Source organism: Moschus berezovskii, chromosome 7 (genome assembly GCF_049115385.1).
Source record: "Moschus berezovskii isolate FMDL1 chromosome 7, NW_MosBer_1.0, whole genome shotgun sequence".
Lineage (NCBI taxonomy): Eukaryota > Metazoa > Chordata > Mammalia > Artiodactyla > Moschidae > Moschus > Moschus berezovskii.
In genome coordinates, this window is record NC_142466.1 from 46,793,353 (window position 1) to 47,946,785 (window position 1,153,433).

At 40.3% G+C, this 1,153,433-nt stretch overlaps 4 protein-coding genes, 2 non-coding genes and 2 pseudogenes across 15 annotated transcripts; 4 read left to right on the forward strand and 4 right to left on the reverse strand.

The window, feature by feature from the left end:
- The first annotated feature begins 5,808 nt into the window (after positions 1-5,808).
- SPATA6L (spermatogenesis associated 6 like) lies at positions 5,809-99,705 on the forward strand. 7 transcript variants are annotated; one of them, XR_016037810.1, is made up of 16 exons: positions 5,809-5,888; positions 6,071-6,115; positions 12,365-12,502; positions 15,660-15,708; positions 26,591-26,632; positions 43,127-43,251; positions 51,599-51,676; positions 53,425-53,664; positions 61,587-61,689; positions 66,854-66,888; positions 67,608-67,804; positions 74,246-74,339; positions 75,401-75,503; positions 80,031-80,200; positions 97,435-97,511; positions 97,945-99,705. XR_016037810.1 is itself a non-coding variant. In XM_088837910.1 (14 exons), the coding sequence occupies exons 2-13, from the start codon at positions 6,077-6,079 to the stop codon at positions 75,488-75,490; spliced, it is 1,230 nt and encodes a 409-aa protein (XP_088694036.1). In that variant the 5' UTR covers positions 5,809-5,888; positions 6,071-6,076; the 3' UTR covers positions 75,491-75,503; positions 80,031-80,743. The 7 variants fall into 7 exon arrangements, 1 of the variants encoding a protein (XP_088694036.1); XR_016037811.1 differs by having other exon boundaries at positions 80,060-80,200; XR_016037813.1 differs by having other exon boundaries at positions 67,731-67,804.
- Positions 8,910-12,033, reverse strand: PLPP6 (phospholipid phosphatase 6). The gene has a single exon (XM_055428291.2). The coding sequence runs from the start codon at positions 12,031-12,033 to the stop codon at positions 11,164-11,166; it is 870 nt and encodes a 289-aa protein (XP_055284266.1). The 3' UTR covers positions 8,910-11,163.
- On the forward strand, positions 68,999-69,373 carry LOC129557610 (large ribosomal subunit protein P1 pseudogene; annotated as a pseudogene).
- Positions 99,706-103,597: 3,892 nt separating the features above from the next.
- Positions 103,598-181,548, reverse strand: SLC1A1 (solute carrier family 1 member 1). The gene is made up of 12 exons (XM_055428293.2): positions 181,199-181,548; positions 142,276-142,416; positions 126,165-126,257; positions 124,304-124,418; positions 123,053-123,095; positions 120,751-120,849; positions 117,503-117,687; positions 116,303-116,410; positions 114,366-114,488; positions 113,583-113,777; positions 107,900-108,034; positions 103,598-105,795 (listed from the first exon to the last, which is right to left on the reverse strand). Exons 1-12 carry the CDS (start codon positions 181,287-181,289, stop codon positions 105,549-105,551), a joined length of 1,575 nt encoding a protein of 524 aa, XP_055284268.2. The 5' UTR covers positions 181,290-181,548; the 3' UTR covers positions 103,598-105,548.
- Positions 181,549-189,693: 8,145 nt separating this feature from the next.
- On the reverse strand, positions 189,694-189,805 carry LOC129557694 (U6 spliceosomal RNA). Its single transcript, XR_008686285.1, has one exon. It is a non-coding gene; the product is annotated as a U6 spliceosomal RNA (small nuclear RNA).
- A 199,719-nt stretch (positions 189,806-389,524) lies between these two features.
- On the forward strand, positions 389,525-897,888 carry GLIS3 (GLIS family zinc finger 3). Of its 4 annotated transcripts, XM_088837911.1 has the most exons (13): positions 389,525-390,195; positions 390,674-390,889; positions 403,571-404,057; positions 554,621-554,828; positions 563,199-564,324; positions 769,952-770,113; positions 773,651-773,776; positions 774,092-774,202; positions 807,287-807,428; positions 835,855-836,023; positions 857,928-858,100; positions 890,071-890,253; positions 891,146-897,888. In XM_088837911.1, exons 3-13 carry the CDS (start codon positions 403,670-403,672, stop codon positions 891,280-891,282), a joined length of 2,925 nt encoding a protein of 974 aa, XP_088694037.1. In that variant the 5' UTR covers positions 389,525-390,195; positions 390,674-390,889; positions 403,571-403,669; the 3' UTR covers positions 891,283-897,888. The 4 variants fall into 4 exon arrangements, with proteins under 4 accessions (XP_088694037.1, XP_055284269.2, XP_055284270.2 ...); XM_055428294.2 differs by lacking the exon at positions 390,674-390,889; XM_055428295.2 differs by lacking the exons at positions 390,674-390,889; positions 773,651-773,776.
- Positions 537,025-537,127, reverse strand: LOC129557676 (U6 spliceosomal RNA). Its single transcript, XR_008686270.2, has one exon. It is a non-coding gene; the product is annotated as a U6 spliceosomal RNA (small nuclear RNA).
- A 215,100-nt stretch (positions 897,889-1,112,988) lies between the features above and the next one.
- On the forward strand, positions 1,112,989-1,113,380 carry LOC129557317 (small ribosomal subunit protein uS8 pseudogene; annotated as a pseudogene).
- The last annotated feature ends 40,053 nt before the right edge of the window (positions 1,113,381-1,153,433 follow it).

The following is a 1,153,433-nucleotide window of genomic DNA, read 5'->3' on the forward strand; positions in this document are numbered from 1 at the left end:
TAAGGGATTCTTGCCCACAGTAGTAGATATAATGGTCATCTGAGTTAAATTCACCCATTCCAGTCCATCTTAGTTCACTGATTCCTATAATATCGACGTTCACATCTCCTGTTTGACCACTTCCAATTTGCCTTGATTCATGGACCTAACATTCCAGGTTCCTATGCAATATTGCTCTTTACTGCATCGAACCTTGCTTCTGTCACCAGTCACATCCGCAACTGGATGCTGTTTTTGCTTTGGCTCCATCCCTTCATTCTTTCTGGAGTTTTTTCTCCACTCTTCTCCAGTAGCATATTGGGCACCTACCGACCTGGGGAGTTCATCTTTCATTGTCCTATCTTTTATCTTTTTCATACTGTTCATGGAGTTCTCAAGGCAACAATACTGAACTGGTTTGCCATTCCCTTCTCCAGTGGACCACATTCTGTCAGACCTCTCCACCGTGACTTGTCGGTCTTGGGTGGCCCCACACAGCATGGCTTAGTTTCATTGAGTTAGACAAGGCTGTGGTCCGTGTGATCAGATTGGTTAGTTGTCTGTGATTGTGGTTTCGGTCTGTCTGCCCTATGATGCCCTCTCTCAGCGCCTACCATCTTACTTGGGTTTCTCTTATCTTGGATGTGGGGTCTCTTCATGGCTGCTCCAGGAAGCTGATGCTCCTGCCCTTAGACATGGGGTATCTCCTCATGGCCGCCACTCTTGAATTTGGACGTGGGGTATCTCCTCTCAGCTGCTCCTGTGCCACGCCGCCACCACTGAGGCTTAATCATAGTTGATTTAATTGACCATACTTAAATATGACCAACCTAGATAGCATATTAAAAAGCAGAGACATTATTTTGCCAACCAAGGTCCGTCTAGTCAAGGCTATGGTTTTTCCTGTGGTCATGTATGGATGTAAGAGTTGGACTGTGAAGAAAGCTGATCGCCGAAGAATTGATGCTTTTGAACTGTGGTGTTGGAGAAGACTCTTGAGAGTCCCTTGTACTGCAAGGAGATCCAACCAGTCCATTCTAAAGGAGATCAGTTCTGGGTATTCATTGGAAGGACTGATGCTGAAGCTGAAACTCCAATACTTTGGCCACCTCATGCGACGAGTTGACTCACTGGAAAAGAGTCTGATGCTGGGAGGGATTGGGGGTGGGAGGAGACGGGGATGACAGAGAATGAGATGGCTGGAAGGCATCACTGACTCGATGGACATGAGTTTGAATGAACTCCAGGAGTTGGTGATGGACAGGGAGGCCTGGTGTGCTGTGATTCCTGGGGTCGCAGAGTCGGACATGACTGAGCGACTGAACTGAACTGAACTGAATGAACCTCTATATGGTTTCCAGTATTTTTTAGCTACAAATAGTGTTGCAGCGTATGTTTTTGTATACTTATGAAAGTATACCTATATATATGTATTCCTATTAATAGCAGTAGAATTTCTGAGTCAAATAAAAATTTTTGATAGATATTAACAAACTGCATTCCAGAGAAGTTATATGTGATAGAATAATGGCCCCAAAGATATCCATCTCCTAATCCCTGGAACCTGGGAATATTGTTACCTTCCATGACAGATCAACTTGCAGATGGAATTAAGATTTCTAATATGCTGACCTCAAAATTGGGAAATTGACCTGGATTATATAGTGGGTCCTGTATTGTTGCAAAGGTCCTTAAAAGTGGAACCAGAAAGATGGTAGGATGAAAAGGACTTGGTTCAATGTTGCTCACTTTGAAGATGAAGGAAGGGAGCTGTGAGTCAAAAAATGAAGGCAGCCCCCTTGAAAAGGCAGGGAATGAAGCCCTCACATTTTGCTTTTAAAGCTCTGTGTTGGATTTCTGACACACAAAATGAAAAAGTATACATTTTTCTTGTTTTAAGTCATGAAGTTGTGGTGGTTTGTTTTAGTGGTCATAGGAAATTAATACACTTTATGTATTTACACTCCTATAACAACGTATGAATGTATTTTCAGACATTCCTGCTATTAGTACTTCCCTTTTTTAAAAACAGTTTCCTTCCCTCATATTAATTCTCCTTCCTACATTATTTGAAAATAAATGTTTACAATTTGGTGTTCTATAGTTAAATTATTTTAGATAAAAGGAAAATCTCAGCTATAATTCTCTCTCATATTTTTCTTCTTTGCTCATTGAAATGAATTCTGGAAAATTCTCCTCTGGGGCATGCACCATTTTCTTGGCAGTGGCCACGATATGAGTAGGATATATTACTGATGTGTCATTTCTGCAATTCTGTTTTCACTGCTGACCAGAATGCACTGCAGAAACACTTTGGGAATAAGCGTTGTTCAGTTCTGCCACCTACTCAGGTGCCTACGCAGCTAGTAAAGCCAGTCTCTGTAAGTGGTGACAGTCCAATGGTTTTGCTTGGTCTCCAAGTGGAGGTGGCCATATGTGCCAGAGGCATTGTATATGTAGCAACTTTTGCATCTCTCTTACAGTTGAGTGCCTCAAGTAACTGTGATGGGGAAAATGAACAGAGTATAAATATTTCCTGTCAATTCATTAAATACCCCTATGGCAGATTAGCACAAGTAGCTGTGCTCAGTCCTTTCCTATTTTGTGTATTTAGTTTGCACTGTAGTGGTGGGCCCTCCTGTTATGCATGTACTTTAAACCCTATAGACTGGCTTGACCATCTCTGTACTTAACATCTGATCAGGATAATTATTGAGCATCTACTGTGTTAGGTATTTAGGATATAAACTCTTAGCCATGCAGAGCTGACAGTTCACAAAGTCAAATAGTAATCAACAATCACAGGAACAAATGAAAACTGCTGTTGTTGCAGTTGCCAAAAAGAGAATACTCACACACACACACACACACACACACACACACACACGGTGGTTTAGTTGATAAGTTGTGTCCAACTCCTGAGACTTTCTGGACTATAGCCTGCCAGGCTCCTCTGTCCATGGGATTCTCCAGGCAAGAATACTGGAGTGGGTTGCCATTTCCTTATATATACACACATACACACACAAAAAGAAAGAGCAAACTCCAAAAGATTGTGAAGGACAGGGTAGCCTAGTGTGCTGCAGTCCATGGGGTTGCAAAGAGTCGGACACGACTTAGCGACTGAGAAACAAAAACATATATATATATATATATATATATATATACACACACACACACATATACATACATACACATACATATATACATACACACATACATACATATATATGTAATATGTGTTACATGTAGTATGTGTAATATGTATTACACACATATATATATATGTAATAGATTCCACCTTGTCTGGGAGAACATAAGAGAAGCTTGTATGGGATATGTAAATCTGTGTACATTTGGTAATCCATACCTACATCAGATGATATCCGATAAAGAATGCAGAGTGAGGAAAAGAAAGAACCAGAAACACTGCTTAGCCAGGGAGAGAAGGATGAAAAGAGACAGAGGAAAAATGGCCACAGAGTTGGAGGGAAACCAGAAAAGGGCTGTGTCTTAGGAGCCAAGCAAGGAGATTTCAGTTTTATCAAGGAGAGTTCAGTTAAGCGAGAAGAGTCCAGTTAAGGGCTAGGAAGAGCATAGAATGGGACATTGTGTCTTGGGATCAATAGATTGTTGCAAGGGCAGTGACATGGTAGGGCACACCTGGATTCAAGGGTGCCTTCTTCCCTTCAACTGTGTGATGTTGGACAAATGGCTGTCTGGCCTCAGATTCTGCATCTATAAATAAGGATAAGGTTATTGTGGGAGTGAATTTAATTCCCATATGCAACCCTAGCATTTTGCAGGTTGTCAAGAAAGATTGACTCCTCCCTTCTATTATGTCCAGCCATGTACATATTTAATATTCAGGTTTTGTTTGTCAGTCTCCTTGATATCTTAGCATTGGTGTTGATGATGTACTTGTGAGGGTCAGGGCAGGTCCTGTCCCTGTATATAACTGCATTAGTAAGGGTGCTAGCAAGCTGTTGTGAGCTGACAAATCAGTGCTCTAGGTACTGTAAGTACCCACTGGTGTGCCTCTCTATATGCAGACAGACAGATCATTGAGGACTGGATACGGACACAATATATCTTCGTTCATCATGAGTTTTTCCCTAGGGAAAGGCATTCTGGTTACCAAAATGAATACTTAATTCTTGTCTCAGGTTATCTTTCTACACTCAAATTTCTACTATTTGTATAAGTCTCTAATGCAAAATATTAGTAACAAATGACTAATTCCAATACACTTTGTCGTTTGCTTTTTAGAGAGAGTATTGACCCTCCCAAGGAAAGTTATGACCAACCTTGATAGTATATTAAAAAGCAGAGACATTACTTTGCCAACAAAGGTCCGTCTAGTCAAGGCTATGGTTTTGCCCGTGGTCATGTATGGATGTGAGCTTTGGACGAGTGTTGGACTGTGAAGAAAGCTGATCACTGAAGAACTGATGCTTTTGAACTGTGGTGTTGGAGAAGACTCTTGAGAGTCCCTTGTACTGCAAGGAGATCCAACCAGTCCATTCTAAAGGAGATCAATCCTGGGTGTTCATTGGAAGGACTGATGCTAAAGCTGAAACTCCAATACTTTGGCCACCTCATGCGACGAGTTGACTCACTGGAAAAGACTCTGATGCTAGGAAAGGTTGGGGGCGGGAGGAGAAGGGAACGACTGAGAATGAGATGGCTGGATGGCATCACCGACTCTGTGGACATGAGTTTGAGTGAGCTCCGGGAGTTGGTGATGGACAGGGAGGGCTGGCGTTCTGTGATTCATGGGGTCGCGGAGAGTCGGACACGACTGAGGGACAGAACTGAACTGAACTGAACTGATTGACCCTCCCAGATTTTTTTTTTTTTTTTGAGTGGCTAGAAGCAGCCATTCCCTCCTCTTTTCCTTCTTTTTTGTCTTAAATACAGTGAATAGGAAAAAATTGCTTTTTTCTCTTCTGTTTAAGAACTTTGCCTTGCCTTCTACCTCTGATGGTTTTTACAGTGTAACCCTGGCTTTGGCAACTATGGTAACTACTGATTGGGAGATAATGTAATTCAGTGCTTGCTCTAAGTTAACTAAACCCCAGCGGAGAGACTGAAAAATATTTCTATTGTGACTAAAACAGGATACCTAACTTTTAAACTTCTTTAAGAATTGTCCTTGCATTTTCAGTTAACATGGGTTTCATTTCTTATTGACAGTGGGTGGCCATGTTTTCTGAACCAAATATGAGGAGGTAACATTTCATAAGCAAGAGAGTACTTCTGCTGTGCTGTATGCTGTGCTTAGTTGTGTCAGACTCTTTGCGACCCCATGAACTGTAGCCCACCAGGCTCCTCTGTCCGTGGGATTCTCTAGGCAAGAATGTTGGAGTGGCTTGCTCTTTCCTTTGCCAGGGGATAGTTCTAAACTAGGGATCAAACCCGCGTCTCTTGCCTCTCTTGCATTGCAGGTAGATTCTTTGCCACTGAGCCACCAGGGAAACCCCATCTATATTAATTGGAATTGTTACAGAATTTCCAGGGCTTGGGGGTCATATAGCTACTAAAAACAGGCAGCGCTTTAAATCATAAGGGAACTATGATCACATTCAACTTTGAGAATGGACACTGTAAATATTTTAACCTAGTGATTGGGGCCCTAACGAGTTGATGGAAAGAGTGGCAGAAAGGAAACTAGGACTCTTGGCATCTCTTGATCAGGCGACCGGGGCAGTACACAGGGACACGCCCTCCCACCAGCGTGCAGTCTGGGAAGCTAATGTTGGGACGCGGAGTTCCAAGTGGCGCGCTGGAGGCTCACGCGCCTGCGCAGAAACCTTTGGCGCATTCCAGGGTGGAAGGGTGCGCGTTTGAGTGTCCATGGCAACGCGACGCTTCTGCCTTCTGGAAGCCTTGGCTCCAGCTCCTGGCGTGTGAGACCCGTCCTGGTGGGAGGGACCTGGGCTGGGGGCGGGGGACTGATGGGGTTACAAGGGGGTGGGGGTCTGTGGAAACTGCTGGGAACATTTGCTCCAGGCATTGAGTTAAACTAAGAAAATCGCTCCAAGGCTCAGTACAAAAGTATCTTTTCATTGCTGCCCTTTCACCCACGTAGGGAACTATGCCTTTGGAGGTGGTGGTGGAACTTCAGATCCGGGCGGTAAGAGAGATCGACGAACCTCCCCTCTGCCCCAAATCACACTCTTTCCTCGGGGTTCTTTTTCCCTGTCTTTTTCACCACTCCTCGCCCCACACACATCATTAATTGAATCTCTGTCCCTAAGATTCTTTACATTGGTCTTTCTGACTTTCTAACCTTTAATTCTGAACTGTGGTGTTGGAGAAGACTCTTGAGAGTCCCTTGTACTGCAAGGAAATCCAACCAGTCCATTCTAAAGGAGATCAATCCTGGGTGTTCATTGGAAAGACTGATGCTAAAGCTGAAACTGCAATACTTTGGCCACCTCATGCGACGAGTTGACTCACTGGAAAAGACTCTGATGCTGGGAAATGTTGGGGGTGGGAGGAGAAGGGGACGACAGAGAATGAGATGACTGGATGGCATCACCGACTCTGTGGACATGAGTTTGAGTGAGCTCCGGGAGTTGGTGATGGACAGGGAGGCCTGGCGTGCTGTGATTCATGTAGTAGCGGAGAGTCGGACACGACTGAGCGACTGAACTGAACTGAACCTTTAATTTGGATCAGCCTCTTTCCACTGCCCTCCCTTCCCCACTCCAAGCCAACTTCTTTCTTAGCTTTATGTGAAGTTTTTCTATTCATTTAAAACAACCTTGCATTAAGTCCCAAGAAGGGTTTTATTTTATGGGATACAGATTTCTGAGATTAAAAAGCCCCTCCTTTAAATAACCAGGGAAGATTTTACTTTCAAAAAGCCCCATCATGTCCTGATAATTTGCCACCTCTATAAACCAGTCAAAAATTTTCTAAGCTACTTCCCCTACAGATGGTTCTGGCTTGCTAATTCCAAAAAGGATATCAATCAATAACTTTAATAATTATCCACTGAATCCTGCTTAAGTGAGGTGCTTCGGCAGAGTGACTTCCTTTTTCCTCTTTGCGGCCAGTCATTCCTTATTTCCTTATTATCATTCCTTATTATCAAATAAGTCATTCCTTATTATCAAATTGCCAACATCCATTGGATCGTAGAAAAAGCAAGAGAGTTCCAGAAAAACATCTACTGCTTTATTGATTACACCAACGCCTTTGTGTAGATCACAACAAACAGTGGAAAATTCTTCAAGACCACCTTACCTGCCTCCTGAGAAATCTGTATGCAGATGAAGAAGGAACAGTTAGAATGGGACATGGAACAACAGACTGGTTCCAAATTGGGAAAGGAGTACGTCAAGACTGTATATTGTCACTCTGCTTATTTAACTTATATGCAGAGTACATCATGCGAAATGCTGGACTGGATGAAACACAAGCTGGAATCAAGATTGCCGGGAGAAATATCAGTAACCTCAGATATGCAGATGACACCACCCTTATGGCAGAAAGTGAAGAGGAACTAAAGAGCCTCTTGATGAAAGTGATAGAGGAGAGTGAAGAAGTTGGCTTAAAACTCAGCATTCAGAAAACTAAGATCATGGCATCCATCCCATCATTCCATGGCAAATAGATGGAAAAACAATGAAAACCATGAGAGATTTTCTTTTCTTGGGCTCCAAAATCACTGCAGATGGTGACTGCAGCCATGAAATTAAAAGACGCTTGCTCCTTGGAAGAAAAGCTATGGTCAACCTAGACAGCATATTAAAAAGCAGAGACATTACTTTGCTGACAAAGGTCCATATAGTCAAAGCTATGGTTTTTTCTAGTAGTTATGTATGGATGTGAGAGTTGAACTATAAAGAAAGCTGAGCACCAAAAAATTGATGCTTTTGAACTGTGGTGTTGGAGAAGACTCTTGAGAGTCCCTTGGACTGCAAGGAGATCAAACTGGTCAGTCCTAAAGGAAATCAGTCCTGAATATTCATTGGAAGGACTGATGCTGAAGCTGAAACTCCAATACTTTGGCCACCTGATGCGAAGAACTGACTCATCGGAAAAGACCTTGATGTTGATAAAGATTGAAAATAGGAGGAGGATACGACAGAGGATGAGATGGTTAGATGTCATCACCAACTCGATGGACATGAATTTGAACAGGCTCTGGGAGTTGGTGATGGACAGGGAAGCCTGGCATGCTGCAGTCCATGGGGTTGAAAAGAGTCAGACACGACAGAGTGACTGAACTGAACTGATTCCTTATTTCAGCTTCCATTTTCCAATCCTGTAATTGGTGACAGACTGTCATATGGCTTTCCCTGAAAGCTATATGGGACTTTTCTACTGGATATGATTATAAGCCCAAGATCAACAGTTTCCAACCATGGAAAATCTGGTTCAGTTCAGTCGCTCAGTTGTGTCCAACTCTGCGACCCCATGAACTGCAGCCTGCCAGGCCTCCCTGTCCATCACCAACTCCTGGAGTCCACCTAAACCCATGTCCATTGAGTCGGTGATGCCATCCAACCATCTCATCCTGTCGTCCCCTTCTTCTCCTGCCCTCAATCTTTCCCAGCATCAGGATCTTTTCCAATGAGTCAGCTCTTTGCATCAGGTGGCCAAAGTATTGGAGTTTCAGCTTCAAAATCAGTCCTACCAATGAACACCCAGGACTGACCTCCATATAAGTGACAAGTGCTGTGATTTCCTCTTATGTGCTGCTCTGAAACAAAGATGGAAATTTCCTGGATTTGACCCACTTCGCTGACAGCAAATAGGACTGACTATATCAAGTGTGTTGTATCAGTTGTGAACTCTCACAATTGTTCAGTAAGAAGAAGGAATTCATGAGAAGCTGAGTGGTAAATCAGTTTTCCTCCTTATCAAGGCAAAAATAAACAAGTTTTCATCTCACGTCATTCAACATTACTGGTTAATTTTATTTTGACTTTTAAAAGGAATTCATCAGTGTACAATTAATTAACAGTAGAATCAGTTTTTTTTTTCTTTTTTTTACTCTACAGTACTTAGTATACTCCAAAAAAACCCACAAAAACAAACCAGATGAATTGATCTGTGCTTTAAAAACCAGCAAACTCAGGCCTCGGCAATCAAGATAGGGGATTACAAAAAAATAATCAGGAATAAGGTGAGCCTAACTCTGACCTCCCATTATTCAGACCTGTGGATCCTGCAAGAGGAAATATTTTTTCCAAATATCTGGGCTGAAGATTGCTGCAGTTAAAGGATCTCTGTTAAGGCTAAAAATAAAGGAAACCACCTAGAGTGTCACAGTTTGGCTGATTCAAGAAGTGAAGAGGTAGTCTGTGTTCAGGATGTTGTGAGAATGCAAATAATTTCTGTATTGAAGAGTAGCTATTCCTTTTTCAGTGTTCCTCAAACACTGGAAAATTCACACTTCTATCCAGTCAGAACCTACCTGTCACAGCCATTCTCCAGATTCCTATGTGTACGTCTATTTGATAGATCAAATGTCATCATCCTATTTTTAAATATGAAATAATTAGTTATTAAGATTATCTAAAGACATCAATTCCATAGGTAATTTAAAGGGTCATATTTTCAGGCATAGCAGCATTTAAAGCACACACCTTCGTCAGTCTTTCCCAGTCAAGGAATAATAAGCAGAGTTCACCCTGTGTTTGGTGGTCTTTGGTCTTGTGAACTGGGGAGGCACCATGGATAAACTACTTTAATTATGAGGGTCAATATAAGCAGAAAATCTTGGAGTTATACTTTGTGCCTGGTATAGCACACTTGATGGTATGCTCCACTTGATGAATTTCAAGTTAAATATTGTTACCTAAAGTGTGCTTATATAGAGAAACGGAATTCCACATGAAAAGCTTTAATATACAGGGTCATCCTTATGGTATATATTTGAAAGGTTATGCTCTTACATTGCAAAGAAGTTATTTCTCCATTTTATTACCTCATAAAGAAGCATTATTCTTTATTCAGTAGAGATGGTAGGCAGCAGGGCCCATCTCCTTCCTTGTTGGTCCACTGATAAAGTATTTGGTGATCCTGCCTCCAAGACTCAGTTCCTCTGACCTCCTCAGTGACTTCGCTTTTCTGTCCTGTCATGTCATGCTGTTTGCTGTCAAAATAATTAAGCCGGAGGCAGTAAGCCCATCTTTGCTTTCTATGAGCACTGTTGATATGCCCACTTTTAAGTGTTTCTTCTTCAGGTAAGTTCTTGGCTTGTTCTCTAAATGCAGAAGGATAATATTAGGGTAGTGGGAAATACCTATTTAAAGATCTTTGAGGAGGTAGAGGAAAAGGAGAGAAATATTTGTACTGTAATCTCTCTTTTCCACTACCCAATCTGTGAAGATGGAAGAGACAAAACTAAAAAAGTCGCCAAGAAAATCAGGATTAAGAAGAAATCTCCCCAACTATAGTAACATATTGTCAGAATAAATTAGAAAAACCTATGTCACAGGCTCTTAAAATCTACCTCTGCTTCCCATGTGGTACAGTGGTAAAGAATCCGCCTATCCACGCAGGTGACGCAGGAGACTCAGGTTCGATCCCTGGGTCAGGAAGATCCCCTGGAGTAGGAAAAGACAACCCACTCCAGTATTCTTGCCTGGAGAATCTCATGGACCGAGGAACCTGGTGGACTGCAGCCCATGGGGTCACAAAGAGTCAGACTCAGCTGAGTGATTAATGCTATGTCGTAGACTCTTAAAATACTGTTTAAAATCTACCTCAGGAAAAGGATAAGGATGTGGCTCATTTGCATGTATATATTTACAGACTGAAGTTTCTTTTTTTCAAAGTTCAATTTACAGGTGATATCTTGACTTCCAGGATTACAAAATTTTCTGATGTCACCTTTTAAGAAGCAGCAACATTATAATCACTCCAACTTGGTTTCTTTAAAGTTTTCCTGGAGAGATAAAGAGTTATTGAATAAGTATATGATAGAGTTTTTTTTTTTTTGCTTTCTGTAACATGGCTGTGATCAGTAATGGTCAGCACTGTGCTGTAGCTTAGCAACCCATCGCCATTGCCTTCTCCCATTAAGATGATAGGACACTTAAAATCCCAAAAGGAAACCTGAAATGTCCTTAGAGGGGCAAGCATGATGGCTGCTGGTTTATGTCAGTATCATCACGGGTGGAAACCTTCAGATGTCCTGGTGCCACAGTGAAAGAGATGGTGTCACGGTTGGTTCCACAGTACAAAGAGGACTGGAGCAGTGTGTGGTGAAAGCCAGCAATAATCCACGATGCTGTATTGCATGTAGCCCAGAAAAAAGCCAAAAGCTACGTCAGTGACATTGTGTCGCCCCAGCATGACCCTGGAGAGACCCAAGATGAAGGCCCAGAGCACCACCAGCACCCTCAGGGGAATGGCCAGCACCAGATGGTTCAGGATGAAGCGCGACACAAGGGCGGCCCTGGTGGTATGGCCTGAAGGGAAGGAGTACTTGTCCACCGAAACAGTGAAAAACATGTCCATCTGGTTGTGGGCCGGGCGGCGCCTGCGGACCAGCCCCTTGATCAGGGACACCAGCAGCAGGTCCAACAGCAGGGCGAAGAGCAGGTTCATCAGCACCTCGCGCCCGGCCCAGCTGTCGCTCCTGGACAGGCAGTAGAGGGTGCCGAGCAGCCAGGGGATGCCGTGTCCCGAGATCTCCAGCAATTTCATAAGGGGCCTCATGCTGCCCCAGGACGAGCTCTCCCCCGCGCACACCCCGAGCTTCTTGGACAGCCACAGGTCGATGGCCAGTAGGGAGCGCAGGGCGATGCCCAGGAAGGACGGGTTCAGATCAATGCGGTCCTCCTCGGGCAGCTGGGGCGGGAGCGCCTGAGAGGAGCCCGCCCCAGCCAAGGGGAACGAACCGCGGCGGTGCACTGGGCTCTCAGACGCGCGGAGACGGGCGCTGGTGGGGTCGGCGCCCGGCACGCGGCTGCTGAGCAGGGACTGGAACTCGAATCTGCTGCCGCCGCCATGGGCCGGACTGCCGCTGCTGCTGGGGTCGCAGGTGCCCAGCGGGCGTCCCTCAGCGTTCCTTCGTGGGCTCTGCATCGTGGCGAGCAGCCCGAACCGCAGTACCTGGCCGGCCTAAGAAGAAGGTTCCCAGCCTTGCAGCCTCTTCCGCTTCCGCACTGCCATCCTGGAGGGGCGGGGAGAGGAGCCAGGGAGAGAACGATTGTGACACCTGGCGGAGACGTGGGAGGAAACTGGAATTTTCAGTTTGCACAAGGGGAGGAGAGGGGAGGTTGGTGCTGTGAGAGAAGAAGGTGAGAGTTGATGGCGGTGGGGAGGTGGGGGGGATTTGCCATTGTGGGAGGTTAGGGAAAATAGAGCCTTTACAAAACAAAACAAATCCCTTTCTGTCTCTCTCTCTCTTGTTAAGATTTCTTGCCCAGGGGTGTTCCTTCCTGACAAGCATGCTGTGTTCCTTGGAGTTTACCTCCTGAATCAGTACCTGGAGACAGACTGCTTTCCCTCTCTGTTCCCTATTATGATTCAGCGAAGCATGAGGTTTGAAAAGGTGATCTTGACTTTCTTATTGCTAAATAAAGAAATTCAAATTCTGTTGTTTGAAGATCATTTACTGGTTCTTATAAAGAACACAGCTTTTATAAAGTTATTTTGTAAATTTTGTTTTAAAAATTACATGAAGGCACCTTAGCACAGTGCAGAAGCATTGTTGGAGGACTTGCTTTGAGTCCCAGATCTGAGCCAAGTTCTGTCAAACTAGTAAGTACCCTGGTGGTGGTTTTCTATTCTTGGAACTCCCATGGCATTTTCTAACTGGAGCAAAGAGCATTTTCTGAATGTTTTTGGAGATGTTAGAGTCAGCTGATATACATTTCTTACAGAGATTATCAGTAAACTAGCAGGCCTCAAAAGCAAACTTTTTAGGCCCAGAAAAATACCCCAAACTAACCAAATTAGTTAAACCCTGTATCTGAAAGCCTGTAACAAAACAAGAAGGCTCTTTACATTTTCTGAGTTTCCTTAGGTCATGTTGGTTTATTTAGCTACAGTGATAAAGACTAGATCCCATTCCAGTGAATGTCAAATATATAAATAGACAAACGTTACTAACCCTCTTCCTACTTTCATGAAATATTAATTTTGTTACCATCCAATCACTGACAATCTCTTAAGGTTTTTCTTTGGAATTTAAAGATTGAATCAGTTTTAAACTTGATAAGTCTATGATTTTGTCCCAAACAGCATCACCGAGGTGCTTCTTTGGGGAAGGGTATGAATGTGGGAAGGCTCCAGGATAGGGCCTATCACTTTAAAAGATCTGGTTGGTGGTGCCCAGAAAATGACATGTATGTTTCAAACTGAGAGTAGGAAAGGAGGGAATTCCCTGACAGTCCAGTGGTTAGGTTTCTACTGCAGGAGGCCCAAGTTCAATCCCTAGTCAGGGAACTAAGATTCCCCCAAGTTGTGTGGCACAGCCAGAAAAATAACAACAGCAACAACAGAGAAGATGACTATTGATGCTTTTGAAAGGTCTAGGGCTGTGTGTAATATTTTTATAAATCACAGTCTGTTAATTTAGATAGAGCCTTCATAACTGGCTCTCTTATTCCTGAGAGGAATAAATGGATATTATCTTAGAATATACAGTCAGTATACAAAGGAATCTACTGCCGTTTTGATATTGGTCATGGTAAAAAGTGGGTGCAGAAAATTCAGTGTATTTTTTCCTCCAAGAATTTCCTTATTAGTTTTATCAACTTTAAATGTGCTTATTTAGAAGACTTTAAAAATATTTTTATAAGAAACTTGAGAATGTAAAATTGTAAAAGCTGTAAATCAATTTGTAAATGACCTTGGAGGTCATCCAGTCCCACCTCCCTGACTTGCAAAAGAGGAGAGTGAGTCTGAGTCACTGTAGATGCCATTACTGATGTCCCAAAACTGTGTATTTGAGATTACTAGTCAAAAATATTATGGACCGTTTTTCATTTTATAAGGTGAAATTACATAAGATGCTTAATTTTTTACAAAACTTTTTATTTTATATTGGGGTATAACCGATTAACAATATTGTGATAGTTTTAGGTGAACAGTGAAGGGCCCATGTACATGTATCCATATTCCCCCAAACTGTCCTCCCATCCAGGCTGCCTCAACATTGAAAAGAGTTCCATGTGCTATACAGTAGGTTATCCTTGTTGGTTATCCATAAATGCTTTATTTTAAATTTTGAAAAATTGCCCTCTTGTGTGAGCTCTTTGGGTTCTTATTCAGACTTTCTACTAGTTGACTCCAGCTTTCTTGTATCTGTTCCATTCTTTAGCTGCAAATACTTGCAGCGAGTAATGAAAACATTGGACCTTCTGAGTGATTCAGAATTCAGTGTTCTAAAGCAGCCAGGTAAATAAGAAATTATTCATAAAGAATGTAAGAGCCATTGTGTTTAAGCAGCTCATGTTGATCATTTATTTCCAATAATCATCCTTGAATAATTCTTAGACATAAATGAAGAGAAGGGATGAAATATTACTGAAACAATTTTGGAAAAAAATCACAGCTCACCCACATTTACTTGTTATATTCAAGTCAGTGAGACAAAAATGGATTACAGGAGACAGCTTCTACTTTTGTCATTAAAGCAGACCTGGTTTTGGATCAAGAGCAGATTTTAATCATGCTTAAGGGTAAGCACCATTTAAATCAGAAATTTGATACCTGAGATCAAACTCTACTGAAAACTTAAAAAAAAAAACACCAAGATTCTAAAGTTCAGAAAGAGGGGCATGGTATGCTTTTATTTCAGTCCTAGGCCCTTTTATATGAAGGACAGAATGAACATATTTGGCTATGTCTAGACAGGAGAAGGCAATGGCACCCCACTCCAGTACTCTTGCCTGGAAAATCCCATGGAGAGAGGAGCCTGGTAGGCTGCAGTCCATGGGGTTGCTAAGAGTCAGACACGACTGAGCAACTTCCCTTTCACTTTTCACTTTCATGCGTTGGACAAGGAAATGGAAACCCACTCCAGTGTTCTTGCCTGGAGAATCCTAGGGACAGGGGAGCCTGGTGGGCTTCCGTCTATGGGGTTGCACAGAGTCAGACACGACTGAAACGACTTGGCAGCAGCAGCAGCAGCAGACAGGTATCACAGTGTTTTTCTTGTGCTTCATGATATACCTAAAACTCATGAGGCTCTCTTTTGTTATTTTTGGATTCTGTGGCAGTCTAGCTGTGAGTATTTAGCTTTTCTTTTGTGTTACACATAGAATTTTTATTTATGTTCCTTTTTAGCACAACCAGTTGTTTGGGAAGAGAAGTCATTCATTCAGTTAACATATAGTGAGTATCTGTTGTACTCAGGATGTTTTTCTAGGTACTCAAACAAGACTGTTTGAGGTTGATATCAGATGTACTTTTAGGAACAGGCTGTGGGGCCAGGTAAAGTAGATGACATTTTGAACATGTGGTAGTTTCAGCCAACTCAAATTTTCCTTGTTCTTTGTATTGTGTTAATTCTCATTCATTTCCTCTGTAGTCACTTGTTGAACTTTTAACCACATAGCTAAAGGCACTCCTTTGAATTCATATGACATATATGCCTGGATTTGACATGTGTTAAAATTTTGGAAGAAAATGATATAAATTTTATATAAGTATATATTAATAAAACTTGGAAGATTTATTTCCCCCATTTTTTCCCCCTATAGGTATTTGAAAATGCAATAGATCCTGGAGCTGTAGCAGACATTTTAGAAAGTAGGTACTCCCCTCTGCACCCCCTGACCCAAAAGAGAGAGAGACTATTGTGTATATGTAATTCATAGATATAAAACTCTGCTATATTCTAAGTTACGATACTTCCATATTTAACCAATATTTATGTTCATGATAGTCTTTAAAATTTGAATAATGTTAATTGAATTGCAAACCATTTTCTAGATATAGATGGGATTTACTAGATGGTATGATTCTGTTATTTTATTGCAGTTAAATGATTTTTATATCTTAACAGTTGTGTAACCATCACCATAATCAATTTTACAACATGTTCATCACCACAGCAAGAAGCCATATACCCATTCTTCCTCATCCCTTCCAGCCCTAGGCAACTACTAACTAAACTATATGCCTCTATAGATTTGCTTATTCTGGATATTTTTCATATAACGGAATTATATAATATGTGGTCATTTGTAACTGGCTTCTTTAACTTAGCATAACGTTTCTAAGATTCTTCCTGCTATAACATGTGTCAATATTTGACTTCTTTTTATATCTTTTGGATCAGGGATCAAACATGTGTCTCCTGGATTGGCAGGGGGATTCTTTACTACTGCGCCACCAGGGAAGCACTAACTCAAAGATATTTATTGTTTTCTAAGAGTTTTATCATTTTAGCTCTTATATTTAGGTCTATAGTACATATTGAGTTGATTTTTGTAGATGGCAAGAGGTAAGGGTCCAACTTCAGTCCTGCCCATCTGGATATCCAGTTGTCTTCACACCATTATTACTAAGAGCAATTTTTCCCCATTGAATAGTCTTGACACTCTTGTTGAAAATCAACTGACTATAAGTGTGAGGGTTTTTTTGGAGGGTCTCAATTCTATTTCATTGATTCATGTATCTGTCATTATTCTGGTGCCACACTATTTTGTTTATTATAGCTTTATGGTTAGTTTTAAAACCAGGATGTTCTTTTTCAAGATTGTTTTTCCTATTTGGGTTCCCTTAGTTTGCCATATGAACTTTAGGATCAGCTTGTCAGTTTGCAAAGATGCCAACTAGGAAGTTGATAGGTATTGATAGACTGCATTGAACCTGTAGATCATCTTGGAGAATATTGGCATCTTAACAATATTAAGTCTTCCAATTCATGGCATGGCTTGTGGTGATAATTAATTGAATATAAGGAATTTAGAAACTGAGATAGATGAAGTACAACACATTACCTTTGGGGTGATGGTTGGAAAGAATATAATCCTCCCTCCTGTTTGGAAAACTTAAAATTATGGGCTGTCTTGGCTTTTAATTTTCTTGGCATTTAAAATTTTGTTCTTACATATTCATGTTTTCCATAGTCTACAAAGGAAGAATTTTACTTTTATGGTATGTATTTTTTAGCTTTTTTGAGATGTAACTGACAAACAACATTGTGTAAGTTTAAGGTGTACAACATGTGGATTTGATACTCAGGTATTTTGCAAAATGTTTACTACAGTAGTGTTAGCTTATACTTCTATCACATAACATAATTACCATTTTTTTTGTGGTGAGAACATTTAAGATCTACTCTCAGTAACTTTCAGGTATACAATACAGTATTATTAACTATAATCACCATTATTGTCTATATAAAATGTTTTCACTTCTAATATATTGTGGGAATTATTTTTACTGATTTTTATTGTTATACCATTTGTATTTTATTTTTTTTTTTTAAATTAATTTTATTGGAGGCTAATTATTTTACAATATTATATTGGTTGGTGTTGCCATACATTGACATGAATCCACCCTGGGTGTACATGAGTTCCCCCTCCTGAACCCCCCTCCCATCTCCCTCCTCCCTTTATCCTCCTTCTGGGTCATCCCCGCACACCAGCCCTGAGCATCCTGTAACATGCATCGACCCTGAACTGGTGATTCATTTTACATATGACAACATACATGTTTCAATGCCATTCTCCCAAATCATCCCACCCTCACCCTCTCCCACAGAGTCCCAAAGACTGTTCTATACACCTATGTCTCTTTAGCTGTCTTGTATACAAGGTTATCATTAGCATCTTTCTAAATTCCATATATATGCGTTAGTATACTGTATTGGTGTTTTTCTTTCTGGCTTACTTCACTCTGTATAATAGGCTCCAGTTTCATCCACCTCATTGGGACTGATTCAAATGCATTCTTTTTAATGGCTGAGTAATACTCCATTGTGTATATGTACCAAATCTTTCTTATCCATTCATCTGCAGATGGACATCTAGGTTGCTTCCATGTCCTCGCTATTATAAACAGTGCTGAAATGAACATTGGAGTACATGTGTCTCTTTCAATTCTGGTTTCCTCGGTGTATATGCCCAGGAGTGTGATTGCTGGATCATATGGCAGTTCTATTTCCAGTTTTTTGAGGAATCTCCACACTGTTCTCCATAGTGGCTGTACTAGTTTGCATTCCCACCAACAGTGTAAGAGGGTTCCCTTTTCTCCACACCCTATCCAGCATTTATTGCTTGTAGACTTGTGGATAGCAGCCTTTCTGACTGGCGTGAAATGGTATCTCATTGTGGTTTTGATTTGCATTTCTCTGATTACGAGTGACGTTGAGCATCTTTTCATGTGTTTGTTAGCCATCTTTATGTCTTCTTTGGAAAAATGTCTGTTTAGTTCTTTGGCCCATTTTTTGATTGGGTCGTTTATTTTTCTGGAATTGAGCTGCTTGTATATTTTGGAGATTAATCCTTTATCAGTTGCTTCATTTGCTATTATTTTCTCCCATTCTGAAGGCTGTCTTTTTCACCTTGCTTATAGTTTCCTTTGCTGTGCAGAAGCTTTTGATTTTAATTAGGTCCCATTTGTTTATTTTTGCTTTTATTTCCAATATTCTGGGAGGTGGGTCTTGGAGGATCCTGCTGTGATTTATGTCAGAGAGTGTTTCGCCTATGTTCTCCTCTAGGAGTTTTGTAGTTTCTGGTCTTACATTTAGCTCTCTAATCCATTTTGAGTTTATTTTGGTGTATGGTGTTAGGAAGTGTTCTAGTTTCATTCTTTTACAAGTGGCTGACCAGTTTTCCCAGCACCACTTGTTAAACAGACTGTCTTTTCTCCATTTTATATTCTTGCCTCCTTTGTCAAAGATAAGGTGTCCATAAGTGCGTGGATTTATCTCTGGGATTTCTATTTTGTTCCATTGATCTATATTTCTGTCTTTATGCCAGTACCATACTGTCTTGATGACTGTGGCTTTGTAGTAGAGCCTGAAGTCCGGCAGGTTGATTCCCCCAGTTCCATTCTTCTTCCTCAAGATTGCTTTGGCTAATCGAGGTTTTTTGTATTTCCATAGGGCTTCCCTTGTGGCTCAGCTGGTAAAGAATCTGCCTGCAATGCGGGAGACCTGGGTTCGATCCCTGGGTTGGGAAGATCCCCTGGAGAAGTGAAAGGCTACCCACTCCAGTATTCTGGCCTGGAGAATTCCATGGACTATCCATGGAGTCGCAAAGAGTCGGACACGACTGAGTGACTTTCATTTCATTTCATTTTTCATACAAATTGTGAGATTATTTGTTCTAGTTCTGTGAAAAATATCGTTGGTAGCTTGATTGGGATTGCATTGAATGTATAAACTACTTTGGGTAGTACACTCATTTTTACAATATTTACTCTTCCAATCCACGAACACGGTATATTTCTCCATCTATTAGTGTCCTCTTTGATTACTTTTGGGCTTCCCTGGTGGCTCAGAGGTTAAAGCGTCTGCCTCCAAGGCGGGAGACCCGGGTTCGATCCCTGGGTTGGGAAGATCCCCTGGAGAAGGAAATGGTAACCCACTCCAGTATTCTTGCCTGGAGAATCCCATGGACGGAGAAGCCTGGTAGGCTACAGTCCACAGGGTTGCAAAGAGTCGGACACGACTGAACGACTTCACTTGATTACTTTCACTAGTGTTTTATAGTTTTCTATGTACAAGTCTTTTGTTTCCTTAGGTAGATATATTCCTAAGTATTTAATTCTTTTCGTTGCAGCAGTGCATGGAATAGTTTCCTTAATTTCTCTTTCTATTTTCTCATTATTAGTGTATAAGAATGCAAGGGATTTCTGTGTGTTGATTTTATATCCTGCAACTTTACTGTAATCATTGATTAGCTCTAGTAGTTTTCTGGTAGAGTCTTTAGGGTTTTCTGTGTAGAGGATCATGTCATCAGCGAACAGTGAAAGTTTTACTTCTTCTTTTCCAATTTGTATTCCTTTTATGTCTTTTTCTGCTCTGATTGCTGTAGCCAAAACTTCTAGAACTATGTTGAATAGTAGTGGTGAGAGTGGGCACCCTTGTCTTGTTCCTGACTTTAGGGGAAATGCTTTCAGTTTTTCACCATTGAGGATAATGTTTGCTGTGGGTTTGTCATATATAGCTTTTATTATGTTGAGGTATGTCCCTTCTATTCCCACTTTCTGGAGGGTTTTTATCATAAATGGATGTTGAGTTTTGTTGAAGGCTTTCTCTGCATCTATTGAGATAATCGTATGGTTTTTATTTTTCAGTTTGTTAATGTGGTGTATTATGTTGATTGATTTGTGGATATCATCCTTGCATTCCTGGGATAAAGCCCACTTGGTCATGATGTATGACCTTCTTAATGTGTTGTTGGATCCTGATTGCTAGAATTTTGTTAAGGATTTTTGCATCTATGTTCATCAGTGATATTGGCCTGTAGTTTTCTTTTTTTGTAGGGTCTTTACCAGGTTTTGGGATTAGGGTGATGGTGGCCTCATAGAATGAGTTTGGAAGTTTCCCTTCGTCAGCAATTTTCTGGAAGAGTTTGAGTAGAATAGGTATTAGCTCTTCTCTAAATTTTTGGTAGAATTCAGCTGTGAATCCGTCTGGACCTGGGCTTTTGTTTGCTGAAAAATTTCTGATTACAGCCTCTAGTTCCGTGCTTGTGATGGGTCTAGTCAGATTTTCTATTTCTTCTTGGTTCAGTTTTGGAAAGTTGTACTTTTCTAGGAATTTGTCCATTTCTTCCAGGTTATTCATTTTATTGCCATATAATTGCTGATAGTATTCTCTAATATTCCTTTGTATTTCTGTGTTGTCGGTTGTGATCTCTCCATTTTCATTTCTAATTTTATTGATTTGTTTCTTCTCCCTTTGTTTCTTGATGAGTCTGGCTAGTGGTTTGTCAATTTTATTTACCTTCTCAAAGAACCAGCTTCTGGCTTTGTTGATTTTTGCTATGGTCTCTTTTGTTTCTTTTGCATTTATCTCTGCCCTAATTTTTACGATTTCTTTCCTTCTACTGACTCTGGGGTTCTTCATTTCTTCCTTTTCTAGTTGCTTTAGATGTAGAGTTAGGTTATTTAGTTGACTTTTTTCTTGTTTCTTGAGGTGTGTCTATATTGCTATGAACTTCCCCCTTAGCACTGCTTTTACAGTGTCCCAGAGGTTTTGGGTTGTTGTGTTTTCATCTTCATTCATTTCTATGCATATTTTGATTTCTCTTTTGATTTCTTCTATGATTTGTTCATTATTCAGCAGCATGTTGTTCAGTCTCCATATGTTAGCATTTTTAATCGTTTTTCTCCTGTAATTGAGATCTAATCTTACTGCATTGTGGTCAGAAAAGATGCTTGGAATGATTTCAATTTTTTTGAATTTACCAAGGCTAGATTTATGTCCCAGGATGTGATCTATCCTGGAAAAGGTTCCGTGTGTGCTTGAGAAAAAGGTGAAATTCATTGTTTTGGGGTGAAATGTCCTATAGAGATCTATTAGGTCTAACTGGTCTATTGTATCATTTAAAGTTTGTGTTTCCTTGTTAATTTTCTGTTTAGTTGATCTATCCATAGATGTAAGTGGGGTATTAAAATCTCCCACTATTATTGCATTGTTGTTAATTTCCCCTTTCATACTTGTTAGTAATTGTCTTACATATTGCGGTGCTCCTATGTTGGGTGCATAAATATTTATAATTTTTATATCTTCTTCTTGGATTGATCCTTTGATCATTATGTAGTTTCCTTGTCTCTTTTCACAGCCTTTGTTTTAATGTCTATTTTATCTGATATGAGTATTGCTACCCCTGCTTTCTTTTGGTCTCTATTTGCATGGAATATCTTTTTCCAGCCCTTCACTTTCAGTCTGTATGTGTCCCTCATTTTGAGGTGGGTCTCTTGTAGACAACATATATGGGGATCTTCTTTTTGTATCCATTCAGCCAGCCTTTGTCTTTTGGTTGGGGCAATCATCTCATTTACGTTTAAGTTAATTATTGAGAAATACTATCCCATAGCCATTTTCTTTATTGCTTTCGGTTCGAGTTTATACACCCTTTCTGTGTTTCCTGTCTAGAGAAGATCCTTTAGTATTTGTTGGAGAGCTGGTTTGGTGATGCTGAATTCTCTCAGCTTTTGCTTGTCTGTGAAGCTTTTGATTTCTCCTTCATATTTGAATGAGATCCTTGCTGGGTACAGTAATCTGGGCTGTAGGTTATTTTCTTTCATCACTTTAAGTATGTCTTGCCATTCCCTCCTGGCCTGAAGAGTTTCTGTTGAAAGATCAGCTGTTATCCTTATGGGAATCCCCTTGTGTGTTATTTGCAGCTTTTCCCTTGCTGCTTTTAATATTTGTTCTTTGTGTTTGATCTTTGTTAATTTGATTAATATGTGTCTTGGAGTATTTCGCCTTGGGTTTATCCTGTTGGGGACTCTCTGGGTTTCTTGGACTTGGGTAATTATTTCTTTCCCCATTTTAGGGAAGTTTTCAACTATTATCTCCTCAAGTATTCTCTCATGGTCTTTCTTTTTGTCTTCTTTTTCTGGGACTCCTATGATTCAAATGTTGGAGCGTTTAACATTGTCCCAGAGGTCTCTAATATTGTCCTCATTTCTTTTAATTCGCTTTTCTTTTTTCCTCTCTGTTTCATTTATTTCTACAATTCTATCGCTTATCCTGTCTTCTGCCTCTGTTATTCTACTGTTTGTTCCCTCCAGAGTGTGTCTGATCTCATCTATTGCATTATTCATTGTATATCGACTCTTTTTTATTTCCTCTAAGTCCTTATTAAACCTTTCTTCCATCTTCTCAATCCTTTTCTCCAGGTTATTTATCTGTAACTCCATTTTACTTTCCAGATTTTGAATCATTTTCACCATAAAAATTCGAAAGTCTTTATCAGGTAGATTCCGTATATCTTCCTCTTTTGTTTGTGTTGGTGGGCATTTATCTTATTCCTTTACTTGATGGGTATTTCTCTGCCTCTTCATCTTGCTTATATTGCTTTGCTTGGGGTGGCCTTTCCCTCTTCTGGCCGTTTGTGGAATTCTCTTTATTATGTAGTTTCCTCGCTGTGTGTGGGGTTGGACGGGTGACTTGTCAAGATTCCCTGGTTAGGGAAGCTTGTGTCGGTGTTCTGGTGGGTGGAGCTGGATTTCTTCTCTCTGGAGTGCAATGAAGTGTCCAGTAATGAGTTTTGAGATGTCAGTGGGTTTGGAGTGACTTTGGGCAGCCTGTATATTGAAGCTCAGGGCTATTTTCCTGTGTTGCTGGAGAATTTGCGTGGTATGTCTTGCTCTGGAACTTGTTGACCCTTGGGTGGTGCTTGGTTTTAGTGTAGGTATGGAGATGTTTGATGAGCTCCTATCGATTAATGTTCCCTGGAGTCAGGAGTTCTCTGGTGTTCTCAGGATTTGGGCTTAAGCCTCTTGCCTCTGGTTTTTGGTCTTATTCTTGGAGTAGCCTCTAGACTACTCTATCTGTCATTTCCAAGGTGGTTCCCTCTGTTTTAGCTTCTGTTTGCTGGTCTCTTCAAGTGTCTAATTTCCGCCCAGATACTAGGGGGTGGGTGCACACTTTTTAAGGCTCAGTTGTTCAGTCCTGTTCTGGGAAGGGAGGAACGCTGCAGACAAATATCTCTGGCGTCTGTGGGGATTGCTTGCAGTGTCTTGGCCACACTGGGTTTGCCCCTGCTCACAGCGTGTGTATTGTCCCAGTCTACACTGCACAGGCTCTAGGTTGCTCTGCTGGGAATTATCCGAGGCTGGCGCTGGGTTGTATGCACTTCCCAGGTCTGAGCGGCTCAAGTTCAGGTTCTCGGGTACTCCACAAAGGTGCAGACTTGGTTGGGCCTGCGTTTTGTGCCTTCCCCGGTCCGAGCAGCTCAGGTGACCAGGTGTTTGGTGAGCGTGGTCGCTGCGACTTATCGCCTCCCCAGTCCCTGCCACTCGGTTTTCTGGGTGTACAACCGGCGCACCTTCTCAGGTGGATATCGACCGGCCAGAGCCCAAGAAGTCTTGATTAGCAATAAGCCTGCCTGCAGTTTGTATCGGATGCCTTTCTGGGGCCGCGGTTGCCCCCTCTGGCTCTGGCTGACCTCCCTTGCCTGTCTTGGCGGGGGGATGGAGGATGGGCCGACCGCAGCTGGCTCGCTCTGCTCAGTCCTTTGTTCTGTGAACGGGGCTGGCAGAGTCTTAGGTTAGAGTTTCCGCCTTTTCGTGGGGAAGCTATCCCAGTCTGCTTTGCTATCCCCAGTTCTCTCAGATTGTTCTTGTGGTATTCAAGCCCAGTCCTCTCTCTAAGCAGTTCAGCCGGCTCCTCCCTGCCCAGCCCCTGCTTGCTTATGGCGTATGCAGGCATCTGCGCTGCTTCTCCGCTGGGAGTTACCGTTTGGTGGGTAATCTGTGGGTTTTAAAAAAATCTTAAAAAAAAAAAGAGGGTTATGTGGCCCTCTGAGGTTCCAAGGCTCGCCACAGATTTGCCAGTGAGAGTGTTTCCTGGTGTTTGGAAACTTCTCTCTTTTTAAAGCCTCCCTTCCCAGGATGGAGCGCCATCCTTATTTCTTTTGTCTCTCTTTTTTATCTTTTATGTTTTTTCCTACCTCCTTTCGAAGACAATGGGCTGCTTTTCTTGGTGCCTGATGTCTTCTTCCAGCATTCAGAAGTTGTTTTGTGGACTTTACTCCGCATTCAAATGTTCTTTTGATGAATTTGTGGGGGAGAGAGTGGTCTCGCCGTCCTATTCCTCTGCCATCTTGTTGGAGATTACCATTTGTATTTTAAATTACTTTTAATATTTGAATTTTATTCTTATCCTTATAGACCTTATCTTTATAAGACATATCCTTGTTTTTGTTGTTCAGTTGCCAAGTCATGTCCGACTCTTTGCAACCCAATGGACCAGAGCACGCCAGGCCTCCCTGTCCGTCACTGGAGTTTGTCTAAGTTCATGTTCATTGAATTGGTGATGCCATCCAAGCATCTCATACTCTGTTGCCGTCTTCTCCTTCTGCCTTCAATCTTTCCCAGCATCAAGGTCTTTTCCAATGAGTCAGCTGTTGGCATCATGTGGCCAAAGTATTGGAGCTTCAGCATCAATTCTTCCAATGAGTATTTAGGGTTGATTTCCTTTAGGATTGACTGGTTTGATCTCCTTGCAGTCCAAGGGACTCTCAAGAGTCTTCTCCAGCACCACAATTTGAAAGCATCAATTGGCGCTCTGCCTTCTTTATAGTCAACCTCTCACATCTGTACATGACTACTGGAAACCATAACTTTGACTGTATGGACCTTTGTTGGCAAAATGATATCTTTGCTTTTTAATATACTAAGTTTGTCATAGCTTTCCTTCCAAGAACCAAGCGTCTTCCAATTTCATGGCTGTAGTCACCATCTGTAGTGATTTTGGGCCCAAGAAGAGGAAATCTCTCACTGCTTCCACCTTTTCCTGTTCTATTTGCCATGAAGCAATAGGACTGGATGCCATGGTCTTAGTTTTTTTAATATTGAATTTTGAGCCAGCCTTTTCTCACTCCTCTTTCACCCTCATCAAGAGGCTTTTTAGTTCCTCTTCGGTTTCTGCCATAAGAAGTGGTATCATCTGCATATCTGAGGTTGTTGATATTTTTCTTGGCAGTCTTGATTCCAGCTTGTAACTCATCCAACCTGGCATTTTGCGTGATGTGCTCTGCATATAAGTTAAATAAACAGGGTGACAATAATAAACAGCCTTTTCATACTCCTTTCCCAATTTTGAACCAGTCAGTTGTTCCGTATAAGGTTCTAACTGTTGCTTTTTGACCTGCATACAGGTTTCTGAGGAGACAGTAAGATCGTCTGGTATTCCCATCTCTTCAAGAGTTTTCCACAGTTCGTTATGGTTCACACAGTCACAGGCTTTAGCGTAGTCAATGAAATAGCAGTAGTTGTTTTTCTGGAATTCCCTTGCTTTCTCTATGATCCAGTGAATGTTGGCAATTTAATCTCTGGTTCCTCTGCCTCTTCCAAACCCAACTTGTACATCTGGAAGTTCTCAATTCAAGTACTGCTGAACCTAGCTTGAAGAATTTTGAGCATAACCTTGCTAGCACAAGAAGTGAGCACAATTGTTCAGTAGTTTGAATATTCTTTAGTACTGCCCTTCTTGGGAATTGGGTGAAGGTTGACCTTTTCCAGTCCTGTGGTCATTCCTGGGTTTTCCAAATTTGCCAACATATTGAGTACAGACACTATTTCTAAATATATTTTGAACTCAGGGAAGATAAAAAATTGTTGTTTTATGTCTAATTTATATAGTCATATAGCATACTCTTTTAAGCAAGGTAAGTTTTTATATTAATGGATAACATTAGTATTTTGAAATTTTAAAATGAAAAGTATACTGTTATTTTGGTGATTTATGAATACATTTTTGAGAGAGAAAATATCACATTTTGTCAATACTTTTCAGGGGAAAAAATCTATTTTTATAACTCAGTTATTCTCACCACATGTCCCAATATATTGGGTCTAGAAATACTAGATTCATTTGTGGTATGCCACTTATTTTAGTAATGTAAATGGGGTGTTATGGCAGTTTTACACTTAGTAATTAATGAAAAACTCTGACAATATTCTGAAGTATTAAAATCTAATTTTTTCTTTTTAGGCTTTCTAACCAGATTTGAGTTAATACAGCTAGTGTCTCCAGGTAATGTGCCAATAAATGAATTTCTAAATTAGTTTTGTTGTTGCTTTTGTTGAGTTGCTAAGTCATGTCCGACTTTTTGTGACCCTATGGATTGTAGCACACCAGGCTCCTCTCTCCTCCACTGTCTCCCAGAGTTTGCTCAAATTCATACCCATTGAATTGGTGATGCTATCTAACAATTTTAAAAGGATTTTGGCATGACACAATTGTGACTTGCATTTAAAAGTTGTGCTTTCTGTAACACATGCTCCCCCTCCCCAACTGGTCTATTGAATTTTTCCCACTTTCAGAAGAGTATCTTTATGGCTTTGATATAGTAGTAAGCATAATTTGAACAGGTTCTTTGATTTTCCACTTTTTCACAATTTTATGTAATAATCATCAAATAATTTTTTTAGTCCTGACTCAGATTCTTTCAAGTGTTTGCTTTTGATGGTGTTGTAATTTGTGGAGTGTGTGCGTGTGTGTGTGTGTGAGGGTGTGTGTGTAAGTTTAGCCCAAAGCCATCTTCTCTGTTGATGCTAGAATAGGGTTGACAAACTACAGCCCCCAGGCCAAATCTAGCTGTAGTCTGTTTTGTGTGACCCATGAGCTAAGATTGGCTTCCACATTTTAAAGAACAAAGATTTACTCATATACTATAAAATTCACCATTTTCAAGTATACAATTCAGTTGTTTTTAGTATGTTCACAAGATTGTGTAGCCATCACCATTTATCTAGTTTTAGAATTTTTATTCCCTCCAAAGAACCCTGTACTTATTAGCACTCACTCTTCATTCTTTCTTCCTCCCAGCCCCTGGCCACCACTAATCTAATTTCTGTCTCTAATTGATTTGCTCATACTGGACTTTTCATGTAAATGGAATTAGGCAATTTGTGCCCTTTATGTCTGACTTCTTTCAGTTAGCAAAATGTTTTCAAAGTTCATCCTTGTTGAAGCATATATCAGTACTTCATTCCTTTTTATGACTAATGATCTTTTATATGAAGATGCCATATATTGTTTATCCACTCATCAATTGATGGACATTAGGCTGGATGGCATCACTGACTCTGTGGACATGAGTTTGAGTGAACTCCGGGAGTTGGTGATGGACAGGGAGGCCTGGCGTGCTGTGATTCATGGGGTTGCGGAAAGTCGGACACAACTGAGTGACTGAACTGAACTGAACTGAAGAGTTGTTTTCACTGTTTGGATATTATGAGTAGCACTTCTGTGAACATTCCTGTGCAAGTTGTATAAGTATGTGTTTTTAGTTCTCGTATATTTGGTTATATACCTAGGAGTGGAATTGATAGATCATATGGTAATTCTCCAATACTTTGGCCACCTCATGCGACGAGTTGACTCACTGGAAAAGAGTCTGATGCTGGGAGGGATTGGGGGTGGGAGGAGACGGGGACGACAGAGAATGAGATGGCTGGATGGCATCACTGACTCGATGGACATGAGTTTGAGTGAACTCCGGGAGTTGGTGATGGACAGGGAGGTCTGGCCTGCTGCGATTCATGGGGTCGCAAAGAGTCAGACACAACTGAGCGACTGAACTGAACTGAACTGATGGTAATTCCATGTTTAGCTTTTTAAGAAACTGCCAGCCAAACTGTCTGTGGTTTTTACATTTTTAAATGGTTGGAAAAAACTTTTTTAAAGAAAGAGATTAATTGATCAATGGAAATTATATGAAATTCGAATTTCATCATCTGTGATGTTTTTATCCACACTCATTCATAGAAGTGTTTATGGCTGCTTTTGTGTTACAATGAGAGTTGACTGCTGCTGCTGCTGCTAAGTTGCTTCAGTCATGTCTGACTCTGTGTGACCCCATAGATGGCAGCCCACTAGGCTCACCCATCCCTGGGATTCTCCAGGCAAGAACACTGGAGTGGGTTGCCATTTCCTTCTCCAATGTGTGAAAGTGAAAAGTGAAGTCACTCAGTCGTGCCTGACTCTTAGTGACCCCATGGACTGCAGCTTACCAAGCTCCTCCGTCCATGGGATTTTCTAGGCAAGAGTACTAGAGTGGCTTGCCATTGCCTTCTCCGTGAGAGTTGACTAGTTGTGACTATATAGCTTTCAAAACTTAAAATACTTTACTCTCTGGCCCTTTGCAGAAAAAGTTTGTGACCTCTGTGCAGGAATCATGGGACTTGAGGAGGAAAGCATTCTGTAATGCCTTTGTTTTGTGTTGTGCAAGAGACCTGAGCTAGTAAGAGCAAGTAGTAACTGCCACCTGGTGACACCATTTCTCAGGGTTTCTCAATGTGGCTGATTATCTGGTGATTTTAAAGTCTGTGTTTGTGTGTGAGAAAGAGAGAGAGAGAGAGAAAGAGAGAGGATACCGAAAACTCAGAAACATTTCACATACTCTTCTGATCTTTGCTACCATACATTTTACCTTTTCCCTTCCCAACTTCACAGTTTTGACTTGTAAAAAGCACTCCCAAATTATGAAGGAACCTTTATTTATATTTTGGTGATACTTGGTGGTCACGTTTCTTGATACTTTTCTGTGGTTAGAAGAAGATATGGATTTTTAAAGTAAATAAGGTCATATCTATTGTCTTTTACTAGCTTCCCCAATTATATGTCACTGTTATATAGTAATTTTTTAAAACTACTTTTTAATTATTTATTTATTTTGTTTTTGACTGTGCTGGGTCTTTGAAGCTGTGTGGCCTTTCTCTACTTGTGGCAAGCGGTGGCTACTCTTTGTTGCAGAGTGTGGGCTTCTCATTGCGCTGACTTCTCTTGTTGCTGAGCACAGGCTCTAGGGTGCACAAGCTTCAGTAGTTGCAGCACATGGGCTTAGTAGTTGCGGCTCCCAGGCTCTAGAGCACAGGCTCAATAGCTGTGGTGCATGGGCTTAGTTGTTCCCATGGCATGTGGAATCTTCCCAGATCAGGGATCAAACGTGTGTCTCCTGCATTGGCAGGCAGATTCTTTACCATTGACTCTTAGCAGGGAAGTCCTTATATTGTAATTTTTAAAAACATGGGTCAAAAAGCATTATTTTTTATGTCATAAAATAATTTCATGAATTTACTTGTGTTTTTATAGGTCTATAAGAAGTATGTAAATAATATTTTTTGTTTTACTTTTTCACTCTTGTTACGTATAGGTAACTTATTTGTCATTTTCAATAGCTATGTATTTTCCATAGCGTTACTATGAACCTTAAATTCATATTGTTGAACATTAGGATTTCTTTGTCTTTATATCTATAACAATTACTTTTTCTCTTGATATATTTGTAAAGAATAGAATTGCTAGATTGAACCGTATCTTATAACCTGGGAGTAAACTGATCCCCGGCAAGTTTCCTTTATTTTTACTGCATTTAACATTATATAGTGTGCTTGCTCCCCATACCCTGGCTAATGCTGGATGCTATCATTTGGATTTTTTTGTGTTTAAAAAGTGTGTAATAATTTCTTTAAAATATATTTTACCATATTTTTGGTCCCTTCTTTTTAGATATGATTTGTGACATCCTTAACATTTTAAATTTATTTCTTAAAAGTTTCCACTTTCCTATATTTGTTTTCTTTACTTCTGTATAACATAGTAGTCAGTGTCCTTTGATTACCTGTGGAGCGATGTCTGGATATTAGCATTGCATTTTGGTGTAAATTCCTGATATTTTTAACCAAAGTTTTAAATCTGTTATGCTTAGTACATATGTTTGCATTATTTTAGTATTTCATTGTGTGAAATTTTCTTTTTCTTAAGAAAGCATGGGAGAAGGAGGTGAGCCTGGCAGATACCTCAGCTAAAGCAGAGGTGGCTGTGGAGGCTTTTCTGAAGACTGTGGCCCTGCTCACTCTGGTGGTTTTGGAGCAGATCAAGGGCCCCGGTGGAGTGGACCCAGAGTCTGTCATTCTTTCTTCTTCCTCTTGGTTTATTGGCCAAGGCAGGCCCTAAAAACAGACAAGAACCCTAAGATCTCAGTGGGTCTGGGGATGGACACTCATATATGTCTGTGGTTTCTTAGGTAGGCAAAACAGAGGGAAGAAAGTGACAGACTAAAATCAGGGCATTGAGTTTGTAATTTGACCCAGTTTTATGTTCAAACATATATCATTAGTGGCAAGTTATATTTTAGTTTGCTAATGAAATAGAAGCAGGACCAGGTCTTATTTAATTTTTTGTGAGTTAAAAAAGTTACCCAATAGCTAAATATTCTTACGGTAAAAATTTTAACTAACTAAATTATATAAACTAGTAAAAGGCCATATTTATCAACAATCTTTGACAATAATTGCTATTAACAATTTGTTTGTATCTTTTTTATGCCTTTTATAATGCATTTGATATATATAATGTATTTAGTATGTTCACCAATCCTAGAATATATATATATATGCACACACTCACATATAAGTACATAAATATTAAATATATCTAATATTTAATATATGTACATATATATATATATGTAGGTTGAATATGTATTTCCTGAAACTTCATATATATTTTTGACTGCCATTTGTTTTTTACTTGACTAGAAATCCATCTGTGAGAGTGTTGCAAGAATAGTTCAAAACTGTAATGACTGGAGAGTGTTGAAACTGAATGCATGGTTATAGGTTATCAGTTCAGTTCAGTCGCTCAGTCGTGTCCGACTCTCCACGACCCCATGAATCACAGCACGCCAGGCCTCCCTGTCCATCACCAACCCCGGAGTTCACTCAAACTCCTGTCCACAGAGTCGGTGATGCCATCCAGCCATCTCATTCTCCGTCGTCCCCTTCTTCTCCCGCCCCCAACCTTTCCCAGCATCAGAGTCTTTTCCAGTGAGTCAACTCGTCGCATGAGGTGGCCAAAGTATTGGAGTTTCAGCTTTAGCATCAGTCCCTCCAATGAACATCCAGGATTGATCTCCTTTAGAATGGACCGGTTGGATCTCCTTGCAGTATAAGGGACTCTCAAGAGTCTTCTCCAACACCACAGTTCAAAAGCATCGATTCTTCGGCGATCAGCTTTCTTCACAGTCCAACTCTCACATCCATACATGACCACGGGAAAAACCATTGCCTTGACTAGACGGACCTTGGTTGGCAAGTAATGTCTCTGCTTTTTAATATACTATCAAGGTTGGTCATAACTTTCCTTCCAAGGAGCAAGCGTCTTTTCATTTCATGGCTGCAATCAGCATCTGCAGTGATTTTGGAGCCCCAAAAAATAAAGTCTGACACTGTTTCCACTGTTTTTCCATCTATTTCCCATGAAGTGATGGGACCAGATGCCATAGCAGTTAATCAGATATAAAAGATACAAAGTGAAGGCTTTATGACACTTGTCTTCTTTTTCTTTATTATCCTTCAATTTCAGATTGTGATTTTAGTCGGATTAAACTTGAATCGTTCAATAGGATTAATTTTGTTCAGCTTCAAATATATATAGATTGATCCATTAATTTGTGCAACATCTGTTTATTGGAAGTATACTCAGAAAATGCTCTACCCTGTGTCACTTCTTGGTATTATGCTGGTGGCACCAGGCATAGAGTGGTGACGTGAGCCCTCTAGATTTGCTGGTTCTTGATACTAGATAATTAACTAAAAATGATTTGCTTAAAGTCTCAAGTGGACTGTGCTTTGGGGTCACATGGGCTACATTTAGGTTCTCAGGGATCAATCCTTCATTGGCTGAATTGTTACCTTTTAATTTTGTTGTCAGGATTACTGTGTCTGATACTTTTTCATAGCACTAAGACCTATTCTGACCATTTAGTTTGTGAGATAAGTACCTCAGATTTTCATAGGACTGTACTGCTAAAGAATGAAGAAATCTATTAATTCGGCTTAGAAGCAATAAAAACTCCTGGGTCTTCAGTTTACAAAGATGGGAAAAAGGAAATAGACACAGCAGGGCAGCATAATCCTTTTTGACAATGAGCTTGGTGCTTTCTTTTATTGACCTCTTAAATAAAAACTTCTACTTTGGGATAAGTCATGTATATTCAGCCCATACTGTTTTAATGGGTACATTCCCTGAATCAGAACTTGATTTTATACTTTGTAGTGGTGTTTATTAGGCATCAGCAAGGAAACTGCCTCAGATGATCTGTTTTTTTGGTTTTTTACAGAATTTATTTATTTATATATATATTTTTGGTCTTCGTTGTGTTGCACAGGCTTCTCATTGCAGCGGTTTCTCTTGCTGCAGAGCATTGGCTCTAGGCACGTGGGTTTTGGTAGCTGCAGCACACAGGTGGGCTCAGTAGTTGTGATGCACAGGCTTAGTTTCTCCACGGCATGTGGAATCTTCCTGGACCACGAATTGAACTTGTGTCTCCTGTTTTGGCAGGTGGATTCTCATCCACTGTGCCACCAGGGAAGTCCAGTGATCTGGTTTTGAATTCCTGCTTTGCCATGTAGCATTAGGACAAGTGTCTTCAACTCTCAGAGCCTTGTAAAGAGGTAATCAAATGAGACTCCATACTGGGAAACAAGCTGTCAATTCTGATGTGCTCTATAAATGTTAGCTATTTCTAGAACCAGTATTGTTATTAAAGTTATTATTTCTCTTGAAGTCTCATTTGTTTCATTTTCTGGGGAGATCTTTCTCACTGATGGCATTGATGACCTCCCTATCTGTGCCATTAGATTATTAAGAACACTGAGCTCTTTCAGACATTTCACTTAGCCTTGAGACTTGCTCAGCCTGTACATATGTTTATTTATTACTTATAACCTTGGCTCTTGCTGTAACATCCCCTTGGTGTTCTGACATTTTCACACTGGGTGGCAGTTTGGATCTTTAGAAGATGAGCAAATCAGAGAGACAGAATTGAAAAGCTTTACCGCCTTCTGTTTCTCTAATCCTATTTCAGTCTCACTTCTTTTTTTTTCAGTTTCTTTTTATTTCTGTGATTCCAAAGATAGCAGAACTCACTTTCAATTCTTGGACCTCCCATTTTTATCTTAATTCCTGCTAAATATAGGAATAATAAGCAGTAGCTATCACTTTGGATGCAGTGATAAGAACTAGCCAAAAGCATACGAAAGAAAAAAGGAAAAGCCTGTGATAGAGCATCATACCATGCACCCACATGTTCTCAGTAGGAACATATGGATGAAAACACACGATGTTCGTGGAGGCCAGTAGTGCTGGGAACACTGCTGGGCTGGTGTCACAGAGCATTTGTGATCATGGGAGGTAAAGCCGGTCACTGTGCTCTGTGCCTCACATGTTCGTCATTTGTCCTAACAGTAGACCTAAGGGACAAGTCCTCTTATGAATTCTGCATTTCCCTGAAGAGGAAAAGGAAGTTAAGAAATATACATGATTTGCTCGAAGCCACATAGCTGGTAATTGGTAAAACAATGATTTGAACCAGCTCTGTCTGAACCTAGAAATAGTTTTTGACCACTGTGGTCTGGGCTTCAGTAAAAAATTGTGTTTTGTTGCTAATAATGGATGAAGAAATTGTTATTTCACTTCCCGTTTTCAGGTGGCACTTTTGAGCCCTGATATGAGGAAGTCTATTTCTGGCCAACAAAAGTAGGAGGTCATACCCATCACAGAAAGTGTTTTAAAAGGAGCATTGACAAAACAAGCCCTGGATGAAATTAGGGAATGAAGTAGAAGATCGATTTTAGAATTCCACCCACTTTCCCACCTCTCTCCCTATCTTCCTCTGAATCATTTTATTTTATTTATTTTGGCCAAGTTGCATGGCATGTAGAATCTTAGTTCTCTGACCAGGGATTGAACCCATGATCCCCTGCAGTGGAAATGCTGAGTCCTAACCACTGGACTGCCACAGAATTCCCTTTTTCATCATTTTAAGTTGTATGCTTATCTGAATAATTGTTTAATAATTACAGACTGTAAGCGTCAGGAGGACAGGTCTTGTATCCATCTTGTTCAGTAGCTTCCATCCAGTGTCTAGAACTCCTGGCACATAGTATGTTCTCAGTGCATATTTCTTGAATGTATGAATGAAAATAAATTGTTAAAAAATGAATGAATGATAAGATTAGCAAAGATTTTAGATAACAGTTTTTTCTTCCATCTTCTCAATCCTTTTCTCCAGGTTATTTATCTGTAACTCCATTTTGCTTTCAAGATTTTGAATCATTTTCATCATCAAAATTTGAAATTCTTTATCAGAACACTGGATTCTTATATTCCACTTGGTCGTGGAGTATCTCTTCCCAGCTGCTCCAGCAAGGCGCAGCTGCTGTACCTTACCTTGGACGAGGGGTATCTCCTCAAGGCCGCCCCTCCTGCTTTGAATGTGGATCAGCTCCTCTCAGCCCTCCGGTGCCCAAGCAGCCACCGCCTCCTGAACGTGGTACAGCTCCTCTCGGCCACCGCCCTAACCCTGGGCGCGGGGCAGCTCATCTCAGCCACGATTCTGCACGTGGTCGGTTGCGCCGCCGGAGCCCGGCGTCTCTCGCGTCTGCGCCGCCGGAGCCGGGCGTCTCTTGCGTCTCTTTTTTAGACTTTTTAGTTCCTTTCTTCTTTTGTCCTCATTGGTCTTCTGCCTAGTTGTCAATCCATTGATGAAAGTGATGTATTAAAGTTTCTATTATTGTAAAAAAGAAAAGATTTTAGATAACATTTAGTCTGTGCCCCCCTCTTTTTTTTTTTTTTTGCAGTTGTGGAAACTCAGTCTTACAGAGGGTAACTAGTACCTACTGAGTGGTTAATGTATTAATCAATATGTTCATTCATTAAAGAAGCAGTTATAAAATAGTACTGTCTATGCTCAGGCACTGTTTCACAGGCTTGGGACAGGATTGCTGTACCTTACCACTCCTTTCTCTCTTTTTGTAAATTTTATTTTTAATTGGAGGATAATTGCTTTACAGTGTTGTATTGTTTTCTGCTGTACAACAACATGAATCAGCTAAGAATATATATATATATCCCCTCCCTCTTGAACCTCCCTCCCGCCCTAACCCCATCCCACTCATCTAGATTTCCACTCATTTCTGGATATTGTGATTCAATTTTAATATGTCTGTCTTGAATGATATCTCAAGGGACCTATGAAAGATGCTGACAATATGATTCCTTTTCAGGCAAGATTGTCTTGGCTGAGCCCTGTACTAGTAACTGACCTAAGCTCACACCTTTCTAGGGACAGTCTTGGCAGGAATTTAATGATTATTGGAACAGTTACTGCTTTCATGGAGCATTCATGGTAGCAGATAATGAATGAATACCTGAACAAAAATAGCAGTTAGTGATAACTATTAGGTTGAAAGTAATATAGGGGAATATGGTAGGGAATGATAGGCTCCTGTAGGTTGGGTTGCTCCCTTTCTAATGAGGTGACATTTAAATGAAGATCTGTCATTCATTGATAAACCTAGACAGTGTGTTGAAAAGTAGAGCTATTACTCTGCCAACAAAAGTCCGTATAGTCAAGGCTATGGTCTTCCCAGTGGTCAAATATGATTATGAGAGCTGGACCATAAGGAAGGCAGGGAGCTGAAGAATTGATTCCTTCAAACTGTGGTACTTGAGAAGACTCCTCAGAGTCCCTTGGACAACAGGGAGATCAATCTTAAGTCAACCTTAAGTCAGTCTTAAGGGAAATCAACCCTGAATACTCATTGGAAGGACTGATGCTGAAGTTGAAATTCCAGTATTTTGGTCATCTAATGCAAACAGTTTCTTGTGATCCACACAGTCAAAAGGTTTTGGCATAGTCAGTAAAGCAGAAGTAGACATTTTTCTGGAACTCTCTCGCTTTTTTGATGATACAACGGATGTTGGCAATTTGATCTCTAGTTCCTCTGCCTTTTCTAAAACCAGCTTGAACATCTGGAAGTTCACAGTTCACGTACTGTTGAAGCCTGGCTTGGAGAATTTTGAGCATTACTTTGCTAGCATGTGAAATGAGTGCAATTGTGTGGTAGTTTGAACATTCTTTGGCATTACCTTTCTTTGGGATTGGAATGAAAACTGACCTTTTCCAGTCCTGTGGCCACTGCTGAGTTTCCCAAATTTGCTGGCATATTGAGTGCAGCACTTTCACAGTATCATCCTTTAGAATTTGAAATAGCTCAATTGAAATTCCATTACCTCCACTAGCTTTGTTTGCAGTTATGCTTCCTAAGGCCCACTTGACTTCACGCTCCAGGATGTCTGGCTCTAGGTGAGTGGTCACATCATCATGATTCTCTGAGTCATGAAGATCTCTTTTGTATAGTTCTTCTGTGTATTCTTTCCACCTCTTCTTAATATCTTCTGCTTCTGTTAGGTCCATACTATTTCTGTCCTTTATTGAGTAGATTTTTGCATGAAATGTTCCCAGTATCTCTAATTTTCTTGAAGAGATCTCTAGTCTTTCCCATTCTATTGTTTTCCTCTATTTCTTTGCATTGATCACTGAGGAAGGCTATCTTATCTCTCCTTGCTTTTCTTTGGAACTCTGCATTCAGATGGGTATATCTTTCCTTTTCTTCTTTGCTTTAGCTTCTCTTCTTTTCATAGCTATTTGTAAGGTCTCCTTAGACAACCATTTTGCCTTTTTGCATTTCTTCCCCTTGGGGATGGTCTTGATCACTCCCTCTTGTACCTCCGCCCATAGTTCTTCAGGCACTCTGTCTATCAGATCTAATCCCTTGAATTTATTTGTCAGTTCCACTGTATAATCCTAAGGGATTTGATTTAGGTCATACCTGAATGGTCTAGTGGTTTTCCATACCCAATATAAGTCTGAATTTGGCAATAAGGAGTTCACGATCTGAGCCAGTCAGCTTCTGGTCTTGTTTTTGCTGACTGTATAGAGCTTCTCCATCTTTGGCTGCAAAGAATATAATCAATCTTATTTCTGTATTGACCATCTGGTGTTGTCCATGTGTAGAGTCTTCTCTTGTGTTGTTGGAAGAGGGTGTTTGCTATGATGAGTGTGTTCTCTTGGCAAAATTCTTTTTTTTTTTCTTGGCAAAATTCTATTAGCCTTTGTCCTGCTTCATCCTGTACTCCTAGGCCAAATTTGCCTGTTACTCCAGGTATTTCTTGACTTCCTACTTTTACATTCCCATCCCATATGATGAAAAGGACATCTTTTTTGGGTGTTAGTTCTAAAAGGTCTTGTAGGTCTTAATAGAACTGTTTAATTTCAGCTTCTGGTCGGGGCATAGACTTGGATTATTGTGATATTGAATGGTTTGCCTTGGAAATGAACAGAGATCATTCTGTTGTTTTTGAGATTGCATCCAAGTACTGCATTTCAGGCTCTTTTGTTGACCATGAGGGGTACTCCATTTCTTCTAAGGGATTCTTGTCCACAGTAGTAGATATAATGGTCATCTGAGTTAAAGTCACCTATTCCAGTCCATTTTAGTTCGCTGATTCCTAAAATGTCAATGTTCACTCTTGCCATCTCCTTTTTGACCATTTCCAATTTGCCTTGGTTCATGTACCTAACATTCCAGGTTCCTATGCAATATTGCTCTTTACAGCATCAGACTTTACTTTCATCACCAGTCACTTCCACAACTGGGTGGTGTTTTTGCTTTGGCTCTGTCTCTTCATTCTTTCTGGAGTCATTTCTCCACTGATCTCCAGGAGCATATTGGGCACCTATTGACCTGGGGAGTTCATCTTTCAGTGTTGTATCTTTTTGCCTTTTCATACTGTTCGTGGGGTTCTCAAGGCAAGAATACGGAAGTGGTTTGCCATTCCCTTCTCCAGTGGACCACATTTTGTCAGAACTCTCCACCATAACCCATCCGTCTTGGGTGGCCCTACATGGCATGGCTCATAGTTTCATTGAGTCAGACAAGGCTGTGGTCCATGTGATCAGGTTGGTTAGTTTTATGTGATTGTGGTTTTCAGCCCTCTGATGGAGAAGGATAAGAGGCTTATGGAAGCTTCCTGGTGGGAGAGACTGACTGAGGGGGAAACTGGGCCTTGTTCTGATGAGTGGGTCCATACTCAGTAAATCTTTAATCAAATTTTCTGTTGAAAGGCAGGGCTATGTTCCCTCCCTGTATGACCTGAGACCAAACTATGGTGGAGGAAAAATAGAGGAAAACAATAGAATGGGAAAGACTAGAGATCTCTTCAAGAAAATTAGAGATACTGGGAACATTTCATTCAAAAATGGGCTCAATAAAGGACAGAAATGGTATGGACCTAACAGAAGCAGAAGATATTAAGAAGAGGTGGAAAGAATACACAGAAAAACTGTACAAAAAAGATCTTCACAACCTAGATAATTACGATGGTATGATCACTCACCTAGAGCCAGACATCCTGGAATGGGAAGTCAAGTGGGCCTTCATTAGCATCACTGTGAACAAAACTAATGCAGGTGATGGAATTCCATTTGAGCTATTTCAAATCCTAAAGGATGATGCTGTGAAAGTGCTGCACTCAATATGCCAGCAAATTTGGAAAACTCAGCAGTGGCCACAGGACTGGAAAAGGTCAGTTTTCATTCCAATCCCAAAGAAAGGCAATGCCAAAGAATGCTCAAACTACCGCACAATTGCATTCATCTCACATGCTAGTAAAGTAATGCTCAAAATTCTCCAAGCCAGGCTTCAACAGTATGTGAACTGTGAACTTCCAGATGTTCAAGCTGGTTTTAGAAAAGGCAGAGGAACTAGAGATCAAATTGCCAACATCCATTGTATCATTGAAAAAGCAAGAGAGTTCCAGAAAAACTTCTGCTTTATTGACTATGCCAAAGCTTTTGACTGTGTGGATCACCACAAACTGTGGAAAATTCTTAAAGAAATGAAAATACCAGACTACCTGACCTGCCTCTTGAGAAATCTGTATGCAGGTTCGGAAGCAACACTTAGAACTGGACATGGAACAACAGACTGGTTTGAAATCAGGAAAGGAGTATATCAAGGCTGTATGTTGTCACCCTGCTTATTTAACTTATATGCAGAGTACATCTTGAGAAATGCTAGGCTGGATGAAGCACAAGTTGGAATCAAGATTGCTGGGAGAAATATCAGTAACCTCAGATATGCAGATGACACCACCCTTATGGCAGAAAGCGAAGAACTAAAGAACCTCTTGATGAAAGTGAAAGAGGAGAGTGAAAAAGTTGGCTTAAACCTCAGTATTCAGAAAACTAAGATCATAGCATCTTGTCCCATCACTTTATGGCAAATAGATGGGGAAACAGTGGAAACAGTGGCAGACTTTATTTTTTGGGGCTCCAAAATCACTGCAAATGGTGCCTGCAGCCATGAAATTAAAAGAGGCTTACTCCTTGTAAGAAAAGTTATGACCAACCTAAACAGCATATTAAGCAAGACGTTACTTTGCCAACAGAGATCCATATAGTCAAAGTTACGGTTTTTCCAGTAGTCATGTATGGATGTGGGAGTTGGACTATAAAGAAAGCTGAGCACTAAAGAATTGGTGCTTTTGAACTGTGGTGTTGGAGCGGACTGTTGAGAGTCCTTTGGACAGCAAGGAAATCCACCCAGTCCGTCCTGAAGGAAATCAGCCCTGAATATTCATTGGTAGGACTGATGTTGAAGGTGAAACTCTAATACTTTGGCCACCTGATTTGAAGAACTGACTCATTGGAAAAGACCCTGATGCTGAGAAAGATTGAAGGCAGGAGGAGAAGGGGACACAGGATGCGATGGTTGGATGGCATCACCGAATCAATAGACATAAGTTTGAGTAAACTCCAAGAGTTGGTGATAGACAGGGAGGCCTGGCATGCTGCAGTCCATGGGGTCGCAGAGTCAGACGCGACTGAACTAACTAATGCAAATGGCTGCATCATTGGAAAAGTCCCTGATGCTGGGAAGGATTGATAGTAGAAAGAGAAGAGGGCATCAGAGGATGAGATGGCTGGATGGCATTACTGATGCAATGAACATGAAGTTGGGTAAACTTTGGGAGATTTTGAGGGACAGCGAGGCCTGGCGTGCTGCAGTCCTTGGGGTTACAAAGAGTTGGACCCGGCTGGGTGACTGAACAGCAACAATTGTCTTTCATTAGGAGGGAGCAGGCCATGCCTCTAGTCAAAACAACAGTACAAACATTGAAGGTAGATGTATGTGTTTGAGGGACAGCAAGAAGGGCTGAAGGGATGCTATGGGATCATTAAGGAGAGTGGTAATAAATGAAGTAGGAGAGGTTATTAGAGTCTTATTATACAGAGTCTTAAAGGCTAGGATGAGATACTTGTATTTATTCTAATGTGATAGCAAGCCTCTTGGAAGATTTTAAGTAGGTCAGAGTCAAAATCTGAAATAATGTCATGGTATGTGGAGAATAGATTTGAGTACAGGAAGAATGAAAGCCGGGAGACTAGCTAGCTAGGAGGTTGTGGTGGCAGTCCATGAGAGAGGAGGTTGGGGTTTAGACCATGGTGGTAGTTGTAACAATAGAAGGGAATAGAATTTAGATTAATTTTGAAGATGTAGTCAATAGGACTGGCTAATGGATGACTATAAGGAGTGAAAGAGTGGAACAAAGAATAGAGCCTGGAGTATTGGCTTGATTAACTAGTCCTGGTTCCTCTAATAGGAAGGTAGGGGAGAGCTTATTTATGGAAAAAATCAAGTTCTCTTTTGGACCTGTTTTGTTGGAGATGGGCTTCCCAGGGTGGTGCTAGTGGTAAAGAACCTGCCAATGCAGAAGACATAAGATGCAAGTTCGATTCCTGAATCAGGAATATCCCCTGGAAGAGACAACGGCAACCCACTCCAGTATTCTTCCCTGGAGAATCCCATGGACAAAGAAGCCTGGTGGCCTATATAGTCTGTAGTATGTTAGAGATACTGTAAGACACTAACTTGAAAGATAAATAATATCTCAACAGGATGGGAAGGAAGAAAGTGTTTTATAAGAAATAGCATAAGCTGAGGAAGTACATAGCAGAGAAGGGAAAGACGTATCAGTTCTTTGTGGCTGGAGCATGTTTTTGAAGGGAGGAGTAGAAAAATATGAGGAAAAATGTAGAATACATTCTTTTTGCACTTTGGTCCTTATTAGAGTCTAACATTCATATTAAATGGAATAAGTAGGAAGACATTAAGCCATCAGATTGTTTTATGTAAGGTTGATTATTTTGTACATTTGAGATAACAAAATGTACCCTCATTAGCGTTCATCTCACAAATAAAGTAAGAGTCACCAAACAGTAAAGCTTCCCACTGACTACAATTACTTTTTTGATGGTGCTTTTGGTCCAAACCACTGTGTAGCACCTTCTTTGTAGGCAAGGGGGTCTAAGATGGTAGCTCTTCTGTCCTTCAGCTCAGTGATTCTTAATCATATTGCACCTGAAATGATCTTTTGGTGATGAGTATTTTGTATTATCCTTTTGACCATATTGAAATAATATTCATAGGTAATATGTGCTATGCTAAGTCTCTTCAGTTGTGTTTGACTGCAGTCCCATAGATTGTAGCCCAATAGGCTCCTCTGTCCTTGGGATTTTCTAGGCAAGAATACTGGAGTATATTGCTTCCTCCAGGGGATCTTCCCCACCCAGGGATCAAATCTGCATCTCTTGTGTCTCCTGCAATGGCAGGCAGGTTCTTCACCACCTGGGAAGCCCCACAGATAATAAAACCAACTTTATATAGCCTACTGCAAACAATTTGTGTAATATTCAGCTATAATATAAAGGAGAATTCAAAGAAAAGTGATTTAAAATAAAATGAGATGTATACTAACATGTAAATGTTGAGCAAGTTATAGTATTTGGTATATAGTATTTGTAGTATTCAAATTTGTAGTATTTGTAGTATTCACAGTGCCAAAAGGATCTTGGTAAAGATCTAGACAAAGCAAAATACAGTTGTTCCTTAGTTTTCATGGTACCTACATTCCTGAAAATTCAGTGTACTTTTAAATTGTGCAAAAAGAAAAATGCTTTGTGTTTATATGTAACAGTTAGATTCCAGGCTCAGATAATTGTCAAAAGGTTTCTTGCCTGAAAGAATGTCTGTAGGACGTTTTGAAAGTCATGCAGGAGTGTCTTGGACATTGCAAGACACCCTGACCTCTGGTTCCTGCCCTTGAAATTACCCCACAGGTTTACAAAATGTTTCTGGGGTTGGTATCAGTACCGCTGAGAGCCACAGCTCTTCTCTAGGCCACTGGGACACTGACATTCCTGTACCACAGAATCTATTGAACCCTAGTCTACACTGTAACCTTTGGGTGAACAGAGCATTGTCTACCTTGTTCCTGTTCTACCCCTAGGACCTGGCCCATGGTATGTCTTTAGAAAACATTTGTCAAAGTGAAGAATGGATGGATGGATGGATGGAAAGAGATGTTCTTTTTTATTTTATTTTGGGGAGCGACACTTTAGATCAATGCTTGGGAAGGCTTTTGAAAATCATGCATGAGATAAAAAGTAGAAGACTTCGCCTCTTGAATACCAGGTGCTGTGATCAAAATATCTGTTTTTATCTGAGTGTCGGCTCTGCCATCAATGGTCCAAGCTTTTATTTAGTTTAAATGATGTAGATACATCATTTGCAGACTATATGTCTACTCATGCATTTTCTCCTTTATTTGTAGTGTGGCAAGAGTTGGCCTACTATGAAGAAAACACACGGGACTTTCTCTTCCCTGAGCCACGTCTAACACCTTCACACCCTGGGATGTGTAGGGAGGTGCTCATGAAGACAGTTGAAGGCTTTCCAGTAAGTGACCAGTGCCTAGCTGGGCTTCTGTTGGGAAAGGGATTCTTGGAACCTGAATGTTTTATTGCTAATAGGACCTGTTTGTGGGCAGGTCACTTCATCTTGGTTCAGTTCAGTTCAGTCGCTCAGTCGTGTCCGACTCTCCGCGACCCCATGAATCGCAGCACGCCAGGCCTCCCTGTTCATTACCAACTCCCGGAGTTCACTCAAACTCACGTCCATCGAGTTGGTGATGCCATCCAGCTATCTCATTCTCTGTCATCCTCTTCTCCTCCTGCCCCCAATCCCTCCCAGCATCAGTCTTTTCCAGTGAGTCGACTCTTCGCATGAGGTGGCCAAAGTATTGGAGTTTCAGCTTTAGCATCAGTCTTTCCAATGAACACCCAGGACTGATCTCCTTTAGGATGGACTGGTTGGATCTCCTTGCAGTCCAAGGGACTCTCAAGAGTCTTCTCCAACACCACAGTTCAAAAGCATCTTGGTTAGTGCCCTTTATTCTCTTTAGCAGACCTGATGAGATGCCCACTCAAAGTACTAAATGATGCTGATTCCCACTATTGATCTGAGATGTGGGAGTCTTGCTTAACCAGGCTAAGTCACTGCTGTATTCACATTATCACATAGTTATAAAAGGCTTACTTCTTTCACCTCCTCTTTTTTTTTAATTTAAACATTTTTAAGTATAGTTGCTTTATAATGTGTTAGTTTCTGGTGTACAGCAAAGTGATTCAGTTGTATATATTTATATGATATATATTATTATTCAGTTATATATATGTAATAATATACACTATTATAATATATATTCTTTTTTACTTTCTTTTCCATTATGGTTTATTACAGAATATTGAATATAGTTCCCTGTGCTATACTAGGACCTTGGTATTTATTTTATATATAGTAGTTTGTATCTGCTAATCCCAAACTCTTAATTTACCTCCCCCTCACCTCTCTTTCCCTATGGTAACCATAAGTTTGGTAACCATATATCTGTTTTATCATCTCCTCTTAATGGAGACTAACTGAAAGCTGTAGCATCAGTTTATTTAATCATAGCTATTGTTTTAGTAACAATAACAGTAAAATAGAGTAGTTCTGCCTGTGTGTGTGCTCATTTGTGTCCAACTCTCTGTGATACTGTGGGCTGTAGTGCTCCTCTGTCCATGAGATTATTCAGTCAGGAATACTAGAGTGAGTTGCTGTTTCCTTGTCTGGGGGATCTTCTCAACTCAGGGATCAAATCTGCATCTCCTGCATTGGCAGGTGGATTTGCTTTGGTTTTTTTCATGTGATATTTTATTTTCTTCATAACAGTTCTTAAGTCAGCCAAGGCAGATATTATGGTCTCCACTTAATGGAGGGGAAACTGACAAGAGGTTCACAGGCTGATATTTTTAAAATTTATTTATTTTTAATTGAAGGATAATTGCTTTAGAGTGTTGTGTTGGTTTTTGCCATACATCAACCTGAATTAGCCATAGGTATACATTTGTCCCATCCCTCTTGAACCTCTGTCCCACCTCCCACTCCATTCCGCCCTTCTAGACTGTCACGGAACACTAGGTTGAGCTCCTATGTCGTACAGCAAATTCCCACTGACTATCTATTTTATGTATGGTAAAGTATATGTTTCAATGCTACTCTCTCAGTCTGTCCCACCCTGTCTTTCCCCTGCTGTGTCCACAAATCTCTTCTCTATGTCTGTGTCTCTATTTCTGCCCTGCAAATAGGTTCATCAGTACCATTTTTCCAGATTCTGTATATATTTGTTGATATATGATATTTTTCTCTTTCTGATTTACTTCATTCCGTATAACAGGCTCTAGGTTCATCCACCTCAAGAACTGACCCAAATTCATTTCTTTCTATAGCTGAGTAATATTCCATTGTATAAATATACCACAGCTGCTTTATCCATTCATCTGTTGATGGACATCTAGGTTGCTTCCATGTCCTGGCTATTGTAAACAATGCTGCAATGAACATACATGTGACAGACTGATATTATTGAGGGATCTTAAAAGATATGGCAGTTACTAGTATAGCAGTTACTGTTTCGGGAGAATTATCTGAACCCAAGTTCAAAATATTAATTTTGTTATTATCTGGGATGATTTTTAACATTGAAGAAACTCTGAAAGTTTTCTCTACTTTTATGTCACTTGAATGACCACTGGTTTAAGGGCTACATCTTTGTAAATTATAAAAAACATATTTAATACTCAACTTTTCTGTTACTACTCTATGAGTGGCTATTATTTTAATTTAGTGAGGTGTTATTGTCTCCATTTGAGAGTTCTGTGCATAATAGATGGCATGCAGAACCCCTGTTTCTATGATGTTTATGATGACAGGACTTCTACTTCTGATACTTCAAACACCAAGCATTCATCAAAAGTTCTCCCTGGGAACTAAGATCCTGCAAGCTGTGCCGCATGGTCAAAAAAAAAATTCTCCTAATCAGAATTCCTGATGGCCATAACTTTAAGCCCTTCATAATCTTTGAAGATCTGGTGAATATCACTGACATAATTTTTTTTTCTCAGAGGTGTTCTTTGTGTATCACTTATATCCACGGTACTTGTGAGATGCTTGCCTTTATTATTTTGAATTATTGAGATTTTGCTCTTCAGAAGCAGAAAGGGGATTAAAAACTGGTAGAATTAGGTGGGAGATACTCTTTAAGTTAACTTTGATTTGCCCAAGTTTTCTATTAAATAAATTCCATTTGCAAACATTGGGCTATATCCAGCTAAGTATCAAAACAAGAAGAAAGACACTCTCTCATATTTTCCCAGATGTTGTCTCTGTTAACTTTATAGGCATAATTAGGAAGAAGAACCTACAGGAAGTTTTATTTGTAGTTATTCATAAATGCAGGTAATCATAAGAGAAAGAGCTTTAGCACTGTAGAGGAAGATCTTCATTCATTAGAGGTAAAGTATCTGTTCTTTCAATGAAGTTAATCAAAGTATATTTTAAACAATTTGTGAAGAGATAGCTCAATTTCTCTCAAATGTTCTATAAAGAAAAATAAAACAAATTGCTGAAGTTTTACTAATGGCTGATATTCATTGCATTCTCACGATGCCAGACCCTGTGTTGAGTTCCTTACATGTATTGTCTTATTCAGTCCTTTTTAACCCTGCAAGGTGGCTACTATTAGTTTCCTCATTTTAGACATGGGGAAGCTGGTATGGAGAATTTATAAAGGGTACTCAGAGTCACAGAACTGGTGAGCAATGAAACTAGGATTCTCACACTGGTCTGTTGTGCTTTGAAATTTGCACTCAATCACTGCATTATGCTAATTCTGTCATTTTTATTTCAGCCCAGGGGCCAATTTCTTTTCATTAATGTTATAGGACATGAGAATAAATGACATGTGAAGGTCAGACAAATTATTCACTTCATTTATTTTCTGTTATTAGTTCATTAAGAATTAGATTTATTTTATCCAGTACAACGTGACTTTTTCTTTGTACTTTCATATATTTTTTCATTTCACTTGTTACCCTAACAGCCTTTTTTTCCTCCTTTTCCTGCTGAGGTCAAGAATATCGAGGGGAGATTATAACTGTGTTTTTTGGTGGTGGTTGTTAGGTAAAGACTGAATTTTAAATTAGGCAGTAAGAATATTGTTTTTAATTATTAATTTTTAGATAATAATTTTAATTTTTCCTTAGTGTTTAGGTAGTCTGAGTACCCTTTATAAATTTTTCCTTAGTGATTCTAAAAAAATCCTACTGTTAAATCCAGTTATTGACCTAACCATCGTTACCACCATCCCATTGCTAAGGGGATTGCACAGGATATAGCCTGTAAATTTCAGCTCTAAACGGTTTTGCTAAAATGAGTACTTCTATGAAAAAGAAAATACATCCCTCCTTATTTTCTGTAAGTCACCTCCAGGAGTTGAGGTTAAATAGGTGAACAAGGTTGTATTACAGACTGTGGATTCCTTACTGGTAGGGGACCCTCCTCCTCCTTTCTGGGCTAAATGGAACTTCATGTAGAGTGGTTAAGTACAGACTCAGGTTCTCTGGGTTCAAGCCCAGTTTTGTCACTCAATGGCTGTGTGATTTTGGGTAAATTACCTAATCTCCGTGTACCTTAGTTTCCTCCTCTGTAAAATGGGACTGATAATAGATCTTCCTTTATAGGGTTATTGTGAGGGTTAAATGAGGTAATATATGTATGTGTGTGTGTTAGTCACTCAGTGGTGTCCGACTCTTTGCAACCCCATGGACTGTAGCCCTTTAGGCTCCTCTGTCCATAGGATTCCCTGGGCAATAATACTGGAGTAGGTTGCAAATTCCTTCTCTAGGGGATCTTCCCCACCCAGAGATTTTTTTTTTTTCTTCACCTTTTTTTTTTTATTGGAGGCTAATTACTTTACATTAATATATTGGTTGGTTTTGCATACACTGACATGAATCCACCCCGGGTGTACATGTGTTCCCCTTCTTGAACCTCCCTCCCACCTCCCTCCTCCCCATATCCTCCCTCCAGGTCATCCCCATGCACCACCCCCAAGCATCCTGTATCATGCATCGAACCTGGACTGGTGATTCATTTCACATATTATAATATACATGCTTCAATGCCATTCTCCCAAATCATCCCACCTTCACCCTCTCCCACAGAGTCCCAAAGACTGTTCTATACACCTATGTCTCTTTTGCTGTCTCGTATACAGGGTTAAGGTTACCATCTTTCTAAATTCCATATATATGCGTTAGTATACTGTATTGATGTTTTTCTTTCTGGCTTATTTCACTCTGTATAATAGGCTCCAGTTTCATCCACCTCATTAGAACTGATTCAAATGCATTCTTTTTGATGGCTGAAAAATACTCCATTGTGTATATGTACCAAAGCTTTCTTATCCATTTGCCTGCAGATGGACATCTAGGTTGCTTCCATGTCCTTGTTATTATAAACAGTGCTGCAATGAACATTGGAGTACATGTGTCTCTTTCAATTCTGGTTTCCTCGGTGTGTATGCCCAGGAGTGCGATTGCTGGGTCATATGGCAGTTCTATTTCCAGTTTTCTGAGGAATCTCCACACTGTTCTCCATAGTGGCTGTACTAGTTTTGCATTCCCACCAACAGTGTAAGAGGGTTCCCTTCTCTCCACACCCTCTCCAGCATTTATTGCATGTAGACTTTTGGATAGCAGCCATTCTGACTGGTGTGAAATGGTATCTCATTGTGGTTTTGATTTGCATTTCTCTGATTATGAGGGGTGTTGAGCATTTTTTCATGTGTTTGTTAGCCATCTTTATGTCTTCTTTGGAGAAATGTCTGTTTAGTTCTTTGGCCCATTTTTTGATTGGGTCGTTTATTTTTCTGGAATTGAGCTGCAGGAGCTGCTTGTATATTTTGGAGATTAATTCTTTGTCAGTTGCTTCATTTGCTATTATTTTCTCCCATTCTGAAGGCTGTCTTTTCACCTTGCTTATAGTTTCCTTTGCTGTGTAGAAGCTTTTAATTTTAATTAGGTCCCATTTGTTTATTTTTGCTTTTATTTCCAATATTCTGGGGGGTGGGTTTTGGAGGATCCTGCTGTGATTTATGTCAGAGAGTGTTTCGCCTATGTTCTCCTCTAGAAGTTTTATAGTTTCTGGTCTTACATTTAGCTCTCTAATCCATTTTGAGTTTATTTTGGTGTATGGTTTAGGGAGTGTTCTAGTTTCATTCTTTTACAAGTGGCTGACCAGTTTTTCCAGCACCACTTGTTAAAGAGACTGTCTTTTCTCCATTTTATATTCTTGCCTCCTTTGTCAAAGATAAGGTGTCCATAGGTGCATGGATTTATCTCTGGGCTTTCTATTTTGTTCCATTGATCTATATTTCTGTCTTTATGCCAGTAACATACTGTCTTGATGACTGTGGCTTTGTAGTAGAGCCTGAAGTCCGACAGGTTGATTCCCCCAGTTCCCTTCTTCTTTCTCAAGATTGCTTTGGCTATTCGAGGTTTTTTGTATTTCCATATAAATTGTGAGATTATTTGTTCTAGTTCTGTGAAAAATATCTTTGGTAGCTTGATAGGGATTGCATTGAATGTATAAATTACTTTGGGTTGGCATCTGGTCACATCACTTCATGGGAAATAGATGGGGAAACAGTGGAAACAGTGTCAGACTTTATTTTTTGGGCTCCAAAATCACTGCAGATGCTGATTGCAGCCAGGAAATTAAAAGACGCTTACTCCTTGGAAGGAAAGTTATGACCAACCTAGATAGCATATTAAAAAGCAGAGACATTACTTTGCCAACAAAGGTCCGTCTAGTCAAGGCTATGGTTTTTCCCGTGGTCATGTATGGATGTGAGAGTTGGACTGTGAAGAAAGCTGATTGCCGAAGAATTGATGCTTTTGAACTGTGGTGCTGGAGAAGACTCTTGAGTGTCCCTTGTACTGCAAGGAGATCCAACCAGTCCATTCTAAAGGAGATCAGTCCTGGGTGTTTATTGGAAGGACTGATGCTGAAGCTGAAACTCCAATACTTTGACCACCTCATGCGACGAGTTGACTCACTGGAAAAGAGTCTGATGCTGGGAGGGATTGGGGGTGGGAGGAGATGGGGAAGACAGAGAATGAGATGGCTGGATGGCATCACCGACTCGATGGACATGAGTTTGAGTGAACTCCGGGAGTTGGTGATGGACAGGGAGGCCTGGCGTGCTGTGATTCATGGGGTCGCAAGAGTCGGACACGACTGAGCGACTGAACTGAACTGAACTGAACTGAGTATACTCATTTTCACAATATTTATTCTTCCAATCCATGAACACGGAATATTTCTCCATCTATTAGTGTCCTCTTTGATTACTTTCACCAGTGTTTTATAGTTTTCTATGTACAAGTCTTTTGTTTCCTTAGGTAGATATATTCCTAAGTATTTAATTCTTTTCATTGCAACAGTGAATGGAATAGTTTCCTTAATTTCTCTTTCTATTTTCTCATTATTAGTGTATAGGAATGCAAGAGATTTCTGTGTGTTGATTTTATATCCTGCAACTTTACTGTAATCATTGATTAGCTCTAGTAGTTTTCTGGTAGAGGCTTTAGGGTTTTCTATGTAGAGGATCATGTCATCAGCGAACAGTGAAAGTTTTACTTCTTCTTTTCCAATTTGTATTCCTTTTATGTCTTTTTCTGCTCTGATTGCTGTAGCCAAAACTTCCAGAACTATGTTGAATAGTAGTGGTGAGAGTGGGCACCCTTGTCTTGTTCCTGACTTTAGGGGAAATGCTTTCAGTTTTTCACCATTGAGGACAATGTTTGCTGTGGTTTTGTCATATATAGCTTTTATTATGTTGAGGTATGTCCCTTCTATTCCCACTTTCTGGAGGGTTTTTATCATAAATGGATGTTGAGTTTTGTTGAAGGCTTTCTCTGCATCTATTGAGATAATCATATGATTTTTATTTTTCAGTTTGTTAATGTGGTGTATTACATTGATTTGTGGATATTGAAGAATCCTTGCATTCCTGGGATAAAGCCCACTTGGTCATGATGTATGATCTTCTTAATGTATTGTTGGATCCTGATTGCTAGAATTTTGTTAAGGATTTTTGCATTTATGTTCATCAGTGATATTGGCCTGTAGTTTTCTTTTTTTGTGGGATCTTTACCAGGTTTTGGGATTAGGGTGATGGTGGCCTCATAGAATGAGTTTGGAAGTTTCCCTTCGTCAGCAATTTTCTGGAAGAGTTTGAGTAGAATAGGTGTTAGCTCTTTTCTAAATTTTTCCCACCCAGAGATTGAATCCGGTCTCCTGCATATTTGGCGTTGCAGATGGATTCTTTACCACTGAGCAACCAGGGAAGCCCAAAGCAACTATACCCCAATACAAGTGTTTCATAAATGGTATAGTTAACTATGTCACATTGTTGTACATTCCATTTCTAGAACGTATTCATTTTGCCTAACTGAAATTTTATATCCTTTGACTTAACTTTTCCCCTTTTCCCTCATCCTCCAGCTCTTGGAAACCAGCATTCTATTAGCTGTTTCTTTGAGTTTGACTATTTCAGATTCCACATATAAGTGAAATATGCAGTGTTTATCTTTTTGTATCTGGCTTATTTCATTTAGTATAGTGTCCTCTAGTTTCTTCTGTGTTGTCACGAATGGCAGGATTTCCTTCTCTTTAAAGGCTGAATAATATTCCATTATATATATATATATTTATATTTGTTATGTATATATTTTAGACAATGTGTGTAGATTATGCCGGCTACACAAAAGAGCATTTAGGTTCTTGGATAATTTCACATTAGGATAGGATGAGTAAAGACCTTCTTTCCAATATTTTTATTTGTTTTTTTTATTTTCAGGGCATTGCTCCTAAAATAGAGTTTTCTACAAGGACAGCTATCAGAGAACGTGTGTTCCTGCATAGAAACAGATTTTTTGTAAGTATAATAAAGAATCCAGAGATAGAAATGTCAGGAATTTTCTCTACAAATTTAAAGAATTTCAACCTCAGTTTGGTTTACCAAGTTTAGATGCAACTGGACAGAAACCTGGAGACTTATTGCTGCTTTTAATTTACATAGTCAAATTTCTTGTTTAGCCTGTCACATTAGAGTGATGATGTTTGGCGTGTATTCATCATGGCATAGTTGGTGGAACAGCGTGGTCCAGAAGCTACAATGACAAGCTTGAGGTGTAGTCTGGTCAGTTTTTGTTGTTGTCGTTTCATGACATTTACTCTTGATTTTATCAACAGCAGTGTTTCCTTCTTTCTTGTGCTGAGACTGAAGCTCAGAGTTGTATTTGGGGCCACCCCTTTGGTAACAGTGAGGGTTCTTTTTTTTTTTTTTTTTGATAACAGTGAGGGTCGTGGGGCTTTCTTGAGCACTACCTTCATTTTGCTTGTTCAGCCCTGATTTCCCCTTCACACTCATTTCTTTCTGTTTTTCTTTTACCCCATTGTCCATAATTTTGCACCTATGCAAAATCCTTTCTAAAATGATACAGAGAATTAATGAATATAGTTTGTAGGCCTCACATGGGGTCCTAGAATAAACCTTGAAAATGTGGGCTTTGGATTTAGGGGTACTGAAGAAGCAGGGTCACTAATCTGTGCAAATCTGTCAATCCCCTGGGCACTGTAACTCATCGATGGAAAACCAGTGATTATTTTTCAGGAAGGCAATAGCTTCTTTTTAGTCTCTCCTTATTTACTCACTGTTTTCTCCAGTCTTTTTAAATGTGCACAGTGACTTTTCAGTTTGTTGCTCTTTTTCTTCCATTCCATTTTGTTAATCTTGTTTTAATATCTTAATGTAGAAATCTTCCTGTGTGAACTTCCCGGTCCCTTCCTCCTTCTCTAGTCTTGCAGTCTTCCTTTAGTGCCATCTAGTGGTGGAGCCTAACAGAACAGCTAGGAAAACAGAAGGGAATTGCATAGCAGCAGGTTCAGTTTATCATAAAATTGAGTATAGAAAGGTGGGTTTGGAGCTGAGAGAACAGTGCTTACTCACCAGTATAGCTGGCTTCTAAGTTTTGAATTGTTCTAAAAATTTCCATAGCTATACATACAGTGATACTTTTTCCTTAAAATAAACTGCTTGAGGTGAAATCGCTGAACCCAAGTATATGCCAAATTCTCTGTCTCCCTCTCTCGCTGTATTTGTGCATCTGTCAATCATCTGATGGGGCATGGAAGTGTCTGATACTTTCCAGCTCTCTCATAATACAAATGAATCTCACTGTTTAAATTTCATTAAATTATTTTCTAATTTCATTACATTTTGGCTGCACTGAATCTTGGTTGGTACATATCAATTCTCATTGTGGTGGCTTCTCTTGCTGCAGAGCATGGGCTCTGGGGCATTTGGGCTCAGTAGTTGTGCATGGGCTTAGTTGTTCCATAGATGTGGGATCTTCCTGGACCAGGGGTCAAACCCATGTCCCCTGCATTGGCAGCTGGATCCTTAACCACTGGACCACCAGGGAAGTCACAAATCTTGCTGTTAATAGTTTAAATCTACTAGTGATACTAAGCTGACCTGAAGAAAAATTTTAAAATGCCCTTCCCTGAGTTCACGTTTTATAAATCTGAGATGTTAAATCTTCTACCTTAGTTCAATTAAATACAGTTATATTCTGATTGAGCTTTCTTCTTTAAAAATATTGTCTCTTCTTTGGGTTTCAGGAAGAAAGATGTAAGTCACGAAGGCCTTTATCTACATCAAATGGACCAAAATTCCCCTTGAGTTGTGTAAAGATGAAACAAAGGGAGAGTAATCTTGACAGAGTGCCCCCAAGCATGCAGTCCCGGCCACTTTCTCCATATTGCACCAGGCGTTTCTTCCAGGACCAGCCAGCTCAGCTGAACCTTGGATATACTTTCAAAATACCTGGAGAAAGCAAACCTCCATTTGTAGTAAGACACGTGAGCCTAAAATTATTTTTCAGAGTCCTTTGGAATGGTGAGGGTGTGAATGAGGGTGGAAAAAAGGAAGGTTGGACCATGATAACAGATGTGTAAGTAAATAAATAGAGGAAATTCGAATTTAATAATAATTATGATTAAATTATGTTCATTTCCTAGAGTTATTGTCAGGAAACTCCTATAAAAATGTCTTGTACAGAGGACTTCCTGAGTAAATGTCTGCTATCCCTATTTTTAATTTTAGAATTAAAAATAAATTTAATTATTAATAGTGTTATTTGCATATGACAACTTGCCACTATCCAGAAAGATCAATGAACTGACAGTAGTAGAAGATTCATATCAAAGGCTGGCACATACTCTGTACAAATCTGAAACTAAAGCCTCATCAGTTTTAAGAAAACTGTTTGAGTTTTCATAGTAAGATCATTGTTCCATGGCCAGCTTTTAAAAATATGTATTTATTTATTTGGCTGCCTCTAGTCTTGGTTGTGGCATGCGAGCTCTTTGTTGAGTCATGAGGGATCTTTTCATTGTGGTGCACGGACTCTCTAGCTGCAGTGCACGGGCTTAGTCGCTCCATGGCATGTGGGATCTTAGTTCCCTAACCAGGGATCAAACCTGTGTCCCCTGCACTGCAAGGTGGATTCTTTACCCCTGGACCATCAGGGAATTCACTGGGCCACACTTTAAGAGTAGGAAACATGTGGCTGCAGGAAGAAGCAATGATATGCCATAGTCAAAGTCCTTAATTAAAGTTATATTAGATTTAGCCATCAGGAAGTAGTGGGCAAATTTAATCACGCTTGTTTTCATAGTCTTAATTTTTTTTTAACTACTATAAAAGTAAAGGAAACTACAGAAAAGTTCAAGAAAAAAAATTACCCATTGGTTCATTAGAATAATAAAATTATTGTTTAATTTTATACATTTTCTTTTGACTTATTTTGATATTCATAAGACCTTATTTTTTGCCACAAAGTTGTAATTATACTGTATATGCAGATTCATTTCTTTTCAGTTAAATAAAAACACTTCTAGTATTAGTTCCTGTTTTTCTTTTTTTTTAATTTATTTTAATTGGAGGCTAATTACAATATTGTAGTGGTTTTTGCCATACCTTGAAATGAATCAGCCGTTGGTATACACGTGTTCCCCATCCTGAAACCCCCTCCCACGTCCCTCCCCATCCTATCCCTCAGGTCATCCCAGTGCACCAGCCCTGAGCACCCTGTCTCATGCATCGAACCTGGTCTGGCTATCTATTTACATATGATAATATACATGTTTCAATGCTATTCTCTCAAATCATCCCACCCTTGCCTTCTCCCACAGAGTCCAAAAGTCTGTTTTTTACATTTGTGTCTCGTTTGCTGTCTTGCATATAGGGTCATTGTTACCATCTTCCTAAATTTCATATATATGTGTTAGTATACTGTACTGGTGTTTTTCTTACTGACTTACTTCACTCTGTATAATAGGCTCCAGTTTCATCCACCTCATTAGAACTGATTCAAATGCATTCTTTTTAATAGCTGAGTAATATTCCACTGTGTATATGTACCACAGCTTTCTTATCCATTTATCTGCCGATGGACATCTAGGTTGCTTCCATGTCCTCGCTATTATAAACAGTGCTGCAATGAACATTGGGGTACACGTGTCTCTTTCAATTCTGGTTTTCTCGGTGTGTATGCCTACCAGTGGGATTGCTGGGTTGTATGGCAGTTCTTTGGCTGCAAAGAATATAATCAATCTGATTTCGGTGTTGACCTTCTGGTGATGTCCATGTGTAGAGTCTTCTCTTGTGTTGTTGAAAGAGGGTGTTTGCTATGACCAGTGCATTCTCTTAGCAAAACTCTATTAGCCTTTGCCCTGCTTCATTCCGTGATCCAAGGCCAAATTTGCCTGTTATTCCAGGTGTTTCTTGACATCCTACTTTTGTATTCCAGTCCCCTATAATGAAAAGGACATCTTTTTGGGTGTTAGTTCTAAAAGGTCTTGTAGGTCTTCATAGAACCGTTCAGCTTCTTCAGCATTACTGTTTGGGGCATAGGCTTGGATTACTGTAATATTGAATGGTTTGCCTTGGAAACGAACAGAGATCATTCTGTTGTTTTTGAGATTGCATCCAAGTACTGCATTTCAGACTCTTTTGTTGACTATGATGGTTACTCCATTTCTTCTAAGGGATTCCTGCACACAGTAGTAGATATAATGGTCATCTGGGTTAAATTCACCCATTCAAGTCCATTTTAATTCACTGATTCCTAGAATGTCTATGTTCACTCTTGCCATTCCTGTTTGACCACTTCCAATTTGCCTTGATTCATGGACCTAACATTCCAGGTTCCTATGCAATATTGCTCTTTACAGCACCTGCTTCTATCACCAGTCACATCCACAACTGGGTATTGTTTTTGCTTTGGCTCCATCCCTTCATTCTTTCTGGAGTTATTTCTCCACTGATCTCCAGGAGCATATTGGGCACCTCCCGACCTGGAGAATTCCTCATTCAGTATCCTATCATTTTACCTTTTGATACTGTTCATGGGGTTCTCATGGCAAGTATACTGAAGTGGTTTGCCATTCCCTTCTCCAGTGGACCACGTTCTGTCAGACCTCTCCACCAGGACCCGCCTGTCTTGGGTGGCCCCACACGGCATGGCTTAGTTTCATTGAATTAGACAAGGCTGTGGTCCGTGTGATCAAATAGACTAGTTTTTTGTGATTATGATTTCAGTGTGTCTGCCCTCTGATGCCCTCTCGCAATACCTACCATTTTATTTGGGTTTCTCTTATCTTGGTTGTGGGGTATCTCTTCATGACTGCTTCAGCAAAGCGTAGCCGCTGCACCTTACCTTGGACGAGGGGTATTGCCTCACGGCAACCCCTCCTGACCTTGAACGTGGAGTAGCTCCTCTTGGCCCTCCTGTACCCGCGCAGCCACTGCCTCTTGGACATGGGGTTGCTACTCTTGGCCGCAGCCCTGACCTCGGGCGTGGGGTAGCTCCTCTCAGCCGCTGCCCCTGACCTCGGTCATGGAGTAGCTCCTCTTGGCCGCCACCCCTGGCCTCGGATGTGGGGTAGCTCCTCTCGGCCAAAGCTCTATACAGTTAGCAAAAACAAGACCAGGAGCTGACTGTGGCTCAGATCATGAACTCCTTATTGCCAAATTCAGACTTAAATTGAAGAAAGTAGGGAAAACCACTAGACCATTCAGATATGACCTAAATCAAATCCCTTATGATTATACAGTGGAAGTGAGAAATAGAGTTAAGGGACTAGATCTGATAGAGTGCCTGATGAACTCTGGATGGAGGTTTGTGACATTGTACAGGAGACAGGGACCAAGACCATGCCCATGGAAAAGAAATGCAAAAAAAGCAAAATGGCTGTCTGAGGAGGCCTTACAAATAGCTGTGAAAAGAAGAGAAGCGAAAAGCAAAGGAGAAAAGAAGATATATAAGCATCTGAATGCAGAGTTCCAAAGAATAGCAAGGAGACATAAGAAAGCCTTCCTCAGTGATCAGTGCAAGAAATAGAGGTAAACAACAGAATAGGAAAGACAAGAGATCTCTTCAAGAAAATTAGAGATACCAAGGGAATATTTCATGCAAAGATGGGCTCGATAAAGGACAGAAATGGTATGGACCTAACAGAAGCAGAAGATATTAAGAAGAGGTGGCAAGAGTACACAGAACTGTAGAAAAAAGATCTTCACGAACAAGATAATCATGATGATGTGATCACTCACCTACAGCCAGACATCTTGGAATGTGAAGTCAAGTGGGCCTTAGAAAGCATCCCTATGAACAAAGCTAGTGGAGGTGATGGAATTCCAGTTGAGCTGTTTCAAATCCTGAAAGATGACGCTGTGAAAGTGCTGCACTCAATATGCCAGCAAATTTGGAAAACTCAGCAGTGGCCACAGGACTGGAAAAGGTCAGTTTTCATTCTAATCCCAAATAAAGGCAATGCCAAAGAATGCTTAAACTACTGCATAATTGCACTCATCTCACACACTAGTAAAGTCATGCTCAAAATTCTCCAAGCCAGGCTTCAGCAATATGTGAACCGTGAACTTCCAGATGTTCAAGCAGGTTTTAGAAAAGGCAGAAGAACCAGAGATCAAATTGCCAACATCCGCTGGGTCATGGAAAAAGCAAGAGAATTCCAGAGAAACATCTATTTCTGCTTTATTGACTATGCCAAAGCCTTTGACTCTGTGGATTACAATAAACTGGAAAATTCTAAAGAGATGGGAATACCAGACCACCTGACCTGCCTCTTGAGAAACCTGTATGTGGGTCAGGATGCAACAGTTAGAACTGGACATGGAACAACAAACTGGTTCCAAATAGGAAAAGGAGTACGTCAAGGTTGTATATTGTCACCCTGCTTATTTAACTTATATGCAGGGTACATCATGAGAAACGCTGGGCTGGGAGAAGCACAAGCTGGAATCAAGGTTGCCGGGAGAAATATCAATAACCTCACATATGCAGATGACACCACCCTTATGGCAGAAAGTGAAGAAGAACTAAAAAGCCTCTTGATGAAAGTGAAAGAGGAGAGTGAAAAGGTTGGCTTGAAGCTCAACATTCAGAAAACTAAGATCATGGCGTCTGGTCCTATCACTTCATGGGCAATAGATGGGAAAACAGTGGAAACAATGTCAGACTATTTTTGGGGGCTCCAAAATCACTGCGGATGCTGATTGCAGCCATGAAATTGAAAGATGCTTACTCCTTGGAAGGAAAGTTATGACCAACCTAGACAGCATATTAAAAAGCAGAGACATTACTTTGCCAACCAAGGTCCGTCTAGTCAACGCTATGGTTTTTCCAGTGGTCATATATGGATGTGAGAGTTGGACTGTGAAGAAAGCTGATCGCCAAAGAATTGATGCTTTTGAACTGTGGTGTTGGAGAAGACTCTTGAGAGTCCCTTGGACTGCAAGGAGATCCAACCAGTCCATTCTAAAGGAGATGAGTCCTGGGTGTTCATTGGAAGGACTGATGCTAAAGGTGAAACTCCAATACTTTGGCCACTTCATGCGAAGAGTTGACTCACTGGAAAAGACTCTGATGTTGGGAAAGATTAAGGGGATAACAGAGAATGAGATGGCTGGAAGACATCACTGACTCCGTGGACATGAGTTTGAGTGAACTCTGGGAGTTGGTGATGGACAGGGAGGCCTGGCGTGCTGTGATTCATTGGGTCACAAAGAGTCGGACACGACTGAGCAACTGAACTGAACTGAACTGAACTGATGGCAGTTCTACTTCCATTTTTTAAAGGAATCTCCACACTGTTCTCCATAGTGGCTGTACTAGTTTACATTCCCACCAACAGTGTAAGAGGGTTTTCTTCTCTCCGCGCTCTCTCCAGGATTTATTGTTTGTAGACTTTCTGATAGCAGCCATTCTGACCGGCGTGAGATGGTACCTCATTGTGGTTTTGATTTACATTTCTCTGATAATGAGTGATATTGAGCATCTTTTCAAACGTTTGTTAACCATCTGTATGTCTTTGGAGAAATGTCTGTTTAGCTCTTTGGCCATTTTTTATCTGGGTCATTTATTTTTCTGGAATTGAGCTGCAGGAACTGCTTGTATATATTTGAGATTAATTCTTTGTCAGTTGCTTCGTTGCTATTATTTTCTCCCATTCTGAAGGCTGTCTTTTCACGTTGCTTATAGTTTCCCTCATTGTGCAAAAGCCTTTAACTTTAATTAGGTCCCATTTGTTTATTTTTGCTTTTATTTCCATTACTCTGGGAGGTGGGTCATAGAGGATCCTGCTGTGATTTATGTCAGAGAGTTTTTTGTCTATGTTTTCCTCTAGTAGTTTTATAGTTTCTGGTCTTACATTTAGATCTTTAATCCATTTTGAGTTTATTTTTGTGTATGGTGTTAGAAAGTGTTCTAGCTTCATTCTTTTACAAGTGGTTGACCAGTTTTCCCAGGACCACTTGTTAAAGAGATTGTCTTTTCTTCATTGTATATTCTTGCCTTCTTTGTCAAAGATAAGGTATCCATAGGTGCATGGATTTATCTCTGGGCTTTCTATTTTGTTCCATTGATCTATTTTTCTGTCTTTGTGCCAGTACCATACTGTCTCGATGACTGTAGCTTTGTAGTATAGTCTACAGGCAGGCAGTATAGTCTGAAGTCAGGCAGGTTGATTCCTTCAGTTCCATTCTTCTTTCTCAAGATTTCTTTGGCTATATGAGGTTTTTTGTATTTCCATACAAATTGTGAAATTATTTGTTCTAGTTCTCTGAAAAGTACTATTGGTAGCTTGATAGGGATTGCAATGAATCTATAGGTTGCTTTGGGTAGTATACTCATTTTCACTGTATTGATTCTTCTGATCCATAAACATGGTATATTTCTCCATCTATTTGTGTCACCTTTGATTTCTTTCACCAATGTTTTATAGTTTTCTATGTATAGGTCTTTTGTTTCTTTAGGTAGATTTATTCATATGTATTTTATTCTTTTCATTGCAATGGTGAATGGAATTGTTTCCTTAATTTCTCTTTCTTTTCTTTCATTGTTAGTGTATAGGAATGCAAGGGATTTCTGTGTGTTAATTTTATATCCTGCAACTTTTCAATGAATATAGTTCCTATTTTTCATGAACTCTGTTCCACATTGTAGTTCATGATTTATTCTCCAGAATTTTGACAATTGATATTATTGTCAAGTTGATAATTTGACTCAGAATTACCTGTGTGATCTTTGTATATTAGACACAAGAAATGAAGCATGGTAAATCCCAAAGTCAAGGTGCTTTTCAGATGACTGGTTATAGCATTGGTTTATAGGTAGAACAGAGATGTTGTTTGGCTAGAAAATACAGGATAGCTGTTTTCTTCAGGTAACCTGTAAAAATGTCTGGCAAAATTTAGCACTCTAAACAGTTTCATACAAATATTGTTAAACTGAGTATATTAGGTCTGATTTATTCCATTTGATATATAATTTAATAAAATACACAATTTTAGTATATGCCATTATGAGCTAAATAACCTTAAAATGTTGGAAGTTTTCTTAGGGAATTAAAATTTACATGATACTTTCATTTAACAAATTCATATACAGTCTTTACTATGTGCCAGGCTCTTTGCTAAGGGCTTATAGATATTAACTCTTTTATTTAGCCAGATTTCCTGATGATATCTGATGTGTAAGTAGAAAAATTAAAATGTAGAGGACCCAATGTTGTCAAGATTGTAAATTCTAGTCAAATTATTTCTTGAAGTAGAATGAAGAATAATAGTATAACATGACTTCTTGACATTAAAAAAATAAAAAAAAAACAAGTTTTTTTACAAAGAAAATTAAGCAACTGTATGTCATAGACATTCTGGAAGAGTCTCTATTTCAAGTATTTTGACCTGTTGCCAGATCATGTTGTCGAATGTAGGAAAATGTGGTCAACTTAACTAAAATAATACAGTCACTACTGTTCTTTTTTTCAAGGATATAGACACTCAGACTGAAAGGGGATGTGGAAGGCTGAAAGATCACCTTATGAAAATTCCTTGTCTTCAGGGAGGACCCCACCTAGGCCAGTACTGCTCAGAGTATTTAGGAATGTGAAGCTATCCTGTTTTAAAAGAATGTGAAACAAACTCCACTTGCTCTTTACTGGCCTTACCAGTGGTTAGAATGTGATCTGTGTCATATTAGCCCACATCTTTGTGTTCTAACCTCAGTGAAAGTAGGGACAAACAGGTTTCCCTGTTGGCTGTAACATTTTATATACTTGGAGGCTATGATTTAATCTGTTCCCAACCTTCTCTTTTCTCACCTGCGTGACTGTGACTGAAGGGGAGAAAGGTATTACAGGGAATAAGGGGAGGGTAATACAAGCTTCAGTGGGTTCAAGTCTCATTCCTTTCCTTTCAGGTGGACAGTGCAAAGCCCTTTGGTGAGAACAGTTCACAGCATCATTCCCAGAAGTCTAGAAGAAAACCTAACTTTTCAAACTTTCCATTTCCAGTGAGAAGAGGTATTCGATTTTCTTGTTACTCCTGTGTAGTTTCCCATGGGAATGAATGCATCCTACCTCTAAGTCTTCTTTCATTCTGAGGAATCACACGTTTGTCTGGAAACTCGGGGCCTAACTCTCAGGTACCCTGTCACTGGGAGTTTCCAGGGAGGGGGTTCCCATGAGCAGAGTCATCAGCAGAGATGCCTTCTGTTTCAGTTTCCCTAGGAGGGACTGGGGAGACTGCCCTGAGGAGTGTCACCACTGAGTGTGCTCTGGTTGTGGCTGTTGGAAAAGCAGAGCACACCTTGTCTTGGTGGGATCTACTTGAAAAGGCACCACAGATAGCTAACAAATAAGACTCGCTTTTTCTCAGGATACAATGCAGCAGGGAATTGATGGAGATCAGGAGAGGCAACAGTTCCTTTACAGGATTGCATGTCAGCAAGGAGGAGAGCCAGTTCTCTCTGAAACAGTGAGGTTAAGGCAGGGGATCTCAGACATTTAGATTTCAGGACCCTTTTGTGCTAAGTATTATTGAAAGCCACACTGAGCTTTTCTATATGTGAATGATATCTATCAACAATTAGCATTAGATATTAAACTTGAGGAATTTATAACCCACAAGAATATACAAGCACACATTCCATTAGCCATCAGAGTGGTGACATCATGACATGTCATATAGCTTTTGGAGAACTCTGTTATATAGTCATAAGAGAATGAGAATGAAAAAGACAGAGTATGTCTTACTGTTCGGAGAACAGTTTTGACCTTGCAGAGTTCCTAAAGGGTCTTGATCATACATCAAGAATTGCTGGGTTAAGACATCCCCTTGACAGTCTATTCATTTCCAAGGCAAACCATTCAGTATCACAGTAATCCATGCCTATGCCCCAACCACTAATGCCAAAGAAGCTGGAATTGAACGGTTCTATGATGACCTACAAGACCTTCTAGAACTAACACCAAAAACAGATATCCTTTTCATCATAGGGGACTGGAATGCAAAAGCAGCAAGAGACACCTGTAATAGGCAAGTAGCGAGCAAGTTTGGTTTTGGAGTAGAAAATGAAGCAAGGCAAAGGCTAACAGTTACAGCAAGAGAATGCACTGGTCATAGCAAACACTCTCTTCCAACAACACAAGAGACGACTCTACACATGGACATCACCAGATGATCAATACAGAAATCAGATTGATTATATTCTTTGCAGCTGAAGATGGAGAAGCTCTATACAGTCAGCAAAAACAAGACCAGGAGCTGACTATGGCTCAGATCATGAACTCCTTATTGTCAAATTCAGACTTAAATTGAAGAAAGTAGGGAAAACCACTTGATCACTCAGTAAGACCTAAATCAAACCCCTTTTGATTATACAGTGGAAATGACAAATAGATTCAAGGTATTAGATCTGATAGAGTGCCTGAAGCACTATGGATGGAGGTTCGTAACATTGTACGGGAGGTGGCAATCAAAACCATCTCCAAGAAGAATTATAAAAAGACAAAATGGTTGTCTGAGGAGGCCTTACAAATAGCTATAAAAAGACAAGAAGCTAAAGGCAAAGGAGAAAAGGAAAGATACACCCATCTGAATGCAGAGTTCCAAAGAATAGCAAGGAGAGATAAGAAAGCCTTCCTCAGTGATCAATGCAAAGAAATAGAGGAAAACAATAGAATGGAAAAGACTAAAGATCTCTTCAAGAAAATCAGAGATACCAAGGGAGCATTTCATGGAAAGATGGACACAATAAAGGACAGAAATGGTATGGACTTAACAGAAGCAGAAGATATTAAAAAGAGGTGGCAAATATACAGAAGAACTATGCAGATAACCACAATGTTGTGATCACTCACCTAGAGTCAGACATCCTAGGGTGCAAAGTCTAGTGGGTCTTAGGAAACATCACTATGAACAAAGCTAGTGGAGGTGATGGAATTCCAGCTGAGCTATTTCAAATCCTGAAAGATGATGCTTTGCAAATGCTGCATTCAATAGCTAGCACATTTGGAAAACTCAGCAATGGCCACAGGACTGGAAAATGTCAGTTTTCATTCCATTCCCAAGAAAGGCAATGCCAAAGAATATTTAAACTACCACACAATTGCACTCATCTCACACGCTAGCAAAATAATGCTCAAAATTCTCCAAGCCAGGCTTCAACAGTACGTGAACCGAGAACTTCCAGATATTCAAGCAGGATTTATAAAAGGCAGAGGAACCAGAGATTAAATTGCTAGCATTTGTTGGATCATAGAAAAGGCAAGAGAATTCCAGAAAAACATCTACCTCTGCTTCATTGACTACGCCAAAGCCTTTGACTGTGTGGATCACAACAAACTGTGGAAAATTCTTCAAGAGATGGGAATACCAGACCACCTGACCTGCCTGTTGAGAAATCTGTATGTCCGTCAAGAAGCAACTGTTAGAACCGTACATGAAACAACGGACTGGTTCCAAATTGGAAACGGAGTATGTCAAGGCTGTATATTGTCACGCTACTTGTTAATTTATATGCTGAGTACATCATGCGAAATGCCAGGCTGGACGAAGCACAAGCTGGAATCAAGATTGCTGGGAGAAATATCAGTAACCTCAGATATGCAGATGACACCACCTTTATGGCAGAAAGCAAGAGTAACCAAAGAGCCTCTTGATGAAAGTGAAAGAGGATAGTGAAAAAGCTGGCTTAAAGCTCAATATTCAGGAAACTAAGATCATGGCATCCAGTCCCATTACTTGATGGCAAACAGATGGGGAAACAATGGAAACAGTGACATACTTTATTTTCTGGGCTCCAAAATCACTGCAGATGGTGACTGCAGCCATGAAGTTAAAAGACACTTGTTCCTTGGAAGAAAAACTATGACCAAACTAGATAGCGTATTAAAAAGCAGAGACATACTCTGCTGACATTGTCTAGTCAAAGCTATGGTTTTTCCAGTAGTCATGTATGGATGTGAGAGTTGGACCATAGGAAAGCTGAGCACCAAAGAATTGATGCTTTTGAACTGTGGTGTTGGAGAAGACTCTTGAGAGTCCCTTGGACAGCAGGGAAATCAAACCAGTCAATCCTAAAGGAAATCAGCCCTGGATATTCATTGGAAGGACTGATGCTGATGCTGCAGCTCCAATCCTTTGGCCACCTGATGTGAAGAATTGACTCATTGGAAAAGACCCTGATGATGAGAAGGATTGAAGGCAGGAGGAGAAGAGGACGACAGAGGGTAAGATGGTTGGATGGCATCACCGACTCGTTGGACATGAGTTTGAGCAAGCTCCTGGCGTTGTTAATGGACAGGGAAGCATGGCGTGCTGCAGTCCTTGTGGCTGCAAAGTTTCGGACACGGCTAAGTGACTGAACTGAACTTTACCTGAACTGAACTTTATGAGTTGAACCTGTGTCAGTACTGAATGTCATGGCAGTGAATTTCAACCATTCCTGAATTAATTCTTAGGCTAGAAAGGGATGGTCATGGCCCATTCTCCTGACCTGGACTTATACCATCCCTAACAACAGGTTTCCTATCTTAGCCTGAAAGGTTTCTACTTTTAAAGGGCTGCACAGTCTCTTGTGATAACTCAAGCCAGTATTCTCTTGGATCTTGGTGACTGTTCTATAGCAACAAGTCAAAGACAGGTGACAGAATTTGAGGCAGAAAATGCTTCATCTTCTCTGATATTCAGATTGAAAATCACCCATGCAGCCCATAAAAACAGCACTGTCTGCCCCATTACTGTGAAAACAAGCAACAGAAAGTGTCCTTTTCTGGGAGGACATCTGGGCTTAATGCTAGCTAAATAACAGCGAGGTCACGTATCACATTGGTCTCGGCCTTTGTCTCTTCTTAATCCTGGCAGGTGGAGAACTAAGGTTCCAGAGAGGTTACAGAATGTGTACAGGTCACACATCAAGTTTTTGGCATACCTACATTTAGAGAAGACGTTCAGACCTCTGGGCTCAGATCCTTGGAATCCCTGTAGCTTCCAAGCCAGACCTTTCCTTAGGTCACCTGTCAGCTCATTCATCCGGGCCTAAGGTAGAATAAAGCAGTGCTTCTCAAACTTCAATGTGCATTTGAATCACCTGGGTGTCTTGTTAAACTACAGATTCTGATTCCATAGGGCTGAGGTGGGACCTGGAATCCTTCTTTTCTAACAAGCTTCCAGGTGATACCAATGCTGCTGGTCTATGGACAACACTTTGAGAAGCAAGGGAACAAGGGCAAGCCCCCTGGGATCAGTAGCAAGAGGGTTCCTAGGCAAAAGGGCAGGTTTGTGGCTATAGCTGAAAAGGGCCTTAGCACTACTGATTCCCTGCTCAGCTGGGAGTGTGGTTGAAGAGAGTTTTGGGACAAGATGGCCACACACATGCATGCATGCCCAGAGAATATGACAATTCACATGCTTAAAAAATATCCCTTTTTATATCTTCCTTCATATCGGCAGTGGCATAGGGGAATCAGCAGTCCCTTGTCACTGCCTCAGTCCCAGTCACCTGGGGGAAGCCGTGATGGTCTTAGCATAGCCTTGCAAATATTCATTTCAAAAGCATTTTATTTTCAATCTGGAAAAATCTCATTTAGTCTTGGTTTTATCTGTGTATTTATCACTTCTAGTAGTTCTTATCATTCTCTGGTATTAGATCTACTTAATGTAATCATAATGATTTTCACTTTTGCTGTGTTGTTTTTTCAAGCTCTCATGTATTCGTTTTTGTCTGTCTTGGACAAGTATACTCAGAGTTTTTGTGTAAGTAGGATTTTATGTAAACCTAATATAAAGGGAATACCAGAGAGGCAGAAGCTTTGAATTTTATATTGAGCCACATGGTTTTCTTTTAGGCTGTGGGCACCTGGGCAAATATGTTTTCCAAGCTGCTCAAGGGCTACTGAACTTGTTGCTTCACTTTAGACTCACTTTTACCCTTCCTATATCCATACATGCTGCCATTAATATAACATTATTGTTTACCTCAAGAGGACAGAAAAAACTCATAGAATTTCTGTGACTTCAGGGAGAATTAAAAGTGATGGTATGATTTACAAGGGATCATTTAAGTTCTCTAATAATTCATTCATTGTGTAATGTTTTTGTATTGCTGTGCGATAAATGTAATAGCAGCTTTAGGAGTAACTGGTAATAATGAGTCATTGAAACACCTGTTCCTCTTTCTTCTAGCGTCTTCTCTTGACAGCCTTGCAGCTAACGTGAAGGTAATTTTAGAAGTAGCATTTGTAAAATGATTTATTACCAGCTATATAATGTCAATTATTGTGCTTTCTCCCATGAGCACTTGAAAATACATCTCTAGCTCATGTTGCGTGTGCAATTGCTGTAGTTTAACTTGAGTTGCTTTGCTTTAGTTGGTTTTTTCCCCTCATATAAACTCCTTTCATTTGTAGGATGAGTCACCAGTGAAAGTGTATGTAGGTTCAATACCTACTTTATCAGTAGTAATTTTCATTGCTTTTTCTCGAATTGACTATAGAGAGGTGGTCAATCACTTGTTCTTAAACTCTGATTGGCTTGTTCAGGTAAAGGTGCAAGCTTCCATGTTACATGACAATGGATATATGCAAAGAAAATGGAGTACTCTGAGCTTCCTTTGACATAGCATTTAAATATTTTGTCTAAAAATTTTTTCTTTCCCAACGCAATAATCCCTAGTCCTCACAAATCAAAATTCAGAGCATGAGTTTATTTTGGTTCGTTAATATATACCAAATGAATTTGCTTATCTTTCCTTGCCCTTAACTCATGAGCATTTTGTCTCTAGTCTTCTCTGCTCCCACTCCTCTTGTATTTGCAGGAGATCCTGGGGGCAGGTATTCTGTCTTCTTGCCCCCACTTCTCTTCCTTGTCCCACCCAGCTCTAAATTAAGCAAACAAAAGCAAAAGCTATAACTAAAGATGAATGCACATTGTCACTCAGGTTATCAAAGAGCCAGATGAACGGATTGTTTTAAGGAATGAATCACCATCATCTTTAGATTCAAGTAAGTTTGGAAAGCCCTCACCCAGTTACAGTAACCAAGGTGATGCTGATTTTCACCAGGAAACTTCATTTGACACCTCCCAGCACTCCAGATCTCCCAGCCCTCTTCTGGATCAGCCCCTTCTCCGAGAAAGGTCAGCAGCCAGCACCCCTCTCTTTGCTAGAAGAGTGACTTGTGGTCTGGCAGGAGTAAAGTCACGTTGTTTTATCAGTTTGCTTCCTTAGGAATATTCAGCTGGGGCAGCTTGGTATGAAAGATGATTATTCCTTGAAAAATAATCCCAGAAGTAAGAATTGAGATTTTTCTCTTACCTCTGGAAAGCATATCTCAGAATGTTTGTTGAAAATGGGATAGGCAGCTCAGTTGGCATAGATGCTATTTATTTCTCCATTATTATCTGTCATTAAAAGTTGGCTTAAAGCTCAGCATTCAGAAAACTAAGATCATGGCATCCAGTTCCATCACTTCATGGCAAATGGATGGGGAAACAGTGGAAACAGTGGCTGACTTTATTTTTTGGGGCTCCAAAATCACTGTGGATGGTGATTGCAGACATGAAATTAAAAGCCACTTACTCCTTGGAAGGAAAGTTGACCAACCTAGACAGCATATTAAAAAGCAAAGACATTACTTTGTCAACAAAGGTCCGTCTAGTCAAGGCTATGGTTTTTCCAGTAGTCATGTGTGGATATGAGAGTGGGACTATAAGGAAAGTTGAGTGCCGAAGAATTGATGCTTTTGAACTGTGGTGTTGGAGAAGACTCTTGAGAGTCCCTTGCACTGCAAGGAGATCCAACCAGTCCATCCTAAAGGAAATCAGTCCTGGGTGTTCATTGGAAGGACTGATATTGAAGCTGAAACTCCAATATTTTGGCCACCTGATGTGAAGAGCTGACTCATTTGAACAGACCCTGATGTTGGGAAAGATCGAAGGCAGGAGGAGAAGGGGACGACATAGGATAAGATGGTTAGATGGCATCACCGACTCGATGGACATGAGTTTGGGTGAATTCTGGGAGTTGGTGATGGACAGGGAGGCCTGGTATGCTGTGATTCATGGGGTCACAAAGAGTTGGACATGACTGAGTGACTGAACTGAACTAAATATTAGAACCCCAGCTTTTGATTTCACTAGTATAAAAGAACTCACTATAGAAAGTTTGGAAATTATAGAAAAGTGAAAAGGAGTGAAAAAAAAAAATCACCTATCAGCTCTTTCCTCCGCTGCCACTAAGGTGCTCGGTTCTTCCGAGGAAGCTAAGGCCGTTTTGGGGTGAGGCCCTCACTTCGTCCGGCGACTAGCACCGCGCCCGGCAGCCCCCACCTAACATTTGCCCGTACCATGGCCTCCGTCTTGGGGCTTGCTTTCATCTACTCTGCCCTCATTCTGCACTATGATGAGGTGACGGTTACGGAGGATAAGATCAATGCCCTCATTAAAGCAGCCGGTGTAAATGTTGAGCCTTTCTGGCCAGGTTTGTTTGCAAAGGCTTTGGCCAATGTCAACATCGGGAGCCTCATCTGCAATGTGGGGGCTGGTGGACCTGCCCCAGCAGCTGGTGCTGCACCAGCAGGAGGTCCTGCCCCATCCACTGCTGCTGCCCCAGCTGAGGAGAAGAAAGTAGAAGCAAAGAAAGAAGAATCTGAAGAGTCTGATAATGACATGGGCTTTGGTCTTTTTGACTAAGCCTCTTTAGTAACACATTCAATAAAAAGCTGAGCTGTTAAAAAAATCACCTATCAGTCCCTACCACCCAAAGACAAGCATGATTAATATGTGGGTATAGTTTCTATTTTTCTAGATATGGTTTATTAGCTTATTTATATCATCATCACACACACACCAAACCTTGATTGCATGTGTATGGAGGGCAGACCAGAGATTGAGAGCAGGAACCTTTATTTTCCAATCTGCATTCCCTACTAATGTGATTAATCATCCAGTTTTGCCCCAGACTATCCTGATTTTAACCCTGACAGTCACACATTCTGGGAAACTTTTTGGTCCCAGGCAAACCAGGACAGTTGGTCATAGCTCCAAGGAAGTAGCACCAAAGATAATATTTTCAAGATAGTTGTTTTGAATGAAAGATAGGCCAGTCTGCTTTACTCTGCATTGTTAAGTTTTGAGAATAATTTCCATCTAAATAATACAGTTGGAGACTCTCCTGGTGGTCCAGGGGTTAAGACTTTGAGCTTCCACTGCTGGGGGCATGGGTTCAATCCCAGTCCCTGGTTGGGAAATTTAGGATCCTGCATATTGTGTGATGTGGCCAAAATAAAAAAAAAAGACACATGAAGAATCAGTTACTGATTCATGGTACTTCAGTTCAGTTCAGTTCAGTCGCTCAGTCGTGTCTGACTCTTTGTGACCCCATGAATCACAGCACGCCAGGCCTCCCTGTCCATCACCAACTCCCAGAGTTCACTCAAACTCATGTCCATTGAGTCGGTGATGCCATCCAGCCATCTCCTTCTCTTTCATCCCCTTCTCCTCCTGCCCCCAATCCCTCCCAGCATCAGAGTCTTTTCCAGTGAGTCAACTCGTCGCATGAGGTGGCCAAAGTATTGGAGTTTCGGCTTTAGCATCAGTCCTTCCAAGGAACACCCAGGATTGATCTCCTTTAGAATGGACTGGTTGGATCTCCTTGCAGTCCAAGGGACTCTCAAGAGTCTTCTCCAGCACAGTAGACATTTAATAAATATTTGCCGACACAGGAAAAATATAATGCCTCAGAAGGAAAACAGAACTGATAATCGACCTGTTAGGCCTCAGATAGAACTGTTAGCATTTAAGACATTTCTTCTCATCTCTGAGAACTTCTAACCTAGCAGAGGATTTTTATTTTTTTATGTACACAGAGAACTTTCTATAGGGCAGAACTTTAAGAACAGTACAGACAAAATGCTATCAGAGTATAAAGGAGAAGGATGGTACTCTGGAATGTTTCATGGAGGAGGTGGCATTTTCATGGGGGCCTGGAGGGGAGGGGATTGGATTATGATAGTTAATGGAGGTGAGGAAGGGAAGGTGAGAAGGCAAGGAGTGCTATCAGCTTCTAGAAGTTAGAGCGGCCTGGGGGAAGAGTGGGTGCCAAGGCTGATAGTCAGAGGCGGGCTGTGGAAACCAAGCTAAGGAATTGGGGCTCAGTTGGAAGGCAATGGGGCTTCCCAGGTAGTGCTAGTGGTGAAGAACCCGCCTGCAAATGCAGGAGATGTAAGAGATGCGAATTCCATTCCTGGGTTCGGAAGTTGCCCTGGAGGAGGAAATGGCAAGTGGCAGCTTTTGCAAGTCAGTCATAGGAATTAGCACAGTTGAACTGTAGAATGATAACTCTGGCTGCAGACCAGTGTTTCAATCACTTATCTCTGCTGCTGCTGCTGCTAAGTCACTTCAGTCGTGTCCGACTCTGTGTGACCCCATAGACGGCAGCCCATCAGGCTCCCCCGTCCCTGGGATTCTCCAGGCAAGAACACTGGAGTGGGTTGCCATTTCCTTCTCCAGTGTGTGAAAGTGAAAAGGGAAAGTGAAGTCGCTCAGTCATGTCTGACTCGTAGCAACCCCATGGACTGCAGCCTACCAGGCTCCTCTGTCCATGGGATTTTCCAGGCAAGAGTACTGTAGTGGCCTGCCATTGCCTCTGATGAGTCAGCAAATTTTGTGTGTCCAAAGTCACTCTAAACTGATCAGTTTGGATCTAATCAGACAATTTGAAAATAAGGCCTTGATCAGGGAAAAGCATAGCATTGTCACACAAAGGTCATCCGGTTTGCCTAAGACTATCCTGGCTTTAGCCCTGAAAATCCTGCTTTCTGGGAAACCTCTCAGTTCTGGGCCAACCAGGATAGTTTGTCACCTTAACCTCCAGGGAAGTGGCACTGAAAATAATATTTTTAAGACAACTGTTCTGAGTAGAGGCTATCCTTTTGTATTCTTGGGGAAGAATCCATTCCCCACTGACCTTAATGTGATCACAGAGGTAGCCCTGAACACTAGGTTTCGTTCCAGATTTGTTTGCTCTATGGACAGCAAGCCCAATGCTGAGGTGCTGAGGTTTGTAGCAGAGAAGGAATTTATTCACAAGGCAGTCAAGTAAGGAGATGGGAGAATAAGTCTCAGATCCACTTCCCCACAGGCATGGAATGGAGATATTTATGGGATAAAGAAGCAATGAGGTCTTAGGCATGAGGAAAGGTGGTTGGAGGTCAAGGAAATACCATTGGAGGTTGAGAAAAGGTGAAGTAATCAGTGCTTTACCCAGGCATATCTAGGTTACATGCTTCTTCATGGGGTGTGTGTTCAAAAGTGGAGGTGCCTGGCATGATCTGAGGGTGGGATTTTTGGCCCTCTGATGTAAAAGAATTATTCATCAGATGTCTGTGCGGACACAGTTTTAGAATCAGTGGTCCCAGTCTTAGCCAGCTTGAATCGAACAGGATCCAACTCCATGTTCTTGGAGAATAACTTAGCCCACCATTACTATAGTGACCCATAGTCAGAGGCTTTATCTGTAGGGATGTTAAGGAGTCTTGTGATATATTTCCTAGGCTATGTGAAGCTTGGAGGGTATGCAATTAAAGAAGGGAAAAAGAACAACAAAAAAAAAAACTAAAGCAAGCTTAATCAATAAAGGCAGGTTGCAAACAGAGGGCTTTTTAACAAGCAATTTCCTTATCTTCCGTTCTGTAAGACATGCTCAGGGATTCCTGGTAGTCAACCATATGGGTCTTGGTTTCACTCCCAGTGCTTAGCCTCTGCCTCTTTCACTGTTCTTTTCGTGTGAGCCACTGGGGCCAGTCTCCTCCTGCTCAGACCATAGAAGCACATGAGAAGTACCTTTTGAGTTTCTGCTGGCAATACTGAAATCAGCAAGGGCCAAGTTTGCAGGGATGAGTTGGAAGGTGAGTTTTGGAGTGAGAATCAGCCCAGGGTTTTAAGGGAGGAAATGGAAAACCCTTTTAACTAGCTGCGGGGGAAATGGTAGTCCTAAACGTGGGAGGAACACTCTTGAGCCTATTTCCTAGCTCCAGTGACTGGATAGTGTCACATCCCTCAACGCCTATCCTCACTCTTCCCACTGCACTAGGAGAAGGCTATAATCAAGGCACAGCACTACCCTTGCCTATTGACTTATCATTCTCAGAGATCTTCAAATTTAGTGCTGAATGCATATAGTAACAAGTATAGGGATCATTCTGGCACTGGTTACTCAAGACCAATGAAAAAGCATTTACAGTGTCCAGCTGGTGCTTATTTTTAAATGCTAGCTTCATTTATAGCTTCAAAATATTTCTATTCCTTCATCTTAAAAATTCTTAGAGGAGTATAGGAGTGATGTGCGTTGCCTTTAAATATGGTCAGTGCTTTAGGTGGTGCTTTCATTTGCTGTGAGTCATTTTCCTGGGTTGGTAATGGATTTGTGTACATCAGTCATTCTCTTGGTCTTGTCTTCCTGGAAAACAGAGGGCTTGTGCTCATTACATGGAGCCAGGATGGTGGCCTGGGTATGGATCCCAGACCGAGCGGAGGAGCAACTGCAGAGGGAATCATTAGTGTGGTGGTGTTGCAACAACTGGATTGATTCCCACATGTCTCTGTCATTTCCAGTGTTCATTATATATTAATTAAAGAGAATGATTTATCCAAATTGTTGAAAACTTTTTGGCACTTAAAAACAATATCTTTTCAGTGTGCTTTTCATAATCAAATTGCAAATTCTGTCTCAGTTTAAGAATTGGCACTCATTCTCCTCCCAAAAATGAATGAATGAATTCATCATTCAAGTAATCTGTAGTAAATTCCCATATGGTGTTCAGTACCTGCAAAGCCCTGAGATGAGCTATTAGCCTAGGAGTCTCAGTCCCAATTTTAGCCTCGGAGGAGAGACAGACATTAACTAAATAATGACAAAATATCCACTGGGGGAAGTGCTATGAATGAGGGATGAATTGGCTCTAAGTGCATGAAATAGGGAAGCTGACCTCCTCTACAGGAAGGGACTTTTCCTGAGAAATCAATAACTGAACTGAGCTCTGATGGGTGGTAAGGACTCAACACAAGTGGGGTGGGAGTTGTGGGGGCAGCATTCTACCCAAGGGAGAAGTCCTGGAAAGTGCCTGTGAAAGGGAGAAAATGTTTGAGGAGCCAGAAGACACTGTTAAGACCTGTAGTTAACTTTATGTCTGGAGGGCCTAAAGGAAATAACATATAATAAGATCCTTATGGTGGAAACAGTAAGGATTAAATTTTGTATTAAAATTTTTTGGAATACATTTTTAAAATATAAAAGCAGGGTTTGTTCTTTGGAGAAATATCTAAAATAGTAAAGTACAGAGAAGAAAAGGAATACACACCCAGACACAGAGCATTTTTAACATCTTGGCTGTTTTTATTCCCAGTGCTTTCCTTATGTGTAGGTTTAATAAAGACATTGAGCTACACTGTGCACACTATTTTGTATATTACTGCTTTTTTCTCACTTCTAAGTTATAAGTATTGAGCCTTCCTGTTATGCAGTCTAAGTATCCTTTTATCAGCTACGTGATACTCCACCCTGTTTACTCTTTTGAGCAGGCCCCACCCCGGGTCCCAGTCCACATGGAAGAAGATCCATGAAAGGGTCTGCAGTCTTCTGACATCCCACAGAGCTCAGCAACATCTAAACAAGGTCAGGACTTCTGATGAAATGAAATCTTTGCTGACAAAATAATATGGAAACTGGGTCTCACAGTCTAGCAGGGGAGATAGACATTAATCAGGTAACTGCAGAAACAAATGTAAAATTGTGATGCTCACCAAGGAGGTACATGGTATCCTGAGAGTAAATGAAAGGGAGTGCTTGACTTGGTTGGCACTCAAGGCAGGCTTTTCTGAGGAAGAGACAGTGGAGCTGCGATCTGAGCAATGAGTAGCGGCTATTAATACTTCAGAGCACAGGGTGCATCGGGCAGAGTCCTGAAGTGAGAGGGCGCATGGTCCTGTGAGAGGACTTAGAGAAGACAGTCGTTTGCCTGAAGCATATTCACTTCTACTCTGGGCAGGAATCCCAGTGCAGGGAAGAATCCGGGGACATGTGTGGTCTATGTGAGCCCACACATGGAAGAAAGTTTTCCTTAAAGTTAATCGGATGTTTTTGACTGTTGGACTTTTCTGGGGTTGAGGGGAGTGTTCCCGATCCATAGACAGATATACTCAGTACTCCTCTATGGCAGGTGTATAGCCATTAGCTGTGGCCTGTCACCTGTTCAGACAAATTCAGAGGGAGGGTTGACAGTGCACCCCTTAGTTGGGTTTAATTATAACATGTAGTTGAACTGGTCATCTTGACTTATTTAAATGCTGACATATCCTAGATTTATAGGATTTTACTTATAAATAAATATTGATTACCCTAATTACCTAGGTGGTGAATTATTTTATTGCCTCTCTGCAGAGTCATTTGTTTTGCTTCGTTAATTCCAAATCTTTTCAAGTAGGGGAATCCCTTTAAAATGTAAAGAGGAAGAAAGAAAGGGAGGAGGGAGGGAAAGTGGGAGGGAAGAAGGAAGAGGGAAGAAAAAGGGAGAGAGGGGGAGAAAAATAGTATCTACATATATACATATATCATGAACACACATATGTGGCATACATGGGATTCATAGATCTCCTAAATGCTAAACTACGTATGCAGTATCATTGACCTATATTACATTATGAGTAAGGCAGTTGCTGGATTTGTTTGTGTTATAGGAAGAATCCATCTCTGAAGTAAAGAATATCTTCGACAGACCAGGCTACCCTCTGAAGAAATACCGTGCCCATGAACAGAAATATTTTTAAGCTGCTGTCCTATGTAAGTAAGCAGCTGAAGTGCTTCTTCTTGATTTGCTAAAACAATTTCAGTTCCCTGCTTCCAGTACAAAGCACCTAGAAAATGTGGTGGACAAGAGTCCAGGAGGAGACAAGAACTACGTTCTCCCTTCACACAGTGTAGTGATGACAGCACGTGTGCGGGTCCACCAGCAGTCTTACCTCCTCTTGTAATCTCCCTCCCGACTCCTTACCTAACGGTCCCTCTTCCAGCTCCTCAGACACGAGCTCTTTTCTGCTGTGGTCCCTTTGTACATGCTCTCTGTCTAGACTACTTCTTCCTGACTTTGTTTGGGTCAGTTCTATTTGCCTTTCAGGTCTCATGGCTTTCTGTGGCACCCCCTCCTCCTCTGAGGTACACCTTTGTAGTATAGCCTCCTGCAGTTTTCTTTCATTGTTGTTCTATTTTTATGTGGGCCGATTGCTTAAAAGTTTGCCCCTTCTACTTGAATGACACCTTCCTTGGGCCAGGGACTCTGTTTTCTGACCCACTATTTTATAGCCAGAGTTACAGTGGGGTCCCATTTAACTTGGGTGAACTCAACCACACCTGCCAGGTGTGTGCCCTGAACAGGAGCCTGCCTTCCCCTACCACTCTGTCACCACCCTTGCATTAGATGACCTTCCACTGTGGTTGGTGCTTAGTAAATATTTTCTGTGAGTGACTGTTGAAATTCAAGTGATGAGGCAATTCTCAAATTCAGTTGTGTGGTAAGAAGTTGGTCATTCTTGTCAGCTGTCATCATTTTTCACATTTTTTCTTCTTTCCCTTCCTACCCAGGCCCAGCATAAGAATAGTTTTTCCTTATTAAGTGCTTCCTGAGTGCCAAGAACTGACCTAAATATGTCAGTTGTATTAAGTGAGTTGCTATTTAATGATCACAACAGCTCTTAAGAAGTAGGTACTATCACCAGTACCATTTTACAGGTAGGGAAACTGGGGCAAGGAGATGTTAAATGCCTTGCTCAAGGTAGCATGGCTAGTGAATGGCCTTAGCTGTGATCTGAACCCAAGGGATATGGCTTCAGTGACCATGCTTTTACCCATTAAATTCAGTTGTCCTCCAGACCTGGAGCTTGTGATAGGAGAACCCTGGGGAGAAAGATAGAGGAACCCAAGCAGAGTTGGTGGACATTGCCTTTGAGCATCCCCCAGAGGGTCCCATGGTGTTGTATCATGTAGTCCTTCAGTCTAGCAACATCAAGATAATTACAGATCTTTTTAAAAAATAAAGATGTGTGGGATGACATGCTAGGTTTTCACTGTCATCAGTTAGTTCAGTTGCTCAGTTGTGTCCGACTCTTTGCGACCCCATGAATCACAGCACGCCAGGCCTCCCTGTCCACCACCAACTCCCGGAGTTCACTCAAACTCATGTCCATCGAGTCGGTGATGCCATCCAGCCATCTCATTCTCTGTCGTCCCTGTCTCCTCCCACCCCCAATCCCTCCTGGCATCAGACTCTTTTCCAGTGAGTCAACTCATCGCATGAGGTGGCCAAAGTATTGGAGTTTCAGCTTCAGCATCAATCCTTCCAATGAACACCCAGGATTGATCTCCTTTAGGATGGACTGGTTGGATCTCCTTGCAGTCCAAGGGACTCTCAAGAGTCTTCTCCAGCACCACAGTTCAAAAGCATCAATTCTTCGGCGATCAGCTTTCTTCACAGTCCAACTCTCACATCCGTACATGACCACGGGAAAAACCATAGCCTTGACTAGACAGACCTTGGTTGGCAAAGTAATGTCTCTGCTTTTGAATATGCTGTCTAGGTTGGTCATAACTTTCCTTCCAAGGAGTAAGCGTCTTTTAATTTCCTGGCTGAAATCACCATCTGCAGTGATTTTGAAGCCCAAAAAAATAAAGTCTGACACTGTTTCCACTGTTTCCCCATCAATTTCCCACAAAGTGATGGGACCAGATGCCATGATCTTCGTTTTCTGAATGTTGAGCTTCAAGCCAAACTTTTCACTTTTCTCTTTCACTTTCATCAAGAGGCCTTTGAGTTCCTCTTCACTTTCTGCCATAAGGGTGGTGGCATCTGCATATCTGAGGTTACTGATATTTCTCCCGGCAATCTTGATTCCAGTTTGTGCTTCTTCCAGCCCAGAGTTCCTCATGATGTACTCTGCATATAAATTAAATAAGCAGGGTGACAATATAAAACCTTGATGTACTCCTTTTCCTATTTGGAACCAGTCTGTTATTCCATGTCCAGTTCTAACTGTTGCTTCTTGACCTGCATACAGGTTTCTCAAGAGGCAGGTCAGGTGGTCTGGTATTCCCATCTCTTTCAGAATGTTCCACAGTTTATTGTGATCCACACAGTCAAAGACTTTGGCGTAGTCAATGAAGCAGAAATAGATGTTTTTTTGGAACTCCCTTGCTTTCTCCATGATCCAGCGGATGTTTGCAATTTGATCTCTGGTTCCTCTGCCTTTTCTAAAACCTGCTTGAACATCTGGAAGTTCACGGTTCACATATTGCTGAAGCCTGGCTTGGAGAATTTTGAGCATGACTTTACTAGCATGTGAGATGAATGCAATTGTGCGGTAGTTTGAGCATTCTTTGGCTTTGCCTTTCTTTGGGATTGGAATGAAGACTGACCTTTTCCAGTCCTGTGGCCACTGCTGAGTTTTCCAAATTTGCTGGCATATTGAGTGCTGCACTCACGGTCATCAGGCTCCTAAAATTCTGATCTATGGTCATTCATGCTTGAAGGCACATGTCGCCTTGCCTAGAGCTGGCCAGGACTCCCTGCCTTCAGCACAGAGGAATGTGAGGACAGCTTGGTAATTTCCCATTTTTGTAGGCTTCTGCCTTAGAACGTTCTGCTTGGTAGATTAAAGATGGCTTCTGGTCCACTTAATCTCCCATTTCTAAAGTAGTCATCTAGGCATTTATACGGAAGACAACCCACATAATTACCACTTAGAAAACATGGCCCATGTAATTACCAAATGTCAAATTGTGTTGAATTTCATCATGCTAACATCAAGTTACCTAAAGCCCTGAACTAGCTAGTATGTGGACCCTGATGTGAGGGGATAGAGAGAAGGTAAGAAAAAAATTAGTAAATTCTGTCTTAGGAAATAGGTTTCCTCCAGCCTTGTATTGTGGTTTGTTTTCCTTATGAAAACTCTCCCAAGAAGGAGGCAGAAGGCTGGAGGGGGGACCGAGCAATGGTACCAACTCTGCCTGCCGAGTGTCCCATCCCTGTGAGCCGCTCCCATGATCCCAGCTGCCACCACTATCGCTGGCCTGCAGCAGGAGCCAGTCCACTTACAATGATCTGAACTCAAGGAAGGGCAAGGAACTCAGGCCCTGGAGTCCTCAGACACAGAAAAGAATTACAGCACAAAGAGCTCTCTAAAATTACAGAGAAAAAAGGAAATAAACCAAGAAAGGGGCAGGGGGAAGGGACAACAGTGAATTAAAATGCTGCTTTCTGATTCTGTCATAGTTCGTTAGGCCTCCAGCTCTAAATGGTATGGCTGGAATGGCTTCTAACCTCACCCTCTCTGCTGGCAGGCAGGACCCACTTTACTTCCCCCCACAGGGGTCCTTTCACCTCTGTTACAAGCAAAGCAACAAAGCAAACCAGCCTACAGATGCCAGGCTCCAACCTTGGGGGCCCTCCCTCTCTGATTTGGTCACCAGCTTCAGAGGGATTTTCATTTGATGGCTTGTGGGGATTGACACAACAGAAAATGACACAATTCCCTTCATTCCAGGGGCTCCTCGTCCTGTCAGAGTCTAACAGACCACACACGCAGTGGCCTTGCACACAAATCACATGGCAGATTTTGGGGTTGGCAGTCCTTAGTGATAGAGTCACCTGGGGGCTTTGAAAAATGCTGATGCCCAGGCCCCACGCCAGACCAACTTAGCTGGAATCTCTGTGGGTGGTGCCCGGCATCAGTTTTTTTATAAAAGTTCTACAGGGGATTTTAATAAACATTTTAGGACTAAGAATCTCCACAGTAGGCTGCAAGTGCTTTGAGGATGGGGGGATTCGGACCCCCTCAGATTTTATACTGACCCCCTCCATGCTCAAAAATAATTGTTCCATGGAATAGAATTAATTTGGGCATATTTAACAGTTCAGCTCAGTAACATCTAGCAGTTTCTACACATTTACTATATGCCAAGGACTATACTTGGAGAAGGAAATGGCAGCCCACTCCAGTACTCTCGCTTGGAAAATCCCATGGATGGAGGAGCCTGGTAGGCTATAGTCCGTGGGGTCGCAAAGAATTGGACACAACCGAGCAACTTCACTACACTACTAAGGACTATATTATTCAGAATAACACTAAGAAGTAAATACTCTACTTGTCATCATCCTGATATTCTAAAAAGAGCCCAGGTAACTTGCCCAAGGTCACACAGGTATCCTTATTCTGGGAGTGTGGGAGAAGGGGCTGCACACCAAGGTTGGGATCGAGTGAAGTAATTTTCTTCTCCTTGGTTGTGTTTGTTGATTGTCGTCTTCTTTGTGCCGCATAGAGTGTGTCAAGTGTCTTCACGTTTCACAGGGGAGACTGAATGAAAGCTGCAGGAGTTTCATGAAGAGCTCACTCAATGAGTCAACTGAACAACCGTTTTTGTTCTTTGTATCAAATCACCAGTGTCGAACCCCCTTTAAATCAAACCAGTACCCAGTCTCTTGTAACCAGGTAAGAGTCACTGATTAAAGTGTTTGGGGCTTATGTTTTCTTGTCAAGCTGGACTATTTGTGTTTCAGATTGTATGTTTGTTATGAGCTTAAAATATAGAGTAGCAATAGTTGAGTGGCATGTTCTTCTCCATTTGGAAAGCACTTCTATTCCATTCACTGTTGCAATGAATAGAATAAAATACTTAGGAATATATGTACCTAAAGAAACAAAAGACCTGTACATAGAAAACTATAAAACACTGGTGAAAGTAATCAAAGAGGACACTAATAGATGGAGAAATATACCGTGTTCATGGATTGGAAGAATAAATATTGTAAAAATGAGTATACTACCCAAAGTAATTTATACATTCAGTGCAATCCCAGTCAAGCTACCAATGATATTTTTCACAGAGCTAGACAAATAATCTCACAATTTATATGGAAATACAAAAAACCTCGAATAGCCAAAGCAATCTTGAGGAAGAAGAATGGAACTGGGGGAATCAACCTGCTGGACTTCAGGCTCTACTACAAAACCACAGTCATCAAGACAGTATGGTACTGGCATAAAGACAGAAATATAGATCAATGGAACAAAATAGAAAGCCCAGAGATAAATCCATGCACCTATGGACACCTTATCTTTGACAAAGGAGGCAAGAATATAAAATGGAGAAAGGACAGTCTCTTTAACAAGTGGTGCTGGGAAAACTGGTCAGCCACTTGTAAAAGAATGAAACTAGAACACTTCCTAACACCATACACAAAAATAAACTCAAAATGGATTAAAGATCTAAATGTAAGACCAGAAACTACAAAACTCCTAGAGGAGAACATAGGCAAAACACTCTCCGACATAAATCACAGCAGGATCCTCCATGACCCACCTCCCAGAATACTGGAAATAAAAGCAAAAATAAACAAAAGGGACCTAATTAAAATTAAAAGCTTCTGCACAGCAAAGGAAACTATAAGCAAGGTGAAAAGACAACCTTCAGAATGGGAGAAAATAATAGCAAATGAAACAACTGACAAAGTATCTCCAAAATATACAAGCAGCTCCTCAGCTCAATTCCAGAAAAATAAGTGACCCAATCAAAAAATGGGCCAAAGAACTAAACAGACATTTCTCCAAAGAAGACATACAGGTGGCTAACAAACACATGAAAAAATGCTTAACATCCCTCATAATCAGAGAAATGCAAATCAAAACCACAATGAGATACCATTTCACACAAGTCAGAATGGCTGCTATCCAAAAGTTTACATGCAATAAATGCTGGAGAGGTTGTGGAGGGAAGGGAACCCTCTTACACTGTTGGTGGGAATGCAAACTAGTACAGCCACTATGGAGAACAGTGTGGAGATTCCTCAAAAAACTGGAAATAGAACTGCCATATGATCCAGCAATCACACTCCTGGGCATACACACCGAGGAAACCAGAATTGAAAGAGACACATGTACTCCAATGTTCATTGCAGCACTGTTTATAATAGCCAGGACATGGAAGCAACCTAGATGTCCATCTGCAGACGAATGGATAAGAAAGCTTTGGTACATATACACAATGGAGTATTAGCCATTAAAAAGAATGCATTTGAATCAGTTCTAATGAGGTGGATGAAACTAGAGTCTATTATACAGAGTGAAGTAAGCCAGAAAGAAAAACACCAATACAGTATACTAATGCATATATATGGAATTTAGAAAGATGGAAATGATAACCCTGTATACGAGACAGCAAAAGAGAAGCAGATGTATAGAACAGTCTTTGGGACTCTGTGGGAGAGGATGAGGGTGGGATGATTTGGGAGAATGGCATTGAAATATGTATATTATCATATGTGAAACGAATCACCAGTTCAGGGTCGATGCATCATACAGGATGCTTGGAGCTGGTATGCCAGGATGACCCAGAGGGAGGATATGCGGAGGAGGGAGGTGGGAGGGGGGTTCAGGAAGGGGAACTCATGTACAACCGGGGTGGATTCATGTCAATGTATGGCAAAATCAACCAATATAATATTGTAAAATAATTAGCCTCCAATAATAAAAAAAAGAACTAAACAGACATTTCTCCAAAGAAGACATACAGATGGCTAACAAGCACATGAAAAAATGCTCAACATCCCTCATAATCAGAGAAATGCAAATCAAAATCACAATGAGATACCATTTCACGCCAGTCAGAATGGCTGCTATCCAAATTCTACGTGCAATAAATGCTGGAGAGGGTGTGGAGAAAAGGGAACCCTCTTACACTGTTGGTGGGAATGCAAACTAGTACAGCCATTATGGAGAACAGTGTGGAGATTCCTTAAAAAACTGGAAATAGAACTGCCATTCGATCCAGCAATCACACTCCTGGGCATACACACCGAGGAAACCAGAATTGAAAGAGACACATGTACTCCAATGTTCATTGCAGCACTGCTTATAATAGCGAGGAAATGGAAGCAACCTAGATGTCCATCTGCAGACGAATGGATAAGAAAGCTTTGGTACATATACACAATGGAGTATTACTCAGCCATTAAAAAGAATACATTTGAATCAGTTCTAATGAGGTGGATGAAACTCTAGCCTATATACAGAGTGAAGTAAGCCAGAAAGAAAAACACCAATACAGTATACTAACGCATATATATGGAATTTAGAAAGATGGTAACCTTACTGTATACGAGATAGCAAAAGAGACACAGGTGTATAGAACAGTCTTTGGGACTCTGTGGGAGAGGGTGAGGGTGGGATGATTTGGGAGAATGGCATTGAAACATGTCTATTATCATATGTGAAACGAATCACCAGTCCAGGTTCGATGCATGATACTGGATGCTTGGGGCTGGTGCATGGGGATGATCCAGAGGGAGGATAAGGGGAAGAGGGAGGTGGGAGGGGGGTTCAAGAAGGGGAACACATGTATACCTGGGGCGGATTTATGTCAGTGTATGGCAAAACCAACCAATATAATATTGTAAAGCAATTAGCCTCCATTAAAAAAAATTAAAATAACATGAAAAAATTGAAAAAAAAAAAAGCAAATTCTGATGAAAATGTCAAGATGCCTTTTCAGATGTTCCTTATTTTTGGCAATGGATATGTTCTTGAAATGTTCTCTTTTTTTCCGCTCCTTCTTCCTTTTTCCCTCCTCCCCTCTTGCCCTTAGCTCTCCCCCACCTTTATTTCCCTTCTCTTGACTTCCCATCCTGTCCTTTCCCCATTCCTTTCCTTTCCTCTTCCATTTTCCATGAGCTTGAGGAAGCTGCTATTTAGAGGAATAATCTGGTATATCCTCCTGAAAAACACTGTCATTCTGATTTTCCTTTTTTGGTAAATCTGTTCTCTGTGTACGTTTGTGTGCTTGTTTGCTTTTTAGCATTAGGCTTCATTTATTTATTAACATAAGATCCACTGAAAACCTAGGAAGAGGGAGCATTGTTTTTGGAGAATTCAGGTCTTGCTTTAAAGGTTTAGTTTCTAGGATACATTTATAAGAGGGGTCTACTTTCTTTAGATTGTAGTTTAAATGTCTGTTCTGTTACCTGGCTTCCCTGGTGGCTCAGATGGTAAAGTGTCTGCCTGCAATGCAGGAGACCCAGGTTCAGTCCTTGGGTTGGGAAGGTCTCCCGGAGAGGGAAATGGCAACCCACGCCAGTACTCTTGCCTGGAAAATCCATGGACAGAGGAGCCTGGTAGGCTACAGTCCATGGGGTCACAAACAGTTGGACATGACTGAGTGACTTCAGTTTCACTTTTCTGTCACCTACCCCTCCTTTTTTTACCAGCAATTCCTAATAAATTTATAAGAGGAAAATAACCTCCTTCAAATATTTCTTTGAAAGAACTATACTAAATTACATTTCTGCTTTGGCAGAAATGACTGCAAAAACCAGATTTAAAATTGGTAGAAGGGTGCCTTTGTGAAAAGCTTACCCAATTTGAGGAGCAAGAAGAGGATGGAGATGAACTGAAGTAGAGGTTTAATTTGTGGGTCTACAGACCCAGAGAAGAGAGGGCCTGAAAGCGGAAACCTTTGTCTTCCCATCATACTGTAACCTGAATGTTTTCCTCTCAGTTCAGTTAAGTTCAGTTCAGTCGCTCAGTCGTGTCCGACTCTTTGCAACCCCATGAATCGCAGCACGCCAGGCCTCCCTGTCCATCACCAACTCCCGGAGTTCACCCAAACTCATGTGCATCGAGTCAGTGATGCCATCCAGCCATCTTATCCTCTGTTGTCCCCTTCTTCTCCTGCCCCCAATCCTTCCCAGCATCAGGGTCTTTTCCAATGAGTCAGCTCTTTGCATGAGGTGGCCAAAGTATTGGAGTTTCAGCTTCAGCATCAGTCCTTCCAATGAACACCCAGGATTGATCTCCTTTAGAATGGACTGGTTGGATCTCCTTGCAGTCCAAGGGACTCTCAAGAGTCTTCTCCAGCACCACAGTTCAAAAGCATCAATTCTTCAGCGATCAGCTTTCTTCACAGTCCAACTCTCACATCCATACATGACCACGGGAAAAGCCATAGCCTTGACTAGACGGACCTTGGTTGGCAAAGTAATGTCTCTGCTTTTGAATATACTATCTAGGTTGGTCATAACTTTCCTTCCAAGGAGTAAGCCTCTTTTCATTTCATGGCTGCAATCAGCATCTGCAGTGATTTTGGAGCCCCCCAAAAATAAAGTCTGACATTGTTTCCACTGTTTCCCCATCTATTTCCCATGAAGTGATGGGACCAGATGCCATCACTCTCCTCTTTCACTTTCATCAAGAGGCTTTTTAGTTCCTCTTCACTTTGTTCCATAAGGGTGGTATCATCTGCATATCTGAGGTTATTGATATTTCTCCTGGCAATCTTGATTCCAGCTTGTGCTTCTTCCAGCCCAGCATTCCTCATGATGTACTCTGCATATAAGTTAAATAAGCAGGGTTACAATATATAGCCTTGACATACTCCTTTTCCTATTTGGAACCAGTCTGTTGTTCCATGTCCAGTTCTAACTGTTGCTTCCTGACCTGCATATAGGCTTCTGAAGAGGCTGGTTAGGTGGTCTGGTATTCCTGTCTCTTTCAGAATGTTCCACAGTTTATTGTGATCCACACAGTCAAAGGCTTTGGCATAGTCAATAAAGCAGAAATAGATGTTTTTCTGGAGCTCTCTTGCTTTTTCAATGATCCAGTGGATGTTGGCAATTTGATCTCTGGTTCCTCTGTATTTTCTAAAACCAGCTTGAACATCTGGAAGTTCACAGTTCACGTATTGCTGAAGTCTGGCTTGGAGAATTTTGAGCATGACTTTACTAGTGTGTGAGATGAGTGCAATTCTGCCGTAGTTTGAGCATTCTTTGGCATTGCTTTTCTTTGGGATTGGAATGAAAACTGACCTTTTCCAGTCCTGTGGCCACTGCTGAGTTTTCCAAATTTGCTGGCATATTGAGTGCAGCACTTCCACAGCGTCATCTTTCAGGATTTGAAATAGCTCAACTGGAATTCCATCACCTCCACTAGCTTTGTTCATGGTGGTGCTTTCTAAGGCCCACTTGACTTCCCATTCCAGGATGTCTGGCTCTAGGTGAGTGATCACACCATCGTGATTATCTGGGTCGTGAAGATCTTTTTTGTACAATTCTTCTGTGTATTCTTGGCACCTCTTCTTACTATCTTCTGCTTCTGTTCAGTTCAGTTCACTCACTCAGTCGTGTCCGACTCTTTGCGACCCCATGAATCACAGCACGCCAGGCCTCCCTGTCCATCACCAACTCCCGGAGTTCACTCAAACTCATGTCCATCGAGTCGGTGATGCCATCCAGCCATCTCATTCTCTGTCTTCCCCTTCTCCTCCCACCCCCAATCCTTCCCAGCATCAGAGTCTTTTCCAGTGAGTCAACTCGTTCATGAGGTGGTCAAAGTATTGGAGTTTCAGCTTTAGCACCAGTCCTTCCAACGAACACCCAGGATTGATCTCCTTCAGAATGGACTGGTTGGATCTCCTTGCAGTCCAAGGGACTTTCAAGAGTCTTCTCCAACACCACAGTTCAAAAGCATCAATTCTTCGGCACTCAGCTTTCTTCACAGTCCAACTCTCACATCCATACATGACCATTGGAAAAACCATAGCCTTGACTAGACGGACCTTTGTTGGCAAAGTAATGTCTCTGCTTTTTAATATACTATCAAGGTTGGTCATAAGTTTCCTTCCAAGGAGTAAGCGTCTGTTAGGTCCATACCATTTCTGTCCTTTATTGAGCCCATCTTTGCATGAAATGTTCCCAGTATCTCTCATTTTCTTGAAGAGGTCTCTAGTCTTTGCTATTCTGTTGTTTTCCTATTTCTTTGCATTGTTCGCTGAGGAAGCCTTTCTTATCTCTCTTTGCTATTCTTTGGAACTCTGCATTCGGATGCTTATATCTTTCCTTTTCTCTTTTGCTTTTCGCGTCTCTTCTTTTCACAGCTATTTGTAAGTCCTCCTCAGACAGCCATTTTGCTTTTTTGCATTTCTTTGCCATAGGGATGGTCTTGGTCCCTGTCTCTTGTACAATGTCATGAACCTGCGTCCATAGTTCATCATGTACTCTATCAGATCTAGTCCCTTAAATCTATTTCTCACTTCCACTGTATAATCATAAGGGATTTGATTTAGGTCATACCTGAATGGTCTAGTGGTTTTCCCTACTTTCTTTTCCTCTACCATGTCCCAAAACCCTTTCAACTTTTACAAGATTCAGTGAAAATCAAGTTTTCTTCTCTCATTAGGACCACAAGAATTTGTTCATTAGGAAAATGAAATTAAAAGTTAAAGGAGAAAAATAACCAAAAGCAGAAATAAAACTAAATTCATTTATTCCCTTCTCAGAATTTCAGCCTAGTAAAAGTATGCATGCATACATGCTTAGTTGCTTAAGTTGTGTCTGACTCTTTGCGACCCTATGGACTACAGCCTGCCAGGCGCTTCTGTCCATGGGATTCTCTAGGTAAGAATCCTGAAACGGGTTGCTATGCCTTCCTCTATGGGATCTTCCTAACCCAGGGATTGTACCCGCACCTCTTGCAACTCCTGTATTGCAGGTGTATTCTTTACCCACTGATCCTCCTGGGAAGCAACAACAAACATTTCAACCCTGGAAAAGGAAGATATGCTCAATTATAGCTGCTTGTATGTTCTCAGTGTGTCTGAAACTATAGTTGTCAATTTATTATTTTGAGGTCTAATTAGTCATCAATAATTTAAAAAATACTATATTACCTTGAGACTATGGTACAGTTCTCAGAAAAGGGCCACTTGGGATGGTCATAAGCAGCTGAAGGAAATCAGTTCTAATGAATTGGTATTCCATAGCAGTTACTGTTTAGGTACACACTGTAACACTTGTTCAGTTTTTTTTTTTTTTAATGTTTTGAGCATAGCTCTTTAACTCAATTTAGGAGTAAGATCTTAAATGCCCATTCTTTTTTAGAGTCTTTTTGTTACCTTTCACAAATCAATCTGCCTTTTGCTCACTTTCTGATCTGCTAACTCCATCATTTAAGTCATTCCTATTTTATCTTTTTGTTTCTCAAGGAGTTATTTCAGTTTTGAGGAGTTATATTAGGGCCAGGATTGCAGCAGTATTTTGCTTTTGGAATATATCATAATATGAATAATTTTGTGATACATTAGGGTTCAGATTACTTTGGGAAGATTTGTGTCACTAAATGTAATAAAAATTCCCACCTGTCTTGCTTTAGTTTATTATTCCTTTCTTGACTTTCACAGTTGAAGATCTGTCAGAGCCTGGGCCATATTTTACAAGCATGTTTCACAGGATCTGGGTTTACAGAGGCTCCTGGGAAAATCTTGGTGGAGCCTGGGCCCTCCAAGCAGAAGCTGCTGTACAGTGAAGACATCTCCCTATGGTTGCCTGACTGACCCAAAGTTAGCTGAAGCCTATAGACCCTGAACTATAAGTAAGATTTTAAAAATGGAGAATGTACATGATATATCTAACATAAAAGAAGTCAGTCGATTTTAAATATATAACTGGGTAGCCTGATAGGGATTGCATTGAATCTATAGATTGCTTTGGATAGTATACTCATTTTCACTATATTGATTTTTCCGATCCATGAACATGGTATATGATTTCTTTCACCAGTGTTTTATAGTTTTCTATATATAGGTCTTTTGTTTCTTTAGGTAGATATATTCCTAAGTATTTTATTGTTTTCATTGCAATGGTGAATGGAATTGTTTCCTTACTTTCTCTATTTTCTCATTATTAGTGTATAGGAATGCAAGGGATTTCTGTGTGTTGATTTTATATTCTGCAACTTTACTGTATTCATTGATTAGCTCTAGTAATTTTCTGGTGGAGTCTTTAGGGTTTTCTATGTAGAGGATCCAGAGAAGGCAATGGCACCCCACTCCAGGACTCTTGCGTGGAAAATCCCATGGACTGAGGAGCCTGGTGGGCTACAGACCATGGGATCTCGAAGAGTCGGACACGACTGAGCAACTTCACTGTCACTTTTCACTTTGATGCATTGGAGAAGGAAATGGCAACCCACTCCAGTGTTCTTGCCTGGAGAATCCCAGGGATGAGGGAGCCTGGTGGGCTGCCATCTATGATCATGTCATCTGCAAACAGTCTCTTGGACTCTGTGGGAGAGGGCGAGGGTGGGATGATTTGGGAGAATGGCATTGAAACATGTATATTATCATATGTGAAATGAATAGCCAGTCCAGTTTCGAAGCGTGATACAGGATGCTCGGGGCTGGTGCACTGGGATGACCCAGAGGGATGGTATGGGGAGGGAGGTGGGAGGGGGGTTCAAGATGGGGAACACATGTACACCCGTGGCGGATTCATGTCAATGTATGGCAAAACCAATACAATATTGTAAAGTAATTAGCCTCCAATTATAATAAATAAATTTATATTAAAAAAGTGTATAACTGGGGAGGACTGATGGATTATGCATACAAGTTCACCTAACCCCTGAATGCCTGGCCATACTTACTAATAATCAATGCTGTTCTCAGTTAGTTCCCTTAAGGAAGCCCTCTGATCTCTCAGAGCAGCAGGAGGAAAGGACATGGCTGCCAGTCCATGTTTGACCAGTGAACCTCTAATACCACCTGACAGTACTGCTGTCCTTTCCTGAATGGGGGGCCCATTCCAGCACTCCTGGGGGACAAGCAGGTCTTAGAGAGAACTCCCTCTCCCTTCCCAAGGACTGGGAACTCTTCAGACAATGAACAGAGCTGCAGCCCTCAGGCTCCTCAGGTCTGCTCTCCTGGCTCCTCCACACAGGGTCTTGGGGCAGCAGTAGTTACTTTGGTCATCAGAGAGAGTCTATGGTTGGCTTCACCCTCAAAACTAGGAAATCTGGCAAAAGCAGGGTCAAGTCTAGGACAGGAGCTTTTTTCTGTCTGGTGCACATGGATGGCTGGATTGTTGGAGTTTCTTTAGCAGTCTGAAATCTCATCCTTGGGATCCTGTATCTTTAGAGTGATCCTGTGGCACCCCGTAAGTACATTTTTATATTGATAGATATACATTTATATATTTCTCTTTCTTTTGTCCTAATTTTATGTTAAAAGTACCCTGTAGCACATCGTATAGTTTCAACTCTCCTCGTCATTTGCCGTGAGGATCACCTGCCGGGACTCATTAATTTGCTCTCTATGGTGACCACAGCTTTGCCTTTCCAAGATCCTTTGGGCAGAAGGAGTATACCATACTCTCTGGCGGGGTTTGCTTTGTCTGTGTAGAAGGCTCCTCTCAATTCCAGGAGCTCTGACGTGGCAGCCCTGAGGGCCACTATGCCTGCCTAGAGGTGGTATGTACATTTGGAGGCTACCAGGCTGCTCCAACACCAGGATTAGGGTTGTCATATGAAGAGGAAGGCAGGAGACCTCTGGCAAGGCAGAGTTCCCTCTAAGGTAAGAGAGCTGAAACATATGATGGGTCTTGGGCCTTTGGTTTGTGATTGGTTGGAGATGCATTTGAACCAGTCAAGGTATGTTGCTGCATGTCTTGCTTAGCCTGGGTGAGGTGGGGTGATTTAGAGGAGGCCAGTGCAACGGCAACTTGAGGGGCTTGAGGGAGCTATAGTCTTTTAAAGTCCTTACCAGCTAACTTTGGGAGATCTGGAATCCCAGGAAAGAAATGGAGTAAAGATTTTTTCCTTCTTCCTGCTCCCTCTCTCTCTTTTATTCCTGTATTTAGTGCCTCAGTTTGCCAGGTGCTATGTCAAGTGCCTCCCAAGGGCATTTAGTAGGTGTTAAGATTTAAGGTCCTGGAATGAAAGCACTTGGATATGAATCCTGGATTTGCCCATATTTGCCACAAATCCTGGATTGGTCACTCTGGCTGAGTGACTTGAGCAAATAACCTAACCGTTTGTGTGCCTCAGTGTCCAACTGTGTGAAATGCAGGCAATACTAGCATCTGTTTCATAATGTTGTCATAAGTAGACAAGTAAACATATTTAAAACACTTCAAATCAGTACCTGGCACAAAATAAGCACACAGTAAGTGTTAGCTGTTATTATTCTCATCTCATGTCATTATTGTGGAAGGCATTCCCTCCTCCCCACCCCCCTACCCCACTTTTTTTTTTTTGCTGAGGACACTGATTCTTAGAAAAGCAGAGTGTCAAAGCCAGTTTCCAAACCCTGGTCTGTCTTGTTTCCAAACCTCATGATCTTTCTGCTACGTTCTGCCACCTCTTGATTGTCGCCTGTTTGTCTCCGAGGCTGGTGCATGCTGAATAATTCAGCCTAAAGGGTTTGACAAAAATGAACTCAAGAGTCCTTCAATAGAGTGAGAGGGCAACTAAGGTCTCTCACCAGAAGTTGGAATGAGGTTAACCACTTCTTGTTGAGGCCAGCAAGAGATGCTTTCTGCTCTCATTTCCTGTCATTGGAATATTATGTTTGTGAATAGCACTTTTACCCCCCTCATCCCACCCCAAAATAAACAAATATCCCTGTTTCTTTTCCTCCAGGAACTGACACTTACTGAGATTGGTATCTTGGACTGAAGTAAATATCGCACCTATTTTAGTGGGATGACTTCCAGGAACAGACTGTGTATAATAGGTGTCGTTGTTGGCAGTGCTGGATTCATGGCGAGAACTCCTCATCATGAAAGCTCATTTGTCCTTGCAGGAGGGGAGTTCAACATGACCAATGATGACATCCTTTGTTCATTGACTCATGTGATCCCACCTAGCTCTGACAATTAAGTGATTTTGCAGCCTTGCATGCAATCACTGTATTTAGTAGTATTCTGTGTCCTGTGGGGTATGGGATGAGTTATGCTAAGGAGTGTAAGATGCAACCCTGTCCTCCTGGAGTCTCTGGACTTAACAGGGCAATGCGATGTTTCACATGTGACTATCAAAAGGTATTGCAAACTCAAACATCTTCATAACCAGGCAGGATTTGTGACTGTTAAGGCAGTGTGGGGTTTGAAATAATGATGAGTGGTGGGGTCTGGGGAGAAATGGAGAGTGTAACTCCATCCTCCCTGACCTCCCACAAAATATCCAAATTCTTCAGATTCAAATCTAAAACAACAAAAGGCTCTTTGGTCATGTAAAGCTGGTCTGAAGCTGAACATTGCCCATGGCCACAAGTTTTGTCTTTTATTTAACAACATGAGATAATGACAGTGATTTACAGTGAAGTTTGTAGAACTCAATTTCATTATGTAATAATAAGTCTCATGTTGATTAACTTAATAATGTAAGGCAATATCTGATTATGTACTAAAAAGTTGCTATTTCTTTAGGTTCTATGTAAGAAATGATGAAGTCTTGGGACTGAGGGCCAAGAATTTATTTTTGACATTAAGGAATAGGAAGACCAGGTGAAGAAGAGGTTTGAAAGAAGCAAAGAAATTGGAATCTAATGAAGGACGTGTGTATGGAGCACGTATCCTTCAGGGATGTCTTCTGAAGTGTCTTAAATATTAGGCCTGGTATTTTAGACTTTGTGCTGAAGACAATAAGAAGCCACTAGAATCTGGGGATGAAAAAGCAGACCATTAACCTGATGAACTTTCTCAGGGTTGTCTGAGAGTGCATAGAAGCTGGTGGCAGGGAGACTGTAATAAAGCCATTGAAGAAATCTGGAAAATAGGAATATGAGCCTGGATGGGGTGGGAGGGTCATAGAGATGAAAGTGTTAGTCAGTCGTGTCTGACTCTTTTCCACCACATGGACTATAGACAGGCTCCTCTGTCCATGGGATTCTCCAGACAGGAATAATGGAGTGGGTTGTCATTCCCTTCTCCAATAGAAATGAAAGGAATTCATTATACATTGAGGACAGAAAGAAATGACCAGGCACCTTATTTTAATGGTGTTTTAACTGATGCTAAAGCTGAAACTGCAATACTTTGGCCACCTCATGCGACGAGTTGACTCACTGGAAAAGACTCTGATGCTGGGAAAGGTTGGGGGCGGGAGGAGAAGGGGACGATGGAGAATGAGATGGCTGGATGGCATCACCGACTCTGTGGACATGAGTTTGAGGGTACTCCGGGAGTTGGTGATGGACAGGGAGGCCTGGCATGCTGTGATTCATGGGGTTGCGGAGAGTCGGACATGACTGAGCGACTGAACTGAACTGAACTGAATGATGTGTGTGGAAGGAGGAGGCGTCTGGCTCCTTTAAGGAAGAAACAGTTAAATGAGCTGGACCAGAGCTGAGTTGAAAAGTGAAAGAGAACTATTTAATCATCAGGAGTGAAATATTGATTGAAAGAGTAAATAATCTACAAGTATAAGGACACAGTGTCCTTCATTTTGTATATTCACATTCTTCCTAACGTGAGGCAAGATGAACCCAGGACTAAGAGAATAAAATTGTGGGCAGGTAAAACCTTCTGAGGAGGGACTTTTTTCATGGTGCCTTTTTGGCAGTAGGGACAGAATAGGGAAGACTTAGAATTCCTTGGGGGTGGGGTACATATGCTCAGAGGCAATGGGGGACCGCTCTTGGATGTAGTTGGTTTTTCCCTCTGAATCTTATCCCTATTGTGAATTTTTCATTGTTGTAAATAGAATTTAGGGGATCATGAAGATACACATTGTTCATTCAAGAATTAATGGGAAGAGAAAATGCAGGAATGCACCACATCCAATTATTCATGTCCAAATAGAGGCCAAGTCTTGGGCCACCCACTTCACAAAGAGGAAGCATTGTCACTCACAGACAGGCTCCCATGTGAAGCCCTCACCAAAGCAGTGGGATTAGAATAAGCGAATGAACCTGTTTAGACCTGGCTTGCACTCTCAAACCTCTAGGGGTCAAGGAAGGAAGAAGTTGCTATGATCCTAGGTTACAATGAAAATAATGGTGATTTTTAAGACACAATTCCGAATTTAGGAAACAGAGACTACAGAAGACATTTACAAGGTTGTTTTTGGGTAGGTTCAGTTTAAAGGATGCTGTAAAGGCCAAAGGGGAAAATGTTCAATAGTTGGAAATGTGGATCTGAAGTTTGGCTATTGTAATAGTGCTGCAATGAAGAAGGAAATACAGACATCTCTTTGAGATAGTGATATTGCTCCTTCAGATAAAAACCCAGGAGTGGGATTTCTGGATCATATGGTAGTTCTATTTTTTTAATTTCCTGAGGAATCTTCATACTTGCTGTACCAGTTTACATTCCTACCAACAGTGTACAAAGGTTCCATTTTCATTGTTTTGATTTACATTTCTCTGATGATTAATGATGTTGAGTGCCCTTTCATGTACCTGTTGGCCAATTTGAGTGTCTTCTTTGGAAGAATGTTGATTCAGGTTCTCTGCCCATTTTTAGCTGGGTCGTATGGGGGTTTTCATTTGTTTTGCTTTTGAGTTGTTTGAATTCCTTGTATATTTTGAGTGTTAACCCCTCGCAGATAGATGGCTTACATTCTCCCATTCTGTAGGTTGCTTTGTATTTTGTTGATGGTTTCTTTTGTTGTGCGGAAGTTTTGTAGTTTGATGTAGCCCTACTTGTTTATTCTTGTTGTGTTTGCTTTTGGTGTCAGATCCAAAAAAATCATTGCCGAGATTGATCTCAAAGAGCTTCTCTCCCCCCGCCCTGCCATGTTTCCTTCTAGGAGTTTTATGCTTTGGGTCTTATGTTCAAGTCTCTAATCCATTTTGAGTTGATTTTTGTATGCTATGAAGTAAAGGTCCAGTTTCTCTCTTTTGTATGTGGCTATCCCAGCACTATTTATTGAGGAGACAATCCTTTCCCATTATAAGTTCTTGGCTCCTTTGTTGAAAATTATTTGACCATATATACATGAGTTTATTTTTGAGCTTCCCGTTCTGTTCCATTGATCTATGTGTCTGTTTTTTTGGCAATATCATACTGTTTTTCTTACTCTAGCTTTTTAATATAGCTTAAAATCAGAAGGCATGATGCCTTTAGCTTTGTTCTTTTTTTCACAGTTGCTTTGACTATTGGAAGTCTTTTGTGGTTCCATACAAATTTTAGACTTATTTTTAATTCTAGGAAAAATACCATTAGAATTTTGATAGGAAGTGCTTTGAATCTGTGAATAGCTTTGGATTGTAAGACATTTTACAGTATTAATGATTCCAGTTAATGAACATGGAATATCTTTTCCTTTATTTGTCTCTTCTTCAATATTTTAAATGTTTATAGTTTTCACTGTATAGATCTTTTACCTCTTTGGTTAAATTTATTCCTAGGAATTTTTTTCTTTTTGTACTGTTGTAAATGGATTGTTTTATTAATTTCTTTTTCAGTAGTCTGCTGTTAGGGTATAGAAACACAGCTGATTTTTGTATATTGATTTTGTATCCTGCAACTTTACTGAATTTATTAGTTCTAACAGTTTTTTGATGGACTCTTCAGAATTTCCTATATATAATATCATTTCATCTGTAAACAGAGATAATTTGTTCCTGATCCTGGAAAGTTTTAGCTTTTCATTGTTGAGTATATCAGTTGTAGACTTGTCATATATGGCCTTTATTATATAGAAGTTTGTTCCTTCTATCCCAATTTCTTGAGAGTTTTTATCATGAAAGGAATTTTATCAAATGCTTTTATGCATATATTAAAATCATTATATGATATTTATCCTTCATTTTGTTAATATGGTGTATCACATTGATTGCCTATGTTGAACCATTCCTCACATCCTAGGAATAAATTCTTCTTGGTTATGGTGTATGCTGCTTCTAATGTGCTTTTGAATTTGGTTTGCTAATCTTTTATTGCCTCTATTTTCAATTTTTGCCTTTGTTTTCATCAGGGATATTTGCCCATAATTTTCTTTTAATGTTCTTGTCTGTCTTTGATTTCAGGGTAATGCTGTCCTTGTAAAGTGAGTCTGAAAGTCTTTCCCTTCTCTTCTATATTTTGGGAGAATTTGAGAAGGATTGGTATTAATTCTTCTTTAAATGGTTTGAGGAATTCACCAGTGAAGCCATTTGGACTTGGACTTTTCTCTGTTGGAAGGTTTTGAATATCCCTGCTTTCTTTTGGTTTCCATTTGCATGGAATTTTTAGGCATTTTGAAGCAACATTTCTCAGTGGTTAGCTACACAATCTTTGGAAGCAGATTTGAGTCCCAACTGTGTGATCTTGGGCAAGTTACTTAACCTCTCTAAGCCACAGTTTTCTCATTTGGAAAATGGAGGATAAAAATATTCCTGCCTGAAAGGAGTATTGAGAAGAATAAATGAGATGAAACATTTAAAAATATTTACTGCATGCCATACATGTAGTTAACACGTGGTAAGTATTAACAATGGTTGTTATTTTTCTTAATAATCTTAGGCCACTCCAGATTTGAGTTAGAATTAATATTCTAGCACTCCTGGCCTTCTTTGACTTTTATTTTTTATTTTATTTTATTTTTTTTCCAATTTTATTTATTTATTTTTTTCAAGTTGAACAGACTAAATTTCTTTAAACAAACTTACTTATACTCCAGAGTCCTTTAAAAACTTAATAGCATTTATACATTGAAGGTATTTGATTTTCTTGTAACTAGCACTTCAAATGCAACAAGCATTTGAAGCAACAAGCATTTGACCCAACAAGTAAAACTTTCTACAGTTCATAACTTTTATAAATAAATTAAATGTACAGTGAATAAGTTCTCTGAAATATTTCAATATTTCTGCAGGTTTAGTAACATCGTAAAATACATTTCAACTAAAATTCACAAATCTAAAAACCTGTTAGGCATTTTTAGGCGTTTTAAGATGGAAATGAAGACCAATGTTACATCTTAATATGCCAATTACAAATAGTACTTCAAATAGCAAATACTACAGTTTGTCCCAAACTTTAAAAACTATTCATGAACTCAACACTGAACTATTGATGGCTATGAGAATTGTTTCCTAGCCTTTTTGAAAATTTCAACCCATTTACGTTTAAGGTAATTATTGATAAGTACGATCCCGTAGCCATTTTCTTTATTGCTTTGGGTTCAAGTTTATACACTCTTTCTGTGTATCCTGTCTATAGAAGATCCTTTAGCATTTGTTGGAGAGCTGGTTTGGTGATGCTGAATTCCCTCAGCTTTTGCTTGTCTGTAAAGCTTTTGATTTCTCCTTCATATTTGAATGAGATCCTTGCTGGGTATAGTAATCTGGACTGTAGGGTATTTTCTTTCATCACTTTAAGTATGTCTTGCCACTCCCTTCTGGCCTGAAGAGTTTCTGTTGAAAGATCAGCTGTTATCCTTATGGGAATCCCCTTATGTGTTATTTGCTGCTTTTCCCTTGCTGCTTTTAATATTTGTTCTTTGTGTTTGATCTTTGTTAATTTGATTAATATGTGTCTTGGAGTATTTCGCCTTGGGTTTCTCCTGTTGGGGACTCTCTGGGTTTCTTGGACTTGGGTGATTATTTCTTTCCCCATTTTAGGGAAGTTTTCAACTATTATCTCCTCAAGTATTCTCTCATGGTCTTTCTTTTTGTCTTCTTCTTCTGGGACTCCTATGATTCGAATGTTGGAGCGTTTAATATTGTCCCAGAGGTCTCTAATATTGTCCTCATTTCTTTTAATTCGTTTTTCTTTTTTCCTCTCTGTTTCATTTATTTCTACAATTCTATCTTCTAGTTCGCTTATCCTGTCTTCTGCCTCTGTTATTCTACTGTTTGTTCCCTCCAGAGTGTTTCTGATCTCATCTATTGCATTATTCATTGTATATTGACTCTTTTTTATTTCTTCTAAGTCCTTATTAAATCTTTCTTCCATCTTCTCAATCCTTTTCTCCAGGTTATTTATCTGTAACTCCATTTTGCTTTCAAGATTTTGAATCATTTTCACCATCAAAATTTGAAATTCTTTATCAGGTAAATTCCCTATATCTTCTTCTTTTGTTTGTGTTGGTGGGCAATTATCTTGTTCCTTTACTTGCTGGGTATTTCTCTGCCTCTTCATCTTGCTTATATTGCTTTTCTTGGGGTGGCCTTTCCCTCTTCTTGCAGTTTGTGGAGTTCTCTTTATTACATAGTTTCTTCGCTATGTGTGGGGTTGGACGGGTGACTTGTCCCGGTTCCCTGGTTAGGGAAGCATGTGTCGGTGTTCTGGTGGGTGGAGCTGGATTTCTTCTCTCTCCTTTAGAAGATAATGGGCTGCTTTTCTGGGAGCCTGATGTCCTCTGCCAGTATTCAGAAGTTGTTTTGTGGACTTTACTCCGCGTTCAAATGTTCTTTTGATGAATTTGTGGGGGAGAAAGTGGTCTTGCCATCTTATCCCTCCGCCATCTTGTTCCTTCCTCCCCAGAACACTGGATTCTTATATTCCACTTGGTCGTGGAGTATCTCTTCCCAGCTGCTCCAGCAAGGCGCAGCCGCTGTACCTTACCTTGGACGAGGGGTGTCTCCTCAAGGCCACGCCTCCTGCTTTGAATGTGGATCAGCTCCTCTCAGCCCTCCGGTGCCCAAGCAGCCACCGCCTCCTGAACGTGGTACAGCTCCTCTTGGCCACCACCCTAACCCTGGGCGCGGGGTAGCTCATCTCAGCCACTATTCTGCACGTGGTCGGTTGCGCCAGAGCCGGGCGTCTCCCGCGTCTGCGCCGCCGGAGCCGGGCGTCTCCCTTCTTTGACTTTTAATACCTGGTACAAAGGTCTGTCTAGTCAAGGCTATGGTTTTTCCCGTGGTCATGTATGGATGTGAGAGTTGGACTGTGAAGAAAGCTGATCGTCGAAGAATTGATGCTTTTGAACTGTGGTGTTGGAGAAGACTCTTGAGAGTCCCTTGTACTGCAAGGAGATCCAACCAGTCCATTCTAAAGGAGATCAATCCTGGGTGTTCATTGGAAGGACTGATGCTAAAGCTGAAACTCCAATACTTTGGCCACCTCATGCGAAGAGTTGACTCACTGGAAAAGACTCTGATGCTGGGAGGGATTGGGGGCAGGAGGAGAAGGGGACGACAGAGAGTGAGATGGCTGGATGGCATCACCGACTCTGTGGACATGAGTTTGAGTGAACTCTGGGACTTGGTGATGGACAGGGAGGCCTGGCGTGCTGTGATTCATGGGGTCGCGGAGAGTCGGACACTACTGAGCGACTGAACTGAACTGAACTGAACTGAAAGAATGTTGACTACTGGGGCCAAATTGCTGTGCCATCCAACAGTTGTTTGATCCTGGGCAAGTTACTCAGCTTTTTTTGTACAGTTTCCCCATCTGTAGCAAGAAGATAATTATAGTATCTACTTCATGATGCTGTTGAGATTAAATGAGTTAATATTTGTTCAGTGCTAAGAGCAGTGCTTGCCACATAGTAACTGTTATACAAACACTTTTCAGATAAATAAAAGTGAGGTTCCTCTGTGTTGTGAGTGGCTTTTTTGTTTCTGGAGTCATGGAATCCCATCTTTTGCTGCATTCATCCTGGCACAGAGAAAACTCCTCACGCAGTGCCTGAAACAGTTAGATATTAGGTCAGCATCTTAAAAGAAACTGGACCTTTATTTGCCTTAGAGCATCCTCTCTGTGAAAGGTCATGGTGCCTGAGAATAGGGCAGGTGGATGTCTTCCTGGAGTGATACAGGAGTAAACTTTTCCCTGATGCCAGAAATGCAGACTCAGTATCCTATCAGCCTGAGTCTGTCGTACTGTTTGTACTTCCATTGCAGATGGCATGTTTTTCTAACTTAACTGGCCTCTCCTGACTGAGCAAAGAGCCTTCAGTTCATGTGTGCTTATTGTGAAGTTGACACATTCTTGTCTGTCTTGACCTTTCTGACAAAATGAGGAAGTTGAGGAATTAAAGCCAGATTGGCCTGTTGGGAAGACAAAAGGAAGTTTTGGTAAGGATCAGTCAGTGTGCTCTGTTGCTAATCAACATTGCTTTCACTCATAAGGATGAGTTCCATTAGCACTTCTCTGATACTTGGCAAGACCACACCCACTGCCTCTCCAGCTTCCTAGAGACCCAGACATTTCATTATCTTTGGATTCATTTGGGGTAGCCCTTTCCCCCCACAAAAGATCTCAGCTCAGACAAACCTTTCTGCTGCTGCTGCTGCTAAGTCACTTCAGTCGTGTCCGACTCTGTGCGACCCCATAGACGGCAGCCCACCAGGCTCCCCCATCCCTGGGATTCTCCAGGCAAGAACACTGGAGTGGGTTGCCATTTCCTTCTCCAATGCATGAAAGTGAAAAGTGAAAGTGAAGTTGCTCAGTCATGTCCGACTCTTGGCGACCCCATGGACTGCAGCCTACCAGACTCCTCCGTCTATGGGATTTTCCAGGCAAGAGTACTGGAGTGGGGTGCCATTGCCTTCTCCGAACCTTTCTGCTGGCCTCTGATTATTCTTGTCAAGCTAAAGTGATGACCTTGGAAATACAACACAGGGACTCTTTAAATGAAAGTTACATTGGAATTCTTGGAGGAAGGTCAAAGTCACCCTTGATGTGCATTCTTTTTATAATCTAAATCTAAACCTATATCTAAAATCTGAAACACTTTTAGCATTTTGTGAAGGCATGTCCATGAAATGAACCTATGTGATGATGGAGTTGTGCCTTTTCCCCCGGGGCTGCCCTCTCGGGACCATTCAATTCATTTCAGTCAGTCTTGTCTTTACCTTGGAAAACAAACCTTTCTAGAGGGCCTTGACAAGATAAAGCAGACCCTGGTTGGTGCCAGAACTCCAGGCTTTTCATTGCTTCCCTAGGAAGGCAGACCTTTGTTTCTGAAATACCCAATGATACAGCCCTGCTTTGCATTCCCTCAGATGCCCTCAAGTGAGGAAAGAGACTGTGATATCCTTGAATCCCTACTGATAGCTTTCCTGTCGGCATGAGTCATGGAGGAATGGCAGCAGGAAAATTGGGGTGGTGGGTGAAGTGGGGTTGGGTTGCGATTCACACACTCATGCTCAGGACTTTGGTTAAATCCACATTTTAGTTTCAGGTTTTCTTTGCCCCCATCTGTTGATAAACAGTACTTTTGTGGGGCAAGCTCCTCTCCAGGTATCCTAGTTCTGTTCTCCTAAGACCACAGCTTATTATCTCCAGGCTGGTGAGGCCTTCTAGGAATCAGTGGAACTTCTCTAGATGAGGCCGTTGCTCTCCTTTCTCCTTTTCTCCAACCAGAATAACAGATGTGATATTGATTTCATTTTGGCTGTGGAAGTTCACTAATAATACTGTTCTGATCTGTGTGATATCGTAAAATTGGAAGATGAAATGGAGATTTGTAGATGAAACCACAAGTATCTCTGTAATCCTGGAGACAGAGCCTCTAAATCAGATGATGCTGGTTTTTCCTAGTGAGAAACAAATGGACATTGTGTGCTTAGAGCTTATTACTTGTTTAGGAGCTTGGTGGCATTATTTAGCCTAGGCCATTGAGAAATGTCCCTAGTCATCTCCATTCCATGGTTTCATACACTTAGAGGCAGTCACTGAATTCAAGTGACATTGTTCCCAAGGCTAATTTTATAAGACCTGCTTCTGGTTGTTTATATTATATGGCTTTCACTTAAAAATCTAAGATTGCAGGTGAGGGAGACACATTTACTAGCATTATTGTCGTTGTTTAGTCACTAAGTTGTGTTTGACTCTTTGCGACCCCATGGACTGTATCCCGCCAGGCTCCTCTGTCCATGGGATTATCCAGGCAAGAATGTTGGAATGTTGCCATTTCCTTCTTCAGGGGATCTTCCTGACCCAGGGATTGAACCTGCATCTCCAGCATTGGCAGGCAGATTCTCTACTGCTGAGCCACCAGAAAAGCCCTTTACTAGCATACTAGGGTATTAAAAAGCCCCTTGTGGGACCCAGAACAAAGTGAATGTCCAGCAGATGGGGACAGTCACATATTTATGAGCTGAGATGGCAAAAGGGAACTTCATGTCATACTCCGGTTTCAGGACACATGAAGGGGTGCTACATGAATGTGTATTTCTGCCTCACACATGCATCCTGAGTATCTCAAACCGCTCGATATTCAGGCCATAGAAGAAAGATTGTGAACACTTATTTTTACTTAGCCCCTATATGATACCTTACAGGAGAAGGTATTCTAAGTCTTATACTATTTAAAGGAAAATGTCGCCTTTTCAAAATGGGGTTTGGGAATTGTTTGCTAAGTCTCATTAGGTTGGATGTTCTGTTTGCTCTAATAACCCAGCTAACATCAGGTGGTGAGAATAACAATCCTTAGTCATGTCACTGATAAGGGTCCTGCTGCTGCTGCTGCTGCTGCTAAGTCACTTCAGTCGTGTCCGACTCTGTGTGACCCCATAGACGGAAGCCCACCAGGCTCCCCCATCCCTGGGATTCTCCAGGCAAGAACACTGGAGTGGGTTGCCATTTCCTTCTCCAATGTGTGAAAGTGAAAAGTGAAAGTGAAGTCGCTCAGTCGTGTCTGACCCTTAGCGACCCCATGGACTGCAGCCCACCAGGCTCCTCCATCCATGGGATTTTCCAAGCAAGAGTACTGCAGTGGCTTGCCATTGCCTTCTCCGGATAAGGGTCCTAAAACCCTTGAATAGCAATTACAGTTGCATCTCTACAGATTACCCATGTAAATGAGAGGTGAGGGCGTAGGGTGGCTCAGTGGTAAAGAATTCACTTGCCAATGCAGGAGACTTGGGTTCAGTCCCTGGGTCGGGAAGATCCCCTGGAGAAGGAAATAGCAACCCACTCCAGTATTCTTGCCTGGGAAGTCCCATGGACAGAGCCGCCTGGTGGGCTCCATGGTGGTGCAAAGAGCCGGGCACGACTTAGCGATTAAACAACAGGGGGAAGAGGCATTAGCATTTATTAAGCATATTACGCGACAGGATCTCTGCTAAATGTATCACATATATTTTCTCATTTCATACTTAAAACAGTCTCATGAGTCAAGATTTGTTATCCCCATTTCACAGAAGAGGAAGTTTGGCAAGAGTCACAAAGATGATATAAGAGAGCGCAGCTGCCTATTCAGTGGGCTCCGTGGTCTCTTGCTGGGCAGTCTGAGAATACAGAATGCCAATCCAGTTGCATAGAAGCTTCCAGCAGGCTGCCAAGGCTCTGCATGACCGTTTCCTCTTTCTGTTCTGGGAGGAAGATTCTTTAACACCTGCAAAGCCAGCACTGTTGCTGGCCCACTTCTGATTATAAGCCACACACAGTTTTCTCAGGCTTTTCTCGGAATGGGGTGTGTTTAATAAAGAGCCTTGTACCTGGTGGGCTCACAAAGATATCTTGAAAAAGAAAGTCATTTGCTGGAGCTAAAAACAGAATCTCTCTGAAAAGAGTATACTTTGGGCAAGATCAGAATCATAACGGGGGCCCTACTGAGATGCATGAACTCTGGATACCAAACAATCTCACTAAGGTGTTGTATAGTTGGATATTTTATCTCATGTTTCCAAAAGTGGAAACTTCTGAATTAGTTTGGCCAGATAGTGCTAAGCACTTTTATGAGATATTTTCCTCTCAGCGGGGCCGAGGGAGCTGTCCATTCCTTTGTTTTCTGTCACAGACCAGTGAGTCCAACAGCAGAACGCTGCCACGACTCAGGTTCTACGCAGGACTGTGACGTACTTTTAAAGAGCTCTTTGAATACAGCCTTGTGTTCTTTGTAGCCACATTTCACAGGGCAGGATTGGTCCTTAATATCATATCGAGATAAGGCTGTCTCCCATTATAGTAATTTTGTACCAAATTCTACCTTCCCTTTCATCTCAGTCATAAATTGGGGCAAACTGTTCCTAATGGTAGTTATGTCAGCCTTATAATCCCCACTGATTAACATGAAAAATCAGCTTACTGTTCCTCAAGTTGTACTTTTTCATTCTTGGGTACAAACACAGTTTTGAAAACAATAATCTGGGTACAGTTTGAATCAGCTGACCAGGTCTTTCCCTTCCCACACTCATCAGAGGGAGTGAGATAAAAAGAACAGATAAAGGAAGAAAAAGGCGGGGAAGAAAGAGTGACGGCAATGTTTATTGAGACAGAAATGGAACATTGTTCTCTTTTATGAGTTAACAGCACAGTGTGTTAAGAGGCTGGTTACAAACTCACTCCAAAATAAGGATGACCTGCAGTTCACGAACAGCTCTTGTCAGCTCTAGTACAAGAGCAGCCTGCCAAGGGGGTTGAACCATTCAGCCCAAGATAAGTTCCTCATTCACCTGAATTTACATTTACTTCCTATAAATAACACCAATATTAGCAGTTTAAAATTCACATTTAATCACGGGTCCATTTAATGATTACATGATCATTTGGTATCATTCTCTTAAAGATTTCAGGTGCAGGTGCTCAATACAGAGCTTTTTTTTAAAACTATTCTATGATCTTTGGCACAGTTTCTGGTTTCTTAGCTAGGCTTAACTTGGCTATGCAATACTGCAGAAACAGGACTATTTTGGATCTTGGTGTAAATACAAGTTTATGTTAAGCATTATTTACAAGATGAGAGCCAAGCACAGACTTTAATATACTGTCTTCACAAATGAGCAGAATGACAGGCAATGGATTTTAATGAGCAGGGGCTGAGATTACTAGACTACTAGTTAATTAGAACCATCTTCCCTGGAAGAGGAGACAAGTTTCATTCAATGCAAGAATTCCCTGAACCACTGATACCAATGTCTCATGTCACGGGATTTACTTTGCAAGAATCCAGGGTAGCGACAGTGGTTTTCTGGCCAGTGTGGCTTACTTGATCCATCAAGCCTATATTAAAATACAACTTAGCTGGTAGCTTTGCCACTGTTATTTGGGTCTGATGGGTAGAAAAAGGCAAAGTACTGTCATTTTAAGTGGGTATAATTGACTTTGGAAGAATTATAGTTGGATAATATAATTATTATATTAAACACATCCAGCTGAATAAAAACCCATCCAGCCTTATATGAGTGACACCTTTGTGTACAGTCTTATGTAGAGCTGATACGGATTGCCTCCCAGAAGTAGCATCTGGAAGCTCTAAATGAGTGCTGTGTGACCAGAATGTGTCTCTGCTTTAGGGCTGATACACAGACATGAGACAAACAACTGGCATGATTTCTCATTCTAGTAGTGCTTATGAGAGAAGAGATCTGATTAAGCCCCAAAGCAGATCTAGACTGCAATCATAGTTATTATTCAAGTACAAGGAGAGCACTTTATTTCACATTGAGAGTTCAATCCTGACCCTAGTCTGGCAAATTATATGAAAATAATAAATATATACATATATATATACATATATATCTAGCTTTCTACTGAACACTGGGTCAGTAGTTACCAGCGTCCCCATACAGTACATTGAGAAAAAGAAATCTCTCTTCTCCCCAAATCTCACACCTGTTATTGCAGAACTGTGCTGGTCTGTTTTCTTTCAAAGTAGTTCCTTTGAAATTGGCTGGAGATGGGTTCAAAATGGACAATTTGGCACATTAACTTTGTGGGGGCTGTTGTTTAGCTTCACTATAGTCTATACAAATGTGAGAGGTCAAAGGAAATCCATGGCAATAGAAAGCCTGAGTAAAAATGTGTAGTCGATGACAGAATATATACATATTTAAAAAACCCAAAACACTGGTCTGGGCATGAGAAAGCAATTTCTCTTTCACATCTATTAACTAATTAAAACAGTTAAATGTCTATTCTATGTATTTCCCACTTCTGTCTCTCATAGAGTTTAAAAATTCCAGATAATACAGTTTTCCTTTTAATCAGTTTCCTCTCATCTTACCCCACCCCCAAATCCCAGAGCCTGGTGAGCAAAAGCTGTGAATCCAAATATACAAAATAATCTGGAGGTCTGTATATCAAATCAGATGTACAGTTGGCTGTTAGTGTTTTCCTTATTTAATGTCTGAATTTGCTAAGAGATGACTCTCCTGGAGAGGTCCTTCACCACCCCCAGTCTTCTGAAGCCAGAGGCCCTAGAACTGTGAGGTCTGGGTGAACGAGATGGTATCAGACTTGTCGACGGCAAAGCCTCCGTTGATGTAGGACTTCTTGGTATCTGAGTCCTCGTTGTCGAGTGTTGTGGTTTCCAAGGTGAAGGGGTTCACGATGTTGACCTCCGATGAAACATCCATCTGCTCCAACTCCTTTTTGGAGAGCTTCTCCACGATGCCAGTCCCAAAGGCGTCTCCAAGGACGTTCACCATGGTCCTGAACCGGTCCCTGGGGAGGACAGAACGTGAGTCAGACACGAAGCTCAGGTTTCACTTTCCTTCGAGTTGGAGACAGGAAAGGACCTGAGGAATTCAGTTATAAATTCAGCAAACCACAGAGGGTGCTTTTCAGGGTTGGCTAACCAGAGGCCCCCCACTTCACAGGCCTGGATCAGGGGCTGTCTCTAAAGGGACAGAATAAGCACACAGGCTGCCCCGGGTCCTTGTCAGTCATGACGCCCCCAAATCCAGCATCAGTCTCCTAAATTCCCTCCTGTCTTCCCAAAGAAATGTGAACACAATCTCCACAGATATTTGTGGGGAGGGTCATTAGTCTTTCACCCTAGCCTCTGTCTTGTGTGCATTTCTGAGCTTTCTCTTGGCTAAGGTGAGAAAAACGGGATGTTTTGTGGGGTGGTGTGTGTGTGCCAAGCAGGAGTGTGTATGTATGTGTCCCCAGTGTTGCTGCTTTCTTTCCCACGCAAAGTCACTCCATGAACAAGCCGGCAAGGATGCTGCTGAGCACAGGGTCAGAAAACTCAGGCCAGCCTGTGAACAGTTTGCCCCTTGTGGCACCTTAGCTAGTGTTAACTCCCAGAAGGCCTGGAGGAGAGGCCAGCAGCAGGACAATGAGGAGGTGGAGAAGGTATCTTGGACGCTGGAGCACTGTTGCTAGGAACTGTCTACATGAATGTTCCTGTGAAAGCTACACCGGCAGGACAGAAAAGGCCAAAAGTGCTCCCACATGTCCATTCTGGGTGCCCTCCTGCTATTTAGAATATGGACTGAACTAGACCCTGCTGTGGACCAGCTAGTGTCTTTTTGTTCCATGGATCAAGTTGCACCTTTGACTTCTCTGGGTGTCTTGGAAGTGAAGGTCACCAGTGTTCCAGGAAGAACCAGGGAAAGGAGAGAGTGCAAATCCACCATCACCACTATACAAAAGGCACTTGTCTCAATAGTAGGGTATCTTGGCAAGAAAGGGGCTACTTTAGTTAGGCCTTAAAGAACCAGCAAGCTGTTGAGGGGGCCCCAGAGCAGCCTCCGAAGTGCAGAAGCTTCTGCCTTTGGGGACATGACTGTACCTTGAAAGCCACATGGAATGTTTCTGCTTCTCTTTCTACCATTTTTAGCTGCTACTTGCACACTACATGGCACTGTACTCCCCAGTAAGCTCGGCTGGGTCTGAGTGAAGGCTCGATATGGAGCAGACTTTTCCCCTGATGGCCCGGGGACAGAGCCAGACCAAGATACTGAAAGACCACTGTACAGAATGGGTATCAAGGTTAAAGCCGGGAACCAGGCTCAGTCTAACTTTAACCTTGGGGGTCACAAAAGGCATGTTTTTACCCAGATCTTCTGCTGTGTTCCTTAGGGAGGTGTGTGTGTGAAAGAGAGGGAATGAACTGTTGGGTTAGGCTTGAATGGTCCAACTCATTCTAATCATAACAATTAAATTTGCTGTTAACTGAGCACACACTGCCAGCCAGACACTGTTCTGGACACAATTCTCACAACAGCTCACTTAGTCCTTACACCAACCCCATGAACTTGACAGAATCATCCCCATCTCACAGATAATGCAGCTGGCCCCCAGAGAGGATAAGGAACTTGCTCAAGGTCAAACAGCCACTGAACCAGGATTCAAATCCCAATTAACCTTATCCCGAAGCCCTTGCTTGTGTCCTGATGGTGCTGACGATCTTGGGAAGGTGGGCTGATGCTGAACTAGGTGGTTCTGAACCTGTGGTGCTGACCCAGGGCTGGGATAGGCTAGGGTGGCCTATGGGGTTTGGAATGTCTGAGGCCTTGCCCAGTGTCTTCACCTTATTATTTTATGTTGTTTATCTCATCCCACACCCAGATCCTAACCTTGAGCATTATCAGGCATAATACGCTAATGAACATCACTGCCTTTATAAAGTCACTGCTTGAAGTTATGAGGAGTTAATTTTTAAGCACGTTATCAGATGGCCTGGTCAGAGGGAAATTAAAGCAGCAACAGATGGCTCATTAGGCAATCTGAGCAGAGGATGATGACAGACTTCAGAGTCTGCATGGCTGGGAAGCGTGCCTTCCCATCCGGCAGAGGCAGCACATTTATTCCAACTCACAGGAGCCAGTCAACAGCGATGATGAGGGTGACATCCTCTGCGGGCAGGCCCACAGCACTCAGCACAATCACCATGGTCACCAGGCCAGCCTGGGGCACACCGGCAGCTCCGATGCTGGCGGCGGTGGCAGTGACACTGTAGACAAAACACACCAGCACAAAAGGAGTTAGACACCCAGTTCTCCCCTCCAGGCTCCTGGTCCACAGTGGTTAGTCCCATAGTTTACTACTGTGTCCCAAATTGGCCAGTCAGAATCTGTTCTCTGCTGAGCACCAGCTCTGCCTCATTAGAGAGTTGTGGGAGACACAGGGGAGTGTGAGCTTTTTCCGGGGCGGGGGTATGGCTCATCATTCTAATTCGAGGAAGTGGAGAGGAGCTGCATGAGTGGCACACAATGAATGAGCTAGAGACACATTAAAGAGGAAGGCAAGAGTTTACCAACCGAAGGTGTTAATGGAGGGCTTTATCCACCCATCTATGCATCCTGCCATCCTAAACAAGGGCCAGGTACATCTCCACTTGTTCGCTTCCCCCCTTTATCCATCTACTCAGCCAAGCAATCATTTATTGAGGATCTAATATGTGGCAGGAATTTGTACTGCTTTGACGGATGGTAGAGGGATTGGGTTAGGGGTGTGTGGGCAAGAATATTCAGGGTGAAGGCAAAGGAATGAGGCACTAGCCAAGCAGGTTTCATGTACTTCCTTTACATCACAAGACTCTTGACCTCTCTGGGAACTGCCCTTTAGAGCACTGAGTTGAGAAATAGCTATGACTCCTGTCCAAGGTACAAGTGCTTATTCCTGACCATTCCTTTCTGTCAGTGGGTGCCCTTTGTGTAAAAGGAGGAGAGATCTCAAATCCAGAAGAGGATTTTCAATACCTTGTATTTAAAAAAGTCCCTCTCAGGTGGATAAAATGTGGCACTAGGGATATTTCTCTTTGGAATAAGCAGTTTTTCATCAGGAACATCTTCCAGATTTAAATCTGGTCATTTTGAAGAAAATCAGGGTTTGCCCTGCCCTGAAAAGTCCCTGGATTTGAATGAGCTTTGATGGGACCCACTATATTTTCTAGACACACGTTCTCATCCTTGGGCCAAGGATGCCACTGGGTTGAAAGCTGAAGATGGAGACACTGTCAATTTAAACTAGAAGAATCCCTGATTCTATCCACAAATCCATATTCCGTGGGCTCGAAAAGCCTCAGAATTCTCACCAACCTGATTTACTGCTCATTCATCTGCCTGGTGATGTGCCACAGATGGTATCTGAGGGCCTGGTCAAACACAGACCAGAGTTCTTTGACAAGTGTGGTTTCCTTCAGTGGCTGTGACCACCAATTTGCAATTAGAGATTTCTGGGGCTGTCCAAATCCCTCTAAAAGTTTTGGGCTTTTGCATAATCCTTTAGATCTGTTTTGACTTAAATAGTCTTTGGAAAAGCTAAGTTCATGTCATTGCTGGTTGAAAACATTTAAACTGAATGCACTGGTGGGTTTTCTTTGTCAGAAGTGATTTGTGCCCCTACCCATTTATCCTTCTTGGAAACCTCAACACATAATGGTTAACCATATCCCTACGGCTTGAGGCTGGGCTTGAAACTCAAAATCCGTTTAGTCAAAGAAAACCTTGCCTATTAAGCCTTGACCTTGCTGATTAAACTTCAGCCATTTGCCTGGCTTAAGTCTGAAACTTGGAACTGTAAATCCTCAGATGGGGGTAAAAATATAAAAACCTACTTGTTCTGCTTGAATATATACTATTTTGAATTTCGAGGGTTTTCAAAGAAGAAGACACAATAATCATTGGTAGAAAGTTCTTTCCTAAGCACTGAGATCTAGATTCACGTCAGGCCGTCTAACTCAGCTCTCCATACAGGACAGGGACTAGGTAGTGAACTACAGTGAGCACAGGTTTTACAGGCAGACAGACCCAGCTCTGCTGTTTACTAACAGCGGGTCCTTAGGCAGGTTAGTTCTCTGAATCTCCGTTTCTTGCCTGTAAGATGGGGAGAATATGTCTACTTTGCAGGGCTGCCGGTAAGATGAGATGAGATAAAACATGTAAGAAATCAAGTACAGCACCTGGATATAGCAGGTACTTAAAACTGAGGCCATTTTGCTCCTTCAGCAGCTGTTACAACTACTTCTGCTAGTATTACTACTGTTACAAAACGAACTGCTGTTACTACTACTGCTACTTTTTTCCTCTAAGCTCTTTCTAGGTCCCAAATCCCCTAATTACCTTTTGTTGAAAGAAAATTTATCTCATTTCCCATCAGTTGTAACCTTTGGTAAGTGAGTATTATGACAAACCACAAAAGGCCATGTTTTGGGTGGATGGTGCCTGTGTTCCTTTGATGTCTAGTCCAAAAGAACCATAGAAAGAAACTATGGGTCCAAAAATCTTATAGCCATAAACCACATAAGCCACAACTGTGACTTGTAAAACAAAATGAAAAAAGAAATAGCACTGGAGACTTCCCTGGTGGTCCAGTGGGTAAGAATCCACCTGCCAATGCAGGGGACATGGGTTCCATCCTTGGTCGGGGAACTAAGATCCCACATGCTGCGGGACAACTAAGCCTGTGCCACAACTACTGAGCCCAAGTTCTAGAGCCCTCATGCCATGTGGAAAGATCCTGCATGCTGCAACTACGACCTGAGGCAGCCAAAAATAAATATTTAAAAACAAAAAATGACTTCTTCTTTTATTCTCCCCAAGGTAGAGCCAGAGGGAATTTTTAAATTCAGTAATTACTCTGGGCCCCACAGTTGTTATTTGCTCTGGGCCAACAGTTATCAGCAAGTTTGATTTTAAAATACAACAGAGCAGAGAGAGAGGGTTTTCATGTGATTATTTAGTCTCTAGGCCCAGAGTTTATTCCTCTAGCAGTGAGGTTAAAAAAAAAGGAAGGGGTTAGAAAGATCTAGGAAACTTACGAGTGAAGCAGAGGGAGGGAATTCATCCCCCAAATAGCAAATAACCGCAAAGAACTGGCACCTGATACAACTGCTCCCTGGAAACGAGTTCAGTACAGACTCGGTGCCACAGGCTGAGGTGAGGGAGGTGGGAAAAGGCACTTGGAGAAGTGAAAGAACAACTGCTAGAATTACAGTAGTTGTGGAACTTTCTCAGGCATGATTCAGGGTTTTACTTTTAACATACTCTCCACTATTTAAACTATAGAACTTCACCCATGCTCCTGGGCTCCAGCCTCCTTAGCCACTAATACTTTTTACAGATCACGAGGCACTGGTGTAGTTTCCCTGCTTATGTGCCAGATGGTCTAGTTTGGACTTGTCTTCAGTTAATTTTAAGTAAACTGCAATAAATATGATTTAGGGTTGAGAAGATCTAAAAATTTACTGCACTAGAACACTGTAAGAACTTACTTTATGCCTAGGATTTGTCTATGTCAAATGCTGAGGATACAAGAGTGAATTAATTAACCCTGAAAGGTTTAGATTTAACAGTGTTTAGGCCTAGGGACCCAGGTTAGTCTTAAACTTCCACTCTAAACGAAGGGCTTCCCTGGTGGCTCAGATGGTAAAGAATGTGCCTGCAATTCAGGAGACTGGGTCCAATCCCTGGATCAGGAAGATCCCTTGGAGAAAGGAATGGCAACCCACTCCAGTATTCTTGCCTGAAGAATTCCCTGGACAGAGGATTCTGGTGGGCTATATAGTCCAGGGGTTGCAAAGAGCTGGACATGATTTAGGATTAGGATTAATCTGTAATCCAAATTCATCACTTCAAAGCAGCACTGTCCAGTAGAATTTTCCACTATCTGTTTCTACAGCGATAGAACCTTCATGTCTACTCTGTCCAATTTGTGCGTGTGGCTAATGGCTAACATATTGAACAGTGCTGTTCCAGAGAAACATCTCTGGCAAAATTCACTAATGACATTTTCACCATCTACTTGAGCAGGCAATTTCAGGCTTCACTTGACGAGAACTCTCTGCAAGATTTGACTCTGTTGACCATTTCATCCTTGAAAATCTCTCTTCTCTGGGTTTCTATGACACCATGGTTTCATGACTCTTCCCACCTTTCTATTCTCATTCTCCTCTTGCCTCTAATATTAGGATTTTCTAGGGCTCACACCTTAGTTTCTGTTTCTTCTCTACAAACTCTCCCATTCCCAACAATTGTTGAGTGCTCAGTATGTAGGTACTATTCTAAGTACTTTATATGCATCATCTGACTTAATAATCACTATTTGCATAAAATGTAGGTACTATTATTATCCTCATTTTACAGGTGAGAAAACAGAAGCCTTGAGAATTCAAGGTCACAGCTAATTTTGGTGAAGCACAGTCAAACACAGATAACTGACTCACGACCCACATGCTTGATGAACATCATCAAACTGATGACCCTGACTTCTGTATCTGCAGTCGAGACCACGTTTCTCACTGTATATTTCCACCTGGATGTCTTAGGATTTTCACATTCACTGTATCCAAAAGTATAAGCTCTTAATCTTCTCACCTATACTTCATTCTCTTACACTGTCCCTGTTCTGATAAGCACCATCCACCAATACTGGGGTCATCTTAGCCTTCCTCTGTCCCTCGCTCTGAATCCAGTAGGTGCCCCTTGAATTAACTAGCTCTTCAGCCATGGGTCAGTACCTTAATGTAGGCCTTTTCATGCTTTACCTGCAGTAGTCTCCTAACTGGTCTTCCAGCTTACAGTTTGTGCTCCCATTCATGTTCATCCATTAAATTACCAGTCATCTTTCTAAAATGCAAATCTTTCTATAATACGAAAGACTGTCTAAGACTCTTCCATGAGCTCCTCACACAAGCCCTTCCATGATATGATCCCTGCTTTCTTATCTCCCCGTGTTCTCCACATTGTACTCTTTATGCCAGCCACACCAAATAATCTGTACTGTGTAACTAGAACGTGGTTACATCAAGACCCTTGTTCAGCCTATTCCTTTCATCCAAAATGCTCTCCACTTCTATCAAATTCTTGCTCCTCTTCTAAGACTAAGCTAAACTTTCCTCTCTTCCAGGAAGCTTTTCCTCACCTTCACAGGTGGACCAACCCTTCCTTTTTTGGTGCCCGCTGTGTTCCACATTCAAACCTCTATTATAGCCTTTACCATATCACTCAGCACTTATTTGAAGTGAAGTGAAGTGAAAGTCTCTCAGTCATGTCTGACTCTTTGTGACACCATGGACTTCACAGTCCATGGAATTCTCCAGGCCAGAATACTGGAGTGGGTAGCCTTTCCCTTCTCCAGGGGATCTTCCCAACCCAGGGATAGAACCCAGGTCTCCCACATCGCTGGCAGATTCTTCACTAGCTGAGCAGACAGGGAAGCCCACTTATTTAGATATCTGGATACCCAACTTATCTACCCTTTAAAGGCAGGAACTACCCCTTGTTCAACCTTGATTCCTTGATACCTACTCTGTGCTTAGCACCTTGTGGGTGCACTGGGCTGAAAACACAGAGACTCCCTGGCTCTCCAGACCTGATGCAGTATTATGTACCGCAGTCCTGATACTTGTAATACAGATGCACTTAATCTTGGGATGAGATTTTATAGACCACAAAAATAAGTCTACGGCCAGACCATCCATGATCTCCCTCCACAGATGAGTTTTACTTAAGAGCAATTCCAGTTACAGAGATGAAAATGAGTGTGATTTCATGCCCCACCTGATAGTGATGATCTGCCCAACGCTCAAGTCCAAATCATTCAACTGCGCAATAAACACGGCCGCCACTGCTTCGTAGAGTGCAGTCCCATCCATGTTGATTGTAGCCCCAACAGGTAATACAAATCTAGTGATCCTCTTGTCCACCCGGTTCTTCTCTTCAGCACAGCGGAAAGTGACAGGCAGTGTTGCTGAACTGTGTGATAAAAAGAGAAAAGATATGATGGCCTAGGAATGCTGGTCCTCAATCTCTGCCTGAAGTGACACCTCAGTTCCCAAAACTAAATCGAGAGCTCAAAGCATGATGGCACTTTTGGTATGACCAGGAATCAGAAGTTGCTGTGCTATGACACAACCACATCCTGGGTTGCAGGACCTGCCAAGAGGGCAAGAAATATCCAGTAGGGTGAAGAAATGTGTGGAAGGTCAGAAACTAGGGAGATCATTTCTTAAAGGCAGCTACAAAACCCAACTGTAATCAGTGCTTCATCAGGTGAGGTGAGAGTTGATAAGGCTTGGCAGACAGATTTCTTCCAAACACCCCTCTTCTTTAAAAAAAAAAAATTCTTTTTAATATTTGTTTATTCATTTGGCTGTGTGGGGTCTTTTTGACAGGCAGGATCTTCGATCTTCATTGCAGCATGCTAGGTCTCTTAGTTGAAGCATGTGGGATCCAGTTCTCTGACCAGGAATTGAACCTGGGCCCCCTGCATTGGGAGCACGGAGTCTTAGACACTGGACCACCAGGGAAGTGGTGGTCCACCAGACACCCTCTTCTATTTACCTGGAGGAGATCATGAGAGCTGTCAGAAGAGCCTGGGCCATTCCCATGGCGAACTGGAAAGGGTTCTTTCGTACAATTATGAAATATATCAGTGGGAGAATTACAATGGAGTGGATTGCAAGCCTGCAAACAGGAGAGAAAAACAGGTTCACAGATGATGTTATCTCTTCTTTTTTTTTTCAGATAGCATTTTTACTCATGCTATCATTCCACTTTCATTATGGTCCAGTGAGAAAGAGGACAGGGATATATGTCTCTAGTGAACACATGGGGAAGAGGAGACTCAGCAAATCAAATATCTTGTCAAAGTTGGTGGCTAAGCCAGTAGCTGAGTTCACATCTCAGAGCTCACAGAATAGTTATATCATGCTGCCAAGCCCTGTACCTGATTTTCCTGCTATACATGCTAACATGCTTTCACTTCCTTCTGCTGTTGAATTCTTACTCCTCCTCTAAGACTCAGTGAAATCTCCCCCTCCTCCTGGAAGCCTTTCCTCACCTTCCCAGGTCCAGCTGACCTTCCCCTCCTTGGTGACTCTGTGGTCAATAGTATCATAGCCCTTATCACAGTACTCAGCCTGGACCATGCCACTGTCCAGCTGGACAGCACCACCATCTAAAGGGGAGTCAGGGTGCGTAAGAGGGAAGTTATCCCTGTTCTCCTACAGTAATATTTCATGACTGACCCTCTTTTGTCATTCCTACATTCCAAACTATTCCTTGTTTCACAAACCAAAGGGCTTAAAAAATGAAACTGATTCGGCAGATGCCATGTAAATGGCAACTTAGCATTTACAGATCAGTTATGTGAAGCTGAAATAATAAGAAATGGTCATTGAAAAAATAGATCCTGGCGGTCAAGAAAGGGATCTTACAGACAGTCTATGGCTTAGAACTATGAGAAACTGACTTTTAGTTTTATGTTAGGAACCTGGATAGGTTGATGGGGCAGAAACCAGCAGAACCTTCTCATTAAATAGCTCAGCATAATAAATCTCAGTCATACCATGGCCTGGACACAGCCCCTGGCCTCCAGTAAGGTGGATGGTCCCACCTCCATCACTAATGGGGCCCTGGAATTTGACTATGGCCTTCTTCTCCATTGACCAGCATGACTCTGCTTTTAGTAAACACAGATTAAGAACCAAATCTTATGCAGTGGATACTCCCCAGTGCAACTGAGTTCCTGCAGGTGAGCTGATTCCTTCAGTTGCGTGTTTGGGGGAACTGACCTGTGTGAGTCAAACTGATGATAATCAGTCATTCCCCTGGTCCATATTTCTTAGCATATGTGACATATCCTGCCCCTGGACTGACATCTGTGGGCACCATTCATAACCACATCTCCCCTCCAGGAATCAATAAGTGTGCTGAAAGGAAATATGCACACAGCTGTCCCCTGCTTTGCAAGTTCCCACCAACCTGAAGATTCTCCAGCACCCTCTCTGATGATGTAGGGTGTGACAGTGCTTACCAGCCCCCCAACAGGGTTGGAGCCAACCACCCATCCCACTCCTGCTTGCTCCAGTCCAACTTAATTTAGGCCCTGCCTAATTTCTTTCATGCTCAGGGTACGTGGGGACTGTTCTTACTTGTTTGGTTGGTTTACATCCTTGAAGAAGGGAAGGCCAGGAGAGGGCCGAGAGAGGCTACTAGTGGGTTTTTTCTCTTAAGAAATGATTTTAACACAGCTAATAAAGGCAGTGACAAAGCACGGTCCAGGCTGTTCTGCCAAGATCTGGAAATTAGCGCAGTGTGATCCACCTCCAGTTCAGCTGTTAAAGGGCAGCCCTTCTCCCCCCTGCTCTCTTATCTCTGAACCTCGTCTTTCCCTGCCCGTGGGAGAGAAGCCAGTTTCACCAACTGAAACCCAGCCTCTCAATAGCAATTCATTGGCTCAAATGAGGTTTCAGTGTCTTCCCTTGAGTCTGACATACCCACTCAGGACGGTGGCCATGTAAAGGCCCAGTTTGCGGAATATTTCCCAGTCTTCAACTTCTATGATCTTCCCGGCAATCAGAAACAAAATACCAATTGGCATGTAGCTAGAAAGTAAGCACAAGAAAAGACATACTTCTGTCATCAAATATTTTCTCAGGGTGGAAACTCTGGGAAAGAAACAAGCTAGGGCATATACCTTGGCTTGGGGTGTGCCCTTAGCTGGGAGGGGCACAGGGTATATACAATGAGGCTAAGGTCTCAGTTTCAGCCCAGCTGGACTACACTGGCTACAGGTTTCAGCACTCCTGTGCACCTTATATTCTACCCACCTATGCCACCATAAGGGGCACTCTGGTCCATACCCCATGCCTTGCTCCTGTGCACACACACCCTGCTGACTGTCTCTCTCTAGCTTGACTCTCCAATCATGGCCTCTAGGCTCTTTCTAGACATGGTCATCTTGTTTCCCAGGTAGTGGTATCAGCAACAGAACTAGTTATGTAATAGCTCTGTTTGTGGAGCTATCATTACATGCTTTGCATTGGGTTAGGTATTTCACATGCGTCATTCACTTAATGTACTTCTCCCAACTCAAGGGGTAGACTTTATTATCCTTTTTAACAGATGATGAAGTTGAGGTTCAGCAGGATTAACTGAAATAACTAAACCCTTTACTGTCACTGTCAAGGTCTATACTTTGAACCAACTTGCCGTGAGATAAGTGGGGCAGAGGTCTCCCAAGCAAGGTGGACTTTTCAGCATCTCCAGGGACAGGGCAGATGCTCAAGTGGTGTAGCTGCTATGTTCATCTGTGGCAGTTTTCATTTGGATGTATTAGGGCCCGTGTGTACCTACTGTATCCCTTCTACGTGGGGCCTGATAAGGAAAGCAACCTGTGTTCTGGAAAACTCCTTCAAATCACTCCTTTAAGAGTTCTTTCTTATAAAAATGCTGCTTGGCTGCAACGTGATCAAGGACCTTGGTAGAAAAGACAATGGCTAGACTCTCTAGATTTTCTAGAATCTCTAGACTTTCACTAGTGAACTAAGTCCTAAGTAATACATGGAATTATTTAATACTCTAGTGTCTTGCCCTCTCTAGGGTGAGGTGAGTTGAGAAACATAAACCTTTTCCTTCTAATTTTGAAGGGTCAGCCATCGGGGGAAGCAAGATGGCATTAACCGGTGACTGCTTACCACATAATGATCTGAACAATTTTCATGGTTGCATCACTCAGAGCATTGAAGAAATCCACCAGAATCTGTCCCCTTTCTCCCATTTTTCCAATCACAATTCCAAAGACGAGGCAAAAGACGATCAAGCCCAGGACATTTATGCCATCTGAATACGTGCCTACGACTTTGTATTCCTTTGTTTTGTTCTGTGGATCAAAACCAAGAAAATAATATTGATGCGTGATTATAATCTTGTTAGAATGCATAGGCCCTGAAACAGGAAGATATGATAGCCAAACAAACTAGTGACCTAGCAACAACTTAGGGTCAATGAGTTTAGGAGAAAAAAAAAAAAAACACCTACGGATGTATCAAATTTTACTGCCCCCACATCTGGCATTGAAGTTTGAAGTGCTTTTTTTTCCCCCCTCTGTTTCCACAAATCCATACTTGAATATTTCTTTTTAAGTTTTCTTATTCTGGGGTGTTTTAAATTTTTAATAACTTTAGGCACTTTTCAGAGTTATTTTAACAAGTAGTTACATTAGGAGTCTGCATAAAAAGATACTATTTAATAATGCAGGAAGCTCAAAATATTTACCAGTGCAGACATTTTTAGGACACTTTACTATCTATTTTATCCTAATAATGAACACAGGAACATTTTTTACTGCCTATAACCTTAGATAACCAGTAGGGTTTTAGATAAAAATTAACCAGATATCTACTACTATGAACCATTTCTTCATTTTATCCTGGGTAAGAATAGCATGGGGACTTCCCAGGTGGCTCAGTGGTAAAGAATCCGCCTGCCAATACAGGAGACGAGGGTACAATTCCTGGGGCGGAAAGATCCCCTGGAGGAGGAAATGGCAACCCACTCCAGTATTCTTGCCTGGAGAAATCTCATGGACAGAGAAGCCTCTGCGGGCTGCAGTCCATAGGGTCACAAAGAGTCAGACACAACTGAGCACACACACACACACGAGTAGCATGAGATATACCAAGACACACACACACACACACACGAGTAACATGAGATATACCAAGAGATAATTCAATCCTAGTTGTGCAGCATGAGCTTAACTGAGAGATTTCACAGGGAGATAATATATTCTGAGTGGTGCAAACCAGGTTTATAAAGAATTATGTGGATGAGCCACTGGGGTACCAATTATTTCTTACTTATGACCTGACATGATCAGACACATATTTATCAAGCAGTTAGCGTGTTAACTGCACTGGCTACAGCGTAGGGTCTTAAAATGCAGCTGGATAGACAAGACCAACTGTGAGAAACATGAGCCAGTGATAGCAAGGTGGTGTATAACTAACTGCACAGCCAAGCTATGAGTTACAGGCATCGTGTGGAGACTGGAGACATGAACGTGGGCTGTGAAGACAGTGAAGGACAGGCCCCGGGAGCAGGCAGCCAGGAGATAAGCAGAGATCTAGAAAGCAGACTCCAGAAAAATGGTAAGGAAAGGCAGACATCATCACACACCAGGTCTCTGTATTCTACTCATCCTTTACAGTCACCACACTAACTTAGACCTCCCTATTCTATTAGGGAGTATTCTATTCTTTCCAACCGTAATATTCATCACTCTTCACACAAGAGCATATATCACATGTGTCTTTTCTCTGTCATAATCCCGGTGCCCCTCAGAGCTTGGCCCATGGAGAGTGCTCAGAAAAATCTCTGTGGAACTGTAGAAGAGATCTGAGAATTCACTGAGAAGTTGGATCTGGATAGAATAGATTGGGCTCACCGAGAAGTAAGCTGGGAAACCAGGGAGGAGCCAGGTCATGGAGTGCTTTCTGTAGGAAAAAAGAGGAAGCTAACTGTGGCCTATTTAATGTGAACTCTTAAATCTACTGCATTTTTTTTTTCCCTTAAATTTTTCCTTCCTGAGTGAAGACAGAGTACATTCAGGAGAAATCTACTACAGGACTACAAATGTACTACTTCAGGCCAACCTGATCTAATCTCCAACTGGAGAAAGACATGGCAACCCACTACAGTATTCTTGCCTGGAGAATCCCATGGACAGAGGAGCATGGCAGGCTACAGTCCATGGGGTCACAAGAGTTGGACACAACTTAGTGACTAAACCCAGAATCTTAAACAATGAAATCCTAGAAGTTCTCAGAGCCAACTGATTTCATTGATAAGTTTATGGCAAACTCCTGGTGGCAAAACCTATCCTGAACTGAGATGAGGCTACAGATAGCCTATTTTTCTTACTTAGTAGCCAATCTGTAAGTTAGGTGCAGAAATGTTGATGTGCTCGATTCTAGAATATGATTGCCAATTCCACTTAAAGATGTTGCATAACATATAGTACACACACCACCTGGCCCTTCTAAAGTGAAAAACTCTGGACTCAGAATCACATTTGGGCAGAGAGTTTTAAATAAGGAACTGCAGGCCTGCATTCCACGTTTATGTGGTCTTGCAAATCTAACGATGTTCCCAGAGATGCCCAACTCAACTCTGGGTGGCAGAGACAGAAGTGACAGGACTCATTCTTTTCTCTGTGTGGCTCAGTTGCTCTTCATTATTCTCAGAAGTTATACTCTATACAGTGGCCGTCAACACTGACTTAGGGAATACCGAGTCAATGTTCCTAAGGGGAAACAGAGGATTAGGATCCTAGGAATCAACAGTCACATCATTTTGGTCAAATAATCAATATGCAACCTTGTTTTCTCTGTGTTTTAGTTCAAAGACATCTTATTTAATATACATTGTTTAATCATTAATCATCTCCCAAGCGTGATGCTTGGGAGACATTTCAAACAGTGAAATTACCAAGCTAATGCATAACACTGAGAAAAATATGGCAAAGACATACCACACAAAGGACACATATTTACCATATAAGAGCTGACCCAGGGAGGGATGTGTGTATACATACAGCTGATGCACTTTCTTGTACAGTAGAAACCAAGACAATGTTGTAAAGCAATTATACTCCAATAAAAAAAGGCAAAAATCAAATTGCTGAACCAAGAGGGCAGAGCATAGCCTCGTTCAACCTGGGACATGCGCATGGGCAAGTTACGTTTTTCACCGCCCCTAGCGTGTCTGTGAATGACCAGCACCATACTGATTTTCAGGTTTCAAATGCATTTTAGTACATAGTCAAATTCACAGATGTGGAATCTGAGAACAATGAGGATCTACTTATCTCCATCTCCTGCTCACTCATGACTTGGCCCCTGCCTACTGGGGAAGGGAGCAAACAAAAGGCTGGAAGCGGTACCTTGGGAATAGCAGTTGTCATGACGAGTGTGACAGGCGCCTCGGTGCTGTTTGTCCCTGGCTCCTCAGAAAGCTTCACTTCTTCACGTGTGGTTTTGTACTGCATGTTGGAGGGGGGAAGGTCAAAGAAATAAACAAAAAAAGGATTTTTAATCTCCTAAGGTTAAACCATAGGAATGTTACTTTGGCCAGAAAAGTGTCACTGAAAGGTTCTACCTCTGAGGCCTCTATTGGCTGTGGTTTTGGATGGTACTACCCCTGAGGCTTTCAGATATGCAGATGACACCACCCTTATGGCAGAAAGTGAAGAGGAACTCAAAAGCCTCTTGATGAAAGTGAAAGAGGAGAGTGAAAAGGTTGGCTTGAAGCCCAACATTCAGAAAACAAAGATCATGGCATCTGGTCCCATCATTTCATGGGAAATAGATGGAAAAACAGTGGAAACAGTGTCAGACTTTATTTTTTGGGGGCTCCAAAATCACTGCGGATGCTGATTGCAGCCATGAAATTAAAAGACGCTTACTCCTTGGAAGAAGAGTTATGACCAACCTAGATGGTATATTAAAAAGCAGAGACATTACTTTGCTGACAAAGGTCCGTCTAGTCAAGGCTATGTTTTTTCCCGTGCTCATGTATGGATGTGAGAGTTGGACTGTGAAGAAAGCTGATCGTCGAAGAATTGATGCTTTTGAACTGTGGTGCTGGAAAAGACTCTTGAGAGTCCGTTGGACTGCAAGGAGATCCAACCAGTCCATTCTAAAGGAGATCAATCCTGGGTGTTCACTGGAAGGACTGATGCTAAAGCTGAAACTGCAATACTTTGGCCACCTCATGCGAAGAGTTGACTCACTGGAAAAGACTCTGATGCTGGGAAGGATTGGGGGTGGGACGAGAAGGGGACGACAGAGAATGAGATGGCTGGATGGCATCACCGACTCGATGGACATGAGTTTGAGTGAACTCCGGGAGTTGGTGATGGACAGGGAGGCCTGGCGTGCTGTGATTCTTGGGGTCGCAGAGAGTCGGACACGACTGAGCAACTGAACTGAACTGAACTGAACTGAACCCCTGAGGCTTTGGATGCAAAACCGGGATTGAGAAATCCAACCCCCTGACCACCACAGCCACCATTCAATGGTGTCAAAATGTTCTCTCAGTTTTGTAGTAAGGGACCAATTAATGGAGCAACAATGTAGAAGAAAGCATAGGTTTTATCTTTAGGTGCTTTAATAGATTCTACAGGAATGTGTCAATCATTTTTGTTTCTATTTATTTATTCATTTATTATTTTTAACCTGGGGAAAAAACACCACATCACTTTAAATGTAGTCACCATGACTTTAATAAACATCAAGAAATATATGGTTGTTCCAAAGTCAATAATCCCTTTAGGGCTATTACGTGAGTGAGATTTCTGTTGAATTCCCTTCCTTCACCTGTTTGATTCTGCTGAGCTTCAGTAGAGACGTTTAAGAAAGAGCTAGTATATCATCACACTGGGCATAAATGTTACTCCTACAAGCCTCTGCCAACACCAAGAACCTTACAAGTGACCACTGTGGCTGAACCGCAAATGCGCCCCCTAAATAGAGGTGGTTCTGTGCCTCTTGGACGTTGGCAGGGAGCAATTTAATTGCTATTTTTGTTGGTCTACATAGAGGTCTCTGTTTGTGTAATTTATGTTAATGAATTCAGCAGCTTGTGATAGACTCAGCTGTCTTAAAGTACATAGATAAACAAGAGAAGAAGGCTTAAAGGAAATGAAGTGGAGAGATTGTGAAACTTCCCTAAAGGAAAAAAAGTGGCTTTGTTACATTGCTCTGTAGAGTGCCTGCAGTGGGCACGTAGTGATGAAAGATCAGACCAGATACCAGGAACACTAACCACCCACACGGGTCACATACTGATTTCCCAACATGGGGGTGGAGGTTACCTTTCCCAACTGCATTATATCTGCAGATAATCTGAACTTCACAAATATAAAATGGTTCTCTGAAACTAGGTACTAGAAGCCAGATTTGAAAACACTCATTTGACAGGTTCTTGACTTGCTTCATTTGAAACCTTTTGGGGGAAAAATGAAGCCTAAGGGAAAAGGGAGCAGTGTAAGCTATAACAGGCATGCTGCTATGGCTGGAAAAACTGGGTTTGCCAGGTCAGCTGAAATTCCTCCATTCACAGGTAAATACATTGCCCATTTTTGATGGGCTAATTCATTTTCTTAGGTCATAGAAGAAAAAAAAAATCTTAATGGGTAAGGAGGAAGAGTAGAACAGCTTGAGGGCAAAAATCATTATTCTTACCTGCTGAAAACAGGCTTGGACAAGGTTCTCAGGGAACATATTCCTGTTGGAGACATGAAAAGCAGTATCACATTAAGACAAAAGTGGTTTTCGTTTGTTTTTGTTGCACCTAATACATTGATGGAAATGAGTATGCTATAGAATTAGTACTCTGGTTTTGGTCTCACCTTTGCATAATGCTTCTTCGTATTAAGATTTCTTTTTCCCTACTGAGCTTCAGTTAGGGGATAGAAAGCTCTCCTAACTAACCATCACACTTAACTGATTCATTGAGTAGCCAACATGCTTGCTGTCCTTGGTGAAATATGTTCTAGCAGGTGGACACACACAGTTAAGAGACTTCTTTAATATTTTGCACATTTCTGTTTTCATCAATGAGAGTCGACTGCACTTGTTTCCAAATTCTTTATGCCAGTTGCAAATATCATTGTAATTACTGAATGAAATATTATGTAAATCAATGCAATATGAGTATGAAAAGGAAGGAGCAGTTTCTATAAAAACTAAGCTGGAATGCCTGGAAATTCATTCAAGGCAAGTGAGTAAAATTTCTGTTGTTGGATTAGGTAAGGGAAGACAATTGAAATAAAAAGAACAGCCAGAAGAACTCAGCTTTCAGATTTCCTTGTAATTTATAAGGGTTTTGTTGCTCTACTTCATGAAAACTGAATCTGGAAATTGTAGACGATGCATTTATAAAGGCAGCCTAGGCAAGAGAAATATGAAATTACAATCAACTGACACAAAGAAATGACCTTGGCCCAACATAAAAAAAAAATGGCAAATAAATGCACTTAAGTTTTAAGTATAAACAAAATACGTAGTGCATATTTATGATTCTCTGCTTTAAATGCTTATTTTTAAAATTAACTGACCAATCTGTAGCCCTGATTGTTTCAGATAAGAGGGTTTCTCCTGTGCAATTAAAAAATATATTTCTTCAAGTTGCTTCAGAACCAGCCATCCAATATAACCCAGCATCTTAATGCAACAAGCATCTTTGGGCATCTCTGTCCATCCTAAACCCTGACAGAGAGACCCTGTTCCTTCCATTCCTCTGTGGAACCATGACCTGGCAAGCAGGACTGGATATGTAACTTGCAGGGTCCAGGGCAAAATGAACACATACAATAATTTAAAAATTAAAAAAATTTCAAGATGGCATTTGCAGAGCATTAAACCAAGCATGGGGCCCTGTGCAACCACATAGGCTGTATGCCTGTGAAGCTACGCTTCTGGCCGGACACCCACCTGATCAGGTCTAACATGGCATCCACTGTGCTAACTTCAGGGGTGTTCCCTGTCCTGTCAATTTCATTCACTTTCTGGGTGACACCAGGCTTGATGCTCACGACCAGCACGATACCTGTAACCAAAGATAGCATCCACAGACCATTAAGAATCTCCCAGGGCACCTGATATCTCTTGTGCATCCATCTTAGAGTACCAGGCAGTACTGGGATGGGGACCCTGAGAAGTCTACCCAAAACACCGAGCCTCAGCAGGAACCTCAGCAGAATTACTGCCTTAATTACTTCCCATCTAAATGAAGCAGAAGGAACTCTTCCTGTGTGATTTTGAAAAATGAGGGGCTGCATTCCAGAATTGCTTCTGGAAACACTTGATAAGGAGAATGTTCTCTTCTTCTTTAGCTTATGAGATCAGCCTCGGCAGGGGTTGGGGTGAGAAGGACTTATTTCCCAACTTAGGTACTCAGCATCTTTCTGTAACTTTTACCCACAGATGCTGGTATTTTTCTGAGGGTCACAGAGAATAAGCTTTATCTTCCTGTCATACCACAGCCATCAAATATATGAAAAGCTGTGTGTAACCCACACAAGGATTTTGGTAAGGGAGTGTTGTTCTGTGTGACTCCTAGGGGGTGCAGTGAGAACAGGAGTTCTAAGGAGAGAGACTTGATCTTGCTATAAAGAAAAACTGTCTAAACAGAGGGCATCTGGGACTTCCCTGGAGGTCCAGTGATTAAGACTTCATGATTCCACTGCAGGGGATGCAGTTTCAATCCCTGGCTGGGGAACTAAGGTCCTGCATGTTGTGTGGTCAAAAAAGAAACACAAACAGAATCTGAAAGCACCATTTTGGAGCTAATGGGTTGCTCTTTAGATGTCCAGGTAGAGGTGGGAGGTTTTGGGAAAGACCAGGTTGATGTACTGGAGGGGACTGAAGAAAAGGCCCCATGCCCTTATCACTCTTCTCAAAGAGAAATGCCCCTCCAAGAGGGTAGGACTTAAGAATGCTGAATGCATTAGTTTTGCTGATGGGAGGAGTCACTGGGCAACACAGGGGCCATGAATGGGTGTGGTCTACTCTCCCCTCTCAGAGTTTCAGAAAAGATATCAGTCCAGCTTTGTTCTTTGTGTTGGCCTCCCTCAGGAGCCTAATGAAATGTGGTTTTGATTTAAGGCAGGGTTCAGGGCCTCCTAGGTCATCTGGCCTAATACCATTAAAATCTTACCACATCCTCAGTTCATCAAAGCAGCACTGTAAGGGTCAAGCTGGCTGCAACATTTGAGTACACTGCCCCCTCTCTTACCACTCGGGGCATCCTTCTTAAAATGTCATGCTAGGTCACAAAGGATGGACCATACTTTTTCACAAAAGTGTCAAAGGTATATGAGCAACCATAGTCCCTTATTAGAACATGCTCCCTCTTTCAAGTGAAATTTATACTTGGCAAGACTTCTGTTAGCTCTGGGTACTATGTGAAAATTGAAATGTACTGAAATGCTATCTTTCTGGAAATACTTTATAATTATACTCAAACCCACTATTATAGACTAACTATCTAGTTTAAAGATTAGCTCTTTGCTTCACTTTCTTCGACCCAATGATCTGGATAAGGTGCAGAACTGTCCCTCTCTGTTTATTTACTAGAGACATTAATAAGCAGTACCATGGCTGAAACTCAGCCAATATTACATTTGTTCATATAAAAGGTTCTGTGCTGACTTCAAGCCTAACAGCTTCATAGCAGTTTAACAATTGTATTGTCTGATCTTTAAAAAAGTGTGTGTTTAAAAAAACCAACTACTTTTAAACAGAAAGTCACAATTATACAGAAAAAAAAAAAGGATTCAGAAATAAATCTTACCTAAAATTACGGCAATGATAGTGGTACAGAAATAATATACGACAGCACGCAGACCAATTTTTCCAGATACGTTGGAATCCAGTGTAGCAACACCTGAAAGGGCAAGAAGTCAAATTATATTACTCGAAGAAAAATTTCCAGGACTGGTGGCAATTCAGTCCTCAAGGTGTGAAAAGAGCTGAGCGGTATGTCTTTATCTGCTAGGCCTATCTCACACATTTTGTTTGAAAAAATGGCATTGGGTGAAAGAACCATTTCAGCATTCCAAATGAAGAATTAAGAGACTGAAGGCTAGTAGGGGGCAAGATCCCCTCTGGCTAAATCCCCACCCCCTCAGCTCTTAGTGAGTGCTATGTCTGTGGCTCCTGAGAGGGGTGCTCAGGAGACAAGTAAAAGGAGTCCCCCTTTGGCATCTGCTCTAAGAACTTTACTATTGTATCACTCGACATTCTTTTGGGATTTCGTATTAGGGAAAAGCTTACCTTAAAGAACTGAGAAGGTTCTTTCATCACATAATAAGAATCGTATAACTCATGATCATTTCCCTTTCTACCTTTCCTGTCAGGAATCTCAGAGTCAACTAAAAAAGATAACTTTTATTTTCAAGTAATATATATGTTCATTATAATTATCTAAAGAAAGGAAAAAATATAAAGGTGAAAACAAAAATCACTTCATGTCATCAGCTATTGTTAATATTCTGGTGAATATTATTCCCATATTTTTTTCTCAATTTTTGTAAACAGGGCTGAGATAGTTTTATAGTTTATAATCCTCTCTTCTAAATACATTATCATAAGCATTTTTCTTATTGTTACAAATTCACCCTGCAGATAACTTTAAAGGCAACATAATCATCTGTCATGTGGCTGTACCATAAGGTATTTAATCATCTCCTTAGTGAAGGATTTTTAGATGATATCAGGACCAAATTCAATAATAAAGCACAGTCATTTCATTATCCTTCCTGGCTAGCAGATTTCCTTCATGATTTTCAAATTGCTTTTATGTTTAAAACCATATTCTATATGGCTTTGATTATGAGACTCCTTAAAACCCTTGTTTTAATAAGTTGGGATATAGATAAAAATTTCTGAGGGCACAGATAATCTAAGAAAATTATGACCACATTGTTTAGATCTAGTTTCAAAAGGTCTTTGGATGGGCTAAAGAACCACTTTTGCCTCATTTCAAATGGTCAGAAAAATGACTGAATATTACTTGACTTACAATGGTTATATGGAATGCCAAGGATGGATATAGAGGTGGAAAGTACACATCCCTGCTTGATAGAAACCTTTGCCCTCCATCAAAGATGCTCACATAAATGTGGTCAAATGATGCATCTCTCTAACTGGACTGCTTCTATGTGATACATGAAGCCAGGTTGAGAAGCAACCAAATCATCTTTCAGCAAGTTATCATTTGGAAGTTTCAGACTACCCTGTCCGATTTCCAAAATGAGAATCACATTTTGAATCAAATGATTACCACAAAAAAATTATTTTCTGAGTCTTCAACAAGCATGAGTTGTTCCATAACTGTTACGCTGAAGTACAGGGTAGCAGGAAAAATGAAGAGGTTACCATAAGGCAACCCCAAGGAAAAGGTAGTAAACATGCAGGCTATCAGCAAACACAAGTAGATTTTATATTCACTCTTCACACTATAAAAGGCCTATCCATTTTTTTTTAAGTGACTAGGGGATTATGCTCCTCAAATGTAATCATACATAGTTGACGTTTGGGAAAAATCTGTAAGGAAGCCATGATAATGATGATGACAACAGAAAAACACATCTCTTGCTCTAAACACACCATTCCTCTGGCTGTTGATTGCTTCTTCTGAAGTTATATTTTGAGGGAAGAGGCTCTGGCCTCTAGCAATCACCCCAGTATGTTGTTAAGGGTTCATTCATCAACCTCCAAAGCAAAGCTGCACAATTACTGTATGGTGAGCATACTGTGACAGTCATGTCCTAGAATAATCTGGATGGTAAGATTCTATTTCTTTAGGAAAAAGAATGTGGTGTGCTGAGCAGACTTTCTTTTCCTAATGTTCAATTAAAAACAATAATTCTGTAAGAAACCATAATGACAAAAAAATAGCGAAATAAAATGACAACAAAAGAGATATTGAAAGCTACAACTCAGAAACCAATGAACTAGCTCAAATTTAGTTTCAGTCTCTTAAGAAAAGAGCAAACAATGATGCAAATATATAAGATTGCTAAGTATATTATTTGATTATAAAATGTTCCTATTCTATTTTTGAGCTCTATACATTATTTTGATAAACAATTTTAATGATTATTCATGATAATGATAGTTAAAAAAAAGAAAATTACCAATCTAGATATTTAAGTAACCTGTACAAGCACCTGCTCCCTGACCTAATGGAAGATATATTTTCAGATATATTGTCCTTTGCTCAACATCCAATTTAAGCATCTCCCAGTCCCTAAGGTGCCAACAAGTAACAGATTTGCAGGGTGGCTGCTGAACTGTCCTTGGGTATGTGTCTCCTACCCTCTCAGGATTTTCTTCCAGCAGTGAAACAAATTAAATCTATGTGGGTAATTGTTTCCAGCATATGTTAATATGTCTTAATTTGTCTTAATGATTTGGCCACAGGCTGGTGCCTCTGCTTTTATTCCAGGTCCCAGATGGCAATAAAAGGCTTCATAATAATGTGATTCTTGATGGAAATACTTTAAATACAGCCCCCAGTCAGCTCCTGGCTGTTGCAAGTACAGTAACTCTCTTGTAGTTACTTTCAGGAAGAACTTTGTTCCCCATTTCTCAAATCTACTGCGGTCCTACAGATCTCCTGGATATATCAGAAACAAATTCAAATCAACAGTCATACTTCTCCACGTTTCTAGAGTTACCCCTCTACATTTCTAGCCACCACTGATTGAGGGCAAAGGTGGCACCTAAATCCAGACTCTCAACATCTTGAGGATGTAGAGGGTGGGGTGGGGTGTGGCTGCTATAAAGGGAGGGAACATATGCATGGAGAGAGTCCGATTTTTGAAAACCTCTGTAATAGGAACATTACTGAACTTAACGTGAATATAAAATGTCTGGATGGATAGTCTAGCCACCCAGTTGACAGTAATAACAATGATAATGATGATTATTATGATGAAAATGACAACAGACACTGTGTATTGAGCAATGACTGAGGGTTGTGTCATCTCCTTTGATGTTCACTATAATCCCACCAGGTCGGTGGGATTACTCCCATTTTACAGAGAAAACTGTGGCTCAGAAAGGCTAAGTTACATGCCAGGGTCCTACAGCTGCTGAGAAAGGCCAGATCTTAACCACTATGTATGTCACACTGGGTCTATCCATGTGCTACTAAATTCTAGACCAGAGCTGCCCAGACCTTCCGGTGGTGATAGAAATATTCTCTGTGCTGTCCACTGCAGTAGTCACCAGCTACAGATGGCTAGGGAGCAGCTGATATGTGGCTACTGTGACTAAGGAACTGCTTTTAACTTTTGTTTAATCTCAATTTAAATGGCTACCATACTGGACATTGACACAATCTCTAGGCCTCACCAGAGTGTCCAGCAATTTCATGCATGCTCAGCAATGTTGAATGAACAGACTCCAGCTTAACTCCATTATAATACACCAGGTAAACAATGAGGATAAACCAGATAAGCCATCACCTCCTGGTGTGCTTTCCTTCCCCATGCTGACCAGAGCGCTCTGAAGTCTGAGGCTTATTCTTTTCTGGATCCTCAGTGCATTAAGTAAGGTGCTTTGTGAATTTTGTACTAAATGTTTCCATGTGACAGAAAAAGCTACAGTTCTTTGGTGTGTATGTGTGCTCAGTCATGTCTGACTCTTTGCGACCTCATGGACTGCAGGCTGCCAGGTTTCTCTGTCCATGGAATTTTCCAGGCAAGAATACTGGAGTGGGTTGCCATTTCTCTCTCCAGGTGATCTTCCAAACCCAGGGATCGAACCCGCATCTCTCGCACCTCCTGCATTGGCAGGCAGGTTCTTTACCTCTGTGCCACCTGGGAAGCCCACTCTACTTCTTATGGCTCCTTACAAAGTGAGCCCATTTCAAAGATCTCCTGTGTTAGAGATTTAGGAACTTGGCAGGTAATCTCCCTAAAAACCACTCACACAGGGCAATTTGGTATGGTTCCCAGAGTGGCAAACAAGAACGCTTTTCACTCATAACAGACCTCCATGTGAGAACACATTTAGCATTTTAGTGTTTCTTTTTTTTTTTCATTATTATGTGCTCCAGCCGACTTGCCCCTCCCAGAGTGTTTTAGATATTTTTTGCTCATTGCCACCCCATGTAATTTTAATAGCACAAACTGTACATCTGTTCATATACTAAATGTATGTGTGTGTGTGGTGTATATATATATATATGCTCTTTACATTGGAGAAGGAAATGGCAACCCACTCCAGTATTCTTGCCTGGAAAATCCCATGGACAGAGGAGCCTGGTGGGCTCCAGTCCATGGAGTTGCAAAGAGTTGGACACGACTGAGCGACTTAGCACATAGCATATGCTCTTTATGCTATGAGAAGAGTAAGCTTGCCGCCCACCCCCAAAAACTTGCTTCTGCTGCCTTAAGGCCACATTGCTCCAGTTGAGTGCGTGGTCTAGCTCAGTGGATGTTGTTCTCTCAACGGTAACTTAATCCAGACCTTGGACTCTGAAGACAGCTCCTGTCCATCAGTTCCTCAGTCACACCAGCCACATGTCTAGTGCTCACCTGTGACATGCAGCTGGTGGCTACTGCAATGAACAACATACAGAGAGACCATTTCCATCATCACAGCACCTGGGTAGCACTGGACTAGAATTCTGGAGCACATGCCTGAAGTTAGTGTAACACAGTGGTTAAGATTATGACCCCCTTGACAAAGGAGAATGCTGCTGCTGCTGCTAAGTCGCTTCAGTCGTGCCCAACTCTGTGCGACCCCATAGATGGCAGCGCACCAGGCTCCGTCGTCCCTGGGATTCTCCAGGCAAGAACACTGGAGTGGGTTGCCATTTCCTTCTCCAATGCATGAAAGTGAAAAGTGAAAGTGAAGTCGCTCAGTCATGTCTGACTTGTAGCGACCCCATGGACTGCAGCCTACCAGGCTCCTCCGCCCATGGGATTCTCCAGGCAAGGGAGCTATTTAATGGATACAGAGTTTCAGCTGGCAAGATGAAGAGTTCTGGAGATGGGCGGTGGTGGTGACAGTTACGCAACAATGTGAATGTGCTTAATGGTAAATTTTATGTTATGCATATCTTACCACAATCAAAAATAATTTTAGAAGTTAAAAAACCATTTAAAATGAGAAAGAAAAGAAGAAGCCTCAGTCTTCATAGTGCTGTCGTCAGCATGGGGAAGGAAAGCACACCAGGAGATGATGGCTTATCTGGTTTATCCTCATCGTTTACCTGGTTTATTGTAATGGAGTTAAGCTGGAGTCTGTTCATTCAACACTGATGAGCACGCATGAAATGCTGGACACTCTGGTGAGGCCTACAGATTGTGTTGATGTCCAGATATAGCCATTAGCCACAGGTGGCTATTTAAATTGAAATTAAACAAAATTTAAAATTCCTTAGTCACACTAGCCACATGTCCCCTTCATTTACTGTGGGGAGGTCAGATGGTGGGCCTACCTTAGCCCCAAATAAGTGAAACATCATTGTGCTTTATCCTGGGGTTTTACTCTAAAGACCCTTCTAGACCCTTCTTTCTGGCCACACCTTATGCCTGATGAGGTCTAGAGGACCACCTCTCCTTGCAGCCCACTCTTAGAATTCAATTCTTCTGGGCACTGACACCTGCCATTTAAGGACTTTACAAATGAGAAAGGACTGTGCACTAATACACCACAAAGCAGGTGTGACAGGATCTGCATAGAGACCAAAGGGTGTTTAAAGATGTTTATAACAACTGAACAGTAACTTTATGCCTGTTGAGTATAATAACGAAAAACAGGGCTAGCGCTTTGTCTTTTTTTTTTTTTAATCTTTTTCTAGTAATTCATTTATATTATGGTTTACAAAAATTATTGATCCATGTGGATTGGAAATTTTAAAAACTGGATCTTTTCCACCCACTTTAAAACCTGGATGCTCTGTGAAGCACTGGTGCAGGGAACATGTACATGGGCTTTCAGAGGAGCCAGAGGTGTCACCAGGCTCAGGTGGCCAGGAGCAACTTGCAACAGTGAGCATCTGAACGGAGCAAAAAAGATGAGCAGGATTCTGACAAAGATTCTTTCCTTGGCCACATTGTAGTCAGACTTCCAAGTCTTCTCTTAGGCCCATCTGTGTACTTCTTCGCAAAATAATTTTAGCAAGAACCTCTTACCCTTGATATATGATCAGGTTCCTTATCCTCCACCGTCTCCCAGATGATTTCTGCTTTACTGTGGCCTGTCTTCAACATGAATCTTGTTGGGTTGGTTTAGCCAGAATCCCTTACCCTTGATGTTTTCTCTTAAGCGTTGTCCATCCACTGACCCCCACCTAATTCTCGACTATAAACTCCCACTTGTTCATGCTCTAGTCAGAGTTGAGCCCAATCTCCCCCCTTCACTGCAGAATCCCATTGCAGTGGTCCTTACAACTGTCTATATGGTCCTAGGTAAAGTCTGCCTTCCCAAATTGACAAGTATCATTGAATTTCTTTTCTTTAACAAGTCCAGTTACCACTGGGTCCAGGACTGTCCTTTAAATCCAGGAATAGTTTTGAGGCTGGGCTGTGGCCAAGAGACAGATACACTCCAAAGCAATCCCAGGAACTCAGGGACACCTGCTAGCTCTTTAAGGAACCACACTTGTTTTTTCACCTCTGGAGAAGGCTTGGATGAGCTGGGGTGCTGGCTCCCGACCAAAGCAGTAACAATCTATTAGAATTTTTTTTTTAAATAAAAACACTGCAAAGGAAGAAGTTGCTGTGGGCTAAACAATAGCATGTTTTAAAAATAAACACCCAAGGGTAAAAGTCTCCTCTGAGAATTCTCTGATTAAGCTACCACCCACGAGAGAACAAAATTTCGTGACAATCTCTCTCCACCTTGCCATTAAGTTGTCAGAATTAACTGTTATTGGAAGGTTTTTTTTTGGTCTGGCATTTGATGATGCTTCACAATTGTGAATGGACACATCATCCAAGCAACTCATTGTTGCACTGAGGCATCCTCTTATCCAGATGACTCCTGTCTGTCACCAGCGAGGCCACTGGCATGGAGAGAGACAAGCACAGGCTTTGGTGGGACACCCTAGGCTCAAATCCCAGGCTTCTGCTCCCAGACTCAGTTTCCCCATCTACAAAATGGAGATTTAAAAACGTCTCTGCCTCCTAAGGGATAACTATGAGGAGCAAAGTGAACCATGGCATCTTGCATAACAGCTGTTCTGAGGGTTAGAAACAATATCTAGAGCGCGCCTAGGACAGTAACCAGAACTTAAAATTTTACTCAGTCAATAGCCTCCATTACTGCTGAATGAAATGATCAACATGAAGTGTGTCACTGAGCACATGGAAGGCACTTCACAAGTGTTAACTTGTTTGTCCCTCACGCCTTCCATAATCACGTGGCCACTAAGGAGATCTTTTTAAAACACAAATCGGGCCACTTCACAAGCAGGTGCAAGCTTCTAATGGCACTTAATATCACACAGGAAATCCTTATCCAGGCTAACAAGGCCCCAAGGGAAGGGCACCTGTCTGCCCTGCAGCCGGGCCCACCAGCCCTCTTCTAGAGCTGACTGAGCTCCCTCAAACAACAAGGCCATTGCCTAGGCTCTTCCCTCTGCTGGACTGTCTCACTCTCCCCTTCTTTTAACTGCTTTTAAGTCTTTTCCTCAGAGCCCTTCCCTGAGTCTCCAGGCTGAATCAGGCTCTCCTCACTCGGCATCCTATTCATACCATGTTTCACAATTATTACTAATGCACTCCTTATTTAATGTCTTTCTCATTAGACTGTAAGCACCCCGAGGGCAGGAGACCTAGATATCTGCCTAGTCACCAATGTTCACCCAGTGCCTGCACATGGGAGGAACTCCACGAACCTGTGTTGATTGAAAGAACAACCAAATCATCTACATGTGGCTACCTGGCTCCAGGCAACTCTTCCCAGGCAGCAGAAGGTTCCAGAATGGAGCTTGGGACTCTGTGTCAGTCCCAGGTGCTGCCCTTTTGAACTGTGTGATCTTGGAAAACTGGCTTAATCTCCCTTCAACTTCTTGTTTCCTCATCTCTAAAGAAAGAGCTAAGTTCCTACTTATTTTCACTGGATAACTACAAGGATTAAAATAAATAAGTTCATTACTTCCCCAGAAAAAACAAGGCTCAGGGCAGGCTATGCTCTCACTTTGCTGATCCAGGGCAGCCTGGATTAATACTCCTGGGATGTTAAAAGGGAAAAAGAAAAGGCAGAGGAGAGCATGCAAAATATATTTCTGTGCATGCTTCCCCTATGACATCAGTTTTTCTTAAGAGACATTATTACAAAGTCCCTTTGTCATCAGGTCCGCATTTGATGTTCTCAACATCTGTCAAGGAGCAGCAGGCGAGTCTCCTGTTTTTTCAGCAACCCAAGAGCTGTTTTTTTTTTTTTTTTTAATATCATAAAGGAGAGTGCTATTTGTATTTGGGACCAATTTTTCATAAGACCGAATGAGCTTTTATAGGAGTTTTCTTGTTCAATAAGCTTTAGACACACCTCAGAGAATCTGAAGAGCTCAGCTACTCTCTTCAAAGCCGTGCTTTGACACTGGAATAGCGAACAGCTCAGGGAGACTTTTCTAGCTTTCTACCACAACCTAGTAATTACTGAGCTCTCTTTTTGCTTCTCCTCATCTCAAAAAATTGGTAGCTCGGGTCTCTGGGCTGAAGCTGCTTGTTTGCTGGGGAACTTAACACATGAAGCAAAGCAAGCCTTTTCCTATTGTTTTCGTTTCCAGAATGAGTGCACTGTGTGAACTCACCTGGGTGGGCTTGATTCTAATATTGGCCCTGTATGTTCTGATGCCAGTGTAGGGACTGTCTAGAAACTTCTGACAGTATCAGACAAAAAAGAGTAAAATTTTTTCTCCTAGGCCTAACTAGTAAAATCTAGTTTTAGCAAGAACCCTGCTAAGTCAGTTTGATCGGAGCCCCCAACCGCCAATATCTGATCAGTCTCCGTATCTAATCAGACTCCTCATTCTCCATCACCCCTGGGTGCTGGAGGGCAGTCCTCGGTGCTGCCCGTATGATCTATGTGACCTTGGAAAACTGGCTTAGTCTCTCCAACTTTCTGTTTCCTCATCTCTAAAGATAGAGGTAAGCTCCTACTTACTTTCACTGGATTGCTATGAGGATTAAAAATAAGTTCATTACTTCCCCAGAGAAAACAGAAAATAGCACTTTCCATGCTCCAGGACATATTACGGATAATGAAATACTCTGTCATAGTGCACAGGTGGTATCTGATTAGCCTGGCTGTCTTCACCAAAAATCCTGTTAGGTCAATTTGGCCAGAATCCCCCTTACCTCTGATGTTTCTTCACAGTAATTTTCCATCCACTGCTCCCGCTACTCAGGTCACTGGCCGTCATTTCCCACTGGCTCATGTTGCATTCATTTGGACCTGAACCCACTCTCTTTCCTCCACTGCACAGTCCCATTGCAGTGGTCCCTCTACCTATTGTGACAATCTGGAATAAAGTCTGCCTTACCATTTTTGAGTGCTACTGAATTTTCTTTTAAACAATACTTCCCCACTGAAAGCTTGTTCAGGGCGTTCCTTGGATAGAATGGCGCAGGTGGGAGTCCCTGCTCTAACCTGCTTCCCTGCGCCTACAAGCTTATGTCCAGAATCCCCAGGAGGGCGCACAAACCCCCCGAGGCGATGCCCTCACCTTCCAGTCCCTTGCTTCCTCCCCAGGTTTGCAGCCTTCCAGTCAAAGTCTCCCTGTCCTCCCAGGAGTCTGTGCCTTCTCCTATTTTCTTCTGCCTAGAATGCCTGCCACGTCATCTGATTCCTCTTCTTCTAAAGCCGCTCAATGTCCCTTCCTGCGTCCTCATTCCCAGAAAGACGTATCGCAGAGCACTGCAAATGTAGTCTCCTTTTCGTGAAGAACTGGACATCTCTCTGTGTCGTGTGTGCCCAGCATACAGCCTGGGACAGTGAAGATATCAATGAATGAACGAATGTCTTCCAGATCCATGTATTCAACTTATGAGATCCCTTAGAACCCCTGCATGATTTCTCATTTTTCCTTAACAGGAGAAACACATTTATTTAATACAAGTCTTATGTGACATGGAAGCCATCATAAACAATTAAGTTCCAAAGAAATGGTGAAAGTACTTGCTTTTATATTAGGTTGACAAAGAGGCAATTGTGGAAAAGTGCCAAACTATATGAGACTCACTCATTTTTTTTTTGTTTGTTTTTAAGAAACAAAACCATGTTAACTCAGTTGAACAGAGCTGTGAACCAGTCTAGTACTGGTTTAGGAAAAAGGAAAGCTCATTCATGGTGAATTCTCTGGGCTTCACTATGTCAGAGACTGAAGCCGGGAATATTTATCTCTTGTCATTTTTCTCTTTGTTACTGTGGCAACAAGTGGCACATTCATTATGGGAACTCCATTCCTTATGTACACAATGTATCCCTTCCTTCTTTGGAGAAAAGGCACTGTAGAAAACCAATTAATATAATAAGTCTTCTGGCTTCAACAGCTGTGTTCTAATGCAACAAAAATTTCTGGTCTTAGGGAAATGTTTAATTCGTGTGTGCAAAGTTGTTTAGGCCATCTTATCTTCTTGGTTCCCAAACAAGGTTGGGAATAAATACAGGAGGTGTTTCTTGGAATGCAGGCAGAATGCAGTGGTTCTGCTGCTGCTGCTGCTGCTAAGTCACTTCATTCGTGTCCGACTCTGTGCGACCCCATAGAGGGCAGCCCACCAGGCTCCCCCATCCCTGGGATTCTCCAGGCAAGAACACTGGAGTGGGTTGCCTTTGCCTTCTCCAATGCATGAAAGTGAAAAGTGAAAGTGAAGTCGCTCAGCAGTGGTTCTAGATGGTGCAAATGAGGTAAGATGTTCATTCTCAACCTGTATGATTTTAAGCTCCAGCAGGAAGTTTTAAATTTATAATCATCTTGAATTGGCAGTTTTCGTAGAGACTGAACTGTATTAAAAACAAACAAAAACCAATGTTTCAAGAAAAGAAAGCATACTTTCCCCCCATAGCTGAAGCTGACAGTGGATGCTCTTAGCTTCCTAATAGCAAGCTGTACAGCCAAATGATATGTGCATCTTCACCTCTTAAAACCTTCTTGCCAACAAGGGACTCATGGGCCAGCAGAAGACCTGAGGTCCATGACCAGGTGGATGGAGGAAACATCAGTCCCTCACAAGATTAGCTTGTTTCACACGGTTAACCAGTGTTAGCTGAATTAAACTGAACCTGTTTCAGGAAGGCACATGGCATGATTCTACTGGAGGTGTGGATGGCTTCCCAGGACACAGCCACTTATGATTAAATGAATACGTATTCTTAAAAAAAAAAAAAAGCCCTCCCCAGCCTAAATAGCACAAGGATGTCACCTGCAAAATCTGAATTTAAAAATACGGGGGGCCTCCAAATACTGTGAGATGTCACTTTATCTGCTCCATCCTCCATCCTCCAGTGTCTCTTCAGGGCATTTACACTCACCGCTTGGTATGAGTATCATTTTCTTTGGATATTGGTTTGTCACTCAGATTCCCGCTCAATTACTGTATCTTGAGAGTTAGAATATAGTCTTATCTTTTATTTTGCCAGAGTTCAGCTGCCAGCTGGCCTATTCTTTATTTTTTTGTAAATAAATGTTTTATTGGCAATGCACCCAGGCCCAATCACTGACATATTGTCTATTGCTACCTTTCTGTGATACCCAGTTGGAGAGTTGGACAGGGACCATAGGGCTCAAAAAGTCTTGAATATTCACTTATCTGGTCCTTTACAAAAAAAAACTTCCAGATTCTTGCTTGTAGGGAAACCTCTTCACACGTATATTCTGATAAATATCATTTGTATTTAAGCCTTAATAAATGCTGTTTATCTCTAAGCCTTAGTTAAACCCCAAACGGAAAACCTCTGCCCCTGGAGGTGAGATCAGATTATTGTCGTTCCAGCTTCTGCATCAGGGGAGTAAGACAGCTTCCTGTGGGGATGCTTGGGGAATCTCTCGGAACAGGAGCCAAGGAGTCGTTTCATTCCTGTGCTGGGTATTAAAGAAAATGTGACCTAAATTTAAACTCACTGGCTGATAAGACCTGGGCCAGGATTTCCAGAGCCACACTTCTCAGGCATGTTCATAAGCCATTTCCCCTGCTATTTCGCTGGTGGTGGGATACAAATACAGCTTACAGACCTTAATGCTCATGGGGTCTAAGTGCAGATATTCTGCGTGTGGCATGGGTATATCCTTCAGGATATAAAATAAGGGTAGGATTCTGCTAGTGCCTAAACTATCCGCCTCTAAATATGCCTTGAGATGATGTCCACTGTGCCTTCTCTGTGTGTGTGTGTTAAAGCAAATTCCAGATATTATGTCATTTCCATCCCTACATAATACTAAACACTTTTTTAAAAAAGATCAGTTTCTTATATAATTAAATGCCACTATCAGCACTATCAACAATTTCTTTTTTAAAAAAATTTTATTTGTATTATGAATAACAAGCTCTCTGTTAAATTAAAACCTTTCATTTATTTATTTTTGGCCACACCACACAGCACGTGAGATTAGTTCCCAGACCAGGGATCGTACCCGAGCCCCCTCCATTGGCAGCACGGATACTTAACCACCGGACTGCCGGGGAAGTCCCTCAAAAATTTCTTGATGCCATCTAATAACCAGTCTATATTCAAATTTCCTTGATTAACGTGACGGCTTATCACATGAAGAGAGATTCTCCCTGTTTAACAAAAAAAAAGCTATAAAGTAGTTTTATGTCAGCAGAGGATTTGATGGCAGAGGTTTTGTTAGTATGTTAATTTGGCAAGATTATGCATAAATACAGATTATTGTCTCAGGTTTTACTGTCTCTCTGCCACTAATTTATGTATCCTTAGGGCACTCACTCAGCTCTCCCCTGCTTCCAACATGTATTCTCCTTTGTCCTAATAAATGTATGAAATAAGCTCTTGATCTGCTGGATTTATAAAAGCTTTTGAAACTTGAAAGCTGCTCTTCCTGTATATTTTCCACAGCCATCTTCTGCTTCACCCTCTTGGCTCTGTGCTGGGTTGGGAGGCTGAGGATCACTGCAGGGTTTGGGGGAAGGACCACACACCAGGTAAAGGTGGTGCTGAGCTCAGGGGCAGGGGGCAGAGCTGGGGAGCAGAAGGGCAGGGAGACTACCAGAGGCAAGGCTGGAGGGGTACAGAGCAGAATCCATCCCACCTACTTCTTCTGGAAGGAATGAAGGGAAGAAGGAAGGAAGGAAGGAAAGAAAGGGAGGGCAGGGAAGGAAGGAAAAAGAAAGAAAATACAAAACACAAAAATAATGTGTGTTTGCCTTGAAAACATAAAAGAAAGCTCAGTGATCATTTTTTCTTACTAACTGAATCTAATCATTGTTAGCCATTTGGTTTTGGTTCTAACTTTTAAAGATGTATATAAATTTTAATAAAATTTGTATTGTACACAATATCTTATCTAATTTATTTTATCTTCCTACTTTATATTGTAACAGGAACATTTTCTACCTTCATTAAATATGTTTCCAAAACAAAGTTTGTAATAGGTGCATAGAATCTTAACTTATAGGTATAACATACATTCAGATTACTTATAATTTATCACCATTATACAAACAAATATTACCATGAACACCCTTGTACCTAAATCTTTGAACCTATCTCTGATGATTTATGTTAAATTCATCAGAACAGAAATGTGAGGTGGAAAGATCAGAACAAGTTCCAAACTTCCCCCCAGAAAGTTTGTTTCAATCATACAGTGAGTGAAAGAGTGATTGAGCCTGTTTTCCCACAGCCTTGCCTGAGTACTGGTATTATTTTTTTCCTTTTAATCTGAAAACTTAAAACACAAATTATCATCATTGTACCCATTCCTGCTTTGTTCATGTCCTTTGAATCTCTGACCATTTTATCACTTGATGTCAAAAGAATGGGTAGTGTTTAACTGCGGGATTTGGTGAGGGAAAAGTATAAAAATTTCCAGATCTGTGCTACACCTTCAAAAAGCAGCTGGGATATGCAAGTGGAATGCAAATTATTTTCCTAGATTATTTGCAAGGCTCAGCTAGCACCCAAAACAGACTGCAAAAATCTTACTTGTTATCAAATGCCAAGTACGTATTTTCAACATCTAATATTATCCAACTAGTATATTCACACAGTATTGATACCTTTTCTTATAAAATCTGGCTTACTGCATGGATTTTGGATTTGCTGCCTAATCTGGTTCAACTTTCCATACCTTCCTCCATAGATGTTAAGTATCAATCACAAAGTAGTTTATGAACCTTTGTGCAACTGCATGCAAAATACAGTACACATGTACAACTTTGAAAATTTTTCTTGGGAGAGAGTCTAAAGCTTTCATCATGTTCTCAAAAGACCCTAAGAAAAGATTACAACTCTTTGATATGGAGAAAATTCTAAGGGTTTATAGAACAGCCATCTCCACAGGAGAAGGCAGGTAATGTGAATGAGTAAAGTGGATGAGGTATCGGGCACCAGGGAGTGACAGGGACTGTGGCATCTCACATGCATTTGCACCAACTAAACACAGTAGCTGTTTCTCAGCTCCAAACCACTGTGGTGTGTGGGGAACTAGCCCCAGTGTTTCCTGATCTTATCTGTTTTCAGAAGAAGCCAGAAGTATGGATGTTTACATGAAGGCTTCCAAATTTTAAATGCCTCCAATAATTTGAAGTTAAACAAATAATCATTATATGGTACAAATGACTGGTCTGCTGACTTGGCCCTCTGGCTGCAGGTCCTAAAAGAAGCCAGGCATTTCAAAATATAATTATATTCTCTTCAGGTCTATAATAAGCCAAGAACACTGAGACCACTTAAGAACTAGGCTTCCAATGGACTCTGGTCTGATTGGAGTTTGGCACTTCAAAAGTTCAGTGGCTAAACCTACAGCTGAAGCAATGCAGTTGCTGAAAGCAGCAGCCCCTGACACCCATCCATCCCCCAGCCAGTGTCCAGTACTGTACAGAGATCAGTCCTACATCTCTTTAGTGGCAGTAGAGAAAAATGTTCTAGAAGAGGATATGTCAAGAACCCTAATTGCACGGTTATATAAAACTGTGATTTTCAAGTTGGCAACACTAGCAATTGCTTCATTTTACCTACTGCCAGAATGAGAAAAAGACAAGAAAATATGGAAGGCACAGAGGAGCTAACCATACCCAGACAAATGACATTTTTATAAAGCCAATTAATCTCTACCTAATAAGGGAGTGTGTTCTATAAAGATACCCTGCAACATAACAATTCATAAGGGAAAAATCATTTCCAAATTCAAGTGTGTCACAAGTTCAGGTTTAAAAACACCAGGCTTTTGAAATATGGTACCGACCCGTCATTAAACCTTTCCCACAGCATGTGACAACTGGTCCCTGGGCAGATTTCCAGGGCACGTATGTAGTAGGTCCTGAGTTCTGCGGAGGAGTGGAAGTGAGTGACAAGAGAGGACAGAGGACCCTGAAGGCTGAAAGGGTAGAGGCAGGATGGCTGCAGCTGAGAAACAAATGGGCAAACTACAGAAAACATGATCCAAACTGATAACCACATTTTGCCTGAGGATGCTGGCTGACATGGCAGTGACCAAATACGCCTTTTTTCCTTCCTCATGAGACATTCTACAGCTGGTCAAACGAAGATCTGAGCTGTGGTTGACAGTGCTACAGGCAAAGCAATGCCACTTTGTGAATAATGAAATATTTCACTCAAGCAAATATGTACTTTCCAAGGGAGGTATATGTGTGTGTATGGGAACTAGATGCATTTTGATTTTTTCCTTAATAAGAACAACTCAGGTGATTAGATGGCTCCTTAAATAATCACAGAGAACATCAGTTTTCTAAAGGTACCTGTAATCATGCTGGATACAATTAACGGTAAAATGACGAGTTTCAGCATTCTCATCAGAATTTCTCCAGGAAAGGAAAAGTAGAATTTCTCCAGGTTAGATAGCTTGCTGTATTCTCGAACCAAGACTCCTATAACAATCCCTAAGAAAAACAATCATTGGGAAGAAGAAAGGAACAACATCAGATTTTTTTTGGTATAAATTTCTATGCAAAAATATCCCCCAAATACAATTTTTAGTGGCAAGAAAAATAATGCTGATGATCTCCCTTCAGTTGGCAAATATTAGACTTTAAAAAAAATTGCGTTTTAAAAGGTAATGAGTAAATCTGTAAAAAGTAAAATTCATGTGAAAGCTTTTTTCATCTTCTTTCTTCCCCTTCAATTATATTATCATGACAAAACATCAAAGAATACTGTAAGAAGGAAAAAGAAAAGTTCAATCTTAGCCCAATATAACAATTGTTTTACACACCACTTTTATTATCTATATTTTACATATTTTATATTTTACATATCAGTTTGTATTTTTCTCATATTCTTTAAATAAAATTTTAGTAACACTCTTCTCTTTTTATTGAAATAGAGTTGATTTACATTGTGTTAGTTTCACAGCAAAATGATTCAGTTATACATATTTTTCATATTACTTTCCCTTATAGGTTATTACAAGACATCGAGAATAGTTTCCTGTGCTATATGGTAGGTTGGTTATCTATTTTAAATATAGTAGGGAAATGTTCAATGTTAAGAAACAGTATGCATTCTCTGAAAGCTTGACTTAATACGATGTCAATATGAACTCTTTCACTTGTGAGGTGACTCTGACAACTAAAAATCACAAATTTTAAGTATTTCTTCTTTATCTTCTTCTAAACCGTTCTAAGAACATCCAATTGCCCAATTGCCCTACTCTACCCTATTCCCATCAACTCTCACTCCCTACTACCTTCTATTAATCAAGAAAGAAAACGGACTGGGATGACTCACACATCTTTTTTTTTCTTCATCAACCTCTGATGGATGACATGCTAATTGGAAGTAAAATGACTAGAGGGCAGGAACATTCAGGAAGGATATAACTGGATATGTTAATTTGCAAATGCAAATAATTAGTATGTGAAAATTTAGAGTTATCTGGGTACAGTTAAGAATGCTAGAGCAAATGAAGAGATGTGAATTATACTCAACAGTAGAGTTTTCATTTAAATCCTGGTATACTTCTCATGCCCGCTGTGCTGTGCTGTATAGTGCTTAGTCGCTTAGCCGTGTCTGACTCTCTGCGACCCCATGGACTAGTCTGCCAGGCTCCTCTGTCCATGGGGATTCTCCAGGCAAGAATACTAGAGTGGGTTGCCATGCCCTTTTCCAGGGGATCTTCCCAACCCAAAGATTGAACCCAGGTCTTCCACATTGCAGGCAGATTGTTTATCATCTGAGCCACCAGGGAAGCCCATAAGTAACCTTATACGAAACATTTATAAGTTACATTAGGTAAGTAACCTTATTTTTAGCTTTTATTTTCCTACATATTCCGCCTTTGCCTTGTCTCTATTTTGTACATACATTACTGAATGGATTTCTGATCAGCCATTGTAAATTATTTTCGGAGCAAACATATACATGTAAACATTTTTGAAATTGCAGCTAAAGCAAACAAACAAAAAAGCCTCTGTATTTTTGATCCTTTTTGATACAGATTTCAAAACTTAAGTGTTAGAGACTCCAGAATGGTTAAGAACACCAAGGATTCAAAATATTTTAAGCAAATATTAAAAGCATGTTGTGCTTACTACTTCTATATGGAACGTAAATATATTGTTCTGTGAGGATGCTCTGTGATGCTCAGTGCTTTAAACAAACCAACAGAAAAACCAGATACTCTCTTAATATTCAGGTTGCTTCAAGTGAAAATTTGGCTTGTATGTCAAAGAAAGCTCTGTATGTAAAAATAAAGGAGATGTGTCTGTGCTTAAAAACCAGCCACAAGAGCACTCTGTTGGGTAGCAAAAGAACCCATGTACTCCAATCTTAGGGTTTATATTACCAATGATTAACTGTGCCTCTCATCATCTCCACCCCGAATGAATGCAAGGCAGTTAGAAAGTTGCTATTTTTCAGCCTTTAACCAGATATGGGTTTTTAATGGTAGAGATAAAAAAGTCTCCACAAGGAGTCGTTTAAAAGCAATCAAAGGTGACAAGCACAATGAATAAGTTACTGTATTTGGTAATGAAAGCTTTCTATCAAGCTTGTTCTTCAAGTTGAGTATCACAAATTATATTCCAATATTTTTTGACTGAAAGGAGAATACAAACACCAACCAAGACTTGGAAAAGCAGTTGGGAGATTCTCTCTGGGCCAGAGATGTCATCCCAGGACCCTCGTGAATGACCTCAGCCGGGAGTTAACATTTACGAATGGATGTGCGACACCTTGGTCTCAAACACATCTGGAAAAATGAGATGCAGGATAAGAGAAAAATCACTGGAAGATTTGCCAGGTTCCAAGATGAAGCCAGGATCTCACAATGCACATCCTTCCCTACCCTTTTCCAGAGTCAGAATCTTGGAATGGATGAAGGAACATGGAGAAGTTTATCCATAGCCAAGGGCTACTGGGATTAAGTGCCCACCCAGGGGTACACAGGTCAGATGCACATGGTAGGGCCACTCCCAGAACCAGGAAAGATGAAGCTCAAGAACCTTCCTGAATGGCATATCTATACAGAGGCCTTCAGCAGGTCCAGGAAGTAAGCCCAAAGGTACAATTGTTACCCAGATGGCTATAGCCCTTTAATTACCAGGAACTCATTCTTAGGCTGCTTTTCCCCACACAGGCAGGAAGATCCCAAGCAGGTACCAAGATGGTTGGGAAGTATATGGTGTTAGGAGTGCAGGATCGAGTTCTGGTTCCATCACCTACAAAGTACATAACTTGGGTCATGACTTTAACTTCTCCTGTTGTCTAGTGGTGGGATTGGAGATAGGGCAAAAGAGCTGCCCTCAAAGGTGCCTTCAGAGGGCCAAGATGCTGTGATCATCTCTGAGCCTTAGTGTCCTCTTTTTTAAAATACGATTATAAAACCTGGAGAGCTGGCCATGTCTTTTACTTGAAATGTAAATACATTGGTAAAATGAGGAAGGGAGAAACTAGGGACGAAAACAAGACCATAGCTAGAAATTTCTTCTTCCAGTTTAAAACCTTAAGCTTAAAACAGAAGATATGGACTTCTCTGGGGGTCCAGTGGTTAAGAATCTGCCTGCCAATGCAGGGGTGATGGGTTCCACTCCTTGTCCAAGAAGATCCCACATGCTGCGGAGCAAGCCCATGTACTACAGCTACTGAGCCTGTACATCCTAGAACCCGTGCTCTGCAACAAGAAGCCACCGCAGTGTGCAGCCCGTGTTCCATAATGAGAGAAAGCCCACATGCAGCACCAAAGACCCAGCACAGACAAAAATAATTTTTTTTTTAAATAGAAAAGATACACAGGATGTCATTGCTTCATGCCCATGTCGTCTCAAACAACAATTGCCAGTCTAGCAGCCCTGTTTTGGAGGTAATGGGATGATTTGTTTTCCTGCAAAGTTTATCTAAAAAATATTGTTTATGAAATAATTCTGGAGATCAAAATAAACGGTCATAAATAATTAATTGCACCAACCTATCCACTCCTTTCCCCTCACCATTTCCCAGGTCATACCCAAACTTTCTTCTTATGCACGTTTTTTTTTTTTTTCAGTACTGCAATCTAGCAGATAACTCAACATCATGCCCTATTAAATACTGTCCAGCAGAAGAAAACAACTACTTTTAATTTTAAACAAACAAAAAGAAGCAAAATCTCACCACGGCCCTTTCAACAAAGAATGGGAGCAGTTTGCTAGAGCTGCCAGGCATCAGTGTATGGCGAGGAAGGAGGGGCAGGGGGCAGCTGGGGGCTGAGGGCATGAGGCACAGGTCCCGTGCTCTTCTTCCGGCAACATACACCGCCTGGGTGGCTAGCAGGGGTGGAGGGAGGGCCTTTCCTCCTCAGTCCAGGATCTGGCAGCTGAATCAGTGGCTGTGAAGCCTGATTTGTCCACAATCTAAGGCACTTGTGGAAATCCACTCCCAGCCAAGAGTGAGTCCTTGGGGAAGCCAGTGTGGCCTCTGAAACATCAACTGAAAGATACCACCCAGAGTTCACAGGGGCTTCATGCTCTCCCTTCTCACTTCACAGGGGCACTACCCAATCTTTGTTCTTATGCACATGTGTTCTTCATAGTTATAAAAATTAATCTGGGGATAGTAGCTGAATTGTATTTGATTCAGATTTATAAAAACAGCATTGTTCCTGTTTTAGGGTATTTGCAGAAAAGAGATTAAAATCTTCAGTGGTTTTTAATCAAAGCCCCAGAATAGTTCTCTGGTTCACAGATTGAATCTGTCTTGATTAAACAAGAACTATTGGCAAAGGAAAATACATTTTTAATTACCACTGAAATAGTTATCTAGCCATGTTGTCATGTTATGTACTATTTTAAGCGCTAGATTAAGCCCCTCGGGAGCTAATCTGAGTGTTGATAACCAGAAAATAAAAAGTATGGGATGAATGAAGTTATTAACAAATGGCTTGGCATACACTGAGCCTCCCTGGTGGGTGGCTCAGTGGTAAGGAACATGCCTGTCAAGGCAGGAGATGCAGGTTCTATCCCTGGGTTGAGAAGATCTCCTGGAGAAGAAAATGGCAACCCATTCCAGTATTCTTGCCTGGGAAATCCCATGGACAGAGGAGGCTGGCAGGCTACAGTCCATGGGTCACAAAAGAGTTGGACTTAGTGACTAAACGGCAACATGCATACTCTGAATAGAGAGGAGGACAGTTTCTCTACCCTATACTTCCACTGAAATAAACCTGCCCCCTTTTCTCATCTTTCCCTTTGGAGCTGAGGAGCTTCAACAATATAAGCTCTTTACACGAACTCTGACACAAAACACAGATACCCCATGTCTATAAAACTTTTATTTTCAAGCCTTGAAAAATACATTTACTGCATAAGCAATATTCTAACAACTGTACTGGAAACCAAAAGTGTTAAAAATTTACCCACAATCTCATCAACTCAAATGTATGTAAAGTGAAATTGTTTTCATTTTTCATATGCTACTGAGCTGGCCAAGTAGTTTGTTTGGGGGTCCTATATCTCATTTTGCCAACCATGGACTCAGGACACAGCAGTGAAAGCCTGGAATCCTAAACACTAGGCCACAAGTGCTGCACCCAGTGCAGCAGGTAGCGATCGAAAGCAGTCAACGTACAGTTTGGGAAAAAGAAACTAGAGACAGAATTAAAGTTTGGGATCAGCAGACTCAAGACCTCTTGGATCAAAAGCCCTGTTCCTCGGAGCCACATCACTTTAACTTAGTGTCTTGGCAAGCAGAAAGTATCTGTTGTGCTACATTGAAGTCAGCCTCCTGTGTCCCTAGTCATGTCTCCCATTTTATTGATTACTTTAAACTATCTTTGCTATTTTCTTGTACAAGGGCTATCACCTAGCTGGAGGTCATAGACCTGCATATGCCTTGGGAAAACATCTTAGTGTGTGCACAAGCAGCGTTCTGAACTTGCGCTGACCCAGCGTTCCAAGGTCCACACTATGTTTTTCCTTCACTTAGCAGGGTATGACAACCCCAACTAATCAACCCAATGTATTTTTACTTGGGTTATGCTGTATTGCTATATTTTGCTTTTATTCTTTCCCCATGGTGATTTTCTCAAGGCTCAGCCAGAACAACGGGCGGCTGACTATTAACCCCTGCACACCAGGGAACTCCCCACTGAGTCTTCAATTCCATGTCTCTAAGTTTCATTTCTGGAAGTTACTGTATCCTTTTCACAGTATCATTTTTCTGTTTTCTATTTTCTCTTCCGTTTCTTTTTTAATCATGTTAAACATATTTACTACATACTCTTTCAGACTGTTACATCATGTCCAGTTTTTGTATTCTCTTGCTTGTGTCATTTCCATGTGTGATTTGTAATTTTTGACTGTAGATTTGTCTTTTGGGAAGGGGGTTTGCTTTCCATGGTTGTGAAATTGTCCCTATACATAACAGGATACCTGTTTCTCCTGGGAGTTTAGGAGCTTTAAGGTCACAAGGAAAGTCCTCCTATATTCTGTGCTGGTGTAAATTTAGATCACACAACCAGGTAAGTATATATCTGAGTTTTAATTTTCTCATGGGTGCCTCTCTTCCTCTTTACTTTTAGACATGGGCAGAAGGCAGCTTTCTTGAGGCTTCCCTGGGTCACAGGGTAAACATTTTCTGGTCTTTAAAAGCAAAGTGAAGTGAAAGTCCCTCAGTTGTGTCCGACTCTTTGTGACCACATGGACTATACAGTCCGTGGAATTCTCTAGGCCATAATACTGGAGTGGGTAGCCTTTCCCTTCTCCAGGGGATCTTCCCAACCCAGGGATCGAATCCAAGTCTCCCACATTGCAGGCAGATTCTTTACCAGCTGAGCCACAAGGGAAGCCCCTTCTTTCCAAGGGTAGGACCACATTTTGATGTTTTAGGCTTTACAAAGAGGAATGATACTACTCCTTCATCTGTACGGGCCAAGATTTTATCTCTTCTCTATGTGGATATTAGAACCCCTATCCCCCAAGGGCTATAATTGGCTTTAGACCTTACTGTCAGGTTTTGTTTACACTTCAGGCTTTGTGTTCCCTTTTATTTCTGGTACATGGGAATTTGTCTTTCTTTCTTTTGAGTTTGGGTCACACAGTAATTTGGAGAAGGGTATTATATTTCTATGTGTCTGGGATGGCAGGATTCATCCACATTAGCTCAGCTACCATATTACTAGATGCTACCATCAATTATTTATTCCTTACCCTTTCCAACAGGTCTGTTTTAAGATGGATAAAGGAGTGAGTGGAGATTAAAGTTGAAAGTTCTACCATATACAGTAAAGTTCTTGCTATACTAAAGACCTGGTATACTGACACTAAATTATTGCTCTTCCAAGAACTACTATGTAATCTTGTGGGACCAATTAACCCCAAATCGTTTACAGACCACCTATTCCTGCAACACACTGGACAGTGGGAAAATAGAGATAAGAGTAATGCAGAATCAGGGGACCTTTACATGATGAAATGCATGTTAGTCTCTCAGTCATGTCCAACTCTTTGGGACCCCATGGGCTATAGCCCACCAGGCTCCTCTGTTCATGGAATTCTCTAAGCAAGAATAGTGGAGTGGGTAGCCATTCCCTTCTCCAGGGGATCTTCTCAACCCAGGGATCAAACCCGGGACTCCAGCATTGAAGGCAGATTCTTTACCGTCTAAGCCACTGGGGAAATGAGGCATATTAAATCACATGAGACATTTTGAGGGAAGAAACTAACTCAGCACCAACTGTTTAGGAGGCAGGCTTTGTAGTCAGACTATCTGTGTTCAGATCCTGGAGTCACCATTTTATTAGCTGTGGAATTTCAGGCAAAATACTGATCGTGCTGCCTGTGCCTCTGTTTCCCCACCTGTTCCAGTAGGCATAGTAAAATATCAATCTCAGAGTCACTGGGAGATTTAAAAATGAGACTATACAAAAAGTGCTCAGAGGAAACAGTGCCTGGCTCATATAATAAGTATTCAAAAAATGTTAACTATTATTCTAGGTTATATACTCCTAGGTTTTCTCATGAAATCCTCAAAATGGTTGTGGCTCTCATAGGTGAGTCATGGTCACAGAGCTCAAGCGGTAGGGTCAGGGGTTGAGGGGAGAGAATCACATAACATATTTTTAGTGTGACTAAATTTACAAAGTTCTTCCCTTAGTCTACAGTGTTTATTTTGGTAGTGAAATATTAATGAAAAAAAACTTTAGGGTTAAAATAATGACACCTAAAGAACCCATGAAATGCATTCAATGAAATGTCTGTTCATTTCAATAGCACTGGACATCACTGAAATAAAAGTCTCAGGATCTGGGTAGCACCAGAAGAAAAGGCATTTGAAATTCTTGATTCTTCCAAAATAATTTTTATTGTGATTTTAAACCACCTAATTAAATTCTGCAAATATTTACTGTCCAAAGGATGTTAGGTCCAGTAGTGGTAGTAAAGATATAAAAATGGACGGTATAAGACCCTTTCCCTCAAGAAGTTCGCAGTCTAAAGAGAGCCAATCACAGATGCAACTCAGCAGAGGGGGAATCCAGGTGGCCTAAGAACTAATGATGCAAGGTGGGAGCTGGAGCTATGGGAACACACAGGAAGGCAGGGCAGATGGAGGAGAAGAGTGAAGAAGGCTCAAGAGTAAACACAGAGAGAGAACAATTTCAGGATTTCTGTGGAAATGTTTATGTCTGAGAGCACTTCAGGGAAATGCTACTTATCTTTCTTCATCCAGCAAGGAAAGGAAGCCACAGCCAGTACAGCTCGCATCAGCATCCCACAGGCCAATCCATGGAGCCATGGAATGGAGGCGGAGGGCTGTTCAGACACAGAGGCCGAGTAACCACGGGAGGTGAGCAGCCAACAGGGAGACTGGGAACTGAAGACCTGCTTTTCTTCAACTTCCCTGTGCGTACACTCACCCAGGGATTTTGTCAGAAGGCAGATTGCATGCCTTGAGTAACAAAGACGTAAGTGAGCCTGGCAAGGGCCTCCACGGGACCTTCAGTAATGGCAGAATCTGCAGGTAGTAACCTGCAGAATCCAACCTGATAGAGAGAAGGACCTTGCTGGTGGCCTCAAGCCCAACACACGTGCAAGTGGAGCTGCTCCTGTGCAAAGGCCCTGAACACACAAAACTGTTCCTGCCGACTGCCGGTTTCTCACTTAGCCACCTTCTTCAACGCTGGAGGAAAAGCTTCCTGTGAAGCCAGCTCACACTGGCAAACTCATCTTGACTACAAGAAATGAGCCCTAATGATGGCTGATGGGGGTATGGCGGCTCATCTGCCCTTGAGTTTTTCTTTGAGAGCAAAAGACAACCTGAGTCTAAAGCAGAAACAATATGTCCATTTTTATGGATAAAAATGCCATTAAACCCTCAAGCTTCTGCCCCTACATGCATCCTCAGCTCCAGGGAACATTCCATTATGGCGACCATGGCTTTCCTCAAGGCAGGAGGGGGATTAATGCACAACCCTAATGGCAAAACCCACAGAGAACAAAGTGCTTCCTTCTCACCCCAATCCTCATTTTTCAGGAATGTTCTGGTGGCCTTCCAAATACCAACAGTTAAAAGTGAGGTATGGCCTGGTAGAGACCACCAAACTTCACAATATGAAAACAAAACACAAATGTTCTTGAAAACTTTTGCTTTATAATCAAGTCAAGAAAGGTTGATATGTGGGACTTCCCTGGTGGTCCAGTGGTTAAGAATCTGCTTGCCAATGCAGGGCACGTGGGTTCAATCCCTGGTCCAGGAAGCTTCCACATGCTGTGGGGCAACTAAGCCCATGTGCCACAACTACTGAAGCCCACATCCTCAAGCCTGAGAACAGCAACTAGAGAAAGCCTGTGTGCAGCAACAAAGACCCAGTACAGCTAAAAAAAAGTAAAATTAAAAAAAGAGAAAGGCAGATATGCAAATTATGTATCTGGTAAGGATCTACTACCTGGGATATATAAAGAACTGTTACAACTCAAAACAAAAAGACAACCTCAATTTTTAAAAATGGGTAAAAGATTTAAATAGATATTTCTCCAAAGAAAAATATACAGATGAACAATAAGCACATGAAAAGATGTTCAACATCATTACTCATTAGCAAAAGTGAAGTCGCTCAGTCGTGTCCGACTCTTAGGGACCCCATGGACTGTAGCCCACCAGGCTCCTCCCTCCATGAGAGTCTCCAAGCAAGAGTACTGGAGTGGGTTGCCATTTCCTTCTCATTACTCATTGTTGCTGCTAAGTCACTTCAGTTGTGTCCGACTCTGTGTGACCCCATAGATGGTAGCCCACCAGGCTCCACCGTCTCTGGGATTCTCCAGGCAAGAACACTGGAGTGGGCTGCCATTTCCTTCTCCAATGCATGAAAGTGAAAAGTGAAAGTGAAGTTGCTCATTCGTGTCCGACTCTTCGAGACCCCATGGACTACAGCCTACCAGGCTCCTCCACCCATGGGATTTTCCAGGCAAGAGTACTGGAGTGGTTGCCATTGCCTTCTCCCTGGTCATTACTCATCAGGGAACTATAAATCAAAACCACAAAGAACAACATTTGTTAGAATGGTTATAAAAAGCAAACAGAAAATAACATATGTTGGTGAAGATGTAAAGAAACTAGAATTCACTCACATTGCATGAATGTAAAATGGTACAGCCCCCATGGAAAATTATTTGACAGTTCCTCAAAAAGTTAAATGTACTGTTACCATATGGCCCAGCAGTGTTACAGCTGACCTAGGCAATTCTTCTAGGTAGAAGGGAATTGGAAACATACCTTTGCAAAAGAACTTGTACATGAAACATTCATAGCAACATTAATCATAATAGCCAAGAAGTGAAAAACAATAACGATCTATTAACTTAATACTGGATAAACAAGATGTAGTGTGTTCATACCCTGGAACATTATTCAGCTACAAAAGAGTGTGAAGTACTAATACATGCCATAGCATGGATGAACCTTGAAAACTTTAAGCTCAGTGAAAGAATCCAGACACAAAAGGCCACATACTATATAATTCCATTCACATGAAATGTCCAGAATAAGCAAGAGACCGAAAGCAGATTAGTGGCTGCCATAGGATGGGGGTGAGTGATAGGGACTGACTGCTAATAGGCATGAGATTTCAGGGGGTGTGATTGAAAGTGTTCTGAAATTAGTGGTGATGGCTGTACATTGAATATACCAAAAACCACTAAATGGTATATCTTAAATGTAACTTTTATGTTATATGAATTTTACCTCAATTAGAAAAAGCATATACTCTCAAAGTGAATTGATTTAAAAAACAAAAAAAGAGAAAGGCAGGTGATACTAAGTGTGAGTCATTTCCATTTTGATTGGGTGTTTCCCTGGGGTGAGAGAGAAGACAAAAACACATGGAGATTCTTTTTTCCTTTTAGTTATCATACTATCAGAACAAAGACTGCCAAAGATATGGCATTTTGTTCAAGCTTTCACTTAGTATGATATGGATGAGATTATCAGATCTGAAGGCCTTACCATCTGGAAAGACAAATTTAAAAACCCATGTGATGCCAGACATGTTTATTAACAGCTCAGAAAGAAGATGATCAATTGAAAGAAAAGTTGTGATTACAGATTGTAATTCATAGCCCACAAAGGAGACGTGTGAGAGCTTATTTTTTTAATTACAGGGCATAAAAATCAATCAAAACAACCAACAGAAAACCAGGATTAATCTGAGAACAATATGACCTGACAATCTCTGTAGGAAAAGAAAAATCAAAGTTAGCGGTCACTAATTCATTTGACTAGAGACCCTGCTGCACAACGTCCGTTTGCTAAACTCTAGAGAGGATACACCCACTCCAGTGTTCTTGCCTGGAGAATCCCAGGGACGGAGGAGCCTGGTGGGCTGCCGTCTATGGGGTCGCACAGAGTCGGACACGACTGAAGCGACTTAGCAGCAGCAGCAGAGAGGATACACTTGTGGTTCTGGTCCTCATGTGGTTTATAGTCTAGGAGAAAATACAAGTCCCTTTGGAAACTTCCACGTGTCGTCCAGGTCTGCAGTTTAGTCTGCTCCAACAGGTACTAGGTTGGAGGACCTTAGGGAATCTATTTAACCTCACTAATATAAAACTCAGCAGTGGCCACAGGACTGGAAGAGGTCAGTCTTCATTCCAATCCCAAAGAAAGGCAATGCCAAAGAATGCTCAAACTACCGCACAATTGCACTCATCTCACACGCTAGTAAAGTCATGCTCAAAATTCTCCAAGCCAGGCTTCAGCAGTATGTAAACCGTGAACTCCCAGATGTTCAAGCAGGTTTTAGAAAAGGCAGAGGCACCAGAGATCAAATTGCCAACATCCGCTGGATCATGGAGAAAGCAAGAGAGTTTCAGAAAAACATCTATTTCTGCTTCATTGACTATGCCAAAGCCTTTGACTGTGTGGATCACAATAAACTGTGGAACATTCTGAAAGAGATGGGAATCCCAGACCACCTGACCTGCCTCTTGAGAAACCTGTATGCAGGTCAGGAAGCAAAAGTCAGAACTGGACATGGAACAACAGACTGGTTCCAAATAGGAAAAGGTGTACGTCAAGGTTGTATATTGTCACCTTGCTTATTTAACTTATATGCAGAGTACATCATGAGGAACGCTGGGCTGGAAGAAGCACAAGCTGGAATCAAGATTGCCGGGAGAAATATCAATAACCTCAGATATGCAGATGACACTACCCTTATGGCAGAAAGTGAAGAGGAACTCAAAAGCCTCTTGATGAAAGTGAAAGAGGAGAGTGAAAAGGTTGGCTTGAAGCTCAACATTCAGAAAACAAAGATCATGGCATCCGGTCCCATCACTTCATGGGAAATAGATGGAAAAACAGTGGAAACAGTGTCAGACTTTGTTTTTTTGGGCTCCAAAATCACTGCAGATGCTGATTGCAGCCATGAAATTAAAAGACGCTTGCTCCTTGGAAGGAAAGTTATGACCAACCTTGATAGTATATTAAAAAGCAGAGACATTACTTTGCCAACCAAGGTCCGTCTAGTCAAGGCAATGGTTTTTCCCGTGGTCATGTATGGATGTGAGAGTTGGACTGTGAAGAAAGCTGATCGCCGAAGAATCGATGCTTTTGAACTGTGGTGTTGGAGAAGACTCTTGAGAGTCCCTTATACTGCAAGGAGATCCAACCAGTCCATTCTAAAGGAGATCAATCCTGGATGTTCATTGGAGGGACTGATGCTGAAGCTGAAACTGCAATACTTTGGCCACCTCATGCGGCGAGTTGACTCACTGGAAAAGACTCTGATGCTGGGAAAGGTTGGGGGCGGGAGGAGAAGGGGACGACGGAGAATGAGATGGCTGGATGGCATCACCGACTCTGTGGACATGAGTTTGAGTGTACTCCGGGAGTTGGTGATGGACAGGGAGGCCTGGCGTGCTGTGATTCATGGGGTCGCGGAGAGTCGGACACGACTGAGCGACTGAACTGAACTGAACTGAATTGAATATGTAGTGTTCATTGGAAGGACTGATGCTGAAGCTGAAACTCCAATACTTTGGCCACCTCATGCGAGGAGTTGACTCACTGGAAAAGACTCTGATGCTGGGAGGGATTGGGGGCGGGAGGAGAAGGGGACGACAGAGAATGAGATGGCTGGATGGCATCACCGACTCAATGGACGTGAGTTTGAGTGAACTCCGGGAGTTGGTGATGGACAGGGAGGCCTGGCTGTGATTCATGGGGTCACAAAGAGTCGGTCACGACTGAGCGACTGAACTGAACTGAATATGTAGTGTCTTCACCAGTCAAACAGACATAGCAACAGTAGCTACATCATGTGGTTCCCAGTGTTAAGGGGAATGATAAATTCAGATGATTTAGCTCCACCCCCTGCAGGAAGGCTCGGTGTCAGCTGTGACTGAGTAACAACAGAGATAGTAGCAGCAACAAAAGGAGAGAGAACAGAGCTTTAAAACACGCTTGGGCTCTCTCCGGCACAAGGGAAAACCAAGCAGGCGTATAATGGAAAGAGGAGTCACGAATCCAGATTTCAATTCCATTTCTACCACATACTTAGCTGTCACTTAATGTCTTTGATTTTGGCTGCTTCACTGAAGCGCTTGAAGTATATACTTCAGCAAAGGTACATCAGAAATGTTGTGAGAACCAAAGGAGAAAATATATGTAGGAAGCACTTTGATCTCATCCAAAGTCATGCATCCTATTTCATAGTGTAGTTACCATATTATTCTTTATTGCTCCAATTTCCTTGAAGACCACTCAAATTATAGAGCTATTAATGGTGGAAAGTTAGGAGGCTTAAAGACACACTCCCAGTGGAGGGCTGAATAGAAACTTATTTCAAGCAGGCAGAAGCTCAAGCTTTGTTTACTTCACTCAGCTCTTGATTGTCTTCCAACTAACAAATTATACAAATACCAGTCTCAGAAACATGGTGAGAAAGGGTGAAGATCCTAAGGTAGACAGAACAGAAAGAATGTGACATGTCCAAACTCTGCTCATCACTTATTTCCTGGCTCTGGGACAGAGGGTAAACAGTTGCCTCTTTGTGCCTTAGTTTTCTCATCAGACAAGGAATGATAGTTGACTCAGAAACATAGGGTAAGGGTTAAATGGGATAAAGTGTAAAGTGAGAGAGTTCTCTTCTTCTTCCTCTATCTCCCTTCAGGGAGGGTGGACCTTCCCTGTTGCTTCTGCCTTTCTCTTTGGGGAGCAGAGGGATCAGTGTCAAAAGGTGACTGTGAAAGCAGAGGAGTTGGATATTTTTCACTTGTTCCTGCTGCAAAGAATGAAGGTGATGACTCTTTCATCTGAAAGAAGCCACACATTGCACTGACAGGTGGTTGGTGTTGTAATGGGCCTTGAGGCTTCTGTCACTACAGATTCTAAATAACGGAAGACGTCTGCAGATGGAGAGCACAGAGACGCTCACAAAACCTATTTAATAAAAGAGTAACCTTTTCACCATCTGGGAAACAACAGAAACTTTGCCACCTGCTATAAAAGTCAAAAAGAGTAACTACTCTGTTCTTAGAGTTTAAATATACTTTAATGATTTTTCACAGTTTAAATCGAAGATTGTAAACATCCAAGGACGAGAGTCAGGGCAGAAGTGCAAGGAGGAGGCCTGTGGGGCTCCTGACAGCTCCAGTCAAGGTGTGTCACAGGAAAGTGAGGGTCCAGGGTGGCCTCATCGCCTTCATTTTTCTTAGAGAAACTAAGAATCTGGGTCATTGTGTGAAACCACTCAATTTTTAAATGTCAACAAAAGCGTAAAGACAATCGTTAAACTCTGTGAGGTCACACCAAATACCTCTTCAAGCCAACTTCCTCTAAAGTTGTCATCTTTCATTGTTTTTTCCACGTAAGACAGTACAGGAACATGACAAAACACAAGAGGGAAAGCCACGTGCTCAGAGGAAGGCAAACACCACAGGGACCAGGAAATGATTATGATGATCTCATACAGCCTCCGGTGATCTTGAGTGAATCTGGCAAGTGTTATCTGACTAGCTTCTCTCTGTACCACAGGCAGAGAGGGCAAAGTGAGAATGTTGCCCCCTGCCATCGAGAACCTACATTCTAGTAGGCAGGACAGGACACGCACAGTGATGACAGCCTAGGAGAGTCTGATGGTCTACAGAGTTTGTAGAAATTCAAAGCTTTCTTGAAATTCTCAGGCTGGAATAAGAAAGGGAGAGGTTCAGATGCACCTTCCAAATGAGAACAGGAATTCAAAAGGCAGGTACTATTGAGGAAGGAGAAGAGTGGTAGAAACACCCAAGGACAGAAGAATCGGGGAAGAAGAAACTAATACGCGTCAAGTCTTCTGCCTAATCACCTTTACAGTCATCTACTCTAACAAGCCTTCAAAATACAGACAATCCACAGCTGTCCTTGTCTTAGTTTAACTAAAGGGGAGTGATTCCAGGAGCCCCTGCAGATACCAAAATCTAAGTACCCTATATAAAATGGTGCAGCACAGTGAATTCATACAAGGAAGGTCAGAAAACTTGCCCACAGTCACATGGCCAGCCCCAAGACCAGGTCTGTCTGACCCCAACGCACAGCTCCCTCCATGAAGATGTTATAAGAATGTGTTTGGTCAGTGGTCTGGCTGGTGCTTGACAGGTAGTTAATAGAGAGCTGAGATGAGAAACCTAAGTTGGGGCATACCACGAAAGGCCTAGAATACCACGGAGGAGAATTTATACTTCTCTGACCCTTAGGTCCCTTCATATAAACCAGGTCACTGTGAGGGGTAAGTGAGATAAACCATGTGTTACAATATAAAGTAGTACAGCAAGATTAGCTGTTAGCAGAGACAATGAATAGCCACTGAACATGTTTGCATAAGCTGGGCCTGGATTGGTGATAAAGCTGGCTGAGGTATGTAGGGGCTGAGATGTGCAGGATGGATTAGAACAGGGAGATAAGTAGCTAGGAGGCTGTTCTTGGAAAGGAAAGTGAAGCCATGCCAGACTTGGGGGATGGGAAAGGAGTTCCATGATGTGTGGGAAAGAGAGAAGGCTGAAGAAGAATGAGAATCCCAGATCCATGACATGGGCCAGGGAAAGGTTTGGCTGGATGATGGTGGTGGTTCCTTGCAGAGCTTGGGTGAGAGTATGAATGAGTTTGTTAATTCATCTGTTTCCCAGAGAAAGGAGGAGGTCAAAAGAAGCCATCCTGACTGCCACATCCCCATCGCAAGCCTTGTCTTACTTCACTTGCTTGCTTAAACTAAGCCAACCAGACAGGAGTGCGATCTGGCAGGAACCAATTCACCTGTCCAGATGCTCAGGCTGCTCAGGGCTGCTGTATACTGGTGTCTTTTGGAGGGATGCCTGGGGTGAAGGGCTCAGCTCTGAAGTCAGATATATCTGATTTGGAACCTTACTCTTTTGTAGAATCTCAAGACACTCCCTTTTTCCTTGTGGCAACTCAAAAGGGCAAGTGGGTGAGCCCTAGTACCAGTGTGGTTCTCTAAAAAGATCTGGAACTGAAGGCCACATAGTGACGTGGCTTGAATTCAGAAACATTTTTAGAAGGTTGAAGAGAAGTGGCTCTCCTAACAACCTGGTTAAGTACTCTTTTAGTTCAGGGAAAACAGCGGACTGGAAGGAGGGAGGAGGATCTAATTCCTTCAGTTCAGTTCAGTTCAGTCGCTCAGTCGTGTCCGACTCTCCGCGACCCCATGAATCACAGCACGCCAGGCCTCCCTGTCCATCACCAACTCCCGGAGTACACTCAAACTCATGTCCACAGAGTCGGTGATGCCATCCAGCCATCTCATTCTCTGTCGTCCCCTTCTCCTCCCGCCCCCAACCTTTCCCAGCATCAGAGTCTTTTCCAGTGAGTCAACTCGTCGCATGAGGTGGCCAAAGTATTGCAGCTTCAGCTTCAGCATCAGTCCCTCCAATGAACATCCAGGATTGATCTCCTTTAGAATGGACTGGTTGGATCTCCTTGCAGTATAAGGGACTCTCAAGAGTCTTCTCCAACACCACAGTTCAAAAGCATCGATTCTTCGGCGATCAGCTTTCTTCACAGTCCAACTCTCACATCCATACATGACCACGGGAAAAACCATTGCCTTGACTAGACGGACCTTTGTTGGCAAAGTAATGTCTATGCTTTTTAATATACTATCAAGGTTGGTCATAACTTTCCTTCCAAGGAGCAAGCATCTTTTAATTTCATGGCTGCAATCAGCATCTGCAGAGATTTTGGAGCCCAAAAAAACAAAGTCTGACACTGTTTCCACTGTTTTTCCATCTATTTCCCATGAAGTGATGGGACCAGATGCCATGATTTTGTTTTCTGAATGTTGAGCTTCAAGCCAACCTTTTTACTCTCCTCTTTCACTTTCATCAAGAGGCTTTTGAGTTCCTCTTCACTTTCTGCCATAAGGGTAGTGTCATCTGCATATCTGAGGTTATTGATATTTCTCCCAGCAATCTAATTCCTTGCCCCATACTAAAAATGTACAGCACAGAAGCAATCAGAATACTGGGTGCCCTGCATGCACTGCCTGGCCTTGCAGGGAGGGAAGGCAAGAGATTCTGACACCGGCTGCCTGGTAGGATGGGGGAGATGATGTTCAATGTGGTCCAAGGGTACATTCTGGCTGGAAAGATGCCTCTATTGCCAGGAAGATGCTGTGACTCAGAGAGAGAATTATCAGATGCAACATCCTAGGGATAAAACCAGATGGATGTTTGGAGGAGCTCAGACAGGCTCAGTAAGCTCTCCACCTCCCTACCTCTGGATGTTCCCCTCCACAGTTATCAGTATTTCCCAAGAAGTCTGTATTCTGGCCTCTTCGTGGGCTGCCCACTCTCCCAGGTGATCCGATCTGCTCTTACAGATCCAATTTCCACCTCTGTGCTGGCTCACTCTGTCTCCCAAGTTGAAGGCCTCTAGGGAACCCCTACCTAGTGATATACCTCAACATGGGACCCGACATGGTAAAAATAAACTTATCTTTCCTTCTCCCAGACTTCTCACTTTTCTTCCTAGGTACCTCATGGTTTTAAAGTAGGTCCACTAGTTATGTGACACTCTTCCCATCAGGAGGTGGGGTCTTTGTTCCCTTCCCTTAAGCCTGGGTAGACCTCTGTAATTGCCTTAATAAAGAAAATGCAGCAGAAGTGAACCAGCCTGGAGCTTGGGGCCAGGTTAGAAAAGGGATGGCTTCTGATGATACCTCTTTTCTTGGGATACTCAATTAAAGCCCTGAGATCCCATGTAAAAAGTCTGCTGCTGCTAAGTCACTTCAGTCGTGTCCGACTCTTTGTGACCCCATAGACGGAAGCCCACCAGGCTCCCCTGTCCCTGGGATTCTCCAGGGAAGAACACTGGAGTGGGTTGCCATTTCCTTCTCCAATGTGTGAAAGTGAAAAGTGAAAGTGAAGTCGTGTCCGACCCTTAGCGACCCCATGGACTGCAGCCTACCAGGCTCCTCCATCCATGGGATTTTCTAGGCAAGAGTACTGGAGTGGCTTGCCATTGCCTTCTCCGGTAAAAAGTCTAGCTACCCTGAAGCTGCCCTGTTGGAAAGACCACACGGGAGGGAGGGTGGGAGAGAAAGAGAGCAAGAGAAAGAAGACAGCTGTCTGAGTCCTACAGACAGCAGACACATGAGTGATGGCTCTTTAGCTGATTCCAGCCCAGCCATCATCTCCCTGTGATCACAAAAGAGACCCCAAGTGAGACCTGCTTATTTGAGTCCAATTAATTCCCAGAACCATGTGGGGTAATAATATGATTGTTATTTCAATCCACTAAGTTTGGGAGTAACTGGTTACACACAGATAGACACCTAGAAGAGTTCCCTATTTCCCTAAACGGTGTTGTCATCACAGACATTTTTTGGAAGGCTGTGTAGGCTGTGGTCAGGTGCTGGTCGAAGCATAATTAACTCTGACTGATTTTCACAACTCTGTGACATAACTCACGGAGAGGGAGACAGGCTGAGGCACAGGGAAGTGAATTTGCTTGCCCAGGGTCCACAAGAAGTAAGTGACCCAGCTGAGACGCCAAAGCAGCCTGGGTCCAAAGTGGTGCACTTTGGGGACGTTCTAGACGACTTAGCATCCCATCCCAGGCCCACACTAAATGGTCACAAAGTTCTGTTGATTCTACTGACGAAACAACTCTCAAATCCATCTGTCTCCTTTCCATCTGCACTGACACGGACTTGGTTCAGGTCAGCCTCATTTCTCACCAAGACTATTTCATCAACTTTCTCTCTGCTTCTGGTCTTATCTCCTCCAAATTCACCTTCTAAACCAAAGCCAGAATGATCTTTCTAAGATGCAATCTGGCTGAGTCAGTTTTCTGCTTAACGCCCTTTCATGGTTTTCCATCACAGGCTGGCACCGAAGCTCCTTGGTCCTGCCGTGCCTCAAGCCTCACCCCACTGTTCCAGTTCTACCCAGTGCCCGGGTCTCCGAGCCTGTGCATGCTGCTCCCTCAGTTTTCCTACTTGAATTGTTGACCATCGCTTCCACTTCAAAACTCAGCTCAAAGCTGTCAGGAAAGCCTTCCCAAACTCCTTTAGGTGACATATGTGTTCACATAACCAGGAAGGAACTGGCTGGCCCTGTAGATGAGAAGTAACAAAGATCTCTTATCTTCCACACCCAAAGTACCAAAAACAATTAAATCATATATCCTCCATGGAAAGTAGGGCAGCAACAGTCCAACGGAGGCTTGCTTTTCATAGGAATGAAGACACCAGAAAGAAGGAATTCTGTGCACTTAAACATAGAACACCTCTTGAAACACTGGATCTGTCTGTACCAGCCAGACTCTTAAGGGTGTGTGTGTGCGTGTGCATTTATTATACAGCAAAGCTGACTTTTACAGCACAGTCCCATGACTTTTAACATGTGTTAAAATTCTTACAACCACCATCAAAATTAGGATGTGGGTATAGAACAGTTCCTTCACTCCAAAGAACTCCCTCATGCTATACCTTTACAGTGATACATAAATACAGACACACGCACAACACACACATACCCTGAGCCTAACCTCTGGCAATCTCTAATTTGTTCTCCATAACTATGTTTTTTTTTTCTTTTTGAGAATGTCTTATATATAAAGTTATACTCTACACAGCCTTTTAATACTGGTTACGCTCACTGATTATAATGCCTTTGCGATTCATCCATGTTTTGTGCCTATCAATAATATGCTCCTTTTTCTTGATGAATGGATCACACTTTATAGGTGGACAGTACTTTTTCATTCACTGAAGGATATCTGGGTTGCTTCCTGTTTGGGGGTGATTATGAATAAGAGCTGCTATAAAGATTGTGAACAAGTTTTCACCTAACATAGTTTTTTCTCTTTCAAGGATATATATACCCAGGGGTGAGATTGCTGGGTCGTATGGTAAGTATATATTTAAATTCTAGCGTTAGTTGCTCAGTCATGTCCAATTCTTTGTGACCCCAGGGACTGAAGCCCGCCAAGCTCCTATGTCCCTGGAATTCTCCAGGCAAGAATTAATGGAGTGGGTTGCTCTTTCCTTCTCCAGGGAACCCAGGGATCAAACCTGGGTCTCCTGCATTGGCAGGCAGATTCTTTATCATTTGAGCCACAGGAAACTGCCAACCTGTTTTTTTTAGACTTGCTATACCACTTTACTTTCCCACCAGCAATGTTTAAGAGGACAAGTTTCTGTGTCTTCATCAACATTGAGTATCGATGGCATCAGCATCCAGGCATGTAGTGACTTCTCATTGTATTTTTTTTTAAATTTCCAATTTGACTTATACACATTATGAGATGATTACTACAATAAGCTTAGTGAACATCCATCATTTCATATAGATACAAAATTTAATAAACAGAAAATTCTTTTCACCGTCTCATTGTGATTTTCATTTACATTTCCCTAATGGCCAATAATGCAGAACATCTTTTTGTGTGTTTACATTACAGCCTCTTTGGTAAAGTGTCTGTTTTTTAAAGTTGGATTGCTTTCTGACTACTGAGTTTTGAAAGTTCTTATTATGTTCCCAATAAAGGTTCAGGTATACTGGTTATATGATCCACAATTATTTTTTCCTAGTATGTAGACTGTTCAGTCTCTTTCCCCTCACCCAGCTTTACTGAAATATAACCAATTTAAAATTGCACATACTTAAGGTGTAAAACTTTATGATTTGTTGTGTTCATTCTCTTAACAGTGTCTTTCATAGAACAAAGTTCTTTTTTTTTATAAACTCCAATTTATCAATTTTTTTCTTTTCTGTTTGATCAGAGTATCTAAGAACTCTTTCCTAACTGTGGGTCACAGTGATTCTGAGAATTCTGTCCTTTTTTCCTTCTTTTAGATCTCTGTTCCATGGTTCATTTTGTATAACATTGTATAACATAGGTAGAGATTCTTTTTTTTTTTTTGCATATGAACGTCTAGTTGTTCCAATACTATTTGCTGAAAAGACTCCTCTTTCGTCTTTGTCAAGAATCAATCGGGCATATTTGTATGGGTCTACTTCTGGAATTTATATTCTATTTTATTGATCTTTGTGTCTATCCCTTCACCAAACTACAATGTCTTGATGCTTGTCTTAAAATAGGATAGTGTAATTCTTCCAAATTTCTTCTTTTTCAAATTTGTTTTTGTTATTCCTTTGCTTTTCCCTGTAAGTGTAGATGTCTGATATATCTAAAAAAGTACTTCTGAGATTTTTAACTTGAATTACATTAAAGCTATAAGCCAATTTGAGAAGAACTGTCATAATCATTATGATGTATCTTCCAATCTATGAACAGGTATGTCTGTTTATGTAAGTCTATAATTTCATCAGTGTCCTGTAATGTTCAACTGTAGATCCCATTCATACATTTCTTTGGATATATAAGCTATTCCAAATAATATTAATATTTTAAAAGTCCCATCTCCAATTGTACATTATTAGTATATAGAAATAACAAACTTGCGGGGGTATTAACTTTGTATCTTGCAACCTTGCTAAATCACTTACTAGTTTTAGGAGTTATTCTATAGATTCCTTGGGATTTCCTTTGTAGAAAATCACGCCATTATGAATAGGGTAAGTTTCGTTTCTCTCCAATCTAGTTCATTATTTCTTTTTCTTACTCTATCATTGTACTAGATCAGGCTTCCAGTGAGATACTGAATAGAAGTGTTTAAGAGTGAACATCCTTGCATTATTCCTGATATTTTAAGGGGAAAGCATTAAGACTTTCCTTGCTAAATATGACACAAGAAATAGGTTAGGTTTGGGGGTTCTAGGGTTGTTTTTTTATAATTCTTAAGAGTTTAAAGCAAAAATTCAATTGTGGTCCTTGTATAATTTTCTTTCTCCTCTCTCAGGTTTTTTTTTTTTTTTTTTTTGTATTCCTATAGGTTTTTTTTTTTTTAATTGGAGGCTAATTACATTATTGTATTGGTTTTGCCATACATTGACATGAATCTGCCCCAGGTGTACATGTGTTCTCTCTCAGGTTTTAAGGTAGTTTGTGCTGTCTGTGTGTGCTCAGTTCTGTCCGACTCTTTGTGATCCCATGGATCACGAAGCCTGCGAGGCTTCTCTGTCCCTGGGATTTTCCAGGTAAGAATACTGGAGTGGGTTGCCATTTCTTTCTCCAGGGAATCTTCCCAACCCAGGGATCGAACCCACGTCCCCTGCATGGCAGGCAGATTCTTTACCACTGAGCCACCTGGGAAGCCCGTAAAGGAGTTTATGACTTAATTATTTTCAAAGTATGTGGTTATTATCTAAACAACTTCAAATGTTTCTATAATGCTATGAATTCAATAAAACTTAGCTATGAGTACACACTGAGTGCATTTATGAACTAGTTCAGGAGCATAATAGATAAAAGGCAAAACATGTGTTGTAATTACCACGCAATGTCCATTGTCCCTGCTATTAACGACATACCTCCCCACTCTCAGTCTGTTTTAGGCCCAGTTCAAGCTATAATAATTCAGAAGTTGGGGGAAGAGGGTGGGGATAAAGGAGTGGCTTTGGTCTGGCCCATCAGATAATCATGTTCCCTTAGTCCCAAGGCTGATTACGGCATGGTCCTATAACCCAACTAAAGCTCCACCCTCTGGTCTCAGCAGATAGAAACTTTTCTGCTGAGTGTGAAGCAGGGAAATGGAAACCCTGAACTGTGCTGGTAGCTGTCTCATCACCAATGGAAGCATCTCACCTGACAGTGAAAATAACAGAAGAGTGCAGAGATGGTACACAAAAAGAGAACAGGACAACATGATATTTTTTGAACTCCTGAATCTAGCTGTACCTGAAACCAGTTACCATCTCTGAGCTCTTAAATTATTTGAGCCATAAATTCTATGCCTCACTCTCCACTTTTCTGGCTTAAGCCTGTTCAACCTGGATTTCCTGTCACTTCCAATTAGAAGAGTGGGGAGACAGAATGTCTCACTGATATTCTGGGTGCATCCTCACTCAATCACATTTGCCCTCTTTGCACGAAAGAAAGACTGGCTCACATGAGGGCAAGGTCTTCTAGTTGTGAAGCCCACGGGGATGGGCTGGTGGGATAGGGAGAGGCAGACGACTGGTCACGGTGGTACGTGGATGCAGGCTGGTACACAGATGCAGGAAGCTGGTACACGGATGCAGGATGCTGGCACATGGTGACAGAGGATGCGGGAGTCCTTATACCACTTACTTCTCAAAATGCCCACAGCAGGGCCTCCAGGATCACCAGACATCATCAGACTAACTTCTCTCCGATCATTTCTAGACCTTGATAACGGTGTCCCAAGAAAACCTCTTGGCAAGGCATTCAATGCTGTGTGGCTCTGTGCTGGTTATTCTCCCTCTGTCCTTTAGATTTACCTCTTGTCCTTTTTTCACCTTGCTTTGTGTCCCAGGAGGCTGAGTACAATTATAAGTGCATGATAATTGCTATTTATGCATATGGCCAGGAAGCCACTGCATTACGTAGTTTTTACTCATTAAACCTGATTACGAAAGGCAGGAAAAAAACAGTTGAGACACAGTACCATGAGCAGAGTATGAAAACTGGGTCACAGGAATGTGGGTACAAATTCTGCCACGTTGTCCCAGTGCCACCGAACCCAGAGGGGCATCAATCATAAATATGGCCTCTCCAGTAACTGACAATGGCTATGGTAATGTACACGTGAGAAGTTAGGTGCCTGCTTCCTATACCTCGGGACTTCTCCCAGGCTTCTGGGACCCCTGGAGTCCAGAGAGTCCCTTGAGTTCCCGTGAGGATAAGCTTGGTTGTAGGGCCAGTCCACAGGAGTCCAGTCTCTACAGCAAGCGTTCAGCGGGCTTAGAGACCCAGCATGCTCTCACCGAGGAACAACCAAAGCAAACAACTGTCCCCCAAAGGTGGGACAGTCCCACATATGTGTTTTGGCGTTATTTTCTGCGATAGATACCTCTGACTTGACTTGTGCATTCTGGTCTACTTTATTCTTCCATTTTCTATCTGTGGTCAACTTTATTTTTATTCCTCCCTGCCACCCTCCCCTCCGCCCTCTTAAAATGGGTCTTATCTGCTAAACTCATGGGTGATTCTATTATCAGCTTATTTTATACATTTCTGTGAAAGATCTTGATCTACCTTGTGGTCGTACTCCACTCTTTCCCCTCCTTGGCACCCGGGCAAATACCTGGCCTCCAAGTCCTTGAAGAATGACAAGTCTCCTCACCCCGACACACACAGTTTGGAGAGGCCCTGGAATCCTCTGCTTGAAGGACACACCTTTTTCCTCAGGTTTTATGTCAGATTTTCTGGAAACCCTACCTCTTCCCAATAACCAGTTTTACAAAACCCAGAAACACCTTCTTGGTTCATTACACAATCTTAGAAGGCTTCTTTCCAAGCATAAAAGAAATCTGACCGTCTACCCCACAGCAGGGTTGAGGCAGGGGCAACTTGAGAGCAGGAAGAGAGATGGACCTCTGCCTGAGCAAGAAGGGAGCCAGTCATCCTGGATTTTCTAGACCTGTCAGAATCCCGGAACTGCCAGCTCGGTGAACCCCACACCCAGAATGCTGCGTCTAAGCAACCGGGGCTCCCCACCTTTCTCAGCCCATTTCTCACCTCTGCTTCAAACACCTGTGTCACCCGCCTATTTGCACCACACGCCAACCTGCTAGCGGTTACCCTTCTCTCCCAACGCCTGTGAAGCCGCAACTCTGACCTCTCCTTCTCCACTCCCAGAAGGACTGCAGAAATACTTACTTTTATCTTCATATGAGTTGAAGTGTATTTGAAGAATTTTATTATATTTCTTAAATTAAAATGAAAGTGGTACCCAGTATTGAAAGTTTGGTCAGGAATCTCTGTTTCTAAATACTTCAGATACTTCTCTTAATCCTCACTGGCAGAAAAAAGGCAAAGACAGACCAGATTGTCTGTTACTTTACATTACTCATGTATAGAATATTAAACATGTTATATAGCCACAAAAAGGGGCCTAGACGCCCTTTCCCAGGAGATGAGAGTTCAGTTCAGATCAGTCGCTCAGTCGTGTCCGACTCTCCGCGACCCCACGAATCACAGCACGCCAGGCCTCCCTGTCCATCACCAACTCCCGGAGTTCACTCAAACTCATGTCCACAGAGTCGGTGATGCCATCCAGCCATCTCATTCTCTGTCGTCCCCTTCTCCTCCCGCCCCCAACCTTTCCCAGCAACAGAGTCTTTTCCAGTGAGTCAACTCGTTCCATGAGGTGGCCAAAGTATTGCAGTTTCAGCTTTAGCATCAGTCCTTCCAATGAACACCCAGGATTGATCTCCTTTAGAATGGACTGGTTGGATCTCCTTGCAGTCCAAGGGACTCTCAAGAGTCTTCTCCAACACCACAGTTCAAAAGCATCAATTCTTCGGCGATCAGCTTTCTTCACAGTCCAACTCTCACATCCATACATGACCACGGGAAAAACCATAGCCTTGACTAGACGGACCTTGGTTGGCAAAGTAATGTCTCTGCTTTTTAATATACTATCAAGGTTGGTCATAACTTTACTTCCAAGAGCAAGCATCTTTTAATTTCATGGCTGCAATCAGCATCTGCAGTGATTTTGGAGCCCAAAAAAATAAAGTCTGACACTGTTTCCACTGTTTTTCCATCTATTTCCCATGAAGTGATGGGACCAGATGCCATGATCTTCGTTTTCTGAATGTTGAGCTTCAAGCCAACCTTTTCACTCTCCTCTTTCACTTTCATCAAGAGGCTTTTGAGTTCCTCTTCACTTTCTTCCATAAGGGTAGTGTCATCTGCATATCTGAGGTTATTGATATTTCTCACAGCAATCTTGATTCCAGCTTGTGCTTCTTCCAGCCCAGCGTTCCTCATGATGTACTCTGCATATAAGTTAAATAAGCAAGGTGACAATATACAGCCTTGACGTACTCCTTTTCCTATTTGGAACCAGTCTGTTGTTCCATGTACAGTTCTGACTGTTGCTTCCTGACATGCATACAGGTTTCTGAAGAGGCAGGTCAGGTGGTCTGGTATTCCCATCTCTTTCAGAATTTTCCACAGTTTCTTGGGATCCACACAGTCAAAGGCTTTGGCATAGTCAATAAAGCAGAAATAGATGTTTTTCTGGAACTCTCTTGCTTTCTCCATGGTCCAACGGATGTTGGCAATTTGATCTCTGGTGCCTCTGCCCTTTCTAAAACCTGCTTGAACATCTGGGAGTTCACGGTTCACATATTGCTGAAGCATGGCTTGGAGAATTTTGAGCATGACTTTACTAGCGTGTGAAATGAGTGCAATTGTGCGGTAGTTTGAGCATTCTTTGGCATTGCCTTTCTTTGGGATTGGAATGAAGACTGACCTTTTCCAGTCCTGTGGCCAGTGCTGAGTTTTCCAAATCTGCTGGCATATTGAGTGCAGCACTTTCACAGCATCATCTTTCAAGACTTGAAATAGCTCAACTGGAATTCCATCACCTCCACTAGCTTTGTTCTTAGTGATGCTTTCTAAGGCCCACTTGACTTCACATTCCAAGATGTTTGGCTCTAGGTCAGTGATCACGTTATTGTGACTATCTTGGTCGTGAAGATCTTTTTTGTACAGTTCTTCTGTGTATTCTTGCCACCTCTTCTTAATATCTTCTGCTTCTGTTAGGTCCATACCATTTCTGTCCTTTATTGAGCCCATCTTTGCATGAAATATTCCCTTGGAATCTCTAATTTTCTTGAAGAGATCTCTTGTTTTTCCTATTCTGTTGTTTTCCTCTATTTCTTTGCATTGATCACTGAGGAAGGCTTTATCTCTCCTTGCTATTCTTTGGAAGATATAGGAGGTGCTAAATACAACATTCAAAAAGGCTCTACCATCCAAGGGTGATTCAGCTCCACACCATGGCCCAACTTTAGGAAGCTGGATGGATCTTCCAATCTCTCTAATTCTATCCAATTTCAGGATTGTATGGAACTATTATATGGTTTAGTTAGCCCAAAGAATTCTCTGGAGATCAGGCAGGCTCTGGTTTCTTGAGGTCAGAGCTTCCTCAGGGTAGAAAGGTGCTGTCCATTCCAAGAGTTCCAGGGTCATGCTGAGTTCACACTAAAATGGTCTCAGAACCATTAGTGACCACGTGTGCTCTTCTTCTGAGGACCCCAAACTAGGAGTAAAGTATATTTCAGATGACTACAGCTTGGATGAGTTCCCCAGAGTCTCCACTCAAAAACTGACACAACTGACTGGGAAACTAGGGGATCAATGGTTCATGAAGGCTTGATCTCTCTCAATTCCACCTCTTCTTTGAAGGCCCAAGGCACATTGAGGCTTTCTTGCAGCGTTCACCACACTTAGGCTCATGTCAGTGATTTCTGTGCACATACTGCCTCTGACAGACTAAAATGAAACAGACGTCAACTCTGCATCTCTTGCCAGTTAACATCAATACTTCTTCAATTTAAGTTAACTGCTAAGTGAATACATTTCCCCAGCAACGAACAACACTCTTCCTCTGACCTGCCAGTTCCCTTTGATTAACAGCAGTTGCCTAGAGAATAGTTCTGAGGATTCCAAGGCCATAACCAAGCTCCAGGGTAAAGAGTGTTGTAATCAACTAGTGCTGCCTGCCATGGGACAGGATTGGAAGTAGTGGTTCAAATACAGTACAATTTGGGAATATAAATTAAGCATTATAAGAGCACAGAGAAGGGAAATCATCTCTGACTGGTAGTCAGAGAAGTCTATATGATAAAAGTGAAAAGTGAGATCCACCATCAAGGGTGGGTAGAATAACAGTGGGTGAAACACAATGAGCAGGAGCAGAGGGCAGGAGAGCATTATACATCCCGGGACAGTAACCTTTACACAAGCTCAACTAGAATAACTTCAAATAGAAAATTGATATGGAAGAGGAATAAGGGAAAGGCCTAACTACTGTAGGATGCCTCAGGTTCAAAGACATAACAAAGAAAAGTCAAGAGACAGACAAGAGATGGAGTAAGAAGGAGGCTACTAGGCTTCATTTAGCTATTATACAAGAGTGAAGTCTGTAAGAATGCTCTGAACTATAATTTGGGTGTATCGAAGTTTTCTAGGAAGCAGTCTTAATAACCAGTTTTGGAGTCAGTTCTGGGTGCAAATCCCAGTTCTGAGTGTGACTTCAGTCATGTGACTTAAGCCTTGTACATTTCAGTCTCCTTATCTGTAAAATAAGTATAGGGTCAATTGGGAAATAATGTGCATAAAAGTCATAATAAACCCTCCATAAGTATTGTCAATTAGGCTTGGTTACCCACAAGAAAAATAAATTGTCAAAGGAGAAACTGTATCTCCCTCATTGCTTCATAATTTGGGAAATCTCATATGAAACTTGTAAAGTGGTTAAGTGGCTCAGAAAATATGTATATGAAATAGCCACAGAATCAGTTTATTTTCCAGTAATGCTTGGAGGCTTGGAGATTAGGCTTTCTGTGGTTAGACATTTTTGATGATGGTCCATTTTTTGTTGTCGTTGACTTAATTCTTTACTGAATTATAAGTAACCAGATAATTATTAAGCAATACAACAGTGGTAGAATAATAATTTAATTTTATAATCTCATTCAAGATTCTTATCTATGGGTTTCCTCCTTAGTCAAGTGCAGTTTTAACCTCCTGAGAAAAGCAAGTCCAAACTGTTATCTCAATGTAGCTGCAAAAATGAACACACAGTGCAGACCCTCACTGACGTCACACCTGAACAGAAGTTCCACTCCCAAAAGCCACCACTTTGCTTCAATAGGTTGACCCAGCAGAGTCACACGATGCTGGTACCAGAACCTTTCCTGGACACAGGAAGATCTGCTGTGACAACTGTCCTGCCTGTGGACCCAGTTATGGACTCTGGGACCAAGAAGGGCCCTGGGAACAAAGACCTCAGCCTAAGCATGGAGAGACTGGCAGGAGGGTTTTGCTTCCTCAGTGCTGGTTCTAGGTCTTATGGTGCAGAATGAGGCAGAACTTCCTCTCTGTCCTGACGGAGTGGGGACCATGGCCCGAGCTCACATAGCTGGGGCTGGGCCTGGGAGGGGAATCACCCAGGACACACAGCATGAAGTGTCTATGAGCTGGGACGAGGTCTGCCAATCCCGGAAAGCGCAGGAGTATTTGTTGGAAAGGAAATATTCTACCTCTGGTAATGGAACAGGCAGTCAGCAGATATTTTTCAAACACAGGGTAGTAACATTTCTGGCAATGAGTGAGTCACTGAAAGACTTCCTTTCCATTAACAGAGGTGTTACTGTGGAGCTTACTAATTACAACAAAGCCCTCTTTGTCGCCGCTTGGGTTTCCTCCGCAAGTATAATGAATTCGCTCCTTCTAAATCTATCTGATGGGCTAAACTATAGCTCCAAGGAGAATTACTGGCTTAGTAGTAACTGTCTCCAATATTGTCTTCTATTAGATGTATGTTGAACATTCAAAATAGGAAAGGCTTGCTACTTTAACACACACTGCTGCAGAGGAGTCTAAGTGGGCCACTCAGTATTGTCTAAGATGAGTTCATTTTCTTCAAGAATGCTCCAGTCCCCACAGTATCTGTGATCCCAGATCTCCAGAGACATCAACACGGGGGAGACCTGCAGCTCCTCAGGCGGACAGAGCTGCCTGGCATCAGGCCAGCATGTCACTGACTCCCTACAGGACAGCTACTTCCAGTCACAGCTCTATTAAAGGTAATCACAGCTCCTCCCCAAGTAATTAACATGGAAAGACTTCTCTCTTTATAAGCAAGTGCTCATCTGAGTGTGCATATGCTCTCCAACTGCTAATTCCTAATCCTATTTATTTGTACCTTGTCTGTGCAACCCAGGGTTTTCTTCCATCTGAGCAACTATATGAGTGCCACCAAATCCAGATTTGGCATGTGATAGCTTTCTACATCTTGTGTGATCATTTTAAGCTTCGTTTATTTCTTATGCCCACAGCTCAAATTTTTGACAGATGGTAAGTTTGATCAACTAAAAATCAGAATCTTTTCAGTGATTATACAACTCTGGTGGATTCTGATTTGGTTTCAAAACTGAAACCAAACCAGGTATAGGTATTCAAAGCCCAAAACTGTTTCCCTAATTCTTCCATATGTGAAACTGGGATCTAGTCAGCTAAAGGACTGCTTCCCCAATATACTTAATTAAGCAAATACGTGCAAGATACACATTCCTGTATAGAAACAAAGTAAGTTTTTAGACCTCAAATTACTGTTGTAATGAATTTAAAGCTGACATAGAACATTACCTTGGTAACAGTTCCACACACAATTTAATTATATCCCAAGTCACAGATGTGAAACAACTGATTCAACATCAAGGTCATTTTATCCTCTAGTAATGACGTTGTGTGGATGTGTGTTAAATCGATTTGGCTGTGTCCAACTCTTTGTGATGCTATGGACCATAGGCTGCCAGGCTCCTCTGTCCATGGGATTCTCCTGGCAAGAATACTGGAGTGGATTGCCATTTCCTCATCCAGGGGATCTTCCCCACCCAGGGATCGAACCTGAACCTGCATCTCCTGCAACGCAGGTGGATTCTTTACCACTGAGCCATCAGGGAAGCCAGTAATGACCTTAACTCTTCCTAAGTTCCCTAAGAAGAGTTCCTCTGACTCTGAGCAATGAACTGAGGAATGATTACACAAGCATAGAGCTAAAGGATCTTAAATCTAGAAGGAACTTCAGTGATCTGACCCAGGGTCAACAAGTGTGCCTTACACATGCCACTGTTCCCTGATCTTAAGCCCTCAGCAGACATCGGTAATCAATTTCAGAACTTTTGTTTCCAATTCTTTGTCAACAAAATATCACCTCAGACAGTCGGCTACCTATAAATGGGAGCTGGCACATCAATGAAATCTTTTTCTCTTCTAGCTAATCCAAACCTCTCTTCCTTCTGATAAGAAGGGTAATAGGAATGCTTCTGCCCTCTAGGGGTCTATAACCTAGTTGTGAGGAAGAAAAGTTTAACATACTTGATAAGTATGTTGCTGCTGCTGCTAAGTCACTTCAGTCGTATCCGACTCTGTGTGACCCCATAGACGGAAGCCCACCAGGCTCCCCCGTCCCTGGGATTCTCCAGGCAAGAATACTGGAGTGGGTTGCCATTTCCTTCTCCAATGTGTGAAAGTGAAAAGTGAAAGTGAAGTCGCTCAGTCGTGTCCGACCCTTAGCGACCCCACGGACTGCAGCCCACCAGGCTCCTCCATCCATGGGATTTTCTAGGCAAGAGCACAGGAGTGGCTTGCCATTGCCTTCTCTGGAGGCTTATCGTTGATTCACTTTTATTCTGGAAGCTGTTTTCCCCTCTTGCCTGTTTTCCTTCAGTGGAAACATGCAGTCCCCTGGTCATTTTCCTGACGTATTACCAGGAAATGCCAACACCTGGTTGCCCCAAGGCTAAGCTCTGGGACAAGGGGTTCTGCGGTCACAGTGCAGCCTGGATTAGGTCTCCTGGGAAAGTCTGGGGCCATGCTGCTCAGAGATGGAGAGGAAGGACAAGCACTTCTAGAGGATTCACTGTGAGCTGGACCCGGCAGGGCAGGATGACACCCGTCCCCATGAGACCCGGCTGCCTTCCGCTCTCCTGATCTTAGCCATCCTGGCTTTGAAGGATCTCCTAGTTCTGTCCGCTCCTCATCCGACTGCCTGGGGAATGGCTGCGGTGACCCAGCGGAGCCCCGACAGGGGCCTGGCTGGCCTTCTTCCCAGCTGCCAGGAACCATCTACCGAGAAATGAGGTCACCATCTCGGTTGCCCTCTGTAGAGGACTCTCATGGGCACTCTGCACTTACGGGCCTGTCTCCCTCACTCAACTGATAAGTATGTACAAACTGTTAATCTGTCTTAGTGATGCAAATCAGAGGAGGCTAAAGCAGGCAGAGAAGAATGTATGATGGAATTCAAGCTTAGGTTTGGGCTAATTTACTCATTCAATAAACAAAGATAACCTCTTACTATCTCTCTGGGTCATAAATGACTCAACAACTCAACAAATGTATTGAGCACAACAGGCATTGTGACAGGTGATGTGGATTCAGGGGCAGCCAGAATTCCTTCCCTCAAGGGCTCTTCAAGGGTCAGTGGGGAGGTCAAAAATTAGCAAATACTCTAACTACTTGGACTTCCCTGTGGCTCAGATGGTAAAGCGTCTGCCTACAATGTGGAAGACCTGGGTTCGGTCCCTGGGTTGGGAAGATACCCTGGCGGAGGAAATGGCAATCCACTTCAGTACTCTTGCTTGGAAAATCCCATGGACAGAGGAGCCTGGTAGGCTGCAGTCCATGGGGTTGCAAAGAATCAGATACGACTGAGTGACTTCACTTTCACGTTCTTTCCAACTACAGGGCAACAAAGAGCAAGTTGATATCGGTTCTGTGCAGTCGGAAGGCATGATAGTTCTTCTCCAAGCTGCTGCCCCAGCCAGGACTCCCTCTCCTGCTAGAGAGCACCTTCTTGTTCCAAGGACCAAACCTAGTCAAGGAGTGTCACGTCAACCTGCCGATCACCTCACAGAGCCTTCTTTTCCTTTCTACTCCCACTGCTGCTGCCCTGCTGAGGCCCCCATCTCCCTCTCTACCTGGACCTCGACAGTAATCCCCTGGGTGTTCTGCCCACCTACAACATTACCCTCTTTGGATCCACTCGCCACATCCATCTGTCTAAAGGATTTTTCCTAAGCACAGTCCTGACCATGTCACTGCCCAGCTTCATCCCCAGGAGCATGTCTGAACTTACCAGTGTGGCATTCCAATCCCTCTAAGATCTGGCCCCTGACCTCCTGGCAGGTTTGCTTTTTTCCCCTAATGTACCTTAGTCACACCCTTTGCACCAGTCACACCAAGTCACTTAGTTAGAAGGTAAGAAGGGCAGACTTTGAAGGTGGAAAGAATAGTAGGGCAGCCTCACGGACCAAGGTGTAAGGGTGACGCTGAGCCTAGAGTGGAGACCAACCTGGCTAATGAGTCTGGCAAACCCCACAGGAACAGTGTTCCTCCAGGGTACACACTGCAATTCCGAGAATCCCTGGAGGCATGTTTCTGCCCCTTCTCAAGTCTCAGGGGAGAAAGGGGCCACTGCAGCCCAAATCGAACACTACAGAGTCTTCATTCCCTATTTCAACATGGCACACAGCCAGACCACCATGATCCCCAAGAGGTTCTGTGAGGACCAGGGAGACAGGGAGAAAGATGGAGGACAGCAGTCCAAAGGAGGGGAAGGGCAAGTACAGTAAAACAGGGAATTGCCAGTTGTCATCTGAGTGATCCTGAGTGAGTCCTGCACTGTTCCATGTCTGTTTCCTCATCCATATAATGGCAAAACAATAACGCCTACCTTACAGTTGCAATATTTTTCTCACTGATTTTTCTTAAGCATTTCCTAAGATTTCACTAACCATGACAGAAATGAGATTAGAAAAGTGGCTAATTGCACTAGCCTCCTAAGCTAGTCTCTCTGCTTCCACCCTTCTGTCTGCTGTCTATGGTCTAAGAGCAGCTGGGAGAGCAGATTAAGACAATCAGACCATGTCACTACTCTGCTCAAAACCTTTTAATGGTTTCCCAACTCTAGTAAAAATCAAAGTCCTTATAACAGCTCACACCCTCCTATTGCCTCTCCCCCTTCCACTCCACTCCCATGCTCTTCCTCAAGCATGCTGGGATCTCCCCAGATATCTGTGCACATGTTCCCTCACTTCTTTCCAGTCTCAACTCGTGTCACCTTCTCAGCAGGGCCTGGTGGCTCAGTGGTGAAGAATTCACCGGCCAGTGCAGGAGATGCAGGTTCCATCCCTGTGTTGAGAGGGTCCCCTGGAGAAGGAAATGGTAACTCTAGTATTCTTGCCTGGAAAATCCCGGGGAGAGAGGAGCCTGGCAGCTTATAGTCCATGGGAGTCGCAAAGGAGTTGGACACAACTTAGCAGCAGCAGCAGCGCCTTCCCGTTCACCCTATTCCAACTATAACTGCCCAGTTCCCCTCCCTGCTTTATGTTACTCTAGAACACTCTCACCATCCAACGTACTGTAGTTCACCTCTTTATCCGGTTTACTGTCTACTTGTCTCCATTTCAACATATGCTCCATGAGGACAGGGGTTTTATTTTGTTCACTGTTATGTGCCCTGGCTCGAGAAAAGTCCCTGGCACAGAGTAGATGCCTGATATAGATTTGTTGAATGAGCAAATGATTTAAGCGCCAGTTACAGTACTGGTATATTCCAAGGCTGAGCTGATTAGAGGCCCAGCAGCACAGGCTGAAGCACATGAGTTTCATGATAACAAAATACATTCTGAACATGGAGCTGAAGCCATTCCCCCACCCCCACCCCATACTCAGGGGCTTCAGAGACATGTAGAAACACAGCAAGAGAGCTTATGCCACAGCTCAAATTAGCACTGCCAGATATATACTACAAGAGCCCCAGTGGAGGAGACATGAGGCTGGCCTGGGCAAGGATATTACTAAGAACATGAAGAAACTGTTCTCAGTTTTAGACAATGGAATCTGAATCTATAAACGATTGCTTCCTTTAGTGTACTGAAGAAAATTATTCAGAAAGAATAAGCTTATCGGCCCTGTCCTGTAAATAACAATAGCTATATCCTTTCTTGAAAATCCATAAGCTGGAAATCAGATTTTTCAAACGACTGAAATAAAGCACAACCTGTCTGGACAGAATGATCAGGCTTTACGTCGTGAGCAGGGTGAGGGTTCCGTGAGTGCTTTGCCAACATTACACATGCTATGATCATTACCGGCTGACTTGAATTACAATGCACAGAATTCTCACACACTGATTCTGCTTGAACAGAATTCCCACTGAAAGCACAAAAAGTCTTCCCTCAGAATTTCTGCCTGTTAAATGAAATGAGAATCATGCTATATGGGGCACAAAACAAAATGATTAATCCTTTCCATATCTTTTTTAAAACAATGAATAGTGAGTGCTCTGGAGGCAGGTGTTCACCTCGACAGAACACATCATCAAAATATTTGAATCACCCTGGACTCAGAATTCTAGGCTGGACACCAAGCAGGACACAGAAAGACCATGAGAGACCTTATTTCATAAGAAAATATTAGTTTCCTCAGAATCAAGGTATTCAAATCTCCTTAAAATGACATTTACTGAGTGTCGGTTATATGCTAGTCATAAAACTAGGTATTTTCACATTATCTTAATCAACTCTAATAGCACAGGAGGGAATGATCTATATTCCTATTTTCCAGATGAGGAAATTGAGGATTCCAGAGAAGGAGATTTTGTCTAAATCACAGAGCACGACTGGATCAGAATTCAAATCTAAGACTCTTGACTCCAGTCGCTGTTCTCATACTACTACAGTGCGGAAGCAAGGGAAAGGCCTGCAAGAATCGTAATGAAGACAGGGAAAATTGTTTCTGATCCCTGGTGGCTCAGACTGCAAAGAATCTTTCTGCAATACAGAAGACCCAAGTTCGATTCCTCGGTTGGGAAGATCCTGGAGAACGGAATGGCAATCCATTCCAGTACTTGCCTGGAGAATTCCAGGGACAGAGGAATCCATGGGGGTCTCAGAGTCAGACATGACTGAGTGACTGACACACACACATACAATCAGATTTTACTAAAGGCCTCTCATCTGAAAATCTAAGATGTTATCTCCAGGACCTTGTAGGGTTTAACAGACAGTGAAAGATAGTCACTTTAACAAAGAAAGTCACTTAACTATTCAGTCTCTTTATTTCATGAGTAACAATATACGGAAATAGTTAGCTTTTAGATCTCTTTGTCCACAAAAGAAATTAACATTTATACCTAATAAAGATGACCTTTAATTTCATCTCCCCTCACATACTGTCTTGAAAAATCAGAGACTTTTGGCTGGCTGCTAAAAAATTTTGCCCTTCACTTCAGAAATCAAAATATTTTAACGTGTCAGGGCTGATGAGTTATATATAGCAGGGAAAAAATACTTCAGTTTCAATCAGAAGATGATATTCTATCAGGGTAATAAATTAAACTTTTTTCTTTTTTAAGGTCCACATGTTGAAAGGTTCAGAAAGGAGGCTACATGAGAGTGTTTGTGATCTCTGTATCAATTAAGACTGTTACAAAAATAAACTTACTATCATGGTCAAAAGGGCTTATGGAAGGACTTAGCATCTCTGTTATAAGTTGGTTGCAATTTCACTTCTGGGTTTAACCCAGAATGAGTCAGCACAGATGACAGAGACCCAGGTGTGACTTTTGTACTCAAGCCCAGTGCTCCAAAGAATGAAGAAAAGAAAAGGATCCTGGGAAGAGCCTTGTGATGGATGCACTGAGGGTGGTGTAGGTCTGACACTTTTCAGACCAAGAGTTGAAATGCTCAGGACTGCCTGATATTACTCCTTGAGGAGCAAATGTGCTGAAAGACTTCAGTTGAGTACTTACAGATTTAATATTGTGTTTTTCTTTCTGGAGCAAAGTATCTGAATCACGCTCCCAGGGCTTACCCACATTAAAACTGGAAAAAATTGCCCATCTGACACCAAAGGCCCCATCTGCAAAACAGACATGTTATCCCCCTTGACCCGGAAGATGTATATATGTGACAGGTTCTGAAGGCCAGGGAACAATTTTTAAAATCTTTGACAAACCAGCCTTCAGTGAATCAGTAAACTCAACACCAGCATGCCACACGTGGTCAACAGGTGATCATCTTTGGAAAATCCCACAGCTGAAAAGGCAGGATCATTTCACTTCCACAAGGAATCGGGAGGAAATGCCAGCCTACCCAAAACCATCCTGAAGAAGGGATTTCACAATTAATTCTGGACTCTTGTCACTAGGAAAACAAGACCCTCTCATCTATTTGGCTGCAGGAAAATCAGATCACTCTTTTTGAGGAATCTGTTATTTAAAGTGTGATGGGACAGGATAGCCCTTTCCTTAGAGCCACGTGACTCTTCTTGGGGGAAACAGAGCTAAGTAGTTTCTCTCTCTTTCTCCCACAGATAGCCTCTGCTAAAGTAATTCCAGGATGTTATTTATTTACTAGAAACCTGACTTTGCACAAGGATCTAGAGGAGCAATTCCAACCCTGAGGATCCCTTTAACTTCCAGACTTTGGGGGGGGCGGGGCACCAAGAGAGAAAGCAGGTGATACCAAACATTCTGAGATTGAGAAGCAGCAGCTGGAGAGAAATGTGCTTGGGTTTGGGAAAGGCACAGGCTACCCCTCCTCCCAGCTCCAGTTTCCAAATGGAAGGTGAGGACTTCAAAGGAGCCTCACCTGCTGGGTGTCCCCACCTGGATCAGGTCTTGGAGGAAAGGAAACAGTCTTGGCTCCAACACCAAAGAGGAGCATCCCAAGGCCCAAGTTGTAAAACAGACAACCTGGCAGAAATTCAGAATAAATTGGAATAACTAAATTGGAATAACTCATACCTCTGAGCAATGGCTCAGACATTCACCTGATTCAGTGATGCGTCAGGAATAAATCACTTAAATACACCTTGTTTAAAAACAAGCAAGTATGACTTAAATATTACTTTCAATAGAAAAGAAATGTGGCGAGCAGGGGAGCTCAAGGAGGCGACCTCGGTAGATTCGCAGGGTGGAAAAGGAGAAATCTGATAGGTCTCCCTTCCTCTAGACTTCCTGCGGGCCATCACTGCACATCCCTGAATTCAAGCACAAATCTGGCAGGTTTTCCGTGCCTGGGTGCGGGCAGTGGCTCGCCGCCGCGTGGGCAGGCACCTTTCCAGGCACTGACTAGGAAGAGTGACCGGCTGTAACATCCACACTCTCCCTCCCTCCGGGGACCGGACCATTCCTGAGGTTAAGATGCCTCTTCCAGTTCAACCGCAAGCCATCATCCACACTCGCTCTGTCCGGACAACGCATGGTTCAGGGGGGGAAAAAAGGAGGGGAGCAGATAGGATTTAAACAATTAAACCACATTTGCTTCCAAACGGTAAGAACCGAGACCTACTTGTTTCCCTTTCCCCCTTCCAAGACCCTATGATCATTTTGGGTAAAGCAGGAACCCGAAGCTCGCGGAGCACGCCAATGGGTGTCCCGGAGGAGCTTTGTTCTTCGCACGGAGAAATCGGCACCCTCGAGGGTAAGCCCCCGCGCGGTGTCGGGAGCCGAGGGGGCGCCGAGGAACGGAGCACCGGGTGCGCCAGCGCCATGCCGATCCTCGCACGCGGCCGCCCCGCACGCGGCCTGGGTGCTGCGAGCGCGTGAGGGTGCGCGCGTCGCCCAGCCGCCACGCATCTCACCTAGCACCACCGCGACCACGGTGGAAAGCAGCAGCCAGTTATTCCTCAGGAAGCGCTTCCAGTCGCATCCCTTCCTCGCCGGCTTCCCCATAGCTGGCGCCCGGGCTCGGAACCACAATAGAGGCGGCGGCTATTGTGCGTGGGGCTCGCCCGTGCACGCGGGGCCGGAGAAGCGCTGGGACGGCCGGGAGCTCCGCGGCGCGGGGGAGGAGGGCTGCGGGCGCAGCGGGGAGAGGGTGTGCGCTAGTCGCTGCAGCCGCTGCAGCCGCCGCCGCCGCCGCCGCCACCTGAGCTCGTGCGCCGCGCCTGCCGCCCGTGTCGTGCGTGGCGGGCGCGCCCGGCTCCTCCTGCCGCCGCCGCGCTTGCGGCGCCCGGGCCAACCAGCAAGGAAAGAGGGAGGAGCGGCCGGCCCAGGGAGGCGGGTGCGTGCGTGGTGCGCCTGGGGTACCGGCGGAGCAGGCACGCGAGGGCGTTCGCGCTGCAGCTGGAGCCGGGTCGGCCCTCAGGAGAGCAGTGTGCTCCGCCCCAGGTTCAGGCTGGAGCCGCTCTTTCGCTTTTTTAAAAAATATTGGTCAGGCTAGGTTTTCGGATTTCCAGTTTCCTCTGCTCCCTAATCCTTGCGGGGCGGAGGGGCGGAGTCAGTGGCCGCTTTGGCTTGAACTTCAGCCTGCACACCCCCACGCCTCTTTCTCCACGCCAGCTATTGTCAGTGCAGCGCCCGAGTCGGGAGAGTTGGGGGGAACTGAGTTCTGTCTTGGGTTCCTTTTGCTCCTCGGGCTTGCCAACAGCCTAGAAAGCCTGCAGCCTCTAGGAGGAGTCTGTGAACTTTCACACGAGGTTTCTAACCCACCGCCCCAACCCCGCGCCGCCCCCAGAGGTATTATTAACTCCCCAGCTTGGGTCCAGGGAGGTGAAGCTCCTACAGGACTGTGTGGACCCAGGGCTTGGAATGGACCCTCTTAGAACTTGCCTTCCGCTCCTTGCGGCTGGCTCGGTGGCCGCCCGAGGCCCCAGAGCTGTGAGACTTGGCAAAGTCATTAAGACCGAGAACCCAGCCGAGCGGAGCTGAGTGAAAGGTGGGCGGGCCCATCCCTCAGGCCAAATGTTTTGGAAAGGCAAAAGCAAGAGAGTTGGAGAAACTAGGTAAGTGCCGCTGAGTGAATTTTCTAATTCTCTTCCGTTCTTTTACTCAGTTATTTTTTTCACCCTAGCTTATACAAAACGTTTTTCTTCCCTTAACCACACCACCACCTCCGCAGCTCTAGTCTTGCCTCCTCGTCAGCTTTCCTTAGGTTACCGCAGCCCTGCACCTTTTGGCTGTTGTAGAGTCTCCTCCTATTGGGGACTCTCCTCAACTAAAATTTTTCTGATAACTAACTCCTCACAATTAGAGCGCCATTTCTTTGGGTAAATTGACAGAAGTGTCCTGGAAGAGAAAGTAAGTTTTATGAACCATTACACTTTAGTATGAATGAGCTTATCAGCTCATTTCCAGAAAATAAATGTTGAGAAAGGAAAGATAGAGGAATACCAAAGTCGTCGTGTGCCTGGGGAAGATCTGAAGAAATGTCAGAAGAAGGGAAACTATTAAGAAAGAGGGGACAAAGATTTCCATCCTACAGTAAAAAGGCTGGAAATACTCAGATGTCCAGCATGAAAGGAATGGTAAATATTTTATGGAACTGCCATGCATCTGTACATTATGCAGCCTCTATAAAGGAAGTTTATGAAATTTTAAGAGCATAGGATGGCACATGTCATAATAGGGAAAACAAGATTAAAATTGTTTATATAGTGTGATCACAACTATGTAAAACAAACATAAAACAAAGCCATGTACTTAGAAAAAAGTCTAGAAGGAAACACAAAATTTTAACAGTGCTCATCTTTGGGTGATAATATGATGTCTGAATCTTTTTGCTTTCTATCCTTCTGTATTTTCCAAAGAGTTTACTGTAAGCACATCCATGCCTATTACAGTTTTAGATAGGGCTGTATTTAAGGAATAAACAGGTCCTGAAGAGAGAAAAAAGTTGAAGAATCTAAGACAAACTTTGTACATTGCAGTTTTTTGAGATGTAGTAAGACAGTTACACCTGGGTTTGGGGGATAGGATATATTTAGGTTTAAATCCCAGCACCACCATTTACCAGTTGGGTGTCCTTGGGCAAGTTATTAATACTTAAATTTTTTGTCTCGCTTTCTGCATGAGTAAATGGAGGCATTCACAGTATTTATTTCATGAGGGTATTGTAAGAATTGAATACAAGGATGTATGTAAAAGACTTAGAACAGTGCCTGGCACACAAGTGTCATCATGAGTTTTACTTGCAGTCAATCTAGGCAGGCATTTTCTTACTTCCTCCTTTGTTCCCTGCCTGTCCTGAAGACACTTTGAGCCATTTCATACACATAAGAACTGTTGTATATTGATCAATAGTAATTTCCTTTAAATTACTGTCAGGGACCCTAAATCTATTGTACTTTCACACATAAAGCTCACATAGTACATACTCATTTTATGCTTCTTTGATCTATGCAGTCTAAAAATAGGGTAATATAAAAAGGAGAATAGAGTCTAAACATATACATTCATTTTGCAATAATGAACATCTCCTGCATTAAAAGTCAAGAATCTCAGAAGTTCAAAGCATGTAGGCCAGATGAATTATAAACTGTGTTTATGCTTTACTAAATGGCAGTTCCATTTTAGCTGGTGATAAAAGATAATTAATAAGCAAAAAAGTAATAGTGCACTTAACATTTGCCAGACACCCTCCTAACCAACTTTATACATACTGACTACTTTGATCCTCATGATAGTTCAGTGAAGTAGGGACTATTATATCCCATGGGGCTGCTGGAAAATCAAATGAGATCTTGTGTATTATCATTATTTTCATTTTAAAGCTGAGGAATTTGAGGTAAAAGAAGGTTAAGTAACTTGCTTAAGTGCCCTCCACAAGTCAGAGAAGGATCAAGGGTTGAACTCAGTGGTCTTGCTCAGCTAAGTAGACAAACTCTGCATTAAACCACCACCTCTTCTATGAGAAACAAACACAGAATTGTTATGGGAAAATTACTCTTGAGTTTCTGTTAGGTCTATACCATTTCCGTCCTTCATCGAGCCCATCTTTGCATGAAATGTTCCCTTGATATCTTTAATTTTCTTGAAAAGATCTCTTGTTTTTCCTATTCTGTTGTTTTCCTCTATTTCTTTGCATTGATCGCTGAGGAAGGCTTTCTTATCTCTCCTTGCTATTCTTTGGAACTCTGCATTCAGATGCTTATATCTTTCCTTTCCTCCTTTGCTTTTCGCTTCTCTTCTTTTCACAGCTATTTGTAAGGCCTCCTCAGACAGCCATTTTGCTTTTTTGCATTTCTTTTCCGTGGGGATGGTCCTGGACTTGGTATGGACCTAACAGAAGCAGAAAATATTAAGAAGAGGTGGCAAGAATACACAGAAGAACTGTACAAAAAAGATCTTCATGACGAAGATAATCACGATGGTGTGATCACTCACCTGGAACCAGACATCTTGGAATGTGAAGTCAAGTGGGCCTTAGAGAGCATCACTACGAACAAAGCTAGTGGAAGTGATGGAATTCCAATTGAGCTATTTCAAATCCTGAAAGATGATGCTGTGAAAGTGCTGCACTCAATATGCCAGCAAATTTGGAAAACTCAGCAGTGGCCACAGGACTGAAAGAGGTCAGTCTTCATTCCAATCCCAAAGAAAGGGAATGCCAAAGAATGCTCAAACTACCGCACAATGGCACTCATCTCACACGCTAGTAAAGTCATGCTCAAAATTCTCCAAGCTAGGCTTCAGCAATATGTGAATTGTGAACTTCCAGATGTTCAAGCAGGTTTTAGAAAAGGCAGAGGCACCAGAGATCAAATTGCCAACATCCGCTGGATCATGGAGAAAGCAAGAGAGTTCCAGAAAAACATCTATTTCTGCTTCATTGACTATGCCAAAGCCTTTGACTGTGTGGATCACAATAGACTGTGGAACATTCTGAAAGAGATGGGAATCCCAGACCACCTGACCTGCCTCTTGAGAAACCTGTATGCAGGTCAGGAAGCAACAGTCAGAACTGGACATGGAACAACAGACTGGTTCCAAATAGGAAAAGGAGTACGTCAAGGTTGTATATTGTCACCTCGCTTATTTAACTTATATGCAGAGTACATCATGAGGAACGCTGGGCTGGAAGAAGCACAAGCTGGAATCAAGACTGCCGGGAGAAATATCAATAACCTCAGATATGCAGATAACACCACCCTTATGGCAGAAAGTGAAGAGGAACTCAAAGGCCTCTTGATGAAAGTGAAAGAGGAGAGTGAAAAGGTTGGCTTGAAGCTCAACATTCAGAAAACAAAGATCATGGCATCTGGTCCCATCACTTCATGGGAAATAGATGGGGAAACAGTGGAAACAGTGTCAGACTTTATTTTTTTGGGCTCCAAAATCACTTTGGATGCTGATTGCAGCCATGAAATTAAAAGACGCTTGCTCCTTGGAAGGAAAGTTATGACCAGCCTAGATAGCATATTAAAAAGCAGAGACATTACTTTGCCAACCAAGGTCAGTCTAGTCAAGGCTATGGTTTTTCCTGTGGTCATGTATGGATGTGAGAGTTGGACTGTGAAGAAAGCTGATCACCGAAGAATTGATGCTTTTGAACTGTGGTGTTGGAGAAGACTCTTGAGAGTCCCTTGGACTGCAGGGAAATCCAACCAGTCCATTCTAAAGGAGATCAATCCTGGGTGTTCATTGGAAGGACTGATGCTAAAGCTGAAACTCCAATACTTTGGCCACCTCATGCGACGAGTTGACTCACTGGAAAAGAGTCTGATGCTGGGAAAGGTTGGGGGCGGGAGGAGAAGGGGACGACAGAGAATGAGATGGCTGGATGGCATCACCGACTCTGTGGACATGAGTTTGAGTGAACTCCGGGAGTTGGTGATGGACAGGGAGGCCTGGCGTGCTGTGGTTCATGGGGTCGCAAAGAGTCGGACACGACTAAGCAACTGAACTGAACTCTTGAGTTACGTGAATTTTACTCTACACAAAATCGTCAAGAATCCCTCCATCCACATCCAGGAAATGCTTTGGTGTCCTACAGTGCTGTGCTCAAGTGGAAATTGCATGCGTTTTATGGGGCAGTGGTTGAAATCTTGAATCATCTCTCCATTGCTGCTACAAGCACTCAGTAATTCTACCTGATTTCTCTACCTAAGACAAGAAATGGAATAGGAAGCATCACTTTGGAGAGGGAGGAGATTGGAGACCCCCCTGATGCTCAAGTTCTGTTCTTTTTTACTTTCTTAGCCTGGGCTAGTCATGAACACAAATAATTGCAAATTGGACAGGAGTGGAGAAGCATTTCTCTTGTAAACTACCTGCTGCTGCTGCTGCTGCTAAGTCACTTCAGTCGTATCCGACTCTGTGTGACCCCATAGACGGAAGCCCACCAGGCTCCCCCATCCCTGGGATTCTCCAGGCAAGAACACTGGAGTGGGTTGCCATTTCCTTCTCCAATGTGTGAAAGTGAAAAGTGAAAGTGAAGTCGCTCAGTCGTGTCCGACCCTTAGCGACCCCATGGACTGCAGCCCACCAGGCTCCTCCATCCATGGGATTTTCCAGGCAAGAGTACTGGAGTGGCTTGCCATTGCCTTCTCCGGTAAACTACCTGAGGGGATCTTAACTACTCAGCTCCTGAAAGAAAATCTCCACTCTTCTGGGATAAGATCTTAAAGCCAAGTGGAAGGAAGTGTTAGGATTTTACCCCTCTGGTAGATCTCCCTTTTCCCTTTACCCTGGTCCCTCAAATTCTTTCATCCTGCTGAAATATACCTTTGGCCAGTTCTTACTACATTACATTTTGCCAGTGGGTTTGTTTGCCCCTTTCCTTCCTTCCTCCCTCCCTCCCCCATCCCCTTCCTCGTCCTCTCTCTCTTTTTACCATTTAAGTAACTCTGACATTTCCTTTATTGTTATTGTTTCTCTCTCTCAAATTGTTAACTCATGGACTCTCTTGTTAGTTATTAAAGAAAGGAGACTTTGACATCGCCACACAAGGTTAAGTCAGTGGGTGACAGCCTGGCCTTATATATTACTTGGCATAGAAATGAAAAGGGGCATTCAGAAACAAAAAGTAAGTCATCAGCTTCTGAACATCTCTTAAAATAGTATGCTGGTTGCATTCTACCGCCATAAAACATGCGCAGCTGGATGCTTTGTCTTCATGCTGTGATAATGGGGAGAAGCAGGTCATGAGTACCAGAGTCTCCTTTAGTATCTACAGCAGTGATTCATGACTGATAGATAGTAAGAAGGATGCTGTCAGCATATTCCAATACTTTTTTTTTTAGCAATCTCTTTTTTGTCTTCCAATTTTGATTTGGATTTCTCTTGGGATTAAAAATTAAGGAGTAAAAGAAACTATAATTCATTAAATCTCTGTAGTAATACTCCTAACTATATTTTATAAAGATTATTTGGCCTGAATAGACTGCTATGTTAGTTAGATATCGTTGAACTCTCGAATCCAACAGAACTTTGCCCCATAACTTTATTACTAACTTGACAAACTGAAGAGCAATTCTATTTCAGTTTAGAATACGAAAAAAAAAATTATCTGCTTCGTAGAAGCTCTGTGTCCTTGAATAAGTCATTTAATCTCCCTGAATCTCGGTTTCCTCATCGGAAGATATCATTTACAGTAATAAATATAAATGGTTAGTACATATTTGAAACATGAAAAGTATTCAGTCTCCCTAGTACTGAAAGAAATGAACATTTGAACCAATATTTACTAGCTGAACAAATATATTTTAACATAAAATTTTAAAATTCACAATTATGAATTTATAATTTGAACATTTTAAATTATAAACTTAGGAAAATGGGAAGATGGAAAATGGGAAGTGTCACACAGTGCCAGTGGACCTAGAAAATGCTATGATTTTCTAAGTATAATTAGGCAATGTGTAACCTTTCCATCAAAAGCGTTTGTATTTTTTAACTCAACCATTCTACCTCTAGAAACTTACACCAACAAAATACTAAAGGGCTATTCATCCCAACCCAGTTGGGAAAAAATTAACTGTCTAGTAAAGTGAATTGGCTAAAGTTTGAGAAATGGTGTAAAAATACACTGGACAATGAAATACCATGCAGACTGAAAAGCATATTTTAGCAGAAAATTACATGGGAAGATGGTAAATACCTACATACAACTATGTTTTGAGTTGGCAAAAGTAAATTGTAGTCAGTAGGTGGGTTGGTTTTTTTATAATGATAATGAAGTCATTTATTATTTTTTATCTAAAAATATAAAACTTAAAATATGTATAATTCCAAGTAAGTCTGTATGTGTGTGTGTGTGTGTGTGTGTGTGTATAAGAGTAGTGACAAAAAAAAAAAATAAGAGTAGTGACGTGGGAGTTATTAATGTGCTCTTTTTCTTTTGCATTTCTGAGCACATGTTCTTTGCCCTGCTAAGCCAATGTGTTCATATGCTTGGGAGATTAGGATTTGTTACAGAGGAATTTAAAGAACAAAATGTACTAATATTAGACTTCTGTGTGACATGTGGGATTAGGTAGCAAGAAAGATTATTATTGTGAGAAAGAATGTCCCCATATTCCTTCATCTCTTCACTAGAATATCAAAAATCCCAGCTCACAGAATTGCCCTGTAGTGTAGAATGGAACCTTCTATCTACAGTGGCCGTCACTCCAGTGGAGCAGGCAGTTGAGACACAGGGGAATTAGAAGAAAAAACACTTTCTTATCAAGGGAATAATGTCGGGAAGGGAAGGGAAGAGAGATGTTGGTCCTGTTTTCTCTCTCCAGGCAGACTGCATCCAGTAAGGGGGTACATGTTAGCAAAAAGAGGGTTCAGCTCTGTCCCCTACTCCCTGTTAGAAGGCTGCTTCCCAGGCTGTCCGTTGCCAACCTGGGCTACAACTATATCCACACAAGTGCAGCAGGACAGTGTGGTCAGGCAGCAGGAGACTCTGAGATTTCACTTCTCAGCCACTCTGTTCCTGGTAACAGGGATGCTGGGCTGATGGGATGGTAATGGCAGGATGAGAAGACCCTTCTTAAAGTCTAGGAGAGCATCCACGTTTACTGGCCTGATGTCGAGAGACTCACTTATTTGGTACTTAGCAGTAGCTGCTGTGAGACAGAGGCTGTAGGTAGAGGTGTCCCTCAGCTCTAACAAAGCCAAGGGAAAGACAGAACACACCTTCACAGCTGCAGATTTCAACCAAGAAGGTGCACAGGGGAAGTTCCAACACACTGGACAGTGCTCTGGAAACCGGTGTCTGAATGAGTCCACACGTCATCCTGGGTTGTTAACTTTGCAAAGCCTCTTTTATTCTACAACTGCCCCTGATCTTGTTTGCTGAGCGGTGTTTTGTCCTACAGAATTCTTTGTATTCTGGATTTCACTTTTTCTTTCTTTTTTTCCTTTTTTAAAAAATATGGAACACTTCACAAATTTGTGTGTCATCCTGGCATAGGGGCCATGCCAATCTTCTCTGTATTGTTCTAATTTTAGTATATGTGTTTATTCATGGTGGCAATTACTTCGTTTCTCTGCCCCCACTGTTTCCTTTAAGCTGGTAGTTAGATCTAGAGACTTGATATTTAGCAATGCTAAGGTTGAAAAGTGGATTCTGATATTGCCAGCCTGATTCATCTGTGATAAATTCACCAACAACCTTTCGAATATGATTTTGGCATCTGATGGTAATTCATTCTATCATTCCTTCTGAACACATTTGCTGAGATTCTTCCGTAGAAAGGATTTCTGCCTCATCAACTGTTTGGTCACCCTGAAATAGCTTGTATGGAAAAGGCAGGGTTCATGCTTTATTTCCCCTCTTTATTGGTTTTTAGGTAATAAATTGGTATACTGGCAACATCCAGTGGTGACTGATGAGGTTCTGTTTTCTTATTCTTTGATAGTATTATTATGAACACATGGATTCACATGTTGTGGATGGTTTTATGTGTTTCAGTCACTTACAGTCATGATTCTTTCCCTTGTTCAAATTTTCCCATCTTTGGTCAGTGGGAACTCCTTCATTTTGAATCCTGTGTCTTTTTGACAGAACTATTTATCTTCAAAAGTGTCCTTATTTTCTGGCTTAGGAAAATGTCTCAAGACCATGATCCAATACATTTCTTGCCCTGGAACTCTCTCTAAGTCGCTCAGTCGTGTCCATCTCTTTGCAATTCCATGGACTGTAGCCAGGCTTCTTGGTCCATGGAATTTTCCAGGCAAGAATGTTGGAGTGGGTTGCCATTTCCTTCTCCAGGGGATCTTCCTGACCCAGGGTTCGAATGTGGGTCTCCTGAATTGCAGGCAGATTCTTTACCATCTGAGCCACCAGGGAAGCCCTGGAACTAGACACAGCCATTTCTCCAGACAGTCTGGGATCCTCTTCGTGGAGAATAGTACTTAGAAACAATGATCTTGATGATGGGAGGGCTTGTTGCTACTAGGTTGTCGATGTTTCTAGCCCTTTTTAGTGGACAGCACTCAGAGATACATATTTCATAGTAAGAGACAAATAGATAATGAGTTCATACTGATGTTTCCTGTATAATTTTTTATTATTGTAAAATATTCTTAATAAATTTTACCATACAAACCATTTTTAAATGTATAGCTTTGTGACATTAAGTACATCCACATTGTTCTGCAAATATCACCACCATGCTTCTCCAGGGCTTTCTCATCTTTCTAAACTGAAACTCTGTACCCATTAAACACAGACTCCCCACTCCTTTTTCTTCCAGCTTCTGTAAAACCACTGTTCTGCTTTCTACATCTATGAAATTCTTTTCCTTTTGTGACTGGTTTATTTCACTTTTCATAATGTCCTCATGGGTTGTCCATGTTGTGGCAGGTAATTCCTTACTTTTTAAGGGAGAATTATATATACCCTGTATGTATATGCCACATATTATTTATCCATTCACTCATTCATTGATGAACACTTGGGTTGTTTCCATCTTCTAGCAATTGTGAATAATACTACTATGAAAATGGGTGTATAAATACCTGTTCGAGTCCCTGTTTTCAATTCTTCTGTGTTATGTACCCAGAAGTAGAATTGCTGGATCATATGGTAATTCTATATTTAATATTTTAAGGAACTGCCATACTGTTTTTACACTGACTGAACATTCCAACAAGCAAAGCACAAGGGTTCCAGTTTCTCCACATTCTCATCAATAATTGTTGTCTTAATAGTAGGTATCCTCATGGATGTGAATCAATTTAAATTTAAGATTACATAGTTTGGATTAAACTTCTTTGATTTTACTTTGAAAAGCATAGTTCCTAAAGACATGAATTGAAGTGTTTATTTCCTAATCATACTATATATAAAATAGTTTTTTTTAAGTGTTAGTATTACTTCTAATTTAATAAGAGCACTGAATGCAGCTTAAGATTTCTTTGTGGTTCTTCTGTCACCAGAATCTTCCCTGGTGTCTCAGATAGAATCTGCCTGCAGTGCAGGAGACCCAGGTTTGATCTCTGGGTTGGAAAGATCCCTTGATTGGGATCCCTTGGAGAAAGGAATGGTTACCTACTCCAGTTTTGTTGTCTGGAGAATTCCATGGACAGAGGAGCCTGACGGGTTATAGTTCATGGGGTTGCAAAGAGTCAGACATGATTGAGTGACTAACACTTTTACTTTCACATTTTTCATATATACCACAAGGGATGTATGGTCAAATCTCCGTGTTTGAAAGTCACTCAACAAACATAACTAAACAGAAAACAGAGTCATAGACACAGAGAATAAACAAGTGGTTCTTTGGGGGTGGAGGGTTGAGAGAAATAGATGAGACAGATTAAGAGGTACAAACTTTTAAGTGACTAAATGAGTCACAGGTATGAAATGTACAGTATGTGGAATATAGTTAATAATTATGTAATGTCTTTGGTGACTGATGACAGCTATCTTATCATGGGGATCATTTTGAAATGTATAGAAATATCAAATAACTATGTTGGGTACTAGGAATTAACATAGTGTCATGGGTCAGTCATATGTCAGAAACAGACTCATGCAAAAAGAGATCAGATTTGTGATTACTGGGGGTAGAGGAAAAGGGATTGGATGAAGGTATTCAAAAGGTACAAACTTCCAGTTATAAAATAAGTAAGTACAACATGATCTGCATAATTAACACTGTTGTATGTTATATATGAAAGTAGTTAAGAGAGTAAATCCTAAGAGTTCTCATCATAAGGAAAAATTTTTTTCTATTTCTTCAATGTTGTATCTGTATGAGATAATGGATGTTCACTGAAGTTATTATAGACATCATTTCATGATGTAAGTCAAATCGGGATGCTATACATCTGAAACTTACACTATATAAATTATACCTCAATAAAACTAGAATAAAAAAAAGACTCTATGGGTAGAATTCCAAAGAAAATGGCCTCAGAGTCAAAAATAATAAAACAGCACAACGTTGTGAGCACACTAAATACCACTGAACTATATAGTTTAAAATGGTTAATTGTATATTACATGAATTTTGCCTGAATAAAAAAATTAAATTAAAAAAAGATCACTTGAGATAATTATTTTCCCTGTGTGGTTATGCCATCAATTTGATATACAGTTAGAAACCATAATTTTGTTTTCAATTAAAAAAAAATTTTTGGCTCCAATGCATAGCATGCAGGATCTTAGCTCCCCAACCAGGGATGAAACCTGCAATCCCAACCACTGGACCACCAAGAAAGTCCATTTTCAAATTTTAGAAATTGGTTTTTAAAAATTCAGTAATTTTTTAAAGTATGTAAAACTTTTACACAGTTCAGTCAAACTGTAAAACAGCACAGTCAGAGAATTCTCATGTTCATCTCCCTTCTCCTTGACTCCCCTGCCTCCCAACATACTAACAGTTAGCAGATAGCTCCCACAGTTTAGTTTATCCTTTAGTTGCTTCTTTTTAGGAAATAGAAATGTTTATATTCACATTTTCCTTCCCTGTGTTACACAAAGGTGACATTTTACAAGCCCTGTTCTGGGCCTCTCCTTAATTTATCCTGGTGCTCACCCAGTGTTACATACAGAGATTTTCCTTGTTCCTTTTTCTGTTCAATACTCCTTTGTGTAGTTCTTATTATAAAGAAATCTTCCTCATTCCTTTGAACTGCTATGGAATACTATACCGTGTGAGTAAACCTATAGTTTATTTAACAAACTTCCTACAACTACTATGGAGAACCGTATGAAGGTTCCTCAAAAAACTAGGAACAGAGCTACCATATGATCCTGCAGTCCCACTCCTGGGCATATATCTGGAGAAAACCATAATTCAAAAAGATACATGCAACCCAGTGTTCACTGCAGCAATGTTTACAACAGTCAAGACGTGGAAGCAAGCTAAATGTCCATCGACAGATGAGTGGGTAAAGATGTGATAATATATGTGGATTAAAGTGAAGTTGCTCAGTTGTGTCCGACTCTTTGAAACCCCATGGACTGCCAGGCTCCTTCGTCCATGGAATTTTCCAGGCAACGATACTGGAGTGGGTTGCCATTTCCTTCTCCAGGGAATCTTCCCGACCCAGGGATGGAACCTGGGTCTCGCAATATATGTGGATATATATTATCTAATTTAATAGATACATATTGTTACCTTAAACTTGCTAATATTTTGTTAAGTTTTACATCTGTGTTATGAGGGATAATGTTTAGTAATTCTATTTTAATGTCTTTGTTTTTGGAATCAGGGTAATATTGATCTTATATTATAAAATGATTTAGTGTTTCCTCCTTTTCTATGTTCTCAAAAAGTATGTTTATATTGATGTTATTATTTTCCCTTAAAAGTTGGAATTCACCTATGAAGTCATCTGGACCTAGAATTTCTTTGTATAAATTGTTAACTACAAATTCAGTTTCTTTAATGGATGTTGGGCTGTTGAAGTTTTCTGTTTCTTTTTGGGTCAGTTTTTGATTTGTGTCTTTTAATGAATGTGTCCATTTCATCTGTGTCGTCACACTAATAGTTGTCTGTAGCATATCCTTAATGTCTTTTAGGTCTGTTTGATGTCCTCTTTTGTACTCTTCACATTGGTAATTGGTGTTTTCATATTTTTCTTGATTAGTCTGGGTTCAGTTCAGTTCAGTTCAGTTGCTCAGTCGTGTCTGACTCTTTGCAACCCCATGAATCACAACAGTACCACTCTGATAGAAGCAGCTTGTGGGTTCCCTGATTTTCTACACTCTTTTTCTGGTTGGTAGGCCACATTTTTGGGGTTCCCTCATCTCTGATCTTGTACTGTAAAGTTCTGGCTGCTAAGGCAATTTTCTAATGATGTCAGTAGACTTACTGCCTTTAAATAGATTTCATTTTGTATTTTTTCTGGCTCTTCAAGTTGTTTTCACCAAGAGAACATGTTAATACTTCATTATAGCCGGAAGCAGAATTGGGAGAGAAATAATTGCAGGTGGCTGGTATTATAGGAAAAGTGCTGATTTGGAAGCAGGATTCTTGGATTCAAGACTTCTCTATTGCTTACTGATACTGCTATTAATAACCTTGGGCAAATCAAATTGACGGTTTTAGTTTCCTTGTCTGTAATGTAGGGACATCACAGTGCTTCTGTAATATTAAGTAAAGTAATATGAAATGAAACTGTTTTATGAACTATGAAAAATTTCATGAATATAACATGGCTCATATTTAATTTGAACAACTATGGATGCCTTGGAGGTGGAGACTGAGTCTTTTTGATCATGATTCTTCAACACCTGGCATAGTTCCTGGAACATAATTTGGCTTTTAATGAATCTTTGTGGAGATCAGCCGAAGCTGTTTACATGAATAGTTACAATTCTCACATGACTCGGTAAATTCATACTGTATACCCGTAGTTACTGGCAACACCTGAATTAATCTGGATCTATCTGAATTATTGTTTATTATTGTTATTTAGACTAAAAATGTGTACAGTATCATGTATAAGTTTCTTGTATTATTCTTACAGGATTATCCTTTTTCTGGCCACAAACAGAAATATGTGCTGAAAGATCAATAAGTAGTGGGAAATCCCTAAGGGTTGTCTCATAGGAGGAAGAGGTGAAAAGATGCCCAGTTTCTAGTAATGCTGTAGGTTGAGTGTGCAGATATAAAGGAGGTTCCTAAGTGATGTGTCACTAAAGCTTATAACTTTTACCTTGCCACCACATTCCTTTATAGTTTCTGCATGTGGGGCTGTTGTTTGGAGGAATGTAACTATACCACCTACAGAAGACGGGTTTGTGTGTTATCTTAATACCATTTCTAGGTCCCCCATACCCCTCTTCCCCCAAACATGCATTCATATCTCACCAGTTTTAAATTCAAATGTTAAGTTCATTCAGGCTAGATCACTGTTTCCCCAGCTCCAAGATTCTGCATGTGTGTGTTTGTGTTAGTTGCTTAGTCGTGTCTGACTCTTTGCAACCCCATAGACTTCAGCTTACCAGGCCCCTCTGCCCATGGGATTCCCCAGGCAAGAACACTGAAGTGGGTTGTCATTTCCTTCTCCAAAAGAAACTATAGAAAGAAAGACAGTGAAGTTGCTCAGTCGTGTCCGACTCTTTGCGACCCCACGGACTGTAGCCTACCAGGCTCCTCATCCATGGAATTTTCCACGCAAGAGTACTGGAGTGGGTTTCCATTTCCTTCTCCATACCACCTCATAATTCTTATCCACATCTCTGTACCACTTACATTATTTACCTAAGATTTTCTTTGAACTAATTTTCTTTTTCCTAAATGAATGTATTTTAAAAGAAAATTATCACTGTTGCATATTGAAAATCAATACCCCCCAAAAAAGAAAATCAATATTACTTTCCAAGATTATGGTATAAATTAAAAAGTAATGAAAACAAAATAATTTTATTAAGTGCTACAAAGAGATCATTGCCTATTGAATACTCTGAGTTCTGGGCTTGCTGTCTTTTAGGGATATACTGGCTTAAATTGTCTCTAAGATCTCTGATTTCAGTTTTCAACATCTATGGTGTTCCAAATTCTTCTCTTCCTACTATTTGTGGATTTCCTCCCTCAGTTCTCACTCTTGCAAACTGTCCCTGCTTACCTCATGTACAAATGATTCCTTTTTACCAATGACTGCCTCCATTTTTAGTGTTGAGAGTCATTATGGAAAAAAAAAAAAAGAAAACTCAGGAATTCTATGTAAGAAATAGGAAAAGGGGGGAAATTGTGAAAAGCAGGAAGTGATTGAGAAAGTGACTCAGACAAAAGTCATCCTGCTTCCTTGACCTAGAATAGTTTCCTCTATTTTCCCAAACATTTTCTTTTCATTTCCCTGTACTTTCACTTTGAGGTTAGAATTAAAATAAGCATATTCTAAAAAGACAGATGCTTCCAGCAGGATTTAAGAAACCATTATTCATTTACACCTTACTATAAAATAATCCAATTTGCTGATATCCTTAATACTTGAAATTACCTACATTGAAGGAAAAGGAATGAAATAGTTTTGATGAGTGCTGTATTTGGAAACCTAGGGGAGTGTAAGAGGAGAGAGGGTTGGTTGAGAAGGCATGGAGAAGTGAAGTCACTCGGTTGTGTGTGGCTCTTTGCAACCCCATGGACTGTAGCCTGCCAGGCTCCTCCATCCATGGGATTTTACAGGCAAGAGTACTGGAGGGGGTTGCCATTTTCTTCTCCAGGGGATCTTCCCAACCCAGGGATCGAACCCAGGTTTCCTGCATTGCAGGCAGATTCTTTCCCATCTGAGCCACCAGGGAATCCCAATAGGGAAGGCCTGGAGAAATGGCAGGTAAATAGAAGAAGGTGAGAAAATCTCAAATAAAAGTTTAGCATAGTTTAAAAATTTCTTTCTCCTCCTTCTTATCCTATCATCTTAATTTCTGTTCTAGAGACTCACACTTTATATTAGTATGGAAAATTATACAGTTCAGCTGCTCCTTAGGTGAAGTCACCTTCATAGGCTAGGATTCTCCCCACCTTTAGTAAAACTGTTCCTAAGAGAAAATGTATTCTGCATTTTCATAACAGTATTTCATAACCCAAGAACCGTACAGTGTCCCACACACAGGGGTAATTAAGAAATGCAGTTTCTACTGTCCGCCTTTGTAAGTCTCAAGTGGGACAGAAAATGTCAGGGAGATTGCTAATATGACATGGGTTTTTCCAGGAGAACAGTTTCACTTACAGGTCCTCTAGTAGGTTCCTTATCACTGTAAGTATAATGGTTCTTCTGATGACTTCCAGGCAGGTTCTCAGTCAGAGCTTTTCAAACTATATGTGGTGAAGGATGAGGATGTGTGTGTGTGTGTGTGATCTGTGGAAGAAGAATCTTAGTAGGCAGCTTGTGCTACACATGACTCACCACACTAGTCTGACAATGCACACACAATTCCATTACCTCACTCAACAAGACAGCTTGGCCAACCTTGAGCTTGGATGTTCTGATAATGTCAAATTGCTCTAAGAGCTTCTAAACACACTCTTCATTTCTGGGCCTATCTCATTGAAGACTGATGAGAGAATGTTCACTTGAGTGGTCTGGTCTAGTATGTATTTTATGAGAGTTCCTCATAAAATGACAAGAAACCTCTTCAGCTGTGGGGGCTCCCCATATAGCTCAGTGGTAAAGAATCCGCCTGGTAATACAGGAGACATGGGAGACTCAGGTTTGATCCCAGGTCAGGAAGATCCCCTGGAGTAGAAAAATGGCAACCCAGTCCAGTATTCTTGCCTGGAAAATTCCATGGATAGAGGAGCCTGGCAGGCTAGAAGTCCATGGTGTCTCCAAGAGTCAGACATGACTGAGCACACATCACCACCACCACTTCAGCCCTGGGGAGTCCTATTGACCTAAAATATATGTAGTATTAACAGTGTGGTCCATGGACAAAAATAAGAATTACTGCTAGGCAATGGCAAGCCACTCCAGTACTCTTGCCTAGAAAATCCCATGGATGGAGGAGCCTGGTAGGCTGCAGTCCATGGGGTCGCTAAGGGTCGGACACGACTGAGCGACTTCACTTTCACACATTGGAGAAGGAAATGGCAACCCACTCCAGTGTTCTTGCCTGGAGAATCCCAGGGACGGGGGAGCCTGGTAGGCTTCCGTCTATGGGGTCACACAGAGTCGGACACGACTGAAGTGACTTAGCAGCAGCAGCAGCAGCAACATGAATTTGCCAACTCACTTGTTCATGTTTATATTCTCATTTTTTAAAAACTCTACCAGAAAATTAGAAGCCTAGAGAGTTTGAAGATCTTATTATAATTTTTTGCCGATTATTGTAATATTTATATTTTATAAACATAATACATAATTTATAAATCACTTTCTGTCAGGTTAAGTTAATGCTGCAGTAACAAATGATCCCTGAAATCTCAGACCTTTATCACAGCAAGCATTTATTTCTTGTTCATGCTGTATATCCATCAGGGGTCCTTTTCAGCTCAGCTCCAATTTGTCTTCATTTTAGGACTCACAGTAAGAGAGCAATCTAGTGCTGGTCTTGTGGTCAGGGAGAAGAGAAGATGGCAGCTATGTGATGGCTCTTGAAGCTTTACCCAAGTGGTACACATTATTGTCTCTCATATTTCAGTGGCCAAAGCAAGTCACACAACCAGGCCTGAAGCCAATGGGTCAGGGATGTACAGCCTTCCAGAGGGAAGGGCCTGGAACAAGGGGCAGCAAAGAATTCAAACTCGTAACACTTATGATCTACACTGTAAAAATCTGCATGAGAGTTGGGGAAAGAACAGAGAAGCATTACGAAGTATGGGGAATCTACTCCATTACTAAGGGCTTCCCTGGTGGCTCAGAGGTTAACGCGTCTGCCTCCAATGCGGGAGACCTGGGTTCGATCCCTGGGTCGGGAAGATCCCCTGGAGAAGGAAACGATAACCCACTCCAGTATTCTTGCCTGGAGAATCCCATGGATGGAGAAGCCTGGTAGGCTACAGTCCACAGGGTCGCAAAGAGTCGGACACGACTGAGCGACTGAACAGAACAGAACTCCATTACTAAAGGAGATAAAATTACTTTTACTAATTTTAATAACAGTTTAAGAGCAGTTTGCTCTTTTTTTCTAGCTTTATTGAGATATAACTGACACATAATGCTGTGTGTTGTTATACAATGTAATGATTTGATATATGTATATATTGTGAAATAATTACCACAGTTTGGTTTAGGTATCTATTGCAATACATAGTTATAATATTTTCTGTATGTGGTGGGAACTTTTAAGACTTACTCTCTGAGCAGCTTTCAAATATACAATAAAGTTTTGTTAGCTCTAGTTAACCATACTGTACATTACATCCCCTGAACTTATTCATATTAAAACTGAAAGTTTGGGGGGTTCCCTGGTGGTTCAGTGGCTGATACTGCACTCCCAATGCAGGGAGCCTGGGTTCGATCCCTCATCAGGGAACTAGATCCCACATGCCACAACTGTTTATATGAGTTAATTTTTTTTAAGATTCCATATATAAGTGAGATCACACATTTTTTGTACTTCTCTGTCTGACTTATTTCACTTAGCGTAATGCCGGCAAGAATCATCCGTGTTTTCACAAGTGGCAGGATTTTCTTTCTTGTCGCTGAGTAATATTCCATTGTCTATAGACATATATACACCACATTTTCTTTATTCATCCATTGGTGGACATTTAGGCTGTTTTCATGTTTTGGCTATTGTAAATAATGCTGCAGTGAATCTGGAGTACACATATCCTTTCTAGAGAGTGATTTCATTTCTGTTGGATATATCCCAAAAGTGGGATTGCTGGATTGTATGTTAGTTATATTTTTAATTTCCTGAGGAACCTCCACAGTGGCTGCATCAGTTTGCATTCCTACCAACTGTGTCTGAGGGTTCCCTTTTTTCTAAATCCTCCTCAGCATTTGTTATCTCTTGTCTTTTTGATGATAGCTATCCTAACAGGTCTGTGGTGATATCTCCTTGTGGTTTTGACTTGTATTTCCCTGATGATTGGTGACGTTGAGCACCTTTTCATGTAGGTGCTGAATGGTCATCTGAGTATCTTCTTTGGAAAAATGTTTATTCAGACTATTTGCCCATTTAAAATTGGATTATTTTTTCTTTTTGTTATTGAATTCTATGAGTTCTTTATATATTTGGATATTAACCCCTTGTCAGATATGTGGTTTGTGAATATTTTCTCCCATTCTGTAGGTTGCTTTTTCATTAAATTTTTAAAAAAATTTATTGTTTTGTTTATCTATTTTTGGCTGCACTGGGTCTTCTTTGCTGCATGGGTTTTTCTCTAGTTGGACCAGGGGGGCTACTCTTCAGTTGTGGTGGCTTCTCTTGTGGAGCAGGGGCTTTGGGGCATGTGGGGTTCAGTAGTTGCAGCTCCCATGCTCCAAAGCAGGGGCTCAGTAGTTGTGCTGCATGGGCTTAGTTGCTTCACAGCACTGGGGAATCTTTCCAGATCAGCGATTGAACCCTTGTTTCCTGAATTGACAGGTGGACCCTTTACCACTGAGCCACTAGGGAAGCCCTGCTTTTTCATTTTGTTGATTGTTTCTTTTTTCTGTGCAGGAGCTTTTTAGTTTGATGTGTGAAAGTGAAAGTGTTAGTCACTCAGCTGTGTCCAACTATTTGTGACCCCATGGACTGTAGCCCGCCAGGGTTCTCTGTCCAGGGGATTCTCCAGGCAAGAATACTGGCGTGGGTAGCCATTTCCATCTCTAGAGGATCGTCCTGATACTGGGTCTCTTGCATTATGAGCAGATTCTTTACCATCTGAGCCAAACTAAGGAATCCCTTAGTTTGTTTTAGTTCCACTGGTTTATTTTTGTTTTCATTACTTGTGCTTTGGTGTCATATCCATGAAAACACCATAAAATCATTTCTAAGACCAATGTCAAGGAGCTTTTTCCCTGTTTTCTTCTAGGAGTTTTATGGTTTCAGGTCTTATAAGTCTTTTATCGATTTACAGTTAATTTTTGTGAATGGTATTAGATAGGAGTTCACTTTCAGTCTTCACAGGTGACTATTCAGTTTTCCCAACACTTTCTGTTGAAGAGACTGTCTTTTCCTCATTGTGTATTCTTGGTCCTCTGTCAGATATTAAATGGTTGTACATGTGTGGGTTCAGTTTTGGGCTCTCAGTTCTATGTGTCTGTTTTATGCCAATACAATAATGTTTTGAGTACTATATTTTTATAATATAGTTTGAAATCAGGATGTGTGATGCCTATAGCTTCGTTCTTTTTTCTCAGAATTGTTTTGACTATTCAGAGTCTTTTGTGGTTTCATATAAATTTTAAGACTTTTTTTTTATGTCTGTAAAAATTGCCATTGAAATCTGGACAATTGACAATTGTCAGATAATCTGACAATCCTGATTGACTCTATGGATGGCTTTGGGTAGTATGGACGTTTTAACAATTTAATTATTTATTTTGCTCTGTCTTAAAGGCTCTCATGCGATTATTTCTTTTAAGTGTCATAAGTAGAAAATACATCCCCTATGGAAGAAGTATAGATGACTTATTTTAAAAGGAAAAACATCATGGGAATTTATCTCTCTGGGGTATACAGGGATGACATATTAATAAGCATGATTATAAAGGAAACACAAAATAGAATGAAATCTAACTGGATACTAACTCAATTTATATCTGAGGTTTCAAAATTTGAATGTCTCTTATCTTGATTTGTGTGGTTCATTTTAGAGGATGGGAATATCACAGAAAAAGAGTAACATATTCATGTTCTGAAACTTGTCAGAGAATTCCTGATTTGGTAAAATAAGAGGATATCTGCAATTCCTGAGAAGAAGTCAGACAGGTCTTAGGAGTTCTTAAAAATTATTAATTCTCTGAGGACAGGAGCAAAATTTCCTTAAACCTTTCTTAAAATGGGGCTCATTTCATATCAAAGAATTAATAAGTCCCCTTAAGTATGTAACAAACAGTCAGGGAGTAATTGGGCTCACATGGGGCTAGTGCTCTTCAAGATCCTTTTTTTATTTTTAAAAGACTTCATTTTGGAAATGCCTTGTCAGAAGTAGAAAGAAAGAACAAGGACAAATCCCCAGTTCATGTAGAGGATTCTTCTTCTTCTTTAGGAGGGGGACGTAAAATTTAACCTTTTTTCTTATAGTCCAGCGTGGTACAAATTACATACCTCTCTATCTGCCCCCCTATCTAGGCACACATTTATGAATATATATTGTACACATATCTGTTCATATACACATGTACATGTATATACAAGTATATTCTGTATTTATATATAAGAACAACATATACATAAATAATGTACATAAGTGAAATAAACTCCTTTATCTGCCTCTTTCCGTTCCCTCCTTGCCAATGATGTCTCTTTTCTCTTTTCCTTTTCTTTAGCCTTCTTTTCCTTTTTTACTGTCTTCCTTCCTTCTTCTCTCTTTCTTTCTTTATGCTACCCTTGGGATGGCTTTTTCAACTTTTTGTTTTGACAGCTATTAGGAGTACCTTTTTCTCAGAGCTCCCAATGTTTAAACTTGGGAAAAAGAGTTGTGCTTCTTCTAGCCAGAACATTCAGCTATATTAGTCTACAAGATATATGCCTCTCTTCTTCTCGGGGCACAGTGTGGCCAGGGATTGATGCCTGAAGATATGCCACTGGGGTGTGCCCTTCTGTTTTGACATCATGATGGTAACCCATTATGCTTGGTGTGGTAAACTATCATGTCTGTATAGAAGTTACAGGATGTGCAGAGTTCATTCATCACAGTTCTTTTTTTTGATCTGATTTTGACACCAGTTCTATAAAGTGGGAATGTCAATGCCATTTTATAATTAAAAGTTGAGTTTCAAAGCCAACATTAGGGAGATCCTTAGTGACCTCTTCTTCCTTTCCTGATTCCTTTCTCAATCTAAACATAAATCTTAGGTGTCCATGTTCCTACATGACAGCCTGAGAACCCCCAACATTGATCAACCTACCACTAACCTATATAAGTTACCCTTCTTCTTGGTCATAGTTTATTGGTATAAAGGTGAATGCTGGATCTGAACCATATTAATTGGGGTTCATCTTTAGGATTTTGAAAACTAGAACTGAAAATTCAGCACCTTTTCAGTGGCACAAGTTTTCAGAGGATTTGTCTCCATCATTTCACTGAAAATAGCTCTTATCAAAGTCACCTATGAGCCCTGTGGTCCTGTTGCTGCTGCTGCTGCTAAGTCACTTCAATCGTGTCTGACTCTGTGTGATCCCATAGACGGCAGCCCACCAGGCTCCCCCGTCCCTGGGATTCTCCAGGCAAGAACACTGGAGTGGGTTGCCATTTCCTTCTCCAATGCATGAAAGTAAAAAGTGAAAGTGAAGTCGTTAAGTTGTGTCCAACTGTTCGCAACTCCACAGACTGCAGCCTACCAAGCTCCTCCGTCCATGGGATTTTCCAGGCAAGAGTGCTGGAGTGGGTTGCCATTGCCTTCTCCGTGTGGTCCTGTTAGGTGGTCAGTTCTCAAGCCTCATTTCTCTCCACCATGCAGCAGCTTTTAGCATGGTCGATCATTTCTTCCTCCTCTGTTTTCTCCAAATGGCTTATGGCATACCATTCTCTCTTGCTTCTCCTCTTATCTTGCTAGCTATTCCTTCTGAGCCTTCTTTGGAGGCTTGTTCCAAGCTCTTAATCTCTAACAGTTGAGGAGGTCTGGGGTTTAGTCTTCAGGCTTCTTCTGCTCTCTGTCTTAGGCTACCTTTGGTTCTCTCCACCTTTACCTCCACATCCAATACTTTAGCATATAATGTTGACTGAAGAAGTGAAGTGAAGTCACTCAGTTGTGTCTGACTCTTTGCGACCCCATGGACTGTAGCCCACAAGGCTCCTTGGTCCATGGTATTTTCCAAGCATGAATACTACAGTGGGTTGCCATTTCCTTCTCCAGGGGATCTTCCCGACCCAGGGATTGAACCCAGGTCTCCTGCATTGTAGGCAGACGCTTTACCATCTGAGCTACCAGGGAAGCCCATAATGTTGACTAACTGCCTTCAAAATATATTCAGCATATGACCATTTCTCACCAACTCCACCACATTATTTCTTATCTAGATTATTGAAATAGCCTCCTAAATAGGCCCCCTGCCTTTGCTTTCCTCCCCTCCAATTTAATCTCCATGCAGCAGCCAGAGTGGTTCTACTCAAACATAAATCAGATCCTTTCACTTCTTTGCTCAATATTTTCTAGTGATTTTCCATCTCAGAGTAAACATAGTGATCTTGGATCTATTAATATATGATCTGGCTGTTGTTACCTTTCCGATCTTGTCTCTTAGCACTCTTCTTTTCTCCCAGTTCTACTCCAGTACACTGGCCCCTTGTTTGTCCTTGAACTTGTCAAATGAATGTTCCCACTTAGGGGTTTTTGTGTTTGCTGTTACACCAGATATTCTTTTTACTGTCTCCCTAACTTCATGGTAAAGCTGAAACTGCAATACTTTGGCCACCTCATGCGACGAGTTGACTCACTGGAAAAGACTCTGATGCTAGGAAAGGTTGGGGGTGGGAGGAGAAGGGGACAACCGAGAATGAGATGGCTGGATGGCATCACCGACTCTGTGGACTTGAGTTTGAGTGAACTCCGGGAGTTGGTGATGGACAGGGAGGCCTGGCGTGCTGTGATTCATGGGGTCGCGGAGAGTCGGACCCGACTGAGCGACTGAACTGACTGAACTTCATGGTTTGTTCAAATATAACCAAACAGTAGAAAACTTTCCCTGACCACTTGTATGAAATAACACACCACCACTACTGCTGCAGCCACACAGTATTCCCTAACCTCTTATACTGATTATTGTTCTCTATAACAGTTAATACTACCTTGCATATTATTGGTACATATGTCTGTTCTGTGACTTTCTCCACTCCACAAGTACACGAGTCCCTGAGGGCAGACATTTTGCTTGTCACTACTATTTCCCTAGTGCCTAGAACAATGCCTGCTCAGTCAGGCTCAAGGGCAACAGCTATTGAGTGAATATATAAATGTAATAGTCTAGATTGGAGAAAGGCAGAGAAAACCAATCTGAAAAAAAAAAAGAGAATGAAGCTAGCTTGCTGGGAGGAGTAGAGACCAGATGAAAGGTGAGTCCTGGCTGAGCCTGAGTCACTGATTGTTCCAGGTGCTCAGGTGCATTTCTGATCTGCAGCTTGGTGGTTCAGCTCTCTCATGTAGTTTATGGTCTTTAGTGTTTAAGTGGCCTTGAGTTGAGTTTCTGTATCTACCAGAGTCCTAACAAGTCCGCCACAGTCATATGCACAGAAGGAGCTATAGGGCCAGAATCCAGATCTTGGATTTTTAGTCCAGCATCATCCAGGCATTTCTGCAGTTCAAAGCCCTTACATGATTACAGGGCCAAAGATGTAAGTGCCAAAATCCACTTGAAACAAGGACACAGAGGGTGTCAAATGTGAATGACTTTCTGCTAAACTTGCAAATATCTGCTTTTCTCCTACAGAAAGTGCAATCGATTTCCTTATAAATGTACATTTTCAGGATCTGAAAAGGTACAAGCAAACACATCATCTTTGAGTGCTCCATAATTGATTGATATATGATGTTAAAGGATAGACTTAAACATTAATTGCATGAATGACTGGATAAATCCTCCAATGTTAGGTTGGAAGGAATGTAAGAGGCAGTTTCACCCATTTAGAGAAATGTGATTGACCCAGGGTAACTTGCTCAGTGACAGGACTAGAACTGGAGCCCTACTGTCCCACGTCTGACCCTCTGCCAGCCTCTTTCTTGCTACACAAGATGCCTCCTTCTTCTCCTCTCCCTCGTCCTTCCACTCCCATTCTGTTCGCTAAGGTTACATATTGCTATGTAAATTCTATTAATAATCTCTCCATCAACAAATTGTGGCTAATGCTATTTAGTTGTCTATAAAGAGTGTGGTAACAGATTTTAAATGAACTCAGGGTAAATGAAGACTGTAAGATGGAAAGGAATCTCACACAAGCTGTGAATGAAATATAAATCAGTCAAAACTCAGCAATTTATGGGCTCACCCATGTGGAAGAACAATAACTTTAGAATATGTCACAAAGGCAGATTTAAGGAGTAGACTTTTTAATATTTCTATTTTAGACTGAGAAATCGATTATTATCTCAGAGCTAAATTCTACTTTGCACTATCTGCCCAGGACTCTGGGAAAAGGTATAAATTACCAAATGAAGTGGAAAAACACTAAGTGCTGCTTAATTCTTGGTCGTTTTGGTGAGGTGAATGGTATAAAAATAAGGAAGAGCTGTATTATATTAAAAAGAATAAAAAAATGTTTATTGTCACACATATACAGTTTTAGGTTATATGAAATCAGAGTTTCTTCCAATTTGGAAGATCCACTTTAGGATGCCAGCATGGGAATGTGTCACCTGCTACTATGTGTCCTTTGAAACGATGTTATTTATTTATTTGAGTATGCTGGGTTTTCGTTGCTGTGTGTGGGCTCTCTTTAGTTGCAGTGAGCAGGGGCTGCGCTTCATTGTGGTGCTCAGGGCTCTCATCATGGTGGCTTTTCTTGTTGCAGAGCACAGGCTCTAGAGCTTGGGCTCAGTAGTTGTGGCACATGAGTGTAGTTGTCCTGCAGCATGTGGAATCTTCCTGGATCAGGAATTGAACTCGTGTCTCCTGCATTGGCAGGCAGATTCTTAATCACCAGACCACCAAAGAAGTCCCTATATGTTTTTTCTTGAGTAACCCTGCTTATACTGAAAGCATGGGAGAGAGAACCTAATATGCCCAGTCTGGGCCGTATTACGCCCACTGACCAGAGGAGAGTAGGATACATGCCCTGCCAAAGGGGAAGGGTAGCTCTCCAAGACAGGAATGGAGATATATTTACCAAAATAATAGGAGGTGTATGCTAGAAAGGGAGAAGTAACAGGTGTCCACTACTGTCCCCTAGATTTGTCCCTTTGCTCTTTCCCGCATGTTACCATGTTATCATAATGTGTTGAGAAAGCAGGATACAGGGCAAAGGGACCTGGATTTTAAGACTTAGATTTGACCTTCAGGTCTCTACAATCTTGGGCTAGTCATAATAACCTTTGTTTTTTCCATCTATAAAATTAGAGGTTTTTAACCAACCTGCTAAGCTGCTACTGCTAAGTCACTTCAGTCGTGTCCGACTCTGTGCGACCCCATGGACGGCAGCCCACTAGGCTCTGCCATCCCTGGGATTCTCCAGGCAAGAACACTGGAGTGGGTTGCCATTTCCTTCTCCATTAACCAACCTAGATAGCATATTACAAAGCAGAGACATTACTTTGCCAACCAAGGTCCCTCTAGTCAAGGCTATGGTTTTTCCCGTGGTCATGTATGGATGTGAGAGTTGGACTGTGAAGAAGGCTGATCGCCGAAGACTTGATGCTTTTGAACTGTGGTGCTGGAGAAGACTCTTGACAGTCCCTTGGACTGCAAGGAGATCCAACCAGTCCATTCTAAAGGAGATCAGTCCTGGGTGTTCATTGGAAGGACTGATGCTAAAGCTGAAACTCCAATACTTTGGCCTCCTCATGCGACGAGTTGACTCACTGGAAAAGAGTCTGATGCTAGGAGGAATTGGGAGTGGGAGGAGATGGGGACGACAGAGAATGAGATGGCTGGATGGCATCATCGACTCGATGGACATGAGTTTGAGTGAACTCCGGGAGTTGGTGATGGACAGGGAGGCCTGGCGTGCTGTGATTCATGGGGTCGCAAAGAGTCGGACACGACTGAGCGACTGAACTGAACTGAACTGAACATGTTGCAAAGATTTCTTCCTATTTTAGATGATAAAGACTACTGTGCAAACTTGGGTGCTGTCCATGGTTCTGCCAATTTAAAGTGAAATCTTTAAAACTGTACTTCAAAGGGTTTGTTTTGATAAATAAGCCAAACTTGAGTTTATTCTGATTAAACACCAGGAATCTGAAAGCAGACATGCAAGTAGCCACTCAGATTGGGATAACAGGGAGCTGTGGAAGAAATCTTAGACTGGGCATTAAGAGGATCTGGTGCCGTACTTATCTCTTTTTGTCTGGTATTCATTTACCTTTCTTCAGTTAACAACACCGCAGTTTTCCCTTGATCAGTCAATAATCCCCCATCACGCCATACGATTCAGGTAGAGTTGACCTCTCCCTTTCTTCCCCGCTCCATTGACCCACCATTGTTGCAGTGAGGGATCATAGTTCTATGCAAGATCCTGAACTGGGCCGAATTATATGAGAGCTCCAAAAGAGCTTTAGTGGCCAGTATCAGTTAGGGAAAGCTTCACTACTTTGGAGGACAAATAGGACAGGAACAAAAGTGAAAACAAAATGAAAGAACAGGACTTGAACATAGAATACATTGGTCTCAGGTGCTGAAGAGAGGACTATGCCAAGGGGTGGATTGCTTTATACAACCTCCCATCAAAAGGAGAGAGAAGGTCACCTGAGTCCTTGAGGAGGGTGTCCTCCACGAAGCCATCCATTGGAGAGAAGATATAAGCATCTGTTCAAGCAGGTCAGCAGTACTTTGAATCAAAGACCAGTCAAGAAGCAGAGTGAAGTTCAGGAAGGGTGATCAGTGGTCACGTTGGAGTAAGAATGAAGAGTTTAATTTCTCAGCATTAGCTGAGACTTTGATTGGAACAGCAGACATAAAACAAGTACTTTCCGTACTGTGAGGTAAATGCAAGGATATGTCCAAGACATTGTAGAAATATAATGGATGGACATATTGTGTGGTATTGTGATGAGGAGACTGTTCAGAGATTAGTTCTTATTAGAAAGATAAGATGCACAGTAATATGGGAGAAAGGTTCATTGCAGGCATAAAGTACAGCACAAGCAAGGAGCAGGGGCGATCGAGGGATAGTCAGTGGGCATGTCCATGAGAATCAGTAGGTGTATTTATGGAATTATGACCTGTTCAGTGCTAAGCTGGCGTCTAAGCACAGACAAGGACAGATAGGAAGTGAGCTGAAGAAGGAAGCAGGGCCAGATCATTAAAGGCCTTAGATACCATGAGAAAGAATTTGGACATTTCCCTGTAGATGAGATTGGTAAACCATGGGCTAATTCTAACCCTCAGATATTGTTTGACCTATACAACATTATTTAAAAACTGAAATATCATTTAAAAATTAGGAGGCTTCACATATCAAAAAAATTAGATTTCTGGTCTTTCTAGAAAAGATTAGATCTGGCAATCCTGGACCTGCATGGTGATATGGTAAAAAATATGCAGAAACCAGTATTAACTGTCTTCTCTGAATGGGGCAAATGTACTACCAGTTCCCAACAACCCCCAGTACCACTGATTCCTCAACTGGCAGCCAGCCAACCTCTCTCTGTCTTTTTATCTGCATGGTTCTTGTAGTAATGCGAGTACCTGAGATATTCAAAGTCTGAGTTGCCCCCAACATGCTATATGTATACTGTCTGATCTTCAGTTTCCTCATCTCTTAAATCCTAACTAGTTTATTTCCAGGGTCCCTTCCTGCTTCATCATTGTATGATTTTGTTAATATTATAATTAAAATAGTGATAAAAATGTTCTAGCATTTTGCAGTTTTCAAAGATTAGTACAGCTCCTGTGAGATAAGTACTATATTCCTGATTGAATGGACTGAGGTCCAGAGAGACTAAGAAATAAATCCTGTGCCCTTTCTCTCACACAACACTATACTGTACTGCTGTGCTTGGATTTCCTTCTTTCTAATATTCCCTATGGTTGATGCATAATGATTAAAATAGAAAAATGCAACCAATTAGCATGTATGAGATCAAATGTATGAGGTGCAACTCCAGGCAATGGGACAGATTTCATATGACAAACAAAAATTATATGTTTAACCCTCATGTTTCTTGTAAGATGTTTTGGCATCTTGGGAAAGAAGGAACTAAAACTGAGCACATTAAGAAGGTTTTCACTCAGTTCTTTTCAGACAATTTATTCAAGCATAACATCTTTGAAGCAATTTTGTAATCAAGTCTGAAAACAAGTTTTCAATCCTCAGATGCAAAAAAGCCTGGGCTAGTAAGGCTGAGAAGGTGTGTCTACAGGGAATGCAAATGTCACTGGTTCCATATATACCAGAAGCTTTGGCTTTTCTTATGTGTTCATCTAAAAAGAGAGGTAGGAGAGACAAGGGAAAAATAAATAAAAGAAGAGGAAGCCAGACTTCTAATGATGCTTGCTTTCTTCATGATAGCTGACAAGGTAATCAGAATACCAGACTTATGAAGTCATGTCCAGCAAGCAGATGTTTTACTTCATACAGGTGAATTTGAACTTGCTGGAAAGAAGAGACTGATACACAGTTGAATTACAGGAGGCTTAATGATTCACACATGAAAGAGAGACCAGAGACAAAAGTTCATTACTCCAGTTCATTCAAGAAAATGTGTGTGGGCTTCCCTGGTGGCTCAGTGGCAAAGACTCTGCCTGGCCAGTGCAGGAAATGTGGGTTCGATCCCTAATGCAGGAAGATCCCATATGCTGTGGAGCAACTAAGCCTATGCACCAGAACTACTGAGCTTGTGCTCTAGAGGCCACGTGCCGCAAATGCTGAAGCCTGCACACCCTAGAGCTGGTGCTGTGCAACAGAAGTTACTGCAATGGAAGCCTGCACACCACCACTGGAGGGGAGCCCTTGCTTGCCACAACTGGAGAAAAGCCCGCGCGGTAACAAAGACCCAGCACAGCCAAAAATAAATAAATAAATAAATATTTAAAAAAAAAAAAGAAAATGTGTCAACTGGAAGATAATTAAGATAATGATGCTAACTCAGACAGAAAGGTGAGGGGAAACTTAGCATGTGGTTATGTGTCACTTCTGTTGGGGAAACAGAAAGGCGTTGCTTAGGTGTCTTTATTTTTGTGTATGTGAAGCACAGTAGTTATAATCCTCTTGTGAATTAACATTTAAGTGGTATACATTATTTTGCAGAAGAACTTTTTTTGCATGTTTGAGATTCTGATTGGTGGAAGGCATCCCACAGTGAATTTTAAAAGATTACATTTCAGTCAGAAAGTTGCACTTTCTCCTGGTTATCTCTCCAGAGATTAACCACCAGATCAAGAGATTTCTCTTCCTTCCACCGTGGTCTTAACCCTGAATTCTTTCCAGGGTTGATCCTCTGTGGTGAATCACCAGTACCTTACTTAGCTGTAGGGAGTCAAGTCACCTTGATTTTACTGTGGATAGAACCTCTCTACAGCCAAACAAGAGTCAGGGATATACAAAGCAGAATTGAGCATGTCAACCTGAGATGGATCAATGTAATTTGAGTTTCTTTGAACCTACCTCTTTGAATCTAGGCCAGCTAAACTATTTCTTTTTGCAGGGAAAAAAGGATCTTTCTGACTGAATTCCTAGGGCAACCCAGAATTTGGGTCAAATCTGCTTTCTTTGTGGTCACTTAACATTTAAGCCTATTATTCCTTTTCCTGGACCTCACACTCACTTTTCTTGAACTGGCCTCTAGAAACATGTTTCACAAGTGTATTCTCTAACAGCGTCCTCTTGATTCTTTAATCCCATCTTGCTCCCCTTTTCAACTCTGGTATTTCCTCTTCCACCATTGTGCCCTCCCATTTTAGTCTCCTTAATTGGGTTACACTTCATTCGTTTGATCTTTCTTTTTGACCTTAAGAATGCCGCATCTTCATTATTTATTTTTCTGATAGTCAACTTCTAACTCATCATGAATGAGAATTTCATTTTAAGAGATGAGACTTCTGGTCAAATTTTAAAAGTAAATTATATTTGGACACATACCTCCTGCTCCAAAATGCAGACATAATGGATAAAATATGAAAAAAAAAATAAGTTGACCTTCTGTGATTGCAGTTCTCATAGGTAAAAGCTGTTGAATTTTAGAAATTTCATATCGTTCACCTTAAAATATAAGTGGACTTAAATCATAAGATTAAATGTCTCAGTATATCAGAAATGAAACTATAAATGGTGGGTGGGGCTGGAGTTACAAGACTGCTGGCCTTTAGGTCTGGAAACAGGCCGTAGCAGTTAGGAATATGGCTCTTTTGGGTAGCAGAGCCTTGAAAATGTGTCAGGAGAGTTGGAGGACTGGACATAGGATTATTACCTGAAACCAGGTACTGGAGTAGGACTCATGTCTCCTGAAAGAAATTTAAGGGAGAAAAAAACTGCTACCAGCCAATTCTTGGAGCCTGTACATCCCATCACATGATTCGGAAGGAAGGAGACTTCAGGCTCAGTGGTTTGACCAGCAACCAAACCAAGTGGCCTTCTGACTCAGTGACTTTATTGGTAGTAACCCAGTTATCACCCCAGGGTATTTCTGAACTGTCCTTAAGAGTTTGTATTCTGGATTGGGGTCTGGAGCACTAGGTAAGAGGCAGCTTCAGAACTCCTAGAATGGGAAATCCCAGCACTGAGTATGGGGTTGTATTCAGTGCTTAAAATGTGCATTAGGATGAAGATCTTTCATTGTCAAGATTTAAAATTTTTAACAGAATGAGAAAAACTGGTCTTCCGGAGAACTGGAAGTAGAGTTGGAATTAAACCTCAAGGCACACTGGAGGTCTGTATGGAAGAAAGACTGACTTATCGCTGGGTAGAAGATAATGCAGGGTTTCCAAAGGTTTCTTCACATCCATGTGTTCATCCCTTCATCCCCCTTAGCAAATATTCACTGACTATGCACAGTGCTCTGTAATCAAATGCTTTTGTTATTTGCTGATTTCTTTACATGAGATGCTATCCTCCAGTTCTCTCTAAAGCTTCTATTTTACATCCCAGCTCAGATACAGTCTTTTCAGAAAAGCTTTTTTCCAATCCTATAGACAATTTTAGATGCCTCTTTTCCTGCATATGCCCATAAAATAAATTGTAATACTGTAGTGTAAACACTTGTTTGCAGTGTGATCTCAGGGGCTGTCTCTACTTCCTCTGGTATCAGTGCAGTATGTGGCACACAGCAGATACTCAGAAATATTTGTGGCAGGTGAGTGAATAAATGACTATTAACATGAAATGTCAGAATGAGGTACTGGTGTTGGGTGCTCCCAAATTTGAGGCTTCCTTTCAGTTGCTGTTTAGGTAGAACTTACCTGAATGCCAGAACAGATTTCTCCAGCAGCAGGTGGATGCAGGGATTCCTGCACAGAAGGCAGCTGAAATCAGTGCTTTCAACACAGATGGGTTCTGAAAAACAAGCCCGACAGGTTTGTGTCAATTAGGGGTAAGTAGTTCTTTTTAGGGATCTGGAAATGAAGGCCCAGCTAAATAAGCTTCTGACTTCATGGTTCCACCTCTATGCAAATTACTTCTCAGCATCCAAATGAGTTGGCAAAAAAATTGAATCTATATTTTATCATGGCATACCCTTCCAGGAATTTTAGTAGTTGGCTATAAATCTCTGTACATGTTAACTGAGGAACTTTTCCTGGGAAAGCTTATTTTAGATTAAGACAACGAGAATCAAAGCAACATTTATGTAGCTCTATAGCTGAATAATTTTCTGGGTATGTTGATGGAGTGAAATAATCATTCCTTGCAGATACAGGTTATAAACACCTGAGAAACAAGCTTTTGTGGACCAACCTGGAACTCTTAACTCCAATTGCTTACACTGTGTTAGAAAACAGTCTGGGTTTCAAACAACAAATTTACAGATTTTTGGCACACAAAATTTGTGTTTACTTCTCAACAACTTACAATGGCTCCCTGTTGCCACTATATGTCTAAACCTTAAACCTGGTGTTCAAAGCCTTCTTACTTTTCCAGACTTATGTCCCTTGATTCCTCCAAATAACCCTGTGTTACAGCCAAACCAAACTGTGTGCTAACCAACTTAACAATGCTTCCAACTGCTATGCATTTGCTCAAGCTATTCCTGACTCTTGCATGTTAAAAGCCTACCCTGGGCATTCACACTGAGGAAACCAGAATTGAAAGAGACATGTGTATCCCAGTGTTCATCGCAGCACTGTTTATAATAGCTAGGACATGGAAGCAACCTAGATGTCTATCAGCAGACGAATGGATAAGAAAGCTGTGGTACATATACACAATGGAGTATTACTCAGCCGTTAAAAAGAATGTATTTGAATCAGTTCTAATGAGGTGGATGAAACTGGAGCCTATTATACACAGTGAAGTAAGACAGAAAGAAAAACACCAATACAGTATACTAACACATATATATGGAATTTAGAAAGATGGTAATGATAACCCTGTATACGAGACAGCAAAAGAGACACAGATGTATAGAACAGTCTTTTGGACTCTGTGGGAGAGGGCGAGGGTGGGATGATTTGGGAGAATGGCATTGAAACATGTATATTATCATATGTGAAACAAATCGACAGTCAAGGTTCGATGCATGATACAGGATGCTTGGGTCTGGTGCACTGGGATGACCCAGAGGGATGGTATGGGGAGGGAGGTGGGAGGGGGTTTCCCGAATGGGGAACATATGTACACCCGTGGTGGATTCATGTCAATGTATGGCAAAACCAATACAATATTGTAAAGTAATTAGCCTCCAATTTAAATAAATAAATTTATATTTTTTATTTTTTTATTTATTTTTTTAGCATTTTATTTTATTTTTATTTATTTATTTATTTTGCATTTTTTTTAATTTATTTTTTTTTTATTTTTCAATATTATATTGGTTGGTTTTGCCCTACATTGACATGAATTCGCTCCAGGTGTACATGAGTTCCCCCTCCTGAACCCCCCTCTCACCTCCCTCCTCCCTTTATCCTCCCTCTGGGTCATCCCTGCACACCAGCCCCGAGTATCCTGTAACATGCATTGACCCTGAACTGCTGAATCGTTTCACATATGACAACATACATGTTTCAATGTCATTCTCTCAAATCATCCCACCCTCACCCTCTCCCACAAAGTCCAAAAGACTGTTCGATACAACTGTGTCTCTTTTGCTGTCTCGTATACAGGGTTATATTTCCATCTTTCTAAATTCCATATATATGTGTTAGTATACTGTATTGGTGCGTTTCTTTCTGTCTTATTTCACTCTGTATAATAGGCTCCAGTTTCATCCACCTCATTAGAACTGATTCAAATGCATTCTTTTTAATGGCTGAGTAATACTCCATTGTGTATAAGTACCAAAGCTTTCTTATCCATTCGTCTGCAGATGGACATCAACGTTGCTTCCATGTCCTGGCTATTATAAACAGTGCTGCGATGAACATTGGAGTACATGTGTCTCTTTCAATTCTGGTTTCCTCGGTGTGTACGCCCAGGAGTGCGATTGCTGGATCATATGGCAGTTCTATTTCCAGTTTTTTGAGGAATCTCCACACTGTTCTCCATAGTGGCTGTACTAGGTTGCATTCCCACCAACAGTGTAAGAGGGTTCCCTTCTCTCCATACCCTCTCCAGCACTTATTGCATGTAGACTTTTGGATAGCAGCCATTCTGACTGGTGTGAAATGGTATCTCATTGTGGTTTTGATTTGCATTTCTCTGATTATGAGGGATGTTGAGCATTTTTTCATGTGTTTGTTAGCCATCTGTATGTCTTCTTTGGAGAAATGTCTGTTTAGTTCTTTGGCCCATTTTTTGATTGGGTCGTTTATTTTTCTGGAATTGAGCTGCAGGAGCTGCTTATATATTTTGGAGATTAATCCTTTATCAGTTGCTTCATTTGCTATTATTTTCTCCCATTCTGAAGGCTGTCTTTTCACCTTGCTTATAGTTTCCTTTGCTGTGCAGAAGCTTTTGATTTTAATTAGGTCCCATTCGTTTATTTTTGCTTTTATTTCCAATATTTTGGGAGGTGGGTCTTGGAGGATCCTGCTGTGATTTATGTCGGAGAGTGTTTTGCCTATGTTCTTCTCTAGGAGTTTTATAGTTTCTGGTCTTACATTTAGCTCTCTAATCCATTTTGAGTTTATTTTGGTGTATGGTGTTAGGGAGTGTTCTAGTTTCATTCTTTTACAAGTGGCTGACCAGTTTTCCCAGCACCACTTGTTAAAGAGACTGTCTTTTCTCCATTGTACATTCTTGCCTCCTTTGTCAAAGATGAGGTGTCCATAGGTGCGTGGATTTATCTCTGGGCTTTCTATTTTGTTCCATTGATCTATATTTCTGTCTTTATGCCAGTACCATACTGTCTTGATGACTGTGGCTTTGTAGTAGAGCCTGAAGTCTGGCAGGTTAATTCCCCCAGTTCCATTCTTCTTCCTCAAGATTGCTTTGGCTATTCGAGGTTTTTTGTATTTCCATACAAATTGTGAGATTCTTTGTTCTAGTTCTGTGAAAAATACCGTTGGTAGCTTGATAGGGATTGCATTGAATGTATAAATTACTTTGGGTAGTATACTCAAAAGCGTACCCTACCTTTGAGAATCAGCTCTAACCTTTTCTGATCTCTCTCAATTAAGTATGACCATTTCCTCTTGTAAATACCAAAGGCACTTTATTCCTATACTTAAAAAATAAATGACAGTGCCATTTATGGAGTAAATCCTACATACCGACCTTTGCACTAAGCACTTACAAACTGTTTAATATAATCCTCAGAACAGTTACACGGGGATGGGCATTAATTTTACGTGTGTGCCTCTTTCATGGTGCTCACTCTGTCTACTGTCTGAATGCAGAGAGGGACAAGGTCCAAGAGCAGGGGTCAACGGATTACAGCCCCACTGCCTGGTTTGGTAAATCAAGTTCTATTGGAACACAGCCATGCTTATGTATGTACATATTGCCTCTGGCTGCTTTTGTGCTGCAGTGGCAGAGTTGAAGAGTTGTGACAGAGACCATATGGCCCACGAAGCCTAAAATGTTTTCTGTATGGCTCTTTACAGAAAAAGTTTGCCAACTACTGGACTAAGAGATGGTAAAAGCACATGATGGAAGGGTCCTAAGCCCCTGGTTAACACGTGGAGTAGAACTCTTCATTCCCCTGCCTCACCAACCTGCATTGAACTGTGATGGAAGTAAGAAACATTTTTATTCTATTAGTGTGTCAAAACTTCTGGGTTATTTGACCTAGTAGTTAGCCTAGCCTCAGTAACAGAAGAGTGATGTAAACAAAGCTATCTATCTCGGATTCTTCTTTCCGTGATCTGAGAATATGTGAAGGCTGTGGTTCTCTATTTTCTCCTATTGACTTCTGATGCCTTTTAAAACTTACAAATGAGTATAAGAAAATTTCTAGGACCTCAAATTAGGAATATTCTTTACAAAATAAGTTACATGGCAACTGGGTTGCTAGTGATTTAATTGAGTAAATAAGCACCATAGGGGAATATGGCCAGTGGTTCCAGTGAGGCTGCCTGCAGACCATGTGACTCTCCACACCCATCCTAAGTGTGTTTTTCAGAGGCAAACTACTAACCTGGAAAATGGCTGCACAGGAAGAAGCCTGACTGCAAAGACAATGCAGGAAATTTTTAAAACCTTCCTGTTACCATGAGCTCATCTAATTCTTCTAATGTTCAATAACAGGTGGAGCGATATGTGTTTCCCCATGCAGTTCAGGAGCTCAGTCATGTCCGACTCTTTGCGACCCCATGGACCGTGGCACACCAGGCTGCCCTGTCCATCACCAACTCCCGGAGCTTACTCAAATTCATGTCCATTGAGTCGGTGATGCCATCCAACCATCTCATCCTCCGTTGTCCCCTTCTTCTCCTGCCTTCAGTCTTTCCCAGTATCAGGGTCTTTTCAAATGAGTCTGTTTTTCACATCAGGTGGCCAAAGTATTGGAGTTTCAGCTTTGGCATCAGTCCTTCCAATGAATATTCAGGACTGATTTCCCCCATTATTGTACTCTAATGGTTCACAGGCCAGCTGGAATAAGATAAAGATATCTTATCATTTATTTTACATTGCTATATGAACAATATTATATTATAAAATCCACTTAAATGGAAAATTTAAGTATATTCATAGCCTGTTAAGACCAATTTCTACTTAATAGGAGATGAGTGCTGTTTATTATAAATCAATCCTGTAAGAAAAAGCACAGTTTGTTCTCAAATAGATTGGAAATTAAATGTCACATTATATCTGGTTTGGGAAATCATAAAATCCAGATTGACATTTGAAAAAATATAAACACCATAGGAAAAAGGATCCAAACAATTTCTGAGGCTAGTACTTAGCTGGTGTTTGGGGTAGGGTGAGGTCAAACAAAAAACCTGTAAAGCTCTTCCACATGCCACAGTGAGAGGAACTGAAACTAAAAAGCAAATATTTATTTGATCGTAGTATCTCTCTTGGAAGAGCAGTTTGTGACAGCTTTTTATTCCTTCAGTGAAAAATGCTAAGGAAAGGAACCCAAAATGAGATAAAGATGAACTTTCCCATGATCTCTGGCATATTAAAAGTGACTACAGTTCCTATTGGGAGGTTGAATTAAGGGCCACTGTCAGTTCATTGCTGGTCTGTATTTTCTTTGTAACAAGAGTAGCCTTGTCAGTAATCTACACATTCTCCAGCAGTGGCCATTTGGGTTTCTTGCCCATTGTCTGCCTCAGAATCAAGGAATAAAGATGTTTATCCTCCTGTTGTTTTTGTTTCTTTGCTTTAATAGAACATAGTGATCTTGGAACAATAAAGCTAGTTATAGATTAAGTGATCCTAACTTCTCATTTCTATGGAGCCATCAAAGTTCAAGTTGAATAACTATTGCTAAGATTATTCATAAGGGCCCTTCCCAAATATTTTCCATATAAGATACAAGCAGAGGTGTATACTGAAAATAGTACATCTTTCCTGCTATTCTCCCATTCATCTAGACGGGATTGCAGATTGGTATCCACAGCCCATATTCATCCTGCACGCATGTTCTCTTTGTTCTGTGTAAGGTTTTATAACCAGAATGATTACACACAAAAGTCAAGGTTTGAACTTCTCTTAAAAATTAGGACAGCTTAAAATACTGGGTCTGCATTTCAATATATCAGCAGTAATTTAGAGCTAGAATTATGTGCAACTTTCAGCTGGATGTGGTCCCCAACACTGCCTCTTGTCTTGGTCATGACCTGCCTCAGCCTTTACGTTACCTGGCCAGTTCCTGTCACCATTGGAGTTCCTGGCTCCCACTCCAGGGTTTCTTGCTGTCTCCCCTGCTTATCTCAGTTGTTTTAAATAGAAAGACGGCGGGATTTGGAGTCAGATAACCTTGCTAAGCATTTTAGATCTACCATTATGTGACTCTGAACAAGTCACTTAATATCTCCAGTCTCCTTGCTTATAAAAACGCCTGAAGCAAAAGATGGAATGTTCTGAAGATTAGCTAAGGTAATGCATGAAAAAACAGTCTTCTTCGTTTCAGGCACTCACCTTTGCCTGCAGAACCATTGCATCAGTCTTTACCTTGGTAACCCTGCATCCAAGCTCTTCATTCCTCCATTCCATGTTTTTGTTTTTCTTTTTTGGCCACACATATTCACGTGGGATCTTAGTTTCCTGGCTAGGGATAGAACCCATGTCTCCTCCAGTGTAAGCAAAGATTCTTAACCACTAGACCACCAGAGAAGTCCTAGGAGCTTAAATTTAAGAGCAGTGGGAAAGCCGTGGACAGTTTAAGCAGGGAGCAGGTGCAAAATGATCAGATTGCTTTATGATAAGGTAACTCTTTTTGTAGGGTAGAAATCAAATGGGAAGAATATCAGGTTGAATCTATGGAATTGCCTCTTCCATACTATTGGTCCTATAAGATGACAAGTTCATATTATTCCACCTGATACAGTGGATGCACAGTAAACCAATTAGGAGGCTAGCAACAGATGATAGTGGTTTGGAACAGGATGGGTTATTGGAAATGAGAAATGGACAGATCTGATAGATATAGAAGGAAAAATCAGAAAGCCTTGGTGATGGTCACTGTATGGTATCAAGGACAACTCACAGACCTATGTGAGTTCCTTAATGGGAAGTGGTGCCATCCATGAGTAGGCTGTGCTGGCAGATGACCAGGTTTGGTAAGCAGGGATGATTCCACTCTGAGTTCAAAGTGCCTTTGCAACAACCACGAGAAGCTGGACTTTGAAAGTGTCTCTACAGAAATATCTTGCCTTGGCTTTAGCTGAATTCCTAGGGGGATGAATGACCTTCAGTTCAGTTCAGTCGCTCAGTCGTGTCCGACTCTCCGCGACCCCAAGAATCACAGCACTCCAGGCCTCCCTGTCCATCACCAACTCCTGGAGTTCACTCAAACTCATGTCCACAGAGTCGGTGATGCCATCCAGCCATCTCATTCTCTGTCGTCCCCTTCTCCTCCCGCCCCCAACCTTTCCCAGCATCAGAGTCTTTTCCCGTGAGTCAACTCGGCGCATGAGGTGGCCTTAGGCTGTGTTAAATTACCAGCCAAAGCCTCCACATCATGAATGTTTTATAAATTAAGGCTCCAAATCTGTGTGATGTAGGCTCAGAATTTTAATTTTCACAGGTAATTATTTTTGCCCCTCTCAAACCCCCAGGCAGATGATATACTTTTGCAGGGAGTTCAGCTCCATTCTTAGCCTCCTTTGGGCCTGAACTCTTTTTTTTTTTTTTTTCTGTAGGTGTTAGATATCCAGCTCCCTTGCCCCGAGGGTCCATAACTCCATCTCAAATTCTTGTGGCCTCCTCCTGGTATCAGCTCATATTTGTGCCTCTGACTTGATTTCATGCCATTTTTGGCACCTGAAAATTCCTTTTTTTCTTATCAAACTTGGTTATGTGGAAAATGTTTTTGTTACGTTAGTATTTCTATGTGGCAGGGGCCTATTTGGGTCAGTTCAGTAAGTGGAGTGGTCAGATGTGATCTAGGTAATTTTATATACATATTATTAGAATTATTTTATATTGAAGCATGACATGCTATTCTGTCATTTGCCATAAGTATACATCTCTTGTCACCAGAGAGGAAAATCCTGCAGACTGGTTGCTATCTAGCATTGGGCTTCAAGTTCATAGAATATGAAAATGAGTGCATGACCTGGGTCCTGAGCTTGAAATCCAGTGCTGAAAGGCAGCTAGTTTGCAGGAGCCCAAGAAGGGTATATCTGATCCCTTACATAGTGTATGCCATCAGGAATTGCTGAATAAATGTCTGTATAATTGAATGAGAAGGGAAACAATTTTAATTGAGAGGATGGGAATTCTTGGCATAGCCTTTGTGGTGGAATATAAATCCTGGAATTAAGACAGAGATATATAATCAGGAATTTTTTCAAGTCCAAGAATGGTTTCTAGTCTCAATATAGCATCTATCTTATGGTTCCATGTACTCTCATCTATTCATAAAGATGTAGATGACAACAGCGCTATCTTGAATTCTTAGATTACATTTTTATGGATGATTCACTTAAATTCAAATATCATATACTAGGTATTTACTGTGTGCAAAGGTTTGCTTATTTGTCTTTCTTTCTAGGTTCTATGAGGTATAAAGTAATGACTAAGACCCAGGCTCTTCCCTAAGCTACTTTATAGCTTAATGATAGGGGGCGGGGACGAAGGCTACTATTAACTAAAATAAAAATAACCACACCTTACCAAATGCTTTCAGTGTGCCAAACATTGCAGTGAGAATTTTTCATGGATTAGCTCATTTAACACCATGAAACAGGCTGTTACTGTCTTTATTTTGTCAGTGAGGGAACTGAAGCACAGATAGGTTAAGAAATGTATATAATAAGGTGACATAGCAAGAGAGAGACAGCCAGGATTGAAACCCAGTCATTCTGATTTCAAAGGCAAGAGTTCAAATATTCTGCTGTATGGCAGCCCAACTAATCCATGATAGATGTTCATACTTTAACAGATGTTGAAACTTAGGCTAAGAACACAAAGGAAGGGTTCAAGAAAAGCTTTATAAAGAAGTCTGTTTTTCCATGGTATTGAAGAAGAAAGAGTGATATTTGGACAGACAGTGATGGACAAAGAGGTGTATAGGGTTAGGAAATTGAGCAAAGGCAGAGGATAAAAGGCAGCACCTTGGCATATTTGGGTAACAGCAAACAAACATTTCAGACGTCCAAGTATGGGCTGTTTGTGGGAGATACAGCAGGAAAGGAGAGTTAGATGGGACCTGAATTTCAGATAAAGGACTTCAGAGCAGGAAGTAGGGAAGGGTGTGCAGCATTCCTCTCATTGTTGGTCATGAATATCGGTAAAGTCCACGAGCAGCTGAAGCTTCTAAAATTGACTTTGGTCTACTTTCATTCAAGAGCAGAAGTGGAGAAAAAAAAAATTGGATGACTCCAGAGGTTTTTAGATCTGCTCCGAGGTTCAGAGGCATGACATGTACACACTACTATATATAAAATAGATAACTAATAAGAATTGACTGTATACCATAGGGAGCTCTACTCAAATAAGCTGTAATGACCTATATGGGAATAGAATCTAAAAAAGAGTGGATATATCTATATGTATAACTGATTCATTTTTTTTGTATAGCAGAAACTAACCCAACATTGTAAATCAACTATATTCCAATAAAAAAAATTTAAAGGATTTTTTAACCTGGGGGCTCTGGACTCGTGAACAGGCTTCAGGGGCCCGGCACCTCAGGAAATCGGGGACAAAGTTTTATGTCGCATAAATATATATACTGTATTTCTAGGGAGGTGGACCATATAATGCATCACTTCCTCTAAGGATCCGTGGTCAAATGAATATTGCAAACCACTGGTCTAAGGAGAGAGAGTCAACAGTGATCTCAATGGGGCCTTTCGTGGACTTAGGAACTAGAACCAGTGTCCTGTGGTGTATCCTGAAACTTTGAGATTCTGCATAAGTTAAAACTGAGAGTTTGAATTCCCCACTGATAAGCACAACTTTCCACAGAAATATCATTGTCATGCAGCAGCAGAGGCCTGCCTTGTGTCATCCTCTGCATCAGGATTGCAGGTTACCTTGGCTCGCAGTCCTAACCAGGGAGGTATTAGGCAAGGCAAACTTCTCTGTAAAAGTATCAGTAGGAACTGGCTCATTTTTCAGCTTCTGTCCCTGAACATTTACAAGGGTAATAGGAAGCTGTAACTTCCAGGCAGATGACAGTTGTCTGCAAGGATTTCTACCATTACACGTTTAACCCAACCCACCAGAGTCACTCAATAGTAAGACAGGCTTGACAGTGAGGCAACTTGTGGGCCAGGCCTAAGAGAAAACCTTTAATTTCCTCCTATTTGTCAAGTTGTTGGTAACCTTGCCCAGCAAGCCCTGACATCAATTGATGCCAGCTGAGGTGACTGAGGGTGGGAAGTCAGAAATGCCAGTCATAAAAACAAAGTATCCAGGTAAATCCTTCGGTTTGCAGAAATAGTTGTGGTGGAGGCTGGTTAGTCATTAATGGTGTGTTTTGCATGATGATACTCCTTGATAAAGAGAAACAAGTGTCCTGTGTGTATCAATCATGATTAAGGCAGTCTGTGGGTGATAGAAAACTGAAGACAACAGTGACTTAAACATGATAGAAACTGATCTGTCTCATGTAAACTAAATCTAGAGTTGGGCAATCTGGGACTGGTTTGACCACTCCCATGATCAGCAGGGAACTGGGCTCCCTCTAGCTTGTTTCTCAAACCTAGGAAGCTACTGGCTCCTCAACCTCCAGCCTGGAGGAAGGAGAAAGAGGGGAAGAAAGGATCCCCCTTCTTTTAAGGATACTTGATATTTGGCATGTGTGCTCAGTCCGACTCTTTGTGACCCATGGACTGTAGTCCATCAGGCTCCTCTGTCCATGGGATTTTCCAGGCAAGAATACTGGAGTGGGTTACCATTTCCTCTTCCAGGGGAACTTCCCCACCCAGGGATCTAACCCACATCTCCTGTGTCTTCTGCATTGGCAGGTGATTCTTTACCATTTCTATCTACGTCCCATTGTTCAGAACAAAAGGGCCAAAACTAATGTTGAAGATAGTTGGAATGTAGTCTTTAATATGGGCATCCAACTGACCAGTGAAACAGTGGTTGGGCTAGTCCATATATACGTATATGGACAATTAAATATCTCTGCACAGTGTCCTCAGAAAAGGGAATGGTTTGATGCTATTTTGATAACTCTAGAGACCTTAGTGAGCCTGGAGACTTCTCTCTTTAGGTAATTTGGTTTTCCTCCTACCAGGAATGGCACCTTTAAATAGATAACATCTTTTATTTTTGTCAGCAGAAGTGTGAGAAGCAAGATCTTTTCATTCACTCACTCGTTCACTTACTCACTTATTCATTCATATATCAGTACTGTCACGGCAGAGATGATCAGCTCCTCACCACATTTATGTTTCCTATCCAAAGTATAGAGCTATTCCTGGGAAGAAGTTGTCCAGCCTTGGGCTAGAGTTCTAAGCCTCTAGCCTGGAGGTGGGCCCTTATGAGCTGCTTTTTCTAATAGAATGTGAACAGAGGAGACACATTCCTTCTGGGAAAGAAGAAAAGAAAGTGAAGTTACTCAGTTGTGTCCGACTGTTTGCAACCCCATGGACTGTAGCCTACCACGCTCCCCCGTCCATGGGATTTTCCAGGCAAGAGTATTGGAGTGGGTTGCCATTTCCTTCTCCAGGGGATCTTCCCAGCCCAGGGATCAAACCCAGGTCTCCTGCATTGTAGGCAGATGCTTTACCACCTGAGCCACCAGGGAAGTCCTTCTGGGAGAAGGTGGTTAAAAAACAAGCATGCTTTCTCCATCTCCTATTTTCCTATCTGCCTCTGGAAGCAAGGAACCCTAAGGCATAGCAGATGGCAGAGCCACAGGTGGAAGGAACCTGGGCTCCAGAATCGCCTCAGGAAAACTGTTCATCTTATATCCACATTGGACTGTTACATGAACAAGAAATAAGCTTCTGTCATCTTAAGCTTCTGGTATGAGGGTGTTTAGTAAGTAACCTGCTCTAATACCATACTAGGTTGAGGGCTCAACTCTCACATCAGATAAAACTAGATCCAGATGTCACAGGTAGTATTTAGTAGCTGTGAGATTTCAATTAATCTCTAGTAATCTCTCATATTTATAAAAATGTGGCTTAATAAAAGTATATACTACATACAATCAGAGGTATTCAGTTTAGTTCAGTTCAGTCGCTCAGTCGTGTCCGACTCTGCACAACCCCATGAATCAAAGCACGCCAGGCCTCCCTGTCCACCACCAACTCCCGGAGTTCACTCAAACTCATGTCCACAGAGTCGGTGATGCCATCCAGCCACCTCATTCTCTATCGTCCCCTTCTCCTCCCGCCCCCAACCTTTCCCAGCATCAGAGTCTTTTCCAGTGAGTCAACTCGTCGCATGAGTTGGCCAAAGTATTGGAGTTTCAGCTTTAGCATCAGTCCTTCCAATGAACACCCAGGATTGATCTCCTTTAGAATGGACTAACTTGTGTCAAATGACTCAACTAATGGGTGATGTCAAAGGAAGGTAGAGCCTGTTATACCAAGTAAGTCAGAAGGAGAAAACTAAGTATCATATATTAAAGCATATCTATCTATATATATATAGAGAGAGAATATAGAAAAATGGTATTGATTAACCTATTTGCAGGGAAGGAATGGAAACTCAGATATAGAGAATGGACTTGTGGGCCCTGTAGAGGAAAGAGAGAGTGGGGCAAATGGAGGAAGTAGCATTGACATATGTACTCTACCATGTGTAAAATGGATAGCTGACGAGAAGTTTCTGCATAATGCAGGGAGCCCAGCCAGGCACTCTGTGATGACCTAGGGGCATGGGATGGGGGAAGGGAGGGAGGCTCAAGAAGGAGCCTCTTGCATATATGCATATATGTATATATACATATATGTATGCTGCTGCTGCTGCTGCTAAGTCACTTCAGTTGTGTCCGACTCTGTGTGACCCCATAGATGGAAGCCCACCAGGCTCCCCCGTCCCTGGGATTCTCCAGGCAAGAACACTGGAGTGGGTTGCCATTTCCTTCTCCAATGTGTGAAAGCGAAAAGTGAAAGTGAAGTTGCTCAGTCGTGTCCGACCCTTAGAGACCCCACAGACTGCAGCCTATCAGGCTCCTCCATCCATGGGATTTTCCAGGCAAGAGTACTGGAGTGGCTTGCCATTGCCTTCTCCAACATATATGTATAATTATGGCTTATTTGTGTTGTACGGCAGAAACCAACACAACATTGTAAAGCAATTTTCCTCCAGTTAAAAAATAAATTTAAAAAAAAGGAAGGGCTTCCCTGGTGGCTCAGTGGTGAAGAATCCACCTGCCAATGCTGGAGACATGGGTTTGATCCCTGGTCTGGGAAGATCCCATGTGCCTTGGGGCAACTGAGCCCATGCATCACAGCTGTTGAGCCTGTGCTCGAGAGCTCCAGAACCGCGGCTACTGAGCCCACATGCCACAACTCCTGAAGCCTGTGAACCCTAGAGCTTGTGCTCCACAACAAGAGAAGCCACAGCAATGGGGAGCTTGTGTACCACAATTGGAGACTAGCCCCCTCTCGCCTCAACTAGAGAAAAGCCCACAAACAATGAGAGTCCAGCACAGCCAAAAATAAATAAATAAATAAAATTATTTTAAAATTTATAAAAGAAGATAAAGGTGGTGTAGTACTTTCTTAGGACTGCGGTAGCAAATTACCACCAACTGGATAAGTTAAAACAAGAAAACTTTATCCTCTAGCCATCCTGGGGGCCAGAATCTTGAAATTAAGGTGTCAACAGGGTCATGCCCACTCTCAGGGCTTTAGGAGTGGATCCTTGCTTGCCTCTTCCAGCTCATGGTGGCTCCAGGCTTCCTTGGCTGTGGCAGCACAGCTCCAATCTTTACCTCTGTCTTCACATGGCTTTTGCCTCTGTCTCTTTGTGTGTCCTTTCTGTCTCTTACAAGGTATGTTCATTATTGGATTTACAGCTCACACTAAGCCAGGGTGATTTAATCTCAGGATCCTAAACTTAATTTACCTACAAAAGCCCTTATTCCAAAGAAGGTCACATTTTGAGGTTCACATTTGGACCCATCCTTTGGAGGCTACCACTGAACTCATTGCAGGTGGGTATCCCAGTGAGAATGTCTCCTGATTGAGCTCTTTCTCAGTGGGTCCCTGATCTGTACTCCAACCTTCCCAAAGTGTTTCCACATAACACTGGTTCCTTGAGATAGCAGGTAATGTGAAAAAGAGGGCTGCAGACAAATGAGTTTGGGAAACTCTGAGTTAAAGCTAGGCAGGAATTTTTACGGCAGGATTTCTGACTCTAATGTGCTAGTATTCATTGTAAATCTTCATGAGATGAAAACATTTAAGGTGCTCCTCAAATTCCTTTAATTTGGAAATACTTTGAAAAAAAGTAGTGGAGAACAGTGGAGCTCTTCATAGGGTGAGGCTGCCTGGAATATACTGGGAAGTGACGCTCTTCTCTTTCTCTTGGGAAGGGGAGAACTCCATTCGTAGGAAAGGCCCCATCAGAAATGGTAAAAATCACCCCAGAGAGGCTAAAGATCAAATATAATGCCAGATATATTCATCAGTGGATTTCCAGTTAAAAAAAAAGAAAAATCCACCAGCTGCCTAAATATCCCATATGATTGTCACAATGCTCATGCACTGTGGACCATATTGGAAGTCTAAAGATACTTGCTGGGATCATGTTCCTATTAGAAATCTATTGCCTAGTGATACATGTGCCTATTCTAATTAGAGAGGCCGAGTTTTAGAACTGCAAAAGATCTCAGAAATAATCTCTTCTAACCCAGTAATTTTACATATTAGGAAACAGAGGTCCAGAGAGACGACGTAGCACAGAGTAAAACCTACTCAAGTTCACACAGAGAACCAGGTGCAGAGCTAGTTCTGGAACTTACGTTAGCTGATTTCAAGTTCAAGCTCTTTCTGCTACCCCTGGTTTCTTTTAAAATATCACTTTAGAAGGAAAAACTTTTACACTGATGAGTCACTGGAAATTTAAGGATTTGGGGATATTCTTCTAATTGAACTTTCTGCGAAAAGTCCTTTTACCTCAACTCTTGATTTTGGGAAATATTTCTAACATTTATTGTCTTTATTTAAGATGCAATTTATTTTTAAATTATGCACGATTTTTTGCATTTAATAAAAATTGAACTGAAGTATAGTTGATTTACTTTTTTGTATTTAATAAAAATTCTAATCAAGGTATAGTTGATTTACAATGTTGTGTTAGTTTCTGGTGTACAGCATAGTGATTCAGTTATACATATATATATACATATTCTTTTTCATCATGTTTTTTTACATATTTTTTAATCTTCCTTTTTTATTTTTAAAGCATATTGCTTTTAAAGAGTTCTGATCTGTGTACTCCTAAGCTGCTGACAACCCTTCATTGCACAAGGCTGGATTTTAATCAATGTTATTAATCAAGATACCAGCTCTATTCTAGGGAGAGAGTATTGCTGGTCCAAAGCTCATTTTCTGTGGGTACTTCTCCTAGTTAGAGGTGATTATAAGCCCAGGAGATAAACTTGTCTTGAAGTTGTCATGATAAATAAGCCCCATGGACATGATTTTCTGGCATTTAATTTTTTTTTTTAAATTGAACACCTGTTGGTGGTACCCATCTCTTTCCTGCAGTCCTTTACTGCTTCATTCTCCCTCCTGGTCTCCAAATGGAGTCACATGCCTCTAGTCCTACCTCATTTTATTTTATTTTTTTATTGGAATATAATTATGCATGTTTTTGCAGTGGGTTAAGTCTATCATCTGACCATTGTCTCAGTCTCACATCTGATCACAGACTTAAGTGCAGAAACTTAATAGGACTGTATAGGAAGGAGGTTCACAAGCTTTTATGAGATGTCAAATCTTCACTGATTTTCTTATGAAATTATGTGAGAGCAGAGGGGATGCTATGAAAAAGAATAAAGCAGTTGAAGGAGCAATTGGTCCACTTTTCAATAAAAATGATTACATGCGCCCTTGATGACATTTGTGCAATAATTCAGCTCACATTTATTATAGGGTATTGGGCTGAACATGCAACGACCTTGTGATATCCCCTGAAATTATTGTGTTCTTTTAAGATAAGTCCTTTATATGAGCTTGTTTCATAGCCACTGGGTAGGATTTTTGTAGATTTTAATAATCTACAAATGGTGTCATAGACGCTGCTGACAGACAGGAGCTTTGATGTCTTTTTTTTTTTTAATTCGGAAAGAGTGATTATTCTAAAGGTCAAAGCCATAGGGGCAAATGAATAGCTTTCCCTGGACCCAGCTGGGAAAAGATGTGAACCCAGAAGGGTTTGAAAGGTGGAAGTGGGATGCATTTCAGAGGCAAATAGTCACTGTTCCCCAATCCCTATAGTGGAGAGGTTTTTTTTCCACTCTTGTCTGTTCTGTTCCGTTCCGTTCAGTCGCTCAGTCGTGTCCGACTCTTTGCGACCCTGTGTAGGCCTCTCCAAATCAGGGGTATGGGATCTGTGATATCAGGTGAAACATAGTTCTCAGGAATGAGGTGGGACCTCTGAATATAGCAACTTGTGATTTGTTTCTTCCTCCAAAAGCAGAGTGTGGCAGGGAAACAAGCTCTCAAGGGAACTGAGAGCTTCCTTGCTCCTGTCTCAGGTCCTTTGGACTATCTGTCTGTAAAATTCCTCCCCTAGATCTCCTCCTCGAGGTTTCAGCACAAATGCTACCTTCTCAGAGAGACCTGTCCTGTCTTCCCAGATGTCCCAGAGTACCTCTTTTGTTCTTTACCTCATCACCCTGGTTCATTTTCTTCAGGCCTCTGCTCTCTAACAGAAATCATCTTGGTTCCGTATTTCCTTATGTGTAGTTGGCTCTGACTTCTACTAAACTGGCAGGTACAGATGCTGTATCTCAGGGACCCACATGGGACCTGGTATAGGAGAGATGGAAGTAGAATCCAGGTAGGTCCTACTAGATTAGAAACTGGGAAGGCCCTGCCTTCTACTGTAAGGCATCTCTCACACCTAAACTTTTTAATGAGCTCTTAGCACTATTTTCAATTACATATTGGTGTGTTTATTTCTGTAAGGCCTATCTCTCTTACTAGGGCAAGGACTTATAACCATTTTGGACCAAGATTCATTTTGCTACCTGGTGAAGCCTATGGCCCCTACTCAGAATCCCGTTTTAAAATGCATAAAGTAAAATACATAGGATTACAAAGGAAACCAAATATTGAAATAAAATCATCAAAATATTAAAATATAAATTAGAGATATAGTTAAATATGCTTCTTCATTAACACATTAAATAACAAAACTTACCATAATTTTTAAGTAGTGATGAGCATAATCACTAATTTTTTTGAGATGTCTGAAAAAACTGTAATGTGAGATAAAAATGTCTGTGATTTCTATTGGTGATCTGGGCATAGGTATTTTTAATACTGTTGTGTTTGTTGCCTATGCACATGATTAAATCAAATGATAAATTGCAGTTAGAGATTAGTGAAAATAAAGATGTAATTTTTATCATTCAAGCTCACCAACTCCCTGAAGTCTGTCCACAGATTCTAGGGAAATCCATGGATCCCAGATTAAGAATTTCTGCACTAAAAAAATATGAATTAAATTTGGTTCACCGTTTTAACCCTAGTCCATAAGGCACAGTAATAGGTACTCCTTACATATTTGTGGAAGGAAGAAAAGAATAAGGAAGGAAAGAAAGATGCAAAAAAAGAAAGGAGGAGGGAAGGGCAATCTTCTTTGTGTCTTGACACTGTTCTGAGTGCTTGCTCGATGAATTAAATGAAATGGCTGCTGCAGGCAGGACACTACCCTTACAAAGCTAGTCCTTAATAAATGAGGGGGAAAAAAAATAAATGAGGGGACCCCTTTCCTCACCTGTTCCAGTAACAATCATATTCTGGGTAAGGTCCATTGTATATCACTGAAACCCACTGAGTGCCTCACCCATAGCTGACACAAAATTCACACTTGAATGATAAAATGCCTCTTAGACTGAGATAACCATTACACTGTGAGTTATCGAATATGATGGATCAGTGCTTTGAGACTTTCTGTTAGGCCAATCACCTCCCCCTTTGGGCTGCCTTGGGGTCCCTTTCAGAATAGTTCAGAGCTTTTGAGGCTACAGCCCTATTATTATGACAGCATTTCTGAGTTGGCACTAGCCCAATTACCACCACCTGCCCTTGGCAAGTCATCTTGGAAGGACCCTTCTTCCTACTTCATGAGAAGAGAAGGCCCCTGAGGACAACAGGCTTACTAGGAATCTGGCTCTGTCGTCTGACAGAGATTGCATCAGCTGGAAAGATCAGTGCTTTGAATTATTGGTCTCACTGATAGCACTTAATGAAAACTCAGGGCTAGTGGAGATGAAATCTAATTCTTTATTCAATGCTTCAAAACCAAATCCTAATATATCAGCATCACATGCATGCCAACATGCATCTCTTGGTAGCAGACACTCCTCAAAAATTTTGGAATGCTTTCTAAGACAGTTAAGGACAAATGAGTATTCATGAAAGTGTTATAAAAATGAAGGATCTATTTCTTAATAGGGGAAAAAGAAATAGCTTGGGAAATAAACAGCAGTGAAAGCTGGCTATAAAAACTAGATATTGTTCATCAGTTCAGTTCAGTTGCTCAGATGTTGTGCATGGATCCACTTTATTGTAACTGTACAGTGGAATCTATCTGTGTTATCACACAGATCAAATAGTAAATGTTCTCCATGCTCCCCACCCATTGTACCCTCAGCTTCAGATCAGTTGACTTGCTCAACATGATACCAGGCAGTGACAAATTATACCCTTCTTGAATCACAATGCCCTTTGAGTAATGGTTTGGGGCTAGAAATGCTTGTCCGGCATATAATCATCAAATTATCTTTCCTCTAAGTTTGTGAGGTATGTACTTTCTCAGATAAGAAAGTCAAGATAATGGAATATGGATTAGGCAATGGGAGAAAATGAACTTCTTGAACTCCGTAAAATTCCTGGTCTGTCTGCAGATGTGGCAGTGGACTTGTGTATCTGTGACTCCCAAATTACTTCTTCCCCTCCACGTGGGATCAGTGGCCTTCTATTTGATGATTTCTCAAATATGTTATATTTTCTATACTGGAAAAACCATTGCTCGTTAGAATCACCTAGGAGTGATTTAAAATAAAAAATAACCACAGGTTCCTGGGCCTCATTTCAGACATTTAAAAAATTCCCCATGTGACTGCACTGAGGGTTCAGAACCACTGCTCTAAAATTTCCACCAACTACTCTTGATGAGTTCTGGTCATATAGATGGCTCTCACCCCACTTTCCTGTTCAAAAGACATTAGCAGCTGTTCAAACCAGCTGAGCATCAAATAGAATCTTTTTCTCTGATGTAATCAGGAAAATTGAACTTTTGGGAGAGAAAGTGACCAAAAGACTCCCATATGTGAAGTCAGAAAGCAGTACTCCTGGACTTCATCAACTGGGTCTCCATATCCCTTTCTAGCTATGTGTGGAGTTGACTGTGCTCCATACTCTACCTTTCTGTCACACAGGGTAGCAACCTGTCCCCTGAAGAAGTCCACAATGTTTCTATCTCTTGTCCTGGCTTATACTTCTACATGTAATGCCTTCTTCTCATCTCCACCATTTGAAATCCTACTCATATCGTATCCATGAACGCCTTTCTTTCTTCAAGGCCTAAGTCAACATCTTTAGCCAATGTGATTTTATACCATTTTGTATTTATATTTTAGCCTTTTCAAAATTCGTATATAGTCCTTTCTAATAATTACTTCAGAAAGTTTTACAGATAGAGCAAATCCTATTAACATCCTCATTTTAACCTTCTCATTTGGGCAGTGTTGTGATTTGCATAAGGTTATAGTCCGCGTGTCTGTCTCTCCCACCTGAGTACAGTGACTTCAATAGTTAAAGTTAAGTTTCTTTCTTACAATAAATATTTGTGGAAGTTATTGCTTGAGTATTTAGCATAGCTTAAGTTTTAGGGTGCCTTATATGAAGGATGCTTGGCTATATCCAATCCATTTTTTCAGGATGGTTCATAAGTCGTTGTGAAGTCTTGGCAAGAAGATTGAGACATCCACCCAGTGGTTCTCAGCTAGGTGGTTGAATCCTAAGAGGGCTTTGTGGTTTTCACAAGGCCTGGAGGTGAAACCACTGGGTGATGTTACAGGGGCTCCAAAGAGCTCCGATACCACAGTGTTTTGTGTCTTAGTGCAGAAAAGAATTTAGCTAGAGGCAAAGTAATAGATAAGCGATTTAACAGAACAGGATGCTTGCAAGGCTTATAAGAGGTCAGGCAAGAAATGCTGAGCCCTGAGAACTGGGCTACAGTTTTATAATCAAGGAACAGTGGGGAGGAGGGGAAGAACTTTTTTGTCTATCTTGCGTAAACATAATGCTTCCATCCTCAGCTCCTCCTCCATAGGCAGGGGAGTTTTCTTATCTCTACATGGTCAAACTAGGTTCATAAAAATAAAAATTATCATTTTTTATGTGTGCTGAGAGCATATCCTAGGGATCATTAACTTACTGAGCTCACTGGGCAGGATATGGGTCTCATGCCATCATTGTCTTATTGTTTGGGGGCATGCTTCATGCTTCTTTTGAATTATTTTGTTGTGAAGCAAGCCTGCTTAGTTTTGTGGTTAAGCAAATGTACTTTCTTGAGTAATCATTAATTTACACAGGGGTCTCCCAGGTTTTTTCTATTTATAATCCCCTGGTGGGGTTAACTATTTAATCACACCTACTTTGTCCATTCACTCTGTCCCTATCATCCTCCATTCAGGTGTTTACCCTTTTATGCTTAAAAGGGGATAAAAGGGGCAACAGCTGATCATTAGCTACTTCTGGCTGAGATGGGGCACAGACTTGCCTAGGGGGTGAGTTCATAGTGATGCTTCCTATGGTCCACTTGACTTCGCACTCCAGGATGTCTGGCTCTAGGTGAGTGATCACACCATCGTGGTTATCTGGGTTATAAAGATCTTTTTTGTATAGTTCTTCTGTGTATTCTTGCCACCTCTTCTTAATATCTTCTGCTTCTGTTAGATCCATACCGTTTCTGTCCTTTATGGAGCCCATCTTTGCATGAAATGTTCCCTTAGTATCTGCAATTTTCTTGAAGAGATCTCTAGTCTTTCCTATTCTGTTGTTTCCCTGTATTTCTTTGCATTGATCACTGAGGAAGGCTTTCTTATCTCTCCTTGCTGTTCTTTGGAACTCTGCATTCAGATGAGTATATTTTTCCTTTTCTCCTTTGTCTTTAGCGTCTTGTCTTTTCTCAGCTATTTGTAAGGCCTCTTCTGACAACCATTTTGCCTTTTTGCATTTCTTTTTCTTTGAGATGGGACTGCCTCTCATACAATGTCACGAACCTCTGTCCATAGTTCTTCAGGCACTCTATCAGATCTAATCCCTTGAATCTATTTCTCACTTCCACTGTATAATCCTAAGGGATTTTATTTAGATCATACCTGAACAGTCTAGTGGTTTTCCCTGTGTTCTTCAATTGAATTTGGCAATAAGGAGTTCATGATCTGAGCCACAGTCAGCTCCCAGTCTTGTTTTTGCTGACTGTATAGAGCTTCTCCATCTTTGGCTGCAAAGCATATAATCAATCTGATTTCAGTATTGATCATCTGGTGATATCCATGTGTAGAGTCATCTCTTGTGTTGTTGGAAGAGGGTGTTTGCTGCCAGATTATCTAATCTAAAATCGCCTAGCACTGCTATACTGTGCAGAGCTGTACTGATCTTAAAAAAAAAAAAATGTGCTGACCTGGTGCTTGCCATTATGAGCACTGAAGCCTTTTGGTCTTGGATTCTGCCCTTTTGTGTTTCTCTCATATGGCATCTGTGGCTGGGGATCACCTTGCTTTTGTCAACTTCACATTCCAATCAGTTCAGAGGAAATGTGGTATTTTCCCTTAATGGACAACGTGGTTCTCTGGCTTTCACTGACTCGGCAAAGGCTTCCTTGTTTACAAACAAGAAACATCTGACTACAGATATATAAATGAAAATGATAACAAGTTGGGCAGGGTGGAATTCCATAAGCTGGCAAATTTAAACCATATTTGGATAGCCAAAACATCATTTAGTAAAATCCAAGTTTTCATTTGGATTAAATCTTTCTGGGCTCAGTCAGCTATTTGGAAAACAAAATCATGTTCTTTTGGGTGCAGTTGTTATAAGTAATGGTTAAAGTGGGTAGTAGAAAATATTCCCTACCTGGTAGGACATGGTGTCCCTTTCCTCATTTATAGTCATGCTAGGTCTGAGTGGCAGCATTCATAATGCCATTAGAGTTCCTTCCTAGAGTCAATTCAGGGCTCTTTATAGAACTTTGTTAGCATATTGAAGAGTCTGACAATCTAACAGTTGTCCACAAGAGGGACATTATGGAAAAGTATGTTTCTTAAGAGGTGGACTCTGAAACTTGGATAGCCTTTGAGATAACAAATAGCTGAAAAAATTATCAGAGTTCAAAATGTGCCATATCAGAAGGCAAGCCCAGGTCTGATGGCAACGTCTTCTTTTTTTTAATTAGAAAAGAGATTAAGTGTGAGATCATGAGACTGGAAGAGATCAGGAAGAAGTCAATCAAACGGAGAGGACTGCACTTCTCACAGCCATGTAGTCATACTACATGTGTGATTCAAAGTGCTAGGCCCTATGCTAGGGTATAGACATGAGAGACTTCATTTAATCTCAACAACCCTGATTTGAGATCAGAGTGCTTAACCTATACCCAACATCTCTGAGTTGGAAGGTGTCAAATCCAGAACTCAAGCCCAGGACTGACTAAATATTAGCGCACTTAGCATTCTGATACTTTTCCTTCAATACTATCAGTAAAGCATTATCTATTTAATGTGTTGTATTGGGTTAGGATAGTACTAGCTGCTGAAGCAAACAGACCCTAAATATCAGTAGCTTAACAAAACAAAACTTTTATTTCTTACTCATGTTGAGTAAGAAACAGAAGAGGCTCATTCAGGGATCCAAGCTGACATAGGCTCTGCCATCTTTGACACTAGCTCCCAAGGTTGCTATGGGTACTAACATCCAGAGGCAGGCGGGAGAAGAAAGATGGGGTGGGGACCACATGGCAAGTTTTCATGGACTGGGTCAGCAAGTGACATATCCATTTTTGCCCAATTTACTGTTCAAGTTCAGTTGGAAATGTAAACTAGTTTTGGGCCCAGGAGGAAAGGAAAAGGAGCTGGGTGAAGAGCCAGCCAGTTCCTACCACACTTGTTTTTCTATAGCTATGAGAATGTTTGCGACCCCACGGACTATAGCCTACCAGGCTCTTTCATCCATGGGGTTTTCCAGGCAAGAATACTGGAGTGGGTTGCCATTTCCTTCTCCAATAAATAAACATTGTCACCTACTAAATACCAAATTCTGAGGAGTTAAAAGTGAATAAAACCTGAATTCATGCCCTCAAGTCTAGTAGGGGAACAGAAATACAAACACAGAGGGTGATATGGATTATACCCATCCCATAGATATCTAGGCCATTTGGCTCTTAGGTTGCATTTGTGTATGTGAGGATCTTCCCTAGTTCAGAATTGCTGCTTTGCCTCTTCTTGAGGCCTTAGAATTGTTTACAGCAGGGTTTGAATTTAGGTGCCAGTCTAGTGTAGGTTTTTCCCCCTTAAACTTTGAGGGCTTCTGTGGTAGTCCAGTGGTTAAGAGTCTGCCTTGCAATTCATGGGATACTAGTTTGACCTCTGGTCTGGGAAGATCCCATATGCCACGGATCAACTAAACTCGTGTGCAACAACTACTGAGCCTGTGCTCTAGAGCCCATGAGCTGCACCTACTGAAGTCCACACATCCTAGAGCCTGTGCTCTAAAACAAGAGAAGCCTCTGCAATGAAAAGCTAGAAAGGATCCCCCACTGGCCACAACTGGAGAAAGCCCACGTGCAGCAAGAAGACCCAGCACAGCCAAAAATAGCTAACTAAACAAAGAAAATCATTAAAAAAAAAAAAAAAACTTTGATTATAAAGGGATCCTATCTGTAGGCTCCCTAAGGCAACCCAAAGCCACACTGTTTACTGCCCACAACCCATTTTCAGTTATCAAGCTGAATATGCATTCCACTTTGCTAGGCCTAAATAGGCATGCTTCTTAGCAGAGCACCACCGAAACTTGAGGCTATCTACTGGGCTGCATAGGTAATAGGATGAGCAAGATATTCTCAGAAAGTCACTGAGGACAAGGGTGCTATTGAAGACTTTGACAATTTTGTCAGAGGACTTGACAACCTTCTCTCTTGACACCCATATTAAGATTTTGTACTGTCTCTTCATATAAGTGTTTTCTAAGTTTAAAGCTAATTTGGTATTAGGCTAATTTATCTATAATATTTAGGACATAAATGAGCGAAGATGTTAAATGGTATTTTTAACAGAAAAAAATTTTAAAAATGATTTCATTAGCTTTCTAGGACTTTGAGAATGGACATCAGAAGCTCACAGGAGAGGAGGACTGCAGAAAAAAAGAAATTCGACACAAATCTGTGGTTGATGGGGTTTGAAGCCAGTTGCTAGGTTACTTCATTGGGAGCATTATTCTGCTTCAGAAGAGGAGTTTAGTAATTTACCTTAGAGCATATAGCACAATAAATTAAAAAAAAATACGGATTTTCTAAAACTGAGGTCAGGTAGAAAATAAAAATAGATTGGAAAGATGAGACCAAAGGGAAAACTGATGTATCACTAATCCTTAAATTAGTGGTTCTCAACTGGAAGATACACAATACATTCTTAGGAAATGATAGTTTTCTGTGAGCATTTAGTATTTTTGCATATTGATTTTTATGGTAATTTCAAAAATATACAAGAACACTCTAGGTGATCTGTATGAGCACTTAGTACTATCAACTGAAAATTGGCAGTTACCAAGAGTGTTGCCAAGGACTGAACACAAAGACATTTTCCATCTGCCTCTAGGGAGACTGGGCTTCCCTAGTGGCTCAGACGGTAAAGCATCTGTCTGCAATGCAGGAGACTGGAGTTCGATCCCTGGGTTGGGAAAATCCCCTGGAGAACGAAATGGCAGCCCACTCCAGTATTCTTGCCTGGAAAATCCCATGGACCGCGGAGCCTGGTAGGCTACTGTGCATGGGGTCACAAAGAGTTGGACACGACTGAGTGACTTCACTTTCACTTTCTAGGGAGATTGAACCCCATGCTGCTATAGCTATTGACCTTCAACAACCCCTGAGGGAGTTCAGGGTAGAGTGAGGCACTCTGTGCTCCAGGGAATCTGGTGGGACAGATCTTTAGATAGTTGAATGTTTTTAGGAACAGATTTTATGATCTCCTTGCATCTCCTCATATCTAGAGAAGCACTAAATCCCTTCATGGTGACATCAGATCCTCATGACTAACAAAAAACCTTTTGTAAATTGAGTGATTCATGGTATTGAACTCCCCCTTCAGCCAAACCTCATACATTGACTTTCCCCCACTGCCTCTGTGGAGCAGTCTCTCAGAGCTATCTGAGATGCAGCCTCCTGGGCTGAAGTCCTCATTTTGCCCCAAAGAAAACTTAACTCATAACTCTCAAGTTCTTTTTTTAGTTGACAGTACTGCCATGGTATTTTCATCCTTGGGATTGTGTTTGTCTTTACAGTCAATGAGAAAAACAAGAGATGGGGCCTAAAATCTAAAGGATATGTTTGCACCCACCAAAGCCTAAATGTCACTGGAACACACTATATGGATGAAAGTTTCACAGTAAGTTAAATGAAGAGAAGGAATGAAAGAATTGAGTTATTACACCATACACCATGAAAACAGGCATAGGGTTCAAGAGAATCCTATAAGTAGCGATCAGTTTTGTCATTACAGCTTTGTCCATCATGCTTACTAATGCCATTAAAATGAACTGTATTCGTTTTATCATTTTGTTTCCATTAAATTTTGTCTTTTTGGTTGGGTTCTTAAAATTGTCTGAGAGCTATAAATATAAGGAATTTATAACTCTATTTAGGTTCCTACGTAATTTGAGAAAAAAAACCCCAAGGTTTTGTGAGAATTATGTTCCATATAATAACTAAAGTTCAGCACAGTCACTCAGTCGTGTATGACTCTTTGTGACCCCATAGACTGCAGCACGCCAGGCTTCCCTGTCCATCACAAACTCCCAGAGCCTATTCAAACTCAAGTCCATTCGATTCGGTGATGCCATCCAACTATCTCATCCTCTGTCATCCCCTTCTCCTCTTGACTTCAATCTTTCCCAGCATCAGGGTCTTTTCTAATGAGTCAGTTCTTTGTATCAGGTGGCCAAGGTATTGGAGTTTCAGCTTCAGCATCAGTCCTTCCAATGAATATTCAGGACTGATTTCCTTTAGGATCAACTGATTTGATCTCCTTGCAGTCCAAGGGACTTTCAAGAGTCTTCTCCAACACCACAATTCAAAAGCATCAATTCTTCAGCTCTCAGCTTTTGTTATAGTCCAACTGTCACATCTATACACGACTACTGGAAAAACCATAGCCTTGAGTAGACTTTGTTGGCAAAGTCATGTCTCTGCTTTTTAATATGCTGTCTAGGTTGGTCATAGTTTTTCTTCCAAGGAGCAAGCATCTTTAAATTTCATGGCTGCTGTCACCATCTGCAGTGATTTTGGAGACCAAGAAAATAGTCTTGTCACTGTTTCCACTGTTTCCCCATCTATTTGCCATGAAGTGATGGGACCAGATGCCATGATCTTAGTTTTCTGAATGTTGAGTTTTAAGCCAGCTTTTTCACTCTCTTCTTTCACTTTCATCAAGAGGCTCTTTAGTTCTTCACTTTCTACCATAAGGGTGGTGTCATCTGAATATCTGAGGTTATTGATATTTCTTCCTGCAATCTTGATTCCAGCTTGTTCCTCCTCCAGCCCAGCATTTCTTATGATGTACTTTGCATATAAGTTAAATAAGCAGGATGACAATATACAGCCTTGACGTACTCCTTTCCCAATTTGGAACCAGTCTGTTGTTCCATGTCCAGTTCTAGCTGTTGCTTCCTGACCTGCATAGAGATTTCTCAGGAGGCAGGTCAGGTGGTCTGGGATTCCCACCTCTTGAAGAGTTTTCCACAGTTTGTTGTGATCCACACAGTCAAAGGCTTTGGCGTAATCAGTAAAGCAGAAGTAGATGTTTTTCTGGAACTGTCTTGCTTTTTTGATGATTCAGTGGATGTTGCCAATTTGATCTCTGGTTCCTCTGCCTTTTATAAATCCAGTTTGAACATCAGGAAGTTCACGGTTCATATGCTGTTGAAGCCTGGCTTGGAGATTTTTGATCATTACTTTGCTAGTGTGAAAGATACATGTAATTGAGCAGTAGTTTGAGCATTCTTTCGCATTGCCTTTCTTTGGGATTGGAATGAAAACTGACCTTTTCCAGTCCTGTAGCCACTGCTGGGTTTTCCGAATTTGCTGGCATATGGAGTGCAGCACTTTCACAGCATCATCTTTTAGGATTTGAAATAGCTCAAATGAAATTTTATCACCTCCATTAACTTTGTTCATAGTAATGCTTCTTAAGGCCCACTTGACTTCGCACTCTAGGATGTCTGGCTTTAGGTGAGTGATCACACTTTTGTGATTTTCTGGGTCATGAAAATCTTTTTTGTACAGTTCTTCTGTGTATTCTTGCCACTTCTTCTTAATATCCTCTGCCTCTGTTAGGTCCATACCATTTCTGTCCTTTATTGTGCCCATCTTTGCATGAAATGTTCCCTTGGTATCTCTTGTCTCTCCCATTCTATTGTTTTCCTCTATTTCTTTGCATTGATCACTGAGGAGACTTTCTTATATCTCCGAGCTAGTCTTGATCCCTGCCTCCTGTACAGTGTCACAAACCTCCATCCTTAGTTCTTCAGGCACTCTGTCAGATCTAATCCCTTGACTCTATGTCTCACTTTCACTGTATAATCGTGGGGATTTGATTTAGGTCATACCTGAATGGTCTAGTGGTTTTCCCTACTTTCTTCAATTTTAGTCTGAATTTGGCAATAAGCAGTTCATGATCTGAGCCCTAGTCAGCGCCTGGTCTTGTTTTTGCTGATTGTATAGAGCTTCTTCATCTTTGGCTGCAAAGAATATAATCAGTCTGATTTCAGTGTTGACCATCTGGTGATGTCCATGTGTAGAGTCTTCTCTTGTGTTGTTGGAAGAGGGTGTTTGCTGTGACCAGTGCATTCTCTTGGCAAAACTCTATTAGCCTTTGCCCTGCTTCTTTCTGTACTCCAAGGCCAAATTTGCCTGTGACTCCAGGTGTTTCTTGACTTCCTACTTTTGCATTCCCTTCCCCTATAATGAAAAGGACATCTTTTTTGGGTGTAGAAGGTGTTTTAAGTCTTCATAGAACCGTTGAACTTCAGCTTCTTCAGCATTACTGATTGGGGCATAGACTTGGATTACTGTGATACTGAATGGTTTTCCTTGGAAACGAACAGAGATCATTCTGTCATTTTTGAGACTGCATACAATACTGCATTTCAGACTCTTGTTGACTATGATGGCTACTCCATTTCTTCTAAGGGATTCTTGCCCACAGTAGTAAATATAATGGTCATCTGAGTTAAATTCACCCATTCCAGTCCATTCTCCCAGTCCAGTCCAACTTTAGTTCGCAGATTCCTAAAATGTTGACATTCACTGTTGCCATCTCCTATTTGATAGCTTCTAATTTGCCTTGATTCATGGACCTGGTATTCCAGGATCCTATGCAATATTGCTCTTTATAGCAATGGACTTTACTTCTATCACCAGTCATATCCACAACTGGATGTTATTTTTGCTTTGGCTTTGTCTTTTCATTCTTTGTGGAGTTATTTCTCCATTGATCTCCAGTAGCATATTGGGCACCTACTGACCTGGGGAGTTCATCTTTCAGTGTCCTGTCATTTTGTCTTTTCATACTGTTCATTCTGCTTGCACTCTCATTTCATCAATCAAGCCCCACTGAAATTTACCTCCTGAAGAGATCTACCTTTTGCATCTCTATCCTTTCTGCTACTGTCCTAATTCAGGCCACCATTATCTCTTGTCCATATTATTTTAACTTCCTTCTAACTCCTTTATTTTCCTCATGCCCTCCCTTGAATCTGTCACCACACAGAAGAGCCATCTTTTCTAAAACACAACTTGATCACGTCCCTCCTGTGCTTAAAAACTTCCTTGAGGCTCCTTTACTTCAAACTCCTTATGTGCCTTCTGAGATTCTTCGTAACCAGAATCCTGCTTCCATCTGGGCCTTTTCTCATTGGGTGACTCCCCCACCCCTCCTCCCCACCCACTCCAGCTTTGGTCACTGTGTTTCTTTCCATTCCTTGAACTGGCCACATGATCTCTCGTTTCTGAACTTCACACTGTTTATCTGCTCAAATATTCTTCTCCCCATGTTATTCTTCAGTTTCAGCCAGAATATCATGCTTCTAAGTAAACTTAACTTCATATCCAATGCTGAATTAGGCATCCCTTCTGTCAGTGTTCATAGCATCCTACACTAAGCACCCTGGTATCACGTTTTACAGTGTATTGTGAATTTACTTGCCAGTGACAGCCTCCAAGTAGGGGTTGCTTGAATAAAGGGACAAGGTCTTATGAAAAGAATCTCATGTGTATGTGTTAACTGTCGACTAAAAAAGATACATCACGTGAGAGTTGCGAATTAAGTTTTATTCAGGGCAAAAGGAAGACTGCATCGCAGGAGACAGTACATCAGATAGCTCTGAGAGACTGCTCCAAAGAGGCAGTGGGGGAAGGTCAGTATAAGATTTTGGTGAAGGAGGTGTTCAATGAAATCAAGCACTTACTTTACAAAAGGTTTTCTGCTAGTCAGGAGGAGCTGATGTCACCATGAAGGGTTTCAATGATTTTCTACATATGAAGAGATGCAAGGATTGGGATCTTGAAATCAGTTCCTGAAAATATGTAACTATCTAAAGACCAGTTCCACTGTATTCCCTGGAGCACAGAGTGCCTAACTCCACCCTGAACTCCCCCAGGGGGTGTTGAAGGTCAGCAGCTACAGCAGCACAGGGTTCAATCTCTGTAGTGTGTGAAAGTCACTTAGTCATGTTCAACTCTTTGTGACCCTGTGAACTGTAGCCTGCCAGGTTCCTCTGTCCAGGAACAGAATCCTGGAATGGGTAGTCGTTCCCTTCTCCAGTGGATCTTCCCAACCCAGGGATCAAACCCAGGGTTCCTACACTGCAGGTGGATTCTTTACCATCTGAGCCGCCAGGGAAGCCCAGTCTCTGCAGAGGCAGGATGGCATATGCCCTTGTTGTTGTTCAGTAGCTGGCAAATGCTCTTGACAAGTGCCAATTTGTAGTTGACAATATACATACACTGAATGTCCAGTAACTAATTACACTTGGCATTATGGTTATAAAAGAGTGTCAGCATGATGCAGATGAAAGGACAGACTGGGGCTTGATCCTGCCTTTATCTCCTGATCATCTATGAGAACTTGGACAGGTTACTTGATCTTCCTGAGCTTTGTTTCTTCATCTATAAATGGGGATTATTATAAAATTTTCAGATTCTGCACCCTCCCCCCTCCCCAAAGCATAAAATTTGTGATGGAGAGAGCAGAATGTAATCAAAGATAATCTCAGGTACTGGATATAGGGTTGGGTGGGAGATGGGTGACTGAGGAGCCACTTTAACTAAAGGAAATCTACTGGCTTATCCCTTACATGAAATCAACTCTTCAGTCTGGGCGCAGAATGGAGGATGAAGGAGGCAGTTTACTCCAGGACCCCAGGGAAACTCCAGCTTAGGTGGTAAGGACATGAAGATGGTGGTGGAGGAGAGGGGGACCTTAGTATGTACACAGATCACTTGTGACTATTGTTAAAGTGCAGATAATGATTCAGTAAAACAGGGTGGAGCCTGAGATTTTGAATTTCTAACAAATTCCCAGGTAATACTAATGCTGCTGATCCCGGGAGCACACTTTCAGTAGCAAGGATATAGAAAATAGCCAGTTACGCTATCTCTTACTGGTGTGATGATATTAGCCTCAGTAGGTAATATGAGAATTCTTTTGGGGATGAATAGTGTATGTGCTTAGAAAAAAAATACTCTGATAAATTACTGAGTTTGGGGTGAGGGAAAGTGACTCAACAAAGGACGTGTTGAAATAATTATTGATGATCCTAAACTGCCTTCTCAGAAAGTTGGTGGGGGGGTCCCATGAACTTCAAGCCCCCATGAGACTCAGCACGCAAGGCCTCCCTGTCCATCACCAACTCCCGGTGTCCACCCAAACCCATGTCCATTGAGTCGGTGATGCCATCCAACCATCTCATCCTCTGTCGTCCCCTTCTTCTCCTGTCCTCAGTCTTTCCCAGCATCAGGGTCTTTTCCAATGAGTCAGCTCTTTGCATCAGGTGGCCAAAGTATTGGAGTTTCAGCTTCAACATCATTCCTTCCAATGAACACCCAGGGCTGATCTCCTTTAGGATGGACTGGTTGGATCTCCTTGCAGTCCAGAGGACTCTCAAGAGTCTTCTCCAACACCACAGTTCAAAAGCAACAATTCTGCGCTCAGCTTTCCTTATAGTCCAACTCTCACATCCATACATGACTACTGGAAAAGCCATAGCCTTGACTATACGGACCTTTGTTGGCAAAGTAATGTCTCTGCTTTTTAATATGTTGTCTAGGTTGGTCATACTTTCCTTCCAAGGAGTAAGCGTCTTTTAATTTCATGGCTGCAATCACCATCTGCAGTGATTTTGGAGCCCAGAAAAATAAAGTTAGCCACTGTTTGCACTGTTTCCCCATCTATTTGCCATGAAGTGATGGGACCAGATGCCATGTTCTTCGTTTTCTGAATGTTGAGCTTTAAGCCAACTTTTTCACTCTCCTCTTTCACTTTCATCAAGAGGCTCTTTCGTTCCTCACTTTCTGCCATAAGGGTGGTGTCATCTGCATATCTGAGGTTACTGATATTTCGCCCAGCAATCTTGATTTTAGCTTGTGCTTCCTCCAGCCCAGCGTTTCTCATGATGTACTCTGCATATAAGTTAAATAAGCAGGGTGACAATATATGGCCTTGACGTACTCCTTTTCCAATTTGGAACCAGTCTGTTTTTCCATGTCCAGTTCTAGCTGTTGCTTCCTGACCCTCATAGAGATTTCTCAGGAGGCAGCTCAGGTGGTCTGGTATTCCCACCTCTTGAAGAATTTTCCACAGTTTATTGTGATCCACGCAGTCAAAGGCTTTGGCATAGTCAATAAAGCAGAAGTAGATGTTTTTCTGGAACTCTCTTGCTTTTTCGATGATCCAGCGGATGTTGGCAGTTTGATCTGTGGTTCCTCTGCCTGACTTCCCTTGATATTATTCAATAGAAAATAATGGTAAATTAATCTCTATATCTACAGTAAATAAAAACAGTAACAAAAACATGACGTCAGATTGTAAAAGAACAAATTCAAGTTAGATCAGTAGATCTGTCTCCCAGGGAATATTTGACAATGTCTGAGACATTATCTTCCCGACCAAGATACTCATGATAATGTGATCACTGACCTAGAGCCAGACATCTTGGAATGTGAAGTCACATGGGCCTTAAAAAGCATCACTACGAACAAAGCTAGTGGAGGTGATAGAATTCCAGTTGAGCTATTTCAAATCTTGAAAGATGATGCTGTGAAAGTGCTGCACTCAATATGCCAGCAAATTTGGAAAACTCAGCAGTGGCCACAGGACAGGAAAAGGTCAGTCTTCATTCCAATCCCAAAGAAAGACATGCCAAAGAATGCTCAAACTACCGCATAATTGCACTCATCTCACACGCTAGTAAAGTCATGCTCAAAATTCTCCAAGCCAGGCTTCAGCAATATGTGAACTGTGAACTCCCAGATGTTCAAGCAGGTTTTAGAAAAGGCAGAGGCACCAGAGATCAAATGGCCAACATCCGCTGGATCATGGAGAAAGCAAGAGAGTTCCAGAAAAACATCTATTTCTGCTTCATTGACTATGCCAAAGCCTTTGACTGTGTGGATCACAATAAAGTGTGGAAAATTCTGAAAGAAGTGGGAATACCAGACCACCTGACCTGGGGTAACAGTGGAAATAGTGTCAGACTTTATTTTTTATTTTTTTGGGCTCCAAAATCACTGTGGATGCTGATTGCAGCCATGAAATTAAAAGACACTTACTCCTTGGAAGGAAAGTTATGACCAACCTTGATAGCATATTAAAAAGCAGAGACATTACTTTGCCAACAAAGGTCCGTCTAGTCAAGGCTATGGTTTTTCCCGTGGTCATGTGTGGATGTGAGAGTTGGACTGTGAAGAAGGCTGATCGCCGAAGAATTGATGCTTTTGAACTGTGGTGTTGGAGAAGACTCTTGAGAGTCCCTTGGACTGCAAGGAGATCCAACCAGTCCATTCTAAAGGAGATCAATCCTGGGTGTTCATTGGAAGGACTGATGATAAAGCTGAAACTCCAGTACTTTGGCCACCTCATGCGACAAGCTGACTCACTGGAAAAGAGTCTGATGCTGGGAAGGATTGGGGGCAGGAGGAGAAGGGGACGACAGAGAATGAGATGGCTGGATGGCATCACCGACTTGATGGACATGAGTTTGAGTGAACTCTGGGAGTTGGTGATGGACAGGGAGGCCTGGTGTGCTGTAATTCATGGGGTCGCAAAGAGTCGGACACGACTGAGCGACTGAACTGAACTGAACTGAGACACTTTTGATTTTCTCAGCTAGGGGTGTGCTACTGGTGTCTAGAAAGTAGAGGCCTGGGGAACTGCTCACAGCCTGCAATGCACAGGACAGCCCCCACAACAAGGAATTATCTAGTTCTAAATATCAATAGTGCAGATGTTGAGAAATCCTGAGTTAGAATAAATGAAAATTCCCTAGCTATGAGGAGTATGAATAACTGAAATAGGTACCTTAGGAACTGTAAAATTTCCTTCCATAAGGTTTTAAATAATCAAAAACCCCATCCCTAACTCACAAAGCACCTTCGTTTTCTGCCGAGGTGAAGGTACAATCTGTGGAGATGAAGCTCACACGAGCCAGACTTGATATTTTTCCATTTCATGTCCTCACAATTCCTGTGTTTGCAGAATGAATAAATATATCTGTTTATTGAAGATGACCTGTTACTAATTTGACTGCCTCTAGAGTCAATGCTTTTCTCAATAGGAAGGATAATCCTATTTCACCAACTTGAAATTGTAAGGAAATTTAGATAGGAAGACCATCACCTGATCCAGAGTTTAGCCAGACTGGCGGCAAGAGCCTGCTTGGAAGTGGTAGCAACCCCTGGTAAAGTATCCATGTAAACTTCTCAAAGGACCAGTTTGGAATGGAATCTGCCTGCAATGCAGGAGATCTGGCTTTGATCCCTGGGTCAGGAAGTTTGCCTGGAGAAGGGAATGGCAACCTACTCCAGTGTACTTGCCTGAGAAATCCCATGCACAGAAGAACCTGGTGGGCAGTCCATGGGGTCACAAACAGTCAGACATGACTGAGTGACTAACACTTTCTTTTACTTTCAGCCCGTTTCAGAAGGAGAGGTGTCACCAGTACCCAGGTGACCCATGGGCTGCGTGGGGATCCTTTCCCTCTGGATAGAGCATCAAAGCTGGGTGAGTAACAGACATTCCTCAAGCTGCCTTTTGAGCCTGAGCCATAAGAAGAAAAGCAGATTGAAATCTCTGTAACAGGCATATGTTCACACCAAAGTATTACAGTGAGTGAGTTGGGGGAAGTAGGGAATCATCTCAGCACCTCAACAAAATAATCAAGCTACACCTGCAAGTCACCTTATTTTGGAAGTTATATAAGTAATTATTAGTCAATGAACACATTTATAGTCTGCTTGTAAAACATTGCCTTTTAAGGGAGAAGATGTGATTGGAGTTTAATAAGCTGAGTTATTAGGATTTAAATTCATGGACACAATTTGTAAATTTATGAACATGGTCTGAATAAAACCTTCAACATTAACATTTAGTAGGTTGGAGACATGCAATAGATGCCCATCTTATTCTTAATGAATAATTGTAAAGCATTTTACACTGTTATAGACATTCTGCAGTCATGGTTCAGAATTTTTAAGTTGGCAATTAATCATCTACTGGATATTCAGTGCAATAATAGTATTTAGTGTGTTTTCCCAAGCCAGTCTGATTAAACAGCTAATTATAGTGCTAGTTATTGTGGTGATGGCCCCCAAGCTTAAAGGTATTCATAATAGTTAGACATGGCTATATTTGGCAGTGTTTTGCTATTGCTGTAATACACAGAGAGCTATATGAGTTATAATCTTTGCTCATTCGTGGTGTAAGGAATGAATAGTGTGCTTGCATTAGTCTGTGCTCTATAAAAAACAAATGTAGAGTCAGATATACAAAATCAGGAAAATCAAATGAATGCAGTGGGCTACCTTTTCTGAAAAACTTTGGCATGAGATGCAAAGCTGACCTTTTTAATGGATATGGATCGCTTCTCACATATATTTCATCTGAATTAAAGGTAAGTCTTCTTCCTTCCACCCATTCAGTGGTACATAGCACCATTAAACTAGAGCTTGTAGGGTACAGATTTCCTTTGCTTGTTGTTCAAGAACAATGACCATAAAGAATTCTTCAGTATTTAAAGAACAAATCCAAAACCTAACTCGCATGTGCCTCAGGAGACTAAAGTCTCTGAACAACCTCAGATCACTCCGTTAGTCCTTGACATCCGTTCCGTTCCGTTCCGTCGCTCAGTCGTGTCCGACTCTATGCGACCCCGTGGACTGTAGCCTACCAGGCTTCTCCGTCCATGGGATTCTCCAGGCAAGAATACTGGAGTGGGTTACCGTTTCCTTCTCCAGGAGATCTTCCCGACCCAGGGATCGAACCCGGGTTTCCCACATTGGAGGCAGACGCTTTAACCTCTGAGCCACCAGGGAAGCCCAGTCCTTGACATAGGGGCTCTGAAACAACAGCAGCAACGATTGAACTGAGCTCTCCTAAAAGAAAGATATGAATGTTCCAAACCTCTCTCAAACCGTCCTGTGCTTTATGTAATCCTTAAGAAGAATCCTGAATTATTAGGGGGAGCAGACCAAGGCAATCACAATAAACTTAGAAATAAATTCAGTCAAAAATAAGTGCAGAGTATGGAAGGGATTTCTTTTTTAATGCAGAGTAATTATCCTGGAATTGGGCCTTAAATGGAACCAGGTTCAGCAAGTCCAAGTTCTAATTTCTTCTGGTTCACAAAAAAGTACCATTTTCTGTTCCAGTTTTGATTACTCTGTAAGTTGGATGAAAAGTCCAAATTCAGGTGTACTGACCCATGAAGGTCACAGGAAAGATAAGGCTTTGTTTGGCAATGAAAAGAGAATCATCTTGAAACAGAGCCCCTCTTATGTTTTTAACAGCAACAAGAATGATAAAATAAAAAGACTGTTTCCCATTAATTAAGTGATCAGGTTGATCTCTAAAAACAAATTAACATCATGTGCCTCATGATATGATGTATCAAGAAGAACGCAACATTACTTCTTTGGTTTTCCTGACAAAAATGAATAATCTGAATCTTATCATGAGGGAACATCAGGCAAATTCAACCCATGAGACATTCTACAAAATAACTAGCTTGTGCTTTTCATAAATATCAAGGCCAAATAACATAAATGAGAGCTAATATTAAAGAAGAATAAAGAAACATGAAAACTAATGCAATGTGTGATACAGAATTAGATCCTAGACTGGGAAAAATCAAAGAGTTATGAAACTGTTTTCAGAAAATTGATGAAAAATTAATATGGAAGGTACACCATATTCTATATCATCAGGGAAATGTAGACTAAGACAATAATGAGATGGTGCTTGCTTGCTAAGTTGCTTCAGTCGTGTGCGACCCTGTGGACTGTAGTCCGCCAGGCTCCTTTGTCAATGGAATTCTCCAGGCAAGAATACTGGAGTAGGTTGCCATGCCCTTCTCCAAGGCACGAGATATTACCACACACCTATTAGAATGGCCAAAATCCAGAACACTGACATCAGTGCTGGGGAGTTTACTGTTGAGAATACAAGATGGTACAGCCCCTGTGTAAGCAGATTGGTGGTTTCTTATAAAACTAAACACGCTCTTACCATACAATCCAGTAGTTATGCTCCTTTATCTTTACCTAAAAGAGCTAAAAACGTATGTCTACACAAAAACCTGCAAAATGATGTTTACAGCTGCTTTATTCATAATTGCCAAAACTTGGAAGCAACCAAGATGTCCTTCAGTAGCTGGAATGGAATATTTTTCAGTGCTAAAAATTAATGAGCTATCAAGTCATGAAAGAACATGGAGGAACTTTAAGTGCATATTACCAAGTGAGAGAAGATAATCTAGAAAGGCTATGTACCATATGATTCCAACTATGTGACATTCTGGAAAAGGTAAAACCATGGAGAGAATAAAAAGATCAGTGGTTTCCAGGAGTGGAGGGGAGGAAAGATGAATAGGCAGAACACAGAGGATTTTTAAGGCAGTGAAAATATTCTGTGTGATATTATAATGATGGATATATGTCATTGTACATTTCCCAAACCCATAGAATGTACAGTATGAACCCTAAAGTAATATGGACTTTGGGTTATTACAATGTGTCAATGTAGATTTATACTTAATAAAAATGATGTACTGTTCTGGAAGTGATGTTGATAATGGGGAAGTTCATGCATGTGTAGGGGCAGGGGATATATAGGAAATCTCTGTACCTTCCTTTCAATTTTGTTGTAAACCTAAAACCACACTAAAGAAATAAAAGTCTTAAAAAGAATGTACACTGTTGATAATAGTATTGTATCAGGTTAAATTTCCTGGTTTTGATAATCACAGTGTGGTTATAAGAGGACACTCTTGTACTTATGAAATACACACTGGATTATTTACTAAAGGGGCACAGTGTCTCCAAACTTACTCTCAAAAGATTTAGGGAAGGAAAATCACAGATAGAGATATAAGTAGAAATAGAAAGAGATATAAATAGAAATGTGTCTATACAGAGGGACATGCATGTATAACAGAGAAAAAATGGAAAATGTAAGCAGAATTTGGTGAATTTGTTTAAAAGGTATACAAGAATTCCTTGTACAATTACTGCATAATAAAAAATTATAATAAGTGGGTGCCATTTATTGAGCATTTACTTCATGTGAAACCATGCTCTAGATGCCATACAGACATTAGCACAGGTAATTCCCACAATGGATTTAGGAGATAGGTAGGACGGCCCCATTTTACAGAGGTGGAAACTGAGGCCCAGAGAAGTAAAGTGATTGTTAAGTGACAGAGGCCTGGTCTCATCCTGGATTGTCCAATGCCAAACCTGGGGTTTTGGCCGCTGTACTCTCCTCCCCACTAGAGGTATATTTTTATAATTATGCGTGCTATTTATCACCCAGACTTTTCTGAAGCAAATTCCTCTAGGATCTCTAAGCTGGCTTTAATACACTCTTCCTCCTTCAGTGCAGAAGCCTGTCTCCACACAGCCATGTGCACACATGAGCTCTGGAGTTACTTCTGGGGCCACAGGACAGCCAATCCCAGGCATGTCTCTGGCCTCCTGTCATTACCCCATCAGTAAAGCCCCTGACCAGTCATCTCTTTTGTTGTCCTTATTCTCTTCCTTCTTGGTGCTTGCCTGGGCCCCTCACTTCTCCCCAGTGCTCACTGGAACCCCCTCTGATTTCCTTCTTTCTCGTTTTTTTTAAGTGAAAGTTGGCTCTAACCTGAGATGCTGCTGCCTGCTAAACACCATCCCCACAACAGACACACAAAGATGTGTATTGTTCTGTTTATCCTCTGATCATGTTCTTCTTGTGATAGGAATGGCCTTTTCAATTGTCTAAGTGTTGAATTGTGTCACTCTAAAAGATGTGTTCAAGTCCCAACTCCCAGTACCTCAGAATGCCACCTTAGTTGGAAACTGGGCTGTTGCATTAGTTAAGAGTAGATGGGGTCATACTGAGGTAGGAAGGGCCCTGAATCCAATAGGTCTGATGTCCTTAGAAGAAGATGATGTGAAGTCATAAGAGGAGAGAATACAACAGGTGATGGAGGCAGAGACTGGAGTGATACATCTGTCAGCCAAGAAATACCAAGGATTGCCAGTGGCAACCAGAAGCTAGGAGAGCCGTATAGAAGACATTCTCTTTCAGAGCCTCTAGAAGGAACCAACCCCACTGACACCTGACTCGTGGACTTCTAGCCTCTAGAACTGTGTAAGAATAAATTTCTGTTGTTTTAAGCTCCCCAGTTTGTGGTACTTTGTTATGGCAGCCCTAGAAGCCTGCTTCAAACTCCTCCTACATCAATCAGTAAAAATCTCTTCTCTTTTAAGGTTCCTGCCACTAGATTGTACCTCTTCTACTCCTTCTGGTCACTGAAAAATACCAGCCTCCCAGCCCCTCTTAACTGGTTCACTGACCCTTTGGCTCCTTTTGTCTCCACTCCTTCCTGTTACGTGCTGATATTCCATGTGTTCAAATGACCCTGTAGATGAACTATCCAACACCTGAGCCTCAGTTTTTTAGCCCCAACTCCAGTAAACCCCACTTTACTGGAGTTACCTCCATCTTTGGCTTGGAACCATTCCACATCAGAAATCCTTTGTAACCACTCTCAGGCCAAATCCTAAATTCTTCCCAATATCATGCATTTCCTTTCTTAAAACTCTTGTTCTTCAGCCTCCTAGTGTCCCCAGCTTCTTAAATCTCAGCCTCTTATTCCAATCATCCCCTCTCTAGCCTCACTTGTGTCCTTCCTTGACTTGGCCCACATGGTTGATGACCTAAGCTACAATTCCATTCAATCTCTTAATTCTTCTGCAGCCTGGCTGTTTTGCCACAGCCACCAGGCAAAACTCAATCCTGAAATCTGCAATGTGACTTTCCTTCTGTATCCAGATTGTCAAGTGATAGGTTGGAGAAAAATCACATCTTCAGATGGGTTGGCTCCACTACAAAGTCAGGGTTAGCACAGCAGCTCAACTCTTTTTCTTATCCCCTGTCATCTTCTTTCCCTTTCCCCTCAGGAATGACTGCTGACTTATACTCTTCTCAGGTCCCTCATTCACAGCAGAGAAGCTGACTCCTTCGTAAACTACAATAGTGAGTCCTTTGGTAATGAACTATTCAACATTCTAGGTCCCCTTCTATAAACACACTCACATCCATATGCACCTTTACCTCTCTCTGCCAATCTAAAAGGATAGAGTGGTGGTGGTGGTTTAGCTGCTAAGTTGTGTCTGACTCTTGTGACCCCATGGACTGTAGCCCACCAGGCTCCTCTGTCCATGGAATTTTCCAGGCAAGAATAATGGCACGGGTTGCCATTTCATTGTCCAGGGGATCTTCCCAAACCAGGGATTGAACCCGGGTCTCTTGGCATTGTAGGAGGTCTCCTGCAATGTAGGCAGATTCATTACTGGCTCTACCACCAGGGAAGCCAAAAGGATAGAGTGCTTTCGTCCAAATTGAAGCTATTCCTTCTGCTTGTTCTTTTGATCCCAGCCTTTCCATTTACTCTCAGACCCTGATTCTTCTTTCTTATAATGTCAACCCCCTGTTAAAGTTTCTCTGATCTTATAATCAACCACTTACTTGATTTAGGCTCCACTCTAACTACTGTGCTCTCCTCCCCTTAACAGTGTCTTACTTCTTATTCACTCCTCAACTCACTAAAAGCTGGCTTCTAAATTCTACAATGATTTGCTTGTCAATATCATTAAGACCTCCATACTTGAAATCAATGGGTCATTTTAGCCCTACGTTGCTTGTCTTCTGCGCTAAATTTAACATTGTTGGAATATTCTCTCTTGAAATTTTCTCCTTCCTTGTCTTCCGTAACAATAGTTGTTTCTATTTTTTTCACCTATATTTCTGCCTTTTTCTCCTTTTCTTTCTCCCTTCCCAATCTCTACATTTTGGTGTTACCTGGGTTTCCTTGGTCTATTACTTTTCCCTTGAGTCGTGACTTTACCCCATATGTTATCTCCTTAGCACTTCCATGACCCCCTGTTGAAAATCAAGTCCCTCTCTTATTCTACTTTGTAGTAGCTTCACTTTTTTGATTAATGTCTGTCTCCACCACTAAATAGTTAACTCTATGAGGACAAGAACCAGGAGTTACTTTGTGCATCTACCGTATACCCAGTGTTAAGTGCAGTGCCTGGCCCATAAGGAATATGACTCCTAGATCCAGCCAGACAAGTACATTCCATGATTTCCAAGTTGATAGCTCCTGCCCTGACTTCTCTCTTGCGTCCCAGATTTATATAGTCAACTGCTTACAAGACACCTCTATTTATATACTTTTTATTCATTTTAGACTTTTCTAAAACTAAACTTATCTTCCTTCTTCTAATGTACTTGTTGTCTTCTATTATTTACCTTCAGCCACTCAGACATAGGAGACATCTTATGTTCTCATTCATTCTCCTATCTAATCAATTACTTAATCTAATCTATGTTAGTCTAAATCTCTCTCAGAGTTATCCTTCCTTTCCATGTCTATATCACTGCCTACATGGAGGGCCCACCATCTGTCCCAGAGACTATTCCTCTGTCACCCACCTGGACTCTCTGCCTTTGCATATATGCCTATCTGAGACTGAAGTCATCTAACTTAAATGCAAATCTGAACATATCACTCTCCTTTAGAAAGCCTTTCCATTGCCTTGTTGTTGTTTAGTTGTGTCCAACTCTTTGTGACCCCACGGATGGCAGCACGCCAGGTTTCCCTGTCCTTCACCATCTCCCTGAGCTTGCTTAGACTCATGTCCACTGAATCAGTGATGCCATCCAACCATCTCCTCCTCTGTTGTCCCCTTCTCCTTCTGCATTCAATCTTCCCCAGAATCAGAGTCTTTTCTAATGAGTCGGCTCTTTGCATCAGGTGGCCAAAGCATTGGAACTACAGGGGCAGGGGCGGGGGGAAACCATCCAAGTTCCATGAAACCATGGAAGGTCTTCTGTGATCAGCAGAACTAGTTCTCCCAGTTGCATCAACTGTCTCTCCTTATCTTGGACTTCCTACCCTGATAATACCAAATGTTCACAGGCTCATCCATTTATTCCCACACCTTTATTTCTGCAGGTCTAGTGACCAATGATGCTCTTCTCTTCATAAAAGTACATCACACCAAAAGTCATCATCACCAACATTATCCTCCTCATTTATGTTTCTCCCTATGTCCACCTAAATGGACTGAGTACCTTGAGAGTTGAGCCATGTCTTGTTTATTTTCATTGCCCTATATCTTACTAGCACCCAGCCTGACACATAATAGTTGCTCAATAAATCTCTGCCTGCCTGACTTGCACGTGCTCGGAACATGAATGTGCTGGGAGCTTGCAGTATGACAGGACGGTTTTGAAACCATTTTCCTGAGGTTCTTAATTATTAACCAAAGAAATTTCTTCCTTGTCCAAAGGAAACAAAGACTTACATAATATCCGATATTTCCTGATGCCAGTTCTTGTACATATTAGCCTGTTATGAATGGCCAACTTAGACAAGGAACAATAACTAATCCACTGGGTCAATAATGTCATCATGAAATGCTTTATTACTCCCCTTATCACCCCATGCTATCCTCACAATTAAAACAAAAATCATATTCCACATTAACTTTCCTTTCTAAGAGGATAAATATGTGCACATAGTCACTAGCTAAATAATGAGAAAGAAAGAAAAATGTACTTTTAAAATTTGATCCTATAAATAGTGTACACACACCATTATTTTATTTCTGTCAAATCCCCCAGTGTGGGATTGTTGGATTAAGGAAAACTCCTTCACTTAAAAAATAAACAAAAACAAATTAAGCTCCACTGTTTAGGGACTAAAACAGAAGCAGAGAAACAGGAGGAACAGTTGATCTTGGAGAGGGAGCAGTGAGCAGTGGCAGGAAGCGAGATGTTAATTCCCTGCCCAAGAATTGAACCTGGGTAGTCTGGATGAAAGCCAGGAATCCTAGCCACCAGACCAGCAAGGGATGGAGACTAGAAGCTATTTTCCCCTGGATCTTTGCCCCCATTAAATAATGCATTTCTCATGGTGGCAGACACTGTAAATGCAGGTACAGAGTTTATTATTAGAGACAGAGGGGAGCATCGAGTGATAGAGCACACAGAGAAACAGTTTAGTTAGGATAGAAGCAAAGTGGAGATGCATACCGGGAGAAAGCGTGTGAGTGTCCCTCCTGATGAGTAGGAGTAAAGAGGCAGTGAAATCATTTATATAGGGCAGGTCTTTCCAGGTCTTTGTTTCAGTTCACTTCAGTTCAGTCGCTCAGTCGTGTCCGACTCTTTGCGTCCCCATGAATCACAGCACACCAGGCCTCCCTGTCCATCACCAACTCCCGGAGTTCACTCAAACTCATGTCCACAGAGTCGGTGATGCCATCCAGCCACCTCATTCTCTGTCGTCCCCGTGTCCTCCCACCCCCAATCCCTCCCAGCATCAGAGTCTTTTCCAGTGAGTCAACTCGTCGCATGAGGTGGCCAAAGTATTGGAGTTTCAGCTTTAGCATCAGTCCTTCCAATGAACATCCAGGATTGATCTCCTTTAGAATGGACTGGTTGGATCTCCTTGCAGTCCAAGGGACTCTCAAGAGTCTTCTCCAGCACCACAGTTCAAAAGCATCAATTCTTCGGCGATCAGCTTTCTTCACAGTCCAACTCCCACATCCATACATGACCATGGGAAAAACCATAGCCTTGACTAGAGGGACCTTGGTTGGCAAAGTAATGTCTCTGCTTTTTAATATACTATCTAGGTTGGTCATAACTTTCCTTCCAAGGAGTAAGCGTCTTTTAATTTCATGGCTGCAATCAGCATCCACAGTGATTTTGGAGCCCCAAAATTACCTCTAGCCAAATACCTGGTTTCTTTTTCCACACCTAACCCACTCTAGGACCCTCCCCAACACGCATGTGCATCTTTTCCCAAGATGGATTCAGCCCAGAGGCCTGTGGGATCTCATAGGAGCATCACCTATTATGGGGTGGTGCCCCCTCCTTTTGACTCCCAAGGAGCCTTTCTGTACATGTGAAATGTCTCCCTTGTCCCAAGGATGGGAAACATATGACCTTCTGATCTCAAGGTTCAGCCCCTCTCTGTTCCTGCCATGACTGTTATCTTAAGGTATCCGCAGGAGACAAACCCTGGCTATTTAGGCTGTTTCAGTTGTTACTTACATTTCAAAGAGCAAACAGGACGCTGGTTCTAAATATTAACCTAGAACCCACCTACCCTCTGTTTCGGGAAATGCAAACAGAAGGCTAGTTTTAAGTGTCTGGTCTGAAACCCATCTTTTTCTTGCTGCAAAAAATATAAACCTGGAGACCAGTTGTAAATATCTAACCTGAGGCCCATCTGTCTCCTGCTTCTCAGTGACCTGAAGAAGTTATTTCAGTTATTTCACTCTAGCCAGAGACTTATCTATATTCTTGTTTCCACTTGTCACTAGGAGCCCCAGTAGAATTGACTCAGAGAGTGGGGCTGCTTTGAGGTGATTCCTCTGATGAAGACAACAGAAATAAATGATTAATTCATCTAGAAGCAAAAGAGTATAAACAGTGTGTCCTTCCTGCTTTAGCTTCAATACTCTGAAAGGATGTTGCATCTGGGATGGCGTGATCTAGGTAGTAAAAGAAAACATTAAAGTCCAGGAATGAATTAAAACGGAACAAAACAGAAACTGTGTCCTCCCATTGGAATCTTAGATTCTGGGCTGCACTGAGATAACTAGCTTCAATGCCCCTTTCCTAAGAGGGACCACAAACCCCAGCTAAGATATGGAGGAGGCAAGTTACCTAGAGGTCCTAAGGCGATGCACCTTTTGTAAGAATAATGATAGCCTCCAGGTATTGGGGTGTGTGTTTCCTGAGGCTAAGTGCTTTACTGAATCTCTTGACAAGGCAATCCTCTTTCTGATTTTTCTGTCTTCAATGGAGTTGGAGAAAATGCAATAATTTTTCAAATTTCAAATAAACATTTACATAACTGCTGGAAAATGCGAATACCCCATTGTACTCTGCCCTACTCAACACACACACACCCCTCCTAGACTTTTGTCAGGAACAAACCTGACAATAAGGAATAAACTCTTTGAGTACAGTCCCGTTGTCTCAGGTGACCCAGGTAGAGTGATTTTTCAGTTAATGTGGAAAGCCTTTAATGAAAGTCAGACCTGGACAGAGGTCTAGTGTTACTAATTCAAAAGAAGCAGGGTTAAAGCTACATCAACAAGAGAACACACTCCTTATATAGACTAGACAAGGTAATCTCTGAAAGGAAGAACTTTCTTCCTTCTGTTTGCTTTTAGGGAACATCAAAAGGCAATCTGGAGGCAGATCTGTGAGAGGTGAGTCACCCTCACCGACTGTCCCTTCACAGGAGAATGCACCCTATAGAAGGATTTTACAGAAGGGTATCAGAGAAATCCTCCATTGGCATCTAGCTGAAACCAGAGGTTGCAGAATATTCCAGGCTCAACAGCTGGCTGGCACTAGGACTCTACATCCTGGCAGGAATTGTAGGGAGTGATAGAAAGGGGAAGGAAGAGGAGATACAGAAGACTGGGGCCCAAATAGAAGAGGAGATGACTAGAAGATAAAGAAACAGAGGAAGGTTAGGAAGGTAAGAAGCCTTCATGGGGATTCAAACAGTTCTCAAACATGGATGACTTACTCCTCTTCTGAGAATTAAACAGAATCTTAGCTTTTTTTTTTTTAATGCCACAATTTCTGTTCCTGCCCTTAACTCTCTGCTTCTTTGGGTAGTACATGAATCATTCAGGAAAAGAATGCTTGAAATCTTCTCCCAGCAGAGTTCAGGGAAGGTGAGAAAGTAGAAGGAGAGGAAGGTATGCTACATCTGGTGGCACCTGTTCTGTCCCACGATGGATTGCTGGGTAGGGAAGGGCCACAACCAGCCTGAGGGAGAGTAAGGTGATTCCCTGTCTCATCTGACTGCTGCCCCACCCTCTCAAGAAGGTCACAGGCTCTGAGAAGTTTCAGACTTTTACTTAATATACACAAACTCTGTCAGGGATTAGAACCTTCACAAAGTTTATTTATAATATGAATTACTGCATCCTACACAAATTATGGGGGCTTTCCTGGTGGCTTAGTGGTAAAGAATCTGCCTGCAGAGCAGGAGACGTGAAGACATAGGTTCAATCCCTGGGTTGGGAAGATTCCCTGGAGGAGGAAATAGCAACCTGCTCCAGTACTCTTGCCTGGAGAAACCCATGGACAGAGGAGCCTGGTGGACTATAGTCCACGGGGTCGCAAAGAGTAGGACACCACTGAGCATGCATGCATGCATATTATAAAGTGTTGCACTCAGTGCATAGTATGAATTATTGCATACTTTGGCCTCATCTGCTGCTTCTCTCCTGCAAAATTTTATTCTCCACAATTTGGAATGTCTAACAGTTCTTCAAACCCACCATGATCTTTCAGGAATCTATACTTGTGTATGGTCTCCTCCGCCTGAAATGTTTCTTTCCCCCTTTGCTGGAAAATGTGTTTATCCAGGTTTGTGCTCATTGCAGCATTTAGTATGTATTCAGGAAATGTTTATGAAATGAAGGAATGAATGACCCTTTCATCCCCATAGAGTTAACCACTCCCTTCTCTGTACTATCTCAGAACTTTATGTACCTGTCCGTGGTTTCACTTACCATGCCACATTTCATATTTATGTATTTTTTCAACCACAAATTTTTTTTTGTCACCACCATATTGAATTTATTATTCCATTGACACTATTACAGCTGAAGATGCTCATGGTGACGTGGCACAAAATTTCCTGCCTTCTAGTTTCAAGGAGAATGTCTAACCACTTGTTCCTTCCTCCCGTCTAGGAGAAAATCGACAACAGGCCACTTACCCAAATAAACCTCAACGTGTTTATTTAAAATTTCCTGTGGTAGGAGAATTTGAGTTTCCCTCTGAAGAAATGAGAAAGAAAAAGTGTTGAGTGTCTGCAGGGGTTAATAGTCAGCCGCCTGTTGCTCTGGCTAAGCCATAGAAAATCACCATGGGAAAAGAATAAAAGCAAAATATAGCAATACAGCATAAACCACATAAAAGTACCTCGGGTTGGTCAGTTGGGGTTGTCATAACCTGCTAAGCTAAGGGAAAACATAGTGTGGACCTCGGAACGCCAGGTTAGTGCAAGTTCAGAACGCTGCTTGTGCACACACTAAGATGTTTTCCCAAGGCATATGCAGGTTTATGTGGAGAAGGCAATGGCAACCCACTCCAGTACTCTTGCCTGGAAAATCCCATGGACGGAGGAGCCTGGTAGGCTGCAGTCCATGGGGTCGCAAAGAGTCAGACACGACTGAGCGACTTCACTTTCGCTTTTCACTTTCATGCATTGGAGAAGGAAATGGCAACCCAACCAGTGTTCTTGCCTGGAGAATTCCAGATATGGGGGAGCCTGGTGGGCTGCCGTCTATGGGGTTGCACAAAGTCGGACACGACTGAAGTGACTTAGCAGCAGCAGCAGCAGCATGCAGGTTTATGGCCTCCAGCTAGGTGATAGCCTTGTACAAGAAAATAACAAAGATAGTTTAAAGTAATCAATAAAATGGGAGACGTGATCAGGGACACTAACACAACAGATACTTTGTGCTTGCCAAAACACTAAATAAAAGTGATGAGGCTCCGAGGAACAGGGCTGTTGACCCAAGAGGTCTTGAGTCCCCTGATCCCATCTTTAAAAGTTTAATTGTCTCTAGTTTCTTTTTCCCAAACTGCAGCAACCACTTTCGATCCCCATCTACTGTGCTGGCTGCAGGTGTCACCTCCTTTCTTCCACTTCCACTGGCCAAATAAGTACTTTCTGCAAAGGCATTTCTGTTGCTCTGAAATCTTGAACCAGATATGGAAAGAAATGACATCAAATGTTCATGATGAGTGGGCTTCCCCGGTGGCTCAGTGGTAAAGAATCCTTCTTGCCAATGGAGGATTCCCAGGTCAGGAAGTTTCCCTGGAGTAGGATATTGGCAACCCATTCTAATATTCTTGCCTGGAGAATTCCATGGACAGAGGAGCCTGATGGGCTACAGTCCATGTGGTGGCAAAGAGTCAGACATGAGTGAGTTTCTAAGCACACTAGCTGGTGCATTTATGATGAGGATGGTACCAAATGGGTTCCAGAAACCCTGCAGGTGGAGCATCTCAGGTCTGGACAGTCTTGTGAGGGGCCGTGAGGAGATCCCAGGGCTTAAGGCTGTGCCCGGGGGCTGAGCTACTGCAGGAGGCCGCTGACATCTGTCCTCAAAGTTGTCTGGGACTGGAATGCCTTCCTTCAGGCCTTTGTGCCTGCGCATCTCCCCTGTGACCTGCTGGGGCAGCTGGTGTGGTCGAAGGGGTCTACGGGCAGGGTCTGGAGGTGCCAGGAAGGGAAAGGCTTAGCTGCCTGTGTGGGCCCTGAGGTTGGCGGTGAAGCCAAAGGACTTGTCAATGTGACTTCTTGTCAAACAGAGGGCTGCCGGCCACCTGGGACCCCTCGAAGACGTGGCCCCGCTTCCTGTGCAGGACAGTTGGATGCCACTAGGCCCTTGTTGCGGACACGAATCTCAACAGGTGAATGGGCTCCACGGCCCGGGGCAGGTGGTCAGCATGCAGCGTTGAGGCAGCGCCGGGTGTGGGAAGCCCTGTATGGATCCGTGTGCGTGCTCCTCACAGCTCCACCACTTGATAGCCGGCTGCCGTGCTGTCCTGATGGCTGTCACTGAGGTAGTGCTGGGTGACCTGTGCTCGAGAGCCCAAAGTACCGGAGGCCTCGGCACTGCCTCACTTCCACTTTTCACCAGATGGAGACCTTCTACTTGGGCTCCTGAAGGACAGACACTGCTTGTCAGTGTCCTTGGCTATGGAGTAGGGGAAGAGCCGCGCTTTTGTGTACAGCCGGCTCTGCTTGTTGGGAGCTTTGGATCGGCACAGCATGGAGGGACTCCTCGCTGACGGTCTCACGGTGCTGCACGGCCGGCTAGGATGTCCTGGCAGAAATGCCAGTGGGTTCTTCTCTCGGTCCTTCAGGCAGATCAATGGGTGCAGCTCATTGCCCCGTTGGTGAAGCGATCCCCTGACCCCTCAGTGATGAGTTGCACCACACGGACTGGCTTAGCTGCCCTCTTCAGCCCCTCCACCGGCTTGGGCAGGTCAGCCAGTTCTTGGCTTCTGTGGGAGCTCTTAACAATGGGGTTCACGCTGAGCTTCATCACCTGCATGTTGTAAGCATGCTCAAAGATGCTGATGGTTCCTGTCTTCCCCAGGAACTGGCCCATACCCATCAGGCCTACAGTGTTCCCCCAGGGCACGTCCCTGATGGGCTTTACATAATGCTAGACAGATTCTTGATGCCCGGTCGCTTCATGGCTCTCTTGGTGTCTCAGCTGATGCCCGGCCTTGAAAAATACACAGCCTGGATCATATCAGCAGAAGTATTCCCAGTGGGGAGAACACTCCATGGTTTAAGGTAGGAAGAAAAGTTAAAGAAACCATGGGCTTGAAAAAGATCTGAGTACAGCATGGGGATTGAATGACACTTGCAAAGGGCTGTCACATCACGGGGCAGAGGGATAATGTCATTGTGGCTTTGCGGTTTAGATCTAGACTAGTGATTGGTGACTAAAAGGAAATAATTTTAAGTTCAGAATTCAAATGAATTTTCTAATTCTTCGAGTAGTTTAAAGGTGAAATACCTAGGAAGATACTTTATTGTCTTTAAAGGTAAATAAATAAAGATTAAGTGTTCCTTGTGGGATGACTCACATATCTGATGAGGATTGAATTTAAGGACTTTTTGGCGTTTCCCAACATGGCATCCTTTGGTTCACTTAACTTGTGTTGTTTTAGTAAAAACACTGGTCATTTACTCATTGCAGCACAGTGAGGGATTCCTCATTTCTGTGTGTAATGGAAAGAGCATGGTTTGTAGACAAAGACCTGGGTTTGAAACCCTCATTTGTCATTATTTTAGTATACTTTTTGAGAAAACTCAACTAAATTTCCAACCCTCAATTTCTTTATTTTAAAAGTGGGGGTGCTACAATATTTACCTCCTAAGATTGCTGCGAATATGAAGTATGTGACAGAGTACCTCATAGGATGCTCTGGAAACATTTGTTATTAATATTAATGGTATTGTTGTGATTATTATTGTTCTGTTCTGTTCTGTTCTATTCCGTCGCTCAGTCGTGTCCGACTCTATGCGACCCCGTGGACTGTAGCCTACCAGGCTTCTCCATCCATGGGATTCTCCAGGCAAGAATACTGGAGTGGGTTACTGTTTCCTTCTCCAGGGGATCTTCCCGACCCAGGGATCAAACCCGGGTCTCCCGCATTGGAGGCAGAAACTTTAACCTCTGAGCCACCAGGGAAACCCTTATTATTGTTAGATACCTTAAAATTTTGATTGATTAATTCTAAGATTCTATCTTAAAAACTATTCATGGACACACACAAAGATTTAGCTGGAAAAATGTTTATTATAGCCCTATAATATATATTTATATAAGTAATTTATTATTATAATGGAATAACACTAATACTTTTTAGTGACCAATTTTTTTTTCTGAGAATGGTGATTATGAGAAGAGTTTATTTTTATTATCTTTCTCTTTTTTTCCTCCCTTAATTTCCTACTCTGTATATGTTTTTATAGTAAAGAGATTAATCACAACAAAACATTAAGGAAGAAGTCAATTCCTCTTCCTCAGGGGTGGTTGGTCTCTGAGTGGGGAAGCAGGGAAGATGCTAGTATCAGATGAGAATACACGTGGATGATCTTAAAGTTTCTCTGTACCCTGAAGCTTTTTATGCAGTCAATGAATAGTACAGATGCTAAGTGCTAAAGGAGATTAAAAGTTTTTTGGGTTGTCTGGACTGGCTTGGACTTTTGGAAATCTCTGAAATTTTTATTTGCAAAGGGAAGCTGAGGAAAAAGTGAGAAAAGGAAAAGGGAGAGATTGCAGAAACAGTCCTGCTATCAAATTCACTATGAATTCACCAGAACAATAGACTGTCCCTGTTGTGTGTCAGGAGATTTTTATTTAGAAAATTGAGACACAGTTTATAATTTCTCATTCTATGGTCATTTTGCAATCATTTTCCTAAGAGGCTGAGGTGTCTGCTCTTGGTTTCTGGCCCTCTGCAGGACAACATTGTGAAACTGAAGCAGCTGAATGTTGACAGGTGACTTGAAATTGTGTCAGTGACATTTATAACCTAACATTGTGCAACAGCATTTCAATTGAGGCTTTGGTTCCCAATTTGGATATCAAGGGATAGGAAGTCTTTTATTTAATATGCATTAGACACCAGAGTTGTGTCATGGGGCATGGTGGGGTGGGTAGGATGAACAAGTCTATAGCTATTAACCAACTGATGTTAGAAATTTCTCAAAAAGAAAAGCAGTCATTACCTACACTTTGGATGCACAGGAAGATGGTAGGTGGCAATTTAGGTCCTAAAGTAAGGCAATGAGTATCATCTTGCGTCCAGGAAGAAAGAGTGGCTGGTTTTTAAAATCTATTTATTTATTTGACCAAGAAAACAGGAAAGAACAAAAGAGAAAAAGAGAGCAGAATGAATTTCAGTGCTATTGGCCATGGGTAATAGTCCTTACTTAAGGACAAAAAGCTGAGATTGACAACTTAAGAAAATTAACTTTGACCTTCATGTAGAGTCTCTAGAAGGTTCTTTTCCAGTGATGGTGTTGTTGTTGTTTAGTCGCTAAGTTGTGTCTGACTCCCTCTGACTCCATGGACTGCGGTGCACCAGGCTTCCCTGTCCTCCAGTATCTCCTGGAATTTGCTCAAGTTCATATTCATGGAGTCGGTGATGCTATCTTACCATCTCATTCTCTGCCACACTCTTCTCCTTTTGCCTTCAATCTTTCCTAGCATCAGGGTCTTTTCCAATGAGTCAGCTCTTTGCATTAGATGGCCAAAGTACTGGAGCTTGAGCTTTAGTATCAGTCCTTCCAATGGATATTCAGGGTTGATTTCCTTTAGGATTGACTGGTTTGATCCCCTGTCTGTCCAGTGGATTCCTGAGAGTCTTCTCCAGCACCACAATTTGAAGGCATCAATTCTTTGGCACTCAGCCTTCCTTATGGCCCAACTCTCACATTCATACATGACTACTGGAAAAACCATAGATTTGACTATACAGACCAGTGAGGGTGAGTCCTGGCTGCATGAAGAATATTTCCCCCAAAGCTGCCCCATCTTTTTTTTTTCCCCCTGACAACATCACTGGTTTTTTAAAATAGACCCCCAAGACTGATACACAAAGATCATCGCGGTCCAGCAACCAAGGTTCATTGCAAGCGTGATCCCCACAACGTAGGTGAGATCAAAACTTATAAACACCACGGACACAATCTCTGAACAGAATGTTTGGAAGTTAACCCCAAAAGGCCAGAGCTTCTTAAGTACTTAGTGGGGAACAGATGGGACTAGCTTGATGCCCTGTAAGTGAAATGACTGATAGGCAGCCAAGAATCCAAAAACTCCTCCAGGGGATCATTGTAAAATATGAATAGAGTCTAACTGTTCACTGGGGAAATGGAGGTAGTTTAGTAGATATTTAGGGGAATAAGTCTTAAAGGAGAGGAATCTAGGGGTATTTAGGGAGTCTCTAGGACCACTTGCGGAGAAGGCAATGGCAAGCCACTCCAGTACTCTTGCCTAGAAAATCCCATGGACAGAGGAGCCTGCAGTCCATGGGGTCACTACTAGTCGGACACGACTGAGCGACTTCACTTTCCCTTTTCCCTTTCATGCATTGGAGAAGGAAATGGCAACCCACTCCAGTGTTCTTGCCTGGAGAATCCCAGGAATGGGGGAGCCTGGTGGACGTCTATGGGGTCGCACAGAGTTGGACACGACTGAAGCGACTTAGCAGCAGCAGCAGCAGGACCAGTTGGGCTGCAAAATCGCTGTGGATGGTGACAGCAGCCTTGAAATTAAGACACTTGCTCCTTGGAAGGAAAGTTATGACAAACAGCGTATTAAAGAGCAGAGCCATCACTTTGCTGTCAAAGGTCTATATAGTCAAAGCTATGGTTTTTCCAGTAATCATGTATGGATGTGAGATTTGAACCATAAGGAAGGCTGAGTGCCAAAGAAATGATGTTTTTGAATTGTGGTACTGGAGAAGACTGTTGAGAGTCCATTGGAGTGGCAGGAGATCAAACTGTTGCCTAAAGAGGGAGTGCTTCCAGAGCTTGAAAGTGGGCTCTTGTCTAACACTTGGAAATGAATTGTCCGAAGAGACACATATGCAGACAAAGCAATATATTCTATTGGGAAGGGGCACCTGGGCGGAGAGCAGTAGGGTAAGGGAACCCATGAGAACTGCTCTGCCACATGACTCGCAGTCTCGGGTTTTATGGTGATGGGACTAGTTTCTGGGTTGTCTTTGGCCAGTCCTTCTGACTCAGAGTCCTTCCTGGTGGTGCACGCCTTGCTCAGCCAAGATGGATGCCAGCGAGAAGAATTCTGGGAGGTGGCTGGACACTTGGTGTCACCTTTTGACCTTTTCTAAACTCTTCCAGTTGGTGGTGGCTTATTAGTTCCATGTTCCTTACCAGGACCTCCTATCATAAAACAACTCATGCAAATGGTTACTGTGGTGCTTGGCCAGGGTGGTTGGCTTCAGTCAGTGTGTTTCGCCTGACAAAATCAGTCAATCCTAGAGTAAATCAACTCTGAATATTCATTGGAAGGACTGATACTAAAGCTGAAGCTCCAGTACTTTGGCCATCTAAAACAAAGAGCTGACTCATTGGAAAAGACCCTGATGCTAGGAAAGATTGAAGGCAAAAGGAGAAGAGTGTGGCAGAGAATGAGATGGTAAGATAGCATCACCGACTCCATGGATATGAACTTGAGCAAATTCCAGGAGATACTGGAGGACAGGGAAGCCCGGTGCACAGAAGTCCATGGAGTCAGAGGGAGTCAGACACAACTTAGCTCCAATGCTTTGGCCAAATGATATGAAGAGTCGACTCGTTGAAAAAGACCCTGATCTGAGGAAGATTGAGAGCAGGAGAAGGGGGCAACAGAGGATGAGATGGTTGGATGGCTTCACCAACTCAGTGTTTGAGCAAACTCTGGGACATAGTGAAGGACAGGGAAACCTGGCATGCTGCCGTCCATGGGGTTGCATTGGACATGACTTAGTGACTGAACAACAGCTACTAGGACCACTCAGCTAAAACAGGATAAAGAGAGGGCTCACTTCTATAATTGGAGAGCCATTTACCATTAGGTACTTCCCTCTTCACTGAAACTTAAGCCTCTGAACACAATAATTTTGTGGTCAGTCAATATGAAGAAAGGACAGATTATCCAGGATATCTACTTTTTTGGAGATAAATGCTCAAATGGAGAAAATCAAGGCCCAATGTTACCTGAGAAGGGTTATAATAGACCTTTGAGGGCCCCTTTTAAATACATAAATCTAGAATTATTTTCAGCCATTTTAATGGGTTATTAATGCAACTAGAGAATTGGAATTCAGAAATGTTAAAATATAGCCAGGTCTGAGCTTGTATGGAAAATGCTTTTGGAAAACATGCAGTACCCAACTGTTAGTAATTAAGGTTAATTTCTAAACAGCTTCTGCTAAAGTAAGGGTTCTATATCACCTTAAAAATAACATAATAAATAGCTCATGATAAACCTAGATTGGTTTGTTCATCCAGGAATCAGGAATAATTTAAGTCAATAATGTGAGAATAGACCTGAAAAGAAAATTAAACTTGCAAATAACAACTTCAGTTGTTATAAAACAAAAGGTGAGTAAAAATGCAGTCCATTTGGAGTTTAGTTTTTCTCACAAGCTCATTAAGCGTATATTTCTTAAGCTTGCTCTTTGGAATGCTAATGCCAAGGAACTAACAAAATGAAATCTCACACCTCTGGCCAAGGAGAGGCTTGGTAGTGGTTTAGTCGCTAAATTGTGTCTGACTCTTGCGACCCATGGACTGTAGCCCTCCAGGCTCCTCTGTCCATGGGATTTTCCAGGCAAGAATATTGGAGTGGTTTGCTATTTCCTTCTCCAGGGTATTTTCCTGACCCAGGGGCTGAACCTAGGTCTCCTGCACTGCAGGCAGATTCTTTACCGACTTTAAGGAGAGGCTTCCTTCTGCTCTTTTTGATTCTCACTCAGGTGACGCCTAGCAGCTTCAGGATATGCCATCGTTTCTTTTCAGAAAACTTAGTTTATTTGCCCTGTTGAGATTTTGTTTCTATTTTCTTGGCTAGGTTACTACATTTCTCTCTTAGGAAAGAAAACTGATGGAAAGACGGATGCAAGCATGAAATCACTGAGTCTAGGGAAGGTCAAAGTTTGCTACTTGAGATTCTTTTCACTGGGCCAGAAATATTAATTGGGAAGTAGTGACACCACCTGGTCTTCTTGGGAATCTTCACTTAGTTCACTGAAAAAATGGGCAAATTTTTATTGCCTCTGCTTAAATTGTGTTGGGCTTCCCTGGTGGCTCAGATGGCAAAGAATCTTCAGAATGCTGAAGACCTTGGTTCGATCCCTGGGTTGGGAAGATCCCCTGGAGAAGGGAATGGCTATCCACTCCAGGATTCTTACCTGAAGAATTCCATGGACAGAGGAGCCTGGTGAGCTACAGTCCATGTGATCATGAAGAGTCAGAAATGACTGAGTGACTAATACACACACACACACACACACACTCTCCATGTGATCATGAAGAGTCAGAAATGATTGAGTGACTAATACACACACACACACACACACACACACACACACACACTGTGTTAGGCACAGTAAAAGCTACATAAGAAATGGAAGGGTCCTGATCTTGAAGGGTTTATTATCTGAGGAATATTTTATATGCCTTTTCTACCCCATCTTTCCCACTCATTACTCCAGGTATTCTTATTTAGGAAGTTAGGAGTGAGAGTGGGGTACTGGTATCTGGATATATTTTTCTGAGGATTCTGATAATAGAATGATTCAGGGGAAGACTCTTGACAGTTTACCTGGAGAAATACTCTAGAAATGAGAGAGCCAAAGAACTGAAAGAATTCAGAGTAAGTAAGTTCAAAGCTAGCTAGGGTAATCAGAGAGGTTTCAATGAGGAGGAGATTCTTGTAGATCTGTGTAAAAAAGCAGAGAATAAAAAAAATAATAATAAAGTAATATCCCGGAGATATTCCAGGGTGGGGGGGAAGGTATTTTATCTCTTATATATGTTATTAAATAATAATCTAATTCTCCAACTTAATATCAGTTTCTATTCTGGATTCTTTATTTCAAAATATTTATTTGTTTGACTATGTTGGGTCTTAGTTGTGGCACATGGGATCTTCATTGCATCATGTGGGATCTTTCATTGAGGTACACAGACTCTCTAGTTCTGGCACATGGACTTGGCTGTCCCAAAGCATGTGGGATCTTAGTTTGCCAATCAAAGCTCAAACCTGAGTCCCCTGCATTGCATGATGGATTCTTCATCACTGCCACCAGGGAAGTCCCTCTTTTCTGGATTTTTATGGAACATATGAAATGTTCTCTAACCTCTGCTTGTAATAGCTAATGTAATCATGTTTCCCCTGATTTTGTCAAGTATATCAGTCAGAATATTGTCAAAAAAACAGAAACCACTTCTTTTGCAAATAAAAGTTCCAAACAGAGGGAATTTAATACAAATCTTGGTGGTATGGGTGTTGGAAGGGATGGAAGGAAAAAAGGAAAAGCAAGGGAACTTGAGAAGCAAAAAGGAGAAAGAGTGATACCGAGAGATTAGTATTTGTAGGAAGCAACTATAAGCTCTAGGACTGGGGGGATAAAAGGGAAAAAGAGTTGTTATCAAGCCCAAGGTCAGACTTCTAGGGGTTCCACCTTGCCAGTGCTAGGGCTGTGGAGGATGGTTTTCCTGGCCAGAGCTAGGACCACAAAAGAAGGACAGTTACTGCCTTCTTTTGGAAGGTTGGATCACTGATAGGAGTCAGCTACTTCCAGAAACACTGGCAGAAGCGAAAGAGTATGAAAAAGAAATAGTGGTTCTTTCTCTTTCTAAAATTAGTAGAAAGCAAGCTAATGAGTGCATTTGGGAAATGTAGTTTGTAGATCAAGCCCCAGCAATGCAGAATAGTTGGAGGAAGGTGGATTTGGAGCTGAGGGTCAACAGGTAGATAACGGGTAAAGGTAGATAAAATGAATCAATATGTACTTCCTTCAGGAAGACAAATGAACACATCCCAGTCAAAGGTTCATGCATGACTCCCAGCAGGTATTAGTACTACAATATGCCTAAGTCTCGTGACAGCCATTTAGCAGCTCAGTTCAAGAAAAATAGAGGATGAATGTTGTGAAGGTTGGTGAATACCGTGTGAATGTGCAGCTTTTCCCTTGGCTTTTCTCATTTTAACCCATCCATCTACCTGTCCATCCATCCATTGAGTTGTAACAACAACTGCATGTCACTAAGTCGTGTTAACTCCCTTCGATCCCATGGAGTGCAGCACACCAGGCTTCCCTGTTCTTCACTCTATCCTGGAGTTTGTTCAAACTTATTACATTGAATCGGTGATGCCATCCAACCATCTCATCCTCTGTTGCCCCCCTTCTCCTCCTGCCCTCAATCTTTCTCAGCGTCAGGGACTTTTCCATGAGTTAGTTCTTTGCGTCAGGTGGCCAAAGTACTGGAGCTTCAGTTTCAAGCATCAGTCCTTTCAATGAATATTCAGGGTTGATTTCCTTTATGATTGAGTGGAGTTAGTGCCTATCATATGCCAGACATTGTGGTACACACTGAAGATACAAAGATCATGTCATACAGCCCTTCTTAGCTAGCTTGCAAGCCAGGCAGGCAGTAGATGAATTTGATAGTCATATAAAATGCTTCAGTAACCATATTATTTATTCTTTATACTTTTCACAATAGTTTCTCATCTATTCTAAAATTCTTGTAGGATATTTTTAAAAGGTATTTTCACATTGAACATATATTAATTTATTTCTTGCTAACATGATTTCCGTGAACATCATATATCATTTTCTTATAAATATAAGGACATTTAACATTTTTACTATTTTGTCTGGCTCTTAATCTCCTTTTTGATAAATAGACTTTTTCCTCTGACCAGTGACTTTCCTGAATCTCCTCCTTCTTTGTAGGTCTCAGGAGTGCTATCATACTAAAGACTGCCACTGTTTATTCTGTGGCCATTTCTAGATTCCCATGTTTTTCTTCCAACTTTATACCGCATTTTAAACGCTTAGATTTGTCCTTCTCCTCCCCCCTCCACCACCCTTATCTTTACCCACTGGCTCTTATAGATCAACTTTAAAGATGTTTTGAAAGATCAGACATTGCTATGACTCCTCCTTTCCTTGCTGTGTATTCTGGAGGGTCTTGTCTGTCCATCCCAGAATTTACATTAAATCAAGTGCACTTTCTGCTTTTTACCATTTTTATTTTTTTTTATTTTTTATTATTTTTTTTATTGGAGGCTAATTATTTTACAATATTGGTTGGTTTTGCCATACATTGGCATGAATCCACCCCAGGTGTACATGAGTTCCCCTTCCTGAACCCCCTTCCCACCTCCCTCCTCCCCTTATCCTCCCTCTGGGTCATCCCCACATACCAGCCCCGAGCATCCTGTAACATGCATCGACCCTGAACTGGTGATTCGTTTCACATATGATAATATACATGTTTCAATGCCATTCTCCCAAATCATCCCACCTTCACCCTCTCCCACAGAGTCCCAAAGACTGTTCTGTACATCTGTGTCTCTTTTGCTGTCTCGTATACAGGGTTATCATTTGCATCTTTCTATATTCCATATATATGCATTAGTATACTGTATTGGTGTTTTTCTTTCTGGCTTACTTCACTCTGTATAATAGGCTCCAGTTTCATCCACCTCATTAGAACTAAAATGCATTATTTTTGATGGCTGCGTAATACTCCATTGTGTATATGTACCAAAGCTTCCTTATCCATTCGTCTGCAGATGGACATCTAGGTTGCTTCCATGTCCTGGCTACTATAAACAGTGCTGCGATGAACATTGGAGTACATGTGTCTCTTTCAATTCTGGTTTCCTCGGTGTGTATGCCCAGGAGTGCGATTGCTGGATCATATGGCAGTTCTATTTCCAGTTTTTTGAGGAATCTCCACACTGTTCTCCATAGTGGCTGTACTAGGTTGCATTCCCACCAACAGTGTAAGAGGGTTCCCTTCTCTCCACACCCTCTCCAGCATTTATTGCATGTAGACTTTTGGATAGCAGCCATTCTGACTGGTGTGAAATGGTATCTCATTGTGGTTTTGATTTGCATCTCTCTGATTATGAGGGATGTTGAGCATTTTTTCATGTGTTTGTTAGCCATCTGTATGTCTTCTTTGGAGAAATGTCTGTTTAGTTCTTTGGCCCACTTTTTGATTGGGTCATTTATTTTTCTGGAATTGAGCTGCAGGAGCTGCTTGTATATTTTGGAGATTAATCCTTTATCAGTTGCTTCATTTGCTATTATTTTTTCCCATTCTGCAGGCTGTCTTTTCACCTTGCTTATAGTTTCCTTTGCTGTGCAGAAGCTTTTGATTTTATAGGTCCCATTTGTTTATTTTTGCTTTTATTTCCAATATTCTGGGAGGTGGGTCTTGGAGGATCCTGCTGTGATTTATGTCGGAGAGTGTTTTGCCTACGTTCTCCTCTAGGAGTTTTATAGTTTCTGGTCTTATATTTAGCTTTCTAATCCATTTTGAGTTTATTTTGGTGTATGGTGTTAGGAGGTGTTCTAGTTTCATTCTTTTACAAGTGGCTGACCAGTTTTCCCAGCTCCACTTGTTAAAGAGACTGTCTTTTCTCCATTTTATATTCTTGCCTCCTTTGTCAAAGATGAGGTGTCCATAGGTGCGTGGATTTATCTCTGGGCTTTCTATTTTGTTCCATTGATCTATATTTCTGTCTTTATGCCAGTACCATACTGTCTTGATGACTGTGGCTTTGTAGTAGAGCCTGAAGTCTGGCAGGTTAATTCCCCCAGTTCCATTCTTCTTCCTCAAGATTGCTTTGGCTATTCGAGGTTTTTTGTATTTCCATACAAATTGTGAGATTATTTGTTCTAGTTCTGTGAAAAATATCGTTGGTAGCTTGATAGGGATTGCATTGAATGCATAAATTACTTTCGGTAGTATACTCATTTTCACAATATTTATTCTTCCAATCCATGAACATGGTATATTTCTCCATCTATTAGTGTCCTCTTTGATTACTTTCAGTAGTGTTTTATAGTTTTCTATATACAAGTCTTTTGTTTCCTTAGGTAGATACATTCCTAAGTATTTAATTCTTTTCGTTGCTACAGTGAATGGAATAGTTTCCTTAATTTCTCTTTCTGTTTTCTCATTATTAGTGTATAGGAATGCAAGTGATTTCTGTGTGTTGATTTTATATCCTGCAAATTTACTGAATTCATTGATTAGCTCTAGTAGTTTTCTGGTAGAGTCTTTAGGGTTTTCTGTGTAGAGGATCATGTCATCGGTGAACAGTGAAAGTTTTACTTCTTTTTTTCAAATTTGTATTCCTTTTATGTCTTTTTCTGCTCTGATTGCTGTAGCCAAAACTTCCAGAACTATGATGAATAGTGGTGGTGAGAGTGGGCACCCTTGTCTTGTTCCTGACTTTAGGGGAAATGCTTTCAGTTTTTCACCATTGAGGATAATGTTTGCTGTGGGTTTGTCATATATAGCTTTTATTATGTTGAGGTATGTCCCTTCTATTTCCACTTTCTGGAGGGTTTTTATCATAAATGGATGTTGAATTTTGTCGAAGGCTTTCTCTGCATTTATTGAGATAATCATATGATTTTTATTTTTCAATTTGTTAATGTGGTGTATTACATTGATTGATTTGCGGATATTGAAGAATCCTTGCATTCCTGGGATAAAGCCCACTTGGTCATGATGTATAATCTTAATGTGTTGTTGGATTCTGACTGCTAGAATTTTGTTAAGGATTTTTGCATTTATGTTCATCAGTGATATTGGCCTGTAGTTTTCTTTTTTTGTGGGATCTTTACCAGGTTTTGGGATTAGAGTGATGGTGGCCTCATAGAATGAGTTTGGAAGTTTCCCTTCCTCAGCAATTTTCTGGAAGAGTTTGAGTAGAATAGGTGTTAGCTCTTCTCTAAATTTTTGGTAGAATTCAGCTGTGAAGCCGTCTGGACCTGGGCTTTTGTTTGCTGGAAGATTCCTCATTACAGCCTCTAGTTCCGTGCTTGTGATGGGTCTATTCAGATTTTCTATTTCTTCCTGGTTCAGTTTTGGAAAGCTGTACTCTTCTAGGAATTTGTCCATTTCTTCTAGGTTATTCATTTTATTGCCATATAATTGCTGATAGTATTCTCTAATAATCCTTTGTATGTCTGTGTTGTCGGTTGTGATCTCTCCATTTTCATTTCTAATTTCATTGATTTTGTTCTTCTCCCTTTGTTTCTTGATGAGTCTGGCTAGTGGTTTGTCAATTTTATTTACCTTCTCAAAGAACCAGCTTTTGGCTTTGTTGACTTTTGCTATGGTCTCTTTTGTTTCTTTTGCATTTATCTCTGCCCTAATTTTTAAGATTTCTTTCCTTCTACTGACCCTGGGGTTCTTCATTTCTTCCTTTTCTAGTTGCTTTAGATGTAGAGTTGGGTTATTTAGTTGACTTTTTTCTTGTTTCTTGAGGTGTGCCTGTATTGCTATGAACTTCCCCCTTAGCACTGCTTTTACAGTGTCCCAGAGGTTTTGGGTTGTTGTGTTTTCATTTTCATTCATTTCTATGGATATTTTGATTTCTCTTTTGATTTCTTCTATGATTTGTTCATTATTCAGCAGCATGTTGTTCAGCATCCATATGTTGGCATTTTTAATAGTTTTTCTCCTGTAATTGAGATCTAATCTTACTGCATTGTGGTCAGAAAAGATGCTTGGAATGATTTCAATTTTTTTGAATTTACCAAGGCTAGATTTATGGCCCAGGATGTGATCTATCCTGGAAAAGGTTCCGTGTGCGCTTGAGAAAAAGGTGAAATTCATTGTTTTGGGGTGAAATGTCCTATAGATATCTATTAGGTCTAACTGGTCTATTGTATCATTTAAAGTTCGTGTTTCCTTGTTAATTTTCTGTTTAGTTGATCTATCCATAGATGTAAGTGGGGTATTAAAATCTCCTACTATTATTGCATTGTTGTTAATTTCCCCTTTCATAGTTGTTAGTAATTGTCTTACATATTGCGGTGCTCCTATGTTGGGTGCACAAATATTTATAATTGTTGTATCTTCTTCTTGGATTGATCCTTTGATCATTATGTAGTTTCCTTCTTTGTCTCTTTTCACAGCCTTTGTTTTAAAGTCTATTTTATCTGATATGAGTATTGCTACCCCTGCTTTCTTTTGGTCTCTATTTGCATGGACTATCTTTTTCCAGCCCTTCACTTTCAGTCTGTATGTGTCCCTCGTTTTGAGGTGGGTCTCTTGTAGACAACATATATGGGGGTCTTGTTTTTGTATCCATTCAGCCAGCCTTTGTCTTTTGGTTGGGGCATTCAACCCATTTACGTTTAAGGTAATTATTGATAAGTATGATCCTGTAGCCATTTTCTTTATTGCTTTGGGTTCGAGTTTATACACCCTTTCACCCAGGGAGCTTATTTGATATCCAGATTCCTCTGCCAAGTCCAGTCCTACTGATGTATAATTTGTGGTGTGTGGTCCAGAAATTTGCATATGTAAGTTCCTTAGATGATTTTAGTCACATTAAAGTGTGAGATGCATTGATGAAGATCTTTGTCTTCAAGCTCTGAAGCTTTGAAATTTTCACTTCCTTCAGTGCTTTTGAAAATACTGTTGTCTTTAACAGAATACTGTCTTATCAGACTTCCCAGATGGGCGATAATGATTTAAGTTTGCCCCATTTATTCTGAAATCATTTCAGTTTGAATCAGTTATAATTTCTTCTTATAGTAGCATACAGCCAAGATACCTTCTAGATTTGAAACCTTGCCCCCAAATACTCCTGTGGAGTAGAGCATGTATTGATGTCAGGCTACAGTTGGTGAAAATGAGGCTCAGAAGGAGTATGGAACTAGTGAAAGTCACATAGCCAGATCATTGTAGACTTAGGTTGAAGTCTAGACTGACTGGGATCCTTTCCCTGTGTTTTCTCCACGTTTAGACCTCTTTTTCTTAGATTGATGCATGCTTGCTCAGTTGTTCAGTTGTGTCCAACTCTTTGTGATCTCACTGTAGCCTGCCAGGCTCCTCTATTCATGGGATTTTCTAGGCAAGAATACTGGAGTGGATTGCCATTTCCTTCTCTAGGGGATCTTTCCAATTCAGGGATTGAACCTGTGTCTTCTTCATCTCCTGCTTTGGCAGGTGGATTCTTTATCACTGAGCCATGTGGGAATGTCTGTGCTAAGAGATGAAAACACACATACACGTTTCCATTCTTTGCAATGTACCATGGCAGGTTTTCAATAGTGACCATTTTTTGTACCTACCTTTTACAACAATAAAGTGAAATCTTTTCTCCAAGAGCAAAAAGATGCTTGAAAATGCCCCTTTGAATTAAGTTTATTCCCTGAGTGTTGCTGATTGTAAAAGGTGAGGGATGGTACATGCTGAATTGAAGCAAATAGTCATGCTAATTTCAAGGTCCACTGAAATAGCAGAAAACAAGTCAGCTTCCACCATCTAATAGAAATGCAGCAGCTTGAGGTGTAGCTCCCAGATCTTGAAATTTTATCAACTCAAAACAGCTTATAAACATTTACATTTATTTACATGTTTACTCTCCCATCTCCAGATAATTTGCACTGAAAGAAGAGGCTGATGTTGTCAGTCTTCCAACTGGCTACTAATTAAAAAAAAAAAATTCCAAAAAAAGTTAATAATTCCAAGAAAAGATTTGGCTTTGCAACATTCTTTTGTGTTTAATATTTGAATTTGGGCTTAATGAATTTGGGGCTTCCTTGGTGACTCAGACACTAAAGAATCTGCCTGCAATGTGGGAGACCAGGGTTCGATCACTAGGTAGAGAAAATCCCCTGAAGAAGAGAATGGCTACCCACTCCATTATTCTTGCCTAGAGAATTCTATGAACAGAGGAGCCTGGTAGGCTACAGTCCATGGGTTTGTAAAGAGTGGGACACAACTGAGAGACTAATGCTTTACTTTTTAAAAAAATGTGTTTAGAAAAATTATAACATTTAAAATAACAATACCACAATAGTGAGAACCACATAATAACATCTGCCTTTCTCATTTTGTCTCTTGATTTAATACTTCTCCTCTCTATGGTCCATAATAGGAATGATGGGTGATCTCCCACTGCACCAATCAAAATCAAATCTCTGTCTCTGAATCTGTTTTTTTTTTTTTTTTTCTGTATCTTTCTCACATGTATAATTACTGTATCTACTTCATAGTACTGATTAGGGTTGCTAGGTGAAATACAAGGTGCCAAGTTAAATTTTGATTTCAGGTAAACAATATAAACTTTTGGTATAAAAACATTCCAATGTCTCAGATAAACAATGAATAATTTTTAGTATGATTATGCCCAAATATTTCAGATATTTTAGACATGCTAAAAATGTTTTATCTGAAATTAAAATTTAATTGTCATTGTGTATTTTTTTCTTCAAACTTTGCAGCTTGAGATGGAAATTAGGTGAGGTAGAATGTGTACAGTATCTGGCACATAGTAAATGTTCATTAAGATTGTTTTCATAATTGAGCTTCTATAGACCCTAACAGATAATAATAATTAGCATTTATTATTTTGCTATTTCTAAAACCTTCTAATATTTATGACTATTCTGATCCTCTTGATGACTCTGTGGTATCCCCATCTGCCAGATGAGGAAATTAAGCCTCAGAAACGTATTTTACTGACTGTAGAGTAATCCACAATATGTTGTACAATCTTTTATTTCATAAACATGTATTTTTGAATATTGGCTTCATTTCTAATCGCAGCGACTACTATAAATATTATTGAAATGAACATCTAAGAACATAATTTTTTATACCTACTTTATGAGCTCCTTAGGTCAGAGACCATGACTATTTTGTTTCCGTTGCCCAACCAAAGATACTTCTAATACATATTTCCTAAATGAATGCAATTTCCAGGTTTTTTGCTAGATTCCTCTAATAATGAAAGTAACAACAATAATATTAACTATTATTAACTATCTATGATATACAAGGCATATTCTAGAAGACTTGTATTTATTAATAATAATCTTCACACTGCTTTGTGAAATAGGCAGCATTATTATCCCACTTTATGGATGAGGACTCTGAGGCATGAAGACATTAGGCAATTTCCTACCCAGTGGTTTGACTAATAAGCGGTGGAGCTGGGAGACAATTTCAGGTGACCTGAGTCAGAGCCTACATTCTTACTGATTTCACTCTTCAGCCTCTAGCAATGGAATTAATGGCTCAGAGAACACACATATTTGTAAGCAGCTTGATGTATATTGCTAAATTTCTTTTCAGAAAGATTGAACCTATACATTCTTCTACCAGGAATTCATGAGTGTTTCAGCACAGCTCTTCTTTTTTAACTCTTTTTTTTTGTTTTTAACTGTTACAGTGTTGTATTGGTTTCTGCCATACATCAATGCAAATCAACCATAATTATACACATACCCCCTCCCTCTTGAGCGTCCCTCCCTCCCCCATCCCACCTCTCTCGGTCATCACAGAACCCCAGACTGGGCTCCCTGTGTTATGCAGCAACTTCTCATCAGCTATCCATTTTACACACAATAGTGTGTATATGTTGATGCTACTTTCTCCATTCATCCCACCCACTCTCTCCTACACTGTGTCCACAAGTCCATTCTTTACATCCGCATTTCCATTTCTTCCCTGCAAATAGAGTCATCAATGCCATTTTTCTAGATTCCATATATTTATCTGTTAATGAACTATATTTGTTTTTCTCTTCTATAGGTTCATCCACCTCACTAGAACTGACTCCAATCTGTTCTTTTTGGTGGCTGAATAACATTCCATTGTATATATGTACCATACCTGCTTTATCCCTTTATCTGTCAGTGGACATGTAGGTTTTTTCCATGTCCTGGCTGTTGTAAATAGTACTTCAGTGAACATTGGGGTACATATGTCTTTTATAATTATGTTTTCTTTCAAGGTATATGCCCAGTGCCCAGTACTGGGGTTGCTGGGTGATAGTTTTTCTAGCATTGATTCTTATGAAAACTTTTTTTCACATCTGTTAAGTGAGAAATAGTGCCTTAATAGTTCCTATGTTGTATTTATTTGATTATATAAGTTTGAACTTTCTTTTTCATATAGTTTAAAAAATACATTTCTTCTTTCATAAGGTGTATATTTATATCCTTACCCTTTGGCATGTTAAGACTAAACAAACCAATCCCATGAGTCTTACTATCATTTATTGCAAAGGACTTGCAAAAATCATGTTTGATTGTCTTTCAGTTTTGTATTTGGACCTTTGACTTATGAAGTGTAATTATAAAGAGAGAGAAATTTGTCAGTCATTTCTTTTGTGATCTCTTCTGTTGCTCTTTTGCTTTGAAAGCATATAGGCCCAACATTTTAAACTGGACATTGTAATCCATTGTCTTTTCACAGTCTTTTCCACAGAAAAACTTTCTTGAGCCTTTGCAAGCTCTCCTTATATCCTCCTAAATTTTTAGGTACTTGACACCTACAAAGATGGATTAATTTTTTTCTCTGAACCTTTCCCTACTGACCGCTTTTCCACCTAACAACTTATTCTGAGAGAAAACTTTATCCTTCCTTCAGGGAATTCTTTCCTCCACTAGGATCATGTCTGAAAATATTTAAGGAGCAAGGCTAAGCTATATCTTTAAAAAATCCAAATTGCTAATCCAGCTGTTTTGAACAATAATAAGGCTTTATATTGTGTCTAGGGTTTTAGCATGTTTCACCCCTTCCCATATGTTACGTGACCCCAGCATCCCTGTGAAGCCCACAGTTCAGGTACTCTCTCCTTTTTCCAGGTGAAGAATCAGAGACTGAGAAGTTAAGTTTCCTGGGTCACAGAAGCTCGTGTAGCTAGGACTGGAGGCTGGTTTTTAACTTCTATTCTTGTGATCTTTTCACTGCTCCAAAGTTTGGTATAAATTACTTATCATTTAGTGAGCTAAGTACTCACGTGGTTATTTTTCCTTTCTCAGCTATTTAAAAAGGTCCTGATACTTTTCCATTCATGCCATAATGTTATCAGTTGGGCAGGATACTCTGTAACATTTGCTTTATGTGCACACATGTTTTAAACATCGACAAACTCTGATGTATATATTCTATTACTGTAGAAGCAAATATTCCCTTAAAGAGGAGCTTGCAGTCATACTTAGCTGGTATTTCTCATAACTTTACACACTAGAAAGCCATGTGTCTTCTGACTATCTTCTGTGTCAGCCACAAGATGGTACCCTTGCACATGGGAAAATGCTCAAAATGTTGTGTAAATTGAAAAAAAATGGATTTGAAAACAGTATATTCAGTTGTGTGCACATGTTGCACATGTGTGTACGTGTGTTTGAAATCGGATGCACAATAAATGGGTAACAGTTTTTCTCTGAGAAGTGTAGCTAGTTTAATTTTCAACCTTTGGGTATAATCTACATTCTCTATAATGAGCCTGCTTTGTGTATGTGATCCCTTATCCAGGAGATGGGAAGGGTCTGCTGCCCACAGAGGTTTCACTCTTACGCTTGTGGTGGAGGGATGTGATGCCTGAATGGACACCCCCATCAGAATCACAGTGTTGGGAGGGGCATAGTTTCTCAAGAAAGGGATGCCAGGGAGACCTATGCCATTTGTGAGCTTGGCCTGAATAGACGTAGCTGTCTTGAGGGTCTTGGGCTGGGCCTGTGTGAAGTGTTCTTTTAGAGATTGGTCAGTGATTGGTTCAGAGTCCTGTGTGTTAACTCCAATGTTGGTTCTTTTTAAAATGTGCTATGAGGTGGAAGGGCTTCCTAGGTGGCGCTAGTGGTAAAGAATCTGCCTGCCAGTGCCAGAGATGAAAGAGTCCTCGATTTGATCCCTGGGTCAGGAAGACCCTCTGGAGGAGGGCATGACAACCCACCCCAGTATTCTTGCCTTTCATGGTTTTCTTCCCCAGATAAGGAGAATTCCATTGACAGAGGAGCCTGGCAGGCTACAGTTCATCGGGTCGCAGAGTCGGACACAACTGAAGCGTCTTAGCTCACGTGTATGCATGAGGTGAAAATTTCAGGACAGCTGATGTTGACTAACAGAACCTCCTGTCATTTTGTTTTGGAGGAGTGAATAGAGTAGGAAGTAGCTCATAGAGGGTTTTGCCTACAACAACCATTGCTTCAGAGGAGACCAGTTGTTCTAAATCATTTTGTAACTCTTCTTGGAGCAGAAATACTTGGCAGTGATGGCATGTAATCAGAAAGCAATATCACTGAGGCAGTTTCAATAGGGAAGTCTTTCTGTGTACTTAAGTAGCAAAATTGTATAGCAGAGGTGTGCATTTGGACAGGCATTTTTTGTATTACCTGAAAGCATCATGCTACCTGTTCTGTTCATTGTAAGATGTGAAATATGGCTGCCAAAAATTTGCACACATTTGGTGTAAATTGTTCAATTGTCAAAGTCTGAAAATCTCATGTTTTTCCCCCAGATAAGGAAAAATAATTTCATACTGAGGGTTGAGAAGTCTTTTTTAGACCCCAGAAAGAAAATTTGGCCAAGGGTTTTGCATAACATTTATGTAATTCAAATTGATTCTTGGTATAAATTGAGTTGGATCTCAGAAACATATCAAGCTTCAACAGTTTGTCATCCTAGGGTGGCGGGTCCCAAAGGCTGGTGTGTGGAGGAGCTTTAAAAATCACCCACACCACTCCGAAATTCTGATTCAGTAGTTCTTCACTGAATCCTGAGAACTCCCAACCTTCCCCAGGTGACTCTGACATGCAGTTGGAGTAGGAAACTACTGATCCAGACCATAGCAGATGGAAGCTGTTAACTGCTCATCTTCCACATTTAATGCAGTGGGTGATCAGCAATGTCTGATAAGGGTGTTCTGCATTCCCCAGGTCCCCTCATGGTGCCAGTAAAAGTCCAATTTTATGTAAGGAAGTGGCATTTCAAATCTCAGAAATCACAGAACCCAATGTTTCCATGTGCTTGGAACCTAGGGAACACAGAAATCACTTTCCTCTGGGCAGTGTCTAGTTTTGAAATGTGACATTTGAGCATCCAACTTGTGTTTTTCTTTCTGGTACATTTTTGCCTTCTGCAAACATTTATGCAATGCTATTCCTACTAGTCACGGTATGAGGCATTGATGTGGATGGAAGAATCAGCCGTCATGCCTGGCTCTGAGAGTGCATTGTCCATCAGAGGCTGGGGGAGGGCGGTGGAGTCCCACCATCGCTTCATGGAGTGACATCTCCCCCTGTGGCAGCAGGTGGGAAGACATGTGTGAAATAAGGATAATAGTACAGTTCAATTCAGTTCAGTTCAGTCGCTCAGTCGTGTTCGACTCTCCGCGACCCCATGAATCACAGCACGCCAGGCCTCCCTGTCCATCACCAACTCCCGGAGTTCACTCAAACCCATGTCCACAGAGTCGGTGATGCCATCCAGCCATCTCATTCTCTGTCGTCCCCGTCTCCTCCCACCCCCAACCATTCCCAGCATCAGAGTCTTTTCCAGTGAGTCAACTCATCCCATGAGGTGGCCAAAGTATTGCAGTTTCAGCTTTAGCATCAGTCCTTCCAATGAACACCCAGGATTGATCTCCCTTAGAATGGACTGGTGGGATCTCCTTGCAGTCCAAGGGACTCTCAAGAGTCTTCTCCAGCACCACAGTTCAAAAGCATCAATTTTTCGGCGATCAGCTTTCTTCACAGTCCAACTCTCACATCCATACATGACCACGGGAAAAACCATAGCCTTGACTAGTCGGACCTTTGTTGGCAAAGTAATGTCTCTGCTTTTTAATATATTATCAAGGTTGGTCATAACTTTCTTTCCAAGGAGTAAGCGTCTTTTAATTTCATGGCTGCAATCAGCATCTGCAGTGATTTTGGAGCCCAAAAAAATAAAGTCTGACACTGTTTCCACTGTTTTTCCATCTATGTCCCATGAAGTGATGGGACCAGATGCCACAATCTTTGTTTTCTGAATGTTGAGCTTCAAGCCAACCTCTTCACTCTCCTCTTTCACGTTCATCAAGAGGCTTTTGAGTTCCTCTTCACTTTCTGCCATAAGGGTGGTGGCATCTGCATACTGAGGTTATTGATATTTCTCCCAGCAATCTTGATTCCAGCTTGTGCTTCTTCCAGCCCAGCATTCCTCATGATGTACTCTGTATATAAGTTAAATAAGCAAGATGACAATATACAGCCTGGACATACTCCTTTTCCTATTTGGAACCAGTCTGTTGTTCCATGTCCAGTTCTGACTGTTGCTTCCTGACCTGCATACAGGTTTCTCAAGAGGCAGGTCAGGTGGTGTATTCCCATCTCTTTCAGAATTTTCCACAGTTTATTGTGATTCACACAGTCAAAGGCTTTGACATAGTCAATGAAGCAGAAATAGATGTTTCTCTGGAACTCTCTTGCTTTTTCCATGATCCAGCGGATGTTGGCAATTTGATCTCTGGTGACTCTGCCTTTTCTAAAATCTGCTTGAACACCTGGGAGTTCGTGGTTCACATATCGCTGAAGCCTGGCTTGGAGAATTTTGAGCATGACTTTACTAGCGTGTGAGATGAGTGCAATTGTGTGGTAGTTTGAGCATTCTTTGGCATTGCCTTTCTTTGGGATTGGAATGAAGACTGACATTTTCCTGTCCTGTGGCCACTGCTGAGTTTTCCAAATTTGCTGGCATATTGAGTACAGCACTTTCACAGCATCATCTTTCAAGATTTGAAATAGCTCCTTCAAAGCTTCAGTTCAGTTCAGTCGTTCAATCATGTCCGACTATTTGTGACCCTGTGGACTGCAGCATTCCAGGCCTCCTTGTCCATCACCAACTCCCAGGGCTTGCTCAGACTCATGTCCATTGAGTCAGTGATGCCATTCAACCATCTCATTGTCTGTCGTCCCCTTCACCTCCTGCCTTCAATCTTTCCCAGCATCAGGGTCTTTTCCAGTGAGTCAGTTCTTCTCATCAGGTGGCCAAAGGATTGGAGATTCAGCTTCAGCATCAGCATCAGTCCTTCCAATGAATATTCAGGACTGATTTCCTTTAGGATGGACTGGTTGGATCTCCTTGCAGTCCAAAGGACTCTCAAGAGTCTTCTCCAACACCACAGTTCAAGAGCAACAGTTCTTCAGTGCTCAGCTTTCTTTCTAGTCCAACTCTCACATCCATACATGACTACTGGAAAAACCATAGCTTTGACTAGATAGACCTTTGTTGGCAAAGTAATGTCTCTGCTTTTTAATATGCTGTCTAGGTTGGTCATAGTTTTTCTTCCAAGGAGCAAGCGTCTTTTAACTTCATGGCTACAGTCACCATCTGCAGTGATTTTGGAGCCCAAGAAAATAAAGTCCGTCACTGTTTTCATTGTTTCCCCATCTATTTGCCATGAAGTGATGGGACCAGATGCCATGATCTTAGTTTTTTGAATGCTGAATTTTAAGCCAGCTTTCAAATGTTAGATGAGCCATTATTACTTTAGCATTTTTCCTAATTCTTTACACTATTTTTAGGGTTTTTAGGATAACTGCCTATTTTAGACAAGATTAGGTTCAGGGTGATATGGCCATAGATGAAAATTACCTATTTTAGTAGGTCTGGGCCCCTTCAAGAAAATCCCACTTACAGTAGGATTTTCATCTTTCCATCATCAGAGAGTCTCCTAAATTAGTTATAACTAGGAGGCTTCTTGAAGCAACTTCCTGAAGTCTAGTAGTAAGTGCAGATGCTATTTAAATATTTTTATTGGAGGATAATTGTCCTTGGGTGGCCCAACCCTTGAATGCCTGGCTACTTTCCTGACCACACTCTTTGGCCCTCTCTCTTGGGCAGCTTGCAACAACAGGATGTGTCCAGTGGTTCTTGTAGTTGTTGATATACCTGCTAGAAGCCACTGTGGATTTCTCACTTCTTTCCTAACTAGAGATGGTGGACCCATCCCCCAAAAGGTACTCATCCTCCCTTCTTCCATCAGCATTCACTGTCTGGAGTGATGAGATCTGTAGTCTTTATTTCTCCTGGGCTGGAACATCTCCCTTTCCCCTACAAGGTCTGAATGGCATTAGTTAACTTCTGTCAAGGCCTTTTTCCTTGTATAATAGGCCGTGGCTTAGAGGGAAAAGATTCTGTTCTTAATTCACATTGTAAGGGACAGTTTAGTCTTTAATTAGACCAAACTACAACACATAGTAGGGCTTCTCTGGTAGTTCAGCTGGTAAAGAATCCATCTGCAATGCAGGAGATCCTGGTTTGATTCCTAGGTCAGGAAGATCCACTGGAGAAAGGATAATGTACCCACTCCAGTATTCTTGGGCTTTCCTGTTGGCTCAGATGATAAAGAATCAGCCTGCAGTATGGGAGACCTGGGTTCAATGCCTGGGTTGGGAGGACGCCTGGAGAAGGGAAAGGCTACCCACTCCAGTATTCTGACCTGGAGAATCCCATGGACAGAGGAGCCTGGCAGGCTACAGTCCATGGGGTCACAAAGAGTCAGACATGACTGAGCGACTTCTTTCACAACACATAGTAGGTAGTAATTAGCCTTCCCTCCATCTTTATAAATGTAATTTGGATTTTGCTGGTAGTTGGATAGAAAGTGGCTCCTTTATGCTTGTGAAGGACCAGCTATATAATTTTCAAAATGAAGGAGCAGGATTCCTTGTTTAAAAACATGAAAAAAGTATCTTGAAAGGCACTAAAACTGCTTTTACCTTTCTTCTGCAGACTCTCCTGATTTGTCATGGTGTTTAGAATTTGCTATTTAATGTCATTCTAAGTAATCGAAAGTTAAAAATTTAAATTATTAGCATGAATTTTACCACTTATAATTACATTTTACAAAAGACAGCCTAAATGCAAGTTACTTGTATGCAGAATCAATGTAGTTGCACAATTTGTATTTCATAGATCATACATGTGTATATATTTCTTACCAGAACAGTAAAAATGCTACACAAAACTAACTCAGCTTTTAAATTTCGCTTCTTGATATATGCACATTCTATCTATATGTTGTACCTGACAAGTAGTGAATAACTTAAAGAAAAAGTAGGCAAGGGCTGTCCTACCTTTCCCTTTCCTTCTGTGTCACCTTTTTCACCATAAGTAGTTGGCCAATTCAGGAAAGTAATGTGAATAAGAAAGCATTTAATAGGGTTCTTGGTCATTCAAATTTCTGTCTGTCTTCATTGAAAGCAAATTCTGATTCAAATGGAAAAAGTGGCCTCCCTAAGGTGTTAGTTGACTCGATTATAGATGTAATAGGCTCACTTTGTACTCACTTTTGAGTCTTTCTGAAGTCCTGTATGTATAGATTTACCAGAATTCTGTACTCATGGGGTATCACAAATACTATATGTGATCCTAGTGACAAGAAACAGAAGCAGACATGCATGTTGGGTGTATCTCTTCTGCTCATACTTTTGCTCCACTGTTCCATTGTATTTCACTTACATAACAAGTTCAAAAACAAAATTATTAAAAATTTCAAATGGCAACAGTAGGGTATTGAACCAAGCACAGGACTCTTCTGAGCAAAGGTCCTGTGCAGATACACAGGTGTTATGCCCAAGGAGTTTGTGCTACATGAATTCTTTCTAAACTAATTCCTCTTGCCTCAGTACACTCCAGCCACCTCTCATGGCAATAGTAGAGCAGGTTGAATAGAGATTATGCAGCCATATCTTCAGAATATCAGGGATCCCAGAGGAGGGGATGAGGTAGCACCCAGTACCAGAAACTACCCATGGAGGCTGGACTGAAAGGGGACTGTAACAGACCCAGGTGCAGTTATAGCTCGAAAAGGTGCAGATAGGCAAAATCGAGGATCCAAAGAGCCACAGTTCAGCTCTGTCCTTATTTATTGTGAAAGACACAGAAGGACTAAGAGGTGGCCTGTACCCTTGAAGCAAAGAGTCAGGTCCTCCAGGAGGCTTGAGCTAGTCAATAGATTTGAATTTCACTTTGTAGGAAATGGGGAACAAATGAAAAACATTAAGAGAGTTATGGGCTGATTTCTGTGTTTTATAGAAATGACTTTGGCCACAGTGCAGTAGTGGGAGAGACAAGGCAAGGGGCAGGGGTCATTTGGGAGGCTGTCGCAATAGTCCAATATCTTACAGATCACAATGAAAGGTCAGTAAGGAAGGTCACACACTGGGGGTGTCGAGTGTCCCAGTGGTAATCCAGGTAGGGAAAAGCACCAGAACTGCTCTCACTGGGCAGGGCTCCAACCTTTGGGTGAATAAGTGCTCAGAGCAACAGAGGTAACATATAGAAGCTTATAGGAGAGAATTATCTAAGGAAGAGGAATCTGGGGATTAGGATTGAGGTGGTATCCAGTAGGAAGAGTGCGGTGAAGCTGAGAGGAAGCTTATAAGAGAGACTGACTCAGCAGTTCTAGACAGTGTACTAGGGCTATTTACATGCCTTCTGTCCCTCATCAGTCCTAGAGTTTGCCAAGTTCATGTCCATTGAGTCGTGATGCTTTCCAACCATCGCATCCTGCTTCCCTCTTCTCCTTTTGCCTTCAATATTTCCCAGCATGAGTATATGTAGTACCCTGGGCTTCCCAGGTGGTGCAATGGTAAAGAACTCGCCCGCCACTGCAGAAGATGTGAGTTCAATCCCTGGGTTGGGAAGAACCCATGGAGTAGGAAAGGGCAACCCACTCTAGTATTCTTGCCTGGAGTCTATGGACAGAGGAGTCTGGTGGGCTACAGTCCATGGGTTTGCAAAGAATTGGACATGACTGAGCAACAGAGCTCATGCACTGAATCAGCAATTGGAAATACTGTTCTTCCTCTTGTGCGGAAGAGAGGAGATGCCAAGCCTGGGAACCAGGCCTGACCGCACAGTTTATATATGAATCTTTTTACAGAACCAAATATATATATATTTTTTCTACCACAAAAATCAGAATATTAGACACTTGTTATTGTTCAGTCACTAAGTCGTGTCTGACTCTTTGCAATACCATGGACTGCAGCATGCCAATCCTCTCTGTCCCTCACTATCTCCTGGAGTTTGCCAAGTTCATGTCCATTGAGTCAGTGATGCTACCCAACCATCTCATCCCTCGCTACCCTCTTCCCCTTTTGTAGTCTTTCCTAGCGTCAGAGTCTTTTCCACTGAGTCAGCTCTTTGCATCAAGTGGTCAAAATATTGGAGCTTCAGTTTCAGCATCAGTCCTTCCAGTAAATATTCAGGGTTGGTTTCCTTTAGGATTGACTGGTTTGATCTTGCTGTCTAAGGGACTCTCTGGAGTCTTCAGCACCACAGTTTGAAAGCATCAATTCTTCAGTGCTCAGCCTTCTTTGCTATCTCTTACATCCATACATGACTACTGGGAAAACCATAGCTTTGACTGTATGGATCTTTGTCAGCAATGTGACGTCTTTGTTTTTTAATGTGCTGTCTAAGTTTGTCATAGCTTTCCTTCCAAGAAGCAAACGTCTTCTAATTTCATGGCTGCAGTTGCCACCCGCAGTGATTTTGGAAACAAAGAAGAGAAAATCTGTCACTGCTTCCACTTTCCCCCCTTCCATTTGTCATGAAGTGAAAGGACTGGATGCCATGATCTTAGTTTTTCGAATGTTGAGTTTTAAGCCAGCCTTTTCACTCTCTGCTTTTACCCTCATCAAGAAGCTCTTTAGTTCTTCGCTTTCTGCCATTAGAGTGATATCATCTGCATATCTGAGGTTGTTGATATTTCTCCCTGAAATCTTGCTTTCAGCTTGTAACTTGTCCAGCTCAGCCTTTCGAATGATGTACTCTGTGTGTAAATTAAATAAACAGGGTGACAATATAATAAAAATAAACAGGTGTCGTACTCCTCTCCCAGTTTTGAACCAGTTGTAGATCAGTTGTTCCATATGAGGTTCTAACTGTTGCTTGTTGACTCAAGTACAGGTTTCTCAGGAGACAGGTAAGATGGTTTGTTATTCCCATCTCTTTAAGAATTTTCCACAATTTGTTGTGATCCATACAGTCAAAGGCTTTCACGTAGTCAATGAGGCAGAAGTATATGTTTTTCTGGAATTCTCTTGTTTTTTCTGTGATTCAATGAATGTTGGTGATTTGATCTCTGGTTACTTTGCTTTTTCTAAACCTGCTTGTACATCTGGAAGTTCTCAATTCAAGTGCTGCTTAAGTCTAGCTTGAAGGATTTTGAGCATAACCTGACTAGCATGGGAAATGAGTGCAATTACCTGGTAGTCTGAACATTCTTTAGCACTGCCCTTCTTTGGAATTGGAATGAAAACTGACCTTTTCCAGTCCTGTGGCCACTGCTGAGTTTTCCAAATTTGCTGGCATATTGAGTACAGCACTTTCATAGCATCATCTTTCAGGATTTGAAATAGCTCAACTGGAATTCCATCACCTCCACTAGCTTTGTTTGTAGTAATGCTTCTTAAGGCCCACTTGATTTCACATTCCAGGATGTCTGGCTGTAGGTGAGTGACCACACCGTTGTGGTTATCCCAGTCATTAAGGCTTTTTTTGTACAGTTCTTCTGTGTATTCTCACACTTCTTCTTAGTCTCTTCTGCCTCTGTTGGGTCCCTACCATTTCTGTCCTTTACTGTGTGCATCCTTGCATGAAATGTTCTTCTGATTTATCCAGTTTTCTTGAGGAGATCTCTAATCATTTTTTTATTCTATTGTTTTGTTCTATTTCTTTTCCTTGTTCTTTGAAGAAGGCCTTCTTAAAAATCTCTCCTTGTACTAGACAATGCTGCTGCTGCTAAGTCACTTCAGTCGTGTCCGACTCTGTGTGACCCCATAGACAGAAGCCCACGAGGATCCCCCGTCCCTGGGATTCTCCAGGCAAGAACACTGGAGTGGGTTGCCATTTCCTTCTCCAATGTGTGAAAGTGGAAAGTGAAAAGTGAAAGCGAAGTCGCTCAGTCGCGTCCGACCCCCAGCGACCCCATGGACTGCAGCCCACCAGGCTCCTCCATCCATGGGATTTTCTAGGCAATAGTACTGGAGTGGCTTGCCATTGCCGAGATGGGTAAAATGAAAAATCAAAGCAAATTATAATTCCAGTCATCCTGGGTCACTATTAATATTTGGGGGCATACACATTCCTGATTTTATTTTTGCAATTTCCCCCCCTTCATCTTCAAAAATTATTGGTCTTTTAAACTGAATATAGGCTGGAGAAGTGATATCTTTTACCTTTTGAAGTTTCACTGATACGTGGCTCCTATATAATTCATGTGTGTTGATCTCTAGTCCCTTTCTCTAGAAATAGCACCAGGTCTACTATTTTCTTTTGAATTCCCCAGAGTATTCTAATTCTTTTTCCAACATCTTCATGAAATAATGTCAGACTACAGGACTAGTTACCTCAGGAAATGTACATTGAGTATGGTGGAACTCTTATTCCTTAGTTGAAAGAAAGAGAAAATATAAAATATATTCAGTTGAAGTGAAAGTGAAAGTTGCTCAGTCGTGTCTGACGCTTTGCGACACCTATACCGTTCATGGAATTCTCTAGGCCAGAATATGGGAGTGGGCACCCTTTCCCTTTTGCAGGGGATCTTCCCGACCCAAGGATCAAACCCAGGTCTTCCAGCATTGCAGGAGAATTCTTTACCAGCTGAGCCACAAGGGAAGCCCAATATATTCAATTAATTAAATATAAAATATTTTATTTATAGTTATATAAATACTTGAATATATTTGTTATATATAAAATATGTTCATGTTAAATATAGTATATTTAATAGCCTATTTAATATCTAGAAAACCTGACATTGTACAGCTCTCAATTCTTTCAGTTCTTCCACATGAACCATAGTTTGAGATTCCATTTTCGTCCAGAGGGGGAAAAAATCTGTTAGCCGATCAAAATCCCCAAAGATTTTTGACAAACTGAAATAATGAACCCAAAGAACCAACTTTAGAGGGCTTTATCTAAGAGAGGTAAAGACCTATATTTGCAACAAAAAATCTAACAAGACTCATAGAAGAAACACACAACTCAGAGCTGGTGATGAGGCAGCAAACCGTGGCTCAAGGGGAAAGGTTGGAAGAATAGTACTGTTCGTGATGGAGAAGACTGAGAAAGTGACGGTGCTCGCTTGTCTGGATACTGTCATACAGAAGAGAAAGCTCCTCACTAATATAGATACCCATGCAAATATTACTTTTGGGTTACCACAATGTGCTATAGATTTGTATTTCACTTCCTGTCTCTTATTCTTTTTACTGTATCTTCATGTACTTGTGAAATTTCATGTTTCCTTTTTAGTTGCTTGCTTTTTAGCCATAAACATAGAACTTTATTAGATAAACTCTCTTTGGATCTAGTTCATGGTTCTAACTTGTCAAAATCCTTTGGAATCTGATTTGTTCAATGAGCATCTAAACCAACTCTTTCACTTTATGCACATTTGATCAGCATACCATTATTATGTTGTAATCCTCCATAATATAGATTGATGAGAAATAGATTCTTAAGGTTATTAAGAAGTATAACTACTTGCCCAAGGCCTTACAGCTAGGGTGTGTCAGAGCCCAGGCTATGCCTGGGTCTTCTGATTCTCAGACCAGTGTTACTTCCATGGAACTAGACTCTCTCAAGATAATTTTGAACTGTCAGTAGAACTAAAAATATAAGCTCTGGACACCATGTAACAGATTTGCCCTTTGAGTATGTGCTTTCACAAACATTTTGCAATAAATTATTTTAATAACTTTAGAGTTGGTATTGTTGGCCTCTTTATAAATAACAGACTCAGAAAGGTTAAATATTTTTCTTCAAAGTCAGAAAACAAGCTACATATCAGTTTTTGGAAAGAACAGTTTGGTTGGGAAGATATCTTTCTTTTCTGGGATTCTTAAAACATCTTTGAGAATACCTCTTTAGAAGATCTAGGACAGTAGATGAACAATTCATCAGAAATTATTTAAATGGGAGGACTTCAAGTTCTGATTCGGAGAGGGCGATGGCACCCCACTCCAGTACTCTTGCCTGGAAAATCGCATAGACTGAGGAGCCTGGTAGGCTGCAGTCCATGGGGTAGCGAAGAGTCGGACATGACTGAGCGACTTTACTTTCACTTTTCCCTTTCATGCATTGGAGAAGGAAATGGCAACCCACTCCAGTGTTCTTGCCTGGAGAATCCCAGGGATGGGGGAGCCTGGTGGGCTGCTGTCTATGGGGTCACACAGAGTCGGACACGATTGAAGCAATTTAGCTTAGCCGCAAGTTCTGACTAGTCAAGATACTAGAGAATCTTTTACAGTGTACAAAAATTCCAAGATGAAGCAAATTTCCAAGGAGATGCATAACAAGAAAGCATGCAAGCACCATTTGGGATCTATTTGGGATCTAATTAGAATTCTGAGACTAGTTCTTTACATTTAGAAATATAGAAGTTGGGGAACTTTTTCAGGAAATAAGAAAGCAGAATCCTTTTGGGCATTATTTGCTCCATTTAATTACAAAAAAAGAGTTAATGTAAACAAGATTTTGATTTTTTCTGACTGATGAGTTTGAAGAGGTCTTTTAACACCAAGCAAAATCACTGCCTTATTTCAATCATAAATTAGCAAGATTTTGGAGACTTGCTCCACTTTGAATTAGAACAGTAGAATTTAAGAACTAAAAGTTTCCTTAAAAATCCATCCTCTTCTTTTCAAAAATGAGGAACCAAGTTTCAGAGACATGAAATAGCTTAGTCAGAGTCATCCTCCAGGCTTGGGCCAGTACTTGCCTTAAAATTGAGGTTTTGTGGATGCCCAACTCTGTTTTCTGCTGCATATGCTTTGTTGCCTTCTAGTTGGGAAAGCTCACCAGGGTACTGTTATTTTCTTTGGAGATATTCAGAAATTGAATATCTCACTTAGAATGTAAGAACAAAAACCACCTAAAATAATCACCTCCTTTATCCTTTGTTCATGGAATTCAGAGATGTCTTCCTAATTGGAAAGTGGCAAGATTTAGCCATGTGCTCTGCCACAAGAGGGAGTTAGTGGTCTTCCATGGTCAAGTAATTTTCTGTTGGTTCATTGTCTAAAGACAACATGGTAGCATTGGCAGTTGGCTCAACAGTTGGCAATGTTCCAGGGACCGTTATGGCGGTTGTTGTTAAGGCTGTTATGGCAGTTGGTGGTTGGTAAATTCAGCCCCTACTCTGTGCCCAACCATATGTCCAGACCTTCCTAGTCCTGAAGCCTCCAGTCAGCTCAGAACAAAGACAGTCTGAAAAGTCTTCTCCCTGTCACCAGTGCAATCACTTGAGCATTTATGCTCAAAACAGCTCTCTGACAGGAAAACGTTTGTGTTCCTCCGGAATGTGAAGGAAGGTTCATGGTTTTTAAAATTCATGAATTGCGTGGAATGGAACGTTCCTTCTCTGAGTGCAGGAAAGAAACAGAGAGGCTGTGTCTTTATGACATCCAAGCTATGGGTCATCTCAGGCGGGAAAAATCTAGTCAAGCCAATTATTTGGCATGGTATAGACCTCTTTCCCTTCCATTCCAAGAAAAGGTTATAATTTTTTTTCACTTTTCAATTCATTGCATTGGATTTACTCGAGAACATCCAGACTTAGGCAGCAAGCTGGAGAAATTCAGTATTTCTTTTTTCTATTTAAAATTATTTAAAGTCAGGGATTTAGGCTGGGTATATGATCAAAGTAAAAAAAGATTCAAGTGGTCTGATTTTGTTTGTTTTTTGTTTGGTTAAATACAGCTATGAGGATAGGTTAGAGCCTTGGGAAATTGTGGAGTTTACCTTTTACCATTCTTATCACCCTTTCTGTGTTCTTTCCCGCCTGTTCCTTCCTGTCTTCTGGATGTCAAATCTCCTCATACCCAAGATCAGACTTCAGTTCCCCACCAAAGCATAGTGAGGATCTCTCTTGCTCTGCTTGTTCTCTCACCTACACTTTTGAATGAAACCTTAACACTTGAGTTTGAAACAAAAACATTTGATTAAATTGATTTACAATAAGATTTTAATAAACGCTTATGTCTGAGTGTAGGCGCATGCAGCACACTCTCTTAGCTTCTTGACCCTTGGGAGGTTTTGATAGCCCAAATGAATACTTGGTGGTTGCATTTTAGGAGCACAATATTTTGGCAGCTGGTGGAATGGGGTGAGTTGGAGCAGGGCTTCTCAGCATTGTGAGTGGGTAGTAATCTATGTTTGTTACTGTTTTTGGAGTCTTAAATTTTGTCCCTCCATGTGAGCAAGTCAGAGTGATAAGATGCACCTCGTTTTCATTATGTTTGAGTTGATCTTTCTCATTTGTATATAATCTTTTTCATATGCTTAAGCCATCTTTATTTCAACTGCCCTCCCTTCTTCATACATAATACTTAATAGCATGTCTGTAGAAACTAGAATTACTGTTTGATGATAGTGTATGAAAAATACCTACAACAGACACAGAATTTTCTGAAGAGTGAAATTCCTCTTTCATAAATCATATTAGGAAATACGGATTCTTTTTATCAGTTAAAAATATCCCACTTCTTTTTATTCCAAAATAGAAATCACTTTGTAGTTTTATTTATTAGCTGCATCAGGTCTGAGTTGCAGCATGTGGTATTTTTGTGCTGTGGCCCATGGACTCTCTAGTTGTGGTTCATGGGCTCCGTAGTGGTGGCACACATTTAGCTGTTCGCTCTGTGGCATGTGGGAATCACGGTTCCCCAACCAGGGATTGAACCCATGTCTTCTGCATTGGAGGGTGCATTCTTAACCATGGGACCACCAGGGAAGTCCTTATATATTCTATACCATCACTTGAAAATAGGAAATATAAAGGAAAAAATAAAAAAGCTAAGCATGATCACAGCTTTGGAGAATAATCACTGTTGAATTATTAACATTTTGAAACATTTGGAACTTTTCAGATATTTTCTTTTGCATTCATAGTCATTTTCAAACATAAATGAGCAGTATTGTTTTATGATTATTATTTTGTAACCTGATTTAATTCACTTAATCACACATTGTGAGTATTGTTTATATCATCATTTTAAATGGGAGCACATAATTCCTTTGCTTGAAAGTATTAGCATTTACTTAACATCTCCTACTAATGCAACTGTTCACCCTTAAAAATGGCCAAATATTGCATTCTGAGATTTACCCTTGCTGGAGATACAGCATATATTGTTTTTGAAGATGGAATTTTCTAATGTTCACTAAAAATACTGTGGTCCTAGGTTCTATCTAGTTTTTCAAAATTAACTTCAGGGAAAGACAAAAAGTCTATAGAGATTTAGAAAGGGATTGGCTAGCCTTTTGGGTAATAGTTTTTCAGTAAACTCAAGGATATCTTAAGATCAAATGAAAATAATCAAGGGTTTCCACATAGACAACGAGAGCCTTGAGTATTCCATTCAGTTTTCAACTGAGGTTTAACCTACAAGGGCAGATTTTTAACTTGACTATGCATTTTGTGTCAACTGTATGTGTTTCAACATTTAATATACAAGTATCCTTAGGAATTCTATCCAGACTACTGTTGAATCAGAGTTACTGAAGGACAATTTAAGCAAAAGATCAAGGACACCTCTTTTATAGTAATGGACTGGGAGTCCTGTTCTGCCTCCTCATTCCTGGGAATACTGTTGGAGACTGGCATGGAGAATTCCCACAAGAGGTTGTAACCCTTTTTATTAACCTCAACAGCCATCTAGCCCTTGTGAGATTACCTTAGCTGGTACAAAGGGTTAATCGATGACAGTTGTATGTTTATATGAATGTATTTTCAGAACAGAAGATTTTAATTAATTTACTGTGGATAGAGCAAAAATACAAATGAAAAAACAGTATACTTAGAAATGTTGCCGAGTCTCTATTTGTTGAGGATGTGATAGAGGTGGAAAGAATCTAGTCTGGATAAAATAGTGCTGCAGAAGCTGACCATTAAGGGTCCTTTCAATATGAATAGCTCAGACACTAGGAAACATCTCTTGGACAGGACTGTTGCTACTACAGTATATAGAATTTCAGCTCCAAAATTTGTGTTTGACTTCTAAATGCCTTAAATATTCTTGAAGAAGTTTAAACACATTATTTTTAAAAGGCAAGTTAATTTTCATCATTTATGCTCTAAAATTCTCGGTGTTAATGCAATCAAGTGTTCTAACAGCTTATTGATTACTTCTATTCTTGGTGGTTTTCTCTATCAAGGCTGTCTCCTGGGATTGGTGAAACTGATTTCCAATTTACAGAGAAATTAATGGACCAATGTCCACCTTTCTTCTTTCTTTCTCCTCTCTCTCTTTTTTCCTTTTTATTCTGCCATCATCCTCTCTTATTACCAGTATTTCTCCTTCACTACCCTCTTCACCACTCTTCTTCCTTCCTTTAACTCTTCAAATTCTACTTCTTTCTGAGGTAATTTTCTCAAAATTAGGCATCTCTTATGTTTCCCCATCATTCTCCAGCGTGATTGCTGGGTTTTCTGGCAAGTCCTGTAGGTTCTGCAGAGTTTCCTCTTTTGTTTAGGGAAATGGTGGCCTAGAGTGGGAACCTCAGTTGTTCTGTGCTTTGATGCCCATCTACTTCTTTGCTTGAATATTACCTAAGGGTCCAACAAATGCTTTTGATCACAAGAATAATGTTCAGACTTTCCCCCTATGAAGTAAGATCCCTTTCTCATTGGAGTAACTGAAGGTGGCAAACATCTGACCATGAGCAACTTTAAGGCAAATTCATCATAAAGTGCCTTTTTTACTGTTGTTTGGAAAATAAGCTGTTGCTATAGGATTTTAATAAAACTGGCCACATGCCGAGATGGAAAGCATGTGGTCATCAACTACAAAGGGAGCTTCAGCTGAGAGGGCTCATTTTGGGATGAAAATTGTCTTCCTGTTTTCTTACTACATCAATGATACAGCAATTTCTTTTATAATTTCCAGTTGTGCATAAGCCAGTCAGCAGAAAAATGAGTTTCCTTTCCTCGCTAGCTGAGAGAATATTCTTTTAAAAGGGGGAAAGAAAGATAAAAAAGAAGGAATGAAAGAAAGAAGGAGAAAAACCTATGGCAAAAAGTACATTAAAAAATCCTCCCCCTCCACTGGTTTCAGGGAAGAGAGATTAGTTTGATATACAGTTTGTTTTTCATCAGGCACATGAGGTTACTGGGGGAAACTGATGAGCACTTTTTACTGATTCAATATTGCATAAGTAAATATAGCCTCATTCACTGACCATTTATCTCTTCTTTATTTCTGCTTACAAGCTTGAAAAAGAATATCAGTTGATCATTGGAATTTCACTTAGATTTTATCATTAAACTGTTCACACATTTTATTTCTTTTGGATAGGGAGAAGAGAGATTACATTCCAAACCTGCAAAAACAAATGAAAAAGTTCAAAGATTACAAGGTCTTTCTCTTCATTATCAGGGAAGAAGCTTCAAATTAGGCTGTAGATTTTCTACTGATGTGTGGCTAAATTCAGGGTTTTAAAATGTAATAAAATCATTGTGTTACAACAAGTTCAGGAAATATGGTTAGGAACTTTCAGTAACATTTGATGCCAAGTCTTCCCAGTTGTATTTGCAAAGTTGGAGCAAGGTCAAATCAGGACTGCTTACAGAATTACTGAGGTAGGAATGTGAGGATCTGGAAGCTTGGGCTTCTACTCAGGATTTATCTTGGCCACATGGGTGAATTACCCAGGATGGAACAGTTAGTTCATATACCACAGCTTTGTAAATAGAAATCTCTGTGCATGTAGAATCTTGCAGATACTTGGGATAGAAGGGGGAGAGACCAACCATCAAGTAATTTTTTTTTTTTTTTTTAACAAGAACTGTTGTCTTAGATTGTGTTCCCTAGGAAAGGGGACCTTACCTTTAAGGGAGTGAAGGAAACAGGATTGGGCAGAAACAGAAATTAAACTGCCCCATAGTTGTTAGAAAGATTTCAGCCAGTCCTTGGGCTCATCAGAGGAATCCCTTCTTTAGGCTAGAGGGCCAGACCTTGGTAATCCCATACATCCACCAGTCATTACATAAAAGCTGCCCACAGGGAGGGATATAACCTTGAGTGAGCACACTCCCTGCTGCAGAGAGCAGTTCCCCAAGACGGGCAGCTGGGAACCCTTAGCGGGCAACCATTGCCAGAAACAACACTCTCAAGAATGTGGTTTCTTTTTTCTTTTAATTTATAAAACAGAGCCAATACTATCAACTTTATGGGATTAATATAAAGAGTAAATGAGCTAATCCTTGTAAAAGACCAAAGCTGGCATGGTAAATGCCAAGAGCTTAATGCATATTAGCAGTTATTATTTAAATGGCAGCAATTTAATATTACTAATACTATTTGTAAAAGCGTTATTATCCATCAACCTCATCTGTCTGAGCTAGTGAGTATGTATTTTCTGGGTGCAAGGTGCAAGTTGACTTTGGGAGAGTGACCATGTCTCTGAGATGAATCATGTTTTTCTTATAACAACCAAATGTAATCAGTCGTGTGCTGTTTTGTTGTACACCTTCACTCTTGGAAGACATGTTCTGACACAGAGCCCTTTTATGTCAAACAGTGTAAAAGCCATAGGTGAGTTGGGTGCTTAGATGATGCCTTCAGTGTTTCTAAGCCTGCTGCCTCCTTGGGAGAAAATAGCACTATCCGCACAACGCAAGTGCCCTTGTTGAATAAGGATAGCAGAATGAAATGATGACTTTTTTTGGGAGATGAATATCATTGCTGTTGTTCAGTCGCTCAGTCATATCTGACTCTTTGCAACCCCATGGATTGCAGCACGCCACGCTTCCCTTCACTATCTCCCGGAGTTTGCTCAAACTCATGTCTACTGAGTTTATGATTCCATCTAGCCATCTCATCCTCCGTCGCCCCCTTATCTTCCTGCCCTTAATCTTGTAGTTTAAGTTTTTGCAAATTCTTGTATTCTATTAAAATTCTGTCTATCTGACATTTGTCTCAACTTGAAAAAAAGTAAGAATATATATAGTGGTGCTTGCTTTTATGTAACATGAAAATTATTTTTTCAAGGTAATTACTGATTGAAGTGGAGACCAGGGAAGCCTGTACTTCTCAGTTCAATAATTATATTTTTAATTATAAATATTTTTATTTATTTGAAATTGTTTTTTTTTCCCTCAGTTCAGTAATCCCTGATGTTAACTTCAGCAGAAATCAATGTCTGCTTATTATAGTCCCAAGAGCCATTGCAGGCAGCTCTACCTTTTAAAATAAATTTTAGTTCTAAAATTAAATTAAAATCTGGGTCTTGGCATCTCATAAGTACTGTGTACTCCCAAGTTATTTCTATGAAATGTTAAATAAAACATTTATTGGATATGTTACCCTGTCACCAGGCAGGAGCTATTATTCCTCTGCAGATGGGAGGGAATCATTATAAGGTAATGAAAGGTGAGAAGTAGTTACTCAAAGGAGTCAGCCAGAAAGACTGTGTGGCTCAGTCTCATTATAGTAGAAATAACAATCAGAAATCTGTCCTGATCTTTGCCATGAGGGAATATAAGCAGCGATTTCTGACTGCCTGAGGCTAGTGATTCCAATAGCAGTTCAGGTGAATCTACAAGGTTAAACAGAAGAGGGAACAAACAAGATCTGATGAGCCACAAGCCAGTTCCAGCCACACCAGTAATGGAGTAAGAGGTTGTGAAGAAGTAGGTACATGAGGAGATTGACCTGTATGTGTCCACGGTTGTGCACAGCTGTGGGCATTCTTAGACATTTGGGGTTTGATATGTCCTGGAACAACTGTAACAACTGACTTGGTTGGAAGGGGCCACTTTCAGTCCCCAGAGAGTGGTCACTTTAAGATGATAACTCAGATGAGGTATTTGAAGTCTCTGGTGAGTACAGCCTCTGTCTCTATAAGCTGGCCTAGTCTTACCAGATGGAAATGTCGAGAATGGTACTAGTGACAAGTTTTAAGGATTTAGGGACCCAGCCATTTTCTAAACTACAGCCATCCTGGGATTTTGGGATCTGGTTGTCTCCTGAACTGTAGCCAGCCTAGAAAGTTTTAGAGTGGAGAGTGCAGGCAGCAGCAGCAGAGGTGAATTCTATAAGATGACTGGTTGTTAGTAGGATTTTTATGTTACAGGAACATTTTTTACACTCATCTAATCTGTTCTGCAGTCCTGGGTGTTCATTGGAAGGACTGATGCTAAAGCTGAAACTCCAATACTTTGGCCACCTCATGCGACGAGTGGACTCACTGGAAAAGACTCTGATGCTGGGAGGGATTGGGGGCGGGAGGAGACAGGGATGACAAAGAATGAGATGGCTGGATGGCATCACTGACTCAATGGACATGAGTTTGAGTGAACTCCGGGAGTTGGTGATGGACAGGGAGGCCTGGCGTGCTGTGATTCATGGCGTCGCAGAGAGTCGGACACGACTGAGCGACTGAACTGAACTGAACTGAACTGAATCTGCTCTGAATAGAGACTTCACTGTATAGTGTTGTCTATGTGAATGCCAGACAGACCGTAACCCAAACACATATGTTAAAACACATGTGCACATATACATACTTGTGTGCCTATCCCTGGGAGCATTTGTAGAGATTCTAACTGTATGAAGTGTGTCAGGGCCACATTAATGTGATGCACAGACTGCGAAATTTCTGATCTCTGGGCTGCCCAGGTGCCCAGGCTGCAAATGGTAAAGAACCCGCCTGCCAATGCAGGAGACATGAGACCCCAGTGTGATCCCTGAGTCAGGAAGATCCCCTGGAGAAGGACATGGCAACCCACCCCAGTATTCTTGCCTGAGAATCCCCATGGACAGAGTAGCCTGGCAGCTACAGTCCATAGGGTCGCAAAGACTGGGACCTGACTGAAGAGACTAAACATGCAAGGACAGTGAAGGCCAAGGTTTTTGTCTCTTTTGGTCAGGGATACATCCCCAGTACCTAGAAGAGTGCCAGCATAGATGCAGTCTTTCAGCATCTGTAACAGCAGCACCAACAATACCACCGAGAACAATTGCATTAGCAAACTAGAGAATTTCCCTGGATGAGGAGCACTTCAACTTAGGAAGAGTACTTAGCATGTTGCTTGGTCTGTGTTCCTTAATTATTTAATGAATGGGTGAACTTTTGTTTTAGTCTAGTTTTAATTTTTTAATTATGAAAGTAATATCTGGCCATGGTAAAAACACACACACACACACACACACATATGCTCATTGAAAGAAGAGTATATAATACAAAGTAGAATTCCTCATCACTCTGGCCACCAGTCTCACTTCCCAGCAACAACTAGTGTTTAAAGTTTTTGTGTGTTGGGGAGAAAATACTCTACACTGCTCTGTCCTTGCCCTTGCCTTTCTTGTGTTGAATGTCTTTCCTTATCGGATCATATAGATCTACATCATTTTTTTTTCAACAAAGACAAAATATCCGTAGTATTGTATCATGTAGATGTAATTAACATAACATTTAATTGGCCTCCAGTAGTTGAACTCTACTTCATTCTGAGTCATTTGACATTTCAAACAACCTAACAGTGAATATCTTTGTCATGCTACGGTGGCACCAGTGACAAAACCTCAGTGGGAATGGTGCCTTCTGACCCACCATTGTGCAGTGCAGTTGCCCTGCACACATGTCCAAGTATTTCTGTAGGATACATTTCTAGAAGGACAATTGCTGGCTCAAAGGCTGTGCTCAATGTGAATTTTCATAGCTAATCTCCAAAATGTTGAATGATGTTAATATGAATCAACTGATTAGCCTTTTGTTGGAGTCTATATTAGCCAGAGAAATAGAATATCTATTTATATCCTACTGGTTCTCTCTTCATATATACATAGATCTGTATGATCTGATATATATGTGTTTGTGTGTGTGTATATACAAAGGGATTTAAAAAAATTCTTTACTGAATTTTTACAGTATTGCTTCTGTTTTACTTTCTGGTCTTTTGGTCGCAACGCATGTGGGATCTTAGTTCCCAGCCCAGGGATTGAATTCACACCCTGTGCATTGGGAGGTGAAGTCTTAACCACTGGTCCACCAGGGAAGTCCCTATAGAGGGATTTTTTATAAGGATTTGGCCCATATGATTATGGAGGGTGAAAAACCCCAAGATTTGCAGTTGTCAGAGTAGAGACCCAGGTGAACTAATGCCTTAATAAGCTCCAGTCCGAGTCTGAATCTGAAGGCAGGAGATGGATGTCCAGCTAGAAGAGAGACAGGCAGAGAAAGCAGATTCTTTTCTTACTTACCTTTTGTTCTGTTGAGGCTTTCAGCAGATTGGATGAGGCCCACCCACATTGAGGAGAGCAATCTGCTTTACCCAGTCTACCAATTCAGATGTTAACTTCATCCAGAAAAGCCCTCACAGACACACCCAGAATAATGTTTAATCAAACATCTGAGCACCTCGTGGCCCAGTCAAGTGACAGATAAAATTAACCATTGCAGTGTCATTCACCAAAGATTTAAAATACGAAACAAATGCTACTCACTTTTTAAAATGCAACTTGAGACTAATAAATATAACTTTTATTTCTATCTTGTTTGCATGAGTAAACACACTAATGATTTGTATGGGTTAAATTTTGCTTTCAGATTCTTAGTCTTTGGATGCTGTTAATATTTAGAGCTAGTGAATAAATTCTACCTTTTAAAACACTTATTAATGTATTATGATAGTGCCAACCCTAGCTCCTGGCATAATGCCCTCCCATGAAAGTCTAATTTAACCTTCCTTTTGCATATGTAATCTTGCAAACATCAGTGGGCATTTTACATCCAAAGGGCTTTGGGTTCAAACTTTTAGAGATTTCCTCACTGATGTTTCTCAGCTTTTAGTTCATCAGCAAATTCCAAATTCACTCTTGATGATTTTTATAGCTATAATAGTCATTCAATTTCATTTATAAATGAAACAAGTGGCCTTTGATCACATACTCTGTGCAAAACCTGATGCTCTCTGTTGCATGTTTTTGTTCCCTTTATATTTTTAAAAGCAGTAGCTGCACTAGAGACAGCTTGACCTTACCGTGAGAAATAGCATTTTATCATGAAACTTGGCAGAGCCTTCAATTTCCTCCCGTTTAATATCTGTCAGTCATTCCCTTTGTCCAGGAAATATTCTCTCTGCTCTCCATGTGAAAGTTGTTATCTCTGGTGGCAGATACAACTTCTCTGGGGCCAGATCATCCTCATCCTACAGCTCAATCGTGTAGCATTGCCGGATCCCTGTGGAAAACCAATCATGTTCTTTAAAGTGTGGCTGGAAAGTTAATGATGCAAAAGAAAGACTCTGGGTCCCCTACACATCCCATTAAGTTCCTTCCCACTTCCCATAAATTGTGTGCCAATCTTTTTGACCCTGCTGATGAACCCAACTGGCATAAAATAGAGGCTGAAATGAAAGGAAGAGGTCTTATTTTACCATATCAAAGTATTGAGCTGGAAGGGACTTTTACACTTTCTCTAATCACACACCTTCCTTATAAAGACAAGTAAGCTTTGGCCCAAAATGGGAAACTGATTTGACCAAGACCACCCAGCTCATTGGTGTCAGGGTTGATTGGGGCTGGAAAGCATATATTTTTATTAACTTATTTAATTGGTACATAATTTGCATGCCATAAAATGCACAGAACTTGTCCAGTTGATACATTTTGACAAATGGATATATCTATGTAATCATAGCTAACACACCCACATCCAATCAAGATATAGAACATTTTGTTACCCTGAGAAATTTTCCATATATCCTTTCTAGTTGGAAAGTAGCTTTTTCACTCCTGATCTAATGTTTTTGCCTCTAGTGACCTTTTCACCATCACATAGGTACATTCATCATTTGGTGGAAAGACCCCCGAGCTGGAAACAGGGATATGGGTTCTCCTTCCAGTTCTTGTTCAATTAACTGTATAATATTACGCAAGTAGTTTCACTGAGTCAATTTCTCTAGCTATTATAGGATGGGGTATGCATAGGGAGCCAGATTGTGAAAGTGAGAAAGCTTACCTTTGGTTCTTCTACCCTTCTTCTCTGAAATCATTCTTATCACCCTTGGACTGTGAAATGTTGCTAGTTCTAACTCCAGCTTCATTCTGTGCATTGTTTTTATCTAGCTAAGTACTATTAAAAAGTGAGTTGAGTTGTCCATTTTATGTCAAGGTATTAATAACTTTGTTCCTGGAAATGCTTGTATTTAATAATCACAGTGACATCTACAGTTTATTGGAACCTACGCTGTATATCAGACATGTGTTTCAGTTCAGTTCAATCGCTCAGTCGTGTCTGACTCTTTGCGACCCCATGAATCACAGCACGCCAGGCCTCCCTGTCCATCACCAACTCCCAGAGTTCACTCAAACTCATGTCCATTGAGTTGGTGATGCCATCCATCCATCTCATTCTCTCTCGTCCCCGTCTCCTCCCGCCCCCAGTCCCTGCCAGCATCAGCATCACTTACTCCTTGGAAGGAAAGTTATGACCAACCTAGATAGCATATTAAAAAGCAGAGACATTACTTTGCCAACAAAGGTCCATCTAGTCAAGGCTATGGTTTTTCCCGTGGTCATGTATGGATGTGAGAGTTGGACTGTGAAGAAAGCTGATCACCGAAGAATTGATGCTTTTGAACTGTGGTGCTGGAGAAGACTCTTGAGAGTCCCTTGGACTGCAAGGAGATCCAACCAGTCCATTCTTGAGGAGATCAATCCTGGGTGTTCATTGGAAGGACTGATGCTAAAACTGAAACTCCAATACTTTGGCCACCTCATGCGACGAGTTGACTCACTGGAAAAGACATGTGTTTAGTACTCTATATATGTTGCCTACATAGATGCTGCCTTACAGGAGCTGTGTAAGGTTGTTGGGTTTTACATAAGGCCAGTCTGAGGCTCAAGTAGGTTAAGTTACTGGCCCACAGTTGCACAGCTAGCAAATAGCAGAGTTTGCACTGAGACTCAAATCTGCCCGGCTCCAAAATCAGGACACTTTCCATTCCCTTTCCCTGTCTCAGGGAACTCTTGAAGATGACAGCAACTTCATCCAAAGGAATAACTCTTTGAAGGTAAAATTTGAGGTAGCGTATCTTTCTGGAGGGAAAATGACATCTGACCAGGGAGCTCGTGGACAACTTATGCATCACCCCAGTGCTGTCACTGTGATTGTACTCCTGGTCCCAGGACCATAGTGAGAAAGACCTAAGAAAGCCCTGTGAACTGCACACTGCTTTGCATGAGTTCTACTATGTTTCACTGGGTTTGGACAATTTTATGCTGTGGGGTTTTGGACTCTGTAAGATGGAGCAAATGGATTTTGGAGGTAAGGTGTTATTACAGCCAATGTTGCCTATAAAAAGTGAGATTTCAGGCCAGAGTACATAACTCTGTTAATTACAGGAAAAGGGAAAGGAATCATAATGCACTCACCGAAGGAAGTAACTGGCTGAGGACCTCATGCCTGCTAAAGAGGTTCTCTGTCCTCTTTCCCACAGCAGAAAGAGAGGAGTCCTGATTTAAGAGTGTGAACTGAATTTTAATCATGCACGCACACAAAATTGCTTAGGAAGTTTTGCCTGAGAGAATACTGAGAATTTCAGTTGGGGTATCTAGTTTCATTCATATACCTTTGCTTCTAGTTGTCTGGGTTGCAAATTTAGCATAGTATTCTTTTTAAAAAGCCCTCTTGGCTATTGGGTTTTTCTGAAATAGTAGAGAGGAGACTTTGAAAAATAAAAGCAACTCAACAGATACAGGGGCCAAATTAAGTATAGCACACATAATTCAGAACATACTATCCCGTTGCAAAGGATATGCAGGCCCCAGGAGAAACAACTGAGAACAGTTCTGCCATGTGGTTTATGAGGGGAATCTAGGTCTGTCTTAAGAGCATTCCGGGCTCTATCCTGCTACTGATTAAAACCTCCTTTTGGGTAACTTCTTGACCTTGGACTTGCTGAAAGACACTCTTAGGCAATGAATCAGAGTGCAGTCCTTAGTTTTGTTGGTAATGCACAGATATACATGCCACCCTTTGGCCAGTGCCCAGAGGCATCTCTAGAAATGCCTTAGTCATTTTTGAGCTGAGCTGAGTCTGGAGACCAACTTTGGCCTTTGAACTTTGGAAATGCTAAGGCTCAGTAAACTTGATTAGATTTTGTGCTGATGGACTTCCATCAGCTCCTTCTTATCTTTTCAAGAAAGCTACCTGAGGTCAGAGCCCTGAGACTTCACAAAAGCAGATGATAAAGCATGCAGTTGCATTCATAACAGAACAGTGGAGGCTTTGAGGGGTCGTTTGACTATAGAAGTTCATACCCAGCTGTGGCTTTGTCTGGTCAGCGGGGTACAGAAGTTTGATCATCTTTGCCTCAACATTTTTAGCCTTTAATGGCACAAGGATGGGGCTTCCCTGGTGGCTCAGAGGTTAAAGCGTCTGCCTCCAATGCGGGAGACCCGGGTTCGATCCCTGGGTCCGGAAGATCCCCTGGAGAAGGAAATGGTAACCCACTCCAGTATTCTTGCCTGGAGAATCCCATGGACGGAGAAGCCTGTAGGCTACAGTCCACGGGGTCGCAAAGAGTCGGACACGACTGAGCGACTGAACGGAACGGAACGGCACAAGGATATCAAGATAGGACGGATCTCAGAGTATGAAAGAAAAAGAGGGTCAAGTATGTTTGTTCACTGAGGGATAAATGATGGAGCCAAATCTTGAGAGGTAGCCACCATACTCCAGGCTGACATAACTTTCCAAAGAGATAACTTACCTCCTGACCAAATCAATAAACCAACAAGCCACTAAGGACTAGAGCTCTGAAGAAGGACCCCAGTGCTCTTAGTCTAAAGAGTAGCCATTTACATTTGCTAAATGTGTAAGCAATAGGACTTGTTTTGTGCAAAGGGATATGTTTTTCTTTTACAGTTCACAAAATCTGTCAGTGGTTCACCAAAGAACATTCATTTCTGACTAGTGTCTGAGAATATTCATTTATGACCAATTCATTGTTTTGACCACTCTATCAAAGTGTTTCCTGGAGTCCAGCACAGAGGTACAAGGACAAGCGGAACTGCCCGATACCACACCTAGCTCTTCAGGCTTGTCTTGGTCCTGATTACCTCTATGCCCTTGAAAGCCTGTGGGTGGCCAAGTGGAAGAAATCTCTCTACAAAGAGACAGCCTAACCCAAGACAGGGTTCATTTAATGACCATCTATAAAGGCATGACCATTCATTTAATGGTATTTGGTTACCATTCTGTGCTCTCTGATACTGCAGATCAGGAAAGTTTCTTGCTTTTACCCAGAAGATGCCCTACTGTGCCTTACCCATCTGTGTTCTTATGTCCTCACTGGCCAAAAACATACAAGCTGAACTGTGAGCTACTTTAAGACTGGCGATCAGTGATTGAATCCTTGAATAAAAAGTCTAATGTAATTTTAGGAGTTATGGGGCAACCTCAGATTTTCCCCTGTTTCTGAGCCATACGCCTTCATGACCTTGAGGAAATCAGTTAGCCATCCAAAAGAGGGCATTACCGGGTATTGCCTGAACCTTACTGATATTAGCAAGGCTCAAGACAATGGCTGCATTTTTGCTTAAAGGAGGAATACAGTGAACCAAAACAAGCTTCTTCTATAATATCAAAAATCCCTCTTTCCACACCAGTTGTGAATCTAACTTCATGAACGATGGTAGTTCAAGTTTACACTGAACATTTTGTGAAAAGGAGGGTATTAACCCTCTAGGGATTAAACTAAATCTCCTTAGATCAAAGACACAAGTAGAGGCACTACAAGTTTCATTTTTCTCTCCAGATTCAGAATCCAGAATTTTTTTTTTAAAACAAAAAACTGTGTATTCATTTTCTCTGAAAATGACTTCTTTGTGCTCTAGATTTCTAGCTCAGAGATAAAATTAGATTCTTTAAAGAGGCTCAGAAACTAATTTTAAAAACCTAAGGCTCATCAATAAAGGACAGAGAGTATTTTGGATACCATTTTATGATCCTAGTTCTAGGGACCATCATATCATATTCAAAAGAAAATCTTTCATCATTGCTTAATATCCATTATTAGGCTATACAAATCAAAACTTTTTGTTCTTCTTGCCCATGAAAACTGTACTAATTCTGGTCAGTTAAACGGAAAGTTTGTTGTCAGTGTAAAATCTGAATAAAAAAATTCTTAGAGAAAGGTATTTTTGTGTTTTAAAGTATATTATTGAATATTTTGCAATAAGCTTAAGCACTCAACAGTATTTTCTGAGGTATGTAGGAGATTTTTCCTCACCCTTCCCATCTTGATTTATATTTTAATTGTTTTTAGTTTTGGAAACTAAAAAAATATAGAGCAGTATGAAAAATAATAAATTATTACCCAGTACCCACTAACATTTTATTATATTTGCTTTTAGTATTTTTTAATTAAAAAAATAAGACATTTTAGGTCAAATCGAAGTCCCCTTTATTCGCCATTCTTTGTCTTACCTCATTCCCAGGGTAAATTGCTATTATGAATTTAAGATGTATTCTTAAAATATTTCTAATATTTTTTATGTGTATACTTAACAGAGGACAGTAGGTCCTGAGGTACATGTATGTTTTCACTGTATAAGAGAGACAGCTTATCCTACTTTTTTTTTGGTATATATCGTCTTACAAGTTGCTTTTCTCGTTCAATATTCATTTAACTATGAATGTCTTGATTAGTGGGCTTTCTAGGTGACGATAGTGGTAAGGAACCCGTCTGTCAATGCAGGAGATATAAGAGACAAGTTCGATACCTGGGTCAGGAAGATAGATCCCCTGGAGGAGGGCATGGCAACCCATCCAGGTATTTTTGCCTGGAGAATCCCATGCACAGAGGAGTCTGGTGGGCTACAGTCATAGAGCCAAAAGAGTCGGACATGACTAATGTGACTTAGTACACACACACACACACACACATCTTGATTAGTGGATGAACTTTATTTGTTTATATTATTTATGGCATATGACATATTTGGAATTACTTACACAATTTTAGTATTTTTGTTTTTCCATTTTGCTTGCTTTTCCCCTCTTCTCGTCTTCTATTAGATGGTTCCATTTCTTTATTTTCCATTCTTTTTTTTTTTACTAGTTTGAAAGTTACACATTCTATTCCAAGTCCTCTAGTTAGGTAGCTTTAAAATTTTGTTATACATAGCTCATGTTATTTTTAAATAAATACTAAAATTAATTTATACTCTTCTAAACAAGGAATTTAGCACATTTTTTTTACTACAAACAATCCTCTTCAGTCTCCCATAGTAGTTATTGTTTAGAGTTGTAGTTCTACCTTGTTTTTAAATACAAAAGAGTGTTTATTATTGTTAGTTAACATATTTTTAAATATAAAGTTGATTTGTTTGTTTTCTTTCCTCACCATTGCTCTTGAATTCCATCTTTCCTTTGGGCTTCCTATTCTTTCTTGCCGAAGTCTCTCAGTAGTGCTTTGGTGAGGATCAATTAACTCTCTTGGACTTTGGGTGTATAAAAACTGTTTTTATATTACTTTCATTCTTGAGTTATAATTTATCTGTGAATTTTATTGTGTCAGTTTTTCCTCTTAAAGATGTAATTCATTCTCTCTTCTGGCATCTGTTGCTTCCTAAGAGAAGTTTGCTGTTAGTCTGTAGCCAGTCTAATTGAACGATTTTTAATTATGAGATAATCTGCCTTTTCTGTTTGATTTTCAAATTTTCTCTTAATATTCTGTAGTTAAACTACAGAGTGTCAATATTTGGAATTGTTTTTATCCTGCTCATGACTCAGTGTGGTTTTATTTGTAATCTTAAGTATTTTTCTGGTTCTAAAATCTCCTCTATTTTCTCTTTAAATATTGCTTCTTTCCTGTTTCTCTATTCCATTTATCAACATTAAAAAAATGCACAATGTGAGAGTTGCGAGTTAAGTTTTATTTGGGGCAAAATGAAGACTGCAGCCCTAGAGACAGCATCCCCGGTAGCTCTGAGAAACTTCTCTGAAAGTCATGGGGGAAAGGTCAGTATATATATGATTTTGGTAAAGAGGAAATACATGCAATCAAGCACGTATTTTTGCAGAAGCTTTCTGCTAGTCACGAGAGACAGTTGTCACCATGAAGGATTTTAGTGTTTTTCTAGATATGAGGAGATACAGGAATTGAGCTCATAAAATCAGTTCCTGAAAATATCTAACTATCTGAAGACCTATCTTGCCAGTTTTTCACTGAGCACAGAGTACCTCATTTCTGCTCTCCACCCTAAACTCCTTTCAGTTCAGTTCAGTCACGCAGTCGTGTCCGACTCTCCGCGACCCCATGAATCACAGCACGCCAGGCCTCCCTGTCCATCACCAACTCCCGGAGTTCACTCAAACCCATGTCCACAGAGTCGGTGATGCCATCCAGCCATCTCATTCTCGGTCGTCCCCTTCTCCTCCCACCCCCAACCTTTCCCAGCATCAGAGTCTTTTCCAGTGAGTCAGCTCGTCGCATGAAGTGGCCAAAGTGTTGGAGTTTCATTGGACTGAGAAGAACTCCTTTCAGGGAGTGTTGAAAAATCAGCAGGTGCAGCAACACATGGTTTAACTCTTGAAAAGGTAGATGGCAAGTGCCAATTTGTAGCCAACACATTCTCTTGGCATTTCTACTAGAATTATACTTTCCCCCTTTTTTCCTCCATGTCTCTTAGTGTCTTGTTCAAATCTTTATTTCTGTAAATTTCTCTGTTCTATATTTGCTGTTATTTTTTCAGCTCTCAGTTCACTAATTCTTTTCTCAGTTGTTTCTTTTTTTATTTAAATGAGAATTTTTTTTTTGTATTTGTAAGTTCTTTTCCAAATCAAGTAGTTCTTGTTTCATAATCTTATTTTTAGATTAGAGATTTGTATTTTTCCTTTTTGTAACAAGGATACTATTTTAAAAATATTTTCAGATATTTTATTTTCCTGTCCTAAAAATCTTATCACCCACATTTCAGTGACTGACAGGACAGGGGAAATGCCCACTATATTTTCTGTTGTTTTTTTTTTTTAATTATTTATTTTAAAAAGACATTAATCAGTTTTCATCACCAAGTTAGATTTTGTTTGAATCCACAACAGGATAATAAGCTTGAAATCCAGACTCCTTTAAACGTAGAGAAGTTATTCTAACCAGCCTTGAGGTCTAAGCAAGAAGCCAGAATCAGTAGGGAAAGTGAAAGTCTAAAACCCACCACTTTAAGGCCTGTGTATAGGCAGGACCAGCTATGTGGATGTGCAACCTGGCCAGTCACATGGGAACTCATGCTTAGAAGGGTTTAATGGTCTCCTGTTACTATCTAGAAATTCTTAATCATTTTTGAACAAGCAGCCCTTATTCATTTTGTACTGGGATCTGACAATTATGTATCTTGTTCTGGTACTAGGGGAGGTCCTGAAAGACAGGAAGAGGAGGTAAAAGGAAAAATTAACTTTTACTGACCTCAGGGCATTAGGGGTAGAAGAAGCAAGAGAAAAGTGAGTGAGACACATAGATTCACTTCCTCCTTGGCCCAGGAAAGAGGATATTATATCACTGGAGAGGAACACCAGAAGGGGTCTTTTTGTCCCATTTAACATTTTGAACTCTGGAAGGAGAATTCAACCACCTATCTCTAAAATGGAGATAATAAAGCATTCTGAAAGAGACTTTAAAATAGTTTTTAAAAAATTTCCAAGAGATATAAAGCAGTAGGATTGTAAATTTATACATGCTGTACTCAGGTGAACAGAGAAAATGTAGTTTAAAGAAATTTTCTATTAATTACCCAGATTTCATTAATAGTTCCCATCCTTATAGAAGTGGGGAAAAAAAAAATCTCAATTTTAAGTCAACTCCAGTAAGCCTGGTCCACTGCAGTAACTGAAACAATCCTCCTAAGCTTAACTTTTGTTCTTGATTAAACTTGCCCAATTGCTCAGAAATTCATCTATTCTCCCTTTGTTCTCCCAGGTGTTGACTTATGTCTAGACGATACAGCAAGGTCACGGACCTTGAAGAATGGAAACTTCTTCCTGAAGATGGTGAACTGGCAAGATATGAACCTTGATTCCTGATGACACTGTGAAGATTCCATATCAGTTCTACCTCCTCTGAACTTCTTTCAGGTGAGAGAGAAATATATTTCTATTTTGTTTAAATTATGTTTAAGTGTTCTCAGATGTTCAGACAAACTTAATTCTGATTCAGATACTTAGGCTGATTCTAATTTTTTGCTGCTGTAAACTATGCTGCAGTTAGCATACTTGTCCAAATATCTTCACACTATTGTCTGAGAATATTTTGGATATATTCCTAGAAGTTGAATTATCAATTAAAATATTTATGAACAGTTTTTATTGTTTTGTGAAATATCTTGCCTGACTTGGAGAGGCATTCTTAATGGGGATTCTCTTGGGCAGTGAACAAATTGGGTAGAAATATGTAGGACACTGATACTGGGAAAAGGTTGACATATAGGGTAATATAGGTGAGAGCCAGATGTCCCCATGTCAAGCTAAAACTCTTCTATTTCCTTTATTAAAATGACTGAATCAAAATCAAAATTATAAAAAATAACCCAATAAAATATTTGTGTTTCAACTATCAGGTGTTCTATCAATTGTTCTTAAGATATTCATTTGATGTAATTGTAAAGCAATAGACACATGCGCAAGCTATTCTGCTGGGCCCATTTCCTTCTATGATTTTTAGTAAACTCTGAATTGTTAGATGATTATTGTTAGGTTACTTTGGATTATGTGAAAATCAGTCTAAAAGCCTCTTGGAGAAGTACATTTCTGAGCTTCACATATTCTGATTCAAGTGACAGGGGCGGGACCCAGGAATATGAGTTTTAACTGTCATACTACTTTGAGAAGCACTTATTTGGATACTTTAAAGATTTTTCTGGCAGCTATTGGTTGAAATCCCATCCATCAGTAAATCTTACTGATTCACTGTTAATTAATTTTTTGGTCAGCAAAGCTGACAGAAGATGGGCAGAGAGGTAGAACTGAGATTGGCAGTTCTGGCCGTCAGTTGATTGACATTTTATGACTCTGGATTTAAAGTAATGGCCACATATATGAATAATGAATATGATATTTTAGGAATTATTTAATGTATTTTTCATTCTTTGTAAATCAAGACACCGTATGGCTTCCCATCCTTTTAATCAATGAGTTTCAATGCTTCAGGGGCAGGGTAGTTACTGGCTAGAACACCAAAGTCATCACTCAACTTTGACTGTCAAATGAAGCTTTTTAATGTATTGTGTCCCCAGGGAGAAAGTACTGTTGAAAGCAAGGCTACATCAAGAGAGAAAAGGAATTTCTAAATTTCGAAGCTCCCTTTATATATCATTTATTTCTAATGATATTGGATTCTTATTAGAGAATGAAGTCTATAAAATCTCTACTTTCATACTTTATTGATTTTTTTGTGTGTGTAGCCGTGTTCATGATCAGTTTTTATAATAGGTCTTTCCTCTAAAGGATGTCAAGTTCTTTAGCAATTAAAACAAGTGACTTAACAAAACAAGTGAGTTGATTTTAATAGTTCCTCTGAAAACCTATATTTGTCTTTTTGTCTCCTAGATCAATAAAATATATTAAAATCTCTTCTATAACTGTGTTTTATCAGTTTCTTTTTAACTTTTGTAATCAAATTGTACTCTAATACTTAAAAAACAAAAGTTAAAAACAAACAAACTGAGCAAAGTAATCCCTGCCTTATTCCTTCCCACCTTTGCTTATCTTCTGGTTGTTACTATCATATTTCAAAATTGCATGTAACTGTGGGTTTTTGGGTTGTTTTTAATGTTTATTGCAGTATAGTTGATTCACAATGTTGTGTTAGTTTCACGTGTACAGCAAAGTGAATCAGTGATACACATACTTGTATCCACTCTTTTTGAAGGTTACTTTTTCATATAGGCCATTGGCAGAGAATTGAGTAGAGTTCCCTGTGCTATGCTGTAGATTCTTATTAGTTATCTATTTTTTGTATAGTAGTGTGTATATGTCAATCCCAGTCTCCCAATTTATCATCCCCTGCTTTCCCCTGGTAACCATAAGTTTGTTTTCTACATCTGTGACTCTATTTCTGTTTTGTAAGTAAGTTCATTTGTACCATTTTTTAAGATTCCATATATAAGCAAAAACACGTATTTGTCTTTCTCTCTCTGACTTACTTCACTCAGCTGACGATTTGTAGGTCCATTCATATTGCTGCAAATGGTGTTATTTTGTTCTTTTTCATGGATGAGTAATATTTCATTGTATATATATACCACATCTTCTTCACCCATTCCTCTGTTGATTGACATTTAGGTTGCTTCTATGTCCTGGATATTGCAAATAGTGCTGAAGTGAACGTTGGGTTCATTTATCTTTTTGAACTGTGGTTTTCTCTGGGTATGTGTCTAGGAATGGGATTGCTGGATCACATGTAGCTCTATTTTTAGTGTTTTTCAGGGGTCCCCAACCTATTTGGCATCAGGGACCAGTTTCGTGGAAGACAGTTTTTCCAGACTGGGGTGGGTGGGATGGTTTTGGGATGATTCAGGTGCATTACATTTATTGTGCCTTTTATTTTTATTATTATTACATCAGCTTCACCTCAGATCCTCAGGCATTAGATCCTGGAGGTTGAAGACCCCTGTTTTAAGGAATCTCCATACTGCTGTCCAAGTGGTTGTACCAATTTACAATAGTCACTGTTTTAACTAGTGCTTCAGGTGACTCTATTGTACACTAAGATTTCAGAACCAGGGACTCAGTTCAGTTCAGTCGCTCAGTCGTGTCCGACTCTCCGCGACCCCATGAATCACAGCACACCAGGCCTCCCTGTCCAACACCAACTCCCGGAGTTCACTCAAACTCGTGTCCATCGAGTTGGTGATGCCATCCAGCCATCTCATTCTCTGTCGTCCCCGTCTCCTCCCACCCCCAATCCCTCCCAGCATCAGAGTCTTTTCCAGTGAGTCAGCTCGTCTCATGAGGTGGCCAAAATATTGGAGTTTCAGTTTTAACATCAGTCCTTCCAATGAACACCCAGGATTGATCTCCTCTAGAATGGACTATACCTTGCTAATTAGCATGAATCAGTAAGGACTCTTAGATCAGATTAGTTGGCTGATACTTTGATTCAAGGGGCTTGACCTAGTCAATTTCTACTGAGACAGTGGGAAAGGCTGGCAGGGTACAGCCCTGGTTGAGGGATGTCTGGTAACAAGGCTGCCCAGAAAGTTCAGCCGCTGGGTATGTGTGTGAAGTGAAGAGCTCTGATCAGCCCTGAACACACGGTTTCTTCCTCATTTGAAAAGCCATGTTCTACCAAAAGAGAGCCCAGCCACCCAAGGGCTTTCAACAGTTGTTCCTGGATTTGGTGAGAACTAAACCCTGGACACCATGTTAAAATTTAGCTTTTGGAGCCCCACACCAACAGATTCTAATTCTCTGGGTATGCGGTGGGCACCAGGAAATAACATTTTAAACAGGCACCCACAGTGATGCTGATGTAAGTGGTGTGTAAACCAAGCTCTGAAAAACATTGGTTTTATGGGCTGCTATATTGAGGCTTTGTGAGACCAACTTGTGAGACTTTCAGATTTTAACCCTGGTTCAGCTTCAGAAGGTCTAGGCTCCTCCATGGGTGTACAGGTAGCAAACCCAGGTCACCATGTGCAAAGTCATCGGCTGAGCTCTTCATCCCAGTGCCTGGTTCCAAAGTGAAGATTTTGATGTCACCAAGAAGCTTCTTTGTTTCAGGTCTCTCCAGCCCTGTCACTGCACTTCAGTCTGACTTTGAAATATCATTCTGGTGTCCCCGCCCTTGCTTAGGAAACTTTGCTCTATGCGAAATCCAGTTTGCTTCACATGAGCCTAACTGCTTGTGATTGAAGTCAGAAGCAACACTTGGAAGAGGCTCCTTCTGAACAGAAATACAAAGCACTGCACATATTTGGCCTCCAGGCGGCGCCAGCCTTTTGGAAAAGGAGGCTGTTTATGTAACAGATTGGCAGTTTCAGCGGCTGTGTAAATGTCATTCTTTAAAAATAAAGATGAAATTCTCGGTTAACTCAAACAGGAGCAAATTAAAAAGTAGAGTGAAACATCTATTTCATGAACACAATTCATTTGCTGTCTCTGGTACTTCAAAATGATACCTTTTCTCCAAATGATAACTGGCACCCTCCCACTGGCTTTAGCTAGGCAGTGACAAAACAACAGATCAATTCACTCACTTCAGTGAAGGAGAAAAATTCAGTCAGTTAGGATGGGCTTCATGTAACTCACACACCTGGAGACTGAATCCTTTATATGCAACCAAACTTACAAGCAGAGCCACTGAAACGAAACAGGTATTAAGCTTGACCCCAAAAATGTAATAAAGAAGTTTTGTATTGAGCCTCACTTGTTTTTAAACCCAAGGTATGATTATTTTTCTTTGTGAACTCACCAAGAGGGTCCTTGAAATATCAGTCTTCAATCATTTTAAGGGTATGTCTATAACATATAAAGTCATCTCATTTTGAGGGCTTTGTGTCCCGTGTGCAAAATCTCAACCTTAGCTTCAAATTGGAATTACTTGGGAAGCTTTTAAAAATTCCAAGGTTCAGGCACATATCCCAAACCAATTATGTAAGGATCTGGAGTTGTGACCCAGGCAATAGTTCCTGAAATGACATAATGTGAATCCACCCCTTTCTGTTTGCAGCCATTTTCTCTGGAGTTCAGACCCTAGTCCTTTGGGCTGGGTGCAGGGACCAATCTCTAATACTCATACTGCTTCTCCCAATTTCTCTTTTTCTTGGGTCTGGTCCAAACCTCATGCAGACCAATCCCTGGTGGTTCACCATCTCCAGTATCTTATGCACATCATCCAGACATGTCTGAAATCCAGTGGTGGCTACCCCTTGAATACAAGCTTGCGAACTTACCACATAGTGATTGACTGGTAGATAGGAAAGATAGCTCATAGGTTGTCTAGTATGATGATTCCCGATTCCAGTCCAATTCTTATCCTGAATAAGAATAGCTCAGGGAGCTTGTTAAAATATGTATTTCTGTGCTTAAACTCAGAAAGCCCCATTCAGTTTGTCAGGAGAAAGACCTAGAAAGCTGAATTTTAACAAGCTAAGCTTCTGGGAGAAACTGATCTAAGTCCAACACTTCCAATACATAGAGGTAACAGAGTCTCAGAGGATGTAACTTATTCAGGGTCACTTGACTAGTTAGGAGAAGGTTAGAATCAGGTGTCCTGACTACTATGAAAAGAAGTCATGCTAGGAGAAATACCAGTTTTGCTTTTTAAAAATATTTTAAAAATCAATGAATTTTCTTTCTAACCGTACCAGTTAGATATTCCAGAAAGAGCAAAGCCTTCCAAAGTCAGATCTGTGTTCGAGCTCCTACTTAGCAACACATTAGCTGTGTGGTTTGAGGCAAGTATTTTCATCTCTCTGAGTCCTAATTTCTTTATCTTTTAAGTGGGGTGTTACTTGTCTCATAGGGTTTTGTGAAGATTAAATGACATGATGTTGCAGTGGAGAGGACTTATTTTGAATGCGTATGAGAAACTGTTCAGAAACTCCTAAAATGAGGCCAGGGAGAGGATTTTACAATGAGTTACAGCCAGAGAAATATTGTTTCTGCTGCTTTTGTGATCCCACTTTAACAGCATGCGTAGCCTACGGATAATGAATAGATGTGGAAATTGAGGCCCAGCAAGGTGAAGTGACTTGCTCATAGTCCATTGCTTTTAGACACAGGTCTTCTGACTTATAAATAAATCACTGCCCTTTCTTCTACATCTCCTTGTCACCAAGGGAGTTTCTTCCAGTCAGTAAGTTTTTACACTAGATGATCATAGTACTGTGTTACCTACCTGAATTTCTTGGAAGTAGATACAGACACCAAAGATAGGATGAGGGAAGGATGGCTCAGCCGCACTAACCTTATCCTCTGGTTCAGTGGTGGAAGGGAACTTAGGGCACTTTAGCAAAGGACGAGGGATCCAGGGAAGAGCCCCTTGGATCCTTCTAGGATAGATAGGTCTAAACAGATCCTCATGTGGGTTCAGACCTTACCCTAAGAAATGTTGAAAATGCTCACCATTTAGCCCTGGGCTATTTGGGGCCCTGCAGGAGAGATGCTAGATGGAAACTGGGTCAGTGCCTTTCTCAGGGCTAATGAGGTGGGGATAGACCTTGGAATCATCACATTCTGCCTGTTTTCCACACCTGAAAGCTTTGTCAACATAGGAAGAACATGGAATTGAGATGACACTACAGTTTGAGCAAAAATCCTTTGCTGAGTAGTGTTGCTGAATATTTGTTTGGTAAATCTGGCAACCTTATGAGTGACTGAGAACTTGCTGGAACTGAATTGTTTCATTTATCTATATAGAGCTAATTGATCAAATTCACAGGTTAATTGGCTTAGGGCTTCATTTCACTTTGTGGTATAGACTTTGATCATCACTGAAGGTATTTCTTATGTTTGTAATTTGTTTTAATTATGGCACTGGGGCGTTCAGTAAAAATAGGTGGAAAGGGGTATTTCTTCTGAGAGCCCTTCTCATTTTAGTTGTAGGTTGATGGGAATGGGCATGACTGCCCAGGTCACATGTCAAATGTGCCCATAGCCACACTTTGAAACTTTGAAAGTCAGAAGTAGAAAATGGCCATGAATACTGCCCCATCCCACCCCTTGTACAGATAAACTTCTATAGTGTCTGTGTGCACAAGAATAAATGCTACTCTCTTAAAGGCAGTGGTGTGGCTGAGGGAGTGAGAAAGTGAAAGGAGAGGGCAGGCAAAGCAGCCTGGGGACGGCGAACAGCTGGGGCCCACTTCTTACTGGGCCAGGTGAGGCTGTTTGGATTCACCTAGGTAACCTGTTGCCAGGAGGATGACAATAACTTCCCCATGACAACACTGGAGCAAGGTCCCTGGCATTGCAAACAGGGCCAAAAAAGTCTGTCTTTCATTAGGCCTGCTGCCTAATGAGCATGCATTTGTGCTGCAATCATTTTCATTTCCGGAAGGGTGGAGAGGGCAGAGGGCACTCACCAGCTTTCCAGCCTCTCCAACCATCAGCTCCTCGACAACGCCACTTTTTATGCCCATACCCTGAAGCTTGTTTTTACAGTTGCTTGTTTTGAGCTGGTTCTATGCTTTCTTTTTTAAATTTGTATAAGGACTGAATACTATATCCAGAAAGCTGCTTTAGAAACAGAAGATTTACAACCTGCTTGGGAGCTTCCCTAATACAGATGACCTTTCATTGTCCTCTGACTCAATTTCTTCACCTGTAAAAGAATCAATTCCCATTTCCCAAATTTGACTGAACTATATCACACTGCTGAGTCACACTTGCTGTAACATTGGTCTTGAAATTCAAATTCAAAGCCCCTGAATTATGACCCTAGCTTATTGCCTGCCTCATGAAGAAGTTACTTTTGTTTCTAAGTGCTTAAGCCCCTAACAGTAAACCTTGTCCTTCTCTTTCCTTAGAAGGTCAGCAGAACAGATATGATGGTAGAATTTGAGAAATCTAATAAATTCTCAAAGAAAAATGGTTTTCTCTTTGGTGTTGCCTGCAATTCCACCTTTTTGTAAAGCATTCAGTTCAGTTCAGTCGCTCAGTCATGTCCGACTCTCTACTTGAACTTTAAAAGAATATATTTTTCTTGGAAGGATATCATCAATCAGGTGTAACACTCGGCAGTGATGGGTAATTAAAACAGATGAAACAGGGAACTTCCTATCTCACTGCATTGCAGCTATGTCTAGAGCACCTCTTCCTCAAATTCTGAGGAGAGTTAATAACATGACTTGAAAACAGAGTCTCATAGCCGGGTTCATTTGGGAAACATTGTGTTAAATCAACTCAAACAGGTCTCTTTTCTACAGTTCTTTGTCAGAGACTTTAATGTTTAAATGCACAGTATGAATCTCCTTACTGTGCAATATTTCTCAAGCTTATTCGACTAGGAAACCATGTTTTTTCCCACAGAGCAAAGGGCTCTTGTTCAATAGATTGAGAAGATAGATCAGAGCAGTGTCGAAAGGTCTTTGATAAAGATCTTGTTCTGTCACTCTTTACTGCTTAGAAAATGCTAGAAATCTCTCCCAGTCTCTTAAGATATTGTTTGCTCATTCTTTAGGAAATTAAAATCAATTTTTAAGAAAAAGCTTAGTTTTTTAACTTGTGAAATGAGAATAACAATTATCTTTCTCATAAAGTTGTTATGAGAATTGAAGGGGATATCCCAGATAAGGCATCTGTCACAGAGTAGACAATGTTATAAAGGTTAACAAGGAGATGAAAAAACTAACATAGATCGGAGAGTCCCCTAGTGTTGTAACAGTAAAGATTGTAGACAAAGAGCAATGCATTGCCCATTCCAGGAAAACTGACACCACCATGAGTAAGGTTCAGGATACATATTGTCTAATACCTGGTAGACATTCAGTGCCTTTACTGAATGGATGGATGGGTATGTGAATGCCTAAATCTGCATCTATACTGAATGCAATCTGCATCAATAGGGACCACATGAGGATGGCTCTTGTATTAGTTGCTGCTGCTGCTGCTAAGTCACTTCAGTCATGTCTGACTCTGTGTGACCCCATAGACGGAAGCCCACCAGGCTCCCCCGTCCCTGGGATTCTCCAGGCAGGAACACTGGAGTGGGTTGCCATTTCATTCTCCAATGTGTGAAAGTGAAAAGTGAAAGTGAAGTCGCTTAGTTGTGTCTGACCCTTAGCGACCCCATGGACTGCAGCCTACCAGGCTCCTCCATCCATGGGATTTTCTAGGCAAGAGTACTGGAGTGGTTTGCCATTGCCTCCTCCGTGTATTAGTTACAGTGACTCAAAAGATTATAGAAGTTTCTTTCTACCTTATCTAATAGCCCAGAGGTGGGTAGGCTGTCTAGGGTGGGTAGACTGCTTTCTACCTCAGGAAACCATCCAGAGACCCAGGTGGGCTGGTCTGCTCTGCTGTCTTCAATTTGGTGCTTTCATCTCTGGGCACAAAGCTGCTATAGTTATCCCTGTTCTCAGCAACTAGGGCAGGGGAAGAAGGAAGACAAGAGTAAATGGTTTGTTAAAAATGAGATTATGGACCAGAACATAATCACGTAACTGTACTCAGCTACAAGGAAGGCAGGGATGTTAAGTCTTCACTAGACAGCCATGTACTCAGCTAAAACTGGGGTGTGGGTGGTTTTATTATCACTATGAAGAAGAGTAATAGTGGATATTGAGGCTTAGTTAGCAGTCTCTAACTGAGCTCCAAAATCACTGCAGATGGTGACTGCAGCCATGAAATTAAAAGACACTTGCTCCTTGAAAGAAAAGCTGTGACCAACCTAAACAGCATATTACAAAGCAGATACATTACTTTGCCAACAAAGGTCTGTCTAAGCTATGGTTTTTCCAGTAGCCATGTATGGATGTGAGAGTTGGACTATAAAGAAAGCTGAGCACCGAAGAATTGATGCTTTTGAACTGTGGTGTTGGAGAAGACTCTTGAGAGTCCCTTGGACTGCAAGGATATTCAGCCAGTCAATCCTAAGGGAAATCAGTCCTGAGTATTCATTGGAAGGACTGATGCTGAAGCTGAAACTCTAATACTTTGGTCACCTGATGTGAAGAACTGACTCATTTGAAAAGACTCTGATGCTGGGAATGATTGAAGGCAGGAGGAGAAGGGGATGACAGAGGATGAGATGGTTGAATGGCATCACTGACTCGATGGACTTGAGTTTGGGTAAACTCCAGGACTTGGTGATGGACAGGGAGGCCTGGCATGCTGCGGTTCATGGGGTCGCAAAGAGTAGGACACAACTGAGTGACTGAACTGAACTGAATAGCTCCCTGTATGCATGTAATTATTTAGTATCTTCCTCATTAGACTGTAAGCTCCATGAAGGCTGCAGTCTATAGGGTTGCAGAGTCGGACATGACTGAGTGACTGAACTGAACTAAACAGCAGCCTCTGTCTCAAAAACCTCCAACTTGATGCCTAGGTCTAGGAAAGAAAGGTACAGTCAATAAACATTGATCATTAAGGTCAAAGTGTTGATCCTATGGTATTGGGTTGGAGTATTTTCTTCCATTTCAGGGTTTTATCTAAAGAGATACAGGCAAGCTGGAGCGGGTTTGGAGGACTTCAGCCAGGATAGTTAGTGATGAGATGAGAAGCCAAAGTATATGAAAAATATTTGAAGGAATTAAGTATATTTAACGGGGAACAGAGAAAATTTAGGGATAACAATATACCTGTCTTTAAAAGCATAAGGACTCCAAAGTTGAAGAATGGTTAGAATTTTTCTGTGTGGCTTTAAGAGATAAAAGACAGGGGCTCAGACTTTAGTCCCAGATGCTCTCCCTCCCAGACCCTTGCACCACTTTACAGCTCAGCCATTTTGAATATCTTTGTGCTCCTGTAATGAATCATATTTCTGTCACTTCTGAGCCATTGTTCACGTCTAGAACACTCTTCCTCAATGTCTCTCTTCCCACCAGATCTTCATTGGGCCATTTCCTGCTTGTCTTTCAGGTTTCACCTTAAACATTTCAAACTTTGCGACATGTTGCTTAACACCCAACTCTGTGTTTGGTGTCTGCCTTTTATATTCCTATAGCATCCCACATTTCCTCATCATAACCCATTATGTAATAGGTGGGACTTGCCACCAACCACTCCCACTCAAGTGCAGGCTCAGGGGATTTTCCTGCCACTCAGTCATTTCTCTGGATGTCAAGACACCTTCTATTTAAAGCTATTCCAAGGGGCTAGTGAATGTTCTGATCTGTTGAAAAGGGAGAATGAAGTTCAGTAATGGTAGTTTGAATGATATAGTGGATTGAATGCTGCTGCTACTGCTAAGTCACTTCAGTTGTGTCCGACTCTATGTGACCCCATAGACAGCAGCCCACCAGGCTTCCCCATCCCTGGGATTCTCCAGGCAAGAACACTGGAGTGGGTTGCCATTTCCTTCTCCAGTGGATTGAATAGTATCTCTTAAAAACGTTCAACTTAGAATGTGACCTTATTTGGAAATAGAGAGTCTTTACTGGTATAATTAGTTGAGATGAAATCATGCTGGATTTGTTGTTATTGTTGTTCAGTCACTTCAATCGTGTTTGATTCTTAGTGACCGCATGGACTGTTGCCCACCAGGCTCCTCTGTCCATGGGCTTCTCCAGGCAAGAATACTGGAATGGGTTGCCATGCCCTTCTCCAGGGGATCTCCTAATCCAGGGATCGAACTCATGTCTCCTGCTTGGCAAGTGAATTCTTTACCACTGAGCCACCTGGGAAGCTCTCATACTAGATTAGATGGGCCCTAAATCCAGAGAAGGCAATTGCAACCCAATCTAGCACTCTTGCCTGGAAAATCTCATGGATGGAGGAGCCTGATAGGCTGCAGTCCATGGGGTCCCTAGGAGTCAGACATGACTGAGCGGCTTCACTTTCACTTTTCACTTTCATGCATTGGAGAAGGAAATGGCAACCCACTCCAGTCTTCTTGCCTGGAGAATTGCAGGGACGGGGGAGCCTGGTGGGCTGCTGTCTATGGGGTCACACAGAGTCGGACACGACTGAAGAGACTTAGCAAATCCAATGACCGGTGGTGTTCTTAAAAGAAGAGGAGAGGACACAGAGAGACACACACAGAGAAGAAGGCCATGTGAATATGGAGGCAGAGATTAGAATTATGTTCCCACAAGCCAAGGAATGCCTGAGACCTCTAGAGGTAAGGAAGGTAAGAAAAAGGTAAGGAAGTTTGTTTCCCAAGAGTCTTTAGAGGGAGCATTGGCCTTCTGATACCTTAACTACAAAGTGTAAAAATAAATTTTTGTTGTTTGAAGCCACCCTGTTTGTAGTAGTTTGTTATGGTAGCCCCAAGAAACTAATACAGATCACCCATGTGATGGGCCTTTCTTCTAGACCATCTTATGGTGACCTGCACATAGCAGTCAGGAGTGGGTGCTAATCATACAGCAGTTGGAAAAGCAGCTAATGTTATCCTTCCCATGAGTGACATGCAGCAGCTTGCTTCAGTGGCAATAGGTGATTTGTATGCACTAGCTTAACTCCCTCCTGGCTCCCCTGATGCTTTTGGTGGGTAATAATGAAAAGTTTCTCAATGTTGACTCCACTTTTTCCAAATTATCCTGAGTCCAGTCCCTCTTCACAGCAAGTGCCACCCTTTCCCAGGTGTAACTTTCTACTTCATCTCTAGCTTGTTTCCCAGTCCAGGTGGAGATAATTTAGTTTCTCTCAGTCCTTAGACTGGGATCTCTTTTCAACCCATTGTCAAATGTCTAAACACAACTCTAATGGTTTCTGAAGTGTGGTCCCTGGATCAGTAGCAACAGCATCACCTACTCTGTAAGGTTTTAACAGTGTCAGTACTCAGACCTATTGAATTAGAATGCTGTGATTCATGGGGTTGCGGGGAGTCGGACACGACTGAGCGATTGAACTGAACTGAACTGAACCAGCCACCTGTGTTTTCATTGGCCCTCCAGGTGATTCTGATGTTCATCAAAGTTTGAGAACCACTGATGTCCACCGTGCTGTCTTGGGAAATAGCTCTTAATTTTTAAGAGCCTTTTCTTCTCTTGGCAGAGTCTACACTGTATGAAGCAAAATTATTTGGCTTTAAGCTATCGTTTCCTCTGTGAACCTACATTGAATATCCCCAAGTTAAGTTTTGACCAGATCTGTCTATTAGCATTTCTGCTGTAATACTCCTCATTTTCATCAAGGATGTGTAAAAATCTTTGACTGACTTGGGCAATGGTGTTATTCAAGGAAATAACACCATTGGAAAAGGAAAGCATAGAGGTTAATTAAGCTCAATACAATATGTCACTGTATTCATTTATCATCTGTATTTCCATCTAGACTACAAGCTCTTTGAGGACAGGGCTTCTTCCTGTATTACCAGCACCTAACTGTGGGGCTGGTCCCTTGTTGAACAGATGAAAAACACTAATACATTATAAAGACTGAGTTTCTCATCACTGAAGGTGTTTAAACACAGAGTAGATGCTGCTGGCAGGGATACTGTATCAGATAGTCAGACTAGATGGATTTTAAAGTTCTCTGCCACCCTGGAATACTGTAATTCTTTGTTGTGGGACCCTGCAGAGCTAGAGATCAGTCCTTGGTACAATGTCTACATATTTTTATTTATAAAATATGCCTTGTAACCTCTTGATTTCTTAATGAGGTGGGTAGGGCTACAGTGACTGTTACCTAGTTATAAGACAAATTGTGATGTGTTAGAAATAACCATTGGGAATATTTTACCATTCAGAGGTATTTTTATTTTTCTTTCGCTATCACATTTGTAAATTTGGAGGATTATTCTGACTTTATTATTGAAACACTGATTATCAGAAATGAGCTAAGAGCCTCAGTGGGAAAAAAAGGAACTTCACACACAAGTGTAAAGGTACCCTGGCCAGTTTGATGCAGGCCTGGGGTCATAGGCTCAGAATGTTATTGCTGGAAGGGACCTCAGAGAATTTTTGGCTTATATTCAAGTAAGCTGAGGCCCACAGAGGTGGAAAACTTCTTGACCCCACACAGCTGTCCAAGTAGACAGTATTTTGGAGTAATGAAAAATGTTCAGGCCATTTAAATGTTAAAACTACAGCCTGCCAATGAGGCAGGATTTGAGTCTTATTCCTCACCATAAGCCTTTTGTGACAAATGCTATTGGTATCTTCACAAACTGTGGAGCTTAAGAGAAGCAGGCAGGGACTGCAACCTGTCAGCTTGCTCTTGATGGCCTGAGAGCAGTAAGTGTCAGACTCCTGTTCTAACAGAGTAATAATACTCAACATTATTAGGTACTTACCATGCCAGGCACTGACCTAAGTAAGTACTAAATATGTTTCATGCTTTCCATCCTCACACTGCTCTCTATGATAAAAACAATTATTATCATCCTCATCTTACCACTGAGGCACAGAAAGCTTGATAATCTCATCCAAGGTCACACAGCTAGAGATAGGCATGGCAGGATTCCAATGAAGGCCTTTCCAACCAGACATCAGGATGACTCTCCTATAAACTACTCCTTAACCTACATGATCATGCTTGGGTTCAGGAAGACTTCATCTTTACCAACCCAGGGTTTGGCTCCTTTAGGTTTCCCTACTTCACAGAGGTTGATCTGCCAATGGGTCATGCTTTGGGATGGGGCTACAGTTTGCCTGTCCACAGAATGGCCAGTGAGGGTCCCTAGATTCCACTCAGTGTTGCCTGATTTACTGTGACATTCTGAGGTGTGAACACCTCTACCTGCTGCCACTTAGTGGGTGGAATGGGTCCCTGTCTGCTTTAGACAACTGGAACCCCAGGAGGAGCTGTGTCCAGATCATTCTTTAAGGGCTCCAGCATCATATGGACTGCCTTGATGTCACCAGAGGAGGCCTGGAGAGGTCTTTGTCTCTTGCTCCAGCCTTCTTAAGCTGCAAAGGGTGAGCCAGTCTTGGACCTCTGATCAGACTCTACGGAACATGACTTACTGCTACAGAAGCCCTGAAGAAGCAGCGTGCAAGGCTCTTCCCATCAGTAGACCATGCGACCAGAAGACCATATGTGCTGGGCTACACTAGCATTGCACTGATAACAGTGATGAGTGGGAAGAGAGTGAATGGCCCTGAAACATACCCTAACATGAGTCAGGTGCACACGGATTCTTTCTTCTTCTTACTTTCTTTTTGCCCAAAGTTTTTCTGAAGACTCAGGTTTATGATGTGATTTTGGTGGAATCTGACTTGAACAGGTAAACATGAAACATTTCAATGCATTGGGCTTTGGCATGTTGGCCACTGATCACAACCTCAAGTATACCAGGGGAAAATGGTAGATAGGAAGAAGTTAGGCCCAGGTTAGGGAAACTGATTGTCTCCCTAGGGATCATATGTCATATGGGGCTGTTACTTGTGCACAGCATCAAGGGCATCATTGCCGTTGACTAAAATGTAGATGGTGCCCCCTCAAGTTGTGCAGTAACTGTGTTGTAACTGTGATCGAGCCTTTGTTCAGTAAGTTCGAAGGCCCTATCCATTCAACTTCACAAAGCAGAAAGTTCAGATTTATTTGTGACCTCTCCTTGTCTTTCATCCTTCATGTTGCCTGATTCTGCATCCAGTTCCAATGCGTTGTTTTTTTTTCCTCCACAAACACGTAATTCTTAGACACCAGCTATGTGACCTATGTGGTTTAGTCGCTAAGTCGTGTCCAACTCTTGTGACCCCAAGGACTGTAGCCTATCAGGCTCCTCTATCCATGGGATTTCCCAGGCGAGAATACTGGAGTGGGTTGCCCTTTTCTTCTCCAGGGGATCTTCCTGACCCAGGAATTGAACCCAGGTCTCCTGTATTGCAGGCAGATTCTTTACTGACTGAGCCCACTAGGGAAGCCCTATAATTTAGCTCAATTCTGACATTATCTATGTGGAAACAGAGTTCAGATCCCACAGGTTGTCCTTCCACACACATTTCAGATGCCAGTCACAAGTCCAGGTTGTTGCCTTAGTATCTGAATGACTAACTATAGATTAGAGGTTCCCATGACATATTCTTTGGGTTCAATTGTGAATAATTTGCTAAAGCAGCTCACAGAACTCAGAGAAAGCTGCTTTCTAGATTCTTGTTTTAGTATAAAGGTGTGTAACTTAGGAACAGCCGTATGGAAGAGATGCATAGGGCAAGGTTTGGAGAAAGGGCAAGGAGTTTCCATGCACTCAAATGTTCACCAACCCACAAGCTCTCTGAACTCTGTCCTTCTGGGTATTTGTGAAAGCTTCATTATGCAGGCATGATTGCTTATATCATTGGCCATTGGCAGTTGATTCAACTTTCAGCTCTTCTTTCCTCCTCAGAGGCCTGGAGTGAGGTTGAAAGTTCTAATCCTCTAATCATATTGTTGGTTTTCTGGGCACCTAATCCCCATTCTTAGGTGCAGTCCAAAAGTCACTTCGTTAACCTAACAAAAACACTGTTATTACTTTTATGACTTAAGAAATTCCAAGGAGTTTAGGAGTTATGTGCGAGGAAAGGGGTCAAAGACCAAGTATATATATTTTTAAAGGATTAACTGAGCACATTAAATATTTTGAGTTTGTTTGAACAAAACTAGATTTGGGCAGTACCAAACCAAAAGTGTTTCGGAATACTCTACCAGCAGGAGCTTGGGGAGAGGTTTCTTTTTAAAACTAATTGTATTTATTTATTTTTAATTGATTGATGATTGTTTTACAAAATTGATTTGATTTTTGTTACATCAAGATGAATTAACCATAGGTGTATATATGCCCCTGTCTCTTGAATCTCCCTCCCACTTCCCACCTTTCCCAACCCTCTAGGTTATTACACAGCTCCAGTTTGAATTCCCTGAGTCATACAGCAAATTTCCATTGGCTGTCTATTTTATAGATGTTGGTATATATGTCATGCTACTCTCTCCATTCATCTCATCCTCTTGGGGAGAGATTTTTATAGTCAGCATAGCATGAGTACCACATCCGTCCAGTGGCCTCCCTGTGAAATTCATTTAACCATTTCCCCCTTCTTTGTCATCTTCTCACACATGAGAGACTGATCACAAAATTGATAGTAACACTACTGTCAGTCACTATCAGAGTTAAGTTGTTCTTGTCTCATTGTGAAACTCAGGTTATTATGTCAGATCCATGGACAGTGGTTTTGGTTATTCATCTCATTGCCCATCCTGTTTCTGTTTTCCCAAGTGCAGTGAGACCATCTATCTATCTCTCTAGCCATCTCATCCTCTGCTTCCCCTTTTCCTTTTGCCTTCAATCTTTCCCAGCATCAGGGTCTTTTCCGATGAGTTGGCTCTTTGCATCAGGGGGCCAAAGTATTGGAGTTTCAGCTTCAGTATCAGTCCTTCCAATGAATATTCAAGACTGATTTCCTTTAGGATTGACTGGTTTGATCTCCTTGCAGTCCAAAGGACTCTCAAGAGTCTTCTCCAGCACCACAGTTCGAAAGCATCAGTTCTCGGTGTTCAGCCTTGTTTATGGTCCAGCTCTCACATCCATACAAGACTACTGGAAAACCATAGCTTTGACTATACGGACCTTTGTCGGCAGAGTGATATCTTTGCTTTTTAATATGCTATCTAGGTGTGTCATAGCTTTTCTTTCAAAGAGCAAGCGTCTTTTAATTTCATGGCTGCAATCACCATCCGCAGTGATTTTGGAGCCCAAGAAAATAAAGTCTGTCACTGATTCCATTGCTTCCCATCTATTTGCCATGAAGTGATGGAACCAGAAGTCATAATATTAGTTTTTTGAATGTTGAGTTTTAAGCCAGCGTTTTCACACTCCTTTTTCACTTTCATCAAGAGGCTCTTTAGTTCCTTTTCACTTTCTGCCATAGGGATGGTGTCATCTTCATGTCTGAGGTTATTGATATTTCTCCTGGCAATCTTGATTCCAGCGTGTGCCTTATCCAGCCCTGCATTTCACATGATATACTCTGCATAGAAGTTAAATAGGCAGGGTGACAATGTACAGCCTTGAGAGAACATAGTATACCAGGGAGACTACAATAACTATTGGGAGAGTGCCAATAGCCAGATATTTGAGAAAATTAGAAGAATTCAGGATCCAGTTTGGTTTATAGATATATAACAACACCTCAAAGACAATAAGAGCTAGAATATGATATCCACAAGGTTGTGCTTTAATTTTTTGCTGAAATACAGTTTTTCCCTCTGTAATCACCTTCATTTCTTTTTTTTTTAAATGTATTACCTATCATCTTTTGTGTTTTAAGTTTAATTTAAATTTATTTATTCTTAATTTTTGGAGGATAATTGCTTTACAATATTGTGTTGGTTTCAGCCATATATCAACATGAATCAGTCATAGGTATAAAAATGTCTCCTCCCTCTTGAACCTTCCTCCCACCTCCCATCCCATCCCACCCCTCTAGGTTGTCACAGAGCACCTGATCTGAACTCCCTGCATCATACAGAAAACTTCCACACACTATCTAATTTTACCTATGGTAATGTATACGTTTCAGTGCTGCTCTCTCAATTTGTCCTGCCGTCTCCTTCCCCCACTGTTTCCATAAGTCTGTTCTCTATGTCTGCATCTTCAATGCTGCCCTGCAGATAGGTTCATCAGCACCATCTTTGCAGATTCCAAGCTTGCTCAATAGTTCAGTTGTATCAGACTCTTTGCAACCCCATGCATTGTAGCCCACCGGGCTCCTCTGTCCATGGGATTTCCCAGGTAAGAATACTGGAGTGGGTTGCCATTTTCCTTCTCCAGGGACCACCTTCATTTCTATCAAAGATAATCATAATAGTAAAACTAATTTGTTTGCAGAATAAGTCTAGTCTCATTAAACTTGACCTGATTATTTACATAAGAGAAGTAGGAATGGTCACTGACCATATACACTCTTCTGGAACTTTTCACAAGGAATCTTAGATTGGACTTTTAAAACAATCTCCAGGCTAAGAAGACAAGCCAAGGATTTACCATCAATCATTGCCCGTAAGCAACAGTTAGAACTGGATATGGAACAACAGAGTGGTTCCAAATCGGGAAAGGAGTACGTCAAGGCTGTATATCGTCACCCTGCTTATTTAACTTATATGCAGAGTACGTCATGAGAAGTGCTGGGCTGGAGGAAGCACAAGCTGAAATCAAGATTGCTGGGAGAAATATCAGTAACCTCAGATATGCAGATGATACCAACTTATGGCAGAAAGTGAAGAAGAACTAAAGAGCCTCTTGATGAAAGTGAAAGAGGAGAGTGAAAAAGTTGACTTAAAACTCAGCATTCAGAAAACTAAGATCATGGCATCTGGCCCCATCACTTCATGGCAAATAGATGGGGAAATAATGGAAACAGTGACAGATTTTATTTTTTTGTGTTCCAAAATCACTGCAGATGGTGATTGCAGCCATGAAATTAAAAGACGCTTGCTTCTTGGAAGAAAAGCTTTGACCAACCTAGAAAGCACAAACATTGCTTTGCCATCTAAAGTCCGTTCTACTCAAAGCTGTGGTTTTTCCAGTAGTCATGTATGGATATGAGAGTTGGACTAGAAAGAAACCCGAGCACCAAAGAATTAATGCTTTTGAACTGTGGTGTTGGAGAAGACTCTTGAGAGTCCTTTGGACTGCAAGGAGATCCAACCAGTAATCCTAAAGGAAATCAGTCCTGAATATTCATTGGAAGGACTGATGCTGAAGCTGAAACTCCAATCCTTTGGCTGCGGATGCGAAGAACTGACTCATTTGAAAAGACCCTGATGCTGGGAAAGATTGAAGGCAGGAGGAGAAGAGGATGCCAGAGGATGAGATGGTTGAATGGCATCACTGGCTTGATGGACATGAGTTTGAGTAAGCTCTGGAAGTTGGTGATGGACAGGGAAGCCTGGCGTGCTACATTCCATGGGGTCACAAAGAGTCAGACACAACTGAATGACTGAACTGAACTGATTGCCTGTATTACCTGTAGATTTGAGTGAGTTCTCCCATCTGGAAGTATGCAAAATATCTTGAGGTTCCTGGGCATGCCATGAAAGTGACCTTCCTTACTCATCTGGTAAAGCTGTTGGTAATCCATAAACAAAGTACCAGGGCAGTTTTCCCAAGAGGCTTTTATTGACTCCATAAAGTCAACTTTAGTTCCTTAAAACTGTATGGCCATATCTGATTTATCCACATTCTCAAATATTACATTCTAGTCAAAGCCTTTGTAATATAACCATTTTCCAATTGTGTCCTGTTACAAGGAGAACAGGTTCTTATTGAACTTATGCATAAACTGTATTGCCATGAAAATAAGAATAGAGTTTCTGAATTATAGAGGGATAAGATAGAGAGAAAAAGATAAATGTTTCATCTTTTTGACAAAAATGTGTTTTTACCAAATTGCCGAATAGTGTAAAAAAGTTTTCCTAAAATTTGGGAAAACAAAACAAAGAACCACAGTGTTTCAAACAAAGATCTTAAAAAGTATAATCATCCTCATCAGTTCATTCAGTCCCATATAATTAATTCTTGTTGACCTTGATCTTTTGTTACCAGTTTTATGAAGCCATGAGTTTCTCCATTAGAATTCCGCAAAGTCTTATTCAGTTCAGTGGTATGGTTTGAAAGTTAACAGAAACCTCTATCTGTTAGAGTCCCTTCCATGATTCTCCTTAAAGATGAAGTACTTTTGCAGGAGCATTTCTGCAAAAGCTTCAGAGTAAAACAATGTAAATGATAAAAGATGTAAAAATGGCCATGGTTAAAGAGTTCATTATAATGCTATTGACAAGAAAACTTGGTTATTTCTTTGACATACAACATTTTAATAATCACTAGAACTACAAGTGATAACATTATCCTGGGACTTCTCAGGTGGTGCCAGTGGGATCCACCTGTCCGTGCAAGAGATGAAAGAGACATGGGTTCAATCCCTGGTTGGAAAGATCTCCTGGTGGAGGGCATGGCAATCCATTCCAGTATTCTTGCCTGGAGAATCCCATGGACAGAGGAGCCTGGCAGGCTACAGTCCATAGGGTCACATACTAGGATATACCAAATTTCTAGGACACTTATATTGAAATCATATATTCATACAAATCTAATGTAATTATTATTTCTTATTTGACAGTGCTTCCTATATATTATAACATGTAAAATAAGCCTAATTAGTTCAATATCTCTTTTTAAAAGGAGGGAGAACAAGTCTTTGGAGATTTTCCAGGGGAAATTACTCCCAGGTCAAAAAGACTTCATTTAGAATTTGAAGTTTGCAAAAATATCAAAAGGTTTTGGCTAAATAGGATCATAGATCGTTATGAAACAATATATTTAATTATCTATTTCTCCAAAGTGACAAAGATTTTAAAGGCAAATACAGAAGTTTACATAGTTGTGAACAAAACTTAGCTCTTTTAATATTGAAAAGACTCAGTTTTATTTAAGTATTTAAAGACCTGATAAAGACAATATAGATCACAGGAAATTATTTTAATAAAACACAAAATCTTTGCTCTAGGTAGATTACTTAAAAGGTAAAGAAAAATCAGAATCTCTAATTATCAAGAGCAGAAAACTTTATCATTTTAGCAGATAAAAGGAGAATTAAGTTTTAGTTTTACATAAGCATATTACTATAATAAAGTTTATTATAAATATCCTTATAATAACAATTCAATTTTTAAAGAATTTATTTATTTTTTAATTGAAAGATAATTGCTTTACAGAATATTTTGTTTTCTTTATCAATCTAGAGGGGTGGGATGGGGAGGCAGATGGGAGGGAGGTTCAAGTGGGGGGAGACATATGTATACCTATGGCTGATTCACACTGAGGTTTGACAGGTAACAATTCAATTTTCGCTAGCTTCACTACCCAAGGTAAACTTTTATCTCTTTTTCTCTCTTCCCAACTTTCTATATCCATTTAGTTTAGTTCTTTGTCCTTTGTTCTCTTTTTTCCCATTCTGAAGTAACCAGCTTTACTTTAGAACAAAATTACTTTCATTTCTCTTAACAAAAGTGCATCTCCATACCTCATAACATTTTCTTAGCCAAAAACACATATTACTTTCCTTGCATAGATAGAGTTGTTTTCCTTATTATTTTAGTGGTTTTAATTAGACATTAATTAGAATTCTTAATCCTTAGGAACCTTTATAGTGAAAAATAAGGAGGCAATTATGAACTGTCTTTTACCCCAGCAACAAACAGATTCTTTATATTGGCAAATTTATAAATATATTTCATAATTTCTAGAAGCATATGCTCCCTCATAGCATCATTTTCCACTGAACACAAGTGTGTTTACTAATAGATCCAATTATCTTGAGTTCCTCTATAATAACCCCAAAGCAGGTAGACCTATGTTCAGTAGTTAATATTTCAGTACTTTACCTTATTTTGGAGTGATCTACATATTCAATGAATATCCATCATTTAACCCTCCATTTCAGTATAACTTTAAGATTTCAAGTTACCAAAAAGATTTTGGAAACTATTTTAACATAAGTATACCATAAAGCATAATTATTCTTTAAAAGTTCATTTATAAACTTTTATCTTACCTCAATCTATTAAATTTGCTTGTTCTTAACAGTTATGCTTAGATTACCCATGAAAATTTTACACAACATTAAACAGCTCACCATTATCTGAAGATATATTTCTCAATGACGAATTCTGTAACAGAACCTGTTTTTTTTTAATTTTAGTAACCTAAATGGCAACCCACTCCAGTGTTCTTGCCTGGAGAATCCCAGGGACGGGGGAGCCTGGTGGGCTGCCGTCTATGGGGTCGCACAGAGTCGGACACGACTGAAGCGACTTAGAAAAAAAAAAAAGTAAAAGTATTACATTTAATGCTGGTAACACTAAAGATATGCCTATTTTAATTAAACTAAGAAACCTAAGGGCTTCCCTGGACACTCAGATGGTTAAGAATCTGCTTGCAATTCAGGAAACCTGGGTTCGAACCTAAACGACATTTTACTTACTGAAGATTATCCTAGATCATGTGAAATTGAAAACATTTGAGTCAGTGTTTATATTTCTGAGGTTATACTTACTTTCTCAGTTTATATGTGCATGTTTGTCTTTCTTTTTTGCATGCTTCACTACAGCCTCCAACTTGCAGGATCTTAGTTCCTCTATCAGGGATCGACCAGGGCCCTCAGCAACGAAAGCTCCAAGTCCTAACCACTGGAGCACCAGGGAATTCCCCATGCTTATCATTAAGCCAGTTAAATAAAGCTCTCTATAAACTAATTTTGCAATAGTATCCAGAGGTAGAAAAATATTATACATCTGTTTTATATAAGAAAAGTGAAAGTCGCTCAGTCATTTCTGACTCTTTGTGACCCCACGGATAGTCCATGCAATTCTCCAGGCCAGCTTACTAGAGTGGGTGGCCTTTCCCTTCTCCAGGGGATCTTCCCAATCCAGGGATTGAACCCAGGTCTCCTGTATTGCAGGTGGATTCTTTACCAGCTGAGCCACAAGGGAAGCCCCTGTTTTATGTACACATATATATATATGTATATATATACACACATATACATACAGACATACAAATCTTACAACTTTCACTTAAAAATTTTAGCCATGAGACAGGTATGATAAAGCAAAAATCACAGGTTTATGAAAGAATAGTTGACTCCAAATTGTGTTTATGGCAAATGATATAAAAAGTGTACTTTCTCACGTTGGCTTAAACTTTTACTAATATTGTGGGAGAAGATTTTTAAGATTTTTCATTTATTTAGTTTCCAAATAGCCTTTCCCCCACTTTTATTTTTCTCTTATGATTTAGAATTACCTCCCTGAAATTTGCTTTTCAAAGAGATGGTCCTCAATTCCAAGAGAAGACTGGGTAGGACATTTACATTTCAAAGACATAAGGAAAGAATTCAGCTTCCTTCAAGAAGGACTTTAGCTCCTAAATCTAGAATTTTACAATAACTACAAGTCTTTTGAGACGAATAGGGGAAACTTGGGTTTGGTAAAAAGGATAGGTGGGCTTTGAATTGTCTCTCGAGCAGCATTTTGGTTCTTATAAAGACTTGATTTTTAACATAAGCACAGTTATTTTTAATTCCTTAAAGAATTGGGTTGCTGCTTGAGTGATACCGAGGCTGACCCATCCAACTGCCTTATCTCCCTTCTTTATGTCAAGGAGAAGTTCTTTTTAACTAATAAGGAAGCCAAAGATCCCTATATTCTAGATTTAGAGCTATTTGCCTTTGAATGTTTTTCTTCCCTTCTGGGTACATAATTTCTTTTAGCTTAGGGGAAAAGGCCTTAAAAACAAAAGAACAAAAGCAAAACAAAACAAAATAAAAAAACTCTTCCTATCAGACTCCGAATATTAGCTTCCAGTTTATCCAACTTTTGACCTTAGAATTACTTTAAAGAATCCTTTCAAATGTCTTGTAGGTTTTTCTGGTAGTACTGAGAAACACCATGGGCTTAAGACACATCCCTAAAGAGGTACAAAAGATACTGTTTTCCTAAATCCAGAGCCACTCCCCAAGATTGCTAGAGGAGAGAAAGACGATTTCCCTGAGAGCTGGCAGCAGTGAGTAAGACTTTAGCCGCAAATAGAGCGCAACCCACATTTCTGCCCCTGCCTAATTGTTGCCAAGACAAGTTCTCGTGACACGAAATGAGGCAAACAAGAAGGTAGTAGCTGTCCTTGGGAGAGAAAGGATTGGCAACCAATGGCTACCTGAAAGCAGATTTACAAGTCACAATTCAAAGACCTTATTCTCAAAAAAATTTTTTCTGCCTGCCAATCTGATTGGAATGGAGAGGACACTGTGAAATTTTACCTTCTTCTCTTGACCAGGCACCATAGATAGAGATCTAGAAGGGCTGAGTTCGGTAAGAATTCTCACCCTTTGCTAGCTTCTGCCAGTTTTTCCAGAATCCCATTTACAGGCTCTGAAGCAAGTGGGGGTGTGACAGTGGGTCTCATCATGGCCACCAGAAACAGTAGAGGAGGAAAAGAAGTTTCCCTCTACCTTCTATTGGCTGAGACCCCATTTTCTCTATGCACCTCCTAAATGGATGTTTATCTAGGTTGGAAGTTCTCCTCTGTGGCCACTGTAATTCAAAATTATCTTTGGTAATATTAACCTGTGTGTTTAGCCTTAAAACAAAATTTTATTCACCTGAGGCTTCATACTGGTCTGTATCCAGTTGAAGTAGACTGGTTTCTAAGTTGAACCCAGTCTGACTCTGGCCAGTTTCTGGACCCAGTCTGGAAAAAGAAATGTTAAAATAAAGTCTGAAAGTTCAAAATGGAAAAAACCGCAGAGGTAGGAGAGAAGTACTTACCCAGCATCTCCAAAGGTGCAGCCAATTCAAGGGGCTCAGCAAGTAGCTTCCCCTGGTGGTTCATTTCTCCTGGGGACTGTGGGGACTTTCCTTCAGTTCCCTCTTCTGATGTCAAAACTGTCAAAAGATAAATTGAAACATTAACACTTTTATGTGTTTATTTGAGCAAAAATAGATTGAATCAGGCAGCACCAAACCATAAGTGGTTAAGAGCACTAACATAGTGGAAGCTTGGAGAGAGGATTTTTAAGAGAAAAAGCAGAAGAAAAGTAAGGAAGGTACTGATTGGCGATAGCTTAAAGCCTAGTGTTTGTTCATGATTGACTGTCCTTAGTGGTTTTAATTTTGTAACCTTGCAACATTTGTAAGCTTAGATTTTGATTTGCTTATGTAGCTGTGTCACCATAGCCTTAGAGTCACATCAGTCTAATGGCCTTCTTGTTTAATTAATTTAACAATTTCTTATTATAAATCACAGTATCATAATGTCTGATTCATCTCAAGATATATCTACCTAAATCTCACTTGAATATCCCTAGTCTCCTCATCTTTTACAGCACTTCGCTATCCTCTCACTTCCATTGTCCCTTGCATGGATTACTGAAGTAGCCTCCTAACTGGTCTCTCCACATCTCTTTTGACCCTTTCCAAAAAAAAAAAAATTGCAAATCTGATAATGACAGCTCAGCCTCCTTTTCTCCCCTATTCCCACCCTCAACACAACTCCGTTGATTCTTCTTTGCTCTTAGGACAAAGACCACAGGTGTGAACATAGCCCCAGGCTCTGCCCTCTGCCACCTTCCCAGAATCATCTTGCTCCTTTGCTGTCTCAGCTTCACTGCTCTGTTCAGGTCATAGAAACCTGCTGTTCTTTCTGCCTAGGACATATTCCCTTCTCATTTCCACCCCCTGCATCATTAAAGTGAAAGTCGCTCAGTTGTGTCCGACTCTTTGTGACCCCCTGGACTATACAGTCCATGGAATTCTCCAGGCCAGAATACTGGAGTGGGTAGCCTTTCCCTTCTTCTCCAGGGTATCTTCCCAACCCAGGGATCAAACCCAGGTCTCCCACATTGCAGGCGGTTCTTTACCAGCTGAGCCACAAGGGAAGCCCAAGAATACTGGAGTGAGTAGCCTGTCCCTTCTCCAGCAGATCTCCCGACCCGGGAATTGAACTGGGGTCTTCTGCATTGCACGCAGATTCTTTACCAACTGAGCTATGAGGGAATCTCATTTATTTCTCACTCTTGGTTCATACCTCACTTCCTCATCAGATCTTGACATGGATCAGATTGTAACCTCCGTATGTGATTATTTGTTTTATGTCTTTCTCCCCAATTTGACACTAAGCTATATATCTTTTTTAGTGCCATACCCCCACTGTCAGCATAGTATATTCAATACATATTTGTTGTTGCTGAAGGAATCATTTTGCCCTTTGAAAGGAGGAGGGAAAACTCTGTCACTGTGAGAGGACAGGCATGCCCACAGCCATGGATCCCTCACACCAATACCAGCCCCTCTGTTCTCCCAAACCAAGCACCGTATCTCCCTCTTCTGCAGGTGCTTTCAGCCTGAGTACATTTCCAAATCACTTCTGTTCTTTGTCCCCACTGTAGTTACAGACTTCGTTATTAAAAAAAATTGTTGTAAAATACATATAAAATTTATATGCCATTTTTAAGTATACCATTTTTACCATTTTTAAGTGTTCAGTTCAATACACTTATATACTTATATTAAGTACATTCAGGACTTCCCAGGTGGCTCAGTGGTAAAGAATCTGCCTGCCAATGCAGGAGACACAGGTTTCATCTCTGGGTGGGGAAGATCTCCTGGAGAAGGAAATGGCAACCTATTCCAGTATTCTTGCTTGGGAAATCCTGTGGACAGAGAAGCCTGGTGGGCTACAGTCTATGGGGTGGCAAAAGAGTCAGACATGACTTAGCGACTAAACACACATACAATACATAGTTGATTTATAGTGTTTCAGATGTCTAGCAAAATGATTCAGTTATACATAAATATATTCATTATTTTTCAGATTCTTCTCCTTTATAGGTTATTACAATATATTGAATATAGTTCCCTGTGCTATATAGTAGGTCCTTGTTATTTATCTATTTTATATATACTAATTTGTATCTGTTAATCCCAAATTCCAAATGTATCCCTCCACCTTTCCCCTTTGGTAACCATAAGTTTGTTCTGTTTTATAAATAAGTTCATTTGTATTATTATTTTTAATATTCCACATATAAATGATATCATATGATATTTATCTTTGTCTGACTTCTTTCGCTTAGTATGATAATCTCTAGGTCCATCCATGTTGCTTACAAATGACATTATTTCATTATTTTTTATTTCTGAGTAATATTCCATTATATATATATGTATATATGTGTGTGTATATATATATATATATATATATATATATGAGTGTGTGTATATATATATATGTGTGTGTGTGTGTGTGTAAATACACATACATACATCTTTAAAAATTTTTTTGAATTTATTTTTGACCGCACTACACGGCACATGGGATCTTAGTTCCCCCACCAGGAATCAAACTCACACACTCTGCAATGGAAGTACAGAGTCTTAACCGCTGGCCCACCAGGGAGTTCTCCATACCACATCTTCTTTTTTTTTTAAATTGTTTTATTTATTGGACACACAGCATTTGGGATCTTAGTTCCCCAACCAGGGATCAAACCCATGCTCCCTCTATTGGGAGCTCAGAGTCTTAACCACAGGACCACCATGGAAGTCCCCATACCATATCTTCTTTATCCATTAATCTGAACAGACTCAATTTTTTAAATGCCATACTTTAATTGTAAGATCAAAAGATGATGTCTCCCTCATATTGATATAATGGAGTCTTAAACTGAGTATTTACTTCTTCCCCCAAAAGTATCTGCTAAGTCTTTCACTAAGCTGGCTCCAAGTTAGACATTCCCCCCTCTGAGAAATTAACATGTACAGCAAAAGTCTGTGCCCCAAATGACAGTTATACCTGGATGAGGAAACAGGTTCTGTGAAGTTCTGAATTCTATGTTATATATTCAAACTTTATCAGAACTCAGAAGGGAGAGATCAAGGTGTCCCTGAGGGCTAGAGAGATATATTAGTTTCCTATTGCTGCTGGAATATACTACCAAAATTTAGTAACTTAAGCCTCTTGATGAAAGTGAAAGAGGAGAGTGAAAAGGTTGGCTTGAAGCTCAACATTCAGAAAACAAAGATCATGGCATCTGTTCCCATGACTTCATGGTAAATAGATGGGGAAACAGTGGAAACAGTTTCAGACTTTATTTTGGGGGGCTCCAAAATCACTGCAGATGCTGATTGCAGCCATGAAATTAAAAGACGCTTACTCCTTGGAAGGAAGGTTATGACCAACCTAGATAGCATATTAAAAAGCAGAGACATTACTTTGCCAACCAAGGTCCGTCTAGTCAAGGCTATGGTTTTTCCCATGGTCATGTATGGATGTGAGAGTTGGACTGTGAAGAAAGCTGATCGCCGAAGAATTGATGCTTTTGAACTGTGGTGCTTTAGAAGACTCTTGAGAGTCCCTTGGACTGCACGGAGATACAGTCAGTCCATTCTAAAGGAGATCAATTCTGGGTGTTCATTGGAAGGACTAATGCTAAAGCTGAAACTCCAATACTTTGGCCACCTCATGTGACGAGTTGACTCAGTGGAAAAGACTCTGATGCTGGGAGGGATTGGGGGTGGGAGGAGACGGGGACAACAGAGAATGAGATGGCTGTATGGTATCATCGACTCGATGGACATGAGTTTGAATGAACTCCAGGAGTTGGTGATGGACAGGGAGGCCTGGCGGGTTGTGATTCATGGGGTCGCAAAGAGTCGGACACGACTGAGCGACTGAACTGAACTGAACACAAATATAATCTCTTTTAGTTTTGGAGGCCAGAGGTCTAAAATCAGTTTCAGTTTCACTGACACCTTGACTTTAGGGGTAAAGTCAAGGTGTCAGTAGGGCTGAAGTGAAAGTCTTAGTTGTTTAGTCATGTCTGACTCTTTTGCACCCTATGGACTGTAGCCCGCCAGGCTCCTCTGTCCATGGGATTCTGCAGGCAAGAATACTGGAGTGGGTTGTCATTTTCTCCTCCAGAGGATCTTCCTGACCCAGGGATTGAACCTGGGTCTCCCAAATTGCAGGCAGATTCTTTACCATCTGAGCCACCAGGGAAGTGTCAGTAGGGCTGGTTCCTTCTATAAGCTCTGAGGGGGATTTGTTTCCTTGCCTTTTTCAGTTTCCAGTGACCTTCTGTATTCCTTGGCTTGTGGCCCTTTTCACCATCTTCAAAGCCCATCATTCCAGTGTCTGCTTCTACCATTGTATTACCTGCTTCTCTGAATCTGACTCCTCCTGCCTTCCTCTTAAAAGAACTGTTTTGATTACATCAGGTATACATGGGTAATCTCCCCACCTTAATATCCTTAACTTAATCATATCTGCCAATTTCCTTTTGCCTTATAAGGTAACACATTCACAGGTTCCAGGTATTAGGATGTAGGGATATTATGTGTTGCTGCTGCTGCTGCTGCTAAGTCGCTTCAGTTGTGTCCGACTCTGTGCGACCCCATAGACGGCAGCCCACCAGGCTCCCCCATCCCTGGGATACTCCAGGCAAGAACACTGGAGTGGGTTGCCATTTCCTTCTCCAATGCATGAGGGTGAAAAGTGAGAATGAAGTGCTCAGTCATGTCCGACTCTTAGCGACCCCATGGGCTGCAGCCTACCAGGCTCCTCTGTCCATTGGATTTTCCAGGCAAGAGTACTAGAGTGTAGATGGGTATTATTCAATCTACCACAGAAGGCTGAACATGCTTCCTGTAGAAGCATGTGGGCTGGCCTTAACAAGTGGCAGGCCCTGTAGAAGTGGGTGGAGGCAGCATCTAGTGAGGAGATAGATGCGTGCTGTGTAATCTGCCCCTAACTGGGCAGGATCTTCTTTTTTCTGTGCATGATTCAACAGACATGTGCCCAAGGCCCGTTGTGAGCCTAGACCCTCTTCATTGTACCAGTTTGAGTATTCTATATTTTGCAAGTACCCACTATGTATTTCTGACCAGTGATCAATGCCCTGGACGTATAGCAGCAATGGAGACCATTGGCATTGAATGCTCATGGATCTTTAAAAAATTCACTCCGTGTCCACATTTTTTGGGCACCTCCAAGTTCCAGATATTATGTTAAGCTTTTGGACACAGATAACTTACATGTAGTTCGCTCATCCAGGGTATCTTTTTATTTTTTCTTTGTCAAGTTTCATATCACGAACAGGACTCTGTTTATAACTGACAAAAAAACCAAAACATAGTATCTATATGAAAATATAAAGGAGTTACTTTCAATGCCTTAGGTGAAAGTGAATCTAAAGTGCACTTTTTCTTGTTTTAGTGCAGATGAGAGTTAGAGAAGGTAAGAAAGACACCCTTTGTTTTGGAGGTGATTGGAGAAATATAGATGTTTTCCAAGAAAGGGACAGATATCAGAGAATGGAGAGTAACCAGAATGCTAAGTGAGGACAGACTTTGGGACCTGGGCTTAGTTAAAATTCCTAGTAGGCTCTGAAAGTTCAGTGCAAATGCTGATTTAAAGATGAACTGGTCTATGGCCATACTACCCTGAATGTGCCTGATCTCATCTAAAGATGAACTGTGTGTTCTTCCTTAAACCTTTCTTTCTTTCATGCTTGCCCAATGTTATGCCCTAGCACTTTTCTGAGAGTTCTCATCACCACATTAGGGGGTCCTCTACTCTTTAAAGTGGTTTCAAGGGGAACTTGTCATTCATCAGGTATATACAAACAGCCCCAGGATAGGTCCTATGCTAGCCTCAAAAGTAAAACATAAAGGAGAAAAAAAAAAAAATGTGATTGGGTTTGCAGTTTGGAAAGCCCAGTTCATGCATTTAAAGGTCAAGAGTGTGCTACAGAATATGGGCTTTGCAGTCACACCATTTGTGTTCATATCCCAGCTTAAGGCTTTTAGTGGGTGGCATGGGTGGTTTATTTCATTTCTTAGTGATTCCTTGGATTTGTCTGTAAAATGGGGACAAAAAGAGTACCTAGGGTATCAGGCTGTTGTTAAGGATTAAAGTATTTAACGTATTACTCAGCATTTAGTAAGTTCTCAGTAAATGTTAATTGCCATTCAGTGGGTAAAGATGTTATTTAAAATTATATGGGTACATTTTTTTAGTCTTTAAATCAAGGTAACAGAAAATGATGACTAAAGTTCCTTTTTCTCAGAAACTTGAAAGAAATCACCCAAAGCCAAAACAAATCAAGTGACTTACAGAAAATGGGCCAAAACAAGTCAAATGATTTATAGAAATTGGCGCTTACTGAGTCATTGGCAGGTTCCTCCTTCCTTGCATTTTCCTTAGCAATTTATTTGAATCCTGGAATACGTGTTCAGATTGACCTCAGTCTCTTTATGAAGAGATATTTCAGAATCCAGATCTGCTGCCAAACTATGTCAAAGCAGGTGGAAAAGTTTGAAACAATCAAGGAAGAATATTAATCGTAATGTTAGCTACCATAGCACAACAAACATTTGTATTCATGATTCATGGGGTCGCAAAGAGTCGGACACGACTGAGCGACTGAACTGAACTGAACTGATGGTTGCCAAAGAGCTTTTTCACCTGTTTTAGTTCATATGGTTCTCAAAACAATCCTATGAGGTACCTATGATGGGTGTTATTATTAATTTTGTTTTACTGATGAAAATACTAACACTGAAATAAATTAGATAAGTGTCTAAGATGACACAGAAAATAAGTGGCAAGGTAGATGACTCCATATTTGTGCCTTTAGAAAAAGTCATTATTCTATGCTATCAGCATCACTGTGAGACAATTTATATAATAATAAACACAACTTGTTCTACATAACCAGAGAGTGTTGTTTTTCACTTTTTTTTTTTTTTTTAACGGTGGTCACTTTTGTACAAGCATTTTTAGGATACTTTTCCAGTTATGACACACATACATACACGCACATTTCATTATTTTTTGATTCCTTCCCATTGTTGATCCAAAATGCCAAGTCATTCATTAACCTAAGTTCCAAATGACTTTTTGCTATCTTAAAAACTCAAATCTGCCCTTTTCAGATGTGACTTGAGACCAATAAAGATATTCAGATAAGATCCACAAGCCCTCATGATACATTCAAAAGGTTTTAAACCAGAGCAGCCTTGATGTATTGGGATAATGTATCACTTCCTCATGGGACTATTTTGAAGGGCATCCCTCATTTGAGTTTGAAAGTTCTGGTATGTTTGTTTAAACACAAGGGTCATATTACTTTATACTTGTGGTTTTAGGAAGTCAGTAAAATAAATCCCTTTCTTCCCCACCCGAATTAACTACCAATTGAGAAATGAGACCTGGAAAGCAGATAGATAGAGATCAAAGTGTGAACTATTACTGAGAAACTGATGGGAGAACTGATTTCTTAGCTGTGGCCAAAAGGTTAGCAACCTTTTGGTTGCCAGCAACCTAACCCAAAGTTAGAGGGGTTTTCTCAGCAAACACCCCCACCCCCATGGTGGAGCCTGTCTCACTAAGGTCTCATGCCAAAGAGGGGCAGAGCAGTGTGTCTGAATTCTACAGCCAGACTGATGACAGCTGTTGAAGGGTTGAGAGGGCAGAGGAGGGTTGGGTGCAGGGAGCAGGAGAGAGATGTGAATACAAAGCCCATATTTGTTCCAGTACATCAAGAAGAATCTTGGATCATGCACAAGTAAGCACTGGGTAAGGTAATATGTGATAACAGCTTGGAGACTGAAGAGATTGTTCCATCTGGGAAATCAGGGAAGTGTTTTGGAGGATATGGCATTTGAAGTAGGCACTGTGTAGGATTTAAAAACTCACAGTATAACCATAGATAAGGTGGTGATGAGAAATTATCAGGAATTGAAAGGTAAAGGAATTGAAAATAGTACATATGGAAGTCACATTGGGTTGGGAGGGGGTAAGCACTATTTTCTTTTCTTTTTGAAAAATGTTTGTTTGTTTGGCTGCATTGACTCTTCATTGCAGTACCTTGTGTCGTGGCACATGGACTCTATTTGTGGCGCAGGCTCTGAAGCACAAAGGCTCAGTAGTTGGCACACATGCTTAGTTGCTCTGAGGCATGTGGGATCTTAGTTCCCTGACCTAGGATTGGACCCATGCTCCCTGCATTGCAAGGTGGATTCTTAATTACTGGACCACCAAAGAAGTCCCAGCACTATTTTCAAAGTAGAAAGAACAGGAATGTGCAAATAACTGTGAGGGGTCAGGGAAAGACCACAATCAGACATAATGTCAAAAATTTTAAGCCTAGGTAGCTGTTAAAGAATGATGATGGCATTAATAATATATGAAAGTCAGGCAGTGAGGCTGGTTTTTATAGTTATTTATTATTGAACATATTTATTTTGATGTACTGTTTATTAGAGGTAAATACTTATTTTCATGATTTATCCATTCATTTAAGTAACAGCTTTTATTGAGTCTTTATGATGTGCTAGGAGATAGGGATTTAATAGCAATCAAACATAGCATGGAGCCTGCTCTTGAGGAAGCTCATTGCCAAGTGGATGGGGGAACAGGTCACAACAGATCACATGATGTGAAATTGCTACTGTGGTAATGATGATAGTGGAGATGTTCAAGGTTCTTTGAAGGTCTATAATAAATAAGGGGTCTTACCTGGTCATGAAGATAAGGAAACATTTAATGAAGTGACACCTGAGCTGAGATCTGAGAGATAAGTAAGAGTTAACTGGACCAAGAAGAAAATTTGCACTGCAGGCATGGGGACATTCACATAATGGGCTCAGTCAGTCAGTCAGTCAGTTCAGTCGCTCAGTCGTGTCCGACTCTTTGTGACCGCATGGATCACAGCACACCAGGCCTCCCTGTCCATCACCAACTCCCGGAGTTCACTCAAACTCATGTCCATCGAGTCAGTGATGCCATCCAGCCATCTCATTCTCTGTCGTCCCCTTCTCTTCCTGCCCCCAATCCCTCCCAGCATCAGAGTCTTTTCCAGTGAGTCAACTCGTCGCATGAAGTGGCCAAAGTATTGGAGTTTCAGCTTCAGCATCAGTCCTTCAAATGAACACCCAGGACTGATCTCCTTTAGAATGGACTGGTTGGATCTCCTTGCAGTCCAAGGGACTCTCAAGAGTCTTCTCCAGCACCACAGTTCAAAAGCATCAGTTCTTCAGCGATCAGCTTTCTTCACAATCCAACTCTCACATACATACATGACCACTGGAGAAACCATAGCCTTGACTAGATGGACCTTGGTTGGCAAAGTAATGTCTCTGCTTTTTAATATGCTATCTGCTGCTGCTGTTGCTGCTAAGTCGCTTCAGTCGTGTCCAACCCTGTGCGACCCCATAGATAGCAGCCCACAAGGCCCCTCTGTCCCTGGGATTCTCCAGGCAAGAACACTGGAGTGGGATGCCATTTCCTTCTCCATAATATGCTATCTAGGTTGGTCATAACTTTCCTTCCAAGGAGTAAGTGTCTTTTAATTTCATGGCTGCAATCAGCATCTGCAGTGATTTTGGAGCCCAAAAAATAAAGTCTGACACTGTTTCCACTGTTTCCCCATCTATTTCCCATGAAGTGATGGGACCAGATGCCATGATCTTAGTTTTCTGAATGTTGAGCTTCAAGTCAACTTTTTCACTCTCCTCTTTCACTTTCATCAAGAGGCTTTTGAGTTCCTCTTCACTTTCTGCCATAAGGGTGGTGTCATCTGCAATTCTGAGGTATTTGCTGTCCCTGGTGGCTCAGAGGTTAATGCGTCTGCCTTCAATGCGGGAGACCTGGGTTCGATCCCTGAGTCGGGAAGATCCCCTGGAGAAGGAAACGGTAACCCACTCCAGTATTCTTGCCTGGAGAATCCCATGGATGGAGAAGCCTGGTTAGGCTACAGTCCACGGGGTTGCAAAGAGTCGGACACGACTGAGCGACGGAACGGTTGTGTAGTCGATAAGTTGTGTCAGTTTCTTTTGTGACTTCATGGTCTGTATCCCGCCAGGCTCCTCTGTCCATGGAATTTCCCAGCAAGAATACTGGAGTGGGTTGCCATTTCCTTCTCCAGGGAGTCTTCCCGACCCAGGAGTTGAACCCACGTATCCTGCATGCAGGTGGATTCTTTACCCCTGAGCCATCAGGGAAGCTCCTAATGGAACATTACACAGCCGTAGCTTCCCAGGTGGTGCTAGTGGCCCAGAGCAGAGAGGGTGCCCCTCAGGCCTCTGGACAGGAGGGAGGAAGGGACAGATGGAAGGCCAAGGCTCCTGTGCGGTGCAGAGGCAGGGAGGTGGTGGAAGTAGAGGTGGGAGCAGAAAGCGCACAGTATCTTGGGCCCGTCCCCTCTCCCTTGGCCCTCGATTTTCTTCCTTCGCCATACCCAACCTCTGCGGCTGCTGTCCCCCTCGCCCACTCCTGACATGGTTATTTCACCTGTTAGATGCGGCTGTTTTGTGTAGTGCTGTGTGCTGCCCCATCCCTCTCCAGCCCCCCATGTGTGCGCCCCCACTGAGATGAATGCCCCTTGCCCCTCCCCACATTAATAATTTATATATTAATTATTATTTAATATATCAGTTAAATAATATTCACAAATTACTTATATAAATTATATATTTTATATATTATTTAATATTAATAACATTTGTATTATCAATGTATATTAATATTTGTTAATAATCCCAAATGAAACTAACCAAACATAAACGTCCTCGTGACTCCCCATGGGAAAAAAAAAAAGAATCCTCCTGCCAGTGCAAGAGACACAGGAGATGTGGGTTCAATCCCTGGGTCAGGAAGATCCCCTGGAGGAGGAAATGCCAACCCACTCCAGTATTAGTCCCTGGAAAATCCAATGGACAGAAGAGCCTGGTAGGCTACAGTCCATGGGGTAGCAAAAAGTCTAGCATGACTGAGCACACCATCCTAATCCTCCTGCATTGCAGACTGGTTCTTTACCACTGAGCCACCAGGGAATCCCCTAATGGAATATTACACAGCAATAAAAATGAGTAACTCTATGCTACTTACAACTACTTGGGACTCATGACTGTAGATCAATATTGGTAACATAATGTTGGGTGGGAAAACTATACTTCATGATACCTTTTAATAAAGTTTAAAAACAAAAACAAACAACACATTGCTTAGGTATACAAATATATGTGATTTTTTTTTTTAAGGCAATGAAAAATAAGCAGAAAATTTAGAGTGAAAATTCAGAAGGGGAGTCATGGGGGAAGGGATGGGAGCTTCATAAAGGGACCTGAAAAGTGTAAATTTTTGTAAAACATGGTGTTCTAGATACTGGGCTGGATGGGGAGTTCCAAAGAGTTCATTATATTTAAATTAAATAAAGAGGGCCACATACCAGCCAATTTTAATGGTGTGAAAACTAAGGATTATGAGTAATCCAGTTTTGGGCACCTGAGATATTTTTTAAAAGGGATTATGCTAAGTATTGGAGACTTAAAGAATTTTGGGAAAGCTGGAATAGAAAAGTAGAGGGGGAAAGATAGGAAATGAGGCTACAGAGATGGCTGAATTCTGGACCATCTTGTAGGCTTTTCAGTCAGTTTTCCCATTAGACCGAGAGCTGTGGGAACCATTGAAGAGTTTTAACCAGGAGACAAGCTTCAAAATTTGCATTTTGAAAAAATTCACTTTGCCTTCAGTATAGTGACAAGACTGAAGAGAGACCAGAGTGAATGTGGATGAATCACTTAGACTTGTCTAGACATAAGACAGCGGGAGCTGAGGCTGAGGCAGATGTTGCAGTGGTAGTGGTGATGGGGATCCTGGTGTTGGTGATGCTAATGGTGGTAGTGGCCGCGGTAGTCTTAGAGGGGATGGTGGTTTCAGTGTTGAAAATAGAGCTAAATGGACAGGTCTGAGAATATTTAGGAAGTAAATGTATAGAATTTAGGGGTAGAAGTGATATATGTTTTGATGGAAAGGAAGACAACAGGGATAATCCCTCAGCTTTTGGCTTGTCAGTTAAGTGGGCATGGTGCAGGAAGGAGAAATCGGTGGTTCAGTTTGGGGCGTGCTGGGTTTAAGATGCTTTTTCAAGTTTTACTTCTTTTGCAACTCTTTTCCACAGAAAGTGATTCACTTTCCTCTTTGTTCCCTAAATGGGAGCTCACAAACTCAAATTCTTTTGGGGGCCAGGTGCGTAACTGGAGTGAATGAACTGGAGCAAGTGAAGCAGGCTGAGTCAGAGCGAGATTCAGAATGGTGAGGACGTCAGTGACCTGTAGAAAATATGACCCATCAAAGAGGGGGTGGTGGTGGCTGCAATTCGGCCTAAGTGTTGTTGATTCAGTTTTTCAAGAGGAGAAAAAAAATCATGATTTTAATGTTTAGAGTTGTTATTTAGTTGCTAAGTCATGTCTGACTCTTTTTCAACCTCATGGACTGTTTTCCCACCAGTCTCCTCTTTCTATGGGATTTCCCAGGTAAGAATACTGGAGTGGGTTGCCATTTTCTTTCCAGGGGATCTTCGCGATGCCAGGGTTGAACCTGCATTTCCTACATTAGCAGGTGGGTTCTTTACCACTGAGCCACCTAGGAAGTCCCTAATGTTTATTAGTTAGTGACTAATTTAACACACCAAAAAACCTACTATAAGGGCTAATCCTGTGGGTGGGCCAAACAGAATTAGTCTGTGATTCATAGGTAACTAGATGAGAATTTTGGTTCTAAATCACTTATTAATTTATTCATTATATTATTGATCAAGTACATTTCAATACAGTTATTGGGATAGAAATTTTCTGATAACATAGCACTATTAAGAGCTACTTGTATTTGAATTTTACCAAAATATACTATACATGCTCTTTTTCTATTCCTTTTCAAATTCTTTTCCCATTTAGGTTATTATAGAATATTGAACACAGTTCCCTGTGCTATACATTAGGTCCTTGTTGGTTATCTATTTTATTTTTTAAAAAATTATTTTTTGCTGCACTGGGTCTTCATTGCTTTGAGCAGGCTTTTTCTAGTTGTGGTGAGCAGGGGCTACTCTCTAATTGTGGTATCCAGGCTTCTCATTGTGATAGTTTCTGTTGCTACATGAGAAGCATGGGCTCTAGGGCACACAGGATAAAGTAGTTGTGGTTCTTGGGTTCTAGAGTAGGGGCTGAGTCGTTTTGGATCATGGGCCTAGTTGCCCCAAGGCATGTGGAACTTCCCAGGATATGAACTGAACCTGTGTTGCTTGCATTGGCAGGCAGATACTTAACCACTGGACTATCAGGGAAGTGCTGGTTATCTCCTTTACTTTATCTATTTTTTAAACCTTTTTATTTTGTATTATGATATGGCAGAAAGTGAAGAGGAACTCAAAAGCCTCTTGATGAAAGTGAAAGGGGAGAGTGAAAAGGTTGGCTTGAAGCTCAACATTCAGAAAACAAAGATCATGGCATCTGGTCCCATCACTTCATGGGAAATAGATGGAAAAACAGTGGAAACAGTGTCAGACTTTGTTTTTTTGGGCTCCAAAATCACTGCAGATGCTGATTGCAGCCATGAAATTAAAAGACGCTTGCTCCTTGGAAGGAAAGTTATGACCAACCTTAATAGTATATTAAAAAGCAGAGACATTACTTTGCCGACCAAGGTCCGTCTAGTCAAGGCTATGGTTTTTCCCGTGGTCATGTATGGATGTGAGAGTTGGACTGTGAAGAAAGCTGATCGCCGAAGAATCGATGCTTTTGAACTGTGGTGTTGGAGAAGACTCTTGAGAGTCCCTTATACTGCAAGGAGATCCAACCAGTCCATTCTAAAGGAGATCAATCCTGGATGTTCATTGGAGGGACTGATGCTAAAGCTGAAACTCCAATACTTTGGCCACCTCATGAGACGAGTTGACTCACTGGAAAAGACTCTGATGCTGGGAAAGGTTGGGGGCGGGAGGAGAAGGGGACGACCGAGAATGAGATGGCTGGATGGCATCACCGACTCTGTGAACATGAGTTTGAGTGTACTCCGGGAGTTGGTGATGGACAGGGAGGCCTGGCGTGCTTTGATTCATGGGGTCGCGGAGAGTCGGACACGACTGAGCGACTGAACTGAACTGAACTGATAGCAGAATGACAGTGTTGTGATAATTTCAGGTGAAGAGTAAAAGGATTCAGCCATACATATACATGTATCCATTCTCTTCCAATCCATCCATTCTCTTCTTTCTTTGATCAATGCAAAGAAATAGAGGAAAACAATAGAATGGTAAAGACCAGAGATCTCTTCAAGGAAACTAGAGATACCAAGGGAACATTTCATGCAAAGATGGGCACAATAAAGGACAGAAATGATATGGGCCTAATAGAAGCAGAAGGTATTAAGAAGAGGTGGCAAGAATACACAGAAGAACTATACAAAAAAGATCTTCAAGACCCAGATAACCACAATGGTGTGATCACTCACCTAGAGCCAGACATCCTGGACTGTGAAGTCAAGTGGGCCTTAGAAAGAATCACTACAAGCAAAGCTAGTGGAAGTGATGGAATTCCAGCTGAGCTATTTCAAATCCTAAAAGATGATGCTTGCTAAAGTGCTTCACTCAATATACCAGCAAATTTGGAAAACCAGCAGTGGCCACAGGACTGGAAAAGGTCAGTTTTCATTCCAGTCCCAAAGAAGGGCAATGCTAAAGAATGTCCAAACTATGTCACAATTGTACTCATCTTCAGTTCAGTTCAGTTCAGTTCAGTCGCTCAGTCGTGTCCGACTCTCCGCGACCCCATGAATCACAGCACGCCAGGCCTCCCTGTCCATCACCAACTCCCGGAGTACACTCAAACTCATGTCCACAGAGTCGGTGATGCCATCCAGCCATCTCATTCTCTGTCGTCCCCTTCTCCTCCCGCCCCCAACCTTTCCCAGCATCAGAGTCTTTTCCAGTGAGTCAACTCGTCGCATGAGGTGGCCAAAGTATTGCAGTTTCAGCTTTAGCATCAGTCCCTCCAATGAACATCCTCATCTTACATGCTAGCAAAGTAATCTCAAAATTTGCCAACTGAGGCTTTAACAGTATATGAACCAAGAACTTTCAGATGTTCAAGCTGGATTTAGAAAAGGCAGAGGAACCAGAGATCAAATTTCCAACATCTGTTGGATCATCAAAAAAGCAAGAGAATACCAGAAAAACATCTACCTCTGCTTTATTGACTATGTCAAAGCCTTTGACTGTGTGGATCACAACAAACTGTGGAAAATTCTGAAAGAGATGGGAATACCAGATCACCTGACCTGCCTCCTGAGAAATCTGTATGCAGGTCAAAAAGCAATAGTTAGAACTAGACATGGAACAACAGACTTGTTCCAAATTGGAAAAGGAGAACGTCAAGACTGTTTATTGTCACCCTGCTTATTTAACTTATATGCAGAGTACATCATGAGAAATGCTGTGCTGGATGAAGCACAAGCTGGAATCAAGATTGCAGGAAGAAATATCAGTAACCTCAGATATGCAGATGACACCAAACTTATGGCAGAAAGTGAAGAAGAACTAAAGAGCCTCTTGAAAGTAAATGAGGAGGGTGAAAAAGTTGGCTTAAAACTCAACATTTGGAAAACTAAGATCATGGCATCTAGTCCCATCACTTCATGGCAAATAGATGGGAAAACAGTGGAAACAGTGACAGACTTTATTTTTTTGGGCTCCAGTATCACTGAAGATGGTGACTGCAGCCATGAAATTAAAAGATGCTTGCTCCTTGGAAGGAAAGTTATGACCAACCTAGACAGCATATTAAAAAGTAAAGACATTACTTTGCCAACAAAGGTCCGTCTAGTCAAAGCTATGGTTTTCCCAGTAGTCATGTATGGATGTGAGAGTTGGACCATAAAGAAAGCTGAGCACTGAAGAACTGAGGCTTTTGAACTGTGGTATTGGAGAAGACTTTTGAGAGTCCTTTGAACTGCAAGGAGATCAAACCAGTCAATTCTAAAGGAAATCAGTCCTGAATATTCTTTGGAAGGACTGATGCTAAAGCTGTAATTCCAATACTTTGGCCACCTGATGAGAAAAACTGATTCATTTGAAAAGACCCTGATCCTGGGAAAGATTGAAGGCAGGAGGAGAAGGAGATGACCAAGGATGAGATGGTTGGATGATATCAGTAACTTGATGGACGTGAGTTTGAGCAAGCTCTGGGAGTTGGCGATAGACAGGGAATCCTGGCATGCTGCAGTCCATAGAGTTGTAAAGAGTTAAACATGGCTGAGTGACTGAATTGAACTGGACTGAACTGAATTCTCTTCCAAAGTCCCTTCCCGTCCAGGCTGCCGCATAACCTTGAGCAGAGTTCCATGTGTTATACTATAGGTCCTTGTTGGTTATCCATTCCAAATATATCAGTGTGCACATGTCCATCTCAAAGTCCCTAACTATACCTTCTCCCCGTCCTTCCCCCCAGCAATGGTTATCTACTTTAAATATAGCAGTGTATACATTTCAATCCCAAACTCTCTATCTGTCCCTTTCCCCTCTCCTTCCCTTCCCCACTGTAAACATAAGTTTATTCTCTATATACTCAGTTTTAGAACTTCATTTTTTAATATTTACAATATTCATTTTGAAAAATATTAAATCCTCAGAAGGGTTACAAGAATAAAATGATTCCTTCACCCAGATTCACCATTTGTAAGTATTTCCTCACATTTGAGTTCTCTTTCCCCAACCTCCTCAGCCACTGACCCCCACATCTAAACCATTCTAGAGTTAGTTGCAGATATCACCCCTGGTGGCTCAGAGGGTAAAGTGTCTGCCCCCAATGCGGGAGACCAGGGTTTGATCCCTGGGTCGGGAAGATCCCCTGGAGAAGGACATGGCCACCCCACTCCAGTATTCCTGCCTGAAGAATCCCTTGGAAGGAGGAGCCTGGTGGGCTATATATATAGTCCACGCGGTCATAGAGAGTTGGACACGACTGCGTGACTTCACTTTTTCATGACCTCGAATACTTTGGCGTATATTCCCTGTACAGTGATGTTCTCTTACATACTACAATGTAATGGTTAAAATTCAGGATTGATACAATACTATTATCTAATATATAGTTAATATTAAATTTTGTAATCTTTTTCTGATCCAGAAACCAAGGCGAATCATCCATGGTTTTTGGTTTTCATGTATACTTACTCTCCCTTAATCTGGAACAGTTCCTTATGTCTTTTATGACAGTGATTTTTTGAAGAGTACAAGCAAGCTGTTTTTTAGAATGCCCCTCAGTTTGAGTTTGCTTGATGTTTCCTCATGATTAGATTCAGGTTATGCAGCTTGGTGGGCTTCCGTCTATGGGATCACACAGAGTTGGACACGACTGAAGTGACTTAGCAGCAGCAGCAGAAGAAAAACTATGTAAGTATTGTTGTGTCCTCAGCACATCACATCAGGAGGTACATGATGTTGCTTTGATCATTTAGGGTGGGCTGTACCTGCCAGATTTCCCCACTTACAGGAACTTGCTGTCTTTGTAATCAGCAAGTAATCTCTGGGGAATGGAAACAGTTTGAGACACTGCAAATCTCTTATTCACCAACAATTTAACACCCCATAGATATAGCATCCACTGAACATTTGCATCTGAATTTATTCCTGCTATGGAGGTTGCAAATTTGTGATTTAAAAAAAATCTTCGACATGTATTAGCATTCCACTGTAAAGAGGAGATTTGTCCTCCCATTTATTTGTTTGTTTAGTCTGTCTTTTTGTATCTGCGTGGGCACTTGGATTGTTTTGTATCCAATGTTTTCTAACCTGTTGCTGTTTTTATGCTAAGATTGCTCACATTTTTATGCTAAATTGCCAGCACCTTCAAGCTGGTTCCTGTGTTCCTTGACATCTCCCCATCAGTTTTTGAGGATTTACTTTCTGCCACAAGATGCTATGGTTTGCTTTGTATTTACTTTCCCAGTCCTGGTCCTGGAATCTGCCGTTTACCTAAAGGATGCTGCTTGCATTTAGTGGGGAATGTGTTTAGAAATACAAATCAGAGACTAGGTGTGCGAATCACTACTGAAAGTCATTGATCCTAGGTGCTCTCGGTGGACAGAACTAAGAGGCATGTGTTTTCTGAAAAATTAATGGTTCATTCTGATATTCCTAATTCCAGTCAACACTAGAGGGCTCTTACTTGCTTCCACCTCAGTCCATAGGTGTATTTTTCTTCCCCCACAGTGAGTCCCTGGCTCCTAATAACATCAATGTATTTGCTTATTTAAAGAATGTATTTTAAAGCAAGGGAGTTTTCCTCTTATCCTGCCTTCTTTTCCAGCTACTGGGATAATTTATTTTGACATTCCTCAGTTCCTATAATTTTTCCTAGTTAACTTTTCCCCCCACATTTTAAGCATGTTCAGATTTCTGTAAGTGTATCTTTGTAAAGATTTCACCATGTAGAAGTACTGTGTTAACCTTATTTATCATTAATCATGTGGAGAGCAATTCCCTTGTTTTGAGTGAGGCTGAAAAGAGGGTTGTTGACAATAACTTCCATCTGCTTGGCAGTTTACACTTTGCAAAGTACTTCTTAACATGTACTACTTCATTTACTTTTAATGGTTTGAATTCTTTAAGTCCCAGACAAAATGAAGAGCTTCATGAGTATTTCACAAGGTAGGACTCAAATAATGCTTGCTGATTTTTAAGACGATGCATTTAGAATCTGACAGATGAAAACAGTTGTTATATAAAATCATGCATAATCCTCACTAATAGATGATCTAAAATTTTTTTTAAAACATCCAAACTTTATCTTTAATATTTTTGGCCACACCATGCGACTTGTGGGATCTTAGTTCCCTGACCAGGGATTGAGCCTGGCCCCTAAGCAGTGAGAGCCTGAGTCCTAACCACTGGAATGCCAGGGAATTCCCTAGATGATCTAAAAATTTTTATACTCACCTCAACACTTTTTGCCATTGCCATTTTGTAGGAATTTGTGTCTTTCTTAGATTGATATTTTAAAAATACGTCTGCTTTCTAAACATACACCAAATTAAAAATGCCTTTAAAGCAGTGGTTCTCAAATGTGGCTGTATCACTGAGCCACCAGGGAAGCTTGGTTCACAGCTACACAGAAGGTAGCTTGATCTGGATCTGTATTCTGATTTAAACATTGATACTTGTCAGACACAACTGAGTGACTGAGCATGTACTTAAAGTATGGGCTTCTCTGGTGACTCAGCGGTAAAAAGTGCTGGAGATGCAGGTTTGATCCCTGGGTCAGGAAGATTCCCTGAAGAATGAAATGGCAACCTACTCCAGTATTCTTGCCTGGGAAATACCATGGACAGAGGAACCTGGCGGGATACAGTCCATGGGGTCTCAAAGATTCAGACATGACGTAGCAACTAAACAAGGAACAGCAGCTTAAAGTATGCAAGAATGTGTTTTGAACTTGACCTAGCAGTTGAAAAGTACTGGGCGTATTATTTTATTTTTTTCATTAGCCAGCCATATTCTCTTTATTCTAAGATTTACCTGATTTTCATGTTTCAGTGTTTCTAAAATCATGTCATGACCTAAAATTAAGTGTGTGTATACATGAGTGTACACACAATCATTATAACAGCCATATCCAGAGCAGAGTTCTTAAAACTGAGTGTGCATCAGAAATATTTGCTTACTTGTTATAAATGTGAAATCTTAGGCCGCCTTTTGGGCTTTTTGAAAAGGGTAAGGTTAACCAGCACCCTGGATGATTCTGATTCATCACGTCCTTGGACTTTGCTTTGAGCAGTGGTTTACTAAGAGTAGACTTAGCTCCATGCACCGCCCCCCCTCAACAGTATCCATATCACCTAGGAACTTGTTAGATATGTACATTCTCAGACCCTACCCTGGACCTACTGAATCAGAAACTCTGGAAGTGGGGATGAGCAGTCTGTATTTTTACAGGCCTCTAGGAATTCTGGGACTTCCCTGGTGACTCAGACGGTAAAGAATTCACCTGCAATGCAGGAGACCTGGGTTCAATCCCAAGGTTGGGAAGATCACTGGAAGAGGGCATGGCAACCTACTCCAGTATTCTTGCCTGGAGAATCCCCATGGACAGAAGAGCCTGGCGGGCTACAGTCCATAGTGTTGCAAAGAGTTGGACTGAGTGATTAAGCACTGCACAGGAATTCTGGTGTAAGATAAAATTTCAGAACCTTATTTTGAGGAACACTGCCAGTGTTTCCCATACTTCTTTGATGATAAGAATCACCTTGCATGCTTTAAAAATCCCAAATCTGGGCTTCATCCTGGATCTACTGAATTAAAATTCAAAGGGGGGTGGGAAAGTTCCAAGGCAACAGGTTGGAATCTGTAGATTAACAAGCTTCTCAGGTGATTCTTATCTTTAGACAAATTTGGGAAATACTGAGGTGGAAAAGCCAAGGAGTTGCCAATTCACAGACTTATATTCCCTAATTAGGTTTATCTTGGGTTTTGTGTATATCATTGTATTTAGAATTTATAACAGCTTTATGAATGAGATACTATTATCAAACCCATTTTATAGATGAGGTTTGAAGAACTTAAAAAACACACTGGGTCATTTAAATAGTAAACCAGAGAGTTGGAACTCAAACTAGGAACTTTCTGACTCCAGAGCCTTTGTTCTTCAACTGTTGTAAGGTAACTGCAAATCGTTGATGTTGTTACAATGTAGTATAGCCTTTTGGACAGATACTTGCCAGAGACATTCCTTGGGTCAGTACTTCAGTGTTGCCACCTGTAATCCCAACCCATCCTTGACCTCCCTTTGTTCACTCCTTCCTTTACTGTTATATTCACTGTACTGTTATTGATGAAAAGTATCCATCCTCTTACCTTCTGTTGTTCAGTTGCTCAGTCATGTCTGACTCTTTGCAACCCCAGGGACTGCAGCACACCTGGCTTCCCTGTCCTTCACCATCTCCCAGAGTTTGCTCATACTCATGTCCATTGAGTGGATGGCACCATCAACCATCTCATCCTCTGCCACCCCCTTCTCTTCCTGCCCTCAGTCTTTCCAAGCATCAGCATCTTGTCTTTTGGGCCTCTTCATTACTCACCTGTTGCTTCTTCTCACAAAAGAATTGTCTTTTGTGAGTCAAAAGACATGCCTCAAGACACTATTTCAGTCTCATTTCTTCTGTGAAGAACCCCTGACCACACTGAGCATCAGTGACCTCGCTCTTCTAGGACTTACCATGACATTCTTGGCCTGCACCTACTATTGAGTCCCCATCATGGAGTATCCTGCTTACACATCTTAATCTTTCATCTAGATCTGAAGGGTGCTGCTCTGACCCTGGCCAAGTAGTAGGAGTGTTAAAATATCTGTTGACCTTCAATAATGTCAGTGTAGTTTATGACTCACAGAAAATGAAGATGGATTTTTAAAAGCAATTAAGACAAGTTGTTGGACCTTCTGGGAGAATCTGTGAAGGGGGTTACACTAACTGTCATGGGAACCATCAGTGGGTTGTTTGTAAGGGTAGTTAGATGAATTTAATGATTATTCCTTCAAATTTAGTTTACAGGAATCCTACCCTCTCTTCCAAACATAGAAAAAAGCAGTGGGGCGGGAATCTTGTTTTGGTGAGGATGGAATGACAGTGGAATTGGAAGAGGAGGCTGGAGATGTGGTGTATGCTTTGTAAAGGGGAATGGCTTTAATTAAAAAAAAAAAAATTCCATTGTCATCTCATTCCAGCAGCCCCAGAAAGGCATCTGATACAAATTGCAGGCAGGCTTGTTGCTAATCAAGACTTCTTGGGATCGGACTGGTCGATATCCGCCTGAGAAGGTGCGCCGGTTGTATACCCAGAAAACCAAGTGGCAGGGACTGGGGAGGCAATAAGTCGCAGCGACCGCGCTTGCCATACACCTGGTCACCTGAGCTGCTCGGACCAGCGAAGGCACAAAACGCAGGCCCAACCAAGTCTGTGCCTTTGTGGAGTACCCGAGAACCTGAACTTGAGCCGCTCAGACCTGGGAAGTGCATACAACCCACTGCCGGCCTCGGACAGTTCGTGGCAGAGCAACCTAGAGCCTGTGCAGTGTAGACTGGGACAACACATGTGCTGTGAGCGGGGGCAAACCCAGTGTGGCCGAGACGCTGCGAGCACTCCCCACAGACGCCAGAGATATTTGTCTGCAGCGTTCCTCCCTTCCCAAAACAGGACTGAACAGCCATAAAAAGTGTCCACTCACCCCCTAGTATCCGGGTGGAAATTAGACACTGAAGAGACCAGCAAACAGAAGCTAAAACAGAGGGACCCACCTTGGAAATGACAGATAGAGTAGTCTAGAGGGTACTCCAAGAATAAGACCAAAAACCAGAGGCAAGAGGCTTACGCCCGAATCCTGAGAACACCAGAGAACTCCTGACTCCAGGGAACATTAATCGATAGGAGCTCATCAAACGTCTCCATACCTACACTAAAACCAAGCACCACCCAAGGGTCAACAAGTTCCAGAGCAAGACATACCATGCAAATTCTCCAGCAACACAGGAAAATAGCCCTGAGCTTCAATATACAGGCTGCCCAAAGTCACTCCAAACCCACTGACATCTCATAACTCATTACTGGACTCTTCATTGCACTCCAGAGAGAAGAAATCCAGCTCCACCCACCAGAACACCGACACATGCTTCCCTAACCAGGGAATCTTGACAAGTCACCCATCCAACCCCACACACAGCGAGGAAACTACATAATAAAGAGAACTCCACAAACTTCCAGAAGAGGGAAAGGCCACCCCAAGCAAAGCAATATAAGCAAGATGAAGAGGCAGAGAAATACCCAGCAAGTAAAGGAACAAGATAAATGCCCACCAACACAAACAAAAGAGGAAGATATAGGGAATCTACCTGATAAAGAATTTCGAATTTTGGTGGGGAAAATGATTCAAAATCTTGAAAGAAAAATGGAATTACAGATAAATAACCTGGAGAAAAGGATTGAGAAGATGGAAGAAAGGTTTAATAAGGACTTAGAGGAAATAAAAGAGTCAATATACAATGAATAATGCAATAGATGAGATCAGAAACACTCTGGAGGGAACAAATAGTAGAATAACAGAGGCAGAAGACAGGATAAGCGAGCTAGAAGATAGAATTGTATAAATAAATGAAACAGAGAGGAAAAAAGAAAAACGAATTAAAAGAATTGAGGACAATATTAGAGACCTCTGGGACAATGTTAAATGCTCCAATATTCGAATCATAGGAGTCCCGGAATAAGAAGACAAAAAGAAAGATCCTGAGAGAAAACTTGAGGCGATAATAGTTGAAAACTTCCCTAAAATGGGGAAAGAAATAATCACCCAAGTCCAAGAAACCCAGAGAGTCCCCAACAGGATAAACCCAAGGCGAAATACTCCAAGACACATTTTAATCAAATTAACAAAGATCAAACACAAAGAACAAATATTAAAAGCAGCAAGGGAAAAGCAGCAAATAACACTCAAGGGGATTCCCATAAGGATAACAGCTGATCTTTCAACAGAAACTCTTCAGGCCAGGAGGGAATGGCAAGACATGCTTAAAGTGATGAAAGAAAATAACCTACAGCCCAGATTACTGTACCTAGCAAGGATCTCATTCAAATATGAAGGAGAAATCAAAAGCTTTACAGACAAGCAAAAGCTGAGAGAATTCAGCATCACCAAACCAGCTCTACAACAAATGCTAAAGGATCTTCTCTAGACAGGAATAACAGAAAGGGTGTATAAACTCGAACCCAAAGTAATAAAGAAAATGGCTACGGGATCGTACTTATCAATAATTACCTTAAACGTAAATGGGTTGAATGCCCCAACCAAAAGACAAAGGCTGGCTGAATGGATACAAAAACAAGACCCCCATATATGTTGCCTACAAGAGACCCACCTCAAAACAAGGGACACATACAGACTGAAATTGAAGGGCTGGAAAAAGGTATTCCACGCAAATAGAGACCAAAAGAAAGCAGGAGTAGCAATACTCATATCAGATAAAATAGACTTTAAAACAAAGGCTGTGAAAAGAGACAAAGAAGGAAACTACATAATGATCAAAGGATCAATCCAAGAAGAAGATATAACAATTATAAATATCTATGCACCCAACATAGGAGCACCACAATATGTAAGACAATTACTAACAAGTATGAAGGGAAATTAACAACAATGCAATAATAGTAGGAGATTTTAATACCCCACTTACATCTATGGATAGATCAACTAAACAGAAAATTAACAAGGAAACACGAACTTTAAATGATACAATAGACCAGTTAGACCTAATAGATCTCTATAGGACATTTCACCCCAAAACAATGAATTTCACCTTTTTCTCAAGCGCACACAGAACCTTTTCCAGGATAGATCACATCCTGGGCCATAAATCTAGCCTTGGTAAATTCAAAAAAATTGAAATCATTCCAAGCATCTTTTCTGACCACAATGCAGTAAGATTAGATCTCAATTACGGGAGAAAAACTATTAAAAATGCCAACATATGGATGCTGAACAACATGCTGCTGAATAATGAACAAATCATAGAAGAAATCAAAAGAGAAATCAAAATATGCATAGAAACGAGTGAAAATGAAAACACAACAACCCAAAACCTCTGGGACACTGTAAAAACAGTGCTAAGGGGGAAGTTCATAGCAATACAGGCACACCTCAAGAAACAAGAAAAAAGTCAACTAAATAACCTAACTCTACATCTAAAGCAACTAGAAAAGGAAGAAATGAAGAACCCCAGGGTCAGTAGAAGGAAAGAAATCTTAAAAATTAGGGCAGAGATAAATGCAAAAGAAACAAAAGAGACCATAGCAAAAGTCAACAAAGCCAAAAGCTGGTTCTTTGAGAAGGTAAATAAAATTGACAAACCACTAGCCAGACTCATCAAGAAACAAAGGGAGAAGAACCAAATCAATAAAATTAGAAATGAAAATGGAGAGATTACAACCAACAACACAGAAATACAAAGGATTATTAGAGAATACTATCAGCAATTATATGGCAATAAAATGAATAACCTGGAAGAAATGGACAGATTCCTAGAAAAGTACAACTTTCCAAAACTGAACCAGGAAGAAATAGAAAATCTGAATAGACCCATCACAAGCACGGAACTAGAGGCTGTAACGAGGAATCTTCCAGCAAACAAAAGCCCAGGTCCAGACGGCTTCACAGCTGAATTCTACCAAAAATTTAGAGAAGAGCTAACACCTATTCTACTTAAACTCTTCCAGAAAATTGCTGAGGAAGGGAAATTTCCAAACTCATTCTATGAGGCCACCATCACCCTAATCCCAAAACCTGGTAAAGACCCCACAAAAAAAGAAACCTACAGGCCAATATCACTGATGAACATAGATGCAAAAATCCTTAACAAATTTCTAGCAATCAGAATCCAACAACACATTAAGAAGATCATACATCATGACCAAGTGGGCTTTATCCCAGGAATGCAAGTATTGTTCAATATCCACAAATCAATCAATGTAATACACCACATTAACAAACTGAAAAATAAAAATCATATGATTATCTCAATAGATGCAGAGAAAGCCTTCGACAAAATTCAACATCCATTTATGATAAAAACCCTCCAGAAAGTGGGATTAGAAGGGACATATTTCAACATAATAAAAGCTACATATGACAAACCCACAGCAAACATTATCCTCAATGTTGAAAAACTGAAAGCATTTCCCCTAAAGTCAGGAACAAGACAAGGGTGCCCACTCTCACCACTACTATTCAACATAGTTCTGGAAGTTTTGGCTAAAGGAATCAGAGCAGAAAAAGACATAAAAGGAATACAAATTGGAAAAGAATAAGTAAAACTTTCACTGTTCGCTGATGACATGATCCTCTACACAGAAAACCCTAAAGACTCTACCAGAAAACTGCTAGAGCTAATCAATGATTACAGTAAAGTTGCAATGGTTTTCCCGTGGTCATGTATGGATGTGAGAGTTGGACTGTGAAGAAAGCTGATCGCCGAAGAATCGATGCTTTTGAACTGTGGTGTTGGAGAAGACTCTTGAGAGTCCCTTATACTGCAAGGAGATCCAACCAGTCCATTCTAAAGGAGATCAATCCTGGATGTTCATTGGAGGGACTGATGCTAAAGCTGAAACTTCAATACTTTGGCCACCTCATGAGACGAGTTGACTCACTGGAAAAGACTCTGATGCTGGGAAAGGTTGGGGGCGGGAGGAGAAGGGGACGACGGAGAATGAGATGGCTGGATGGCATCACCGACTCTGTAGACATGAGTTTGAGTGTACTCCGGGAGTTGGTGATGGACAGGGAGGCCTGGCGTGCTGTGATTCATGGGGTCGCGGAGAGTCGGACACGACTGAGCGACTGAACTGAACTGAACTGACAGTAAAGTTGCAGGATATAAACAGAAATCCCTTGCATTCCTATACACTAATAATGAGAAAATAGAAAGAGAAATTAAGGAAACTATTCCATTCACTGTTGCAACGAAAAGAATTGAATACTTAGGAATATATCTACCTAAGGAAACAAAAGACTTGTACGTAGAAAACTATAAAACACTGGTGAAAGTAATCAAAGAGGACACTAGTAGATGGAGAAATATACCGTGTTCGGGGATTGGAAGAATAAATATTGCAAATATTACATTCAATGCAATCCCTATCAAGCTACCAATGATATTTTTCACAGAACTATAACAAATAATCTCACAATTTGTATGGAAATACAAAAAACCTCGAACAGCCAAATCAATCTTGAGGAAGAAGAATGGAACTAGGGGAATCAACCTTCAGGCTCTACTTCAAAGCCACAGTCATCAAGACAGTATGGTACTGGCATAAAGACAGAAATATAGATCAATGGAACAAAATAGAAAGCCCAGAGATAAATCCACGCACCTATGGACACCTTATCTTTGACAAAGGAGGCAAGAATATAAAATGGAGAAAAGACAGTCTCTTTAACAAGTGGTGCTGGGAAAACTGGTCAACCACTTGTAAAAGAATGAAACTAGAACACTTCCTAACACCATACACCAAAATAAACTCAAAATGGATTAGAGAGCTAAATGTAAGACCAGAAACTATAAAACTCCTAGAGGAGAACGTAAGCAAAACACTGACATAAATCACAGCAGGATCCTCCAAGACCCACCTCCCAGAATATTGGAAATAAAAGCAAAAATAAACAAATGGGACCTATAAAATCAAAAGCTTCTGCACAGCAAAGGAAACTATAAGTAAGGTGAAAAGACAGCCTTCAGAATGGGAGAAAATAATAGCAAATGAAGCAACTGATAAAGGATTAATCTCCAAAATATACAAGCAGCTCCTGCAGCTCAATTCCAGAAAAATAAATGACCCAATCAAAAAATGGGCCAAAGAACTAAACAGACATTTCTCCAAAGAAGACATAAAGATGGCTAACAAACACATGAAAAAGTGCTCAACATCCCTCATCATCAGAGAAATGCAAATCAAAACCACAATGAGATACCATTTCACACCAGTCAGAATGGCTGCTATCCAAAAGTCTACATGCAATAAATGCTGGAGAGGGTGTGGAGAGAAGGGAACCCTCTTACACTGTTGGTGGGAATGCAACCTAGTACAGCCACTATGGAGAACAGTGTGGAGATTCCTCAAAAAACTGAAAATAGAACTGCCATATGATCCAGCAATCGCACTCCTGGGCATACACACCGAGGAAACCAGAATTGAAAGAGACACATGTACTCCAATGTTCATTGCAGCACTGTTTATAGTAGCCAGGACATGGAAGCAACCTAGATGTCCATCTGCAGACGAATGGATAAGAAAGCTTTGGTACATAGACACAATGGAGTATTACTCAGCCATTAAAAAGAATACATTTGAATCAGTTTTAATGAGGTGGATGAAACTGGAGCCTATTATACAGAGTGAAGTAAGCCAGAAAGAAAAACACCAATATAGTACACTAATGCATATATATGGAATTTAGAAAGATGCAAATGATAACCCTGTATATGAGACAGCAAAAGAGACACAGATGTATAGAACAGTCTTTGGGACTCTGTGGGAGAGGGTGAGGGTGGGATGATTTGGGAGAATGGCATTGAAACATATATGTTGTCATATGTGAAATCACCAGTTCAGGATCGATGCATGTTACAGGATGCTCGGGGCTGCTGTGTGGGGGTGACCCAGAGGGAGGATAAAGGGAGGAGGGAGGTGGGAGGGGGGTTCAGGAGGGGAAACTCATGTACACCCGGGGTGGATTCATGTCAATGTATGGCAAAACCAATCAATATAATATTGTAAAATAATTAGCCTCCAATAAAAAATAAATTAAAAAAAATAAAGCAAACTAATTAAAAAAAAAAACACTAACCAGTTGATTTGATGGTCAATTTAATAAATTAAATGAAAAAGTGCCAAAAAAAAAATACTATGGCTAATGCCTATTCTGGTTCCTTTCCAGATGTTAAGGTAGCATCATGTTTTGGAACAACAGCATCCTGTGAAGTAACAGGAGACTTACTAGTTCTGGGAGAACATGTCCAGGTGTTTCTGAGCTGGGGTCAGGGCCAATGCTGGAGAAAGGGCTCCACCTACTGACCATCTATAGTCACATTGTTTCCTGACAGAAACCTTTAGTTGGGACTAAAGGTTTGACTCAGAGCTCTTGCCTCAGAGGGTGGCCCCAGAGGCCCAGGGGAGGTTCCCTGACAACACTCATTGTGTTTCATGTGGAAATTCATGAGGATGTAGCCACACAAAGTGAGGTATTCCAAGAGTATGTTTTCTATGAGAATCTCTTTCAGGAAATGAGTTTTCCTTTGAGGAAAATTATCAGCAGCCTCAGTGTAGAAAATGATAGAACTACTATTTGGTTGCATATTGTTATGTAAAGTTACGGTTCCATCACATGGATTTCAGAGACATCTGTGTTATTAAGGGATGGACAAAACAGAGGGTGATCTTTAGGACTTAACTCTGTTTTAGAAGAGTTTGAATACATTAGTGGTTTAAATAATTAGTGGGCCATTCATTTAAAAAGTAAAATATTTTCTAACATAAAGAAAATTTTATCGTTATCATCTCATTAGAACTGTTTCAAATGTATTCTTTTTAATTGCTGAGTGATACTCCATTGTGTATATGTACCATGGCCTTCTTATCCATTCGTCTGCAGATGAACATCTAGGTTGCTTGAAACGGATCGCCAGTCCAGGTTTGATGCATGATACAGGGTGCTTGGGGCTGGTGCACTGGGATGAACCAGAGGGATGGGATGGGGAGGGAGGTGGGAGGGGGGTTCAAGATGGGGAACACATGTACACCCGGGGCAGATTCATGTCAATGTAGGGCAAAACCAATACAATAATGTAAAGTAATTAGCCTCCAATTAAAATAAATAAATTAAAAAAATTTTTTATTCTATTTTTTAGTGCATGTTGATGGACGTGTCGAGACACTGACAGAAAGGGTGCCAGTCATTCACTGTCAAGTTCCTTGTTTAGTTGATAGTTATAATTGTTTATCTTCTCAAGACCCTACCGGGTCACTTTGAAAAGTGTGTTAGAGGTTGACTAGATGGATAGATGGGATTTGTTTCTTCCACCATGAAGATGCATCTAGGACACTTGATTATAGGCGTGAGAAAGGCTACTTCCTAAATCAACTGTGATCCAAAATTAGACTCTTGCTTTTTTGGTGGGAGTGGCATCGTAAAGAAAAGATGTTTTCACTGAGTCAGTACACAGGGGAATGTGAGAGAGTGGGAGGACTAAGAGAGAGGAGAAGGAAATGTTCCTGTGGCAACTGGAAAAGGACTTCACAAGCTACATCTTGGCAAATTGACTTCAGGGGCATCCCACTATCACCCTCGGCAACACTTAATCCCTGGGGAATTCCAGCCCTTTGATCCTGATAAGCAAAATCACACTTAACCTTCCATTGATATGCGCTATCAGGAGGGTTTTACCTAAACTAGAATGAGAAGAAAGGAGTGCTGCTTAGCCTAAAATAGTGGTACTGACAGGCAACACTTTCTGGTACCAGGCACTGTGCTAAAGGCTTTCCACAAATCACTTCACGGATGCTCCCTACAGTTCAGCGAAGCAGGACTAGCATAGGGTCAGGGTTGGGGATTAAGGAGCTTGCCTAATGTCCCAGAGCTAATGAGTGAGAAGGCTAAGATCTGAACCCAGTTCTGCGGGGCTCTAGAATCAGTACTCTTACCCATGTGACATTCTGAACCTCTAATCAGAAATTGCTAGTGGAATTATCTTAGGGAAGCTATGAAAGACACCATGGCCCCTCTCTTTTTTAGGTATAGGGAGCTTTTCTGTGCTATAGTTGACAGAGAGGCCCCTATTTTCTTTTCTATTTTCTTTTGACTGAAGACCATGTAGCTTCCTCAAGCTTGTGTGTGTTTATGTGTGAATATACATGTGTATGCATCTTTTTTTGTTTGGAGCAGGTTTGTTGAGCCAAGAATAGTGAAACTGAGGAAATGATGAGAAGTCAGCTGTACAGTGCCAGGTGATGGAGCCTAAAGTAAAGAGCAATGAACTGGGAGCTGGGGATTCTAACTCTGGCTCTGCCATATACAACAACAACAACAATAATAGTAGCAGCTAACATTTGAGTACTTACAATGTGTCAAGTACTGTTCCAAACACTTTGTACATCTTAATTCACTTAATCCTCATGATCATCCTATGGATAAGTACTGTTCTTATTTTACTGATGAGAAAATTGAGTCATACAGAGGTTGTTACTTGCCCCAGGTCATACCAGCTAAGAAATGGTAGGAAGTTGGCTTAAAATCAGGCAGTCTTGGCTTACTACACTATTATGTAATACTGTTTCTCAGCTAACTGATTATGTCAGTTAACTTTTCTAGGTTTTAGTTTTTCCCATTTATAAATTCACTTTTTTTTAAAGTAAATGTTGAGTTCCAAATTTATCAGGTAGAGATGGAAAAGACCATGCACACAGAGTACAAAATGCAAAGAAGAAGGAGTCCACATGCCATTGGCAGCACCAGGAAAAGCTGGGGTTGGCATTAAAACTTACCTTATGGCTGAACCTATTACACTGGTCCTAAAATGGCATCCCAGGCAGAGGTACAGTTCAAGGTGACTTTGGGAACTTTTTGATTGAAGACAGGATATTGGGCACAGGGACACTGCCAGAAGGAAAGAGGTTAAGGAGTCACATTCAGGACCATTACTATCTTAGGTCAAATTCATGTGGGGAGAGGCTGGTGGCAGGGAGACCAATGAGGAGGCCAGAGAACTGAGGGCCTCAAGTTGGATGGAGGAGGCAAGGATTTAACAGTGGGACCAGATGCCAGAAATATCAGGAAGGAGGCTGGTGAGGGTGAGACAGGGTAGCAGAGGTAGCGAGCCAGATGGTGAAGTGAGAGGCTGACAGTGGCTTGCGGAGAAGGACTGTTCAGGTGCTCACTTCTTCAAGCTAAGATTCCTGTGGACTCTGTACTCAGATATGCTTGACCAGAGCTATGGGATTTACATGACTGAAGCTCAGAGCAATGATATTTGGAGGAATATGATAATGACAGGTATGGGACAGGCATTCCCTCCCACTCACAGTATCTTTTGCCAACAGAAGAATATTGCTCTACAGGTTCATGGCTTTCATTTTGGAGGGATTTTCCTTCCCCATGGAGGCAGATGGCTTAGGGCTAGCAGGGCAGACTCTGAAGTCAGAAGACTAGAATAAGTAGAGGAGCTACTGACTAGTTAGTTGTATATCCTGGGCAAAAACTTTCATCTTTCTGTGCATCAGTGTATACATGTGTAAAATGGGAATAATATCACCCACTTTATAGAGTTGCTGTGAGGATTAAACAAGTTAATCTATGTAAAGTGACTGGCTTGAGTTAGCCCATAGGAAATATTAATTATTGCTATTGGGTAAATGGAAGGAGCAGAGAGATGAAATGATTGTTTGAGGACTCACAGCTCAGCATTCTAACCCAGGCCCATCTAGCTCCAAGCCTTCCTTAATTTTCACTGTGCCACATTAGGCTGAGAGCAGAGTCTGAACAGAGATGAGAAAGAAGTGAAGAGGACTGTGGAAATAGTACATCAGGTGGCAGAAGGATGAAGAGGAATACAAGAAGTAGCAAGGAAAGATTATGAGGAAGAACAGAATAAAGAACTAAACCTTTCCTGTTTTTCTGATTATTAAATTGAAGCAGCCTCACTGTAAAAATTAAAATATCATAGAACTAAATTACATGGTCTAACTTCCTCCCCTGCTTCTCTGTCAGATTTTGAAAAAACAAAAACAAACACAGGATTTTATGGTATCGTAGAAAGAGGGGATAGTATATTAAAAAGCAGAGACATTACTTTGCCAACCAAGGTCCGTCTAGTCAAGGCTATGGTTTTTCCCGTGGTCATGTATGGATGTGAGAGTTGGACTGTGAAGAAAGCTGGTCGCCGAAGAATTGATGCTTTTGAACTGTGGTGTTGGAGAAGACTCTTGAGAGTTCCTTGTACAGCAAGGAGATCCAACCAGTCCATTCTAAGGGAGATCGATCCTGGGTGTTCATTGGAGGGACTGATGCTGAAGCTGAAACTGCAATACTTTGGCCACCTCATGCGACGAGTTGACTCACTGGAAAAGACTCTGATGCTGGGAAAGGTTGGGGGCGGGAGAAGAAGGGGACGACGGAGAATGAGATGGTTGGATGGCATCACCGACTCTGTGGACATGAGTTTGAGTGAGCTCCGGGAGTTGGTGATGGACAGGGAGGCCTGGCGTTCTGTGATTCATGGGGTTGCGGAGAGTCGGACACAACTGAGCGACTGAACTGAACTGAGAAAGTGGGGAGACTCAAAAGAGCAGAGGTGGCTGACAACGCTGGATGCAGGACAGCCAGGGCCACAAGGTTTGGTGTTAGGGAGGGCAGAGAGGGGACATCACGGTAGAGGTTCGAGTGGCAGATGATGCAAATTTGGTAGTTAGATTTGGAGTGAATCTGGGGTGGGAGGGAGGGGGCAGTGGGCATAGACAGTTCCAAGATAAGGAGGCTGGAGTGGGGAGTTGTGGGAATAAGAAACATTTTGTGCTATAAATCCCTTTGGGAGCCTCATGAAGCTTAGGGACCTCTTCCCAAAAATGGTTTTAATACCTAAATGAAAAGACCTGAGATTACAAAACGTTGCCACTTCTACCCATCAACCTCTTGGAATTCAGAACTCCTATAATGACACTTCCAGTTTTAAGTTTTGGTACTTTAGTAAAGTTTTTATCCTTAGAAAGAAACGACTTGCTGCCCGCAGAATCCTCTAAACCCTCTCTGTATAGGAACCCAAAGATACCTCCAGAATGCACAATGAGTCTATGTCTCTGGCTCCAGACTAATTTTAGATGAGGACCTATCTTCAAGTAATTTGGACAGGGAGGCCTGGCGTGCTGTAATTCATGGGGTCACGGAGAGTCGGACACGACTGAGCGACTGAACTGAACTGAACTGAAATGCAGTTTAAAAAGTTGTATAAAACATCAACATCACCACCCCATTTACTTACTTCAGAAGGATGCTGCCAGAGTAGAAAGTGTTTTGGAAACCGTGTTCTGATCAAATCCTCATAATGTTCTCTCCCCAGAATTTCACTGGAAACCAGAGGCGGGTAATCCTGGGTTATTGACTCATCACAAGAGGTTCTTGGTATGCTCCACATGCTTGGAAGACAGCTGATGTGCTTTTCTATGGTGTTGGATCCATTCCCTCAGCCCCATATTGGCATATTTGGGGTTTAAGTTTGCAAATAAATCTCAGCAAATCACCAGTGACCAAGTGGAGGGCAAGGGGAGGGTTGACAGCAGGTATGACCAGGGTGGACTTGGGGCATATACACTAGGAAAATGAATTTCTGAGACTTTTCATATCATCGTTCAGTCAGAAACTGGCTGAGCCTGCCTATGAAGTCATTATTAATACAGTAGAGGAGAGGCCTACATAAAAAATCCCATTTACAATCCCATGTACAATTATATTTTCATATTTTTGCCTAGCCACAGTAGTATGTCTATAGGAAGAGGGTTTTTCTACTTCTTGCTTGTAGCTTAAAGTTAAAATCATCACCCCAACTACATCCATTGTTGGAAGGACTATTTTGGGTTGGCCCTGTGTAACGTGAAATGAAGAAAAAAAGTGTGTAGCTGAATCTTGATATGGAAATCCAGACTTAAAAACATTCTCTGATGGTTTGGCATCCATGGGATAAATTGGTCATAGTTTTCAACAACTCAGATCAAAGCCAAATGCTGTTTGCATTCAGACAGTGATTCAGGGACCATGTCTTATTTGGTTTCTTTGAAAACAGAGCACAGACATTTTTTCATACCTTTGAGAGAAATCTTTTGGCCACCAAATTTGTGCCTTGTAAATATTACTGTACCATAATACACAATTTTACATCTTTTCTCAGATGTCTTTTTCAGTTATTCCACCATCCCCAAGTGAGTGGCTTGTTGCAGGGAGGGTCTCCTGATGTTAAAGAGAAAAAATAGACCAACTGTAAAGATTAAAAAAAAAAAAAAGAGTAAATAAAACACATATGGAATGTCTGCTTTCAGAGTTAAAATGTATATGAGTGTGTATGCAAATCAGCCATCCAAATAGAAATCTAGACTGAGCCAACCTTAGGCACAGCTATGAAGGAGAAAAGGCCTTTTACTCCTCTTACCTAGATATTCCCTCCTCGATCACCTCTACCTCTCTTCTTTCTCAGGCTATTTTTGATCCTTCTCAGTGAGAGAGTCAATATTCACTTTGGAACTCCTCCCTCTGCCACGCATTCACTTCCTTTCACTTCTCAGTTCAGTTCAGTCGCTCAGTCGTGTCTGACTTTTTGCGACCCCATGAACCGTAGCACGTCAGGCCTCCCTATCCATCACCAACTCCTGGAGTCCACTCAAACCCATTCCATTGAGTCGATGATGCCATCCAACCATCATATCCTCCGTCGTCCCCTTCTCCTCCTGCCCTCAATCTTTCCCAGCATCAGGGTCTTTTCCAATGAGTCAGCTCTTCGCATCAGGTGGCCAAAGTATTGGAGTTTCAGCGTCAACATCAGTCCTTCCAATGAACACCCAGGACTGATCTCCTTTAGGATGGACTGGTTGGATCTCCTTACAGTCCAAGAGACTCTCAAGAGTCTTCTCTAACACCACAGTTCAAAAGGATCAATTCTTCGCTGCTCAGCTTTCTTTATAGTCCAACTCTCACATACATACATGACCACTGGAAAAACCATAGCTTTGACTAGACGGACCTTTGTTGGCAAAGTAATGTCTCTGCTTTTTAATATGCTATCTAGGTTGGTCATAACTTTCCTTCCAAGGAGTAAGCATCTTTTAATTTCATTGCTGCAATCATCATCTGCAGTGATTCTGGAGCCCAGAAAAATAAAGTCTGACACTGTTTCTACTGTTTTCCCATCTATTTCCCATGAAGTGATGGGCCAGATGCCATGATCTTCGTTTTCTGAATGTTGAGCTATAAGCCAACTTTTTCACTCTCCTCTTTCATCAAGAGGCTCTTTAGTTCTTCTTCACTTTCTGCCATAAGGGTGATGTCATCTGCATATCTGAGGTTATTGATATTTCTCCTGGCAATCTTGATTCCAGCTTGTGCTTCTTCCAGCTCAGCGTTTCTCATGATGTACTCTGCGTGGAAGTTAAATAAGCAGGGTGACAGTATACAGCCTTGACGTACTCCTTTTCCTATTTGGAACTAGTCTGTTCTATGTCCAGTTCTAACTGTTGCTTCCTGACCTGCGTACAGGTTTCTCAAGAGGCAGGTCAGGTGGTCTGGTATTCCCATCTCTTTCAGAATTTTCCACAGTTTATTGTGATCCACATAGTCAAAGGCTTTGCCATAGTCAATAAAGCAGAAATAGATGTTTTTCTGGAACTCTTGTGCTTTTTTGATGATCCATCAGATGTTGGCAATTTGATGAACTAAGGATGGAGCTTTCACTTCTGCTACTCTTCAAATGCATGTGTCCCATGCCCCTCTTCTGTGGGCTTTGCTTGTGAGGGAGGAGTTCCAGGGGTAAGTGAGAATTATTTAAATGACAATTCTTAAAAAAAAATGAGCTCATAGCCAGCTTTTTATTTTAATAAACAGATTTTTTTTTGAATTGTTTTCTGATTTTTTTATGTTCATTTAACAGACTTTATTGAGTGTGTATTATACAGAGTGCAATGGCTGTGGTGTAGTGGGAATTATAGAAGGAAATGGCATCCAACTCTAGTACTCTTGCCTGGAAAATCCCATGGATGGAGGAGCCTGATAGGCTACAGTCCATGGGGTCCCAAAGAATCGGACACGGCTGAGCAAATTCTCTAGTTGTTAATTGGGGGCAAGAGTCATATACACAAAGTGTTAAAGAGCATAACAGCATAGAGTAACAACTTGGAAATGAGTTTATCATCTGATTTTATCTTATGAATGCTTATATTGTACATTCAGTGTGGCAGACGCTTTTCTAAGTGCTTCTCAATAACTCACTTAGTCTTTAAAACAAATATTTAACTCATGTAGTCTTCAAAACAATGTTCTATTATTATTGCTATAGTCCGTCCTATTCTGAAGATGGAGAGCTAGGCAGGGAGAGGTCAAGTGACTTCCGTAGGGTCACTCAGCTATTAAGTTTGGAACCAGGACTAAACTCCAGCTGTTTGGCTCCAGGGTCTGGGTCCTTATATCATCCTGATGCAGCATCTCCAGCTTTAGGCAATGACAAGTGCGAGACAGACATGGGCTCTAAGTTTGACAGCAGGACCCATTCTAGGTGAGCTGAAGAGGTCAGAGTGCTTTATGACGGTGGTTCTTACCCTGGCTGCCCATTACAGTGATCTGGGAAGTATTTTTTTTTTTAAAATCCCCATGCTTTGACCAGGTAGAATCTTGGTCAAATCTCTAGAGGTGAGGCCTGGCCAGTTAGATGAAGTATTCTAAAAGGGCAGACAGCATGGAAACCACTGCAGGGAAAAGGCACTAAAACTGGATCCTGGAGGGTGGGCTGGAGCTCATCAAGTTGGGAGGAGAGAAGGTGGTCAGATGGGAAATGGGGAGGCAGAGAAAAAGGTCCTTTCTTTTTTCCCTTTTCCTCTTCTCTTCCACCACCATGCTTCTGGATTTTCTTCCAGCCACCCTTCCTTTTTTTTCTCCTGTTTTCTGACTTCATGGTCCCCTTCTTTCCTTTGCTTCTCTCCCCTCTCCTTTCAACCCTCTATCCCTTTCCTTCTTACATCCTCCTGCTGCCCAGTCTCTTCCTTTCAGTTCACGACCTTTCGGTCATCTCACTTACCATTGTTCCTCCTCCCAGCAAAAAGAGAGCAGAGGCTGAGGCTTTTGGGTCAATGCAAGACCCATTCATTGTGCTTCTGAAGGGAATTAAAAAGGAAAGCCTGGGAGTACAGATCCAACTTCCAAGTAGTATAATTAGGATTAAACACTGGTAAGAACTGTGTGCTGTATTCTTTGGGGACCAAGAGCACGTGGTATTCCTGGCTCTGTGGTGAGGGGAGAGAGGAGAGCTTGAAAGGTGTCTTAGCTTTCTGTTGCTATTGTAACAACTTACCTTCAATATGTTGGCTAAAATCATCCATATTCATATCTAACAGTGTTCTAAGATGGAAGTCTGACCCGAGTCTCACTGGCAGGGTTGTATTTCTTTCTAGATGTTCTAGGAAAGACTCTGTGTCATTGCCTTTTCCAGCTTCTAGAGGCTGTCCACATTCCTTGGTTCATGGTTCCTTTCTCCATCTTCAGAGCCAGCAACACAGAACCTCTCTTGCCATGCTTTCATTACATTATAGTACTTTCTCCACCTCTTTTCTTCTGCCTTTCCTACTTGTAAGAACTCTTATAATCACATCAGACCCATCTGGATAACCCAGGATAATACCCCTATATTTAAGGTTATTTTATTACCAACCTTAGTTCCATTTGCACCTTAATTCCCTTTGCCATGTAACCTAACATATTCACAAGTTCCAGGGATTAGGACATAGACATTTTAGTAGGGATATTAATCTTTCTACAACAGAAAGGCTCACAGAATAGGAGGAGAAATGGACAGTAAAGTTCATTTCATGTAGATGACAGCAGATACAAAGGCATAGGGGCTTTGGAGAGTGTTCAAGGTAGGTTTTGAAGAACTATAGTATCACTTTGTAGTATCATGCAACAGGCCATTACATTGCCACTTATACAGTATGTATTTGTCTTAAAGTTTACATATTATTATGTTTATCACATATTTCAGCAAAATATTTTAGAATAAACAGTACTCTTTGAGGGCAATACAGTATTACTGCTAACAGCATGTGCCATGGAGCCATGGAGGGTAGGTTCTAGTCCTATCTCTACCACTTATTAGACTGATACCTATAAAGATTCAGTAAGGTCAAGAATCTCAAGTACTTTGCTCTGCCCCTCAGTTCAGTTCAGTCAGTCAGTTATGTCTGACTCTTTGCGACCACATGGACTGTAGCATGCCAGGCTTCCCTGTCTATCACCAACTCCTGGAACTTGCTCAAAGACTCATGTCCATTGAGTTGGTGATTCCATCCAACCGTCTCATCCCCTGTTATCCCCTTCTCCTCCTGCCTTCAATCTTTCCCAGCATCAGGGTTTTTCCAGTGGGTCTGTTCTTCCCATCTGGTGGCAAAGTACTGGAGCTTCATTCAGCTTCAGCTTCAGTCCTTCCAATGAATATTCAGGACTGATTTCCTTTAGGATTGACTGGTTTGATCTCCTGGCAGTCCAAGGGACTCTCAAGAGTCTTCTCAACACCACAGTACAAAGCATCAATTATTTGGTGCTCAGCTTTCTTCATGGTCCAACTCTCACATCCATATATGACTACCAGAAAAACCATAGCTTAGATTATACAGACCTTTATAGATAAAGTAATGTCTCTTCTTTATAATATGCTGTCTAGGTTTGTTATAGCTTTTCTTCCAAGGAGCAAGCCTCTTTTAATTTCATGGCTGCAGTCACCATCTGCAGTGATTTTGGAACCCCGAAAAATAAAATCTGTCACTGTTTCCATTGTTTCCCCATCTATTTGCCATGAAGTGATGGGATCAGATGCCATGATCTTAATTTTCTGAATGCTGTTTTAAGCCAACTTTTTCACTGTCCTCTTTCACTTTCATCAAGAGGCTCTTTAGTTCCTCTTTGCTATCTGTCATAAGGGTGGTGTCATCTCCATATCTGAGGTTACTTATATTTCTTCCTGCAATTTTGATTCCATGTTTTGCTTCATCCAGGTCTTGTAGGTCTTCATAGAACCATTCAACTTCAGCTTCTTTGGCATTAGTGGTTAGGGCATAGACTTGTGATATTGAATGTTTTGCCTTGGAAGCGAACTAGGATCATTCTGTTGTTTTTGAGATTGCACCCAAGTAATGCATTTTGGACTCTTTTGTTGACTATGAGGGGTACTCCATTTCTTCTAAGGGATTTTTGCCCACAGTAGTAGATATAATGGTCATCTCAATTAAATTTGCCCATTCTGGTCCATTTTAGTTCTCTGATTCCTAAAATGTCAACATTCATTTATGCCGTCTCCTGTTTGACCACTTCTAATTTGCCTTGATTCATGGACCTAACATCCAGGTTCCTGTGCAATATTGTTCTTTACAGCATTGGACTTTACTTTCACCACCAGACACATCCACAACTGGGCGTTGTTTTCGCTTTGACTCAGCCCCTTCATTCTTTCTGGAGCTATTTCTCCATTCTCCTCCAGCAGCATATTGGGCTCTGCCCCTGGCACATAACAAATGTGAGCTGCTATTATTTCTGTGGGCTTCCCAGGTGGTGCTAGTGGTAAAGAACCCGCCTGCCAATGCAGGAGACACAAGAGACACAGGTTCCATCCTTGAGCTGGGAAGATCCCCTGGAGAAGGGCAAAGTGACCCACTCCAGTATTCTTCCCTGGAGAATCCCACGGACAGAGGAGTCTGAGAGGCTTCTGTCCAAAAGGTTGCAAAGAGTTGAACACAACCTAAGTGACTTCGCACTCACGCTATGTGCTATTGCCATACTTAAACGATGTCTCATGCTAATCGCTTGCAACTTGCCACTCTCACTTTCTCCCTCTCTCTTAACCTCACTGTGAGGCTTCTGGGATCTTAGTTCCACAAGCAGGGATTGAACCTGGGCCCTCAGCAGTGAAAGTGCAGAGTCCTAACCACTGGACTGCCAGAAAATTCCCCACTTTCTCCCTGATGTCCATTTCTTGATGGAAAAAAAAGAAAGCAGTGATAGGAAGAACATTTCTGACCCATGTAGCCTGCTGAGATAATATTGTTATTATCAAGTTCAAACTAACTACTGAGCCCTTAATTCAATCTAGAATTTAAGGACTCTCTGCCCCTGTTGCTTTTGCCAACAAACCCAAATGGTATCTATAGTTGAGTTTTTTTTTTTTTTTTGAGAGTACAAATGCAGCATATTTATTTATTTATTTATTTTTAATTTTACAATATTATATTGGTTGGTTTTGCCATACATTGACATGAATTCGCCCCAGGTGTACATGAGTTCCCCCTCCTGAACCCCCCTCTCACCTCCCTCCTCCCTTTATCCTCCCTCTTGGTCATCCCCGCACACCAGCCCCGAGTATCCTGTAACATGCATTGACCCTGAACTGCTGATTCGTTTCACATATGACAACATACATGTTTCAATGTCATTCTCTCAAATCATCCCACCCTCACCCTCTCCCATAAAGTCCCAAAGACTGTTTGATACAACTGTGTCTCTTTTGCTGTCTTGCATAGAGGGTTATATTTCCATCTTTCTAAATTCCATATATATGTGTTAGTATACTGTATTGGTGCGTTTCTTTCTGTCTTACTTCACTCTGTATAATAGGCTCCAGTTTCATCCACCTCATTAGAACTGATTCAAAGGCATTCTTTTTAATGGCTGAGTAATACTCCATTGTGTATATGTACCAAAGTTAAATGACATTTGGTTGCGAATGTAGAAGACAGAAAAGGGGGTGGGGAAAGGTGTGTTCCAGGCTAAACTGAAACTTTCTAAGGTAGGATTATTATTAATAACAACAGTGACAAAAATAAGTAGGACTCAGAGATGCCTGGATACAAATGTTTTTATTTCTAAATGTAATTCCAGGAAAATCTTGGCTATGTTTTATTTGGGAATGAGATAAAGTCAAGTTTCTATAGGAATTGGCAATACATATATTTCCTATTAGGTGCTGAGTTGTGAGACTACATTTGTTAATCAGTAACTGAGAACATGTAAAAATGGCCTGGCTTTTCAAATCAGTTGTCTGACAATGAAGTTGATATGCTACTCTATCTTGTCCCTAGAAGTTGACCAGTTGTTCTGAAAGGAGGCCTTGTGCAATTATTAGGGGAGTGGGATGTTTCTTGCTTAATATTATACTGAAAAAATAGTAGAGGATCTTGAAAACAGCATGAGTTATAACTTAAAAAAATCATATCACAAAATTAATTATTAGGTGAAAGTGAAAGTCACTCAGTCATGTCCAACTCTTTGTGACTCCATAGACTATACAGTCCATGAAATTCTCCAGGCCAGAATACTGGAGTGGGTAGCCTTTCCCTTCTCCAGGGTATCTTCCCAACCCAGGGATCGAGCCCAGGTCTCCCACATTGCAGGTGGATTCTTTACCAGCTGAGCCACAAGGGAAGCCCAAGAATACTGGAGTGAGTAGCCTATCTCTTCTCCAGTGAATCTTCCGGACCCAGGAATGGAAATGGGGTCTCATGCATTGCAGGTGGATTCTTTACCAACTGAGCTATCAGAGAAGCAGTTACTAAGTAGTAAGCGCCTTTAAGTTTGTCTCGCTTATCTTTGTACTCTCCATGGTGCCTTATAGAAGACTGTAGATACTTCTATGTCTTGGTGTCAGCTATTTGTTTAACAAATAAAAGGGATCTACTGGCTCCTACAAATGAAATAGTCCAGTGGTCAGATGGAGATCCTGTCTGGCCCCTGCTTTCTGCAGCCTTTTCCACCCTGCCATCCACAAAGTATCAGCTCTTTCTGTAGGCTGAGAGGAAGACAGCTTCACCTCTGTCTCTTCACAACACATAGAAGAGGAAAAGTCACCTTTCCAAGTGGCTCCCTAGAAGCTACCATACCAAAGAAACTTCCTCTCATGAGAAGATTTCAAGAGCCTAAACTGAGTCACATGCTCATCAATGAACCTATCCTTTTGTCAGATGAATGTCATGTCATGCATTGATTGGCTTGTGTATGAATCTATGAGCAATTCACTTTAACCAGGGGAGGGAGATTTCTCTCAGAGTCATCAAGCCCATTCCTGGAGCTGGGACTGGGGTTCATCTCCCCTGAAGGTCTGAAACTCTGTCCCTTATCAATAGAGGAAGCCCCTGGTTGCACATGTGTGCTGGTCAGTGTTGCAGTTCCCATTCAGTCTTTGCAATAACTCATGTAGTTGAACTGAGGTCCCCAGTTGCTCAGGAACTTAGCTCAAGTTCTCCTAGTAAGTAATGAAGTTAGAATTTCTAGGTTTTCTGATTCCAAAGTCCATCCTCCTTCTAACACTCCACCCTTCCCAAGTGAATGAACAAATAAATGTATGTTGGAAGCAGGACTCTCAACTCTGAAAGGGTAACAGAGTAATGGTTAATGTGAGAGAATCTTTCTCTTTGAAGTCTGGCCATTCCTCTAGGAGCTGGGTGACAGTAGGAGGACATCATGCCTCTCTGCTTGTTTCCTCATTTATAAAATGGCAGTTGTGCTAGATCTTACCTCATTGGGATGTTGTGAGTTAAGTGAGGTAATGCTGATAATGACCTTGGAACAGTGTTTCCAGCCTGAAGTAGGTCAACATCCTTGCCTAAGTTAGGTCTGCTTTGGGGAGAAATTGGTTATTTGTCCAATGGACAATAAAATTACACTTCTCCCTTCTCTATAGGATTAAAAGGAGATAGAAATATTTATACATGTGAAAACCTCCTGAGTGCTTCAGCATCATATGGATTTAGAATTTTTAGAAAATTTCCAAATGTGTTCAAGCTACTCTGCAAGGGTATTTGGAATTTGAAGTGGGTAAGGGAGAAGTCTGAAAATCTACAGAATCACTTTCTTTTCAGTGCTTAATTCTACCCAAAGCTCATTCATTGTTCTTTGTTATCCTGATGGTATCCTAATGCTTTCCTGCCCTTTTCATTTTCTTTCATCTTCCTCTCTGCACCCTGATTACATCTTTCCCTCTTTTTTACTCCACATAATTTAGTACAAATAATTTTTGGAAGAAGACTTCAGTGTGTGATGCAAATGATATGATTTGGAATCACGTTAAGGAGGTAGTGGGGTGTCAGATAGGGAAGGATCATCTTGTCATTGGAGGGGGAGGCTCACCCTGCTGATTCTAAGCATTGCACAGAGACTGAATTTTTTCCCCCAAGAAACAGGAAATAATATTTTAATCTTCAATTCGCAGTGAAGAGCCTGGGGGCACAGAAAGAGAATGACAGGTGTTTGGACTCTTTTGGAGTACTGAAATGATTGTGCATATACACAAAGGCAGTAGTTAGTGCTATTCACCATCTCTGAAAGTAGGGAAGCCATTCTTTTACTTCCTCATTAATTAATACTTTCAGTTAGCATTAATTACTGACTAATGCCCAGCACTATTGTTAGACCATGAAGGGCTTATAAAGTAATGTAAATTCTATTTATAAGGTACTTACAGAAGGCAGTTATGGGATAAGATAACATTGTGATGAGGTAATTAATTTTATAATACTGTATATAAGTGGCCAGTTTGAGTATTAAATGAAACTGGAAACTGCCACAGGAAACTGGCTGCCTGTGAAATATTGTGTATATCTATGAATTTATTTTTATTTTGGTAAACTATAGATATACCTTAGTAATATGTCAAGAAATATCCTCTAAGCCTTTGTAGAGTATGAGATGCATCTCAATTGGGCTTGTACAAAATCGAGTTTCACCAGTAAAAAAAGATGGAGAGACATTGTATAGAGTAAAATATTGCACATTTTGGTCAGTTGTGTGTGGAGTGATACATCTTAGACTCTGACTTTTAGTTTTGGCCTTAGAAAGGAGAAAAGGCATGATGCTATGAACTTAATGAATATAAATAATACTTTTTAAAAATTATATCACTGATGTATAAGCAGGAGAGTCTGGGCTAACTATACTTGTGGCAAAATTAGTAGAAAGATCAACTTAAAAGTTTTATTAGGATATCAAGCACTGATAACATTCCACTATTTGTACTACTCACTTAGAAAGTGGAAATTTTTCATCTTACACATTTAGTTCCCCTCTTTAAGTTGGCAAACACTGACTTTTTCCACTGTATTTCTATATAACTGGACTCTTACCAGCTCCTGTGTGTGTGTATGTTTTAATAGTTACGCATACTATCACTGGTGTTGTTAGCTTAACTTATCTGCATTTTGGAGTTAAAACTCTCTATAGACACTTTACCGGAGTAGGAATCTGATCATAGTTCTTTGCAAGTTTATAAATGCTTTGCTGTCAGATCACTCAGACTGACACAAATAGTAGCTCTCCTGAAGCTCTACAGTCAGGACGTACCCTCCGGAGTCTACTGTGTTCCACTGCCACATCACTGAGGTTGTGAGTGTTCCTATTTTGTATTCTAGCTTTGTGTGAGCAGATACACTAGACTCTGCTTTTTCATCTCCTTTCTGATGCTGATTCCTTCTCTTGAAATGTTCTTGTTTGTTTATCCATTCTCTCCCCATTCTTTGAAGTCCAGCTGAAACAGCCAAGCTAATATTCAATGTCCTATAGTAGGAAATTATTCCTTCCTCCTCCACACTCAGCTGTGCTTGTGTGACACTGATTACAAGATGCCTTTTACTTATACACCCGCAGTGTATTTTATGCACATTCAAAGAGCATGCATGGTTATTGTGTAAAGTAGAAATGTTGAAAGGTTTGGGGCTTCTAGACTGGCAACCCAGATCTGTCTCCTACTCTCATTAACTGCTTCCCTGGTGGCTCAGACGGTGAAGAATCTGCCTGCAATGCCGGAGTTGGAAAGATCCCTGGGTTGGAAAGATCCCATGGAGGAGGGCATGGCAACCCACTGAGTATTCTTGCCTGGAGAATCCCCATGGCCAGAGAAGCCTGGCGGGCTACAGTCCATGTGGTCTCAAAGAGTCAGACACGACTGAGCGACCAAGCACAGCAGCATGATGCATTAAACATGCAGCAAATTCAGAATAGCTTAACTGCCGTGAAATAACAAGCTCAACAACAACAACAAGCTTCCAACTTTCTTACTCATAAATAGGAGACTGCCAGTGGCCATCTCATATGATTACTTTGATGAGATAATATCTGTAAAGAGCCTCTGTTTGTTTGCTATTTCTCAAGCCCTGGGCAAAATGCTTTATATAACATCCTCCATGTACAATGTCTACATGTGTAATTCCTTTGCCCCCAATCCTGGGACAGAGTAGGTACTCATTAAATATTTCTCAAATGAATGAGAACTGGACTTGAGCTGGCAGCAGGTCCCTGTCTGCTGAGTCATCTGCCCTGAGTCAGCTGTGGAGATGCATGCAACTGAGGACCCCAGAGAGGAAAGATACAGCTGGGTTGTTGTTCACACTTATCTGGCTGAAAGGCTACCATGGTATGATTTCTAAGCACAGTGGAGAGCTCATGGGGAAAGAAGAATGTCATTTCTGAATTGCAACTATTTCCTTTTCCACCATCTCATTATTCTTCCCTCCCCAGTTCCTGCTGATCAGTTCAGTCCAAAAGAGGCACAGATCTCATTCTGAGTCACTCCATGGTTGTATTTGGAACATTGTATTTTTACTATATCCCATGGAATATATCCCTTAGAAGAAATGGAGTAGCCCTCATAGTCAAAAAAGAGTCTGAAATGCATTACTTGGGTGCAGTCTCAAAAACAACAGAATGATCTCTGTTCGATTCCAAGGCAAACCATTTAATATCACAGTAATCCAAGTCTATGCACCAACCAGTAATGCTGAAGAAGCTGAAGTTCAACAGTTCTATGAAGACACTCAAAACTTTCTATAACTAACACGCAAAAAATTTATCCTTTTCATCATTGGGGACTGGAATGTAAAAGTAGGAGGTCAAGAGATACCTAGAATAACAGGCAAATTTGGCCTTGGAGTACGCAGGGCAAAGGCTAACAGTTTTCACAAGAGAGCACACTGGTCATAGCAAACACCCTCTTCCAACAACAAAAGAGACGACTCTACACATGGACATCACCAGATGGTCAGTATCGAAATCAGATTGATTATATTCTTTGAAGCCAAAGATGGAGAAGCTCTATACAGTCAGCAAAAACAAGACCAGAAGCTGACTGTGGCTCAGATCATGAACTCCTTATTGCCAAATTCAGACTTAAACTGAAGAAAGTAGGGAAAACCACTAGGCCATTCAGGTATGACCTAAATCAAATTCCTTATGATTGGACAGTGGAAGTGACAAATAGATTCAAAAGATTAGATCTGATAGAGTGCCTGAAGAACTATGCATAGGGGTTCATGACATTGTACAAAAAGCAGTGATCAAGACCATCCCCAAGAAAAAGCAATGCAAAAAGGCAAAATGGTTGTCTGAGGAGGCCTTACAAATAGCTGAGAAAAGAAGGGAGGCTAAAGGCAAAGAGAAAAGGAAAGATATACCCATCTGAATGCAGAGTTCCAAAGAACAGCAAGGAGAGATAAGAAAGCCTTCCTAAGAGAACAATGCAAAGAAATAGAGGAAAACAATAGAATGGGAAAAACTAGAGATCTCTTCAAGAAAATTAGATACCAAGGGAATATTTCATGCAAAGATGGGCACAATAAAGGACAGAAATGGTATGGACCTAATAGAAGCAGAAGATATTAAGAAGAGGTGGCAACAATACACAGAAGAACTATACAAAAAAGATCTTCATGACCCAGAAAACCATGATGGTGTGATCTCTCACCTAGAGACAGACATCCTGGAACGCAAAGTCAAGTGGGCCTTAGAAAGCATCACTATGAACAAAGCTAGTGGAGGTGATGGAATTCCAGCTGAGCTATTTCAGATCCTAAAAGATGATGCTTTGAAAGTGCTACACTCAATATGCGAACAAATTTGAAAAACTCAGCAGTGACCACAGGACTGGAAAAGGTCAGTTTTCATTCCAATCCCAAAGAAAAGCAATGCCAAGTAATGTCAAAACTACTGCACATTACATTCATCTCACATGCTAGCAAAGTAATGCTCAAAATTCTCCAAGCCAGGCTTCAACAATATGTGAGTCATGAACTTCCAGGTGTTCAAGCTGGATTTAGAAAAGGCAGAGGCATCAGAGATCAAATCGCCAACATCCACTGGATCATTGAAAAAGCACGAGAGTTCCAGAAAAACATCTACTTCTGCTTTATCAACTATGTCAAAGCCTTTGACTATGTGGATCACAACAAACTGTGGAAAATTCTCAAGAGATAGGAATACCAGACCACCTTACCTGCCTCCTGAGAAATCTGTATGCAGGTCAAAAAGCAACAGTTAGAACCAGGCATGGAACAACAGACTGGTTCCAAATTGGGAAAGGAGATCGTCAATGCTATATATTGTCACCTTGCTCATTTAACTTATATGCAGAGTTCAGTTCAGTTCAGTCACTCAGTCATGTCCGACTCTCCGCGACCCCATGAATCACAGCATGCCAGGCCTCCCTGTCCATCACCAACTCCTGGAGCTCACTCAAACTCATGTCCACAGAGTCGGTGATGCCATCCAGCCATCTCATTCTCAGTCGTCCCCTTCTCCTCCCGCCCCCAACCTTTCCCAGCATCAGGGTCTTTTCCAGTGAGTCAACTCGTCGCATGAGGTGGCCAAAGTATTGCAGTTTCAGCTTTAGCATCAGTCCTTCCAATGAACACCCAGGATTGATCTCCTTTAGAATGGACTGGTTGGATCTCCTTGCAGTATAAGGGACTCTCAAGAGTCTTCTCCAACACCACAGTTCAAAAGCATCAATTCTTCAGCAATCAGCTTTCTTCACAGTCCAACTCTCACATCCATACATGACCACGGGAAAAACCATAGCCTTGACTAGATGGACCTTTGTTGGCAAAGTAATGTCTCTGCTTTTTAATATATTATCAAGGTTGGTCATAACTTTCCTTCCAAGGAGTAAGCGTCTTTTAATTTCATGGCTGCAATCAGCATCTGTAGTGATTTTGGAGCCCCAAAAAATAAAGTCTGACACTGTTTCCACGGTTTTTCCATCTATGTCCCATGAAGTGATGGGACCAGATGCCATGATCTTTGTTTTCTGAATGTTGAGCTTCAAGCCAACCTTTTCACTCTCCTCTTTCACTTTCATCAAGAGGCTTTTGAGTTCCTCTTCACTTTCTGCCATAAGGGTAGTGTCATCTGTATATCTGAGGTTATTGATATTTCTCCCAGCAATCTTGATTCCAGCTTGTGCTTCTTCCAGCCCAGCGTTCCTCATGATGTACTCTGCATATAAGTTAAATAAGCAAGGTGACAATATACAGCCTTGACGCACTCCTTTTCCTATTTGGAACCAGTCTGTTGTTCCATGTACAGTTCTGACTATTGCTTCCTGACCTGCATACAGGTTTCTCAAGAGGCAGGTCAGGTGGTCTGGTATTCCCATCTCTTTCAGAATGTTCCACAGTTTATTGTGATCCACACAGTCAAAGGCTTCGGCATAGTCAATGAAGCAGAAATAGATACATCATGTGAAATGCCAGGCTGGATGAAGCACAAGCTGGAATCAGGATTGCAGGAAGAAATATCAGTAACTCAGATGTGCAGATGAAACCACCCTTATGGCAGAAAGCAAAAAGGAACTAAAGAGCCTCTTGAAAGTAAAAAATGAGAGTGAAAAAGCTGGCTAAAAACTCAACATTCAAAAAACTAAGATCATGGCGTCTGGTCCCATCACTTCATGGCAAATAGATGGCAAAACAAAGGAAACAGTGAGATACTTTATTTTCTTGGGCTCCAAAATCACGACTGTAGCCATGAAATTAAGAGGCTTGCTCCTTGGAAGGAAAGCTGTGACCAACCTAGCATATTATAAAGCAGAGACATTACTTTGCTAACAAAGGTCCGTCTAATCAAAGGTATGTTTTTTCCAATAGTCATATATGGATGTGAGCATTGGATTCTAAAGAAAGCTGAGGGCCAAAGAATCCATGCTTTTGAACTGTGGTGTTGGAGAAGACTCTTGAGAGTCCTTTGGACTGCAAGGAGATCAAACCAGTTGATCCTAAAGGAAATCAGTTCTCAATATTCATTGAAAGGACTGATGCTGAAGCTGAAACTCCAGTCCTTTGGCTACCTGATGGAAAGAACTGACTCACTGGAAAAAACCCTGATGCTGGGAAAGATTGAAGGTGTGAGGAGAAGGGGATGACAGAGCATGAGATGGTTGGATGGCATCACCAACTCAATGGACATGAGTTTGAGCAAGCTCTGGGAGTTGGTGATGGACAGGGAAGCCTGGCGTGCCGCAGTCCATGGGGTCTCAAAGAGTCAGACAGGACTGAGGGACTGAGCTGATCTGAACTGATGGAACGTAAGGACATTGTAGATCCACCTTACTTGCAAGAAAAAAGAAAATCAGCCAAAGCATTGTACCTATTTAGTGCTAAATGTCTTAGGAATTGTGGAAGCTTTTGAAAATCATGCCTAAATAAAAAATGACATTCGTACCCTCAGGTTCTTATAAGTGAAGAGAATTTCGGGAATCTCCAGGTTGATGACTCATAACTTTCCCAGTGTTTTATTCTCATGAGCCATTGATTAAAATAGGGTGTAGCATTATATTTTTCTCTTTCAGCAAAAGTATTCCCATCAATATGAAAGTTTGGGAAGCTTCTTCAAGCCCCCAGGATATAATTTCATGCATAAAACCATTGTATTTGAAATGATATTTGAGGTATATTGCAGCCTCCACTGAGGCTTGTCTTGTTCTTGGGGAGCAGTAAGTATAGCGCACAGATCTGGATGAGGAGTATTTCCCATGATGCATTGAAAGGTCAGTGTTCCCATCTTGCTCTGCTCCTGAAGGCTGGAGTTAATGAGGAAGAGTTTGTATGTGAATGTCAGGCATGTTGCAATAACTAGCCACAATGGAATAGTCATGGCAACTTCCATCACTTGGTTTCTTTGTTTTTGTGATGTTGCTGCATGCTTAGTTTTATGAGTATTTTCTTTTCTTGTGTGTGGTTGAACCCATCTATTGCCATCTTGGGCTTGGATACTTGTATTTACACGGAGAGGAAGAACAGAGGGAGACACTGGAAAACTGACATAATGATATATCCTAAGAACTTATTACTTTATTTTACTCCCTCCACTTCTGCTGACAGATATTCTGGTGATTAATATTCTGATGAGTCTGTGACTTTGGGAAAGGGAAAAAAAAATGCCTTCCCTGAAGAGAATGTTGAAAAGCCGATCATAACAAGACATAGGAAATATTGTGAAAACTGGACTTTTTGGTGACTTCATATCTTGGATACAGACCAACTTTAGTAATATTATTTCTGAAGTAAGATACATGAAAATTGTCAACAATCTTCGGTAAATCATTTGTATACTTGAGGACTTTTATCTTGATCATAGCATTACCACCTGAATGGTAATTTATATTTCAGTGAGAGCCCTGGAATAGAATATAAGAAGCGATGACAATCTAAGTGTCTTTAGATATTCATTTTATTCATGAGGGTGAATAATATTCTCACTGTAGATGAAGGGTCTAACTGGAGAACATCCTGTGCTTTACATACATTGACTCCCAAGATGGAAATCTGCGCATCTGTGGCATTAGAAGTGCTAGTACATGTTGCTGCTGCTGCTGCTGCTAAGTCACTTCGGTCGTGTCCGACTCTGTGTGACCCCATAGACGGCAGCCCACCAGGCTTCCCCGTCCCTGGGATTCTCTAGGCAAGAACACTGGAGTGGGTTGCCATTTCCTTCTCCAATGTGTGACAGTGAAAAGTGAAAGTGAAGTTGCTCAGTCATGACCGACTGGTAGCGATCCCGTGGACTGCAGCCCACCAGGCTCCTCTGTCCATGGGATTTTCTAGTACATGTTGGGGACCACTAATAGTTGGCTTTCTGGGGACAGCCTCCTGAGGATTCTGACCAAATCAAGCAGAAGTGCTGGGATCACTTCATAGGTAGGGTTTGAAGCTGAGGATGTTGAATTCTTAAGAAGAATGGTCCACTCCATAGATGCAACATACACAGGGAATGTGCCTCTGTTCCTAGCAGACTGTATTTACAATTTTACATCCTTGAAACACTTTCATCACCTTCCTCTCTTGTCTGCCTATTCTTTACTTTAAAAAGTTGCCAAAGGCATCTTCACCCAACCATTTTCAAAGTTACATGCATCCATTCGTATATTCAGTTCAGTTCTGTTCAGTCGCTCAGTCGTGTCCGACTCTTTGTGACGCCATGAATCCCAGCACGCCAGGCCTCCCTGTCCATCACCAACTCCCGGAGTTCACTCAAACTCATGACCACAGAGTCGGTGATGCCATCCAGCCATCTCATTCTCTGTCGTATATTAGAAAGGCTTTTTAGCCATTTTTTTCACTTTTTAGTTTTTCTCTCCATTTTACTACTGAATTAAAAAAAAAAAACTTGTTTATGCTTTGACATCAACTCTTGTCGAAATGCTGACACTTTTACACGTTAAAAAAAGAACGAGCCAGTTCAACAAATAAGGCCAAGAAGAAGGTGAAGTGTCTCCCGGCTGTTAGCCAGTTCTGGAGTTCTTTGACTCCCAGGGGCACGGGAAGGACTGTGCGCTTGGTCGCGTCGAGAGGGAGACACAGACTCGGCCTTCGAATTGGCCAGCCTGGTGACCAGCGAGCCCGCCCCTCCTTCCCCCTCCCGCGCTCACACTCAGGAAGCAGCTGGCTACAGGCCGGCCTTCGCGGCCGCACACACATCCACTCTCCTCCCGGGCCGCCTCCTCCCTCCCTCCTTCCCTCTCTCTTCCCCCTTCCCCTCTCCTGCAGCCGCGTCCACACTGCGCCGCCAGGGCAGCCCAGAGCGCTGCGCGCACGGGCACCAGAGCTGGGGCCGCCACCACTGCCCCTCCCCGCAGCCAGGTTCGCTGCCCACGGCCGTCTAGGCTCGCACCAGCGTTCCCCCGACGGAACCCGCCGAAAGCAATTAGCCAGCATCCCGAACCGGCCCCCAGACGCACCCCAGGCCCAAGGCAAGGATGAGCAAGACGCGCGAGGCACAAAGCCGAAACTCAACTTTTTAAGGATATTATTTGCTTTGTGTGCGTGTGTGTGCGAGCGCGGGGGGTGGAGGGAGGGGGAAGCGGCAGAATGAGCTGATGCCGAGGGTACAGCTACCCCACTTCTGCCTGCCTCCTCCTCCCCCTAACGCTACTGCCCTAGCACACGCGCGCGCACACACTGCACTTGGGCCGGGTTTCGGCGCTCTGTCCCCCGGCTTGGATGGGAGTTTTCATTTCCGAAGGAGGCAGAGCCAGGGGAGCGCGCTGAAGGGCTGGAGCCCCAAGTTTCTCCTCGCCAGCTCTGGCTGCCCGCTGTCACTCTCTCAGGCTGGCCGGGGGGAAGGGACCCGCACGCCAGGCTTTGTTGTGGAAATCCCGGGTTACCTGGTAAGTGGATGCCATAGGAACTTTGCTAGTAGGCGAGTCGAGAGAAGCCGGGCGTTTGAGAGTGGGGGAGTTACAACGCTCAGAGATACAAACTAGGGATTAGAAATATTTACACTCTGAGCTGCTGGCGTGGTTTAAGAATACGGGCAACCCGAACACCCATATTCTCTAAATGATCTGTTTACTGAGATAGCAGTTCTCAATTAGGAATCAAGCTGTGTTCTTGTCAGTTGCCTAAAAGCATTGAAAGTAGAAGAGGGAAAGGAAATCAACAAGGTTCTAAAGTTTTTCTATTTAAGAAGACTTTTTGTTTTGGGCTTTTCTTCTAAATTAGAGGGTCAAGAATGGTACAAAATCAGGGCAAGTTACAGTATGCAAGGGCATGGTCGTGCACGCCACCCATGAGTCCCCCCTGAAGGGAAACTTCGGAGAAGTGGGAATTGATGGGTTGACAGGAGGTCTCTCTCCCTCTTTCCAGTTCCACGTGCTTGTGGAGCTCTACCGAAGGCTGTTTTCCATGCTGTGTCTCACCCAATTCGATGTCCCTCCCTATTGCCCAGAGGTCCTCCAGTAAGGGGATACGTTAACTTCTCGTGGGGACGGGTCCAGCGACTCGCAGCTGCCAGGTCTTGTAACCAGAACTAGAACCCACACCGCAAACTGCGCAGATTCAGATTCTCACACTCCCCACCAGGTTCGTCACCTCGCGTTTACATTTTTATAGGGCTCGAGAAAATGTCAGCACTGTTTGGAAAATGTCTCAGTCTCAGGGACTTTGTCCTGCGCAAGACTCCAGTCCCTATAAATGACCCTGTGTGTATTTTGAAGTCGCCCGAGGCCGCTTTCTGGAAAGCGTGAGTGAGCAGCCGGCTTTCTCCTAAACACACACCTTGCCTGGAGCGACACTTCCAACTTACTCACTGGAGCCGACAAGTCACTTCGGTGATGAGGAAGTCACCCAAGTGTCTGGAAAACTTGGCCTTGACGGATTTGTCATCCTATGGGTGATTCAATTAGGTACCTGTAGGGAGAAACTTTCTGAAAGGTCGTCTCTGGTTTCCCGGGTCGCACCCTCGACTTCTTGAGGGTGTCCAAGAGGCAAGAAGTGAAAGAACAAGGATTATTAGGATGCTAGCTCGCCGGGGCTCTGGGCCACGCAGGGCTTACGGCGCGGGGACGTGCACTCCCGGCCGTGGCGAGCAGGGCTGCGGCTCCCTCCGAGTCTCGGCTTGGGCCGGGCAGCGCGCTGGTTTCTGCCTCCGGGGCTCCGCAGTCGCCGACCATCGGCGGCGCGCATTCGGCCAGACTTACTCGGGACGGGGTTGCACAACAGGAAGCCTGAACGAGTTTGTTTTGTTTTGCTGCGCTCGCTTGCGGACAAGGCCGAGGGTTAGGGACAGAGGCGGCCAAGCAGTAACGGGGTCGCAGCAGCGCATCCCAAGCAGGGCTCTGTCGCCTCAGCCCCGGACCCGCCCCTCGCTCCTGGCCAGGGAGCCCAGGGGCGCGGGCCTTGAATCCCCGAGGGCCAAGATGGGGGGCAGCGTGGGTCATGAGCTGATAAAGGCTGCCGTCTCCTGCCCAGCCTCACGCGCTTCTTCGCTCCGCAGGGCAGGTCCCTGGCACCCTCCCCTCACCCCCCGCTTGGTATTCCTCACCCCCTTACTACGCTTTCTCTTTCCCGGGGGGCATCATCTGGGCCCTCATCCCAGCAGCATCTAAACCCAGGGCAGAGGTGGAGGGTACTTCCGGAAATTCGAGACTTGAGGCCCCCTCTTACATAGAAGAGGGATTTGCACTCTCTTCCACCTACTTCCAGGACTTAGCATCTCTCCTGAGTTTGGGCCTGGGGCTCTGGAGTTTGAGAGGAATGTTCTGCAGCTCCCCCCAGTGGACCAGTTCCCTTTAGGTTGTGGAAAGAGGGAATCTCAAGTAAAGACCATAAGGCTAGATGGGGATCTTGGTGATCGCCTACAGATGAGGAAACTGGGTCCCAGAGACTTTCAGGAGTTTTGCCCCAGACCTTAGATCCAGTTGTCACAGTCGCAGGGCAGGCACTCAAGTTTCCCAGTTCAGAGAGCATTTCTTGGCCTTAAGGTGAACTGAAGACAAATGCAGTCTCATTCTGCCCGCTCTGAAAGCTTTGATGAGTCATGATTTCTGCCTTGGGAGTTAGCCAGACGTCTGTTTCCCTCTCTGTAGCATTTCCCACTGGACCTCCTTTTTTACATAAACGGGGAAACTTTTTTATTTTTTTGGTAAAAGATTGATTTGTGTTGGTTTAAAATTTCTCATTCCTTCTTTTCTTCCTCCTCCAAGTTTTCTTAAGGTGAAGTGTGAAACAGGTGCAACCGGCAAAAGTTTGTAGAAAAAAGATCTGCCACAATGAATGTTTGAAGCCATTTAGAAACAGGAGTGTGTCATATTAGATGTTATATTTGCATTTGGGAGCTGTTGAAGTGTAAGGATCACCTTTGAATGCATTACAATTTTTATATGTTTTCACTAGTCATCTGTGTAGCCAGACTAGCACTAACATTACCTTGAAAAGGAAGAATGGGGGATTTCTTTTCCAGTCACTTTCAAATTCCTTTCCTTATTGGTAGCTGAAGTCCTTTCCTTTGTTGCTCAGAGGACTCAGTAATCTTTCAGTGTGAATAGCTAAATCTAATTGCTGCTCTAACTCCCTCTCCCCTTGGTTCACATTAAGCCAGTTTTAGAGACCATCTTGTGGCTGGTCCCTGATCTCATCCAAGTTCCTTAATAGTAGTGGGTTTGTCAGATATTGAGTACTTGGGGTCAGATGATGTTCTTGGGAGGAAGTGATCATGATTTTGAATAGAAAGAGCAACTTTTTCTCGGGGGTGGGGGGTGGACTGCAGGGTCCACCTAGCGGGTGACATTCCTATTAGGCCAAAATAGGCAGGGTGGGGAGGTTAAATAGCAGAAAATTATGTTTTGTACTAGCCTTGCCTTCATTTATATGGCAGAAAGTGATCTTTCCATCATTTCAGAAGATAGCTTAGTGTTCTCCATCTTTTTTCTCTCAGTATTCTTTTCTGCTGGTAAATTAATTTGATGACATTCTTTCTGCTATTGTCTCTCTCATATTGTAGTTATTGACCTCGGTTTGGAATGTTAATTTGTAGTTCTTCCGGAATATATAAGGAGTAATTTTTGAGGGAGATAATTCAGTGCCATCCTGTGCACATTCTCTTCCTTGGAGAAATCATTTTCTGTGTTTCTATAATTAAGAGAGTATTATAAAGAATGTTGAAATGCAAGACTTGATATTTAACTTTTCTCAAAGTTTAGTTGGGTCATAGGCTCAGGACTGAAAATAAAAACACAAACAAATGGCATATGGGAAATCTGTGCAATAAAGCCGTGCTGTTTTCTGCTTTCCAGGAGGGTTAAATTTACAGTAAGGTCTTTAAAATGACATTAACACATAGTTTGATTAAACTGAACACAACTGAATAAGTAGCATCTGGACTTCAAGAAATAGAACATTACCAATACCTAGAAACTTGACTTTTACTCTCTTCTCATTACTGTCTTCTCCCATCTCTTGCAGCCACTGTGTTCTCCTCAAGAGTAGTGACTGCCTTAACTTCTAACAGATGTAATAATTTTGCCCATTTTTTAATGCCTTATGTAAATGGGATAATTCAACATGCACTCCTGAGTTTGACTTCTTTTGCTCATATACTAGCCTTTTAGTAGGTCAAATAATTTGGACTCCCCTTTAAAGTTTAGGGAAACAGTTTGGCTTGCAGAAATTAGTTGTTCAGGCATTACTTAATATGGTAGAGTTAAGGAAAAACACTAATGAAACAGAAGCCCTGTTCTCTATCTTAATGACTGTCTGATTAGGGAGACTAAACAGATATGAGTGAAACCATAAAGTGAAGCCAGCTTAGGGTGAGCAAGGAGAATGCTGAGGGGCAGCTTCCACCATGACAACCCAAAATGCATTTGGCAGTCTTATCTGTTAGGACCAACAACCCCCATGACAAAAAAATGCCTGGTCTCAGTACTGAAGTGACTGTATTTGTTTTGTGGCTTTCAGCTAGGATTTTTCATTGTTCACGAGTATGCCAAGATAAAGACAAGAATAATATGACTGTTCAAAAGAGTGGGATAGACTTTTTATGCTGCTTTGTTCTAATAGAGAAAGGAATAGACTAGGAGGAATAGACCAGGAAGCACACAACTGTAATTAAACTGGTTCCACAAGACACAGAGCTTAGGGTTTATGGTCACACCTTACTTACACTATATTTAATCAGGCAATAAATGATAAATACAGGATATGAATATATAAGTATATAGTTATATATTGATTTATATGATAATTTTCAGTATAAATAGGCAGTACAATGTGATAAATACAAATATAATAAATATATATGCATAAATGTATATGAAAAGTCAATATATATGACATATGTAGTGTGAAAAATATAAATATATAGGTATATCAGATAATTTATGTACCTATAAGGATGGGGGAGAGCTTGATAAATTATACAGAGAACCAAAACTTAATGAAATTAGAATTTAGACAGGAAGGTGAAACACAGGCAAATAACTACAAGGCAATGTGGAAAGTTATGAATGTTAAAGGAGATGTATGTAGAGTGAAATAGTCAACCTTTATCACATCCTTCTGGGTACCACTGGGCTAAACAAGTAATAGGCATCATCTCATTTAATGTTCTGTAATGCTATGAGCTAGGTACAATAGTATAATCCTCACCATTGTACAGATCAGTGATAGAAGTAGATTAAGAGAGGATCAGAGAAAGCCAAAGGTGAGGTGGGTGGGCCTGGAAGGTGACTGGAATCTGGATTTGGGGGATGAGAGGGCAGAAGAAGGGAGGAAGGCAAGGACCACTCAGGTGGATTCAAAGACAGTGTATAGACTGAACAGAAACAAGGATCCAGCCATGTTCTACTTTGGGAACAAAATCAGAAGACTGAGTTGTGAAGCTGAGATAATGAAGGCTCTAAGTAGTTGAGCGCAGACTTGAAGTAAAGAAAGCTGGTGTGGGGCTCATCGTGTCTGACATGATTTCTTTAGGCCAAGAATGGGAACAACTGCACATTCCTTTGGGTGCACCAAGTCTTGCTGAATACAGATGAGCAGATAGGATTACGGTGCAAGATCAGACCCTGTTCCAGGCTCCTTGATAAAAAGATCAGACTTTCTCTGTGTCGGTTATTTCTGAAGCTCTGAGCCAGATCTGTGAAGTTTTCTTTCTAGGCCTTCTGGATACTGTACACAGAAAATCAGATGCTAGGGTTATGTATGATTTCTTGTTATTCCTGTGTGTGAAGAAATGGATTAATGTTTTCCCAACCTTTGCAGTATGACCAATAGATTCCACTTCTGTCTGTAACTGACTGAGTCATTCATGTAGGGCTTTTTTTTTTTTTAAATAAATATGTTGTCATATTGGTTAAGGGCCTAGTCATTGTTGTGGACGTTCATACTTCTGCAGTGATGTCAGTGAACATAATTTAACTTGTATTAAACTTCTGTCTACCAACAGCTAAAAATAGTTACACTGGTTACTTTTCAGCAATAACTAACTACACTGAAGGAAAGAAATCACTCAGTTACACATGTGATAGGGATAATTTAATATACTTGAATATATGGTTTAATGACTGCTAAATTAAGTTTATTTCTAGAATCTTCCATAGATAGATGTTTATTACCCCTTTGAAAGAATTGTGAGTTTTAGTTTTGCAAATAGCTATTCACATGGCTGAGTAATTATTTATGTACACTAGGTGACCAAGAATGCACTTTAATTTGCCATATTTTGCAACCTATGTATCTCCTTGTGTGAAAATGGATTTTTTTTTTAAAGAAAAATCTCCAGCCAGTTCCTTTTCTTTTATATTTCTGAAGAAGCCTTTGTGTCTCAAACCATGGCCATGTGGTGTTCACTTTTTTGCAATTCAGGTAATTAATTCAGTGGTGACATCATTGGGAATGTGCTCATTTTTCCATTTCAAATTCCTCCTCATAGGATCTGATGTTAACTCATATTAAGAATACATTTCAAAAAAGCTCAGTTCTTGAGGACAGTTAATTTAAACTACCCCCCCCACCCCCTGCTTTCACATTGTAGAATTGAAGTTTTATTTCAGGGAAGGTCATCTACCCCTTGCAACAAGGAAGATATAAAATTGTCAGTCATCTTGATCTCTGATTCTGTCAGTCAGTTGGTTAATTGGTGTTTGTAGAGCACAATTGATCAATTGATACTAAATAAAAGACAAAGTGAAAGATAACAGTGGTAGGAGTGTGCGTGTTCGTGGCTCAGTCATGTCTGACTCTTTGTGACCCCATGGACTGTATGTAGCCTGCTAGGCTCCTCTGTTTATGGAATTCTCCAGGCAAGAATACTAGAGTGGGTAGCCATTCCCTTCCCCAGGGCCTCTTCCCGACCGACCCAGGGGTTGAAGGTGGGGTCTCTTGCATTGCAGGCAAGTTCTTTACCATCTGAGTCCCCAGAGAAGCCCTGGAAGGAGTATAGCTTTGTGTTATTTAATCCTTATTTTTCATAAAGCTAAAAATGTCAAACATTTAGATTTTCTCTTCATTACAGCTATATTATGGGATCTATTTTACTTTGGCTGTTTAATTCTGTCTGTCTCTGTAGATTTTCTTGATAGGTACCTGGGCTGGCAGATAGTCTCAATGCTTTTATAACAGTAGCTTTTATGCGTTTTTTCTCTGTAACCCACCAGAAAATATTTTTTTTAATCTTACCCAGAGCACTGTGCATATAGATATGCAGACATATACACCTGCAAATCTCTGAAATGAAACAATTCTTAACCATTAATATATTTGATGCACATTAATAGCTTCTGTTTTATTCTAGTCAGTTCTGTTTCATTAAAAAATGTTTCTCCATTAAATAATTGATTTCAGGGCTCATCAGTGGATTTTGACCAATTTGAAAAACAGTACTTTAGAAACAATATTTTGTTAAACATAGATCTGAACTTACAGCCCATATTCAACTTGGGCCAATGCCTTGGCCAGGGCATGGTGCCTTTCTGAACTTACCTATGTTTATCTTAAAAATCCTTTTCATTTCAAGTTTGTTCTCATTTTGTGTTTTGTTTTGTTTTTTTGCAGCTTACTAAGGGAATCCCTAACTATTCCCCTCTCTTTTGCTTCTTTTGGTAGGGTCATGTTTTTCTAGAACTTGCTGTACTCATTGGTGAGTTCATGACTGAGGTAAAATCTATGAAACACTTATAGGTAATTTCTATTAAAAGTAGTGACATTTAGCAAGTTAGGGGGATAGGAGAGTTGCATAGATGCACTGAAGTGTAAAAAGTAGATTCTAAGAAACGTTACTGAACTTCCAATATTGTCCTCCAGGAGTATTTTCCTGAAGGTCCTGAACTTCTTCTAGAAATTTATAATCACTAGCATTGTTTGGAAGTTTCTCCATGCTGCTTCTGATTTTTAAGTTAGGATTAACTAACTACAGAATAAATTCCTGCATTAGAGTTGGTCATTTTTCCCTGCTGCTTTCCCCTCCCCTCCCCTCTCCTCCTTTCTGTTCCTCTCCTCCCTTTCCCTTCCTTTTTTTCCCCCAGTGTCCTGTCCATATTTACTATCCACATTTTCACTCTCATAGCCACTCATTTGATTAAAAAGGCACTGCCAGATATTTTACTCCATAAACTTAGGGGAAGATTATTTTTATTTTTGAGAAAATTTTATATAGAAAGTTAAAATGTTTATCTCTAATTTAGTAGCAAAGAGTTGGAATCACAGATAAAACTGTCAAGAATTCTATTAAATGGGATCCATCAGTTTATTATATTGTCTTTTCTGAGTGGTCTTTGATAGAATGGTTTTGAATTTCTGAAGGGAACACTGATTTGTCTTCATACTTTTAATTGAAGTATGGTATAACTCAAAGCTAAACCTCTTTAATTTTATTTTAATGGTGATTATATTGCTTGAGTAATAGCTAAACATCTTAGTATTCAAAATAAATATGTTAATATTCTTAAATTACCTATATTAGACCTTGGGAGTGCCCAAGTGGCCACGTGGTCTGTATGTACTAACTACCAGGTGTAACCTCCTTGAGTTTTCACTCCACATCCTAATGACGTGGAATCATTCCAGCCCTGTTTCTGTGTAACTTCTGTTGTAAACTCTGTGAGTCTGTCAGTCTCACTGTATAAAGTTATGAAACCACAGAAATGATCAGCTATACTTTGTGCTGGTTACTTAATATACTTTCAATTTAGAGAAATGATATTGTACACATCCAGTGCATTTCCTCTATAATATCCTCCAGCTTCACAGGCACATGTTTGCACTTTTCTGTTGTTAAAATTGCAGACAAGAGTAATTTTGATTTATTGGTGACATCTAATATAGCTGTGTTTATATTGTTGCCAATAAAATGACTTACACGATTGGTTTTTGTTTATACAATCTTTTCTGAGGAGTCAGTCACCTGTGTTAGGACAAGGTACATTCTGCTTATTAAAATGAACTCCTGGGATCTAAGAACATTCAGCTCTATCTGTCCTTGATTGAATTGCAAAATGTGCTTTACACTGCAGCCGTGCATGAGAATAACTTATATTATCTATCAATAGGCTTTTCATTTCTATATTCTTCTGGCTACAAAGCTGTAACTAGAGAAACCCATGGGAATAGCATGGGCCTATTAGTGATCAAGGCAGCGATGTTGAAAAGGCAACATTAATGAAATTATACAATCATTAACCCGAAGGGGAAAAATAAAAAGAATCAATAAAAACTCTATTTTAGATGGTTTATATGTATATATAAGAAGTCAGCCCAGGGGCGATTTGTTTGCTGACCAATGTTTTGTGTCTCATTATCAGGTTTTCTGTGCAGGGTAAGAAATGCTTGTGGCATAAAAGGAATGGAAAATGTAACAAAGGCTAAATGTAGCCTAAGGAAATGAAATGATGTATGAAAATTAATAATTAACTGGATCATCAGATGAATTATGACTCTAGATGAGTCTATTAATAATATTAAGTAAGAAAGGGCTTTTGGATGTAAATAGACATTATGGAACTCATGTTTTTGGAATTTTCTTGAAGAGATGAGTTAACATTGTTTTCTTTAATCTTTTAACCTACAAGGCATAGCATTTTGAGCGTTGGGTAGAAGGTAGAAGTATGATCTTGTATTTTGATTAAAGTCATAGCTTTTCTAGAAATCTATTGAAATTATCATTAAATGATTTTGTGCTTTGGTTTCCTTAGAAGTTAAGTAATTTCCTCTCTGACCTGACTTACAACAGTGTGTTTTAAGAGTTTTAATGTGGTCGAAAGGAAAGATTTATTAACTTATGTTGACTCATAGCAGAATGAGCAAACATTTTCATTGTTTTAACCAATGGAGTATTAAAAATCTACATGTGTTAATATGTTATATCCAAAGTACACCAAATTTATGCTTCTGGATGGATGTTCCTTGCTTTTTCTGTTGTTTTTTTTTTTTTCCTTTTCTGATGATGCCTGGGTTAGTCATTGCATGGAGGACAGAAGAGAAAGTAATGCTAGAGAACATACGTTTTTAAAGAGAAAAATGCTCTTCCAGTGGAATCCTACCAGTCAGGTTTTGATAGTGATTAGTTGTGATTTTACTTTCTGGAAAAGTATAGGAAATTTTAACTCTGATGTTCATTTTTCAGGGCGAATGTTTTCTTTCAGCACATTGCTGATGTGGAAGCCTCCTATCAGCTCTTGTTTTGATAGAGTTGGTAGAGATTGCTGTTCTGTTTTGCTTTCATATCCACCCAATCCCTTTGATTTAAGTGCCACAGACATAAAATCTACATATTTGGGCTCCCCTGGTAACTCAGGGTAAAGAATCTGCCTGCCAGTGCAGTGGACATGGGTTTGATCCCTGGTCCGGGAAGATCCCACATGCCTCAGGGTAACTAAGCCAGTGGGCAACAACTCCTGGGCCCATGATCTAGAGCCTGAGAACTGCAACTGCTGAAGCCCATGAGACCTAGAGCCCCTGCGCTGCAAACAGAAGCCACCATGATGAGAAGCCCCCACTCACACAACTAGAGAAAGCTCGAGCAATAACCAACACCCAGCACAGCCAAAAACAAGCATGTTTTAAAAAACTACATATTTATCCTTCATCATAGTTAATGAGTACTTTCTCTAATCTTCCTTTTCTTAATTATCTGAAAGAACAAAATTTCAAGTGCTTATCACCAAATTTTTCATCTTTTGTGGATGAAAAACTGTCCAGAGAAGTTATAAATGGTTTGCCACAAGTAAAACTCAGGTTTCCTAAATTCTCGTTGGGAACGCTGTTCGCTCTGACTCAGTGAGGATGGGTCTTTCTTACAAATTTGTTGTTTATTCCTTTTTTGTTACCAAGTAGGCTCAAAATTACACATGATGATATGACCTAGCCAAAAAGCACATAAAATACTATATAATGTGAATAAACAAATTGATTTTTAAATTCTGGTATCTAATGTTTGAAAAATCTGCTTGTATAATTAATGTGAAAACTGGATTATTTGGCATATTTTTCATACAGTTTATTTTATTTTTGTCTTGAGGCTGGTTTTTCTCAGCTCACACAACATTGACCTATTGATTTTTCTTTATGGTATTAATCACTTTACTTTCTGGCTGTTGCTTTTTTAGTAATAAAATTTAAGTACATTTTTTGTTGTTGTTTTTACTTTCACCCTAAAGCTATTTAAAACAGGAGTGTGATTTATAAAAAATAAAAATAAAATAAATGTTCAAGCAAGTTTGAGTTCTTATAACTAAGTTCTTAGTGCTTTAATTATTTTTCCTCTTACAAACTCACCTTCTTAATGGTCTAGTACTTACTTACATGTTTTTATCCACATTTTTGATGAGAATTCCTGCTTGTATATGATCTTACTGCCAGAACCAGCTCCTTTATTTTTAAAAACCTGGGAATGGGCACAGTCGGCAAATCTGCAGACACTTGTCCCTGGACCATGATCTCAGTGACTCATATTTCCAGTCATGATGCATAATTCTTCATTTTCAACAAATTGCCAATACATTTATTTTGCCTTTTTTTAAATTGGTCCTGAATAAGTGCTTTCTTGTGTAAGGTTCAAAGTGCTTCAGAAAACACTATTTTATCAATGAGTGGAGAATAGATGGCCAATATCATCTGGCAAAACACAGAGACATTAAATAATTCTGGCCCACAATCAACCAATGAATCAGCAGACCAGCTGGTAATACTCTTGAGTTCTTCTAAATGGGCGCAGCAAAGAAGGCATTGGGATTTTTCCCGCGTTAAAAAAAAAAATCTTAGAACCAGTCTGATACAGGGTTATTTCTTATTGTTTCATAAATAAGCTTAAATGATGCAGGTTTGAATAATCTGTATTGCATTTATTTGTCCCTTCTTGGCTGCTGTAGTGGAGGGAAATATAGGAATGAGACCTCGGATTGTTTCTGAGGACTAGATGGCATGTCATTATTAAATGTGGCAGACTGATAGAATTATTAGTATAATGGAGACTTGATAAAGTTAAAGAAAGCATTCTAGATTTATATTGTTGGTAACCTTAGAAGTTCCTCAATACATGGACATAATCAGTCAACTTTGCAGAAGGCACAGTGAGTGCTTGGCTTGAAAATTAAATACTACAGATTTCCTCTGCTATCTGAAAGTAGAGTGGTCATAGGTCAGCTGAAACGGCATAAAGTTAAGAAGCAATTACCTTAGGATACATGTTGCTAAGGGATGTACAAAATAAATTGAGATAAAGTGCAGATGCTCACAGACACAGTTTGATGCTATGGTGGCTTGAAGTTGAGATGCCGAGTATTGATCCTAGGAAAAGGAGCTTGATGGTGCCAATCTCATTGCTCAGGATGAGGACTGCCTCTGTAATAGCCCCCTGCACAACAAATGCTGAATCAGGGTTTTTTTTCATTTTTTTTACTTAAGAGTGAAAATCCCTCCTCAAATTTCTTTTGGTTAGTGAAGACAGTTACTTAGATAAATCTTCTGAAAGTGAAGTGGCATAAAGTGAACTTTTGAAAAGCAAGGGATACCTGTATTTCTGATTTTCTAAAATGATAAAGAAAACAGAAAACCTCCTCACAAAAAGTTTACCATGGTTGATATCCTGTGCTCAATGATTTATGGAACATTCTTTTGGGAGTTGGAAATATTCATCTAAGACATTGAGTGGATCATAGAAAAGAGGAGGACTTGTCCAGTTGAGGATATCTGGCCGTTACTACTTGCACCCATTCTGTATTTCTTATTTGTCCAACGTTGGCTTCTTTCCATGACTGTCATGTTTACTTAAGAGAATTCAAATTGTGACTGAGTCTGTCATTTATTTGGAGTAGTGGCACTTAGTCCTTAGTCATGGCATGACATCCATTTCGGGGAACTACAGATCAGGAGAGGAAGAAGCCTTTCCTAATGATTTGTAACCAGGGAGTACTGACACACAGATGGATGGTGATGTCCTGTGGCCACATCACTACTTTTGTTCTCCCTCTGCCACTTGAGAAAGCGGGTGGTAGGATGGCGGCTGGAAGCTTCATGGAACTACTGTCAGTTTACTGTGCCTGGTACACAGTGAACATACTCACCTTGAGAAGGATTGTTTTGTCCTTATGCTCTCTGTAAAGCATTTCACACAGCCTTTTTTTCTAGGATCTTACTGAAAGGTGAGAGTATTGTGATGTTGATTATATTTTCATCCCCATAACTCAGGATCAATATAGAACTAAGATTCTAATGCTGCAGTAAATATTTAGATATATGAAGCCTTTATGAAATTCCCATGCCTATTTAAAAAAATCTTTTGTTAATCTAGGGACCATGAAAAAATTGCTTGTTAATGTCCTCACAATCTCATTTAGAGTTTATATCAGCTTTCTGTTTGTTTACTGGAACCTTTGAGCAGTAGTCTTACAGCTCATGAAGGTGATGGATTTGGGTTTCCCAGGATGCACCGTAGCAAATGTGAACTAGTACGGACAGATCCTCTATGGAGCAAAGTAAGTTTCATTTTGCAAGCTGGCACCAGTAGATTGGTTATAGTTGCCAAGAGCACTGTATTGAGAACGGTTCAGTGGCAAACAAAACAAAACAATGCAGTGATCCATAATCCATGTCTACCATGAATGCAGGAGGGGAGAGTGCCTGCCAATGAACCATGTGTTCGATAACCATGTTCTACATAAAAGACCGTTTTGCTGAGTGCTTCCTGATATGAATGCTACACAGGTTGAAAACTCATTGTAACTTATTTTCCTTTTTACTTTTAAAAATGCCTGCATTTATTTTTTTAAACAGGCTAATAAACCACACCATGGATAACTTATTGGACTTTGCCTGAAAGGAATCATTAATGTCATTGGATATTTGACCAACCTGGCTACAGGTTTTTTCAGAATGAATGGAAGGTCATGCAGCATGAATCTCCACCGGACATCAGGAACCCCACAGGGGCCTGGGATGGTCAGTGGCCAACACATCCCTCCCATTCAAGCCCATTCAGGGACTCCTGGCCCCTCATCCTGTGGCAGCACAACAACCTCTGCCATTGGAAGTCTTGCTAACAGCCTCCATCTCAAGATGCCCTCAGGAGGAGGGATGGCTCCTCAGAGCAACATGAATGAGAGCCCCATCCATCTGCCTGCCTTGAGCCCCAGGAGACAAGTGCTCACCAGTGGGAAGCCACATTTCCAGGTCACCCAGGCTGGAGGCGTGTCAGGGCCACACACATTAAAGCCAAAGCAGCAGGAGTTTGGAAGTCCCTTTCCTCCAAATTCTGGGAAAGGTAGGATTATCTTTCTGGGATCTTTTAAAAGTGGACTTTGTTGTTTTTCTCTTCCTGTCTCCTCTCTGCAAGCAAATCCTATGGAAAAATACATGATTCAGTGTCAGGGTCAAAGTCTCATAATGATATGTAGCTTCCTAGGGAAGGATGTAGATGTGTACATTTGTGTGAGGATGTGGGTACCACAGTGGTAAATGTACTGTTTCAGGGACTGTGAAACAGAGTTGAAGATGAGATGGAAAGATTGGAAACAGGGAGGTAGCATAAGTGTCATAGAGGAAAACAAGAGCATGTTTAGCAAGATCCTGCCGTCTGGATGCACAGAGCTCTATCTTGTCTTACCAGGAGCTAAATTCTGCAGGCCATGGAGGAGATGGGTGACTGCAGCTATCCTTGTGTTAGTTGGATGCTAGAAGAAAGGTGTTGTTTGGAAGGAAAAGGATTTAAAGTGGAGAAATTTTAATAGCCAATAAAATGAGGAACAAGTACATAAAATGATAAAAAAAAATTCTAAGAGCAAAACCTATAATCTTTATAACATAGCTAGTGACAATAGAGAAAGCAGCTAGAAGAGTATAATGAAAAGATGTATTTCTGTGCTTGTGCAGAACTAGAAAAACTTGCCAATTTGATAGAGATGAGTGCAAAGAGAATGCTTCCAATTCAGTAGGTTTTGAATTACCATAGCTTTTTTTTTTTTTTTTACCATAGATTTTGAATTAAGAATAATTGTCGGAGAATAACAAATTATTTGAATGACTTGCTCTGGCTAGAAACTGATGTTGAGTTAATGAGGTTATATTGCTAATGATATGTGTATCTGGGCTAGAAAAAGAAGCATGTATATTATGTAAAACGTAGCTTTGTTATATAGAATAGCATGATTATATTTTCTTCTACATATTTTTGCCATTTAGTTTTAAAGGGCTGTACTCAGTGTTTATGTGTGTGTGTTCTCAGTCATGTCTTACTCTTCCCAACCCTATGGACTGTAGCCTGCTAGGCTCCTGTGTCCATGGGATTTTCCAAGCAAGAATACTGGAGTGGATTTCCATTTCCTCCTCCAAGTGTTTATACCACCAAATAAAATTACTAGCAGCCTTGTAACTGGCTATTCACCTAGTTAGCTCATAGCTTAGCCAATTATGATGAATAATAATTTATATCAGGCAGGTAACCCAAAAGTTGTTTGTTTTAGTGTCTGTGTATTTCTGAGTATGGAGAAGTTGATATAAATGGATAGATTAAAAAAACCTAAACATATGTGTAACTTTTTTTCTTTTCTTTTTTACTTATTTGTTTTGGTCTAGGTTTGTCTTGAATTGTTTTATTTCTCAGAGCTAACTGATATCTAGTGTAAGTACAGGAAAATTTTTCCCTGGGGCTGCATCCAAAATAGCTCTGTCATTGTCAGGTTGCTGTGTTCATGACATGGCAAGCTAAGTTTCTTAACGTCAAGTTCATGTGTTTGTATTTTCAGGGGCTGAGGCCCAGTACAATTTTTCAGCTCATGCTTGACTAGTGAACTGTAGCTTGCTTTATATATATTTGTGTTTGAAATCCTGACTTGCCGGAAATAGTGGTGATAATATTAAAAGCTTGTACTTATTATATAATAACTTAGCATGTGTTAGGCATTGTGCTGAGTGCTTTCCAATACATAGCCTCAGTTATTCCTCACAACAGTCCTGGGTTGTATGCTGTTGTTGAATAACTGACAAAGGAATTAAAGTCTAGAAAAAAATAAGTAACTTAAGCTTTGTTAGGCAATAAGGAGTTTGTTAATATTACTTTGATAGTGACTAGAAGTGTTTATAATTATAATCATAGTTTACAAAAAATGTTTCAAGTACTTAAGAAATAGCAAACTCTCAGGATCAGTTCATCGTGGAACTCATGTAAAAATTAGCACTGCTTCGTGATTCTCCTCTTTTTGATTTTCTGGCTCCTTGCTTAGCTTCCAAGCTTGCAGTGCTTTTTCTAGATCTGCATGATTAGGGCATGCATGGACATAGGTAAGGAGTTGAGGACAACTGAATTATTATTCTCCCTCACCTTACAGGTTGGATACCACTAGTGGTCTGGATGTTACCAGGAGTGGCTGATTGTGTCCCTTTCAAATCTTGGTTGAGTTTCTAAACTAAGCCAATAACTGAGAATGGTGATCTGGGATTGTTTAAACTTCATCCAGTCATTTGTTCTATGAATAATTATTAAGCGTATGTTATGGGTGAGCTACTGTTTTGGGGATTTGTTGCTGTTCAGTTGCTAAGTTGTGTCCAACTCTGAGACCCCTGGACCGCAGCATGCCAGCCTCCTCTGTCCTCCACTGTCTCCCAGGGTTTGCTCAAATTCATGTCTGTTGAGTCAGTGGTGCTATGTAACATCTCATCCTCTGCCGCCTCCTTCTCCTTTTGCCTTCAGTCTTTCCCAGCATCAGGGTCTTTTCTAATCAGTTGGCTTTTTGCACCTGGTGGTCAAAGTATTGTAGCTTCAGCTTCAGCATAAGTCCTTCCAATGAATATGTAGGGTTGATTTCCTTTAGAGAAAAGGCTTAGATCATGAACTCATTATTGTGAAATCCAGACTTACAGTGAAGAAAGTAGGGAAAACCGCTAGGCCATTCAGGTATGACCTAAATCAAATCACTTATTACTATACAGTGGAAGTGATGAATAGATTCAAGGGATTAGATCTGGTGGACAGAGTGTCTGAAGAACTATGGATGGAAGTTCATAACATTGTACAGGAGGCAGTGACCAAAACCATCCCAGAGAAAAAGAAATACAAGAAAGCAAAGTGGTTGTCTGAGTAGGCTTTACAAATCACTGAGAAAAGAAGAGAAGGGAAAGGCAAGGGAGAAAGGGGAAGATACACAACTGAAAGTGGAATTCCAGAGAATAGCAAGGAGAGATAAGAAGGCCTTCTTAAATGAGTTTTAGGGATCTGATAGCCAATAAAACATAGTTCTGGCCCTTAGGGAGTTGAGAATTCAGAAAAATAAGTGAACAGTTAAAATAAAGCATGGTTGAGGCTCTGGTAGACATACACTCAGGGTGATAGGGCAACATTTGAAGGAGTTCCCAGCCTGAGCTTGAAAGATGGATCTGGGAGAAGAGCAGGGTATCTAGACAGATGCCTAAAGAATGAGGGGCTAACTTTACAATCACAGAAGAGTATGTCCTCTGTGTGTGTGTGTGTGTGTGTGTGCGCGTGCGTGTGTACACACATGCACATGCCTGTAAAGGGGCAGGGACTATCTGGAATTTGCTCTGGGTAGAGAGAAAAGCATGCTTAAAACCTGGAGGGGAGAGGCCATAGTCCATTTCTGGACTTCTATATGGTTTCACATTGAGGGGATGTGTGGAGACTTGGATAAGAGATGAGGCTGGAAAAGAATAAGCAGTAACCAGCTGAAGGGTCATGAGTGACATACTAAGGAGTTTGGATCTATCGTGAGGGTACCGGCAATCTGTGGAAGGACTTAACCTCGGGGTTGATGTGATAAGCTTGAGACTGACATCTCTCCCTGATTTGGCCACTGCTTTCCCATGCACCATTGACAATGTCATGATCCAGAAGGATAAGTGCCAAAGAACTTGTGACTCTGTGGGTGTATTAGAGTTTTTCAGAGACATAGAACCAATAGGAGGTATATCTATATATCTTTCTATATATTGCCAATAGAATAAGTTACTTAGGGATTGTCATACAGACAAACATCTGACTTGAAGACTCAAAAATTTCTAGTGGGAGCCTCAGGAGAAATATAAATTTGACTGTAATGTTTATGTTACTTAAGGATTGAGTTCTGTTCCTATGAAAACTCAAATAACCATGGATTTAACATTGTAGAGTGTGGTTCCCGAATAGTGTGCCAGGTGCTCTGGGGTACCACAGGAGACTAAGAGAGAGCTATGAGATATTTTAAATTTTGAAGGAAACATGGGATATGTGACATCTCTGCAGGCAAACCACTAGTTTGAGGAGGTTCACAGTTTCAACTTTAGATTACGGTATGTTCTTTTTGATGATATCGTGACTTTGAGAAAATACATAGTTGGTAGTTGTGACTAAGAAAAGTAAGTAGTTTATACATTCATGTTCAGAGCAACATTTTTCACAATAGCCAAAGGTAGAAGTAACCCAGGTGTCCATCAGTGTAAATGAATGGGTAAACAAAATGTGTCATATCTATCAGTTCAGTTTAGTCGCTCAGTCATGTCTGACTCTTTGTGATCCCTATGGACTGCAGCAGATATAGTCATATTTATACAATGGAGCATTATTCAGTCTTCAAATGGAAGGAAATATGACATATTCTGTAATATGGATAAACCTTTAAGACATTATGCTAATGAAATATACCTGACAGAGAAGGACAAATATTGTATGATTCTTCTTATATGAGGTTCCTACAATAATTAAATTCATAGAGACAGAAAGTAGAATGGTGGTTACTGTGGACTAGGAAAGGAGAGAGTGAGGAGTTGTTAACTAATGGGTACAGGGTTTCAGTTTGGGAAGTTGAAAAGTTCTGGAGATAGGTGTTGGTGATGGTTGTACAACAGTGTGAATATAGTTAAAGCCACTAAACTGTACACTTAAAAATGGTTAAAATGGGACATTTAATGTTACATATATTTTACCACAATAATAAAAGCAAGTGCTAAATGAAAATCAGTGTGGAATAGGAGGTGAAGTTGGTGATGTTCAATCTGATTCCAAGATTTGAGAAGTAGTAGAAGGCATGATTGAAATGCCCATCCCATTAATAACTGTGGTTATTTAAAAATGAAATAAAAATGATTTTAAAAATTTTTTATTTTTTCGAACAGATAAGTTATTAGTACATAAATACTATTAAGTTATTGACACCTAACTACTTAATATACAGAACTGTTAGATGTTCCTTTTGGCCCAGGGGCACCATGAAAAATTTACTGAGACACTAAGAATTCCATGAACTGAGAGCATCTGGGAACCTCTGTCATAGGAGTTCATTTTTCCCACAGAAAGAGCAGTTAAGGGTGGGTGACTGCTGTTAATGGTTACAAGCTCAAGGAGGACAGGCCCATGATCATAACTGTCTTTGTCAGAAAAGACAAAATGTTCTACTCCCTTGGAATCTACCTCCTTTCACTGGCTTTTCCAGAAGCTGCATTCAACCACTTCCATTCGGAGGTAACTAATCTCTTAAATAAAACTTATTCTTCATTCCTGAATATCTTTCTTTAAAAGTTGGATTTTTTAAAAATTTCATTTTGTATTACCTTCGATTGTATTTTACTTTTTGGCATTTGCCATCTTTATCTCTAAAGTAAGCTGAGATACTTGTAAGTAAGTTGCAGACCTTGTGACCCTTTACTCCCAAATTCCTAAGCAGGTATTTTTCATGCTATATACCTAAAATACATTAATCATAACCAAGAAATTTAGCTTTGATACAACAGTATTATAAACAGTTATATCTTTAAAATATAGTTCACATTCAAATTCATTATGTATTATATTTTACTTAATTATGATTTATAATATAAGGCATTATTTTCCCCCATTATAATCCAGTGTTATTTGTAGCCATTAAAAAAAAATATCTAGGATCTAATAAAAGATCATTCACTGCATTTGGGTTATGTTTGGTTGTCACGTTTCTTTGGTGTCCTTTAATCTAGAATGACCTACTCTCCCTGACTTTTTTTTTGTGTTTTTCGTGACAAAAATGTGTTAATATTTTTTAAAAGTTCAGGTCAGCTGTCTTATCTCACAACCTGATCAATCTAGTCATTTTTGGGTTCAGGTTAAACATTTTTGGCAAGAATACTACATAGGTGATTTGTGCACCACCCATTGTGTTACACCAGGAAGCACTAAATGTTCATTGTGCTAGTATTTGTAATGCTGCTATTGGTTGTCTGTCTAAGGTGGTGTCACTAGATCTCTACATTGTAAAGGACACTTTTCAAAAATTAACAAATAATCATATGTGAATATCTTTAGTAACCTTTCATAGGATTTATTGATGATCTTTGTCTGAATCAGTTATTATGTTGCTGATTGCATAAAGGTTACTTTCTGATTTTATCTTTCCTTCTATGTTTATTAGCTGGTCTTCTTCTGGAAAGGAGAGCTTCTCTCCCTTCTCTTTTGGTGTCATTGCAGATTCATTAATTCTTTTAAAAAATTCACTGTGCTATAACTCATTACCATCACTATTTTTTCTGATGGTCAAACTGTCCCAGATTTGACCGATGGAAGCCCCTTCAGGTCAGTTCTTTTGTCCTTTTGACATGTTCCCATTAAGTTCTTCCTTACTTTGAGACACAAAATATTCTAGCATCGTTTGTACTTCCCTGCCCCAGACCTGGAATCACCCATTTTCCCCAAAATTAAGGTTCCTTTTAGTGGGAAATGATATTTGGGAAACTGGATGAAAGGGTATTCTTATTGGCTCTGGGATATCATTGCTTCTAGGTCCTTCCTATGGACAGAGTGAGGAAATACGCCAGAACAAAGTAATGAGGTGCAGTTAAAATGTAACGTTACGGAGTTCTTCCTCACACTTACTCATTGCAGAGCGCCAGTGAGAACGCTGGTTCTCAGGAACATGGGTATATTTTTGTTTTCTCTGTACTACAACTAAGAAAAATTTGCCTTTAGCTTTGTATTTCTAAGATACATAAATTTGTTTTTAAAATGATTGCTTACTGTAATTAAAAATGTAAATTTCAATGTATTGAAATAAGAATTTTTATATTGATCTTTGTCACTGAATGTGGAAGACATTCTGCCCCTGGCAACTTTCTGGCCCTCCTGTAACTGGTGTGTGTAGAATCCCAGTAACAGTGTGCCAATAGTGGTGCTTCTCGCTGCTTTCTTCTCAGCAGTGACAGACTGTAATTAGACTGGGAGGAATGCATTTTTCAAAGCATCTGGGAAATTGGTTTTATGATCCTCACTATAAGCATGTTTGACACAGCTATTTAAATATTTAAGACAGTTTGCAGTATCCCTAAGACTATATAATTGGAAAGATTTTCATTGTAAAGGTTTTTTTATTTTACTTCAGGGCCTCTGACATTTCTTGTTGGGCTCTGCTGTCCTTGGAGACAAAGGGAGTTAGTTATTCATTAGTGCTTGAGGGTTATTCATTATTGTTGGTCAGAAAAAGCAAAATAATATCAACAAAGGACACTAAACTAATTGGAACTTAAAAATTCTTTTGTGTCACTTAAGGTTCGTGTCTCTTATAAAGACCTCGTCTGAGAAAATGTGTTGTGTGAGCCTGGGAGGTCTAAAAACTAGTGTATTTTGAATACTATATCAGGTTTTATTTTTATTGTCTGTGGTTTACTAATTCAGTTGGTTATGATCTGGAGCTTAGGTTAGGGCTTAATTTCTTAGTGGGTCAACAAGCTTCATATTTTTCTCTCACTGCTGTATCAGAAATTTTAAAGTCTGCCACTGATTTAAAAAGCTACTCTCACCCAGGGCGGATTCATGTCAATGTATGGCAAAACCAACCAATATAATATTGTAAAATAATTAGCCTCCAATAAAAAAAAAAAAAAGAGGAAGTAAAAAAAATAAATAAATAAAAATAAATAAAAAATAAAAAAGGGAATAAAAAAATAAAATAAAAATAAAAAGCTACTCTCCTATATCATTGCTTCACTTATGTTAATCCCTGGTAAAATAACAGACAATAAAAAAATCTGCTAACATCAATGGGTGAAGCATGTTAAATGTAGTCATGTTAGAATCGGGGCAAAAATAGCAACTGGGGATCCCACATTTTTGAAGAGTTATAGCTGATATATTAGCTTAAGAAAGTTGGGGTAAAATATGTGGTTACATTTTCCCCCCCTCACTTTTGCTTTTTAATCAGTTATATTTCCTTGCACTTCCAGTGTGGCTTCCTGCAGAATTAGAGCAATTAAAGTTAATATTCCATAAAAGATTCCAAAAATAACCAAACCCGTCAGAGACCAAAGGTTTTATTTCAGTTGAAGTAACCAGAATTTTCATTTTGTCTTGCCAAAAAGGCAGGTGAAACACAGTGTTTAGTTTTGTTTACTCTTTGGGCTGCACAGGGTTCACTTTGTGTGATTTATTGATACTGGATATAAGTCAAATTGATGATGGATTTCCAAGTATTACTGAATGGCAGACACGATTTGTTCCCATTATAAAAGTGGTTTGTCGGTCTCGTAACATTCTACCTTTAAAAGAATATTCCATTTAACACCCCTGCCCTCTACATATACCTCAAATGCTATGGGACATGAAGTTGAAATGTTACATCTGTTAGTTACCTACAGCATTTTCTAAAGCTGTTAAATAGCAACTACTTTTTTTTTTTAAATTTATCTGACTGCACTGGGTTTTAGTGGCAGTGTGCGGAATTTTTATTGCTTATCTTTCACTGTGGTATGTGAGATCTAGTTCCCTGACCAGGGATCAAACCTGAACCCCTTGCGTTGGGAGCATGGAGTCTAACTACTGGACTATGAAGGAAGACCCTAAACAACAACAATGTTGGATTTGTACAGTACTTTGTAGTTCATAACCTTTCATTGTGACCATTTTGTATGATTTGATCAAAGGCATCATCCCATAAGGTAAGGTAAGTATAACTTGTCCCATTTTAGGGATGAAGAGACTGAGGCTCATTTTTCTAGAGATCTCATTTTTCATGTGCTGCATGGATTGACACTGAATAGGACTCTGCAGTCTGGGACCTCCTGTTACAAGAGTGCTGAGAAATCTTGTCTGTTTTATCCATTAGAATCTAAGGTTGCTGCTATTTCTGAAATAGTATTCCTTTATAAACTCATAACTGTTCAGTGGTCATTTCTATCCGTGAGCTGAGGCTATGGGCCCTTTCTCCTGTTTTATAAAATTGTACATGACAATTTTCAACAACTCCTTCTGAGCAGTGGGGGCTTTGTCTACCCAGGAGACATCAGGCAGCCTTTACATGATGGGTACCTGAGTGACATCAGTATATGCACAACCATGAAGTCTTTAAACCCAGGCCAGAGGATATCATAAATACATGAAGAGATTTGCTCCTTCTGACATGTCATGTTTTAAGGATACAATGGGTGGTGACTTGTATTTAATACCTATTTTCATGGCTGCATTATTTGAGTAAAGAAAGAAACAGAAGTTCTGTAATTGGACCTGACATCATAAACAAGTTAAAAAATGAGACTTGTGGAACAGGATCTTGTTACTCAAGGATACTCTGAGGCAAACAGCATTAGCATCTTCTGGGAGGTGGTTAGAAATGCCCAGTCTCAAGACTTCCCCAGATCTACTGAGTTGGATCTTGCATTTTAATAAGATCCCCAGATGATTCATGTGCACAGGGTTGGCTAAAAGGTTGGCACAAGCCCTGTCTCAAAAGGGGTCCCCTGTGCTTGGGGTATAATGCTCTGTGGTGACTGACTTGATATTCTTGCTAATTTTATCTTTGAAATTATATTTTGTAAGTGAAGTCTGGCGGGACACTGAAACTTGTGAGGGAAGCAGGCTTGAAGTCTCAGTTCAAACGTATGTAGTTCCACACCTTGCCAGGATGACCACTGGCTCCCCCGCCCCACTCAGTGTCCACTACTGCCCTGTGCCCTCGGCAGGGACCTTGAGCATTGGTATGGTGAGGTCACGGTCAGATACGTGTGCTGCATGTGCTCAATCTTGAGTGATGTTTTGGGCACCTTTGAAGGCCTATGTTCGCTCTGTCAGTATCCCTGTGTGGAAGCAGCACAGTGTTAAATGGCAAATAAAAAATATCATGGAAAGTTAAAAGATGGGAGAAGAAAGGAAAATGCTGTTTTCCTGCTCTTTGGACAAGGAATCCAGCATTTTTGTTTTGGTCCTTGTAAGTTATGCTCATTGAAATTTGGAGAAGGCAATGGCACCCCACTCCAGTACTCTTGCCTGGAAAATCCCATGGACGGAGGAGCCTGGTGGGCTGCAGTCCATGGGGTCGCTAAGAGTTGGACACGACTGAGCGACTTCACTTTCACTTTTCACTTTCACGCCTTGGAGAAGGAAATGGCAACCCACTCCAGTGTTCTTGCCTGGAGTATCCCAGGGATGGGGGAGCCTGGTGGGCTGCCGTCTATGGGGTCACACAGAGTCGGACACGACTGAAGTGGCTTAGCAGCAGCAGCAGCAGCAGTATAAGAGATGGAGAAGGAAATGGCAACCCACTCCAGTATTCTTGCCTGGAAATCCCATGGACAGAGGAGCCTGGAGGACTGCATTGGGTCACAAAGCCTTCAGGCGGGACTTAGCGACTGAGCATGAGTATAAATATAAGAGAAAGAGCATGCGCACGATTCAGAAGACCCACATCTCTCTTGTTCATGCTTTGCTGGTGTGTGACATTGGGCAAGCCACTAGAACTCCTTGCCTCAGTTTCCTCATCTGTAAAATGGGGGTGATGTCTTATGCTCCTTTCCGGATGGGCTGGGTCTAGGTTAAGGGCAGACCTGGCAACATGTCTTTGAGTAGGAGTGAGTCCAGAACACCTCTCATCTTTGGCTTTGGTTTCTTGCAGATGATAAGCAAACCTGGGCATCATGGCCCGAGAGTGGGATGGAGGTGAAGGGCAGGGTTCAGAATGGGAGAAGAAGGTAAAAAACCTCATTATCAAGTCCTTGGGTGTGGATGGAAGGCACAAGTCAAGAACTGAGGAAGGCAGGAACTGGGGATTATGGGTAGGGAGAAGTGAGCGTCAGACAACTTGTGAGCTGCACGCATGGGTTTCCCAAGTGGTTACCCACTTGTGTGGGAGTCTCAGGCACATGTGAAATTGTGGAATAGAAAAGATGTTTGCTCCTGAGACCTAAATTTGATGTTAAATATGAGAATACATTTTACGCTGTCAACTTCCGGACATGTAAAGTAGTGTTCTTCCCTTATTATAAGGGCAGTATGGATCTCCAGGGGCTTCCCTGGTAGCTCAGCTGGTAAAGAATCTGCCTACAATGCAGGAGACTCCAGTTCGATTCCTGGGTCAGGAAGATCCCCTGGAGAAGGGATAGGCTACCTACTCCAGTATTATTGGGCTTCCCTGGTGGCTCAGCTGGTAAAGAATCCACCTGCAATGTGGAAGACCTGGGCTCGATCCCTGGGTTGGGAAGATCCCCTGGAGGTGGGCATGGCAGCCCACTCCAGTATTCTTGCCTGGAGAATCCCCATGGACAGAAGAGCCTGGTGGGCTACAGTCCATGGGGGTCACAAAGAGTTGGACCTGACTAAGCACAGCACAGCACAGCACATGAATCTCCATAATCCACAGCACTTGTTGCTGAATGGGATGGCCTCACCTCGATACCAATTCATTCATGGATTTGTCCTTTGAAGTAATGGGTATTAGCTTAGTCATAAATTCCAAGGCAGTTTTAAAAGCTACTTGTGTGGCTGAGAACCCTAAATTCTGTCTTCACAGTTTGCCTCAAAGCTAGAGAGAAAAAAATTAAAACACAGTAACCAAACCTTGAGATGAAATAACAGCTTTTAAACTTGTCTTCCATCTAAAGATTTTACTCTAGATAGAGTGATCATATAATTTATTATCCAAACCAGAACACTTTCAAAAGTGAAATGGAGCCCGACTAATAATTATGCCCGACTACCCTGGATGAACTGGAATGAAGGCAGTGTCACTATACATTTAAGGGGAAGTCTCATTGTATTTAGACTCAGCATCTTACTCAACTGCTTTCAGGTAAAGTAGTTCAATCTACTTGACAGGATTAGCCCCATTTTAAGTTATTTTTTTCAAAGTTCTTTCTTGGGGCTATTGAGTGATTATTAGTATATTATTATGTACAATATATTAGTTTCTAGTTGTTACAGGATTGAAAATAAGTGAGCTCAATTATTTAGCATTTTGTATAACTATGCTTAGCTTTACTTATTTTACTTTAATCCTTCGCAGCTCTATGGAGTATCCCCATTGAAAAAACGAGGAAAAAGAGGCTTAGAAAGATTAAGAAACTTGACCAAGAATGCATGGGTATTTTAGCCCCTGCCTCACTGACTTCACAGCCCTAAGTACTTGTACAGGATGTTGTTCTGCTTTTTCGGCAGAGTTTGCCCTAACAGGCTAGGTTCTTGGCAATTGAGTACAGTTTCCTGAAAGACATATCTATCATAATTTCTACTATGAGTAGTGTGATATCTGATATATATTTATTTTGAAAAGAACAGTGAGATGAAACAGAAAACCACTATCAAGTACATTGTGCAAGTGCTTATGTAAATTTGTATTAAAAATGCCCCTTCTTACTTGATTAAGATAGTAGTTTTGGTGGCAATCAGGTAGGCAATGTGATATAAAAAAGAAAGATACAATAATGGCTAATTTTCCTGAACCCTTACTCTGGGGTAGCTGCTGCATTGAGCAGAGCTGCTGGGCCATACAACTGGAGAACAATGCAGAAGGCCTAATATAATGGCCCTGGAGTTCAGTTTCTTTTTAATCCTTGTGCCGACCCTGTGTGTCATTAAGATTTAAGAAAACTAAGGTTTGAAGAGGTAATTTAGCAGCCATCACATGGCTAATATGTGGCAAACCTGGGAATTGAATTCAGGTACTGTTTGAACCCAGTGCCTTGGGTCTTAACCATCCTACTATATTCTATTGGGATGAGTCAGGTTATGGGGGCCAAGCTGGAGACCAGGGATTTCTGGCAAGTGCAGTTATTCACCAAGTATCTTATTGAAGCCTCTTATTGGTTTCAGGTAGCTGAAATCCACTGTGGAGAAGGAAATGGCAACCCACTCCAGTGTTCTTGCCTGGAGAATCCCAGGGACGGGGGAGCCTGGTGGGCTTCCGTCTGTGGGGTCACACAGAGTCGGACATGACTGAAGTGACTTAGCAGCAGCCGCAGCTCATGTAAAATGGGATTTATTGTAAAGAACCAAGGGTGTTTCATGGCACCCCAGAAGAAGATTAAATGGCAACCCATTCCAGTGTTCTTGCCTGGAGAATCCCAAGGACAGAGGGTCCTGGCGGGTATAGTCCATGGGGTTGTAGGGAATTGGACACGACTGAATGACTTTCACTTCACTTCACTTCAGAAGATGAACTATCAGATCTTCTGAAGGCTATGAGAACAAGCTACTTCTCCATACTCCTTCTCCCTTGGCAATGTGATCTTTTATCTCTGTGTCTTCTTTTTGAACATCACTTCATTCTTCTCCTGAAGATTGCTTTTCTGTATTATTTTTTTGAAATCTGTATTAGTCAGGGTTCTCCAGAAAAATAGAACCAAAAATCGAACTATAGGTTTCCTTGGTAGCTCAGCTGGTAAAAGAATCTGCTTACAATGCAGGATACCAAGGTTCAATACCTGGGTTGGGAAGATCCCCTGGAGAAAGGATAGGCTACCCACTTCAGTATTCATGGGCTTTCCTGGTGGCTCAGATGGTAAAGAATCCGCCTGCAGTATGGGGGACCTGGGTTTGATCCCTAGGTTGGGATGATCCCCTGGAGGAGGGGATGGCAACCTACTCCAGTATTCTTGCCTGGAGAATCCCCACGGACAAAGGAGCCTGGCAGGCTACAGTCCATGGGGTCACAAAGAGTAGGACACGACTGAGCAACTAAGCGCACACACACACACACACACACACACACACACACACATACACACAATTTATTATAAGGAACTTTGCTAGTAGGTAGGCAGAGATGTACCAAAATCTGCAGTTGGCAAGCTGAGTACCCAGGAGGGCTGATTGTTTAGTTCTAGTCCAAGTATGAAGGCCTGAGAACCAGGAAAGCCTATGGTATAAGTGCCAGTTCAAAAACAGGCAGCCTCGAGAGTCATTAGAGTAAATGTTTCAGTTTGAGTCCAAAGATGGGAAGATACCAAGGTCCCAGCTAAAAGCTGTCAGGCAGGAAAAGTTCTTCCTTGGTTGCGTGAGGATTCGTTTTTTGTTCTATGTATACCTTCAACTGATTGGAATAGGCCCACCCACATTGGGGAGGGCAGTCTCCTTAACTTAGTCTGCTATTGCAAATTTTAATCTCATCTAGAAATACTTCACAGACATACCCAGAATAATGTTTGACCAAATATCTGTTCACCCCATGGCCCAATTAGGTTGACCCATAAAATTAACCATCATGATATCTATAGTCTCAACATGACTTTCTTCCCTAGCCCTAAACATGTACTCAGAACTTCTGTGCTGTGAGTCTACTGGGTAGTGTTTCTCTATCCCATTTTTAGGTTCCTTGGAAAGAAGGAGAGTCTGGTTGGTCCAGCTTGTGCCAGGTATGGTTGGGTTAGGGAGAGACTCGTGGAATAAACATGGGTCCCATCTACTCAGAAAACATGTAGATTGAGTGATACCTAGGACTTAGTCTCCTAAATAAAGGTGGTTTGGGGATAAGCTTCAAATAACAGTGCTTTTTCCAAAGGTATCACAGAAATGGTGTTCTTTAGCTGGCATGATTCCAAAGTAAGGGAGAAGATTTTGGAAGTATGGCCAACAGCAAAAGTTAATTCTAAGAAAAGTTATTTTTTTTAAATTATTTTTCTACTTAAAAGATAAACTACTAAACTGTGATTATCATTGTGATACTTTGTATTACTTTTCAATAGAGGCCACTAAAGTTTATAAGGTAACTCATTTTTTTAATGTTATCTAGATTTTCAATCCTGGATGTGGGAATTAAGAAAGAGCATGTAGTAGCTGATCTGTTAAGAATTTCTGTTTATGTTCCGTTGAGAGTTTATTGAAGGTGAAGATTGCCAGGGTTCAGATATTCAGACCTGTGATTTCTATTTGAAATCACCTTGAACAATGCAGCAATTTGAAGTGGTTTGGCTGTCAGTTTAGAAAATTTTCAGCATAGCTATTTCTTGTTGCCTTGGGTTATATATTAAGAGAGTATTTATTCATGATTTGAATACTCTTGCGTATATGCAAGTTTTATGCCAGTTTTATTAGGAATCTGTCAGGCACAAAATATGTGCGATTAACCAATGAATTAAATTTTTTAAAAGTTGTAGTACATGGATTGGGTGTTGAAAGTGTATTTTCTTACATATTTGGCCCAGGTAATTTCCCCACGTACATAGAAGCAATTTCTTTACAATTATCTATACATTATTGTGATGGGCAGAATATGAGATGGGCCTTGATCATTCCCATCTCCTGGAATTCATGCCCTTGGATAATAGCCATTCCTTGGGTATAGACTGGATGTAGGGACTTGCTTCTAACCATGATAAAGGTAATAAAATGTCACATCTATCATTAAGTTACAAAAGGTTTTACTGTTGTCCTGCTTGCAGACTCTCTTAATTGTCTTCTTGGTTTGTATCTTTAAAGAACGCTGTGATTTTGGATAGGCCCATGTTGCAATTAACAGGGAGGGGACTCTGGCCAAAAAACAGTGAAGAACTGAGTCCTCAGTCTGTCAACTGTCTGGAAACTGAATTCTACCAACAACTATGTAAGAATTGAGATCTGAAGTAGATTCTTCCACAGCTGAACATTCAGATGAGACTCTAGCTCGAGACTCTGGCTCTCATTGACACTTTGAAGGCAAGCTTGTGAGAGACCCTGAAACAAAGGACCCACTCCAGTCATACTCAGATTCCTGAAGCACAGGAACTGAGATAATAATATATGTATGTTACTTTAAGCTTTTAAGTTGCTGCTAATTTGTTATGTGTGTGTGTTCAGTCTCTCAGTGGTGTCCGACTCTGTGACCCCGTGGACTGTAGCCCACCTGGCTCCTCTTTCCATGGAATTTTCCGGGCAAGACTACTGAAACAAGTTGCTATTTCCTGCTCCAGCGGCTCTTCCTGACCCAGGGATTGAACCGTGTGTCTTAAATCTCCTACATTGACAGGTGGATTCTTTACCACTGCACCATCTGGAAAGCTGTAGATAACTAATCATATTATTGCTCTTTCAAGAAGCAATAGAAATTATGTAACATCTAGGAGCAGGTGGGTAGGAATTAACCTTTGGGGTTTTTTTAGGTTTTTATTTAATTTTTAAATTTATTTTTTATTGAAGTACTGTGTTGTATTAATTACTGCTGTATAGCAAAGTGACTCAGTTATACATCAGTTCAGTTCAGTTCAGTCGCTCAGTCGTGTCTGACTCTCCGCGACCCCATGAATCACAGCACGCCAGGCCTCCCTGTCCATCACCAACTCCCGGAGTTCACTCAAACTCATGTCCACAGAGTCGGTGATGCCATCCAGCCATCTCATTCTCTGTCGTCCCCTTCTCCTCCCGCCCCCAACCTTTCCCAGCATCAGTTATACATATTTGTACATTATTTTTCTTTTTTTATTGGAGGCTAATTACTTTACATTAATATATTGGTTTCTTTTGCCATACATTGACATGAATCCGCCCCGGGTGTACATGTGTTCCCCTTCTTGAACCCCCCTCCCACCTCCCTTCTCCCCTTATCCTCCCTCTGGGTCATCCCCGTGCACCAGCCCCGAGCATCCTGTATCATGCTTCGAATCTGTACTGGCGATTTGTTTCTCATATGATAATAAACATGTTTCAATGCCATTCTCCCAAATCATCCCACCCTCACCCTCTCCCACAGAGTCCCAAGACTGTTCTATACACCTGTGTCTCTTTTGCTGTCTCGGAAATGGCAACCCACTCCAGTGTTCTTGCCTGGAGAATCCCAGGGATGGGGGAGCCTGGTGGGCTTCCGTCTGTGGGGTCACACAGAGTCGGACACGACTGAAGTGACTTAGCAGCAGCAGCAGCAGCAGCATACAGGATTAAGGTTACCATCTTTCTAAATTCCATATATATGCGTTAGTATACTGTATTGGTGTTTTTCTTTCTGGCTTACTTCACTCTGTATAATAGGCTCCAGTTTCATCCACCTCATTATTTTTCATATTATTTTCTATGATGGTTATCACAGGATACTGAATATAGTTCACTGTGCTATACAGTAGGACATTTTTGTTTATCCATTCTGTATGTACCGGTTTGCATCTGCTAATCCCGAACTCCCAATCCACCTCCCTCCCACCCTCCTCCCACTTGGCAGCCACAAGTCTATTATATATGTCCCTGATTCTGTTTCTCTTTCATAGATAGGTTCATTTCTGTCACAGTTTAGATTCCACATGTAATACATATGGTATTTGTCTTTCTCTTTCTCACTTACTTCACTTGGTATGATAATCTCTAGTTGCATCCATGTTGCTGCAAATGGCATTATTTCATTCTTTTTATGGCTGAGTGGTAGAATTAATATCTGTTGAAGGCCCATGGTATGGAAGAGATGGAGACAGGCTCTAAGATTCAGCAGAGCCAAACTGTAAGGCCTTTTTCTATTACCTCCATTTTACAAATGTGGAAATAGACATTCAGAGAGTTGAAATTATTTGCTCAACTTTACATGAATTATAAGAGACAGAATCAGGGTTTGAATATAGGTGTCTCTTATTCCAGTTTGTCTTTTCCTTCCATGCATCTGGCCAACTCCTCCAAGCTATTGCAAACACTGGTGTGACATTTTTACCTAGAAAAAAAGGACTAAACAAAGACATTTCATCTTTAAGCATTCACCAAGTAACCAAGTACTCTCTGTGGCTTGTTGAAAGGACCAATCCCCCAAATCCTGGTCTTTCTTCTCAGTGTCATGTTCCCACCAGATATTCTTTTGCTTCTCTCTTCCTGCCCTCCATCTCCATCTAAACCTGCATTTCATAGCCATGCTTTTTAAAATTAACTTCTTTATTATTCTCAAACAAAATTCATGAACAGTATTGTCTACCTATGCATATAATTTTAAAAATTTGATACAATTTTATAACTAAAGTACAAGGAAAATGAAAATAATTTATAATAAAATAAAGTGCATTTAAGTATGAAAATATTCTAGCATGCCTACACTAAAAGACATAATGAAGTAGATAAGCTTGGACCTAAAAGTGAAATTAGTTAGAATTCTGATGATTTAGAATTGTATTTGTTGTATTGGTGACTCAGATATCTAGTTGTTTGCTTTCAGTGATAGGATTTCATGTAATGGTGGACAATACTTCATAGTATTTCTATCAAAATGATAATTCACTTGATTTTCACTATCATTTTATTTTAGATAATTAAGTATAAATAAGAATTATGAAAATAAAATTGACTTAGGTTCTAAACTCAGATGATTATTAACAAGTTTTTACCTACATGAATGTCTGGTGAGACACTTGAAAATCATGTGGGATAATTTTTTATTGTGTGGCATCCCTTCAGCACTGAATGCCAATAATGGTAACAACCCAGAATGCCCCCACAACTTCCAGATGACTCCTACCAGGCAGTGTCCCCCAAACCCACTGATATAAATCTAAGTTTTCTTTTAGCAAAAGAGATGATCAACTGATTAAAAGTATCATAATTGTCAGAGGTGTTTATTTTTTAATTGGGTCAATACCTTAAGACAAAGAAAGGCATCACTTATGGTAGAACTTGTTTGTGGGGGATAGGAAGTGCAGTGTGAAGAATGAAGAGGATCTCATTTTTGCAGCCCTTAAACTACTTGGCATATGTGTACTCTTTATATTTTTGATTCTAGCCTTTCCTCTTAAATCCCTTTTCTGTAAGCTTTAAATATACACATTTAAGTATACACTTTAAATGACAAAATAGATGTCTTTCTAAATAAAATTCTTTTTATATTTTCTGATTGTATTTTTAAGAGCTTCTCTATGTTTCTAGTGCTGTCAAAAAAATCAACTGATGTTTCTTGTTTCCAACATGATATTGTGCTAGCTACTAGGGAGTCAAAGGTGAACAAGATGCAGCCTGAAATCTCAGTGTATTTGTGATTGTAATTCAATCTAGCACAGCATTTACAGGACAAGGCACAATGCTAGGCATTCTATGATACATGTACACATATATGTACATACATTTATGTTTATGCTTTTAGGGAGCTGACACATACATATAATTATGAAGAGAATCCATATGAACACAATCAAACATGAAGAAAGGAAAAATTTTAAAAAGCAAGAGGATCTTCTTAACCCAGGGATCGAACCCAGGTCTCCCACATTGCAGGCAGCTGAGCCATCAGGCAGGGAAGCCCCTAAAAAGCAAGAGATTTTATAAATGATAGTTTATTAACAAGAATAAATTAATTTTATAGGATTTGTGTACTTATCTGTAACTTGTAACATGTAAGTATATAAAGCCTTTGAAATGATATATATTATGTGAACTGTATATATGTATATAATATAACTGTATATACTGTAAATAGCTCCAGCAGGATTGAAGAAATGGAGCCAAAGCAGAAACAGCGTCCAGTTGTGAATGTGTCTGGTGGTGAAAGTAAAGTCCATGCTGTGAAGAACAATATTGCATAGGAACCTGAAATGTTAGGTCCATGAATTAAGGTAAATTAGAAGTAGTCAAACAGGAGATGGCACAAATGAACATTGACATTTTAGGAATCAGTGAACTAAAATGGACTGGAATGGGTACATTTAACTCAGATGACCATTATATCTACTACTGTAGGTAAGAATCCCTTAGAAGAAATGGAGTACCCCTCATAGTCAACAAAAGAGTACAAAATGCAGTATTTGGGTGCAATCTCACAAATGATAGAATAATTTCGGTTCATTTCCAAGGCAAACAATTCAATATCACAGCAATCCAAGTCTATGCCCCAACCACTAATGCCGAAGAAGCTGAAGTTGAACGGTTCTAGGAAGACCTACAAGACCTTCTAGAACTAACACCAAAAAAAAAAAAAAGATGTCCTTTTCATCATAGGGGACTGGAATGCAAAAGTAGGAAGTGAAGAGATACTTGGAGTAACAGGCAACTTTGTCATTGGAGTACAAAATGAAGCAGGGCAAGGCTAACAGAGTTTTCACAAGAGAACACACTGGTCAAAGCAAACACCCTTTTCTGACAACACAAGAGATGACTGTACACATGGACATCACCAGATGGTCAATAATGAAATCAGGTTGATTATATTCTTTGCAGCCAAAGATGGAGAAGCTCTATACAGTCAGCAGAAACAAAACTGGAAGCTGACTGTGGCTCAGATCATGAACTCCTTATTACCAAATTCAGACTTAAATTGAAGAAAGTAGGGGAAACCACTAGACCATTCAGGTATGACCTAAATCAAATCACTTACAATTATACAGTGGAAGTGACAAATAGATTCAAGGGATTAGATCTGATAGAGTGTCTGAAGAACTATGGGCGGAGGTTTGTAATATTGTATAGGCTGCTGCTGCTGCTAAGTCGCTTCTGTTGTGTCCGACTCTGTGTGACCCCATAGACGGCAGCCAACCAGGCTCCGCCGTCCCTGGGATTCTCCAGGCAAGAACACTGGAGTGGGTTGCCATTTCCCTCTCCAATGTGTGAAAGTGAAAAGTGAAAGTGAAGTTGCTCAGTCGTGTCTGACTAGTAACGACCCCATGGACTGCAGCCTACCAGGCTCCTCTGTCCATGCGATTTTCTAGGCAAGAGTACTGGAGTGGCTTGCCATTGCCTTCTGAGGCGGTGATCAAAACCATCCCCAAGAAGAAGAAATGGCAAAATGGTTGTCTGAGGAGGCCTTACAAATACCTAAGAAAATAAGGGAAACTGAAGGCATAGGAGAAAAGGAAAGATATAAGCATCTGAATACAGAGTTCCAAAGAATAGCAAGGAGAGATAAGAAAGCCTTCCTCAGTGATCAATGCAAAGAAATAGAGGAAAACAATAGAATGGGAAAGACTAGAGATCTCCTCAAGAAAATTAGAGATACCAAGGGAACATTTCATGCAAAGATGGGCTCAATAAAGGACAGAAATGGGTATGGACCTAATAGAAGCAGAAGATATTAAGAAGAGGTGGCAGAAGAACTATATAAAAAAGGTCTTCATGACCCAGATAACCATGATAGTGTGATCACTCACCTAGAGACAAACATCCTGGAATGCGAAGTCAAGTGGGTGTTAGGAAGCATCACTATGAACAAAGCTAGTGGAGGTGATGGAATTTCAGCTGAGCTATTTCAGATCCTAAAAGATGATGCTTTGAAAGTGCTACACTCAATATGCCAGCAAATTTGAAAAACTCAGCAGTGGCCACAGAACTGGAAAAGGTCAGTTTTCATTCCAATTCCAAAGAAGCACAATGCCCAAGTAATGTTCAAACTATCACACAATTGCACTCATCTCACAGACTAGCAAAGTAATGCTCAAAATTCTCCAAACCAGGCTTCAACAGTACGTAAACTATGAACTTCAGAATATCAAGTTGGATTTAGAAAAGGCCGAAGAACCAGAGATCAAATTGCCCACATCTGTTGGATCATAGAAAAAGCAAGAGAGTTCCAGAAAAACGTCTTCTGCTTCATTGACTACACTGAAGCCTTTGACCATGTGGATCACAGCAAGCTGTGGAAAATTCTTAAAAGAGTTGGGAATAGGAACCACCTTACCTGCCTCCTGCTAAACCTGTATGTGAGTCAAGAAGCTACAGTTAGAACTGGACATGGAACAATGGTCTGCTTCCAAATTGGGAAAGGAGTATAACAAGGCTATATATTGTTACCCTTCTTATTTAACTTATATGCAGAGTACATCATGTGAAATGCCAGGCTGGATAAAGCACAAGCTGGAATCAAGATTGCAGGAAGAAATATCAATAACCTCAGATATGCAGATGATACCACCCTCAGGGCAGAAAGCAAAGAGGAACTAAAGAGCCTCTTGATGAAGAGAGTGGAAAAGTTGGCTTAAAGCTCAACATTCAAAAAATGAAGATCATGGCATCTGGTCTCATCACTTCATGGCCAGATACATGGGGAAACAATGGAAACAGTGATAGACTTTATTTTGGGGGGCTCCAAAATCACTGCAGATTGTGACTGCAGCCATGAAATTAAAAGAAGCTTACTCCTAGGAAAAAAAGTTATGAGCAACCTAGATAGCATATTAAAAAGCAGAGCCATTACTTTGCCTACAAAAGCCCATATAGTCAAAGCTATGGTTTTTCCAGTAATCGTGGATGGATATGAGAGTTGGACCATAAAGGAGGCTGTGCACTGAAGAATTGATTGCTTTTGAACTGTGGTGTTGGAGAAGACTCTTGAGAGTCTCTTGGGCTACAAGGAGATCAAACCAGTGAATCCTAAAGGAAATCCACCCTGAGTATTCATTGGAGGGACTGACGCTGAAGCTGGAGCTCCAGTACTTTGGCCACTTAATGTGAAGAGCTGACTCATTGGAAAAGACCCTGACACTGGGAAAGATTGAAGGCAGGATAAGGGGATTACAGAGGACGAGATGGGTGAGTGGCATCACCGACTCGATGGACATGAGTTTGAGCAAGGTCCAGGAGATGTTGAAGGACAGGGAAATCTGGTATGCTGCAGTCCATAGGATCACAAAGAGTCATACATGGTTGAGTGACTGAACTGTATAATATACAATTTTATACAGCTATATATTTTTAATATATTACAGTACTTATATAAAGTCTTATTGAATTAATGGTTTAAGTTCCCGTGGACAGCTTTTTCCTTCATTGTTTTATACAATAGAAATATATCTTCATACATAGATACTTTAGGTCACATGGAATATCTTTAGTTTACATTGACAAGAGAAGAAGATAAGCTATCTCAAATGGATAAGTTGAAATAAGATATTAAGAGGAGCTTCCTTTGAGGGACACAAGGATGCTTTATACATGTTTCAGGGAAGAATTGGTGTTACACTCTCTGTTGTTTATAATGATAAGGGGTGATTTTGCATAGTGTATGGAAACTGGGATAAATGGCCATCCTATGATGTATCAGCCATGGTCCAGTTGGGAAAAGAACAACTATTTCCATTATTTTAACAGAAAATCTAATATCAGAAATTAATGGATACTGAAGGACTGAAAAGGGGAAACGAACAGAACTCTGAGGTAACACATAGGAAACAAGTACCGCCTTAGGGCTAGATGACTGAAAGGAAGGAATTTTAAGTTACCCGAACCTAGAAGCTGAGAGGAGGAGCCTGCAGGCCGGGAACCTGTATCTCTGAGAAGGCACAGTGAAATAAGTTCATCATTATCATAATGGATGATATCCATCCCATATACAATCAAGAACCAAGGCTGAGAAGAAAGATATGTGTGGGTCATGTGTGTGTGTGTGTGTGTGTGTGTGTATAAAATGTATGCCTAAAGTTGTGGATATGCTAGATAGCATGGGCAATGAGAACCAGTGGCATCTTGATAGGGGTACACATTTGGGCTATTCCTAATTTATATTGCAGTAGAAGAAAGAAGTGATGTCACTTTACTGCATCTCTGAACTTATAGTACCTGTTCTTAGGTCTTGTGCTATCCCAGAATAGAGCTGGAAGATCCCAGAGAATTTTCTTAGAGCTGTCAAACTTTAAGAGGGGTCCATCTGAGGCACTCCATCCTGTACAGTTAGGAGTTAATGGAAACTTGAGGCAAGAAGTTTGTTTGGTTCTTTCTGCCTAAGTCAGGCAGCTGATTTTCCTGGTGAAAGATGAAGAGCCAGGATGAATGCGTTTTACTGAAGTATTTGGCTTTTTCAGGTTGTGAACCTGTCACCTCTAGTTCTTATTTAAATTTATAATCTTTAGAGGGAAAGCATTCATAACGTGGGTAATATGGGTGATGAAGTAGTATGATAGATGTCTTATTTGATGCCTTATCAAATAACACGGCGTGTGGTCTCTGTGTGTGTATGTTTCTGCATTGGCCTGTGGTCAGTTGTCTTCAGTGAATTGTATTTGGGTAAATGAGTTCTTGTGATTTAATACAGAAATGAAATTTCAAGCAGTTTTTTACAGCATTTTTTTCCTGTGATAGGAGGTAGAATTGAAGCATTAGAGGTCATTCTAGTCAATTCCTCCATTTTACATGTGGAAGCAGTACACGGCATAGCTTATTGGTTAAAGGTGTAGACCAAAAGTATGATCGACATGAGATTGAATCTAAACTCTCCCTAGGATCACCTTTAGGATCTTGAGCAAGTGACTAAGATATAGCATTTATATATAGCTCATAGAAACTTCAAAAAGTAAGAAGATATTTTCAGAGTTTCATATAATTTTTGGTACATAAATTGAAAGTGTTAGTTGCTTAGTTGTGTTCTACTCTTTGCGACCCCATGGACTGTAGCCTGTTAGGCTCTTCTCTCTGTGGAATTCTCCAGGCAGAAGTACTGGAGTGGGTTGCCATTCCCTTCTCCAAGGAACGTTCCCAACCTAGGGATCAAAGCCGGGTCTCCTGCATTATAGGCGGATTCTTTACCATTTCAACCACTGAGGAAGCCCTCCTTGGTACATAAGACATGCTAATATGTTAAGTAGTATAGTGTGAAATTAGCACAGTAAACAACAGACTTTAGATCAGATAACAAGATCTTTTGAGCTCAAGGTCTTTGCCTTGTCATCTTCCACCGGATGTAAACTTTGTGAGGATAGAAGATTGTTACTCCACTAAGAATTTGAGAGCCCAGTGCATGCCTGTGTGAACAAGACAAAATCTCACCTAATGTTCTAGTGGGAATAGCAATCAACAAGTAAATACCTAAGATATATTTTCATAAGAGTTTTAAGTGCAATAGAGAGAAGCAAAGCAGATTAATGGGGTTCAGAGGGATGGGAATAACATTTTAGAAAGGGTGTCCAGAGATGGCTTCTCTGATTTAAGTAAAGAGTAAGGCATCTGAAGATCTAAGAAAGAGTGTTCCTGGAAGAGATAAAAGCAAGTGCATAGGACTTGATGTGATTCCAGTGTAGCTAGATCATTTATGTCCTTAGAGACTATAAAGTAGGGAGTTCAGAGATTTTAAGTGTGATGGAGACTCCCTTGAAGGACTTTAAGTAGAAAACTGATGTGATCTAACTTATAAAAAGGAGATTCTAGTCACTATTTTGAGAATAGAGTGGGTGGAAGTACAAATGAGTACGAACAGGAAGGCCGGTTAGGTTATTGCACTGCCCCAGTGACATAGACAGAGGGATCAGACTTGAGATGAGTTTTGATGATAGGACTTGCTGAAGGATTGGATATGATGATAAAAAGAATTCTAGATGTTTTCCTGAGCATATAGTCAACGGCAGTACCATTTCCCTACCCTCAAAAAAATTGAGTTTGAGGGTAGGAAGGAAATCAGGACTTTATTTTGAACCCATTGTATCTGTGATACCTGTTTACTTCCAAAATGAGGATGTCAAGAACCTAGTTGGATACACAAGTCTGGAGCTCTGGAGAGAAGTGGGAGCTAGAGATAGAAATGTGAGAGCTGACAGCATGGCGATGGCGTTTGCTCTCATACCAAGGGAGAGAGTGAGCATGGAGAGACAGCCGAGGACTGAGTCCTGGGAAAACAGCATTGGAGACTGAGGAGAGGAAGAAGCTGGTAAGTCCAGCCAGTAAGTAAGAGGAGTGCAAAGGCAGACAATGTCCTGGAAGCCAAATGAACAAAACGTTTGAAGAAAAAAGGAGTGATCAACTTGGTCAAAAGCTCCTAAAAGGGTGGGAAAGATGAAGCCTGAAAATTCCCTGTTGAATTGGGGAGGATGGAGGCCACTGTTGGCCTTAACGAGAGGACAAAGTCCATGTTGTTGTGCCTGGCTTTTTCACTGCTATGTGTCCTGTGAAATACGTCGTGTCTGGAATATGATAGAAACTTAAAAGCATCTGTAGAATGCTGGATGAATGAATGAATTGACGAGCCAGGCTTTCCTCTAGTTTTTAGTTTCAGTGTGGTCTTTGCTTATTTTAGACTTTAGTTTTCAGTCTTATCAGGGACACAGTCATATGATTATAACAAAATATGTACATGGTTTTCTCTCAGCTAACAATGTAATATTGACTGAACATTTATCTCACGTGTTAATTAATGAAAAGTATACAAACCACTATAGTTCTAAACACTGTCCTATTAATACATTATACATTAGAATGAAGTAGTTAAAGAAGTGATTGATCCATTAACACCATACCTACTGTCCTCCCTGTTCCTGAGTCTACAGGGTCTCTCTCAGTCACCCTGGGGTTTATCAGTTACCCAAAAGCTGCCGTATTGTGAATATAGACCACTTTTAGTAGAACAGATCAGATGTTACTTCAGGCCGTTTCAGTCTGAGCCATACAGATGTTTTCCCCTTACTTTGAGATGTAAACCAGTGAGGACACTCTAAATTGGTTGCAGTAGGAAAATCCCAGCCTTGCAGTTTCTCAGTTTTCTGAAGTACCCTGGGGTGACACTGAATTCACAGGGAGGCTGTGGGATTAAATTTTTTTTTTTAAAGAAGACAAAAATAGTTAATATCTGTCAGTTACTCTGTGAACCACTGGCTCAAGGTAGTTCATAGTTTCAATATTAGATCACTACATTCTTTTTTAATGATATCATATCTTTGCAAAGCTGGACTCTTGGGGTTTAGTGTCCTTAAAAAACAGTATTGTAAACAAAGTAATGTGGAGCAGAAAATGAGGTGGGGGAGTTCAAGCTCATTTCAAAATTTGAGAAGCTGCTAAGTGCCAGTAGTATACACATCTTATTAAAAATTGTGGTTATTTAAGAATGAAATAAAAATATTACTTTGATATCAGTTTGGTTCTAGTTTGTGAATGACTACCAAGTTGTTAGAACATAAATACTCATTAAGTTGTTTGGGTCTACCTATGTAACAGTGGAACTGTTATTATTTCTCTTGGCCTAGGGGTGCCATTAAAAAATTACTAAGACACCAGGGACTGAGAGAGTTTGAGAACCTCTGGTTTAGCCTTTTAGGCTTCTAGCAAGAAGAAAAGGAGAAAGGGAACCATTCAGCTGCTATCTCCAGCTTGGTCTAATTGCTGCCTGGCATCTCAGCTAAGTCCATGTCCCTTCGCATTCTGTGAGTCATTTCTGTGAATGATTGGGTGAATTTGCAAAATTAACAGGTATTGATGAACATTTTTTATATTATAGCTGTGTCAACAGTCCTGCTTATGAGTGGCCAATGTTACCTCTCACCCAGGAAAGAGTCACAGCATTTTCTTCCCCCTTTCCCCCTTTCTCCCCCTTGAGCACTATGTTTATGGTTAAAGAGACTTTTTGAACTAACCTGGGTCTCTCTTGTAACCATTCATTTCTATTTGGTTTGTCTTTCCATGGTAATGTATTTTGAGTACTAGACAACTACCTTACATGTGAGCTATCAGAGCATAGCTCTGGATCTCTAGAGAACACTTTCTGGAGATATTAGAGGATATATTTAGTTATGATGTATTATATTTGGCCCTTAAAACCTTAAGAAATTCATTTCTGTTCATTGGAGGAGTATGGTACTTTTTGTGTGTGAGAGAGATTCAAGAGAAGAAAGTGGAAAAGATCCATTTCACAGGTTCGTGAGCAGTACCATGTGATTTGTGACTTTCTGAAATGGGAATTGTGCTTAGTGAAATTGTAGGTTTATGGTCATTGACAAAGATGAAAGGCAGAGAAAAGAGTGAATTACATGACATGGCTTTGTCCATTTTGCTCAGGGCTATAATAAGGGCTCAGGATGCCAGAGGTATATCCTTTTATCTTCACTTTTGTGCTTTTTTGCTGAGTGGGTTGACTCTCTTGGATTGTCTCCGTGGTCACTTGTCACTTTATTCTTGATACTGACCTTCTTACTCTTAGCCTGCAGAATTATTCTGAGTAGTGGGAAAGGTGTTTGATTTTTACCCACCATAGAGAGAGTCTCTCCTGCTTGTCTGTTTCTTCTCGTCTCCATCTGTCCATTCATACTTTCACCATCCTCTCTGTTCTCTTTCCTTCTCAATCTACCCTTCTTCCTCTCTCTCCCACACTCCTCTCTCCTCCTTCCCTCGCCTCCATCTCCATTGTTTCCATCACGGCAGAGTCTTCAAGCCCCATATCTCACTCTGACGTATCACCAAACGAAAGAGTTGCTTATGCTGAATTGTGGGCTTTTACCCCAGACCTGAATTGACCATCAGAGCTTTTTGATATTAATATTTTCTGTGGATGGGACACAGGTGATCTCTATAAATGGATTTTACCCTGGGATGAGTTAACTGGATTTCAGTTCCCTCATCAGTTTACTTGAAGTCCATAAAATTTGGAAATATTAGCCTGTATTTGCTGCTTGGGGTTTAAATGTCTCTAATACTAGAACCACATTATCTCTAGAGCAGCACTGCTGTGTACAAACATTATGGGAACCACAAACATGAGCCACAGAAGTAACTTAAAAATGTTTTAGTAAGCACATGAAAAAGTAAAAAAATCAAATAGTGAAGTTAATTTTAACAACATATTTTATTTAACCAAATATATTGAAAACATTATCATCCCAATGTGTAATCAGAATAAAAAGAGATTGATGAGATATTTTACATTCTTTTATTCTTACTAAGTCTTTGAAATCTGGTGTGTATTTTATACTTAAAGGATACCTCAGTTTAGATGAGCTCCATTTCATTGCCCAAGAACCACATGTACTAGTGGCTACTGTATTGGACACTGAAGCTCCACGTAGTAGGACATGGAGAAAAAAGGTAGACTTTAGGCAGTTAAGAACTGAAAGTATTTCTTGAGTTTCATGCTTCCAGAATTCTGTGTGAATGGAGCAAGTAGTCGACTAGTAGGATGAGCTTGGAAAGTACCTTCAAGTTCAATGTCAGTCTTTTAATTACCTTAATCAAATAGCTGGTTGGCTGGGGGTGGGTCTACGGACTTGACCTGAAAGGATAGAAGGCTGGGGGTGGGGAGCAGTCACTGCCTGTCTTTTTGTACAGTCACTCAGTTCCCCTTCTTCTCTATTTCCACACCCCTGCCCCGCCATGCTTGAATTTTCCCAGTTCTTGGAAGTCTTGGACTTAAAAAAATAAAGATTAGTCCTTCTGGTGAAAATACTCAGAAGTTAAGAGGTCAAGTAGATTCTTTAAGTCCTGATACACATTCTCTTCCTTTATATACCTTCTTTCACGTGGCGAAGGAGATTTACCTTTTTCTTTAAAGTTACAAAATGATACCTTATCCCAGAAAGGCTCAAAAGTCAGCAAATTTAAGTAATGTATTTTCATATTTTGTATGTTACAGTGACAAGAAGGTGCCCCTTTTGAATAGAGACAAGTTAGAACAGGCCCTGCTTCTTTCACTTTGGTTAAGCATTATCTTATGTTCTTTGGGTTACTCTTGCATAACACTATCACAGCATAAACTGAAAGCACCGCCCCCCCTCCTCATTTAACTTTGGTCTGAGTCTGCCCTGAGGATGAAGGGATAGGAGTGTGGGGGTGGGGAGTTGGGGAGTTGTCAATAGCTAGGTAAATAAAATGGGAATACCAAACTTCCATTTATTTTCTTCCAAATGAAATGAGTTTGATTAGATGAGAAACCTTCAGTGTTTCTCCTGAAGAAGGTCTATTTTCCATTCCCTATCTGTGAAGAGTAAGGTAGAGGGTGCTACCTGTACTAGTAGAAATGGGGGACTTCTAGTTCTGTAGCCAGTTATCTGGCTTTTCTTAGAATTGAGCAACTGGAGACCCTTGGATCTCATGTAACCTTTGTTAGTCTCAGTTCCTAGGTTTCAGAGTTTTGTAGAATCCTTGAAGTGTTGCTCATCTATGCTTTTGCAACAGAGAGGTAGGATCTGAATGGTGGGATCTCCATTAGTGAATAGACAAAGAAATATCTAGAATGTTTGGTCAGGGAGTGTGTTACGTAGGAAAATAGGGGACAGGTAGGAGATGACAAATCCATAAGGGTCCATTGGTGTTTACCAGAGTAAATTTATTTGCTGAATGATATCTGGGGCTTTGTGATAGTAAGTCAAAGAACTGTGTTTAGAAATGGAATGGGAAAAACCCAGAGATTGAATGATTTCCATGTGTTAGGAATGCGGAGGGTTGCTTGGATAAAAGAGAAAAGGAAGAAAAGAATCCAAGTAATGTCCTACTAGGTTAGTTCAGTGTTTTGTTTCCAAGGGACTTCAAAATTTTAAATATATTACTATTGTATCAATAAAAAAAGAAGTTAACATGTGAAAACATAGAATCACCCTCAATTCTGCCATAGAAAACCAACTAGTTTAGTTTTCTGTTGATTCTGAGAGTTTCAAGGGCTGAACATGGTTCCCCATAAAAAAAGCTGTGTGCTGAAGAACTGATGCTTTTGAACTGTGGTGTTGAAGAAGACTCTTGAGCATCCTTTGGACAGCAAGGAGATCAAACCAGAGGAAATCAGTCCTGAATATTCATTGGAAGGACTGGTGCTGAAGGTGAAGCTCCAATCCTTTGGCCACTTGATGCGAAGAACTGACTCATTGGGAAAGACCCTGATGCTGGGAAAGATTGAAGGCAGGGGAAGAAGGGGACAACAGAGGATGAGATGGTTGGATAGCGTCACCGACTGGATTAACATGAGTTTGAGGAAGCTCCGGAAGTTGGTGATGGACAGGGAAGCTTGGCGAGCTGCAGTCCATGGGGTCAAAAAGAGTCGGACACAACTGAGTGACTGAACTGAACTGATGGTTCCCCTTGGTGATGATATCCTCAGAAGCAAAAGGCTCCTTCTTTACTCATTATGAGTCTACCTTTTTTTTTTTTCTTTTTAAATTAACTTTTTGGATCAATTTTAGATTTACAGAAGCATTGCGAAGATAATGCAGAGATAAAGCCCAAAGACAAGCCCCTGATACTTCCCTGAGGGCTATCTGACTAAGCTTACTTGAGGACTGACAGTGAATTTTAAGGTATTTCCCAACCAGATTTTACTGACCTATATTACCTAAATTACTTTATATTACATTTGTCAAAACTAAGAAACCAACCTTGGTATATAACTATTAACTAAACCCAAATCTATATATTCAGATTTCATGAGTCCATTGTGTATCTCTATCTATTAGTTATTTTTTAAAGTTTGATATTGTCTGTGATATTACTTTTTAAATAATGCCTTTTTTTCCTCTGAAAACTACATACTTTACGGGAAATTTATTTAAAAAATTTTCAAATGTGTAATTAAAAAAAAATTATATTCCATTGTATAATTAATCATTTATTTGTTAACAAACAACCCTTGGTGGTTTAGTCACTAAGTTGTGTCTGACTCTTGAGACCCCATGGACTATAGCCTGCCAGGCTCCTCTGTTCATGGGGTTCTCCAGGCAAGAATACTGGAGTGGGTTGCCATTTCCTGCTCCAGAGGATCTTTCTGACCCAGGGATTGAACCCCGGTCTCCTGCATTGTAGGCAGATTCTTTACTGACTTAGCTACAAGGGAAACCAGTAATTGATATGGGCTTAAACAACCCTTCAGTTCAGTTCAGTTGCTCAGTCGTGTCCTACTCTTTGCGACCCCATGAATCACATCACGCCAGGCCTCCCTGTCCATCACCAACTCCCGGAGTTCACTCAAACTCATGTCCATCGAGTCGGTGATGCCACCCAGCCATCTCATTCTCTGTCGTCCCCATCTCCTCCTGCCCCCAATCCCTCCCAGCATCAGAGCCTTTTCCAGTGAGTCAACTCATCCCATGAGGTGGCCAAAGTATTGCAGTTTCAGCTTTAGCATCAGTCCTTCCAATGAACACCCAGGATTGATCTCCTTTAGAATGGACTGGTTGGATCTCCTTGCAGTCCAAGGGACTCTCAAGAGTCTTCTCCAGCACCACAGTTCAAAAGCATCAATTCTTTGGCGATCATCTTTCTTCACAGTCCAACTCTCACATCCATACATGACCATTGGAAAACAACCCTTAGGCTCATTTTAGTTTTATCTACTGTAATTTTTTTTTCACATCTTTTCTGGCAGTGTTCTCAGTGAAAGTTTCTACAAGTATAATTATTGGATCAGTGGACCTGCCTTGGTGTATGTTGCCAAGTTACTATACAGAAACATGGTACCAATTTATAGTCCCAAAGTATCCTTTGAGATGCCTTCCTTCACCTTTACCAGCATTGAACATCATAATTTTTAATTCTTCTCAATACAATAGGTGAAAAGTTGTATATCTCTATTATTTTACTCTGCATTTCTCTGTCCCTAAAGTTGTCCTATATTTTCTTAGCTTATATAAATGAACATTTGTGATTAGCTTTAAATCATCACTGGTTAAATTTATACTTAATGGTATGTTGTAAAGCTTTAAAAGGTCTTTTTCTACATAGTTAATATACCCCCAAACTATAGATGAATATTGCTTATCCTGTTCTCAGTGAATTATGTTCTTTTTAAATAAAATTGGGGTGTTTCTATCTGGAATCACTCCTGTGTTCCAGTGATTTCTTGGCCAGTACCAGTATTATTTTACTATTCGGACCCTTTTTATTCAGGGCTTGGGCAAATTCCTTATCTTTTTATTCTAAAGTGTTCTAGCTCTTCGAACCCTTCCCGATTAACTTTGGAACATTTTGCCAGTTTTCAAAAAGGAATCTATACTGTCCAATTTCACTGGAATTGCTTTATAATTGCTAGTTTTCTGAGTCAGTAATATGGCATGGTTCTCTATTCAGTCTTTTAAAAAATTCTGTTTCTCAAAGTGATTTGTAATTTTCCTCAAATAGGTCCAGCACCTTTCTTGTTAATGTTACGTTTTGTTATTGCTGATGTTGTTTTTATGGTGAATGGAATCTTCATTTCCATGTATCTTCTATTTATTTTTTGTTGGTAGAGGTAATTACACAGGACGCGATTGGACCTTATTTATTTTTTTAACCCCTTGTGCCTAGTGCATTATCTGACACGCTGTAAGTGTCAGTTTTCAGTTCTTGATTTTGGGTTTTCTCACTGTACTGTCATATTCTATAAGTAACGATATCTCTGTTTTAATGTTTATATGTTTTATTTAATATCTTACTGAGTTGTTTATATCTTCCCAAGTAATGCTAAAGTACAATGGTGGTAGTATTATTTTCCATAATTTTAATAGGGATGCTTCTGGTACAGAAATTCTTAACATCCTTAGAGATCTATGGATAGGCTTTAGTGAGAGTCTGTTAACCCCTAGGATATATGTGCAAATTTGATTCGATGAGAGAGATTGTGTGTGTGAGAGGGTCTTTATATTTATATAGCTATCTTTATATAATTATATATGTTATGTTATATTAATTTTATAATTTTAAATCATATAAAATGTATCTCTTTATTTCTTTACTTCTTTTTACCATGAGATTATTGTCCTTTGTTAGAGTTCATCTTTTGTTTATTTTAAAACAACTGTCTGTTGAGCTTTTAGGATATGTCCCTGTAAAATAGCTGATTTTGGCTGATGCTACTGTTAGCAGAGGGGAAAATAGCTATTGAGGAAATCCAGGCAGTTGTGAGATTTAAACTTTGTAGGAGGCTGGAGATACAAATGGCACAGGAAGAGATTATCTTAATAGCATTTTGGTACACACTGAACTCATGAAGACCAAGAGAAAGATGACTGACAAGGTGTTTTTAAAATCCACAGTGTTTGAAGCATTCAGATGTTTGAGTGACAAAACATATTGAATAGAGACTATAAACATCTCACAAATGTTTTATCTTTTGCTTAAACCAAACTAAGTGTCAGCTAGTTTATTTAGGATAAAGCTTTTTAGTTCCTTTGGTGTCAGAGTTTGGTTAAAGACTGTGACAGAGCCTCAGGAAAATGATAGAGACTATTTCATTGGACAATAGTCATTAAAACAAATTAAATATAATTTATAGGTTTTTTCAGGAATTAAACAAAACTTGAAAAGCCCATTTAAGAGCTCTAAATAAGTTCTACAATGGAAAAAATGCGGTTATGTGTTTTAGGAAATGACAGGAGGAAAAGGATGAGGCCAGTTCTTTCCTTTAACCTTAGCAACTTTCATATCAGGTAGATGCCTTTAGTCAGCAGCAGTTACTGGGGATTCTGAGATCCAGTTTCAGTTTGGAAAATACTACAGTGATGACTGTAGTTTACTCAGGGATTACTCACTACTCAAATTTTAGTGCGAGTCATTCAGTCCATTAGAAATCCTAAAACAATTGAAAGAGGCACTTAGAGAAAATGTATATAAATTGTAGTCATACAGAATCCCTTATGGAGTTGCAGAAACATTTTACCTTAAATAAGATATTGAGAAGCCTACTTCCTATCTGCATACTTAGGAACACAATGTGGTCTCTTTCGTCCTATGGACAGTTACTGACTTCATCATATACATTGTTTTGTGTGTGCAAAAGCGCTCCAAATGCTGATCAGCAAAAACATTGTTAAGCATTAAAAATAAAACAAGTATTTTAAGAAAATTTATTGCTTCTTAGACTCATAAATTATATGTGCCCTCCTTGAAATAGGGTGTTTCCTTTTCTAGCAGATAGGGGAGGTGGAAACACAGCCAAGAATTACTTTTCCCTGATTATTCTTTATGTAGTTTGCTAAGTCAAATTGGAAAAGGAAAAATAAATGCCAGGATAATGAACAGAAGATATGAGAGTAAACAAAACCCAGGAACTTTAACTACTTTGATAATCAGTTAGAATTCTGCATTTAGACCTACTGTGCTCAGCACAGGGCACTTTGACACACTCTGTGCTGACTTAGAGCTGAAAAGAGAGGTTTCCATCCTGGAGGCATTTAACAAAGGAAAACTTAACTAACATAAGGCAGAGATAGGGTAATAATAAAAATATGTAGTGTGGGAACCTCGAGGACCTGGAGGAATGGAAAAGGTGGAGAGTTTTCAAGCTTTTCAACTCAGAGGTGAATTTAAGAAGTTCATTCCAGGCCAGAGTAAGAGTGGAGCAAAGACTGGGGATATGGAAATGTTAAGGAAGAATCTGCAGTCTCTTGTGACTTAGGGTGAGAGAAACAAGCCTGTGGAGCTACATACTTTGAAGTCCTTCAATGCAGAGTCCTTCAGTGTTGGGAGAGGTAAGTTCCTGAAGGATGTTGAGGAAAGGAATGACGTGATTTGAATTTTGTTTTAAGAAGACAGCTTTGGTAGAAAATAACCATATAATTGGGGGAAAGAATAGCCATGTGTTTATGTTGTTTATGTATTTCCATCCTTCTTCCTCTGTGTATTTATCTCTTTATTCATTCATTTAGGAAAAAAGGCTGAGCATATACCACTACATCCTTGCACTTTTCAAAGTGCCTTTATAATACTGCCTGTCTTGTTTCCTGTAAATACCCTATGAATTAAATAGGGATGATATTATGGTTCTTATTTTATATTTAGATTAGAAAACCTGAAAATTGCTTAAAGTCAAGAGCTCGGAAGTAGTAAATTTGTATCAGAATTTAGATTTTCTGATTCCTTAAACAAATATGACTTCTTCTTTTTGTACAAGACTTAATTCTGTGTGGAATGCTGAGGACTGTGGGCCACAATAATCTTTTCTTTGAGAGAGGGACAATTTTTGTTAGGTCTGAGGTCACATACCTACCAAGCAGTAGAATCCCTTTTAGCCAGCGTGATCTGGATTGGTTATTGTTCAAATGATTTTCAAAGAATTGTTCACGTGGGAAACCAGAAAGCTGCTCTACTTTAATACCTTAAACATGTTATAGCAACTTAAAGCATCTAAATGTATATTTATTTACCAGTCTTTTGATTCGGGACCAAGATCTTTTGTATTATCATGGATCTTCTTCTTGGAGTCTACTTCAGTCATCTGTCTTGTATAATTCTTCTATAATTTCAAAGTATTGATTTATTTAACATGGAGTAAGAACTTAAAACATTTGTGATGCAATCTTGAGTACAGAATCATTTTAGATTTTAATACTGCCACCAAGATCTTTTACAAATATCTACCCCACACCTAATTTAGCAATAGGTTTTTTAGAAAAAGTGGTTGAGATTTTTTTACTCTTTCCAATGTAGTTTTTATAGAAAACCAATCTGCCTTCTTTTTCTACTCACTTTATGTAATATTTAATTAAAGTATGTAAATATAACAGCATACAACTGTCATAAACATGCCTATCATAAATGGGTTTGGGAACAAACACAGTGACTCTTGGCAAATATCCTACTCAGTTGGTGGAAGTGAAGTACACTGGCATATTTGAAAGCCACTTCCTAGTCAAGAAAATTCACTGTACCGTAGGCAATAGTCAGTATATTTCATAGAGGGAATGGGCAGTATAAGCTGTTTCAGTTGGTTGAGAAATTCAGGTGCAATGTAACCTACAGCAGCATATACCACTAAAGGAAATCAGAGTGTGGGTGGGTTGAAGTAGTTTAGAAAGATTCATGGATGGCTTGGAACATTAGTTGGGGCTGGAAAGACAGGTGGGGATTTAGGAAGGGAAGTTCTGGTTGTGTGGGTATGTGGGTTTGTGTGTGCCCAAGCAGAGAAAAGCAGAGAGGTAGGGAATAAATAGGGAGTGGTGTGGTGTTCTCAGCAAAGGCAGGAAGTCCATTTCCTTGAAATAGAAAAATGTGGACAGTCAGATGAAATTCATCTATTCAAAATCCTCTTCTAAATTCTACCTCATGAAGGAAATCTCATAATAGGTGGATTTGAGGAAGATTTTGATTATTTCCTAATGTAAACAAAATCATTGTGGTTCCCATACAAATTAAAAAATTTTGTTCTAGTTCTGTGAAAATGCCATTGGTAATTTGTTAGGGATTGCATTGTGTCTGTAGATTTCATTGGGTGGTATGCAGAGTCAGATGAGGCTGAATAGCAGCATGGTCATTTTAACCATATTAATCTTCCAGTTTGCAAACGTGGTATCCTTTTCCATCTGTTTCTCTTGTTTTCAGTTTCTTTCATCAGCATCTTATAGGTTTTGAAGTACAGATCTTTTGCCTCCTTGCTGCTGCTGCTGCTGCTGCTAAGTCACTTCAGTTGTGTCCGACTCTGTGTGACCCCATAGACGGCAGCCCACCAGGCTCCCCCATCCCTGGGATTCTCCAGGCAAGGTTTATTCCTAGGTATTTTATTCTTTTTGATGCAGTGGTAAATGGGGTTGTTTCCTTGATTTCTGTTTCTGATATCTAGTTGTTAGTGTACAAAAATGCAACAGATTTTTATGTATTAGTTCTGTTTCCTGCAACTTTGCTGAATTCATTGATGAGCTCTTATAATTTTCTGGTAGTATTTTTAGGATTTTCTGTGTGTAGTATTATGTCAAACAGTGACAGTTTTACTTCTTTCTTTCCAGTTTGGATTCTTTTTATTTGTTTTTCTTCCTCGATTGCTACGAGAAGTCGGAGAAGGCAGTGGCAAGCCACTCCACTCTTGCCTAGACAATCCCTTGGATGGAGGAGCCTGGTAGGCTGCAGTCCGTGGGGTCGCTAAGGGTCGGACACGACTGAGCAACTTCACTTTCACTTTTCACTTTCACACATTGGAGAAGGAAATGGCAACCCACTCCAGTGTTCTTTCCAGGAGAATCCCAGGGGTGGGGGAGCCTGGTGGGCTTCCGTCTATGGGGTCACACAGAGTCGGACACGACTGAAGTGACTTAGCAGCAGCAGCAGCAGCAGCAGGACTTCCCTGGTGGCTCAGATGGTAAAGAATTCACCTGTAATGTGGGAGACCTGGGTTTGATCCCTGAGTTGGAAGATCCCCTGGAGGAGAGCAGGGCAACCCACTCCAGTATTCTTGCCTGGAAAATCCCCATGGGAGAGGAGCCTGGAGGGCTACAGTCCATGGGGTCACAAAGAGTCAGACACGACTGAGTGACTTAAGCACAGCACAGCACACAGGACTTCCAAAACTATATTGAATAAAAGTGGTGCAAGTGGGTATCCTTGTCTTGTTTCTGATCTTAGAGGAAATTCTTTCAGCCTTTCACCATTGAGTATGATGCTAGTTGTGAGTTTGTAAAAAAATGGACTTCATTATGTTGAGGTCTGTTCCCTCTGTGCCCGCTTTCTGGAGAGGTTTTTTTTTTTTTTTTTTTTTTTTAACCATAAATGGATGTTGAATCTTAAAGAAAGTTTTTTCTGCATGATGATCTTATGGTTTTTATTCTATGAAATGTGTTAATGTGGTATATCACATTGATTTGCAGATATTGGAAAATGCTTGTGTCTTTGGGATAAATAACAGTTGCAAATGGTGTATTGATCCTTTTAATGTATTGCTGCATTTGGTTTGCTGTTATTTTGTTGAGGATTTTTTCATCTATGTTCATCAGTCATATTGGCCTAAAATTTCATTTTTTTTTGTTATGGTTTTGGTATCAGGGTGATGTTGGCCTCATAGAATGAAGTTTGAAGTGTTCCTTCCTCTGCAACATTTTGAAATAGTTTCAGAAGGAAAGGTGTTAATTATTTTCTAAATGTTTGGTAGAATTCACCTGTGAAACCATCTGGTCCTGGACTCTTGTTTGTTGACAGTTTTAAAATTACTGATTCAATTTCATTACTGGTAATTGGTCTGTACATATTTTCTATTTCTTCCTGGTTCAGTACTGGGAGACTATACTTTTCTAAGAGTAAATATGCCATTTGTAGCAAAGTGGATGGACCTAGAGATTATCATAGTAAGGGAAGTGAGACAGAGAAAGACAAATATCATATATCTCTTATATGTGGAATCTAAAAAAATTATACAAAAGATATTATTTACAAAACAGAAATAAACTCTTATGCATAGAAAATAAATTTATGGTTACCAAAGGGGAATGGGGGGGAGGAATAAATTAAGAGTTTGTGATTAACAGATACACATTATTATGTATGAAATAGATAAACAACCAGGTTCTACTGTAGAACACAGGGAATTTTATTAAATATCTTGTAATAATCTGTAATGGAAAAGAATCTGAAGAAAGTATATATATGAATAACTCAATCACTTTGCTGTATACCTAAAACTAATACAACATTGTAAATCAACTATTCTTCAGTTAAAAGTCATTGTGGTAGCTATTTTGTCTCCTACCTCCAATATGAACTACATCTAACCCATCTCAGAAGATTAAGGGCTACCCTATTTTAAGAAAGCTGTCAGAGAAGCATTTATTTCTCTTAGTAATCCATTCAGATGTTCTGGCCCTCTGTAATAATCCTTTACATGTTTAAAAATCATTATTAAGTCTTTCTTCCAATACCTGGAAAGAAAGTGAAAGTCACTCAGTCATGTCCAATTCTTTGCGACCCCATGGACTATATAGTCCATGAAATTCTCCAGGCCAGAATACTGGAGTGGGTAGCCTTTCTCTTCTCCAGGGGATCTTCCCAACCCGGAAATCAAACCCAAGTATCCCACATGGCAAGCAGATTCTTTACCAGCTGAGCCACCAGAGAAGCCCTACTTCCAATGCCTAAGCTAGATTATTCCAAAGTGATAGAACCATCATTTCATATATTCTTTATTCTACATTTACTCAGTAGAAAGAGAGAGACATTACAAAGCATAGATTTCCCATTCACAATTTTAAATCAGCCATGAAGGATGTTGGTACTGTAGGTATATATCCTTGTTAGTACTGTGAGTTTATGAGTACATCTGTATTGCATAGATATGCATATATGAACATAAATATGTGTAAATATTATATGTATATACATATATACACAAATGCACATACATACATAGTCACACATCATACTTATTAGAAATCAAAAGATAAAGGTGCCAAAGGCAGTCTTACTGGTGTTACTTAAAAATCAGAATGCTGAGGTTCTGGGATCACCTGACAGGGTAAGCTGATTGTTTGGTACCCTTTTACCTTGATCATTTCTGGCTGTTCCTTTCTGGCCACTTCGTCCTCCTTTCTGTGCTCTATATTCTCTCACAGGTTGAATAAGAATTGACCCTCATGTCAGTTTGCTAAACTCCCTTCTGATTATTAAGTGGATTCGCTACTAAAAATGGATTAAGGTATCAGTCTCCTTAGGGTTATTTATTTCTTCAGGGAGGATTTTTGGACAGAAGTCCTTGAATACCTAGGTCCTGAAGACCCAAGGCCTAGAATCTCTAATGTGGGATCAAGTAATTGAAGGGTTAATCTCACTAGTTTGCCAGGGATACATTGAAATTTCATCGATGTACATTCAAAGCTGGGCTTTTCTGTATGCATAGCTTATCTAGAGCAGTGCTATCCAATAGAAATACAATGTAAGGAACACATGTGAGCCATGTATGTAATGTAAAAAGAAACAAGTGAAATTAATTTTTATTAATTTATCTTTTTGTGACTTAATCGGTCTCTTCTTTTTTAAAAAAATTATTCTCCATCATGGTTTATTACAGAATATTGGATGCAGTTCCCTGTGCCATACAATAGGACCTTGTTGTTTATCCATTATATGTTGTTTATCCATATAATAGTTTGCTTCTGCTAATCCCAAACTCCCAATCCACCCCTCCCCCACCACCTTCCCCCTTGGCAACCACAAGTCTGTTCTCTATGTCTCTGAGTCTGTTTCTGTTTTGTAGATAAGTCTATTTGTGTCATATTTTAGAGCCCACATATAGGTGATATCATATGGTATTTGTCTTTCTCTTTCTGACTTACTTTACTTGGTATGATAATTTCTAGGCATATCCATATAGCTGCAGACAGCATTATTTCATTCTGTTTTATGGCTGAGTAGTATTCCATTGTGTGTGTGTGTGTGTGTGTGTGTACAAATGTATACCATATCTTCTTTGTATATTCATTTGTTGATGGACATTTAGATTGTTGACATGTTTTGACTATTGTAAATAGTGCTGCTTTGAACATTGCGGTGCATGTCTGTTTTCTAATTATAGAGCTTCCCAGGTAGTGCTACTGGTAAAGAACCTGTCTGCCAATACAGGAGACATAAAAGACCTAGATTCAATCCCTGGGTTGAGAAGATCCCCTGGAGAAGGGCATGGCAACCCACTCAGTATTCTTGCCTGGAGGATTCTATAGACAGAGGATCCTGGCAGGCTACAGTCCACTGGGTCACAGAGAGTCAGGCACAACTGAAGTGATTCAGCACGCAAGCATCTTTTCTAATTATAATTTTCTCTATATATATGCTTAAGTGGGATTGCTGGATCATACGGTAACTATTTTTAGTTTTGTTGAGAAAACTCCATAGTGGCTATACCAATTTACATTCCCACCAACAGTGTAAAAGGGTTCCCTTTTCTCTCCACCTTCTTTAGCATTTGTTATTTGTAGACTTTTTAATGATGGTCATTCTGACTGATGTGAGGTGGTACCTCATTGTAGTTTTGATTTGCATTTTTCTAATAATTAGCAATGCTGAGCACCTTTTCGTGTGCCTGTTGGCCATCTGTATCTCTTCTTTGGAAAAATGTCTATTTAGGTTTTTGAAATTAATTTTAGTAATAGATTTCATTTAGTACAATGTATCTAAAATACTATAATACTTAACATATATAATCAATGAAAAATTTCACCAATGACATATTTTACTGTTTTTATGTTAAGGCTCCTGAATTTGGTTTGTACTTTGTGTAACACATCTCTATTTGGATTAGCCACATTTTAAGCACTCAATAGCCACATCAAGCTGGTGGCTACTCATTTGAATAGTGCAGGTCTGGAGACCTGAGAGTGCCCCATAGTGAGGACAGGGAGCCTGACATTTTCAAGTGTTAGATCTCATTTGGTACAGGGAGCCTGCTGTCAGACAGCCTCCATCAACCAGGGCATTTCCATGGTGTGCTTGGTCATGCCCAATAAGTAGCTTGACTCAGGGTTTTTTGTTGAGCATGGGACTTTAGAATACCACTGTGTGTTTGATTTTACCTCAAAAGGAACAGATTGATTCCTATAGAACTCTGAATAAAGAGAATTGTTCCTCAGAAAGTTGTTGAGCAACAAGTATAGGATTTCCTGGAGAATAGCCAAGCCCAAGTAGGTTTTCTATAGATTGGCTGGCACACTTTTTCCACCCCCCCACTTCCTGGAGATGCAGGAGAATTAAAGATGTAAACCAGCCAAGTATTACAATGAGGGACTGTAAAAGACACAATGTACCTGAAACTGACCAGTTTGGAAGTTATTTCCAGAGGTCTTGGTTGGATCAGGAAGGGTCCATAGCAGCAAACTGTCTTTTCTCTGATATTCAGACTCCTGAGGCACCCCTGTGAGTTTCTCTACATTGCTGAGGGCCTCAATGCCACAAGATAAATATGGTATAATTTTACTCCAAGACTTTTAGAGAACAGCAGTGTTATTTTTGTATTGAAACAAATATGGCTATTTTATTAGCACAATGCAGAATTCCCTTGCATTTTAAAACATAAAACACAAGTCCTGTAAGAACAGTTGAGAGTGAATTACTTTGGGACACACCATCTTTTTCCTTGGGCTTGGAGTTCATTTTCCTTTGCTTGTTGGGAATACTTGTAAAAGTGCTGCCTTTCCTATGTACCCCACCACGCTTCTTCCAGGCTTGACATTACGGCACCTTCAGGTTCCAGAGCATACACAAAAAGGCAAGGAAACTCTGATAGGGTCATAATTATAAAGAGAAATTGTCCAGTGATAGGAGCAGTTATTTTGAAATCAATATTCTGAAAGAAAAGGACAACATATGCCTTTAAAGGTTAATTTCAGTGGAAATTAGTGTAAAAATTATATACCATACACATACACATGTATTTGTTTTCTTCCCCAGAGTAGCCATAGTTCTCTTTCCTCAAGCTATATCATTTATTTTCATTTGAATATTTCTTTTAGTGAACTTCAGTGAACAGGGGTATGCTTTATAGATGTCTTATTCCTTTTAGCATTCCAAATCATATTTATTTAACTAGTTAATTTTATTGAAATATAGTTGACACATAATATATGAGTTTCAGATATATAACAGAATGATTCAGTATTTGTATGTATCCAACTTATATTTTAAATCTTTTCTGACATTTCTGCTTTACTCGAATTATGAGACTAACACATTCTAACTATATGAATAAGATAAGGTTATCTGTTAGTTTTATGATCTGATGCTATTTTATAATCTTGTTTATGATTGTTACTGTTTTAAAAAAAGTTTTCTGAATGGAAATCTTAAGAACAGAGGTCAGAGTTAGGCTTTAGGTGATGAAATAATCATGAGAAATATAAGATACATGTCCATCATTGACATATTATGATTTTATCAATTGCAATAGCACTTGTAAAAAGATCAAGTTAAATGGTTGCAGAAATAATTCAGCATGAAAAAGCTAAAGTCGAAATAGTAACTTAGTTTATAATGTATTCAGATGGGTGAGATAGGATCTATCATCCTTTATTCTGTTAAAGGTCTAATGATTCAGAGTGAGGAAATAGACACCATTTGCTAATTCGCCTGAAACCTGGTGATTGTAGTGGATAATGCTCGTTGTCCATGGTCCTTTTTTCTACTGCACTTAGGTATAACCTCACAAAACTTTTTAAGCAGCTGTTGGTACAATCAAGTGGAAACTGTTTAATTTTTATATTTACTTAACATTCAAGATGTAGTCTAATCAGAGAAGGGAAATAGGTGATGGAAAACAATAAAAAAATTTAGATTACTTTTTTAGTGAAAACAAAAAACAAAAAAACCCGGGACCTAATGGTTTAGATCCCCTCCAGTTCCCAAAGTCCAAGCCTTCTGTTCTATTTGTTGCATTTAAGAAAAGATAGAGAACATTAGTGTAGTAATTCTCAACCTTGTTTTCTCATTAATGACAAAAGTTCTAGAGTCGGCACCCGGGTCTCTAGAAATGGTACAACCCACGACTTAGGTCTGCTCATGGGGATACAGAAGTATGAGACCTTCATCATCCCTAGTCACAGAGGAAAAGAAGCTGTCTAGAGAGAACTACTCTTTAATAATTTGTTTTCAACTCATTTCCTCATGATGAAGAATTTACAGCAGCATCAGCCACGGCTTCGGTAGTTACAGTGGTTTTAGCACCTCTCTCTACTAGCCATTTCAGAAGTCTGAACTCCAGGGAAAGCCTGACTCACAGAAGAATGCTTTGGGACAGGAGTGCTTCAGGGTTTAATTAAAGAAAACTAATGCTGAAAGAAAGATGTCAAATAGGCATAAAATACAGTGATGGAAGGTATCTGACTCATGAGGAATGACACACAGGGAGAACACTTGTTCAGAAAATTGTTCATTTTCCTGTTATCAGTAAGTGAGAGAATGTTGGTAACACTTTTATTATGCTGTCCATAAATGGTTAAGTTTCCTTTGATTGCTACATAGAGGCCTTCTGAGTTCAAGTAGCCACAGTGGTTTTAGCAGTGCAGGGTGGGGGGGATATTTGGCACTTGATTTTTTTTTTAAATTGTAAACTGATAGGTTTAGGTGTATTTCAGGAAGGAAGTTAGAATGTTGGAGGATGATTAATATCTCTCTTATACAGCTAAGTGCTCTCATTCTCGAACAAAGAAGAGTATATTCATATTTTATTCTTCCTCATATTGAAGTTAACATTCTTTCTCTTGTGTCAATTCTATTCTGGGCAGGGGTTAGAGATGTGGAGGGGCAAATACCAGGTGTCTGCTAAGAGATCATTTCCCTCCCTTTTGGTCTTCTTTTTAGCTACATTGTTTTATACTATCTGAAGCTCTGTTTGGGAATCAACATTTCCTGAAAGGAACTGGGAACTCCTTTCTTAAGGAGTGGACCTGGGTCTATCCATGGAATTCTCCAGGCAAGAATACTGGAGTGGGTTGACATTCGCTTCTCCAGGGGATCTTCATGACTTGGGGATTGAACCCGGTTCTCCTGCATTGTGGACAGACTCGTTACCATCTGAGTTACCAGGGAAGCCTGATGAAGATCGTACTTCTAGATTTTTCAGTCATGCTTCAAGGCTCACTATTGATCCTAAAGTAGCGATTTCTTCTTGCTTTCACCAGGAACTACTATTTGTGCTTTTTTGCATATTTTAAAATATTTGTGTCATCAGTTCAGTTCAGTTCAGTTCAGTCGCTCAGTCGTGTCCGACTCTCTGCGACCCCATGAATCACAGCACGCCAGGCCTCCCTGTTCATCACCAACTCCCGGAGTTCACCCAAACTCATGTCCATAGAGTCGGTGATTCCATCTAGCCATCTCATTCTCTGTCGTCCCCTTCTCCTCCCGCCCCCAATCCCTCCCAGCATCAGAGTCTTTTCCAGTGAGTCAACTCATCCCATGAGGTGGCCAAAGTATTGCAGTTTCAGCTTTAGCATCAGTCCCTCCAATGAACACCCAGGATTAATCTCTAGAATGGACTGGTTGGATCTCCTTGCAGTCCAAGGGACTCTCAAGAGTCTTCTCCAGCACCACAGTTCAAAAGCATCAATTCTTCGGCGATCAGCCTTCTTCATAGTCCAACTCTCACATCCATACATGACCACGGGAAAAACCATAGCCTTGACTAGACGGACCTTGGTTGGCAAAGTAATGTCTCTGCTTTTTAATATACTATCAAGGTTGGTCATAACTTTCCTTCCAAGGAGTAAGCGTCTTTTAATTTCATGGCTGCAATCAGCATCTGCAGTGATTTTGGAGCACAAAAAATAAAGTCTGACACTGTCTCCACTGTTTCCCCATCTATTTCCCATGAAGTGATGGGACCAGATGCCGTGATCTTTGTTTTCTGAATGTTGAGCTTCAAGCCAACCTTTTCACTCTCCTCTTTCACTTTCATCAAGAGGCTTTTGAGTTCCTCTTCACTTTCTGCCATAAGGGTGGTGTCATCTGAGGTTATTGATATTTCTCCCAGCAGTCTTGATTCCAGCTTGTGCTTCTTCCAGCCCAGCGTTCCTCATGATGTACTCTGCATAGAAGTTAAATAAGCAGGGTGACAATATACAGCCTTGACGTACTCCTTTTCCTATTTGGAACCAGTCTGTTGTTCCATGTCCAGTTCTGACTGTTGCTTCCTGACCTGCATACAGGTTTCTCAAGAGGCAGGTCAGGTGGTCTGGTATTCCCATCTCTTTCAGAATTTGTGTCATAGTATAGACTTAATTCTATAATTCTATAGTCTAATTTTTTTCTCAGTTAATGTAAAGTTGCCGTGAATGGTTAGTTCACGTTGTCATAATTTTTATGAAAGTGAAAGTGTTAGTCACTCAGTTGTGTCCCAGTCTTTGCAACTCAATGGAATCCTCTGTCCATGGAATTCTCCAAGCAAGAATACTGGAGTGGGTTTCCATTCCCTTCTCCAGGGGATCTTTCCAATCCAGGGATCGAACCCAGGTCTCCTGCATTGCAGACAGCATTCTTTACCGCCTAAGCCACAAGAAACTTAGGTGAAAGTTATGAGAGCTTAGGAAGCTTTTGTAAGTTTATGGCTGCATAATATTCTGCTTAGAGACTCTGCATAACCATGTCTTATGTTAGATATTTAGGTTACTTCAAAGGGTGTTTTGTTATAACAAGTAACCCACTATTAACATATTTGCACAATACACATTTCCCCATTATTTTTTGGACTATAGAATGGGTGAAGGGAAGAGCATCTTGATGACTATACTTATTGTCAAATTCCTTTCTAAAACATTTCTCTGATTTTCACGTGGTGGAGTTAAGATTGGATGTGGCCATTGGTGCCTAATGAGATTATACTGTGTGAAAGATTCCCTAAATTCAATGCAACTGAAAATGATTCTCACCAGAGGTGATGTTGAGTCATCTCCCAAGGGAATCCTGGTCTCAAAAAATACTTTTAATCAATTGCTATAGACAAAAGAAAGGAAAGTGTCTGCCAGTCAGAAGTTTTACATAGACTTTAGTGGAGGGAATTTTTATTTTTATTATTTTTTTTTAGGTTTACATTGTCTCATGTAAGTGTTTTGGGGCCTAAAACCTGGGAGTAAATACAACTTTAATAAATTGAATTTTGTTTTTTATAAGATAGCACCTGAAAAGGCCTCATATATAGTGGAACTCAGTAATATTTGTGAGTAAATGAAATGCTGTGGGAAACTTGGCATTGAAAGTAACCCTGAAGTGAATGTTTTTTTGTTTTTTGATCAACATAACAGAAATTAGACTATTCTGCTTGAAACTTAAGATATTTTTCCATCTAGGTTTTCTTAAAATGAGTTAGGGTTCTCCAGTTCATTGCTACAGCCAGAATTTGCAAATACTGTAACAAAAAACTGTTTAAACATAAAAACAAATATTCAGTCTGTCACATCCCAACCCATGTGGAAAAGGGAAATACTTTTTTTACAGTGGGAATTCTTAATATTATAAATTGTTTGGTTGGAACAACAATGATTTAAAAATTCACAATATTAATAAGTGAAGGAGACATACTGATGTAAACTACAGACATATTTAGTGCATGAGATTGTTCAGACTCACCTTCAAAACAAAAACTTTTCCTTCTTCTCTGTTTTTTTCTTTTTCCTTTCTTTCTCTTCTTTCTTTTCTTTTTCTGACAACCACGTCAAGTTTTCCTGGCCGTGGCCAGGGAGCAGCGCTCCAACTATTAAGCTGTGTGAGAACAGTGAACTTGGTCAGCAAGGATCATTTGTCTCCAGTTGTCAACAAAGGCTTGTTTTACTGGGAACAATGACTACGCAGGTTTGTGCAGAGTGTTGTGTGCAAAAGCGTTAATCAGTAAGCAGCTTGAGCCATACTCCAAATCTCTTTTATACAGATATTTTGCTTTTTGCGGGTGATTGTTGTCTGTCAGTTGGCACTCTCTGAAAAAGAAGTTCATCAGTATGCTGAGATGCTCTCTGCAGAGAAAGCTTGACTCAGTCCTCTGTTTCTTTCTTTTGATTCTTTTTGATCAGTTTTCACCAGTGCATCGCCCTCTTACTATTGATGTTTAAGTACAGCGAAGTGATTAAATGATAATGATCTTGGTTTCTATCCAAGATGACAGATTTTTGTAGCTTTGGGAATTCTTCAGTGCCCTGATGGAGTGCATTTTTTATACACTCACACACCCAGTCATGCTTTCACAAGCACACATGCAGACAAACTTCATACTCACAGAGGACCTTGATTCCAAGAAGTACAGAAAGGATGACTGTTGGCTATTAGAAAGGGTGCTAGTCTAAAGCCAGTAGGAGTAAGTGGGGGTGAATGAGTTCTTCTGCTCTGTTTGGCACTTACCAAAAGGACTGAATCACTACAAGAAACATTCGGAGCTCAATTCCAGCATGACTGAATCACTGAGATCAAGCTGTTTGAAATTTGAAGCTGTAGAAGCTTCACTTTGAATCTGGAGGAGTCATACATATGTGAACCTTCTCTCTACGTGCTTATTTCAGGAGACTCTTCCCAGCATTTCCCACTCAGTGACCAACCCCTCTCCTACCCATCACATTTCTGTTAAGTTCAGTGGGGTACAGCTTTCTGTGCCTGACTGAGGCAAGTGATACTGGTGCCAGGGAGTATCTGGAGTGGCATGTTTTAAACTTCCAACTTCCTTCCAACTTCAGCGAGTGTTAGTGACAGAGCAAAGAGTACAGTGTCTAAGAGCTAGGACTGTGGGCTCTAATGCAGATAGACCTATGTTCTAATCTTGTCAATGTCTTCTAATTGCTGTGTGACCTTCAGCAAGTCATTGAACCTCTCAGTATTATGAATCAACATACAAATAATGTATTAACACTAATTGAGTTTTCACTATATACTGGGCACTATGCTTAAGCATGTTACATATGCTCTCTCATTTAATGCTATAATGCATCCAGGTACATCCTGTTATGTGTATGAAGAAATTCAGACCCAGAAAGGTTAAAAATGAGCAATCAGCTGCATCTTTTGAACCGTATTCTTTCCATTACACCACTCTGCCTCTCCCTAAATGCCCTGATGTGATTTTTTGTATACTAGGTTTCCTGTTTCTGAAAGATTGAATAGATGAGATAGGGAGAAATGGTTGACCAAGGATCTCCCTACATTCTAAACTGTATTTACTTTTAACCTCTAATGGTTGGGAAACAGGGAATGGGGGATAGACCTATAAGAAGTGATATTCTAACTAATTGCTGGTTAAAATGTTTTCCAGCAAGCTGCTTAGGGTTAGTGAGAAATGGAAAAGAATATAAACGGCTGAGGCATCCCATAGTTACATGGTCCTGGGAGAGCCCATGAAGTAGTAACCTCATTGACAATGCAAGAAAACTCATATGAGGGTCTAGTGAGTCACTTTAGTCAAAGGTCTTTCAGCCCTAAGGCTGAATATATGAGAATTTGTGTAACTAAACTACAGTCATCATACCAAGTCTTGGAGTGTTAGTCTTTGGAAATGCTTGTTGGAGCATCCTATAAGCCCTATAGACTTCATTGTCCTTGAACAGAGCTTCCTTTAGCGAAGGTGAGGGAATTGAAGGAAGTTCTGGAATTTCTGCTTCACAAGAGAAGCAGCAGTTAACCAAGAGCGTCAGGAAATCACCTCATTTGCCAGTCCTAAGAACTGAAGATAATCTGGGAATACTCTCTCTTTGAAAAGGGGGTCACCAATATATTTGTATCATTGATACCAAAATTATGTGATTGGTCTTTGGAACTCATCCTCTTGTAATATAAGTATTACTGCAAGGAGATCCAACCAGTCCATTCTAAAGGAGGTCGATCCTGGATGTTCATTGGAAGGACTGATGCTAAAGCTGAAACTGCAATACTTTGGCCACTTCATGCGATGAGTTCACTCACTGGAAAAGACTCTGATGCTGGGAAAGGTTGGGGGCGGGAGGAGAAGGGGACGACTGAGAATGAGATGGCTGGATGGCATCACTGTGGACATGAGTTTGAGTGAGCTCCGGGAGTTGGTGATGGACAGGGAGGCCTGGCGTGCTGTGATTCATGGGGTTGCGGAGAGTCGGACACGACTGAGCGACTGAACTGAACTGAACTGAACTGAACTATCATATGTAGTCTTGGAAGCAGAGACTTGTTGATGATATTCTACAGTAGAAAAGAAACAGGCCCAAACACAAAACATTTTGCCTTTGTATACTAATTCCACTGGAGTTATTAGGATTAACATTCTGCTCTTTGGTATAGTCAGTGTTTCCTGGGTAATTTTAACCTATCACCTACTTGTATCATAGTGCCAAATATTTACACTTGATTTAGTAAATGGAAATTTTAGGAGAAAAAAGAAAGAATAGGAATAATATAGGAAGTCTCCTTATGTGGGATGCCTTTTCTAGATCTTGTAACTTCATCATCTTTATTATGAGCACTTTCAGAAAGCCTTACTGTTGGTGATGATAATGATGATGATAGCTATTGTTTTATAGTAGTTTCTAAAGGAGATCAATCCTGGGTGTTCATTGGAAGGACTGATGCTGAAGCTGAAACTGCAGTACTTTGGCCACCTCATGCGATGAGTTGACTCACTGGAAAAGACTCTGATGCTGGGAGAGGTTGGGGGCGGGAGGAGAAGGGGATGACAGAGAATGAGATGGCTGGATGGCATCACCAACTCTGTGGACATGAGTTTGAGTGAACTCCGGGAGTTGGTGATGGACAGGCCTGGCGTGCTGTGATTCATGGGGTTGCAGAGAGTCGGACACGACTGAGCGACTGAACTGAACTGAACTGAACTGAACCTGATGTTAGTCCTTGTATAATGTTTAGAAGATTTTTTATATATTAACCCCAAAACAAACCAATAAGTTAGAGATTATTATCATCTATATTTTAGTTAAAACATTGAGATTCACAGAAGGTATCTAATTGCTGAAAGTCACACAGATAGTGGCAGAGTGAGACAGGAACCTAAAAAAGTATAGTGCTCAAGTTAGACTCCTTTGTTTCCTTTTTTAAACAAATTTTTTGACTTGGAAACAGTGAGTTAAAAAAACTAATACAAATCTTACTTTTAAAAAAGCTACAGGTTTAAAGAAATTATTTCTTTTGATTTTTGGTAACTCAAAAAAATTATTGTTTGGGCAAATTATTATAGATGAGAGGGAAGGGCTTTAACAGGAACAAGATGTCAACCATAGACCTTTATCAGCTTCATAGATGCCACTGTTTTAAATCCCATTCCTTACATTTGGTTTGTTTGTGGTATATACTTTAATAATATTTCTCATGAAGGTCTATGAATGGAATAAAATTTAACAGTACTGTCTAAAAGTAGTAAAGTCTTGATCTTTGAATGTCTGAAAACATCTTTATTTTGCCTGACTGATTGAATGATAGTTTAGTTGGACAGAAAATTCTAGATTGACAGGAAATTTCCTTGGAACTTTTAAGATGTTAGTATGTGGTCTTCAATTTTGTTTTTCTAAAGTTTGCTACTCATCTAACTATAGTTGCTTTAAGAGTTTTGCTTTCTTCTGATTTTTTTTCTGTTTTTTTCTCAGGTTTAGGTGTAGACTTATCTTTACTTACCTATTTATGCTTTCAATCTGAGGATTTATTTCTTTCTGCAACTGTAGGAGACCTTTATAATTCTCTCCATTTTTTCCCCTGGAACTGTGATTAGACATGTAGTGGAGTCCTTCAGTCTGTCTTCTGAATCTTTTAATTGAACTTTAATATTTAAAGAAAAAAAAAACATTTTTTCCCCTTGTGCTTCCTTTTGGATGGAAAAATAATATCACTGAACCTCGTGGGCTGCTGTCTATGGGGTTGCACAGAGTCAGACACAACTGAAGTGACTTAGCAGCAGCAGCAGGAACAGTATTATCTTCTAATTCACCATTTCTCTTTGGGCATGTAAAATATTGTTTTTACCTCATTTATTGAATTTTTCTGGTTCAGTTAGTATACTTTCCAAAATTCTAAAATGTTTCTCTTTTATGTCTTTGTGTGTGTGTGTGCTAAGTCACATCAGTTGTGTCTGACTCTTTGTGACCCCCATGGACTGTAGCCCACCAGGCTTATCTGTCCAGGCACAAATACTAGAGTGGGTTGCCATGCCTTCCTCCAGGGGATCTTCCCTACCCAGGGATCGGACCTGCTTCTCATGTCTCCTGCATTAGCAGGCAGGTTCTTTACCTGGGAAGCCCTTTTTATGTCTGTTTTTCTTTTTCTTTTTTATTTTTGTGAACCTGTTCTTATTTTTAAAGGATACTGCTTCTTTATTTATCTTATTAACCATCCTAAACCTAGTACTATAAATCTTTGTCTGTCTGTTCTGTGAAATTAATTTCTTTTGGGCTAAAATCATAATTTGATGGTTGATTTGACTTTCTTAGATCCTTTTATATGTTTGGAATTTTAGTTTGTGCATTCATTTTGAATGTGAGGTATTTTTGCTTTCTTCTATTTTCTTTCTCTTATTCATCCTTCTTGACCAATGCTTGTGTGTTTTCACATTTACCTTTACCTGGTGCCTCAGGCCCGGTCCAGAATAGAATATTATAACAGAGTTTATTTAATCCTTGCTCTGTGATGATTTGGGGAATATCACAGCTTCATGGAATAAGCAGACAGCCTGACCCAGTTCCTCTCTTAAGCCTTTCTTCTTTCCCTGTGTCCATAGCTGCTGGTAAGGCTTAGGAGTCTTAAGCAGTAGATCCTCTGTTACTTCATCCAGGTTCTTTTCACAAATCTGTGGTACTTGGACATTTGCAGAGGAAGGAGGGAGCCTCACTTCAGTCTCTGGCTTCAGGCAGTAAGCCAGGCTCATCTCTATCTAGAACGTGACCGTTTAGACACTCATATCCCTCAGAAATCCAATTCTGTCTTATTGCTGCCTGATTCTGATTTGGGAGTCCTGCATTTCTTTAATCTCAACTGCACTTTATTTCTGTTTCTTTTCTGGTTGATGGAGATTTATCTTGCCTTTGAGACTGATGATATCTTATTGATTTTCTCTTTTTTAAATTAAATTTTAAAATGTGAAATGTGTGTTTGGATCGGAGAAACTATTTTGGAGCTTGGGTTTACAGGGCTGACTTGACCTGAATTGTACTATTTTCACTTTGCCAGTCTGCTGTTTTAAAAGTTATTTCCCCAGAAATGCCAGGGTACCACTGTGTTGCTGTCTGCCTATCCTATTTCCCTCTATTGTACAATTGCTTCAGAAATTAAGGGACTTACTTTCTTCCTAGTGTTACCCTTGATTGGGTAATATTAAGAATCTATTTCAAGACTTCATGTTTAGTGTAAATGTCAGCATTTTCTCAAGTTAAAGATGATAATATTAAGGACTAAGTAAGTTTACAGAAATTATTCTCTAAAACTAATTTTCAGGAGATGTGACATTTGATATGATGTGTACTCAAGAATTAACTTCCACTTGCCTTTCATGTGTGTTGTTATGAAATAGCTGAAAAGCTTCATGAGTTGTTAGGGTTTTCTTTTTATAAAAAATAAGAAATAATATGGTAGTAAAGACTTTCTTTATATCAAAGCTTTTAAGAAGGCAAATGTTAATAAAACTGCAAATATTTAATTTATTTTTTTCACATCTTATTAAATTCAAAGAGCCAAAAAATATCCATGGTTCAAGGCACTTTTAAATGTAGTTTGAATACTTCAAATTTAAAGGTGACATTGTGCTATAGGCAACTTCACCAGTCCTTTAAAGTCTGTTGAAGGCCTACCGTAACTTTCCTGTCATTCTGGTAGTTCGTGCTTTTCTGCTTAGATCCTGAGCTCTGGGACCTGATCATGGTAACCAACTTAAATTAGATCGCTTGAAATCCTTTCTGTGTGTACAATAATTTAATGTCAGCTATTGTTTTCAAAATTATTATGTATTTAAAATGATTCTTTAAAGTATTTCAAAAAGATAATTGTGCATGGTAAAATTTTCACACAAAGCATACTCAGTAAAAGCAAGTCTCTGATTCTATCAGAGATAAATAGAATCCATCTATCCCCCTCCTCTGAGATAGCAAGTGTTACTGCTCTGTACTTTCTTCCTGAGGCCTTCTATGCACATATGTGCATATTGCATTTTTTTAAATAAAAGCGTATCATACTCCCCATTCTCAGCCTTGTTTTTTTTTACACCTAACTACTTATTTTAGAGCTCATCTTCTATTAGAATATATAAGCCTGCCTCATGATTTTTTACATTAAAAGTGATAATTATTGCTAGAATCTTCTGTATTCCATCAACATTATCTAAGAGCTGTTAATATCCATCAAAGATTTATTTTATTTTAGAGTAGAATGGACTCTATCTGGCTCTCCTGGCCAGTAGATTTTTGAAGTTTGTATGCGAGTAGATAATAGATCAGCATTTCACTATATGGAAGTCAGCTCCTAAATTAGCCTTTCAGTTCTGTATTTTCAACAATAGGTGGCACCAGCAATTTCTGTATTTTGGCTGTATGTAGATGGGAAGCATCATCATTTTGATCTTTTTTTCATTTTATATCATTCACAGATTATTAAGAGCAAAGATGTATTTACCTGAAAGCCTAGAGGCTTGCAAAAGCATGCATACATCCATGGGGGATTAAGAAGTAGTTTGTAGAAAGGTGCCTGGAATACTATGCTGCTTTCCTTCCCTTGCTCTGAATTTGTTAACACATTTAATTATGAATAAAATTTTACATACACAAAATAAATCTTTGCAGATGAATCTTTTGAGATTGATTTTGGTGGAAATTTGCTCCTTGACCACACATGAGAGTTTATCATTGCAGTGAGGAGTCATGCATTCTCACGCGTAACCTGTGACATCTGTGTGGACAGTTCTCATCTCTGTCTCACCTCCTCCTGGTATCCCGTGTTCCCTGTCAGCTGTAACTAGAATGTCCCGCTCAGCCTTTAAAAAGCTAAATTCATCATTATTCCCTTTTCTTTCTATTGGGACCTTAGACTTCTCTTTACCGATTTATAATTCATCCTTTTGTATTTCAAAAAATTGCCTTTATTTCTGTTTTGTGGTAGTCTGAGGCTTTGGTCACATTATAACTGTAATTCTCCTGCCCCTTCCCATTTTGTTCTTTTCAAATATAGGAATAATAATCCTCTTGAGGATGCAAATCAATTGAGGAGTCCTCAACAAGATGTTCTAAGTTAAACAGTCACTGATTCCAATGAACTGCGTGGTTCAGTACAGGTGTGAACATGCACATTCTAATGTCATCATCCCTTTACCCACATCCCTTTGGTTCTTGGGCAACCTCTGGAATTGAAGAAATGAAGGGAGGTTCTACAACCCTCAACAGTATTGGCTTTCATCTGAAAAAAGTAGAAAAGCAGAAGCATTGCTTCTCCTTTCTTTTCCTTTCTGAAGGGAGTTCAGAACTCTTTGGCCTTCACCTGAAATCATGCTTTGCTTTCATTCCATGATGATATTTGTGGGTTCCTGTCTTCATAGAACCTTTTGATCTTATAGAAGTCCTGTTAGTTCTGCTGTGTATCTGTAAGTCGAGACCTTATACTTTTCCAGAGTTCTTAGATCTTCCTTTGTGTTCTGTAAATCAGTACTTTACTCTTAGGCTTTTATAAAAAAATAATTTTATTTACTTATTTTTGGCAGTGCTGTGTCTTCATTGTTGGTTAGGCTTTTCTCTAGTTGTAGCCAGCAGGGGCTACTCTATAGTTATGATGCATGGACTTCTCATTTTGATGACCTCTCATTGCAGAGCACAGGCTCTAGAGTGCATGGGCTTCAGAGCATGTGGGCTCAGTGGTTGCAGCTCCTGGGCTCTAGAGCACAGGCTCAATAGTTGTGGCACACCAGCTTAGTTTCTCTGTGGCATGTGGGATCATCCCGGATCAGGGATTGAACCCATGTCTCCTGCATTGGCAGGCAGATTCTTTACCACTGAGCCACCAGGGAAGCTCCAGGCTTTTTTAGGTTTTATTCAGGTACTTTTCAAAAGCCATATTTCAAAGGCTTATTCAATTCAGTGTTTCAGTAAATGATAAGTTATGCAGAAGTACCAGAGCACACATTCAGAATTAAGACTATTTGTGCTGAAAGCTTCTGGTGTCTCAGACCCATATTTTGCCATTGTGTTGGGACAAGAGTCTGTACCAAAGAGGCCAATATAATCCTGGAGTCACTGCCTTTTCTGCAGTTTTTGCTTTAAGACCTTCAATAGCTCTTCCCAACTTTTCATTCAAGACAGACCATCATTATGTGGAGCTAATCTTTCATGTGTGTGTGTGTGTGTGTGTGTGTAACATAATATGTCCCGGAGCCATCTTTGGGAGTCTGGCAACTCAGACCTGTCTTTCTTGGCCCGTGAAAGATTACCTACCTTAGAGAAGAAAACCCAAGAGAGAGAGAGAAAGAGAAAAGTAGGAATGCTTTGTGAGGTTCCAACTGGAACCTGTCTCATTCTGCCTATTCCCCATCAGCAAAGTGAAGGGACAGAACACAGTATTGTCTTCCTGAAGACCTCTCCCTTGGTTCTTGCTTGTGTGCTAGGACTTCTGTTTCTTTTTTTCCCCAAGGTTGCTCCCAGTGTTTACTCTCACTAGATTGTGTATGCATGTATGTATATATATGTGTGTAAATATGAATAGGATTATATAGAATATGTATATATAATCTACTGTGCCCCTCTCAGAGATGAATAATTCAGATTCTTTTAAAAATACCTGGTGGAGTGATAGTCTAGAAACTTACTTCAAACTAATTAATTAATAATACTAGCTGCCGATTAAGGTCATGCTATAAGCCAGACACTTTACACCCATTATCTTTTTAGTCATCATCAACAACTTTATGAAGTGAATACTATTACTCCTTTCTCATTTTGCGGTGGAGGAAATCAAGGTTCAGAAAAGTTAACTAACTTGCCTAAGGTCATACAGATAAGGGGTAGCCAGAAGGAGACTTGGCTCTTTATTTCATACCTTGTTATCTCCATACTTTAAAGTAATGGTATAAAGTTTTACTTCAGTAAGAAGCAGAAAGCCATACAGTTTTCTTATCTTGCTTAGCTTTTTCTTAGCATTCACTCTCCCTTAGGCATAGACAGGTTGCAATACAGAGTTTGAGCCTAGGCATAGCACTGTTTGGGAGGAGGAAATGGCAACCCACTCCAGTATTCTCACCTGGAGAATCCCATGGACAGAGGAGTCTAGTGGGCTGCAATCTATAGTTCGCAGAGAGTCGGATATGATTGAGCTACTAAACAGCAATAGCACTGTTTAACCTTCTGAAGAGAATAGCCCATATTTCTCTGTTTGAGTTTTGTAATTTGTTTTTATTGGTAATTTTTTTCATTTTTTGACATATATTTATTCTAATGACTGTGCAGTAAATACTGAGCATACATTATTCAAAAGAAATATATGGTTGTATCTTCATAGAGTTTTATGGATTAGTTGGGGAGAATACAGGCTATATGTATATACAAAAAGATGTATATAAAAAAAAGAGATGAACTTACTTCTGTTCATCCTTATTTGTCAAGATATTGAAAAACAGAATTAACTTGAACATCCAGTGCACAGTCTGCTGAAAAAAAGGCACATATGAATACATTGTCTCGTGAGCAGGAATTTGTAATTCAAACCAGTAGTGTTTGAAGTTGATTAAAGGAAAATAGTCAAATTCCTGAATAATGATTTAAATGTGCTGGAACATTACCCATTACCCACACATTATATAAATATATTTTAAAATTCTGGCCAGTTGTTGAAATAATAATATTTCAAGTAGGTGGTGCTAATAGGTATTCATGCAATCATAGACTGTTGAGTTAGAAAGTGTTGTTTGACCTTCCTGTTCTTCATTTTCCCTGAAGAAATTAAAACTCAGATAAATTGCATATGCAGTGTTCCCGTACTTCCCAAATTCATGGTTTGTAGAATGAATAGACTCTGGTTTATTCAGGGTCTCAGGAGTTCATGTTGTCAACATTTCATCCTCTCACACATTAGCAATGTCAATGACTTGGAAATTAATATGATTTGAACTTTATGATTCTTTCTCTTAGATGTGGTTGAAGTAGTGTGAGCTCATCATCAAGAAGCAGTTAGTTAGATCTTCTCTTCAGCCTGCCTTGTCTAAATTTCATCTTCTACTACTAAATGGCTTTTACTAGTTCTAGTGACTCAAGAGGCAATTTTACTCTGTGTGACTAGTTTAGCAGACCACATTAAAGCATTTATGTTCCTTGTTAGGCTGCAGGAATGAGTTTTCTTAATGCCATCACTGAATTCCAATGGAGGAAATAAATTACTCATGCATTTTCTAATGGTTAAAAAATTTTCCAGAGTCTTGGCTGTCTAGTTCTCATCATGCTGAGGTTCCATTACCAAACAGTAATTGACATGATTTTGACTAGCAGGCTGATACCACTTAGAAAACCAACTAAATAAAACATCTGAGTCATGGGATCCTAGGACAAAATTTCAAAGAGTAAACTATATGAGACAAAATTTTATAGTTATGGGGAAAAATACTAGACTTGGGAAAAAAAGCCTGTGGTTTTGCCTTATTAACTTATTAACTTTGTCAGTGTGGACAAGCTACTTAACCTCTCCAAGCCCGTTTTTCTCATCTGTAAGCCTGAAGATAGTCATATTAATATCTATTGCAACTGTTTCATATGATTGTTGAGAAAATCAAATGAGTTAACAAATGTGAAGGCTCTCTAGAGAAATACTATGAAGATCTTTGTAAACATAAGGGCTTAAAAGTTTTGTAGTAATGATAATAATACTCAAAGTGACCACTGTGATCTAAATCTTGGCATAGAATCATAAATGAGAGAATATTAAATGGGTGTTTGGATGCTCTTGTGTGTTGGTATAGTGACAGTGTTTGAAAAATGCAAATCACTAAAGGAATGATTCTGCTGTTTAGCACTGATGTCAGTAAATGAAAATAGCTTGAAATATCTCCTTTGTGTCAAAAAAGATTAAAAGTAGCTTTCAAAGATATAAACAATAGAAAAAGATGGAAAAAAGGTTAAGTGAGGAAATGAAGTTAAGGGAAAGTGGGAGGAAACGAAGAGTTAAGTTAGGCTCCCCAGCACATCTCATAGGGCCCTGCACCATTTGTTAGAGGTGAGTCAAAGATAGTGTTCTCAGTTTTCCTGCAGTCACTGCAAGAAGGGAAACATAATCAACAGTGTGACTCATACTGCCCTTAAGATTCAATAGTGAAGCAGGGCTATTCCTAATGAGACATAGGACAAAAGATTTTCCCAGGGAGTCATCAAAGAGGACAGTGTGTGGTGAGCAACATCTCACAAGATGTCTTGATGATAAGTATTTGTATATTTGTTGACGTTGTTATCAGTATAATTGCCAGATGAAAAATTGACAAATTCACTGTTTGTTAGCAAGTTTTTAGTTGCTTGTATTTAATCAAGACTAAAGTATGTTAGGACTAGAAAGAGTCTCTGAGATCACCTTGGTCCCTCCTTAAGTCTTGTGGATTAGGGAACTGGCCTGCAGGAGTTGAGTGAAGGCTCAGGGTTAGGTGGTGGGTTTATATCAGGGCACAAAGGTCTTCAGTGAAGACAGTTTCCTCTAAGCCCATTCTGTTTGACTGTGGGAGCGGAGCTTTGCCTGTCTTGGTATAAATACCATTTGGCACTTTCAACATGTTTCTAATTTTGAGTTTAGCAGTTTACTGTGGTGGGTTTTTTTCTGGCTATTCATTGTATAGAAGCCACTGAATTTGATAGCATCTTTGTATATTGTTTGTTTTCACAGAAATTACTGTTAAGCCTGCAAAATTGGATCTGAAATTTACAGAGAACAGGTCTCAAAATGCATAATTTCTAAAATTTGTAATTATACTGCCTGGAATGCCCCTCCTCATAAACTTAACACTATTGTCAAAGACATAACTGGAAAATGTAGAAAAGCATCAGTGTCTTATGCAAATTTAAAAATAACCCAAACCATAATTTTTAAACATAGATGGAGTTTTAAAATATTGGCTAAAAGCCTGAGGGATTTTAGATTGGCTTCTATAGTGAACTTATTTGCTCACGTTCATGGAAGGTGGCTTCTAATACAAACAGCAGTTGTTTAAGAGGTTCCTGTTGCATTTTACAGGCAGAGTAAAATAAACTTCTTTTATCAAGGAATCATGAAATCAGCTGTAAGAATAAACAAGGAGGCTTAGGTTCTAGAGAAAATGAAAGTGGGTCTCCAAAAGAATCAGTCAGTGGGTTTGAGGGATTTTAGAGAAATTTGACTTTTTCTGGTCAATTTGTGAGGCAGTTTGTGTCTTTGAGAGGCAAACACATGAACTTTTAACATAGGGTAGTGAATCATAGCGGAGAAGGCAATGGCAAGCCACTCCAGTACTATTGCCTAGAAAATCCCATGGATGGAGGAGCCTGGTAGGCTGCAGTCCGTGGGGTTGCTAAGGGTCAGACACGACTGAGCGACTTCACTTTCACTTTTCACTTTCACACATTGGAGAAGGAAATGGCAATCCACTCCAGTGTTCTTGCCTGGAGAATCCCAGGGACGGGGGAGCCTGGTGGGCTTCCGTCTATGGGGTCGCACAGAGTTGGACACGACTGAAGTGACTTAGCAGCAGCAGCAACAGCAGTGAGTCATAGAATGTAAACATTGGAAGCATTGGTTGTGAGAAGACATCATATCTAACTCACCCAAGAGTTTAAATGGCTTGACCAAGAGATACAAAGGACTGGGACTTGAAAATTCTCACTCCAACTCTAAGATGTATGGGGATTGCTGGAGTGGAGGGGAAGAAGAGACAATGCAGATGTTACATCCTTTCTCCATCTGTCTTCTCTTTCCTAATTTGAAGAATTAAAAATTTGGGCCAGATTATCTCAAAGCAATTTCATAAATCTAAAAAGAATCCCTCTTGCGGAGCGTAGGTGTGGGAGATGTAAGTACTTTAAAAGTAATCTTTCTCTTTCCTCAAAAAACTCAAGCCTACCTAAAAAAATTTTTTTTTTCTCTCTCATTTTGTAAGGAATAGCAGTTAAAGGAGTTAACCTGAAGGCTACTGAGATGAACAGAATGGAGTCATAATCTATTATTTCCCTTCTGCTTGGTATACAACCCTGTGAATGAACATGTTGGCTCAAGAAATGGAATGCCATATCTTTTTCATCTTACTGACAGCAAAATGAGTTTTACTTCTTTTATCTCAAACATATGCACTTGTTAAGCCAATGTGTTAAGATGCAAAACATATACTACTTTTTTTTTTTTTTTAACTTAAATTGCTTAGCGTTTCAAGTATAACATTCCTCTGACCTTGGTACTGCTTAGACTTGGTTCAGGTGATGCCTTTATTTTTTCTGTTAAAGTACCACTGTTCTTTGACCCTTACATCCCCAAATTTGCCTACCGAAATAGTGATCTGTGCAAGCACTTGACACTAGATAGTGACATCATGACCTGAAATATTTGGTGAGCTCTGGTGCTGTGGGGTTAAGTAAAGTCTTGGCTGGATCTGTTTATGATGGTCGTTGGTGATGACTGTTAAGTGATTCATGAATGAAAAGGTTCAACACAAGGGTGGGCCCATTCTAAGCATCTCATTTCTGTGTGTCCATTTTCTAGGAGGTAAGGTGAGTCAGTGTAAGGCTTTTTAGAAGGATCGAGTCATGAAGAATCTGATGCAGAGATGTTGTCTTTTAGATAAGTGTATAGTGGGAGAAGCAGGGTAGATAGAATAATATTTTGCTTGGGAGTTGCAACTGAAGAAGAGAAAGAGAAAGGTACACTTTGCTACAGTGTCTAGACAAGTTGTGGTCCTTAATGGTTTATGTTTATACAAAGCTTAGAGCTTGCAAAGCATTGTCACACACATGGTCTCACTACTCTGGGTGGAGAAAAGGGAAGTAGGGAGAGGATTCTGGAGGTAGTACCAGTGGCATGAATGGTCAAATACAAAGACATCTTGAGGGTCCTCTGGGTCTGTGGCAAAGCTCCAACTCCATCATCCCTAGAGCCTATATAGCGTCTCCCTCCTCTTTCTGGTTCTGTCCAAGGCAGCTGATTTGGACATCTTCCCAGACCTGTATGTAGGATGGAGACCCCTGCCTAGTTTCGTGGCATAAACTATTCTTAGGCTTGCCAAAAAGGTGGATCACCTTTGCCCCACCCCCACCCCCCGCCCAACTGTTTTGAGTTGAAGATGGAGATGTGGTAGCCTGAGAGGCAGGAGCTCTAGGTTTTGTCTAGTTTTGTCAGACTAGAGACAAGCCATGACCTAGCTCAGGTTATCAATTTCCTCCTCTTTTCTGGGAAATTTGCCCAGGTGGCTTCTGGGCTCCCTTTTAAGAGCTCTTAGAGATTATTCCTAGTGCTGGAACTTCTTCTTGCTTAAAGACCGATGATACTGCCTTTTCAGATCATCTGATTGCTATCATCTCATTTGCCTTGGCCTCTTCTTTCTTTCATTGTCACTACACGTGGTGCTTTTCTCAATTGTTTCCGGCTCTTGGTATTTCCATATGTTTTCTTTGCCCCTTTCACTCATGGTATAATCCCATGTTATCCAAAGTTAAGTGTTAGACTTTCCATTCTGTGTGTTGGTAGTTCTTTCTTTAGGCATTCTTTGATATCACAAGTGAGTTTTGGAAGAAAATTAGGTCAGGTGCCTGAATTAACTCTAGATAATTTTCAAAATCTCCTATTTTACTGATTGATCTTTATTTTCTAAAAGAAAATGTGAGGAAATTTTTTTTCCAGCTAGTTCATGGCCTGGTGTGTGCAGATGACCCAGAGGGAGGATAAAGGGAGGAGGGAGGTGGGAGGGGGGTTCAGGAGGGGGAACTCATGTATACCCGGGGCGGATTCATGTCAATGTATGGCAAAACCAACCAATATAATATTGTAAAATAATTAGCCTCCAATAAAAATAAATTTTAAAAAATTTATTTATTTTTAATTGAAGGATAATTGCTTTACAATATTGCATTGGTTTCTGCCATACATCAATATGAATTAGCCATAAGTACACATATGGCCCCTCCCTCTTGAAACTCCTTCACACCTCCCACTCCTTCCCACCCCTCTAGGTTGTTGCAGAGCCCCGGTTTGAGTTCCCGGAGTCATACAGAAAGTTTCCATTGACTGTCTGTTTCACATAGGGTAGTGTAGGTGCTTCCACGCTACTCTCTCCACTCGTCCCACCCTCTCCTTCCTCCCTGCCACCCGTGTCCATCAGTCTGTTCTCCATGTCTGTGTCTCCACTGCTGCCCGGCCAACAGGTCCATCAGTACCATCTTTCTAGTTCCATATATATGTATTAATATATTTGTGTTTCTCTTTCTGACTTACTTCACTCTGTATAATAGGCTCTAGGTTCATCTACCTCATTAGAACTGGCTCTAATGCATTCCTTTTTATGGCTGAGTAATATTCCACCATGTGTATGTACCACAACTTCTTTATCCACTCGTCTGTCGATGGATGTCATGGAAGCATACAAATGCTTCCATGTCCTGGCTGCTGTAAATAGTGCTGCAGTGAACATTGGGGTACATGTATCTTTTTCAGTTTTGATTTTCTCAGGGTATATATGTAGTAGTGGGATTTCTGGATTGTATATTAGTTTTATTCCTAGTTCCTAAAGGAACCTCCATACTGCCTTCCATAGTGGCTGTATCAATTTATATTCCCACTAACAGTGCAAGGGAATTCCCTTTTCTCCACACCCATTCCAGTACTTGTTGTTTGTGGATTTTTTGACAATGGCCATTCTGACTGTGTGAGGTGATATCTCATTGCAGTTTTTATTTGCATTTCTCTAATAGTGAGCAATGTTGAGCATCTTTTCATGTGTTTATTAGCCATCTGTATGTCTTCTTTGGTGAAATGTCTGTTTAGATCTTTTATGGCCCCTGTATTATATGTGTATTTTATATATGCTTGAGGGTTCAGTTCAGTTCAGTTCAGTTCAGTCGCTCAGTCGTGTCCCACTCTCCGTGACCCCATGAATCACAGCACGCCAGGCCTCCCTGTCCATCACCAACTCCCAGAGTTCACTCAAACTCATGTCCACAGAGTTGGTGAGGCCATCCAGCCATCTCATTCTCGGTCGTCCCCTTCTCCTCCCGCCCCCAACCTTTCCCAGCATCAGAGTCTTTTCCAGTGAGGGTTACAAATGCAAAATTATTTATTTTATTTTTTACCTGTATATTTTTGGTTAACAAAATTTTTTTTAAACAATTTCAAACCTAAAAACTAGTTGTAAGACTAATACAACTTTTTGTATTCCCACATGCTCCTTACCCAGGTTCCCCAAATTTTAGCTTTTTACTTCCTTTTTGTCTTATTATTCTCTTTCTCTGCTCTTCAAAAATGTCAAGTTTTGACATATATCTATGCATCTCTATATATGTATTGTTTCTGAATCATTTAAGAGTAAGTTGTAGACATGATCCAATACCTTGAAATATTTCAGTGTATTATTTCCTAGAAGAGAAAAAAAGAGAAAGTAATCTTTCTCTTATCTTTCCTTTTCCTTTTTGCTCTGAGATGCAACCTAGAATATCACACATTGTTTCATCATGTTTCTTGATCTCCTTTAATCAGGAAAATTCCTTGGTCTTTTATATTTTTTAATCCCCCGCCCTTTTTTTTAAACAATTTGATGAGTTGATGTTTTTGAAGTGCACCTGCTCCTCATGTTGTCCATATTGCTCATGGCGGTGTGCTTTGGGTCTAAAGACCTCCAAAGTGATGCTGTGTTCTCCTCGAGGAATCAAACTGGGGCATCAATGTGTCCAGTGCTGGTAACGTTAATTTCTGTCTTTTGGTCAAGATAGTGTGTGCCAGATTTATCCTCTCTAAAGTTAATTAATATTTTATATTTAGGAATTTATAAGTGACACAAGCTTTTGGTATGGAAATACTTTGAAATTATTTTAAATATCTTATTCCTCATCAAACTTTTGCTCTCTGCTTTTAGTTACACTGATTATTTTCTACTCTCACCATTCCTTCTAAATTTATTAATTTAATTCCACAGTAACAATTATTTATTTATATAGTATGTGATGGATTTTAATTTTCTCAACACATTATAAACCGTTGCTATTAGTATTTATTTTGATGTCCAATATGTCCCAGATTTGTCCAGTGGGATCCCATTCAAACTGTCTCAAGTCCTTTTGAAATGTCTCTATCATTCTTTGAGCACCTTTTACTTTCTGCTATAATTAGATGTTCTCAGTTTACTTAGTTCTTTCTTGCTTCAGCCTTGGAATCAGTCACTCCTCTAAAGAGCCCTGATTCCTTTTGGTGGAGAGTGGTATTTGGAAACCCAAGGTCTGTGTGGTAGATGCGTTTATTGCTACTGAGATATCATAGCTCCTAGGCCCTCTCAGCAGGAAGATCTAGGAAGTATATATACATATATATTATATACTGTGTACACAAGCACATCTATATGTCTTTCTATATCTAACTATAGATACTGAAAAAAAACTTGTGTTCATACCAATGCCGCTAATTCCCAATTTAATACCACAAGTCTTATCTCTTTCCACATCTGTATCTCCTTCTCAAACAGTGAGAACCCTACTCCTATTATTCTTGGTATATTTACTTGTTTTCTCAACTTTCTGGCCACATGGGCTATCTCCTGAGTCCTCTCCAACCTATGGAGTCCTCTCCAATAGATGGCTAATTAACACATCATCTGGGACAAGCCCCTTTCCCTGTTTTGTCCATTATGGGTCTGCTGCCCATGCTAACTGTACCAAGCCAGGGCCTCTCCCTTCCCTTAGCTCAGCTGCATTATTTGTGACTTTTGAAAAAATACTAATATTTTTCATTGAAAGATTCTTAGAATAGTAATCATGTTAGCTAAAGTCAAATTTGTAACTGGTATTTTTTCATCTTTCTCCCTGTTCACTATGCATATGAGAGAAGTGACTGATTTATAAATATTTGAGTAATATTTTGAGGGTTTGTGGTTTGAGCACATTTATTAAAAAGTGGGTTCAGTGGGTTAGCAGTGCCTTTCAACAATTTTTATATCTTGCGGCACATAGAAAATGGTGTATTTGTTCTGTACACCAAGTTAAATGGCCAAGATTTGTGGAGGGTGCAGTCAAACAGGTCTGGGGACTGTGAGTATTCAGATTCCCTTATACTTGTCACCTAGTAAGGGCATACTGTTTTAGATGCTCAGGTTTAGACCATGGCTTTCCTGAACGGCTCAGACAGTTCAAGGACCTAAATCTAGTGTCTGTAGCCTGTGTGCCTGATGCTGGTCAGTTCTCTGTTGGGTTTGTGCCAGTGGTCAAAGGGGACAGTATAAGAGAGCATGAATATCTCAAGACAGCCTCCTGGCCTGGTAGGTGCAGAAGCTCAAAGCACTTGTTATATTAATGGATGGACTCACTAATCACTTCCATTAGTGGAGGATTGCTCTGTAAAGTGTAACATAGAAGATAAAATTAAACTTTAAAAAATATCTATTCCAAATTCATCTATTTATTCCTTTAGCAATTACTTACTTAATGTGCCAGACACTGCTCGAGTTAGGAAGTATACAATGCTGACCAATTTTGGCTTTCATAGGTCTTATATTTTAGAGGAAGAAACAGATAATAAAGAAACAATTAAAAATTATTTTAGATGGCTATGAGTGCTATGAAAAGAATGAATCCAGGGGATTGTTTTAGGCTGATGGTAGGGTGTAGCCTGATTTGGTGTATTGTGATTTGTAATTTTAAATGATCAGTTTAACTGATATGTACAGAATACATTTTAGGAGGCAAAGAATGAGTATGGGAGACTATGAGAAAAATTATGATTATTTAGACTTGACTGTCGAATTTGATTGGAGAAGGAAATGGCAACCCACTCCAGTGTTCTTGCCTGGAGAATCCCAGGGACGGGGGAGCCTGGTGGGCTGCTGTCTATGGGGTCACACAGAGTCGGACACGACTGAAATGACTTAGCAACAGCAGCAGCAGCCATATGTAATAATTTTTCTGACACATTCTATGTAGTAGGATGACCCTGGAGGCATTATGTTAACTGAAACATAAAGAGTTACAAAAAGATAAATACTGTATGATTCCATTTATATGAGTTTTGTAGAGTAGTCAAATTCATACAGACAGAAAGTAGAATTGTGGTTGCTGGGGCTGGCAGAGGAGAGTAGTGTTTTTATAGGTGTAGTTTCAGTTTTGCAAGATGAAGAATGTTGGAGGATGGTTGCACAACAATGTCAATGTACTTGCCTCTTCTCAAATGTACTCTTAAAATGATTAAAATAGTAGATTTTATGTGTATATTTTGCTACAATTTTTTAAATATCAATTAAAAAGAACCAGGGAGTGTATTTTACTACAGTTTTTTAAAGAACAGTTAGAAAGAAGTTGGGGCTTCCCCACTGGCTCAGCAGTAAAGATTCTGCCTACAATACAGGAGATGCAGGAGACATGGGTTCTGTCCCTGGGGCGGAAGATCCCCTGGAGGAGGGCATGGCAACCCACTCCAGTATTCTTGCTGAGAGAATTCCATGGACAGAGGAGCCTGGCGGGCTATAGTTCATGGGATTGCAAAGAGTCAGACACAACTGAAGTGACTAAGCACAGCACACACAAAAAAACTAGCTAAAATTTTATACATGAGAACCTGGGAGATAAGCAGAAATTTGTGAAGTAGGAGAAAGATGAGAAGAGAAAAAAGGTAGAGCAGAGTAGTAAGATAGCATGAAGTTGGGGTCAAAAGAAGAGGAGGTAACCAATGCAACATATCTCAAGAAATAGGATATGGAAAGACAGTTTAAAAACATTACTGTATCCCCTCCTTTACCCCAAATTTATTAACCTAAAATAATTATTTTTTCAGTTATATTAGCCACATTTTAAGTGCTCGGTAGGAACATGTGTCTGTCCAGTATGCTGTCTGCCATATTGGACAGTGCACATACAGCATATTTCCATCATTGTAGAAAGTTTTATCATATAGCTCTGGAGCTCTGGTTTAGACCACAGTGGTTGTAATGGAGGTGGAAAGTAGGTGGGTTGAGAATGGATTTGGGAAATATCATCAACAGGGCTTGCTGATTGATAGGATATTATGGTAAAAGGGAAGCAGCAAATAAGGGATGATGTGTGGTTTTTCTGCTTGATCAACTGGGGTAGATGATAAGATTGAGTTAGGAATAGGATCGAGTGTACAAATCAAGAGAGTTCTACTTTAACGCATATTATTCCATCTCTTCTAGAGTAGAATCTAAATAAGTCTTAATGGAAGTAGAAGGAGAAGGAAAAGTCCATTTTGATGAGTTTTTCAATCTCATAACAGATGCTAAATAAGTCCCATATGTTTGTAAGTCCTCATCTTGCTTTAATTTTAGAGAGGCCATTATTGTCTGTTGGTTGTTTTATTAAATACTATTTCATGCTGCTGCAAAATTTAATTCCACAGAAATCCCTGTGTTTATTTTAATTTTGTTTGAATTGTGATTTGGGATGCCAACTGAAAGTGACCAGAAAATGGGGAGTTTGCTCTTGATTCTTTGTTGTAGAGTTACTTATTAAGACCACAGATAGAGTATCCTGGCTCAGGCTATATGACAAGTAAGTTAAATTATATTAGCTTTCCGTTTTTTAGTGTAACACTTAAAGACATATAAGGAAGTCATGTCTTCTAAAGAAAAAAACATAGGGGTTGAGGTCGAGGATAACTGTAAGTGGCCTCCCTTAGAACCAAGAAATGTCAACTAATGTCAAGAAATGACATTTCTTGGTCTCTTTCGAGAAGGCGCTGCTTTCATATACAAGGACAGTCCAGACTGAGCACTGTTAAGTGGGTGCATACACTTGCAGTTTTTCTGTCTTAGAACTTTTTGCCAGAGTTGCCCCCTTTTTGGAAGGAGTCACTTGCCTGTCCATGTTTAGGGGAAGAGGCCCTGTATTGATAGTTATCTTGGGGGAGAAGGCTAAATAATTTTTTTACTGCCACAATGCTTTTATGTCTAATGGCTTACAAACAGGTATCAAGGTCTGAGCCAAGTGAATGAGTCATGTCTATGCTCTGTGTGTTTCCCTGTACAATTTTTCTGAAGCATGAAAGTTCTCTTTGGCTTCTTGGGTTAACCACTTTTGTGCTCATGAACCAGTCACTCTGGTGCCCTGCTTCACATTTCCAGACCCTCGTTATTGTTCCTTGGGAGTGGGAGAGATCACAGAACAGGCTGACAAAAGCAAACTGGGGTAAACTTGGGAAACATTACCCTCTCCTTTGTTTGCTTCACTAGCACATTTTCCAGTGCCTTGGCTCTTGGCAGCAGCAGCCCTTAGTGTGGCTGTGTTCCCCTTTGAATGTTCACCCTTTAATGTATTGAGATCTCCATTCTCTTATGCTGTTGTGCAAATCAGATTGATTCCAATTTGCTATTCAAAAGAGGAGGAGTTTTGATTTTTAATACAATGCATGTGACATTCTTTGTCTGCTTCATCTTTTTGTTGTGACAACCCCCTCCCCCATATCCTGCTCATCAGATAGAGAATGAATATTTACAGATCCATAGCTATAGTAAGAATAAACTTACCAGGAACATATGAGGAGTTTTGAAACCTAAGTCCTAGACTGCCTTGGACCGGATGTGTACTAGAAACCACAGAAATAATTGGGATAGGACTAAAAACAAAGGACAACCAGGTATGTATCACAGTGAATTTATATGTGGCAGTTGAACTTGGCTCTCTCTAGCCTTCCTTCAGAACCCTGATGGGGTTCTCTAAGTCTAATGTTTTTGCCAGTTCAACTCACATTTTCTCCTTGCATGGAATTAATTTAGAACTAGGGGAGAAAAAACTGCCCTGGCATCTGTCTATTTAAATAGAAGGAAAAGTCAAAGACTTTTACAAAAAACAATCTTCTCTGAGCATATGTAAGGAATTTATGTGGCATGATTTTCTCAAACATTAAGAAGGCTGCAATGGGACCATCATCATACCAAACAACATAGAGTCCAGCATCAAAATGAGAGTTATATTTGATTTTAGAATTGCATTAGAATCTTATTTTTGCTTTTTAAATTCTCCTGTGTATATCCTTATATTGCAGAACTGTTTTAAGAAAGGGGGATTTTGAAAACAACTGACTTCATCTTTCTTTTAAAGGCAGGCAAATGCCAACTAAATATCGTTGTACTATTGAAGAAAACAAACATTGAGAGCTGGAACATGACTTTGTAGTAACACAATATCATGAGGAAACTTTGAAGTAATACAATTACGCAGGCATGTTTTCAGAGTCTAGAGCTTTCAGTAGGTGTTGAAAATGGATGCTGATGATGGGAACATTCAGTGCATCAAAATTGAATCATAGAAAGATGAATCCATGGGATAGACTCAGGCAATGGCATTATGGTGAAGCTTCAGGGTTTTGGATGTGTGGAAGAAGAAAGAACATTGGAAAATCCAGGAATCTTTTCTTAATTGAGTGGTAATAAAACCACACATACTTTTTTTCATCATAAATGATAACTGATATGTCTGCCTCCACAAAAGCTTGTCATATACTTAACAAAAGGAATGTACTCCCTTCCCACCTGAAAGTGAGTGTAAATATAATGTATGCACGCCAATTTATTTGTATGTGCACATATACACATGCATGCACACACATGCATGTCTTCCCTGCCCCTTCCCTGGCAAACATATGACCAATGACCGTGCATGCAAAAGTTTAAATCAGTTCTAATTGGAGAATTTCAGAGATGAGGTGGGAGGGTTTGCATATAGATGTATTTGCTTGTATATTAATCCTCTCTTCCAACAAGGAGTCTGGAGGTTATCTCAGTGATGTTTTGCCTCTATTTGCATGAGGTCATGTTTTTAATCTCTTTTCTCTACATTTTAATATTGGTTTACCTGTGCACCAGGTAAGCCAACATTGTGACTATGCTATGAGAGCAGAAGTCATCATTTTTTTTTCCTAATGACCATTTATACAGACTTTTAAAACTACAGAGTGCTGTCCTGCCCTGTTTCATAACCAGGAGAGGAGGGCAGTTTTTTTGGGAAATATTCTTTTTTAAAAAAATATTTATTTTTATTTTTGGTTGTGCTGGGTCCTCGTTGCAGCGTGAGGGCTTTCTCTAGTTGCAGTGAGTGGGAGCTACTCTCTAGCTGTGGAGCGTGGGCTTCTCATTACCGTGGCTTCTCTTGCTGCGGAGCATAGCTCTAGGGTGTGAGGGCTTCAGTAGTGGCAGGGCATGGCCTTCATTGCCCTGAGGAATGTGGGATCTTTCCGGACCAGGGATCGAACCTATGTCCACTGCATTGGCAGACAGATTCTTAACCACTGGACCACCAAAGAAGACTGGGAAAATACTTTTAAAGTCCAGATGATCTTGTTGGGGAGTTTCCTCTTGGGTAAGTGATTAACATAAGTCACATGCTGTTGACCAGTCTTATCATTTTTTTCCAGCATACGAAGTACACTTTATATTCTAACATGTTTCCCAGCTACATGATTTATAATCCCATAGTTTAGATGCTGCAGTAGCTGAGGGAAGTTTCATTTTATGCAAGATATTGAATTATGAAGTATTGTTGGTTTTAGTAAAGGGTACAGCTTAAGACTAAATGTTAAAAAAACTAAAATCATGGTATCTGGCCCCAAATGCTGCATGACAAATAGAAGGGGAAAAGGTAGAAATAGTGACAGAGGCATGTTCTCTTCTTGAGCTCCAAAATCATGGCGGATGGTGACTGCAGCCATGAAATCAGAAGATGATTGTTTCTTGGCAGGAAAGTGATGACAAACCTAGACAGTGTGTTGAAAAGCAGAGACATTACTCTGTCAAAAAAGGTCCATACAGTCAAGGCTATGGTCTTCCCAGTGGTCACATGCAGTTGTGAGAGCTGGACTGCAAAGAAGGCAGAACACCAAAGAATTGATGCCTTCAAACTGTGGTGCTGGAGAAGACTCCTAAAAGTCCCTTGGACACAGGGGATCAAATCAGTCAATTTTAAGGGGGATCAACCCTGAATATTCACTGGAAGAACTGATGCTGAAGTTGAAGCTCCAGTACTTTGGTCATCTGATGTGAACTCATTGGAAAAGTCCCTGATTCTGGGAAAGATGGAGGGCAGAAAGAGAAGAGGGCATCAGAGGATGAGATGGCTGGATGGCATCACTGATGCAATGAACATGAACTAGGGAAAACTCCAGGAGATGGTGAGGGACAGGGAGGCCTGGCGTGCTGCAGTCCGTGGGGTCACAAAGAGTTGGACATGACAGGACAACTGAACAACAACAACATTCTTGGAGATTTTATGACCAGGGATAAAGAACATTCAGAAGTTAAATGAAAACGAAAGAAGATGGTGTGACATGCTCTGCTCAAGTTGTTGCTCTCTTTTAATGTGGGTTTCTGTCCCTCAATGCTTAGGCAGATGCTCAATAAAATTACAAAGCAGAAGATACATGCTGCAGGTGGAGATTTTGATTGGCTGCTGGTTCTGACACATGTTGTGACACTGAGTAATTCGGAAGATGTTTCCCCCAAAGTTTGCAGAAATTCTCTGCCTGCTGAGGCTAACCATTTGACACGTTAATAGCTCTGAAACAGAATATGGGTCAATTTTGCCACTGCCTTCTTTCCACACAAATGCTTACTTGAAAGCTTTTATGACAAGATGATCAGAGAGCAGAATTTATTTCTGAGCAATTATCTTACTTTCTGTTAAAGTTTGTTCCATTAGCTTTCATCATGAGTTTTGTTTGATATGTGCTAGAATGCTGGGGCAGCAGAGGCTCTAGCAAATACTATTAGTGAGATAAGTATCTTTAAAACCAGCACACACTGTCTCCATTATTCTCTATCCCTTTAAAGATTTTTTTTTATTTTTTTTTCATAGCACCTCTCTCTCTGAAATTGTTTAATTTTGTTTTGCTTAATGTTTATTTTCTGTCTTCCCATTAAAGTGCAAGTGCCATAAAACCAGGGTACTTGACCCTGGTATCTAGAACAGTACTGGGAACTTTGTAGGTGCTTGATAAGTGTTTGTTCAATGAATGAATGAAATTATGGAACTCTGAGCCTGTCTATATTACTTATTCATTATATAACTATTTGTGTATTTATCAAGTTACTATTATGTACCCCATGCTTTTTTTTAAAAAAAATATTTATTCGGGTGCATTGGGATCTTTGCTGTGGGATCTTCGTTGCTTATTTGGGATCTTAACGTTGAGGTGCGGAGAAGGCACTGGCAAGCCACTCCAGTACTCTTGCCTGGAGAATCCCATGGATGGAGGAGCCTGGTGGGCTGCAGTCTGTGGGGTCGTTAAGGGTCGGACACGACTGAGCGAGTTCACTTCCACTTTTCACACATTGGAGAAGGAAATGGCAACCCACTCCAGTGTTCTTGCCTGGAGAATCCCAGGGATGGGGGAGCCTGGTGGGCTTCCGTCTATGGGGTCACACAGAGTCGGACACGACTGAAGTGACTTAGCAGCAGCAGCAGCAACGTTGAGGTGCACAGACTCACTAGTTGTGGCTCTCAAGCTCAGTAGTTGTGGTACCTGAGCTCCAGAACATGTGGGCTTCAGTAGTTGTGGCACTTGGGCTCTCTAATTGTGTCGGGTGGGCTCTAGAGTGCTTGGGCTCAGTAGGCACAGTGTGCAGGCTTAGTTGCTGTGTGGCATGAGGGATTTTAGTTTCTGACCAGGGATCGAACCTGTGTCTCCTGCATTGCAAGGTGGATTCTTAACCACTGGACCACCAGGAAAATCCCTACCCCATGCTTTTTTATACTCGGAGTTTCAGCAATGAAAAGATACAGTGCCTGTGTTTACAGATTATAATGTGTAGTGCTGTGCTGTCCAATATGATAACCACATGTGGCTCTGTAAATCTAAATGTAAATTAATATCATTAAGTAAAATTAAAGGTTCTGTTCCTTAGGCACACTAGCCACATTTCAAATGCTTACATGTAATTGGTGGCTACTATCCTGGACAGCACAGATATAAAATATTGCCATTATCATGGAGAGTTCTACTGGTTAGCACACATGTAGTGATAATACAGATCAATATTTGGGCATTTGCACTTGCAGAAGGATATAATGCTGTGGCTTCCCTAGTGGTTCAGATGGTAAAGAATCTGCCTGCAATGCAGGAGACCTGGGTTTGATCCCTGTGTTGGGAAGATCCCCTGGAGGAGGCCATGGCAGTCCACTCCAGTATTCTTGCCTGGAGAATCCCCATGGCAGAGGAGCCTGTCAGGCTACAGTCCTTGGGGTCATAGAGTTGGATACAACTGAGCAACTAAGCACAACACAGCACAGAGAATAAGCACATGTTTCAAAGAGAGCATATAGGAGTGGCTTCTAGCCTAGAATGTAGCTGTCAGGAGTTGTCAGAGATGGCTTTTTGGAGGAAGGGCTTCTAAACTGAGAAATCAAGAATGCGTAGGAATTACAAAGGCTAAGGAGAGTGTCTGAGTCGAAGGAAACAGTTGGAGGAGAAGGGCCTAGGATAAGAGTCTTAGTGTGGTTAGCTGCAGGAGGACCTTGTACTTTATTCCAAGGCCTACCCATGAATGGACAGAATGCGTGGCCATTCATAAGCCACCACCCATGCAGGCGGATGTTTTTGTCATGGCAGCTTCTGCCTCTTCTCAGGCCCAGCCCACCATCCATCTATAACAGACTCTAATGGAACTTCCGGCTTCTAGTTTTGATTCCTCCCCATTTTAGCTCCACCGAACTCCAAATTTGATCATGTTATTCACTTGCTGAAAACACTTTGTTGCCTTCCTCTTCCACTTAGGATAAAGCCCAAACTCCTTGATGTACCATATGATCTGACCCCTGTTTCCTTCCCCCGAATTTCTTTTCGTACTCTTCACCTCTCACACTATGATTGAGTAGCATCGCTTCTCCAGATGTTTCATTGCTCTTGCTTCTAGGCCTTTGCACCCGCTGTTTTTTCTCTCTGCATGGAAAACTATTCCTCTTCCCTGGTTCCTCTTTGTTTCCATACTTGGTCTTCAGACCTCACTTCAGAGTTTCTTCGGGATCCCCCTGATTTCAAAATTAAGGTGAGGTGCCTGTATGCTCTGTCACACCTATGTGTTCCCCTCTTGTAGAACATATCACACTGTCTTATTTTGCCCACTTTTGTGTCTGTAACTCTCAGCCCTGCGAGTGCAAGTAATCACATCTTCTTTGTTTCCTTTTTTGCCCCAAGTACCCAGGACAGTGCCTCAGTAAATATTTGCTTATAGAATAAGTGAACAGATTTGATGATCCATCATCCTTTCTAAGGTGTGATGAGTAGCAAGTATGGTTCTGAAATGAAGGTGCCCATTAGAAGACACTCTTAAAATTCAGCCGCTGGGGTAGAAAAGAGAGGAAGCATGAATAAAGCAAATCAATGACCCTTGTTATTTGTTTTTATGCTTAATTTTTTAAATTGAGGTGTAATTTCATGTACAACTCAACACCATGCATGGTAACATGGAATTCAGTGACTTAATAGAATTGTGCAACTGTGACCATAAATCAGCTTTTAGAACATGTTTGTCATTTCAAAAAATTACGCTTGTGATTTTACAGTTACTCCTTGTTCTTACTCCCAGTCTCAGGCAACCATTGGTCTGCTTTTCGTCTCTGTGGATTTGTCTCTTCTGGACATTTCATGCAAATGGAGTCATATAGTATTTGGTCTTTTGTGTCTGACATCTTCTTCTTAGCAAGATGTTTTTAATATTCATCCTTGTTGTAGTGAATATCAGTATTTAATTCTTTATATATTTAATGGTATTCCATTGTATGCATGTACCATATTTTATTTATCCATTTATCTGTTGGTGGATATTTGGGTTGTTTTCACTTTTTGACTATTATGAATAATGTTGCTAAGGACATTCACATATGGATATTTCTGTGGATGTATGCCTTCATTTCTCCTGGGTAGATATCTAGGGGTGAGATTGCTGGGTAAGTTTATTTTTAAGTGTAAATTCACAGAACATAAATTTTACCATATTAACCATTAAGTGTACAGTTCAGGAGTGTTAGATACATTCACACTGTTGCTCAAGCAATACCCAGAACGCGTTTCATTCTGCAAAACTAAACCCCTATAGTCATTGATTAACAACTCCCAATTCTCCCTCCCACTTACAACCAACAACCATCATTCTACTTTCCGTCTCAATGAATTTGACTACTCTAGGTACCCATGTAAGTGAAAACATACAGTATCTGTGTGTGTGTGTGTTGTGTGTGTGACTGACTTATTAATTACACTTGCATAATGTTCTCAAGGTTCATCCAGGTTGTACTATGTGTTAGAACTTCCTTTATTTTTAAGGCTGAATGATATTCCATTGTATGTCTACACCTCATTTTGTTTATCCATTCATCCGTGGATGGACACTTGGGTTGTTTCCACCTTTTGACTATTGTGGATAGTGCTGCTATGAACATGGGTGTACAGATGTCTCTTTGAGACCCTGACTTCAACTGTTTTGTATAAATACACAGAAATGGAGTCACTGGATCATATAGTATTTCTGTATTTAACTTTTTGAGGCACTTCAATACTATTTTCCCTATAGTGTTGTACCAGGGTTTTCATTTTTCCATATCCTCCCCAACAATTGTTCAGTTAAGTTCAGTTCAGTTCAGTTGCTCAGTCGTGTCCGACTCTCTGCGACCCCATGAATCACAGCACGCCAGGCCCCCCTGTCCATCACCAACTCCTGGAGTTCACTCAAACTCATGTCCACAGAGTCGGTGATGCCATCCAGCCATCTAATTCTCGGTCGTCCCCTTCTCCTCCCGCCCCCAACACTTCCCAGCATCAGAGTCTTTTCCAGTGAGTCAACTCGTCGCATGAGGTGGCCAAAGTATTGCAGTTTCAGCTTTAGCATCAGTCCTTCCAATGAACACCCAGGATCGATCTCCCTTAGAATGGACTGGTTGGATCTCCTTGCAGTCCAAGGGACTCTCAAGAGTCTTCTCCAGCACCACAGTTCAAAAGCATCAATTCTTCGGCGATCAGCTTTCTTCACAGTCCAACTCTCACATCCATACGTGACCATGGGAAAAACCATAGCCTTGACTAGACGAACCTTTATTGGCAAAGTAATGTCTCTGCTTTTTAATATATTATCAAGGTTGATCATAACTTTCCTTCCAAGGAGTAAGCGTCTTTTAATTTCATGGCTGCAATCAGCATCTGCAGTCATTTTGGAGCCCAAAAAAATAAAGTCTGACACTGTTTCCACTGTTTTTCCATCTATTTCCCATGAAGTGATGGGACCAGATGCCATGATCTTTGTTTTCTGAATGTTGAGCTTCAAGCCAACCTTTTCACTCTCCTCTTTTACTTTCATCAAGAGGCTTTTGAGTTCCTCTTCACTTTCTGCCATAAGGGTATATTAAAAAATCCTTTAAAAATAATAAAGTCATTTTAATGGGTGTGATGTTTAACTTTTTAACAAATTTCCGAAGTGTTTTCCAAAGTTACCACACCATTTTACATTCCTACCAGCAATGTATCTTGTGTGACCTTTGTTCTTAAGGGCTAAGTTTAACCAAGGCTACATACTCTTTTATCCCACCACCTTGTGTTATAAGCTGACGGTTAAATGACACAATGTCTCTTTCCTTGCGGAACAGGGGATTGGCAGGATTGTGGCAAAGCTTGGTAGGTCTCTTTATGCACTAATGTGAATGAAACCTCCTCAGGGAATCTCTGTCTTAGAAGTCTGCTGGAAAGCTCACTGCCTAAAATCATCCCAGTGAGAATTCATTTTGTGGGTTTTGTTAGAGTAAAGCCCAGTGGACCGTGAATTTAAACAATCACATGGAATCCAGAAAAAGTGTACATAAAGAACAGGGTGCAGATTTGAAAATTCGAACAATCTGGAATAGCCATGTAAACAAGTTTTTATTGAGCACTTACCATATGGCCACAGCTGAGCTAGATGCTGGTGGGGTGTGGGTTTCATAGACAGCCGAGAAATTTAGTCTTGTTGGGGAGACCAATTTAATCCGAAGAAAGTTATAGCTGAAACCTCTAAGATAGCGTTTACTTAAGTGGGTGAATGTGTGTCGCAGATTATAAGTCTGGTAGCAGCTCTGAGTAGAGGGCTGTCTTTGAGAGCTAGAGGTGTTGGACTTGGCTTCCTGGAGAAGGGAAGGTACGAATATTTGGGGTTTACTTGGGAGAGAGAAATGGGGACATTCCAGGTGGGGACCAGCAGGAGAAAAGGCCCATAACTGAGATGACCCATGGCTTATTGGTGAGACCATGAGGAGACTGCTTGACCAGAGCTGTGGAAATTAGGGCAGGTGAAGCTACACCTTGAACCTGGTGTAGGCCTGTAGGAGCCCCTTCTTCCCTGGATTAGCAGGATAAGTGTTGTATTTCTTTCTATATTTTGAGGCTTTACCATTTTCTAGGGAGCCTTGCTTATTTTTAAACTGAAGACTAAGGTTTTCTGGATTGTTGATTCCCAAGATAAAAAAAATTCCCCAGGGCAGCTTACTAAAGTTTGCTCTTAAAAAAAATATCCTGCTTAGAGGTCATAAATAGCTTGTTAGATATGAATTTAAGTAGGCCAAATTTGAAATTCTATTCTAATTCAAAGCATGTTGCAAAGCCTTGCTTTCAGATTGGCAATTCAAATGCTTTCCCAGATAATACAGAGGGATGTTAAGATAAACTAAGGCCACGGCAAAATAGGAAAGGCAACTGGATGCCATACTTCACTGATAACAACTGGCATGATAATCTGATGGTTACTTTCTGGTTGGATTGTTCAAAGATGGAATGATTAACCACACCACAGATCCTTTATTCATTTCAAAGCTATCATAATAGGTGTTTTTTTGAGAAGGTCTTTGGCATTTCTGTTACTGGAATTAGGCTCATTTATTAAAGCCTGAGTTAATAACTAAAGTATGTATTGTTCTGAAGAAGGCTTCTTTCATCCAGTAAATACTCACGGTGTGCTTGCTATGTGCCGGGCATTGTACTAGCACTGGAGATGCCAAGTTGAACAAAACATCATCCTTACATTCTGTGAACTGTGTACCCTAACATCATACCAAGCCATAGACTGATGTCAACAGAAAAAATTAGGGATGAGGTGATGGGACGTCTTATCTCCTTATGCCTGCATGGTTTTCTCACTTGCAGTTTTGGTCTAGAGCAGTGGTTCTCAATTGTTGGTGGTTTGGGGACTGCCTGCATGTATCTTGAAGCTTCTCTGTTGGCTCAATGATAAAGAATCGGCCTACAATGCAGGAGCAGCAGGAGATGTGAGTTCAATCCCTGAGCTGGGAAGATCCCCTGAAGGAGGAGGATCTCCTCCAGTATTCTTGCCTGGAGAATCCCATGAACAGAGGTGCCTGGTGGGCCATGGTCCATGGGGTCGCAAAGAGTTGGACATCTGAAGTGACTTAGCACATATGCAGGGTATTTTGATTGGCATAACTGGGGTGGGGGGGAGATGTTACTGGATTCTGGTGAATAGGAGTCAGGGATCCTGCTTAACATCTGCAATGCACAGGACAATTCCCCACACAAAGAATCATCCAGCCCCAAATGTCAATAGTACCAAGGTTCAGAAATCCTAGTAGAGAGGATCATAAAATGATAGGAATTCTACAAGGGCTCTAACGATGAGTTTCTTTGACAAATATGATTAAGGTTGTAGAGAAAAGTGAAATGGAATGAATGTGACATATAAGAATGCAGGAGCATGGTTTGTGCATTGAGAATAACATAGACTTGTCACGAATTTTCGAAAACTTGGGAAAAAGAAGCCCATCTTGAGAGGGTTGCTCCCAGCATGGCCCTATTGTCATTTGGATTAGAGTATTCTTTGTGTGGAAGACTAGTCCCTGAATTGTAGAATGTTTGGCATCCCTGACCTGTGCTCAAGAGTGCCACCACGTCCAGGCATTATGACAAATTCAGAGATCTTATGTTCTTCCAAATGTCCCTAGGAGAGGTAGCACAGACTGATGTTGAGAAACTTCAGGAAGCACTGAGCTAGCGTCAAGATGTGTAGGTTCTAGGTGAACTTGATGACTCCCAGTGAAAGTCATTTTATCTCTTTGAGCTGAGTGTCTTAATCTATAAAATGAGATTGGGCTAGATCAGGGGACTCCAAAGTGGAGGATAGGTATCCGTTTTTGTGCAGGAAGAAAATCTATAATTTTATCTATTTTTCATGTCTTCTTTTAAAATGGTGCTGTTATGTATATGTTTTGTAATATACCTGGCATGAACGTTGGCATGGGTATATAATTTATATAAAAACGAATGTACATTTATGATGGGCATGCTCAGTAGTGTTCTGCTGAGGGAGTGTACCATCAGAGAAATCGGGGACCCTTTTCCTATTCCAATAGCCTAAGTTTCGGGAAGAAATGTCACGACAGCTGGAGACTTTCTAGCCATGGGTTCACCTCTACTGAAGGGTGTACAAGGTGATGGATATCAGTTTTATCAGGAAGCAACCACCCACAGAGCTTCATCTCCTGGCATGTGGAGATTGGCATAGGGCTATAGGCAAAAAATTACATGTTCCCTAGTCATATAGAGCCAGAATTCGTGAAAACTGGCAAGCCACTGGGGTTTTCAAATTATTCTCTACAAGGGTGTGGAAAATACTATTCCCTGACAGAAAATTTGATTCACACTTTACAAAGAGCATGGGGACATGGTTAAATTGCATAATCTCCACTCACAAAAGGGCCCTGAGTAGAAACAGCCTTTTCTAACCCTGCCCACTTCAGCCGGAGCAGAATAGCACACTTGTTTTCAAACACTCATGCTACACCATGTTGAGCAACTTAGTAGATTTTATATTCTTAAGACCACTCTTTGGAAGCTGCTCAGAGGCACAGTTCTCACTCAGTCCCTTTTCCATTGACGTCAGGCTGAACTGCAGGGAGACCAGAAGTTGTCCAAGGCCATTGCAGTCTCAAGATCTAAAATAGAAATCTTTTCCATCCCCCATTTCCAAACATGTTAATTATCAGCTCTCCTTTTGTCATTTAACTTGGGGTAACGTGTATTTGGTAGTCATATAAAGAAGCCGTATTTTAGAAATCAGCTGTTTCTTAGATTACTTATGTGTAGCAGGAACTGCTTTGACAAGTAGAAGTTGCTCCCCAGGGAGTGAAGTAAAATGAAAACTACAGGCCTGTTTAGGCCTGCACTTGACAGAAAAGGAGGTTAATGTGATGTTAGTAGAATAGAAGTAACTTTGCTATTGGTGTCGAGAATGGTTATTAAATCACACACACTAACTGTGCTGTTTTAAGCACCCTGTCATTGCCCCCAACTTTGCTCAAAGGAGGTATAGTATTTCTGTGACGGTTGAGGTAGAAGTACTTTAGCCAGATAAAGCAAAGTTAGAATTGTAGAATCTCTGACCTAAGAGTAATCTTAACAAACCATTCCATTTGCTTCCCTGTCTCCTACCCTGCTCAGAGACAGTGTAATACAGTGGTTAAGGGCATAGACCCTGGGCCATTCTGCCAGCTCTGAATGCCCCCTCTTCCACTCATGAGCCGTGTGGCTTTGGGCAACCTATTTATGCCCGCTGTGTTGCTGCTTCCTCATCGGCAATGCAGGCACAATTAGAAAAATAATGCTTATGTCATACTATTGCTGTGAAGATGAAATGAAACACTATCTGTAAAGATCTTTCTATGTGTAAGGTACATAGCAGTATGTTAGCTATTATTATTAGCTATTATTAGCCTTAAAGAGGAATAACCATTAATCCCAGATTTGTAACCTGTCTCTAAATTACTCTGTAAACATCATTTTGAGGAAAAGGCATAATGGGAAAAATGCATACTCTAATTCTGCAAATGTTTCTTTTGCATTCTGAGTTTCGGTAAGGCTGGAGAGGCAACTTCCCCTGCCTACAGTGGGGGAACATAGGAGGCAGCTACAGGAGAGGCTGCTTTGTGTGAGGAGATGATTTGGGATTAGATCAGAAAATGGAACTGGTTTACAGAAAGAGAATTTTGATTATTTTTCACAAATCATTAGAAACTGAGAAGTGTGACCTGGAGGTAGGGAATGAATGTGATGACTTTCTATGTGCCCTCTAGTCTGAGATTCTGTAGTTTTCAAAGGGCAGCTTGTCTTCATCAGCTTATAGCCCCTCCTGCCCCCCCACACAAAAAATACATTTGGTTTCTGTGGACATGAATGTCCAAATAAGAATGTTAAAATTGTTGTTTTTCAGTATCAAGGATTTGTTCCCTCCCAGCTTCCTCCCAGTGCAATATGCCAGGTATCTACATTAAAATGTGAGAGGTATGTTAATCTCTCAATTGTACCCAGATTTGACAGGTCAAATTTCAATAGACTGTTAAACAGCTCAGCTTTGGCGTAAATTGACCCAGAGTTCATATCTATCAAAGATGTTCATTCAGGCAGTTACCACAATTCTGCATTTTTCACAGATATATCATTTCATTTATGGATGGTTCAAACTCCTCATTAGACCTGAGAATTTGAGGTGTGAGACCTATGGTTCTTCCAGCCCAGTGACTTACTGTGGGAGAGATTGTAAAGCATTTTGTTATTTCAGTGAACTCAAAGGTTAGGGAATATGGAGGTTTCATTAAATGTCTAAACTGTCTATTTGGGAGTTTCCTAAGCAGTTCATAAAGTTATGCCTGCATTTTGACTGGTAGGCATTCTGAGTTTTACATTACATAGTTTTCCATTAGAAATAGTAATTTTCATATGTAGGAAATAAACTTGTTTCAAGGTTAGGGCATGACTAGTGATAGTCTTTGTGTATTGAAATTTGGTGTTTTTTTTTTATTTGTTTGTTTAATAATGCTCTATTTGTAAGTATCCAAATATTCAAATGTACTCCTCTAAAATGGACATCTTATTTCCACTTTCATATGCATAATTTTTTTCTGTTTAAAGATTCTGCTTAAAAATACCTGAGATTTTTAAGTCAATCTTTTTGCAAATTTTTGAAAGACTCTCATTATGGCCTCCCTGAAATTTCTTCTTTCCAGAATAAAAACTGATTTTTTTTTATAATGTCTTCAGTGAAAGTACAGGAAATAAAACTAATCTGAAAATCCCCTTGAACACTTTAAGATCTTTTTTCCAGATAGTTCTGTTACAGATTTCTTAGTTTTATTGACCAAAAAGCAGGTAGACTTTGCCTTCCTAGTTTTACAGTGAAAGCATCTTGCACCAGTTCTTCACTTTCTCTTCTAGACCTTCATCTCTCCTTTATTCTAAATCCTTACTATCAGTTTTCAAATTAGATTCAGGTATCTTGCATATTAAAACAAACAAGCAAGCAAGCACACAATGAGCATTAAAACAAAGCAAGACAAAACAAAACCAGCCAAACAGAAAACGAAAAATCTTCTTTTTGACCACACCTGATCTTTCTTTGAGTGCTACCTAAATTTTGTTCCTTTCATTCAAATTTCTTTAAGGAGAAATCAACCACATTTAATGTATCTACCAATCAGTTGAAACTGCTTTGCTTCAGGTCACTAGTGACCCCTTATATCAGCCAGGATTTTTTGTCTTGTCTTGTTGAACCAACTCCAACTGGCTTAAACATAATGGAGAATTCTTGGCACACATAAGTTAAAATCCTGGAGTGAGTGCTGGCCTTAGGTGAGGCTTTATCCATGCCTGAAACGATTCACCAAGGACCTGGATTGTCTCCATGTCTTTGCTTTGCCTTCCATGTTTTGGTCTCCTTTGGCTCTTTAGTGCCATACCTCACCTCTAGCCTTTCCCCTCTTACAGTGATGTATTTGCAAGCATTTCCAGATATACATTCTCACATTAAATGGTACAAGAAAAAGACATAGAGGATGTCTTTTTTTCCCCTCAGAAGCCCCAGCAAATATCTCCTTGCATCCCACTGTCTCTGCTTGAATTTCTGCCCATCTTTGAATGGGCAGTCAGTCACTCTGGCCAGGGCTTTTGATATGGGGATTGACTGAAGCCAGTCATGGCTCATTTTTGGAGCTATGCATGGGATCAGTAAGTCCAGATCACATGACTAGGAGTGGGGAAAGAGTGATTCCCAAGGCAAAATTTGGATGCTATTAACAAAAAGAGAGAAGAAGGTTTGGAGAAGTGTAATAACATTCCTTCTTGGAACTTGACTCCCTTGGTATAAGCTCTCTTCCATCATGATATCTCTACTTTCTTTCTCTTCACATCTTAGACTTTCTTACTTTCATTCCCTTTGATCACCCCTCTCACTCTGCTTATCAATAAACATTGGTTTCTTCAGGATTCAATCCTTTCTTCTTGCTCCTTTTGCTTTCTTTGTTTACTTTTGTATTATGTATCTTCTCAGCTTCTGCTCCCATATTAATGCAGGGAGTCGCCTACTCTCATATATAATGCATTACTGAAAATGTGTCAGATGGTTACACGTACAAAAATGAAATATGTTGTAGAGGGCATTGGGATGTGTGTTGACAAAAATGGTTATAAAAGTAATCATTCTTCTCTTTTTAGATGCTATCATCAATTAGAAGATATTTCCAAAAATATATACCTATATTCTTTAACATAGTGCTTTTTCTTCATAGTAGGTTATGCTTTCATCAACTTAGATCCAGTGACTATCTGTAACACATTAATTTCTGGCTTTTTTAACACTAGTGTCAGACTTTACTTTTCTTTTTCATACTACCTCTTTTCCTTGGGCTAATAAAAGCACTAAACCCCAAATACAATAAATCCCAGTAGCCAAAAAATTACACAAACATTGTTGAGTGGAGACATTGTTACCCAAACTGAATATCTGGCTGGTAAGTATTGTCACCATATGATTACTCAAAATATTCATTTGAGGAAACAAAATCCATATTTGGTATATGAAAAGTGATTTGTGGATTTTAGTGTATGGTGTTCAGAGGTGAAATAGACAGCTTACATTTTATTGCAGCTTACATTTCTAACTGATGTATATCCAATTGCCTCCAAGACATCTCCATAGAAATGTCTTCAAGGGCACCTCATCCTTTCAGCATCCCTCATCATTCTCTAACTCAGGTGGGGACACCACCACCTCCCCTAGTTGTTCAAAACAGAAACCTGAGGTTGTTCCTGACATGACCTTTAATTTCATTCACATACTTTGCTTATTTGATACTCTAGGTCATGAAATTCCTCAATCTCTTTATCTCGATTACCACTTACCCTAATTCAACCCCATGTCATTTTTCAACTGGTCTTCCTTTCTTTATCTATGTTCTATACCAAGGGTCAGCAGACATCTCTGTAAAGGGCCAGAGAGTAACTTATAGGCTTTATAGGTTGTATGGTCTTTTTCAACTGCTTTAACTCAGCTTTGTAATAGAAGTCATTGACACTGTGTAAATAGGTGATTGTGGCTGTGTTCCAATAAAACTTTATTTGTAGACAGGGAAATCTGAATTTTATATAATTTTCATATGTTATAAGGTACTTTTCTTTGGCTTTTTTAAAACCTTAAAAATATAAAAATTCTTCTTAGTACACAGATCATACAGATGTCTTGCAGGCTGCAGTTTGCTGACCCAAGTTCTACAGGGTTACCAGAATGAGATAACCAAAGTATAAATCTGAACATTTTGTTTGCAGGCTTAAGTCCATCTTCAAAGTTCTGCCAACACGAGACAACAGAATAAGGTCTACCTTCCTTGAAATACTCTGTTAATTCCTTCATGATGAGAGATCCAGCCTTATATCTTGCCTATTCTAGTTGTCAATTGCACAATTCACCATATTGACTTCCTTGCAGTTCCTTGCCCACACTGAACTTTCTTTTTTTCCCTGAGGCCTTGACAACTCTTATTGGAATGTCTTCCCCTTTTCCTCCCCCCGCTCCTTCCTTTCTTCCTTTCCATGCTTCCTTTCTTTCTTCCTTTTTTCTTCACAAAGTATTAGAGTTGTTGCTTTGTTTGCTCCACTAACAGGTTTCCTGCTGGCAGGACCATGGGTTCTTCTATTCTGTGTCCCCGTTATCTCACTCCTAGCCTAGTGCCCTGCTGAAGTAGGTACTCAATAAATATTTGCTGAATGCATGCATGCGTGAAAGGATGGACAAATGAATAAGTGAAATGGAATAGGTAGATGAGCCAAATTTATTATTTTGCTAACAACCCTAACCAAAGTGTTGATGAGTTCATAGGTTGAAACCAGTATGGACAGTTCTTAACAAAGGAATAGATTAGGTTCCAAAAGTTTGTTTGTAAATTGGTTGTTCAGAACTTGGAATATGTTTTCCCATATATATAATGTTGTAAATTTTGCGTAATTGTTAATCCTACTCTATAAAGGATTATTGGATGCATGATGTCACTAAATTGTAGAGTTGAAATTTAAAGAAATTAGAAAATAACTGAGATGTCATAGTTTAAATTCTATTAAAATATTATAAGCCCATATTTCATCTCAAGAAATGTTAGAAGGTGTTTCCTAACATTTTGTAATATTATAAATAAAACTGAATGTTGGTAAAGGTTTAGTGTAGAAAAAAAGTAGAGGGAGAGATTCTGAAAAATTCTATGGGAAACAATGCTTTTAAGAACAGGATTTTACTCTTTTCATTATCACTTCAACATTTACAGTTCTTTTTGCTATGGTAGACAACATATTAAAAAACAGAGACATTACTTTGTCAACAAAGGTCCGTCTCGTCAAGGCTATGGTTTTTCCAGTAGTCATGTATGGATGTGAGAGTTGGGCTATAAAGAAAGCTGAGCACTGAAGAATTGGTGCTTTTGAACTGTGGTGCTGGAGAAGACTCTTGAGAGTCCCTTTGACTAAGGAGATCTGTCCTGGGTGTTCATTGGAAGGACTGATATTGAGGCTGAAACTCCAAAACTTTGGCCACCTCAGTTGAAGAGCTAACTCATTTGAAAAGACTCTGATGCTGGGAAAGATTGAGGGCGGGAGGAGAATGGGATGACAGAGGATGAGATGGTTGGATGGCATCACTGACTCAATGAACATGAGTTTGGGTGAACTCCGGGAGTTGGTGATGGACAGGGAGGCCTGGTGTGCTGTGATTCATGGGGTCGCAAAGAGTCGGACACGACTGAGCGACTGAACTGAACTGAACCTGCTATGGTAAATGTTTATCATTAGAACTCTTTTGGCTCATTGGAAAAAATTTTGTTCTTTTCTTTTTTGACTGTGCTGGGTCTTTGTTGCTGTGTGCAGGCTTTCTCTAGTTGCGATAGTGAGGGGCCTCTTCTTGGTTGCAGTGCCCAGACTTCTCACTGCTGTGCTTCTCTTGTTGCTGAGTATGGGCTCAAGGGCGTATAGGCTTTGGTAGTTGTGGTATTCAGACCCAGTAGTTGTGTTGCCCAGGTTTAGTTGCCCTGTAGAATCTTCCCTGAGCAGGGATTGAATCCATGTCCCTTACATTGGAAGGTGGATTTTTAACCACTGGACCATCAGGGAAGTCCATCATTTTTTTGACTCAAATGTAACTGATACAGAGACACATTTTAGAGGCAAAAAATCCCCAAACTGTTTACTTCTAACCTCCTTCAGCAAAATTTCATTTTATTTTATCCTAGGCTTTTTTCCTGCTTTAGAATTATTGTTTCTCACTCCCCCTGCACCCCCTCCATTTTTTATGATTTTCTCTCCAGTTCATCAGTGTTTTTCTTGTGGTATTTGATTTCCTTGTATCTTGACTAAGAGGTCAGGTAGGCACATGTGAGATCAATGATAAGATCATTAAACTCAAGTCACTTTCGTGTATTAATTGAGTTGTTTATTAAACCTTTCCTGTTTTTGATACATATTTATCAAAATGCCTTCTAAATCTCAGGCAGAAGGCCAGCTCTGCATCAGTTAGGGAAAGATGTTTGGAAGGACAGAGTGAAGTTAGTGGGAATGAAAGGGGGTTTAAAGAGCAAGAGCAAGGATTGGTGTTCAGAATTCATGATGACCTAAGTCTTCATAACAGAATATATTCATTGTGAAAAAAATCCTAACATTATAGAAATTCTTAATTTTCTCTAAAACTCCTCCATCGCAGATGAAGTATATACACCCAGATTTTATTTCATGTGTATATGACCATTTATTATTAATAGTGATTTTTACAAATTGGGACCATACCTTATTTCATCAAATCTAAAATTATTCATGAAAGATGTACGGTTATTTTTCATATCACTAAAAAAAGAAAGCTTTGCCAATTATGTATGTTGATTGCTCTTCCATATCCATTTTTCACCCTTCCCTACATGCTCTCTGTTTTGGAAGACTGATTGATTTGTATGGATCATATCAATGGCCTTTCTTGCCCTCTGGCTTCCAGCTGGATCTGGCCAACTAGGAACCCCTTCAGGTGTTAAGAAGGAAGGAGAAGAGTGAGGAAGAAGGATTTATTCCTATCACTGTTTCAGGAGACCTTGTGCTGAGTGTGCTCCTTGATAGAAGGGCACTTTCTTCTGAAGGTAGAAGATTCTTAACTATGTGAGTGACTCCCTATCCCCACAAAAAATCTATGTTGGTGTGTTAACACACAGACTTGCCTGTGAATACTCACAGAAGCATTATTCATAATAGCTGAAAAGTAGAAGCAACCCAAATACTTGAGACTAGATAAACAAAATGTGATATATCTATATTCAGTTCAGTTCAGTTGCTCAGTCGTGTCCGACTCTTTGCGACCCCATGAATCACAGCACGCCAGGCCTCCCTGTCCATCACAAACTCCCGGAGTGCACTCAAACTCATGTCCATCGAGTTGGTGATGCCATCCAGCCATCTCATTCTCTGTCGTCCCCGTCTCCTCCCGCCCCCAATCCTTCCCAGCATCAGACTCTTTTCTAGTGAGTCAACTCGACACATGAGGTGGCCAAAGTATTGGAGTTTCAGCTTTAGCATCAGTCCTTCCAGTGAACACCCAGGATTGACCTCCTTTAGAATGGACTGGATTATAGTGGGATATTATTCAGCAGTAAAAATGAATGAGTTCTGAAACATGTTATGACATAGATAAATCTCAAAAGCCTCATTCTATGTGTAAGAAGTCAGACACAAAAGACCACATGTTGTGAATTCCAGTTGTATTAAATGCTCAAAAAGTCAAGTCAGTGGAGACAGAAAGTTGATTAAGTGTTGACTAGGGTTGGGGGTCAGAGTATTAGTTAATTGTATATAGACACCATGGATATTATTGGGATGATGGCAGTGTTCTAGAATATGTTGATCATTACACAACTTGTAAATTTACTAAAATTCATTGATTTGTACACTTAAAATGAGTACACTTTGTGGTATGTAAACAAAGTTGTTTTGGAAAAAGTATACCTTGGATATCTTTTTATGTCAATAAAAAGATTAAACATATGTAACCCATATGTTTAATAATTTTGTATATAATTCTATTTTTCTGCTATGCGGTATTGATGTACAACTTCCTCCCATATTCCCTGCCACACCTCCAAATAATCCATTTTCTTAAAACCACTGTAAGTACTATAGACTCCGTCAAAGATTTTACAGGGGAAATAACATCCACATCTGTCCATCCATGTGTGAATGTGAGAGTTGGACTGTGAAGAAAGCTGAGAGCCGAAGAATTGTTACTGTTGAACTGTGGTGTTGGAGAAGGCTCTTGAGAGTCCCTTGGACAGCAAGGAGATCCAACCAGTCCATCCTAAAGGAAATCAGTCCTGAATATTCATTGGAAGGACTGATGCTGAGGCTGAAGCTAATACTTTGGCCACCTGATGCAAAGAACTGACTCATTGGAAAAGACCCTGATGCTGGGAAAGATTGAAGGCAGGAGGAGAAGGGGTTGACAGAGGATGAGATGGTTGGATGGTATCACTGACTCAATGGACATGAGTTTGAGCAAGCTCCAGGAGTTGGTGATGGACAGGGAAGCCCTGGTATCCATGGGGTCAAAAAGAGTTGGACACGACTGAGCAACTGAACTGAACTTACATCCACAACAGACAGGTCTGCTGTCCCAGGTCTCTCCACATTTCTCCTCCAACCAGGGGCTCGCCCATCCCTGGAAATTTTTCCCTCCATGCAGTGCCAACCTAGGCTTTCCTTTTCCCCTCTTCCTTCCTCCCTTCCCTTTCCTTTCTCGCCCCTCCTCCTTGGTCCTCCCCTCTTCTCTCTAGCAAGCAAATTACTGATCACACTTGTTGGAGGACAGTTCTGTGTGCACTTCTCAGTCCTAGCTGCTAGTGCCGCCTCACTTTCAGATGCCCACCAAGGAGGACATCCTCCCCGAAGAAAAGCAAGTCTCTCTCTTTGCAGTGGGTGTCTTCTAATACAGCTGCTAAGAAAAAGGAGGTTATCTTTGCATTATTGTATTTGTTATTCTATTCAGTTGCCGTGTGGCATTTCATTTTATGAATGAAATAAACTTTTGTCAGTTTTCTCCTGGACGGTATCCTTGTGCTATCTCACATTTTCAGATAAGAATGTGAGGACTCCCTATTGTTGAATTTAGATTAGATTTAGATTAGACAATGTTTATTCACAAATCTGCCTTTAATCCATGCCCTCCCCCACTGCCAAAGATAATCAAGAGTTGGTTGTAATCACTCATATTTTGATTTGGAATATGTAATTAATTCTATGTAAATATTGTATCCTGTTAATAGGTGTTTTCAGTATAAATGGCCTGAGTTAAATTTTTTTTCTAGGTTTTTTTTTTTTTTTAATAATCAGAAAGTAATTTTTCAGTGTTCCCCATTGATTTCCTATGCCAATAAAAATAAAAAGTATTGACTTTTGTAATATGAATTTAATTTGCAGTTTAACAGAATTTAAGTAATTTAATTACAGTACCTGCTATGCTAGACAGAAGCAGTATGTTAGAATTATCTATAGTTCTCTGCCCTCAAGGATCTGAAAGGCTAATGGAAAGTAAGACATGTAAATAACTAACCTGTAAAAGATTAATTGTCAGGATCCTGTCAAGGCAGAAAGAGAAGGTATTCCTTCATCAGTTCAGTTCAGTGGCTCAGTTGTGTCTGACTCTTTGCAACCCCATGGACTACAGCATGCCAGGCTTCCCTGTCCATTACCAACTGCCGGAGCTTGCTCAAACTCATGTCCCTTGAGTCAGTGTTGCCATCCAACCATCTCATCCTCTGTCGTCCCCTTCTCCTCTTGCCCTCAATCTTTCCCAGCATCAGGGTCTTTTCCAGTGTGTCAGATCTTTGCATCAGGTGGCCAAAGTATTAGAACTTCAGCCTCAGCATCAGTCCTTCCAATGAATATTCAGGACTGATTTCCTTTAGGATTGACTCATTTGATGACCTTGCTTTCCATGGGACACTCAAGAGTCTTCAACACCATGGTTCAAAAGCATTAATTCTTTGGTGCTCAGCTTTCTTTATGGTCCAACTCTCATATCCATACATGACTACTAGAAAAATCATAGCTTTGACGATACGGAACTTTGTTGGTAAAGTAATGTCTCTGCTTTTTAATATGCTGTCTAAGTTTATCTTAGCTTTTCTTCCAAGGAGCAAGTGTCTTTTAATTTCATGGCTTCAGTCAGCATCTGCAGTGATTTTGGAGCCCAAGAAAATAAAGTCTGTCACTGTTTCCATTGTTTCCCATTTATTTGCCATGAGGTGGTGGGATGGGATGCCATGATCTTAGTTTTTTGAATGTTGAGTTTTAAGACAGCTTTTTCACTCTCTTTATGACTTTCATCAGAAGGCTCTTCAGTTCCTCTTCGCTTTGACATGTAAAACTAGTCTAATTGAAAGTGATTTAGGAAGTGTTACTATGTAATTTTTTTAAAAGATGAATTAACATAATAAGAAATAATTGGATCTGAAAGAGACCTTTGAAATACATCTAATTAGTGCTCTTATTGTACAAATGAAGGAACTGCCTTCTAACCTGGCAGAGGGGCTTTACAAGGTCACACACCTCGGAGTAAAGGAGTCAGGACAAATGGAGATTCATATACTTTTCTCTGGTACAGTGTGCTGGACCATGTGGTGAAGCTACAGTAAGTTAATGAAAATGAGGCTAATAAAGTTAATAAAAAAATACATGAAATCTTTGCTTAGGAAATGTATTAAGTCACCAGTGAATGGCATGGTAACCTTGATGTAGAAATGTGGATTCTTTGCAAAACTCCTGATCTATATGATTGGTGTTATTTTCACAGAACCCTGGGCTCTGCTGGTTGAACTGGTCCCCAAAACTCTTTGAATTTTTCCTTAAAGTTCTATGTTGAATTTAAATTTTTGTGCCAGACATCTATTAATACCACCTGATTTCAGTTTTGTATCTCAGAAGTAAATGGAAGTTGTGTACTAGTCTTTCATTTGGCAGTTCCTTGATAATCCAAAGATAGTCAGATGTCCCTCCAAGCCTCTCCAGGGCAAACTGCACCATGGGAAATGCTTTCCAGACAGCATACTAGCCTGACTACTATCCTTGTCAGTCACACATAACTGTTCCTCACTGGGATTGAGAAAGGACTTTAGAGTGAGAGAGACCAAATGCCACTAACTAGCTCTTGTGTGTCCCTTTGATGAGTTACATTCATCTCTGCTACTCATTTCCCATATTTGTAAACTAGGAGTTATTGGAAGAATCATATGAGATGATAGATATAAAGCATTTTAGATTGATGCTTTTATATATTGTTCTTCTATCCCTGTCATGTCCCACTCTTTGAGATCCCATGAACTGCAGTACGCCAGGCTTCTGTCCTTCACTATCTCCCAGAGTTTGTTAAACTTGTGTTTGTTGAGTTGGTGATGCCATCCAACCACTTGATCCGGTGTTGTCCCCTTTTCCTCCTGTGCTCAGTCTTTCCCAGCATCAAGATCTCCATGAGTTGGCTCTTTGCGTCAGTTGACCGAAGTATTGAAGCTTCAGCTTCAGCATCAATCCTTCCAATGAATATTCAGGACTGATTTCCTTTAGGATTGACTGGTTTGATCTCCTTGCTGTCCAAGGGACTCTCAAGAGTTTTCTCCAGCACTAGGATTTGAAAACATCATTTCTTTGGCACCCAGCCTTCTTTATGGTCCAACTCTCATATTTGTACATGACTACTGGAAAAACCATAGCTTTGACTATACGAGCCTTTGTCAACAAAGCGATACTGTGCTGTCTAGGTTTGTCATGAATTTTCTTCCAAGGAGCAAGCATCTTTTAATGTCATGCCTGCAGTCACCATCCACAGTGATTTTGGAGCCCAAGAAAGTAAAATCTGTCACTGTTGCCACTTTCCCCCTATCTATTTGCCATGAAGTGATGGGACTGGATGCTGTGATCTTTGTTTTTTGAATGCTGAGTTTTAAGCCAACTTTCTCACTGTCCTCTTTTAGCTCATCAGGAGGCTCTTTAGAACTAAAGAGCCTTTAGTTCTTCACTTTCTGTCAGTAGAGTGGTATCATATAATATATGTTCAAAAGATGGTGGCAACTTATTGAACACCGCAGTTGATCCTATTCATCAAGACTTTTGCTTTTTGAAGACACTAGTGGTGACTAGTCTTCAAGGTAGCATCCAGTGATCCATCTTTCTGGTGGTTATACCCTGTATTGTCCCTTTTCATTATTGAATCAGTGCTGGCCTATGTGACAAATAAAATACTGCAGAAGATATGTGACGTTCGAAGCTAGGGCATAGAAAAGTACCAGGAAGCTTCTGTCTTGGTCTTTTGAATCACTCATTCTGAGGGAAGCCATCATGTGGTGAGGGCACTGAAGCAGCCCTGTGGAGAAGCTCATGTGAAGAACTGTGACCTCTTGCTAACAGCCAGTGCCAGCTTGCCAGCCATGGAGTGAGTCACCCTAGAGACAGGTACATCTCAGGTAAGTCTTTCAGTAATTGCAGCCCCAGTGACGTATGACTGCAGTCTCATGAGACCTCAAATCAGAACTGCCTAGTTGAGATGCTCCCAAATTTTTGACCTACACAAACTGTGAAAAATGATAAATGTTTATTGTTGCTTTAAGTTATTAAGTTTCAGAGTAATTTGTTATGTGGGAATAGATAACGGATTCAGCACATTGTCTTGTTTTTTATTTCTTCTCTGGGGAAACCATGACTCATGGAAAACTTGCCCACATAAAAGAGGAAGATGAAGAGTGAGCTCTTCTAGATTGCCAACAGTCCCTGAGATGTTGGTTCTACTCCTAAGTCTTTATGCCTTCTCATTACCTCCCCCAGTTTTAATCTACTTTTCAGTTCATGTCTCTATTTTGTCCTATCATTGATAATCAAATATTCCTAGATGTAGAGGAAGTTCAAGTTTTCTATACCTGGTGCCCCATAACTTATTACTGCAAATGGTCAAAATTGGAGGCGGGGGGAGTCAAATGTCTATACAGCCAGGCAGGTGATTTAAATGGTTGTAGGAGGTATGGACTTTATAAAGTGGTAAAAATGTGGCTGAAGTGAAGAGTATATGTCCCATCTAAAGGGACTCATATTTCAAAAAAATCTTCAATACTCCATGCTCAGTTAAACTCTGTCTACAGAATTCAGCTCAGTTCAGTTCAGTCGCTCAGTTGTGTCCGACTCTGCGACCCCATGAATCACAGCACGCCAGGCCTCCCTGTCCATCACCAACTCCCAGAGTTCACTCAAACTCATGTCCATCGAGTCGGTGATGCCATCCAGCCATCTCATTCTCTGTCGTCCCCATCTCCTCCCACCCCCAATCCCTCCCAGCATCAGACTCTTTTCCAGTGAGTCAACTCGTTGCATGAGGTGGCCAAAGTATTGGAGTTTCAACTAGTTGGTACTAATTTGATAAATCTGACCAAAATGAACAACCATATTAATAAGCCTAAAGGGACAAAAGTTCACTATATATGTACTTAAAGAATGGATACATTTGTATCTTTGAAGAGCTTTACTTTATTACTTACCTATTGCAATATAACAAACCACTCTAAAACTTTGTTGCTTAAAACAGTACTTGTTTTTTATGTCTCACAGGTCAGTGAATTAGTGGAGTGGTTCTCCTAGGCTGGACTAGCTCACAGGAGTTTGATGACCTAGGATTCTTCACTCACTTATATGGGCCCTTAGCTGAGAAACTGGGACACACTATCTCTCCATGTGGCCTCTTGATCTCAAGGGTGGTAGCCCAGACTTCTTCGCACAGTGATCACAGGGTTCCCAGCAGCAATAAGTTCCAGTGCTCAAGTGCTTTCCAAGCCTCTGCTTGTGTCATATTTGTGAACGCTCCATTGGCCAGAGCAAGTCACATAGCCAGGTACAGATACAAGGAGTATGTGGACTTCACCTGTTGGTGGGGGAATGGCAAAGTTGCCTGCGTGTGCCTGGGAAACCGTATGGTACCTTTTGTTTCCATAGGTAGAGAAGGCTATACTTGGTGGGAAAATTTCCAGATATAAGAATGAGAGTTGGTGGTCAGGCAAAAAAAAGACAAATATCCACTACAGTTCTTCAGACACTGACAATAGCAGCCTAGATATCATGGAGCACAGTGTGCTGGAGTACCTAGCTGTCATCCATCGGAGCTCAGAGAGATAGGGAAGTGCAGGCAGAATGAACTGGTCCTCAGGATGGTGCCTGCAAGCCTCATGGATCATGGAGGATAAAGGAAAAAAGGGTGTCTGCATAGAGTAAGTACTGTCTGTGGTCAGTCACAGTGTCCAGGAAATAGATGGATTCTGATCATACACACAGATCCTTAAGGGAACAATTCTGAATGATTTCTGTGGAGAGGAGCTATGCCTAAAGCCCTTCACATTTCTGTCAGGTGAAAGCATCCCCAGAGTGGGTAACTGCCAGGCATCTGCTCACCTTTCAGGACTGACACCCACCTGTGCCTGGAGACTTCACTCAGTTCATCTTACCTACATGGGGTAGACACCCGCTTCAACATCCAAGGGAACTTGAAATTCCCTTTACCCCCTACCTCCAAAATAAGAGTGTGTCACTCTGGATAGCGAGACAGATGGTAGCAGACACACAGTAGAAGAGATACTGCTCCCAGTACCTGTACTTGGGTAAATCTGAACAAAACAAGTTTGAGAGTTTGTTCACTAGCTCTTTGCCTCCTGCCACCCCTAAGTTTTGTGCGTGAGACGGGAGGAATTTATGGTCTTTTTTTTTTTTAAATAACAGTCCAGTAACTTGCCTTAGGGAAGGGAGAGTAGGAAAAAGTTATATCAGGAAGGGAGGCATGTTCTCTGATGAAACTGAAAAGAAAAGACCTCTAATTAAAATTGGGTAGAGAAAACTTTCAGAAAAAGATTTCTAACGACAGTCCTGACATTTGATGTACAACTATGTACAATACTGGGCAGTAAGTCACAAAGAGTATTTTCATTTGATCCCAGAATGACCCTAAAAATTTATATGAAGGTTTCCTCATTGTTGATGAGGAAACTGAAGCCAAGAGCAGCTGACCATCCTGAGTGTGCCCAGTGAGCTAGGAAGAGGCTGAACCTCGTCATCTTTCCTTGTGTCTTACTGCTCACTGTGATTATATGGGGGATCAGGGTAGAGATATCCGGGTAGGGTGGGCTTATCACCGAAGGACTGAAATAGTTTTGGAAATCATGCTGATAAGAGTGTGATGTGTGCTTGCATGCTCAGTCACACAGTTGTGTCCAACTCTTTGTGACCCCATTAACTGTAGCCTGCCAGGCTTCTCTGTCTGTGGGATTTCCCAGGCAAGAGTACTGGAGGGGGTTGTGGTTTCCTTCTCCAAGGGATCTTCCCCACCCAGGTTTGACCTTGCATCTCCTGCATTGCAGGTGGATTCTTTACCGCTGAGACACCAGGGAAGCCACTGTTGATAGGAAACTCTGCTCCAGGACTCTTTGCCCTCAATTCTCCCCAGACTTCACCCTCTCCTAGGCATCCCCCATCCTGTTCACTGTCCTAGGATCTCTATCTCTGCCCCTCACTGACCCTCTCCAGCTCAGCCTTGACATAGGTAATCATTGGTAACTTGGAGCTGGAGAAATCTCTAAATCAAGCATCTGTCAGGTGGCAAAAAGAATGTAGTTGGAGGTCCAAGTAGATGACACAGGCTCATGGAGAAATTCAACTTTGAATTTCAAACCTACTTTCTTATAGAAATTCTGTTACACAGGTAGTTAATTTCTTTTGCTGGAAATTAATTTTAAATGGAGGTTTTTTTAAAAGGGCTTATATTCTCTTTCTGTGAGAAGTTGCATCCTGGGTTAAAAACTAGAGAGACTGAATAAGTAGGATTTCCAAATAATTTGTCATCCAAACTGAGCACTTTTGAGAGTGGAAGGAAGCACTATTAATAATACCCCCGGACTATCCTGGATGAACAGGGCTGTATAGCTAAGGGAATTTTAGGATAGAACACCTTGGAAAGTTTGGGACTGCTTGCACATATTTTATAATTTGATGACAAGTTGTTTTATGTAGTGTCTTCATAATTTTAAAGAAAATATATGCATGTCTCCAGGGCTGACTTCTAAACAGTGAAAGGAAGGAAGAGTAACTTTGTGGCTTGCTCATTATTAATAGTCCAGTGCTTTCAAATTGCCATTAAGTTTCTCTTGTCTGGTTCACACATTTAGATTCTGTCCTTCATACTGAACAGTTGTAAACTATCCAAATATAAACATCTTTAATGAAGCAGTAAGATACTGAGGTGAAACAATGTCCAAGGTGTGAATTATTGCACCATCCGTAACTCAGATTTAAGTGTGACTTTTTGTGATTGCACAATGGCTGTTTGCCAAGTTGTATAACAGAAAGCATGGTAATTACAGCCCTAAATAATTCATATTATCTTTAAACATCTATTTTTAAGTTGGCAGAAACTGTAAAATAAAAACTCATATAGTAAAACCTCATCTTCAATCTTGTTTATTTAAATAACTGGTGTTTGTTTATGTTATATACCCTCAAAGATGTTTGTTTCTTTTCTTAGTGACTTTTGATATTATTAATGGATAATTGATAAGTGTCTTTGGTGAATGATTTCCTGTAAATCAGTATATATCGAGAATAATTCTATATACTAGAAAATGGTATATCAGGCCATGTGAATTTCTTTAGGAAATTTAGATTATTATTTTCCTAATTTTATCATGGTTAAACTGTGATTTGTTTAACGTGAACTATATGCACTTACAAGTTTGGAACACCTAAGATATATGTAGGACAGGTTTAGGCAAAACTATGTAACAGGTAAAATTCAACAACACTCAATAGCTTTTCTTTGTTTTAAGCAGTCTTGACACTGGATGTTCCTAGCTTCAGATTTTCTGTATCTCCACTCTGATCCCCAGTTCTTCCTTATCCTGTCTCTTTGCCTTAAGATTCTGGTCTCTACTCAACCTAAAGACTTTTTTATTAATGTTAATGATTCCTGTTATCTCCTATGCCACCATTTTTTTTTTTCCTTTTGGTAGGATATCTTTCAAAAAAGTGACTTAGACGAGTGAATAGATACTTTGGCACTGTGGCAAAGTCAGTCATGAGGACTAGAATTTTATGGGTAGGGGTATTTTTCTCAGCACCCCCGAGTGTCCAGTCTGCCTACCCTTCTTTAGTTACGCAAGTGACCACAGTCATTCTAGTTCACTTGGAAATAAGAATGTATCTTTAAGAATAAGAAAATCCCATGAAAAGATGTACTGAAATGTGAAGCTTTTGAGAAAGGATGCAGTAATTGCTAGCTTTGCACCATAAATCACTATATTTCCCTGAAGGTAGAGATAATCAATGTTCTTTGACTCTCAGTTTCAGCTGGAAGAATCGAGGAAGAAATATTTTACATTGATTTTTCTCATCCAGGACTCAAGCTGTGATGGGAATTAGTGAATTCTGAAGAATGGCTTATACATCTGCTGGAAACATTCAGTATTTGGAATACTCCTGTTTTCCTGTTATATAGTTTATTCAGTATTGCTTTTTTTCTCTGCACCAACTGCATTTTCATTGAGAAAGAAAAAAAATAACCTCTCAGATTCACCAGAAATACTTACCACATGAAGGTTTCTTACTAGGCCTCTGGGATGCTGGCTTCCTGAACTCACCAAATCTTAGTGTGTTTTTTAAAGCTTTCTTTTGTACCCTGGGAATGATAGGTTTCATAGAAGCTCAAAGAGATCTTAGAAATCAATCTGCTCAATAGTATTTTGTTTTATTCTTCAGAGCCCTAGGTTTCCTTTGGGTGTCTCAGAAGCTATGAGGGGCCCATGTGTAAGAAAGGTAAAGTCCCTTACTTCAACCCCAGAATCTTCATTTTTGTTTGTTCTATATAATAGGCTCTGTGTAAAATTCTCTTGGCCATGTCAACCAGAATTTGAAAGCTTTTGATCTGTGTGAAGTGATTAGTCCCAAGTGTTCCACCTAGATAATGGCCATGTCTAGGTCTAGAATATGTCTCCTGGTCTGTGGACCTCTTGTTTTATTATACTGCCGTACGTTATGAAAAGGAAGCCAAGGCCATAAACTGCCAACTAGTAGACAGAGGCATGAAAAGACCACTCATACAGAGCATTTTTTAGAAAATGCTCAACCTTACTGAATTTGGGAATATAGATTAAAGCAGTGTTTCTCTTTTTTCCTTTATCAATCAAATTGTCAAAGATGATAATAGTGGATAACCAGAATATGTTGAAATTGCAGTTCTCAGTTCGTGGTTTGGGGGTATAAATTTGGGGGGAGGCATATTTACATAGAGAGTTTGAAAAATATTTAAGATGCATTCACATTTTTGCCTGGTAAGCACTGTTGCAGCCCAGCAGGTGGTCATAAACCTCCTCCCTTTGGACTGCTCCATATATACATTCTGACTGGGCAATAACCAGGCTATATGGGGATTAAAGGTACTGACTCTTGTCCCCCATATAGCCCAACAACTCACTTTTAGAAATTGATGCTAACAAGATAATTCAAACTATAGTAGAAGAAATGTGGGTAGAAATGTTCTTTGAAACATTTTTCACTGTTTTTTAATCATGAAACGCACAACAGTAAAGAAGCTTAACTGTTAATGTCTGTATGGTGAAATATTAAAACTAAGTTTGCAAGTTGTTTCCTGAGAAGTGTTAAAATAATTTTGGAATACATACAGTTAAGTGAATAGAACTTTATATAAAGTATCTGTTCAGTTCAGTCGCTCAGTCGTGTCCGACTCTCCGCGACCCCATGAATCACAGCACGCCAGGCCTCCCTGTCCATCACCAACTCCCGGAGTTCACTCAAACTCATGTCCACAGAGTCGGTGATGCCATCCAGCCATCTCATTCTCTGTCGTCCCCTTCTCCTCCCGCCCCCAACCTTTCCCAGCATCAGAGTCTTTTCCACTGTAATGATTTCAAAATATGAATATATACAGAGAAAAGATTAGGGAGAAATAGCCTACAATGCCATGATTATCTCTGGGCAGTGAGATTATGAGTGATTATTCATTTATTTTCTGGCTTTTGAAATATTTTTCCAGTTTTCCACAATGTTCATGTGTTACTTTTGTAAGAGGAGGAGAAATTAGTTTTTTCTTTTCCTGCAAATTCCACTGAAAGTGCCACCAAAATCTTGGTTTTGGGTTATTTTCTGATATAAACCAGGAGTGAGGAAAAGGCTAGAGCCTGCCTTCCACTGTGTTGTTTTGGTTTTGTGAACAGAAGAGATTTTCACGTGTCATTTGTCATTTGGCACACTCATAGTTCTCTGCTGGCAACAATTACTCCCTGAGTCTTTTTAGCATCAAGGAATTCTGGGCTTATATTTGGGAAAATATAATGGCAGGGGGTTCAATTAGGTGGGGGTTCAATTAATGGTGGGGGTTCAATTAGGATTTAGCAACTTAAACACAACTTCTTCTAGCTCACAAAAATGAGCAGCCCTGGATGTCAGTTCTGGCTATATCATTTCTCATCTATGTGACTTTGACTGAATTTGGAAACTCTCTGAGCCTCAGTTTTTTCATTTGTCAAATGAGAATGATGTCTTTTTTATGGTGTTATTAAAACAAGAAAAGACAGGTAATATGCCTAGCATAGCACATAGCACTGAAGTGGAAGTCTGTCTTTATTCCATTGCTTTGTTTATTCCAGGCCTCTGTCCTTTATTGTGGGAGTTATGTAAAGTAAAAGTACTTGTGCTTTAAAGGTTTATTCCTTATCCAGTACTCTGAGGACTTGGATAGATATAATCCTGAGAATCAGGATGGTCCTAGATGGGTATATCATTCTGACAACTCCAAGAGAACAACAAATGGCAGTTTCTGTTTTTCAGGACCCGTGGACTGACATGACTAAAAACTTTGTTAGCCTGTGTGTCTTACAGGATATATAAAGATTGTAGTCCTTTGTCTTCAGTAGCTGGAGGTCCAGCTTTTTATTCTGTATTTGTGACTAGGAGAAGGCACCCAGCACAGAATGAGTTCCAAAACTGTGGAGGAGACATTTTTTTTTCAGTTTCCTTAGTCTGCCTCCATCCACCTAGAACCCATTACCCTAAATCTCCCTATTTGCCTCTTAACTCTTTCAGAAAACTGCTGTCAAATCATTCATTCTGGGAAAAAATATCAGTATTAACAGCTTTTGTTCCTACTTTTCTTAGGTGCATTTATTTGCTTTTAATGAGAAGGCATGGAGCTAAAAGCATGGGGTTCTAATGGAAGAATTCTAAGGTTTAGTTAGCAAGAGAATTTTGGATATGAACAGACCATCCAGAAAGGCCTTAAAGTAATTCCTGAGGAAACCTCCTATTTGGATTATTTGATCTTTAAAAGAAAGTAGAGCTGAGTACAGAAGACCAAGTGCTTAGGGAGGGTCACCACTGTTGGTGCATTGTTCATTTGTTCCTTTTCCTTTGTGGCCTTGGCTTGTTTCTGAGTCATCTCACTGCTGCAAATGCCCCCAGCCATATTTGCTGTGAAGATGGTCAGATCTGGATTCTTGCAGGTGTGAGGGCTCATGTTAGAAGAGCCTAAAATTAAACCAAGTCAGATGCCAATATATGTCAAATGCAAATGAAGCATTAAGTAATTAAAAATTCAATTTATGTTTACTGCCTCATGGAACATAGCCTGGGAACCTAGATGCAAGATCGGCATACATCTCTTAAAGCAACTGCAGCATGGGATTTAAAAGCCAGTAATTCCAAAGGAACAATTAATTAAAAAGGGAGGTTAATTCACAGTTTACAGACTTAGCATCTGCTTGTTTAGCATATGCAATAAAAAGCAAACTAGTGGTAGATTTATAAAAATGTCAGTTAAATAATTTATGATATATACATACTAATTGTTTTTGCTTAATCCAGTTCTTTTTTCCCTCTCATAACCCTCACTGAGATACTGTTTTAGAACAGGATGTAGTTCTTATACTCTGATTTAAATATCCTAAGTTGAAAGCATTTGTATGTTTTTTGGTATGCTCTTTGTCTTTGGAATTTTGGAACTTTTTTTTTTCCTTTAAAACAGTGAATTGAAAATTACCTATTTGTGTATATATTTTCCCTGACATGTCCAATTAATCTTTTTGAGCTGAAATTCACAGGTTATCTAAATATATGTAATACAGGAGTCCTATTTAATTTGCTGATAATAAGAACTTAAATGCATCTTATTGTAATATGAAGAAAGTCACGTGTTATTGCTTTATTCTTACTTATTTGTATCTACATTTATTCTGTAAGAGCAAACAATTATTTTAATTGCTCTTTCTCCTAGAGAAAGGTCCCTACTGCAGAAGGTTTTCATGGTCTCATCTACTTATGTAGAATTTCCTACAGAGGCCAAAATGTACTGAAACATGGGGTTAAACTGAGATAGAGATGTGGAAATCTAAGGGTTTTTCAAAAATTTGTATTTTTTCTGTATGGATATGCTTGAATATGTGTGTGTGTATTTTAATTTGGTACTCAGACTGGAATTCGTATCTTATTTTGCTAAAGGCTCAAGAACATAAATCATTTGAATTAAGGATCTTCCAGTTTTTTTCAGTGAAAATTCTGGATATAGAGTTTTCCAGTAACAATTTTTACTTCAGAAAAATCTCACCCCCCTCAGGGCTTACTTTGTGTGTTAAAAATATATTGCTCCTAAATATAGTAATATATTTGCCTATAATTAGAATATTATGAACATCTGAAAGACTGCTTTTTAAAAACTTAACTTATGTCCCACATCTTTTCAAAGAGAATTTGAAGCTGTTTACAAAAAGAAAAGAAGATGTATATGACATGATAAATAGGAACAGTTAGGGGCAAAGTTACATGGGAAAGCGGGTGATAAAATAGGAGAAAACAAATTGCCATCTGAAGTTTGAGCATAGTTACTGAGTTTGGGCTTCCCTGGTGGCTCAGACAGTAAAGAATCCACCTGTCATATGGGAGACCTGAGTTCGATCCCTGGATTGGGAAGATCCCCTGGAAGAAGGCATGACAACCCATTCCAATATTCTTGCCTGGAGAATCGCTATGGACAGAGGAGCCTGGCAGGTTACAGTCCATGGAGTTGCAAAGAGTCAGACACGGCTGAGTGACTAAGCACTGCATAAAACACAGCCCAGCACTGAGATTAAAGATATTAAGGACTTAATATTGTATGAGCCTTTACTGGAATTTTGCAACTTAAAACCAAACTTGGTTTTCCCAGTTGCACTTCTTTTTTGGTTTATTTCTTCAGTGATATTGGTATGCTCCCTCACCTCCCATCCGTTGCCAGACTGGAAGGAAAAAATAAGCAGTGATTTCTTACTGACATGTAGAAAAATTTCGATGGGCTATTACTGAAGGATACTCCAGGCAGAAGGTGGCCCCCAGTGGTTTTGTTAAGTTCTGCTGCTGCTGCTGCTAAGTCACTTCAGTCGTGTCCGACTCTGTGCGACCCCATAGACGGAAGCCCACCAGGCTCCCCCGTCCCTGGGACTCTCCAGGCAAGAACACTGGAGTGGGTTGCCATTTCCTTCTCCAATGTGTGAAAGTGAAAAGTGAAAGTGAAGTCGCTCAGTCATGTCTGACCCTTAGCGACCTCATGGACTGCAGCCTACCAGGCTCCTCCGTCCATGGGATTTTCTAGGCAAGAGTACTGGAGTGGCTTGCCATTGCCTTCTCCATTGTTAAGTCCACATAATGTTAAAAAATACAGAGATAACAGTAAGAAATGAGAGGATTTCCCATAAAATTCAGATTTCTGACTTCTTTTAGAAAGTTTAAAGAGCAACCAAGCATTCTGCCTACTTTCCTACATGATAACAAGCAGACCTTGACCTCTTCACACGGAGCATTAGTCTAATCTCAGAGGGCATTTTTGAGCGTTTCCTCTGATGAAGACAGCCCTGCTTGCTAAGAGCTTGCAGTCATTCTAACAGAGAGAGGGGATAAGTATTGCCGCAGTTCAGTTCAGTTCAGTTCAGTCGCTCAGTTGTGTCTGACTCTCCGCGACCCCATGAATCACAGCACGCCAGGCCTCCCTGTCCATCACCAACTCCCGGAGTTCACTCAAACTCATGTCCATAGAGTCGGTGATGCCATCCAGCCATCTTATTCTCTGGTGTCCCCTTCTCCTCCCGCCACCAATCCCTCCCAGCATCAGAGTCTTTTCCAGTGAGTTTCTTGTGATTTTTGTCTTATTACCCTTACCTGTGGATAGCACATTCAAAGCCCTTTGTACCATCTCAGATGATATACCTTCATTCAATATTCATTCATTCTTTCCAAACACTTTTATATCAGGTTTTATACCAAAATTCAAACCTAGGTAACATTATCTGTAGTTGATATTTTGTTGTTGTTCAGTTGCTCAATTGTGTCCGACCCTTTGTGATCCCATAGACTGAAGCACACCAGGCTTCCCAGTCCTTCACAATCTCCTGGAGCTTACTCAAACTCGTATCTATTGAGTCAGCAATGCATTCTAACCATCTTATCCTCTGTCATCCCCTTCTCCTCCTGCCTTCTATCTTTCCCAACATCAGGGTCTTTTCCAGTGAGTCAACCCTTCACATCAGGTGGCCAGATGCAAAGTATTCAGTTTCAGCATCAGTCCCTCCAATGAATATTTGGGGTTGATTTCCTCTAGGATTGACTGGTTTGATCTCCTTGCTATCCAAGGGACTCTCAAGAGTCTTCTCCAACACCACAGTTCAAAAACATCAATTCTTCAACACTCAGCCTTCTTTACTGTCCAACTTTCATATGCTACATGATTACTGGAAAAACCATAGCTTTGACTACATGGACCTTTGTTGGTAAAGTAATGTCTCTGCTTTTTAATATGCTGTCTAGTTTTCTCATCGCTTTTCTTCCAAGGAGCAAGTGTCTTTTTAATTCCACGGCTTCAGTCACAATGTGCAGTGATTTTGGAGCCCCCCCAAATAAAATCTCTCACTGTTTCTATTGTTTCCTCATCTATTTGCCATGAAGTGATGGGACCACATGCGATGGTCTTAGTTTTTTGAACATTGAGTTTTAAGCCAACTTTTTCACTCTCCTCTTTCACCTTCGGCAAGAGGCTTTTTAGTTCCTCTTTGCTTTCTGCCATAAGGGTAATATCGTCTGCATATCTGAGGTTATTGTTATTTCTCCTGGCAGTCTTGATTCCAGCTTGTGCTTCATTCAGCCTGGCATTTTCCATGATGTACTCTGCGTATAAGTTAAATAAGCAAGGTGACAATATTTAGCCTTGATGTACTCCTTTCCTGATTTGGAACCAGTTTGTTGTTCCATGTCCAGTTCTAACTGTTGATTCTTAACCTGCATACAGATTTCTCAGGAGGCAGGTCACGTGGTCTGGTATTCCCATCTTTTGAAGAATTTTCCACAGTTTGTTGTGATTCACACATTCAAAGGCTTTAGTGTAGTAGTGAAGCAGAAGTAGATGTTTTTCTGGAATTCTCTTGTTTTCTCTATGAGCCAACGGATTTTGGCAATTTGATCTCTGGTTCCTCTGCCTTTTCTAAATGCAGCTTGTACATCTGGAAGTTCTTGGTTCACGTACTGTTGAAGCCTAGCTTGGAGGATTCTGAGATATTTTAGAAAGTGCTAAATAGCCCTATGAAAGAGCACTTTGAAAATACTGTCACATTGAGATTTGGGATAGTCTTAGATGTTTACTAGATCTATAGATGTCAAGTCTATATTTTCACTGGGATAAACTGCTTGTGGTGTATCAGTTATTCAGTTTAGGCACTGAATGACCTTGGTGGGCCAGATAATCCTACAGCCTTGTTAGTGCCCGATTTAGTCTTAGGAATGAGATAGCTAGGAATCTGTATATATTAAGGGTTGGAGCTGAGCCATTACTCCAGAAAAGAAAGCTTATTGATAGTAAGAAAGACAGATGCAAATACAAGATTTTCCAAGTAAGTAAGAAAATATATATTTATGCAGATTGCTTCTAAGCCTGAATGTGATTCATTTTGGGTTCACAATTTCTTTTTTCCCAGATCCTAACATTTGGAGTTAGAGCTAATCTTCAGTTTTTACATACCCTTAAATACAAGGTACCCGATGTAAAAGAAACATCTTATGAAAAAGAAATATTTAGCAAATCTCTTCATTTTGGGGATAAAAATGTCTCTTTGGTCATTTTGTCCTTAAATAAAACAAAACACAGAGATTTATCAAACTTTTATTATTGATTTCCCTTTAAATTTTTTTCCCATAGAAGCCAGCCCTCTTCAGTCATTTAATCTTTCAGTTAATTGACATTTGGGCATTTGTTTTCCGTGTGGTACTGTAGTTCCGAATTAGACTCATTGAAAACCTGCAACATCTAAACACTGTTGACCCAGTTTTAAACTTAATCTATATTAAAAGGAAGAGTTCAAATTATCTTAGATTCCTTCCATATGACTGCTTTTGTCATAAATTTTTGTGTTATATGATGCCTTATCAATGCATCAAAGGCCACATTGGATGATATAAGCAGTTTTTGTCTCAGATGGTTAAATTCTAAAACAATGAAACAGCAAGCATCTTTCCTTATTCCAAATTTTGAAGTCTGCATCTGATTTTCAAATTAAGTAGATGAGGTTTATTCCATCCGTTTCTTTCATTTTTTAACACTAAAAATGGAAGCCCGAAGACAGCTTATAATTTCTTTTAAGGTAAAGAACAGAATGCAATAGGTTAAATTTTAATCTAATGTCTTTCTAAGCAGCCTCTGTAGAGTCTTTCTTACTAGGCTTGGGTACAACACATTTCATTTTTGAAGGCTTAACTTAAGCTATTCTTGAAGCTCATTCGAATAAAAAGAACTCTTTTATCTCTATCCTGTTTTGGTGAATACTGTACTTATATGTATATTGCCATGTTCATCCCTGCAGAATTGAATTGTAATAAATACCCCTTCCATGATGGAAAGTCATAGCATTTCAGGAGTGAAGGTCTGGTATGCTAAATATGACTTACAGGTGATATTAATAAAAGGATATTCACCATGTACAGAGGTGGTGATAAATCTTATTCTTAGATAAAAGCTAGATCACTCTCATATGACTTCATTTGGGTGATCTATATGTTCTATGAACACAGTTCTAGGAATATGATTTCTTAAAAGTTATTAATTGTTCAGTTAATTTTTCTATCTTATTGTGCTCCCTTCCTGACTCTGTGTGTGATCCCCAGTCATGAGATTCATGATTTTTACTTAGTGTTTATAGTGGAAATCTTTGGAATGTTCCTGCCTACATGAATTTAGGTAGTTACTAGTAAAATACACACCCTGAGCATACAGATGTTGGACAGAACATGGGTATTTTTCTGAAAACTTTGCAGTGTGTAAAGGAATTCCACTATATGTTTTAATCCCAAATGAGACTTTCCTACATTGGGGTTAGAGCATTGTGTTGACTGCATCTAGTACTTGATCTTGGGGATATTGTATTGGGTATGTGCTTGAAGAACAAGATGTGCATGCCCCTAGGTGATTATCTCAAAGACTGTAATACACTGTACATGGCATATTGTGTTAGAGGTTTTCTGTCAGGCTGGGAGGGTGCTCTAATCCCGGGTCTCATGCCTTGGTGGCATCCTCACATGTGGTGTTGCAAAACTGAACTGTTGACTAGCCCAGTTTCCCTCATCCTAGCCAGACAAACTTGCTTGGTCTTCCTGGCAGTCCTGCTGCCACCGGTCTGTTCAAAAGAGTGGCCCTCATATCGTTTCATTGCTGATTCGTGTCTTTACTGATGTTAAATTCCATTTGAAACTCATCATTCTCTCTCTCCCTGTATATGAAGATACTGTGAGATTAGCATTCTGTGAATATTCACCAATTGTTGATTTTACACCTATGGTTTATTTTATATTTTATTTTGATATAATTTCAGACTTAGAAAAGTTGCAAGAATAGTACAAAGAATTTCCTTATACTTTTTACTCAGGTTTCTCAAATGTTTTTACTACGTTTGCTCCACTATTCCCTCTACTTTTTTTTTTTTCTGAACCATTTCGAGTAAGTTGCAGACATGGTGTCCTTTTGCTACTAAATTCTTTAATTTGTGCTTCCTAAAAACAAGATAATTCTTTTACAAAACTGCATTACAATTATCAAAATCAGGAAATTAATATCGACCCATACTGTAATCTAGTATATAGACCTCAGTGATTTTGCCAATCATCCCAGTGTCCATTATAGCAAAAGAAAATCCTGTATCACACATAAGTGACAGCTGTGAGATTAGCACCCAGATCTTTCAACTCATTCTCCCATGTTCTTTTTGTCTCTCTACACCAAAACATTTCTGAGACCACCATGGAGTTATCTGAAAGCCTTGGTAAACTTTTTAGGGCTTTCAAAGCTATTTAGTAACTTCCAGAATCTGGGGCTACTAATGATATTATTTTTTTTAAGTCAGTGAATGCAAAGTAGAAGTCTTGATGTCATTCTTTATGCTTTCCTTGTGTATGCCAAGCTGTAGAGGTCTCATTTATGAGACTGAAACAAAGAGAGCTACTGGTAGACAATATTTGACAGCAGCAGAACCTTGGCCAACAATTAACTGAGGTTGGAGATGCCAAGAATCAGAACAATTAGCTCCTTCCTCCTTCCTCATTAAAAATGGTGGTGATGATCTTTGATCCTGTATGAAAAAATGTCAGAATATTGTAAGCTTGTTTAAACAACTCATCACTTATAAATTAAATAACATATCTTCCTACGATGCTACCATGATTTTCATCTTCTAAATTCTAAATAAATACAAATAAATAAATCTAGTAAATCTGGATCATATAAACCGGTTAGAGAATCGTGTTAGAATGATTTTTCAGTGATTAGACTGGCTCAGCTGGTAAAGAATCCTCCTGCAATGCAGGAGACCTGGGTTCGATCCCTCGGTTGGGTAGATCCCCTGGAGAAGGGAAAGCCTACCTGCTTCAGTGTTCTGGCCTAGAGAATTCCATGGACTGTGTAGTCCATGGGGTCACAAAGAGTTGAACATGACTGAGTGACTTTTACTTCACTAAGACCTAACTAGGGACCAAGGCTTATATCCTATTTCCATAGAATTTCTTGCTTAATATATCATAGGGCATCCTGACACAGTAAAGGAGAATATGCACTAGAAGAAAATTTGACACTGTTCAAAGGTTTGGAGGACAGTTATGACGCTCATAAAATCAGAAAATGATACATAAATCTTTCCTAAAGTACAAATGTTGGTTTATTTCTCAAAATGTTTCTATTACTTAATACTCTGAGTATCAGGATCCTTTGTTCAGTACATAATGTACAGGATAATTGGGTAGACACGAACTAAAGATCCTTTAAACAACTCGCTTTTATCGCAATTCAAATTTATTCCTCTATTCAGACATGATGACAGTCATTTAGTGACTTTGTTGTGGGAACATTTCTTTGCGTATAATGTACAGAACTGTTCAAATCTAGTCTGTTTTGAATCATTATCCATTTCTTTGGGTTTTCTTGGATGAATAGAGTCCAGTTAACAGCTTCAACTGAAAAATATCTGAAAGGAATGACTTATATATATATATATAAAATTTAAAAAAAAACTTCAGTTTTGGATATGCTTTAGCAAGTCATTTACAACAGTGATCTGGTCTGACGCTTTGGCAAGGAAGAGAGGAGAAAGAGAGAGAGCGAGCGAGAAAGTAGAAAGACAATTAGTCTGACTTGCTTGCTGAGTTTTAATTTGAGTCCTTTGCTAACAAGGAGGGAGGGAAAGCTTGCCTTTAACCAGTCCAGTTATGTTATCTCTACACATTAGGAACAGACTTTACACTGGAGTCCAGGATCAGCATGCTCTTCCCATTGCTCTGTGCTTCCTTGCTCTTGGCCCTTGGGAGTGTGTTTTCATCAGCACCCTTAGGGACACTGACAGTGCTTGGCCATTGGAGAGGAGCAACCAGACCAAAAATCGCATCTGGAAAAAACACTTTGAAAACAACCCAGGACTTAAAGAAGAGGATGGAAAAGCCATATGGATGATAAAAATCAGCCACTGCATCTGTTAGAAAATAAGTGCTTTTCTTGGGATTAGAGTAAAGTTTATGAAAGGTGGTTCATGTGGGGAAAGGAACCGCTGTACTATGGGCTCAGATAATCCCAACTTCAACTTCAGATTCCAGTGCTGCTACTTTTACTAGCAAACATAACCATCTTAAATACATAATATCTCTGATCTTCACTTTGTGCAAGAATATCTTATTCATTCAGCAAGCATATATTGGGCACCTACTGTGTGCAAGTACTTTGTCAAGCACTGAAGTTCATGGGTGAATAAGATACTGTTACTCTCCTCAGGGAGCTCAGAACCTATGAGACTCACAGAGTCATAAGATATATGAGAGTGTACAAGGAATTACTTAGCAAATTGTCTAGCATGTAGCTTGGGCTTAATGTAGTTTATTTTCCTTTCTTGTTTGTCCTCTCAGCTTCCAACGAAAATGGGGAAATCCAATGATTTCCTAAGAATTTAGCAATAGTAGTCAATTATTCCTATTACCTCCCACATAAAACCTCTTATTAGGAAATGCTATAATTTGGAATTTGATGCATACCAGTTAGATGTATACCTCCATGGAATGCATACTTCTGTGGTACTGAACTGAGTAAGCAAACACGAGCTCCTGTTCCAGCTTTGCGTCACTAACATTTGCTCTTGGGTGATTCACTTCACTTTGGGAGTTATTTGATTGAATGGTACAGTGAAGATTGTGAATTAGTTAGGCATGGTCTTTGTCCTTTAGGATCCAACGTTAATGGGTTTACTTTTGATTTTCTACCTAAATCAATGTTACCTGTGTTTTTGTCTTTCTTATATCCACCTTCTGGCTCTCCACCAAAAGCTTTATTGGAGTTGCTGATGAACAGGAACGATGCTTGGTTTCAGCCTTAGATAGTTGATTCTATCCTTTCTTTCCCCTTATCTCTGGTTTTGGGGCAGATGGAGGAGGAAAAAGAAGGGAAGATATGGCTGTCTCTACTTCTTAAACTTCAGGTAACTTGGGCTTTCTGCTTCCTTTGATACCTAATGTCTTCACCAGTGTTATTGCTTTTGCTTGTAGCCATTGAATCCCTTAGGCTAACTTATAGAATACCCCAAATCATAAATGGTTCGAACTAGAAAAGGAATTCATTGGCTATTTTTGCATGAAACTGAAGTTCGGGAAGGAGAAGGAACTTTTTCTAAAATGTGCCATTGGTTGTGCCATAGCAATCAGTCAGATCTTGACCTCACCTCTCGAGTGCAGCTCTCTTTCACTTGCCATTGTTGTGAGAATGGTTATTTTCATGGTTTATTCTCCACGTCACCTCTTAGGCAACCGAACATCATGATCCTCTTTTTTTTGGGTGAAGATTTTCTTGAACCCCATCTTCCTTATACTTTGTTCTCTCTTTGCCTTATGGCGTTCTGCTCTCTGTCTTCGGGGCCAAGGCTTTCTTTTCTACTCTTCAGTATATTCAGAGTAGTTCTAGAAAAGGATCTGAGATGTTCTTAGTCACCCATAACCTTCTGTATCTATTCCTATAAACATTAATCATGGGTAATCAACTTTCTGAATGCTTAATATGAGCAAGACACTGTATCAAGTACTTTGCAGTAGAACTATATGATGTGTTACTGTTTTCCCCATTTTCCAGAGGGGGAAATGGAAATATGTAGAAAGTCCATATTTTATTTGGGGTTCCAAGTCCTGTACGCAGTTGTTCCCAGATTTGAAGCCAAGTGGTTTCACTCCAGAGTCTATGTCTTTAAAAATTATGGCTTCCCACCCTGGTCCCTCCTGCTCAAACCATCCCTGACCCCAGAGACACTTTCTCTTCTCATTGCAGATTCCTTTGTGCCTGTAGCCCTAAACATTGAAGGTTCTCAGAATTCTATCCTTTTCCCGATTTTCCATTCCCTATATATATGATTCTTGAACAATCTCACCTGCATTGAAGACTCTATACTTACGGATATCCCCAGAACTTGATTCTAGCTCTGTTTCCAGGCTCTCCCTTCCAATTGCCTTTGTAGTTCTATCTGGATTTCTACACAGATATCTCATACTCAACTTGTTCAAAACTGTGTGGCATCTTAGGTGACTGGAGTGATTGCCTGTCAGGCATCAGCCTGGAAGGGGAGATATTTTGAAAATCTCCCAGGTTCTGCAGCAGTGAAAGTGTAGTTCCATGTCATAATTTGTAGGTCTGGATATTAGAAAATATTTTTTGTGTTTACCTATAAACAAATAATTTATAAAACTTTTTTTCTCTGTGGAAAAGAATGCAGTTTTAAAAAATATATGATTTTTTTTGTTGTTGTTTTGGACATTCAAGTAGATGTTTATATCAAAAGGAACTCTGCAGGGACGATGTTGGAAATGGCTTCCTCACCATGTTTGAGGACCCCTTCAGCCTTTCTTATCCTGTATCCATGGAGCATCAAAAACTCACAGTGTGGTTAAGACACAGCCCAGGAAGACTTCCACAAGTTTCAGTAGCCCAGTGTATCAAACCATAGCATGATACCATACCATGATATCTTGAAAGGGAAACCAAGAGCAAAATTAAGAATTAATCTTTCATTATTTCCCTTCCCTACTTCTAGTCTCCAGCTGTTCTGCTATCTTTGGTTTAAGTGGCACTATTTATTGCCAAGATTAAGCATCTCTTTGTTTCTTTTAAGTCTGATATTTGCCTTGCTTAGGAGTGTTCATCTAGGTTTTACTCCCTTCTTCCCTGATTCATGAATTTTTGTCCTATTTAATAGCCCTCTCACCTAGTACAGTATTTTTTGCCTCCCAATATTGTTTATTCTATGCTTATAGGATGTTCTTTGCCATCTAATTTTAGATCCTACATAATGCCCTCTAAGCAGCCTTTTCTTTGGATAAAAACCATGGTTAAGATATTACTTTCCATAAAACAGTTTTGGTGAAGATGAAGACAGCTGTGGAGATGTGAGGGGGGCCCAGGAACTAATGAAGTCAGATCCTTTCAAAGTTGACTTAATCCTCCCTCTTATCCAAGCCATCTTTGTTCTGCTCTTTGGAGGGTGGATGGACCTCTTTAACAAGAAGGAATGAGATTTTGCATTGTTCAAGTTTGTCACAACAACAAAAGCCCTGGAAAATTCCAATTAATTAGCAAGCTGTGGGTTAATGAAAGAATAAAACTGAAGAGAAATGCTATAAGCATGAGCATGTGAGGACAATACTGGTTTCAAATATTTAGGGCTTTTTGTATAATTTTCCCAGGGTTTGCCTTCCTGAGACCCAAAGAGATAAGATGAGAGACAAAGAGCAAGCATTTGTCAGAGTCAAGTTGTAATAACACTGTTGGCCTTTCAGGACACTAAATGACCCACCGTCATCTGAAGAAGAAAGTTAAATGTGAACTCACACAATCAGGGAAATTAAAACCAGAATACAGACCCTTTGCCCATTTTATGTTTAGAGAAAAACATGGCAACTGGCCTGACATAAAGTAAATTACAAAATAAGGTTGAAGTTAATTTTTGTGAAGGATCAGGAAGTCACTGTATTATTGTATGCTTGAATGAGGGAGTACTTGCAACCAGTGTAGCCTCTGAGGTTCTGTTCCCAGTTTGGTCACTAGTTTTTCCCAGTGACCAAGTCATTCAGCTATCATTTCTATTCTTCAGTGTGTTCGTCTATAAAATGAAATTGTTGTATTAGATGATAGCTGAGGTGTTTTCCTCAGCTATATTAAGAAAATATTAATTTTCTTAATATTTTGAAGATTAAGAAAATGATGTGTTCTGGGAACAGAGTAAATGAAATGATCATTTTTAAAGTGTGTGTGTGTGTGTGTGTGTGTGTGTGTGTGCATGGTCACATACACACATTCAGACTTAAAGAATGAGGTATCAGCTTTGGATTCAGGTAAATTTATGTGACTCTCCTTTATGACTTGGGTGTGATTGCTTAATCTCTGTGAACTTCAGTTTCTTTTCTTCTGTTGGAAGTGATGACAGAGTGATGCCCAGGCATTGCTGGTATTTCTCCTATTTGTCCTCATGTATTACTAGATAGTCTGAGAGTTGAGTAGAAGTTGCTCTACTTAGGGACCTGGTTCCAGAGAAGTTCATTTGGCCAAAAGAGTCATTTTTCCTGAGTAGGTGGCTGGGTAGGTGTTTTTGCATGATGAATCTGTTGGTGATTGACCTCATGGGTGAGAATAATTTAGACCTAGAATCACCAGGCTGTTGGCAGTTTTCCTGTTAGACTCTTTTTTTGTGTAAATTTTGTCACTTTCCTTTCCCTCTTCTTCCATGGGCAGTTATTTTGTCTGCAAATATTCTTCAGGTTCCTTGAAAGGATGTTGCTTGGCAGTCATACTGAGTTGTATAGTGCCCCCTCAAATTCATGCCTACCCGGAATCGCAGAATGTGCTGACTTCATTTGGAAATAGGGTTTTGTAGTTGTAATCAAGTTAAAAGATGATTTCATGCTGGAGCAGGGTAGGGCCTAATCTGAAAACTGGATCTTAATTTTAAAAGGGAGATTTGGACATGGATACCAAGATGATAATGCCACATGAAAACAGAAGGCACATGGGAAGAACACCCCATGATGACAAAAGTAGAGATTGGAGTGGTGTGTCTCCAAAGCAAGGAATTGTCAAGGATTGATTATTGGCAACTGCCAGAAGTTAAGAGGAAAGATCTTCCACTAGAGCCTTCAGAGAGAGAATGACCCCACAACAACTTGATTTAGGACTTTTAGTTTCCAGAGCTTTGAGAGAATAAATTTCTGTTATTTAAAGCCACTCAGTTTGTGGTACATTTGTTATGGCAGCCCTCAAAAACTATTGCAGCAAGTAAGGCACCTGTTACTACTAATAATCAAGTCTGGATGAGAGGAAGAGAGACAAATAGATGCTGCCCGAGAGAGGAGAGAAAATACAATGCATCCACAAAGGGTTGATTTGGATGCTGTTTATTGTCATCATGGCTCCTTTGTCCAGGGTAAGTAAAAGCTCTTTTTACTCTTATTGTCTGGGCTCAGAACAGGTGTTGTGGAAATGACAAATCACTTGACAAAAATTGGTTTTTAGTAGGCTAACATTTGTTAAAATTTGACTTTCATAAAATCAGTGTACTATAAACTACAATGATTACCAATGAAATTCTGAATGTTGGTCACTCAAGGAATATTAAGAGAAATGCTATTACATGGTTTGTCAGTTGATTTAAATATTTTTTTGAAGTCACCTACATGCTTCCAGAGGTTGAAAATGGTTAGCATTTCTGAAACACTAACTTGGCTGTATTAGAATAGATTGGAAAGTACAGAATTCCTTAGGATCAAATTATCAGTTGTAATTTGGGAATCTTAAAGTTGTAATGAGAAAAAGAAATCTTAGTTACCTAAAAGGTAAGGACTTTGCAGAGAACAGCATGATAATAAGACAAAACTCAAATAGGCTGGGGCTGTGTGCACTCAGTTTGTTTCTGAAAAGCTCGGAGTGAAGACAGCTCGCGAATTCTGTCATCAGGCAGTGAGGCTGGTATCACATGCCACTTTACTTTGTTTTTAACGTTTGCTTCAAGTTATGCCAGGCCTGCTTCTGTGTGAGAGATGTACTTTCTGACAAAATACGGCATTTTCCTGGCATCAGGCCCCTTTGGAATTTTTACTGGTGTGCATAAATTCTGCAAGTTTGCATTTCCCACACATATCCAATGTGGTAACACTTGGCTTTCTGCATTTGTGGTGGTCTCAAAGCTTGCCAATGCCAACCTGATTATTTCCTTGTCACTACTGGGGCTTATTCTGAAGAAGTGAAACCAGGTGTTCATTCATCCGTTATTCAAAAATGATCTCCCATCTACCGTGCCTGATATGAGAAAGAAACCAAGGGGGCAAGATAAACCTATTTTGAAAGGACTAAAAATGTTTCGTAGAGTAGAAATGAAAGTATTTCTAGTAAACTGTCTCCTTTTCCTCTTTTTCTTCCTCCATCCTGATAATAGAGTCCACTGGAAAGGTTCATTTATATTATTTCATGTTCAGAGTGATGATAATGATGATGATGATAACAGTGATGACATTAATATTAATATTAATTCTTGGTTGTTCATTATTGGCTGAATTTAAGTACTAAATATCAATAAATAAACAAATCTCAGGACATGAGTCTGAGCTTTTCTAAGTTACTTATTGAAACCTTATTGGTTTGCCTTTTAACTCCTGGTTCTCCTCTCCTGAACATATGTCATTTTTGGTTACAAGAACCATCAGCAATTTCCAAGCACAAATTCGTTGTTACTGATGGAAAAGTGACTAAAAGGACCTTCTCCAGCATTAAGAGTCCATGATATGTTATCTTTGCATAGATAGATCATGATTATCCATGTTGAAAGTTGGGGCTGTGAAAAGGCAAATTATACAAAGCAAGAGAAAAAATTCCTCAGTATTTCACATATGACCTTGAGCAATGGTTCATTTACTTTATTAATTCATCACACATTTGTTGATCACATGTCATATATGAGAATAAGGACTAGAGCTACCAACTCATGTGAGAGACAGGCCTTCTTTTCTAGGAGCCATAGTCTTAAGTCAAAAGATTAGGTCATCTCCATCTTTGTCTTGTACCATGCTCCCCTTTGGCTGAGTACATTTCAGTCAGCCTGATTTTCTTTTCTTTTCTCCAGCATGCTAAGCTGGATCAGCCTTTAGGTCTTTGTACTTGGCAGCTTCCTCTGCTTAGGACTCTGCCCATGTTGATGCATGGCTAGTTTCACCATTTGTGTCTCAGCTTATGAGCCATCTCTTTCATGGGCCTTCCTGCTACTCAGTCCAAAGTAACACCCTCCCACCACTGCTCATGCTTCTTAAGCCCATCTATTTGTTTTCTGTTTCCATGGCACTTACCCTTGTTTGAAATTATCTTGTTCATTTATCCGTTTGTTTCATTGTGTATCTCCTCACCATGAGAATGTACACTTTATGAAAAAGCAGATCTTACTTGTCTCATTTACCATTTTGTTGACTGCGTGGATGAATGAATGAATGGATCACTGTAATAGATTATAAAATGATCCACAATGGGAACATTAACAAAGAGCTATAGAAATTCTTTGGAAGGACTGATGCTGAAGCTGAAACTCCAATCCTTTGGCTACCTGATGCAAAGAACTGACTCATTGGAAAAGACCCTGATGCTGGAAAAGATTGAAGGTTGGAGGAGAAGGGGATGACAGAGGATGAGATGGTTGGATGGCATCACTGACGTGATGGACATGAGTTTAAGTAGGCTCTGGGAGTTGGTGATGGACAAGGAAGCCTGGCATGCTGCAGTCCATGAGGTCACAAAGAGTCGGACATGACTGAGCGACTTAACTGTACTGAACTGATAGAAAAGTAAGGAAAAGAGTGATAACTTTCGTGTCTGAGGAGGTTCAGAATGTCTCCACAGAGAAGATGTGTGAACTGGACCTAACTTCATCTGCTTAGGTAGATGAAGCTCTTCTTTCCTCATCCAGACCCTCCTCAATTGACCCACCTGCTCCTGGCATTCAGTGAACAGCCCAGATCATTCACTGATAGAGTTGACTTAATACCTGACAGGATAAGCCCAGTAATCATGACCCTTGCCCTCTCTGGATGCGTGTATCAGGGAAGTGAAGAACACATGTTTCCTGAAAACTTCTCTTTCATTCTATAAGAAGTTGCTGAAAGCTTGTCTTTCCAATAAAGAGAGCTTGGAATTGATGTAATGGATAAAAGGAGCTTATGAAACCTAAGTAGGCATTCTTGATGAAATAAAAATAGAAACATAAAAGAAGCATCATTTTTGGAAAGTTAAAAAAGATTTTTTTCTTCTCCTGTAAGAAAATATGTGTGGATGAGGCATGTGTTTTAAACCATAGAATAAAATTTGCATGTTTCTTCAGGGTACTGCAGCCATGGCAATTCAGAGTTTTTTGTCATTCCTGATAGACATGCTTGCAATATATACATCCATTAACAAGATTATCACTTGAAGACACAATCGTATTTTTACTGAAAAGGTTTTTTGAGGATACAATTTATTGATATTTAATGAAGCATGAAGCTTCTAAATGAACCATGAAAGCAATAGCTAAACTAATTAACTGCACATAAAGGCTCCCAGAATACATATGTGATGTGGGCTGTGTGCTTATCAATCGTGCCTGGTTACACTGACATCCTGGATAACATGCTCCTCATATGTGCTTTGTGGAGCAACAGTAAATCCTTCTGTAATGCATGCAATAAAGGAGGAAATAACCATTTAGATTTCCTGAAAATGTGGATGGGATATTTAAGTCAAGCATTGCAGGGTTTATAGGTTATAATTTAGAAGAGTTAAGACTAGTAATAACAACATATTGTTTCCACACACTTGATTTAAGCCTCTATCTGTGCTGTTTCATTGAATGATAAATTGTTCCTTCGTTCTAAAAATATGCATCTTCCTCCCTCCCCTTTCCCTTCCAAAGAAAGACCAAGGATGCTAAACTAAATAACATGAGATGAACATTTCATTGTGCAACAGGAATTCTTTTGGACTTTTTTCAACTGTATGTGAAGATATGCTCTGTTGAGAGCTCCAATTTTAAAAATAAAGCAAAACCACTCTGACTTTGGTGGTTGTTGCAAGTTGCAGCAATTTGGGAGGCAAACTATTTATACCCTAACACAGCATTCACACTGACCTTTATCAGTGGCCATCTTCCTTTTTATCCAGTGGCTACCTACTCAGCTATGGACACCTATTCTCTGCCTTATTATCACAGAGTTTAGCTCTCAATGAGTAGCTTATAATTTCCTCATACACCTTTCTGAAAATTATATTCTTATACTAATAAAAGAGTCTGACAGATCATTAAGACCCATGGTAATAATGCATATATATGAATGATAGAGAGGCAGGCACTCTAGTGGACACTAGAGCAATACTTCTTGAACTTGAATGTGCATTAGCATTTCAGAAAGGGCCTGTGAAAATGCCAGCGGGTTGGCCCTACTGATTCAGTTGTTATAGGGTTGGTCCTAGAATCTGCATTTCTAACAAGTCCCCAGCTGATGTTGATGCTGTTGGTTCAGGCACTGCACTTTGAGAACCATTGCAGTACTACATGCAGGTTAAGGTAGGGAAGGACATTTCAGGAATACCCTTCAGGGAAGTCACAGTCAGGGGAGGATATAATTTGTCTCAGATACCTTCTAGACTCCCATCTGATATCCTTTTCTTTCTTAAAAAATATTCATTCTTTCTCTAAGACATCTTGGGCCCTCCTCACTAGATTAGAGTTTGCAATTTATTCATACTTCAGTGTGAGTGACTCTTGGCAGCTTAAAGAGTTGTCCTTAATAAGGATATGTACATTTTAATGGGGGTGAAATGAAAAGAATAAAGCTCTGAAGAAGATATTTCAGATATCCACTCTGCAAGGAAAACAAATGGGCTGAATATTGAAAGGGTAAAACAAAAAGTTTATAGAGCAGTCACATTGAACAACTACATGAGACTCTGTGTCATGGCCAGGTCATAAGCTTGGGAAAATGACTTGATTGCAGACCAAATGGGCCATATAATGGGTCACTGGTTTCAGGTGTAATTGTCCCTGATATCACTGGCTGCACAATCGTGTTTATTCTCCTACTTTTACTGGCTTTTTAGTCTTTCAGCAATAACTTAGTAACATGTGACCTTTTCAGTTTTTCATCCATCAATACTAGTATTTTTTCTTTAAATAGCTCCCCCCACCGAGGATAAAAATAAATGTTTACCATAGAAAAAATTTTAAATACTAAAAAATGATAAAGAACAATGTAAAGTCATCTACTTGTATCAGTATTCCCCAGATACAGAGGTATCCTTTATTAATATTTAGGAAATAAATATGTATGAATATCTTGTGATAGATAATAGTGGTAATAAATATCTAAACGAAAGTTTTGTTTTCTTGTATTTTCTTTGTCTGCCTTATGCTATGAACTTTCCCCATGTATTCTTTGAAAGTACAGTGGATGTTTTTTATGTGTGTGAGAAGTATACTATATTTAAGTTTGGTTTCTTTTTTGTTAAAGCTATATTATCACAGATATTTTTTTAAATGATGGCAGATTATTGGGTCTAGTGACCATTTTAAATACCCTTGACTATATTACGAAGTTGGTTCCTAGACAGATTATATCAAGTTTTATACTTTCTACTCAATCTGCTAGCATATCATTGAGAGTGTCTATTTTATGTCTTATCTGCTGGATTCTTTTTTGGTAAATTGTTTATGTCTTTTGACATTTTCTTCCATAGGAATGTTTCTCTTTATTATTGACTTGTAAGGCCTCTTTACATATTAAGTCCATAATGCTTTGTTATATAAAATGCTAGTAATTGCCTAGTCTTTCATTTGCTTTTCAATTTTGTTTATGGTAGTTTCTGAGCTAACATGCTTTTGTAGTTATATCTATTTATCTTTGCCTTCTGCATCCTAAAATTAAAAAAAAAGTCTTAGATATAGTTTATTTTAGTTATTTTATTTTTAATAAATATTTATTAATTAATTTAACTCTTGGGCTCCAAAATCACTGCAGATGGTGATTGCAGCAATGAAATTAAAAGACGCTTACTCCTTGGAAGGAAGGTTATGACCAACCTAGATAGCATATTAAAAAGCAGAGATATTACTTTGCCAACAAAGGTCCATCTAGTCAAAGCAATGATTTTTCCAGTGGTCATGTATGGATGTGAGAGTTGAACTGTGAAGAAAGCTGAGCGCTGAAGAATTGATGCCTTTGAACTGTGGCACTGGAGAAGACTCTTGAGAGTCCCTTGGACTGCAAGGAGATCCAACCAGTCCATTCTAAAGGAGATCAGTCCTGGGTGTTCATTGGAAGGACTGATGCTAAAGCTGAAACTCCAATACTTTGGCCACCTCATGCGAAAAGTTGACTCATTGGAAAAGACTCTGATGCTGGGAGGGATTGGGGGTGGGAGGAAAAGGAGATGACAGAGAATGAGATGGCTGGATGGCATCACCGACTCAATGGACATGAGTTTGAGTAAACTCCGGGAGTTGGTGATGCACAAGGAGGCCTGGCGTGCTTCGATTCATGGGGTTGCAAGGAGTCGGACATGACTGAGCGACTGAACTGAACTCTTAATTTCTCTGGAATTTATTTCAGTATGTTATGGCTGATCATGTTTTCAAATGATGACTGAAGCCATCTTTCCCATTCCATGTGCTTTTCTTTAGTGTGACTTTACCAGTTCCTTTATTACAAATTCCTTGACCAGTTCCTTTATTTACCAGTTTACTTTATTTTTTTTTCACCCCTTTGAATTTGGGTGAGTTTGAGACTTCTTTGGCCAACAATATATGGCATAAGTAATGCTGTGTCTGTAGTAGGCATGGCTCTTAAATGTGCTAAAAGTCAGCCTCTGTGCTGTGAGAAGCCCAAGCCATATGCAGAGGCTATGTTTAGATGTTTCCACTGACAGCTAGGATATGAGGGAACCACTTTAGAAGCCTATGCTGCTCTAGTTGACATCTGACTGCAGTGCATGAGAGACCCCAGGTGACTGGTGCCTTGCTGGCCCAGTCAACTCCTAGAACCACAAGAGATAATAATAAATTGTTGCTTTAAAGACCTTAAGTTTTGGGGGTACTTTGTTACATAGCAATAGATAATTGGAACATATATAATGTGAATATGGAGTTAGCTTTGATTTTTTTTCCCAAACAATAAACAGTTGTTCCACTACTATTTAATGAAGGATATCCTTTTTCCTATTTGTTTGTAATGACATTATATGCTAGTTGTTATATATCTGAGTTAACTGAGTTCATGATCTTTTTCTTCTGATTCTTTGTTCAGTTTAGCTACTCTTCCTTCTATATTTCAGTTTTTTACTTTCAGAGCTGTATGATGTATTTCTCTTCTTTTTAAAAGACTTCTTGACTGTTCAGTTCAGTCGCTCAGTTGTGTCCGACTCTTTGCGACCCCATGAACCGCAGCACGCCAGGCCTTCCTGTCCATCATCAACTCCCAGAATTAACCCAACCCCATCTTGACTGTTAATATAGTTTATTATTTCGTATGGACTTTGGAGTCCTTTGTCAGGTAGTGAATAGAGAAGGTCCTATTGGGACTTTGCATTAAATTAACAGTTCCCCACTTGAGCGTTGTTGTCCCTTGGGGATATTTGGCAATGTCTGGGTAGCATTTAGCTTTGATTATCAACAACTTTGGGGAGTGCTGCTGGCGTTGAATGGGTAGAGGTTTAGAGACGCTGGTCTACATCCTACAATGTACATGGTCTCCCTCCCTTGCTTAAAAAAGCCCAAAGAATTATTTCACACAATAATAAGGCACACACTGTCATTAAGCAGAGGCCGAGAAACCCTGCATTAAGTCTATGAAATAGTTTAGAAGAATCAACACACTTACTATATTTCGTTTTCTCACCTAAGAATGGGTATATAGATTTTTTATGTCTTCAGAACAATAAGTCATTCTGTTCCTAATGCATGCTAATCTTGAGTATTTTTAAATTAAACTTCTTTCATTATGTTTTGAAATTCATAATTGATAGCATATAAGAAGTCTATTGCTTTTGTTGTATTTAGATTATGTGTTGTCACCTTCATGTACTTTTCTTTTCCTATATGATGATTTTTAGGGGATTTTATGGCATATAGAATTCCTAAATTTAATTTGGTAAAAAGGAGAGAGGGTAAAGTCAGTGTTCACCAGAAAATGTTTGAGCTGGATGGGATTGGTGAGATTACTTAATCTCTTGCCTTCGTTTAAGTGATGATAAATGTGAGGCCTGGAGAAGTTAATTTACCTGCCTTGTGTCACATAGTAGAAGCCCAGAATTAGAAAGAAGCACACTCACAAAAAAGCCGTTGGATGAAGGTGTTGAAATTTCTTATAATTTACATAAAATATGAAAGTTGACACTGTGTTTTAAGTCTTTTGGCGTGTTACATACAGTGGGGGATGACTTTAGATATGTTCTCTTCCAGTTCCTTTCCCTTCTACATTCTCAGGAATATCCTGGCAACCCTTCCTTGTATTCTTTCAGGGACAAGAACTCCACCTTACCAAGTGTTCCCAAGTCACTTCTGCTTTTTAGAAAGCTCTTCCTTTGATTAAACTGTTTTCTGCCTTCTTGAGGTTCACACAACTGTAAGCTGAATGATGTTGGAGGAAGCAGAGCTTTTACTGGCTACTGAAGTAGCAACTAATAAAGGTTTGAAGGGCAATGGGGAAAAATTGTCTTACTATTTGGTTGAATAAGTGAGATATGGGTTTTGGAGGGTTTAAGTTCTGGTTTCCAGTTGAACAAGCCCATGCCAGCTGGGCAACTCATAAATATTTGTTGAATAGAACTTAATTTTATATGACGATTTCTTTTTCTACTTCTTCTTCTATTTTTAAAGGCCTATAGATAAGAGTTTGGCCCAAGGAGGACTAAGGATCTGAACTCAAATTGCCTCTAGTTCTGGTATTTTCCAAAGGGTCTCCTTTGGTCACGGCCTCAGCCAGGGTTCCCCCTTGCTATGGAAGGTATGAACAAGTTTAACTAGGAACAGACAGTTCTTATGCTTCATTACCAGGCAAAGTCCCTGTGCCAGGGGGACTCCCTCCAAACTCTCACTGACATAATGAAGAACTCTTTCATTATTTTAGACTCCTGAAGGCAGAATTTTTTTTCAGAACAAAGACAGTAAGGCCACAATGCAAAGGAATTCCCTCAGTGCTTAACTGCTAATTGGATAGTCTTCTGCAATTATTATTATACCTGGAAATAATCTCATAGCCTCACTCATTGCTTGTAAACTTTCTTTGAGATGGGAATATTTTTAAAAATTATGCTGTCAAGTTTGATATGCTAAAATTAGATTTTTTTTTCCCCTTTTTCTTAACAAGGTGCTTGCTGTCCCCAAGCAGCCTGAACATTGGTTCCATGGCAAATTTATATTTGGCAGGTAAATAAGCAGACACTGGTTCCACTAAAACCTGTGGTTCAGCAGTGGTTCTACTGACACCCAAGGTTTAAGGTGATTTGAGCAAACTCAAACTGAACCTCTTTTTTAAACTATTGAAGGTAAACAATCTCATTACTCTTTTATCCTGAAAATTCATACATTTTGTCTAATCTGGGAGAGTGGTGGCTGTTTTATCCTTTATCTAGGCTTGTAGATAAAAGGGAGGGGAATCTGGCTGGGGCGCTTCTAGATTAAGTTTGTGGACTCAAATGGAATTGATTTGGGGGCATAGTTGTAAAATAGAGGGTCTCTGTGTCCTTTTTCACTCTTTATTCTCTCCTTTGTACTTACTCCTTTTCTCCTCTGGCTTTTCATCTCCTCATGAACACTCCTGTCCCAAACTCAGCACTCATGGTGGAAGAGGAATCTTCCATCTGCCATTTTCATTCCTTTTCGAAAACAAAAGACATTTTTGACTGCCTCAGAGGTATTTGCACTATTAAGCAAGTCCAGTGAATGTAGTAGGATGAAGTAGAAAGTGGGATTGGTTGGGTACTAATCACTTGGATTTTTATCCTGACTTTGCAATCAAGTAGCTGTGTTACCTGGGACAAGTCACTTTACCTCTCTGAGCTTGAGTTTTACCACCTATAAAATAAGGAGATTGGAAACATGATCTCTATTAGTTCTTCTTGACATATAAATCTATGAATTCAAAGCACGATGGGAGCATGGCTACCTCATTTTCTCATGAGGGAAACTCTTGAAATGATTTTATCTATTCTGGTTTGAAAATAGTCTTTTAGATTATGAGATATGAAAGGTTTTCAATGTGATCTGTGGGTAGGAAGGGAAATGAATACTTATTGAGTATTTGGTTTGTGCCAGGCCAGGAGCAAGATAGTTCATTATATGTTCTCACTAAGCCACGCCTGGCGGGAAGTTTAATCTAAGTGATTTGGTCAAGTTTACACAGCTACAAAGCCACAAACCAAACTTAGCCTCCCAGTGTTATGACTTGGCTCCAGAAGGCATAGACCCTTCTCATCTCTGTACTGCTGCCCCTGCCCACCCATACATCCACATTCTTTTCACCCTATTTTTATTTCACAGTGAAAGCAGAGAGCAGCCACATGTCTGGGGACAGTTGGTGGCTGGTTAGACCCTGCTTTTAGGTCAGTGCAGTTTTGAAAGATGGAATTTTAAGGCAGAATTTTAGAAAAGGTTCCCTTAAAAGGCTTCATTTATATTGTCTTTAAGGTTGAGATTTCTAGCAGAAAGGAGCCCTGTTGAACTTCATAAGAGGTGGTCCCTTCAAGGCACATCTCATATTTACTTCTTGTTGAGCTTGACACACTGTGTAACTGTCTCTGTGCACCTTTGTGTGAGTGTGTGTGTATGTGTGTATACACGTGCATGCGAGTATCTGTCGTATTCTTACATCTCGAATGTTTATCCTGGTGAACTGTGCACACAAGACTATAAATCAATAGAAAAATCGGTACTTTCTATAGTAAGATTCACGGAGATGCTTACTTTTGTGTTGTGTTCCTAAATAGTCATTGTCATCGTCATCATTGCTGTCTTATCAATGTTCCAACAGCTTTTGGATCTCACCTTATTTTAACAGACGTCATTTTGTGTTGTAATTCTGTTAATCCGTTTTACCTTCTCTTTCTATGCGATTTAACCCCTGACTGAGTGACTGAAGAAATGAAGCTGATTTTATGTACCAAAAATTCCTGAAAGTGAGTGGGGTTATATAATGGACATTTAACTACTGCTGTAAAGGTTAGGATAGTGTCATCTTATACTTGGCATTTGCCATTTATGGCACCTGCAGAGGACAAATTAAAGTATGGTTCCTTACTGTTGCTTATATATGGAAACCAAGATGGGGAAGCTGTGAGTGCTTGTTCCAGCTTTGGGAGAGAAGAATCAGTTTCCATGTGTCCTATCTTCTCCCCATTTATTAATAATACTATCTGTCTTGTCATGTGGAGGGTGACGGTCAAGGATATCTGAGCTCATGGACATCTTTGTTTATTTTTGGAGCAGGGCTACCTGAGTTTGAATCCTCACTCATCAAATTACTATTTTTGGAACCTCAGGTTGTCTCCTCTGTGAAATGGGGTGGTAATAATTAGGGTTGTTGTGTGAGTTGACTGGTTAATCCAAGCACAGAGCCAGGCATCCTAGTACCAAGTGAATCTTCCACTAATGTTAGCTTTCATTTTGTTTTTAATGTACAGATGTATTGTTGTAGTAGTAGTAGAAACTTAAAAGTATAAGTTCTTGGTGAGGGAGTATGATCACCAAGTCAATATCTAGGTAACCTGTGTGTCTTCTTTGTGATATTTATGAATAGCTAAGAAGAGGGAGAGGAGAGAGCGGTTTGTTATACTTTTGTTTTCATGGAGGGCTTCACAGAAAAGGTGACAAGTCCAACAGTTTGGAAAGGGCTGTGTCCTTGGAGAGAAACTGTGTCTGTAATGAGGTGCAGAGTCCGCCTGTGAGGTGAAAAAGAAGAGGACAGGTTAGGAAGGCAGGGGCAACAGAAAAGAGGTCTTCTCCACCCTCACTCTGGGCCTCCCAGCGATCTCCCTGTTTTAAATAATAGAATACTTTTCTCCTTTTAGCCTTTCTCCCCATCTACCTGTGGAAAGTGGCTCAGTATTGACAATAAAATGTTTGGGCATTACCTGTCCATTTACGTTTAGTTAGTGTCTGCCCTGAGCAAGATGTGTCCTGGGGGTGAGGGGTTGGGGGTGAAGGTAGATAAGTTTTCTATCCTAATGTTCCTGCCAGTTTCCTGCCAGTATAAGAGGGAAAGATAAGATAAAGGTACAGGTAATATATAAAGTAGAAGGGATCAGTAACATAAAAGATGCAAAAATAACATTACCTGGGATTTTAGAGGAGGGATAAAGCACCTGAAACTTGGAATAGGAGGCAGGACTCTGGAAGGTTTGTTTCAAGGAGGGAATGGTATGTTAGCTTATCTTTAATGATGGGAGTTGGGGATTGTAGGGTTATTAGAGGTGGTGGGCAGGGATCCCCAACTCCTGGAATAGCGTCTGTATGAAGGGGCCTCCTGTGAGCACAGCAGGGAAGCTAATAGAGCTAGATCTCGTCTAGGATCTGCGATAATTAGTAAGAGTTTTCCTGAACCTATTTTCACTACAATAAAAGGGGGGAGGGGTTGAGAGTTAAAGCGTTCTCAGTATTCAAAGTTAAATGTTAACTCCTTTGTGTAGTTAACAACTAACTTATTTTTTCCTCTGCAAAAGAAAGAGAAAACACAATGCATTAACCACATTTTTTTAAAATTGCTTTTACTTATGTGGTTGCTTATTTTCAGGGTAATACATATGTAGCGATTATAAAGATGTGTGCAAACTTGAACAACAGCAGACACACCTTCGTGAGTTCCCTGTGTGGCTTCTGCAGGGTTCTCAGAGAGTTAGCTATTTTCGAACACATTCCTAGTTTAGCCATTAGAAAATTATGGGTTTTATTTGTATAAACTCAGCAGCTAAAATAGCACTTCCAGAAAGGTGGGTGAGCTCATCGCCGTCTGAACCAGGCAAGTTAATGACCTGCCCAGTATTGTTCATGCCGGCCAGTGCTGGCTGACTTCACCAGCAGTTCCGCTTGAAGAGAGACATTGTTTCTTAGGCTGCATATGTTAGATGCTTTCCTCTCTGCACACCAACCCCTTGCTGAATGTCCTGCTGCTGCTGCTAAGTCACTTCAGTCGTGTCCGACTCTGTGTGACCCCATAGACGGCAGCCCATCAGGCTCCCCCGTCCCTGGGATTCTCCAGGCAAGAACCCTGGAGTGGGTTGCCATTTCCTTCTCCAATGTGTGAAAGTGAAAAGGGAAAGTGAAGTCGCTCAGTCATGTCTGACTCGTAGCGACCCCATGGACTGCAGCCTACCAGGCTCCTCCGTCCATGGGATTTTCTAGGCAAGAGTACTGGAGTGGCTTGCCATTGCCTTCTCCGGCTGAATGTCCTAGCAGTGCCTGAATGTACAAGCCCTCCGCTCTACTTTATGAAACCAAAGAGCTGGTAGCCCTGGAAGTGTAAGCAAAGTACACAGAGTTGAGCACAGCTGTCTGAGGCCCCCAGCCAAGGAAAAGATATAAACACCTTTATCTCCTCACTTTTACACAAACTGCCTATGGAAGCTCACCAGTGGAAGAGCTGTTTACTTTTAAACACTTTTAAATGTCAGTGACCAAACATCCTGAGAACATGAATAACCTAAGCAGATAATTTTGTTGGTGATTCTGATCACTTTTCAAAAAGAAAGCATGGAGTGGAGATAGATGGAGGAAGAGCATTAGGGATTATAGAATTTGTATTTTCTGTGAGAAATGAAAATATACCATGATGTTGAACTTTTAAGGACTTAGGATATTACCTTCATAACATTCTGGTAAAGGAATGAATGGCTGGAAGAGATGAGTTTCAATGGACTTCAACATTGTAAATGTTGAGTGAGTGTTAGGACAGAGTGGCTAGAAAAGTAAGAAGCAGGTGGTGGGTGAAATGCCTTTGATTACACCAATAAGAGTGAATGTGCTTGACTCTGAAGATGTTATTCTGCAGTCAAAATGGAGAAAGAAGAGCAATGTAGTTTTAACTGAATGCTCTTCAGAATGAGTGCCAAATACAATCTTGGTACATTGGTCCTATCCTCTTTTAAATGAATAATTTTTGCTTATCCTCTCCTTCCACTATGTTTATCTGCAGGACTGTTTAATTTTTATTACTAAGCTAATCCCTATATTAGAGACATAAGACATTCTGTCGTAGGTAGGAGAATAGGTGCCTGATGTGAACTTTATTCAGGGTTCTGTCCTTACTGGAGAAAAACCCAATTCACTGTTGAGTGGATTGAAACTGCAGATGCTAATTTAGAAATCCGTTTGCCAGATTCAGGTGACTCTGATAAGACTTTTGTTCTTTTCGATCTTACGTGTTCGTGCGCACATTCTTGGGAAGATTGCTGCTGGGTAGTGTTGCATGTCAGAGATGAGAGAAGTTTAGTTATTAACTCCACGTAGAGGGTAAAGGGGGGCAATAGGCAGACTGTGGAATGAGGAAAGGGCCAGGCTGAAACATTTCCAAATGGTATTTTTGTTGTTTATCCTTGTTAATTATTAATATTAATTATTGATGAAAGGCAGTTTTGAGTTACATGCCACACATTGTTCAGGAATAAATTATCACATTTCTTATCTGAAACTATAGTAGATATTAAACTGTTTGAAATAATCAATATTTATTAATTTAGCAAGATTTCCCCCCTTTAACGTTAAGGAGAAAAATTCATTAATTTTTGGCTCATAAAGAGTTTCCGTGAACGTGTACTCTTCCCTCAGCTTTGGGTGGCTTTTAACACTCAATGAGTATGTTAAGAACTTTATTTGGGTCATCCTAGATGGTGCTAGTGGTGAAGAATCTGCCTGCCAATGCAAGAGATGTGGGTTTGATTCCTGGGTTGGGAAGATGTCCTAGAGTTGGAAATGGCAATCCACTCCAGTATTCTTGCCTGAAAAATCCCATGAAGAGAAAAGCCTGGCTGGCTGCAGTCCATGGGGTCGAAAAGAGTTGGACACGACTGAGTACATACACACAAGAACTTTATTTAACCAAATTAGGTCAATAATTTAAAAATATCTTTAGAACAAAGTATATATTTTATAAAAGACACATAGACAATGCATAAAGCTTTGTAGGTTAAAATTGCCAATTTAGTTGCGAGTATTGTGCTTTGTCTCAAATATCTGAGCCTTTTCAGATATGCACTCTATGATCATCTTAGCTTCTTGGACATGGGATCTTTAGGCATCTCCATATTTTGTAGTTTATCATATAGATTTAAACGAAGTATATTCTGTTCAGAATCCAGTGGGCAGATACATAAAGGATTGAAAATAGCTCCTGGAGTCAAAACTGGCTGATGATCAGTGTGTGTGTGTGTGTGTGTGTGTGTGTGTGTGTGTGAGGGGTTGGGGATAGAAGAAGAGATGGGGAGAGAAAGAGAGGTTGAGATGGAAGGTCTCTCTGACAGAAGAGAAACTGATGTGACTTGGAGATGTTGCTCTCACAGTCAGGCTAAAAAGTTCAATGCTTAATTCTTAGGCATTACAGTCTTTTTGAATGTTATTAAGACTCATTTTAGCTTCAGTCTTAAAGACTGTGTATTGGGCTTCCTGTGGCCTTTATTCATTCTGCTCATTTAACTCTGTAATATTATAGCAGTCACAGCATTAGCAAACCAAAGAGTTATCTGATTGAGAAAATAGCACACACAGTTGAACCATCTCTGGAGTCTGCCTGGAGGTGACCTGTGTTGGTGTACTTTCCCAGTGTAGAGAGATGGTATTAGTGGCTTGAAAACCTTACCTAAGGTGGAGTAAATAGTCTGATGCTGAATCAGCTCACTCTCTCTGTCATCTGAAAGACTTTCCCACTGACCTCACCTGTAGCTTGGTGTTGATCTCTGTAAGAAATTGATTCACCACTTTTCACAAGCCCCAATCTAAGACCAGAGATTCTCTGGGGGACCTGGGAGAATTAGCCTTATCTTTATGAAGGTTATGGCTATTTCAGCCTTGCTTTTGGTGGACTCACTTCATTTTGAGATGAAAAATTCTGCAGTTGTGAAAAATGAGAGATGTTTGCCTTTTTCAAGGGAGCAGACAGCTATTGGTTTCTCCAGAGAGGATTACTGGTGGAGACAGTTACGAAGAGAACAAGTAACTCTTAAATGAACGACATGTTCTTGCTTAAATATTTCCCAGAACAATTCTAAAGAAATATAATACAGGTAAGTTTTGTTATGTTCTCATTGTGAATTATGTTTACAGGAAACAAAAATAGGGTTAGAATCCTAGAGGAGGAAAATCAAGCTTTTTTGTACCAGTGACTTATGTTTTATGTGTCATGAATTGTAACCATTTATAAAATTATCTGGTTTCTTGCCCCTATTCATGGTTGATTTTTTCCCTCTTTTTCCACCTAGAGAGCTTTGAATTATTTTTATTCATAAGTGAAAAATGTGTTACAGCTTTATTTCCTTTTATTAATAGTTCCTTCTTGCCCTTAACCACATCTCTGACTTTTTGGCATGTAAAGTCCAATGAGCTCATGCTTAATCATGTATAAACAGCCATCTAATTATATGGTTTTGAATTTTCATTTGACCGGCTAAACAAAAATGACACAGAAAAGAGAAACCTGACAACCTTCCTGTCTTTGGATACCTGGCCTTTCTCTCCCTCACTTTCTCTTCACGCATTTAGTAAAATGCACGTTAAAACTTATCAAAAAATCAGTTTGTACTTGCCAAGTTTCTGAGGTAAATTTGTTCTTTTCAAGGCTACGTGTCAAAAAACAAGTCAGTTAACTGAATTATTGTCTTTACAAATTTCTTTCGGACTCCAGTCTTTCTTCCTCTAGAGGGAGGTGTTACTGGAATTCCTTGTGCTACTGGTGTCAGATGACAGAGCAGCCAGTATTCACGGGACAAGATTTCTCAATCTTCATCTCCTTACCTTCCCTGAAGTACAATAAACAAGGATCCCTGTTGCCATGTCTTCCCACCCTCCCCAAGATTACTCTGATTGACACATTTTTGAAAGAAAATAATGGGAAAATCTCTCCAAACAAAGGTGCTTACTGTGTTAAAAGAGGAAGGAAGATGTTCTCTATTCCCCCCCACGCTTTTTTTTCTCATTGGCTTGGTTCTAGAATTTGAACATAGAGCAAAGTCTCTTCTGAAATTTGTGATGGTTTCACCAGAAATAGCTTGCTGTGCTTGAAAGCAGAAGACCAAAGAAAAGATAAATTCCTTTATTATTATTTTTTTCTGGATATTTAACAAGATGAGTACCTAAAAGAGTAGGTTTTGTTATCTAGTATTTAATAAGTATGAGAGGGAAGAAAGGGATACCTGTGAAATTTGGTGAAAGTGTTTTATTTTCTCACTGATTCTTTAACTTTTAAGATATAACTTGGTTTCTCAAAGTACGGTGACTCTGAAGCAGGTATATCTTTAAGTGCTAAAATTTATCTAATTTTATTAACCTCCTAAGGAGGTTCGTGTGTGTGCGCTTAGTTGCTTTAGTCATGTCCACCTCTTTGTGACTATAGCCCGCCAGGCTTCCATGGAATTCTCCAGGCAAGAATACTGGAGTGGTTTGCCATGCCCTCCTCCAGGGGATCTTCCCTGTGCCTCCTGCATTGCAGGTGGATTCTTTACCCACTGAGCCACCTGGGAAGCCCACTAAGAAGATTTATTTAGAAGCAAATTATATTGACTCTATTTTGAGAATTTAGAGTTAGAATGACCTAAGATGATTGCCTAAATAGTTTTCTTTATTGAAAATATTTTAGCAGTAGCTTTATAATTTTTCTGCTCATTGTAAGTAGCTAATATTACTCAGTGATTCTTAGTTATTTATTGTAATATTTTATTTCAAACTGTAGATTTATATTGAAGTTCATGTTCCTCTAACTGTGCAAGAAGATCATAGTGAGACATCTGTCTTTCTTTGTTATTTTTTTTGTTGTTGTTGTTGTTATGTTGTTTATGTTGTTAGAATAAAGAGAAGAACAAATTCTGGCAGTTTATGCTTTGGTTCATGTGGAGCAGTCAAAAGAGGAGGTACTTTGACCACCAAATCAAGACCTTTACTTGATTGACATTTGGAGAATTGGGGAAAGATTTTATTTCTTTCCTTCCTATTTATATTTATTTATTTATTTTTATTGGAGGCTAATTACTTTACAATATTATATTGGTTGGTTTTGCCATACACTGACATGAAAAAATATGGAACGCTTCACGAATGTGCGTGTCATCCTTGTGCAGGGGCCATGCTAATCTTCTCTGTATCGTTCCAATTTTAGTATATTTGCTGCCGAAGCAAGCACTCCTATTTATATTTAAAGCCATAAGATTTTTTATGTTCCTTATGATTTGTTATTATCATCTAAGAATTTGTAAATTATTTAGGAAATAAGTTTCAATTCAATTAGCATTCAACTTTTTATTCATATTTTTCAGCTTTCATATTCAAACTCCAATAAGTAATAATACTACAATAAAGTATTACTTTAGGGACAATATAAGCACTACTTATTTTTAGTTGAGTGAAAAATTCTTTAGTCTATAGTGCTTTGCAATTTTCAGATTTGTTGCATGATTTCATATAATCCCATAATTACCTTTTTCCCCTCTATAACTCCGCCCTGCTTCCTGATTCCCATTGGTAACCACTAGTTTGTTCTCTGTGAGTCTGCTTCTTTTTTGGTTTGTTCACTGCTTCTGCTAAGTCACTTCAGTCGTGTCCAACTCTGTGATCCCATTGACGGCAGCCCACCAGGCTCCCCCATCCCTGGGATTCTCCAGGCAAGAACACTGGAGTTGGCTGCCATTTCCTTCTCCAATGTATGAAAGTGAAAGGTGAAAGTGAAGTCGCTCAGCTGTGTCCAACTCTTAGTGACCCCATGGACTGCAGCCCACCAGGCTTCTCCATCCATGAGATTTTCCAGGCAAGAGTGCTGGAGTGGGGTGCCATTGCCTTCTCCGGTTTTGTTCACTGCTGCTGCTGCTGCTGCTGCTAAGTCACTTAAGTCATGTCCGACTCTGTGTGACCCCATAGACGGAAACCCACTAGGCTCCCCCGTCCCTGGGATTCTCCAGGCAAGAACACTGGAGTGGGTTGCCATTTCCTTCTCCAATGTGTGAAAGTGAAAAGTGAAGTGAAGTCGCTCAGTTGTGTCCGACCCTTAGCTAGCTTGTTGTATTTTTAGATTTCACATATATGTCACAATATTTGTCTTTCTCTTTTTGACTTACTTCATTTAGCATAATGCCCTCCAAGGGGATCCATGTTGCTACAAATGGTAAAAAATTTTTATGGCTGAGTAGTATTCCGTTGTCTGTATATGTGTGCATGTGTGTGTATTTGCCATATCTTCTTTATCCATTCACCCAATGATAAACACTTAGGTTGCTTCCGTACTTTGGTAGCTGTAAATAGGGCTGTTATGAATGTTGGGGTGCATGTATCTTTTCAAGTTAGTGTTTTGTTGCTTTTGTGTTGCTGTTTGGATGTATACCCAGGAGTGGAATTTCTGGGTCATAGGGTAGTTCTATTTTTAACTTTTTGAGGAGCCTCCAGGCTGTTTTCCACAGTGACTGCACCAATTTACAGTCCCACCAACAATGCAGGAAGGTTCCCTTTTCTCCACATCCTTGTCAACATTTTTTTTTAACTTTTTATTTTGTACTGGAGTATAGCCAATTAACAATGTTGTGATCTTTTCAGGTGAGCAGCAAAGGGACTCATCCATGCAATACATGTATACATTCTCCCCAAACTTTCCTCCTATCCAGGCTGCCACATAACATTGAGCAGAGTTCCATGTTCCTCACCAACATTTGTTATTTGTGTTCTTTTTGATGATAGTCATTCTGATAGGTGTGAGGTGATGTCTCATTGTGGTTTTAGTTTGTATTTCCCCAATGACTTGAGAAGTTGAGCATCTTTTCGTGTGGACCATCTGCATTTCCTCTTTGGAAAAATGACTATTAAATTCTGCCCATTTCTTGATCTGGTTGTTTGTTTTTTTGATGTTGGGTTGTATGAGCTGTTTATATATATTGAATATTAATCCCTTATTAGTCATATCATTTGCAAATATTTTTCTCCTATTCCATAGGTTGTCTTTTCATTTTGTCAGCGGTTTCCTTTGCTGTGCAAAAGCTTCTAAGTTTAATTCGGTCCCATTTGTTTATTTTTGCTTTTGTTGCCTTTGCTTTAGGAGATGGATCACCAAAAAATTACAAGCACCACTGTTTAAAAAATTGAATTTATTTGTTTTTATTTGAAGGATAATTGCTTTGCAGTATTGCATTGGTTTTTACCAAACATCAACATGAATCAGCTATAAGTTTACCCATGTCCCCTCCCACTTGAACATCCCTCCGACTTCCTCCCCATCCCACCCCTCTAGGTTGTTACTGATCCCCAGTTTGAGTTCCCTGAGTCATACAGCAAATCCCCATTGGCTAGCTATTTTACATATGGTAATATTTGTTCCCATGTTACTGCGCATCCCTCCCACCCTCTCCTCCCCTGCCCCGCACCAGCCATGTCCGTAAGTCTGTTTTCAGTGTCTGTGTCTCCATTTCTCCTTTGCAAATAGGTTCATCAGTACCATCTTTCTGGATTCCATATATATGCATTTGTATATGACAAATGTTTTTCTTTTTCTGACTTCATTCTGCATAGTAGACTGTAGGTTCATCTACCTTATTCAGTTCAGTTCAGTCGCTCAGTCGTGTCTGACTCTCCACGACCCCATGAATCACAGCACGCCAGGCCTCCCTGTCCATGACCAACTCCCAGAGTTCACCCAAACTCAAGTCCATCGAGTCGGTGATGCCATCCAGCCATCTCATCCTCTGTCGTCCCCTTCTCCTCCCGCCCCCGATCCTTCCCAGCATCAGAGTCTTTTCCAGTGAGTCAAATCGTCGCATGAGGTGGCCAAAGTATTGGAGTTTCAGCTTTAGCATCAGTTCTTCCAATGAACACCCAGGATTGATCTCCTTTAGAATGGACTGGTTGGATCTCCTTGCAGTCCAATGTGTCCTTTTTGTGGCTGAGTAATATGTGGTGTTGGAGAAGCCACTTGAGAGTCCCTTGTACTGCAAGGAGATCCAACCAGTCCATTCTAAAGGAGATCAATCCTGGGTGTTCATTGGAAGGACTGATGCTAAAGCTGAAACTGCAATACTTTGGCTACCTCATGCAACAAATTGACTCACTGGAAAAGACTCTGATACTGGGAAAGGTTGGGGGCGGGAGGAGAAGGGGACGACAGAGGATGAGATGGCTGGATGGCATCACCGACTCGATGGACATGAGTTTGAGTGAACTCCAGGAGTTGGTGATGGACAGGGAGGCCTGGCGTGCTGTGATTCATGGGGTCACGGAGAGTCGGACACAACTGAGCGACTGAACTGAACTGAACTGAATATTCTATTGTACATTTGTACCACAGCTTCTTTATCCATTCATCTGTCCATGGACATCTAGGTTGCTTTCATGTCCTAGCTATTGTAAATAGAACTGCAATGAACTTTGGGTTACATGTGTCTTTTTCAGTTTGGTTTGTTCAGAACATATGGCTAGTAGTGGGATTACAGGGTCACATGATGGTTTTATTCCTAGTTTTTTAAGGAATTTCCATACTGGAGATTCTCCATACGGAGTTCTCCATAGTGGCTCTATCAATTTGCATTCCCACCAACAGTGCAAGAGGGTTCCTTTTTTTCTTCACACCCTCTCCAGCATTTATTGTTTGCAGATTTTTTGATGATGGCCATTCTGACCTGTGTGAGGTGATATCTTCTTGTAGTTTTGATTTGCATTTCTCTAACAATGAGTGATGTTAAGCATCTTTTCATGTGTTTATTAGCCATCTGTGTATTTTCTTTGGTCTGTTTAGGTCTTTGCCCATTTTTTTATTGGGTTGTTTGTTTTTCTGATATTGACTTGTATGAGCTCAAGCACCACTTTTAATCTTTTCATACTGGTGTCAATCTGTGTTATGATTGCTTTTTTGTATTGATGAGAAAGAATTTGGATTGAATATGATGTTCTTTTCATTTGACCTAATTTCATTATTATTGTTCAGTTATTGTTGATATAGTGTCTGAATTTAGCACCTGTAAGGTGTAGAGATAAAACAGTCACAATCACATTAATATTAACTCATATTCCAATTATATTAATACAGATGCTTGGATCACATTAGTTCTAAGTTCAAAAATGCCATTAAATAAAGGACACACTGGGAACTTACACTGCTGCTGCTACTGCTAAGTCACTTCAGTCGTGTCCGACTCTTTGTGACCCCATAGACGGAAGCCCACCAGGCTCCCCCGTCCCTGGGATTCTCCAGACAAGAACACTGGAGTGGGTTGCCATTTCCTTCTCCAGGGAACTTACACTATGTAGGCCTTAGTCAGATTGTCTGTGTTGAGACTTGTGATGTTAGAATTTTTAAAAATATTTTGGTAGTTAATGTTACATAATTTTACACAATGACAAGTTTCAAGTTGCTTGAGCCAAAGGGTAGATATTTCAGCCTTCCAATCTCTCTAATTTTAATTGAATCTGTAGTGGATGTGACTTACTCTACCAACTCTCATATAATTGAAAGAGTTCTTTAAATTGTTTCCTTTAATGAAAACAAATCAGACTCCAAAACCCTGAAATTTAATATCAGTCATTGTTGATTGGAGTACCCAATGTCTTGCCAGAGAGACAAGATCCCAGGGTCTTTGTATAGAGCAGAATATACCAAGAGCTTTTCTGACTTTTGGTCCAGATTACTACTGAGGTAAGTGCCTACTTAACCAAGCCCACATGGTCTCTGGAAGTCTGCTGCTTGCCAAGCATGAAACCTTTGCCAGAGCTGGGAGCCCCTAGATATAGAGCCTAGGCTTTGTACATTTGCCATTGCAACCATTCTCTCCACCCCCATTGTGTTTGCTGAGAGCTGCCTCACTACTCAGGGTACTGTAAAACTGATGTTCTTCCCAACTTTGGGCAGTCTCTCCTCTGGCTTTCTCTTCAGAGCTACTCAGAGCACCTGGGTAATCTCAGTGGATTTAGGCTTCCCCACAGGACTGGAAGAAATAATGAAATCAAGCAGTGTCTACTTTTGACCCTTTTATAATTTTTCCTGAGACAAAGCAGCACAAAATACAAGTAGCAGCTCAACAAATTTTCTTGCATGTACCTAGGCTGTTGAATGGATGTTGGAGCACAAGTTGAGAATCTACAGCCTAGAAGCAAAAGATATCTTGTTCATAAGACAGTTGAACAATGATGTGTGACTTCTGGATGCAGGAAGCCAAGTATTTTCTGGTTCTTAGAAATATGGGTGACAATTTTTAGTATAAGAGAATGTGATCTCCATAACTGCCTCCCATTTCTTTGGGTCATATGATTCTGGACACCCCATTGGAACTTGTAAGCCTATGTAGAATGTGTGACAAAAAATTGTGATATAGTATATGTTTCTTTGGACAGTTATGAGGAGTTACTATGATGTTAGCCCAGTAGCTTTTAATGGTGACTGTATAAGTTATGACTTTTAGATACTAAGAAGATACCCTGGTTATGAAGAATTGAATGGGATTTTCCCTTAGAACCAGCTCTTAGATCCTAAAAAACAAGTTCTGGTGATTTACATTGACTGCCTTAGACTACTCTCCTTTCATGTCAAGATGTGTATGTGTGTGTGTGTAGGAAATAAGGAGACATGCAAATATTCAGTCAGTTCAGTTCAGTTCAGTTGCTCAGTCATGTCTGACTCTTTGCGACCCCATGAATCACAGCACGCCAGGCCTCCCTATCCATCACCAACTCCCGGAGTTCACTCAAACTCATGTCCATTGAGTCGGTGATGCCATCCAGCCATCTCATTCTCTGTCGTCCCCATCTCCTCCCGCCCCCAATCCCTCCCAGCATCAGAGTCTTTTCCAGTGAGTCAACTCTTCCCATGAGGTGGCCAAAGTATTGCAGTTTCAGCTTTAGCATCAGTCCTTCCAATGAACACCCAGGATTGATCTCCTTTAGAATGGACTGATTGGATCTCCTTGCAGTCCAAGGGACTCTCAAGAGTCTTCTCCAGCACCACAGTTCAAAAGCATTAATTCTTCGGCAATCAGCTTTCTTCACAGTCCAACTCTCACATCCATACATGACCACTGGAAAAACCATAGCCTTGACTAGACGGACCTTTGTTGGCAAAGTAATGTCTCTGCTTTTTAATATGCTATCTAGATTGGTCATAACTTTCCTTCCAAGGAGCAAGCGTCTTTTAATTTCCTGGCTGAAATCTGAATCCACAGTGATTTTGGAGCCCAAGGGTCTAGATCTGATAGATAGAGCGCCTGATGAACTCTGGATGGAGGTTCGTGACATTGTACAGGAGATAGGGTCCAAGACCATCCCCATGGAAAAGAAATGCAAAAAAAGCAAAATGGCTGTCTGAGGAGGCCTTACAAATAGCTGTGAAAAGAAGAGAAGCGAAAAGCAAAGGAGAAAAGCAAAGATATAAGCATCTGAATGCAGAGTTCCAAAGAATAGCAAAAGAGATAAGAAAGCCTTCCTTAGCGATCAATGCAAAGAAATAGAGGAAGACAACAGAATAGGAAAAACAGGAGATCTCTTCAAGAAAATTAGAGATATCAAGGGAACATTTCATGCAAAGATGGGCTCGATAAAGGACAGAAATGGTATGGACCTAACAGAAGCAGAAGATGTTAAGAAGAGGTGGCAAGAATACACAGAAGAACTGTACAAAAAAGATCTTCATGACGAAGATAGTCACGATGGCGTGATCACTCACCTGGAGCCAGACATCTTTGAATGTGAAGTCAAGTGGGCCTTAGAGAGCATCACTACGAACAAAGCTAGTGGAGGTGATGGAATTCCAGTTGAGCTATTTCAAATTTTGAAAGATGATGCTGTGAAAGTGCTGCACTCAATATGCCAGCAAATTTGGAAAACTCAGCAGTGGCCACAGGACTGGAAAAGGTCAGTCTTCATTCCAATCCCAAAGAAAGGGAATGCCAAAGAATGCTTAAACTACGGCACAATTGCACTCATCTCACACGCGAGTAAAGTCATGCTCAAAATTCTCCAAGCCAGGCTTCAGCAGTATGCAAATATTAGCAAACTAATATTTCCAGCTCTTCAGGGACTTAAGAGATAAGGATATATCACCAGTTGTATTCACCAGGGATCTCTTTCTTCTACATCACAGCTCACTTTTAAAAGGGAACTTCTCACTTTGTGACCTTGAACTATATTTTTGTTAAAAGTGATATTTATTCATTCATCCATTTGTTGAGCACCTGCTATCCGAGAGGGTTTCCCAGTCATTGTTCCATACAGTGAGAGGTTTTGATAGTGGGCAGCTTTGCCAGTTCTCTTCCAAGCACAATTTTCTCACTTCACTTTGGTAAACCTCCTCTTCCTACTTCCCTCTCCCCTCAGGCCATTAAAAGGCTCAGGTCAAATTTCACCTCCTCCACCAATCTTCCTTCAGTTAGCAGCTCTTTTTCTTGTCTAATCTGTTTCTTTGCTTGGCACATGGCAGCTCAGTTTAAGATTGGATGTTTCCTCCCGTCAGAATGGTGGTGGTGGTTTAGTCGCTAAGTCATGTCTGACTCTTGCAACCCCATGGACTGTAGCCTGCCAGGCTCCTCTGTCCATGGGATTTTCCAGGCAAGAATACTGGAGTGGATTGCCATTTCCTTCTCCAGAGGATCTTCCCAACCCAGAAATCGAACCCGGGTCTTCTGCATTTGCAGGCAGATTCTTTACCAACTGAGCTACGAGGGAAGCCCCATGGCTGTCATCAAGAAGAGCACGTATAAGGCTTCCCTGGTGGCTCAGACGGTTAAAAGAAAAAAAAAAAAACACACTTATAACAAATGCTGTTAGGATATGGGGAAAAGGACACAGTCCTACATTGTTGGGGGGGATATAAACTGGTGCAGCCATGGTGGAAAACAGCATGGAGGTTCCTTAAAAAACTAAAAATAGAACTACGATGTATGTGCTAAGTTGCTTCAGTCATGTCTGACTCTTTGTGACCCTATGAACTATAGCCTTCCAGGCTCCTCTGTCCTTGGGATTCTCCAGGCAAGAATACTGGAGTGGACACAGACATAAAGAACAGACTTTTGGATTCAGGGGGAGAAGGAGATGGTGGGATGATTTGAGAGAATAGCGTTAGAACATATGCATTACCATATGTAAAATCAAGTTTGATGCATGAAGCAGGGCACCCAAAGCTGGTGCTCTGGGACAGCCTAGAGGGATAGGGTGGAGAGGGAGGTGGGAGAGGGGTTCAGGATGGAGGGTACACATGTGTACCTATGGCTGATTCATATTGATGTATGACAGAAACCATCACAATTTTGTAATTAGACACCAATTAAAATAAATAAATTTTTTTTAAAAAAGAATACTGGAGTTGATTGCCATGCCCTCCTCCAGGTGACCTTCCCCACTCAGGATATGACCCAGAAATTCCACTCTTGGGTATATATCCAAAAAACACTAATTGAAAAGATCCATTCATCCCAATGTTCATAGCAGCAGTATTTACAACTGTCAAGGTATGGAAGCAACCTAAGTGTCTATCATCAGGTGAATGGATAAAGAAGATATGAGATACACACACGCACAGACGTACCCACATGCAATGCAATACTGCTGCTGCTGCCAAGTCATCTCAGTCGTGTCCGACTCTGTGCGACTCCATAGACGGCAGCCCACCAGGCTCCCCCGTCCCTGGGATTCTCCAGGCAAGAACACTGGAGTGGGTTGCCAGTTCCTTCTCCAATGTGTGAAAGTGAAAAGTGAAAGTGAAGTCACTCAGTTGTGCCTGACTCTTCGCGACCCCATGGACTGTAGCCTACCAGGCTCCTCCGTCCGTGGGATTTTCCAGGCAAGAGTACTGGAGTGGGTTGCCATCGCCTTCTCCAAATGCAATACTGAGTTCAGTTCAGTTCAGTTCAGTCGCTCAGTCGTGTCTGACTCTTTGCGACCCCATGAATCACAGCACGCCGGGCCTCCCTGTCCATCACCAACTCCTGGAGTTCACTCAAACTCATGTCCATTGAGTTGGTGATGCCATCCAGCCATACTACTCAGCAATAAAAAAGAATAATATTTTGCATTTGCAGCAATGTGAATGGACTTGGAGGGCGTTATGCTAACTGAAGTAGGTCAGAAAGAGAAAGAAGAATATTGTACGATATCACTTATATGTGGAATCTAAAAATAAAACAAACTAGTGAATAAAACAAAAAAGAAGCAGACTCATAGATGAAGAAAACAAACCAGTGATTACCAGTGGGAAGAGAGAAGTGGGGAGGGGCAACACAAGGGTAGGGGAGAAAGGTTATTACGGGATGATATGAAATCCCATGTGTGAAACTTTTTGAAAATTGTAAAGCACTGTAGATTTTAAAGGATCTTTCATTCGATTAAAAAAAATTGTTTCCTAATCATTTCATGTGTTGATTAAAACTCTTTCCTGCTGGTCAGAGGCTCTTTGGGGGGAAACCTAACAGCCTAGGCCTCCATTAGTACAGCACAGCACTAAGCCCACAGGTAGTGCTTAACAAATGTGATCTGTTCATGGTTTTGGGGAAACTGAGGCAGTTTTCCCATTAAAGTATGCTTCCTTCCTCTTTTTTTTCTCATCTTTTCTTATATTCATGGAAATCCTCTTTTTACAGAGCAAGTGTAATTTCACCTTGAATTCATATATCTTAATAGATTAATCGCAAGTGTAAGCCTTGATGTAAGTCTACTAGATTTTATAGTAAGCAAGAATTGTTTAGCTTATCTATGTATCTGGACTCCCTAGAGTATATACTATAGCACAGAGCAGGAGCACAAATAAATGAATACCTAGTCAGTGAGCGATGAATTTATGCCAGTACTGGTATTTCAGCTTTTCAGAGTAATGGTTTGCTTATTTAACAAATGTATCTGCTCTTGTCCCAGGGGATTGTTAGAAAATTGGTCCAGGGAAAAGCAGTAAAATGTGCTTACATTTCCTCTTTGGTTTTCTAGGCTAATTGTCGGTGAACTTTATTTAACACTCTTGCTTCACTAAGAGTCTCTATGGAGCAGAGCAGCTTTCAGTTAACTTGGCAAATCATTACAAGAGAGAACAGAAAGGTCAGCATAAGCCCTCTGTACTAATTAGTTGATAATTGATGTACAATAGCTGACTGATGGGACTTTAGAATATAAAGTTTGGGAATGCTGTTTAATATATCTTTACACCTTTATGAGGTGGTTTGGAGCTGTGTGTTCTTAATAACATCTTATCAGGAGTGCCCAGTGGTGGGGAGTAAGAAGACGGATACTTCCTGTCCAGGAACCCAGGGCACTGAGTGGTACAGAAAGGAATATGATATTTTTTAATCTCTCAGGGTATAACTACGATTCCATTTAATGCAGGGATAAAATGAAATGAGTAATGCTGGTGATTCCATACTTGGTGGCCAACATTCCTTAATACTGACTAAGGTTAGAAGAGTGTTAGTGTGAAAGTTATATTCTTTGTGGGATAAACTTGGTAGATTCAAACTGAACTGCAGGGGGCAAAGCGGTGGGACATTGCCACAATTCATGGGAATCTTAATTAATCTGGATTAGGACTTAATCTATTTATTATCTGGTATTGAGTAATTAATTTCAAACTGGAGTTACAAAAATGGCCTTTATATGACCTCCTCCTCTTAATTTTTAAAATTTATTTATTTTTGCTCCTCTTTATTTTTTAATTGGTGGATAATTGTTTTACCGTGTTATGTTGGTTCCTGCCATACAACAATGGGAATCAGCCACAATTATGTATATCGCCTCCCTCCTGGCTCCCATCCCTCCCCTCTAGCTCATCCCAGAGCACCAGGCTGGGCTCCCTGTGTTATACAGCAGCTTCCCACTAGCTGGCTATTTTACAGATGATAGTTTAAACTGATCTCCTAAATCCTTATCAACCAATTACAATATATAATCCATAACCTTACTTTTAACTTGCTTCCCTAACCATTGCTTTCTTATGCTGTCATTTACCACCATGTAGGCTTCTCCTCATTGTTTGTCCAGCTTCTCTTTAATGTACTTTTCCATCCATTATCCTCATCCCCACCAGATTAATCGTGGCTGAACTTGGCCTCTAGTGAGATGCACCACTATCTGTAGCACAGGGTTCCAGGTGCATGTCAGCAGGCCAGATACAGCGCAGCATCTGGCTTAGCTGGTTTGAAGTGAAGCTTATGAATTTGCATTTTGAAACTTCCCTGGTGACACTAATGTGCAGCCAGGTTTGGTGCCATCGGTGAATACATAATGTCCAGTTGTTAATTCAGGCCCACCAGCCTGACTAAACAAGACCTCTGTTTTCTCCCTTTTTTCTGGTGAGATCCCCTTCTTGCAGGCAACTCTGAGTTCTCATTTCCTTAATACATGCCATGCCACCTCCCTGCTGTTTCTGTGTCTGTACCGTACTATCTCCTCACTCATGTGCTCATTTGTCCTTCAGTTTTAGCTTATTGTTTTCTAAAGAGTGTGCTTTAGTATGCTAGTCTTGGGTGAATCATAGGGGAAAAAAAGGACCCTAAACCAATATATTTTGTGTATTATTTGCTCCTCTCAGAGATTTATTATGTGCATTTACATTTTATAAAGGCTCTGAGAAGACCTGTAATAAAGAGATATAGTTAATTAGAGTTTCCCAAAGTTATTTGACTGTGGATTTGTCCATGACCTCACATAATTTGTTATCATTGAAAACCTTTGGACTTCCTAAAAGACATGCTCTTTTGGTTAAGATTGTTCTTCAGTGAATTATCCGGTACATAGAGATTTCCCCCTTTTCTGAACTCCTGTCTCTGTACTTCAGTTTCATGCTTTATTCTTACACTCAAGTATCATTATCTGGTTGTTCCTCGGTGAGTACGTCTTATCTCTGCAGAGTTATTAGCACCATGGAGGCAGGATGCTCTACTCAGTAGCCCTTCCCTTTCATAAGTTTTGTGCAGTTTTGACTGACTGTAACATACACTAAATTTAAATGTTTTTTTCCTGAATAAGGAAACTGTCAATTTCATTCTGATTCTCTTCTTTTGGTGTTCTTAGCCATTTACCCTTGCTTTACTAATATTTCAGTGTAACACATTACTACAACTTCATGAACACATGTGCGTATGTACATGTGTTCATGAAAGTTGTCACTACTATATCTCTGCAGTAAAGCATTACAAATTTGATAAAACCCTGTATAATAAGCGTAGTATTTTTAGTATGCAAGAATTTATCTCTAGTTCCAGGGAGGAGTATGAATGAAAGCTGGAGAGAGTCTAAGAGTAAGATAAGATGGGAGTGAGGAAAGGCCTGAAGTCTGCAATCCATCAGGGGAACGATAAGTCTGCTGTGTCAAGTGGAAGGTCTTGAGTTGGGAGGTATCAGCATGCAGTCCTAAGTCATTCAAAAGAGAGGTGCTAGAAATAACAGAAAGGTACCATAAATGAGTTCTTTAGTAAAATATAACTAACATTTATAAAGCATAAGTCCCAGACCCTAGATATATTACATATATTAGATCATTTAATCCTCAAAACAACTCATTGGGGTAAGTAATAGTAGTATTAACTCCATTTAGAGATCAGAACACTGAGGCACAAAAAGCTTGAGTAACTTGCCCAAGGTCACATGGCCATTAAGTGGTGGAGCTAGGGTACAGATTCATGCTTTTAATTATTGTGCTGTTTGCTGTTACCTCTCTCTTCTTTTCTTTCTCCGATTTTCTACTTTTCCAACAACCTACAACTCCCTAGTGTCCACTGATTTACCATTCCGTTCTTGAAGATCCACTTCTGCAAAATATTTCTTTGAAATTCACAATCCTGGATTGGAAAACAATTGCTCTAAAGGTTATTATGGGATAATTAGTAATATTTCAATATAAATGGTGTATTACATACTAGTACTGTATCATTGCTAAATGTCTTAATTTGATGATTGTGTTATAGTTACATATTTTGGGGTGAAGGGCATAATAAATAAAACAATAATAGGCTTATATATAGCGAGAGATGGATCGATGGTTAGATAGATCAATAGATGGAATTTATCAATTGATAAATTAGATAGAGCATTCAGGCACTGTTCTTAGAACTATTCTGTAGATTTGAGATGTTTTACAATGAAAGATTGGGAAGAAAACCCTGATCCTTAAAGATGGTAAAGTTATGATAATATATACTAACTCTTTCAATCCTCATAAAGCCCTAAGTATTAGGTACTGTTACTTTCCTCAGGACCTTACAGGCTACGGAAGCACAGAGACTTTTAAGTACCTTGCTCATTGTCACACAGTCAGTGGATGGTGAGACAGACTGAGATCCTGGTATGCTTTATTTCTGCTTCCAAAACACTCTGCATATGTATTGGGTTGAACCATATAGAAATTGCTCTTATCGATCATGTTTGACCTGTAAAGAAAGACGTTTCATATGACCCAACCTAGGAGCAGGGCTCTCTTTTATAGAATGGCTGTTTTGGTGTTCCTCTTCATCGGCCGCTCTTGGAATCTTGATGGGACTCTTGTCTGTCTTGCACTCCAGGGACGGCCCAACTCATGGTTGGCATTTGATTAGTCAGTTGAATGAACAATAAAAACCACAAAAAGAACTGATTACTTTTTCTTACCATCTCTCATATATATGTGTCATTTATGTTCCCGCAATATCTGTGTCATTTTTAGATGACGCAGTGATAGGCGACACAGTGAATAAACATAGATCGTTCTGAAAGATGCAGCCTCAGCAGGGGTAATTGCAACATAGTCAGCTATTTGACTTCAAGAGAACTCTTTTAACTAATGAAGATGTTAATTAAAAACACGGCCTTGCTAAGATGACCTCTCAGTTCAGGAAATGCAAAACATTTGTACTTCCCACCAACATGCAGCGATTTTGGCTAGGATGTATGTGGTACTTAGAATGCCATCCACTCTAATCCTTATTTGAGCAGTAAACACATTTTTAAAAAACGTTGTACAGTCTCTAAAAATAAGCAGTATTTAAAAATGAAAACCAGCATACAAGTAGTTGGCACATCTGGTAGTCAGAAAAGTTCTATGGTTTGTTTTCAGGGAATGACAAGCCAAGGAACATTCAGACTTGGCCAGTTGAAAACTTTTCTTCTATCTGTGATGACACCTGGTTTTTAAAAAAATTGGCTCCAGGCTCAAAGCAGAAAGAACATTGGAAATGGGTAAAGAATTAAATAGTATCATTTACTTGTATCTTGTTTTATGCAGGGAATTATAAAGAACTGTTTTCTTCTTACTTCAAGAAAGAATGCAGGAAAAAAAAGTGATGACAGGCGTGAACAATAATAACAACAGCTGCAACAAAAATCACAACTAACATCAATTCAGTACCTACAGTGTGCTAGGCAATGTGTGGAGTCCTTTGTGTATATAAGTAATACTAGATGCACAACAACCTTATGAAGTAGTGTTCTTTTTATGCCCATTTTACAAATGAGAAGACAGAGACATGGAGATAAAGACAAATATTTAAGTAATTTATCTAAGTCACATAATCATCCTGGGCTTTGGGTTCCCAAGCAGGCTGTCTCCAGAGCCCAAACTACAATACACTAGACAGTTCTGAGCAACTTGGAGGTATTCATTCTGTCCAGAATTATGAAAAAAATTGAAGTTAGATGTTTTCATTGAGCACAGTGGTTCTTGGTCAAAGTATTACTTGTCTCCACGTGTGAGAGTGATGATGCCATTTTCCAGAACATTCTTAAAGCTGCTCCACAAACATTATATGTTTCCAAGAAATCTACCATTTAGCTTTATGGACACTGTATGTAATACCTGTCAGAAGTTGCCACTCCTCTATGGTTAGATGAGGCTCAAGTTGACTAGTGAATTCAGGAGTAGGAGGTATTACTGTGAAAATGATGGAGGCACTGGGGAGGGGAGGGCTAATGTTTCTTTATTACAGTCAGAGAAAAAGTACTATGAATGTGAGAATCCAGGGTATAGGGTTACAAGGGCAGCCTTGACCAGTGTAAAATTCTAGCCTAGGAAGATGGATTTATAATTACTACTCCCACAGCTTCATTTTCCATCCATACCTCTCATTAGTCACACTGTGGAGAAACATCAAAGGACTGACTTAGTTGGAGTCTGTTTTTGAAAAATGGCACGGTTTTAAACAAGAAGACCAGGAGGACTTTAGTGGAAATAATGTCTCAGTATTTAATATATTAAAATCTTTTATTTTCATTCATTCTTAGCTTCATTGACAGACTTTATTGTGTACTGTACAGGCCTTAGGCTAGGTGCTGAAGAAGCAGAGATGTCTCAAGCAAGAGCTTTGTTTCTAAAAAAGCAATCAAGTATAAATGGATGACAGTCATGTAAACATATCAGTTCCCTGAAGGTGCTGAGACAAATTTGTTCTAAAAGACTGTGGGGGAACAAAAATAAGAATTGATTAGATTTGCCCAGCTGTATTGGGGTCGCAAAGAGTCGGACACGACTGAGCGACTGAACTGAACTGAACATGTGAAGGGAGTCATAGGGAAGATGATCCTTGAAGACAGAAGTTGATCACTAGGTAGACAAGTTAGGGTAAGGCTGTACCTAGCAGAGAGAAAAGTGTGAACAAGAGAAGGGTTAAAATAATTTTTTCAGCAATCTTATTGGTATTTATCTATTCTAAGGTGTACATTATTTTCACATCAGAATATCTGTGAAATAGTAACACCATGTACCAGTTTGATGTTTCTACTGATATATGAAATAATGGTATGACTTACATGGCATCTAAGATTTGATGAAATGATGTATTAATATGCTTTGGTACCGAATAGCATTTGTTGGGTGTGCTGTTCCAGCTGCTAATATGTCTTTGTTTTAGAGGTAGATATTAATACCTTTTTATTGTGAGGGAAACAGGCATGAAATGAGTGAGTTCCTTAGATAAATATATGACACTGAACTGGACAGAATACCTGACATCTAATATTGCTTTTAGTAGCAGTGGCTGGTAGGGATGGAACCTGGGGATGGAATTCAGGTGTCTTATATACTGGACATTGCTTTTTTCCAAGGTAAAAAGGGAGCTTGAAAAGCAAATTGCATGTAGCTTGTTGGAATTTAAAAGATATTAAGCTTATGATCATTGCACAAAAAGGCACCCACTCTCTTGGTGTCAAGATGAAACCCTGATGGTACAGTGTTATATGATCTATGAAAATAGAGACTATCTATGGCTGATGTTTCAAGGCACAAGAAGATGCATCAGATATAAGCAGCAGGGAGAGGGGTAGGTTCTGGTTTGTGTATCTGGAAAAATTAGGAGACATTTCTGTAGGATCTTGGAAAGAATTCAAGGAAGGAACTAAGCATCCAGCACCTAAACTTAAATACACAGGTGCCATGAAAATGCACTCTCATAGAATTTGTTTCTGCTCTGTCAGTAAATCCATGTGTGACCTTGGGCAAGTCAGTTACCACTTGGATTTTAGTTTCCCAGAGGCCTGGACTGGAGAAGGCCTCCTGCTTGCTAAAGATGCTGTGATTCTCCTAGCACTTTGGAGATGTGAGTTCATTGATGAGAGTGTTGGTGATTATGCTAAGGTCTTGTTTATTCTTAGTTTTGTAGGCTCTTGGAAGAGAATGTTACAAAAGATGGAAAAGTCATTTTTTTGGCTATTAATTTTTGAAAAGACAAAATAAAAAATTATATTCTCTAAAGCTAAGTAAGGAAGCTTACTGTGATGCTTTTCTACTTTGATCCCAAATATATCAATGAGAAAGATGAGGAATTTGGTGAGAAAACTTGAGAGCCTAATTTGCCAGAAAACCTAGGATCATATTTCTTTTCATTTGCCTGAAATAGGAACTGAGACTTGACCAAGTAGTTTGCAAAAAATGTTTGAAAAAGTATATCCATGTAAAAAGAATGTCTAGAATGATTCAACGACTATTATTATTTTTTTTAAATGAGTCATGGCAGTATTTACCTTTCTCCTCTTTGCACTTTTCCGTAACGGCACAGATTCTTGAGGGTTTCTTTCTTTTTTTTTTTTTTCCTTTCCCCTCTGGTTATGTACCAAATTTTTACTACATTCAAAGATTGTTGCTAATGAAATGAAAAAATCTATGTCAAATTTGGTCAAAATACTACTTTTAAAATGATGTTTTAAGGCTGTCTCGTCCTGATTTTTTTAAAAATTGGGTATATGTCCAATGACAATTTATCAGGGTGAAGAGGAAAAATAAAAAGATTGGAGAGACACAGCCAAACTATATCCTTTTTAAGAGGCTTTTTGGAAGGCCAGATTTGAATGAAGTGAACCAGTTAAACAAGTTTTTGTCAGTAGTATCAACTTTCCTTGCTGGGTGATTTAAGATATTAGCTATTTTGGAAAATACATGGTTTGATATAAGTAATCCCATCTACTTACTACTTTAACCCTTTAGGTAAAGAGATGATAAAATATGATTCTTAATATAATTGGACACTTGAATGTAGAAGGAGCAAAATGTAAGCATATTTTGTATGAGTGGTGATTATAGAAGGGTTTCTATTGTAGCATTATGGATTTGTCATTGGAATTAGAGAAAGCTTTTGATGTCACTAATACTGAAAAAAAAAAGATGATATAAGGACTGTCTTTAAAGATGAGTCCTGATATAAGTGTGCACATATGTGTATTTACTGATTTCTGATGTAAGGGACATGAAAGCTAACCTGATTCATTTGTTTTTAGGGGCTCTTGGCTTTGGGCCTCAGTGCAAGTCCATTGGAAAAGGCAGCTGCAACAATCTAGTGGTCACCAGCAGTCCCATGATGGTTCAGCGACTGGGACCCATTTCACCTCCAGCAAGCCAGGTCTCTACAGCATGCAACCAGATCAGTCCTAGCTTACAGAGGGCAATGAATGCAGCCAACCTGAATATACCTCCTTCAGATACCAGGTCTCAAATTACTTTTTTTTCCCCCTTCTTATGTTATCACACCCATGAGTGTTTTCCCTTTTCTTCCTGAACACATGCCCACACAACACACATACAGACACACTCATTCTCTCTCTCACTCACTCAAGCAGCTCTTTGACCTTTGTAGGGGAAGGTGTATAAAAACTGTGTGTGCCATAATACCATCTTAATTGGGAAGAATGATTCAGTACTTTCTGTCATAAAGTGTGAGTAAAATTAATGCCAACTTTGAGATTTTGGGGCCTCGGTGACTAAATGCGTGCATGTTAAGTCACTTCAGTCATGTCCTACTCTTTGCGACCCTATGGTCTGTAGCCCGCTAGGCTCCTCTGTCCATGGATTCTCCAGGCAAGAATAGGAGTGGGTTGCCAGGGGATCTTCCCCACCCAGGGACTGAACCTGCATCTCTTATGTTTCCTGCATTGGCAGGTGGGTTCCTTACCACCAGCACTGCCTGAGAAGCCCCCAGTGATTAAATACCAGTCTATTAATCTTTTGATTCCTGGTAAAGGTCATATCATGGCCTGGAAAGATAAGATGTTCCATGTACATCTGTCTTAGCTGCTCGTTTTTCAATGTTTATGTTGCAGTATCCTAAGGCTGCTTTACAGTCTGTTTTGTCTGTCCATCCACCCATTGTCTAACCAAGTAATTTAAATATCTATGTTCTGCATAATACAATAGTTGAAGTTGAGGGAGATAGTTGAAAAGTTAAAGATAGAAATTGTGACTTTTTAGACTTTATGATGTATCTGGGAAGACATACTCTCCTGTGTGAGTTACATAACATTTCAACACAACGCCTGATTAGGTGCTGAAATAAGTAGGTTCAATAAATGCCATATATCTATCTCATGGGAGATAATTAAATAGGGAAATTATCTCAGACAGATTTTTATATCTCTCAAGGTTGATATTACAGGCTACATAAAACCAAAATACTCTGCAATGTGTAAGGTCTATTTCTATGTTTGAAATGAATTATTTCATCTTTAACAAGTAGTCTTCTTGGAGAAATACAATCCAAAGTTTTTGCCTGAGTCCTGGATCTGCTGTAACTGTGATTTTGCAAAGGAATCCGACCTCTGTTCTGTGGACCTCTGTACCCTTCTTGGGGGACTGGAATCTGCTGAGAAGCCTTGCAGTTCTGGGTTCTATTTCTTCCTCTTCTTCCTCCCCTTCCTTCTTCTTTTCCTCTTATCTTTCTCCCTCTTGTGTCTCTGCACTGTCCTAGCTGCTATTCAAGACTCTGAAATCACAGTTCCTGGATGATTTTTTTATGCCAATTTTTTTAATGAGATGGGAATGTGTTTTTTCACCTGAGATTTTTTTGTGTGTGATGGAAAGCTGCTTCTGTCATTTTCCTGTTGATGATTATGCCTTAAGGGACTCTTCAGACTTGCTGAGTATTGCATGTAAAATTAACTGTACTCATGGGGTAGGTGTCATTGGGAAGTCTTCAGCTTCCTGTCTGTGGCAAGTCCAGCCCATGCCTTGAAGGCAGAGAGTCATAATTAATGGAGAAACTAAAAGTAGGCAGGGCACAGGCTGCTCCAACCATGCATGTATCTAGTACAGTCCCTTTCATGGGTCGAGCAGGGAAGGGTCATTATCTCAGTGTTCTCTAGCATATTTGATTCCTTAGCATAAATTTTTATACTTAAAAGACAACATCTTAGAGATGCATTAACATATGTTTTAGCTAAGTATTCTGTGAGTCCTTCTATGGAAATAATTTTTTTGCAAGATGAGCAAAGAAACAGGAGTTGGGAAGTAGCTTGGTAAAATATCAAATTCACTTTTAGCAATTGGGAAAGGTTGCATTTGTTTGTGATACTTAAACTGGTTTGTGTATTCCATCAGAGAAGAGATAGGATAGGAGGCAACAGTTCAACCTGAAGGCATTTTGCTATCTAGAGATAAAGATAAGATGGAGGGAGAATCAGCTTTGTGTTTTATTTATTGGGAACATGCCTAAGGGTGGGGGGTGTGGGGCGGGCAAGGAGGAGGAGTTGGGATGGTGAGGCTGGGTGGAAGTTTAAAGGGTTCAATCTGAGTGATGGTTGCCCTATAAAAAACTGTAAAATTTATTAGTTTTTCCTGATTATCTATGTAATTTTTACTAACTGTAGAAGATGTGGAAAATTGTGGACAAGCACAAGACAGTATATGATAGTCATCGTGAATCCTATCACTCACAGGCAACCATGGGTGAAATTTTGACATATATTCTTCTTCTTGTTGTTTAGTCACTGAGTCATGTCCAACTCTTTTTGACCCCATGGACTGTAGCCCACCAGGCTCCTCTGTCCATGGGATTTTCCAGACAAGAATACTGGAGTGGGTTGCCATTTCCTTCTCCAGGGGATCTTCCCAACCCAGGGATTGAACCCGGGTCTCCTGTATTGCAAGCAGATCCTTTAACCTCTGAGCCACCAGGGAAGCCCATATATATGTATACATATATATGTATATGTATACATATAGATCTGGTATTCCCATTTCTTTTAGAATTTTTCACAGTTTATTGTGATCCACACAGTCAAAAGCTTTGGCATAGTCAATGAAGCAGAAATAGATGTTTTTCTGGAACTCTCTTGCTTTCTCCATGATCCAGCAGATGTTGGCAATTTGATCTCTGGTGCCTCTGCCTTTTCTAAAACCTGCTTGAACAAGTGGGAGTTCACGGTTCACATATTGCTGAAGCCTGGCTTGGAGAATTTTGAGCATGACTTTACTAGCGTGTGAGATGAGTGCAACTGTGCGGTAGTTTGAGCATTCTTTGGCATTGCCTTTCTTTGGGATTGGAATGAAGACTGACCTTTTCCAGTCCTGTGGCCACTGCTGAGTTATCCAAATCTGCTGGCATATTGAGTGCAGCACTTTCACAGCATCATCTTTCAAAATTTGAAATAGCTTAACTGGAATTCCATCACCTCCACTAGCTTTGTTCGTAGTGATGCTTTCTAAGGCCCACTTGACTTCACATTCCAAGATGTCTGGCTCTAGGTCAGTGATCATGTTATCGTGACTATCTTGGTCGTGAAGATCTTTTTGTACAGTTCTTCTATGTATTCTTGCCACCTCTTCTTAATATCTTCTGCTTCTGTTAGGTCCATACCATTTCTGTCCTTTATCGAGCCCATCTTGGCATGAAATGTTCCCTTGGAATCTCTAATTTTCTTGAAGAGATCTCTTGTTTTTCCCATTCTGTTGTTTTCCTCTATTTCTTTGCATTGATCACTGAGGAAGGCTTTCTTATCTCTCCTTGCTATTCTTTGGAACTCTGTATTCAGATGCTTATATCTTTGCTTTTCTCCTTTGCTTTTCACTTCTCTTCTTTTCACAGCTATTGTAAGGCCTCCTCAGACAGCCATTTGGCTTTTTTGCATTCCTTTTCCATGGGGATGGTCTTGGTCCCTGTCTCCTGTACAATGTCACGAACCTCCATCCAGAGTTCATCAGGCACTCTATCAGATCTAGTCCCTTAAATCTATTTCTCACTTCCACTGTATAATCATAAGGGATTTGATTTAGGTCATATCTGAATGGTCTAGTGGTTTTCCCTACTTTCTTCAATTTAAGTCTAAATTTTGCAATAAGGAGTTCATGATCTGAGCCACAGTCAGCTCCTGGTCTTGTTTTTGCTAACTGTATACAACTTCTCCATCTTTGGCTGCAAAGAATATAATCAATCTGATTTCGGTGTTGACCATCTGGTGAGAAACCTGTATGCTGGTCAGGAAGCAACAGTCAGAACTGGACATGGAACAACAGACTGGTTCCAAATAGGAAAAGGAGTACGTCAAGGCTGTATATTGTCACCTTGCTTATTTAACTTATATGCAGAGTCCATCATGAGGAACGCTGGGCTGGAAGAAGCACAAGCTGGAATCAAGATTGCTGGGAGAAATATCAATAACCTCAGATATGCAGATGACACCACCCTTATGGAAGAAAGTGAAGAGGAACTCAAAAGCCTCTTGATGAAAGTGAAAGAGGAGAGTGAAAAGGTTGGCTTGAAGCTCAACATTCAGAAAACAAAGATCGTGGCATCTGGTCCCATCACTTCATGGGAAATAGATGGAAAAACAGTGGAAACAGTGTCAGACTTTATTATTTTGGGCTCCAAAATCACTGCAGATGCTGATTGCAGCCATGAAATGAAAAGACGCTTACTCCTTGGAAGGAAAGTTATGACCAACCTTGATAGTATATTAAAAAGCAGAGACATTACTTTGCCAACCAAGGTCCGTCTAGTCAAGGCTATGGTTTTTCCTGTGGTCATGTATGGATGTGAGAGTTGGACTGTGAAGAAAGTTGATCGCCAAAGAATTGATGCTTTTGAACTGTGATGTTGGAGAAGACTCTTGAGAGTCCCTTGTACTGCAAGGAGATCCTCCATTCTAGAGGAGATCAATCCTGGGTGTTCATTGGAGGGACTGATGCTAAAGCTGAAACTGCAATACTTTGGCCACCTCATGCGACGAGTTGACTCACTGGAAAAGACTCTGATGCTGGGAAAGGTTGAGGGCGGGAGGAGAAGGGGACGACGGAGAATGAGATGGCTGGATGGCATTGCCGACTCTGTGGACATGAGTTTGAGTGAACTCCGAGAGTTGGTGATGGACAGGGAGGCCTGGCGTGCTGTGATTCCTGGGGTCGTGGAAAGTCAGACACGACTGAGCGACTGAACTGAACTGATACATATAGCTACATAATCATTGCCCTTTTTGAGGAATTCCTTGTTGTAAGTATTTTTTTTTTTTTGAGCCATTTGGCTTGGTCATCACACCTCTTATGGCCCCAGTAGAGTTACTGAGCTCTTGCTTCACCAGCCACCCTAACCTATTTCACTGATGATTTCTTAAGTTTTTCATATTGCTTTCATTTTGTTTGAGTTATATTTCTTTCACATATAGCTTCAAATTAACTGGTCACAGGAAATAATATGCTTAGGATTAGATGAACATCCAGAAATGGAGATTTCTCTCAGTATGGTGATAGAACCACAGCTCTTTGTCACTTTCTTTCCCATAGACCTGGTGTGGGAAGCAGCAGGGATTATAGAAAATAATATTTTGGAATCTTTCTCAATCATTCAACATATTGTTTCAGAAAGAAAACAGAAAATGTGGGTTCCATTTATAGCTTGTGTGATTTTAAGTCTCTTATACCAGATCTTTTCATCAAGAAGAGCATTATGGACCATGTGTTGGGTATGATATGGGGAAAACAATAGAGGATATATCTGATCCAACTAAGTGACTGTTTATCAAATCTGCTGCTTCATTTATACTTATTTAAGGATTCTTGGCCTTTTTTTTTTTTTTTTGGTATGATTGGGAGGAATTTCACAGAACCTTGGTTTTATTCTTTGTAAAACAGATTATTTTAAAATTCCAATTTGCTTACTTCACAGGCTGTATTAAGTGGAATAATATATAGGGGAAATACTTTGTAAGTTAAAAATGGTTATCATTATATTAATTTACTCACCTTAATCAACATTTTTTGGGGGGAAAACTTCATCTAACACTCTGGTGGGTACTGGCGGAGATAAAAATAATCCCTTTTATTGGAGGTCTTTGAATTTTATTGAGGAAGACAACACCCACAGTTGCCTGAAGTTAGCTATGTTTAAGGTTCACTATATATAGAAAATAATTTTTCTGGAAAGAGAACTTTTACTGAGAGCTACTATCTTTGGGGCAGGTTTCATGGATTAGAACTTTGAAATATTAAAAGATCTGGGTAATTAATTGCTCAGAAGAGAGGTGGGCTGCTAGGCAAAGGCCAATTGTTGGAAGTTTTGTTCTTATTAAGTATTCAAGAAGAGACCTCTCCATTCATATTATTGCCTTAGTGAATAGGACATAGAATTGCTTTCTGAAAAAATTTTGATAACTGTCTTAGAACACTGAGATATCTAAGGAGTTAAGGAATGTGCCTGCATGGAACTATGCTCAAATTTAAATTAAGTCATATTTAGGTGTATTTTAAGAAAAATAAGGAACAGATCTTAACAATGGGACAAATGAACATGTCTCACTATAGGCAACCTTCAAACCAAATAGTATAATTTCAAATGCAAAACATATACAGGTAGGTAAAATACTTCCTACCTGCTATTCACTGCTTGACTGGTTTGATCTCCTTTCTTGATCTCTCAAACCAGTCTATCCTAAAGGAAATCAGCTCTGAATATTCATTGGAAGGACTGATGCTGAAGCTGAAGCTCCAGTACTTTGGCCACCTGATGCAAAAAGCTGATTCACTGGAAAAGACCCTGATGCTAGGAAAGATTGAAGGCAATAGGAAAAGGGGGCGACAGAGGATGAGATGGTTAGATAGCATCACCCACTCAGTAGACATGAATTTGAGCCAACTTCGGGAGATAGTAAGGGACAGGGGAGCCCTGCATGCTGCAGCCCACGGGGTTACAAAGAGTCGGACACTGAGTGACTGAACAACAAATTCACTGCTTAAAAATCTGAAATGCTCTGGTATGACAGTGACCAGGCAAATGCACCATTTAAGAATGTTATGTAAGCCATCCCAACCTCAGGGTGTAAAGCAGTCTGTTGTCTTTGCCTTATATATGACATGACTACTGATTTGACTTGGGTCAGAAAGCAATTCCTGAATCTCCCTGGGGAAGGCACTAAAAGGCCCTTGACATCCTATCACCAGGAGCCTTCAGCTGAGCTCTGCAGGGAGAGCTACACGCTGTGGATGTGCTGGGAAAATAATTGAAAGTGTTCATGGGGAATTAAAAAACGATGGTTCAGAAACTACTTTGGGACTTGCAAAGGACTTCAGCCCAAATATAAGGATCTGGACAGAGAAAAGAAAATCTGTGTTAGGGCAACTGGACTTAAATTCTTGCTGTGTTTGTCAATGGTAAACATTACTTCACTGGATGAAAACACCAGATTGACAATGGTGTTATCTCTCACCTAATACTGTGCATTTCAGAATCGAGATGTTTTCTTGCTAATCTCTCATGCTTGTAGGAAACAGTGTTCCTGGCTTCCATTTTGTGAAAAAGAAGTAAGAGGAACAGATGGGATGAGAATACTTCTATTTTCCCTCAGTTCTTTTGCAACAGGTTGCTTTATAACAGCTGGAAGTAGTAAGTGGGCTCATCCTGGGAAAGACCGACATTCTATACAATATTTAAAAATTTTTTGTCAGAAAAAAGATCTCTGTAGAAAATCAGTAAAAGCATATAGTAAAAAGCTGGCTTTTTAATATACACTATTCTGAGTTGGGAGTATGGTGAATTGTGTCTAGCCTCTTTGGGACAATGTTTCCATCCAAATGGCATAGCTTTTCCCTTCAGTGATTTTTAAAGTGATGATATCATGGTTAAAGCAAAATGAATTTTAAAGTGGCTAGACTACAAAGCATTTTGATATTCAGGTAAATGTTGTGACATGTGAGGCATGTTTTATAAAGGGTGAGAGGACAGCAGAAGAATTGTTGCTACAGTAATTAAAGCAGATGCTTTGCTCTCAGTTCAAATCTGCTTTGATTTGAGGACAGCAGCTCATGGAAGATCCAAAACTGCAGGTGTAATTAAAACCTTGCATGACCCACATGCAGAATTCCAAATATGACTTGACTTCAGGTTGTCACTCCCTTATATATTACAGCTGTATTTTATATATAATTTTTATTTCTGGGTCAATTTGATGTTGTGACTGACTACTGACTACTTATAGTGTGAATTGCTGTCTTTTCTAGAAATATGTAAAATTCCTTGACATCAGTGGAACAAATTTGTGAAATTATTATTAGATCCTCTGAATGACCTTTTGACTTAGATTTCCTTTTTTTTTCTTTTTTTTCCAAATTAAGCATCAGTTTATGTTTTACCTTACCAAATAGATTTCACTCAAAGGCTGGGACTCTGTTTAGACTTGTATTCCTAACAATGCCTATTTGTAGTGTGTTGCATATAGTAGGTACTTAATAAATACTTGTTTATTTGTTTTTCAATAATTATTCCTAGGTCTCTATTTTTTCCCTGTAGTAAAAAATATATATAAAAATATAGCAGGGACTATTTATTATCATTGAAGTATTAGATTATTTATAACAATAGATCATTGTTTTATTATTCCAGTAAGCATTAGCCTTTATTTTTCCTCTTGGTAAAATGTTATGTACCTGGAACTAAAAGTCTCAGGCTTTATCTTAGCCAAAGAATGTGTGTTTAGCTGAGAATGCAATTAGGGGAAATACTTAAAAGATTGTCAATGCAGTGTTCTTTTAGTCTTAAGCAATCCATATCCTGCTAAAATGTTTGTCTTTTTCTCCCCCCTCTTCTGGCTGCTGTTCCAGGTCCCTTATTTCGCGAGAGTCTTTGGCCTCCTCAACTTTGAGTCTGACAGAAAGTCAGTCGACCTTGAACGTGAAACAAGAGTGGTCGCACGGCTATAGGGCTCTCCCTTCGCTCTCCTCGAATCACAGCTCTCAGAATGGCACTGATCTAGGGGACCTAATTAGCCTTCCTCCTGGGACAGCCATGGCCAGCAACAGTGTCTCTAACTCCCTGCCATCCTACCTTTTCGGTATGGAAAATAGCCACTCTCCTTACCCCAGTCCCCGACACGCTTCAGCCAGGTCCCACTCAGCCCGCTCCAAGAAGAGAGCACTCTCCTTGTCCCCGTTGTCCGATGGCATCGGGATAGACTTCAATACCATCATCCGCACCTCGCCCACGTCCTTGGTCGCCTACATCAATGGTTCGAGGGCTTCCCCCGCCAACATGTCTCCACAGCCTGAGGTCTACGGGCATTTCCTGGGAGTGCGAGGCAGCTGTATTCCCCAGCCGTGCTCAGTGCCAAGCAGCCAGAAGGGCGTGCGGGTGGCCAGCGGTGGCCTGGCCCTCCCGGCCTACGATGAGGACAGCGCACTGGAGTATGAGCGCATGCAGCAGCTGGAGCACGGTGGCCTCCAGCCTGGCCTGGTCAACAACATGGTGGTGCAGCACGGCCTGCCGGACCCTGCCGGCCACTCGGCTGGCCTGCTGAAGACGGAGCGCCTGGATGATTTCCCTGGAGGCGTCCTGGACCTGCCCCCCGCACCCCCTCTGCCTCCTCTGCCACCGCCGCCCCAGCCCCAAGGCCCCCCGCCGCCCTACCACGCCCACCCGCATCTGCATCACCCAGAGCTGGTCCACCAGGCCCAGCCGCTGGCCCTGCCTCAGACCGCCCTGGAGGAAGATGGGGAGATGGATGACGCTGGGGGCAAGCACTGCTGTCGCTGGATCGACTGCAGTGCCTTGTATGACCAGCAGGAGGAACTTGTGCGGCACATCGAGAAGGTTCATATAGACCAGCGCAAAGGGGAAGACTTCACTTGTTTCTGGGCCGGTTGTCCTCGAAGGTACAAGCCATTTAATGCCCGCTATAAACTGTTGATCCACATGAGAGTTCACTCGGGGGAAAAGCCCAACAAGTGTTCGGTGAGTCTGCCAAAGCCTCCTGGAGTTCATTGAAGGTGTATGTGGTTTTCCAAACTCTGCCACAAGTTGGGGAGTGTTTTCTTTTATGGAGTTTGGGTGTTGGAGGTCTAGGTATCCATGAGATTTGACTCCTCTTCAGCCTGACGAAGGGGAAAGTTTCTTTAATTATTAGTGGCTGGGGTATCTCTCCACTTCTAGATTCTCTTCTGCAAATGTATACGATCAGGGGAGGTTCATCTGCCATACTGTCCAAAATCTTAGAAAATTGATTCCCATCAGGTACCAACTTAAAGTTGCTGAAATGTGCAGGGCAGAGAAATACACACTGCACCACCAGCAAGCTTTAGCTCTTTTCCAAAGTAAATATTCAGTGACTTCCTCTTCCCTGCAATAACTGGGTGAATATTAGGGTTAGAGTGATGGTTCTGATATTTGGAAAGGAACTCACACTTAGCAACTTGGCTAGTGAAAATGTTGCTGCATACACCCACACGCCTGCACACTGCACACTCCAAGGTTGTGAGACTAGTTAATGATTTATAGCAAGCATTAAAACACTCAGGGATACCACAGGAGCAGAATCTGAATGGATCTCCCTGAACTTTAAGGAGAGGAAATTGGGTGAAAATGTATAAAGAGAAAGAACCCAGAGGGGACCGTGCCTTTGGTGTTGAAAGAAGTTGGCATGGTGTCTTTCTCCCCATCTCCCCCTTTCACAGCATCAATCCTGGAACTATCTCTATTTCTTTGTAAAATTTACTATTTTTGAATAATATGACTCTTAAATGGTTGCACAATCATTTCACACCTAACAGAAACCCTCTAGGTTTACAAGCCAGACATCACACTTGGGATCACAGGGTGGGTTTGCACAATCTCAGACAGCTCGCTTAACTCTTAGAAAAAGAAGAGCATGTGTTTTATGTTAGTCTAGATGGACAAGAATATTTCTTTTAGAGTTAAAAATCTGAGAATTGTAGGTATTTCCTGGATATTGAATATGCTGCAAGTCACTTAATGTGTGAAATACATATATATGATTTTGAAAAGGAACTTATTTAGATGGTGGCTCCACAGCCAGAATCCCTTCTTTTTGTAGTATGTCTTGATAATAAAGAATCTGGCCCATGTTTGCCATGTTAATGTTTGATTATAGATTGGCCAAGTTGTCGGATTCATGTAAAAGCAAACCAAACAGGTGGTAGTTGTAAGGCAAGTATTAGAAGCATTTTTTTTCACCATCCAGTAGGTGCTTTTGAAAAGGTTTTAAGAATTTCTGGAGGAATGAAATTGCATTTCTTGTTGTTACATTATGCCCCATGTTATGATTTTTCTTAAGGAAAACTTGAAGCTGATACATTGTAAGAATGCCAGGCTATATGACTGAAAAGAATAATTGCATTCCAGCCAACAAAACCTTACTCTGTCAGTAAGGTTCTGTATTAAAAATGCCAGAAAGAGACAAGCAGTTGAAGGCAATTCCATTTACTCTGTTTGGAACACACTGGCCTGTTGCAGGCAAGAGAGACATTCAGTCTCTGAAGGAAAACAGTCCAACCTTTTAGTTCTGACTAATCCTGGCTGAAAATAGTTTGCTGGATTTGGCTTTACTGAAATAAACATAAAGTCTTGAATTATCCTCCCCCAATTTTTTTTTTGCATTGCAAAATTAATTTTTTTGCAATAGGATTTCCCTATTTTCACACTGTTCCCAGATTTTGAAAAAACACGTAACTTTGTAAAGTTGACTTTTGCTAAAGTGCATGATGACTATTAAAAATCGAAATGCTTCAATGACAGAATAAGCTGAGAGGTGAATGTTTGCAGGTATCTGCATAGCTTTTCATGATATTATTCAAGATGGGTATGGGAAATGATTGCTCTCTCTCCCCTGATCTGCCTACTCCCCACTGCTAGATGAAATCTTTGCAAAATTTAAATTGCTAGATGTAATAGCATATCAGATCAAGGCCCACAAAGCATTAAATTACGTGTTATAGTGTAAATGTATTAGTACAAGGTTTCTTAGGGGCTGACTAATGTTGTAGCTCTCATCTTGTGACTATATATTTTTAGCAGGGAGACATCCGTTTTCCTATAAAACATACATATCATGAACGTTCTGTCTTCTGAAAACTGTTATGTTGTTACATGTCATCTGCTTGATTTATAAGGTTGTAACTGGTAGCAAATAATTTTGCTCTGAAAGTTTAGTAATCCTCTCAAGTTGTAGCCCATGGAGAGAAGACATGTTGTGTGTAATGTGGATGCACATCTGAAAAAGATGCATTTTTCTGCCTTTTGCAAAACCAGTCTTTACACTCTCAGAATCCAAACAGAAAGAACTATTAAAAGTCATCTGTTTCATCTCTCACTTTTTTAGAAACTGATGGTGGTTGATTCAAAGCTCAAGATCTTTGCCAAGTAAAATGACCACATTCTTCTTTTGGAGACATGAAGTGATCTTTGGGTTTTTATGGCTGTGTCACATGCTGCAAAGACTAGAAGTAATTTAAATTAAAAGGCCTAGTCCACTTTTGTTTTACTTATGTTTAACTGCTATTAATTTTCTGTGGACCACAGTTAGAGTTAGTCATCACTTTCACTCACTTAGCTTATTGACCCAGGAAAGATGTGATGACCCAGTTGTGTTTGGTGACCATGACTACAGGCAGCCCAATGAGCTTCTGGAAGTCATGGTAAAAGGAGGGTGTGTGAAAGGGCTATTCAGTGACAGCCTGCTTACAGTAAGAGGCTACCACTGGTGTCCTCCCTTGATGCCAAATTCCATTTCATGCATGGGAGAACACATTCTCAGAGTCTCTGACTGTAACTCCTCAGCCTTACCCAGAACTCTGGGATTTAGATCACTCAGGACTTTAGGTGGCAGAACTGGGGGAGGATTGCTAATTTATTACTTGGTTAACTTACTGGAAGAAGAGAATGGTTTCTTTTCTCTTTCCCACCCAAACAACTCCACCCTTCTGTAGATCTCATTCTTACTGCTTCTCTGGAAAGTCAAACCAGCTGCTCTCTTTTCAATCTTGGCCTTGATTACAAACATATTCCCAGCCAATGGCGAAGTGCTGGAGGGGTAAAGGCCTTAGCAGGCAGACAGACAGACCTCAGTTAAATCAGAAACTGGAATATGTGAGTACTATATTAAAAAAATACCTGAGTCCATTCACTTTTGTCTAATAATACAGCAACTTGTAGGCATGATATTTAGACCTTCCTGAGCTTAGACCACCCTTAACATTGATGAATCTCAGAAGTATCAAAACTTCTGAGCATTTCTAGGTATAACTTTGCTGAATTCAATTTTTTTTTCCTCTGAGATGATAAGGTTTCTCAACTCAGAGCAAGTAATGAAGCCTTATAATTAGTTTCTTTCCCAAATCCCTGTTTCATGTTCATTAAAGGACAACATAAAGTATAACCCAGAACTATAGATGTACACTGTGTGCTGTGCTTAGTTGCTCAGTCGTGTCTGACTCTTTGTAACCCCGTGGACGGTAGCCCACCAGGCTTCTCTGTCCATGGGGATTCTCCAGGCAAGAATACTGGTGTGGGTTACCATGCCCTCCTCCAGGGGATCTTCCCAACCCAGGAATGGAACCCAGGTCTCCTGCATTGCAAGCGTCTTCTTTACCATCTGAGCCTCCAAGGAAGCCCAGAAATCCTGGAGTGGGTAGCTTATCCTTTCTCCAGGGGATCTTCCCAACTCAGGAATCGAACTGGGGTTTCCTGCATTGCAGGCGGATTCTTTACCAGCTGAGCTACCAGGGAAGCCCATAGATGTACACTAACCATCCCTAATGATAGCTACAGTAAGTGTTCCAACAGAGTGCTCACTGAGAACGTTTTTACCATAGTAGGTCTTTTTGCCATTAAATTGAAGAGTTTGCAACACCTCAATAGCATTCCCAGGAAGCTGTGCTCTGAATGAGGCCAGGTACACTCCGTCTGCTAGTACTTCTCACGAGAAAGCCTATCTGATCAGAGCAAAGTGAGCAGAGGGACAGGGTTCCACTGCCAGGATCAGAAACACTGATCCTGGCCTTTGTACACAATAGAAAGCAGTTGTGCTGGGAGGTTAGGGAGTGTTAATAAGGGAATTAGGGGGAATGTGGGTCGCCACTTAAATTTTGCTTATTTTTCCTGGATGAATTTTATCCAATAGCAAAAAGGAATTTTGCAAAACTTTTACCCACCCACAGATTTTCACGAAAATGTCACTGACCAAAGACAGCTTTGAATCTTGTATGAATTGACTCATTTCTCCACAGGCATTTTGCCTGGCAAAATTCACAGTATTTGCTTTGGCTTGACTATTGGGTCATTTGCTTTTTAAGTAACATTGGATTATGGAATACAAGAAAATAAATACGGAGCTGGGGCCATGTCCCCATTCCTCTTTTATGGCCTGATTTATGGGTTCGTGAGCCAGCTTTAGCCATGTAAGACATTTCTTGAGGAAAAGTAAATTCATTGTAAAATGTGGAAGAAGGCTTCTTCCTGCCACATCCTTTATTATTTTGATAAGATTTAGCATTGATGTGGTGACCACAAATTAACAGAAGGAACCTCAGAAAAATATCATCTAAGCATAACTATTAGTTATCACTCCATAATCTTCATATTGGCAACAGTTCATAAATTCTCATAGTGTCACATGTTGGAGACTATGGAGAAGGGAATGTTTTAACTTTACTAGTGAGAGTAAATTAGTCTAACCATTTTGGGGAAAATTTGTGACTATCTAGCAAACACGAAGTTGAGAATAAATAACAAAACTCTAAGTGTCTTCCCAGGAGCAACTTTTGGCGGCAGGAAGATATACAAAGAGGTTTTTATTATACCTTTGTTTTTTAAAAAATTATAAATGACTTATCTGGCCATAGATAAGGTACATCAGTAAACTGTGGTTATTTCCTAATGAAGTAATGTGAAGAAATTTAAAATTAATGTACTGTATATAAACCAGTATATCTATATATTGATAGATAACATGGATAAATAGATAACAATATTAAATGAAACAATTATATACAAGAGGGTATATACAGTATAATACAGTTTATATATATTGAAACATATGCTAAACAGTATTATATAGTTGTGTTAGATACATAGATAGATAATTACTTAATACGTAATACAAAATACAATGAAATCATGTAGGCAGGATAACTTTAGGATAGTGGATACTCCTAGAGACAAAAGAAATAGGGATATATGGGATGTAGGGATTTTGCTTTATCTTTTATCCAAAGAATGACAGAAATGAATCAAAGATGGCAAAGTATTAAAATTATTTTAGCTTGGTGGTGGTAATACAGGTGTCATAGGTGTCTTATAATATTCTGTATGTGTTGCTGCTCATTTGAAATATTTTACAACTATAAATATAATTTTTTATCTAAAAAGAAAAGAAAAGAAAATCAATGAGTATAACAGTCTAACTCTGTTCCATACATAACAGTTTTTAAGATGAGGAGAAAAAAACCTAGGAAAATTAAGTGATTTTTCTAAGACTAATAAGTTGCTTGGCCATTGTCTATTTATTCCAAGGAGGTGGTTTTCCACCTTGACTGACATTGGAATTGCCTGAAAAGATTTATGAAATACCCATACCTTGATCCTACCCCCAAAGTCTATGATGTAATTTGTTGGGGATGTAGATTTCCAGGTGATTCTAAAGTACACAACGGTGAGAATCAGTGCTCTAAAAGCTTCCACATTCTGACATTGAACTAAGGAGAGATGAAAGCCTATCCTGTCATCTCAGGTAAGGTGTAGGGAGGCACTGTTTAACAGAAAGTACATTTTCATTATCATCAATGCCCTGACAATGATTAGGGTACTCTCGTGTTCCCTTGGAATAAAATTCAAGATGAGATAAGATTACAGAGTAGCTCTGGTAGTGGCAGAAGGCTTTCAACTGAGTGTCCGTTTCATATTCAGGGTATTCTCTCTCTACAATTAATAGTCAGTTAAAGATTGGGATGAAACTGTGCTGAGTAATGAATGTCATTGCCACCTCTTTGCCTCTTGAGTTAAAAGTAGAACTGACAGATTTGTCACATTATTCCCATTTCTAAAGGTAAGATAAGAGTGTTTTCCCTTCCAACTACCATGTATGCAGCCTTTCTGCTTTTAATATAAAATGATCTTCAAAACTTTTTTGCTACTATGGATGTTTCTGAAGAGTTGGTAAATTACCAAAATATTGAATTTTTCCTTTTAGCAAATCTGCCTGATATGATTAAATAAATAAAATTAACATTAATATCCTCTTTGTCTCTTGAGGCTGAAATACCACCAGTGAAACATCTGGTAAAGATCAGAGAGAGGATAATTTCCAAATCGTATCCCACAAGGCATCAGTCTGTCAAATATTTAATGCAAACTCAGTGATTTACAAAGGTACAACTAAATCACAAAATTATTTCCCAGCAAGTTTACATAAGAAAGAGATACCACCATATTTATCTGTGGATGTACATATCCAACATAGTGTAGACATATATATGTCACCATAAATTACAAACCCATTAGTATAGGTAAAAACAAAACCACAGAAATTCTCATCAGGTGGGGCATTGACCACAGTTTATAAGGCATCTGTCAAATTGTATTTTACATCCCCAAACACAATTTAGAAAGCTTCCATTTGGTAGTGGTTTGATTTTCTTTTCCTTTGGAAGGTATTTAACCCACTTTACCTGGGGAACTGGCCTTTCATGAACTTTGTCCTGAAATTAAATTCATGGCAGATTTGGGCAAACATTTCGTAGCAAGTCATGGTTTATATTTCTTTGCCCTGCACTTCTAATATTAATGAAAAGCAATAGATAATGAGAGAAACTTTAAGAGGTTAAATATTTGAGGCTTTATCCTCATTAAGCAAAATCATTAACTACATGGTGGTTAATGTTCCTTTTAGTTCATATTTGTTTTGTGGTTTTCCTCTAATTTCATGCTCTGAAATAATGTTTTTAAAATTAGAAAAAATTATGGTAATCTTTTCCTAAGTGATCTAATTAAGGGAATATATTTTAGATCTTTTGAGGTTTATTCATATGTAGATTTTAAAACGTGTTTTTCTTAAGTTTCAGTGTGAAAAATTAGTTTGGCAATTTTTTAGACATGTCTTTTGTGACCTTTGGAATATTTCTTGATTACCTTTGCTTTGAGTGGTTTTGTTGATAATACAAGTCAAGTATGTAGAGTGGAAGACCACAATTATGTTTCCATAAAAGAAGTGTCCTGATTCTCTTTGGTGTTTCAAGAGTGTTTTGTTCAAACTTTGGATAGAATGATGTGGAAAAGAGATTTTTTTTTCCTGGGCAGATTTATTAGTTTCTGTTGTAATTACTGAATCAGGGCTTCTGTACTATCAATAAGACAATGAATGTTGTAATCTTGGGCAGTGGATATGTGGCTGGCAAACACAAAACCTGGGTGAGCAGGCTCAATTTTCCATTTACTCCAACTATGGGCAGCCTCAACCAGAGAAGAGATTTGTTGGTTTGGTTAGGTGTCATCACTTGTATAAGAGGTTGGTTTAGATAGAAATTTGAGAAAATAGAATGAAACCGGTATGTTCTTATTTTGCAGCTTTTTTTATTTTTATTTTCTTGGGTCATGAATCCTAGATTTGAGTACAGAGAACAACTAATATTTTTGAGTTTTTAAGAAGTAAAAATGATTAATTTGATAAGTTATTGAGAAACTGGAAAATGAGATGACCTAGTTCTGGACAGACAGGGCAATGTGCATGAGTAATTGAACTTAGTGTGAGCATATAGTTTATTATTCAAACTGGGACATTTTTGAGTGTGAAAGGGATTCTCTTTCCCTGAAATATTAGTGTAAACCAGGCTTGTCCTGGGAAAACCAGGATGTATAGTTGTCCTACCCAAATAGTATGTGTGCTGATGTGTCCACCCAATCAGTGCATGCTTGTTCATTCATTGGATCACTCAGTAAAAGCCATGTACATGCCCTGTTCTAGAAGCTGGAAGTGGGTAGGTACAGAAATAATGGGACATTCTTTTAAGGAGATCATAGTGGTGACAGCTATGAAAATAGTTATTTACGCAGTAATGAAAACAAGGGCTCTGATATACGTCTATGCAAGTTGTTTTAATGGGAAAACAGGGAAAGAAGCTTCCAACTATGTAGCGTCTTAAAGAAAGTGACTGCATCTTGAAAGAAGACAGTGATTCTTGCAGAGAAAAGGAAGGAAGCCATTCGAGTGGAGCACCACAATATGTAATAACTTGGGGGTCGAAGAGTCCAGGAAAGGAACAATTTAGGTAGTTCGATGGTCCAAGACTAGGTCGGAATGGGAAGGGAGGCTTGAAACTTACTTTGAACTAATAACAAAGGACTTTTACTATCAAACATGGGTAATATTTTGAAAACTAGAAGAAATTATACACCTAGTTAATATGAATGCAAAATTGGTTAAAACAAAAACCTTTAAAAGCAGCATCCCTAAGGTATGAAGCATTCCGCTTTAGTGCATGTGAAATGAAACTTTGACTTCCCCCAAACCATCTCATTGTCTAGTAAAGTTTATAGTTTCATTCTTCATTGAAACATATCTCTTGTTAGTTCTAATATGAAACACAAATTTTTCTTTTCCCAAGTGATCATCCAGAGAAACTGGTATATGGAGACAAACATAAAAGTATTTTCTGTGGTGGACTTTAAAGAAAAAAAAAAAAACCCGAGGAAGACTAGGGACCAAAGGCTATTTGATAAGTTATGTAGAAGACAGATATGGACAGAGACCGTATACATTATCTTGTGTATGAGTAGCCTTCCATTTGTTAAATAATTTCCTTTTATAATCTGTAAAGAGAGTGAAGTACTGTTAACACTTTGGTTGGACTGGTACTCATCATGTTGAGCTTTCCCAACTTCCCTCCACCTTCTGACTACTAAGATTTGCTTCGAAATTTTTTTCTGCTCAGACTGCATTAATACAGAGCAGAGCTAAATGTTTGAGATGGTTAGAGGAATGCACATTAAGTCAGTTTTCATCAAAATAGCACCCATTCCTGGAGATTCAATCTGGAACACCTTAGGCCTCCATGCCTCTCTAAACTGGGGAAGGCAGAGTGAAAGGAAAACTCGACCTTTTGTCACATGAGCTTCCTACACTAAAAGCACTCACCTCTTCTGGGACTTGAGCCTCCCGAGCTCAGGCCATTTGCCTGTGTGACCAGAGAGCCAGCCTGGAGCCAGCATCAGTAGACTTAGATGTTCAGAGTATTGCAGATAGAGCATCTCATGGATCTTGTTCTTAAAATTACCAAGCTTGTGCAGAACTTGTGCAGAACAGGCTTGTGCAGCACAATTGCTTTTCTCTCTCTCTCTTTTTAAAGCAAGCTTTTTAAAAAATGCTTTAGTTTTTAAGCAGGGGCATGGATGTTGGTCCTGGTAAGCTCATCCTTTGATGAGAAATATTGGTACAACTAAACTGTTTTCTGCCACTTCTGCCTTCCATTCCCAGTCACAGTTTCTAGTGTGAAACCACCAAATGGTGCTTTGTTAGCCAAGAGAATGGATTTGGGGGTAGAAGAGCACTTGTAATGAAGGGAAAATGGGGGACCCCCACCTTAAACAAAATTCTGAAATGGAAATTTGTCTTCCATTACATCTGTGGTGGCTCTTACTGTCTTTTTCCCTCCGAATTTCCATGCTGCCTTAGGACCCATGCTTTTGCTCCATATTTTTTCCTTCCATGTAGTCAAGGCTTGCTTTTGGGAAAGAACGTCATCAAAAATAAAATCATATGTATAAATGGTGAATGACTGAGAAAAGATTCAGTGCACTGGCTTCCCAAGGGGTAGCTGCTATTTTCACTAGGAAGAAAGTGTTAAACCTCTCCCTTAGAAACTCCTTTAGAGAAATGAAAAGGGAGACAAAATTTGTGTTACAAATTCTGAGTTACTTTAATCTTACTTTAATCTTCACTATAGCCCTCTGCTGCTGTTGCTGCTGCTGCTGCTTAGTCGCTTCAGTCGTGTCCGACTCTGTGCGACCCCATAGACGGCAGCCGACCAGGCTCCGCCGTCCCTGGGATTCTATTTGTGAGTCTGAGGCTCATATATTCTCTTCTTTTTAACTATGTATTCAAAGATAGTTATTCAAGTCCTACCCATAGCACCTGGCTCAATGATTAGAATAACGTTTAGCAGTTCTCAAATATATATACACACATATCTATCTACTTACCAAGCAATCAACTTATCTGTTTATTTATATCTGAGTGTGTATGTAGATATATGGGCTTCCCTGGTGGTTCAGAGGTTAACGCGTCTGCCTCCAATGCGGGAGACCCGGGTTCGATCCCTGGGTCGGGAAGATCCCCTGGAGAAGGAAATGGTAACCCACTCCAGTATTCTTGCCTGGAGAATCCCATGGATGGAGAAGCCTGGTAGGCTACAGTCCACGGGGTCTCAAAGAGTCGGACACAACTGAGCAACTGAACAGAACAGATGTAGATATATATGTATATACATATATGTGTGTGTGTATTTTTGGAGTCAGGTGATGGATACATGAAGGTTATTATTATTCTATTGTTTCTACCTGTGAGAAGAGTTGAAAATTTCCCTAATAAGTTAAAATTAAGCAAATAAAGTCTTTAAGTTAACTTCTAGGAAAGAAAAGGACAGTTTGTTCCTTCAAGCACCTCAGAAAATGTTGCCAGCCATTTTTTCCCTTAGGTATCTTATGTTCTGATCTGAAAGCAGATTAATTTTTTCCATTTCTCTTAAAAGCCTCTGAAATAATTTTGTTTAAAAATGAGATGAGTGATTCTCTTTGGCAAGAGTATGATATTTGAAAAGCAAATGATAGCAAGGAAGTGTTACTGGAATATATTAAGATAATCTAACTTCTGCAATAGACAGCTCCAAATCTCAGTGGCTTGGTACAATAAAGGTTTATTTCTGGTGCATGTTATATATAATACAGCTTGCTCCTCGTGATTGTACAGTGACTCAGCATCCTTCTATCTAATAGCTCTGAAATCTGAGTCTACGGTGAAAGAACATGCTGAGAATTGTGCAGAAGTTTGGAAGCCAGATCTACAAAGGACATGTTTTACTTCTTCCTATATCCCATTGCCCAGATTCAATCACATGACCCCAGCTAACTTCAAGGGAGGTTGGGAAGTGTGGTCCTTATGTGTGCACAGGAGGACATTAAACACAGAACACTGCATCTGCAGCGAGGAACTAGACATCCCTCTTTTGCTTCACCCCTAACTTATCCATGCTCTCTATATTCCTTTGAAAAAAAGCAACATTCAAGTCTTGATATTTGAGTTTTTCTTAACAGCCAACCTATCTCATCAAAGCAGTTTTGTAAAAGATCATTTCTTTTTTCTTATCAGTGCTGGCTTCTATAACTTGCTTTTCAACTTACTAAATCTTTCCCAGCCCAACCATTTTTTTCATATTTACTCTCCAAGGATTCCATTGCCATACAGTCACCACTGCTGGGAAAACTTTTGTTATCTCAAGTGAATTACTCAGTTTTTCCCACCTTGTCCAAATTACATGTTTTTGGTGCATAATTCCCCACTGCTCATCATCTTTCTAAGTCATGAGGATGTGTGATGTCTTTATGTCCCAGAGGCACTCACCCTTGAGGGAGATCTGCTCATTATCAAGGGCAAGGTCATAAATGAATCAGAGAGAGATACACCATTTTGAACAGAAATGTGGTGTGAAGGGCTATTTTACTAAGACCCTGAAATGCAATATTCCCCATCTGTTCATAAAATAACTTATTTGATACACACAGTGTGGTCATAAATGCTCTTCTCTGAATGCTTGCTTTTGGTCATGAACTGGCACACACAAAAGGAAAAAATGACAATGTGCCTCTATGGATACTTTTGGTCCATTTCCATAAATATATTCAAACAAAATGAAATTGCCTGGCTCTTTATAATAGGTCCTTTAGTGTGTTTAAGCTCACAAAATTACCCCCAAGGATGACAAATTGTAAACATCATGCAATACCACAGCCCTGGTTCAAGGCCTGTCTCAGTGTTCTGCCGACATTCACTCTTCCTAGAGACGTTTAAAGTGTTTTAGGAAAACAAAGCTAGGCAAACAAGCTTATCAAGAACAACAATAAAAAAAAAAAATCATTGATTCTAATTAGGCAGCGTCACATATACAGAAACAAAGCTGCTTTTGTGTAGTGAAGTGTCTACCTGTTCTCTGAAACACATGGAGTGCTTTCCAATGGCTTTAGATAGTCGAGCTGACAGAGTTTCAGGGCCCTGACCTTTTGGCCCATCTCAAGCGATGCAGCTGCATTTGTGGAAACTTGCTGAAGGTGTTGGTGGGCGGTGTATTGGGATACAAGTATGAGGCAGGTGCTATATTTTTCTGAAAGTTCCAAATTACATGATAAATTGAGGTGGGAGGTATTTAGGTTCTTGAGGCAAGGATTGAGTTCACAGCAATTATCTCTAGTTGTTCCTGTAGCAAGTATTTTCCCCAACAACTCAGTGCATTGACCCACTGCTGGCGAGGACTCCAGCAAATCGGGCTGTCTGGGTCTTCCTGGTCTTTATCAGTCATGTGTCTTGGGAAGATCATCTTTAGATTATAACCCTGGTTTTGTGCTATGCTCATGGAATGGGGTCTTTATGATGGAACTAGGCAAGAAGGAGCCATATTTTCTGAGAAGATAACGGAGAAATCACTCCAACTGCTTTCTCCATTGAGGTAGTAAATCAGAATCAACAGCTGTGTTACTGTCATTTCTCTTGAATTCTGAACTTCAGAAAAATGAATTTCACTAGACCACAGGGTTAGGAACATAGATCTTCATAGATCAATGGGCAATTTAGTTCAAAATTAAGAGTACATATTGACCATTTGCAGTGTCAATGATTTATTTTCCAGGAGGAGTTTCATAAAAACGTTTTTAGTTGCCTGATTGTACATTTCCTTGGAAAACTGTCTTGCTAATTACCATCAGGGAGTAATAATGGTTCCTGCTGCCCTCCAGCCAAAAAGCCCATTGTGTTCTGAAGGAATGATGCTGCCAAGTGTCTTGACAGGTTCCTGCTGCACTTGTCAAACAGGTGTGCCTGGGAGTGAAATTTTGAAGTTGGATTCTCACTTAGCCAAGATTAGAATAGGTTTAATTGAAGATGTCTGGAATGGGGGAAATTTAGAATTCTTAAATACAGAATGCATACATTTCTAAAAAACATTGTACTGACCATTTCTAAATTATTTGGTTTCATACTTTGTTTTTACTAACATAGACATCGTATACAATTCAAACAATCATAATATAAAGGAAAATTATTTTAATATGGAAAATGTCATAAAGTTGTTTATGTAATTTTTTCACTTAAATATCTTTGCACATTTATGTTTATATTTTAATACTGAGTCATTCATCTAATTGTAGGTGTGCATGCTCCCTGTGTGGTCTCCAAAAATGACCCTCAGGTATAAGACAAAAAGATTTCTGATGATTGTTTCTATTTCACTCATTCAACTATTGAGCAACTGAGCAACTATTTCATAACAAACAATCTTCTAGGATCTAGAGATACAGCAGTGAACAGGTCAGACCCCAAACTCCCTGTCCTCTTGGAGGTCTAGAGGGAAAGATAGTAAATAATGCAGATACCTGGGGGAAGAAGGTTTCACACTGAGAGAACAGAAGGTGTAAAGGCTTTGAGGCAGTAGTGTTGACCTGGTGTTTTCTAGAAACATCAAGGAGTCCAGCGTGGCTGGAATGGAATGAACAAGGATGAAAAAGAAAAGGAATTCAGGGGGAAAATGGGATCCAGATTGTTCGGGGCCTGTGGGCCATGGAAGGATAGTTTTTTTTTTTTTTCCTTGAATATTTATTTATTTATTTTTATAAATTTATTCATTTTAGTTGGAGGAAGGATAGTTTTGAGGAGAGGGACGATATGATTTATTTTCTGTTTTGATGTAATTGTTGAACGCTGTATGGAGTGTGTATTGAGGAAGAACAAGAAGTAGAAGCAGGAGGACGAAATCTCCATAACTGGGATCATTGCAGTAGCTTTCTCTCTGGTCTTCCAGCTCAAGTCCACTGGTAGAAGTTAGGATAATCAATCGAATTTCTCAACAGATTGGACATAAGGTGTAGGAGACAGAAGTGTCAGCAGTGACTCCAAGATTTGGAGTCTGGGAGGATGGGAGTACCTTTAACTGATGGTAGGAGGTTTGGGAGAAAACAGAGTTTGGTTTTAGACTTGTTAAGTTTGAGGAGCCTGTGGTATGAGTCCCAGGGTGAGTCTAAGATCAGGGAAGTCAAGGCAGATACAGTTTTAGGGATACCTGTGTATAGATAGTATTCAAGGTTATGAGACTGACTGACTTCATTGAAAGTCGAAATAAGAAGTAAAGTCATGAAAAAATTGGTGTCTGCACTTCTGAATCCCATATGGATTGAGTGAAAGGAGAAGTGAGTAGTATGAATCAAGTCCTCTTTACCAAACACCTTATATCTCCTTTGCCCTGCTTTGTTGTGTTGCCCTGACTCTATTTCCTGTGTATCTAGGAGGATTTCAAGGTGCTGTTGAAGACAAAAAGATAGGGTTGAAGAGGTTGTTTAAGTTGACTACCATTGATATATCTGTATTTATGTCTCCAGCTCAGAATACAGTCAGACAGAAAACAAGGAGGACATGCTTCAAGAGAAGAAATAGGTTTCTACTATCAAAGTCTTATGCTCTTGAAATTGGGGGCTTGTTAATAATAGGATCCATATATCTTTCTTTATACAGGACTTAACAGTGTGTGAGCTTCAAGAAATAGTCTTAAGTCAGTTCTGTCATTGGGATGACAAGGAATCCAGGAACAGATTGGGTGACTTCTTGGTCAGTGTTTGTTGAGGGGATTCGAAAAACAGTTGGTAATTTTTTTCTTCCTTTCCAATAGTGAGATTCTGTCTTTTAATAAATTAATCTATCAGTGAATTTGATGGTAGCTTGTGCTCCAGAATTCATGTTCTCAATAATCTGGCTGATTTCTGCATAGACAGCCAGCTCCATCAGCATCTCCATAATGTCAATAGGGAGCAATATGAAATGGCTGTGGGTTTGAGGCTCTCAGGCATTGTACTTGGGTTCATGTTCTGAATGTGTAGCTTGTGTGAAAAGGCTCAGGGATTCTGTTCTTGGCCATTAAAGCACAGAAAGTCTATGGAAATAATTTTAAGATCATACAACTACATTTCTTCTTACTCTAGAAACAGCTTAATAAAAAACCTTTTGTGTACCATGTATTGGGTTTGTTTGCTGTGGATTATGATAGCTAGGGAACAAAACCTTATATTTTAGCTTTTGGAAAATTTTATGATGTTCATGTCTATGGCAATAAAACTTTGTTGGCTCCAACAGGATGCCTCTTTTGTTTGCCTGAAGTGTTATGTTATGTCATGTCTATATGCACAGAAAGGATAGGAACTTTTTATATTTATTTTTCCCTTCTGTTTCCTTCCATCTACCCCCATTTTCTAGCATCTACTCATTCACTTTGGTTTTTATTTCTGTGCAGAGTTATTGAAAGTGAGAGCAAAGAGAAAATGGAGGTTATAACAGTGCTTAAAATCTGTGTTCGTATTCTCATCTAGTAACCATGAAACCATATTCACTGCTTGAAAACAGTTGATATTTAATAAAATTAAGTCTGTATTTTATAGAATTTATATCTCTTCTAGGGACTTTGTCATACGAGGTTAGGGCAGGGCTTCATCATCATACACTGTGGACTTTGTGGACCAGATGACTCTTTGTTGAAGAGCAGCTGTCTTGAACATTGTAGGATGTTTAGCTGTATCCCTGGCCTCTACACATCAAATGCCAGTAGCACCCCTTTTATCCCTGGTAGTGACAGAAACGTCTCTAGGCATTGCATGTGTCTCCTGATGGGTGAAGTTGCTGCAGATTGAGATCCACTGAGCTAGGGAAGCCTGAAATTACCTGCCTTATTCATGTGAGGATAGGGCAGTTAATTTGAGGCTATAGCCACTGCCTGAAACACAAATACTTGTCTTAAAGAATCTTCACTTGGCATTTCCAAGTGAGAGCTAGCAGAACCTCTTCTCTATCTTCACCAAAGACCGCAGCCGTGGCCTCTGCAACTTTTGATGACTAGACAAAGAAATGCTTTCAGGATTGTAGTAGGAAGGGATGTAAATTGTTTCTACAATTTGTAAGTACCTAGTTAACCTGGAATTGCCTTTCCTTATAGAAATATTGATAGAAATGGAAGGTTAGTTCCTGTTCTAGAGGAATGGCTGTATCTAGAATGTTTCCTCCTCTGATGGGGAAGTAGCTAGGCCAGAACTAGTATGATATTTTAAGTCAGAATTCTAGTCTTAGGTGAAAATAATCCCTTTCAGTGTTAAACGTCTCAATTTTAGTATCCATAGTGAAACCATAGTACTGAAAATATACAGAAATTTAGAGGTCCGAATTTGCAACTACACTATGTTCTTGTGATGTTCTTGTAAGCCTCTTGATTCTAGAAGTGAAGCCCATTTCACTCTTCCATTTAGAATAAACTGTTGAAAGGGTGCACTGTTTGTGTCCATGATGACACTAGGTAATGTGCTAAGGCGCTTCAGTCATGTCCAACTCTTCGTGACCAGTGGACTGTAGCCTTCCAGACTCCTGTATCCATCGGATTCTCCAGGCAAGAATACTGGAGTGGGTTGCTGTTTCCTACTCCAGGGGCTCTTCCCAACCCAGGGATCGAACCTGTGTCTCTTATGTCTCCTGCATTGGCAGGCAGGTTCTTTACCACTAGTGCCACCATAGAGATGACACTAGGTGTAAATGACTCATTAACAGGAAAGGGCTCTTTCCATCACTACTTAACTTCAATAAGAAAAGCCAAAGAACCTTGAGAACTACAACTATGTCAAACCAGCAGTGCTTATAAGATTAAGCTTTTTTAAAATCAGCTAATTGGAAGCGATTTTAAAACAAACAACTTTCTAGTTCATCAGGAAAATCATAGGTATAATTATCAGTAGTTACATGTATTATCCTGGAAGAATAATTTTCAAAATATAACACACTGATTGTTTATCTAACCTGTTCTACACATGAGACTTTTTAAGTCAAGACTGGATTTGGAGATATTTTATAGAATGACTAGTGGCCATAATAATAGGCACTGACAAATGAAAATGGCCATGTATGGTTTATATGGAATAATAAAAATCCCACTATGCTCATGACAGTTAAGTAGAACAGCTATATTTGGACAATACTTTGGAGCCCCAAGGAAAAAATGTTTTCATGGTTTGAGACAGACTGTTGGGAGCTGAACTCTACCCAAGATAATAACCTCTGCCATTTGTTAAGTCAGGTTTACAGAACAGTGTCCTGTGCATAATCTCATTGGATTCTCACAATAATCCTCACAGGTAGAAACGGTAGTTGCAATTTTCATTTCCCTTTTAGAATAAGGGAGCAGAGCAGCCCCTGTGAGTTTACTGAAGTTTTACCACTGTTAAGTACTAGATTGCAAACCAGGACACAAACGCCTTGACTAGAACTTTTTCCAATCCACCATAGCCTTCCAGAAAGCTACTGTGAGTTATGTTTATTCCATTTCATATTCTGCTCTTTTGTGGGGATCCCAATCCTAGTTCCTGCTCCTACCCCAACTAGGACAGCTACATTGCACAACTTAGGGCATCATTTATTTTGCATACTCCCTGGTGTATTGCAAGTAGAGGATCCTGGAGTAATACTATGTTTGTAGACCATATGAAATTCCATCCATCAGGGAAATTTTTACCTGTGTTAATTACAACTGTACAGCAGTACAGTGGGTGAGTGGAATGGCTCTCTCGGCCTGGAAACTTTCAAAGAATCATTTTTTCTCCTCCTTTTCCCCTTCAATGTTATTCCACTTAAAATACCATACAACTCAATGATACTAGTTGTGAAAACAGCCACTCAGGTTCTGCAGAATTAAAAAGAGTCACTACTGCTTCTGTTCATTTGGTTATAGAAAGACCCTTCTACCTGACATAGAACCATTTCATCTTTTATAAGATGATGTAATTTTGTTCTTTTGAATTATGTTATTCTGGAAAAGACACATTTTTATCATTATAAAAATTTATTGTTATATATCTCTCAACCATCCCCCCAAAAAAGAAATGCAAAATGGCTTTCTGAGGAGGCCTTACAAATAGCTGAGAAAAGAAGAGAAGTGAAAGGCAAAGGAGAAAAAGAAAGATATACCCATTTGAATGCAGAGTTCCAAAGAATAGCAAGGAGAGATAAAAAAGCCTTCCTCAGTGATCAGTGCAGAGAAATAGAGGAAAACAATAGAATGGGAAAGACTAAAGATCTCAAGAAAATTAGAGATACCAAGGGAACATTTCATGCAAAGATGGTCACAATAAAGGACAGAAATGGTATGGACCTAAGAGAAGCAGAAGATAGGAAGAGGTGGCAAGAATACACAGAAAAATTATACAAAAAAGATCTTCATGACCCAGATAACCATGATGGTGTAATCACTCACCTAGAGCCAGACATCCTGAAATGTGAAGTCAAGTAGGCCTTTGGAAGCATCACTACGAACAAAGCTAGTGGAGGTGATGGAATTCCAGTTGAGCTATTTCAAACCCTAAAAGATGATGCTATGAAAGTGCTGCACTCAATATGCTAGCAAATTTGGAAAACTCAGCAGTGGTCACAGGACTGGAAAAGGTCAATTTTCATTTCAATCCCAAAGAAAGGCAATGCCAAAGAATGCTCAAACTACCGCACAATTGCACTCATTTCACATGCTAGCAAAGTAATGCTCAAAATTCTCCAAGCCAGGCTTCAGCAGTACGTGAACCATGAACTTCCAGATGTTCGAGCTGGATTTAGAAAAGGCAGAGGAACCAGAGATCAAATTGCCAACATCCATTGGATCATAGAAAAAGCTCAAGAGTTCCAGAAAAACATCTACTTCTGTTTTATTGACTATGCCAAAGTCTTTGACTGTGTGGATCACAAGAAACTGTGGAAGATTCTTAAAGAGATGGGAATACCAGAACACCTGACCTGCCTCCTGAGAAATCTGTATTCAGGTCAGGAAGCAATAGTTAGAACTGGACATGGAACAGTAGACTGGTTCCAAATAGGAAAAGAAGTATGTCAAGTATTGTCGCCCTGCTTATTTAACTTATATGCAGAGTACATCATGTGAAATGCTGGGCTGGATGAAGCACAAGTTGGAATCAAGATTGCCAGGAGAAGTATTAATAACCTCAGATACGCAAATGATGTGGCCCTTATGGAAGAAAGTGAAGAACTAAAGAGCCTCTTGATGAAAGTGAAAGAGGAGAGTTTAAAACCTGGCTTGAAACTCAACATTCAGAAAGTGAAGATCATGGCTTTGGGTCCCATCACTTCATGTCAAATATATGGGGCAACAATGGAAACAGTGTCAGACTTTATTTTTGGGGGCTCCAAAATCACTGCAGATGGTGACTTCAGCCATGAAATTAAAGACACTTCCTCCTTGGAAGAAATGCTATGACCAACCTAAACAGCATATTAAAAAGCAGAGACATTACCAGCAAAGGTCCATCTAGTCAAAGCTATGGTTTTCCCAGTAGTCATGTATGGATGTGAGAGTTGGACCATAAAGAAAGGTGAGCGCTGACGAATTGATGGTTTTGAACTGTGGTGTTGGAGAAGATTCTTGAGAGTCCCTTGGACAGCAAGGAGATCCAACCAGTCAATCCTAAAGGAAAATCAGTCCTGAATATTCACTAGAAGGACTGATGTTGAAGCTGAAACTCCAATACTTTGTGAAGAACTGGAAAAGAACTTGATGGTGGGAAAGATTGAAGACAGGGTGAGAAGGGGACGACAGAGGATGAGACGGTTGGAAGGCATCACTGACTCGATGAACATGAGCTTGAGCAAGTTGCAGGAATTGGTGATGGACAGGTAAGTCTGGCATGCTGCAGTCCATGGAGTTGGAAAGAGTCAGGCACGACTGAGCAACTAAACTGAACTGATCTCTGAAGCATATATTTTCAAGGAGTATTAGAAATGAACTTTTAAAAATCATATTTTTCCTAATTACTCAGGTGTCTTTTATACTATTTTGTTGTACCCCATCCTCTTATATAGTGTCTGTCATTTTATTGTTGCATAATCTAGTATGGAAGGCAGAATGGGCAGTCTTATTATTTCCATTTTCAGTTCAATTCAATCGCTCAGTTGTGTCTTACTTTTTGCAACCCCATGGACTGCAGCATGCCAGGCTTCCCTGTCCATCACCAACTCCCGGAGCTTACTCAAACTCATGTCCATTGAGTTGGCAGACTAGGAACCCGAGGCTCAGAGAAGTTATGTGAGAGAATTGTCCAAGTTATTAAGTTATACGACAGAGTCTTCTTTATTTTTGTTATTGTTCAGTTGCTAAGTAATGTCCAACTCTTTGTAACCTATGGACTGCAGAACGACAGGCTTCCCTGTTCTTCACTATCTTCCATAGTTGACTCAAATTTATGTCCATTGAGTTGGTGATGCTATCTAACCATCTCATCCTCTGTCGCCCCCTTTTCCTATTGCCTTCAGTCTTTCCTAGCATCAGGGTCTTTTCCAGTGAATCAGCTCTTCGCATCAAGTGGACAAAGTACTGGAGCTTCAGCCTCAGCATCAGTCCTTCCAATGAATATTCAGGGTTGATTTCCTTTAGGATGGACTGGTTGGATCTCCTTGGAGTCCAAAGGACTCTCAAGTGTCTTCTCCAGCACTACAATTTGAAAGTGTCAGTTCTTTGCTGCTCAGTCTTCTTTATGGTTCAACTCTCACATCCATACATGACTGCTGAAAAAATCACAGCTTTGACTATATGGACCTTTGTTAGCAAAGTGATGTCTTTGCTTTCTAATATACCATCTAGCTTTGTCATAACTTTCCTTCCAAAGAGCAAGCATCTTTTAATTTCATGGCTGCAGTCACCATCGGTAGTAATTTTGAATCCCAAGAAAATAAAATCTGTCACTGCTTCCACCTTTTCCCCTTCTATTTGCCATGAAGTGTTGGGACCCGATGCCTTGATCTTAGTTTTATTATGTAGAGTTTCAAGCCAGTTTTATCACACCCTACCATGGACATAGGTATCCTTACTTTGAGCTCTGTGTGCAGGTTTGTTTAATGTCTTTCAGAAGTGTGTGAGAGGTAGCTTGGAGAGACAAGTGAATAAGCTTCTAGGAGAAATTAAACCATGAGTCAATCGATATTTGAGTCAAGATCCCTGGAATTTTTATATCTCAGCTTTAATCATGGTTTTTTTCACTATAAAGAGAAAGCAAAAAGTTGAAGAAGACTAACGACTCGATGGACATGAGTTTGAGTGAACTCCAGGAGTTGGTGATGGACAGGGAGGCCTGGCGTGCTGTGATTCTTGGGGTCGCAAAGAGTTGGTCACGACTGAGCGACTGAACTGAACTGGACACTATAGCAAGGGATTGGAAGAATTTTTCAACAACTTAGAAATTAAGTTTAGAGCCATCCTGATAGTTGTAAGGTACAGTTGTACAGTATATATTTGGAAGAAGGAAATGTTATGAGGCCTTAGTTCACATCCAATTAATCTCTCAGCATAATTTGTTTACTGGATTCTCTTGCCAAACCCATGAGTTACTTTCTGCAGGGGTGAGAGTTCATTAGTGAAGCGATTTATTATGTTTCTATTACACTGCATATCAGTCCTGCTCATGGAAAATGTTAATGGTGTCCCTTTTATGTCATTCATCTTCCACTCCCCCATTCATTATTCCCATCCCCCATCAGTAGTTCTTGTATCACAGAGGGGCACCTCGTTAGGAATATACCAAGGTCAGTGAATGACATGGCTCTGTTTGTTGCTGCAGAATTTTAAAAAGGCAGACATTACTCAGAATTGCATGAAGGAATTAGCATTTAAGTAAGAAAGTATTACAAAGTCTTGAAAGTGGATCTTTTCATAGCTTCAGTGTGAAAATTCTGAGAGACAGAAATTTGTTTTTATTTTCATATCTGTTAACTGTACCAGCTCTTCCTTCTTTAATCATACAATGTCCTGCTGTGTAGAAGAATCTGTGGGCCTCTCACTGTGATACTGAGGCCCTGGCTTTAAAAAGTTATGAACTATTTCTGGCATACATAAATCTGCAGGAACGCTATAATGAACGCTCAGATAGACTGATGAAATAGAATAGATCCCAGAAATGACCCACAAATAAATGGGAGCTTAATATTTTGGATTTCTGTGTTGTTGTTTTGTTATTTTAACTGAATAATGGATCTTCCTCCTACTTTTGGGCATGATGCAGACCCAGGACCATTGGGTTCTTGAGATAGCATCTCCCAGTAAACTCCCCGTGTTGATCATAATGTGCTAAGTCACTTCAGTCGTGTCTGACTCTTTGAGATCCCATGGACTATAGCCCATCAGTCTCCTCTGTCCATGGAATTCTCCAGGCAAGAATATTGGAGTGAGCTGCCATTTCCTACTCTAGGGGATATAGTCAGGATATAATAAAGGTATGTTACTGACAGTGAACAAAGTGCTTCACATTTGATAACAATGGCACAGCACACATCCTTGATTATATTTTTAGAAAATATTTTATCTTAACAAAATATTCTGGTCACTGTGTGATAATGTAAGACTGTTTGACATCTTGCATTGAAATACCCACTATGATGTCATCAGTTAAAAGCCCCAGAACAGGGAGGAAACTAGTGGAAGTGGAAGTGGTCATAGGAGATGCCGCCTCCCTCTGTCTGCCTTCATAGAGGCGCATGGGTGGATCTCTAAGAGGAAGCGACATGAGCCATCAGCTGAGCCACTCTTCTGCCTGAAGATGAGCCTTGAAGCCAGGATTTCACGTAGAATCATGTTTCTCTCTAATCCTTCTTACAAGGTAGCCATCCTGTTTGTGCTGTAGGTCTTCACTCAGCAGAGACTCAAAGTTTTTTATTCTCAAACCTAGAAGAAACTTTTCCTTTTGTCTCAATTTACAGTAGAGACAATCTTGGTTCTTTGTGGCTGGGAATGGCTGGAAATCCTAAGAAAGGATGCTCTTACCCTAACATATTGGAGACTTGCTGCTCACCAAACTGGTAGGTGCTTCTTGGGAGAAAGATTTCAGCAAACAGAACCCTCCCCGTGGAGTGAAGAGTGACTTTTTTTCTAGTTTACGCCACCTTTTGTTTCCTTTATTCCATTATAGTTTATAAGGTGTCTTTCCCTGATACCACCTCTGCCTCTTCTCTTCCCCTCTCTATAGCCTTGTTTTGAAAAAAGATTACATCCCACATAACTCCTAAATTCAGGAAAGGTATAGTCTCCACTGCATGGCAACCCACTCCAGTGTTCTTGCCTGGAGAATCCCAGGGACGGTGGAGCCTGGTGGGCTGCCATCGATGGGGTCGCACAGAGTCGGACACGACTGAAGCGACTTAGCAGCAGCAGCAGCACATAACCTCAGATTTAAGATACTCCACTATAAATTTTTGTTTAATCCCTTAGCCACTAGATTTAAGTAACTCAAGTAACAACTATACTCCCTCATCCTCCAACGCCACTTTTTAAAGATTATAAATGGTCACCAAATTAAAGAATGGGCCATTGAGAGCTTAGAGTCCTAGAGTTATTCATAGGATGAATGCCTTACTTTTGTTCTGAGTATGAGTTAACAATGCAGATGGCCTTTCAGTTGAAACTTTTCCTGGATGAGGTGTAAGAGTGATTCAGTCTATGTCTTTATAACACAACTGGTGGGGAAAAAGAGACAAACACCCATATTTGCATTATTCTAAATAGAGTCAATTAACAACAGATCATCTGGTTATTTTAGTATTATGTAAAAACACAGATTTTACAAACACAGAAGGTTTTTTTTTTTTATTATCTATTTACTTCTTTGGTGAACAAACTTATCTTTGTCCTTTTTTTTTTTCATAATTTCCCCTTAAAATATTTTCTCTTGGCCTTCTCTGGTGGTCCAGCCTGCCATTGCAGGGAATACAGGTTCAATCTCTGGTCTGGGAAGATTCCTCATGCTGCAGTGCATCTAAGTTCACGTGCCACAACTACTGAAGCCTGTGCACCCTAGAGCCCATGCTCTGCAGTGAGAAGCCTGTGCACCACAACTCGAGTAGCCCCTGCCCACTGAAACCAGAGAATACCTGTGCTTCCTAATGTGTTCATCTGACCTGATGCTTCTCTTTTGATTTTCTGTCTGGATAATCTCTTCACTGATGTAAGTGGGGTGGTGAAGTCCCCTACTATTATTGTTTTACTGTCAGTTTCTCCCTTTAGGTTTGTTAATACATCCTTTATGCATTTGGTGCTCTTATGTTGGGTACATATTTATCTACAACTGTTATTTCTTCTTGTTGGATTGACCCCTTTCCTATTATGTAATGCCCTTCTTTATCTTTTGTTACAGTCTATTTTGAAGTCTGTTTTGCCTTATGTGAGTATAACTACAACAACTTTCTTTTCATTTCCATTTGCATGGACTATGTTTCTCCTTCCCTTTACTTTTTGTATATGTATGTCTTTATTTCTGAAATAAGCCCCTTATAAGCAGTATATAGAATAATTTTTTTAATCCATTCACCCTCTCTGTCTTTTGAGAATTTAATTCATTTTCTTCCCTGGTGGCTCAGATGGTAAAGTATCTGCCTGCAGTGTGGGAGATCCAGGTTTGATCCCTGGATCAGGAAGATCCCCTGGAGAAGGGAATGGAAACCCAATCCAGTATTCTTCCTTGAGAATCCCTTGGACAGAGGAGTCTGGCAGGTTATAGTCCCTGGGGTTGCAAAGAGTCAGACATGACTGAGTGACTAACACTCACTCGTACTTACTGCCATTTGTTCATTGTTTTCCAGCCGTTTTTGCAGTTCCTCTCCATTTCTTTCTTCTCTTGCTCTCTTCTCTTGTGGTTTGATGACTTTCTTTAGTGTTGTGCTTAGACTCTCGATTTGGGGGGGCATCTAGTCTAGGTTTTTGCTTTGTGGTTACTGTAAGGTTCTCATGTAGCATCTTATGTATTTAACAGTTTAAGTTGAAAGCAACCTAAATTTGAACTTACTCCAAAGCCTTACATTTTTATTTTCCCTTCCACCACGTTTAATGTTTTCAATATTGCATTTTACATCTTTTAAAGTTTATGTATCCATTCTAAAGGAGATCAATCCTGTGTGTTCATTGGAAGGACTGATGCTAAAGCTGAAACTGCAATACTTTGGCCACCTCATGCGACGAGTTGACTCACTGGAAAAGACTCTGATGCTGGGAAAGGTTGGGGGCGGGAGGAGAAGGGGACGACCGAGAATTAGATGGCTGGATGGCATCACCGACTCTGTGGACATGAGTTTGAGTGAACTCCGGGAGTTGGTGATGGACAGGGAGGCCTGGCGTGCTGTGATTCATGGGGTCGCGGAGAGTCGGACACGACTGAGCGACTGAACTGAACTGAACTGAATTATTACAGTTTTAGTTAATTTTACTGCTTTTGTCTTTTAATCTTCATACTAGCTTTAAAAGTGATTAATTTGCTACCTTTACCTTATAACTACCTTTGCCAGTAAGATTTTTACTTTCACATGCTTTCTTGTTATTAATTAGTGCCATTTCTCTTTAGCTTAAAGAAGCAACTTTAACATTTCTTGTAAGGACATTTTACTAGTGATGAACTTCTTTAGCTTTTGGTTGTTTGGAAAACTTGTTATCTGTCTTTCCATTCTGAATGATAACCTTGCCAGGTAGAGTATTATTGGTTGGAAGTTTTTTCCTTTGCATAGTTTGAATATATTATGCCACTCCCTTGTGGCTTGCAAAATTTCTGCTAAAAAATTTGCTGATACTTTATGTATATAATAAGTTGTTTTTCTCTTGCTGCTTTCAGGATTTTTCTATAACTTTTGCTGTTTCATTTATAATGTGTCTTTGTGTGAATCTCTTTGAGTTCATCTTATTTGGAGATTTCCGGCTTCCTGCACCTGACTGTCTGTGTCCTGCCCCAGGTTAGGGAAATTTTCATCCATTACTTATTCAAATAAGTTATCTGCCTGTTTCTCTCTCTCTCTTCTCCTTCTGGGACCTCTGTGGTGCAATTGTTACTGTGCTTGAGGTTGTTCCGTGTGTCCCTTAAGCTATTTTCTCTTTTTTATTCCTTTTTCTTTTTACGGCTCTTTTTGCTGGAGTTCCATTGCCCTGTCTTCCAAATTACTGATCCATTCTTCTGTTTCATCTAGTCTGCTGTTGAATCCTATAGTATATTTTTCACGTTAGTTATCATGTTCTTCATATCTGTAACTTCTATTTGATACTTTCTTATATTTTCTTTATCTTTGTTGCAGTTCTGATTATGTTCATTTATTCTTCCCCAATGGCAAGCCACTCCAGTACTCTTGCCTGGAAAATCCCATGGACGGAGGAGCCTGGTGGGCTGCAGTCCATGGGGTCTCTACGAGTCGGGCATGACTGAGCGACTTCACTTTCACTTTTCACTTTCACACATTGGAGAAGGAAATGGCAACCCACTCCAGTGTTCTTGCCTGGAGAATCCCAGGGACGGGTCACACAGAGTCGGACACGACTGAAGTGACTTAGCAGCAGCAGCAAGTTCAGTGAGCATATTTATGATCATTATTGTAATTAATCAGGTGATTATTTACCTCTGTTTCATTAAGATCTTTCTCTAGGTTTTACTTTTTTCTTTTGTTTGGAACATACTACTCTTTTTTTTTTTTTTCATTTTGCTTGACTCTGTTTGTTTCTCTGTATTAGGCAAGACAGCTTCCTCTCTCAATTTTGAAGGAGTGGCCTTGTGTAAGTGGTGAACTTTATCATTCAACCTGCCCTAGTTCTTGATTGTCCCTTGTACCTTTATGATTGTTTAAGCAGCCTGATTTATTATTTATATGTTCCTATTGTTGAGGGTATGCCAAGACCTGTCAGTGTTCCAAGGGGAGGGATCTCATTTAGCACCAGTTTCACGCTGATTAGAAGCCAGACCCTCAAGCAGCAGCTTTTAAAGTATATAAATATGTACAGTCCCGTGGGGTGAAATCATAAACTCTGCTGATTTCCATATCAGGAGATCTAGAGATGGTATCCCCTGGGTGACAGTTGCAAAAATAGAACTCCAGATGAGTATTTACACTCTTTACTAGAAGGTATCAGTGAGCTGGAGTGAGGCCAAGGGAATGCTCAAGGATAGTGTCTCCCTGCTATGTTACCTGGCAGTGCCTCTGTAGCCTCTAGATGTATGTATGGCAAGTCTTAAGTCTGTCTCTTATGTGGAAGCTCTGGGACAAGTAAATAGGCCTTTTTAGCATGAAGACGTGTAGTACCCTGAGGGTGGTAGCCTGCCAAGAACTGTCCTTCTGATTATTACAATCACATAGAGCCCAGACACACAAGCCTTCTCGACTACCAGGGCAGATGATCTAGAAGTGTCCCCTGTGTTGACTTGCATGCCCACTGGCTTTAACAAGGTAACAGGAAAGTGAAGGGGGCATAGCATGCTGAGTTCATCTATGCAGAAGGAGAGTACTTTGTCTGTGCCCTTGGCTTTAGCAAAGGAGCTAGAGAGTGTCATGACTGCCCATGCTTGTTCACTGTCTGGGAGCAAGAGAGTGCTGCAACTGCCTGTACTTGCTGCCTTTAGCGAGACAGCAGGATAGTGTTGCACCTTCTTGCCCCCAAAGGCCTTAGCAAGACAGCAAGAGGGTGTCACATCCACACACACCCACTTGTGCTAGCAGGGTAGAATGGGAGTGCAGAAATGGTATTTGCCAGTGCCTCTACCTCTGGAGAGAGTACCAGCTATCCCCTGCCCCTCCAGCAGATCTTGAATTAGCAAGTGGATCTGCTTCACATACAGCCCAGGCACTTTGCACATTGCTTCTTTGGTACTGGGTCCTGGGGCAAACGAGACTGGCTGTGAGCCCTTTGAAGGGAAAAACTCAGTTCCCTATAGCCCTTAGGGTCTGTTGAACCTTGTTGGTTTTCTAAGCCAGATGTTTTGGGGTAAGTCCCAAGGGTTACTCCTCTGAGAGAAGCTCCAGGTTTGTGAGATCCCTTCCTGTTGTGAGTCACCATGGCAGGGATTAGATCCTGTATGTCCCCCTTTCCTCAAACCCAGACCATTTTCTCCTTATAGTAAATTTTGCCACTTTATCCAATAAACCTTACCCTTGAACTCCATAACACATAGCAGCTACCTAAACAGATATCCCAATTTAGACACCAAAGGAATACGAGCGAAATATATCTCAGTCTGCTTGGACATCATATTTGTTATAACATAAGTTGTTAATTAAGACAAAGTTATAATATGAATAATTTTATGTCTGTGGTTATTGTGAAACCTGTTCATTAATCTCTCTCCTGAAATTTAGAAGTACTCAGAATTTGGATGTCTTTTTGGTATAGCATGAATGGCATCCAAATGGCTTGTTCAAAGGGTGTGTACATTTAAAACTGGATAAATATTGGCAGATTTCATTTCCATAGGCAGTTGTACTGATTTGCACGCATTAGCCGTGAGTGAGAGTGCCAGTTTCTCCCACACCTAGCCAGTATAGTCTGCCAGCAAGCTTTAACATTTGCTAATCTTGTAGATGAAAAAGCTTCATTTTTTTTTTTAAGAATTCAGTGATCCGTTTTGTCTTTATGGTTCCTCAGTCTTGCTCTGTTCTCCCTGCCACGTTCCTTTCTCGTCTCTTTTTGTCCATCATCTGGTGGTTTCATTTGAGATTTTAGATTGCTTAAAGTCTTTCACTGGGAAGCATTCATAGAAAAGGTGATGTAGAAGAATCCAAAGCTAAGACATTTGTGGGAAGCTGAATTCAAAGATCATGAAAAAAGCAACAAATTACCCCCAACACACGGTTGACCTAAGATTCCTAGGTTTTTGGAGTGAGATTTTATGAGATGAGGCCTCAAGAATATTGAAGAATTGATAAAGCCTTCTGGTTAGCTTCTCCTGTTGTGACCAATAAACATGTCTTTGGCCTCCAAAGGACTAAAATTCAAATGGGTGTGAATAACAAGTCCAGTATACCCACTACAATCTGGGGAAGCTGTAAATGGATAAGTGAACCTCACTTCTGGGTTTGGAGGGAAGCTGAGGGTGCTTTGGATTCCTGTAAGCTTCCTCAAGACCAATATCCAGTCTTCTGGTTGTATATAATCCCTCATGGCACCAGAGAAGGCCAGCCCAACATAAGCATTTGTTCCTTGTCAGTTTAAGACGTGCTATAAACTAAGTGACTGTGGATTCAAGGCCAAAGCTCTGAGTTCCTTTTGTGTCTTTAGGTCACCTTCAGGTTCTGACTTTGGCTGGAAAGCCCCTGTCAGGCCTGCATAGAGAACACTGAGTTGACCTTTTCTGCATTTCTCCTCCATTTGTATGCACTGTGCAAGAACTGTCCACGCTTATTGCAAACAGTAGAGTCAAGGTGATTGACTCTTCAGTATTTGTCTAGCAGGAAAACTCATTCATTGTGTGAACTATTTTTTCAGGCAGCATAGCATAGTGATTAATAGTATGGGCTCTGAAATCAGATGGCTTAGGTTTAAATCATGACTCTTGGGAGTCTGCCACTCAACATGTTGTTTACACTGTGTCTCGGTTTCCTCCTCTGTAAATGAGGATAATTAAATATGCATACATACATATGTACATATGTGTATGTGTAGCTTAACAAAGTACCTACCTTATAGTAAATGGTTTTGTATACTTACAGTTATTATTATTACTATTTTTACTTCACACACTGTAAGGATAAGTTAAAAAGATGCTTACTACCTACAACTCTTGCAAACATTTTATACATACAACTTCATTCACGATGGGTTTCCCTAGTGGCTTAGACAGTAAAAAATCCGCCTGCAATGCAGGAGACCTGGGTTTGATCCCTGGGTTGGGACGATCCCCTGGAGAAGGGAATGGCAACCCACTCCAGTTTTCTTGCCTGGAGAATTCCATGGATAGAGGAGGCTGGTGGGCTAGAGTCCATGGGGTCGCAAAGTTGGGTATAACTGAGCAACTAACATACTTCACTCACAGGAACTTCATGGATGTTATCATCCTTTTTTTATATTAGGAAACTGAGGCACAGAGAGGTTAAATGAATTGTTCAAGGAACTTGCTTAAGTCAGAAAATGGCCCAGGGATTTGAAGTTAGATTCTAGAGCCTGCAGTTATAACCACTGTGCTATGCATGAAACTTTTCTTCATAGAGCACACAATCCAGTGGCTCTAGCATGCTAGCAGTAGTAATAACAGCAATCCCAGCAATAGCAGTAAAATATTGATACCAGTCTAGTGGTGTAGAGTGCATTGCCCTCTATTTCACATATCTTGTGAGGGAATTACTGTTAGAATCTCTATGGATGAGGAAATAGCAGAACAGCTGCCATGGTGGCTACATATAGCTGAGCCATAATTTGAACCTAAACCCATCTGATAGTGTCTTGGGCCTTAACACCACCCTGAATGTCTCCAGCTTGGTTTCCATGTCCTGGATCAGGTGGCCTGAGTATGGCAGGCATACATCAGTGTGGGTTCAGTGGTCTTGGAAGCTTTCTTTTTTCCTTCTACCTTTAGCTCTAGCTCCCCTGATCCTTTCTGGGAAGGCTGTTTTTTTTTCTTTTGAGTCCCAAAGAAGGTTAAAATACGAATTCTCTTGTGACACATCATAGTAGATATTGCCAAGTCTTTTGTTTGCTTGTTTTGTTTTTGTTGAGTGTCAGCTTAAGATCCTCAATATGAATGAATTTAAGGGATTTTCTTAAACTTGAATCAAATATTGATTAAGCCAAGACCACAATTTTGGATCTGTTGGGGGTTATAGGTAAGAAGCTAATACTAAGAAGTCTAGAGTTCTCTGAAGATGATGAGGATGCTGGGCCTCTGAAGAAGTGAAAAGGCAGTGCAGATCTTCTTATCAAAGCTCTTTCTAATACTATTTCTGGGACAAGTAAATTTATCTAGATGGGATGAAAATGGGAAATACACACTTTGAAGACCCCAGGAGCCCAGACAGGATGCTCTCATTGACAGTGCAGAAGGGACCCAGCAAGGAGCAGAGTTCTTGGACATACTATCCCTTACGCCAAGAACATGGTACTTAGGGGGAAATTCCATTTCTTCTGAATGAAAAGAAGTATTCCTCTATGTGATCCCTTGGAAATGTGGATTTTCCTCTCTTCACTACTTAGTTAGTGAAGACACCTGAATATTTAGTTTTTTATATTTTTAGTATTTTTATATTTTGGCAATACTATTCCTCAGTAATTCCCCAATAATTTTGAAATAGTAATATATTTTCATTTCCCCTTTCTTCATATATTTGAATTTTAAAGCCATGTATGGAAATACACAATTTTATATTATCTTTAATATTTTATATTTATATATAAATATATATCATATAAACATACATATATACTTACATTTGTTTTATCTTAAAACCTTTGTGAAGGAGAAAAAGATATTATTCATTATGTCTGCTATTTAGGATTAGACTTTTCAGGAATTTTTGTTTTTCATTTTTGAGATAAATTCATTAAACTGAGCTATTGTAAGGGTGATATTTGTCTCCTTTATATAATGGAGTAATGTATCCCCATTAGAACCTGAGCTTAAATTGACACATTGCAGTTGTGACAAGCATTAATATTTGGATTATTAAGAAGCATAAAAAACTAGCTCAGGTATGAGTATTTGTGATTAGTCCACAGAAATAAAGATAAAGCCAACCTTGAAATTTTGTTTGAAGAAAGTTGTGAGGGAAAGCCTTCCTACCGACTATGTTTTAACATAGACATGTGGATTTAGATGTTTCTGTCCAAATTAAGTCATTGGTAACTCCATTTGAAGACCTGTCTATTTCGTTTCTGAGGAGGGAATACAGGCCTTTTGGGGTGAGGCCCTTTGGACTGGCAGGCTGCCATGTAGGAATTGGCTGTGAAGTACTCAGGCTTTTTGAAAAGGAGAATTAGTATATCTCTTTTGGCCATGATTTTAAAACATAGGACTTCATAAATATTGTGACATGTCATCATGTTTTTTGCATCATATTAAAAAGTACTGCAAGTTACAAGGAACAGGATGCTAAATTGTAAGGTCCTTGAAGGAAGGACAATCTTATTCTTTTCTCCCTAATATCAGAAACACACCTCATGTATAGTTGGTGCTCAATAAATACTTATTGAACTGAATTTAGTTTAAATTAGCGAATAGCCAGTTTTAAGAAGATAATTGTTCCATGAATTTTTACTTACAGTATCTTTTCTAATTTGACTTAAGGGATAGATATCTTCCTGTATCTCTTTGCGACATGTTGGGATGGGGAGACTAAGGGAGGACTGCCCTTGTCTTCTGTTGACTTTTGTTAATTTCTCATTTCAGTAGATACTAATTGAGAACATTTATTTTTCTCACCATTCTCTCTCTTTAATTAACTAATTGATTTTTCAAGTATTCATTAGACATATGCTTTATATCACGGATTGGATGAGGCTATGGGACCACATAGGTGTAATACTTTCTTCTGAAAGGAGGCATGTCAATAAATTAATTGTTGGAAGTTGCCTTGATACGAAGGATTTATCTACATGGTATTAAATGCTCTTCTGTCATTTTTTCCCCACTTTCTTATCTTATTCTTCCTCCTTCTGAGAAATAGAATTCTTACAGGGTTTTTGAGAGTAGAGGAGAAGTCCAAATCTAACATGCTGTGATCAGACATTGTCTAGCCAGTCAGCTGTGTTCCACTGTGGCAAATGCATTGAGAGTTTATTAGTGAATGAAATGTGAAGTTTATCTGCAGGTGATCTAAAATTCATTGGTCCATTACCTGGATGTAAGTAAGTGTAATACAAAATGTGGATAATGGTATATGGTATAAACAGGGATAGATAAATCTCTGGATGCATTTAAGGGCCAGAGAGAACACTTCTGTGTGTATGGTGAGGGCGGAGGGAGGAAGAAAGGGTTGGAGGAAGAAAAGTGAAGACTTCATGGAAAAAATGGTCAGGTGTGTGCTGTGTAATAGAATAGAGTACCTTTGGACTGTCACCTCACAAAGGAATATGACTGTGTATTTCCATATTAGGAATATGGGTACTCAATGAATATTTATCTCACATATGTGAATCTTATGTTGTTGCACCTTTTTCTCTTAAGTCTTCTATTGTTTTCTAACTTTTAACGTGGCTGTTAATATAACTGTACTTTCAGCTCTGTGAGGATAGAGTCCACATTGTGTGCTTTATGTTATTCATAGCAGGGGACTTTCAAACTGTTTCCTAGGCACTGAAGGATTTAGTTGGAAGTATTTTCACCAATTAGGTTTTAGATCTATTTGGAAATTTCTGATTTTTTTTTTCTATTTTGACTGTAAGGATATTATTTCAGAATCCATTTGTCTTTTCCTCTTTTATCTCAAAACTTTTTATCACCTTCACTTAATGGTGGTTATATACAGTTTTGACTGTGCATATTTTTAAGACTCTCACTTGAAAGTATAATATATGTTTTATCCCCGACCTAAATAATGGATAACAAAACAAAAAATTGATAATGTTTTTGTAGCTATTCTACCTCTGCCCTCAATATGAGTATAGTAAACTAATATTTATTGCTGTTACCTATTAGCAGTGTTTTAGATTTTTCTCTTTCTTGCTTTCACTTAACATGAATTACTACCTGCAAACTAGTACAATTATTGCTCTTTCAAATTTGAAACTTAGTCATATTTTCTTGGTCAGACCAATCCTATTAAACAATTGCAAGTTGACTGCCAAGTGTATGCAGTGTATACTAGAAACTTGTAGATGCCATGGAGGTGAGAAGTAGAGTCCCTTTCTTCTAGGAGTTCATTACCCAGCATGGAGGACACATCTATAAATCATAACATTATCAGTTAGACTGTGCCAGATCCTACAAATAAAGAGCAATGTGGATCTGTGGGAATTGAGGGGAAAGAAAGAATAATCTACACAGAGATTATATAAGTTCATAGGTTTATTTGGTTAATGAAGTTATTCCATGATGCCTAAAATCCTGTCTATGCATAGTGCCAGTCATAGGTTATAGTGCCTTCTTGGACCATGTTGAATAGTAGTACATGTTATTGTTTTTTAAAAAAATCTAAAACTCTATGAAAGAATATACAGTGGAAAGTAAGTCTGTCTATTAACATGTTCTGTCATCTTTCCTCTCTAGAGATACCTGCTTTTCACAGTTTGCTGTGTCTGATTAATTGTAAAAGATTTATTTCTGGAAGATCTTTTTAAAATGTCATTGAATTCAATCCTACAAAATAAACATTCTACAAATGTGCCAGGTGCTGTATTAGGTACTGGCAATACAAGACTGGGGTTCTGATTCCTGAGAGTTCACAGTGTGATACACATAAAGATATAACTTGAAATATAACATATTCAGTGATTTGGAAAAGGTATGGGTAAGTGTTCCAATAACTCAGAGGAAGAAATGGATGACTTATTGCCCTAAGTTGGGGCTGGTACAGTTTTATAGAGGTCATGATCCTTCAGCTTGGACTAGGGGATGGGATTTCACTAGAATGAGGTAGAAAGAACCATATGTTCAGAGAAATAGAAGACAGAATACATACTGAGTATATCAGTAAGGCTGGAGTGTAGGATACATGTAGCAGTAAACAACTGGAGGTTGAGGCCAAATTGTTGAGGACATTACATTTCTTTTCTCATGAAGTTTAGATGTCATCCTGCATAAGAATAAAGGGGAATGGTTGAAGGCGTGTGAGAATGGTAGGAATATAAGACAGTCTGTCTTTTGGAAGAATACTTTTGGTGGTCCTCTGAAGGCTGGAATGGGCAGAGGAGAAATCATAAGTTTGGGGATAGGGTTAGGATTATAACTTTGGCTACTGCCTGGACAGGATGACTTGAAAAGGTGGCAGTGGAAATGAAGGTAAGAAAGATCTGAAAAAAAAAAAAAAGAAAAAGAAAGATCTGAGAGATATAACAGAAGGAGAAACATTACAGGCTCTGATGATAGTAGGAACATATTGGGCATGCTCCTATCTCAGGATTTGTACCTTTGCCAAGTGATGCTTATGGATGAATTAGACATGGTTTTGTCTAATGGTCTAGTGAGAAACAGCATTTTCAGAATTCAGAGCAAGCAATGAGAAAAAAGGGAATCCTTGGAAACCATCAACTTTTAAATGGCAGGTGAATGAAGTCATCAGTGATAGAAGCAAAGTGATTGCTTATAATGCAGAATGAGACACAGTCTAGGATAGCACAGTGATGAAAGTTTGAACAAGGAGAAAGTGTTCTGTAGTGTCTGACCACTGTTAACACTACTGTGAGAACTCAGGTAGAGGGAAGACTCTGAGAACACTTTGGCAATTAGAAAGTCAGTGTTGGCTTCTGAGGGAGAATATGACTTACTGGGTAAGGAAAGAAAGGTCATAGTGAAGGGCCTTGAGGGGAAAGGAAATGAGCTATGAACCACTGGCTATGAAAGGGACATCGTGAGAAGAAGCACGACTGACTTTTCTGTCTCTCCTCATGCCATCTACTCAGTGCCTTTTGCCCAGGGAGGCTGGTAAATGTGAAACCAAATGTGAGAGCTGGAGGAAAGAGAGTTGATTGCCTGTAGTGTGAAGGATGGTAGTTGTAAAGGATGACGGTCAAGGCAGGGAGAGAGTGAAGGTTCTGCAGAGCCGCCTTGGGCAATCCATTTCTGGCAGCGAGCAGTGTCCACTGCCTTCACTAGCAAGCTGTTTTGTTGTTTCTGTTGAGTATCTAATTTTATGTATAAACTGAAACGAGATCATTTTCTCTGGATCTTTTTTTTTCTCCCAAGAAAAGTTTTGCATCCTTTCTCTTGTAAAACTTGATAGTTGTTTTTCATCACAGATGGGTCTAACCCTTTCTGACCTGCATCAGTGTGAATGTAGGAGGGTTCTTGGAAAGAAGCAGCACAGTGCCAGATATTACAGAAGAGCCCTGTGTGCTACTTGAGATATACAGATTAATGGCCACAATCCTGACATGGTGTTCTGAAAACAGCGTCAATCTACGCAAGAGGGAAGCTGAGGAGTTTGTTAGGTCACTGGAGCCTGGAACTTGAAGCACAGCTTAGTGTACGGCATGCTTCTGTTGTTTATAACTTTCTGTAATGTGTGATAACAAAGAGCAGTGTGTGGTAACAAAGAACACTCTGTTACCACGAGTTATTTTAACCACCAGCCTTCGGCTGCTCAGCCTTTTTTCCCCTTCTTCCTCACAGCTCTGTTTCTGGCTTCGTGTCTCTGTCACCCACTTCCACCTCCTCCCCAGCTGCTCCTCCTGTCTCCTTGTGTGAAGTCCTTTCTCATGGCTGTTTCTCCTCCACCACAGGGAACCTGCTGGAGGCTTTTGGCTTCATAGCGTTAGCAGTTTGCCATTATTTTCCCTCCCCTTGCACTAACATTTCTCTCAGAGGTTCTTCAGATTTCGAGAATCCCAAGATGAAGTATATTCTGTGGGCCCTCTCAGTTTAAGTGAAGTCTGGGAAAAGTGTGCGTGTGTGTGTGTGAGAGAGAGGAGCGATTTTGAGGGCTTCATAGTTGTTTTCTCTCTTCCCAGAGGACTCCATGTCTTTTTAATGCTACTAAGCTAAAAACATAGAATGAGCTTTATTAAATGGACCTAGAGAAGTCAGTGTGCTTTGTTTTGTAAAACCTGGCCTCCGACTCTGAATGGTATCCAAGCGCTGATGATCTCCATGTGACCCTGTAGAGAGAGATGGGCAATCAGATATGACCATGGTATAAATGATGATGAACTCAGAATGGTCCAGCAGAAGCATTTTTTTTCCTCTGGAGATATTTTCTACGTGTATTGCCTCTTTTTTTCTGGCATGAAATAGCAAGTGAAATCAGAAATTATTGATGTTAACACAGGGTACCTGAAGCAAGAGTATATGGTAAGCTTTACTGATGATCTTGCATTAATATAAAGGTAGAGAGTGGTTTTTTTTTTCTATAGCTCTCCTTGTACTTTTTGTGGTAGATTTTTTATTTGTTTAGTTTATAGAACACACCTGAAATGATTTTCTTGAACCCCTTTATTCTTAAATTTTGTTGTGCATGCTTTCAGTGGTATAAATCACACCTGAAAATAATATAAAATCAGTTCAAAGATTTTAATTAAAAAATCCCTGTGTATTGACTGTTTGACCTTTGAAAAGTCAATTAACACCTCCATTTCCCAGTTTCTTTGCCTGTGGAATGGAGGAATTGAACAGCATAAACTCTACTAAAGTCTTGTCCACTTCAAACATTCATTAATAATAGGACAAATTTCTGGCTGGATATACTGATTTTCACCTAGTATTTCAATTCTGTGTATCTGGTAGCAGCTACCTAGGGGGCTGTGGCAAAGATTATAGACTGCCAGGCTCAGCTGAAAAGAGTGGGGTATTGATTAGTGATGTCTTGCCTTGAATGCAGTATTTAGGAGTGGTAGTATGTATTTTGAGTTTTTGCCATTTTTTCTCTAACCCTACCAAGAGGGACCACAGGGCAATTATGTTTTCATTTTAAAACATAATTTAAAACAGACACACACACAAATACACATCTCACTTGAACTGAATTACTGATGAATCTACAAGCATGGATCTATTCCTTTTTATGATGATTTCAGTTCAGTCGCTCAGTCGTGTCTGACTCTTTGCGACCCCATGAATCACAGCACACCAGGCCTCCCTGTCCATCACCAACTCCCGAAGTTCACTCAAACCCACCTCCATTGAGTTGGTGATGCCATTCAGCCATCTCATTCTCTGTCATCCCCTTCTCCTCCCGCCCCCAATCCCTCCCAGTATCAGAGTCTTTTCCAGTGAGTCAACTCGTCGCATGAGGTGGCCAAAGTATTGGAGCTTCAGCTTCACTATCAGTCCTTCCAATGAACACCCAGGACTGATCTCCTTTAGAATGGACTGGTTGGATCTCCTTGCAGTCCAAGGGACTCTCAAGAGTCTTCTCCAACACCACAGTTCAAAAGCATTAATTCTTCGGCGCTCAGCTTTCTTCACAGTCCAACGCTCACATCCATACATGACCGCTGGAAAAACCATAGCCTTGACTAGACGGACCTTGGTTGGCAAAGTAATGTCTCTGCTTTTTAATATGCTATCTAGGTTGGTCATAACTTTCCTTCCAAGGAGTAAGCGTCTTTTAATTTCCTGGCTGCAATCAGCATCTGCAGTGATTTTGGAGCCCCCCAAAATGAAGTCTAGCTTCAATTAAATCAAATTTCTTCTCCTGATTCACATCTTAAAACCAAGAGGAATAGAGAAAAGGGTGAGTAAGTGACTTATTTTAAACAAATCACCACTTCAAACCCAGATGTTCAAAAAACTTGTTCACTTGTAGAGGATAAGGTACTAAATTATAGCCAGTTATCTATCTGATATAGTATATCACTAAGTCCTAAAATGTGACTTTTTAAAATGGCTATGGGCTAGAAACAAAATTGCATAGAGGAATATGTATGGGAAATTTAATATAAACTAAATCTTAAATCTACTTCAATAGTGTATACTAATATTTTTATAATTGCTTTAGGGTATTTGACAAAACTGTGTTTTCAAAATCATCAAGTGAAATGTGGAAGAGCTACAAAGCAGTATTTTTAGAATGCTGGATGAAGATGGGTGTTGTTAATCAGATTTCAAGGTTCATCTTGACCTGCTGCCTCTTGGGACAGTGATCAAAGTTCCATGAATCCTTCTGATGCGGAGTTATTCATTAGAGTTCTCAGGACATAATTATGGACTGTCAGAAGATTTTGGTTTTGTGTAATAAGTGAGTAGCATGCCTGCAGCTTGCTGAGGTGTTAGCTTAATAACCTCATAAGGTAGGTTGTTTTTCTTCTCCCTCAAGACCTGAGCAAACTGGCTTATATCTTGCCCACCTCATCTCAGATGAAGATAAAACACTGAAGATTTAGATTTCCTTAAAAGTTTATTTATAAGAAGAAAAAACACAGCTTCTTATTTTATCCCCTTTCCTTTTGTTCTATCTTCTTTTGAATTTGAAGCATAACAAATTTTGTTTTTATACTGGAATCTTGATTAGAACGTATATATTTTTCTCCTATCACACATAGTTATATACAGTAAGATATTAGTAAATCAGTGCTGATAAACAACACCACATTTAAATTGCTGCCTGCATGATGCTCTTACTCGGAGATGCAATTATTTCCCTTGGTTTTCACAAGATGTCAACTGTGATATTCACAGAGCACAAACAAATCCTAAGACACTGTAGTGCATTAGAAATCTTTCCAGAAGAAAACTCAAGTATGTGTCTGGGGTTCCCATTCTGACTCTGTCTTCTGTCTTTGGGTGTTTGTTTACATTTAGATATTAACTGATTGTACACATGAAGTGGCATTTAAGAAGAATGAGTCATTTTATCTAGTGATCATAATTAATTAGTAGGGGTTTCTAGGAATATTTTTACCTTCATTTTCAAGTTTGAGACTATAAAGAAATTGAGGGTAATTCATCATTAGTCATTTTATTGGTAATGGTGGTGGAGGCTCTTGTTTATAATAGCTTCAAGAGGGAAATTGAGGTGGTCAATTTACTGTAGACTTTTTTTGCAAACCTACTGTGTACAGCTCACTGTTGAGAATATCGAGATGCATCAGATACAGAGCCTATCAGTGAGGAGTTTATAGTCTATTTGAGGAAGTAGATCAGTCAGGATAGGCTAGTTGCTATGTCAGACCCCTAAATATCAGTGGCTTATACAATGAGCATATTTTATTTATTTCCGGTCAAAGTATATTTTGAATTTGGGGGCTTTCCTTGTTTCAGCCAGAGACCCCTGCTCTACCTACCTTTGACTTCATTGTCTGGGAGGACTACAGTATTCTCTCCGTTTAGCTGTATAAGGAGCAAAGGAAAGGTGGATTACACATGGGACATCTGATGTACATGGGTGCGTCCCTTGTTCATGCCCTGTTGGGTAGAACTGAGGCACATGGTCAAATATTGGTGCAAAGGAGACTGAGAAATGTAGCCCAGTTTACTTGACAGCTGACAGGCTCTGCTGTCACAGATAATAATGTGAAACAGAGAAAGGGCTGGATGTGGTAAGGACAGAGTAAGCCTGGAAAGTCTAGGAGAGAGAACCTGGATGCTTAAGAATATTTTGAAAAGAAATCAAGTGGGTCATTTTTGTACCATTTGTGTCTGGCAGTCACATTCCCACATAGCATAGTAATTCTCAGTGCCATGCTAGAATTTGGGTGCCTGGCCTGCATTGAAAATATGAAGCTTATTGTGTAACCCAAGAATAGCTAAGGGATCCATGGTAGCCAATCAGGTCTGGAGCAGACTCTACTCTTGTGACTAAGAGCCAGCCAGGCAAGTCTGGAAAAATGCCTTGTGGAGTAGAAACCTTGCCAATGGAAATCCAGTTGCTCTAAGGAGCTGCATGTAAAAACAGACTGTGAATGATAAACAGAGCCACCTCAAAGGCTGTTTCTTCATAAGTGAAAGGAGTATGAAAGTTGATGATGTAGCAGAGGACAATCCAACAGAAGGACTGGTTTCAGGTATTGCTGCTGACCAGCCTTGTGCCATTTGCCCCTTGATTTTTCTCAGTCTCAATATTTGCAGTATATCCTTAATGTCCCTAGACTCCCCCCATTGGCCATTATGGAATTCCAGGTTTCAGCCAACTATGAGGCATGTCTTATTCAGGGCCAGAATTAGAGTCAGAAATCTCAGGGGGTGCCAAAAGCTCATCATATTAAGATCAATAACGTTTTACTATAAGATTTGATGTAATCAGTATTAATACAGAAAAATCCATGGTGGACAAAATATCAAAATTTTAAACAGAACAGGATCATTATTACTAATTTTTCTTTCTGCCTCAGCTTCTATATGACTCAGCATAGCACTGTGCACTATCTTGTCTTTATTTAAAATCTTGATATTTTATTCATGGTGGATTTTTGGTATTGATACTGAATACTGAAAATATTACATCAAAATATTATTTATCTTGATTATCGAGTTTTTGGAGCCCCTTTAAATTGTGTATATGAGGCAAATGCCTCCCAGATAACTTTAGTCTGAGTCCTGGCTTACTTATTTCTGCTTCCCAGTGTCTATCACAATGCCTGAGGTATAGTAGATACTCAAGAAATGCTTACAAATGCAAGAATGCTGGAAAAGATAATGGATAAACTACCAAATGAGGTGTCTTGAAACTGGAATAAAGGATTGTTTTGGAATCATAGTACACAGTCTCTAGGTGAATTTTAAGGCCAGGTTTCATAGAAACCCAGTATGCTCAGAGTCCTTAGGTCTTACAGGCAGACAGATTCCTGTAAGGACATTTTTACAACAGCATTTTCCAAGTGCATCCTTAGTTGTAATCTTCTTAAATGATTGTGCATATTTTTCATCTTTTAGGACAAGAGTATTCATGCATGCGTGTGTGCTCAGTCATAGTATCTTCTATTTTATCAACAAGTATCTGTGAAATACCTCCTTTTTCTTTTTTTATTCTCTTTATTAGATTTTTTGAAAGGAAATGTTTATGTATGAGCAACTATGATTCATTGAACTTTTCTTGCATATTGATTGCTTTTAATGATCACAGCAATCTTTCGAGGCAGTGTCTTTTGTTTGCTTTTATTTTTTAAAATTCTCTTTCAAAGGTGGAAATAAAGGCTGTTCCCAATTTTGAGTGGTAAAGCTAGTATTTCAGCCTACATTTCTTGGGCTCTATAGCCCATGCTGTTCGGAGCACATGCTTGGGGACAAAGGCATTTCCTTGGTTGTGACTTGAACTGTATCCCAAAGGCAGAGGAACAGGGTGAGGATTTGAAACAGCCCTGACCTCTGCTGATTAGAGATACTTTTCCTGGAGAGGCAGATAAGACAATCCCATCAATGGAACAAGTTGCTCCAGGCTTGCAGAAGTTTCAGGATCGGATGTGCTGATTGCTTAGTCGCTCAGTTGTGTCCGACTCTTTGAGACCCCATGGACTGTAGCCTGCCAGGCTCCTCTGTCTATGGGGATTCTCCAGGCAAGAATACTGGAGTGGGTTGCCATGCCCTCCTCTAGGGGATCTTCCCAACCCAGGGATCGAACCCAGGTCTCCTGTATTGCAGGCAGATTCTTTACCGTCAGAGTCACCAGGGAACATCAGGATTGGATGTTCTCCCTTTTTAAGCTTTCTTCATTTTGGTTTGCAGATACTGCAGTTTAGGAAAGCAGCATACCTTTCAGAGCAAGAACAGAGCAGGCATCCTGGAAGTCTTTTTCCTAGTCAGGATTTGACCAGGATTTTAAGCAAGTCAAACTCTCTGAGCTTCAATCTTTTCTTCCATGAAGACAGAATAGTTCTAATACCTGCCACTTACAACCTTTGTTGACAGTTGATCAAAATATATGAAGAAAAAAGTATTTGCAGGTTACAAATGTTACCTATACAAAATTTAATAGTTTGGAATTTGTTCCAAAAGCATTATGACCCTATTTGGGAGATCAAAGAAGGTAAAGACATAAACTTAAAGCAAACCACAGTGGAACATGAGTGACAGAAAACCACCTTTAATATGAAATATCTTGTTTGCATTAAACTGTTTTACATCTGAAGAGTTTGAGTATCACAAAGACTTGGTTCAATTTAACAATTTCCTAAAGAAGCAAGACTACATTTTCAGCAAATAGCCTGAATTATTTTTTTTTTTTTTTTGAGAAAAGAAAGCCTAATAGTTTTCTGGGGGGTGAGAGTGGGGGGTGGAGGAGAGCATTTGAAAGGACAGATATTTCTTATTCAGGACTTTCAGTACCCTCTCTGAGCTCTAAAGTAGCTAAATACATTTTTAGTAGCTTCACTGAAAGAAAGTACAACCTGGAGCCAAGAGTTTTCATGCCAAACTTTAAGCTAGAGCAGATTTTGTAAGTCACATTAGAAAGAAGAGGGATTATAATGAAAAATGCTGACCTGTCCTTAATTTAACAATTGGAATGGCAGTGCTACAATAATAATGATTTCTCTACTGTATTACCCCCAGCCGGGCTGAAAAGGATTCCTTGGTTTCCTTTTATGGTCAAAAGATGATGCTATAAATGGGACGGCTATCAATCGTCAGGAATCTATCAGTCACCCTGGGGCAGGAGACTTCTGTACTGCTGGAGCTGTGATTGGGCACTGTAGATCTCCAGAGAGTCCTGGGACCATGCAAGATGAATTACACAGTCACAGAATCATAAGGTTTGGAAGGGAGCTCAAGTTGTCTGGGTCAGTGGTTGCTGGACTGGGTTCTACTAAACCCAAGAGTTGCACAGAAGGTTGGGGCAGAGCAAGTGGGAACAGGACTCTATAGAAGCTTTTGGTGGAGCGGGACCATGCAAGTAGGGCCAGAATGCTCTGTCCCCCTATTTTAGCCAAAGAAGCTCCCTCTTATGTGCTTTATCATATTGAGTCTGGCACAAAATTGTATTTGCAAAAAGGGTTGCATTGATAAAAGTCATTTTAAGACTACTGATCTGGTATAATTTTCCCTTAGTCTAGGAATTTCCTTTACAGTATCCTAGAATAGAAGTAATTCCTTCTCAATTTACCTAGCTCTAGTGATGGGAAACAGTATCAGTCTGTCAAGGCCCACTGAGAAGACAAGAACCACATTTGTCATTTCAACAGAGAGAATTCAACATAAAGAATTGTGCTTAATAATCCATAACAGTTTTAAACAATTCCAAAGTACATATGGGAAAAATGAAGGGTTAAGAAAAGTGGAAGAAGTAACTGTGAAAAGTAGCTATCACCGTTTGAAACAGGAACAAAGAGAAGAGGTCAGAATTGTTAAAATCTGGGGGCTTAGAGAAGGATCCTCTGGGAGCTGGCAACCAGATCTCTGAGGAGGAAACTCTGAGATGAGTCTGGTTCTGGCCTTCCTGGAAAAACTACCAATTGGAACTAATTACTGAGGAAAACAACAGAATGGGAAAAACAAGAGATCTCTTCAAGAAGATTAGAGATACCAAGGGAACATTTCATGCAAAGATGGGCTAGATAAAGGACAGAAATGGTGTGGACCTAACAGAAGCAGAAGATGTTAAGAAAAGGTGGCAAGAATACACAGAAGAACTGTACAAAAAAGAGCTTCACGACCAAGATAATCACGATGGTGTGATCACTCACCTAGAGCCAGACATCTTGGAATGTGAAGTCAAGTGAGCCTTAGAAAGCATCACTACAAACAAAGCTAATGGAGGTGATGGAACGCCAGTTGAGCTAGTTCAAATCCTAAAAGTTGATGCTGTGAAAGTGCTGCACTCAATATGCTAGCAAATTTGGAAAACTCAGCAGTGGCCACAGGACTGGAAAAGGTCAGTTTTCATTCCAGTCCCAAAGAAAGGCAATGCCAAAGAATGCTCAAACTACCGCACAATTGCACTCATCTCACATGCTAGCAAAGTAATGCTCAAAATTCTCCAAGCCAGGCTTCAGCAATACATGAACTGTGAACTTCCAAATGTTCAAGCTGGTTTTAGAAAAGGCAGAGGAACCAGAGATCAAATTGACAACATCCTCTGGATCATCAAAAAAGCAAGAGAGTTCCAGAAAAACATCTATTTCTGCTTTATTGACTATGCCAAAACCTTTGACTGTGTGGATCACAATAAACTGTGGAAAATTCTGAAAGAGATGGGAATACCAGACCACCTGACCTGCCTCTTGAGAAATCTGTATGCAGGTCAGGAAACAACAGTTAGAACTGGACATGGAACAACAAATGGGTTCCAAAAAGGAAAAGGAGTACGTCACCCTGCTTATTTAACTTATCTGCGGAGTACATCATGAGAAACGCTGGGCTGGGTGAAGCACAAGCTGGAATCAAGATTGCCAGGAGAAATATCAATAACCTCAGATATGAAGACACCACCCTTATGGCAGAAAGTGAAGAAGAACTAAAGAGCCTCTTGATGAAAGTGAAAGAGAAAAGTGAAAAAGTTGCTTAAAGCTCAACATTCAGAAAACTAAGATCATGGCATCTGGTCCCTTCACTTCATGGCAAATAGATGGGGAAACAATGGAAACAGTGTTAGACTTTATTTTTTTGGGCTCCAAAATCACTGCAGATGCTGACTGCACTCATGAAATTAAAAGACGCTTACTCCTTGGAAGGAAAGTTATGACCAACCCAGACAGCATATTAAAAAGCAGAGACATTACTTTGCCAACGACGGTCCATCTAGTCAAGGCTATGGTTTTTCCAGTAGTCATGTATGGATGTGACAGTTGGATTATAAAGAAAGCTGAGTGCCAAAGAATTGATGCTTTTGAACTGTGATGTTGGAGAAGACTCTTGAGAGTCCCTTGGACTGCAAGGAGATCCAACCAGTCCATCCTAAAGGAGATCAGTCCTGAGTGTTCATTGGAAGGACTGATGTTGAAACTGAAACTCCAATCCTTTGGCCACCTGATGTGAAGAACTGACTCATTGGAAAAGACCCTGATACTGGGAAAGATTGAAGACAGGAGGAGAAGGGGACGACAGAGGATGAGATGGTTGGATGGCATTACCTGCTCAATGGACATGAGTTTGGGTGAACTCCAGGAATTGGTGATGGATGGGGAGGCTTGGCATGCTGCGGTCCATGGGGTCTCCAAGAGTCAGACACGACTGAGTGACTGAACTGAACTAACTGATGTTGTAATAAGGATCAAGTTATAAAATGTAGACCATAAGAGAATATAATCCGATTGGGTAGAACCTCTATATCTGACAAATGAAGAAAAGAGTTTAGAGATTGACAGCTGATGGAAAATGGAGGACCAGGACCAAAATGTGGGTGAATCTCCCAAAGTTAAGCAACACTAATCATCTAAAAAGAATTATCAGGAAGTGTAGTTGAGTGTATTTAAAGGTATATAAGCCACAAAAGGCTTAGAAAATAACTGTTTAGAAAAGGGAACTAAATTCCTTCTATTTCTGTGACAAATCCTTGGTAATGAGGATGCTCAGTCATGGTTTAGGTGGAGCAGTTTCAACCTGAAACCAAAGCATTTGGAGGGACCCATATTGAAATGGCCCTGCTCCTCTAGAGACTTCTGGTTCATGACATTGATCACCCCCAGCCTGGGGCTAGCTTGATGGTAAATTAGCAGGAAGACTGTAGTCCCTTGGATTGGGGTGGGGGGGGGAGAAAGAACCAGCCAACTGGAAGGGAGATGAAGAGACAGAAATGGCAAATGCCAGATAGAGGGGCAAAATGACTATAGCATGTTCCTTATGCAAATGTGAGTGAATAAAACTGGAAACTTGCCCTTTGGCCCTCAGTTTGAATAAAGGGATTCTACAAGTTTCTTCTTCAGTGACTATTCTATGTTCTGCATTTTAGCAGGGGTTTGGACACACACAGCTCAATTGCTGAGCATGTGGTATATGTCACATGCTGTTTTATATCCCTTGCATATTTTGGTTTACTTAAACTTCCTATTAATTTTGTATACTTTCACTTCCCATGAATTTTGTAAAGTAGATGCTCATTGCTATTCCCATCTCATAACTTAAGAAACTGAGGCAGAGAGAAGTTAATTCCTTTGAGTAAGGATTTGAATCTTGGCAATCTGACTCCAGGATTTATTCTGTCAACCACCATGTTACATTGTTCTGTGCCCTGATCAGGGTTGGGGAAGAGTGCTATATTTCCCAACTCAAGCAATCCTGAGTTTCTGCTTTGTGACTGTGAGTTGTATTTTCAGCAAGCTTTGCTCGTGTTGTCACACCCTGAGATTCTGTCTGTCAGCTTTTTCAGTCTGGGAGTAGAGTTGCAGACTCCTCTTCCAAAATGTGGTAGTCCATGATTTTTCAGAATGACCTGGGTATGTAATTCAGAATTCTAAGCCCCATCCAAGATCTTCTGAACCTGAAACTTTCAAGGTGAGACCTGACAATTAGGTGTAACCAATTCCTGGGTGATTTTGGTATACATGGAGGTTTGAGAGCAGTCCCAGATGAATGTATCTCTGTCTCTGTGGCACTATAGAAATCAGGTGGTGGGTATTAGAGGAGCAGGTGTGCAACACAGCTGTAGTGGCTGCCAGGTTATAAAGCTGGTTTCCAATTTGAGGCTGGTAGTCATTCTAAAAAGAGCGAGACTTATTTAAGGGGCCAAAATTTAAAAAGCAAAGCAGTAAACCCAGATGGAAAAGGATCATAAGTACATGGCATCATGCTTTACGGCTAAAGCATATGATTTTGTTTAAGAGTTATTTTAACTACTCATTTGGTCTTTCAGTTCTGTTTGGGGCTCTATGTGAACTTTAAACAGTTGAGCATGGCTTTGTTAGGCTGCTCATGCATATCACAAAGTTCTCTTTTTTAATTCACTCTACTTTTATAGAAGAAAGAAACTAAACAATCACAACAGCAGCACAATAATATAACAACAGAAAAGCACAGTCCTGTCTAGAAAGCCAGTTCTCTGTTATGTGCAAAAATCTCTGTAATAAGCAGGATGTCATAAAAAAAAAGTTCATGCTTGGCTAGACTTTTCAGTAAATTGTAAAGAGGAAGAAATGTCATGTTTTATTTATAGTGAATGCATTCCATACATAGGAACTAAATTTTGATAGCTCAATAATGGCTATTTAAAATGTCCCTGGAAGTTTATAGAAAAGTCTTCCCCTTCCCTTCTGAAAATTAACTCATTATTGCCCAAATATTATTGGTGAGTTGAAGATACCCTGACTCCATTGTCATGAAAGAGTGGACTCACCATGAAACTACTCACTGACCATGTTGGGAACATTGTATGCTGATTCCTGTGCACTTGTCAACTAAGAGCTTTATCGCCTGGCCATTTTCACATTAGTCCAAACTTTGCAATGGTTGTGAATAGCACGGAAGACCCAACTTTGAAGGATGTGAGTTGTGCAAGAGCCCATGTTCAGAAATGGTCAAGCCTAAATATTGTTATCAAGACGAACTTTAGGAGAGAAGACTAGTAGCTTGAAAGCAGTCTCTGGAGGAAAGAACCGCTAAGAGAGTCTCGGAACTGGGAATATAGGCTGAGGGGAGGACTATTTCCATGATTAGAGAAAGCACCCCTACACAACTTTGTGCGGCCTTCTCTAGCATCTAAGACAATAGGATGACCTAGCACACGGGTATGTATGTAGAGCTCCACCCTTTTTGTTGTACAGAGCTATGGGGTTCATCCTCTGTCCAAAGAGATGTTATCAAAGCAAGTGAATGCAACCTGTTGCTTTTCCTCTTCAGAGGTGTTTCTTCATGTTCTGTTATCTTTTGTGATGGAAGAGTTTTTGTGGCTTTTGTGAAACTCTCAGGGTGACTTTTTAAAAGATATATTAAAAAAAGTACTTTAAAATGTTCAAGGCACCTTAATAATTCTTTAAAAATGCCACATTAGGAATTGAGGACTCCAGGGAGTAAGACAAAGGGAAACTGAATTTTATCCTTTTCCTTCTGGTTGGCTCTAACCGTCCTGGGAGCAGATACATAGTAATAAGATCTCCTAAAAGGCAGCAATATTGGCAGCTGTCACTTAGGCTTTTTCTTAGTTCTTTGTTCCTTAACACTTTGCAGATATCCATGTACTCTTTTTAAAAGTTGAAATCTGATATCCAGGATAGAATAGGAAATGTTGGTAGAGACTTCAAGGTCATGGGTGATTTAAAAATAGGTCGTTTTGAACCCTAATTCTAATCCATCCCCAGAATACTCTATTGGCAAAGCTAGTTATCAAATTTATTTTAGGGATACTACTTTTTGATACTACTTTCAATTCCCAGAGAATCATTTCTGGATTATTTAAGGAGTTCCTCTGTACTTTGATAAAAGAAAGAAAAATAGCAAGGTTTAGATTAAGGACATCTACTTGTGATTTTATTTTCCTTATTCATATTGGCCGAGTGGGTACATAACAGATACCTACTGCGAATATTTCCATCACATTGTATCTTTGAAATGTATCTATAGGCATTTGAAGTCCACACCTCCCAATGATGCACTGTCTCTTTATTTAAATTCAAGGAATGTTTTGTGACCATTGCTAATTCCTGAGTGGGAGCTTTTGGTGTATTAGCATGCTTTGAAACTGAAAGGCCTCATGGATCTCTTTGCATAATATTGGTCAAAGCATCATAAACCAATTTTAAAAGAAGAAAAAAGATCTCAGTGGTGAAAGGAAAAATTAATGACAAAGAAAGCTGCTACCTGTGAGTGTACAGGTGCATATCTCTGAGTGCTAAAGTACAGATGTATAAAGCAGAGGGGTTAACCTTGCCATTATGTTGCGAAGCTCTTTTCTTTCTTAGCAAAGCTTCTTTATTTGGCCCATAAAAGTGTCCTCATAAATAACTGGAAGATCACTGGTGCCAGTTAATTAATTAATTCCTTACTTACTTAAATATTGTTGCTTTGGGATATAAGACTTTGAATATGTCGGGCAGAGAAATAATTTTGCCCACTGTCTTTCATCTGGGTGTGTGAGAGAGAATTACCTAGAGCTTACACATAAACACACATACACAAACACAGAGTTACCACCACCTACTACCTTCTTTTTTGTCTGTTTGATACCAGAGAGTTTAGAAAGACAGCAGTCATGTCTGGGGACATAGTCTTAGGTATCTGAGAGATCTTATTTATCAGATTTTCCCAGGAAATAGTGCTCATTTGTCAGCTTTTTCATTATTCTTACTCTGGGTAAATTTAAATTTATCCTAAGTCATTATATGCCCAAGAGAGAAGAATTCAGTACAGAATGGATCCATATTGAACCTTTATATAAGGAGTGTGTGCTCATTCACTCATTCGTGTCCAGTTCTTTGCAATCTCCTGAATAGCAGCCCAACAGACTCCTCTCTCTGCCCATGGAATTTTCCAGGCAAGAATCCTGAAGTGGATTGCCATTTTCTAATCCAGGTGATCTTCGTGACCCAGGGATCAAATCCGTATCTGTTGTGTCTACTGCATTGGCAGGCGGATTCTTAACCCTACTCACCTGGGGAGCCCAAAGGGATTTGGTAATTGAAGAATCTGAAACACTTTTCTATAAAGCCATCTCAACTATAAAATCTCAATTTCAGCAGAAATAGTGGTGGCAGAATTAAGATCAAATATGTAAATTGTACACACACACACACACACAATGCAATATGTTTTACATATATGTGTATAATTGGTTCCAAAGTGGGAAAGGAGAACATCAAGGCTGTGTAGTGTCATCCTGCTTATTTAACTTATATGCAGAGTACATCATGTGAAATGCCAGGCTGGATGAAGCACAAGCTGGAATCAAGATTGCTGGGAGAAATATCAGTAACCTCAGATACGCAGATGATACCACCTTTATAGCAGAAAGCAAAGAGGAACTAAAGAGCCTCTTGATGAAGGTGAAAGAGGAGAGTGAAAAAGTTGCTTAAAACTCAACATTCAAAAAACAAAAATCATAGCATCTGGTCCCATCACTTCATGGCAAATAGATGGGAAACAGTGAGAGACTTTATTTTCTTGGGCTCCAAAATCACTGCCGATGGTGACTACAGCCATGAAATTAAAAGGCACTTGCTCCTTGGAAGAAAAGCTATGACCAACCTAGACAGCATATTAAAAAGCAAAGACATTGCTTTGCTGACAAAGATCCATCTAGTCAAAGCTACAGTTTTTCCAGTAGTCATGTACAGATATGAGAGTTGGACTATAAAAAAAGCTGAGCACCGAAGAATTTATATTTTTGAACTGTGGTGTTGGAGAAGATTCTTGAGAGTCCCTTGGACTGCAAGGAGATCAAACCAGTCAATCCTAAAGGAAATCAGTCCTGACTATTCATTGGAAGGACTGATGCTGAAGCTGAAGTTCCAATCCTTTGGCCGCCTGATGCGAAGAACTGACTCATTGAAAAAGACCCTGGTGCTGGAAAAGATTGAAGGCAGGAGGAGAAGGAGACGACAGAGGATGAGATGGTTGGATGGTATCACCAACTCGATGGACATGAGTTTGAGCAAGCTCCGGGAGTTGGTGATGGACAGGGAAGCCTGGAGTGCTGCAGTCCATGAGGTCGCAAAGGGGTGGACAGGAGTGAGCGACTGAACTGAACTGATACATATGTATATACATATATGTAACATTTTGAGTCAGATGGAAGAATCTCTTGTGTCTTGGTTACAGTTACATGCAAATATAAGCTAGACCAAGTAGAATGTGGATGGAATGACTACCTATGCACCCTGGTACAGTGTTCTGTGGGTCTCTGCCTGGCTTTGACAGTGATGACACAGATGGCTGGAGCATGCCCAGAACTTCTCTTTCTATCACCCACAGACTTCCTCTCCCAAATGGAAATTTTCAGTTCCACTTCCAGGTACTCTGGAGAGGGCAGAGTATCTTTGGGGTTGGTTTTCTTTAAAAATCCACCGTGGTATTTTAGAATGATTCCCAAATCTTTCATAAAAGAGCTTAGGCAAAATAACTAAACAGCTATAAAAGCTCTTGACTAAATTTAATGGCTTAATTTCCCTGTAAGTATGCACTGTAGACCCCAAAGTACCCCTCCTCACATAGTTTAATTTCAAGGCACTTTCTTTCTCAATCTGGAGGTAGGCATGCAGTTGGCAAAAAATCTTTTGATGTTCTGGGGGGAAAAACAGCCTAGTATTTGACAAATAATCTAAAAAGAAAGTTTAGGTTTTTCAGATCTTAAGTATCTGTAAAAGCTACTGTGGGCTGTTACAGACTCAGGGACTGGGTCTTCAGTAGGTTTGCAGGTCCATTTACATTTAAATCTATTAATGATTTTTTATTTGTAAATATCTTATCTTTAATTGTGCTTTCTCCTGGGAATAACAATGGGAAAATTTATGAGCCTGGGTTTTGGAATGGCTGAGGGGCTAATCCAAGTTTGGCTACTAGCTGGGCTGCCTCTCCAATAGTTTTAGGCCCAGAGTCTGAAGGAGACCCAAAGGAGCAACCTGCAAGTCTTGAAATCTGGAAGACAAGGTAGCCAATTAATTCCCCAAGCATAAAGTTTTAGAGCTGACTTCTATCTTAGATATCTAATCTGTTCAGTAAGTTCCTACATATTCAACAGGACATTTTTATTGAACCTTGTCTGAGGCCCTAAAGGCTTCATAAAACTATGAGTTTTATAGTATTTGGCTAATCCCATACATTTATTGGAACCAACATTACTGGCTGAACGTGTACAAGTTGCTTACTTTTCTCGGCCTTATTCTCCATGAGTGAGACAAGGCATTGGATTATAGATGATTTCTTAAAAATCTCTTATTTTTCTGATATTCTTTAATCAGTGATCAGACCTGGACTTTTTTATTGGTCATAGCTCCACTGAGAACTCAGATAGACATGGTAAACACACAAATACATACACAGAGCAAAAAATCCCCAAAACCTACAGTAAATAAAGAAGGAAAAGACTCCCTTTACAGCACTGCCTTTCACTGTTTCCATCTTATGACTAGTCTGTCTCCTTTTGCTGATCTTATGGAGGCAGTTGTACGCCCATGTAGATTGACATTCTTTGCAGTCAATAGTAGGAGGAATGTCTTCTCTGAAATTTTAGCTTTGAGTTCCAGGATCTTCTCTAATATCTGTTATTTTGTTCCTGATTATATGGATTATACTTCGTCATTGTAAACAAATTGGAAAGTACAGAAAAATATAAAGGAAGAAAAATAGTAAATTTATTTCTCAACCACTTAACATGGTTTTGGGTATAATGTTGGCCTTTTTCCTGCGCATGTATATGATGTTTCTTTGTCCTTTTCACCTTTGGTGATTTGGAAATCATTGCTTTTAAGTTAAAATTAGTTTTATAATTAGTGTACAACTTTATCTCTAGTTGTCAAATCATAAATGAAATACTCTGTTGATTTTCCACTTGTGTAACCAAAGAAATATAACATCTTATGACAATTTCCCTGAATTTTAGAATTAAATTATTATGATTTTTAAATTATTTTACTACATTTTTCTTTTAATAGTTTAAACATTTTAAGGGTTTTCCTTGTTTTGTGATTTTACAAATTACATTCAATTTTACTTAGAAAATTTAGTTTCTGAACTCATGCTTCAGTTCAGTTCAGTTCAGTCGCTCAGTCGTGTCCGACCCTTTGTGACCCCATGAATCACAGCATGCCAGGCCTCCCTGTCCATCACCAACTCCCGGATTTCACTCAAACTCATGTCCACAGAGTCGGTGATGCCATCCAGCCATCTCATTCTCTGTCATCCCCTTCTCCTCCCGCCCCCAATCCTTCCCAGCATCAGAGTCTTTTCCAGTGAGTCAACTCGTCGCATGAGGTGGCCAAAGTATTGGAGTTTCAGCTTTAGCATCAGTCCTTCCAATGAACACCCAGGATTGATCTCCTTTAGAATGGACTGGTTGGATCTCCTTGCAGTCCAAGGGACTCTCAAGAGTCTTCTCCAGCACCACAGTTCAAAAGCATCAATTCTTCGGCGATCAGCTTTCTTCACAGTCCAACTCTCACATCCATACGTGACCATTGGAAAAACCATAGCCTTGACTAGATGGACCTTTGTTGGCAAAGTAATGTCTCTGCTTTTTAATATACTATCTAGGTTGGTCATAACTTTCCTTCCAAGGAGTAAGTGTCTTTTAATTTCATGGCTGCAATCAGTATCCGCAGTGATTTTGGAGCCTCCCAAAATAAAGTCTGACACTGTTTCCACTGTTTCCCCATCTATTTCCCATGAAGTGATGGGACCAGATGCCATGACCTTTGTTTTCTGAATGCTTACTACCAGTCTTTTCATAATAATACTTCTCCATGTTTGAGCTCTTAATTTTGAGTCCTTTCTCTACCAGTTGGGTGTTTTTTGAGAACTGTTTTTAGGAAGGATATATAGTGCAATGTTTTATGACTTTGTCCATGCTGAGAATTTTTTCTGTTGTCTTTACTTAAGAATGATAACTCCTGGATATTGAAAAATTGTATTGTAATTTTTTTCTTTCAAAGCTCAGTGGTTGTTGCTTCACTTTATTTCTAATGATTAATGTTGTGGAGGAGAAGTCTGGAATCAGTCTGTTCTTTGGTATTAACCTTTTTTTATTTCTTGCTTTGATAATTTTTTTCTTGAAATGAGACATTGTTAATTTTTTTCTCTCCTAAAATCCAGTTGCTATTCCCTGTCTTGATTATGGTTTTAAACTTGGCAAATCTGTTTATACTGTCTTAGGAGTTTCCTCTTCATGAGAGTTTGCTCTCGTTTTGTGTACAAAATACCAACTTGAATCTAGTTGAAAAGACAGATTTGAAATTCTCATAAATATTCTGTTGGTTCTTTAAGCAAAACTATTTCCCAGGAATGCTTTTACTTTGACACTTTGTGGCTGTTTGCTTCTTTTGGCAATATCTTTTTATAGCGCTTTTAAACAGCATCTTTCTTGTGTTCTTCACTCTTACTCTCTCCTTTGTTCACTCATAAAAAAATTACTTGTTAACATAAAATATTGAGACAATGCATCAGGCGGTTCAGTCAGGAGGCAAACCTTGCCAATGTTTTGAAGATGTATTAATGTAAAGTATTATTAACCTATCACAGGTGTTAAGTGGCAAAAAGGATAAGAGGATTCTGAGGAACACTTGAATGGCAAATGCAGGGAATAGTTGATTCCTCTATGGCTGAGGGGGACTAAGCAAGGAAGAAACTAAGAATTTAGAAGCAAGATCCCCTCTTGTCCAAACAAGGTTGAGAATTAGACCTCATTGGAAAGGGTGTGTTTGCAGCTCAGTGTAGTAGACAAATCCACTGTGTGTTAGCCGACCAGAGCTGTTCCACATGAAGCCATTGCTGAAATACCAGCTGGCCACAGCTGCTGAACAGGAAGTCACCCACCATGGTGTCAGTGGGCTTGGGGAGGTCCACAGGAATGTGTGCACTAGGGTACTGGAAAAATTCACTAGAAAGTATGCACTACTGGGCCTCAAACACACTGCTGCAGGAATGCAATAGAGGCAAGAAGAAAAGCACACCAGAACTAGGAAGAGAAATCCTTTCTGCTACTGTGCCTTGCAGGGGCCCTCCAGCTTCTTTTGTTGACAAAGCCTAATATTTTACCAGCTGGCAAAGAAGAAATGTTTACAGGGTTCAGCTTTAGTTTTACAAAACAGAGCGAAGAAGAGTGAACTGGAGTTGACAGTCAATAAGTTGCTAACTGACACAGATGGTCTCTCTGAGGTACAGATAAAGGAAAGAAGGAATAGTCTTAGTATTGCTTTGTATCAGAAATCTAGCAGCCTGGAGTAGCCGGGAGAGAGCTGGAGCCATAGCTTTGGTGACAAGGAACATCAGCTTTGTGCAGGTGAGTTTCTTTTTCATTCTTGCTTGACCACCAAGAGGAGGCCTGGACAGTGCTCTTGTTCTGCGGATGGTACGGAGATCAGCATCAAGGGCAATCTGGGAAAACAGAGAATTTCCCACCCAGGAGGCTTCCCTGCCTGGATGCTTCTGCAAACCCTGCTGGGGTTCAGGTAAGTTCCCAGTTGCCCCACAATAATGAGTGTTAATGAGTTTCTGCTGGAGTCTCTCCCACTTCTGTGCCAGAGGGTTACATATATGGTTACGCCTTCTCTACAGACAAATACCATCTGCTCTTTTATTAAATAGAAATACCTTGAAATTTCTGTTGTGTGAATGTAGCCCTCTTTAAATTCCTTAAAGGATGTAAGTTTTCCCTGTTGTTTTGTACTTTGGGGGTCATTTTAATGATATTATGAAAGGAGGCAGAGTTATATGTATACTTATATACCTGGAAGTGCCATATTTTTAATATGCCACAAATCTGTTTTCCTATACTTGTTTTAACCTTATATTAAAAAGTTCAGTCTTCTTAGTTTGTATTTCTTATGTGCTTTATAACTGAATTTAGAACTATGTAGCATTACCTCAGGGCTAAAAATATACTGCATGCTTTAACGGTTTAATTTTTCTATACATACAGTGTAGCCAAACTCTTGGGTCTTAAACAGACCTCTTCATCTGGAATGTTCTATGATTGTCAGCTTAGTTAATTAACATCATGGTAATTTGTGGGTTTAGAAACATTTGAGTTTTGCTACTTCATTCTTTTCTAGCCTGTAGGAAATTTATAAGGTTAATACAGAGAGTTCTATTTTAGTAAGCCTGTTTACTATTGGTAGAACATGACATTTGTGTTACTTAGTGCCAAAAGGCAGAGAGTTGGGAATTGGTATAAAACAAACAAATTTGATATTAAAGTTTGAAAATGACAGAAAATTTCTCATTTAGGCTGTTGTGCAGTATTAGTATGAAAAGATTCAAAAAGGGTAAAATAAAAAGTGAAGAGCTTTATTTAGATGTGAAAAAACTCCAAATATTACACTTCTTAAAAAAATAAGACATCCCACTTGCTCTTGACTCATAGTTTGTTCAGTATCCCCCCAATGCTTCTTTCTCTACCTGGGTTGTGTTGCTAGTCCCTCTTTGGAAGGATGGCTTTGGGTCAGGGAAAACCAGAGAAGGGACCCAGAAGAGCCTTTGTCTCTAGGAAGGGTCTAGTTTGCAAACTGTACAGCCTGAGGGAGTTCTGGGGAAAAAAACAGAAATTCAGACTTACAGAAGTAAAATCAGCCAGTTCTATATTCTTGGTGGGTCATAGGCTTAAAATTATTATTTTTAAATTATTTCAGTTAAAAGTATTGAATTAATAAACAATAAATTATTTTGTAATTACCAGAATCAATCTTTTTTCCTGTTTTAAAGAATTAAGAACAGTGCCAGTTTTCATCTTCAGGCCTGTCTGCTGTACTCTCAGACAAATTTATAGTGACGCACTAGTCACATCTGTCAGTACAAATACTAACAGCACCCTGGGGGATTAGGACCCTCAGCACCAGGACACTGGGACCCAGTTAACGTGACTACATGCTCTCTTGATGTTTTTCATCTAATTAGTCTTCAATTTCAGTTTGAAGCCCATTTCCCTCTGTGAGAAAATGGAAATGAAATAGTTTCCTCTCTGACACTGGTTAATTTTACACATTTTCCCTAAGCAGAATGTGGAATTGAGTATGGTAGGAAGGGGATGAGCTAAATGGGAATATAGATCTTGCATAAACAATGTTATAAATCCAATATTTATGAAGTAAAAATCAGAAATGCAGAGAACAAGACGGTCAAGGAAAGCCTTGAACTAATGTATACATTTTGTGTAAGCAGTATCTTTGTGCTTTGTTGTATAAAGCCTTTACATTTCTGTTAGTCACATCCTTCAATAACTTCTATTATTTGTGGATTTTTATCTTATTTAAGAAGGCTTTTTTATCCTAATATTTAAAAAATTCTCTGGTGTTTACTTGTAATACTGAAGACTTTTCTACTCACTTTGGTCTCTTCATTCCTTGAAGAATTCATTTTTATGTATGGTCCTAGGTACAAATATAGAGGGTTTTTTTCGTCAATAAATGTATGCTTTCCTAAAATCATTACGGTCTGTCCTTTTCTACTGAGATAATGCGCTAATTTTAGCATAAACTGTTCTAATTTTTGCCGTATTCTGTTACTTGGTTCTCTTGTCTGTTTCAGTACTCTTGTGTGTGCTTGTGCTTAGTTGCTTCAGCCATGTGAGACTCTTTGTGAAACCATTGACCACAGCCCGCCAGGCTCCTCTGTCCATAGAACTCTCCTGGCAAGAATACTGGAGTGGGTTGCATGCCCTCCTCCAGGGGACCTTCCCGACCCAGGGATCAAACCCACGTCTCCTGCACTGCGGGCAGATTCTTTACTGCTAAGCCACTGGGGAAGTCTGTTTCAGTGATCTAGTTGTCAGTTATTGTAGAGTCATTTTGGAGTTCAGAGTTTACAAAAAAATGTCTTAGAGCTTTTAAATATGTTCTGACATCCAGATAAGATATTTCCTCTCATTACTAGTCATTTGCAAAATTTTGTTGACCTTGCAGATTTTCCTTTTAATTTTAATGGACCTCAGAATCAGGAATTTGGTAAGTTCCATAAAAAATTTTGTGATTTTGATTGAAATTGCGTTCAATTCACAGGTAAAAATTGAATCTCTCTGTTCACATTTTGATATTTTCTCTATTTCTTCATGTCTTCCTTTATGTCCTGTGTAAAGGTTTATGGTTTTCTTCATGTATGTATTTCACTTCTATCGGTAGGTTTACTATTGAATATTGGACACACACACCCCCACACACACACATGTTCTGGATATTTTCACCTTTCAATTGGTTGGTTGTGTGCAGAAAAGTTATTTTTTCTATTGTGACCTTGTGTCTGAACAACCTATTAAACTCTTTTAAATATTTGCCTTTTATTTCTTTTCAATTGATTTTCCTAGATCTTTTAGATATTCTTTTCTAATATTTACATCTCATTTGTTTTCTTAATTACCTATTTAAGACCTTTGATACATAGTTGAATTCTTAGTGGTGAAATGATAGCAAACTTGCATGTATTTCTTCTCATTTTAGTGAATGTGCTTTTAATACATTTTTCTCATTTTAGGATTGAATCTTGTCAAGAGCTTTATTAACCTCTACTGAGATAGTAATCTGGTTGAATTTCTGATTCTGTTAGTGTACTGAATTACATGAATAGATTTCCAGATACTTAAGCACTTTTCATTCTTTGTATATACCATTTGTCATGGTAGGGTTTGGTTTTCAGTCATATTCCTTTCTGAAGCAGCATGCCAAATACATCGCCCCACCTTCCAGGATAATTTGTTACATACCTCTAGAAGTCTCTTTCACACTGTCTGAGTTATCCACTGTATTATATGTTTTATAAGAGTTAGAATTTTACTTCGTGGGAGATAAAAGAGAAATAGAAGTAAGAAGAAATGCCAAGTTTCATACATTTTGTTCCTGGGAGTATTGCAACGAGTATAAATCACATCCCTAGATGTACCTAAGATGGTATTGGCTCAGAAATACTTCTTTTCTTTTGTGCTTTGCATAAATGGAACTTAATTTACTAATCATCAGTATATTAATCTGATGAGGGTGAAGATTCAAGTGATGTAATTGAGTTTATTCCAAAGTTCTTAGTCAACATGACAGCAGTAAGAATTTGTGTCGCTTATACACTGTACTTAATGTGTAGCATTCTTAACATACACTATCTAAGTTAATCTTCACAGCAGTGATGGGGACACTGCTGTGAAGTGTCCCCATTTAACAGATATGAAACTGAGTTTGGAGAAGATTAGTGACTCAACTGAGGTCACATAGAGAATAAGTGATTCCACTAAGACTAGACCTCCAAGTCTTCTTAATCCTAAGTCAAAATTCACTCCATCTCCGTCTAGGACTTGTTGTTTGATGAAAACTCTATGCGGTAGAAACGGGCGCAGAAGCAAAGAAAGTGTAAAACCCATTCTTTCCCTCCCATCTCTTTCCCACTCTTTCCAGTAATTTCAATATGAGGAAATTAGCAAAGGATCCACAAGGAACATTTCAACATATCATAAACATTTTAATTTTGAACTACCTTTTCCTTCTCTCCTAAATTAAGGAAGTCACTAAACCACAGGGGCAATGTATCATTATAATATGACTCTGCATTTGTTGAGCTCCTTTGGGTCAAAGAACATACAGTGCTGTATAGACATTAACTTTCACAACCTGGGTACTTGGTGTGAGTAGGCAAGGAAGTAATTCAATCTCCATATTGTGAGTAATGAAGTCATGTCAGGAAAAGGTGCCGGGACAGCCCCAAACCTCAGGGCAAATGAGGTGAGAACCGGGAGGACCAAGACACCTGTGGCCCTCCCTCCCTCCCACGTCCCTTTCTTATCACCTGAAGCTCAGCCCTCCCAAAGAGAAGAAGCTCTCTCAGGACCCCCGATCACTGATGAAGCAAAGGAGCAGAGCAAAACATGTAGATAGTCCTTAGTACATACATGTGGCATTCTAGCATAGTTCTTCATGAAATATGCAAATAGAAGAAAGACTGTCTTGTTTTTTCATCTAGAAACATCTCACTATATCATGATGCTGGCTTTCGCGATGCTTTTGATAATTCAGATATTTTTCTGGCTTCTCATGCTAACATTAGGCTAAAAAGAATTGTTGGCATCTCATTTTTACACTAAACTATGATAATATATACTCTGCATAGTTCAGTCTTTACAAGAGTGCAATTAAACCATTCAGTGCGTAGTTACATGAGGTTCCAAGTCTAGAATATATAGCCCTCCCCCCAACCCCATGTAGTACTGTAATGTTAACACTTGAGCAGCAACCATCACAAAGCAGGTAAATGGAGAGTGGTGTGCAAGTCTATCTGAAGACCAGAAGACTGGGGTAGAACTGTATGTATGTGGAGCATAAAAGAGACAGACCAGAAAGTAAGAACTGGAGGGTGGGCTCTGAGTCTAGAAAATCTGTAGGTGAGGTGAGGGGTGATAGGGCATCAGAATGGTACCAGTGAGCAGGGTTAGACTTGCTTCTGGGGTAGAGCCTGGTTGACTTAGAGAGAAGAAAAGGGAACACCACTCCAAATGCCACTCGTTGGTGAGCTGGCAGAGAGCACCTGCAGGTGAAAGAGACCAGGGATTATATTCAGTTGAGAGGAACCATCCCAAGGTAATAAGAAACAGACAAACTGAGAGGAGAATCAGGAACCACATTGGTATTTAAAAAGACAATACTTGTTAAATTGAAAAGCTGAAGAGAAAACATAAATGGGAGACTGACTAAAGGCAGATAGTCCTGAAGAACTGAAAACAGAACTAAGTGAGGGGTGAAAGTTCCATGAAGTGAGAAGTTCAGAATTTCCAAACTAGGAGTTTGACTGAAATATCATCCAGTAAAGTGTCTGGCGGCTACAGGGACTGGCAGATGGGCTCAAAGAAGCTGGCTGGACTGGCCAGGAGCCTTAGGTTCCAGGAGGAAGGCTGCATGTAGAATTCAACTCAGCTCCTTAAAAGTAGGAGTTGAGTTCTAGTTCAGGTTTTGAAAATTGCAGAAGACTTTCACCTCTACTCTACCAATGAGAATAAGCAAAAGAATTCCAAGTGTTTTTAAAAACCAGTCGCAGAGCCAAGAACACAAAGAAATATACAGAAATTCTTTCTCCTCTTCGGAGACAAAAAAAACCCAGGACTGCTTTCATTCCTGGAAGAGCGGTAGGAAGAGGATGAATATGTTATAGGCAGAGTAAGGAAAAACTAGCCCAATTTTCACTAACTTTGAGAAGATGCACATTGTCTGGCATGACTATTTAGAAAGCCAAGGATCCCTAGCCACAGAGGAAAACCTGCATGAACCTCTAACTTTTCCATGGACTTTGACCAAGTACCTAGGGGTGGCTGGCAAAGGATAGAGAAGCTAATAGTGTCCCGTGGTCATGTATGGAGGTGAGAGTTGGACTGTGAAGAAAGCTGAGTGCCGAAGAATTGATGCTTTTGAACTGTGGTGCTGGAGAAGACTCTTGAGAGTCCCTTGGACTGCAAGGAGATCCAACCAGTCCATTCTAAAGGAGATCAATCCTGGGTGTTCATTGGAAGGACTGATGCTAAAGCTGAAACTCCAATACTTTGGCCACCTCATGCGACGAGTTGACTCACTGGAAAAGAGTCTGATGCTGGGAGGGATTGGGGGCGGGAGGAGACGGGGACGACAGAGAATGAGATGGCTGGATGGCATCACCGACTCAATGGACATGAGTTTGAGTGATCTCTGGGAGTTGGTGATGGACAGGGAGAACTGGCGTGCTGTGATTCATGGGGTCGCAAAGAGTCGGGCATGACTGAGTGACTGAATTGAACTGAAGGCACATGTGGACTTTCCCAAGAGCAGGACAGTAGCTTGGTGAAGTCTGACTAGGGGCAGGAGAGGTGAGCTGAGAGAAGTCCTGCCACAGCCCTCTGGAGTGCTATATAGTCACCATCCAAAGGTTCAGTTCAGTCACTCAGTCATGTCCGACTCTGCGACCCCATGGTCTGCAGCATGCCAGGCTTCCCTGTCTATCACCAACTCTCGGAGCTTGCTCAAACTCATGTCCATTGAGTCGGTGATGCCATCCAACCATCTCATCCTCTGTCATCCCCTCTCCTCCTGCTTTCAATCTTTCCCAGCATCAGGGTCTTTTCAAACGAGTCAGTTCTTCACATCAGGCGGCCAGAGTATTGGAGTTTCAGCTTCAGCATCAGTCCTTCCAATTAATATTCAGGATTGATTTCCTTTAGGATGGACTGGTTTGATCTCCTGGCAGTCCACGGGACTCTCAAGAGTCTTCTCCAACACCACAGTTCAAAAGCATCAGTTCTTTGGTGCTCAGCTTACTTTAAGGTTCAACTCTCACATCAGTACATGACTACTTGAAAAACCATAGCTATGACTAGATGGACCTTTGTTGGCAAAGTAATGTCTCTGCTTTTTAATTTGCTATCTAGGTTGGTCATAACTTTCCTTCCAAGGAGAAAGCATCTTTTAATTTCATGGCTGCTGTCAGCATCTGCAGTGATTTTGGAGCCCAAGAAAATAAAGTCTGTTACTGTTTCCATTGTTTCCCCATCTATTTGCCATGAAGTGATGGGACCAGATGCCATGATCTTAGTTTTCTGAATGTTGAGCTTTAAGCCAACTTTTTCACTCTCCTCTTTCACTTTCATCAAGAGGCTCTTTAGTTCTTTTTCACTTTCTGCCATAAGGGTGGTGTCATCATATCTAGGGTTCTTGATATTTCTCCCAGAAATCTTGATTCCCACTCTGCATATAAGTTAAATATGCAGGGTGACAATATACAGCCTTGACATACTCCTTTTCCTATTTGGAACCAGTCTGTTGTTCCATGTCCAGTTCTAACTGTTGCTTCCTGACCTGCATACAGATTTCTCAAGAGGCAGGTCAGGTGGTCTGGTATTCCCATCTCTCTCAGAATTTTTCACAGTTTGTGGTGATCCACACAGTCAAAGCCTTTGGCATAGTCAATAAAGCAGAAGTAGATGTTTTTCTGGAACTCTCTAGCTTTTTCGATGATCCAATAGATGTTGGCAATTTGATCTCTGGTTCCTCTGCCTTTTCTAAAACCAGCTTGAACATCTAGAAGTTCACGGTTCACGTATTGCTGAAGCCAGGCTTGGAGAATTTTGAGCATGACTTTACTAGCGTGTGAGATTGGGATTGGAATGAAAACTGACCTTTTCCAGTCCTATGGCCACTGCTGAGTTTTCCAAATTTGCTGGCATATTGAGTGCAGTGCTTTCACAGCATCATCTTTTAGAATTTGAAATAGGTCAACTGGAATTCCATCACGACCACCAGCTTTGTTCATAGTGATGCTTTCACTTGACTTCACATTCCAGGATGTCTAGCTCTAGGTGAGTGATCACACCATCGTGATTTTGTGGGTCATGAAGATCTTTTTTGTACAGTTCTTCTGTGTATTCTTGACACCTCTTCTTGTTATGCTTCTTGGTATGCTTCTGTTAGGTCCATACCATTTCTGTCCTTTATTGAGCCCATCTTTGCATGAAATGTTCCCTTGATATCTCTGATTTTCTTGAAGAGATCTCTAGTCTTTCCCATTCTGTTGTTTTCTTCTATTTCTTTGCACTGATCACTGAGAAAGACTTTCTTATCTCTCCTTGCTATTCTTTGGAACTCTGCATTCAAATGGGTATGTCTTTCCTTTTCTCCTTTGCTTTTCGCTTCTCTTCTTTTCACACCTATTTGTAAGGCCTCCTCAGACAGCCATTTTGCCTTTTTGTATTTTTTTTTCTTGGGGATGGTCTTGATCCCTGTCTCCTGTACAGTGTCATGAACCTCCATCCATAGTTCTTCAGGCACTCTGTCTATCAGATCTAGTCCCTTAAATCTATTTATCACTTCCATTGTATAATCATAAGGGATTTGACTTAGGTCATACCTGAATGGTCTAGTGGTTTTCCCTTCTTTCTTCAATTTAAGTCTGAATTTGTCAATAAGGAGTTCATGATCTGAGGCACAGTCAGCTCCTGGTCTTGTTTTTGCTGACTGTATAGAGCTTCTCCATCTTTGGCTGAAAAGAATATAATCAATCTGATCTCAGTGTTGACCATCTGGTGATGTCCATGTGTAGAGTCTTCTCTTGTGTTGTTGGAAGAGGGTGTTTGCTATGACCAGTGCATTCTCTTGGCAAAACTCTATTAGCCTTTGCCCTGCTTCATTCCATGCTCCAAGGCCAAATTTGCCTGTTATTCTAGATGTTTCCTGACTTCCTACTTTTGCATTCCAGTCCCCTATAATGAAAAGAACATCTTTTTTGGGTGTTAGTTCTAGAAGGTCTCGTAGGTCTTCAAAGAACTGTTCAACTTCAGCTTCTTCAGAGTTACTGGTCAGGGCATAGACTTGGATTACGGTGACATAGAATGGTTTGCCTTGAAAACGAACAGAGATCATTCTGTCGCTTTTGAGATTGCATCCAAGTACTGCATTTCAGACTCTTTTGTTGACTATTGTGAATACTCCATTTCTTCTAAGGGATTCTTGCCCATAGCAATAGATATAATGGTCATCTGAGTTAAAGTCATTCCAGTCCATTTTTGTTCACTGATTTCTAACAGGTCAACGTTCACTCTTGCCTTCTCTTGTTTGGCCACTTCCAATTTGCTTAATTCATGGACCTAACATTCCAGGTTCCTATGCAATATTGCTCTTTACAGCATTGGACCTTGCTTCTATCATGAGTCACATCCACAACTGGATGTTGTTTTTGCTGTGGCTCTGTCTCTTCATTCTTTCTGGAGTTATTTCTCCATTGATCTCCAGTAGCATATTGGGCACCTACTGACCTGGGAAGTGCATCTTTCAGTGTCCTATCTTTTTGCCTTTTCTTACTGTTCATGGGGTTCTTAAGGCAAGAATACTGAAGTGGTTTGCCATTCCCTTTCCAGTGGATCGCATTTTGTCAGAACTCTCCACCAAGACCTCTCCGTCTTGGGTGGCCCTGCATGGCATGGCTTAGTTTCATTGAGTTAGACAAGGCTGTGGTCCATGTGATTAGATTGGGTAGTTTTCTGTGATTGTGGTTTCAGTCTGTCTGCCCTCTGATGCCCTCTCTCAGTGCCTACCATCTTATTGGGGTGTCTCTTACCTTGGGCGTGGGATATCTCTTCATGGCTGCTCCAGCAAAGTGCAGCCACTGCTTATTACCTTGGACATGGGGTATCTCTTCATGGCCACCACTACTGACCTTTGACGTAGGGTGTCTCCTCTCGGCTGCTTGCCGCTCCAGTGCCGCACAGCCAAAAAATCCACATGTCAACTATAGATTAAATGACACAGTGCCCCTTTTCCCCAACAGTAATCTTACCAAGAAAGATGAGGCCTCTTCTTTGGATAAATATTATATAGTCTCTGTTTTTCTTCTATTAAAAAATGTCTGCAAAAAATAAGTTATAAGACCTATGAAGAAACAAGTGAATGTGACTCTTGAGCCCAAGAGATGAAAGAGGCAATAGACATAGATATGGTCCAGTATTTTAGTTATTAGACAGGATTTTAAATGACTTTGCTAGGTATTTTTAAGGATCTACTGGAAAAAAAATGGTAACATGCAAGAATAGATGTGGAATTTCAGTGGAGAGATAGCAATATCTTTTTTAAAGTTGGGGCAACAGAGTCTAGAAAGTGAAAGAAATCAGTAGGCAGAGAAATAGAGATGTGATTTCTGATCCCAGAGCAGTGACTACTTATCCTGCGCCATGCTCTTGCGCTCCCTGTTGTACATGTGTGTTCATAGTTGCTAATTATGGAAAAACAAAAATAAATAAAAACCCAAACCAAAGCAAGCCAAAGAAAGCACACATAGGCTGCAGAAATTTGTGGCATAGGAAGCAAGGCTTATAACTAAATCCTGGATTCACTTCCTTTCCCCAAAGAATAGGTATGTTTGTGATTCTGTACAATCCACACAATGAGTGATATTCTTTGTCATTTTCCTTAGCTTATTTGGAGAAATCACTCAGATACATCAGAAGAAAACATCTGAGTTCCAAACCCCGGAATAGTGATAAATGTCTATAGAGAATTTTAGAACATTCTATTTGCTTTACAGATATTTATTTATTTATTTATTAACCTGTAAAGGAGATCAAAGTTCATAGCAAGGAGACTGGGCTTTTTGCATAAACCCATCATCAAGGCCTCTTTTCTGAGGTTTTTCTCAGTGAAGACCACTTTTTCTTACAGCATGAAAAGTACTGTCATGTTTTTGCTGAGAATGGTCAAAGGCTTATTTTGGTATCATGGATAAAGTTGGGTAAACTTTTTTTTTCATGCTGCATTTTTTCTGCTCCCTAGGAAGTCAGTTGACCTTTCTTTCTTTTTCTTTTTAAAAAATTTTCTTTCATTGAAGAGGAGTGGACTGGCTCACACAAAATGTGGCTTTATGTTGTGCTTTTTAGATGAGAACAAATGAGTCTGAAAAAGACCCCAAATGCCTGCCTTTTCCAGGAAATGAAAAAGTTTTTCTCTTGATTTGTGATTATCCATTTTGAAGTTGTTTTGTCACCTACCACTGTACTTTCCTGTTCAGGTCTTTAGAATAAAAGTTCATATCTTTGTTACATATTTTTCTTGGGGATGGACCCAACCAGAGAAAATTCAGTTTGAAATTAGTCAGGATCACCTTCATCATTTGCTGGGCCCAGTGGAAATGAAAATATGGAGCCCCTTGTTAAAAAATTGTTAAGAATCTTAGAATGGTGACAACAGAGTATTAAACCAAGTGTGGAGCCTTTCTATCTGTGAGGCCCTGTGCAACTTCATAGCGTCACAGCCCATAAAGCCAGCTTTGAAATTTGGATTGTCTCAGCTTCTGGTTCCTTAGGACATCATTGATCATTCGTGAAGCTGCTCATCCAGATATTCTGGAGCCATAGTTTTGCAGATGAAATTTAGGAGCCTGATTGTTATGTAGTCTGCATGGCCAGGATGTAAGGCTGTGCGTGTTGTGCACTGCACAGTTCTAGGAAGCAGCGTTCACGTTCTTTGTCATCATGGATATAGATAATTTTGTGGCATTGTTTTCCTGGCATATGGCAAAAAAAAAAACATGTCTTAAGGAAGAAGAGTGGTTTTTCAATACACAAAGATGTTATTTGGACAAGTAGTAGCTGCCTTTGCCAACTCCCTTTTTCCTCCCCATCAACACTTTCTCTTTCCCTGCCTGCTTGACCTCATGGTTTATGTGTGTCTATCTCTCTTCTCCTCTTTCTCCTCTCTAGTTTCTTCACTCTTTTTTTTTTTCTTCTCTGTTTTGTGTTTTTCCTTTCTCTAGCCTTTACTTTGCTCCCAAAGCCTGGCTCTATAGAAGTCTCCTGAGAAACTGGCATTTAACCTTAGGTTGAATTTCATTCAGTTTGTCCCATCTTTAAGGTAGTATTCCATTTTAAATCCTCAGTTCTAAATCCTCTTTTTAAATCACATATTCTCTATCTCATATTTACATATTCTAATCTTTCATGTGTCTCAAGATTATAAACCCTGAGAGGGAGCTACTCTCTCAGTCATCTTGGAGCACCCATTTTCTTTGCATGTGGAAAGTGCTTAAGCATAAGAGCTTTTTGGTGATTCTGGGAGATGTTGAAAAATAGGATCAGAAATAGGGATAAACAGAGACACCCTTGATTTCATCTTACTTGGAATTTAGAGTAACCTGAGGATAGTCAAATTCTACATCTGCAGTCCTATGTCTCAGAATAGCCCAAGAAAGAGAAAAGAGAGGCTTTTGCCAACTCTATTGATGTCAAGGATGACAACTCCATATGCTAAAAAGCAGAAAGCCCCAGTTGCACTGTGCATTCTTGGTTCAGGACAAAAAGTAATGGAAAGGAGAAAGATGAAGCATATCTGGCATCATTTTTTTTTTCTTTTTTGCCCCTTACTCACAAGACTAGAAAGAGAGGAAAATAAAATTTAAAAAATCAAGGTAGCATCATAATGATTTTTTAAAAACCTTAGATATCAATATTAGGGCAAACTTTGTTAAATCCCAGAAAGGTTAATTAGTAGCTCTTGTGGGAAAAGCCTTGAGAGCCCTTTAATTAAACCAATATCTTCATTTTTAAAAATAGAATCTTCTAATCATTGAAAGCTCATAGTGGTCAAGTGTGCCAAGGAACAGGATATTGAAAATTGCTGTTTTCTCAGATGATTTGGTCAAGAACCACCCCTAGCACCACCAAGAGTTCCTCTCACCCTGCACAGAACATACCAAAATTTTTAAAGATTTACTCTGGTTTCAACATGTTCTAGTTTGACTATCCATGATATGCCATCATTATTATTATTATTTTAGTTGAGGAACAGCACAGATCTCTAAAGGAAATAAGTAAATAAGCCAAGGCCTAGGAAACTGATAATCATGTTTTCAAACCCTGAATTCCCATGAGACAGATTTGTCACCAATGTTCCCTGATTCCACCTAAGCCCATGAATAGGTCTGCATTGGCCTCCTTCTCCCATAGAAGGCCATTTCTGTACCTGCAGAACCCACAGGCCCTGACTGTTGAATTCACTCCACAGCACATCCTCATGTGATTCTAAGTGAGTGAAAATCGCTCAGTCATTTCCGACTGTTTGCGGTCCCATGGACTATACATTCCATGGAATCTTCCTTGCCAGAATACTGGAGTGGGTAGCCTTTTCCTTCTCCAGGGGATCTTCCCAACCCAGGAATCGAACCCAGGTCTCCTGCTTTGGAGGTGGATTCTTTACCAGCTGAGCCACAAGGGAAGCCCATGTGACTCTAACCAAGGTGTTTATTGTCAATCTTTAAATTCAGGTAGTTCAGCAGAGCCTAGGAAAACAAGTGTATTTGTTCTGTGCCTCTGAAAGCTTGGAAACATGGAGGCATTGTGGAGCTGAGGGAACATATATTGAGTAGACTGCAGGCATTGCTCTATTCTGAAAACCAGCAGTGACCATGAAAGGCAAGGTCTCTGCCCTCATGGAACTGATGTTCTACTGGTAAGTGTAGATGGGCAGTCTGCCCTGCCACCAGGGAGCTCTGTGTCTTTGAATAAGCAGTTTACTGCGTGAAGCCTTGCTGTCTTCATCTCTTAAGAAAGAGTGAGACCTTTGAAAGGCTTTGTGCTCAACTCAAACATTTCTCTCTGTTCTTCTTTCTCTCTTATTCAAACATCAAGAATCTGATCCTTGTGAAAAAGACCCAGGCTGGATAAAAGCAAATGTGTACACGTTGAAGGATCCTACAAAGTAACTTGACGTTTTTTGCTGTGATGTTAAAGTGAGTTCTTTGAGGCTTCCATTTGATAAACAGGACAGAACAAAATGAAGTGAAAGCCTGAAGCAAACTTACATTAAGGGCTAAGCACTTTTTCTTTTTTTTGGAGGCTAATTATTTTACAATATTATATTGGTTGGTTTTGCCATACATTGACATGAATCCGCCCCGGGTGTACATGAGTTCCCCTTCCCGAACCCCCCTCCCACCTCCCTCCTCCCCTTATCCTCCCTCTGGGTCATCCCCGCATACCAGCCCCGAGCATCCTGTAACATGCATCGACCCTGAACTGGCGATTCATTTCACATATGATAATATACATGTTTCAATGCCATTCTCCCAGACCATCCCACCCTCACCCTCTCCCACAGAGTCCCAAAGACTGTTCTGTACATCTGTGTCTCTTTTGCTGTCTCATATACAGGGTTATCATTTGCATCTTTCTAAATTCCATATATATGCGTTAGTATACTGTATTGGTGTTTTTCTTTCTGGCTTACTTCACTCTGTATAATAGGCTCTAGTTTCATCCACCTCATTAGAACTGGTTCAAATGCATTTTTTTTAATGGCTGAGTAATACTCCATTGTGTGTATGTACCAAAGCTTTCTTATCCATTCGTCTGCAGATGGACATCTAGGTTGCTTCCATGTCCTGGCTATTATAAACAGTGCTGCAGTGAACATTGGAGTACATGTGTCTCTTTCAATTCTGGTTTCCTCAGTGTGTACGCCCAGGAGTGCGATTGCTGGATCATATCAGTTCAGTTCAGTCACTCAGTCATGTCCGACTCTCCGTGACCCCATGAATCACAGCACGCCAGGCCTCCCTGTCCATCACCAACTCCCGGAGTACACTCAAACTCATATGGCAGTTCTATTTCGTTTTTTGAGGAATCTCCACACTGTGCAAACTAGTACAGCCACTAGGGCTAAGCACTTTTGTCTTAACCTAAGGAATGGAAACAACCAGTTGCAGTTGTGACTGGTCTATGAAATAGAGGCTGAGCCTTAATGCACAATTGAAACTAAGCACTCCAGTACTCTTGCCTAGAAAATCACATGGACGGAGGAACCTGGTGGGCTGCAGTCCATGGGGTCGCTAAGGGTCAGACACGACTGAGCGACTTCACTTTCACTTTTCACTTTCACACATTGGAGAAGGAAATGGCAACCCACTCCAGTGTTCTTGCCTGGAGAATCCCAGGGACGGCGGAGCCTGGTCAGCTGCCGTCTATGGGGTCACACAGAGTCGGACATGACTGAAGCAACTTAGCAGCAGCAGCAACAGTCTGTAGTTGGTCAATGGTGTCACTAATTGGCTGGCTTTTGTGGCCGCCTTTCTTTCCTTTCTTTGGCCTTTAGAGCCTATTGCCATCCAGAATTGTTTTGTTTTTGAGAAGTAAGAAAATTAATATGTACTGAGTCTGGATCTTCCTCTGTTTTATAATAATTCTTTTTAGCCTTGAGTACTATTTATTCACTAAAGAAATGCCTACTTGTGCCTGGTACTGTTTTGGGCACTGGCGATATAGTGAAAAACAAGGCAAAACAGTGCCACTCTCATGGAGCTCACATTCTAGAAGAGAAAGATCGGCAATAAACAAGCAAATGAATGAGTAAATAATTCCAGACAATCTGAAAGTGCTGTGAGAAGAGTGCAATAGTAGCCTGTAAGTACCTGGGTATGGGGAGGAAGAAGTGCTTTAGTTTGAGTGACCAAAGGTTCTGTCTGCAGAGGTGTCCAATGAACTGAATCTGGGCAATACAAAGAAGCCAGCATAATTACTTGTTCCTGCACTGACTGTTCATGTTATTTAATAATAGTTATAAAATTAAACAAAAATGTAAAACGAGGTAGCTCATGAGAAACACAGTTTGATGGTCCCTGCTGCTGCTGCTAAGTCACTTCAGTCGTGTCCGACTCTGTGTGACCCCATAGACGGAAGCCCACCAGGCTCCCCTGTCCCTGGGATTCTCCAGGCAAGAACACTGGAGTGGGTTGCCATTTCCTTCTCCAATGTGTGAAAGTGAAGTCGCTCAGTCGTGTCCGACCCTTAGCGACCCCATGGACTGCAGCCCACCAGGCTCCTCCATCCATGGGATTTTCTAGGCATGAGTACTGGAGTGGCTTGCCATTGCCTTCTCCGTTGATGGTCCCTAACTGATGCTAAAGCTGAAGCTCCAACACTTTGGCCACCTCATGCAACGAGTTGACTCACTGGAAAAGACTCTGATGCTGGGAAGGATTGAGGGCGGGAGGAGAAGGGGACGACCGAGAATGAGATGGCTGGATGGCATCACCGACTCAATGGACATGAGTTTGAGTGAACTCCTGGAGTTGGTAATGGACAGGGAGGCCTGGCATGCTGTGATTCATGGGGTCGCAAAGAGTCGGACACGACTGAGCGACTGAACTGAACTGAAAAAATGTATAATTACCATATGATCCAGCAATTCCACTTTCCAGGTATACACCTAAAAGAATTGAAAACAGTTGTTCAAACAAGAACTTAATACATGAATAGTCATAGCAGCACTTCTTACAGTAGCCAAAAGGTATAAGAAAACCAAATGTCCTTATCTGTGGTAGATGGATAGACAAAATGTGCTCTATCCATACAGTGGAATATTATTTAGTCACAAAAAGGAATGAAGTACTGATAGATGCTAGAACATGCTGCTGCTGCTGCTAAGTCGCTTCAGTCGTGTCCGACTCTGTGCGACCCCATAGACGGCAGCCCACCAGGTTCCCCCATCCCTGGGATTCTCCAGGCAAGAACACTGGAGTGGGTTGCCATTTCCTTCTCCAATGCGTGAAAGTGAAAAGTGAAAGTGAGCTCTCTCAGTTGTGTCCGACTGAGTGACCCCATGGACTCAGCCTACCAGGCTCCTCCATCCATGGGATTTTCTAGGCAAGAGTACTGGAGTGGCTTGCCACTGCCTTCTCTGGCTAGAACATGGATAAACCTTGAAAACATTATTCTCAGTGAAAGAAGCCAGAAAAAAAGGCCACATATTATATGATTCAACTTATAGGACATGTCCAGACTAGGTAAATCCACAGAGATAGATAGCAGGTTAGTGGTTGATTAGGTTACTAAAAGTAGGGGATGGGAAGTGACTGCTAATGGCTACAAGGTTTCCTTTCAGCATAATGAAAAGGTATTGGAACTAGACAGTGGTAATGATCGCATAATACTGTGAATACACTTAATACCAATGAATTGCATACTTTAAAGTGGTTAAAATGGTATTTGTATTTTGCTACAACTTAAAAGAGTTAAACTCAAGTGTAATGTTTGACTCCAGTCCATACTGAGGGACATTTATATATACAGTTAGAAAAAAATCCTGAAAAGTAATTGTAGATTGTCTGGCTTAGCCCTTTGTTTCAGGGAGGAAGTTTAACTTGGTATTTATTTAGCCCCATGGTCTCTAGATTGATCCCTTGATCATTATGTAGTATTGTTCTTTTGTCTCTTGTCTCCTGATTAATAACATTAATCTTGTTAATTAAACTCCTTAATTTAAAGTTTATTTTGTCTGATATGAGTATCACTTTTAGAGATTTTTCAAAATAGATTTGAACACAAATATGATTGTACAAATATGCAGATATGCACATCTCTCCAGTGAATCTATTTTTAATGTCTCAAACCATGTATAAACGAATAGGATGTGTTCTATGTGGGCCTTCCCTGTTGCACTCTAATGTCTATTTTTTAAACTTTTTATTTTGTATTGGAGTATAGCCAGTTAGTAATGTGATCATTTCAGGTGGATAGCAAAGGGACTCAGCCATACATACATGTACCCATGCTCCCTCAAACTCCCATCCCATCCTGGGTGCCCTATAACGTGGAGCAGAGCTCATTGTGCTATACAATAGGTCCATGTCAGTTATCCATTTTAAATATGTGTACTTGTCTATCCCAAACTCCCTAAAGATCCCTTCCTCCCATCCTTCCCCCTGGCAGCTGTAAGTTTGTTCTCCAAGTCTGTGAGACTATTTCTGTTATGTAAATAAGTTCCTTTGTATCATGTCTTTTAGATTCTACCTGGAAGGGATATCATGTGATATTTCTCCTTCTCTATCTGACTGACTTCATTCAGTATGACAATTTCTGTATGAACTCAGTCGCTTCAGTCATATCCAGCTCTTTGTGACCCCATGAACTATAGCCTGCGAGGTTCCTCTGTCCATGGGATTCTCCAGGCAAGAATATTGGAGTGGGTTGCCATTTCCTTCTCCAGGGGGTCTTCCCAACCCAGAGATTGAACCCATGTCTCCTGTGTTTCCTGCATTGCAGGTGGAGTCTTTCTTCACTCACTGATCCACCTGGGAAGCCCTGAAGACAATCTCTAGTTCCATCCATGTTGCTGCAAATGGCATTATTTCATTTTGTGGTGGCTGAGTAATGAATAATATTCCATTGTACATATGTGCATCTTCTTTATGTCTAACTTTTTATTTGTGCAGAACATTCTCACCTGCAAGCTGTTGACTAATCCTGAAGTCTTAGTGAAAAGAGAAGGCTCTTGAGTTAAGGAGTGGGTGTCAGGAGGTGATATTCATTATTAAGAGTGCCAGACTTGTAATTAAAACGGGGGGAGAAGGTTTGGACAGGTCTCCCAAGACCAAGTTGAAGACATGGCCATAGATAGAGGTAGCCCAGGGGAAGGGCAAGAACACTGGCCTGGCATTCCTAAGGCAGGATTCTTGTCCTGGCCTCCCCTTCCCTAACTTGCCTTGTGCCTCTAGAATGTCATTTCAATACATGTTTATATGTATTATCTACAAAGATTCCTATCTTTCACAAGCCTAACACCTAAAGTAAACATAAATGGGAAAAAATAAGCACCTTTAATCAAACTTTAGAATATTAGCCACAGCAATAGACTGATGTTTCTTCGTTGAGTTTGGTATCTCATCCATCTGACATTTCTTAGAATGATAAATGTGAAAATTATGTAACCCCTCAAGTTTTTGATGACATCTAAAAAGCTTTCAAACCTCTTGTAAGAATGATTGTTGTATTCTTTTTAAAAAAAAAAAATCTCTCAAGTGAAATGAAAGTGTTAATTGCTCAGTTGTGTCTGGACTTTCTGCAACCCCATTGACTGTAGCCCACCGGGCTCCTCTGTCAATGGAATTCTCCAGGTAAGAATACTAGAGGGGGTAGCTATTCCCTTCTCCAGGGGTTCTTCCCAACCCAGGGATCAAACCTGGGTCTCATGTTGCAGGTAGATTCTTTACTGTCTGAGCCATCAGGGAAGTCCCAAATTATATTCTGTCACAAGTAGTATATCTCAAGTAGTATTCATTTAGTCAAGTCGTTTTGACCTTGTTCTTTCTTTGAGTGTAATAAATAAAATGCCAGCTCTTGGTTTTTTCCTACCAGTTCCACTGATCTATATAGTTATTGGGAAAGTGAAATTCAGTCAGTTGTGTCCTACTCTTTGTGACCCCACGGACTCTATAGTCCATGAAATTCTAGAGGCCAGAATACTGGAGTGGGTAGCCCTTTCCTTCTCCAGGGGATCTTCCCAACCCAGGGATCAAACCCAGGTCTCTCACATTGCAGGCAGATAGTTACTGGGAGGTTGAGGTATATTTAGATTTATTTTGAAGAAGTTTTGATATATTTAGGCACAGGTGTAAAGCATTCCATGAGCTTATCTAAGAAAATGTTAGGATTGTCACAATTTCCAACAATCCAGCATTCAGAACGTTCTGTCTGCTGGTCAGTGGCAGCCTCTCACCCCTACCTCTGCCTCGACACCTTTTCTTTTCTTCATATACTCTTCCTGCCACACTCAGCATTGAAAATAAGCAATGCTATGTTTTGCTTAGGCAGTATTTGAATTCCCTCATCAACACATGCGAGAAGAGAAGCGCATTCTGTTCTGTTTATTTGAGGCCCATTGTCTGCTTTCATTTTGACCCAGTTTCTTTTTGGGACTGGGAGTACAGGGAAAATTTAGGCCTCACAGGAGATTATCAATGGATGCTTTCAGGCAGTTCTTTGAGACGTGTGCCTGAGTAGTAATTACTTGCCTAGGATCCCGCATTCACCAGAAGTTTATTGTTCTCAAACAGGAGGAAAAACGAATCTTTGTAGTTTATTGTGAAACTTTCTACTTCTTCCAACTACAAGGACCCTGAAGGCAGGTTTAGGGTTTCACTTGCAGGTGTAAAGGCTTACTCTCTTTATCCCCGTTTACATGAAGGAAGGCCTAGCTCTGATGGGGGTGGTTAAAGCCTAGCCAGTCTAATAAAAGTGATGCCAGTGACTTTCAATGGAAACTTGGTATTTGAATATTGAAAAAAGTCACAACTAAAAGGTTTGAATCGCCCTAAAAATGTATGAAAACAATAAAGCCTCCTAATCCAGCATTCCGGGAGTTGGTGATTGACAGGGAGGCCTGGCGTGCTGTGATTCATGGGGTCGTGGAGAGTCGGACACGACTGAGCGACTGTACTGAACTGAATCCAGCATTAGTGGGCATGGCAACCCACTCCACTATTCTTTCCTGGAGAATCCCATGGACAGAGAAGCCTGGGGGGCTGTATAGTCCATGGGGTCGCAAAGAGTCGGACATGACTGAGCAACTAAGCACAGCACAATCCAGCATAGTGTCTTCTTTATAATGATATATACTCTGTGACTTTAAGACATTCTCAGAGGATTCTTATGCAGAGAGCTTAATCCTATGTGTCCATACATGTGTTGGAAGGAGGGAGTTGTATATAAAGATGCGAAAGAGAATCATAATATTAATATGCTCACAGGACACTCCTGCTAGCACCCCTGAGCTGTGAGCTTTGGTGATAGTCACCATCTTTAATAAGCGGCCTGGCATGGTCACTGATCCATGCCAGAAATGTGTTGTGTGCTTTGTCGCTCAGTCGTGTCCGACTCTTGCAACCGCATAGACTGTAGCCTGCCAGGCTCCTCCGTCCATGGGATTCCCATGCCAGGAATGGATGTCAGCTATATTGCTGATGCTGAGTCCTGGACAGCCCATTTTGTGCCAAGTTTTCATCCTTTATCTATCATGTTATGGGGGCGGGGTCCTCTAGGAGGAATCCAAGTGGCCATCCTAGTGGCAAGGGGAGCTTAGGTATCAGGGCAGTGGGTATTTACCAACCAGTATGAATACATTTGAATAGTTCAACAACTAGTACACAAGCCGCAGGTCTCTGTATCCTAGGCCAATAAAGCGGTTCCTATCAAGACCTGGCCTACTTGGTATCTAGAAGAGCTGGTTGTTGTTGTTAGGTGTTTGTTTCTTGGCTAGTGTCCTTAATGGGATAATTTGCTCCTACATCCTTGGTGTTCATCTGAATTGCTACCTAGTTAGAACCCAGTCATCTGTCCTCAGCAATCTCTATGCCTATGATATTCGGTACAATAGAGGTCTGCTGACTACATCAGGAACACAAAACTATTTTGAGTCCTTGCTTGCTCTGAACTCATCTTACTGCTTGTTGGTGACTATTTCAAAGTGAAAGGAGTCAGTGAAGTCACTGACTCTCCAGAGATGCTTTTTTTTAGGAGAACTACATTGCATTTTTCCAGGAAAGGGTTGAAATATTGGAAGTCATAAAGTCGTTGGTAAGGTGTTTGTGTAGGGGTCCTAATGGGTGTACAGGCTAGGCCTGGTTGCATAGTTGGTGGCTGGAAGGGGAAAGTATTGGAGAGGGATGAATTTATTAAGGAAGTTTGCAGTTGGGACATCTGATTGCCACAGAGAGATCTTCAGTGTTGGGAGACATGCTGCCATCTTTTAATCCTGATCTTAAATGGTGCTTTCATGTACTCCATGAAGAGATGCTTCTTTCTTGATTAGGTCATTGCCTTCTGAGTGATTTAAGGCAATTTAAAAATAAGCACACAGTTGAATACTATAATGTAGTTAAGCAAGCTGTTTCTCACTGTGCAAGTTAACTTTTTTTCTATTTATGAGAATGGTTTTTATTATATTATGCACATGCTGAGCCATGGCGTGACTATACGGTAGCCCTGTATAATATCAGCATTTAAGGTGGACTGTTTAAATAGATCCACAGGGGAATAAGTTTTCAGCAGGATCCCTTGTAGTGCATGAACCATCTCACAGCTTGATTTGTACCTTTACATCTTCTGCTCAATATGTTTTCTTTTCTTCATCCTCATGAACATCATTCAGAGTTAAAAAATACCATTTGCTTTCCATGGTTCAACTTAACTATTGTATTATGTTTAACTCTAACATGCCTTGTATGATAGAATCTGCCAGAGAGTCAGAGTAGGGTTTGATGCTCAAATGTTACCACTCACCCCTCTTCTTCAGGGTTTGGCTAAATTCAGCAGGAACATATAGAACTGCAGTAAATAGGACAAAGTGTCTGTTTTATTTAGGGTTTTCTGCTCATGGGTTAGACTGCAGAACACTGTGGTGCCCCTTACCATACTGCCTGAATTTTGAGTGTTGCCCAGACTGCTCATCTGGAGACTGCTGGAAAAATTGAAACTAGAGAACAAAGACTTTCCTGGGTCTACTGAATAGCAGCTGGTTGTGGAGTGTATAGCTAACTCCCTGGTTAACTGGAATTTCTTTAGTGTTAATCACAATCTCCTTCCTTAGGGAATGGCTAGGTGGACCAGAAGCCTTCAACAGAAAATCTATCTCCTAAGGAGGACCTTGGAAATCCCTTCTTGGATATGTGGATTTGGGAAAGTAGGGTTTTGTCCACACAGCTTCTATCCCAACAGAGTTCATCTCATAATAGTTCATTGAACTTGTCTATACTACTTGGAGTTCCTTTTCTAATATGTAATGGAAAGAGTGTACAGAAAGGTCCAGGATGTGGCTCTGGAGCTATATTGCCAGCTTGAGTCTTTCACGAGGTCTTCTTGGCTGAGCTAGTGGACTCCTCTTCTGTGCTCCAATGATGTAGCACGCTGAGCCCACTCTGCCTCTTCACTCTGACAGCATTATGGTAAAATTCTTTCTCCCCTTATATTGTGAGCTCCTTGAGGCCAAAGATCATTGGCGATTTTATATCCTGAGCTCCTAGAATAGTATCCACATTATAGTAGGTAATCAATAAATATTTGTGAAACTAAAATGAAAGGCAAATGAAGCCATCTGGTACAGTTCAGTTCAGTCACTCAGTCGTGTCCGACCCTTTGTGACCCTGTGAATCACAGCACGCCAGGCCTCCCTGTCCATCACCAACTCCTGGAGTTCACTCAAACTCATGTCCATCAAGCCGGTGATGCCATCCAGCCATCTGATTCTCTGTCGTCCCCTTCTCCTCCCGCCCCCAATCCTTCCCAGTATCAGAGTCTTTTCCAGTGAGTCAACTCATCGCATGAGGTGGCCAAAGTATTGGCGTTTCAGCTTTAACATCAGTCCTTCCAGTGAACACCCCGGATTGATCTCCTTTAGAATGGACTGGTTGGATCTCCTTGCAGTCCAAGGTAGAGGTCTTTTAATGGTAGGTCTAAGGGTGTGGATTTAAGCCAGTTTGTAATTGGGAGCAATAGTGTACTTTGTGAAACGACATGATTGAAAAGGAATATAAGAATTAAAAAGTAATATTTTTCTCAAAAAGCATAGACTCAAGATTAAAAAGACCTTACTGGATTACCTCATCCAGCCACCCATTTAAGGTTGTCCCTCCTGTATAACTTAATGGTTTTGGGGCCTTCCAGCATCTGCCATGGAAGCCTATTCCATTTTCAAGTGAGCTAAAATGTATTCTATAGCTTTATTGCTAAGTTCTCCCTTGGAGATACCTAGACAACATATTGCCTCTCTTATATATGCACACACCCAGTTCGTCATTCCTCATATGATAGGATTTAGGATTCCTTTATTATCCTAGTAACTATCCTCTAACTATTTTCCAGTGAATGTACATTACTTTAAAAATGTATCACTGGAACTGAGAGGTATATTTCAGCTATGGTCCAGAGTCGAAAGTGTTTTTTGCCTCTGTAATCCCAGAAGCCATATGCACATTAAACACAACTTATCTTATTAGCTTTATTGATGATCTTGTCCCATCACTGAATCTTGTTTAGCTTTCCATTTTTGAAAATGTAGTCTTTCCAAAAATGTAGTCTTTACTGTTACTTAACCTGAGTATCCCTCAGCCTCTATTTATGTAATTGCTTACTTAGACCCAAGTAGAAAATGTTACATCCTACCCATCTCTCAACACCTGTCAAACCTCTAGTTTCGATGTATCTGATACCTTTCTCAGCTCTGTGACATCTAAGGATTCTGTCTCTGTGTGTGTGGGTGTGTATGAGAAAGTTGCTCATTTGTGTCCAACTCTGCAACCCCATGGACTGTAGCCTGCAAGACTCCTCTGTCCATGGAATTCTCCAGGTAAGAATCCTGGAATGGGTAGCCATTTCCTTCTCCAGGGATCGAACCAGGGCCTCCTGCATTGCAGGCAAATGTTTTACCATCTGAGCTACTATGGAAGCCCCAGGGCTTTATGTGTCTCCCTTTCTTATTATTACTGTCTTTATTCAACTTCATATGAAAATGTTCAGCTGGATGGGGCAAGGATAGAGTTCTGTGGCAAGTGGCTGGAAACCTCTCTTGTGATAGGTGTCAACTTCGGGAATCGTTTGTGTTTATGACAAGTTTTACATCCTCCCCTCCCCCCATAATGTATAATATCATAAGAGACTTTGTAAAATGCATTGTTGAAGTCCACATTTCAGTGTAATCAAAGGGAAAAATGCTTAGGCAGATATGGCCAATTCTGGGTAAAATTTTGCTGCCTTCTGGTGATTGCACCTTCTCTTTCTGGCTTCTCATGAACAATTCCTTTTAATAAACCATTTCAGATTTTTCCCAAGCTCTCTCCCAAGGTGACCTCTATACAGTTTTTTGAATCTATCTTATTCTTTAGTTTGAAATCATGAATGACATTTGCCAGTTCCCCAGTTGTTGGCACATCTTGTATTTTCCACAGTTATTCAAAGATTCTGACAGGGCTGAAGCTTTAGAGATCTCTTTTGTGAGGACTCATAATATCTAGGCTGTGATTCTGATGCTATGTTTAATTTCATCTGAACCCTGTTGTCTGATTTTTTCCAGGCCTTTACTGTTGAGACCAGAATTTCTTCTGTTGTTGAATTATTACATAGTATGTACAAAAGAAAAAAAAATCATTTTTATAGCAGAAAATGTCCAGAACACTTCGTCTTTATGCCACTTTCTATTTATGTTAAATGCACAAGGCCCAGTGTTTGTATAGATTTCTTTCATAAGTGGGCTTCTTCAAGTAATAGAGCTAGTTATAAGGCTGCAGGTGGCAATAATAGCAAAAATGGATCTTTGGAATTAGAAAGTTGAATCAAAAATGGCCAGAACCTAGAACTGGAAAATCAGCATCAACTCTAGGGACTCTGCTCTCTGGAGTATGCTATGGCAGCAGTAGTTCACTGAGTCTCCACCCCAGCACTGTGCCAAGGACAGGCTCCACTCCCTTCTGCCCACTTCCTTCCTCCCTTCCTGCCTCCCTCCCTCCTTCCCTTCCCTCCTTCCTTTGTTTCCTAGAACTAACCTCAGGCTTAGTTTATCTGTTTCCTCAGCTCCTTTCTTTGCTTTATCTTTTAATTCTGTGCTACAGTTTATTAACTCTTTGGATTTACATTTACCCAGGTTTGTTTTTTTTTTTTACCATGTTTTTGACTTGGTCAAAATTTTGCCTCACTCTTGGCATTCTGGGGGCTGTTTCTTACCCATTCTTTTGTCCAGGAGGACTTTTTTTTTTTTTTTTTCAGGAGGACTTTTAAGATGTTGTCTGGAATAATTTAGGAACAGATCTCACCATAGGCTTCAAGAAATTAAATAATCTATATTTGTCCTCATAGAACTGAATACTCCTCAGGTGTTTTCTTTTCAATCAGATATGAGAAAACTTGCTAATTCTCTAACTCTGTAACAGTTATCATGAGCAATAACTTGTCACTCATGCCCACAGTCTCTTTCTGAGGATAACTACTCACCTTCTGGATCACCATGTTTTACTCCACTTGATCCTGGCTCAGACGCGGCTGACTGGGTGACAGGTGCACGAGTGATCCAAAGACAGCAATCAGTGGGCTGGCCAGCAGAAAGCTCTTCCCACTCAAGGGTGAAATGGGCCAATCAGATTTCTCTGAAAAGAAATTTCTTTCCTACCTAAAAATGGGAATAGGAGCAGGCAAACAGGAGCTCAGAAGATGGAAACCTACAGAGAGACCATTGAGACACAAGAGAAAGACTAGGTGCTATTCCTAAGGGAGAGGGGCAAAGATTGTTTAATGTTGCCCCCAGTCTTTGAGCAGATCCATATACTCACTTGCATAAATAAATACTTTGTTTTATGAACTGGGCACTAGGGGGGATGTAGGTAGTTTGGAACCATGCTCTGTTTCAAAGACTTCATTCTTCATTCTGCTGGAGGAGCTTCATTCTCCTCTTCATTGTCCTCTAGAGTAGATCAAAATGTTTTCTCATGTCCTTTCTGTCAGGCATCCCTAGGAGGTCTCCCAGCTTCTCTGGGTACCAGATCCTGACAGTAGTTAAAGTGGTGAAGAATGATTTTACTCAGTAACTATTGTAATAGAGGAAAAGAGACTCCAATATAGAACTGGCACAATTTTAGATACAAAGACATATGGGAATTCATATCCAAGGAGCAGGATGAGCAGGTCACTGGATGGAAATTACTAAAAGGAGACCTCAAGGGTAGGGGGCTTCTTGCTTAAATGACTTAGCAGAATTCTTGCTACAACTGGACTAGACAAGCCGAAGACAGGACCCGAGGATGAAGCCTAGTTGAAGGAGGACTCAAAGGAACCTGTGTAACATTTGATTAAGGAGAGAGTCTTTGCCAGCTCTCAGCCTACCAAACTTTTATTGGATTTCTGGAACCACAGATGCGTCGAAGCAGCATCTTGTTTTTGTCTTGATTGTTATTCTCTTCTCCCTTTTGTGTTTCTTGATTATGTTCTCCTTAAGAGGTGTGTCAGTTCCCAATAGCTCAGATACGGTGGGCAAACAGGTCTTTGCATTTGTTTCTTTGGGCTTTATTTACAAGCCCATGGCTGTCAGGACTCGTGGAATGAGAAGGTTTTCCTGGGAGTAGTCTGAGTAATACACAAAATACTCTATTCAAACAGTGTCTTCCCAGCCCTCTAACAGCTGAGGCATTAAGACTGAACTTGTCTCTACGCTTGGGATCTTATGTGAGAGCCCTTCCTGCACACTCACTGTAGTGGAGCTGTCAGCCTTACAGTCACTTCAGACCAGTCACAGCCAAATACCACCTGGGAGTCCAACCAAGGCTAAGCCAGATCTGCTCCCCTCTCAGCTCCCACCTTCCTTAATACTTGGAAAAGAAGAAAATACATCAAATACTCAATGAACCTCACTCTGACCCCTGCCTCAAAACTAAGAGAACTGCATTTATTTCTTAACACTCTACAGTCTATATTAATACTTAAAAAATATTAACTCTGACAGAATCTCCTCAGGCCTCTTTCCAAAAGAAGTGAGTTTTTCTGAAAATGATTGGGAAGAAAGGCATGAGTGAATGTTTAAAAGAATTAAAATACAGGCATTAAACTGAGACCTTGAGTGGGGCTGTGGGAAGTGGAGGAGGCTCAAGAGAACCATAGCTGAGGGCATTGTGGCTCTGAAATGAGGGGAGAAAAGCCATTTGGGGTTTTCAATAGTAGAATGGCTTTTTCTTTGGATATTTCCAAGATTGCCACTCTTGGGGTTTGCCCTGCTTTTTCACTGCACCTTTTTTCTTTTCAAGAAAGTGGTAGTGGTTTGGCATCCCACACATAGCTGCATTCTCCTTATAAATATGTGTACTTTGATGTCTTCACTCAAATTCAATATAATTTACTTTGGAAAATTGTTTTTTAGGAACATGGTATTAATTCAAGAAAGCTCTTACTGCTTTTATTGTCGCTAAAATCATATATTGTTTTTCACAGAATACCGCCATTTGTTTGTATTTCCCCACAGTTTTTGTTTTGGGGAGTTTTGTTCTGTTCTAGTGGCAGCTGAAGTGATTTTGAGTGTTTGCAGCATGATGTTAATTAACCAAATGTTTCAACCTGGAACTTTAAACACCTGGGCTGAATAAATTGCTCTGAATTAGTGTGGAAATCTTTGGAACTGTGGATATTGAAGATTTGGGGTAAAACACAGTAGATGGTAAAAGATTTTATGCTCTACTGATTTTTTAAGCCAGAATAAAAACAGATGAATAAGTGTAGGGCTCTGTAGCAGAGTTTGTTCTCAGCAGCAGGCATGTCTTATGTACTCAAGGGTTAACCATCAGCAGCTCCCAGGATCTGTCTGAATGCAGAGAGCATAGGTCGAGTTTATGTTTGGCTGAATATGACCCTGTTCCCATTTCACTTCTCTATTCTGCCTACTCTTCAGCTTGATAAGTTAAAAAATGTGGACAGTTGCAAATGAAAAGTCAAGGCTAGTCATGGGAATTGCTAGAGCAAAGGATTTGGGTACCTAAATCCTTCCACTTATCCTTTCTTGCCTCTGGGGATTCTGGCCAACAGAATGTATGCAATATGAACCATATTTGAATGGAAAATGAAGCCCTATTTTTATTAGTAACTGAGCAGGCACCTGATAACTTCACACAGACATCTACACAAGAAAGGGACTCTGGTAGGGCTGAAATGAGCCAAACTGGCTGTGCCTGTAAGGCTAGCCTACCCTTTCTTCCATCCGGTCTAAGGTATAAGAGTTAAAATGGAAAATGGTTGATTTGTCTATAGCACAGTTTCTCAGAAGTAGCAGTAACGACATTTGCTGTAAGGGCTTGCCTTCTCTCTTCACTAGATTTCAGTAGTGAACTTTCTCCACTCTTATTTTGACAACGAATGTCTCTAGACATTGCCAGACATTCCTTAAGTGAACAAAATTGCCCCTTGTTGAGAACTACTGGCCTATGGGAAGTAGACCCCAACTGATCATGGTTTCCCGATGATACCTACGTTATAAAGCACAAGTTTAACCATGTACTCGAGAGGGTCTAGAATGAGAGGTTTTTATTAATAAATTGAGTGCATAATATGATTGAATTGCTTTCCACCACTGTTTTCCAAATGTAACATATTAGAATCACCTGGGGATCTTGTAAAAATCCTGATGCCCTGGCCACACCTTCGTGTCAATGAAGTCAGAATCTCTGGGGTGGAACCAGACCATCAGGTTTTTTTTTAAAGCTTCCCAGGAACTTCAACGTGCAGCCAAATTTGAGAACCAATCCTGTGTACAGTCACTAGTGAGATATGGCCAAATTGTCTGATTTGCCAATATCCTGCCTAATGAACATCTTCTTGCTGTTATTCATTCCACATTACTGGTGAGTAGTTCTCAAACTTTAGCTTGCATAAGAATCACTTGGAGGGCTAGATGTTGAAAAAGAAACCTTTCTGATTCATTGGGTCTGGGGTGGAGTCTGATGTTTTTCATTTCTGAAAAATTCCCAAGTGGTCTTGATGCTGCTGACAGGAACCACCTTTGAGAACCACTTCTGATGACCATCATTGGAACCCTTTTGCCTGAGGCGCAGTAGCCCACCTGTCCCAAGTCAGTAGTACCACCCAATGACAGGCTGGGAACTATCTACCAAACTTCACTAGACTTTAATCTCTTCATCTTCTCATGTTTTTTTTTTTTTTTTTCCTTTTTCCATCTTTGATAAGTCACAGCCCACATAGTTCCATTGAAAGTACTCTATTATTGTAATCAAACTTAATAGTCCTCAGAAATACTCAGAATTTCTATTCAGACATTTCACACCCTTCCACACCCTCGGGGCTTCCCTGATAGCTCAGTTGTTAAAGAATCTGTCTGTAATGCAGGAGACCCTGATTCGATACCTGGGTCAGGAAGATCCGCTGGAGAAGGGATAGGCTACCCACTCTAGTATTCTTGGGCTTCCCTTGTGGCTCAGCTGGTAAACAATCCGCCTGCAATTTGAGAAACCTGGGTTTGATCCCTGGGTTGGGAAGATCCCCTGGAGAAGGAAAAGTCTACCCATTCCAGTATCTGGCCTAGAGAATTCCATGAATTGTATGGGGTCACAAAGAGTCAGACACAACTGAGCAACTTTCACTTTCCATATCCTTATTCACTGAATCTTTCACCCTACTCCAGTACTCTTGCCTAGAAAATCCCATGGATGGAGGAGCCTGGAAGGCTGCAGTCCATGGGATCGCTGAGGGTCGGACATGACTGAGCCACTTCACTTTCGCTTTTCACCTTCATGCATTGGAGGAGGAAATGGCAACCCATTCCAGTGTTCTTGCCTGGAGAATCCCAGGGAGGGGGGAGCCTGGTGGGCTGCCGTCTATGGGGTCGCACAGAGTCGGACACCACTGAAGTGACTTAGCAGCAGCAGCAGCATTATAAGAGTTTAGGAAAAGACTTCTTGTCTTCAGATTGTCCTTATCTGGTGATATACCATCAGTGGGGATTTCTTCCATTTTCATTTTAGCATGTTGTAATACTTTGTTTTGAAATAGACTTTGGGGATTAATTCAGAAATCTAACCATGATTTTATTCTATTTTTAAAAAACTTTTTATTTTGTATTGGGGTATAGCTAATTAATAATGTCGTGATAGTTTCAGGTGAACAATGAAGGAATTCAGCCATATGTATCCATGTATCCATTCTCCCCCAAATTCTCATCCCATCCAGGCTGCCACATAACACTGAGCAAAGTTCCATATGCTATATATTAGGTCTTTGTTGATTATCCATTTTGTTTATAGTGGTGTGTGCATGTCCATCCCAAATTCCCTAACTATCTCTTCACCCTCAGCAACCATGAATCTGTTTTCTAAGTCTGTGAGTCTCTTTCTGTTTTGTAATTAGGCTGATTTGTATAATTTCTTCTTAGATTCCACATGTAAGGGATGTCATATGATATTTTTCCTCTGTCTGACTTACTTCACTCAGCATGACTAATCTCTAGGTCCATCCATGTTGCTGCCAATGTCATTATTTCATTCTTTCTAGTGGCTTAGTAATATTCCACTGAGTATATGTACCACATCTTCTTTATCCATTCCTCTGTTTCCATGTCTTACCTATTGTAAATAGTGCTTCAATGAACACTGGGGTGCATGTTTTTTGGATCATGTTTTTCTCTGGGTATATGCCCAGGAGTGAGATTGCAGGGTCATATGGTAGCTCTATTTTTAGTTTTCCATAGTGGCTGCTCTCCATAGTGGCTGTAACAATTTACATCCCCACCAACAGTGTAAGAGGGTTCCTTTCTCTCCATACCCTCTCCAGCATTTATTGTTTGTGAATTTTTCGATGATAGCAATTCTGACAGGTATGAGGTGATATAGCATTATAGTTTTGATTTGCATTTCTCTAATAATTAGTGATGTTGAACAACTATTTCATGTGCCTGTTGGCCATCTGTATGTCTTCTTTAGGTCTTCTGCCCATTTTTTTTTATTGTAACCATGATTTTAAAACAATGAATTCATTTTGACAAAATATCTTTGGAATTAGGAGACTATATATTCAATATGTTATTGTTGTTCAGTTGCTAAGTCATGTCCGACTCTTTGTTTCCCATGGACTGCAGCATGCCAGGCTTCCTTGTCCTTTACTATCTCTTGGAATTTGCTCAGACTCATGTCCATTGAGTCAGTAATGCCATTCAACTACCTCATTCTCTTTCACCCCCTTCCCCTCCTGCCTTTACTCTTTCCCAGCGTTAGGGTCTTTTCCAATGGGTTGGCTCTTTTCATCAAGTGGCCAAAGTATATATATTCAATATAGCAGGTGTTTTTTTACCTGTTAGATACAAGGCTTCACAATTTAAACATTTTATTTAAAACACGATGGTCTTGCTTTAGAAGTATCAAACTCTGGAGAAAAAGCCATGACTAACAATGTCCCTATTTATGTCTCCCATTAAAATGACTACCCATTCAGAAATAAAGAAGGTGTTAATGAGTAGATATTTGGTTACTTAAGTACCAGGGCTATCCAGGGGGTTTCCTGCAGGATGACCAGAGAATGTCATTTTATTATTATTAAACAGGAGGTCTCAGTTACCAGCTGCCTAGAATCCTTTAAAGCAGGGCTGCTGCCATGATCTTGCCTCTTGACCCACAGATCTTCCCAAGCAGTTCGAGATGGACTGGCTCTGTGTTTGGTATTTGCCCATTGGCTTTGTAGAGTCAGTTTCTCATAGGCATTTCTACAACTCTAGCAAATGCTATTTGGATGGATTTTGGAAGAAAACAAATATGTCTTAGGAAATATAGTGAGAATTAGCTTTGGACTGGGAAGCCAAAACTGGGCTGTCTCTAGTTCAGGCTCTGGCACTAACTAGTTGTGTGACCTTGGACAAATCACTTCACTTATCCTGACTTCAAGCAGGAAGTCTGTAAGTTCTTCTCTAGTGCTGCTATCCTGTGATTATTATATGAATTTATACATTCTGTAGGCTAGAAACTTATGGGAGCATAACTGCTTCAGTGAAGCATGGGCTTCTTTCCACAGTCAGGAACTCAGGGTAATACGTTGTATGGAAGAGGGAGAGACATGAACAGAGAATGTTTGGCAGCTTCTCTGTGTTTCCCTTCAGTACTGAAATAATCCTACATTGAATAGCTAGGAAAAAGGAAAATTTTTTTCAATCAAGGCCTTGAATTTTAGTACTCACAACCAACTTTAATATGTGCAGAAATACTCTACTGAATGAATGTGCTATACCCTCTTGAAAGGATAACCAAATGGCCTATTAAATTCCATGTTAAGCAGGTAGAGTGTGGAAGCACCCCAGGTGTGAAAAGGGTCCTTTAGAATGTTAACTCCTTAGAAGTTAAGAGTGAGAGTAAGGTCTGGTGCCCAAGCTTGTTACATTGGTTTTCTTCTTTCTCTGAGTTTGTAAAAGAGGGATGGTTCCTAATATTGTAGCAGGCTCTCCAGCTTTACTCAGTGGCTCATGGTGAAAGAAGATGAGGTTATCAGGCAGTCCCTCAATTGTGTGAATTAGACTGCCTTAGAGATCAGTGGAGGAGAAAAGCAGGTGATCATAGTTGTAAGGAAGTCCAGTGTATCCTTTTCCTGATTTTTCCCACAGATAACAATATTTGTATGTATAACATTTAATATATAAAAAGGCTGGGTCCATGCCTTTAAGAAATTAGGATTAAGGAAGCTGTACAAATGTAAACTTTGAAGGAGAAGAATGAACAAGAGAGTAGTGGAAAACTGAGTATGTATGGCCAAACTATGTCACAAGCCAAAGGGCCAATCATCTTTATAACATGCTAGCACAATGACTTGCAGAATGGATTCTCATACATATGCGTAGGACCAAAACACTAAAGGGACATGCCCAGGAAATTCCTTTGCCTTTTAGTCAGTATAAAACAGCCTATTGAGACCTGGGAAATCATATTAGATTTCACCTTTAATAGCCCAGACATCAGTCTCTTTACAAGTGGTCATTCTCTGAAAAGTATAAGTCAGGAGTACTTTGGCGTTGAGTTCCAAATGACCTTTATCATCTTGATGATAATTTTTCCAACTTAGTTAACAGTTTATTCAGTTGTAAAACTACAGTGACTCATGTAATTAGAGGTTTCCCTCTGTGTCAACAGAGAATTTTTGGAGCTTGGTAACAAGTTGAACAACTTTTCTGCTGCACTTCAAGAGAGTAGTCAATCATGGGATAATATTTTTAGAATGTCAAAATTGGAATATGGCCGGACACTAATCATCCTCAAATAAAACCGTTGATTAATTATAAAGTGAATTATCCAAGAATGGCAAAATTTACTTGGCCTCATTGAAGTTTTATCGGGTTATCTCCTCCATGCCAGGTAAACAGGAAGAGGGAAAAGATGTTCTTCTCTTGCTTTAATGTTCAACTTAAAATAAACATACAAACAAAAACAAAAAAGCTACAAAACCCACAAAGATGGGTGAGAGACCTTGTAAAATTTTCATCCAGTTAAGTGATTTTTTTGTACTTCCTGCATTTCATGTCTTTCCTGAACGTGGGCAAGCCGAAAGGTGTGTATAAAACATTTCTCAACACCAAAGTGAAATTTCTCCACAGCTGTCATAATAATAGTTCATTTAAAAAATGGTATTAAAAAAACTGCTTGAACATTTCACAAGCATAAATGAATCAGAGCAAGTTATGGAGAGAGACTACAAATTAATTAAGTGACAACAAGGACAGGATGAAAATCTGAAATTTGAAATTCAGGAGAATTCCAGCTATAAAACCCTTGTCGAGGTTAGCACCTGATTTTCTGCCCCTGAGAAGTTTATAATTTATCTCCAATTGCTTGGATCATATGTTAAGTTGCGTCTGGGTGTGTGAAAGGCCTGGCGGGATCCCTTGTTACTGTGTGTGGTGTGTGGCAGGGTTGGGAGGTAGGCGAGAGGGAGCCGGGGGTGCACCTGCAGCACACAGCATAGCACCTGGCTGATGGGATATTCAGTCAACATATTTATGAAGCATGTATAACATTTATGATATGCCAGATACTTCTTTAGATAAAAAACTAACTCATTTACTCCTTATGGTACACCTATCAGATAGTCACTCTTATCCCATTTACAAATGAGAAAACTGAGCCTTGGAGAGGGCAGTTGCATGTTCATGGGCATAGAACTAGGAAGTGACAGAACTGGAATTTAAATCCTAGGCCTTGTGGTTTTGGAGTCTATAATCTATGCTCCTGTGCTGTTACTTCTCTCAATAAAAATTTGTTGAAATGAAAATAACATTCTTGTCAATCAAGAGTTTATAAAGCAAATTCATGTCATTTCATTTGATCCTCAAAGTACTCTGTAAGGAAGGCATAGCTGTTCCCATCTTAGAGAAAACTGAGGTTTGGACAGGTGGATGATTTTTATAAACTCACCTGGCTAGTAAATTATGGGGACAAAATGTTGGAACCTGGATGCCCCCTGGCTTCAGCCCTAGTTTTCTCTCTGCCTTAGCTGAATGGATTAGTAACTCCTGTGAAACCAGGGGCCACTGCAGTCTGCCCCTTTTATTTCTAGCCCTCTCCACTGGTTTTCATTTCTCCTTGAGGTCAGTCAGTTCAGTTCAGTCGCTCAGTCGTGTCCAACTCTTCGCGACCCCATGAATCACAGCACACCAGGCCTCACTGTCCATCACCAACTCCCGGAGTTCACTCAAACTCATGTCCATCGAGTTGGTGATGCCATCCAGCCATCTCATCCTCTGTTGTCCCCTTCTCCTCCTGCCCCCAATCCCTCCTAGCATCAGAGTCTTTTCCAGTGAGTCAACTCTTTGCATGAGGTGGCTAAATTATTGGAGTGTCAGCTTCAGCATCAGTCCTTCCAATGAACACCCAGGACTGATCTCCTTTAGAATGGACTGGTTGGATCTCCTTGCAGTCCAAGGGACTCTCAAGAGTCTTCTCCAGTAGTTACACTCAAATGAAATGAGAAACGAGCGGGGAGGGATTTTTGCATCAAAGAGGGTTCCTCTAAATAACTAGCTTTCCTGCAATTTCTCCTGGTATATCACCAATCTCTAGTATAGTTTTCTCCAACTCCTGTGCCATGCATAACAAGCAGTCACTTATGGTTGGGACTGGATTTGGGAAGTCAAAGGTAAATAAAAAATTCTTAGATAATTCTCTGTTTGTTCGATACTTGTTTACTATCTGGACTTCAGTGCTTAAGGCTACAGCTTCAGAGTACTACAGCCCCCACCCACCCCTATTTTTCACTGTAGCACCCTTTGAGTCTCAGAGAGCACATTGCTTTCTTGTTTTAGTCCTGTATCCTTCCATTTTACTGTGGACAGAAACTGTAACAAACTTAGGCTGAGTTCTTCACTTTTTCCCCCAATAGGATCTTACTTTCCATTCAAGTTGTCAGTCATTACTAAAAAATCTAGTCTTTATTTATACAACTATTTATCTATATGCCAACTTGTTCCATAGAAAATGAAGTAAATTAAAGGAAACATAAAATAGTAAAATACAGGTAGAAAGTAGATAATAAAGTTAGAGAAGATAGAAATTAGAATAGGGCAAGAGCTGATGATAGAGATTTGACTTCTAGCTTTTTAGCCAGAAAAAAAATAAAAAACAAGAACAAAAACAAAATCTGAAATGCAATGAATTTCAGAATTCTTACTGATGAATTTAAAGGTTTAAAAACCTTTAAAAGAAAATTCTCACTTGAAGTTCATTTCAGATGGTAATTCCCTGTGAAAAGCATTGTAGGTAACTGTGTTTATAAAGATGACCTTGAATCTTTCAATGTAGCACATGAGTCAGGCAAGCTGAAACCTATGACATAAAATAAAAGCAGCTCAAAGGCAAGACCATGTGGGAATGCTTAGGAAAGGAAGACCTGTCTTGATAGGAGATTCCTGACTGAGCTGTGAAGGAAGGAGTTGATTTTGATTGAAGAGAATGGAAAGATGGACATCCCAGCCCTGGGGAATGAAATGATCCTTGATCGAGGTTATGGTTTGTTTGGGGGAGGCAATCATTTGGGTCAAGTATAAGAAGACAGGTGTGGAAGGCGAGACAGGAAGGGAGGTTAGTATGAGACTGTGCCTTTTAAGAAGTTGGATGATTTCCTTGGAAGGGCTGTGTCCTGATTTTGCTTGGGGACATTCATTCTGACATCAGGTTGTGTCACAGAAGTGAGGGACTGAATGGAGGGAAATCAGTTAGAGCACTTTTGCAGTAACAGGGAAGAGAAGTGACCAGGCCCCAACTAGGCCAGTGGCAGTGGAAATGAATAGTAGAAAGTGGAGAATCTGTGGGAGCTAAAATTGAAAAGATTTGACCAAATGTGGAGGCTAACTAGGAGACAGCTAGGAATGCAACAGGAGAAAGTTAGGAGGTAGGTTTGGGTTACACCTCATGCGACGAGTTGACTCAATGGAAAAGACTCTGATGCTGGGAGGGATTGGGGGTGGGAGAAGGGGACGACAGAGATATGAGATGGCTGGATGGCATCACCAACTCGATGGACATGAGTTTGAGTGAACTCCAGAAGTTGGTGATGGACAGGGAGGCCTGGCATGCTGTGATTCATGGGGTCGTGAAGAGTTGGACACGACTGAGCGACTGAACTGAACTGAAGTAATCCAACATGCTGAGATCTGACTGAATCTTCTGGAGTCTTTTCTGGTTTCTTTACAGTATGACACACTGGCCCAGAACTTTGAGTTTGGTTGGCTAAACCTGATTTTGAATCATGACTCACTAACTATGTGATTTTCTATAAACAATCCAAACCTTCATCTTGCCATTTGTAAAATGGAGATAACATCTACCATAAATCGGGTGGTGAAGATTGAGGGAGAATGTACACATTTGGAAAATAGCATACTGTGCAGCCATCATAAGCAATCTTACTGAGATTATTTCTCCTCCTAGTACTTTCAGACTGGGTTTGCTCCTTCTCTTTGTATTTCTGCTCTGTTGTCTCATCTTCAGTTCTATTGGAAACATATATTTCTCAAAACATAATCAGAGTCCCAGTGTCCTGGCTCACCTAGCAATAATAGTACACATAGCAGCAGGGTGAAGTGTCAAGTATGGTCTCACTGCTACTTGATGAGAATCCTCCACATTTGTATTTTGGTCCCATTCACCACTCGGTGAAGAGGAGAGACACTCTAGGATACCAAGGAACATTCAGGTTCTGAAGGCAAGATCCTGCACTCCGGGAAGTGAGGGTTTGCACTGCTAAAATCTTCAACCAAGAAGTGCTCTGGGTGAAGTTAAAGTGGCCCTAAGGACTGAAAGGCAGACAATAGAAAAAGGGAGTTGCCGGGGTTTCAGTGTCACTTGGCTCGCCAAACTACTTCTGGAAGACTTGTAAATATGACAGTCTACAAAAGCAGCAGCAAAAGTGACAAGTGGTATAAATCATGATGTGGCCTTCTGTGAATCCCTGAGGGCAGCTAACATTAGGAAAGAGTCTGTAAAGGGTCAGTGAATTGTTTTAACATTCCTAATTATCAGGTGTGTACTGAGCTTCTTATTGGAAATTCTCTCTAATTAACATATTCCTGCCTGAACATGCTCACAGATCTCTGAAAATTCAAGAAGCAGTGGAAAAATGTATCAGGAGCTCTAGCTTTAATTGAAAATATAATAATTAGATTGTGGAATCCTACTTTTAATTGTCGAGCCAGATTTTCTTTGGTGTCTAACTTATATTCTGATGATATTATGCCCTGACAATTAATAAAGTTTCTGGATATCTGTTACAATTTTTAAAAACTCCTCGACTCAGTCTTGACTGGAAGTATAGATAGGACCCATATCATTCCACTTTTCTTGGATCCTTTGCCTGAGTTGTTGGAGAATTAAGTCCCTGTGTTGTCATGCACATGAATGGAATGTTATTTCATCTGGAATAGCTGAACTTCACTTTTGAAGTTGGTTAAGTGGTATATTAAAGCACTGACAATTGCCAGGCAAAACGTCACCCTTTGATTTGGACAAAAGAGGCCCTATCCTAGTCCCACACTTAAACTTCAGTGTGCATAGAGACTCGCTTAGAGATTTTGATTGAGTGGATCCAAGCAGGGCCTAGAATTCTGTATTTCTAGTAGGTTCCCAGATGGTATCCACTCTTGTGTTGATGGAGCACACTTTTGAGGAGCATAGCTCTGAAGGACCCCCCTCTGGCCCTTCTTTATCTTCTCCCTTCCCTGTAAGATAAGGAATCCAGAGATCCAAGGAGATGTGCCTACTCACAGCCTGTGCTGTGCTGTCCTTCTAGACCTTGTTGTGGGTATTTGGAGTCCTAGAATTCTCTGCCCAAATGGCCTCACACCTTCTTCTCAGGTCTTCTCTGACCTCCTTCTCAGGTTCTTTCACCTGAAGTGGATGAACCCCAGGCCTGAGGGGTGGCTGAAGGCCAGTATTGTGGATGTGTGTTTGATACCCCTTATGGTGTAAGATAGAACTGATGTGGGGAGAAGGGGGAAAGTCAGGGTATGGAGGGCTCTCCTGGCACAGCTCTGTTCTAGTGCAGGACTCTGAGAAGTTGAAGAATTCTACATTCAACCCGGATTCCAGCCTCAGGTTCTTTGAGGAACTTAAAAGGAGAATGCCAGGAGGAGCTAGGGGTCTTGTGAACAGGAGTTGCCTATCTTGAATCGGATAGGGTGAGCAGATACTTCACAGCATATGATCTATGGGCCTCCATTTGTACTCTTGCCCCTATTCTACAAATGTTAGGGTAGGTCTAACTGGACAATGCCTTATGACCCTAAAAAAGTGAGATCTTCATCCCATCATCATTTGGTATTTTGGATACATTTATTTTTCTTGATACACATTAGGAATATGTATATTAGTTATGCTGCTATACAGTGTATAGCTCTGTACTTTTTGTTTTATGTGCTGTTCTGCCATCCTTGAATATATTTATCAGCAGACAAATTCTTTTAAAAGTAAGATTTTTTTTAAAAAGTTATAAAAGGTAATACAAAATTTTTATTATTTACTATAAATGGTTTTATTCTGTGAAGAAAATAAGATGATATGCATTTTCATTTTATAATTTTGGTAGATTTCAATAAATGTTGGTTCTTGGTGATTAGACTACTGAGGACCAAAGTTTCCATCTATAGATATAGATTATAGGACCAGTGCTAAGTGAAAGGATTGAAGGGTCTTCTACTGAATCTAGCATCTCTTGTTCTATTTTAAGTTTTCATCTGCAACGTTTGAAACCTCCTTTGAGTGCAGGGAGCATCTGTGTTTCAGAACCCTAAGGCCCAGGACAGTAGGCTGTCTTAGCAGGACTCACGGCACATAGGATCTGCCACTTAGGATGGTGACCTCCCCAAGTACCCCATGTTGCTCAGTGCTTCCATGCTGCCTCTGTCTCACCTTCTGAACACTCCACCCTTCCCGCCAAGGTTGAGAGGGTCTGGTGGGTTCTTTGGATTTTGCTGAACTGAACCTTCTGTCTGTCTAGACTCAGGAACTGCCAGGAATTTTAGGCTAGTTAGAGTATGCTGCTGCTGCTGCTAAGTCACTTCAGTCGTGTCCGACTCTGTGTGACCCCATAGACGGAAGCCCACCAGGCTCCCCCATCCCTGGGATTCTCCAGGCAAGAACACTGGAGTGGGTTGCCATTTCCTTCTCCAATGTGTGAAAGTGAAAAGTGAAAGTGAAATCGCTCAGTCATGTCCGACCCTTAGCGACCCCACGGACTGCAGCCTACCAGGCTCCTCCATCCATGGGAGTTTCTAGGCAAGAGTACTGGAGTGGGTTGCCATTGCCTTCTCCAAGTTAGACTATCAGTTCAGTTCAGTTCAGTCGCTCAGTCGTGTCCGACTCTCCGCGACCCCATGAATCACAGCACGCCAGGCCTCCCTGTCCATCACCAACTCCCGGAGTTCACTCAAACTCATGTCCATCGAGTTGGTGATGCCATCCAGCCATCTCATTCTCCGTCGTCCCCTTCTCCTCCCACCCCCAACCTTTCCCAGCATCAGAGTCTTTTCCAGTGAGTCAACTCGTCGCATGAGGTGGCCAAAGTATTGCAGTTTCAGCTTTATAGACTCCTGTATATTGGCATGAAAAATGAAGGTTTAAAAAGAATGATTTCAAACCTCAATTGTGTCACTGAAGAGAAAGAGACTGGAACCACTGGAGCAATTTCTAATTGATTTCTCAGTTGAACTGCTTGTTTTCTTATCATCTTTATATCTCTGTGAGTATTTCTTTCTTCAGCACCTATGAGCAGTTTCTTTTTCCTTCTTTGCCCCCTTTTTTCCTCTTTCCTTTCTTTAATCTCCTTTTCTGACATTTAAAACTATTGAAGTGAAATTCACATAACATATAATTAACCATTCAGTGTGCAGTACATTAACATATTCTAGACATTTAACATAAATGGGATCAAGTGATCTTTGCTGTTTGGCCTCTTTCACTTAACATGTTTTTGTGGTTCAACCATACTTAGCATGTATCAGTACTTCAGTTCTTTTCATGGCTGAATAAAGGGAGAAGACAGGAAGGAAATTGATGTTTTGGAGTCATACGTTGCATTCAGTTCAGTGTAGTTGCTCATTCGTGTCCGACTCTTTGTGACCCTATGAATCGCAGCATGCCAGGCCTCCCTGTCCATCACCAACTCCCAGAGTTTACCCAAACTCATGTCCATCGAGTCAGTGATGCCATCCAGCCATCTCATTCTCGGTCGTCCCCTTCTCCTCCTGCCCCCAATCCCTTCCAGCATCAGAGTCTTTTCCAGTGAGTCAACTCTTTGCATGAGGTGGACAAAGTATTGGAGTTTCAGCTTCAGCATCAGTCCTTCCAATGAACACCCAGGACTGATCTCCTTTAGGATGGACTGGTTGGATCTCCTTGCAGTCCAAGGGACTCTCAAGAGTCTTCTCCAACACCACAGTTCAAAAGCACCAATTCTTCAGTGCTCAGCTGCATTATCTCATTTGATCGTCATAGCAACCCTGTTATCTCCATCTTACAGATAGAGAAACTGAGGCCTTGAAAATTTAAAAAACTTGCTGCTGCTGCTAAGTCGCTTCAGTCATGTCCAACTCTGTGCGACCGCATAGATGGCAGCCCAGCAGGCTCTGCCGTCCCTAGGATTCTCCAGGCAAGAACACTAGAGTGGGTTGCCATTTCCTCCAGTGCATAAAAGTGAAAAGTGAAAGTGAAGTCGCTCAGTCATGTCCGACTCTTCAAGACCCCTCCGTTAAGAAACTTAGGGAGGCTCATATTGCTATGTATAATGGAGTCAAGAATTGGCCCTAGAGGTGTCTGGTTGCAAAGTTCTCTATAGCAGTACATGGTGTCTTTGTAATCTAGTAAGTATTCAATTACTATTTACTTAATAGATGAATGAGTTAATTAGGAGAAGGAAAGTACTGTGTTGCTCCTCTAGTGGATGGGGTTTGTGCTGCTTTGGTCTGACACAAGTTTGCAGATGGATCCTGGGAAATGAAATTGACAGGACCCCCACCCACTGGGTTCCCCTTTCTCTCAGCTCTGAACCAGACATTCAGTTGGACAGAGCTAAGGAATCTTAAGAGATACTGACAGATTGACGGCCTGTTAGCTGGAGTATAACCTCTCCTGTGAGGATTTCACCAGAACTCTTCTCATTTAGAGGTGGGTGTCTGAATGCCTCCTCCTCCTGGAAGAGTAATGGACTGGTAGGGAGGCTGGATTGAACAGGATCCTAGTGAGCTGTCAAATGTGATTGCTGAAATCGTTTCAATATGAGCTTATCAGACTGTTTAGGAACAGAGAACAGCACAGTACATGTTATTTATGGCATTCACACTCTTGCAGCTAGAAACAAAATATAGAATGTCCCAGACTCGGATTTAAATTAGAATATTCCAGCATGCACAAATTAACTGAACAATAGATTTGAAGGACAAGAAAGAGCCTCAAATTTAGAGGCGAGAGGGAGAAAGAAAGCAAGAGCCAGAGTGAGAAAGATTGAAGAAATATGTCTAATTTTATAGAGCAATTTGAAAATATTTCAGTCCTCAAATGCTGGCTGTCCTTTACCAACGGTGGGAATGGGAAAGGCATTCTAGAGTATCCCGTTGTGAGTTATTTTAGCAAAACTCCTGCTGTGAACAACTGCTGAATTACATTGTTTTCTTGTGGCTTTCAGACCTGTTTGGATAAATCTTTCAGAATTTTCTGCAGTCGTTTGAGCAACTTTGAAAGGACTAATGTTTGTTCAATTAAATAGATGTGTCATGTTAGCCAGGTTACTAAAATTGTATCCTGGTGGACTCTTAACTGTCATACCAGTGAAACTTATTAGAGTGTAGCAGATGAGTGAGAGCTTGTGTCCTAAAGATTGGTTGACTTGTAATTATTGTTGAGAGAAAGATGGGATGGTTTGAGACGAAGGGGGCTCACTGCTGAAGGCCCCCTACCTACCCTGCAGGTGTCTGTCTGGTGTGACACACCAATGTATGTCCTCAAAACCTGGGAACCCTGGGCTACTGTCTATGGGGTCGCACAGAGTCGGACACGAATGAAGCAACTTAGCAGCAGCAGCAGACCCGGCTTTGAATCCGGCCCCAGCTTTTATCAGCTGTGTGAATATTATCCTTCTCTGATTCTCTCTTCTCATATGTGAGTGTTCTTTAGTCAGTTGTGTCTGACTCTTTCCGATAGCATGGACTGCAGCACACCAGGTGTCCCTGTCCTTCTCTATCTCTCAGAGTTTGCTCAAACTCATGTCCATTGAGTCGATGATGCCTTCCAACCATCTAATATTTGGTCACCCACTTCTCCTGTTCTTGATCTTTTCCAGTATCATGTGTTTTCCAGTGAGTTGGCTCTTCCCATCAGGTGGCCAAAGTGTTGGAACTTAAGCTTCAACATCAGTTCTTCCAATGAATATTTAGGGTTGATTTCCTTTAGGATTGACTGGTTTGATCTCATTGCAGTCCAAAGGATTCTCAAGAGTCTTCTCCAGCTCCACAGTTCGAAAGAATCAATTCTTTGGACTCAGCCTTCTTTATGGTCTAACTCTCACATCCATGCATGACTACTGGAAAAACCATAGCTTTGACCATATGGACCGTTGTTGACAAAGTGATGTCTCTGCTTTTTAATTAGCTGTGTAGGATTTTCATGATACTAATTATAAATGGAAATATAGCATTTCTGATAAACTTTCTCTTTGAGAAGTTTTATTTAAATTCTCTATATAATCTCAGCCTGAACACCTACAGACAGGCTGGATACTGCATGGATTTAATTGATAAAAGAGAACGACCTCTTTCTGGCTCTTGCCACAATCACTTAGGGAAGAATTAACCTTCACTGAGTAAGATGTGCTATAAAACTATACTTCTTAAACGATGTGTAGAAGAGGGTCAGTTTTTTCTCTTTGCATTTTCAGTTCAGTTCAGTTCAGTCGCTCAGTCGTGTCCGACTCTCCGCGACCCCATGAATCACAGCACGCCAGGCCTCCCTGTCCATCACCAACTCCCGGAGTTCACTCAAACTCATGTCCACAGAGTCGGTGATGCCATCCAGCCATCTCATTCTCCGTCGTCCCCTTCTCCTCCCGCCCCCAACCTTCCCCAGCATCAGAGTCTTTTCCAATGAGTCAACTCGTCGTATGAGGTGGCCAAAGTATTGCAGTTTCAGCTTTAGCATCAGTCCCTCCAATGAACATCCAGGATTGATCTCCTTTAGAATGGACTGGTTGGATCTCCTTGCAGTATAAGGGACTCTCAAGAGTCTTCTCCAACACCACAGTTCAAAAGCATCGATTCTTCGGCGATCAGCCTTCTTCACACATAGTGCAAATGTAAGTTTTATATGCATGGGAAACCAAAACATTCTTGTGACTTGCTTTATTGTGATATTTGCTGTATTGCAGTTGGTCTGGAACTGAGCCCACAATATCTCTGAGGTATACTTGTCTGTGTTTAGGAACGAATGCAAACATTTCCTTGGTGACACTTTTTTAAGGCTTATGGACAAGCTAGCAGGCTCACTCTAGATTCTGCTTCCAGGATGTCTTTGAAAAGCAATGAAAAATAGCATAATGGAGTTACATTTAGACACAATTCTCTGAAGAGTTGCAAAGCGTAGTGCTGTTTTCTGAGCTGCACAGAATTTAAGCTGAAAATGCAAATTTATTCCTGGCTACCTGGAGTTTAGAATCTAAACAGTGGAAAACTCAAACTATATGTTATGTCAGATAAGGACTGGAGAGTTTCATAAAATTTTGAGTATGTTTTTAAAAAATTTTGACAACTGGAATTCAGTATATATATGGTTTTCTTTAGAAACCAGACTATTTCAAATTTATTGAGATATAATCTATGTACAATAAATTATATCCTGTTAAAGAGAGAATGCATGTTGTTTCACACCTGTATAAGCCCATGAAATCATTGCTCCCAACAGGATACATAGATCATTTTCATCACCTTCAGAAGTTTCTTCATTTTGCTTTGCAATCTGATCTTCTTTCAGCCTGCAATTCCGGACAACCACTACTCTGGGTTTTGTCATGTAGATTAATTTACATTTTCTAGAATTTTAGATGAATGGTGTCTTACAGTATGTACTCTTTTGTGTCTGGCTTCTTTCACGACTGTACCTGTCTTGAGACTCATCCATGCTGTGTCTCAGTAGTTCATTCCTTTATAATGCTGAGTAGTATTTCATTTTATGGTTATAACATATTTTGTTTATTTACTTTCCTGTTGAATTGGTACCATTTATTGGCTATTGTGAATAAAATATCCATGAATATTTATGTACAAGTCTTACCGTGGACATATATTTGCATTTCTCTTGGGCAAGTACCTAGGAGTAAAATATCTGGGTCATATGGTAGATATACGTTTAACTTTTTAAGAAATCAGGATACAGCATTTTTTGCTAAGTTCAGCCACCAAGCAATGCATAGACATTAAACCTAGAAAGTTTAATTTTTATACATGAATGGATAGAACCGAGTTGTGGGAAAGTAAGGATTTTCTGTAAAAATGCATGCCAAAATATGCTCTTAAAAAAGGACTTTTGGAACAGGGAAAACTGAGCTATCAATAGAGTGAATTCTGATCACATCAAACCAAGCATAGACCTGGAGCTTGAACCTCCGTCGCCTAATTGTGTAACACTCACCAGTTGCTCAGCCTCTCTAAGGCCTCTATCTGCCTATTTGTGAAATGGGGATGATAGTTGTGGAATGAGAGTTTAGAAAGTTGCCATAAGAATTAAATGAGGAATTCTAGTGGTCTTCTTAGCATAACGTCTAGGCATAGCAAGTCTTTGGATATTAAGTTGTTGACATCTAAGTTGTATGTAAGAAGGTAACTGAATGAAACTGTCTGAGAAATGTATCAGCTGCATTGGAGACAAAAACAAATTCAGCTGCAATTCATCATGTTTCATTGGTGATTGTATGTATCTTGTTTCTGCTCTTTGACTTAGCAAAGCAAAAAAATTACTACTTTAGGAGTTTCAAATTGTAGAGACATGTTGCTCCAGATAAACTGAAAAGACTTAAGAGGTGCTTTGTGAATTATCCAAATGATGCCCAGCTGGTCACATGTTGAGTTCAGGAAAAAGTACAGTTGTTTGCTGTTCAGTGGCTTAGTCGTGTCCTACTCTTTGCAACCCTATGGACTACAGCATTCCAGGCTTCCCTGTCCTTCACTATCTCCCAGAGCTTGCTCAAACCCACATCCATCGAGTTGGTGATGCCATCCAACCATCTCATCCTCTGTCATCCCCTTCTCCTCCTGCGTTCAATCTTTCCAAGCATCAGGGTCTTTTCAAATGAATCAGCCCTTCACATCAAGTGGTCAAATATTGAAGCTTTAGCTTCACCATCAGTCCTCCCAGTGAATATTCAGGATTTATTTCCTTTAGGATAGACTAGTTTGATTTTCTTGTAGTGCAAGGGACTCTCAAGAGTCTTATCCAACACCACAGTTTAGAAGCATCAATTCTTCAATACTCAGCCTTCTTTATGGTTCAACTCTCATATCCATACATGACTACTGGAAAAACCATAGCTTTGGCTATATGAACCTTTGTTGGCAAAGTAATGTCTCTGCTTAATAATGTGCTGTCTAGGTTTGTCATAGCTTTTTTTCCCAAGGAGCTAGCATCTTTTAATTTCATGGCTGCAGTTACCATCCATAAGATTTTAGAACCCCCCAAAATAAAGTCTGTCACTGTTTCCACTGTTTCCCCATCTATTTGCCATGAAGAGATGGCATCAGATGCCATGATCTTAGTTTTTTTGAATGTTGAGTTTTAAGCCAGCCTCTTCACTCTCCTCTTTCACCTTCATCAAGGGGTTCTTTTGTTCTTCTTTGCTTTCTGCCGTAAGGGTGGTATCATCTGTATATCTGAGGTTGTTCATATTTCTCCTGGCAATCTTGATTCCAGCTGCACTTCAGCCTGGCATTTCACATGATGTACTATGCATATGAGTTAAATAAGCAGGATAACAATATACAGCCTTAATGTACTCCTTTCCCAATTTTGAACCAGCCCATTCTTCCATGTCCAGTTCTAACTGTTGCTTCTTGACCTGCATACAGGTTTCATGGGAGGCAGGTAAGGTTGTCTAGTATTCCCATATCTAAGAATTTTCCACACACAGTCAAAGTCTTTAGCATAATCAATGAAGCAGAAGTAGATGTTTTTCTGGAATTCTCTTGCTTTTTCTGTGATCTAGTAGATGTTGGCAATTTGACGTCTGGTTTCTCTGCCTTTTCTAAATCCAGCTTGAACATCTGGAAGTTCTTGGTTCACGTACTATTGAAACCTAGCTTGGAAAATTTTGCGCATTACTTTGCTAGCGTGTGAGATGAGTGCAATTGTGCAGTAGTTTGAGCATTCTTTGGTGTTGCCTTTCTTTGGGATTGGAATGAAAACTGACCTTTTCCAGTCCTGTGGCCACTGCTGAGTTCTCCAAATTTGCTGGCATATTGAGTGCAGCACTTCAACAACATATCTTTCAGGATTTGAAATAGTTCAACTAGAATTCAATCACCTCCACTAGCTTTGTTCGTAGTGTTGCTTCCTAAGGCCCACTTGACTTTGCACTCTAGGAAGTCTGGCTCTAGGTGAGTGATCACACCATAGTGATTATGTGGATCATTAAGTTCTTTTTTGTATAGTTCTTCTGTGTATTCTTCCCACTTCTTCTTAATATCTTCTGTTTTTGTTAGATCCTTACCATTTCTGTCCTTTATTGAGCCCATCTTTTCATGAAATGTTCCCTTGGTATCTCTGATTTTTCTGAAGAGATTTCCAGTCTTTCCCATTCTATTGTTTTCCTCTATTTCTTTTCCTTGATCACTGAGGAAGGCAGATTGGCAAGCGCTTCTTCAGCTTGCTTCTGACAGAAAACTGTAACCTGCCTAGAGCTCGGGGAAAACCTCTCGGCCCTCAGGTGTATTTTTGTTAGAAATATGAAAAGAACCTCATTATGTTAAATGCAGTGTTCAGGTCAGTTCAGTTGCTCAGTCGTGTCCAACTCTTTGTGACCCCATGAATCACAGCACACCAGGCCTCCCTGTCCATCACCAACCCCTGGAGTTCACTCACACTCATGTCCATCGAGTTGGTGATGCCATCCGGCCATCTCATTCTCTGTCGTCCCCTTCTCCTCCTGCCCCCAATCCCTCTCAGCATCAGAGTCTTTTCCAGTGAGTCAACTCTTTGCATGAGGTGGCCAAAATATTGGAGTTTCAACTTTAGCATTATATCAATTAAAAATGAGATTCTAACTGTATTAAATTGTTGAACAGGAAAGTTGACTGGGATACAACAGAAGTTGTATTTTAAAGCAGAAATTAATAATGCAGAGTTATCTGAGGCTGAAGTTGCCTCATGTGAGGCAGATCAGAATCCACCATGGCTGTTGTCTTCTGTGACATTTGCTGTGCAGAGGATGAAATCTTGTCTCTGTCTGCTGGTGACATTAACTCTTTAAAGCAAGCATCAGTCAGATAAGTTTGGTCATGAGGGGTTTTTCAAAGATCAGAGATAAATTTCTTACTCAGTTGCATCAAAACCACAAGAAAAATGATAGAAATTATTTTAAAGTGAATATGTGTTAGTAATTCAAGTTTATTCTTTGATAGTCTACATTATCCAGTTTGAACCATCCTCTAAACTTGGTTTTTTTCTTAACATAGTATAATATGTGATATATACTCTAGTATAGAAATTATGGTATGGTAAATTCTCCAAGCCAGGTTTCAGCAATATGTGAACCATGAACTTCCAGATGTTCAAGCATGTTTTAGAAAAGGCAGAGGCACCAGAGATCAAATTGCCAACATCCGCTGGATCATGGAGAAAGCAAGAGAGTTCCAGAAAAACATCTATTTCTGCTTCATTGACTATGCCAAAGCCTTTGACTGTGTGGATCACAATAAACTGTGGAACATTCTGAGAGAGATGGGAATCCCAGACCACCTGACCTGCCTCTTGAGAAACCTGTATGCAGGTCAGGAAGCAACAGTTAGAACTGTACATGGAACAACAGACTGGTTCCAAATAGGAAAAGGTGTACGTCAAGGTTGTATATTGTCACCTTGCTTATTTAACTTATATGCAGAGTACATCATGAGGAACGCTGGGCTGGAAGAAGCACAAGCTGGAATCAAGATTGCTGGGAGAAATATCAATAATCTCAGATATGCAGATGACACTACCCTTATGGCAGAAAGTGAAGAGGAACTCAAAAGCCTCTTGTTGAAAGTGAAAGAGGAGAGTGAAAAGGTTGGCTTGAAACTCAACATTCAGAAAACAAAGATCATGGCATCTGGTCCCATCACTTCATGGGACATAGATGGAAAAACAGTGGAAACAGTGTCAGACTTTATTTTTTTGGGCTCCAAAATCACTGCAGATGCTGATTGCAGCCATGAAATTAAAAGACGCTTACTCCTTGGAAGGAAAGTTATGACCAACCTTGATAATATATTGAAAAGCAGAGACATTACTTTGCCAACCAAGGTCCATCTAGTCAAGGCAATGGTTTTTCCCGTGGTCATGTATGGATGTGAGAGTTGGACTGTGAAGAAAGCTTATCGCCGAAGAATTGATGCTTTTGAACTGTGGTGCTGGAGAAGACTCTTGAGAGTCCCTTGTACCGCCAGGAGATCCAACCAGTCCATTCTAAGGGAGGTCAATCCTGGGTGTTCATTGGAAGGACTGATGCTAAAGATGAAGCTGCAATACTTTGGCCACCTCATGCGACGAGTTGACTCACTGGAAAAGACTCTGATGCTGGGAAGGGTTGGGGGCGGGAGGAGAAGGGGACGACCGAGAGTGAGATGGCTGGATGGCATAACCAACTCCGTGGACATGAGTTTGAGTGAACTCCGGGATTTGGTGATGGACAGGGATGCCTGGCGTGCTGTGATTCATGGGGTCGCGGAGAGTCGGACACGACTGAGCGACTGAACTGAACTGAACTGAACCTACCACACATGATAGGTAGCAGCCTCAGAGACCTTCAGGTCTTTTCAGGGACTTGTCTAAGAATTGCAAATGCTCAGTTCCTGTTACTCTTGAAAAAACTTTGCATCAAATCTGTGTCTTTTTTAATCTCTCAGAGCCACTACTTTCTCTAGCGCACAGAAATCTCTGAGCTGCTCTATTTTTGGCTCTGCGAGCAGGTGGAAGTTGATTTGTGGTGAGTGTTACTGTGGCTGTGATCAGGAGTTGTGTGACCAGTATCATTTGCTTATATCAGGGTGATAGCAATAAAGAATTTGAAATGAGCCCACCATGTGTGCTTCTGCTAATTATTTACTTTGTTTGATGCAGCTCGGCACTAATTCTCACAGTATTAGACATTTATAATCTGATGTTATGTAAATGAGTGGGGAGATATCTAAAAACTCTCTCATAGCTGGAAGCTCAGGCTTATTGAAAAAGCTATTAAATCTCATGATTAAAACCAAGGTGAAAAGCCTGGTGGAGGAATCCATGTTAGTAAATAAGTGTTTTTGTGTGTGACTCTTCCTAAAGATCTTAGTCTGCATATGAAGCCAATCTGATTGGTTTAAAGGCTGAGAAACACAGCCCCAAAGACTTTTTTTTTTTTTAATTTGGTTTCTCTAATACTCAGAAAAGGATTGGTGAAATTTACCTTAACTTGACCAGATGTTTGGGTATGATATAAATGTAAACAGACAATGGCATGCTTGGTTTGAGAGGGGTCTTGACAACTCAAGTCCTTGCCTGGAAGATCTATAGTATACCCACAAACAAAGCTTCTTTTATGCCAGTTCTAAAAACAAACAAATGGACCTTCTCATCTGCTACCCACCCTTTCTCACCCCACGCTGGCCACAAGGGCCTCTGTTCCTCCTGCACACAAGACTTGCTCCTGACTTAGTGTCCTTGCACTGGCTGGTCCCTCTATCAGGAATTGCCCTCTCCTCATCTGCTAACTCTCACCTCTTTCAAGGCTTTGCTTACATGCCACCTTCCTTATGAGATCTATTAATGCCTTAGCATCTGATCTAAAATGGAAGCCCACACTTTCCCTGCTCTAACTTTTCTTTTTTACTATAGCATCTACCAACTTCTAGCATGCTGTAGCGGAGAAGGCAATGGCAAGCCACTCCAGTACTATTGCCTAGAAAATCCCATGGATGGAGGAGCCTGGTAGGCTGCAGTCCGTGGGGTCGCTAAGGGTCGGACACGACTGAGCGACTTCACTTTCACTTTTCACTTTCCACTTTCACACATTGGAGAAGGAAATGGCAACCCACTCCAGTGTTCTTGCCTGGAGAATCCCAGGGACGGGGGAGCCTGGTGGGCTTCCGTCTATGGGGTCACACAGAGTCAGACACGACTGAAGTGACTTAGCAGCAGCAGCAGCAGCATGCTGTAGAATTTACTTACTCTGTTTCCAGCTTATTGTTGGCCTTTTCTTCCCATCCCTCTCCCTGAAGGCAGAGTTCTTTGCTGTATTGTTCATTGTTCATGGGTGGGTCTAAATGCCACATCCGTTCCATTCCGTTCTGTTCAGTCGCTCAGTCGTGTCCGACTCTTTGCGACCCTGTGGACTGTAGTCTACCAGGCTTCTCCATCCATGGGATTCTCCAGGCAAGAATACTGGAGTGGGTTACCATTTCCTTCTCCAGGGGATCGTCCCGACCCAGGGATTGAACCCGGGTCTCCCACATTGGAGGTAGACGCTTTAACCTCTGAGCCACCAGGGAAGCCCATACTAGACAGTAAATATTTGCTAAATGAATAAATTTATGGTATGAGCTTACCAAACTGGAAAAAAAAATATGTTGTGTGGTAAGGTTGCCAGATCCTGAGGCTGTTTGATGTAATCCCAGAGATGTGCAGACAGGGTCTGTTCCTACTGTTGAATTTTTTGCCAGATGCATGATATCAGGCAAATGGCTTAACTTTCTGGGCAACCATTACTTCCTAATCATCCCTGAAATGCTGATGAGAGACAAAGAAGTCACAAATATGAAAGCACTGTTTAATCATCCTGTATAAACTTTGATCCTGTGTTATTGAGTCTTAATGTTCCAAAGAGCCAAGAATTTTTCTATTTTCACCAAATTCTTAACCATCATCCTTCGTGTTGCTTTGAATGGAATGAAACTAGCATTTATTGACTGCCTGTTAGGTGACACTGTGCTGGGTGCCTTCCTCAGATCACCTCACTGCTCCTCACTACCACTGCATGAAGTAACTGCTGTTCCCTCATCTGTAGTACAGATTAAGGGCCCAGAAGGGTGCACACAGTAAGTAGGATGGCTGGAATTTGAACTTCAGCCTGTGTCATTCACAGATTCTTCATGCTCTTTCCTCTAAGCAAGAATTTATGGTTTTTCTTTTCTAGTCAGGGAAATTTGGTCTCATTAGCTTGTTGTGGTGGGGTGGTTTCAGTCGTTGAGTTGTGTCTGACTCTTTGCGACCCCATGAACGGTAGTCTGCCAGGCTCCTCTGTTCATGGGATTTCCCAGCCTAGAATACTAGTGTGGGTTGCTGTTTTCTTCTCCAGGGGATCTTCCTGACCTAGGGATCGAACCTGTGTCTACTGCATTGGCAAGCAGATTCTTTACCACTGAGCCAACAGGGAAGCCTCTTGTTAGCTTAGAGCCATTTATATTCTGTCCCCTATCATAGCGATTCCTGAAAGGCATGTGCCAGTGTCACTGGGGACACTATTTTTCCCAAGTGTGTACACCTGCCTCCCTGGGGATTGGGCATCGTTGACATCAGCTGTTGACTAGGAGACTATGGGGTAGGTTAAAGATCGTTTTGAGAGCTATTGCACTTTTGATTTGAAAGTTACTAAGTCGTCCTTCTCGCTTCTCCCTTCTTTGAGCCCACTAACTCCAGTCAATATATTTTAGTCTTATGTTTTGCAGATTTAATTTAATTCAAAGATAATAAACTATGACTTAGAAAGAACATCCCAAGTGTTCCTTTAATTCATGAAAAAGCAACCAGGAAGAGAAGCGATTCATCTTATTTCCTTCCTTAGTGACTTCTTTTTCAACTGTGGGTTCTGGGCATCGGTCTGTGCGTCCTCCCCAGGGCTTCCCGAGCCAGCTCTTGTGTAACTGGGGAGGGAAGATGAGGAAGCACAGCCAAGAACTTACCTCTAAACCTCAGCCTTATTGTCCTGTCTCATACCCAGCATTCCTCCTATCAAGAGAGGACAAAGGCCACTAACAAGCAGCCAAGTTTATTTCAGTTTCATCCCTCCCTCCTTCCCTCTCTTCCTTCCTCCCTGTCAGGATGTAGTTAAAAATTGTGATTACTTTATGGGAAGAGTTTTGCTTCTTTATCAGTCCAAGCATTCAAAAATCATGTCTTTATGAAGATGCCCACAGCTTTGATATGTAGACATATTTTTGTGTTAGAAGTCGGTTTTCTGGGAGTGGGGCTGGGCTCAGGGGACAAGGCCTGCCCCATTACTGTTAAAAAATAATGTTGCTTTCAGCCAGTTTGGTCTTACTGCTAATGTTCCAATGGCATATTGAACTGACTGACCTTTGCAATCCCAATTTCTGCTGATTTTTTTTCATCAGCTGTAGCACCCATCCTTAAGTATTGTTGCTGCCATATAGTTTGCGAAGTGCATGTATATTCCTCTTGTACTTTTCAGACTTCTCCCCTGGCTCATTATGTCACCAGGCTATTCATTCTCAGAGTTCTGTCTTTGCTTGTTACTCTTCCCTTATTGGGAGTCCCTACAAACGTCAAAAACTTGCATCTGAACCCTAGCCACCTTTCACAGCCTCCTTCAGAGCGTCTTTACTCTGGAAGGACGTCTGGGACTGTCTGAAGGCAGAGATTTATGCCTTCTCCAGCCCGTTGTCCACACTCTTTCTGTCCCTCGTGTGATATTTGTATGCTCCTGGTGTTACCAGTTTGTGTGTGTATATGTGTGCGTCTCGACAGATAGACTGCTGACTTCTTGAAAGTAGAGACAGCATATCTTGTTTTTTTTTTTTCATGGCATCCATCATCATCTGTTGGGTGAAGAAGTATATCTCACCTGATACTCCCTGCTGCAGAGTGAAGATTAGTCAAGGAGTAAACAACTTCTTGAACTGGATATAGTTACTAACCGAGAACTAAAGCAGCGTCTCTTTTTATTTTTCCAAGCAAATGACTGCCACTATTGAGTGACAAGCATAAGACTAGCCTGTCATAAGAACTGGTTTTGGCAAACATTGAAGTGATGGTGTGTTGGGAAGAAGACTGGAACAAGTTAGTGGTTTCTGAAAGATAAAAGATTTTCAGAGGGTAATAAAGGCCAAGCTGTCTTTTGCAGAAGCACTCAGGACCAGATGACAGGCACATGATGGCCGATTGAATGGTTGTTCCTTGACATTGAAAGCATTTAGGAATGTGATTGTTCAGCTTTCAGATCAGTGTCAGAAAATCTCTTGGGCTGCATTGCCCAAGAGTGAGATCTCAGCAGCTCCTTGTGCAGTTTAAGTGTTTGTGTTCACTTGAGTTATCATCTGATCATATGCCAGCTTGTAATGGGATTGTAGTGGCTTTGCACAACAATGGAGTCCTCAAAAGGCTGAGCATACATGACAGATACAGTGAGTGGCAGGAACCTTAGATGTCTCGTTTAATGCTGGGTGATTGAGTGCATCCATGTGGAGGAGTTTTTTCAAGTCAACATCAGAGCAGAGCAATTTCAGAAAAACATCAGAGCCTTCCCCCAATGAAGGGCAAAGGCACTTTTTGCAAATAAGTTCAGAAATCTCAAGGCAGAGGAGTTGCATTGTTTTTTCAGCATTAGGGACTCTCGCTGTCACTTCACATGAAGTCTTCTAAAATGCCTCTTTGGAGTTTCTGGCCTGATGTATTTTGGTGAGCTCATTCAGTCCCTTTGTTCTGTTTAGGAATATATGATTCTTCATATTTATTTAGGGTAAAGTGGAAATAAGAGAATAAAGGAATTGCAGAACTTAAGTGCCCACTGTAGAAAGAAAATGAGAGAGTTTGACCAGGAGCTCTTTTTCAATAACACTGGTAATTTCAGTAGTTTCTGATACATCCTGACTTCATGGTTGACTCCATGTAAATAGCTTCAGATATGTGAAGCTTTTTAATTGGGTGACAGTGCTGCATGGCCGTTGACTTTCTAGGTGAGTAGTGATTGGGGTCAGCCAGTCATTCACTGCATTCAGTTACTTTGAATGTAATGAACTTCTAGTAGAAAATATGGCCCATTTTTGAATTTGCTTTTGGTGCCTTAACCAGCGAAGAAATGTCATGTGCGGGAAGATTGTAACTGACCCATGCATTTAATAGCCTACCACAACATAACCTTTGAATTTGATAAGCATGTGTAATTGATACAGAATTTGTCAGCTGTATCAGTTCAGTTCAGTCGCTCAGTCATGTCCAACTCTTTGCAACCCCATGAATCACAGCACACCAGGCCTCCCTGTCCATCACCAGCTCCCGGAGTTCACTCAGACTCATGTCCATAGAGTTGGTGATGCCATCCAGCCACCTCATTCCCTGTCGTCCCCTTCTCCTCCCGCCCCCAATCCTTCCCAGCATCAGAGTCTTTTCCAGTGAGTCAGCTCTTCGCTTGAGGTAGCCAAATAGTATTTACCAAAGTCTGATTTATCAGGGCCAGATTGAATATGCCAGTTATCACAGAGAAGAGTCTTTGTTACTGCTGTTAAACTTCTTTGTAGACAGGAAAAATGTAACAATGTTTTGGATGATAGAGATTGAAGAGGGGATATTCTTGACTTCACAAAAAGTGAAAAAATTCAGATAGAGTATTAAAATATTTATAGGGTAGGTATGTATAGTTTAGTGCATACTGCAAATGAGAATTCCCTTTGTCTTTTTTAGGCTGTAAGTATTTTGTGGTTAACATAGTTTGATAGGACAATGACATTATCTTGCTTTTGTATGAGTTTCCAGGAAAGGAAGTATGGTGGAAAGAAGATTGATGAAAAGGCCAGAATTTTTATCTGGAATGTTCTCTTCCAACTCTACTTCCTTATTCCCTCAAAAACCCCTTATATCATGTGTCTCCGCACGTCACCCTTCCATGACACGGTAAACTAGCTTTAATTTATTCTTTATATTTCCTCTCAAATACCACTTTTAGGAAGCCTTTGCCTAATTTCCAGTGTAGCTCAGAATCCCCATCATGTTGTCTCATCATCAGATACTGTTTTTCTCTCTGTAGAGGAACTTTCATCCCACTTGTAACTTAATAATTGTGTAAATAGTTGTTTGCTGCTGCTGCTGCTGCTAAGTCGCTTCAGTTGTGTCCAACTCTGTGTGACCCCATAGATGGCAGCCGACCAGGCTCCGCCATCCGTGGGATTCTCCAGGCAAGAGCACTGGAGTTGGTTGCCATTTCCTTCTCCAATGTGTGAAAGTGAAAAGTGAAAGTGAAGTCGCTCAGTCATGTCCAACTAGTAGAGACCCCATGGACTGCAGCCCACCAGGCTCCTCTGTCCATGTGATTTTCTAGGCAAGAGTACTGGAGTGGCTTGCCATTGCCTTCTCCGAAATAGTTGTTTATTATCTATCAAATATGCTAGAATGGAAATTCCATGAAGGAGAGGTCTATCAATGTGTTCTCTAATGTACAATGACCTCTTCTAAGTAAAAAAGCAGTCCATGAATATTTATTGAAGGAGTGAATGAACAGTGAGTGAATGATTGAATTGTTCCAGCTCTGCCAGGATTCAGCCTTGTCATACTGGGTCAGTTACCCAAATCTCACTTGGTCTCAGTGTGTACGTCTGTCCTTCAAAGGTGCTGGACTACATGATTTCTTTATTAGTTTCCTGTGGCTGCCATAATGAAGGAACATAAACTGGGTGGCTTAAAATGACAGAAATTTATTCCCTCACAGTTCTGGAGACTGAAAGTCTGAAATCAAGGCATTAGCAGAACCATGCCCTCTCTGGTGGTCCTGGAGAAAAGTTCTTCCTTGTCTCTTTCTAACTTAGAGGGATTGCTGGCAGACTTTGGTGTCCCTTGGCTTGTAGCTTCATCACTCTGATTTCTGCCTTTGTTTTCACATGGCCTTCTTCCCTCTGTGTGTCTGTGTCTCTCACCTTTTTATTAGGACACCGGTCATGTTGGAGTTAAAACCTACCCTACTCCAGTGTTACCTCATCTTAATTATTTAAATATGCAAAGACCCCATTTCCAAATAAGGTCACATTCTGAGGCCCTGAGTGGACATGAACTTTGTGGAGACACTGTGTAACCCAGTATATCTTCTAAAGCCCCTGCTCAGTTTTTTGATTCTGTGACTTAGCCTTCTGTGAGTCCATTCTCTCATATTCACAGCTTTACTCTCTTCGTGCTAGTCTTAGAAATGTTTTAGTCTGATCTGAGACAAAATCCAGGAGCTGGTATTGTCACCAGCAGGGAATATATCAGAGCTTACTGGCTGATAGGAAATATTGAGTCCAAATAAAGTCAGTATTTCTTGATTCTTAGGCCACATGTTGCTTCTCTCTTCAAATTTGCCTTTCATTGCCCTTGGCTCTCTCAGAATTATGTTATGCCCATATGGTACTTTTGCATGAAAGAGTAAAAGGTGTCCCCTATGTTTGGGATTTCAGCTCCCATCACCCTTTCGCCAGGCATATTTGTGCTGAATACAACTGGCCAACCATGTGTTGAGGCCTTGGCTTCTCCAAATGTTTGCCAAATGCCTACCTAGACTTTTGTTCCTCTGACTTGCCTTACCCCTTCACACTCGAGTCATCCAGGTTTGCATCTGTCTATCTGTCCTTCTTGTGACTACTCTAATCCTCAGAGTCTCTTTTATCCTAACACAAAACATTTGCCACCAAGAGATCAAGCACTGACTAAAAACTGAAGGTAATACTTCATTCCCACAAAATAATAAGCTATTAATAGTAGATCTCAAGCCTTCCTGTGTTCTCTATTTAATAGAGAAGTCAAATGAACATTTATTGAGGACCTGCTATATGCCAAGCTCGATATACCTGTTATAAATGTCCAAATGTGTATACAGAGTATGAATCTTATTCCTATTAACATACTTAAATGAAGAAATCATAAAAAAGAAACAGTCTCTAAGGACAGAACATTTATTATGGCATGAGAAATTCTACTTTGAGTCTTAACAGAATTGTTACTACTTCCTTCAATATTGGGAATAAATATCACAACAATCATCAAAAGAGAAAATATGCAAAGAAGAAATGCAGTCTGCTATGGAAGTGGTTTTTAAACTCACAGGCTCTCTTAAAGTTTGTTCTGGTTCATCCTCTGAGAATTGTGTGCTCTGGTGTTTGGAGAATTGGGACATGGGACATCATGGGCTACCAGAGGATGTAACTCAGTTCACAGGCATCATCATACTGTGATCCCAGTTGCCACAGAGAGCTAAAAATTCCCAAAGGATAGTCACAGTTTTGCTCTATTCCTGTCCAAGAAATGGGACAGATGAAGATCCAACGTGTGAAAAGGATTAGAAGAAAGCAAAATTTAAGAGAAATGGTGGATGGGGTCCACCAGCTGCCCCCATTTCCTGACAGATCATAAAGGTACATAGTAGTTTCCACAGAAATATAAGGAAGAATGTGTCTCACGTGGCATTTAAAGAAACAGGAATCTTGATGTTCTCAAGAAATTGTATAAATATCTAAATAATAGCATCAAGAAGGGTTTAAATGTTCAGTTCTTTTGGAGCATTATTTGAGGGGAGTTGGGAATGGTCATCAACCTTTTCTTCTTTTTGCTCATGACACAGGTGAAAGAATAAATAAAATAATTATCAAAGAATCTATTTTACCTAGATTTCTAGGTCCCCCCTGCTTTTGACTGCTTTAATCTACACTCTTCTGACAGTTATTAGTAACTCACTGCTTCGTTTATTTATGGGTATTTATCAATGCTCCTACATGCCAGGCATTGCAGTGACTGCTGCAGAAGATCAGAGTTGCAGAAAACACTGTTCATGCTTAAGGGGTTTACTGCCTCAGGTATGAACAGGTAATGGAGCAGTGGTTTGGCCCCTATACTTATGAAATTGCCATGAAATAACATAAATAAACGTTAGAAGGGGTTTTGTTTTGTTTTCAAGCTTTTAAAATTCTCCTCCTGGTGTTTGTTTTATAGGCAGCCTTTCCTCAAGTGAAAGAAAAAACTGCTCACTGCCTCCAGTTCTTCTCTCCTGTTACCTTTACGACTTTTGCTGCCAAAAGTGATCATTTTTAATGCTAATTCTCAACCATAAAAATATGGCTTTTGAAATTAGTGCTAGAAAGAGAGACCAATATCTTGGTGGGTACATCAAAACAATTTTTAAAAAACATTAAAAGCAGATCTGCCCAGTTTCCTAATAGCTAGAGTTTTGTGAAAGTCATAGCAAATTAAAAACTGAAGTATGGGGACAAAGTATCTGTCCCACCTAAACCAAACTCACCAGATGAAAGCAATTTACCCAAAATACATTGGAAAAATAATGATTGTACAGCAGCTCCCTCCTAAATGGTGAGGGCAGCTGGACCAGAGATGGCAGACTGGGAGCAGTTCAGGATGTTTTCACCAGATAGAGTGCTAGGTCTTTGGCCCCCTCCCCTGCTTGGGCAGCTTTATGTTCTAGACCCTTTGTGAATGACTACCTCTCAGACCTGTGAATCAGGGAGAGCACTTTGTGCTGCACAGCCCAGTGTCTGCTCAGTGAGGCCTTGCTCATGTCATGAAAGACACTTCAGTTCAATTCAATTCAGTCGCTCAGTCATGTCCGCCTCTGCGACCCCATGAACCACAGCACAGGCCTCCCTGTCCATCACCAACTCCCAGAATCCACCCAAACCCATGTCCATTGAGTCAGTGATGCCATCAAACCATCTTATCCTCTGTCGTTTCCTTCTCCTCCTGCCCTCAATCTTTCCCAGCATCAGGGTCTTTTCCAATGAGTCAACTCTTCACATCAGGTGGCCAAAGTATTGGAGTTTCAGCTTCAACATCAGTCCTTCCAATGAACACCCAAAGACACTTACAGGCCACCAAATGCCACGTGCTTCTCACCAAGATGTGTCACCTTATTTTCTGCATCCTCTGGGCCTTGCTTCTGTTTTCAACTGCCATTTGATTATAAAAATCTTGAGAATAGAGACTCTACTTCTTTCTGAGTGCTTTCTCTCTCCAGGGCCAGGCATAGTGCACCTTACAAATCAGATTCTCTAGAGCAATCAACCAACAGTTGGTGTGCATTTTAGGATTCTTCTCTGACTACAGGTATTTGCAAGCAGAGTGTTTCAGAGCCTTAGGATTCTGCAGGTTTGGGGAAAAAGTATGAACAAGTGGTAAGTCACCTGGGCACCACATTCCCTCAACACATATCTGTCTTAAGAAGCTCCACTTTTGCCTGTTTTTTTTTACTTTGGGATTTCTCTGCAAATAAAGATTCTAGTATAGATACATAGATAATGTACAGTCCATTCATACTTCCATACCAGTGCATCATTTCTCCCAAGAACACTTTCCTGATAGTAGGTTTTTAATATCTTGATCAAGTTAATGGGTCCATAAGTTAGAGTTTGGCCTGGAAAACATAACCCACTCACCCTAGATATTTTAAGAAGGAAAGGATTTGATACAGGAAATTATGTCTTATAGAACCATTGAACAGGCAAGTGGAGAAAGGCTTGGGGAACTGCATCTGGCTTTCCAAAGATCAAGAGGATGCAGAAATCAGAAGAAAGAGTCACAGATGACCTCAGTCATTTACAGTACAAAATCAGGGACTTTGCAGGTGAAGGTCTGGAATCTGAGGCAAATTTCAAGTCTATTCTTGCACATGGCTTTGTTTGCCATTCCTAGAGGGGAACATGGCTCCTTCTTCTCTTCTGTTTCCAAAATTGCACAAAGTGCCTCTCACTGGTAGACTATAAAGCTGGAACCCTGCTTGTTGGGATCCTAGAAGAATAGACTATTTCCTGAGCTCCTCTGGGGGAGAAGACTCCTTACTATGGGCAAGACACGTTTCTGAGTGTTTTCCATGTATGAACTAAGTTAATATTTGAACCATCTTATAAGGTGGGTTCTGTTATTATTTTTCCCATTTTATAGCTGAGGACACTGAAGCACAGAGATCAAATCACATAGCCAAAGTTTTCCATTTCGTCAGTGGCAGAATTGGGTTTAAGAGCCCAGGCAGTCTGGGTCTTGAGTCTGTTCTCTTGACCTTGATCCTACTGGTTCTCAATTTGGAGCTATTCCAGGGGACAGGGGACATGTCTAGAAATATTTTTGATTGCCATAAATGAGGAGAGGGTGTTTAGGTGGAAGAATCCAGGGATGCTGCTGAACATCCTACGACGAATAGGGCAGCTTCCTACAGTGAAGGGTTAGCTGTCTCAAAATGTCAGCAGTGTGAGGCTGAGAATCCCTTTTCTACAACATGCTGAGAGGGAGCAGAGGGGCTTTTCCTGTTCTTTGATGTCTACCACTTGAGAGGCTCTTTGGCATCTTGTGCCCTGAGTTGGGGTGGCCAGACCCTCCCCCTTCCCCAGCTCTACAAGGGACTACTTCTCCCTTGGCACATGGACCTGGCTGAGATCAGAGGATAGGAGATCCTCCTGTTCTAGAAACTGTCAGATCGCCTAGAGTTTGGTCCAGATCTTTGGTGGTGCCTGGAGCATTATTTTTCATATAGAACACTTTGCCTCTTCCTTTTCCTCCTTGCTCCTCTTGTTCCAGGATCATCATTCCGCTGCCAAATATAGCACAGACCCATGGGGAGCCTTAGAATAAACTTAGGCTCCAATCATGGTCCCAACCACCTGGCCTGCATGAGTGTGCTACTACCCTGTCCCACAAATGGCCAGCACAAAGCTGATCCCACGACTGCTCTCTGCCCAGAAGTCTGTGGATGGCTGCAGGACCCAGGGCTTGGACCATGGGTGGCACTTCCTGGCCCTTAAGGACACCACCCATCTTCTTGAGCAGCAGCTGGCACCTGTCATACATGTCCTGGTGGCATATCTGCTGGAAGTGAGGAGTGATCCATGCCAGCTGGCTTGTCAGCTGTCACAATAAACAATGAGCATGAGCCACCTTGTGTCTGCAGCACAGCTGAGGGGCTGTCTTTGCACACGGGCTGTGCGAGGGAGGTGGACAGCCTCCTCATGCTCCATATGAGCAATTTCCATTCTGTTGTTTTCTCTCACACATGGTGTTCTGGAACAGCTCTGGAAGGAGAAAGAGGGAGAGAGACTGACTCAGTGTTTTAACTTAGATTTTGTGAGCTTCATCTATAGCTGCATCCATTTTCTTATGAGTAACAGGAACCTTTTCTGTGTGGCAGAATACAAACCCATGAAGAACTCTGATGCTCTGGTGGAAAGGGCACTGGGCTGTGAGTTATGACTAAACTGGGTCAAGTTCATGACCAGGGTTTTATATCACCTCACTTCTCCTCACCATAATTTCCTTCCCTGTAAAATGTAGATATTGGAACCTTATCACTTTGAAAGTTTCTTCCAGCTTTAGAGTTCAACCTGTGGAGGCAGTCCTCTGTGAATCGCTCTAGATGGAGAGATGAACGTGGAGTTCTCAGAGTCGCCCCTGGCCACATCAGTCCTTACCCCTGTGTGCAAAGACATCAGGTTAAGGATGAAAGAAGACAGTGTAAGCCACATAGAAGTTTGCAGGCCCTGGCTCTTTCATTCAGGGAGGTATTATGGGGGGCTCGGTTTTGAAATACACTGGGAGCATTTAGACAGTGTCTCTCTGCCTCTTCCCTTAGGAGCAGAATGAGAGCAGGGGAAGGCACTGGCCACTGCAGGTGGGATCGGTGCTCATGCTGAAAGCTGATGGCAACTTCTGAGCCCACATGAAAGGCTGGACTTGTCCAGGCCAAGCTGTTCAGAGCCAGTGGACAAATGTAATTGTAGGGCCCACAGTGAGCTAAGCACCATGCTCTGGGTTGGGCCTCTGGAAATGATTCTGAGGAATCTCGGAGCATACCCTTCTAAGCCATGTAAAAACGAGGTCAAGCCTTCTCTCAGCCACTTCCAGGCCCTTTATAGTCAACAGATGTTCCAGAGACTGGGAGGTTTTTTAGAAAGCGAGAATTTACGAAACTGTGCTCTTTTCAGGCAAGTGAGAGATTAGGTATAGAGGGAGCCGGCACATGCAGCCCTGGTGTACACGAGACACACACTGATGAAAGACTGGCCTTTGGTCCCGGACCCTAAGCTGCCTCACAGAGGCCTGGTGTGACACCCCAAGGGACACTGGGTACATAGAAACATCTGAAGCTAGGCAATACTTGCCTGAAAAATCCCATGGACAGAGGAGCCTGGTGGGTTATACAGTCCAAAGGGTCGCTAGTAGTCAAACACAGCTGAGCTACTGAGCACATGATAGCCTTAGGAATGCTTCTGATTGCCACCCAAGTCTTTATCTCTCCAAATCAAGAGTACACATAGGTACTTCTTGATTTATGGCTTATGGATATACTTTTTAAAATTATGTATGTGTGTGATCTTTCTTTTATGTATTTATTATGTGTGTACATGCACCCATGTAGGCATGTAAGAATTTTTGTGTATCATCAGTTTTTCATAGTTTCCGAAATTCTGTCACTAGATTCTTGTTTCCTTTAGTCTCTTTAGAATTTTTCCTTAAACTGTCAATAAATCCCTACTGAAATTCCGACTATCCCTGGGACTATTAGCATCATATTTCTTTTATAAATTGGCATTTACTAGGGATTTGCAATACAGGTGAGGAGTGCAGATGGCAGTGGAGTGAGGCAGGAAGAGGGAGAGGGCCAGGGAGAATGCTGGGCTTTATGTCTCACATCAGCTTCAGTGGTGAAGGTAGGGTCACACCATCTAAAGCTTCTAGCTTGGCTGTTTTGTTGTCCAGTTACTGCTCATCTTAAATGTTGGATATCCCCCCTCTTTTAGGGGCCCCAGAGGCAGGACAATACCTACCAGGCTCAAGCAGGGCTGAACCAAGCATTGTGAGATCCTGCTGAGTGTATGGATTTGCAGCTGATTTCTTGTGCTTTTCTCCCAATAATCTGGTCCTCTAGGAAGATGAGTCAGATTCTTGGTCTCAAGGCTTCTACCCCATAAACAAGAACTTCCAAGTGACTCCCAGAAATGCTGTGGATTGCCAGTGTACTATCATTTCATTTTGGCTCACGAAGAAGTACATTATTAAGATTGAGCCTTGGTTGCTAGCATTTGCCTCTTTCCTGGGCAGCTTGGATCCAGGACTTTCTGAAACATCTGGCACCTCCCAGGGTTTGTCTGGGTCAAAGAGCACCATTAGGAGTTTTTGATAGACCTTCTGTCTATTCCTAAATTTTCCCTTTAGCCTCTATATACAAAATATATTGTCCTACCCCAAAATGTTGGGCCTTAGAAGAATAAGTACAGTTTCAGAACCAGTCAACCTGGCTTTTAAATCTAAGTTCTATCACTTTCCTGCTAAATAACCTTGGGCTAGTCTTTTAAGCTCTCTAAGCCTCAATGTTTTCAACTTACAGTGTGGAGATGATGACTTTGTAATTCATAGGATTGTTCTGACTACTTAAGGCATTTAAAGTACCAGGAACTCGTTAGTCAGGAAACTGCCTTGTTTCTCTTCCTTTCCCTGATTCTCACCCACAGTCCCATCCTAGGTCTTCAAATGTTCCTTGTCTCTAAATGCTGAAGGCATGACTTGAATTCAGTGATGACACATTTTTTATAACCAGGCCTACAGCTAAGTTACATTCTCATCTGCTGGTTTTCCCCCTCACTCTATTTTCAAAATTTCCATATGGATGGTTAAATGTGATTTAGAAATACTCCAGTGTTTTTGAATCATATGAGTAACTTTAGTTAAAACCAGTGCTCATAATAATCTGTTAAGGGAGCTTTCATGCTATTTACCTGTCAGGCAAGGAGTGTGAAAGAGAATTTACAGCAAAGAGCCCAATACTGTAGATACAGGCAGGAGAACATGTATTCTCCCCAATTATTTTGGCAGCTCTTGTGGAAAGTCTGTTGAAAGCAGAGACAACAGGAAAGAAGCTCATGTGTTTTCTTCCCATGATAGCTGCAACTTGATAAAGTGAATCAACAGGTAGGAAGGACCTATGTGGGTCTGTAAAGATTTAATCTGTGTATTGTCTCATGTTTCCCCTCATCCTGAAGTACTTCAGACCATAGTGAAAGAAAAGAAAGTGAAGTTGCTCAGTCGTGTCCGACTCTTTGCGACCTTATGGGCTGTAGCCTACCAGGCTCCTCTGTTCATGGGATTCTCCAGGCAAGAATACTGGAGTGGGTTGTCATTTCCTTCTCCAGGGGATCTTCCCAACCCAGGGATCGAACTCAGGTCTCCCACATTGTGGGAAGACGCTTTACCACCAGTGCTCTACTAATTTAGCGTATGGCTAGGAGACAACCGAGAGGGAAAAATCCCACAGAGCTCTGGATAGAATTATTTGCCTGACACATGTATTTTTTCTCTTCTGGACAAGCTGCTGATACAGATATATTTCAATATCTTCAGTGCTAGTATCATTTTCTTTCATATGGATATGCTGTCATGAATTCAACCATCCTATTCTTGGCAGATGTTTAGGTTATTTTCAGATTCTTTTGCTATTATAGTATTTGACTAAAAATCGTAATAAAGCAGCTAACATTTGTACAGTACTTTATACTTGTTAGCCTAAGCCCATATAGTTGATTTAATACTTTCAACAAAGTAGATACTATTTTTATCCCACCTTCGTAGAGGAACAAACTGAGAAATAGAGATCCAAGAGGCCTAAGGTCACAATTAAAAAATAGTAGAAGCAGAAGGAAGCAGGATTTGGATTCATGAGGTTTAGCTCCTGAGGCCGTGTGCTTATTCATTACGTTACTCTGTCTCCTATTAGCCTTTGTGTGTGATTGTGTGTATTTGTAGATGTATGTTATATACATCCATACTTAAATGACAGGAAATACTTTTATTGTAGAGCAGTAAGTTAAATTATTTGCAGTAGGATTGTTATGTAAAGGGTATGTGCATTTGAAATTTGGATAAGAAATGCCAAAATGCCTGCTCCACTCCCACCCCTCAAAATAGAATGCACCAATTTACTCTCTTACAACAGTTATTTCAAGACATATTTTCCACTGCTAGGTGCTACAGAAAATACTGAATAGAGAAATGACACCAAAAAATATGAAGGTAGAAGCTGAAGTTTGAATGTTTCTGATGACAGTTTAGAATAGACTAGAGAGTTCACCATTGAGGGTATTGTAATCCAAGGGGTTAGGTCACTGCTTGTAAATTGAAGAGCTGCAAATTTTAATCCTACTTTGCTTTGGGAAGGTTCAGTTCAGTTCAGTCACTCAGTTGTGTCAGACTCTTTGCAACCCCACAGACTGAAGCACGCCAGGCCTCCCTGTCCATCACCAACTCCCAGAGTTTACTCAAACTCATGTCCGTTGAGTTGGTGATGCCATCCAACCATCTCATCCTCTGTCATCCCCTTCTCCTGCCTTCAATCTTTCCCAGCATCAGGATGTTTTCTAGTGAGTCAGTTCTTCGCCTCCAGTGGCCAAAGTATTGGAGTTTCAGCTTCAGCATCAGTCCTTCCAATGAACACTCTGGACTGATCTCCTTTCGGATGGACTGGTTGGATCTCCTTTCTTTCCAAGGGACTCTCAAAGAGTCTTCTCCAACACCACAGTTCAAAAGCATCAATTCTTCGGTGCTCAGCTTTCTTTATAGTCAAACTCTCACATCCCTACATGACTACTGGAAAAACTGTAGCTTTGACAGATGGACCTTTGTTGGCAAAGTAATGTCTCTGCCTTTTAATATGCTGTATAGGTTGGTCATAATTCTTCATCCAAGGAGCAAGCGTCTTTTAATTTCATGGCTTCAGTCACCATCTGCAGTGATTTTCGAGCCCCCAAAAATAAAGTCTCTCACTGTTTCCCCATCTATTTGCCATGAAGTGATGGGACCAGATGCCATGATCTTAGTTTTCTGAATGTTGAGCTTTAAGCCAACTTTTTCAGTCTCCTCTTTCACTTTCATCAGGAGACTCTTTGGTTCTTCTCCACTTTCTGCCATAAGGGTGGTGTCATCTGCATATCTGAGGTTATTGATATATCTCCCAGCAATCTTGATTACCTTGGGAAAGTTACTTTACTTCATTTCTTCAATCACATTTTAAATTTTTGTCATCACAGATATTAATAAATGATACATACTAGAGCCAGGAGTCAAATTTAAGTGTGTTTAAAATCCATATTCTAAGTCTTGTAGAATGGGATTACTAACTGGTATCTCATGGGGTTGTTGCAAGGATTAAATGAGTTAATGTGTAAGAACCACATAATATTTGTTCAGCAAATGTTTTGGTCTCCATCCCTTTTGGAGTTCTGTGAAACCAAATAGCCAATTCCATGTTCCCCTTTCCAGTATTCCCACAAACAAGTAGACCCCTCACAATGAATAGCAGCCCCTGGAGGTGCCAAAGACATGCTCAGTGATATTGAACTTGCCCAAACTGTTCTTGTCCTGACCAACCTTCTAAGGTCTTCCAAATATTCCAAGTAGCATTCATACTACCATATCTGTCTGGATGCTCTTTTACTCCTTCCTCCTTTGAATGACTTTGTTACTAGCTGTTAACTCCTTCTCCAATCATGTCTCCAAAGATATTTTTGGTATTTGTGAAGGGATTTGTGTAATTTGGGTCTTAAAGCCCTCCCATTGCCTCATAATTTCCATCTAGTCTTTTTTTTTTTTTTTTTACTTGAAACAGTCCTGCTCTGTTGACCTTATCAAATATCAAGGAGTCTTTTTCTTATTTACCACCCTTGCTCTGTTCTTCAATTAGTAAAACAGAGGGTTTTTAATCCATTCATTCATTTCTCTTAAAGAAGTTATAATTCTGATTTTGCAACTCATATATTTGGGCTTCCCTGGTAGCTCAGTTGGTAAAGAATATGCCTGCTAAACATAGGAGATGCCAGAGACTCTGATTCGATCCCTGGGTTGGAAAGATACCCTGGAGAGGAAAATGACAACCCTCTCCAATATTCTTGCCTGGGAAATCCCATGGATGAGGAGCATGGCAGGCTAAGTCCATGGGGTCACAGGAGTCAGACACGACTTAGCGACTAAACCACCACCAACATATATTTACTTGTTAATGTCTATTACTTATCCAGAATCTAAGCTTCACAAGGGTAAGAACTGTAATTTCTCTTTGTCTCTATTTCTAGCTTTGGGCCTGCCATTCAGTAGGTTGTCCACATAGGTTGTTAACTTCAGTCTTTGAATGTTTTCGTGCCCTGGGACTCCATAGTATTAGTCATTAAAAATGGAATGTTCTAATGAAAAGCCCATTTTAGATCTCTGTCTTTGCCACAAAAGATTTACCAAAAAATTTTAACAAACCTCAAATTTTATAAGGCAATTAATGATATGAGCACCAATGTGAAAATTTTATAAAATTGGTATAGTTTCATTCCCAGAATAAGCTTCCATCTTCTTCAGCACTGATTTCCTCTAGACAGTTCACTATAATTTTTATTAGTGCTCTGGGAGTTTTATGTATTGTCTCCAGCACACTGGAGTACTTTATTTGGAAATGGCATATATTTTTGGCATATTAATATTTTGAGTTAATTTGGTTTTGAGTTTGCAGAATGGTGATGTTAGGAGCTAAGTACATTGATGTTAGAAGGAGTGATTGGGAGCTTGGAAGTCTCAACTTGACCGTCATCTCAAGTTCTTCAATGCGTATTTATAGCATGTATTCTACAAGGCTGAGCCAATGAAGGTGGATGCATCTATTCTTCAGCATTTCTTTTTTCAATTTGTAGTTTCATAGTAATGACTAAAGTTTGCTTTTGAATGCCTTTCTTCCTTCCCTTCCTCCCTCTTCTTTCTCTGTTCCCTATCTCCATTTTCTTTCCTTCTTCCCTTTCTCCCTTTCCTTTTCCTCCTCCCTTCCTCTCTCTTTTTTCTTCTTTTTTCCTATGCATCAGTTCAGTTCAGTTCAGTTCAGTCGCTCAGTCGTGTCCGACTCTCCGCGACCCCATGAATCACAGCACGCCAGGCCTCCCTGTCCATCACCAACTCCCGGAGTTCACTCAAACTCATGTCCACAGAGTTGGTGATGCCATTCAGCCATCTCATTCTCCGTCGTCCCCTTCTCCTCCTGCCCCCAACCTTTCCCAGCATCAGAGTCTTTTCCAGTGAGTCAACTCGTCGCATGAGGTGGCCAAAGTATTGCAGTTTCAGCTTTAGCATCAGTCCCTCCAATGAACATCCAGGATTGATCTCCTCTAGAATGGACTGGTTGGATCTCCTTGCAGTATAAGGGACTCTCAAGAGTCTTCTCCAACACCACAGTTCAAAAGCATCGATTCTTCGGCGGTCAGCCTTCTTCACAGTCCAACTCTCACATCCATACATGACCACGGGAAAAACCATTGCCTTGACTAGACGGACCTTGGTTGGCAAAGTAATGTCTCTGCTTTTTAATATACTATCAAGGTTGGTCATAACTTTCCTTCCAAGGAGCAAGCGTCTTTTAATTTCATGGCTGCAATCAGCATCTGCAGTGATTTTGGAGCCCAAAAAAACAAAGTCTGACACTATTTCCACTGTTTTTCCATCTATTTCCCATGAAGTGATGGGACCAGATGCCATGATCTTTGTTTTCTGAATGTTGAGCTTCAAGCCAACCTTTTCACTCTCCTCTTTCACTTTCAACAAGAGGCTTTTGAGTTCCTCTTCACTTTCTGCCATAAGGGTAGTGTCATCTGCATATCTGAGGTTATTGATATTTCTCCCGGCAATCTTGATTCCAGCTTGTGCTTCTTCCAGCCCAGCGTTCCTCATGATGTACTCTGCATATAAGTTAAATAAGCAAGGTGACAATATACAACCTTGACGTACACCTTTTCCTATTTGGAACCAGTCTGTTGTTCCATGTACAGTTCTGACTGTTGCTTCCTGACCTGCATACAGGTTTCTCAAGAGGCAGGTCAGGTGGTCTGGGATTCCCATCTCTTTCAGAATGTTCCACAGTTTATTGTGATCGACACAGTCAAAGGCTTTGGCATAGTCAATAAAGCAGAAATAGATGTTTTTCTGAAACTCTCTTGTTTTCTCCATGATCCAGCGGATGTTGGCAATTTGATCTCTGGTGCCTCTGCTTTTTCTAAAACCTGCTTGAACATCTGGGAGTTCACGGTTTACATACTGCTGAAGCCTGGCTTGGAGAATTTTGAGCATGACTTTACTAGCGTGTGAGATGAGTGCAATTGTGCGGTAGTTTGAGCATTCTTTGGCATTTTCTTTGGGATTGGAATGAAGACTGACCTCTTCCAGTCCTGTGGCCACTGCTGAGTTTTCCAAATCTGCTAGCATATTGAGTGCAGCACTTTCACAGCATCATCTTTCAAGACTTGAAATAGCTCAAGTGGAATTCCATCACCTCCACTAGCTTTGTTCGTAGTGATGCTTTCTAAGGCCCACTTGACTTCACATTCCAAGATGTCTGGCTCTAGGTCAGTGATCACGTTATCGTGACTGTCTTGGTCGTGAAGATCTTTTTTGTACAGTTCTTCTGTGTATTCCTGCCACCTCTTCTTAATATCTTCTGCTTCTGTTAGGTCCATACCATTTCTGTCCTTTATCGAGCCCATCTTTGCATGAAATGTTCCCTTGGAATCTCTAATTTTCTTGAAGAGCTCTCTTGTTTTTCCTATTCTGTTGTTTTCCTCTATTTCTTTGCATTGATCACTGAGGAAGGCTTTCTTATCTCTCCTTGCTATTCTTTGGAACTCTGCATTCAGATGCTTATATCTTTCCTTTTCTCCTTTGCTTTTCGCCTCTCTTCTTTTCACAGCTATTTGTAAGGCCTCCTCAGACAGCCATTTCGCTCTTTTGCATTTCTTTTCCATGGGGATGGTCTTGGTCCCTGTCTCCTGTACAATGTCACGAACCTCCGTCCAGAGTTCATCAGGCACTCTATCAATCAGATCTAGTCCCTTAAATCTATTTCTCACTTCCACTGTATAATCATAAGGGATTTGATTGAGGTCATACCAATGTATAAAACTGTGTGCTAAGAAGGGTTCTGTATGGTTTCCAAACTCTCAATGATCTGGCTGCTTATGATACAATGGGGGCTACCAGAGAAAGGTAATATATTAGGCATGCTTTTAAGCTGTGTGTAATACCAACCATACTACAGTGGCTTAAACAAAAGGGAGCTATTGTTCTCATAAAACCAGAATTTTCCAGAGGTAGACAACTATTAGCTCCATGACTCAGCAATATCAGAGCCCATGTCTTTGTGGTTCTCTTTGCTTTTGGCTCATGGTAGCAAGACAGCCATCTTTGTTGTACACATCACACTTATATTCCAGGTAGGAAGAAAGGAAAATGATCACACTGATCACACCTTCCCTTTTCATCAAAAAAGCAAAAGTTTTCCTTAAATTTTCTTTTTCTCCAAGCAGACATCAATATATACTTCATTTTTCAGAACGGAGTTATTTTGTCATTCTTCTTTGCAAGAAAGACTGAGAAAGACTATTTGACTTTCTAGTCACTGCAGTATAAGTCAGCAAGGGAGAGTGAATTGGAAGTGGCTTCAGGGTAATTAATCAACAATGTCTGCTAGAGGCAACAAACAATTATCAGGTTAATACAAATCACACTAGATCACAAAGGGAAAAGCAGTAAAACATGATGATAGTTTCAGAAATGAGAGAATTGAGTATTATGTGGGGCCCAGAATAATGTCAGGGGAAGGGAATGGGTCTTAGTGGGCTTACTGGGTACAAGTCAGAAGAGCTGGTTCCTCCTGGAGAATCTGTTTCCTTATCTTTTTCAACCACTGCAGCTGTTTGCTCATGACATCTTCTTATCTTGCTTCTGTTGTCACATCTACTACTATTAACTCAGCTCCTCCTGCCTTTCTCTCGTAAGGACTCTGTGATTGCATTATGATAATCTCTTGGATTAAGACCCTTAATTTAATCAATCTGCCAGATCCCTTTACCACATGATATAACTTATCATGGCTTCTCTGGTGGCTCAGATGGAAAGGAATCTGCCTGCAATTCAGGAGACCCAGGTTCATTCCTTGGGTCAGGAAGATCCCCTGGAGAAAGAGGTGGCAGTCCACTCCAGTTCTTGCCTGGAGAATTCCATGGACAGAGGACCCTGGTGGGCTACAGTTCATGGGGTCACGAAGAGTTGGACATGACTAAGCGAGTAACACTTTCACTTTCATAACATATCACAGGTTCTGAAGATTGGACATGGACTTTGCCATGTCTGTGAGGCACCGTTATTCTGCCTACCACAGTGAAACTAGTGAGAACTACAGGAGGGCCAGAATAAGATGTCTTTTGAGAATGATAATACATCTGTCTACCAAAGAACAGAAACCAAGGAAGGGCACAGATGACATAGACATATCATACAGATTATCTTTGCTTACTTCTTTGTATTTGGTTTTTTGAAAGCTAGGATCTGCAAAATGCATCATTTTCAATATTCTTTGGGATGTAATATTCATAAGTGACAGATCTGAAGACTGACTGCTTACTTAGATGCCTAAAGCTATACTTAGAAAATTTAAAACAGTGAAAGAATGCCTGATTTGGACTCTTTCTTGGGAATTTTTTTCCTTTTAAAGAAAGTAAACAGGGAGTTAACATGTTTACAAACAGAACTTCACTTGGGAGAGCCCAAAAGGAATACTTGCATTAATATTTTCCAGTTCCACACACAACTTGTGTTGTTGCGTGATATTGTGTTGTAGAGAGAATCCAAGTTTTAATTGTTTGGTTCTGGAAATTCCAATCAGAATAATTAATAATTAATTATCTCCTTTAGGATACACTTCTGGTATTTTTTTCCTTTTAGATAAACTTTAAATATATACAATTTACAGCCTTTAAAAGTCATGGATTTGTAAACCTATTGAAAGCATGACTCTTTGCCAGAAGATTGTTTATTTAAATAGGAGAAGTTCTGTCCCTTAGTTTGTGTATTCACTGAGTGAGTCATTCATTGATTCATCAGAGATAATTGAATAATCTGCAGTATGCCAGGCACTGCAATCAACATAAAGAATATTGACATGAGTGTAACTAAATTTCAAATTCTTTGCAGTAGGAAATAAGGCCTGTTGCTGATAAATTTAGTGTCTAGTGCAACCACGATATAAAATTAACACACAGGAAATGTTGGTTGAACTGAATTGAAAATATAGTCCCTGCGTAAGAGATCTCACAGGCAAGCAATGAGGGACATATAAACAGATAAATTGAATTATACCTTTGTGAAAGCACAGAAGAAAATATCCATCAGAATTTTTAGGGAAGATTCTACTAAGTATCTGGCATTTACTTAGTTTGGAAACAGAAATTGGCTAGATTGAGACAGCAGGGGTGAACGTCAGGAAAGGGAACTGCAGGTGCATGGCTGAGGTGTGTGCTTTGTGGATCTGATAGTTCAGGTGTCCCTGGAATACAGGTGAGTCGTGGGGGTGGTGAGGGGGAAGGTGGTAGGAGGTGAAGCTGCAGAATTAGCTGAAGGACTGATGAGGAAGAGCCTATAGTCTATCTTGCTAGGAAGTTGGATTTTACCCTGTAGGCAACAGGAAACCACTAGAAGCTGTTAGGTAAAGAACTAAGAAAATTATCTTTTCTTTCTAATAAACTTTTTGAAATTGTGGACTGAATCTTATCTACCAGAGAGTGAATATAAATATGTGTCTATTTTAAATTAAAACAGTAATAAATAAAATAACATTGATGATTCTAATGAGAGATGGATGATTTTCCTCTTAGAATCTTTCTGTATTCCCTTTACCAATCACATCCTCTCTCTCCGCATCAGGGGAAATTACCATTTTAATATTATATTAATAATTTTTTGCTTTTACTCAAAGTTTTACCACAAATATAAATATCCTAAAAATATGTTGTTTGGTTTTGCTTGCTTTTATATAATGTGTATAATAGAATCATATTGAAAGAATTTCTTCTAGGATTTTCTTTCCACATTGCTTTTGATATACATGTTGATTTGTAGACCTATGGATCATTGATTTGCACAGATATCTAATAGTTACTAAATGATTATACAAAATTTAATTATCCATATTACCATCATGGATATTTAAGTTATTAAAATTTTTTATTATTATAAATAGTATTATTTAAATTATTCTTATACTGGAGGCATGTATAAGAGATTTTCTCTGGGAGAGAAATCATGGGATCATCATATATGCACATGTTCAGTTTTGACCTTTTTCCCAATGAATCTATCAATTTATATTCCCACCAATATGAGTTCTTTCCTCAGATTCTTACTTGGTAATGTCAGACTTTTTAATCTTTGCCCCTTTGCTGTATATAAAATATTCTCTCACTAAAATTTTAATTTGCATTTTCCTATATACTAGTGAGATCGAAACTCTTTTCATTGTTCATTGGTTGTTTGTATTTCTTCTGTGAAATGCAAATTTTTCTGTCTATTTTAAATAAGGTTGTTTGTTTTCAACTTAATGATTTGTAGGAGTCTTCCGTTTATTGTAGGTAATATCCTTTGGTGATTATCATCTTCCAGTTTGTGACTTGGATTTTTATTCCCTTTAAGATCTTTGGATTCAGTTCAGTTCAGTCGCTCAGTTGTGTCCGACTCTTTGGGACCCCATGAATCACAGCACGCCAGGCCTCCCTGTATATCACCAACTCCCGCAGTTTACTCAAACTCATGTCCATGTCGGTGATGCCATCCAGGCATCTCATTCTCTGTCATTCCCTTCTCCTCCTGTCCCCAATCCCTCCCAGAATCAGAGTCTTTTCAAGTGAGTCAACTCTTTGCATGAGGTGGCCAAAGTATTGGAGTTTCAGCAAGTGATGTGATAGGGCATCAGAGGGCAGACACACTGAAATCATAATCACAGAAAACTAGTCGATCTGATCACATGGACCACAGCCTCGTCTAACTCAATGAAACTAAGCCATGCCGTGTGGGGCCACCCAAGACAGGCGGGTCATGGTGGAGAGGTCTGACAGAATGTGGTCCACTGGAGAAGGGAATGGCAAACCACTTCAGTATACTTGCCTTGAGAACCCCATGAACAGTATCAAAAGGCAAAATGATAGGGTACTGAATGAGGAATTCCCCAGGTCGGTAGGTGCCCAGTATGCTACTGGAGATCAGTGGAGAAATAACTCCAGAAAGAATGAAGGGATGGAGCCAAAGCAAAAACAATACCTAGTTGTGGATGTGACTAGTGATAGAAGCAAGGTCCAATGCTGTAAAGAGCAGTATTGCATAGGAACCTGGAATGTTAGGTCCATGAATCAAGGCAAATTGGAAGTGGTCAAACAGGAGATGGCAAGAGTGAACTGAATCAGTGAACTGATTCATCCTAGGAATCAGTGAACTAAAATGGACTGGCATGGGTGAATTTAACTCAGATGACCATTATATCTGTAATGGTGGGCAGGAATCCCTTAGAAGAAATGGAGTAGCCATCATGGTTAACAAAAGAGTCCGAAATGCAGTAGTTGGATGCAATCTCAAAAATGACAGAATGATCTCTATTCGTTTCCAAGGCAAACCATTCAATATGACTAACCTAGATAGCATATTAAAGAGCAGAGATATTACTTTGCCAACAAAGGTAAAGGCTATGGTTTTCCAGTGGTCGTGTATGGATGTGAGAGTTGGACTGTGAAGAAAGCTGAGTGCTGAAGAATTGATGCTTTTGAACTGTGGTGTTGGAGAAGACTCTTGAGAGTCCCTTGGACTGCAGGGAGATCCAAGCAGTCCATCCTAAAGGAGACCAGTCCTGGGTGTTCATTGGAAGGACTGATGTTGAGGCTGAAACTCCAATACTTTGGCCACCTCATGTGAAGAGTTGACTCATTGGAAAAGACCCTGATGCTGGGAGGGATTGGGGACAGGAGGAGAAGGGGATGACAGAGAATGAGATGGCTGGATGGCATCACCGAATCAATGCACATGAGTTTGGGTGAACTCTGGCAGTTGGTGATGGACAGGGAGACCTGGCGTGCTGCGATTCATGGAGTTGCAGTCGGACACGACTGAGCCACTGAACTGAACTGACTGAAGATACCTTTCTTACCTTATGATCTTCAAAGTATTATCCTATTATTTTTTGCCTAAATATGTTAACTTACTGTCTTTCACTTTTAAGTTCTTGATTTATTTGAGAGCTTTTTAAATGGTGGAGTCTACTTTCATTATTTTCCTCTTTTTGATCATTTGTTCTGGCAACGTTTTAAACTAATCCATACTTTTCTTATAGATCTGCAATGCCACCTCTGTCATGTATCAGGTTTCCATGTAAGTATAGGTCTCTATTTGTGAGATCTCTATTCTTTCAGTTGGTGTATTTTTCTATCTCCATGTTTAAATATTGAATTACATGACTGAGGCGTGTTTTGATAGAGCAAGTACTCAAACCTACTTCTTCTTTAAGCCTATCTTGTCCTCTCTTTCTTAACTGCTTGCTCTTCTGTGTACATTTTAGAGTAAGCTCATCAAGGTTCTTGAAAACTGTTGAGATTTTTTTAAAAGTCATACTGAATCTGTAGTTAAGTTATATGGTCACTGGTATATTTATAATAGTAGGTCTTTCATCCATGAATATGTCTTGTCTCTCTATTTATTTATATCTTCTTTAAGTTCTTCCAGTTAAGTTTTATGTTTCATTTACCTAAAAATCTCATACAATTCTTATTTTTTCCTCCACCATATATTGTATATTTTTCTTGTTGATTTTGCAAATGATAACTTTAAAAATTTACATTTTAATTATTGATTGCTGGTGTTTAGAAATGCAACCTTTCTTTTAAAAATGCACTTTGTTAGAGTCTAAGAAAAAACCCTCTTATTCATTGCTAATGAGAATGCAAAATGATTACAACCTCCATAATGGGAAATTTGATGATATCTAACAAATCTACATATTTGTTTACCTTTTGATCTAGCAGTTCCATTTCTGAAAGTTTACCTTGATGAAACACCTCTACGAGTATGAAGCAACATAAAGATAGTTATTTATTTGTTGTTCAGTCATTCATTGTGTCTGACTCTTTGCGACCCCATGGACTGCAGCATGCCAGCCTTTCCTGTCCTTCACTATCTCCCAGAGTTTGCTCAAACTCATGTTATTGAGTCAAAGATGCCATCCAACCATCTCATCATTCTCATTGGGTCTTTTCCAATGAGTTGGCTCTTCCCATCAGGTGGCCAAAGTATTGGCACTTCAACTTCAGCATCAGTCCTTCCAATGAATATTCAGAAGTGATTTCCTTTAGGATTGACTAATTTGATCTCCTTACTCTCCAAAGGAATCTCAAGAGTCTTCTCCAGCACCACAGTTTGAAAGTATCAGTTCTTCAGCACTCAGCGTTCTTTATGGTCCAACTCTTACATCCCTACGTGACTACTGGAGAAACCATAGCTTTGACTATACAGACCTTTGTCAGCAAGGTGATGTCTCTACTTTTTAGTATGCTGTCTAGGTTTGTCATCGTCTTTCTTCCAAGGAGCAAGCGACTTTTAATTTCATGACTGCAGTCACCATCTGCCGTGATTATGGAGCCCAGAAAATAAAGTCTATCACTGTTTCCATTTTTTTCCCCTTTTATTTGGCTTGATTTGATAAGACCGGACACCATGATATTCATTTTTTGAATGTTGAGTTTTAAGCCATATTTTTCATTCTCCTCTTTCACTTTCAAGAGGCTCTTTAGTTCCTCGTCACTTTCTGCCATTAGGATAGTGTCATTTCATATCTGAGGTTATTGTTATTTCTACCGGCAATCGCAATCTTGATTCCTGCTTGTGCTTCATTCAGCCTGGCATTTCACATGATGTACTCTGCATGTGAGTTATATAAGCAGGGTGACAGTATACAGTATTGATGTACTCCTTTCCCAATTTTGAACCAGTCAGTTGTTCCATGTGAGGTTCTAACTGTTGCTCCTTGACCTGTATACAGGTTTCTCAAGAGGAAGGTAAGATTGTCTGATATTCCCATCTCTCTCAGAATTGTGCACAATTTGATGTGGTCCACACAGTCAAAGCCTTTTTAGTAGCCAATGAAACAAAAGTAGTGGGTTGTTTTTTTTTAATTCCCTCGCTTTCCCTATGATCCAGGGCATGTTGGCTATTTGATGTCTGGTTCCTCTGCCTTTTCTAAACCCAGCTCATACATCTGGAAGTTCTCTATTCAAACCTGAATAGAGTTTGAATGTTTTTGAAGCCTAGCTTGAATGTTTTTGAGCAAACCTTACTAGCATGGGAAGTGAACACAATTGTCTAGTAGTTTGAACATTTTTTAGCACTACCTTTCTTTGGGGTTGGGATGGAAAACTGACCTCCAGTTTTTATTCCAACTATACTCCAATATAAAATAAATTAGTTTCAAAGTTGTTCTTTAAGAAATTTTCACCAGTGTTTTTAGATGTGCTGCCTCAGAAATGATTTCTTTGAACATCTCATTTGCCATATTGCTAGGGCCAGAAGTAAATAGGGAATCAGTTTTGATTTTTAGAAAGATATGTAGGTGGTAGGGTTGAGCATAGGCTGACAGCAGGGAGAGGCTATACACAGGGAGAAAGTTTCTGGTTCTGATTTATTCACACAATAATGCACAAATTCTGTGTAAATACTTAGATCTCATTATACAAGCGAAGCATGTTAAACAACTCAAAATGAAGATATTTAATACTCAGTTATGGAAATAGTCATTTACCACTTGTGGTATTTTAAACTAGGTTTGTGAGTCAGAGTGTATTTTCACAGCCTAACCTTAAGGAAGACATATACTTGCCAAATTTTGAGTGAGAAAAATGAATCCCAAATCGAGGAACAGGTGTCAAAATTGCAGTTTCTCCTGCCAATATTGCTTATTTGCCAAACATTTTTAACATAAAGAGGGTACCTGAGCACATGTCAGGCCATGGACTATGTTGTGAGATAGTGCAAGTGAAACAGCTTTTCATTTCTCAATGGGAGGGTAAAAAGAGATGACACCCTAGTGATTAGACTCTTGCTCTGTCAGTTTCATAAATCCAGCAGGTGCATCTCTGCACAATATTTCTCGAAGTATGGTCCAGAGCATGGAACTTGTCAGAGATGCAAATTCTCAGGTCCCCCCCAAGACCTTCTTGATCAGAGACTCTGAAAGTGGGGCCAGAAATTTGTGTTTTAACAAGCCTTCCAGATGACTCTGATGCATACTAGAGTTTGAAAACTACTGTTCCTAGGAAGGCTGGAGTTGAAACAGAAAGGAAGTGATTCAGAAAGCAGTCCATTTACATTGGATTTTTCCATTTTCAAAATACTTTCAAAATGTGACTAAACAAATTATTTATAACAGACAAAAATTTGGAAGTAAACTCATTATCTTGCAATATAGCACTAGTAGAATAAATTAAGTGTAAACACTTGATAAAACTATGCAGTCATTAAAGTTATTTAAGAGTATTTAATGATGAGGAAAATCCTGATAATAGAATGCTTAAATGCATGTTTGCTTGTGCACACAAACATACTTGCTTACAATGGCATAGGTAGATATTCATCAGGACCCCAGGGAGTTCCTTACTTGGAAATACATAAAAATGATGTTGGTATTCATAGATAGTGAGAATATGTGATATTTTTACATATACCCATATTTTTACATATACTGTATGCTTGCAGTTCAGGCTTCAGAAGATTAAAGATTACACTAGCCTCACTGCCCTTCTGTGAAACAGTTAGGGCAAGAACCAGTATGAGAGAGCCTGATCTGACAGATGGTATGTATGAGGCCATGGCAGAGTGAGGTGCATTGTCAGTGGATTTTACTGTGGAGATATTTTCAGGCCCATTCATGATATTGTTGACTGCCCATAAATCCTGAAAGTTGAGAACTGGAGTAAGAACACAGGAAATGCAAAAACTTTCTTCCCCATGATCCTGTTGCTCAGAAAATCCCCAACATCTGGCTCAAGATGAAGCCAAGAAAGATACAATTTACACTGGCAGCCAGCCTTATTTTGAGACTTAGCTAGTTGGCTTCATGTCACACAGGGAAATCTTTGCTAAAGATTTTATTCCCAAAGAAAATCTTCATACATATCAAACTAAACTAAGACAATTTTGTCTACCACCTCTTAGGGGATAAAAGTGACCTTATCAGAATTGGTCAGAGGAAAGATTATTGGATATCACACTGTCTGTTTTTTTGTTTTACACTGACCAAATTAAATCTGAAATAATGTTCAGAGATTAGGAATACCTTTACAAATACAGTGAATTCATTGTTGTCCTCTTTTTTAACTTTTATTATGGAAATTCACAAAAATTGTCAAAAATACAAAGAATAGTTATGATGAAAATGCCTATCACCTTGCTTTAAAATTGTATTTACTCCTTAATAATGGAAACATATATATTTATATTGAGCTTCTGGATTATTAGTCTTATCAACTTTATCCCATAAATGAGCATTTTTTCTTTTACTTTGAGAGGGGTTTGGTTTGGAATCTTTATACATTCATCATTTACCTGTGGGAAAAGGGTGCAATGCAGTTTCTTTGAACACTTTAACAGAGATTTATTTGTTGCCCACTTTCTCAAAGAAGCAACGAACATTAAGAAACACAGAGTACTAAATTTTACTAATCCCTTTTGTTGAGTTTTTGAACTTTAATATTTTCAGTAGCTGAAAACAAAAATTACATTTTCTCCCTAAAATAACTGCTGGAAAACATGTTTTGTTTTTAATGCTAAGCATTAGTGTAGGCAGCATATGAGATTAAAGTGAATGCCTCTATATTTGTCTTCAGAATGTCCACATTCTGACATCATTAGTTGTGGCTGTGACATGAACAGACAAAGCTACCCTAAAGCAACATTTTCAAGGGGGTGTTCTATTTTCTCCTAGACTTTATACTATAAAATCTGACTTCAGTTCCTCTCAAAGTAATTGGCCTTTAAGTTACAATAAAGCTTCAATTAAAAATTTAACCTACATGAAGTCATGACAGACTATATAATAATAAAATATTGCTAACTCCCAAGGTAAGCTACAGTTAAAATGCAAAAATGTAATTAAATTAGCACAAAAATGAAAGTATTAATAATTCCATTTATTACCCTGTGAAGTATGGCAAATGAAGAAATCGTAAATAGAGTGAACAGACTCCAGGACTTGTGTAATTTTGTGTTTCCAGCATATTAAACCTTCAAGGAAAGCCAAACTTCAATTATATCCAGAGTTTTCAAACTACATGGTTCATTTGTTTTACTTCTGCTAACCCTTGCATATAATAATCTTCCTCTAGATTTGAGCCCAATGCCATCCATTGAAACTCTTTGGCATTTTCATTAAGGAGGCTTTCATTGGGGGAGGTAAAAGTAACAATCAAAGTGGACACTTGATGTAATGAAAGCTGCTGATGTACCAGTTTGTATACTAGTCTTCAAGGCATCTCAATAAAATACTTTGCATTTTTAAAAACTGACACAATTTGCTATTGCAGGATGTGTGATATGCTATTTCTTTTCAATAGCCTCTTTATCCAAATTGTTGTAGGAACTGGGTGCTTCTGCTGTTATGGTAGGAGCTACTTCTGTTTAAGAACAAGTTGGAATAAAGATAATAGGAGACTCTTGTCAAGTTCCATAGTCCTCATTTTCTACATCAGAAACATCATTCTGGTTCTCTACTAAACAAAACTGTTTCATTGTGACATTTCATACTTCAAAGAACTCCATTGTTCTTTGGACCTGTTTTTTTTTCATTTGGGGGTTCAGTGTTAAGGATGAACCTTTTTTATTTGGAAGGGATGAGGGTAAGCTTACTCTGTCATTTAACTTGTATAAAATTTAATGTATTTTTAAATATTAAAATAAATATGGACCCCAACATTGTAAATCAACTATACTTCAATAACAAATTAAAATAAACATGGATAAGGTTGGATATTTGAAAACTAATTTTGACTTTCAGGCTGGACAGCTTCAGGTTATATCCTTCAATCTTCTGAAGGCACAGGCTTAGGCAATTGTTAAGAGTGCCAGGAAATTCCTACTGGACCTACAGAGCCAGAATATTGTGAACTCCTAGTTAGCAGGAATTTCTTTTTTAGTCTCACTGTGTTGGGCGTGTATTTGTTTTTTATTCAGCAGTCAACCCTACTGAGTGCCTACCAGGAGTCAGAGGCTGTGCCAGGTGCTGATCAGTCTTTGGCAAATAAAACAGATGTGTCATTACCCTCTGGAATCTAAGATTTAATTGCTATCAGTAATTGGCAATTGACTGATAGGATGTTTACTAGCATCTGTCTTCCTCCTGACTGATTCTAATACTGTGTGAATGTAACATTCCCTCCCTCTTTCTCTTATAAAGCAGTGGCTTTTCAGTGAACATTAAGTGACTGATGAAAAACTATGCATGAAGGCAGTTTTCCCAAGGCCCTTTCCATGCTGTACACCTGGCCTTGGTTGCCACATGCCTAGTTTGAAAATTGACTACATGGTAGAACTATTTCCTGCTTTCATCATTCGAGTTGTGACAATACTCAGGCTTTTTAAATGGAAATGTTTTTGAGGTAATTATAGATACATATGCACTTGTAAGAAATAATACAGAAATGTCCGTGTGTGTGTGTGTATGTTTGTGTATCGTTGTATTGCTTGTTCTTGTATTCACCACCACTGGCAAGACACTGAGCATTGACAGCATCCCAGGTTTCTCTGTTCCCTCTTTGGAGTCAAGTTCCCTCTTGCCTCCCATCCCTCTATCCTTAACCTTTTTGGCATTAATCTGTCTTCTTTTTTTTTTCCCAGTTCTTTTTTTCTTGCTTTGTTTCATTCTTTCTTTGAATATGCTGGGTGTCTGCTGCTGTGTGTGGACTTTCTCTCATTGCAGGGAGGAGGGGCTATTCTCTACTTGAGGTGTGCGGGCTTCTCATTCGTGGTGGCTTCTTCTGTTGCAGACCATGGGCTCTAGAGCATGCAGACTTGAATAGTTGTGCATGGGTTTAGTTGCCCTGAGGCATGTGAAATCTTCACAGACTAGGGATTGAACTCTTATCACCTGCATTGACAGGAGGATTCTTAACCACTTGGACCACCAGGGAAGTCTAATCTGTATTGCTAGAAATTTTTTCAGCTAAAAATGTTACATAAATGCAATTATGCAGCATGTCACCTCTCAGTTGGCTTTTTAAACTCAGTGTAATTCACTGAAAATTCATTTAATTTTTTGTGTGCATGAAAGGGCTTCCTAGGTGGCTCAGGAGTAAAGAATCCACTTGCCAACGCAGGAGACCCAGGTTTGATCCCTGGGTCAGGAAGATCCCCTGGCGGAGGATATGGCAACCCACTTCAGTATTCTTGCCTGGAGAAACCCATGGACAGAGGACTATAGCCCTGCGGGTTATAGTCCCTAGGGTCTCAAAGAGTTGGGCATGACTGAGCATGTACACGTGCACGCACATCAATAACTTATTCTTTTTTATTTCTGAATAATACTGTATAATAGTCTACACTTTCTATAACCATTTACCTGGTGAAGGACAATTAGACTGATTCCAGCTTGGGCCTATTACAAAACTGATATGAACATGTGTATACAGGTTTATGTCTAGATATAAGTTTTCATTTCTCTGGATAAACAACTGTACAATTTCTGGATCATATAATAACTCTATGTTTGGTTTTATATGAAACTACTGAAGTGTTTTTTACCATCGCTATAACATTTTACATTTCTACCAATAATATATGAGTGATCCAATTTCCCCATAGTTGTGTCAGCACTTGTTGTTACCACTTTTCTTATTTTAAACCTTTCTGATAGGCAAGTAGTGATATCTAGTAGGTTTGATTTTCATTTTCCTGGTCACTAATGATGTTGAAATCTTTTCACGTGCTTCTTTGCTATCTTCTGTAAAATATCTGTACCCATTTTCTAATTGGATTATTTGTTTATTATGTTAATTTTGAGTTTAAAAAATATTTATATAAGCTTTTATTAACTTTTTATTGAATATGCATTTGCAGACATTTTCTTTCAACATAGCTTGTCTTTCCATTCTTTTTCTATGGGTAAGGTCTGCCAGCATCAAATTCTTCATTATTCTTTATCTGAAAATGTTTTTATTTTCCCTTTATTGCTAAAGGATAGTTTCTCTGGATATAGAATTCTTAGTCAACAGTTCTTTCTTTTCACACTAGAAACCACTTTATTCTGTCCTCCATGGTTACAGATGAAATATCCACTGTCAGTTAAACTGATACTCATGTGTAAGTAGTATATCCTTTCTCTCTGGCTGCTTTTAATATGTTTTTATTTATCTTTAGTTTCCAAAGTTTTAATTATGCTGTGTCTTAGTGTGGGATGTTTCTAGGTCCATTCTCTTTACTGTCACTATGCTTCTTGGATCTGTGTTTTCAGCCATAGTTTCATCATATCTTCTTTCAGCCACATTCTCCTTCTCTCCTTCTGAAACTTTGATGCCACAAATGCTAGATCTTTTGTTACTGTTCCACACATCCCTGTGACTCTGTTGGTTATTTTTTTCAGTCTGTTTTCTCTTTTTGTTGAGATTGGGTAACTTCTCTTACTCTGTCTTCAAGTTCACTGATTCTGTCCTCTATTGTCTCTATTACTGAGTCTATCCAGTTAATTTTTAAATTCTAGTTACTTTGTTTTTTATATACCATTTCCTGTACTTTCCACTTGATTCTTTTTTATAGCTTCTATTTATTTCTTGATATTTTCTAATTTTTCACTTGTGAGAAAATTTATAGTTGATTAAAGCATATTAATGATAACTGCTTTAAAATCCTTTTTACATGATTCCAGCATCTGATCCATCTGATTTATTTTGGTATTGGAAATAGTTGCTAATCTTTTTTTGCTCAAGTTGTGATTTTCTTGTTTCTGGATTGATAGATGATTTTTTATTAGATCGGGGACATTTTGTCTATGATGTTCGCAAATTCTGGATTCTATTTCAGTCTTTTATTTTAGTAGCCACCCTGTTTAGATTTAACATGTAGTGTTTGCCTGCTTTAATAGGCAAAATTTAATATTTTGAGCCTTTGTGGTACTATTTTGGTTGGCTCAGATTACCTGGTGCCACAGAGGCTCCCACTGGTCCCTGTCAGTTCTGCCTAAGGGGCAGAAAAAGTTTCATTACCAGATGTCTCTCACTGGGGGAAGTGTGTGGTAGGTTTCCCCTATGAGTGTTTCCAAGTAGAAGAGGAAAGTATCAGCCTCATGGGGACAAAGAGGATTTCCAGATTGGATCACTTGCTGTTTCTGGATCCCTCTTACTGGTTCCACTTGCCTACTTGAGTATCGAATTTAAAGGCGTATGAATAGTCTCTTTCTTAAAGATTTTCTCTTTTTTTGTTTCTCTATTATAAGTGCTGATATCACAATTCTTAATGCATTTCTGGGCCTCATTTCACCCTTCCTTATTGGGGCAAAAGTTCCATTGAAATTAGTTGTGTATTGGGTTAAGGTAAGTAGCATTAGGCCTACAGGACCTTACCCAGGTTAATGTGTAATAATCTGCTAACTCAGTCTACTGTGCCTTTGATTATTTGTGTGCTATTGAATCTGGCCCTGTTTGCTCACCCACAACTCTCCCCCAGGCCATAGTGCATCCTGAATGAGATACATTAGTTGTCCCTTCCTGGTCTATGCAAAAGTCATTACCTTGTTGATGAGTTATCACATTTTATTTAACACTGAGCCTGATCTCAAGATTTACTTAATATTTCATTGGGAGACCCATCTTGTGCCTCAAAATATGGCTAGCTGTGAGAAATAGCTTATGTTAATTGTAAACTCAATGGTACATATGGTATTGAAGATGAAAGGTCACTTTGTGGATTAATGGTGAGATCACTCACCTAGAGCCATATATGCTGAAATGCAAAGTCAAGTGGGCCTTAGGAAACATCACTACAAACAAAGCTAGGGGAGGTGATGGAATTCCAGTTGAGCTATTTCAAATCCTAAAAGATGATGCTTTGAAAGTGCTGCACTCAGTATGCCAGCAAATTTGGAAAACTCATCAGTGGCCATAGGACTGGAAAAGGTCAGTTTTTATTCCAATCCCAAAGAAAGGCAATGCCAAAGAATGTTCAGTCTACCACACAACTGAACTTATCCCACATGCTGGCAAAGTAATGCTCAAAATTCTCCAAGCCAGGCTTCAACAGTACGTGAACCATGAACTTCCAGATGTTCACGCTGGATTTAGAAAAGGCAAAGGAACCAGAGATCAAATTGCCAACATTCATTGGATCATCAAAAAAACAAGAGAGTTCCAGAAAAGCATCTGCTGCTGCTGCTAAGTCACTTCAGTCATGTCTGACTCTGTGCGGCCCCATGGACAGCAGCGCACCAGGCTCCTCTGTCCACAGGATCCTTCAGGCAAGAATACTGGAGTGGGTTGCCATTTCCTTCTCCCTAGAAAAGCATCTATTTTTGCTTTATTAATATACACTTCCCTGGTGGCTCAGACAGTAAAGCATCTGCCTACAATGCGGGAGATCCAGGTTCAGTCCCTGGGTTGGGAAGATCTCCTGGAGAAGGAAATGGCAACCCACTCCAGTATTCTTCCCTGGAAAATCCCATGGGTGGAGGAACCTGGTAGGCTACAGTCCATGAGGTCGCAAAGAGTCAGACATGGTTGAGCGACTTCAGTTTGACTTTCTTTTGCTTTATTGACTATGCCAAAGCCTTTGACTGTGTGGATCACAACAAACTGTGGAAAACTCTTCAAGAGATGTGAATACCAGACCACCTGACTTGCCTCCTGAGAAATCTGTACGCAGGTTAAGAAGCAACAGTTAGAACTAGACATGGAACAACAGACTGGTTCCAAATCGGGTACATCAAATCGAGTACATCAAGGCTGCATATTGTCACCCTGCTTATTTAGCTTATATGCAGAGCACATCATGCATGCAAAATGCCAGGCTGAATGACGCACAGCTGGAATCAAGATTGCTGGGAGAAATATCAATAACCTCAGATATGCAGATGACACTCCCCTTATGGCAGAAAGTGAAGAGGAACTAAAAAGCCTCTTGATGAAAGTGAAAGAGGAGAGTGAAAAGTTGGCTTAAAACTCAGCATTCAGAAAACTAAGATCATGGCATCTGGTCCAATCAGTTCGGTTTAGTTCAGTCTTCCAATCATGTCCGACTCTTTGTGACTCCATGGACTGTAGCACACCAGGCCTCCCTGTCCATCACCAACTCCCAGAGTTTACCCAAACTCATGTCCATTGAGTCCATGATGCCATCCAACTATCTCATCTTCTGTCGTCCCCTTCTTCTCCCGCCTTCAATCTTTCCCAGCATCGGGGTCTTTTCAAATGAGTCAGTTCTTCTCATCAGGTGGCCAAAATATTGGACTTTCAGCTTCAACATCCTTCCAATGAACACTCAAGACTGATTTCCTTTAGGATTGACTGGTTATATCTCCTTGCATTTCAAGGGAATCTCATGAGTCTTCTCCAACACCACAGATCAAATGCATCAGTTCTTTGGCATTCAGGCTTCTTTATGGTCCAACTCTCACAACCATACCTGACTACTGGAAAAACCATAACTTTGACTATACAGACCTTTGTTGGCAAAGTAATGTCTCTGCTTTTTAATGTGCTATCTAGGTTGGTCGTAGCTTTTCTTCTAAGAAGCAAGCGTCTTTTAATTTCATGGCTACAGTCACCATCTGCAGTGATTTTGGAGCTCAAGAAAAGGAAGTCTGACACTGTTTCCACTGTTTCCCCATCTATTTGCCATGAAGTGATGGGACCGGATGCCATGATCTTTGTTTTTTGAATGTTGAGTTTTAGCCAGCTTTTTCACTCTTCTCTTTCACTTTCATCAAGATGCTCTTTAGTTCCTCTTCTTTTTCTGCCTAAGAGTGGTGTCATCTGCATTATTGATATTTGTTATTGATATTTCTCTCAGCAATCCTGATTCCAGCTTGTGCTTCATCCAACCTGGCATTTCACATGATGTATTCTGCATATAAGTTAAATAAGCAGGGTGACAATATACAGCCTGATGTACTCCTTTCCCAATTTGGAACCAGTCTGTTGTTCTATGTCTGGGTTCTAACTGCTGCTTCTTGACCTGTATATAGGCTTCATGGGAGGAAAGTAAAGTGGTCTGGTATTCCCATCTCTTTAAGAATTTCCCCACAGTTTGGTGTGATGCACACAAACGTCACACAAACTTTATTGGGATTTCTTACAGGAAAGAAAATCTTTCTTTCTTTGCTAAAATGTTTATTAGTTGAAAAATCTCTTGCTGTTACTAGTTGACATAATTTATTAAAAAGAAATTTTATTAAAAAGTGAACCTGGTAGTAGCTGATTGTGTCCATAAAATCTGTGGTAGAAGATGGTATTCTAGAGAAGAACATACATTTGCCTTCTGGCCTCAAACATCCATGTACCAGAAAGTAGTGCCTTGCAATTAATGATCCCGAAAATTGTGAAATTCTTTTTTGACACAAGAATTATATTTAAATTTCATTAAAATGTTGAGGAAGAATTTTCTGAGTGAATTAAGCTCTGTGTGTAGGGAGTGTACCAAATACAAGAGAATGTTTGTTATTGCCTGAGAGAGCCTTAATCATGGCTCTTCACCTTAATTTTGACTGATTTTTTTCTAGTTTTGGAGAGTTTGGCTCCTGTTTCATTCCTGATGATTTTTAAGAGCCAGTGACCCTACAATGACCCAGGCCTTGATTGTTGTACTTTCTCTCTGGCTGGCTACCTGAAGGCTTCTATAGATGACAGGAAAAATAAGGGAAGTTAGGATGAAAGCCAATTTCCTTTCTGTTTCTGAGAGAAGTCTTGGTAAAGAAAAGAGTTTGAAACTATCCATTGGTTAAATATGTCAGTGGATTTAGATTATTTTTGCCAGGTTTAGCCCTTCTGTCTAACCAAAACATGAAAGAATCTTACATATTTATTAGTTTGTGCTTATTTAGATGTTAAATTTACAAAGCATCTTTTCCTGCATTCATAAAGGACCCCACTTTATCAGCATGAAAAAAACAAAACCAAGAAACTTCTCCTTTGTTTTCCATCATGAGCCACTTGTTAAAGAGGAATGCAGTCAGATGTATAAACATTGTAATATGTAGCAGAACATTTGATCTTTACAAGTCAGAATGACTAGAGCAGTAACAAGCTGTGTGGAGCCTGGCAGAGTAACGGTGACTTTACTAGGGTAGGGGACCTGGGGGAGAGATGAAGTCTCCATGCCAAGATCACCCTGGATAGGAGCCATATTTAATACGAAGGAGGGAGAAAAGAGACAAAAAGAGGCAATGTAGTCAGTTGATTCCTGTCTTAATTTATGCAGCTGTGTAGGGGAAAAAAGTGAAGTAAAGGTACCCCATGCTGATAGAGGAAGGGCATATCATGGGAAAGAGTATATTTTGGAATGTCATGTTCTTTTCTGTTCTCTGCTTTAGCAAGTAAATACAATAGCACTACATGGAAACAGCAAAGGAATTAAAATGTGCCACTCTGAAAGCCTTAATAAAATCAGACAGACCAATCCAGGATTTTTTTTTTTAAGTGCAAGCAATTACTTTGTATGTAGAATAAGATTAAAGTTGTTCCATGATTTCCTCCCTCCCTCTGTGACAAAAATGCAGAGCTCAGAGCCTAGCAGAAACCTCTAGAAACTTTTGAGATATCTCTCAGGGTTTTGAATGTCCTTATGTGAAAGAATTTGCCAACAAGTGGCTGGGCCTCCACTTGGGAAGAATATGTCTTCTGGCCCTGCCTGGTTAGGGGATATGATAGAAGACATCTCATGACAAGGATTAGTTTATGTGATGCCTCCCACAGGCCCAGAAAACCAGGCAGCCACGTCACAGTCCCTAGCCAGGGTTCCTGGGGTGGACCTAGGTTTGTTGTAAACCATGGATAGCCAGGTTCTCTACAGAGTCTCTTGTTAGAAAACCTCCAAGAAATAGGAATATGCTAGCCAAAGGCCTGAATGTGCTAGCTTCTATCCATCTGCCCATCTTCCCAATCCTCCATCCAATGAATTTTGAATTCCCTATTCATTCAGAGTGTTGGGAAGATCTTTGTACTTACTTTATTAAAGTCATCAAGAAGCCACAGACAGCCTTGGATTTTACTCTTAGGTCACCTCTGTTGCAGTGCTCTGTTAGTGACCAAAGAAAGAGTTCTAGCTCTCCCCCACTGAAAGTATTACACCCATTAACTATCAGTGAGACACATTTTCAAAAGAGCATATAAGGTTAGTCTCTCCATACTTTTCTGATTTCCAGAATGATAAATATCCTGATAAACTGACAAAGTGATAAGTGTGTGACTCGAAACCATCCCTAAAATGGACAAACAGTTCTTCACACATCTAGGAAAGCAGAACTGTACCCAGGCAAACAGGATAGAAGTCACCTTGGCTTCACTGCTTTGTCTCAGCCACTTGTAGGTGAGCCTGGGCAAAACAGCAGGTCTTTGGAGTTTGACTTTTAATTGTTTGTCCCTCCTCTTCTTTGCATTTTATCTCTGCATTTTGATCCATTGCCTGCTGCTCTTTCCAGTCTCCTCTAGTTATCCAGTGCCATTTGTTTTATTTGCCTCTTTCCAAAACGACTCTGACACCAGCCCATTTGCCATCTTGACTGACAAGTATTTATTCCGCATAGTTTCCATGTGTTGCCTCCTACTACTTGCATTTTAATCTTTTTCTTTCAAGTGGAAATGAAAGTTAAGACCCCAGGGACGCTAGGAGGTGTTTCTTTCCAGAAATGATTCCACAGTGGGCCAACTTTCACTGTTGAGGCTCTTAAAGGTTTCCTATGACTTCCTACTCTGTAAGGTCAACTTGTGTCCCCTGTTCCTCCACTGCAACTAGGCCACTTCCCACCCTCCCCTCACCCTACGCACACTGTAAGTGCCTGCTCAGCCCTGCCTTTGCCCAGGGTGGTGAACTTTTTCTTTTATTTCCTGCCCTAACAAACTGTTCAAGGCCTCCTTAGTCCTAACTGCTCCGTGATCCTTATGTTGTTTAGTTGCTCAATTGTGTCCAACTCTTTGAAACCCCATGAACTGCAGCACACCAGGCTTCCCTGTCCCTCACCATCTTCTGGAGTTTGCTCAAACTCATGTCCATTGAGTTGGTGATGCCATCCAACCATCTCATCCTCTGTCGTGCTCCTCTCCTCCTGCCTTCAATCTTTCCCAGCATCAGTCTTTTCCAATGAGTCGGCTCTTCACTCATAGTATTGGCCAAAGTATTGGAGCTTCAGCTTTTTAACATCAGTCCTTCCTTTCAGCATCAGTCCTTCAATGAATATTCAGGGTTGATTTCCTTTAGGTTTGACTGGTTTGATCCTTATGATCTGCTGTCTACTCCCAATTCATGCCTCTAAAGAGCCTCTGTATTGATGAGGAAGAGGAACCAACATGTAAATTTGATCCCATCCCCCTAATCTCTCTGGAGGCCCTGGAGAGAAACGAAGTAATAGTAATGAAGAGATAAATTCTTGGACCTGCCTGGAAATTCAAGAGATCTAAGGTTAGAATCAAATTGTACCTCACTCATCAGAATTAATTTTGATCACTTTGAAGTATGAAGGTTTCTTATGTAAAACAACCTTACACAAGGCAACTTTTAATAAGATATACCTGGACCAATAAGTTTTACATCTCATATCTTCATATTATTGAGATATTCCTTCTTTATGCATTATTTAAGTACTTTTTATATGTGGCCATATTGACTGAGTATACTTTTTTGAGATTAACCTTTTTCTACTAAATTGTAAATTCCGTGAGAGTAACGACTCTGCCTTTTTATCGTACATTGTCCCTAACACTGCTTTTCCTGTGAATACAGAAATATTTAGAGTGTGCTGTCTCTTACTGTCACTAACTCTGCTGATTTTATGTTCAATATGCCATCAAGATGAGTGTTCAAATCACGTTTTTCAATTTTGGAACCAGCAACAGATGCCTGGAGCTAATCAGGATGGAAGTGGCAACCCATTCCAGTATTCCTGCCTAGAGAACCCCACGAAGAGAGAAGCCTGGCAGGCTACTATCCATGGAGTCGCAAAGAGTCAGACAGTACTGAGCGACTAACACTTTCACTTTAAGGAACAGGACAGAGCGGAGATAAAGACAGAGGAAGTGGAAGGAGTTTGGGGTAAGAAAAGCAAGCATATTTTGCAGAACTCTTCATCCCATAGAGAGATAGTGAATGTCTCCTGTGTGTCGGGACCTCTGCTAGTAACTAGGAGTAGTACAACTCTAATCAGCATACACAAGATCTCTGCTTTCATAGAGCTTGCAGCCCTCTGAGAGAGACTAATATAATACAGATTTATTTACTTAAAATGAGTTAAGAGTCACAAAAGAAAAGTAAAACGGTGCTTTGAGAGTATTTCAAGAGTGGGGGGATTCTACTGAAGAGCTTTGCTGAAAGATTCATCAAGATTCGACCGGCCTTAAACTAATCTGAAGTGCTTTTTTCTCAGCATCAGTGAGAAACACCATACTCATGTCAGGAAGAATTTTCCAGCCCTGGGAACCAATGGCATATTTATAGCCTCTTTGACGTCAACTTGTCAAGCAGCATCTTTAACACAGCCTGCTCCACAGAAACATCTCACACTTATTGCAGGCTGTGGTGGCACTGAAGCCAAACATTCTGTGGTCTCCATTTCGGTAGAGCAGGGGATGCTGGGAGTCAGTCTACCCAGAGCACACTGTTAACACAAGTGTCTCAAGTGAGCGGAAAGACAACAGCAGCTCTGACTCCCTGGAGTCTCGAGGTACTTCTCTGGCCAGCTGGCCTCATATGTAAACCTCTAACCTTGGAACTGGTTGTTGGTAACTGATTGAGAGACTTAATTCTATGGTCTCATTGTATTTTTTAAATAGTGATGACGACATACAATTTTTTAAGACTCTTAATACACTTCCAAGAGTAAATTGTTAGAATTTTTGCCAAATAATAGCATATCAGGTCTAACCAGCAGGAGTGTGATGGTGCTTGTTATCAGGACACTGCATGTTACAGACATGTGTGCAAAAAAATGAGAGAGAGAGAGATAGGATATATTATGCTGCAGAAGACTGGTGTTATTCACAAATGAAAGCTCAAACAGAATATTAGAATGAAGTCTATGAAGAAGCAATAAAGAGAAGGTGAGCCTTGGTTGTATAGCTAACTGGACCTAGAAATTCAGCCAAACAAGTTTCCACCACTGCCTTACTTGAATTAGCTCCCAGGAACAATCAAGGTGATTTGATTTAGTGTACAGTTCCACATAGGAAAGCTCAGGATAAGAAATGTTATCGTGTTCATTATGAAGAATCATAGTAGCCCATAGCACATCTGTAAGCTCAGTGTCAGTTTTGTCTGCAGAGAGGGAGCTGTGTTCATGTGGCAGTGCTTTACACCTCAGATCTTTGGTTCTGAGGAATAGGGCCTTTTCTTTGGCTTTCCTTGATGAGTTTCTGAAACCTCTATCAAGCATAATTGCTTCTAAATGGACTAGCACTCCAAGTCATAACCCTCGTGAGATCTGGAATTAGGAGGGAGTGGCTGGTTCAATGTGTCAGGAAGGGCTCTGTTGAGGAGGTGACATTTGTGCTGCATCTTTGAGGACATGCAAGTTACGCTCAGAGCACAGAGGTGGACAAGAAGAATTTTCTCTGCAAGAGGGAGCAGTATGTGGTAAAGCACAGAGATGCAATATCTGTCGGAAAGAGCTATTACGGGGGCCTAAAAGAGAAGATCATGGCAGCAAGGGGTGGGTGAGGGGGATGTGCCAGCTTCATGTGCTTGCCTCAAAACTTTCTCCTGAAAGAAATGAAGAGAAATGCAGCCTTTTAAAGTTGACGTCAGATGATGGAATCACATTTATTTTTCAGGGAATTCTGATGGTAAGCAAGAAACCAAAGATAGTAAGAGATATCATGCAGCCAGTGTAGGAGATGCTGAAAAACCAAGGTGTTATGTGGCAGTGGGGAATGCAGGTGGAAACAAGGTGAAGAGGAACTTAGGAGAAGCTGGTTCAGAACCTTTATCTGGGGAGATACACTGTGTTCATTGTAGGAAGTCAGATACTGAGAATGGTTGCAGGAGCTGTAATCAGCTATGACTTGCAGCCCCTTTTAGTCCTTGGAACTTGGAATCTGAATTTTTCCCTTCAGCTGCAAGACTGACAATTTATTTGAGGTTGTTTGTGCAGTTGGCACTACGCTAAGAATCCCACTGGTGCTATGTAATTATGTCTTTATTGCAGAGCTACCATGTAAATATTAATGTTGTCTCCATTGTATGGATGAGGAAATTAGGCCCCAAAAGCTATGTAGTTTTACCAGGGCTTCAACCCTGGGTTCAGACCTTAGAGTCCATTGTCTCAGTTCAGTTCAGTTCAGTTGCTCAGCCGTGTCCAACTCTCTGCAACCCCACGGACTGCAACACCCCAGGCTTCCCTGTCCATCACTAACTCCCAGAGTTTGCTCAAATTCATGTCCACTGAGTCAGTGATGGCATCCAAGCATCTCATCCTCTGTTGTCCCCTTCTCCTCCTGCCTTCAATCTTTCTTGAAAGCAAGAGTCCATTGTCTACCCTGCCCCCACCATACCCCCTGCCTAATAGAAAGATTTCTTGGTTTCCCCATAGGTATATAAAAACAGTTCCAAATAAAACCTCTTGTCTCCTGATTGCATCTCTCCATTCTCCTCTATTTTTTTTACTTTATAAATGACAACACTCTTTTCTTTTACTAAGTTTTCTAGTTTTACTGAAACTCTGCCTTTTCTTTCTCCCTGTTGTCCGTACCAGTTGATCACCACCCCCAAACAGTTTCTCCTTCTCTATGGGAGAAAAACCAGCCTTGCCTCTCAAACCCTCTTTGCAGTTGTGAATTCCTGTCACTCTTACCTTCTCCATTGGATTGTAAACTCCGTACAAGTAGGGACTGTGTTGTATGCATTTTTTTCATGCCTTTTTGTCTTCTAACATTCACTGTATCTTAGCAGTAGTCCGACCTGTCGCTCAGTCGTGTCCGACTCTGTGCGACCCCATAGATGGCAGCCCACCAGGCTCCCCCGTCCCTGGGATTCTCCAGGCAGGAACAGTGGAGTGGGTTGCCATTTCCTTCTCCACAGGGAAGCCGTAGAAGTGTATAATCCATTTACTAATTGATTTAGTCAAGAGAGCCTGTAACTATATAATGAAGCTTTAATTGTGCTTAACTATTTATTTTTGTTAACCTATGTTGGGAGTATAGTTGGGGGTGTGTGCGCTGCAGAATAGCCACCTCTAACTAGAGAACAGTGGGTTAGACCGAGCTGAGGATTGGTTTACAAAAGGGCAGATTCCTATAGGAAAAACATTTGGACTTCATCTGTGACTCAAGTGGTAGGCAGTTTCAAGACCCAGTATGGTGTATGAAGTGCTGCAAAGTTCCAAAGCCAAGCAGCTCTCTCCTCCGTGTCTTAACCAATGTCAGTTTCACTTGCCAACTTAAGGGGACACAAGTTGTATTACCAGACTGTCCCCAGAAGAGGGTCTGTTCTCTTTTTTCTCTCACAGTCTTCATTCACCTTACATGTTAAAATTGCATGTGTCATAGTCTGGGTTTTTAATTAAGGAGGGAAGTGAATTTCATATTAAGTTACTTTAAAATTTGCAGATGTTATTTTCATAATGAAATAATCCGGTTTTATTTACAAGTGAAATTTTAATTTTCTCAACTTTCCTCTCCCGTATCTAATGATCATTTTAAATCTGTCATCACATGATCTCCATTTCTGCCTTCCCTGTCATGTTTGAAAATGTCTATGTTAGTGTCCGCTGGCATGGTTCAATGTTTTGCTCAACCATTAGAGTCGTGGTCAGGATATGGGTCTAAACTTCATTAATTTGGATTCTGTTGCTTTAGATTTGTGGTAATTTAGGCCTGGCAAATGTAACTGACATTGAGTAAAATGTCTGGCCTTTTATGTATAAAATTGTCTTTTTCCCCTAATTTGCAAAATGTTAGAGCCGAAGGAACCATGAGAGCTTGTCATAGATACTTCACTTGACAGATGAGGAAACCAAGTCACAGAGGGTGAAAGAACATTTGAAAGTAACAAAGCCTTGATCTTCTATCTTCAGATTCTCAAGATAACATGTAAAAAAAAAAAAACCCTTTAAAAAAATTAGTTCTCACTTTGAACCCCTCAAGCAAGGCTTTCTTATTCACAGTCTTCTAACCCCCCACATCATCTCATATTATTCTATCAGTGAAGTTATCTCTATATCCTTATATGCCAAAAGGACTTCAGTCAATCTAGGAATAACTTTGGAGCCATCATTATACTAGAAATGTATCTCCGCACACTGCTTTTCTTCAAAGACAACCCCAAAGTTACCACTTCTGGCAGAATGAAGAAGAGAAGAAAGCTATGTGGTCCCCATCCTTCACAGCTGATGGCGCATCCTGAAGCCAGAGCTGGCTACCTTCTTCTGCCAGCAAGCCCTTATTTGAGTCACCAAACCCTTAAAATTGGCTCCCAAGTTGATCTTGGATCTTTCAAGTTCTTAGATTTCCTGGGCAAGCTCAAGGAATTGGCTGTGAACAACTGCCACCCTGGAGGCTCTTTCCATTGTAAGCCTTGTCTCAGATTTCTGGAAAAGCACTAGTTAAGGTCAAAAGGTCCATCTAGTCAAGGCTATGGTTTTTCCAGTGGTCATGTATGGATGTGAGAGTTAGACTGTGAAGAAAGCTGATCGCCGAAGAATTGATTCTTTTGAAGTGTGGTGCCGGAGAAGACTCTTGAGAGTCCCTTGGATTGCAAGGAGATCCAACCAGTCCATTCTAAAGGAGATCAATCCTGGGTGATCATTGGAAGGACTGATGTTGAAGCTGAAACTCCAATCCTTTGGCCACCTCATGTGACGAGTTGACTCACTGGAAAAGACTCTGATTCTGGGAAGGATTGGGGGCGGGAGGAGAAGGGGACGACAGAGAATGAGATGGCTGGATGGCATCACCGACTCGATGGACATGAGTTTGAGTGAACTCCGGGAGTTGGTGATGGACAGGGAGGCCTGGCGTGCTGTGATTCATGGGGTTGCAAAGAGTCGGACACGACCGAGCGACTGAACTGAACTGAAGGTCAAAAGGGACCTTACATCTTTCTCCAGAAGCTCTAAAACAATGATGTGCCTCCTTTGGGGATATGGATGGCTTTGGGACTAATGAAATCTAAGGATACTCTTCCTACCCTATCCCCAAATACAGAGATCCAAATGAACACACATATAAAATCACACAGCTTTGCATGCTATTTCAAGAGATCTATGGATTCTCTGAATTCCATCCATGGAGTATAAAAATCAGTGTCCCTAATCTAGAGAGTTCAAATTTCTGATGAGTATGATTAAATTCATTTAGCACTGTATGGTTAATGATACCTTTGACATATATTATAGCAGTTGATCTGAAATATACTCAGATGTGATAGGTTTATTTGTCCCATTTAATAGATGTAAAATAATAGCAATGATAACAGTATTATTATTGCTAACATTTATTATTTGCTGTGTGCCAGCTACTCCTCTAAGCTGTTTACATGTACTGACTCCCCTTTATAATGTCCTTTGGAGGTAGGAACTATTATTAATCGTATTGCAAAGTTCTTCAAACTAAAGCAGGATAGTAGGGTGCTCACAGGATAAATAGAGCTTCAGGACCATGCATGGGACTGAGTGGAATCTAAAACATCTTCTAGGGACTTCCCTGGTGGTCCAGTGGTTAAGCCTCTGCACTTCCACTGCATGGGGCATAGGTTCAATCGCTGATTAGGGAACTAAGATCCCACATGCCATGTGGCATGGCCAAAAAAATAAATGAAACATCTTTCAGAGTTTGTGAATCAGTCTTAATTTTGGTTAGTACACTTTCCCTATGACGAACAATCTCCAACCAATTATTTAACAACTGAATCACTTACTCAAGTGCATTGCTTGGGGGGGGAGACTACCCAATATTGTCCCAAATTTTAATAGATAACATGCCCAACCCCTGGCTGAACTGGTCACTGTGGTTTCTCTAGAGAGTGGCCAGCTCCTGGATTTCTCCTTGGACTCATACTACTTCATGATGAAGAACTAATTCTCCTAAAATAAGTTGGGGTGAATTACAAAGGGAGAATGAATATTGGGCGGCTAAAAATGATATAGACTGATGATCTGTTATTATCCCTTCCAACCATGGGATTTTGTTACATGATGATTCTGTGCCATCCCTTGGTTGAGTGATGGAATGAGTTAATGTGATTGAGTCCATGCCAAATGTCCAGTGCCAGCAGCTGGAACTGAGGCTGAGTCCACACTCTGGGTCCAGAGAGCCCACCACATGAAAGGATACAGGAAGCCAAGTCTGTTTTCCTTAAAAAATAAAAAAGGTAGTTGAGCTAACCACCATATTAATATAAACTATTTTCATGGGAAAAGAATTTTATGTGTGGGGCAATGGGCCATAGTAAAAACTTTATTTTATTTTTAATTAAATGCTGGTTTTTCAAATGCCCTTGGGCCATACTAATATGTGAAGAGTAAATTCGGAACTTGTTGGGTTTTTACAAGGATTTATTGTGTAAAAGCAGCTTTTTGCTCCACTGTAGTTTTTCTGAGTACTCAGTCACTTTAGCCATAAGCAACACATGTGGGCTGAGCTTTTTATTCAGCACACCTCACAACATCTATTCATGTATTTGCGTCCAGATTTGATATTTTTACAGGGAAGTTCCATGAATATAGACTGCTCCCCACACATGTACACTCCCACACACTTTCACCCCTACTTTTGGCACTTCACACCCTGAATAGGCACCTCTGTGAAGCAGTCAAATTTCTGTAGTTAGGGCATCGTTGATCATGTGCAGCTAGAAGTATCAGGACAGGGTTGGAAGAACACAGGCTCTGAAGCCAGGCATATCTGGCACCCAATCAGAAACTCTGTTCATTTGTTAAAAATTATCTTTTTTTCTCTATGTTTCATTTTGGATACTCTCTATTGCTCTGTCTTCAGCCTCACTAGTCTTTGCTTCTTCAATGTCAAGTCTGCTGTTAATCCCTTACAGTGTAATTTTCTTGAGACGTTGCAATTTTCATCTCTAGAAGTTTACCTTTTTAGATATCTTCCATGTCTCTTCTTAACTCTTTTAATATAAAGAATATAGTTGTAATAACTATTTTAATGGTTTTGCCTGATAACTCTAACATCTGTGCCATTTATCAATACATCAAAGCCAGATTGATTTTTTTCCCCACATTATGAGTCACGTTTTCCTAATTCTTTGCATTCCTTATAGTTTTTGATCAGATGCCAGACAATGTGAATCTGTCTCGTTGGGTGCTTGATATTTTTTCACTCCTGTAAATCTTCTCGAGCTCTGCTCTGGGGAATAGTTAAATCGCTTGCAAATAGTCTTGTTTTGTTAGGTAGCCCTGCAGCAGTGCTCAGTCTCGGGCTAACTCTTCCTCCCTGCTGAGGGTGACTGTCCTGAGTCCACTACCCAGCATCCTGTGAACTCTAAGCTTTCTGTCTGACTGGCAGGCAGAACAGGGTCCCTCTACGAGTTCCCGGCACTGCTTCCTCTAATCCTTCAGTGTCCCTGTGCACTCAGTTTATTCACATGCACGGGCTTACCTGTCAGTTCTCGGCTGAACACTTGAGGGGGCCCCGTACAAATCTCTTTCTGGACTGTCCTCTTCTCTGTACATTTCTCTCTTCTGTCCTGTAAACTCTTGCTGCCTCGTATCCACTTGCTCTGTTTCCTCAACTTAGAGAGTCTACTGCCTTCTGCCTGGGACCTTCTTCCCGGTGCTGCAACCCAGAAATTTCCTTAAAGCAGTCAGCTGGGGCAGTAGGAGGCCTCACTTCATTCCTTCTTTATCTTAGGAATCCCTACTTTTCATTGCCTGGTGTCCAGCGTCTGGAAAAGTGTCTGTTGTTGTATATATTTTGTCTGGGATATGTGTGTGTGTGTGTGTGTGTATTTCAGGTCAGAGAGTAAACCTGTCCCTTTCAGGCCATCTTGACTGTAAATTAATGAAAAGTGTGGCGTATTTGAAGAGGGTACCACTCAAGGATTTTACAGCCTCCTTGCATATTGGTTACTGATTTCACTCAAAAATAAAATTCCCATAGTAAATTATTTTCATGTGAGTTGGTACACCTTCTTTCCTTCCCTCCATTTTTCCATCTTTCCTTCCTCCCTTCTTTTTTCCCTTTTTTTAAATGCAGTAGTGGCTAGCATGTTTAGAGTTCCTCAGTTATTAACTTTTCACAAATACTAATTGAGCATCTACTGGATACCATATGTACTGCAAGGCACCCGCCATATAAAGAGTGATGTGATGGTTCTTGCCTCAGGCTAACCATAATGTGGTCATTGATTGAAAATTTCCCCCCAAAGCACTCATGAGCCAATTTTTTGCATATAGCCTGTGAGTTGCCATTTTGAATGAGAAAAACAAAGGCTTTTAAAAAGAAAGGAAGAGAACATTTGACTAGCAAGTCTTATGAACAATGTTTGGACAATGTTGGCCAAAATAAGTTTGTTCAAGTTTTTCCATAACAGATTATGGAAAAATCTAAATGAACTTTTTGGCAACCCAATAGAAGGTACTCAGTAAATATGTATTATTTGAATGAATAAAAGTTATCTGTGAATGTAATAATCATATTGATGATTTTAAGACCATATTTAGCTCAGTATGTCTTGAAGGGATTTGAAGATGTTTTCCATCTCACTTGCAAAACAGTTTAATTGAAATTATGTGTTGCACCACTGATTTACTTCTGTCAGTGTGGTTTACACTGGGGCCGTGTTAGTGAGTAGACATGGTTCTTCTCCTCCGAGCTTATGGTCTGGAATTGTGTGAAGTACTGGCTGTGTCACAGTACCTAGGCATATATTTATCCCAGACTCATTGAGTCAGGGAAGGCTTCCAGGAGGAGATGATGGCTAAGCTGCAGTCTGAACAAATGGTACCTTTGGTGAAGAGGAAACTTTTGAATGAATTCAGTTATTCCAAGACATAAACTACAGCTTTAGAAGCTAGAGTCAGACTTTTATATCCACTGTCTATTTCTGTCCTCACTAATAGGTTTCAAATGAACTCAGGTGAGCCATCAAGGTGAAATCACTTTGCAATCATGTACAGTACAATATCTTGCCAATACCTGGTTGAAATGAAAAGACCTAAAGTTCTGTCCTGTTTAATACAAAATTCATTAAAAAGTATCCCAGCGGAGGACTGAACCCAGAGGGCCAAGGTCTTAACAAATGCTTGTTTAATTGAATTGAGGACATAAACTCTTAGAGGTGGCAAGGAGAGAAATTGGGGAATCTGCTGCCCCCCTCCTCTCAGTTCTGGGCTGCTGCCCGAGTTCATCTTTCTTCAGTTCATCCAGCTCTGCAACAAAGGAGTGCTTCAGTTCAGCAGAGCAGCATAGAGCTTGCACGCATGCTGAGCAGGAGGGCTGTTGAGAGAGACTGTGTAGTAAATACAGAGTGCTCATTGAAATGCCAAGTGTCACTACTTTGGCATTTAATTATCTGAGTTGCTGGCAGCTGGAAGTAGGAAGCAAGCAGGAAAAAAGAAAGGCAGTGAGGAGCAGAAGGCAAAACTGGACAGTGATCTGATGTAGATAGTTGGCCAGGAGCAATACTTTCTAAGCACATCCTTAAAAAACACTCACTGTGTGTCAACTGTTAGAATTATCTACATTTTTGAGAAGAAATCTCAGTTTAAATGCCTTATGATTTTTAGGAAATCACCACTTGGAACTTACAGAGGCACAATCAATGAACTCTTAAAGTGAAGATCATTTTAGGTTATCTTCAGCGTGGGCTGTCAAAGGTGTCTAAACACAGCAAGGTCATGTGGGAAAGGCATTCAAACAAAGCAATGCCAGTGCTGTGGGAGTCCTGTCAAATTTGAACTAAAATGACTTGGCAGCCTGCTGGTCTTACTCATCTCTGGTGGAATAGAGAGATGTGAGCTCTGGAGGTAGCAGAGAAGGATTTTAATCCCAGCCTTGCCACTTACAGCATGAATTTTGGTTTGTGTGTATGTTGTCAGTTCCCTCAACACTTAAATCCTAAAACACTTAAAGCTTCTGTCAGAAGATTTCACTGTTTCTGTGCTAGCCTAAAAGTCACTTTCTGTAATACCTAGCACAGAGCTGATTATACTGAGGGATATATTTAGAAAAACAAATTCTTTTTAAAGCAGCAGATACTTTTTGTTAAGCAAAATATTATGCAGGGCATTTGTGTCTGAAACCAACAGAAGGAACTGGCTGCTCAAACCAGGGAGAATGACCTCGCCCAGTTCTGGACACCTTCAGGTCTTGTTCACATGTCACCTTTCAGGAGGCCTCCTCAGACCCCATCCTGCCTAAATGCCAAGCCTTCCCCGGTCCACCCCTAATCTCTGGCGTTCCTTTCCCTTACTTAAGTCCTATTTTTCTCCATGCTGCTGCTGCTGCTGCTAAGTCGCTTCAGTCGTGTCCGACTCTGTGCGACCCCATAGACAGCAGCCCACCAGGCTCCGCCGTCCCTGGGATTCCCCGGGCAAGAACACTGGAGTGGGTTGCCATTTCCTTCTCCAATGCGTGAAAGTGAAAAGTGAAAGTGAAGTCGCTCAGTCGTGTCCAACTCTTCGCGGCCCCATGGACTGCAGCCCACCAGGCTCCCCCGTCCCTGGGATTCTCCAGTCAAGAACACTGGAGTGGGGTGCCATTGCCTTCTCCTGATAGTCTAGTGTTGGGGAAAAACAGGTCATCAGGCAACCACTGAACTGTGTAGTTAAATATTATGCTGGGTGAAGTGTGAAGTATTGTGGGGACTCAAAGAAAGGCCTCTGACCCAGACATGGGAGGTCTAGGAATGCTTCCTGGAGGAGGAAACCTGACCACATAAGGACTTAGAAGAAATAAAAAAGAGTCAATATACAATGAATAATGCAATAGATGAGATCAGAAACACTCTGGAGGGAACAAACAATAGAATAACAGAGGCAGAAGACAGGATTAGCGAACTAGAAGATAAAATTGTAGAAATAAATGAAACAGAGAGGAAAAAAGAAAAACGAATTAAAAGAAATGAGGACAATATTAGAGACCTCTGGGACAATGTTAAACGCTCCAACATTCGAATCATAGGAGTCCCAGAAGAAGAAGACAAAAAGAAAGACCATGAGAGAATACTTGAGGAGATAATAGTTGAAAACTTCCCTAAAATAGGGAAAGAAATAATCACCCAAGTCCAAGAAACCCAGAGAGTCCCCAACAGGATAAACCCAAGGCGAAATACTCCAAGACACATATTAATCAAATTAACAAAGATCAAACACAAAGAACAAATATTAAAAGCAGCAAGGGAAAAGCAGCAAATAACACATAAGGGGATTCCCATAAGGATAACAGCTGATCTTTCAACAGAAACTCTTCAGGCCAGAAGGGAGTGGCAAGACATACTTAAAGTGATGAAAGAAAATACCCTACAGCCCAGATTACTATACCCAGCAAGGATCTCATTCAAATATGAAGGAGAAATCAAAAGCTTTACAGACAAGCAAAAGCTGAGGGAATTCAGCATCACCAAACCAGCTCTCCAACAAATACTAAAGGATCTTCTCTAGACAGGATACACAGAAAGAGTGTATAAACTTGAACCCAAAGTAATAAAGAAAATGGCTACGGGATCGTACTTATCAATAATTACCTTAAACGTAAATGGGTTGAAATTTTCAAAAAGGCTAGGAAACAATTCTCATAGCCATCAATAGTTCAGTGTTGAGTTCATGAATAGTTTTTAAAGTTTGGGACAAACTGTAGTATTTGCTATTTGAAGTACTATTTGTAATTGGCATATTACGATGTAACATTGGTCTTCATTTCCAACTTAAAACGCCTAAAAATGCCTAACAGATTTTTAGATTTGTGAATTTTAGTTGAAATGTATTTTACGATGTTACTAAACCTGCAGAAATATTGAAATATTTCAGAGAACTTATTCACTGTACATTTAATTTATTTTATTTATAAAAGTTATGAACTGTAGAAAGTTTTACTTGTTGGGTCAAATGCTTGTTGCTTCAAATGCTTGTTGCATTTGAAGTGCTAGTTACAAGAAAATCAAATACCTTCAATGTATAAATGCTATTAAGTTTTTAAAGGACTCTGGAGTATAAGTCAGTTTGTTTAAAGAAATTTAGTCTATTCAACCTGAATCAGCTCTGTCAAACATTAATTAAAAGCCTCATTTTAAAAAAATAAATAAATAAATAAATAATGGTGGTGGGAGGGAGGGTTGGGAAGCTGGCTGGAGGTGGAGGTGGTGAAGTTTATAAATCTAATTAAAAATGAAGTTGCATTTCCATTTTCCAAATCCACCCATCCACCAGCGTACTGTGTCACTAGACATTATGTACGATTTTACTTTGCGACAGAAACCATTACATTTAAAAATTCATTACAGCAAGGTGAGTTAGACACATGATGGATGCAGCTTTAATTCTGCCATATATTATTACAGTTAAAATGTAAATGATGAAAAATATTTTGTGCTTATCAGCATTTATGTGGAAATGTGTTTTACAGTGATATATGATGTTATATTTCTATTATTGTGATGAAAAAAAAAAGCAATACAAAAAGACGAAGTGTTTATTAAAACATGAAAAAAAAAGAAATAAATGGTTTTGCAGCACTGAAGAGATTATAGAAAGTAAATAAGCTAGATCAGACCTGTTTTATGTAGTAATTTTATAGTTTATTTTAATTATTTCAGTTGTAAAATATTGTTATACTGTTAATTAGTTCTGATTGTTCATATTAAACTATTGTAATGCAAAAAAATAAATAAAATTAAAACAAAAAAAAATAAATTTAGAGAAATACACACTAAAAAAAAAAAAAAAAAAGAAACTGAGACTCAGAGATAATAAGTCACTGTCCCAAGGTCAGGTAAACTGAAAACTGCCAGTTCAGAGTAGTGAGATAGCACTGGCAAAAAGTGTTGGTATCAATTCTGAACATGTCAGATTTAGAAGCTGCAGAAGTCAGCTTCAGGACTTTAGTCATGCCAATGGGGAGTCAATACAACCATGCCTACATCATTGAAGATTGATCAGAACAAGATTCCTTGTGGGGACTGGGTCCAGGGAAAGTTAATATTATTCTGGAGAGTGATAAACAGCATTGTTGGGGAGGTAGTGATAAAATTGTGGATTTGTATGACTCTGAAAAAATGATAGTAGGAAGTCTGGGGTTTTGTCAGAATCTGATTCAGAAGTTGCTTCTAAAACAAATATTCCATGTCTAGGCATTAAAACAATGACTACCATGTATTCAAAACAAAATTTTTTTTAATAAAGATCTTTGACCTAGGTGTTCCAGTTCTAAGAATTTCAGTTCAGTTCAGTTCAGTTGCTCAGTCGTGTCCAACTCTTTGCAACCCCATGAGTCGCAGCACGCTAGGCCTCCCTGTCCATCACCAACTCTTGGAGTTTACCCGAACTCATGTCCATCGAGTTGGTGATGCCATCCAGCCATCTCATCCTTTGTCGTCCCCTTCTTTTCCTGCCCCCAATCCCTCCCAGCATCAGGGTCTTTTCCAATGAGTCAACTCTTCACATGAGGTGGCCAAAGTATTGGAGTTTCTAAGAATTTATCCTAAGATAATTTATTCTAACGTCATAATCCAATTATATATGTGTATATATAGTACATGTTCATGTATGGAGAGAACATGTTTATGTACTCTATTTCATTATTAATAGTATATATGCATATACACAATTGCAAAATAATTGGGGACTATCTAAATGTCCAAGAGGGCACTGATTAAATAATATGGGTAATTCATAACATATTACATGGTTGTATTATTACATGGAATATTACATGGTTGTTAAAATGATAGTTTTGAGATATATTTATATGGAAAAATAATTGTTATTAAGCAAAAAAGCTTACAGTGTATATATAGCATGACTTCCTTTTTTAAGGGAAGTGTGTGTTTGTGTGTGTGTGTATATGTATAAAATATTTATTTCCATGGGATAAAGTACAGAAGGACATACATCACTATATTAATAGTGTTTATGTATATATTAGCAGTGTTTATTTATGCAAAAAGTACATTTTTACTCATGTAATAAGAATTAGTGTAAAGAAATACAATGATAATTATATACACCTCATCTGCCTGCCAGTGCAGGAGACAATAGATGTGGGTTCGATCCCTGGGTCAGGAAGATCCCCTGGAGGAGAGCATGGCTACCCATTTCAGTATTCTTGCCTAGAAAATCCAGGGACAGAGGAGCCTGGCAGGCTACCGTCATAGGGTCACACGGAGCTGGACACAACTGAAGCGACTCAGCACACACACTTGCAAGAACCCTTTTAAGAAATGGCTGGACCTTTGGCAACAGTTTTTCTCTCTGAGGTCATCACCCCCGCCTTCTCTTGGGCTGAGAAGTATTCCCAACTGCGTGTGAACTTCTCTGGAGGGCTTCTGCCTTCCCCCCAGGTCATCCCCTCCTTGGAGCTTTTCACAAGGAAGGTCCAGTTTTTAGTACTCAACCAAGACAGCCATTTGTCTTTCAGGTTCAGACCAGCGGAGGGTGCACCCAGCGGTGTCAACTGGCATTTTGTGGTCATGAAATATTACTATTTTATACTCACAAATAAAAGTTAGCAGCATTTCATTGCTGCGTGGTGTGAAATTAGACCTCCTAATCAGCTGGATGCAACAGGCCTGGCGTAGAAATGGTGATGACTGCTAGTGTTCATGGTTCAATTCAATTAGGAATATTTTTTTTCTTCTCTTTGGTGAAAGGGGCAGTCAAGATGAATGCCTCGCAAACTTCTGAAATATGTACTTGTATAAAAGAACTATTAAAGTAGAGTAACATCTCTATGATCTTTGAACTAAGCCGTCATTCTGCCATTATTGATGTAGCTGCTTTAAGCCGTCTAATTAAAATTGGAGTGACAGATTTGTTATTGAAAATCTGAAACCCAGCTCACATCCCATACAGCACATCTGAGCAGGGTATATATCTGCTGTTTTGATGGGCTCTCAAAATTGCTAAGCTGTGCCGGGTGCCAAAAGGAATTCAATAAATCTTTTCTTTTCTTACTGAGCAGCTCTCATTAGTCTTTTTAATAATAGCACTAGTGGATATCAACTTCAGTTCTCTAAAATAAATTAAGTGTGTCCATTAGGATTGTAATTATAGCATCAGACATGAGTTTATTCTGTTACAAAGAGATGGCCTAGCTGATAGAGCCAAGAGCTTGCCTCTCGGCCCTTTCCATTTCCAACATTGCTTTGTGCGTAAAATGTGGATCTAATATCTGAGCTGAGGAGGGGTGGCCTATGAAGATCTTTTGTCATCTGAACTGACAATATTTCTACCCCTTGGAGTCCTGAGCATACGGTATCAAGTGGTGTGAATTCTGCAGATACTAAGTGAAAGCTGATCACCAATGAGCAGCCTGCAATTCAGAGCCTGCTAAACAAACTGCGTAAACCTCCGAGTAGGAGAACATGACAGAAGGCTGCGTTATCTGAAAATTTAGCTAACTTTTTTTTAAAGCCATCTGTCATGATTATTCAGATTCGAGGGCTAAATGGAACGGAAGACATTGCTGGGCGATTAAACAAGTTCTCTGAAAATATTTTCATACCCTTCCCTCTTGTCAGAAGCTTTTTTTTTTTTTTCCACCAAAGATGTCATTCGAATGTTTGGTTTTTGTTTTTTGTTTTTAAGTTTCTGTCTTCCATGCCATGGGAAAACCTTGTTATTCTGTTAATACTAAAGAATGGAGTGGGATGCAAGTAGATGAGTTTGTAGTGTATAAGGTTTATTCTGGACTTCTGGATTTTACAGCTTTATAATGTCATTCTCAGTCCTGATTGAGATGTCTGGATATTCTAAATTAATCTATAAGAGATTTCTGCGGAATCTGGCAGAGGGTAACATTTAAGCAGAGCCTTTTCCGTCCCCATGCCCAGAAAAGTGCAAAGAATTATGAGCATAAAAAAATGAGCAAGGGGGAAGGAGACTGCATTTCATAGCAAGAATCTACCAACACTCTCTTGTCATTCATTATTTTGCTACCTCTGCCTCCAACTTGGAAGAAAAGTTTCTGTTATTTCTTAATTCATGAACAGTAACACACATTTTGGAAGCTCTGTCCTGTTGGGCAAGTATGGAAATTTGAAAAGATATTTACATCTTTTAAATATGTATAAAAGGTAACCTCCCTCTTTTCCCATATTCTGACTTCATTATTAAAAGAAAGAAATTCACGTGTTGATGTGAAGGCAACTGAGTGTCATTTCCCTTTAAATAGTACAAAACATATGGGGGCAAGATTGCATTTGTCACAGATTGTCAAAATATTTTTTTTTAAAGAAACCAAAATCTAGGGATGGTTCCAAATATGCCTGATTTCCCTGAGCAGTGAGCAGCTCGACCTTTACATTAGCAGATATATTTATAAATACACATATGGCCCGCCAGGACCTGATTGGCTACTGATCTGATGAGCCAGCAACAGAATTATGGTGTGTCACCTACATGGAGTTTAGTTTTAGTTAGTGTTGTTTTTTTTTTTTTTCCCTAAGTTATTGATTTACCGTAGAGGTTTTCACTTGCAGTCACCTAATGTATCTGCATTTATTGACAGGTACAATTTGTTAATACAGGCTGTGGAAGCAGAGAGCGTTTGAATGTTTTGAAGTGTTTTTTGGGATCTTTACATGATGATAGCATTTTTTCCTCCTGAATCCATGACATTTGTCAAGATAGACAGCAGCGAGGGGCAAAAAAGAAAGCCAAATGTGTTGATTTGGAAGAGTGCAGGTAAAACCTTAAATATTACTGTTTCTAGTCTGTTTCAGGCAGTTGGAGAGTTTAAAAAAAGTAAACACCTAAAAGGTGCTTTGAGCTTCTCTGAAAGAGATGACCTGTGAATACAAAAACAAAATAGAATGCCCCACCCAGAGGTAAGCTAGGTTCCAGAAAGTACCAGAGATCACCAGCATTCCAGGGTGTCAAGAGTCCCTAAGGTTACCTTGACATTGCAGTAAGGGCCCTTACTGTATACGGTTCTGAAAGTGTTATTTTTCAGACAACTCAGGTCAGTATTTTTCAGTCTTTTGAAATGGAATGCCCTCTTTAGTTAGCAGGCACAGTCTCAACTCTCCCCTGCTCTTCTGTGACCCTCGGGGAATGGGGGTTGGTATGTGTTTTGCACTTCCTTCCTCCGACTTCCCACTCTCTCTTCTGATGAGAATCTTCTTGGATTCTTGGTTAGAACTGACTTATCTCCACCAGCCAAGAAGATTTTATAGAGCTGGACTTGCCAGGATCCGTGTTACAAAAAATGAAAGAAATTTATCTATATTCAAAATATAAAATTATAGTACTTGATATCCTTTTAAACTACACCACAAGCCCTGGAGATTCTAATCTTTTCCACCTCAGCCTGGGAATCACTGATGAGGAGACTTTTCCCAGCTGCCCCTTCTTCCTCATCCTCCATATGCATTAGCATGCTTTCTAAGCCAGTGCTTTTTCTTTTCTGCATTAACATTTCTGGCTGCTTTTTAATTCCTGAATATTCACCTTTCTCTAGTTGATGACATTAAAGGACATTTTCCCTATACTAAAACAATGAAATTGCCTGAGTGAACTACATACTTTTGCAACTAAGTTCATTTCTTTTTCAGCTTCACAGGCACAGTGAAATGTGTAAATAGGGACCTTAATTTTCCCTCAGCTGCAATCTATAGTCTTTAACACTTCCGAGGTGGAAAAAACATACGAATGCTGTTCTTTTAAACTTGTAATAGTTTCATTGTAAATTCCCCATGTACTCTGTCCTCTGTAGTAGTGAGTGATTGCTTTTTCTGAAGACACAAATGGGACTGATTGACTTTTGGAGAATAGCAGAGGCCACATGTGTCTTTAGGGAAGTTCTCTGCCCTCACTCGGTGCCTTAACAGCATTAAAATCACTAAGAAACAAAAATTTCAAATGGACCAGAGGTCCTTTATGGAAGTAACTGCTTCCTTACGTGTGTGGATAAGGTAATCCCAAAGCTCTGCTGAATAGAAACATAACTCCACTATCTTCTTTGCATCAGAGAGAGGTTCTGGATCCAGAAATTAATTAGTAAAGAGGATGAAGGGTAAAATCATGGTTCCTTCATATTCATCGATTTTTTTGAGTACAGTAGAATCCATTCATTAATTTATTCAAACCCAGTTCTTGACCTACCACTGTATGTAATTCATAAAATTTCATGTTGGGAAAGAAAAAAAAAGGTGTAAATCCATAACTCTTTACTCTGTTTTCATGTATGGTAGAGAAGGTCTTGAAGAGCTTTACACATCTCACTTACAAAATAAAGTAGAAATGAGTGAGAATTTGTACCATATGTCCACCTATTTTTTGCACTTATAGGAATCACAAATGAACTGAGCTCATAAAATGCTAATTTTTCTTAGAATTTCTCTTTCTGTTAAGATATCTCACCTAGGTCTGTGAGGCTTCAGATAGATTACAATGAAAAACTTGGTTACCTTTCAAATAAACATGTTAAAAGTTTACAAAAATAAAATATTGAAAACACTTATATTTTCTTTTTCTTAATTACAGTTTAAAATGATGTGTATTTTTCAAGCTCTCATTTTATTTTTAACTCTTATTTGGAGGTTACCTTCTTGTTTTGATCATCTTAGTTTTATATTATCAGAGATATTTATTCCCAGATCTAATTTACTTCTTATTAAAAAATTTCACAGCAGTTTTGTGTGAAAATTATTCCCATAGTGAAGCATCGTAGTAAAAGGAATAGGCTAGGGTTAGCATGGGTAATAAGAACAGGTAAATTATTTTTATAATAAAGAATTTGGCCTTGTCCAATGAGAGGTCTCCTTTGCCTTCAGCTTCTGGGAGAAAAATGGCAACCCACTCCAGTATTCTTGCTTGGAAAATTGCATCGATGGCTACAGTCCATGGGGTTGCAAAGAGTCCAACACGACTGAGTGACTTCACTTTCTTTCTTTCTGGGAGATAACCTATGTCATACTTGATAGAAATGTCTTTTTTAGAATGGGAGCTGCCCACAACAGATTTTAGTGTGAGCTTACCACACCTGGAAGACCAACTATGAAGTTAGGATGAAGCCTTCGTGTGTTTTGATATCAGTCAGCGTGGAGGATGAGATTAACCATGAGAACATTCAATTAATTAGCATGCCTATGTACCAGAGACCTAATAAAAACCCTGGAAACTAAAACTCTGGGGACTTTTCTGGATTGTCCATATCAATGCAAGGAGTATAATGCATTCTCAGGACAAGTTTTTACATTTGGAGCACTCTCAGACTCTTTATGTGTCTTCTCTTGGATGATTTTCATCTGTATCCTTTCCTCTGAATGATTCATTCATTGTCATTTAGTCTCTAAGGTGTGTCTGACTTGTTGCAACCCCATGGACTGTAGGACCATAGCCCTCCAGACTCCTCTATTCATGGGATTTCCCAGGCAAGAATACTGGAGTAAGTTGCAATTTCCTTCTCCAGGGAATCTTCTCAACCCAGGGATCCATAACCATGAGTATAATAGCTTTCAGAGAGTTGTATGCATGTGGCTAGGAAGTTATCAAACCTGAGGTAGCTAGAGTTCAGTTCAGTTCAGTCGCTCAGTCGTGTCCGACTCTCCGCGACCCCATGAATCATAGCACGCCAGGCCTCCCTGTCCATCACCAACTCCCGGAGTTCACTCAAACTCATGTCCACAGAGTCGGTGATGCCATCCAGCCATCACACTCTCTGTCGTCCCCTTCTCCTCCCGTACCCCAATCCTTCCCAGCATCAGAGTCTTTTCCAGTGAGTCAACTCTTTGCATGAGCTGGCCAAAGTATTGGAGTTTCAGCTTTAGCATCAGTCCCTCCAATGAACACCCAGGATTGATCTCCTTTAGAATGAACTGGTTGGATCTCCTTGCAGTCCAAGGGACTCTCAAGAGTCTTCTCCAATACCACAGTTCAAAAGCATCAGTTCTTCGGTGCTCAGCTTACTTCACAGTCCAAATCTCACATCCATACATGACCACAGGAAAAACCATAGCTTTGACTAGACAGACCTTTGTTGGCAAAGTAATGTCTCTGCTTTTTAATATACTATCTAGGTTGGTCATAACTTTCCTTCCAAGGAGTAGGCGTCTTTTAATTTCATGGCTGCAGTCAGCATCCACAGTGATTTTGGAGCCCAAAAAATAAAGTCTGACACTGTTTCCACTATTTCTCCATCTATTTCCCATGAAGTGATGGGACCAGATGCCATGATCTTTGTTTTCTGGATGTTGAGCTTCAAGCCAGCCTTTTCACTCTCTCTTTCACTTTCATCAAGAGGCTTTTAGTTCTTCTTCACTCTCTGCCATAAGGGTGGTGTCATCTGCATATCTGAGGTTATTGATATTTCTCCCGGCAATCTTGATTCCAGCTTGTGCTTCTTCCGGCCCAGTGTTCATCATGTTGTACTCATCATAGAAGTTAAATAAGAAGGATGACAATATACAGCTTTGACGTACTCCCTTTCCTATTTGGAACCAGTCTGTTGTTCTATGTCCAGTTCTAACTGTAGCTTCCTGACCTGCATACAGGTTTCTCAAGAGGCAGGTCAGGTGGTCTGGGATTCCCATCTGTTTCAGAATGTTCCACAGTTTATTGTGATCCACACAGTCAAAGGCTTTGGCATAGTCAATGAAGCAGAAATAGATGTTTTTCTGGAACTCTCTTGCTTTCTCCATGATCCAGCGGATGTTGGCAAATTGATCTCTGGTGCCTCTGCCTTTTCTAAAACCTGCTTGTACATCTGGAAGTTCACGGTTCACGTATTGCTGAAGCCTGGCTTGGAGAATTTTGAGCATGACTTTACTAGCGTGCGAGATGAGTGCAATTGTACGGTAGTTTGAGCATTCTTTGGCATTGCCTTTCTTTGGGATTGGAATGAAGACTGACCTTTTCCAGTCCTGTGGCCATTGCTGAGTTTTCCAAATTTGCTGGCATATTGAGTGCAGCACTTTCACAGCATTATCTTTCAGGATTTGAAATAGCTCAACTGGAATTCCATCACCTCCACTAACTTTGTTCGTCGTGATGCTTTCTAAGGTCCACTTGACTTCACATTTCAAGATGTCTGGCTTAGGTGAGTGATCACACCATCGTGACTATCTTGGTCGTGAAGATCTTTTTTGTACAGTTCTCCTGTGAATTCTTGCCACCTCTTCTTAATTTCTTCTGCTTCTGAGGAACCTCTCAAATTTGCAGGTGGTGCCAGAAGTGAAGGAAGTCTTGTAGAGGACTGTGCCCTCAAACTTTAAAGTTTGGTTAACCCCTGCAGTTAGTATCAGAAGCAGAATTCTCTGAGTAACCTTGACTCACTGAAGTATTTAGTTTGGGAAGAGTTGTTATAATACAAAGATCAAAATCTATTTTTCTATGAGTGAAGTCTCTCTTAAATAATTTTTGAAATAAGTTGAGGAATAAATAAATTTACTAATACTAGTAAAGTAACAGTATAAGCTAAACCCACAGGTAGGAAGTATGAAGACTCTTGAGAGTCCCTTGGACTGCAAGGATATCCAACCAGTCCATTCTGAAGGAGATCGATCCTGAGTGTTCATTGGAAGCTGAAACTCCAATACTTTGGCCACCTCATGTGACGAGTTGACTCACTGGAAATGACTCTGATGCTGGGAAGGATTTGGTTTGGGAGGAGAAGGGGACAACAGAGAATGAGATGGCTGGATCGCATCACCAACTCAATGGACATGAGTATGAGTGAACTCCGGGAGTTGGTGATGGACAGGGAGGCCTGGGGTGCTGTGATTCATGGGGTCGCAAAGAGTCGGACACGACTGAGCGACTGAACTGACTGACTGCCTGAAAATAACCTCAAATCCTAAGGGCTCCTTCCCTACCACATTTCATATTATTGAACAAGGAAGAGCACTTAAAGATAACTCATCTAAGAAGTGACCCTCTGATAATCCATCAGAAATCAGACAATATAAACCAGTCAAAAAACCAGAAATAGAGACTTAAAAGATATAACAGCAAAATGCAAGATTCAGGCCTTATTTACATACTAATTCAAACAACTCCTATTAAAAATATAATTTTGACACAATTGATAAAATTTAATTTTAAAAATTTAGACTGTTTTAGAAAATCCTAGGACAATTTTGCCAAATCTGATAGTCATGGTTACAAATATTTGTGGTTATGTTACAAATATTCTTTTTATTTTTTTTTTATTTTTTTTTTCTTTTACAATATTATATTGGTTGGTTTTGCCATACATTGACATGAATTCACCCCAGGTGTACATGAGTTCCCCCTCCTGAACCCCCCTCTTACCTCCCTCTTCCCTTTATCCTCCCTCTGGGTCATCCCCACACACCAGCCCAGAGTATCCTGTAACATGCATTGACCCTGAACTAAATATTCCCCAAATATTCTTTTTAAATGTACATTGAAGGATTTAAATGGCATGATATATGAAATTTACTTTAAAATAAATAAATGAAAGCGAAGAATTAGGTAAATGTTCAAAATCTTAATAATAGTTGAAGGGTAATGAAGGAAATTGGAGGTTCACCACCCTATTCTTTCTACTGTTGCATTTGTTTGAAGTGTTTCATAATAAATTGTTTGCAAGTATTTTTTAATTATCTTATTTCTTTTGGTTTCCTTGGGGTTTTGTTTCTGTGTGGGGGCTTTCTCTAGTTGTAGTGAGTGGAGGCTACTCTCTGTTGAAGTGTGCAGGCTTCTCATTGAGGTGGCTTCTGGGCTTCAGTAGTTGCAACTTAAGGTTCTAAGCACAGGCTTAGTAGTTGTGGCACATGGTCTTTAGTTGCTCCATGGAATGTGGAATCTTCCCGGACTAGGGATTGAACCTGTGTCCTTTGCATTGATAGACAAGATTCTTATTCACTGCACCAGCAGAGAAGTCCCTTTTTTTTTTTTTTTTTTTTTAAATGAAAGAAAGGTGGAAGTTTTCTGACTCTGGTAGCCTGAAGAAGCTAACATGCCCTACAAAATTGAACAACTATACTTTCCAACCCCTGTCCCATTCATAGGATCCAGAAGTAACTGCTAATTAGAGTGTAGAATGAGGCAAGTTTAAAGTTAAACTAGAAAGAGAAATAAAAGAATTGGGTCAATTTGTGACATGTACAAATTTTATCCTGAAACAGAGAAGAACAGTCTTATACCCTTAAAGTCATGCAGAAGGTGAGGAGAAAGGAATTATATCCAGTTTCATCCTTCCTAAATCAGGCACTTCTCTTTAAGACAGAACTTTTTTGGGGTAAATATTGTACAAGGTCAGTGTTCCATAGAATAGCATACCTCTCTGTGACATATTAATCTAGATATGAAAACTAGTACAGATATGGAATGATAACCCACTATACAGTGTTCCTTAAAAGTTAAGTGTCCTAACACACCTTCCGAACAAAGCCTCTGTTTGTATCACAGATGGCAGGAGCATGCCTGCTTCTCAAGTAGCTTCTTGTTGGCAAACTGGTGCCACTCAAAACAGCAGCATCCTCAGTACTGCCTCAGGGGCCATTGCTGACCTGAAGGAGAAGGGTGAGATGTGAGTCAGCTGGTTTCTTTCCAACTCTGGAAATAGCTTAGCATTCTAAAATGTAGTAGGATTTAATTGTTGGAACCAAATCATCAGTTAAATATACAGCAGTCCTTTTCAAGGAACTGTTATTATAGGCTTAAGTGTAAATACACCACATAAAGCAGTTACAGTGTGCCCATCGGATAATCATACGCCTATCAGCTAATAGGTGTTCTGCAGATTATTTTATTGTGTTTAGACCGGCTTTGCACCCTGGCAGTCCTGATGCCAGCAGAACCTGAGCTTGTCAGTTGTGTCTGCATCTTAATTTTGCTGTAGATCTCTTTTCATTTCCCTTTCTCTCTTCTCACAAACCTGTTATTTATTTTCTCCAAATAGTGTATTCAGAATTTTCTCATTTCTGAAGAATGCCATTTTTAGGTGCAAATGGTGATTGCATGGGCTTCCCAAGTGGTCAGTAGTAAAGAATCCGCCTGCCAGTTCGCAAGACATAGGAGACTTGGGTTCAACCCCTGAGTCTGAAAGGTCCTCTGGAGGAGGAAGTGGCAACCCACTCCAGTATTTTTGCCTGGAGAATTCCATGGACAGAGGAACCTGGCAGACTACAGGCCATGGGGTTGCAAAAAGTCGGACATGACTGAGCACAAACGCATGCACGGTGATTACATAGAAATTGAGTGATGACTCCTTTTGTTATGCTGGGTCAATTTTGTTATGATCTAGTATTACTTTGTTGTAGTGGCACCATTAAAATACAAAATAGAATTCAGCTTTAAGCCCATTCTGATGTAGGTGACATCAGACAGAAAGTTTGTCTTTGTGTGGACAGGAAGGGTCTGAAATGAGCCCCTCAAATGTTCTCACTTTACGAAGAGTAATGTGTCTACCTTGCTATGGCTGTATTCGTCACTGAAGATGAAAACCGAGAGGCTTATTCTTCCCTTCCCCCCTCTTTCCCACTTCCTTCCTTCCCTCCTTTCCTTCTTTTCATCTTTTTTTTTTTTAATCCCAGGAGACCAAAGTGATATAGCAGGACAAATATAGCCAGATTTGAACCTCTGAATCTGCTTTGAATTTAGGGAATACTCATCTTCTCATCCTTTTCTCTTTAATTGCCAGCTTCGCATTAGAGTGGTTGCTGCTGCTGCTGCTGCTAAGTCACTTCAGTCGTGTCCGACTCTGTGTGACCCCATAGACGGAAGCCCACCAGGCTCCCCCATCCCTGGGACTCTCCAGGCAAGAACACTGGAGTGGGTTGCCATTTCCTTCTCCAGTGTGTGAAAGTGAAAAGTGAAAGTGAAGTCACTCAGTCGTGTCCGACCCTTAGCGACCCCACGGACTGCAGCCTACCAGCCTCCTCCATTCATGGGATTTTCCCGGCAAGAGTACTGGAGTGGCTTGCCATTGCCTTCTCTGATTAGAGTGATTACTTAACAAATATTCTCAGAAGTTTAGAAGAGATTAAACTGTATTGACCAGAGTGAGAGTTCCGTCTGTATTTCAGTGATCAAAGCAATCTCAGCTTCTACTGCTACAAGTAATCTTGTATCACTGTACTCTAGCAGAGGGCTTCTCAACCTCAGTACTATTGACATTTTGGGCTGGACTGTTCTTGGTTGGGGGACTCTTCTATGCATTGAAGAATGTTTAGCAACATCTCGTCCTCTTCCCATTAGACTAGTAATGTCTCCCCCTGCCCTCACCCCTCCTTTCCCCCACCCAGCTGTGACAGCTCAAAAGTATCTCCAGATATTGACAAATGTTCCCTAGGAAGCAGAATCACCCATCGTTGAGAATCGCTGCCCTAGGATGTATCACTGGTGGTCTCTTTCAAATTTTTTAAGAAGATGGCTATGGCAAATTTTCAGGTTGATAAAATGATAATTTCTCCTTCTCCAAATAGTGCATTTGTTTTTTCAAGTTGACAAGGGAAGAAAACAAATTGCATTTTGAACACCATGTCCCGTAAATTACCAGAATTCTCTGTTAAAGGAAAATCAAAACTGTTTATCTTCTCTTAATATAAGAACTGTAAGTGTTTTGTGTTTTTTCACCACTAAAGTATCTCTTTATGACCATTTTAGTCGCGAGTCTTTACCAGCATTAATGAAACAGCAAGGTCTTGTTTACTCTCCACTTTAGGAAACCTCAGAGCTTAAGCAGAAGGATCTGTGCCAGATACTGGGTGACTATATATGTGTACTAGCTTTGAAAACCACCCTTAATAATTGTTTTCAAATTACCTTATGTGCCAGCTTTTTGCACTTAAGCAGAGACGAAAGCTAAAACTAAATTACTGGCTTCCTGGTTGAGAGTGAGGGTATGTGAATGCAATGCACGTTATTCATTTAGAATACAAAATGATTGTACAGTTCTAAATGAAATATTTTATCATAGGTAGCATTTATCCACCAAGTTGCAAGGCATATCCTGAAACAGGAAATAGCAGAATCAACTTAAAGCCCCTCATCCAGCTTTCTTCCCTAGAAGTATACTCTGAAAATGCTTCTTTTTGAATTTTACTCAATTTCTGAACAGAGGTGCTGGATTGCTTAACTTCCCAACCATTGAGAATGGTTGCTCTGAAAGCAGACATTTGAACTTCTAACAGGGCAAGCATGGAACTTAGAAATTAAGGATCCAAATTACTTTGGTTAATTCATATACAGCAAACTGAGTCCTTCACGGTTGTTCTTTGGTTGTGAAAAAGAAATCTCCAGGAGAATCAAAAGACTCTCCTGGGTTTTCATAAGCTTTAATACTGCTGAAAATGATGTTTGCTATAAGCAACAACCATGTAATGGTCCATTGCCTCTTAAGATCTCTGCTTTCATGGGACTGATCCTGATCACTTTGTATCCATTCTGATCAAGTCAGCAAATAGCTATGCATCTGGTTTGTGCAAAAAACAAAAGGTCTACTTTGAGTGGAAATACTGGGCATTAATAATTCCTTTCCTAGGACCTACTCTTCTTTGGAGATATTTCTTATCGTGTACAGGGAGTCTGCAGGATCTGCTCACTTTTGAGTATCTGCATTTTTAACCTGAACGTGGATTCTAGGCAACCTTTTATTCAAAGAAAGAAAGATAGATTAAAAAAGAGATTGATATTCAAGCCTTCTGAGTCTTCACTTTGTGCTGACATATTAATCGTCTGTTTTACCTCCTTTGAACAGTGAGGCTCTGTTCAGTTTGTCGGGTCACGTGCATTTCATTACACTACACCTTTGTGACAAAGGCAGCTTAGGGGTAAAAATGAACCCAGAGATGAGTCAAGCATTTGGCTTGAGTTCTGTGGCTCAAACATGGACAAGTCATTGGTCCTGACAGTCTGTCCTCTGACACATGGAAAAGACCTGTGGCAAGTCGTGTTGATGGAGCCTCACACATTTTCCAAGGAATGTTTTGTCTCTAGACTGTGGAGTCATATTTAAATTTGCTCACTCACTCATATTTAAATTTTACCCAGACAGCCCAGTCTAAACCCCAATGGATGGGATAACTGCCTAAATATACCAAATGTATTTAGTAATTCAGACTTTCTTCCCTGGAATTAAAGATTGAATTTCTTTTAAGAATAATGATGAAATGTTCTATTTTTTGATCTACGTGGCAGTTACATGAGTGTGTTCAATTTGAAATAATTAATTGAGCTGTGTGCATATCATTTGTGTGGTTTCCTAGATATAGTACTTAGAAGATTTATTTTAAAAAGAATAATGCTGAAACTGACAAGAATAATGAAAGTTTATAACAGGGGAGAAAGCTTACCCATGGAAAAAATAGAATCACGGCACCTTAGTGAACTTCAAGCTATCATTTGTATAGTTTAATCAAACATCTTTGCAAATGTATCTCTATTAAGCATTTTTATAGGAGACTTATCACATAAATATGTATTTTTCATATGTGCATACAGTCATGATTTCATTTTGTAATGCTGAAACTGCTGTCCCCTTTTAAAAAGTATTTCTTTGTTGCTTTACTGATAAGATTTCTGTATTATTTAATTAGACTACAATGGGTATTGAGTCCAGTAGCACTGGACTGTAGATCATTTCATCAATACCCTAATGAATCTAAGCCATTTACCGTATCTCCACTACTCATTCATTTGGAATAATTTTGAGAGTCAATAATATTCAAGGTGAGGTTTCACCCTGAATATCATGCCCCACTTCTGCTGCATGATAAAATCATATTGCCGAGGTCTTCATCCCCTTAAACTAACACTGTGAATTTGAAATCCAATTTTGAAACCTCTTAAGTTATAACCCAGAGGTCTTCATGATCCATATAATATTTTAGCCCCCACATTTGGTGTAACTATATGAATTTAGATTGATAGTAAGGAGGGAGAAGGGATAAGGAAGCTAATCTGAGTTAACGGAAAGTGTAATTATAGTTTTTAAAGATATTATTTATGGGATTATAACTTCTTTTCAAACAGCAAAGTGAAATTTGCACACAACAATGTATGAAGTATTTTCCTCACTTCCCGCTGCTAGTCACCCTCCCCCTTAAAATAATATGTTAACAGTTTGATGTCTGTCTGTGTATTCTTGATGACTATAGAGACATACAAACATTTGCATACATAGGATTTTTTTGTTTTTCATTACAGAATGGGATCATACTATATACATTTTTCAGCACATTGTGTATCATAAACTTTTCTCCAAGTCAGTCTGTGTAGCCCTTCATCCTTCTTAATAGCCACATCACAGCCTATAGTATATTGATTGTAACTGAGGATTCAGGCTTTGTTCTGTTTCTCTGCCTGTATAACACATGAAGCAATAAATATACTGGTACATTTATTCTTATATATTAATATTGGATAGAGAACTTTTAAAGAGAAGTGAATTAAAAAAACTGTTGCATATAGTAACTGAAAATGAGTTAGCCAGGTACAGGCAGACAGAGGTTCTTACTCGGTGTTTTTACTAAATGCCTGAGAAAAATCACATGTACTATGTCAATCGTGTACACGATCAAGGAGTCCTCAAAAATGTCAATTTTTGGCAGAAATAGATTGCCTGGGGCTGGGGTGGGAACAAAGATTAACTGTAAATGGGCTGAGTTGATTGATACTCTCATCATTGGGATGATTGAGAATGCTCTACAATTGGATTATGGTGAGAGATGCATAACTCAGTAAATTTACTAAGGTCATTTAATTGTACTTTAAAATTGAGTGAAGTTTTTGGTATGTAAATTATACCTCAGTCAAGTTGTTTAAAGAGGTAAATTGTTAAAGCAGTTCATGGGACATGTTTTTTTATATCATCAACTAACATTATCTGAGAAAAAAACTTTCCTTCAGTAAAGTCAATTTCGCCCACCAACACCTGTTTGATTTATTACAGTCTCAGAATTCTTGGACTTTGCTCAATAAATATTTTCTGAGTTTAACTGAATAAATTCTTTATTGCTCCTGCTGACTGCAGTAGTCATTTTTCAGGGTGGCATTTTAAAAAGCCGTGGTCTTATTGTTTAGACACTGATGAGTTTTATTAGTCCTGTTCAGTCATTTACTCAACAGTCACATATGAATACAAGTGCATGCCAGGCACTGCTCTAGTCTTTTGGAATGTATCTGTGCCTAAGCAAGTTGAAGATCCCTGCCCTCTTGGAGCCTGTGTGCTGCACTGTGCTGTGTTTAGTCGCTGAGTCGTGTCCGACTCTTTGCGATTCCATGAACTGTAGCCTGTCAGGTTCCTCTGTCCATGGGTATTCTACAGGTAAGAATACTGGAGTGGGTTGCCATACCCTTCTCCAATTGGAACCTATACTCTAACTTGAAGTCTGAGAAAGGAGCTGCTGCTGCTAAGTCACTTCAGTCGTGTCTGACTCTGTGTGACCCCATAGACGGAAGCCCACCAGGCTCCCCCTTCCCTGGGATTCTCCAGGCAAGAACATTGGAGTGGGTTGCCATTTCCTTCTCCAATGTGTGAAAGTGAAAAGTGAAAGTGAAGTCGCTCAGTCATGTCCGACCCTTAGCGAACATACGGACTGCAGCCCACCAGGCTCCTCCATCCATGGGATTTTCGAGGCAAGAGTACTGGAGTGGCTTGCCATTGCCTTCTCCGCTGAGAAGGGAGAGAAGATCATAATCTCATATTTTAAAGCAGGGCTTCACAAATGAATTACAGGGTTTCTATTAAAATGCAGATTTTGGTTCAATAGGGATGCTGCCTGGACTTTCGGATTTCTACCAAGCTGTCAGGTGATGGTAATGATGCACACTCTGAGGACCAAGGTTTTAACCTACAATTTCATGTATATAACAGTCATCCTTTTATGAGGTTGTACTATATTTCTTGCCCTGTGTTTTCCTCAATTCCTTCTGTTTCCTGGGATCCAAATCAACAGCACAAGTGAGAAGGGGAGGTTTGGTGACCTTGATAATCAGCTGGTACCTTTTCAGCATTCTTTGCTGCCTGAGAGGTGTGCTGACCACTCCAAAGAGTAGGAACATAACTGGTCTTGGAAGTAGCTAGCGTCTTTTGGCTACGCCTTACACGGCACTGGCCTTCCTCTCCACATTTGGTCTGGAGGTTAGGGAGCTCAAATTTTTCTGCCCATTTTTTATAACTCTTCTCTAGATTCTTGATGATTAAAACATAGACAGTTACTGAAAGTTACAAACCAGTGAATTCTGGTGATTGAATTAGGAAACACGTGGTGAAAGGAAACAATATTTTTGAGTGACTACTCTGTACATTTAAGTATTCTGTGATGCTTAAACCTTAGGAAATCTTTACTTTTATTTTCATTTTCAAACATGAGAACTGTGGTCCTCAGAGTATTTTGCTGATTTTTTTTCTATTTTTTTCCCCTTTGGTTTGTTCAGGATCATATAATGGGTAGTTAGCAGAACTAAGATTAGAATAGAATTTGTATCTGACTTGGAAGGAGCAGCAATATCCTTAACCTTGTACCCTGCTGGAAAGTTCTTCATTAAGGACAATTTTTTGTCTCTTAAGATCTCCCTCAATTTTAAAACTTTTGAAGTAGAAGTGCCATAATTTCCTTAAAAACTATCACTTCACTCTCTCTCATGCCTCACTACTACTCAGAAACTATGAAAATACAAGGGCCTTGATACTATTATAAATCATTGTACCTGATAACCTTTTGTGAAGACAAAATATGAAAAGATTCTGTTTCTGTCTCTTATTCTTTTCAAATATTCCAGCAGGACAGGAAAGATATGTTTTAGACACAGGCAACTTTAGAAATATAGAAATATCATCTGTTGGAGAATAATTGATCCTTGTTATATGCCTGGTAATATTTTTGGCTACTTATCTTCAGAACATCAGATTTAATTAAACATAGTCACTAATTAAAGCACAGAATATGTGATTGAATTCCTGGGAAATTAGAAAAAGAGAATTCCAGATAATAAGTAGAATTCTCTTCATATGTCCCTCCCTCCACCCCCACTTGTTGGTAGTTTCTTGATCTTTTGTCAAGGGCAGTGCAAAGAGAATGTAATTAATGCTAGTGTGTTTGGTATGCCCAGTAATAGATTTTTTTCATTGAAACATAACCTTTCTATGATGCTTCTGTTATTACTGGCTGTCAGGTAAAAATTAAATGAGCTTGCTCTGAGCTTCAGATTTATCTTTCTGTCTACAAAAGGCTATGTGAGACTTTGAGGAAATACATAGCTTTTATTGATGGTTCGGTAAATTAGTACCATCAATCTGTGGTAAACATAATACAGCCTCTCCTTGAAGCTAATCGGGGGAGGGTGGGCAGCAGTGATGCTTTGTGGCCCAGTACTCCGTCTGTGCCTTCTGCTTGGGGAAAAATACCTCCAGCTACCAGGGACTTCTACCAGTTAATGTGCTAATGCTGTTATTTACGTTTGTGGCAACCAGCAGTTCACGCATACTTACAGATTGGAAAAAACACCCAATTTACCAGTTTTGGTTCATTGCAGGTTTATGGCAATCAGATTCAAAAAAGAAACTGAAAACTGACCTAAGGGATACAGAAGGCCCTTCCAATCATTATCCCCAAAGGGCTTGTCCTTTTGTACTTTCCTCACAGCAAACATCGTCCTTGATTGTCTTCCCAAGGGATAGTCCCCAACAACCAAAGCCCCTCAACAATATTATCAGTCTGGGTTGACAAAGATACAACTCTTTTCTTTACCTGCAGTTCTCAAACTGAACCACAAAGCAGAGATTGGCTCTTAAATGGCTCTTCTGCTTTGTGTCTATGATAAGGATCAAACAGGAAACCCCATTTATCCATCAGTCAGTGTTACTCATATGTGATGTCTGTATCAAAGGATAGTCCCAATGAGCTCAGAGCTAACTTGAACTCTCGCTGAGTCACCAAGGACTTGGAGATGGGATCCCACTTGGCCAAGTACCAAAAAAAATCTCTGGTTTCCTGCGACAACTCAGACTTTACAGGGGTGCAGAGTCTGACTTCACATCTTATGAGACCAAGCAGCACATCTCCAGCAGGGCCAGAAATATTGTGGGAGCCGTCCTTGCCTTGCTTTTCCAGTACTCTCACAGCCAGTTTTGTTCAGAGCTCCAGAAGTGCAGGGGATGTGTGAACATGTCAAATTAATGAAAAACAAAGTTAAACATTTCAGAACCTGCAAAAGGGTTCAGTTCCAGAAATGAGCAAAGGTTTAGGAAGAGCTTTATTTTTTTAAGCGAGGTTTATTCATCCTCCATAGACATAAAAATAAGTCTTTCAAAGAACATGAATATTTGAGGCATTTGGCAACATACAGACTCTGGCAGCCTCTCCTTATTTATACCATGTAATTATATTTGCCTTTATATGTGTGTCCTTTTCATTACTGGGCCTAACATGGTCTTTTGTGAAATTCCAGTTATTGATTAGCAGTGGCAACTCAAATGTGGCTTTTTATACATCAATAAATCTCTTTTTTCCTCCTTCGTAAAGCACAGCAGATCTTGTTGGACATTTGGGGAGAAAACAACTTAAAATTCACATCCAGATCTTGGCTGCCAATTCAGGACTTTGTTACTATGAGATTTGCCAAGTTTTTAGCTTACTCCTCTTTGAAAGTGCAGAGTTTGGGGGTGGGGGATCCCTGTCGCTAGAGTAAAAATGGAGTGACATCATTAGAACTCTGCTAAATCTGTGGCTCCCATGAAATTCTGGCCTCCACATCTCCCCCAACTCCCTTTTTGTGTCTTTCCTCTTCACTGCTCTTCAACCCATCCTACACTCCGTTCTCAAACTGAAAGCAAACAAAAAACAGCTCAAAGGCATGACATCAGAGACCAGCTATGAGCCTATCAGATTTGTTTGAATAAACATAAATAAACAACCAAAGACTTGACCTTTTTTCAAGATATTTAATCCTTTTGCCAGTTGTATACTTAGTGTTAGTTTTTATTAGGAAACTGGTACTCCTTTTAAAAGGTGAAAATTATTATTTCTAGGGAAGAAACTAAGGAAACCTGATCAGGAGCATCAATCAGGTATTTCCAGCTTCCTATTAGTAATTTACCCAAATTATCGTTGTGTCCAATCCACAGTACAACCAAGAAAATATAGTAGCAGCCAATTGTTTAAAACTGTTATATTTAGAACTGAATCTCTTTAGAAGAAAAGAACTAAAGTTCTTTGATAATGTTGTTTTTGTTTTACAGGTTTATATCAAGATACTTTGAGATCATAATTTATTAAAGAGGGTTACTTTAGACCATGTATTAAATGGTTCCTATGTGCTTGAAAGAGTTAATGCAACTTTTTATGCTGCCTGCTTTGCAGTCACTACAGATCCCCTCATTCTTTTGAAATTAATCGACTTGTTCTTACCTTTGTCTGATTGTGCAGAGATTTGCATGTAGACTTGCTAAACTTGCCAACTGTAGCAAATGGTTAGTAACTATTCTCAATATGGGTGAGCCCACAAAGTACAGTTTCAGAACTGAATGCTATTTCCTCACAGCAAGTTTCCTTCTTCCTATTGAATGTTGGCAACCTTGATTTTGGAATATTTTTGCATTTACAATCAAGAAACTTTCAAAGAATTTTATTCTGACTGGCTTATTAGGAACCCATGATTTATGGCATGTTTAATTCCACCTGACTTCCATTGGGTGGTTGCATGGAGAATGTGGAATGTGTTTGGATTTTGTCAAAGCCCAAGAATTGCATATTTTTTGTCACAGATCAGATTCAAGCCTGTATTCAAAGCATTTATTTTCGTTTTACTTGTTTATTTATACGTGCGTGCGCGCGCGCACACACACACACATATATATATGTAACAGGAAAGTGATTAGTATGTGGGTTTGGAGACTAGTGTCACTCATAGGGTACTGTTTCCACATCTTCTAGGGTCAGAAGGCCAGTACAAGCCATACAGCAAGAGCACAGTGGATTCTGATGAACCACTTACTTTCTTGTAATGCAAGAGCCCATTTAGGGTGATCCTTGTGCTTCTGTCAGAGCAATGAGGGTCAGCAGTTGTGGTGACAAATTAGTTTTGACAAGCTTAATGACCCCAAAGAAGAAAAGTCTGTGGCTCTGATAGCAACTGGGGAATAATTGGTGAGCTCAGCCAAATGGGGAATGTGTTAAAATTCCCCAATTCTCTGTGGCAGGCCAATTACACCATTCAGCAAAGGGGTGGAAGGTTGCCATCCACTTCTTTAGCCTTACAAAAGCATCAGCAGGCTGTATTTCAATCAATTGAATTTGGTTTGGCAGGACATCAGGACATTGAAAGAAACAACTGGATCTTTCAAACTATGTTCGTACGAAAAACTTGGGCAAAGAGCAAAACGAGAATTTTTGTAAGGCACCAGTGGATAATGCTAATCTCATTATTGGCGGACTCTGTTGTCCACTATAGGCTAGCTGTCTCTCATCTGCCTTGGTGTGGGAAGGCCCTTAAACATAGATTTCTTAGAGTGTACAATAAGTAAATGATTATCAATGATCCGTCCACCCAAACACAATCTTTTCATTAACACATCCAACAAAAATTTTATTGTGAACCTACTGTGTCAGGGCTCTTCTGGGATCACGGAATGAGATTTTGTCCATCTCATTCCAAGAAAAGACACCTGCCTGCATGGAGCCTATATTCTAATGGATAGATACAGTTAGAAGCAAATAGAAGATTGCCACCATGGTGGCAAGTGCTATGGAGGAAATACATAGTGAGTGTGGCAGATATATTAGTTTGCTAGGGGTGCCCTAACAAGGTGCCACAAACTGGGTTGGCTTAAGTAACAGAAATTTGTTGTCTCACAGTTCTGAAGCCTCTAGGCCTAAAATCAAGGCACAGCAGGGTTGATTCATTCTGAGGGCCATGAGGGAAAGATCTGTTCCAGGCCTCTCACCTTGACTTGTAGATTGCTGTTTTTTCCCTATATTTCTGTATCACTTTCCTGTGTGCAAGTCTCTGTGTTCAAATTTCTCCTTTCTGTGAGGACACACCAGTCATATTGGACTAGGGCCACCACTTTCCATGACCTCATGTTAATTTCCTCCCTCTATAAAGACCCTGTCCCCAAGTAAGGTCACATTCTGAAGTATTCAGGATCAGAACTCCAACATACAAATCCTGGAGGGAGTGTTAATGGAGTTGAGACCTGAAAAGAAGAAACCAGTCTTGGGAACAGGTGAAGGCAGAGTGTTGGGGCAGAAGAGACAGCATATACAAGACCCAGAGATGGTATGTGTCTTAGAGTAGCTAGAGTGCTTGTAAAGATGAGGGAGGGCTTTAGGTCAGAGGTGTGGTAGGGACCAGATCACAAGGGCCTTGTTGGCCAAGTGTAAAGAGGAATTTGAATCTCACTGTGAGCATAGGAAGCCAGTAGAGCATTTTAGGCAGTGGAGTTTAGGTGTCCTGCTTTTCATTTTAAAGCCTAGACCACAGAGTGCCTACTGAGAATAAAGCAGTGTGTCCAGTGCAGAGTGGGTTCAAGGCTTTCCTACAGTCTTCACCATAGCCTACCTTGAACTCTCCCCCTATATCTAATCACCAGGACTTGCTGCTGCTTTCTGTCAGCCTGTTGCCATATTATGTTACCTGTTTTCCCACCGCTAGGCCTTTGTCCAGAGAAGGCAATGGCAAGCCACTCCAGTGTTCTTGCCTCGAGAATCCCAGGGACAGGGGAGCCTGGTGGGCTTCCGTCTATGGGGTCACACAGAGTCGGACACGACTGAAGTGACGCAGCAGCAGCAGCAGGCCTTTGCCAGTGATATTTCTTCTACCTGGTTTTCCCTAAATGCTGTCTGCACATTGAACTCCTATTCATACTTTGACACCCATCTCAAAAGTCACTTCAGCTCAGATTCACAGAATTCATCTCTGTCTTTGCTCATGGCTTTTATTATGTCACATTGTATTGCATCTGTTGTTTACATGCCCACTTAACCAGTTCCTGGGTGAGCTCCGTGAGGGCAAGGACCCCAACCCCATTCATCATCATGTGCTGAGAGCCTGCTTCAGCACCCAGGCCAGCATCGGAGCCCAATTATTAAATGAATGACTAGATGACATATAAGTCAGGGCCCTGTGCTTAAAAAGAGAAACTATCAAGAACTCTCTGATTAGTGGAGTAAAGTAGAAAGAAGGAGGGGATTCATAGGCATACCAGCATCAGTCTGAGTTCAACCCCAGTTGAGTTCTGGGCATTGGTGCTTAACTTCATAGAGCCTCCATTCCCTCACCAATAAAATAAACCTAATGATTCATGATCTTTTTGGAAAAAGAATGGAATTAATTTAGGAAACTTCTGTGACTGTACCTAGCCCATGGCCTGACACAAACGAGATGCTTAGTAAAATGGTGCTTGCTTCTCCTCATCCTTGGAAAGCCTTATTGTTATTACACATGAGGAAAAGCATACAAGATTCACTGAAACTCTGAATCGGGCAGTTGTTCACTTATGGACTTGGTAGTTGTATATATGGCAGATATTTACCTCTAAAATATGTTTTCAGGGAACTGAGAGAGTGGAAGGCAGTGTTGCAACATTCTGGTGGGAAATCGGAGATTTGGAGGAATGGAAGAGTCACAGCTTTTCATTACCAATCAGCTTTTTATAAAGAGCTTTAAGGATGTACCATTGCTACCACAGAATACCAGCACTGAAGATCTGATTCATTAACCGTGATAATCCGTTTGTGTTGGGGTTTTATGTCCTGTTTCCAGGAGGCTGCTTGATTTGCAACTTGGGCATTTCAGGCGGACCATTTTGCAAAGTCTTGCAGCATCTACGGTATGAGTCTTTGTATGGACCTGAGCAGATGATGCAGATGCTAAATGTTTGAGACAAAAGGAAAAACGTTAAGAAGCTCTTTCCTTTGTGCAGCCGAGCCAGACTGGGAATGAGAATCAAAGAAACCTCACCATGAAGTCTGTCGGCACTAAGATTTCTCTGTTTGTTTGCCAGAGTCATGGTATATGTATGTGCTTAACAGCGAGGTTTTAAATATGGCTTCTATTTAAAATCACTATTCTCTTGTGCTGCTTCTGGGGTGAGGTTCTAATTTTCTGTGTCAGTACTACCCTGGTGGTATACCCTTAGCGCGGCTCGGTGAGTGTCTTGGTTGACATGTCTGCAGTATGCAGATTCCACCTGGAGGTTCATCTCGAGCTCCCCGTAGCTTGGGCCTTTGTTCCTCGTGCATTCACAGACTCAGTGCCTTCTCCTCACTGCCACCTCAGTAGCAACTTTTACAATCTTCTTTTCAACGTGCTAATTATAAAGGTGAAAGCAAAGACATTAATTGGCTAGGCAGCTAAACTGGAGAAGTGTTATTCAGTCCAAATACATCAATTACTGCATAAACAAGAACAGGTTTGATGTGTAGGCAGTGTAAAAGACTCTCAAGCAAGGACTGCAAACCCACTGCTTGATGATGATTTTACTCTGCTTTTCCATTTGAGACCCCTAGGCCACACCTTCAAAGGAAGAACAGATATATAGATATGGAGCCACTTTGAGATTTTCTTCCCATTCCACGGCACTGCAGGAGGCAGGTGGCTTGGAGGCCTGGTAAAGATTTTTCAGGTTTTAACTCCAACTGCTTATACCATGTTGTGAGTTCCAGGGCAAGTTCTCAAGGATGGAATTCTTAGACGCTGTGCCAGGGAAGATGCGGGGGCTTAATCAGTTTGTGACTGCAGGTGTAGATTATTCTTCTTTGATGTGCCTGTGAGTTAAGGCAGAAATCTCTCCTTTTGGGGGAGCTCTCATCGTTTCAGTGAAGCTGCAGAAGAGAAAGCCAGATAAAGGCTAAACATCCCAAGTTGTTAAAGCATAGTCAGCCTTCTCATGTACAAGGCTGTTTCTGTAATAGAATTACTATGTGGAGATATTCAAAGTTGGCTCAAGGAAGAAGCCACCTTGGTAATGAAAGGAGAGAAAAACATAACTGATTTATGGGATCAAAAGAAAAAACCTCCATTGTAATGTCTTTTAGTGTACCCTAAAGTTAGAGGTGAAATCCAGTATGCCAGGTTACTTAAGAATGGACTAAGAATCAGACTTATGTCTTCAGTCTCTTTGACTTTCTGGGAAAAGCCTTATTTGACAGGCCAGAAATATTCTGCTTGAGGTTTGGGTCTTCACAGAATTAAACAAAGGGCATCAAAGCCTGTTCCATGGTGATCTGAAGGCTTCTGTCCAGGACGTTTCTGTTCATTTGGATACCAACCATAGTCTCAAACCCAGGGCATTTTGTTGTAACATTTTAATAGCCTGGATTTTTGGCAGACTTTTGTTTAGTTTATTTTTCTCTAAGCTTAAGACATAAGGAATTGAAATTTGAGAGCACTGCTGTGTCTTAGAACTTAAAATTTAAAAAGCTTTTGAAAGTGATTTTCTTTCTTTCAACTGCTGTATTGAAGAATAGAATTTAACTTTTGTAAATGACCATTGGATAATGTAACCACAATAGTTTTTGTTTTGTTTTCATGGATAGTGTAAACAGGTGGCTTGACTAGACTTGAAGAAGGCTTTTCTTTTTTCTTCTATTTTTGCCAGATTCAGAAGATGTAGGTTGTAGCAGAAAATATTTCTGAGGGGAACAGGCTATGGTATGGTTGTAGCCAAAGTCTGGTGCGTTTAGACTATTAATGCCTCTTTCTGCTTCTTCCTCTTTCCCATAGCCGCCATTAAAGGGAAACCTTTTTTTATTGATTATATTGACACATTTTGCTTTTTATGCTGTATCTCTTAGGCAAGCAAACGCAATGTGAGGATTTTTGAAGAACCCAGTATGTTATTCTATCACCAGGTAAACAGTCTATCCTTAAATTCAGTTTGTCAGTTATTTTTCCCTATGGTTTTTGAGCCCCTAAATGCTGAGAGAGAAAATTAACCTGACATTTGGGTACTTTTTATGCTTAGCTGTTTACAACTTTATTTGGTAATGATCTGTTCTGAAACCCTGTAAGCATCTTAGATATTTCCTGTTCTTTAATACAATGCCAACTATAACCACTGCTCATAATCCCTCTCTTTCATTGGTATGATGCGTTTTAAGTTTTCAAAATCGTGTATATATGTGTGTGTGTGTGTGTGTGTGTGTATACATATATAAAATCTTTGAGCTTCGTAACAGCCTCTGGAAGCAGGCTGTTCTCTTGACAGAAATTCCTTCTCAGCTACCATGATATCTCTGTCCTAATGCCTTACATGGAACTCAAGTGCAGAGGGTTTTTGTTGAAAACCCTTGGTTCAACTGCCTAGTCTCCCTCCCTCCCTTCCTTTCTTTCACCCAAAATGACCGTCCACTTTCAATTTAAATCCTGAAAGACACAGGCAGAGCACCACATGTCTTCGTGGGTGTAGTGACTGGAGATGAAAGAGCTGAATTTCACACACTGTCTTCCCTCACTGCTATTCTGAGAGGCCATGTTTTTGAGACATCTCTGATTTACAGCGCTGTTTCCTGGGTCATCTTCCTTTGAGACTATTGCTAGCTTGAGCCATTCATACTCTCTCTTTCCAGTCTGTCCTCTTGTTCTCTCTACATGGTGAATTCTCTTGCTTTTGCAGAACTTCTGCTCACCAGGTGGGTCCTTTTGAGGTTTCACATCTCTCTTTTATTTATTTATTTTTACCCAGAGTCTTATTCCATATATACCACTGTCTGAATTGTCATGAATTTTGGATTTAATTCCAGATAGTCAAAAGCATATTTTCAGCTGAACAAACCAAATGAAGTAAAAAGCCTCAGCCTCCTTCCCCTTTTACTTTATTCTCATTACCCATCCCAGCAGGGAGGATGAGTAAAGAATGCATCCTCTAGATCCTAAAAGAATTTCTAATATTCATTCTTTCTCTATAAGATACAGAGCTTAATCCTTTCTTTAGACATTTTCTTTTTTTCTAAATAAACAGGGCCTAATTGGAAAAATCTGAGAGAGCTAAGCAGAAAAGAATAGAAAACATTTACTGAACTTGGAATTGCATATTGAATACTGCAGGAAATTTGCATATGGATTACTTGGTGAAAAAATAGAAACATTCTCGGCCCATTAGTTACTGTGATGGACTCCCACTGACTAAAATCCAAGTACTTTTGCCTTGTTTTCTCCAACTGTTCTCTTCTGTAATCATTTCTCTTTAACCACAGGGCAGCTATTCTGTTACTGCACTTTGTGTTAGGGAGAGGACGAAATAAGGAATATAGCTGTGCCTCGAATATGAGCAGGCAATCTCTGATTTAATCTTCACACATTGTACCATTATTTCTACACTTCGGCGGAGTGTTGCCTCTTCATCAGAGGAGGGGCTTCTAAGTTGCATTTTCATCTCTATAGTTGTAAGTGACTATCCTTGGTTTCAATCCTTAGATTCCTCCTTGGTGCCTCAGTTTCTCCAAATGAGAGATGGAGGGTAGTATTTAGCAGTACGAATGGAAACAGGAGGAAAAGAATCAATGAATATTTATAAAAGTAAATTGAGTCTCTGGGATATAAGATCCCACAGAAATTCAAAGCATAATTAAAGTAGGGAGAACAGATTAGTGTTAAATGTATGTGTGAAACACATTTTACATTTCCTTCCAACAAAGACTGAATTTAATTTATTCAGTAAAGAGGAGAAAAAAAGGAAAAAATGGTATTGTGAATTGGGATTCTAAATTTGGATTTTGATATGTTGATTGGTGTACTACAGACATAAAGCCACATGTTGACTTTTTCAGCAAATGCAAGCGATGTGTATGTGTGTGTGTGTGTTGTAGGGAGAGGAGGGATATACATAATAAGCAAATGTAATTATCATTGAGAGAGCCACATCAAGTACTAGCAAAAGAATTGTTATCAAAGAGATATTTAAAACTCTTTACCTTTAATCCATAGAAAAATCATTACATATAGATCAGCTCTTTGTACTATGGTATGAAGCAAGACCATTTGAACAGACAGACTTTTAGATATTGCCTACAGAAAACATCTACATTACTGTGGCATTGTTTGAGGAAACAATCCAAACTCTGTCACTTTAAAAAAAGAATCATTGAATATTAATAGCTGTGGAAATTGATGTAGAAGATCAAAATATTAATTTCTGTCAGCCCGTTCCAGGCTTTCCATAATGGCTTGGAAACTGCTGGAAAAAGTTTTGTGCAACATTGATTACAGAAATGGAAAGAAATCATAGTAGATAAAGAGGACCCTCTGTGTTTTATGAACACCGAAGTGCTGAAATATGTACTAATTTGTTAAAAGAACTAACAAAATACAAATATTCTCAAGAGATTTTTTCATAAAAATGTGTCATATAGAAAATCCAAGCTCACTTTCTTTCCTGACCAGATTCTCTTGACAAAAGTAAACCTCTTGTTGGGATAATAAAGACTTGGCTAAATTTTCTTGCAAGATAGAGTTCACCAGAGAATATGTAATATAGACCCCAGGTCCCAAAAGAAATCAAGAAATCATGACCCTTCATCCTCCCAAGAAGACATCTGTGAATATCTAAACCAAGAACCACCTGGATAATAATCACAATGTGATTTTTCAAAATGCAAAATAAATAAGATTCATGTGAGGGAAAACCTGTGTTTGAGTTGGCAATTTGACCCATAGGAACTTACTACACAAAATGTGGCCTGAGGACCATCAGCATCTCTTGGGAGTTTTTTCTTTTTTTTTTAGAAATGTAGACTCTCAGATCCCATTCCAGACCTGCTGAATCAGAGTCAGCCTTATAATGAACTCTTCAGGAGATTTGTGCGCGCATTAAAGTCTGAGAAGTGCTGTCCTACAATACCACTTGGTAGGTAATTGCTTTGGATATTATGCACTGTCTCCATACAATAATTAATTAGGTAACTGATCTTTGGTCATTGAATAAATGATGATCTTTGACATTTGACATTTGGATGATCTGACCTAATATCACCCATAAGTCCCAGATTGTTCCATTTTCACTCATTGAGTACCCGGCAAATTCCAGGCACTATTCTAGAGGCTCTGGAAACAGGGGTATGGGCAAGATAGAGGTCAGGAAATAACTGTGTAGATGATTACTGAAATTTTTATTTAATGGCAGATGAGTAAATAATTATGAAGAAGAAATACAGTGTGCAAAGAAAATACAAATTGGGTGAACCTGGTTATGTCCAGAAGATCAGAGAGTACTTTGGGATCTCCCCAGATGGTGCTACCCTTTGGAGGCTTCTGGTTCAAGTGGGCCTCTAGTGGATGAATCCCAGATAGGCAGAAGAGCAAAAGGGTAGGTTACCATTCCCCAGTAGTTAGGTGGCTAAGAAAGTAGGAAGCTGCTGCTTTTGAGCTAACTTTTTTCCCCTTGAATAAACATTTTTATTGGCCATATGATTTTATTTTTTGAGGTGCCAAAAGCTTGCATGGTTTGCTCAAATTAGAAAAATAATCAACACCACAAGTCCAGAGAGCATGAAAACAAGAATGCTCTCCTGTGGCAGAAGCTCCAGCTCTGCCGTGTTGATTGTTGTTCAGATTCCCTTGGTCTGGGTAGACCTGTGGCTCAGCAGCTTCCTCCTTTCCCTCTCACTTTCATGGAGCTTTCTCACTTTCTCAGCAGTACCCCATCTCTCTTTACTGTGGCTTCAGCTGACTTCATATCATCCCGAAAGGCCAGGGTTGTTTTTGTCGTGCTTCTCTCTCCTTTCTTTCCTTTGTCTTTTCTTGTTGAGGTTGCTTTTCCATCTCAGTCATTTCAAGTTTGAATTTGATTTGCATATCTAAGCTGTTAATTATACCAATTACTTGCAGTGTTTCTGCACTCCAAAAAAGAAGTCTGAAACTGACCCCTTTCATTAAAGTCAGTGTCAGTTTGCCCTGAAATTTGGAGCTATGGAGACAAGTCCTTTTTTTCCCTTAAAAATATATTTTTAAAAGGCCAGCTGCCAACAACTGTATTTTTCAGGTCCCAAATGCTCATGTTTCTGGTGGTGTTTTTCTGTAGTCCAGCATACATTCTTTAACTAAATACTACTCTTGAAAGATCAAAAGGAGTACTCCCTGCTTTCATTTTGTTCTTGGCTGTAGCTCATGGATGTCTGTTTTTTTCCCCTTAATTTACAAAAAGCTTTCTTTACTTCAGAAGAAAAAGAAAGTGGCTCTGTGGATCATAAAGCAATCATTAGCATTTACTAATACAGTCTGTTCTAAGTTGCTTTACCACCACGTCTTTTCAGTATTATTTACTGAGCAGCTGAAATAATTGGGCTTTGAATTTTTAGATTACTATAAAGTAAGACCTATTGTCACTTATTGCCGAGTATAATTGCACCATATGTATTTAGTGAAGCTATTTATTCATCTCCCTGGTGGATAACTTTGTCAAAATGAGTTGAGATATTTCTGTGTGTGCAGTTGGAATCTAGAAAACATTTGCATTTCATGTAGCACTTAGAAATTATAGAGAATTTAACAAATATTTTTTTCTCCAGAACTGAGGATCTGTTCTTTGAGTTCTACTCATCTTTTATTACTCTTCATTGTTAGAACAAGCACTGTTCCTATGAGTATATAGCTATTTTGAGTGGATTTTAAGCTCTAACCACATAGTCTTAGAAAGGAAGGGAGGGAGGAAAAGAAAGCATTTTAATATAAACAGCTTGTATTTTAATATATAATAACTAATTCGTCCTTTCTTCTACAAATCTGCATTAGAAGTTTTCTGTGCACACTAGCCTATCATGAAAAGGACCGCTCTGGTCCCTGTGCTAAAGGAGCTCATGGTCCATGAGGATGTTATAAGGGCATATATGTGGGAGACTAAGCCTAAGCTTGGGGACCAGAGACTGCTTTCCTGAAAAAGGTATATTTACACTAATCTTGAAAAGATACTTAACCAGGAAAGGAGGAAGAAACATTTTTCCAGGCCAAGGAAATAGCATATGCAAATACAATCTCCAAGGAGCTGAAAGACCAGTGTGGCTGAAACTGAGGGAGGGAAGGGGAGTGGGGTGAGGTGAGGATGAGGCTGGAGGGTAGGCAGGAGCCAGCTGAAGCAAGACCTTGTAAGCCATGGTTAAGCTTTGGTCTTTATCCAAAAATAATGAGAAACCTTTGAAGAATTTGACACAGGGGAGTGACGTTATCAGATTTCTAGTTTCAACCAATTACTCTGGTAGCACCATGGAGACTAGATGGTGGATGGGAGCAAGAGTAAAGGGGGAGACCCACTGATTACTGAAGATCAAGTGGGAGAGGATGGCTACTCAGACAAGGGGAGGTCCAACATTGATAGAGAGAGGTAAACGTGTTTGAGAGATACTTCCGAGGACCTAGATGTTAGAGATAGGTGTGTGAGAAAGGGATGTCGAGGATTATTTCCAGATACTGGGCTGCACTATTAGGTAAATAGAGTGTAGAGTGAAGTTCCGTTTGGGGGGAAAGGTCATTTTTAAGTGTTGGAATATTTACATTTAAGTATCTGTGGACCAGCTACAGAGAGATTGTATAGGTGGTAGGACCTGGAACTCAGAGGAGAGGTCTAGGCCAAGTTTAACAGTTGATAACCCTGTATTTCTGATGTGATACAGTTTGGATCCTTATATCCAATAAAGGAAAATAGCAAAGTGAACTGTTTTTCTGAAGGAATTCTGCTTCAAATTAGAAATGCTACAATGTGAATCTTTAGGCAAATATTCAATTACTAACCGTTTTTCAAAAAAATTATTGAGACCTAATACATACTAGGCACCTATTAGATTATGGAAACTTCTAAAATATCTTTTTTTTCTTCATAAGTTAAGTTACTTAGAAGAAAGGCTTAACCACATAGGCATTTAAGAAAGACCAAGTTTGTCACCACTGGTCAATTGGTAGTAAATTCAGGAGCCCCTTCATTTGATTAAATGAATGAAGGTTCATGCTATATTTTATTGTTTGGCTGAATATGCAGCCTTGAAGTCTTCCAGAATGCTCACCTTGACTATTTCACATTAACCCTGACTTTGCATTTGTTTCTCAGCAGCATAAGCATCTGAGTGATTTACAGATGCATACCAGTTTTTTTTTTAACTTGAGAATAAGGCTCACAATACTTTTTCATCTTTATCAATGACTTCCCTCTGTGTTCAGACTTTGGTGAGAATGGTTGGTACAATTTTGGATAGTCGATGGTATTGTATAAATTTAAGCTACTAATATTTTTCATTTTATAAAGAAACAAAAGAAAAAGTGTGCTTGGATTCCTTCCAGAAAATATTTTTTCCTTTATCTCCTTAACCTATTGAAAAATAGCATTCCTTGGAGTTGCATAGAGGAAATGGTTCAATAATTGAGCCAGAAGGCCATGATTCTGGTTATCCGGCTACTACTTATTAGCTCTGTGTCTGTGGCAAAGCACCGAACTTCTCTAGGTCTTGATGTTCTTCATCTGGAAAATGGGGATACTACTGCTTGATAATTTGAATACATGAAACAGTTAACTTTTATTGGGAATTTACTCTGCCCTAAGTATTTTCATATCAGGATTGTTGGCTTGGTAAGATGGCTAAGGAGATAAAATAAAGCAAGAGATATATCTTAGAAACAACATGTTTTACTAATTTTTTATTTCTTTGAAGAATAAGCAATTGTAAATTAAATTCAGTGAAAAGGCATACTTTATATAACAGAACAATATCCTCATCAAATTAAAACATCTGAGGTGATCCACATACACCACAAACTTTGCACTTTTGGGTAAGATTTTATGTGGACCTGTTGTTGTGATAAATGGAGTCACGTTCGGAGGGGAAAGGAGGGTTGAAATTGTCTTAAGTAGAATAGTCAAGGGGATTGAGATTACAATTTTTAGCTAAGGTATTTGCTTTAGAATTATAGGGATCAAACTCAGTGCATGCATACAATGATTGAATACTCCGTGGGTTTTAATACCTAAATGGTCTGACTTGGTTAATGAATTTGTCAATACTTTCTTGCCCGTAAGTGAACCATGGGCATATATATAGGAAGAGTGATTCCTTCAACAAACAAAGAGAAAGGCTCAGAGATGGGATAGGTAGTTTAAAATCAGAGCAAAGAAGAAGAAGAGCAAGTATTGATGGAAAGATCGGGAGATTTTTTGGGGCACCTGCCACTTGGCAGTCAGGAATGTGATGGGAGAGCCACGCGGAAAAGCTTAGCTGTGAAAGAAAGAATACTGGAGGTGATGTATTTTGGAAGCAAGTGAGTGGTCTTGCTGAATCTTGTGGGTTGTCACAAAGGATTGTCAGTTCTCTGACTGTGAAGCTGCCCCAAGCATCACTCTGAGCTCACACCTTCGTAATGGCTGCCAGGGCTAATGCAAGGTTTGAGTTCCATTATTTTCATATCTGCTTCTTTTTTAAGCAGCCAGATGCATATGACTTTTAGCAAGTACAGAATTTATATTTAAGCAATGCATAATGAAAATCGATGACTTTTTGTTGAGAAAAGCATGGTGTCAGGAAAATATCCCTGCCACACTCTTTCCTTCTGTCACGGTGGAAATTTTACATTTGAAAGTGAAAAGGCTTAAGATATAATTTTTTAATCCCATCTTTCCTGCCCACTTGCATCTCTTCCAAAGTTTGTCAGGGCCAGATCTGGAATAGTAAGAGCCATTAAAAATTTGGCATCTTGCACTCTGTTTTTTGGAGTAAATTCAGTATGGGCCAATTTATGGTAAATTATTCTCTTCGTGTGTGAATTTCCTCTTCTCTCTTGGCAAATTCATGCTTGTCTCTATCCCCCTGCACACAGATCTTAAATATACACATCTATTACAGAATCTGTGTGGGATATGTGTGCAAGTGTTAGTGTGTGCCCATGGCTATACCCACAAATGCATATGCACATATTTGCACCTATGTGCCTATATGATAGCAAATTGATTTAAACAGTTTGTCTTGGAAGTTTTTGTTGCTGTATGTATGTTAGCATACATTCTGTTGCAACCCGCAAACAGTTTCTCAGTCAAGAGATGACAGAATTTAGCAATCATTTTGGGAAACACCATAGTAAATAAATATATTGCTTAGCTCTGTTAAACCAGGCATGCCAATTCTTAATAAAACTGAAGGCAAGCAGTGGCATTTCTCCTCTTTGCAGTCAAAGAGAGTTACAGGGGAGCCAATCCACTGCCAACAGGAAAGGCAGAGCCAAGGCCTTGCTACAGCCCCCTGTACTCTGAATACAGAAAGCTCTGGAGTTTGACGTGGTTATATCCTGGGGTTATATGGGGTTGTAATGGCTGTGTCCTGTTAAGAGAGTTGGCTATAGGATGGTGAGCAGAGGCATAGCAAGGGAAACTGCTTGACCTGCTCTTTGGGGATATTTGACTCAGGCAATTCAGGGCAAGGTCCCAAAGATCTTTTTTCTTTGCATGAGACACTCTGATGAGAGACTCTTTCCTGGCATATTTGAGAGTATGTTAGCTTAATTTAGGGCAATTTAAAACAGTTTCTTTTCATTTATGTATGAAGAAGGCATACATTTATGTTCCTTGAATTATTCCTAATAACGTGTTCCCAGTGGGTCTATGTATGTGTAGCTTAAGTTTGGAAAAGGGTGTGGTAGGAAAACAGCCCACGCCCTTCACCACTATTGCTACAAATCTCTCAGAACATCAATAAATAAGACATCACAACCACAAAAAAATACAACCATATATTGTTATTAGTATTGTTTCCACACATGATTAGATATTAAAATAATTATATGTTTTGCAGTAATTCTATAGCACATTAAAATCCAGCAAAATCCTTAAATGTATTTTATAGCTTTTGCAGTGTTGACCATTTGATGTCATCATGAATGGTGCCTGGCTCTACCTAATTAAAAGGCCTTAATGAGCTTTCTACAGAAGGAAGTCTAGGAAATCAATCTATATATATATATATATTTTTTTTTTTTAACAAAGGATTCATTCTCTCCATTTCCTTTAGCATTTATTTAGCAAATAATCTGTGGTCACTTGAGTATATGCCAAGTATATGCCAGTAAAAAGATTAATAAGACTCAGTACCTTATCTTCATAAAACTCACAGCCTAGTAGGGGAGACAAACAATCCAAATAGTGTACCCCAATGCATGAGCCAGGCAGTGGATAAGCCTTGATGTGTGTGTGCGGTGGGGGCTGGGGGGAGGTGGAAGTAGTGATCCATTGTGCCTTGGTGACACCAAGCATAAAGGAAGGTGTCACAGAGGAGGTGACACCAAGCTAAAGGGTCAGTAGGATGTCACCAGGCACAGGAAGTAACACAAGCAGAGGCAAAGTGGAACAATGATGCTTAATTAGGGAACTGCAGCTGGACTGGCCTGGAGTCCAGTGGAAAGGTGGGAGGACAGACGGGAGGAGACAGGCCTGACCATGTCCATGTGAAGCCCTCCTTTGACCCTCCTTTGACTCCTCTCTCTCTCCTCTCTTTTTTTGTTTTTTTGCTTCTCGTTTCCTTATTTCTCTTTTACTTCATCTATCCCTGTCTGAAATTTGAGAGACCCTTTAGAAAAACTAGAGTTTTAGAGAACATTTCTGACACTTTTTAAAAATGCAAAAAATAATCCCTAAAATCCAAAAGATGATTTCTTTAACATTTGTTTCCTCACCTTTAGTCTATAGAAAATAGTTTGGGGGTGTTAGAGCAGGCTGGGTCAGATTCAGAATTTGTTCTGAGTGTATGTCTATCTCCTGGAATGTAATATGAATGCAGGAAAGGCAAGATGGAGCCTGGTGATTCTTTTATATCATCTGCACAGCCTATAAAGCTGTTCCCAGGTCTATTGGTATATAGACTGATGCTCAAAATTTTTTGCAAAACTGTTTTCTTTAATATAGAGTAGCAAAATATATGAAAGTTGCTTTTATATGTAGACTATATATATACTTCATAGAAGTGTTATGCTTTTGCAGATCCATGTGTATGGAATTAAATATGCCTAGATGGTGGTCAGAAACAGATACACAGAAAATAAAATAATTTTATTTCTTTTAGGTATATTTACACAGGGCCAGTTACATAGCCTTAAATATATTTGCTCTTTTGGCATGTAATCAAAGTGCATTTATTGAGGCCTGACTGTGAACCTCTGAAGGACACATGCTCTAGTGGATATGTATTTGCAGATTGCATGAAATCAATGCTAATAAACAACAATGAAATTCAGGCAACTTATTCTTATGTTTAAACAACCCCCAAACAGCCAGTTTATTATTTACCCACTCATGGAATAATTATTTGCTTGAAATTGTAGTTTTCTGGCATTGTATTGACACAGCATGAATAATATATTCCTCACATTTGTTGAATAACTGGAGACATCAGTGTTGCACTATGGAGTCTTCTTTTGCCAGTGGTGAATGTAATACCCATGATAAGGTTCCATTTGTCCCTAACTCCTTTCAATTTTTATAAACCAGACACGTGATAATTTCCATAAAAATTTAATATGGTTCAAATGTTGGCACAGAAGTAACATATTTCTCTCTACATTGTCATGTGGCTTCTCAAAAACATTTTTTCCATTTTCAATTTTTATGTTACACCCTCATTTATTTTGCCACCTCATTTAGAGTGCCCTTTTAAAAGTCAGCTGCTGCCCATGACCCAAAATGTTTAAAAAAAGAGAGAATTTTCTTAAACCAATAAGAAGCACATTCATACTGCCCATTTTGGTAACCTTTGTTTTATACAGATTTCTTAATCAAAACCAAAAAGCACAGCAAGCCAGGAAGTTGTATTTATGAGCTAGTTAATAGATTCATTTTGTACACTAGAATAACAAGGAAAAACATAGTAACTAGGATCTCTTTTTTACAGTTTAGGAAAACATTACAGAAAGGGTTTTATATTAATTCTACAAAATTTTAATAGTTCCAGAAAATCTGGATAAATGAGTACAGTAGGCCACTTCAGAATTCCAGATAAGTGACATGCACTGAATTAGTTGACTCATTGAGGCTGAAGTGTCAGAGTGTCTTCCCCATTCTGGCTGCCCCTCCCAAAAGACCAGGAAACTTTGAAGGAAGGCTTTCCTAGGAAACACAAGTGCAATCTGTTTAGACATTTGGAATCTTTGAAAAATCACTTTGGGGTACACTGATTTCCCTGAAGTTAAGAGAAATCTCAAATTAACCAGGGTAACCCTACCACAATTTTAAATAATTTTCCAATGAGGCCACTGTTCCTCTTGGTAGGCCCTTCAAAATATTATAAAATCAGATATTACTTTTAACAAATGAAAGGAAACATACAAACTCCTTTTCTGTGAGTACATTTCTTCCATTATGGACAATAAGGTGATTAGATTAAAAACATGAGTAAAATCACTCATGTTTTCAAGTGAGAACCTGCAGAGACATCTCCTTCCTCTTTATAGAATTAGTAGTCTGAGTGAAGCTTGGAGAGGGAAGAACTTCATATTACTCAGTATAGTAAATTCATGAACTACATACTTTTTTAAAGCCTCAAAACATTTGAATTATTTTCTTCTCCCTTTATGTAACACTTTATACAAACTGATGTGGTAAATATTAAGATTTGCTGGAGCATCCAGTTCTAATAAGATGCACTGGGAACAGAAACCACACAGGGTGGCATGAGGCAAGCCATATGTCCAATGCGAATAACACTGAAGGAGAAACAATATCAGATTGCTCCAGTGTGCTTCTGCTGTCTTTCTGTTTTGATTTCTTATGCACTTTTTTCCCCTGACTTTTCTTCTGCTTTTCTGCCTCTAGACAACATTTTGTTCTCTTCTCAACCTAAGTTTAACAATTAGATTTCACTCTTCCACTTCTGTGGACGAAGTGACAATAGTTTGGTTCATCAAAAGCAAGTCTTTTTATTCTTACTCTAGTTCTTTGTTTGTCTCTTTTTTTCTTTAGATCCCGTTAAACCATATATTTTCAACCTGAAAGTAGTTTAATAACACCTAGAACCATTGGAACCTTTGAACATTCAACATTTAAAAATATGATGTAGGAGGTGGTTAGAAATGCAGAATCTCAGGCCCTACTCTGTATCTACTGAATCAAATCTGTATTTTAATATTGACGACATGCCCAGTGACTCATGAGCACATAAAAATGGCCAGCACTGTCCTGGAAGAAAGCTTTTGAATCTCAGCTAAAGACTGGAGTCAGATTTTTCACCTCTTCTCATGCGTGTGAAGTGGCTCTGGGCCCTCAGCTGTGCCTTTGTCCCCCTCTTTCAGAGTCACAGAAGAAACCATCTTTTACTTACACCTTTTGCAGGTATGTCCGTGATTCAAGTAGACTTAAACTCTTGGGCTTATTGTGGAAGTCACCTTGACTATATCTACAGCGTGATAAATATTTGCTGACCTTTCCACCAATGGCTTTCATCTCTGTTGTCTTTGCGCTGTACATGGAAGATGTAAACTGGCATATAATTCATCAGTAAGTCCCCAGCTCTGCACAGCATATCACAGCTTAGCCATCACTAATAGGAATAATTGGTCTTGACTGATGAAATTGTAAAAGCTTATACCTTCAAGGGTCGTAAACACTGAGCCTTAATTGAAATCAAATGTATATTTTTAAAAAGCATGTCCAGCATCATAGACTCCTTTCTGTTTTGGCTTTGTTGACACTAGTGATGGTAGAGAAACCTGATCAGGAAAGGTTTGCTATTATTACTGCTTTGAATATGAACCTGTGCTTCTCAACACAATAAATTGCTGATTAGGGGAAGGAGTAATATTCTACTTGATTACTGGTTACACATATGGAATAAATCCTATTTTAATGGTGTCTAATGAGTCTTTCATTTTCAAAACCTTACACAAAAGCCTATAACAGAAAGGGAAAGTAATATTTCAAAGGTCATCCTAATGCCACTTAATGTCAACAATCTGTAATCAAGCCAATATATATAGATGGTGATTACAGTCCAGTTGTGATCCTTTAAATATGAAATAATCTCCTAAATTAACAAAGTGGTGCAAGCTAAGTTTCTCTGGATTTGAGGCAATTTATACTTCTTAATTAAGGCTTGTTCCTTGAAAACAGCCTCAGAGTTAAAGAGATTTTTCTCAGAGTAAGACTTCATGCAGTGCCATATTTCAAACCCGTGAGATTTAAAGTTCTGTCACTTCGTGCATTGTTCTTGTATGTGTCTGTAGTCACTGAAATGTGCAATTGGAAAATAATGGCTCCCCTTCACTGCTTTTTCTCAACAGAAGAATGTAATAGGCGCTAGAAACATGGGATGTTTTGTTGGTCAAGAGGTCACTGAGGGAATTTTTAGGCATGCCTATTTCAGAACTAGAATCTGCTTGGCAACAGATTAAATAGTTAAGAGCTTAAGGAATCTCTAATATGAGACTGGCATTCTGCAATATTGTCTCATTTGCAGTGCATATGGAGATAACCCTGCTTTATCCTGGGATGGAGATGTTTCTTTTCAGTCCAGGGCTGCTAGAGCCCATATGACTCTTGCCCCAATTAGAAATGAGTGAATTCTACAAGACATTTTGCTTCTGTCAGGAGATTGTCTTGAGAACATCAACAGTGATTACAATGCGAATTTCATTCCAAACTCACAGGCATACCGTAGCATCAGAATCTCCTAGAGGGCTCCTTAACACTCAGATGTCTGGGCCTGCACCCCCCCAGGTTTCTGTTCTGTAAGTCTGGAGTTGGGCTAGAGAATTTGTGTTTCTGACAGGTTCCCAAGGGTATGGCAATGCTTCCGACCCACAAAATGTATCTTTGAGAATCATTGCTCATGCCTCATCAGTATATGACCTGCCCAGCCACATGTAATGATCTTGATTCCATATTCCCTTGAGTAAAAGGTGAGTCTTAATCCTTTTGTTTCTCTCATTGTCTATCACATAGTGCCATGCTCCTAGGGTTTACTCAGTGTTTGTCAGGGAGGAAAATGAGAATGCTATTGAGATAAAATTATCCATGTGCACCAGACCCTTTTCCTGCCACCACTCCCTCAAACATTACCATTCTGCTTTTGTCTTTCTCTTTGTTCTTCTTTTCCTCCTTCCCCTTCGCCCTTGGATTCTGAGAGTTTGTTTGTTGTTTTTCTCTCATCTTTCTGTATTTGGCTTGTGTTTGAAGCACAGGCCCGATGATCCATCTATGTGTTACTGGGCCTTAGATTCCTGGCTTCACAGCCAGTCCAGGAAGGAGATATCCAGTGACTAAGATATTGGTCTCTTTTTGTGAAGGAGTTGGTTCATGGCAATGACACAAGCAATCAGGTGACAATTTGGACCTTAGATCTCAGGATAAACTTTGCACTTTAGGAATCTTGATGAGAAAGTATGTAGCGAAATTCAAGGAAATTCTCCTGGGGTTCCTGCTTTCCTTTACATTTAGATGTTTCTTTACAAGTTGAGACTCATCCAGTTCAGTTCAGTTCAGTTCAGTCGCTCAGTTGTGTCCGACTCTTTGCGACCCCATGAATCATAGCATGCCAGGCCTCCCTGTCCATCACCGACTCCCGGAGTTCACTCAAACTCATATCCACAGAGTCGGTGATGCTATCCAGTCATCTCATTCTCTATCGTCCCCTTCTCCTCCCACCCCCAATCCTTCCCAGCATCAGGGTCTTTTCCAGTGAGTCAACTCTTCACATGAGGTGGCCAAAGTATTGGAGTTTCAGCTTTAGCATCAGTCCTTCCAATGAGCGTCCAGGATTGATCTCCTTTAGAATGGACTGGTTGGATCTCCTTGCAGTCCAAGGGACTCTCAAGAGTCTTCTCCAGCACCACAGTTCAAAAGCATCAATTCTTTGGCGATCAGCTTTCTTCACAGTCCAACTCTCACATCCATACATGACCACAGGAAAAACCATAGCCTTGACTAGACGGACGTTTGTTGGCAAAGTAATGTCTCTGCTTTTTAATATACTATCTAGGTTGGTCATAACTTTCCAAGGAGTAAGCATCTTTTAATTTCATGGCTGCAATCAGCATCTGCAGAGATTTTGGAGCCACAAAAAACAAAGTCTGACACTGTTTCCACTGTTTCCCCATCTATTTCCCATGAAGTGATGGGGCCAGATGTCATGATCTTTGTTTTCTGAATGTTGAGCTTCAAGCCAACCTTTTCACTCTCCTCTTTCACTTTCATCAAGAGGCTTTTGAGTTCCTCTTCACTCTCTGCCATAAGGGTGGTGTCATCTGCATATCTGAGGTTATTGATATTTCTCCCGGCAATCTTGATTCCAGCTTGTGCTTCTTCCAGCCCAGTGTTCTTCATGATGTACTCTGCATATAAGTTAAATAAGCAGGGTGACAATATACAGCCTTGACGTACTCCTTTTCCTATTTGGAACCAGTCTGTTGTTCCATGACCAGTTCTAACTGTTGCTTCCTGACCTGCATACAGGTTTCTCAAGAGGCAGGTCAGGTGGTCTGGGATTCCCATCTCTTTCAGAATGTTCCACAGTTTATTGTGATCGACACAGTCAAAGGCTTTGGCATAGTCAATGAAGCAGAAATAGATGTTTTTCTGGAACTCTCTTGCTTTCTCCATGATCCAGCGGATGTTGGCAATTTGATCTCTGGTGCCTCTGCCTTTTCTAAAACCTGTTTGAACATCTGGAAGTTCACAGTTCACATACTGCTGAAGCCTGGTTTGGAGGATTTTGAGCATGACTTTACTAGCGTGCGAGATGAGTGCAATTGTGCGGTAGTTTGAGCATTCTTTGGCATTGCCTTTCTTTGGGATTGGGATGAAGACTGACCTTTTCCAGTCCTGTGGCCACTGCTGAGTCATTAAAGATTTTGAAAACCTAAAAAAATGTAAGTAGAAAACAAGGCAACCATTTACTCAGATACCCAAAACATCCAGTTTAGGTGTATTTTGTAACAATCTTGTATAGTTCTACCAAAATATTAGTTTATTTTTAATGTATTTGCATTTAATTGAACTTACAATCTTAGGGTAAAATTGCCTGAGGGAGAGGAAATACTTGTTTGAATTACAGGTTTATTTCCATCATGAATGATAATGAATCCACAAAATTGTTTGCTTTCAAGTTTCATCCAGATACCCTTAGAGAAATGAAGAGGTCCTATTTTTTCTTCTTGTAGAATTGTTAGTGTGGCATGTTCAATCAGATGTTATTCTGGAGCCATTTATCAGTTCAGCACTTCATTTTATTGGTTTGGGTGCGGTTCATGGTTTCTTCTCAGTGAATTTCTTCAATAAAAGCGAGTGGGTGATGTTTTTATGAGCCCCCAGTACGTGGGGTTGCCTTGCTCTAGCCTTTATTCATTCAACTCAGTGAGATCAAATCCCTTCACTCCTTAATCTTTTCTCCTGAAAGTAGTATAAGGCCCGTACACATACCGCAAAGACTTTTGTCTTCTGGATTTCACTGTTACAGAGGAAACATTGGAGATCAGCTGGATTTGCATGATTTTACCGATAATCTCTTTGTTGTCATTTTCAATCTGGGTGCTCATATTTTCCTCCATCTTTGCTATTTTAAAAAAATGGTCATGATGTTATGAGATATAGTTCATTTTTCACTGATTTGCTTGGAATGCAGCAAGCTCTTTGGTTTGATCATTGCTTCTGTTAACAATAATACTAGCAATTTTCTAACTTTGAACATTTACATGGACATTTAACTAGAGAGACCTTGGGAATGCAAGTCTACAGTTAGTTTACATCTGATGAAGTAGGCAGTTGGAATTAGTTCTGGGGCATCTTTGGGATCCCGTCTAATCGCTCTGTGGTAGATCCACTGGTCGTATTTTTCTGGTGCTCACAGAAATCTCATTAAGCTATTCTAAAATGATTCTCTACTCCAGTGTTGGTGCTGAGACAATGCAGGCTTTTCTCTGATCAAGATCTCAGGTGACTATAGAAGATAGTGGATGTTGGGGCCTACTGGGATCTGGGTATCCTCCCCTATAAAATGATGCCCACCCTGCAAAACAACCTTGCTAGGAACCGGGGTACAGGCTTGATGTGTCCAAAATCATAAGCTCATTTTAGACCTAAGTGTGGTCTATCAGGTGATTCCAAGACAAACTGAGTTACAGCAGAAGTGTACACTGTGTTGTCATTCAGAGTGAACCTTAAAAACAGAGATTTGGTTGGCAGGGGCCTCTTAGCCATCAATTGGGGATTACTTTTGAGCCCCTTGATTCTCAAACATGAGAACCACTTGAAAACCTGCAGAAATAAACACTTAACTCCTCTCTCCCTCTAGCGATATAACATTATATGCCTTTCATTCTTTTGAAAAGTAGTTGGCTTTGTCAGCAATCATCTTCTGTTCAGGCTAAATTTACTTTTATGTGAGATAGAAATCAGGAAAACACGAGAATTATTTTAAGAAAAATATCAAAATTGAAATAAACCAACATATGTCTGTGAAACATGTATAACTCTCAATCAAAAATAAGTGCAACTTTCATAAATTTCTTAAAATATTCTAGCATGCAAAATCTAGACAATTTATTTAAATAGATGGTGTTGTGACATGTTTAATTATTCTTCCTCATTTGTTCATCCTCTACTTAAAGGTGAAAATTGAAATAACCAAAACCTGACCCAACTCTGGGTCACCCCTTCATGAACAATGTGCTAATCTGTTGTATTGATAAAAAGTAAGAGAATTGAGGAATTTTATAACATTTCTTGCAGTAAGTTTTAAGTTACACCTGCTAATTTTTAATATAAACCGTTTTCAATTTAACATTCTTTACTTCTATTCCCCTTACCACCCATACATTCCTCTCCAAGATGTAATGCTTCTTAATTGCATTAAACATATTATGTTTTGTTCTTGTAGTTTTTAAATTGCAGTTTTCCTTGCACTGGGAACTCTAATGGCATCAAAATTGCTGAAGGGACATATATATTCCAGGGCTTAGCACCAAAGAGAGAATTAAAGGATAAACACCCATCTCACATTTATGCTTCATATGTAGGCATTCTCTAACATGTTTTCTGTTAGACTGTCACTTCAAGGATTGAAATAACTTTGACCCTCTAATAGTAGCTGATATTTTGCACACAGAAGACAGTAAGTAGATGCTACCATCAATAAATATTACTGACAAACCAATGAAACATTTCTAAAGATCTTCAACTTTCGTTTACAATTCTTCTCTTCAAGAACCAAATAACAAAGTTTCTTTAAAAATGGAGATAAATAAAACTATAACTTTATTTGGAATATGATTTAGTACTAGATGGATTGTCTTGTTCTTTTTTAAAAGCATGTTAAAAACTTTATCTCATTAGGCTTGGCATCACCCTATATGTTAAAAAGGTCACTCTTGGAAGTTTAAAACCACTTAAGATAGAATTAAGAAAGCTTATTATCATAATGATTCAGCAGACACATGTCCTTTTCATCTCTAACTCTTAAGTCTTCAATTTACTTTTTTTTCTCAAACATCTTTCTGATTCTTTTGTTGTTGTTAGTTTATTAGTTGTAAAAAGTTTCTTCCTTCCTGATTCCTTCAATTTAGACCAATTTGAAAATGGAAAAGTGTGTTAATTTTTTAACAAATCTTTAAGGCGTGCTTTACTGTATTTTTATTAACCAAGCCAGATGGCTCACAGCAAATTTTCTCTGACATAATTAATCACAAAAATCAGTTTGGGACACAAATCTGGTATGGAAAGTGGCAAGTATATTCAGTAGAAAAATGCAGTTCACACAAACATATGGGTATTTTTAGAAGTAATACTGTTACTATTTGGATTTCATTTTATTTATTTTTTGTTATAGGCTAAGAACAAACTAAGGACATTTATTTTTCCTGTCCCCCACAACCCCAAACATTCAAGGTCCTTCTCAGCAACGAAAAATTATTTTCTTTTTGCAGTTTGAAGGTTGCAAGAAGGCCTTTTCAAGGCTTGAAAATCTCAAGATTCATTTGCGGAGCCACACAGGCGAGAAGCCGTATTTGTGCCAGCATCCGGGCTGTCAGAAGGCATTCAGTAACTCCAGTGACCGCGCCAAGCACCAGAGGACACATCTGGACACTGTAAGAATGGCAGGAGCTTTCCAACTTCCAGCCTCAAGTCCCGGTGTGAGGAAGTGCCCGTTTGATAGTGGGATGGTGAAGGTGTTTGCTTTATGACCTGCAGGTTATAGGGACAATGCCAAGGGCAGCAGTGAAACCTGGTAAAGAGTCAGAAGGGGCCCTGTTTGATTCTTTCTTTTCCTTTTTCTATAGTAACAAGTTATCCTAAATATTACAGCTGCTGGGACAAAAGGGTTCATATATAAAGCAGAGGCACTTTAGGGGCTGTTATATATAGCAGATTTTAGTACAGAGAATGACTGCTAGAGATTGGACCTTAAAATAAATATTCAGATATCAAGATATACTAAGATAGATAAGATATTCTATTGCTAGAAACAGGAAGCACTTTTTTTTTAAATTTTGGTTCTTTTTTTCTTGACCTAAGAACGTTGAGACTGGCCTGCTTTTTGAAAGTGAATCTGGCCTTTTTCTTTAGAAACCACCTGGTATTTTCACCTTCAAGTGATCTAAAAAGAATCAGCAAATCTTTCCCAAGGGTCCTGTTTCATCACTCTTCCTATGGGTTAACAGCCACATATCCACTGACATACAACCTATGAGAACAATCTATTTTCATTATTATGCCTTAATTCTCTTAGTGCTGAAACATTGTATTCACTTGCTAATGCCCTTTCCATGACTCTGTCTTTTGTTTTCTCAATTATGTTGATCGTCCTCCTTTGCATTTCTCAGGTTTTGATGCCATTTTTTTACATGAGGCTAGGTGGACTGTATGTAATTTTAGTTCACTTAACAAAGCCATCAGGGTAAATGTATTATACATATCGCAGATCTCTTATCCCGCATTCTTGCAAGTAATGTATTCATGACAGTACTTTTTCAGTGTTAACATTCTGATGTCTATTATTAAACTACTTCAGAATTTGAATTTTGAAAAGATACTGTTATTTCTACACACCTTCTCATACATATTTAAGATTCTTCTGATGTTATAGCTGACATATTTATTAAATTTTATATTAGTTGCTATTAGTCATATTGATAGCAGTCATTTTAGCTATACGTCACATAACCTTTCTAAACAGAATTATATCCTAATATACATAATGTGATGGTTTGCCTAGTAAACATCTGAAATATAATTAGAGTAATGTGGCTGTAAGATGGACCCTTTCTGTTCTAGCTGAATTGAGTTCAGTGAATTTAGGACCAACAGAATGGGATAGTAAATGAATAAATTTGGTGAATAGCAGTATTTTTTAAAAGTAGAAATAGGAAAGAGAATGAATTATGTTTAAATACCCTATTTTGTATGTCTAAAATGGTCTTGGTAGAATCTTATAAATTTTACAATTTGTCATTAAACTTTATCATGGAAGAATGAACATTCATGAGACAAGATTGTCTTGAGAAATTGCTTCTACTCTAGCTAGTTATCTGGAGTTTGAAAGAACTATTGTGAGGCTAAGTGTTATGGTTCTACAATACCCTTCTTTGCTTGGAGCTAATTTTAGCTAATCAAACCAAGAGCATTTTCTAAAGTCATTTTGAATTTTAAAAATCCCTTTGGAAAACTTTTGAGAAAAACTACCTAAAATAATAATTTCATGATTCAGTTCAATGCAGTAGCTTTTAAAACTTAACTGTTTTTTTAAAATATTTCTTCATTAAATCTTTTAAAACCATCATGTTTTTCTTTGGAATCCAAACTACCGTCTTGTTGCTTGAAGAATTTATTATTAAAATTTAGGTCCACATTCCCTTTCATTAAGTACTCCTTATGCTAATAACTCCGTGTGTTAATACTATCGGAATTTTAGATAAAGTATCTTTCTTCAATTAAATGGATTCTTTACTTCTAGGAAAATGATTTGCCCATAAAGATGACTGAGTCCATAATTCTAACCCTGAAAAGTGTTATTAAATCAATTCTCTATTAGCATCTTAATGTCTAAACAGGGGAAATGAATTTATAGTATAAATGGAAAATAATGAAGAATATAGTTTGATAAAGTGTAACATGCCATGTAAAGCTTACGTAATCTGAGTTAAAATGACCAGTACGCTTGTACCACTTAGACCAGTCCCTGGCATTGCTGTTTTGACGTACTGATCCCAGGTGGCTGATAACAGGGGAAAGAGTGAAAGCTAGCTGGGAGGAATGGTCAGTATTCAAGCCTTTTTCAAGAGTATCTCAAAATCAAATCCAAAATGACATTAACAATTTTTTATCTTTCCAACCCAAATAATGGTGACAATTATAATAATAATGGCATCAATTTATATAACACATTAACATTCCCCCCAGTTTTTATATACAGCATCTCTAAAACAAAACATGAACTTATGTGGTCATAACATGACTGCCAGTAAAGATGTTGGCTTATTTCCCCCCAGGCAGGAAAGGGAAGACTAGGGGAAAAAACTGTGTGAACCCACAAAAGATTCCCAGGTTAAAGAAAACCTTTGTTTACCCAATGGAAGCTTCCTTGGCAGATGACTTCAGCCCATAATTGGCACATCATTTTGCAGAAACTGTGACTTACTGAGAGGCTGGTTCATCCATTGTTCATTGTTAGATCCCTGATATGTACAATGTCTAGCACATTATCAGAGCGAAAGAGCTGCTGAGTCATTCAGCCAGTCAGTCAGTCAATGAGCAAACACATCAGATAATCAGACTTAGAATTCAAATTAGGATTGTCAAACTAAATTATATATTCATGATTTTATCTTGTTATTGGAATAAAAATTTGCAACAATAGCAATAAAAAAGTGAAACACATATATGGTTTTTAGAAACCAAAAATATAATTCACACAAATGTTGGCCTACAAAATGACAAGCAAGTGCATGAAAACAGGAGCAAAATATAAATAGTAAGGAAAACAACCTGAATTTTGGGGGGAGTGGGGTTGGTCAATAGAATAGCATGTTTCTAAAGTGAGAATTCTATTGTAGAGACAGTTTCAGTTCTCTTCCTCACATTTCACCTCATGCAGGCACAAATTTAACATCTCAGCAGATCAGATACTAAGTAGATGCATGACAGTTAATATATCTTATAAACGCAGTTAATCTTGTATTTTTTTTCACTTATAATAAAGTTTTTATTTATTCTACAGTGTAAAAGTCACATCCTCAAACCTTTGGTTTGAATTTAGTTGTTACAGTAGGAATAGTTGCTAAAATTTGAATCAATGTGTAATGCTATCATTCAGTCATTCCTGATTATCATGTACCAATCACTAGGGTCATAAATAAAGATTCTAGACTCTGTCTTGGGCTCTACACCTTACATCTCTCAGGTGCATGGGAGAATTAGAGTAGCCAGAACTTGTTTTTTTTCTCATTGTGCTCAGCCAAGAACTTATTCACCTAATCTAGGCTTAACAGCAGGACTCCTCTGCAACTAATAATATTAATGTTTCTTTGGCTGATTTTTCATGTGTCTGTTGTTTGAAACCTGCTGTCTTCTACTTACTTTCCACTAATTTTCCCTTTTAATTCTCTCCCTCTCTCTTTCTGAATCAGGTTTCTTCTGAAACATTACCAGTCTTTTCTGGACTTTTCTACAGCTTCTTTATACCTGAACTCTTAAAGAATATGTGTTTCCTAATTTCTGACAGTACCAGAGATTGTTTTCAGGGGAGCATAATTGTAAGTATGACTGGAGATACTAATAAATTTCATATTGAAAAATGCCACAGGAGGTTTCATGGCAAGAGGGCATTCTGTAGCAGTCTCTTAAAAATCTTCAAAGACAAGCCATCTCTTTGTTTCTTGAAAGTTTATTCTTCTCTTTGCCTTGATGCAAACTTACTAGGCTTTCTAATTAAAATGCATGAGTATCACATAGCAATTCACATCAATCAGTTGGCAACAGTTCATGCTCTGAAGTCAATAGTCTTTGAGTAAATCTTCCTCAGTTACCTTTATGATTTAACCACAGCTCTTTCTTTCTTTCTTATTTAGAAACCTTATGCTTGTCAAATTCCGGGATGCACCAAACGCTACACAGACCCAAGTTCCTTAAGAAAGCATGTGAAGGCACATTCTTCCAAAGATCAGCAAGCAAGGAAAAAGGTAACTTTAAATGAAAATTTATCCAGCCAGGAAAAACACGTTTAAATTTCTCTTGCAGTACTGGAAACTTCTGTGGGACATTGGTAATCCTAATGCTTCTCAAAGTGTAACATATTTTTGACTCTGAATAGAGAAGTCTTTCATGAAATAGTAGCAAGGCTGTGATTTTCATAACTGATGGAATCAGATATGAATTTCTGGGGAGAATTTGTATAATAGAAGTTGAAGAAATTAGTGAAAGTCACCAAAACTGGAAAGTAACAAAATTAAGTCCAAATAGTTAAAGAAAATTGAATTGGGAAAACAACACAACAAATACTCTTTCTGGTGATAAGTGCTTAATAAATATCAATAAAAAACCACAAAATATCAATTGGCTAAAATTATTAGCTCCGATGAAGAAGGTAGGATGAGTATGGATAGAACATTGTTCCCTTTAAGCTTAGAAAATACACGTTTCTTAATAGGAACTATATATGAAAGTCTGAGAAAGAAATTGAACCCAAAATCACTTTTGACATCATTGAGGGCTTAGTGCATCTCTCAGAGTTCTTAGAAGCTGTAGTATCTCTCAGATTTGGAAGAAATGTTAAAGATCAACCTGCCAACCCACCTGACTTATCCTCCTGACTTCATAAGATCTCCAGCAAGTGGTTGACAATACTGTTCTTTAACATCTTGAGAAACAAAGAGCTTACTACCTTTCAAGGCATTTTCTCATACCAGACTTTGAAAATTTTTGGACCAAAAAGTATGTTCTGATTATGGCAGAAAATATGCTGACCTGACCTTGGTTTTTACCTAATTCAAGAGTCCTCCATAACTAATCTCAGGGAAGTTTAAGTCTAAACTTATTTCAAGTGACTGAACACTGTTGTTCAGTGGCTAAGTCGTGTCCTACTCTTTGCGATCCATGAAGCACACCAGGCTTCCCTGTCCTTCACTGTCTCCTGGAGTTTGCTCAGACTCATGTTCATTGAGTCAGTGATGCCTATGATTTCCTATGGTTTTATTAAACCCTATGGCATGGTTTTCAGGTCACCTTGGCTTCAAGCTAACCAGAATCTTTCATTCTTTTATGGTCTATAGGGATTTAGTGCTTTTATTTTGGGATATGCTCTGTAACCTTTTTGTTACTTGAGCTTTTTCTTCCTTGGGAGGTGGTAGCACAATGTCATTTGAGGGCTCATATACGGAAATAATTTGACCTCTCCACTGTGAGTCAGAAAAATGTCCAGTTAGAAAAATTTGATAAAAGTTCTTATTTATTTATTTATTTTATAGGCAAAGAACTTTTTATTTTATTTTTTTATGAACAGATAACTATTTATTTATTTATTTTTAAACTGTTTTAAAATATTTTAATGTATCATAAAAATTTGCTCACATTAATACATATTTTATTTACAACAGTAGAATCGAAACTGTTCCTAGGAAGTGTCTTTTTTTTTTTTTTTCCAATTTTAGGAATCTTTACTTAAAAACAACCTTATCTTAAAATGGAGTAACTTTGGTTTTACAAGCAGCAAGCAAAGTACAGAAGCAAAAATGCATTACAGGAGCATTAAGTTCTACATTAGGTCACAGCGTCTAATCTGAAATCACACCCATAATATCATTTTTCAGGATATCTGGGAAATAGTTATTTCCCAGGATGTCTGAACCATAGCTACTCTTATTTTGACTTTTAATTGTAAAAAAAATTTTTTTTTTAATAGCCAAAGCAGATGTCATCATTAATGACGTCAGTGTTTTTCTAGGTATGAGAAGATGCAAGAATTGGAACTCATAAAACCTTTTTCTGAAAAGATCTAACTATCTGAAGGCCTGTTCTGCCAGTTGTTTTTTTTTTTTCCAGAGCACAGAGTGCCTCATTCCTGATTTTCACCCTGAACTTCTTTCAGGGGGTGTTGAAGGTCAGCAGCTTGCAATGGTCATGATGTAATCTTTGTAGAGGTAGCTGGCAAGTACCAACTTCCAGTCAGCAGGGTCCCTTCATAGCCACATATCTGACCATGTGACACCATTTCATGGCCATTGTGTCCCACGGTCCCTCATTCCCAGGTCTAGGGAAGTGATGGGCCACTCAGTGTGCTAAAATTGGACCAGGCCTTGCAAGTAGCAAAAGTCTCTGGACCACTGTCTTACTAGCCTCCTGGTCCAGGAAAATAGTTCCTCCTGTTGCTTTTTCCCATACACAGAGTCACATTATTACAATTATTGATCTCATATGGAACTGTCAGTTCAGCATTATATTACAGGCTCAGTGAAACAAGTGACATAGAAAACAATACAGCCATAGCTAGCAGTTATTAGTAAAATAAGAATTATAAGCAAGAACTTTCATTAGATAAAGCCTGGTATACCCCAAGTCACCTGACTTCATTTCTTAAATGATTATAGTCTGGTGTTAATCTCCTGGTTGTACATTATGGAGCGTCCGACCTTTATCTGAAGATTGGTTACTGAGATAAGCCTTAGAAACTAACCTAGAGTGTCCTTTTTAATAACTTAATTAAATCTTTTAGCAGTATCATGTAACAAGGAACTGTCTCAGCAGTGAGTCTTAGTAAACACTAGACATTAACAAAACAAGAAACGTAATTTAACAATTTACAAAAATTAATATTCTGTGATTTTTCATTATGGAGGCCCTGTAGCCAGGGAGGCTTTAACCCATCAAATAAAAAATGAGGTTTGTCAGGGAGCTGGGAAAAGCCAAGCAGCCATCTTGGATTTCCCAGAGCCCTGACTCTGATTTCCAGCTATTGTTTTTAATTTTCCAATTTAGAAGCAGACTGTTGCCATGGTTTAAGGACATTAGGATGGCACAAGTCTAACAGAGTTTTGTATAAGCAGAATGAGCTTTTACATGTCTACAAACCCAACAGTTGGATTAATTTCTAAATTTATAATGTTTTCTTGATTTCTTAGCCCTCTGCATATAAATCAAATGCTTTTCTACCATAGGCCTGATCCTATGCTAGTTTTAGAAAGTTCTTTTTTAAAATAGATATTCTTAATGGCATACAAGCCCACTCTTATAAGTCAGTTGTTAAAATTATTTATTTTTCCTCTATAAATATAGTTGAAAATGAAAGTGTTAGTCACTCAGTCATGTCTGACTCTTTGTGACCCCATGGACTGTAGCCCGCTAGGCTCTCTGTCCATGGAATTCTCCAGGCAAGATACTGGAGTACATAGCCATTCCCTTCTCCAGGGGATCTTCCAGACCCAGGGATCTAACCATTGTCTTCTGCATTGCAGGCAGATTCTTTACTGTCTGAACCACTAGAAAAGCCCACATAAGTATAGTTAAATCTCTTTAATTGGAATCCCAGTCAACTGATAATAGATTATCAACATATCATAATAGATGATCATTCAACATGGGTTGGAATATGTTCCTGTATTTTAAAATAGCAAAGGAACTAAATGAATTAATAATAAGAATAAAGTTATAAGAAGGATGTTTAATATTCTTAAAATAACACACCATTGTTATAATGACATACTGTTAATTGTTTAGGAGGACCACTGTCTAATGGTTTTTGTCATTATCCATGTGTATCTTATAAACTTGAAATAATAAGTTATGTTTCTTAAACAAAAAAATCCTCTTGCTGAGTTTCTTCCCCCTAAATCTGACCATTCTCTACCTCCAAGTTGTCCCAAATGTATGAGGTTTTACTTTATTAGCAAATTTGTTATAAGAGTCAAGAGCACCTTCATAGAGAATAACAATTGTCATGGACATGACAGAATATAAGTCCCACACGTAGACAAATAAGCAGTAATATGATATTCAACCCAAGAGAGTAACCTAGGTTGACAGTAGGTATGAAAACATAATGCAATATTTTTAGGAGTTATTAATAGCTTATATTGCTCAAACACAGAGTATTTCAGCTTCTTTATAAGGGAAGAGTAGTTTTGATTCGTTTGAAGCACTAATTTAAAGAAGGTAATCAGATCTTAAGACTATAAATTTGTAAACAGTTTTTAAGAACCTTTACTAGACAATCTGGATAAAAGGATATACCTTCAAGGGGCAGAATTACAATCTAATGTCAAATATTACAGTATTCTCTTAATTTTGTCTTATGTAAAGTGAGGTATTATCACTCCAGTGATTCAGCTTTTGTTGTTCACTCTTTCCTGCAAGTGACTGAATTGGATTTGGCTGACTTTATTTGCTTAGTCCTTAGTGACAAGTTTACTGTGTTTACTTTCCAAATTTTAACCTGGCCTTTTAATCTGAAGATTTAAACAATCCTGTGTGGATCTTTGATGGACTAATTCATGGACATTAAAGTGATGAAAGTTGCTCTATTCAATAAAAAGAGGTAATGTCACTCCCAGGAAAAGCAGTGCTAAGAAACCTTAAATCAGTCAATCCACATTTTCAAACCTTGTGCCGGTGTATCGGTGTGTAGTATTTACATGGTGGAATGTTACTAGACCTCGGAGAGATTCTAATTACTAACTCACATCAGGGCTTGGTATTTGGAATATTTCCTGGCAGCAATGATTTAAAAAAGTAAGAAACAATAACCCTTTTAAAGCAGAATTAAGATTATTTATGACTTTAATTAAAAATTGAAAATTGGCATTATTTCAAAAAGCCTTTACAAAAATGTGAATTCATCAAAAATAACCATAAAAATTCCAAGGTGATAAAGGCACAGTGGAGTAATGGTCCCAGCCCTAGGGAATTGTTTTGTTGAAAAGAATAAAACTCTTTTCTGTCACACCCTGTTAGTCATGGACTCCTTTAATATACCCTGCCTGCCTGCCTGCCTCTAATCCTCTTTTCAACCTCCTCCTGGACACTAAATGACATTATTTTGGTCTTAACATGGCTGGCTTTATGAAGCCTTTCTCTGAAATCACAGCCAGTGACAAGCCACCCTCACCCATAAGACAAATGTTTATTAGGAGGGGTAGAGATGTTGTAAGTGATGCCCTGGTCACGGGCATGGGGCCCTTTCCCACACCCGTTGGATCCTACTGAAAACCAAGAACCTGAAAACTCAACTAAATATTATTCAAGCTGTGAAAACAAAGGAAAAAGAAAAAAAACCTCTTCTGCAAAAGAATTGGGATAAATTGGCTCATTGCATGCAGAGTAACTTTTCTCTTTGTCTGATGTGTGCACACCCACACATCCCATCAGCTGATGTACAAGACTTCTTCCATAGAATGTGCTTTGCAGATCTTTAGTCCATTAGATAGAGGGCTGCACAGATAAATGAGTAGCAAAATACTCAAGTCACCAGCTATGGTCTCCAGTGAGAACAGAATTCAGTCTACAGAGCAGAAGGCAGAATCTGTCCTTCAATTTTGTCTGATAATGAGTGGGGAAATAAAAAAAAAAAAAAACTAAGGCAATAAGCCACTTGAAATTTTCCTCAAGGCTGTGAGCTTTGTTAGAAATTTTCAGTTTCACCTCGCAAGTGCCATAAGCAGGGAGGTTTCCTTCAACTCTGGCCTGCTATCCAAATGGACTTTTAAAAAGTGAATGGAAAGAATACTGGGCCAAAAGTTAGAGATGATGTGAATCCTTTGTCCATTTCACACTTCCACAAAGATTCCAAACTTTGGGTGTGATTTATTAAATGTTTGTTAAGCATTCACCTTTGACCCACTGTAGGTAACTTTCACTTTTGTGACCTCAACACGGGCTGTTTTAAACCAAGCAAGTGTAGCATTTGAAGTGTACGTGAATGCAGCATGTGTATGTGTTTTCTACTTAGAGAACAGCTCTATATAGCTTTCTGGCTAAAATAGAATTGCTTATTTAATGCAACTCTCTTCATGTAGAACTGGCGATACTCTGGAATCTGTTCAGAGCCACCAGAACATCATTTATACTTGAAACTATAAACAATTTCATTAAATACAACATAGGCTCACGTTGTTTTGTGCAGTTGTTGAAATCTTCAAAAAGCTTTGTGGAAAAAATACATTTTCCCCTAAATGAAAGCATGTATAAAAGAGTTAGTGGGACTTACTTTTTCTATCAGTTATTTTGTGTCATTATCTACATGGCATATGGAACATTCAGATGAAGTACACAGTCAGAGGTCCTCCCAGATTTTGCCAGTATTTTTTCCTTCACCCTTCCCCCTCCTTCCTTCCATTTTTTTCCTGCTCAGGAATAAATTAAGAATCTCTCTAACTCTCAATGGAATGTCAGTCACAGACACATACTATAGATATAACATTTCAAGATGAACTGGTAACTTCTCTTCTTCCACTCACATTTAGGAAATCATATCGGAATTTGAGTAAAATTGATGTTATTACAGCAATGACATTAAAACGACACGTGTGTGTGTGTGTGTTTGAGTCACTTATTAACTTTTATACTTAATAGTTGTTGCTGACAGATTACTTACATTCACCTCAAAATGATGGTGAGGCATACTACCTGCCTGAATGTCCTGATGTCTCAGTTGAGGGTAACAGATTTCAAGAAAGGCACTAGGTATGCTTTTGTAAAATAAACAATTTTGGTTCAAATTAGTGATGCTAACTAATAATTAAATGTAAATGAAAAAAAAAAGCCAAGTTAACCCCCAGTTGATAATGCTGATTTGGAGTTGAAACCAGTTGCCTGGAGGCTTCTTTTTACAGCAGAGCCAATATGAAACCAGCTATGCTTTTGAGAACATTTTAATGCTACATGGTGATTGGAGCCAATGAAAAGGAATTGAGAATTCACATTTGGCGGTGGAAAGTAGAAAGGTAGAGATGGTTGTCCATGAGTAGATAGTTATAAAAATATTCTGTTCCTTTCTGGAGAGATCAGAGAAACTGTCTTCAGCCTTGTGAATACAGAAAAATAAATACTCACATTTCTGAACCTAGCCTAGTGTCTTTTTTAGCCCTTAAAGCAGTGTTTCCCAAAGTGTTTTCTCTAGAACACAATCTACAGAATCTTATCAGGTAATTCTTTTAGAAAGTTTTTCTGTTATCATATAAACTTGGGAAATGCTGAGTTGAATAATATTTAATGGTTTCCCTCTTCTAAGAGTTCTCAGAGCTTTCAGTTCAGTTCAGTCGCTCAGTCGTGACTGACTTTGCGACCCCATGAATCACAGCACGCCAGGCCTCCCTGTCCATCACCAACTCCCGGAGTTCACTCAGACTCATGTCCATCGAGTCGGTGATGCCATCCAGCCATCTCATTCTCTGTCGTCCCCTTCTCCTCCCGCCCCCAGTCCTTCCCAGCATCAGAGTCTTTTCCAGTGAATCAACTCGTCGCATGAGGTGGCCAAAGTATTGGAGTTTCAACTTTAGCATCAGTCCTTCCAATGAACACCCAGGATCGATCTCCTTTAGAATGGACTGGTTGGATCTCCTTGCAGTCCAAGGGACTCTCAAGAGTCTTCTCCAGCACCACAGTTCAAGAGCATCAATTCTTCAGCGCTCAGCTTTCTTCACAGTCCAACTCTCACATCCATACATGACCACTAGAAAAACCATAGCCTTGACTAGACGGAACTTTGTTGGCAAAGTAATGTCTCTGCTTTTTAATATGCTGTCTAGGTTGGTCATAACTTTCCTTCCAAGGAGTAAGTGTCTTTAGATACACCAATATTCCAGAGGGAAAATGACATTAATTTGATTAATTTAATTCAGTATTTCTTGGCCAAAAAACAATCTTCTTTTTCCTCTAGAACAGCTTATCAAACTACTCTTCTGTAAATTATTTGAGAAATATGTTCTCAAGTAATTTATTCCATTCAACAAATATTTATTAAGCAGCAACTGTGTGTCAGGTGTTGGATTAGACCCGTGAATGCAAGTGTGCATAGACAGACATATTCTTTGTCCTCATAGAGCCATACTATCTTGATGAAATCTAGCAATAATAAAAAAGATGAACAAAAAATAACATAAATGTAGGCAAGGAAGCAGTGAGGTAGTTGACATGGAGGTAAAAGTGGGGAACTGTTGAGGAGAGATGGTCCGAAACACATTCAAATGACCACTTTAGAAATGAGAGAACTGTGTTGCCTGCAAAAAAATTTAAAGCTCTGCTTAAGTTGAAATATTGTACCTTTCTGTTTGAGCTTCCTTTAAAAGATTCTACTGCTGAGAGCATAGCAGTAAATGTCAGAATCATCTTACTTTGTTGTAGTTAAATTTTTGGCAGCCTTTCCTCAGTCGGCATTAGAGGAACTGGATGCTAGACAGTGAAAAGCATTACTTGTATCTCCCACCTGAATAAATGACTCATAGGCAGCATTTCGGTCCATAGGGTTGCAAAGAGTTGGACATGACTGAAGCAACTGGGCATGCATGCACATGCTTAAGCAGTCAGCATAAGTAGCAAGTGAGACCCTGCATCAGCTCTGGGATTTAAAAACAAGTGAGAACTAAACTTGCCCTCCTGAGGATTACATTCCAGTGAGAGATACAAGGAGACATGTGCTCCGTGCAGTAGGAGAAATGCTGTGATTAAAGGCACATAGAGCGTGCTTCTGGAACATAGTATCTAGGAGTTCCTTTGTGACTGATAGACACTCTTAAGGAGTGAAGTTTTAGTCTCTCTTATTTGAAAGAAATGGGGAAATCTATAGAGTTCCACATTGTTCTTGATTTTACCACAATTTTTTGTCATGTGTGGCATGGTAGTTTTAGTTCTATTCCCCTTGAAAAATCTTAATTAGAACAAAAAAATTAGGAGTGTGTGGCAGAGCTCTGGCCAACTATGTAAAGAATGAGGGCTTTATGACAGGTGCTTTAGTGAGCAATTCAGGCTGTACAGTGCCTAGCACAGCCACCTTATAGAGGTGGTTCCTAGATAATTGCTTTTTTTGATTGATTGACGGAAACCTTCCAAGCTTCTCCTTTCCTTTCTTTTATTAGATTCTGAGGATTGTTGATCAAAATGATTTTGTAATAAAAGCATTTATTTCAGACTTTCTGCTGCCTAAATATAATGTCTTATAATATCATGACACAGCTCATCATGGACCTCCTCGGTTTCGTTCATCTCCACTTCTGAAGAACTGGTCCCTCGTGCAATTACAGCTTCTTCTGCTAGTTCTCTTTTGTCTTTCCTTTTCAGATTCAGTTGAATTTTGTCTTTGCTATCCACGAGTAATACTTTCCTATTTGTTTGTATCTTGAGCTCTAAAGATTTATTTTCAGGTGACTTTACACAGGGGCTTGGATAAGCCTAATGTGAAAACTTTTCATGTGGATACTGGGAACGTGGCTGGGTCTCAAGAGTAGTTTCTGGATTGGATGTCAGAAGGTATGGGCTTCTTTTATGCAGTACTATGAATTGCTCCTTGACTTTGTTTAAGTTACAGTCCCCCGGTTTTTCCGTTTCCCCATCTTCATAGCTATCTTGAAAGGCAAACATAGGGCCTCAAAGGTGAAAGGGTAACCATCTTGGTAGAAAGTGTTGTTACACATATTTGCAATCCAGTGTGGTCTATTGTGAACAACAACAGAACAGCAGTGTTCCTGGAAATATTTTTCTTTGTAAGAACTGAATATTCTTGTAGATGAAGACCTCTTTCAGTGATAACTAATAGCTAGTTTCTGTAGGTCATATGGATGCTTGGATGGTGGTGCAAAAATGATCCAAAAGAAGGAAAGAAAGTTGAGACCTAAACCAGAGGGAATTAAAATCAAACTTGAATCTGCAATAGTTGGTTCTATTCAGAGGTTAACCTGGGGTCCATGAACCATAGGGGAATACATGGATGAGTGGGTTCTAGAAAGTCCATGAAATCTCAGAAATTATGTAAAATGTATTTTTCTAAGGAGAAACCCCATAGATTTCACTGACTCTCCAAAATTAAGACTTCTTGATGATAAAAAAGAGAGAACACCCCCACCACCACCACCATACACACACACAAAGGAACACAAGCAAACACTGTAGGAGGTGTGTTATATGTCTATTACTTTGGTTGCAGTTATCATATCATGGTGTTTTCATATGCCCAAACTCATCAAGTTGTTCAGTTCAGTTCAGTTCAGTCCCTCAGTTGTGTCCGACTCTCCGCGACCCCATGAATCACAGCATGCCAGGCCTCCCTGTCCATCACCAACTCCCGGAGTTCACTCAAACTCATGTCCACAGAGTCAGTGATGCCATCCAGCCATCTCATTCTCGGTCGTCCCCTTCTCCTCCCGCCCCCAACCTTTCCCAGCATCAGAGTCTTTTCCAGTGAGTCAACTCGTTGCATGAGGTACATATGTGCAGTTCCTTGTATATCAATTATACCTCAATAAAGCTGTTATTTAAAAAAAGACCCTCTGAGCCAAAAGAAATGTAAGATACCTAGTGATGGTTTCACCTGGCTTTAATTATAATAAACCCCCACAACTTTGCCCACCTAAGAAGAATCTATGCTTCTTATGTTCTGGAGGATTGACTCCTACTTACCCAACATTTCCTGTATGTCTGATATTTTGATAAGTGCTTGTGAATACAAAAATGGTAAGATAGGCTCCTTTCCCTTGAGGCAATCAGAGATGTTAAAGCTGGATTTTGACAGGTAGTGGGCTGATTGTATAGCTGGTGAATTCAAATATGGGGAGTAGGGTTCAATAAATTAATGGAGGAGTCTAAAGCAATTGCACCAGTTAGGATGGTATGCAGTTTTACAAGATTTTAGAGACCTGGACAAGGATAGTGGAAGTTGAGAGAAAAATGAGTGGACAGGAAGTGGTGAGGGATTGGATGCCAGAGATGAAGGGTAGAGTCAAGATGGTACCAGAGTTTCTACTTGTAGGATTGGATGAGCCAGCCCATAGGTGATATTTCCTCTTTCTCAGGGAAACCTCAGATCTGCTTTTAAGGCCTTTTCAGCAGATTGGATTAAAAATTGATTGTCAATATAAATCACATCTAAAAAAGATACCTAAATTAGTGTTTTACTGCATAACTGGGGAGGGAAAGGCTAGCCAAACAGACATGTAAAACTGACCATCACAACCACAAAATACAAAATAAAATTTAACTGAGGCTACTTTATTTGAAGGTGATACTAGTGATAAAAATGGGGCCTGGTAAAACTCAAAATAGTGCAAATTAATTATTCACTAGGAAAACATAAGGAAATTAATTATCAGATATACTAATCTTACTCCCTTTTATTATACCAGTGATGATTCAAAGCAAATTATTTCATGCCAATTAATTTATAGATACCATGCTAAGAGAGTAGAGGAGGATTATACTTTAAGCAAATAACCAAATGCTTTTTTAAACATGTATTCTGTGTTATGGGCTTCCCTAGGAGACCAGGGTTCAATCCCTGGGTTGGGAAGATCCGCTAGAGAAGGAAGTGGCAACCCACTCCAGTATTCTTGACTGGGAAATCCCATGGACAGAGGAGCCTGGCAGGCTACAGCCATGGGTTTTTAAGAGTCAGACATGACTTAGCAGGTTAAACAGCAACAATTCTATGTTATATATCAGAGAACTTACAGAATCATACAAGTTTATCATATGTTAACTTTTAATTCGATCATTTTTGTCATAAGTTTATGTCATATAATATTTGTTAATATAGTGTGTTTTTATCATATTAAATGAAATAATGACAGTAAAATGCTTACCATGGTGTTTGGTATGTTATACATGGCCAATAAGGGTTAACTATTACTACTATAATTACATAATGTTGTCTACTAAGGGTTGCTAAGAGAGAAGACAAGTGATTGTTGAAATTTTAGTAGGTTGTTTTTCTCTTGAGAATTCTCCATTAATTTATTTTACCCTCAAAGGGATTTTAGCTGTTTAAAAACAATTAAGGAAACTGAGATCATAACATAATTTTGAATTGTTTATATATCTATTTTGTTTTTTCTTCATACTAGAAACACATTTGTGGTCTTATCTGTGTGTTCTGAAATCTTTACTAGACAAACTTACTGGAGAGAATCATTGTCTTTTGGTTGAAAATCCCTACCACTTGTCAGTTTTCCTGTGGATAGTGTTATGTGAATGGGAAATGGGTAAATATAGATTTCATACAGAAGAGTTTTACTTTTATATCCATTTTAGATCTTGTTGTTGTTGTTTTGAATTTGCCTCTGTTAAATTGTTCTCATTTGTGAAATCTGGATAGTAACAGCAATCCCGTAGGTATGTGGTAGCTACTAGTGAGGAAACACATGCCCAGTGCTTGTTGAGGTCCTATTTGAGACGGAGCTCCATCCTTGGAGGAGGTAGCTGCGGCCACAGGGGTGGGAGTTAGAAATGGCATTACAGTAGAGAAAAATACCTTGTCATCATCCATTTCTGCTGGGGAAACTGGCTTTTATTAGTGGTTTGTGGGTGTGTGCTAAGTCACTTTGGTCATGTCTGACTCTGCAACCATAAGGACTATAGCCTGCAAGGCTCCTCTGTCCATGGGATTCTCCAGGCAAGAATACTGGAGTGGATTGCCGTGCCCTCCTCCAGGGGATCTTCCCCACCCAGGGATCAAACCCACAGCTCTTACATCTCCTGTATTGGCAGGCAGGTTCATTACCACTAGCACGACCTGGAAAGCCCCTTTATTGGTGGTGTACAGAGGTTAAAGTCAGACAATAGCAAGAATTTTCTAAGAGGAGAGATTTTTTCTGCCTCAGCTGGTTTATTTGAATTCATATTTGAAAAGTTAGGGGAACTTGATGAATAGATCTTTGAGCCTTCTGCAGGGCACCACTAGAGTTGCTCATCAAGCAGAATCCAATCTCCGTGATTCAGTTGTTTTAATAGTGATGGTGATAATAGCGATAATCTTATTTTGCCCACATTTGATACTTTAACATTTCAGAGCTATATTGTATACATTATACATTATTTTATTCTTTTGGCTTTTAGAGTCAGGGTGACTTCAAGATGACTTTTTTTTTTTTTAACTTCTACTCTCTTTAGCTTGTTTCTGAGAAATGAGAAAGTTTAGAAGTGGAAAGGGAGCTCAGTATGATCCTAAAGGTGGTATGCTGTTTTCCTACAAGACCTACAGAATGTACTCCAGAATTAGCTAGTACTGCCTAATGCAAAGCCTTCCATTAAGTCTTGACATACTGTTTGCAACCTTTGCATTCCACAGAACATTTTGGAAAAAGATTATTCTGCTACTTGGCAATCCACACCCCTCTTTATAACTAGCAAAGTGTCATGTGACATCTTAAATGCTCACTGTCTCTGCTGTTCGTTGAGTCCTGACTAACTCTTCAGTAACTGTTAGGGCTGTTCTTTTCACTGGAATAGAAAGATGTTTTCCCTCTTTCTGGAGATGGGTGCTTGCTGTGCTGCCACTGCACAGGGTCAGCTGTGGGCACAGCTGTAGTCCATTGGAATTGTGAGTCCTTAGATGGAACCTCATCCTCCCTGGAGTCCAGTATGGGGTATCACATTCAAAAAGTCCCAAAAGATGTTCATAAAGTCTCTTCATGACATCTTCAGCTTTCTGATTTTTAAGACAATCCTTTTGTTGTTATTTAGCAAGTCTAGTATGTCCAAACATTCTTTATATAATTAAGTTAAAACTCTGCCTTCGTGGAACACCCACACAGAAGCTCTATTTCTCTCTTCCAAGGATCATCTTTGTTTTCATTAATGACCTTACTGATGTATGTAGAAATTCTGCATTAATATTCTTGTTATCCTACAACTTTTACTTATTACCCATTTTCTGGATTTTTTAGTGTATGGATCACATGACTTTCTGTTCTCTTCATTTCATTAATGCCACTGAAAATAGTTTCAGGTAGAGTCACAGGAGACGGCAGTGTCATTTCCTGGTTATTGAGGCAGCATTGAACTGAAAAGGTTGACAGGGAGCTGATGTCATAGGGCCTTATATATCATACTAAGATGTTTAAAGATAAACTGTGGTCAGATTTCTGATGTACAAAGATAATTATGGTGGTAATATTGGGCATTAAGTAGGGACCTAGGGTGAAAGGAGATAAGACAATTAGGTTGGATTATTGTTGTTAATCAGTATTGTTTAGATACAGTGGCTCATGCAATTATGACTATATCCAGCAGGGCCATCATCAGTTCCAGGTTTCTCAGTCTTTTCCAAAATGCTATCATTATCTCAGGTTCCAAAAGGCTATCATGAGAGACTTTATTAAATAAGTTGTTGAATTGTAGGCTCATTATATGTATGGCTTTCACCTAATGGTATCTAAAAAGGAAATAGAAATTCTCCAGTTGTTCTCAATGACCCCATTGACTTTCTTCTTTTGAAAGAAACTAACCTATATTATTTTTAGAATCTTTCCAAGCATAAAATTTAAGCATTCTGGTTATCAGTTGCATTTCTCTCTCTCTCTTTTTTTTTTTTTTGGCCTTGCTGAAATTTGAGGTATAGATTTCTGTTTCTACATTTTTCTGGGTCTTGTCTCTTCGTACTTTCTCCGAACATACTTTTATAATCAGATTTATGAGTGTTTTTGGTAGCAGAGTTAGTGTGACATTAGAATCCTGAATCCTCTGACTAGCTAGTGACTTCTCTTGCTGTCTTCTCTCCTATGATAGACCTTGCTCTCCTCTCTCACTCTACTTCTGGCAATCATTTTTCTCATAATTTTCATTTGGTCCTCCCAGATATAGGAAATAGAAGCCAGGTAGTAGCAGAGTTGTGATATAGTTGATCATAGTGGCTTAACACTGCTATATATCTTTCTGTATATTATTTTCTATCTTATATAAACATGGGGCCCCTTTTACTCAGTAGTAAAAGTCACTTACATGAGGAGCTTTTATCACTTAACATGAGGCAAGAACATCATTGGTCTCTGAAAAAAGGAGGCTCAAAAGGGAAAGCATAAGTAAAGAGGTGACAGAACCTGTCAGGCAAGAAGCTGTGATTCACAGCAGTGCTTTGGACTAGGCTAGCACACAAGCCCCAGCTGTAGGTAATATTAACTCAATATGGACTTTGAATAGAATTGGTTATACAAGGGACATCATCAATGTTTTCTCATTTGTACATAAGCAGATGCAGAAGTCAGACTTCATTTCTTTGTACTCAAATTAGCAATCAAGGATGATCCAGTCCCCTGCTCTTTTTAAAAAATCTTGTATTTGCATATGGAAAAATGTCAAGAATGAGTCCCCCAATTTTCAAGTCATACTCAGACACATAAGGGTACCCTCAACCTTGAGAGGAACCTAATGTTCATAATAATTTCCCCACCTCCCATCTCTATCCCAGTTATGAGCCCCCTCCCACCCCAGAATATTAAGCTTGAAATTAATCAGAGATTTCAACACAGCAAAACACTCATGAACTCAGTACCACTTATATCTCTTCAGCCATCAGTGACGGCAAAAAGAAGTGAATTGGCATTTAAAACATCCAGTAATAATACAATGGGTGCAGTTACTCAATTTTATTCTTTTACCTTATAAAATAAAAGCTTAAAGGAAGTGGGAAGAAGAACAATAAGAAGCATCCGATATTCATGGAGCATAGTTTACTGGGCATTTTCACACCCCTTTATCTCTTTAATCTTCACAAGTATACAAGGTCAGTGTTACAATTATTATTGCAATCCCATAAGCCTCAGAGAAGCTAAGTGTCTTTGCAAAGCACTCTCAGTAAGTAGAACTGTACTCCAGCTAAGTTCTTCTGACTCCACATCTGGTGCTCCTTTGACTCTGCCCTTCTTATTGTGGGCTGTCTTGAGTTTCCAACATGGGAAATTTTATAACTTGTCAACAAGTTCTTAGCATGAAGATCATTCTGAGAAGCTCTGTAGTAGCCTTCTCTTAGAAGACAGTAGCTGGGCCCCTAACTGAAGCCTTGGGGCCCCTATGCTTTGGAATACCTTCCTTAACATTTCCAAACCCTTTTTTGGTGACTGGACCAGCAGTACCATCCAGGTGGGGAACCCTGAGCCCAGAGTAGCACCCATAGTGGTGCTAGCCCTCACTTCTCTGCTTCAAGGCATTCTCACACCCTCAACCATGTATGTGGGGTCAACTAGGAACCCTAATGAGCTTTTGGATAGATGCCTTTAGGCTCATCCTGAGGCCTTGTAGGCTGAACCAGATTCCAAGAGGGCAAATCATTCATGCTGGCTAATGTGACATTTCTTTTGCTGAATTACCTGAGATTGGCTCTCAGTGTAATGCTACATACTGATTTGGGGTGATTCAAATCGATCATATAGACAGGAACCCTGCAAAAATATTTTCCCCAGTACTCTATACATCCCGGGGATGGTCTAATAAGTGGCAGGAACTGTAAAGCATCTGAACTTTTACCCTAGGTACCGGGTAATAAATTAGCCTGTTGCAGTTTCATAGAGGCTGGCAGACACACGCCTCCTGGTCAGAGACAAAGGTGAGGTTATTACTCGCAGCAGTAGCAGTAGCCAGAGTGTCATCTTTTTCTTATGCAAGTTGCTTAAGTCTGAGTTCCCACAAGATGACATGAAGAAAACTCAGTGGATTGTGTTACACAAAGGAAGTTCTGAGCTGAGAGAACCCAAATCTTTTTTGCTATCCAAAAGTAGAGTGTTCCTTTGAAACCTTTCATAACCAGAAATGGTATAAAGCAGAGAAGCAATTACACATCTTGCTAACAGATGCACAAAATAAATGGAGATAAAGCGTAGATGCTCACGGATGGAGATCAATGCTATGGAGACTTGATGGTGAGATTCAGAGTATAGTGTAGCTCCTGGGGAAGGAGGTTGGTGGTGCCTCTCTCACTGCTTCAGATGTGCACTGCCTCCATAAAACCTCACCACAAAACAAACGCTGAACTCTAGTTTTGCTTTTCACTTTTGTGAAAGTGAAAAAACTTTTTTTTCCCACAAAAGTGAAAATTCTCTTTAAATTCCTTTTGGTTAGTGAAAAACAGGTACTATGTAGGTCTTTTATAAAAGCTAAATGGCGTAAAGCAAATTTTTTCGAAAAGTGAGGGATCTTTGTAATGCCTGCAGGTATGCCTGCTGTTTGCTTAGAAGGAAGATACTATACCAGTCAGTTTTCCAAACCTGTTTGGTATAGAAACATCCTTTAAAAAGATAGTCTAAAAAGGCAATCAATGCCTATGTTGCCACAACGTGGAGAAACTTGAGATGCCTGCAGAGAATTGCCTCTCAACAGTAGGTTCCTATTGCTCCCTCTTGATTCAAATGTGCAAGAACAGCCAAATAATAACCCCAGCCTATCCTGGGATGACCCTAAATCTTCAGGATTATCCCAAAAGAAATGATTTCCAAAAGAAAAGACTGAAGCCAGGAAAGAAGGAACATGATTTTGTACCTTGTGGATCTGTGTATAACTTGCCGTTTCCATCCATGTTTGTTTCAGATACTACGGTGCTGCCCATGGGTAGCACCAATTATCTCATGTTTTGATGTGGGAGTTGCTCACCTATACCTGGAATTATCTATATCATCAGTCTGTTACAATGCTTAGAATCTCCACTATTACAGTCATTCTTTCCAGGTACTGTCTCTAGAAGATTCCTGTATAGTTTTGTTCTATTATATGGCAAAGCAATTCTATAGTCCCTTCACTACCACTAATATATCAGTATGGCTTCAATTACAAGTTTTCAAGTAGCTTGTCTATCTTCCGTGAGTATTATGAGAGGAAGGTGTTTTGAATGGGATTATGGAATCAGAAGAAGTGAGAAATGATGGATATACTTCGATCTGGGGGAGGTACTTTCAGTAGGCTCTCAGGGGGATAAAAGAATAGTTTAAAACCACTGGAGACAGAGAAAAACTGCGCACTGGGGAGCATTGGGAAAAAACGCTGGGTGATATTTTAGAAGGCACTCCACAATTTATCCTGGAGCCTATCCTGCTATTGGACTTTAAGAATAGATCTTAAAATGGATTTTTTACTATTCCATCTCCTTAGTTTTCCTTGGCTTTTAAAAAGAATGTAGGCAGTACATTCTAAAATGAATGTCAGGGGAGCGTTTTTAAAGGAGCAACGCAAATGCAGTTGTGTTTGCTCACTTGTCTGTCAGCGTCACCCTTCTGTTTCGACACCCAGCTCGGCATCAGCTGTGTGCACTGTACGTGCAGACATCTTCAGCCCTGACAGCACTTGCTGTTTGCGACTATCACCTCTTTGGCCATACTGCTGTGCAGATGCTGCCTTCAATGACTTGGATGCAAAGCAGTGATATTTACATTGATATGGTTAAGTTAACTTTGTGGTGGTGAAAGCCTCAGTTTTTCATTTCCTGGCTGCTATTTGCAATGTGGAATTGCAACACTGCATTTACGTGCATTTTTGCTTTAAAATGTTCTGTGGTGTTGCAACAATTGAGAAATTCCCAGAGACCCTTAATCTTCCTACAACACTGGCTTGTAAGATGAGGGCCAAGTCACTATCTCAGAGTAATATCCTGTGCCCCTGCTGCATAATTCTGGTTTTTGTTTGTATATCTTTAGACTGTCCCTGTGCTGTCTCTTAGTACATTTCACCCTGGAGAGTGCCAATAAAAGAATGAAGAAAAAAGATTTTAAAAAAATATTCTAGTTTTTTTTAAGAGCAGTTGAAGTTAAAGCTACTTTCCCTATTGTTTTCCATGAAATTGCATTTAAAATATATTATTAATGCAAAGACATGCATTCAAGACTAAGGACCAGTGAAGAGTAGCCATGGCAACCAGGAAGCCATTCAGGAGGTAAAAAAAAAAAAATGCAGTAAAGAGTAAGTGTTTTAATCCTTAACTTTAATCCCTTTACTTCCTGTTCTCAAAATGAAATATAAATCAGGCACCATGGAGAGCCGCAATTTTTCTCTGAAAAGGATGTTGGCAAAAGAGGATTAGTAATGGACAGACGTATTTAAAGAATTTAATCACACAATTTGTTGTAAAACTTTTGAGACCACAAGTGACCAGTTTCTTTGAGTGGTGTCAGTGAGAATCTACAAAACATACTTTGAAACTGATTAGAGAGTTGGCACAGGGGGACACCCCTGTTTGCTGTTATTGTTACATCATTTCAGCCTGTGGTAATGACATGAGAAACCAAGGAATTTGCTTGGTTCCCCCAGTGGGGTGGTAGAAGACTGGTGGAGGAGTGTCTTATTGGTAGAATAGAGATATTCTTTTGATCTTCAAAACACTAGGGGAAAATTAAGTCGCCTGTATTTCGCATACTACCTTTCCTTGAAGTTTGATTACTATGAGAGCTTCACAAAGATGTGTGCTTTCCATTGTCAACAGACTCTTGGGTTTCTGCTAAAAAGCACAGACTTTACTTTCTGTGGACAATAAAACAGAATTCTCAGGAGGACAGATTATTATTTGTTAGTGTCTATTTTTTGTTTGTAAGATTTGCTTTTACGTGGAGCCCTGCTGAGTTCTTAATTTCTATTTAAAAATAAAATATCTATATTTTTCCTCTTAAAGTCAGACCTAAAATATGCCCCTACACTGGTTTTAAATGTTGATTAACTCTGCAGCACATCTGTTTTCCCTTGTTCTACTTTGAAGGATTACGGGGATACAAGGGCATATGTCTTTTGATGGCACTTTTCCTTTCCTCAGTATATGTGCTGTGTGTGTGTATACATCTATATATATATGTATATACATATTTCTAGTGGACTAAAAGTTACCAGTGCACAGGGCTCTTCACAGAGATCTGAAGTAGCTACAACTTGTACTAGCTCCTTGCATTGTCAGAATGTGAAATTACTTCCAATAATATCTTCCCAAGGGTGTGCTAATAATAATGACAGACAAGCAACATGAGGACTAGAGCATTTGAGAGTGGAGTTAGACACAGCAGACCACTGAGCTTGCAGTTCCTTGTAGACCTTGAGAACGAAAGCATACATTCTAAGTCTTGTAGATGGCAGAACATCTGGGGAAGAAAAATAGCATCATGTTCTCTAGCTAAGGGGGCAACATGCAATACTGACAACACCTGTTTTCTGCTTCCTCAATTGGACCTACTCATTTCTCCCTAAGAGAACCAGCAAGGTTAGCGTAGTCTTGGACAAAGCTTCTGAGATGTAATGTACACACACACTGTGCTGGCAGCCATCATTATCTTTCCATACTGTCTTTGGATTTTTGACTTTCTGGTCTGGATTTCTAGGTTGTGGTAAGTTTTTTGGAGAGGGGATTGGAGTTCACTGCAAGGGGTGGATAAGAAGAAAGACCACGTAATGTCAGTGTCCAAAGGAGGAATAAGTAGCTTCTAAACAAGCAAATAACTTTGGCAGAAGCTGCAAAGGCCACAGGAAGTCTCTAGAGGAGTCCATTCTCAGGCTTTACTCTAAAGAACTTCTCTGAACCAGGCCTGCTTTTCCGTGACCAAAGAGAAGAGCTTCATTTCACTGAAGTGTTAGAATTTCATGAGAGTCATGCATCATTCTAAGATATACAGTCCTCAGGTGAGAGCGGGAGAATTACCTTCAGTAAAATTCTTCTATGCCTTGACGAAAATAATACCATGGGCAAGCTCTTACTTTGGTTGGCCTTACCTCAGGGGTGAAGAGATCCTGGAACCGCTAAAAGCTGAATGTGGAGCGGTGACCAGAGTCACGACTGGTCACTTACTCAACCAGGGTCCAGAAGATGGAGGGTCTTGTCTGTGTAAGTTGTCAAAAAAGGAGGCTAGAGTATGTCATTTCAGGTCCACTCAACTTGAAATTTCCGTGTTCTGCTTCTCAACTTTATGCTGGACCTTGAATCTTTAACCGAGGGTAGAAAGTTAGATTTGTTCCCAGCCCTTCCAGGTGAATCAGAGATGGGAAGTACAAAAGTAATGAATGATCATTTCCTATTGGAAAGATTGCTCATTTATGTTTTCCAATAAGCAATATATAAATGTGAATACTGTTATCTAGTGAAATCTGTTGTGAACAGGTACTGAGTATTATGAGAAATTAAACTTTCCAAGTATCTTAAAAAAAAAAAAAAACTTCTGTTAAGATTTCACTTGTCTAGTTCCTGTTTTATTCTTAGTTGATAATTTCGGCATGCTACCTCACTCTTTCCCCCTCCCCCCCGGCCCCTTTGCATTGCAATGGAGACATGATTTTATCTGTCTTTGGGGGCTGCCCTAAAGAATTAATAGATCCTTAGCAGTTGTTGATTTGTTTGTTATTCATTCCTTTCTTTGCTCACGCATTTCCCCAAACATTTATAGAGTACCTTTCATGTGAAAAGAAACACTGTTTTAGCTTACATGATTAGACAGACATGGTTTCTGTTTACAAGGAGACTTTTTATCTTCTGTGACACAAACACACATATATAATGTATAAATAAGTTTACAGAATGTAGAAAACCACAGCACTATCAGAGTGACACAGAGGAACTGCAGTTGGAATGTCTGAAAAGGAAGACATGGTTTTGGAATGAAGAGATAGATGCCAGACGACTTTGAGGAAGCAGTGACATTGAATTGGACCTTGAAGAATATGCAGGATATAGTGTAGATATGCAGAGTCTGAAGAAAAGGGGCCTCCAGATGAGGGAAGCTTGTGGCCAGAAGTACAGCATGAGACATGTATGCGAATGAACACCAGGTGTACGGGAGGGTGTGCTGGCCCTGTGTGACACAGGCAAGGGACAGGAAAGCACATGGCTAGGGGAGAGCCCGCCTGTGAAAGCCTGTGAGTCTGGGCCGTGAACAGTGCTTGGTGGAGAGTCTCTGAAGGGACCTGAAGCAGGGGTGTGTCCTTGGGGGAAATTAAACCAACTGCTGAGTGGAGGATGGATGGGAGAAGAGAAAGCAAGTGCTCTCCTTTGAAATGACAGCCTTCAACTTTCAGAAGTAGGTATTTAAAAATTGTCCAAACACTGATCTATGTGAAAATCAGCCTTAAATCTTTTTCAGACAATCTATTTTAATTAAATGAAAGGAAGGAAAAATAACTTCTGCAGTTAGTCTCTCCCTACACTTACTAAACTATAGCATATGAAGGGCTGTAGTCAGAAATCAATTCAAAGGAAGACAATAAGAAGCTGGTAAGATGGACAGGGGACGTAATTACTACATAGCTGGCTGCTTTAATTAGACCTTGAGAATACTTGAATAGAAAGAAAATGCCACACTTGACTGCATGGGATGGAATGTGTGTGGTCACATTAGGGCAATGAGCTTTTGTCAGGAGGAATTTATGAAGCCATGATAGAAGCAAACCTTTCGTCTTCCTTTGAGTCTTTACAACCTTATAACCTGGCCTCAAAGGGTAAAGGAGGATGTCTTTCCTGGTTGTGTGAAATTCCATGTTAATATTTCTTTACTTGTTTAAAAAAGAATCTACCCTTCGATTTAATGTTCTGCTTTTTAGATGTTCCTCCAAATGCAGTTTAAATCTACCTTGACTATGTTCATTTGTGTATCATTTTCCAATGAGAAAAAAAGCAGGATTCTTGGTGTCAATATTAGAATAATATTGACTTAGGAGGAAAATGATGTTTTTACAAATGTAAACAATGCAGAAAATCCAACCTGCATGCCTTTCTGATTTCAACACACTTTTAACTTTAATTCCCCAACTCTATTTAGGATAGCTAGATAGTTGTACAGATTTTGGTAAATAGGACATCTATATAAGTATTAAAATCCTCCAGAGTATTCTGAAAATGTTTTGTTGTTGGTTTTGATTTCTAATATAATTGGATTTGAAAAAGTTCAACTAGAAAATTGAGTAAAAGCTAGCTACAGTTTTCTGAGATAGAATTATTTGAGTGATATTCATTTTGCAAAAACTGTGCTAATGTCTACATTAAGGCACTGTTTGGCCCCAGACTCAGTTGATGTGACTAAGCAATAACAAGTACCAATCCTAACAATTATAATAGTTTTTCTTCTTGAGCAAAAAAAAAATAAAATAAAATAACATTGTACTACGCTAGTCTGTTTCTGTTGATCACCTTTTGTAATACTACAATAACCCTATATTGTTGGTGTTATCACCACCATTCTACAGAGGATAGTTCGGACGCCTTTCAAGGTTAAATATCTTGCCAAAGGCGATGTGTTAGTGGGTAGGAGAGATGAAGTTTGAACTTTTATCTACTTGACCCCAAAGTCTCCATTCTTTTTCCTTTGTCATATTTCCATGTTATTGTATGATAATAAAGAGAAAAATATCTAAAGATCAATGGGAGAAAAAAGAAAATAAAGATACAGTAATAGAGTGCTATAAATGTTTCCACACTGGATATTAATGGGAAAAAAATAAGAATAGAAATAGTAGTTAGCATATGTTAAATGTTGACTGCATACCATTATTGGTGAAATAGCTTCTTATCTCATGTTATCTGTTATTCCCAACAACAACCTTATAAATTACCCACATTGTACAGAGAAAACTGAGCTAAAGAGATTTGTTTAACTACTTAATAGCTGTCTAACATTTCATAAGTAAGGGTACACAAGCTGAAATCCAGGTAATTTGGGGTCCAGAGCCCATACTCTTATTTTTCATGACCCATATCATAAACTACTATTTAAGTGACTGTTAATGGCTTAGAGAGCTGTTAATGTCTGTTAATATCAATAGAGTAAGGGCTGTTTTCCAGAGATAGCTCAGTCTTGGATGGAAAGTTAGAAACATCATTTAACATCATCTTTGATGCCAGAGAATATTTTCATTAAGTTTGTAAATGGCCCTGAAATGGGGAATGTGGTAGCCAGCTGAGTGATAGAATCAAATGAAATACAGCTAAGAGCTTCTGTACCACCAAAATGGCAATGGAGCTTTAAAAAGCTAGCTTCTGAATATAAAGAGCCATCAGAAATAAAGAGCATCACATATGAAAAAAGATCTAAGAATTTTACCCAATGGCAAGATTTATTTGAGCTGCACTATAAGCTCTGCAAGGGCAGGGAACTAGGTTATCTTGGGCATGACTTTATCTTCTAGGCCTAGTATAGTTTGGGGAGCACAGTAAGGAATTCAGTAAATGGAATGAATGAATGAGTGAATAATATAACATGGATTTTAAGAAACAATTCTTTAGGTTGAATTGGTAGAAGTGGAACATTGAGGACAAGGGATGTGTTTGTTCTATTATACTGTCTCCTGGTCAGTTAGTTCACTGTATTAGTATTAGGATAGCATTTGCACATTTAGCTATCCAGTGAATTCCAGTGTTAAGAGAAACTGGTGTGGTGAATGTAAGAATATGCTACATGAGAAAGCAGGGACTGACGTTTTAGATGACTTCTGTGTGCCAAGCAGGGTTTCAAGAACTTTATAAATATTATCTAATTTGTTTCTTAAAGCAACCAAGATAGCTCAGTGATATCATCTTCATTTTACAAAAGGGAAACTGCACTCGACAAGTGAATGTATCTGCCTTGGATCACATGGTAGTTGAACCACAATTTGTCAGACTAAGAGACCGAAGCTCCTCCTACTTAACATTACTCTTATCTATATTAAAAAACTAAAGATGTTCAACCTGGACAAAAAAAAAAAAAACAACTGCTAAGGAAGGACTGATAAAGAAACTAAATTATAGCCACTTTGAGGGCTGAAATTCTGTGATACTGCAGCCTTTTGAGGCTTCTCATATATTAAAAGAAATATAAAGTAGACTATGAACAGAGTTATTCTATGTGGCCTGAGGGAAGAAGGGAAAAATAAATTCCAGTGAGTGGAAATTATGGGAGGCAGATTATATAGATCAACTTGAGGCAGACCTTCCTAATGACTAGACCTATTTAACAGTTGAGCACAGTGAGTTGTAAGAAAGTGAGTTCCCTGTCATTGAAGGGATTTAAGCAAAGGCTGAACTGCCACCATGATATGCAGTAAGTTGGCAGTTTACTATCCTACATTTAAATTAATTAAAATTAGGTTAAAATAAAATAAAGATTGCTTCCTCAGCTGCACTAGCTACATTTCAAGTGTTTTTTATTCACATGTGACTAGTGCCTACAAATTAGTACTCTACAGAACTTTTCTGTCATCCAAGAAAGTTCCTTTGGACAGCATTACTATAGCCCTGATGCATAACATTTGTTCTTCTTACTCTGAAATTGTTTCAGCAATCACCGTTTTTCACTAGATAGCCAGTGATTATATTGTATCTATACAGGAATTTATTTTTCATGTCTCTTATTGAGATATATACCCTGGTATGTATATCTATTTAGATACTTTGGCGTGTTCATTAAGACAAAATTTTTGGCCTCTCGAGTCAATGCTAACCAAATAGGTGCTTCCTATTATAGAAATGCAGGGTGTCCAATTGGACTGTACCTCTTGTTCATGAAGAAGTTTCTTCCAATACTATTTTTCTAAGTCTGCACTCTCATTTCTTTTCTTCTTTGAAAATTGGTCATTCCCAAAGGAAATGAGTTTGATAGCAGATTGTTGGAGATTAATTACCTATGATATGCCAAAGCCACTTCATAAATGTCAGGGCTGAGGAATCCCCTAGAGAGAGAATTTTTCGATTCAACTGGAAATTAATTGTAATTAATATAATAGGTTAATTCATTGTAATTATTTTTAAGCCTTTTGGCAATGAGTTAATTCCCCAGGATCCACATTGCTCAAAGTGTCATAGAGAATGCTTGATGAGAATGTTCTGGTACTAAACCTTAACCCTCTGAAAAAAAATCCCATTTGTTTTTTCTTCTGGCTGAGTTTCTTCAGAAACATATTTTGGTGGCATTTGATTTCTGGAGAACAAAGGAATCCCTGGAAGATGATGCATAAACATGTACAGCCCAGATAGAGGATGCTCATTGGAGAAAGGGAAAACAAAAGGCCTTTGATTGTACCTCTTTCTCTTTGGAAGTATGTCTTACTTCAGAATAACAGAATGCCTTTGCTCTTGGAATAAAATGTAATGGAACCAAAAATTGAAGAATCTGGGCCTTTTTCCCTTTCCTAATTATTTCCACTTGACTCACTTAATCTTGGACGATTATTCAATCATATCTGAAATGAGAAAATGATGGGAGTAGAATTTCCGTCTCTTGTTTCAAGAGCTTATAAACATTAACAGAATAGTCTTCAACAAAAAAACAAATACAAATCACAATTGACGGTACCTTGTTTTTAGCTATTAGGAAAAATCCCTGCATTGTTAGGGAAGCAGCTCAAGTTACCAAATGCGGGAACCTTGTCAAGGCTTGATGCGTGATTTCATTATTAACGTTGAAAAACTATCATTTAGAACAAATATTTCATAATGGGAGATTGTATGCAAGCTAAGGAGCCAGTTTGTTTACTTGCACCTGGATAGGCCAAGAAATTAAGCCCTAAAATGGGTCATTAATGATCAGGATTATTAACACTCAAAGATTCACGGGTTGGTTTCAGAGATGTCTCTTTTCTTCCTAGTATGTCCGTGGACCTTACTGCAGGTTTACGAAGAGAAAGTGTGAAAGAGTGAAAGTATTAGTCACTCAGTCATGTCCTCCTCTTTGAGACTGTAGCTCACCAGGCTCCTCCCTCCACGGGGTTGAACCTGGGTCTCCTGCACTGCAGGCAGATTCTTTACTGTCTGAGCTACCAGGGAAGCCCCCTATGAAGAGAAGGACACATGCAATCCTAATAGGTTGCTGAGAGCTAGATCAGGACTGAGTATGAAATAAAACTATCTGAAATGAAAGCTAACTGCTAAGATAAGGAAGTTGCCTGATACCATAGGGAATCAAACAGAGTCTGAGAGCCATCTACTGGGGTTGCTATAGGGCAGTAGTACATAAGATAGAGGTTTGGCCCTGGTGATGTCTGAGGCTCTTTTGAATACTAATTATTCTTGTAAATTAGGGTTTTGTTTTTAATTTAGACTCCACAATTATGCTTTTAGTAACACTCATAATGGCCCAGGGGCTTCCCAGGAGGCACAGTGGTAAAGAATCCACCTGCTGATTCAGGAGAGACTAGAGACATGGGTTCAATCCCTGGGTCGGGAAGATCCCCTGAAGAAGGAAATGGCAACCCACTCCAGTATTCTCACCTGGAAATTTTCATGGACAGAGGAGCCTGGTGGGCTACAGTCCATGGAGTTGCAAAAAGTTGGACATGACTGAGCACACAGGAGGAGATAATAGCCCAGAACACCCTACTTTCATTAAGCATATAGTTACTATACTATACCTGTGTGTGAGCAGAGCAGGAACTGAAGAAAAGGAAACAGTATGCGTGTATGAGCATCTGTGAATGCTGCTGATTGGCTCTCTGAATTCCTGAGACAAATAAAAAGGATTTGTGGGTATTTACTAAGTTGGGTGCTCCCAGAAGCAGACTGTGAGCCAAAGATCCAGGTGCCTGTGAATTGTTAAAGAACTGCTCCCAGGAGAATACAGGAGAGGAATGAAGGAATGGGCTAAAGCTATAGACATGGATGACCCTACTGGGAGCTCTGGAGTATAATTTACACTTCAGAGTTTGTCCCACTTTGGCGCTAAGAAGCACTGGTTGGTCATGCATTTGTGTGTTGGTGGGAGGGTGGGCAGTGTCTGTTAGCTGTAAAGTATGCAGAAGCTGGGGGGTAGGCACAGTAAAGCTAGGAGACAGGGCAGTTCCAAGCTAATGCAAGGGACCAGAGGGGATCTGGGCAGAGCAACAGCAGCCTTTCCCATATAGTAACTATGATCTGTATCTTCTAGGGCTTCCCAGGTGGTGCTAGTGGTAAAGAACCCACCTGCCAATGAAAAAAGAGACATGGGTTCAATCCCTGGGTCGGGACAATCCCCTGGAGGAGGACATGGCAACCCACTCCAGTATTCTTGCCTGGAGAAGCTCAAAGACAGAGGAACCTGGCAGGCTACAGTTCATAGGGTCACACAGAGTCAAATACAACTGAAGCGACTTAACACGCACACATTTGCTGTATCTTTTAAAATTCCCCTTCAGGAGAGGTAATTAGACATGACCAATTGTGTTTTTTAAACATATCCACACACTACTACAGATTATAGTGTCCTTTAGATAAAGTATTATGTCTCATTCTTACAAATCCGGTTGGCACTGAATGATTTATCCAGATGCTGGTCCCACCCTGCCAGGTGCCATGGGGTTTTGAAAGTTAGAAAAGCAGTCAGCTAACCAGGTCCTTGTGGACTTCATAATAGTGCAAACTAAACTCATAACAAGAAACAAAGCCTTGAACATTAAATCCGGTTGCAGGGTTGTTGAGAGCAGACTCTGCAACTCTCCCTATACCATGGGAGGCCCTGTGTGGGCTGACCTGGTCAGAGAGGGCTTCATTCAGGAGGGGGCCATAAATTGGGTCTTGGAGAAATTCTACTGGGAGGAGGGAAAGCCATTCCAGGCAAAAGGAATGAACAGCATAATAAATGGGATGTTTGCAGACAGTGAGACAGTGCTCTTGAGAGGAGCAAAGGGTTTGGTCGAGGCCTTGTGGAAATACCTATCTTTGGTATGTGGTGGAATCACATCACAGAAACTCTTCTTGTCTTTGCCTTTTGGGACTGGTGTCCCAAACGAAAGGAGGGGATATTTGTTTCTTGTATGTAAAGAACAGTAAAGGCTCCATAAAGGGCATGTCCTTGCTGTCCTGTAAGGGCAAGTATTAAACTGGGGTGAACATTTTTAACCCTTTTTATGCAACCGAACTGAACTGAACTGATCCCTGCAACAGTATAAAAATCCGAATTGTTTTCAAGATATGAACTTCATGTAACCATTTATTATTATGAGATCTGAAGGGAAACATAATAAGAAATGGTTACGTGAGGTTCGTGTTGTTTTTCAGTTGCTAAATCATATCCAAGTCTTTGCGACCCTATATACAGCAGCACACCAGGCTTCCCTGTCCTTCACTATCTCCCAGAGCTTGCTCAAACTCATATCCATCGAGTTGGTGAGACCATCCAACCAACTCATCCTCTGTCACCCCCTTCTCCTCCTGCCCTCAATCTTTCCCAGGATCAGGGTTTTTTCCAACGAGTTGGCTCTTTCCATCATGTGGCAGAAGTATTAGAGCTTCAGCTTCAGTATCAGTCAGTCTTTCCAATGAATATTCAGGGTTGATTTCCTTTAGGATTGACTGGTTTGATCTCATTGCAGTCCAAGGGACTCTCAAGAGTCTTCTCCAGCACCATAATTCAAAAGCATCCATTCTTCAGGTCCAACTCTTATATCCATACATGACTACTGGAAAAACCATAGCTTTGAATATATGGACCTTGGTTGGCAAAGTGATGTCTCTGCTTTTTAATATGCTGTCCAGGTCTGTCATGGTTTTTCTTCTCAGGAGCAAGCACCTCTTAATTTTGTGGCTGCAATCACCATTCACAGTGATTTTGGAGCCCAAGAAAATAAAATGAGGTTCATGTCATAAAGTCGGTTTGGTTTTTATAATCCCTTATTTCTGCAATTCATTTTCTCTTCTCATGACCAGAAAAGTCTCATCTCTTCTAATCAGCATTTTCTTAGAGAATCTTCTTATCAGGATTCTTAGTGGTTCCAAAAGTGTGGTTCCCAGACAATAACATCATCACGACCTGGGAACTTCACAGAAATGAACTGCAAACCCACTGAATCATCAGTTCTGCACTGGAGCATGCAGGTGATTCTGATGCGTGTCCAGGTTTGAGATTCACAGTTAGAGACCATCCCCCATTGAAAAAGCTTCCTCTATCTTTTTTATATTCTTAAGAGCTAAGAAGACACTGCTTTATATAAATAATTGGATTTCTCACTCCAAATATAAAACCATAATATTGATATATGGAAAGATAGCTCTCCTGGGAGACTCTTCGGTGTGCCTCCTGCCTCACCCATTTGATAATTCCTGGGTAGAGAATGTTTAAGAACCTTAAATGATCTGGAAGTCCTTTTCTTTGTCTAATAATCTGGGAGAGAGAGAAGGATACTGAACTCACGTACCATTGCTGCATTTCTATGCATATGGCCCTGCTTTGGAAATTTTGCATAAGGTCTTCAAGGACCTTAAGCAAAAAAAAAGAAAAAGTCCTTGAGGCTTGTTCAATTTAAGAAGCACTTTGTAGAACCATGTCTAATCCCAGAGAAAACCAAATTAACTCTCACCACAGAGTTGTATGGAATCACACTCTTAGAAAACATGAATACTTATTGTAGCTAAGGAAGAATTGCCTGCCTTTAACTCCAGAAGTAACCGTGGCCGTGAAATTCCTTGGAAAGACCTCATCAATACTCATGTCTGTAAAACCCTAGAGTAGTTGGTAATAGAAAGCAGAGAGATGTTCATGTCTACTCTTAGTAGAACATGTGGGCCCCAGATCACATTTTAACAATAAAAGATAAATTAAAAGTGATCACCAGAACTCATTCTAAGGCTTGATTTTTTTTCCAGTTTTTCTTACGTGGCATGTGTTAGGTTACTACCAAAATATCAAACAAAGGCCCTGAGAAGGTTAGGCATTAACTCAGATAATCTTGGGCAGACATTCCAATGTGGCAAAGCTAAGGAGATTATAATTGTCTTGTTCACTGCATGTGTTAAACGCTTCTTCCCTAAACTTAGGGTCACTGTGCCATTTTCATATTCTTGTACTAAGAGCTGGACATGTGTTTGTCTCTTCATAAAGCTTTTTCAGTTCCAAGAAATACCGTTCTTGAAATAGTAACAAACTGATGTTTTGTATCTGTGTGTATGTTTTTTCTGATCAGAGTCATTGTACTGGCAGCAACCAGCTCTCCACATGGGAAAGCCCGTTTGTAGTATTTGTCAGATTCCATAGTGTAAATGCTATCGTCATGACCAATTTCAGGCTATCGATATGACGTCATTGCCAGTTTGGGAAAAGAAGACACAATTGGCATTCTTAGACTGGTGCAAGCCAGCTCCAGCACATCACTGGAATGTTTGGAAAACTGAGGAAAGAATAAAAAGAAAACAGAGAAAATAAATTCATGATACTGCTGCTGAGGATAAAAATGATTTTTAATATTGAATTGTATTTCCTTACAGTATTTTAGCTGTGTTTTAATGTAATTGTTATCACTTTGTATACATAATTTTGTTTTGCCTTTATATTCATGAATATCATCCTAATGGTTGCATGATATTCCATCAAATTGATGTTGCATCATTTATCAGCTGTAATTAGGGCTTCCCTGGTGGCTTTGAAGGTAAAGAATTAGGGCTTCCCTGGTGGCTTAGAGGATTTGATCCCTGAGTTGGGAAGATCCCCTGGAGAAGGGAATGGCTACCCACCCCAGTATTCTTGCCTGAAGAATTCCATGGACAGAGGAGCTTGTCAGGCTACAGTCCATGGACTTGCAAAGAGTTGGACATGACTGAGTGACTGACACTTTCACTTTCTTAGACATTTAAGTAATTTTTCCTAATTTTTAATATTGCTATAAATAATGCTGTGTATAACTAGAGTGGTGAATATAAAGAATATAAATCTTGCTTCACTTTTCTGGCTATTTCCTTAAAAAATTCTAAGAGCAAATAATTTCAATTATGAGTCTTAAGAAAATATTCCTCCAAATCATGTGGAAAGTTTGTAACAATGTACACTCCAACCAACAGTGTTCTAGGATGCTTCTCTCACTCTACCTTCACTGCAACTACCTCTTTTGTAAAGTTTTGATAATTTGATAAATTTTTTAAAAGTTACAGCATTGCAATTATTTCTTGGCAATTGTGCTGAATATTTTTTGTGTTTATTCTCATTTTTGTTTCTCATTTTTAAAAATTTTTGTTCATGTGAAGTGCTGCACGGTGAATTAGTCCCTTCCCAGGAGATTCTGCTGTCTACCTCCTCCCTCACTCATTTGATAACTTCTAGACTGGGAGTATTTAGAAGCTTTAAATGATCTGGAAGGCCCTTTTCTAATCTACTCATCCGAGAGCAGGAAAGAGAGGGACACTAAACTTGTTTCCTCCTTCCCCCACTTACACCTCGGCTTTTTCCTGTTCCTCTACTCCAGGCCCAAGACTCCCTCCACTCCTGCCTTACTCTTCGTCACGTAATCCAGACACACCACAGGGCAGGCAAGTTCTTCCTCCGTACGTCTGCAGGGCTCACTCCCTCACTTCTCTCACGGCTCTTTGCCAGTGCCATCTCCAGCAGACTTTCTCTGACCCCCCATCTCAGGTTGCTATCCCTTGCCTCTAACTCATTGTATTTCTTCTTTGTGTCACTCTTCGCTGTAGCATTTATCTGCTGTGTTATATATTTTATTTGTTCATCATCTGCTTCCCCTCCAGAGTGTAAGTTCCATAAGACAGTATCTCTAGAGCCTAGAGAGTGTCTAATGCTCATTAAATAATTGTTGAATGAGTAAGTATACTCAAGTCCTATATCTAAAGGGTAAGTTTTATCTTGATGAAGGCAAAATCAATTTATATGTTCTCTTTAAACAGAGAACATGTATGTTGAAAGAGGACAGAAGATGATAACTATTTGCAATATCTGTGGCAAATATATGTCTAGATTTTTAAAGATATTATGTTTTTAGACAAACAGAGGTTGGTATTTTTATATAACTAAATCTTCCATTGTGATTTTTTTTCCATTCAGATTACACTTACAAAATTATTTTTCATGAATAAATCACATAACTTTTTATATATACTTTATTCTGATATTTTTATGACTCTTTAATATATAAAAAATTTATTGTGTTATTGTGATAAAATGAAGTCTAATTTTTTTTTATGTACCTTACTGTTGGCATAGTTTATTGCTTGTAATGACGTTGGTTTTTCTTGTTATCATGTTTCAAAAAATTATAGGTGTTAAATCTCAGTGGACGTTCTTAATTATCTCTAAGATATTTTCATCTTATTTTATCTCTGTATTTTAAAACCACTTTACAATATGGACTTGTATACTTGAGTTTGTTTTTGATATCACTACAAGTTCTGATTAGATACAGAGCAAATCAAAGAAAACATAATAGGAAGTTGGGTTCCCAGAAGTGGAAATATCAAGGACTGAAGTAAAATCTGCCTCTAGCCACATTTTTCCTGAAACACCTGCCAGGTGTTATTAAATGGAAAGCTGACCCTTGTACTGACTCTAAGTCCAGTGCCTAACCTGTAGTTGTTACTTGATAAATATTTGTGCATGAATCTTAGGGCATGATATCCTTTCCAGAAAAAAGTATTCTGAGGAATAGCCTTCCTTTTCCATCTGTCTTCTGTTTTCTCCTTCTCTTAGCTGCGGTCCAGTGCAGAGCTCCATCCCGACCTGCTCACAGACTGCCTCACGGTGCAGCCCCTGCAGCCCTCCACCTCCCCACGAGACGCTGTCGATAGGGCGGTGGGATGCTCCCCAGAGCCCGGGCCTGACCTCTATCCAGGTAATATCAGCAAATTCAGCAAAGGCAGACCCAGCCACATCAACTGTCCTTGTCTAGGCCTTTCATTCTGGTTAAAGGGAATGCATATATGAAAATGCTTCTAAGATAGTCTGTATTTCATTTTATCAGTAAACTGCAATTTGTCCCCCTCCTGTCCTTCCCATCTGATTCCTAAGCTGGGTTTGTCAGCAGACTGTTTCTTCTCATAAAGAAACAAAGTAAAATAATACATTAGCTCTTTTAGTCCTGGCTTTCTGCCAAAAGTTCAATGTACCCAACCCTCCCAGGTATCTTAAATTTATTTACTTGATTGAGACTCAAAGGAAGTCTTTCCCCCTTAAGCAGGTAACAGGCTGCCTGTGGATTTCTTAATGGAGCAGTCATTGCTGTCTTTGCATTGCAAAAGGAAGCCCCATGTCTCTCAGAAAAAAAATCATATCAGTAAATCAATTTATAAGAATGTCCATTAGTGTTTGACAACCATTGGGGAAGGAAGGATAGGATGGCACTCCCAGAATAGCTTCCTTCTGCCTAGGTTTGAATAATAGATGACTCTATATTTAGAAAAATGTTATGTATGCAGCGAAAAATTTGAAAGGATTATTATGTAATAAGGACTTTTTTTTTTTTTTTCATTTACTTTGTTAGCCTGGGCTTTTGTGCATTTTCCACTCTCTATAATGGTGATGTACTGGTGCAAATGTGGTCGGTTATAGTCTTCATATATGGAAAGCTCTTACTGTCATGCTATGAATATGAAAGCAAAAGTCCCACAACTCTGCACTCCAGACAGTGGGAATTTTCTGTTTTCTGTGAATTACAGATTCTACTCCCACCCCATCTGGTTCCAGCGCCAGGTTTTGGCAGCAGATTGCTTTTTCTTTTTAAACATACTAATAACCCATAAAGAATGAAGGATTTACTGATGCATAACAGTGGAACAGGAGAAAGCCATGCTTGTATAACTTTTTAAATTTGACAGTTCTCAACTGATCCAAATAGACAGGAAAGAGTATTAAGCAAATGTTTTAAGAGGGCCAGTCATCAAGACATCCTTAATGTTGTCCCAATGTTGGTGGCCCTTTATCAGTTGCTTTGGGTACTTACTCCTGGAGAAAACAAAGCCTTAGCTTTGGAGACCATAAGCGATTAGATGAAAAGTTATTTGAAAGGCTGACCAAGTCTGACAAAGGTTTTGAGTGCAGGTACACACATGAAATATGCCAGTGTACAATGTTATCAACACTCAAATATTTTGCATTAGATATATACATGAAAAAGCATGACTAGCTTTTGTTTGCACATATGTCTGTTTGATTTGCCAAATATTTGATGTATGAACATTTATTCTCAAACATTAAATTACAATCAGTTTGAAACAGCCTTTAGGCCATATCCCTACTTATTCAGTCCATAAATCCATAATCTTATTAAATACCTGGAACCCAACAATTAAAGAGACAAAATTGAACAGAATCAATTGAAAAATGGCCCAACATTCAATATAAATAGTTTATGGTGAGGGGCTTAGCCTTGCTGAGTTTAAACCTCCTGGAAACAGGTTTGGGAAGCCATGCTATCTTTGTCTATGAAAAACATTAGTACCTTTGCTGTTTGTGGCATGCAGTATGTGATTCACTTTCAAAACTCAGGAGTCACATTTGTCTTGTGTGCTTTTGGATGTCTGGTAGTATTGTTAAAGTTTTTAAAAATGGCTTTGTCATTCCAAACAGAATTCCTCTTTTTGTTTGTGATGCTTTTCTGCATTTGATCTTCAAAAAGAGCTCTTAGTTTTGAGCCTCTAACTGTGGCCGGCGAGCTGCCAGAGTGGACAAGGAACCTAGGTTACCACAGCATCAACAGAGCATCTTCACAATGACTCAAATTTTCTATGACTCTGGGAATGTTGGAAACAGGCAGAGGGCCATCTTGCTTAACTTTGTTCCTAGAATTTTACTTCTCCAGCTAGCTTATAACTATGAAAGTTTATCTGCCCTGCTTCTTTCTTTATTCCTGCTTCCCTCAGATTCTATTTTACTTTCTTTGTTCTCGACTTAAAAAAAAAACAAAAACTGATTATATTCTGTGTTTTGCTGAGAAGGCAACAAACCCAGAACAGAACAAGGCAAGTGGAAAAACTAAATCACAAAAATCTGAAGCCTTCCTTTTATAGTTCTAGAAATTTATACTTGCCAGGAGTGTATGTTCACACCAGTCTCAAACCTATGCTAAAGATCTATGGAAAGAAGACAAACAGCAAAAAATACCAAAGGAAAAGGAAATTGTTCATCAATTAGTTCAATGTAAAATCTGAAATGTTAAGACATTTTAATGAAGATTAAGACTTGGTTAAATGGCAAAGGGATTTGGAGTCGTTCGCTTAACATTCTATTACACAAAATCAAGAAAACATTTGTTTAAAGATTATCAAGAACATATTCCTATAAGTGCTAATAAATTGATTTATCATAAAAAATTTTGATGGAAACCTGTTGAATGTATATGGGCAAGGGATCAAAATAGTTTTAGCATGAACATCATGATTTTTTAGAAGCCACAATGTCTGGGGACTTGCGGTTTGAAGAAATCGTGGTTTTGAAATGGAAATTTTTAGTGGCTAGTAGAGAATGATTTATAAGATTCCAAGACAGGAATAGTTTGCAGAGCATTAAGGTGAACAGGGAAGATGGCAGTTATGATACATACAAGTCTTGCAAGTTTCCTAACATATTGGCTTCCCTTATTGAAACAAACTTTTCAGTTGATAAGACTAAGTTTGATTGGAAAGGATTGCACAGTAAGACTTTTATTTCTTTGGAAGACAATATTGCCCCAGGTTAAAGCAGCCAAAAAATCACTTGAGGCCACACTGAGAAAGATTTTAAATTGAGTTGTTTACTTGTCTTCTATTCTGAAAATCCCAGGGCTCCCCAGGCCTGCTCCTGGGTTAACGTGAGATTAATTTTGTGATCTAACAGGGAGGCCAGGGCAGTGATGAGTAATTCTCAAGGATGGCTCCTTATATTTTCTGTGCTTTTGTTCGGAAGTTCTGTAACCCAGATAGATAAAGCCCCAGGCCAGTCTGTAAATTTCGGTGGTTTATGTGGTAATCTGAGGGAGAAATATTTTATAGCCAGTAGATCAAGGTGTGAGTGCCACATTCAAGGCTAAACGCCTGTGTAGATCTTCTCATCAGCTCCCTCAGTGAACTAATAGATTGGATAAGCCTACAATTAGTGAGTCTACAATATCAGGGACAGCTTGGACCACTGCCTGGTCTTGGCGAGAGTCCATTCACGAATAAAACATGTTCTGTGGAAGAAGATGTGTCCTGTGAGTGATCATAAAAATTACAGCTCCCTCCAAACTAAAACTGTACTATAGACTCAATAAAACATGGTCTTTGCAAATCCATTAACCATGAAAACATCATAGAGGCCAGTGTGCTTGAAATATTTGAGTCCCACAGAGACCACCCATTAGGTGAAGAGCTAATACAACTGAACAAGGAAATCTACAAGAATGAGGGGATTGTATTGATACCACTTCTGTTAGATTATTAAATAATTATGTTTTAGAGCCTATAAGTCCTATTGAATTATCCCAATTTTGAATGTAACTTTATAGATTTTTCAGGAGAAAAAGCAAATGTTCAGACAGCACAGGGGACTATAGGAGGAAAATACAAGAGTTTCTTAGTGCAGGAATTTTTGAAGTCATAGCAGTTGGTTCTCCATATTTGCAGATGCAGAATTTGAGGATACTGAGAGACTTCAGCATCCAGGGATTTTGGTATATGTGAGGATCCTGGAACCAGTCCCCAAAAATGCTGAGGATACATTCCCTTCCCTTCTCTCATTACTGGAAAATGAAGGCTTCTCTCTTGCAATATCATCACTTTTTGTAATAACTAGTACCATATTAAATCCATAGCGTATTTAGCATACTTCATGAAATAGTTAATGTTTCATTTTAATGTAATGTTATGGCATATGTCTTAATGCATTTTCTACATTCTTGAGTTGAGTATATTTGCTATCTTGGGACAGCTTGCAGAGTTGTAGGGGCTAGAAATAGTTTTAAATAAATGTACCTCATATTGTCTAGTCTGAAAAAGTGGTTGTTAGGTCAAGGACTTTATTAGAAGTGTCTAAAATGGTACACAAATTTCCCAGTAGGTTAAACTTTATAGGAGAATTGTGAAGATCAAATAACATGATCTATATAAAAGTCCTTAAGAAGGCATACTGCATTATAAAAAATGCAATAGTTATTACTTGCATTATCTCAAAAGCACTCCTTTGCTTAGAAGTCACAAGAGCTGAAGAAAGGACAGAACAATTTGGAATTGGTGTTGGACCAACACTAATGGTCCAGTACCAAGAAGGAGGTAGATCCTGGGGTTATAGAAAGGATTTAAAGGGAAACATTCATCAGTAAAGTCATTGGCAAGTCTCTTTGATGTTACTCTGAACTGCTGTCAAAATCTTGCATTGTTTTGTAACATGTCTTGCATCTGTGGCTCATGCACAGATTGCAATTGACTCCATTGAGGGTAGGATCAAGCCTCATCCTTCTGTGTTGTAGGCACTGATAGCTTTAGTTTACAGCTTTAGTCCCTTGCTCCTGAGCTTGTCTTTTAGTATGTGTCACATCACCTGAAAGACCTATGAAAATAGACTGCTGGGTTCCACCCCCAGAATTTCTGATTTAGTAGGTCTGAGTGAGTCACAAGGACTAGATTTTTTTTTTCTTTTTCCTAACAAGTTCTCAGGCGACACTAGGTGCTACTTGTCCAGGGACCGTACTTTGAAAGCCATTGTTCTGTATCATAAAGTGTGGGAATTCGACTTCTAGCAAAGCACGATCTGAATTTTGACTGGTGAGAATTACAATAAGAATTGCCCCTAATTAACTGGATGACAGGAATCCTTTCACAATGTATACATGTAGCTAATCACCATGATGCACACTTTAAATAGCTTACAATTTTACATATCAGTTATACCTCAGTGAAGCTGAAATTTAAAAAGAAGTGCTAAAAAAATGAAGCAAATTTATCATGTGAAAATTGTGATAGAAATCTGTCCACAAAAGGTGATTTTATGATGTTGCTGACATGTTGTGTATTTATAATGATAAGTGGAATAATGCTACTCTGGTACTTACAGTTAAATAATTACAAAGATAGTAAAACTGAATCAAATAGTGGGGGGAAATTACCCTATAGTATATATTTCTGTTTCTTATTACAGAGACCCTATAGGTAGATATTAAGTGTGTCCTCCCACACCAGAATTATAATTGTACCGCTCATATTTTGGTTAAGAATGAGATCTTATAACCACCCAACTGAAGAAAATTGAATTCTGATTCCCAGCCAGCACAGGGCACGTTTGTATGTATGCAGCTAAAATTAATGACTGTATGTTTGCAGGCCACCTAATTTGGTGCTTCAGTTTTCCATATCTACTTATTCCCTTATATTCATGTTGCTTTTCCATGCAAGGTTAAGCTGAATTATTTGGTCTTATAATATGTACAGGTTTTTGCTGTAAAAATATTTTTGTGGGTGAACAAAAACCATTCCATACCCTTTAGGGAGGTGGAGAAGGTAGTGAAGCTGGATGATTGTATCAATAGTTGTGTTCTCACTGGGTAAAGCCTAGGATTATTGTCTTTATACTATTATTTCTCCTGTCTCTCATTTTATTTTATTTTGTTGGCATTCACATGGGGTGTTGGAGGAAAGGTTGGCCCTACTTTGTAGTGTACCCCAACCAAGTCTTAGGAGGCAGATGGATGGCACGATGGAGAATTCAGCGTAGAATTTTGGAATGATGAGCTAGTAGCTTTTGTGATTAGGATGCTTTGGGCCAAACTTCAAGGTCCACAGTTTTGCCTTTCTGCTTCAACTGAATTTACCTTCCAAGGAAAGAGAGATGAGTAAGCGGTAGTTGTATCTCTTTCATGTGAAGAAGAAAGAGAAAAGAAAGTGGACATTTTCAAGATGTTTGTAGCCACGGTGAAATTTCTTTTTTTCCTTTTTTTTAAACATTTGTTAGAGCACTGAAAATAAATGTTAAGAAGAGCATAAAACCCTGACGTGAAGGACATCACTGCATTAGCCCAACTTGTCATGTTTTGCTATTAACAGTAATAAGGAAGCACACTGCAGGCATTGTATAAAAAGGATATGTGGAATTGACCCATTCTGGGCCACCAACAGCACTGACTCCAAAGACTGCCTTATATAAAGTGTCTTCCTCCGTATTGTCAGAGGATTATCTGCCCGTTCAGGTGCCCTGGCCACATCCTGAACCATTAATGCTTCTCTAACAGTAACTGTTGATCCATTAGAAGTTACAGCTGCCTCCTCAGGGCCTTAATTTTCCTACCTGAGTTTCAAGGCTGCTCTAGACTCACTTTCATGACATTGTTTCTAGTTGCTCTCTGAGTTTTGCTTCTTGGACTCCAATCATGTTCTCTCCTAGTGAACTTAGCTGCTCATATCTGGCTTCTACTCTGACTCTCATCATCTCTGATTTCAGAGTTGAGTTCCTACCTAGCCACATATTAAAAAGTCAGGGATTTATAATCTTTATTGGAACCTTTCCCTGGGGATTTAATAAACAGCCTATTTCCACCTTATAGAAGAGACTACAAAAAGTAAAGTACCCAGTTGACCCTTGAAACATACAGGTTTGAACTGTGTGGCACAATTCACATATGGGTATTTTTGAATAGTAAATACTTCCATACTACACAGCCTGTGGTTGGTTGAATCCTCAAATGTGGAGAAACTGCAGAGGTGACTATAAGTTACACAATACCTGCATTGCTCAGGGGTCACTTATATTCATTATTGAAAAGGAAATAAACTCTCATCATTGCATATAAGGGTTTGTTCCTCAGACACATTCACAGGGATGCGTATCAAGTTTTCTGAGAAATGAACTCACTTCATGAAAGTGCATTGCATCCAGCTGCGCCAGAAGATTTTGCAACTGGTAAAACAATGATTTAGGTTCCATATTTCTGAAGTACTAAGGCAGTTGGGAGTTCTAGCTACACAAAAGGAAGGATGGACAGTATTTGGTGTCTCTTTTCTTAAGTTACATTATTGGTCACATTTGTACAAGCCTCCTGATCACTGTGTAGCCAATCTATGCTCAAATAGTACATTTATAAGTGGCGATGTTACTTCTTCCTCTAACTCAAAATAATCTCCCTTTTACTGAGATCAGTTACTGATCTGACATACATTAAATGGCATATCGAATGCTTAAAACATGCCTAGTACACAGTAAATGTTCAGCATCTGTAGTCATTATTGTTACTTTTATCCAAATACTAGAAAAATATATCTCTGTAAAGCAGATAGAAAACAGGTGCCAAAAATTACCCACCACTCACATTGTTTAAGGAATGGGGAAAATATGGAAGCCTGACCAAATTGGAAATTTAATAAGCATCATTCAGTAGAATAAAAGAAAAACAAAATATAATCCTTTATATTTTATATTTTGGTAGTTTGCCCAGTAGTTCATATTGTGTTATTAGTTAAGAAAATCTACTATAGTTCTATAGAGAAAAAAAAAACTGGAATCAGAAACCCACAGGTTCACTTAGTTGGCAATGCCCCCAGAATCACGAAGTCAAAATTGTTTTGATGAGTACCAGTGTTTGTGTATTCAAAAATAGCACGTTTTTTGGTTTGTTTTGTTGTTTATAGACAGTATGCTATGACAAAAAGAATGTGGAGCTACTGAGCCCCCATTCTACTTCTCCACTCAGAGTGTTTGCTTTGTAAAGGTTACCTTTCCTCTCTGTAAAATGGTGATAATGTTACTGATTTCGTAGAACTGTTGTGAGAATTAAGTGAGTTCACATGTAAGAATTCAGTACACTCCCTGCAGCTGGTAGATAGATACTCAATCGATGCTTTCTTCTTTTCCTTTCTCTTTGCTTAAAAGCTTAGAGAATTACTCACAAACCAAGCCTATGTCTGTGACAGGGCCTAGGAGCTCTTCTATCCATTCCTCTTAGTACTGGGTGCTGCTACTTGGAGTTTAGAAATTGTTGTCCTGAGGTAAAGTGTTTCTTCCAAGAAGAATTCAAGTCAAGTTGAGGACTCATAAAATTCCGTATTCTAAGATCCAGCTTCAGATCTATACATTAAACATTTTTTTCAGTTGCATGAAGTTTAGAAGTACATTTAGGCTGGTCATACAGAATGTTGATAAATGTGCCTGGTTGATAAATGAACTTAATCTGCATTGAATCTGTGAAGGTGAAGTAGGTGGAGGAAACAAGAAATAGGATTGATGGCTTTGACCAGTGCAATTTTATACAATCATTGTGTTGGCCTTGATGAGGTATAACCTTGGTCCCTTCTGATATCATTTTGTAAATAGACTCCCAGGATGTGTCATTTTTCTCAAAATGCACTACAGGGTGTCTCGGAAACAATTTTTGACTATTCAGTTCAGTTCAGTTCAGTTCAGTCGCCCAGTCGTGTCCGACTCTTTGCGACTCCATGAATCACAGCACGCAAGGCCTCCCTGTCCATCACCAACTCCCGGAGTTCACTCAAACTCATGTCCATCGAGTCGATGATGCCATCCAGCCATCTCATTCTCTGTTGTCCCCTTCTCCTCCCACCCCCAGTCCCTCCTAGCATCAGACTCTTTTCCAGTGAGTCAACTCATCGCATGAGGTTGACTATTAGCTTATCTCAAATTTCATTTCCATACTTCAAAAACAGTCCCCTAGACTTTTCATGAGGGTTCTTGGTAGTTAAAATGCAACAGCTAATGTATTACACTGGGGCCATCTCTGGCCTCCCTGCCTTCTGTTTTTGCATGGTCTGAGAACTCAGGAGGGTTTTAAGATTTTATATGTAAAATGTGGAAAAGACTTAGCCTTTAGGTGAGAACAGTTGCTCAAAGAATTGAAGACATTGCCTCTTGTCTGCAAAGCCTAAAATGTTTACTCTATGGTCCTTTATGGAAAAGATTTGCCAACTCCTGCTTTATATTTTGGAGAAGGAAATGGCAACCCACTCCAGTGTTCTTGCCTGCAGAGTCCCAGGGACGGGGGAGCCTGGTGGACTGCCGTCTATGGGATCGCACAGAGTTGGACACGACTGAACTGACTTAGCAGCAGCAGCAGCAGCTTTATATTTATTTATGGGACATTCATCAGTCACTGAGAGAGATCACGGAAGCCTGTGACTTCCATGTATTTCATCATATTTTGTTTTAAAAGCTTTCCAGTACATGTAGGTTTTATTGACCCCTTTAGTATTTTATATTTAGCAAATATTTTAGTAGTTTTCTAGATAATAAGTTTGAAGAGATTTTTATACAGCCCTGTGCTTAAAACAGGTCACAGCAGAGCTGTTTTAGTTGAAGGGATCCAGACTACTTGTACTGCCCTTTGCCTAGCATCCTAGTCCTCCCTTGAGCATTCTGTGGAATCCCAGATACAGTGGTTTTCAAATGAAGTTATTACCAGTTAAATCTTCACATTGCAAGCAAACACCTGCCGATTCACCCTGGGCTATGTTGGTCAGTCAGTCAGTTCAGTCGCTCAGTGGTGTCTAACTCTTTGCGACCCCATGAATCACAGTACACCAGGCCTCCCTGTCCATCACCAACTCCCGGAGTTCACTCAAACTCATGTCCATCGAGTCAGTGATGCCATCCAGCCATCTCAATCTCTGTCGTCCCCGTCTTCTCCCGTAAGCCCTCTCTAATGTGGCTCCCCCTTAGGGAGAAGCTGCCAGAAGATGGGCAAGATTTGGTTCTTGTTCTCATGAGCCCAAGAATGACGAGCCATGCGATGGAGAAGTCACAGTTTAATTCTACCCAAGTCTGCTGCTGCTACTGCTGCTGCTAAGTCACTTCAGTTGTGTCTGACTCTGTGTGACCCCCTAGACGGAAGCCCACCAGGCTCCCCCGTCCCTGGGACCCATGTCTATTTTTCCTAAAAAGAGAAAAGTCTTAGCCCCTTGAATACTCAGGATTAGGTTTTCTAAAATCCAGGTCTCTCACTGATATATAAGTTAATGTCCAGAAGAAAGGCAAAAAGTGGAAATACTGAGCTTTAGAAACCCATACAGTCACCTTCCAACAGGAAAGATACTTTCTTCCTCAAAAATACACCTTCTAGGAGCAACAGAGATGCTTGAAATTCATATAATTGAAGATTGAACCCTCCATTCCACAAGTAGATAAAAGCCTTTAAATTCCTTGAGAGAGGTTGTATGTGGGCATAAATTTAGGATAACATATAAATGACTTATCAAAGTCTTATCTTGAAAGTAAAGTAGGAGGAATCTGAAGGAAAAAATGGGAACAGTGTCCACTTCATGGACAGAGTGTGAAAAAAGAGAGAAGGGGAATTTTTGGCATCACAACCAAACCAATTCCTCATCTATGCACATTTCCCCAGACCTAGTGATAGTTGCAGGCTTTGGTTCCCCACTACAGCACAGTTCCCCCAAAGGGCTATTGTAAAAAGGAGAGGTTTCCTGGGAGAGTTCAGAGTTGGTGAATCAGCTCTTGAGTTGACTAGAATATTGCATTAAAAATTAGATTGGCTGTCTGTGCTAAAAATCTGTTTCCAGAAAACGTTCTCTGTGAAATGTTTTCAGAGGAAACTTGAGTGAGTGGAGTTGTCTTGGCAGTATCTGAAAGGGAGGAAACCTCCTTTATGATCAGCATGGTACAGGTAGGAGATAGCTAAGGAATGGATAATGAAGAGTTGGAGAACCCAGTATTTTTTTTTTTAACTAAAACTTCAGCTTTTGTGACTAGTCAGACTTTATTTCCAAAAAGAAAAAGAAATGAGGAACATTCCTGTAAGAACATCCAGGAGTGGTCATCCATTCCTACTCCATCTTTCTTCTTTCTGCTTGCTGACTCTGCTCAGAATGGGATAACATAATACACAGAGGCAGTACTAGATTTATCACGGATTAGTCTGAGTTGTTTGCTTGTTCAAGTTATTTTACTGACTTTCTGTGTAACTAACTCTCTGCAAGTGAATAATTATGTAGGCTGGGAGGTGAAGGAAAGAAAGCTAAGGTATGAGGTTTGAGGTTTCATCTATGTCATAAATTGTCTCGAAAGACCGAAGAGGGCTGCATGAAATGTTGGTCCCAGAGCATTTGAGAGAGCTGCCAGATGCTGCCGTTTGACTTGTAACTAACAGTCTTTGTTCTGAAATGCAGTTGTTTCAGATGCTTTCCCTAACATGAAGTTAATTACACCTGGTATTTCAGAAGGCTTGATGGTAACCTTTGGCATTTACATGGATGACATCAGCAGTTATCTTCTAGTTGTATCCTGTGTATTCCAGAAAGGCATGTAAGCGTGTATCCTCTTCCAAACAAATAACGTCTTTCCTGGCTATAAATCCAGCTGCATGATGTGGAAATGTAATTGGGCAGCCTTCATAGATGTTTGGAGCTCATGTGGGAATATCTATTTGTAAGAGAACCTGAATATTCATGTAACTGTCCAGACATCAATAAATTCTCATTTTACCTTATTTATTTCTGTTCCCCAGTGAACAGCAGTGCTCTTCAGCTCAAAGTTAATAGGCATGTTCTTCAGAGATGTACCCTCTCTTACCTTAATAGAACATCTCCCTAACATATTTGTTTATCGGTTGCCAGGTAGCTCTCCCATCAGGTGACATGAGTGTGCTTTCTTTGTCTTAGTGCACCAGTGACAGTTGCCACTGTTTGCCATCAATTAGCTTGGGGTAGCGTGTCAAGGATGTGCGGGTGGTGTCATTTTAGTCTGACAGCCACCCGATCTGGTTGAAAAGGGATTGTTTCATTATCCTCTTATCAGGGCTGCTGGATGATGATACTCTACACTGCAAAGCGGGAGAGGAAAAAAGACAGGCAGAAAGAATAGATTTTTAGAGATTGGCAATATTAAAATTATTCATGCCTCAAGGAGAAGGGAAAGATTAGAGAGCTGAGTGGGCAAATCCTTAAGAAGCTTCTTTTTCCCAATACAGATGGAATATGGAATGATGCCCTTCCTGACGGAGAGAGAGAGGAAGCGGGGCGGTGGCAGGCGGGGCGGGGTGCTGTGCCCAGACATTAGGAGGAAATAAAAAGAGGAACTAACCCCTTCTACTCATAGGCAACCAGGCAGGGATTAGCTGCCGCCCCTCTCCCATTCTCTCCCATTCTCAGTAGCAAATGCAGCCTTCCAAGTGATCCTGCCAGGGCCTGTGCCTTACTGGAAAACTCTGGCTTGTAGATTTAGGTCATGAAAGCATTTTCTGCTGAACAACAGTGCAACCAAATTGTTTCATGGAGAAATGCAAAGAACTCCAGAAGATATTGGGCCCCAGATTTTCATTATTGAGGACCAAAACTCCTGTCACCGCCCTTCCCCCCACCCCGCCTGTTTTCGTCATTTTATTCAGAATGACAGAGGGTAAGTTTTTTGTAGTTTTTTTTTTTTTTTAATTCTGAAAATTAACCGTGGCTGGATCTTTATGCTCTTGGAGAAACAAACATAAAGAAGTGCTGAAAATGTAAAAATACTTCAAGATAAACTAAGCTTCAAGGGGGACAATTGTGTTGACATTTTAGTAACAGCCCATTTTCACTCCTTAACGAAGTGCAGTCATGCATGAAAATAACTTGTTATCTTTTAAACTGAAACACATTATGGGTTGTAACTCAAAGGTGTGTATTACTCATGAAAAATAAAGTGCAACGTTTTAACCCTATGAGGATTCTTTCCCAGGCCCTGAACCTTTATAGTAACTTGCATTAGAAAAATGGACCAAAAATACTTATTATTAGAGAGTATGATGTATATACTCTCCTGTGCTTTAAAATGACTCTGGTTCACAGTTTGTATGCATTTTTAGGTAAGAGGCCATTCTTCATTGGAGATTTACCATTTTAGAGCAACATATGCCTTTGTCTTCCCCATCCTATTAATTATGGGATTAATTACAACAATATAAATAGCTAAGGAATAAAATCAATGATTTGTTGAGCACTTAACCATGGTCCACACACTGTGCTAAATGTTTTCTATGTATTATATAACTTGCCTCACCATCCTGCGAGGTATTATCCTTACTCACAATGAAGAAATAGAGCTTAGGTTAAGTGACTTGCCCAAGACACCTTGCTAGTAATTGGTAAAGCTCAGCTTGAAACCCAGGCCCACCTGACCCACAGTGCATACTCTTTATTCCTTTAATAGCCACCCTGACACTATCTCTCCCAAGTGCCCAATTTCTGGTGCACCGAAGGAGTTAAAATTTTCACTGCAATTCAGCTGTTTCCCAAATCCTTCCCAGGTTCAAATTTCTCCTGCAGGAAACCTTGGAGAGGAAAGAGAGAGACAAGACTGAGCTTACCATTTGAATGGGCCTCTAATTCTTTTTAATATCTCTGTGAAAGCCAGCTTACCCCCTGTACCCAGACCCTGGAAATAATACCCTGGAGATGAGAGGTAAGTCCATACCTCCTCCCATGTACCAGTCACCAAGCATTAAATGTCATTGCTCAGTGTCCTAGCATTACTTTGACACTGATAATAAGAGAATTCACAGTTTGTGTAGGTTCCCCCTTTCCTATGAGAGTAGGCCCTCTATGAAGTGCAGCACCATGGCTTTTCAAGTAATCATAAATGACTCCAAAAGCAGATTTACTGTAACTTCCCAGTGGCAACAGATCTGCCCAGCAAACCTCTTCTTTGTGTCATTGACGGAGACAGTGGCCTTACAGCCCGCAGCATAAAACATCCGGCTCGCTTGTGGTAACAGGGGCATACATCTGATTGTTCATGAACAGCCCCTCCCTGCCTTCTTTCTTTCCCCATCAGTGGATCGACATGCACCTGACAAGCATCTGAAATCTTTATTTCAGAGAAAAGCACATCTCCTACAAGCTGTTTGTTTTCCAAACCAAATAATTCAGTTAATTTCTTGCCTGAGTTAATTTTCAGAGCTAGAAATTTTCTCTCAGCCACGTTGAGGTCTCTTTAAGTGCTTTTAGGGTAGGTAGAAACAAAAATGGGATTGTACTTTCTGACCTGTAATCAGCATTTTGGTGGTTAAAACTATGCATATGCGTTGTGTGCGGTGGGGAAAGAGTGCCTAGGGATTTCACATAGCCTTTGCAAATGGAGTGTGCAGGAATTCTGATATAGTATCAACACTCTTATGCCTTTCTTTAGGGACTTATTTTGCATTCATCCTGCAATATTGAGAGGCAATATAGTATGATGGTTACAGGCATGTATTCTGAAATCAGGTTTCCCAGGTTTGAATTCCAGGTTCACTACTTATGAGCCACATGACCTGTGCCAGGTAACCTAATCAGGAGAAACTGGAGAAAAGTTTGCAAAGTACTGAATAGATGTTAACTGTTGAAACTGGGGTGTGAGGCAGACAAGCAGATGAAATACAGCAGAGCTGTGGTCCAACACCGCCTGCTCTAAGTGCAGTCTGCTGACCAGCAGCCTCAGCATTGCCTGGGACTTTGGGAACTTAATAGAAATTCAGAATCTAAGCACTCATTGCCTCCGAGACCTAATGAATCCAAATCAATATTTTTCCCTGGTCACTGGTTTGCAAATTAAAGCTTGAAAAGCAGGATTCTAGTTGCCCGTATAGATTTGAACAGGAATATGCCCTCCAGTTGACTATTTTTAACACCTAAGCCTGACAAGGGAGATCTTCTTCCCTGCCTTCTAAAATGATGAAAACCTAGTCACCAAACAATGCCTATGGAAGTTTCCCTGGCTCTGGGGATGGACCCGAGACAAGGATATTTCATTTCGGAACGCTGTGAACGCCTTGCCTCCCTCCAGTCACACAGTGAGTACATGACAACAGAAGTATTCCCAGGGGTGTCCTGTCCATACCCATTAGACATAAAGATTAATTGTTTTCATTTGGGTACAGAGAGAGACATGCCTATTAACCCAAACTAAACTGAGCCTGTTAAAGACTCAAGCCTAAATGTGGTGGTCCCAGTAGCTGCTGAGATGACCTCTGGGGACCACATAGATCAACAAATGCTGCTTTGTCAAAATTAAAAAGCCCAACTGGGTCACCTCCACCTACCTCTGTAAGGGAATGGGATGAGGGGCTTTGGTGAGCTAAGCCCCAGAGAGAAAGAAAGCCTAAAACAGCAGGGAGGCCAGCCGCTGGTTCTCTGCTGGAAGGAGGGCTCACAAATTCATCTCAAGACCAAGCTTTTATTTCCTTGGGGAGTCCACCATCTCTTAATCACAAAAGCAATAAGAATTTCCAATATGTTGCTCTGCCATGCCTAATCAGTTGTCCCAGCTGCCAGTCACCAGCACAATCTAGGGGCTCACCTAAAAGCCCTCTTCCAGCCCTGAAATCAACACTGACCCCCGAGGTGATGCCCCTATAGGTAGCCTGTGTGTGCTGGTTTATTTGATCACAACAGTTTTGTTAATATTGCCCTGGATGCTGGAGGGTCTAGTTCTCTTCCTTAGGCTTTCTTTGATTGATCGGCCTCATTGTAAGCCCCATTAGTAAAGTTTGGAAAATCATTCTGAGTGTGTATGGAAGGAAATGTTTCCTTTTGCGAATGACCTTACCCTTGCACTCTAACACAGACATTATCTTCCCGAGGTTTAAAAAAAAGAAAAATCACTTGGCAAAGCTCAAAAATTTGTCTGTATATGTTGTAGTGGGCTGGTCTATGTGAAGTTCTCGGGTATTTGAGACATTAAGAGATCAGCACTTGCCTGGTCCGTAGTGAAGTGAAAGTCGCTCAGTCATGTCCAACTCTCTGCAACCCCATGGACTGTCCGTGGAATTCTCCAGGCCAGAATCCTGGAGTGAGTAGCCTTTCCCTTCTCCAGGGGATCTTCCCAACCCAGGGATCAAACGCAGGTCTCCCACATTGCAGGCGGATTCCTTACCAGCTGAGTCACAAGGGAAGCTCAAGAACACTGGAGTGGGTAGCCATTCCCTTCTTCAGGGAATCTTCCCAACCCAGGAATCGAACCAGGGTCTCCTGCATTGCAGGCAGATTCTTTACCAACTGAGCTATCAGGGAAGTCCATAGTAGGGGCTACAAAATTGTGTTTGAATGAATGAAATAATATTCTTACACCACAGTGTAAGAGATAGAATCCTGGGTGAATGACTTTGATACCTGGAAATTCCTAAAAGTCTCTGTAGGATGCATTTCCTATGCCATATCTGAGAAATGTGGATCTTTGAAAGAGTTCAAGGGAAATCCTACTGAAGCCATCACTGCTGCTGCTGCTGCTGCTAAGTTGCTTCAGTCGTGTCCGAATCTGTGCGACCCCATAGATGGCAGCCTACCAGGCTCCCCCATCCCTGGGATTCTCCAGGCAAGAACCTGACTCCAAAGTTGTGACCATTTTATATTAAGGTATGTGAGTTGGGATTTAGATTAACATTGCAAAGCCATGCTCTATAGTTCAGTTCAGTCGCTCAGTCGCATCCTACTCTTTGCTACCCCACAGACTGCAGCTCACCAGGCCTCCCTGTCCATCACCAGCTCCCAGAGCTTGCTCAAACTCATGTCCATCGAGTCAGTGATGCCATCCAACCATCTCATCCTTTGTCCCCTTCTCCTCCTGCCTGCAATCTTTCCCAGCAACAGGGTCTTTTCAAATGAGTCAGTTCTTTGCATTAGGTGGCCAAAGTATTGGAGTTCAGCTTCAGCATCAGTCCTTCCAATGAACACCCAGGACTGATTTCCTTTAGGATTGAGGTTTGATCTCCTTGCAGTCCAAGGTGCTCTCAAGAGTCTTCTCCAACATCACAGTTCAAAAGCATCAATTCTTCAGCATCCAGCCTTCTTTATGGTCCATCTCTCACATCCATACACGACTACTGGAAAAACCCTGGCTTTGACTAGCGGAGTAATGTCTCTGCTTTTTAATATGCTGTCTAAATTGTCATAGCTTTTCTTCCAACAAGCAAGCATCTTTTAATTTCATGGCTGCAGTCACCATCTGCAGTGATTTTGGAGCCCAAGAAAAGGAAGTCTGTCACTGTTTCCATTGTTTCCCCATCTGTATTCCATGAAGTGATGGGACTGGATGTAATGATCTTAGTTTTCTGAATGTTGAGTTTTAAGACAATTTTTTCACTCTCCTCTTTCACTTTCATCAGTAAGCACAACAGTTTCTCTTCGCTTTCTGCCATAAGGGTGGTGTCATCTGCATATCTGAGGTTATTGATATTTCTCCTGGCAATCTTGATTCCAGCTTGTGCTTTCTACAGCCCAACATTTCTCATGATGTACTCTGCATGTAAGTTAAATAAGCAGGGTGGCAATATACAGACTTGACGTAATCCTTTCCCAATTTGGAACCAGTCTGTTGTTCCATGTCTGGTTCTAACTGTTGCTTCTTGACCTGCAGAAAGGTTTCTCAAGAGGCAGGTAAGGTGGTCTGGTATTCTCATCTCCTTAAGAATTTTCCACAGTTTGTTGTGATCCACACAGCCAAAGGCTTTAGTGTAGCCAATGAAGCAAAAGTAGATGTTTTTCTGGATTCTCTTGCTTTTTCTATGATCTAACGGAGAGGGCAATGGCAAGCCACTCCAGTACTATTGCCTAGAAAATCCCATGGATGGAGGAGCCTGGTAGGCTGCAGTCCGTGGGGTCACTAAGGGTCAGACACGATTGAGCGACTTCACTTTCACTTTTCACTTTCCCACATTGGAGAAGGAAATGGCAACCCACTCCAGTGTTCTTGCCTGGAGAATCCCAGGGACGGGGGAGCCTGGTGGGCTTCCGTCTATGGGGTCACACAGAGTCAGACACGACTGAAGTGACTTAGCAGCAGCAGCAGCAGCAGCAACGGATGTTGGCAATTTGATCTCTGGTTTGTCTCCCTTTTCTAAATCCGGCTTGAACATCGGGAAGTTTTAGGTTCATGTACTATTGAAGTCAGGCTTGGAGAATTTTGAGCATTATTTTGCTAGCATGTGAGATGAGTGCAACTGTGCAGTAGTTTAGACACTCTTTCGCATTGCCTTTCTTTGGGATTGGAATGAAAACTGATCTTTTCCAGTCCTGTGGCCACTGCTGAGTTTTCCAAATTTACTGGCATAGTGAGTGCAGCACTTTCACAGCATCTTCTTTTAGGGTTTGAAATAGCTCAAATGGAATTCCATCACCTCCACTAGCTTTGTTTGTAGTGATGCTTCCTAAGGCCCACTTGACTTTGCATTCCAGGATGTCTGACTCTAGGTGAGTGATCATACCATCATGGTTATCTGGGCCACTAAGATCTTTTTTGTATTTCTTGTGTTCTTCTGTGTATTCTTGCCACCTCTTCTTAGTATCTTCTGTTTCTGTTAGGTGCATACTGTTTCTGTCCTTTATTGTGCCTGTCTTTGCATGAAGTGTTCCCTTGGTAGCTCTAATTTTCTTAAAGAAATCTCTAGTCTTTCACATTCTATTGTTTTCCTGTTTTTCTTTTCATTGTTCACTTAGGAAGGCTTTCTTATTTCTCCTTGCTATTCTTTAGAACTCTGCATTCAGATGGGTTTATCTTTCCTTTTCTCCTTTGCATTTCATTTCTCTTTTTTCCTCAGGTATTTGTAAGGCCACCTCAGAGAACCATTTTGCCTTTTTTTTTTTTTCAGTTTTGTGTTTTATTATTTTTATTTTTTTAAATTTATTTATTTTTTATTGGAGGCAAATTATTTTACAATATTATATTGGTTGGTTTTGCTATATATTGACATGAATCTGCCCCGGGTGTACATGAGTTCTCCCTCCTGAACCTCCCTCCCACCTCCCTCCTCCCTTTATGCTCCCTCTGGGTCATCTCCGCACGCCAGCCCTGAGCATCCTGTAACATGCATCGACTGTGAACTGATGATTCGTTTCACATATGACAACATACATGTTTCAATGCCATTCTCCTGAATCATCCCACCCTCATCCTCTCCCACAGAGTCCCAAAGACTGTTCTATACATCTGTGTCTCTTTTCCTGTCTTGTATACAGGGTTATCATTTGCATCTTTCTAAATTCCATATATATGTGTTAGTATACTGTATTGCTGTTTTTCTTTCTGGCTTACTTCACTCTGTATAATAGGCTCCAGTTTAATCCACCTCATTAGAACTGATTCAAATGTATTCTTTTTAATGGCTGAATAATACTCCATTGTGTATATGTACCAAAGCTTTCTTATCCATTCGTCTGCAGATGAACATCTAGGTTGCTTCCATGTCCTGGCTGTTATAAACAGTGCTGCAGTGAACACTGGAGTACATGTGTCTCTTTCAATTCTGGTTTCCTCGGTGTGTATGCCCAGGAGTACAATTGCTGGATCATATGGCAGTTCTGTTTCCAGTTTTTTGAGGAATCTCCACACTGTTCTCCATAGTGGCTGTACTAGTTTGCATTCCCACCAACAGTGTAAGAGGGTTCCCTTCTCTCCACATCCTCTCCAGCATTTATTGCATGTAGACTTTTGGATAGCAGCCATTCTGACTGGTGTGAAATGGTATCTCATTGTGGTTTTGATTTGCATCTCTCTGATTATGAGGGATGTTGAGCATTTTTTCATGTGTTTGTTACCCATCTGTATGTCTTCTTTGGAGAAATGTCTGTTTAGTTCTTTGGCCCATTTTTTGATTGGGTCATTTATTTTTCTGGAATTGAGGTGCAGGAGCTGCTTGTATATTTTGGAGATTAATCCTTTATCAGTTGCTTCATTTGCTATTATTTTCTCCCATTCTGAAGGCTGTCTTTTCACCTTACTTATAGTTTCCTTTGCTGTGCAGAAGCTTTTGATTTTCATTAGGTCCCATTTGTTTATTTTTGCTTTTATTTCCAATATTTTGGGAGGTGGGTCTTGGAGGATCCTGCTGTGATTTATGTCGGAGAGTGTTTTGCCTACGTTCTCCTCTTGGAGTTTTATAGTTTCTGCTCTTACATTTAGCTCTCTTCTCCATTTTGAGTTTATTTTGGTGTATGGTGTTAGGAAGTGTTCTAGTTTCATTCTTTTACAAGTGGCTGACCAGTTTTCCCAGCACCACTTGTTAAAGAGACTGTCTTTTCTCCATTTTATATTCTTGCCTCCTTTGTCAAAGATAAGGTGTCCATAGGTGCGTGGATTTATCTCTGGGCTTTCTATTTTGTTCCACTGTTCTATATTTCTGTCTTTATGCCAGTACCGTACTGTCTTGATGACTGTGGCTTTGTAGTAGAGCCTGAAGTCCGGCAGGTTGATTCCCCCAGTTCCATTTTTCTTCCTCAAGATTGCTTTGGCTATTCGAGGTTTTTTGTATTTCCATACAAATTGTGAGATTATTTGTTCTGTGAAAAATATTGTTGGTAGCTTGATAGGGATTGCATTGAATGTATAAATTACTTTGGGTAGTATACTCATTTTTACAGTATTTATTCTTCCAATCCATGAACATGGTATATTTCTCCATCTATTAGTGTCCTCTTTGATTACTTTCAGTAGTGTTTTTAGTTTTCTACGTACAAGTCTTTTGTTTCCTTAGGTAGCTATATTCCTAAGTATTTAATTCTTTTCGTTGCAATGGTGAATGGAATAGTTTCCTTAATTTCACTTTCTATTTTCTCATTATTAGTGTATAGAAATGCAAGGGATTTCTGTGCGTTGATTTTATATCCTGCAAGTTTACTGTAATCATTGATTAGCTCTAATAGTTTTCTGGTAGAGTCTTTAGGGTTTTCTGTGTAGAGGATCATGTCATCAGCGAACAGTGAAAGTTTTACTTCTTCTTTTCCAATTTTTATTCCTTTTATGTCTTTTTCTGCTCTGATTGCTGTGGCCAAAACTTCCAGAACTATGTTGAATACATTTTTTCTGTTGGGGGTGGTTTTGATCACTGCCTCCTATATAATATTACAAACCTCCATCCATAGTTCTTCAGGAACTCCATCAGATCTAATCCCTTGAATCCATTTGTCACTTCCACTGTATAATCCTAAGGCATTTGATTTAGGTCATACCTGAATGGTCTAGTGGTTTTCCCTACTTTCTTCAATTTAAGTTTGAAATTTACAATAAGGAGTTCATGATCTGAGCCATGAACTTCTATGATGGAGTAGCCATCATAGTCAACAAAAGAGTCTGAAATGCAGTACTTGGATGCAATCTCAAAAATGACAGATTGATCTCTGTTCATTTCCAAGGCAAACCATTCAATATCACGGTAATCCAAGTTTATGCCCCGCCCAGTAATGCTGAAGAATCTGAAGTTGAACGGTTCTATGAAGACTTATAAGACCTTCTAGAACTAACACCCCAAAAAGATGTCCTTTTCATTATAGGGAACTGGAATGCAAAAGTAGGAAGTCAAGAAACACCTGGAGTAACAGGCAAATGTGGCCTTAGAGTATAGAATGAAGCAGGGCAAAGGCTAATAGAGTTCTGCCAAGAGTACACACTGGTCATAGCAAACACCGTGTTCCAACAGCACAAGAGAAGACTCTCTAGATGGACATCACCAGATGGTCAACACTAAAATCAGATTGATTATATTCTTTGCAGCCAAAGATGGAGAAGCTCTATACAGTCAGCAGAAATAAGACTAGTAGTTGACTGTGGCTCAGATCACGAACTCCTTATTGCCAAATTTAGAATTAAATATAAGAAAGTGGGGAAAACCACTAGACCATTCAGGTATGACCTAGATCAAATCCATTATGACTATAGAGTGGAAGTGAGAAATAGATTTAAGGGACTAGATCAGATAGACAGAGTGCCTGATGAACTATGTACGGAGGTTTGTGACATTGTACAAGAGACACTAATCAAGACCATCCAAAAGAAAAAGAAATGCAAAAAAGCAAATGGCTGTCTGAGGAGCCCTTACAAATAGCTGTGAAAAGAAGGGAAGTGGAAAGCAAAGGAGAAAAGGAAAGATATACCCATTTGAATGCAGAGTTCCAAAGAATAGCAAGGAGAGATAAGAAAGCCTTCCTAGTGATCAATACAAAGAAATAGAGGAAAACAATAGAATGGGAAAGACTAGAGATCTCTTCAAGAAAATTAGAGATACCAAGGGGACATTTCATGCAAAGATGGGCTCAGTAAAGGACAGAAATGGTATGGACCTAACAGAAGCAGAAGATATTAAGAAGAGGTGGCAAGAATACACAGAAGAACTATACAAAAAAGATCTTCATGACCCAGATAATCATGATGGTGTGATTACGCACACTCACCTAGGGCCAGACATCCTGGAATGTGAAGTCAAGTGGGCCTTAGGAAGCATCACTACAAACAAAGCTAGTGGAGGTGATGGAATTCCAGTTGAGCTATTTCAAATCCTGAAAGATGATGCTGTGAAAGTGCTGCACTCAATATGCCAGCAAATTTGGAAAACTCAGCAGTGGCCAAAGGACTGGAAAAGGTCAGTTTTCATTCCAATCCCAAAGAAAGGCAATGCGAAAGAGTGTCTAAACTACTGCACAGTTGCACTCATCTCACATGCTAGCAAAATAATGCTCAAAATTCTCCAAGCCAGGCTTTAGCAATACGTGAACTGTGAACTTCCAGATGTTCAAGCTGGTTTTAGAAAAGGCAGAGGAACCAGAGATCAAATTGCCAACATCTGCTAGATCATCGAAAAAGCAAGAGAGTTCCAGAAAAATATCTATTTCTGCTTTATTGACTATGCCAAATCCTTTGACTGTGTGGATCACAGTAAACTGTGGAAAATTCTGAAAGAGATGGGACTTCCAGACCAGCTGACCTGCCTCTTGAGAAACCTGTATGCAGGTCTGCTGCTGCTGCTAAGTCACTTCAGTCGTGTCCAACTCTGTGTGACCCCATAGACGGAAGCCCACCAGGCTCCCCCGTCCCTGGGATTCTCCAGGCAAGAACACTGGAGTGGGTTGCCATTTCCTTCTCCAATGTGGGAAAGTGAAAAGTGAAAGTGAAGTCGCTCAGTCGTGTCCAAACCTTAGCGACCCCATGGACTACAGCCTACCAGGCTCCTCCATCCATGGGATTTTCTAGGCAATAGTATGCAGGTCAGGAAGCAACAATCAGAACTGTACATGGAACAACAGACTGGTTCCAAATAGGAAAAGGAGTACGTCAAGGCTGTATATTGTCACCCTGCTTATTTAACTTATATGCAGAGTACATCATGAGAAACTCTGGGCTGGAGGAAGCACAGCTGGAATCAAGATTTCTGGGAAAAATATGCAGATGACACCACCCTTATGGCAGAAAGTGAAGAAGAACTAAAGAGCCTGTTGATGAAAGTGAAAGAGGAGAGTGACAAAGTTGGCTTAAAACTCACCATTCAGAAAACTAAGATCATGGCATCCGGTCTCATCACTTCATGGCAAATAGATGGGGAAACAGTGGAAACAGTGTCAGACTTTATTTTGGGGGGCTCCAAAATCACTGCAGTTGGTGATTGCAGCCATGAAATTAAAAGATGCTTACTCCTTGGAAGGAAAGTTATGACCAACCTAGATAGCATATTAAAAAGCAGAGACATTACTTTGCCAACAAAAGTCCGTCTAGTCAAGGCTCTGGTTTTTCCAGTGGTCATGTATGGATGTGAGAGTTGGACTATAAGGAAAGCTGAGTGCCACAGAATTGATGCTTTTGAACTGTGGTGTTTGAGAAGACTCTTGAGAGTCCCTTGGACTGCAAGGAGATCCAACCATTCCATCCTTAAGGAGATCAGCCCTGGGTGTTCATTGGAAGGACTGATGTTGACGTTGCAACTCCAATACTTTGGCCACCTGATGTGAAGAGCTGACTCATTTGAAAAGACCCTGATGCTGGGAAAGATTGAGGGCAGGAGGAGAAGGGGACGACATGGTTGGGGATGAGATGGTTGGATGGCATCACCGACTCAATGGACATGGGTTTGAGTGGACTCCAGGAGTTGGTGATGGACAGGGAGGCCTGGTGAGCTGCGGTTCGTGTGGTCACAGAGTGTCGGACACGACTGAGTGACTGAACTGAACTGAACTGATGTGAGCCACAGTTCTATAGTTAATTCCTCCAAGTCTCTGGTCACTATTTTTGTCTCAGGCAGTATCTACAAACATTGCCTTGGGCTGGCACTCTGTGTCAACACTGAATTATAAGCTTCTACACAGAACTATACATGAAACAACAGACTGGTTCCAAATAGGAAAAGGAGTACGTCAAGGCTGTATATTGTCACCTTGCTTATTTAACTTATATGCAGAGTACATCATGAGGAACGCTGGGCTGGAAGAAGCACAAGCTGGAATCAAGATTGCCGGGAGAAATATCAATAACCTCAGATATGCAGATGACACTCCCCTATGGCAGAAAGTGAAGAGGAACTCAAAAGCCTCTTGATGAAAGTGAAAGAAGAAAGTGAAAAGGTTGGCTTGAGGCTCAACATTCAGAAAACAAAGATCATGGCATCTGATCCCATCACTTCATGGGAAATAGATGGAAAAACAGTGGAAACAGTGTCAGACTTTATTTTTGGGGGCTCCAAAATCACTGCAGATGCTGATTGCAGCCATGAAATTAAAAGACGCTTACTCCTTGGAAGGAAAGTTATGACCAACCTAGATAGTATATTAAAAAGCAGAGACATTACTTTGCCAACAAACATCCGTCTAGTCAAGGCTATGGTTTTTCCTGTGGTCATGTATGGATATAAGAGTTGGACTGTGAAGAAAGCTGATCACTGAAGAATTGATGCCTTTGAACTGTGGTGTTAGAAAAGACTGTTGAGAGTCCCTTGGACTGCAAGGAGATCCAACCAGTCCATTCTAAAGGAGATCAATCCTGGGTGTTCATTGGAAGGACTGATGCTAAAGCTGAAACTGCAATACTTTGGCCACCTCATGCGACGAGTTGACTCACTGGAAAAGAGTCTGATGCTAGGAAAGGTTGGGGGCGGGAGGAGAAGGGGACGACAGAGAATGAAATGACTGGATGGCATCACCGACTCTGTGGATATGAGTTTGAGTGAACTCCGGGAGTTGGTGATGGACAGGGAGGCCTGGCGTGCTGTGATTCCTGGGGTCCCGGAGAGTCGGACACGACTGAGTGACTGAACTGAACTGAACTGAACTGACACAATTATCTAAGCAGAATAGAATTTGTTGTATATTTCTCATTCTATCCATTAGAACATAAAGGCAAATCACAGGTTTCCTTTTGCTGGAAGGTAATTTCTTATACCCTACCTAAGAAACTGTTCCATACACTTACTTTACCAGCTGAGCCACCGGGGAAACCCAAACACTTTCTTTAATATGCTTCAAATTGAACCCTAAAGCCTCCCTACCTTATTCTTATGGGGTCCCCAGTCAAAGGGTCTCTGCCTATTTCAGTGCCATTCACTGGCTATAGCACTGAATGGAAGGGCTGTAGATGTATGTTTAACTGTTGATCAGTCAACACATGACCTCAGCACAGCTGGAGGGCAAGTTTCTGAACCTTCAAACCTAAAACATACACCTCTTATGTTCCATCTCCCATCCCCTTCACTACCTGTCCCTACGTGTGGCCATTACTATGGCAACCAAGCATAACTTGGCAGCACCCCCTCAATCGCACTAGTTTTCTGTCCTCAGGCTTCCCTAATGCCCTGATATTGGGCATCTGTGAGAACTTTTAGCCACTGTGGTACATGTACCTACTTGGAAGTGTGAGAGAAATAATACCCTTTACCAATGGGGGACAGGAGTTGGTGGATGAATGTTCAGTTCTGTCCCTGTCCTGTTCATGGAACCCAGGGTGGTCTCCAGTGGCATTTAGATTGTGTTCATCTTCATTTACTAAATAAACATGAATGATGCACTGGAGACAGTAGGCACCAAGGGTATCTGGTTCCCTGTTGCTGCTGCTGCTGCCCAAAACCTGGGTCAGTGTCTGTCACATGGTAGGTGCCCCATGAATAATTGTGGAATAATTGGCTGCTGAGAGATAAATGAGAAGAACACAAGTAACTCTATGCACATGGCAAAAATACTGAAATAAGTATAGAAAGGTAGAGGATATGACAGGCAAAAAGCACAGTAGCATAAATTGCTATGACATATTTGAGGTGTGGTCAGTTGTCTAATTTGGCCAGAGATCAGGGCACATTTAGAGGCCACAAATAAGATAGTGTGTTATAGATTTGGACACTATTTGATGCTGTATCCTAGTAAGTCTCAGTATTTTGGTATAATGATTTATAGAGATCTGTTCCCCTTATTCAACTGCAACCTCCTCAACCACATATAGTAGAGTGGCTAGCATGTAGTAGATACCACATAAATATTGAATTAAAAAAAGTAATGGTTGGAGGATGGGTGGATGCATGCATGATTGATGGATGATTGGGCCTGGCTATTAAGTGGGGTGAAGGAGAGGACCTTAAACAGGCCTGACTTTCAGTGTGTGGCAGACTACACACAATACCAAAATTCCCAGCCTATTTCATTGCAGCTAATGCAAAAACAAAGCTAATATCGCTAATGTAGACCTTTGGGAAGCAGCACATTTTCTATCGAAACACAGAGCAGAGCATGGAGTGTGCATACCAGATTTCTCTGCTACTCATGGGTTGTAAACAGCAAGGCAGCACTTCCCTGTGATAAACACACACATACAAAAACACCTCCAGGGGATAATAAGTGATGGGTGCGTTCAGCAGGTACAACAAAATAAATAGGAGAGTTCACGTTTCCACATTAAGGCAGAAAAAAAATTAGTTGTGTTTTCACAGTGTCTCTGTGACCTCTTATTATTCCATTAGTTTTTGGAATAGTATATAAAACACCAAGCTTCATGCTGACAAACCCCGTATTGAAACTATTGCCACAGTCAATCCAAACAGCTTTCTCCCGTGGGTAAAATTATTATTTGGAATACAAGCAGAATGTGGTTGCCTGAGCGAGCTGAGCATAAATGAGGTAGTGATTCATAAGGTGACTCTAGCGAGTTTGCAAATGTGCAGCTTTTCTGGAGGCTGATGTGTAGCAGAAGTTCTGCATTGCCCTTTTGAACTGGTAAGCATTTTCTAGTCTCACCACCTCTTCAAGACCTGGAAGACAGTGGAGGATGCAGGCGTCTGAGGACAGAAGTCAATCTGACACAATGCTGACTTACCAAAAATAAAACCTTCAAATCAGATCACACTCCTGTCAGTAGCTTTTTGAGCGGGAAGAAGATAATTCTGTTTCTTCACATGTTCCTTTAAGTACTTGAACTTTTGTTCCACTGGATTAAGCTTTTGGGGGCTGGGTCATCTGGGTTATTAATTCTATCCTAGAGAGGTTGGAGAAAAGTGTGCCGGTCTAAAAATACAGCTCATGAACTTCTAAACCTTCAAATCTCTTTGATTATGTGGCTTCTTTTTCTGAATCCTGAACCTGATTTTTCAAATTTTTTGAAATCCATTTATTCTTTGATATCAGTAGAGTAAGTTCAAAAAGAGCAGAGATGGGTATAAAGCTTTGTATGGAGAAGGCAGTTAGAGTCAGCATAATGATGTGCTATGACTGCAGCATAATGAGATATCTGCTGAGTAGGTCCGGACGTGGAGAGAGCCTCTCTGATAGTGATAGACTCTGAAAGTGACAGGCCCCAGTTTCTTCTGTGATACCGTACCAATTAGCTGATCTAAATGGGTACATATTTAAGTTTGAGGTCACGTACAGTTCTCAAAGGCTAGACCGCCCCCAAGAATGAGGCTGTAACTGTGTCATAACCGACAACAGCGGGAGAAGATCCCAGAGGGCCCTTCTCCATATTTTGTGGTGTCGGGAGAGGACTCATTTTTGATAATGACTGGGTACATGTGTTCATCACACCATTGGGAAATGCCCAGGGTCGGTTAGACTCTCAAGTTAAAAGAACGTAGGGTCCTGCATTGGTACTAGGATCAGGGGAGGCTCTGTTCTCAATGACATTGATTTAGCAGTGACAGGGAGGCTGGGGGTGACCCACAGTGCCTCACTGCGGCGCCAAGAAAAGCAGGGAAGCCTATGTGGTGTCCTTCTGGGCCAGCAGACCGAATACTCTGTTACCTGATTCTCATCCCCTGTGACTGAAAAGTACAAATACAGAGACCTTCGCCCAGGTACAAACATTACAAGATGGACTAATTACACAGTGTCCAGACAGGGCCCTTGCCGGGCAGGGCTCTTGTAAGACAAACCATGAACGTCAGCCTGGAGCGAGCGGGCATGAGCTCCTCAGGCAGCAGTAAAGACGCATTAGCCATGAACCTGTTCCACCATGAAAACAGAAGCTGTGTATATCCAGTCAGGGAGAACTGTTCCTTTAAAACCACCGAGAGGAAAACAAACAAGCCCCTGAAATATGCTTGCTGTCACCCTTCACGATTTAAAAAGCATGCACTTCATTTGGGGTGCAGTCTGATGCTTGTTCTCCCTTGATTTCAGCTTCCATTTTCTCCAGCAATCACTCAAGCCGAAGCGGAACAGCTGCTGGGGCCGTGCCACCCCCACATCCTGTCAGTCACCCTTCTCCGGGACATACTGTACAGGGGAGCCCCCACAACCCTTCCTCCCAGTTACCTCCACTCGCAGCTGTGGACGCCGGAGCCGAGAGGTAAGGCCATCTGTCTCTCTCTTCTAATAGGTGGCGCCGCTAAACCCCTCTCCACCGAGGAGAGCTTTGACAGGTGCTGAATTTTATTAATAATCCATTGGTGGGCTGAATTACCCAAAGATGACATTTTAAAAGTACATACACAGAGCACGTGAATCAAATACCTCATTATCTGTTTAATTTTCCATGGGGAAAAAAAATGATGATACTGATAATAACTGAAGTGTCTGATACTGACCAAACAGATCAGAATTTTCTTGTCTTTCCTTAGTTTGTTCCAGGGACTCAATTTTAAGGTAATGTCCCTCTAGGTTGAAGTGCTTTCCAGTTGTAAGATGGTGCCTTCAGAACCAGAGGTCAGTAGCGTTATCTTAAGAATACAGCATAAAAGGGCCCAAGATTTTAAATGCACTGACACAAAGGGGCTGTTCCCTGAACACCTTGTGTTGATACCACCTCGTAAAGAGTTTCTGAAAGAAAATTTTTAAATCTTGACATTTAGGTCCCTGTCTTTGGACTGCCCAGCTGTCTTGTGGTATGACAGTATGCCACTCCTTCTGTTCTCTCCACTTCTCATCTGGCTTGAATTGACCTATGGAGGGGTTACTCCTAAACAACCACAGGGGAAAAAGGGCACCTCTATGCAATCCTGGAGTAGTAGACATTAGGTGGACAAATTAATGGGTTGAATAGGCAATAAGAATAAAGCTTTGAATCTTTGCTGTCACCAGCAATCTGTGGTTTTGTTGGTGTTGGCCTGGTCTAGGAGTTTTTTAATGTGTTAAGTCCACTGAGCCACATTTTAAAAATTTATGCTTGCTGTTTATTAATACATCTGTTCAGTTAAGAAGCATCCTTGGAGTCCTTGGTAGAGAAGGAATTCAAGTGACAGCATAGTAAAGTAATTAAGACTTGAATCAGAGGGGAGAGGCAGGGAAAATAAGAAGGAGGCTATTGTAGGAGTGTTTGTGAACAATATAAAGACCTGAACTAAAGTCAAGCAATAAGATGGAGAGTTTATTCAAGGGCTATTAGGATACAGAATCACCAGTTATTAATGTATGTGTGGGGTAAAGAAGAAGGACCAGAATTCGTTCTTGAGTTATATCCCAAGACATCAAGTTGGAAAATGGTGCCATTAACAGAGGAAACGAGGGTGTTGCATAGAGGGAAGGGTGGGAAAGACGGAATGATAATCAATGGACTGTAGGGTTTTGAGTTTTAGGTGGCTGTGAAACATCCATGTGGATGTATCTGATAGGCAATTAAAACATGGATCAGATATGTTAGACTTATCTTAACACTTCTGTGTTCATGGCTAAGTGTAAACAAATGATTAGCCTTCTCCCACAAAACCTGTCAGCAAACCAGTACAAATGATAATCATCTATTAAGTTCACGGACTTGCCAGTTATCGGATATATTTCCGTAAATTCAGTTGGGTTTATTCATTTTAAGATTTTATTTAGCTTCCAGTTGGGTTTTAAGTGATATTATTCATAGGCTTTTCATCATCCCGTTTCATTCTGCCTGGCTGAGAACCATACCCTACAAAGTAGTGAAGCTAAGAAACCATCCATAGGGGCCTCTTCCTCTTGCTGCATCTTCTTATTGGTACTTGTAAAGACTCTTTACAAGAATATAAGAAGAAAGTAATCTGTGTGTTTTCTTTTCTGTACACAGCCTTTAAAAGAATAAATGTAGAAAAAGACTGTAGCCATTAATGGAGTAAAAAACAACAGCCACCCAAACACCAGATTAAGTCCCAGCTCCCACAGCTGCTGATTGTTTGAATGTGTTCCTTCGATGCTCCTGCTGCTTAGCTTGTTTCAGTTTTGTCTTTTATATTTCATTTTTTATTTTATAACTTTTTAAATTTCGTCTTTTGTATGTTGGTAACATATTTAAAAACTGTAAGAATGGCACAGCCATACACTCTGCACCCGTGTTCATCAGTTATTAACATCTTGCCACCTTCTCTCTCTCTTTCTGACGTGAGAGATCCTTTGTTTGCTTGCTTGCCTGTTGTTTCTAAACCAATCTGAGAGATTGTTGGGAATATCAATGAGCATTAACCCTAATTACCTTAGGAATGATCTCCTCAGAAGTACATTTCTCCTATATAATCACAATGTAATTATCACACTCAGGAAATTTAACATTGATAAAGTGTTACTATCTACTATGCAATCAATATTCCAATTTCCTCATATGTGTGAATAAAGTTCTTTATAGAGGTTTTTTTTTGTGATCCAGGATCTAATAAAGATCATATTTTTCATTTCTTTTCTGTCTTCTTTACTCTAATAAATTTTCCTAACTTCAGCAATATGTAAACCGTGAACTCCCAGATGTTCAAGCAGGTTTTAGAAAAGGCAGAGGCACCAGAGATCAAATTGCCAAAATCCGCTGGATCATGGAGAAAGCAAGAGAGTTTCAGAAAAACATCTATTTCTGCTTCATTGACTATGCCAAAGCCTTTGACTGTGTGGATCACAATAAACTGTGGAACATTCTGAAAGAGATGGGAATCCCAGACCACCTGACCTGCCTCTTGAGAAACCTGTATGCAGGTCAGGAAGCAACAGTCAGAACTGGTCATGGAACAACAGACTGGTTCCAAATAGGAAAAGGTGTACGTCAAGGTTGTATATTGTCACCTTGCTTATTTAACTTATATGCAGAGTACATCATGAGGAACGCTGGGCTGGAAGAAGCACAAGCTGGAATCAAGATTGCCGGGAGAAATATCAATAACCTCAGATATGCAGATGACACTACCCTTATGGCAGAAAGTGAAGAGGAAATCAAAAGCCTCTTGATGAAAGTGAAAGAGGAGAGTGAAAAGGTTGGCTTGAAGCTCAACATTCAGAAAACAAAGATCATGGCATCTGGTCCCATTACTTCATGGGAAATAGATGGAAAAACAGTGGAAACAGTGTCAGACTTTGTTTTTTTGGGCTCCAAAATCACTGCAGATGCTGATTGCAGCCATGAAATTAAAAGACGCTTGCTCCTTGGAAGGAAAGTTATGACCAACCTTGATAGTATATTAAAAAGCAGAGACATTACTTTGCCAACCAAGGTCCGTCTAGTCAAGGCAATGGTTTTTCCCGTGGTCATGTATGGATGTGAGAGTTGGACTGTGAAGAAGGCTGATCGCCGAAGAATCGATGCTTTTGAACTGTGGTGTTGGAGAAGACTCTTGAGAGTCCCTTATACTGCAAGGAGATCCAACCAGTCCATTCTAAAGGAGATCAATCCTGGATGTTCATTGGAGGGACTGATGCTAAAGCTGAAACTGCAATACTTTGGCCACCTCATGCGACGAGTTGACTCACTGGAAAAGACTCTGATGCTGGGAAAGGTTGGGGGCGGGAGGAGAAGGGGACGACGGAGAATGAGATGGCTGGATGGCATCACCGACTCTGTGGACATGAGTTTGAGTGTACTCCGGGAGTTGGTGATGGACAGGGAGGCCTGGCATTCTGTGATTCATGGGGTCGCGGAGAGTCGGACACGACTGAGCGACTGAACTGAACTGAACTGAACTGAACTTTTTAAAAAATTATCATCTTCTTCATCAGTATTATGATTGTTTTTTTTCATGACATCAACAGTTTTGAAGAACTCAGGATATTTATTTTGCAGAATGTTCCGCAATTTGAACTTATTTTATTTTTTCCTCCTAAACAGATTTGTTCATATTTGGCAAGAGTAACGCACAGGTGATGGGGTGTTCCTTAGCTCTGTTGAGCCTTAGTGTGCAACTCACAGGGAATTAGGATTAGATGAACCAAAGCAGGTAAAGCACCTAGATTGTTACACGACATGAGGATAGGCAACCTTGACATAGCTGAAAGGTTCAGGTTTGGAAGCCAGAGGATGTTGTCAAACAATTACAGTGACTGATAATATAAAAAACTATGGAAGAGTAAATGGAGAGGCAGCGGAGGGTGGTGTATTCTGTATGGCTGGGTGAGTGAAGTGGATATTTTCACTTTTGTGGCTTTGCCTTGCTGCTCTTCTCTCCCCACAGGATGTGTGCCCCATTCCTCTGCCAGCCCAACTAGAAGGAGCAAGGGCATGGAAGGTTATCTCTTCCAATCAGGTTTAAAGATGAGGATGACTTGAAACAGCCCTGAATTATTCACTGTGTTTGCATTAGTGTTCAGCATAAAAACACTAAGAGGAAATGTGCTTACCTTCCGCTTTGGGTTTATATATCTTTGCCTCTGTTTGCCTGGGAAATCCCCCAGTAAAAACTTCAGCAGTTTTCCTAACGGAAATAAGTTTATCACACTTTGCGAATTTTAGTGGGAAACTGGCATTTTCCCCCTGCTTTGCGGGCATTGATTCATCATTTATTTAACTTTAACCTGTTAATAAAATGGGCTGAGTCACTGTCATAAGTCAGGAAGTGTCCACTGCATCTATCCAGTTAGCATGTGGTCCTTTGATCCTTCCCACCGTAAAATAAAGGAAAGGCAAGTTCTCTCAGTTTGACAAGGTTCCATTTTTATTTTGAAATATTATCTGAATGATACATCATTTCAGTGATTTAAGCCAAATCACACCACATCACCTACTGTTGACTTAAAATTATTATGGGAAGTGGTATTTTACTATGTCATGTTGATTGAGCCAGCGGTGCTTTATGACAGTGGCTTCCCATAAGAGGAACCCAGTGTCTTGGGAAATGTTAATTTACCGAGTTTCAAAGTATGCCTGTTAGACTAGAGAAAATAAACATTGATGGAAATCTGTTTTTTGTTTTTTGAAATGGAGAAATCTCCCAGTCCCAAGAATAAGTCAGCTAGACTTGTGTCACTGATTTTGTCCAAGAGCGTGTTGGCTGCCTCTCTTCATTCCAAAGAAGGGCACAAATATGGTGTGCTTTGTAGTACAAGCGACAGACTTAAGGGACTTGTGGATTTACCAGAGTGGAGTGACATGTAAAAGGCTTCCTATGAGCCCCACCTCTGAGCCAGAGAAGACTGAAAGTGAGGGAAGGATGTGCTCCTCCCTGAAGAGAGTACATTCTAGTACAGGAATCAACATCAAAGAATGTTCGGAACAGTAGTTCTTGAGAATATAGTCAAAAATACCTTACCCAAATAATAAATGTCAGTTTCTTGAGTCTATATGAAGTGTTGGGGAGACTTACTATTTTCTATTCATATCAGATGTAATATTGCTGGAGTTCTAGGTACTTTGATGTATGTGCAGTCTTTCTGTGCCTTTGAGTAACCAGGGCTGGTCTTCATAGACAGCATTTTCTGATTCACCATTGGGAACCTTTTGTGTCTTTCCTGGATGCCAAAGGGTTAAAAATAGCAATTGTTTTCTATGTAATGTCTTTGCAATTCTGCAAAGTTCTTTAGCTCTTGTCAAATCAACCTGCTCGTTGACTTAGTTTGGTTGTTTCTTCATCTTAATTCAAGATCTTTCTCTGTCTAAAGAGACAGAAAGGATGTTACCTCAATATCTTATCATCCTTGACAAAATGTTACCAGCCTTGAGCTTGACTTAATACTCAACTTGCCTCTTGCAGCTCCCCTGTTAAATCATTGGGTCCTTATTATCCATCTTGTTTGTTTTCCATTTCCTAGATGTCTATTTGCTAACTAGATTATTAGTTCTCTGAGGGCAGGAACCTAAAGTTTCCTTGTAACCTCCAGGTTTCCTATGCTTCTCTTCACAGTGGTAGATCCTAAGGAGGGTTTAACAAGCAAAAAGGACCAGTGAGGGGAATGCCTCAGAAACGGGATTCATTACCAACTCCTGTTTCTAGCCTGGAGGAGTTTCTAGAAAGGATTATACTCCCCTTGATTCATTGGTCTGAAGGGTGGTGACCTCAGTTTTCAAAGGTACTACATCTTGTCTAAACTGCCTATTTCTATACAGTACATAGTTGTTCTAATACAAATGTTCATGCATACACACATTACTGGGAGTCTCTTGCCATTGCTAAGTTTCCATTTGCTTTCCTGTGGTCTTTAATACTAGATGCTCAATACTAACTATTCTCACATATTTACATCTGTAGCATCTAAACAGCTCAAACTAGGCCTGCTTTGTTGTATTGCCCTTCCCGGAACTTCCTGAGTAAACAGGAACATGGATATCTTCACCCACTCACCTTTTCCATAGATATATACACATATTCTCTCTATATACTTAATCTTTTCTCTCTCATTTTAATCTTCTATTATGTGTGCAATAATGGCTAAATCATAAGCATCATATAAAATATTAAAGTTTACCAAAATCAATCCTAGCATTGAGGTTCATTCATTTATTGAGTCAATCAGCTGGTGTTTGGGCACCAATGCAATATACTAGACACTGAGGATATGTGATGAATGATATTGATGGGAGTCCTGCAGTCTTTAAGCACCCAGTTCTGTGAGAGCTAACCAGGTCAATTGGTGATCATAATTTAGGATGTTAGGAAGGGTTGCTGCAGGAGATGGTAGAGGCACCTAACCAAAATAGAAGAAGAGATGTCTCCTTGAAATCTGAAGGTTTGTAGAACCATATATGTATATATATGATGTATGATATTGCCTGACATATATATGTATATGTATATATTTTATAAACTAAGAGGAGCGAGAGCAGGCAAGAGTGGAGCTTCATAAATAAATAAATAAATGTGGAGCTTCATAAATAAAAGTTAGAAGAGCCTCATGAACTGCTGTAAGGAGTTTGGACTTTATGTAGAAAACAGGCTTTGTGTATTTGGCTAAGACAGGTACCCTGGTGACTCTGGTACTCTGGTATACATTTCAAAGGATAATATCCTATTATCCATCGAGCAAGAGTTCAGAACATATTATGGGCCCAACAAAAGAAGAAATTATTAAGAGTGTATGAATGATTTGATACGATGCTCACCTAATGCCAGGTCATGAGCATCATTCTTTGGGTTTCAGCCCTTTTTACTCAGAAGACAGTTATTCACATTTAGCTTCCCATTAAGGGGTCGATTTCTTTCTAGAAAAGAGACTTATACAGATATTCAAGATTAAGAGAGGTGAGGTCCAAAGTCCACCCCTCCACATGTCTACTTGAAAACTGAATGTAATGAAAGTTGTTCTGATGTTGATGCTGTGGGCACAAAGAGGAAGAAAATTCCAATATCCTAGACTTGATAATGGAGATTACAGCATTGGATCTTAGACTGGAAAGGCTTGCGGTCCTTTTTTCTGTTTTGTTTTCCTTAAATCTGTGGGAAACTTCTGGTAATTCTTGATGTTTATTCCAGGGCAGAACAGCCCACCAGTCTTAAAACTTCTTAAATATTGATCATGACCACAGCCATGCTTCATCCTCTGTGGAAAATATCAATTGGGTTGTAAGCCTTTGGAATGAGCTTTCTTCTCACAGTGATATTCACTTTACTATTAATAATAGCTTCTTATAAATATGTCGCCCAGATTCATTCTCAGCAAGTCACCCATACCACGAAACTGGTAATATTTGTTACTTTCTTCTTACCTACCCAATGATTCTGAATGGATCCTTTGGAAGAAAAGTAAAACAAAGGCGTTGCTGAGCTAGCTTCCCTAGCCCTCTCTAATCTAATTTAAATGTCTGTGTTGTCTGCCAAACTGTTAAGAGCCTAATTTAGCTCTACCTTCAAATACATTTTAAGCCTAATCAACTCTACTCCTCCAAACCTACTTCACCACTATCCCCTTCTATCTCAAGCCCCCTAACCGGTTTTCCAACATCCAGTCTTGCCTACCCACAACCTTCTACCTTCACCCAACACACGCATGGTCTCGGCTCCACACCACAACAAGAGCTGCCCTTAAAGGGTAAATTGAATCATTGAGGGTTTCCTACTGACATCTGTGTTCCCACCATACTTGGAATAAAGTCCAAGTTCCTTTTTCTAGTGTGAAGGGCAGCAGTAATCCTGAATGAATAATGGATGCTTTCCCGTCTCCATATTCTCTGTATGACTTCATGGCAAAGCAGGAGATGCTGATGTGAGCTTTTGTGTGTTACTCCACCAAACAAATAGCTTGATTTGTGGTTCAAATATTCATTCACATCAGACTATTTTCCACGGATTTTAAATTTTGAAATGCACTATTTCCTTGTTTTCAAATTAATTATAAACACACATCACAAACTGTCTATTAGGAAGTCTATAAAAGGAATTATAAGTTATAAGTGCCAGTGGGGTTTTTTCACCTCTGAATGCCAAATCAGCCATCTTTGTTTTGTTCCCACATTCCAAACAGATCCACTTCATGTGAAGCCTGAGATGGTGTTTTTTTAGTCCCCTTGGGTTTTCAGTCAGGAAAGTGAGTCATGACAGTAACAAGGAAGGCTTGAGGTAAAATAGAATTCTTTTTCTTGAAATCTCTACTTGAGTGCATTAGCATGAAGCAACATGGAGTTTGCTAAGCCATTAGAGTATTCAGATGTATTCAATGTGTTCTTTTCATATGCTTTCTCTGAAAGACCTAGTTGTATAGAGCCATAATTCCTAAAGTGAAAGCCCACAAGCCATTCTAGCCCAAGTCAATATATCTACATTACAAAGTACCTCACCTCTGCTATAGAAAAGGCTGGAAAGGAAATCCTCTGCTTAGTGTTTTAACAGTGTGATCTGGAAATCAACGTCATCTTTTCCCCTCTCAGGTGGAAACAGTTGGAGAAATTGGCTGCTGAGAAACTGTATGTTTTTGTAGGTGAAGGACTGTTTGTTCATTAGTGGTGAGGAGTCTTATTGAGGCAAAGAGAAACCAAGAGACAAAGTTCTTTGGGTTAGTCTTTTTTGGTTAGTCTTTGGGTTAGCCTCCTTTTCTGAGAAATAGTCTTTAGTTGCTTTTCTGTTTAGTTGCAAGGAGAAAAACCTTTCTCTGTTTTAATCGTCTTCCTCAGAGTAAATGGCTGAAACTGTTCTCTTGAATAAGATATTCTCCTCTCAGAAACAGAAACTGGTTTCTGAACAAATACTCAGCTGGCCATTCACACCAGTTCAACAAAAGTATCTACCTGGACACAAGAATTGACACTAAGTTGGGAACCATGTCTATGAAACCAGTAGTCTCAACAGAGTATTTCTTCAACAGCAACAGCCAACATTTATTATCGTTGTGTAGTACTGGATGAGGTGCTGGAAATGCAAAATGATAGCATTTTGAGGATTTAATGCTCTTTCCATCTATAAGAACCAAGAACCCGTCTCTGCACATGCTAAGTTGCTTCAGTAGTGTCCAACTTTTTGCGACCCTATGGACCATAGCCTGCCAGTCTCCTCTGTCCATGGGATTCTCTAGGCAAGAATACTGGAGTGGATTGCCATGACCTCCTCCAGGGAATCTTCCTGACCCAGGGATTGAACTCGCATCTCTTACATCTGCATTGGCAGGTAGGTTCTTTACCACTAGCGCCACTTGGGAAGCCCTAACCTTTCTCTAGAGATCAAATTGCCAACATCCGCTGGATCATCAAAAAAGCTAGAGAGTTCCAGAAAAACGTCAATTTCTGCTTTTTTGACTATGCCAAAGCCTTTGACTGTGTGGATCACAAGAAACTGTGGAAAATTCTGAAAGAGATGGGAATACCAGACCACCTGACCTGCCTCTTGAGAAACCTATATGCAGGTCAGGAAGCAACAATTAGAACTGGATATGGAACAACAGACTGGTTCCAAATAGGAAAAGGAGTACGTCAAGGCTGTTTATTGTCACCCTGCTTATTTAACTTATGTGAAGAGTACATCATGAAAAACACTGGGCTGGAGGAAAAACAAGCTGGAATCAAGATTGCCGGGAGAAATATCAATAACCTCATATATGCAGATGACACCATCCTTAGGGCAGAAAGTGAAGAAGAACTAAAGAGCCTCTTGATGAAAGTGAAAGAGGAGAGTGAAAAAGTTGGCTTAAAATTCCACATTCAGAAAACTAAGATCATGGCATCTGGTCCCATCACTTCATGGCAAATGGATGGGGAAACAGTGGAAACAATGGCTGACTTTATCTTTTTGGGCTCCAGAATCGTAGCAGATGGTGACTGCAGCCATGAAATTAAAAGACGCTTGCTCCTTGGAAGGAAAGTTATGACCAGCCTAGACAGCATATTAAAAAGCAGAGACATTACTTTCCCAACAAAGGTCCATCTAGTCAAGGCTATGGTTTTTCCAGTGGTCATGTATGTATGTGAGAGTTGGACTGTGAAGAAAGCTGAGTGCTGAAGAATTGATGCTTCTGAACTGTGATGTTAGAGAAGACTCTTGAGAGCAACTTGGACTGCAAGAAGATCCAACCAGTCCATCCTAAAGGAGATCAGTCCTGGGTGTTCATTGGAAGGACTGATGTTGAAGCTGAAACTCCAATACTTTGGCCACCTGATGTAAAGAGCTGACTCATTTGAAAAGACCCTGATGCTGGGAAAGATTGAGGGCAGGAGGAGAAGGGGATGACAGAGGATGAGATGGTTGGATGGCATCACCGACTCAATGGACATGGGTTTGGGTGAACTCTGGAGTTGGTGATGGATAAGGAGGCCTGGCGTGCTGCGGTTCATGGGGTTGCAAAGAGTTGGACATGACTGAGCGACTGAACTGAACTGAAATGAACCTTTCTCTAACTGTGCATTTTTATGTATGTGATGTTTCTTTTAATTCATTTCTATAGCCAATTATTGAGTCTCATCTTCAAGAGACGGTATTAAAAATTCATTTGTGGTTACTACAGTAGTAACCTGGCATTCTTCAGATGAAGAAAAAAAAGCACATATAAACAGCACATGTTATTACTGACCAAACCACCACCCAGCTAATTTCTTTTCACATTTATGGATTATATTGACTTCTGAGATCTCATTTAACAGTGGCTTTCAAAGGCACCCAGCTGTACTTGGCAAGAGTACTGCGTTGGATGTCAGTTCTAAAAGTCCTGATGTCGTCAGGAGACTTGTGTTTGTAGTTTGAGACCATGAAGAAGGCCCGGAAGAAGCCATTTTTTAATCTACCTATACCTTGCTTTCTCCTGTTTGGATGAAAATAACTTTTCCTCTCATTTCTCATCTGGCATTCCCATTACTCTCTCTTCTGAATGTTTTTCTCTCATCCAGTGCATTCTGTTGCAAGGCAGACTGAACTCTGTGCCTAACACTCTGCTGAACAAGAGAAAGCCTTCCCTTAGCCACAGGACCATGAGTTAATCCCCTTGTTTTGACCTCCTCAGAGCTGCCCAAGGGATGACATCATTACAGAACTTTTTTCCACAGCAGTATTTTTGACATGAAATGTCTAAGACCACTCTGGATAAATGTTCTTCTGGTTGGCACCTTTTTGTAAAGAGGATTTGGCAGAATCAGACTTTTCTTTCCTTTTTCCCCTTCACATCAGATTCTGAAATAAGACAAACAACTGAGTCACAGCCAATTCTGCAGTCAAGATATTCCAAAAAGCCTGGCTCTTGGTTAAATGCGTCCTGCATCAATTATTTCTGTAACATAGCCTGGATGTCCGTTCCCCCTCGCTTTGCATTTCCACAGGGGAGTAATAGTGTTATTCCATAGACCCTGTTGCACTGTGCACAAGAAAAAGTACTCTTCTCTGCCTTGGGCATTGAATACTTTGTTTTCTTGACTTATAATTTACTGCATAAACCTGAGTGGAGAAGCATTCCTCCAGAACCCTTCATCCTTTCTATTTCCCACAAATAGTCATTATAATATGTATATGGCTTCTTTAAAAAGCTTCAATGATCATTTCACCTATAGCCAACTTCACAGCCCTCATTTTGTCATGGTTTGTGGAGACTCAGGCAGTTATTTTTTAGCCTTAAACTCATCCAACTTGATAAATTATTTGCAGTTAATATTGACCCAGACTCTTTTAAGGAGAAAAACACTAAGCCCTTCCAGGGAATGGATTCAGCTCTTTGAGTAGTTTGGAACCGAGTCCTCAGATGAACATACAGCTCTTAGCCTGCTTTGGTCCTGCCCAGATGGACAGTGTTGCAATTACCCACACTTCCCCAAGGCCGTTTCTTCATTTCTGAAAGCTAGTCTTGATTGTCTCAGAAGCAGAATTCAATTTGCAGTTCCCCCAGTAACGTGCTGTGATTCATTCGAGGACAAATCTGGATTGAACTGAGTCCAAGTGTCTCTTTTGTGAGACAGAAGGGAAGTATAAGTAGATACTATAGTCACCCAGATGAGTCAGCCAGGAATTCATGAAGTGATTCATAAATTGTTATAAAGACCACTAAAGTCTACTAAAATGGAGCGCTGTCTGGCTATACAAAGTGGGGTATTATCATTGGGGGGGGGTTTTAGATGTTAAATCAGATGTGAAATCCTTAAAACTGTGCTTTTCTTTTTAGGTTTTGAAAAGGATTCCTTTTTTCTCCTTCTGCAGTCAGCCAACTGCTAAAGCCATTTTTCATTGATTAGTTTTCACAGATGAATTTTAAAACCACTACAGATGATACCCCACAATTCTTTGGGGGAATAAAGAATACCTCCCCAAATCTACCACAGACCAGTTTCTATTCATTATTTCTACTCCCTGGCAGCAAATCAATAATATTTTTCATGTGAATACAATGAAACTAGCCGTTCCGATGCATTCTTCCTTCTTTGGGAGGTCTATAACCCTCATGGAAGAAAGAAGGTGGGGAGGGGGCAAACTATCCAAGCACATATTAATCTAGTTGATCATGTAAACACCTCTTTTCAAAGTGTTAACCCCCAAAGCAGCGCTAAAACACACAGCCCCACATCGCTTGCCAGCACTGCTTACATGTACAATACAAATGAAGAAAAGTGAGGCATATTTATGACAAGTGCTTGGTTTGCAACACAGCCTATTAATAAAATTTGTTTGAAGAAACATAATTGTTAATTGACACATAGAAATATTTTGGATTTATACATAAGGGAGAGTGTAACTGAAAGGAGCTATCCAGTTGGAAAGACTAAAGGTATAAGCCTGGCTTGGGCACAAAGAACCCCATGTTAGAACTGATCGACTTCACCAAAGCAAACTGGGAAACATGTAGTCAGATTTCTTAAAGGCAGTGGCTTGCTGATACCCACCCCCGGCCCATCCTCATCACCTGATGGTGAGGAACGAAACCTCAGAGGCCCACAGGAGTCCTCTTCCATGCTCCCTCAACTCGTCTCTCTGCCTTGCTTTGCATCTCCGTTAGAAAACGTCTTACCTTATCGGGATAAAGTGGTATCTGGAGAACTAATTGTGTGACATTGGCAAACCATTACAAGTCTCTGGGCCAGATACGATTGTGCACCAATGTTCTTCACCTCAAATATTCTATGGTTGTATGGATTTGTGAGCTCAGGATAACTTGTTGGAAAAGCCGGAAAACCACAACTAAGTGCACCTAGAACTAGAAAATTAACTAGATGAGTAAATGCCTCACTTTCTTTGAACCTCTTTCCATATTGAAATAGTCAAGGGAGGAAAGAGTCCTAAGTTTTTTGTTTTTTTTTGGTTTTTTTTTGGAGCTTAATAGGTAGTCTAACACAATGCTATTGTGTTCAGTTCAGTTCAGTCACTCGGTCATCTCCAACTCTTTGTGACCCCATGAATCGCAGCACACCAGGCCTCCCTGTCCATCACCAACTCCCGGAGTTCACGCAAACTCTTGTGCTCCAAAAGGTGATGCCATCCAGCAATCTCATTCTCTGTCGTCCCCTTCTCCTCCTGCCCCCTATCCCTTCCAGAATCAGGGTCTTTTCCAATGAGTCAACTCTTTACATGAGGTGGCCAAAGTATTGGAGTTTCAGCCTCAGCATCAGTCCTTCCAATGAGCACCCAGGATTGGTCTCCTTTAAAATGGACTGGTTGGATCTCCTTGCAGTCCAAGGGACTCTCAAGAGTCTTCTCCAACACCACAGTTCAAAATCATCAATTCTTCGGCGATCAGCTTTCTTCACAATTCAACTCTCACATCCATACATGACCACTGGAAAAACCATAGCCTTGACTAGACGGACCTTTGTTGGCCAAGTTATATCTTCGCTTTTTAATATGCTGTCTAGGTTGGTCATAACTTTCCTTTCAAGAAGTAATAGTCTTTTAATTTCATGGCTGCAATCACCATCTGCAGTGATTTTGGAGCCCCCAAAATTAAAGTCTGACACTGTTTCCCCATCTGTTTCCCATGAAGTGATGGGACCAGATGCCATGATCTTACTTTTCTGAATGTTGAGCTTTAAGACAACTTTTTCACTCTCTTTCACTTTCATCAAGAGGCTTTTTAGTTCCTCTTCACTTTCTGCCATAAGGGTGGTATCATCTGCATATTTGAGGTTATTGATATTTCTTCTGGCAATCTTGATTCTAGCTTGTGCTTCTTCCAGCCCAATGTTTCTCATGATGTACTCTGCATAAAATTTAAATAAGCAAGATGACAATATACAGCCTTGACATACTCCTTTTCCTATTTGGAACCAGTCTGTTGTTCCATGTCCAGTTCTAACTGTTGCTTCCTGACCTGCATAGAGGTTTCTCAAGAGGTAGGTCAGGTAGTCTGGTATTCCCATCTCTTTCAGAGTTTTCCACAGTTTATTGTGATCAACACAGTCAAAGGCTTTGGCATAGTCAATAAAGCAGAAATAGATATTTTTCTGGAACTCTCTAGCTTTCTCGATGATCCAGCGGATGTTGGCCATTTGATCTCTGGTGCCTCTGCCTTTGCTAAAACCAGCTTGAACATCTGGAAGTTCACGGTTCATGCATTGCTGAAGCCTGGCTTGGAGAATTTTGGGCATTACTTTACTAGCGTGTGAGATGAGTGCAATTGTGCAGTAGTTTGAGCGTTCTTTGGCATTTCCTTTCTTTGGAATTGAAATGAAAACTGACCTTTTCCTGTCCTGTGGCCACTGCTGAGTTTTCCAAATTTGCTGGCATATTGAGTGCAGCACTTTCACAGCATCATCTTTCAGGATTTGAACTAGCTCAACTGGAATTCCATCACCTCCACTAGCTTTGTTCATAGTTATGCTTCCTAAGGCCCACTTGACTTCACATTCCAAGATGTCTGGCTCTAGGTGAGTGATCACACCATCGTGATTATCTAGGTCGTGAAGATCTTTTTTGTACAGTTCTTCTGTGTATTCTTGCCACGTCTTCTTAATATCATCTGCTTCTGTTAGGTCCATACCATTTCTGTCCTTTATTGAGCCCATCTTTGGATGAAATGTTCCCTTCAGTTCAGTTCAGTTCAGTCGCTCAGTCGTGTCCGACTCTTTGCAACCCCATGAATCACAGTACACCAGGCCTCCCTGTCCATCACCAACTCCCGGAGTTCACTCAAACTCATGTCCATTGAGTCGGTGATGCCATCCAGCCATCTCATTCTCGGTCGTCCCCGTCTCCTCCCGCCCCCTATTACTCCCAGCATCAGAGTCTTTTCCAGTGAGTCAACAATGTTCCCTTAGTATCTCTAATTTTCTTGAAGAGATCTCTTGTCTTTCCCATTCTATTGTTTTCCTCTATTTCTTTGCATTGATCGCTGAGGAAGGCTTTCTTGTCTCTCCTTGCTATTCTTTGCAACTCTGCATTCAGATGCTTATATCTTTCCTTTTCTCCTTTGCTTTTCACTTCTCTTCTTTTCACAGCTATTTGTAAGGCCTCCTCAGACAGCCATTTTGCTTTTTTGCATTTCTTTTCCATGGGGATGGTCTTGGTCACTGCCTCCTGTATAATGTCACGAACCTCCATCCATAGTTCATCAGGTACTCTGTCTATCAGATCTAGTCCCTTAAGTCAATTTCTCACTTCCACTGTATAATCATAAGGGATTTGATTTAGGTCATATCTGAATGGTCTAGTGGTTTTCCCTACTTTCTTCAATTTAAGTCTGAATTTGGCAATAAGGAGTTCATGATCTGATCCACAGTCAGCTCCTGGTCTTGTTTTTGCTGACTATATAGAGCTTCTCCATCTTTGCTGCAAAGAATATAATCAGTCTGATTTTGGTGTTGACCATCTGATGATGTCCGTCTGTAAAGTCTTCTCTTGTGTTGTTGAAACAGGGTGTTTGCTATGACCAGTGCATTCTTTTGGCAAAACTCTGTTAGCCTTTGCCCTGCTTCGTTCCATACTCCTAGGCCAACTTTGCCTGTTCTCCAGGTGTTTCTTGACTTCCTACTTTTGCATTCCAGTCCGCTATAATGAAAAGGACATCTTTTTTGGGTGTTAGTTCTAGAAGGTCTTGTAGGTCTTCATGGACCCATTCAACTTCAGCTTCTTCAGCGTTACTGGTTGGGGCATAGACTTAGATCACCGTGATATTAAATGGTTTGTCTCGGAAACGAACAGAGATCATTCTGTCATTTTTGATATTGCATCCAAGTACTGCATTTCGGACTCTTTTGTTGACCATGATGGCTACTCCATTTTGTCTAAGGGATTCCTGCCCACAGTAGTATATATAATGGTCATCTGAGTTAAATTCACCCATTCCAGTCCATTTTAGTTCGCTGATTCCTAGAATGTCGACGTTCACTGTTGCCATCTCCTGTTTGACCACTTCCAATTTGCCTTGATTCATGGACCTAACATTCCAGGTTCCTATGCAATATTGCTCTTTTCAGCATCGGACCTTGCTTCAATCACCAGTAACATCCAGACAGCTCTTAAGCATTGCATATATTTTAAATCAGAGATACCTTGAATGTACCTCTCTTCAGAACAGTCATTCCATAAACATGTATTGATCATCCAAAACATGTCAAACATTCATTGTTTGAAGGACTTTGATACCTAATATAAAATTGTTCATAGTTGCCCTCCCATCCCTCACCTTCCATTCTTTGTTTTTCTCTGTAGTACTCCTTTCTTCTAGTTCAATACACAGTTTGTGGATTGAAACTTGTTCATTGCCTGCCTCCTCTCACCACAGTAGAGGTTCCATAAACTCAGTGTGTTACTGTATCTCTAGTGCACCTTCCCTGATAGCTCAGTTGGTAAGGAATCCACCTGCAATGCAGGAGACCCTAGTTCAGTTCCTGGGTTGGGAAGATCCGTTGGATAAGGGATAGGGTACCCTCTCCAGTATTCTTGTGCTTCCCTTGTGGCTCAGCTGGTGAAGAATCCACCTGCACCGTGGGAGACCTGGGTTCAGTCCCTGGGTTGGGAAGATCCCTGGAGAAGAGAAAGGTTACCCACTCCAGTATTCTGGCCTAGGGAATTCTGTGGACTGTATAGTCCATGGGGTCACAAAGAGTCGGACACAACTTTCTGAATTTCACTCACTCAGTGCACCCAAAGAACTTGGTTGGTGCTCATTAAATACCTCATGAATTAATAAATGAATAGTTTATCTCATATTTTATGACCCCCCAGTAAGAGTGGAGAGTATTTTGCACTTGAAATTGAGACTGAGAGAAGTCAGGGATTTATTCAAGATTAGCTAGCTATTATAGTAAGGGGTAGAGCCACACTCCAAGCCCAGGGGAATCTGACTTCTCGTCCATCTGTCTTCTATGATTCCACCTGCTTTTTCTGCCATTTGCAATTTCCGTGCACATGAATTTCACCATTTCTACATGTTTCAGTTGGGGCCTATTGTTCTATGAAACAATCTTAGGTTGAATACTGCATGTACAGGAGAGCTCTTTGCTTCTGGCTCACCTTACTGCAAAGTGGGGAAGCTCAGTGTGAACAGAGAGGAGGGGGAGGCCGCAGAAGGGAAGGAGCATAACCAAGTACATATCCCCAAATAATCAGACAATTTCTAAGGTGTGTGTAGATAAATATTTGCAGAAACCTTTCTAAGGTTTTTTTTTTCCTCCCCCAAAGCGTTGAAACATGGCTCATGCCAAGGTTATATAAACTCCTCCACTAAATGAGTGGAAATAGTTGACTCAATTCTCTGGTTTGCTATTGTGTGATCTGCTTCTGATAAGCAGTGTTTTGTTATTTTTTTAATTCTAGTCTATTGTGTGCATTTTTATGCAACAATTTTTTATTGTTTCAAAGAAGTATAAAAGTCAAAGAAGAGATTGGTAAGCTATGTCAAATAAAATCTGTGAACTGTCAACTGCAGATCAGCAACTGGGGGACAGAGATGGACCTAGAAAGACATCAGACATTCTGTCTTCTGGCTCTGGGAAACTGCTGTCACTCAGAATGAATGAGAGTGATGGTATCTGGTCTTGACATGATGGGGAATGAGATGTTCCATGGGAGGAAAATTATAAATCTCTGCAATTTATACTCAGCATTAAAATTCTATATTTTATCATCAAAACAATTAATTCACCTCCTTTGGAGTTAAAAAGAAATCTTTCTCCTTTGGGAAGAATATTCAGACCATGTTCATTTGACATGTGTGTGCATGTGTTAAAAAGACTAGGTTGGAAAATAGGTGAAGACACTCAGAAAATAAGATTTCGAGGCCCCCTCCACCCTGCCTTCAATAACAATAAAAACATTGTATATTTTGCTTAGTGAGTTTCTGTTTAAGTATGCATGTTTTTTATTTGTTTGCTTGCTTTTGAAGTAAATGGCTTCAAACTACTCAAGTTTCTTGAGGTTTTTTGGTTTGTTTTTTTTTTTTTTTTGCTTTTTAAATAACATTCCTGGCATCTCTCTTGCTGTAAGTTAGTGATTGCTTGTGGTTGCTCCCAGGGCCTTGCTTTGCACCGTAGAGCTTTCTCTTCTGCTTCTCTTCTGCCCTCTCATACCTGATGCTTATTTGCTATTTTTATTTCTGTGAACTAGTTAACAAGTAAGCAAGTTTATAAAAACTAAGTTTAAATTAATAGATTGTAAGATTTTTCAGTAAAATACATGTAGTGTTTTTATGCAGTAACAAAATTGATTCTATGTACTAGAAAGTCTGTCATGTTTATGCAGTCATTTCTTATAGTGGGCTTTTAGTGCTAAATTCTTATTTATTTCTTTGTTCCTAGCAATTGTCTGGATTATCATCATCATATCTCATTGCTTTTCATTTCTCCTCTATGTGTGTAGAAGTTAGAATTTCTGTACCAATTCTTTTCTTTTAAAAGCAAAGACTACTTTAGATGTGCATTTATTTCATTTAGAATGGTATATATTTAAATTTTTATTAATGCTTTATACAGAGTATCATACTAGATTTTGAAATTAACTTTATGCCATATAATCTTATTTATTTACATGGAGTAAAACCCAGCCTAAAGTAGCAAAAAGCAAACTGTAAGGTCAGCTGAGGGCTCAGTATTATTTTATTCCCCCCAGGTTTCTGAGGTCAACTATGCTAAAATCTTGTTGTGTGCATACTTTCACATTTTTTTCTTTGTTCAACATTACTTTTATAGTAAGTAATATGTGGTAGCCAAGAGAGCATGGCTGAGTGTGAAACTTGTGTGACTGAACAGATAAGAATGATTTGTATTAGCATGTAATTATATACTTTCTGGATAGATGTATAGATATATAATTTATATATAGATATATAATCTAAATATAGATCCAGAGGTCTGTTGTATGAAATTAACATTCTAGATGACTCCTAATATACTCAAATGAACTCTGTTCTTTTAGTTGGTTGACTATGCTACTTTTTTATAACTATTAATCATAATTCATGCTAGTCACATCATCACAAATTACAAAAATATGAAGTTTTATATTGCTGACAGTCTTTGCCTCCTTCCCCTTCCCCATACACATTTTCTACTCTTTATTAATCAAACTTTTATTTACGAGTTAGACTTATTTTGCTGTGGAGGAGGGAGTTGTGAAATAAAATTATTCTCCTCCATCAAGCTATTGGTACTAAGATCACACTTCTAAATACTGTAACCTGCCATATCTATACATCTCTGTACTGTCAGTCCTTAACAGGAGAGGAGACTGAAAAGCCAGCAAGAACATGTTGCATCTTTTATTCCCAAACAAAGAAATACAATTAAGAAGCCAAAGAATCTTGCTTCTCCCCCCTGCCCCCCACCAAAAATAAATTTGAGATGCCAAAGATGGCTACTTAGCAGTGATGTAGGTTTCCTTCTAATTCAAATCCACCCCTTTCTCTCCCTCCCTAGCAATCTTCTGCTCACAGGATTCTGGTGGTGTTTGGTGGTGTGAACTCCTTCTAGCCCCAAAGTCTGTGGTCTCACAATTCCTCTTTTCTCTCCACAACTTGAGGGCAGCCTGTGAGAAACACTGAGGACATGTTCCCCAAGAAAACAGCCTCTATACGGGGAATCTTGGCATGCAAGTTTTTAATAGAAGTTATGGGGACAGTGTCAGGGTTAGCTTGCTCTGTTTTTTCTCAGAGCAGTGGACCACTCAGCACTCTTTTCAGACTAATTCCAGTTATGATGATGTGCTTAGAGAATATATATTTATCAGGCACAGAACACTGAGTCACTGTTCCCTTCCAGCAGAGGGAAGATACATGTTCTTGATTAAGTAGGCACCTGAACCCAGCAAGTTTCTTTAAGCAGCCTCTGACTTCTCATCTCCATGACTATTCCAAATCCTCCCTTCTTGGTTCCTATGTCATCTTCTTGCATTGTCTCATCAGACCTCAAGAAGAGGAATGCAGAGAGAAATGGAATTTCATCCCATGGTTTCTTACTGCAGCAATACAAGTGTAGAAGCTCTACCTTGTTAACTACTGTGGTTCGAAACATCCTCCCTTTGATTCATCAACGGGCCTACACAAAAAGCCCAGGAAAATTAAGTGACCTGTTTCTATGAAATAAGTGGTGTATACTTATGGTGACATCTACATGCTGTCATAAAACAAAACCTGCGTTTTTACACAGAAACAGCCTGTTGAAGTTTTTCAACCTCCTGAGTCTTTGGAGGACAACCAAATATTTCACTGCTAACACAGTTTTTCTGCTCGTTATCGTGATGCTTCCTTTCATTGCATTGACAGGGTCCCTTCTCCTTTCTCTGTCACACTTGTGCCAGCCACCTACTGAACTGGCAAATCAAGTGTTGGGGTTTTTTTTTGCAGGGGGAGGGGGCGTTGGGAAAGGAAAGTTAACTTTATTTTGAATTCTGGCAACTATGAGAGAGAACAGACACTTGTCCAAAGGCTGACTCCCCTCTCCTCCTGACAATTTTGATAGTCTGTGGTCATTGCTCAACTTTAACATTGTTCACACAAGTACACTTCAAGGGAACTTCAATGTTAGAAAGTATAAAGTGTCATTTTAAACCTCGTGAGTCAGATCCTGCCATTTCCCTTACAATTAGAAGATCAATGGATAGTTATCATTTTATATCTCAGGTTAAACACCTGTATGTTCTGCCTCAGAAACTACCAGTAATCTTACTGAGATTGGCATGTCTGACTGCAAAGATGTCCCAAATCATGTTCCTGTTACACCTTGGGCAATGTTCTTTGCCAAGCAGAGAACCTACACAGATCTCTGAGTTCTGGATTTCAAACCACACTTGACCTTTGAGGTATAAGTTAATTTATACTTGACAAAAGAAAATATACTGTCTAAGGAGAATAGGACTAAAGAGGCTTTAATAAAGTCATAAACAAAATGTTTATGAGCTAAGTGTAAATGAATCAGAAGTATATGAATCAAATTTCCCCTAAAATGCAAACGGGTCTAAAAATTAGTGGAAAGGGGGTCTGACAAAAGATGTGCTTTGAATTTCACCAAGCCCAGAGTATTTGAAATGCATTTTAAGAAGCTTGACAAACTCAGACTGTGACTGGATTTTCCCCTTTGTTGATCTCTTTTATTCCCTCAATATCTCAATTGAGTATTCAGTGGTTGAAAAATGGGAGAGAAAAGTCTTAAGATTTTTTTAAAAAAGCTTTTTGTCATGCTTTTATCCAGTCAGAATAGGGAATTAGAATTTGGCTTTGAAGACTTTGTCTTTGCTCCTGCTATTTTACATCTCTCATGTTTCCTTTTATAATTGTTTTCTCAGGTTTGCACCTTCTGCTCCATCTCCTCACCACATTAGCCCCCGGAGAGTTCCCGCTCCTTCTTCAATAATGCAGAGAACACAGCCTCCCCATACCCAGCAGCCCTCAGGATCACACCTGAAGTCTTATCAGCCAGAAACAAGCTCTTTTCAACCAAATGGAATCCATGTCCATGGTAAGCAAGTAACTGTCAGTCTCTTGAGTTTTGAAAAGTGATGCTGTGCTGTTGCTTTTAATTGTCTTAATTACCTATTGTAGATTTCAGCTGTCCTGTTATATACCACCAGTCTTTGGCTTTCATGACTTTCCTCTAAAATTTCACACTTTATCAGCATGAAATCTTGTAGCATCTTCCTGGCTTTGGCCTTAAGATGGTATGACTTAGGATACCCACAAGTGGTCAGCCCAAGGTAATGATCCATTCATTGACCCAGGGCTTTTAACACCTTGTGGACAGGTCCCAACAACAGCATCTTGTTTCTTAGACAATAAACGGTGTAAAAGGCAACAGCAGGGGTTCTTTTGCCTGTGCCTGCCTCTCCTCTCACAGGTCTCTGCCCCCATTCCCATATGCCCAGATCCTCTCCACACTTCAGGACCCAGATGAAATGGCACTTCTCTCTGAAGCCTTTCCTGATCTCCTTGCTGGACATAATCTCTCCTGGCTCTAAACTAGCTGTATATCACCTGTACTTCCGATATGACATATGCTTTCTCTCACTTGTAGTTTACTTCTCTGTGAATAAAACTTGTCTTCATTGGTAATATGTAAACTTCTTTCTAAAGTCAGAATTTTCTGACCCATTGTTCTTCCTTTTTGAGAATTTAGCACAGTTCTTCACATGTTGTAAAGACACATAAGTACTGGATGGATTCATGGAAGAAGAGGGAAGGAGACAAGAGAAGTCATGATTGTTTTCAAAATGTGTTTAACCTAGAACATGCATGGAGAACTAAGTTTAGCTTAATTTCCTTTCTTTACTTGAGCCAATTTTGCTGACTCAGGCAGATATCTTAGTGAACATCCATAGAAAGTTGAGTTGTTAAATCATACAGACTCAAAGTATACATAGCCTTTTACTTCCTAGGGACAGATACACATTCTGTTTAAGCAGAAGTGATATTGTATATTTAAACTGAGAGTTTCAGCACCTGAGAAACATGATTCAGTTCTCCTCTATCTGTCTCATGCTGATTCCTGAGTTCACTTTATAAGAGTTATTACTTGTAATTAATGGGTGATATACCCCCCAAAGTCTAAATCAGTATTCAAGCTGTGTATGGATAAGTGTGAATAACCTCCCAGGAGGGCAGAACAAAGCAGCACTATGGAGCTCAGTTTGGATAAGAAATCCATTGTCTGTCCCCTCTCCCTGATAGCAGTAGTCACACAAACCTCCTATCCTCAACACAACTTGGGCCTGTGGTATTATTTTTTACCTTCTTCTGTCAGTAAATTTCTTCTCAAGCTTTAGTTATGTGTTTACTCAACCAAGAAATATTCCTTGAGTGCCTACTATGTGTAAAGAAATGAATGTGTGAAAAAGACACAGAACACTCTACTTTCCGAAGGAGGTTCCCAACCCTGACAAGGAGCTCTTCTAATGTAGGGGAGATCCAGGTGCTCTAAAGCCACACTCATCTGTGGGCAGAAGGCAAACAACAGACATTCTGGCTTTGTGGAATACAGAATAGGTCATTGATTCTAAGACACGCAGTTTTTACCTTCATATTTTAACACTGCTAAAATCTGAATATGTCTCAGTCAGTGGCATCGCGTAATTGACAGTGATTTTTCTTTCTGGTGCTGTATGGAATAATGGAGCATTTCACAGTCAGTGGTGTCATAGTTCCAATGAAATGCAATATCACACACTTTGATTACAACTGTGAAACATATTTTAAAATTTCAAAAATTAACCTACTTATAGAAAAAAAAAATGAAAGAGAATTCTCCAAAACATTCACAGTTTTTTTTTTAATCATGGTAGAATAATGGGTGATTTCCTGTCTTTTTTTTTTTTTTTCCTGCTTTCTAATGAAATTCTAAAAAAGATTCTGGAATTAGACCAGTTGCAATGCAAACAGCAATCTACTCAGCTGTGTGACTCTGGACAAATTATTGAGCTTGAGTTCTCTTTCATTAAATGAGGGCAGTCTTACCTATCTTCTCTCATCCATTGTTATGAGGATTCAACAAGGAAAGCACGTGGTGCAGTGTAGGAGCTTAATCAATTAATGTTCGTCCTTCTACTCTCTATCAGACTATTTGAGAACAGGAATAATATTTGTAGCCTTAGGGTAAACATAATACTTGATGCAGAGTAGACATTTAGTAAGTATTTACTGAAAAAGGGATTGACACTCTCTCATTCACCAAACAAATAATGAAACAAGATACAAATAATGGATTTACCCTCTCATTTTGTCCTGCCTCTTAGCAAAAGACTCTTCTGCCATATTTCTCATTTTTAGTTGAATAATGGCTTTTCACAAGTTTAGTTGAAACTTGAAATTGTGGGTTGTTGTTTTTTTTTTCACCTTGTTAAAAATTCCCAGGACTAATAAGAAACTGCTAAATAGTGTTACAAATCCTTCCTAGTTGGTCCCCAACAAAGGTCCTTCTGCCCAGTGTTGTTCGAGTCGATAGAACAAGACTGAGTTCAACTTCAGAAGCAAAGGAAAGCTTCATTCTTTGAGAAAAGAATGGAGAGGCCCCAACTCCTGCTCTGTAGCATGGGCTCTCCCAGAAAGGCCATAAACCGGGCTTATTTATAGGATTCTTTCCTACAGAAGGGTGGAAGGAGTTATTGCAGGTCCAGTGCAGCGTTTCTGCAAATGGCATGCCGTCCTCATCTTGAATTTCAGTGTCGTGCTCAATGCTTCTGCACAGTGCATCCTGAGCTGAAGTGTCTGGCACAGCAGTTCTGCACTGAGAGGTCTAATCCAACATGTTAAGTGCAAGGCCCGCTATAGGCAAGTGAAACTAAACACAAAAGAAGAGATTATACCTTATCTTCTCACCTAGGTTGTGTCATATTTTTCCTGGGAACCCCAGTGGACTTTGCCAATGACAATAGCAGCTCTAAAATAAATACATACAACAAGCCTTTCTGGAAGAGATCAAAATGTAGTTATGCAAACTGGGAGATCATGACTCTTGCGGGAAGGTGGGCAAGTGGCTGCAGTGAAGAACTAGCAAGGGAAGTGTTCATGGATTAGCTTCTGGGCCTCTGCTAGGATTTAAGAGTAGGGACACAGATGTGTATTTACTTCCTCTGCCAAGCTTTTTTTTTTTTTCTGAAAATATTTTTTCTAAAACTTTCTTGGCATGGCCATTTCTTATCAACTACTCCTTAGGATAAGGGCCAAATTGATCTAATATTTTTCAAGTGGGTGATTCAGTGCTAGAGGTGAGGGGAGCAGAGATCCTCTAAATGAGTTGCTATTACTGACTATGCCTTTCAGCTTTGGTTGCGCTAGTTTGCTTGACGGTATTATATAGGATCTTGGTAAGAAGAAACTTCATCCCTGATAAAACTAGATTTTTAAAGCCCCAAGCAGTGTCAGGGTTGCTAACATGATAACTGCAGCGAATATTTGTTCTTTCTTTCAAGAAGTTCATGGCTTTAATGAACATTGTCACCCCCATCCTCTCTGTGCTCCCTGCAGTAGGTAGAGGTCAGAGAAAAATGTCATCACTGTATTTTTAGATATGGGGACTGAGACATGGAAGGGTATTAAATATCTGGGCATTGCTGCCTTGGCAAAGTACATGGGCATCATTAACAAGAAATCCACATTTCCAAGCCACTTTCTTAGTCTACCTAAGTCAAAAGCACATCAAAATAAATATGATTTGTGTATGTATCCATGAAATATACACTTGTATGTAGATGTTATTGCATTACATAGAGCCATGAAAGGTTATTATTCAGAGGGGCTTTGGTCTAATAGACGGAGAAAATGTGGTCTATTGAGTTTTAATTCACGCCCTACTAATTGATCAGAGCTTAGATGTTGTGTGCTCTGTGTATGTATTTATTAAGAGGTATTTTGTAAAAGGCATACTGTAAAAAGGTTAATAGCACTGCTTTTTCAAGTTCCCTTAACTGGTGGATTAGCCAGGACTCAGTTTTTGTTGATTCTGCATCTACTTCATCCATTCATATTGTCTTCATTAGTAAGTTGGATAAGGTGTCATTTCTTTTAGTATTTGAATGCTAATACCATTTACAGGTCTCTGTTTGGATGGCATCTCCAAGGTAACTTCCTAATACATTTTAGTCTTTTATTTAAGATGTAAACATAAGGACAACTCTTCCCAATCATGTAAGCTTATTCTTTGGTCTTTTCTTTCTCTTTAGGACTATTCTCTTGCCCGGGCAAGCTTCAGCATTTTGCCTGGATTAGTTGCCTGAGAGTTGATATTTGTACATTGTGTTATGGTACTAATGGATAATTTCTTTTTAAATGTCCTATTCACTCCAGGCTGTTAGAATGCCATGGGAATCCCTAGAACAGTATTTTAACAACCTTCCTCCTTCTGGTGGAGAAGACAATGGCAAGCCACTCCAGTACTCTTGCCTAGAAAATCCCATGGATGGAGGAGCCTGGTAGGCTGCAGTCCGTGGGGTCGCTGAGGGTCGGACCCATCAAGGAGAGGCCAAGTTCAATTCAACCAGTGTTTATTGATCATCCACTTTTGCCAGGCAAACATGAATGTTGTTTAATCAGTTCAATGTGATGCATGCAATATCAGAAGGTATCAGAGGCTCCCAGTTTATTCAGAGGAAAATATCAGAGAAAGTGTTCTGGAGGTGACCTTGAATATGGATTTGAAGATGAATCTATCTTGGGGTAAGCCAAGTGGCAAGGGGAAGCAGAATACACAGGCAAGAACACAAATGGCAGCATGGTGTACGCCTAGAGAGACGAGCCTAAGGCAGTTTGTGTGTGACTGGAATATACAGCTTAGCCGTCGAATATAGGGAGAGGACGCTGAGGAGCCAGCAAAGCCAGCTTATAAAGGGATATGGGGCCACACTAAGTGTTTCGCTGCCGAGTAAAGAAGCCAGTGTGTTATTTAGGAAACTCAGCTAGGGCATCATGTAGAGAATGGAATGGGTGGGGTAGGAACATGACATCCTAACTCTCGGGATTAGATTGGACTGCCCGCGGAGAACACCAGAACAAGAGTGACTTACGTAAATGGTCTCGTTCCCCCAGATATAACTGCTAAATAGGGAAATGATGTCAGAATAATGTGGAACTCTGTTCACACACAATCTTTCCTAGGCAAGAGTAGCTGAGATGCAAGGAGGAAATGAAGAGGCCCTCAGCCTGTCTGATACACGAGCAGGATCCCTTTCTTTTCTCTTTTAATAAAATTTGAAATGTGCATGATCCCAAAGCTGTCTCCCCAGAAAGGTACACACCAGGCCTGCCCAGCCTTCAGCTGATGACAGATCACAGTTCTTCCAAAGTACTGGTTCTGTCACCTGCTATCTCAGTTCCTGAAAGCCGTCACTTCAAGTCAACAATTTTGTGCATTTTTAATAACCACCATAGAGCCTCTAGCCACATTGAACTGGCCCCAGATCTTCTCTTATCATTTTCTTATTCCTGCAATTAGGTTTCACAGATTTTGAGTGGTCTGTCCAATCCTCGTTTTCCCAGAGAGCCTATTATTTGTAATACATGTATGTACAGAGCAAAGACCTTCTCATGACTTGTTTATCATGTTATAGCAGCCTACCTAATATACTCTTTCTCATGTGACAAGACATCTAAAAGTAACAGTACGGGGAGGAGAAGCAACCCAACGGAGCCAACAATGTGCCAGCCTCCTCCAACTTTCTGCTTTGCTGTCTTTTAACAGTGACTGCCATCCTCCACTGTGACCTCCATAGTGGTCACAATATGAATGCTGTTGTTCTCCATTCGTTTCTTGTCTTGGTTTTAGGCAAAAATAAGGGGAAAGAGTGAAGGACAGGTGTGCCCCAAACTTAACCCCATGGCCATCCTCACATGCAAGGGAGTCTGGGAAGACAGATATTTTGCTGCATTGCCACGCATGACAGAATTGAGGTTCTGTTGATTATGCTTATTGCATAGACAGACTGCAAGATGTAGTTGAAGAATAACTGCTTAACAATGCTGTGTTGACCTTTGCTGTACAATAATGCAAGTCAGTCATAGTTATACATATGTGTGTGCTAAGTCATTTCAGTTGTGTCTGATTCTTTTGCAACCCCGTGGACTGTAGCTTGCCAGGCTCCTTTGTCCATGGGATTCTCCAGGCAAGAATACTGAAGTGGGTTGCCAGGCCCTCCTCCAGGGGATCTTCCCAACCCAGGGACTGAACCCTTGTTTCCTGCAACTGTATATACAGCTTGGGCTTCCCCAGTAGCTCAGCTGGTAGAGAATCCACCTGCAATGCAGGAGACCCCAATTTGTTTCCTGACTTGGGAAGATCCCCTGGAAAAGGGATAGGCCATCCACTATAATATTCTCGTGCTTCTTTGGTGGCTCAAATGGTAAAGAATTTGCCTGCAATGAGGGAGACCTGGGTTTGATCCCTGGCTTGGGAAGATCCCCTGGAAAAGGGATAGGCTACCCACTACAGTAATCTTGGGCTTCTTTGATGGCTCAAATGGTAAAGAATTTGCCTGTAGTACGAGAGACCTGGGTTTGATCCCTGGGTTGGGAAGATCCCCTGGAGGTGGGCATTGCAACCCACTCCAGTATTCTTGCCTGGAGAATCCTTATGGACAGAGGAGGCTGGCGGGCTGCAATCTAGGAGGTCTCAAAGAGTCGGACATGACTAAGTGACTAAACACAGCACAGCACAGCATGTACATCTCCCCTCCCCATTAAGCCTCCCTCCCTGCTTTGGAACAAATCTAATCTGTAAAATGGAACAGTCTCACAAATTGATTCACATTGATTGCATCTTGGAAATCAGTGGTAGAGACTAGAGGCCTCTTCTGAGGGTTCTGCCTTGTTTTCTGCCCCTCTTCCTTAGTCCCTTAGGTTTCTATACTTTCCACTACTTACTGTCATTTCACCCCTTTGGAGTTGCCAGTTTCGAACACAAAGATTTCCATCTTCCATGATCCAGTCATTAGATTTCATTAGGAAATAACCATGAAGCTGTCTCCCCTGCCTGAGCTGTTTGATGTCAGGGTGGCAGCAGGGAGAAGTAGGAGCTGTCTCTGGTGATCCATGCTCCTGTGGTTCATAAGCTGTCTTCTCATGATTTAAAGTGTGCCCTGCCTGCAGACCCCAAAGAAGCAAGCCAGTCAGCTCCTAGACACTAGTGGCATTTCTACACCTCATTGTGGAAAACAAAACATTTCCAGACACCAGCAGGCCTCCAAGAACAAAACATGTTGTCAATGGCTTATCCTACCAAATAGCCCAACCATCTTTCAAACTGAGGAAACCTCAGAGCATTGATACTTAAATGAAATGAAGTGGCAGGTACAAGCTGAACTTCTTCCTCTGTGTTGGCTGTTTACTTAACAATGGTTGTGCAATGGTACTTTCCGGAAGAGTCCTATGGGTTACGGCTATGACTGATCTCATTTCTGGAGGTTTATGATGTTAAATGTTTAAAGCTTATTTTTTTAGGGCAAATTGTAGAGACAATAAACATACTTCCCTCCCACAGGAAATTTAGTCACATCTGCATATATGAGATTGTGAAATAACAAAGCAGTAAGTCTAGAAATTGTATTGCTTAGAACTTAAGCATCTGTCACAATTTCCCCTTGAAATCTCAGGAAGACAAATAAGACTGATAAATCAACGTGTAAAAGTCTTCACTGAGAAAGTTGTGACATATTCACAAGGAGAATGAGCCAGTGAGTGTACTACATGTTATTCTGATCAACAGCAGTCAATCAGGAATAATTTTTGGTATCAGCCATGATGTTATTAATGCTTATATAGTACTAGGGATTGATGATTAAATCCAGGGAAATTCTTAATTGCTCTTATATACTTAATTACTACAAAATTATCCCAAGAGCAATTTTACATAGCTACTACTTGATAAATTCTGACAGTGTGCTAATTCTATAAAAGTTAAAATTAAGTGTTTATAAGTACAGTCAGAATTTCAGCATGTTGGGTTTTATGACAGGTGTGTAAAACGGTCATCTTAATCAGAGGAGCCATTTGATTGATTATGGAAAACTAAACTATGAATAATGTACATATTTAATTAAGCATCTGCACATACAAACACACTCACTCATAGATTAAACCCTATATCAATAGGGATAATAGAGGACTGAATCAAGTAATCATCACTGAATTCTAAGTTTCCTGAGGATAGGAATTGTATCTCCTCACAATGCTTGGCACATGGTAATACTTAATAAGTTTATTGAATAAATATGAATTAGTAAAAAGGGGAGGAATAAGAGAGAAATTTTGCCCAGGATTTCTTAAACTGGTTGTTGGAGCAAGCCATTGGCAAAATTGTGACTTGGAATCAAATTTTCAAGGCCCCTCTTTTCTCTGGGCACTTCCTCTTATTTTCCTGTCTGTCTCTTTAGATATCCAGTGCTTTCCAACTGCCTGAGGCTTCTCCCTAGAGAAAATAGAATGATCTAATGATTCACTTATGCATTAAGGGAAATTTAATGCAGTGCTCTTTCTCATGAGTATTTTGCACATTCGGTACTGAGTGTCAAGCAGTGAAATTCTGAGCAGTGGCAGCCCTGTGGAAGAGAGATTTTGAAGCATTCACAGGGCCCTTAGGGGCAAGTCCCTTGTTTTCAAAAGCACTTTTCAGTTTTCAAAGCATTCCTATCCTCTAGCTTACATACCCCAAATTTGGTCATATTATCTCAGAAGAGATTTACAGAAGGGGAAATTGTGACTTGCCCAAGATAATACAGGAAGAGAAACAGTAAGCTTTAGAAAAAAGCTGTAAGAGTCTGTAGAAAAAGTCTCTGGAGTCAGGCAGATCTGAATTGGAATCTTATGAGCAAGTCATACAATGTCCTGAATCTAATTTTCCTATTTTATTGTTATTGAGATAGATTTGGTGTACAATATTGTGTTTTTCTCCTGCAGAGAAGCTCTATACAGTCAGCAAAAATAAGACCAAGAGCTGACTGTGTCTCAGATCATGAACTCCTTACTGCCAAATTCAGACTTAAATTGAAGAAAGTAGGGAAAACCACTAGGCCATTCAGGTATGACCTAAATCAAATCCCTTACGATTATACAGTGGAAGTGACAAATAGATTCAAGGGATTAGATCTGATAGAGTGCCTGAAGAACTACGGACAGAAGTTTGTAACGTCGTACAGGAGGCAGTGATCAAAACCATCCCCAAGAAAAAGAAATGCAAAAAGGCAAAATGGTTGTCTGAGGAGGTTTTAACAAATAGCTGAGAAAAGAAGAGAAATGAAAGTCAAAGAGGAAAAGGAAAGATATACCCATCTGAATGCAAAGTTCCAAACAAGAGCAAGGAGAAATAAGAAAGCCATCCGAAGGGAACAATGCAAAAAAATAGAGGAAAGCAACAGAATGGGAAAGACTAGAGATCTCTTCAAGAAAATTAGAGATACCAAAGGAACATTTCATGCAAAGATGGGCATAACAAAGGACAGAAATGGTATGGACATAACAGAAGCAGAAAATAAGAAGAGGTGGCAAGAATAACAGAAGAAATATACAAAAAATATCTTTATAACCCAGACAACCTAGATGGTGTAGTCACTCATCTAAAGCCAGACTTTCTGGAGCCTGAACTCAAGTGGGCCTTAGGAAGCGTCACTGCGAACAAAGCTAGTGAAGGTGATGGAATTCCAGTTGAGCTATTTCAGATCCTAAAAGATGATGCTGTGAAAGTGTTGCACTCAATATGCCAGCAAATTTGGAAAACTCAACAGTGGCTACAGGACTAGAAAAGGTCAGTTTCCATTCCAATCCCAAAGAAAGACAATGCCAAAAAATGTTCAAACTGCCACACAATTGCACTCTTCTCACATGCTAGCAAAGTAATGCTCAAAATTCTCCAAGCCAGGCTTCAACAGTACATGAACAGAGAACTTCCAGATGTTCAAGCTGGATTTAGAAAAGGCAGATGAACCAGAGATCAAATTGCCAACATCCACTGGATCATAGAAAAAGCAAGAGAATTCCAGAAAAACATCTACATTTGCTTTATTGACTATGCCAAAGGTTTTGACTCTGTGGATCACAGCAAACTGTGGAAAATTCTTAAAGAGATGAGAATACCAGACCACCTTGTCTGCCTCCTGAGAAACCTGTTTGCAGATCAAGAAGCAACAGTTAGAACCGGACATGGAAGAATGGACTGATTTGAAATTGGAAAAGGAGTATGTCAAGGCTGTATATTGCCACCCTGCTTATTTAACTTACATGCAGAGTATATCATGCAAAATGACAGACTGGATATGCATCGCAAGCGGGAATCAGGATTGCAAGAGAAATATCAATAAGCTCAGATACAAATGACATCACTCTTATGGCAGAAAGTGAAGAGGAACTAAAGAGCCTCTTGAAGAAGGTGAAAGAGGAGAGTGAAAAAGCTGGCTTAACTCACCATTCAGAAAACTAAGATCATGGCATCCGGTCCCCTTAGTTCATGGCAGTAGATGTGGAAACAATGGAAACAGTGACAGACTTTATTTTGGGGGGCTCCAAAATCACTGCAGATGGTGACTGCAACCATGAAATTAAAAGACACTTGCTTCTTGGAAGAAAAGCTATGACCAACCTAGACAGTATATTAAAAAGTAGAGACATTACTTTACTGACACAGGTCCATCTAGTCAAAGCTATGGTTTTTCCAGTAGTCATGTATAGATGTGAGAGTTGGACCATGAAGAAGGCTGAGTGCTGAAAATTAATGCTTTTGAACTGTGGTGTTGGAGAAGACACTTGAGAGTCCTTTGGACTGTGAGGCGATCGCACCAGTCAATCCTAAAGGAAATCAATCCTGAATATACCCTGGAAGGACTGGTGCTGAAGCTGAAGCTCCAATACTTTGGCCACCTGATGCAAAGAACTGATTCATTTGAAAAGACCCTAATCCTGGGAATGATTGAAGGCAGGAGGTAAAGGGGACGACAGAGGAAGAGATGGTTGGATGGCATCACCAACTGAATGGACATGAATGTGAGCAAACTATGGAAGTTGGTGAAGGACAGGGAACCCTGGTGAGCTGCAGTCCATGGGGTTGCAAAGAGTCGACACAACTGAGCATCTGAAAAGCAACAACAATATTATGTCAGTTTCAGGTGTGATGAAATCTGATATTTACATACATTATGAAATGATCATCACAAGTCTAATAACCATCTGTTCCCCTACAGTACTATTGACCTTATTCCTTATGCTCTAGCTTTAGGTATAACTGGAAATTTGTACCTCTGAGTCTCTTTTACCTGTTTCACCTATCACCCTCCCCTCTACAAACTATCCATTTGTTCTCTCTCTGAGTCTGTGTTCATTTTGTTTTGAATTTTTTAAAATTCTGAATATAATATGAGGATAGTGGTATTTCTCTTTTAGAGTTGGTATAAGATTGAGAGAAAGTGCCTGGTCTGTAGTGTATGTTCAGTTAATTAGAGCTTTTATTACTGTTGTCATTTTTCTACCATGCACCAGATTCTGGGTATTCTGGTTACTTCCACTTATATTGTTTAATCCTCACAATAGCATTAATAAAAATATAAATATAATCTACCCTCCCAGGTGAGACTTTGCCCCCAGTCACATACCTAGTGAGTATCAGGGCTGGTATTATAAACACGGTCTGACTCCAGAGCCCACACTTATTCTCCTTCATGATGATTCTTGTAGATACAGTACTGTGGGAGTTTTTAGTTACTTGGGAATTATTTTTGTGTGAAATTTAAATGTGGACCATTAAAGATGAGGTTACTTATAGAACTGAAATTATTGCTAGCAGTATAGATACAATGATTCATGAGACAAAGTGATTTCCCACCAACCACTTGTGTTGTGTCTTTGCATACTGATTGCTGAAAATGTCTAACTTTTGCTTCCCGCTATGTCAGGTGGTATGGTGCATGCTTACGTTGCCCTTTCCCATTAGTCCTCATAACATTCCTGTAAAGAAGGCATTGTTTATTCCCATTTTACAGCTGAGGGATCTGAATCACTAAAACGTTAAGTAACTTGCCCATGATTTCTTAATCTTGAAATGATGGAGTTGGAAACTACACCCAGGACCATCTGACAGCAGAGTCTGTGCTTTTACCTCTGGATTAAGGGCTATCACAGTCCCTAAAGGGCAGGGAGTGCTAGCACTCTGACTGCCTCCAAGGTGTTACCCCACAGGTGTGTATACGTGTCGATGTGTGTGTCTCTGCGTGTGTGCATGTGCACGTATGTGTGCATTCTCTCATGTGCCATGTTTGCTCAAGTACATGTGTGCTGGGGGAAACTGCTTGGAAACCTGATTACTCAATCAACAAACCAGGTTTACTGGACTCTTACCACATTCCTTAAATGCAGTTTTTAAATTAGAAAAAAAAAAAATCGCCTTTTCATTTTTTAAAGGTGCTTAGGGTCCTTAAGTTTATGAAGAGCTTAATTTGCTTCCCAGGCTATGTTCACTTTAACCACTGCTTAAAGGTAATGACTGTTAAGATTGGTGAGTATTCTTTTTAGACCTTTAAGAATACTTCTGAAAATGAAATATATACATGTATATGTACATGACATCTGCCCTGTTATAAAATGGCCTCATAATAAGCATTTTATTTTATGACTTTTTTTTAACTTTGCAAAATATATGCTTTTGCTTTCTGGGTCAGTGTACGTAGATCAACTCCTTTTTAATTATACAGTACTTAACAAAAACTTATCATCATTTTTTTCATCATTCCCACTGTTGAAAGACATTTATTTTTTTCACTTGTTGCTTTTATTAACAGTGCTGTATTAAATCTCCTCATGTGTACTGTGTTTACACAAGCACTCTCACACACATGCATGTCTTTCTGTATACTTTCTTTAGGGAATATTTCTAAATGAAAAATTGCTGGATTAATGGTTACATACATTTTAAAGCTGGATAGGTACTGCCATATATTCCTTCCCAAAGTCTATACCAATTTAACCTCAACAGCAGTGCATTAGAGCACTCATTTCCCTACCCTAGATATTGCTAGTCAGTTTAATCCTTGCCAATTTGTACAGCAAAGTTGTTTTGATTTTTCCTTTGGTTAGTAATACGATTGAGCATGTTTTAATATTTTTATTGAGCTCTAAAGGTGATTTACTTATAATAGAAATTAAGTAACAGGCGCTACTACTTAAGTAGTTATATTATTTATTAAGTAGTTCACTTGCTCTTTCACTTGCCAGTCCGGTTGTGTCATTGGCAGTAGGACAGTTTGTTTTCTCAACTGGAACTCAAAAATGTATTGAAGAGAAGGAAAATATCCAGAAAATTTGTTTCGTTGACTATTGTGACTTCTCTGTCAGTTAACTTAAAAACTATAGAAAAGTGTTTTATGAACATTACTACAGACTCCGCGCTTTTTTTTATTCTTTGGGAAAAGCAGTGACATTTTTTCCAGAAGCAAATGTTTTGTCTTGTATCTGAAACTCATAAAGTTTAGCCTCTAATGAATTGAACTCTTAAAATCAAATCAAATGTTTTCTTATAACTCTATTTTAGGGGTTGCTCAGTTGAAGTCTTCAGCTCTGAACATATTCATGGCAATCCATGACCTGTAATTCTTGTGTTTTAATTGGAATTTTCCTTATAAATATGATAAGCAACTCATGGTTTAGAAGGAAAAATGTGAATAACTTTGGTTGGAGTTTCCTTACAGGGAAAAACCCCACACACATCAGAAACATCTGTGTTACTGGTAACACAGCCACTATGTTAATAAAACAGAGCAACAATACAACACTAGACTTGGTTTGATCTGTGCCCATTCAGATAATCTGGGCTCAGACCATGCTGCAAAATGATCCTAGTTCCCTTAGAATTTCTAGATGATTTACTTACAATTGTGAGTGTTCTTTTTCATTGCAGAAATGTTTTGCTTTCTAATCAGGTTGTTCTGACTAAACTCTCTATTTAGTTCTATTGCAAAGTCTTTAAGAACTAGACCTTAAAGATGCAAGTTTATCAAGTAAATAAATTCAGGCCTTTTTCTAGGTCATTTAAGTGTAATGACCCCCTGCTGCTGCTGCTAAGTCACTTCAGTCATGTCCGACTCTATGTGACCCCATAGACGGAAGCCCACCAGGCTCCTCCTTTCCTGGGATTCTCCAGGCAAGAACACTGGAGTGGGTTGCCATTTCCTTCTCCAAATGACCCCCTACTCCTCTCTTATTAATACATTCCTCCACAAACCCAATCTCATATCATACATCCTAAAGCAAAGCTTCAGATTCTTTAACTCTGTCCTCAGTATGGCATAATGATTCCAGGGACTGAAATTATCCAAATATTTACCCCCAAGGTTGTTTGTGTCTGTGGTTCTGGGCTGATGTAGTGCTTTTATCAATACCATTGAGGTCAGTGATAGTACCTACATTTGTATTGCATTGTATGTTTTATAAATTACTCTTAGGTACAAAATCATTTTCAGTGCCTGGAAACTAAAAGGAACAGTTCAATAAAATACTTTTTGAATGAACACCTGAATCCTCCTTATAACTTTATGAAGAGAGTAAAAGATATGTTTCTGCTCCTGTTTAGAAATGAAACTCAGATTAGTTGACTGAGTTCCTTGACCTTGGGATGGTTTTCTAAAAGACTGCAAAGTGTTCTGTGGATGAGTTAGGTCACTTGATTCTCCTGCCCACTCTTGTTTCTCTTCAGATTCGGTGGCCTCCTGATGTATAGCAGAAAACGGTAGCTTAGAGCAGCAAAATTATCCAGGTCACCTTGATAGAGCCAGTTGTATTTCTATCATTTTTGTGTCACCCTCAATTAAAAGAAAAATTTCAGTGTTAGAAAGGGAAGTGAAGTGAAGTCGCTCAGTCGTGTCCGACTCTTTGCAGCCCCATGGATGGCAGCCTACCAGGCTCCTTAGTCCATGGAATTTTCCAGGCAAGAGTACTGAAGTGGGTTGCCATTTCCTTCTCCATTAGAAAGGAAAGTCTCTTTATTTTTTTCTGAAACTCCTGATAGGCTATTGTGTACAGGTTCACAGATCAAAATCTTTGAGCTCAGCCATGGTTCCTCTTAGCATCAGTATCTTCAGTAAAGGCCCTTCTTGTAGGATCATTCACTTATTCACTTATTCTCAAACATTCAGCTTCTGTTATGTGCTGGGTCCTGTTTGGTGTGTTAAAGCTACGTTAATAGAGAAAATGGACAAAAATCCCTGCCTGCCGAGAGCTCATACCTAAGGGATGATTCTCAGCAAGCAATGCGTTTTAACTCAACCATGAGAGAATATTCTTCATGACCCATATGTAGGCAAGAAATCATGTCATCTGTTTAATCCCTCTAGCACTTGGCACAACTGAGATGCCTATTATATACTTAAAAATTAAGAGTTTGGTATTCAGTGGGATGAGAGTAAGAAGGAAAGGAGAGACCCTGCAAACTAGACATACTCATCGGAGTGTGACCCCCCAGGTGGCAGTGAGAAGAGGACTATCCAGCTGGAGGGGTGGAGCAGAGGATGGCAGATCATAAATTTGGTTATTCACATTAGTAGTCAGTGTCCACAAGGTCTGACAAGATGAAAAGGCAAATTTCCTGGTGGCCAGAAGGAAGTGACAAGAATTTGGGGATACAGTGACAAACATCAGGTTTTACAAATGCAAAGCCTTCTCTGCTTTGTCAAACCCACCTATATAGATTTCTTTTACTTGAAATCCAGACTTCTTCTCAACATAATATTCTAGACAGTAGCTTTTGGGGCAGCTTAACAGTGTGTAACAGGGACTTGGTTGTGAGGCAGAAGTTCAGTGGGAAAAACAAGCAAGCTATTGATGCAAGTGTGAGATGGTGCCCAACTGTAGAGATTATGATGCTGGAAAGCTGTATAGTCATAAACTTGGATTCGGGGAAACAAGAAATCACCTAGTTAGTGGAACGGATATAATATGGGAGCTTGGTTACAGCTAGACATCAGAAGTCTAGGCCACAAGAGCAGTGTGGGGCCATCAGTAAGACCACGACTTCTGAGTCACCCAAATGAGGTCCCATGATTTCACCTTGCTCAAGAACTTACATGTGAGAGAATGGCACCGGGGTGGGGACAGAGGTCATCTTGATCCATCTGTAGTTCAGAGTCACTCTGGGACAGCCATTATCACTTCATCCCCAAGAGCCCCTGAAATCCAGCAGAAGGGGCTGGGGGTGAGCCTAGGGGGGAAAGATGCCCACTGGAAGAGCTCTCCTTCTGCATTCCAAATGAAATCAGAGCTGTTCTGTTTTTGTGTTGTTTTTTTTTTTTTTCTATTGGTATTTCATTTGGAAAACTTTCCAAAGATTGAAAATCATCTAAAGATGTTCTTAGGGCTTAGCCTACTATAGAGCCCAGATGGAGCTGATGCTGTGGCTTCCAGTTTAAGAATCACAGGCCTAGACCCTAAGTGTAGGACTCAGTGCCCCCTCACCATGGTTCCCAATCAGAGATAATCCAAAGGAAGCAATTGGCCAGTGCCTGAGGAAATACATCTTCCTTCTCCCTCTACCTTCTGGGGAAAGTCCTGTAAATGCAGGACAACCTAAAAGCTGTAGAGGATGGCTCTCAGGGGAGGCTGCAGCATTTCATGTTAATGTCCCTTTTAATCTCCATCTGGAATCCTCTTCTCTGCCAAACCTTTCTTCCAGCAAAGCTTGCTTGGAAGGACAAGGGAAGATAGAATTAAATCTTCTTTCTTTGCCATGCTTTCCTTGTTCTGTTTTAGACTCAACTACTCCTGAGTCAAAGGGTTGCTTGTGAACTTTATGCAACATAACTTGACTCAATTGAGGGCAAATTTACCTTTGCACTCAGAGAAGGTAGGATGATAAGTAACACCAGGCTTATAATGAGACAGAACGAGCTAGAATTTTCAGTGTGTTTTACTGTTTGCAAAATATTCGCACACTTATTGTTTCATTTGATCCTTGTGGTCACCTGGGAGGGGTATATACACCAGTAACAGAGTGACCTTCTCATAGAGAAATTCCCAACTCATTCTTTTCAGCCTTGACCAGTGGCCAAAGTGTTTACTTCACACACTTACCAGAACAGGATGTCCTGGTCCTCCACTCTTCATTCTGAGCTTCATATGTATCCTGAATTTTTGAGTCATAGACAGGTGATGGAGTACAATTGGGCACTGAGTCTCTTTCCATTGGTCCCCTGTGCTTCTTCCCCTCCCTACTGTGAGGACTATGCTGCCACAATAGTATTATTTTCTCCCTTCAATCAGTAGGGACTCAAAGGCTCAGAGAGGCTCTGTTTTCCTCAAGGCCACGCAGCCAATAAATGGCAAAGCTGGCTTTCATATTCATCTTAGGAATCTTCAGATCTTCTGGTTTACAGAGTTTCTGTTTATTTGCCATATGTGCATTGTCACCATCAGGATTCACTGAACCATTTTACTGTAACTGTATATATAAACACATGGCAATTACTGAGACACATTGCAATTAATTTATTTTGGCAGCTTATCATTTTGAGAACTTGGAAGCCATAAACCACCACACATTAGGGTTTTGGTTGCTTTGAAGATATTTAAATGAAAATCGGTTACATCTTTTAACCAAGAAGGTTTTAGGCATGCCTTTCTTCTCTCTGCTTTTTCTTCTGCTTCTCTGCTTCTTCTCCTTTCTCCCATTTCCATTTTGTTCCTTTCAGCAGCATGTTCTGTCCACTCTCATCCCCTTATCTGAACCTTTGCAGAATCAGTAGCAGACCATCTTCCTCTTCCCCTACCCCAAGTATACAACTCAGAGGGCAAGAGTGTGGCTGGCTCACAGTAACACATTCTGTTAGCAGCTTGCTGCAAACCAGGTGAGGTATGAGAGGCTCAGGAGCAGAGGCGAGCACCAGACTGTGCAGAAGCATCTCCCTGTGGCTGCAGGCCAGTGGTAGAAGCTGTGCATGAAAATGGCCCCGCTTCTTGGAACCAAGTGGATATGTCTAACTTGATGCCCTCTTGCTGCCACCCATCTGACAGGGGACTAGGAGACCAGGCAATTGCTCCACTGATCAGCTTTCCAACCACTGTAATTTCCTTCAATAGGAATGTGCCCAAATGGAATGCTAAGGGTTATTATTTCCATTATTTTCCTTCTCCTAAGTACAGTAGTTGCTTAAATGTCAGTCTTAAATAGCTCAAGTGCTTTTGCAAGCTGGTTTAGTTCTCAGCCCGAAGAAAAATCTGTCTCCCTAACACAGTCTGTGAGCTGTTCCTGTAGCTTCCCCATTTATAGACTCTGTATTAAAATGAAGAGTCAGTTTCTCCATCACTCCCAGGGGGAAGCTTCAGAGAGTTCTGACTACATGAAGACCTGGCTGAGGTTGTTGGCCAAGAGCAGGGACCAAGGTGAAAAATGGCAACTGGACTATGGAGGCTTCATTTTTAAGACGAACATCATTTTATACCTAAGGGTGGCGGGCTATGTAAGAGAAATTGTTTAAGCATTCAATTCAGTTCAGTCGCTCAGTCGTGTCCGACTCTCCGCAACCCCATGAATCACAGCATGCCAGGCCTCCCTGTCCATCAGATATGCAGATAACACCAGCCTTATGGCAGAAAGTGAAGAGGAACTCAAAAGCCTCTTGATGAAAGTGAAAGAGGAGAGTGAAAAGGTTGGCTTGAAGCTCAACATTCAGAAAACAAAGATCATGGCATCTGGTCCCATCACTTCATGGGAAATAGATGGAAAAACAGTGGAAACAGTGTCAGACTTTATTTTTTGGGGCTCCAAAATCACTGCAGATGCTGATTGCAGCCATAAAATTAAAAGACGCTTACTCCTTGGAAGGAAAGTTTAAGCATTACATGTGCATTATACAGAATCTATAGATACTTTTAAGCTTATTTCATGGTGAGATAATTGCTACTATTTATTGAGGGCCTACTACATGCTGGGGAATGCACTGGATGCTTTTATAAATGCTCTCATGTGTAATGTTTTCTGCAACCCTATAAAATAGATATTATTTTAAATGAAAATAAGGCTCAAGAAGGAAAATAATTTATGCAAAGATACATAGTTGGTTAATGGGTTATCCAGGCTTTGAACCCAGATCCAAGTTGTTCATATAATGGATAGAAATAAAATAATGACTAAATCAGAAAACTAGCCAAAAGAAATTTCTGAAATGTCTGTTTCTACTCTTCAGGGTTTTTTAAATTTTTCAGTGTTTAGATAATTTCATCAATTTTGTTAATGAATTCAATTCTTTCTCCCTAATGAAAATGTTTGTACTCTATGAAATGTTGATCCAAGTAACTCTGCCTGCGATCTAGTAGTGAGGGACCTCAACAAAAATGGCCAGATTTTGTTTAAACTGATTGTCTGTAAACTTAAACCATGTTGTTTATATGAACTATGTTACCAAACAGATTAGAGTTTGAGTCCTGCTTCTGAAACTTGGTAGCTATGAGGATTTGGATAAGTTATTTGAACTTTTCTGTTTCTTTGTCTATAAACTGGGGACTGCTACTGCTGCTGCTGCTGCTAAGTCACTTCAGTCGTGTCCGACTCTGTGTGACCCTATAGACAGAAGCCCACCAGGCTCCCCCATCCCTGGGATTCTCCAGGCAAAAACACTGGAGTGGATTGCCATTTCCTTCTCCAACGTGTGAAAGTAAAAAGTGAAAGTGAAGTCGCTCAGTCGTGTCCGACCCTTAGCGACCCCACGGACTGCCGCCTACCAGGCTCCTCCATCCATGGGATTTTCGAGGCACGAGTACTGGAGTGGCTTGCCATTGCAGTACTACATAATACAGAAGTTATTATAAGTAAAAAAAGATTGAAGTGTTGCCATTTGCAGCAACGTGGATGAATCTAGAGAATATTATACTTAGTGAAGTAAGTCAGGCAGACAAAGATGTATTATATGATACCACTGACCTAAATCAAATCCCTTATGATTATACAGTGGAAGTAAGAAATAGATTTAAGGGTCTAGATCTGATAGATAGAGTGCCTGATGAACTCTGGACGGAGGTTCGTGACATTGTACAGGAGACAGGGACCAAGACCATCCCCATGGAAAAGAAATGCAAAAAAGCAAAATGGCTGTCTGACGAGGCCTTACAAATAGCTGTGAAAAGAAGAGAAGCGAAAAGTAAAGGAGGAAAAGAAACATATAAGCATCTGAATGCAGAGTTCCAAAGAATAGCAAGGAGAGATAAGAAAGCCTTCCTCAGTGATCAATGCAAAGAAATAGAGGAAAACAACAGAATAGGAAAAACAAGAGATCTTTTCAAGAAAATTAGAGATATCAAGGGAACATTTCATGCAAAGATGGGCTCGATAAAGGACAGAAATGGTATGGACCTAACAGAAGCAGAAGATATTAAGAAGAGGTGGCAAGAATACACAGAAGAACTGTACAAAAAAGATCTTCACGACGAAGATAATCACGATGGCGTGATCACTCACCTGGAACCAGACATCTTGGAATGTGAAGTCAAGTGGGCCTTAGAGAGCATCACGACGAACAAAGCTGGTGGAGGTGATGGAATTCCAATTGAGCTATTTCAAATCCTGAAAGATGATGCTGTGAAAGTGCTGCACTCAATATGCCAGCAAATTTGGAAATCTCAGCAATGGCCACAGGACTGGAAAAGGTCAGTCTTCATTCCAATCCCAAAGAAAGGCAATGCCAAAGAATGCTCAAACTACCGCACAATTGCACTCATCTCACACGCTAGTAAAGTCATGCTCAAAATTCTCCAAGCTAGGCTTCAGCAATATGTGAATCGTGAACTTCCAGATGTTCAAGCAGGTTTTAGAAAAGGCAGAGGCACCAGAGATCAAATCGCCAACATCCGCTGGATTATGGAGAAAGCAAGAGAGTTCCAGAAAAACATCTATTTCTGCTTCATTGACTATGCCAAGGCCTTTGACTGTGTGGATCACAATAAACTATGGAACATTCTGAAAGAGATGGGAATCCCAGACCACCTGACCTGCCTCTTGAGAAACCTGTATGCAGGTCAGGAAGCAACAGTTAGAACTGGTCATGGAACAACAGACTGGTTACAAATAGGAAAAGGAGTACATCAAGGTTGTATATTGTCACCCTGCTTATTTAACTTCTATGCAGAGTACATCATGAGGAATGCTGGGCTGGAAGAAGCACAAGCTGGAATCAAGATTGCCGGGAGAAATATCAATAACCTCAGATATGCAGATGACACCACCCTTATGGCAGAAAATGAAGAGGAACTCAAAGGCCTCTTGATGAAAGTGAAAGAAGAGAGTGAAAAGGTTGGCTTGAAGCTCAACATTCAGAAAACGAAGATCATGGCATCTGGTCCCATCACTTCTTGGGAAATAGATGGGGAAACAGTGGAAACCGTGTCAGACTTCATTTTTGGGGGCTTCAAAATCACTGCAGATGCTGATTGCAGCCATGGAATTAAAAGACGCTTACTCCTTGGAAGGAAAGTTATGACCAGCCTAGATAGCATATTAAAAAGCAGAGACATTACTTTGCCAACAAAGGTCCGTCTAGTCAAGGCTATGGTTTTTCCTGTGGTCATGTATGGATGTGAGAGTTGGACTGTGAAGAAAGCTGATCGCCGAAGAATTGATGCTTTTGAACTGTGGTGCTGGAGAAGACTCTTGAGAGTCCCTTGGACTGCAAGGAGATCCAACCAGTCCATTCTAGAGGAGATCAATCCTGGGTGTTCATTGGAAGGACTGATGATGAAGCTGAAACTCCAATACTTTGGCCATCTCATGTGACGAGTTGACTCACTGGAAAAGACTCTGATGCTGGGAGCTATTGGGGGTAGGAGGAGATGGGGAAGACAGAGAATGAGGTGGCTGGATGGCATCACCGACTCAATGGACATGGGTTAGAGTGAACTCCAGGAGTTGGTGATGGACAGGGAGGCCTGGCGTGCTGTGTTTCATGGGGTTGCAGAGAGTTGGACACGACTGAGTGACTGTACTGAACTGAACTGATTTGTAGAATCTAAAAAATAATGCAAATTAATCTATATAAAAAATAAAAACAGACTCGCAGACATAGAAAACATATTTATGGTCACCAAAGGGAAAGGTTGGGGGGAGATGGATAAATTAGGAGTCTGGGATTAACAGACACAAACCGATAAACATAAGATAGATGAACAACGAAGATTTACTGTGCAGCACAAGGAGATACTCAATATCCTGTAATAACTGATAGTGGAAGATAGCCTGTGTGTGTGTGTGTGTACACTTGAGTCACTTTTCTGCACACTTGATATTAAAAGAATATTGTAATCAACTATATTTCATTTTTTTACAAACTTTTAAGAATGAAGATTTTCTATGTAAAACACCTAAAACAATGCCTATCTCAGAACACATAAATATTAGTTCCTTTCCTTCCTTTTGAAAGAATTCTCTTGGGGGGTGGTGGTGTAACACTAACCAAAACGTCTATGACAATGCCAAAAGCAAGGAGACTGCAGATGAGAAAGCTCTGAACTTAGTAGAAAAGTATATGATGACTTTTAGCTCTACTCCCCATTTGTTTTAAGACAAAGACTAGATCCATGAATAATTCCAAATAACTGGATGTTCATAAATATTAAAATGATTGTATGAATTTTCCACTTTTCTCTTATTTACATAGTATTATATAAACAAAATTATTGGTTATAAAGACAAATGATTCAAATTCCACCTCTTTGTCTATAAAATGAGAATATTTGTTTGAATTACCTACTTACAAGACAGGTATATCAGAGGGCTGCCTAAGAAGGAAGTTTTTAAAGTTTTTTAAATCATACTGTGTGAGTAGTAAGTGTGTAATTCCCTCGGCCTTTCTCTGAGTAAAGTAGGAGAGCATGAAATCATGCTGAGAAACTGTGATACCAGAGATCATATTCTTATGGCCTTTAAGAGCTTTACCAGAGACTTATCTAATTTTCCTCTTTTCTTTTCATTGACTTATATCATGAGTTACAGAAGGTACTCAAAGTGGGGTGTGCAAGGGTCACCAGAGAGGAGGAGGGAATGCACAAAGAGCTATAATAATGTTGGAGAAGAAGAAATTAGCGTAGCCAAAGGGAGTGGGTCATGCATCTTCTGTGTCCCTGACCCTGGGACTTTAAGAATACGCAGAACTGTACAAAATAGATCTTAATGACCCAGATAACCAGATGGTGTGTTCACTCACCTAGAGCCAGATATCCTGGAGCATGAAGTCAAGTGAGCCTTAAGAAGATTCACTATAAACAAAGCTAGTAAAGGTGATGAAATTCCAGCTGAGCTATTTCAAATCCTAAAAGATGGTGCTGTTAAAGTGCTGCACTCAATATGCCAGCAAATTTGGAAAACTCAGCAGTGGCCACATGACTGGAAAAGGTCAGTTTTCATTCCAATCCCAAAGAAGGGCAATGCCAAAGAATATTCAAATTATTGTACAGTTGCACTTATTTCACATACTAGCAAGATTATACTCAAAATCCTTCAAGCTAGGCTTTAGCAGTATGTGAACCGAGAACTTCCAAATGTACAAGCTGGATTTAGAAAAGGCAGAAGAACTAGAGATCAAATTGCCAATATCTGCTGGATCATAGAAAAAGCATGGAATTATTAAAAAACATATATTTCTGCTTCATTGACTATGCTAAAGCCTATGACTATGTGGATCACAACAAACTGTGGAAAATTCAAGAGATGGGAATACCAAACCACCTGACCTGCCTCTGGAGAAACTTATATGCAGGACAGGAAGCAACAGTTAGAACTGGATATGGAACGTCGGACTAGTTCAAAATAGAGAAAGGAATACCTTAAGACTGTATATTGTCACCCTGCTTATTTAGCTGCTGTGCAAAGTACATCATACTATATACTGGGCTAGATGACTCACAAGCTGGAATCAAGATTGACAGGAAAAATATCAATAACCTCAGATATGCAGATGATACTACTTTAATGATAGTGAAGAGGAACTAAGAGCCTCTTGATGAAGGTGAAAAAGGAGAGTGAAAAATCTGGCTTAACACTCAACATTCAAAAAGCAAAGATATGGTCTCATCACTTCATGGCAAATAAATGAGGAAAAAGTGGAAACAGTGTCAGATTTCATTTTCTTGGGCTCCAAAATCACAGTGGATGGTGACTGCAGCCACGAAATTAGAAGACACTTGCTCCTTGGAAGTAAAGCTCTTACACAGCTAGACAGTGTATTGAAAAGCAGAGATCTCACTTTGCCAACAAAGGTCCATTTAGTCAAAGCTATGATTTTTCCAGCAGTCATGTATGGATGTGAGAGTTGGACCATCAAGAAGACTGAGAGCTGAAGAATTGATGCTTTTGAACTGTGGTGTTGGAGAAGACTCTTGAGAGTCCCTTGGACTGCAAGGAGATCCAACCAGTCCATCCTAAAGGAAATTAGTCCTGAATATTCATTGTAAGGACTGATGCTGAAGCTAAAGCTCCAGTACTTCAGCCACCTGATGTGAAGAACTGACTCATTGGAAAAGACCCTGTTGCTAGGAATGATTGAAGGCAGGAGGGAAGGGGGCGACAGAGAATGAGATGGTTGGATGGCATCACTGACTCAATGGAAATGAGTTTGAGCAAGCTCCAGGAGTTGGTGATGGACAGGGAAGCCTGGCATACTACAGTCCACGGGGTCGCAAAGAGTCAGACATTACTGAGCGTCTGAACTGAATAATAAGTAATGTTGAGCTTCTTTCCGTGTGTTTATTAGCCTCTGTATGTTTTCTTTGGAGAAATGTCTATTTAGGTCTTCTGCCCATTTTTGATTGGGTTGTTTGTTTTTCTGGTATTGAGCTACATGAGCTGCTTGTATATTATGGGGTTTAACCCTTTGTCATTTGTTTCATTCCAATTATTTTCTTCCATTCTGAGGGTTGCCTTCTCATCTTGCCAAACTTCTTTCTTATTTGAGCTTTTTCCCTCTTCCTATCTTGACTGCAGTCTAGAGAAAAGAGTTGCAACTTTGTATATTCCTTAAGGAAAATCCTTTTTATTGTTCGTATATAATCTTAAATTATATTGATTTCTCATTTATATGTTTATCTTTCTTTCTCACTAAAACATAAACTCCAAAAGGGCATGCTGCTGCTGCTGCTGCTAAGTCGCATCAGTTGTGTCCGACTCTGTGGGACCCCATAGATGGCAGCCCAACAGGCTCCTCTGTCCCTGGGATTCTCCAGGCAAGAATACTGGAGTGAGTTGCCATTTCCTTCTCCAATGCATAAAAGTGAAAAGTGAAAGTGAAGTTGCTCAGTCGCGTCCGATTCTTAGCGACCCCATGGACTGTAGCCTACCAGGCTCCTCCATACATGGGATTTTTCCAGGCAAGAGTACTGGAGTGGGGTGCCATTGCCTTCTCCCCAAAAAGGCATGAGGTATGTTTTATTCACCACTGTGTCTCCAGACTTGATTAAGTGCTTAGAATGTAGTCGTCAAGTAAACAAAAGCATAGAATTTGAAATGTTTGTATTAAAAGAATAGGGAAGAAAAGTGAAAAGTAATATTTGTTGAGTACTCTATGCCAGACACGTGCTCAGCTCTTTACATGGATCATCCCTTAATCCTCTTTAACCTTTGCAGTTGCCTTATGAAGTAGATACTGTGAATGCCCCATTTTACAAATATACAATCGCAAAAATACATACTCTTAGTGTTTCTTCTGAAAGGTCAAGTGAACAGATGACTCCTGAGATTTGGGCAACCTCTGAAAATAACAGTGTTTGGCTTGGATGCTTGAAATGATACTGTCTGATCACACAGGAGTTGAAGGACTTTCCCATCTGAAGATATTGAGGGGTGTCGGGAAGCAACTGCTCTCATCATTCTATCCAAGTAGCTTCACAAAGGGTTCTTCCCAGCCTGATCAGGCCACACTCTGGTTGAGAAATTAGTTCTGAGGCCCCTTTCCTGATGCCTGTGATGGACTCCACACATGGGCTGTCTGCAGGTTGGCATCAAGGTCAGGCAGAACCTACAGCGGAGAAGATTCAGTCTTCTGAAGGTTGTCCATCTTTTCCTGGCTCCTGGAGTTTGGTGGTGGTTCTCAGCCTCACCATGAAGGAGAAGAGTTTGTTTTACAAAACTATCTGCTATATAAACAAACCCTCTAGGGGCACAGCTGTGGACACGGCTCCTTGACAAAGTTTGGGCTGGCGGTGTTCATCTCCATCCGTGAGTGTAAGATAGCGCCTCGGTACTGAAGGCCTTGGTACTTTATTACTTCCTCAACTGGTAGGGAAATTGGAGACCCCCCCTGTGCTGTTGCCACCCCCCCACACACAGTGAGCTAGGCCTGGAGTCTGCAGAAAGTGGGTGATATGTTTCCTTTTCCTTCTCTTACTTCCAGAAAGGAAAATGATTTTTGCCGGAGAGCTGAAATGCCCTAGAAGTTTAATTTAGAACAATGCTCATCAGCTCTCATGAGGGTTGGGAGCTGGGTGACCATTATTCATTCACTGAAGTATTTATACTCTGGTTCCTTCCACAATGACTAAAGTATAAATTTGTAAGGAAAAGATAAATGTAATAAAGATCTAATATACTTTCTATCCTGAAGACCAGGAGTCTAAGAATCATTATCTGGCTTTTATTTAAGCTCTTGGTGGGTCATATGTTTTTTCTCTTAAGAATTTAATCAGAAACATTCCTAAAACAAAGTCTGTTAAACCTGAGAGTGCAGATTGCCCCAGAGTTGTGCTGTCTAGTACAGTAGCCACAAGGCATGTATGGCCATATAAATTTTACTTAATTATAACTAAATAAAATTTGGAAGTTGGTTCCTCAGTTGACTGGCCACGTTTCAAATGCTCTGTAGTTATGCGGCTACCATATTGGACAGTGAGATATAGATCATTTCCATCAACACACAATGTTCTCTTAGACAGTGTCGCCCTAGGGAATACCCTTTCATTATCATATTTAGTCATGTGATTCCTTTTTTTCACTGACTTCCTCCACTTCCCTTCCATGCTGGGAAGAAAATCCACACCCAGCTTCATGGACTGCTTATCATCATTAGGCAGCAAAAGTGACCATGAACTCCCAATCTAATCTATCATCATAGAGCTGTCAGTGACCCCATGTGACAAAGAGGAGGGGTTTTGAAGAATGAATTTTAATACTATGTGAGCTCATAGATAATATTAGGGGAGAAAACAGGATGCAAAACAATATATATAACATTCCAGTTTTGTATGTATGTATCTGGTTATGTCAGAATCTTAGAAATAAAGATAATTTTTATTTTCTTTGTATTTACGCTTCTACATTTTCTAGTTGATACAGTTAATTCAGAATATTTTTATAATTAGAAAACAAGCTTGTTTTTAGAAAGGGGGGAAAAAAAAAGACTTCCCAGAATTAACAAGAGGAGGAAAGACCTTGATCCTCAGGAGCTGCAACTTCAGTAAAGTCAGTTTATCTGCAAATTCCCCCTCCCCCTTCATCCTTGGGTTAAAATAACTTCTAAAATGGGGGCGGGGTGATTGTCTAACTAAATGTGAGGACTAATACTTATTGCTGACGTATACGTACATGTGCCTTCTTACGCTATTCTAAGTATATGTGTTCTTGTTCAAACTGCATTATCCATCCTCAAGGACACAGTATTACCTTTTATTTCTTTGGTCTTTCTAAAAGCACCTTGACCAGTACTTGATAACATCTTTTGCTGACTGACTGGTTGACCTTGCCATCACTCATGTTCCATGCCCACGAAATGTACTAACATCTTGCCTCACTTTGCTTTGGGTCCTCGAGGTAGTATTCCTTCCAAACTTACTACATGAAATTCAGCAGCTGAAATACAGGAGCCATTCACCAGAAAATGAGTTAGGCTTTCTCTGAGTTTGTGTGTGTGGCAAGATCCTAATGGAATTTTTAAAAATTTTGTTAGTTTTATGGAAATAGCAGTGGGAAGAGGCCATGTTAAAGCTCTTTGATTTGAGTGACCACATTCAACCACACCAGTGTGTTTGGCAACTTTAGTAACTGGCTTCTTGAAGGGAGGTATTTCATAAAGAGGATTTTCTTTCTGCGAGTTGGCTGTGAGAGTGATAAAACATGCTTGTGGGGCCATTCTGGTTTTGACTGTTTCTCGTGTCAGCCAAGACACCCACAGACAGGAATTGTACTTCACTCTGCCCTCTCACTCAGATCCAGACTGACCAGGGAAACAGGAAGGTGGAGCCCAGAATGTTGGATTTGAAAAAGTGAAAGTGAAAGTGTTAGTTGCTCAGTCATGTCCAACTCTTTTTGACTCCATGGACAGTAGCTTTCCAGGTTCCTCTGTCCATATAATTCTTCAGGCAGATTCTTTACTGTTTGAGCCACCAGGGAAGGCCAATGTTGGGTTTACTATTAATATTTAACTTTACTGGGTGTATTTCACTGTATCACAAATTCTCATGCTCTGGCACATCGCAACACTCATGTAGATTGAAGTCATGCTGTCTTTGAGGCAGGGAGAAGACAGGGAAGAAAGAATGAATTGGTTTTCACAAAAGGGCAGTGCAAGTCTCTATCACTGTCCCTGACATACCTGAATGATTAATGTCCCTATTTGGGGAGTTGTGGGAGTTTAGTGAAAAATGTCTTCTCTTCCTGGAAGGTTAATATTACACTGAGGAATGCTATCAAGGTGTTTATGGGTTACAGATTTGAACAGAGCCAGCATAGGGATATAAATAGCAAATATTGCCTCTTTTGTTCAGTGAGGAGACATTACATTCTAATAAACCGACTGTTTATGGTAATTTTTTCCTCGTAATGGGGAAGGCATGATTATATGTGCCTGGCCATGGGGTACCCACAGTGAGCATCAGTTCAAGGAACCTCCCAAACTATGAAACAGTACATCCCAGGTCTTTCAGCCCACTCAAGCTTGTGGCTCTTTTGAGCTCACACTGGGGTGAGTGAAGAAATCAGAATGTGTATCGATTAGTGCAGGATCTAGGAACCAACACAGGAAAGAGGTATGTAGCACAGGTCCCAAGGGCCAAAAATGTTCCAGAGGATTCCACCTGAGAACCGGAAGTGAGAAACTTGCCCACTGTCTTATCTGTTCTTACATTTGGTTATTGTTGAAGGGTTACTTGTTGCCTTTTGGAAATTTTTGTTTCTCTTATTAAAAATTTTGAGAGCTACATTATTGTGCATAATTTTACTTTTTTCTTATTTAGCGAACGTATATAAATTATATTGTTAAATATATTGTATAATTAGTTCTCAGATTATATTGTATAACAGACAAATATTAATTTAATCTTCATTATAATAATGAGATATAGGCACTAGTTTTAATCCCATTTTACAGTTTAGAAAGCTGAAACACCAAGAGGCTCAATAATTTGCCACGACTGCACAGTTGGTAAGGAGTCAAACTAGGATTTGAACCCAGGAAGTCTGACTAGCTTCAGAGTACTTATTCATCACCAGTATTAAAATTCAGAAAAATATAAAACCAAAGAAAGTCCCCCAAAGACAACTAGAAAAATGTTGCCTTGCAATCTGCCTATATACATTTGTTGTTGTTGTTCAGTACCTCAGTCATATCCAACTCTTTGTGACCCCATGGACTACAGCAGGTCAGCCTCCCCTGTCCTTCACTATGTCCCAGAGTTTGCTCAAACTCATGTCCATTGAGTTGACGATGCCATCCAAACATCTCTGTCACCCCCTTCTCCTCCTGCTGTCAATCTTTCCCAGTATAAGGGTCTTTTCCAATGAGTCTGCTCTTCACATCAGGTGGCCAGAGTATTGGAGCTTCAGTTTCATTATCAGTCCTTCCAATGAATATTCAGGGTTGATTTCCTGTAGGATTGACTGGTTTGATCTCCTTGCAGTCCAAGGGACTCTCAAGAGTCTTCTCCAACACTACAGTTCAAAAGCATCAATTCTTCAGAGCTCAGTTTTTTTTAATAGTCCAACTCTCACATCCATACATGACTACTGGAAGTTTTTCCATAGCTTTGACTATATGGACCTTTGTTGGCTGAGTAATATCTCTGCTTTTTAATATGCTATCTAGCTTTGTCATAGCTTTTCTTCCAAGGGGCAAGCATCTTTTAATTTCACCATTTGCAGTGATTTTGGAGCCCAAGAAAAATAAAGTCCGTCACTGTTTCTACTTTTCCCCCACCTATTTGCCATGAAGTGATGGGACCAGATCTTAGTTTTCTGAATGTTGAGTTTTAAGCCAGCTTTTTCATTCTCCCCTTTCACTTTCATCCAGGGGCTCTTTAGTTCCTCTTTGCTTTCTGCCATTAGGGTTATGCAGGTTATTATCACCTGCATATCTGAGGTTATTGATATTTCTCCTGGTAATCTAGATTCCAACTTGTGCTTCATCCATCCTGGCATTTTGCATCCTGGCATTAGTCTGCATATAAGTTAGATAAGCAGGGAGACAATATACAACCTTGAGGTAGTACTTTCCTAATTTTGAACCATTCCATTGTTCCTTGTCTGATTCTAACTGTTGCTTCTTGATCTACATACAGGTTTCTCAGAAGACAGGTAAAGTGGTCTAATATTCCCATTTCTTTAAGAATTTTCCACACTTTTTTGTGATGCACACAGTCAAAGTCTTTAACATAGTCAGTGAAGGAGAAGTAGATGTTTTTTTGGAATTCCCTGCTTCTGCTATGATCCAACAGATGTTGGCAAGTTGATCTCTGGTTCCTCTGCCTTTTCTAAATCCACTTGTATATCTGAAATTTCTCGCAAGCAGTACGAAAAAAACTCCTTGTAAATACTGCTTTCATGGCTATTTAACATTCCCATTAGGTAAATATACCAGTCCTTTCTCCACCACTCTCTCATGGTTGGCTAGTATGACTCCTCCGTTTTCTGTTATGACAAGGAGCACTGTGATAAATGTGTCTGTGCAAGACTTCTATTTTTCAAAATGTACTTTTAGGATACATCCTTGAAAGTGGAATTCCCCTGTCCAAGAGGCCACTTTCAGGTTGTCAAGTGATTTTCAGAAGCCTGTACTCCTTTGCAGGGTCTGCACACTACACACAGGTGACTTGGTCACTGGTCTCAGTCCGGCACCAAGAATGAGTCTCGGAAATCTTTGCTAATGTGATAGAGAGAGTATGGTATTATATCATTGTCTTGATTTTTATTGCTTTACTGACTAAAGAATGGTCAGTTTGACCATGTGTCTGTGTTAGTCGCTCAGTCATGTCTGACTCTTTGCGACCCCATGGACTGTAACCTACCAGGCTCTTCTGTCCATAGAATTCTCTAGGCAAGAATACTGGAGTGGGTAGCCGTTCCCTTCTCCAGGGGATCTTCCCAAGCCAGGGATTGAACCTGGGTCTCCTGCATTGCAGGCAGAGTCTTTACCATCTGATCATATTAGCTGATAAATTATATGAGTATTTGAGTGGTCTGTTTAGGTCCTTTGCCCATCTGTCTGCTGAGTCCATGCAGATGCCTTAGGGCATCAAAAAGAGAAAAGCCAGTAGTTTTTCTTTCTTTTTATCCTGCCTTGACATGGAATTTTCTTGTTTTTTCCTAGTCTTTACTGCTAACATGGATCTTCCCTGGTGGCTGAGCAGTAAAGAACTGACCTGCCAGTGCAGGAGACACAGGAGACGCGGGTTTGATCCCTGGGTCAGGAAGATATCCTGGAGGAGGGCAGGCCAACCCACTCCAGTATTCTTGCCAGGAAAATCCCCATGGACAGAGGATCCTAGTGGGCTACAGTCCCTGGGGTCGCAGAGTCAGACAGGACTGAAGCAACTGAGCGTGTGCACACACACATACACACACACACACACACACAGACAGTCACACACCCACACTGCTAACATGAATTTAATCTTCCTCCCAAACCTTATAGGGAATTTTCTCTTGGTTCTATATAAAGTATACTACTGATTAGTTATTATTTTGTTTTCTACAGTGGATATGGTTTGTCATAAATCTATCCCTATTTCTGTCTTGAATTTCAGGATTTTATGGGCAACTACAGACATTCTGCCCCCCGAATTACCCTGACTCTCAAAGAACCATGCCACCTAGCAGTTCCTGCAGTGTGATGCCTTCCTTCGAGGACTGTCTGGTCCCCACATCCATGGGCCAGGCTGGCTTTGATGTTTTCCACAGAGCCTTCTCAACTCACTCGGGCATTACAGGTATGTTGGTATCTGTGACTTTGACACTCGGGCAGACTAGCAGGTGAGATCAGGTGGGTTTCTCACGACCAGCCTGGACTAGATTTGACCTCGCACATGACTGCATCAGATCCTATTTAGTCCTCCTGAGAAATGTCTTTCCTCTTCATCCTCCCCTCCAGCCTCCTCCAACCCCACTTCCATCACCCGCACTCAGGTGCCATCATGTTTCTCCCAGACTGAAGCAACAGCCTTCCAACAAGTTTCCTTGAGTCAACTCCTTAACTTTGCCATTCTGCTCTCTGTGCTACCTGTAACCATTGCCTTCCAAAAGTAAAGGAAAAAATAAGGTGCTTTCCTATTCAGATACATTCAGTAGTTTCTAGTTGCCCTAGAGAATAAAGTTGACTGTCCACAGCAAGGCATTCATAGTCCCCAGGAGTTGAGCCTGATCAAACTCCCTGGACGTACCCTCCTATCTCATGTATCTTCCTTATCTGTCTCCCTACCTGCTCTGCACCTGAGCTTTGCCAACACACTTGGCCCCACGTACCCCACTCTCTGTCTTTGCTCCCTGTTTCCTCCTCCTAGAATGTTCTTTCTTTACCTCCCCATCTATGATAATCCCATCCATTCTTAAATGACTCAACTTTTATATCACCTCCTTTTTGAGGCCATCCTCACTCTTCTCTACAACATTTTACTTTCACTGCTACTCAACCCATCTTTTGTGCAAGTCCTGTTTTAACCATCTGCCTGCACATTCAGCCACTTCTCCACCTAAGGAGCCTGAGGATGGGGCCTGCTGAAAGGCCTTGCCCAGCACTGTTGCCTCCCCAGTCCACATTTACTCCCTGCATGCCTGGCGAGTATGATGAAGCATCAGTTGACTTGTGCACTCTTTCTTTTCCAGTGTATGATTTGCCTTCGGGTTCCTCAAGCCTCTTTGGGGAGACTCTTCGCAGTGGACCTGAAGATGCCACATTCTTACAGATCAGTGCTGTGGACCGCTGTCCTAGCCAGCTCTCCTCTGTCTATACTGAAGGCTAAAATCTCCCCTAGCCTCTACTGCTGCTGGCATCCAGAATCTTTTTGTTCCTTGTCACCTTTTGTTCTTATACTTTCGCAGACCCTAAGAAAAAGGATGTCAAGCAAATCAACTCAGTATGCCACATCACAGTTGTGTCTTTGGAGAGCAGGGCTGGATGGTCAGAGCTGGGCTTTATAGGTATATTTGCAGCTGCTCCTTTTTCCCTCTGGATTTGCCAGTGACCAGCAGGACTGTCTTTTCAAAGGGAATTCGGAGTCTCACTACTGGATATCTGTTACTTCCCAATTGTCAACCTTCAAGGGACAGCAGGGAGATGATGTGCATGTGAAAATGTAATTTGGAGATCACCCTTGCTGAAAACTCCAAATAAAGATGGACAACCCAGATTGCCAGCACAGTGAATCGCCTCACCCAAGAGCCAGGCGCAACAAGGGAAATCCACATCCAAGCCCAGCATGGGCTCGGCTCTTGGAGGAGCCCCAGTTTCCCAGCACCAGCCTGGCATCCAGGGAGCTGGCTGCCTGTCTCCTCCTGAGTCCTCCCATGCTGACCAATTGCTTTTCAGTGTTTCTCCAAAAGCAAAATGAGAAGGTTCTTTCAAGCACAGCCCCTTAAAAAGCTTGACAACTTGTTTTGTATTCCTGCAACCTATCCTAGTCCTTTGATTTTAAAGTCTTGTTATTTACATGTACTTTTAAAGGAAAAATTATTTAGAGATCTGTTCTTTGGATGGAAATAATTATTTTAATCACCCCAGCTACATACGTCTGGCCTCTGCTGTGGCTTGGCTTGGCCCTGCCTAGTAGCTCCTGTGTGCACCAGGAATGTTCTGCAAAAGCTACCTGAGGGACATGAGGTCGGCCACCCCCTTCCCAGTGCTTCCAGAGAGACCCTCGTGTGTTGACTGTTCAGTGACTCCACCTTGAAGACTTTATTCAAAGGAAAATTTCTCTTGACTGGTTCACCCATGGCCTCCGATCTGGTGCTCTGCCCAGAGACCTGCTAGAAGCTGTGAGAGCAGGGACACATGGAGGTGTGCTCCTGGGTTCTCTCAGAAAACCAAACTAGAGGTGCCTGATGGTCCAGCTACTTTGCACAGCCTCTGCTCCCTCTGTTAGGATCTCCCCTCACTGGTCTCTCTGTTGCTCCCTTGCCCTTCTCCTCCCTCTTCATTGCTCTCAACCTTTTTTTTTTGACTGTAGTTCAGACATACCCACCACCTGCCATTGCCTGCCCACCAGCTCTGAGCAGGGTCTGGCCTAGGGCAGTTCTGGAAAGGTGGCCAAAATGAAGCAACCACTTTGTCTGAAACTCTGTTTTGAGGGCCTAGAATTTTCACAGAGCTCTTGGCCATTTGATCTCAAACCTGAATAGGAAGTCATTTTCTGTGACACCTTTTTGTTGCTGTCGTTTTGTCGCTAAATTGTGCCTGACTCCTTGTGGCCCCATGGACTATAGCCCTCCAGGCTCTTCTGTCTTCGGTGACACCTTTACCAAGCAATCAAAAAGGTCCCAAGTCCAATGACATAGGCTATAAAAATTGCCACATCCCCCCAAACCTGGTAAATTCTGACATCCCAGTACTATCACATCTCATGATTTCTTCTCTCTCTCTTTAAAAATGTTCTCTGAAGAAAAAAGAAACAATGCTATTTGTCAAACTGGGATAATTACAATCTCCAGCAAGACAATTAAACAGCTTGGTGTCAGGCTTGGGATCTGGTGGCAGTTTGTATCCTGACAAGACGTGTCCTTCCAGTCTGCTGCACAGGCGGTAGTGTTCTGCCTGATTCAGGACTTCATTCTCACATGCAGTATAATCAGGCTAATAGAGAACCGAGTGCAGGGTCCATTTCTACAGTGTTCTCAGTCAATCTCATTTCTCTGGCTAGTGGGCTCTGATCTGAGAAGAGCCATCATGCAGACATCTGTGTCTGCAAAAGAGACAAGTTACTCACTTTACAAAAATCTACTCTGCTTTATGAAAGGACGCACGTCAGACTTTTCTTTCCAAATGAGCTCTCAGATGCACACAAAGTCCCACCCTTCTGGCAGACTTTGTGGATTGTGTCACCTGGGCCTAAACAGGGGCCATGTCCTTTGCCATACACTGCAGAGAAGGGGAAGCGCTGGTATCCTCGACAATCTATTCATTCTAAATCCCGGAGCCTCTACAGGGGACTCAAAACACATTTCATTCACGTGATGAGGAAAAAGATGGAAAGGTAAAGCAGTTACTGCAGCTGATGTTGTCGGCCTACTTGTGGCTTCTGGCTGTAATCTGCCATGGAGACAGGGAAGGAGGGCAAAGCCAGAAGTACCCCAGATGCTCTGGCTGGAGGAGATGCTCCTGAGCATCTGTAAGTCTCCCTGTTGGCCTCACTGAGGCCCAAGGGAGCCCAGAGGTGCCAGGCGGCAGCCACACCTGCAGGGCCTCCTGCCCTGGCAGGAATTAGCAGAAGCAGGCCCAGTACCACCTGCAAGGCCGAGCGCCCTTCCCACTCCCTCCCCCATCTCGTGTTTCCCCTTGGCTACAGTTTTGAGCTCAGGACACCAGGACATGCCACTTCCAGTTTCCTTCTGAGTGACATGTGCTGGCCTTAGATTCCAGGATCTCACCTGACCTTAAAATCCATTCCTTGCTTGCTTTCACATTGCACAAGATTTATGTATGTTTTCATCATTATGTTTGTAACAGTAAAAGTGGAAACTTCAAAAGATCATTCCCTTCCATTTTCTGGTCTTTTTACTCTGGATATATAACCATTTTCGTAAACATCTGAACAGAGATTGTCATTCCCCTTTAAAAAAAAAAAAGAAGCTGATGTTCGTGAAAATACACACAGCCCAAAGCCAATTATCCTATTACATTAAAAAAAAAAAATCAGCATGCCTAGAGATATTTTACTTGCTGCATTGTCTTAATTCCCTAAAGGGACTGCATCAAAATGTAAGTTGTAATTTAGCCTGTGATATTAGTGTTAAATATTAAATATTCTATTCCTGTAAGATATCTCCCATTACCCATGTCACCCCCCCCAAATTATTTGGGTGATTCTAAAATGGACAAAAAGTCATCAGTCAATCACAGCAAAGTTTCCACTGATGAACCAGAGGTTTGCTGTTACTCTGTTGTTTTTAAATTAGCAGTTGTCAAGCACATTAGCATACTAGAACAGAGGTAAGTGTTCAACCCCATCTTCAAGAATCTTGCTTCCCAGTTGCCTTGAATTTTGGGAATAGTGATTATAAATGTCCAGTTTAATTATTTGGTATTTTATTTGACTGTTTTGACCACGTCATTTTAAAGCAGCATTTTTAACAGCACTTTTTGTTGGTGGTGTGGAATTTGTGCAGTTACATTTTTTTTCTTTGCAATGAGTAAAGCAAAAAAAAAAAAACCACTCATTGGAGAGATGGCAAGTGTAAAAAAGAGGAGATTTATTTTGTACAGACAGCAGAGCATCCTGTGTAATGTTGCTGACATAAAGCACTTTGGGGGGAAAAAGTGGAAATCTGTTTTCCATAAATCACACAGACTCTTGTACATAGTATTATACACTCACGTAGAGAAATGAACTGCATATATCATACTGGATATGGGGCTGATTTTACTCTAGGGGCACATCTGGTGCTTATTGTCATAAATCTTTTAAAGAATTAGGTACACTTTTTTCTATTAATATGTATAGTTTTGTGATTTGTCACAGTTATGTTTCATATAATCATAAGTTATTTTGTCTCGTTTCATGAAGTCCTTTTTTTATGTCAAAAGTAAAATGAAGGGATTGTGCACTTGGTACATAATAAAACTGGAAATAGAGGATGCGCCCACCTGCCTGAAATCCTCCTTCAGCATGTTGTTTTAAAACACAATGGCAGCAACCATTTTTTGTTTGTTTGTTTGTTTTATTTAGTTTTTACCATCCGCTTCCCTCATATTGGGTCGGTAATTATAATTAAAAGCAGATGGGGATGGGGGAGGGAGTGTCCAAGGCCAGCTTTAAAATGCCGCATCGCTTTGGGCCAAAGCTGCAGCCTGGATTTAATTATAGATATGAGGACGAAATGGCAGTAAAAATGAATGTGTCTCTGAGTCCTTTACATGTTGGGAGTGTCCATAAATAAAACATGAAGTTTTATTTCATCAGATTTAATTAAAGCTTTTATACATGTTTTATTGGTTATTCTATTAATCTGCTTCAAAAACTGGATAAATGTGTGCTAGTGTTTCGGGTTTATTTGTGCCTTTTCAATGTAGTGCTACGTCATAACTCAGAAATGCCTCTAGTGCATGGGCCCCCAGGTGATGGCCATTGGAGTGGGCCCTTTCTTCCCAATTGTCCTAAAACCCTGCCAAGAAAGACACAAGTATCAGCTTCCTAATCTGTAAGTCCTCTGATTTCCTGAAGAAGAAAGGGGAAGTTGTCCTTTCCCCTGATTCCTTGTCCTGTCTGATCTGCAGCCTTCGGGGGGCTGCCTGTCCCTCTGGCTGTGATGAGCTGCTCTCTCTAGCTCCCATCCACAGGAGACGGGAAAGGGGGAGAGAGTGGTCAGGAAGCTCGCACTGACCGGTGAGCCAAGCACAGGACTCTAAAAGACGTCACATTATCTCAAGGATCATTCTTAGAAAATTGATAGTTTTCTCACGGAAATTTGAAGACTTTAAAATTCTGTTAATGGGAGATACAAAGCTGAAGGGATGATGACTCCCAGGTACCTCGCCTGGCTCTTCAAGGTGCTGGGGGAACAGACAGCAAATTCATGTGGCTCAGGGTTTGGAGGTGGAAATAGTGCTGACTGTCAAGACATGGAGTGTCTGCTCCCTGAAGGGAGGCAGCTGGCGAGAAGCTGATTTGGTCCAATCTCTTAGGAGGACAGTGTGGCATTAACTGGTAGAGTCAAAGATACACATACCCTGCACTCCAGCTATTCCATTCCTCTCTCTGGAGTCAACAATGGTTCAGATACAAGATGCTGAGTGCCATCCTCAATCGCCAAAAACTGGAAATGACACAGCTGTCCACCAACAGTGGAAAGAAGAAGTGAACTGTGCTCAAGTAATGAAGTGACACGTGATGCATGCAGCAAAGGCAGTGACAGAACTGCGGCCACATGCAGTCATCCAAAGCTGAGTCTCAGGAACTATAGTCAAAGAAAAAACAAGACAGAAAAGAAAATATACAGTGTTATTCTATTTATACACAGTTCAAAAACAAGCAGAATTCCAGTGTAGAGTTTAGAGGGCAGAAGTGTAAACAACAGTGAGGAAAATGCTACTACAAAAATCCAGATACCTCCTGACAGGAGGTCAGGAAGAAAGGGCACCCAGAGGACTCAGCACTGGGGTGCTGAGCAACCATACTTAGTTTCCTGACTCACGTATTAGATTAAACAGATGTTTGCTCTGTACACACACATTTTTTAGTTTTTAGTTCAAATACCAGTGAAGGTCAACTCTTACATCCTCTGCTCCAGGGGTCTGAAAACTTGGTCTGTAAAGGGCCAGGTGGAATGAATTTTTTGGCTTTGAGGGCCACACTGTCTCAGTCTCAACTACTCAACTTTGTCGTCGCAGCTCAAAAGCAGCCACAGACAATCTACAAATGAATGCATATGGCTGTGTTACAATAAAACTTTATTTATGGACACAAATTTGAATTTCCTGTGGTTTTCAGATGTCATGCGATATTTTTTGTCTTTTGATTTTTCTCAACTATTTAAAAATGTAAAAAAAAAAAAATCTTATTCTAGAAGCCATACAAAATGAAGCAAAAAAGGCAGTAGGCAAGATTTGCGCATGAGCCACAGTGTGCCATCCCTAGTCAACTGAGGGAACATTCTCCTGCCCTTCTCATAAATATCTGCCCAAAGAAAAACTTCAGTAAGGAGCCCCTCTGCTTATTCTTTGGCTACGCCAGGTCCTGTTCCTGGAGGAAATTCATGAGCTCTATTGATTAAGCTTTTCTTTGTTTAGATTCTGGGTTCCGCTCCCCGGGATACAGATGAATGCTTAAGAGCCTGGAGTGCCATTCGACTTTATCTCTGGATTTGAAGTTTTTAATAAAAAAGAACTGGGCAGAGAGAAATCTGTGAGAATTGGAAAATGAGCACCCATTCTTTCCAAGCTAACCAAATATTTGCTGGATCTTGGCAGCCATAGCCAACCTTTTCCTCTGAAATGCTAAGAGGTTACAAGTAACAGGAGACTTCATTTTTCTCAGGCCATAGCTGTCATGAGAAGCTGGAGTTGCCTCTCAAAACCTGCAGGGTTCTCAGGCAGAGGAGAGTCAAGGTTTTATGCTCAAAGACTCCTCCAAGAAATGGTTGGAGCAGAGTCAGGGAGCCCTGATGGTGCTGATCATCTGTGCCCTCTCCTCATAGCAGGAGAAAGTGCTCAGCACCCCAGCACCTTCTCTAGCCCCTGGTTTCTCATTATGCCTGGCTCCCTAATTCTCAAAGTGTTCTCAGCCCTGGCAGTGCTGCCTGTCAGCTACTCATGCTCTTGAGAGAGAATGAGCGTGAATTCACTCAGTCATGAGTGTATGCTTTCTTTGTTTCTCCAGCTTGTAATGAAATGGATAATCGTTTCAAAAGCAAGGTTGTTCATGAGTCCTGGGGCATTTGTTAAAAGCTAGCGTGGACTGAATCCTCCTCGGAGGGTCTCCCTGGTGGTTTTGTGTGCTTGGCTTCATATGTTGTATATGGTCTGGATATTAAAGCTGCAAGGAACACAGCGTCTTGGATGAAATAATCTGAACTTTATAAAAAGAAGTTTAACCAAAGGAAAGCTTAGAGAACGTTCAGTGCAACCTCATCTTTTACAGAGAAGGAAATTGAGGTTGTTTCATTTGTTCATTCATTTAACATTTATGTAAAAAGCACAGAGGTGGAAGTGAATCTTATCCTCACAGAGCTGACCGCAGAGGATTCCAAGAATCATCTGCCTGAGAACACTGCCAGGTGCTTATTCAAAATTCACTCTAAAGCTGCTGAACACAAATCTCAGAGTTACTGAGCTGGAACTCTTAGGGTTCAGATGGTTGCAACTATATTCTTAACTAAGCTCCCCAGGTAGTTTTTTATGGAAACTAACTTTGACCCTTTCTCCTCCCCTCCCCACCCCCACCCCCACCCCCTGCCGCCTGCCTCGACCAAGTAGAGGAAGCTGACCGTTTAACAGGGCAACACAGTTTAAGAAGAGCCAGCAAAGAGGGCCTTCCAATCCTTGCCTGGGGAGACAGGAGAGCAGGCTCTGAGTTTCCTGAGGGAAGGGATGGTTCCCTGAGCTAGTCCTGAAGGTCAAGTCAATCTTGAAGAAGCAAAGCAGCAGCAGAAGAGTACTGGTTTTGGTTAGTTGCTAAGTCGAGTCTGAATCTTGTGACCCCATGGACTGTAACCCACCAGACTCCTCTGTCCGTGGGATTCTCCAGGCAAGAATACTGGAGCGAGTTGCCATTTCCGTCTCCAGGGGATCTTCCCTACCGAGGCATTAAAACTGTATCTTCTGCACAGCGGGCAGATTCTTCACCACTGAGCCACAAGGTAAGCCCAGCAAAAGGATGTACCAGGCAAAAAAACACGTGTGCAGAGCCACCAGGAGAAGGAAAGTAACTTTCCACATGTCACCCAATAAGCTTGTTGGAGAGTTGTAGGTTGTCCCTTCTCTGGGCTCCAAGTGATCCTTCTCTCGGCTCCAAATGATTCTTCTCTGGTCCTGAGCCCCAGCCCTTCTTTGTCCACCTCATGGAGCTCAGGGCATTGTTTCCCAAACCAGCAGTATGTTACCAGTTACTCTGTAAAACAGAGTTCCACTTTCAAGTTAGTTTGGGGAATGATGTGTCAAAGTTACAAAACTCTTTTCTTTTATCTTATTGTAGGACCTCTCAGAAACTTTACAATGCTAAAGTGCCATGTGACTCTCCAAGAAAGAGAGGACAAAGTCTATTGACTGTGGAATGCTTTTTTCCAAAAAGTACCAGGTTAGCAATGTAGAAAACAGTTTGGTGGGTCCTCCAAAAAGTTAACTATACAATTACCATATGATCTAGCCATTTCACCCTTATGTACATACTCAAAAAGAACAGATAACTAGGACCAAAAACAGATAAATGTATACCAGTGCTCCTAGAAGCACTGACAACAGCCAAATTAACAAAATGCCAAGTGATCCAAAAGTATTCACAATAGCCGAAATATAGTCCACCAGCTGATGAATGTATAAACCAAGTGTGGTCTGTCCACACTGAATGTATAACCAGGCTTCTGTATCCACAGATTTGGAGCCAGCCAATTGTATTCTGTCATTTTATATAATGGACTTGAACATCCACAGATTTTGGTATCCATAGAACCAATGCCCCATGGATACTGAGATACAATTATATTTAATGTAACTAAACTTGTGCACTCAAAACTGGTTAAAATGGTAAACTTTATCTTAGGTAGGTTTTGCCATGATAAAAAGTGTCATATAAACAGAGCACCCAATAGGGTGCATGACATGCAGAAGATCATTTTTAAAGTAAGCACCCTGATAGGTAAGTGTTCCTTAGGGAACGGGAACTCCAGACATAGGTAAAGCCCGTGGTGGGGTGATGGTGTTGGCCCTGGGTAGGTGGAAGTGGAGGCTACAAATGGCACCAGCTGGCAGAGAAAGCAGAAGAGGAGAGGGCCAGGTGGTTTGGAGCAACTGCAGAAGACAGTTCTGAGCACAGAGCACTGCGCCCAATGTAAATTCTTGGGTAACTGGGGAAGGGAGAGAAAGGCAGATGGAGGGAAGCGGGTGGGTGTGAGTGTAGCCGAAGGAAGAGGCAGTGGGCTGGAGAGGAAGCCAGGAGGCACTGGCACAGTCCCCACCAATCCCAGTGTGTGCAGATGCAGAGATCTGGGCTTCGTTCATTCATCTGACCATCGTTTACCGAGCTCCACACCCGTCGCTGTGTGCCTCTTAAACTGTTCTGGGTGCTGCGATAACAGAAAGAAAACAGCATTATGCCTGTCCCCGTGACATTGCATTCCAGTGGATTGTCATTTCAAATTGTTTGCTCTGGTTATCTGTGACGAATGAGGCTCTGGGAGGCCAGTGATGCTTGGGTTCTCCAAGAAGGACATGCTGAGACACAGTTGGGAATGGAAACAGTTTTGAGGAAGTTTTGAAGAGTGAAAGCAGTGAAAGCAAAGGGGCCAAAGCTGGATTGGGCGGGAGGCACCGTCAGACTGTGATGCTAACTGGACAGAGGTTCTTTCAGTGCCCTGGAACAGAGGTTGCTCTGAACCACAACAAGAGCACCATGCTGGGTGGAAATAGCTAGGCCTTCGTACCACTCCCATGCTGAAGTCCATCCTGAGAGGGTGTGTCTTGGCTCTCCCTCTCTTGGTCACTCAATGGCTGAGGTCCTTCCAAAGAGCCAGAAAGCTGAGGAGACACTGAAAAAGTTAATAGTGTCCTCTAACCACACACGATGTGGCTGGGGGGGTCTGAACAGCATAACTCTGTTCCTGCTGCATAAGGCATGAGGGAAAAGGTCCTCCATCATTGTGTTCCCCAGTTTGTAGTAAAGAGTGTATTGGGGGTATACACTCTTACACACTAGATAAAATGGATTTCTGACTCAGCTCTTCCTCTGCTAGCTCTAACACATAAACACTCACACACACACACACACACACAGGGTCACTGGGATTTCAGCATCTCAAGAGTGTTTTCTCTCAAGGCTTAATACCCTCCTTCCTGGGAACAGTGGTGAGAAATTTTGAGGGATGTAGGGTGGTAGATGACCTATTATTTTTGCTGTAATCCAGGAGTCATCGAGGACTGTCACAGCTTTGGTGTCAGGTAGACCTTGTTCTCTGTCACTTACACCCTTTGCAGCAGCAGCAGAAGTAATCCCTAGCCTACACTGCCCTGAGCCCATTTCTTCTTCCAGCAAGAATAATTATGCTCCTCTCCCAGACAATGAGATCAGGCAGATTATCTGGCATAATCCCAGGTGTATGTACAGGACTTGCTAAAGAGTGACCTTCGTATTTTAAAAATTACTGATCCTGCACCCAGAGTAGAATGATAATTTGTGAGGAGAGCACAGAAAGGACCATCGTTCTCAGACCAGTGCATGGAAGCAGGAAGGAAATGAGCTAGCCTGGGAGCAAGCAAGTCATAAAATTACCCAGATGACATTGCCCACAAAGATCTGTCTTTGCCATGAGCTCCGAGCAACCTGTAGTACACATGGATGCCTCTTGGACATCTTCCTGGGACCATCAAGATAGGTGGTACTGTCTTTAGAAGCAAAGAAGAGGATCTTCTCTACTGGGCCCTGTGCTTCAAAGGCTCCCCTCTGACTATCCTCCAGCCATGCCCTGCCTCACAAAGTGAGGAGCTCATTGACCAAAAGTATGTCTCCAGCCCAAACCCACTTTGCTCCCACTTCTAGACCGAGTCCAGGTATCTATCTGTGACCTCAGAATTCCCTTTCCAAACAGTCCCACACTGCATCCAGGGCCAGCCCAGTCTTCTTTCTCAAATACATCCTCCCAAGAGTGGATCAGGGCTTCAGGGTGTACATCCCTGAACCTGCAGGGTACACAGGGAGTGTCTTAGTGGGATTGTGGATGGAGCTATATGTGGGGGCTGGGCTGTCTATATCTGAGCATAAAGTCTCCTCATGGTTGAAGATGGAATCAGCATTTTGGAGAGAAGAGGGATGGGTCACTGGCCTGAGGCCAGGGACTGGCTTGCTTAGCGCCACCATTTTTCTGGTGAAGAAATCCAAAAGTCTCTGATCATTCTAAATCAAACATGATCTTCCAGGTTATCATGAAAGTACATTAGTTAACAATTATTTTAGATTTCTTTGGAATTTAAAAATATTTAGATCTATGAGTCTGTGGGCTTCAGTTTTCAATCCTGCCCTGGGGACCTATAAATATTCATGGGGGGCCTGGGGGGAGTCTTAGAGCCTGGAGTCCGTAGGCCCCTAAAGTACAAGGAGAGAAGGTATGTAGTAGATACTCGTGTGTGTGTGTGTGTGTGTGTGTATGTGTGTGTTAGTTGCTTAGTCATGTCCGATTCTTTGCAATTCCATAGACTGTAACCCACGAGGCCCCTCCGTCCATGGGATTCTCCAGGCAAGAACACTGGAGTGGGTTGCCATTTCCTTCTCCAAAAGGAACTATAGAAAGAAAGAAAGTGAAGTCTGTCAGTTGTATCTGACTTTTTGTGACCCCAAGGACTGTAGCCTACCAGGCTCCTCCATCCATGGAATTTTCCAGGCAAGAGTAATAAAGTGGGTTGCCATTTCCTTCTCCAATAGATACTCGAAAGCCTGTTAAAACTCTAAGGAATGTCAGAGCATCAGGACTCAGCAAATACCTTGACAGTTGCCAGACAGCAAATGGTGCCCAATGCAAACATTTGTTGTACTCTGATGCTTTTGAAAACAAAATACTGTATAGTTATTTCTAATCCAAGAGTGACTTGGCTGTGCTTTTCAGTCCCCAGGGAACATGTGTAGACCACTTCTCCATGTATGGGCCATAGAACATGTGTGCAGCTGAGACCTTTGTGTTGGTCCATGGAGTACATATGTAGTACGACCCATTAAACTGAAGAGTTGCTTTATGGGACACCTCTCACCCCTGCCTCCACATCTGCAAGGCACGTTAAGCTAGCAGTCTCTCTGAGGGTACGGGGGGGCACATCTGTGTAGCCCAGCCACACAGCTGGGTCTTCCATCATCAACTCTAGATCACCCTCTGTCTTCTCCCTGGCTTAGACTCTGTGCTCACTTCTGCTGAGTCTTTCAAAAGGCCAGATTCATGTCCCCAGGAAGGGTTTACGTCTGAGGCCTAGGGTTCATGATGTAACAGGCCCACTTGTGCTCCAGGCCCCCATGGATGCCTGAGGAATCCGGAGCTTGGTCACCGGACACCATCCAGTCCAGGTGCCTTGCTCCTGCACAGGAACCCAGATGCAGCATCAGCAGCTTATCCAGTAAGTGAGACGACAGTCCAAGAAGCCTGGGCTCTACTGTTTAGACTGTGGTCACTTTTCCTCTGTTCCCAGGCTTTCTAGAATCTTTGCCCTTAACAAAAGCTGACTGGGCCGTGCTGAGCTTTTACTAGTCAGGCTTGCTCACCACCCGCAGTAGAGGAAAGCTGCTCTGGGAATCTCAGGCCGTTGTTCCAGTCTCCTGTTTGCAGTGGACCTCAGGCTGCCTGGCTGGGCTCTATGTGACCTGAACTCAGTGCTACTCCAGCCATGCCAACTGCAGTGTGATGGAGGCAGCATGGTGAGAGGCAAAAAGCGTTGGTCTGGAGATCAGGCTCCCACTGGGTGCTGATGGCCAAATCACTTCTGACCAGCTCTTGAGCTCCAGAATGAGATGGCTCAGAATCCACTCCTTCTTCAGCACTGAAGCAAATTGTTTGACTTCTCTGAACCTCAGATTCTTCATCTATTCAATGAGGATAATACCTGAGCAACAGGGTTCCTAGGGACTCATGTATCCATCAAGTGGTTGGGCCCTTAATAAACCTTGGTTTCCCTGTCCCAACTGTAAAATTCAAGGAGTTGAAGTAGATGATCTGTACAGCTCTGGCATGCTGTCGCTTGGCTTCCTATTTCAGTATTTTACCCAAGATCCATTTCCCTCTGGGGGCCTTTCCCTCCTCAGCCCTACTATGTTCATTGGAAAGTTTGCTATGAAATTGTGTTGTCCCTCACCTTCCCAGAACACAAAGGGCTTTGCAGCCACAGTCATCCACCTGGCAGTTGGCTCTGTTAGTGGTCCACCCAGAAGGTGGATCCAGGAAGTGACCTGTAACAAGACTGCCTTCTATGCCACCTGGTTCCAGGGGAACTCTGGTCAGTGGAACATGCCGTCCTGAGGCATGGGAACCACAGGGTTCATGCAGGCAGGGGAGCCTCCTCTCAGAGGCTGCAGCCCACAGAACAATACCAAGACCTCCCCTGCTGGCTGTCCTCTCCCTGGGCTACAGTCTCAGGACTGGTGCAAACAGCGGAGGACTGGGGGTGAGAGCCAAGCTTTTAGAGGGTAAAAGCTCAGCTCTGTACAGCCACATGGAAAGCAGCAGCTCTCTTGTTTATAATTAACAAAAGCCACCCTCAGCTGCTGAAGTGGTGAAGGGACAGTTATTGAAAAGTCAGAGGTACAAGAGTAAAGAGACACCAGCGATGGGGCGGAAGTGCTAACCCAGCACACTCGCGGTCTCACCTTTCATCTCCACTCATTTTGGCCTGGCTATTCTATTCTTCTGTCTCTGCAGACCTGCCGCCTCTGCTTCTCCAATCCACACAGCAGGCAGATGTTGCCCACCCTACATTCCAAGGTTTATGCTTTACCAGCATAAAGAAAGAATAAATCAGCCAGCCTCTCTCCATGCACAGATAAACACAGATGTACATATAGACATAGACATAGATATGGATAGATATCCTATCAGTCTGGATTTCAGATTCACAAAGAAGTCCTTCTGGGGTGCCCAGCTTTTTAAATATTTATTTATTTGGCTGTGCTGGGTCTTAGTTGGGGCATACAGTAACATGTGGGGTCTTCTTTAGTTGTGGCATGTAAACTATTTTTTTATTTGTGGCATGTGTGATCTAGTTCCCTGACCAGAGAGCGAAGCTGGGCCCCCTGCATTAGAGCGCAGAGTCTTAGCCACTGGACCACCAGGGAAGCCCCTGAGCTGTCCATCTTGACTCAGGTAGCCACCCCTGGTCTGATCATTTACTCCTGGTGTTTGGTAGTTTAGTTAACTACCCACTCCCCACAATGAGTGAGGGGACAAAAAAGGGGATCTCTGTGATGCTGGCATAGGCTCTAAAATATGTTCATGGCAGCCTTGCAGGCTGAGCCCCTCAAAGTCATGACTAAAGTCAGAGGAGCTCCATCATTCCAAGATTACCACAAATCAGAAATAAGTGAATAGTGACCCTTCGACAGAAGGATGTTTCTCAAAACCTGCCTCAGTTGACTACTGCCTGGCAGACCTGCTTCTTTCAATAGTTCCTCAGTATTTAGTTCCCTTTCAGAAATGTTAACACTCAAGAGGAAAGAGCAGGGAGAGAGATTTTGAGAACGAGCCGAAATTAAATTTGTTGCTGGTTGACTGGGCTGTTTGTTCACAGTCTGTATACATCACCTCTTCTATCTAAATACAGCTGAGAACTGAGGTATCTTCAACTAAAGGAAGAAGTGCAGGCTGCTGGTGTGCCTGTCTCGCTCACCCTCGGTCTTCCTCAGTGGGGTTAGGGGTGGTTTAGCAGTTCTCTTCTACTGACGAGGTAGCATTTAAAAGAAAACACCACCACAAACAAACAATAAAAGAGGGAGGGCTAACTAGGCTTCCCTTCTAGCTTCCCTTCTCACTACAGTTTGTGTGCAGTAATTTAAGTTTTCTTTATTCCTCCAAGACAAAAAAGGTACCCCCTTGACAAGTGTCCCCTCCTCGCTCACTGGCTTTATAAATGCTTCTTAGGAGTTGGTAACATTTGTGTGTGTGTGTGTTGGGGGAGAGTCAAGCGGAGACGTTTTAATGGGAAAACACTTTTTATTGATTTCCTTCTCAAAATGTGTGTGGTGCACGGATGTGATGAAGAAGGAAATGCAGTCTGGGGCGCCTCTCTTCACTAAGACGCTTTACACACGTAAGTACGCAGACTGCGAGGGACCGCATCAGGCATCTACGTGGACCTGAGGCCCGAGGCCCGGAGTTGAGAACCCCACTGGGATGTTGCGAAGTTTGAATGAGGTAACATAACAACGGTCAGACTTCAGTGTGCATCTGAATGAGGTGGGGATCTTGATAAAACACACGTTCTGATTCAGTAGATTGGAGGAAGGGCCTGATAAGCTGCATTTCTCAGAAGCTCGCAGTGATACTGGTGCTGCTGACCAGCTACAGAGACAGACAGACACCTACATCAGAAGTGGACGTCACCATACAGGCTGACCTGCACAGACGTGATGTCCCCAGCCACATCCATACAGGCCATTCCTTTAAACACCCTGGCCAAGGTTATCGATTGATAATTAGTAAGGGAAAAAGTGAAGACTTAAATGCACCTGCCTTGCATTTCTTGCCTCCTGCCTCTTGTATTTTTTTCACACATTTACCTAGGTGTTCAAAATTTTCAAAATTTTAGTTTAAACTCTTTCAGCAAATGGCAACCCACTCCAGTGTTCTTGCCTGGAGAATCCCAGGGACAGGGGAGCCTGGTGGGCTTCCGTCTATGGGGTCACACAGAGTCGGACATGACTGAAGTGACTTAGCAGCAGCAGCAGCAGCAATAGGTTACAAATGTCTACATTTTTGCTTGAACACAACAGACTCTTTGTAGCAATTTTTGACAGATATGAAAGTGCACATGTTCAAAGAGATAGAGATTTTTCCCTTAAAAAGGAAGCGAAGGTTTCTACTTAAAGGGAGGTCTGACACATTTGGGGGATTATTTCTTCACATTTTCCAATATCCGTGACACTTAATATCCTCAGCACTCTAGGTCCACTTCGTGTGATTTGGTTGATCCATCTCTGTGTTGTTTTCTTCCTGTTTTGCACAAAGAGCTGCCCTGTACCCACCAGGAAGCATGAGACCAAAGCAAAGAGATAAGAAAAATACAGTGGACCCATTCGAATGTTCATCCCCTCTCTAAAGTTTCCCCAAACACAGTTGTCCTCCCCAATACTAGCTACCATTTCTGAAGAATAAATCCTTCTGTGCTGCCACAGGTCTTGGGGCATGCCCTCTAGGAAGACCCATCAAGCTTATTATAGTTATTTACTGATGTCTCCTCCACTCCGCTGTTTTGTGAGCTCCCCAGAGAGAGAAATTATGACTTATGCATCATTGTATTCTCTGAGTATAGTAGAGTGTTTGACACGGAAAAAGTCCTTAATAAACTTTGTTGAATTGAATTGAATTGCAGGTGAATGAAAAAATTGCTTCCATGCTCTTTGGAGAAAGTGAAAATTATGGCTTCTGGAGTAAGAATGGGACAGGGACAGAGCTAGAGGGCAGAGCTGTGAGAGATCACGGTGTGAAGGACTGCAGCTGGTTCAGTCTGGCTGGTGTGCACAATGTGAGTGGGGATCAGGAGAGAAAGGTAAGAAGGAAGCAGGTCCTCAGAGGCTAAGGACCCCATACATAGTTCAGAATATATCCTATGAGATCTGGAGAAGCATGAAACTACGTTGAGCCTGTGACATGATCCTTTTTGGCTTGTAAACAGAACACTGTCAGGAAAATAAAGGATAGATTGGAACAGATTGAGACTAGTGGCAAGGATTTGCTGATCCAGACCCTGGTCCTTAGAGGTTGGAAGAATAATGTTCAGTGGACTCAGAGTGTGGAATGTGTGTGCAAATGTGCTTGCATCTCTGGTGCCATCTGAGGGCTTCCCAAAGATGTTCAATAATTTTCCCGGAAGTTTGAGAACCCCCTGGGTTACATTTGAAAAACAATAACAGAAAAACAAGGTCTCTCCTCCAAAGATATAAGAACTGTATTTTGCATTAAAAGCCCTATAAATTTAAGATTCTGGGGGTGGTCATTTTGGCAAAATGAATTTCCCAGCAGCCTCTTTAATTTCACTTCCTGCCTTTCATGAAATATATGTATAGAGAAAGCATGAGACTCCCCACCAGGTTCTGCATTCATGTGCATCTGCCGTCCAATTTACAGTTTGTGAAGGAGGTGTTAATTAGTTGGCAGAAGCACCTGAACAGGGAGTACTGGGTTGGCTGAGGGGGTAGGAAGGTCTCTGGCATTTCCTTATTCAGAGGCAGGGAAAAAAAAAATAAAGGAAACTCACAGTGCTGTCCAAAATGGTATCCTCCAAGCCAAAGCAAGTGGTGGAATTATAGCAGGTACCTCTTTCTCTAAAAAGTATCTATTTCTGGACTTGTGTGATTAATAGCAAATTAATACCAAATGTTAATCAGAATTTAAGTTTGACCTTCATGTACGACTCTCTGGATTTTAAAAATCTTTCAGGGAAACGTGGGTGAATTTGTCACTATTAAGATAAAATTAACCCTGAAGAAGGGATAGGATGGATTCCCACAAGGGAAAAAACAGAGACCCTGTCTTTCAATAGCTGAGGAGATGGAGGGTAGAGAAGGAAAGTCACAAATCCAGGTGGAGCAGAAAGGACCTTTCATTCAGGGTCAGTAAAAAATAGTTGGCTAGGTTGAAGAAGGTGGTTCAAGACAACAATTTGCTGGGAGGAGAATAAGACTAAATAATGATCAACTCAAGATTTCTTTAATTTGTATGTCAACAACCTCATCAAATCTCTTAAAAAAGCAGTTGATGAAACAGAATGAAGACAGTGGCAGGATGTCATCTGTAAAACATTTTTGCCGTAGAGATGGCACAGCTGAGATGCAGAAATGGAGAGGTGGCTTTCCCAAGGATATTGATAATGAATCATAACTTGAACCTTGAGTTCCTGACTTTCTGCCCACTTTGTTTTCCAATACACTCCACTGTTTTTTTAAACATCTCCAGAACACACTTGGGGGAGTACTCCTAGTCTGATCTGGTACAGCAACTCTCAACAGCACTGAGATATTTCGACAGTATTATTGCAGAATAGCAGCAGGGCCAAAGGAAAAAGACATGGACACAGAAGGTGTGAAACACCTAGTTATTTTGCCTTTAATGACCATCAAAAATAAATCAATTTTTTAAAGTTGGATAAATATAAACTTGAGTGAGTTAATAAATATTGCATATACCAGTGTGCCTGAAGACATTGTGTAAGAAATTCAGAGGAGCTCACATTTACACATATAAAGAATACATGGAGACCGTTTCCTGCTTTGAAAAATGTCACTGAAACTTTACAAAGTACAGCTTGCTCTAAAGCAAAGCAAAAAGGAGAAAGCGGCATAAATTGAGCTTTCAGCACACTCAGCAAGAACTCTGTCGGCTATGAGGGTACTGGGTACCTGCAAAAAGAGAGGACAGATTGTTTACATCTGATTGTAGGATGGCCGCACCTGGCTCCCAGTGTAGCTGAGGCGTCCAAACAGAGGAAGATAGTCAAGGAAATTCAGCGCAGAAGACAAATGAGGGCAGGCCCTCTCCGGAAGATCAGAGGGCTCCAGGCCCTGTTGCTTCCTTCAGCAAATCCTAATTAGCCTAGGAAAAGACAAAACACAGTGTGTTTTCCGGACACACACACCGAGAGAGAGGAATTCTTGAGGTATGTAATTAGGAGCAATTAGCAAGGGCTAGAGGGGAGCGGATAGAATGTGGAACAGGCTTGATTGGCTAATAATTTCCCTGGAGAACTGTGGGAGGTGGCCCAATGGGGCTTTTCTGAACTGACTTGCCACAGACTTTGTGCTCTAAAGCTTGAAGATGGAGATTGGAAAATCAAAGAGGATTTTCCTACTCAAATGTACCAATTATTTTCTCTGTGAATTGCTTTAAACCCCCGGTTTTTAGGCCAGTATGATACATAGTATATTTTCAATAATGTACACTAATAAGGAAATAAAGTAAAATGAAATGGTGAAGGAAATTCATGCATATCCTTTGTGTCCTCAGCCTGGATGTAAATTTTGAGGATGTTTGCAGAGGTGGGGCAGGCTATTTTTAGTTACAATTCAGTTGTCTTGTACTAGCCCCCCAAAGCCTATAAAACCCAGCAAAGGGATACAGGGTAACATTTCCACTGCTTAAAGATTCACTGAGTGTAATAAAAGATAACAGGCTTTTTTCAGCCTGTGTGGACACGGTATGAATTAGAGTGAATGTGTATGTGTGTGCTCAGTTGTATCTGATGCTTTGCCACCTCAGGGACTGCAACCCACCAGGTTCCCCTGTCGATGGGATTTCCCAGGCAAGAATACTGGAGTGGGTTGCCATTTCCTCCTCCAGGGGATCTTCTGACCTGACTCAGGTATTGAACCCTAGCCTCTTGAATATTAGAAGGAGGTCTGGTTCAAATCTAAAATCCACTGCTTCTGAGCTAGGTGACCTTATGAAAGCTACTTGATCTTTCTGAGTCTTGGTCTGCTCATCTGCAAAATGGACCTGTCTCGTACAGGGTTGTTATAGGGATTGATAAGATCATGGCCCCTGCTGGCTCTAGTGAACAACCCCAAGGCAGAAAGCCAATAAATCCATTTACACAAATGTGTGTTTTGGAATCAGTTTATCTTGGAGAGCTCACCAGGAAACTTCATTGCTCAAAATTAGACATTCTAAACCTTGGAGATTTATTAGGATTTTTTATAGCCAAGGTGAATGTTTGGCAGTGCCTACTTTTAAAGATTTTCAAGTTAAATTTATATAGTGAGGCTCTAAGGTGTCAAATTTTGAGACCATTCGTCCATTTTTTTTTTTTGGAGTTTTCCTAATTTACTTTTTTTCCATGCTTTATTTCCTAATCAGGGTGAAATATACACAACAAAATTTATCATTTTTGAGTGTGCAGTTCTGTGGCACTCCGTATATTCACAAAATTGTGCAACCCACACCACCATCCATCTCCAGAACCTTTTCACTTTCCCAGACTGATACTCTGCACCCATTAAACTACTCTCTGTGCTCCTCTTCCTTATCCCCTGGCATTCATCATTCTACTTTGTGTCTATGAATTTGACTACTCAAAGCGTCTCATAGAAGAGGAATTGTATAAATACTTGTTCTTTTGTGACTGGCTTATTTCATTTAATATAAAGTCTTCAGTGTTCATCCATGCTGTGCTCTATGTCAAATTGCCTTCATTCTTAAAGGCTGACTATTATTCCAGTGTATGTGTATACCACATTTTGTTTATCCATTCATCTATGGATGGATGCCTTGTGGCTTCTACCTTTTGGCTATAGTGAGTAGTGCTGATGTGAACATGTATATAAGAAGATTTGACCTTCTTCCTAGGTACTGCCTTGATCTACCTCTGATAAAAGCTGGGTTGGTTTTGGTTGTCCCTTCAAGTACATCACCTCCTCAGATTTTTAACATCTCACAAAATATGTTAGTCCTAACCCCAGTTCAGTCAGCTGTTGAAACATAATGAGTTTATTATTAACCCCCAAACACTGAAGAGCTGCATTCCAGGTACTTGTCAGAAAGTATAATCTGAAATTTAATGTGGCTCGGTATCTTTCCAAAGATCAGTTGAAAAAACATACCTTATTAAATGAGAATTGCCTGAAGATTTACTCTTTCAAATCTGTCCCTAAGTTAAGCCAGATCCATCCCAATAACTGGGATATATTGCTTTATTGTTCACAAAGGTGATCTGACTGAATTATGCTTTGGTGAAAGGGTGAGATTAGATTCAGTTTTTCTGTTCTGCAGTTTTATGAACCTGTATTGTATTTAGAGCGTAGATATTGTGCAGGATGACGTTCACTTTTTCATTCTGTGTTGTAGGAGGATCCATGGGAGAAATTTTTCTTTGGTGTCAGGTCAGGCGTGGCTTCCTGGAGCTACCAGTTTATGTCTTTTTTGTTTCCTATGGGCATATAATTGTATACAAATTTTGTTCCTGTCTTCACTTTGGCTCCTAGGAAGCTTAGAGTCTAATGTGCTCTCACCTAAACAAAACGCATGAAAATGTGTAACATGAACTTTGTGTATTGATGTCACTTCTTGCTGGATTCTATTCTTAAATAATTTTCCCTTTGCCCTGATTTTCTTCCTTATTGCCATTGCGTGTTTGTGTAAATCAATAGGGAGAAAAAGAAGCAGACAGACAGAGAGAGGGAGGAAAGAACAGTGAAGGAGAGGATATATTTTAAAATAAGAATGCACCATTCAACATTTTGGGCTGCAAACAACAGAAAGCAATTCTAAGTAGCTTCACCCTGAATTGATTAATTAATTTAAAAGGGAATTCACAGAAAGACTAATAGCTGAGCTCACAAACTCATTGGGAAGATGGAGAGTGGGGCTCAAAAAGTAGGCTGAATTCCAGAACTCTCGGGCACTGGGCACTGCAAGGTGCTTTGCACTGGGAGAGGTAGGTAAGAGATGAGGTAAGAGAAGATTTGCTTTATAGCCCCAACCCCTGTGTGGCATCAGCCTCAAACGTGTGCATCTGACAAGTCCATCTCTTCCTGGCTGCCCCTCTAATACATGGTACTACTTCTCTTTCTGACCCTAGCACAGCACTCACTTGTTTAAACTTGGCTTCCACCTCTGTTAAATGAAAGCCGTGTAGTGACTAGAACCCTGCTCCTCAGACTGCGGTCCACTGACAATCTGTTTTGTTTAAGCATATCTACCACCCACCCCCAACACACACGCACTGATGTTAAGTGGCTCATAAAACAGTCTTCAACTCTGCAAAAGGCTGTCCTTTAGAAGAGTTCAGGTAAATATAAATTTCTTTATCCTATTATACATCAAAATCTTCACTTATTCTGCAATGGAAGTTCCACTCTGCCCTAGGTCAGTTTGAAAGAAGCTCACTTGAAGCTGAAATGTCTAAAAAGTTTCAGATGTACCCAGGGTCCAATATTAGCTTTTGACCTTCCTTTTGGTCCACAGTCTCAAAGAAAGCATGTCATCACAGTGAGACATTCTATGTAGAACCAGAACCAGAGCTGTGTCAGTCCTGTTCACAGGAGGGAGTTTCCTGACCAGATAACTGGAAGACACGTCCCCTTTTGTACACGAGGACCCAATATTCTCCTCATATTGGTGGAGATGATGGCATTAAGTCAGCACAGTTCTGCTGCTGCGTTCACAAGTAACCTTCAAGTTAAAACTCGGTTTCCCATGTAACTTTTCTTAGGAGGGAGTGCTACATGAATGCCTGTAACATTGGCACCCTTGCCTTGAGGCAGGTAAACACTTTGGCAGACAGACAATAAACCCTTTTGTGAGTTTGTGAATCTAGTCTACATGGGATAATCCCCTAGGTCCCCTTAACTGTGACCTCGCTGAGGTGATCACTCTTCTAGATCTGTAAAGCTGAGCTTTGAACCATGATGCCCAAGGCCCATTCATCCACTTGCTTCAACCTTGTGAGGTCCTGAAAGAACAGCCAACAGGATTCTTCAATAATAACACTGCTTACACTTACTATGCTGCTGCTGCTGCTGCTAAATCACTTCAGTCGTGTCCGACTCTGTGTGACCCCATAGACGGCAGCCCACCAAGCTGCCCTGTCCCTGGGATTCTCCAGGCAAGAACACTGGAGTGGGTTGCCATTTCCTTCTCCAATGTGTGAAAGTGAAAAGTGAAAGTGAAGTCACTCAGTTGTCTCCAACTCTTAGCCACCCCATGGACTGCAGCTGATCAGGCTCCTCCGTCCATGGGATTTTCTAGGCAAGAGTACTGGAGTGGGTTGCCAGTACTATGCTGCTGCTGCTGCTGCTAAGTCACTTCAGTCGTGTCCAACTCTGTGTGACCCCATAGACAGCAGCCCACCAGGCTCCCCCATCCCTGGGATTCTCCAGGCAAGAACACTGGAGTGGGTTGCCATTTCCTTCTCCAATGTGTGAAAGTGAAAAGTGAAAGTGAAGTCGCTCAGTGTCTCTTAGCGACCCCATGGACTGCAGCCGATCATGCTCCTCCGTCCATGGGATTTTCTAGGCAAGAGTACTGGAGTGGGTTGCCAGTACTATGCTGCAGGCACTACTAATTATATACTCTTTTGTAAAAAAGAAAGTTAACTAATTTAATCCTCACAACATCCCTATGAGGTTGGTACTATAATTCTCATCATTTTACAGGTGAAAAAACTCAGGCACAAAGAAGTTAGAAACTTGCCCTAGTGGCAGAGCCAGAATTCTATCCCAAGCAGTCAGGCTCCTGTGTGGTATGTTATGCTCTACTGTCCCCAGGGAGTGGACATTTACATCTTTACAACTGTTATATTTTGGACAGACTATACATCTGTAGCACATCTGGAGGTTGTTCATCTGAAGTCAAGGGATAGAAGCTATGTCTAGTGGCTTAGAATTACTTTGATATTGGAAAGCAAAGGAAAACAAAATGGCGAAGGAAAAAACCCCAAATGTTATATATGCCAAGTTGTTCTGTAAACTGCCCACAAAGTCATGTCTTTAGTGTGAGAACTGGCCAAGGAGACTTGGCCAGAAATTCACAAATGGATGGTGAAGGGTCATTCCAGGGAAGCCTTCTTCCTTCTTTGCCTCACGTAATTGTTCTCGATTTCTGACTCTGTAAGCACAGTGCTCACCAGTGATTTGTGACACCTGTGTTGACAGACATCACACGTGAGGTGGGGAGAGGGGAGGTTGAGCTGCTAAAGATGACAGTGTGGTGGACCCTTCAGCCAGGGTGTCGAGTGGGTGTCTGATCAGGCCACCCAAGAAGGTTGTTGCCTTGTTCTCTGTACCTCTGCTGCTCGTCCAGTCCCTGCCTTAGCTCTACCCTCCTCACCTAACTGGCCTTCCGTCTTCATCATACAGCCGAATCAAAACACCTAGGTACTTGCCTCCAGCCCCCGTTAATTACCGTTCTAATTAGAGCATCACCTGGTAGATATCATAGGGGCGGTGAGGGGTGTGCCTCCCCGCTCGTTTCCATGGTAACCAATAAGGCGACCGGAAGTCAGTCCCCCGTAACTGGTAACCTCCCCCTCCCCCATCACGAAGGCTGCCTCCATAATCTGCTGCTCCTGCCGCCTGCGCCTGCACTAAAGGTGAAGGGCCGTCGCTGCAGGACCTTGCTTCAGATAGGTAAGCACCCCCATCCATTAGACCCTCAGGCCACGGACCAGCACTGGTCCAGGACCTGTTAGGGACTGGGGCGCTGCACAGGAGGTGAGTGGCAAAACCGAAATTGTACCCCACCTGTGCCCCCTTGTCTGTGGAAAAATTGTCTTCCGTGAAAGCAGTACCCAGTGCCAAAAAAGGCTGGGGACCTCTGCCTTAGACCATTGCTGTCTCTGTCACGACTCAGGGCTCTTACTTCCTTATAGAGGCCGGGCCAGCCCCGGGCTGGCAGGTCTGTGGGGAGCGCCCAGCAGCAGGCGTCAGGTGTTCTGACCTGTGTGGAGCAACGCTGCCTGCCTTGGCTTTCTCCAGACACACCAACAGGACTCACGGCACAAACTGGAGTTGGTTCATTTTCTAATGTTATTGTAACAGTGGTACTTTTTATAGTTTTATTAACTTAAGGCTGTGCAGGGTCCTCATCGCTGTGCGGGCTTTTCTCTAATCCTGGAGAGGGGGTGGGGCTACTCTCTAGTTTCCCGGCGTGAGATTCTTGTTGCGGTGGCTTTTGTTGTTGGGGAGCATGGGCTCAGCACGTGGGCTGCAGTAGTTGTGGCTCCCAGACTCTAGAGCACAGGCTTAGTTGCTCTGTGGCACATGGGATCTTCCTGGGTCAGGAATTGAACCCATGTCTCCTGTATTGGCAGTCAGATTCTTTACCACTGGGCCAACAGGAAAGCCCAAGCTGGTACATAGTAGCCATTCTTTCTTTGTTCTTTTATAGCAAAAGCCTAAGCATTTCAGGGTTAGAGCATGAGGGTTCCGACCACCACAGCTCCCACAACTAAAGCCCAGGTCATATACATACACCCATCAGGGGGAAGCCTGGGTTGGGATGTTCCCATCAGTACTGAAGCCATTTTTCTCAGGAAGACTTGCCCAAAGCCACCCATTCGATCAGAGATTCTCCTCTGGAGTCACCCAGGGTCAACTCTTTGTCTACATTGCCTAAGAAACCAAATCCAATCTACACTCTTCTCCCCTAAGCTTTACTGCCTGTCTCAGGGCTTGGTACATTTATTTGTACCATCTGTGGTATTGGAATATAAGATTCCTATAGCTAGAAACAATTTTCATCAATAATAAATTGCGATAGAAATATTTGCAATTAAAAAGAAAAAAATGTTCCACATCATAACTTGCAACTTCCTGCCTGAGCAGCTGTGCTTGAGAATAAAACCTAGTCCCAACCTGAGCCCAGTTCCTCTTACCCAGTCTGCAAGGAGGGTCCAGCCTCTTTGACACATGGCATTGATCTTAATCACTCTTCCTGATCCCTCTCCAGATATGTGACCAAGCACTGACTCTTCCGCTGCATGGAGCCCTCTTAGTATTCCATGACTTCTGCTGCAGGTGACCCCTCTGGCCCCAGTGGCTGAGGACCCAGCTTCTTATGGAATTTCAAGCTACCTGCCTTTTCCCTCTCCCACAGACTGTACTTTTTGAGTGACTCATTCATTTTCATTTCAATATCTCAGCCCTAGAGGCGAAAGAGCCCTTAAGTAACATGGACAGTCTCCCGATCTCCACCCTCCCATCCTCTAAACAGCTGCGACCCTTGCCTTTATGGTTTAGCAAATAGTCTTTTGGTTCAATTAAAAATTCATTTGTCACATGTTCTGTTGCTTACAAAAATAATATAGGTATTGTAAAACATTTTTTAAAAAATATATAGTAGATAAAGTGAAGGTTCTTATTCACATACCCTGAGACAACCACTGTTAATCGTTTGGTACACACACAAAATATACTTTAATGTCTTAGAACTGTATTGGAGCTATAATATACATATTGTTTTTAAACTTCTTTTTCTGCTTAACAAGACATCCTGAAGATCTCTTCTTATCACCATATAAAAACTACCTCATTTTTAAAAATGTTAGATGGAGTTCCATTGTATAAATGTACAACAGTTTATTAATAAATGTTTATTAACAAATACCTAATCATGGACATCTGGTTTGTTTTCCAGTAATTTGCCCCAACAGTGCCAGGTGCATGTCTTGGACCCTAGTCTTTGCTTACTTGTGTATTACTGTGGAACTTAGATTTTGGAACATGGCAAGGCACCTTTCGCAATAAGGAGTTCATGATCTGAGCCACAGTCAGCTCCTGGTCTTGTTTTCGCTAACTGTATACAGCTTCTCCATCTTTGGCTGCAAAGAATATAATCAATCTGATTTCGGTGTTGACCATCTGGTGATGTCCATGTGTAGAGTCTTCTCTTGTGTTGTTGGAAGAGGGTGTTTGCTATGACCAGTGCGTTCTCTTGACAAAACTCTATTAGCCTTTGCCCTGCTTCATTCTGTGCTCCAAGGCCAAATTTGCCTGTTACTCCAGGTGTTTCTTGACTTCCTACTTTTGCATTCCAGTCCCCTATAATGAAAAGGACATCTTTTTTGGGTGTTAGTTCTAAAAGGTCTTGTAGGTCTTCGTAGAACCGATTAACTTCGGCTTCTTCAGCATTACTGGTTGGGGCATAGACTTGGATTACTGTAATATTGAATGGTTTGCCTTGGAAACGAACAGAAATCATTCTGTCGTTTTTAAGATTGCATCCAAGTACTGCATTTCGGACTCTTTTGTTTACCATGATGGCTACTCCATTTCTTCTAAGGGATTCCTGCCCACAGTAGTAGATATAATGGTCATCCGAGTTAAATTCACCCATTCCAGTCCATTTTAATTCACTGATTCCTAGAATGTCTATGTTCACTCTTGCCATCTCCTGTTTGACAACTTCCAATTTGCCTTGATTCATGGACCTAACATTCCAGGTTCCTATGCAATATTGCTCTTTACAGCACCGGACCTTGCTTCTATCACCGGTCACATCCACAACTGGGTATTGGTTTTGCTTTTGCTCCATCCCTTTATTCCTTCTATAGTTATTTCTCCACTGATCTCCAGTAGCATACTGGGCACCTACCAACCTGGGGAATTCCTCATTCAGTATCCTATCATTTTGCCCTTTGTTACTGTTCATGGGGTTCTCAAGGCAAGTATACTAAAGTGGTTTGCCATTCCCTTCTCCAGTGGACCACATTCGGCTGTGGTCCATGTGATCAGATCGGCTAGTTTCCTGTGATTATGATTTCAGTTTGTCCAGGAGCTGACTGTGGCTCAGATCATGAACTCCTTATTGCGAAATTCAGACTTAAATTGAAGAAAGTAGGGAAAACCACTAGACCATTCAGATATGACCTAAATCAAATCCCTTATGATTATACAGTGGAAGTGAGAAATAGATTTAAGGGACTAGATCTGATTGATAGAGTGCCTGATGAACTCTGGACGGAGGTTCGTGACATTGTACAGGAGACAGGAACCAAGACCATCCCCATGGAAAAGAAATGCAAAAGAGCGAAATGGCTGTCTGAGGAGGCCTTACAAATAGCTGTGAAAAGAAGAGAGGCGAAAAGCAAAGGAGAAAAAGAAAGATATAAGCATCTGAATGCAGAGTTCCAAAGAATAGCAAGGAGAGATAAGAAAGACTTCCTCAGTGATCAATGCAAAGAAATAGAGGAAAACAACAGAATAGGAAAAACAAGAGACCTCTTCAAGAAAATTAGAGATTCCAAGGGAACATTTCATGCAAAGATGGGCTCGATAAAGGACAGAAATGGTATGGACCTAACAGAAGCAGAAGATATTAAGAAGAGGTGGCAGGAATACACAGAAGAACTGTACAAAAAAGATCTTCACGACCAAGATAGTCATGATAACGTGATCACTGACCTAGAGCCAGACATCTTGGAATGTGAAGTCAAGTGGGCCTTAGAAAGCATCACTACTAACAAAGCTAGTGGTGGTGATGAAATTCCAGTTGAGCTATTTCAAGTCTTGAAAAATGATGCTGTGGAAGTGCTGCACTCAATATGCCAGCAGATTTGGAAAACTCAGCAGTGGCCACAGGACTGGAAAAGGTCAGTCTTCATTCCAATCCCAAAGAAAGGCAATGCCAAAGAATGCTCAAACTACCGCACAATTGCACTCATCTCACATGCTAGTAAAGTCATGCTCAAAATTCTCCAAGCCAGGTTTCAGCAGTAGGTTTTAGAAAAGGCAGAGGCACCAGAGATCAAATTGCCAACATCCGCTGGATCATGGAGAAAGCAAGAGAGTTTCAGAAAAACATCTGTTTCTGCTTCATTGACTATGCCAAAGCCTTTGACAGTGTCGATCACAATAAACTGTGGAACATTCTGAAAGAGATGGGAATCCCAGACCACCTGACCTGCCTCTTGAGAAACCTGTATGCAGGTCAGGAAGCAACAGTTAGAACTGTACATGGAACAACAGACTGGTTCCAAATAGGAAAAGGTGTACGTCAAGGTTGTATATTGTCACCTTGCTTATTTAACTTATATGCAGAGTACATCATGAGGAACTCTGGGCTGGAAGAAGCACAAGCTGGAATCAAGATTGCCGGGAGAAATATCAATAACCTCAGATATGCAGATGACACTACCCTTATGGCAGAAAGTGAAGAGGAACTCAAAAGCCTCTTGATGAAAGTGAAAGAGGAGAGTGAAAAGGTTGGCTTGAAGCTCAACATTCAGAAAACAAAGATCATGGCATCTGGTCCCATCACTTCATGGGAAATAGATGGAAAAACAGTGGAAAGAGTGTCAGACTTTATTTTTTGGGGCTCCAAAATCACTGCAGATGCTGATTGCAGCCATGAAATTAAAAGACGCTTACTTCTTGGAAGGAAAGTTATGACCAACCTTGATAGTATATTAAAAAGCAGAGACATTACTTTGCCAACCAAGGTCCGTCTAGTCAAGGCAATGGTTTTTCCCGTGGTCATGTATGGATGTGAGAGTTGGACTGTGAAGAAAGCTGATCGCCGAAGAATCGATGCCATTGAACTGTGGTGCTGGAGAAGACTCTTGAGGGTCCCTTATACTGCAAGGAGATCCAACCAGTCCATTCTAAAGGAGATGAATCCTGGGTGTTCATTGGAAGGACTGATGCTAAAGCTGAAACTGCAATACTTTGGCCACCTCATGCGAAGAGTTGACTCACTGGAAAAGACTTTGATGCCGGGAAAGGTTGGGGGCGGGAGGAGAAGGGGACGACGGAGAATGAGATGGCTGGATGGCATCACCGACTCTGTGGACATGAGTTTGAGTGAACTCCGGGAGTTGGTGATGGACAGGGAGGCCTGGCGTGCTGTGATTCATGGGGTCACGGAGAGTCGGACGCGACTGAGTGACTGAACTGAACTGAACTGAACTGAAGGCACCTTTGAGCTCTTTCAATAAAATGAGGATAACTGCAAGAGGCTGTGAGAATCAGATGGGATCGTTAACACTGAGATGGACATGTTTAATTCACTCTAGCTCCCTTGTATCTAAAGCTCTATCTATGTCCGGAACTCTCCACTTAGTAAGTCTTGGTTGAGAACAGACTTTCTTCCATTAGAAATAACCCAAATGCCACATCCTCATCTTCCCAGACTCCTTAGCAGCCAGGTAAAATAATCTGACCTAGGCTCCACCAGTCAGATGATTCACAGTACACTTTAACTTGGGAGTCAGTGCCACAACAGCCAAGGTCGGGTAGCACACTTTCTCTCTCGCCACGGCAATAACAATGAAACAAGATAAAAGTCTCAGCAGAGAAACAGCAATGGTGCAAACTGTAGGTGTTGTGTGTGGAGAGGGACAGCAGCAGGGGCTTCTTCATTAGAATAATGCTCATGATTTTGGACATTGTTTCTGGCAGCTTAACCTCAAGCCTCATTCTTCAGCTATCCTGACAACTCTGAATTACTCAAAATCCAATGAATAAAGTCATTTTCTGGTTAAATTAGCCAGGAACATTTTCTATTGCTTGTAATTAGGAACATTGTCTGCCACATATGCATAACTCTAAAGCACCAAATGAACACAAGGGACACAGCAGATGCTTTTGTTCCTTTCCAGCAGTCAGTCTTCCCTCTCCCTTGCCAGCAAGTGGACCTTTGACCCAGTTTCAGCAGAGATGTTACAAAGGATGGGCTTCTTGGGACTTGTGAGAAAGAGTTCTCCTTCCTTTCTAATAAGAGAAAGGTATATAAAGAGAAACTTCTGTCACTCCCCCCAGCCTTCCTGCCCCAGCTTTCTCCTTGGGATACTGTCATGTAAGAATGATTAGCTTGGAGATCTGGCAACCATTTTCTGACCATGAGAAGAGATGCTGCCTGGACATGGGATGAATGATAAAGTTCAAGAATGTAGAGCCTTGGTCCTTAATGACACTACTGAATTTCCAAAACAAACTTAGTTTGCCTTCTTCCAGACTATTTGTTAATGAAAAGTAATCATGATTTAAGATGCTGAAAATTGAATTCTATTACTTGCAGCCAAACATACCCTAAATACGTACAAAATATTTGATTATCATTATAGCAGCTATGAGAGGCTAGGTTGATGGTTTTGAGTTTTCAGGATCTCAACTATCTGACCCTATTTCCAATTGCAATATTACCCCAAATTGATAAGGTGTAGTACTGACCATCAGTATTATCCCCGATGACATCTAGATAGTTTAAGTCCAAAGCAAACATTTGGATAGTTCAGTTTAAGTATCTGGCTTTAAAAAATACCAATGCCTGAGTCCCAGCCCCAAAGATTCTGGTATAATGGATCTGGAGAGAATCTTGGACACTGGAATTTTTTAAAACAGCTTTATTGACATCTATTGTAGATAGAATAAAATTTACCCGTTATAATGATAAATTCAGTTATTTAAAATTCAGGTTTATAGAATTGTGCGGCCATTACCATTATGTAGTTTTACAATGTTTCCACCATCCCCCAAATTTCCTGCTACCAGTTTGCAGTCAATTCTTGCTTCCTGTCTGGCCTTAGACAGCCACTAATCTACCTTCTACCTCTATCCATTTATCTTTTGTGGACATCCATGTAAACAGAATCAGACTATGTGTAGTCTTGTTCATCTGGCTTCCTTCACTTTTCATAATATTGTTGAGGTTCATCTGTGTTGTAGCGTGGTCTTTCTTATTGATGAACAGTACTCCCCCCCTATAAATATGCCACATTTCATTTATTCAGCAGTTGATGGACGTTTACATTGTTTCTAGTTTGGGGTTATTATGAATAACGTTACTGTGAACATTATGAGCATATCTTTGTGCAGAAATATGTTTATATTTCTGTTAGGTATTTTATATTCATTTTAGATATTATATTTCTCTTAGGTATATTTCTAGGAGCAGAGTTGCTGAGTCATATGGTAAGTTTATGTTTAACTGTTTAAGAAACTGCCAAGCTATATTCCAATATGTACCATTTTACAGTCCTACCAGCAATGATTAGGGGTTTCATTTTGCTAACACATAGTATTGTCAGTATTTTTAATTGTTAATGTGTACTTCTGTAATGACTAATGGTATTGAATATCTTTTCAAGTACTTATTAGCCATTTGTATATTTTCTTTAGTGAGACATCTATGCAAATTTTTGCCCATTTTTTCCATCAAATTGTCTTATTAGGAGCTTGTGAGAGTTCTTTATATATTCTGTAAACAAGACTTTTATCAGACATGTGATTTGCAAATATTTTCTCCCAGTCTTTGACTTGGCTTTTCATTTTCTCATTGGTGCTTTTTGAAATGCAAATACTTTTAATTCCTCATGACGTACATGATATCAGGTTTTCATTTTTATAGATTGTTTTTTTGTGTCATATTTGAAAACTCTTTGCCCAGCCGAAAGTCATGATGAAGGCTTTCTCCTGTGTTAACTCTAGAAGTCTTATAGTTTTAGCTCTTGCATTTAGATCTATGATCATTTTGAGTTGGTTTTTATTTATGTTGTGAGGCTTTGAATATTTTGATATTAACTGTTTGAGTTCCATTTGTTTAACAGACTATTCTTCATTGAATTGTCTTGGCATATTTGTTGAATGGGCACTGGAATTTTGAAAGTGTCCCTGGTGCAGACAAACTTGAGATCCAAGCTGCCTGAAGGTGCTAGCATCTCACATCTTTGCCTTTCCACAGTAGACAAAGATCTTGATGTGTTCTAGAATCTAGAACACTCTCCTAGCCTGGTAAGAGGCTTTGTGATTTTTCCTTTGAGTGTTTGGAAATGCTGTCACCATCTACCTGGAACAGATTATACAAAAGTTATCTTAAATAACCACAACCTACACTTATAAAACCATTCTGTTATATCTTACATGAGTCATAACTAGGTTTGCTTTTCTCATTAGACTGTGAGCTGTTCAAAGGCAAGGTCTGAGTTTTAATAATGAAAATGACATTAACAGCTACCATTTTGAGCACCTACTGTGTTCTAGTGCTTTGCTCAGTATTTTATAGATATTCTCTTATATAATCATCATTTTTCAAGACTCTTGAGGTGTGTTTTACAGAGGTTAAATAACTTACCCTAGACCACGCAGCAAAGCCAGGATCCATAGCTTGAAGAATCTGCCTATAAAACCGCACAAAAAATAGTCAAGCAAATGTTACTAGGTAGTCCAGTCCTTTGCAGGAAGTGGCTCCAAGCTCTCCAACCTGTTGCAGATTAATAGCAGTATTGTAGCGTATGTATACATAGTCAAAAGGGGTGAGAAGGAGAGGCTGGCAGAGACCTTGGGCTTTGGTGGCTCAGGACTTTCCATGTTGTGGCACTGACAGTCTTTGTTTTCTTTTTTGTTCTGATGATGATTTGGGACGTTTACCCCATTGCAAGAGTGATGGTTTGTTTCACGTTGTCCACGGCTGGCTTATTGTGCTCTTGACAGTTTCCCTCCAACTCTTGACAATTGTGAGCTTCGATCTCTGGAGTGACAGAATATTACACTGAGACTTTTGCGGTGGGGGGTGGGGGGCTGTGTTGCCTCTCACCAGCCCTCCACAAACACAGGATGCTTGGTTTGTATCCCTCTATCACTTCTCTCAGAGCCTCTTCACAGGGAAAGATGATGCTTGTGTACTTCCTAACACTCCTGCTCAGAGCACGCGCACACAGGTAAGGGCCCACCTGCTGCCTTCCATGGCTTTCTGGTTAGGGATTGTATTTGAGGAACCAGGGATGCCTGTACACAGGAGGCCATGTAGAAGAGCATCCACCTCTGATCCGAGCCAGAAAACCTCCAGCCCATCTGGCCCAGCAGCCCCACCAAGCCTAGCCCAGTCCTGCGCTGTCATTGCATAGGACTTCAGAGCCTCTGCTCAGGAAGGCAGCAGGGTCTCCAGTTCAGCCTTGGCAGGAAGATGCTAAAGCCTTAGTGACTGACTCAGCCCAGCAAATTCCAGTCTGTCATCTCCTCAGAGCTCTGCTCCTCGTCAGCTTTGCTGTCTGCCCTACCAGTTCACGTGAGGAAGACACACATTTGGCCTAGCCTTTTGTTTCCTGATGGAAACCACAGGGCCTGCCTTCACCCCGAGTCACAGCTTTGCTAAGGAAATAGCCTTTCTAGAACTCAGCCCTCAGTTTAATTAAAATGCAACCCAATGTCCATGAATTTTGGATATAACCTGGGTAAGCATTCAGTGTTCTGTGGCGGCCAGTTGTGTTTTTCTGGAACAGATTTGTTCCAACTTGTTTGTGAATGTGCAAGTCACAATGAGCACTTGCTGCTTAGAATTCTTCAAGGCTAATGAGCTGGTAATGCCTGGGGCACACCATATCTGTGGTTGGATCTGGCTCTCTAGACTATGCCTCTTGAAAACCAGGGAAGGGCTCAGACTGCCTCTTGACTTGGCTATTCAGGTTTCATGTGGAGGAATGGAAGAAGCTCGACTTGTATCACCAAGAAGTCTGAGTCTCACCCTAAGTCTGTCTCTCTCTAGCTGTGTTATATTACTTTGGTCAAATCACTTAATTTCTGTAAGATTTAGTTTCTTTGTGAAATTTTAACTAGCTTTGTATTTTCCAGCTGTTGTCCTGTGTACTGCAAACCATAATATTCTCCAGTACAATTGGACATAGTAGTCAATTAAGATGAGGAGACTTCTTTGGGAATCCATCTTGTTCTCCTGGAAATTTCCAATGCTTCCTTCAAAGCCCTCCTGTAAGCTTGGATTCATCACAAAGCTCACCCTAATCACACTCCCAATGGAATTCATCCCTTTTTCTCTCCTGCTGCATGCCTTTTTGGGCTTCCCTTGTAGCTCAGTTGGTAAAGAATCTGCCTTCAGTGCAGGAAACCCGGGTTTGATTCCTGGGTCTGGAAGGTACCCTGGAGAAGAAAATGGCAACTCACTCCAGTATTCTTGCCTGGAGAATCCCATGGACAGAGGAATCTCGCAGGCTACAGTCCATGGGGTCACAAGACTCAGACACGACTTAGCAACTAAACCACCACCACACTACTTTTCAGAATTTTCTACCATAGTCCACATTACATAGTGCCCAATTTATATTCACACATGTCTGTTCATCAACTTGGCTTCCAAGGTAGCTTAGTGGTAGAGAATCTGCCTGCCAGTGTAGGAGATGCAGGTTTGACCCCTGTGTCTAGAAGATCCCCGGAGAAGGAAATGGCAACCCATTACAGTATTGTTGCGTGGGAAATCCCATGAACAGAGGAGCCTGGTGGGCTACAGTCCATGAGGTCATGTAAGCATCAGATATGACTTAGCAACTAAACAAAAACAATACATCAACTACCTGAAATCTGAAGGAGAGGATCTTATTGCACTCATCTTTGTGATACTCCAGACCTACACAGGTAAGACACGAGTAGTTGCATCAGGAGGATTGATATGCATAACTAATAGCTGTTACTGGCGTCTTGGGATGTGTTTACCCTTGGCTGTGTGCCATTTGTGTTGGTTATCCACACATCTTTCTTCCTTCTCTTCCTTGGGAACCAGCTTCTCCCCAACTCCAATTCTGTAATCCTGGTTGGGTGATTGATCATAGTACCCAGTCCTCGCCCACAGGAATAGACATGATGTGTCTATTGGCCCCAGGCTGGCCAACTCGTTCACTTTGGCAGGTGTGTGACTTATGCTCGGCCTGCTGTGATTCTTCTCCGAGACTTATTTCATTGCTGTTTGTGGGTCCTTTGTTCAAGTTTTTTATGTTAATTAATACTTTTGAGCCACCTCTACATGGAGCCACAAATCTATGGGCAGTTAACCAAATTCGTGTGACAGCACAGGAGCACCAAAATTCAAGAAAAGGACTGTGATGTTTGCACACCTGCAATATTAAGTGTACAGATAAACGTGACTTTAACTTTTTGTGTTAATAATGCTGTAAGGAACTTTTCCATCCCATTCTACTTGGTTCCTCTGTGCTGTCTGATGTCTTTGACCATTGCCACGTCCTTATAACTCCATCTGGCTCTGGTTTCCATGACATAGCTCTCTGCTGGTCACCCGTCTCTCATCTCCTTTGTGAACTCCCTTTTTTTCTGGGCTGTGTCTTCAGGTGGGGAGAATATGTCTTGCATTTGGGTCATAGAAGCTGGAGGACATGAATTAGAATCTGTTGGTGGCTGTCTTCCGTTATCTGTGGAAATCAGTTTCCAGCAGGAGAGAATAAAGCCAGGCGTATCTGCACCAAGACAGACAGAGATGATGGGGAAGAGTATGAGTGAGTGGGCTTGACAGTAGTGAATCCCTTAAGTCCAGCAATTCCTCTCCCTCTGATGCTGTAAATCTCTAGTGTCTTTCTAACACATCCCCTTAATACATAAGTGAATTTAGTCCATATTACTTAAAACCCAACTTTACTAAAACATAACCCCAACTCATACTTTAGATTATATCACTCTAGGAACATGATTATTGTACTGGCTTATCTTAATGAAATAAAGACAATGTCTAGATCCCCTGGAGAAGGGAGTGGTTACCCACTCCAGTATTGTTGCCTGGAGACTCTCATGCACAGAGGAGCCTGGTGGGCTCCAGTCCAGGGGGTTGCAAAGAGTCGGATGTGACTGAGCGACTGACACTTTGACTTCTCTAGGTCCCAAACAGGAAAGCCAAGCAGAAATGTTTTTTTCTAACCATAACTCAGGAAATTTGCACATTTTGCAATAATTCTTTTTTCCTGGATAGACTTTTAAAAATCAGTCTACTCCCTGCCTCCAGCATAGCCCTCTGAGAAACCTGCAGTCCTTCAGAAGGATTCCTATATTTAGATGCTGACTCAGCCAAAAAAATCCCCCCGCCCCCCCACAACTAATTTAATTCTGTAGGCCCCACTGGTGACTGACAGTGTTCCCAACTGGGAGCACAGTAACTGGAGGCAGCAAGTTGCCTGCTGTTATTTTTTGCTTTTTCTCTAGTTTAATTGCTTTTGTACATGTGCCTATTACATGAAGAACGAAATGAAAACTCCACGGGACTGAAAATAGCCCTCAAAATAACATTATGTCCCCTTAGACTCACCTATTAGACTCAGTAGCTAGGCAGGTGTTTTTCAGCAGAGGAAAAGATTTTTTTTTTTTTAAGTTATTGTGAATCTGCATTTCGGACTTTTTGGATGCAATCTTAAAAATGACAGAATGATTTCTGTTCGTTTCCAAGGCAAACCATTCAATATTACAGTAATCCAAGTCTATGCCCCAACCAGTAATGCTGAAGAAGCCGAAGTGGAATAGTTCTATGAAGACCTATAAGACCTTTTAGAACTAACACCCAAAAAAGATGTCCTTTTCATTATAGGGGACTGGAATGCAAAAGTAGGAAGTCAAGAAACACCTGGAATAACAGGCAAATTTGGCCTTGGAGCACAGAATGAAGCAGGGCAAAGGCTAATAGAGTTTTGTCAAGAGAATGCACTGGTCATAGCAAACACCCTCTTCCAACAACACAAGAGAAGACTCTACACATGGACATCACCAGATGGTCAACACCGAAATCAGATTGATTATATTCTTTGCAGCCAAAGATGGAGAAGCTGTATACAGTTAGCAAAAACAAGACCAGGAGCTGACTGTGCCTCAGATCATGAACTCCTTATTGCCAAATTCAGACTTAAATTGAAGAAAGTAGGGAAAAACCACTAGACTATTCAGATATGACGTAAATCAAATCCCTTCTGATTATACAGTGGAAGTAAGAAATAGATTTAAGGGTCTAGATCTGATAGATAGAGTGCCTGATGAACTCTGGATGGAGGTTCGTGACATTGTACAGGAGACAGGGACCAAGACCATCCCCATGGAAAAGAAATGCAGAAAAGCAAAATGGCTGTCTGAGGAGGCCTTACAAATAGCTGTGAAAAGAAGAGAAGCGAAAAGTAAAGGAGGAAAGGAAAGATATAAGCATCTGAATACAGAGTTCCAAAGAATAGCAAGGAGAGATAAGAAAACCTTCCTCAGCGATCAATGCAAAGAAATAGAGGAAAACAACAGAATAGGAAAAACAAGAGATCTTTTCAAGAAAATTAGAGATTCCAAGGGAACATTTCATGCAAAGATGGGCTCGATAAAGGACAGAAATGGTATGGACCTAACAGAAGCAGAAGATATTAAGAAGAGGTGGCAAGAATACACAGAAGAACTGTACAAAAAAGATCTTCACGATGAAGATAATCACGATGGCGTGATCACTCACCTGGAACCAGACATCTTGGAATGTGAAGTCAAGTGAGCCTTAGAGAGCATCACAATGAACAAAGCTAGTGGAGGTGATGGAATTCCAATTGAGCTACTTCAAATCCTGAAAGATGATGCTGTGAAAGTGCTGCACTCAATATGCCAGCAAATTTGGAAAACTCAGCAATGGCCACAGGACTGGAAAAGGTCAGTCTTCATTCCAATCCCAAAGAAAGGCAATGCCAAAGAATGCTCAAACTACCGCACAATTGCACTCATCTCACACGCTAGTAAAGTCATGCTCAAAATTCTCCAAGCCAGGCTTCAGCAATATGTGAATCGTGAACTTCCAGATGTTCAAGCAGGTTTTAGAAAAGGCAGAGACACCAGAGATCAAATTGCCAACATCCACTGGATTATGGAGAAATCAAGAGAGTTCCAGAAAAACATCTATTTCTGCTTCATTGACTATGCCAAGGCCTTTGACTGTGTGGATCACAATAAACTGTGGAACATTCTGAAAGAAATGGGAATCCCAGACCACCTGACCTGCCTCTTGAGAAACCTGTATGCAGGTCAGGAAGCAACAGTTAGAACTGGTCATGGAACAACAGACTGGTTCCAAATAGGAAAAGGAGTACGTCAAGGTTGTATATTGTCACCCTGCTTATTTAACTTATATGCAGAGTACATCATGAGGAACGCTGGGCTGGAAGAAGCACAAGCTGGAATCAAGATTGCCGGGAGAAATATCAATAACCTCAGATATGCAGATGACACCACCCTTATGGCAGAAAGTGAAGAGGAACTCAAAGGCCTCTTGATGAAAGTGAAAGAGGAGAGTGAAAAGGTTGGCTTGAAGCTCAACATTCAGAAAACAAAGATCATGGCATCTGGTCCCATCACTTCTTGGGAAATAGATAGGAAACAGTGGAAACCGTGTCAGACTTTATTGTTTTGGGCTCCAAAATCACTGCAGATGCTGATTGCAGCCATGAAATTAAAAGACGCTTACTCCTTGGAAGGAAAGTTATGACTAGCCTAGATAGCATATTAAAAAGCAGAGACATTACTTTGCCAACAAAGGTCCGTCTAGTCAAGGCTTTGGTTTTTCCTGTGGTCATGTATGGATGTGAGAGTTGGACTGTGAAGAAAGCTGATCGCTGAAGAGTTGATGCTTTTGAACTGTGGTGCTGGGGAAGACTCTTGAGAGTCCCTTGGACTCTCAACCAGTCCATTCTAAAGGAGATCAATCCTGGGTGTTCATTGGAAGGACTGATGCTAAAGCTGAAACTGCAATACTTTGGCCACCTCATGCGATGAGTTGACTCACTGGAAAAGACTCTGATGCTGGGAGGGATTGGGGGCAGGAGGAGACGGGGACGACAGAGAATGAGATGGCTGGATGGCATCACCGACTTGATGGACATGAGTTTGAGTGAACTCCGGGAGTTGGTGATGGACAGGGAGGCCTGGCGTGCTGTGGTTCATGGGGTCGCGGAGAGTCAGACACGACTGAGCGACTGAACTGAACTGAACTGAACTATTGTGAATCTGGGGGAAACGATGGCTACAAGGCTACAATTTCACCTAGTCTATGTCACCCCCTCTGGCAAATTCTCCCATTAAAATGACAGGTTTCCAACACTAAACCCACTAGTAAACACTTTGTATCTGCTGATGGTATAAGAGATAAAAGTTGTGTGAAAGTTTCCAAAGTAAAAGTTGTCATTTTCTTAGCTGGCTGGGGTTTGGTATGTATAACAGGAAGCTTTGATAATAAACATAGTCCTGTGCTATTTTTATGTTGTCCCAGCTTCCCTCAATGTTCCAGCAGTAACAGCCATTGTAGATTATATACTGGGGATTTGTCCACTTCTTGGACTTCTCTGTGCCGGAGCACAGGAAGGGGATGACCCCCTCCAGTTGTCTCATGAACCGCTATAGCACAGTAGGCTTCCTAAAAAGTTGGCCAGTGGGAAGAACTGTTTCCTATTCATCTTGTCACCAGAATCTGAGAGACCATCTGAGAATGGAGGAGATAGCGAAGAGGCAGAGAACAGAGTTAGAGAAAAACTCGCTTGGGCTTCTGGATCAAGACATGCCTGAAGTCAGTGCATCTATAAGTATCTCATTTATTATATAAGCCAAAAATACCCTTTCTCTTTCTTTTCATTTGCAACTGGAAGAATTCAAACCAATACTGACCATTTTGCTGTTTGCGTTCTTCCTCTATGAAAAAGGGTCCTTGAGGGAACTGTGAGATGTGTGAGCACCCACCCTCACCTCCGGCCCGGCACGCAGTTCCCATCTTGCCCTCCTGTTGCTGTTTGGCCTCATACCTGTGCTTACTTTGTTAACACCTCCTGGGTTCAATTATGAAACAACTGTTTGTCTTTCCTGCAAGGAGAAAGCCAAGTACAAAGCCTGACAGAAGTTCTCAAAGTGTATGATACCAGATGTGGCAGTAAGTGCAGCCCCTGGTAAGTTGTCAGAAATGCACTTGTTCAAGCCCCACCCCAGATCTCTTGAATCAGAACTTCCAGCGGTGAGGCCCAGGGTTGTATTTTAACCAGCCCTCTAGGGGACTTGAATGCAAGCTGAAGCTTGAGAACTCTTGGCATAGAGGGTGTCCATACTCATTATAGACTGTTGTGTGCGTGTGTGTGTGCTCAATAGCTCAGTCGTGTTCGACTCTTTTGCAGTCCCGTGTACTATATAGCCTGCCAGGCTCCTCTGTCCATGGGATTCTCCAGGCAAGAATACTGGAGTGAGTTTCCATCTCCTCCTCCAGAGGATCTTCCCAACCCAGGGATCAAAACCCACATCTCCTATATTGGTAGGTGGATTCTTTACCACTGGGCTACCTGGGAAGCATGTAGACTCTGAAGTGGACATGATTAGGGTTTATAATGAGAGTCTTTGAAAAAGCCATAGTAAAACCAGGATGATGTCATATCAGGAATGTTTTATGACACAGAGGCTGCAAATTTCAAGTAGTACAGTAAGCAAATGTGACAAGTGGGCAGACTGAAACAGAGCTGGGACTTAATGGATCCATTCACTTTTCTGCATGCCAATGCAAGCAAGCTGGGATCCAGAGGGAGGAGGTGGAGATTTGGATGTTCCTTTTGTGGGAGAAATCACTTGTAAAGTAAGCTGTTTCATAATACTTTTCTCAGGCGCTCACATTTTGATACCGTCTTGGGTGGCTTCTGACTAGTAATATGGAATGTTTGGGGGAGGTCATCATTTGATGCCTGTGTAAAACAAATTTCATTTTTGTCATAACAGCAGCTTACCCATCAGCACTTTCTAGGGCTGCCTGTGACCTGGAAGAAGCCAGGAGGCACCTCCGTTTCTCTTTTGATCACTCAGAGTGCTTGCTGGCTTTACTCACTTAAGGCATCACTGCAGCTGGGAGTCTTGGTTTATTTCTGAACAAAGCCTTACAGAGAGCACAAGTGTTGTGTCAAAACACTGCTTCCATCCCCACAACCCCCAGCACACTTCTGAGCCTGAACATTTAGAGTGACTATAGAGTTGAGGAAAGAAAGTAACCCCCTCGGCTAGTTGAGGACTAGCCTCATTTCTCTGAGTTTGAGACCTGCCTGCCTCCTCCCAATCCAGCCTGCTTTCTAGAGAGGGCCACTGTGTTAAGTGGCGTTCCTCTGTATCCTTGGGGTCAGCCCTTGGTATTAACCAGTGAAAGCAGTATTAACCTGGAGCCTAGAGAAATAGATAACTTGGTCCCAGCCCTTGGTATTAACCAGTGAAAGCAGTATTAACCTGGAGCCTAGAGAAATAGATAACTTGGTCCCAGCTCCAGAACCAGTAGAAGGTGGTACAGCAGGATGGGTCCTAGGCAGCAACCCCAGGAGCAGCTCGGAATTGCCTTCTCTGAAGCTCTGTCCTAAAAATTCAGCCTTGCCTCTCAGGTTCAGAAAAGCTATGGGAAGTAAAGGGTTTGTATGTGACACTCCTAAAGCAGTGCTTGTCAGCGATGCGTCTTTCTGGAGGATATCTGAATGACTCATGTTTCATCCGTCAGGTGCGCTCTGGCCCATCCATCTCTCAGTCTCTCCCTCCTTTGCCAGATAATTAGTCGGTATTCAATAATGCTGCCTTTGTTAAATGCCTGCTGAATGAGGTAAGGTTCTAGGATGAAAGCCAGTGCCTCTACACACACACACACTCACACGCACACACAGCATGTCTTCTCAGCCATGAGGGTCATTATTTCTTTATTTTTAAAAAAGCTACAGCAACAAGATTGTGTAAAAAAAGGGTGCTTTCCTCTGCAGCATCTGCTGTGCTGCCCCATGTCAGCACAGCTAGTGTTGCCCTGCGGCCTGCCCATGCTCCCATCAGGGCTCCCACGGGCTTTCCTTCTCCTTGGGTATGACAGCAAGAGCCCAGGATTTGCCACTGGGCAGTGTTAGCTCTGCCACTTATTAGATAATTGATATGAGACAGGAACATAGATCCAGTCAAGGAGGGTAGATTCCCCCATGTAATGGAAGATCAGATTACAGAATTCACTATGGCTCTCAGCACCACCTTCGGGAGCAAAGATCTGAAGGTGAGACTTAGAGGAGGGACCTGAGGGAAGAGTGTTCCGGGCACAGGGCACAGGAGCGGAGGTCCTGAGACAGGAGTGTGCCAGGTGAGTTTGAGGAATAAGAAGGAAGCGGGAGTGATCAGAGGAGAGTGAGCGATGTGGGGAGAAGTGAGAGAGGCGATCAAGAGGTGATGGCAGGGTGGCATTGTCAGGACATCGCTTTACTTTAGTGACACGGGAGCCACTGCAGGATTTTAAGCAGAGAAAAAGGTTAGGTGATCTGACCTGGGTTCTAGGTGAATGACCCAGGATGCTGTACAGAGAACCATCTGTAGGGGGCAGAATTAGGGAGCAAGGTGGTGGGCTGGGCCAGGCTGGCAGCAGTGAAGGGGGAAAAGTGGTTGAATACTGTATGTTTTGAAGGTAGAGGACTAACACGATATCTGGATAGATTGGCTATAGGGTGTGAGAGGGAGGTGGGGTATCTTCAAAGCTTTTGGCCTGAGCAGCTAGGAGAATGTGACTGCCATCCACAGAGCTGCAGCTGTTTTGTAACAGTTAGATTGGACGCACATCCCATGGAGGGTGGCATGTAGCCGTCACCCACGAGGTGTCCCTTCCTCTCCAACAGCCTCTAGGTCCCTCTCCTCCTCCCTCCTCACATTGCCTCCCAGTGGGCTAATGGCAGCGTCTTTAAGCTTCAGTCTCCTCATCTGTAACTTGGGATCAGCAGAGCCAGCAATGTATGGAGGATTGCGTAAGAGGAAGCATTTTGCAAGGGCTCAACGTAGAGTGAACACTCAGCAAATGTTGGCTTTTACTAAACAGAAAGAAAAACCTAGCCAGCTGTTGGGCACTTGAGCAGAAGTGATTCTGTCTGGCCTTCCCACCTCCTAGACCTGCAGCTTCACTGGGGCCCTGCTGAAGCTTCTCAAACACTGGCCAGATCATGGCAGCCAGCCTTGCCCACGCAGGGGCTCACAGCTGCACCCATGAGCAAGGCCGGGCTTTTAAGCGGTGTCTGTAGGCCTGCCACACTCCACTCTCACCCCCTCAACAGCTTGTTCAGCTTCCCAACCTCTGTGTACATATTCAGGCCCCAGAACATGGTGGCTCCTGCTGTGCCCTGGCAGTCCCCATCCCTTCCCCTCTCACCCTCTCTGTGACGTCCTCCCCTACCTAACTGTAGGGCACAGACCAAATGCCTCCACGCTGGAAAGCTCCAACTCCTCCAGGGTCGTTTTTCCTGCTCTGTGCTACCATGGTAGAGTGTATGCATGTGTTTTCTTGTACTATTCCCCCATCACAAAGTGTGGATGGTAATTAACAGGACACAGACCTATCAGATTAGAGACACCAGCCACAAGCAGCTGGTGCAGGACAGCTGGCTATCAGCTTCCCAGGCAGTGTCCTGTACTGGTTTGCCTGTCTCCTCTCTTGATTCTAAGAGAGGAGACTAGAGACCACTGCTTATCCATATCTATCCCCCAAAGGACTGGTTGACATCTCCTAGCCACTCTATGCTTGTTTTCTAAACAATCACAAGAAAAAGGAACACAAAGGTTCTGGCTTCCTTTGAAATCACCACAGCACTAATTTCTCACTCCTGGTGCTGCTGGACCAAAGATGCCCTCCTACCCGCTTGCCTTCTGGCTGCAGGAAGGCCACGTCCCTGGCCATTCCCTTCCTCTTGCCCAATGCTCTATTTCAATCAAACACACTCAGATTAGAGTTGGAGGTGTCTCCCCAAAGTAAGTTTTCACAAGTGGTGAAGCCAAAACCTACATCATCCTCCTCTGCCATCTGCTCCAGACCATGCACTTGGCCTTGAGTGCCCAGCAGGGCACACGTTGGGGAGATGGGAGTGGTTTGAATTTACTGCTTCCAGCTCAGCTTGGCAACTTCCGCTGCCTATTTTTCCTCACTTGTACACTCACCTTTTCTAGGCTGATCTTAAAAGTGGGCTTTGGAAATTTATTCCCTCCCCTTCAGGAAAAACAAGCTCCAAATAGGCCAAAGTAAATTGGCTGGATATTTGAATAAATGATTATTTTTCCTAAGTGGCCTCTCACACATAGCCAACATGCATGATTTTAGCCCAAAAATAAACAGAGGGAAAGTGAGAAAAACTAGATTAAAGAGGGTTTCACAGTCTACGTAGACTTCCCCAAATTCCAGGCTAGAAGAGGCATAAGAGATCAGAGACCTCAAGGTTTCTCAGACTGTGTTCTGAGCAGCTGCAGGAGTTTCAAGAAGCCCCGTCAGGAGGACGGAAGGTGGAGCAGAGCAGGTGGGGCTCCAGTCATGCCCCTGCCCCCCAGCACCTCTCCAGCTGGCTTCACTAAGGTCCTGTGTGTTCTGTGCAATAGTTCATTCAAATTGAGAATCTTGAAGTTAAAGATGCTTACAAATGACTGTTCCAAGCCTAGTCCACACATTTCGCAAACAAGGAAACCTAAAACAAGAGAAGTCAAATACTCTGCCTGGGTTCTCACAGCAAATCAGTGATGGAGTCAGAGATCAGTTTCAAGTCTTCTAACTCACTTCCCCCTCAGTACCCAGCTGCCTCATGATATTCTATACCTGGCACCTGCCCAGGATCTTTTATCCTGTTTTTCTTCACTCCAGGGATTCTGCTTCCCCTGCCACAAATGGTTTAGGAATAGGGTATTCCCAGAACCTTTGGTTCCTAGGGACAGAATAACTGGCCGAGAGTGGGTACAAAATCCAAGCAGGACCAGCCAGAATTCTTTCTTAAGAAATGGTAGTGACACAGTAGTGACACACAGAGAAAGAATAATGTCTGTCTGAGATTGAGAACACTAAAATGCCATGTGACTTGGAGCTGTTGGAAGGCCTCTTGCAATCATGGGAAAGAGTCTGATGAGACTAAAATGAAGATAGAGCAAGTCAGAGCGATGGAGAGAGATGCAGCAGACTCCTGAAGGCATTGTTTGAACCATTGGACCCAGTCATCACTAAAGCTTGTGCAACCTCTGGACTTTTCAGTCATGTGAGCTAATATATATATATATATATATATATTTTTTTTTTTTTTGCTGAAATTACTTTGGTTTCTATTTCTTATTGCAGCAAGGTATCCTGACACATGTCCTAAGGTAACTTTTATTTATAGAATGTTTTATAGAATACCAAGCTCTTTTTATTACTCCAGGTCAGAGGTAGACGGATCCATATAACCCCTTCATCCCAGAAAGTCCCTCTGACCATAAGGACACATGAAACCCAGGATGTTGCAACATGCCAGGGAGACTTATTTGCTCAATAGATAATCTTTGCGAGCCCTCTAAGTCCAATTCCAGCTTCCCTCACTCTTGATGTGAATCCACAGTCTAGCTGACAGAAAAGTAGGTGGAGAAGTATACTGGCTTTTAAGGTAAATGACTTGAGGCCTGTGTTTGACATCTTGCCTTCACAATAAAGGAAGAAACATACACACACATGTATCAGTCAAGACCAAATCAGGAAAACAGGAACTACTGCAAGAGTTGCTGACAGAGTGGATTACTCAGGGAGTTGGTTATGCAGGAGGATATGAGTGGCCAAATGAAATGGCCTTCTTTCCACAGGGTTGAAGTGGAGATGGTATTTTAGCCGGCCAGAGAAGTACAAGGTCCTGTTGCATGATTTGGAGGCCTCTTCAAGCTCTGCTATTTTTGTTTGGGAAAACTATGTTCTATCATTTTCACACTGAGTAGATGCTTGCTACTGAATTCCATGAGCCAGGCCTTGGAAACAAACAGTGGGTGTGAGGAGCAAGTCATATGTCCAGAAACAGCTGGCTTAGGATTTTGTTCCTCTCCTGTTGTACTCATTATCCTGGTTGTTTCCATTCAGCTGGTTGAAGGGACAAACATTTGTCTGTAGGCCTACCCATTCCAGGGAACTTTATGGTTCTGAGCGTGACAATATGTCTTTAAGAGAAAGACAGGCCTTCCATGGGAACCAATCCCATTCACAAATTCCTGACACTCTTTGCTTATATTCTCTGCCCTGTTTTATGTCTCTTCAGAAGGTACTAAGCCAAGAAAAGCAGAAGGTCATTGAGAAAGTTATTCATTTATTGGTCTTTTATTTGGTCCAGCCCCAGTTTGTTACAGTTTGCTCCACAATGGGCTTCTCTGATAGTTCACTTGGTAAAGAATCCACCTGTAATGCAGGAGATCCTGGTTTGATTCCTAGGTCAGGAAGATCTGCACCCACTCCATTATTCTTGGGTTTCCCTTGTGGCTCAGCTAGTAAAGAAGCCACCTGCAATGCGAGAGAGCCCTGAGTTCGATCCCTGGGTTGGGAAGATCCTCTGGAGAAGGGAAAAGCTACCCACTCCAGTATTCTGGCCTGGAGAATTCTACGGCCTGTATAGTCCATGGGGTCGCAAAGAGTCGGACATGACTGAGCCATTTTCACTTTCTTTTCTTTCACTTTGCTCCACAGTAGCATCAACCTGGCAAGGAAATACTGCCTAATTTTTGTTGATACTGGGGGGGTCTCCTGTACATCAAATGAAAAAGAATTTAATGAGAAATGAGTCTTAGGGAGGAGTTGAGACATCTTCTTGTGTTTTACGTATTAGAAAGTATTGCATGACTTCTCACTGCTTGATCATGGTGCCATTCATTCACCAAACATTTGCTGACTAATCTGTTCGTGTCTTCTGAGTTTTTCCTCAGAAAACAAAGCAGATGAGGGCAGAACCATAAGTCTTCCATAAGTGTGGGAAATTCACTTTACTCTTCACTCTTTTCAAAAGATCACTAAAGTCTAAGCAGTGTTTTAATGGCCAAATCTTAGGTATAGGAGAAGATATTTTACTAATTCAAACCCATAGGAAGCTGGTGTTACAGAATGGAAAGAGTGCAGATTCTGAAGACAGAACTGAATTTGATTCCTGGCTTTACCATGTGTCATCGTCTTAGATATTGGTGAATCACATCCTTTCTGAACTAAATTTTCTCATGAAAAACCAAAAGGGCTTCACAATACTCACCAAGTAAGAGAGAAATTAAAGATACAGGAATCTCAAACTTATCAGCACTCTCTTGGGACACAAGTGCTCACATGATTGTGAGAATCATGATTTATGTAGGACCGTTAGACATATCTCTTTGCCAAACTAAAGTGAGCTCACATGAATCATCTCTTCCCCAGTCTCATTGGTTTCTCCCTCCAGTCCCTAATTAGGGCCACAAGGTACTCACATAATGTCCTCTCTGATGAGTCATCCAGCTCTGGACATTTTGTGACCTCTTTCCACTCTTCCCCCACCTGGAATAACTATGCCATTGTGCTGGTCACGCTTTGTGTAAATGCACACTGTTGGCTCTCAGCAAACACTTGTTGAATGAATGAACAAGTCTTCTAGGTGATCTGATAAATGAAATTATAGGACTACTTGTAAATGTCACCATTCTAAGTACCTTGTAAATATTTTAGGATGGAACTTCCCAAATAATTGTAGATAACCAAGAGCAGGATTGCTAGTGTGAGAACTGGATGTTCTTACATTGGCATGCAGGATCAGTGTATAGGGTAAATCTTTGGAGGAGCAGCTCCTTGGAGTGTTCTTCAGATGATACCCTGGAATCGCAAACTGACACCTGCTATAAGGCGTTGCTTTTTGCATTTATTATGAGAAGTAAAGAATAGGGTGGTTGGATATTTGGATAATTATTAGGACTGGCTTTTAGAAACACCACATAAAGTCCATTTCTAATGCCTGAATATCTCACCTCTAATATATAACTACAGTAGGACAAAAACTTCTGCAAATTATTTGAAAAGCAATGGTTATTGATGTGCTCAGGATGAAATAATGACTGGATGCCAAGCTGAAGCCTAGACTGTAGTCTGTGTCCCATAACTGCTGCTCATGTGACCAAATCTCTTAATTTGGGCTCATCATCACCATGCTCTAACCAAGAGAGCTATCTAACCACAGAACCACAGAATTCTGATTATTCTGGTACCTATCCCAGACATTTCTTCTAGAAGAAAATAAACTTGATTATTTGATATGTCTGATGGTGTTGAATTTAGGAAATACTCCCTTTTTGTGTAAAATTTATAACTGATGTTATTTTCATATGTATTTTACTCCCAACAAATGTAAATTAGGTGAGTTGCTGCTTATTCTTTGCTTGAACCACCGTGTGATGTCTGCCCTTCTCCACCCTGCTGTATGCTCAGAGGAAGATGAGGCTGGCTCTCCAGACCATGTCACCCAGGCATCCTCACCAGTGACTCCTGGTCAAGTAGAGAAGCCAAGGGGAAACACTCGCAAGAGATTGGAGGGCAGATTAAGAAAGAAGTTGTGATATTTCTCCCCATGCTATCCTGCTGCATTGTGTTTTGTCCTGGCAGTAACTGCATCTCTAAGTATATACCTCCTTTCAGGAAACCTCTCTTTATAGCTCTACTTCATATCAGGCTCCATGAACACTGTTTCTTCACTTGTCCCTTTAGGAACTACGTGGTGATGACTTCTCATTGTTGCTAATTTCTAAATGCCCCAATACCCACCTGGTGTTTTCTTTAATCCTTCCATACCTGTACGACGACTCCAGTAATTAATTTTCTTCAAAATCCAAGTGGAGTGTACTCTCTGTTTCCAGTTGGCATCCTGAGTTCTATGGGTAATTGTGACATTAAAGTATCATCCTCAGAATGGCTTACAGAAGAATACCCAACGAATAATGTAGAGGAGCCAGGAATTGGCCTCAGGACTTGAAACTCTGCACCCTTATCAGGTCACTTCATGGAAAGTAGAAAATTCCTTGGAATAACAATGCCTTGTTGTGTCCTTAGCAATTCTTAGACATCTGAAAGTGCCCTAACATCATAGCATTGTACCAAAACTATTTACATTTATAAAAATTCATCTATTCATTCAATATTAGCACATATGTATCTAGTACCTACTTTGGGGGAGAATTTGGAAATTTAAGACAAGTAAGACATGATTCCTTTTTTGAGGAAATTTTCCACTCTAGGAGATGAAGATAGACCTAAATAAATGACTCCTGGAACTGTCTTGAGGAATCAGTAGTTGTGTTCACCAAATAGACAAGAATCAGAAACAGAATTCCATGCAAAAAGAGCAATTTAACAATGGTTGAAAGAGGAAAGAAATTCTTCAGTTTTTCAAGGAACTTCAAATTATCTATTATGCCTAAAGTGCCAAAAGGAAGGAGACAGAAAGGAGCAACACAAGACATTTGGTTAACAAGAGAAGGAGCCAGAGCATAGAGGGCCTTGTGTTCCATGCTGAGAAGTCTAGACTTCACATTTAGGGTAGTGTCCCCATCGAGGGCTTTTAAATTGGGGATTTGTCATGAATAGGTCAGTAGCATTTTCTAGTAGTCTGATGTTATCATGAAAGATAGGTTAGAGGAGTCTGAACTAGAGACTTGGAGGTCAACAAGGTATTAAAAGCACATTGCGTTTATCTAGACTCAAAAAGGCTGGAGGAAACCGGCCACTGAATGGGTGGAGAAAAGAGAAGAAATCCGAGAGGCGGCAAATGTCCCAGTCAGAATCTAGTCAAGACGCGGAACCACACGATAATTTGAATGGGAAAGGTTTAGTATAAAGAATTATCATCTATAAAAAGTGACTGAGGTAATTAGGAATTGCTTATTAACAAGTAAGGAAAACTCTAAAAATATTGGAAAAAAGGATATAAGGAATAGTGACATTCCCCAGGGCTGAGGTAAAATGCCCAAGGATGAGGGAAACTGCAGATCTAATTAACAAAATTGTAGGATAAAAAAAGTAACAGACAAACCACAAGCCAGCTTGATCAAGAAATGAAAGAGTAATCACAAATGTACAAATTAAAATGATGAGGGGGTTATAATCACTGAAGCAGAAAAAATTAAAAACACATAAGAAACTATTTTTGAGATCTCTATGCAGGTACATTTGAAAACCTGGATAAAATGGATAATTTCTTAGGGAAATTCAAATTACCAAATTTGATGCCATCAGAGTTAAAAGTTTAAGCATACCAATTTCTACAAAGAGATAGTGTTTTTTTTTCTCTTTTCCTTTTTTTAAAAATTTTAAAAATTTATTTATTTTAATTGGAGCCTAATTACTTTACATTATTGTATTGGTTTTGCCATAAATTGACATGAATCCGCCCTGCATGTACATGTGTTTCCCATCTTGAACCCCCCTCCCACCTCCCTCCCCATCCCATCCCTCTGGTTCATCCCAGTACACCAGCCCCGAGCATCCTGTATCATGCATCGAACCTGGACTGGCAATTCGTTTCACATATGATAATATACATGTAAGAAACTAAACCACACTAAAAATGTTACCATACCCAACTGGATTCACAAGTGATTTCTACCAAATGTTCAAAGACCAGAGTTTGAACATCTGACATCTCTATTCCTACCCTGCAAATAGGTTCATAAGTACCATTTTTTCTAGATTCCATATATATGGATTAATATACGATATTTGTTTTTCTCTTTCTGACTTACTTCACTCTGTATAACAGGTTCTAGGTTCATCCACCTCATTAGAACGGACTCAAATTTGTTCCTTTTATGGCTAATATTCCATTGTATATATGTATCACAACTTCTTTATCCATCCATCTGTTAACGGACATCTAGGTTGCTTCCATGTCCTGGGTTTTGTAAATGCAATGAACATTCGGGTACATGTGTCTTTTTGAATTATGGTTTTCTCAGGGTATATGCCCAGTAGTGGAATTGCTGGGTCATAAGGTAGGACTTCCCTGGTGGCTCAGATGGTAAAGAATCTGCCTGTAAAGCAGGAGACCCAGGTTTAATCCCTGGGTTGAGAAGATCCCCTGGAGATGGGACTGGCTACCCACTCTAGTATTCTTGCCTAGAGAATTCCGTGGACAGAGGAGCCCAGCAGGCTACAGTCCACGGGATCACAAAGAGCTGGACTCGAATGAGGGACTAACACTTTTCACTTTTCATGATAGTTATATTCCTGGTTTTTTAAGTAATCTCCGTACTGTTCTCCACAGTGGTTGTATCAATTTACATTCCCACCAACAGTGCAAGGGGGTTCCCTTTTGGGAGTCTAGGATTGACATGTATACACTGCTATGCATAAAACAGATAACTGATGAGAACCTGCTGTATAGCACAGGGAGCTCTATTTGGTGCTTTGTGGTAACTTAAATGGGAAGGAAATCCAAAAAAGAGGGATGTGTGTATATGGATGACTGATTCACTTTGTTGTACAGTAGAAACTGACACAACAGTTTAAAGTACCTATACACCAATAAAAAATAAAATAAAATTTTTAAAAGATTAAATGCTTACTTAACCAGAAATGAGCAAAACCTATCTATATGAGGACAATTTTTAAACACACCTGAAAGACCAAAAGCAGAGCTGAACAATTAGAAATCTATTTCTTGTTCTTGCATAGGATGAAAACTTTAAGAAGTTGTCAGTTCCCCTGAAATTAATTTATAAAATCTATGCAACTCCAATAAAAGTGCCAAGAAGTTATTTTATAGACAAGTCAATACTGAAGTTCATATGGAAAAACAAACATGCAATGATCACCAGGAAATATTGAAGAATACCTAGAAGGGCAAATTAGCACTGCTGCTGCTGCTGCTAAGTTGCTTCAGTCGTGTCCGACTCTGTGCGACCCCATAGACGGCAGCCCACTAGGCTCCCCCATCCCTGGGATTCTCCAGGCAAGAACACTGGAGTGGGTTGCCATTTCCTTCTCCAATGCATGAAAGGAAAAGTGAAAGTGAAGTCGCTCAGATGTGTCCAACCCTCAGCGACCCCATGGACTGCAGCCTACCAGGCTCCTCCGTCCATGGGATTTTCCAGGTGAGAGTACTGGAGTGGGTTGGCATTAGCACTGCTAGACATTAAAACTGGAGGAGGCAATGGCACCCCACTCCAGTGTTCTTGCCTGGAGAATCCCAGGGTCAGGGGAGCCTGGTGGTCTGCCGTCTATGGGGTCGCACAGAGTCGGACATGACTGAAGCGACTTAGCAGCAACAGCAGCAGACATTCAAACATATGTAAAGTTCCCATAATCAAAATAGGATGCTATGACACATGAGCAGACAAATACAAGAATGGAACAGAATATGAAGTTCAGAATTTGAAGACCCCAATACTATTTGTGAATATTTTCTGTAAGCCTAAAAATGGTTCAAAATACACAACCAAAACCATACAAATATGATTAGTCACTCAGTTCAATTCAGTTCAGTTGCTCAGTCATGTCCGACTCTTTGTGACCCCATGAATCACAGCACTCCAGGCCTCCCTGTCCATCACCAACTCCCGAGTTCACTCTAACTCATGTCCATCAAGTCGGTGATGCCATCCAGCCATCTCATTCTCTGTCATCCCCTTCTCCTCCCGCCCCCAATCCTTCCCAGCATCAGAGTATTTTCCAGTGAGTCAACTCTTCACATGAGGTGGCCAAAGTATTGCAGTTTCAGCTTTAGCATCAGTCCTTCCAATGAACACCCAGGATTGATCTCCTTTAGAATGGACTGGTTGGATCTCCTTGCAGTCCAAGGGACTCTCAAGAGTCTTCTCCAACACCACAGTTCAAAAGCATCAATTCTTCGGTGATCAGCTTTCTTCACAGTCCAACTCTCACATCCATACATGACCACGGGAAAAACCATCGCCCTGACTAGACAGACCCTTTTTGGCAAAGTAATGTCTCTGCTTTTTAATATACTATCTAGGTTGGTCATAACTTTCCTTCCAAGGAGTAAGTGTCTTTTAATTTCATGGCTGCAATCAGCATCTGCAGTGATTTTGGAGCCCCCCAAAATAAAGTCTGACACTATTTCCACTAGGGAAATACAAATCAAAACCACAATGAGATATCACTTCACACCCACTAGGATGACTGCAATAAAAAACACAGAGAATAACAGGTGTTAGTTAGGATGTGAAGCAATGGGAACTCATAAATTACTAGTGGGAATAGAAAATAGTATAACTACTGTGGAAAACAGTCTGGCGGGTCCTCAGAAAGTTCAACATAGAGTTGCTATATGACCCAGAAATTTTATTCCTCAGCATATATTTAAGAGAATTCAAAACAAATATTCACACAGAAACTTGAATATGAATATTCAAAGCAGCAAAATGCATAATAGCCAAGAAGTGGACACAACCCAAATATCAACTGAGTAAACGAAAATGTAGATAAAATATCCACAAAATGAAATGTTATTCAGTCTGAAAAAGGATGGGGGAATGAAATACTGACACATGCTATAGCATGGACGAAACTTGGAAACATCACATTAAATGAAAGAAACCAACACAGCAGAGGCAACATATTTTGTGAATGGGCAAATCTATAGAGACAGACAAAAGACTGGTGGTTGTCAAGGAATGGAGGAATGAGAGGTAACTAAAATTGCTAACATTTACAGGGATTCTTTTTGGGGTAATGGAAATGTTATGGAATTCAATTCAGTCACTCAGTCGTGTCCCACTCTTTGTGACCCCATTGACTGCAGCACTCCAGGCTTCCCTGTCCATCACCAATTCCCAGAGCCTACTTAAACTCATGTCCATTGCGTCAGTGATGCCATCCAACCATCTCATCCTCTGTTGTCCCCTTCTCCTCCCGCCTTCAATCTTTCCCAGCATCAGGCTTTTGATGAGTTGGTTCTTCCCATCAGGTGGCCAAAGTATGGAGTTTCAGCTTCAGCATCAGTCCTTCCAATGAATATGCAGGACTGATCTCCTTTAGGGTTGGTTGGATCTCCTTGCAGTCCAAGGGACTCTCAAGAGTCTTCTCCAACACCACAGTTCAGAAGCATCAATTCTTCGGCACTCAGCTTTCCTTATAGTCCAACTCTCACATCCATACATGACTACTGGAAAAACCATAGCTTTGACTAGATGGACCTTTGTTGGTAAAGTCATGTCTCTGCTTTTTAATATGCTGTCTAGGTTGGTCATAGCTTCTGCAGTCACCATCTGTAGTGATTTTGTTTATATAGTGTTAATGTCTCAATCCTAAAGGAGATCAATCCTGAATAGTCATTAGAAGGACTGATGCTGAAACTGAAGCTCCAATACTTTGGCCACCTGATGAGAAGAGCTGACTCATTGGAAGAGACCCTGATGCTGGGAAAAGATGAGGGCAAGAGGAGAAGGGGATGACAGAGGATAAGATGGTTAGATGGCATCACTGACTCAATGGATGTGAGTATGAGCATACTTAGGGAGATAGTGTTGGACAGAGAAGCCTGGCATGCTGCAGTTCATGGAGTAGCAAAGAGTTGGGCATGACTAAGTGACTAAAAACAATGTCTCATAGCATTGTGAATATACTGAAAATCCACATAATTGTATACCTTTAAAATGGTGGATTTTATGTTACATCAATTTTGTCTCAGTCTTCAAAAATGGAAAAGAAAAAAAAACAACTCCATACAAACCAGAAACATTGTGCTAGCTAGCACAGGAAAAATACTTAAAAGAACAAGCTCCATTCACTCAGAGCAGGCAATGAATCTGACCTGGAGACAAAAAGTGATAATAAATTGATCAGTGGCACAGTCCACCCCTTTGGCTTCTCACTCTTCAAACATCTGCATTCCCATGAACTTTGAAAACAGAAAGTTCCATATAAATATGATTTCTTATACCTTTTTTCCTGCCCTTTCTCCCTGAACACAACTCCATTTGAGTTCCAAACATTTTTGGATCCCAAGGGTGATTTTACATCACTGCCACCACAATAGAGAAGGGGAATGAAGTTTATATGTACCTCTCCTATCTTTAGTGACGCTGGAGTCAAACGGAAGAATGGGACAGCTCGTACCTCTCCTGGACTCTGAGTAGAAAGGGAAAGTAGGAATAAGAGAGTACCTTATTTATCCCCTTTTTTCTCCCTTATTTCTCACCTCTACAGACTAAGCTTTCTTTGGCAAGACCAGACTGGAGGAGTGAGAGGGAATGCAGAGTGGTGGCTTTAGATGGAAGTTTCTAGAATGGAATGTAACATATATTTTTTCCTACACACTGACTGGCTTGAAGATAACTACTTCGGAAACACAGGTCCTTGAAATCTTCCTCTGCATGCTTGAGGTTGCTATTTCCCAAAAGAAGCCCTTTTGTATACAGGTCTGAGTGAACTGGCTTTGGAAGTGAGTAATACCTGATTGTCCAAGAACTCATTGAGGTCCACAGGCTAGCTCCATGTGGAGCTCCTCAAAAGGTATTTGAGATTTCCATGGCAGTCTAGTTGTTAAGACTCCACACTTTCAATGCTGGGGGCACAGAATTGATCCCTGGTTGGGGAACTAAGATCCCAGATGCCTCATGGCATGGCAAACAAACAAAAAGTATTCATCTTTACCTGCTCAGTCACATCAGGTTCTTTACAACTCCATGGACTGTAGTCCACCAGGCTCCTTGCTCCATGGAGTTTTCCAGGCATTAATAATGGAGTGGGTTGCCATTTCCTCCCTCAGGGGGTCTTTCTGACTCAAGGATCAAACCCATGTCTCTTGTGTCTCCTGCATTGACAGGTGGATTCTTTACCACTGAGCACCTGGAAGGATGTATCTAGTAGCACATGTTCTCAGAGGAGAGTGTCCTTTTTTTCATGTGGTGAGGTAGCAAAACAGATGCCTCAGCATGCCTTGTTCTCACCTAAACTGTCAGCAAACCAGCTGTCCTTTCTCATTTCCACAAACAAACATCCCAGTCTTTGCAAAAGGTGAATCAGCAGAGGATCTTCATTCAGCATTGACTTCAGTGGTGAAAAATGAAAGCATTTCACCAATTCTCATAGTAACAATTACCTAAAAGATAAATTTAAGAGATTTCATTTCCAATGAACCCTTTCATGATTCAAGGGGTATAGTCTACTTGAATATCCTGAAGTAAAACTTTCAACTATAGTTTTATGTGGGCAAGAATCGGATGAGTGGAAGAGTGTGAAATTGTAAGTATTTAACTAGTACCTCCAATTAACTGGAATTTTCCTCTTTCTATTTTTGGAAGTGGGGGAGGAAAGTGATGCTTTAAGAACTCATATCAAGGATCTTAAAATAATTTCCAGGACTTTCCTTTGAATCAGTCTTCCTTCCAAATCTCTAATTCTGTAGAAATAGAACTGATAGTCAAAAAATAACCATGAGTAACTATAAAATTCCCAATTATCAAAAGAGTCAACTGTGGTCATTTTACTACTGTACTGAATAAGACAGGAAAGAGGAGTGATGCATTTATAAACACTCTCCAGTGAGGTTTTTAAAAAAATTTAGATGAGAAAAACTTTGGTCATCATTTAATTAATTGCGCAATTTACTTGATTTGGTTCCTAAGCTTTCTGGGTAATTGAGACATTATGTGGGTTCATATATAATGTTGTGTATAAACGTGCCCTCTTTGACAATTCTTATAAATGTTTATTTGACTGTAAATCTTTATCTTAAAAATGTGGCATGCAACTGAGTTTTGTTTTTTTTTAATGACAGTATTCATTCAAAGACAGTGTTCTGTTTCTAACTGGATGTTTTATTTTTAGTTCTTGCTTTGTTTAGGGGAATCTTACCTGGGAATCCCTCAATAAGGCACTATTTGACTTCCACTGTCCACTTCCATTGATTAGGAGATCCATCTGGGATTTAATGGGTAAGTGTAGGGGCATAGGGGAAATGAAAGATGCAACAGCCAATTCCCACCACCAATCCACGGGTCCAGGCTGGTCTCACCAGGTTAGCAATTAATCATGCTCCTTCACTACTCTTTGTTTACATTTGATGGAACCCCACTGAACAGAAAATAGCTAAGGTAGCAAGGAGAAGCAAATTTGACAGATCCCTTCAATTAGAAGCTAATGATTAAGTTCATTTTGTATTCTTTGTACCATAATGACATTATTTATCAGGAATTCTTTTGGTGGGAATGTGGCTGCTTTTTACACTTCCAGCAACGTTTCTCATTCTATTATCGCTAAATAATCTTGAGTTCTTGTAAATCCCTTAGCAAAGGCTTCTTATAAAAGAACTTAAAAAGGAATAAATCCTCTGAGATATTACAGGATTCTTGCTGTGTGCCTCCCACAGACTTGCATGAGAATCGCTCAGCTTAAACCCTGTACATTGCTTTGAAGATCCAATCCAGAGTGCCTGTAATTCAGGCAGGAAAAAAAAAAGCCATAAATATTCGTAACAGAGCTCAGGGCTGCACTGGTTCCTGATATTTTTGGTATGGTGAAGGAGGAGAGAGTAAAACTCTGATGTTTCTCTGCAGCACCCATTTTCGGGGGAATTCAGTTTTAGAGAGGAGCAAGGAACTAGAATTTCACTTTGGAGTTCATGGATAGGGTGACATTAGAGGACGGGTGGAGGTGAAATGAGAAATCAAACAATTCTTGGATGCCTACGTTTTATTATTAAGAAGTCATTTAATATATATTAAAACAATCATCTGAAATCTCACCTCCCTCTGCCCCCGCATGACAGTGTGTATGAACACCTGCCACACTGCCCTGTTCTCAGGCAGCTGCCAGTGATTTCAGCTTCCCAAGGTATATGGCCCTGCAGCTGCCAGATGAGCCGCATTCATGATTGCAGAGTTCCTATTTTTAATCAGACTTGCAGGAAATTGTGGGCATCTCTGTTTTATTTACTTGGTTTTAAGATGTTTCCTGCATGAGTTTCTTTTTTCGGCAGAGAAAATAAATTGTGGGAGATGGTATCTGTGAACATCAAAAACTTTCTGTTGAGTGGGGGACTCCTCGTTTTTGTTGTCTGTATCCGGGCCTTGAATAACCAAGGTCCTGAGTCTTTTGCCACTATTTTATAAATATTAAACGTTTCCCTTCATTTCAGATGTCACATAAATAGCCTAATAAGTAGAATTTGACAGCAGGTAAGTTGCATAGCAGCAAAGAGCTTTCTGGTACAACTCTGGTGTGGTCAGGAAAGAGCAAGATCGCTTCCTCTTCATTCCACCATACTGAGTAATTCAGATAATACCAAGTCACCAAAGGAAGGGTCAGGGTCAAGATTTTTAATTACTGTATTTCATCAAATCTATGAGGCTGCTAAGAAGGAAAAGAAGCCTACCAGTTAACCCCAACAAACCATCAATTGTTTGACTAGTGTCAGAGATGTTCAGTGTGATGGAAAAGTGTTAATCTCTGAAATGATGAAAAGTAGTCATTTGTCTACAATTTTTTCTGAGCACTTTGTGTGCCCACCCCTTCAGAAAGTAATAACCCAGGATATGGCCCTGATGTCAAAGAACTCGTGGTCCCTTTGGTAGAGATAAGATTCAGTTCAGTTCAGTCGCTCAGTCATGTCCGACTCTTTGCGACCCCATGAATCACAGCACGCCAGGCCTCCCTGTCCATCACCAACTCCCGGAGTTCACTCAAACTCATGTCCATCGAGTCGGTGATGCCATCCAGTCACCTCATTCTCTGTCATCCCCTTCTCCTCCCGCCCCCAATTCCTCCCAGCATTAGAGTCTTATCCAGTGAGTCAACTTGTCGAATGAGATGGCCAAAGTATTGGAGTTTCAGCTTTAGCATCAGTCCTTCCAATGAACACCCAGGATTGATCCCTTTAGAATGAACTGGTTTGATCTCCTTGCAGTCCAAGGGACTCTCAAGAGTCTTCTCCAGCACCACAGTTCAAAAGCATCAATTCTTTGGCGATCAGCTTTCTTCACAGTCCAACTCTCACATCCATCCATGACCACTGGAAAAACCATAGCCTTGACTAGACGGACCTTTAAGCAAGGTAAAAAGACAGCCTTCAGAATGGGAGAAAATAATAGCAAATGAAACAACTGACAAAGAATTAATCTCCAAAATATACAAGCAGCTCCTGCAGCTCAATTCCAGAAAAATAAACGACCCAATCAAAAATTGTGCCAAAGAACTAAACAGACATTTCTCCAAAGAAGACATAAAGATGACTAACAAACACATGAAAAAATGCTCAACACCCCTCGTAATCAGAGAAATGCAAATCAAAACCACAATGAGATACCATTTCACACCATGGAGTATTATTCAGCCATTATACATTTGAATCAGTTCTAATGAGGTGGATGAAATTGGAGCCTATTATACAGAGTGAAGTAAGCCAGAAAGAAAAACACCAATATAGTATACTAACGCATATATATGGAATTTAGAAGATGGTAACCTTAACTCTGTATATGAGACAGCAAAAGAGACACAGGTGTATAGAACAGTCTTTGGGACTCTGTGAGAGAGGGTGAGGGTGGGATGATTTGAGAGAATGGCATTGAAACATGTATATTATCATATGTGAAATGAATCACCAGTCCAGGTTCGACACATGATACAGGATGCTCGGGGCTGGTGCACAGGGATGACCCAGAGGGAGGATATGGGGAGGAGGGAGGTGGGAGCGGGGTTCAAGAAGGGGAACACATGTACACCCTGGTGGATTCATGTCAATGTATGGCAAAACCAACCAATATAACATTGTAAAGTAATTAGCCTCCAATAAAAAAATAAAAAAAAGAACAAAGTAATGTCTCTGCTTTTTAATATACTATCTAAGTTGGTCATAACTTTCCTTCCAAGGAGTTCAGTTCAGTTCAGTTCAGTCGCTCAGTCGTGTCCGACTCTCCGCGACCCCATGAATCACAGCACGCCAGGCCTCCCTGTCCATCACCAACTCCCGGAGTTCACTCAAACCCACGTCCACAGAGTCGGTGATGCCATCCAGCTATCTCATTCTCGGTCGTCCCCTTCTCCTCCCGCCCCCAACCTTTCCCAGCATCAGAGTCTTTTCCAGGAGTAAGTGTCTTTTAATTTCATGGCTGCAATCAGCATCCGCAGTGATTTTGGAGCCCAAAAAATAAAGTCTGACACTGTTTCCACTGTTACCCCATCTATTTCCCATGAAGTGATGGGACCAGATGCCATGATCTTTGTTTTCTGGATGTTGAGCTTCAAGCCAACCTTTTCACTCTCCTCTTTCACTTACATTAAGAGGCTTCTTAGTTCCTCTTCACTTTCTGCCATAAGGGTGGTGTCATCTGCATATCTGAGGTTATTGATATTCCCCCCAGCAATCTTGATTCTAGCTTGTGCTTCTTCCAGCCCAGCGTTCCTCATGATGTACTCTGCATATAAGTTAAATAAGCAAGGTGACAATATACAGCCTTGACATACTCCTTTTCCTATTTGGAACCAGTCTGTTGTTGCATGTCCAATTCTAACTGTTGCCTCCTGACCTGCATACAGGTTTCTCAAGAGGCAGGTCAGGTGGTCTGGTATTCCCATCTCTTTCAGAATTTTCCACAGTTTATTGTGATCCAACCTAAATTATCATGGATGGGGCTTCCCTGGTGGCTCAGTGGTAAAGAATCTGCCTGCCAATCCAGGAGATGCCAGTTTGATCCCTGGGTCAGGAAGACCTGCAGGAGAAGGAAATGGCAACACACTTGAGTATTTCTGACCTTGGAAATCCTATGAACAGAGGAGACTAGTGGGCTTCAGTCCATGGGGTTGCACCAGTTGTACATAACTAAACAACAACAAATGTCACAGAGAGGGTTCAATGCTGGGCAGCAAGGAGTTGGGAGAAAACCGTGTGGGGGTGACTGAGAGGAATAAGAAAAGCTGAGTCTTAAGGATAGTGCTGTGGGTGAAGGAGAATTCCAGGGAAAGGCAAAAGTTTGATATCTGTGGAAATGGTAGGCAGTAATACATGAGGTCAGACTTTAGAACCAAACTGCCTGGTTTTAAATCCCACCTACGCCGGTTATTGGCTGTATGATTTTAGGCAAATTGTTCAAGCTCTTCTTGCTTCAGTCTACCTGTTATTGTGGTTAGAATGTTATTTACACACACTAACCAATAAGCAGGAATTCACTCAGAAAAGACCATTATAGTGGTATGTAAAGGGCTGAGTGGGCTGAAACAAGAAGGGAAGAGTATGCAGCCTAGAGGAGGGAGGAATGGCTGTGGAGTATCAGGAACAGTAAAGTCACACTTGGCACCTTTGCTATTTCTTAAACACACAAAGCACCAGGGGCTTTGCGCAAGTTCCCTGGTCTAGAATACTCTTTCCCTAGCTTGCTGTCTGATTTTCTCCTTTAGATTTCTTTTTGGTCTCTGCTGCAATGTAATCTGATCAGAGATGTCTTCCCTGACTCTCTCACATAAAATGGTGGTAACCATCCCGGCTTTGTTCCTTACTTTAGAGGGAGGATAAAGGGAGGAGGGAGGTGGGAGGGGGGTTCAGGAGGGGGAACTCATGTACACCCGGGGCGGATTCATGTCAATGTATGGCAAAACCAACCAACATAATATTGTAAAATAATTAGCCTCCAATAAAAAAAATATATATATATAGTTAAGTTTGAGACTCCATAAAAGTCTCAGCAAAAAAAAAAAAAATGTCTCAGCAAAAAAAAAATAATAATCAGGTCAAGTTTATTGAGAACAGATCTATTTTTTAAACAAGTCTTGATTTGATTATATTTGGTAAAAATGAGGGTGATTTTAGGGAGAAAAGGCTGTTTCAATAAATGTTAAATCCCAGTTTGTTAATGGCGGTCTACCAATGGAGGTAGTAAGACTCATTTCTTGGATAGTTCCTTGCTGTTATGTGATATTAATGTAAAATTTAATTGAATTCTTAAAGAACACCCTAAGTTTGTTTCTGAAGCTTATCTCAGTGATATATCTTTGGATGAAGATCAGATGCCTCGTGACCTGCAACCAGGTCTAAAAACAAAACAAAAGGACATAATTTAAAGGATTGTCTCCAACCTGGATGGAAGGGCTTTTTTCAGAAGAAACTACACTACACCAGGATGAGAAGACGACGACATCAGAGGTAGACAGCTTGCCCAAGATGCTGGACCTGATTCGTATGATCATTTATAATGTTTTCTTGACTTCTTAGCCCTCTGCATATAAATCAAATGCTTTTCTACCATAGGCCTGATCCTATGCTAGTTTTAGAAATTAATCCAATTGTCGGGTTTGTAGACATGTAAAAGCTCATTCTGCTTATACAAAAACTCTGTTAGACTTGTGCCATCCTAATGTCCTTAAACCATGGCAACAGTCTGCTTCTAAATTGGAAAATTAAAAACAATAGCTGGAAATCAGAGTCAGGGCTATGGGAAATCCAAGATGGCTGCTTGGCTTTCCCCAGCTCCCTGACAAACCTCATTTTTTATTTGATGGGTTAAAGCCTCCCTGGCTACAGGGCCTCCATAATGAAAAATCACAGAATATTAAGTTTTGTAAATTGTTAAATAAAGTTTCTAGTTTTGTTAATGTCTAGTGTTTACTAAGATTCACTGCTGAGACAATTCCTTGTTACCTGATACTGCTAAAAGATTTAATTAAGTTATTAAAAAGGACACTCTCGGTTAGTTTCTAAGGCTTATCTCAGTAACCAATCTTCAGATAAAGGTCAGATGCTCCATAATGTACAACCAGGAGATTAACACCAGACTATAATCATTTAACGGATGAAGTCAGGTGACTTGGGGTATACCAGACTTTATCTAATGAAAGTTCTTGACTTTCATTAGATAAAGTTCTTATTTTACTAATAACTGCTAGCTATGGCTATATTATTTTCTATGTCACTTGTTTCACTGAGCCTGTGATATAATGCTGAACTGACAGTTCCATATGAGATCAATAATTGTAATAATGTGACTCTGGGTATGGGAAAAAGCAACAAGAGGAAATGTTTTCCTGGACCAGGAGGCTAGTAAGACAGTGGTCCAGAGACTTTTGCTACTTGCAAGGCCTGGTCCAATTTTAGCACACTGAGTGGCCCATCACTTCCCTAGACCTGGGAATGAGGGACCGTGGGACACAATGGCCATGAAATGGTGTCACATGGTCAGATATGTGGCTATGAAGGGACCCTGCTGACTGGAAGTTGGTACTTGCCAGCTGCCTCTACAAAGATTACATCATGACCATTGCAAGCTGCTGACCTTCAACACCCCCTGAAAGAAGTTCAGGGTGAGAATCAGGAATGAGGCACTCTGTGCTCTGAAAAAAAAATAAAAACTGGCAGAACAGGCCTTCAGATAGTTAGATCTTTTCAGAAAAAGGTTTTATGAGTTCCAATTCTTGCATTTTCTCATACCTAGAAAAACACTGACGTTATTAATGGTGAAATCTGCTTTGGCAATTAAAAAAAAATTTTTTTTTTACAATTAAAAGTCAAAATAGAGTAGCTATGGTTCAGACATCCTGGGAAATAACTATTTCCCAGATATCCTGAAAAATGATATTATGGGTGTGATTTCAGATTAGACGCTGTGACCTAATGTAGAACTTAATGCTCCTGTAATGCATTTTTGCTTCTGTACTTTGCTTGTTGCTTGTAAAACCAAAGTTACTCCATTTTAAGATATGATTGTTTTTAAGTAAAGATTCCTAAAATTGTTTTTGAAAAAATAAAAAATAAATAAAATGACAAATATGTCTGGCAAAAAAAATAAATAAAATAATTTTTAAAAATAACTCTATTTTATATGCAGATTTATTGGTTGAGAGAGAAAGAGAGTGAGTGTGTGTGATCATTCTCTGGCAATGAGAATGGAAATTAAAGGAAAACAAGATTCAGACAGATAAGAATGGGAAAGAGAAAGTTCTCACAATTGGAGGACTTGGAAACATATTCAATGATGGGACTCAGAATGTACCACCCTAAAGTATGCCACTTCAGCATCAGTATTATTTTGACTTAAAGGCAATTAAGAAGCTGCAAATGGAGAAAGAGCTCTTGTCCTACTCCTCCTATTTGCAGAAAAGCAGAGCATAAATTTCTCTTTGTGAAGATTGCCTCCTCTCCCCACCCCCAGCACCAGGAAAACAGCCCTTATTACTGGAGACAGAATGTTAGCACTCAAATGGATCTGCCCAGACAAACCTTACTGAAATATACCATAATCCCATATTCTCCATTGGTTTTCCCCACACACTTACCTTTCCCAAATTTCCTGCCTTTAGAAGCGCAAATCTCTTTTCTTTTGTCATTGGTCCAAAATTCCTCATTCTTTATTAAAATGGTATATAAGCTCCTGTGCCTGTTTTAGGGATGTTTTCACTTCTTTTCTGTGAGGTTCCCCCATGTGCATATAAAACAGAACTTTTCTACTGTTGTCTTTCATTAACTTAATTTACATGCCCTAGCAGGTAAACATAAATAGTAGAGAATAAAAACTTTTCCCTCTCCTAAAGAAAAAATAATACCATAAATGAATTCCACTTCAAAGGATATATAGTCTACATTTAAACAATAACAACAACAAAAAATGAAAAATAAAAGCAACAGTAAAATTGTGGCGCCCCGTGAAGGCCGGGACTATGTCAATTTTTTGTAACCTCCATATCTGCTTATATCCTTTCTGTCAGTGAATAAAGAAGCATCTCCAGGATAGAACTGACTCACTGGGAGAATGATACATTCTCCTGGCCCATTAACTGATACCCATGACTCAGAGGGCTTGGGGTTGCTCACTGTGGTAGGCTGAATGATCATCCCACAAGACGTCCAGGTCCTAATCCCTGGAACCTGTGAAGGTTACATTGTGTGGCCAAAGTCATGTCCAACTCTTTGCAACCCTATGAACTGCAGCACCCTAAGCTTCAGGCTTCCCTGTCCTTCACTGTCTCCCTGAGTTTGCTCAAACTCATGTCTGTTGAGTCAGTGATGCTGTCTAACCATCTCATCCTCTGCTGCCCTCACTCTTTCACCGCATCAGGGTCTCTTCCAATGAGTCAGCTCTTCACTTCAGGTGGACAAAGTATTGGAGCTTCAGCTTCAGCATCCGTCCTTCCAATGAGTATTCAGGGTTGATTTCCTTTAGGATTGACTGGTTTCATCTCCTTGCAGTCCAGGATGTAGATGTGAGTAAATTAATGTTTAAATGAGGAGATTATTCTGGATTATCTGGAGTAGGCCCACAAGTGTCTTTATAACAGGGAGGCAGAGGGAGATTTAACTACAGAAGAAGCAGCCAATACAATGATGGAAGCAAGATGCTCCGGTGTTGGCTTTGAAGATGGAGGGAGAGGCCAGATACTAATAAATGCAAAGAATGTAGCTCTAAAGAAAGAAAAGAAGCGAAAAAGTATATTTTCCTCTAGAGCCTCAGGGGGGTTTGTGGCTCTTAATTTCAGCCCAGGGAAAAGGATTTCAGACTTCTGATGTCCAGAACCATAGAGAATAAATGCTTGTTGCTTTAAGCCACCAAATTGGTGGTAATTTGTTACAGCAGCCATAGGAGACCCCTACACTCACCACCCTTGCCTTTGTGATGCTTCGCCTAGACACAACACTCACAGAGACATTTGGTCAGGGCAGTTGCAGTGCAAGATAGCAAATCTAGCAGAGTCTTAGGACGTTTCTAATTTTGCTTAGGTTTAGGACAGACCATTTTTTATACTTCACTTCGTCAGAATGTTAAGTCACTGACTATAAAGCATGGTTCTCATCTTTCAGTTTGTCTTTGAACTGACAGGAGGCAATATGGACCAATAGAGAAGAACTCTGAGCACCTATGATGCGCCTGTGTTTGAGGCAAAAAGCTTGAGACCATTTTGGACTAACCTTGATCATACTAGTAAGGGAACTGGAATGTGGAAGAACTCACATGAAAAGTGTAAAGGAAGCTTTGAAAATCAAAACAACTTACATATAAGAGAGGTTTTTATTGCCTGACACTGTGTGGGGCCCATGTACAGGATCCATAGTATTTAAGTACCGTAGTCCTTGTTGTTAGCAAGCTTACAATCTAAGGAAAAATATTTATATAGGAAGAACAAACAAATTTTCTTGATTAATAAAATGTATTATAAAACCCTGATAATTAAATCATTGTGATCTATTATAGAAGTGGACATGCAGGTATATGGCATGTCATAAAACTCTAGGAAAAGAATAAGAATTTATAAAGTAAAGGGCATTTCTAACAATGACGAAAAATAGATTATTAAGTAAATAATGATAATAGAATCAGCCAACATTTTGAGGGGAAAGGCTTCATTCTCTACCACACGTCATTCAGTCGTGTTCAACTTTTTGCAAACCAGCGAACTATAGCCCACCAGGTTCCTCTGTCTATGAGATTTTCCAGGCAAGAATATGAGAATGGGTTGCCATATACCCCTCCAGGGGATTTCCCGGACCCAGGGATCAAACCCGCATCTCTTATGTTTCCTCCATTGGCAGGGGTTTCTTTACCACTAGTGCCACCTGGGAAGCCCTCTCTACCACAGTCTGATACCAGAAGAAAGTTGGATTATAAGTGGAAAAAACACAGAATAAATAGAATGAAGTATAGATTAATATTAATTTTGTTTTAAAATGTGAAGACATTTTAAAAACATTGCACAAAGAGAAATGTCTTGAATTTTAAATTTTATAATTTGATGACAAAAAAATTAAAAATTTTTATATCAAAAAAAAGAATATGCAAATTCTAAAGTTAAGGAATCTGAGAAATATTTAGGGAGTATGAAAATATTTAGCTGCAAGAGGTATTTTGCAATGTAACAATGTGTAAGTATAAAAATCTAGAAGAAAAACACTAATATATTAACAAATGATATTTTGTTAGTAGGGTTACAATGTAGTCTGTCTAGCTATCTTATCTCTCTATGGAGGTACATATATAGGTGTTAGATAGATGATTGTTGTTGTTGTTTAGTCACTTAAGTCATGTCTGACTCTTTGCAATGCCACGGACCATAGCTGGCCAGGCTCCTCTGTCCATGGGATTTCCTAGGCAAGAATACTGGGAAATGGGTTGCCATTTCTTTCTCCAGGGTGTCTTCCCTACCCAGGGCTCAAACCTGTCTCCTGCATTGGCAGGCAGATTCTTTACCACTGAGCCACCAGGGAAGCCCAGATAGGTGATAAACATAAAATTTACTTGTTTATCTGGTAATTTAACTTCTGGTAAACTGCCACCCTCTGTCTCATTTACTATCCAGAGTAAGAAACACATCTATTAACATGGATTTAATTATCGGATTTAATATCAAAATGGAGCGGGACAAATTCTGAAGGAAAGCAGAAACACTATAAAATACTCATTCCTCTGTTTATTGCTAGGGATTTCACTGTGATTTTAAAGATAGAATATTTTGAATGGCCATACATCTGCATATCGATTATCCATTAGTTTACAAAATAAATCTCAAACTTTATTATGTTTATTTTGAGTAGACTCTACTTGGAGTGATTTAAAGTATTTTTATTTATATTTTACTGAAGGATAATTGTTTTACAGAATTTGCTGTTTACTGTCAAACCTCAACATGAATCAGCCATAGGTATACATATATCCCCTCCCAGTTTTTAATGTTGGATTTTAACTTTGGGAACAAACCCTGTATAAATGCAGCTATAAGGAGGGAAGCAAGGCCGTGTTGTTTTTCTTCCTTTTTCCCCCTTGTTTACAACATTAGAAGAGTCTAATCCATTTTAAGTTAGGGGAGCAGAGGGCATTCCCCATTGGATGATTTGCAGATATTTCTCAGAGGGGTAAAGATTAAGCTCTAAAGGACAGAAGAATTGGCTTTTATGTTGCCAGTGATTCTGTTTAAAGATTTAGCAATAGTGAAATAATGTTTCGTTGCTCTGACTGTGAGGTGAGAATTGGGCTATGGTGGACTGCAGTAAGAAAGAGAAAATAAGAAAGTCACATGAGAGATGACCATAATCTAGGTGTTCATCCTGGGGAAAGTAGCCAAAAAAATAAAAGATAGAAGGAGGCTGTTGGCCTTGGAGAAGGGCCACTTAGAAATACTATATTCAAAGGGCTTGTGTTTGCTAACCAACTGCTCAGGACCAAAAAGTGACAGTATCCTATCGCCTGAATGTGGGCCCAGGACAGTAAATTCACCAGTAGGTCCAGGTGGGAAGTTGGTCCCCACTGGGCTTCACCAGTTGCCTGATGATCAGAGGTTGTGCCCATCTGTGTCTTGAGACTAGACTTGGTCCTTGTCATGCTACTTGGTATGAATATCCCCCTCCTTACAACATCAAAGATATTTCTAGCCCAGAAATTGTGTCTGGGGGGTGGGGGTGGAAGAGAATTGGGTCCCTATATTGATGGTGATGAGAGCACCGAATGGCATAGTTGGAAACATCTGGGCTGGAATATGACTACAAACACCTCTGAAGTGTTTTCTAACTTGCCTAAAAATTAAATTTGAAATACCTTAAGCAATGGAATAAGAGAAACATGTCTATAGCTAAAAAAATCTCCAAACCAAAGTATGCTTCCAAAAACAATATAAATCAGATTATAAGGCAAACAGAGAAGGCAATGGCAACTCACTCCAGTACTCTTGCCTGGAAAATCCCATGGATGGAGGAGCCTGGTAGGCTGCAGTCCATGGGGTCACTTAGTCAGACACAACTGAGCAACTTCACTTCCACTTTTCGCTTTCATGCATTGGAGAAGGCAAAGGCAACCCACTCCAATGTTCTTGCCTGGAGAATCCCAGGAGCGAGGGAGCCTGGTGGGCTGCCGTCTATGGGGTCACACAGAGTCAGACACGACTGAAGTGACTTCGCATAGCATAGCATAAGGCAAACAGTATATTGATGGGGGATATTTGGAACAACTGGATCTCCCTTCCCCTAAGGTGGCGATCGTGTCTGCTGTGGTCCAGACTGACCACACGTGGGAGGTCATTTTATTTAGGTTAATTGCTGGAGTGACTGAGAATTAACCTGTATTTTCTGAGCATGTGAATCTAGGGGCTTCGGAAATTGGGTGCTGCTGGCAGAAGTTTGCCCTTTGCAGTGGAGAACAGATAAGGATACAGTCTAATGTATCTTGGGGCCCTAAATGAGAACTCACTACCTGAAACAAAGCAAAATGAGAAATTGATGAGGGGAAATATTATAGTTTGATTGACTTGTTATTAATGTAAGTAAACTAGATTGGAGACTTAACTTTTGGAACTCTAGATTTTATAATGGGATGAATTAATGTGTTCACATTTGAGACTCCAAATTTTACTTAGGCATATTTTGAAACTTCTGGTGAGATACACTGGATAGGGTAAATGAACATAATTTGAAACAGAAAAGAGTAAATACCATGGAAGAGATGTATAGCACAATATTACATGGTTGGGTAGTAGGGTTTTAAACAATTTTTCATTCTCATATGTGCTTTTAAGTGTCATGTATGGATGTGAGAGTTGGACTGTGAAGAAAGCTGATCGCCGAAGAATTGATGCTTTTGAACTGTGGTGTTGGAGAAGACTCTTGAGAGTCCCTTGTACTGCAAGGAGATCCAACCAGTCCATTCTAAAGGAGATCAATCCTGGATGTTCATTGGAAGGATTGATGCTAAAGCTGGAACTCCAATACTTTGGCCACCTCATGCGACGAGTTGACTCACTGGAAAAGACTCTGATGCTGGGAAAGGTTGGGGGCAGGAGGAGAAGGGGACGACAGAGAATGAGATGGCTGGATGGCATCGCCGACTCTGTGGGCATGAGTTTGAGTGAACTCCAGGAGTTGGTGATGGACAGGGAGGCCTGGCGTGCTGTGGTTCATGGGGTCGCGGAGAGTCAGACACAACTGAGCGACTGAACTGAACTGAACTGAACCCACCATGCTGAAACGCATGTATATTTTTCTCATGATAAAACTAGTCATCATTTAAAGGTTGTTACCTTATTCTGTGCTGAAACTGTACCTATTTGTTCAATGAGGGATGTTATTTATTTTAAAATTTTTGTATCTTTGCTGTGATGCGATCTGGAAAACATAAGCCTCATAAACTCCCAGGCTTTTACATTCTCCCTCAGCGCATTCCTTCTAAACAGGGTAATGACCTTGCTTTGGTGTTAATTCTTTCACTCAGCCAGATTGGCAGATTTACCCAAGACAGGAGAATAAACCGAGAGAAGAGAGAATGAAAGTGAAACAATCAAAAAATACTTTTAAAAAAAATCACAAGGAAATTTTGGTCTCATTTCAGAGGTGTTGAATCGATGTTATCATTTTTCCTTTGATAGAAAGGTGTGGGAGGAGAAGCTTCCAGCCTCCTGCCACCTAGATGACCACAGACTTGTGCCTGCACCAAAGTTGTGACTCTAGGGATTCAATTTCTTTCTGTTTTGTTTCCAGGAAGTACATTTGTACCAGATAACTCTAGCATAACAAAGGTTACCCTAAAAGCTGGTCAATAATTTATATGAAAGAATTTGTGGAATTTTGTTGTTCTCTGATTTTCTCGTTGAAAGGGAGAACAAAACAAGCAAAAGCCCTGAAAGCTTTTTTGAAATGAATGTTACAGCAGGTTCCAACTTTCAAAGCAACCACGACCATAATCGTGAGCGTTGGAGGGCAACATGCTTCTGTGGTTTGGTTTGTGGCAGAGTTGCCAAAACTCACCAGCCTGTGGCTTCGCTGTTCTCTGCTCGAGAAGAACAGAAAAAATGAAATGGTTTTGTTTTTTTTTTTAATTTCCGTACTGGTTTTCACAGTTCTTTTCCAGTCAGTGTGTTTGACCAATTTGGCCACAACCCAGCCTTGTTTCTAGAAATGGGGTTAGTCCTCTGAAGGGTTTACCATAAAATATAATGCAGTACATTTTTATCTCAGCCTCCTTGGGTTGCTCTTGTGAATCAAGTCTTATGTGTTTTATGAAGAATTTTCAGATTTTCAGAGTAATTTTAGGTCTTCATTTAACAGGTGAGAAAAAATTCTCTGAAAGTTTCTAGAACATATATAGGATATTTGTCAGTTTTGGTACCTTCTGGCATTCAAATCCCTCTTCCTGTTAATATCCTAGTATGCCTTCTGGAGGGCCCCACATGGTACCCCAGAGGCTTCCTATCTCTCCCTGGGCAGTTTCAGGCATGTGGCATGGACTAAACCAAATAGGATGCTGTCTTCTGGGACTTTTCATCTTGAATGTGACCCCAAGTAAAGGGGACAGAGAAAGCTAATGTCCCCAATTCCTTTCTTCCCATTCTCACTCTTTCTTTGGGCTTTTTTTTTTCATTTATCCTTTAAAAAATCATTATTTATAGTGAAATCTAATTGACATGCAGAGAAGTATTATGTTTAATTTTAATTATTTTAAAATGCTCACATGTATAATGACCATCTGAGTCAAGAAGTAGTCCATTGCCAACACCCAGAAGTTCCTGTTAAGTACCTCTTCCTGACAGCAATTGTCACCTTCCCCAAGGTAACCATTAGCCTAACTTCTGTAGGTAATTACTCTCTTGCTGATTTTTAATTTTATCACCCAAAGATGAATCAACAGGCAATGTAGTTTAGTTTTGCTTGTGTTTGAGTTTATATGAGTGAAATCAGACACATTCATTTGTAACTGTCTGCTTTCACTCAATTTTATCTCTGTGTTTGGGTGAAACTAGTTAATTTATTTTCATTGCTATGTAGCATTCCATTGTATGAATATGACATAATATATTCATTCATTCTACAGCTGAAGACTACCTGGGACATTTGGGCTATTATAAACAATGATAATATAAATAGTTTTGTACATTTTATCCTAGTGCATGTGGACACAGATTTATATAGGGTGTCTGTGGCTGAGAGTGGTATAGATGGATCATAAGTTTTATTTATCTTCAACCTTAATTCATTATGCCAAACAGCTTTCCAAAGTGGTTGTTCCAACTATCGCCAGTAGCAAATGCATGTTCCCGTCACTGTACATCGTCAACAACACTTAAAAGACTCATCAGATTGTTAAAAGTGGGATGATCAAATGATTTGCACAGTTGTAATTGTCTGTTTTGCATTGAATAAAAGGGAGCCAGAATATTTCCCTCAAAGTCTTGTGAGTGGTGAGGTGGTATCACTAGTGGCTGCAGTGCTGACTTTAGATTTAGCGTGTTTGAGTTCAAGGGTCAGCTCTATAGTTTAGCTGTATGACCTTGGGAAAGTTACTTAATCTGGCTGTGCTTTATTTTTCAAATTGAATAGTAGTAATAGTAGTAGTATTGCTTAACCTCATCACCTTATTGTGATGATTAAATGACTTAATATATTCACATAGCATTTAGACCAGTATGTGGTATATAATGAGTACTATAAAAGTGTTATTGTTATTATTCTGGTAAAAACAAAAGCATGTCTGGGATTCCAAGTTGTTAAAGATTAGAATACTTTTGTGTTGGAAGAAAATAAGGATTATTTATTTATTTATTCATTGGTTTAGTGATTCAACAAACATTTGAAGGACTCTGGGATCTGAAAGGATGGGAGACATAGATTCTCCCTTTAAGAGACTCACAATTTAAGGGTAAATGCAGGTACACAAATAAGTAACACCAGGCACAACATAGTAAGTGCCGTAATGGTTGATGCACACCAAAGAGGAAATTATTAATTAAGCCTGAGAATGGGGAGTTGGAGCAAAGAATGTTTCACTTTGATAGTAGCAGTTGAGTTGGGCTTCACAGTTTGAATAGTTCAACAAACAGAAATATGGAGAAAGGACATTCCTAATAGAGGAAAGTCTGAGGAGAAAAACGACAGAAGCATGAGAATTAAATGCCTATTTGGAGGACTTACATTGGCAGGAGATACTTAGAATATTTTGAAAGAAAATTAAAAAGTGACAGAAAATTGGATGAAGGTCAGATTGTATAAGGATTTTAGGTAATACTAAGAAGTTTAGACTTTATTCTTTGCCTGATTGGGATTCACAATAAATTTTAACCAGAGGAATGTCTAGAATTTTATGACAGAGTAATAATAAGCTGTGATACATGGATCACCTTGGAGGGTGATGGAGAAAAAGTACGTGTACAATTATATTTGTGTCCTTACTAGAGGAGTAGGATGAAATGTGCTTTCTCTGTGGCAGCTTCACTTTCTGACAAGGCTCTTCCATTGTGGTCATAACCACTATAGTAATTGTAGATCTCCCAGCCTCTCTTCTTCAAATCCATGAGAACAGAGTTTCTCTCCCCCCAACAACTACTGGTTGACTGGCAAAGCAAATAGATAGCAGGTGGTAAAAATGAAGAGTTTCCCATTTACAATGGAGAGATCATTTAGAAGATGGTTGAACAGATCAGACAAGAAGTTGCTAGAAATATTAAATGAAAAGAAGGGCCGAGGAGGAAATGTGATCATATCAACAGGATGGGATGTGTGGGAACAGTGAGAGGAGAAGGCTACTATGCTTCCAAAGGTAGGGGCCTGAGCATTTGGAGGAGGGTGGTATCATTTACTGAGATAAGAAACACAGGCGGAGGAACAGGTTTGGGGGCCAGATAAGTTTTGTTTTGGACCTGCTGTGCTTGGTTCCTGGCAATCTATCTCTGTGGAAAGGTTGACCAGGCAGATGGAAGAGCATGTCTGTAGGAGGCACGATACCCTGCACACAGCTTCCCCATAAATGTTTATTAAATATGAAATAAACAAAGATGAAACCAGTTTCCATGTTAGCATTCCCACAGTGATATTTACTGGTTGGGTCCTTGCCAAAGTGAGGCTTGACGACATCCAACTTAAAAATAATTGCTTACCACTTCTATGGCCTCCCATATGTTTCTCCTTCCAGTTACTAGTACATTTTTTTAAATAATTAAGATTGTGAAAAAAAGCACCATCCAAATACACATAGCCCTAATATTATTAATTACGGGAGTAGTAAGACGAAGACTTATAGAAAGCATTTTTAACTATACACAATAACACAGAGATTGGCAAGGGCCCTGAACTTGGCCTTGAAATGAACACATTTTTTCTTCCTCATTGTTCTATGGATACTACAATCTTTGATTTCATGCTGTCTTAGCTCATGCTGCTATAACAAAGTACCATAGACCAGATGGCCTATAAACAAGAGTCTATTTCTCACAGTTCTGGAGGCTGGAAATTCAAGATCTGGGTGCCAGCCTGGTTGGGTTCTGCTGAGAGCCTTCTTTTGAGTTGCAGAGTACTATCTTCTTCTTGTATCCTTGCACAGCAGAGAGAGAGAGAGCTAGCTGTCCAGGGGCACTAATTCCATTCAGGAGGGCTCCACCCTCATGACTTAATTAATTCCCCAAAGTCCCACCTCCTAATACCATCACATTGGGATTAGGGCTTCAACATATGAATTTTGGGGAGACATTCAGTCAATAACATTCCCTTCCTAACACCTACTTCAAAAATTTTGTCTTGTCAGAATATGTTAGATATTGGCCCCCATTATTGTTCCAGAAATATGCTTAATATAGAAATAATTGTCCAAATATAAGAAGGTAACCATATTCATTTCTCCTGTCCTCAAGTTCTACTCTCAGTATTTGTGTGTGTGTGTGTTTGTGTGTGTGTTTCACTCAGTCGTGTCTAACTCTTTGTGACACCATGGACTGTAGCCCGCCAGGCTGCTCTGTCCATGGGATTCTCCAGGAAAAAATACTGGAGTGGTTGGTCATCCCCTTCTCCAGGGGATCTTCCCAACCCAGGGATCAAACCTGCATATCCTGCATTTCAAGCAGATTCATTACCACCTGAGCCACCAAAGAAGCCCTCTCTACTTTCAGGGTAGGGTTTAAATCTATCTCAAACACAGTAAAAATCTTTCATTTCAACTTGGAAGTAGTAGAAGCAGATGAATTCCATTTCAGACTCTTGCCACAGATTCATGCTCATTTGCCCCATCACTCCCACACCTGTTAAGTCTTAGTTGTTTATCTCTTTCACTGAAGTATCGCCTGCTAATGCTTACTAAGCTCACCTATCTTGAACTCCCTCACCCTAGCTTAGTGCTCAGCACATAGTATGTCTCAAGCAAAGCACATGTAGAATCAGTTCAGTTAAGTTCAGTCCCTCAGTTGCGTCTGACTCTTTGTGACCCCATGAGCCACAGCACACCAGGCCTCTCTGTCCATCACCAATTCCTGGAGTCCACCCAACCCCATGTCCATTCAGTCGGTGATGCCATCCAACCATCTCATCCTCTATCGTCCCCTTCTCCTCCTGCCCTCAATCTTTTCCAGCATCAGGGTCTTTTCAAATGAGTCAGCTCTTCGAATCAGGTTGCCAAAGTATTGGAGTTTCAGCTTCAACATCAGTCCTTCCAGTGAACATTCAGGACTGATCTCCTTTAGGATGAACTGGTTGGATCTCCTTGCAGTCCAAGGGACTCTCAACAGTCTTCTCCAACACCACAGTTCAAAAGCATCAATTCTTTGGCACTCAGCTTTCTTCACAGTCCAACTCTCACATCCATACATGACCACTGGAAAAACCATAGCCTTGACTAGACGGACCTTTGTTGACAAAATAATGTCTCTGCTTTTCAATATGCTGTCTAGGTTGGTCATAACTTTCCTTCCAAGGAGCAAGCATCTTTTAATTTCATGGCTGCAATCACCATCTGCAGTGATTTTGGAGCCCAGAAAAATAAAGTCAGCCAGTGTTTCCACTGTTTCCCCATCTATTTGCCATGAAGTGATGGGACCAGATGCCATGATGTTAGTTTTCTGAATGTTGGATTTTAAGCCAACTTTTTCACTCTCCTCTTTCACTTTCATCAAGAGGCTCTTTTCTTCTTTACTTTCTGCCTTAAGGGTGGTGTCATCTGCATATCTGAGGTTATTGATATTTCTCCTAGCAATCTTGATTCCAGCTTGTGCTTCATCCAGCCTGGCATTTTGCATGATGTACTGTGAATATAAGTTAAATAAGCAGGGTGACAATATACAGCCTTGACATACTCCTTTTCCTATTTGGAACCAGTCTGTTGTTCCATATCCAGTACTAACTGTTGCTTCCTGACCTGCATACACTGGATCAAACAATCGTTTATCTGGTCAGGTCTGCTATGAAATCATCACCATGAATGCTTATCTTGCTCCTGTTTAATCTTTTGTAGGGGGTCAGTGGCTTTGTTGAGACCAATTAGAAGTTGGGATGATTTACGGGATAGGAGAGAACAATGTCATATTTTTCCATAGTAGTAGAACCAAAGTCTGACTATGGTTTGCTTTTGTTTAATTGGAGACTGTTTAAATACTTCTCTGCTAGGGTTTCCTTTTAAGTCTTTCAAGAAAGAGCTTCTCTTCACCCCCAACCCTACTCACCCCAACCAGGTGCCCAGAACACCACCACAAGGGAATCTCTGACTCACTCTCGCAAAAGTGAAGCTGTATAATAGGATACGTTCTTCTCTGACTAATTTCTTCTTCTCAACACATGTTGACTCATTAGAAATGTTGAGAAGAAATTTAGCAAAAGTCACTGACTTTTATTGCTTCCTTGGCAAAAAAAATTTTTTCTTTATGACAAATTCATTGCATATTCAGTACTATGTAATTCAACACCCATTTCAAGAGTACCTACTAGGAAAAAGGCACTGGAAACTGCTTCCTTTGGAAGTCATACAAATGAAAAAAAAACTAAATAAGGGAAAAATCTTAGCATGTTTTTATGGCTGCAAATAAAGTAACTTGGTGCAGTTGAGGGTGAATCTTTGAAGAGAAATAGGGGACAGACCTCAGTGTAGAGGAAAGCTTGAAAAGGAATATTGAGCTGGGGAGTGTCTTTGAACACATGTATGGAGTAATGTTGTTTACTCCTCAGTGGTCTCTTTCAGATGGCAGCTGAAGGGAGGCATTCTTTCTCATTTCGAAGGCAAAATTTCTGGTTCTTTGAGCCTTTGTCTTATATTTTGATAAGTGACTGTTTTGTTGTGTTTTGTGTCTAAGGTAGGACACATGCTCCTGAGCAGGGCTGTAAAAAATCTTCCTGAGGATCCACTCCTGCCTGTGAGGTCCAGCTCAAATTCTGCTTCTTCAGTGAATCCTCCTCAGTGTCCCCCAGTGGGCTCTCTCTCACGTCCATGTGTTCCATAGTGTTTCTGTCTCTGATGTCTACTGCCCTGTAATAGAGCATCCCAAGGTAGATGGTTTAAAGCAAAAAATGATTTCATTGCTTGGTAGTCTGTGGGTGAGGAGTTTTAGCAAGGCTCAGCAGTCATGGGTCATCTTAGCTCTGTGTGTTATAACAGTACCACGGAGGCTCCAGGATCCCAGAAGCTTTCTTTCCATGTGTGATGCCTCAACTGGAGCAGCTGGGGTACGTGGAAGACAATCAAGCCTCCCATTCCAGATGGATAGTTGGACTTCTTTAGGGTGTCTCAGGGGCCCAGCAGAATGAAAAATGGAATCGTTCAGGTCTCTTAAGCCTCAGGTACAGAACTGACACATAGCACCACTATTGCATTCTGTTGTTGCTGTTGTTCAGTCACCCAGTCGCGTCTGACTCTTTACGACTCCATGGACTGCTGCACGCCAGGCCGCCCTGTCCCTCACCATCTCCCGGAGTGTGCCCAAGTTTATGTTTATGCATCAGTGATGCCATCCTGCCATCTCATCCTCTGACACCTTTTTCTCCTTCTGCCCTCAGTCTTTCCCAGCATCAGGGACTTTTCCAATAAGTCATCTATTCACATCAAATAACCAAAATACTGGAGCTTCAGCTTCAGCATCAGTTCTTCCAGTGAAAATATTCAGGGTTGATCTCCTTAAGATTGACTGGTGTGATCTCCTTGCTATCCAAGGGACTTTCAGGAGTCTTCTCCATCACCAGTTCAAAGGATCAATTTTTTGGCATTCTGCCTTCTTTATGGTCCATTTCTCACAACCATGCGTGACCACTGGGAAGATCATAGCTTTGACTATACAGACCTTTGTGGGCAGAGTAATATCTCTGCTTTTCAACACATTGTCTAAGTTCGTCATTGCTTTCCTGCCAAGAAGCAATCATCTTCTGATTTCGTGCCTGCAGTCACCGTCTGCAGTGATTTTGGGGCCCAAGAAGAGGAAATCTGTCACTCTTTCCTCCTTTCCCCTTCTATTTGCCATACAGTAATGTGGTGCTGGAGAAGACTCTTGAGAGTTCCTTGGACTGCAAGGAGATCCAACCAGTCCATTCTAAAGGAGATCAATCCTGGGTGTTCATTGGAAGGACTGATGCTAAAGCTGAAACTGCAATACTTTGGCCACCTCATGCGACGAGTTGACTCACTGGAAAAGACTCTGATGCTGGGAGGGATTGGGGGCGGGAGGAGATGGGGACGACAGAGAATGAGATGGCTGGATGGCATCACCGACTCGATGGACATGTGTTTAAGTGAGTTCCGGGAGTTGGTGATGGACAGGGAGACCTGGCGTGCTGTGATTCATGGGGTCGCAAAGAGTCGGACACGACTGAACTGAACTGAACTGAACTGAATGGGGCCAGATGCCATGATCTTTGTTTTTTTTTAATGTTTAGTCTTAAACCAGCTCTTTCACTTGCCTCCTTTACCCCAGTCGAGAGGCTCCTTAGTTCCTCTTCACTTTCTGCCATTAGAATCGTATCATTGGGTATGGCGGAGAAGGCAATGGCAAGCCACTCCAGTACTCTTGCCTAGAAAATCGCATGGACAGAGGAGCCTGGTAGGCTGCAGTCCGTGGGGTCGCTACTAGTCGGACACGACTGAGCAACTTCACTTTCACTTTTCACTTTCACACACTGGAGATGGAAATGGCAACCCACTCCAGTGTTCTTGCCTGGAGAATCCCAGGGACGGCGGAGCCTGGTCGGCTGCCATCTAAGGGGTCGCACAGAGTCGGACACAACTGAAGTGACTTAGCAGCAGCAGCAGCAGCATTGCATATGGAGTTGCATTCTACAGGCCAAAACAAATCACAAGAACAGTATAGATCAAAGGAGAGGGAAGATAGGCTCCGCCTCTCAATGGAAGAAGCGTCACACCCAGGTAGAGAAGAAGACATTGATGGTGGCCGTCTTTACACACTACAGTCCTTTGTAGTTGTGTTGACCGCTTGGTCCCAGTATTCTCTTATTTATTTGTCTAGCTAGCCGATAATTCTGTGAGCTTCTCAAAGGGCAAAGCCAAGCTCATATCCACTGCTGTTCCTTCCCACAGTTGGGACTCAAGGACTCTTTGGATAAATGAATCCATTTGGATATGTTTGGGACAGAGAGTAGAGAAATCCCTTGGAAAGACTGTCAAAATAAACTCAAAATAGATTAGAGAGCTAAATGTAAGACCAGATTCTATAAAACTCCTAGAGGAGAATGTAGGCAAAACACTCTCTGACATAAATCACAGCAGGATCCTCCAAGACCCACCTCCCAGAATATTGGAAATAAAAGCAAAAATAAACAAATGGGACCTAATTAAAATCAAAAGTTTCTGCACAGCAAAGGAAACTATAAGCAAGGTGAAAAGACAGTCTTCAGAATGGGAGAAAATAATAGCAAATGAAGCAACTGATAAAGGATTAATCTCCAAAATATACAAGCAGCTCCTGCACCTCAATTCCAGAAAAATAAATGACCCAATCAAAAAATGGGCCAAAGAACTAAACAGACATTTCTCCAAAGAAGACATACAGATGGCTAACAAACACATGAAAAAATGCTCAACATCCCTCATAATCAGAGAGATGCAAATCAAAACCACAATGAGATATCATTTCACACCAGTCAGAATGGCTACTATCCAAAAGTCTACATGCAATAAATGCTGGAGAGGGTGTGGAGAGAAGGGAACCCTCTTACACTGTTGGTGGGAATGCAAACTAGCACAGTCACTATGGAGAACAGTGTGGAGATTCCGCAAAAAACTGGAAATAGAACTGCCATATGATCTAGCAATCGCACTCCTGGGCATACATACCGAGGAAACCAGAATTGAAAGAGACACGTGTACTCCAATGTTCATTGCAGCACTGTTTATAATAGCCAGGACATGGAAGCAACCTAGATGTCCATCTGCAGACGAATGGATAAGAAAGCTTTGGTACATATACACAATGGAGTATTATTCAGCCATTAAAAAGAATGCATTTGAGCCAGTTCTATTGAGGTGGATGAAACTAGAGCCTATTATACAGAGTGAAGTAAGCCAGAAAGAAAAACACCAATACAATATACTAGTGCATATATATGGAATTTAGAAAGATGCAAATGATAACCCTGTATACGAGACAGCAAAAGAGACACAGATGTATAGAACAGTCTTTGGGACTCTGTGGGAGAGGGTGAGGGTGGGATGATTTGGGAGAATGGCATTGAAACATGTATGTTGTCATATGTGAAACGAATCACCAGTTCAGGGTCGATGCGTGTTACAGGATGCTCGGGGCTGGTATGCGGGGATGACCCAGAGGGAGGATAAGGGAAGGAGGGAGGTGGGAGGGGGGTTCGGGAGGGGGAACTCACGTACACCCGGGACAGATTCATGTCAATGTATGGCAAAACCAACCAGTATAATATTGTAAAATAATTAGCCTCCAATAAAAATAAAAATTAAAAAAAAAAAAGAAAGCCTGTCACCTTTGGAATCAGATAATGTGATAATCACATTATCTGATAATGTCATTTTCCCCAAATGTTGCATGTGTCTATGAAGCTCTAGATATATACCTTTAGTTTCAATTTCTATTTCCTCAAATATAAATTAAGGAAATAAAGTATGAATTCACAGTTCAGAGAGTGATTGAGTGAACAAGTTAGCATCTGTTGAGTTGTCCAGCACATGGGCTAAGGGTAGGAAATGAGTCTCATTCTTGACTTTTGACTTATGTCTCCTTTTCTCTCCTTAATTGTTCAGATGCATTTGGACATACTTAAATTCTGGAAAAAGTTTTCTCAGTGAGTGGTTAGAAGTAGAACAATATGTTAAACACAGCCCAGGATATAACCACATTAGAATGCCGTAATTGGCACTTAGCAGAGTTGCTGACAAAAGACACTCCTGCATTCTCATGAAGTCCCTGGCATCCACACACATATAGACATCAAATTAAGGGTCCAGTTATGCCAGCAGTCATTGTTCCTTAGGATTACCTCTCACACCCAGAGTTGACTTTTCTTTCAGAAAACTGTCTATGATCTGTCCATGGAATACCTTAGCAAACCATAAGTAACACACACACCAGAGGACAAAAGAAGCCAGTAGGGAGATGTTTACTGTAGCAGCCTTGACATCATGAAGAGCAGAGAGCCATCGCTCCCTGGCTAATCTGAAGCCAGCCAGTCTCTTGTGCTAAACCAAGGACAAACAGCAATCATTTACATTTCTTTCATGTTGTAGTCTTCAACCTTCTCAGTCCCAGCTCTTACTTTATAAAGCACATATTCTCTGCTGCCCTTTTACTATTTTGAAATTAAATTCATAGATAAAATAGCATATCTACAAGCATAATTTCAAAAATTTCAATACAATGTCCTCACTGTAGTATAAAAGGCCATGATGAAAAAGTCATGCATAATCAATTAATATGTGTCTCAATACGTAAATACTGAGGAACACCTCACTTAAGAGAATCAAGGAGTAGTCAAATGCTTGCACATACATAAAATTCACAGATTCGAAATTAAGATAATATTCAACTAATGTCTTCCTGTTTAAAACTTTTTTCACATTTGAAAAATAAAGGTTTTGTAAGTACATATATGTGTCCCGTGGTGGCTTGGTGGTAAGGGACCCACCTGTCAATGTGGGAGATTTGGGTTTGATCCCTGGGTTAGGAAGGTCCCCTGGAGTACAAAATGGCAACCCACTCCATTATTCTTGCCTGGGAAATCCCATGGACAGAAACAGCCTATCGGGCTGTACAATCCATGGGGTCGCAAAAGAGTCAGACATGACTTAGTGACTAAACAACAACATAAATGTGTGTACGTGTGTGTTTATAAATATGTATGTATGTGTGAATTGCCATAAATACTACAGTTACAAATGAAAACTGAAACACATGTGTTGTATTTGTGACTCAATGTGCTTTTGGTGTAAATGTTCTAAACAAAACTGAATTCTGTATTTCTTCAATTTAGATGGCAATTTTCATCTGGAAAATTTGGTGCATATTCCAACCATGCTAAACTACTTGGTGTTTATGTATTAATTCAAGTAAGGATCTACACTCGGATTATTATAAACAACTTTTCCACTTACACAAATGTCTGACTTCTCAAATTGAAGTCTGTGACATTAGAAAATTGATTGAAGGCCGAACAGTTTTTCCTTGTACAAGGCTGTTTGCACATTGTAGGGTATATGGCATCTCTGAACCCCACCAGTCAAATGCTCCCCGTATCTCAGACATCCAAGATCATTGTGGTGAAACAAAGCCCCTGCAACTGTTGAATTCCACCAATTTTGTACAGTAAATTTCTAAAATGGCTGTTTCCAGTGATATCTCATTGGATCATCACAGAGAGAGATATTATTATTTTCATTTTTCTCTAGTAAGGAAATAGTCTCATGGAGGTTAACTAACTCACATGTATCATAATTGTGGTGTTAACCCATATCTTCTCATATTTGGTTTAGGATTTCCTTCATGCTCAGATTTTATAAAAAAACAAAAACAAAGGCTTGTGTTCATCATGTGGTAGTCTTTTCAGACTTACTAGGGATTCCTGAGTCAACCTCGCAGAAGTTAGGATTTGCTGACTCATAGAAGAGATGGAACTTCCTTATCCAGCTATGACTTCTGGCTTTTTCTCATTTGTATTTCATCTAGTGCTTTCATTTTTGCTTACTTGATAAAGAGGTTTGTGACCACTCTGACTTTATAGGGCTAGTTTATGGGAGTAAATTCACTTGATGACTGCAAGATACCTTGAGCCCATTCAAGTAAAACTCAGAAAAGTGCCCTCAGCTGTCAACTACTCCATCTCCTTCTCCTCCTCTTTCTCCTCCTCCTCTCAGAGTGAAGGAGATAGACCCCTTCATGAGTTTTCCTTGAAGACACAGCATTTCAAGGTATACTCTGATGCAGTCATACTTTTCTGGTCTTTTTTGCCCTACTTTATTGACATATAACTTGTATTAACCTAAGGTATCAATTTTTTGAGAGTAAAGTATTAATGAATGAGAGGGTGGCAAGAATATGGAGAGATTGGCTCCACCTGCTTTTTGGTGTGTATTTGGGTTTTTTGCTGCAAGAATTTTAGTAGTGAGGGATAGAAAAAAATAAGGTGGATTCTTCCTCTTCATTTAAATTATAATAGTGACGACTACAGGCATCAACAGTGCCAGTCTCTTCTAATATTTTTCTCAAAGTCTCACAACATCCTGAGAGGTGGGTTGATATTATCTCTCTTCTATCTATGAGAAAACAGTCTCAGAGATTTTTAAATCATTTGCCCAAGGTCACACAGTTAATAAGTAGCTGAGCTGAGATTTCAACTTCAGGGTGTTTTTTACACTGTGCCAAGCTACCTCTCCTTTGATCTTTCTTCAGTCCAGGCAGTTAGAACTGTCATAGAATTGAGAGATAGCCAATGCCAATCTTTTAATTTTACCACAGAAATCTTTGCCTGAGGTGTGAATTAAATCACTCCAAATCATCATGTATGTGGATGGCAGAGTTGGGATGAGAAGCCAGAAAAAACCAGTCCAGGGCTCTTTCCAGCATGCCACCTTGAGGTTCCTTCTCAAACTGCTGGGACACTTGTTACATAATGTTTCAATTTATTTAGGAATGTGACTAATCCACATTTTTTGGTGTTTGATCAGATGTAGAATATAAATAAGGAAAGCACTTAATTGAAAAACTCAAGAAATGGGAGAGTTGGGGAGGGCTGTAGTACAGAGCAACAATGAAATGCAGGCTGTGTGAATTTTTCAGGCGTTATGGATATGAACTATTTTACTACATCTGCTGAGATCAATTCCATATTACAGCTAAACAAACGCAGGGCTGTATGGCATTCATGTCTGACTGAATTGAGGATTTGGTAATTACTAACCTTCCCAGCTGATAGTTTCACGTGTGAATCAAGCAAAAATTAAATGTTTGTTGTATTGCAACCTGTCTCCAAACAACTGTCTGTTTTGTTCAACAAAGCAGTGATCAAAGCAACCTGCTCATCATTTCAGATTTTCTCTCTTCTGAAAAGTCATTATTTAAAATTCATTTTTTGCTATAGGAAAGATAACAAAGATAGCAATGAGTAGAATTTCCGTTCTGAAAAAACACCTGTCATTTGAAGAAGCACAAATACTGTAGAGGAAAAATACATACTTTAATCATAATTTTTTGTCCTTTTAATTATAGTTACCTCAGAGCTTGGTATAAAAATATAGAATATTTATCTAAAATAGATAAAACAGATCTCAAAATGATGCCACTAAAGGACTCTAATATATTATTATGCCTATTTGATTCTAAATGTCAGACTATAATCACCAAAATATAAAAGTGATCTGTGGGTTGCTGCATTAGACCTGAAAGTCTAAAAGGCTAACAGATTAGAATAGTCAGATTATTGAAGCAAATGTACAGATGCCAAGTTGAAGTTCTTCTGTAGTAAGAATTAGCTGCAGTGTGAATCAACCATGTTTGTGACGGTAGTTGACACTATACAGTATCTATTCCCATAGATCACCTCCTTGCTTCATTTTTATTCAGGTATGCTTCCTCCTTCGTATGGCCATATGGCAGGGGGTGGGGTCTTGATTGGTTTCAGCCAATTACATTGGTGCCATTCAAGTTGCCAATAATTGGCTGAAGGTGTTGCTAGGTGTCAGAATTCTGGCCTTTGAAACACGAGGGCAAGCCTCTTGGGAAGACTTCTGGGAAGGGTGTCTCTGGGTTGGGAAGATCCCCTGGAGGAGGAAATGGCAACCCACTCCAGTAAGAAAAGAGTGTCTTTTCTTTCTTCAAAAATGAAGTAATGGCTCATTTTCTGCCTCTAGGTATTGAGGCCATGAAGGGGAGTCAGCTTGAGGAAAATGAAAGAGAAACAGAGAAATAGAACCTGGCCCCGATCCTGTTGTACCCAGAGATACTCTGTCTTTGTACCTCCTGCTTAGTGAGGAAAGTAATTTCTTTATTGTCTAAAACAGCAGTTCTCAAACTTTAGCCTTAGTCAGAATCCTCCATGGGCCTTAATAGCATGGATTTCTCAGCCCACCCCCAGAGTTTCTGACAGTATACCCAGGGTAGAAGGGGAGAATTTACATTTCTAACAAGTTCCCAGGAGATGCTGATGTTATTGGTCCAGGGGTAACACTTTTATAATCACTGATCTGAAAGTCAATTGCCATGGGTTTCAATTTCTTGCAGCTGAATGCCTCTTCATTTATGTGGGTGCATGCATGCATTCTCAGTCGCTCAGTTGTGTCTGACTCTTTGCGACTCTATGGACTGTAGCCTGCCAGACTCCTCTGTCCGTGGGACTCTCCAGGCAAGAATACTGGAGTGGGTTGCCATTTCCTCCTCCAGGGGATCTTCCCAACCCAGAGAGTGAACCCATGCCTCTTGTTTCTCCTGCACGAGCAGGCAAATTCTTTAGCACTGAGCCCCCTGAGAACCCTGTTTATGGGCATAGGCACTGAGAAATACATAAAGATATTAAGGCCTCCAGCCTTGAAGGAAGTTTCAAGCCTGGTTTGTTTTAAACTAACCAGAAAGAAACATTCTATCTTTCTTGTTCTTTCCATTTACAATGACGGTCCTTAAAAACAAGTTGATCAAAAACTTGAAGCGTAACATATTTCTAGAGTTAAGAGCATAGGCCTTGGAGGCAGACACTCCTGGCCTTCAATGAGAGCACTACTATGCTGTTTACACTTGTAAATTATTGAGATTCTATAAATTTTCTGACTTATAAATGGAAATTAAGACTTTATTTTCTAGGCTTATTGGGAGGATTATATGAAATAGCATGCAAAATACTTTCTAGAGTAGCACCTCATATATGGTAGATGAATTCTCTTCCTTCGTGTACACACACGCACACAATTTCTATTTCTTTTCCTAACTTCATAACTGAAGTACAACATACAGGGTGAAAAATAGAAAGCCTTCACTATCCAAAACTAAAAACTGTATTTATAAGACTGTCAATGGAAACAAGAGTCTTCATGATGCAAAAACACTTGCCAATGACTTATCATGTTAATATACATTCAAAAATCCTCTTTGCTAAATAGTAGTGTCTGTTTCTACCAATCCATGCTAATATTTGTAGATGAGTCTCTACTAGATTGTAAATTGTGGACATCAGGTAATAAAAACCATTGCAAATCGAGGTTGCATATCTTGCAAGTGGTACAACATTTCATGACACTAATTAAAGTACTGTTGAAAAATTCATTCTATCACTCTCAAAGTTCCTGACATATGAGGGTCTAGCAGAAGTAGACCAGTGAAAAACCTTTAGTAAAACATCTGTAATTTTGATACTAGGATAGATTCTCTAAGAATGATTTGAATATCAAAGGCCTAAGAGAGGTTCTTGGTAAAAGTGATGCATATTTTCACACAGAAATTCTTTCTGCAATCAAACAGCAAAAGACAAATGGAAACAAAGAAATATTATATCGTTATTTCTCATCAGATTGACATCAGATTAAATAATCAGCATTTCATTCTTGGAAAAAACTAAAAAATAATTGATAAAGCCTGAATCTTATTAAATATAAGCTAAAATAATTTTCAGAATTTTAGTATCATTTTTGGAGGTACAGTTGCACCTGAAATTTTTCCTTCATTCAGTCAGTCAGTTCAGTCACTCAGTCATGTCTGACTCTGTGACCAAAATGGACTGCAGCACGCCAGGCTTCCCTGTCCGTCACCAACTCCTGGAGCTTACTCAAACTCATGTCCATCGAGTTAGTGATGCCCTCCAACCGTCTCATCCTCTGCTGTCCCCTTCTCCTCCCGCCTTCAATCTTTCCCAGCATAGGGTCTTTTCCAGTGAGTCAGGTCTTCACATCAGGTGGCCAAAGTATTGGAGTTCCAGCCTCAGCATCAGTCCTTCCAATGAATATTCAGGACTGATTTCCTTTAGGATGAACTGATTGGATCTCCTTGCAATCCAAGGGACTCTCAAGAGTCTTCTCCAACACCACAGTTCAAAAACATCAATTCTTCGGTGCTCAGCCTTCTTCATAGTCCAACTCTCACATCCATACATGACCACTGGAAAAACCATACCTTTGACTAGACAGACCTTTGTTGGTAAAGTAATGTCTCTGCTTTTTCATATGCTGTCTAGGTTGGTCATAACTTTCCTTCCAAGGAGCAAGCATCTTTTAATTTCATGGCTGCAGTTACCATCTGCAGTGATTTTGGAGGCCAAGAAAATAAAGTCTGTCACTGTTCCCATTGTTTCCCCATCTATTTCCCATGAAGTGATGGGACCAGATGCCATGATCTTAGTTTTCTGAATGTTGAGCTTTAAGCCAACTTTTTCACTCTCTTCTTTCACTTTCATCAAGAGGCTCTTTAGTTCTTCTTCACTCTGACATGAGGGTGGTGTCATCTGCATATCTGAGGTTATTGATATTTCTCCTGGCAATCTTGATTCCAGCTTGTGCTTCATCCAGCCTGGCATTTTGCATGATGTACTGCGCATATAAGTTAAATAAGCAGGGTGACAATACACAGTCTTGACGTACTCCTTTCCCGATTTGGAACCAGTCTGTTTCCTTCACTACTTACTGTAAAAATGTAGCATCTGCTTTAAATGGATTTAGTTTAAAATGTTGAGGAAACAGAAATCCAGACAGTAGTATTATGTTGTTTTTTACAATACCTAAATTTTTTTTTTTTTAAGGAGAGATTATCAGCCACTTCCTGACATTCTTTTCTTTTCTCATAGTAACAGAAGCCTTTGTGTTAGCTGTCCTGGTGCTGTCCAGATAAATAATTTTGTCTGGTTGCCTTCTTTGAATCTGTATCTGGCTAATGAGATATGGTGAAAATATTTTATGAGAGTTCAAGTAAAGTTGCTCAAAAGAAAGGAAGTATGCCTCTCTCTACTTCACTCTTCCTGCTGTCTTGGATGTGGGCAGAGCCTCCAGCTATCTTGGACCATGAGATGAAAACCACACACTCAGATAATGGGATAGAAAGCTAGACCTCTGAGTCCCTGTCATGACCATGGAGCTCCTATACCAGTTTAATGCCTCCGCTTGAGGTTTTTTACACGATAGGCAAATAATTATCCAATTTAATCTACTGTTATTTTCAGTTTTCTGGAATATATAGCATAATTGTATCAATATGGGCTTCCCTGATAGCTCAGTTAGTAAAGAATCCACCTGCAATGCAGGACACCCTGGTTCAATTCCTGAGTCTGGAAGATCTGCTGGAGAAGGTACAGGCTGCCCACTCCAGTATTCTTGAGCTTCCCTTGTGGCTCAGCTGGTAAAAAATCTGCCTGCAATGCGGGAGACCTGGGTTGGGAAGATCCCCTGGAGAAGGGAAAGGCTACCCACTCCAGTATTCTGGCCTGGAGAATTCAGGCCATGGAGTCACATAGAGATTAAATCTACTGTTATTTGCAGTTTGCTGGAATATATAGCATAATTGTATCAATGTATCCTCTAGATTGGCTGAAAATATATTATTATTCTTCAAGTGTAGCTTTTCTCAGTGCTCTGGATGAAAAGGCTATGGGAAGTGGGTCAGCACTGTATGTGGGGCAGGAAGGATAAAAGGCTCAAGTTTGATGAGTAGAATTACAAAAAAAAAAGCAGTCATATGTAGTTGTTTCACATCTGGTTTACTCTGACTGTAAAAGCACTCAGGCTTCTCAGGTGGTGCAGTGGTGAATAATCCACCTGCCAGTGCAGGAGCTGCAAGAGACACAGTTTCAATCCCTGGGTTGGGAAGATCCCCTGGAGTGGAAATTGTCAATCCACTCCAGTATTCTTGCCTGAAAAATTCCATGTACAGAAGAGCCTGGCAGGCTGCAGTCCTTGGGGTCACAAAGAGGCAGGCATGACTGAGCAACTGAGTATGTGAGCATAAAGATGCCCTCAGATTGCTATTGTGGATCATACACATCTAATTCTATGTCATGTCTACAGCGTTTGAGCAGGAAGGACCTCTGCAATCATCTAATGCTACATCTGTCCCTTTCAAGAGCCCTCTCTGCAATAGCCCTCTAAGATGGCCATCCAGCCTCTAGCAAAAGACTTTGGTAAGAAACTACTAAAGGTATGAGACAACCCCTTCAGTTGATGGGAAAAGTTTCGTTGTGTTAATTTTCAACCTGGCTATTAACAACTTCTACCTACAAGGTTATGGTTCTACAGAGCTGAACTTTCTCTTATTATTTTGATTACTATAGAAAGCTAATATGCTGCCTTAACATCTTCTCAATTTTAGGCTAAACACCTCCAGTTCTTTCAATTATTCGTCTTTTGAGGCCGTTCCCAGCCCCCGTGTCCTCCTGATTACTCAGTGATACATTCTAAGTTGTCAGCAGTCTTCTTCACAAAAACGTATTTCATCATGCTGTGCTTTACAGGAAAGAGAGGGTCATCATCGGCTATAATTATACTTTTTATAGTTGATGGTTACCATGAGTGCCCTCTAAAGTCTTCTCCTCACAAAACAGAAGCTAAATGTCTTTTATCATCTTTCTTCAAAGTCCCTTAAACACATTTAATCTCTACCAAATAGGAGGCATGGAAACAGCCTCCAAAACAAAAAGAAGCCAGCAAGTAAACAATAAGTTGGGTAGTGAGAAGGCAGAGTTTTGAAATATATTCCAGAGTGTTTAAATCCTCTAAAATGAAATGGTAAGACATGAGTTTTTTAAAACACATTTCCCATAGTGTGGGTATAACCTGTTGGACTTAGTAAAATACATGTTGACTAACAATTTTCTGGGTGTGGGGAGACTTGGGCAAAAACTGATGCAACTGAGGATAAGAAAATCAACCATCAGCAGAGGAAATAATGGAGGAAAGAAACAGTGGACTAAACCAATAGTTTCTTATTTTCCTGATAACACACACAGACACAGACACATACACACACACACGTTAAGCCTTTGCAACTTGCAGTATTCCCAATTGTCTAAAGATAAGAAGCTCCAGGCAGCTACAGGCTCTCTTATCTTTTTCACAGGTGTCTGCCTTCTCTTGGTCCTGGGATTAAATCTTCTCTTGATCACTATCTTACTTTTCAGCCATTCATTCCCCATTGACAGTATAAATGTCACTTTGAAATAACTGTCCCTGCTATTTAGTTTGAGGGTGTTTGAAAACGTAGTACTTTTGCAGGAGTGGGTTATATAATTTCACGTAAAACAGCATGGGGTTAGCGGACAAGTGCTGCTTCTTCAGGGTTTTCTAGCTTATCTTTTAAGAAAGAGTTTGTGTGAAGAGAAAACAAAAAGCAACTCATCTTGCCTTTGACTCCTCCATTCCCCCAGCCTCACTGCTTTTTTTAAAAAAAAATCACAAATCCTTGTTCTGTCAAGAGGTTAATAGGTCATAAGTAGTGGTTTATTCACTTAAAAGCCAGGTACTATGCTGTTGAACATTCTTCAAGAAATGATTGCACCAGACTAGTGTGGAGTGGCAATTTCCAAAGGTTTCTGGATTTTCAGTGGGCTAAACCTAACCAGGATTCTTGTATCAACTCTCACAGTCTCTCTCCCTAACAAGTCTTGGCAAGCCATCTTATTCTGTTAACACAACTGTGGTCCTTGTGTGTCTCATAAAGTTTTTATTTAATCACTGACAAGCACAAAGGAAGATAACTAGCAGTTCTGGGGTTGGGAGGCCTGTGTGCTACCTTGTCCTAGGTGCTCAGGGCCAGATTTATCAATTGTGCTGTGGGTCAGAATTGACTTCCTCTTTCTTCCCATGGTCTAGACAGCCTTTTCAACAGTGTTACCTTATATATTTTGTATTAGAAGTCTTCCCCTCATTTTATTTGGAAAGAGTGCCATATAATAGAATGAATAGGTCCATTTTTGTCACCAAATGACTCAAAGCAGTACATACCTTCTCTGAGGCTCAGTTTGCAAATGTGTAAGGTAAGAGAGTTGAATTGGAATTTGTAGCCTCATCCAGCTCTTACATTCTACCACTAGATGATTTCTGCATTTTAAAAGAGAGCGTGAAAGTAATATAGATCAAATGCCAAGGCATTTCCTTTTCTTTTTTTTCCCATTTTTATAACTATTGGGGGGCAGGAGGAAGGGTATTCGGAGCCACTGTCAATTTTTAAATAGGAGCTATGCAACCCTGGAAGAATTCTGCAAACTGAATCTACTTCTCATTGTGGCTGAATTATGGTTCATTTTTGAGCTTTCAAAGGATGCAGTTTGGTTTATTCAGAGAGTACAAGTAAGAAAGAATCCATTTGGCTCCAAAGCTTCATGTTAAAGACATTTAAGGAAATCATATAAAAATTGAGATAAATACCCTGAGCTGCTCAAAAAGAGATCTTCAGTCCAGTCCATTAAGGTTTCCAAGATCCGTGGGACCCTTGTCCTTCATGCCAGGGCCAAATCTTTATCAAAAACTTCCCCTATTTACTTGTTCAATGGGGCTGAAAAAGTCTCACAGAGAAATGTTAACCTGTCCTTCTGTTGGCCACCTCTGGCCCTCAGGGAACCCAGCTATGGATGAAAGGGAGTCATAATGCACTTGTTTTCCAAGTATGCAATTCAGTTCATTGATCCAGAAAACAGTAGTTTTCTAAGCCTTCCATTTTCCAAATTTAAAAAATGAAATCAAAGGTTATTAAAACAAAATAATTAGATATCATGTTTCATCTTCCTCCTTTTTAATAGATGCTTTTAGTAGAAAAGGCATTTTCATTATGCATCTAACTTTCTTGTTGCAGTGCATTGGTAGAGATCTGTAAAGAGTAACAGCTCTCTGCTAAGTAGTAGGGGTGGGCCTGGCGTGGTGGGGGGAAGGAATTGCAAGCCACATTTCCTGATGCACAAGTGGAAAGAAGTCAGTAGTTCTTAAGTGTACAGTGTACATTTAAGAGTCAACAAGTAGACAAAGAAAATCCAGACCTTTGATGACCCCTGGTGAATAAACTAAGCACTGCATTGAAATGCAGTTAGAGCCGCAGACTTCCCTTGCAGGCCAGTCCCCTGGATTGCTCCTCTCTCTCAAGTACGGCAAAGGATTTTTTCTCCCTAAGTGCCTGTTTTGTTTGAATTACAGACATGCATTACTGACTTGAAGTATCCGTATCTCTCTAAACAAATCTGATTTTGTTGATCTCTGTTGGTAGATTAAGAAATATGTGTGCATACACTATCTGTGCTGTGATCCTGTTAGATACAAACAGTGTTATTTGGGAATTTAAGTAAGGTCTTAACTTTCTTTCAGATTAGTATTTTAATTTTCTTTCTTTTTAACTTTTTAACTTTCTTTCTTTCTTAGTATTGTTTTATGGAAGAGTTATGTAGAACAAATAAGCCTTCTTATGTAACCCAAATTTAAAATCAGAATTTATCTTGTCTATAAACTCTGAGTAGCAGCTAAAATACTCTCCTATGCAGCAAAAGTCTGCCTTTTCATAAACTGCTGTATGTGACCAGCATGTGGTACATGTGAGCCAGAAGGTAGGCTTTGTTTTGTCAGCTTGCAGGAAAGGAGAAAGACTTGCTACTGTCAAAGATGAGTTGGGGCGGGTGGGGAAGGGGGAATGTAGGTGTTTTGGGTGTGTACCCAGGCATCTGACTATAAATGTGGTAATGCCAAGTGACATTTGTAGTCACCCAGAAGGGAACCTACCTGATAGAGTTACAATAGGGTTGAATTCTAAACAGTTTATAGTATTAACACCAGTTAGCCTATTAGTTGTGTGTGTACCAGAATCACTGGCTTTCAAGTCTTTGTTTCCTGAACTGGAGATATTTTTTACATCTCTATTATGTACATGGGGTATTGAATTGTTGAATTTATTCCCTTTCCCCTCACCCTTTATTATCACCACAATACTAAGAATTATGCCTTTATTTCTAAAAAAATTCACTGAAAATTTTTAATGAGAAACATTATATATTCCAAACCCTTGTTTCAGCTTCGTGGGACGCCATCTTGATCTCTTCAGTGGAACAACAGGGCCTCATGGAGACACGTACAACCACACAGGCAAAGCATCTGATCTTCCGCACAGCCACACAAAGTAGCCCTCACCTGCTGGATCAGGAGGCTAGCATTCTGAGAATTTAATCAACTTGTCAAACTTGTCAAACAAAAATTTCAAAGTGGGAAGAATCTTAAATGTTGTCTAATTCAGTTCCTCCACCACCTACTCCATTCTCAAATGAGCAAACTGAAACCTAGAATTGGGTGATATTTCCAATACTGCAAAGCTAAGCACGGGAGTCTATTCCCTCCCAGTCCAGTTCTCTATCCTTTGTCTCCCTTTGCCCTCCTCGGGTTGTGTTTAATACACCATATCTTTGTAGAGGGAACCACACAACCCTTGGGAATTTCAGATAAACTGTTGACTAAAACGTGAGATGGGGAGGAGACACACTGAAACACTAATAATTTGAGAAACAACTCAATTTGAAGATACATTTATTTTTGTCAGTTTTAAAATTTCTTTTTCAAATTAGAGATAATGTCTTTTGATCTTAACCCTCAAAACCATCCATGTTTGTTATTTTATTATATGTTTTAATAAAGAGTTACATTATATACAGAACACTATAATTTGAAAGGTTTATCATAGTATCTTTATTTATGTGGTTGGACATGTATGTTCCACCGTGTGGCTGAAGGACAAACAAATTGATAATGATTTATATACTGTACATCTCAGCTGTTAAAAGTTTCTGATAATTTTCATCCAAATATGACACGTTCTGAAATCTTGACGTTTGCTCATCCCTTGTGAAGTGCCTATTTTGATCTAACAAATGTAGCATTAAAAAGGTTCTCCCTGTATGATGCCAGCAGGTCAGTGAGGTAGAAAAGTAGCTTTGCATGATGTGTTGGAAGACATGTCCCAAATTCTTGCAAGCTCAAGGTCATGGACTGTAAGCTACCAAATACAGATGAGACTATCCACTCCAGACTCAAAGAATCCTTCCTTTCAAAAGAAGATCAGCAGGACCTCTTATGATAAGAGGTTCTTAGTAACTTGTTCTGGGACTTAATAATCCTGAAGGCTCAGCTATCTCACAAAATCCCTTGTAGATATCAAGGCTTATTTCTTAGCTGTCAAGGTCTTCCCAGGTGGCAAAGTGGTAAAGAATCTGCCTGCCAATGCAGGAGACTTGGATTCGATCCCTGAGTGGGGAAGATACCCTGGAGGAGGAAAAGGCAATCCACTCCAGTGTCCTTGCCTGGGAAATCCCATGGTCAGAGGAGCCTGGTGAGGTCACAAAGAGTTGGATGCAACTGAACACACACAGAAGCCAAATACATTTCTTATTGGAGGCAGCAGAGCTTAATGAGAAAAGCAGTAGAAATCTGAATACTTGATTTTGCATCTAAATATTCTTCTCTCTAGCTATGAAACCTTGGGCAGCTCAATTAGCCTAATGAGCCCAACATGGGGGCTAGGGGAGTTGGTTCTGTTCTAATATGTGGCTGCAATCTAAAGTTCTTCTTGGCCTATTTGTGGGTTAGTGGTTAGGGGAGCCACAGCTCAGGAGAGTGAGTTAGATCTCATTGTGTAGCCTACTATCATGCTGAAGCAAGAGCATTTGCATGGAGTGATGAAGCATCCCCTGGACAGGGCAGGACCACGTTTCAGTGGCCATGCTGGCTGAAGCCTGGCACCTATAGACGACAGGACTTCCAAGTCTCTCCTTTGTCTAGATAAGTCTTCCAGGTGCTAGGGCATGTTATGTCTGGGTATGTTGGCAGGGGAAGGGGTGTGTGTGCATCAAATAATTGATCCTCGATTTTCTTAAAAGGGCAGGTTTGGAGGTAAAATAATTGATTTGGAAAAATAATGCTAACCTAAGCAGTTGAGCTTGAGGCTTAGATTTCTTGCATATTATACTGTTAAGGAAAACTAATAATTTTATTAATAATTCAACCAATGTAAAAAAAGAAAACAAACTCTTCCCACATTAAGACAAGCAAACACCCCCAAACAACAAAACATTACACATTGAAAGGTGACATGATTTACACTGCTCTCAATACTGCAGCCTTCCTTAGAGGATTGCCTCAGAATCTCCTGGGTTAGGAGGAGGCTACTTTTTCCTGTTCGAAGCATGTCTTGGAACATACATGCTTATCCAGTGTTACCTTAAATTTCCTACAGTGATGTTCGCTTAGCATGGTTTCTAAGGCCTTCCACAATCTGATTGACATCTACCTGTCTGCAGTATCTCCGGTCCACTGTACCCTTGAGTTCAGATAATTAAGAATTGTTAACCTTTACTTGAACTCATCATGTTATTTCATGCCTGTCCTCCTTGACATACTATTTGTTTTTCCTGGATTGTGTTTGTGCTGTAGTGAACTCCTACTCATTCTTAAAGACCTGACTCAAATGCCCTTTGTCATGTGCCTTTGCCCTGGGAAGGCACGGTTAATTGCCATTTTTTCCTGAAATGCAACACTGCAGTCTAATTTTTCATAAACAAGTTTTTATATCCACTCAGACTATAAACTCCAACAGGCAATCATTGTGTTATTTGTTTTTCACCGCCAGTTCCTGTAACATAATAAAGTTTTAAGGAATGTTTTTGAATGAATGAACACAAGCATGCATGAATTCTAAGGGGTGGTAGATTGAGCTGCAAAAATGAAGAGATGGCTTTTCTCCTCAAAAGGATTATAATCTCAGGGAGGAAGTAGACATGTTAAGTTTGGTGGAAGAGATACTGTTTAAATTGGAGTTTAAAAGGTGGTGGTAAAGATTGGAAAGGCTGAGCAGTTACATTGGTAAAAGTAGAGCCATGAACACATGATGTGTGAGGGAGATGATCAGCAATGCAAGGTGGTTGGAACACAGTGAATATGGGAAGAATGGTGGGAGGTTTATCTGGGGATCTATGTTGGGAGCCCTGGGAAAGCCTTGAATTTTACTAGGGATGAAATGGGGAGTTGTTGAAGGTTTTGGATCAGGGAAGTGAAATGATACATTAATACATTAATGTATATGTATTACATTAATACATACATATGTACATATGCATCAATATATGCCCTGTAGGATTAAATGAGATAATATTTGGAGAATGTTGAAACAGTAATTTATAAATTGTACATAGTCAATGAATGTCAGTCATAAATATTTTCTGGAAGGAGAAATAAGGTAAGAAATTGAAGTCAAGGAAAAAACAAAGTATAGCAATTGTCTAGATAAGCGATAATAAAGTTCTAAATTTAGAAAGAAACTGTGGGCATGAAAAGGGATTATAGCCAAATGACATTTTAAAAGCAGATTGGAAACAACTTCATCACCAGTTGGTGAGCCAAGAGGAATCAGAAGTTTCTAGCCTTGCTGTCTAGGAGAAGAGTGTTATTATGCAAATTATGAGACCAGAGGATAGGGGCTTCTGGGAGGCAGGTGATGGGTACATATTGGATATGTTGAGTTTGATGGACCCCTGGTTCTCAAAGATGTCCACAAGCCTATCAGATATATGGCTCTGAGGTCTAATAAAGAAGTGTGGACAAGAGATGTGAATTTGTAGATCATCAGCAGAGAGGTTATGGTTGACAGCATGCAAATGATTTAAATGACCCTCCTCCTGCCAACATAGAGAAAGAAAAGTAATAAGGACAGAAATTGTGTGACAGTTATTTTTATTGGGGGTGGACTTTATGCCTAATACTTGAGAATTTTGTATTAGGAGGAGTATCCTTCTTCCTTACAAATCATGCTATTTTGAGTGCCAAGGGCTGCTGAGTATGGGAAAAGCAGAACACAGAACAAGACAACATAAATATGCGCAAGCTGAGACAACGTAATCAATTACAGCCATCTTATCACAAAAAATATAGGTGTTTAAAGGGGTGAAGTAACCAGTCCATTCTAAAGGAGATCAGTCCTGGGTGTTCATTGGAGGGACTGATGCTAAAGCTGAAACTCCAATACTTTGGCCACCTCATGCGACGAGTTGACTCACTGGAAAAGACTCTGATGCTGAGAGGGATTGGGGGCAGGAGGAGAAGGGCACGACAGAGAATGAGATGGCTGGATGGCGTCACTGACTCGATGGACATGAGTCTGAGTGAACTCCAGGAGTTGGTGATGGACAGGGAGGCCTGGCGTGCTGTGATTCATGGGGTCGCAAAGAGTCAGACGCGACTGAACTGAAGTATGCTAAGGTCCCACCACAGTGCTCCTTCATGGACTACTAACCTGATCACTGACATACTTTAAAATTGGGAATCACTTCATCATTAGGAGCAAGTTTGATCACGACATTGAAATGAAAACTCTGTGTACCTAGATTTTAAAAACTGAAATATGATCAAGTGCTTTGGAATGATCACATTACTTAGCTTGTGGCACACCATCATTGTTGATACATGTTTCTCTTTTATTTCATTTTTCTGTTCTTCATTCCATATCCTCCATTTCCAATCCTTTTATTATCACAAAAGGTACCTACACTCATAAAGATCGAACATAGTATTGAGTGAAAAAAGTTACGTTGGATGAGATGTATGGAATAATATCGTGTATGTTCATTTAAAATATATTCATAGAAAAAATATATGTATTGTTGGTGGATAAGTTTATATGCATGTATGTTGGGAGACCAATAGTACAAAAACATTTTGTTACTGGGGAAGCTTCTGGAAATTTTACTTCCAAGAGTAGAAATCTTAAGATGTAGAGCACTGGTTAACAAAATTCAGCATGAATCAGAAGCTCCTAAGGGCTGTGCAAACACAGGTAACTGGGCACCACACCAGAGTTTCTGATTAAGTCTTGGGTAGTGCCTGAAATGAAAGTGAAAGAGGAGAGTGAAAAGGTTGGCTTGAAGCTCAACATTCAGAAAACAAAGATCATGGCATCTGGTCCCATCACTTCATGGGAAATAGATGGAAAAACAGTGGAAACAGTGTCAGACTTTATTTTTTTGGGCTCCAAAATCCCTGCAGATGCTGATTGCAGCCATGAAATTAAAAGACGCTTGCTCCTTGGAAGGAAAGTTATGACCAACCTTGATAGTATATTAAAAAGCAGAGACATTACTTTGCCAACTAAGGTCCGTCTAGTCAAGGTAATGGTTTTTCCCGTGGTCATGTATGGATGTGAGAGTTGGACTGTGAAGAAAGCTGATCGCCGAAGAATTGATGCTTTTGAACTGTGGTGTTGGAGAAGACTCTTGGGAGTTCCTTGTACTGCAAGGAGATCCAACCAGTCCATTCTAAAGGAGATGAATCCTGGGTGTTCATTGGAAGGACTGATGCTAAAGCTGAAACTGCAATACTTTGGCCACCTCATGCGACGAGTTGACTCACTGGAAAAGACTCTGATGCTGGGAAAGGTTGGGGGTGGGAGGAGAAGGGGACGACCGAGAATGAGATGGCTGGATGGCATCACCGACTCTGTGGACATGAGTTTGAGTGAACTTCGGGAGTTGGTGATGGACAGGGAGGCCTGGCGTGCTGTGATTCATGGGGTCGCGGAGAGTCGGACATAACTGAGCGACTGAACTGAACTGAACTGGAGTGCCTGAAAATTAGCATTTCTAACCAGTGGTGGTAATGCTGTTGATCTGGACCTAGATATACTTTGTAACCATAGTTACAGGGAAAGGGGAAAGCCTGGGGGACAGTGGTATAACCAAAATCTCTTGGAAGACAATAAACTACTGAAATAATTGGTTCTTTTTTAACTTAAATATACTTGAATCACAATATTATACTATGTTCGGGTGTACAACATAGTGATTCAAAATTTTTATAACTGTTTATAGTTGTATAAAATATTGCCTATATTCACTGTGATGTACAATATTCCTTGTATTTTGTTTATTTTATACATGGTGGGTTTTAATCTCTTAATCTCCTACCCCGATTTTGCCCCATTCTCCAGTGGTAACTACTAGGTAGTTCTCTATATTTTTATGCCTATTCCTTTTTTTTTATTGTACTCACTAGTTTGTTTTAGTTTTTAGATTCCACAGATAAGTGATATAATGCAATATTTTTCTTTCTATGTCAGATTTATTTCACCCTCCAAGTCTATCCACATTGTTGCAAAGGGCAAGTTCTTTTTCCTGGCTAAGTACTATTCCATTGTATGTATATACTACACTTTCTGTCCATTCATCTCTTGAGGACACTTATGTTGCTAAATATTATTTTCTACTAAAAGGAGTCAGCTTTACAAAGGAAAAGGTGATTTCTGCTCTGTGGCAGTCATTGTATAAGGTGAGCCTGAAAGCTGAGAAGTTTCTAAGGGTTAATGTAGTATCAAAAGAGGCCAGATTTTTTTAATATCAAAAAGAATGTAGGGAATTTCTTTAATTTTTAGAAATGAGTTCTAAAATACTTATAGGCTAAGTGTCATAATGTCTATAATTTTTTTAGTAGCTCAGCAAAAGTTATTTAGAGAGATAAAACAAAATGGGCTGTAGATAAAAATTGTGACTATAGATAGTAAGTATATATGTTCACTTTTCTAATTTCCTGTGTATTTGAGATTTTTCATAATGCAAAAAAATTGAACTTAAAATATTTTAAATTTACATTATATATGTAACATATTTTTATAGAATCTCTATGAAATAGTTTTTAATAATTTTATTTATTTTGGCTGTGGTGGTCTTCATTGCTGCTTGGACTTTTCTCTAGTTGCGGTGAATGGAAGCTACTCTTCCTTGTGGTATGCGGCTTCTCATTATGGTGGCTTTTCCTGTTGTGGAGCTCAGACTCTAGCCTGAAGGCGCTTCAGTAATTGTATTCAGTAATTGGCATGCGGACTCTACAGTTGTAGTTCCTGGGGTCTAGAGCACAGGCTCAATAGTTGTGTGCACAGGCTTAGTTGCTTCACAACATGTGTGATCTTCCTGGATCAGCGATAGAATCCCTGTCTCTTGCATTGGCAGGTAGCTTCTTTCCCACTGAGCCACTAGGGAAGTGCCTCTAACATATATTTTTAACTTGTGTGTGTGCACACAGAGTACCTTTCACAATTTGCAGATGTTTAAAAATTGTTAGTTCCCTGCCTTAGACTCAAAAAAGAAGAAGAAAAAAGACCCTATCCTTGGCTCAGCTTTAATTCTTTTTTTAGAATGGAACAAAGTTTAAGCACACACACACATAAATAAATAAAGAAGCAAACAAACTTCTCACCTCACCCTCCCTTCTACCTCATTTCTCTAATTGATTTACTTGACTTTTCTTTGTTGTATCAACAGAGAGAGCCTTCAGCTTTTAATTCATACTGGATAGTGCCAAAGACATTTTGCTCTTATTCAAATCATAAGGTCAAAGAGAGAGAGAACGTGGGAGAGAGAGCATGCAATGAGAAGACAGATGGAGTAGGGAAGAGCTATGAGACAGATGGGCCTCTCAGAACAAGCTATGTAGCCATGATAATAAAACTGTAAAAACAATTCAAGGAGAATGGTTAAAATGCTAAGAGCTTAACTGCCTGCTAAAAATTGCACCACAGGTGACCTATACTCACCCTAACCTGCCTAAAATCAGAATGCAGGTTCTTTCCTCCTAATGCAAGTTCACCTTGACCTATTTATATATAAGCTGGCCAAGGTCATTCAAGAATTCATGTCTAGATCAAGGAATACATAATCGTAACTCATTCAACAGATATTTATCAAGCTTCTACTATATGCCAGGCTCTTTTCTAGCAGCTTGGGATATATCAGAGAACAAAACATATCAAAATCCCTGCCCTTATGGACAGACAATAAACAAAAAACTGACAAAATAAATGGGCATGGGTTGCAATTTAAAATAAAATGGTCAAGATGGACCTCATAAGGTTGTGCCATTTGAGCAAAGACTTGCAGGAGAAGGAGTTCACTGTGCTAACGATGGTGGGAAGAACTTCACAGGCAAAGGGAATGGCAGGTGCAAAGGCCCTATGGCAGCAACATACCTGGCAAGTGCCAGGAATGGAGCAGAGGCCAGGGGGTTAAGAAAAATGAGCCTGAGGAACATGACAGGGCAAGAGGTCAGAGGTAACAATGGTCAGGACACAAAGGGCTTTGTATACACTGAAGAACTTGGATTTTACTCAAAGTGAAATGAGAGCTAAGGAAAGGCTTCAGGTAGGAGATTGACACAATCTGGCTTATGTTTTTAAAGGATGGCTCTGGAGGCTGTGTTGCAAATAGACTGAAGGAGGGCAAAGGTGGACCCAGGGAGACTAGTTATGGACCTGCTGCAGTATTCAGGTGAATGGGGATGGTTGTTCAGATCAAGGTAAAAGCAGTGAGGTGGAACAGCAAGTGTAATTGGGTCATGTGCTCACAGTGTGGAGAAGCAAAAGAAAAAAAATGTAGTTTCTCACTTCTCCACACCAAATAACAAGATGTTTGCCTTTTCATTTAGAGATAAGCTTTATCCAACATTTAAAATCTAGGAGTGAGTTATCTAGTATATCCTTCTGCAGAATTCATAGAACAAGATAATGGGACGTATCTTTAGGCTGATAGGGGCAGGGATGGAGAGAGTACATTTAACAAGGCCCAGGAGTCCAAAAGAAACTCCAGGGTCCCACTATACTGGATATCAATCCAAATTTTAAGATCTTTTAGGCAGACTGCCTTGCTGAGTGAGGTGCCAGAAAAACTGTTGCTTCTGTGTTTATACAAACCAGGCTTACTCTCAGGAGGTATTTTCTGGGGCTCCTTAGTGATAGTTACTTTTAGGACGCTAAACATCTTTCCAATTATTACAGGCTAATATATGAAGTGAAATTGTAATCCTGAAGTTGTTTTTAAGGGATAGCATGAGAGATGTGACACAATTCAAGAACAGAGTTCAGAGAATCAAAAGAACAGAGTGAATTGTGTCTGGGCTGTGTGGCCATCCTCCCCTGAATGACTTCTGCCATGTCCTGGACCTGTAAGGCAAGCAGTTAGAAATTAGGGTTGGGTGTGTGCATGCTTAGACGTGTCCGACTCTTTGCGACCCCGTGGACTGTAGCCTGCCAGGCTCCTCTGTCCATGGGATTTCCCAGGCAAGAATACTGGAATAGGTTCCCATTCCCTTCTCCAGGGGATATTCCCAACCCAGGAGTCAAACCTGTGTCTTCAGTGTCTTCTGCATTAGCAGGCAGACTCTTTACTTCTGCGCCACCTACGTTTTTTGTTTGATCATTTATTGAGGGATAATTGACCAATGATAAACTGCATATAAAGTTTCCGTGTAAAAAGTTTTGACATAAGTGTACACCAGAATCAAGACAGTGAACATAGCCATCATCCACCAACAATTCCTGCTGCTCGTTTGTAATCCCTTCTTTTCTGTTATTCCTTGATCTCATTTATGTCAGTATAGATTAGTCTGTATTTTTTAGATGTCCAGAGATCTTTTTTCTGTGCAGCTCTCTCCTCTCTGGTACTCTATTCTGAAAACTCTAGCCACCAAGATCCCCCTGGATTTCAGCCGTATCGCCTCAACCGAAAGAGCTCCTAGGCTCCATTTGGGTTCTCAGTCCCTGTGCTGTGGGCTAGAATTTCTCTCAAGGCAATAAGTAAGCTAGAGTAAGCATAGATCTTACCTCATATGCTTCTCCTCTCAAGAATTACTGTTTTTCATTGTCTGATTCTGCTGTCTTGAGAGCTCTTATATATTTTGTCTTTTTGTTTGTTTGGATGTTTCAGGTGGGAAATAACTATCCATGTTATTCCATTTTGTCCAGAAGTCACTGGTAATGTTTGGAAGTCTAAGAATTCTGTACTGCTGGCTGAAAAGAGATTCAAGAGTTATAGATTCTGTGCTATTTATTGGGAACAGAACCAAAATTTTGTTTAGGAAGTAAAGCTTTTCTTGTACATGTTTGCCCTTGACCTGGAAGTTGGTTGCGGTAATATACCAGTGGCCAGGGTCACCTTACAGTTTTCTTATTTGACATTGCAAGTAGGAATTAAAGCACTTAAACTCAGCTGATATGTCACCTCTTTTAAAATGCCAACTCCCTTAGGAATTAATGTCTAATAACTCTGCTCCTAACAACTTAATCGGTACCAATCATTGGAACTATACTGCTGCCAGCCAGGTACTTTGCTGAACATTTTATTATAACCATTAATTCGTTTAGTCCTCACATTGATCCAATGAGGTATCTTTGAGCTTAAGCAAACTGGCAGAAGTTGAGAAACTTGCCCTGGGTCCTCAAGCTCTTAATAGGATTAGAATCTAGATTTAAATGACACCAACCCCCCTTGCTCTTCAAAGTGTGATCCACAGACCAGCAGAATGAGCTGAATCTCTGACTCTGTTGTTCGTTGTCCAGTTACTCAGTTGACCCCATGAACTGTAGCATGCCAGACTTCCCTGTCCTTCACCAACTCCCGCAGCTTGCTCAGACTCATGTCCGTTGAGTCAGTGATGCCATCCAACCATCTCATCCTCTGTTGCCCCCTTCTTCAGCTGTCCTCAATCTTTCCCAGCTACTTCAGACCTACTACATCCAAACCTGCCTGATATCAAGGTTCCCCAAGTGATTTGTGTGGACAGGGTTGAACCTGCTCTGATCCACACTCAGCCTGCTGTCTAGTCAAGTGGTGGAGAGAAGAACTTAAAGGAAGTTGAAGCTTAAGGCAGACAGGATGATCTGAGGGCTTGCACGACTGTCGAAGCTCAGGGAAGGGTGAGTGTCAAGGTGATGCAGGAGAAGGGGGAGCGAGAGGCTGGTCACATCCCCGGTCTCCAGCGAGTCCCTGGGACGGCTGCCAAGTGAGGATCCCTGGCTTCATGCAGCAAAGAATTCAAGAGAAAGTTGAAGTAGAGTGAAAGTGGTCTTATTCTGAGAGATGTACACACCAAAGACAGAAAGTAGTCCATCTCAGAAGGCAAGATTGGCCCTGGAGGTATAGGGCTGTTACTTTTTATGGGCTGGGTGATTTCATACACTGAGTAGTAGAAGGAATGTTCTAACTATTAAGGGGAAGGGGCTGGGAATTTTCAGGAATTGACCACTGCTTACATTTTGGCCTTTTATGGTCATCCTCAGAACTGTCATGGCACAAGGGGGAGCGATTTTTAGCATTATAACCAGTATTATAATGAAGGTATAATCAGCTAATGACCAGGCCAACATTGACCCCATCTAGGTTTTAGCTGGTTTTTGTTGTATCCTGTTTTTCTCAGGCTGTGTCCCCCTCCTCATTCTTTTCCCTTCCTGCCTGTCTCACTGGTGTAGGCACCAGGCAGAGATGGAATAGCATCTAACATACCCAGTATTTACTGTGTGTCAGGACCTGTTCTAAAGGTAGATGTGTTCTCATTTTGCAGATGAGGAAACAAGTTCAAAGAACCTAAGTAACTCGCCCAACCAATTTATTAATGGCAGGGTTGTCACGTGATCTCTGTAGTGTGACTACAGAATCTGAGCTCTGGATCGCTCCATCACACTGAGAAAGCCTCATGAACCTGGGCAGAAGGTGGAGAAGGAAGGCACTACAGACAAGGTCCTGCTGCTCTGTCGGGTTGTTAAGCTGTGCCTAGTCATGGAAACCCACAACATGCTGGAATCTTTACAATAGCTAGAAAAGTCTATTTCTTTTGCACGCCTGAAACTCCACAGATTATATTTGTAGGGGAGCATAACTAAATAGTGCTGAAGCTTTCTTGTCTGTCAAAAGAAATGATGAAGGAATAGAGTGTAATCGTTATGTTTCATAATCTGCTGATTCTGTGGCGAGCACAGAGAAAACAACACACTTGGAGGCTAACTCTGTGCAGTATGGAGCAAAGACAGAAAAATATGAGAGCTTTTGGCCTTGGTTAAAAGGACAAAGGGTTGCTGACTGGCATTTCCTTTGGGGCTTTATAGAAGCTTTAAAGTGAAAAGGACATTGCCGCTTGCTGACACTGGTGAGGCTTTTTGCTTTATGTGGAGTGGTTTAATTGTGTTCATGCTTATTTGTTAGGTTTACTGAGATATATTTAGATATAATCTATATTCCTGGAAGAAAAAAATGCAAAAACACAAATCAGCGTGGCTTCAGGGGCACAATTCAAGGCCTATGTCTTTTATTGTGCATTGCCTCAGTTAATTAGCTTTCTAATTATGATTTATTCCAAACTGTTATTTTTAAATCCTCGCCCAGAGAGTGTGTTGAGGTGACTATTACTTTAGAAGGAATAGGGATTTGGTTCTGTGCCTCTAGCTCTAAGAGCTACACTGTTCACAAACCCTTGTTTCTGTGCTTCTCTCTTCCACACCTACCCTTATTCTTGTGGAGATTCCAGGTCACCCACAGGACTTGCCCAGCAAGCAGAGAATGGGACCGTCCAGGTCCATTCTCAGAAATCACCCATCTCCCTTTGTTTTCCACCTCGTTTTATTCAGCTCTATATCCACCTGGCCTTTGACTTGGTTTTTGCTCCCTCCTTTTTTTTTTTTTTACTCTTTTCCTACAATATCTAGTTTAATGCTTTGTTCATATTGGCAGATTAATAAAAGAATTCTTGGATGGTCAACTCAATTTCACATTGCAATCCTAGTTTATGGAATAAAGACAGGAAAATGAAGGGAAGTGGGAAAAAACTAGTAATTTTTAATGTTTTCTGTCAAAGAACACGAAATTGCTTTGCATCTTTCTCCTTTGAAACTTGCAGCCTATTACACTTTTGTCCAAGGACCCTTGGAGTCCCATGACACTTTAGCCCTGACTCAGCCTTCTGGCTCCTCTTGATCCTGCCATGAATTGGATACCTTGCACATCCTACTTTAGTCCCTTCTAAGCCAAATGTTGAATTTAACCTGCTGGACAAGTGCCTTGGCTGGGTGTATTTGGAACTCATAGACAAGGGACAGACATACTTACCCCCTGACCCTGTCAAGTCTGGGCAGAATTGCAGTCAGAACAGGTGTGACTTCAGATACTGTCATCCTCCTTTGGGTTTATTCTCTTGGCTCTCTCTCCTCCCTCATATCTAGAAGTTTGGATGCTGGTGTGCACCTTTATTCCCTTCAGAACAGTTCTAAGTCCCATTCTCACAGTAACTTACCATTTTACTGGATGACAGATATCTGGTCTATTACACCCAAGCATGGATTTCTTTGAAACATCTTAGATGATTATGCTTTCCCTGTTCAAAATCACTTGTCTGTCTTAATAGACCATCTGAATGAGGTTTTCTAACTCACATACTGAAGGTGCCTTAGTGCCTTCCTGGAACACAGTGGGATGTAAGTAAAAACAATACAAAACAAAACAATAACAGCAGTAAGACTTCAATGTTAGTATGACATTGTGGCACATGCTGTGACTGTCTGTTGGTTGTCCTACAGATCCTTTCTTCCGGTGACCAAAGCCACTAAGCTGGAGACTACGTTCCTCGGTGCCCTTTGCAGTTCCAAGTGGTCATATGACTCAGTCTGGAACAACTGAACATTTGAAGATGTGATATTTTCAAATACTGTGTCACATGCAAATTAAGATGAGCTTCTGACTCTGGACTTTGTCTCTGTCACATCCTGTGGCTAGAATTTGGATAAGACAGCAATCTAGTTTGACTATCCCATTGGAGACACCACCCAGGGAAATAGCAGTGCCCCCAAGAAGGAAAGAACCTAGTCCATAAATGATTTCATAGAGCAGAACTGCCCACCAGCCTATACTGCTAGACTGTTACATGGAAATACTTTTCTTTCTTTTTATGAATTTGTTGCCCTGGGTCTTTGCTGCTACACATGGGCTTTCTCTAGTTGCGGCGAGTAGGGGTCTACTCTACATTGCGGCACATGGGCTTCTCATTGTGGTGGCTTCTCTTGTTGTGGATCACAGGCTCCAGGCACATGTGCCTTAGTAGTTGTGGCACTTGGGCTCAGTAATTGTGGCTCAAGGGCTCAGAGTGCAGGCTCAGTAGTGGTGACACATGGGCTTAGTTACTCCATGGCAGGTGAAATCTTCTCAGACCAGCTATCGAACGCATGTCCCCTGCACTGGCAGGCAGATTCCTAACCACTATGCCACCAGAGAAGTCCTGGAAATGGTTTTCTATGTCATTTAAGCTATTGCCTTTTGGGTTCTTTTTGTTGCAGCAGCTTACTGTTTATAGTAACCAATACACAAATCTATGGGGAAGAAATGTTTAAATCATTCCTGTGAGGAAGTAGGTTTGGAGACCTGGGTTCTAGATATTTAGCATTGGAAAAATTCTAAATCTCCATCTTCCCTTGGAAAAGAAATCAATTTATGGATGGATCCCTTTCTTTTTAAAACTGTGGTTTGCAGAGTATTAATGCTCATTGGGATCACCTAGTGATCATGTATGGATGTGAGAGTTGGACTGTGAAGAAAGCTGATCGCCGAAGAATTGATGCTTTTGAACTGTGGTGTTGGAGAAGACTCTTGAGAGTCCCTTGGACTGCAAGGAGATCCAACCAGTCCATTCTAAAGGAGCTCAATCCTGGGTGTTCATTGGAGGGACTAATGCTAAAGCTGAAACTCCAATACTTTGGCCACCTCATGCGACGAGTTGACTCACTGGAAAAGACTCTGATGCTGGAAGGGATTGGGGGCAGGAGGAGACGAGGATGACAGAGAATGAGATGGCTGGATGGCATCACCGACTCGATGGACATGAGTTTGAGTGAACTCCGGGAGTTGGTGATGGACAGGGAGGCCTGGCGTGCTGTGATTCATGGGGTTGCAAAGAGTCAGACACGACTGAGTGACTGAACTGAACTGAACTGAACTGAATGCTCATGGGGATCACCTAGAGTGTTTTTAAAACACAGATCACAGATCAGTGGATAACATTCCCTGAGTTTCCCATTCAAGAGATCTGGGGAGGTGTCCAATATTTGCATTTCTAAGCTCCCAAGTGATGGCTGCTGCCGCTGGTCTGGGGACCATTCTGAGATGCCCTGAGTACTTGTCAGCCTTTCCTCTAACAACATTTTAAAAAACACCAACCCAGAATTAGTTTGATGGGTGTGCTTTCAGGGCACTGTTGAGGCCCCACCCCTAAACTTACAGCTTACCTCTGAGTTCTCCTGTAGCTCTAGTGTGCAGTTGCTGTTATAAACACACAGCTTCCTGCGCAGTCCTTGCACCTCTCTGTTTCTCTGCCCAAAGCCTGACTCCAGCACCAGGGCATCCTGCTCAGTCTGCCTATGGAGCTGCCCAGAAGTGCTGGAGGTCTGTGGCTCTCAGTGGAACTCTTCGACCAACAAGAAATGTTATTGGTGGATGAATACCCAAGCTTCCCCAGCCCTGAGCCAGACAGTTCTGCGACAGTTTCTTTGTGATACTTCAAAAGATCACAGAGAATCAACCCTTAAAAGCACTGGGTCAGGAGCCACACTGCCTGGTTCAAACCTCAGATCTGCCATCCACTAGCTGAGAAGTGGAAGTGAAAGTCACTCAATCCTGTCTGACTCTTTGTGACCCCATGGAGTATAGTCCATGGAGTTCTCCAGGCCAGAATACTGGACTGAGTAGCTGTTCCCTTCTCCAAGGGATCTTCCCAACCCAGGAATCAAACCCAGGTCTCCCACATTGCAGGTAGATTCTTTACCAACTGAGCCACCAGGGAAGCCCAAGGAAAGTACACCCTCGAGGCGTGAGGGTGGGCCGACCCCAAAGGAGAGGTTGGGCAAATTAGTGTGTCTTTATTCTCCTGTTTCCTTCCTTAGTAAACCAAGGTAATAATAGTTCCTACCATATAGTGTTTCAGTTCAGTCGCTCAGTGGTGTCTGACTCTTTGTGACGCCATGAATCACAGCACACCAGGCCGCCCTGTCCATCACCAACTCCCGGAGTTCACTCAAACTCATGTCCATCGAGTCGGTGATGCCATCCAGCCATCTCATTCTCTGTTGTCCCCATCTCCTCCCGCCCCCAATCCCTCCCAGCATCAGTCTTTTCCAGTGAGTCAACTCGTCACATGAGGTGGCCAAAGTATTGGAGTTTCAGCTTTAGCATCAGTCCCTCCAATGAACACCCAGGACTGATCTCCTTTAGAATGGACTAGTTGGATCTCCTTGCAGTCCAAGGGACTCTCAAGAGTCTTCTCCAGCACCACAGTTCAAAAACATCAATTCTTCGGCGCTCAGCTTTCTTCACAGTCCAACTCTACATCCATGTTTAGGGGATGATTAAACAAGTTAACATATAAAAGTTCTTTTGAACTGTATATACACATAGTAAATTCGACAAATGTTAGCTTTCTATCACATTTCTGAGGCTAGGACTCCAGAATGATGGGAAAGAAGGCTTCTAACCCTCTCCAACCCTGATGTAGCTTCTCTTCATGTCAGGAGCAAAACAGCCATCTCTCTGCCACTCTTGCTACAGCAGACAGCTGGCAAAGAGCTACGTGTTCCCTAATTGTTTAGTGCTTTCTGAAAAGTGAAATGACTGTCTCTTCTCCTTCTGTTAGTCTGTTTTCCATGTTGATTTTGGTAAATTACCAGTTGAATTTTTTCTTTTAAAGGGAGGCATGCAATAAAGGACAGGCTTTATCATTTCAAAATCATTAGTAATGGGAGCTTTCTAATATAGTTTCTGCTGGTCACAATCCACAGCATGTGATAAAGAAGAGTAAAATTATTCCTTTCTTTAAAAAAATTTTTAATACAAATACTGCACTGTCTCTGAAAAAAATTGGGGGGAAAAGATGTAAATATCAGCCATAACAATTCCACTTCCTCCTAAGAATTTGAATATTGCCTCCTGTGGCTGTTTCAGTATATGTGTGTGTGAAAGATGATAACTAGATAAGAATAAGATTGCATAATACATGTTGCTTTATAACATTGTTCATTGAATATAGCATAAACGGCATTCTTTGTCTTGAAATATTTTTCTATAACATTTGATTTTCTCTAATTTTATTCTCAGAAGATGACTTATCTTGAAATCATAACGGTACCTTGCTTTCTAACTAATGTCTCTGAAAAGAGACAAATGAGAGATAAAGAAAAAAAATCTATAGATAAGTATTCATACAAAGCTGAAAGGGATTAGCTGAAAAGAGCTGATAGGGAAATTCTTTCTACATTATTTTTTGAGTGGAACCGGGCTCACCTTTCTTTAAAGCTGCTAAAAAATAGCTTTCAAAGGTTGATTTTCTTTGTTGTTGTTTTTTTTTTTAATTCCTTCTCTTGGTCCCTGTCCTCCTGTGGGAAGACTTACCAAAGATGGGCTAAGATAGATATTTTATCGACATTAGCAAGGAGAATTATTGGTTGATTAGATAGAATATGAACTGAATTGTAAGCTATGAAATAATTTTAATTTCAGCCGTGGGGAACAGTGTGAGGCAAAAAGTGGAGAATGAGCCAATAGTTTGTTCTCTAATTTAAAGGCTCTGAATGTGAGCTAATTACACAGAGTACATTCCTTTGTAGAACTCGAGAGAAGAGGGATTATTTTTGCCTCTTGCAGGTACATGATGTAGCGGGCACGAGAAATTTACAGACTCTTCCTACCCTCTCAGATGGTGGGGACACACTGTCCCATCTCCCACCCAAGAGAGGGAAGCTGCCTGTGTTCTGCTTTCATGTACTGTGGAAAATCAAAAGGCAACATACCACCAGCCCCAAGCAGCACAACCCAAAATTGATTTCTAACATTTATAATTAGATTCTAAGTTTAAAAAAAAAGTACCTAGTGTACTAACATATTATACAATGGTTTTAGAGGAAAAGAATTAGGGATAAAAATAGATTAAAGGATTTTAAGTCTATCTTTGAGTAATGGCTACCACTAAACTAATTCAAAAATGATTTAGCCAGAACTAGTTCTTTGAAGAACTTGGAAAGAATGAGAGACCCCATTCATGTAAAATCCTTTTAATATCATTCCAGTTGGCAAGTAAGCAAGAATGCATACCAGGAGAGGTCGAGGTGATTTGGGGAGGATGATGGCCCCCTCTCAGTCCAAGGAAACAGTCTGGTTGTGGATTTTAAAGGGAAATGATTGCACGCAGAGGGACTTGGGACCATGTAGTGGGGAAAGGGTAATATTGAGATCTTTGAAGTAGAGAATTTAACTTGCATGTGGAAACAATTAGAGATGTCGCTAGTATCTTTTAAAAATATGGCACAATCCAAATGGTAGGAAATTTCTTGAGATGGGAAATCCTGTTTCAGCATATTCAATGCCTTGATTGTGCAGCATGTAAAAGAATACAAGGGGAGAGACTGAAGGAACTTCACATGCTTGTTGACAAGTGGAAAATGGGTCTGTGGGCATTGGAGAAAGGAAAGTACCTTAGTTAGATATGAAATAGCATATAACACTTGCTAAAGATCTAAAAAAGTAGAGCAGAGTCAACTAGCCTCCTTAATTTGCTAATGGTAGGGCAACACTGAAGCTCAGATATTAGGTGATATCTATCCAGGGAGTTAAATGAGCAAGGTGACAATATACAGCCTTGACGTACTCCTTTTCCTATCTGGAACCAGTCTGTTGTTCCATGTACAGTTCTGACTGTTGCTTTCTGACCCGCATACAGGTTTTTCAAGAGGCAGGTCAGGTGGTCTGGTATTCCCATCTCTTTCAGAATTTTCCACAGTTTATTGTGATCCACACAGTCAAAGGCATTGGCATAGTCAATGAAGCAGAAATAGATATTTTTCTGGAACTCTCTTGCTTTCTCCATGATCCAGCGGATGTTGGCATTTTGATCTCTGGTGCCTCTGCCTTTTCTAAAACCTGCTTGAACATCTGGGAGTTCACGGTTCACATATTGCTGAAGCCTGGCTTGGAGAATTTTGAGCATGACTTTACTAGCGTGTGAGATGAGTGCAATTGTGCGGTAGTTTGAGCATTCTTTGGCATTGCCTTTCTTTGGGATTGGAATGAAGACTGACCTTTTCCAGTCCTGTGGCCACTGCTGAGTTTTCCAAATTTGCTGGCATATTGAGTGCAGCACTTTCACAGCATTATCTTTCAGAATTTGAAATAGCTCAACTGGAATTCCATCACCTCCACTAGCTTTGTTCTTAGTGATGCTTTCTAAGGCCCACTTGACTTCACATTCCAAGATGTCTGGCTCTAGGTCAGTGATCACATTATCGTGACTATCCTGGTCGTGAAGATCTTTTTCGTACAGTTCTTCTGTGTATTCTTGCCACCTCTTCTTAATATCTTCTGCTTCTGTTAGGAAGAAGCACAAGCTGGAATCAAGATTGCTGGGAAAAATATCAATAACCTCAGATATGCAGATGACACTACCCTTATGGCAGAAAGTGAAGAGGAACTCAAAAGCCTCTTGATAAAAGTGAAAGAGGAGAGTGAAAAGGTTGGCTTGAAGCTCAACATTCAGAAAACAAAGATCATGGCATCTGGTCCCATCACTTCATGGCAAATAGATGGAAAAACAGTGGAAACCGTGTCAGACTTTATTTTTTGGGGCTCCAAAATCCCTGCAGATGCTGATTGCAGCCATGAAATTAAAAGACGCTTACTCCTTGGAAGGAAAGTTATGACCAACCTTGATAGCATATTAAAAAGAATAGACATTACTTTGCCAACCAAGGTCCGTCTAGTCAAGGCTATGGTTTTTCCCGTGGTCATGTATGGATGTGAGAGTTGGACTATGAAGAAAGCTGATCGCCGAAGAATTGATACTTTTGAACTGTGGTGCTGGAGAAGACTCTTGAGAGTCCCTTGTACTGCAAGGAGATCCACCCAGTCCATTCTAAAGGAGATGAATCCTGGGTGTTCATTGGAAGGACTGATGCTAAAGCTGAAACTCCAATACTTTGGCCACCTCTTGCGAAGAGTTGACTCACTGGAAAAGACTGTGATGCTAGGAGGGATTGGAGGCAGGAGGAGAAGGGGACGACAGAGAATGAGATGGGTGGATGGCATCACTGACTCTGTGGACATGAGTTTGAGTGTACTCCGGGAGTTGGTGATGGACAGGGAGGCCTGGCGTGCTGTGATTCATGGGGTCGCGGAGAGTCGGACACAACTGAGCGACTGAACTGATCCAGAGAATAAAGAAAATCAGGTTGTGAATTGAGTCAGCTCACACATCTTTTGTCCAAATCAGTGTGTGAACTGTTAGTTACTCAGTCATGTCTGACTCTTTGCGACCCCATGGACTGTAGCCCACCAGGCTCCTCCATCCATGGGATTCTCCAGGCAAAAGTACTGGAGTGGGTAGCCATTTCCTTCTCCAATAACTGTTGGATAAGAAGAGGGCAACTTGGAAATGGATGTTATTAAAAGCAAATATCTTTGCATTTTACAAGTGTTTGAATTTCTCACTTCTGAAGTTTTGCCTCAGAGATAAGTTTGCCAAACCCTGTCATGTACTAATATCTCAAAGTATAGTTAGCCCTAACAAGACAAACAAAACTTTGCTTAGGCAAAATAACATGAGCAGTCTTGAAAACAGATATATAAACAGAACCTAAAGAATTATTTTGGGGTGTTTTTTCTTTTCTGTTATTTGATTTGCATATAAATAACAATATACCATCAATCCAATTGTGTCTTCTGCCCATAAAGGCAGTTTTCTTTTTCTATTTCTGTTTACTTTTTTCTGGAAGAAATGAACTATCATTGGTTCCCATTAAGATGTAAATAGAGGCTATAGTCAAGTCTGTACATGATCTTCTGATTGACTCACAACTGTATTGGAGGATTTTGAAGCTGGTAGGCTTTTGGCAGTAGGAGCTACACTGGCTAACTGGACAAAGCCACCTTTAAAAACTTATAATCTACTTCACTCTTATGTGGAGAGATATGACCAAAAAGTCATCTCACCATGTTGTCTTCACTAAGATACCAGCTAATTTTCATGGAAGGACCTTTAGGTTGATGGCATTAGCTATTTACTTTGACCAAATACTAAAAAGCTCAAGTTGGATTCACTTAACAGTTTGATGACTCCATTTAGATATGTAACAATTAAATTCAAAATATAGACAATTGATAAAATAATTAAAAAAGGAATTTTAAAAATTGAATTGAATTGACAGCTGGTTTGGCTGAATTATCCATAATGGGTCATATGGGGTAATATCTCATAGCCTCAGAGAAGAGCCCGTGATAACTTCAGAGTGTGTCCAACTTGGCTGAGCTGAGGCTGGGGTTTCTCTCTGCTTCATCAAGGGCATCTTCCAGGTAGGAAGAAATGTATAGAGGGAAAGACTGAGCTGGGATTTGACCGTAAGAAGAAAATGATGGAGTGGATATGGAAGAAGTGAAATGAAAGTCTCTTAGTAGAGTCTGACTCTTTGTGACCCCATGGACTGTACAGTCCATAGAATTCCCCAGGTGAGAATACTGGAGTGGGTGGCCGTTCCCATCTCCAGGGGATCTTCCTAACCCAGGGATCAAACCCAGGCCTCCCGAATTGCAGGCAGATTCTATCCCGCATTGCAGGCAGATTCCATCCTGCATTATAGGAAGATTCCTTACTGTCTGAGTCACCAGGGAAGCCTGAGTGGATACGGAAAAGAATATCCAAAACAGTGAGAAATGCACAGGTCTGGGAACCACATTAAGAAATGAAGCAGTTAGCATTTACAATAGCCAAGACATGAAAACAACCTAAAGATCCATCAACAGATAAATGGATAAAGATTTGTGATATATATATGCAATGGAATATTACTCAGCCATAAAAAAAGAATGAAATAATGCCTTTTGCAGCTAAGTGGATGGACCTAGAGAATATCACACTAAATGAAGTAAGTCAGAAAAAGACAAATACCATATGATATCACTCATATGTAGAATCCAAACTATGACACAAATAAGCTTATATATGAAAGAGAAACGGACTCACAGACATATGTTTATATATCTTCATATATATGTATATGGGCTTCCCTAGTAGCTCAGTTGGTAAAGACTCTGCCTGCAAAGCAGGAGACCCTGGTTCGATTCCTGGGTGAGGAAGATCCACTGGAGAAGGGATAGGCTACCCACTCCAGTATTCTTGGGCTTCCCTGGTGGCTTAGCTGGTAAAGAATCCGCCTGCAGTGTGAGAGATCTGGGTTCGATCCCTGGGTTGGGGTGATTCCCTGGAGAAGGGAAAGTTTGCCCACTCCAGTATTCTAGCCTGGAGAATTCCATGGATTGGGGTTGCAAAGAGTCGGACATGACTGAGCAACTTGCACTTTCACTTTTCACATATATGTATATAATTATGTTGTACACCTTAAACTAAAGCAATGTTACATGTAAGTTCAGTTCAGTGGCTCAGTCGTGTCCAACTCTTTGTGACCCCTTGGACTGCAGCAAGCCAAGCTTTCCTGTCCTTTACCAACTCCCGGAGCTTGCTCAAACTCATGTTCATTGAGTCGGTGATGCCATCCAACCATTTCATCCTCTGTTGTCCCCTTCTGCTCTTGCCTTCAGTCTTTCCCAGCATCAGGGTCTTTTCCAGTGAGTCAGTTCTTCACATCAGGTGGCCAAAGTATTGGAGCTTCAGCATCAGTCCTTCCAGTGAATATTCAGGACTAATTTCCTTTAGGATTGATTGGTTGGATCTGCTTGCAGTCAGTCCAAGGAACTCTCAAGAGTCTTCTCCAACACCACAGTTCAAAAGCATCAGTTCTTCGGTACTTAGTTTTCTTTATGGTCCAACTCTCACATCCATACATGACTACTGGAAAAACCATAACTTTGACTAGATGGACCTTTGTCGGTAAAGTAATGCCTCTGCTTTTTAATATGATCTCTAGGTTTGTCATAGCTTTTCTTCCAAGGAGCAAGCATCTTTTAATTTCATGGCTGCAGTCACCATCTGTAGTTATTTTAGAGCCCAAGAAAATGAAGTCTGTCACTGTTTCCATTGTTTTCCCATCTACTTACTGTGAAGTGATGAAACCAGCTGCTTTGATCTTAGTCTTTTAATGCTGAATTTTAAGCCAGCTTTTTCACTCTCCTCTTCACTTTCTTTCAGAGGCTCTTTAGTTCCTCTTTGCTTTCTGCCAGAAGGGTGGTGTCATTTGCATATCTATTTCTCCCTGTAATCTTGATTCCAGCTTGTGCTTCATCCAGTCCAGCATTTCTCATGATGTACTCTGCATGCAAGTTAAATAAGCAAGGTGACAATATACAGCCTTGACATACTCCTTTCCCAGGAGTACATCTTGGAGACTCAAGATCAAACAGGTGAAGTAAATTTACTGAGTTCACCCTTTTGTTCAAATCACCCTCATCAATTCACTCATATATTTTCCAGAAGAAGGCTTACATAATTTTGTCCAGTTTTACTGATATATAATTTACACATATACAGTAAGGCTTGTCTCTGAAATTGAGGGATAATATGGTAACCAGTCCATTCTAAAGGAGATCAATCCTGGGTGTTCATTGGAAGGACTGATGCTAAAGCTGAAACTGCAATACTCTGGCCACGTCATGCGATGGGTTGACTCACTGGAAAAGACTCTGATGCTGGGAAAGGTTGGGGGCAGGAGGAGAAGGGGACGACAGAGAATGAGATGGCTGGATGGCATCACTGACTCTGTGGACATGAGTTTGAGTGAACTCCGGGAGTTGGTGATGGACAGGGAGGCCTGGCGTGCTGTGATTCATGGGGTTGCAAAGAGTCGGACACGACTGAGCGACTGAACTGAACTAAACTGAACTGAACTAATGGTAGCTCAGAACATGAAGAACCCGCCTGCAATGCAGGAGACCTGTGTTCGATCCCAGGGTTGGAAAGATCCCCTGGAGAAGGGCATGGCAACCCATTTCAGTATTCTTGCCTGGAGAATCCCCATGGACAGAGGAGTTTGGTGGGCTACAGTCCACGGTGTCCCAAAGAGTCAGGCACGACTGAGTGACTAAGCACACAGCACACACATCTCTTGAAAAATGTTTGTGAAGACTAAATTAAATAATTTAATGTCTATAAAGAACCTACAGTGATGCCTATAACAGCAAATGCTTAACAAATGCAGCATGTATTATTCTCATTATTAATAATATTGTGGTATCAGGTCCAAGTTTGGTTTCCAGATAAAGGTGTTTATTTTACTCTGGCTTGCCCTGAGGTCAGCTGCTTCACAATGCTTATTAATGAGCATAATGATAGAGGAACAGAGAAAAAGAATAGACCAGACATGGTAAATGGGTGGTTCACATGGCTCATACTCACTTTCCTACACCCGTGGCAGACATAATCAATTGTGTACTCTTTCCTACCGAGCTTGAATGAAGCCTCACTATCTTTCTCAACACACCTTTTTTAGGCCGCTCCCAGCTCAGTGATTCGAAGTGAACACCTGTGATGAAACCCACTTGGGAAAATAAAGTTAGTTCAAATATAATAGCACTCAAGGGAAAATAAGCTGAAATATATTAGTTTTTTAAAAAAGAACAATGGTTTTGAAGAAATAATGGGTTGATTAATGCAATGGGCAAAGTTTGTTCGGACAGTAGATACAAAGACTATCAAAATGTCTTTCTTCTCAAGGTATTATTCTGTCATAGTTAAGGAAAATGTTGAGGGTAGTTTCGGGGGAAAGAAAATTTAGCAAACCATATGTTGAACACAGTGTTTTCAGTAACACCCACTGAATAATCAGGAGACATCATGTCCTACCTCTCCATCCACCTTGCTCTTCTAAGTGAAAACACAAATGCATGAGGATATTTGAAGCATGACAAACATTGGAGTGAGTGCTGATGTAAAGCCCTGTAAAGAATTTCCATGCCTGATCACATAACAGATGGCTCCCTAAAAGAATCATTTTAATATTAAACAGACAATTTGGGCCTATAAAAAATTCTGCCATAAATCTGTAATTGAAAATATTAAAACAACAACAGCACCCTTTCAAAAAGACTGTAAATTTTTACAAGGAACTTCTTAGGCATTTCAGAGCTTATGTCAAAAGTCAGGATATCTTTTACCTTATTTTTTTCAGAAGGAATTTAAGATCAAATGGAAGACCTGCTGACTTTCAAAAACTGAAAAGGAGAAAAGTGGGTGGGGAGGTAGGTGGGTGTGTTTTACTTAAAGTGATCCCCTCATTTGCTTGTTTTCACCGAACACCTTTCTGGCTCCACACTGAATCAGAGGCCCCACTGCTTCTCCTTGTCCATCAGAACCTTGAGATCCTCAGGTCTTCTTGCCCAGTGTGGAGCCCAAGCTCAGTCACTTTTTGATGCCACCCTTTCTAGAACTCTGGACCTCTCTGACCCTGTTGCCAACCCTGTTACTGCAGTGAGTGCCCTGAGGGTCAAGATTTGTGAAGGTGCAGCAGCTTCCTAAGGTTTTCAAGTTGTGCTGCTGAGACTTTAGTGCAGTGGTTAGACATAATGTAATCCAGCCCTGTTCATCGTTGTTGTTAACTCATTTCTTAGTGCTGGCCAATACACCTCCCACCATTTCTTAGCCCGGAGTGAACTCCCACCCCACTCTTTGCCCATCTGCTTTCTTCATAGAGAAAAGGCCTGCCCAACATCCCACTCCTGGAGAGTGACCGTCATATGACACCTAGTCCAACAGCCCCTTTGAGCCTTGATGTTGCTTCTTGTTTTGGGGCACCGGGTAGCTACAATCACCTTTGTAGATTCTACTCTCATTTAGATCAGAACCCCTGTAGGTTAGGAGATAATTTTAAGAGGCATATGAAAACATTTTTTTAAAAGTTTAATTATTTGTATATCTATTTTAATATAATTGTAGGTTAGGAGATAATTTTAGGAGGCATGCAGAAAACATTTTGATAAAGTTTAAATATTTGTATATCTATTTTAATATACTTTTAGAGAAAAAAACAGAGCTCATCAGAACCAGAATTTCATGGATTCTTTATTGTGGAGGAGAAGGCTGAGAAAAATCTGAGTGAGGCCATTTAAAGCTGATTTTGAGGACCCAAGAAATGTTGAAGGGAGGAGACAGGAAAGGATGACACTGGATACCAACCTGGGGCTGACTGTTCGGAATCAGAGGATGCTTGATGGTCCAAATGAAGGGAGCTTAGTAAGGCAATTGTCTGGACTCTGCATGTGTATGTAATCAGCAAATAAAAGATTTTCTCTCTCTCAATCTCTCTGTTTTTCTCTGGTCATAGTATCTGTCTTCTTCCCCATCCAGACATTATAAGATGTAACTTTGCTGAATTCCAGGCTGTTGAGCCAGGCACTATAATCCCTTAGCCCTTTTCCTGCACCACAGGGTCCATAAACTCACTTAAGAGTTTATGAGTCTACCGGCTTTGTCTTCCCTACATTACTCCAGTCTTTTCAGAGCCATGGCAACTGAAAGAATGTGTCGGTGTTTTGTTGATGTTGGCTTTCTTTTGTTTATTTTGATTTATTTATTTTACATCTAATGAAAGCAGGAAACATCAATGCAGTTTGGGGGTAGTCAGCCCCAGGTGTCTTTGCTCCCCAAATAGGAAGTCTTTTGTTCCCATCCCTTACCATCTTAGGAGACACTCAAGTCAACATGCCCTTCTTGACCCAGATAGCCTCTAGACTATAATAGTTTTGAACCATAAATTGTTCCCTTCTGCAGAAAGTGAATAGTTCCATAGTTAAAGAGGGGAGGTGAGTTAGGTTTAAATTCTAACATAATAAGACCGCCAAAATTTTTCTTACATAGTTCTTACTATATGGCAAGACCTCCTCCTCCTCTAAGCACTTCCTAAATATCAACTCAAGTACTTTAATCTCCTTAATACCTCCATGGCTAGTTATATTTTTCTATCCCTATTTTGTCAGTTGGAAAACTGAGGTACAGAGAAAATAATTAATGTACCCACAAACCTGCAACTAGTGAGTGAAGTGTAAAGAAAGTGAAAGTGAAAGTGAAGTTGTGTCTGACTCTTTGCGACCCCGTGGACTGTAGCCCACCAGGCTCCTCTGTCCATGGGATTCTCCAGGCAAGAATACTGGAGTGGGGTGCCATTTCCTTCTCCAGGGGTTATTCCCAACCCAGGGATCAAACCCAGGTCTCCTGCATTGCAGGCAGACGCTTTAACCTCTGAGCCACCAGGGATGAAATTTAAAATGCTATCTTAGACTAAAATCTGTTATTTTCTTGTAGAAATCCCTCATGTGCAGATCTACCTGAACTCTAAAAAATGATGAGATGTGTATGTAAATAAAAATCAGGATATTTACCCCACAGAGTTCCTTAATTTGGTCTACAGTTACCTGTACACCTCCTGAAAATCAGTATAAATTAACTGGTTAGTTAGTAGGCATATAAATCAACTGATCTAGATTAAGCTTAAGTGGAAGTGAAAGTGGAAGTGTTAGTTGCTCAGTCATGTTCAACTCTTTGTGACCCCATTCACTGTGGCCCACCAGGCTCCTCTCTCCATGGAATTCTCCAGGCAAGAATACTGGAGTAGGTTGCCATTCCTCTCTCAGGGGAATCTTCCCAACCCAGAGACTGAACCCTGATCTCCTTCACTGCAGGCAGATTCTTTACCATCTGAGTCACCAGGGGAGGCCATTAAGTTTAGTACAACCCAGGTTTTTACATGGATGCTTTAGAACTGTGGTGCTGGAGAAGACTCTTGAGAGTCCCTTCGACTGCAAGGAGATCCAACCAGTCCATTCTAAAGGAGATCAATGCTGGGTGTTCATTGGAAGGACTGATGCTAAAGTTGAAACTCCAATACTTTGGCCACCTCATGCGAAAAGTTGACTCACTGGTAAAGACTCTGCTGCTGGGAGGGATTGGGGGCAGGAGGAGAAGGGGACGACAGAGAATGAGATGGCTAAATGGCATCACCGACTCGATGGAGGTGGGTTTGAGTGAACTCCAGGAGTTGGTGATGGAGAAGAAAATCACCTGGCTCACAGGGCATTCTCTTATTGCACAATCCAATTTTAATGTCAAGAGCTGGATATCCCCTCCTCTTTCTTCTTGCATACCTTCTGCTGTAATTTCTAATCTCTTCTCAGGCAAAGATGGACACCTGGGTAAAATTAGGTAAAGGTACCCAGACAGGCAAAAGAGAAAACCAGATTATTATGTAAAATGTTTTCTCATGTGAAAAATGCATTCTTCATGACTCTGCTGTAGGAGTAGACAAAAACTGCAGTATCTTGTCAGAGCGTGTGTCTTCTTCCCTGACAAAAGGAGGTGTGTGTTGGTTCCATACATAAACTTCCACTTTCTTTCTCTTTCTGGTCTTGTATAAACTTCTGGAAAGATTAGAATATAGCACACTCTATATGCCATTGGCTTCTCAGGTGGCACTAGTGGTAAAGAACCCACCCGCCAGTGCCAGAGACACAAGAGATGAGGGTTTGATCCCTAGGTCAGGAAGATCCTCTGGAGAAAGAAATGGCAGCACACTCTAATAATTTTACCTGGGAAATCCCATGGACAGAGGAGCCTGGTGGGCTACAGCCCATATGATGCATAGAGTTGGACATGACTAAAGCAACTCTGCACACAGAAAACATAAAAAGTGGTATCAATTGTATCACTTAGGAATTGTGTTTGACTGTAAGTGAAATCCAGATCCAGAAATAATGAAACAAATTAGAGGTTTTGTTTTTCCTACTTAAGGAATATATACCCCTAGCCTGCCTGGCAGTTAGACAGAGCCAATAGGCTGTATGGGGAAATGAAGAGTTTCATTTCTGGGCATAGACAACAGTCAGGTCACCTGAAGAAGCTGTGTATTCCAGATGATACAGCTACAAATTGGTGGAGCCACTGCACCTAGGTCCCTGAGTGGATCAGACCTGCCTCAGCCACTGGCAATGGACATGAAATGAGAAATTAACGTTTTATGTTAAAACCTCTGATATTTGGGAACTAAATTGTTATTGCAGCAAAATCAAACCCAACCTGACTGATACAATGGGAAGAGCAGAGGACAAAAAGCACGTGTCACCTTCCTCCTGTTCACTTTCAAGGAGATTTTTCATCTCATTGAACATCATTTATTTACATCTTACTAGACAGAACTGTGTTATAGGACCATACCTATCTATAAAAGTGAAAGTGTTAGTCGCTCTGTCATGTCCGACTCTATGCAACCCCATGGACTAAAGCCTGCCAGGCTCCTCAGTCCATGGAATTCTACATACAAGAATACTGGAGTGGGTTGCTTTTATTCCCTTCTCCAACCTATCTACAAGGAAAGCTATTAAATGTCATTTCTAAATTTGATATATGCTTCATCTAATAAAAGTGATATTTTCTTTGTAGGAAAAACAGAAAATTATCTACTGGTAGATAACTAGCATTGTTTGCCATCCCTCAGTGGCATGGAAATAAGCCTTATACCAGCTCACAAAACCAGTTGTTAAAATTTCAAGAATTTTGTGAATTCATGGTTAGTTATTTTTAAGAATGAAATTATATAAACTTGTAGTTTTTATAATTATATAGATTATACTAAAAAACAAATGTAATATTCACAATTTCATCACTTTCTAATTTTTTTTTACTTCTTTTTTCTCTTTGGTCTTGAAGTTTGCAACTATCATATCTTAATGGTGGGAATATTTTGAAGTGGTATGATTTAAAATGGTCACATCTATTCCCAACTCTGCCCTCAGTGACATCAAGTTAGTTTCTTAAAATCAGCCACAGGAGTACTTATGCCATGGAAATCAGCAATTACTATGAATCAGTGCTTTACTTACAGTTTTTTTGTTGTCTAGACTTAAGGATGATGCATGGACAGAGGAGCCTGGTAGGCTGCAGTCCATGGGGTCGCTACTAGTCGGACACGACTAAGCGACTTCACTTTCACTTTTCACTTTCACACATTGGGGAAGGAAATGGCCACCCACTCCAGTGTTCTTGCCTGGAGAATCCCAGGGACGGCGGAGCCTGGTCGGCTGCCGTCTATGGGGTCGCACAGAGTTGGACACGACTGAAGCGACGCAGCAGCAGCAGCAGCAGCAGTGCAACTTAAATTTAGAAGTATGTTGTGATAATAGCTCTTGCATTGTGAATAACACAAAAAAGTGAGGAAATATTCTTCTAGTTTTTGAAGTCTACAATATTTGAAAGTTGCTCACAATATTGATGAATGACTAGAATTCTGACACATCTTCACTGTTTCACTTTCATTTTACTTGTCAACATGAACAAACTTATCAACCAACATTCATGTCAAAACTGTACTTATTTGTCAACTGCTTTGTTTGCCAAAGAAAATTCTGGAAGAACCAATTGGCTCTAAGGAATTTATAATAAAGAATATGACCTTATTATTTATAAATTACATACTTTATATCAATAAAGTTTTAAGAAAATTTATAATAAACATATATAGGTATATAACTATGTACAACCCTACTCCAGCCAGTGGTTAAATATTTATCAAAAACACCAGTTTCTTCCCAGAAAAAGAACATCCTGAGAGAAAGAACCTCAGTCTATTGCATTTCTTGCATCCAGTTCAAAATGGAGGCTCTTTGGGTGATATGCAGACTTTCCATCAGATACAGATGGAAAGTTGTTGGTGTGTTTGGTTTGTTATAGATCTGCTGTTGTTGTTTAGTCTGTTGTGTTTGACTCTTTGAGACTCCATGGACCACAGCCCACCAGGCTCCTCTGTTCTTGGGACTGCCCAGGCAAGAATACTGGAGTGAGTTGCCATTTCTTTCTCCAGGGGATCCTCCCGACCCAGGGATCAAAGCTGCCTCTCCTGCATTGGCAGGCAGATTCTCTACCACTGAACCACCAGGGAAGATCTTATTGTAGGTCTACTGGTCTATAAATCAAATAACATAGTATACCCTTAATATACAATAGTGGAGAAGGGATAGGATAACTCCCATAAGGTCCCATTCAAAAAGGAGAGGATGGGAAATATAGAACCATCAGTTATCCATAGCAACTAAGCAATTCTACTTGCCATGAGTAGCACAGATCCTCTGTCTTAGCATGGGATGAGTTTCTTGCATGGCTGACCTAGCTGAACCTGGTTATTCTCTCTGGGAGGAACTTCTAGGATCCCTGCTCCTCTCATCCTCTAGTTCTTCCCTTTGATGTGACTTGATAAAGAGGCCCTTTCTACTGTTACAAAGCCCTCAAAGCCAACTTTCTATCATTGTAGTCTAAAAGACCAGGGACTATGTTAGCGATTAATTAACCAGAAGCTATTTCAGGCCAGTCTTGAAGGCAGGGAAGTACTTTAGAAATATAGTTTCCTGTAAACTCAGTCTAGTTTTGCTGTTTGCTTCTGGTAAAGTCCAAGTTCAGGAAATAATAGCCAAGGGTCTTATTCAGATGCAGATTTTAAGCCTGAGGACCCCCTGCTATAATTACAGGTCTTTCTGCTCTGGGCATCTGCCTTGTAGTAGATGCTGCAGCTGTCTCCTTGGTAACATTAGGGATTCCCAGGTGGCGCAGTGGTAAAGAGTCCACCTGCCAGTGCAGGAGCCACAGGAGACACTTGTTCGATCCCTGGGTTGGGAAGATCCCCTGAAGGAGGAAATGGCAACCAACTCTAGTATTCTTGCCTGGGAGAGCCCATGGATAGAAAAGCCTGTCAAACTACAGTCCATGGGGTTGTAGAGTCAGACACGACTGAGAATGCATGCACTGATAAATTCGTATCGACAGGCTCTGGAAGGAAGGCTCTCAGGTTCATCACCAACAGCACAATCTGGTGCTTCTCTTCAATGAAGCACCAGAATTTAGACTCCTGTTTGTCCATCACTATTTATAATTGCTTCAGTTTTGAAGAACAAAACCCATTGGCTTTAAGACTCCCTTCACCATGATGTGTAGACCACAGGCAGGGAAAAAATGAGACTGGTCTCAACTCTCAAACACTTGGGAAAATAGTGTTTCCTTCCCTTTCTATTTGCAGTCTGAGTAGCTCTAGTATGACCTCATTTCTTCAGTAGGATTTTCCTGAAAGTGCTAGAGGTAACAGAGGCCAATATATAAAATATTTGCTACCATTTCTCCTAATTGCACAGCCTTAGTTAGCCCAGGCCTATATTCCAACTTAAGTAGGCAAGATTTCATCAAATTTTCTGCCATCTCATAACAAAGAACACCATCTTTCCAGCTTAAAGTATCTAAGTTCATATTGCCCAAAGTCCCATTTTCTCCTACCAATTCAATTTTACATTTTAGGTTTGCTTAAAGCACCTCATTTTTAGATACCAAATTCTGTTATCAGTTGAAAATTATATTCAACGCTGTAAGAAATTTGAAAAACAGGCAGGATAAACATATTAATTATTTTGCTTTCCCCATGAAATGAGATGCCTCGGTCTGGAAAAGGTCAGTTTTCATTCCAATCCCAAAGAAAGGCAATGCCAAAAAATGCTGAAACTACCACACAATTGCACTTATCTCACACATTACCAAAGTAATGCTCAAAATTCTCCAAGCCAGGCTTCAACAGTACGTGAACCATGAACTTCCAGATGTTTAAGCTAGATTTAGAAAAGGCAGAGGAACCAGGGATCAAATTGCCAACACCTGTTGGATCACCAAAAAACTAAGAGAGTTCCAGAAAAACATCTACTTCTGCTTTATTGACCATGCCAAAGCCTTTGACTGTGTGGATCACAACAAACTGTGGAAAATTCTTAAAGAGATAGGAATACAAGATCACCTGACCTGCCTCTTGAGAAATCTGTATGCAGGTCAGGAAGCAACAGTTAGAACTGGACATGGAACAGTAGCGAAGTCACTCAGTTGTGTCCAACTCTTTGCAACCCCATGGACGGTAGCCTACCAGGCTCCGCGGTCCATGGGATTTTCCAGGCAAGAATACTGGAGTGGGCTGCCATTTCTTCTCCAGGGGATCTTCCCAACCCAGGGATCGAACCCAGGTCTCCTGCTTTGCAGACAGACGCTTTACTGTCTGAGCCACTAGGAAAGCCCATGGAACAGTAGACTGGTTCCAAATAGGGAAAGGAGTTTGTCAAGGCTGTATATTGTCACCCTGATTATTTGACTTATATGTAGAGTACATCATGAGAAACTCTGGGCTGGATGAAGCATAAGCTGGAATCAAGATTGCCAGGAGAAATATCAATAACCTCAGATATGCAGAAGATACCACCCTTATGGCAGAAAGTGAAGAAGAACTAAAGAGTCTCTTGATGAAAGCAAAAGAGAAGAGTGAAAAAGTTGGCTTAAAGCTCAGCATTCAGAAAACTAGGATCATGGCATCTGGTCCCATCACTTCATGGCAAATACATGGGGAAACAATGGAAATAGTGACAGCATTTATTTTGGGGGGCTCCAAAATCACTGTCTATGGTGATTGCAGCCATGAAATTAAAAGACACTTGCTCCTTGGAAGAAAAGTTATGAGCAATATAGACAGCATATTAAAAAGCAGAGACATTACTTTGTCAACAGAGGTCCATCCAGTCAAAACTATCGTTTTTCCAATAGTCATGTATGGATGTGAGAGTTGGACTATAAAGAAAGCTGAGTGCCAAAGAATTTATGCTTTTGAACCGTGGTGTTGGAGAAGACTCTTGAGAGTCCCTTGGAAAGCAAGGAGATCCAATCAGTCCACCCTAAAGGAAATCAGCCCTGAATATTCATTGGAAGGACTGATACTGAAGCTCCAATACTTGGCCACCTGATGTAAGGAATTGACTCATTTGAAAAGACCCTGATGCTGGGAAAGATTGAGGGTGGGAAGAGAAGGGGATGACATAGGATGAGATGGTTGGATGGCATCACAGACTCAATGGACATGAGTTTGAGTGAACTCTGGGAGTTGGTGATGGACAGGGAGGCCTGGCATGCTGCAGTCCATGGGGTCACAAAGAGTCGGACACGACTGAGGGACTGAACTGAACTGAACTGAGATGCTGTTAATACAGGGCTGGTGTGACAGCTCCCCTGCTGTGGCAGGTGGCTGCTTCAGCATTTTACCCTTCATTCAGAAGGGGAGAGGCATAGGACAAAGAGTTCATGTAGGATTGATTTAGTTACTTTTTTAAAAGCTTTACTAAAAGCCCCTTGTCCAAAATAATAGTAACAGTGATAATAATAATAACAATAGTAATTTCTGATAAAATGAATCAGGACATCACCAGAAATGGAAATCTGACAAAGCCACGCTCGGATATATTAAGTTCAAATTTTTCTACAACTATAATTATCTTTTTACTGTAACTGGAATAATTTCCAAAGAAACTCTATGGTTCAGTTGTCAAGGGCAGCACATTAATGTCAAATTTTGGACATGGGTAACCACAGTAGAACTTTTGTGAGGAAGATTATAAGAAACCAAAATGATCTATTGATGATTGGATAAGAGACCTGCCTCAACTTTACAGTCCTGTTGAAATCTCTGCATTTTATAAATTCAAAAGAACTTCCCAGCTGGGATGCAGTAATTTCATTTTCTCTAAAATACCAGTGTAATCACATAAAAGGGAAAAAGGCCCCAGGAGAAGTTCTCTTGCTATTAGAGTAACATATATAAAACCCTTCTCAAAAAGGGCTGTTAATCATGTAATTGGAAAGGGCCCTATGAAGTCATTTATGCCATCTTGGACAGATAAATGAGCATCTTAACCTTAAAAATATATCCAGGGAAGAAGATTTAAACTCTTCTTTTGTTGGCTTGATAATTATTGGCACCACCTTGCAGCAGTATTAAAAATCACTGATGATTCTAGTTCTTTCAAAAGGTATTTATTGAGCATCTACTGTGCTTAAAACACTGTGGAAGAAAAAAAAAAATATGGTCTTTGGCAGCAAAGAGATTATTATCTAAGAATTGGCCATGGTGTGAAATGGTTTTAAAAGGATTCCTGAAGAAGGGAGACTCCATTGGGCTTTGGAGTCCAGTCACAATTTGGAGAGCAAATTCCAGAAGAGAGATTTCTCATAAATCCAATTTTTGTCAGATTCTCCCCATTCATTCCTAATACTTCTTTCAGCCCTGCCTCCACTCTATCCTCTTTGTTGCCTTGGTTCAAGGTTCCATTATTTTCTGCCTAAGCTATTACAGTAGACTTGTGACTTTTCCCCTATTTCTCTAGTCTTACCTACCAAAATTTTCAGCAGTCCATTCTCAGCACTGTGAGAGAATGGTCTTTAAATGTAGATCTGATGGCTTTAATGAGATTAGGGTGAGGTGAGTGAAGCACTTGTGTGCAAAATTTAAGGGGCTGACAGAAAACTCAGTAATCAAAATAATAATGCTTTAATAGCATTTTATTTTTTAATTTTTATTTATTTATTTTTTTAATTGGAGGATAATTACAATATTGTATTGGTTTTGCCATACATTGACATGAATCCATCTCGGGTGTACATGTGTTCCCCATCTTGAACCCCCGTCCCACCTCCCTCCCCATATCATCCCTCTGGGTCATCCCAGTGCACCAGCCCTGAGCATTCTGTATCATGCATTGAACATTTTAAAGTAAAAATTAATGCAAGAAATCCATGATGAACAAAATGTCAAACTTTTAAATAAAATCAGAATCTGGCAGTGCCATGCTAAGTCATTTTAGAGTCTGAGACAAAAGTAAAAATGTGTACCCCTAGATATGAATTTTTATGTAGTTTTAAATGGTTGTTTTTTTAGAACATTAAGATAGGTTAAAAATTGAAAAGTTGCTGTGCAGAAGCTTTTGATTTTAATTAGGTCCCATTTGTTTATTTTTGCTTTTATTTCCAATATTCTGGGAGGTGGGTCTTGCAGGATCCTGCTGTGATTTATGTCAGAGAGTGTTTTGCCTATGTTCTCCTCTAGGAGTTTTATAGAATCTGGTCTTACATTTAGCTCTCTAATCCATTTTGAGTTTATTTTGGTTATGGTGTTAGGAAGTGTTCTAGTTTCATTCTTTTACAAGTGGCTGACCAGTTTTCCCAGCACCACTTGTTAAAGAGACTGTCTTTTCTCCATTTTATATTCTTGCCTCCTTTGTCAAAGATAAGGTGTCCATAGGTGTGTAGATTTATCTCTGGGCTTTCTATTTTGTTCCATTGATCTATATTTCTGTCTTTATGCCAGTACCATACTGTCTTGATGACTGTGACTTTGTAGTAGAGCCTGAAGTCCAGCAGGTTAATTCCCCCAGTTCCATTCTTCTTCCTCAAGATTGCTTTGGCTATTCGAGGTTTTTTGTATTTCCATACAAATTGTGAGATTATTTGTTCTAGTTCTGTGAAAAATATCGTTGGTAGCTTGATCCCTATCAAGCTACTATTCAATCCCTATTCATTTGCATTGAATGTATAAATTACTTTGGGTAGAATACTCATTTTCACAATATTTATTCTTCTAATCCATGAACACGGTATATTTCTCCATCTATTAGTGTCCTCTTTGATTACTTTCACTAGTGTTTTATAGTTTTCTATGTACAAGTCTTTTGTTTCCTTAGGTAGACATATTCCTAAGTATTTAATTCTTTTCGTTGCAACAGTGAATGGAATAGTTTCCTTAATTTCTCTTTCTATTTTCTCATTATTAGTGTATAGGAATGCAAGGGATTTCTGTGTGTTGATTTTATATCCTGCAACTTTACTGTAATGATTGATTAGCTCTAGTAGTTTTCTGGTAGAGGCTTTAGGGTTTTCTGTGTAGAGGATCATGTCATCAGCGAACAGTGAAAGTTTTACTTCTTCTTTTCCAATTTGTATTCCTTTTATGTCTTTTTCTGCTCTGATTGCTGTGGCCAAAACTTCCAGAACTATGCTGAATAGTAGTGGTGAGAGTGGGCACCCTTGTCTTGTTCCTGACTTTAGGGGGAAATGCTTTCAGTTTTTCACCATTGAGGATAATGTTTGCTGTGGGTTTGTCATATATAGCTTTTATTATGTTGAGATATGTCCCTTCTATTCCCACTTTCTGGAGGGTTTTTATCATAAATGGATGTTGAGTTTTGTCGAAGGCTTTCTCTGCATCTATTGAGATAATCATATGATTTTTATTTTTCAGTTTGTTAATGTGGTGTATTACGTTGATTGATTTGTGGATATTGAAGAATCCTTGCATTCCTGGGATAAAGCCCACTTGGTCATGATGTATGATCTTCTTAATGTGTTGTTGGATTCTGATTGCTAGAATTTTGTTAAGGATTTTTGCATCTATGTTCATCAGTGATATTGGCCTATAGTTTTCTTTTTTTGTGGGGTCTTTACCAGGTTTTGGGATTAGGGTGATGGTGGCCTCATAGAATGAGTTTGGAAGTGTCCCTTCCTCAGCAATTTTCTGGAAGAGTTTGAGTAGAATAGGTGTTAGCTCTTCTCTAAATTTTTGGTGGAATTCAGCCGTGAAGCCGTCTGGACCTGGGCTTTTGTTTGCTGGAAGATTTCTGATTACATCCTCTAGTTCCGTGCTTGTGATGGGTCTGTTCAGATTTTCTATTTCTTCCTGGTTCAGTTTTGGAAAGTTGTACTTTTCTAGGAATTTGTCCATTTCTTCCAGGTTATTCATTTTATTGCCATATAATTGCTGATAGTATTCTCTAATAATCCTTTGTATTTCTGTGTTGTCGGTTGTGATCTCTCCATTTTCATTTCTAATTTTATTGATTTGTTTCTTCTCCCTTTGTTTCTTGATGAGTCTGGCTAGTGGTTTGTCAATTTTATTTACCTTCTCAAAGAACCAGCTTTTGGCTTTGTTGATTTTTGCTATGGTCTCTTTTGTTTCTTTTGCATTTATCTCTGCCCTAAATTTTACGATTTCTTTCCTTCTACTGACCCTGTGGTTCTTCATTTCTTCCTTTTCTAGTTGTTTTAGATGTAGAGTTAGGTTATTTAGTTGACTTTTTTCTTGTTTCTTGAGGTGTGCCTGTATTGCTATGAACTTCCCCCTTAGCACTGCTGGAGAGGGTGTGGAGAGGAGGGAACCCTCTTACACTGTTGGTGGGAATGCAAACTAGTACAGCCACTATGGAGAACAGTGTGGAGATTCCTCAAAAAACTGGAAATAGAACTGCCATATGATCTAGCAATCGCATTCCTGGGCATACACACTGAGGAAACCAGAATTGAAAGAGACACATGTACTCCAATGTTCATTGCAGCACTGTTTATAATAGCCAGGACATGGAAGCAACCTAGATGTCCATCTGCAGATGAATGGATAAGAAAGCTGTGGTACTTATACACAATGGAGTATTACTCAGCCATTAAAAAGAATGCATTTGAATCAGTTCTAATGAGGTGGATGAAACTGGAGCCTATTATACAGAGTGAAGTAAGCCAGAAAGAAAAACACTGATACAGTATGCTAATGCATATATATGAAATTTAGAAAGATGCAAATGATAACCCTGTATACGAGACAGCAAAAGAGACACAGATGTATAGAACAGTCTTTGGGACTCTGTGGGAGAGGGTGAGGGTGGGATGATTTGGGAGAATAGCATTGAAACATGTATGTTGTCATATGTGAAACGAATCACCAGTTCAGGGTCGATACATGTTACAGGATGCTTGGGGCTGGTGTGCGGGGATGACCCAGAGGGAGGATAAGGGGAGGAGGGAGGTGGGGGGGATTCGGGAGGGGGAACTCATGTACACCCGGGGTGGATTCATGTCAATGTATGGCAAAACCAATCAATATAATATTGTAAAATAATTAGCCTCCAATTAAAAAAAAAATTGAAAAGTTGAAGAGTAGGCATATTAAAAGTTATTTTAAATAGTTTGTTTATACCAATAATATAATTTATTATAACTTTATTGTCTTGCTTTCATGAATACAAACTTGTCAATTCAATATTTTCAAAATCCATCTCTTGGCCTGATGCCTTTGCTCATATTATTTCTTATGGCTGCAATGCCCTTGTCCGAGTGCATACCAGGTAAATGGTTAAACATTTTCTGAAAAAAAGGTTTTGCTGAACCAGCCTCCCCTACCCCATCCTCAAGCAGATTTTACCACTCTGCTTTTATACATTTCACTGTAGCCTATACTCACTTCTATCAAAGCACCTGTAGCATTTCAGATACATGTATTTTATTATTTATCTTCCACTAGAATGGGAGTAACCTGAGGGCAAGGATTGCTCTTACTCATCGTTGAACTCTCAATGACTATTACAATGTCTGGAACTCTGTGAGAGCTAATGATATTTCTTGAATGACATAAATAACAGATAAGGATGAAAATGTGTTTAGCATATTCAAAGAAATCCAAGTAGAATATTTTTATTTGAAAATTAAAGGATAAAGCCAAATATTTATGTTTAAACAGCAAGAATACATAGATCATTAATACAAAAAAATCCAATTTTAATTGGATTTTTAAATTTTAATTAATCCATTCAGGTTAATTAATTACTTAATTGTTAAACTGAATTATACTTGTTTGGTTGACCAGCATTTTAGCAAGCCTAATCTGTCGACTTTTGTTGCAGGAGGTTGAAGAAGGGGAAAATTTCAGGCAGGGAAACAAAAGTATTTTGTCATATTGGGTTGGCCAAAAAGTTCATTCAGGTTTTCCATAACATCTTCTGAAAAAACTCAAATGAACTTTTTGGCCAATCCAGTAGTTTGTGTCTGATGTGACAGAGACCTTAAAAAGGTGATAGAAGAAGAAAAGTAAACAGTCTGGATGGAGAAATTATAAAGAAATATTTCATTGCCTTTGATAACTAGGAAGTGAAACACCATATGAAGAATTTACATCCCAGTGCAGTTTTTCTGAAATTTGACATAGCTAAAGCTTCAAACATCCTTCAGGCCCAAAGTTTTTGTCTACATCCATTTAATCTAGTAAGCACTAAGGTGCCACGCCCAGAGTCCATGAGTTTGACCAGGGCCTATAAATATGTTTGAGATACTAATGCTCCAAATCATTGACTTCACAATAAGAAAAGAAAATTACAATATTAAAATTAGCAAATGTTCAGTTCAGTTCAGTCACTCAGTCATGTCCGACTCTTTGCGACCCCATAAACCGCAGCATGCCAGGGCTCCCTGTTCATCACCAATTCTCGGAGTCCACCCAGACCCATGTCCTTTGAGTCGGTGATGCCATCCAACCATCTCATCCTCTGTCGTCCCCTTCTCCTCCTGCCCTCAATCTTTCCCAGCATCAGGGTCTTTTCAAATGAGTCAGCTCTTTGCATCAGGTGGTCAGAGTATTGGAGTTTTAGCTTCAACATCAGTCTGTCCAATGAACACCCAGGACTGATCTTTAGGATGGACTGGTTAGATCTCCTTGCAGTCCAAGGGACTCTCAAGAGTCTTCTCCAACACCACAGTTCAAAACCATCAATTCTTCAGCGATCAGCTTTCTTCACAGTCCAACTCTCACATCCATACATGACTACTGGAAAAACCATAGCCTTGACTAGACAGACCTTTGTTGACAAAGTAACGTCTCTGCTTTTTAATATGCTGTTTAGGTTGGTCATAACTTTCCTTCCAAGGAGTAAGCGTCTTTTAATTTCATGGCTACAATCACCAACTGCAGTGATTTTGGAGCCCAGAAAAATAAAGTCAGCCACTGTTTCCACTGTTTCCCCATCTATTTCCCATGAAGTGATGGGACTGGATGCCATTATCTTAGTTTTCTGCATGTTGAGCTTCAAGCCAACTTTTTCACTCTCCTCTTTCACTTTCAAGAGGCTCTTTAGTTCTTCTTCACTTTCTGCCATAAGGGTGGTGTCATCTGCATATCGGAGGTTATTGATATTTCTCCCAGCAATCTTGATTCCAGCTTGTGCTTCCTCCAGCCCAGCGTTTCTCATGATGTACTCTGCATATAAGTTAAAAAAGCAGGGTGACAGTATACAGCCTTGACAGACTCCTTTTCCTATTTGGAACCAGTCTGTTGTTCCATGTCCAATTTTAACTGCTGCTTCCTGACCTGCATACGGGTTTCTCAAAAGACAGGTCAGGTGATCTGTTAAACCTCTAGAAAAATGTTTGAAACATAAAAAATCATTTTACTGGCTCCCCGATATGCAATGGAGTTGCCAGCCCTGAAATTCACAAGCATTTAATTAAATGTTTCTAAATTGTTGCAATAAGTCAACTAGTTGAGGACAACTCCACTCAGCTCTTCGTTGTTTTATTCAGAGGCTCTATGAACTTTTACTATTGAAGGCTACCTTCCTTTTATTACAGATGAGTGGAGTTGTCCTCAACTAGTTGACTTATTGCGACAATTTAGAAACATTTAATTAAATGCTTCCTTTTATTACAGATGCTGAAAACAACCACATCTGCATGCTCAGTTATGGCTCACATCTTGCTAACCATTATCTCTGCAACTCACAGGTGAATTCTGAATGATGGGTCAGTATCCCTAGGAAATGACTACAGTTGCAGTAGTTCATAAACATCTGAACCTGAAACCCTAAATCAGCTTGACATGAGATGCTATATTCCTTAATCTATTTGTTTTTCAGTTAATACAAATGCTATTGATGTTATGCTGCTGCTGCTGCTAAGTCGCTCCAGTCGTGTTCAACTCTGTGCGACGCCACAGACGGCAGCCCACCAGGCTCCCCGGTCCCTGGGATTCTCCAGGCAAGAACACTGGAGTGGGTTGCCATTTCCTTCTCCAATGTGTGAAAGTGAAAAGTGAAAGTGAAGTCGCTCAGTCGTGTCCGACTAGTAGCGACCCCATGGACTGCAACCCACCAGGCTCCTCTGTCCATGCGATTTTCTAGGCAAGAGTACTGGAGTGGCTTGCCATTGCCTTCTCCGATTGATGTTACGCAGTCACATATTAAATGTTTCTCAGTAGTTGGTATTATCAGATAATGAGCTGACTTTATAAGTGCTGGAAAAATATACTCTTTGCTTTCACCTTGCTAAGAATGAGGATGCAATGGATAACAAGTACACATAGGTTGAACTTTGTCATTGAAAAGCAGACTGGTCTATAGGATCAATAACTAAGAACATTAGACAGTTCTTTAAACTGTCTTGTAGTGTAGCATCCATGAATTACTACACTTGTGCCATTTTAAAAACCTGTTCTTTGGGACTCTATCTTTTATAATTTATTTATATTCGGTTCAGTTCAGTCACTCAGTCGTGTCCGACTCTCCGCGACCCCATGAATCACAGCACGCCAGGCTTCCCTGTCCATCACCAACTCCCGGAGTTCATTCAAACTCATGTCCATAGAGTCAGTGATGCCATCCAGCCATCTCATTCTCTGTCGTCCCCTTCTCCTCCCGCCCCCAATCCCTTCCAGCATCAGAGTCTTTTCCAGTGAGTCAACTCGTAGCATGAGGTAGCCAAAGTAGTTATTTATATCACTATTATTTTTAATTTTTGGTTGAACTGCGTGTTTATCGCTGTGTGTCCAGCTGCAGAGAGTGCGGCTCCTCTCCAGTTGTGGTGCGAAGGCTCCTCGCTGCAGTGCCTGCTCTTGCTGTGGAGCACGGGCTCTAGGCACACAGGCTTCATAGTTGCAGCTCACAGTCTCAGCAGTTGTGGCTCACAGACCCTGAACGTGCAGCTTCAGTAGTTGTGGGGTGCAGGCTCAGTTACTCCAAGGCATGGAGAATCCTCCTGGACCTGGGATCAAACCCACGTTCCCTGCATTGGCTGGCAGGCTCCTATCCACTGTACCACCAGGGAAATCCCAGGACTCTATTCAGTCCCATGTAATGACTGAATTAACAGAGCACTGATCTAGTGGCTTCTCACTATGTCAGTGGCATCTGTAGGTGGTACATTAGCAGCACGAGTAGTGACATCTCATGGTGAAGGCCTGGTTCCTGCCTGCAGTACCTTAGCAAGTATGATTGTTACACTGCAGAGTGCCTAAAGTGACCTGCATTATAGTTCTATTGCCTTGGGCCAATGTCTGCAGTGACTCAAGGCACATCTGGAAATGATTTCTCAGATCCATTTTCCAGATGAGCAAATTATCTTTCAGCCACTGTACCTGGTTGCCTAGGGAAATGTAAGTTTAATTCATAAGAGAAGGAGAATGGTCTTTATTATTATCCCTGCCTTTGAGCAGATTCAAGGGAGTTCACCTTTGGAAGGAATATAATTTTGAATCTCAGCCACTTACTTCTGGTTTTCTCTGCTGAATCAATTGAACTGAGTTATTCCTAGACATTAAATCACTGGTAATAGTCACTTGCTTGGTTATTTTGTGCTGCTTCACAAAAAGCTTACAGTTCCCTAAAAGTCCTACTAATGGTTATTTGACAGAAACTACGCATACCTGCAACCCCCTGATTTCTGCTTGACATTTGCTTTTTTCTCTCTCTTACATCTCAAACAATCAGAGCACGGTGATTTCCCAAGGGTCACACAGTTCTTGGGTGCTGAAGTTTTCACTAGATGTTACATTTTGTGTTTCTGGTCAAAGGATTTTATTCCACCTGGGTCTCAATGTACTCTTGGCTATTTCTTCTATTTCTTAATTCAAATTCTGAAAAGGCCGAATAGAACTGTTAATGTTCACATTCAACAAAAACATCTGTTATAGGCAGTTGCCTACTGACTAGTAATATTCATCTTCTCTGCCAGATCTAAATTGGACCTGGGAGAATTTTCACATTTGCTGGTAAACTATTAAGGGTCTATACTGGAGCATTTTTCCTGAAAGGAGAAATAGCTCACGTTTCTCTTCTTAACACCTAAGAAGAAAATTGCCCCCAAAGGGTAAACTGTGACTTCTTGTGGGAGGAAAAGAGAATTTCAGAAAAAGCAAAATTTCTTTTGCTTTGGCTAAGAAGCTAGCTCCTTTTTTCACAGCCCAATTTAGCAACTGTGTACACCTGTATCCACATAAGCTTCCTTTCCTCATTTCAATGGGTGAATGAAATCAACATACAATGTCATCCACTCCACTTGTGTACTTATGCATAGAACCCTCCTCTTGGGCTGTGTCTCCACTGCCATTCCTTTCCGCTTATCTTATCAGATTTTCCCCTCTCTCCTAGATCCTTCCTATTAGCATACAAGGATGCTATGTGCTGTGCTAAGTCGCTTCAGTCGTGTCCGACTCTTCACAATCCTATGGACCATAGCCCTCCAGGCTCCTCTGTCCATGGGATTCTCCAGGCAAGAATACTGGAGTGGGTTGATCCCAGGGGATCTTCCAACCCAGGAATCGAACTCACATCTCTTACATATCCTGCACTGGCAGGTGGGTTCTTTATTCCTAGAGCCACTTGGGAAGCCCCCAAAGATGCTGTAATAGCTCCATAAAAAATCAGCTCTTTCCTTGGTTTCATATCCTCTCTAGCCATGTCCTATTTTTCTACTAGCTTCTTTTTGGCAAATTTTTTCAAAAGGGTTGCTTCTGCTTCCTGTTTTCATTCCTTTACCTTTTATCTCTCCTCAGCCCGGAGCCGTCAGGGTGCCATCACTACAACTCCAACGAAACCAGTCTTATGGAGGTTACTGATGTGTATAAGGACCCTGTATATGTTCTTGTTTGCTCAGGACAGTCCCAGATTATACCTTTTGTCTTGGCAGAATTATTAATAACTTCAGTTTCACTTTTTGAAAGATCATGGTTTGAACTGTAAATTACATGGACTATAAATCATCCTACCATGCCCTGGTCACTTCTGTGTACTATTTGCCTCAACTTCCCAGCAGTGCTTCTCCTTGACTCCGAGTGTCGGCATATGCCGGTCTTTCAAATCAACTGTTTTCTCTTTTCTTTTCTCATACAGTCTCCATAAGTCATCTCATCCAGTCTCATAGCCTTGAATATTATCTATATTCTGGCTCACAAATTTATCCCTTTTAATTCTTTACCTATCTTTCCCTTAGGGCTCCCACTCTGAGGAAATCACATCAGCATTATCTCAGCTGCTGGAATAAAACAGTATGCTTCATCCTGTTACTCTCTTTTCTTCAGAACCCATATTCATTCTTCAAGTTTTATTGGCTATTTCAGAACCTGCCATCAGCCTGACTACTCTCCATGTCTGCTGGCATCCCTGTGGTCCAAGTTACCCTGTGCCGTCACCAGGACCACCAGCGGTCTTCCTGCTTCTCCTCTGACTCCTCCACAGAACAGTCGAGTTACACTTCCCAACAGTATATCAGGTTATGTTACTCTTCAGATCAAATCCTCCAGAGGCTTTCTACAGAACAATGAAAATTAAACCTACATTTCTGTTCATTACCTTCTTGAACAGAAGAAGGTAATAACTGGTTACCAAGGTAATGCTTGGTTTCCTCCATTTCTCTGAGCTCGTTTTCCAGCATTCTCTCCCTTACTTTCTCTACTCTGTCCACCACAATGGTCTTTCTGCCATAGCTCAGACATGCCAAGCTTCTTCCTGCCTCAGAAACTTTGACCTTTCAGTTCCCTCCACCTGGGAGACTCCTCCTCTGTGCCTCCTAATGCTTTCCTCTTCCTTCAGGCCTGACCTTCCCTAACAAAGGTAGCACCACCATCACTCTCGATCCCCTTAGACTGATTCACTTTTCTTTCTAGCACTATCACTGCTTAAAATTGTACTGCCTCTGTGTATGTTTATCTTCTATCCCCTCCATCATCGGTTTAGAAAATAGAACACTGGTCTTGTCTGCCCTGCTTACTTCTAAACCCATAGTGTCTAGTTTCACCCTATAGTGAAAAGTGAAAAAAGTGGAAGTATTAGTATCAGTCGGACTCTGCAACTCCGTGGACTGTAGCCCACCAGGCTTCTCTGTCCATGGAATTTTCCAGGCATGAATACTGGAGTGGGTTGCCATTTTCTTCTCCAGGGGATCTTCCTAACCCAGGGATTGAACCTGGGTCTCCTGAATTGCAGGCAGATTCTTTACTATGGAGCCACCAAAGTTATATTGGTTCTGTTATCTGCATATTTTTAAATCTAATTGAAGGGTATTCCCAAAGCCTATAAACTCCCAAAAGGCAGTAGTTGAAGGAGTTAGTCAATCTAATTTAGCTTCAAAAAACTGGCACATCAGAGGGCCTGACCTTCTTGTGCCCCTTGAAGGCATGCAGACATATCCATTTTGAACTATGATGACAACAGTGGACTTGCCAGGTGTGAACAGTCCTGTACACTTTTCCTTGCTAGTTATTTACTCACTCTTCACATATTTTTAAATTTGGTTTTCTAACGAAATGGCAAGCCACTCCAGTACTCTTGCCTCGAAAATCCCATGGATGGAGGAGGCTGGTAGGCTGCAGTCCGTGGGGTCGCTATGGGTCAGACACAACTGAGCGACTTCACTTTCACTTTTCACTTTCACACATTGGAGAAGGAAATGGCAACCCACTCCAGTGTTCTTGCCTGGAGAATCCCAGGGACAGGGGAGCCTGGTGGGCTTCTGTCTATTGGGTCACGCAGAGTTGGACACGACTGAAGTGACTTAGCAGCAACAACAGCAACCCTCCTTTGCCTGAAGTTAGGGGTGAGATAGTGGAAAATACATCCATAACTCCCTCAACTCACAAGAAAAATGATAACATATTGAAATTGCCAGAAGAATCATGATAGTCAAAAGGGTAAATTGTTTTTTTATGTAAAATATGAAACAAATTATATCTTTTACCAGGAGAAGTATCTACCATAAATACATCTGAGCAACTAGTATCTACTTCTCTTCCTTGATTTTTGTCATGTGAAACTGTCTCCCTCAGGCCTAAATGCTCAGCCCTCCACAGTTGACCTTAATTCTCCAGTGTGCCTTTGTTTCACTGTAGTGGTTTATAGCAGCATGCTCTAGTCTGAAAGCCCAAGGCCCAGCAGTGGCCCTTCAGCTGGTGTTTCAGTTGGGACAAATAAAGCCCTTTGTTGATTGTGTGGAGTAATTTGGGGACATGCAGAGTTTTAAAGTGCTTTATAACATGGTTAATATTACAAGCCAAGGGCCATCTAAATTGCAGCATAATTAAGGTTTGTAATGACAAAATGTTTTCGTGTGAAGACATCAGTTCAGCTGAGGAAGTCATAGATATCAGGCTCACTGTGACCTGAGTGAAATATCCTTCAAGATGGCCACCTGTTGCCCTGATTCTACAGTGCCCGAGGGAATGTCTATTGGTTTGGTTTCCTAGCTATTCTGAAACAAGAAAGGAAGGGTATCCATGGGTTCTCCCCCAAAGTAAGTTAATAACTTTTAATTCAGTAATTTCATTTTATTTCCTATGGAAAGAACCAGTAATATAGTTTAAAAAAAACAACTTTGTATTGTATAGTAATATTTATGACAGCATTATTTACAGTGATGAAAACTTTGGAATAACAAATATTATATATTTAAGAGTAGTCTGACAAGATACTTGATGATAAATTCTCATATATTCCATCACGTAAAAAACATATTTTGGTGTCTACAAAATGATATAGGAAAATGCTAACACATGGGAAAAAACTGAATATAAAACTCTACTTAGTATGATCCATCGTGTGTGTGTGTATATATATGTGTATGATGTAAAATACTGTAAAGAAAGATACCAAAATGTTAATGGTTGCATCAAATGATAATTAGAAGGAGAGGTTTTATTCTATTTTATATTCTTTTTCTTCTTTTATTTTTTTGGTAATTTCTAAATTTTGTTTGAGTATATGATACTTTTTAAATCAGAAAACTATACATAAATTTACATCTATTTATGTGGTATTTCAGTCAAACATGACTTTTTCTGAAATATATCACATTCTTTCTACATATGTTTCCCCTGTCAGAAGGGTAAGTTTGCTTTGCAGAGGTCATTAAACTCTAAGTTAGTTACATAGATCATTGAGGAATATGCAATTTTAAAATGTGGCTTAAATAAAGATATAAATGCCACGGTGCAGGAAACTGTAAGAATTTTCATCATTAAGAACAATCACAGCAATGAAATGATACAATTAAAATTCTTCGACAAATTCCAAATGCCCAGGTGCCCGTTACTTATCAGGTGCTTGAGGAGTTAATTTTCCAAGAAAGTGAGTAAGTAACACAAATTGTGACATATCTATTCTCCTATCCCCCCAATCTCTGAAAATATCCAGAATTTGCTTTAAAAGCTATGCAAAAATGGCAAACCCCCATACAGAAAAAAGATCAGGGGAGGGAATGAAAGATGAAGCAGCAGAAGAGATAATAGACAAGATAATTACAGAGCTTTAAAAGCCTTGGATTTATTTTTAAGTTGTAAGAGCTCTATTTAGAAAAGCCCATAGCTAACTTTATATGAGTCTTGAATGAATTGTTCTGAAACATGTGAATAGTAACGAAATGAAGGAGAGGAAAGTTTGCACTGTGTTCTGTGCAACGTCAATTCTGGCTGACCTATAGCTAAGGTGGCCCAGTGATGATCTGTTCCTCACACACAGAGTTAATGCCACTGACTGCCCCATCAGTAGATCGAGGACTGGGGTTTTGTAGGATAAACTGTTTCTCTTTCTCTCTCTGATTTTCCACCATGGCCCACACAGTGAAATTCTTCTTTCAGAAGAATTAGGAAGCTTCTTTCTGTCTCCTCCTCAATGTTTCCCAAGAGAGGATAAGGTAGAGAAGAGACTAATGCTTTTATTTTTGCGCTCACCTTTCCTGGGATAAGTCTTGCTCTTCTCTTGGGAATCTCCCATTGGCCGCATGTAGCATTCTATACATTGCTGTGCTCTAGTTTAAAGGATAGAAGGCTGATAGGATAAGATTAGACCTAGCATCCATCAGACCTCCAACTGGGAGTCCTACAGTTTCCATTTACACTGCCTAGGTTGGATGGGCAACCCACGGTCTAGATACAAGATGCTCCAAATATTAAACTGCAGTCTTTTGTTCCCTATCTCTGATTCTACTGTCTAACTTTTTTGGTGCTTCCAAATTCAGAGAGGGAATAGGGTTTGACCCTGTTTCAAAGAACCCCAAAAAGCTGCATTTACTTGAGTGGTCTTAAACTAATACTGACCTGTCTATATGATTTCAAGGTGGATCTCTCATATAAGCAATGATATAAAGCTGAATAGTACCATTATTGTCAATCTCGTGAAAGGTTGAGATTGAGACTAGAATATGCATTTTAATTGTCACATTCTAATTGACAAAGTTAACAGGTATGAATAGAGTTGCCATATGATCCAGCAATTCCATATACCCAGATCCTTGGTATATATATGGAGAAAATTCTGGTTCAAAAAGATACATGCACCCCAGTGTTCATAGTAACACTATTTACAATAGCCAATATGTGAAGCAAACTAAGTTGTCCATTGACAGATGAATGGAAAAAGAACATGTGGTAAAAACACACAATGAAATATTGCTCAGCCATAAAAAAGAATGAAATAATGCCATTTATAGCAACATGGATATTGACCTACGTGTAGACCTTGAGATTATTGTACTAAGTGAAGTAAGTCAGAAAAAGAAAGACAAATACCACATGATATCACTTCTATGTGGCACCTAAAACATGACAGACATGCACTTATTTACAAAACAGAAACAGACTCACAAACATAGAAAACAAACTTATGCTTACTAAAGAGGGAAGAGGGTGGGAAGGGATAAAGTAGGAGTTTGTAATTAGCAGATACAAAATACTATACATAAAATAGATAAACAACAAGGTCCTACTGTATAGCACAGGGAACTCTATTCAACATCCCATAATAAACCATAATGGATAAGAAAAAAAAGTACCAAGTATGATTTAAGTGGAGTTCTAAAAAACAAAATTTCAGCATTCTTGAGAAGAATAGATGAATTATTGATGACTTTAGGATTAGAGGAAACATTGTGACTTCTTGGACAAGGGAATGAATTAGGGATTTACTTTGGAACATCACTCGCAAGGAATTTTAATCTGGTTCAATTCAGGATCCAAATCTATGCATGGAAATATTATGTTCCAAGTGTAATACATCTTTTTGCAGCAGAAGACTAATTTAGAGCAGCAGTTCTTGACTCTGTGAAGATGTATTACTATTTCCTTAAGGTAACATAACCTGCCTTTTAAACTAAACAGTGTGTGCTTAGTCCTGGTTCTCCAAGAAGCAGATGCCAAGACAGGATTAAACAGGCAGAGGTTTTCTTAGGGGAAATGCCTATGTGCCAGAAAATGGGGAGGGAGCTAGAAAAAGTTTTCAGACCTGATTGAAATCTGATGCTAAGTGGAGAAGAGAAAAAGGAAAGATTGAATAGAAGCATCCCAGGACGCAAGACAGTCAGGGAGTCCTGGAGTTGTCAGAGGGTCCCTGGTTCTCCCAGGAATAGCCTGCCTTAGCATCCCTGCCCACTCAGCCATTGGCCGAGAGCAGCGTGGCAAGCGTAGCCCCAATCATAAATGTGCTGGTGGGCTTCACAAAGTCCCAGCTGGGGCCTTAGTCAATTTGCTCTCCCTGGTTGGAGGTCTGCAGGGCCTATCACCACTGCCACCAGACCCAGGATTTGGCAACCTAGAGGGACAAAACCAGATTGTTTTCAGAGCTGTATTCCCACTGCAATTTGCTGAGATGATCCCACCAGCAGAACATTGTTTTCACTTACCTAGGGGAGACCTGATTTAAAAATACATTGTTTCTGATAAGTCATGGACATAACTGAGAAGCATTCAGAGGAAACCAATTTTCTGAAGAACAAGACAAGCTCAAGGGGTAGTCAGATTTTGGCAAAAGTCATTCATTTCTGTCTCCCAAAGTAAGGCAGTGCATATAGCATCCCATATTGTTCTCCTATCAGGGCATGTGTTTACTCTGAATACTAGGTACCAGTTACCTGCTAAATATCAGAATTCCCAATGTGTGGTGTGCGTGTGTGTGCAGGCCTGTATGTACGTGTGCATGAGATGTGTAGTGTTGAGGAGCTGTGGGGGGAGAAGCAGAGAGAGATCTAAGCTCCCTAGAGCTCAAACACATGTCAGTAATCAGTCAATAACTAGCTGGCACATGTGGAGCTAAATTTAAACATATGTTTTTGGTTTAAAAAACCTTGTTCTGACTGCCAAAGGAAGAGAGGATCTTAAATTTTTCTTTTAACCATCCTGAATTTATAATCGGATGGTCTTATGAAGCAAAACACAATAAAATGCATTTATCGGAAACACATTTATGCTTGTACCAGAAGAACAGGGTCATAATAATTTATCTAAAAGTTTTATGGTGGATTATGCTAGGCATTTATTTTCCAAAGCTTTTGCATGTTTCACATAGGCCTGTGTAATGTAATTTTTACAATGGGTTTCTCAGATGAATCACGTTTACTATTCCCAAGATCTTTTCGCATGAGTACAGCGGGATGGAGTGAGGTTTCTTTTTCATAAGGTGAGAATCTGAAAGGGCTGCTAGGGTGCAATCTCATCAAGTCTCTTGAATTTACCATGCAATGGGATGGGGCATAAATTTTTTCCAAAACATATGCTAACTATGTAGTCCTCTCCAGAGTGACTTCTTGGGCCACCAGGATCTTTCCAGGGTAGGATATTTGACTTTCAGAACTCTTCACCCTTGTTAACAAGTTTTCTTTGAGCTGTGCTCAGGCATTGTGCTCAACGCATAGACCTTGATTTCAGTTGACAGAAGTTTTTTTAAAAAGTGGCTATGTGAAACGCACTGTTTCATATTGTAGAAATATTGATAAGGTGATTGCACATTACATTAAAACATCCCTTCCTCTGGAGGAATTTCTTACTGATCTCAATTCTTGGAAAGACTGTTTCTCTGTTGCACCTGATAAATGTTTCTTTCACAAGAATTGAGAGTTTTGACTCTGATCATGTTTTCCTCTTTGCTTTGACCAGCAAGAATATCAGAGGCAAATTCACAACTGACTTTTGACCATCATACAGACCATAATGCACCTGACAGTGTCCTAAATTTACTCTTCTACCTTTCTTTTTTTTATTGGGGTATAATTGACAGGAGGACAAGGAAGCCTGGCTTGCTGCAGTCCATGGGGTTGCAAAGAGTTGGACCTGACTTAGCAACTGAAAAACAACAAATAATTGACAAAGCATTATATGAGTTTCAGATGTACAACATGATTTGAAATTGCCATCACTTTTTATTATTTGATTGTACAGTATTGATTTTTTTTTTTTTTTGCACTCCACAACAATTGGGTTTTGGAAAAAGATGTGGTATAAGTAAAAAAAAAAAAGTAAACTTTCTGGAATTCTACAGTAAACCTAAAACCAAATCCAATTCATTCCAGATCCCCAAGAATCTTTCTGCTCATTTTCTCACGACCTCTAGGACTGCAAATGGTATGGTAGTTCATTGTCTAGAAGAAGGCAGTTAATCACAGCACATGGCATCTGTCAGAGAACACAGCTCTGGTTTACTGCAATGAGAATGCTAGCTGGTCCTGACAATGGATGTACTGATGCATTCCATGAGTGCATGCTGGTGGGCGTGTGTAACAGAGGCAGAGAAGGTTTGATATTTACTGGGGGATAAACAAATAACATGGCAACATTGTCGCCTGGTTGGTCCTCCTACCTCTCCTTCCATCATTTGTTGGTCTTCCAGAGCTGAATCTCATTGACAAGGTCAATTCTCTCTAAAAGCACATCTCTGGCTCTTACATTACCATTCACTTGGGTGCCTGAACTCTTGCTTTTGTGTGGCACACACTTTTCCTCTCCTTCATTGCCCTTCCCTACTTGGCTTTTCTTCCTCAGTTTTCTTCTGTTCTGCACAGCCTTCCCACTGAGCAAAGTAGCATCTGATGCTCTTGTTACACAGCTTTTTTTTTTTTGAGGGCCATTACAAATTTACAGAGATAAAAATAACAATATGAATGATGTATTGTGCAAATCTCTTTAAAAGCCTACAAAAACAGCAGAAAGAAATCAATTAGAATTACCATGGCAACTACCAACAATTTTATATGCAAGAATGAAATAACATAAGAAAAGTAACAAAATAGAAAAAGCATAAACTGATCGAAATACCATGAAATGTTTGTGAAGTAAACACTATACAGTGACTCCTCATGAAAATAGATTTCATTAAGGTAAATGAAATATAGTTTAACTCTTCATTACAAAGGAGCCAGGTATACACAGTGAAATAAACTATTATTGATGAACTCTTAATGATGTAATTTTTCAGTTAACAGTATTTTTGGAAAACAAGTTTAGACAGATTGGGAAAGTAAATTAAAATGTATAAAATGCAATTTTAAATAATAGCATTTCTAGGGGAAGATTTCTTTACATCTAAGAATATTTGAAGCCCATGTAGTAAGTTAGATAGAGGTAGATTAAAGAAGTGGGACTTGATATGTAACAGAAGTAACTGATAGAAGTCAGAAAAGAACACATAACTCTAGGACATGTGTGATCTGAGCGTCTGTCCTTGTCCCCTGGAGCCGGGTTAGCAACTCCCATTCCTAGATCAGTGGTCTGGAACCTGTCTGGACATAAAAATCACCTGGGTCATTCAGATCTATATATCCCTACATCACTATTGCTGGAATCCACCCCAAACCTATTAGAGCATGTGAGGGTGTGACGTGAGCATTAGTATTTCTTTAGGACTTCCTACCACACGACTATACATGTAAACCAGCACTGAGACCAAGGTTGAGTTCATTCTCAGCCTGCTTGTCCTCCTTACACACCTACCATATCTACAGGACATTTAGTATCTCCCTGTTGGAGCTCCAGTGGGAGGCAAAATAATGTCCCCTCCCGAAAGATGTCTGCCTCCCAGTTCCTGGAAACTGAATACGTTAGGTCACATGGCAAAGGGGAACTGAAGTGCAAATGGAGTTAAGGTTGCTAATCTGCTGACCTTAAAATAAGGAAATTACACAAGAGATCCAAATAAAATTACAAAGGTCCTTACAAGTTAAAGAGGGTGCCAGAAGAAACAAACCTAGAGAGAAGCGCTCAGTCTGACATGCTTGAGCCAGGGGTTTACCAGCCAAGAAATGTCAGAAAGGTCAACCTCTGTATAAGCGGGCCCCTTCTGAGGAGTGCCTCTAGACCCACAGTCCTCAACCTTTTTGGCACCAGGGACTGGTTTCCTGGTTTCCTGTCCATTATTTTCCTATGGACAAGGAAGGAGTGGGGGATGCTTTCAGGATGATTAAGTGCATTATATTTATTGTGTACTTTATTTCTATTATTATTACAGCATCTCCATCTCAGATCATCAGGCATTAGATCCCAGAAGTTGGGAACCCCTGCTGTAGATGCTAGAAAATGTGAGAAAATGGATTCTCCCCTGGAGCATGCAGAAGAAATGCAGCTCTGACACCTTGATGCTACCCCAGGGAGCCACCCTTCAGATGTCAAACCTACAGAACTGTAAGATAATCGATCTTTGTTGTTTTAAGCCACTAAAGTTTGCAATAACTGGTTATAGCAGCAATCAGATCAGATCAGATCAGATCAGTCGCTCAGTCGTGTCCGACTCTCCGCGACCCCATGAATCACAGCACGCCAGGCCTCCCTGTCCATCACCAACCCCCGGAGTACACTCAAACTCATGTCCACAGAGTCGGTGATGCCATCTAGCCATCTCATTCTCTGTCTTCCCCTTCTCCTCCCGCCCCCAACCTTTCCCAGCATCAGAGTCTTTTCCAGTGAGTCAACTCGTCGCATGAGGTGGCCAAAGTATTGCAGTTTCAGCTTTAGCATCAGTCCCTCCAATGAGCATCCAGGATTGATCTCCTTTAGAATGGACTGGTTGCATCTCCTTGCAGTATAAGGGACTCTCAAGAGTCTTCTCCAACACCACAGTTCAAAAGCATAGCAGCAATAGAAAACCAATATATCCTCTCTCCATAAATTATTCCCCCCTCCAAATTCTGAACTTTTTGTAGTCCAGAACAGTCAGTACAATTTCTACACCTAAGATGTTTCTTGCTCTTCCATTATGTTGCTATGGTGAATTTGCTGTTTGCAGTCCCATAGAAGATTCTGATTCACTCTGAAATGCCCATTCACTGTTAGATTCCTGTTCAGGCTTCTGTGGTCCTTTAAGAGATACATCTTCCATTTTTTATTTCAGCCAAAAGTTGCCTATACTTTTATTTCTTCAATTGCTTCATTAATGCTTAGCTTTACGGTCCTCGTTTCCTTTCAGGAATCTACACTCTCAGGGTTTAGATAACTTACCCTTTTCTAACCTGAAAATATAAATTGCCTGATTAAACCTCCTGTGGGAGGATAAAAGAATACTCAGCTTCTATTTCTCCATCACTGCTGGGTACAGAGGTTCTCATTTTCCCCTTTTCCCCTCGAAACAGGGTGATCTGCCCTGCCCCAACCTCTTGAAGTAAATCTGGCTTCCAGGTGATTTCAGGATATGCTCATCTTCCCTTTCTAGATGTGTACTCCAGAGTTGGTTTTCTGGATGCTCTTGTTTCATAGAAGAGTGAAAAGCACAAATTAATTCATCTCCAGCAGGGCATCCTATTATATGATGTCTCCCACCATTACCTGAGAATAATGTGCATCAGCTAATGTGATGCAGCTAAGGCTCAACTTTTTTTTTCAGGAGGTGGGGCTGGTGGTTCATAGGATCTTTTGGATACTAAAACAATGTTTATATGTCTGACATTGTTAATGAATTAGAAAGCTGGCACAGGAGTATTAAAATTTAAGAGAGACATTACTGTTGATGACATTATTCAGAAAATCACACTGGTGTTCTCACTTCGACATAATGGCATCACATGTATGATGGTGCGCTAACCTTTTGTTTAATCACTGAACTAAAATCCACCTCTATCACTGTGACCATCCAAATTCTGAGGGAAAAACTTCATATTGTTAAAGATGATGTGAAATATTAGATCTCGAATTCCACTCCTGACAATTTGTGTCTCTCTGAAGACAAAGCATCAGTTATAATTGTAGTTCTGCCCTAACACAGGGATGACTGCATTTTCAAGTTTAATGATACTATTTTATGGTTGTTCTTACCTTGGAATGAAACTTAATCGATACGGAATCCTTGAAAGGCCACATGTAAAAATACCTGCGGGGATGTGTCAATATATTGTGTGTGGAGCAACAAGTAGTGGGGCAGTGGGAAAGAAAAATGGGGAAGAAGGAGTGAGAGAAATCATAAAGGAGATTAGTTGAGTGTCAACTGGTGAGACCTTGAAATTGGTGTTTATTATTTCCTTTCAAGTTTCAGAGTTAGAAATGTTGTTATGGGTAGAAACAGTCCCAGATAATTCTATGTAAATTATATCTCAGTAAAGCTGTTAATTTAAAGAAGGTATGGGGTTCCTGCTTCTGCTTTAGACCCAGTGTCTCCTGTAGGTTAAAAGATGCCCTGGAATCTCAGTCCAATTTCAGAATAAAAAGGCAGCTTAATGGGAGTAGAGGAGTGGGTACAATCTCTTCTTTATTCTTGTCACTTCAGGCAAGTGACATGCACCACTGGTTAATTTAATCCACCCTCTCTCCTAGAACAGGCAAAGCTTATTTAACTTCATACAAAGTGTTTACCAATTCAAAAATCAGCTTTAAATGTGATTATTTTAAAGTCCCTAATGGCCTCTGCTGAGAACTAAAGGTTACAAAAGAAAGCATTTTATTTTAATTTTCTCTTCAGTATTGAGGAGGTTACTATGAAAGCAAATGTTGTAATGCAAAGATAAAGTCGAATCCTGAGTTTGGAAGGCAACAGAAAACATAGAATCCTTGTGGGGAAAAATCATGTAAGTAGGTTATAAGCTCCAGAGTACTCTAAATGAATAAATGGTGTGCTGGGAGAATGAAAGCATGAATACATGTTGGAAAGCTCAACATATGTTCTGTGCAATACTTGGTAAATAAAAGAGTCTAACAACAACAAAACAATTTGAAAGGAAGTGATACAAGCATGCTTTACTAGAGTTAGTAGATGAAAAACAGACGGTCTGATTTTTGTGTGTGTGGTTTTAGCTTTACATTGACATAAAGGAAATACATTACAGTGATTCTGGTGTTAGCCAGACCTGGGTTTTGGGTCAGTTCTACTATGAACCTAGCTTTTTGAGTTTTCTGACCTTGGGCAAGTTTCTTCACTTCTCTAAATCCTGGTTTCCTTATGAGTAAAAAGAGATGTTTTTAAAAAATCCCTTGAGTGTTATTGAGAAGAAATAATGTGTAGCCAGTTGCTCATTAAATGTTAGTACCCTCCCTTCTCTTCAATAATCCTGTTGTGCCTAATAACAACTGAAAATTAGTCTTTGGGGAAAATAATAAAGAAAAAGAGAATAAGAAAGGAAGTTGAATGGACTGGAAATATAAAAGATGGTGAGAGGCCCCTTATCGCATTTACTTGTGTGGCAGGTAACTCAACCAAGCCAATCATAAGCTGATTTTCCTTAATATTCTTCCAACTTAGCTAATATTTATATTTGAAGACACACATCAAAAAAAGGGGAGGGGGGATAGAACCAAATTAAATGCATTTAAAACTAACAGGAGGAGGCTTTTCACTCAGAAAAGCAAAATAAAACCCTGAAGCAGTGGTTTTAGAAATGGGAAACATAAAATCAATATAATGGTCTCAAACAGCATTTAAAAAGATTAGAATAGAAAGGAACATTTCCAATTGTGTGAAATACAGTAAATTTTATTCCATGATACTCATTTCAAACATATAGACATATACATACAATGCATATGTGTATATCAGCTCACAGCGTAAAATGTTTTTCTTGCTGTAGGTTGAGGTGAAAAAAAATAAAGTTTAGAAACTACTACTCTAAAGAAAGATCAATTCTGGGTGTTCATTGGAAGGACTGATGCTAAAGCTGAAACTCCAATACTTTGGCCACCTCATGCGACGAGCTGACTCACTGGAAAAGAATCTGATGCTGGGAAGGATTGGGGGCGGGAGGAGAAGGGGACGACGGAGAATGAGATGGCTGATGGCATCACCGACTTGATAGACATGAGTTTGAGTGAACTCCAGGATTTGGTGATGGACAGGGAGGCCTGGCGTGCTGTGATTCATGGGGTCGCAAAGAGTCGGACATGACTGAGCGACTGAACTGAACTGAACTCTAAAGAAAAGGAAATAGCTATGTTGCTTTTCAATAAATTAGATTCTCTTTTGGCCTTGTTCATTCAAAGACAGTGTCACTGCTTCTGGAAAGGTACTTATTCTCAATAACCTTGTCCTTCAGTCACATCCAGGCTATTCGCATATTATTTCAGACAGTGATGTACTTTATCAATACTTCCACACATTTCATCAGGAGATATGTAAGAAACATTGTCAAGCTGAAGTAAGGGGGGAAATGTGAAAGGAAATTGATATTTTCTTCCAATTCCAGATAGTTTCTCTGAAAGGGAGTATCAAAAATATTATTATTAAGATATGGGAAATACAAAATAGGCTCATCCTGCTTTTTTTCTGAAAAATGTTTTCCTAAGTCATGTAAAAGCCATAGAGTGATGAAAATACTTATGTGTATGGCTAAGATGGAAGACATCACAAAGGAATTGGCACTAAGAAAGATTAGTGTTGGTAGGAAAAAAAAAAAATGTGATAACATGGGAGCTAACACTTAATGAACTCCTATGCTGGGACCAATATTCCATCAGATGCTGCAATGGTGTTATCTCATTTAATTCTTAGATAAAGGCCCAGGGTACATGCTGTCATTTTACAGCTAAGAAAAGTGAAGCTGTAATTGCTTAAATCACTAGACCGATATAGCCACAATTCTAATCCAGATCCTCCTGCTTAACTCCAAGTTTGAGCTACCTCTGTCCCCTTCTTTTTCGTGGGACATCCTGTGCTTCCACTATCTGCTTCTTGCTTTTTCTTCACTCCTATTAGTGCTTCATGCTTTCTCCTCATCAAAACCTATTCTCTGGAGTAAGTTATTTACACCAAAATGCTGGTGATCATGCTGGTTTTCCTCCCTTTGTAACACAGATTAAACCTTAAGCTAAATAATTTCCTGCAAGGTGAAATTTCAAAAATCATGGAACTGTCAGAGAAATTTTAGAGATGGGAGAAGAGGATAGGGAGAGGAAGTGGTTTAGAATGTTCCTGTATCTTTCCAATAAAATGCTCTTTAATGTTGTCCATTTTAATAGATGGGCTTCCCTTGTAGCTCAGTCAGTAAAGAATCTTTAACTACAGTTAAGAAGGCCACTAAAAAGTTTCTTATTTTAAACTGTCACCTCGGCAGAAACCTCATTTTTTCCTGCTTTTTACTCCACACCCACAATTAACCCACATACAACAAATAACTGACACATAAAATTCAGAATCAGCAGAAAGAAGGAACCACGGTCTTTTCTTCTAGCAGTGGAGGCTTTCCTCGTTGTACAGTTGGTGTCTTGTGCTCATATTCTCTCACGGGCTTCCCTGCTGGCTCAGATGGTTAAGAATCCACCTGCAGTGCAGGAGACCCTGGTTCGATCCCTGGGTTGGGAAGATCCCTGAAGAAGGGCATGGCAACCCACTCTGGTATTCTTGCCTGGAGAATCCCATGGACAGAGGAGCCTAGTGGGCTACAGTCCATGGGGTTGCAAAGAGTGCAACATGATGCGAGACTAAACACACACACACACACACACACTCACATTCTCAGGCCCAGATATATTTAAGAAGCACCGTTCTGTCCACAGTTAAAAATGCTGGGGCTCTTCTCTATCTCACCAGGTGCCGTGGGTACTCTTTGGCCTAGGAGTCCTCTTTGGTCTTCATGTTCAATTGTTCAGTTGCTCAGTCGCGTCTGACTCTTTGCAACCCCACAGACTGCAGCACACCAGGCTACCCTGTCCTTCACCGTCTTTCAGAGTTTGCTCAAACTCATGCCCATTGAGTCGATGAGTCTTTGGTCTAGCGGTCCTGATTTGGCACAGCAGGGAAGCATACTCATAGACCAGTGAAGTGGTAGTGACATAAAGACTTACAACATGGAATGTCTTATTCCTCCTATAGTGCTAGCAAGGGTTCCCGTGCAAACTGAACACATTCCCCCTCAAAGGCTGTGTCACTGTTGGCACAGGCTCTGGGTACAGGGACAAAACCTTTGCGCTAATGCAAAATCATGAAGATGTTCTTCTGGATTATAACCTGTAAGTGCCATTGTCTTGCCTTTCATATTTAGGTCTATAATACCTCTAGTATTGATTTCATTATGTTGAGCTGTAGGGCTATAATTTCATTCTTTTTTCTGTTTGGAGATCTGATTGTCCCAGCTTCATTTTTCAAAAAGACTATCCTTTTCCTTCTTTCTTGCAATGTTTCCTTTGTCATAGTTGGAGTGTCCAAATATGTGTGTCTGTTTCTTTGTCTCTTCATTTGCGCTAGGTCTATATGTATATTCTTATACAGATACCACACTTATTTAGTATCAGAGTAAGTCTTCCTGTCTTACTCTTCATCTTCAGGAAAATCTTGGCTATTTTTAGCCTTTTGTATTTCAAACTAAATTAGAATCAGCTTATCCAATTCCTTTTACAATCTCTTGGGGTTTTGATTGAGATTACATTGAATCTATATATCAACATTGGTAGAATTATACTTTTTACAGGATTCAGTTTCAAGTCTATATTGATAGGGTATCTATTAGGTCTGTTGGTGATGGACAGGGAGGCCTGGCATGCTGTGATTCATGGGGTCGCAAAGAGTCGAACACGACTGAGCGACTGAACTGAACTGAAATGGCTCTTAATAAGTTTTTACAGATCTATCTGGAAAGTCATTAGACATTTTATTTGGATGTACTCCTGTATACATAGCATTTTGATGTAATTTCAAATTGAACCTTTAAAGTATTTCACTCTCTGTTATCAATGACATATAGAAAATATTGATTTTGTGTATCGAATTTTAGCCTACAAACTTATACATTCAATTATGAATTTGAATACTTTATGTTACATTCTTTTTCGTTTCTCCATATGCAATCACATATTCTGTAAATAATGTTTTTCTCCTACTTTTCCAACCCTTTATTTCATTTTCTTGCCTTGCTATTCCAGTAGATAATTTTAAAAGGCATGTTAAAAAGACAGAATTAAAATTAAGTATAATTTTGCTCTGATGTTAGAGGGAAAACTTGCAACATTTTAGTTTAGAGGAAAGACTTTCAACTTTTTACTTTGAGAATTTTATACTAAGGATTTCTTTTGTTTCCCTGAAGATATCTTTTATCAGCATAGGAAAGTTCCCTTTTTCCTTCTTTTATATGTTTCAGTTATGGGTGGACATTGAATTTGATGGCATACAATGTCTTATTCCTGGGAAAATATAACTTGATCATATGTTTGCTTATATTTTATTTAGGATTTTTTGCATCTATATTCATGAGTAAGAATGGCTGATAATATTCCCTTTTCTTATTGCACTTGTCAGATTGTGGTATCAAGGGTTATACTAGCCTTGTAAAGTGATTTCAAGGCTTCATCCTATTTTTTTATTCTCTGGAAGAGATTTTTTAAGCCTGTAATAATTTCTTCCTTAAATGTTTGGTAGAAGTCACTGTTGAAACTATGTAGGCCTAAAGTTGTTTGTTTTTTTTTTTTTTTTTTAATAATTTTACATACATATTTTTGGCTGCACTGGATCTTCTTTGCAGTGTGGGGCTTTTCTCTAGTTGCAGTGAATGGGGGCTCCCTGCTAGTTGGAGTGTGGGTGAGCTTCTCATTGCAGCGGCTTCCTGTTGCAGATCTCAGGCTCTCCGCATGTGGACCTCCGTAGTTGTGGCGCCTGGGGTCAGAAGTTGCAGCTCCCAGGCCCTGGAACACAGGCTCAGCAGCTGTGGTACACAGGCTTAGTTGCCCCATGGCATGTGGGATCTTCCCGAACCAGGAATCAAATCCTCGTCTTCTGCATTGACAGGCTGATTCTTTACCACTGAGAGAGCCTGGAGTTTTATTTATGGGAAAGTTTCTCATTCCTCTGTCAATTTTATTTGACTTTTCACAATCTTTATGTCTTGAATGGTTAAGTGGTTCATAGCATCCTTTTTTCATTTTTTTTGGTGTGTATAGAATCTGTCGTGGTAAACCTTTTTCATTCCTGATGTTGGTAAATGTGCTTTCGCTCTTATTTTCTAAGTTAGTCCTACCAGGACTTTGTCTATGTTATCATCTTGTTCAAGTAACCAACTTTTGACTTTGTTGAAGTTCTCTGTCAGATGTTTGTCTTCTTTTTTTATTAACCTCTGGTCCAATTGTTATTTCCCTCCTTTTAATTTCTCTGAGTTTAGTTCACTTTAATAATTTATTTACAGGACATAATGCTTAGATCACTTACTTTTAGCCATTTAGATTTTCTAGCATTCATTTATATCTATAAATTTCTTTCTAACTAATAAATTAGCTGCTTTACATGAGTTTTGATCTATTGAATTCTCACCAGAGTTTAGTCTCTGTGATTTCTTCTTTTAATCTCCATTGTGATTTCTTATTTTATCCATTAATTATGAAAAAAATATATTTCTAAATTTTCATACTTAGGGTAATTTTCTACTTATTCAGTTCAGTTCAGTTCAGTCACTCAGTCATGTCTGACTCTCCGCGACCCCATGAATCACAGCACGCCAGGCCTCCCCCTGTCCATCACCAACTCCCAGAGTTCACTCAAACTCATGTCCACAGAGTCGGTGATGCCATCCAGCCATCTCATTCTCTGTCCGTCTCCTCCCACCCCCAATCCCTCCCAGCATCAGAGTCTTTTCCAGTGAGTCAACTCGTCACATGAGGTGGCCAAAGTATTGGAGTTTCAGCTTCAGCATCAGTCCTTCCAATGAACACCCAGGATTGATCTCCTCTAGAATGGACTGATTGGATCTCCTTGCAGTCCAAGGGACTCTCAAGAGTCTTCTCCAACACCACAGTTCAAAAGCATCAATTCTTCAGCGATCGGCTTTCTTCACAGTCCAACTCTCACATCCATACATGACCACGGGAAAAACCATAGGCTTAACTAGACGGACCTTTGTTGGCAAAGTGATGTCTCTGCTTTTTAATATACTATCAAGGTCGGTCATGACTTTCCTTGCAAGGAGTAAGTGTCTTTTAATTTCATGGCTGCAATCAGCATCTGCAGTGATTTTGGAGCCCCAAAAAATAAAGTCTGACGCTGTTTCCACTGTTTTTCCATCTATGTCCCATGAAGTGATGGGACCAGATGCCATGATCTTTGTTTTCTGAATGTTGAGCTTCAAGCCAACCTTTTCATTCTCCTCTTTCACTTTCATCAAGAGGCTTTTGAGTTCCTCTTCACTTTCTGCCATAAGGGTGGTGTCATCTGCATATCTGAGGTTATTGATATTTCTCCCAGCAATCTTGATTCCAGCTTGTGCTTCTTCCAGCCCAGCGTTCCTCGTGATGTACTCTGCATACAAGTTAAATAAGCAAGGTGACAATATACAGCCTTGACGTACTCCTTTTCTTATCTGGAACCAGTCTGTTGTTCCATGTACAGTTCTAATTGTTGCTTCCTGACCTGCATACAGGTTTCTCAAGAGGCAGGTCAGGTGGTCTGGTATTCCCATCTCTTTCAGAATGTTCCACAGTTTATTGTGATCCACACAGTCAAAGGCTTTGGCATAGTCGATGAAGCAGAAATAGATGTTTTTCTGGAACTCTCTTGCTTTCTCCATGATCCAGCGGATGTTGGCAATTTGATCTCTGGTGCCTCTCCCTTTTCTAAAACCTGCTTGAACATCTGGGAGTTCACGGTTCACATATTGCTGAAGCCTGGCTTGGAGAATTTTGAGCATGACTTTACTAGCGTGTGAGATGAGTGCAATTGTGCAGTAGTTTGAGCATTCTTTAGCATTCCCTTTCTTTCTACTTATTAGTATCTACCATATTTCATTGTGTTGGAAAATACATTCTACTGAGAATTTTATAGCTGTGCAAACTTAAAAACAATATATATTTTGCAGCTTTGTCATTTAGCTCACTTTGTTAATCATGTTGTTTAAGTCATATATTCCTTTTTGTTTTATTTTTTCAGTTACTGAGAGAGATGCACTAAAACTTTCTCACTATGATTGTGCCTTTGCCTATTTTTCATTTTAGTTATGTCAATGCTTTCTTCATATTGTTAGTCCATGTTATTAGGCACATTCAGATATTAAATTGTTATTTCCTCGTGGACAATAGGACATTTTATCCTTTTGCTATAGAATCTATGCTAATGCTTTTCACTTTAAAGTCTACTCTGTTATAGTATACTAAAGCTGATTTCTTTGAGTTAGTATTTACTTGACTTCTCTTTCTTTTTTTTCCATTTATTCTCAAACTTCTTATATCCTTATATTTTAAACATGTCTCTTTAAGCAGTATATAATTTAGTTTTATTTTAAAATCCATTCTGCACATCTCTCATTCGAACTGAATATTTAGTCCTTTTATATGCAGTGTAATTACTGATATTTAAATTAAATCTGTGGTCTTAAGTTGTGCTACTTATTCTAAGTATTCTATTTGGATTACCTTTCTTTAACATTCCAGTTTTTGTCTCTACTAGCTTCCAAGTTGTAATCTTTTCCAGTTTTTTTGAGGGGGTTTAATTGCAAATAGCTTTTTTTTACCATATCGAACTTTAATGTTAATTGAAAATATTCTGTTGCTTTCTGACTTCCTTTGTTACTATAAAGAAGTCAATTTTCAGTCTAACTGTTCTTCTCTTGAAAGTAATATTTTTCCCATTCTGTTTAAGATTTTCTCTTCATCTCTGGTTGTCTATATTTTCACAAGAATGTCTAGGTGTGGATTTATTTTGATTATTCTGTTTAGGGTTCAATGAGTGTTTGAAATGGTTTCTTTTTGTCTTTCTTCTTTTGTAATTATTTATTTTTGGCTGCACTGGGTCTTCATTGCTTGGTAGGCTTTTCTCTAGTTGTGGCAAGCGGGGGCTTCTTTTTGATGTGGAGCAATGCTTCTCATTGCTGTGGCTTCTCTTATTATGGAGAAAGGCTGTAGGTGCATGGGCTTCAATAGTTGTAGCACTTGGGCTCTGGGCTCAGTAGTTGTGGCTCCCGGGCTCTAGAGCAAATGCTCAGTGGTTGTGGCACATGGGCTTAATTGTTCCACTGTGTGTGGGGTCTTCTCGGATCAGGGATTGCACCCATGTCTCCTGCATTGGCAGGAAGATTCTTTACCACTGAGCCACCAGGGAAGCCATTCTTTATTGCTTTTGAAAAATTCAGAGCTATTACTTCTTCATATTTAACCTCTGTCCCATTCCTTTCATTCCACCCTTTTTTGGTTAGAATGTCTCATGATTATCCCATATACCTCTTACCTTTGCTTTTATGACTTCCTTCCTTTTGTCTCTTTGTGCTGCATTCCGGATATTTTCATTTTCCTATCTTCCAATTTATATATTTTTAATACGACAAAACTTAATTTGCCCTTAAACCCATCTTAATTTTGAATATTACATCCTTCAAAGTTTTGGGTTTTAATGGGCTACGTTAAATTTTAAGGTCTCCAGTTCATTTCTGATATTTTTAGCTTATACTTTATATCATAACTGTAACAAGCATGATTATTTTATGATCCGTGTCTGACAGTTCTAAGAACTCAAGTTGTGAGTCTTCTTTCTGTTTCTCTTTCTTCTGTTACTCATCCATTGCATCCTATTGTCTTATAAACTTATTTATTTTCCATTACATGTTAGATGGTATATTTTGCAAATTATTTGGGGAAAATATTGAGGCCTGATGTGGTGAGGTCTTCCTCCAGAGAAGATATTCATTTGCTTCTGCAAATAAGAGTAGGTGTTATTATTCCAGAAATATCTTAACATACTATAAGAGTTTGAGTTTACTTGACCATTAAGTGATGCAAAGCTGACTGCAAACCCATGAAAGGGCTGGTCTACTTAGAGTTAGTCTTCATATGGAGGGTCTGGTCCTTCAGATTTTCAACTGAAAGAAAGCTTGATTTATCAAATCTCTATTCCTGGCAGGCTTTAGTCTTCAACTTCTGTGTGTTTACCCCTGGGACCATCACCAAAAGGGTGGCCCAGCTTTGCAGCTACTTCCCCATACTTGACAAGAGCCCTTAGGGAAAAACATTTTTAGGTTTAGGTTTATCCCTCTAGCTTCTTGTTGTCTTCTATGTCTTGACCCCAAATTTCCTTACTATCTTTCATTTCCGTGATGTTTCAAAAGATGCCTTTTGTAGCTCATCCAACTTCTTTTGTTGTCCTCAGTAAGAAGAAAATAAAAGAAACCTCATTAGATGTTTGAGGAAATCAATAAGGTATTATGTAGAGATGTATACTATTTTGATGGACTATTTAAAGTCTATACTTGTATATCTCTAAATAATATCTTAATCATCAAAGTAGCTAGGAAGTGAGTTGTATTCTTCTCATGGTTTCTTTAGAGGAGTGGTGTTGATGATAAGAAAGGGAAGATGACTGCTATCTTCGTAATTCACTCCTCTGTGCTAGTTGAACTTTTAATCATGTGTACACAGGGCAGAGGGCTTCCCAGGTAATGCAGTAGTAAAGAATCCTCCTGCCAATGCAGGAGACGAAAGAGACACAGGTTTGATCCCTGGTTTGGGAAGATCCCTTGAAGGAGGAAATGGCAACCCATTCCAATACTCTTGCCTGAAAAATTACATGGACAGAGGAGCCTGCAGGCTAAAGTCCATGGGGTCTCAAAGAGTTTGACATGACAGCACACACACATACACATATGGCAGAAGCCACTCAACATCCTCAGTACCGATTCTCCCTCTCCCTTTTAGTAATAGAGGGACTGTTCTGTGCAGCCTCTTGGAAAGGTGGGTATCTAGCTAGGTAGTGGTTTAGTTTTGGTCAATGGATATATTACTGACATGTGAAACTTCATTAAGTTCACTTCCTTAAATATGAAACCACTTATCCTAAACTTTTTATTTTTCATTCTTCTGGGATTTAGACATCAAGGTGAAATTGCTTCAACCATGCAGATGGGGGCAATACCCTACTAGGCAGTAGAACAACAAGGCAGAAAGAACCCAGGGTCATGGAAAACCTATGGTTCCATGTTTGTCTGTCACATCACAGAAAATACATTTCTATTTTTAGGTCACTGTACTTGGGATATTTTTGTCACAGCAGTTTAGCTATACAAAGACTAAAATGATTTGTAGTATTTGGGTTAAATTTTTAATATATTTTATGAAAATAATAATGGTTCCAAGAAATGTGAGTTTGCTCTCTGAGGGATGGTGATTTTTAGGAAATAGAGCGTATATGACAGAATTATTCATGGAAATCTGGTAGTGTATAAACTTAGATGCATTAACCATAAAACTAAGAACTAGCCTGTGAAGCCATAGAGAAGAGAATGAACAAGTTAAAGGTTATCAAGCTGCATTGAGTAGCAGCAAATGTGCAACTTTGATGTGAAACTTTCGGTTAATGACAAAACTTCTCTCAGTTAATTGACATCAATCATATGAGTGATGAGAGTCTGGATATCTGTGATTTTCTTAATTTGTAAGTAGTTTACACAGATCATAATCTTTAGACAGATCACTGATAGAGTGCAGTCTAACAACAGATGATGCTGCTGAGCAGTTACTACGTGCCAAATACTGTGCTGTGTACTTAATGTGTGTTATCTCACTTAAGAACTTCCTAGGGCATTGCCCTCATCTATGTGGTTGAATTCTAGAAAAAGAGAAAAGGAAAGGTCCTGGGTAAGTCCTCCCAACATTATGATGTAGGTACCATTATTGTCCCCATTTACAGAGCCTCAAAAATGTCAGTGATTTGCCCAAGGTCACACATCCAGCATGTGACACAACTGGCATTCAAACTTAAGACAGTTGATCCCCAAATTCATAGACTCAGCAGCTATGCAAGATGGTAGCAAGCAAACAGTTTGAGGTAACTCTTAGAAAGCTAAAAATACTCTAAGTGGAAGAATACACTGTGAGGAAGGGTATTAAAGAGAACAGAAAGGGCAGAGTGCTCAATCCTGGGAGCAGAAGCCCAGGGTCTGGTGGTTGCAAATATACCTGAGACAGAGCTTTAGAGTTCCACCTATACATGCTCTGAACACATTGTAGCAGAGATCCACTGAACATAATTGAGGATGGAGGGCCAGTGTTCAGAATTTTACAATTAGGACAGCCAGAATTTCCCCTGGAAATGGTGGTGCTTAAAGTCAAAAAGCCCAGCTGAGAGTAGCAGCAGCAATAGCTACAGTGGCAGGAAGGGAGTGATGTGATAGTTAAGACCTCGGGGAAAATGAGGGATCATGTAAAAGCCGAAGAAAGAAATGGGCTGATGGAAGGTTCTTTAGAAAACAGTGAGATGAGAGAGTTTGAGGAGGACAGAAGCAGGCTGGCAGCATTCTGCTCTCCTCAGAGAACCAGAAATAATGATAGCGATGAGAACAGCAGCTGGCAGAGGGACTGGAGAGGCAACCCAGGGAGAGGGAAGAAGGCTTGGCAGGAACTTGGCGTTTTCCCTACCTGGGGAAAGCTTTGTGTGACATTCTTTTTTTTTTTTTTCTTTTTTCTTGTGGAGCTTAAGGAAATCATGAGCCTCTCTGGAGACCCTTCTACTTGAGCATCTGTCTCTTGGACTGTCACTTTACTTAGGATGTAGTATGTGGAACAAAGGCAGAAGTGAGGTACTCATAGGATGAGGCTTCAATATAAATATGATTGGGGCAGATATTTAATTTTTTACTTTATGCAATTACCCTATCTAGAGTTGTGATTTACATTAAGCTATTTGGAAAGGGTCTGAAAGAATGGGGTCCATGGCCAGACTACAGCCCTGAGTTGTTCTGTAATTGGAAGCAACTTCCTTAATTTCTGAGACAAAGGAGTTGGGCTAGAAGATGATTTCTAAGACTGTTTGGTTCTCTGATTTTGTTTTATGCCCCACTGAGGGAGTTTCTACAAAAGATCGCTTGGAACACTTAGCTTAAATGATGGATCAGATTTTCCTCCACCACCCCTCTGTAGAGACACATGGACACAAATACCTACCCATATGCTGTGATATATGCCAATGGTTTATTTGCTAACAATTTTAGTGTTTCTCAACCTTTCATATCTCATAGCAGACACAGAAACTGATACTTGTACAGATACGACAAAAGCTGGGGGGCATATTATCTCGGTGTACCTGTAACCCATTCCTGCCCTAACACTGGAAACTTACCTCAGCCATTAGACAGGTTTGTATTTTTGACTGTACGTTAAAAAACCAGGGAAGTTGTAAACAAAAGGTAATACCCAGACCTTACCCCAGATGAAGAAAATCCAAATAGCTGGAGGTGCGTCCCGGGCATCAGACCTTTAACCAAGTTCTCAGAAGATTCTAATTGTGATAGTTTGAGAACCATTGCATGAGCACCATAAATGCAGGGACTCTTAAAAAGGCTTCCCTGGTGGCTCAGATGGTACAGAATCTGCCTGCTGTGCAGGAGACCCGTGTTCAATCCCTGGGTCAGGAAGATCCCCTGGAGAAGGAAATGGCAACCCACTCCAGTATTCTTGCCTGGAGAATTCCATGGACAGAGGAGCCTGGCAGCCTAAAGTCCATGGCATTGCAAAGAGTCAGACACCGCTGAGCAACTATCACTCCCTCACTCATGTCTTTTAAACCCAAGAGTACTGCTTAATATATAACAAGTACTCAATGAAGATGTGCTGAGTTGGTTAAGTATTGATTAAGAAATATCTGCTCTAGATAGCATAGCCAGAGACAGTCCTGCTGCTGCTGCTGCTGCTAAGTCACTTCAGTCGTGTCCAACTCTGTGCGACCCCATAGACGGCAGCCCACCAGGCTCCCCTGTCCCTGGGATACTCCAGGCAAGAACACCGGAGTGGGTTGCCATTTCCTTCTCCAATGCATGAAAGTGAAAAGTGAAAGTGAAGTCGCTCAGTCGTGAGTCAGTCCTAGACCAGGTTAAAAAGCTGGTTTAATTGATTGGTTCCTTCCTCCATAGTCATAGGGCTATCTCCATAGTCATTCCTAAGTTCTGCCTTTGCTTTCTCTCCTTCCTTTATCCTAGATTTACGTCATCTCCCAGCTCTCAAATAGCTGTTACTAAATACATCACAAGATGTTAACCACTAAGAAATATCTTCACTTTCCAGATCCCATTAAAATTCCCCAAAGATACAGAGGCACTGACTTACACCAGGAACATCAGGGCTCTGGCATCTGAAAGAGCTGGTTTTGTATTATCTCCATGTCACTCATTTATAAACTGTGTGTAAGCCCCTACCCTTAAATTTTCTCATCTATCAGATTAAAATAATACCTCCTTCTGAACACTGTAGCAATGCTTAGAAGTTACTAAGAGTCTGCACATAGATATTTTGTTTATATATAAATAAATCATCTGGTGATATCATACAAGAGGATGTGGCTATATCTGGTTGTATACACACACACACACACTTAGTATTATTATTATGCTTGCAAGAGAAAAAAATCTATTTGGATTACATTTAAACCTAGTCAGATGATATTGCTGAAGGAGAAGACTTTAGGTTGAACTCAAGGCATTTCTAAACTCTGTCACTAGTACCCAAATTTCTCATGCTTCCTTCCTTCATGGTCTCAGCATCCCATATTTCTTTTTCTATTTTCCTTCCAAACAGTGGTCCAGTGTTTGGAAATCTACTGCCCATATAGGACTAGGAGACACAAAGATAGGTCATTGAGTCAGGGGTTTTTGTCCTCCACTTCTGTGTAAGCTTTGGTCTTGACCTCAGTCAGTGAGGGGGTGAAGCACCTGTGGGAAAGTGCCCAGTCCTCTGCCCTTCCATTGTTCCTGAGCATCCTTGAGTTCAATAATCAGAAGTTCCAGGCTAATATGAACACATCCAAGGGTAGCAATTGCTAGATTATGAATATAACACTTCATTGACTTTTTGCAGGACAAATGTTTTCAAGGGCACCTACCTCCACCACTTCCTTTCTCAACCATTTTCTAAGGTAAAAAAATTTGAGAGGTCATTAGTTTAAAGTTGGTGGTCACTACCATACACAGTATGCTGTCATCTCTCACCTCAGACTCTTCCTCTGCCATCAATACTGACCAGAAGTTATAATTTTTGGAATTTGTCATAAACTAAACTTCATAAAATGTTTCAAAGAAAAATACATTTATAGACATCTATGTATACATATTCTCTTATACTAAAAAAATATCATTTTGAGTCCTTTGTAGGAATATTACTTTAAGAGAGTAGGAGCTAGTTAGCATTTATTGAGAGTTCCACATTCTGGTATATTTTTATTGTATAGAAAAAATCTCAGAACTCATTTCTCAGTGTTCCATTCTTTGGCATATGTGGAGGTGATGATTTAGAGGAGTTATGCAATTCAAGACTGGACAGGGCAGTTTTCACAGGACATTGCTGGCTTGCCTACATGATAAATCCAGTAGCTGTACTCATAGCGCCTTGCCAAAGTTACAGTTTTCAGAAACTTCTGCAAAAGGATCTAAACAGTTTTTGCCTTGCCACCAAAATGTGTGTTCATTTTTCTACACCTCCACACCTGGCAGTGTTTCAGCCCAACATTTGCTACAGTATTTTGAGTTCATCTTGTTTATTTTCTGCTTTATTTTTTTCTCCTGATGTACATTTCATGTGCAAAGCCTACCATTTCCCATATATACTGCTACTGTTCAGCCCGGCTCCTAAACCACACTCTATTCTTAAATAAGATACACTTCAAAGTAACATGGACTTCAGACTTTAGAATTTTTATTTCTATTCAGCTTTTGTCCCTCGTTTCCAGAGTGGCATTTGTTATATAGTACAAAAATTGCAAAGGTATACCAGAAGTGGCTTCCCAGGTAGCTCAAATGGTAGAGAATTTGCCTGCAATGTGAGATACCTGGGTTCGATCCCTGGGTTAGGAAGATGCCCTGGGAAAGGGCATGGCAACTCACTCCAGTATTCTTTTCTGTAGATTTCCATGGACAGAGGAGCCTGGTGAGCTACAGTCCATGGGATCGCAGAGAGTCAGACACGACTGAGTAACTAACACACACACACACAAAGCAAAAACTTATATGTGACATGAAATGTTATTTCTTGGAAAATCATACTTCAGAATATTGATGAGATGTCAGTAATACATGATGACAGGGAATGAAGGCGTTTTGGCATGTTGTTAAAGGGATGCAATGTAGGGGGATGTAAGAGGTCCAGAATGAGAGGATCTAGATCAGGAGCATCAGCACCACTTGGAAACTTGTTAAAATGCAGTCTTGGGGAGTTCCCTAGTAGTCCAGTGGTTTGGACTCCACACTTCTACTTCAGGGGAGCCTAGGTCTGATCCTGGTTGGGGACTAAGATCTGACAAGCTGTGCAGCATGGCTGGAAAGAAAAAAATACAGTCTTGGCCCCTTCCCCAAACTCCTTGAATCAGAGATTCTAGGATCAAACAGTCTGTTATAACAAGTCTCTCCCCGTGCCATATGAATCCTCTGCTGCTGCTGTACAATGAAGTGTGAGCATCAGTTGTTTATATTCAAACCTCATTTCAGCTACAACCTTGGTTTACGGCCTTGGAAAGTAACCTTACTGAGCATTGCTTCCCCACTTTACATTCTCTGTCTATCTTCATTGTCTGTGCTCTTTCTCGAGACAGAAAGGCAGGACTTCTGATGTCCAACTGGGCAATGGTGTGCCAGTCTCCACTTCTTACAAATGCCCTGTGTTCCCTGCTGGTGCCCTTGGCTCTCCCTCGATTTGAGGTTCTTGGTGTTGATTCTCTGAACTGGCCTTCCCAGTAAACTTGTGAAGAAAGAGGCTGCCCCTCACAAAAGTCCTCAGGACTCAAATGTAAAACACTTCAGGGTCTTTCGTGCTCAGCAATGGGCCTTCACTATATTCCAGAACTACCAGAAAGACTTCCACTTGCCATTCTGTTATGTTTGTAAACGTGTATAATTATACACTATATTTCCTCTGCCTCACAGAATTATTGTGAGGGCCAAATGAGAAAATGATCATGAAAGTCCTTTGAAAACTGTAGAGCCCTACACAAATGCTGGTTTTTGTTGTTACCTAATACTCTTGAGAATTTTTTCTGTTTCTCTTTCTCCATCCTTTGTCATTCTAGTCTCCATAGAGAAAATGAGGTCTCTTCACTTCCCCATAAGTATTTAATTGTCTGCCTCACCACTCTCACTTCTTTGTATGGAGTTATGGTAGTCAGGCCTCTTTGGGTTACAAATAACAAAAACGCATCTTAGATGATGTAACCCAGAAATGGGATTCAGAGGGAGATGATGAGTGTAGCTCCCAGAAGTAGAGGAAGGATGGTAGGGACCCGAGCCTTGTGGATTCTGCTGGAGCTTTCATTCTCCTGCTGCAGCTCTCATCTCCATGGGTCTTGCCTTTGCTTTGGGGACTGGATTGCATTTTCCAGTTTAGCTGGATTGTGACCACATGGCAGAGAACACAGCCACAATCATTCACAGCCCAGCATCTCCTGAAAGAGCAGATAACATCTTCCTCCTGCTCTCCATGTGTTAATCCCAGGGAAGACCTCTGATTGGACCAGGAGTATGGGGCCTGGCCTGTGTCATGTGACCACCCTTGAAGAAGGGGTTGATGACAGCTCTTGGGGTGCAGAGTATATTTTCAGAGTAAGGGTCATGGAAAAGATAGTTAGGAAGACAAAAACGAAACTGACTAAGACTGCCTCAGGAACCATCTGGCTGTCTGATACGGTGCCTGAGAGGACACTTGAGTATGGGTAGCACTGCCACTTCCAGTGGCTCATAAGAGTACAGAAAAGGATTTACAATACTCACACATGAGAGCATACAAGATGGCTTTCTAAGCACAAAGCCCAAGCTACAAATATAGCATTCATTTTGTTTTGGTTGAATCCAGCAACTAATTAGCTTATCCTTGGTTAATGAGCAAAATCTAGATAAGAAATGAAATCCACACCCCTGAGATTGTAAGGAGCAAGCAGATGTGCCTGCCCTCAAGGATCTCATCATCAAGGGAGCTAAGCAACCCAGCATATTTGTAGTGCATGCCATGTTTTCTCATGGCAATGTTCACTGAGGAAAAGACAAATGAACAGCTTGTGGTTCTACACGGGTATTACATAGCTGCAAATCTCTCTGAAATGCAGGCAACAAATAGTCACATCATGTCTGTGTTCTTGCAAATGCAATGTTTTTTTTTTTCACTAGGATTTGTTCTTTATTCCTTAGATCGAAAATGCCTACCATTTCCCCAAACTATCTGTAATATGAGACTACAGCCTCTTAAACCAATACATACATGGACCAATAGTGTAGTGTATTTATGGCTGAGAGATGCAGAGTTTGAAAAGTCAAGCACTCCCTAAGAGCCAGGGTGATAACTTATGAATTTATATGTTGTGATGGATTAAAGCAATTATTTAGACCAGCTCAGAGAAACCCAACATAATCCCCACCCTTAAAACAAGCTATGGATTGCAATTTCTTCTTGAAAGCCCTGGTTAGATGGGTACATCTTATCAATAATTTTGAAAACTATATTTCCACTGAGAAATTATAAAAGAAATAACTGCCATTCAATTTCTTGATGTTTTGCATTCTTTCAGAGTCGGCAAACATAAAAAAATCAGCAGGTGGAGCTCCTATTCCCTTGGCAGCCCTGATAGAAGTCTTTCTCTTGAAAGAACTTTCAATTACAGACTGTCTCTCTGGCAGCCAGTTCTAGGCTCCCTACAGACAGCATCAGAATAATACATGAAAATGTGAGACTGTAAAACATTCCAGAGTGTGTCATAGGTCAGGAAAGAGAAGAGAGCAAGAAGAGCCAGAAATTTTTTTATTTTATTATTTTTTTGGCTATTTCCCCCAAATTATACTTCTTTTAAATTAGCAAAGAATGTGCCATCCTTCATGGGTGAGACCTGGCAGGATATACTAATTCACTGGTTTTCTGGGACACTGCAGTTCTCCTCTCCTGTTTGCATTCTGCCACCCTTTCACAGTGTGGCACTTCCCTACCACTGGATTCAGCGTGTGAGCAGACAAGAGAAATTGTATTCCAGCAGGAGAATGAAAAAAATAGGGAAGCATAAATTGCCTTGGACTCCCCTTCTAAATCTTTTGTTGTTGTTATTCTGTTGGCAAGTAAATTCACAAAATTTGCTTATGAATTTTTTTGCTGCCAGCCACAAAGTCTGATAACTTCTCTAAATTTTTCATAAGGGTGGGTGATTGCCATTTTTCAGCAGGCAATTACAATAAAAATTCCCTTTTAACTCACTACATTTGATATGCACATAATTCCTTTAGTGTGAAACCTACTTAGTGTCTTGTTCAATTTGCTGTTTTTAAAGGAGGAGGGAGAAACTGGGTGATCAGATCCGTCTCATGTAAGGACCTGGCACGTGGTATCATGTGACAGCAGATGGCATGTGAAAGCCTTTGTGGGAAATATGGCCCCTGATAAATAGACTGTGAACGTGCAAGGTTGTGCGTGTTTCCACAGAGTGTCATCCAGTCACCCTGGCATCTGCAGGAGAGGAAACAGCATCCTGTTCACTTTCAGAATGAAAGCTAACGCAAATGACCTCAGAAAAGTCATGGAGCTGCAGGTACACGCGGCCGTTGTCCATGTGGTCAAATTCAGAGACCAGAGCTAACAGCATCCACTCCACAGGGCCACTGGCTCAGGCCGGCTGCGGATTTTGGAATTTATCAGACTGTGCTGTGGGAAGCCACAAACAACTAAAATCTCAGGGGCTGCAAGTGAAGAAGCAGAGAGAACACCAGGTTCCCAGTTTGATATTAAACTTCCTTTTTTTTTTTTTGTCTGTCCCGCATGTGTTGGATAGAGAGAGGTACTATGGCCATCCAACGGTGTCCCCTCTTCTGAGATCTATCAACCTTTGCATACTCTGAGAATTTCATGACTCTTCTCTTGATTTGCACCAAGGAGGAGCTAAATTTTGCTCTGTGATACACATCCAAGACAGCATGCTAATGAGAATTATTATTAAGCGATGTAGAGTTGGCACCAGTCTCTTGCAATCTGCTCCGCAGCAGAAGCAGGAAGGGCAGAGACAGAGAGTCAGAAAAGCAGCTTTACTGAATGCTCTTCTGGACCCGATTAGTTTTGGTCACTTTCAACACCAGGCAAAGCCAAGCAGAATTGTAAGCTTTCACAGGCAAGCCATTCTGCTTCCCCACTGTAATGTATCTAGCCTGTCAAAAAGTCTTCTAGATTTTACTGTTGCTTTAAAAACATTCTTCTCTTTAAGAACTGCAAAATCAAGAGTTTCTGTAAATTCAATAACCAGAATACCAGAAAGACTGATTTGCTCTGCATTGCAGGATTTCTTTCATTTTGGTACGCTATTCAAAATGACTCATCTCACTCTCAGAATAGGAATTATGTTTCAGGACTTTTTCTGGCATAACTTTCAGAGTAAGCTGTGACATCTTGGTCAGATGGGAGAATTTGGATCACTAATCAATGTGAAACAGAGGGGCCCAAAATTAGAGCTATTATGAGTGCTTTTCAAGCAGTTAGACCAGAGCCCCTTTGTGAAGATGAAGTGTAATGCAAGCAACTTGGAGATAAGCCACACGACCAAAATAAAAGGTCATTTTCACATTTATATTGATTTACTATTAAAGACACTTTATCAGACAGGCTTTTACTGAAATGTAATAATGTGAGGTGATCTTTTAAAAAATTAATTGATTAATTTTTAATTGGAGGATAATTGCTTTACAATGCTGTGTTGCTTTCTGCCATACATCAACATGAATCAGCCATAGGTGTACACAATCCCCTCCCTCTTAAACCTCCCTCCCACCCCCCACCCCATCCCATCCCTCTACGGTGTCACAGAGCATGGGGCTGAGCTCCCTGAGCTATACAGCAACTTCCCATTAGCTATTTTAAACATGGTAATGTTTATGTTTCAATGCTACTCTCTCAATCCATACACCCTCTCCCTGCCCTACTATGTCCATAAGTCTGTCCCCTATGTCTGAGTTCTATTCCGGCCCTGCAAATAGTCTCATCAGTACCATTTTTCTAGATTCCATATGTGTGTGTGTGTGTGTGTGTGTGTATGTGTGTGTGTGTGTGTGTGTGTGTGTATGTGTGTGTGTGTGTGTGTTAATATATGATATTTGTTTTTCTGACTTACTTTACTCTGTATAACAGGCTCTATATTCATTCACCTCCCTAAAACTGACTCAAACGCTTTCCTTTTATGGCTGAGTAATATTCCATTGTATATATGTAACCACAACTTCTTTATCCATTCATCTGTCGATGGACATCTAGGTTGCTTCCACGTCCTAGCTATTATAAACAGTACTACAATGAACATTGGGGTACATTAGGGTCTTTTTCAGTTTTGGTTTTCTCAGGGTATATGCCCAGTAGTAGAATTGCTAGGTCATATGGTAGTTTTGGGCTTCCCAGGTGGCACTTGTGGTAACAAACCATCTGCCAATTCAGAAGATGCAAGAGATGTGAGTTCAATCCCTGGATTAAGAAGATCCCCTGGAGGAGGGCATGCCAACCCACTCCAGTGTCCATGCCTGGGGAATCCCATGAATGGAGGAGCCTAGGGGGCCACTCCATAGAGTCACAAAGAGGAAGCTGGTAGGCTATGGTCCGTGTGTGCATACTCAGTTGCTTTACTCGTGGCTGACTTTGTACAACTCTATGAACTGTGGCCCACCAGGCTCCTCTGTTCCACCAGGCTCCTCTGTCCATGGGATTCTCCAGGCAAGAATATTGGAGTGAGTTGCCTTGACCTCCTCCACGGTATCTTCCCAACCCAGGGATCGGACCTGCATCTCTTACATCCTCGGCACTGGCAGGCAGGTTCCTTACCAATAGAGCCAAGGTCCATAGGGTCACAAATAATCAGACTTTACTGGAGCAGGTTAGCACGCACACATGGTAATTTTATCCCTATTTTTTTTAAGAAATCTCCATATTGTTCATGTGAGGTTGTCCTAAGACTGGGAGGCAGCAGGCTCATACCTCTGTCTCCCCTAACCTTAGGCCCACAAAGGTCATGGCCATTTGGATGTACCTTAAGTTCTCAAATACACTAAGTTCCAAATTGTATTCATCATCTCTACAACTACCACTTAGATGGTTTCTTTTTTTTTTAATTTGTATTTTGTATTGTAGCATAGTCAAGTAACAGTGTTATATTAGTTTCTGGTATATAGCAAAGTGACTCATTTATATATATACATGTATCTATTCTTTTTCAAATTCTTTTCCCATTTAGGTTATCACAGAATATTGAGCACCATTCCATATGCTATACAGTAAATCCTTGTTGGTTATCTATTTTAAATATATATGTCAATCCTAAACTCCCAATCTATCCCTCCCCTCAACCATTTCTCCCTCGCAACCATAGTTCTTTCCCTAAGTCTATAAATCTGTTCTGTTTTGTACATAATGATACAAGTTCATTTCATGTTTTTTTAGATTCTGCTAACATGTGATATTCATCTTTCTCTGTATGACTTAGTTTGATAATCTCCAGGTCCATCCATGTTGTTGCAAATGGCATTATTTTATTCTTTATAATGGCTGAGTGATATTCCATCGTGTGTGTGTATACACACACACATATACCTCATCTTCTTCATCCATTCATCTATCAATGGATATTAAGGTTGCCTATGTGTCTTGGCTATTGTTAACAGCTCTGTAATGAACACTGGGGTTCATGTATCATTTCAAACCATGTTTTCTCTGGTTATATGCCCAGGACTGGGATTGCTGGATCATATCGTAGCTCCATTTTTAGTTTCTTAAGGAACCTGCATAGTGTTCTCCACAGCGGCTAAACCTATTTACTTTCCAATCAACAGTGTAGGAGGGTTCCCTTTTCTCTACACCCTCTCCAGCATTTATTGTTTATTGATATTTTTGATTCTGACCAGTATGAGGTGATAGCTCATTGTGGCTTTGATTTGCATTTCTCTAATAATTAGCAATGTTCAGCATATTTTCATATGCCTCTTGGCCGTCTTTTGAAGTCAGCCTTGGTGTCTCAGTTTCCCTCTACTTCCAGTAATTGCCAAATGCTTCTCCATGCTTCCTGCTTTCCATCCTGCTGCAATTGCCTTTCCTTAGGGTTTTTCTTCATTTCTACTCTAGACCATAGTAATAACCTCTTATTTCATATAACTAACCACCCTCCATACTGTCGTCAAAGTGACCTTTCAAGACCACAATCCTGATCCTGTGACTGCCTTTCTTGAAGTTGGCTAGAGGCACCCCATTACCCCATCTCTTAGTGTGACATTAAGCTTCTCTGTGATCTGGCACCAACATGTCTAGACTCAAAAAACTGTGCCATCATCTAGTATATACTTCATGCTTGAGCCATACTGAGGTGTTTATGGTTCTACTCACCATAAACAGAGAGGTCATGCTCACCAGATCAGGTTTTTCTGTATCTGTGTCTGTGTATAGTTACTTCTTCTGTCCTGGCTACTTATTCCTCCTTTTGTCAGTCTGCCACCCTTACCTTTCAAAAATGTACTCAACCTTCATTTCCTCTATAAAGCCTTTTTAAGTCCTTAGAGTGCCCCCCTCACCTAGACTCCAGCTATTCCTTTATTTCCCTCTTTCTCTATATTTTTTTTCAGATTTTTGATTGTAGGTTATTACAAGATCTTGAATATAGTTCTGTATGCTATACAGTAGGTACTTGTTGTTTATTTATTTTATATATAGCAGTGTGTATTTGTTGGATATGGAGATATACTGTCTTCATGTTGTTATATATAATATATTAGATAAATCATTATGCTATATATACATACACATATACACATCTTTTTGTACATTGATAATTTATTAAAATATTGTTCTATACCTTGCTCCCCCCCTCTTCTACTTAATGTATGTAAAAATTGGATCCACATAAGCATACTTGAACCTATCTTGTTTCTTATTCATGACCTCCTCAGAAGCTTCCTCTAAATCCCCCAAGATAGGGGTAGGGGGCTCATCTGTGTAACCAGTGCTGCTCACCATGATATATTGTAATCACCTACTGTATAGGTTTTAAGTATCTTCAGTTTGGAAAAAATGGAAACCCAAAGTCAGCTTTAGCTCAAAAAGAGAAGCTTTTTCACTTTTTTTCACATTAAAGTCTGGAGGATGGCAGGCCAGGGTTTGCATGGTGCCTCTTGTCCATAATGTCCTCAGGAATGTGATGGTTTAGCTCTTTTATATGAAACATTTTTGCCCAAGGGCACGTATGTGCAAGATGATTATTTCTGGATGCGTAAAAATTTACTTAACAAATATCCTATTAATGGACATTTAATAGCCCACCTTTTAAGAAGCCAGTTTTTCTTTGAAATCCCTGGTAATCCTCTTTCAATGTCTAGGCAGATTTCACATTAAACATCAAGATAATGCACATGAAAATTTTGTTCACCTTGAAAACATTATATAAATGAAATATTTCATTTAAAACAACAATCCTCTGAATCTGGTTTTTATTATTTTCATTTTACCACATGAAGAAACAGGATTAGAGATATTAACTGATGAACTCTTAGACTTAGAACTCGATCTTAATTTTGGTTAAACACTCTCAGTTCAGTTCAGTTCAGTTCAGTCGCTCAGTCGTGTCCGACTCTCCGCGACCCCATGAATCACAGCACGCCAGTCCTCCCTATCCATCACCAACTCCCTGAGTTCACTCAAACTCATGTCCACAGAGTCGGTGATACCATCCAGCCATCTCATTCTCGGTCGTCCCCTTCTCCTCCCGCCCCCAACCCTTCCCAGCATCAGAGTCTTTTCCAGTGAGTCAACTCATCGCATGAGGTGGCCAAAGTATTGGAGTTTCAGCCTCAGCATCAGTCCTTCCAATGAACACCCAGGATCGATCTCCCTTAGAATGGACTGGTTGGATCTCCTTGCGGTACAAGGGACTCTCAAGAGTCTTCTCCAGCACCACAGTTCAAAAACATCAATTCTACGGCAATCAGCTTTCTTCACAGTCCAACTCTCACATCCATACATGACCACGGGAAAGACCATAGCCTTGACTAGACGGACCTTTGTTGGCAAAGTAATATCTCTGCTTTTTAATATATTATCAAGGTTGGTCATAACTTTCCTTCCAAGGAGTAAGCGTCTTTTAATTTCCTGGCTGCAATCAGCATCTGCAGTGATTTTGGAGCCCCAAAAAATAAAGTCTGACACTGTTTCCACTGTTTTTCCATCTATTTCCCATGAAGTGATGGGACCAGATGCCATGACCTTTGTTTTCTGAATGTTGAGCTTCAAGCCAACCTTTTCACTCTCCTCTTTCACTTTCATCAAGAGGCTTTTGAGTTCCTCTTCACTTTCTGCCATAAGGGTGGTGTCATCTGCATATCTGAGGTTATTGATATTTCTCCCAGCAATCTTGATTCCAGCTTGTGCTTCTTCCAGCCCAGCGTTCCTCATGATGTACTCTGCGTATAAGTTAAATAAGCACTCTCAGTAGTCTTCATTAAATACCTCATTTCTACTTAAAAATTATTGTGAAAGAAAGCTTTATGTTACTAAAAGAAATTCAGAGCAGTTTGTCATAAATGCAAGGTAAAAATAAACATGAAACTATTCAAATTTAAAATTGTCAAAGGTACAACTTAAAATTACCTCATGTATATAAGGTATGAATGTTCAAATTACCATACAATTGCACTTATTTCACATGCTAGCAAGACTATGCTCAAAATCCTTCAAGCTAGGCTTCAGCAATACATGTACTAAGAACTTCCAGATAAAAGGTTGGATTTAGAAAAGGCAGAGGAACCAGAGATGAAATTGCCAGCATATGCTGGATCATAGAAAAAGCAAGGGAATTCCAAAAAAATATCTACTCCTGCTTCATTGACAACAGTAAAGTCTTTGACTGTGTAGATCACAACAAACTGTGGAAAATTCTTCATGAAATCAGAATACCAGACCACATTACCTACCTCCTGAGAAACATGTATGCAGGACAAGAAGCAACAGTGAGAACTGGACATGGAACAATGGACTGATTCCAAATCGGGAAAGTACATCAAGGCTGTATATTATCACCTTGCTTAATTAACTTTTATGCAGAGTACATCATGCAAAATGCTGGGCTGGATGAATCACAAGCTGGAATCAAGATTTCCAGGTGAAATATCAACAACCTCAGATATGCAGATGATACCACTTTAATGGCAGAAAGTGAAGATGGACTAAAGAGCTTCTTAATGATGGTAAAAGAGGAGAGTGAAAAAGCAGGCTTAAAACTCAACTTCATAAAACAAAGATGATGGCATCTGGTCTTATCAATTGATGGCAAACAGATGGGGAAAATGTGTCAGAGTTCACTTTCTTGGGCTCCAAAATCATTGCAGACAGTGACTGCCACCACGAAAGTAAAAGATGCTTGCTTCTTGGAAGAAAAGCTATGACAAACCTAGACGTGTATGAAAAAGCAGAGACATCACCTTTCTGACAAAAGTCCAGATAGTCAAAGCTATGTTGCTTTTTTTCAATAGTCATGTATGAATGTGAGAGTTGCACTATAAAGAAGACTGAGCACCAAAGAACTGATGCTTTTGAACTGTGGTGTTGGAGACTATTCTTGAGAGTCCCTGGGACTGCAAGGAGATCAAACCAGTCAATCCTAAAAGAAATCAACCCTGAATATTCATTGGAAGGGCTGGTGCTAAAGCTGAAGCTCCAATACTTTGGCCACCTGATGTGAAGAGCTGACTCATTGGAAAAGACCCTGATGCTGGGAACCACTGAGGGCAAGAGAAACGGGCAACAGAGGTTGAGATGTTTGGATGGCATCACTGACTGAATGGACATGAGTTTGAACAAACTCTGGGAGATAGTGAAGGACAGGGAAGTCTGGCATGCTGCAGTTCGTGGGGTCTCAAAAAGTCGGAATCAACTTAGTGACTGAGCGATAACAATATAAGGTATGTGTAGCACAATTTAGGAAACATTGAATCATAAGAAAAATTCAACATTTAAACTCTGTAATTATTTCTTAGTATATACTATTGGAAGTGAAACATTGCACAAGTACTACATTATGATAAATGTTTATTAGCTGTCCTAGTAACACACTGAGTAAAGAAATTTGTTTCACCCATCTAGTGGTCAAATGAATGAATGAATTGGCAAATAGCATCCATTTCCTTCTCACTTTTGGTTTGCCAACCCAGAAGTTCACCAGGTGGTTCATTAAGGCTTCTCATGCTTCTTTACTTGTGCTGTGGTAATCTTCAGAATGTTATTTGGGAAAGAATCAGGAAACAAGCAAAAAAAATGAACTAGTAGCTAACAGGGAAAGTGTTAATCACTCAGTCTTGTCTGACTCTTTGTGACCCCATGGACTGTAGCCTACCAGGCTCTTCTGTCTGTGGAATTCTCCAGGCAAGAATACTGGAGTGGGTTGCCATTTCCTTCTCCAGGGCATCTTCCTGACCCAGGGATTGAACCTGGCTCTCCCACATTGCGGGCAGACTCTGTTCCGACTGAGCCACCAGGGAAGACCTAGCTAACAGAGAGGAACTCTAAAAACAAGGGCCTGGAGTTAGCAGGAATTTATGACAGGTATAGGAGGAAAGATGGTATTCTGGACTTCATAACTTTTAACGATCATGTCCTGTGCTGGGCTTCCTGGGAATAAGCTATAGATAAACATATTCCTATCCACTCTGTTGTGTGGTTGTGTTTCTCATGGTAATTACCCAGTCACCTGCTGAAAATTCTGATTCTGGAGCCCAGAGCAGATTTTCTGAATTTGTGTCCAGAAGTCAGTCTTCTGGAAAGCTCCCTTAAAAAAAGCTATCTGTGCACATGATTTGTCTAACATTTTCAGATACAATTCACTTTAAAGATATGTGATATTAGAAAATATATCTGGTTTCTAAAACATACAACATAGTATGACTATTTTTTTAATTTATTGTATTTGAATTATATTCTTTTTTCTCTGCTTCTGAGTTACTAACCAAAATGAATAGGCATGAGAGAAATTTCTCAGCCTTTGACTGTGTGGATCACAATAAACTGTGGAAAATTTTGAAAGAGATGGGAATACCAGACCACCTGACCTGCCTCTTGAGAAACCTGTATGCAGGTCAGGAGGCAACAATTAGAACTGTACATGGAACAACAGACTGGTTCCAGATAGGAAAAGGAGTACGTCAAGTCTGTATATTGTCACCTTGCTTATTTAACTTATATGCAGAATACATCATGAGGAACGCTGGGCTAGAAGAAGCACAAGCTGGAATCAAGATTGCCGGGAGAAATATCAATAACCTCAGATATGCAGATGACACTACCCTTATGGCAGAAAGTGAAGCGGAACTCAAAAGTCTCTTGATGAAAGTGAAAGAGGAGAGTGAAAATGCTGGCTTGAAGCTCAACATTCAGAAAACAAAGATCATGGCATCTGGTCCCATCACTTCATGGCAAATAGATGGAAAAACAGTGGAAACAGTGTCAGACTTTATTTCTGGGGGCTCCAAAATCACTGTGGATGCTGATTGCAGCCAGGAAATTAAAAGACGCTTACTCTTTGGAAGGAAAGTTATGACCAACCTAGATAGCATATTAAAAAGCAGAGACATTACTTTGCCAACAAAGGTCCGTCTAGTCAAGGCTGTGGTTTTTTCCTGTGGTCATGTATGGATGTGAGAGTTGGACTGTGAAGAAAGCTGATCACCGAAGAATTGATGCTTTTGAACTGTGGTGCTGGAGAAGACTCTTGAGAGTCCCTTGGACTGCAAGGAGATCCAACCAGTCCATTCTAAAGGAGATGAATCCTGGGTGTTCATTGGAAGGACTGATGCTAAAGCTGAAATTCCAGTACTTTGGCCACCTCATGTGATGAGTTGACTCACTGGAAAAGACTCTGATGCTGGGAAGGATTGGGGGCAGGAGGAGAAGGGGACGACAGAGAATGAGATGGCTGGATGGCATCACCGACTCGATGGACATGAGTTTGAGTGAACTCTAGGGGTTGGTGATGGACAGGGAGGCCTGGCGTGCTGTGATTCATGGGGTCGCAAAGAGTCGGACACGACTGAGCGACTGAACTGAACTGATACATTTAAATATTCACTATTTATGAACCAAGTGAATAGCATCCATTAATTACCATTGATGTTATATATTCAGTTCAGTTCAGTTCAGTTCACTTCTCCTTCTGTTCCCAATCCCTCCCAGCATCAGGGTCTTTTCCAGTGAGTCAACTCGTCGCATGAGGTGGTCAAAGTATTGCAGTTTCAATTAGGCACTGAGAACTCTTTTCAGAAAGGTTATGAGTGGCTTGAAAATATGGCACAGTGATGGTTTCCCATAACTTCCATTCTCCTAGCTTTTCTTAGAAACAAAACCCTATATTTTTAGCTAAGAATGCAGTACTACATTTTTCAGCCTCTTTTGCACCTTATGTAGCTGTGTGTCTAAATTCAGTTTAGCAGGATGTAAGTGGAAGTGTTGTGTTTAATTTCTAGAAGTTTCTTAAAGAAAGGGGGCATTCCCTTTTTCCTTTTGAGTATTCCTGCTGTTCTGCAGATAAGCTAGATAGATGCCTACTGACATCTTGAATCTCATGCCTTGGGATGGAGGTTGTAGCTTGCAAAGCAACAAAATAGAAGGAAGCAAGGTGGCTCTCACTTTCTCTCCAATTTGTAAGTCTTACTTTCAAACTTACAAATTAAAGAGAAAAGTACTTTGAACTTGCTATTGTCACTATTTGGGGGAGCTTTCTGTCACTTGCAGTTGAATAAAATCTTAACTAATAGAGATAGTATTTCTTGGAGGCAAGATGCTAGAAGCATGAACTTTGTTAGATGAGCCTTGATTGTTTTTAGTGAAATTCTTCTGGTGGCTTAATTGGTAAAGAATCTGCCTGCAATGCAGGAGACTCGGGTTTGATCCCTGGGTTGAGAAGGAAATGGCAACCCACTCCAGTATTCTTGCCTGAGAAATCCCATGGCAGAGGAGCCTGGTGGGATACAGTCCATAGAGTCACAAGAGTTGAACACAACTTCACAACTAAACCACCAGAGCTGAACATGTAGGCCCCTATGTGCTGATGGGGGGAAATTACTTACAGGTGTTAAGGATGGTGGACTGGAAGAAAAGATATTTGTGTTACAGAGGCACTAAATATTGCTACAACAGCAAACATAACACAACATATAAATAAAATAACATATTGTATACCTTAAACTTATACAATATTATATGCCAAATATATTCAATTTAAAAGCAGTGGTGGGCTGGGCCTTTCCTTTTGTCTCTTTCTAAGGTTATATTTTGTTTACTTGTAGAAACCATTAAGAAATTTAGTAATTGCTGCTCAAGTCAAGGGCATCTCCCTATGGCTCAGTTAACAAGAGACAGCTTAATTTATAATGCCGAAGAGTAGGAGTTGGGGTACAATGCTCTCTTCGCCAACAGAAATACCTGATGACAAGAAACAGGATAACTGGGATGGGTGATATAAGCCATGGTGGAAAGCAAGATCCTACTAGACCAAACATGTTCTGTTAAGATATACATTTTTTTAACTGATTATTCAGGTAGATCTCAAGAAAGAGAGCCATAGGACTGACTACATAATTTGTATGCTGCTGCTGCTGCTGCTAAGTCACTTCAGTCGTGCCGACTCTGTGCAACCCCATAGACGGAAGCCCACGAGGCCCCTCTGTCCCTGGGATTCTCCAGGCAAGAACACTGGAGTGGGTTGCCATTTCCTTCTCCAATGCAGGAAAGTGAAAAGTGAAACTGAAGTCTCTCAGTTGTGTCCGACTCTTCGCGACCCCATGGACTGCAGCCTACCAGGCTCCTCCGTCCATGGGATTTTCCAGGCAAGAGTACTGGAGTGGGGTGCCATTGCCTTTGTATAGTTCAGTGTAAAACAAAAATGTGGGACCCTTTGTTCAAAAATCAGGAAAAATGTTATTAATGCTGCTGCTGCTAAGTCACTTCAGTCGTGTCTGACTCTGCGACCCCATAGATGGCAGCCCACCAGGCTCCCCCATCCCTGGGATTCTCCAGACAAGAATTGCCATTTCCTTCTCCAATGAAAGTGAAAGTGAAGTCGCTCAGTCGTGTCCAACCCTCAGCGACCCCATGAACTGCAGTCTACCAGGCTCCTCCATCCATGGGATTTTCCAGGCAAGAGTACTGGAGTGGGGTGCCATTGCCTTCTCCGTTATTAATCCTATTACAACTTAAAACTTTATTTCTTCTGAAAGTCTCTTCCAAATTGTCATGGTGGATTTGTTGTTGTTGTTGTTATTTAATGTTGTTCTAACTAAAGATCAATTTAAAATTGTAATAATTAGCATGACTTTTATTATTCTTTATATTGTACAATACCAGTTTTAAATGCAAATGTAAGATCACTGAACCTGTATGCAGAATCATTGAAACCACATAATTCATATTTCATAGCTGATTGTTGCATATATTTTTTATTCTTACTACATTGTGCAAAACTACCATTTTTTGATTTTCAATTCTGTGTACATTCTTCCAGCAGTTTCTACTTTTAGTTATTGATGAGTAAAAAGGATTGATTGACATCATTTTTAGCATAAGTGGTTAGCTAGTGCAGTAAAGGGTATGGTAATTGTCTTCTTTTATGTATTTGAAGCAAATTTTAGCTCAGACAGAAAGTCTGACCTTTTGTGGTTGTCAGAGCCATTGCTTACTCAGACATAAATATAACAAGCTTACCTTGAGCTTGTTTTCAATATCAGTGAATTCCCACTCCTTGTGGTCTGGAGGAATTGTTTTCATGGGGCATCTTGATCACTAGATGCAAGTGGGGAGGCAAAAATAAAGAAATGGCAACATGCTTGCATATTGTGACATTGTGCCTGTCTCCTCTGCTCATGCTCAGTTGTCACTTATCAAACATAAGGTCAAAGAAAAATAATAAGACTGCATAAGTAGTGCATCCATGAAGTTAGCCTTGTAGGGCAGTGAAGACTAGAGAGTCATAGGAATCCCCTCTGACTTAATCATTTTTTGACACAGCCTCATGATGAAAATCCTTCCCTTGTACAGACTCTCCTTCCCTATCTTATAAACAGCCCCCACCTTTCTCTCTTTCTTCAAACCTCCATGTGGCACCCTCTTCAATTTCTTTTGTGAACCCACCTCTCCTCCTGGGAAATTCTGAGAGAAATGTATTCCACATTTTGCCAAGGTTTGGGAGATCTATCTGCTCATTTAAGCTAAAGTGTGGGGGTGTTAGGAGGCAGAAAACACTCATCCTATAAATGAGGAGGACCACAGATGCTCCAGTTTCAGATCAGTTTCCCCAGTATGGAGACCTGCAGATACTTTTGTTACCAGGTCACTTAGAAAGGTTAGCACATCAACAAGATAAGCATTCCATTATTGTCCAAGACTGTAATAACAAGAAAATACTCTTTTATTTAGTGTCTTTGGACTCACCTGCTTCTGAATAACGTATGTGTTTGTGTTAATTGCTCACTTGTGTCCGACTCTTTGTGACCCTATGGACTGTACCTCGCTAGGCTCCTCTGTCCGTGCCATTCTCCAGGCAAGAATACTGGAGTGGGTTGCCATTCCCTTCTCCAGGAGATCTTCCCAGCCCAGGATTTGAACCCTGGTCTCCTTCATTGCAGGCACAGTCTTTACAATATGAGACACCAGGGGAGCCTTCTGAATAATAGAACCTTCCATTATTTTGTTTAAAAATGTTAGGCATTTCTTGGACTTCCCTGGAAGTCCAGTAGTAATACTCGATGCTTCCAGTGCAGGAGGTGTGGATTCATCTCTGGCTGGGTATAAACGCTGCTTAGCATGGCCAAAATTTTTAGAAAAGTATTAAGTACTTTTTGACCCTCGCTTGCTTTACTAGAAAAAACCATATTGGCAGAAACTGGTGCTCTGCAGTGAAAAGGCAGAGCAAGTGTTTGGTCTTTCCTCCTCATACTTCCAGGCCTTTTTCCACTTCTGGCCACTTGATTGTGGATGGTAAGCACATTTCCCTTCTGGGCAAACTAATTAGTCAACTCTTTATATTGGGCAACTAATAAGTCAACTGATTCATGCTGCCATTATCTGATAATAGCTTAATGAATTCTACTTCAAGAATTTGCATCTTAATAGGAGACTTTTTTAAGTAAAAGAAGAAGGAGGAAGACCTGAAGGAAGAAGAGGAGGAAAATTGGTTTTAATACCCAGAATTTTGTATGTATCTGAGAGTATGAAAGTAACAGAAGTTACTGGTTCTGAAGTTTGTGTTATTTAGGAAATAGTTAACCTTATGAAAATGGAAGGAAAATTAAACTGAGAGTGGAACAATCCCAGGGTAAGACTTTGCTGAACTCCTTTGACAAACCCTTTGCTGTTTCACAATTGTGTTCACTTGAAACAAAAAAGCTTCTCAACTATTTTGGTTCAGTTGAATAACAGAAAGAACTTGGCTTCAATAAATACCCTAGAACCATACTAATAAATGATGCAGTGGCACCGAGTTTGGGAAGGCAGAAAATTATAGAACAAACTAGAGACCACTTCCTTCAGGTTATTTTAAGTGATAAAGAAAAAATCCTTAAGTAGAATTGAAAAGGGTTAGATTGAGAGGTTAGAAAACTTTGAGATGGTTTCAATCTAACCCTTAAATAACGTCCTTTAATGAACCTTTGCTATCTACAGGGGAAAGTATCTCTCACAGCCTTCTGGTTTCTGTATACCTTTCCAGCCTTCCCACTCCCTGCTTTTCATTTTTTTCTCCAATAACATGAATTGCTTGTAATATTCCCTATATAAGGCTGTGTGTTCACTTTATGTCTTTCATCACACATCTTCTTTTTCTGAAAATTTTCACCTTCTCTCCAACCTGCCTTTGTCTAGCTGATGCCTATTTAGCCTTCAATATTCAGCCCAAGTATCATCATCTCCAAAAAAAGTTCCCTTCATCTATCTTCAGACTTAAGGTGACTTAAGTATTCCTCTAGGTAAAGTTCCTAAATACCCATTCACATTTCCATCATCATACTTAACCCCTTCTAAAAATTCCTTTTTGCTAGATGTCAGACTGTGTTACTTTACTATGAACTGCTTGAAAGCCAGGATCAAGTTTGCTTTTCTTTTAATTCTCAGCACCATAATAGACAGTCAATAAACATTCATTGATTTAATGAATGAATGAGTTATGGAGTCTAACGACCTGAGAGGAAAATGGCTTTTCTCACAGCTACCTTGACACTTGTATCCAGGTCTCCTGACTTTAGATCATGAAATTCTTCTCCACAAACATCTGGAAGTTCCTAGTAACAGGAAAATGGTTGGTTGTTTTTAAAAAAATATATATAAAAGTAAAAGAAGAGGCACTGAGATGGAAATCATTAAAGCATATAGGTATGTTTTCACTTTAAGAAAAATAAGAAGTAGCTTGCTGAATTTAGATGTCACTCCACCTCTTCAAGGATAAAATGCTGAATTTATCATACTTGGTGCTCAGATTTATACTTGGTAAATTTATTTCTAAGATTAAAGATATAAACAAGCTCATTAAAGAGTGTCAAAAGCTTGTCAAACATCAAATAGCTGTTACATAACAACATTTTGAAGTCTGGGTTATTATATACAGATTGCATCTCCATTTTTAAAAATCTCATGTTCTGAAAATTAAGGGCAAATTACCACTTAGGTTTTTCCAAACTCCAAACATTTTGAAAATGTTCAGAGCCATTTGGGAATTCTAAAACCTGGCTAGAGATAAGAAACATAATAATATTGTTATTCCCACTCAAAATTATTATTGTCATTTCAGCAAAGGGGAAAACCAGATGGGAAAAGGTTTGGATTCTTTTCCTTCATAAATTGTAAAAGCCAAGTTTTGTATGAAAAGCTAATTATCTGAAAATAAAATAATTTCCTGCTTCATCCAACCTCCAAATATTTTGTTACTCCTTGTTGATACTCAACATTGATTCCCCTCCTACCAAGAATACCCCAGTTTTCATCCATTCATCTACAGCTCCCTTACCTGAAGCTATGTAATTCAGGAGTAATTCCACTTCCCTGTTAATGATTCTTGCAGAAATGAGGGCTAAGACACAATGCTGGCCAGTGAGGTAAAAGGGAATTTGTTGGGAGTTTCTGGAAAGTGTTTTCTTATCTTTTAAGTGAGAGACATAGGAAAAGGTTATGTATAGGTAAAGCTAGGACTGCCATTTCATGAAGGAAATAAACAGAGGAGGACAGAGTCAAAAGAACCACCCCTGGGACAGAGAGCTAGCACTGTCAGATTAAGGTAACCTTGAAGTCTGCCTTACTTCAGGACTTCCAGTTATGTGAGCCAGTACATTTCATTACCTTTTAAATCACTTGAATTTTTGTAACTTGCAAGAGAAAGAACTCTAATTAATATACAGCAAAATTACCAATTTCATTTAAATTTCTAAAATATCTTTTTAAAATTTTAATTGAAGGCTACTTACTTTACAATACTGTACTGGTTTTGCCATACATGGACATGAATCCGCCCCTAAATTTCTGAAATATCTAATGTAAAACTCTAAGAAAATATTTTACTTTGAAGTAATTCAGCTTATCTGTATTTTTCTGTTCTTGGGCTAATTATTTGGCATTTGGAGGAGCATCAGTTTTTTTTTTTTTAATTGGAGGCTAATTACTTTACATATTATATTAGTTAGTTTTGCCATATATTGACATGAATCCGCCCCAGGTGTACATGTGTTCCCCATCTTGAACCCTCCTCCCACCTCCCTCCCCATCCCATCCCTCTGGGTCATCCCAGTGCACCAGCCCCGAGCATCCTGTCTCATGCATTGAACCTGGAGTGGCGATTCATTTCACATATGATAATATACATGTTTCAATGCTATTCTCCCAAATCATCCCACCCTCGCCCTCTCCCACAGAATCTAAAAGACTGTTCTATACACCTGTGTCTCTTTTACTGTCTCGTATACAGGGTTATCGTTATCATCTTTCTAAATTCCATATATATGCATTAGTATACTGTAGCATCAGTTTTTTTTTTTTTTGTAGCATCAGTTTTTAAAACTTAAAATTCTCTGTCATTTTACCTCTCACACAGAAGACCCTCTATTTCTGAATTTTGATGGATACTCTCAAGAATTCTGAGGTTTTTCCTTTGTACTTTTTGAGTATCATTATTTCACTAGTTAATTGTGAGTATATTCACCGCACACAGAGCAAATTGTGTGACCCTGATGAGTTCCTCCGAGCAATCATCCAGTGACTCATTAACTTTTGTATATTCTCATATAATGTCAGTACACATGAAGACACCTAAACTTTACCCTGAATTCTTGAGGTTACTGTATTCAAGTAGGTGCTTCCTTGGTTCCATTTTCCTTAAATATTCAAAGGATTCAATATTGGTGAGTTAATGAAAGAATTCACAGTATAATAAAAATGGAAATACAGTGGTATAGTTATTGTCAGGTGTAGACAGATGGTAAAATTTCATTCTTTTTTATGACTTAAGTAGTATTCTATTGTATGAATGCACACACACACACACATATGCCCCTTTGGTATATATACATACACATACCACCTTTCCTTCATTCGTCTGTTGGTGGACACTTAGATTGCTTCCATATTTTGCTATTGTAAATAAACTGCTGAATATTGGGATGCATGTATCTTTTCAAATTAGTGTTTTCATTTTCTTCAGATATATAAATAGGAGCAGAATTCCTGAATCATATGGTAGTTCTATTTTTAAGTTTCTGAGGAACCTCCATACTGTTTTCCATAGTAGCTGTACCAAGTCATATTCCCACCAACAGTGTTGGAGGATTCCCTTTTCTCCATGTCCTTGTCACCACTTGTTATTTGTTGGTTTTCTTGATAATAGGCATTCTGGCAGCTGTGAGGCAATCGCTCATTGTGGTTTAGATTTGCATTTCCCTGGTCATTACTGATGTTGAGCATCTTATCATGTACCTGTTGGCCATCTGTATGTCTTCTTTGGAAAAATGGTTATTTAGGTCTTCTGCCCATTTTTAATTGTTTTTTTATATTGAGTTATACAAATTCTTTATCAGACATATCATTTGCAAATATCTTCTCCCATTCAGTAGGTTGCATTTCATCCTGTTGGTGGTTTCCTTTGCTGGGCAAAAGTGTTTAGGTTTGATTAGGTCCCAGTTGTTTATTTTCGTTTTCCTGGCCTGAGGAGACACATCCAATAAGATATTTCTAGGAACTATGTCAAAGTGTGTACTGCCTATGTTTTCTGCTAGTTTTTATGGTTTCAGATCTTACATTCGAGTTTTCAATCCATTTGAAGTTTATTTTCATGTAAGCTGTGAGGAAATGATTTACTTTTATTCTTTTAAATGTTGCTGTCCAGTTTTCTCAACATCAGTTATGGAAGAGGCTAGCTTTTCCTCACTGTCTCCTGTGTCGTGGATTAGTTGACAATACATTCATGGATTTATTCCCGGCTCTCTGTTCTGTCCCATTGGTCTGTGTCTGTTTTTGTGCCACTACCATTCTGTTTCGATTACTGTAGTATAGTCTGAAGTCAGTGAGTGCCAGAGAGCCTGTGATACTTCCCTCCTCTTCTGTGTTGCCCGCTGGGGCTATGGGTCCTGAGTAGATCTCTTCTCCTTCCCTCCTGTAAGATTCCATTTGGATGTTTCTTTACAGTATTGGTTGTAGAAGAGCCATTCCACTAGTCTTCAGGTCATTCTCAGGGAGAGTTCCTCCATATAATAGTTGTAGTTTTGATGTGTTCATCAGGGGAGGTGAGCTCAGCATCTTCCTACTACATCATTTGATCCTGCCCCAACTCTTCTTTTGATTAAAAGATATTTTCACTAGGAAGCTCGTAAAAATGTATTACTTTTGATTAAAGTAATTTTGAAGCATTGTAAGGATTTTAAATGATACAGCCAGCCTTCGTGCTGAGGCTTAATATACTATAGTAATAATTATAATAGCAACTCAAATTTATCTATTATATGCTGTAAACCAAGTACTATACTCAAGTCTTCTGCTCTTTTATCTCATTTAGTCCTCATAACAACCCTGTGAGAGAGATTCTAGTATTTCCTTCTCTTGAAGCTTCTCTCATCTATAGTGAGATTAAGTAATTTTCCTCAAGATCTCCAAAGCCCATGTTTTTAATCTCCATTTTAAATAGTCAGTTTCTGTTTTAAATAGTTTATTCTAAATAGTTAACCTGTATTCTAAGTAGTCTTGGACTGTTCTAAACAGTCAGCAATATGATTGAGTTTCCAAAAAGGTAATATAGTCTTCAATATCCTTAATAGTAGTGGTCAAATCAGAAGTCCTACCTTGTACTAGGTATGATGATATCTGAGGCATATTGCCAAATAATGGGTATCATATTTCTGAAGGGATAAATGCTTAAGAGTTCAGTCAGGGGAGGCTAAGTATGATGGGAGGATAAGTATGATAAGTAGAAACCATCTCACATAGATTGAACAAGTCATTTAACTAGGTTGATGATCCATTTTTTAAATGACATTTTATTATTATAGAGAGAATACACAGTTGGTCCATTGTAGAAGAATGGAGAATACAAAGAAAAGAATTTCACATCCCACCATCCAGTAACTGACACTATTAACATCTTAGTCCAGGAGTTGGTAATGGACAAGGAGGCCTGGTGTGCTGTGATTCATGGGGTCGCAAAGAGTCAGACACGACTGAGTGACTGAACTGAACTGAACTGAACTGATGGGCTTCCCAGGTGGCGCAGTAGTAAAGAATCTGCCTGCCAGTGCAGGAGACCCCAAGAGACCCAGGTTTGATCCCTGGGTCAGGGAGATCCCCTGGAATAGCAAATGCCAACCCCCTCTAGTATTCTTGCCTGAAAATTCCATGGACAGAGGAGCCTGATGAACTACAGTTCATGGAGTTTCGAAGAGGCGGACAGGACTGAGCACACATGCACATGTATATCTTTAAAATATGTATGTAGCTCTTAAGTCTTTTAAAATCTAGACTAGTCCCTTTTTTATGACTGAAGACTGAAGGTCAACTGACCTCCAGAATATTCCACCTTTTGGGTTTTGTCTGGTTATATCCTTTTTCACTGTATCCCCTATGCAAGTGACTTTAAAGGCTTGATGGATTCAAGCAAAACACTATGGATAGAATATCATAAGTGATTTGTATGCTTCATCTTTGTTGTATCACATCAGAAGCGACCTGAAACTTCTGGTTAATCACCATTAATTTGCTATAATTGACCTGCACTGGAATGAGGGGAGTCTGAACTCTGTATTGTACAATTTTATTTAACTTCTTGTGACTCAAAAATATTTTGTGTGATATTAGTTTGGCACCAAATTAATGTCCAGGCTCCTATCAACCATTTATCTAAGGATTTTAACCTTGATACACCTTGTCTGAATTGATAAATTAGCTAAAGTTTATAAAATGAAGTTTTACTAATTCTGTTATCCCTTCTACATTTGTTAACTGGCATTTAAAGTAGAGTGTTCCCTTATCAACTGGTAGGGGCTTCAATTACCAGTTGATAAAATTGCTTAGATGATGTTTATGAACTGTTAAATTCCAAGGAACATATAGCGTTATTGGAAACATCTACAATGCCTGGGGGAAAAAAGAGTATATATCTGTCTTTATATTTAAATCTGACCCTCTGTAAAAAGAAATACATCTATTATTCATTGTTCCAGAGGGAAGTTTTGAAAAGGCAAATATTAACATAGAGAAAATTTTTTGTAGATTTTCCTCACAAAGTAAGGAAATATGTGTCTCTGAAAATACTCAGAGTCTGAACCTATCATGGTTGTTAGTTCTCAAGTGTATCCTCCGCAAGTGAAATATTAGCATCATAAAATTCTCAGTAGAATAGAAAATCAATAGAAATAGTGCCTAATTTTGTATCAGCATCCTAGAACCATACTAGTAAACCAACAGAACTTTAGTAAAGCTCAGTAATACAACCAGATCTCAGGAGTTACAAACTGAGTGGGTGTCCTCATCTTTGCATTCTTCATCCTGGCAGTGATAGAAAACTGCTGCAGGGGCAAAATGGATGAGTTGGGGAAGCAGACGTGGGTCTGGCTCCCTGTGAGGGAAGTGAAGATTTCAGGACCACTCACTGAATTGTGGACCTTAGCTTCTTCCCTCCACTTCGGAACAGTTTACGTCTACCAGTTAGGACGACTGAATCCTGGAACAGCACATTTAACAAAATGTTAGGCAAGTTCTAATAAAGACCATATATTATTGCCTTATCTCTTTCTGTTCTTCCTCCCTTCCCATTTCCTTCCTGCCTAATCCTTTACCTATCCCAATTCCTTTAGGTTGCAGAAAATAATCAGCCCTAAATTAGAAACTAAAACAGTCTCAGACATGGTGGGAAGATAAGCCACATGTTATGTGTAGTGTGTTGTGTGCTCAGCTGTGTTGACTCTTTGTGACCCCAGAGATTCCAGACTGCCAGGCTCCTCTGTCCACGGAATTTTCCAGGCAAGAATACCCAAGTGGGTAACCGTTCCCTTCTCCAGGGGATCTTCCTGACCCAGGGATGGAACCCATGTCTCCTGCATTGGCAGGTGTATTCTTTACCACCGTGCCACCTGGGAAGCCCCATTATATGCATATATTATAGCAAATAGAATGTTTGTCCTAAAGATCATGCAATCAGGTGATGCACCCACAGCCACTAACTTTATCGGTAAAAACACACACAGCTCTGGATCAGAACACGCGTTCTAAGTTCAGATATTGGTAATAGTGGTGATAATGACAAAGGGACCTCGTCCAGGGTGACTTTCACTTTGAAAACTGCCAAACCAGCAAAATTACATGAAATCAAGTGCAAACTGTTTGCAATGAAGAATGCAAATGGGTAGTCATGCCTTTCTAGGTTGTTGTTCAGTCACTTAGTCATGTCCAATTCTTTGTGACCTCATGGACTGCAGTGTGCCAGGCTTCCCTTTTTTCACTTTCCCCTGGAGTTTGCTCAGATTCATGTCCTTTGAGTCAGTGATGCCATCCAACCATCTCATCCTCTTTTGCCTCCTTCTCCCTCTGCCCTCAATCTTTTCGTAGCATCAAAGTCTTTTCCAATGAGTGGACTCTTCACATCAGATGTCCAGAGTATTACAGCATCAGTCCTTCTAATTAATATTCAGGGTTGATTTTCTTTAGGATCGACTGGTTTGATCTAGCACTTCCTGCTATTTTTCATGAAGATATACCTGAAGTTTGGTGATTAGTATGGCCCCAAATGAAATATATAAACTCTGTCAGGCTAGTGGACACAGAGCTATTGGATGCCGTCTTTTGCACTACTCAGGCTGAGGAGAAAGCACATTATTTTCCTTTTTTAAAAACTTTATTTTTATATTGAAGCATAGCCAATTAACAGTATTGTGATCATTTCAGGTGGACAGCAAAGGGACTCAGCCATACATATACATGTATCCATTTCCCCCCAGACTCCCCTTCCATCCAGGATGCCACATAACGTTGAGCAGAGTGCCCTGTGCTACACAGTAGTTCATTGTTGTTCATCTATTTTAAATACAGCAGTGTGTGGACATGTCAGTCCCAAACTGCCAACTATCCCCTCCTCCCGGCAACCATAAGTTGGCTTCCTAAGTCTGAAAAGCACAGTATTTTCACACAAGAAATCTGCTGCTTCAGAATATGCTGTGGCTCTTACTGTATCACTGATCCCACTTGACTGTTCAGTACAAGAGGTCTGGCATGGCCTACCCCATTTGCCAAGGAGAGAAAAGAGAACTCTATTTATAAGAAAACATAGCTCTGTGGACCAAGAAAAAGACTAGCCATCTTTTGTAATTTCAGATGTCTTTTCTCCATATGCTAAAGAGAGAAAAGAGAGCTAGACAAGACTTACCTCCCTGGTTTCTTTCTTCTTTTTTCACTGTGTGGTTAGTGACCCAGTGACACTCTCATTTCCTTAGACCTTCATTAGGGTAACTGCAGATTGTCATTTGATTCCCTTTTTCCTATCAATCTTTATCGTTAGAGATGTGTCATGAATGATTTGGGGATGACTCAGTTCAGTTCAGTTCAGTTCAGTCGCTCAGTCGTGTCCGACTCTCCGCGACCCCATGAATCACAGCACGCCAGGCCTCCCTGTCCATCACCAACTCCCGGAGTACACTCAAACTCATGTCCACAGAGTCGGCGATGCCATCCAGCCATCTCATTCTCCGTCGTCCCCTTCTCCTCCCGCCCCCAACCTTTCCCAACATCAGAGTCTTTTCCAGTGAGTCAACTCGTCGCATGAGGTGGCCAAAGTATTGCAGTTTCAGCTTTAGCATCAGTCCCTCCAATGAACATCCAGGATTGATCTCCTTTAGAATGGACTGGTTGGATCTCCTTGCAGTATAAGGGACTCTCAAGAGTCTTCTCCAACACCACAGTTCAAAAGCATCGATTCTTCGGCGATCAGCCTTCTTCACAGTCCAACTCTCACAACCATACATGACCACGGGAAAAACCATTGCCTTGACTAGACGGACCTTGGTTGGCAAAGTAATGTCTCTGCTTTTTAATATACTATCAAGGTTGGTCATAACTTTCCTTCCAAGGAGCAAGCGTCTTTTAATTTCATGGCTGCAATCAGCATCTGCAGTGATTTTGGAGCCCAAAAAAACAAAGTCTGACACTGTTTCCACTGTTTTTCCATCTATTTCCCATGAAGTGATGGGACCAGATGCCATGATCTTTGTTTTCTGAATGTTGAGCTTCAAACCAACCTTTTCACTCTCCTCTTTCACTTTCATCAAGAGGCTTTTGAGTTCCTCTTCACTTTCTGCCATAAGGGTAGTGTCATCTGCATATCTGAGGTTATTGATATTTCTCCCAGCAATCTTGACTCCAGCTTGTGCTTCTTCCAGCCCAGCGTTCCTCATGATGTACTCTGCATATAAGTTAAATAAGCAAGGTGACAATATACAACCCTGACGTACACCTTTTCCTATTTGGAACCAGTCTGTTGTTCCATGTCCAGTTCTAACTGTTGCTTCCTGACCTGCATACAGGTTTCTCAAGAGGCAGGTCAGGTGGTCTGGGATTCCCATCTCTTTCAGAATGTTCCACAGTTTATTGTGATCCACACAGTCAAAGGCTTTGGCATAGTCAATGAAGCAGAAATAGATGTTTTTCTGAAACTCTCTTGCTTTCTCCATGATCCAGCGGATGTTGGCAATTTGATCTCTGGTGCCTCTGCCTTTTCTAAAACCTGCTTGAACATCTGGGAGTTCACGGTTTACATATTGCTGAAGCCTGGCTTGGAGAATTTTGAGCATGACTTTGCTAGCGTGTGAGATGAGGGCAATTGTCCGGTAGTTTGAGCATTCTTTGGCATTGCCTTTCTTTGGGATTGGAATGAAGACTGACCTCTTCCAGTCCTGTGGCCACTGCTGAGTTTTCCAAATCTGCTGGCATATTGAGTGCAGCACTTTCACAGCATCATCTTTCAAGACTTGTAATAGCTCAACTGGAATTCCATCACCTCCACTAGCTTTGTTAGTAGTGATGCTTTCTAAGGCCCACTTGACTTCACATTCCAAGATGTCTGGCTCTAGGTCAGTGATCACGTTATCGTGACTATCTTGGTCGGGAAGATCTTTTTTGTACAGTTCTTCTGTGTATTCTTGCCACCTCTTCTTAATATCTTCTGCTTCTGTTAGGTCCATACCATTTCTGTCCTTTATCGAGCCCATCTTTGCATGAAATGTTCCCTTGGAATCTCTAATTTTCTTGAAGAGGTCTCTTGTTTTTCCTATTCTGTTGTTTTCCTCTATTTCTTTGCACTGATCACTGAGGAAGTCTTTCTTATCTCTCCTTGCTACTAGCAAGAAATAATTAGAGAAGGAAATGGCAACCCACTCCAGTGTTCTTGCCTGGAGAATCCCAGGGACAGGGGAGCCTGGTGGGCTTCCGTCTATGGGGTCACACAGAGTCGGACACGACTGAAGTGACTTAGCAGCAGCAGCAGCAGCAAGAAATAATTTAAGCATTCTAGAATCATAGCAATAATGCTGTAATCCATGTGTGTTTTTATTCTCTCTCATTGTCCAGCATTTCTATTCCCAATAATAGGATACTCTTTTAGCATAGACTTTCTTCCTTAGTCTGTGTTACTCCAAAATGAGTCTGTTTATTTGTGCACTATATCAATACCCAACCTTTTTCATCAAAACCATAATACTTTCTACCTGAAAGTTGGAACAGACTTCATGGATAAAGGGCACAGTCTTCTTCAAGAGTACCCTTACATTAGACACCAGCCAAAAGTTTGGGAGTCCTCCAGCCAACCTCACTGATGGCCAGCAGGCAACAAGCTCAGAGCTTCCCACTATCCCCTTAGTTTTGATAATTCTCTAGAACAACTCACAGAACTCAGGAAAGCACTGTGTTTATGATCACAATTATATCAGAACAAAGGAATAAAGCCACCCAAAGAGACAGATGCATAGGGCAAGATCTGGAAAGGTTCCAGATGTGAAGCTTCTATTGTCCTCAGGGACATATCACCCTCCATTTGTAATAATACACATAGTACTGCCAACCAGGAAAGCTCATCTGAGCCTGTGGTGACCAGAGATTTTGTTGGGGTTTGATCACTTACTGCCCATGGGACTGACCTTTAGGTTCCAGCCACCTATGGAGGTTCTGGATAATACCTTTAGTCTTCAGTTCCTCCAGAAGTTTGAACTGATAATGGCCAGCTTTAAAATCCCTATCACAAATCACATTGCTCGACTGTGCAGTGGCAAAATCCCTCAGGCAAACAAAGACACCAAGACACATTCCAGGGGCCTAGAGATCTCCCAGGAGCTGAGGGCAAAGGCTAGAACTCTCTTGGCGTAAAGTTGATTTTTACTACACACACACACTGCAATCCTGTTGTAGAATTGTGTGTTTACAATTTTTGGTCAACATTTAACTAATCAATTATGTTCCTTAATCCTGACAGTATTCCGTTCACTAGTCAGAGCTGTATTAGTGATTCTAAAGTTTAAGTAGAACGTGAATTGAAGTATAACTTCCATTTCTGCATGGCAAAAATGTGCATTTATATGAATAGGAAACAAAGGAGAATTCTAGGCTGATTATGTTGGCAGTGAAGTGAACTGAAAGTCACTCAGTTGTGCCCAACTCTTTATGACCCCATGGACTATACGGTCCATGGAATTCTCCAGGCCAGAATACTGGAGCAGGTAGCTGCTCCCTTCTCCAGGGGATCTTCCCAACCCAGGGATCAAACCCAGGTCTCCTGCATTGCCAGCAGATTCTTTACCAGCTGAGCCACCAGGGAAGCCCAAGAATACTGGAGTGGATAGCCTATCCCTTCTCCAGCAGATCATCCCAACCCAGGAATCACACTGGGGTCTCCTGCATTGCAGGTGGATTCGTTACCAGCTGAGCTCCCAGGGAAATCCTATGTTGGTACTGCTGCTGCTGCTGCTGCTAAGTCCTGTGAAGTGAAGTCGCTCAGTTGTGTCCGACTCTTTGCAACCCCATAGACTGTAGCCTACCAGGTTCCTCCATCCATGGGATTTTCCAGGCAAGAATACTGGAGTGGGTTGCCATTTCCTTCTCCAGGAGATCTTCCCAACCCAGGGATTGAACCTCAGTCTCCCACGTTATAGGCAGATGCTTTACTGTCTGAGCCACCAGGCAGATTCCCAAATCATAATAAAACATAAAGCAAATAGGATAACAAAAAACAAAACCCAAAAACAATATCAATGACAAAACTAGATGATAAAGTATTCCATAAACCTAAAATATGAACAAGTGGTGGCAAATAGCTCATAGCTACATGACCCATTGGCATCTGTGAAAGAGAAAACTGAGGGAAGGCATCAGGATGCCCCTGGGAATAGAAGACCCTCAGAATCACCAACAGGCACTCACTAGAAGTGGACAATTTAAAAACAGAATCCAAAACAACAACAACAACAAAAAGTAATAGAAAAGGATCACAGTTGAGTTCAATACAATTTTAAGAAATTGAGAAGAATACAACTTTTTATTTATTTATTTAGAATACAACTTTTTAGATGGCTGAAATATGAAGTGCTAAGAAGAGAGAGCTTCAAACAAAAGGTATCTTCACAAACCTAATTTTGGTCCCATTGAATCTTTGGCCAAGGATCACGCTGTGCCAGCATATGTTTTTGTTGTTCAGTCAGGCAGCCGTGTCTGACTCTTTGCTACCCAATGAACTGTAGCTTACCAGGCTCCTCTAGTCCATGGGATTTCCCAGGCAAGAATACTGGAATGTGTTGCCATATCTTTCTCTAGGGGATCTTCCTGACCCAGGGATTGAACCTGGCTTTCCTGCCTTGCAGGCAGATTCTTTACTGTCCAAGCCACCAAGGAAGCCTGGTGGGCCATTATCTCCAAATTAATCTATATACTCAACTCAATCCAATAAAAATGCCAACAGGTTATTATTACTTTTTTTTTCAAACAATTAAAAGGCTAATTAAAAGTTAATATGGAAATGCTTTAAAAAAAAGATCTTGGCATCTAATTCCGTCACTTAATGGCAAATAGATGGGGAAACAATCAAAACAGTGACAGACTTTTTTTCTTGGGCTCCAAAATCACTGCACATGATGACTGCAGCCATGAAATTAAAAGACGCTTGCTCCTTGGAGAAAAAGCTATGAGCAACCTAGACAGCATTACTAGGTTGCAGAGACATTATTTTGCCGACAAAGGTCCATATTGTCAAAGTTCTGGTTTTTCCAATAGTCATATTTGGATGTGAGAGTTGGGCCATAAAGACAGTTGAGCCCTGAAGGATTGATGCTTTTGAACTGTGGTGTTGGAGAAGACTCTTGAGAGTCCCTTGGACTGCAAGGAGATCAAACCAGTCAATCATAAAGGAAATCAGTCCTGAATAATCATTGGAAGGACTGATAATGAAACTGAAGCTCCAATACTTTGGCCACTTGATGCAAAGAACTGACTCATTAGAAAAAACCCTGATGCTGGGAAAAATTGAAGGCAGGAGGAGAAAGGGATGACAGTGGATGTGATGGTTGGATGGCATCACTGACTCGATGGCCATGAGTTTGAGCAAGTTCTGGGTGTTGGTGATGGACAGGGAAGCCTGGAGTGCTGTGCAGTCCATGGGGTTGCAAAGAGTTGGACATGACTGAGTGACTGAACCAAACAAGGAGAAAGTCTGAACTACAGATACCAATACCTATTACAAAGCTTTAGTGACTAAAACTTGGTTTTTGAATAAGAACAAATCTACAGAAAAGAAGTGATTTCAGAAAGGTCCATATAGTCAGCTGATTTATGAGAAATATGATACTTCAATGCAATGGAGAAAGGAAGTTTTTTCAATAAGTATTGCTGGATTAGTTTATTATTTCTGGTTAGAGTGCAGTTCTTAATGTGAAAGGTTAAACAATGAAGAGTTCAGAATTAAATATAAAAGAGAATATTTATGACAGTGAGATAGACAAAGATTTCTTAAACAACACATAGAAAGCACTAGCCAAAATTTTTTTAAATGCTACTGTTCTAAAATTTAAAACCTCTATTCACCAAAAGATATAATTATGGAGTTGAAAAGGCAACCCAAGTAGTAGAAGATTGGCTGAAAAGGGACTTACACTCAAAACATTTAAAGAATTTCCACAAGTCAATAAGGAAAAATGACAAAAGACTTGACTAGGCACTTCACTAAAGAAGATATCCAAATGGCCAATACAAATATGCAAAGGTGTTACAACTTCATTAGTCTACAGAGAAATTCAAATTTAAAAAGCATTGAGATACCACTATAGTCCCACCAGAATGGTTAAAATGAAAGAGAAAAAAGCAAATTATTGTCAAAGATGTGAAATAACTGGTACTCCCATACATTGCTGGTAGGGATATATATTGAGACAGTCAACTTTGGAAAACTTTTGAAAGTATATACTATAGCTGAACATACACATACTCTATGACCCAGAAATTCTACTTTTAGGTGTATCCCCAACAAAAATGCAAGCATATGATTACCAAACCCATGTTTTAGTATATTTGTAGCCATGCCATTTGAAATAGCTAAAATATGGATCTGACTGAAATATTCATCAACAAATAGTATAGTGACTGAACTGTGGGATATTTACATAATCCAATGCTAAACAGTAATGAGAAATAACAACTTAAACCAGACAACCATAGGAATGAATATAAGAGATGTAATACTGAACAAAAGAAGTTAAAACAAAAAAGTACATACTGTATGAATCCGTTTGTACAATGTACCAAAACAATGGAAATGAATCTGTGCTATTAAAAGAGTGGTCAGTGTAATTATCTTTTGTCTTTTATTTTTTGTCTGGCTATTGATTGTGAAACTGATATCTTTTATTATTGTGATTATGTAACTATTACTCACTTGATACCATTTTATCATGATTGGTTAACAGAAAAATAATAATTCCATATAACCAAAACTACCTTTAATAGAAAAACCTATAATCATTTTTTAAAATTCAGATGCGTATCAGAATTATCTTGAAAAAACAAATGCCCAAGTATTGCTTTTTTTCTCCAGAGTTCCAGGTATGTTTCTAATGAGCAGCCAATCTTTAAGAACAACTGGACTATATGATGATTTTTTTACTTTTATCTAGTTTGTTTCACTTTTTTCTATTTCATATTCAGTGCTCACATTTCATTTTTGTTTCCAATTTCTCCATCTCTTCTTTTTTTTTTATGTTCTTTCTCAAGCCTTTATCAAGCATAGTAGTAACGCTTTTGTATACATATACGTAAATAATATGTACAATAATATATTTTAGAAAACTTATGAATTTTTGCCTAACTAAAAATTTTATGACATTTTGAGTTCATTTGTTTGACTTAGTGTGAATTGAATCCTAGATTTCTAATTAAAAAATAGATATGCAATAAGCAACAAAGGTTTACTGTATAGCACAGGGAACTATAGTCAATATCTTATAATAACCTATAATGGAAAATAATCAGGAAAATAATATATGTGTATAACTGAATCACCTTGCTGTGCGCCTGAAACACTGTAAGTCTATTATACTTCAATTATATATACATATACATATATATATATATATAAAGAAAAAAAATAAGAGTGGTTAGGAAGGGATTGGCCAGAAAGAGGCAGGAGTGAGGAGCTCTAATGAGAGGCTCTGAAGGCTACCAATGTTCTCTTCCTTGTTGTGTATAGTGGTTCCATGGGTGTGTTCACTTTGTGGAAATTCAGTGAACAGTACATTTTGATCCTTGCACATTTCTATATGTGTTTTACATCAAAGAAAATATTTAAATGGAAAGATAAATAATTCTAGAGAAGAGGAAGTAGGTATGGATTTACTGAAACAAGATTAGCCATAAATTCTTATTTTTCGTATGGATGATGGGTCCATGAGGTCCATTAAATTATTCCTGTTATTATTATACATATTTGAAGTTTTCTAAAATAGAAGATAAAAATTAGTTGAAGAAAAGAGAAAATATAAAGATATATATGTATTATTTATAAATATAAAGATGTATAAATATGAGATTAGTGACTCAGGGGAGGAGGAGAGAGATGTGAACTAGAGCCATTGCTTTTATTATAAATATTTTATGACTTTTTGGTTTCATAAACTATGTGCATGTGTTCCTATGATCAATTAAAAACAAAATTTAAATGTTAAAAAATAATAATAGTTGGAAGGAAAGGAGATGAAGACCTACTATTTTAATCACAAATTATAGTAAAACCATAGATTTATATTACTTGAGGGAATTAGAATGAAAGAACAGAATTAGAATTGAGGCCTGAGATGCTATAATTTCATATACAATTTAACCTTTACACAGGTAGGAAAAAATGAAAGAAAAATCAATAATGAGCAGTAACTTCCTGCCAAAGAATACACTGGAAATGGGAATTTTGATACAGAGAGAAATTACATATACCTTAATATAATAAAATATATTTTAGCAGTATAGTACATCAATTATAATTTTTTAAGCTTATTTGACTACATAATACTATGATTAAATAAGCTTGAAAAACATTCCACTGAATCCTATTCCAAGAGGAACACTTTGGAGAAATCTGAGCTAAAGATAGTGTTAATAAGCAAAGTAGAACTTTTCATCTTATGAAACTTATGTAAGGAAGCAATCTCCTAGAACGCAATTGATAATTCTAATCTCTCCTCCCAGCTAAGTAGGATTCTTAGGCCCTATGGCAAACTCAGTAGTTTGGCTAGTCTACATAGATGCACTTGCCAGCTTCTGCATTAAGGTTGAAAAGGCAAATACTTTCTGTCCTAGGATGGCTGTAGTTTGTAATGGTCATGTGACTCAGTTTTCACTGATATCACAAAAGCAAAAGTCAACAGGGAAAGTTTTTGCATTCCTGATAAAAGGGACAGATATTTTATATTTCTTTTTTTCTATCTTGTTGGAATAAAAATTCCCCCTCCACATATTCCCACCTTCAACTGGGCAAAGCACAACTTGTTCTCATTGTATGATTTTGTCTTTGTAGCATTTTCAGTTAGACTTCAGGAAGGGCTGAAAATAAATGTGTGTGTTCAACCTACCATGTTTAACTGGAGTCTTATATATTGTCTATATATATAAACATTTTAAGTAAGCAAATTAAATCATGTTTGAGAATGATTGGGCTTCCCTGGTAGTTCAGATAGTAAAGAATCTGCCTGCAATACAGGAGACCCAGGTTTGATCCCTGGCTCAGGAAGATTCCCTGGAGAAGGGAATGACAACCCACTCCAGTATTCTTGCCTGGAAAATTCCATGGATAGACCATGGGGTCACAAAGAGTTAGCACAGCTGAGCAGCTAATCCTGAGAATGACTGACACCATATTCATGGGTCTTGGTTATCATGTAGGGAGAGAGGAAAAGGAAATGGGATTAGTAAGGAGTTTAAGGGAGCTTCAAAATCAACTATAGCTGCTGCTGCTGCTGCTGCTAAGTCACTTCAGTTGTGTCCGACTCTGTGTGACCCCACAGACAGAAGCCCACCAGGGTCCCCCGTCCCTGGGATTCTCCAGGCAAGAACACTGGAGAGGGTTGCCATTTCCTTCTCCAATGTGTGAAAGTGAAAGTTAAGTCGCTCAGTCGTGTCCGACCCTTAGCGACCCCAAGGACTGCAGCCTACCAGGCTGCTCCATCCATGGGATTTTCTAGGCAAGAGTGCTGGAGTGGCTTGCATTGCCTTCTCCGCAAATATAGCTATTTTTTGTAATTTAAAAATGAAAGAAAATAAAGCAAAATAGTATATTTGATGGATCCTGGAATTTTGTAAATGTGTTTCTTATGTATATTAAAATATTTAACAGTTAAAAGATTATACTCAGAGATACTCTTTATAGTTTTATAAATAGGTAAATAAGTAATGAAAATAAGAGCCCTAAAATCCCATCTATTTGGGACCAAAAGATGAGATGTTAAGAAGAGGATAAGGCAGAATATGGAAGAAGACTCCAAATCAGACCAAAATGTAGATTGGCCTAGCAAAGGGCTGGAGTGTAATATGTGCATATACACATGCGCACATATGCATGCCACACGCATACATACATATATATATGCATAATATGTTTGTGACTAGATTAAGGGTAGAGTATATATCACTCTCATTAGATACTGTGGTTTCAATCCTTTTAAAACAAATTATCTTCTTGTTTTAATAAAAGTCTAATATTGTATAATTTATCCAGGTTTTGTTAGGTATAGATACTTAGGTAAATCTTAACATCAGCATTGCTGAATTCAGAGAGACCCAGAACAGGTAAGCAGATTTCTTTTAAAAAATGTAACTTACTTGAGGTTGATTTCTTTTTGTGTGATGTTATTGCAGAAGCACTAAGTAGTGTGTGCCCGTGATCTATATTTAAAGTCAATACTTAAATCTACATTAAACATTTGATTAAATATAGTATAGAACTACATATTAACAACAATGAAGGTACAAATCACTTTTTCATTTGGAAGCTTTCTCAGGAACCTATTATGCTCAGTTATAGCTGAAACTAAGCTCATGCAATATATGTATAAGTACTGTATCTAGAATAACTGCTCTTTGGTGACCTGTAAGATCCGATAGCACAATTGTTCAATAATTATCCATTCAGCCACAGAAGTTCTTGTCTAAGAAATCAAATCCACTCAATTACCCAGTTTGGAGATTCATAATGATACACTGAGTAGGTTTTTAATTTAAATACGTTGACTATTTTTTCTTGTAAATATGTCTCCAAATTGTATTATTTGTCTAGATAGTGAACATGATTTATTTATTTATTTAACAGGATAATATTTGGAATCAGAACCAATTTCAAGCCCTATCTATGTCATTCACTAGGTATTTGACTTGGGTAAGTTATTTAACCTCTTTGAGTCTCCATGTCTTCATCTATAAAATGGGAATATGTGATTACATCTTATGTAATTAGTTTAAGTAATCCATGTATGAATAGAATGTAATCAGTACATGCTAGTTCCTTCCTGCTTTCATAAAATCCATCACAAAGGTCACTATCATTGATTAAGATGCTACGATCTGTGAACCATTAGCATCCAGCGCTATAAGGAAAAGCACATCTTTTATTTTAAGCAATTGATTTATTTTTTTCAAAGTGCTCAAACAAGACCAATGTATTAATTATAGCAGGGCTCTAAATCTACTTGCAAGACCTCCAGGCAAAATCAACTGATGAACCATTTTGTTTATGTGTTCCCACAGATAATGAGCCTGATAAAATCAGAAGGGAAGCAGTTATTAAAGAATGAAAAGTTTATTTTAGGGATGAATGGATAGAAGGGGATTATTCAATGTAATCACAAACATTTTTACACTTGCCCCAAATCAAAATGACCCAGTATATATTTTTTTGTTTTAATTGTTTTTACATTTTCTTAGGTAATTTGTGTGGTTCCAAATCTACACCTACTTGAAACATTGACCAAAAATCAAACTCATCACTGCTGCATTATATGGTTAGGGCCTTTAGGGAAAATATTGTTGAATGATGTGCTATCCTGTGCCATTAGCTACCAGGAGGGGACAAAAATGTGTTATAACTGGTAAAGGGAGGGGAAGAGGGGAGAGCAAGGATATTAGCTAGGTTGTCATTTGCCTTTGATTCTTCTGTTTGATAAAAAATAAATCATTTTCTCTTGACTGAATGAATATAGTGATGACCTGGGAGATTTTCATGGCCTTTTGGAGAATCAAAATCAGTTTTTCTCCACTGATTGGGAGTGTGCACTTCCCTTGGGAATTTGATCAGAGTCTCCACTGTGATCTCTCCATTCTACAAAAACTGTGGCCTTCATTATTTCTGTGCTCCAGCTCCCCTCTGAATATCGCCCATGTCAGGGAAAACATAACTGCTGCAGGGAGTTATATAAAGCAGAAGAGAAGTTGAGTTCACTGAGAATCATTTCAGCTGAGTGTGATATGGAGCAAATCAATAGGTGACTTAACTATCCAGAGAGCAATCCATAAGACTAAATTTTTGGCTTAAAATGTTTCATAAATCAAATAATAAAAACATGTATCACCAATGAGTCAGGCTCTTCCCAGAAAATATGAGCTCTGCTTTCTAGCCTCAATAAAAAGATCAACTGGAAAGAGTGACATTCAGAGTAGATCATCCAGAATGGTGAGTCCCCAGAACCCATCTGCTGGGCTGACAGGGTAACAGCCTTCTGAGGAGCTTGCTAAAAATACATATTCCAGATTCTAGCCTGTACTTTTTGATTCTGTAGGTCTATGAGAGGGCCCAGGAACAAATATTTTTAAAAACTTTAAAGGTATTCTAAACAACCTATGGTTCATCCATATAGTAGTATACCATGTACATACAAAAGAGAATGAGGAGCTTCTTCGTATGAGGATATGGGCTTATCTTCAAGAAGTCTTATCAAGTAAAACATGCAGAGTGTGTATCACTTGTTACCAGTGCTGTAAAAAAGGATAAACATACATATGTGCTTATGTATGTGTGAAATGACTAACGCTTTCATCTCTGAGCACTTTGGCTTCCCTGGTTGCTCAGACGGTAAAGAATCTGCTGCAGTGCAGGAGACCTGGGTTCAGTCCTTGGATTGGGAAGATCCCCGGGAGAAGGAAATGGTAATTCACTCCAGTATTCTTGTCTGGAGAATTCTATGAACAGAGGATCTTGATTGGCTACAGTCCATGGGGTCGCAAAGAGTCAGACACAACTGAGCTACTAAGGCTTTCACCTCATGTGTGAAATATCTCTGGAAGGTTACACAAAAAGCTGATAATACTGGTTTTGCCTCTGCAGAGAACGTGGTGGTTGGTAGATAGGAGTGGGGGAGAGATTTTCCATAGAAAAACCTTTTATGCCTTTTGAAATTTGAGTCAAGTAAAAATATTGTGTACTCAGAAATAACTGAAAAATATTACTTCTATAATACTCATGGCAAAATATGGCTTATAAATAACTCTCTGGTTAACTCTGATTATTGGCCAGGATTTTAACTTCTGGTTGAGAATTCTATAATATGCAACACATTAATGTAATAATGTGTAAATGTGCAGTATATAACATATCGTTCTCTAAGAGATTAAGGATTTCACCTGTGAAGATCGAGCGCCAGAAAGCCAGATACCGGGCAGTTGATTAATGTAAATGATACATTTCTGGAAACCTCACTTATTTCTAATAATTCAAGTTTCAACAGATCTGACAAAAGAGGGTGGGTTTTTTGCCAATTAATTTGCTACTTCCTAATGAAAATAATAAAAACATAGTTTATAATGTATTCAGTCACTTGAAAGGGATATAAACTATTTCAAAATATATACATACAGCCTTTATTAATGTATTATATCACATCAGATTAGTGAACTTCAAAATCACATTGAATGCAGCCACATAGGTCTTGAAATACATTTAATTAACCTCCTCAAAAACATCCTCACAGAAAATATATTTTGATGTGATTCATTGGGTTTTTATTTAGAGTTGATCAAGGAACGCCCACTTAAAGAACATTTCTGTTTTTTTCTGTGGAACTGTTAAAAGACATTGTGACCGTTGGGCTCCCTGATGCCACTTGTATAAATCATAACTTTCCCATTAAAATTTTTGTACCAGAAGATGTTTTTAAGCACTGTATGCTTCCTTTTATCAAATAAGAATTGCTGCCAAGAACGTGGGGATTGAATCTGATGTTCAACCACAGTATATGGCAAATTTCCTAACAACTTTTGGAATGATCTAGCCTTGGGAGAGGATAAGGGAAAAGCCAGGATCACCTGTTTTTAAAATTTATGCAGCAAATTTTTTTTAAAGCAAGCAAAACAATCTTATACTGAATAACAATTTTTATAATTCCCGATTTCAATTAAAATTTGGCTCCCTGTGCAAGGTAAAGCAACTGAGTGGACAGTATCAAGGCTACTTTCTTTGAGGGATTGTAGAGATAGATAGAACTTCCCAGGTGGCACTAGTGGTAAAGAACCCACCTGCCAGTGGAGGAGACATAATGAGACGTGGGTTCAAGCCCTGGGTTGAGAAGATCCTCTGGAGAAGGACATGGCAACCCACTACAGTATTCTTGCCTAGAGAATCCCCGTGGATTGAGGAGCCTGATGGGCTACAATCTGTAGGATCACAAAGAGTTGGACGGGACAATGAAAATGTTACTACCTTTATTGTAGCGATTCTTGAGGGGGTTGGTGAATGAATGTGCACCTTAAAAGGCTAAACAGGAAGAGTGAAGGGCTTCACTAGGAGCTGAGTGTCAGTCTTAAAGAAAACTAATATGATTGACTCATTTTTCTATATGTATGATGCCTTGGGAACCAACCAAATTCTTTGTACTTGCCGTACATAGTCTTTCTCTTGGTAGGGACCCTGCACAGACCCATTTAAGAGAAATGACTAATCTGTGTCTGACAGAATATTTCAGACCACAAGAGAAACCTGCTTGGACTAGGGTGGGAAAACAATGTGGTTTATGATAACTGCTGACTGTACAATGGTGCAACCACTTTGGAAAACAGTCTGGTAGTCCGTCAAAAGGTTGAACATAGAGTGGCCATATGACCCAGAAATCCCACTCCTAGGTGTTAGTTTCCTATATGTCCACCTCACCAGGTAACTTCAGGTAAGCCAGTGGATGAATTAGGGAAGAGAGGTGAATTGTTTTTCATTCTTGAATCATGGGTCATCTAGAGTAAACGGTAATTATGTTGGACTCTGTGCTTATTGTCTCTACTTCCTTCTGTTCTATACATGCATCTCTCTAGTATACACTCAACTTTTTTACTAAATATTTTAGCTCATTAAAAATAACTGCCTACTGATGATTATCAAAAATAGAGAAAATCACTATAAGCCTTGTACCCTGAAGATAGCCACTATTAATATTTTGCTGCTTTATGCTTCTTCTCAGGATATATTGAATATTTACATATAATTACATTTATGAAAGTTGGATCAAGCATTTCACAATTGCCCTGACCTGATTTTCTCAGTTTCATGTAATAATCTACAATACCGTCCTCATAAATAGCAAATATTATCTCACATAAGCATGGTGTTAAATCACCAGGTATTGCCCAGCACTTTGTGAACCTATGAACTGCAGCACACCAGGCTTCCCTATCCTTCACTATCTCACAGAGTTTGCTCAAACTCACATCCATTGAGTCAGTGATACCATCCAACCATCTCATCCTCTGTCACCTCCTTCTCCTCCTGTCCTCAGGGTTTCCCAGCGTTAGGATCTTTTCCAATGAGTTGGGCTTAGGGCATGGCATATGCTTAGGGCATGCTATATGCTTTTTGAATTAGCTGTCCATGAGAAACAGATACTTCGAGATTTGTATGCAATAATTTTATTAGTGAAAAGCCTTAGACTCAACCCTTATACGAGCAAGTAGAGAAAGTAAGATTGGGTGAGGGAAGAGAAGGACCACAGTGAAGCTGTAGTAAAGACCCTGGGGGGGCTCTAGATCTGGAAGGGCCCTTCAGAGTTGTTGGTCCTTGAGACAGAGGGGCTGGGTGTTTGAACACTCTTATTATCCAGTAACTGAGCAGGACCAGTGCCCCAGTAGTAGTTGTGATCTTGGGTGAGGCAGCTCTTTCAAGCTGAGGACAATTCACAGACAGACATTCAGCTGAGTGCTATAAGTTGTCCATGCTACCAGCAACTGAGGTGATAAATTCCTCAGTCCTGAAGGGAGGGATCTGGGTGACTAGATCCTGTGAGACTCCTGTCACAGTCTACCTCCTGTGATGCTTGAATTCCCTTTTATCTCTTACTAAGTTATCATTGTATCATTCTTCCACTATGTGATCTAGATTCCACTCACTCTTGGCTAACATCTCAGCTGATTCAGGTGGCTTACATGATGAGGTGACCCAGACCCTAATCTCTCACAAGTCTGATCCCTGTCATTGTAACTTTCTCAGGCCATGGCTATTGTACGTGTCCAGTCATTGAAAAAGCTGGCTTAAAACTAACATTCAGAAAATGAAGATCATGGCATCCAATCTCATCATGGCAAATAGATGGAGAAACAATGGAAACAGTGGCAGACTTCATTTTCTTGGGCTCCAAAATAACTGCACATGGTGACTGCAGTCATGAAATTAAAAGACACTTGCTCCTTGGAAGAAAAACGATGACCAACCTAGACAGCATATTAAAAAGCAGAGACATTACTTTGCCAAAAAAGGTCCGTATTGTCAAAGCTATGGTTTCTCCAGTAGTCATGTATGGATGTGAGAGTTGGACCTTAAAGAGGGCTGAGTGCTGAAGGATTGATTTTTTTTTTTTTTATGTGGTGTTGGAGAAGACTCTTGAGAGTCCCTTGGACTGCAAGGAGATCCAACCAGTCCATCCTAAAGGAATGTCCTGAATAAGTCCTGAATATTCATTGGAAGGACTGATACTGAAGCTGAAGCTCCAATACTTTGGCCACCTGATGCTAAGAGCTGACTCATTAAAAAAGGCCCTGATTCTGGGAAGGATTGAAGGCAGGAGGAGAAGAAAATGAAAGAGGACAAGATAGTTGGGTGGCATCACCGACTCAATGGACATGAATTTGAGTAAGCTCCAGGAGTTGGTGAAGGACAGAGAAGCCTGGTGTGCTGCTGTCCATGGGGTCACAAAGAGTCAGACATGACTGAGCGACTGAACAAGTCATTGCATGATTGGGCAATGTGGTTCAGAGGGTAGAGATTTCCAAATTTTACCAGTATTTACCAAATTTTACCAATATTACCAAAGGTAGGTACCTTTGATAGGTACCAAACCAGAGTCCTCCCTGCTGTCACTGTGAAACATCTCTTCTACCTCCACCTCATGCCCCGATGGTGACCCCTTTCTTTGTGTACTTTCTTCTTATCATAAGGACCCCAAAGTGACAGTGGTCATTTTAAATTAAAATGTAATGGAAGTCTTATTATGAGGTGGAACATTTAGATTCATGGTGGCTTAGTGGTAAAGAAACTGTCTGCCAGTGCAGGAGATTCAAGTTCAATCCCTGGATTGGGAAGATCCCCTGGAGAAGGAAATGACAACCCATTCCAGTATCTTGCCTTGGAAATCCCAATAGACAGAGGAGCCTGGTGGACTATAGTCCATGGAGTTGCCAAAGAGTTGGACATAACTTAACAACTAAACATAAACAATACCTAGAGTTGTAGAGATGGGAAGCATAAATTCCACAGGTTGGTCACTTGGAGGGATGGTCAGCAGAGATACTACTTCCTTTGCTTAGTCCCAGACTCATACGTTCTACCTGTTGGGAACATAACATCATACAATAGTCACTGATTTAGGGTATAACTGGGGTCGCGAAGAGTCAGACATGACTGAGCGCCTTCACTTTCACTTTTCACTTTCATGCACTGGAGAAGGAAATGGCAACCCACTCCAGTGTTCTTGCCTGGAGAATCCCAGGCACGGGGGAGCCTGGTGGGCCTCTGTCTATGGGGTTGCACAGAGTTGGACACGACTGAAGCGACTTAGCAGCAGCAGATACTAGAGCATAAGCCTCCCATTATTGTAGAGTCTAAAATCCAAGCTGGTGCCTCAGTCAAAATTTCAAAATGCTACTCTGTTACTCTTTCTACCACTGGCAAATTCTGGATGCTGCAGTATGTGATCTTCTGGATGGTGCAGTGGATCTCCAGGTCCTGTGTTAATAGCCCTATCTCCTTTGTTGTCGAGTGGCCTGTTAGTCAGATGCAATGTTGTAAAGATCCCATGTCGATGGATCACTTTGTAAGCCTTTGAATAGTGATGGTGTCTGAGGTCTTGTGAAATTGGCCATACCTGGAAAAGGTATTGATTATAACCAAGACGAATTGCTTCCCCTTGAAGAGTGGCAGGAATTCAGAGTGGTCAATTTGTCATACCATTGGCAATTTTACATACCATTCTGTATTTTTGGTTGTTTAATGCCTCTTCTACAAAGGATAATAGAGGTAGGGAAACTCTCTAGAGGACATGGACATGTGATACAAAGATCACACATGGGCTCATTCCCACAGGCCCACCCACACAGAGCTTCCCAGACACCCTTGTCACTAATCTTATAATTTTTCTTTTTCTGGGTTTCTGAACAACCAGCTCAGTCATTTTCCTCTGCTCATGAACAGGCATGCCTTACTGTGGTCTACCATTCTTCCATGAAAGTTGAATGACCAGATGCAATACTGAAAGGTCTGCAAATTGAGAGGATTTCCCTTCACAGCTTTCTGTCAGAGACACCCTTGAGTGAGGCTGTAGAGCAGAGGCAGACCATTCTCACCTTGCACTTCATGTCAGGATGACCCATCTGTGAACCATCTCTTAGGCTTTTTCCTCTTTCCTGAGCTCATCATCAGGGGCCCCTCCTGTGGCCATTGGTTCATGCTGAGGGAGAGGTGCAATGCAGCTTATTTGTGCCTTCCATCCTGCTCATGCTTGATCCTGGATTTGCCACTTCCATCTTATGATGGATTGCTGCTATGGCTAGCCCCAGGGAAGACTTGACAATCTCGAGGAAAGCACTTGGTGGACAGCCTCAGCTGCCACTTTGTCAGCAGCTGGAGGAATGAATGCTTCAACTCCTTCCCAAAAAAGGAGCTTCTGTGCTCTGATGCTGAGACTTTCAGGTGTTCCTTATTTTTTGGTTGCTTTTTATTTTGCTATTTCAAACAGTGCAACTTCGAAAGCTCTTAACATAAACAGACAGTTTATAAAAATTAGACAGCTATATACCAAAAATGGAGAAATAATAAGATGATGAGAAATGACATGAGGAGACTTGGGTTCTAGTCCTAGCTTTACTGTTATCTTTGAATTTATATTTGACTAATCATTCTACTTCTCAGAGCCTTAATTGTCCTGTCTACATTATGAGACAGTTGAATGAGACCAATTTATTCCAATCTAGAGCCTACCGAGAAAGTAATAAAAATTCAAGAGCTATTTCCAGTATTTTATAAAGGCTAATGAAAATAATTTATCTATCCTTGATAAGGTTGCAGAGGGATCAGGTTGGGGACACTGCACTGACATTTTAGGCAAGCAATAGAAAAATCAGATAAATACCGTAGAATAAAAAAATCCTAGAACATCATTGTATGATGGATATTTTCAAGGTCATCTGGTCCAACTCACAGATGCACAAATGCCTCATTTCAATTGTATTATAAACACATATTTGAGCTTTTTCAATATCATAAGTGGGCCTGTTCAATTTCAGGGGCTCTAATGATCATAGCATCTAGAAGAACTTTTCTCTTGTCATTCGCATTCATGCATCAGTTTATTCTAATTGAGCTTTGGGACCCACCATTCCACTGGGGCTGCCCAATCTTAATTCATTTCTCAGCAGCATTCAACGTATTTAACCACTCCCTCCTTATTGAAATTATTTCTTCTCTTGGCCTCCTGGTTAGCATCTCTCTTGCCTTTCCTTCTAGCTCACTGGTTGATCCTTCTCAGTCTTGTATTCTGGCTCCTCCTCTTCTTCTCAGTTCAGTTCAGTTCAGTCGCTCAGTCGTGTCCAACTCTCCGCGACCCCATGAATCACAGCACGCCAGGCCCGCCTGTCCATCACCAACTCCCGGAGTTCACTCAAACTCATGTCCACAGAGTCGGTGATGCCATCCAGCCATCTCATTCTCCGTCATCCCCTTCTCCTCCCGCCCCCAACTTTTCCCAGCAGCAGAGTCTTTTCCAAGAGTCAACTCGTCCCATGAGGTGGCCAAAGTATTGCAGTTTCAGCTTTAGCATCAATCCTTCCAATGAACATCCAGGATTGATCTCCTTTAGAATGGACTGGTTGGATCTCCTTGCAGTATAAGGGACTCTCAAGAGTCTTCTCCATCACCACAGTTCAAAAGCATCAATTCTTCGGCGATCAGCTTTCTTCACAGTCCAACTCTCACATCCATACATGACCACGGGAAAAACCATTGCCTTGACTAGACAGACCTTGGTTGGCAAAGTAATGTCTCTGCTTTTTAATATGCTCTCTAGGTTGGTCATAACTTTCCTTCCAAGGAGTAAGCGTCTTTTAATTTCATGGCTGCAATCAGCATCTGCAGTGATTTTGGAGCCCCAAAAAATAAAGTCTGACACTGTTTCCACTGTTTTTCCATCTATTTCCCATGAAGTGATGGGACCAGATGCCATGATCTTCGTTTTCTGAATGCTGAGCTTCAAGCCAACCTTTTAACTCTCCTCTTTCACTTTCATCAAGAGGCTTTTGAGTTCCTCCTCACTTTCTGCCATAAGGGTAGTGTCATCTGCATATCTGAGGTTATTGATATTTCTCCCAGCAATCTTGATTCCAGCTTGTGCTTCTTCTAGCCCAGCGTTCCTCATGATGTACTCTGCATATAAGTTAAATAAGCAAGGTGACAATATACAACCTTGACGTATGCCTTTTCCTATCTGGAACCAGTCTGTTGTTCCATGTCCAGTTCTAACTGTTGCTTCCTGACCTGCATACAGGTTTCTCAAGAGGCAAGTCAGGTGGTCTGGGATTCCCATCTCTTTCAGAATGTTCCACAGTATTGTGATCGATACAGTCAAAGGCTTTGGCATAGTCAATGAAGCAGAAATAGATGTTTTTCTGGAACTCTCTTGCTTTCTCCATGATCCAGCGGATGTTGGCAATTTGATCTCTGGTGCCTCTGCCTTTTCTAAAACCTGCTTGAACATCTGGGAGTTCACGGTTTACATACTGCTGAAGCCTGGCTTGGAGAATTTTGAGCATGACTTTACTAGCTACCCAGCCTCTAAATGTTGGAGTACTCAATGGCTCAGTAACTTGGCCCTATTTTTTTAAGTTGTATCACTAATTTTCATGGCTTCAGGTAGACTAAGCTTTCAAATCATTATCTTGTAACTTCCTCTCCAAAACTTAGATTCAGATATCCAGCTTCATATGTGTCCACTCTTCTTGAATGGCTAATAGGAATCTAAAGCTTATTTTTCTACCCCAATCCATTCCTTCCCCAAGATTACAAATCTCAGGAAAATGGCACAGCTTCTACTAATTTTCTTAGGCCAAAAACATCTGTAAGATAGCCCACAGATCCTACCCTCTGCCTGTTTCCCTTCTCTCTCCCTCTCTCTCTGTTTCCTTACCTCTCTCCCTCCAGTCTTCCACAAGTTCTCTCACCTCTAATTCCAGAAGTTACCCCAAACATGACTATTTATCATTATCTTCATTACTACTACCCCCATCTAAATCATCTCCATTTCTTGCCTGGACTCTTGTCATAGCCTTCCAATCAGTCTCCTCTCTTGCACTCCTGCTTTCTATAACCTAAACCTCATGGAACAGCAAGAGCAATTTATTTAAATAAAATATAATTAAATCATGTCACTCCTCTGTTTAAAGCCAACCAAATGCCTGGCTTCTGATCTTAGCTAAAATCTCAATTGTCCTATCACGTCATAAATAACCTCGACTCAACATCTCTGAACTTCCCCTAAATATCCTGACCAAGTTCAGCCAAATTAGCTTTCCCTCTCACCTTGAGATCTTGGTACTTGGTACTTTCCTTGGGATGATTTTCCTTCTTGTCCCTCACAGTTCTGGATGCTTATTACCATTCATATCTCAGTTGGGATGCCAACTCCTTAGAGAAGCTTCTCTGGACACTCATTCCAAAGTAGCCATATAGTTTTTTTCCCATCTTTATGTTCTATTCAATTCTAAAGTTAACACTGTCCAGAATTTTTCTTGTTTATCTGTTGTGTCTCCTCACTAGAATGAAAGTTCTATGAGTGCTTCACTGGTGACTCAGATGGTAAAGACTCTGCCTGCAATGCAGGAGACCTGGGTTCGATCCCTGGGTCTGAAAGTTCCCCTGGAGAAAGAAACAGCAAACCACTCCAGTATTCTTGCCTGGAGAATTCCATGAATGGAGGAGAGAAACATGGTGGGCTATGGGGTCACAAAGAGCTGGACACGACTGAGTAACTAATCCTTTCACTTTCACTTCCATGAGTGAACCGTCTTGTTCCTGTTCTCTTTTGAGGGCTTAGGAAAGAGTTTGGCACATAGTAAATGTTCAATAAAAATTAGTGAAAGGAATAAAAGAATCAGGAGCCTCTGGGAGCCAGAGTTTCTTAGCCTAACAAAATAGACAGAATATCCAGGATAGCAAACTCAAATTCTCAAACCTGACTGTAACCATTCTTTCCTTCACCATCACTCTCTTTCCTGACTGAACCATCATCAAACGTCTAATTGTTAGTTTAGGTTATCTAACAAGAAGTAAATTTCTATTATGCTTTACCAGTAACTGCAATGTGTCAAGTGCTTGATATATACCAGCAAATACTGTCTGTGTTTTATTGATACATAGCTTCATTCACTTAATCCTAACGACATGTACTATTACAGTTCACCCCTGAGCAATGTTACGCAGTGGCCCTCCATAGCCACAGTTCCTTTGCATCCACAGATTCACGTCTACATTCCACCATAGTGTTTACCTGAGGAAACAGTCTGAGTCAAAGTGGACCTATGTGGTGCAAACCCAAGTTGTTCAGGACCATTACATAGATAAGAAAAGCACTATGCAGAGTATTTAAACAACTTGAGAAAGTGGTTTTTCATTTTTATTGGCGTATGGTTGATTTACAGTGTTGTGTTAGTTTCAAGTGTCCAGCAAGTTACACATATATTCACTCTTTTTAGATTCCTTTCCCGTATAGGTCATTATAGAGTGTTGAGTAGAGTTCTCTGTGCTATACCTACTAAGTAGGTTCTTATTAGTTATCTGTTTTATATATAGTAGTGTGTATATACGCACTCCAGTGTTCTTGCCTGGAGACTCCCAGGGACAGGGGAGCCTGGTGGGCTGCCGTCTATGGGGTCGCACAGAGTCGGACACGACTGAAGCAGAAGCAGTGTGTATATGTCAATCCCAATCTCCCGCTTTATCCCTCCCCTCCCCCCTTTCCTCCCTGGTAACCATAAGTTTGTTTTCTATATCTGTGACTCTGTTTCTATTTTGTAAGTAAGTTCATTTGTACCCTTTCTTTAGATCTACATATAAGCAATACTATATGATATTTAGCTTTCTCTGACTTACTTCACTCAGTATAACAATTTCTGAGACCATCTGTGTTGAGGCAAATGGCATTATTTCATTCATTTTTATGACTGCATAATATTCCATTTTATATATGTACCACATCTTCTTTCCCACTCCTATGTCAATAGACATTTAAGTTACTGTCTTGACAACTAGTAAGTCAAGGATCTAGGCTATATATCCAAGCAGGATAGCTCTAGAGCCTGTGCTTTCAGCTACTACAGTACCCTGTAAAGTGATAAAGCTCTGATTTTTTTTCATTTACTTTTACAACTTATTATTTTGTTGATTTACAGTTCAATAAATAATGACTGTATAGTCCCCAGATGACTTAGTGGTAAAGAATCCACCTGCCAAAGCAGGAGATGCAAGAGACCCTTGCTTGGAAAGATCCCCTAGAGTAGGAAATGGCAAACCACTCTAGTATTCTTGCCTGGAAAATTCCAAGGACAGAGGAACCTGGCAGGCTACAGTCCATGGGGTTGCAAAGAGTCAGACATGACTGAGCACGCACACATGTATGCATGCACATTACATTATTATTCTCCAGGAAGAACATCACTATTTCTTTAAGAATCAAATCCCTTTATCACCTAGGTCACTCTCTGGAAATACAAGGGTATTCTTATTCATCCTCTTAAAGTGTTAGAGTTAGATATTCTTCCATGTGTGGATTTATACACACACACACACACACACACGTACATACACATACATACGTAGAGACAGAGAGATGCTTAGTTATTATTATTTATAATTAGTTAAAATTATACTATATAGTATATTTTTATCAGTGTAGCACCACATCACCTTAGCTTTTTTTACTAGTCACATCATACTCATATTTCTATCCAATATATTTTTCAGAAGAGTCAAAGCTCCTTATAGCTGCTATACATACTTCTTCAAATATTTCCCAGAAACTAAATAAAAAGAAGCTTCAATGCAGCTGTGTAGTCTGAAAATCAGCTTCCCTTAACATCAAGGGACACATGCATATTCAAGCCTAAAATCTGTTAAAATAGTTCACGTGTAAAAAGATTTTTTTAAAAATGAAAACAAATATTTTTTAAATATTAAAGTAATAAATAAAGAAACATTATTTACTACAAAAGCCACTTGAAGCCCTGCTTATAGTATGAAGTGAAGTGAAGTGAAAGTTGCTCAGTCATGTCCGACTCTTTGCAACTCCATGGACTATAGAGTCCGTGGAATTCTCCAGGCCAGAATACTGGAGTGGGTAGCCTTTCCCTTCTCCAGGGGTATCTTCCCAACCCAGGAATGGAACCCAGATCTCCTGCATTGCAGGCAGATTCTTTACCTGCTGAGCCACAAAGGAAGTTTATAGTACAGATAAAGAAAATAATTGAAGCCCTCAGTAACTGGAGACCTTCCACTATTACACTACACACTTAAGAGAGGAAAGGAAAATAAAAAGTGTGTATCAGAGTCAAGTAAGTCAGAAAGAGAAAGGCAAGTATTGTATATTAACGCATGTATATGGAAGCTAGAAAGATGGTACTGATGAACCGATTTGCAGGACAGCACTGGAGACGCATAGAGAATGGACTTGTGGACATAGTGTGGGAAGGAGAGATTGGGAGAAATTGAGAGAATAGCATGGAAACATACACATTGTCATATGTAAAGTGGATAGCAAGTAGGAATTTGCTATGTGGCAAAGGGAGCTCAACCCAGTGCTCTGTGACAGCCTACAGTGATGAGATAGGGTGGGAGATGGGAGTGGGCTTGAGGAGGGAGGGGACATGTATATGCCTGTGACAGATGCACATTGATGAATGGCAGAGGCCAACACAATAGTGTAAGTCAACTATCCTCCAATTAAAAAAGAAAGATAAACGTGTGAAAGAGAACTTAAAATTATTGAAGTATAATTGATTTACATTGCGGTGTTAGTTACAGGTGTATGGCAAAGTGATTCAATTATACATATACATATATTCATTCTTTTTTAGATTCCTTTCCCACATAGATTGTTATGGAATGTTGAGTGGAGTTCCCTGTGCTACATAGTAAGTCCTTTTTGTTTATATATTGTATATATAGTAGTGAGTAGTGTTTTTCTGGAACTCTCTTGCTTTTTCCATGATCCAGCGGACGTTGGCAATTTGATCTCTAGTTCCTCTGCCTTTTCTAAAACCTGCTTGAACATCTGGAAGTTCATGGTTCATGTATTGCTGAAGCCTGGCTTGGAGAATTTGAGCATGACTTTACTAGTGTGTGAGATAAGTGCAACTGTGCAGTAGTTTGAGCATTCTTAGGCATTGCCTTTCTTTGGGATTGGAATGAAGATTGACCTTTTCCAGTCCTGTGGCCACTGCTGAGTTTTCCAAATTTGCTGGCATATTGAGTGCAGCACTTTCACAGCATCATCTTTCAGGATTTGAAATAGCTCAACTGGAATTCCATCACCTCCACTAGCTTTGTTCATGGTGGTGCTTTCTAAGGCCCACTTGACTTCACCTTCCAGGATGTCTGGCTCTAGGTGAGTGATCATACCATCACGATTATCTGGGTGGTGAAGATCATTTTTTGTACAGTTCTTCTGTGTATTCTTGCCACCTCTTCTTAATATCTTCTGCTTATGTTAGGTCCATACCATTTCTGTCCTTTATCGAGCCCATCTTTGCATGAAATGTCCCCTTGGTATCTCTAATTTTCTTGAAGAAGTCTTTAGTCTTTCCTATTCTGTTGTTTTCCTCTATTTCTTTGCAATGATCGCTGAGGAAGACTTTCTTATCTCTCCTTGCTATTCTTTGGAACTCTGCATTCAGATGCTTATATCTTTCCTTTTCTCCTTTGCTTTTCAATTCTCTTCTTTTCACAGCTATTTCACATCTATTTCTGCTTTATTGACTATGCCAAAACCTTTGACTGTGTGGATCACAATAAACTGTGGAAAATTCTGAGAGACATGGGAATACCAGACCACCTGACCTGCCTGTTGAGAAACCTGTATGCAGGTCAGGAAGCAACAGTTAGAACTGGACATGGAACAACAGACTGGTTCCAAATAGGAAAAGGAGTACATCAAGGTTGTATATTGTCACCCTGCTTATTTAACTTATATGCAGAGTACTTCATGAGAAACTCTGGGCTGGAAGAAGCACAAGCTGGAATCAAGATTGCTGGGAGAAATATCAATAACCTCATATATGCAGATAATACCACCCTTATGGCAGAAAGTGAAGAGGAACTCAAAAGCCTCTTGATGAAAGTGAAAGAGGAGAGTGAAAAAGTTGGCTTAAAGCTCAACATTCAGAAAACGAAGATCATGGCATCTGGTCCCATCACTTCATGGCAAATAGATGGGGAAACAGTGAAAACAGTGGCTGACTTTATTTTGGGGGACTCCCAAATCACTGCAGATGGTGATTGCAGCCATGAAATTAAAAGACACTTACTCCTTGGAAGGAAAGTTATGACCAACCTAGAGAGCATATTAAAAAGCAGAGACATTACTTTGCCAACCAAGGTCCGTCTAGTCAAGGCAATGGTTTTTCCCGTGGTCATGTATGGATGTGACAGTTGGACTGTGAAGAAAGCTGAGTGCCGAAGAATTGATGCTTTTGAACTGTGGTGTTGGAGAACACTCTTGAGAGTCCCTTGGACTGCAAGGAGATCCAACCAAGTCCATTCTAAAGGAAATCAGTGCTGGGTGTTCATTGGAAGGACTGATGCTAAAGCTGAAACTGCAATACTTTGGCCACCTCATGCAGAGTTGACTCACTGGAAAAGATCCTGATGCTGGGAGGGATTGGGGGCAGGAGGAGAAGGGGACGCCAGAGAATGAGATGGCTGGATGGCATCACCGACTCTATGGACATGATTCAAGTGAACCCCAGGGGTAGTGTTGGACAGGGAGGCCTGGCGTGCTGTGATTCATGGGGTCGCAAAGAGTCAGACATGACTGAGTGACTAAACCAAACTGAGTGAGTAGTGTGTATATGTTAATCCCAAACTCCTAAATTATCTCCCACCCACCATATTTCCACTTGGTAATCATATTTTTGTTTTACACTTAAGCACAAATTTATTGTCATTTATATTTTTCCTGGAAAAGACTCTGATGCTGGGAAGGATTGGGGGCAGGAGGAGAAGGGGACGACAGAGAATGAGGTGGCTGGATGGCATCACCGACGCGATGGACATGAGTTTGAGTGAACTCCGGGAGTTGATGATGGACAGGGAGGCCTGGTGTGCTGTGATTCATGGGGTCGCAAAGAGTCGGACACGACTGAGCGACTGAACTGAACTGAACTGATATTTTTCCAAAGTGGTTTAGGCTGTTCTGCACATTTATTTCTTTGATCCTCTTTGGATTGAAATTTTGTGTATTGGAGTAATGTAGAGAATTCTCTGTAGAGAATTTTTTAAGCAGTAAAATTTTCCTGACTTCTGAAAAAAAGAGTGTATATATAAGGGGAAAAAAGGAGTATAAAATAGTTTGATTTTTCTGATATCTTTCTCCCTCTCCTGCTTCAAATTCTCACAACTGCTAAACTTCCCCTTTGCTTGCTGTCTAATATTTCCCCCTGTGTTACTCGCTGGACTTAACTCTTGGCACTGTTTTTCCACTTGTGTTTTTGGAGCCTTTCCATAAAGAGTTCAGTGATGGAATCTAAAGCTTCCTTATATGAACGTTTTGCCTTGGTAAGATGCCTTACCCTGGGGCTGTGATACCACTGCCCTGGCCACGTGAGGAGAAGCTATTCATCAATTATTGTTGGTTCTTCTGTTTTTCTCCATGTATCATTGGGTAGACTTTTAAAAACCGAAGTGATAGATTTTATATTTTGTCCTAATATTCTATCTCTTGTCTTATTGAACCTATGCTAAGATGTTTAGAGAAACCAATTTTGTCTTTAGATACTAGCCAACTAAATTTCAGGTTATCCACATATATGATAAGATCCAATTTATTTATTTAGCCAAGTTGTTCATAAAAAAGTAATCAACCATAGGTCAAGGATAAAATTCTGAGATTAGATCACTGGAGATTTCTTTATTCATAGACAATGAAACATTAATCAGTGCTCTTTGAAAAGGTTCATTCTATCATTTATGGATCACTCCAAGTGTACCATCATCTAATTCATCCTTTTATACTTTGTCCCCATTCAGGAGTACCATTTCTTTCTTTTTTAAAAAATTATGTATGTATTTATTAATTTATTTCTGGTTGTGCTGGATCTTGGTTGCTGCGTGGGCTTTTCTCTAGTTGCAGCCAGTGGGGGCTACTCTCTAGTTTCTGTGTGTGGGCTTCTCATTGCAGTGGCTTCTCTTGTTGCAGAGCATGGGCTCTGTGGCACATAGGCTCATTAGCTGTGGCTCCTGGGCTCTAGAGCACTGGCTCAATAGTTGTGCTGCATGACCTTGGTTGCTCCACGGCATATGGGATCTTCCCAGGCCAGCAATTAAACCCAGGTCTCCTGCATCTCTTTCATTCTCAGGCAGATTGTTTACCACTGAGCCACCAGGGAAGCCCCCCTTTTACAAAATTTTTTTAGACTTTTCATTTTATATTGGAGTATTGCCAATTAACAATATTGTGATAGTTTTGAGTGGACAGCAAAGGTATTCAGCCATACATATACATGTACCCATTCTCCCCCATTTCAATAGCATTCTTGGTATCTACCCATCCTATACTCTTTAGTGGCATTATAGCACTGCCTATATTGTCGCTACCTATGCTAAAATTCCTGTTGCCTAGTTTTAGCATTGTGATCTTGGGCTATTTACTGTTCTAAACTTCTGTTATTTTATCTATAAGATGGGAGAAAGTAATATTTAAGATCAACTAAGAAAATGCAAATAAAGCATTAACCGAGAGCCAAATATCGAGTAAGTACTGAAGAAATAGTAGCTCCTCTTAACAGTAGTGGTTAACCTACCCAAAAAGAAAATTAAGTTAGTCTGAGTACAGTTTAGTCTTATGAGCCCATACTGAGTCTTAGTGAATACCACTTCTCTTTATATTAATAGGAATTTACATGCTCTCACTTTATGCTGTTTGAAAACCCATCCATTTTGATAATCCATTTTTAATTTTTCATAGGGATTAATGTCTGGCTCACTGATCTGTAACTGCAGAAATTAATATTTTCCCATATGGAGAATTTGCACTGCATTTGCTTTTCCAGTCCTATAACACCTCTCCCTTCTCCACTTTTCCTCAGAGGTCACAGTTGCCGGTTCGGAAGTTTCACCTCCTAGTTCTCTCTAACCCTGCAGTGAAGGTCATCATAGCCAGGGCACTTGATGTTCTGAATACTCCCACCTACCTTTGATATCAGGTCCCTCTTAAATAGTTTGTTTTTCAGACTTCAGTCTGAAGATCATAGTCTTTTGCGCAGAAGACTGGCAGAACAGGAACGCAGTGGTCCTGCTTCCTTTTTGTCGTCTGTTATCACCATCTGTGTCAAGCAGAGGGCCTACCTCTTCCTGTTTGTTCCCCTTGCTCATGAGTATAACTTTTAAATTCTCCTCTTTCCCCCTTATTATATTATACAAACTTTAGCACCTCAAGAGTTTATGCTTTAATTCATTCTTAAAGACGTGTCTAGGTAGTTTATGGCAGAAAGTGAAGAAGAACTAAAGAGCCTCTTGATGAAAGTGAAAGAGGAGAGTGAAAAAGGTGGCTTAATGCTCAACATTCAGAAAACAAAGATCATGGCATCTGGTCCCATCACTTCATGGGAAGTAGATGGGGAAACAGTGGAAACAGTGGCTGACTTTATTTTTCTGGGCTCCAGAATCACTGCAGATCGTGATTGCAGCCATGAAATTAAAAGATGCTTACTCTTTGGAAGGAAAATTATGACCAACCTAGATAGCATATTAAAAAGCAGAGACATTACTTTGCCAACAAAGGTCCATCTAGTCAAGGCTATGGTTTTTCCAGTGGTCATGTATGGAAGTCAGAGTTGAACTATAAAGAAAGCTGATCGCCGAAGAATTGATGCTTTTGAACTGTGGTGCTGGAGAAGACTCTTGACAGTCCCTTCGACCGCAAGGAGATCCAACCAGTCCATTCTAAAGGAGATCAATCCTGGGTGTTCATTGGAAGGACTGATGTTGAAGCTGAAACTCCAATACTTTGGCCACCTGATGCAAAGAGCTGAATCATTTGAAAAGACCCTGATGCTGGGAAAGATTGAGGGCAGGAGGAGAAGGGGTGACAGAGGATGAGATGGCTGGATGGCATCACCGACTCAGTGGACATGGGTTTGGGTGGACTCCAGGAGTTGGTGATGGACAGGGAGGTCTGGCGTGCTGCAGTTCATGGGGTCACAAAGAGTTGGACATGACTCAGCAAAGGAACTGAACTGAAGTAGTTTAAATTCACCACTGGTGACCCCAAAAACTCTTTATGCTCTTTGTTTGTCTTTTCAAAAATAAGCTCCAATATTTCCAATCTAAAATGACATTTGAAGTAGTTTCTCCCGAAAATATCTTTTAAGGTTCAAATTAAAAGCAAACACTCACACAATGTGTGACCCTGGAGAAGTTTAAGGTCCTACCCTTTTTAAATGACCTGCCACCCATATCTCGGTTTTAAATGAATTCAGAAAGTCAATTGTTAAGAAAATATGAGGTGAGTAGGTGATTTGGAAAAAGTTATAGTTATGCCAATGGTAGTAACTGGACAGTATCAGGACATATTGAAACTAATACCAACAGTACTACTGATGGATTGTATACAGGCTATAAGAGAAAGAAGAATCAAGAATTACAAAACCTATATTTTTCTTTTTGCTTGAGCAATTAGGTAGATGATAAAAGTGGAAGATTTTGCAGCAGCAAATTTGGAAGGGGTATTAATAATTCTATTTGGTCATGTTTAAGTTTTCTGTTAGATCCAAATTGAAATGTTAAGTAGAATATAGGAATTTGGAGTTCTAAAAAGAGGACTAAGCTGGAGATATAAATTTGAGTTTCTGCTGAAGATGAAATTTAAAGCCCTGAGACTAGTTGAAATTACTCAGATGAGATCACTGAAGAGAGAAGAGAGTAGAAGAGAAAGCCTTTGGTCACCAAAACATTTAGAGGTCTGGGGAAAGAGGGAGAGGAGTTTGAGATGAGGCAAAGAGATGAAAGAAAAGCCAAGGAAGCATGATATCCTGGAAGCCAAGTGAGGGATGTGCGTCAGGAAGGTGGGAATAATGCATGGTATCAAATGTTAAGAGCTCAAGCAAGATGATCTCAGAGAAGTGAACATCAGCTTTATAGCAAGATGAGGTCATTGGTGAATAAGGTCCATTTTTTTTTTTAGAGAAGTCAAAGAAATACCCAATTAGAATGGTTTGAAGAGAAAATGGGAAGTGAAAAGGTAGAGAAAAGCATAGACAATGCTCTAGTCTTATGAAGGAGAACAGAGATGTGGAGAGTAGCAGGAATCGGGTGTGGAATCAAAGGGAAGCTTTTGTTCGTTTGCTTTTTTGGTTGTTTCTATCATCTTAAAGGATGCATCAGTTTGGATGGGAAGGATCCAGTGGAGACTATATTAATAATATAGTCAAGAAAGAAAAAATGGCAGTTAAAAAAAAGTTTCCTTTTAAAAATAAAGGCAAGTTTTCCACCATCTTTCCATGCTGCCATAATGGTGCACGTCAATGTCCTGGCTAATGCTCTCAAGAGTATCAACAATGCCAAAAACAGAGGCAACACCAGGTGCCTATCAAGCCGTGTGCCAAAGTCATCCTCAGGTCTCTAACTGTGATAATGAAGCATGGTTACACTGGTGAATTTGAAATTGTTGATGATCACAGGGCTGGGGAAATTGTTGTGAACCTCACAGGCAGGCTAAATAAGTGTGGAGCGATCAGCCCCAGATTTGATGTGCAACTCAAAGATCTAGAAGAATGGCAGAATAACTTGCTCCTGTCCCATCAGTTTGGTTTCATTGTACTGACAACTTCAGCTGGCATCATGGACCATGAAGAAGCAAGACAAAAACACACAGGAGGGAAAATCCTTGGATTCTTTTTCTAGGGATATAATACATACAAATAAAATGCCTCAGAGGAAAAAATAAATAAAGGTAAGTGAGTTGAGTTAAGATAAGAGCAGTGCCTTTTCTATTATAACTAGAGGGGAGGCTAATATGTGTATACAGATACAAGTAGATTGACCATCTGGTGGAAAGATGAGGTAGTTCTTACTGGAGTGGAGTATTTTTGTGTAAAATATACAGACTTATTAGCTTTGATCATGAGGGGAAGAGAATATAAGAGAACTGAAACCATTCACTGAAATAATGGAAAAGTGAGCAAACTGGAATGGGTTTCTCAGTGTCAAATGACCATTTGTGGGGTATGGTCATCTCTGGTCCGTACTGCTGTGATTTTCTCCATGAATACTGAGATATTGTAAATAAATGTAGAGAGATATTTGTATAAGGAAAGTTAGGATTTTTTTTTCTGGTTATATACAAAAGAGATAAGCAACTAATTAATGGTACTTGTAAGGAGATAGTTATAAAGCTGGACAATAGAATCCAGACCTGATAACAAGAGAAGTAAAAGAATTGAATGTGGTCAGTGTATTCATTCTTTTACTTGATTTGAGCTTATTTTGCTCTTTTTGGGGAATTTCTTGAGATAGAAGCTTATATTACTGCTTTAAGACCTTCCTTCTTTTCTATAAATTTCCCTTTCAGCACTCTTTAGCTGCATCCCACATTTTGTATGACGTGTTTTCATTTTTATTTCCTTTTATGAATTTTTAAATTTCCTTTGAGACTTTTTGATCTACTGTTTAGAAGTGTGTTACTTAATTCCCAAGTGTTTGGAGATCTTCCTCATTTTTCTGTTACTGATTTCTAGTTTCATTTTTGTCAGAGAACATACTTTCTATGATTTCAATTATTTTTAAATTGATTAAGGTTTGTTTTATGCTCAAGATATTATATACTTGGTAATAATATCTTACCAATATTATGGTAATAATGGAACATTAATAATGTTCCATGGTGCTTAAAAAAATGTATATTCTTTTCTTGTTGGGTGAAATGTTCTGTCTACATCAATTTTCTGTTGGTTGACTGTATTGTTCAGATCAGTTCTAGGCACTTTCACTGTAAGATCTTTGCCACAGCATTTTTGTTATTTTCAGATATTTCCATTGTATACCTAATTGGCCATAAGACAATTTTATGATAAAAGACAAAATAATGAAAAATAAAAGGGAAATTAAGAAGGACATGATGACTCATGAGAAACAAATAGCAGAATTAAAAAGGCTTCATTACAAAATATGAGATATTTGAACACATTTAAGATGTATGTAGGTTCATGGCAATACTGCACAAAGAATTGATTCTGTATTATGAGTTGTACCTAAGCATTGTTTTCTGTCTTTCATCCATAGTATTTTATACATTTTTTTGGTTTGTTGATACCTCTCCTCATTTGGCATCACACTTTTCTTTTTCATGAAAATGTCTTCCTTCATTAAGAGGGGTGTTTGTTTTCAAATGCTAAGATACATATTTGTACCTGACCTTTGTATTACATTGTGAAAACTTGTATGGTGTTGTTTGTTCTTGGCGTATTGTCACATGTCTGTTGACAGACACTCCTAAGTTCCATAGGAAATGTGGGTTCAACTCCATGCTTTTGAGGCCCTCAGCTTCTTTCTCCTCCAATGTAGTGACTTTGAAAATAAGAAACCAACTCTTGTGGCAGATCATCATCTGTCAGTTCAATAAAACCATCAATGACATAGCTCACAGAAACCGAAATGTCAAACCAAAACTATCAACCAGTTATGTTTCATAGCAAAACGCCTTACAGCCAATTATTTATGTGGCCAAAATGTCTGTAGCAAAAATGCTCACAACAAAAATGTTTGCTGCAAAGAAATTTGCAGCAGAAATACAAGACAGGTTCAGATCTTCTATGTCCTTGATGATTTCTTATTAGTTCTATTGCTTGCTAAGAGGAGGCATTAAAGACCAAACAATAATGGTAAATTTGTCTATTTCTCTTTTCAACTGTATTCGTTTCTGCTTTGTGTATTTTTGAGGTTCTACTGTGTGGTGCACACACATCAGGATTGTTATGTCTACCTGGTGGATTGATTCTCTTATCACTATGTAATATGCCTCTTTGCCTCTAGTAACATTGATTGCTCGTAAGTCCACTTAATCTCATATTAATAGAGCCACTCCTGCTTTTTAAAAAATTAGTCTGTTTGTGGTATACTTTTTTATCCTTTTACTTTCTGCCTATCTTGTGGAATTTTAAGTGAGTTTCTTATAAACAGCATATAATCAGGTTGTGTTTTTAATGTACTTTTAATTGTTGCAATTAGACTATTGCACTTAAAGTAACTGTTGATATATTAAAACTTAGATTTGCCTTTTACTATTTGTTTTCTCTGGTTCTTATTCCTTTGCTTCTCTTTTCTTGCCTTCCTGCAGGTTATTGAAAAGTTTTTAGAATTCTGTATTGATATATTTATAGTTTTTAGTGTGTCTCTTTGTATAGTTTTCATAGTAGTTGCTTTGGGTATTATAAAATACATATAGGTCTTACAGCAGTTTACTGATATTAACATTTTATTACTCCAGTGAAATATTGAATCCCTTTTTTCCATTTATTTTTCTTTACCTTCCCCACTTCTAGCATTGTCTTGGCTATAAGATGTCATTAAAATATTTGTTTCAGTCATCAAATATGATTTACAAAACTCATGAGAAGGATAGTTTTTTGCATGTACCCATATTTCTGTTCATACATGCAAAAGACTATCCTTCTCATGAGTTTTGTAGATCATATTTCTGTTCTTTCCATTTTTTCCCTTGATATTCAAAAATGATTCCTTATTTTCTTTGAAGAAAATTCTTTTGCATTCTTGAAGGGTAGATGTGCTAGCATCAAATTCTTTTAGTTTTCTTTTATCTGGTTATGTTTTCATTGACTCTTCATTACTGAAGGATAGATTTCCCGGATATAAAATTTGATATTGACAACTATTTTCTTTACTCATTTGAAAATGTTGTGGCATGTCCTGGCCTCCATGGTTTCCAGAAGAAACCCATTGTCATTCAAAGTAGTGTTTCCTGTAGCTAATGTGTTGGTTCTGACTGCTTTCAAGATTTTTTTCAGTATTTTTAGTTTTTGAAAGTTTATGTTTTAGCATGGATTTTTTTTCATTTACATTATTTGAATTTTTCAAAACGTCTTTATTCTATAGTTTTAGGGCCTCTCTTCTGTTCTGTTCTTTTTAACCAGTTTAAAACCTCTCAACCATTATTTACTCAAATGCTCTTTCAGCACGCTCTCCCTACTTCTCGCCTTCTGTTAGTGTTGGTCGCTCAGTCGCGTCCGACTCTTTGTGACCCCATGGACTGAAGGCCACCGGGCTCCCCTCTCCATGGAATTTTCCAGGTAAGAATACTGGAGTGGGTTGCCATTCCCTTCTTCAGGGGATCTTTCCGACCCAAGGATCAAACCCAGGTCTCCTGCATTTCAGGCATATTCTTTACCATCTGAGTCATGAGGGAGCCCAGTAATACAAATGCTAGATTTTTTGTCATTGCCAAAATTTCTGTAAGTCTCTGTTCAGTTTTTTTTTTCCCCAGTCTGTTTTTCCTCCTTTGTTCAGAATGGGTAAATTCTATTGATCTTTCCTCAAATTCACTGATTTTATCTATCACTTCTACTCTGCAACTTTGCCCTCAAGTAATTTTTTTATTTCTAACGTTGTATTTCAGTTCTCTATTTCCAATGTCATTCTTTTCTATAAACTTCTATTTCTCTTCTGTCATTTTATGTCATTTCATTTGTTTCAGCAAAATTTGTAATTGCTTATTAAAGCATTTTTAATATGACTGCTTTAAAATTCTTTTTTTTTAATTTATTCATTTTTTATTGGAGGCAAATTCTTATTGAATAATTTCTATATTTGATTCATCTTGGTTTTGTCAATTTTGCTTTTTGTTCAAGTTGTGATTTTCCTCATTCTTGGTATATAACAGGTGATCTTAAAAAAACTATATCCTGGACATTTTGGCTACTAGAGTCTGAGTCCTATTAAATCTTTTCTTTTATGACAGTTCTAATGATAGTTTAGTTTTGAGAGCTCTTGTGATACTGTTTTCACATGCCTGGTTTATCTGATGCTTGGAGGGCTCCCAAAGGTCCATGGTAGTGCTGCCTGAAGGGGTAGAAATTTCTCCAGGCCAGGTTACCTCGTGTCTCTACATAGAGGAAAGGAATCTCTGAGTCACAGAGCAAAAGCTTTCCAGACTAGGCAGGCAGCCAATTGTGCAGGATTCTCCTCCCTGGTGCTACCCAACCAGCTGGTTTTTAAGAAAGTGCCATGAAACCTCAAACAAGGAAATGTCTTTACTCAAGCATTTAGTGTGTGTTATTTAAGCCAAAAGCCTGGATATCGTCTATGATTCTTCCCTCTGTCAAGTGGAAGTGCATTTACTGAGAATCAATGAAGCTTGAGTTCTAGCACTCCCCACTTGTAACAGCCCTATAAAAGACCTTGAAACCCGAAAGTGTTTACATGGTCACATATTTCTATAAAATTTTCAGAGTAGCATACTTTAACTTAAGTTAATTAAAACTATGCCTTTTTTCCTCCTGACTTCCCCTTTATCACATTCTCCTCATGTCATCACCTCATGCACTTTTGAGATCTAGCTGCAAGAAAAAGTTGTGTTAGGGATACATTTAGTTTGTATTTGTTGAGATAAGCTTCTTCTTTTTTTTTTTTAATCCACAGACACTTCTGTATACAGTTATTGCTAGACATTCATGCATGGAGTGGCTTTAGGAAAGTTCCTAACAACTCACTTCACTAACTTACCCTGCTTAGTGACATGAGATTCAGGACCTACAGTTATCTTACAATAAGAGCACCATCTGTCTCACTCAGAAGTATTGTGTAGAGAGAAGAAATATTTGAAATTTGGGGATCCAGAAATTATCCTGTGGATAATTCTTCTAGTCATTAGACTTGTAATATTTAGCATTCATTTAACTGATAATTAGAGCATTTATTTAGCTGAATATTGAAATATTTGAGACATAATGGTGCCTAGTCAAAATATAAGTTCTCCCTTGCCACAAAAATGTAACATATATGATTATAAATAATTCATATCTTTTATATAGAAACTGAGTGAAATTGAATTATCAGAATTTTTCACATAGACCACAAGCTTAAAGCTATACTACATATAGTAAGTATATCTATGTGTGATCTTGTGTTTTATATATCCCAATTCGCCATAATAAAGAAAACAAAAGTTGATCAACCATGCTAGAACAAAGACTAAATTATCTTTCTTTTCTTTATTTATGATATTATCTTACAAAATCATTGTCATATAACAGGTGATATCAAAGAGTTCACTGCAAAAGTATCTCAAGCAGTTGATTGATTAAAATTAGTATCTCATTATTACTTTTTCTTAGACTTGGTAATGTTTATAGTTTTTGGCAGCGACTGAACTGAACTGAACTGAATATGTTTTGGCTTCTTTTCTCATTCTAAAGAAATACTCATTTTGTATCTAATTTGGAATGAGTACTTTTGTATTTTTTCTTAAAAATGATCCCATAATACTTGGATCAAATTCTACTATCTTCCCACTCTCAAATCCACATCCACTCTGTCTGGAAGTCCAGGTATTCCTACCTTAAAGTATATATTAATGTCAATTCTGTCTACTTATCCCCACCACTATGACTTCCATTTGTAACTATTCTCACCTCGCATCTGAACAATAGCGCTAGCTTCTCTTTCTTGGACAGAAATATCTTAATTTAGTGTAGCCAAATCTACTGCTTCTTCTGTATGTTTTTAAGTCTTTACTGTCTTGCTTTCTCCATTCCAAGGAGAAAAGTCTCTTAATTTTTCTTTTTGTCTTGTAAATTTTTTACACTTATATCTTTAGCCATTGTAGAGTACTTTTTTTTTTTAAGGATAAAACTAAAGTTCAAATTTCTTTTACTTTTTTTTTATCTAAATATTTCTTTATTTTTGCTTCATTTTTTTGTAATTAATTTATTTTTTATTGGAGGCAAATTATTTTACAATATTATATTGGTTGATTTTGCCATATATTGACATGAATTCGCCCCGGGTTTACATAAGTAGAGTACATTTATATTCTTCTAAGTAACTAACCAGGAATGCTGACATCTTTTTAGAGAGAAAAGTTTTTTGTCCTAAATCAAAATACTAACTTTATCATTTATTTTTTAGATTTTGTTTTATACCAGGTATCTATTTGTCTCATTAGTATGATAGTACATGGTGCTTTTATTATAGTAGATTTAGAGCACTTTTAATATCTGATTGAGTAGGTCCTTGATATCATTTTTTTAATGAAAAGTTATTATACATTCTTTTTTCCATATGAATTTTTGACCAATCAAAAAAATTATGCTGAGATTCTGATTAAAACTGCAATAAATGTATGTATTGTTAATAAATAGGAAGTACTGTCTCTTCAGTTTCAGATCTTGTTTTATGTCCTTCAACAAACTGTTATCATTTGCTTCATTTAGATCTAATTATTGTCTTCTTAGATTTATTTTGGTAATTTTTCTTTTCTATTATGCTTATGAATGGGATGTTTCCTGCTTCAATTTCTAATTGCATAATATTAGTAGAAAGAAAACTATTAATTTTGAATCTGGCTACTCACATTACCAAATTCTCTTATTTATGCTCACAGATCGTTTGCAGAATATCTTCTATTTTCTAAATATAAAATCATATCAACTGGAAATATAGTATTATATTTTCATTTTCATCTTTTAAATTGCTTCTTTATTTTTTAGCCTTATCAGTCTCCAAAATGTGTTGCATATTAGTGATAATAGCAGATACCCTGTTATGTTACTGATTTTAATTTATAAATGGCTACTGTATATAATGTGGTTGTTGGGTTTAGGGGAGGCCTATTAAAAAATCTTATTTAGTAGGTGGTGCTGTAGACTGAATTATGTCACCCCATAATTCATATGTCACTCTTTATGTGACTTTATTGCAGATGGAGACTTTGAGGTGTTTAAGGATACATGAGATCAGAAGGGTAGATCCCTGTCTGCTGGAACTGGTGCCTTATCAGAAAACGAAGGAACACCGAAGCTGGTTCACTGTCTCTGCTGTGTGAGGACACAGTGAGAAATTAGCCATCTGCAAGCTAGGAAGAGAGATCTTATCAGAACCCAACTATACTCATACCCTGATCTCAGACTTCCCTCCTCTAGAAGTGTGGGAAATAAATTCCTCTTGTTTAAAGCTACTCAGTCTATGGTGTTTTATTTTGTCAGCTCAGTCTGACTTAACACAGTTTCCCCCTTTTCTCTCCTAATTTAGAATTTATTGGTGTAAATGCAACCTTATGAAGCCATAAGTTATGATAAACATAGTCATGACATTGTCCTCTAGACCAGCAGTTTTCAGCTGCAGTAATTTTTGTCTTCCAGGACATTTAGCAATGTCTAGAGACATTTTTGGTTGTCACAACTAAGGGAGAGTATTGTATGCTGCTGGTGTCAAGCAGGTAAAAACCACGGATGCTGCCAAATATCTTATAATGGTGGAGAGTGCCCCACAACAAAGACTTATCTGGTTCAAAATGTCAACAGTGAGAAGGTTGAAAGACTTTGCCTAGCCAAGCCCCTGAAAACTCCTGTACCCTAGAGGGAGAGAAAAGGAATAAAGTTTCTCAAAACTACCTATAAAATGCCTCATTGCCTGAGACACAGAGGTGCCAGGCTGGGGGTGGTGAAGCGCTGAACCTCAGAGCACTGGTAATTGGTGGAGCAGGACTGCTCTCTCTGCTGGCTCTAAAAGTAGAGGTCAGTAGTAGGTTTTGGTATCAGGCTGCAGGCCAGTGACGCTGAAGATCTCCACGCCTGTTACTACTGGCTTGTGTCCTTCAGGTAAAACACAGGCTGGGCAGGTAGAGAAACTGGTTCTTTTTTAGTAGCACATGAACTGGCCCATACCACATCCTCCTCTGGCTGCCAAGACCTGCTATAGAGCTTTCTCTTATTCCTAATTTGACTTAGAATTTTTCTTAGAAATGACTAATAAACTTTATCAAATATCTCTATGGCAATCATTGACAGAATCACATGGTTTTTCTCTTGTAATGTTTGGTGTGTTCAATCATCTTGATAGATATCTTCATTTCAAAACATAAAACATACACATTCTTTTATTTTTTTTATTATTTTTTTATGATTTCTTTTTTTTAAATTACTTTACATTATTGTATTGGTTTTGCCATACATTGACATGAATCTGACAAATTCTTTTAAATTGCATTGGATTTTTTACTAAGGCCACTCTAACTTTATTTGAGAAGTTTTCATGTTTTTCTACAGTCTAGAGATGCTTTTGAACTGTGGTGCTGGAGTAGACTCTTGAGAGTCCCTTGGACTGCAAGGAGATCCAACCAGTCCATTCTAAAGGAGATCAATCCTGGGTGTTCATTGGAAGGACTGATGCTAAAGCTGAAACTGCAATACTTTGGCCACCTCATGCGACGAGTTGACTCACTGGAAAAGACTCTGATGCTGGGAAAGGTTGGGGGCGGGAGGAGAAGGGGACGACAGAGAATGAGATGGCTGGATGGCATCACCGACTCTGTGAACATGAGTTTGAGTGAACTCCAGGAGTTGGTGATGGACAGGGAGGCCTGGCGTGCTGTGATTCATGGGGTCGCGGAGAGTCCGACACAACTGAGCGACTGAACTGAACTGAACTGACTAAAATATATATATATATATATTCACTAGTGTTAGAAAGAATTCATGTCTAAAACCATCTGTGTGTCTTTTAAATTATCAATTTTTAAACTTTGTGATTTATTTTGTAGCCAGTTTTGAAACAATTTTGGTCTTGTACCAATTTTGGTCATTTCTGTCTTTTAATAGTTTCTTGGTTTGCCTAGCTTCTTCTGGTTTATACTCTAGTAGTCAGAGTAATCTTTTCAAAACTGAAGTTAAATCATGTCACTGTTTTGCTTAAAACTCTACTCAATAAATACCGTAAAACAAAATTTGAACTCTTTACTATGCTTTCAAGGCTCTTAATGATTTTTGGTCTTATCCATTACAACTCTTTCTTGTGATACTCTTTGCTTTACCATTTCATTTCACACATAGTAATGAACTGCCTGTTTCTCAAATATAGGACTCTTTCTTCAGGGTCCTTTTTATGGGCTTTCCCCTTTGCCTGGAAAGTTCTCCATCACTTCCATATTTCATATCAGTTTTTACCTTTCTGCCTAATTCAGTTTTTAAATTTACCACTTCAGAGGCATTTCCTGGCCACCCCATCCAAGTAGATTTCCTCTCACCCCAAGACCAACCCTGTTACCCAAAGTAGGCAGAGATTTTCTCTTTTCCGGCAGTCACAAAGACTCAAAGTCAACAGCCGCCCAAATAGTGGGTTGGCCCAAAATTTCATTCAGGTTTCCATACGAACTTTTTGACCAACGCAATACACTTTTCTCCCAAGGGAAAACTCATATCTTGTGTTGGTCACTAAGAGAATTATCTCCTCACTTTTCTGCCTTACTTTGTAAGCAGCTCATGGTTTCAGAGCCAAAGGTTATAACAGAATCCCAAGTGAATGTGTTTAAGATAATTTCTGCCACTGAGAACTTTTAATTCCTTTTGATTCTCTGTAGACAAACATTTGTATGCAATCACATATGAATGCCAGGAACAATTTAGAATTGTAGCCATGTAGGAATTTATATGTGTCCAAGAACACTACTGTTCAGAAAAAGGGGAAGAGAAAAATTACATTTTTGATCAAGGTATCAACTACTTTTTATAAAAAAAGAGAGTATCTCCAAATGGCTTGCTGAGAAATACTATTTGGCAAGATATTTCTCAATCTGGCTTACGTTGCCTGTTGTAATTTTACCAAGCCTAACATTTTAACGTTTTTTGAATGTATTCCCAAAGATCTTTAATGATTGATGAGTCTTTAAAAAATCAGTCAATAAATATGTAACAATAATGGGCCACTAAAGGAATGCTGAAAATTCAGAATATGAACAATGAAGAAATAAGCCCATGTGCTATTACTGAATAGATACAATTGCTTTGAAAAAGATTTCACTGACCAGTTTTAACATGAAATTATTACCAAATTAAGTTAATATGTCTCTTTTCCCACCATGTAAACTTTTTGAAAATAGAACCAATCCTGAGGGAAATTTTCCAAGATAAACATCAAAACCCAAAAGTAAGTGAATACAAGATAGGCCAGTTCATATTCATGGACATTCTGTATTGGTGTGGATAGCATCTGCTAGCATGTACCAACTAAATATTAACATTTTCCTGTTTTCTGGATATAAGTGGTCCAGACTTTGACTGTAGATTCCTTTTATTGTCACCTCAGACTGGGCAATATTCTTGCTTTTAAAATGCTGAAATTTGCTTCTCAGTGAACTTCAAAAGAGGGAGAGCCACCCTGCAGCAGATGCTCTCCTGCTAACTCAGAATCATTCATGGGAGTTGTCAATTTGTTCTTCCAAAAATATCGAGCACGATGAGAAGAAAGCAAATGTTTTTGCTATCAAGACATAGACATTTGGTCAGAGCAATAAAATAGCCTCCAATGCCAAAAAGTAATAAAGAAAATGTGGAATGAGTAACTTCCAAAAGTTATGGAAATAATTTGACTGTGTCTTACTACATGATAAAAACTGACACGATTCCTAACTACCCACAGATGGAAGCACTCCTCACACCACGTGTTCGAGCAGAGTCATCCTTACAGGCCTTACAACCATGGTGCAGCCAGGAATTTTGTCTGTTTCAAAACCATTATGTATGTGTATAAAATGTGTACCCATGTGTGGTTAATTTCTAATGGTGGTGATTAGTTTGCTTAAAGCCAATACAAATTCTCTTATAGCAAATGGTACATATTTAAAAGATGACTGCATAGGGCCTCAGGTGGGATCTATGAATATAATTGTTTCTAATCTATTTGTAGTTCCCTGGGCTATATAGGTAAAGGGATAAAACACACATTTTACACTCAATTAACAGTGTCTACCAAATAGGCATTCACAATCTGCTTCTGCCACACAATTAACCCTTATGTTCTTTGCTGAAAATGGGAATTAGTAGAGTTACAGAAGATATGGATAGAAACCCCACAGAATGCAAATTCAGTTTTTATTTACATAAAATTTCATCAGTGTGAAAAGTATTATGATCAACTGGTTTGAATAAGATTGGAAATATACCGTGTTCGTGGTTGGAAGAATAAATATTGTAAAAATGAGTATACTACCCAAAGTAATTTATACATTCAGTGCAATCCCTATCAAGCTACCAACGATATTTTTCACAGAACTAGAACAAATAATCTCACAATTTGTATGGAAATACAAAAAACTCGAATAGCCAAAGCAATCTTGAGGAAGAAAAATGGAACTGGGGGAATTAACCTGCCGGACTTCAGGCTCTACTACAAAGCCACAGTCATCAAGACAGTATGGTACTGGCTTAAAGACAGAAATATAGATCAATGGAACAAAATAGAAAGCCCAGAGATAAATCCACGCACCTATGGACACCTTATCTTTGACAAAGGAGGCAAGAATATAAAATGGAGAAAAGACAGTCTCTTTAACAAGTGGTGCTGGGAAAACTGGTCAGCCACTTATAAAAGAATGAAACTAGAACACTTCCTAACAGCATACACCAAAATAAACTCAAAATGGATTAGAGAGCTAAATGTAAGACCAGAAACTATGAAACTCCTAGAGGAGAACGTAGGCAAAACACTCTCTGACATAAATCACAGCAGGATCCTCCATGACCCACCTCCCAGAATATTGGAAATAAAAGCAAAAATAAACAAATGGGACCTAATTAAAATCAAAAGCTTCTGCACAGCAAAGGAAACTATAAGTAAGGTGAAAAGACAGCCTTCAGAATGGGAGAAAATAATAGCAAATGAAGCAACTGATAAAGGATTAATCTCCAAAATATACAAACAGCTCCTGCAGCTCAATTCCAGAAAATTAAATGACCCACTCAAAAAATGGGCCAAAGAACTAAACAGACATTTCTCCAAAGAAGACATAAAGATGGCTAACAAACACATGAAAAAATGCTCAACATCCCTCATAATCAGAGAAATGCAAATCAAAACCACAATGAGATACCATTTCACACCAGTCAGAATGGCTGCTATCCAAAAGTCTACATGCAATAAATGCTGGAGAGGGTGTGGAGAGAAGGGAACCGTCTTACACTGTTGGTGGGAATGCAAACTAGTACAGCCACTATGGAGAACAGTGTGGAGATTCCTCAAAAAACTGGAAATAGAACTGCCATATGATCCAGCAATCGCACTCCTGGGCATACACACCGAGGAAACCAGAATTGAAAGAGACACATGTACTCCAATGTTCATTGCAGCACTGTTTATAATAGCCAGGACATGGAAGCAACCTAGATGTCCATCTGCAGATGAATGGATAAGAAAGCTTTGGTACATATACACAATGGAGTATTACTCAGCCATTAAAAAGAATGCATTTGAAACAGTTCTAATGAGGTGGATGAAACTGGAGCCTATTATACAGAGTGAAGTAAGCCAGAAAGAAAAACACCAATACAATATACTAACACATATATATGGAATTTAGAAAGATGCAAATGATAACCCTGTATACGAGACAGCAAAAGAGACACAGATGTATAGAACAGTCTTTGGGACTCTGTGGGAGAGGATGAGGGTGGGATGGTTTGGGAGAATGGCATTGAAACATGTATATTATCATATGTGAAACGAATCGCCAGTTCAGGGTCAATGCGTGTTACAGGATGCTCTGGGCTGGTATGCGGGGATGATCCAGAAGGAGGATAAGGGGAGGAGGGAGGTGGGAGGGGGGTTCGGGAGGGGGAACTCATGTACACCCGGGGCAGATTCATGTCAATGTATGGCAAAACCAACCAATATAATATTGTAAAATAATTAGCCTCCGATAAAAATAAAAATAACAATAAAAAAATAGGATCGGAGAAGCTGGGAAGGAAAGAGGGGAAAAACTATTTCTATAGGCCGTGTAGCGTGAGGAAAAGGGGTGGATTTGAGTCCAGGACACCTGGATTTGAATCATGGTTCCTGAATTATGTGTTACACTGAGAGGTTTATTAATTGAAGTTCCCTGCTTTGTGAAATTAGGATAATAAAACCTCATCGAGATATGATAAGAGTTAAAGGAAATAATGCATACAGAATGGTGAAGTGTGGGATACATAGTGAACATTCAGTAAATGAAAGATACTATTATTTATTAAGTGCCTTCTACTTGCCAGGTGCTTTTTATATATTGTCTCATTTAAACCTTAAATTTGACTCTCTCTGGTTTTGCTGTAAGTTGAAGTTGCCTGAATTAAAAATTATTGGTGACTACCTCTCATTCCCAGACATTCTGAGGTGTGACTACCAGTTTCGAAAATTTAAAAGCTCACCAGGTGATTCTAATGTATAGCAAAATTTAGAAACCACCACCTTACAGCAATGCAATGAGCTAAGTACTAGCATATCCATTTTTGAGTAAAGAAAATAGAATTGGGGGATTGAAATACTCAAGATCACATAGTTGACCTACTTCATGCACCGAATTTGAACTGGTCATCTATTTTACATTAGGTAATGTTTCAATGCTACTCTCTCAAATGGTCCCACCCTTGCCTTCTCCCACTGAGTCTAAAAGTCTGTTTTTCACATCTGTGTCTCCTTTGCTGCCTTGTATGTAGGATCATTGGTACCATCTTTCTAAATTCCACATATATGTGTTAATATACAGTAATTGTCTATATATATATACACACCCATTGTATATATATATATATACACACACATATATATATATCACACCCTCCTTATCCATTCACCTGCCAAAGGACATCTAGGTTGCTTCCATGTCCTGGCTATTGTAAACAGTGCTGCAATGAGCATTGGGATACATGTGTCTGCCTCAGTTCTGGTTTCTTTAGAATGTATGCCCAGCAGTGGGGTTGCTGGGTTGTATAGCAGTTCTATTCCCAGTATTTAAGGAATCTCCACACTGTTTTCCATAGTGGCTGTACCAGTTTTCATTCCCATCAACAGTGTAAGAGGGTTCCCTTTTCTCCACACTCTCTCCAGCATTTGTTGTTTGTAGACGTTTTGGTGATGCACTTTCTGACTGGTGTGAGATGATACCTCATTGTCATTTTCATTTGCATTTATTTAATAGTGAGTGACTATGCCAAAGCCTTTGACTGTGTGGATCACAATAAACTGTGGAACATTCTGAAAGAGATGGGAATACCAGACCACCTGACCTGCCTCTTGAGAAACCTGTATGCAGGTCAGGAAGCAACAGTTAGAACTGGACATGGAACAACAGACTGGTTCCAAATAGGAAAAGGAGTACGTCAAGGTTGTATATTGTCACCCTGCTTATTTAACTTATATGCAGAGTACATCATAAGGAACGCTGGGCTGGAAGAAGCACAGGCTGGAATCAAGATTGCTGGGAGAAATATCAATAACCTCAGATATGCAGATGAAACCACCCTTATGGCAGAAAGTGAGGAGGAACTCAAAAGCCCCTTGATGAAAGTGAAAGAGGAGAGTGAAAAAGTTGGCTTGAAGCTCAACATTCAGAAAACAAAGATCATGGCATCTGGACCCATCACTTCATGGGACATAGATGGAAAAACAGTGGAAACAGTGTCAGACTTTATTTTTTTGGGCTCCAAAATCCCTGCAGATACTGCTTGCAGCCAGGAAATTAAAAGATGCTTACTCCTTGGAAGGAAAGTTATGACCAACCTAGAGAGCATATTAAAAAGCAGAGACATTACTTTGCCAACCAAGGTCCGTCTAGTCAAGGCTATGGTTTTTCCCATGGTCATGTATGGATGTGAGAGTTGGACTGTGAAGAAAGCTGATGGTCGAAGAATTGATACTTTTGAACTGTGGTGCTGGAGAAGACTCTTGAGCGTCCCTTGGACTGCAAGGAGATCCAACCAGTCCATTCTAAAGGAGATCAATCCTGGGTGTTCATTGGAAGGACTGATGCTAAAGATGAAACTCCAATACTTTGGCCACCTCATGTGATGAGTTGACTCACTGGAAAAGAGTCTGATGCTGGGAGGGATTGGGGGTGGGAGGAGACGGGGACGACAGAGAATGAGATGGCTGGATGGCATCACCGACTCGGTGGACATGAGTTTGAGTGAACTCCGGGAGTTGGTGATGGACAGGGAGGCCTGGTGTGCTGCGATTCATGGGGTCGCAAGGAGTCGAACACGACTGAGCGACTGAACTGAACTGAACAGAACTGAACTGAATAGTGAGTGATGCTGAGCATCTTTTAATGTATTTATTAGCCATCTATATGTCTTCTTTGGAGAAATGTCTGTTTAGGTCTTTTTCCCATTTTTTGATTGGGTTGTTCGTTTTTCTGGTATTGAGCTGCATGAGCTGCTTATATATTCTGGAGATTAATTCTTTGTCGGTTGTTTTGCTTGCTCTTGTTTTCTACCATTTTGAGTGCTATCTTTTCACCTTGCTTATACTTTCCTTTGTTGTGCAAAAGCTCTGGGAAAACTGAGATAGAGTGGGGAGGGAGGTGTGAGGGGGAATCTGCAAAGGGGGGACACATGTATACCTGTGGTCAGTTCATGTTGATGTATGGCAAAAAACCACCACAATATTGTAAAGTAATTATACTCCAATTAAAAGAAATTAACTTTTAAAAAAATCTCATAGTTAATGATTGAATATGTGCATATGGGGGAAATGATATTGATGTATTATTTTATAATAGTACTGGGTCATCAAAACAAAAAATAGTTACAAAATAATACGTAGAGTTCAGTGCTAATTTTTTCTTACTTAAAAAGTTAATCATATGTGTAAAAAGACTATAAATATGTTTATCAAATACATTTGTGAAAAATTTGTGGGGAGTAGGGAGAAGATTAAGTTTTTTGCATGGTGATGATTTTTCAAATGTTCAACAAAGAATATTCATCACTATTTTAATGAGAGAAAAAAGTATAAATGTTATTTCTGTAAGAATCAGAAAACTGGAGAAGTAACAGGCTTATAAGTTCAAGGATGAACTTCTTTAATTTGATGGGGCCTGGAGAACATTCAGATGATGCGCAAAGGATGGAGGAACGGCATGGTTCTGAAGCCTAGAATAGAGGTGTGATTAGATACATGATTTTTTCCTTGGAAATATCTGTTAAATCTGAAATTACTGTCAACCTTACACCAATAGTAAGGTAATAAGGAGTTATAAAATTCTTACTAATCTAACATCAGGATTTGTATCCTTTCCTTTTAATTTCCTCTGCCAACATCTTACCTTAGCCCTGAATAACTCATAACTTGAAAATCTATAACTTTTAAGCTGATCTCTTATATTCCAGGCTATCTTTCAATCTGTTCTGTATACCTCTGCAATAGTACCTATAAAGCTCTAGTAAGCCTTCTTCTTAAAGACACAGTTGGCTTCCCATTTTCCACTGAATGAAAATTGAATTTCATAGACAAACAGTCAAGACTTTCTATAATATGACCCTTGCTGTTGGTTTTTTTCACCCTCCTCTCCTAGGAAACCTGATTATTTGCTCAAATACATCTTTTATCTGTCCACTTTACTTCTGCCTCTCTCTGTAATGCCCCTCTGTATTTGCACCTTTTAAAATTCTCCCCATTCTTTGAAGCTCATGGTCATCCAGGAAAGCTCTGTTATTATCCTCTATTATTCCCATTGGAAGTGATCACATCTCTGTGCAAATTTCACACTCAGCTGTATCACTTATATGGCATTTATCCCCCACCTGGGATGTGGTTTACTATGTACAAATCACTTCACAATCTATGTTCATTTAATTCTCATAAACAATACTGGAATAGGTAGACACCAGGTCACCATCCATTTCTAGAATTTTGTTCATCTTTAAAAACTGAAACTCTGCACCTGTAAAGAATAACACTCTGTTCTCTCCTCTCCCAGCCCCTGACAGTCACCATTTCTACTTTGTCTCTACAAATTTGACTACTGTATTTACTTCATATACATGGAATCATACAGTATCTGTTGTTTTGTGACTGGCTTGTTTCACTTAGCATAATGTCTTCAAGTTCAGTTCAGTTCAGTTCAGTCGCTCAGTCATGTCCGACTCTTTGCGACCCCGTGAATCACAGCATGCCGGGCTTCCCTGTCCATCACCAACTCCCAGAGTTCACTCAAACTAATGTTCATCGAGTCGGTGATGCCATCCAGCCATCTCATCCTCTGTCGTCCCCTTCTCCTCCCACCCCCAATCCTTCCCAGCATCAGAGTCTTTTCCAGTGAGTCAACTCATCACATGAGGTGGCCAAAGTATTGGAGTTTCATCTTTAGCATCAGTCCTTCCAATGAACACCCAGGACTGATCTTCTTTAGAATGGACTGGTTGGATCTCCTTGCAGTCCAAGGGACGCTCAAGAGTCTTCTCCAGCACCACAGTTCAAAAGTATCAATTCTTCGACGCTCAGCTTTCTACACAGTCCAACTCTCACATCCATACATGACCACTAGAAAAACCATAGCCTTGACTAGATGGACCTTGGTTGGCAAAGTAATGTCTCTGCTTTTTAATATGCTCTCTAGGTTGGTCATAACTTTCCTTCCAAGGAGTAAACGTCTTTTAATTTCCTGGCTGCAATCAGCATCTGCAGTGATTTTGGAGCCCAAAAAAATAAAGTCTGACACTGTTTCCACTGTTTTTCCATCTATGTCCCATGAAGTGATGGGGCCAGATGCCATGATCTTTGTTTTCTGAATGTTGAGCTTCAAGCCAACCTTTCCACTCTCCTCTTTCACTTTCATCAAGAGGCTTTTTAGTTCCTCTTCACTTTCTGCCATCAGGGTGGTGTCATCTAAGTTAATCCATTTTGTAGCATGTGTCAGAGTTTCCTTCCTTTTTAAGGCTGAATAATATTCCACTGTGTGTGTATACCACATTTTGTTTATCCGTTCATCTGTCACTGGTAACTTGGGTTACTTCCAGCTTCTGGATTTTGCCAGTAATGCTATTATGAATGTGAATGTACAAATATCTGCTTGAGTCCTTGTTTCAATTCTTTTGGGTATATATCTAGAGGTGGAATTAGTAGATCATATGGTAATTCTATTTTTAAGTTTTTGAGGAATCACCATACTATTCTTCACATTGGCCGCACCATTTTACATTCCTACTGTCAGTGCACAGAGTTTCCAATTTCTCCACATGCTCACCAACACTTATTATTTTCTGCTTTTTATTTTGACAGTAGTCATCCTGCTGTGCTGCTGCTGCTGCTAAGTCACTTCAGTCGTGTCCGACTCTGTGTGACCCCATAGATGGAAGCCCACCAGGCTCCCCCATCCCTGGGATTCTCCAGGCAAGAACACTGGATTGGGTTGCCATTTCCTTCTCCAATGTGTGAAAGTGAAAGTGAAGTCGCTCAGTCGTGTCCAACCCTTAGCGACCCCACGGACTGCAGCCTACCAGGCTCCTCCATGAGTCTTCTGCATTTTGAGGATTAAAAACAGGAATTAAACCCAGGGGCCAAGGAGGTTATTATAAATAACTGCCTTTTAAGACAGTACATGGTATGCCAGACACTCAGCCTCAGGTCCAAGAAATGGGAGAAAGTGGCTGATTCAGTGACCATTTGTAGAGTCTATGGCTTCTCTGGGCTTCCCAGGTGGTGCTAGTGGTCAGAGGATACTGGCAGGCTACAGTCCATGGGATCACAAAGAGTCAGACATGACTGAACAACTTAGCAAGCATAGCTTCTCTAATAGGACAGTTGCTACTCAGCTCCAATAGATTAGAGTTTTTGTATATCTCCATACATTACATAAGATCTTTTGTTTTTTTAAAAGCACTGAGTAATATATTTGAATTTTGAACCCTTGACAAGCCAATAGTCTTTAGGTAACTAGGTTTGAATGTAAGGATGCCAATATAAGATCTCAGGTATGAATAGAAGGCTTCCCACATTTTGGGGTGAGAGTCATACTAGTAGGCAATAGAGCAGAAATTCTGGGTCCATGATGGAGTGAGTGCTGAAATTCAGTATCTGCATGCTAAGTCACTTCAGTCATGTCTGACTCTTTGTGACCCCATGAAGTGCAGCCAGTCAGGCTCCTCTGTCCGTGGGATTTTCCAGGCAAGAATACTGGAGTGGGTTGCCATTTCCTCCTCCAGGGGATCTTCCCGACCCAGGGATCGAACTTGTGTCTCCTGCATTGCAGGCGGATTCATTACCACTGAGCCAGCAGGGAAGCCTGAAATTTAGTGACTAGAAGATGGATAGTATGACAGCTGAGCGCTGATGGCTAAGAGCTCAAATACTTTGGGCTTCTACTTAGCAAGGTATAGAAGGGTCATGCTGGGGATTTGCCTTTCCACAGAATTTGAAAAGCATATCTTCACCCTGCTTTTATGGTTTAGACATAACTGCTGGTCAAGGCTACTATTAACATTCTGCTGCAAATGCCCTTTTGTACAAGTCAGCCCTAGGAGATAGTGCTGAGAGAGACTGAAATGCTCTCAAGATACGGAGAAACATGTGGGACCACTGGGAAAGCATTATAGAACAGATCGGGTAATGTATGTATATGTGGGGACCATGACAGTGTTCTCTAGTATTTGCCCTTGGGGAAGGACTCTCTCTTATCAGTTACATGCAGGAATGTGTGGAGCAGGGGTTGGTGAAACTTTTCTGCAAAGGGCCAGATGGTAAGCATCTTAGGCTCTGTGGGCCAGTTACAGACTCTATCACATGTTCTTCTTTGTTTTTGATAATCTCTTAAAAATATAAATAAACTTTCTTAGCTTGCAGGCCACAGAAAACAGTCCATGAGCCAAATTTGATCCACAAGCTGTAGTTTGCCAACCAGGATGTTAAAGGAACATCCATCACATTGTGTGATCCTTGCCTTTCTAGTACATTGTTATGAGCCATTTGGGGAAGAAATGATTCCTTGCATCTATCACAGTTTCTGACATAGTGTCCTGTAAATATTCGGGCTCAACAAATACTGGTAAGTAGACGAATTCACGAATCAGAAGGAAGTTTTCAAGTATTTTCAGCAAAGTGGTGCTATCATGAATCAGTTCTAGGATATAACCTTATTACAGTTTAGAGGTAAAAGGGAGCAGGGACCGTTTTCTTTTTCTCTGCATGTAAAAGAGGCTGGAGTGGTTCTGTAGAGACTTGGTGAGAGGCAATGGTAATGGCACCTGTATTTTGTGGAAAGAACAAAAATGATAAGCATTGAAAACCCTGTGATAACAATACAGATCTTAGATTTTTTTAATGTCCCAAATTCATGGTAGACACAAACATTGGGGAAAACTGACTTCCACAAAAGTAAATGTAGTATGTTTCCAATGAGTACATTGTTGTATATACTCTCTTTGTGAAATGCATGTTTTAAACAGGAATTTTATGGTGTTCTTGAAAGTTAAAGTGAAACTAAAAGCTGCTCAGTTGTGTCAGGCTCTTTGCAACCCCATGGACTATACAGTCCATGGAATTCTCCAGGCCAGAATACTGGAATGGGTAGGCTTTCCCTTCTCCAGGGGATCTTCCCAACCCAGGGACTGAACCCAGGTCTCCTGCATTGCAGGTGGATTCTTTACCAACTGAGCCTCAAGGGAGGCCCATGGTGTTCTTAGCTTTCCAATATAAAATGTAGAACTCCAATAAGGGTTTGAGGGCATCATTTTATCTTTAGGTCAGTAAAATTTTTTCCACTTAATAAATTTCTTTTTATTTGGCTTATGCTTGGAGTACCCTGTACCACTCCCTGGCAGTGTGTCATGGAGATAAATGAACATTTTCAGGCCTCTACTATACCAGTGTTACACTGTCCTCAGCGGGGTGTACTGTGTCTTGCAGAGTGTACAGGCTTGAGTGTGTTATGAGGGGCCTCAAAAGTGTATGTTACCTCAAAATATTTCATTATTTGCACTCAAGAGTGATATTAGGACTATAAAAAATTATTCCTTTGGGTTAAAGCACAAAATCTACCAGAGTATCCTGTAAATGGAACACTTTGGAAGAGATAATGACATACTGCTGCTGCTGCTGCTGCTGCTAAGTCACTTCAGTCGTGTCCAACTCTGTGTGACCCCATAGACGGAAGCCCACCAGGCTCCCCCGTCCCTGGGATTCTCCAGGCAAGAACACTGGAGTGGGTTGCCATTTCCTTCTCCAATGTGTGAAAGTGAAAAGTGAAAGTGAAGTCGCTCAGTCGTGTCCGACCCTTAGCGACCCCATGGACTGCAGCCTACCACACTCCTCTATCCATGGGATTTTCTAGGCAAGAGTACTGGAGTGACTTGCCATTGCCTTCTCTAATTAACCCATTATCATTAATTAAGAACCCAGGGAAGATCCGTTTTTCAGATCACTAATCGTCAGTGCTCTGCTGAAGGGAAAGCCCTCCGAACACAAGATTTGATGGTAAAGGAGTTACAATGACCCAACCCCTACAGGGCAGGAACTGGGTAGGGTTGAAATAAGGATGCCAGAAAGTGAAGAGAGATGGGAAGTGACTTGGACAAAGTCTCAAGTTTATTTTTAAATGCTATTATTATTATTTTTATTAAGCTATAGTTTATTTACAATATGAGTTTCAGGTGTACAACATAGTGAGTCAAGATTTTTGTGGGTGAGGAAGAATAGAAAAGAAAACTGTGCTGAAAGAAGCAAGAGCATACAACATATACAGGAACCTCCTTCACAAAGTTAACCAGATTCAGCTCTGGTACCATAAGTGCTATGAAGCTGTTACTTAGTCTCCTCAGGCACATAATTCACCAAAGAGACTAGAAATTTCAGAAATAGAAACAAGCTAGTTTCTTAATGGATTCTTGAGAGCTATAAGGACCTATTATAAATATTGCACTGTTCTAGGTGTTATTAGAGAGATGAGGGGGGAAAGAAACTAACGTGTTCTAAGCATATACTCCATGCTCACTCATTCTTCAGTTACCTCATATGATTCTTCCAACCGCCCTGTGAAACAGGTGGTAATCCTATCATGACAGATGAAAATTTTAGTGTCAAATAGCCCATGTGACTTGTACAAAGTGTGAAGTTTATTATTTTTTATTATTCTTGTAGTATAGTTGATTCACAACGTTAGTCTCAGGTGTTAACATAGTGATTCAATATTTGTATAGCTTAGTACTCTATCTAAATTTATTACAAAACAATCTGCATTATGTTTAATTCTAAAAGGAATAGATAGTTGTATATTGTGATGTAATAAATATTGAATAAATTGTGAAAATGTTTCCCTTGTGGTAGAAAAATTGCCAACCACAATCTGTAATTAATTACCTGCACACTTTTGTGTATTATTGAGCAGTAAGACTAATATCCAAATATGCAGGTTGTCTTGGGACAAAACTGAAATATGTAAATGAAAGCAGAAGAAAGGTACATGGCATATTTTTCTCAGAATACAACTTTGATTAGAATAAGAAAAAAATTTTATTACAAAACAATGGATATATTTTCCTGTGTTGTACAACATTAGTAGTTTGTATGTCTTAATCCTCTTTGTCTATGGTACCGCTCCCCACACCCCTCTCCTCACTGATAACCACTGGTATGTTCTCTGAATCTGTGTGGCTCATTTCTAGTGTATATTCTTTTGTTTTATTGTTAGATTCCACATATAAGTGATAACATATAGTATTTGTCTTTGACTTACTTCACTAAGCATAATACTCTCTAGGGCCATTCACATTGTTGTAAATGGCAGAATTTCATTTTTTATGACTGAATAATATTCCATTGTACAAAGTGTAAAGCTCAGAACTCAATAATACTTGCTTGGTGTTAGGTACTATGCTGAAGATGTCTATGCATCTCTAAATGTTGAAATAGCTCGTGAAGTAGACATTACTAGTCTTTTGTTTGTTTTTTGGTTTTGGGCTTTTCTTAATAAATAAGTAATGTGATGCTCAGCCAGGTTAATTAATTTGGTCAAGATGAGTGAGGATGCTGGAATTCAAACATACACACACACAGTTTAAGTTCTGAGCCCTTAAACATGTGGATTTCATTGCCTTTAGGATGAGCAGTTCCTGTCTTCCATCCTTGGAGCAGAGCTTTATATCCTACTACATAACACTGCATTCTGTGTGAAATATATTATTTAATGCAAACCATACAGCAGTATGAAAATGTAACAAACCTCCTTCCTTATGTTGCCCCCTTCCTCTTTTCTTTCTCTTCCCCCTCTTCCTCCTCCTTCTAAGGATCTAAACTTCATATGGGTATAGGCCCTCATTTCCAGTTAGGGGTGTGTGGGAAGAGATAGGGGGCTTCCCTGTAGCTCAGACAGTAGAGAATCTGTCTGCAGTTCAGGAGACCTGGGTTCAATCCCCAGGTTGGGAAGGTCCCTTTGAAAAGGTAATGGTAACCCACTCCAGTATTCTTGCCTGGAGAATTCCATGGACAGAGGAGCCTGGTGGGCTACAATCCATGGGCTCACAAAGAGTAGGACACAACAGAGAGACTAACTCTACTACTCTTCTAGGAAGAGATAGAAGAGAGAATGCCTAACTACACTGATTAAAAGTCTCTTAGATCTATCCATGTCAAGTGAGTAATCATTTAAATCAAAGTTCAAATCCTGACAGGTCTGTTTCCTTTCTATTTCCTCACGTGAAGTCTGTGTTCAAGAGGGAAGCAAATCCATCCTTATGGTGGTAGAAGAGGTTTCAGGAGCCCAAGTGGGTATTTTGCCTGCCTTGTCTTCAGGTGTCCATGATAACATTTGTCCCACTTGACAGTGGTACCAGATTGGCCCCCCCATGAAGTCTGTGAATTGTCCTTCCTTGACTCTAGACTCACTTGTCTTCACCTTATCTATAGCGGTGTCCAGCAACTGGTTCTGTCATAGGGTACATGTGATGGCCATCAGACAGGCTCCTGGCATCAGGGATCTTTGGAAGTTCTGTCTTTGTATTCCCTTTTGTCTAGTGGTAGCTTTCTCTAGAGCTTCTGCATGAAGTCACCTTTCCCTGAAAGAAGCTTTTTGGTTAAGGGAAGATGGAAGTGATAGGCACCAGGGAGCTAGTCATTGGATGCATTACTTATGTGGACTTCTTAAGACAACTTGACATTCAGAAATCCCTACCAAGCCAGTTCTGGCACCAGTGGAAACTTGGGGATAATCTCCGGACTTACTATGCCATCTATCATTTCTAACTGACAGGGGGAGGAATGGAAGGACTTCATGTCTGATACTGTGTCTCTGCAAATCGGCATATTTACCCATATAAGTTGAAAACTTAGGCCTATACAAAATTCTGAACACAAGTGTTTATAGCATCTTTACTCAGAATTTCCAAAAGTTGGAAGCAACCAAGATGTCCTTCAATAGGTGAATGGATGAGCAAACTGTGGTATATCCATACAATGAAATATTATTCAGTGATAAAAAGGTGCTATCAAACCATGGAAAGACATGAGGAATCTTAAATGCAGTTTGCTAAGTAAAAGAAATCAGTATAAAAGGCTGCATACTGTAAGATTTTGACTTAATGACATTCTGAAGAAAGCAAGAATATGGAAACAGTAAAAAGACTAACTCTTTTACTTTCACTTTTCAATCTTATCTCACACATATTTCAGATGTGGACTTTGATGCCAAAAGAAACCATATATCTCCCAAAGTCACATACAACTTATTGTAGATGAAAACCAACTCTCTTGATCTCCAGTGCTTTCTGATGGATGTCACACATGTTTTAGAAACACACAGTAGAGGAGGGAGTGGTGTGTGTTGGGATACTTAGCAATAATAATAATAGCTATAGTTTACTGAGTGTTCACTGTGTGCCAGACAATAACCTTATTTATGCTTTGTTAGATATTGTCATTTTCTATATTACTTTTGTTATTGGAAGAAAATCAATAAGGAGATTGTTAATATTAAGGAAATTAATACTCAAAAATATTAATTACATTGAAAAAGTCCAACAAATTTCCATTAGTATATGAAAAATCTTGATTCTACTTTATCCCTGTCTGACACAGAAGCTTTTGCTCTTGTACACTTTCTTTTAACTTCAAACAATTATTACTTCATTATTATGAAAATAATTCATTCTTAGAGTTAAAAAAATATCTAAGTGTTATTTCAGTTAGGAATGTGTTTGTCCACAATAGCTGGAAGACCCCTCCAATAGCGTAGAGAGATAGAAGCTCATGTGACTCACAGAACAAGACTAGGGATGGAGAGATGGTAGAAGAGGGCCATTCATGGCAGCTCAGTGGTAACAGCAGGGTCCCAGGCTGCTTCTATTTTCCCACTCCATCATCCTTAACATTTAGGTCTTTGTCCTCAGGATTGTCATATCAAGGTGGCCAAAAGACACTGTACCTCCAGGTATTGCATCAACATTCCTGGTAGCTAGAGGAAGGAAGGAGTTCTTTATGTAAAACAAAAAAAAGGACAGCTTTTCGAGAAACCCGTATTTCCGTCTCCTTGTCCAAAATTGTACCAGAAGGCTACCCTAACAGCAAAGGGATCCAGGAGAAATATTTGTAGAAAAACACATTGCCAGCCTGAACAAAATTGGAATTGTGCTACCAAGAGTGAAGTGGGGATGACTCTGGGGTAGGCAGCTAGCATTGTCTTTCACAAACATGGTAAAAAGGTTGCCAGGTAAAACAGGAGTTCGTTCTGCTACATCTGGATATCATCGTCCTCCCGTGTGATTACCGCAGTTGCTTTTTCAGTCAAATTTACAGGACAGAGAGAACATGGATGGAAGGAGAGAACGGAACAGCTTTAATGATGCAAAAAGGAACATATGCAAAGAAAAAAAATAATAGAGTTGAGCCTGAGCAAGTAAATTGAGGAGTACAAGGTGTGAATTGACAATGGGCCTTAAAGATTAGGCAGAAAAGTTTGGCTGCTATTCAAAAAGACTAAGAAAGTTACTGTCGATTTTGAACAGAAGAGTGAAGGATTTCTATAATAAGAAAATACTTATTTGTTGTCATACTGAGATTCTTAATCTCTTTCCAAGTTGAGTCAATATAGTTATCAACACTTTGCTGCTTACCACCTCCAGAGCAACACGTCAGGGAATAGGAATAGATTGCTGGAGCATGATTCACCATTAATTAACAGTATATTTTTTTTAGTGATTTATAAAAGACAAAGGAACAATTACCATTCAAGTAGAAACCTGTGTAGATATGAGTGTCTCTCCTTTTCTAGGTTGGTTCTGCTCCTAATATCTTTTAAAAAGCCATATGGATATGGTTTAAGTTTTAAAATGATCAGCTATTTCCATTCAGGTGCACTGTAAAATTCATTAGAAAATAACTTCCTTTCCCACTGCTCCAATGCCTCAGAGAATATCAGTTTTATATTTTCCACTTGTTTGAATTGTAGATGTCAGCAGCGGTAAAAAGGAATTTTATTTTCAGATGACATGACAAGGAGCTTTTCTGAAATATTTTGAGTCAGTGTCTAGTGCTGTTGGGAGCTTTCAGGACCCAAAGTCCCAAAATTCTTCAGAAAGTATGGAACTTGTTCTAATTCTTAAGCAATTTGAGCTTGTTAAGGAATCTCCTGTTCTGTTAAGGGAGTAGCTTCTCTGTGATTCTACCTGTGTGTGTGTGTATGTTTTATTTTTCCCTTCTGTAACAATGTGGTTTTGATGTACTGTGTTTTGGGACCATTCTAACATAAACTTTAAAATTTTTAAACTTTAAAATTTTACATTGATAAGTTTTGATAGCAGTTGATCTTATAGATAATATATTGATCAAATGGATATAAATATCAGTTCATATCCCACCAACTTGCAATTCATGACAGATTTGACCAAAGGCTACACTGAATATTAACTTTGAATTATGTACACAAAATTGTAAATATTATTTTAGTGGAAATGTAATCTACTTAAGAAAACACATTTTTTGTCACTGTAAAATTATTAATAGCCATTTATATTCTTAAATATGCATAAAGGCCTACCTAGTAAGATTGTAGTAAAAAATATATAGCTGCTGCTGCTAAGTCACTTTAGTCGTATCTGACTCTTTGTGACCCCATGGACTGTAGCCCGCCAGGTTCCTCTGTCCGTGGGATTCTTGTCCAGGCAGGAATACTGGAAAGGACTGCCATTTCCTCCTCCAGGGGATCTTCTTGATCCAGGGATCAAACCACATCTCTTTGCTCTCCTGCATTGGCAGGTGGTTCTTTACCACTAGTGCCACCTGGGAAGCACACACACACACACAATACAATCTTTCTTAATTAAAAATAAAAGCTAAAAGAAATAAACAGCCTCATAATAAAAGTAAAATCTGTTAAAATAAAAGTAAAAGTAATAATAAAAAAGGAAATAAACAGCCTTATGCTGCTGCTGCTGCTGCTAAGTCACTTCAGTCCTGGCTGACTCTTTGCCACCCCACAGACGGCAGCCCACCAGGCTCCCCCGTCCCTGAGATTCTCCAGGCAAGAACACTGGAGTGGGTTGTCATTTCCTTCTCCAATGTGTGAAAGTGAAAAGTGAAAGTGAAGTCGCTCAGTCGTGTCTGACTCTTAGTGACCCCATGGACTGCAGCCTACCAGACTCCTCCGTCCATGGGATTTTCCAGGCAAGAGTACTGGAGTGGGGTGCCATTGCCTTCTCCAAAACAGCCTCATAGTAAAAGTAAAACCTGTAAAAATAAAAGTAAAAGTAAAAATACATAATACATAAATACATAAAAATACAAAAATACATAAAAATACATAAATATTAGAGTTTCCAGGTTGGGACTCAGTGGAAAACCTTTAAACAGAGAACTTGACAACACAGTCCTGCTTCTCAAGGTTTGTCTTTCCATTGATGCCTTGTTACTAGGCACGCTAGTAATCCAATGATGCCACTACCACCAAACATCTAATCTCAGAGTTGAGCAGCTCCTCCCTAAACAGTCTGAATCTGAGCCAAAGCTGACCTGTGATTCTTTCTTTAAAATTAGGAAACAGAGCCAGGACTGAGACATTAAAAAAAAAAAAACTTTTTTTTGGAGGAAAAAAGAAAAAGTGAAAGCTAGGTGATCTGACTCAGGAAATACAGTGTCTCCTGTAGGTGTGAAACCCTAATCTGGTCAGGTAAAGGTAATTGCTGTGGCAGATAAACTCCAACAACTCAGGAGTTTGACACAGATTCATATTTCTTGCTCTCCCAAGGTGCTTTTCACTTTGCGCCTCAGCCCTCTTGGCACATTTTCCAAGGTCTCAGTGTTTGGCTACCTCATGACAGATGAAGAGTACTGGACATTTGCCTCTGTGTGTCAGGGGCTGGGGTGGCATTTGTGAGCCATGGAGCACTTGCTGTGATGGTGGCCCTGGAGACAGAGGCAGGGGCTCCAAGGCTACCTTCTACGTCTGCAGGTAGACCCCACATTTGGAGGTGGGACTTACTCCATCCCACCTTAGGCAAGTTCGTTCCACATTCTCATCACCCCTCTAAAACCTAGCAAGCTGTCCTAGTGAGTTCTGTGGTCTGGACTGAATTGCTTCTGATGTCCTTCTCTCCCTTCTTTTAGAAATGCTGTAATTAGCTCACAAAAGAGTAAGCCATTTCTTTCACTTGTCTTTGCATTGTGAAGTTCTGGGTACATTTAATATTTTGTCAGTCCAGGCCATTCTTGTTCAAAATAAAATCTTGAGTTATGTTGGGCAATAATTCAATCTGGAAGCAAATGAGTCAAAATTTCCCTGTGTTCCTTCCCACGAAGAGTAAAATCACTTTGCTTTCCCTAGGGGTGTGGATGGAAGAACACAGAGCCTGAAAGAGTTTCCAAGCTGCTCTCATTGCATGTAGATCTGCTTCTCACTTCATTCCTCTGGGTCTAGAGGCACCTGTTTAATGGCTAATTTTCTTGAGCCCAGTCGGAACTGGATAACTGCCTCCTTCCCAATAGTATTTTTAAGTTTTTATTTCCTCTGTTTTTCCTTCCTTTGGAAACTTGAGGGATATTTAGTGGTGGGCTGAAATATATCCCTAAAACTTAACAGTTTCAAACAATTGGTTGAAAAGCTCTTTGATCAAGTCACAGTTACTCTGAATCTAATACAGTCACTGAGGAGTGAAGTCCAAGGGGCCAACCATTCTCTTAGATTCCACTAAAACCCCAAAACACAAACGTTGGAAAATCAAGATAATAGATTATGAAGGGCAGAGTTAGGAAAAACGTTTTACTTTAATATACCATATATAATGGAAGTACTTGTCTTGGAGACTATAGTATGATAATGACTACCAGAAGAAAACAGATGGTTTAATAAAGTATAAAGACAAAGAAACTGTCTAGGTAAGAGAATATTCTGATTTTACTTTGCTGATACAAGATTTTACTTTAAAAAAGTATACTTTAAGGACAAAAGAATAACACAACAGGTTACATTAAGTTGGCACTAATTTCCTTGGTTCAATACCCAGTATCCTTAATTATTGCTCCCTAGCAACTTGATGGAGAGTAGTAATTAATTAATTAAACACTTAATTAATTAAAATTCTAGTTTTGTAGCAGATATTTGACCATTGATTTTTTAGAGCTCCTTAACTACTGGGAGAAAACAATAAATAAAAAATTATATTATACAAGGTTGGAGTCATGATGATGTAAACACAGTTACATGTGGAGAGGCATAGCAGATCAGCTTGAGGCATTGGTGAAGGTCAGTGGTAGTTGAAAAGCTCAAACTTTAGCATTGGACTGCCTGGATTTAATTCCCCTCTTCACATTTAATTGCTGTAGTACTGAGAATTAAGTCGCTTCAGTCATGTGCAATCCCGTGGACTGTAGCCTGCCAGGCTCCTCTGTCCATGGGACTCCCCAGGCAATAATACTGGAGTAGGTTGCCATGCCCTCCTCCAAGAGATCTTCCCCATCCAGGGATCAGACCCACGTCTCTTAAGTCTCCTGCATTGGCAGGCAAGTTTTTTACCAGTAGTGCCACCTGGGAAGTCAATTGTTGTAGGACCTGTGCAAATTGATTCAACTCTCTCAACATCAGTACCTTAATCTGTACCAAGTGGAAAACAGAGGCACCTTTCCTAGTGAGATTTAAATGAAATTATGTATTGAAGCATCTTTCATGGTGCCTATGGATTATAAATGTTCAATTTATGTTGGCTAGTAGTATTTACAGAAGAGATGATGCTTGAAATGGGTCTGTGGAATGAGTAGGAGTTAGAGGACAGGGGAGTGGGAGACAGCACTTCATAGGGAGGCAATGGGGTGGGATAGACACAGATACACGAACAGCATAGCATCTCTAGGTGACAGCAAGTCTTATACACCTATTCTACTTCAATTTAGCCTCATTAAACCCAGCATGTCCTCACAGTTGACATGAAAATAACATTAAAAGTTTGTTACAAATGTTTGATTTCACCTCAAGAATTCCTTCAAATGTACCTTCCTACCAACACTCTTTCTTAGCCTAGTTTGTGAATTCGACTCCCTTCTCTGGTTTCTGCTTTTAATACAACTCATGGATTTGGATTGTTTACTGCAGACTGAGCTATGCAATTCAGAGGTCACAACTCCTGGTCTCTGTGAACCCTAACAGTGTAAAATAAATATGCCTCACTACTGAACTCCAGCCATTCTCCAGGAAACTCCCCAACCTGGCCTGCCTCTGATGCTACACCACCAGATGTGGAGGATGACCAGACAATTTTCTGGAGAGAAAGGATAGTGCCCTGTTATAATGAGCTATACGTGTTCAGGAATCTGAACATTTTCCTACAAACTACAAAGAAATAGAGGAAAGACATAATCAGATTTCTATTTTAAGAAGATCACTCTGGCAACAATTTCTAGATCAGGTATAGGAAAACCCATTGGGAGTGTCTATGCAGGTAAACCCAGAAAAATGGGACCTGTTGTAAACAGCAGTAGTGGGAACAAAGGGATAGCAGTGAGTGTCTTCTCAGTGGTGTCACAGTGTCACAGTGGTAGGGAAACTGCCTGCCAATGCAGGAGACACAAGAGGCTTGGATTCATTCCCTGGGTCAGGAAGATATCCTGGAATAGGAAATGGCAACTCACATCAGTATTCTTGCCTGGAGAATCCAAAGGACAGAGAGGCCTGGTGGGCTGCACTCCATGGGATCACAAAGAGTCAGACATGACTGAGCACACACACATTGATTGGTTGGTTGGTTAAAAGCATAATGGAGAGCGAATGTCCTGGACTTGGTCACTCACTGGCTGTGGGAGGTAAGTAAGAGAGAGGAGTCTAGAATGACTACTTAATTTTTAGCTCAGGCAACTGGAAGTGTAGTTGAGGCCATTCATCCAGAAATGGGATCCAAGATGAAAAATTAAATGTTAGGATAAATATCGTGAGGTCAGATTTAGGATGTTTTTTGTTGAAGGCATTTGTGGTATTCTAAGTAGAGATGCTGTATATTGTCACCTTGCTTATTTAATTTATATGCAGAGTACATCATGAGGAATGCTGGGCTAGAAGAAGCACAAGCTGGAATCAAGATTGCTGGGAGAAATATCAATAACCTCAGATATGCAGATGACACTACCCTTATGGCAGAAAGTGAAGAGGAACTCAAAAGCCTCTTGATGAAAGTGGAAGAGGAGAGTGAAAAGGTTGGCTTGAAACTCAACATTCAGAAAACAAAGATCATGGCATCTGGCCCATCACTTCATGGGAAATAGACGGGGTAACAGTGGAAACAGTGTCAGACTTTATTTTTTTGGGCTCCAAAGTCCCTGCGGATGCTGATTGCAGCCATGAAATTAAAAGACGCTTACTCCTTGGAAGGAAAGTTATGACCAATCTAGATAGTATATTAAAAAGCAGAGACATTACTTTGCCAACCAAGGTCCATCTAGTCAAGGCTATGGTTTTTCCTGTGGTCATGTATGGATGTGAGAGTTGGACTGTGAAGAAAGCTGATCGCCGAAGAATTGATGCTTTTGAACTACGGTGCTGGAGAAGACTCTCGAGAGTCCCTCGGACTGCAAGGAGATCCAACCAGTCCATTCTAAAGGAGGTCAGTCCTGGGTGTTCATTTTGAAGGACTGATGCTAAAGTTGAAACTCCAATACTTTGGCCACCTCATGTGACGAGTTGACTCACTGGAAAAGACTCTGATGCTGGGAAGGATTGGGGGTGGGAGGAGAAGGGGACGACAGAGAATGAGATGGCTGGATGGCATCACCGACTCTATGGACATGAGTTTGAGTGAACCCTGGGAGTTGGTGATAGACAGGGAGGCCTGGCGTGCTGTGATTCATGGGGTCGCAAAGAGTCGGACACGACTGAGCGACTGACAGAACTGAACTGAACTGAAGTAGAGATGCCCATTGCAGAGAAGTCTGGGCTTCTTGAACATTCATATTTTTGAATGCTTATACAGAAAGAGATGTGCTTTATGAAGATGACTCTTGTTTTCAGACTAGGTTTATATCTTTTATTATAAATGAGTGATTCTCCTGTTTTAGAAATCGGTGTCTGGTGATTTTTGAATGTGATTGAATCCTAAAGGGCCTGATTGTCATTGCATTAACTTTTTGAACAATTCCAAGAAGTTCAGCAATCATGTGCTTTATTTACCTTTTGTAGTATTAATAGGTATATCTTTTCAAGCATTATCCAAATGTCTGGGTTTATCATTAATTCAGGTTGGCCTACTCAAGTACTTGGGGAAAAAAAATTACATTCTGTCAATTTATAACAACCATCAGTGCTCTGGAAGTGTGGCAGAGTGGAGTCCTCGTTGAGAATGAGAGCTGCTCTTCACTGCGCTCAGTCACTCAGTCATGTCTGACTGTTTACGGTCCCATGGACTATAGCCCTCCAGGCTCCTCTGCCCATGGGGTTTTCCAGACAAGAATAAATACCGGAGCGGGTTGCCATTTCCTTCTGTGTTACTCGGTTCCCAAATTCTTCATTATCCAATAACCATAGGGAAAAAAAAGTATTTAGAGACTAAAATGAATGGAAAATACAGAGGATACTAAAATGAAACTATGCATCAATAGTAATTGAAAATGATAATTACATAAATAAAAGCTAAGGAGGCATTGATTGATGCCAGAAAGGATTTTGTACAGGACTCTTTCTTTCAAGAGTTATAATCTTCCACATCTTCTTTGCCTTCTCTCTTACATGACTACTTGTTTCCTTCTACCTAATTCACATTTTCACTGAAGTTGCAGCTTTCAGGTCTTGGCTTTGTGAAGGGATTTCAGATTATAACTTTTCACCCCATGAGGTCCAAGTCTTTGTGTTCAGTTTCCAAGAGACCATAAAATTGAAATTCTAGTTTACTGAGGAATGGTAGGTTTTTTTCTCTTCAGCACTGTTTTAACTGTTTTTTATTTGGGCTTTCATTCCTTTCTAGATCTTTGTGAATTTCCTTTACTTTCTTGCTAGCTCAGCAATGCATTTAATAAGCTGTTTTAAAATACTTCACTCAGAATTTTTTGGTGTTTGCTAAAGGTTTAGTCAGCTTACCTAACCCACCATATGATCAGAAATGGAAATAATTCTTGTAAATGTAGGCAATGTGAAAGTATAATGTTAACTTGAAAATGGGAATCAGAGGGAGAAAACAGGATGAGGGAAGGAAAAATAGAATCATTTTTTCATCTTTCACTGTAGTGTTAGTAGACACTATTTTTTAAATTTATTTTTAATTGGAGGATAATTGCTTTACAATGTTGCATTGTTTTCTGCCATACAACAACATGAATCAGCCATAAGTATGCATACATCCCCTTCCTTTTGAACTCCCTCCCACCCCCACCCAATCCCACCCCTCTAGGTTGTCACGGAGTACCAAGTTGAGCTCCTTGTGTATACAACTTCCCATTAGCTATCTATTTTACATATGGTAATAAACATGTGTCAATGCTACTCTCAATTTGTCCCACCCTCTGCTTCCCCTGCTGTGTCCATATATCTGTTCTCTATGTCTTCATCTCTATTCCTGCCCTAACATTTTTCTAGATTCCATGTATGTGTTAATATACAATAATTGTTTTTCTCTTTCTGCTTTACTTCACTCTGTATAACAGGCTCTGGGTTCATCCACTTCAGTAGAACTGACTCAAATCCATTCTTTTTATGGCTGAGTAATACTCCATTGTGTATATTCACCACAACTTCTTTATTGATTCATCTGTTGCTAGACATCTAGGTTGCTTACATGTACTAACTATTGTAAATAGTGCTGTGATGAACATCAGGGTACATGTATCTTTTTCAATTATGGTTTCCTTGGGGTATATTCCCATTAGTGGAGTTATGGAGTCATACGGTCATTTATTCCTAGTTTTTAAAGGAATCTCCAGACTGTTCTGCATAGTGGCTATAACAATTTATAGACACTATTTAAATACAAGCCACAGTTCCACATAAATGAGGTGATTACCAGATGAACTAAAGCCAAACATTGTTAGCTTATCTTTGAGACCTGGTGGGGAGGAGGATATTAGGAAAGAAAGCCCTTTACTTTTGGAAAAGATAAAAGTAAAGTTGTCTTTATTCATAGCCAACATTAGTGGTTTACAAAGAAAGTCTCATGGAATCAATAAAAAAGCCACTAGAACTAATAAGTGATTTTTACAAGGTTCAGTTCAGTTCAGTTCAGTTCAGTCGCTCAGTCGTGTCCGACTCTCCGCGACCCCATGAATCACAGCACGCCAGGCCTCCCTGTCCATCACCAACTCCCGGAGTACACTCAAACTCATGTCCACAGAGTCGGTGATGCCATCCAGCCATCTCATTCTCCGTCGTCCCCTTCTCCTCCCGCCCCCAACCTTTCCCAGCATCAGAGTCTTTTCCAGTGAGTCAACTCGTCGCATGAGGTGGCCAAAGTATTGCAGTTTCAGCTTCAGCATCAGTCCCTCCAATGAACACCCAGGATTGATCTCCTTTAGAATGGACTGGTTGGATCTATCTCCTTGCAGTATAAGGGACTCTCAAGAGTCTTCTCCAACACCACAGTTCAAAAGCATCGATTCTCCGGCAATCAGCTTTCTTCACAGTCCAACTCTCACATCCATACATGACCATGGGGAAAACCATTGCCTTGACTAGACGGACCTTGGTTGGCAAAGTAATGTCTCTGCTTTTTAATATACTATCAAGGTTGGTCATAACTTTCCTTCCAAGGAGTAAGCGTCTTTTAATTTCATGGCTGCAATCAGCATCTGCAGGGATTTTGGAGCCCAAAAAAATAAAGTCTGACACTGTTTCCACTGTTTCCCCATCTATTTCCCATGAAGTGATGGGACCAGATGCCATGTCTTTGTTTTCTGAATGTTGAGCTTCAAGCCAACCTTTTCACTCTCCTCTTTCACTTTCATCAAGAGGCTTTTGAGTTCCTCTTCACTTTCTGCCATAAGGGTAGTGTCATCTGCATATCTGAGGTTATTGATATTTCTCCCAGCAATCTTGATTCCAGCTTGTGCTTCTTCCAGCCCAGCGTTCCTCATGATGTACTCTGCATATAAGTTAAATAAGCAGGGTGACAATAAACAACCTTGACATACCCCTTTTCCTATTTGGAACCAGTCTGTTGTTCCATGTCCAGTTCTAACTGTTGCTTCCTGACCTGCATACAGGTTTCCAAGAGGCAGGTCAGGTGGTCTGGGATTCCCATCTCTTTCAGAATGTTCCACAGTTCATTGTGATCCACACAGTCAAAGACTCTGGCATAGTCAATGAAGCAGAAATAGATGTTTTTCTGAAACTCTCTTGCTTTCTCCATGATCCAGCGGATGTTGGCAATTTGATCTCTGGTGCCTCTGCCTTTTCTAAAACCTGCTTGAACATCTGGGAGTTCATGGTTTACATACTGCTGAAGCCTGGCTTGGAGAATTTTGAGCATGACTTTACTAGCGTGTGAGATGAGTTCAATTGTGCGGTAGTTTGAGCATTCTTTGGCATTGCCTTTCTTTGGGATTGGAATGAAGACTGACCTCTTCCGGGATATAATATCAATATAAAAAATCAATCACATTTCTCTACACTAGCAATGAACAAAAGCAATTTTAAAACAATGTTATTTACAATAGCATCAAAATTATATATTTAGGGATACATCTGACAAAAAATGTGAAAGACCTATATATACTGAAAAAAAAGCATTACTAAGAGAAATTAAAGAAGACTTAAATAAAAGTAGAGATTTATCTTTGTCATGGATCAGAAGACTGTCTACTGTTAAGATGTCAGTCCTCACCAGACTGATCTATAGATTCAGTACAACACCAATCCAAAGACTTTTTTTGTAGAAATTGACAAGATGATACTAAAATTCATATGGAAAGGCAAAAGACCTAGAATATCCAAAACAACTTTGAAAAAGAACAGCAGAAATGGAGGGTTAATACTACCTGATTATTTTTTTTGCTGTAAATTTAAAATTTTAGTATAAAGTTACAGAAAATAGATAACGTGGTAAGGGGTAGAGATAGACATACAAATGGAAGAGATTAGAAAATCCCCAAACAGACCCATACTTGTACAAACAACTGATTTTTGACAAAGGTAGAAGGGTAATTTGGCTTTTTAACAAATGGTACTGTAATAATTGGATATCTGTATAGTAAGCTGTAGACTTTAGTCCTTATCTCACATCGTACATAAAATTTAACTCAAATGATTCACAGACCTAAACTTAAGATCTCAAATAATAAAATGTTAAGAGCTAAAATAATAAAACTTTGTTAAGAATACAGAGGAGAACAATCTGACGACCTTGGGTTATGCAAAGATTTCTTAGATAAAACAGAAAAGGAACAAACCATAAAATAAAATATTGATAACCTAATAGATTTCATCAAAATTAAAATCTTTTGCTCTTTGGAAGACACTTTAAAGGAAATGAAAAGGAAGCCGTGTATTGGGAGAAATACTTGCAAAATATGTATTTGACAAAAGACTTATATCCAAACTATGTTAAGAACTTACAACTCAATAAGAAGACAACTCAAATTATGACAAAATATAGCAGATATTTCACAAAAGAAAGTATAGGAATGGACAGTAAGCCCATGAAAAGATGCTCACCATCACTAGTTGTTAGTGAAGTGAAAGTTGCTCAGTCGTGTCTGACGCTTTGTGACCCCATGGACTATACAGTCCATGGAATTCTCCAGGCCAGAATACTGGAGTGGGTAGCCATTCCCTTCTCCAGGGGCTCTTCCCATCCCAGGGATCAAACACAGGTCTCCCACATCGCAGGCAGATTCTTTACCAGCTGAGCCACCAGTTGTTAGGGAAATAACAAATTAAAACTACAATGAGATATTACTACACATCCATTGGAATAACTAAAAGGATATTTTAATCCACGCCACAAAAGTTGATGAAAGCACCTAGAACTCTCACATGTTTCTGATGGTAATGCACAATGAAAAAACCACTTAGGAAAGCAGTTCAGCAGTTTCTTACAAAGTAAAACATACTCTTAACATGTGACAGAAGTTACATATGTAGCTGTCTACTGAAGTAAAATGAAAATGCCTGTCCATAAGAACACTTATATGCAAATGCTCATAGAGGCATTATCTATAATAACAAAACATTGAAAACAAACTGTGGTATATCCATTCAAAGGAAAACTACTCAGCAGTAGAAATAAATGAATTAATTGATATATACATTAATATGGATGAATCTCAAATATATACTGCCAAGTTAAAGAAAATGGACCCCCCTTCAGATTTTTTGTGTTTTATTTTCCATTTAAATGACATTCTAGTAAAGGGAAACACAACAGTAAGGGTATATCAAAGTTTTCCTGGAGTCAGAGGAGGGGATGGTTTGCAAAGAGAGGACTGACTGCAAAGAGCCATAGGGAAATTTTCGATGTTGCTAGACGAGTTCAGTAACTTGACTGTGGTGATAATCAAATGACTGGATACTTTGCTTAAACTTTTCTAACTGTATACCTAATATGGGTGAATTTTTCTCTATGTGAGTTATAACTCAGTAAAGCTGTTTTCAAAAGGTAATATACACTTATTTCTACCCCAAGATGGCATAATAATGATTATAAATGTACTTTTCAAATGTCTTTGTCAGCTGGAAAAATTGGTTACAAGGAGTAACTTTAATCTCTAAAAACCACAATAAGTATAGGGGTAGATGCATTTCAAAATCCCATCCCCAAAAAAGCTGTTCTTAAGGATCAGTACTGTTAATAGCCTGAAAGCAAATTGTTTGAGACATTAGAGGTCCTTTGCCTTCTGTGTTTCTGCCTTCAGAACTTCTTACTGCAAGTGGATAAATGGATCCCTTATTTATGCCTTATTTCTTTGCAGAATTATTGTGCATTAATATCCTCTAAGTAGATCCATTGGCCTTTCTGAAGCCTTTTATGTAGCCAGATGGGAAGGGAATAGAACAATATCCACTGGTCCAGTTTTCCTCTTTCTAAACATTAAAAAAACCAAGATGCCCTTAAAATCCTTTTTCTACTGTCTAAGAGAGGGTTTAACAAAGCCCAGTAACCATCTTAAAGCTCTCCTGCTGCTAAAGGGAGTACGAGAATGCGACCATAAGGATTGACTCCTGACTGTGAGCTGAGTCTTTCTCAAGAGAAATCTGACAATTAAGCGCAGAAGTTGCCCCTGGATTGCACCAAAGATTAACCCAGCTGGCGTTCTGAGAAGGACTCTGGCCGAATATGGCCAAGGGGAAGCCCTTCTGTGGTGTACATCTAAACACCTTCTTGCCCTGTGGGGCTGATCACAGCCAGATAACTAGGAAGCAAATCATTTTAGATTTATAGAGCTTCACAAGAGTCTCTAATAGTAAAAACCTTTTTAAAAATTAAGTTTATAAAGAGACACATTGTAACCAAAGCTGTAGCAAATTCAGGGCTATATAAGCAGTGAAAATAAGATTATGGGCATGTAGAAATCTTCACCAAAAATTTTCCATTTCATCTGCTTTCCCTCCCTTGATAGACTGTGTAACATTGTTCCAAATTCAAGTAAGATTTTCTTCTTTAGGCTGTAGCTTTCAAAAGCAACCCCATTCCCCATATAATGGATGATTTGGCATCAGACCAGGAACTAGAAGGAGGCCACTTGACATAGTGATTAAGAGGGCAGACTCCGGAGTCAAATTCTCTTAGTCTGGTTAATTCCTACACTCTATATGGTGTGTTGTTTAGGGAAAATTATTTAATATCTCTGTGCCTATTTCCTTATGGAAGATAATAATAGCACCTAACATATAGAATTTTTACAGCATTAAGTACTTACAGATAAAAAACTGTGGAGAGTACCTGGCACATAGAAAATGCTTGTATTAATTAGTATTTGTTTCAGCTGTGAGATAAAACATATCAGCTGATTTTTTCTCAGGTAAACATAGATAGTGCTGGGCAGGATAGTAGCCTCACAGTCACTAGGGACCTAGTCTCCTGTTCTGTTGCCCCATGTGTTTGTCTTGGTCCCACTTTGTGGCACCCTTGTTCTAAGCAGCGGAATAGAGAAGGGGATGAAAGGATAAAAGGACCAAGGACACACATAAGGTGTCTCTTCAGGAAGATTTTTTAGAGGTGGCCCCATGAACATGAATATAATTCACTGACCAGAGCTTAGTCACAGTTCTCTGTCTAGTTTTAAGTGAGACCAGAAAAGGAAGTCTGAAAAGTTCAGTTTGTGGAAAAGGTCTGGCAAAAACAGGAGTAATCATATTATCATAGATAAGCATAACAACTAATCTCTGTCAGAGTGCTCTATAAATTTTAGCTATTATTGTTATTTGGTTACTAAAGGACTCCCTATTAGTTAGAACCTAATAGTTCTAACTCATGTGATTTCTTCTGCACATGCCTTTTCACTTCAATCTAACACTGACGTTTGCACATTTATAAAACTGCTCATTTAAAATTTTCTTCTCATTGCCCCCATCTAATATTCTGCTCAGGATAA

Excerpts from the sequence above, each read along its gene's own strand:
- SPATA6L (XM_088837910.1), top strand. The coding sequence starts at position 6,077 with ATGCCTTTGGAGGTGGTGGTGGAACTTCAGATCCGGGCG. Across the intron at positions 12,503-15,659 it reads GAAGCATGAGGTTTGAAAAG|GTATTTGAAAATGCAATAGA; the intron begins GTGATCTTGACT and ends TTCCCCCTATAG. Across the intron at positions 15,709-26,590 it reads TGTAGCAGACATTTTAGAAA|GCTTTCTAACCAGATTTGAG; the intron begins GTAGGTACTCCC and ends TTTTCTTTTTAG.
- PLPP6 (XM_055428291.2), bottom strand. The coding sequence starts at position 12,033 with ATGCAGAGCCCACGAAGGAACGCTGAGGGACGCCCGCTGGGCACCTGC.
- SLC1A1 (XM_055428293.2), bottom strand. The coding sequence starts at position 181,289 with ATGGGGAAGCCGGCGAGGAAGGGATGCGACTGGAAGCGCTTCCTGAGG. Across the intron at positions 108,035-113,582 it reads GGGCAGATCATCACTATCAG|TGTCACTGCCACCGCCGCCA; the intron begins GTGGGGCATGAA and ends TTTTGTCTACAG. Across the intron at positions 105,796-107,899 it reads ATCGCTGTTGACTGGCTCCT|GGACCGGTTCAGGACCATGG; the intron begins GTGAGTTGGAAT and ends TGTCCTCCCCAG.
- GLIS3 (XM_088837911.1), top strand. The coding sequence starts at position 403,670 with ATGAATGGAAGGTCATGCAGCATGAATCTCCACCGGACATCAGGAACC. Across the intron at positions 404,058-554,620 it reads TCCTCCAAATTCTGGGAAAG|GGGCTCTTGGCTTTGGGCCT; the intron begins GTAGGATTATCT and ends ATTTGTTTTTAG. Across the intron at positions 890,254-891,145 it reads AACTCACTCGGGCATTACAG|TGTATGATTTGCCTTCGGGT; the intron begins GTATGTTGGTAT and ends TTTCTTTTCCAG.